Consider the following 999192-nt stretch of genomic DNA (forward strand, 5'->3'; position numbering starts at 1 on the left):
TGAGTAAACCACTTCTAGGGAATCAGTGGTCCATTTGGGAAAATGGCAGGCCTCAAAGCTGCCATTTCATCCATTGTTGTTTCAAAGTGTACTTTTTACTTCAAAAGTAAGGCCTGAAATGGGGCTTGCTTTGAGAAGTATTTTAATGTTATCATTCCCATTCCTTTCCTGTTGGGAAATAGGTAAGAGAATTTTTGGTATTTTTACAGAATTTAAAACAAACAAACATACCAGGATAGTTTTGAGGCTGTTGGTCACAGCATGTTAGGACTCTGACTGGCACATGTAGTCTCAACACCTGAGAAACGTTTACTGCTTTTATCTGTGTGGACACAGCCAAAGTCTCCGTAAAGGAACAGTACCTAGATTTTTCTCTCTCTCCCTCATATCCAGATGTACTGCTCCAAACCATATACTCCTTTGCCTTCATTTCCACATTGGAAAGCTGGAACTCTGTTCATAAATTACATTTAAGGAGGCTCTACAAGACTGTTCAGAGTTATTGGCAAAATCCTCTATCCCTCTACAAACCTATTTTTCTACTCAATTTGGGAGCTCTTTGTGAGTATTTCCACTTCATAGAGGAGAATTTAAGACCTACAAGATATCAGACCGACCCAAACTCACACAGGGAGTTATTACTCGAAATTATACAATGAGGGTCATGATAAGATAGATACAGAAAATTCTAGATTTATTTTTCTTTGAGAATACTTTTAAAATACTATTCTGTATTCTAGGTGTCGGGGTGATGGGCTAGCCTTAAATCTGTAGCCAGATTCTGTTTGCATCCAGCACCTGCGCTCTTTGCCACTATCCCAGTGTCAACAAACTGATGAAGAATATCATGTTGCTACCCATTTTTTAAAAATGGGTAAAATAATCATAACTGAATTTCTGCTTGAGTTTAAAAGAATATTTGTATTTTAAAAAATTCATTTAAAGGAAACCTGGCAAGGAACAATATTAAAAATATTGAAGTGCTCTGCAGTTGGTCTTGGACTATAAGCTGCCTGTAAGTTACATATACCACTGTGCTCATTGGCAGATCACCAGCCCCTCCTCATGCCAGAGGCTACCTGAGAGTGTAACTGAGCAGTCTAGCTTGAAAACGCATTTTTAAACTTTTTTCCCCTCCTTTCTTCCCAGTCTCAAGATGTAACCCCAAACCAAACTGTAGAAACTTTTCCTTAGTCTTAAAATATAGCCTCAATACATACTTTGAAACTCCATTCCCTTCCCTTTCCCACTATGTACTCCTTCTTTCCCCCATGCACATTTATCTGACTGTATGCTTTTATCTAATTATGTGCTTACTTAGAAGTTCCAGGGGCTAATGTTGAGACAGACCAAGCATGGAGACCTAGCTGCAAAATTCCAGACATTACCTCAAGGTGGTTAGTCCACACCCCAGCCATTTTAAGATGACAGCCGCCCATGCTCCTGGTAGACAATAGTTCGAGATAGCCACCAGAAGAAGACACGTGGACCTTGTATTCAGCACCATTCCCCCGTGCCTCCCATTCCAAGTTCTCTCTTTAAGCCCTTCTCCCCAGCCGAAAGTTTGAAGTGGTTCTGGAAAGGGTGAGCTGGCTGTTTTCCCCATGGCTAGCTCTGGAAATAGAATCACTTTCCTTTCACTACACTTCGTCCTTGTTATTGGTTTTATAAGTGGTTGAACAGCTAAGCCTGCACTTGATTACAAGAGCAGATACAATCTGGCATATGTTATGTGGATTTCCAAGGTTGCTTAAACAAGCAGATGTGGCAATATTGAACAGCCTATGTTATCTCACATCAACACTATTGGATGCAGAGGAGAAGCTGCCCCTTTTAAGGGTCTATATATACTCCCTCGTCCACCACCATCACTACTTGGCCAGCTTCTTTCATTTGAATTTTTGCAAGAACTTGTTGGTGTGTATACAAGGTTGAGCATTGACTCCTGAAAGTGGCAATGGAAACACCATACCAAAAATGCCTATTTCACAGATATACTGGAAAATGCTTCTGTGCAAAATTCTTTGTGCACTATTAGGGACACACTGACCAAGGATAAATCCAATGCTAGTCTGTTGACTAACTTTACCATTTAGTGAAGCAGTCTAGCCTGAACAAACTGGCATAGTATCTGCATATAACCTACGCACATCCTCCCATAAACTTTAAGTCATCTCTAGGTTACTTATGCTACCGAATACAATGCATATCCTATATAAATTGTCATCATACTGTATTTAGGGAATAATGACAGAAAAAAAGGTTTGGACATGTTCAGTATAGATACAACCATCTTTTTTCCCCCCAAGTATTTTTGATCCACAGTTGGTTGAATTTACAAATGTCCAATGGACTGTAATCAGCACTTAATAAAGTTGTGTATCATTTATGAATAACTTGTAGTCCAATTAGTCATTTCATGCCAAAAGAAAAACCAAAAAGCCTTGCCTGAACACTGGGGCTTAAGGTTTAAGTGCATGCAGCTGATAGAAAATTGTGAACAGGTAAGACTAGATCTTTTCATGTTTTTTCCTTATTTCCAAGTCAGAAATTTGAGCAAGTAAAGAAGGGACAAACTCAAACACTCAAGAAGCATTGCTTCCTGTTGCCCTTAGCTGTCAATTTGGCAGAATGTTGAAAAACTCTTGTGCTTTCTTCATGGACAAGTAAGTGCCTTGGCCTGTAATACCTATCTGGTGGACATCAGAGCACCACTGGAAAGAAAGATGCAGAACACAGGTTATCCCAATTTAATCTGAAACATGAGATGACAGATGACACACACACACACACACACACACACACACACACACATTCTTTCAGGTTCATCTTGTAAAAAACTCAAGCCCCATTCAGCAGCCATATGAGGGGAAACAATCATTTCAAGTTACAAAGTAATCTTGTAAACAGAAACTTAGAACAAAAGAGCCCGGTAAATAATTGATGAACAGTTACTGAAGCATGTTGGGCATCTTTGTAGTATTGATTTTTGGCTACGAAGAAAGCAGGGCTCTGCAAGCTCATACTTTCGTCTCTCCTATTCGGTACTATCAATATTCATAGCCCACTTACATGTTAGGAATGTAAAAGTATGCATGTTTTATGTTGTTCATTTGGGCCCTTGCTCTCTGTGGATGAGGTCTCTGACTCATTCCTTAATTATCAGCTTTGATTCTCTTAATGAGAAGCTATCAAAATAGTTCAGGACACTGAATTATTAATTGAATAACTGTAGTTAATGATCAAGAAATGGACGCAAGCAAATAAACTTTGGTCTTCTACTTCCAAGTCTGAAATACTATTCTCAGAAGTTCAGTTGGGTCTCTGAACTTCTCTGCCTTCTCTTTGAATTGCATCTTCACCATTGCTTTGTTACATGTATTAAGTTCAGTGCTCAGTGTTTTATAGGCCATTCACAGACAGCGTAGAAAATAAAATCATGAGCTTGCTATTTTAGCATTGCAATAACTGAAAAGAAAACATAAAAAATAATCCATAGTTTCTCTCTCACAAGTCAATAGAGTGGAATGCTTAGGTCAGCTCAGTGGGGGCATGGGTTGAAGTAGGAATCAGGACAATACTTTGGAATATTTAAATATTTATGAGTGCTATATATCTGACAGAGGACCGAAACTGACTCTGAGTGTCACAGCAAAGAAACTAAGGTAAAACCACTAGGTTTCAGCTTGAGAAAAAGCTAGCGACAACTCTTGAAACTGTCAAAGTCAGAAAAACTGGTATTTGATGCTGCCATATGCTATTTCAATCACTGTCTTTCCTGATTCACTACTAGAGCACAGACAAGGAGTAGGAACCGATGAGGGAATCTGTGAAAGATGCTGTGTCTGATGTTCCCACGGGAAATGGATTTTGCCTGTGGAAAGTCAGTGCAGATGGCTCTGATTTGGCCATGTATGCATTTGGCTTAGGTCAGAGTGAGCGAAGTAGTGAGGGATTTGCATGGGTTTTTGGAGGGCTCTTATTTTAGAAAAAAGATTAGGAAAAAGTAATCTTGAAGACCTTTCTCATGTGTTACTCCATTCCTCTTCTTTAAAAAGAGCTATGTTGGTTTTTCTCTTCCCTTCTGACATCTCAAACACAAAAAGGGGACAGAAGAGAGTAGGGAACTATTCGGGTTCAGAACAGGGCTTGGAAGGAAGATCTGCCCAATAGCTGATGTGTAAAAATTGATAGATTTGACTACATAAAAAACAAAACTTTGTACGTGGCACAACCACATAAATCAAACTAAATTCAAACTGGGAATAGTATTAATAGCCTATATGGCAGACAAAATACTGATATTCATATATGGAAAGCTTTACACACCAGTAAGCAAAAGATGAACATGTCAATAGAAAAGTGAACAGGAGAGAGGCCGAGATGGCTGATTAGACGCAGCTGGAATCTATGGCTCTCACAAAACGGTGAATGAATTCTGCACCTGAGGTATCTAGGTTCTCACACTGGGACTGACTAGGAGGATGGCTCAACCCATGGTGAGTGAGGAAAAGCAGGGTAGGGTGATGGTCCACCCATAAGTGGCAAAGAGCCAGGGGAACCCCCACCCCCAGCCAAAGGAGGTGGTTAGTAGCTGCATGACCCTTCCTGGCAAACCATGCTTTTCCTATGGATCTTTGCAACCAGTGGATCAGGAGATCCTTTCATGAGCCCACATCACCAGGGCCTTGGGTCCAAAGCACAGAGCTATGCAGAGTCTTGGGGGGGTGGCTGTCTACCCACTCACTGGGGTATTTAGGGAAACCCGGGAGTTTTGCATACTCCAGCCCCAGGAATTCCAGCAAGGTAGGAGATCCTGTGCATTTGCCTAGGAAAGGGGCTGAATCCAGGGAGCCAAGCAGCCTCATTCTGTGGGCCCCCACCCATGGCACCTCATAAGACTCACTGGCTTGGAATTCCAGCTGGCCACCAGTGGCAGGATGGAAATGGCCTGAGATGGATGGAGTTCCCAGGGGGAGAGGCAGCTGCCATATCTGCTGTTCCAGTTGGCTGCTGTAGCCTGCCAGTACTGGGGACCAGGAGGAATTCCCCACAACACAGCACAGCTACTGTGTCTGATCATGGCCAGTCTGCTTCTTTAAGTGGGACACCAATCCGTCTCTCCTCACTGGGAGGGGCGTCCCGGTGGGAATTTCAACAACTGCAGCCAGGGTTCTAGGGACAGAACTCTCATCATTCCCTGGTGCTGCTGCTCCCAGGGGAGAGGGGCAGCCACTATGTCTGTGGTTAGCAGACTTAATCTTTCTATGCTCCTATCTCTGAGGAGGCCGAGTGGTCAGTGTAATGCACCTGCTCTGCCAAGGAGGAGCCAGACTGCTTCTTTAAGTGAGTCTCTGATTCCATTTCTCCTATCTGGGTGAGACATCCCAATGGGGTCTCCATATACCTCCTACAGGAATGTTCTGGCTGGCATCAGGTCGGTGCCTCCCCGGGATGGTGCTCCCAGAGGAAGGAACAGTCTACCATCTTTGCTGTTTCGCAGCCTTCACTGGTAATACCTCCAGGTATGGGAGGGACCAAGGCAACTATGGTCTGGAGTGAACCCCCAGCAAACTGCAGCAGCCCTGGAGAAGAGTGACTTGACTGTTAAAACAAACAAACAACAACATTAACAAAAAAGACCCCACAAAACCCCATTTGAAGTTCAGCAACCTCAAAGATCGAAGGTAGATAAGCCCACAAAGATGAGAAAGAATGCAAAAATGCTGAAAACTCAAAAAGCCAGACTGCCTCTTCTCCAAATGACCACAACACCTCTCCAGCAAGGGCAGTGAACTGGGCTGAGGCTGCTGAAATGGATGAATTGACAAGTAGGCTTAACGAGGTAGGTAATAATGAACTTCACTGAGCTAAAGGAGCATGTTCTAGCCCAATGCAAAGAAACTAAGAATCATGATAAAACATTACAAAAGCCGATAACCAGAATAACCCATTTAGGGAGAAGCATAAATGACCTGATGAAGCTGAAAAACACAATATGAGAACTTCACAATGCAACCACAACTATTAACAGCTGAATAGACCAAGTGGAAGAAAGAATCTCAGAGCTTGAAGACTATCTTTCTGGAATAAGACAGGCAGAGAAGAATAGAGAAAAAAGAATGAAAAGGAATTAACAAAACCTCAAAGAAATATGGGATTATGTAAAAAGACTGAACCTATGACTAACTGGGCTACCTGAAAGAGATGGGGAGAATGGGGCCAAGTTGGAAAACATACTTCAGTACATCATCCAAGAGAACTTCCCCAACCTAGCAAGACAGGCCAACATTCAAATTCAGGAAATCCAGAGAACTCCAGTAAGATACTCAATGAGAAGATCAATCCCAAGACACATAATCTTCAGATTCTCCAAGGTCAAAAATGAAGGAAAAAATGTTAAGGGCAGCCAGAGAGAAAGGTCAGGTCAACTACAAAGGGAAACCCATCAGACTAACAGTGGACCTCCCAGCAGAAACCCTACAAGTCAGATGAGATTGGGGGTCAATATTCAACATTCTTAAAGAAAAGGATTTCCAACCCAGAATTTAATATCCAGCCAAACTAAACTTCATAAGTGAAGGAGAAGTAAGATCCTTTTCAGACAAGCGAATCCTAAGGGAATATGTTACCAGCAGGCCTGCCTTGCAAGAGCTCCTGAAGGAAGCACTAAATATGGAAAGAAAAAACCATTACCAGCCACTAAAAGAGCAGACTGAAGTACACAGACCAGTGACACTATGAAGCAACCACATAAACAAGCACACAAAATAACCAGCTAGCATCATGATGACAGGATCAAACTCACACATAACATTATGAACCTTAAATATAAATGGACTAAATGCCCCAATTAAAAGACACAGCATGGCAAGCTGGATAGCGTCAAGCCCCATTGGTATGCTGTCTTCAAGAGACTCATCGCACGTGCAGACACACAATAGGCCCAAAATAAAGGGATGGAGGAAAATTCACCAAACAAATGGAAAACAGAAAAAAGCAGGAGTTACAATTCTAGTTTCTAATAAAACAGACTTTAAACCAACAAAAATCAAAAAAGACAAGAAAGGGCATTATTATAATGGTACAGGGTTTAATTCAACAAGAGCAGCTAACTATGCTAAATACATATGCACTCAATACAGGAGCAACCAGATTCATAAAACAAGTTCTTAGAGACCTTTAAAGAGACTTAGACTCCCACACAATAATAGTGGCAGACTTTGACACCCCACTGAAAATGTTAGACAGATCGAGAAAAGAAAATGAACAGATATTCAGGACCTGAACTCAGCTCTGGATCAAGCAGACCTGATAGATATCTACACAACTCTCCACCCCCAGACAACAGAATATACATTCTTCTCATCACCACACGGCACTTACTCTAAAATTGATCACCTAATCTTAAGTAAAACACTCCTCAGCAAATGTGAAAGAACTGAAATCATAACAAACAGTCTCTCAGACCACACAGCACAATCAACTTAAAACCCAAGATTAAGAAACTCACTCAAAACCACACGACTACATGGAACTTGAACAACATGCTCCTGAATAACTCCTGGGTAAATAATAAAATTAAGGCAGAAATCCAGGAGTGATTTGAATCCAATGAGTACAAAGAGACAATGTACCAGTCTTTTTGGGATGCAGCTAAAGCAGTGTTAAGAGTGAAATTTATAGCACTAAATGCACACGTCAAAAAGCTAGAAAGATCTCAAATTGACATCCTAAAATCACAACTAAAAGAACGGGAGAACCAAGAGCAAAGAAACTCCAAAGCTAGCAGAAGACAAGAAATAACCAAGATCAGAGTGCAACTGAAGGAGACAGGGACATGAAAAACCCTTCAAAAAAGAAAAACCAATGAACACAGGAGCTGGTTTTTTGAAAAAATAAAATAGACTTCTAGCTAGATTAATAAAAAAAGAGGGAAGAATCAAAGTGACTCAATCAGAAATGATAAGGAGGATATCACTATTGACCCCACAGAAATACAAACAACCATCAGAGAATACTATAAACATGTCTATGCACATAAACTAAAAAATCTAGAAGAAACGGATAAATTCCTGGACACCTACACCCTCTCAAGACTGAACCAGAAAGGAATAGAATCCCTAAATAGACCAATAAAAAGTTCTGAAATTGAGGCAGTAATAAATAGCCTACCAACCAAAAAACAGCCCAGGACCAGACAGATTTACAGCTGAATTCTGCCAGAGGTACAAAGAAGAGCTAGTACCATTCCTCCTGAAACTATTCCAAAAAATTGAAAAGGAGGGACTTCTCCCTAACTCATTTTATGAGGCCAGCATTATCCTGAGACCAAAACCTGGCAGAGATACAACAAAAGCACACTTGAGGCCAGTATCCCTGATGAACATCAAAGCAAAAATCTTCAATAAAATTTTGCAAACCAAATCTAGCAGCCCACCAAAAAGCTTATCCACTACAATCAAGTTGGCTTCATCCCTGGGATGCAAGGTTGGTTCAACATATGCAAATCAATAAATGTGATTCATCATATAAACAGAACTAAGGGCAAAAATGACAATTATCTCAATAGATGCAGAAAAGGCCTTTGACAAAATTCAACATCCCTTTATGTTAAAAACTCTCAATAAACTAGGTATTGAGGGAACATACCTCAAAATAATAAACCCATATATGACAAACCCATGGCCGACATCATACTGAATGGACAATCCTGGAAGCATTTCCCTTGAGAACCAGCACAAGACAAGGATGCCCTCTCTCACCACTCCTATTCAACATAGTATTGGAAGTTCTGGCCAGGGCAATCAGGAAAGAGAAAGAAATAATGGGTATTCAAATAGGAAGAGAGGAAGTCAAAATGTCTCTGTTTGCAGATGACATGATCCTCTATCTACAAAACCCCATCATCTCAACCCAAAAGATTCTTAAGCTGATAAGCAACTTCAGCAAATTCTTGGTATACAAAATCAATGTGCAAAAAATTGCTAGCCTTCCTATACACTAACAACAGGCAAGCAGAGTGCCAAATCATGAATGAATTCCCATTCACAATTGCCACAAAAAGAATAAAATACCTAGGAATACAACTAACAAGGGAAGTGAAGGACCTCTTCAAGGAGAACTACAAACCACTCTCAAAGAAATCAGAGAGAACACAAACAAAAGGAAAAACATTCCATGCTCATGGATAGGAAGAATCAATATTGTGAAAATGGTCATATTGCCCAAAGTAATTCATAGATTCAATGCTATTCCCATTAAACTACCATTGACATTTTTCACAGAATTAGAAGAAACTATTTTAAAATCCTAAGGAAAAAAAAAAAGCTGGAGGCATCTTGCTACCCAATTTCAAACTATACTACAAGGCTACAGTAACCAAAACAGCATGGTGCTGGTACAAAAATAGACACATAGACCAGTGGAACAGAATAGAGAACTCAGCAATAAGACTGAACACCTATAACCATCTCATCTTTGACAAACCTGACAAAAACATGCAATGGGGAAAGAATTCTCTATTTAATAAATGGTGCTGGGAGAACTGACTAGCCATATGCAGAAAATTGAAAGTGGACCCCTTCCTTACACCTGATGCAAAAGTTAACTCAAGATGGATTAAAGACTTAAATGTAAAACCCAAAACTATAAAAACCCTAGAAGAAAATCTAGGCAATAACATTCAGGATATAGGCACAGGCAAAGATTTCATGATGAAAACATGAAAGGCAACTGCAACAGAAGAAAAAATTGACAAATGGGATCTAATTAAACTAAAGAGTTTTGCACAGCAAAAGAAACTATCAGAGTTAACAGATGACCTACAGAATGGGAAAAAATTTTGCAACCTATTCATTTGAAAAATGTCTAATATCCCAAGTCTACAAGAAACTTAAAAGAAAAAAACAACCTCATTAAACAGTGGGCAAAGGACATGAACAGACACTTCTCAAAAGAAGACTTCATGCAGGCAACAAACATATGAAAAAAAAGCTCAACATCATTGATCATTAGAGAAATGGAAATCAAAACCACATTGAGATACCATCTCACACCATTCAGCATGGCAATTATTAAAAAGTCAAGAAACAACAGATGCTGGTGAGGTTGTAGAGAAAAAGGAACACTTTTACACTGTTGGTGGGAGTGTAAATTAGTTCAATCATTGTGAAAGACAGTGTGGCAATTCCTCAAAGACTTAGAAGCAGAAATACCATTTGACCCAGCAATCCTATTACTGGTTACATAACCAGAGGAATATAAATCATTCTATTATAAAGATACACACATGCATATGTTCATTGAAGCACTATTCACAATAGCAAAGACATGGAATCAACCCAAATGCTTATCAATGATAGACTGAATAAAGAAAGTGTGGTACATATACACCATGGAATACTATGCAGCCATAAAAAGGAATGAGATCATGTCCTCTGCAGGGACATGGATGGAGCTAGAAGGTCTTATCCTCAGAAAACAAACACAGGAACAGAAAATCAAACACTGCATGTTCTCATGTGTAAGTGGTAGCTGAACAATGAGAATACATGGACACATGGAAGGTGGAACAACACACACTGGGGCCTGTTGGGGGTGGGGCAGTGGGAAAGAGTCCATTAGGAAGAATAGTTAATGGATGCTGGGCTTAATACCTAGGTGATGGGTTGATCTGTACAGCAAACCACCATGGCACATGTTTCTGTATGTAAGAAACCTGCACATCCTGCCCATGTATTCCAGAACTTAAAAGTTGGAGAAAGAAGAGTGAACAAATGGTATTAATAATACAAAAAAGAAACAGAAAAAGGCTAGAAGTTTGCAGTTGTTGATGAGTAACCCAGACTGAACAGTCTTTCATGTATCATCTTGGCCAGTATTAAACAGAAAGATAATATCTAGCAAGAATTACAGGGGTACAGTGTTACATCACACGTACTATGTATCAAGAGCTATAACAGTGTATTACCTCTTGACTTCAAGATTTCTACCTGCAGGAATTTATCTCAAGGAGTTAAGAGGCCAAGTGGTATGTGCAAGAATATGAATCACAGTATTGTTCATAAGACCAAAGAATCAGAAATCCTTAGTAGCCATCCCAAAGGAATTGGTTGTACTTCCAGTTCTAGGCAAAGTGAATTCTATTTTACTCCTTCTGCTAATCACAACCAAGGTCCCTGGACGAAATACATAAGTTACCCAGCAGAGGACTCTAAAAGGTGGAGGAAAAGCAGACTGCCTTGGGTTGTTGGAACTGAATGAGGCCCTGGGTTTTGTTTTCTTTTCTCTTTTTTCCTTATCTCCTGTATATCTCAGATTGGGCACTAGAAAATCCTGAAACTCAGCAGTATCAGTAGATGCAGACAAAAAAGTACCCCCAAGAAAACCTTGTTTTCTCTTGCCCAAAGAACTGAGAAAAGTGCAACATAATAGTCCAGAAGCCTTTAATGAACATCTATCTGTTCTTGAGGTAAACACCATGAAAAAAACTACACCTACCCTCTGCCACAACAGGTGTTGCAGCAGTAGCGTTTGTGGGTGGAACCCTTTTTTTCTTCCATCTCTTTGCTCTGCATGTGAGGCTGTATCCTTCCTATGTAGAGCCTGTAGGTCAACTCTGACTTCCACCTTCCTGTTACTCACCTCCCATGACACCACAGATATGAGGAAGCACCCTTGCTCTCTGGAGCTGGTGGGCAGAATTGTAAATCCATCTCCTCTGCAGGAAGAAGATGACTCCCTGTCCCCAGCTGTGTCACTGCATAAAACCCTGTCTTCTGTCCCCTGCAGTAATGAGTGCCCCTGCAGTAATGAGTGCCCCTGCCTTCCCCACTCTAGCCATTGCTAAAGAGACGATAGTGTATACTCCTGTCCTCTAGGTTGGTACACAAGTGTGACTAACCAGAACAGCAGAACTGCAGACTTAACTAGATTGACATTTGAATCATGAGCCACAAAAATGAGCTGGACATGCATTTTGAACTTACGTGGTTGACTAGCTGCCAAAATAGCTTTATACAGGAATCAGTCTGACAACATAATATTCACAATATCTAGAATACAGCCCAAAGTTACCCATTATATTAAGTAATAGGACAATCCAAAATCATATAAAAATGTGATTGACAGATGCCAGAACTGAGATGACACAGATGTGGGGGAGTTTAAATAAAAATTTTAAAGCAGCTATCATAAAAATGCTCCAGGAAGCAATTACAAATGCTCTTGAAACAAATGTAAACATAGACTGAGCAATAAAATAAAAATACAAAGAACAAAATGAAATTTTTGAAATGAAAAATACAATAAATAAAAACAAAATTAAAAACCTCACTGGATGGGTTTAATAGCAGAAACAAGATGAAATAGGAAGGAATCCATGAATTTAAAGATAGACCAATAGAAAACAACCAGTCTGAACAACTGAGGAAAAAAAAAATAAATGGAAATAAAATGAACCGAGCCTCTGGGACTTGTGAGACAATAACAAAAGATCTAACATTCATGTCATTTGAGTCCCACAAGAAGAAATAGAATATAACCTGGAAAAAAAAATGGCCTCAAACTTCCCAAATTTAGCAACAAGACAGAAACCTACCATTTAAAGAGCGCATGTAAGTAAGTTTTCATGTCTCTGGGGGTAAATACCCCAAAGGGCAATCATTGGCTTGTATGGTAAATGTATCTTTAACTTGACAAAATGAGTTGCCAAACTTTTTCAGAGTTGTTATACCATTCTACATTCCCACCTGCAATGTGTGAGAGAGATCCAGTTACTCTGCATCCTCACCAGAATTGTACAATGAATTCTTGTTATGTTTTATAATGTTGCCACAAACACTAAATTAATGAATACTGAATCAAGGCTCCTAGGGGAAATACTGGGTAAGTTTCCTACCAGCCTCTGGTCAGAATATTTTCAACCAATCGATACATAACCTTGTTTTATGTGTGTTTCTGTTTAAAGGCACCTTATTTCATACATTATTGTTGATTCATTAGCATTGTACTCATGGCCAATAGCACTGTAACTCACGTCTGAACAAAGCTTGTCTAACATAGACTTTTTTTGTTTTTTGTTTTTTTCTCTAAGCCTGTTTGTTATTCAAACTAGCCAATACTAAACTATTTACCCTGGCTTGCCTTGCTGTTGAAGAAATGCCAATAAAGGCTCTGGTCTTGTTTTTTTTCTCATTCCTGCTCTGTCTCCTGACCAAAGCTTGATGCTCCCACTGTGGCCTTGCGTGGCATGGTATGCTCTCTTCTCTTGGGAAATGTAAGTAATCAATTCTTCAGTGGCATTAACGTACTCATGTCAGGCATCTCTGTCAATTACAGTCTCTCTGGTACAAACAAAACGGGTTTAATTTCCTTGTTTAAACTGTGTCTCTTTGAAACAGTTTCACCAGTGTATTTATTCTCCAACTGAACTCCCTTGAGATACTCCCTTGGCTTACCTGGTCATCCTAGCTTGGACTGCAGTATTTCTCTTGAGGAGGAAGAACAACCCAGGGAGCCAGAAATGCCATTCTATTTGACTGTCAAAACTCTCTGAGATTATAACTCACCCTTTCCACTTGATCTCTCACATATAAGTCTTGCCAACCCAGAGAATCCATGTATCAGAATGTGTGGAAAGAGATTTGCATATTCATCAGAATTTATCTATTACCTTTTCCTCTGTTCTCCCGCATTCCAGGTTTCAGTGTAAGCCTGAGACATCTTTGACTTCACTATGCAGAAATCATGACAGAGAGAAAACCAATGTTACTGAGCACCCACTATAAACAAGGCACAACACAATATTTCACCAGTATTTCCCAGATGAAAATCTGAGTCTTACAAAAATTCAAAAGCCATGCTGAAGACACCGATAGTAAGTGTTAGAGCTGGAATTCATACCACTTGTCATGTTTCTATTCTGTCTCTCTCAGAGATTTGCAATTTGAGAGTAAATGTTAGTAAATAGTAATATCAGCAACCACAATTCATTTTCAAGGCCTTACAGATTGAGCAAAAAACCCCAGAGAAGGCATTGTAAAAATAAAGCCTTATCAGGCTAGTGATAGTGGAAGTCAAAAGGAGATTTAGACTCTAATGCTATAATAAAATTTGTAATTATACAAGACTGTCCAGAACTGGGAATATGAGTTCCTAGGAAGTAAACAGATTTAAATGAGAATTACTTAACTAAAAATTTGATAAGGCACTAATTGATTTCAGCAGTGAGACATTATGTAAAGTACAGTCAGCAAGACTGCTAAAATGGGGAAGTACGTGTCTTGGAGTTTAATGGAACATTATCCCAATTGCCAAGACATCCTCTCAGCAGAAAATAGGAAGCAACAGGATGCTATTAGATAGGAGAAGGTTGTTTTTTTATGGCTAAAAGGAGGGGCAAGCAGCCCCTGGTGGAATACGTCTGGTTTTGGCTATGCATGTGATAACTATTTTCTGATCTGACTTCCAAACACAGGATTTTGTTGGTTGGTCCAAAGTTTCCCTGGGTTACAGACTCATGTCTCTTAATACTGGACCACTACTCCATGCAATGGTCCAGAGATGCAATGACAAAATCAAAGGCTGAGAGGGAAGAAAAGGAGTATCTTCCATTTGATCTCCTAAGGAGGCTTGAAGCCGTATGGATTTTTCAATAAATGTCTTCATTCTACTATCTTACAATCTTTCTCTGACAAAGGAGAACTCCCTTTAAGTTCCCATCCGAAAAGGTCTGTTTGTCAGAAATATAGTAAGAATTGTGCTATCATGAGCATTATCAAATCAGTTCTAATGACTGTATTTTGAATAAAATATAGATATTAAAAGGACAAATTATAAAACCAAGCTCATTTTATGGCATCCCTTTGGGAGAACCCTAGGGGATACTGATTTACTGAATCAAAGTAAAGCCTTTGTTGTTAAAAGTGCCTAATGATATAATTGCAAATATTAGAGCTGTTTTAGTCTTGCAATGAACAAGTGGAAGCAATATCAACTCTTTTTTTTATTTTATTATTATACTTTAAGTTTTAGGGTACATGTGCACAATGTGTAGGTTAGTTACATATGTGTACATGTGCCATGCTGGTGTGCTGCACCCATTAACTCGTCATTTAGCATTAGGTATATCTCCTAAAGCTATCCCTCCCCCCTCCCCCCACCCCACAACAGTCCCCAGAGTGTGATGTTCCCCTTCCTGTGTCCATGTGTTCTCATTGTTCAATTCCCACCTATGAGTGAGAATATGCGGTGTTTGTTTTTCTGTTCTTGTGATAGTTTACTGAGAATGATGATTTCCAATTTCATCCATGTCCCTACAAAGGACATGAACTCATCATTTTTTATGGCTGCATAGTATTCTATGGTGTATATGTGCCACATTTTCTTAATCCAGTCTATCATTGTTGGACATTTGGGTCAGTTCCAAGTCTTTGCTATTGTGAATAGTGCCGCAATAAACATACGTGTGTATGTGTCTTTATAGCAGCATGATTTATAGTCCTTTGGGTACATACCCAGTAATGGGATGGTTGGGTCAAATGGTATTTGTAGTTCTAGATCCCTGAGGAATTGCCACACCAACTTCCACAATGGTTGAACTAGTTTACAGTCCCACCAACAGTGTAAAAGTGTTCCTATTTCTCCACATCCTCTCCAGCACCTGTTGTTTCCTGACTTTTTAATGATTGCCATTCTAACTGGTGTGGTTCACATTGAAAAATAGGAAGGGCCAGGAAACAAAAAAGTTTCTCTTTGTTTCCTTTTGTTTTCTTCTGCTCTTTGGGATATCTGTGATTTGGTGCATATCAATTGCTAGAGATGCCTTATAAATCAGATGTATTCCACAGGTAAATTGATCCAGTCATTCAGAATATATCTGTGCTCATGTAATGGGAGGTTAAGATACTACAGGGCATCAGGTTCCATTTTCCTGTTTTCATCCTCCAACTGTATCTGAACTATCATTGCCTAGATAGGCCCAAGACACTGAAAGAAACATACATTTTGTCTATTAGAATCTGAGGTATTTTGAAGGGTAGGCAGATTATCCTCAGGAAAGTTGACTCTTTAAATAATAGACTTGTTAATAAAACAGCATGTTTAAAATCTATTCCCAACAGGATGAATGGTTTTCTCTTGGATTTAACTTTTTATTTTGAAACAATTATGGGAAGTTACAAAGATAGTACAGAGAGATAGATCTCTGTATCTTTCACCCAGCTAACTGGTTACATCCAACATAACAGTAGCATAATATCAAAACCAGGAATTTGGACTTGAAACTATGTGAGCATATAGTTTTACATATAGAACTATTCCGTTACTACAAAATTCTCCCTTATGTTAAGCCCTTTACAGTCACACCGCCATCCCTGCCACCCACCATGGCTAACCAACCCTTAACAACCACTACTCTATTTTCCATCTCCTTAAAAACTCAGCAAAATGCCCTGAGATATGTCTAAGTGGCACATGTCAATAGTTCATTCCTCTTGATTGCTAAGTAGCATTCCATGGTATGTATGTGCCATAGAGTTTTTGCTTAGCCATTTACCTAATGAGGCACATTTTCATTGCTTCCAGTTTGGGCTATTATAAGTAAGGTTGCTATGAACAATCATGTCCAGATCTTTTGCAAACATGGTTTTCATTTCTCTGGGATAAATGCCCAGAAGTACAACTGCTGTGACATCTAAGTGTATTTTCAGTTTGTTTGTGTTTTTAGTGGCCAAGCTTTTTGAGAGTGGCTGGGCCATTTTTCATTCCACTAGCAAAGTATATGTGATCTGCTTTCTCCACATCCTTACAAGTCCTTTATCAGTGTATGTTTTTGATTTTGAGTTCTGAAAGCTCTTTATATATTCTAGTTATGAATTATTTGTGAGCTACGTGGTTTGCATTTTTTCCCCGGACGCGTCTTATCTTTACTGATCTTTCACAGAGCAAAAGTTTTAAATTTTGATGAGGTCTAATTTATCTATGTTTTTCTTCGATAGATTATGCTTTTTATGTCATGTCTAACAACTTTTCATCAAGCCCCTAGGCTTGAAGACATTCTCCCATTTTATTCCTGTACATTTTATAGTTTTACATTTAAATCTATTTGTATAATATGTCAGGTTTAAGTTGAAGTTCATTTTTTACCCATGGATGTCCAATTGCTCCAATACCATCTGTTGAAAACACTACCCTTCCTTCGTTGAATCGCTTTTATTCCATTGTCAAAAATCAGTTTGCCATGCTTGTTTGTGGCTCTGAGTTCTCTATTCTGTTCCATTTATCTATGTGTCTACCCCTCTATCAAACATGCAGAAATGATTACTATATAATAAATACTGAAATTGATAGTGATTCCTTCATTTTTTAAGAATTATTTTTGTGATTCTATTTTGCCTTTCCAGATAAGTTTTATAATAGTTTTGCCTATGTCTACAAAAATCATTGCTAGGATTTTGATATAAATTGTGTTAAACCTTATTTAGGTTGAATAATCCTAGAATAATTTTAAGATAATTAATGTTTACTAAATTGTATTTTCTAATCCATGATCATGGAATATTTCTCCATTTATTTAGATATTTGATTGCTTTCACCCAGCATTGTGTAGTTTTCAGCATACAAATCTACATAGGTTTTATAGATTTATACCTGAGTATTTAATATTTTTGGAGTAATTTTAAGTGGTATCTTATTTTTAATTTTTATGTGCTCACTGCTAATATATAGACATACAATTGATTTTGTATGTTTAGCATGTACCTTGAGACTTTATTGAACTCATTTGTAAGTTCTAGGAGGTTGCTTTTTATGGGTTCCTTGGGATTTTCTATATATGAAGTAGGACAAAAGCAGTTTTATTTCTTCCTTTCTGATATGTGTGCCTTTTCTTTTCTTTCCTTGTTGCACTGGCTAAAACCTTTAGTTCCATTTTAAATGAGGCTGGCGAGAGCAGTCATTCTTCCCTTGTTTCTGATTTAGGGGGAAAGCACTTAATCTTTTACCATTACGTTTAATGTGAGCTGTAGGGTTTTTTTTAATAGGTGCTTTTTATCACATTGAAAAAGTCTACCTCTATTTCTATTCTTCTGAGTATTTTTAGTTAGAATAGGTGTTGAATGTTGTCAAGTGCTTTTTCCTGCAATAATTAAATGATCTTGTCATGTTTCTTCTTTAACCTGTTAATGGGATGACTCATATTATTGATATTTGAATATTCTAAGAACCTTGCATCCCTGGCATAAAGTCCATTTTGTCATGATGTATATTTCTTTTTATATTTTACTTATTTATTTTTTTGAGACACAGTCTTCCTCTGTCACCCAGTCTGGGGTGCAGTGGCACGATCTCAGCTCACTGCAACCTCCACCTCCTGGGTTCAGGTGATCCTCCTGCCTCAGCCTCCCAAGTATCTGGGATTACAAGTATGTACCACCACGCCCAAGCTATTTTTTTTTTGTTTTTAAGTAGAGACGGGGTTTCACCATGTTGGCCAGGCTGGTCTCGAACGCCTGACCTCAAATGATTCACCCACCTCAGCCTCCCAAAGTGCTGGGATTACAGGCGTGATCTGTAATATAGGTACACTTGGCCTATATTACTGAATTCTGTTTGTAAATATTTTGTTAAGGACTTTTTTGTGTGTACACTCGTGTGTAGTTTCCCTTTTTTGTACTGTCTTAGTCTGGTTTGTTATTAAAGAATGCTAGCTTTATAGAATGAATTGAAAAGTGTTCCCTTCTACACTGCTTTCTGGAGAGACTGTTTAGAATTGGTGTTAATTCTTCTTTAAACAATTATTTTGGTAGTCTTCTCTAGTGAAACCATGTGGGCCTAGAGATTTCCCTGTTTATGACCATTGGTGTTCCTAGGTTGCTAGTTTCTTCAGCACCCAGAAAGCAGCACTCAGAAAGCACCCCTGGGTTTGCTGAGGCAGAAAGCAAACCCAGGGAATTCATTATCAAGTTGTTCCCTGTATCCTGAGCTTCCTTGCTAGTCTGTCTTCTTCTACCTCTCAGACTTTTATCATAGTTGTTTAGAGTTTTTATTTGTACTTATTGGGAGAAATAAGGAAAAGTACGTATGTTTCATCTTCCCAGGAGTAGAAGTTTTCCACAGGATTTTAATATGTTGCCTAGTGAGTAGCCAAGAAGAAAAATGTTTAGGAGAAAGGGGAAAGGACATCAAATTCTTGAAATGGAATTCTTGGAAAAATGAACAGTGAGGGTTTGGGTTCTGATAAACAACCTACTTTTGTTTTGTTTTCCTTTCTACTGTGATGTAATTCCAATACCATAAAATTTATTCTTTTAAAATACACCATTCAGTGTTTTTTTAAAAAATATATTCAGAAATTTCTGTAACCACCACCACTATCTAATTACGGAATATTTTGGTAATTCTAGGATGAAACCCCATGCCCACTTAGAGTCATGCCACATTCCCCACTAATATACTTTCTCACTAATATACTCTCTGCCTCTATAGGTTTGCCTATTCTGAACAATTTATATAAGTGGGATCATACAATATGTGGTCCTTTGTGTTAAGTTTCTTTCACTTAGCAATATTTTCTAGGTTCATCCATGTTGCAGAATGTATTAGTACTTCATTCTTTTTATGGCTGATTTATTAGTATATTCCATTGTATGGCTATACGAGATTTTGTTTATCCACCCATTAGTTGACAGACTTTTGGGTTGTTTCCAGTTTTTGACTATTATAAATGATGCTGCTACGAATGTGTATTCACACAAATTTTTGTGTGAACCTATGCTTTCAATTCTCTTGGGCATATACCTAATATTTGAATGGCTAAATCATATGCTAATTCTATTTTTAACTTTTTGAAAAATTGCCAAATGTTTTCCAAAATACCTGCACCATTTTACATTCTCACTAGCAATGTATTAGGGTTCCAATTTCTCCATATCCTCATTTTAATTTTTTAAAATCATAGCTCTCCTAGTGAGTGTGAAGTGGTATCTCACTGATTTTATTTGCATTTCTCTAATGACTAAGGATGTAAGTACATTTTCACATGTCTATTGGCCATTTGTATATTTTCTTTGGAGAAATGCCTATTCAAATAGTTTGTCTATTTTAAAATTTGGTTGTCTTTTTATTGTTGACATGTAAGTGTTCTTTATATATTCTGGATATTAAAGACTTATCAGATATGTGATTTGCAAATATTTTCTCCCATTTTGTGGGCTGTCTTCGCACTCTCTCAATATTGTCCTTTGATGTGTAAAATTTTTAATTTTGGTAAAGTTCAACTTATCTATTTTTTGTTGTTGATGTTTGGCTTTAGGTGTCATATCTAAGAAACCACTGCCTAATTGAAGGTGATGAAAATTTACACCTTTTTTTAGTTTTACTTTTGCTTGACACAAAATGCTATTGTATATATTTATGAAGCATAGTGTGATGTCTTGATACGTGTATATATTGTGTAATGATCAAATCAGCATATTTAACATCTCTATCACCTCAAATATTTATGTTTTGTGTGTGTGTGGTAAAAACATGGAAAATCCTCTCTTCTAGCTAGTTTGAAATATACAGTATTAACTCTAGTCACTCTACTGTGCAATAGAAACCCAAAATTTATCTTTCCTAATTAACTGTAACACTGTCCCTGTTAACCAATGCCTCTGTATGCTCCCCAAACTTTCCACTCCCAGTCTCTGATAACCACCATTCTACTTTCTATTTCTATTAGATCAATTTTTTTAGATTCCATGTATGAGTAAGATCATGTGGTGTTTGACTTTCTGTGCCTGGCCTACTTCACTTAACATAATGTCCTCTGGGTTGATTCATGTTGCTGCAAATTAAAGGATTTTATTCTTTTTTATCCTGAATGGTATTTCACTACACACACACACATACACACAAACACACATTTTTCTTATCCATTCATTTGTTGATGTACACTTAAGTTGATTCCATATCTTTGTTGTTGTGAATAGTGCTGTAAGATAAGCATGAATGCTTAAAAAAAAACAGTATGACTATTCCTCAAAATATTAAAAAGAAAACATATGATACGGCAATCTCACTACTGGGTATATATTGAAAGGAAATCAGTATGTCAGATAGATATCTTCCAGAAAATTGAAGAGAAGGGAATTCTTCCAAATCCATTCTGTGAGGCCAGCATTACTTGACACCCAAACCAGACAAGGACACAACAAAAAAGAAAATGTCAAGCCAATATCTCTGATAACAAAGATGCAAAAATTCTTAATAAAATATGAGCAAATGTAATCTAGCAGCACATTAAAAAGATCATTCACCATGGTCAAGTGGGATTTATCCCTGGAATGCAAGGATGGTTTGACATATGTAAATCACTAAATGTCATTCACCACATAAACAGAATTAAAAACAAAAACCCCATGATCCCCTCAACGGATGCAGAGAAAGCATTTGATAAAATGCAACATCCCTTTATGATAAAAGCTTTCAAGAAGTTAGGTATAGAAGGAATAGTAAACGCCATATATGACATATCACTGCCAACATCATACTAAATGGGGAAAAGTTGAAAGCTTTTCCTCTAAGATCTAGAACAAGAAAAGGATGCCCACTCTTGCCATTTATATTTAACAGAGTACTGAAGCCCCAGCCAGAGCAGTTTCACAAGAAAAAGAAATAAAATACATTCAAATAAGAAAGGAGAAAGTCAAATGGTCTCTGTCTTTAAATGACATGATCTTAAATATAGAAACCCCAAAGACCTCACCAAAAACTCTAAGAACTGGTAAAAAAAAAAAGCAGTAAAGTTGCAGGATACAACTTTACTGCAAAATTACTACAACTTTACCATGCAAAATTTAGTAGCATTTCTCTATACCAACAAGGAACTAGTGGAAAATGAAATGAAAAGAGCAGTGCCATTTACAACAGCTACAAAAAAAATAATAAAATACCTAGGAATTCTCCAAGGAGCAAGATTTCTATGAGGAAAACTATAAAACACTGACAAAAGAAATTGAAGAGGACACAAAAAATGGAAAGATATTTCATGTTCATAAATGGGAAGAATATTGTGAAAATGACCATGCTACCAAAAGCAATCTAAAGACTCCATGCAATCTGATGAAAATACCAATTAGATTCTTCATAGAAATAGAAAAACAATCCTAAAATTTGTATGGCACTGCAAAAGGTCCTTAATAGCCAAAGCAATTCTGAGCAAAAAAAACAAAGCTAGAGACATCACATAACAAACTTCAAAATATACTAAGGTAACCAAAACAGCACGGTACTTGCATAGAAATAGGCACATAGACCAACGGAATAGAATACAGAACTCAGAAATAAATCTACATATTTATAGCCCACTGATTGTTGACAATGGCACCAAGAAAATTCACTGGGGAAATGGCGGTCTCTTCAATAAATATTGCTGGGAAAACTGGATATCCATGTGCAGAAAAATTAAACCAGGCTCCTATCACTTACCATATACAAAAACCAACTCCAAATGGGTTAAAGACTTAAACATAGGAGTTGAAACTGTGAAATTACTAGAAGAAAACAGGGGAAATGTTTCAGGATATTGGTGTGGGTAAAGATTTTATGGAGAATACCTCTAAACCACAGCAATAAAAGTAAAAATAGATAAATGAGATTATATCAAACCAAATAAGTTTGGTAAAGCCCTTTACCTTTTTACTTCTGTAAGTTTCATAGTAACAGTCCCTATTTCAGTCATGATTTCAATAAGTTGAGTCTTTTTTTTTTTGTTAAACCAAGTGTTTTTCAATGTTCTAGTTAATCTTTTCCAAGAACCAAGTTTTGATTTTGTTAAATGCCTCTATATTTTTTCTATTTTCTATTTCACTTATTTTAGCTCTAATCATGATTCTTTCTTTGGTTGCACTGAGTTTAGCTTGATCTTTTTTTCTAGCATCTTAAGTTGTAACATTAAGTTTATTGATTTGAGAACTTTAAAAAACTTATTGGTATTTGTTGCTATAATTTTTCCCTTTGAGGACTACATTAGTTGTAGCCCATAAGTTTTGGTACGCTGTGCTTTCATTTCTTTCTTCTCAAAGTATTTTATAATTTCCCTTGTGATTTTTTTAACCTCTTGGTTAGTTAGAAGTATAGTGTTTAAGGCCCACATATTTGTGAATTCCCCAAATTTCCTTCTGTTAATTATATATATAGATGAGAGAGAGAGAAAGGATTGCTCTGTCACCAGGCTAATGTTCAATGGCATGATCATGGCTCACCGCAGGCTCAATTTCCCGGGCTCAAGAAATTCTCCTACTTCAGCCTCCCAAGTGCTGAGACACACAGGCACAATGCCCAACTAATTATTTACTTTTATGTAGAGATGGGCTCTCCCTATATTGCCCAGGCTGGACTGGAGCTCCTGGGCTCATGAGATTCTTTTGCCTTGGCGTCACAAAGTGCTGGGACTACAGGTGTGAGACAATGTGCCTGGCGTTTAGCAATATTCTAAATGTATTTTGTATTTGTCTTTAAAAAGGTAATTTAAAAACTAATGTTCTAGATTAGGGGCCAGGAAAGTTAATTGGCAAAACACCAAATAATATTTTAGGCTTTGTGAGTCATATAGTCTCTATCACAATGGCTCAACTCTCCACTTATAGTGAGAAAACAGCCATGGCTAATGTGTAGACAATTGAGTGTGACAGTGAGCCAGTAAAACTTTATTTACAAAAATAGGCAGTGGCGTGGACCATATTTGCCAACCTCTGGTCCACATGAATGTTTTTGGTCAGTGTGATTTATTAGGAGAGTCGTTTTATCAATATTATCCTCTGTGCTCTTTTGGGATATTTCCTTTGCATAATTTCAGCATACATTGCAAATTACATATTTGATTTTATAAACTTTACTCATATTACAGAGATTCTAACCTATCAATCCATGTGTTTATTTTCAAGAAATAATTCTTTCTTTTTTAATGTGTTCAGTTCTGAAACACAGATGTGAAAATACCTTCCCATTTTCTTTACCAGTCATGTCTGTGTTACTGGAAACTTTAATATTGACCTTTGACATATAATGAAACAGACAGAGCATAATATTCTCATCCCAAACACAATCTGATACACGGATTCAAATGAGTCACATCTGTGTTCAGAGCAAATCCCTGAAAATCAATTATAAAAGAGCATCCTAAGATATATCATATTTGGCTGAGAATACATGAAACTATGTGTTAGAAAATATTTGGCAAGTACCAAGGCTTCAAGATTCCAAGAATACTCCTGAGATTTCAGAGGTCCAGGGCAGGGAAACTGTGGCCATTCCAACATACAGGTGTGACAATAGAGAAAACTGAGCGTTAATTGATTGGTGGCTGCTCAGTGGTATGAAGCAGTCGGTAGCAGAGTCTAAATTAATAAATAATCAAACCCAGGCTATAAAGTAATGGAATGATAGATTGCTCAGGAAGGTTCTGTTACCAAGGCATCTTAGTAAGAGCTGCAAGAACACCTTTATGACCTGGGAGGAGACAAGAGACATGGATGTAAGGTATTTATCACTATATTATTACCCTATGGCACGTTTCTCCTAAGAGCCTTGAATTGCTGCCACAAACTTCCCCAGTAAGGGAAAGCAGACGGGGAGGTTATCTCAGTTTAACAGACTCAGAAATGATGGCCCAGAGTGGCTTAGTGACACACTGGTGAGCTTGTTTTCTTCAGCTCTGGAGACCTCTTGGGAGAAAATCTGGACAGCTTCCCAAGCTGCCTGCCTTCAGCTGTGTTACAGCAACAAGTATTTATCTAGCTCTGGCTGTGCCTGGTGAGGAGGATAAGAATAATAGCAGCTACTGTTGTGGCAAGCGTATTAGGTACCAAGACTCTGTGTTAATGGTTTGACATATGTTATCTCATTTATTCCTCACAAATAACACTGTGCAGACGATTAAAATGATCTCCAATTTAAAGATGAAGAAACTGAGGCTGTGAATGGTTAAGGGACTCAACCATACTGAACCCTGTCTCTTATTTCAAAACCCTCTATAAATATTTCCTGTAGTTTCCTCAGTCAACACAATGGTTCTGGTCTGTCTGGCAGCAATACTTAGTGCCAAAAAATAGTTATGTCCCTCTGGCTCCCTGACCAGTCTTTTGTGAATCTGGGCAACCTGAATTAGGCTCTCAGAACTGAATATATGCCCAAATTAAATTATCAGAAAATGACAGATTGTGGCTCACACGAATTAACTGGTTCTTAAGGGCAAGAGTTGCCTACTTCTGGTTCATTCTTCCCTCGAGGACAGATAATAACTGATGTGGAAGGTTCTAGGAGGTCAAATGCTATGTGAGCTGGGAAAGCCAAAAAAGCTGTGGCATGAAGAATTCTTTTTGTTTTGAGATGGGGTATTGGTCTGTTGCCCAGGTTGGAGTGCAGTGGAACAATCTCGGCTCGCTGCATCCTCTGCCTCCCAGGTTCAAACAAAGGCAGAATTCTTTTTTTTTTTCCAGCTTTTAAGTTCAGGGGTATATGTGCAGGATGTGCAGGCAGGTTTGCTACATAGGTAAACACATACCATGGTGATTAGCTGCATAGATCATCCCATCATCTCGGTATTAAGCCCAGCATCCATTAGCCATTCTTCCTGATGCTCTTCCTCCTCCCACCACCTACCCTCTAACAGGCCCCAGTGTGTGTTGTTCCCCTCCCTGTGTCCATATATTCTCACTGTTCAGCTCCCACTTATCAGTGACAACATACTGGGTTTGATTTTCTGTTGCTCTGTTAGTTTGCTGAGGATAATGGCTTCCATCTCCATCTATGCCCCTGCGAAGGACATGATCTCATCCCTTTTTATGGCTGCATAGTATTCCATGGTGTATATGTACTACATTTCTTTATTTAATCTATCACTGATGGACTTTTAGGTTGATTCCATGTCTTTACTATTGTGAATAGTGCTGCAATGAACATATGTGTGCATGGATCTTTACCATAGAATGATTTATGTTCCTTTGGGTATATACCCAATAATAGGATTCCTAGGTCAAATGATATTTCTGCCTCTAGGCCTTGGATGCACACTGTCTTTCACAATGGTTGAACTAATTTATACTCCCAGAAACAGCATAAAAGTGTGTCTTTCTCCATAACCTCGCCAGCATCTGTTGCTTTTTTGATTTTTTGAAAATGGCCATTCTGACTAGTGTGAGATGGTATCTCATTGTGGTTTTGACTTGCATTTCTCTAATGATCAGTGATGTTGAGCTTTTTTTCATATGTTTGTTGGCTGCATGATCTGTCACTCAGGCTGGAATGCAGTGGCGTCATTTTGGCTCACTGCAACCTCCACCTCCCGGGTTCAGGTGATTCTCCTGCCTCAGCCTCCCAAGTAACTGGGACTACAGGTACGCGCCACCACGCCTGGTTAATTTTTTTTTTGTTTTTGTATTTTTAGTAGAGACAGGGTTTCACTATGTTGGCCAGGCTGGTCTCAAACTCCTGACCTCATGATCCGCCCACCTTTGTCTCCCAAAGTGCTGGGATTATAGGCATGAGCCACCATGCCCAGCCAAATGTCTTCTTTTGAGAAGTGTCTGTTCATGTCTTTTGCCTACTTTTTAATGGGGTTTTTTTTTCTTGTAAATTTAAGTTCTTTATAGATGCTGAATATTAGACCTTTGTCAGATGGACAGATTGCAAAAGTGGTTTCCCATTCTGTAGGTTGTCTATTCACTCTGTTGATAGTTTATTTTGCTCTGCAGAAGCTCTTTAATAAGATCCCATTTGTCAATTTTTGCTTTTGTTGCAAGTGCTTTTGATGTCTTCATGAAATCCTTGCCTGTGCCTGTGTCTTGAATGACATTGGGTAGGCAGAATTCTAAGGTGGTCCCTGAATTTCCTGCCGCTTGGTGCTCAGGCTTTGTAATCCCCTCCCCTTGGGCAGGAGCAGGACCTGTAAATACAACATCACTCCCATGATCAGGTTATATGGCAAAGGTGAGGAGATTTTGCAAATGTGATTAATGTCTCCATTCAGTTTTTTGTTTTTTTGAGAAAGGGTCTTGCTCTGTCACCCAGGCGAGAGTGCAGTGGCATGATCTTGGCTGTGAGCTGAAGCAATCCTTCTGCCTCAGCATCCCGAGTAGCAGGGACTACAAGCACATACCACCATGCCTTGCTAATTTTTGTATTTTTTGTAGAGACAGGGTTTTACTGTTTTGCCCAGGCTGGTATTGAATTCCTGGGCTCAGGCAATCTGTCCAGCTTGACCTCCAAAGTGCTGGGATTATAGGCACGAGCCACCGTGGCTGCCCTCAATTCCGTTTGTCTTGAGTTAGTCCAAAGGGAGATCATCCTAGATGGGTCTGAATAATCAGATGAAAACCCTTAAAAGCAGAGCAACTTGTTCAGAAGAGACCGATTTTCTTGCTGATCTCAAAGAACTGCCATGCTGCAAGAGGGCCACACAGCAAGAAACTGTGGGCACTGAGAATGACCCCCAGCTGACACCTATTAAGAAAACCAGGACCTCAATCCCACAACCAGAAAGAACTGAATTCTGCCAACAACCACATGTGCTTGGAAGAAAACCCTGAGCTCCAGGAAAGTGTGCAGCTTGGCCAACACCTGAATTACAGCCTAGTGAGACCCTGAGCAGAGGACTTAGTGACACTGTACTGGGACTCCCCACCCATGGAAACTGTGAGGTCATAAATGGGTGTTTTTTTTAACCCACGAAGATTGTAGTAGTAGCAGCAATAGAATATAGGAGACTTCCCAGAGGAAAGGCTTTCCCACTTCTCTCTGATCCTCTCCAAACCCTTGTCCAGGCAGCAGCTGAGGATTTTTCAACACTGTGCATGAAATCATGTCTCTCCTTGCATCAAACTTTCTAATGGCTTCCCTTTGATGAGAGCCATCTCTACACTCCCACCAGAGCTCAAAGGGTTGCATGTGACTTGGCCCTTGCTCTGCCTGCATTCACTGTGCCATTCTTCTCCCTAGGTCTACACTCCATCCAGCAGGGCCTTCCTTTACTACCCAGAAGATACCACCAGGTGCTTCCCAAATCTGGAGCCTTCACACATGCTTTTGTCTGGAATATCCTTTACCTCACTCTGTACCACTTCATTCTCATTATTTAGATCACATTTTCACAGAAGTCTTTCCTAATTCCCTATTTAAACTACAAGCCTTGATTTCCAAAAGAGTTATTCTGCCTTAAAAGTTTGCAGTCATGTATTTGTATATTTTTAATGATCGTCTCCATCCTTCCTTCCCTATTAGACTCTAAGCTCCTTGAGGGCAGGATGCAGGTCTATTTTATTTCACCCTTAATATGTAGAACCCTGAACACTGGGTAGTGTGTAATTCATTAAAGCTACTTACTGAGACTTTTTATTCTCCTTCTATGAGATCAAGGTAGGACTGCTCTACTTGACCCGTGGAAGCTCGATGTGGACACGATTTACTTTCACCCATTGAATGTCAAAGGGCATGATGATTATTACTTCTGGGTAGAAGATTTTTAGCATCAGTATATAAATGTCCATGCTTCTCTCTCCCTGGCCTAGCAACACATGATGTTCTGAATCTGCCTTGTTCAGTATAGTAGCCAGTGGCCAAATTTTGATTATTGATATTTATACTAATTAAAATTAAATAAAGTAAAAATTCAGTTCCTTAGTCACCTTAGCTACATTCGAAATACTCAATTGCCACCTGTGACTAGTGGGTACCATTTCGGGCAGTGCAGATATAGGCCATTTCCATCATTACAGAAAGACCTATTGGCCAGAACTGCTGTGGATGCTGGACGCTTGTGTTTCTGAGTAAGGAAGACATAGAATAGAGCCACCAGTTGCTTTAATAGGCATATTATTTGAGTGTGAAATAACCTGTGTGTCAGTAACTTACATTTCAGGTTTGTTTGCTACTGCAGCAAAATCCAGGATATCCTCACTGTTGAATGTAGTCACTAAATAATTACTTGCTAAATACCTTAAGGATTAAATTTCATAAGGGAGATTTGCATGAAGGATGAGGAATGAAGAGCTTTTAAGGGGGCTGAGCAACCTCAGCAAAGGCTTGGATCTGGGAAATTAACAGGACCTCTGGGAGTCCTATGGTTTATGTGAGGAAGCTTTAGACCTGAGAGGGGCCTGGAAGGAAGCAGAGAAGCCAGAGTTAAGAATCAGTGCACAGAGCACGAGGGGAAGGTCAGTGGTGGACCAAACCCACATCTGACTCCTGAATCTCTTAAGCAGTTGAGATTTTCAGAGCCTACAACCTGAACTCATGTCTGATGCTTCTTTGCCCATTTAACTGCTATGATATGCTACCTCCCCAAATGGCACATCTGTCAAATGGGGTATATTAGTCTATTCTCACACTGCTGTAAAGAAACACTGAGACTGGGTAGTTGAGAAAAGAGGTTTAATTGGCTCATGGTTCTGCAGGCTGTACAGGTAGCATGGCTGGGGAGGCCTCAGGAAACTTTCAATCATGGCAGAAGACAAAGGGGAAGCAGGCATGTCTTCACATGGTCAAAGCAGGAGGAAGAGAGACAAGGGGGAAGTGTTACACACTTTTAAACAACCAGATCTCGTGAGAACTCACTCACTGTTACTAGAACAGCAAGGGGGAAATCCACTTCCATGATCCAATCACCTCCCACCAGGCCATGCTTCCAATGCTGGGGATTACAATTCAACATGAGGTTTGGGTGGGGACAAAAATTCAAACCATATCATTGAGATGACAAGCTTAGTTCCGAGCATTACTAATTTGCTAAGCAGAGCATACATGAAGAACCTGGAGGATGGTCAGTAGCCAGGAGGCTGTCCTTGTTGTCCCAGAATTGTGGTTAAGACCCACAGCCAAGCAAGAAACTGGAAATACACTATGTGCTAGTCAGAGTGAAAATGGCAGCTATTTCTGGCAATGCTTGCTTAAAGGTACCACTGAAGAAGGACTAGTCCCTTCTCTCCAACTTGACCTTGCCACCCTATTAATAAGAGAAATGTGCAAGAAGAGCTATTACCTCCACTTCCCCCAGGGGCATGAGGTGAGAGGTACTCCCTCTCCCTGGAGTCTAGAGACAGTCCTCCAGGAAACTCACTCCTAAAACTGGTGAGTGGCTCTGCTACTCCCCTCATGCACCCCAGGTAGGGGACAGGAGATTGATTCCCTCTTAATGGTGGTCAGATTTAGGACTGGGCATTAACATGGTAGAGAGGGAAAAACAATGACATTTAAAAGCAGACAGGATTGAATCTCAAAATCTAAAAGAAACAATTGGAATAAGTAGAAAGCACCTAAACCTCATGGAATTGGGCTAAAATACAAAGGGGGCTGTTCCTTGGCTGGGAAAGAGTGGCGGAGGCTTGACATGTGCTCCCTGAATTATATTATCAGGAAAATGTTTTTCTTGTTTCTATTCCAATAGCTTAGAGCTTCTCCATGAGCCAGTTATCCTAAGGTGATGGCTGGGACATAACAAGCCCCTGATGACCTTCCCAGGTGCCACAGCTTATGAGATGTTTTAAGAATTGGCTCTTGAGTGCCTTTCAATTCCCTCTTTTGAGCTCCAAGTTGATGAAACATAAAGTAATCTTTAAAAGAAAGTATGGGGGATACAACTTGATATTCTTAGAGTATTTCTAGTTTTATAATTAATTCACGGATGAGAGAGCCATTATCTGATAGCATCCAGAAATGTGGAAATTATTCATTTCAGACAAGCAACCCTGGTCCTCTTATAGTTTTTGATTAAAATGAAAACTTATCAAGTTTTATTTCTCAAAATATGACAGCTTCATGGGCAATTGAAATCAGCTAGTTCCATTGTTGGGTTTCTAATTCCAGGGCTTATAATAATATTTTTTGGAGTCAAACATGACATAATGCTAGGACTCCTGGAGCTAGCAAAGATGATAAAGTATTTTTGCCACAGCAGGTACTCTGCAAAATCCTTTATTAAAAAGAGCTGCCATATACACGCTCAGAGTGTGATGGATTGTACAGAAATGAAGAGTGACATGCTATGAATTTACAACATTAATTTTTTTCCCCTAATTAAAGCAATGGGAATGGCCTCCAAACAGAATCTGGCTGGAGGTGGACAGGAATGATTGTATTCCCCAGCACTCCAGAGGATGGATTCTTGACCCAGTGTTCTTACAACAAGAGTGCTTGAATTAAACTATGAGCTTATGGCAAAAGGTAACTGACATTATTTAATTAAAAAGCCTGTCTACCCTGTTATACCTGACTTCTACTTCCACTTGATATGTGGACATTTTTCTTTTTTAAAAAAATGTGTAATTAGACTTGGTAATGTAGCTGTCCTGTTGACAGAGTAAACTCTCCTAACAGTAAGAGTGGCTGACTTCTAGACATCAGAAAGGTTCACGGAGTAATTCAAACTGTGATGATGTGTGCATTAGCAGCAATGAAGAAAATCTTGACAAACAACATCTACTGCCAGGGAAGATGTGAATGACTTTGCTTTTTCTGCATGTTTCTTGCACCGAGGGAAATGAAGGCATACATATGTCTCCAGTAAGAGGTATTTAATGAGTCACAACGATGGTGCAGGAACAGACTAATATATTTTTCAAGGCTTTTGTAAGAGAAAGGGTGAGTGGCCATGTATTCGTGACAAGTGGATCACATCTGGAACAAAGAGGTATTCAGAAACAATAATGTGCCCCAAACAAACAGTAGACTCTGTGGCTGCACCAGCCCATTTGTCCCCAGCTGTTTACTCATCTAACTGTCAGTCAAGTCTTTCCCACACTGATCCATACAGGACAATGGGAGTGTTTCTTTCATCCAGCAAATTTATAGCTTCCCTCCTTCTCCCAGAACTGAGGACATGACTAGGAAAACACACAAATTCCTCCACCTATTTCCATGGCCTCCTCCCACATTAGACTTTAATTTCTCAGTGTTCTTTAAATACCTCAGTATTTCTCATCCCAATAAATTGGTTTTATTCTAATATTTTTCTCTATAGGGTGAGTAGCATTATTATTAACAACACGAACTTCAGAGCCTCGCAGCTCCATGACTTCCTAACTGAACGATCTTGGGCAAGTTCCATAATTCTCTTCTGCAAAAGGGGACATTAATGGTATCTATCATCAAAGAGTTGTTCTGAAGATGAATTGAAGTTATGTATATATGCCTAGCATACGGGGTGCACCCACTAAATGTTAGCTATGAATATTTACCATCATTATAATTATTATCAATGCACTAAGACCTGATATCACTCAAGCCCATTAAAAATTGCATTTGCAGAATGCTGGAATTGGTAATAAATTATAGAAACATAAGTGGGGTCAAATTGTTTTAGCAAGAAGAGGAGAGGCCTCTTTATTATTAAATTCCTCTTGTCAACAGTCTTAGTGATGAATGATTTCAGAAAGGCAGAGTTAAAAAGTGAGAGGAAAGAAAAGTGGAAAAAGAAGATGAAGAGGAGGAGAATTTCAGAATGCTGAGAATAAGAAAAAGGGGTGAAGGTACATAATTCTAAAACTACATTCTTACCTTTTCCCCCCCGAAACCAGTGGTCTGACAGTTTTACTTCATGAGACCTCAGATCCCTGCTCACGTGCCTTTGTAATCTTCTCCAAATACTTTCCTATCACTATGATTTAATTGTGTCCCTGCTATACTAGAAATATCCTTCTTGCTATGAAAATCCCATCTACTTATTTGTATGTTCTCTTCAAACCACTGTGACTTCTTAGAGTCCACACCAAACAGAGTTCACCTCAGGTACCATCTTCCATGGACTGGTTATGATCACTTGCTAAGCTATGTTAAAAAGATTATAAGTCCATGTCTGAGTTCAGTTACTTATGACTTTCCTCCTGCCTTGAGTTCACTCTTGTGCAAGATCATTTCACCTATTTCCCAAACTTTCTGAGGAATTCAATCACAGGAAGTTATTTTGTGTTCTTCCTTCTATTAACAGTTCCACATGAATGCTTTGCATGCTGTAAATACTTGGTAATTATATATCGAATGACTGCCATCCAGGAGTAGAAATTAAGGTATCTGAGTGAATAGAGACAGACCCCAGGACATCTCTTTCTTTCCTCTTGAAATTTGGCTCTCTGAGCACCTACAATGTAAAACCTCATCAGCTCCTTTGAGCTTTTCAAAGGAAAATACTCATACATTTCCCATACCTGTAAAGGAAGATGTGTCTGGCACAGTCTGCAGAATTAGTCTCTGGAACACAGAATTACTCAATTTGTATTATTCAGTATCATTTTCTCTGTCCTGCAAACCACTGGGAATGGCAGGCCAAAACAGCAGGTCTATTGAAAGTAAACACATATCCACTCATCTCCACAGGCACTACATTGAAAAGGGTGTTCAAAGCCAGGGCACACAAGAGCTTAGACTTGGCAAAAATCACAGCTAGCTTGGAAAGAAAGTGACTACTCACAGTGATGCCACTGAACTGTCCCTGTTCACCACTGCTTCTCTCATTGGGTTCATGAAAAAGCCACAAAGAACCAACATGGCAGGGCATGCTGTCTGCAAGTCAGAATAACCATTGCAATTTTTGGGCTGCCTAGATATATGTGAGAGAGACAGGTTCTATGCTGGGGTACACGGAGTGAGGGGATGTATGTGTGTGTGCATGTGTGCCTGTGATGGTGCAGATGGGATTAGCTCAGTCAACTCAATTTTTCAGGACCATTGCTAATTTATTTAGTTAAAGCTAGAGAAGTATTGAGGTATTCACTCATCAATTAAGCAGGAGAGATGTTGCTTGGGTAGCTGTGAGAAGGGCTAATATAGCTAGAGAAACATAGACGTCCACACCAAAGGATATGAAAGGGCTTTACATTCACCAGATTAGACCAAGGTTTCCCAATCTTGGCAATACTGACATTTTGGGCCAGATAATTCTCTGTTAGAGAAGGGGGCTGCCCTGTGTACTGTAGAATGTTTAGCAGCATCCCTGGCCTCTACCCACTAGTGGCACCCACTCCTAGTTGTAACTACCAAATTGTCTCCATATATTGCCAAATGTTCCCTGGAGGAAAATTCACCCTTTATTGAAAAGTATTGGACCAGACCTTGCTTTTAGTTTCACGAAGTTGAGAGAGACATCAAACCAACACAGAATCCCTTGGTGATATAGTTTCACAAATTATACACATGTACCTTATGTTTTATCACTCAGCACTGCCTTAAGAGAAATTTGTGTGTCCCAATCAGCAATTGTGTTAAAAGTTTCTTCAACAAATTAAATAATTTTAAAGAACACAGATTTTTAATTTGAAACATATTAGCCTACATTAATCAGCATATTTTATGCAGATAGAATTATATATCCAAAGACAAACTAGCTACAATCATACATAAATCATGGCAAAGCAGGGAGTATAATTAAACTGGAAATGAATTTACAAAGAAAATACCAGCACAAAAACATACAGAATAAGTATGTCTCTTGCTGCATCCTTTTTGGTATTGCTATAAATTTGGGGAAAAAAGAAATATGTAGAGTGGGAGTTGGATATACATTTTGCTTGTCAAAATACACTAGCACAAATAGATTTATGAGCAGGTATAGTTCACTGCTATCATCACTAATCTGGATTTACAAACATCTTGGCTTCCCAATGAGAAGGTGAAGGAAAACAAATAAAACCTCATTGGCATTAATTGAATGACAAAACAATGGGAAAGATACACTGTATTACAAGTGTTGACTAAAAAATCTTCATGCCATTCATTCATAGGCATTCCTTCTATTTAACATTGGCTACTACTCCTTAACTTATTAGATAGCCATGGTGTGAAGAAAGGAAAACCATGGACAAGTGACTTTTTTTTTTTTTTTTTTTTTGAAATGGAGTCTCACTCTGTCACCCAGGCTGGGGTGCAGTGCCATGATCTCAGCTCATGGCAACCTCTGCCTCCCGGGTTCAAGTGATTCTTCTACCTCAGCCTCTCAAGTAGCTGGGACTACAGGTGCCCACCACCAGGCCTGGCTAATTTTTGTATTTTTAGTAGAGATAGGGTTTAACCAAATTGGCCAGACTGTTCTTGAACTCCTGACCTCAGGTGATCAGCCGGCCTCTGCCTCCCAAAGTGCTAGGATTACAGGCATGAGCCATCATGCCCAGCCAACAAATGACTTTAGGCAAACTTTCCAATTCAATATTTTTTCCAGCACAAAGAGAAGCATTTAATCAAATTGTTTTTGCCAAGCAAACTGACTATTAACTTATCAGATCCAAGGCTTGATTGAATAAAGGCAGTTTTAAGTGTAATTCTTATCACTAGGAAAAAGAGTTAGAAACACATAAAGTCACCTCAGCATTATACTTAGATTGGATAATTTAACTTAGTATTTTCATGAAGTTCAGTCATTATCATTTCCCATTTTAAAAGCAAAAAAATTTTAAAATCAAACTTATTTTTAAACTCCTGACAGCTCTCTTTTGCTCACTGTTTACATCTTTTAGTTTAAGGGAAAGGCTTCCTACTTCATTTGATAAAATTTGGCATCTTTTATTCTTAGTGTATTTTGTATTTTGCTTGATAACCAGGCATCTTCAAAAGAAGAAAGTCATCTCTGAACTGAATTGGCATTCTGTTTACACTTCTATTGTGAAAGACATTCTTTTGTTTGCTGAAATAGCTTCTGTGTCTCCATTCTAAGAAACACCACATGAAAATACTGATGGAATCTGCTCTCCGTATAAAATGTAGCCAGCTGGTGCAAATCAACTCCTAATATACTTATGAAAACATGAAGCGTTTTATTTTGCAGACTGATATTAACGTCTTCTATGAATCTACACATGTAATCAAATGACTGGAGTTAAAAGCAAAAGCCAATCCTCCAGACTCAGCCCAGAGAATACTGCCTCTAGAAGCCACCAGGAGCAGCCAGCCCCTCTTTCCTATTTGCTACAGTATTTTGAACATAGTCCCTGTTAGCATTCAGCCTGCTGTATTAGGATGATTTATTTTCATGTCTTTCTCCCCTAGCAGACTGAACTACCTCAGAGCAATGAACACTTCTTATTCATTGGTCTAACTTTCAGAGATTGTCCTTTCATGATACTGAGCATATTTACAGTAACTTATCTAGTGCCTGCCTTCCCTGCTCGACTGTTAGTAGGTGGCAAACACTGATAATAATGTACATGGAACTGAAGATGTGCTAGGCCTTGTTCAAAATGTGTTTATAAAATCCTTTTTATTACTTACAACTTCATGTGAAGTAATTACGACTATTTTTGGTGCAAATGTAATTGCAGCTTCTTTCATTACTTTCAATGGCAAAAACTGCAATTATTTTTGCACCAACCTAATATAATCTTTATATTGTCACTGAGAAACTCAGTAACTGAGAGGTTAAGTAACCTGCCTGAAGTAATAGAGCTGCTAAGTCAAGAGCAGGGATTTGAACCCAGACAGTCTGGTCAGAGGCAATTACACTAAATCATTATGTTACACTACCTATACACTATCAGGGCCCTCAACAATATTTGGTAAATGGATAAAAGGAGGAAGAGAAAAAAACGAAGAAATGAGGAAAGAAACAAATCAACAAGGAACATATAGTCATCAAATTTTTGCTGAATAACTGAGGAGTAGAATCTAATTTTTACAGCAAGAAAAACTAAGTATTGGCCGGCATGGTAGCTCACGCCTGTAATCCCAGAACTTTGGGAAGCTGAGGTGGGCAGATCATTTGAGGCCAGGAATTTGAGGACCAGCCTGGTCAACATGGTGAAACCTCATCTCTGCTTTTTTTTTTTTTTTTTTCTGCACAGCAAAAGAAACTACCATCAGAGTGAACAGGCAACCTACAAAATGGGAGAAAATTTTCGCAACCTACTCATCTGACAAAGGGCTAATATCCAGAATCATCAATGAACTCAAACAAATTTACAAGAAAAAAACAAACAACCCCATCAAAAAGTGGGTGAAGGACCTGAACAGACACTTCTCAAAAGAAGACATTTATGCAGCCAAAAAACACATGAAAAAATGCTCACCATCACTGGCCATCAGAGAAATGCAAATCAAAACCACAATGAGATACCATCTCACACCAGTTAGAATGGCAATCATTAAAAAGTCAGGGAACAACAGGTGCTGGAGAGGATGTGGAGAAATAGGAACACTTTTACACTGCTGGTGGGACTGTAAACTAGTTCAACCCTTGTGGAAGTCAGTGTGGCGATTCCTCAGGGATCTAGAACTAGAAATACCATTTGACCCAGCCATCCCATTACTGGGTATATACCCAAAGGACTGTAAATCATGCTACTATAAAGACACATGCACATGTATGTTTATTGTGGCACTATTCACAATAGCAAAGACTTGGAACCGACCCAAATGTCCAACAATGATAGACTGGATTAAGAAAATGTGGCACATATACACCATGGAATACTATGCAGCCATAAAAAATGATGAGTTCATGTCCTTTGTAGGGACATGGATGAAGCTGGAAATCATCATTCTCAGTAAACTATCGCAAGGACAAAAAACCAAACACCGCATGTTCTCACTCATAGGTGGGAATTGAACAATGAGAACACATGGACACAGGAAGGGGAATATCACACTCTGGGGACTGTTTTGGGGTCGGGGGAGGGGGGAGGGATAGCATTAGGAGATATACCTAATGCTAAATGACGAGTTAATGGGTGCAGCACACCAGCATGGCACATGTATACATATGTAACTAACCTGCACATTGTGCACATGTACCCTAAAACTTAAAGTATAATAATAATAAAATTAAATTAAATTTAAAAAAAAGCAAAACAAAAATTATCTGGGGGTGGAGGTGCATACCTCCTATCCCAGCTACTAGGGAGGCTGAAGCATGAGAATCAACTTTTTGTCTCAACAACAACAACAACAACAACAACAACAAAGAAAAACGAAGTGTCTCATACACACACACACGCGTACACACATACATACACACACACAAAGTTTCTAGATGCTACAATGTATAGTATCCCTAAATGATTTAAGTTGAATAGCTATTAAAATAGTAATCTTGAAGAATTATTTGTGGTATGCACAAAGTGCCTGTGCTAATGTTGACTGAAAAAAGAATATAAAATAGCATATATCAGCACTATCTAATAGAAATATTATGAGAGACACAGACATGAGTCACATATGTAATTTTTTTTTTTTTTTTTTTGAGACGGAGGCTCGCTGTTGCCCAGGCTGTAACACAGTGGCGTGATCTCTGCTCACTGCAAGCTCTGCTTCCCGGGTTCATGACATTCTCCTGTCTCAGCCTTCCGAGTAGCTGGGATTACAGGCGCCCACCACCATGCCCGGCTAATTCTTCGTATTTTTAATAGAGATGGGGTTACCCTGTGTTAGCCAGGATGGTCTCGATCTCCTGACCTCGTGATCTGCCTGCCTTGGCCTGCCAAAGTGCTGGGATTACAGGAGTGAGCCACTGTGCCTGGCCCACATATGTAATTTTAAATGTGCTAGAAGCCACATTTAGAGTTAATAGGTGATGTTAATTTTAATAATTTATTTTGTTTAACCCAATAGAGCCAAAATTTTATTTCAGTAATCAACATAAAAATTATGAGGTATTTTACAGTTTTTAATAATAAATCTTATAAATCTAGAGTATATCTTCCTCTCATAGCACATCTCAAAAAAGACCATATTTTAAAGACTCAATAGCTATATGTGGCTAGTAGCCACCATCTTGGACAGTGCAGCTACATGATATTATTCCTTTTAAACAAAGTCACTTGGTTAGCCCTTCTGTCTATACCTATTTACATGGAAAACTGTTGGCAGAGAATATGGCAACTTATTCATTGCAGTTATCTTTAGGTTGAAGAGATACAGGTACCACTTTTTTTTTAAAGACAGAGTCTCACTCTGTTACCCAGGCTGGAGTGCAGTGGCGCAATCTCAGCTCATTGCAACATCCGCCTCCTGGGTTCAAGTGATTCTCCTGCCTCAGCCTCGTGAGTAGCTGGGATTACAGGCACCTGCCACCATGCCCAGAAAATTTTGTATTTTTAGTAGAGACAGGGTTTTGCCATGTTGGCCAGGCTGGTCTTGAACTCCTGACCTCAAGTGATCTGCCCACCTCGGCCTCCCAAAGTGCTTGGAGTGCAGGCATGAACCACCGTGCCTCTCTCTTCATTCTTTAAAAAGTATGTTCAAGGGTTATTACTTTTAGAATCATAAAAACAAAATAAAATATTACAGTCTCTACTTATAGTCTCTCAAGAAATACAAATATTATTAAAAGGAGTAAAATGAATATGTAAGACACAGGAGTGAATTCAACATGGGATTCTTCTATGTTCTGAAACTAGCACAATGGTCAACGTTCTGGTGGAATATGAGAAGGGAATGAAAAAGACACCAATGGCTTTGAGACAATGGCCCTACAAAATGGAAATGCTACTAGGGACTCCAGCTTTTGTAATGGGAAGCTAGCTTTTACATACAAATCCTCCCATGGAAAACAACAAGTGCTAGAAAAATGATCAAATAAGTCTTCTTAAAAACAACGAACAGAATAGTAAGACATTAGTAAGCCAAAAATGGAAGAAAAACTGAAAAGGCAGAGAATTAAACAGGGAATAGAAGCTATGCTCTGAGGGTATTTGCTGGTTTTTTCAAGTTTAACTTTAAAAGGCTCTCAGGGAGAAGTCAGAGCCCACGGAAACATACACATTGGAGATTCTGATAGGAGACTCTCCATGACAGTCTAGAACTCTAAAGGCCTCCATCACCAGGGAAAGTGTAAAGTGAAGATTAAATAAAACCCAAAATAAGTAGAATGAAGAGAGTAATTAAGATAAAAGGGGACACCAATTATGTAGAAAACCAGCAAACAATAGAGAAGAAGCAATGAAATCAAAGACTGTTCTTTGAATGAAATAATAAAATTGATAAATCTCTAGTCAGACTGACGCTGATGAAAGAAAGCATGAATTACCCATAGCAGGAATTACAAATCCTACATTATTAAATGAATAGTGATGCAATGTTATAAACAATTTTATTTCAATAAACTTGTTCACATAGAAGAAATGGACAAATACTTTGAAAGATGCAAACTACCAAAACTAACTTAACATGAAATATGCACCTTGAAACAGTTGTATACAATCGTATACAATCAATAGTTGTATACGATTGTATACAACTAAATTGTATACAATACAAAATAGTCGCATACAACTGTATACAATCAATTGTATACAGTTGTATACAATCAATACACAACTTGAAATAGTTCTCTATTAGAGACATTCTGTAAACATACTGCAGGCCCAGTTTTATTGTCTAGTGGTATCATGAAATTAATGAAGAAATAATACCAACCCTATAAAGACTCCATAGAAGATAAAGGAATAATGAACACTTCCCACTCTGAGTCCAGTACCAGCCTAATAATAAAACCAGAAAAAGACCTTAAAAGAAAACTAGAGTTGAATACTCTTTAAAAGACACAAAAATCTTCAACAAAATGTTATTAAATCCAGACATACGTAAAAAATAATATATTTTGACCAATATTATGAGAGACACAGACATGAGTCACGTATGTAATTTTAAATGTGCTAGAAGCCACATTTAGAGTTTAATAGGTGGTGTTAACTTTAATAATTTTGTTTAACCCAATAGAGCCAAAATTTTATTTCAGTAATCAATGTAAAAATTATGAGGTATTTTACATTTTTTAATAATAAATTTTATAAATCTAGAGTATATCTTCCTCTTATAGCACATCTCAAAAAAGACTGTATTTTAAAGGCTCAATAGCTATATGTGGCTAGCGGCCACTGTCTTGGATTGACCCCAGGAACTCAAGATTGGTTTAACCCCAGGAACTCAAGATTGGTTTAACATTTAAAAATCAATTAATGTAAATCGTTGTATTACTAGTATACAGAAGAATGGTCATCCTGATGCATGCAAAAATATATCTGGACATGATTCGATGCCCATCAATTATAAAAGCTCTTAGCAAGCTAGCTAGTGAAGAAAAATCCTTCAACCTGGTAAAGGGAATTATGTAAAAAAAAAAAGCTCTTAAATAACCACTGGGTCAAAGAAGAAATCACAAGGGAAATTAGAAAATACTTAGAGATGAATTTAAATGAAACACAATAAACCAAAGCTAACAGGATGCAGCAAAATCAACACCAAGAGGGATGTTTAGAGCTGCAAATGTATACTTTAAAAAAGATCTCAAATCAATGAACTGTATACTTAGGAACTAGAAAAAGAAGAGCAAAGTAGACCTAAAGGTAGCAAAAGGAAAAAAAAATAAAAAGATTAGAGTGGACATAAACTAGAGAAGAGAAAAACAACAGAAAAATCAAGGAAACAAAGTGTTAGTTAACTGAAAAGATCAACAAAATTGAAAAACCTTTAACTAGACTGACAGAAAAAGAGAAGAATCTTAGAATTACTAAAATCAGAAATGAAAGTAGAGGCATTCTTACTGATTTTACAGAAATAAAAAGGATTAGGCTAGCCTGGGAAACATAGCAAGACTCTACCTCTAATTTTTTTTTTTAATTAGCTGGGCATGGTGTCATATGCCAATAGTCCCAGCTACTTGAACGTCTGAGGTGGGAGGATGCTCGAGCCCAGGAGTTTGAGGCTACAGTGAGCTATGGTTGCACCACTGCATTCCACCTGCAGTGACAGAGTGAGACTCTTTTTTTAAAAAAAAAGGATGAAAAGAGAATACAATGAACAATTTTATACCAAAAAATTAAATAATCTAGATGAGATGAGCATATTCCTAGAAAGACACAAACTACCAAAACTGACTAATAAAGAAACAGAAAATCTGAATAGATATATAACCTTTAAAATAACTGAATAAAAATCTTCTCAGCAAAGAAAAACCCAAGACTGGATGGCTTCACTGTTGACTTCTACCAACAATTAAGAAAGAACTAATGCCAATCTTTCTTAAATTCTCCCCCACAAAAAGTGGAAGAGGAGGAAACACTTTCCAGTCCTTTTTGTGAGGCCAGAAATACCCTGATATCAATACGGCACAAAAAATACTACAAGAAGAAAAAACTCTACAGACTAATATCCCTTAATGTCTCTTAATGTAAAAATCCTCAAAAATCCTAGCAACCTGAATTCAGCAGGATGTCAAGAGTGAGACTGATTTCTGGGATACATGGATAATTCAGCATACAAAAAATGATAAATGTAATACATCACATGAACAGAATGAAGAAAAAAATAACAGGCCTGGTGCAGTGGCCTCTAATCCCAGCACTTTGGGAGGCTGAGGTGGGTGGATCACGAGGTCAGGAGATCGAGACCATCCTGGCTAACATGGTGAAACCCTGTCTCTACTAAAAAATACAAAAAAAAAAAAAAAAAACGAGCCAGGCATGGTGGCGGGCGCCTGTAGTCCCAGCTACTCGAGAGGCTGAGGCAGGAGAATGGCGTGAACCTGGGAGGCGGAGCTTGCAGTTAGCCGAGATTGCACCACTGCACTCCAGCCTGGGCGACAGAGCGAGATTCCATTAAAAAAAACAAAAACAAAAACAAAAACCAGAATCATCTCCATTGACAGAAAAATCATTTGACAAAATTTAACACCCTTTCATGATAAAAATACTCAATACACTAGAAATAGAAGGGAACTTCCTCAACATGATAAGGGCCATATATGAAAAAATCACACCTAACATTATACTCAATGTTGAAAGTGTGAAAATTTTTCCTCTAAGATAAGGAGGAAGAGAAGGGTAGCTTTCGCCACTTCTATTCAATATAGTACAAGAAGTTTAGTTAGAGCAATTAGATAAAAGGGCATACATATTGAAAAGGAAATAGTAAAATTGTCTCTGCTTTCAGATGACATGATTTTATCCATAGGAAACCCTAAGGATTCCACAAAAAACTTTTAGAACCATTAAATGAATTCAGCAACGTTGCAGGATACAAAATCAATTCACACAAATTAGTTGCATTTCTATACACTAGCAATGAACAATCCAAATAAGAAACTAAGAAAACAATTTTTTTACAGTAGCATCAAAAAGAATAAAATACTTAGGAATAAGTTAACTGTGGAGACAAAAGATCTGTACATTGACAATTATAAACTGCTAAAAAAATTAAAGATGACATAATTAGGTGGAAAGACATTCTATGTTTATGATTTGGAAGAATATTGTTAAGATGACAATATTACCCAAAGAAATCTACCAATTAAATGCGAGTCTTATCAAAATCACAATGGAGTTTTTTACAGAAAAGAAAAAAAAATGCATCCTAAAATTCATATGTAATCTCTAGAAACTCCAAATGACCAAAACCATCTTGAAAAAGAACAAAGTTGGAGACATCATACACTCTGATCTTAAACTATACCACAAAACTATACTAACCAAAACAGTGTGGTATTGGCATAAGGCACAGACTAAGGGAAAAAACAGCCCAGCAATAAACCCTCATAATTATGGCTCATTGATTTTTTTTTCTTTTTTTTTGAGACGGAGTCTCTATCACCCAGGCTGGAGCGCAGTGGTGCGATCTCAGCTCACTGCAACTTCTGCCTCCCAGGTTCAAGTGATTCTCCTGCCTCAGCCTCACAAGTAGATGAGGTTTTGCCATGTTGGCCAGGCTGGTCTCGAACTCCTGGTCTCAAGTGATCCACCCACCTTGGCCTCCCCAAAGTGCTGGGATTACAGGTGTGAGCCACCATGCTCAGCCCAGGACTTGTCTTTTCAACGAACAACACTGGGAAAACTGGATATCTGCATGCAAAATAATGAAGCTGGACCTTTATGCCATATACAAAAATGAACTCAAAAGGAATCAAAGATAATAGCTACAACTATAAAACTCTTAGAAGAATACATAGCAGAAAATCTTCATCACATTAGACTTGGCACTGATTTTTAAAAATGTGACACCAAAAGCACAAATAAATAAATAGCAACAAAAAAGCAAATAAATAAACAGGACTTCATCAAAATGTAATGCTTCTGTGCATCAAAGAACACCAACAAGAATGTGAAAAGGGAATTCAAAGAATGGGACAAAATACTTGCAAATATTACCTGATAAGTGATTAATATCCAGAATATTCTATGACTCAACAACCACACAATTAAAAAAATGAGCAGAAGACTTCAATAGGTACCTCTCCAAATAATCTATACAAATAACTAATAAGACATAATATGCTCAACACTACTGATCATTAGCGAATATCAAAATCAAAATCACAGTGAGATATCACTTCACACTCATTATGAAGGCTATTATAAAAAACTGGAAAATAAGTATTGGTGAGATATAGGGAAACTGGAACCCTTGAGCATTGCTGTTTAGAGTGTAAAATGGTGCCACTGCTTAGTGGCAGTTTGGTAGTTCCACAAAACCTTAAATAAAGAATTACCATTCTATTCCCATACAATTACCATATGATCCAGCAATTCTACTCCAGGTATATACACAAAAGAAATGGAAGCAGGAACTCAAACAGATATTTGTACATAAATGTTCATAGCAGGATTATTCACAATAGCCAAAAGGTGGTACCAACTCAAATGTCTATCAACAGATGAATGGATAAACAAAATGTGGTATATCTATACAATGGAACAGTGTTCAGCCATAAGAAGGAAACAAATTCTGGTATGTGCTACTACATGAATGAACCTTGAAATTATCATGTTCAGTGAAATAAGCTAAACACAAAAGGACAAATATTGTATGATTCCACTTATTTGAGACACTTACAACAGGCAAATCCAAAGACACAGAAAGTTAGAGTTTACCAGAGTCTGAGGGGAGGGACAGATGGGGAATTATTATTTGATGGGTACAGAGTTTATGTTTGGGATAGTAAAAAAAGTTCTGGATAGAGATAGTGGTAATGGTTATACAATATTGTGACTATATCTAATGCCACTGGGCTGTACACATAAAGAGTTAAAGAGGTAACTTTTATATTAAATATGTATTTTACATGACAAAAATAAATTTAAAAAATACTAGCACAAACATAATAAAGATAAAAAACTAAATGCTCACAGAAGGATGTCCAGTATTAAACATGGTACTGGAGGTCCTAGCCAGGGGAAAAAAAGCCATAAATCCTTTTTGGAGACCTGATGTACAGTGTGATGACAACAGTTAATAAAAACTTCTTAAATCTGTGAGGCTGGCAAGATGGCTGTATAGGAACAGCTCCAGTCTGCAGCTCCCAGCAAGATCAATGCAGAAGGTGGGTAATTTCTGCATTTCCAACTGAGGTACCTGGCTCATCTCACTGGTACTGGTTAGACAGTGGGTACAGCAGCCCAGGGAGGGTGAGCAAAAGCAGAGTGGGGCATTGCCTCACCTGGGAAATATAAGGGGTTGGGGATCTCCCTCCACTAGCCAAGGGAAGTTGTGAGGGACTGTGCTGTGAGGAACAGTGCATTCTGGCCCAGATACTATGCTTTTCCCATGGTCTTCACAACCCACATACCAGGAGATTCCCTTGGGTGCCTACACCCTGGGTTTCAAGCACAAAAGTGAGCAGTCATTTGGGCCGACACTGAGCTAGCTGCAGGAGTTTTTTTTCATACCCCAGTGGCACCTGGAATGCCAGCGAGACAGAACCATTCACTCCCCTGGAAAGGGGGCTGAAGCCAGGGAGCCAAGTGGTCTAGCTCAGTGGATCTTAACCCCACAGAGCCCAGCAAGCTACGACCCACTGTTGTGAAATTCTCACTGCCAGTACAGCAGTCTGAAGTTGACCTGGGATGCTGGAGCTTGGTGTGGGGAGGGGTGTCCACCATTACTGAGGCTTGAGTAAGTGGTTTTTCCCTCACAGCATAAACAAACCGGCTTGAATGTTCAAGCTAGGTGGAGCCCACCAGAGCTATGCAAAGCCACTGTAGCCAGACTCCCTCTCTAGATTCCTCCTCTCTGGGCAGGCCATCCCTGAAAGAAAGGCAGCAGCCCCAGTCAGGCGCTTATAGATAAAACTCCCATCTCCCTGGGACAGGGCATCTGGGGGAAAGGATGGTGGTGGGCACAGCTTCAGCAGACTTAAATGCTCCTGCCTGCTGACTCTGAAGAGGACAGTGGATCTCCCAGCACAGTGCTCGAGCTCTGCTAAGAGACAGACAGCCTCCTCAAGTGGGTCTCTGACCCCCATGCTTCCTGACAGGGAGAAACATCCCAGCAGGGGTTGACAGACGCCTCATACAGGAGAGTTCTGGCTGGCATCTGGCAGGTGCCCCTCTGGGACAAAGCTTCCAGAGGAAGGAACAGGCAGCAATATTTGCTGTTCTGCAGCCTCTGCTGGGGATACCCAGGCAAGAAGGGTCTGGAGGGTCCTCCAGCAAGCTCCAGCAAACCTGCAGCAGAGGGGTCTGACTATTAGAAGGAAAACTACCAAATAGAAAGGAATATCATTATCATCAACAAAAAGGACATCCACACAAAAACCCCATCTGAAGGACACCAACATCAAAGACCAAATGTAGATAAAGCCATGAAGATGAAAAAAAAAAAAAAAAAAGAAAAACAAAACAGTGCAAAAAGGCTGAAAATTCCAAAAAACCAGAACGCTTCTTCTCCTCCAAAGATCACAACTCATCGCCAGCAAGGTAACAAAACTGGATGGAGAATAAGTTTGACAAATTGACAGAAGTAGGCTTCAGAAGGTGGATAATAACAACAAACTCCTCTGAGCTAAAGGAGAATGTTTTAACCCAAGGAAGCTAAGAACCTTGATTTTAAAAGGCTAGAGGAATTGCTAACTAGAATAATCAGTTTAAAGAAGAACATAAATGACCTGATGGAGCTGAAAAACACAGCATAAGTATTTCGTGAGGCATACACAAGTATCAATAGCTGAATTGATCAAGCAGAGGAAAGGATATCAGAGATCAAAGATCAACTTACAAAAATAAAGTGTGAAGACAGTATTAGAGAAAAAAGAATGAAAAGGAATGAACAAAGCCTCCAAGAAATATGGGACTATGTGAAAAGACCAAATACACATTTGATTAGTGTACCAGAAAATGACAAGGAGAATGGAATCAAGTTGGAAAACACTCTTCAGGATATTATCCAGGAGAACTTCCCTAACCTAGCAAGGCAGGCCAACACTCAAATTCGGGAAATACAGAAAACACCACAAAGATACTCCTTGAGAATAGCAACCCCAAGACACATAATCATCAGATTCACCAAGGTCAAAATGAAGGAAAAAATGTTAAGGGCAGCCAGAGACAAAGGTCGGGTTACCCACAAAGGGAAGGCCATCAGACTAACAGCAGATATCTCTGCAGAAAACCTACAAGCCAGAGGAGAGTGAAGGCCAATATTCAACATTCTTAAAGAAAAGAATTTTCAACCCAGAATTTCATATCCAGCCAAACTGAGATTCATAAGTGAAGGAGAAATAAAGTCCTTTACAGACAAGCAAACGCTGAGGGATTTTGTCACCACTAGGACTGCCTTACAAGAGCTCCTGAAGGAAGCACTAAATATGGAAAGGGAAAACCAGTACCAGCCGCTGCAAAACATACCAAATTGTAAAGACCATCAACACTATGAAGAAACTGCATCAACTAATGGGCAAAATAACCAGCTAGTATCATAATGACAGGATCAATTCACACATCATAGTATTAACCTTAAATATAAATGGACTAAATGCTCAAAGTCTGAGGATACAAAATCAATGTGCAAAATTGCAAGCATTTCTGTATACCAATAACAGACAAACAGAGAGCCAAATCATGCGTGAACTCCCATTCACAATTGCTACAAAGAGAATAAAATACCTAGGAATACAAGTTACAAGGGATGTGAAGGACCTCTTTGAGGAGAACTACAAACCACTGCCCAAGGAAATAAGAGATGACACAAACAAATGGAAAAACATCCCATGCTCATGGATAGGAAGAATCAATATCATGAAAATCATCATACTGCCAAAAGTAATTTATAGATTCATCACTATCCCCATTAAGCTGCCATTGACTTTCCTCACAGAATTAGAAAAAACAACTTTAAATTTCATATGGAACCAAAAAAGAGCCCATACAACCAAGACAATCCTAAGCAAAAAGAACAAAGCTGGAGGTATCACGCTACCTGACTTCAAACTATACTACAAGGCTACAGTAACCAAAAACAGCATGGTACTGGTACCAAAACAGATATGTAGGCTAATGGAACAGAACAGAGGCCTCAGAAATAACACGTATCTACAACCATTTGATCTTTAAGAAACCTGACAAAAACAAGCAATGGGGAAGTATTCCCTATTTAATAAATGGTGTTGGGAAAACTGGCTAGCCATATGCATAAAACTGAAACTGGACCCCTTCCTTACACTTTACACAAAAATTAACTCAAGATGGATTAAAGACTTAAAAATAAGACTTAAGCCATAATAACCCTAGAAGAAATCCGAGGCAATCATTCAGGACATAGACACGGGCAAAGACTTCATGACTAAAACACCAAAAGCAATGGAAACAAAAGCGAAAATTGACAGATTGGATATAACGAAACTAAAGAGCTTCTGCATAGCAAAAGAAACTATCATCAGAGTGAACAGGCAACCTACAGAATGGGAGAAAATTTTTACAATCTATCCATCTGTCAAAAGGCTAATATCCAGAATCTACAAGGAACTTAAACAAATTTACCAGAAAAAAAAACTCATCAAAAAGTGGGCAACAGATGTAAACAGACACTTCCCAAAAGACATTGACGCGGCCAACAAACATATATAAAAAGAAAGCTCATCATCACTGGTCGTTAGAGAAATGCAAATCAAAACCACAATGAGATACCATTTCACGCCAGTTAGAATGGCCATGATTAAAAAGTCAGGAAACAACAGATGCTGGAGAGGTTGTGGAGAAATGGGAATGCTTTTAAACTGTCAGTGGGAGTGTAAATTAGTTCAACCATTGTGGAAGACAGGGTGGTGATTCCTCAAGGATCTAGAACCAGAAATATCATTTGACCCAGCAATTCCAGTACTGGGTATATACCCAAGTAATTATAAATCATTCTACTATAAAGACACATGCACATGTATGTTTATTGCAACCCTTCACAATAGCAAACACTTAGAACCAACCCAAATGCCCATCAATGATAGACTGGATAAAGAAAATGTGGCACATACACACCATGGAATACTATGCAGCCATAAAAAAGGATGATTTTGTGTCCTTTGCAGGGACATGGATGAAGCTGGAAACCATCACTCTCAGCAAACTAACACAAGAACAGAAAACCAAACACCACATGTTCTCACTCATAAGCGGGAGTTGAACAATGAGAAGAGATGGACACAGAGAGGGGAACATCACACACCAGAGCCTGTTGGTGGGTAGGGAGCTAGGGGAGGGATAGCATTAGGAGAAATACCTAATGTAGATGACAGGTTGATGGGTGCAGCAAACCACTATGGCATGTGTATACCTATGTAACAACTCTGTATGTTCTGCACATGTATCTGAGAACTTAAAGTTTAATTAAAAAAATGTATTCAATCTTTGTAATTTGCTAAGAATAAATTTTAAGTATTCTTACTGCCAAAAAAGAGATGATTGTGAGGTGATTAATATTTTGATAGCTTAATTTTGTTAATCACTTCTCAATGTATATGTATATCAAAATATTATGTTGCAAACCTTAAATACACACTATTTTTGTCAATTATACCTCAATAAATGTGGAAAAAAATAACATTCTAAAATAAGTGGTAAATTTCTTTTTGAAAAAATGTAAGACTTTATAGGAAAAGTGAGAAAATAGTGAGACGATGCCAAGAAAATTGCCAAATATTTTCAATGGTGGGAAAGCAGCAGAAGCCAGGAGCACAGCTGATATTTGACCAAGTAGAGAGTTTCACCAAACACTGACGTGTGTATATATTCCATTCTCAGTTGCCCTTGAAATGGCCCATGATTTGTGATAATGATAACATTTTAAGAAAATTCACATCAAGTTATGTAGAAATCAAACCCAGCATGAATCAAATTCTTATTGACAGTAATTAGAGGTTGAGTAACCCACACATTGAGATAAGTTGGGAAGGTCTTTGAGCTGCATATGAAGAACTTGAGTTTACAGAGAGGTTATATTAAGTCTGTGTATCTGAGTATTGCTGGTTATTTCACATGTTTCCTCCGCACTGGCTCAATTACAACCAGAGATAAAGTGTTAAGTAGCTGTAAAGACATTCTGTTATATTCCTACAAACAACCATCACTGCAAGAAAGCATTTGGATGGAGAATGAGAAGAGTCATTGTCTTGGTGGTCTGTAGAGACCTGCCCCTTGAGTCTGCACAGAGAAAAATAGGGGTACTATACTCAAAGAGACATTAGAAAACTTCCAAAAAGTCCCTGAAGCAGAAGCAGTGCAAGACACATTTAAGGGTAACATAGTAAAAGTTTAACCTATTGGAAACGAAACCTTCTAATGAATCTTAGGTCAAAGAGTCATCATTTATAGGTAACATGAGAAGTACAGCCATTTCAACAGTGAAATCACAGACCTTTGGAAAGTATTGTTAATGAGACTTGTACTTAAGGTGTACAGTACGCAGGAATCGAAATCTTCAAAAGAAAAAAATATTCTAGTCTTCAACAGTTTCACTGAGAAGCAAAAAATAGCAACAAATAAACATTCCGTTCAGTAATATAAAAAGAATAAAGCAACTGACAAGGAGTTTGAAAGAATTAAGATTAAAGAATTAATTAAAAATCAAAAATGGAGATTTGAGAGAAAACTGTGAGAGCTGGATATATGTAAAGGGACAAAAAAATAGATTTTTGCTAGTTTGAATTACAAAAAAGACAAGACAACTTTGGAATGAGAAGGAACTTAATGGTATATCTGGAAAAGATTTTTAAATTATAAAAAATGCTGTATAAAGCTCATGTCTATTTAAAAATCTAAATTAAAGAAATTATTGAGATAAATATTTAAAATAGATTCATGATCAGCATACTCACAAAGTAAGATGAAAATGGTAGAACAGATCTATGCCCTACAAAGGAGCAGGAGAAAAATATTATGTTGCTGAGTCTACAAAACTACTTAATATGTTTTGGAGCATGTGTGACGATGATGCTATCAACTAATTTTGTTTTTCTCCCACTTCATGTGTTGAAGTCCTAATCTTCAGTGTGAGTGTATTTGGAGACAGGATCTTTCAGAGGTAATTAAGATTAAATCAAGTCCTAAGGGTATGGCCCTAATCCAGTAGGATTAGTGACTTTAAATAAGAGACAGAGGGCTCTCTTTTTCTTGCTGCCACATGATGATACAATAAGGAAGCAGCCGTCTACAAGCTGGGAAGAAAGCCTTCACCAGAAACGGAATCAGCCTGCACCTAGACCTTGGACTTCCCAGCCTCCAGATGTGTGAGAAATAAATTTGTTGTTTAAGCGACCCAGTCTGGGGCAGTTTGTTATGGCAACCTGAGCTAACCAATTACAGATGGAAACCTTCCCAATTTATTTTTATCAAAGTAACAAAACTAATTCCAAAACCTATAAATAGTACTGAAAAATTGTGGACCAGTCTCCTAACAGTTTAAAAATCCAAAAGAAAATATTGAATGAATTCAGCAAAGTATTCGAAGAATTAACTTTTGCTACAATTAACATTGTAGTTTTACACTAAAGCAGGATCAGAATAGTTGAACACTTGTAGTTTTATTAATCTCATATGTATATAAATAGGCTAAAAGAAGGGTCAAAAAACTTTTTTCTGTAAAAGGCCAGTGAATATGTTAGGCCCTGTGCAAAAGCAATCTCTGTTGTAAGTACTCAGTTCTTTCATTGTGGCCCCAAAGTAGTGTTAGGTAATATATAAATGAATGGGTGAGGCTGTGTTTCAATATAACATTTTTAAAACAAGAGTGGGTTTTGCTAACCTCTGGGACAAGGAAGAAAAAAAAAGATTTTATATATCTAGAGGCTAGAAAGGGATTTGATAGAATTCCACATATAGTACTTTAAATAGAATTCTCAGTAAAACAATGAATAAAATCAATTTTATGAGCATAGATAATCTTTTATAAGGAAACATGAGAAATGCAGCTTTTACAGTCAGGAAAAAAGTTACTGATGCCTAGTATTTTATTGCTGTTATTCAATGTTGCACTAGATGTCTTAGTCAATGCAACAACACAAAAAATAAATGACAGTCTAACAGAAAAGATAACTTCTATACAATAAATTTTTTTCTATCCTAAAATGCAAGAAAATCAACTGAAAAATTATTAGAACAGATGCAGATTTGAATTGTGTGGTTAGATAAAAGATAAATATACAGAAAGATCAATAGTGTTCTTTATTAAAACTGAAAAAGACTCCCAAATAATATTATTCTCCGGAACAGTGACACATCCTGCTAAGTGATTAGGCCCTGCTGAAGGGAAACATGGTTGTTGTGAGCCACTGTTAGGGATGGGAGTTGATGGCATCATTGGAGTGGAATATATAAAGAAGTAACTATTGAGTCTCACTGAAGAATGTAAAGAAGTCATGAATCAAGGGAAATCTATCTGGTCCCCCGGATGAAAAAGTTGGTCATTGTCTGAATACTTAATCTCCAATAAAATCAGAAAAGCATGAATTTTAACTAGAAGTCATTCACTCATTTGCCAAATAAGTAGTCTAGCCACCCTTCTAAGGGCTTGCTTTCACTAAAGAATAAAATGCAAAGGTTCTTGTCCTTGTAACTTCTTTCTGGCCCTTATTGAGATTACATTGTAGCCAGGCAAGATAGGCCATAAGCTATAAGACTAATTACATATTTTAGAAGGTGGTTAAAGAGGCATAAAAGCGAGAGAAGGAAGATCAAAAGTTTAGTAGCAGTCAATTTTAAAAAGTGGGGTTAGGTGTGCCCTTACTGATGAGGAGGTGACATTTAAGCAAAAGCCCAGAGGTCCAACAGGATTCCTATAAGGCTGTCTGGGGGAGAAACATCTCAGGTCGAAGTTAGTGCCAAGGCTCTAAGACATGGATAAGAATTAGAAGGAATACAGGTAAGAGCAAGGAGCCAGCCTGACTGGAGTGGAATGAACATGTGAGGGGGTAAAAAGTAAGACATGATGTCTGACAGGTACAGGAAGAGGTCATGTAGATCCAGCATTCATTGTGTGAATCTACAGTAAAATGCTAATTATTAAATAGTACAATGTTAGTATTACTGGAATAGGTTTCTTCAATTATATAATAATTGAACCTGCTATGTAGCAGGTCAATAAAAGAGCCTCAATAAAATAGAAAAAATCATTTAGAAGAGCTAAATATTTGATAATTCATATAAGATAGGTTTGGTGTTCCAAATTTAGAATAGCCATCTTTGCAGGGAGGGGGGTTGGTAAGGGAGGGGAATGATCTAGTTGAACCATACCATGGAAGAAGAGGCAGGAGATTTGGAGTGCAAGATGGACTTGGCCTGTTATTTTTAGCTTTGAATACAGAGGAAGCAGGCCCCGGCAGGAGTCAGAAGGCTGGAATCAGTCTTCGTGTTGTCACTGGTTGGTCCTGTGAAAGTTACGTAGCCTCTCTGGGCCCTGATTTCCTCAGTCCCTGTCACTGTTTCCTTTCCAGAGTGCCACTGAACACGTATCAGTGCACAATAGTGAATAAGATCCTAGGGTTGTAGGGTCCAAACTTTAGTTCAAATCCTGACTTGACTAGAGAGTAGCTGTGAGACCATGGCATTTATCTAACCTCTGCTTTTCATTGTTGCCATCTGCAAAGAGGACCACAACCCCTATTATACAGGCATGAATGGAATAGATATATAACACATATTATGTAGTTTGATACTTAGGTGCTCAGTAACTTTGTCCCCTTTTCTTATCAGAAGTAAAATATTCTTGAAATAGGAGAACAATAGTAATAAAAGTTTACTTATTTGTGTTCTAGGCACTTTTTATTACCTGCAACTTCATAAGATCAGTGTTACTATTCCCGTGTTACTGATCAGAAAACTGAGGCTGTAAGGGATACAAAACTTGCTCAAATAGTAAAAGACTAGTAAATAGAATAAGTCTAATAGTAAATAGAATAAGTCTTATTCCAGAGCTCAACTTTTAATTGCTACCATTTAATGCCTTAATAATTACCCATGTATGTAAGACATTCTGCATACATTATATATTTTACCTAAAAATGACCCTGTTAAGATAAAGCTCGATTTTCCTTTTTGATCTTAAATTGAGGCAAATAGTTTGCTGGCACATAAAGCTGGTTCCTTAGAGAATTAGAACAATTATAAGCTTCTCAGGAATCAGTAAATGGTGACGTCTGTCAAAAAGTGAAATATTACAAAGGCAGTTGCTATTAATTTTTAAATAACTGCTGGAGCCTAGTCCCGACAGCAAGAAGCTCCGTATATATATTCTGCCTAATTTGATGGGGATGAACTTCAAAAAACAGATTAAATCTTTTTAGTTTTTTACCTCAAAGATAATTAGCTTGAAATATGACAGATGAGAATAAATCACAAATACTGTTATTTCAAAGACATTTCCTTCCACTTAATCCTGATTTGCTTGATGCCTTGATTCATAAAAAGTAATATTCCATCTGTATGTAAGTTTTGCATTTTGTTCAGAAATACCATTCTTGTATTTTAGCCCCTAGATGGTAATTTCCAGGATTTCAGCTCCTCTCATTTGACAGCTATTCACAAATTTCTTGAAATCTCATGAGTATAAACAACAAATAAAGAAATATGGTAAAACTGAGAAATATCAGGAGGTCAAAGATAAGTGAGGATATTTTTCTTTAAAAGCCTGAAAGAAGTAGTTTGTTCAATTCTCCTTGCTGCATTGAAAGATCAAGAGTCATTCCTAAGTCCTTTTCCTGTGGCTTGCTTATATCAGCTGGAGCTCTCACTAGCCTGGAAGGGACTTCAATAAGACATATATGCCTGCCTGACAGTTTCAAGCAAGGTTTTACCCAATATAGCAACACAGGCATCTGGGCAGTGCTTATAAAACTGAAATAAACATTTGTCGATCAAACCCAAAGTTTGCCCTAAAGGACTATGTTTTTTAGTATTATTTCATTTCTAGCAAAACCTCTACCTTAGGATCATGTCTAGAGGCCTAAACGAGGGCCAAGTCAATTTCCTTTTGTAACTTTGGCCGACGTGCCTCATGCATCATGTCTTCTTCTAAGTTGTTTACCCCAAGTTATCATTTATTTTAACCATCTAAAAAATTACTCCTAATGCTACTCAGATATTTGGTTCTACTGATCAATATCAAAAACAAAATTCCAAATGGAATAATTTTCTTATTTTGTCATTCCAATTGGACCCACCAGCCACAGGAGACAAAGTGTTAGTATTTGGGCGCCAGAGTAGACAAGAAAGGGAAAGAACCTGTATTTGCTTTGGAAAATTATTCGTCCTTTTACAAATCATGGACTCTGGCTGCATATCTCTTAATGAAATGTTTCTAAATCTAACCAAACTGCCAGAAAGAAATTTGTAATAAAACCTGGCCTTTTGTATCACTTTCTATTTTCTTTTTTTTCACCTCATTACTATAACAAAAAGTATATTAGTGTCTGAACATTTCATCAGTTCCAAGAACTGTAGCTGTAGGCACTTCATAAAATGGAAGTGGGTGACTTGGTTGGGTTCTTTATTGCATGTGTACCACACCCATAATTGTTTAGTTTGCATTGCATTTGCACACTCAAATCTTATACACCGTGTACCAGGCAGGGCTGGGGAGCTCGGTTGGTGATAGCAGAAGTTGTTGTCTTAAAATTGTTTGAGAGGTGATTTAGTGATTCGGGTTGTGCAATTGGTAAAAAACTAAAACATAGTAAAACATTGAATTATTCTAAAATAATATCTTACATATCCTCTTCCAGTGTCACTGGTATTTGTATTCTATGGTTCTGGAACCATTTGAGCAACCACAGCCAATTCTCCAAAACTGACCCCACAAAACAACTGCCTGGGGCAGACACAAAAATCTACGTGTTCCCTAGGGAGCAAGTCTCCTCTGCTTCTCAAGCAGTCTAGGAAGGTTCATTGTTGGGCCACATATGACAGTGATGGAGAATTTTTTCAGAGGGGGAGTTCTGAGCAGCTGGGATCTTCATCATGGCAGATGAGAACAGGATTGATATGCCGGTAATAAATCTTCTATCACTGAAGAAATTGGTGATCTGTTCTGCTATTTTTTGCTTTGACAAACTCTCAAAAGGGGGAAAATCCACCTTAATAAAAGGACTTTTTAAATACTAGGATTGGACTAACAGATTTAAGGGAAGAGGGCCAGGGTCCACCTGGGACTCATGTTTAGATAGACACCAGCTCACTGTTTATCTTAGTGTTGAGAAAAATTGATTTTTTTTTCATAGATTCTGTGTTGCTTCCCCGCCCCGTGCCATTCAATAGTCAGGCCACAATCCTGGCTGACTGAGCCTTTGGTAGACCCCAGAGACACACCAGGAAATACGAAGCCATGGTACTCTAAGGGATTACATCTAGATGTAAAAGGAAAACCCTATTCTCAGAAACAATTAGTGAACAATTATGTTTTATGAATATTTTAAGAGATCGTTGCATTGTGGGGTAGCCAAAGAAATTTCACATAGTGGAAGGATTAAGCTTTAACGCTAAATTGAATTTAAATAGCACTTTATCTATTTGAATATTTGGCTGGTTATGTTGTAATTTATATGGTTTCTCTTACCTCCTGAAAAAGTGAGCCTCAAACTCTGCGAGTGTTAGGATCACCTGGGGAATGCATTAGAGGAACAGTTTTGGGTGCTCTCTCATACACACATGTGCCTTCAGACATTCAGAACTGAGCCTTTCCTTAGGTTATATCCTTTTTAGAACAGAGTCAGGTATAGTTTGTAAATTGTAGCAATTTCTCCTCTTGTCAACATTTAGAAATATTAATTTATCTCCACTTCTAACAAATGAATTGGAAATCTAACTAGGATTCAAATAAAGAGCCCGACTCAAGGCTGGTCACCTTGGGCAGCTGGCACAGGGCTGTGGAGGGGTCTCTGGGTGGGTACCTGCTGAGAACAAGAGGAGATGGGATAACTGTAGACAGCGGGATCTGGGAGAGATGAAAGGGACTGAGAAATTTGGCAGGTTTCCCATTATGTTGGGAAGTGTGGATACTGCAGTTTCTGTGGGCTTTGGGTCCTGATTCTGCCACATCCCAGCCATGTGAACCTGCACAAGTTCCTCGGCCCCTGTAAATGGTAGGTCTTCAGCTAACTTGGATATCAGTTCTGCTTATCTGAATTGGTATTAATAGGAGCAATATGAGCAATATTTATTTACTCAAGAGGGTTGTTGTGTATGTTAAATAATTTAACATCTGTGAAACTTGGTAGAATAAAAGTCAATTAAATATTCTTTGTGCATTTAGTTTATTTAAAAATTTTCAGATATTCCATATCATTGTTTATATTGTCTTATTAAAATGGCCTATATGGTATGTCATAAATATGTTACATTTTTAATAGTTCAGACTTTTTAAATTTTAAAATGAAGAAAAATTGAGTGCAATCTCTTGGGCCTTATCCTGAAAGATTTTTAGCTCAGGAGCCGTGGGGTGGGCCCCAGGAATCTGCATTTTTGAAGCACTCCTGGGGATTGTATTATAGATAATACCTGAGCTACCTTTTGAAAAATAGTGTATATACTCAGAGTTCCTTACTGCAAAAAGAAATATTCTGTATATTCTGTATATATATGTGGGGAAATCACACATTTATGGGTGCTCAGTAAATGTGTGATAAATGAAGGAATGAACAGTTAAATGAAAAGGAAGACTAATTCTATATTTCTCACCTTCAGTACTGTTGACATGTTGGGCCGAATAATTCTTTATTGTGGGAGCTGTCCTGAGCATGGTAGGGTGTTTAGGAGCATCCCTGATTTCCACCCACCAGATGCCAATGGTACCCTCTCTAATCGTGACTGAATTGTCACCAGAGATGACCAAATGTCCCCTGTAGGCCAAGTCATCCTGTTTGAACCAGTCTCATAGGTTGATGCAACAGCATAAGGGAAGACCCCTAGCACTGTGTGGGGCACATAACGTGCATTAAATAAACATTCGCACCATCGTGTAAATCATGGCTATTTCTTAAGACCATTTTGGATGTTGAATTTTTAAAATGACCTTCAGATGAATTGAAGGAAGCACAGACTAGATAGAGCATTCCAACCATTCCAACAGAAAGGGTTGCTTGCTGGTTCTGCAGGCCTTCTTGTAAGGTTAGATAATTATTTTCTTTTTCAGAATATCTGAATATGAACATAGGAAAAAAATTAATTTGATTTTGAGCATCCCTAGTGGATGTCTGGCCCTTAATTTGAAAAAAATGTTATGGGTTGTAATTTATCAGTGTGATTCCCATTAATCCTGTAGGGAGTCAATGAATAAATCCATACACAAGATTTGAAAATGTAACCTTGGATAGGATCCACTTGTTATATTCATGAGAATTATGATTGCCTACACATGGACACATTTCTCTTCTCCCTCTCTGTTAAAATTTTAAAGCCACACACTTAGCGAAAGGAACTCATTTTGTCAAGAAAGCAAGTAGAAAAAAGAAATTAAAAACGTTACTGTGATAAACATTATATTTACTTCATTATTTAAACATTTGGCCACTCCTATAGCTTTAACCAAACAATTGAGTTTCCTTGGGGTCAGAGGCAAGTGAGGCTGTGACGTGAACTAGAAGTAGATGACTTTGTGCTTTTCTGCATTGCAGGAAACAATGAGGATTAGTATCCTCATAGAAGCACACAAGGATGTGTACATCTCAGACTGAATTCTGCCTTTTACCTGAGGTTCAAAATAATGAATTAGGAGCTTTAGTAAGATAGGTAAAATAAAAGAAATACTCATCTTGCCTTCCTTCTGCCTGAATTCTACCATGTCAGCAGCTATCGCTGTAAAAGCTATGGCAACTGCAACACCAACAATACCACAAAACAATGCCTATTTCTACTAGACGAACTGCTACTACCACTACAAACCTCTTCTCTACAACTGCTCTTACAATGCAATAACAACAACCATTGCTACCACATAGCTACAATGGTAATAGCTACAATGACAACAATAACACTACTACTATTACTATGCTACTCTTTTACTAATTCTGGAAAATAACTGTGTTGAGAACTTACTGTTTCATGGATTTCACCACCATCCTCTGACATAGGTATTATGACCCCATTTTGACTAATTAGTTTGACTCAGGTGCTCATAGATTGCAGTTTTAGGGTCCCAGAAGGTCCAGTCAAGGTGTAACTCTGGATCTCCTGTTCAATGATGTGGGGCTTTACATTGTCTCCCAGGTGCCATACAACCTTGGGCAGGCAACTTCACCTTCCTGGAACTTGTCCATCATGCTTATAGAATGCAGAGGATGGATTAGATAATGCGTAAATAGGTCCCTCTATTCCCTCTCTGACTGTATCACCATATTATGTGAGCTGAGAGCACCGTGGCATCACACAGTGACCTATAACTGAATGTTCATTTTGTCCTCCAGGTTCCCATGGGGTGGCTGCCTAGAGCTGTGGTCTAGCCAACAGGTGATAATTGAATTTGTCCTCTCCTGGCCAACAGAACAACATTAAGATCAGGATCCCTAGCATCTACATCAGGAGCGGCGATGGAGTAGAACATTCTTATTCGAACTTTGCCTTTCTTTGTGGTTCAAAAAATGATGACCATGGAAACCCCATAAGTTAGACATCCTTCAAAAGCACATTAACTCAAGAGAAAGACTGAGGGAGGATTAGGAAGTGGGAAGAACAAGTTCAGGCCTTTTTGTAAATAAGAGAATTGTGAATGACAACAACAGGCATAGTTTTGTTATTGATAATAGCAAAAAAGTGAATGTCACATATATGCCCATGAGAAGGGGGCTGGTTAAATGAATTGTGAAACCCTTCTACAACATGTTACCAAGCTGCCATTAAAAATGATTCCATATTTGATACAGAATGATGCCCATTTAAGCAAATGACAAAATAAAATTGTTATATAGCATAATCCCATTCCTCCTCAAATTCTCAACATTTCAAACTCTACAAGTACAAGCAAACTTTAAAAAATATACAAAAATATCAGTCATAGGTACTTCTTGGCAACGGGATTAAATACAGTTTTTGTCTGTATAAATTGTTGATAATAAGTAGAAAAATATAAAGCTATTTCTAATTAGCAAAAATTTAGTTGTAGGGGGTTACAAGTATATTCCAGTGATATAGCCCTTCTTTGAAATGATTTTCCTCTCATCTCAACTTTGCAAATTGTCTGTAAATTTACATGCCACATTGGAAAATCAGGCCTCTTCTTGATAGAAACCCAAGTCGCTTATCTGGATCAGCCATGTTATTTGGAAGCTTTGATTCTAAACAAATTGTGGCTTCTTATGAAAGTTAAATCCTCCCAGATGGAAATGGGATAATACTGGCATGTGCAAAAGGATGCTCCATGAGTTCTGACAGCACCTCCTGTGAACATTGCTAGAACAAGTGCCAAACTTCAAAGACAACTATTTTGAAGGAAACAATGCTTATTTAGATACACACATTATAAGGTGTGAACTAAGAAAAGTACTTTTTAAAAAGCACATAAGTGAACACACAGAAAGGCAGCCCTCTTTTTAGCATAAGTTTATGCTAAAATTATATACAATTTTCAAATTAAGTCCTTTCAACCTCTAGTCTTGCCTCTCAGATTCAATTTCGTTTGCTAATCTATTTTCCTCCATCAGTTTTCTCTTTGTGCACAGTGCATTCTGGGCTCATTTTTTTTTTCCTAGAGGCCTGGAGGCATTTTAATAGGCTGTGTCAACAAATGAGCTTAATTGATCCTGTTGGGCCTTCATTTATGCAAGGATGGTGAGGAGCGGATGGCTCACTGCTCTTCTGAAAATTATAGTTTTGGAAAAATGCATTTCCATCTGATTTTATTTGCTGAAGGAAATATTCACTTCTGTGTTATTCAACATATATTAATCACTATATTACCAGCATCCCCACTTTATTTTTTTTGAGATACTCTGTCACCCCGGCTGGAGTGCAATGGTGTGATTTTGGCTCACTGCAACCTCTGCCCCCCAGGCTCAAGCGATCCTCCCACCTCAACCTCCTGAGTAGCCAGGACCACAGGCACGCACTACCATGCCTGGCTAATTTCTTGTATTTTTGGTGGAGACAGGGTTTTGCCATGTTGGGTTGGTCTCAAACTCCTGAGCTCAAGTGATCTGCCTGCCTCAGCCTCCCAAAGTGCTGGGATTACAGGTGTGAGCCACTGGGCCCAGCTTATCTCAACTTTAAAAGACACGTTTCCCCAACTCTGCTGGTATGAATGCTAGACCACCATTTGGTAATTTATGGTAGCTGTTCTTCAAAGAGGTTCAATGGCTATCAAAGACCTTCTTGCAGTCTTTCCCCCAGAAAACCCTGGTGGGGTGAGAGTGAGAAGTAAAAAACCTATTTACCAGAGAACTAAGAACTAGCCCAAGAGCCATATCAAACTTGGGTCAAACATTTTTCTCGAGTGCCTCTCAATTCTCTCAGCCTAGGTTTGTCCTCTCCACTATTCTCTTAGGCTGCCCAAGACTCAGTGATTTAGCATCCTTCCTGTCTGTCTGTCCTAAACACATTCCTTAAAACAACGTCCAGTGCTGGCAACTTCATTCTGCTGGTAGTCTCCCAACACACACACTGCGGAAAGTGCTTTGATCACATCATTTTCCTATCCTCTGACCCACCTTCTGGTGTTCAGCCGTGCTGCTTGGCATTATTAACACATTGGTTCAGTCTCCCACATACTTCCTGACACCTCCTCCCTTCTCAAAATGCTAACATCTCCTTCTGCTCATCATTCTTTGATGATTTTGCTGTTTCCTTCAGAGACAATTAAAGCAATAACAAGAGAACTTCCACAAACTCCCATCTCCACAACCACTTACCTTTCAGCAGGTGTGTCTATATGCTGTGTCTTCCTTCTTGTCACCGTAGGTAAACCAGCCACGTTTCTCCCCAAAGGCAACACTTTCCCTTGTGTACAAGAGCCCATCCTGCAGTTAATTCCCTGCTTTCTTCCCCCTACGTCATAAATTCTGGCTCCTCTACTAGATTGTTCCCAGCTGTGTAGAACACGCTGCACTCTCTGCCACCTTTAAACAATCCTCCTTGATTCCATTGCTCCCTCCAGCTAAAGCTTCCTTTATCTGCTCTGCTTTTACAAACCTCCTCTAAGAATGATCTGTGCTAATGGTCTCCACATTCTCCCTGAACTTATTCAACCAGTTTTTCCAAGTGTTCCTCCAGACCCCACTGAAACTACTTTCAGCAATGTCACCAATGAATTCCTTGTTGCCAATTCTAATAATCACCTAACCGGTCTCTCTTTTCTCATTTCCTCCCATTGAGTATTCTAAATATAGAAACCAGACATCAGTTAAATCATGTCGTGCCTCTGCTCAAAACTCTTTCCCGGCTCTTCATTGTATGAAGTCCTGATAATATTAGATAATATCTTGCATGACATGGCCCTCATTACCTCTCAGCTCTCAACTCATCTTCCTCTTCCTCTTGCTCACTCTACGTCACTCAGTCATGTCATCTTCTTGCTACTCCTTGAATAAGTCAGGCGGACATCCATCTCAGGGCCTTTTCATGGGCTATTTTCTCTCTGACATGCTGTTCCCCCAGTTACATGCATGGCACACTTCCTCAAATCCTCCAGGTATCTGCTCATATGTGACTCCATCATTGAGGTTAACTCCGTCTACTCTATTTACAAATTTACTTTACCCCTGCTCTTGACAATCCCTTCTTCCAATTAGGTTTGTCACTTATTTGTTACTTATTTATTATGTTTCTTATCTGTCTTCTCCTCCAGTATGAAAGCTCTTTGAAAGATGTGATTTTGTGTACCAGCTTTGAGGACTACTCTGGGCACAGTACACACTCAGTAAATCACGCCTTGAATGAAGGAACTAGTGATAAAATGACCAGTAGTACTTTTTGAAGCTTGGTTTCAAAGACTTACAAAAATGCATATTTTTTGGCTTCACATATGACTACTTAATTATAGTCTCTGGAATTGGGCCCTGAGAATCTAATTTATTCTTATGCACAAGGATTCCTTGTAGTAGCAATCCGAGTGACAGAATACTGAATGGCTATTTTGTAGTAAACCAATAATAGATAAGACACTCAAATAACTAGGCCAATGGTTTTGAAACTAGGGCTATTTTGCTCCCCAGGTGACATTTGGCAATGTCTGGAGACATTTTTGATTGTTCACACTTGGGGAGAGGGGGTGGAAAGGATGTGCTGCTGGCATCTGGTGGGTAGGATGCTGCCAAACAACCTGCAATGCACGGCACATCTCCCAAGAATAAAGATTTGTCTGGCCCTAAATGCCAATAGTGGTGAAGTTGAGAACCTTGGACTAGGCTCATTTTCTGTCCTGGACAGCTTCTGATCCCTAGCTCCAAACAAGAAGCTTGTCAAAGATTTACAGAGGGAGATCAAAAGGTAATAAGGCAAAGAGAACATTGTTTTAGGAGTTATGATGTGATTTCCAGCCTCAGCCCTGCTTTTAATTATTATCTGGATTATATCACTTATTTATTCTATTTAATTTTATGACCTTAATTGTTATATCACTTATTCATTCTATTTATGAACTTAATTTTGTCCCCTAAGGTGCATAAGTTGAAGTCATAACCTGTACCAGGACTGTATTTGAAGATGGGGCCTTGAAGGAGGTAATTAAAGTTAAATGAGGTCATAAGGGTGGGGTCCTAGCTGATAGGACTGTTTTCCTTATAAGAAAGAGGAAGAGACCTCAAGAGTGTGTGCACACGGGAAAGAGGCCATGTGAGGACACAATGAGAAGGGAGCCATCTGCAAACCAGGAACAGAGGCCTCCCTAGAAACCAAGCCCCCTGTCACCTTGATCTTGCCTCAAATTGTGGGAAAGTAAATTTCCGTTGCTTAAGCCACCAGTCTGTAGTATTTTGTTATGGCAGCTTAAGCGGACCAACACATATTGCAAATGGGCTTTGCTGTTCATGCTGCCCTTTATTTTTATGACAGCATCTTGCTTTTCCTTTGGAGAATACCTTATCTCTTGCATCGCGCACTGTAGTTCAGGTAGGTTGATCTCACTTTCCGGCTCTAATGACAGACGTATGAGCTAGGTTTGGCCAATCAGAGTGCCTTGGTCTTTTCACCCCAGTGACTGAAACTAAGCCTGTAGAAATGGGATTTTATTGGATTTACTGGAGAAGAAGATCTTCCTTTCTCCTGTCTTAATGTTTGGAAAAGGTGATCCTGTTGCTGCCAGGCATCTTTACTGGCTACGGGAAGCTGCCTGAGAGTGAAGCCAACACTAAGGAAAACAGAACCAAGTGGTGGAGAGAAACTGAGTCCCAGTGATGTTCAAATCTTTAGATCTAACTTTGCATGGGGGCAGATGGGAGGGAGGAGCTGGAATTTTCATTCATAGAAGTCAACAAATTCTTCTTATTTCCTTAAGTCTGTTTGAGTGGATTGTAAAACTTCCTACAAACTATGTCCTGTTTCAAATTTCCTTGAATATAACACAAGGAGCTGGATTTGCCTTATAGCTAAGAATTTGTAGTATGTACAAAATGGTCTCAAAGAGCCAATTTTTTACTTCTGATAATAACCAATAATGATGAAAACATGCACAAGTTAAACCTTTGCCCCTTAAGAAATGTTGCCTGTGAATCGAGTTTGAGGAATACAGTGTGGATCAGAATCCATTCTAGGCTTCCTCCCTTTGGTAAAAGTTAAATTGGAAACAGCAGGGGCCTCATCACATTTGGGAGAAACTGAAGTTCTGGTGGTGAGGCAGGCCAACTCTGGCCTAGGGGAAGAAGAGAAGGAGAGGAAGAAGTACAACTGCAAATTAGTTTTTAATGTGTGCAGGCCACTTGGCTTTGCTGGTAAGCAATCATGTATTACATACATTCCATGACGCACCCAATGTGGAAATGGGGTGTATCATTCCTAGGAGGAGATAGTCATAATTCAGAGCTATTAACAAAAATAATAGGGCAGAGGCCCCGAGGAGCTTTTCTTAGAACGCAGGCACACATTCCACCTAACCCAATTTATGCAATGTCATGAGTCAGAACAGATCCCCATCAAGTCTGTCATGCTTGTCATAACACAGCATTTGCATAGAAGACATCCCTTCCCAAGAGAAATTCCTGCTAAGGAACTGTGTTATTTAATGGAGTTTAAAGATATCCTTTTAAGTTTCAGGGCCTGTTTGTATGAAATTTACATGAGAAAAAGCAAGTGTTGGCTGAGCTCCATTTAAAGGGAAACAAGTTTCTCCAGGCAAGGATTCAGAGGGGTAAGCTCTGTGGCTATAATTAGCTAATGATGGCAATGGAGCATAGAAGAGAAAGAAGGTGGGGGGTGGGCTTTGGTTTGAATTTGGAATCACAAATACTTATTTTTATAAGCTGCCATCTGTGAATTTGAGTTACCTCCAAAAATAACCCTGTGGCTATTAATGACAATGTTTCTCATCCATAGTGTCACTGTTCTGGCTGAGCTAATTGGACCAGAGGTGGACCCCTGGCTCAACACTGGCCATCACATTCTCTTGGGATTTGAAAATGGAGCACAGAGACATTCTAGTTGGTTTATGGTTGCCGTTGGTTGTTTTTTCTTGAACTTGGGACATGTACATTTCAAGAGACATAGGCTGATAGGACAGGACTGTCCCAGTCCTACATTTTTATTTAGCTTGGAGGAAGGAAGAGAGATAGCTTTGAATCCTTTGGAGGAAGCCTAGGGAAAAACAGCAAGTGATTTAGAAAAAAAGGATCCGGTGAAGTCTATTGTTTCTAGACACATGGCAGATTCCTTAACAGGTTATTAATTTCAAAACTAGGTGGTGTTAAGAAAGAATATAGCTCATTATCTAATCCACTTTATGTTTTTATTTCAAAAGTAGCATTCCAAACTCTCTGAGCTCCTACAAGTTTAACAGTGACAGAGTAATAATGTTGCTGGAATTATTTAAGCAGAAAATTATTAAGGCATTAAGAATATTGGAATAAAAACCAAACCAAAGTGCTTTTCCCTTTCTCTCAACAATCAACACAGAAGACTTCTGTGTGGGTTTTTTTATTCCCCTACACACCAAGCAAGCAAGCAAGCAAGCAAGCAAGCAAGCATGCAAGCATGCAAGCATGCAAGCATGCAAGCATGCAAGCAAGCAAGCAAGCAAGCAATTTTGCAGCAGATACTAGCTGGGTGTTCTCTAATTCAATTCAATTCTGACACTATCTCCAGGTAGACAGTGTCAGAATATCACAAGCTGAGGACTTAGTCCCCAAGACTGCCCCGCACTTCTTCTGATGCCAATCACAAGCTCCAGGTTATTTAACCTGTGCTTCTGACCAACTGCCTATAAATCAAGGTTCTTTCCTTGGGCTTAATTTCCTAGAGCAGCTCATAGAATTCGGGAAAACAGTTAAACTTACTGGTTTATTATAAAGGGTATTGCAAAGGATACAGATGAGGAGTGCATCGGGTGAGGTATGAGGGAAGAGGTGCCAAGCTTTCAGGTCCTCCCTGGGCTCACCACCCTCATGCAGCCTCCATGTGTTAAGCCATCCAGAAGCTCGCTGAACCTAGTCCTTTTGGGCTTTCATGGAGGCTTCATTACATAGGCATGATTGATTAAACCATTGCCCGTTGGTGATCAACTTAACTTTTGGGCCCCGTTCCCTTCCCCCTAATCTTGCCTTGGTCTTTTGGTGACCAGCTCCCATCCTAAAGCTACCTAGGGGGCTGCAACCCATCAGTCAACACATTAGCATATGAAAAAACACATCAGTTTGAAGACTCCAAAAATTTTAGGAGTTGTATGCCAGGTGATGGGGACAAAGACTGAATGTATTTTACAATATTACAGGCATCTTGGTCTTACCCATCTTTAAATTATTTCCTTCTTCATTGTAGACATTTTCAAATAATAGTTACACACTTATGGAATATTTTTTAATTGAAATGTAGAGAAATTAACAAAAGATATGCCCAAGTAAGACATATTGCCAAAATGGTATAGTATGATTTACCTTATATAATTCATAGAGAAGGAGATCTTCTCACAGAAAAGTAGACATACAAAAAGGCAAGACTGGTGTGTCAATCATGTATCCAAATATATTGCTAATTCCTAAATATCTACACTGATCTCGATGCCATGGGTTAGGTCAGTATCCAATTGATTCATTATTCCTATGAATATGTTTTCCAAAGTTTATTTTGCAGTTAACTAGCAAAAGAAAGTCACAGTTTTTCACATCAGGAAAAAATTTGTGAATAAAATGAAACCTCTCATTAGTGACATTCCTTTCTAAATGCTGTGTTGCCACAAATCATGACAGCAGATCATTCGGACCCTACACTTATACTTCAACCTCCCTTGCTTTCTTTTCCTGCCTACTGTTATCTCTTTTACTTCTCTGATTAGAAAAAACTGGCCCAGTGCTATTTTAGTAAAAGTGCTGGCTGAGCCTTTTGGAAGAGAACATGGCTAGGGTAAAAGGGAGAGAGTGAGTTAGCCCTGAATGTTTCAAGTTTGGGGGACTTCAAGCAGCAAGTAACAGCTGGAACTTTTGTAGCTGGATAAAATTAGATTCTCCCTGAGTTCCTCACTCAGTATCATAACTGAGTGAAATGGGGAAGGATTCTCCCTGTCTATTAAGAAGGGATGGCTTAGTTCTAATAGTTTCAGGAGGACTGAGGCATTGTTTCTTGCTTGGCTGACAGTGAAACAACTTTACAGTTAGCTCCAAGACAATGGCTGTGATCAGACTCCTAGGTGTATGCAAACGATGGTGGCAGCTTGGCCTTCTGTACACCTACCCAACAAATTAGTCCTTGGATGGTTCAGATGGCATTTGACAGCAGCTACAGAATCTGTGGCTGGGAAATCTAATTCATACACACAGGTAATTTCACCCCAAGGCAATTTTCAGAAAGACTTAAGGGAGGGTATGTTTATCAGGAGTCTCTCTGTAGGTAGTAAGAGACACCTCATTATTCTGGCTTAAACATAAAGGGATTTATGACTCACATCCCTAAGAAGTCAAGGGACCTACTAGCTTCAGGAATAGCTGAATCCAGGGGAATTGTGGTACTCAGTCTCTCTCCATTTCTTACCTCTGCTTTCTTCTGCAGTGACTTTTAGTTTCATACAGGCCTTCTTATCCTAGTGGTCCCTGAGAGCTCTGGGATTATACTACATGTGCAACCACAAATCCCAGCAGAAAGTGAGCTTCTCCCTCCCCAGTAGTTCTAACTATTGCTGAGATTTCTGAGATGGATTCACTTCGGTCTGGGGTGGGTATTGGTTAAGAAATTCATTGGCCAGACCCAAGGAAGTATTCTCTCCTGGAGTCAGGTGTGTGTGTATGTATGAGATGGGGTATCAATGGTCCCCACTGGCATAGAAAAGAGGTGATTTCTCAAAGGAGAACCAAGATGCTCTTACTAGAAGAAAGAGGGCTGGAAGGTGGGTTTACAAAACCAGTGTTTGTAGATATTTACCACAAGGAGACACCTGCAAGGGCTAGTCTTCATACTTGAGTACGTAAGGGCTGGTGATTTATCTAGATGAGGCATAAATGTTCACGTCTTCATTTATGCTCACGGACTAGTTAAACCTGGAACGTTCGGATTTGTCTTATTTTAAACTGACCAGGGTGAGGTTAGATGGGAGGGGACTTGGGAATAGGAGGGGAACTGACTTCCCTTTACACCTAGTACTTTCATATATGTCATATATCTATGATTTATTCTTTTCTTATATTATTTCAAGGCAGGTATTATTATTGCCATTTTAATATGGAAACAAACAAAAAATAAAACAACAAAGAAACCTGTCTATGGTCACATAGCTAGTAAGAATCTAGCTCCTGTCTTCAACCTAGCACATTATTTTCATGTTTATATAACTCAAAAAACTGATTTTATATAGAGGTCTTGTGTTTGTGGTGCTGATGAGGGAGGTCACTCCCTGATGCTCAAATGTGTTAGTATCTTTCTACCTTTTGATATAATTTCTGTGGTTTGGTTGCTCGTCTGTTAGTTTGTGTTGCTATAAGAGCATACCATAGACAGGGTGGCTTTAAGCCACACACATTTATGTCTCACAGTTCTGGAGGCTGGGAAGTCCAAGGTCAAGGTACCAACATGGTTGGGGTCTGGGTGAGGGCTCTCTTCCTGGTTTGCAGATAGCCACCTTCTTACTATGTCTTTGAATGGCAGAGGGTGAGTGTGCTCTGTCTGGTCTGTTCCTTCTCTTACAAGAACACTAATCCCATCATGGAGGACCCACCCTCATGATCTCATTTAAATTTAATTACCTCCCAAAGGTCCCACCTTCAAATAACACACTGGGGGTTAGGGTAGCAAGATATGAATTTTGGGGCATACAAACATTCAGTCCATAACATCATCCTAGCCTTCCATCCTAGATAATCTTAACTCATGGTCATTTATTCTCTTATCCTTTCCCCAGTTCTGCCTGCCTTCCTGCCTGCAATGTCTCTCTTTGCCAAACCTATTCATGCCAAAATAAGAGTTTGTTTTGGAAAATGAGTTGGAATCTCTCTCTCTTTCTCATTCTTTTGAATGTAGGCATCCCTTGGCTGGCACATTAACTCAGAGAAGGAAAAACTTGGCTTATAGAGGCTGCTTTTGTGCCCATGCCCAGTGACACCCATATCTTGGAACCAGGGAAGGCACAGAACTCATTCCTCCCTTCTACCCATGCTTCACTGCATTTCATTCTAAAATATCTTGCAATTTTTGATGCAGTAATAATTATGAATAGGATCTCCAGTTAAATTATCCAAATAAGGAAGGGGGGCAAGAAGCTACCCCACTCAATTTGATATAATGTTTTATTTGGTATCTACTGAGAGTAACAGGCATGAGGTGCTAACTGGCTGGGCTGAGCAGATTAATAATTTGCCTTGGGTTATCAGCCGAGTTTCATCCAGAAATAAATCCTGTCTGATCTCTTGGTACAAGCCATGAGATTATTCCATCTAGTCTTGAGGCAAGGATTTTTTGCCGCATAATTGAGCAGCAAAATGACACTGACTAAAGCATATTTTGTGTGTCTCAGGGTTTGGCTAATTTATGAATTAGGATCGTGGGAGAAAGATGGCTTGCTCACGGTCATCAGAAATTTTATAATCAAGGAGGATATGATCATACTGGAGCAATAGTTCTCAGCCTGGGAGCAATTTTGCTGCCCTTCCTTCAAATAGGGGACATTTGGCAATATCTGGAGACAATTTTGGTTATCACAGCTGTTGGGGGTGGGGGAGGTGCTCCTGGCATCTAGTGGGCAGAGGCCAGAGGTGCTGCTGAATATCCTACAATGCACAGAACAGCCCCACGATAAAGAATTATCTGACCCAAAATGTTAATAGTGCTGAGGCTGAAAGACCTTAAAGTAAATCACAAGTAGCCAAAGGTAATACTCAGACTTCTAAGCAGGTAGAATATTTTCTTAGACTCATATAAGAAATATTTCTCTCTTTGGCAGAAGCTGCTGCTCAGGAACTTAGTCTTTGTGTTAGCTTCCTATTGCTACTATGACAAATGACCACAGACTAGATGGCTTAAACAATACAAATTTATTATCTTACATTTCCAGAGGTAAGAAGTGTCACTACATCCCTTCTCTGAACTCTAGGGGAACATCTGTTACCCACCATTCTCAGCTTCTAGAAAGCTGAGGAATCTAGTTGCCTGCATTTCTTGGCTTGTAGATCTCTTCCATTTTTTCAGAGGAGCCATTTCATCACTCACCTCTGTTTCCATCACATCTCCTTCTCTGACTCTCTAGAACAGGAATCTCCAATCCCCAGGCCATGGACTGGTACTGGTTCATGGTTTGTTAGGAACCAGGCCACATAGCAGGAGGTGAGAGGTGGGTGAGGGAGTGAAGCGTCATTTCTATTTACAGTCACTCCCCATTGCTTGCATTACCGCCTGAACTCTGCCTCCTGTCGTATCAGTGGCAGCATTAGATTCTCAGAGGAGCGTGAACCCTATTGTGAACTGCGTATGTGATGGATCTAGGTTTTGTGCTCCTTATGAGAATCTAATGCCTGATGATTTGTTGCTGTCTCCCATCACCCCTAGATGGGACCCTCTAGTTGCAGGAAAACAAGCTCAGGGCTCCCATTCATTCTACATTATGGTGAGTTCTATAACTATTTCATTATATATTACAGTTTAATAATAATAGAAATAAAGTGCACAATACATGTAATGTGCTTGAATCATCCCCAAACCATCCTCCTACCCAGGCCCATGGAAAAATTGCCTTCCATGAAACTGGTCCCTGGTGCCAAAAAGGTTGAGGACCACTGCTCTAGAACATGACTACCTCTCTCTTACAAGGATCCTTGCGATGACATTGGGTCCACCCAAATAATTCAGGATGTGCTTAACAGAATCACACTTGCAAAATCCCCTTTGCCATCTAAAGATAACATATTTACAGGTTTCAGGGGTTAGAACATGAACATCTTTGGGGAACCATTATTTTCCCTACCAGAGTGCCGTTTCCCTGCTAGAAGAATCTATAGCCTATCCCTGTTTTCTGAGATACTTTCTCCCCAAACTCCTTTATATTACTAGAACTCTGTGACCAAAGAAAAATAAAAATCAGCCCTGGAAAATCAAAATAAAATAACATCCCCAATCTCAAAGAAAGATAGTTCTCTTAAAAAAGCTCCTGGCCACTTGGTCAAGCTTCTAAGCTAATTCCATGTAAAGGTGAATACAACAATTATAATAATCTCAAGATTCCAAGAAGACTGGAGAGTTGAGCTATTTTGGTGGGCTTTCATTATTTTTTCTTTCTGTATATGGATTAGAACTCAATGGGGTCTTGCTTTAGGAATATGAATCTGTAATCTGTATTCCCTCAATCCTGCTCAGTCAAAATTTCTAGGAACACAGCTACCAGTGTGGTCTAGATCCTTGTCAATGTCCAGCTTTGTTCTTCACAGTCCCCCAAAATGCTGATGCTGAACTTGAAGGTCACTGTAACAGATTCTCTGTGAGGGATGTGTTTATTGCATTATTTGAGCACCTACATGGTTACCATTGTGTTTTGGAGGGTAAAGTGGGTACCAAAAACTACCAGACACTCTACCAGTGTTCAATGAACTTAAAATGCATTTGGCTCCACCTAAGTGATTTGGGAACTAGAAGAAAAAAATTCAAGCCAATTGAGTGAACATCTACGGAGCATGTACTTTGTACCAGGTTGGCATAAAACACTACCATATAAAGATGAATATGCAAACAATTCGACTTAGTACCTAGGAGGGATTTGCCATAGTATACCTTTTTATACGTATTTCCATAACAGCAAGACTTCAATTTGTTCCTACCTCTAAAAAACTTACATTTCTACCTATATGTGACTTTGTAGAAAGAAAATAAAAGTTATTTCTTCATAACTGAGCTGTATTTTTTCACTTGTGTTTTTAGAGTGTCAACATGACACAATGAAAAGCACATTGGCTTTCCAGTACACAGACCTCAGTATGAACCCCAGTTTAGCCCCCTTCCCAAGAAATAGGAACCCTGGGCAAATTGCTTACTATCTCCTTGGTTCAGTTTCCTCATTTGTAAAATGAGATTAATAAGGGTCCAACTAAATCACTTTACCAAGAACCAGAAAAAAAACATAAGGGCTTTACACAGGTGCAGTGGTTGGGCGGTACGTGATCTGAGTTCAGACCAGAGCAATTCAGGTCGGTTTCTGTCTGTTCTACATTTCTCCCAGTATGAAAGGACAAGAGAAATGGGGCCCACTTCATAAAGCGCCCCTCCCCCATAAATGATATTATCTCAATCTAACACTGTACCCACATCCACCCGATAGCTTATTTAGCTGACCTTACTTTAGGATAGGGTGCGACAGGTGGCACGCAGAATTTTGGATTCTCAGGGGTAGAGGATTAATGTAAGGTTTGTCTTGGTATGTACTATGGACGCTCAAGCAATTATAGTACTATGTAATATTCATGGTGGCTAGCAGTAATGCACGATATACATAAAATCGTCATGGGGCGGGTCGGCTGATGAGTGGTGGTCATGATCATCACCCTCCTCCAGTGACCTGGTTACCAAACATGCTGCTCCAAGTTGGAAGTGCCATTTCAGATGGGATGCATGCTTATCCTTTATAGTTCCTTCGCCTCCCTCATGGGCTTGGAAAGAGCTTAATATGAGGACTAATTAAAGTTGATAACACTGTTCAGTTCGTATTTGCAATAATTTTTTCAATGCCGTTAAATGTAGCTCACTTGTCATATAATTGGATGTTATAAAAGCCTCCATTTTAAAAAAAAATTATCCAGTTGAGTATCTTCTGCAAGATCTTGACTCTATAGTTTTTAAAACCTATTACTATTATAGCTTTTCACTTTGGAAATAATCCCTCATTTTCATAGAGCACATAGGGCTGGCCATACAGCCAATTGTGAGCTTTTAAAACTCTCCATACAGGCTGGGCGTGGTGGCTCACACCTGTAATCCCAGCACTTTGGGAGACTGAGGCAGGTGGATCATGAGGTCACGAAATCGAGACCATCCTGGCTAACACAGTGAAACCCTGTCTCTACTAAAAATACAAAAATTAGCTGGGTGTGGTGGCCGGTGCCTGTAGTCCCAGCTACTCGGGAGGCTGAGGCAGGAGAATGGTGTGAACCCGGGAGGCAGAGCTTGCAGTGAGCTGAGATCACACCACTGCACTCCAGCCTGGGTGACAGAGCAGGACTCCCTCTCTTAAAAAAACAAAAAACAAACAACAACAACAACAAAAAACAACAAAAAAACAAAACTCTCCATTCATATAGCTCCCATTTGGAATCATTTTTCTGAGAGGAAGAAATAATATCAATGTTTTTGATCTATCCTATGATTCTAGAAAATTTGAACACTGACATCTTTCTTTTATGTGATTTTGAGTCGGTGGGCAATTGAGAGGTTGGGACATGGTATCGGAGATGACTGAATATGAATCCCAGCTCTGTCACTTACTTGCTTTCGCAGGAGACTTAACTTGTTGTGCCTCAGTTTATTCATCTACAAAATGGGGATTATAATAGAACCTCCCTAATAAAGATGTTGTGAGATTTGACAGAATACTTAGTATACTGCCTGTTGCATATATTATTATTGCCATCATTAATATTAGCAATATTATTTATTCTCATACTACTGTACTTCACTGATTTATGGTTGGAATAAATTTAGCTGTTATATGTAAAGTGCTTAGCATAAAGTCTGGCACAAAGTAAGTTCTTAGTAAATGGCAAATATTATTCATTATGATTCATATTTAAGGGTTTTATAAACATTAACTCATTTAATAATTATAATAATTCTATGTGTTGATTCCATTACTTTATTTTATAAATGGATAAACTAAAGCACTGAAGGACCAGAAAACAATATATAAGGGCTTTTATACAGGTGCAGTGGGTGGATGGGTGACTGATGAGTGGGTGGGTGAAGAATGGGTGGCTGATGACTGATGATCATAGTCATCACCCTCTCCCAGTGCCCAGGTTACCAGATGTGCTGCTCCCAAGCATAAGTATTAATTTTCAGACAGGTTGCACATTTATCCTTTATGGCTCTTTCACTTCCCTCATGGGCTGGGAAAGAGCTTAAAGGCTAAATATCTTGCACAACTCACATAGGTAGTAAGTGGCAAAACTGGGGTTTGAACCTAAGAGCCATTTTATATCATTTGGCTATAAGATTCTCTTCCTGGACCAAACTGAGGATTAGGCTGCTATTTCTTGTGGCCCAGTAACGAGATGCTGATGAACTAAGGAGGAAGAGAGTTTTTATTTCTGTACCAGTTACAGGGAGAAGGCCTGGAAATTATCACCAGACCAACTCAAAATTATTAAGCTTTCCAGAGCTTATATACCTTCTAAGCTACACGTCTACATGTAAGTGTGCATTTATCTAAAGACATAAGTGATTAACTTCTTTTAATCTATAACTAAGGTCTGAGACCTGAAGACCTTTTCCCCTGGAGCCTCAGTAAATTTACTTACTCTAAATAGGTCCAGGTGCTGGGGTAATGATCCTTATCTTGTCTCCTGCTAAATCATAGAGGTTTGGGGAGTTCCTTCAGACCCCCAATAAACTTGTTTGTGGAGGCCTGGGGAGTTTCTTCAGACCCACAATAAAACTTGTTTACTACTAAATGGGTCCTGTTAAGAATTCCTTCATTATTTTGTCATGTTTTAAGGCCCAGGAAAGGCCTAGGCAAAACTCTTGGTGGGCTTTTGTTACATTCCAGCCTTTGTATAAGGGCACTGGCTTTCAATATTTAACTTAACCACTCAGTCAGTACTGAAACAGTTGTTATGGAGGCCTGCATGAGTGAGACCTGGCCTGCCACAATTCTATTCCATTTAACATCTATCACGAAAGTGCCACTGGTGTGTCACTCAAGTCATGGCCACACTGAAAGACCAGTTACATTATCTAGAGCAAGGCCAGATAATTGAGACTGCAAAAATATAGCCGGATTTTGTATGGTGGTTCTCCTTCCAAGGTAGCATACCACTCACCTGGATGCCTGAGAGAAGGTAGGAAGTCAATTTTTTTTATTAAATGGCTAAGTGGGAACAGTCAAAAATTAAGCATGGTTGGAAATGAATGAGACACCCACTAATTCTAGAAGAGCTGTTCTTTAGTAAGAATGACTAAACCTTTTCATTGTTCTGACGGTGATTAAAGCAACTTAGCAACAGCAGTATCACCCCCTTAAGAAGAAAGGAGGCCTTAACAGGGAGGATGTGGCTGAGAAACACAGCTTCTCATAGGAAGCTGAAGTATGAGATTACCTTATAATGCTGACCCTATAATAAGATGCTCTAGTTCAGGTGTGAGGCCAAGGTAACTCAGAGGGTCCTTGGAAATAAGCAGGCTGGATTCAGTGCATAATTGAGATACTGCTTCTCCTAAATAACATGCTCAATGCAGTCTGTTTTGTGTAGATTGCATTTTATAGGCAGTAGGGCAGAGGCAATGATGTGATGAATTTGACAATATTCTTACTATACAATTTATTGAGCATTTACTAAGCCCTTCCTTCTTTCCATACACATTTTCACTGGAATGGTGTGAATTCTTACATCAGCCACCTAAAGTAAGTAGTGCTGTTTCACCATTTCACAAATGAGGAAACTGAGGCACACAAGCTTGAAATGACATGCCCTGTGTCTTACAGCTAGAGTGTAGTAGAGTCAGGGTTCAAACCCAGGTTTGCCCACCTCTTTCACCTGCTGGTCTAATCACTCAGCCTCATGGGCAGCCAAGAATGGGAGAAAGAACCAGACCAGAAGTATTTTAGCCAGTCAGGGGACCTACAGGAAGGCACTTGGTTTTCTCATCTCCACAATGAGGAGTTTGTATACAAAATATCCTTGCTCAGTTTGTGTCCTTCATAAAGATGTCCTAAGGAACAGATCTCCTCATCAGATAAGCCAGCATGATGTAGGGAAGGATTATAATTAAGATAACTCATCTAATTTTCTATCAAGTGTTAGAACAAAAAGATTGAAGCTGGTAAGAGAAACACACAAACCAAGTTCAGACTGGTTTTACTAAGAAATAAATGGATACATGGTACTAAAAACTCTAGAATAGTGATACTTAAAACAGCTGATTTTCTGTCAACTTACTGTATAGTTAACAACAGCGGTTCTCAAACTTTAGTGTAATCATAATCACCTGGAGGGCTTGCTACAATGCAGATTGCTGAGTCCTGTTGTGCCAAACCCCTATTAACCTCAGTAGGGAGGCACGAGGTTCAAGAGGCTAAAGAAGAGACTCAGAGCCAGCAAATGAGACCTGATTCCTTATTAGGGGTTTCCATACCAGGAAGACAGTCCAGTGACAGTGGGCTGGACAGGAGAACTGCCTTAATTACGGAAATAGTCCAGCGGTGGCAGGCTGGATCACATGACCTCACAGCCCAGTGGCGACGGGCTCAGCAGGAAAATCACAACCACCTACAAATATCATGCAGTTTATATAGGATTTTCACTTAACACCCTCCCACTAACAACCTCCGCCTGGCTACCTTCATTTACCCCCAAAATCAGGGCCTTTATCCCCTGTATGGTCCATGTTCCATGGGACAGGCTGGAGGCTCAGATCTTCCTCATAAACAAGGAACAAATCTCCAAGTTGGCTACTCCTGGATTCCCTAGCTTGGAACACACATTTAGGTGCATCTGACATACAGGGTAATTCTAAGGGTATGCTTAAGTTATTACTGTCAAGGGCGTTTACCCTACAGACCCCATGCACAGAGTTCTGTTATAGGAAATCTAGAATGGGGACCAAAAAATTTGCATTTCTGATGAGTTCTCAGGTAAAGCTGACTCTGCTGGTCCTCACATGGGAAACCACTGGCCCAGAGAATAGGATATGTCAGGTGAGGCTTGATTCAAAGGTATCTATGTCACTTATGTCCAAATTGCCCTCCATCTCTTTGTTCTGACATCTGTAGAGTTTTCTTCAGCTTTGGGCTCTGCATTTGCCTTGTCCTCTAGAATGGCTGCAGTATTTCAGTAGCAGCACTATATTCCATTTCCCCACACCACATGTTTTAGGGGTTGAGAAAGCAAGGGTCCCTCTTTTCCTGTGAACACAGCTTTTCTGCTAGACTGTTTTCAGTATCTTATTGGTTCTGATTGGTCAGGTGCTCTTCTGTGACCCAAGGCCTGGGGGGGAATGGCTTAAGCCAATCAGAAACTCTGGAAATAAAGATGTGAGGTTAAAATACATGGCTGAGAAGGGCTGAGGGATGAATTCCACAAAGAGAAATCAGAAACCTGATTTTGGGTGGGATTAAATAGATATTGGAGAGAGAAACAACATATTCTCCCAATTTTGTAACACGATGAGATGCTTTGTTACAGCCAGTGCTGTGGCCAGAGCTGGCTTTTGCCTGAACAGTTATTTCGGGATAGGAATTATTCCAGGATACATGTCTGACTCCTCTCAGAATCCTAGCTGTGCTCTAGTGGGGTTCTGCTCCATTCTTCTCACTTATTAAGTGAACATCATATGCTCAAGATAAATTTTCTCTCTTCCTGCTTACATGGCTACAGAGCACTATGAAAAACAGAGACTTTAAAAAAAAACCGGGCAGTGCAACCAATCTTTATGCAAAAAAAAAATCTCAGAGTCTTAAAGCAGTAGCCATAGCCCTAATGACGACTGGGTATAAAGGGAACACATTGCTGAATTCCAGGTAATTGTTTAGGCAACAGGCGTCCTTACCATGCAGCACAGGAGTGTCCACAAATCTCCAATTCACTGTCACAGCAAGGAGAAAAAAATGCTTCCCTGCAGACAGGGCCTTGGGTAAAAGGATTGCAGTTTGCTTTCTGTATACATTGCACCTGAGGTCAGCCCCTCAGGGAGGAGGCCCTGGTGGGAACAGCTCAAGCCAGCAAGGGCTGATTGTTGCTCCATTTAGAGGGCACCTGAGTTAAACAGGTGGAAGGCCTTTACTGTAAAAGGCCTCAGGGTCAGGAAACAAATAGCTGAGACATATCACTGTGTGTGGGTGAAATAGGAGCAAATAAATGAAGGAGATGATGTGAGAGTGGATATATATATATATATATCCACACACACACACACACACACTTACTGTGGTGCTGAGTGCTTGAAGATTTGCCAGCCAGGCCTGGTGCCCTCTAACAGAGGGTCAAAGCACTTCTGCCCCCTAACTTGCCCAGTCTCTCGGTCTCTTGGGCTGACCCTGCCTGGTGCTGGGAATTCTTGTTACATACCTGATCCCCCAGCACCCAACATGCTTCTGGATACAAGCAAGCACTCAAAATAAAAAAGTACTTGGAATGTTTGGCCATTTGGGCTGGACTTGTGTTTCTGGTTAATATTCTTGTGGGCTTGTCATACATTTTGATATGTAAAGTGCTCATCAGTCTGGCGGCTGCTGGTGTCATTGACCGCCAGAACTTAGGAAACATTCTTGGGGCTTTAGTGTGATTAGTAGGAGGGACAACCTCAGGAAGGGGAAGGAAGGCATTCTCTCAGTAGGAACCACTGTGTGTCACAATTATTCATTTGCATATCAAAGGCATAACCTCATATTAGACCACAAACTAGTGAAATCACGTTAGGAAGACAAAGATAACAACAATAGCAACACTATCTGGGATTTTTTTTTTAAGTGCTCACCATATGCCAGGCACTTTTAAGGGCACTTAACACATTTTAGCACTTGCTCATCTAACAAATAGTATGACTTTCCCTGTTTTCCTGATGAAGAAATTAAGGCAAAGAATTTAGTTACTCGTTCAAAGTTACACAGCTAGTAAGTGACATATGCTGCTTTCAGTCTTCAGATTGGTGGTTCTCAGACTTTGGCAAGCAATAAATTCCCCTGGAGAGTTTGTTAAGAAGCACAAGGCTGGGCCTCAACCCCAGGGTGTCTAATCATGTAGGTCTGGGATGGGGCCCAAGAATTTGTATTTCCAAGTTCCCAGGTGATGCTGATGGTGTTGGTCCAAGGGCCACACTTAAAGAACCAAACTCAGATAGCCTCTAGAGTTTACACACAACACATTTTGAGTTCAAAGAATATTCATTGAGAAATTGTGGCACATGTCATTTTGACTTTTACACTTAACACTCCGGTCATAGGATGCAATTTTTGTGACCAGATATGGGACATTTTCTCTCTCACCTCCAAAGCCGTGAGCATCTAAATGGTGTATGATAAGCATTTTGTGTAGATTTCCCACAGCTGTGGTGTGGAGGTTGACTTTTCTTCTCCTTATTCCTTCTCAATTTGTTACCATGGCTTAAGGAGCCCTATATCTGGTAGCCATCACTTAGTGATTGGCTAAATATACACATTAAAACAAAAGAATACTTACAGAGTTATGGGGAAAAATGGTGGTCCTCATAAACTTATTTTCCCCTTTTTATTGGGTATATGGCTGGCCAGTTAGATAAGTTACTTCCCAGCTCTCTATGCAGCTAGGATGTTGTATGAGTCCATTCTCACGCTGCTAATAAAGACATACCTGAGACTGGGTAATTTATAAAGGAAAGAAATTTAATGGGTTCACAGTTCCACATGGCTGGGGAGGCGAATCATAGTGGAAGACAAATGAAGAGCAAAGTCACCTCTTACACGGCGGCAGGCAAAAGAGCGTGTACAGAAGAACTCCCTTTCATAAAACCATCAGATTTCATGAGAATCATTCAATACCACAAGAACAGTATGGGAGAAACTGCCCCCGTGATCCAATTATCTAATACCCGGCCCTGCCCTTGACATATGGGGATTATTACAATTCGAGGTGAGATTTGGGTGGGGACACAGCCAAACCATATCAGGTGATGATGTGATTAATATTTCCCTAAATGAAATGGATGCATTTTTCATTTTACTTTCTTCCTAGAAAAGTTTCTTGCCTTGAATTTCCTTGTTTTCTCCTTTCTGTGAGCTGGAATACAGACAAGGATAGCAACCCAGCTTTGATCTTACAGATGATGACAGTACCTTAGGGGATAGTGAACACAAGATGGGAGGAAACTGGGTCCCTGAAAGACTGTATGGAGCAGAGCTTTCCTGCCATCCTGAATCTCACATCACTAAACTATTTTATGGGAAAGAATCTTATTTAAATCAGTAAATTTTCAGAGTGTTCTTTGCTGCAGCATCTTAGCCCTGGCAATAAATAATACAAATAATATATATTGGTTATCTAAAATTACCCCCCCCCCCCAAACTTAGTGGCTTAAAGCAATTAACATTTACTATCTCTTTTTCTGGTCAGGAATTGGGAGCAAGTTAGCTGAGTGGATCTTGATTGAGGTCTCTCATAATGCTGTAGATAAGATGTTGGTTGGGGCTGCAGTAGTCTGAAACCTTATTGGAGCTGGAAGATGAATTTCCAAAATGACTCCCTCACATAGTCATTGATGGGAGGCCCCAGTTCCTTGCCTTTCCATGGAGCTACTTAAGTGTCCTTAAAACATGGCAGTTGATCTTGTGAGTGATCTGAGGAAGAGGAAGGAGGAAGCCACAGTGCCTTTTATGACTTCACCTTGTCAATCACACTGTCATTCCTACAGTATTCTATTGGTGTGCTAAGCAGCCCTATTAATGTGGGAGGGGACTACATAGAGGCATGAATACTAGGAAGAAGTCAGCCAGATGGCTGGGGGCCATCTTGGAAGACTGCCACCACATGGTATAAAACTAGCTCCAAGGTGAACTCTTAGCTAGGTCGGGAATGGCAGGCACAGGATGCTTTAGATTGTTAAGGTTTTATGGATATGTATACATACCTATGCACACATACACATGTATGTGCCGAGAGTCTTTTTAAAAGGACACCTAACAAACTGATAGCAGAGAGGGTGAGTTAGGGTACTAGGGTGTGAAGAGTAATGCCTTTTATGATATATCCTTTTGTATAGTTTGACATGTATATTTGTTTTTAGCTAATGTTTAGTCAAAACATGATTTTTTTTCCTTTCCAACTTTTATTTGAGGTTCAAGGGGTGACATATGCAGATTTGTTACATGGGTAAGTTGCATGTCACTGGGGTTTTGTGTACAGATAACTTTACCACCCAGGCAGTCATCAGTACCTGGATGGCAAAGGTAGTTTTCCAATCCTCACTCTACTTTCACCCTCCACCCTCAAATAGGCCCCTTTGTCTACTGATCCCTTTTTTGTGTTCATGTGTACTCAAGAAACATTACTTTTGTTAAAAAGCCAAACAAAATTAAAAACTAAAACCAAAACAAAATGACAAAAGAAACCCAAACAATTGTTACACAAACTTGAGTCCAACATACAACCAATCCAAAAAAAGCAAGCTTGTATCAGAATTTGATACTGCTTTTGCTTCTTAGACTAATGACTATGAGTTAAACAATATTTTTCTTTCCTTTATAAAAAGAAATTTTCCAAAGCAACAGCTTTTGTGAATAGTTAATATCTTTTCTGAGATGCAAAAAAATTTGGAGGTTTAAGTGGGAAGTTCAGGAAAGTACACAGTGTCATCAATGGCAAATGTATTCAGTAGGCAGAAATAACAAAGAAACATAATGAACTCCATTTCTCTCTTTTAGAAGAACAACTTCTTTTATGTAACCAAAGGCATTTAAAATGCTAATTGTATAGCTTGTGTCTGGAAACAAAGCAGTCAATGACTACGGAATTGCAAAGTTGTTTGCAAACAAAGAACAAATCCTGTTCTCTGAAATGTTTTACTGAATATCTAGACTGTGTTCTTCAAAAGGAAATGGGAGAATTTTTATATTAGCTAGAACAATTATTTAGCAGAAATAATAACATTTCTTTGTTTAGGACCCAAAGATTGGAGCAGTGAATGGGGTTTATGTAGATAACTATCAAAAAAATGGGAGGTGGCAAACTTTTTCTCCATTTTTGACCATTCACAGGTGGTCAGTCACATCAGTGCATCTCAGATGATGCATGGTGACCAAAGTTTCAAAACTTTCCAACCTGTGGTATGACCAATATGCAGCCCATGCCACATGTGACTCATCGGATGAGTTAGACAACATCCAAAGCAGTCCTTTCCCTTTTAAACAAGGTAAGTCAATGGAATACATGCTTGGATATTATGGCAATTTCAGATTGCAATGGAAGGTTCTAAAAACTTTATTTCCATTTTTATACTTCTCCCATCCCAGACCTATTCAGACAGTTCACGAAAGGCATTAGTCACCAAGTCAGACAAATACTACTACAGTAGATTATAATTAATGGGGAGGAAGTGATTTGGGACAAATAAAGTATGATTGGAGGTATTTGTTTTGTTTCTTTTTGTTTGTTTGTTTGTTTGTGAGATGAAGTCTTGCTCTGTTGCCCAGGCTGGAGTGCAGTGATGTGATCCCAGCTAACTGCAACCTCTGCCTCCCAGGTTCAAGTCATTCTCTTGCCTCAGCCTCCCAAGTAGCTGGAACTGTAGGCACCTGCCACTATGCCTGGCTAATTTTTGTACTTTTAGTAGAGACAGGGTTTCACCATGTTGGCCAGGCTGGTCTCAAACTCCTGACCTTAAGTGATCTGCCTGCCTCAGCTTCCCAAAGTTCTGGAATTACAGGTATAGAGCCACCACACTTGGCCCAGTGTTTGTTTCATATGCACTTATGTCCCCAAAAAAGATATATTCCAATCCTAATCCTTGGTACCTGTGAATATGACTGTATTAGTCCATTCTCACTTTGCTATAAATACCTGAGACTGGGTAATTTATAAAGAAAAAGGGTTTGCTTGGCTCACGGTTCCACAGGCTGTACAAGAAGCATGGCAGCATTTGCTCAGCTTCTGGAGAGTCTGCAGGAAACATACAATCATGGCAGAAGGTGAAGGAGGAGCCAGCACTTCATATGGCCAGAGCAGGAGGAAGGGCGGGGTAGGTGCTACACACTTTTAAACAACCAGATCTTGTGCTAACTCACTCACTATACAGTATCAAGGGAGGATGGTGCTAAACCATTCATGAGAACTCTGCCCCCATGATTCAATCACCTCCCACCAGGCCCACCTCCAACACTGGGGATCACAAGTAAACATGAGATTTGGGTGGGGACACAGATCCAAACTGTATCGACAACCTTATTTGGAAATACGGTCTTTGCAGATGTAAGCAGGTTGAAATGAGATCATACTGGATTAGGGCAGGTCCTAAATCCAACAACTGGTATCTCTATAAGGTGAGAAAGAGTTGAAGACCAAAGGAGACATGGGAAAGAAGGCCATTTGAAGACAGAGGCAGAGATTGGAGTGATGCAAATTTGCAGCTGCAAATCAAAGGAACACGAAAGATTGCTGGCAACTACGACAGGGTAGGAAGAGCAAGAAGGATCCTCCACTTCTAGAGCCTTCAGAGAGAGACAGCCCTGCTGTTACCTTTTTTTTTTTAAAGATGAGGTCTTGCTCTGTTGCCCAGGCTGGAGGGTGGTGGCATGATTCCAGCTCATTGCAGCCTCATCCTCCTGGTCTCAGATGATCTTCCTCCCTCCCCTGAGTAGCTGGGACCACAGGCAGATGCCACCACATCTGGCTAATTTTTGTATTTTTTGTAGAGATAGGGTTTCTCTATGTACCCCAGGCTAGTCTTGAACTCGTCAGCTGAAGTGATCTGCATGCCTTGGTTTCCCAAAGTGCTGGGATGACAGGTGTGAGCCACTGCACCTGGGCAACACCTTGACTTTAAACTTCCAGCTTCCAGAACTATGAGAGGTTAGATTTTCATTGTTTTGACAGTTTGTGGTACTTTTTAAAAAATAGCAGCCCTAGGAAACTATACCAGCAGTGGTGTATTATTCCATTTTCACACAGCTATAAAGAAATGCCCAAGACTGGGTAATTTATAAAGAAAGGAGATTTAATTGACTCACAGTTCCATATGGCTGGGGAAGCCTCAGGAAACTTCCACTCATGACAGAAGGGGAAGCAGGCACGTCTTACATGGTGGCAGGTAAGAGAGAGTGGAGTGTGAAGGAGGAACTATCAAACACTTACAAAACCATCAGATTTTGTGAGAACTCACTATCACGAGAACAGCATGGGGGAAACCACCGCCATGATCCAATCACCTCCCACCATGCCTCTCCCTTGACATGTGGAGATTATAGGGATTACAATACAAGATGAGATTTGGGTGGGGACACAGAGCCAAACCATATCAAGTAGATTCTGTGGAACAACTATATTGAGAATTAATATGTACTAGGTAATAAGTGGTTTTTATGGCCCAGTAAGTTTGACATGAGTAAAGTTAAGTATTTTATCTCTATAAAAATTTCTTAGGGCTTTTGACCTAAAATTAGCAGCTACAGCTGACTAAACACTTCCCTTCTTTCCAGAAAGTATGTTGAAGACATTAGGCGCATTAATGCAGTTGATTATCACCACAACTCTATGAAGCTGGAGAATATTACTCTCCCCATTTTAGAGATAATAAAACTGAGGCACAGAATGGTTAAATACTTGCACAATGGGCAGAGAATAGTGGAGCCAAGATTCAAAGCCAGACAGTTGAGTCCAGAGCCTGGGCTGTCCTGCCATGTAAGGAGCCCTGGGGATCTCTAAGGTTTCCCGTCATGACGGTGAATCTATTTTTCGTGTGTGCAGAGAATTGTTGGGATGAATGTTCAATGGAAGATGACTGCTGACCTGTCACTGGACACACATTCTACTGCTTAGAGTAGTATTTCAGGATTCAAGCAGTTTAGGATCCCTGGAAACATTAACTGAAACAATTATCAGTGTCCTCCAGTGGTGGCAGACATATTCAAAGAGCTGAACAAATTATTTTTCTAACTAAACAGTCTCACTTGGAATCACCTTTTTTTTCCTGCAGGACTCGGGATTTGAACAGGAAGGCACACAATGGTTAGTCACAAATACAGCCTGACAAAAGCAGAATAAAAAAAAAAAAACCCATCCCAGCAAGTGGAAAAAGGAGCTAAATCAATGGGCTGTGAGAATTGAAGGAAAGCTGATTCGGGTGTGAAGAAATGGTGTGGTTGTGAGGCATGCCACGTTGCTGAGAGGATGAGCTTGTTTAAAAAAATGAACAACCCAGAAGAAATCAGGGAGACCTAGACACAGAACCAGCGGGATGCAACTATTGGCAAAGGGAAGGAAAGAGGCAAATGGCCAATCAGAAGCATTTAAAAATCCACACATTCAGAGAATGGAGTGGGTGGATGACTGCAGAGGAGTAAACGATGGTGCTTCAGGTGTTAGAAGGTCAAGATCTGTTTTCCCACTCTCAGAAGATGACTCGCTTCTTATTTTATTGAAAATAGTGGAGCCATCAGAAAACAGTTCCCTCCTATTTTCACCACCAAATCAACCACCCACCTGCATCTGTGCCCATTGATATTCCTTCCTACCTGGCACATGGAATAAATGGCCCCTTCTCATATGTGTCCCCCACCTGTGCCCTGGAGGGTGTTCCCTCTCACCCTCCCTAGGACTTTCCTTCTGTAATCTTCCACTTTTCTTTTTGTGTCATTGTTTTTCCACTCTTTACAGGATCATCCAATCAGTTTATAATCATGCTAAAATTATTTCCCTCTCTGAAATGTTTTCCCTCAAAGCTACAATCTTCAAGCTACAACCCTATATTTCCCCCGCCCCTCATTTAGAGCAAAACTGAAGAATTCCTCATATTCCCTTTTTCCACTTCTTTACTTCCTGTCTATCTGGAAAGCACTCTAATCAGGCTTTTATCTGGATCATTCCACCAAGTCATTCTCTGTGTCTTTGTCGTCATTAGAACGACTTTGGGTCACCTAACACTTTTCTAGAACATATCATCTCTAGAGCATTGTATCTTAGTTTAACATGCAGGCCTTTGAGAATCCAGGTATTTTGCTTGTTTTGGATATTTTATCCTACAAGCTACAAGTATTTATTATGTAACATTAGGACATTTCCCCCCCACCCAAATCTGCAATCATTACATTTATGATTTCTCCAATGCCACTGCCTACTTTATTGTATTTCAAAGAGATATTTAAAAGACCCATTTATAACACTGAACTTTTGTAATTGTGAGGATCATCTCTCCAGAAATAAATACTCAATCTGTATATAAAGAAAAGCAAAAAATAAATGTAAGAAATCAATTATGTTTAGGAGCCTCTGTCTACAAGTATCTTAAACTAGAATTGACTGAGTATCTTTCAGGTGAGGTTTTCCCTAAATTACATTTGGTTCTTCAAAGTAAAGTAATTGAAAAACTTTGTAAAGACTTACATGTAAGATGATTCCCTATTTTCTGAATGGTGAGCTTTGGAGAAAACAACTTACCTCATATTCAGGCATGTATGTTGTTTAAGGCTACATAAAAACCAGATAGATTGGTCTGTCACAGTGGTTGAAGTAAACCTTACCCTGTATACTGACAATGATTTCTCATAGGCGCAAACAACTAAACCACTTTTCTGCAAAGCAATACATCTTGATAAAATCCTGCATTCCCTGTCTCATCTCTTTCATTTTCTATATAAAGTACGTCTTGAACACACAAGTGTCCCACAGAAAAAGTGTCAGACCTTTAATTCCAGGTACAAACTTTAGTATTCCATAACTCATGGGCTCATGAAACCCATTTCATATTTATAACCTGTTTTTAGAAAATTTGGCCTGTCCCTTCTTTCTGAGGTTGGTTTCCTCATCCAGGACATTCAGGTCATTGTCTCAAATCAGAAATAATAATGAGAGTGCCTGGGGGTATGTTTCCTTTAGCACAGGTCTCTGAAGCCCACACATAGTATGTTCTCATTCCATTGGAATTTGTGGATATTTCTGCCATCTCATACTGCTACCTCACAATTTTTCAAGAGTTCAGAAATGGATGAATATAGATTTGAGAAGGAACATGTAGAGTAGACATGTTCTTGATTAGTAATTTTCATTTTAAAGAAGTTCAACAGATGAAAACCTTTTAGGTGATTTATAAATCTTTCTGTCAATAGAGATAATTCCTGCTCTTTTTCCGACATCACTTTGCCTTCCATTACTAAAAACATAAAAAGTACTGCCACAAAGAAGAATAAGTAATTTGGTCTACCTATATTCCATGATTTATAGAGTTGGCCCAAGGTCAAGTAAACCACCATGTGGCATGACTTCAGTTCACCAATACATAGCCTTCTTTCTATGTAACTGGTCTCCTACTTAAATTCTCCCCGTAACATCTTTTGGCTCAAAACATTTAAAACCACAGCCATTATTGCAAAACAACAATAGCAGCACAAAGAACATCAGCTATTATTTATTGGATATATATTACCTTTTAGGATATATCTAAGTGATCTACCCAAATTATCTCCTTGCAAGTTAGACACTATACTTAACTCAATTTTTCAGATAAGAAAACTGAGGCTTAAAGAAGCTAAGAACTTCCTAGACAAAGCTATTTAAGTGGAGGGCTTGATGAAAATCCATGCTCTTCCCCTCTTTGTATATCACCCCATTCTCAGAGCTAAAATGCACCCAGTAGATCCTCTCATCCAACTGCCTCATTTTCAGAATACATAATGGATGCCAAGAGAAGTAGAGTGACTCATTGGAGGTTACACAATAGCTGACTCAAGAGCATAGCCTGGATCGTTTTCATTTAAGTCTGATGTTCCAGAGGCAATATGATACTGCATCCAACATGATTAGGATTCTGGAAGACAAGGGACTCATACTGACTTTCCCTGCCCTCAACCCCCAAGATGAATAGAGGCCTTTTATTGCATCATTAAAATATTGCAAATAGGTCTTAGGAATTATCTAGTATCTTGTTTCTGTAGCTGGACGACTCTTAGATCTTATTCACCAGACTGCAAAACTGTTCTGTTTTCAGTGACATAGATACCCTCCCCAAATTTTCTGATAGCCTTATTTTTAACTGTTGTGATTTGTTCAATGAAAGCAATTGAATTTGAAACAAGTTAAATGTTTACTTCAAGGATTAACTCACCTAGCCGGGCACAGTGACTCATGCCTGTAATCCCAGCACTTTGGGAGGCCGAGGTGGGCAGATCACGAGGTCAGGAGATCCAGACCATCCTGGTTAACACGGTGAAACCTCGTCTCTACTAAAAATACAAAAAATTGGCCAGGTGTGGTGGCGGGCAACTGTAGTCCCAGCTACTCCGGAGCCTGAGGCAGGGGAATGGCATGATCCCTGGAGGTGGAGCTTGCAGTGAGCTGAGATCCCGCCACTGCACTCCAGCCTGGGTGACAGAGCAAGATTCCATCTCAAAAAAAAGGATTAACTCATCTTTCTGGGCTTGAGATACTGAACAAGCAACACTTGGCCTCATCCAGACCCTGAAGATGTGTTTTTCACCCAAGAAATTTTGGATTTCAACAAGAGACCCATTCTCCTGGATAACAACATTGATGGGGGAGTGAGTATACACAGACATCTTTTAATGAATGTCCAGTATAACACCCTTGATCATGTTTTGTACCTGACTACAAATAGTGCAAATGGTAGCCAGTTCCTTTCTATTTCCCCACTATTTGCCAACCTGGAGCTGCTTCTTTTGCTTTCTGAGTAGACTGAGTTCTACACTGATGTGATTGAAATTCCTCTGCAGGGTTTCTCTGAAGCTTTTCATAGTTAACTGTGCATCCCTTCATAGTGATATCCATGTTTTCTGGAATGTCGGCAGTCAGATTGCTGAGAATGGCCTTCATTCTTGTAATAGATGCAGCAAAGAGACACACTGGCTTTTGACTCAAAGGAAACTGACTTGAAATTGTAGTAGGGTTATGTACAGGCACACGCTTAGGAGAGAGAGTAGTGAATTCTTAGTTCCAGTTACTTTTCAGCTTCTTTTAGTTCATTCCCATCATGCTAAGTTGGCAACCTTCAGCCTATACAAAGTGCTCCCATTGATTTAGTGTCTAACCATGTGGTTGTTTGGATAAGACTCATGAGGAAATCCGTTTTGTTCATCTCATCTTCCTGAACTTTGCTCTAACTTCACTCATCACGTTTATATGGAAAGTGAGACCAATAGACTAAGATATATTTAGAGATATTTTGTATGCTGCATTTTCATGTTAGTTATTCAAAGATAAATAGAACGTTTTCTCTTTTCAAGCTTCACTTCTCTATCCAATATCTATCATACATGTCTCTATCCATCTATCTAATCTCTAACTAAATTTTTATTTCTATAGCGATCAGATGAAAAGACATACACCAAACCAAACATGATAAAATAACTGTTTATCTCAAACAGCTAACAGCTGACTTTCTATACACTCTGATTCCAACTATGCTTTTGTTAGGGTTTTGTGAAAACATTTCCTGAGCCTGATGTAGAATTTTAGAACCACTTCTGAGGTTGACTGCCAAACCTACAAATTAATAAAATTAACAGGGACATTGACTTCATGCAGTGGTGGCACAAAAGAGGCAATTGCACAAAGTATGCCAGAGATTTTGATCAACAAATTTCTTCTAACAGATTGCCTGGCTGGAGTTTCAGTCCTTATTTGCCATGGTACTAAAGCTTACTATTTTTCATGGATGAAAACAAATGATTGTGTTGAAGAATAATTTGCCACTTCTTCTAGTGGTGTTTGACGGAACTATTCAAAGCCATGTGATCAATGAATTATTTATAAACTACAGTACTAATGTCTTGTAGCAGTGCTATTGTTAAGGGTATGTCAAGCTTTCCAATAGATCCTGGTCTTTTTTTTTCCTTCCTGAGCATGGATCATTTGCCCATTTTAAATTGTAAAAAGTAGAAACTTGGTAGAGAGAATGACATTTTATAACAAAAATCACCAATGGCCCAGTAGACAGCAAAGAAAATTGCCCTTTCCCCAGTTACATTTAATCTCCAGGGACAAAAATTTGGAGGTAAGGGAATTGGAATAAGCATACATTCTCTCAACATAAAGCCAAGATGGCTTAGTATCAATAAGAATGATACAATATGTTTTTATGTAAGATTTAAGGTAAGATTAACATATCAATAAAGTTCTGGGCAAACTAATGGTTTTATCAGCTCACTTTCACACAATCTTTTTCACATTTATGGGGGTCTTTGTCCTGTCAGAGTCAGACCTACCCCGCAAGTCCTCTCAAGACAGCATTTCCTAACATCCCCCTATCTGAACAGACTAAATCGTCCAGCTTAAGGATGGGGAATATGTGGTGCTCATGGCCGTAACAGACATCACTAATGAACTGCAGCACTATTATAGCACTCTGCTGCTGAACCTTCTTGGCCAAATCATACTTAAGTTTTGTTAGTTATTTATGTACTGGTATTCTTGGAGAATGCATTTTACTACCTTCACTTTATAGGAAGGGCAAACAAGTTTTCAAAAGTTACATAGCCAGGACTGGAAGCAGGGTCTAAATTCTACTTTAAAACAGTATAACAACTGTTCCAGGCATTGTGGGGATAGCGGTAGAAAAACAAAATACTACCTAGCCGTCAATTAACTCACAAGGCCACCACTAAATATATATATATAATTATATTTTATATATAAATTATATATAATTATATTATATGTAATATTATGTATAATATAGCTATATGATATATATAATATGATATAATATATAATTATATTACATAAGGTTATTCAGGACTAAATAGGATTTGGACAGAGAATCTGTGCCTTGGGAATTTGATTTTTTGAAAAAGTAGCCACTGTACATTAGAATGAACGGGATTTCCCTCACTGCTCTCTAAATCACATTAAGCCTACCATAATCTAAGCCATGAAACATCTCCTACTTGGAATATTGCAATAGCATTCTAACTCAGGGGTCTATAACCTGGGTCCATGCATAAAATTCAGGGGGTCCTTTGAACTTGGCTGAAAAAAGCACTTCATTTTCACTAGCTTTTAACTAAAATTGAGCATTTTCTCCAATTATGCCTACCTGTAGCAAACCACAGTGCTATAAGTAGAATCTGTGACTTGTTACCAATAACAATCATAAAAAAATTATACATTACAGATATTGAAAGTATTTTGAAAAATATTTGTGCTCATCATGTTTTGGAAATTATGGTGGATTTACCACTAGATTCTGTTATTTAATAAATTCATGAAGAGACATATATTTTCCTAAATGGCAGTTTTCTTTTAACATTTTGCTAACTGCATTTTGTATAACTGTTTCCTTCACAATCCTGTGTATTTTTTCTACACTTGAAAACATTTTCCTGAGGAGGGGGTCAGATGCCAAAGGAACACAAAAAGCTCAAACTCTTGTTCTTACTTTTTTCTTTGCTTTCACCTGTACTCTCCATAGTGTGTCCTCCATGCAACATCTCAGTAATTCTTGACAAAGATGAGTTTTATCATGTCTCTCTCCCGCTTTTGTCCTCCGATGGTTTCTAATGAAATCTAGAGCCCTTGCCATAAGGACCTATGCAACCTGCCCCCACCTTCCCCATGTTCTCAGATCTCATCTGCTGTGTCTCACCCTCACTAATCACTTCATGTGGGACCTCCAAGTTGAACTCTTTGCTCTTGCCTTGCTCTTACTCTTCCCTCTGGCTGAAAACCTTGTTCCTGGTTATCCTCATGGCTCTCTCCTGACTTCCTTCAGGTCTCTGCTCAAGTGTCACTTTATCAAAAGGACCTTCTCTATTGTCTTAGTCCATTTAGTGTTGCTATAAAGGAATACCTAAGGCTGGGTAATTTACAAAGAAAAGAGGTTTATTTGAGTCATGGTTCTGCAGGCTGTACAAGAAGCGTGGCACTAGCATCAGCTCCTGGTGGGAGTTTCAGAGAAAGGGGAGCCAGCGTGTGCAGAGATCACAGGGTGAGAGAGGAGGCAAGAGAGCAAGCAGGGAGGCTCCAGGCTCTTTTTAACCCTTCTCCTGTTTAGAAAAATAAAATGTGCAGCTCACTGCCAGCACTCATGTAATTTTACATAAACACACTCTTTGTGGCTGAAGTAAATCTGACTGATTTTCAATGTGAAAATAAAATACAGAAACTGTTCTTGGAGTTACGTATAATAACTAATATCAGGATCATCTGAATGATCAGAATTGTCTATTTCAGAAATACTGGATTCATGCAATGAATCTTCAGCCAACAACTGTTCAAGAATGATGTTAACATCACTGGCATGCCATGTTTTCTAGGATTTGACATTTTCAGCCATCGAGAATTACTGTATTTTGTAAATGGAAATACCACTACTAAAAACAGAATGCTATAAATAGAATGATGTCTTTTGTTTCCAAAGTCTATTTACTAAAGTGATGTGAACATAATAACAAATGTGAAATATTTTGTGGCAAAGTTATTTTGGGGTAAACGCGGCAGCCGCAAGCACCACCTGCAAGTATTCTCGGGGCGAATGGGAAAAGCATTAACAACCAGCTCTTGCAGGAACTAATAGAGTGAGAACTCACTCATCCCCTCCCGACCCTGCCAAGGAGGATATTCATCTCTTCATGAGGGCTTCACCCCATGACCCAAATACCTCCCATTAAGCCCCTCTTCCGATATTGGGGATCAAATTTCAACATGAGGTTTGGAGAGTCAAATATCCAAACCATTACACCTATCTTATTTCAAAAGTTACTGCCAACCTCAACACTCTCTTTTTCCTAAACTTGCCTAATTTTCCTCATTGCTTTTATCACCATGAATGTATTGTATACTGGTGGTCACCCCATCGGACACTGGAGACTCAATTTTGTGTTAAAATAATGAACATGTAAATAGTAAATAGTGTGCAGGAAAATGAACAGGTAAGCAATGTACATGTAAGACATGGCCACAAGATGCCCATGGGTCAAGCCAAAGAGTATTCAAGGCTACTGATTATTTCTCCGGAGTCCCCTTCTTTCAGGGGAAAAGTTAAGGTGATCTGTATGGTTTGACAATAGGCCAGGTAATTTTACTTTAGTCTTCAGCAAGGGGAACTCTAGGAGGTGTGAGCAAAATCAGCATGTGGCCTGCGAGAAAGAGGTTATTGAACTGGGGCTAGCTATATGGCCTCTCAAAGGCCTGTGTTTCCCAACCATAAAATGGAGTTAATAACGATACCTACTCCTCAGGGCAGTACAAAGGTGAAATGAGATAAAGTAGGTAAGAAGTTTAGACCAGTGCCTGGTATGTGGTAAGTGCTCAGTAAATGTTAGTTATCACTTTATTATTGTTTTCATCATAGAAATGAATCATCTAGCTACACTGATGTAAACTTTAGACTAAGGCCTCCTCACCTAGGAGCCCTCAAAATGCTTCAAAGGGGTTGTGAGGCCCCCAAAAGTAAATACCAAGTACTTTTTGCATAAGCATATCTAGATTTCTCTGGAAAAGAGACTCTGAAGAACTCCTCCCCATGTGTCCCCTCCTCAACACCAGAGTGATCCAGCATCAGGGTGAAGACATAGAAGGCTGTGAAGAATGGCATGGTGAGCAATGCACAAAGCTGCTGGCTCAGCAAAACTGTTAAGCCTCAATTTAACCAAAAGTCTAGGGGAAAATATTTGTCTTCAACGGAGCAAACACATTGTAGAATAGAAGGTTAATATTCATGAACTTGAGAGAGAAAACACTAGAGTTAAAGGAAATTTCCTATCACAGAGACTTAGAATGGTGAACTCATATTCCCAGAAAGTACAGGATCACTCACATCTGCTAATGGGTGCTGGTGATATATACAAGATAGTATAAAAGTTTGAGAACAGTGATATTTAAATTAGTGTGCATCAAAATTCTCTGAGATGTGTGTTAAAATTGCCAGAGATTCTGATTCAGGGGGTGAGCAGTAGATTGAAAAACTTGCATTTGTAAGAAGCACCCTGTATTAGTCCATTTTCGTGATACTAATAAAGACATGCTTGAGACTGGGTAATTTATAAAGAAAAAGAGGTTTAAAAGACTCACAGTTCCACATGCCTGGGTAGGCCTCACAATCATGGCAGAAGGCAAGAGGCACATCTTTTTTTTTTTTTTTTTTTTTTGAGACGGAGTCTCGCTCTGTCGCACAGGCTGAAGTGTAGTGGCACAATCTCTACTCACTGCAAGCTCTGCCTCCTGGGTTGATGCCATCCTCCTGCCTTAGCCTCCCGAGTAGCTGGGACTACAAGTGCCTGCCACTATGCCCGGCTAATTTTTTTTTTTGTATTTTTAGTAGAGATGGGATTTCACTGTGTTAGCCAGGATGGTCTCAATCTCCTGACCTCGTGATCCACCCACCTTGGCCTCCCAAAGTGCTGACATTACAGACATGAGCCACTGCGCCTGGCCAAGGCACATCTTATATGCCTTATATGCAGCAGTCAAGAGAGAATAAGGGCCAAGTGAAAGGGATTTCCCCTTATAAAACCATAAGATCTCATGAGACTTATTCACTACCATGAGAACAGTAGGAGAGAAACTACCCCCATGATTCAATTATCTCCCACCAGGTCCCTCCAACAACATGTGGGAATTATGGGAGCTACAAAACAAGATGAGATTTGGGTGGGGACACAGCCAAACCATATCACACCCTAAGTAATTCCAATACAGGTGGTCCAAGGCCCATTCTAAAAAAGATGAGTCAAAAGGAAAGAGGTTAGAAAACAGTCCTCTCAGCAACTTTCAGCTCAGCTCACCAGGATCAAAGAGCACAGCATTCAGGGCCAATGCTTTAGGAGAGGTATATTTACATGGTGTATCTTTTGTATCTAAAGTGTTGGAGATCTGTGCAGTGACGGGAGGCTAGTTGAGGCTTACAGATCCTTACCATTTCCTCTTTGGGAACTTGGCTCTTATCCACTGAACTTCCTATGATTCATCCATTGTCCTTTTATCTTAGAACACTGGTTTCTATGTCCAGAAATCCCCAGGTAAGTTCTGAGTTGTCTTCTGGAATCCTAGATTTGGAAGGAAGACCTAGTGGGCAAATGCTACCAAAGAAACAAAACAAAGTGTGGTAGATTATTATTCAGCAAAAAATCACTTGCTTTCACTCCTCCCTGACTCCATAGGAGTAGTGTACATCCCAGCTTCATGGGTACTGGGCTTCTCCTGGTGACAGGTTTTGGCTAATGGAAGGTAGGTAGGTAAAAGGGACAGTGTCTGGATTCCAAGCTTATGTTGTATGATCTTCATATGTTTCTATTCATCCCTCTGTGTATTGATTTTCTGTGGTTGCTGTAACAAATTATTGCAAACTTGATGGTATAAAATAACTGAAATTCTTTCACTGTTCTGGAGGCCAGAAGTCCAAAATCAAGAGGTCAACAAAGCTGTTCTCCCTGCAAAGTGTGTTCCTTGGCTTGGGCTTGCCTAATTCTAATCTCTGTTTTTATCTTTCCACAGCCTCCTTGTACCATCTTCTCTTCTGTATCTTATAAGAACACTTACTTGGTCATAGGATATAGTACTCACATAGATTGCAAATGATTATCTCATCTTAAGATCCTGGACTTAATTACATTTACAAAGACACTGTCTTAGTTAGCTTGGGCTGCTATAATGAAATACCATAGACTTGGTGACTTAAACAACAGATATTTATTTTTCATACTTCTGGGGGCTAAAAAGTTCAAGATCAAGGTGCTAGCAGATGCCATGTCTTGTGAAGACCCTCTTTCTGGTTTGTAGATGGCCACCTTCTTGCCATAGCCTCACATAGTTGAAGAGAGAGAGAGAGAGAGCACTCATGTCTCTCCCTCTTCTTAAAAGGCCACCAATGCCATCATGGAAGCTCCACCCTCATCTAAACCTAATTACCTCCCAAAGGCCCTACCTTCAAATACTATCATATTGAGGGTTAAGGCTTCAATATATGAATTTGGGGGAAACAAACATTCAACCTATAGAAGACTTTTTTTCCTAAATAAGATCACATTTACAGGTTCAAAAGGTGTATTAGTCCATATTCACACTACTGATAAAGACATACCCAAGGCTGGGTAATTTACAAAGAAAAGAGATTTAATTGACTCATAGTTCCACATGTCTGGGGAGGCCTCACAATCATGGTGGAAGGCAAGGAGGAGCAAGTAACATCTTATACGGTGGCAGGGAAGAGAGAGCATGTGCAGGGGAATTCCTCTTTATAAAACCATCAGATTTCATGAGACTTATTCACTATCACAACAACAACATAGGAAAGACCCACCCCTGTGATTCAATTACCTCCCACCAGGTCCCTCCCACCACACTTGGGAATTGTGGGAGCTAAAATTCAAGATGAGATTTGGGTGGGGACACAGCCAAACCATATCAAGGGGTTAGAACATGGACATATCATTTTGTAGGGTGTGGGGACACCTTTCCACTCACTATACTGGGAGCTTCTAATGTCTACAGTGAGAGGAACATGCTCCAGTTTTTCAGTCTGGGCCTCAGTAGATTTGAGCACAACCCACACCCTGAAGCAGAGACACCAGCTCAACTGCCCAACTTGAACAGAGATAATTGCTGATTACTGTGTGCTGCTGAGACTTAGTGATAGCTTGCTGTATAGCAAAAGCTGACTAATAACCTGGGTATGAAGAGCACGCCCACTTAGTCCCCTCTTGGCAAAAAGGAATTTTGTAAATTACGTCACAGACACAGTAACAGTAAGAAGTGACTTTGTGTTGTGGACGTTATTAGGGAGGCTGGTTTTGGTTTCTTTTACCAGATAATTTATCCCCAAATTGGCCTGAGAACATTCATTCTGCTTCAAGATTCACATATAGTGATTTAATTACCAACTTGGAGAGAGTGGGGAGGGGAAGCAGAAATGATTTTAGCATTCCTTACTTGCATGCTGCTCAATAAAGCAACCCACAGTTGCAAATGATCATAAGATTCCTTTGGATAATTTGCATTTCTCTTTACAGAGAGAACTTGGCTTTTTGAAATCTGATGAAATACATTTTGATACAAAACACTTTTAACTTGAATATATACCAGCCTTGATTCAGCCATAAGAAAGAAATTATTAGTCAGATTAGGGAAAGTAATGGATGAGCCTGTGAAAAATGGGCTTGGCACCAAGCAAACAGAAGGCAATATATGGGAATGGTTGAGGCACTCAGCAGTGGAATCAAACTACAGCCTCACTCACTCACAACCCGTGGTCCTTGCCCATGTACTGAATTAAATAAGACATTTAACTCATTTTCACAGTAACCTGTATAAATAGCTGCAGCAGATTCCGTGAACTGAAAGAAGAAGCCAAATTTTGTTTAACTTTGTGTCCCCAATTCCTGGCGTCAAGCTTGATGCTAAGTATATGCTCAGTAAGTGTTTGTTACATGAACACATGGGCACAAGAGTGATTCTCTTAAAATTAAGACAGACCATGTAATTCCTCCACTCAAATCTTTTAGTAGTTCACATCTCATCCAGACACAAACTCAAAGACTTTTTGGTGCCTGTTGGAACTTTACATGGTATGATCCTGAGCTCCACTCTGACCTCATCTGTCCACTACTGCTCTACAACACACCGATTCCTCCCCAGCCACTTTATTGTCCTCTCCTTGTTTGTAAAACTCACCAAGCATTCTCTAGCCTCAGGAACTTTGCACTTCCTAACTTCTCTGCCTGGATTGCTCTTTCCCTACATATCTGTATGTCTTTTCAGTTTTTGCTCACACCATTTCCTTCTCCATTTGGCCTCCCATGACCCTCATATATAAAATTGCAATTCCCAGCCTCGCTCTCCAACACTTCCTGCTTCCAATCACTGCTTTTAGTCATTTATTCCTACTCCAATTTAACAATGAATATTGATATATTTATCTCTCTCTCTAGCTAGACTATAAACTCTTCCAAAGGAAGAGTTTATATATATAAATTTATAAAGAAAAAGAGGTTTAATAGACTCACATATATATACATATATATATACATATATATACATATATATACATATATACATATATATACATATATATACATATATACATATATATACATATATATACACATATATACATATATACACATATATACATATGTATAGATATCACACACACATACATAATCTATCTATCTATCTTAAAACAGTGCCTGGCACAGAGTAGTCACACAGTAAAGATTTGTTAAATGAGTGAAAAAATGGCAGTTTGTGCCATGCATTGAGTGATTCCATGAACAGGAAAATGCACTTTGGTAATGAATGCTGTTGCTACAGCTTAGTATCAGAACTGTCTCTTTAAAATTTACCTGAAAGGGCCCTTGTTTCTGCTACTCTGTCTTCTGACCACACTGAGGCTTCCTGAGGTTTCCTTACATGGCCTGCTTGGCATGCCATGCCTCCTATTTCTAGGCCATAACACTTAAAATCCACACTCTTATAAATTTTCAGGCAGAAGAACCAAGATGGCCAACTATATGCAGGCAGGAAGAACATCTTCCACAAAAAGACCAGATAGAGAAGACTGGCACACTCTGAGCAGAACTTCGGAAGGAAGGCATTGAGAATAGACGGAGGGAGGATGCAAACCCTGAGCTGCAGGGGGAGTAAGGTAGGAACCCTGCACAGGGCTGCTGAGTACCAGGACTTATTCCTGGCCTTCAGTGGCTCCTGGGGAAGGAGTGAGTTAAATAGGCAAGGAGTGGCCTACTCTCACCATGGATCTTCAGAATCCTAGCTGCAGGAGACCCTATGACCCCCATGAACATTTGAGCTGACAGGGACAGCTGCTTGGAGAGGTGGCAGGGACAGAACTCTAGACTGTGTGGAGCCCAGAGGGTTTGGCGTGGGAATGGCTACAGTGGAGCATGGCCAGGGATGTCATACCCCAAGGCTTGCCATGCTCCTCTAGGTGGCTTTGGCTTTTGTTGACTCTTGGACCTAGACAAAGCAGGGTGGTCTTGCCTGTGGGACAGGACCAGTCTGATCTGAGCAGCCCCCTGTTTGTTGGCCTCTCCTGTGGTCCCTGCCTGGCTGTATCTGCTTGCAGCGCAGCCTTGGATGCACTTTCTGGCAGCCATCACCATAGATTCTTTGCTGGTAGTCCCCGCCTAACTGTCAGAGAGCTTCAGTAGATGGGTCCCAGAGGATGTGCACTTGCCCACAGCCTCCTCCCACTGCTTTGCCAGCATGTGTGGACCTCACCATGCTATTGCCACCAGTGCACATGTGAACCTCGCCACTGCTGCCCTGCCCCTGCCAGTGCAGTTGTACTGTACATGTGTGCATATGGATGTCACCACCCTGCATTTGCTGGTGTGTGCACACCCTCCCACACCACTGTTGCCATTAGCATATGCACACAGACACCACCACATCAATGCTGCTGGAGTGAGCACACGCATGTGGTCTCTACCACCCCACTACTGCCGGCATACATGCACATGAGCATGGGCCCTGCTGCCACCACCCCAATGAAGTGCTTTTGCCAGCACCCCATCAGAGCATTTTTACCAGTGGAGTGGGAACACCTCAGCCCCTCCAACACAGCAGGTGCTTAACCTCGAGGGGCCAGAGAGTAAAGCTGTAGGCTTGGTCCCAGCCCTCCAGGGTTAGAGCACACAGCCTAGGAGTGCTGAGCTGAGTCTTGGCACCCTGAAATGAACCAGGAACAAAGCCAGTCAACTGGGTCAAACCCTCAAGGGCACTGAAGAATACAAAAGCAAAAAAACCCCATCCGAAGGACAGCAACGTCAAATATTAAAGGAACATCAGCCCACACAGATGAGAAATAACCAGCTCAAGAACTCTGGCAACTCAAAAAGCCAGAGTGTCTTCTTACCTCCAAACAATCACACTAGCTCTTCAGCAATGGTTCCTAACCAGGCTGAAATGGCTGAAATGACAGACACAGAATTCAGTATCTGGATAGTAACAAAGATCACTGAGATTCAGGAGAAAGTTGAAACCCAATCCAAGGAATCTAAGGAATCCAATAAAATGATACAAGAGCTCAACCAAACTGATCTGATAGAGCTAAATAACTCACTATAAGAATTTCACAATACGGTCAGACACTGGATCACCTAGATTCATAAAACAAGTTCTTACATACCTAGGAGGTAACTTAGATAACTACACAATAATAGTGGGGGACCTCAACATCACAATGACAGTATTAGACAGATCAGGGAAGCAGAAAACTAACAAATATATTTGGGACTTAAACTTGACACTTGACTAAATGGGTGTAAAAGACATCTATACAATGTATGTTCTCTTCTGCATGTGGCATGCACTCTAAAATCAACCAGACACTCACCCATAAAACAATTCTCAACAAACTAAAAAATACTCCAAATCATAAGAAACACATTCTTGGACCACAGCACAATAAAAACAGAAATTAATACTAAGATGATCTCTCAAAACCATACAATTACATGGAAATTAAACAGCCTGCTCCTGAATGACTTTTGTGTAAACAATGAAATTACGGGGGAAATCAAGAAATTCTTTGAAACTAATGAGAACAAAGCTATAATATACCAGAATCTCTGAGACACATGTAAAGCAATCTTAAGAGGAAAGTTTATAGCATTAAATGCTCACATCAAAAATTAGAAATATCTCAAATTAACAACCTATTATCATACCTACAAGAACTAGAAAAACAAGAGCAAACCAACCCCAAAGACAGCAGAAGAAAAGAAATAAGAAAAATCAAAGCTGAACTGAATGAAATTGAGATGCAAAAAATGACACCAATGATCAGTGAAACCAAGAGTTTGTTTTTTGAAAGAAGAGGACAATAGGCTGCTAGCTAGACTAATAAAGAAAAAAGAGAGAAGATCCAAATAAACACAATTAGAAATGACAAAGGGGACATTACTACTGACCTCACAGAAATACAAAAAATACTCAGAGACTACTACAAACACCTTTATGCAGACAAACTAGAAAACCTACAAGAGATGGGTAAATTCCTGGAAACATACAACCTCCCAAGATTGAATCAGGAAGAAATTGAAAAGCCTGAAGAGACCAATAATGAGTTCTGAAATCGAATCAGTAATAAAAAGCCTACCAACCAGGAAAAGCCCTGGACAACACAGATTCACAGCTGAATTATACCAGATGTGTAAAGAAGAGCTGGTACAAATCCTATTAAAACTAATCCAACAAATTGAGAAAGAGGAACTCCACCCCAACTCATTCTATTCTATGAGGCCAGCATTATTCTGATACCAAAACCTGGCAGGGACATAACAAAAATAGAAAACTTCAGGTCAATATCCCTCATGAACATGGATGCAAAAATCCTCAACAAAACACTAGCAAACTGAATCCAGCAGCACATCAAAAAGCTAATCAAACACAATCAAGTAGGTTTTATTCCTGGGATGCAAGGTTGGCTCAGCATGTGTAAATCAATAAATGTGATTCATCACATAAACAGAACTAAAACCAAAATCATATGATCATCTCAATAGACACAAGAAGGGCTTTTTGATAAAATTCAACATCCCTTCTTGTTAAAAATCCTCAACAAACTAGGCATCAAAGGAAACTACTTCAAAATAATGAGTCATCTATTATAAATCCACAGCCAAGAGCATACTGAATGGGCAAAAGCTAGAAGCATTCTCCTTGAGAACTGTAACAAGACAAGGATGCCTGTTCTCACCACTCCTATTCAACATAGTACTGGAAATCCTAGCCAGAGCAATCAGGCAAGAGAAAGAAATAAAAGGCATCAAAATAGGAAGAAAGGAAGTCAAATTACCTCTCTTCATGAACAATATGATTTTATACCTAGAAAACCCCACAGTTTCTGCCCCAAAGCAGAGACTTTCAAAAGTTGGAAAGGAAAAAAAAATTAAAAATATAACATATTGCTTTTATCTGTAGTCATCATAATTTAAAAAAATCTCTAACTTAAATAAGAGAAAATTCACCTGAAAGGAATTCTAGTCTTGAGATAGGTGGAAGATTTGTAGGAGGTAATTCTTTAAGTTGTTTGTGATTGTCTTTGACAGCTGGAATAATAAACCAAAATAATGCTAATGTGCAATATAGAGGTAGCAATTGTGTCTTAGCTCTATATTACATGTCAGTCTGCAACTTTGTATTGGTCAATAGAAAAGAACCAGATGATCATTGTGATTTATTAAATGTGTCTTCTTAATTAAGATGAAATAATTGATGCATTAATATTATCTGCTGACTGGAAAAAAAATCCAGTAAGAGATAAACCCTTCAGATTCTGATAAAATGATTTGGGTTGGGACTTATGAAAAGCTAGTTCTTTTCCAATGGAGAGAAGTAGGGAGAGATACCTTAAGTTCTGAGCCCTGGAATAGATTGTGGCTGCATCTTTGGCTTTATAACCAGCCATTAGAGTAGGGCCCTAAGAACCAATGATACACCTTTGGCTTTCCCTTGGATGGAAAATATAGGGAACCAAGTCAATGGTTCAGAAAGTGCCATTAACATAGCACTATCCATAAGTCAAACCACTCCTTAGGGGAAGGAACTCCAGAGTGAGAGCTTTGTCTATCTTGAGTGTGTTCTGTCTTGGGGTCATGATAAGAGGGGAGAGGAGGGGTTGAGATATGGGTTTCATGTACACATCCGTATGTCCCTTAAATAGGCTTTCATGAATATTTGGATTAAAGAATGTTTAAATCTGGTCAATCAAATGGGTGGCCAAAGAGAACTCAAATATACTGCAAACTAAAAAATTCTGAAATAATTCAAATGAGGGTACTATGGTTTAAATGTGTTTCTCAAATTTCATGTGTAGAAAACATAATCCTGGCCAGGCATGGTGGCTCATGCCTGTAATCCCAGCACTTTGGAAGGCCGAGGCAGGTAGATCACCTGAGGTCAGGAGTTCAAGACCAGCCTGCCCAACATGGCAAAACCCCATCTCTACTAAAAATACAAAAAATTAGCTGCGCATGGTGGCAGGCACCTGTAATCCCAGCTACTCAGGAGGCTGAGGAAGGAGAATCGCTTGAACCTGGGAGGCAGAGGTTACAGTGAGCCGAGATCAGTAAAATTCTGTCTCAAATAAATAAATAAATAAAAATAAAGAAAACGTAATCCCCACACTCACATGTTGATTAGTTGTGGAGCCTTTGTGAGGTAACTATGATTAGACAAAGTCTTTAGGATAGGGCCCTCATGATAGGACTGTTGACTTTATAAAAAGAGGTCAGTTAAGCTGACCTGCACTTACTTGCTTTCTCACCATGTGATGCCCTATGCCATATTATGGCACAGCAAGAAGGCCCTCACAGATGCTGGTGCCATGCTTTTGGATTTCCCAGTCTCCAGAATCATGAGCCAAATAAATTTCTGTTCACTATAAATTACCCAGTCTCAGGTATTCTGTTATAGCAACAGAAAAGGACTAAGACAGAAAATTGGTACCAACAAGTGTGGTTGTTGATATAGCAGATACTTGAAAATGTAGAATTAGCTTGAGAACTAGGTAACTGGTAGAGGCTGAAAGACTTTGGAAGAACAAGCTAGAAAAAGCCTGAATTTTCGTAAACAGAATGTTAAGAGTGATTCTGGTGAGGACTCAGGAGAAGGATAGACTAGGAAAAGTCTGAAACTTCTTAGAGATTACTTAATTTGTGTGACCAGAATGTTGACAGAAATATGAACAGTAAAGGCCATTCTGATGAGTTCTTAGATGGAAATGAAGATCAAGACATTGGAAACTGGACTAAAGGCCATCCTGGTTATTCTGTTGTAAAGAACTTAGCTGCATTGTGTCCATGTCCTAGGGCTTTATGGAAGGCAGAATTTAAGAATGAGGAACAAGAATATTTGGTGGAAGAAATATATAGGCAGGAAAACATTCAGGCTGCTGCATGGCTACTTTTAACTGCTTATAGTAAAAGGAGATTAGTATTGACAGAACAAAGTTAGAGGCTATTCATCAGGACAATGGGACATCAACACATGATATGGAATTCAGATAAATGCTCTTTTCCTAGAAGCAGGTGAAGCAATTTTGTATTATAAAACTGAATAATAGGTGTAAGAGTCAGGAGGCCTGAATTGTAGTTCCAGATACACTACTCTGGGCACATCACTTAACTCCACTGAGCCTCAATTTCCTCATCTGTAAACAAAATCAATTGTATTTTGTCTGCCTACTTTGGAGGGTAATTCTTAAAATCATATAAGGACACATATGTCTGATCACTATATAAGCATAGCTTAAAAAACATTTTTTTAAATAAAAAAAACTCATAGCTTTTGTTAAAACAATCTTAATCCCATAAACCCCAGTATGGACTGACCAATCAACCCAGCAGACAGCTGGGATGGTGTGGGCAGAGAATATTTAAGTCTATCAAAAATCAAATTTGTTTTGAAACAAGTCATTGTCTTATTTCTGAAGTTGCCCATATGCTAGCAATACCATGAGATTAAAATTCACAAAAGTTCTTTTTTTTTCCCAGGGTTTAAATATTTCACAGTTGAATTTTGAGGAAAAACAACTCCATGTTTAATGTTTTTACTGCTCCTTAAGGCTCCAAGTCAGCATTTAAGACCCTGCCTTGAAAACCTTAATAGAAGATGAAACTATGCTAACTAGGACAATGGAAATTTATGTATCTACGTGGAAGGATCCTTTGTGTGTGTGTGTGTGTTGGTGGGAATCTCTACTGGGTAGCTTCTCACTGTAGTGGGAGAAAAAAATACATTAAAAATAATAAAGGGGGCAGGTGCGGTGGCTCATGCCTGTAATCCCAGCATTTTGGAAGGCTGAGACAGGCGGATCACGAGGTCAGGAGATCGAGACCATCCTGGCCAACATGGTGAAATGCCGTCTCTACTAAAAATACAAAAATTAGCTGGGCATGGTGGCACGCACCTGTAGTCCCAGCTACTCGGGAGGCTGAGGCAGGAGAATCACTTGAACCTGGGAGGCGGAGGTTGCAGTGAGTGGAGATTGTGCCACTGCATTCCAGCCTGGTGACAGAACAAGACTCCACCTCAAAAAAAAAATAATAAAATAATAATAATAATAAAGGATGCTACTCTATGAAAATATATTTAAAAGACACTATTTTCTCCTCTGCTTGGGGAACAGAGTTAAACCTGTTCTGAGGACTCTGAAAAATTTCTCAGAGGTCTGAAGTCAACAGACACTCCCCTATGGCCTCAGTCTCACATGTAATTTTTCTTTTCCATGCACACATGCCCCTCTGCAATGCCCTTTGAGACTCATTTTCCCTTTTAAGCCTGCCTGCATGAGGCTGCATTTCATACAGAAATTGTTACCTCTCTTTATCACTCTGTTACTCTTCCCAAGAAAAAGGGAATACTAATTTTATTGGTCAGATTTTGGAATCGTTTACAGAAAATTTAGTATTGTATGGTCACTGCAAATTAAGAGGTTATACATATGATATTGAGGTATAGCACTGAAACTCTTAAAGTTCAATGTTAAAATAGACTTTGAATGAATGAAATAAAACAGGTTCTAAATCTACAGTTCTTTCCCTAATATTCAACTCAAGTCTTCAAAACTAGATTCCATGTAATAGTCAGACAATGGCATGGTGAATTTTCTTGTTTTTCTTTTCCTCCCAGATAACTAAGTTTTATTTTCTTTGTCATTCATATCTTCAGCCCAGAAACCCAGTTCCAGACCACTGTAAGCAAGGCTATAGGTATAGATAAAATAAACTTTTTTCTTGTCTAGGAATTTATATTGTTGTTTTTATTATAAGTTATCAAAGAGTTTATTCTTATATCTTTTGACATATTAAATGCTAAGCTTTCTCAGTTCTCTGCCTCCAGCCATTCTGTCTTAGGGATGTGGGTATTTACAGTTTTTCGCTGAAATTAGTGAGAGCAAGTTTGTTACTTGTTATCATTTTGGAGTTTATGAAATTCTTGCGAAAGTCTTTCTCTCTGAGTCAGCCAGTACCTGGGACTTTGCTTGACTCTCATGACATGGGGTATACCACATGGGAAGATAAAATACCTTAAAGTTCTGCCATGATAATGGTCTTTTTCTAAAGGATACTGACTAGAAGGCAAAGGGTGGTGCATAGGACTCATTAGACATAACAGTTGGCTGTAGCTCTCGCTCTGCTCCTCTCTCTTCTTTACCTTGCTTCCAAAATAAATGTGCATACAATCACTGAGGGGTTTTTGTTAAAATAGAGATTCTGACTCAGTAGGTTTGGAAGCCACAGATTCTGCATTTTTAACAAGTTCTCAGGTGACACAGATGTTGTTGGTCTGTGGCCCACACCCAAAGACCGACCTATGGGAGGACACTTCAGCTCAGCTTGCCAGAGAGTGCAGTCCTCTAGTAGCGTAGCAGGCACAAATCTACCTAATAGTCCATTGGTATTATGATTCATTCAGCTTCAATCCGTTGTATGCAGTACCTCCTCAAGCTCTTTTTGCAGAGGGGCGATTGGGAAAGCAGGTAGGATCTCCTGGTACGAAAACGATACCAATTCCTTCAGGATATTACCACTCTTCCTACAAACAACCCATTTATATTTCTAGATTTAAAACTGCAGTAGCAAAGTTATCCTCCAGAGGATAAAGACTAGTGGCCAGAAGGATGATTACTGGTGGCCAGAAGGTCACTTTTATTCCCTTTTCCTCCTTGATTTATGTTTAATTTAACTGTCTTAAGCTATCCAGTCTCCATGGATGGCATCATCAGTTAGGCTGCCAATATTTTTCAAGACTTCTGTGAAGGGCCTAATTAAGAGCTTTTCAAACTAATGATACCTGCATTGAAATAACATTCACCAACACAGCTTTAAACAAGTGGAAACTCAACAAAGCTGCAAAGGCACATTAGCCTGTTTAACAAGGCAGATGGGCAGGATGGTAGAGAATTTTTCCAGTTGGATTGAGGTTGCTTACAGCCTCTGTTGATGATCTGTTCCTTGGGATCAGCAACAATATTGAATTGTATTCCTTCATGAGATGGTTCTTCTGTAAACACTACTAAACATTTGCTTTGTGTTGGGGACCACATGAGGTATTGTGGGAACAGCAAAGATAAATAAGACAAGTGTTGGCTTTCCAGAGATCTAAACACAGGCCAGAACAGACACGTTTATGACTAGGTTTTAAAGGATTCACTAGATGCCATTAATGTATGCATCCAATAAATATTTACTAAGCCACTACCATGTGCCAGGCAAAGTGGTAAAAATAACAGACATAGTCCCTTCTTCCATCGGAGCTCATTAAATAGCCAATTACACAAATAAATATGTGATGACAAATTTATATAAGTGTCATGAAAGGTAGATGGGCTATAAGGAAGCGAAAAGGGAGACCTGGTTGAGAATGGAATTAGAGAGAGCCTATCTGAGGAAGGGACATTTCTCCTAAGACTCTGAAGGATAAGAAGGAGTTTGCTAAGTAAAGAGATGGGAAAACCAGTACAAAGGAAAGCACAGCGTGTGCTAAGTCAGGAAAGAACTTGAGACATTCCAGAACTAAAAGCAGACCAGCATGGCCAAATGCTCATGAGGGAGAGAGAGAGAGGAACAAGATGAGGCTGGACAAGCAGGCAAAGAAGCTCACATTGAAGCACCCTGCAGGACCAGACTCAGCATTTTCTTCTAAATGCAGTGGGAAACCACCAACACAATTTGCATTTTGAGAAGTTGACTGTGCCTGCAGACAGGAGAGAGGCAAAATTCTTGGTTGATGGACCAGTTGGAGCCGTCAGTTGGGTCATGTTCATTATGTTCTGAGTTCAGGGACACACCTGCTGGCCAATAAGGTGCCAGCTACCACCAGTGCTGGTGCCACTGCCCCATGTGAAGTCTCCGTGCCCAGAACACCATGCTGGGGCCAGAGAAGACTTCCTTCTTCCAGGCATTAGGCATCACCACTAAAATCTCCAGGGGCATCGTTGAAATTGTAAGGGATGTACAGCTCATTGAGACTGGAGACAAAGTGGGAGCCAGTGAAGCCATATGGCTGAACATCTCCCCTATTCCTTGGCGGATCAACAAGCAAGTGTCTGACAATGGCAGCATCTACATCCCTGAAGTGCTTTACATCACAGGGGACACTCTGCATCCTCGCTTCCAGGGTGTCTGCATGGTGCCAGTGTTTGCAGATTGGTTACCCAGCTGTTGAATCAGTACCCCATTTTATCATCAATGGGTACAAAGAAGTCCTAGCTTTGTCTGTGGAGACTGATTGCACCTTCCCACTTGCTGAAAAGGTCAAGATCTTCTTGGCTGATCTACCTGCCTGGTGGCTGCTGCCCATGTGACCTCTGCTATCACTGCTGCTCCTACTGTGGCCACAGCTATAGCCAAGGTTGAACCAAGGAGGAATCGAGAGTTGGACAAGGATATGGAGTCTGGTCTCATTGATCACCAAAAAGCAACCAACTTAGCCAGCTTTTTTTTTTCAAAACAAGTAAATAAAGACTTCTCTTAAAAAAATAAAAAGAAGTTTCAACACAGACTAAAGTGCCTGAGGTCAAGATGGAGACAAATTTGGTCAGAATGTTTCTCCTATATTCTAAGGTGCCCTGAGGGGTTGTACTTGGAGAAGAAATTTTGGAGCATGTACTTCAGAGAAGAAAGTAGACTTCAGAGATGACCTAAAAATATACAATAAGTTAATCTTAAAGTATCCTTTTGTGTAAGACAATACACTGTGTTGTGGAACTTGAGTTCCCATCCCCATTTCACTATGTGTACATGTGTATACACAGTACACATGTGTAAACTTGGGCCGAATGCTTATTTTTCTCATATATAAAGTAAAAACATTGATATGATCTCTAAAGCTCCTTTCAGCTATATGTTTATTCTGTGGAAATGAACATGGGATTTGAATCAGAGGAACTGGGTCTTTTGCTCACTCCTGTGACCTTGGCCAAGTCACTTCATCTTGCCGAAACCGGGTTCCTCACTTAAAAATAGAGAAATGATGCTATCTAGAATTGCAGACACAACATTGAACACAATGCCTGGCACTTTGTAGGAAGTATTTTGTAATGAATACTTTTCTACCTCGTGAAGATTAAACGAGATCTGACGTAAGTTTGGAAACTATATAACTCTGTTTCAATACTCACTATGAACTCAAATTTACATTATTAAAAAACTTTACTGTGTTCGGGGCTGAGCATGGCTTTTTATCCAGCATTATTTGTTCAAATGAGGGTACATCTCCAAATTCCTCAGCATGTATTAAAACAGCAGAAAGTGAGGCTGGATAAAAATGGAGGGTATACCATTTAATGAGCTATTAAACTTCCCACCAGAAAGCCAGAAACTCAGAAGGAGTTCAAAATAGCAACTGCTACATAACCAGCCAAATAATCAGTTACATTTATGAGCCAGCAATCCATTCTTAACACTCCTACAAGATAAACAGGAGAAATAAAATAAAATTAAAAAGCCGGCTTTGGCTCAGACTTCCCTGTAAGGTAACTTCATCGATCATCTTTAACACTTCCAATTTCCAGGCAACAGTTTCTTAATATGGACGTGCAGGTTTCATATGAGAATGACAAATAAAGCATAAAAAGTTGCCTCTGCAGAAGAGTCAACTTTTTACACTTTAAACTACTTCACCTTACGTTGGAATTTTCTTGAAATGATGGCTTGAGTTTAAGCTGTCAATGTTATTTAAATGCCGGAGTGGTTGTTCATCCTTGCCGCCACCCCACAGCACTCCATTCTAGTTTTTCTGACTGCTGCTTTCCTATTCTTGAGAGTTGCAGGGGGTACCAGCTGTGATTCAGTTTGGCTTTGAAGTTCAGCAGCCTTCCCCTGTTTCCCATGAATGATTTCTCTCATTGAGAGTTACTTTGAGCTTGAGGTAGAATTTAATGTTCTCAGAAGACTAAAAAAAAATCCCTTAGGTGTGTGATATGAAGAAAGAACATTGCCTCCTTATTTCTGCTCCAGTTCATCCATCTACAAGGCAGGCCAGTGGGAATGCTGGAACAAAGTCTAGGCTAAATTAATACTCTGGTTCCAATATTCGCTATTTATATATTGCATGAGGAAACCTGCTGGTGGCCCCATGGAGTGATCTAAAAAGGATAGGAGACAAAGACGGCTGTGAGTACAAAGGGCATTGTGGACAAGAGCTAATGTTTCCTCAGGGGGAGTATGAGCCAGTAAGAACGTTAGTAAGAATATCAGCAAAAGTAGCAGCAATACCAGTAACAATAAGGTGCTACCATTTAATTGAGTACCTCCAATGTGTCAGGCATAAAAGGTCCATCATATACATTGACTCTTGCACAGATGAGGAAATGGAGGTAAAGAGAAGGTCGCGATTTGGCCAAATTTATTTAACTAGAATGATGAGGGAGTGGGATTCAAACCCAGGTACATCTCAGCCTACAGTCTTTTCATTTCATCAAGCTAGGGTGTCAAGAAGGATCTCAATAACTCTTTCATGGTGGCCTTATTTTTCTGTCCTCCCTGATTTCCAGGACTTACGTGAGGGTAGATGGAGCTTGCTCAGGGTAAACAGAATGACCATGTTTTGCTAAGAGAGTGAGGGAGCTTTGATTTTGTTTCTTGTCTAAAGCTAAAAAGAATCTGAATTTTGATGTGTTGGCAAAAGGAAAGAGGAACGGTACTAAAACTAGAAAACATCGTGGGATGTTTCCAATCTAGTAGTAGGTGCATAGAGACCCAGCACCTACATGCCCCAAGAGGAAACACCAAGCCCAATGGGGCATTCAGAGCACAAATAAATTATATCTGTTTGGGTGGAAGAGACAGACTCAGAAAAGGCTTCATGGAGTTGGTGGCTTTTGGTCTATGCTTCGAAAGGCAGAATTCTAGAAGGCAGAGATGGTATTCTAAAAAGCCTAATAGTGGAATTTTAATTAGTTGCATCTCAGACTATGGAGTGATTTTTAGGGCAGGAGAAACTTGTATATTTAAGCAATCTTCTTGGTCAACAAAGAAGGTCAGCCTTAGCAGTTTGCTAAAGTAGATATTATAACACTCTAGTAGAAAGAGACTTGAATCTGGAGTAGAAGGCCTGGTTTCAAATTCTAATTCTGGCACTGAGGTGGGACTTAATCACTCTGAGACTTAATCCATCAACTATAAAATTCTAATAACTTATACCCTGCCTTTCTCCCAGCTTGTGAAAAAGTTTAAAGTAGATGACAGGGTTGTAAATGTGAGAAATTATCATTTCTATTGGAAAGTTTACCCCTCCATTCTGGGGACAGGGGTTCCCAGTTGAAAGTTTTTGAGTTCCATTGGCTAACCAATTTGTTGTAGGCCGTTTAACTAAGTGAAATCTCTCATGAAATCTCTCATGGTGTTTGAGTTTCGTGAACTAGTAAATGATCAAGATAGAATTTAGACATCCAACTTTCCACATGTCACAATAGGTCATAAAAAATCCATCACACTTGCACACCAAGCACACACGCATGTGCGTGCACACACACACACACCTGCCTTCCTTTGTCGTCTAGTTTTAAAAAATAATTTGAACACCGAAAAAGTAGAAAGAACATAACCTCAGTAAAAATTCAGGTTTTTCAATGGAAAAAATACAGCTTTAAGAGAAATTTAATTGCACTGTGTATCCGCCACACAAGGTGAAAGCATCATACTGTGATGGCATAAGATCATATGGGACCTAATTTCCCTCCCACAGATACTTGCTAGAGACAGGTTGTTTTTTAATTAATTTATGTATTTTAGTTGTTCTTCCACAGACTACAGGATATAATTTTTCAGTATGGTTATTCTGTAGGCTGAGGCAAAGTTTAAGTCTCTCACGATATATTTTTCATGTGTCTACCTTCCTAGACTGCAGCTTAGTATCTGAGATGGAGCACTGAGGATAATGTGGGAGTATAGGAAATATAAAGGAGAATTATTTTGCTTATTATTTGAAGTTGTTCTGGGTTTAGCAGGTAAAGTAGGAATTATTACAAAGATACAAAACCAACCTAAGTGTCTATCAGTTGGTGAGTGGATAAAGACAATATTATGTATACATAATACACACATTATATATATAATTATATATAATACACACATATATAATACATATATATAATGTATACATATATATACACATACCATGGAATACTCCTCAGCCATAACAAAGAATAAAATAATGTCTTTTGCAGCAACTTGGATGGAGCTAGAGGCCATTCTTCTAAGTGAAGTAACTCAAGAATGGAAAACTAAATACCATATGTTCTCAATTATAAGTGGGGGCTAAGCTATGGGTACGCAAAGGCATATAGAGTGATATAATGGACTTTGGAGATTCAGAGGATGGGAGGGTGGGAGAGGAGTGAAGGATAATAAAACTACATATTGGGTACAATGTACTCTAGTCAAGTGATGGGTACACGAAAATTTTAGTCTAAAATTTAACCAAAAACCACTTGTACCCATACAACTATGGAAAAAAATTTAAAAAAATTAATTATGGTGAAGGTGGCCATGAACACATTTAATCTACAAACTGAATTTGGACCTAAGCTTTTCCCAGACTTGTTCTCTGCAATCAGATCCTACTCTATCAAATCCTCAAACAGGTTAAGGTTAGAGGTCTTAATGGAAAAATGGTACAAACTCAGAGCACATAGAGAATGTTTAGAGTTTTCACATATTTCTGACTCACTGCTAGGGATTTTCTAATTATGTTAAAAGCAGAAGAGTTTGAAAGTCCAGGTATCTACATAGAGACCCTGTTTTTGTTTCTTTCTTTGGGGTTTCTTAAACTGGGATAAGCATACATTTGCAGAGCTGTAAACACAAAATCATGACTCTGAACTTTGGGGATAATTTGCAAGCTCTTCAAGGGTGTTTTTGATCAGTTATAACTTCTACTTTACACACTGACTCTAACACCTGTCTTTTCTCTTCCAACCAAATGAAGGGTCTGCACTAAGAATCATTGAGCTAAACAGTCCAGGACTTGAAACTTTGCTGGCAAGTAGAGGAACTGTTGATACTATGTTAGGTGACTCAGCAAGTTCAGGAGGAGAGGACTGAGATACAACCAAAGAGTTTACACAGAAACTGAAAAAGAACCTCTAGCTTGTGTTTGTCACAGTGTACTGGTTAGCAATAGCCACAATAATGCCATGTAACAAATTACTCCTAAGCTTAGTGGCTTCAAATAACAACCACTTGTTATCATGCACTTGGGTCAGTGACTTAGCTGATGTAGGCTGTGATCACCTGAGCAGCTCTGCTTCTACCTGTGGGTCAGCTGGGCTTGGCTCTAGCCTTTTGGTTGGGCTTGGAACATTCTATTGCTCAAGCTGAAAGGGCAGAAGCTACCTTGAGCATGCCCTTTTCATGCAAGAGGGCAAGCCCAACCCTGAAAGCACAATTCAACTGTATGCTCATATCATGTTCACTAACAGCCCACTATTAAAACAGGTTGTATGTCCAAACACACACAGTCAAGGGCTGGAAAATACATCACAACTACCAGAAGGCCATAGAAGAGGTGTGGACATATAATTCCACTGCAGAGGGCTAAAGAAATTGGGATCAATAATTTATGCTACCCCAGTGAGGAAGTCCAGATGTACCACGGGAGAGTTTTAGAGGACAAAAGGACAAAACTCTGTTTAGCCAGTTAAGTTCTTTTCCAGGCTGCTAAATAAGCATCCTTTCCCAAGGCAGTGACTTGATGTTTTTCTATTAAGTTTTACTTTTGTTGCCAGGTCTGGGCTCTGGTGGCCACAGTTGATTTCTCCAGAGCCAACACATGACATACAGGCAAATGCAGAATAAAGGTTAACCATCAGAATGTGAAAAACTTCACACTTCTTCATTTCTGTGACTGAATTCCTAACTCCAAAACAGAGCACTGATAACTTGAGATAAGTTGCTTAACCTCTCTATGCCTCAGTTTCCGTATGATAAAACTGGTTTAATAATGGTATTTACTGAAAAACATATTTGAGGGAATAATCAAGGAAAACGTCCTCAGCCTTGCTAGAAATGTAGACATCCAAATAAAAGAAGCTCAAAGAACACCTCAGAAATTTATCACAAAAAGGTCATTGCCTAGGCACGTAGTCATCTGGCTATCTAAAGTCAAAACAAAGGAGAGAATCTTAAGAGCTATGAGGCAAAAGCACCAGGTAATCTATGAAGGAAAACCTATCAGATTAACAGCAGATTTCTCAGCAGAAACCCTACATGCTAGAAAGCATTGGGGTCCTATCTTCAGCCTCCTTAAACAAAACAATTATCAGCCAAGAATTTTGTATCCAGTGAAACTAAACTTCATAAATCAAGGAAAGATGGTCTTTTTCAGATAAACAAATGCTGAGAGAATTCGCCAGTACCATGCCAGCACTACAAGAACTGCTAAAAGGAGCTCTAAATCTTGAAAAAATCCTTGAAATACGCCAAAATAGAACTTGTTTAAAGCATAAATCTCACAGGACCTATAAAACAAAAACACAATAAAAAAATCCTCAAGGCTTTCAGGCAACAAGTAGCATGATGAATAGAATAGTACCTCATATCTCAATACTAACATTGAATGTAAATAAACGAAATGTTCCACTTAAAAGATACAGAATGGCAGAATGGATAAAAATTTGCCAAATAAGTATCTGCTGTCTTTAAAAGAATCACCTAACGCATAAGGACTCACATAAACTTAAAGAGTGGAAAAAAGTTATTCCATGCAAATGGACACCAAAAAGCAGGCAGAAGTAGCTATTCTTACATAAGATAAAACAAACTTTAAAGCAACATCAGTTAAAAAAGACAAAGAGGGACATTATATAATGATAAAAGGACTAGTCCAACAGGAAAAATATCACAATCCTAAATATATATACACCTAACATCGGAGCTTCCAGATTTATAAAACAGTTACTATTAGACTTAAGAAATGGGATAGATGTCAACACAATATTAGTGGGAAACTTCAATATTCCGCTGACAACACTAGACAGGTCATAAAGACAAAAACTCAACAGAGAAACAACGGATTTAAACTATACTCTAGAACAAATGGACTTAACAGATATTTACAGAACATTCTACCCAACAAATGAAGAATATACACTCTATTCATCAGCACATGGAACTTTCTCCAAGATAGACCACATGATAGGCCACAAAACAAGTCTCAATACATTTAAGAAAACTGAAATTATATCAAGTACTCTCTGAGACAACAGTGGAATAAAATTTGGAATCAACTCCAAAAGGAACCCTCAAAACCATGCAGATACATGGAAATTAAATAACATGCTCCTGAATGATTATTGGGAATTTAAAAATTCTTTGAACTGAACAATAACAGTGACAAAACCTATCAAAACCTCTGGGTTACAGCAAAGGTGGTGTTAAAAGGAAAGTTCATAGCCTTAAATGCCTACATCAAAAAGTCTGAAAGAACACCAACAGACAATCTAAGGTCAAAACTCAAGGAACTAGAGAAACAAAAACAAACCACACCCAAACCGAGCAGAAAAAAAGAAATAACAAATATCAGAGCAGAATTAAATGAAATTAAAACAAAAAAAGTACAAAGAGTAAATGAAACAAAAACCTTTTTCTTTGAAAAGGTAAATAAAATTGATCGACCATTAGCAAGATTAACCAAAAAAAGAAGAGAGAAGATCCAAATAAGCTCAATTAGAAACAAAACAGGTGATATTACAACTGATACCACAGAAATACAAAAGATCATTCAAGTCTACTATGAACACCTTTGCATGTACAAACTAGAAAACCTAGAGGAGATGGATAAATTCCTGGAAATATACACCCATCTTAGATTAAACCAGGAAGAAATAGAAACTTTGAACAGACAAATAAGGTGCAGCAAGATTGAAATGGTAATTAAAAAACTGCCAACCCCCCGCCAAAAAAAAAAATCCAGGATCAGATGGATTCACAGCTGAATTCTATCAGACATACAAAGAAGAATTGGTAGCAATACTATTGACACTATTCCCCAAGATAGAAAAGGGAAAATCCTCCCAAAATTATTCTATGAAGTCAGTATCACCCTAATCCCCAAACCAGGAAAGAATATAATAAAAAAAGAAAACTAGACCAATATCCCTGATGAATATAGATGCAAATATCCTCAACAAAATACTAGCAAATTGAATCCAACAGCATATCAAAAATATAATCCACCACTATCAAGTGGATTTTATACCAGGGATGCAGCAATGGTTTAACATACACAAGTCAATAAATGTGACAGACCACATAAACAGAATTAAAAATAAAAATCACATAATCATCTCAATAGATGCAGAAAAAGCATTTGACAAAATCCAGTCCTTTATGGTTAAAACCCTCAGCAAAATCGGCATAAAAGGGACATAACTTAATGTAATAAAAGCCATCTATGACAAACCCACAGCCAATATAATACTGAATGGGGAAAAGTTGAAAGCATTCCCCCTAAGAACTGGAACAAGACAAGAATGTCCACTCTTACCACTTCTATAGAACATAGTACTGGAAACCCTAGCCAGAGCAATCAGACAAGAGAAAAACATAAAGGGCATCCAAACTGGTATAGAAGAAGTCAAACTGTTGCTGTTTGCTGATGATATGATTGTATTCCTAGAAAACTCCAAAGGCTCCTCCAATAAGCTCCTAGAACTGATGAATAAATTCAGCAAAATTTCAGAATACAAAATTAACCTACACAAATCAGTAGCTCTGCTATACACCAACAGCGGCCAAGCTGAGAATCAAATTAAGAAATCAACCCCTTTTACAATAGCTGCAAAATAAAAAAAGCAAAAAACAAAAAAACAAACAAAAAACTTAGAAATATACCTAACCAAGAAGGTGAAAGACCTCTACAAGGAAAACTACAAAACACTGCTGAAAGAAATCACAGGTGACACAAATGGAAGCATATTCCATGCTCATGGATGGCTAGAATCAATATTGTGAAAATGACCATATTGACAAAAGCAATCTACAAATTCAATGCAATTCCCATCAAAGTGCCACCATCATTCTTCATTAGAACTAGAAAATACAGTCTTAAAATTCATATGGAACCAGAGAAGAGCCCAGATAGCCAAAGCAAGACTAAGCGAAAAGAACAAATCTGGAGGCATCACATTACTTGACTTCAAACTATACTATAAACTCATGGTCACCATAACAGCATTGCACTGGCATAAAAATAGGCACATAGACCAATGGAACAGAATAGAGAACATAGAAATAAACTCAACTGATCTTTGACAAAGCAAACAAAAACATAAAGTAAGGAAAGAATACCCTATTCAACAAATGGTGCTGGGATAATTGGCAAGCCACATATAGGAAAATGAAACTGGATCCTCATCTGTAACCTTATACAAAAAACACCTCAAGATGGATTAAGGACTTAAATCTAATACCTGAAAGCATAAAAATTCTAGAAGATAAAATCAGAAAAATCCTTCTAGACATAGACCTAGACAAAGACTTCATGACCAAGAACCCAAAAGGAAATGCAATGAAAGCAAAGATAAATAGATGGCACTTAATTAAAGAAAAAAGCTTCCGCCCAGCAACAGAAAATAATCAGCTGAGTAAACAGACAACCTACTTAGTAGGAGAAAATCTTTGCAATCTATATATCTGACTGACAAAGGACTAATATACAGAATCTACAAGGAACTCAAACAAAGCAGCAAGAAAAAAAACAAACAATCCCATAAAAAAGTGGTCTGAGGCCATGAATAGACAATTCTCAGAAGATATACAAATAGCCAAGAAACATATGAAAAAAATGCTCAACATCATTAATGATCAGGGAAATGCAAATCAAAGCCACAATGTGATACCACCTTACTCCTGCAAGAATGGCCATAATAAAAAAATCAAAAAAAAATAGATGTTGGTGTGGATACAGTGAAAAGGGAACACTTTTACACTGCTGGTAGGAATGTAAACTAGTATAACCACTATGGAAAGCAGTGGGGGGATTCCTTAAAGAACTAAAAATAGAACTGCCATCTATTTGATCCAGCAGTCTCACTACAGGGTATCTAGCCAGAGGAAAGTAAGTCATTATACGAAAAAGGTACTTGCACATGCATGTTTATAGCAGCACAATTCACAACGGCAAAAATATGGAACTAGCCCAAATGCCCATTAATCAACAAATGGATAAAGAAAATATATACTTTTATATGTATGTACATATAAATATACATATGTATATTTATATGTACATACATATACATATGTATATTTATATGTACATACATATACATATGTATATTTATATGTACATACATATAAATATATATACACACACGCACACACACACACACACCATGGAATATTACTCAGCCACAAAAAGAAATGAAATAATGGCATTCACAGCAACCTGGATGGAATTGGAGACCATTATACTAAGTGAAGTAACTCAGGAATGGAAAACCAAACATCGTGTGTTCTCACTCATAAGTGGGAGCTAAGCTATGAGGACGTAAAGGCATAAGAATGATACAATGGACTCTGGGGAATCAGGGGACTAAGGGTGGGGCAGGTGAGGGAAAAAAGACTACAGATTGGGTACAGCATATACTGCTTGGGTGATGGGTGCACCAAAATCTCACAAATCACCACTAAAGAATTTATTCATGTGGCCAGGCATGGTGGCTCACACCTGTAATTCCAGCACTTTGGGAGGTCAAGGCAGGCAGATCACTTGGGGTCAGGAGTTCAAGACCAGCCTAGCAACATGGTGAAACCCTGTCCCTACTAAAAATAAAAAAAAATTAGCCAGGCATGGTGGTGCACTCCTGTAGTTCCTGCTACTTGGGAGGCTGAGGCATGAGAATTGCTTGAACCCAGGAGGCAGAGGTTGCAGTGAGCTGAGATTGTACCACTGCACTCCACCCTGGGTGACAGAGCAAGACTGTCTAAAAAAAAAAAAAAAGAAAAAAAGAACTTATTCATGTAACCAAACACCACCTGTTTCCCAAAAACCTATTGTAATAAAAAAAATTAATTTTAAAAATTTAAAAAAACTAAAAATATAAAAATATAAAGAAGATATTTTTGTACAACTATGCATTTTTTTGTGTATTAAGCTAAATGTTTTTACAAAAGAGTCAAAAACTTAAAAAAATCAAAAAATCAATAAAGGAAAAAAGTTACAAGAAGTTAAGGTTAATTTATTATTGAACAAATGAAATATTTTTAAAATTCAAAAATAATGGTATTTACTTCACAGAATCGTTGAGAAAAAAATAAGAGAATTCAGGTGAATCACTGGCTATAATTTCTCAACAAATGCTTTTTTTTTGGCTACAAATATTAGAACAACTCTTAGAAAGTTTAACCAATAGATGGACAAAGGAGGATGCCCCTGAACATGCCGTATCAGTCTCCTCAAGACGACCGAAAAAGGAATATGTGAATGGTACTTTCAAGTGATATTTTCTGAGAATAGAGCAAAATGGATATCAAAATACAGGGTCTCAGTTCAGCCTGGCTGCTAGATATCAGCAGCTTCCCATTTCCTCACTGCATTGCTATTTTACATGCTGGTCTCATGGTCACTTCAGGGAACATTTGCCGAACATGCTGTCATGAATTTCACTGGAAGAACAGAGTGGCATCTGGAAGTACGTTCATAGGACTTTATTAAACTTCATACTTTATTTTGTCAGGCTCTGAGCTGCCATTAGAGCTCTAGAAGGTGTTCATTAGTTTATATTTGCAAGAAGTCTCATTTTGGGAGATCTTTCTGTAAGTCACAAACCTCTCTGGACACAATTACTTAGGACATAGACAGTTCTCAAGAAATATCAGTGTGTCTTTTGACTTTGCAAAATTTTGACCAAATACTAGGCTGGGGATTTTGTGCAGTAACAATATCACAGTCTATGTGGTACTATTCCAGGAGCAATTATTGCTGTTTGAAATAAATATCAGGTGTCTGGTGACACTCCTTACTTTAGTGGTTCTCAAAAGGGATGTCTCAATTTTACTGGTGTGCCATGTATCCTCCGAATGTATTTAAATATTGATTGATGTGTACAATTTTTTTTGTTACAACTGAGGGTACGTATTATTATGATGATTTCTGTCAGGCATCAGGTTGTGCTGAGTGAGGCTCATGAAACCCTGTAGAACAGAGAAAATGTGCTGACAGGGAGAAGAGGCTAATCATGATATCAAGTTATCATCAAGGAAAAAAAGCATATGTTTTGTGGAATATAAGAACTTTGCCTTATGAGTATTAGAGAGCTTAGTCAGGGAAGTAAACTCTTCTAAAAAGGTCTGCATTTGGTTGAAGGACAATCAACAGCGTTTAAAACTATGATTATTTTGGTAGACACTGTGAAGCATTATCCTCTTGTAATAGAATTGTACTGTAATTATTAGGCTTGTTTATTGGTTTCAATTTCATCATTGCTTTAATGTATGGTCAACATTTCTGGCATTTTAGATATTGAGAACAACTAATTTAGCATCATAAAACCTTATCCTTCACATGCTGTGGGGAGAGAAGGTCAGTATTTACCAAATGAATGAGAATCTAGGATTTATGTGCTCATTTCAGGTTCTCAGGAGGGTTTAGGGATTCAAGGAAGCACAAAAATATCTGAGAAATAGCAAACTGGGAACATCCTCATATTAGCAAGTTGTGGGGTCAGGGCACAGTGGCTCACAGCTGTAACCCCAGCACTTGGGGAGGCCCATGTGGATGGATCACCTGAGGTCAGGAGTTCAAGACCAGCCTGGCCAATATGGTGAAACCTCATCTCTACTAAAAATACAAATTAGCCGGGCATGGGTGCCTGTACCCCCAGCTACTTGGGAGGCAGAGGTAGGAGGATCCCTTGAACCTGGGAGGTGGAGGTTGCAGTGAGCCGAGATTGAGCCATTGCAATCCAGCCTGGGCAACAGAGTAAGGCTCTGTCTCAAATAAATAAATAAATAGAATAAAATGTTTTGAGGGCATTACAGTAGTTAATAAAAAAATATTAGACGGATAGAGCGGGTAAAACAGTCCTCTCTAAAGCTTTTTCTTTTAATAAAAAGCACCCACGAAAACATTTCTTTTCTAACAGAAAGCGGCTTGAAAAACCAGACTGGAAACATTGACGTGCAACTGCCGGCGGCTAAAAGCCCGGTCCACCCAATGTGGAGGTTCCTACCACTTTTTCTTTGTTGCCACTAGTGGAAGACATCGTGGCCACCAGCCAGGTAGAGGCTAACTGTGCACGACAATATGGCGGCCAGCCAGGCATGTTAAAAGGCTAGGGTGGGAGGGCCAGTTTGCTCTCAGGCTACGGGAATGACACGCCTGGTCAAACCAATCCTCTGGGCCCTATGCAAATCAGATACCATGTCTTCTAGCCACCCAATAGAACCTACTGATTTCTGCTGCATGTGGGGTTTTCCATTCGGAGCCCTCTTCCCTCTGTATGGGGGAGCTGTTTTCTTCTTTCTTTCCTATTAAACTTTCCGCTCCTTAAACCACTCCACTTGTGTCTGTGTTGCTAATTTTCTTGGGGTGAGACCGAGGACTCTGGGTGTTTCTCCAGACAATGGAGCCATATTGGGGGAGTGATGATAACAAATCAAATGCTCCAAAATAATGAACAATAATATGCAGCTAACAAAAGAAGATGAAAAAACTGCTGCAGGCTGGACTTTGAAGGGGCAGAATACCAGTGGTTGAATACACATCTGTTGAATAGACAAACATGTAAAAAGAAAAAAAAACAATGAGTCAATGAATAAATAACCTTACCATATATTGTGGATTTACTATGTGTCTCATGTGTATATGACCTGACTTAAGGAGGCAGGTATTTTCATGCCCATTTGGCCACTGTAAGTTATAAAGCTAGAAATTAAATAACTTGCCCAGGGTGAGCTACTAAATGGTAGAGCTGGGATTTAGACTGAGAACTGTCTAATCACCATAACCCAATTCTCTAAAGTGATTATATTTTAGACAAAAAGTTATAGATCTATTCACTACAGATTAGCCAAAATGTAACCTTTAAGAAAGTTAAACCAGGTCATATCCTTCTTCTACTAAAGCCTTGTGAATAATTTCCCGTCACTCAGAAAATAAAACCCCAACTCCTGACCTGGACCGACCAAGAATGTCCCACAGAATCTTGCCCTGTTTACTCCTTAGTCCTCATCTTTTTACGCTGGACTCTCTGTTTTTCTAACCAACCACATTTATTCCTGCTTCAGAGGCTTACATTTGCTGTTCCATGTGTCTGGAATATTCTTCCCCCAAGTCTTTTCAGATCTCTGTACAAGTGCCACCTCTTGAAAATATATTCAATGGTTACCCTGTCTAATTGTATGCCCTATTGCCTTACTTCCTTCATTGCTGTATTCACTTTCTGAAATTAGGTGTTTTTGTTTACTTGTTTCTTGTGTCTGAGCTCCAGTAGCAGGTGAATTCTAAAGATCCCCTCAGGATTATCACAGTATCCCAGTCCCTAAAACAATACCTGACACATAGTAGACACTCAACTGATACTTACTAAATGAATGAACAAATTCATCCTTTGAAGCAAAGACTGAGTGCTACTTGTCATCATGAAAACATTTCATTTGTCTGTAAGACAGATGACCCCTTGAAGGGTAGGGAGGTAAAAAATAATGTCTGGGTAAGATGTTGTCACTTTAGGAAAGCACAAGATTGATCATGGAACATAACCCCCCAGCCTGTACGAACAAAGCAGCAGAAAGATGTAGGTGAAGCAGAATCGAACGGGTTGAGAATTTGTGGTCATATTCTCACTGGTCAGGTTAAACTTCATGACCTCAAAATGGTGCAGGTAAATATGAATTTTGGCCAAAATTAGCCGATGACAAATTTGGCCACAGGGTCACAAGGCAGCCATAATTTTAATGTAAACAACCTTCCACAGTGAGAGCAGTATCCTATTTGTGCATGTGATTCCAAAGTAATATTTTAAAGGGCTGCAGCAATTTTGGCCAGGGACAGGACTGTACAAGTCTGTAGCTAAGTTTAAACCACTATTGAATTCAGAATATGTTGTATGAGTGTCAATTTGTGAACTCTTAGCTCTAGCAAGTTTTAGAAGATGACAAATTGATTCCCATTCAGCTACCCGTCCCAAGGTTAAGGTACCTCTGAGGAACGATCTCCAAGACTAAGATATAGTTTGGAATTTAACAGTTATTGTTTCAGGTTAGAAGTATAATCTAATGAAGTGTGCAGTAATATCCTGTGGTGAGCAGCTGAACGTTAAGCTGCTTGGGATGAGGCAGTGGATCTCATCCGACCTTGTCATCTATATTGAATTTAACACTCCCAGTGAACGCATTTTGAGCAGCCCACCTCAAATGGATGCGATCTATTTCGATTTTCATTCTTCCTCCTAATAGTTTAATACAGCTGAGGAACTCCAGGGGCCTTGGTACAAATCAGAAGTGTTGCTCCCTGCTGCCAGTTAAGGGCTGGTGCACGAGGTAACTAGAAATTGACCTTCATAAAACACCTCTCTGTTTCTACCACTGATCCTAATTCCAGGAGGTGATTGAGAAACCCAATGGCCAATGCTCCCCTGAGGATCTCCCCGCTCTAACCCACGGAGGGCCTTGACAGATGTGGGAATTGTGAGAGACGAGAACTGGCAACATCTGTTCCCTTTTATAATTAGAGCTTAGCTGCTGTGAGAAGTGGTTTAATGCTGTGGAGTAACATTACACAGTAGTTTCTGGTTTCCGTATTTTATAGACCACAGCGAGTATGACATAATTCAACACTGATCAATTCCATTTTCCTAGATGAGCTCGTTACTGCCAAAGGGTAAGAAATGGCATTTCTAGGATATTTGCATGACTTTTATTTTGACAGTCCATTGCATTCCCCATCTAAGGTGTGAGAAGACTGGCAGCAATTTCTTATACCCCACCCAAGTAAATACTACACAATTATTTAACATTATTACAGAGGCAACTGGATAATCCAGGTCTTGGGAAGGGGGCTCAACTTCAAGCTCTGTTGAGAATGAATGCATTAATATAGAAAATAGAATGGGTAACTTTGGGCAAAATATCCCATTTGGATTTTAAGGTATACATAGTCTCTTTGTAGAAATCAGACTAAACTAGGTTAACTAAAAACCTCTATTTCCTCCTAATGTAGTTCACATAGCTTTGGTCTCTCAGGAAAACAACTCAAAAAACCAGCAAAAAATGGGGCAAATGTCACCTTAAACATTTATGGGGAGCCTGAAATGTGCTGGGCTCTGGGCTAGATTTTACAGCCAAGTGTCATAAGGCATTTTGGAGATGAAAAGACTGAGGCTCAGAGAGGCTAAGTGACTTTGGCAAATTTCCACAGCTTGTCAGTGGCAGAATAAGGATTTGAAGCCAAGTTCTGCCACTAAATTTCCAGCTGTTTCCCAGCATCTATCTGCAATCAGGCTTTGGGATTCCATCCTCTATAAATGGATAAGCTGCCCAAGGTAGGGGCTCCAAGACCTCCTTCTGAGATAATGCCATTTGGTGCATCAAGCACTGGAATGCTTTAAGGATCATCTCTGTACTCTCTAAATTCCAAGAGGATGGGACTTATACCTGTATTAAGTACCTACTACTTCACTATTTTATTCCTAGTGCCTGGGAGGAAGTAGGTGCTTAATAAATGAGTGAATGAATGCATAAACTGATGAATGAATGGTCCATGCAGTTAGAGTCCAAAATACTTCCCTAAATAGAAAGAAAATGATCTGGATAAGGCACACAAAAGTCAACAGCAAGAAGCCATCAAGAAAATCCCCAGTTCAGGAACTTTGCACTGGCTTTTGTCACTGCTTGGATGATACTTTCTACAGATTCTTGCATGTTTGGCTCTGTCTCTACCTTTATCATCTCCAATGCCATCTCCTCAGAGATGCTTACCTCACCATCTCGCCTTTGTGTAGAGTTGACCTTACATCTAGTTACTTTCTGTTCCCTGACTCTAATTGATTTTCTTTATAGTGCTCATCATTGAGGCTATCTTGTTTATTCATTTGTTTGTTTGTTTCTTTCTTTGTTTCCTACCTTTAGAAGGCCAGCTGGCCTGTTTTACCACTGCATCCCTACTGCCTAGACACATAGTAGGCACTTAATAATTATTTCTTGAATGAATGAATGAAGCCAAGAAAAGTGAGATCGAGTCAGGACTTCAGAGGTCAAGGTCCAAGGGGAAAGGTCAAGGTCTAAGAAGCCAGAGATTAATACAGCAGCACATAGCTGATCCCCTGAAGCCTTATAAGTCTGTCTGTCTTGGGGTTTGGGGTCTGCATTCCACCCAAACGCTCTCTTGGAGTTCAGCTGCTTTCCAGCAACCCCTCCCACAAAGATTGCTTGGACTGAACTGTTCTCAACACTTGGACCTTCAAATTAGTCTTCAGTAACTGAATGCAGGGGTATGATAGAACAGATTCTACTTTTCTCCTGACTTCAGTTCCAAGGGGATAAGGCAGCAGTTCCCAACCTTTTTGGGAATGGGGACTGGCTTTGTGCAAGACAATTTTTTCCATGGAAGGTGAGGGGAGGGGATGTGATGGTGGTTTCAGGATGAAACTGTTCCACCTCAGGTCATCAGGCATTAGTTAGATTCTCATAAGGAGTGCACAGCCTAGATCCCTCACATGCACAGTTCACAGTAACGTTTGTGAACCACTACTGTCCATGGCCCAGGAGTTGGGGAATCCCTGGGATAAGGTATCCATTTGGTCCCTGGTTGGTGTTGTCATGCCTCAAACAAAACAAAAGAAAACCTCCAAAAACTTACAATGTCATCTCTCAATTAAAAAAAAGTATATATATATTATATAATTGTATGGTGGCATTTTGCATTTTCCTTTAGCCCTAACTCCCTAAAAGCAGAGGTCCTTATATCTAGTCAGCTGTGAGGCCTGGCTGCTATAAAGTGGGGGCTAAATGACTAAAAAGCCCCAATATCGAACAGACAAAGGGTAGTTTGGAAACTTTTCCCAGGCGTGACTCACTACAAATGATCCAGCATCAGCGGCTGACTCCTCATGGAACAAAGCCCACTCTTGTCACTTCCCTGACCCTGTTTCCTACCCAGACAGATGGCTTCATCTTCCACTTCTGCCATTGCACTGCCTTGCTCACCAATGGGATTCAATCAATGAGCCTAACCAAAGTAAATGTGATGTAGGCCAGCTTGGCTGTCTCATCTCAGTGCAGTAAATGCCACCGTCGATCATTGTTTGGGCTTTTCCTGGAAAGGCCATGGGTTCCGGGAGAGTCTGTCATTTTTTTAAAGGCACATTCTGTTCTTCAAGGTAAGAAGAGACATTTGTCTAAACTCAAAGTGCCCAGAAGAAATATATATATTTTTTCTGGGGCCTGACAGGATAGGAACAACTGAGAATGTGTCAGCAGCGCATCATTCATACAAAGTGAATTAATACTAATAATTACCGTGGATAGAGTTACCATGGCTGACATTTATCAAGTGCTTTTTAAGTGCCAGTCTGCACTTTACATTACATCACTGAATCCTCACACCAATCCTCTGTGGTAGGCATTATTATTCTCTCCATTTTCCAGAGGCTCAGAGATATTATGGAATTTGTCTAAGGCCACACAGGAAAAAAAGCGGTAGAAGTGAGACTTGAAGCCAGATATTCTACAGCAGTCGTTCTCAACTGGGGGTAATTTTGCTTCCCAGGGGACATTTGGCAGCATCTGGAGATAATTTTTAAATTAGCTTTTTATTTTAGAATAGTTTTAGATTTACAGAGAAGTTGTGAAGATATTACAGACAGTTCCCATATATCTCACACTGTGTTTGCCGTATTATTAACATCTCTCATGGGAAGAATTAGTATGGTACGTTTGTAACAATAAACCAATATTCATACACTATTCTTAAATACATTTTCTTCTTTATTCAAATTTCTTTAGCTTTTACTTGATGTCCCTTTTCTAGGATCCCATGCAGGACATACACAATGTTCATCATCTGTCTCCATAGGCTCCTCTTAGCCATGACAGTTTCTCAGAATTTCCTTGTTCGTTTTTGTTTTTTGTTTTTGAGACAGAGTCTAGCTCTGTTGCCCAGGCTGGGGTGCAGTGACAGGATCTCGGCTCACTGCAACCTCCGCCTCCTGGGTTCAAGTGATTCTCACGTCTCAGCCTCCCGAGTAGCTGGGATTATAGGCATGCGCCAAAGTGCCTGGCTAATTTTTATATTTTGTAGAGATGGGATTTCACCATGTTGGTCAGGCTGGTCTCGAACACCTGACCTCAAGGGATTCGCCTGCCTTGGCTTCCCAAAGTGCTGGGATTACAGGTGTGAGCCACCACACTCGGCCTTTCCTTTTCTTTTTTTTTTTCTGTTTTTTTTGATGACCTTGGCAGTTTTGAGGAGTACTAGTCAAATATTTTGGAGAACGTCCCTTGATTTGGATTTGTCTGATGCTTTTCTCATGATTAGACTATGGCTATGGTCTTGGAAAAAAGACCACAGAGATAAAATGCCATTCTCATCCCGTCATTTCAAGGGTACATATTGTCGAATATGACCTATCACTGTTGATGTTGACCTTGATCATGTGGCTGAGATCGTGTTTGTCAAGTTTCTCCGTGGTAGAGTTTCTCTTTTGATTCCTTTCCATACTGTACTCTTTGGATAGAAGTCACTATGCACAGTCCCACACTTAAAGAGTAGAGAATTCCACACCATCTCCTTGAAGGCTGAATATCTACATACATTATTTGGAATTTGTCTGCACAGGAGATTTGTCTATTGTCCCTATTTAATTAATTACTGATTTATTTATATCCTCATGAATATTTATTTTATACTTTGGATTATAATTCAATCCTACCTTACTAATTTTATTGCTCAAATTATTTTAGGTTTGGCCACTGGGAATACTTTCAGTTGGCTCCCGTGTGCCTTTGACATAGGCCTACCATTGTGTGTGTGTGTGTGTGTGTGTGTGTGTGTGCGTGTTTTGATAACTTCCTTTCTTTCCAACACCACAAGAGGCACTAGGCTCATTTTGCATATTCCTTCCCCAGCCATAGAATCAGCTCTTTCCCTGGAAATATTGTTGATTGTTATGACTGGGGGAGGGTGCTCCTTGCATCTAGTGGGTAGAGGCCAGGGATGCTGCTAAACATCTTGCAATTCACAGAACAGCCCCCACAACGAAGAATTATCCCGTGGAAAATGACAATAGTGCCAAGGTTGAGAAATCTCACTCTGTTATCACTTAGAAGTTGAAATATGCCATGTTGACAATTACTGCCTATTCTTTATCCAAAGTTTCTAAGTGAAAATGTAGCAAAGGTGAGGGCACAACCAATGAATGCCACACAATGTTTCAACCAAAATGAAAACACCAGGCTAATGGATTCAAAGATTCTTTTTTTTATTTGCATGCATTTTCCTTGCTTTTCTGCTTGCCTTGAAGAAGGAAGTATATTTGCCAATAGGAGGGAAGGTTTTTTTAAATACAGCGCACAAGACAGAAGGAGCAATGAGTGAACACATGAATCTAGCATCTGCTAAATTAAAAATAAAAATCTGTGTCCCTGGGTAGCTCCATTACCAATCCCTATTTTCCTTCTAGCAAATTATCCTTGGTATGAAGGTAAAACTCCTTTCCCAATCCTCTGTATAAGGATATTTTAGAATTCAGTTTAAATAAATTATATGCCTGGAAAATATAACACAGTAACTGGTAAGAGAAGCAGATCTGTCGTTTGTGTCTTCTCTTGATTAAGCATAGTTAGTTTATCTTACACTGGGACACAATGACTGCTTTGTATGGTTGTCACAAGTTCCTGACACTTGTTCATGCCAAATTTCTGTTTGTAATTGATTTTTGTGTTGTAATAGTTTTGGCTAGTAGAGTTTGCATGCTCTTTCCCCATGTGTGATTTTTTTCTCTCTTGTTTTGAGATAGGATGGGTATTTTATCTGTCCTATTTCCACTACTGCTCCCACTTGGGACTATAGAACACACAAATTCTTGCACAAAGGCAATGAAATAACCAGCCTATGAATGAAGACAAAGCCAGGTCATTCAGAGAAAGTCAGTGCTTATGAAGTATGCCAGTTCAGTCTCCGGGATAGCCAAGCATGTCCTCAGCAGACCAAAACAGATTCAGAGAATGAATTACCACCTAATGTGGATATTCCTGAAACCTGACCCTCACTTCAACACACATAATTTTTCATTAGAGAGAGGTAGCCATGTATAGGGAAGGGCATTGGACTTATATAATTTTTAATCCTGGCTCAGTCATTGCCTAGCTGTGTGACCCAGGGCCACTCACTTAATCTCTCTGAGCCCCCTGGATACTCACTCATAAAAGTAGACCAATTTTTGCTACCTTATAGAGTTGAGGATTCAGTGAAATAGTGACTATAAAGCACTTTTTATAGTGCTACATACCATAGATGCTCCACAAATTAGTCTGATTAGACACATCTCTATATACCCCATGACACTGATATGTTGATTAGCAGAGAATCCTGAAATTACTGGAGAAAAGTGAAGCTCAGACAAACTAGTTCACTGCTATTGATCCTGTTTTCTTTTTTCATATTTAAGTGATAGGGTGGGACAAGATGATCTTTAAATTTTCAGAGTGGTTAAAATTCTAAAATTCTAGGATTCTCTTAAATAGGCATTGAAATATGAATTTTAGCCCCCCCAATTGACATACATACATATATACATTATTATTATGGCTATTATTTACCCTAACGAAGTCTATAGGTTTCACCCAGCCTCATAGGATCCCAAGAGAATGCATAATTTCCTGCCCCAATTCTCTTCTCCTCCCCTCTCCTAGTAATCCACTGCTTGCTCTCACTCTGCCAGTGGGCCCAGGGCTGCAGATCTGGCAAAGGGCAAAGAAGGGCAGACCCAGGGGGGTCACAGCTGGGGAAGAGGGACCAGGTGAGAGGTTCAGTTGGTCTCCATGATGAAGACATGGAGAAGAGAGAGGATGGGTGTGCAGAGAATAAAAAGGGGATGGGTCATGGCAAGAAAGAGCACCAGCAAGGTGCTGGTGTAGAGAAGAGCAAAGGAAATACAGTAAATGTTGAAAGTCTTGAGTTGGATCTCTTGAATTATCTTTTGAATGGAGTAAAGAATAGACCACTCCCTTTGAGTTTCAGACAAGTATATGCAACTGCCTGCTCTACATTGCCACTTGGATAGCATTTTAACACAATCCATCCAAGACTGAATTCCTAAACTTTGCCCAAATTAGCTTTACTCAACATCTTTCCTATCTCAGCCGGGGGCGGCATGATCCTTCAAGTTGCTCAGGACAAAATGTCCGCTTTACTGGAATTTTTCTCCCACAGTCATATCCACATAATCAGAAAATTTAGTCAGTTGCTGTTGTCAAATAAACAAGCAGAATCTGATCATTTCTCATCACTCTTATTGCTGTTACCTTGCTAAAATCACCGTTATCTTTTGCCTGCAATATTGAAGTAGGTACTTGCTGGTTTTTCTGCCTCTGCCTTAGTACTCATGCCATAGTGATATAGTTAACATGTAAAGCAGATTATGTCATTTCACTGCTCAAAACCCTTCAATAGCTCCCAATCCTGTGCAAAATGTGATGCTTAATTTTATGTGTCAAGATAGACAAATAGGATTACATTAGACTAAAAAGCTGCACAGCAAAGGAAATAGTGACGAGTGAAGAGACAACCTGTGGATTGGGAAGCATATGTTCGTGAAATGTACATCTGATAAGGGGTTAACATCCTATGTCTATATCTATACATTTATTTTTATTTTAAGTTCCAGGATACATGTGCAAGATGTGCAGGTTTGCTACATAGGTAAACATGTGCCATGATGTGCCATGATGGTTTGCTGCACTTATCAACTCATCACCTAGGTAGTAAGCCCAGTATGCATTAAATATTTATCCTGATGCTCTCCCTCCCTCTGTCCCCCACCCCTGACAGGCCCCAGTGTGAGTTGTTCACCTCCCTGTGTCCATGTGTTCTCATTGTTCAGCTCCCAATTATAAGTGAGAACATGCGGTGTTTGGTTTTCTCTTCCTGTGCTGGTTTGCCGAGGATATTGGCTTCCAGCTCCATCCATGTCCCTACAATGGACATGATCTCGTTCCTTTTCATGGCTGCATAGCATTCCATGTTGTGTATGTACCACATTTTCTTAATTCAGTCTATCACTGATGGGCATTTGGGTTGATTTCATGTCTTTGCTATCGTGAATAGTGCTGCAATGAACATACACATGTGTGTATCTTTAGAATGGAATAATTTATATTCCTCTGGATATATATCTAGTAATGGGATTGCTGGGTGATATGGTTTGGCTGTGTCCCACACAAATCCCATCTTGAATTGTAGCATTCACAATTCCCATGTGTTATAGGAGGCAACTGGTGGGAGGTAATTGAATCATGGAGGCAGGTCTTCCCTGTGCTGTTCTCATGGGAGTAAATAAGTCTCATGAGATCTGATGGTTTTATAAGGGGGAGTTGCCCTACACAAGCTCTCTTGACTTCTGCTGTCCATGTAAGATGTGGCTTTGCTCCTTCTTGCCTTCCACCATGATTGTGAGGCCTCCCCAGCCATGTGGAACTGTGAGTCAATTAAACCTCTTTCCTTTATAAACTACCCAGTGTCAGGTATGTCTTTATTAGCAGTGTGGGAACAGACTAATACAGTAAATTGTTACTGGTAGAGTGGGGTGCTGCTGTAAAGACATCCAAAAATGTGGAAGCGACTTTGGAACTGGGTAGCAGGCAGAGGTTGGAACAGTTTGGAAGGCTCAGAAGAAGACAGAAAAATGTGGGAAAGTTTGGAACTTCCTAGAGACTAGTTGAATGGCTTTGACCAAAATGCTGATAATGATATGGACAATGAAATCCAGGCTGAGGTAGTCTCAGATGGAGATGAAGAACTTGTTGGGAATTGGAGTAATGATGACTGACTCTTGCTATGTTTCAGCAAAGAGACTGGTGGGATTTTGCCCCTGCCCTAGACACTTGTGAAACTTTGAACTTGAGGGAGATGATTTATGGTACCTGATAGAAGAAATTTCTAAGCAGCAAAGCATTCAAGAGGTGACTTGGGTGCTGTTAAAAGCATTCAGTTTTAAAAGGGAAACAGAGCATAAATGTTTGGAAAATTTGCAGCCTGATGATGTGATAGAAAAGGAAAAACCCATTTTCTGAGGAGAAATTTATGCCAGCTGCATAAATTTGCATAAGTAATGAGGAGCCAAATGTTAATCACCAAGACAATGGGGAAAATGTCTCCAGGGCATGTCAAGGATCTTTGCAGTAGCCCCTCCCACACAGGCCTAGAGGCCTAGGAGGAAAAAATGGTTTCATGGGCCAGATCCAAGGCCCCCATGCTGTGTGCAGCCTAGGGACTTGGTGCCCCGCATCCCAGCTGCTCTAGCCATGTCTAAAAGGGGCCAAAGTACAACTTGGGCTGTTGCTTCAGAGGGTGCAAGCCCCAAGCCTTATCAGCTTCCACATGGTGTTGAGCCTGCCAGTGCACAGAACTCAAGAATTGAGATTTGGGAACCTCCACCTTGATTTCAGAGGACGTATGGGAATGCCTGGATGGCCAGGCAGAAGTTTGCTGCAGGGACAGGGCTCTCATGGAGAAACTCTGCTAGGGCAGTGTGGAAGGGATATGTTGGGTTGAAGTCCTCACACAGAGTCCCCACTGGAGCACTGTCTAGTGGAGCTGTGAAAAGAGAGCTACCACCCTCCAGACCCCAGAATGGTAGATACACCAACAGCTTGCACCATGCACCTGGAAAAGCTACAGACACTCAATGCCAGCTCATGAAAGCAGCTGGGAGGGAGGTTGTACCCTGCAAAGCCACAGGAGAAGAGCTGCCCAAGACCATGGGAACCCACCTCTTGCATCATCTTGACCTGGATGTGAGACATGCAGTCAAAGGAGATTATTATGGAACTTTAAGGTTTAACTGCCCCACTGGATTTGCACAGGGCCTGTAGCCCCTTTGTTTTGGCGAGTTTCTCCCATTTGGAATGTCTGTATTTACCCAATGCCTGTGACCCCATTGTATCTAGGAAGTAACTAAATTGATTTTGATTTTACAGGCTCATAGGTGGAAGGGACTTGACTTGTCTCAGATGAGACTTTGGCCTATGGACTTTTCAGTAAGTGCTGAAATGAGTTAATAATTTGGGGGATTGTTGGGAAGGCATGATTGGTTTTGAAATGTGAGGACATGATATTTGGGGGGGGGTAGGTGCAGAATGTTATGGTTTGGTTGTGTCCCCACACAAATCTCATCTTGAATTGTAGCTCTCACAATTCCTACTTGTTGTGGGAGGGACCTTGTGGGAGGTAATTGAATCATGGGGCCAAGTCTTTCTCATGCTGTTCTCATGAGAGTGAATAAGTCTCAAGAGATCTGATGGTTTTATAAGGGGGAGTTCCCCTACAAAAACTCTCTTGACTGCCACCATCCATGTAAGACGTGACTTTGCTCCTCCTTGCCTTCCACTATGATTGTGAGGCGTCCCCAGCCATGTGAAACTGTGAGTCAATTAAATCTCTTTCCTTCGTAAATTGCCCAGTCTTGGGTATGTCTTTATCAGCAGTGTGAGAGAAGACTAATATTCTGGATCAAATGGTATTTCTGGTTCCATGTCTTTGAGGAATTACCACACTGGCTTCCACAATGGTTGAACTAATTTGCATTCCCACCAACAGTGTCAAAACATTCCTATTTCTCCACAGCCTTGCCAGCATCTGTTGTTTCTTGACTTTTTAATAATCACCATTCTGACTGGTGTGAGATGGTATCTCATTGTGGTTTTGAATTGAATTTCTCTAATGATCACTGATGTTAAGCTTTTTTCATGTTTCTTGGCCACATAAATGTCTTCTTTTGATAAGTGGCCATTCATGTCCTTTTACCACTAATGGGTTTTTTTTTCTTGTAAATTTGTTTAAGTTCCTTGTAGATTCTGGATACTAGACTTCTGTCAGATGGATAGATTGCAAAAATTTTTTCCAATTTTGTAGGTTATCTGTTTACTCCGATAGTTTCTTTTATTGTGCAGAAGCTCTTTAGATTAATTAGATCGCATTTGTCCATTTTTGCTTTTGTTACAATTGCTTTCGACATTTTCATCAGGAAACCTTTGCCTGTGCCCATGTCCTGAAAGGTATTGCCTAGATTTTCTTTTAGGGTTTTCATAGTTTTGGGTTTTACATTTAAATCTTTAATCCATCTTGAGTTAATTTTTGTAAGAGGTGTAAGGAAGAGGTCCACTTTCAATTTTCTGCCTATGGCTAGCCAGTTTTCCCAGCACCATTTATTAAATAAGGAATCCTTTCCCCATTGCTTGCTTTTGTCAGGTTTTTCAAATATCAGGTGGTTGTAGATGGGCAGTCATATTTCTGAGTTCTCTGCTCTGTTCCATTGGTCTATGCGTCTGCTTTTGTGTCAGTATCATGCTATTTTGGTTACTGTAGGCTTGTAGTATAGTTTGAAGTTGGGTAGCATGATGCCTTCACCTTTGTTCTTTTTTCTTAGTATTATCTTGGCTATATGGGCCCCTTTTTTGGTTCCATATGAATTTTAAAGTAGTTTTTTCTAATTCTGTAAAGAATGTGAATGGTAGTTTAATGGAAATAGTGTTGAATCTATAAATTACTTTGGTCAGTATGGCCATTTTTATGATATTGTTTCTTCCTATCCATATCATGGAATGTTTTTCCATTTGTTTGTGTCCTCTCTGATTTCCTTGAGCAGTGGTTTGTAGTTCTCCTTGAAGAGGCCCTTCACTTCTCTTGTTAGCTGTGTTCCTTGGTATTTTTTCTCTTTGTAGCAATTGTGAATGGGAGTTCATTTATGATTTGGCTCTCTGCTTGTCTGTTGTTGGTGTATGGGAGTGCTTGTAATTTTTGCACATTGATTTTGTATCCTGAGACTGCTGAATTAGCTTATCAGCTTAAGAAGCTTTTGGGCTGAGATGATAGGGTTTTCTAAAGGATTATATCATCAGCAGACAGAGACAGTTTGACTTCTGTCTTCCTATTTGAATACCTTTTATTTTTTTATCTTGCCTGATTGCCTCGGACACTGCAATCCCAGCACTTTGGGAGGCTGAGGTGGGCACATCATGAGGTCAGGAGTTCGAGACCAGCCTAACCAACATGTTGAAATTCCATGTCTACTAAAAATACAAAAAATTAGCCAGGCATGGTGGTGTGCAACTGTAATCCCAGTTACTTGGGAGCCTGAGGTAGGAGAATTGCTTGAACCCAGGAGGCAGAGGTTGCAGTGAGCCTAGATTGCACATTGCACTCCAGCCTGAGTGACAGAGCAAGACTCCATCTTGAAAAAAAAAAAAGAATGGGAATGGTGAGAGAGGGCATCCTTGTCTTATGCCAGTTTTCAAGGGGAATGCTTCTATTTTTTGCCCATTCAGTATGATATTGCTTGTGGGTATGTCATAAATGACTCATTATTTTAAGGTATGTTCCATCAATACTTAGTTTATTGAGAGTTTTTAACATGAAGGGATGTTGAATTTTATCAAAGGCCTTCTCTGCGTCTGTTGAGATAATCAAGTGGTTTTTGTCTTTAGCTCTGTTTATATGAATTATGTTTCTAGATTTGCATATGTTGAACCAGCCTTGCATCCTGGGAATAAAGCTGAGTTGATCATGGTGGATATACTTTTTGATGTGCTGCTGGATTTTGTTTGCCAGTATTTTACTGAGAACTTTTGCATCAATGTTCATCAGGGATATTGGCCTGAAGTTTTCTTCTCTTTTTTTTTTTTTGTAGCTCTGCCAGGTTTTGGTATCAGGATATGCTGGTTTCATAAAATGAGTTAGGGATGAGTCCTTCCTTTTGAATTGTTTGGAATAGTTTCAGAAGAAATGTTACCAACTTCTTTTAATATCTCTGGTAGAATTCAGCTGAAAATCTCTCTGGTCCTGAGCTTTTCTTGGATGGTAGGATATTTATTACTGCCTCAATTTCAGAACTTGTTTTATTGGTCTATTCAGGGATTCAACTTCTTCACAATTCAGTCTTGGGAGGGTTTATGTGTCCAGGAATTTATCCATTTCTTCTAGATTTTCTACTTTACTTGTGTAGAGGTGTTTATTCTCATGGTTGCTTGTATTTCTGTGGTATCAGTGGTGATATCCCCTTTATCATTTCTTATTGTGTCTATTTGATTCTTCTCTCTTTTCTTCTTTATTAACCTAGCTAGTGGTCTATATTTTACAAATTTTTTCGAAAAATGGGCTCCTGGATTTATTGATTTTTTGAAGGGTTTGTTATGTCTCTGTTGTTGTCTCTTTGTTCTCACTGGTTTCAAAGAAATTGCTATCTGCCTTAATTTTATTATTGACCCAGGAGTAATTCAGGAGTAGGTTGTTCAATTTCCATGTAGTTGTGTGGTTTTGAGTGAGTTTTTTGATCTTGAGTTCTAATTTGATTGCATTGTTGTCTGTGAGACTGTTTGTTATGATATCAGTGTTTTTTTGCATTTGTTCAGGAGTGTTTTACATCCAATTATGTGATCTGTTTTAGAGTAAGTGTTGTGTGTTGCTGAGAAGAATGTATATTCTATTGTTTTTGGGTCAACAGTTCTGTAGATATCTATCAGGTCCACTTGATCTAGAGCTGAGTTCAAGTCCTGAATATCCTTGCAAATTTTCTGTCTCAATGATCCGTTTAATATTGACAGTGGGATGTTAGAGTCTCCCGCTATTATTGTGTAGGAGTGTACGTCTCTTTTTAGGTCTTTAAGAACTTGTTTTATGAATCTGGGTGCTCCTCTATTGGGTGCATACATATTTAGGATAGTTAGCTCTTCTTTTGGAATGAACCCCTTTACCATTATGTAATGCCCTTCCTTGTCTTTTTTGAAATCTTTGTTGGTTTAAAATCTGTTTTGTCAGAAACTAGGATTACAACCCCTGCTTTTTTCTGCTTTCCATTTGCTTGGTAAATTTTCTTCCATCCCTTTATTTTGAGCCTATGTGTGTCTTTGCATATGAGATGGGTTTCTTGAATACAGCACACCGATGAGTCTTGATTCTTTATCCAGCTTGCCATTCTGTGTCTTTTAATTGGGGGCATTTAGTTCATTTACATTTAAGGTTAATATTGTTATGTATGAATTTGATCCTGTCATCATGATTTTAGCTGATTATTTTGCTGACTTGATGTAGTTGCTTCATAGTGTCATTGGTCTTTGTACTTCAGTGTGTTTTTGTAGTGACTGGTAATGGTTTTTCCTTTTCATATTTAGTGCTTCCTTTGGGATCTTTTCCAAGGCAGGCCTGGTAGTGACAAATTCCCTCAGCATTTGGTTATCTGAAAAGAATTTTATTTCTCCTTTGCCTATGAAGCTTAGTTTGGCCAGAAATGAAATTCTGGATTGGAAAGTCTTTTCTTTAAGAATGTTGAATATTGGCCCCTAATCTCTTCTGGCTTGTAGGTTTTCTGGTGACCCCTGTGGGGGAGTCTCACCCAGTCAGGACACATCAGGTCAGGGACCTGTCTAATGAAGCACTCTTGCTGCCCCTTGGTGTCAGGGGAGCACTGTGCTGGGAGTAATCCCACTGGTTCAGAATTCCCAGATTCCTCAGAGCCATCAGTGGGAAAGACTAAGTCCACTGATCCATGAAGACTGCGGTTGCCCTGCTTCCAATGACTCCGTCCCAGGGAGAACAGAGTTCTGTCTGTAAACCCCTGGCTGGACTTGCTGAAATTACCACAGGGAGGCCCCACCCAGTGAGGAGAGATGGGTCCAGGTCCAGCTTAAAGAGGCAATCTGGCCACAATCTGCTACAGCCACTGTGCTGTGCTGTGGGAAGTTCCTCCTGGGTCCAAACTGCTCAGTCTCTCCAGCACCAGCAGGGGAAAACTGGATACTGGAGCTGCAGTAATGGTGGCCACCCCTCCTGCCAGGAACTCGGTAGTCTTAGGCAGTCTCCAGTCAAGCGGTCACCGAGAATCTGCACAGCTCTGTGCTTGGGACCCAAGACCTCAGTGGTGTGGGCTCATGAGGGGATCTGATCCACGGGTTGCACAGATCCGTGGAAAAAAGCATGGTTTCCTGTGTGGAGTAGCACAATCACTCACCACCTCCCTTGGCTGTGGGAGTTCTCCTTGTGCCATGTGGCTCCCAGGTGGCCTTTGCTGCACCTTGTTTTACCTTGATCTCCGTGGGTCACACCAACTGCCTAGTCAGTCCCAGTGAGAGAACCTGGATACTTCAGTTGCTGATGCAGGATTCCCTTGCTGTTTTCATTCTTCTTGTTAGGAGCCTCTGACTGCGGCTGTTTCTATTCAGCCATCCTGGCCCCTCCCAGGCTTATTTCTATAACAATTTTGCTTCCTAGCCTCTATTCCACTCTTGGGATTCTCTCTCCCCACATGCTACCCTAATACTGCTACAGTTGTTATAAGAGTCCAAGGCCCTGGAGTAGCAGGTTTCATTCAGATGTCCATCATCCTTGTAGGCATGACTTCTTCAGGTCTGATGATATCCAAATTATATAAGGAACACAAACAACTCAACAGTAAGAAAACAAATCAGCCAATTAAAAAATGGGTGAAGGATCTGAATAGACCTTTCTCAAAAGACATACAAATGGCCAACAGGTATATTTAAAAAATGCTCAATATCACTAATCATCAGATATATGCAAACTAAAACAATGAGATGTCAACTCATACTTGTTAGAATAGCTATTATAAAAAAAGATGAAAGATGACAAGTGTTGGCGAGGTTGGGGAGAAAAGGGAACCTTTGTACACTATTAGTGTGAATGTAAATTCTTGCAGCTATTATGGAGAACCACATGAAGGATCCTCGAAAATTAAAAATAGAACTATTATATAATCCAGCAATACTACTGCTGGGAATATATCCTAAGTATATGAAATCAGTGTGTCAAGTTGATATCTGAATTCCAATGGTCACTGCAGTATTATTCACAATAGCCAAGATAGGTGATATTATTTGCATGTTTGTCCCCTCCAAATCTCATGTTGAAATGTGATTTTCGATGTTGAAGATGAGGCTTGATGGGAGATGACTGGATCATGGGGCGGTTCTCTCATGAATGATTTAGCACCATCGCCTCAGCAATAAGTGGGTTCTTTTTTTTTTTTTTTAAATAAGTGGGTTCTTGCTCAGTTAGTTCACATGAGAGCTGGCTGTTTGAAAGTCTAGGACCTCCTTCTTCTCTCTTGCTCTGTCTTTTGCCATGTGATGTGCATGCTCCCACTTCACCTTCTGCCAGGATTGTAAACTTCATGAGGCCCTCATCAAAAGCCGAGCAGATGTTGTTGCTATGCTTGTACAGCCTACAGAACTGTGAGCCTCTTTTCTTGATAAATTAACCAGCCTCAGGTATTTCTTTATAACAATGCAAAAATGATCTAACACAATAGGAAATCGACTGTCCATCAATGGATGAATGGATAAACAACATGTGGCACACACATACAACAGAGTACTTATTCAGTCTTCAAAAAGAAGGAAATCCTGTCATTTGAGACAACATGGATGAACCTGGAGGACATTATGTTAAGTGAAATGAGCCAGGCACAAAAAGACAAATACCCATTACCTCAGTTATATGTGGAATCTAAAAGTCAAACTAATTGAAACAGGGTACAATGGTGGTCCTCAGAGGCTAGGAGGTGGGGAAATTGGAGAGATGTTGACCAAAGACACAAAGTTTCCATTAGAAGGAATAAGAAAGATCTATCGTACATCACGGTGACTACAGTTAACAATGTATTGCATACTAAAATTGCTAAGAGAGTAGATGTTAAGTGTTCTCACTGCCAATTTACATACTTACAACCACACACCTGTCACCAAAAATAAGTATGTGAGGGAATGCATATATTAAATATCTTGATTTAGCCATTTGACAATGTATATATATATTAAAACATTATGCTGTACACCACAAATATAAACAATGTTTACTTGTTAGTGAAAAATTAATTATGTATTACCTTGACTGGCCCATGGGGTACCTAGATATTTGGTCAAATATTACACTGGATGTGTCTGTGAGGACATTTTTGGCTAGGTTTAACCTTTAAATCAGTAGACTGAGTAAAGTAGATTGCCCTTGCTAATGTGGGTGGGCCTCATCCAATCAGTTTTGAAGGTCTGAATGAGCCAAAAAGGCTAACCCTCCCAGAAAGAAGAGACAATTCCTCCTTTCTGACTATCTTTGAGCTGGGATATTTGTGTTTTCCTGGCTTAAGACTTAAACTGAAACATCAGCTTTTCTTGGCTTTTGGCTTTTGGAGTGGAGCTTTTCTGGTTCTCAGGACTTGGACTAGAACTACATGGTGAACTCTTCTGGTTCTCTAGCTTGCTGACTGCAGATTTCTGGACTTGTTGGCCCCAATCACATGAGCCAATTTCTCATTTTACGCACATACACACACACACACACACACACACACACACACACACACACACACACACACCCTTCTGGTTGCGTTTCTCTGGAGATCCCAGACTAATACACAAAGTCATTGGGCATGGTGGCTCTTGCCTGTAATCCCAGCACTTTGGGCATCCAAGGCTGGAGGATTGCTTGAGCCCAGGAGTTTGGAACTAGCCTGGTAACAAAGTAAGACCCTATCTTTGCCAAAAAAAAAAAAAAAAAAAAAAAAAAAAAGCTGGGTGTGGTAGCAAGTACCTATGGACCCAGTTACTCAGGAGGCTGAGGTGGGAGGATCGCTTGAACCTGGGAGGTTGTGGCTGTAGTGAGCTGTGATTGAGCCACTGCATTCCAGTCTGGGTGACAGAGCGAGACCCTGTCTTCAAAACAAAACAAAACTAAGGTGGTTACAATGATGTATAATGCCCTGCATCTTCAGGCCTTATTATTCCCTGTTCATTCCTTTAGTCCAGGGGTCTACAAACTATGGCCCATAGGCATACGGCTTGATTTTATAAATAAAGTTTGATTGGAGCAGTCTCACCCATTCATTTACGTATTGTCCAGCTGCTTTCATACCCCACTGGCAGAGCTGAGTGGTTGTGATGGAGACTATATGGCCCTCAAAGCTGAAAATCATCTACTATCTGGTCCTTTACAGAAAACGTTTGCTGACCACTGATCGAGACTCATACCGGCCTTTTTGCAGTTCTGAGCATCCCCCAGGCCTAGCACCCTCCCACCTTAGGGCTTTTGCACTTCCTGTTCCCTCTGTCTGACATATTCTGCCCTCAGATATCTGCACGACTCAGTCCCTTACCTCCTTCAGGTTTTTGATCAAAAGTCACCATCTCAAAGAAGCTCCCCTCCCAAGTATTCTTTCTTGTTGTTTTCCTCCATATCAGCTATCACTATCTTAGTTATCATACATTTTATTTATTCTGTTTATCATCTATGCTTCCCCATTCAATGTAAACTCCGCGAGGTCATGCTTTTGTTTCATTTGTTCATTATTGAATTACTAGTGCCTAGAATAGTGGCTGGCATAGAAAATGTTCAACGGAAATGTTGAATGAATGCAAGGAATTCATCTTAATCTATTTCTAGACTGTTGAACTGTGCCTCTTGAATAAGACGCCATAGACTGAACTACATGGATCCAAGATTCACAAGGGTTTCATATGTTTATCTAGCCCACGTAAGCATGTATCAGCATAAAATGGCGTTGATTGAAATAGCCTTCTGAACAAAACTATAATAGAAATATGTTTTATTTCCTCAGAGGACAAAAAAGGGGGGAACATATGCTTTAGACGTTGAAATTTTGTCTTTTAATCTCTTTTTTGACACCTCTCCCATTCTTATAAGCATGTGCCACCCTTTGCTCACTCCCTTGACTCTTTGACTTTCTCTGAAATGACTACATTTGATTTTCCTCATCTTATTATCTTCTGATCCCCTTCTATTTATCCATACCATCTCAACCCTAATCCTTTAATTCCTTTTAGCAAATAAGAGTGGGAAGAATGAAAAAAAGAGATAAACCTCAAGCACAGAGGTTGTGGACAAAAATAAGTTCTCATGAGAAATAGACATTTGTCTTTTTTATTAAACAGCTCCTGAGAGTCTGCCGGGCAATGCATAATTGCTTTGCTTCACCGAAGCAGATATTCATGGCTTGCATGTTGTGGATGAATGGAAAGATTGTGGGGATCTGATTACCTTTTCCTGAGACCCTCATTTATATTCTTATTTAACTATCTGTGCACGATTAAGAACAAACATATTTTTGTACCTCTTTCCACATGCTTATATACAGATATAGGTGTAGACACAGATACGGATGATATAGATGTAAGATGTAGATCAAATACATTTTATATATGAGCTCTTATATACATACAGAAATTGTATATATTCAAAAATATTTATCAGATTGTATGATGAATCAATACCAGTAGAAAATAAATTCCAATTTTCTATGTGCTTTAGTTAGTCTTTGTGGATCTGTAGGGTAAGAAACTTGACTCAAACTGGTTTAAACAAAAAGAAAATTTGTTTGTGCATACAACTAAAATGTCTATGGGATTACTTCAGTCACAGTATGATTCAGAGGCTCAACCTGAGTCAAATAAGCCCCTAGTTTCTTCAGAGCTCCAACAGGGAGACTAACCACATTCAGTGTAGCAAATGCTGTAGTTATCCCACCCACATCCCCTTTTGGACTCTTTTTTAGTGCAGTGGGCCCTGACTCTCAAAACCTAGCATCTGTATGTCTTTGCCTGAAGTCATCCTTCAGTGGCTAAAACATTTACTCTGCTAATGGTCAGGGCAGACCAGAAGTATCAGGGAATTAACACCCCTAGGAGCAGCCCTCTACCAATGACTGACAAGAGTTAGTTTCCACTCTCGTGTCAGGCTAACTCTGAGGCTCCTGTTCTACATGGGCTCCCAGAGTTTCCCAGAAGGATTAAGCTACAATTCCCTCAGTTGTAACTTACTTGATGGTAACACATGCTTTATTGGCTGGCCTTTCTTCTTCCTTCTCTATCACATTTCCTGGGATCACTTCTTAAATAAACCATTTACACTGAAATCTTTGTCTCGAGTCTACTGCTGGGAGATTCTTCCTGGTTGAACATGATGCACAGCTTATCCTGATTGGACAAGTTGGGACCACTTCCTATCTGCACCAGTCACTGTGGCTAGGGGGATTAGTGTGACCATTGGTTAGATTTAGATCACACTCTCTTCCCATAGGGCCCAGAGTCGACCTCAAGAAAAAGCGTGTGGACCAAAGGATGTCAAGAGAAATAGATCCCAAGTAGCCCAGAAAACAAAACCAACAATGCCACCATTACCCATATCTGCCACATTGTCATCAGGCAAGTATATTTGCATACTCAAATTTTAGGCACCAGATGTTATGTCTGATGAACAGACAGATCTTCTTTAGTGCAGATGAACTAGACCAGAGGTTGGGAGACTGTGGCCCTATGGGCCAAATCCATCTGCTGACAGCTCTCTGTAAAAAAGTTTTATTGGAACCTGGCCATGCTCCTTTATGTGTTGTATATGGCCATTTTCATGCTCTAACATTGAAGTAAAATAGTTGCAACAAAGACCTTATGGCTCACAAAGCCTAAAATATTTACTATCTGGTCCTCTACAGACAAACTTTGCCAACTCTTGTTTGACACTAACCACTTTTATTTCCAGAAGCTGTCTCCTAGATCCCAAGTCAGCACACAAAGAATTGTTATTCTCAACTCCTCATTCTCCTTTTCTGTTCCTTCATAGCTATCCCCATCTGAGGGGTATCACCTGAGAAAATGGCAATTAATTTAGCAGATGCAACTTGTCATACTTCCCTAAGCAAGAACTATATATTAAATCTCACAACCCTGCAGCTAATCTTTTCAGTAACTCAGTACCCATGGCCCCGCTAATGGAATATACTTAATACAAAATGCAACTCAAGTGCTTCTAAATATGGTTGTCACAAGTGTGATTAATTCAGTGAAATTGCCCATATACAGCTGGAGAGAATGAGAAAGGCAAATGTTGATGGGTTATGAACCTTAAGTGACAATCTCAGTTGTGCCAAAATTAACTTTACTTCTACAAAACTCTTTGATTTTTTGACTCATCGGTCCCCTCTGAGAGAAGAGTTAATTCAGTTTTTTTTGAGGATTTTTTCAGTCCAGTCTAGAGATTTTCATGAAGCTACTTCTGGGTTTAAACTCATTACCATTCAGAAGATCGCCCAAGTCATCTTGAGATTGTCTTCTTCCTTCTAATTTAGTCCTGATTTTAAATGCCTCAGGACTAAGACAATTTCTGCAATGCCACTGAGGAGCCAAATCCAGATCTTGGTCCTTTGCTAGAGTTTTTAAGTATGTAATTTGTCTTGTATGAATCTTGAGTGTTGCTACCTTTCTATGCTGGCACTTGACCTTCATGGCTTATGGCCATTGACTTTTAGCTGCTCTGCCCTCTGAGATGTTCAAGATTTCACCCTAGCTTTGATCATCAGGTCCTTAGGTTATTCTCCACCCTCCAGGTCCTTTATCCAGGCTTATTCAGATTTTTCAGCCCAACTTCAGTCCTTCCAGTTCTTTCCTATAGCGTTGATTGTTGTCCCTCATCTTTAGGAGCACCACAGGAGTTGCAGAATTACTTTTCCCTAACCCCTTACTCCCAGCTCTATATGACTACCAATGACCATAGTTTGAAACAGAATAGACAGAGGTCCAATCCTCTGTATTATCAGGTTCCCAAATTAAAAGCCATTGTGAGGCAGTTTTCCCTCTCCATCATAGGATTTATTCCAGGGAGAGATGATAGAATGTCACCCTGGTACTGTGTCTTTTCTCTTCCAATCTAAATTCTTTTGTCCATCTGCAGCTCAGAGGATCTTTTGTAGAGTCTTGGGGCAGGAAGAAAACTTTTTTTTTTACTTGTTTGTCCACTTGGAGGCTAAGGATGTCACATTTTTTCTCAGCTGTGGACTGTCTCTTCTGCAACAGGTGTTCATCCATTTGGGTGTCAAAGATGGATGGTGAGCAGCTACACTGGGAGGTAGTAAGTAGTACTTCAATTAACACTTTGAAATATTATTATGTCACATTAAGAAATGGGTTGTTGCTGATATCCAGAAAGGCAAATAGTTGTCATAAATAATAATTATAGTTAGCATTTCTTGGATGCAAAGAATACGTTAGGTGTTATACTGAGCTCTTTTAAAACATTTTCTCATCTAATTCTCACAAATCTCTATGGGACAGGTGAGCTCATAATCCCTGGGGAAGAGTTTGAGATTGAGTTATGTCATTTAAACAAGACCATATGACCTCTGTATGGCAGAGATGGGGCTTCATCCCAAGTCTCTGGCTTTCTAATGAGTGTCTTTAATCACTAAGAGACTCTGCCTCCTCAGAAACACTAACAACACAGGTTTCTTTCTCTCCCTCCCTTCCCCACCCCACTCTGTTTCTCTCTCTCTCTTTTTAACAGAAGCACAGTTTTACAAAGAGTCTGTGTGGCTTCCAACAAGACCCGACAAATGGTTCTCCCAGATGTGAGAGTAGCATATATTACTATTGTATAATTGTTGAGTTCATATATGTCTGTGCTTAAAAATGTCAGTTACTCAGTGGTAAGACTGTAATTTATCTTTATGACCCTGGGGCCCAGCAGTTAGTAGGCAGATAGCATCTGAGCCTTGCCTGAATTAAGAAATCAAGCATCAACAGGAAGAGGCATGCTCACTTCTTGCAGAACAGTGTTCATTCCTGACATGTATAAACTTTGGTAACATCTTTTTGGCTAAATTTATGTATTTGTTTAAAATGGCTATTAAAGCCATCATCTTAGGATAGGGATGACCATGATTTTTACGCATTTCATCCTTCCATCCATCCACATGTCTACCCAGCTTTCAGTAAATGCTCCCTGTGAATTCCTGTTTTAGGCTGGGTGCTGAAGAGTTTTGCCCCAGAAGAGCTCCCATTCAATTGGGGGGAGCCAGAAATATGAAGTATTAATTTCAGTACAATATGGTGAGTACAAAAGAAATATGAATAAAGAGCTATGGAAGGAATCCAAGGAAATGGGTAGCTACTTGTCTGTGGAAATTTTCATAGAAAATTTAGAGAAGGCAACTTTCCCAGAGAAAGTTGACAAAATAATATAGAAGTCAAGAGAATTACTGTAGTAGGCTCCTCAAATAGATCTGTGTCCCAATCCCGGGAATTTGTGAATATGTTACCTTACATGGTGAAAAGGACTTTGCAGATGTAAATACATTAAGAACACTGGGATTATCTTGAATTATCCAGGCGGGCCCAAGGTAATAACACATCCTTATAAGAGGGAGGCAAGAAGGTCAAAGTCAGAGAAGGAGATCTGATGATGGAAGCAAAGTCATAGAGAGGAAGAGAAAGGAAGGGAAAGGAAGAGGGTGGGAGAAGGAATGAGAGAAAGAAAAAGAAACATTTGAGATGCAATGCTGCTAGCTTTGGAAGTAGAGGAAAGGGCCATGAGTGAAGGAATGTGGGCAGCCTCTAGGAGCTGGAAAAGTCAAGAAAACAGATTATCCCCTAGAACTCCAGAAGGCAGGCAGCCCTGCCAGCACCTTTATTATAGCCCAGTATAATTCATTTTGGACTTCTGACTTTTAGAACTGTAAGATAATAGGTTTGTGTTGTTTTAAGGCACTACATTTGTGATGATTTGTCACAGCTTGATAGGAAATGAATACAGCAACTTTGGAGCCAGAGAACCTTGATTTCTCTGCCACTTGGTGGACATAAATCCTTGAATGTGTATTACTTTGTTGAGCTACATTTTGCCAAGCCTTAGATTCCTTCTTGTGCTGAATAATACTACATCATAGAGTGTTGATCATCACCATGCTGGGCATACAACATGCTCTTAATAAATATAAGCTAATAAGGTGACCCTTGGCCAGAGCCTTGAGGGCTCCACAGGAACATTCCAGGCAAAGGGAAGATCATATGCACGGCATGATATTATGACCGGGTGGCGTACAGTGAAAATTTTGCTCTGGCGGCAGTAAGACATGGAGGATGTGAAGAAGCCAGATATGAGGCTAAAGAGGTGAGACTGGAACAAGTTGTGAATACCTTATATAGTATCTTAAGGAGTTTAAACTCTACTCTGTTGACTAGAAAGGCAGGAGCAATCTTTAAAAGAGTGAGAGCCACGATAAACTTGGGTATTTAGAGACATGGCTCTTTTGTTCATAAAGAGTCTAGGGATGGGGAAGCTTGTTTGAGGGAAATAATGTTAAATACCCATTGGTCTTGCAAATGATCATTATCATCAAAATTCCATTATCAAAATTAACATATTGGGCTAGGTGCGGTGATTCCTGTCTTTCGTCCCAGCTACATGAGAGACTGAGGCAGAAGGATCACTGGAGCCTGGGGTTTCGAGGCTACAATGAGCTATGATCATGCCACTGCACTCCAACCTGAGTGATGGAGCAAGACCCTATCATCAGAAATAAAATAGGACCCTATCTTCAGAAACAATACATTTCCACCAAACTATTGTCTCCTTTATGCTAGCCTATATAGCTGTTTTTGAACATAGGAAACACTTTTCAACCTTATGAGAAGAAATGTAATACTACCACATAATTCATCAGGCTGCACACTGATAAATGTGCAGTTATCTGTGTGTATGTATACATATTACATTTCAATAAGAAGTTTAAAATATTAGCTTGAAAGTGATGCTACCAATATGTACACATGTATAGTTTGGAAACACAAAAATAAGGGTATTCTAAGAAGATATGTTCCTCCTAGAATTTAGAAACATGATTATAGCAGACATATATTTCAGACCCTAGCTTCAGAAACAAAATGCAAGTATTTCTTGAGTGCTTAGTTTGTGTCTGGCACTGTAACAACTGCTTTTCAAAGGTTATCTAATTTAATGACCCCAAGAATCTTATACCTCGGTATATTATTAGACCCAAGAGACAGAAGAGAATGTGTACTTAAAAAGGTTAAGTGGCTAGCCCAAGGTCAACTAACTAGCAAGGAGCAGAGAGAGGATTCAAGTTCAAGTCTTTCTGATGCCAGGAGTTATTGTTTTACCTACCGTGTAATTTTTCACTTCTGTCTCTTCCAAGCAATTTCATAAGTGAAGTCATATACTAACGAGGTCCTTGGGTCCTTAGAGACTAAATTAGGGCTCCATAAAGTACTCTCACTCTATCTATTAATGTTATTTCTTCTTGAACTGTACCAGAGTAAGTTTCCAGTATAATAGTTTCTCTGCAAGTTCATTCTTCAATCTAGCAGTCACATATGTTAGAGACTATTTAACCACCGAATGTCTTTATTGCTATGAACTTATGCCCTCCTCTCCATTCGGCAGATGAAATAATAGCCATTGATGAGCCAGTGAAGTGCTGCGGATGTTGGCGTTCTAAAAATACAGCCAATTAAGTTTGTTGGGTAGAAATGAACCCTATCATAACTGTTGCTGATGTCAAAGATTTGTTTGTCTTGGTATCAGAAATAAATATAATAAGCTTTTGCTTTCTAAAATGGCATCAGAGAAAACACATGCCTTGCTGGGTGCAGAAGATGTTGTGATATCAACTCTGGTACTTTTCTTTTTGTGGAGTGGATGAGATAGGAGATTGAAGGAAGACTTCAGGTTGTGATAATCATATGAAACATCCTTTATAAGAGATTATTAAGGAGATTAGCACACCTTCAGTCATATACCCTTGAACATAAAAAATATCCACATCCCAGATATCAGAACAAGAAAAGACATTCTAGAATCTGGGGTTGATTACATACTGGGGCCTGTCAGGGAGTAAGTTGGGGGGCGGGAGAGAATTAGGAAAAATAGATAATGTATGCTGGGCTTAATACCTAGGTGATGGGTTGACAGGTGCAGCAAACCACCATGACATATGTTTACCTATGTAACAAACCTGCACGTCCTACATATGTACCCCAGAACTTAAAATAAAAATAAAAATAAAAAGGAATCTGAGGTTGATAACATGAGACCAAAAGAAATTGAAGGGTGACTTCAAAGGCAAGGGAAGACACTTGTGATGCCTAAATGCCTAAAACTGAAACAGGTAGGATAAGATGAAAAAAAAAAATAAATAGGGGAAAAAAGGAGAAATATGGAATTATGGACTTCAAGACCTGGGAAATATTAGCTTATCTAGTCAAGAGTTAGCTAATAGACAGCATTTGGTCCATTATATCTCAAGGCAGCCCTACAGGAGGGACCTGGGAAATTAATACCTTGATTTCCGTTGTCTCCCTCCTTCTAATTTCCTTCACATGCTCTCCATTGGCTGAACCCAAATGACAGCCAGAAAGTAAGGAAACCTGATGATGTCATACATACAAGTCAGTCTTGAGGCAGAGATGGGTGGTGAGTAGACATAGAGGGGCAAAAGTGAGATATACACCACACTGGGGTGGGAAATTAATCCCTAGACTAACAGTAAGAAAGGGCTCCTAAGACCCTAGTTAATAATAAAAGAGCTGGATGAAGCCATCTAATCATATGTGTATGGTAATCCCCCCTAACCTGCTGGGGATACATTTCAACATCCCTAGTGGATTCCTGAAATCACATATCATACAAAACCCAGATATACTATATTTTTCCTATACATACATAACCTACGATGAAGTTTAATTTAAAAATTAGGCCCACTAAGAGATTAACAACAGTAAATAATAATAAAATAGAACAATTATAACAATATACTGTAATAAAAGCTATGTTAATGTGGTCTCTCTCCCAAAATATCTTATTGTACTGTAGTCACCTTTCTTGTGATGATGTGAGATGACACAATGCCTAAGTGATGAGATGAAGTGAGGTGAATGACATAGGCATTGTGATGGAGTGTTAGGCTACTATTGACCTTCTGATGATATGTCAGAAGGAGGATCATCTGTTTTAGGTGATCCTGGATCACCGAGCCATGACGATGTCAATTACTGGATGTTGGGAATGCATAATGTCAATGTCTAATGGGCAGGTAGGGATATAGCATGGAGAAACTGGACAAAGGGGAACTCATGTCCCAGGAAGGACAGAGTGAGACAATGAGATTTCATCACACTACTCAGAGTGGTACATGATTGAAAACTTATGAATTGTTTATTTCTGGAATTTTTTCATTTAATATTTTTAGACCATAGAAAGCAAAACCACAGGTATGTAGGTATTGCTATATGATGGACATGTAAGCTGGCCACACCAGAACAGACTTAGATTCTTGGTAGCATTTCCCCATACACCTGTAGATAACCAGTTGCCTGGAGCTTTTCTCTTATTAAGCCAATTGTTCATCTCAATAAATACTTGGTGACCAGGACTGTCATACATGAGCTAGATCCAAAGCCAAACACAACTGGTGGAAAACCATGCTTGGTAAGTTACAGGGCCAGCTTGCCTTTAAGCTTTGATAGTCCATGAGCTTCAGACATTTAGTTCCCTTTGTCCTGCTCCTCAAATCTACCTTCTTGAATATTTCATCCATACATGTCCACCAAACTATTGTCTCCTTTAAGCTATAGCCTGTATAGCTGTTTTTGAAGATAGGAAACACTTCTCAACCTTATGAGAAGAAGTGTAATACTACCACATAATTCATCAAACTGCACCCTGATAAATGTGGAGTTATCTGTGTGTGTGTATGCATATTACACTTCAATAAGAAGTTTAAAATATTAGCTTGAAAGTGATGCTACTAATATGTACACATACATTGTTTGGAAACACAAAAATGTGGGTATTCTAAGAAGATATGTTCCTCCTAGAAACAAGAAATATGATTATAGCGACATATATTTTTATCTCCTTAATTCTACTTTCTTTGGAGAATTATCCCTCCCACTTTCTGAATGGTTTTGTGGGTGGCTGCTCTTGCTCCCTGAGCCCAAGGATGAGCATGTAATCCAGTTCTGGCTAACAAACCCCACCCCTCTGGCTGCAGCGACTGGTGTGGCAATAGATATTTAACCTAGATAAATCAAAGTTCTCTTTGGACCTTTCTGCTGGAACTATGGAGGTGTATCCTCTTATGTTTGGATAATCAATTATAAGAAAAGTGATGTATACATGGGACTTCTGGTTGTCATCTTTCCAACTACATGACAGGAAAATAAAATGAGTCCAACACATATTGGAAGTAGAATGGAAAATTAGAGAAAGAAAGGCAACCACTGTCATCTGAGCCCCCTGGAATCTGCTATGCCCAGTGTGTAAATGTCTTGATTATGCCATGGGTCCATTTTTAGATTTTACAGCTAGATGAGCCAATACATTCTATTTTGAGTCAGTTTTTCTCATTTTCCTGCCATTTATCATCAAAAGAACCAATCAATATAACAGTATTAGTAGTAGAGTTTTTTTCTCCCAAAGGCTGAAACATATCTTGGGCTTCCTCTTTTCCTTGGAGCCAGGAATTAAACAACATTGTCCTGACATCTTCCAAACTCACTGTGTGTCTCATTAAAGAAATAATGATTTTATATACCTTAGCATATGCGAATCCCAGTTTGTACATCCAACATAATTACGATGTAAAGATAGGGAAAGCTTTAACAAAGTCATAAGACCATCTGGGTTTCAGATTCTCTCCTCTTCCTTTCCATCCCCTGTCTCACTGTCTCTGAGACTCTTGAGTTAGACCTAATCCCTGGCACTATGCCTCTGAGAAGGCATTTCAACTCTCTAGACCTCACCTCAATTTTCTGGGATTTGCAGGGATAAAGAAAAGAACAATGCTTCTCTCATTTGAGAAGCAGAGAGATACTGATATATGGCCTCCATTGATAGCTGCAGGGAGTCAACAAGACTCCTGAGTGACAAGTAGAGCTGTCCCAGTCTGCTGAAAATCAGCCCCCAGGGGACTGACAAAGAGCCTGGTATGACCACAGCTGGTTGTTTCCTTAGGGTCTGTTCTCACTCACCTCACATCTGCTGCCAAAAATCCCTGCTCTCTGGAAACTTCTTTGTTCTTTGGCCTAGACTCAGACTCTCTATTTTTATGTTTAAAAATGCAGGTATGATTGGACTCTCTTGGAGCAGTTGCAAAGAGAAATGTAATTTTCTTCTCCCAGCTTGACTGGTTTTACAGTGAGACTTACAACTAAACTTCTAAGATGACACTTCATGAGAACATGGCCTTGATCTTAAAATAATGAATGAACCCTTACCTTAAGGGTGTTTGTTCCATGTAAGATTGATCTCAGACACTAAGATTTATTTGCTAGGCTGATCTCGGCCATTCCCTGAGATGTGAAGGTTCTACTTGTAACACATTTTCATCATTTTTGAAACAAGAGGGAGTTACCTATTGATCAGTATGCCTCAATCTCAAGAGTGGCTTTCCCCTCTTGTGCACTTTTTATAGTGTCCATTTCTTACTCCTTGTATGTCCACCCCTCTCTTCTGGGCCACCATCATGTCTCACCTGGATTGCCATCACAACTTCCTAACTTGTCTAGCTGCATCTACTTCTGTCCTTCTGCTCCTTTGATCTATTTTCAACAAAGCAGCCAGAGTGATTTTATTGAAAGGAAATCAGATCACATCACTCTTCTACTCAATATCCTCCCAAGGTTCTCATCCCTTACTTGGAGTAAAAACCAAAGTCCTTAATGTAACCCAGCAGTCCCATAAACTGTGGGTCCTCCTTCCCTTACTAACTTCCCTTTCCAACTTCCCTTTCCACTACTCTTTTCCTCATTCACTCTGCTTTTGCCATATTGATCTTCCTGCTATCTTTTGTCTTCCTCGGGTTCACCAGGCTTGCATGTACTTTGAGGCCTTTGCACATGTCCATAGTGCTCTCCCTCAGATATTCTAATGTCTAGTACACTCATTTCCTCAGGATTTTTTCTCAGAAGTCACTTTCTCACTGAGGCTATGTATGACACCTGACCTAAAATTTCAACCCTTACCACCTGTCACTTCATATTGCCTTTCTTTGCCTCCAATTACATTTCATGTAGTATTAATAATTCTATTTGTCATCTGTTTCTCCTACTAGAAAGTAAGCTCTACAAGGGCAGGAATTTTGGTCTTTTTTTTTTTTTAAACCACTGAATCCTCAGGGTCTAGAAGAGTACCTGGCACATAGTATGTGCCAATAAATATTTTTAGAAAGAATAAATGAATGGATGAATATTTAAAATGGAATACAGAGGCACACAGCTGAGAACTAAACTGAAAATGTGTGTGGAAGATTTTTCAGAGAAGATGTTGCTCCAAAGTGGGTAGGGGCAATGGCTTTATAGAGGCAGGAAACATAAAATATGTATAAACTGCTACTTAGGAGGTAAAAAATAAGCAGTTGACATAAAAATCCATGAGGTCGGGTGCGGTGGCTCATGCCTGTAATCCCAGCACTTTGGGAGGCCAAGGTGGGCAGATCACAAGGTCAGGAGATTGAAACCAGCCTGGCCAACATGGCGAAACCCCATCTCTACTAAAAATACAAAAATTAGCTGAACATGGTGGTGTACACCCATAATCCTAGCTACTCAGGAGCCTGAGGCAGGAGAATCACTTGAACCAGGGAGTCGGAGGTTGCAGTGAGCCAAAATAGTGCCACTGCACTCCAGTCTGGTGACAGAGTGAGACTCCATCTCAAAAAAAAAAAAACACTGACATGAAACTATCTACAAATATGCTATATACATATATACAAATACACTATTAAGTAAAGCACCTCACAGAACAATGAACAAATAAAATCTTACATCTATAAACAAATCAAAAAACAAACTATAGATTTCTGTATGTGTGTGTGTGTATACATGCCTACCTAGAAAAGGGTCTAGAAGTCTATACCAGTGGTCAAAATTGTTTTCTGTAAAGGGCCAGACTATAAATATTTTAGGCTTCTTAGGCCACATGTTGGTCTCTGTTGAATATCTTATTTTTCTTCTTTTTAAAACAACCCTTTTAAATGTCAAAAGAAAAATTTATTTGACATAATGTGCAAAAACAAAATCCAGCCTTTGGTCCTTCAGGTTATTGACTCCTGATCCAGATTTTTTTTCAGTTAGAGCAAAGGCAATGACATTGGGAAGAATGAGGAAGACTAGTCTTTGCCTTTAGATGCTTTAAAACTATTTTGAATTTTTAAAAAATTATTGAATTACTTTGAATTTCAAAATGATTGATGAGGTTTGAATTATGTTTTCAGGATGTGTATTCCTTAAATTTATGGGTAAAAAGAAATTAGTTTTTTTTTCATTCTAAGATAGCTGAATAGTAACAGCTATGATTTGTAGCTCCTAGCATGATTGAAGCAGAAGACAGGTGATTTCTGCATTTCCAACTGAGGTATCTGGTTCATCTCATTGGGACTGGTTGGGCAGTGGGTGCAGCCCATGGAGGGTGAGCTGAAGCAAGGCGGGGCATCACCTCACCCGGGAAGCATAAGGGGTTGGGGGATTTCCCTTTTCTAGCAAAGGGAAGCCGTGACAGACTGTACCTGGAAAACTGGTACACTTCTGCCCAAATACTGCACTTTTCCCATGGTCTTAGCAACTGGCAGACCAGGAGATTCTCTCCTGGTGCCTAGCTCCTGGTAGACCAGGAGCTCCTGGCAGACTAGGAGATTCTCTCCTGGTGCCTAGCTCAGCAGGTCCCACACCCACGGAGCCTTGCTCACTGATAGTGCAGCAGTCTGAAATCGACCAGCAAGGCTGCAGCCTGGCAGGGGGAGGGGTGTCCGCCATTGCCGAGGCGTAAGTAGGTAAACAAAGCAGCCAGGAAGCTCAAACAGGGCAGAGCCCACCTCAGCTCAGCAAGGCCTACTGCCTCTATAGACTCCACCTCTGTGGGCAGGGCTTAGCTGAACAAAGGCAGCAGACAACTTCCGCAGACTTAAATGTCCCTGTCTGACAGCTTGGAATAGAGCAGTGGTTCTCCCAGCATTATGTTTGAGCTCTGAGAATGGACAGACTACCTCCTCAAGTGGGTACCTGACCCCTGTGTAGTCTAACTGGGGGACACCTCCCAGTAGGGGCTGACAGACACCTCGTACAGGTGGGTGCCCCTATGGGACGAAGCTTCCAGAGGAAGGATCAGGCAGAAATATTTGCTGCTCCGCAATATTTGCTGTTCTGCAGCCTCCACTGGTGATACCCAGGCAAAGAGGGTCTGGAGTGGACCTCCAGCAAACTCCAACAGACCTGCAGCTGAGGGACGTGACTGTTAGAAGAAAAACTAACAAACAGAAAGAAATAGCTTCAACATCAACAAAAAGGACATCCACATCAAAACCTCATCTGTAGGTCACCAACATCAAAGACCAAAGGTAGATAAAACCACAAAGATGGGGAGAAACTAGAGCAGAAAACCTGATAATTGTAGAAACCGGAGCACCTCTTCTCCTCCAAAGGATCGCAGTTCCTCACCAGCAATGGAACAAAACTGGATGAAGAATGACTTTGATGAGTTGACAGAAGTAAGCTTCAGAAGGTCGATAATAATAAACTTCTCTGAGCTAAAGGAGCATGTTCTAACCCATCACAAGGAAGCTAAAAACCTTGAAAAAAAGTTAGACGAATGGCTAACTAGAATAAACAGTGTAGAGAAGACGTTAAATGACCTGATGGAGCTGAAAACCATGGCATGAGAATTTCATGACGCATGCAAAAGCTTCAATAGCTGATTCGATCAAGTGGAAGAACAGATATCAGTGATTGAAGATCAAATTAATGAAATAAAGTGAGAAGACAAGATTAGAGAAAAAAGGGTAAAAAGAAACCAACAAAGCATCCAAGAAATATGGGACTATGTGAAAAGACCAAATGTACGTTTGACTGGTGTACCTGAAAGTGGCAGGAAGAATGGAACCAAGTTGGAAAACACTCTTCAGGATATTATCCAGGAGAACTTCCCCAACCTAGCAAGGCAGTCCAACATTTAAATTCAGGAAATACAGAGAATACCACAAAGATACTCCTTGAGAAGAGTAACCCCAAGACAAAAAATTGTCAGATTCACCAAGGTTGAAATGAGGGAAAAAATGTTAAGGGCAGCCAGAGAGAAAGGTCGGGTTACCCACAAAGGGAAGCCCATCAGACTAACAGCGAATCTCTTGCAGAAACCCTACAATCCAGAAGAGACTGGGGGTCAATATTTAACATTCTTAAAGAAAAGTATTTCCAACCCAGAATTTCATATCTAGCCAAACTACACTTCATAAGTGAAGGAGAAATAAAATCCTTTACAGACAAGCAAATGCTGAGAGATTTTATCACCACCAGGCCTGCCTTACAAGAGCTCCTGAAGGAAGCACTAAACATAGAGAGGGACAACTGGTAGTAGCCACTGCTAAAATATGCCAAATTGTAAAGACCATCAATGCTAGGAAGAAACTGCATCAGTTAATGGGCAAAATAACCAGCGAACATCATAATGCCAGGATCAAATTCACACATAACAATATTAACCTTAAATGTAAATGGGTTAAAGCCCCAATTGAAAGACACAAGACTGGCAAATTAGATAAAGAGTCAAGATCCATCAGTGTGCTATATTCAGGAGACCCATCTCACGTGCAGAGACACATATAGGCTCAAAATAAAGGGATGGAGGAAGATCTATCAAGCAAACAGAAAGCAAAAAAACAAACAAACAAACAAAAAAAACCAGGGGTTGCAATCCTAGGCTCTGATAAAACATACTTTAAACCAACAAAGAACAAAAGAGACAAAGAAGGCCATTGCATAATGGTAAAGGGATCAATTAAACAAGAAGAGCTAACCATCCTAAATATATATGCACCCAATACAGGAGCAACCAGGTTCATAAAGTAAGTCCTTAGAGACCTACAAAGAGACTTAGACTCCCACACGATAATAATGGGAGACTTTAACACCCCACTGTCAATATTAGACAGATCAATGAGATAGAAGATTATCAAAGATATCCAGAACTTGAACTCAGCTCTGCACCAAGCAGACATAACAAACATCTACAGAACTCTCCACCCCAAATCAACAGAATATACATTCTTCTCAGCACATCACATTTATTCTAAAATGGACCACATAATTGGAAGTAAAGCACTCCTCAGCAAATGTAAAAGAACAGAAATCACAACAAACTGTTTTTCAGACCACAGTGCAATCAAATTAGAACTCAGGATTAAGTAACTCACTCAAAACCACACAACTGCATGGAAACTGAATAACCTGCTCCTGAATGACTACTAGGTAAATAACAAAATGAAGGAAGAAATAAAGATATTCTTTGAAACCAATGAGAACAAAGACACAACATACTAGAATCTCTGGGACACATTTAAAGCAGTGTGTAGAGGGAAATTTATAGCACTAAATGCCAACAAGAGAAAGCAGAAAGGATCTAAAATTGACACTCTAACATCGCAATTAAAACAACTCGAGAAGCAAGAGCAAACAAATTCAAAAGCTAGCAGAAGGCAAGAGATAACTAAGATCAGAGCAGAACTGAAGGAAATAGAGACACAAAAAACCCTTCAAAACATCAATGAATCTAGGAACTGGTTTTTTGAAATGATCAACAAAATAGACCACTGGCAAGACTAATAAAGAAGAAAAGACAGAAGAATCAAATAGATGCAATAAAAAATGATAAAAAGTATATCACCACTGATCTCACAGAAATAAAAATTACCATCAGAGAATATTATAAACACCTCTACACAAATAAACCAGAAAATTAGAAGAAATGGATGAATTCCTGCATACATACACCCTCCCAAGACTAAACCATAAAGAAGCTGAATCTCTGAACAGACCAAAAACAGTCTCAGAAATTGAGGCAATAATTAATAGCCTACTAGCCAAAAAAAGTCCAGGACCAGATGGATTCACAGCCTAATTCTACCATAGGTACAAAGAGGAGCTGGTCCCATTCCTTCTGAAACTATTCAAATTAACAGAAAAAGAGGGAATCCTCCCTAACTCATTTTATGAGGCCAGCATCATCCTGATACCAAAACTTGGCAGAGACACAACAAAAAAAGAAAACTTCAGGCCAATATCCCTGATGAACGTTGATGTGAAAATCCTCAATAAAATACTGGCAAACCGACTCCAGCAGCATATCAAAAAGCTTATCCACCATGATCAAGTCAGCTTCATCTCTGGGATGCAAGGATGGTTGAACATATGCAAATCAATAAATGTAATCCATCACATAAACAGAACCAATGACAAAAACCACATGATTATCTCAATAGATGCAGAAAAGGCCTTTGACAAAATTCAACAACGCTTCATGCTAAAAACTCTCAATAAACTAGGTATTGATGGAACATATCACAAAATAATAAGAGTTATTTATGACAAACCCACAGCCGATATTATATTGAATGGGCAAAAACTGGAAGCATTCCCTTTGAAAACTGGCACAAGACAAGGATGCCCTCTCTTACCACTCCTATTCAACATAGTGTTGGAAGTTCTGGCCAGGGCAATCTAGGAAGGGAAAGAAATAAAAGGTATTCAATTAGGAAAAGAGGAAGTCAAATTGTCTCTGTTTGTGGATGACATGATTATCTATTTAGAAAACCCCATTGTCTCAGCCCAAAATCTCCTTAAGCTGATAAGCAACTTCAGCAAAGTCTCAGGATACAAAATCAATGTGCAAAAATCACAGGCATTCCTACACACCATTAACAGACAAACAGAGAGCCAAATCATGAGTGAATTCCCATTCACAATTGCTTCAAAGAGAATAAAATACCTAGAAATCCAACTAACAAGGGATGTAAAAACCTCTTCAAGGAGAACTACAAACCACTGCTCAGCAAAATAAAAGAGGACACAAACAAATGGAAGAACATTCCATACTCATGGATAGGAAGAATCAATATTATGAAAATAGCCATACTGCCCAAGGTAATTTATAGATTCGATGCCGTCCCCATCAAGCTACCAATGACTTTCTTCACAGAATTGGAAAAAACTACTTTAAAGTTCATATGGAAACAAAAAAGAGCCCGCATAACCAATACAATCCTAAGCAAAAAGGACAAAGCTGGAGGCATCATGCTACCTGACTTCAAACTGTACTACAAGACTACAGTAACCAAAACAGCATGGTACTGGAGCCAAAACAGATATATAGACCAATGGAACAGAACAGAGGCCTCAGAAATAACACCACACATCTACAACCATCTGATCTTTGGCAAACCTGAAAAAAACAAGAAATCGGGAAAGAATTCCCTATTTAACAAATGGTACTGGGAAAACTGGCTAGCCATATGTAGAAAGCTGAAACTGTGTCCCTTCCTGACACCTTATACAAAAATTAATTCATGATGGATTAAAGACTTAAATGTAAGACCTACAAACCCAAAAACTCTAGAAGAAAACTTAAGCAATACCATTCAGGACATAGGTATGGGCAAAGACTTCATGACTAAAATACCAAAAGCAATGGCAACAAAAGCCAAAATAGACAATGGGATCTAATTAAACTAAAGAGCTTCTGCACAGCAAAAGAAACCACCATCACAGTGAACAGGCAACCCACAGAATGGGTGAAAATTTTTGCAATCTACCCATCTGACAAAGGGCTAATATCCAGAATCTACGAAGAACTTAAACAAATTTATAAGAAAAAGCAAAGAACCCCATCAAAAAGTAAACAAAGGATACGAACAAACACTTCTCAAAAGAAGACATTTATGCAGCCAACAGACATAAAATGAAGGAAAAAAATACTCATCATCATGGGTCATCAAAGAAATGCAAATCAAAACCATAATGAGATACCATCTCACGCCAGTTAGAATGGCGATCATTAAAAAGTCAGGAAACAACAGATGCTGGAGAGGATGTGGAGAAATAGGAATGCTTTTACACTGTTGGTGGAAGTGTAAATTAGTTCAACCACTGTGGAAGACAGTGTGGTGACTCCTCAAGGATCTAGAATGAGAAATACCATTTGACCCAGCCATCCCATTACTGGGTATATACCCAAGGGATTATAAATCATGCTACTATAAAGACACATGCTCATGTATGTTTATTGTGGCACTATTCACAATAGCAAAGACTTGGAACCAACCCAAATGTCCATCAATGATAGACTGGATTAAGAAAACGTGGCACATATACACTATGGAATACTATGCAGCCATAAAAAAGATGGGTTCATGTCCTTTTCAGGGACATGGATGAAGCTGGAAACCATCATTCTGAGTAAAGTATCACAAGGACAGAAAACCAAACACTGCATGTTCTGACTCATAGGTGGGAACTGAACAATGAGAACACTTGGACACAGGGGGAGGAATATCACACACAGGGGCAAGTCATGGGGTGGGGTGCAGGGGGAGGGATAGCATTAAGAGAAATACCTAATGTAAATGACGAGCTGATGGGTGCAACAAATCAACATGGCATATGTACATCTATGTAACAAACTTGCACTTTGTGCACATGTACCCTAGAACTTAAAGTATAATAATAATAAAAAAATTAGGAAAAAATAAACAAATTGGGAAAAAACCTGATATGTAGGAGGTATTCAAGAAATATTGGTTGAATGAATGGATTTTTTTTTTTTCTTTTTGAGACAGGAGTCTCGCCCTGTTGCCCAGACTGGAGTGCAGTGACATGATCTCAGCTCACTGCAACCTCCGCCTCCTGGGTTCAAATGATTCTTCTGCCTCAGCCTCCAGAGTAGCTGGGATTACAGGCACCTGCCCTCATGCCCAGCTAATTTTTTTGTATTTTTAGTAGACAGGGTTTCACCGTGTTAGCCGGGATAGTCTCGATCTCTTGATCTCGTGATCCTCCTATATGCTACTATAAAGACACATACACATATATGTTTATTGTGGCACTATTCACAACAGCAAAGACTTGGAACCAACACAAATGTCCATCAATGATAGACTAGATTAAGAAAATGTGGCACATATCCACCATGGAGGCCTCAGCCTCCCAAAGTGCAGGGATTACAGGCATGAGCCACTGCACCCAACCATGAATGGATTTTAAATAAATGAATAACTGAATGTTCAAATGAATGAATGAATACATGGACTCACGTGTTTCCAATTCTTTTGCTATGTTTTGTGTAGAGGCAAGTAAGTAGTTTGTGAATTTTCAGAGCTAACAGAAGAAGCCCTAAGGCATGTCCTATAAGATTCAAAGTCCAAGGTACTGACTTCATATTTTTCATTATTATACAATTTTCATAATATTAGTACTGAAAAACTTGTAAATAAAATCAATTTCATGGACTTAAAATTATTTTACCTAACGCATTCATCTTTGGTTTGCATGAGGCTTTACTGTAATACACCACAGCAAAACTTGCAATAATATTTAGTTACTTCCACATTTTGTAACAAGCTTAAGTGAGCATTGAGCCACAAATATTTATTCATATTAAACCCACTTGTCTAGGAATTAGTTGCTTTTCAGGCTCAATATATCAAACTTTTTTGTAGAATAAGCATTTTAAACCTTTCGGAGTTTGCAAAAATCTATTGTTTGATGACCTCTTTACAAAGAAGCAAAAGAAAACACATGCACATCTGTGTCCTTGTAGAGAGATGACACTGTCTTCACTTTTGCCTTTAAATCCTTTTTATACAATAATAAAAACATAAATTTTAAATTGTCCTTGAGATTACTATCTAAATTGCTAACAATTGTTTAAAACGCGCCTTGCCATGCTTTAGTACCTATCCCATGTGTTTTCATAAAATAGCATATTTATCATCATCAATATAAATCTTGTTCAAAACACACATTAGGCATCCATCTGTACGTTCTATTCTGGTCCTATACGAAAGGGTTTTAGGGAAAAGAAAAGCAACAATTTAAGTTTGAGAAGTCCTTTAAAAGTTACTACTGGAATTTATTTTAATTCTTGCAAGATTTCATTCTCTTAAATATCTAGATTCTTCTCCCTCTCTGCCCCATGTATGTAGAAGATTTCACTTTCTACTAAATTTATTACCTAATCTGATTTTCAAAAAAGTATTTGAAAGGACAGAGCAGGATGGCAGAATAGAACTCTCCAGCAATCATTGTCCTGCAGAAGCATCCACTTAAACAACTATCCACACACAAAAATACCTTTACAAGAGCTATATGGCTATAGCACAATAATAAGAAAAGACACACTGAAGAGGGTAGAATGAACAGCTTTATATTACCTGTGTCATCTTTTCCCCAATCCCAGGCAACACAGCACACAGAGAGATACCATTCCCTTAGGAGAAAGAGAGGAAAGTGAGCATGGAACTTTGCCTTGGTCTCCAACACTGAGACTACCACAGAAAAACCCAGCACCAGGCAGACCCTCATTATCCCTAAATAGTCTTATACTCATGGACTGAGCCCCAGTGTCAGGTGGGAACCCATAGTCCCCGTGAAATGGATTCAATCTCTGGCCTGTACCACAGCTGGCTGACTACAATGGCCTTGGATCTCAGAAAGACTTTAGCAGCAGGCAGCCCTCAGCAGCTGTAGACTTTGGCTGTGCCATATGCTATACCAGCCTCAGCAGCCAGACAATTCCAACTCAGCATTGTGCCAACCGCAGCAGTTCTGGGCTTAAGGTACTCCCTAGCACTGCAACAGTTGCAGTGATCACAGACTTAGCAAACATGCTAGAGACCTATCCAGAATCTCTGCAATCACAGGCATTCTGTGAAGGGCATTCCCAGACAAAGCCAAACTGTGAAGACAGAAATAAGTACTTCTTCAATGTGCAGACACCTATGCATGACCACAAGAATCAAGAACAATCAGAGAAACATGAAAAAACAAAACAAAACAAAGACCAATATCAAAGTGACAAAATAAAGATCCAGTGACCAACCCCAAAAAGATGGAAACGTATGAACCACTTGACAAAGATTAAAAATACTATTTTAATGAAGCCCAGCAAACTTCAATAAACTACAGAGAAACAATTAAACAAAATTAGGAAAACAGTAAATGACCACACTGAACAATTTAACAGAGAGACTGAAATAATAAAAAAAATTAAACTGAAATTCTGGAGCTTAAAGATACAATAAACAAAATGAAAAATGCAATAGAAAGCATCTAGAGCAGAATTAATTAAGCAGAAGAATCTGTGAACTTGTAGATAGCTTGTTGAAAATACATAGTTATAGGAGAAAAAAGAAAAACGAATGAAAGGGAATAAAGTAAGCTTACAGGATTTATGGGGCAGCTTCAAAAAAGCAAAGGTCTGAGTTATTTTGAGTTAAAAAGGGAATAGAGAAAGACAAAGGGGGTAGAAAATTTATTTAAAGAAGCTATAGCAGAAAACCTTCAAAACCTGGAGAAAAATAAATGTTCAGGTAAAGAAAGGTCAAAAACCTGATTCAAATCAAATAAGACTACTCCTACCCCAAGGCATACTGTACCCCATGACATATTATAATCAAACTGTCAAAGCTTGAAGACCAAAAGAGGAGCCTGAAAGCAGGAAGATAAATGAAGAAAGTAACATACAAGGGACATCCAATATGCCTAGAAGCAGACTACATAGCAGAAACCTTACAGACCAGTGCGATGATATATTCAAAGTGTTGAAGAGAAATAAATGCCAAGCAAGGATGCTGTATCCCACAAAGCTGTCCTCCAGAAATGAAGGGGAGATAAAGACTTTCCCAGACAAACAAAAGCTGAGGGAGTTCACTACCACTAGACCTGTCTTAAAAGAAATGCCAAAAGAAGTTCTTCGAGCTGTAAGAAAAGGACACTATTAACATAAAAACATCTGAAAGTATAAAACCTACTGGCAAAAGTAAGTACACAGTCAAATTTAGAATACTCTAATATTATAACGGTGATCTGTAATTTATTTATATCTCTAGTATAAAGGTTAAAAGAGGAAACTATTAAAAATGATAACCACAATAATTTTAGAGATATGCAATATTAAAATGTGTAAATTATGACATAAAAATTCAAAATATAGGGGGAGAGTAAAAAAGGGAGAGAGTTTTTTTTAAGATAATTGGGCTTTTAAAAAAAAACTTTTATTTTAGGTTCAGGGGTACATGTATAGGTCTGTTATATAAACTCATGTCACGGGGGTTTGTTGTACAGATTATTTTATTACCCGGATACTAAGCCCAGTACTCAATAGTTATTTTTTCTGATCCTCTCCATCCCTCCACCCTCCACCCTCAAATAGGCCCCAGTGTCTGCTGTTCCCCTTTTGTGACCATGTGTTCTCATTATTTAGCTCACACTTGTAAGTGAGAGCATGTAGTATTTGGTTTTCTATTCCTGCATTAGTTTGCTGAGGATAATGGTCTCCAGCTCCAACCGTGTTCCCGTAAAAGACATGATCTCATTTTTTTTTTATGCTGCATAGTATTCTATGGTGTACATGTACTACATTTTCTATATCCAGTCTACCATTGATGGGCATTTAGGTTGATTCCATGCCCTTGCTATTGTGAATAGTGCTGCAATGAACATATGCTTGCATGTTATCTTTATGATAGAATGATTTATATTCTTTTAGGTATATACCTAGTAGTGGGATTTCTGGGTCAAATTGTAGTTCTGTTTTAGCACTTTGAGGAACTGTCACATTGCTTTTTACAATGGTTGAACTAATTTACACTCCCACCAACAGTGTATAAGCATACCTTTTTCTCTGCAACCTTGCCAGAATCTGCTATTTTTTGACTTTTTAACAATAGCTATTCTGACTGATGTGACATAGTATTTCCTTGTGGTTTTGATTTGCATTTCTCTAATGAGCAGTGATATTGAGCTTTTCTTTTTTCATATGCTTGTTGGCCATATGTATGTCTTATTTTGATAAGTGGTGGTTCATGTCCTTTGGCCACTTTTTAATGGGTTGTTTTATTCTTATAAATTTGTTTAAGTTTCTTGTAGATTCTGGATATTAGACCTTTGTCAGATGAATAGACTGCAAAATGTTTTCCCATTCTGTAGGTTGTCTGTTCACTCCAATGATAGTTTCTTTTGCTGTGCAGAGCTGTTTAGTTTAATTGGATCCCATTTGTCAATTTTTGCTTTTGTTGCTATTGTTTTTGATGTTTTCATCACAAAATATTTGCTCATGCCCACATCCTAACTAGTATTGCCTAGATTTTCTTCTAGGGTTTTTATAGTTTTGGGTTTTACATTTAAGTCTTTAATCCATCTTGAGTTAAGTTTTGTATATGGTGAAAGGAAAGAGTCCAGTTTCAATCTTCTTCATATGTGTAGTCAGTTATCCCAGCGCCATTTATTGAATAGGGACTCCTTTCCTTATTGCTTATTTTTGTCAGCTTTGTTGAAGATCAAATAATTGTAAGTGTGTGTCATTTTTGGGTTCTCTGTTCTGTTTTGTTCCATTGGTCTATGTATCTGTTTCTGTTGTCTATTTACCATGCTGTTTCAGTTACTGTAGTTCTGTAGTACAGTTTGAAGTCCGGTAACATGATGCCCCTATTTATTTTTCTTTTGCTTAGGATTGCCTTGGCTATTTGGGCTCTATTCAGGTTCCATATAAATTTGAAATATTTTTCATAGTTTTGTGACATTCTGTGAAGAATGTCATTAGTAATTTGATAGGAATAGCATTGCTTTGGGCAGTATAACCATTTTAATGACACTGATTCTTCCTATCCATAAGCATGCAATGTTTTTTCATTTGTTTGTGTCATCTCTGATTTCTTTGAGCAGTGTTTTGTAATTCTCATTGTAGAGGTCTTTCACCTCCCTGATTAGCTATATTCCTAGGCATTTTTTTCTTTTTGTGGCAACTATGAATGGGATTGAATTTCTGGTTTGGCTCTCAGCTTGGCTGTTGTTGGTGTACAGGAATGCTAGTTTTTTTATGTTGATTTTGTATCCTGAAACTGTTGAAGTTGGTTACTAGCAGAAGGAGGTTTTGGATCGAGGCTGTGGGTTTTTCTAGATATAAACTAATGCTGTCTGCAAACAGAAATAGTTCAATCCCCTCTCTTACTATTGGATGCCTTTAATTCTTTCTTTTTCCTGATTGCCCTGGCCAGGACTTCCAATACTATGTTGGATAAGAGTGGTGAGAGTGGGCTTCCTTGTCTTGTGCTATTTTTCAAGGCGAATGATTGTAGCTTTTGTCCATTCAGTGTGATGTTGGCTGTAGGTTTGTAATAGATGGATCTCATTATTTTGAGGTATGTTCCATCAATACCTAGTTTATTGAGAGTTTTTAGCATGAAGGGATGTTGAATTTTATCAAAAGCCATTTCTTCACCTATTAAGATAATCATGGGGTTTTTGTCTTTAGTTCTGTTTATATGATGAATCACATTTATAATTTGCATATGTTGAACCAGCATCCCAGAATGAAGCCTACTTGATCGTATTGGATTATCTTTTTGATGTGCTGCTGGATTCAGTTTGTGAGTATATCGTTGTGTATTTTTGCATCAATGTTCATCAGGAATATTGGCCTGAAGTTTTCTTTTTTTGTTGTGTCTCTGCCAGGTTTGGATATCAGGATGATGCTGGCCTCATAAAATGAGTTAGGGAGTCCCTGCTCAATTTTTTTGCTTAGTTTCAGTAGGAATGCTACCAAGTCCTTCTTTATACATCTGGTAGAATTTGGCTGTGAATTAATTCTGAGCTTTTTTTGGTTGGTAGACTGATTCAATTTTGCGTGTCATTATTGGTCTATTCATGGATTCAATTTATTCCTGGATTAATCTTGGGAAGGTGTATGTGTCCGTTTCTTATAGATTTTCTAGTTTGTGTTCATAGAGGTGTTCCTAGTAGCTTCTGATGGTTATTTGTATTTCTGTGGGGTCAGGGGTAACGTTCCCTTTACCAGTTATAATTGTGTTTATTTGAATCTTCTCTCTTTTGTCCTTTGTTAGTCTAGCTAGTGGTCTATTTTATTTTATTTTATTTTTCAAAAAACCAGCTCCTGAATTTGTTGATCTTTTGAATGGTTTTCTTATGTCTCAGTCTCTTTCAGTTCAGCTCTGATTTTTGTTATTTCTTGTCTTCTGCTAGCTTTGGGGTTGGATGGCTCTTGCATCACTAGTTCTTTTAGTTGTAATATTAGGTTGTTATTTTGAGATCTTTCTGGTTTTTTTTTTTTTTTTTTTGACAGAGTCTCGCTCTATAGCCCAGGCTGGAGTGCAGTGGCATGATCTCGGCTCACTGCAACCTCCAACTCCCAGGTCCTGGTTCAAGCAATTCTACTGCCTCAGTCTCCTGAGTAGCTGGGAATACAGGAATGTACCATCATGCCCAGCTAATTTTTGTATTTTTAGTAGAGACGGGGTTTCAACATGTTGGCCAGGTTGGTCTTGAATTCCAGACCTCATGATCTGCCCAATGTGGACATTTAGTACTGTAAATGCCCACTTTAACATTGTGTTAGCTGTGTTCCAGAGATTCTGGTATTTTGGATCTTTGCTCTTACTAGTTTCAAAAAAATTGATTTCTGCCTTAATTTCATTATTTGCCCAAAAGCCATTCAGGAGCAGGTTGTTTAATTTGCATATAAATATATGGTTTTGAGTCATTTTCTTAGTCTTGATTTCTAATTTTATTGCACTGTGGTCTGAGAGAATGATTGGTATGATTTCATTTATTTTGTGTCTGCTGAAGATGTTTTTAATGTCCAGTTGTGTGGTTGATTTTAGATTATGTGCCATGTGGCAATGAGAAGAATATATATTCTGTTGTTTTTCTAGTGGAGTGTTCTGTAGATGTCTGTCATATTCATTTGGTCCAGTGCTGAGTTCAGGTCCTAAATGTCCTGTTAATTTTCTGCATTGATGATGTATTTAATAGTGTAAGTGGGGTGTTGAAGCCTCCTACTATTATAGTGTGAGAGTCTAAGTCTCTTTGAAGGTCGCTAAAAACTTATTTATGAATCTGAGTGCTCCTGTGTTGGGTGCATATATATTTAGGATAGTTAGATCTTGTTGAATTGAACCGTCTACCATTATGTAATGCCCTTCTTTGTGTTTTTCGACCTTTGTTGGTTTAAGGTCTGTTTCATCAAAAACTAGGATTACAACTCCTATTTTTTTCTGTTTTCCATTTTCTTGATACATTTTTCTTCATCCCTTTATTTTGAGGCTATGTATGTCACTTCATGTAAGATGGGCCTCTTGAAAATAGCATACCAATCGGTTGTGCTTCTTTATCCAACTGTGACTTTTAATTGAGGGCATTTAGCTCATTTAGATTCAGTGTTAGTATTGATATGTGTGGAATTGATCCTGTTGTCATGTTGTTAGCTGGTTATTATGCAGACTTGCTTGTGTGGTTACTTTATAGTGTCATTGGTCTGTGTAGTTCAGTGTGTTTTTGTAGTGGCTGCTAATGCTGTTTCCTTTATATATGTAGTGCTTCTTTCAGGAGCTCTTTTAAGGCAGGTCTGTTGGTAACAAATTCCCTCAGCATTTGTTTGTCTGAGAAGGATCTTGGCCAGGCGTGGTGGCTCACACCTGTACTCCCAGCACTTTGGTAGGCCGAGGCGGTTGGATCATGAGGTCAGGAGATAGAGACCATCCTGGCTAACATGGTGAAAACCTGTCTCTACTAAAAAATACAAAAAAAATTAGCCGGGCGTGGTGGTGGGCACCTGTAGTCCCAGCTACTCGGGAGGCTGAGGCAGGAGAAATGGCGTGAACCTGGGAGGCAGAGCTTGCAGCGAGCCGAGATCATGTCACTGCACTCCAGCCTGGGCAACAAGGCGAGACTCCATTTCAAAAAAAAAAAAAAAAAATAGAAAAGAAAAGGATCTTATTTCTGCTTCACTTATGAAGCTTAGTTTGGCTGGATATGAAATTCTTGGCTGGAATTTCTTTTCTTTAAGAAGGTTGAATATAGGCCCCCAATCTCTTCTGGCTTGCAGGGTTTCTGCTGAGAGGCCCACTGTTAGTCTGTTGGGCTGCCCTTGTAGGTGACCTGTCCTTTTTCTCTAGCTGCTTTCAACATTTTTTTCTTTCATTTTGACCTTGGAGAATCTGAAGATTATGTGTCTTGAGGTGATCTTCTTGTGAATTATCTTGTAGGGGTTCTCTGGATTTCTTGAATTTGAATGTTGGCCTCTTAGCTAAGTTGGTGAAGTTCTCATGGATGATATTCTGAAATACATTTTCCACATTGCTTCCATTCTCCCCATCTCTTTCAGAGATACCAGTGAGTCATAGATTTGGTCTTTTAAATAATCTCATATTTTTTGGAGATTTTGTTCATTCTTTTATTTCTTTTATACTTTATTCTTGTCTAATGTCTTATTTCATACAGGTAGTCTTCAAGCTATGAGATTCTTTGCTCAACTTGGTCGATTTTTCTATTAATACCTGCAACTGCATTATAAAATTCTTGTAGTGTGTTTTGCAGCTCTATCAGGTTTGTTACATTCTTTTCTATACTGGCTATTTTGTCTGTCAGCTCCTGTATTACTTTATTGTGTTTCTTAGCTTCCTTGGATTGAGTTTTGATGTTCTCCTGAACTTCGATAATCTTCCTTCCTATCCATATTCTGAATTCTATTTCTGTCATTTTAGACATTACAGCCTGGTTAAGAACTCTTGCTGGAGAACTATATCATCATTTGGAGGAAAGAAGGCACTCTGGCTTTTTGAGTTGGCAGAGTTCTTGTCCTGGTTCTTTCTCATCTCTGTGGGCTGATGTTCCTTCAATCTTTGAAGTTGTTGTCCTTTGGATAGGTTATTTTTCTTTTATCTTATTTGGTGACCTTGGAGGTTTGATTGTGGTATAAGGTGGTTTCAGTTGACTGGCTTCATTTCTGGAAGATTTTAGGGGACCAAGGCTCAGCTTGGGACTCCTGGAATGCATGCTGTAACTCTGGGGGACTGGTATTGGGCCCCAGCTTTGTTCTCTGGTTCCTTGAGGTTAGGAACCTGTTGCACTGGAAGGGCTGAGGTGCTCCCAGCCTGCCAGTCACAATACTCCAATGGGTGGTGCCAGCCAAAGTGTTTCATAGTGTGCTGGCTGTGGGATCCATCCTCATTTGTATGTGTCAGCAGCAGTGGCAGTGGCAGCATGGCAGGGTGCACACTTGTCAGCTGTGGCAGGGCGCTAGCAGGTGCTGGGCTGCTGGCCTCCATGCAGACATTCACAGCAGTGGTGGTGGCAGTAGAGCATGGGGTGACAGGGGCCCCCAATGGTGTCTGTGTGTTCATGCTGATGGTGGTGTTAACACAGTAGTGGGGTACTGGTGGATGCAGGACTGTGTGAGCCCTCTGTGTGCATTTATGCAGGTAGCAGTGGCTTCTCAGTATGGGGGTGGGTCTACTGTTCTCCACGACTGGTTTTGGGCAGGCGGTAGTGTCACTGTGGGGTTGGGGGCTGGCAGGTGTGGGGTGCTGGTGTGTGTGGGGCTGGTGAGCTCTGGGCACCAACACTCTAATAGCAATGGTGATGTGTGGCTGGTGGGAGTATGCACTCACACCAGCAGCAGTGGTGTGTCAGGGAGCATGTGCCATGCATGCTAGTGGGAAATGGGAGGCAAGGTCTGCCTCTGCACACACTCACCATCAAAGAAATTTGGGGCATGGCTGTGGGTGAGTGCATGCAGGTAAAGCAGCATGAGGGAGGCTGCAGTTGGGGGAGGGCATGGGCAGGCTGGTGTGTGTCTGTAGGGGCCACTCTGCTGCAGCTTTTTGTTGTCAGGTGTGATCTACCAGCACAAGAGCTATAATGTGGGCTCCTAGGAGGTATTTCCTGGACAGCTGAGACTGTACTGCAAGCAAAAGTGGCCAGGCTGGGGTCAGTAAATTGAGGGTTGCTTGGGTTGGAGTGGCCCCATCTCCGAGGCAAGACCATCCTGCAGAGTTCAGGTCTGACAGATCCCCCTAGGGCTAAAGTCTCTTATGGGAGCAAGTTAAGCCTAGTGGGGTGGCCGTTCCTGGCTGTGCTCCACTACAGATGTTCCTGCACCAAACCCTCTGGGCTCCACTCTGGCTGGAGTTCTGCTCCTACCATTTCTCTAAGCAGGTCTCTCTGCCACCTCAAGTGTCTGTGGGGGTCATGGGGTCTCCTCCTGCCTGTATTCCAGGCCTTTGGTCAGAGTGGGTTGCTTCTTGCCTGTTCAACTCACCCCTTCCCCAGGAGTTACTGGTGGCCAGGAATGAATCTGGGGGGATGGTAGCTTCATGTATGGTTTCCAGCTTTGTCCCCCTTCAGCCCAGCATATGTGTCTTCCCTCTGTCCAGTCTCACTGCCTTCCCTCTGAAACCTGCTAAGAGCGCACCAGTTCTTCTGATGTTCCAGTCCTTCAGTGGCAGAGGATCCCTCTGGCTGTGTCTAGTTGGCAATCTTGCCTCAGAGGGGCTTTTTGCAATTAAAATTAAATTGTTTTCAGCTCAAAACAATCTGTTAAAAGACGTTTTTGTAAGACTCATGATAATCACAAAGCAAAATCCTATAATAGATACACAAAAAATAGAAAGCAAGGCATCAAAACATACTACTACAGAAAATCACTGAACTACAAAGAGAGGAAGAAAGGTGGAAAGTATCTGCAAAACAACTAGAAAACAATGAACAAAATGGCAATACTAAGTCCTTTCCTACAAATAATTACATTGAATATAAATGGATTAAATTATCCAATTAAAAGACAAAGCATGGCTGGATAAATTTTACAAAAAGAGACTCAAGTATATGCTGCCTACATAAGGAAGGACACACATAGACTAAAAGTAAAGGGATAGAAAAAGATATTCCATGTAAATGGAAACCAAGAGAGAGGAGGAATAGTTATACTTAAATTGGATATAAAATAGAACTTAAGTCAAAAACTATAAGAGACAAAGAAGGTCATTATATAATGATAAAGGGGTCAATTTAACAAGAAGATGTAACAATTGTAAATATATAAGTATCCAACGTTAGAGTACTGAAATAGAGGAAGCAAATATTAATAGATCTGAAGGGAGAGGCAGACTCCCATACGGTAATACCAGGGCATTTCAACACCTCACTTTCATCAATGACAGATCACCCAGACAGAAAATCAACAAGAAAACATTGGACTTAAATTACAGTCTAGACCAAATGAACTTTACAGACATGTACGGAACGCTCTAACTAACAGCAGTGGAATACACATTCTTTTCAACTGTACATGGAACATTCTCCAGGACAGATCATATGTTAGGTCACAGAACATCATAATAAACCTAAAAAGATTGAAATCATATTACTATCAAGTATATTTTCTGATCACAATGGAATAGAACTAGAAATCAATAAAAGAAGGAGTCTAAATAATTCACACATATATGGAAATTAAACAACATGCTACTGAACAACAAATGGGGCAATTAAAAAATTTAAAAATTTCTTGAAACAAATGAAAATGGAAACATAACATACCAAAACCAATGAGATACAGCAAAAGCAGTTCTAAGTTTATAGCAATAAATGCCTAAATCAAAAAAGTAGAAAGATCTTAAATAAACAACCTAATGATAACCCTCAAGGAACAAGAAAAGCAAAAACAAATCAAAACCCAAATTAGTAGAAGGAAAGAAATAATAAAGAACAGAGCAGAAGTAAACTGAAGAGACCAGAAAAACAATAGAAAATATCAATGAAACAAAGAGTTGGTGTTTTGAAAAAATACACGAAATTGATAACACTTTGGCTAGACTAAGAAAAAAGACTCAAATAAATGAAACAGATAAAAAGGAGATATTATAATTGATACCACGGAGACACAAAGGATAAGAGACTATTATGAACAATTATATGCCAAAAATTGGATAATCTAAAAGACATAGATAGATTTCTGACATGTACAATCTACAAAGATTGAATTATGAAGAAATAGAAAATCTGAACAAACCAATAATGAGTAAGGACATTGAATCAGTAATAAAAAGTCTCCCAACAAAAAAAGCCCAAGACTTGATGGCTTCACTGCTGATTTCTACCAAACATTTAAAGAAGAAGTACCAATTCTTCTAAAACTCTTCAAAAAATTGGAGTGGTAGGAATACTACCAAACTCATTTTGCAAGGCCATCATTACCCTAATAGCAAAACCAGATTAAGACACAACAACAACTACAACAACTACAACAAAACTATAGTCTAATATCCCTAATAAACATAGATGTAAAAATCCTAAACAAAATACCAGCGAACAGAATTCAATAGTGCATTGAAAAGATCATTCACCATGATGAAGTGAGATTCCTTTCAAGGACGAAATGGTGGCTCAACATACACAAATCTATAAACATGATACGTCACATTAAAAGAATGAAGAACAAAAACCATATGATCATTTCAACAGGTGTAAAAAATGATTTCACAAAATATAACATTCCTTCATTATAGAAACTCTCAACAAATTAAGTATAGAAAGAATGCGTCTTAACACAAATAAAGGCCATATTTGACAAACTCATGGCCAACATTATACAGAGCAGGGAAAAGTTGAAAGTTTTCCTCTAAAATCTGAAACAAGACAAGGATGACCACTCTTGCCACTTGTATTCATTATAATACTGGAAGTTTTAGCTAAAGCAATTAAGAAAATGAAAGAAATAAAAGGCACCCAAATTGGAAGGAGGAAATTAAATTGTCCATATTTGGAGATGACTTGATCTATACATAGAAAACCTAACAGATTCTATTAAAAAGCTGTGAGAACTAAAAAACAAATTCAGTGAAGTTGCAGGATACAAAGTCAACATACACAAATCAACATTTCTATACACTAACAGTGAACTCTGTAAAAAAGAAGTCAAGGTAAGACATGGTGACTCATGCCTATAATCCCAGTGCTTTGAAAGGCCGAGGTGGGAGGATCACTTGAGCTCAGGAGTTCGAGACCAAACTGGGCAAGATGGTGAGGCCCTACATCTACAAAAAATAAAAAAAAATTAGCCAAGCATGGTGGTGTGCACCCGTAGTCTCAGCTACTTGGTAGGCTGATGTAGGAGGATCCCTTGAGCCCCAAAGTGCAAGGTAGCAGTGAACTATGATTGCGCTACTGCCCTCCAGCCTGGGTTACAAAGTAAGACACCATCAAAAAAAAAAAAAAAAAAACAGTCAAGAAAACATTTATAATAATTACAAAAAATAAAATTCTTAAGAATAAATTATCAAAGGAGGAGAAAGAGCTCTATACTGAAAATTATAAAACATTGATGAAAGAAATTAAAGACACAAATAAATGGAAAGATATCACATACTTATAGATTGCATGAATTAATATTGTTAAAATGTCTATACTATCCAAAGTGATGTACAGATTTAATGCCATCCCTATTAAAATACCAATGACATTCTTCACAGAAATAGAAAAAACAATTCTAAAATTTATATGGAACAACAACAAAAAAAGACCCTGAATAGCAAAAGCAATCTTGAGCAAAAAGAACAAAGCTGGAGACATTATACTACCTGACTTCAAAATATACTGCAAACCTATAGTAACCAAAACAACATGGCACTTGCATAAAAACAGACACATAGGCAAGTGGAACATAATAGTGAGCCCAGAAATAAACTATTACATTCACAGCCAACAGATTTTTGACAAAGGTGCCAAGAATACATCATGGCGAAGAGACAGTCATGTCAGTAAATTGTGTTGGGAAAACTGGATATCTACAAGTAGAAGAATGAAATTAAACCTTTATCTCTTACCATATACAAAAATCAATTCAAAATGGGTTAAAGATTTCAATTTAAGTCCTGAATCTATGAAACTACTCAAAGAAAACATAGGATAAAATCTCCATGACACTTGTGATGTGGGCAATTATTTTCTGGTTATGACCTAAAAATCATAGGCAACAAAAGCAAAATTAGACAAATGGGATTACATTTAAAAACACCATTAGAAAAATTAAAAACACACAAAAAATTAAACCTAAAGAAATTAAAAATCCTTTGTTGTGTTTCTGCACAATAAAAGAAATAATCAACAGAGTGAAGAGACAACTTACAGAATGGGGGAAAATACTTAGAATCTATACAACTGGTATGGAGTTAATAATATCCAGAATCTCAAAGTAACTCAAACAACTTAATAGCAAGAAAAAAACCTGATTTGAAAAGGAGAAGAAAAAAATGAATAGACATTTCTCAAAAGAAGACATACAAATGGACAACAGTTATATGAAAAAATGCTCCACATCAGCCATCATCAGGGAAATGCAAATCAAAACAACAGTGAGATATCCCCTCACTCCTGAAAATGGCTATTATAAAAAAGAAGATAACTGGTGTTGATAAGGATGTGGAAAAAAGGGAGCACTTGTGCACTGTTGGTGAGAATGTACTGCATGGAAAACGGCATAGAGGTTCCTCAAAAAATTAAAAATAGAACTACTGTGTGATCCAGCAATCCCACTACTGGGTATGTATCCAAAGGATATGAAATCACTATGTTGAAGAGATAGCTGAACTCCCATGTTTATTGCAGCACTATTCACAATAGCCAAGATTTGGAATGAACTTAAGTGTCCAACAACAGAGAAATGGTTAAATAAAATATGTTGTATACATACATAATGGAGTACTATTCAGCCATTTAAAGAGAAGGCAATTCTACCATTTGTGACAACATGGATGAACCTGAAGGACATAGTATTAAGTGAATTAAGCCAGGTACAGAGGGATAAATACTGCATGATTTCATTCATAAGCAGAATCTGAAAGAAGTAGACAGCAGAATGGTGTCTACCAGCGGCTGCGATGGTTAGGAGGAAGTGGGGTAGGGAAATGTTGGTCAAGGGCTATACACTTACAACTAGATAGGAGGAATAAGTTCAGAGATCTATTGTATAATGTGGTGACTATAGTTAATGACAATATATTGTATTCTTGAAAAGTGCTAAGAAAGTGGATTTTAAGAGTTCTCACCACAAAAATAATGATAAGAAGTAATTCGTTTGATAATTAGCTAGATTTAGCCATTCCACAATGTGTATATAGACACTCCAATACCTTATGTTGTACACAATACATATACATAATTTTTATGTCAATTAAAAAATAAATTTGAAAAAAGTATGTGAAGCCCACATTTCACTGTTTTAGGCTAGAGTTGTTATTGTTATGTGGTTGTTTATTTTGACTTTATTTAAGGCTATCGCATTTAACTGCATTGAATGCCATTCACAATAAATGCTAAAACACAGCTCTAACTATGAGCAAATATCCTACTACAATATGTGAACCACTCAATATTTTCTTATCATACTAAAAAGTGTGAATTAAATTATAATATAATGAGAAACTAGTAGTTTGAAGTCATTCCAAATGTGGTGAATCTTCACCAGTGCATAAAATTTTTCAGTGATTGTGAAAAACATCAGAGCGGTTTAAACCTTCAAGCTTTCACCCAATAACCAAAAAAGGGCCCAAAACAAACAAGCATAGCTAAGCATTTCATCCTGGAAGCAGCTTATTGAATTAATAAGACAAGTCAATTAATGTACTGCTCTGTTGCTTCAGGATAAAACATGAAAATGGAAAAATGTGAGCTGTTTACCATATTGGGATCAAGCAACTAGGAAGACTGAACAAAACATCTTCCCTTCTCTAATTATTAAAGAAGAACTCAACATGGCTTCTGCCATGGATTGAATTGCATTTCCCCCAAATTCATATGTTGAAGACCTAGCCCCCAGGGTGACTGTGTGTGCCGTTTCTCTCTCTTTCTCTCTTTCTCTGCCATATGAGGAGAGAGTGAGAAGGCAGCCATTGACCAGCCAGGAAGAAAGCCCTTGAGAGGTAACAAATTGGCCAGCACTTTAATCTTGGACTTCCCAGCCTCTGGAACTGTGAGAAAATAAATGTCTGTTGCTTAAGTTACTTAGGCTTTGGTGTTCTTATTGGCAGCTTGAGCCAACTTATATGGCTTCCCATAGCTTTCTGGAGAGGAGTACCCTGGAGAGGAGGTTATAGTGGGCACTGAGTGGGCATTCAGCAAGCTATCTCTTTTCCCTCCTAGGTGTACAATTGGACTTTTTTTTTTTTTTTTTTTTTTAACCAGCTTTCCCTACAGTTAGGTGGGGCCATAAGCCAGAGCTGTGCTTAGTGGAATGTGGGCAGTTGTATTTTATACCACTTCCAAGCCTGTTCTTTAACATCTCTGGAGTGGTCCTCTGAGCTTACTCTCTCTTCTTTGCTTGCTGATAGGAAGCAGAGGCTCCGTGGAAGGTTTCATAGGCCCTGAAACGGAGAAACCTCTGAGGTATTTTTAGCTTGGAATCCAAGGACCCCTTAGTCTATGATAAAATTCAAGGAGTTCAACCATTTTCTAAGCTTGGTTAGAAAATTCTACATCTGTATTTTCAGGAGACTCTAACTTGAATTTAGCACTTCCTTCTATTATGAATGTACGCAAATCACTACCATGCTATTACAAGTACCTGTGACTTTGTCACCTAGAGAAATTACAGATTTTTCATATCACATTATAGTTGTTGCAGATATTTCAAAGTATTTTTACCCTCAAGACTCCTTAAAAATTATGATAGTTATGAAACTTGCTGCTAGGTTTTGTTATTTAATACTTTAATAATGAAGCATGTATATTACTACATATTAAATTTGTTTTTAAATAGTTTGATCACTGAGTTTTAATATAATTTTCTTTAAATCTCATGAATTTTATTTTATGCATTTTAAAACTACTACTGTGGAAAAGTATTGACAGACTACACCAGACTGCCCAGTATCCAAGGCAGAAAGAGGTTAAGAATTTTGGAGCCAGATGGAAGGAACCTGTATCAGAGTTACATGGCGGGGGGAAATAAACATTTGTTGGGTTAACCTACTGAGACATCAAAGTTGTTTGTTATATTTGTTAGTCTTCCCTCTAAAACATGGGTTGGCAAACCTTTTCTGTAAAAAAAAAAAACCAGATAGTAAATATTTGGGGCTTTGTGGGACTCACAGTCCCTGTGGGGCTTTGTGGGACTCACAGTCCCTGTTGTAACTAACTCTGCCATTGCAGAGTGAAGGCAACCATAGATAACACATAAATGAGTGCACTTGGCAGTGTTCCAGTAAAACTTTATGTATAGACACTGAAATTACAATTTTATAGAATTTTGACATGTCACTAACTGTATTCTTTAAAAAATGTTTCCCAATCATTGAAACATATAAAAAATATTCTTACCTCAGAAGCCATACAAAAGCAGGCAGTTGCCAACCTCTGATCTGAGACATGGGACAGGTGATCCTCTGGGGAAGGGTTAGGGAGTGTCATTGTGGTTGACTGTTGAACTTCCTGGATGATTCAATTCCAAAACATATCCTTACTGGCTATGTCACTTAATAGCAATCTGAAGCAATTCTCTGTTGTCTACTCTTCCTAAATCCAAATCCTAACACTGTGTATACTTAGTTTAGAATAGTGGTTCTCTGGCTTGGCTGTGCTTTAGAATAACATATGACACTTTAAAAAGAAATATTGAAGTCTGGGCCTCACACTGTACCCATTAAGTCAGAATCTCTGGGGTTTCGGACTCGGGCATTTTTATGAAGCTCCCCAGCTGATCTCATGCAAAAGAATATTAGTATAGACATGCTGAGGCTAAAGATGAACACTTGTCCTGTGTCCCACAGTGGGGGCAATGAATAAAAATAGAGATTTCTTCTTTCACCATCTTGGACTTCAATTTATTTCATTTCTATTAGGTTGAAAACAGCACTTATCATTTTGGTTAAACAAATATAAAACGTCTCCTCTATTCTAACACATACCGTGTCATCAGGCTAGAGCTGTTACCAAATATGATGACTAGCGTGTAACCTCTTGCCCAGAGTTTAAAAACTGTTGTTTAGGGAATGGTTTTTGCTGTCTGTCTCCTTTTCTTTTTTCTTTTTCCCTTTTCTCCTTCTCAGCCTCATTCCCTCCCTTTCTTGTTCCTTCCCACCCATATTCCCTTCCAACATACTGAGAACCTACTATCTGCCTCCTAGGTACTTTTCTGGATGTCCTGAGATTTGTTTCAGTTTGTCTGTACATTGTCTTAAACATTTTCCATAATTTTCCAGCATCTAAAAATAGGAAGATTTCATAGAAAAATTAGTGGAGATGGTGATCCTGTACATTTCCACATGGTGACAGTCAGGTGCATCTGAGTAACAGGATTCTTTGACACTGGGTTCTTTCTGCTTAGCTACAGTTCTACCCCTTCCGAATGTCTCATATGCACCTACGTTTCTCATGGAACTGAAATTCTTCAGCCTTTAGAAATTTGAGCTGTGGCCCCTTAGGTAGCCCAGTTCTTTAAAAAAATATTCTATAGTCTGCACCTTTACTGTCACCCTGCAACTAAGTGCCAAATTCTCAGATGAAAGTACACTCTTCTGCTATCATCCATATCGGAGGTCTGCAAACTATGGCTCCTACACCAAATCTGGCTTGCTGCTTGTTTTTGTAGACAATTTTGTCATTAAGTTGTATCAGAATATAGCCCTGTCCATTTATTTATGGATTGTGTATGGCTCTTTCACATATTGATGGCAGAGTTCAGTAGTTTCCTGCAAAGTCTAAAATAATTACTATCTGTTCCTTTGCAGAAAATACTTTCTAACTTATGATCTAGACTTTTGGTGTAAGACATTTGTGCATCAAGACATCTGTTACAACCTGGCTGATTTCAATTTTAGCTTTTCATTCAGATGTTTCATATTGTTGTGGTATCAACTTAATTTCTTGTAGCACAAACCAGAGGCCCCTTTCTATTAGAAGAGACCAGCTTTAGTAAGAGGAAACAAATGTAGAAAGAGGTTATTGGCATCTGTTATTCTTTTGCTAAAATACTTTTGCCTTGATGTTAATTTGAATCATGCTTTTTTTTTTTTTAGTCAATTGTTTCTTTAAACAGTCATTAGGTGAAATGTTTTATTTCATCTTATTATGTAAATGTTGTTACCTTGCTTGGAGAACAAAATCACTGCTTTACTCTTCAGCAAATTCCCACTTACTCCCAATTACGTTGAACCCTACAGTGTAATAGGAATGGTGATGGACGAAAGAAGCTAATGGTTTCAGAGCATTTGGCCATTTTGAACACTACAATTGCAGCTAATCTACTTGAAATATGCTTAAGATATTATGCTCATTTTATGTCTCCAGCCAGCAGGAAAAAGATCCTGTTTATTGGGTTAGAGCCAAATGCACAACAGTGGTAAGACACATATCAAAGTTCCTAATCTTTTTCAGGAAAAGATTGTCTGAAAAAAGAATCATTTAAAAACTCTTTTCTTTCACCTTCTCTGTACATTTGCTCAAACAACTGACTAGAGTTTGTTAAAATAAAATTTTCTCTCAGTAAAATGCTGACTTGCAACACTTTCTTAATCTTTCTCCATCCTGGAGAATGGACTTTTTGTTGAGCTTTATGTACTGGGTTCCAAACAAGAGAAAATATAACATAATATATAATTCACCATGGTAGCCTGTAGCATGAAAATGTTCTACAGGAAGGGGTATCAATGTTCTTGTCATTCCACATTTGTTTTGTCAAGTACCTAGCAAGTGCCTAAGATTGTTCTCAAGTATAAAGGAATAATAAAAAATAATAAGCATGAGGAAAATGTGGCTTAGCTTTATTAAGATACAATGTTAAGAGCCCTGAAATTGGACCTGATATCTCATCACAGCTTTACTGTCAAGAAGCCCTGGTGACACAGGCAAAGTGGCTTCAATTATCTGGGCTGTGTGTACTCTTCTACATAATGTGGACACCACCATCTATAGCCCGAGAGCTGACCGCCAATGTTATTTTTACTTTGGAGATGACCAAATAAAAAGATAGAGCATTTGTACTCTGTAAAGGACTCTACAAAGGAAGGGAGTTTTTAATGTGCTGCTCAGGAAGACCTTGAAATTTCTACCAGAATTTTTTTTGTAGTTTTCTTTTAAAAGTCCTTGGCAAGACCTCAGTAAGTTTCAGTTGGCTGAAGATGGGGCAATTTGAGCATCAGTAAGGATAATACGTGCAAAGGAGAGAAACACATCAAATATGTTTACTTCCATAAAGTCATTATCATACTAAAAAATTTATTAGCTTCTTTCAAGGTTGCTGGTGAAAGAATTCCATATTTTGAAAGCTGATAAACCAAGAGAATCAAGCATTTATCATGCCTTCTTATAAAATCCGTACCTCTGGATAACGATGTGAGAAAATTTCTCTTTAGAGAAGTATTCAGCTAACAAACAAAGGAAGAATGATAAAATTTAAAATATCATCCTTTGTAACTGCTAAAATACTAGTGTATCTGAGAAGTTGTCATCAATGGCTGACAATGTCATGAAAAGAGACAACCAGACATTATGTGCCTCTACAAGGAAATACACATCTCCACCTATGAAGTCTAGCCCAAAAAAACAAAGAACAAAAAAATACAATGTAAATCTGATCAAGCCTTTAGATTTAACTACTAATTTATAGAAAATTCAAGAGACAGAGGAACATTTTAAACAACACCGTGGAGATGTTACCAACAAAATGCAGACTTTGGGAAAACTTCACAGAGCAGAGACAATTCACTTCTTAAAAATTTTTTCAAAGAAGAAAAAAAGAAAGGCAGAAAGGAAACATATAAGTTAAAATGGACATTAAGAGACATCTCAATCAATTATAATATATGGAACTTATCTGGACTCAAGCAATTTACTGAAAAATTGTTAAGACGGTACACCATGGGAAATATCACTGACTCGGTAGTTGATAGTATTAATAATGTATTGTTAATTTATTTGTTTTGATAATTGCATTATGGTTAAGTTTGAGGAAAATGGCTTATTTTTTACAGATACAGTGTGATATATTTACAGAAGATATAATTTGCTTTAAAATAATCTGGGGTTGGGAAGTGGGTGGGTATATGGATGAAACAAGATGGGCCATGTACTAGCACTTGTTGAAACTGAGTGATGAGTACAGAAGAGTTATTACACTATTCTATCTACTTTTAAGTTTGAAAATTTGGATTTTCTCTGTTCTGTAAAGTTTTCCCAAAGTCTGCATTTTGTTGATAAGATCTCCGTGGTGTTGTCTAAAATGTTCTTCTGTCTCTTGAATTTTCTGTAAGTTAGTAGTTAGATCTAAAGGCTTGATCAGATTTACATTGTGTTTTATCTGTTCTTTGTTTTTTTTAGGCAAGACTTCTTTATAGGTGGAGATGTGTATTTCCATCAAGAAGCACATAATGTCTGTGTCTAGTTATCTCTTTTCATGACATTGTCATTCTGTCTACTTTTATGTTTGATATTTTCCATAATTAAAAGTTAAAAAACGTGAAGCAAAAGAGTTCCAGCATGAAATGATGGTAATGAACCTAGGGATCCTCCTGCATGTTCAGGGGTTTTGGCCTGGGAGCTGGCAGTTCTAATAGCAGATAGGGCAGAGTGAAAGCCTAAATGAGTCACTTTTCTACAGATTATTAAATTATGTTGGGATCAGTCAACTTTGAAACCCATAGAACTTTAAAGCTGCCTCAGTAAAATCCATCTCTCTCTCTTTCTCTCTCTCTCTGTCTCTCACACAGACACACATTTCAAATGTCATTAAAATCTGTTAAAAATCTCAGAAGTTATAAAAACCAACATAATGACCACCAATTTTATCCCCACTGAAAGACTATCCCCAAAATAGACTTTTAGTCTATCTTGAGTTTCTTTAATAGTGTGCTCAATCTGACCCGAATCTATTATTCTTTTTAGATATAAGCTTAAACCAGTGTGAAAAGCTGAGCGGTCAACTTGAAGGCTAGACTTCATTTTATTCAAAGAGAGAATTAATTGTACGTTCAGATTAAAATATTCAACAAAAAGGAGTTTTTATTTCCAGTTGTAGAATTCATAGTGCTTCTGTTAAGAGGTCAAATGGAATTATCATAGAAAAATACAAGACATTTCTCTAATTCATGGGATTTTAAAATCACTTGATGTTTAGAATAAAGAATGACATTTTTGAATAAAATACATTCCTTTCCTTTCTCTTTGGGACTATGGTCAACGTTTAAACTTAAAGATTGTTTCATTAAAATCCCATCCCACAAGTAAAAGTGATTCGCAGGAGGTTACAGAAGGCATTCTTGCAGTGATATCAGCCAGTGGCCAGCAGTCTGGGATATCAACTTCGTGAAAGTCTGTGCTGCATTACCCACGTCTTCTGGGATACTCTGGGGAGATATTTTATTTTGGAAAAAAAATGAAGTATTTTAAGAATTTTAGATTTTCCTTGAAACCAACAGAGACATCCCTGTGTATGCCAAAACTTGGTTTCAGAATCACTGACTTAGATCCTGTTTTAAGTCTTCAGTACTTGGAAGGGGCCAATTACTGAAAATAAAAACTGGAAAGATTGTTTGCTGTTTTTGGTGACACCAGTAGCCCATAGTGCTTCTATAATTCTGCAAGCACTGTGCTAGTAGGTTTTGCATTTGAAGCCCTTCCCATGCCTTGAGGCCCTCTTAGCTGCTATTTGTTTGTTTGAGACAAAGTTTCAATCTCGCTGCCCAGGCTGGAGTGCAATGGAGCCATCTGGCTCACTGCAACCTCCGCCTCCCGGGTTCAAGCGATTCTCCTGCCTCAGCCTCCAGAGTAGCTGGGATTACAGGTGCTCGCCACCAAGCCTGGATAATTTTTGTATTTTTAGTAGAGACGGGGTTTCACCATGTTGACCAGGCTGGTCTTGAACTCCTGACCTCAGGTGATCCACCCACCTTGGCCTCCCAAAGTGCTGGGATTACAGGCATGAGCCACCATGCCTGGCCCTTACCTACTGTTTTAAATGAAAAATAAAAAATTAAATATTTGAGAAACAGGAAAACATCTAGCTTGGAATCTTTTTTGTGTTTTTATCCTCTGCCTTGAAGCACATTGCTGAACTTTTCCTCTTTGAGAAACATATTTTTGAACCTTAAGGGATATTGCAAATTCTCAAAAATACTGCACATCCTAGTCATATTTATTTAGGAAAATAACCCAGAATCCTGCAAATATTGCATAGATTACTGCACAAGAACACATGCCACACTGCTATCTTAAAAGTTGGGATGAAATATGACAGATAGACAGGTGAGGGGACCACATCACACAACTAGGACAGTCCGTGAAGTGGTCTCTAAGGGGTGAAAAGTCGTGGCTATTTGTCAATTTAGAAATCCAGGGAATTGCACTACAAACTATTTATACATTTTGGTTATATTTGCATGCTGCTAGGGCCATGGTTCTCCACAAGCACAATACCTAAATCTAAAAATACCTTTGAGGGCCACATGGAAATTTGTGCAATGATTTCTCAGTTGTTACAGCAGTTGTAGGATGCTACTATTATGTGGTAGGCTGGGAGAAGTGCTATATGTCCTGAAGTGTACAATGTATTTCTGCTCAAGGAAGAATTGTTGTCCCACTGAATTGTTATTGTCTCATTGAACATTAATGTAAGTGAAAAACCTGCTCATAATGATATAAGCCCAGAAATGAACTCAGTTTATAAAAAGTAATTTTTAAAACTTCAGACATAATTAACATTTCATAAAATTTACTTTTTTAAGTGGTCTATAATTTGGTGGTTTCCAGTATATTCATAAGATTGTACAACGATTACCAGTATCTAATTCCAGAACATTTTAATCTCCAATTAGCAGTCAGTGCCTCATGTCTCCCTTCTTTCTAGCCCTCAGAAATTAAATTGCTTCTGTCTCTATAGATTTACCTATTCCAGACATTTCATATAAATGGAATCATATAATATGTGACCTTTTGAGTCTAGCTTCTTTCACTTAGCATAAGGTTTTCAAGATTCATCCATGTTGTAATATGTATCAATATTTCATCCCTTTTTATGCTTGAGTAATATTTTATCATATGAATATGCCCTAGTGTCTTTTATCTATTTGTCAATTGATGGATGCTTGCATTGGCATTATTTTGATTTATGTTAAAATTACCCAGGAATGCAACTACCATGTAAATGGGGGAAAGATTGTACTCTTTTGTTCTAAATTTTACTAAGAATCAGTTATCATTTTAGAAAAATCATGTCAGCAACAGTAGCCTGGCTTGTGGATTTGAATCATCAATAAAACAACTTGTTTTTATTTACAATGTTGTATTCTTTAATTTATATCTACACACCTACACCCATATGCATACATATTTTTACTTAGCTTGTATTTTAAAATATAATACATAATATGGCAACTGTATCTAGGTAAATTTACTTCCCTTAAATCTAATACTTATTCATTATAAATATGTGCACAACTCTATATCATTATGTCTTCTGGCATTATGTGCCAGACTATTTACAAATTAAAACAAACATTTTTAAACAGATTTTCTTATATTTCTCCTTTATCTCACATTTGAGAATTACACTGATTTTTCTGAATTACACATATAGGGATGTTATACTATTCACGAATTTCATTTCAAGAGAGTAAGGTGATATCAGAAAATATCTGTTATCAAAAGGCAGTATTAGATCTTGTAAAGTTGACAATCACTGTATTAGGGCAAGACTGTGGTGAGATTATCTTTGTGAGAACTGTCCCTCTGACATAGGATACGCATTTCTTCAGTAGTATTTGTATGCACATAGGCATTGTTTAGCTCCTCAGGGTATTTGAGACAAGTGATTTGCAAATTTCTGTTGAACTCTGCAAATTTGCCACAATGACAAATTAATTAACAATGGCCATTGCAGCTTTGAGTCAGAGGTGACTATTCCTATTTAAAAATTTTCCCTGACGTAAGAAACACAAAACTTGTAATGAGACAAAAAAAATCTGGTGTCTTCTTTTTAGACATTGCTGAAAAGATTGTTGAGATTTTAAATAGCATGTTAAAGCTGGAATGCAAAATAGAGTTGAGAGATTTTTGTCTAGATGAATTTTCATTAATTGCATATCCCATAACTCATATGTTATTACTTTATAAAGCTAGTATATAATTAGATGATATCTATAAATCTGATAAAGCATTATCTGTAAAGGTAGTGGCGAGATCTCTGGCTAAAATATTAAGTTACTTATTCAATTTTACATTTTTGAACCAATTCATGCCTTCAACCATTTTATAGTTTTGGCCAATTTACATCTCACCTATTTGTATTTGGTCTGCTTCCCTGTTATAAAACTCTTGGCAGGTTCATCTTTGTAGTTATAGTTATATCTGATTGAACATCTCTGAAGTCTTTCTGCCAGTCTCCATAAAAGAGGCCATTGGTTTATTATAAAATTCCTAGGACTCCAAGTCATTTCCATTATCATCCTATGACTGATGTAACTGACTAATTAGAGATGGAGCTGGCTTGCCTCGAGTGGCTTACTTACTCTGAAGAAACAGATGCCATTGAAATTGGTTAAAAAAAAAAAGAAAAAAGAAAAAGAAAAGAAAAAAAGAAAAAAAACCCACCCTGTTTTTGCCAGTAAGCAATGCTGTTAGACAGTTAAGGGATATCTGTATCTCTGAACAAAGCAACCTCCTTATAGATGGTATGAGCTGCTCTTCTGAATCTAGAATTCATTGTGTCAAAAGAATCTGGCATTAGAGAGTATCTCTAATTTCATTTTCATTATACAGATAATGAAACAGGCTCAGAGAACCACAAATTCTGGGAAAGAAAAGACTATAGAAATGAATCCTTCTACAACGTTCCTAACGGTTCTTCCAGTCTATGTTTGAACACCATCAATAACAAGAAACTCACTACCTACCAAAGAAAGTCTGCTGGGTGGTTCATTCTTATATTAAACTGAAATATGTTTGGCTATAAATTCCATGCACTCTTTAAAAATTAATTAAATTCCTTTTCTAAATGACAGACCTTTAATTACTTAAATGCAGCTCTCGTTCTTGATCCACTTATTGTTTTTCCATGAATCTGAACACTGTGTTCTTAGACTGTTTCTAATCATCACAGCTGCTTTTGTCTGCTTGTCTAATTTATTTGAACTTGCTTCAACCATGCAAGGTAGTCAATGGCCATTTTGAATGTAGATCACCTGCAAAATTGGTCTGCATGCCATGCCAATACCCTCTTTCACATAGTTGATAGTAAAACATTGCATAAGACATAGTCAGGACGGAACCCAGGATTCTGCTACGAGAAATCTTTCTCCAGCATGTGATTAGTCCATGAATTAAAAACATTTAAATATGGCTATTCATTAAGATTATGAACCTACACAACGTTTTACTAACATCCAGACTTCTCCATAATAGGCCAGGTGTCAGCAAACTTTTTTTTATAATGGATCAGATAGTAAATATTTTATGCTTTCAGAGCCTTAAAGTCTCCATTGCAGCCATTCTACTACTATTGTTGTGCAAAAGCAGCTATAGCCAGTATGTAACAAATGGTTGTGTTAGAATAAAACTTTATTTTTAAAAAGTCAGCAGGCCAGATTCAGTGTAAGAGCCAGTTTGCCAATCTCTGGTCTGGACTTGAACTTTCCTAAATTCTAGATGTATTATGTCCATCATTTAAAAACTTAATCCCTCAGACTAAACAATGAGGCCAATGGAAAAGGTGTCTGACATGATTTTTTTCTCAGTGAACTCAAGCTGGCCTCTAGTGATTACTGTTTCCCTAATTATTCATAAAAATTCCCTTAAAGATACATTGTAAAATATACCTCAGGGTCACTAGTCCACAGTTTTCAGAATCTACTTATTTTTTAAAATAATTATAACTATACTTAACTGATTCTAACTTCTGGCACCTCTCCTTGGTGCCTCAAAATTCCTTAGCATTGGTGTGGCAATATTTCGATAGTTTTTTTTTTTTTTCCTTCTGGTTTTAGGAACGTAGTTCTTATGCAGGGGGTGATATACAGGACCAGGCTCTTACCGGCTTGTGAGAACCGGCTGTGTACATCTCTTCCCAACTCCACACTGGTATCTTGAAATCAGCTGTAGTGAGAGGATTTATACCACAGTAATCAATAGATGCTACAAATCAGGGCTTTCCCTTTCCCTCTGTCATGCATCCTGGGTAATTTAATCATCGAGGAGAGCAAGATGCTGTCTTACAAATCTCTTCCCCTATCTTGGGTTTATTTTTCTCTTGACACTATTTCTTCTAGGCATTTTAGCAAAAAACAACATAGTTGCTTGAGAAAAATCTGAATTCTCTATCACCTACACATTATTGGATTCAGGCAGTAGGTTTGTCCCTTCCTTGTTTTTCTTGCTTTGAACTTAACTACAAAAAGGTCTTTAGGTTGCTCTTAGCATTTTTGGGAAGCTATAACTCACGGGGGAATTTAACTTTCCTTAGTATATTCTTCCAGGTTTCTGTCATTCTTATATATAGTCTTTCTTGATGGTTTGCTTTTGCTAAATCTTTTGCCAATGTCTTTTAAAATTCCAAACTGTTTCTTTAGCTAGCTTACCGTATTTCCTCACTGTTCTCATTTGCTCTTGCCTGCATAGGATGTCAGTTCTAAGAACTGATTTGAGAAATTTAAGTGACTCCCTCAGTTAGGACTAAAAATTAGGACTCTTTTAACCCAATGCATTTACTGGGATGCTATGTTTTCTTTAACATTCAGTAAAAGAAGATACTGGGATTAAGAGAAAAATTTGGAACCTTCTCATTCATAATTCAATTTGAACTTTGTTCACTGACAATGAGGCAAGGTCTCATGGGAGTAGACTGAATCAGATGAAACTAAAGCTTTCTCTCTATGAATAACCTCTAAAAGACTCAGCATAGTCTTATGCTTGTTTATCGAGATGGCCTTAGATAGTTCGGTCCACTGAATGGCAACTGATTGATATAGCTCAGGCTTGAATCTAAGTCATCAGCTCCTCCATGAAAGGAATAGTATTATTCACTGCTCTGTCCTTAGGCTTTGACATGGTAAGTCTTCCACGTGCATTACTAAATACCACAAAAACATCCTTACTGGTCCTCTCAGTTTATTTGGGTGCCCTTCAATCTGTTCTCCATTTTGAAACCAGAGTTGTCATCTTAAAAGCTGCCTTAGGATTTTATTTGAAAGATGAAGCCAGGAAGCACTGATAAGGAAGTAAGGAAATAAGACAGGAAGTTAAGGGAAGCCAATGAAGTGTGTGTTTATGGGCAGGCTGCAGCTTTGGGTAACTTGGGCTCAGTCTTATTTGGGAATTCCTAAATGCTGAAGAGAACTGTGCAGTACAATATGATAGCCACTGGCTGAATGTGGCTTTCTAAATATAATTTTAGGTTAATTAAACATGTAAAATTAAATAAAACTAAACATCAGTTTCTGCATTGCAACTGCCACATTTCAAGTGCTCAATAGTTCCATGTGCCAATTGGCTACCACACTGGATAGCTCAGATACAGAATATCTTCACATTGCAGAAAGTTCCACTGGGTAACCCTGATGTAGAGTATACCTCAGTGTTGCCCATCTGGGAGCAGGGAAGCTGGAAATTTATATATCAGTCTTATTTGTCAATGGTTGCTCTCCTAATTCCCTGACATGTCTGGTTTGCCCTGCACGTATAAGGGAACAAGGACAGAATATGGATAGACACCAATACCATCTGCTGTAAGTACAAATCAGATTGTGTCACTCTTGGCTTAAAAATCCTTTTTCATGGCTTCCTGCTACAATTCAGATAAAACCCACACTCTTTATCATGCCCTACATGGCCCCATAATCTGACTTCAAGATTACTTCCCCAGTGTCATGCCACTTTGCTCTCAATTACTCTGCTTTCAAATCAAACTGAAAGAGACTTTCTGTAAGTTTCACAAACACATTGAGTTCTTCCTTGGCTAGGGCAGTGGCACATACTAATTTGTCCACTTGAAACACCCCCACTGGTTCACTCCCACTCCCTCTCAGCTCTCTGCGGGGTTGTATCTTGCTATCCTCTAGTTCTTAGCTAAATACCACCTCCTCCAGGAGATGTTCCATGGTCATCTTACCTAAAGTTAGCATTTCCCTCCCATTGTTTACTTCCTTGGCTTGTTTTGAATTTCTTTTGTATCATGATTTTTAATTATTTGTTTACTTTTGTTTTTATCTGTTTCCTCTAGAACAATGTAAGCTCTGAAGTCACCCCCAGTATCTAGTAGTGTACCTGACACATAGTAAGAACTCAACAGATATTTGTTTATTGAATGAATAAGTGAATTAATGAACAAAAAAAGTCTTTACCAGTGAGGTGGGTGTAAGAGAGGGCATGAAAGGTCACACCTCTGCAGTATGCAGGGTTATGTGTGAATCTGCTTGGACAGTTAGCCTGAATGACAAAGGGGCTGAGTGTGAGGGAAAGAGTGGCCTGGCCATGGCATTGTGCATAGTTGCTGATTATGGTCTCACACACCAGTTGGCGCAAGTCATTAGCAACTCAACTTCTGAATTAACACTCTGGATACCAGCAGGGTGCATTCTCCAACATGCTATTACTTGCTTGTGTCAAAGGCATCACTCAAGTGTGGGTTATACCAGCATTTTACAGTGGCTTTAAAACACTGTCTAGCAGATGGAGAATTCTACAAAGTTGAGCAAGCATCTGTCTAGTCTTCCAGCTTTCTAGAAAAGGAACATGAAATAAAATTTTGGTTATTTTTGCTAAGTTCGTCTGTCTTGAGTGGAGCAAGCAGAGACACAGGGAGCACCTAGGTGACACCTTAGTAATTTGAGAATAACACAGTAACAGTTATCTGGGAATAACCATTGCTTATCTACCGCTTTATATTTGTATAACATTCCCACTTTCTCCATTTCTCTAATCCTCCCATAACCTTTAAGTTTTGTATAATGATTTCCATTTTACATGCAAAAACTCTTGGAGAGAGGTTGCAAGCTTTTCTGGGCTGAATTTTTAAATGGAAGGCAAGGATTTGAACCTTTGAGGAGTTCTTTTCAATACACACAGTGCCTTTTAGGCGTGAAATGTAAAGGGGAGAATAGAGGAGAAAATGTGATAGTGGTGAGATGAGCGGTGGTGGGGGGGTGAGAAACCTTGAAAGCTTCTCAGTATAGCCATCTCATGAGGAGTCAGATTAGGATCCAAACACAGCAAGAACTCACATGGAGTCCAGGTATGAATGTAGACAGCAGCAGGAGTCATGAAATGATTTTATGTGACTCAACATAGAATCAGAGGGGGAGGCCATTTTTATTGGGCAGCCAGTACCTAGCATTGAGTAGATGTACAAGCATCTTGGGACTTTTTGCACTAGCTGGTAGGCTCTGCCAACCTTATACTGCTTCCTTTTGGTCCCCAATGTTTGCTCCTGCACTAGCTTGGTTACCCCAAAGTTGGAGCCCATGGAAATGCAATAATTTTACTCCACTCTAGCAGAGAGGTTGGCTCCTTTTTGCAACCTTGACATTTCACCCAGTAGACGACAACTGATGCGCCCATAGCATCCTCGGTGGCATAGGTAAGACAGGCTGTAGGTTGTGTGTAATTGCCTGCAAACTAGCCTTTTCTGCCACTTTTTCTACCACCAGAGGAATCACATGAAAATGGAAATACATGAGAATAATATAATTTTGGGCCAGATTTAACAAAATTTCAATGGGTTATAAATATGTGAGATTTGGACATTTCATATTGTGATATTGTGAAATATATTTTTGGTTTTCAACATGGTTCCCTGGCATACAACTCTTAAACTCCTTAGAATTTCCAAGTGATGTCTTTTTATATGCTAACGAGCTGACTGATGATGGCTGGCTGCTTCTAGTTAGCTTTAGGATAGGGGCTGGTCTCTGGAAGGACCATCTGTCCTAAAGGATTAGATCCAAGGCAGGATTAGAGGGTCGGGACTTCAGCCCCACCCAAAACATCTAGGGAGAGGACAGGAGCTGAAGGTTGACCTGATTACCAATGGCCAATGATTTTATCAATCATGCCTATGTAAAGAAGCCTCCATAAAAACCCAGAAGGACAGGGTTTGGAGAGATCCTGGACAGCCGAACATGTGGAGGTCCTGGAGGGTAGTGTGCTCGGGGAGGGCATGGAAGCTCAATACCCCTTCCTATACTTCGAACTATGCATCTTTTCATCTATATCTTCTGTACTATCCTTTATAATTAATTGGTAAATATAAGTAAGTGTTTCCCTGCATTCTATCGGTTGCTTTAGCAAATTAATAGAACCCAAGGAGGGAGTTGTGGGATCCTCAGTTTGTAGCCAGTCAGTCAGAAGCACAGGTAAAACAACCTGGGGCTGTGACTGGCATCAGAAATGGAGGCCAGTCTTGTGGGACTGAGCCTTCAACCTGTGGGGTGCGACATTATCTCCAGGTAGATGCGTCATAATGGAATTGAATTAGAGGACGTCCAGCTGGTATTCACTGCAGAATTGCTTGCTTGGTGTGCAGGGAAAAACTCCCACACATCTGGTCACAGAAGTCTTCTGTGTTGATTGTTGTATGGTGTGGGAGCAGAGGAAAAATATTTTGAGTTTATTTTTGTCCACACTCATATACCAACATCTGAATTTCTGGATAGTTCTAAAAATAAGTCAGAAGAATATGGACATATGGCTCCTTAATGAGCAGCATTAAGCATGGTGCCATGCATGGCAACAACAGGCTGAGATCAAATTCTGGCTACTAGTGTCTTGCAATGTGCCAGGGTATTTTAGGCACTGTAGGTGGCCCTGCTTAACTAAATTTTGTTACCTGGCTAGCTTCTGTAGGCTTATGTGCCTTTTAGGCCATGTTTGAGAACTACCCTTGAACCAATTATAATGCTTTTAAAAATTTATTCACAGTCAGCTAGTCATGGTGGGTCATGCCTGTAATCCCAGCACTTTGGGAGGCCAAGGCAGGCAGATCACAAGGTCAAGAGATCGAGACCATCCTGGCCAACATGGTGAAATACTGTCTCTACTAAAAGTACAACAATTAGCTGGGCGTGGTGTCACACACCTGTAGTCCCAGCTACTCAGGAGGTTGAGACAGGAGAATCGCTTGAACCCAGGAGGCGGAGGGTGCAGTGAGCCGAGATTGCGCCACTGCACTTCAGCCTGGCAACAGAACAAGACTCTGTCTCAAAAAAAAAAAAAAAAATTATTCACAGTCTTTCTGAAGAAGCTATTTCCAACCCACTCCATGATCTATGGCCACATATCCATGTGCCATGGCCTAATGGCTGCAATACAGTGTCTTATGGAAAATTTGGCTGCAAGTTTTCTTCATAGCATGTCAGTCTATTCTTGGGTTATAGCTTCTCTAAGCAAGTGGGAATCAGGGCTGGATAAACATTGCCTGGTCTATCAAAGTCAGTTAGGGCTGGGATCCTGGCTTTCATATTTGGTAACAAATTATTATTTCTTTTAATGATGTAACTAGCTACCAGAATGAGAGCTTAAACTTTTTGAAAATGAAGCAAACTACCTAAGTAAATAAACAAATGAGAGCCACTTGTGGACCAATGATGTGAGCATGTCATGACATCCATTGATATGCCCTGAGCTCTTTTACAAGGAAAAAAAAATCTTGACCTATTCAACCTCAAATCTCTAAACCTTTAATAGGGGATATAGTAAGAGGCGTGTATGTACAATTAATAGCCTCATCTTTAAAGTGTGAACTTGATTCTATTTCATCACTTTTGTATTATTCCCATGGGTAGTATGAAATTAGATTCCATTACTGCTCCCACTAGTCCTGAGTTCTCACATTCCAGAGTAGTGCCTTTTATCATGTTTTCTTGTATTTATAAACTAGCTGGAGATGGCTCGAGCCCTACAATTCACTAAACACGCCGTCTTTTATTTAGAAGGTAGACAACTCACAAAAAGACATGACACACTTCTTTGTCAAGCAAACTCTAATAGCTTTTGAAATGGGGCTGTCAAGCTTAATTGAAAGAAAAAGTCATATTATGACATGATATTTAACCTCCCAGGGAAGCAGTGTGTGCCATGTGCAGGTGAAGAATGTGGTGGATCTCCTCAGATAAAAAATTTTTATGCCTTCCATAACTTACTGTATCAGTGACAATGGCAAGGTGGCATAATATACTGTACTAAAAAACCACTGTATTGCTTTGTGAAAGTTATACTCAATTTGATCAAAAAAACATGTTGAATTGTGTCTTGGTGAAAACATTCTTCATCATTCTACAATGGAAAGAAGCCAAGTAGTAAACTTCTCAATGTGCTTTCCTAGTCCGTTAATAGATTAATGTAATCACCCCAAAATGTCAACAAATAAGATTTACACTATTTGAAAATCTTAATCTTATGAAATAAGCTACATTTTCACTTTTTTACCAAGAGAAGGCTCTGGATAAAACTCTTTGCATTTACTCAGTTATGTTATAACATTATTCATCTTCCTGGAGGCACAAGCTCAAAATCAATATTAGTCATACCACACTGAGCTGTTTATTACCAGAAATACGTGATACAAGTTTTTACACCATAAATGTGCAGATTCAATAGGCAGATGGTAGCTACTGAATTCCCCAAACTGGAGCAAGTTAAATTTAAACACAATTTGATGGTTCACACATTTGTGTAAGGGACTTGGATAAATCCAAATTGAATTTGACGACATTTACAAATATTTGCACTGTCTTATTGGATGGTTTCCTGATTCTGTTGTGATTTTTTTCTCCAGGTCTTTTCATGAAAGACTAGCATGAATTGACCGATGGGAAATGAATGAACAGATATGGACCTCTAGATCAGTCCCTTCATTGACTTAAAGGCTCTGGTTACAGAAAAGGAAAAGCTGTGACCACGACATCTTGTGAGTTATAAGTGTCTGCATGTATGAGGCCATACAAAAGAGAATAGCCTTCTTTCTTCCCATTGGATTTTCATTTAGGATCAATGCTTTTAAAAGAGTATCCTAGGGAACACTAATAGTAAAGTCCACATGTTCAGAGAATTTGAGGCAATACTAATGCTGGCATCATTTAAAACATCGAATTAGTTCATCTCACTTTAGGCATGATAGAAACTTTTATGTAAAATCTAGATTTCTGGTTCTTTCGAAAAACTGAAGATGTAACACTGCAGTGATTATATCCTCACATAGAAGCAATTTCTTACAGTTTCCCATTATGCAGGGCATGTGTGCTCCATTAGCCATATGACCAGCTAGAGGTTTCTTACTTGACTTCCCCTCTTCTAGTCTTTCTTAAAGACACACAGAACCTTTCGGTTTATTAAAGTCTCTGACAATTCCCCCAGTAAATATCTCTATTTTGTTTAAAAAACTTTCCCAAATATACTTGATTATAGAAGTTTTTTCCTTCACATTTTGCATCTGGATCATAGATTCAAAATATTCTGATTTTCTGCTGTGAACTTTGTGCTACCTTCGGGCAAATATTTTGTGAAGGCATTTGAGAAGCCTAGATTTTGCAGTCAGGATTCTATTTCTGTCTCTGGATGCTTTTATAGGCCTTCAAGATGCAGAATCAGTATATCTGGTTAGAGTGTTGTATGTTCAATCAGACTTCAGGCTATCTTGGTAGAGATGGGGGAGCCCTCTGAATTTGACCTGAGATTTAAATTTAAAAGTTGAGACTATGGGACCCAATGTGCTACTAACCTAATAAGAAGCCATAACAATATTCATTCCAGAGAATGTATTTTGCAGAAAAAGGGATACACTTACAAGATGACTGGAATGGAAAGTATGATTATGCTATCTCCAGGAAAACTAGAACTTAAGTAGATATTTCCTTCTTATAAGCATTAGCTGAGTAACTCTCAAAAAAAGAAGATCATTTTTTGGTGGGGTTAGCCCCATATCTATTATTCCAGTAACCACTATGAAAGCCCAATAATGGCATCTGACATTTCGGCTTGCTGACTGAGGACACTGCAGTTATAGTAATGGATTTCTGATTTTCAAAATATTAACATTGTAAATAGTAGCCACAATGGAAACAAAGACCTTATGGGAGAAGTTCTGGCTGACTATGAGTATCTAAGCAGTGCATTCTCTGGATTTGGTTAAGGTTGATTCAGTAAAAATAAATGGCAAAATAAAGAAGACAAGTAGGTTTAGAAAGAAGTTGTTTACCACTTTAATAGGGCTGTCCAACATTTGGTCACATAGATCATCTTGAAATCTAATTGTTTTCATAGCCTTCCTATCTCACAAGAGGAGATCTGAATACTCTTGGAAAAAGCAAACCAAACATAGAAAGAGATGCCATGATAAGACTTGTTGCTACAGCACTATGTAGTTAACGATGCCAGACTTTGGATTTAATCAGAGGACATTTCTGCAGTCTAGGACAGCTATACAAAGCCTTAAGACATTGTATTTACAGGACTTATTCATGTAGGGATCCATATCCTACCCATAACTCTGCCAGAGTCTTAATAGCATGGTGGAGTGGCTCCCTTAAGAATCCTCATTTTCTTCTATGTGGAAAAGCTAGTAGTTCTAAAAATATTTTCCTGGAAGAGGTTAGAACGGTTATTATATATCAATTGAATATAAAGTATGATTATGTAAGCCAAGCTTGCATGCTAATAATATTGCACAGGGTAGAAAGCAATAAAACAGGACGATGTGCTTCCTTGGGCCATCTGGTAGAAGCAGAAGGAAGTTCTTGATTCAGTGTCATTATGATGCCTCAAATTCCAGGAGTCCACCTGTAGCTGGCCTTCCCGTGTCAGTGCCACCTTGAATTCTCATAAGGGCACATATCTTCCTTGCCGTTAGAAAAAGAAATGACTAACAAAACAAAGCAAAACAGACAAAACATCCAAAACTCAAAGGGGTACACCAGCCGTCTCAAACTGTGGTACTGTTCATTTCTTGAAGAGAATAGATAATATTTCAAAATATTATATATATATATACATATATTTCAAATGGTACAAAGTAACTATAGATTCAAATTAGAAGATAGTTGATCGTTCTTCATGATGCCCAAAAATTTCACTGAGAAAACCCTTTTATAAGCCCACTTTCCATGGTGTCGCCACAACGCTGTGTCTTCTCATTGTAGGATATTTCGTTACACACAGTAAACGCACTGTGATTGTCTGGTAGCCAGTCAAAGTGCAAGTAAGAAATCCATTTGGCTTGTATATATGTGAGATGTTTGAGATTCTCAAAATGTATTTTCCAGAGGGTTGGTTTTCCTTTACTACCACAAATGCTTCTGTTAGGTTCTTGGGTGAATCTGAAACCAAAGAAAGACAGACATTTCAGGGAGAACAGTGCAAAATGAAGGCACAAAGAAATGTGATTACGTAGAAAATAAGGACACCTTGAATCTTTAGGATGCTGCTTTTTTTCAGGTGATCTGAAGTCAAAAATTTTAAAGTTTAGAGCAGTCATTTTCAAATGGTGATCAAATCATATTGATAGGCCACCATATTTTTATCAGTGCAATAAATTAATGATGTCACTCCTGAGGAGTGAGACTCCTGGAGCAATGCCTATCCAGGACTGGGTTCCTAGGCATGTGACCTATGAAATTGCTCAAGGCCCTATCCTGGAAAGAGCCTCCTGCTTGGTTTAATATTCTTCTGTTGCCATCTTGAGATTATTAATAATTTTTAAACAAGGGCCCTGCACTTTCATTTTGCACCTGGCCTTGCATGTTATGTAATCAGTCCTGTGTCTATCTGATGAGAATTTGAACTGAGTAAGTTATTCCACGGTCTTGTGAAGTTGGCCTGTTGTAAGATGTAGAGGGCTGGCATGAGGTGAGGTCGTTGTCAAGGTTAGACCACATCTGTGTAGGAACACACTGATGAGAAACTCTTCCTGTGCAAGGTGAGAAACTGTTGCACTCAATGACACAGTGTTCAAGGGCAATAAAGATTACATGTCTGTTGCTGTAGATGTCCTTTAATCCACTTGAATAGGGTCTCAAAGGCTCAAATATTCAAAAGGACACATGTACAGAGAACCACCAATTTCAAGCATAAATAACAATTCTAATAGAGTTGAATCCTCTACCCTAGAGTTCTAGGAAATATGGCATTTTTCTTTATTATCTCTTACTTCTTTATAGTTTTAGAAGTTGAGTGTTCTGAGGCTAGAGACAGAAGTCCATTTAAGGATTTTAGAGTTAGGCAGGTGGATTTGTGTTGGGCCAGTTACAGAAAACACTGATTTGACAAGATGGCTACAGTGGTTAATTGTGCAATCTGGGGTCTTCTACCTCCTTGTTTTAGGGAATAAAACTTTACTTTACATTGTGTACTAACTGTTGATTTTCTCACTAGTCTGAGAGACATTCACATATTGGAATGAAGCAAATCCAGCGTGGTTTGCTACTTCCCAAGATATTACACCAGATTATGTTCTGCTATTTTAATCTGTTAATTTGTCTTTTCCAGTGACTGATTTTATCCTCATTTCTTCCTCTTCCTCTTCCTGCCACCAAATAACTGACATTCAGTTTTTAGCTGAAATTATTCCATCATTGTCAAATAACTTATTTTGTCTTTGAAAGGCAAGTAAATCTAGGGACTCCAAAATCACTAAGCCAAAGGGAAATTCAAGCTGAGAATGATGTCAGGCAAAGCTGCCTCTCATTTTATTCCTAAATAATACAGCTACAAAGATTTTTCAAAAGCCACATACCTCCCTCACAATTTTACCACAGGGAAATTCCTTGTGGGTCCCAGATCTTTACCCTAAAACCTTTCTGTTGAATTTTACCCTGGCAATGTAAATTGATAGCTTATTTTTTCAGGTGCAGGACAAAGGACAGAACTCTAAGTCATCCCTCTGCTCACCTGAGACAAATGTATATCTGATTGCGTCCTCTGTCATAAAAATATAGATTAACTGAGCTACATGAAAGCCTAAGTGGCTCTTCCTCTACCCCCTTCCCACATGTAAATGGTGTATTTGGTGAAAGGCTGGTCAAAGACCAAAAGAATGTAACCACCATTTGTCTCTTATCTACCCACACCTTTAAAAATTTGCTTCTTTCCCCAATATCCACCCTTTTCCCTTTAAATATTAAAACCCTCAAAATCATCTCTGGAGAAAGGCACAGACCTACCTCTAGGTCATGCATTCATAACCTTGGCCAAATAAACTTTCTAAATTGAGTAAGACCTGTCTCAGATACTTTTCATTTTTACATCTCTGAGGGGAAGTCTGTCTTTCTAAATTAAGCCATTGTCCCTGAATATAAAAGGTATAGACATGTGTCTGAATACATGGGATAGAGCCTCCCCAACTTTCAAACTTACGTATTTGATATAGTTTAAAGAAAAGACATAAATAAATAGGTGTCTAAAACTGCAAGAATAAAATCTCTAGTCAATATTTTGGTTGGTTAGTCTTGCTTTTAAGTACCAACAAAGCGATTTAATAAAGCAATTGAAGCAATGATCAAGCAGACACAGAGGAATAATTTGGCCATGAAACTTCACCCAGATGTTCTGAGATTCTCCCCAGAAGCGTATGTGTTGCCAGATTTATTCTACTCCAGGCTGGGTCTTGGAAAACCTCTCAAGGTGAGTACTTCCTTTCTATAGGGTGGCATCCAGGAGTCTTCCTCTCTTAAAAAGTTATTCCAAATCTCCTGAAAGAAAAGGCTTCACCTAATTCCACCTATATTTTCTCCTTCCTCCTGGGGTAATAATGTCACTCAGATCCATTGTTCCTGAGGTTTTTCTTTAGACTGTGGCCTGTTACTTGGGCTACTCCAGACGTTCTGGGGTGTCTGGTAGTTTAGATGAACCACCAGATTTCTACTCTTCACCTTCCTTAAAAAATGAACACCATAAGTTTTAAATTAGATCAGACTTTGAAACATTATTTAACCACATTTTGAAGAGAATTTTGTTCCGGATGATTATTTTGGAAGTAACCTACAAAAGACGAAGGTTTGGAACAGTCTTTTATAGGAAAGAGAATGAAGTCCCAGGAATCTTTCCCATGATTATCTTTATATTGAAGTTACCTTTAAAATAACAGTATGAAGGAAACTCTCAGTTGCTATTAACAATCTGAGTGTGTTTCCCCAACTTTATTTTTATCCTGAGTGAACTGTCTTTGAATTATTCTTACACAAAAAAGAACAAAAGAGGTAGATTTCTTTGTTTTTTTTTTTTACCTCATTGATAACAGCAGAACAATGAAAACATGTGACTCATAATAATTAAAGTACAACTGTGAATTAAACCATTTTTAAAGTTAAATTGTTAGAATCAATATTTGAAGTGAGTAAGCATATTTGTACTCTGATGGAGAAGAATACATAAGGTGTAGAAGAAAAATTAATATAAAATGTATATTCAGAGCACATGATCTAAGGACTGGCGAGGACACACCATTTACACAAAATAGATGGTTCCTATATATATCATCTGGACTTAATTGGTGCTCTTTGTGTTTAAAAGTGCTTATTTCATTGCAAATTTCTTGAGAAGGAGGGAGGAGGGAGGACATATGTCAGTAAGAGCATTTGAATCCTCTGAAGGTTTAAAAAGTACAGCTTTTTCAGTGTCTTCTTTTTCCTTTTCTAAGGACAGACTTGAGAATTCTCAGCTGACTGATGTGCAGCTCACATGGCTGTAGAGTAGCCTCCTATTTCCTTGCTTGAAATGGATGTACACATCAGAACAGGTACATCCTCTGCTTTCAAACCGACTGCAATGGCAATTTGTTTATCTCATCCATTCAACTGCTTGAATTGAATTCACCCCACCCAGGGAGGTAGCAAATGGTGTGCTCCAGTCTCTGTTACTGTGATCAGATCCTGCACAATACTCCTGTGCTGTCGGAAAATGTCTAGGGTGCATCTGCAACACGCCTGATGGTTTTAAAATGTACTCTACAGAGGCCAAATAAAAGAAAGGTACGTTGGTCTCCAAAAAGTAGCATTAAAAATTTATGTTTCTGTTTTTTTGTTTTGTTTGTTTTATATTCTATCTTCCAAAGAGTCTCCTAGTTGGTACTCTTGGCATTTCACATATTTAAATCCTGACTTCAATTATTTTTCTTTACTGTGTTTCAGGTCTGGAGACACCATGATAATAAGACTTGCCTTCAATAAAAGGCAATCAGGTATTTAGAATAGAGAAAAGAGATCTGGCAGGAAATATATCAGCAATGTGTTTAAAACAAAGGTGGTTAGATTCCAATCATACTGGCTATAATTCAGAATAGCTTAAAACAAACCAATTTGTGAGGGCAACTTCAAATTATTGGGAAGAATCATTTTTAGGCAAAAGGTAACCAAAGGGAAACCTGATTTCCCACCTTCCACTAGTTAATTAAAACAGTTTCTGTGGATAAGTTGCATGAACCAGGCTTATTTCTGAATAATGTCTTTTGAAGGTGTTTCATTAAAATGAAACAGGATAATCCACATTAAGCTACTCAGGCACAGACAGATGCATGTTAGCAAGCTAGGGTGGTTCAGAGGTTCCTCCTGGTCACAAGCTAGAAATGTATGGCCATTTACTACTGGTCAATGGGGTCAAAAAAGGCAAGGAAATTTGATACACAAAATGTTTTCACCTATTTTATATGTGAAAAATAAGTTTTATATAGTATTACGTAGCATTAGTTTTGTCTTCTGCATCACAAAGACGCAAGAACCAGTTTTATTTATTGAAAAGGTGAGGCTGAGAAGAAAGAGTAAGTCAAGATTAATAATAAGGGGTGGGAAACAGAGACATCCTTTCAAATACATCAGACCTTTGGTAGAATAAAACTTCAGCATACTAGGATTTGTAACCGATGGAGCTTGCTTTAGAAAATACTCCACAGGCTGGGTATGGTGGATCAGGCCTGTAATCCCAGCACTTTGGGAGACTGAAGCAGGAGGATAGCTTGAGGCTAGGAGTTAGATGCTGCAGTGAGCCATAATCACACCACTTCACTCCAGCCTGGGCAACAGAGTGAGGCCCCCCTCTCTCAAAAAAAATTCCTGTAAATTAAAACACACACAGGCTTGCACACACACCCCTACCACACACACGCACACACACACCCACCCCCCCCCCCCACACACACACAGAGAGAGAGAAAGAGAGAGAGAAACAGGGCTGATACTAAATTTGTACACATACATATGACCACACTTGTTGTCAAATTGACATACTTTTTTATTAGTGGATACATAATTACTATCTTAAGCATCCGGAGCATCTCCCACCCCTGTCCCCTTTAGGATTCCAAGGCTGTCCAGTAACTACAGGGTTAATCTCTAGCTAGCTGGGCCTTTCTGCCCTGCTCCAGCATCAGGGCACCAATTCTGATGGGTTGGATTACCCCACCCTTAAGGTTGTTATTTATTTAGAAGATCACTTCTGATTTAACCAGAGAAATCGAAGAATGATGTATTCACTCCCCAAAACCCTTTTCAGTTCTCTGAAGGATCATCACAGAACTCTTTTAAAGAACATTAGAAAATGGTTTCTGTAGGTGTACTTAAACACAGACCCTTTCAGCAAACCTTCTGGATGAATTAGGGAGGAAGTTCATTTGATTATCATTCTGAGCACTATAGATGTTGGACGAATTATCCGAATAATTACCTCATGATTCCTCTCCCCTCTGGCTGGAAACCCAGCTTAATTTATGAGTCTGTGACAGAAACACTAAACTGCTCAGTGTGGCAAAGTCAAGTTCAATCTCTAACATCTCATTCATGGATGGACACTGATCTGCATAGTTAAGAATGCTTTCTGTCACAGGAGAATCTTCTCTCCTGTGCAAAGCTTCTGTGGATGCTGTTTGCACAGCACAAACTCAAATAGTACGGTCTGTAACATGCAAAATACATTTGAAATAAGTGCACTTACTCTCGTGGTCTTAATTTTGTTGCCTGTTGCGCACATCCATCCAGAATTGTCAGGGAGTGTCTTACATTCTTCTCCTTCTAGGCAAGGCTCCATCTCACACCACCATTTCCCAATCACTATGGAGGCTGTGCAGAAACAGGAAACAACTGTGTTTGCAATTCATCCAAACAACCTGAACACTGACGTTGTGTCCCTCCGCAGATTTTCATGTTCTTGGAAGCACACTAAGTCCTCTTTAATCCTCCATGACTAGCTAAGAAAGCTCTATTAAGAAAAATAAGATTTTAATTTATATGTCTTATAATGCAAATATAATTATGTGGACTGGTTTCATCAAGCAGCAATTTTGTTGGGGATTGCGACTGCCTTTTCAAAATTATGACAGTAAGAGAAACCTAACATAGCTGACTCCATCTTGCTTCTAACATCCAAGCTATCTTTGGTCATTCCTGGGCATAGGCCAAGCTAACTTTGGGAGGAATTTAGCTTAAACTTAAAGCAAGGATAATAATAACCCTTCCCAAAAGTAAACTGCCTTTGTAAAACTAATGAAAGGCCACAAAGTTAGGACTATGAGAGGGGGCTGAATTCTCTCAAGATAAAGAAGTAGTTAAATGATAATCAGCTATTGTTCTGGAGGCTGCGAGATTTGTAACTTTTCCAATTATTCCTGTAGATAATATCACTATTGTAGAACTGAAAATTGACTGAGATGTTTTTCAGACTTTTGCATTCTAGCAACCGATTCCACTGAGACCCACACACTCAGGACCCAACCAGTCCTGTGGCCCCCACCTGGAGGCTGACTTAGCACATGAGAACTGTTTGCCACACCTCTATCATTTCAACCCCAATCAACATTCCCCATTCCCTAGCCCCCTGCCCGCCAAACTACCCTTGAAAAATCCTAACCTCGAAGACTTCAGGGAGACTAATTTGAGTGATAACTCCAAGTTTCCCATGTGACCAGTCTTGCGTTAATTAAACTCTTTCTTTACTGCAATATCATGGTCTCAGTGAATTAGTTTTTGTCTGTACAGTGGACAGGAAGAACCCACAGGCAATTGAAACAATCTTTTTGTTTTTATGCTGAATGCATATGGAAGAGGAAGACTTATGAAGGAAATAAAAATATTTTACTCCAAAATACACTTCTTTTACATAGTGTGAGAAGGCTGTTCAGAGAGTCAGCAAACAGAAGTAGCCCAGCAAAGTTTTCTTTCATGGGGGAGATTTGTATCTATAAAGAAAATCTGCACTGATACAACCAGGCTTTCTCTGAAGCCCCCATTGTCCAGTCTAGGAAAAATTAACTGAGAGTCTGACACTTTTAAAGGCCTGAGAGAAATATTTACTAGCTATTTTCTCTGAGGGCTGCTACCTGTGAGACCAACATTGCTAGCCGGGCCTCCTTTTCTCTCCCTTCCCTAACCTGTCTTGCCATATAACCTGATTTACCATCATAACCTGTTTTGGGCCATGCACTGACTCCCCATTCTTTATGTAATTTCAAGATGGTATATAAGTTTTTACACGCCATTAGGGGGTTAGTGTAATCACTGTGATTCTCCCTCATGTACACATTAATAAATTTGTATGTCTTTTCTCTTATTAATCTGCCTTTTGCCCATTGATTTTTCATCAAAATTTCAGAAGATGAAGGAGAAGTTTTTCTTTGCCCCCTACACTTAATTTTTGGGTCTTGAGGAACTTTCATGCTCTTAGCTTTTGTAGAGCACAGATCTTGCACTATTTCTATTCAATGAAGGGGACAAAATGCCTCAATACTTTTCAGAATGACTGAGGCATTGTTTTCAGAAAGGCAAATTTATCCACCAAGCATTAGGGTTTATCCCCTAGCCTAGGGCCTTGAAGAATTTCAAAGGCCTGGCAAAAGAAAAAATGAATTGACTGAAAGTACAAAAGAAAAGTTGCAAAATAAAAGTCAAGAGTAATATTAGATGAAAATATATCCTTACCATCGAGAGTATAGTTGATATGAGTTGTGGTTACCTTTTAATATGTTTAATATGATGTGAGGGGAACTATCAAAAGTTGAGCCACTGATGAAACAGCCCTAATTTTCAGGGGAATATCAAGAATGACCACAAGAGGAAGCTGGCAATGAATTTGGTGTATGTATTAAATATTTACAACACACATTTTCTGATAACAAAATTTTAGAAAACCAGTGACTAGATTCACTCAATGCAAATCAAGAAACTCTATATTTCCCTTAATGCCTTGATTGAAAAATGATTTCTACACAAGCACCAGTCATTTCTGTAGCTCCTCCCTGTGTTAGCTCTTCCCAAATCCACCTGGGCATTTCCCATTTAGAATCCTCAAAATGTCAGCCAGGTGTTTGTCTCACGATGCTTTCTGGTTGGCTGTTTTTACATGGGACCAGAACCCTCGTTCTTTACTCACTCCCCTCCATCCCCCATGTTCCAAAGATGCTCTCTACCATGATGTTTAAGTCTCACAACAACAAAGAAGCCAAATGACATATGATAACATCACAGAGGATTAACATTAAAACGGGATGGAGTAAACCCTGAAGCAAAGCAGGAACACATTAAAATTCTCTCTCTATCCAGTATTCACTAGAGGGATGAGATTGCTGACTTAAAAGCAGAATGGTTTAACCATCCAGACATGTCTCTGCACTTAGGCTTTCCTTCTATGCTTTTCTGACTTCGGCCTTCCCCTTCTTTAGAATTCAGTGTTCCTCAATCTTTACTTTGAATAAAATTGTTATGTAGTGAGGAAAGAAAAGAACTTTTATGAGAGGAATGTGAGCCTTTTCAAATTATTAGGCCCAGGGAGGTATCAAATGAGATAGCAATCACACCCTGCTTCCTCTCTTTTGAGACACACATTCATCTAAGGAGATGGCTTGCAATCGCTGCAAATAGCTATGCATTAACCTAATAATGCCTCAGTGGACACCATATCCCATGCCCTATAGCTTAACAATGGATAGCCAGTCACTAATTCATGTTTTTTCTGTAAACCAATGAGAATTCCTAATAAAAACTTTGCCCCCATCCCCATTTTTTCCCCTTTAAAAACCTGCTTTTAACTATGGCCAGTGGAGTTCATATCAAAGGTTACTATGGTCTGAGTCTTCCAGGCAGCTATCCTCATTTCGGCTCAAATAAACTTTTCAAATTACATTTTGTGCTTCACGCTCTTCCCTTTAGGTCTACAGTAGGATTCTATATGCCAAGTCATGTCTACTCTATTATACTGTCCATTTAAGAAACCTCTCAAGGGTAATTTTGCCATATTTAATTTTTGCCTTATATGTGGACCAGACCAAAGTATGTATGATGCAACTCCACTGGATATGGCCAGCAAGCATAGGTGGTAAAATCTTCTAAATAGCTGTATTCATATGTAAGACAATGTAATATTATGGTAAAACATAGAGTTCTAACAGAAGACACAAATCCTCCACAGGGTATATAATGATTGAGAGTTTAAAGTTGTTGTTTTTTCTTCTTTTTGATGGCAGTGCTCTTTATCTGGGCATGAAGTAAAGGAAGTAAAGGAAGATTTTTGCCATGAGTAAAAAGTACTTATTTATGTGAATAAACAGATGACAATATTACATAAGAGAAGCAAGAAAAACATACACTATTGAAAGGGAACAAAAATAAATCGTAAAACTTCCAGTTACGTAAGATACAAATCAAGGTTTGCCAGTGTTTATTGAAAACCTATAATCTGAAGTTTCCTTTGGGCGAGCACTTAATCAGAAACAGTCCAGGCACATTTACTACCATTTCTGATGCTTATCTACTTTAAGCCCACCTAATATTTCAATATTGTTGCCCTGAATCTAAACCATCAAGAACGGAACCCCTTTGATCTTAGCATGAGAAGAAATTGCCTTTCCCAACAGTCCTTCAACTTAGCATTTTGTCACCCTTTTTTCACAGAGGCATGCGAATAATGCACATCCGCCAGTGGGGTCAGCTTTTTGCATTTTTTTTTTTTTTGTTATCTCCTTCTAAGCCCTGTTCCTCCTCCTCCTTCAGGCTGCTCTCTGCCCTCTTGGAGCTGATCTACTTTGTTGCAAGCTAACAAAGCAGTTTCCTTTTGTCTTAAGCATTAATATCTCCTAAATGAAAATGTAGACATTAGGGAAAAAATAAATCTCCAAACCCATGCATCACCTTTAATTCAAGGTTGTAAAGATCCACTGGCTCATAGGGGGAAAAGAAGAGGCTTTCTAAGAAGAAAAATGTCCTCAGACCTGTTATAATATCTAAAAATTCACATTAGAGTTGCCTCTTCTAAATAGAGTTGGATGATTTGCTCTACCCTTTGGCTTATTAGAATCCAATTCATTCTTCCAGTTGTAGAGAAGTTTAAACCTGCAGATCTGCTAATTTGAGTCTATAAAACAAAATAAAAATAAACAGATTAACAGGAAAAAAAGGCATACAAATTATGTGCACACATGTGCAAAAGAATCATTCAAAACATAAAAATTCAAAGAAAGGCAAGATTATCGATGTTTTTATGCCATCTTGAGCTTACAGAAAGAATAAGGGCTTGGAACAGGTTATGGAAGAAGGCGAAGAGAAATTTGGCTAGCAAAGGTGGTCCTGTTATGCAGATGAAACTTCTCAGGTAGCAGCCCTCAGAGAGAACAGCCGGGTGTCAGATTCTCAGTCAATCTTTCCTAAATATTGACAAGGTGGAGGCTTCAGAGAAAAGCTGTTTGCATCTGTGGTTTACTTCACTTTTTTTTTCCTCTACAGATGCAAATCCTCTCCACTAGAGACAGATTTGCGGGGCTACTTCTGTCTATAAGCCCTCTGAACAACTATTTCAAAATATGTCAAAGACATATATATAGGGGTAAAATATTTTAGTTTTCTTCACGGTATTGCTTTTCTGAAGATGTCATTAGACCAATTTTGTTTCTGATTGACACATTACATGGCCATCTTCATATATATCCTTTTATATTACAGGTCAAGGTGTGAAAGTAAAATAAAATCTCAAGACCACAAACTCACTATGCCAAAGGGAAAAGTTAAGCTTGCGAACTGAGTCACGCACACAAAAATCCTTCGTTTCTAAACAGACAGCTGCAAGATAGAAGGCCACATGTCTCTCTGCATGGTCTCGCTCACTCTGACAATGTAAATTAACAGCTTATCTTCACAGGTACAGGACAAAGACAGGAGTAGAAATCGATCCTCTCCCCACCTCAAGACAAATGCATATTAGACTTCTTCCTCTACTCTATTTTTACTTTATCTCATGTAAAATGCAGATTTACTGAACGCACAAGACAAATCCATACTTTACTGTTCCTCTGCCTGCTCCTTTCACTTGCAACATGTAGATTTAGTGATCACTCATTAAAGCCTCTGACATGGTTTGGCTGTGTAGCCACCCAAATCTCATTTGGAATCACAGGTCCCATAATTCCCATGTGTTATGGGAGGGACCCCGTGGGAGATAATTGAATCATGGGGGTGGTTTCCCGCATACTGTTCTCATGGAAGTAAGTCTCATGAGAGCTCATGGTTTTATAAGGGGTTTCCCCTTTTGCTTGATTCTGATTCTTCCTTGTCTAGCACCATATAAGATGTGCTTTTCACCTTCTGCCATGATTGTGAGGCCTCTCCAGCCACATGGAACTGTGAGTCCATTAAACTTCTTCTTCTTTATAAATTACCCAGTCTTATGTATTTCTTTATCAGCAGCGTGAAAACGGACTAATACAGCATCATAAGGATGCGACCGCTCACCTTACTACACAGCTTCCTTCTTTTTTTTTTGTTCTCCTTACCACCCTGCCCACTTTTCCCCTTTAAATACTGAAAACCTCAAAACCCTCTTTGGAAAAAGTGCAGGCCACAGTCCTATGGTGACTGGTGTCTCTTTTTCCCAGGTGTGTCCTCATCATTGGCAAAATAAACCTCCAAATTGATTGAGACCTAGCTCAGACTTTTATTATTATTATTATTATTATTATTTTGCTTTACAAAGCTACATTCTCTAAACATAATTTTCTTATAAACTCATTTTTTCTGCAATTTAAAAAAAATTTACAATGAGAGAATTTCAAAATTGCCTCCTCTTCACCCAAACTGAAAGCTACCTAAAAACTTTCAGGTTATTGAAAGAGAATTGATCCACTAGATTTAATAAAATGAGCTAATATCAATGCTAGTTAACTGTTTTTACAATTTCGTCTCATGGAGATACTTATGATAAGTGATGGAAACCGAAATATGCACCCTCCCCAACTACTTCTTTGGTATATTTTGAGATGGCTATTCAGAGGGGCTGTAGACACAGAAATAGCTCTGAAATGCTGTGTTTTGTGGGGATGATTTGTATCTAAACAAGAAATCTACATTAGTGAAGAGTGGATGTAAATGGACTTTCTCTGAGCACTGCCCACCCGCCATCCCCCCTCCAATAAAAGACTCAACGTCTGACACTTTTAAAGTCTGACAGAGAAACTTTTACCACAGGCTACCATTTATTCTTTCTGAGAGTGCTCCCAGATACCTGAGGGGCTTTTATCTGCATAAGAAGGCAGCCTTTCTTTACCAGGTTTTGCCTCCGCCATTGTCCCATAACCAGTGACACCACCTCCCCCTCCTCCTCCTGAGAAGACCCAAGCCCCTATTCTTTCTATAACCTCAGGGTGGTATAAAATTTTCGGTCATCCAGCTCTTTAGGGGTCTCACATTTGTGGGACTCCCATGTCTATGTACATGTTAATAAATTTGCATACTTTCTCCTCTGTGGATCTATTGTCCATTCATTTTAACAGACAGATTTGAACGTTGAGAAGAAAATTCTCCTCACTCCTGCATAAGAAAAATATAAAGATAAATAATTCTTAAATATTTTGAATTAAGATAGTCAATGCAATAATAAAAAGGATAATTAACATTTATTGAGTGCTCTTATGTGTTTCTGTGTTAGGTATTTTAAATGTATTACCTCAGTCTTTGCAGTAACTCTTAGAGTAGGTAGTTAGGTTGACATTAGCAGGGCAGGAGAGGGCCCCCATCAAGAATGCCTGGCAACCATCAGGTGATAGTCAGGTTGTTGTTAAACTCGCTCTCTAAAATAATAATTGGTCACAGACAGTGCCAGGGAAAGGCAGTCTCCCAACAGATAGGAAACACCTGAAGCTGGTGATCAGCAGCTTCCCCGTAAGATTTCAGGAGTTGGATGAGTGGGCTCAAGCACTTTTGCTAAGAAGCAAAATGATGGAGTTTAATGGACCTTTCTCCAGGAACACTCAACTGATAAGGAAAAAATGCCTCAAATGAGCAAGTGCACAACTTTCCAAGGGCTGGCGGGTCACTACACATGTGGACAGCCTCCCCAAAGGAAGAATCAGCGGAGACGGGACAGAACCCCCCAGAAGTAAGCCAACTTATAAAACCCCAAGTCAAAGGTCAAACTGTGTGCTTGGATCTCTCAAGTCACCCGCTTGTCCCTCTTTCAAGTGTACTTTACTTGCTTTCATTCCTGCTTTAAACTTTTAGATAAACTTTCACCTCTGCTCTAAAACTTGCCTTGTTCTCTCCCTCTGCCTTAAGTCATTCGGTCAAATTCTTTCTTCTGAGGAGGCAGAATCTGAGGTTGCTGCAGACCCATATGGATATGCTGCTGTTAACAACCCTATAAAGTAGGTATTATCACTAACCCATTTTAAAAGTGATGAAACTGAAGCCTGGAGAGACTAAATAACTTTCCCAAGCTTACACAGGTAGGAAGTTCAGGAATTAACACTAAAACCCAGGCTTGCTTCACCACAAAATCCATGTTTTTTTTTGTTTTGTTTTGTTTTTGTTGTTGTTAATCATTATAATGCTAATTCAGTACCTTCTAGTTTTGTATTCAACATTCATAGAATTAAAAAAAAATTGACTTTTGACTCCATGAGTCCATGAATTCTCTATGTTTTATTACTATCGAAAATAAATTTCATATCAAACACAAATACTTGCAGAAAACAAAAACGTTTAGTTTCTTGTAAAATTAAGTTAGCTTTAAAAAAAATTCAAGCAAGAGCCAACTTATCACACTTTTTTTTAAATCTGAGCTACGCATTACTTTATTTCACTAGTTATAGCATTTTAATAGAAATTCCCACGAGTGAACCATTTTTGAAGCCATGAGAAACTTGTGAAGTACATGCATAACTGCTCCAAGGACTTTTTATCCCCTAGAACTGAATTAATTAAATATCAGCCACCAAAACCAACTTCTCTTATCTGAAGTGATTATGAAAGAAGATCTTTAAGGTCCCTTTTAACCCTGGGGTTCTAGGACTTGCTCTGTGAATTTGCTATGCTTAGGAAAATATTTGATCTTCAACTCTTTCCAGAATGTTCATCTTTCTTTGAGAGATTCTTAAAGTCACTAAAGCTTCTTTAATCATGAGTCTTGATTTCTCCCTTATACTAGGTCATATTGCTATAGAGCAAAAGAGAGGCTGTAAAAGGAGAATCAATCCTTTATTTCAGTACAAATCCTAAATAGAGCAGAAATCTGTTTTTCATTATGGTGGTTGTTCACTCATGAGGCATTTTGCCATGGAACTATAGCAAGATACTAGAAAGCAATGGGCTTAATAAAAACAATAAATAAACATTATATTGACTAAGAACTGCAGTCCCTTTCTATTGTTTCAGTAGATAATCAAATTCAGCAAATGTTTATCAAAACATTACCTGCTTTATCAAGAGTGATAAAATAAAGAACATGACATAGTCCTGTCCTCAAAGCTGACAGTTCAGATCAGAGTTTCTCAATGTAGGTTATTGGCATTTTGTCATAAATTACAAAGAAGAGGTATAAATGAGCAAAGTGCTCTTCTCCTAGTAAATATGTTGTGTTAAAAGAGCAGGCTCAGGTTGGGGAATAAAAGGAGAAAACCTGCTGTAGTTTGGATGTTTGTCCTCTCCAGAGTTCATGTAGAAATTTGATCCCCAGTGTTAGAAATGGAGCCTAATGGGAGGCATTTGAGTTATGGGGTTGATCTCTTATGAACAGGTCAATTCCCCTACAGGGGAGGGTGAGTGAATTCTCACCCTCTTAGTTCCCACGAGAGCTGGTTGTTTAAAGGAGCCTGGCACCTCTCCTCTCTCCCTTGCTTCCTCTCTGCCATGTGATCTCTTCACACACGCTTCCCTTCACCTTCTGCCATGAGTGGTGGCAGCCTGAAGCTTTCACCAGATGCCCAGTCTTCCAGCCAGCAGAACTGTGAGCCAAATAAATATTTTTTATTTATTAATTACCCAGCCTGAAGTATTCTTTTATAGTAACACAAGCAGACTAAGACAAAGGCTTAATAAGACTATGGAAGTTCTTGAAAGCAAGCAGCTTGTGCTATTTTTTTTTTTTTAAGAGAATGATGAATCTAGATTCCATGAGCAAAGGGAAGATATGATTAAAGGGTTGGTAGGGGAAGATGCATTGGTGTAGTGTGTAAGATGGAAGAAGCAGCAGATGAAATGCTAGTTAAGTGTCACTAAACTTAAAGAGAAAAGATAAGCTCTTGATTTTAGATGCTTGCACTAGAATTGTGATGAAGGGCAGGGTTGAAGGCAATGTTAGGAATAACAGAGGAACACTTTAACCAGTAGCTCGGTCATCTTAGCTTTCACTCCAATCACACTGGACTCATCTGCTTGCCTACTTGTACTAGGCAGTGAACTCTTTAATGGTAGGATTAATACTATACTAATCTTTGAGTGGCATGGGGTAGCTCAAGATGGATTTCCAACTTATGAATGAATAAAGAAAATGAAACAAAAAGAGAAAAAAATAGTGCCTATATCAAAGGGTTGTGAGGATTACATGAGAAAGTACATTTGAAGTACTTAGCAGAGTACTGGGCATTCAGTAAATCTTCAGTAAATATTAGCTATCATTATCTTCATTGGCATCATCAATTTTATTACTCTAAAGAATAAAATCATGCCAAACCAAAAAGGCAATTCTTCACTAAGTTAGAGTAAAACATTATTCTTCGATATGCCAAACTCTCAGCTTGTTTCTATGACTTATGAGAGTTTAAGCATAAATTAAATGGTTGAACATATGATTGCATTCATGTTCTCAGAAGTAGGTTATAAGTACATCAATCAAGACAAATCTGCAGCCTTACTTTTGTGCAACCTGTCATGCAATTTAAAGCAATGGCTAGAACTCCACTGGAGGGATGGGACAGCTCTCCAGCCTCCGTTTTTGCACAGGTTGTTGGAACAGCTGTTACAACTCTTTTCTTCAAAAGACCTGCAGTGACTCCCTGTGTGTTATTGTCTTTATCAAAGCAAACAGGAAATTAAAGGCATTGGATAAACTTCCCTGCAGTTATTTCAAACTTCTGCTTTTCTATGAGCACACATTTAAGGATAGGATCCAATTTTGAGACATTATGTATTGGTTAAGACTCTAAACTCTTGGGTATGTGATAGAGGCACCTGGGTTTGAATTTCAGTTCTACCACTTTGTAGTAGTATGGCTTTGGAAAATTGCTTAGTTCAAGATTAAGTTTTCTCAGTTGTAGATGAAGTTAAAAGTCACAACTGGTTATTATGAATTTTAGGTAAGGCACTTACCATAATGCCTAATAAACCTTATACTCAGCATGTGGCAGTTATCACTATTATTTATCCATGTGTTTATTATCCAGCTCTGTATGCATCCATCCCCTCACCTTCATACAGGGTTAATGCCTTATCTTTAATGCAAGATTATACTAATTCTGAAATGCATATGATCATTTTTTACAGGTCAAATTGTATTTCTTTAGAGGATCTACATTATATTTCAAAGACATACATGAAGTCAAGGGCTGATGATAAGATTGATTAGGATTGCTTTCCCTCTACAAATTCTATTCTAGTGCTTTTTGAACAGACAATCTTATCTTGGTGAGGGTAGAGGGGAGGATATGAATTGTGAAATGGGCAGGATTGAAAGTCACAAGTTAAATGTGGTATAATTTCCTTCAGTCGGTAGATTTTTTTAAAGGTATTTGAGACAAAAGTTATCTTTTATTCATTCAAAAGCTAATCATTTACTGCAGTGCTGGACATAAAATCAAGACACACAGTTCCCACTCTAAAGCAGCATACAGTCCCTTTTTGGAACTCTGCACCGAATGTAAAGACCAGACAATATACATTGACAAGTTGTGATACATAAAAAGATACAGCGTGCTATCAGAGAAAAGAACAAGTGGATATAATTTAGATTCTCAGAGTGTGACCATAAGAAGACTCCTCATTGATGAAGTAATTTAACCATTAAGTAACAAAATTGTTTTTGTATTAAAACAAGTGAGCATATATATTATGATATAAAAGGCTACCTTGACATGAATTTTAAAATAAAACACAAAACAGTTAGAAATCTTTTACTTGTTATGGGCTACTCTGAGCTGTCTTATTGGAACACAGGGGTACATGTCCTATTTTGAAAAAAGCTGTATGCTCTGGTGACAAGAAATTTTCAGAGACCTTTTGCAACTCAAGGAAGCTCTCCTAATTCCTGCCACTAATAATACTCTTTGTCTTAGGCTGAATACCAGCCCTGGAGTCCCAGGCTTATTCTATACTTTTAATTTGTGATAACTTTATCCTTGATTCTATTTGTAAATCAAATTCCAAATGTTGGTCTTGCTTTCACTAAATAGATGGTTTTATTTTAGAATTCAGCTTTATGTGACTTTGCATTTGTGTAGAAAAATAATTTTTAATAAATGGTTAGCAAGGAATACAAGGAATCATGCTTATTAAATACATTTCTTACTGTATATACCTTGTATCTTAAAATTTAACATTCTACCTTCAAATTATTTAAGAGTGACCCTAAAGTTTATTTATAGTAGATAGTAATTTGCAATTTTGTTGAAGAACAAATGTTTTTTATGTTTCTTATTTTGCCAACTTAAAAAACCTTTATTTTTTTTCTAACTCTGAAAGTAATACATATTCTTTTCTAACATTTAAAGCATATGGATAATTATAAAAAAAATTATCACTCATGATTCCATTTGGCAGACGCATATTTTTACATTTTGGTATTTTTCTTAAACTTTAGAAATGGCTTCTTTAAGTAATATGTTTATATACAAACATTTCCCCAATTTTAAAAAGTACTTTATGAGAGTACTATTAGACTCTATAATATAGTTTTTGCTGGAATTGCCACAAATTTACCATAATCAAATAATGTCAGTTAAGTACTCTTTCCTCTTTTTATATGTAATCATTTTTATAGTTACTGAGGTATTAAAATATCACTTTTGGTTGATTCCACTGTGCAGTTGATCCCAAATATTAAATTATGCTCAGAAAATTCCTGGTATTGAGTTCATTTGCAAAACTAGTGCTCACAATTTTGGCAGTAATGGGAAAGTTGTACACTGATTGTAAGGTCTTTCATTTTAATCTTACTCCCACTAGAAAAGATTGATATAAATAAAATTTAAATAGAGAACACATTTTAGATGCCAGCACTGAAAAAGACTTTGTCAGACTAATGAAAAGGTATCAATTTTCTCTACTTTATTCAGTGAATTGTGAGTCATTTTCTAAATGGATTAGATTAAAGGGAAGTTCAAACTCCCAGGGAGATGCTCTTGGCATTGATGGAAACTTTGGACAAGGGAGAAAGTACAGAGCATGCAAAACCTCTTAGGCCACTTCAGATCTATACAAACTGATACCAACTAGGAGAGAAGTGTCTCTAACTCTGAACTCACCTATTGCCTTAGAAGCCAAATCCTAGGGAATTGAATGAGATACAATGTTTCTCTTATTTTATTAAGATGTCATAGGTGGCTGAGTGAATCATAACTGGGAACATGGAAAACTCAGGAGGACTAAGGTCTAGATGAAAAGTCGGTGGTTCTCAGCACTATTTGCCTGGCTCACAGACACTTGAGAATGTGTTAATACAGGTGTTTGATTAAAAAAAAAGAGAGAGAGAACAACATGATATAATACCATTGTGCTGTTGCAGTCTCTAGGGGAGACTGATATCTTCAGGTTTGCTGTAATTAACTTCAAAAAACATAACTTGACTCTCATGTGAAGATGAAATATGGACTCCTTAATCATAGAGCACTCTTGAAACTAATTTGATGCGTGTCTATATTTGAAATGGCAAAATAATTTGATAGTTGATTACTTCAGTCATTTGGCAAGAACTTCCCAATATCTCTGGAATATGCCTTTGACCCTCACCTCTTAAAAAGTGGAAAACAACAATCAACAGCTTTGTTTTCCTATACAATACCGCACAACTAGCATGCTTATTTTTGTGGAATTGTCTGGACTATTTGGAAGAGTTTAGCTTTACTTATCAGAAAAAATATTTATAGACCATCTGCTCTATGCTCAGCACTACTTAAAATAGGCAGACTGAACTACATAAAAGCATAGCAGAGCCTTCACCTATGAGTTTTAAAGCAGATGAGAAAATGAAGGATGATATAAGGATTCTTATATTTTGAAATATGTAATTTCACTAATATCAAACCCGCTAAACCAGAATGAATCTGTCAACTGCCAACAAAGATGGGTAAAAAAAAATTTTCCATACTGATACTTCAAAATTCATTTTGTTCGTGTCAGTGATGGCATTAAGAAAGCTAAAAAAATAATCAAAGGAGACCAGGAATATACATGCAGCAATATTTCAGATGGATCTGTTTGCAAAAGTTCAACATCTTAGTTCTACTGCCTTGAGCCACACATCCCCTACACTTCTGACTGTATTTATGGCTATACATTTAGCTAAATTGAAAGTCGAGTGGAACACATACCCAAAATTCAACAATAAAACCTAGAAACGGCCGGGCGTGGTGGCTCACGCCTGTAATCCCAGCACTTTGGGAGGCAGAGGCATGTGGATCAGGAGGTCGGGAGATCCAGACCATCCTGGCTAACACGGTGAAACCCTGTCTCTACTAAAAATACAAAAAATTAGCTGGGCGTGGTGGCGGGCCCCTATAGTCCCAGCTACTCGGGAGGCTGAGGCAGGAGAATGGCATGAACCCGGGAGGCAGAGCTTGCAGTGAGCTGAGATCGCACCACTGCACTCCAGCCTGGGCGACAGAGCGAGACTCTGTCTCCAAAAAAAAAACCCTAGAAACATAGAAAAGTACTTCCCAATCTGAGGGCTCAGGATCTTGGGAGGTGGGGAATCTTGTGGTAGCTTAAAACCTTACTTTTCTAGCAATAGTGGTTTAATAATGCTGATTCATTTTGATTTTATTTTCTAAAGGTACTGCCTCTTTATGTCAAGTAACACTAAATTTCTATTTTCTGATTGTAAGAACAATTACAAATGCTTCCTCTTCTACACCTGCCTCTGTGCACTGACTTTGCCTGTTCTTACATTAAGAAGTAGAGTCTATTTTGCCAGCCCTTCTATCTGGGTTTGGTTATATGATTTTTTTCATCCAATAAAAGGTTAGCAAGCAAGAGACAAGAGATTTGAAGGTGTTTGTTTTGGGGCTTACTGCTCTTTAGAACCCTGTCGTGACCATGCTGAAAAGTCACGTGGAGCAGAGAGTAGCTACCCCAGCTGAGGTCCTCCTGGCATCATCAACCTGCCAATCATCAGACATGTGACAGAGGCCATCCTGACTCCAGGTCCAATGGAGCCAGCCCAGACCAGAAGAAACCACCCAGGCAACACACAGAGTTGTGAGAAATGGTACATTTTTGTTCCTTTAAGTCATTCAGTGTGTGGAGATTTGTTATACAACAAAAGGCAATGGGAAAGTAGTCAGAAAATATCTTTTTAAGATGAATACATTTAGGTAAATTTAAAGAAAAGCATCAAGCAAGTAATGATAAACACAATGTACTGGTATAGCAAGAAATAGGAAGATGGTATGAGACTGGCAGAAGTTTGGAAAAAAAATGACATAAAATGTTGGGTATTCTGCACCTAAATCCAAAACAACAAACCCAATCTATAAATGCATTTTCCCCTTGGATTTACTGGGAAGCAAGAGTACATGCAAAGAAAACCTAGGCCTTTGAAAAGAAAAATAAAAACAATCTTATCCGTAATACACTTAAATAGCAAAACACTAGGAACATGAAAATAGTCTATTATACTGAATAATTATTAAGAGTGTTATTTTAGTATTTATATTTTGGGGGATATTTTATTTTAATCAAATTCAGATACTATATTTATGAGTTTTTGCTTCTAAAAGCACTGATGTAAGAATCAAGCAATTGATGACAGGGCATTTTTTCATGGCTTCTTGATCATTGACTACTCACTTTCCTGATTAAAGGAGATGTCCTGTTCTCCAGTCAAATTGATCCTAAGAAATTACAGAACATTTATTTTACACAAAGGTCAAAAATTGGCAGCTTATGTGCTGAAACTGAAGTGTGGATTCTTTTTTTCTCCCTACACAGTACTTTTAATAATTGAAATTAACCACCAATATTCAAATTAGATTTTACATTAAAGTTCAAATGTTAGGTTTCTGGGAAAAATAGGAAGACTAGCAACACTGGGCTGCATGTTTATAGAAACAACTGAGCAGTGTTTTCTCCTTTGGGTAGGGTTCATGTTCTCCAGTTTGCCATAGTCCCTGCCACTCCCTATCATCCCTGGCATTCCATTCACTCATCCCATAGACACACATACACTTCTTTCAAGTGCTTTTTTTTTTTTTTTTTTTTTTTTGAGATGAAGTCTCGCTCTTGTTGCCCAGGCTGGAGTGCAATGGCATGATCTTGGCTCAGTGCAACCTCCGCCTCCCGGGTTCAAGCAATTCTCCTGCCTCAGCCTCCTGAGTAGCTGAGATCACAGGTGCACGCCACCACACCTGGCCAATTTTTGTATTTTTAGTAGAGATGGGGTTTCACAATGTTGGCCACGCTGGTCTTGAACTCCTGACCTCAAGTGACCTGCCCACCTCAGCCTCCCAAAGTTGTCCAGGCAGGAGTACAGTGGTATGATCTCGGCTCACTGCAAACTCCACCTCCTGAGTTCAAGCAGTTCTCCTGCCTCAGCCTCCAGAGTAACTGGGATTACAGTCACACACTGCCATGCCTGGCTAATTTTTGTATTTTTAGTAGAAACGGGGTTTCACCATGTTGGCCAGGCTGGTCTTGAACTCCTGGTCTCAAGTGATCTGCCCACCTAGGCCTCCCAAAGTGTTGGGATTATAGGCATGAGCCTCTGTACCTGGCCTCAAGTGCCTTTTATGTATTCAGATCCTGACTTAGGTGCTGCCTCTGAAGCACCAGTCCAATTGACTAGAAAAAGACCTGGAAGCCTTTCTTTTTCTGCTTCAGTAAATCGGAATGGCCATCTAGTTCCCTGAACCTTTCCCTATCACTTCTCTGCACATTTATGGATGTTGCTAACACCACTGGAACTGCTCTCCTTCCGCTGGCCCATCGAGTAGAGACTTTTGACATCTTACAATCTCAATCCAAATACGTGTTCTCATTGAGAATTTGTAGTGAGGAAATGATTTATATCAGATCTCACCAAGTTAGATGGAAAGACACTGGAAGACATTACACAAAATCAGCCTATCATATTCAATCCACAGCTAAAATCTCAGGATATTCTAGAAAAATCTATAAATAACTGAAAAGTTTTTGATATTTTGGTGGCTCACACCTGGAATCCAAGTACTTTGGGAAGCTGAGGCAGGAGGATTGCTTGAAGCCAGGAGATGGAGACCACCCCGAGCAACAAAGCGAGACCCCATCTATGAAAAATAGAAAATAAAAAATTAGCTGGGCTTGGTGGTGTGCTCCTGTCGTTGCTACTCAGGAGGCTGAGGCAGGAGGATCATTTGAGGTTGTAGTGAGTCATGATCTTGCCACTGCACTCCAGCCTACGTAACAGAGTGAGATCCTGTCTTCAAAAAAAAAAAAAAAAAAAAGAAAAAAAGACAGAAAAGCCCAGACTCACTTCTATGTTTCTGCCACAATATAAACAAACAAATTTCACTTTTCCCACACTGTCTATAGGTTTTTTCCTTCCCTATCCCTTATGAGTTCTGTGTCATTGTTACTTGATTTAGTTTACCACTGACTTTCTCAAATACAAGAAAATCATTTGCATGAGGAATAAATAAACCACACGCCAAATGACTGTCTCTAAGGTATTCTTTGATACTGTACAAATTTCTTGATCAATTCCACACTCAACCAAACTTAAGTCTTCCTTCTTTTAGGCTTCTATTGTATTGTGCTCCTATTTCCTCACGTATTTTAAGTGTTTCTTCATCTATCTCTCCACTAAGGTGTACACTTCCTGAGGCCAGTGATTGTACATTTCCAGTTGTGTGTTTAATGCACCAAGCAGAGTGCCTGGCACATAGAAATTGTGACCAGCACTGTAAACTGGCTACAGAAAAGCCATTCCCAACTCCTTCTCCCTTGATACTTCCCACTCCAGCAGTGGAACTTAAAAACAATGAATTTACTAGCTTTCCTGGTAGCTGAGTTTGGGCATATGATACGATTCTGGTCTATGAGAGCATGCAAAGGTCTGCTGGGGAGGGCACTCTGGAAAAGTCTTGATTTCCTGTTGAAAAGACAAAGTCACTGCTGGCCTGGTCCTTAAGTCACCTACTTACACAGTCTGAAATGCATATATGACAGCTGCAGCTACTGTAGCCATCATAAAAGACAGTTCAGGAAAATTACTGCAATGCTGGCACTTATGTCAACAACCAATACTTCCATACTTTCTGTTATGCAGGAAAAAATCAATTCTTATTGTCAAAGCTGCTTCAGTTGGGCATTCTGCTACTTGCCACCTAACACAATCCTATGTTACACTGAAGGTGCTCAATAAATATTTGTGGAATAACTAAATGATTGAATGAATACAGGTGTTTGACTGCACCAAAGCCAGAGTGCTGCTATTTTCTAGCCATTTAGTACTGAATATTAACAATTACTGAAGAATGAGATTTTGCATTAATATTAAAATATTCAGTTGACTAATAGATAATCCTGAGAGTAGATTTCTGTCCTTATTGTGTGTCTCTCCACTTTACATGCACAATCACACTGTCCCTCACAGCATGCCAGATGCAGAAGTTACAGAACTGGCATAGATCTATGTAAACTAGTCATTTTCCTAGCATACTTCTGTGTCAGTGGTAATGTTGGGTTTTCTTAATTATAATCCAGATCTGCTCACAATGGAGTAATACTAACTGTTATGGCCTAGAGAAACCAAATTCAATTTTACTCAACTATTAAGATTCATTTGGATGTTTCTGACATGATTTCTACAAGAAGACGAGAGCATTTAGAAATTGCTTTTATAGTGAAGTATTTTTCGAGGCTTGCCGTAGCACAAGAAATTGGGAGAAAACTGAACATCAGCCATCCAAAGAAAAAGGGAAAAAATAGCAACTAAAGAAAAGGCTTCTGATATTTATTTATTGTTCTTTTAAAATCATTTTCTGTCCTACCTGTGGCAGGCTGAAATCTATCTCTACCTGAGCCTGAGCCACAGGGACAGAGTCTGAAAATCTTTGTGAATATGATTTGTGGAGAAGACAGGTCTAAAGAAAAAAAATTTTTCTCATGCTCTGAATTTTCAAGTTGGCTCTAGCCCAAATGCCAAGCTCAAAAACCATTTTCATTTTACTTTCTAAGACGACAACTTTTCCCAAAGAAAAAAAAAAACAATCACAGTGCAACATTCTGAGTATAGGCAAACTGTTTTGTATTTTAGGATTTTGTTGGTCATACGATCCCCTTCCTACAAGAAGGAATATACCCAAATTACTTCCTTTCATTTCATCTCATTATGAAACTCTTCTTGAATAACTTTCCCCCTCAATTCAGAAAGGTAATATGTAAGCTCATGTTATGAACTAAATGTTTGTGTCCTCCCAAAATCATATGTTGAAATCCTAACTTGCAACATGATGGTGTTAGGAGATAGGGTGTTTGGGAGGTAATTCGGTCATGGAAGTGGAGCCCTCATGGATGGAGTTAGTGCCCATATAAAAGGGTCCACGAGAAACCTCACTCTGCTTTCTGCCATGTGAGGATACAATTAGAAGCCAAGAGTATACAACCCAGAAGGGGGCCCTCACCAGAATCTGGCCATGCTGGCAACCTGGTCTCAGACTTCTAGCCTCCAGAACTGTCAGAAATATGTTTCTGTTGTTTACAAGCCCACCCAGTCTATAGTAATTTGTTACAGCAGCCTGAACTAGATAAGGTAGCCTATAGCACATATATATGAATTTATTTATGAAATGCATCATACTAGGCAATGTAGTTGATACAAAACTATGAGGTAATCATTAACAACTGGCTTTGTCCATTTGGGCTATTATAACAAAATAATATAAACTGGGTACCTTATACAGGACAGAAATTTATTTTTCTCAATTCTGGAGGCTGGGAAGTCCAAGATCAAAGCAATGGCCAATTCTTTGTCTTGTGAGGGCCTCCTTGTTTATAGATGATGTCTTCTCATTGTATCCTTACATGGCAGAAAGAGACAAGGTAGTTCACTGGAGTCTCTTTTATAGGGACACTAATTTCATTCATAAGGATTCCACTCACATGAGGCCCCCATCTTCTAATATCATCACATTTGTGATTAGGTTTTAACATACGAATTGAGGGTGGGGGAGACACACATTCAGACCACAGTAGCAATATTCTAATTAGCCTTTTATATATTGTATTATAGACCAACAAGCTCAACCACCTTGATATATATAAACTAATGTATCAACTCATTCTATTTGGGAATGGAGGAAGGATCATTGATATTTAAAATAAACTTTAATCTTATCACTTAAATTAACTGCTAAGTTGTTGCCCTGGAATGATCCAAGAGGCGGGCTTTATGGACAAATAAAAATTCCTCTGAAACCAGTGTTGTACTCATCTGACATTTTAGTCTCCCCAGCAGTAATCCCAATTTTTTCCCTCTGGTTGTGGTACTTGGGTTTGTCTTTGGGGAAACAACCTTCACTCACTCTCTCAAACCGCGTGATCATGGGACCTTGTCTTAACCCCTCTGCATGTTCCTTTCCACTTATCAAAGTGATTGGTTCAGAGGTGAATGAAATAGCCAATTAGTTGGTTTGGGGACTTTGATTCCCTGAATGCCTAGTACAAAGTAAGTGCTCAATAAACTTGCTGCTGTTATTGGTATTATAAAAGTAATCATCAGTAATTAGTAATCAGTAACCATCAGTTGCCCTCATCCAGATGCAATTTAATGCAGTTCAATTAAATATAAATATGTTATATTCCTAAATATGTTGAGGCTGAGGACAAATTTAATAAATTTCAGTGCGTATCCTTAAAAAACTATCAGCTTAATAAAGGACACTATTTAATTGCAATCAATGTAGTCAAGGCAATGACAAAATAAATAATACTTTGAAATCATAGGGAGAATTGACTGTGGGTCAGGCACTGTGCCAAAAAAATTGTATTTATTCCATAATTTAATCCTCATAATAATCTTGGATGTGGGCACTACTATTATCTCATTTTAGAGAGGAGGAAACCAACCAAAAGGAGGCTACATAACATGCCTACGCTCACACAGCTAGTAAGATGCAGGATCTAATCCAGAGCTGAGAGGAGGTTGAAAAAGGGATGTCTGCAATGAGTGCTAAAGGATCAGTAGGAATTTGCAAAGGCAGTAAAGCAGAGAAAGGGAATCTCAGTGGAAGCAATGCTTGTGCATGACCCAGAGGTATGAGTTAGAATGTTGTATTCTGGTAACTATTAGTTCAGCATTTCTGGAGCAAAAGCGTGCGAGTGTGTGTGTGTGTGTTTATCAGCAAGTGGGAGCAGATAAGGCTGGGTATATTTTAGGAACTGTGCTGCTTAAATTTGATCACAGTCCACAGTCTTAATTAACTAGGCTTTATACAAATGCAGTTGCTGTGACAAATCAAAGATACCATGAGAATAATAGAAATGATCACTTTTGATCCAGAGCAAGTTCTATCTCATCTCAGCAATGCTGTTTCTCTGTCAGATGAATGTCTCCTCCTGGGCCACAGTTCTGCTTTTGTGGAGGATAATTTCACAGATGGAACTGAAAATGAATTAGTTCATTTGACAGGATTAAGGGGTCTGTCCTCATCAAATATTTTCTTCAGTACAGATCTCTATCAGATGCTGCCCAGAGGAGGCTTGTTCAGCATTTGTATCGCTCATCTTATTACAGACCACTTGACTACACATTTGCACGGCTTTCCCTGCACCCAGGTCACAAAACAAACTGGGTAGTCTTGGTTTATAAACAAGCAGCCAGGGCAAAAGGCACTACGTAAGGCCATGACTAAAAGAGCTCCATCTGAGTTTTAAAACAAAGGGTGTCACTTTTAGGAATTGATTCTTTTAATTCAGTGAATTTATGTAAAAAGGAAACATTATTACCTTAAGTGGAAAATGGGTATTACATGCTCTGAGGTCAATATAAAAATAAATACAACAATAAAAAGGTTACTGATTGTAGTTAGACACTATTGTCTTCCTAAGCTGAAATCCTCAGTTTCTTTTAAAAAGTTGGAGATGAACATATTTTTGAGAGGTGTTAAAGACATGATAATACTAAATTGAGATTTTCTCCTTCAATGTAGCAAAAGGATAGAAGGAAATGGAAAGGGGAACAATTGGCCAGGCGCGGTGGCTCATGTCTGTAATCCCAGCACTTTGGGAGGCCGAGGTGGGCGGCCTTGACTTGAGGTCAGGAGTTTGAGACCAGTCTGGCCAGCATGGTGAAACCCTATCTCTACTAAAAATACAAAAATTAGCCAGGTGTGGTGGCGCATGCCTGTAGTCCCAGCTACTCGGGAGGCTGAGGCAGGAGAATGGCTTGAACCCAGGACATGGAGGTTGCAGTGAGCCGAGATGCTCCATTGCACTCCAGCCTGGATGACAGAGCAAGACTCCATCTCAAAAAAAAAAAAAAAAAAAAAAAAAAAAAAAAAAGGAACAATTTATTTACTCTGTACTTCAGTTGCTATTTGGTGTCATCTGTACTATTATCTCAAATGATTTTATTTAGCAGTGGTATGACCCCTACACACTGAACACAAATAAATATTCCCTTCCTCTCCTGTTCTCTTATTGCCTCTTCTAGCAGCAGGAGAGAGAAAGAACCAGTGCTCTCCTTAATGCCGCACAATATCCTGATAGCTTTCAATCCAAGGTCACTTTTATTTAGATCCAATTCAAGAACTAAGCACATTAATTGCAAATATACACAAAGGAAACTATAAAATATGAAGGAACTGCAACATATGTAGCCTAACTTTTTCTGTTGGCATTCACATTAAGAAATGTACAAACCAAGGCTAACATTTCTTGAAGGACAGCTCCGTTTCCACATTGTCGCCTTGATGAAAAGCACCAGACTGAGAAGTCATCAGTCTAGTATCTTAAGACACAGTTAATCGCTGAATTTGGAACACAGCTTTCAGCACCTGGATGCTCAGGAAAAAATATTAAGCAATCAAGTTTTATCAGTGATGACCAATAAAAGAGAAAAAGCTAAATTCAGCCCTAAATTTCATTATCAAGATGGGTTGAGCAACCTCCAATATTCTTAAAGGACCAGTGACCTTGACTGCTTTGGATTGTGAGAGAAATGAATTTCAAAGATTAGATAGGAAAGTATGTCACTGCAAAGATGCATAGAGGTACTCTCTCATGTGAACAGAGACCAATATATCTGCTTTTACTGATCAAAGTGAAAATGTAAATTGCATTTGGGAAGTAAGGGCCAGTGCAGCCTGCAAATAATGCTTGGTTTCTACACATTTGAAACTTCTTAGGCTACTATGCTTCAGGTGGCTCTAAGAGGGGGTGCTAATTTCAAGAGGAGCTCGTGTTCACAGTTTAAGAGGTTTCATAAGGAAAAAAAGGGGATAATTGTTGAGTAAACCCTAAGTGTATAGCACTCCATCTAATGCTTGCAGCAATCCTGGGAAGAAGATCATTATTATCCACATTTTACAGATAAGGAAGGGAAAGTTCAGATTTTAATTAGCCCAAGCTAGTGAATGGCAAGGTTTAAGGTTCAGGCTTTTATGGACCCCACATTTTGATATCTTTTTTTATTTCATATGCTTGTTAGAATTATTATATGAGGCTTGGTGATGTCAACATCAATTTGTTACATAGCTCTTATTTCTACATACCTAGCATCTGCTCCTTTCTCTTCTGGGAACAATACTTTAATTTTCCCTTGGGGAGCTACTCTCCCTACAATGTTAGTCAGATGCTTCAGGTGGAGCTAACCATACTCCCTGGAAACAGAGGTGGCCACATGACCAGGCTGGTCCAATCAGATCATCCATCTCTTTGTAGCTTAAACACTGTTGGAAAAAACAAATAGCTATGCCTCTCCTTGAGAAGTATGATTTCTCTCCTGCTGAAGCTGGGCAGGCTCTAGTTACTTGCTTGAACAAATGAATGTAACCCAAGTAACATTCTAGGATTTCTTAAGGTAAGTCATAAAATGTCTTGCAGCTTCCACCCATGCTTTTTAGACTCTTATTTCTGGGAGTCCTGAGCCAGCCTATAAAAAATCCAACAGCCCTGAGACTACCATACTGGGAAGTGCACATGCAGATGCTACAGTTGATCATCCCAGCTGATCCCACCCTTCCAGCTGTCTCCTTCAAGCCAAGGTAAATGAGCCATTTTGAACTTTCACAACCAATTCAGTCACCAGCTGAACACCATGGACCTCTGTCCATGAGAAGTTTGAAACAATAGCCATTTTATTACATCTCATGTTTATTCTGAAGAATCATCCTGCCAAACCTTATCCAAATTGCTACCAATAAAAACATGAGATGTAACAAAATGGCTATTGTTTCAAACTACTAATTTTGGGGCTGTCATATACAACTAAAAACTGGAACAATCACTTTGGCCACAGTGACTGATTCAGAAATAGGCTTGTGACCTAAGCCAAACAATAATTTTCAATTCCAGGACTTTTTCTAATGATATTGGGAAAAAAGATGTTTTTTTTTTTCATTGCTGGGTGGTACCCTGGTGTGATATAAAACTAGGCCTGTTGGTAGCATTTTTATTACTACTGAGGCACAGCTTGTTTGAGATGGAACCCAATGTAGAAGAAAACAGAATAGAAAGATGGAGAGAGAGATCATCATGTCTGAAGTCAGTCATTGCCTTGGCCTTATATTTCATGGCCAGAAAACTTTTTGTTTAAATCAGTTGAATGGCGTTTCTTGCTCCTGAAAGAATTTAAACCAAGAAAAGCCATACTGGGGGAGGAAAGTAAAATGAGAAGTAAATGATTGCAAACAATGAAAGGAAGGCTCTCTACACATATATATTTATATACCTATGCATATTTGTAATTCATGTCAAAGGCACTATTTCAAAGTTGGAGGTATGCAAAAAGAACAAGATAAGCTTAAGGACCACATTTAAAAATATTTTGCCATATCTATATAGAAGGGCTCTCAGTTCAAAGGCCATTTTAATCTTTCCAAATATACTTCTGCAATGGACATAAGCATCAGCTTATGTCCCCCCAGAATTCATACATTGAATTCCTAACCTCCAAAGTGATAGTGTTAGGAGGAGGGCCTTTTGACATAAGGATAGAGCCCTCACAAATGGGATTAGTGCTCTTATAAAAGAGATCCCAGAGAGATTCCTCACTCCTTTTGCCATGTAAAGTTAGAGAAGACAGCCACCTGCGGGGAAGTGGCCCTCACCAGACACTAAATCTGCAAAGCACCTTGATCTTTAACTTTCCAGCTTCCACAACTGTGAGAAATAGACGTTGTTTACAAGCCATCCCATTTGGTATTTTGTTATAGCACCCTGAAAAAACTAAGACAATTCCTAAACAGAAAGAAAAACTGTATAGTTTGATCAAAAGCTACTTGAGAAAAAATAAATACGCAGAATAGTATGGTAGTCAAAACTATCAGCTTATGTCTCAGTGGGCAAGTTACTTTGATGACCTGAGTTTTACTTTCTTTATCTGTAAAATGGTAGTAATACCTGTCCTGCTTTATAGTCTTTTTTGTCTTTTAAATTAAATGAGTTAGTGTTTCTCGAGGCAATAGGAAATAGGCAAGTAAAACCATGTTAAGGCTCACAGTTTGGAGGGACTTATTTGGATGCATCAGGCTTTATGAAATAGGTAGTGGTCTACATCCACAGAAAAGATATGGATGTGACTTCTGAGGTTGATGCTAAAAAAGCTAACACTATTGCTTCCAAATAAGATAACTACTAGCCACATGTGGATATTTAAATTTAAATTAATTAAAACTAAATAAAATTAAAGTTCCTTTTCAGTCATACCAGCTACATTTCAAGTGCAAAACAGCCACATATGGCTAGTGGCTACCATATTGAATGGTACAGAATGGAACATTTCCATCTCTACAGAAAGTACTATTGGACAGTGGTGATCTGGTATACCAGATCATTCTATCTGCATGGCATTTGTTAGCCATCACTTGGCACAAACCCACTACTCCTTCACTCCCACCACTCCTAAAAGAGTTAGAAGATCTGACCTTCACTTCCTTTCTTGTCTTATGTTCACCACTCTGGAGGTACCTATGGATGAAAAGTGGAATGGAATCATAAAAAAACCTGGGCATTGATACCATGTTTGCCATCGATATTGGTGAGAACTCCAGATAATCACATCATGTTAATGAGCCTCAGATTCTCATCTGTAAAGTGAGTCTACTACACACAACATGGACCTCCATCCGTGACATGTAGAACCACCCACTTTGCACAGTTGTTGAAATTGCCTGAGAGAACACTGGTGCTTCGAAAAATGTACAAAGGTGGAGATGGACAAAGTTCTCCAAAGGTGAATTTTTTTCTAAAGAGGAATTTCTCAAGGTTTAAATTAATAGTTCATGTAACAACATAATCAAGATCATGAGTTCTGACACCAGAAGAAACAGGTTTGTTTTATTTATTTAAATCCTACTTTTAGTCACTTAGTAGTTACAAGGTCCTGGACATTAAAACAAACAAACAAAAAACCAACAAAAAACCACCCAGAACTCTTTTTACCCTCTTTTCTCATAAAATGAAGGAACAAAACCCACCTAGCAGCAATGCTGTGCTCATTAAGTAAGATAACATGCTCTTTATATTGTATCTGGAGCACAGAATGAAGTAAAAATTATTAGCTAATTCTCTTGGCCCTGGACCTTCCACAGGGCCATTGCATGAACTTCAATCAGTACATATGCAAGATGGTAACAGGAGTGTATCTGTACTTTTTGTGGCAGGTAGAGAAAATTGCAGACAGCTAATAATACCAGCATCTATTTTCTTTTAAAAGTACATTATTTTAAAAGGCTCATTATTCTTTGTGTTGCAAAAATAATTTCTACTTTTAAGTTAATGCATACTATTTTTTAGAGTAATATTTTGGAAGCATCTCAGTTCTATACTGTGGGAAGCAAATACAAAATCCACTAAATGATGAAAGACACAGATTGAACTTAGTAAGTAAATCGATAAGTCTAGTTATTGGTACACTCCTCTGTGCATCACGTGAAGCACTTAAGCAAGTGAAGTGGTTAAGAACTTCATCACTGGAGTCGGTGAGATCTAGGTTTAAAGGACCTTGATCAAGTGATTTAACTTCTGTAAACCTTAGTGCACTTTTTATTAGATAGGGATAATCATAATGTTCTCACCTCATAGGGTTGTTGAGGTAATGATATATAAAATGAGTTAATATAGAAAGACCTTAGAAGAGGACTTGTCATATGTAAGTGCTGTCTATGTTATTGATGATGATAATGACGGCCATTATCATCACTTATATTATGCAGAACAATTCCAGGTATGCAACAAGTGTTTAATTAAATATTGTGTATTACTTATATTTATCTACTATAATTTTAAAATAACATATTTGATTTTAGTTTGAATAAGTAAATGATGTTGACAGTTGTAATAAAGAGATTTACAATCAGGAAATTAAGTTTATCTGTGGTAACTAAGACTACCAGGAAAACGTTCAACTATCATAAGCCTGATGACTATTAATCTATATTTAATTATATTATGTTAAAATTTTAAACTACTTTTCAACCAAATTGCTTTTAATATGTAGTTATTTAAAGTAAGATATACCTTAGAATCATTTTAAGGCATGAAAACCTCAAGGTATTTACCCAGTTCACACTGGATTGTCTCAATTCAATACAGTTTAGGTTTTTATCATTTTGATATAAGAAAAATAGTTATCTTCTCCAGTGTAATTCTAACCAAGATCTAGAGGAAATAAGTTATTTCAACTTGTCTGCTAGTAGAAATATATGATTAGAAATCTACTGAAGCTATGAAAATAATTAAGTTAATAACATTTATGGCAACTACATCTGCTAATAGTAGTATTTGCACATTTGTTTTCATACCTATTACTTCATGTTTAAATTCATCTCACCAAGGCTGAGCCTTATTTCCATATTTATTGCTACCCAGATATTTATACGATATGTTTGTTTAAAAAACAGCAGTGGGTGTAATCTTGAATGGACAAAGCAAATAAAATACGATTGCAAAAGTTCTAATGAGTTTTTTCCCCTTTCAGGGACGAGAAAATAGCCAGCATAGTTGAGAGGCGCATTTGCATTTGAGTCTTCTTAATATATACTCTGGAAAATCAATACAATAGATATCTGACCTTCCTCCTGTGCTTTCGAATAGGCAAGAACAGACAGAAATCAAAACGTGTAAAATCTTTAGGAATGTAATGAGCTGGTTTATATCAGAGGACACATTTCTAACTTACATTTACCTGGTAGCCAAAGAAGAAAATTAACTTGCCTATGTCTTCCTGTTACTTTTTTTTGCAGAACCCAATAAAACTGTCACCTTCTTGCATTTTTATTTTTGTTTTATTCATTTTACCCTTTATTATGCAAAATGACACAACGGGAAGAAATTGAATTGGGAGTCAAAATTCTCCAGTGTACATCTGCCCTCTGTTGTTAATTAACTGTGTCACCCATTTGACTCACTCAACTTTTTTGAGTCTCAGTTTATCCTAAAAAGTGTGTAAATTCTAAGTTTTAGATGCAATATAACCAATTTAGCAATATCGTGTGGACTGTTGGCTACATAGGCAGCTGAGGCTTACAGCTCAGGCTTTTGCCCCAAAACATGCAACTGGGAAATGTGATACTGTACCCAGTCAACCATGCACAGTGGCTCCCTGGTTTAACAGGGATGCAGGCTACTCTTCAGGAGATGGGAGAGTTAACATTGTGCTTCCTGTAGTTCAAGATGGTATGACTGGGCCTGAATCCTCACCTCTGAAATGTCTACTTTCTGTCCTTTAAGCAATGGACATACAATGATGGCCAAAGCACTGTCCATTCCCTTCCCTTGAGCTGCTCTAATCGGGAGACGGCCAAGTTAACAGGCAATTATGGTGGAGTATAATACATCCTATTGCAAAGACAGCAATGGATACTAAGGTAGCAGAGGTGAGGGGTAACAAACTCTGCCTAGGAGAGTGATTAAGGAAGATTTATGTTAGTGGACAGTGATGCAAAGCAGGACGGGAAAGAGCACTGCAGGGAGAGGGATGAGCCTTTGCAAATGCCTGAACCAGAGAGGAAGCATGGAGCAAGGAGATGGGGACAGACCATTAAGGATCTGATAAGCCATGATAATGGCATTGAACTTTATCCTGAGACAATAGGGACTCAAAGTTGGGAAGTTACATATAACATGAGTCTTTCTTAGCTTGAGTCGAGAGGGCATAAACTATTGGTAATAGCCCACTCTGGAGCCAGTTGCCTCAGCAAAATGGATCCAGTTCCCTTCAGCCCCTTTTCATTCTCCCTTTCAGGAACCTATTTCCCTGTGAGGCATTTCCCATCCTCTGCTCCCTGGCAGTGTCTGTTCTGGGGACTTTCCTTTGCTCTTCTTGTGTAATTCTCTCTAAACAGAGAGAGTTCTGATATCTGAAAAGGATCAAACTAATAAATTACCTTTACATAGCTGGTAATGGCTGGTAATGACAGGATATGTTACCCTTTCAAGAGGCTTTGGGTTTTAAAAATAATTGGGATTATAACAGTGATGCTTAAAAAAGTCTTCCATTTTTTTTCATGGCTTCTACTAGTCCTTGCCCATAAGCATATCTATTTTCACATTGATTTACATGAAAACCCAGATAGTATTTTGAATCTTTTTTGTTGTTCCTATAAAATTAAGAATTAGTTTTGTCTTGATAATGGCCTAACCTAGTGGAAGAGTGGAATTTTGCATTTCAGGAGACAGGCCTGCAAGGGAGATACACACAGATAAGACCATGAGGGAAATCTTGTCAGTGTCCTTCAATGAACTCCACAGCTGCTTTTTTCTCTACCTTGACACAGGGTAGGACGGACCTGAAATGAACTGTAATGAGGCCACATGTGCTAATGACATTTCATTAATTAACTTGATACATTCTTTCTCTTCCCATGCGACCAACCCACACAGAATTTCCGCAGGCAACTTTGGTAATTTGTGACAATCAATAATGCATATAAAGTACCTAGCACTGTGCCTGACACTTACCAGGTGGTCAATGAATATTAATTTTCCTTCCTTATCATAGAGATTGACAATGTTGCATTAATACTTTGAGGCCGATGTGACAGCAATTACCAAGTTGGACTCTTGGGTTAGACCGACCAGAATTTGACTCTTGGCCTCATTGGTGTTTCTCAAACACACCCACACCATGATGCTATCTTTGGACCTCTGCTCTTCCTTCTGTTGTCTTAATTCTCTTCCCTCATGCATTTGCTTGGCCAACCTTCTCATCTTCTTCTAGTGATCATTGAACTCTTACTTGCCCTATGAACTCTATCTATACCACTTCATTTAATGTTGTTACTTGCCTCTACTTCTTCCAACACTATGAATCTATCTGAATCTACTATATTTTTCATGCACTATAATTTCCTGATTTTGTATATATTATGTCTGTTGGTGTTATTTTTGTCTGATTTCCCCCATAAGAATGTAAATTTCTCAAGGATGAAGATCTTTTTCTGCCTTATTTATGCATGCATCTCAGATATCTAGGATTGTTTTTAGCACAGAGAAGGAGCCAAAAATCTTTGTTGAAAGAATTAATGGTTACTTCATGAGTTGTGTGATCACTGGACAAGATGCTTGACCTTCCTAAACATCTAGAAAGTAGAAAAACTAACAGTATCCACAACATAGAGTTGCTAAGAAGAATAAATAAGATAACGAAGAGTTTGACACCCAGTGAAAGTTCAATAACTGTTGTAAAAGATTTAAGGCAAACCTAAGATATCTTTCTGAACACTAAGATTTTGTTCAGGTAGTTATGGATTTCATGTTTATGTCCCCTTGAAATTCACATGTCAAAGCCCTAATCACCAATCTGGCAGCATTTGGAGTAAGCAAGTAATTAAGGTTAAATAAAAGATCATATGGGTGGGGCCCTGATCTGACAGGATAAGTGTCCTTATAAGAAAACACACCAGAAAGCTCCGCTTCCACCTTACTGCATACACCAAGGAAAGGCCATGTGAAGCCATAGTGAGAAGATGGACATTTGCATGCCAGGAAGAGAGCTCTCATCATAAATGGAATGGGCTGGAATCTTAACTTGGACTTCTAACCTCCAGAACTGTGACAAAATAATTTCTGTGTTTAAGCTGCCCAGTCTATGGTTATTTTATTATGGCAGCATGGGCTGGCAAATACACGTGTTTAGATTTTTTGGTATATCTTGCAAAGGAGAACTGACATCTAAATAAATATTACTTTGTAATAACATGACATCATGTTTCTTGTGAGGTCAAAACACTTTCTCATTACTTAGGTTATATACCATCACCATCATCCCAAGCACAATAGGGGTTGTGCAGTTTTTGTTTTTTATCTTCATTGCCATTTTGCATGTGGAGAAATGGGTCTGGGTTGGTTAAGAGGTGTACATAAAATCATACCGTGACATATGCTAAGAATCTAAGTGTCTGATTCAAAGATGTCTTTATCACACTACGATGCTTCCCAAGACCAAGTCTTATTGAAAATAAAACAACTTTAGAGCCTAAAAATCTTGTGAGCTCCATAATCATTTAATAGAACAATACCTGTTTCTTCATTGCAAACACAGCTTAAGTATAGGTAGAGGGTACTTCAAAGGGGGGAAGGGGTGAAGAATTCTAGCCGCTAGTTTTAATCAACTGTTTTTGTCCTGATCTGACAACCTGATAATCATGTTATATAATTTAAAAAGCATACTAATATATTTCATTTTTTCCATATAAATAAATAATATTTTAATGTAACCTTTTAAAATTTTTGTCTCAGTAGTAGGGATCCCTTTCCCTATCCTGTCTCATCATGGTTCTCCATTAGCCTATGTTTTCTATTTGCTTTTGAGCAGACAACTACATCTTTAGTTTAGTTTTGGGGCCCAGTAGTGGCTCCATGGTAAGATAAGTTAATTGTATCCAAGGGCTGGCCAACAGGCTTTAATTCAAGTTCTAATCCAGCCATTGCTAGTGGCTGCCTAAGGCATGGTGTTTAAGGTTCTGAAGCTGTGTCTAGATTTCACAAGCAAGAGTACTGTGATTGATTATCAATGGCTGCCCTGGTGAGAAGGACAGAACAGCAGCAGGAAAGCTATGAATTTGCTATGCATGGCCCAGAACTTAAAATATGGAAGACCTTCCTGCATCACAGGTCTTGCATGAGGCCGTAATAAATACCCTTCCAGCCCAGAAAAATAATGTAGAATATTCTATTGCCATAGAATATGTATTTCTGATTCATTTGCACTGTGGCTACTTTTGAGAATAATTAAATGAAATAAAAGGGTATATTTTAGTCATTTTGAAAAGAAGGGCATTTTGGGGAACATTTCATCTGACAAATTTGTTGAAATGGTCATTGTTAGGCACTAAGCTAGAGCAACCAGGAAAAATGCCTTCTATGAAATATATTAAAACATATTTAGCATTTTCTCAATGCTTGAGTTATGGGGCTTCAATGACTAATATTTCGACCAATCAGACCATAACAAATGCATACCAGTGGAGCACAGCGTTGCTCTGATTATGCCCACACAGTGTTTCCAAAAGCTTTCAGATCCTGGTAACAAACCTGGAGTGTAAATTGATAAAGCATATTTGCTGTGTGTGTGTGTGTGTGTGTGTGTGTGTGTTGAACACACCCTAAGGTGAACCCTAATGATTTATGTCCTTGGGTCATCTCTGCTTAAGTGTGGGCAGGACCTGTGAGTCAGTTTTAAGAAATAGAATGTGGCACTGGTGATGGGAATGCCAGTGTGTTCACAATAGCAAAGACTTGGAACCAATCCACATGTCCATCAATGAAACAATGGATAAAGAAAATGTGGCATATATACACCATGGAATACTATGCAGCTATAAAAGAGGATGAGTTCATGTCCTTTGCAGGTACATGGATGAAGCTGGAAACCATCATTCTCAGCCAACTAACAGAAGAACAGAAAACCAAACACCGCATGTTCTCACTCATAAATGGGAGTTGAACAATGAGAACACATGGACACAGAGCGGGGGGGACATCATGCACCGGGGCCTATTGGGAGGTGGGGAGGTAGAGGAGGGATAGCATTAGGAGAAATAATCTAATGTAGATGACGGGTTGATGAGTGCAACAAACCACCATGGCACGTGTATATCTATGTAACAAACCTGTATGTTCTGTACAAGTATCCCAGAACTTAAAGTATAATAATAATAAAAAAAAAGAAATAGAATATGGCACTGGTGATGGGAATGCCACTCCCACGATTATGTTTTATTGTATAAGACTCCTTCTTGGTAGACTAAAGAGATTTTCTTGCTGGCCTTGAAGAAGCAAGCCACCATGTTGCAAACTGCCTGTGGGAGGGGTCATGTGGCAGGGAATTGCAAGTAGCTTCTAGGACCTTGAGCAGGCTCCATCTGGCAGCCAGGAATAAGCTGGGCGCCCAGTCATACATCTGCAAGGAAATAATTTCTGCCAACAGCCTGAAGGAGCTTGGAAATGGAATCTTCCATAGTTAAGCCTCCAGATGAGAACACAGCCCAGCTGGCACTGATTGCACCCTGGCAAGACATTGAGAGGAGGACTCAGCTAGGACATTCCTGAACTCCTGACACACAAACATTTTGAGTTACTAATGTGCGTTGTTTTAAGTGCTAGATTTGTGTAATTTGGTTTGCAGAAATAGAAAAGTAATATAAAGTGACAGAGATGAATTTAAAATGTGACCCTTAAACTTACATAATGTGATTATAAAGTTACAACCATGCTCAAAATGTCAGTGAGTGTGAGAGAAACTGTTAAAAGAGAAAAAGCTAAAGACTTTAGAAGAATACAGCTTGCATCATATGTGACTATTCCCAGGACAGTAGTTTGTAACTTTTTGTGTTTGGTTGAACACTTGAAAAGTGTAAAATGTTTCTCTCTCCACAGTTACTTATTATTATCCACTTGGTTATCCTCCAAAACCTTGTCCCTGTTTGAGTAGAACCATTTACTGACCTGGCTGCAGTTTTACATACTCAGGAGGTAGCTCTTGCACATTTCAGCAAACATGCTTTGATCTTTGGTGTCTGCTTAATAGGCTGCCATACTTCTCACCCCCTACTCGCAACAAGACACACTCTGTTCTTAACATTCTGCATACCCACAAATGTTACAATCTGACAACCTTTTCTTATAAACTTTTTTCTGAGTAGATATCCTCCTCACTTTTAGCAGGAATAACTTGCATTCTTGATCATACTTTGATCCCTTTGAAAGGGTCATGGTACACCTGTGTACCATAGCACAGGTTGAAACCTGGCCCCACTGCTTTTGGAGAGACTTTTACTTTTACTGACCATTGATATTTTTGTTGCTGCAGATGGGGAAAATTTTAAAGCTCATTAGCTTAACTGTTAAGAGTTTGGATGGTAAATCTGTGGTGAGGGGATAAGAAAAAGATGAGGTACAATATTGATTTGGTAAAGGATTCCTTTTCTATATTAAGGGGCTGAGTCAGATATGAGGACACTTGATACATAGTGACATGACAGGGATAGCTGCAGATCTCTTACAATTGTGTGCCTGTGTGGACCAGGTGAAACTAGTCAAATCAATTTAAAGTCCCAGTGGTAGACAATGCAGGAACAATGTGGCTGTCATGCTTGGATCATGGTATCAGCCCTAGTTAGGATGCTCCAGGAATGCATGCCAGAGTTTAGGGAGACCCCTCATGGTGCAGTGGCAGGCAAATGCATACTGCTTACTCTGGGAACAATTTGTGCTTGGAGCAATTCATGTTAGGATGGCAGCTAAGGGGCCCTGCTGGCTTTCAGCACAAAGGCCTAGCAAGCAGTTTCTCTGTGGCTCAACTCAGAGAGCTGGGCAAGAGGCACTAGATTTTATGGGAAAGAAAGATCCTTATGGAATAATGTTTACGACAGACTAAGGGGACATACAAACTCCAAGGCTGGAAATATTTACCCTTTGCTTTATATTTGGTTATACATAAATGAGAATAAAATGTGATTATTAACCTTTTTCTTGTCCCTTCACCACATATATTATGCTTTAAAAATATATAATCCTCCAAAAAAGCAGTCAATTAGGTATGCACTAAAATTCAGTTTGTGTACATTGGATTAATTATTTCTGTGGTTCCCAAGTTTATCCAAATTATATGATTATGATAATATAATGATGATGATCAAGGTAATTGTCATCATAATTATCATCATCTTTTTACTTAATCATTCTCTTAGCATTAAGCATTTTGTTCAAATATAAAAATAAATCTATGAATGCTGTTCCATTAACTCTTTTTCCAAAATATTATTAGAAAATGATGCCCTTTCCTGGAGAAATGGAAACTTAATAGGTTTTCATCAGAAAGGCCTCCCTACTAGGAATGATTTTTCAAAAAACGATTTGGTAAAATTCACATAACTAAAACTCATGACTTCAAGTATTTTAAAGTGTACAAATCAGTGGCTTTGAGTATATTCACAATGTCAAATCATTGCCACAAGTTAATTCCAGAACATTTTTAGGATCCCAAAAGGAAACCCTATTCCAATTAAGCATCATCATTTTCCTCTCCTCACAGCTGCTAGTGACCTCTAGTTTGCTTTCTAGCTCTATGGATTTACCTATTCCGGACAATTCATATCAGTGGAATCATACAATATGTGGCCTTTTGCACCTGGCTTCATTCACGTAGCACGTTTTTCAAGTTCATTTATTTTAGTGAGGGCTAAGTATCCCTTATTTGAAATGCTTGTGACAAGAAGTGTTACAGATTTCAGGTTTTTTGGGTTTTGCAATACTTTCACACACTTAATGAGATATTGTGGGGATGGGACCTAAATCCAAACACAAAACTTATGCATGCTTTATGTGCACCTTATACACAGCCTGAAGGTAATTTTATTTTTCCCTTGGGGACACTGAATAATCTATGTGTGTTGTTCATCTGCATTTTGACTCACTTGACCTGTCACATGAGATCAAGTATGGAACTTTCCACTTGTGCTGTCATGCTGGCACTCAAAACACTTCTAACTTCAGAGTAGGTCAGATTATGGATTTTTGGAGTAGGGATACTTGGGCTATACATCATTCCTTTTTATGGCAGAATAATATTCCATTGCATGGATACATCACATTTTGTTTACCTATTCCCCCGCTGATGGGCATTTGGGCTGTTTCCACACTTTGGGGATTATGAATAGTGCTGCTGTGAATATTTGTGTAAGAGTGTTGGTCTGAATACATGTCTTCAATACTTTAGAATCTTAGAATAATGCTTGGTTTTGTGTCTTTTGTGGGGAAAAACTTCAGACCTGGTCAAAACTGTTACAGATGATGCCATAGCTCTTTGCATATTGTGTTTCAGAGTATTAAGAAGGAGCTGTTTTACTTGGGAGGGTGAAGGTGAATGTGGCAGATCAAAGCACATGGGGCTGGGGAGAATCAGGGAGGGAGAGGCAAGCAGAAAAAATAACTGGGTCCTCTCTGAAATAACTCTAATTTCTCATAATCTGCTATATTGGTAGTATTGACATGGTGTCTATTGTCTGTCATTATTAGTATGACTGTCTACATTCATCTGTGTTTCCAGAAACATAATCAGTTTCTACCCAGTTAGTCAATCTTTAGTAATCCATCAACAGTCTGAAATAATTAGGATATTAATGCCCAAAATAGTACATTTGGGCATGGTAGCTGAGGTTTCATAAATAACTATTTTGTGTTTGGTGAAAGTCTTTTTTTTTTTTTTCTTTTCTGTGTGTTCTAAAGCACAAGAAGGCTCAAATTTATTTTGCCAAGTAAGCAATAAAAAGAGTAATTATAAACCTTATCTGTAAAACAGAATTAATTATAGGGTTGCTATGAAGATTAAGTAACTTAATATGTTTAAATTGCTTAGAATGATGCCCTTGCTATGAAGCAACCATTATGTCATGATTATTACTCATTTAATTTAAGAGAACAAAAATAGTATTGTAAAAAGTAAATCAAACTATGTCCTCCACTTGTTTAAAAGCCCTTCAAGGTTTTCTCACTTTGCCAAATCAGTAAAGAATTTCCATGTACTAAGGCCCAGCTTGAATGATTGGGTTTCTAACTTCCCAAATAGTTTTGGATTATTTTTCTTCTAGCTTACTTTGATTTTCTTTCCTGGAGGAGATCAAGATTTTCCTGCCACAGGGCCTTGGCACCTGCTTTTCCTATGCGTGTCCACACCACACATCTCTACGCTGTGTCCAAACTACACTTCCGTTGGCTAGTTGCTCCTCCTCTTTCTTATGGGACATGGCTTCAATATCACTTTCTCCTGGATACTTTCCTTGCTAAAAGAGATTCATTCCCCCATTACTAATTTCTATTTCTTCTCCTTTTGGCTATGGTCAAATAATAGCCTAATTATAACCTGCAGTTTGTAAATTATCCACTGACTACAGTTTTGTCTATCCTTCCAACTCTCTGCAACTTACCTGTCCACTCTCATCACTCTTGTGGTTCCTGTATTTAGCACAGTGTTTACATATTCATGGTATATATTGATTAAATATTTGGTAAACAAACATAATTTCCAAATAGTTTTCATTTCCATTTCTGGAAAGTAGAGTTAAGTAATTATTTTATAAGTATGATTATTTTGTACACTCTCATGGTAGGTATTATCAATTCTCTTATTTTAATAACATTTTCAAATTATTTATTTATTGCTTTGCATATTTTGTGGCTTTTTTCCTCAAAGGATTTGAGATGACAAATTCTGTCAAGCCTTGGTTATGACCTGCGTTCACTTAAGGCATGTTTTGACTTTGCAGTATTCATTTGATACAGTAATTCAATTTTAAATAGAGTCAGCAAAAGATAAGAGAATTAAGAGTAAAAAGATCTAAGTTTGGAACTAGGTATTTACAGATTTTTGGCTCCCTAAAACATTTTCTCTGTTTTTTGTTTTTTTTTTTTTCGTTTTTGAGACAGGGTCTCACTCTGCTACTCAGGCTGGGGTGCAGTGGCATGATCTCAGCTCACTGCGACCTCTTCCTCCTGGATTCAAGTGATTCTCGTGCCTCAGCCTCCTGAGTAGCTGGGACTATAGGCGCTTGCCACCATGCCTGGCTAATTTTTTTTGTATTTTTAGTAAAGACAGGATTTCAACATGTTGGCCAGGTTGGTCTCAAGTGATTCACCCGCCTCAGGCTCCCAAAGTGCTGGGATTACAGGTGTGAGCCACCATGCTTGGCCCATTTTCCCCCTCTTTTAATAGCTGAATCTCAATTTCCTTTGGAGAAACATCTAGTTTCTACTCTCTGTTGATGAGCTTCTGAAGTAGGGGTGTGCCTTCATCTTGATTAATCATAAATCATGATCTTCTGGTCACAGTGATTGCTTAGGGTAGGAATCGGCAAATTTTTTTTTTTTCCCATAAAAGACCAGATAATAAATATTTCAGCCTTGTGGGTCACATACGCGTTGTCACAGCTACTCGATTCTGTCATGACATCACAAAAGCAGCGTAGATGATATATAAACAAATGGGTGTGACTACATTACGATAAAACTTTATTAAAAACTAGTGGTGGACCAGACTTAGTCAGTAGATTGTTGCTTGCTGACTCCTGGTTTAGAGTACTGCTCCTCAAAGGGTGATTATCTGTTTGTTATTGCTGGTCTTTAACAAGTACAGACATTAAGAAATTTTTATAACAATTGGGCAGCGTAATTTTATTTCTGAGAAGTCTAATAACAAAGAACTTGGGCTTATATTTTATGTCCTTTCATTTTATTTTCATGCTAATTCATTTTTATTATATTTTACAAAAGTGTTGGCCCATGACACATTGGGTATTTTTTAAAAAGAATAAAAAGGTCCTTCATGATGGAGAGTTTGAAAAGCACTGGTTTAGAGCATAACATGACTTAAGCCAAGCCCATTAACCCAAACCAAGCTGATCCCATGACTCACCTAAAGAGACAGATTTCCTCCATTGGCACTCAAACCCAGAAAAAATGTGGGTTTGGAGCTGTTTAGGGCCATGTCAAAGAGCCTAGGAAGGAAGCCAACATAGTAGAAGGCACAACCAAAAGATGGGATGGAATGGGATGGAAACTGAGCACAGATGGCATCAGTTGAGGCTATGCCTTAAGAAAACCTATAGTTTATTATCGTGTACTTGCAGTCTGCTTCCCTCACTAATAAGCTTTATCCCTGGACTTTAGTTGAATATAAAACTACAATTCCTTCCTGCTTCTTAAAAAAAAAAAAGGAAAAGAAAAAAAATCCAGTTTGAATTGGGTTTTCTGTCACTGACAACCAAGAGAATCTTGACAGACATATATTTTCAAAACTGCCCTTTGCTTCTAATAACTACCTGTGAGATATTAGAAAAATCACCTCCATTATTCATACATTTATTTCTGCTACTATAAAACTAATGGGGTTTTATCAAATAATACCTTAGTTTTACTAGAACTTTAAAATGTGTTTTTGGTGGGTTCACTCACCGCACACTGGCTCACAGCCTGGCCCTCGCCCATAAGATAAATAAATACATAAAATAAAGTGTATTTTAGCTTACCTTTTCATGGTTAAATTGAAGATATTTATGATCTACATTTAAAATGTGAATTCAGAAATTTTAGTTTGTAGCATGTCTTCTCAAAAAAAAAAAAAAAAAAGGAAGACAGAAAGAAAGAAAGAAAACAAGCAAGCTAGCCCCAAACAATAAACAAAAACAAAAAGCAAAAATACCCTCTCATTTTGGCAATGGCAGACTTAAGAATGATTTGAATGCATCAATAAGCCGTAAGGAGTTTTGTTTTTTTTTTCTTTTAAGTTAACATATAAAGAGTTTCTATGAAAAATTCTACCCTAGATATTTGTTATTCATATTAGTTTGTCCCTGACAAACAAAATGAGTTGTTTAGTGTAAATGAAAATTCTGCACAGATCTCAGAAGATATTTTAATACCTAGGCTGCTTTAAAAAGAGTATGGAGAAATTGTATCTCTTCGATGATTTCTCCAGTTCCATTTTAATGACAAGAAGTTGACTACTTTAGCTTCTACCAGGATAAAGGGAAAAGACTGTTGCAAAAGTAGGAGAGAGAAAATTTACTTCTAGGCCCCAGCCTATACATGTCAAAAATCCCTTTTGTCGGAGACAGGCTTTCAAAGCTCCATTTCCCAGTAAGTGTTAAAAAATATATCTCCTTTACTCATGAAAGTCCCTGAAGACCATTTTAGTCAATCACGCTGGCAGCCAACCCTCTATACACAAGAATTACTTCAAATGTTTCTTTCTACGTGGTGGCCACTAAAATAGTTTTCTCTCTCTCTCTCAAAAAAAAAAAAAAGCCACCAAACAGCTTTGGGAGGAATTTTTATAATCCCAAATAGGCTTTTTCTAATCCTCTACTTGAATCATCCTTCGAAGGAAAACTATCTTTGTGCCCTCAAGCTGTCTTGCATTTTCAGTGACATCTTGGGCTCTGTAATTACCATGTTTTCAGCCAAGGTCAGACATGGTCTTTTTTCCTTAAAATAATAAATTTCTCTGCTTTAGGGAAATGCAGCTACTTAGACCCACTTAGCCACAATATGCTTTTCTAATTTGGTATTCATATTTTGCACGGCTATGGCATTGTTCTCAGCTCCCAGCTTATGTTTAATCTCTGTGATTTATAACCCTGCCTCGTAGATGTATCTTTGAGAGTGGGGACATTGACTAATTCATCTTTGCATCCCCAGTGTCTGGCTCAATACATATGTGTGGATTAAATGATTGCAAAATAATATAATAATTATTGAGGACTTTCTCCATTCCAGGTGCTATTATAAATACTTTTCATACTTCTCATCCTCATTGCAACTTCATGAGGTAGACACTATCCTTATGCCCATTTGACAGTGAGAAAATAGAAGCAAAGGGTTATACAACAACCAGTAATTGCCCAGCTAGGATCAAACTCTGATCTGGAATCTCTTAACTATTTGACAATACCAAGTACCTCAAGCTATGTTGGTAAAGAACGTACTTAGTATCAAGCAAGGGGTTGGTAATGGAAGTCACCTATTCTCCCCAAAGTAGCATCAGATCCAAGTGGATCCTTTGGAAAAAGTTCAATTAGTGGGTTACCAGGTGGAGATAATTTTCCTGTAGCAATGACTGCTGAGCATTTTTCTCTATCCATGCCATCACTCCCAAGGGCAAGCTATTATCCTTTTCCTCCTGGGCTACAGCTATTTCTATGCACAGCAGTCAAAGCTGTCCCAAAAAACAAATGAACAAACAAAAAACCATTCTGCCTGTGTCATTCCCCTACTGCAAAGATTTTATTATATATCCAAATAGGATAAAGTCAGGATCCTCCTCTGATTGTGGAAGGTCTTTGTGAGTACTCCACTTGTCATTTCAGGCTCCTTGCAAGCTCATTTCGCATTCAGCACACTCTGTCTACTTTTGTTCCTGGAAGGAACCAGGCTGTTTCCTAGCTTAGGACATTTGCTCAGGCTGATTCTTCTGCCAGGCACATTACCAACCTCCCACTCTTCCACCCTCCCAACTGACATATTTCTACTCATCCTTCCTTTAGGTCTTAGCTTGGCTAGGAAACACTTTCTTGATACCTCTCAATCTCAGACCACATTGGATTATTCTAATGTGCACAGTCATAGGTGTGTCTTGCTCTTCTAACAATTACTTTTTAAATATCTTCCTACCAGCCTTGCCACATTGCTAGTATCTATCATAATGCCTGCCATGTTGCTGACATTCTAGTGGCCTACTAACCAGAATGCATTAGTGAAAGAGTGGACATATGTTAAAGAATTAAAGTTGGGTTGATTCTTAGAACCACTGCCTTAGAGATGATAAAGCATCTAGAACATATCTTGAAAGCACGATTAGCTGGTAGAGTACTGAAATAGTTTAGCCAAGGACATTGACAATCAGAAAAAAGGTGGTATTATAATCATGTCTAATACATGCAAAACACTTACAATGTACAAGGCATCATTCTAAGCACTGTACCAAGTGGCCATTTTCGTTTTTCCACTGGGCTTTTTCATAAAGTCAATTCAGAGGTCTCTCTCTCTGCTAAAAGCTGTCAAGAAGTAACAACAACAGTAGTAGTAGTGTTGATGGTAATAGTAATGATGATGATCATGGTGTTGTGGGGATAGAATCTTACTGTATGCTACATTATTTATATGCAGTATAATCATATGTGGTCCTAAGGACCACCCCATGAGATAGGTAATGGTATCACCCCCACCATAGAGAAGAAAATGACACAGAAGGGTTAAGGAACTGTCTAAATTTACATGCATAATAAGGGCAGAGCCAGGACTCACATCAACCCAGTCTTGACACTCAGGGCCCATATTCTTAACCACTGTGCTTGACAACATCTGTTCCAGTTATCTTTCACTCAAAATTAGGTGGCTCAAAACAACACGGTATCTTGATTTCATTGGTTGAGTGGGCTCAGTTCGTGGTTCTTGCTTGGAATCTCTCATGATGCTGCACTGAAATGTTGATTGGGGCCTTTGGTCATCTAAAGGTTCAACTGGGCTGGATGGACACATCCAAGATGGCTAACTTGTAGGACTGGCAGTGGATGCTGCTGTTGCCTGAAAGCCCATTAAGTTTGTTAACTGGAGAACCTACATGTAACTTCTCCAGGTAGCTTGGGCTTCTCAGAGCATTGAGACTAGCTTTTGACAAGAAACAGCCCATAGGGACCATTGCAAGATACTAAAGGAAGCTGCAAGATTTCATACGACCTAGTCTTGGAAGTTCAGACTTCTCTAACATTTTATCGGTCAAGGAAGCACTCAGGACAGCCCAGGTTGAAGGGGAGAGGTATTAAACTCAACCACTCAATATTAGAAACAGCATCTACTGGAAGGTATTGATAAAGGCCATCTTGGCAACTATCTACCACAACATCCTGGCTCTTTTCCTAATTTATTCACATTTACAACTGATTCTCGTTAACGCTGATCTTTCTGGGTAAAAGGGTAGGCCTTGCTACCCTCCTTGCATGCCTCACTGGGGAACAACTTTTGGTATCCTTTAGCCAAACCACAGACACGGTGATATTTGATTTGAGAAGGTCTGTTGTTTGTCATTTTTTTTTTTTTTTTTTTTTTGCTTCAGGGAAAGAAGGTTCACTATCATTGTTATTTCAAGAGGCAAGTGAGAAAATCCTGCAGAATAAACAGAAGCACTTCAAAGGAGGCTTCTTAAATCACTATCTGCACAGATCACTTTTCCTTTTAAGCCTGTGAAGGAAGTTTGTTTGGCATTGCCTAAATTGCTTTGATGTAAATTCCTTTCTTGGTTTCCTTTCTTTCTTGATCTACATGTGAGCCTGGAGAGCATGTGTCTTTCTCCACCCTCACAATCAAACCTGAGTTGCTTTAGATACCTGTCCTCGGGCCATGCCTGCAGCAGTGTGGACTGTGGATCATTCAAAATGATCAAGAAAGGTAGTTGGTAGGTTAGTTGGAAAACTCAGTGGAAGCAATAAATGACAGGTTGATCCATGCATCTTGTATACATTTCAGTCTAACTAAAATCAATGAAACGTACACCTATTTGCCGATTTTTAAATATAAGGACAAGGACTTTCCTTGGATTAAGAATTCATATATTGATTTCCCAAGCAGTCATTCTTGCATACACTAAATTTATTATGCATCATCTTCGATGCCTAGTTTTTAAGTAAAATGACAACTTAATGCAGAACATATAATACTTCCAATTGTTTTTAAGTGATTTTGCCCATCTGCAAAACAGAGAAAAGAAGTTGCTCTTTTTATCTAACCTTCAGATTTAACTCTTTTTCTTCTCCAACTCGTATTCCATTCGTTTATATAATATTTAATTAAATTATGTATTTCAATAGTAAGTTCTACAGGCACAAATGGGTTTGGAAACACCAAATGTTGCTAAGTATACAGCTCAACTGCTGAGAACAGAAGTACTCAGATGAACTAGAAAGTGTCCTACAAGCCTGAAGCCTGTGTTGTGGGTGTCCACTGGGATTTTTATATACAGAATGGAGAATATCAGTTAACCTGCTGTATTGGTTAGAGGTCAGTTAATAGAGCTTCTGTTGTTTTTTTTTCTTTTCTTTTCTTTCTTTTTTTTTTTTTACTCTAATTGTCTCTTAATCTCATTGATAACCATGTTGTCCAAAGTACAGAGAAGAATCTAGACTTTCAACCTGATCTTTTGGTTAAAGTCCTATGGAATCCAAGCCAGGTTTAAACAAAATTGATCATTTTTAAAGCACATTATTTGTGCCAGGCACTATTTTAAGTGCATTGTATATTTTATCTAATCTTATCCTTATAATAACTGTATGAGGTAGTATGTCAATTAGGAATTGCATTAAGCTGTTAGTGCAGAAATAACAGGGGCTTAAAATCGTTTAATTTTCTTGTAAAGAAAATGATAAAAAGTAATCAGCCCAGAGCTTGTGAGGTATCATTAGGAATTAATTCATCATGTGTGACTTCCATTTTCAAGAGTACTACATGATCTAAGATGACTATTGGAGTCTTCACATCTGTATTTTTACCAGCAAATGATAGGCAGGAGGAAAATTCTCTGGGAGGCTTATTAAGATCTAGAACTTTCAGGCCACACCTGCCTGTGAGGGAGATTGGGATATATATTTTTCAGCTGTGAAATTTGATACTCAGCATAACATCTGGGTTATCCTATACAGAAAAAAGAGGAGAATGATACCGGATATCAACTAGCCGACTAGGAACCAGACAGTTCTTGTTATTATCCCTATTTTACAGAGAAGAAAATGGGCTTATCAATGTTAAGATCCTGATCACCAAGGTTTTAAGTGACAGGTCTAAAACTTATACCAATTAGCCAGGTGTGGTGATGTGCACCTGTAATCCCAGCTACTCGGGAGGCTGAGGCCGGAGAATCACTTGAGTCCAGGAGGTGGAGGTTGCAGTGAGCCGAGATTGTGCCACTGCACGCCAGCTTCGGTGACAGAGCGAGACTCTGTCTCAAAAAAAAAAAAATTAAATAAACAAACTTCAGGTGTGGTGTTATGTTTAACCCTTACAAACAACCCTGGGAAATTGATATCATTAGTCCTAATTTTCAAGAAACTCAAACTTAGAAAGGTTAAGAATATGATTATACAGCAAGCACAGCAAGTAAGATCAGAGACTGAATAAAATCCTGGTTATCAGATTCCGAAGTGGAAGCTCCAAATCAACACACCATTTGGAACTTCCGGGAAAGGGTCAATACAAATTCCAGATGCTGTCTCACCTCGCTGTGCATGAAGCCTCCAGGGAATGGGGCAGGAAAATATCATGAACTTATAAAATTAATGTTTCATCAGCCTTCAATTTCTTTTTAAAATTTCTGATCATTCATTGTCTAGAATTTGCTTGATCATAGAAATCACCTATTTGTTTAAAAAACCAAATTTCCTCTTACATCCATTAGGATGGCTACTATAAAAAATAAATAACAAGTGTTGGTGAGGATATATAGAAATTGAAACCCTTGTTCATTGTTGGTGGGAATGTAAAATAGGACACCTGCTGTGGAAAACAGTTATGGAGGTTCCTCAAAGAATTAAAAATAAAATTACTGTATGATCCAGCAATTTCAATTCTGGGAATACATCCAAACAAATTTAAATCAGGGATTCTAGGAGATATTTGTACACCCATGTTCATAGCAGCATTATTTACAGTAGCAACAAGGTAGTAGCAACCCAAGTGTCCATCAACAATGAATGGAAAAACAAAATGTAGTGTATACATACAATAAAATATTATTTAACTTTAAAAAGGAAATTCCAACCCATGCCACAACATAGATGTACCTTGAGGACTTGATGCTAAGTGAAATAAGCCAGACATACAAAGATAAATGCAGTATGATTCTGCTTATATTTGACTACCTTCAGTAGTCAAGTTCATGGAGACAGAAGTGGAATGGTGGTTGCTGAGACGAGGAAGAGGGAGAAAAGGGGAGTTGTTGTTTAATAAGTAAGGAGATTTACTATTACAAGACGAGAAGAGTTCTGGAGACGATTTGCACAACAATATGAATGTACTTAACGCTACTAAACTGTACACTTAAAAATGGCTAAGATGGTAAGTTTTATGGTATGTGTATTTTATAATAAAAAATAAGAAAAAAGAATTTTCTGGTTATTTTCCCTAAAGATTATATTTAGTACATCTTGGATGGAGCCAAGAAACCTGTATATTCAAAAACTGCCCCAGCTCATCCTTCTGATCGGACTAATGTAGGAAATAGACCTTTTACATGGCTTAATCAAGTGCTTTCTCCTTTAATGCTGAACTCACAGAGATTTTGAAGGTGAAAATGTCTTCCCACAGTAGTTTTTTAAAAAGCTTTTCCTTCCAAGAAGAAGAAGAAGAAGAAAAAACTACAAAACCTTGCTTATTCTTGATCTTCTGTTTTTTCTACAAAATAAATATAGAAACACTGCAAGCAAACTATCAAACTCCAAAGATACTTATCTTGAAACTTCAGCATTAAAAACTCATCCATAAAGTCATGAATCAAAGACTACAATAAAACAACAGAGAAGTTGGGCAAGCACTCCTTTCTGATTCATTCGTTGGTTTCTTCTTTCACTCATGGAGAGATCAGATGAATTCAGGGAGAAATGAGGGAATGGAGAATATCAGAGAAGCAGCTCACTCAGAAATTCTCTCTGAAGTCTGGTTTCCCTAGGCTTTGCTGCCTTAACTTTTATAAAAGAAAGTCTCAGTGATATAGAAGCCTCCACTGAGTATTTTGGAAAGTACTTGATGCAAACAAAAAACAAAAAACAAACCAACCACTGGTTGAAATAGAATGGGTCCATAAGAAGGCAATGCTGCTTAATTTATCAAGACTTAATCACAGTGGGAAAAGGAGTTTCTACAGAGTTGTTTTTTTTTTAATTTTTTTATTATTATTATTATACTTTAGGTTTTATGTTACATGTGAGCAATGTGCAGGTAAGTTACATATGTATACATGTGCCATGCTGGTGCGCTGCACCCATGAACTCGTCATCTAGCATTAGTTATATCTCCCAATGCTATCCCTCCCCCGTCCCCCCACCCCACAACAGTCCCCGAAGTGTGATGTTCCCCTTCCTGTGTCCATGTGTTCTCATTGTAAAAACCCTAGAAGAAAACCTAGGCATTACCATTCAGGACATAGGCATGGGCAAGGACTTCATGTCTAAAACACCAAAAGCAATGGCAACAAAAGCCAAAATTGACAAATGGGATCTAATTAAACTAAAGAGCTTCTGCACAGCAAAGGAAACTACCATCAGAGTGAACAGGCAATCTACAGAGTTTTTAATCCTTTTATGGAGCAATGCAATTATAACCAGGGACCCACATGAACCACTCTCCATATAGAGGTGCATTGTACACAACAGCAAATATCTTATCCGCTAATTTCTATTTTTTTGGTGCATGTTTTAATTTTTTATGTATTGATCATAATATATAAGTACAGAACTGCTTGTATGTAGACTAAGTAAATAAGTACACATAAATCGAGGGCATATTCTTAAATGTTTTTTACTATTGAGGTAGGTGATCAATACAGTTTGATGTAGAACAGAGTTCCTCTATCTTTGGTGGGCTTCAAAATTATCTGGAAGTCTTGTTAAGATGCAGATTTCTGGGACACACAGGCAGAGATTCTGATTTGGTAGGTCTAGAATAGGGGCTGAGAAATTATATATTTAACTATTTCCCATGTCGTGCTGACAGTGCCCATCCATAAACATGACGTTGCGTAGCACTATTCCAGAGTAGTGGTTATCATACAATTTGGTCTCAGGATCCCTTTCCACTCTTTTTTTTTAATTTATTTATTATACTTTAAGTTTTAGGGTACATGTGCACAACGTGCAGGTTAGTTACATATGTATACATGTGCCATGTTGGTGTGCCGCACCCATTAACTTGTCATTTACATTAGGTATATCTCCTAATGCTATCCCTCCCCCCTCCTACCACCCCACTACAGGCCCCAGTGTGTGATGTTCCCCTTCCTGTGTCCATGTGTTCTCATTGTTCACTTCCCACCTATGAGTGAGAACATGTGGTGTTTGGTTTTTTGTCCTTGCGATAGTTTGCTGAGAATGATGGTTTCCAGCTTCATCCATGTCCCTACAAAGGACATGAACTCATCATTTCTTATGGCTGCATAGTATTCCATGGTGTATATGTGCCACATTTCCTTAATCCAGTCTATTATTGTTGGACATTTGGGTTGGTTCCAAGTCTTTGCTATTGTGAATAGTGCCGCAATAAACATATGTGTGCATGTGTCTTTACAGCAGCATGTTTTATAATCCTTTGGGTATACACCCAGTAATGGGATGGCTGGATCCCTTTCTACTCCTCTTAAAAATTGTTGAGGAGGCTAGCTGCAGTGGGTCATGCCTGTAACCTAGCACTTTAGAAGGCGAGGCAGGAGGATCACTTGAGCCCAGGAGTTTAAGACCAGCCTGGGCAAGAGGATAAAATCCCATCTCTATAAAAAGTACAAAACTTAGCTGGGTGTGGCAATGTACAGCCATAGTTCCAGCAACTCAGGGGGTTGAGGTGGGAGGATTGCTTGAGCCTGGGAGGTCAGGCTGTCGTGATCTGTAATTCCATTAGTGCACTCCAGCCTGGGTTGACAGAGTAAGACCCTGTCCCAGAAAAAAAAAAGAAAAAAAAAGAAAAAATTGTAGAGGATTCTAAATAACTTTGTTCATCTATTGATAGCTGTTGATATTTACTGCATTAGAAATTAAAAGTGAAAAATTAAAAATATTTTAAAATTTATTTAACAATAAACCTTACATGATAATGTAAATGGCATATTTTAAAGAAAAATAACTATATTTTCCAAAACAAAAAAAATTAGCAAGAAGAGTGGCTTATTTTATGATTTTTAAATCTCTTAAATGTCTAGCTTAATAGAAGAAAGTTTTAGTTTCACTATTTGCTTCTGTATCCAAACTTTTAAGATATGTTGTCTTGCTTGAAGCATATAAAGAAAATTTGCCTTTACATAGATATGCAGCTGGAAAACGGGGAAATGTTATATTATATGATAATATTATAGGATTATAACAGTTTTTTTAAGATAATCATGGATATTTTTCTTTGGTATTAAAAGCTCAAAACATAGTAGTTTCTTAAAATTTAGTTGCAATATTTCTCTGAAACCTTATCAATGGCTACCTGAAAATCCACTGGTCTATCTTCCACTGTGAGTGGTCTTATATCCACGCAAGATTTTGTAATATCATGAACTATTCACTGGAAAATATTGGTTCACTGAATTAAGCAGACTTTTGAAATGTTGGAATATTTCACTGTCTAATAAAAGTAGTGGTTTTTAAATATCACTACCAATAACATCAGAAAAGTCCATAAGTATTGGAAATCTGTCAAGCTAAAGTTTCCCAAAATTTTAATTTTTCACTTGAAAGCTTGAGCTCGATCATTGGCAACAAATGCTATTGATTATTTTCCTTGGAAGTGATACTCTCACTTTTTATTTTGTTTTATTTACAAAAGGGTTGCAAAATACCAAATCTGAATAACCGTAGTTTGTCAATTTTTCATTTAAGTAAAAAAGGTGGCTCATCCAGCTTGCCGTTTGATTCACAGTCACAATATATGTACTTTCCATTTTGTCACATGAAATATTACATGTGCTCAAGAGTTTAGATTAAATAAAATTAATAACTTTTCACTGGTTTCTTAATAACATTTTTAAGAAGATGGCTATTCTTTTATTTTACCATGTGCATATGGCAGCAAATAAAACAATGGCTACTAGTATATTTTGGTGCCGCTGCCTTGATTTTGTGCTAAGGAAACAGCAGTACTACTTATCATTGCTTTTGCAGCATTAATGCAAATGTCAACACAGTGAAAAAGAAGAATGTTTTATTATTTTCTGAAAATAATTTTGAACACGACCCTAAATGAGTCATAGAAAAACACCAGGGGTCTATGGACCACAGTATGGGAAATGCTTTTCTAGAGAACAATACAGAGTACACATTGAAAATCAACTTGCAAATGGAGTTTGGCCTACAGATATATTTTATTTGGCCATCACAGTGCTTAAAAATTAAATTGAATTAGCTGTAAACATTTAATAATGAAAAGATTTCATATCAAAATATGGCTTTCAGACTTTTCCTGGTAGATCATAGAACTGGTAGCATTGGCTCCTCATTCCCTCATGGTGATGATAAGTATTCGCTACCCCTTTTGCATGAGGCAAGCTTCTCCTAAGTTGCTATAGTTTCCATTTTCATTCGTTACATTTACCTTCCTAGGTGCAAAGCAATCTGAGTCTGCAAATCCTGGTATTATAACAAAATGATGAAAAGCAAAGCCTTTGAGTTGGATATGCATGAGTTAAAAACTGCAACTCTTCTGCCTTACTAGCTATGTGACTTACGACGTTAGCTCAATTTTTCTTATTCTCAGTTGTCTTATGTTCCAAATGAGGATAATAATATGAAAGTTGTCAGGATTAAATGAGATTCTGAAAATAAAGCACTTAGCTCAGAGCCTGTCAAATCTATAAGTGCATAATAAATGTCGGTTCTGTCGGTGGTGCCAGTTATAACAGAGCCACATGTTCACTTAATCCTCATAATAACCCTACGAGGTGATTCCATTTTAGAGATGAGGAAAATGAGGCACAGAAAAATTAAACAGCTTTCCCAAAATAACACAATCAATCAACACCAACAGCTTTAATGCCACTACTAATAAAAATGAGACAACAATGCCATATATTGAGCACTCATCATACTGCAGGCTGTACACTAATAATCTTCTATTTATCATCTCATTTAATATTTACAAAACCCTGTGGTGCAGGTATCTTATTGCCATTATGCAGATGGAAAAATTGAAGCCTAGGGAATTTGAGGAGTTTTCTCAAGATCAAAAGCAGATCCTTGACTTGAACTCAAATAGGCCTCCAGAGTTTTTGTCCTTAACAGTCCCAAGTCTCAGTGCTTTTTGTACACTGTGATGGTTAATACTGAGTGTCAACTTGATTGTACTGAAGGATGCAAAGTATTGTTCCATGAGGATGTTGCAAAAGAAGATTAACATTTGAGTCAGTCGACTGAAGGTAGACCCACCCTCAATCTGAGTGGGCACCATCTAATCAGCTGCCAGTGTGGCTAGAATAAAAGCAGACAGAAAAACGTGAAAATATTAGACTGGCCTAATTTTCTGGGCTACATCTTTCTCCCGTGTTGGATGCTTTCTGCCCTTGAACATCGGACTCCAAGTTCTTCAGCTTTGGGACTCCGACTGGCTTCCTTGCTCCTCAGCTTGCAGATGGCCTATTGTGAGACATCACCTTGTGATTATGTGAGTCAATACTCCTTAATAAACTCCCCTTTATATATACATCTATCCTATTAGTTCTGTCCTTCTAGAGAACCCTGGCTAATACATACACATACTAGTAGGTGCTGAAATATGGTTATATCTGTCTCTACTGACACTATGCTTATTGCTATGTGGGGGCATCTGTAAAGAAGAAATTTGAGCTGCTTACTGCAACCTGTACATGCCAGATCACATAGCGGCTTCTTTCTGTGAAACCCTCCAATACATGCCAATAAAAAGAACAAGCAAAAACATCTACAACACTCTAAATGTTTCAATATGATGAATGTATAATTTATCATTTCACCTTTTTTTTTTTTTGGTACAGAGAACAGTTTAACACTCACAGAATGTTTTTTTTTTTTTTTTTTTTTTTTTTTTTGAGACAGAGTCTTGCTCTGTCCCCCAGGCTGGAGTGTAGTGGCATGATCTCGGCTTACTGCAAGCTCCACCTCCCAGGTTCACGCCATTCTCCTGCCTCACCCTCCCGAGTAGCTGGGACTACAGGCGCCCGCCACCAGGCCCAGCTAATTTTTTTTTTTGGTATTTTTAGTAGAGACGGGGTTTCACTGTGTTAGCCAGGATGGTCTCGATCTCCTGACCTTGTGATCCACCTGCCTCAGCCTCCCAAAGTGCTGGGATTACAGGTGTAAGCTACCACGCCTGGCCAACACTCATAGAAATTTTAACATTTGTAGAAATAAACACACACTTCCATCTTTACAAATACGCGATGACTTATGAATCACAAAACATAATTAACATGCTATGAAAAATTAAGAGATGATGAACTTTGCTATTTTTTTCTTTTGTCAAATCTAGAGCTTTTAAATAATAAAAGAAATTTACAGTGTGTTATAAAAAAGATGATGCTGGTTTCTGACTGTAATTAGAACTATCTGAATTTTGCTATCAAGTTTCCACAAACCTTCCCTGACATTATAATATTTTGGATTAAGTCACATTTCTAGACAATTGACATTTTCTCTTATTTGCAATTAAATTCTGATGTTTCAAACGCTCTCTGGACCATCATAACATTTCTCATCTTTTCATAAGTTTAAGAATCATCTGGCTTGGATTAATTGGATCTCAAAGGATAAAATTACAGTGATTTCTGGTATTTTATTTCATTTTATCTTTATTTTGTTGTCAAAACTTACTGGCAATGAAACATCACAATAAACTCACATTTTAAATGGTTTTAAATTGTTTTGAAAATGAGCATACCAATAACACATAGGGTGATACCAAACTGCCCCCGAACTGTTGTAGAAAGCACTGATCAGGACAAAATGCTAAGATATTAAATAAGAAGTGGTTAGCTCAGTTGTGTAAGTGCCCGGACATCAAGACATCTGGGTAATTAACTGAATGCTTACCTTTTTAATGATAATTAATGCTGCATTAACACCATCAAACAAGAGTTCTTTTCGCAGACCCAGAGGTCATCATTATGAAATGCTTTGCTATGTGTCTTATATTGGTGAGTACAATGCATTATCTCTTACAACTACCCTGTTAGAAAAATGAGTTATCATCATCATTTTATAGATGAGGAAACAGTCTTAGATCAAAAAGCTTTCCACAAATCACAGAGGTAGCAACTGGTAAGGCTGAGATTTGAACTCTCACAACTCTGTTTGTGTTCAAAGTCTGAGCTTTTCTCATGTTGGAGGCATGGTACAGATCAGGTGCTGCAAATGGGAACGGCCAAGGTCCAGGTAGACGGCCTGAATTTGTGAACATGGTCATGTTTCAGACCACAGGGAGCAGCCAGATATGTCAAAAACTGGAGATTGCACTCCTCACCTGACAGCTTTCAAATCCAGAGTTATAAAAAGCACGATGTAGGCAAACAAAACATAATCACCCTGTCTTGCCAGTTCTTTAGTTTGTCACTATGATGCAGGCAAAGCAAAAACAATCCTGTATATGGCTTTTTTTTTTATTTAGTAACTAGTTGTTCAGGCTGTTGAAATCTGTTTAATAATAATTTTTCGGGCCAGGCATGGTGGCCCACATCTGTAATCTCAGCACTTTGGGAGGCTGAGGATGGCTTGAGCCCGGAAGTTTGAGATCAGCCTAGGCAACTTACTGAGACCCTATCTCTACCAAAATAAAATAAAACAAAATACAAATAAAAAAATTAGCCAGGAATGGAGGCTACTCATTCAGGAGCTGCTTGAGCCCAGGAGGTCGAAGCTGCAGTGAGCCATGATCACACCACTGCACTCCAGCCTAGGTGATAGTGAGAACGCATTTTTAAAAAATAAAGAAAATTATCAGCGAAGGAAAGGTCTCCATCTTACTGACCTTCAGTGAATTACAGATTAAATGTTTAAAAGCAGTGACTGGAGAGATAGTCAATGATCCCAAACTTTCCTCTTAAATGCTTACTGGCTTTTTACTATAGCGAAATGTACATTTTAGTATTTAAAGTTTCCTAGAAATTATAGTTCAAGGTGCGAATCAGTGGTGAACTACCATCAGGCAAGTAGCCAGTGAGAGGTTCTGAATCATCTATTGGTATAAATAACTGGGCATTTGAATTTAATTGACTGAATATAGAATTCTTTATCAGGTATATGCAAAGCCTTTTATAGTAACTACAATTTGCTTACATTTATTGGAGTGTCAAAGGAAAGAGAAGAATTGAAATATCTTAGATGCTTTCTGGTAAATACGGTGAGTAAACTTGGGTTTCAATATTGCATAAAGAGTGGCTCAGAAAAATTTCATCAGGTACACTCATCTAAAATTCTGACTTTGTCAGTCAGTAGAGGCAAAAAATGATGGACTTTTCCTAATTCTCTAAGTACGCCAGTGTCAAAGTACGACAAAAACACAGATTTATTTAGGCCACTGTTAACACATGTAGTGTGGGTTGGGGTAGAGCAACTTAGCACAAACAAGTGGGTTGTTTTGAAAACAAATGGCTGGAATCAGTTAGATATCTGGCAAAGCCAGCTGGCAAGTTGACAACATTTACCCTTGTGTGTGATAAGGTAGTGGAGTTGACAACCAAGAGAGATTTTGTAGCCTGTAGCTGTGGAAATTGTTAAGAGAAAAGACACTTATTTGTTCTGGGTGGATTAGAGGCCCCAGAGGCTGGAGACTGCAACCCATGAACCTTTTCATTGCTACTTTGTGTATAGATACAGCCACATCCACCTCCTTAAAATTCCAATAATCTTCCTACCTTTGCAAGAGCATGTGTTGCCATGAAGGTAATCAAAGGATGGGTTAAAATAGCCTTGATTATGATTCTTGCCTTGAAATTAAACCCCAGCAAGCAAATTGTTTCCCTTTTCCCTGAGAAGATTTTAAATCCAATTTATTTGAAGTTTCTATTTAAACTGAAAATACTGTAGCATCTCATGGAAAGTGAAATCAATCTCTTTAGAAAAAGGGAGAGGAGTAAGTAGAAGGGGAGAATGTGGGCCAAGTGTATGAAGATTAAAACTTGCTTTTTCAAAGATTTTGAAATATGAGAAACTACTTCTGCCTCTAAGATTAATGATGGATCCTTGGGACAGAATCACTCCGTTTAACTGCTTTCCTGGTTGCTTAATAGGCATTTTGAACTTGATATATCTAAACCCAAACTCCTCATTCTGCTTCTGCCCAGCTTCTTTCTCTCCTAGGCTTTGATCATTCAGAAAATAGAACCAGCAACCTAGTTGCTCATGCCAACCTCCAGAAATCATCTTCCGTTCCTTTTTTCACCTCACCCACCAATCCAATGCATTGCATCTTACCTCTATGACACATCCCAAATTAATTTCTCTCTGCTACTCTTACCCTGGCTAATCCCCTTTCACCTAGACCACTGCAATAGCCCATAACTGTTTCCCTTGCTTCCACTCTTGCTCTAGATATTCCATTCCCTCCTCAGTAGTCACAGTGATCTTTCTAAAACTATGCTGTTCAACATGGTAGCCACTAGGCAGAGTGCCTTCTGAGCCCTGGAAAGGTGGCTGGTTCCAAATGAGATACACTGTAAGTCTAAAATATACCCTGAATTTTAAGATTTGGTACAAAGAAGAAAGAATGTAAAATAGCTCATTAATAATTTTTATATTGATTACATGTTGAAATGACAATAATTTGGATGTGTTTGGAGTAAAGCAGTATGAAAATTAAGTTTACTTGTGTCTTTTTACTTTTGAATGTGGCTACTAGAAAATGTAGAGTCACATGTGTGATTCACATTGTATTGTCATTGGACAGTGTTATTGTAAAATGTATGTATCAGATTGTGTTTCTCCCTAGCTTAAAATCCTTCCGTGGCTTCCCAAGGCATAAAATCAAGCTTCATACCTCAGTCTAAAGAACTATAAGTGGCTTGGCCTCAACCTCCTATTGTTTCCCTCTATAAACTTCGGGCTCCAGTGACATTGGCCCTTTGCCTGCTTTTTAAACATGTGAAAGGCATTGTCCTCTTAAAGTCTTAGCTCTTGCTGTTCCCTCTGCTCTGAAGGCTTCTCTCCCACACGTTTACCTATATCAGCCCCACAGAATCTGTTTCAGGGAGGTATTTTTCAAACCACCCTAGGTAAAATAAACCCCTGACTCTTCCAACCACATCTCCCTGTCTACCCTTCTTTATTACAACTAGCATTCTCTGAAATTATCGTGCTGCTCATTTGTATCTTGTCTACTTCTCCCATTCTACCCATGCCAAGTGGGACAAACATCCCTCTAACGCAGGGTAGCGGGTGAGCTAAATATAACTTCTTAATCAGAGGCTACAACTGAGCACATAATGAGTGTTCAGTAAATATTTGCTGAATGGATTAATGAACAAGATGTAAATGGGCTTTATAATCCATGAAGCATTATATAGACCCGGGTATGTACTGTCTATGATTAATTCCCTGCTACAAGAGTACAGTTGAATAGCTTTGAAAAAGACCATATGTAGACTCTTGGTCAACAAAGCCAGAAATGTCTGTTCTTTACAGAAAATGTTTGTTGACCCCTGACATGTATATCTATTTTTTAAAGTTATGCAAGATCCTTATGAGTTGGGCCTTCTCTGTCTCCAGTGTGTGCTGGGTTACTTCCAAACTCCCATTCTGTGGCATAGCTGAGCTAGACTAGTTGCTGAGGCCTGGATGCACCTTTTTATTTCAAGGGCATGCCTTTTTATTTGCTGATTCCTTAGTTGGGAATATCTGTCTTCCCTATGTCTGGCAAAGACCTATGTTGATTGCAAGAAACAATAGAACTGACCCCAGCTGGCTTAAGAAAGAAGTTGAATTTAGTGGCTCCACGAATTAAACAGTCCAGGGATAGGACTAACTTTAGGCACTTCCACGACCAGAGGCTTAAACTATGTCAACATAATCTAGTTTCTTTCTCTCCATTGTTCTGTTCTTCCCCTAATGTTAGCTCAAATCTCAGGCAGATTTTCTACTAGTGGTGGCAAGAAGGCTTCCAGGAGCTCCGAAAGGCCTGAATCCATCACCCTGGCTACAAGAATGTGTTGTTTAAATTGGCTCAGAACTATGTCAATGTCAGCCTGCTGGGTGAAGTCCGTAGACAGTTCTACCAAAAGGCAGATACTAGAGGAATTAATCCTCTTGAGGAAAATCAGGACTTTTAAACCAGGAGAAGCAGGAAATGAAAGCTATGTGGCAAAACTCATGGATACCTGCTACCTCATCCTTTAAGACCTAGGGGAAATGTTATTCCCTTTTGTAAGTTTTCACTGACAACTTTGTCACTTTTCTAGGTGATTTCTGCACCCATTCTCATCTCCCTGGTCTTTCCTCTGTGTCAGCACTTCCAAACCCATGTGGTAATCATTGGTTAACTTGCTTCTCTTTTGCAGAGGCGTCCAGCTTCTTTTCTTCTTGGTGTCTTCAATATCCAAATACAGTGCCTGATATACAGGAGGAGCCCAGTAAATGCAGAATAAATGTTTAAGAATTTCACACCTGTAATCCCAGCACTTTGGGGGGCCGAGGCGGGCGGATCACGAGGTCAGATCGAGACCATCCTGGCTAAAACGGTTAAACCCCATCTCTACTAAAAATACAAAAAATTAGCCAGGCATGGTGGCAGGCGCCTGTAGTCCTGGCTACTCGGGAGGCTGAGGCAGGAGACTGGCGTGAACCCGGGAGGCAGAGCTTGCGGTGAGCCAAGATTGCGCCACTGCACTCCAGCCTGGGTGACAGAGCGAGACTCCGTCTCAGAAAAAAAAAAAAAAAAAAAAAAAAAAAAAAAGAATGTATGCTGTATTTTGGATCTCTTTTCTTGAGTAACAGATTCTGTGTAGAAGTTGTGTCTTGGGAGAATTACTCTAGTAGGGTGAATTTGAGAAGATTGCAACTAGAAGACCATTACTGTGTTTCAGTGAGGAATGAGTCAAAGATGCTGGGCCATGGTAGCAGGAAAATAACGAAGGATTTGATATTAAGAAATGCTCTCTCTGAATCAGTGATTTAGAGACAAATCTCTAAATTATTGATCAAAAACTTAGACCAATTAAAAAAGCTACGACATATTGATATTTGCCTATGTGCCAGGAACTGTGTAATCTGCTTTATATGAATTAACAAATTAGAGTCTCTCAATACCCCTGGAGGTAAGGTAATAGTCTCATCTTAGAGATAAAGAAAGAGTTTCAGTAATGTTAAGCAAGCTGTTCAAGGATATGTAGTGAGTTAGGGTAGAATTTAGCTCGGAATGAAACTCTGCCTCTAAAGGGTGTGTTGTCATGAAAGCCAAAAGAGTTATGTAACGTCATCCAATTCTTCTAACGCTCTTTTAGATCCCAAGATGAGTGACTCTGAGATTGAAGGTCTATATTAGTTTTAGCAGTTTGAGCAAGACACCACTTGTTTGTGGTAATACTCTTCAGACACTTAATAGATTAAAACACTCACTGTTTACAGACCCCCAGTCCGTTGTCATAGTAAGGTCTCAGTTGATCTCCCTGATGGTGCCAGATAGCATCAGAAGTCAGATAACAGTCAAGAGTTGAATAAAGAGCTCATCGCTTTGTTGTCACAGAATCGAGTCTCAAATCCAGCAGTCAGAGAGTTATTGAAAGTCAACCATGTATGTTCAAAGACATGGTAGTTTATGTATTAGTTTGTTTTCACACTGCTGATAAAGACATACCTGAGTCTGAGTAATTTATAAAGAAAAGAGGTTTAATGGAGTCACAGTTCCACATGGCTGGGAAGGCCTCACAATCATGGCGGAAGGCAAGGAGGAGCAAGTCACATCTTACATGATGGCAGGGAAGAGAGAACGAGAGAACCAGGCAAAAGGGGATGTGCCTTATAAAACCATCGTATCTCGTTAGACTTATTCACTACCACGAGAACAGTATGGGGGAAACTGCCCCTCTGATTCAATTATCTCTCACTGGGTCCCTCCCACAACATATGGGAATTATGGGAGCTACAATTCAAGATGAGACTTGGGTGGGGACACAGCCAAACCATATCAGTTTATAAGGTGACCAAACTTACAGGGATTCCTATAGTACTTACGCTTTCATTATTTGCTGTATGAAACAATAGCTACTGACAACTGGATTTCTGGCCTACTCTTTGCTTTCAAAGAGTTTATAATCTAAAAAGAAGGAAAGAGACACCTAGGGTTCTGAGGATTTGACAGGTTCATAAAATACTAGAAGGGATATTACAGATCATTTAGTTCAGTGGTTCTCTAGTCTTAATATGCTTCAGAATGACCTAGAAGACACTGTTATAACAGACACTACCGTACCCCACTCACAGACTTTCTGATTCAGTTGGTCCTGAGTAGACCCCAAGAATTTACGTTTCTTTTTTTTTTATTTTTTTGAGACCAAGTCTCACTCTGTCACCCAGGCTGGAATGAGTGCAATGGCACGATCTTGCCTCACTGCAACATCTGCCTCCCAGATTCAAGTGATTCTCCTGCCTCAGCCTCCCGAGTAGCTGGGATTACAGGTGAGTGCCAACATGCCTGGCTAATTTTTTTTTTTTTTTTTTTTTGTATTTTTAGTAGAGATGGGGTTTCACTCTGTTAGCCAGGATGGTCTTGATCGCCTGACCTTGTGATCCACCTGCCCTGGCCTCCCAACGTGCTAGGATTACAGGTGTGAGCCACTGCGCCCAGCCAACCCCAAGAATTTATATTTCTAAAAAGTTTCCACGTCTTACTGATGTTATTTGCATGGGAACCACACTTTGAGAGCCAATGCTTTAGGCCACGTATTTCATTGTGCAAATGAGAGAATCCAAGCTTAGAGAAGTGAAAGACTTGTCTCAAACCATGTTAACTAATGTCACAGCTAAAAATGAGGGCTTCTCCCTAATGTGGTGATGTGTGTGTTTGTGTGTGTGTGTGTGTATGCGTGTGTATGAGTATGAATGTGTATGTGTGCATGTATGTATATATGTTTATTTTTCTGGCCTATGAACCATCCATTACGCCTTGTTCTGATTTAATTATGCCTCCCCTCTTCTTAGTCCCTACGATTTGAATGAAGCTGATATCACAGCCTCCTGCAGAGAAAAGAGTGTGAAAAATGTTGGAAATACCTTCAGAATTCACATAGCCCTTCTGATTGAGCATGTACATTTTCCAGAATCTATCCTACAAATATAGTCTCATGTTATATAAATATATCAAGTATTGTGTTTATCCCAGCATTGCTTTAATAGGAAGAAAATAGCAAAATAACAAAAGGTCCACCAAGAAGAGACTGTTCAACTGAATCATGGTAGATGCCTATAATGCAAACTCATGTAGCCATTTCATAAAATAAGAGAGACATGCTGACATTGATTTCTGGAAGTCTTGCATTTAGGACATTGAAAGAGCTGTAAGATCTAAGAAGTGAGAAAAAGCAAGATGTAAACAATGTCTAAAGCTGTTATTTATACAGTGTGGAAATATGTGTATTCACATATATGTACAGACAATATATTAGTGTATATGTGTGTATGGAGCTACAGTTTATAGGGTATAGACATATATATATATATATATATATTTTTTTTTTTTTTTTTGAGATGGAGTCTCACTTTGTCACCAGGCTGGAGCGCAGTGGCACAATCTCAGCTCACTGCAACCTCCACCTCCTGGGTTCAAGCGATTCTCCTGCCTCAGCCTCCTGAGTGGTTGGGACTACAGGCGTGCATCACCACGTCCACCTAATTTTTGTATTTTTAGTAGAGATGGGGTTTCACTATGTTGGCCAGGATGGTCTCAATCTCTTGACCTCGTGATCCGCTTGCCTCGGCCTCCCAAAGTGCTGATTACAGGCATGAGCCACTGCGCCTGGCCTACAGATATACATTTTTATGTATGTATATACACACACATATACAACATAAAAATGTGTATGTGACTACCAAAAGATATTTCAATATTTCATAAAATTGATTTATTTTTTGGTGTCTTTAATAATATAGAAATATAGAATTGGGTATTTCCATATACAACACATACCTTTTTCAAATAATCATTTATTCATTTAAATAACATTTTTTGATTTCTTGTACACTTACATGTTATAGTTCAGGTTGTTCTTATGTTAAATTTTATAAATTGCTAGTTGTTTCAAAGTGGAACAGAAGTTGAGGACCACTTGCAATAATGTATTAGAATTGATAGGCTCAATCTACAAAAACTTATTATTCATATTTTATAGCTAATAAACTACAATGGCACAGAAATGATTCCAGCATGTAAAGGAAGAGTCACTATTTCAGCTTCTAGCTTCTTATGGAAGGTGAATAAATATTCACTGAGACAGAGTCCCATATTTTGCAGACTGTAAGCCTTACTCAAAGTAATTTTTACTTGTTTTTTTTTTTCTTATTTCCACTTTATGTCATAGATGCTGTTAGATGTTTTGTCTCAAACAGATTGCTGAAAGTCTTCCAGATCTCTCATTTAGAAAGGGCCTGCTGACTTTCTTGCTGAGGACCATGAGCAGACCACATAAATATGCACAGGTGCCTTGAGCACATCACTGAGAATTCTTCTCAACTCTCTGTCAACTTGCCATACCGTGTTCCAATTTGTTAAACAAAGAGAGTGGCAAAATTGGGAATACCTAATGAGACAGCAAATGCTGCTGCTGTTACCTATGAGAATTCAGGAATCACAAGGAATACTTCTGCCCATACCTCCAAGGACCAACTTTAGTCTTGACCTCTGATAGTTCTTTTTGCTCTAAATTTCACCCCACAATTTAAAACACTTTCCCCTTTTCTGCTGGACAAAGCACAAGCTCCAAATCTCTCATGAATAGGTGAATGATTTCCAAGCCATTACTGGAACTATTTCCGTGTTACTGATGATCCATGCCCCTCATTCTAAACTCAAATTCTAAAACTCAAGTTAAAATGACAATGAGTTACCTCTAAATATCCAATAATATATATTTTTCAAAGCCTAAACTTGATAATACCAAGTATTGGTAGAACCTCTTTGGAAAACTAGCTGTATCTTCTAAAGCTGAAAAAATATATATTTTCAGAAATTCCACAGTAAGGCTTATATCCAACAGAAATATTTATATATGTTTGCCAAAAGATATATAAAGAATGTCTATAAAAACACTGTTTATGCCTGTAATCTCAGCACTTTGGGAGGCCAAGGTCAGCAGATCACTTGAGGACAGGAGGTTGAGACCAGCCTGACCAACATAGTGAAACCCCATCTCTACTACAAATACAAAAAACAAAAATTAACCAAGCATGGTGGCACATGCCTATAATCCCCGCTACTTGGGAGGCTGAGGCAAGAGAATCACTCAGATCCGGGAGGTGGAGGTTGCAGTTAGCTGAGATTGCACCACTGCACTCCAGCCTGGGTGACAAGAGCAAAACTCCATCTCAAAAAAGAATTTTTTAAAAAAGCACTATTTATAATAGTCCCAAGCAGGAATTTACTTGAATGCCCATCAAAAGTAGAGTAAATTTTAAAAATGTACATTCATTCTGTGGAATTCTATATAGTAATGAGAAGGAAAAGAAATAACTATTATATGCAACAATATGGATGAATCTCACAAATTATGTTAAAATATATAAAAGAGTATATACTATATATATAAAATATATAATTGTGTTGTATAATTTATAGCTCAAAAAGAATCAAAACTAATATATGGTGTTAGAAGTCAGGATAGATACCCTTGGGGGAATGCAGCAGTTGAAGTCAGGATAGATACCCTTGGGGGAATGCAGCAGTTGAAAGGAGACACACGGGGGTCTCTGAGATGTTGATCACGTTCTGTTTCTTCATCTGAGTCCTGGATACATGGGTGTATTTACCTTGTGTAAATTCCAGCAGCCTTTTAATATTTATGTTATACATTGATCAAAATAATAAAAATTAGCCATTATGATAGAATGTACTCATTTCATCCTATTACTAATAACTATAATATTGGTATAAAACACTAATAGTTATAACTAATATTGGTATAAAAATTTTCTGGTTACAAATGGGTTCTATATATCCTTTAAAAAAATCTTGGATCCTGGTAACAAATCCCATGAATTAAAAGGATGGGTATTAGAAAATAATCCTCAGGGTTAATTTAGGTGTGGCCCCAGGTCACAGCATATCTTTTAGCCACAACTATTGAATAAGCAATAGATATCTATGAAGCCACCTTAAGTCAACTTGAAAAATGACAATTATTAGGCTTCTTTAATCATGTGAAACTATTCATTATTACTCTACACTTTCAGATATGTAAAAATAGATGTAAAATTTCAGGTGGTTAAACTGGAATTCTTCACACGTTTGTATATCACCTCAAAATCCCCAGTGTCATCCCTGCATTTTTAAAGACTAGTTGAGTTCCATGCTTCCCATTCATAACCTTTGTACTAAACAAGACAGGTCCTGAGCACTTTTCTCACTATGTTGAATGGCTGCAGGTTTCTGAAGACTGTGGCTATCGCAAACTTAACAGCTTAAGGTCAGGCCCTTTAAAATTAGAAGCCAGCAAAAATTTTCTCCCATTGTGTATGTTGCCTGTTCACTCTGATGGTAGTTTCTTTTGCTGTGCAGAAGCTCTTAAGTTTAATTAGATCCCATTTGTCAATTTTGGCTTTTGTTGCCATTGCTTTTGGTGTTTTAGACATGAAGTCCTTGCCCATCCTATGTCCTGAAATTTTTGCAATCTACTCATCTGACAAAGGGCTAATATCCCGAATCTACAATGAACCCAAACAAATTTACAAGAAAAAATCAAACAACCCCATCAAAAGGTGGGTGAAGGATATGAACAGACACTTCTCAAAAGAAGACATTTATGCAGCCAAAAAACACATGAAAAAATGCTCACCATCACTGGCCATCAGAGAAAAGCAAATCAAAACCACAATGAGATACCATCTCACACCAGTTAGAATGGCGATCATTAAAAAGTCAGGAAACAACAGGTGCTGGAGAGGATGTGGAGAAATAGGAACACTTTTACACTGTTGGTGGGACTGTAAACTAGTTCAACCATTGTGGAAGCCAGTGTGGTGATTCCTCAGGGATCTAGAACTAGAAATACCATTTGACCCAGCCATCCCATTACTGGGTATATACCCAAAGGATTATAAATCATGCTGCTATAAAGACACATGCACACGTACGTTTATTGTGACACTATTCACAATAGCAAAGACTTGGAACCAACCCAAATGTCCAGCAATGATAGACTGGATTAAGAAAATGTGGCACATATACACCATGGAATACTAGGCAGCCATAAAAAATGATGAGTTCATGTCCTTTGTAGGGACATGGATAAAGCTGGAAACCATCATTCTCAGCAAACTATAACAAGGACAAAAAAATAAACACTGCATGTTCTCACTCATAGGTGGGAATTGGACAATGAGAACACAAGGACACAGGAAGGGGAACATCACACACAGGGGACTGTTGTGGGGTGGTGGGAGGGGGGAGGGATAGCATTAGGAGATATACCTAATGCTAAATGACGAGCTAATAGGTGCAGCACACCAACATGGCACATGTATACATATGTAACAAACCTGCACATTGTGCACATGTACCCTAAAACTTAAAGTATAATAATAATAATAATAATAATAATAAAAATTAAAAAAAAATTAGAAGCCAGCATTTAAAAAGTGGCTCTGGAGGTTGGGACCAGGAATTGTTTCACATCTGACCCTGAGCAAGAGCGATTTTCAATTTTATCATCAATGGTGAACTCAAAGAACCAGAGCTTCTTTGATAAAGAAGTAGGACCTTAGCTAATCAGTTCAGCACATCTCATCTCAGCTGTGAGGAACTCTCCACTTTTGTAATATAAAATAGGAAAAACACAGCCACTCTGAAAAAAACAAAGCCACTCTAATGTGATAAACAAGAACTTTGTCCTGGTAGTCGAAGTTATCTTTGTCATTTTCATTGCTTCTCTCTTGTGCTATATTTCCCCCTCTACTAGAAACCATTTATTAGTGATGATTTATGTGGCTCACTTTGTCTTAATTTCTTGTATGCCCTTCCAGGTATGACCCCTGTTTGAATTTGCTTTCCATGATAAGTAGTAGAAATGGTTGGGAATATAGTTAGAGAGAGAATTTCCAACGACTTATAAAACCAAGATGCAGCACCTGCTATACTCTCATGTAAACTTGGTTCTTTTGACAACCACTGCATTGAACTATTTCAGGTTACTAGAGACCAAGCCTGCACATTGAGTTCATACCTTAGTGAGTTTGACTGTGCTAGATCCTACCAGACAACTTCCAAAGCTTTTGAATCAAGTTCTGACAGCTGAGTAGCTCTGGCTTGCTTCTGTGGATGGTAGAGCCAACTCACTGTAGTTCTTAGTAATGGGGCACAGGTGTGGAAATCGGCCTCCAGGCAAAGCTTCAGATTCTCGAATGGATGAATGGACAAGTGTTTCATTCTTATTTCAACCCCTGTTTCTAGCCCCTTTAGAGAAATGAAGAAGCCTGGTATAGTGGTGAAAATAAAGGCTCTGGAAACATACAGACTTATATCCTGAGTAATCTTAGTAACTTTGATTTACTCAATTTTTGTTTCATTGTCTATATATGGGACCAATAATAACCTACTGGTATTATGGCATTAGACAACAGTTCTGTAAAGTGTCTAGGAAATTATTTGATAGTTAAACTGTAGTCAAGAAGTAGGATAGCTTGGCATTTTATTTACTTGGGGTGATACCTTTTCTTGCAGATACACACTTAATACTAGATTCTGAGCTAACTCACTTTGCTCATGTTGACCTTTATCTCCTTGAAAACTTTCTTCATTCAACAAATGTTTATCTAGCACTTTCCATGTTTCAGGCACTATTAGGCTCTGGGGATATAGTGCAGAACAAGTTAGCAAAGGTTACACCCCTCTTGGAGATTATATACAACAACAAAGCTAGTTGATGGAGTAACTAGAGATGGGGAATAAGCATGCTACCTTAAGTAGGAAAGGGCTCTCTGGAGTCTTTTCTGAGCACAAAGCACACTAGAAAACCAAGTGATCAAGACTTGGAAAAACATTTCCTTTGCATGACATCACTTGCCTGCACTGGGCCTATGAGGGCAGACAACTGAAGAGACCTGAGGCTTGGTATCTCAGGTAATCATTCTACCTTTGACCAATTCTGGTTGGGAAGGATGCAAACCAAACAACAAGCCTGCTGCTGTCTGGCAGCAAGTTTCATGATGGAAATAATGCTACCCGCTAGTAAGATCACTAGTTTTTGGTGTCTGGTGATGAGTGCTGTAAACTTAAAAAAAATAGACTGGAAAGTTAAGACAAGAATCCCATGTAGCAAGTTATGCAACTAGAGGCATGACAAAATATTCTTCATTTTCTATCTGTCCTGGATTGTCTGTCATCAATTCACAGCATAATAATCACTGTAATCAATCATCATACCCTTCCCATTTCCTCTAGGTCAATGGGAAGAAGCTTACCACTGTATATCCTAGAATCCTATTCCTCGTAGATTCCCTAGCTACAGTGAGAGGCACCTGAGTGAAGTTTGGAAGGTGGAAGGGAAATACATGCCATTATTCTCTGGTGGAAGTTTTAAGCAGGCAGTTCAGGTTAACAGTGTCCCTGAGCTACCGAAGATTCCTAAGTAGCTGAGGTAATGGGCAGTGCTTTTCCTCATGATTTGTGGTTTCCTCTGAAAATCAATCACTTTGATCTTGAAAGCAGCTGGGATCATTGACTCCAACTTGTTGGCAATTACTTCGAGATTTCTTGAAAGTAATCTCCTAAAAATTTCCTCACTCCTCCCACATTAGCCCTCATGCCAGTCATGTAAGCCTGTCATTCCTGTGTTAAATGTTTAGCTAATCAAAATGTCTAGAGTGCCTTCTATATTTCTGCTCAAAGCTTGAATGATGTGCCATTCCTTATTCTTCATTAGTCAAAGTAACTTATTAGACAAGTAGACACTTCTCCAAAAAGTTGCTATCACTTATTAGGTGTATATGATATTCCACACATTGAGCTAACTGATTTATAGGCATTTTATTTTTTTAATTGAGATAATTATGTATTTACATGCAATTGTAAAAAATAATAGAGAGAACTCCTATATACCCTTTATCCAGTTTCTTTCCATAATAACATTTTGCTAAACTGCAATATCACAACCAGTATATAGATATATATCTATAGATATATAGATATTGATACAATCTACTTATCTTGTTCAAATTTCCCCCATTTTATCTGTATTTGTGTGTGTGTGTGTGTGTGTATTTAGTTCTAAACAACTTTGTCACATGTAGAAGGCTTGTGTGTATACCACCTGTATTAGTCCATTCTTATGCTGTTAATAAAGACATACACAGGACTGGGTAATTTATAAAGGAAAGAGCCTTGACTGACTCACAGTTCCACATGGCTGGGGAGACCTCACAATCATGGCTGAAGGCTAATGGGGAGCAAAGTGACTTCTTACAAGGTGGCAGGCAAGAGAGCTTGGATGGGGAAACTCCCATTTATAAAACCATCAGATCTTGTGAGACTTATTCAGTATCATGAGAAGAGTATGGGGGACACCACCCCCATGATTCAATTATCTATACCTGACCCCACCCTTGACATGTGGGGATTATTACAATTCAAGATTAGATTTGGGTGGGGACACAGTCAAACCATATCATTCCATCCCTGGTCCCCACAAATCTCATGTCCTCACATTTCAAAACCAACCATGGCTTCTCAACAATCCCCTAAAGTCTTAGCTCATTTCAGCAATAACTCAAAAGCCAACAGTGCAAAGTCTCACCTGAGAGTAGGCAAGTCGCTTCCACCTATGAGGCTGTAAAATCAAAAGCAAGTTAGTTACTTCCTAGATACAATGGGGGTATACTCAGATAGGGCTCCAGAGTTTTTGTCCTTAACAGTCCCAAGTCTCAGTGCTTTGTATACACTGTGATGGTTAGTATTGAATGTCAACTTGATAGGATTGAAGGATGCAAAGTATTGTTCCTTGGTGTGTCTGTGAGAGTGTCACCAAAGGAGATTAATATTTGTGTCAGTGAACTGGGAGACAGAGATCCACCCTCAATCTGGGTGGGCACCATCTAATCAGCAGCCAGCATGGCTAGGATAAAAGCAGGCAGAGAGTCATAGAAACACTGGACTGGCTAAGTCTTCTGGCCTCTGTCTTTCTCTCATGCTGGATGCTTCCTGCCCTTGAACATCGGACTCCAAGTTCTCACATCCAGGGCATGCTGATACAAGAGGTGGGCTCCCATGGCCTTGGGTAGCTCCACCTCTGTGGTTTTTCAGGGTGCAGCTCCCCTCCTGGATGCTTTCACAGACTGATGTTGAGTGTCTGTGGCTTTTCTAGGTGCATGGTGCAAGCCATCAGTGGATCTACCATTTTGGGGTCTGAAGGATGGTGGCCCTCTTCTCACAGCCCCACTAGGCAGTACCCCAGTGGGGACTCTGTGTGGGGGCCCATACCTCACATTTCCCTTCTGCACTACCCTAGCAGAGGTTCTCCATGAGGGCCCTGCCCCTGCAGCAAACTTCTGCCTGGACATCCAGACATTTCCATACATCCTCTGAAATCTAGGTGGAGGTCCCCAAATCTCAATTCTTGACTTCTGTGCACCTGCAGGCTCAATACCACATGGAAGCTGCCAAGGCTTGGACTTGAACCCTCTGAAGCCATGGCCTGAGCTGTACATTTGCCCCTTTTAGCCATGGCTGGAGAGTCTTGGATGCAGGGCACCAAGTCCTGAGGTGGCACACAGATGGGGAGCCCTGGATCCAGGCCAGGAAACATTTTTCCCTCCTAGGCTTCCAGGTCTGTGATGGTAGGGGCTGCCAAGGGTCTCAGACATGACCTGGAGACATTTTCCCCTTTGTCTTGTTGATTAACATTTGACTCCTTGTTACTTATGCAAATTTCCACAGCCATCTTGAATTTCTCCTCAGAAAATGGGCTTTTCTATTGCATCGTCAGGCTGCAAATTTTCTGAACTTTTATGCTCTGTTTCCCTTTTAAAACCGAATGCTTTTAACAGCACCTAAATCACCTCTTGAATGCATTGCTGCTTAGAAATTTCTTTTGCCAGATGCCCTAAATTAACTCCCTCAAGTTCAAAGTTCCACAAATCTCTAGGGCAGGGGCAAAATGCCACTAGTGTCTTTGCTAAAACATAGCATGAGCCACCTTTGCTCCAGTTCGCAACAAGTTCCTCATCTCCTGAACTTTATTGTCCATATCACTATCAGCATTTTATGCAAAGCCATTCAACAAGTCTGTAGGAAGTTCCAGACTTTCCCCATTTTTCTGTCTTCTTCTGAGTCCTCTAAACTGTTCCAACCTCTGCCTGTTACCCAGTTCCAAATTAGCTTCCACATTTTGGGGTATCTTTACAGCAGCACCCCACTCCACCAGTACCAGTTTACTGTATTAGTCTGTTCTCATGCTGCTAATAAAGACAAACCTGAGACTGGGTAATTTATAAAGAAAAGAGGTTTAATTGACTCACGGTTCCACATGGCTGGGGAGGCTTCCCAATCATGGCAGAAGGTGAATGAGGATCAAAGTCATGTCTTGCATGGCAGCAGGCAAGAGAGCTTGTGCAGGAAAACTCCCCGTTATGAAACCATCATATTTTGTGAGACTTATTCACTACCATGAGAACAGTATAGGAGAAATTGTCCCCATGATTCAATTATCTTCACGTGGCCCGGCCCTTGACACGTGAGGATGATTATAATTCAAGGTGAGATTTGGATGGGGACACAGCCAAACTGTATCACCACCACAGTCAAGATACTAAACAATTACTTCCATCATGTTCTTAAGTGGAGCTGTAGATGTGCTTTTAAAGTTCAATTCTTTAGTGTCCCCACAGATTCTATTGTTATCTCCATTTTGCAGATAAGAAAACTGAAGCTTAGACAGCCCATCACTGGTACAAGGTTGTGTAATTAATACATACCAAAATCAGAATTTGAATACAAGTTATCTAACATCAAAGCCAGTGGTCTGGCCCAGTAGGCCAGTGGAGCTTCCAGTGTCTCAAAGAATCTCTCTCTCTGACTTTTCTTTTTTTTTTTTTTGAGACAAGAGTCTCACTCTGTTGCCCAGGCTGGAGTGCAGTGGCGCTATCTCAGCTCACTGCAAGCTCTGCCTCCTGGGTTCACACCATTCTCCTGCCTCAGCCTCCTGAGTAGCTGGGACTACAGGCACCCGGCACCATGCCCAGTTTATTTTTGTATTTTTAGTAGATATGGGGTTTCACCTTGTTAGCCAGGATGGTCTCGATCTCCTGACCTCGTGATCCACCCGTTTTGGCCTCCCAAAGTGCTGGAATTACAGGCGTGAGCCACTGCGCCTGGCCCTCTCTGACTTTTCAAAAGAGAAAATAAGAGAGCCAGTCTTGAAAGTGAGCAACAAATGGGAGATGAATTATACTTTTCACATGCCTACTTCCCACTGGACAGCAATGACGTCTCCTGAGTGTTCCTTGACAAATTTCTTCTTTCAACATCTTATACTACTAGCATACTAGTATTTTAATATTTTATTAAATATTCTTTTATTTTATATACAATTATATTTATAAAATGTTTTAAATATTAATCTTCATTACTTTAATGGTATTTTAAAAACCGTAAAAATACTCCAAATGTGTTCTTCTCTCTGACCTTTTAAGCCTTTGCCAGCACTGATCTTAACAATTGCTTGGAAAGGCGCTTCAGTCTGAACCATTGAGATGTATTACTCATTTCTTTTTCTTTCTTTTCTTCTGGACTTTCCAATGAACCAACCACTTTGACAAGGAATAATTTGACACCTTGTGGAATTTATCTCTTACTAAAAATGGTGTAGCTTTTGATGAGTTGGCAGTTTCTAAAGTCATGCAGACAGCAAACATACGTCTTTCTTAGAAACTAGATTTGCAGATAATAGAAAAGTGTTGATAATGTGGGCTTCAAGTTGGATGTAGCTACCCAGTGAAGAAATCCCATAAATCTCAAAAATCTCAACAATATTTCCAACTCTCAACTATTGATAGTAATGAGGGTCTCAGAGAGCACAAATACTGTAATTGAAATCCATGGATAATCTCAAAACTTCATTCTATCCAATCCTTTCAGAGCCCTCTTGGGCTATATTCTTGACAGGAAGAGGTAACAAGTGGTCAGTGTGACCGATTTGGGTTTCATCTCTGTCTTCTTTTCTTGGCCCAGCCTAGCAGTGTGGGTGCTCTGCTAGGGAAAACAGTAAATGCAGGAAGCAAAGCCTGTCACTGAGGGACCAGGAGAGTAACTTGGTTCACGTCTCACAAATACAAAGAACTTCAATGACATCTTTTGACGATACTGTCAAATAAAGTTTTGTATACTCTCAGAGGCACACATAGGATTGAAAGAAAAGTATGTTCTTCATACATATTTCAACCTCTATGCCATTTTCAGAGAGGTACCACCTCTCAAGTCTAGGTACCATCAATTAACATTTTTTTACCTTCTAATATTATGGTGTGAATAACACAATTATACTGTGTTACTTTCATTTTGAAATCAGAAGCTTAAATTTGTTAGATGCATATCCTTAAAATAGTCAAAAAGTTCAAAACCTATCACTATCTCTTGGTTTTCTGTTTTGTTTTTGTTTTTATATGTATCAGGGCCCTGTCAAAGTGCATGTGGTTTGTGCACTGGAAGAAAATTTAAGAGAATTTAAGGACTAGATAATCATATCTTGACATCACAGTAAAGTACATGGTTATTTTTACTTTTAAAAGACAGAGGCTGCCTATTAAATGTTTACTATAATGTTCACAACTTTATCTAGTTTCTGGAACTTCACTGAAAAAGATTCTGTCATTGATCAAACTCTACTCAGGCTCCCCTGAACTCTTTTTTCAACTGGGCCTGACTTTCGGATTTCCATGTTTGTCTCTGCATTTTCCCGTTTTAGCAAGAATTTGCTAAATCAATTTAACGACAACTCCCTGCCCTTGAAATCTGCTCACCCTTGAAACCAGATTCCTCATCCTCCAGCACCTCCTAGGTTATGTCTGAGGAACCTGGTCTGCCTTCAGCAAGAATCCTGTTAAAACAGTTTAGCCAGAATCTCCCCTTACCCCTGATGTTTCCTCTTGGTAATTTTCTATCTGCTGACCTCACACTGCTCCTTGGCTGTAAATTCCCACGCTATATTTGAAGTCGAGTCCAAGACCCCATTGCAATGGTCTTCACATCTATCATCATGGCCCCCCTTGAATAAAATCTTCCTTACCACCTTTGACAAGTGTCATTGAATAATTTCTTCTTTAACATCATCTACCCATAACCATTGTTGCGGGAAGTCAGGGACCCCGAACAGAGAGACCTGCTGAAGCCATGACAGAGGAACACAAATTGTGAAGATTTCATGGACATTTATCACTTCCCCAATCAACACTCTTATAATTTCCTATGCCTGTCTTTACTTTAATCTCTTAATCCCGTCATCTTCGTAACCTGAGGATATATGTCGCCTCAGGACCCTGTGATGACTGCGTTAACTGCACAAATTGTTTGTAAAGCATGTGTGTTTGAACAATATGAAATCTGGGCACCTTAAAAACAGGATAACAGCGATTTTCAGGGAACAAGGGAGATAAAGTCTGGCTGCCTGTGGGCCGGGCAGGACAGAGCCATATTTCTCTTATTACTGAAAACGGGTAAGAGAAAGATCGCTGAATTCTTTCCCCAGTAAGGAATATTAACAATTAACAGCCCTGGGAAAAGAATGCACTCCTATTCGTACACTCCCTCCCCTTTGAAAATTGCTAATAAAAACTTGCTGGTTTTACTGCTCAGGGGGCATCACGGAACCTGCCGACATGCGATGTCTCCCCCCGACACCCAGCTTTAAAATTTCTCTCTTTTGTACCCTTTCCCTTTATTTCTCAGACCAGCCGACACTTAGGGAAAATAGAAAAGAACCTGTGTTGAAATATCAGGGGTGGTTCCTCCGATAAACCGTGGTCTTAGTATGACTGCCCCTTGGTCAATAAGCTAATGTTAAAATAAAAATGTTGAAATCAGGGGCTATTAGGGTCCAAGAGGACTTGAAAACAGTGTTTATCATTAGGATATAAGCAGTTCAACATTAGGATGGGAATGTGGATAACTGGGAGGGCTCAAGATTTTATGCTGGGACCCAGTGTTTCAAGGGATGTTCATACAGGACCCAGTGCTTCAAGGGGTATGGGCTTTGGCAGGTCGTTAACCTTCTCTGAACATTTGAAAAGTGGAGATGGCAACATTTACATTTTAGTATTGCTATAATATAAGAGAAAATACATGTATTGTGTCAGTCAAGACAGGCTGAGTCACACCATCAGAATAAACAATCTTCTGACCTCAGAGGCTTAAAACAAAGGTTTATTTCTCACTTCCATGCCCACTGTAGATTAGCTGGGAGTTCTGCTCCATCTCATTTTTGTTGATACTCTGGAAACTAGAGCAACAGATCAGCCACTATCTGCAACACTGCCAGCTACTGTGGCAGAGGAGAAACTCTCTGTATGGTCATGAATTAATAAATAATGCTTTACCGAGAAGTGAAGTATGCCACTTCCACTCATACCCAGCCCAACGTCAAGGTGCCAGGAAATGCATAAGCCTATCATGTGCCCAGAAGTAGAAGAATAAGTGCAATATTTAGCAGCAAGTTCAAGTACAAAGCCTGACACACTCAACAAATGATAACATCTACCATAACAATTATACAATACAGTCAGTTCTCAATAGGCTGATACCTGATGATCTTTTGTTACAGCTGTCTGTGGAAGACAGGCTGCCTGCAATTCCCTCCCCTATCCCACCCCTTACTCCCCTGCCTAGTGTATTATCTTCTTTTGGTAACTTATTCCCCAAGTTTTTGTTGTATACATAATTTCCTAGCAAACAGACAATATTTTTCAGTTAGGAATGTTCATGTGACTAAGAGCAAATGGATATAAGTAGAATGGTTGTCCTTGAAAGGCCATATCCTTCTCTGTCTTTTCTCTTTCCTGATGGTTAGAATATGGACCTGTGGCTAGAGACGAAGTGGCCATCTTGTCCAGTGAGTTAACTTTGGAACAGATTTCACCAGTAGGAGAGCAAGATAGAAGACCCACCATTCTAGTTCTGAAATATCTGCATCTAGACTTTAACTTTAGAAATAAATTTCTAAGTTATTTCACTCACAGCTACTTTGGATTTCATTGCTTCTTTCACTTTTCAATCATGAAGAACTAGACAGGACCTAGCAAATTTACACACAGATGTATTAATTAGAGTGCATTTGGCTGCAAGTAATGGAACATCCAAATTAATAATGACTTATACACTTTAGACACCTAGAGCTGTCTAGTCATAGATGGTTATATAGTTTTGATGCTTAATAGACTCAGATTCTTTCTGTCTTTCTAATCTGTGATCTTTAACATGTTGAGTTTGGTCACTATATGGTTACAAGGTATCTGCTGCAAAGCTAGTTGTTCCCAGTAGTATTCAAGGCACAAAGAGGAAAGAGGATCTCTGTTATCGCTATTTTTATCAAGAGGTAATAACATTTACTGATCTTTATCACTGATCTCTACTCCTCTCCCCTCCCATCCACCCAGCAAAGAAATTTCTTCTTTAGGATCTAGAATAAAGCCACATGCCCATGCCTAAGCAAATCACTAGCGAAGGGGATTGGAATTATTACGTATGGTTTAGGACTTCATGACTCATCTCCCAGGCTAGAGAATGGACTGTCCTTCTCTATAAGTATGCTGCTGCCCAAATAAAATCAGAATTCTACAGATTAAGGAAGAAGGGGGAAACAGTATCTGCCTCAGCAGTTAAAGTATCTCTGATTTCTTCTCTCCTTTGGCACTTAGCAAGTCATGCAGTGTCATGCTTATTCTAAACATATGGAACTACAGAATGAAAGGGTAGAGAGGAAGGATATCTTACTACTACCCTGCCTTTCATCCACCCTCCTACCTGCAGTTTATTCTCAAACAGCAGGCATTGGCTACATTACTTTTTAAACAAATCATATAATGTCACTACCATTGCTTAAAACCCACCAAAAATGTGCCATTGCCTAGATGAAAATATCCACAGTTTTGACCGTCCTCTACAAGACCCTGCACTATGTGACCCTGGCTTTCCTCAGTTCTACATCTCATGCCACCGTCTCCTTTCACTGCTCCAACCAGAAGGGGCTTCTGATGGTTTTCCAAGAGTTATGGACTCATTTCCACCTTGGAGATTCTGAACCTGCTGTCATCGCTCCCCACAAAACTTTACCAGATGGGATCCTCCTTGTCCATTCCAAGTATCTTCTCTGACAGACCTTCTCTGGGCATTCAATCTAAAGGAGCTCCCTCCGTTCCAACTCTCTCTTTACCTGGTTTTGTTTTCCTCATTGTAATTTCACTATTTGAAATTATCTTAGGAATGCATTTATATTCTTTCTGCATTTTCATTCACTGTCCTATCCCCCCTAGACTGCAAGCTAAAAGAGAGCCAGGGTTTTGTCTGTTTTCTTTGTCTACAAAGCTCCAGCAAATAGACCAGTCTCTGGTACATGGTAGGTGCTCAGCTGATGAACAGAAAGTTAGGCTATGCTGGAAGTATTCTTCCCTGCTTGGCTAAAGACAATGGCATAAAATCAATGTTCCTTTGTCTATAAAAATGAAATAACATCCTACCTCATCAAGAGTATGTTGATTCAAATCTATAAAGGGTCCTATAAAACAGTTATTTTGAAAATAATGTAAAAAGCTATCCATTCATTTAATAAGTAGATTTTAATCCATGTAGCTCACTGAATTTGTCTAAACTTGACTTAAAAAATTTTTTTTTATTACAGTCTCCATTTTACTCAAGATGGCTGTTCAGGAGGCTATGTAATTGCCTGTGAATGCTATGGTCCATAATTCAGCAGATATGGAACACAGAGAATAAAAATTGAATACCATCCTCCTTCCAAATTTATAAAAAAACAAAAAACTGTCATCAGATTTTGACTTCACCCAACAAAACACCCAACATCAACTGGCAAAGCTTCTTCTTGGGTATGTGGACATGCTCACTATTTACATGGAGCTTTTCTTTTCTATGAAAATTTGGAACACAGGACATGGATCAAGATTCATTGTGGACATGGAAAGGGAGTTTATAAGTAACAAAGATGGAGTAGAGAAGTTACACAATTCAACAGGCAAGGATATGCGGGGGCAGATCCTGAGAGAAAATCAAACTGATTATACAATGAAAATTCCAATATGCTTGTCAAAAAAAGGGCTAATGAAAAAACTGAATAAAATAAAACCTTTTGATAAAAACCTTATAAGTGACAGCATCTGAGTTGTAAGTTGTTTAAATCAGTTCTGAAATGAAACAGGGGTTTTTCCACTATGCTCTAGGAAACAGATGCTCACTAAATAACTCCTTTAGCTTTTTTCTGGCATCTATTGATTATATCCATAGAGATTAAGAGGAGACAGCAATTAAGTTTAAAATTTAATGGTGTTCTGCTGCTGTTAATTTACTGGCTGACTCTATCAATGTGTCAGCTTGGACAGAAATCTATGCCCCCACCACCCATGTGCTAGAAAACTCTATGATGCCCTTTCAGCTAAAATTATAATAATCACAAGCAACCAAATAACTAAGAACTAGGGATCACACAAGGTCCCTGTAGAGAGTGACAACATTTGCCTATATGAGTTGCCTAATCTACATTTTTAAAGAGGTCACTTAAATTGAAAATAGCAAGCCTTGAGAGTTGTTTTGTTTACCTTACTACTTGCCAATTTTGGAATTCACTAAATGATAAACATAACACACTCATAACAAAAAGGAAGATTTTCCTACCAATGACAGCTAAAATATGTATATTCCATGGAATTTCATTTTGCTTGTCAGGCAATGAAGTCTCTGATATATGTCATAATTAAATCTGGAAAAAGCCTGGTTACTATCAAAGGAGATAATTCCATATAACATAAAACAGCATATTAGGTAAGCCTAAAATTATCAGTTTACTCTATGACAAGGAACTATCCTGATGATATGACTTAAGACAAAACTAGTAGTAATCAGATATACAGTAATGAAAAGGAACTAGAACATCTTATTTTCTATAGAATTTATCTGGAATCAGTTACTATACTAGTCTTTTCTCACACTGCTAATAAAGACATACCCAATACAGCATAATTTATAAAGGAAAGAGGTTTAATTGACTCACAGTTCCACATGGCTAGGGAGGCCTCACGATCATGGCTAAAGGTGAGTGAGGAGCAAATTCATGTCTTACATGGTGGCAGGCAAGAGGGCATGTGCAGAGGAACTCCCATTTATGAAACCATCAGATCTCGTGAGACTTACTCACTATCATGAGAACAGCACAGGAAAGACTTGCCCCCATGATTCGATTACCTCTCACCAGGTCCATCCCGCACCATGTAGGAATTATGGGAGCTACAAGATGAGATTTGCGTGGGGACACAGGCAAACCATATCAGTTATCTATTATGTTTGCCAAACTTTTATTTCTTTTTAATTATATATTTTGAAAAAAATAAGTGTAGATAAATATTTAGGAATACTCAAAATACAGCAAAATACAAATAAAAAACCAAAAATCTTCTAAGCTTTTTCTCTTTTTTATCTGCCATTGTACTGAGAATTTTCCAGAGTTTTCCAAAGTATAACTTTTAACAGTGAAAATGTATTCTGTTTTTATCAATGCCTCACAATCACTAACTGCATTATTCCTGCATAATTTGATTTTCCCCCCACTTTTCCTAAATAAACATCTTTGTTGCAACCCAGACAACCGCTCTAGGAGTGACTGTTTCTTTTCTCCAAAGGTATTTAACCCATTATATATTAACAGCCGAAAGTGCTACCAGAAAACTGGGCATAAATCACAGGGTGGAGTATCAGAAAATCAGTGGAGATGGACATGTCTATGGTCTTGTTCTGAGTCCTAGGACAGAGCAGCCAGAATTGCTTTCTATAGGAAAGACAACTGGGACTACAGGCAACTGTCTTCTGCTTGAGGACAGATGAACATAACTGAGACAGGTTTTCATTCTTACTGATGTCATGGTGATATGTTGTGGTAGGCTTGGGTTCTGCCTAACACTAGAGTTTCCTTATGAAAGGAACATAGAAATATGGCAAGGGTGGTATACTAATTGAAAGCTTCAGTCCCTCTTCAATTTGTCACCTGTACTAAGATTCGGTGAGAACAGCCAGAGCGGCTGAGAACAGATTGGATGCTAGCAGGGGAAAAATAATTGGATCACATAGCCAGGTCCAACTAGCTAAAAATCTCTAGATGTGATGGATATATATGTGCTTTCATTGGCCTGGGTTCCTTCAGGATATCTTGGCCAGGTTTGTTTGTTTGTTTGCTTGTTTGTTTGTTTTTTGGCAGAGTCTCACTCTATCACCAAGGCTGGAGTGCAGTGGCACGATCTTGGCTCCTTGCAACCTACATTTCCTGGGTTCAAGTGATTTTCATGCCTCAGCCTTCCGAGTAGCTGGGATTACAAACATGCATCACAACGCCCGGCTAATTTTTGTATTTTCAGTAGAGTCGAGGTTTAACTATGTTGATCAAGCTGGTCTCAAACTCCTGACCTCAGGTGATCCACCCACCTCAGCCTCCCAAAGTGCTGGGATTACAGGCGTGAGCCACCACACCTGGCCATGGCCAGGTTATTTGGACTCTTATCTGCCCTATCTTGGGCTCTAAGAGCTGATCTTCTTTAGCTGTTTCTGGAGGAAGATTTTATTTTAAGATACATTTCTTTTCTTAAATATATTTTTTAAAATTTGAAGGAAAAGTTCTAGTCTAATGGGGTTCCCGATGTGTGATCCCCAGACTAGCAGCATCAGCATCACCTGGGAACTTGTTTGAAATACAAATTACTGGGCCCTAGCCCAGGTCTATGGAATCAGAACCTTTGCTGATGGGAGGCAAGAGGCAACCTGTCTGTTAAAGAGCCACTCCAGGTACTGCCCCTTCTCATCCCTGGCATCTATGTAGGTGAATATTCACTCTCTGTTTCTCTGGGTTCCACTCTTAGGAAGGAGCGAGAGATGCTCTGAATCTATAACACAGAGAAGAGGAGGAGGATGTGCTCACAGAGATCTTACCTCTGAATTCAATACTTAAAAATATAGTTCAATTGCTTTTACTAGGATAGTTATGTTCCTGCTAGCATGTACCCTATACCATATCATGCTAAAAGTCTGTCTCTTCCCTGGACCTGAGTGGCAGTATTAAAAAAATAAAAATCCTTTATACAGAAGGAACCAGATCCTAGGCAGTGGATGCTGAAGAAAAAAACAAAATCTCCTGCCATCCTTGTATTGACATCTTCCACGAGGTAAGAAGAGAGGACCTGGATTTATCAGATGGTCTAGGATGGAACAGGATGCTCTAAAGTTTCCTTCCAAATCTGGAATTCTGAGATTTGAAGGGATGGGTATATTTTGTCCCATCCCTTTTTTAACTTCACTAATGCCAACTATAGCCAATTTTCAGCTAAATTTTTGCTGTTGGGAGAGAAGGCATTTTTTTTTAAAGCCTCGTTTTTTCTTTCCTTCTGAGACCAAGAAAAGCTATTTCTTAGCCATACCGGGAGATTGAAGGAACAACCATAAAGTAATTCTTTCAGAGATGATATGCAGTTGTCTATCTCTCAAGCCTCAATAAAGGGCCTTAACACATGTTTCCCTCATGATCTACCTAAGTAAAGCAGTGGTTAATTACTTTGTGAATCTGAACAAATATTAAAAGTACAACCCAAGTTTAAGGGTAAAAAGCACATCTTTATTATAGTTTCTAGAGCTTCAGGTATCTCTGATTACACATGAGAAGTTTACCTTTGTTTATCAATTTCTTTTCTTTCACTGGGGATGATATTCACGAGCATTTGACTGGAACATCTTAAAGTGAAAGTCTTATATGGGTAAATAGGGAATTGGGGAAAAGGTGGCAATGAGCTCTTTGTATTGATTTTATCACTCGTTTCAAAGATGAGATAATACTTTCTATCAACTGCAAATACTTTCATTCGGCTCCCATAAAACTAGTATTAGTTTCATTTATTTTGTCCTCACAGTTAGGATTTAGTTATATTTATTCAATTCTCAGAACTTGTATTTTACAAAATGAACAGTTTAGTCTGAATCACTGCTTATTTCTTCTAGTGCATTAAAAAACACAACAAAAATATCATTTCTTTAAAATTAGTCACTACTTAAAAATTTTTATTTATTTCTCTCTAAGATATAGCTTCTGAACTCAAGATCAAAGTATGGGAAGAATTTTTCCAATAACTTCAAGTGCTCTTAATGTTATAAAACCTGTCTACTATTTTTAAAAATAGTGTTATTGCTTACTGTCCTACAGGTTAAGGAACTTATTACTTGTAATGGATGTTGTGGGGTGCCACCTGATCCTCCCCGCTCCCCTCTCAGGACAAGACACTCATTCCCTCAGCTCCTGCAGTGGGAATTGCCCTCAGCTGATGAGCACTTCCTTGCCCAAAATGGTACCGCCCTCCCAGGGAGCACCCTGCACTCAATGACGGGCAAATGTGGGGACAGAATGGCTGCTTCTTTGCCTAAAGGAGAAAAACTCTGAAGAACTCTCGCTGTGAGAACAAGGCTGAGGCTTTGCAATGACTGTACCACAATTCAGCTCCTTTTTCTGCGGATTGCTGCTTCCTTGCCCTGCTCTCCCACAGATGTAGATCCTGAAGACATTACTCAATAAACCTCCTGAAAGTAAATCTGTTTTAGAGTCTGTTTCCCAGGGAACCTGCCCCAGATATTACTAAGTATAACTGGATTTACATTCAGGCTTGCCCTTTCTTATGGAAGTAGTGATACAGTTAAAAAAAAAAAAAAAAAGTGGGAAGCACTGTTTAAAAATGTCTCTACTCCAAGCATGAAAGATTATTTCCCCAGCAGTTCAAAGTGACCTTCATATGGAATGTTTGTACATAAGACATCTGGAAATATCATAACAGTAGTTGCCAACATGTTATTTATTTCCTGTTGAGAATCTATAGAGCCACTTTGGGAAAAGTGGGATGACTAATAAACTTAGAATCAGATTCCTGTGTCTTAGTACTGGATTCTGAGTTGATGACTTTGGATAGACCACTTAACTTTCCTGAGCCCTCTTAGAAATTATAAAACAATGAACAGGTATATGGTTCTCATGAAAAACAAGCTGCAATTCTGGCTTATCAAATGTCCATGTACTAATTCATAAAATTCTCCTGTAGTAGAATAAGACCAGATGTATTAGTTAGTTCTTGCATGATATAAAAAACTACCTGAGACTGGGTAATTTATAATGACGTTTAATTGGTGTATAGCTCCAAAGACTGTACAGGAAGCATGGCTGTGGAGGCCTCAGGAAACTTTCAATCATGGTGGAAGGTAAAGTGGAAGAGGCATGTCCTACACGGCTGGAGAAGGGGAAATATAGAGAGAAGGGGGAGGTACTACACACTTTTAAACAACCAGATCTCATGAGAACTCTCTTACCATCATGAGAACAGCAAAGGGAAAATCCACCTCCATGATCCAGTGACTCCCCACCAAGCCTCTCCTCAACACTGGGGGCTATAATTCAACATGAGATTTGGGTGGGGCCATAAATCCAGACCATATCACCAGATAATTAAAATGTCTAATGGATTCATCCCATGAGCTTACCCATGAGTAATAGGGTAAACTATTTCAAAGTATTTCAAATCATGGGTCTATGGGACAATGTCATCAGAATCACAAGATGTTTGTTAAAACATCTTGGATCTTATTTATATGCGGACTCTAAAAAAGCTGAACACATAGAAGCAGAAAGTAGAATGGTAGTTACCAGGAGCTTGGAGAAGGAGGGGACTGGGAAGATGCTGATCAAAGGACAAAAAATTTCAGTTAGAAATTGAAGAGGTCTATCATATAACATGTTGACTATAGTTAATGACAATGTATTATATTTTTGAAAATTGCTAAGAGAGTAAATTTTAGGTGTTCTCGCCACAAAGAGTGATAAATATGTGAGGTAATGCATATATTAGCTCAATTAGACATTCACAATGTTTACATTTTTTAAAACAACATGTTGTACTTGATATATAGTTGGCCCTTGAGCAACATGAATTTGAACAGTGCAGGTCCATTTGTGTAGGTTTTTAAAAATAAATGTATTCAAAAAAAGTTTTTAGATATGTGACAATTTGAAAAACTAGCAGATGAACTACGTAGCCTAGAAATAGTAAAAACGTTAAGAAAGTTAGGTATGTCATGAATGCATAACATATATTTAGATAGTAGTCTATTTCATCATTTACAACCGTAATATATGCATAAATCTATTATAAAAACTTAAAATGTATTAAAATTTACACACACACACTTACAGGCCATACATGGAGCCATTCACAGTTGAGAAAATGTAAACCAAGATAAATATGCACTATTAATCCTAACTGCATAAAATTAACTGTAGCATATAGTATACTACTATATAATTTTGTAGCCCCCTCCAGTTGCTATTGCAATGAGTTGAAGTGTTACAAGTACCTACTTAAAATGCCATGTGACTCTAATTATCTCCAAGTGAACAGTACATCTCTCCAGTAAATTGCATACTGCAGTAAAAAGTGATCTCTCATGGTTCTTCTGAATTTTTCATCATGTTTAGTGCAGTATCATAAACCTTGGATAACACCATGGGACCCATATGAGGTGCCACTAGTGATGGTTGAAGTGTTCCTAGGAAACAGAGAAAATTCATGACATTACAAGAAAAAGTTGAATTGCTTGATTGAGGTCTGCAGCTGCAGCTGCCTAATCATTTCAAGATAAAATGAATCCGGCTTAAGGACCATTGTAAAAAAAGTAAAAAAAAAAAAGTGGGAAGCTGTAGCTGCAACTATGTCAGCAGGCACAAAAACTGCATTTTTTGCAAAATACCTTTTCATATCGTATTGAAATGAAGCTTTTATATGGGTGCAAGATTGCTATAAGAAAGGCATACCCATAGACTCCAATGTGATTTGAGAAAAACAGAAGTCATTACCTGACAGCTTAAAACAAAAGGAAGGTGAAAGATCTAAACCTGGAGAAATCAATGGCAGCAAAGGATGGTTTAATAGTTTCAGAAAGAGGTTTGGCTTAAAATATGCCAAGATAACAGGAGAAGCAACCTCTGCTAACCAAGAGGCAGCAGACCAATTCTCAGATGCTGTTAAACCAATTTTTGAGGAGAAAGAGCATCTGCCTGAAGAGATTTTAAATGAAGATGAAAGTGTCCTGTTCCAGGGGAAAAAATGCCACAAAGGACATTCATTGGTAAGGAACAGAAGCGAGCACCAGGATTTAAGCCAGGAGCTAACTCTATTGTTTTGTGCAAATGCAGTTGGGTTTATATCAAGATTGCCCTTATATATAAAGTTGCTAACCCCTGATCCTTGAAGGGAAAAGATAAATAACAATTTCCAGGCTTTTGGTTGTGCAAGAAGGCCTGCACAACAAGAATCCTTTTTATCTGAATTGGCTCCATTGATGCTTTTTCCCTGAAGTCAGGAAGTACCTTGCTAGTAAATAATTGCCTTTTAAAGTTCTTCTAATATTGGACAATGCTCCTGGCTACCCAGAACCCCATTATTAGTTCAACACTGAAGGCATCAAGTAATCTACTTGCTCCCAAACACCATGTATTTAATTCAACCTTTATATAAGGGAGTCATAAGGACCTTTAAAAGGCTCCTTAAGCATGACACTCTATAAAAAGTTTGTCAGTGCTATGTAGGAGAACCCTGAGAGAGAACATAATTAAAGTCTGGAAGGATTACACCATTGAAGATGCCATTGGTGTTACAGAAAAAGCTGTTAAAGCCATCAATCCTGGAACAATAAATTCCTGCTGGAGAATGTATAATGTATCCAGATATTGCACATGACTTCACAGAATTCATGACAGGGCCAATCAAGAAAATCTTGAAAATGATCATGTATATGGCAAAAAAAATTGGGGGATGAAGGGTTTTAAGATACGGATCTTGAAGAAACTCAAGAGCTAATGCACACCAGACCAGAGGAATGAATAGAAGACAAATTGATGGAGATGAATGCATTGAAACCTGATGATGAGTAAGAAGATGGGGAAGCAGTGTCAGAAAACAAATTGACCTTGGACAGTCTGGCAGAAGCATTCCAATTATTGAAGACTGCTTTGACTCCTTTTATAACGTGGGTACCAAAATTAAAGCAAATGGTGGATGGAGAATTGGTTCTATATAGAAACATTTTTAGAGAAATGAAAAAGCAAAAACGTCAGACAAATATTATGATGCATTTCTGTAAAGTTACATCAAGTGTGCCTGCCTCTCCAGCCTCCCCATTCCACCTCCTCCACCTGCCTCTGCCTTTTCTACCCCTGAGACAGCAAAACCAAGCCTTCATCTTTCTCTTCCTCCTCAGCCTAGTCAATATGAAGATGAGGAGAATGAAGAATTTTATGATGATCCATTTCCACTTAATGAATAATAAATATATTTTCTTTCTTATGACTTTAATAATATTTTCTTTTCTCTAGCTTACCTGATTGTAAGAATACAGTGTATAATATACATATAACATGCAAAATACATGTTATCGACGGTTTATGTTATCAATGAGGCTTCCAGTCGACAGTGGGCTATTAGTAGTTAAGTTTTGGGGGAGTCAAAAGTTATAGATGGATTTTTGACTGTCTAGGGGGTCGGTGCTCCTAACCCTGTATTGGTCAGGAGTCAACTGTATACATTTAATTGTCAATTAAAAAAATGAAAACAAAGAAAAAATGCAGATTCCTGGATGCCACCCTAGCCTACTGAATCAGAATAGCTGGGGGTTGGCCTTAGGGACATAGCATTTTCAGTGAACATTTTAGGTAATTCTTAGGCAACTTGTAATGAAGAATAGAAGAATAAGTGTGGGTGTGGAGGCTCAAGGAGGGAAAGGAAGATCTGAAACAGCAGCTGTTATGGACCAGCAACAACAGTAACAAAAACTTGTCACTAAGAGCTCAGATGAGGAGGGAAGAACTGGTCCTTACATAGTGTCTAAATGGCTCAAGATTTCCAACCCTTCTTAGAAGCTCAGGAATAGGCATAGAGGTAAGGGATTCCTCTATTAATCCAGAGCTGTGGGCTATATCAAACAGGATACAGTGGAGAAATATAGATGTGGGCTTTCAAATTCACAGTTCTTGTACAAGGCTGTTTGAGATAGCTGACCCTAAAATCTGAGAGTGGGAAGGAAGGACATCGAGACCAGCTGGGATTTGGTAGGCTGGGGAATAGGGTGGGGACAATGGGGCTCACAATGCTAGTAAAATCAAGTTCAGTAGAAGCAACTGAATAGATGTGATGAAAGGAAGAAGAATTCAAAGACAGGGAAGAATATTTAAGAGACTTAGTACATATGATGATCCTGTATTTCTTATAGAAATAATGCTTGAGAGCCTGGAAAAGCTGCCACTATTCTTTTATAATTGCTGTGTCAACTACTGTAGGTTCTCATATTGTGAAGTTGCAGAATCTTCATTTAACAACACAATTGCAGTCAGTGCTATAAATTTACAAGCTGCTGTAGGTGCCCCATTGGTACAGAACATCTGTTAACCTGCTTCAACTTCCACAGGATGTGCAAAGAATTAATTTCTCATTTCAGCCCTTCTCCTTAAGGCTTTATTTACTCAGATTCACCCGAGAGTGAAGTTCAGACTTCCAGCAGAGTGTCAAGGTGAGAGGCCCTAGAAGTTACTGCATCTTTATCAATAAAGAATATGCATGCAGAGGATTATGGGAAATATGAACAGCTCAACTGCAATATAAACCTTGTAGCTAACTGTCATTTAAACCGTGGCATTGATGAATAACATCCCAGGAAAAATGAGCATTCACCCTGACAAATAGTTCCTCAAAAATTATCTAACACAATTTTGGCATATTGCTATTTGTCAAATTATTCCTATGCCAGATGCTTACACAGAATCTGTTGCCCATTGCCAAATGGCCTAGCTGTACATTTTCTCATTAGATAGAATTGATATTCTACGCAGAGAATGTATCAAATATAATTAAGAACAAAGAGATTTGTATTTGCATTTTCCATCTACAAAACCACTGCATACCTCCACTCACCTGGGGGTTCAAGCCCATATATATGCCATCCTCCTCATTTGGGGCATCCAGAAGCCTCCAGACTTGCTGAGGATAGTGTTACAGCTTGCATTTTGATCAGAACAGGAATGAAAAGTGACTTGAAGAAGAGTTGCATTTAGAACATGCACATTTTTGTCATTTTGGAAACATGCTGTATTTTCTGATTGCAGACATTTTCACATCCTAATATAGGACCTGTCAGTCCCCAGCACAAATTAAACAAGGGTGAAAGGAGTCTGCAATGGCTCTCTTGTCAAGACAGCGGGTTTGGGGCACTACCTCTGACCTACTCAAACCCCATCATTCTTAAAAAGAATTCAAAAATCTGGAGTCGGGTAACCCTCAAGGTTAGTAAGTGCTTATGTCTCTGGAGATTAATTCATTTTTTGAATCTTACTGAAATAAAGCAATTCTACAGCAGCAAGGAAAAAAGCCCCAAGTATCTAGCAACACTGTAGTGTTTCAAATGAATTTATATTATCATTCAAAGAGGCGAGTAGATGAGCCCATGATTGACAACTACAGTTTTCAACATTTACAATTCCCTCTTCAGGGATATTCAGAATCGATTGAAAAAGAATGCAGTGTTTAGGAACTACTCAGGGGTACTTTCAGTAAAAATGCCTTAAATAATGATTGTCCAAAGCTTGCTAGACACTTTGTAAATGTCAGAAACACATTAAATATGTTAAATGGGCATGTTCAATATCTAGAAAACAACAGAAATGATTTACAATCAATTTCACACATGCCCTGGATGTCTCCCTGATAGAAAACAAAGACATCCTCTTTGACTGGGGCACATGATTCCAAGTGTTCATTTTGGTATAGAATTCAAACTCACATGGCTGCTTGACATAATATAGGGCATTTTCTTGGGGGTGAGTTGTATTCTTTGGGGCTGAATAAAATCTGATGTTGAACATATTTTCCATGGCTGAGTAAGCATAGTAGTAGACATGTTCTTACCTGGTTTTTTGTTTGTTAGTTTTTTTTTTTTTTTTTGAGACAGACTTTTGCTTTGTCACCCAGGCTGGAGTGTAGCGGTGTGATCTCGGCTCACTGCAATGTCCTTCTCCTGGGTTTTAGCGATTCTCCTGCCTCAGCCTCCCGAGTAGCTGGGACCATAGGCGCCTGCCACCACGCCCAGCTAATTGTTGTATTTTTAGTAGAGATGGGGTTTCACCGTGTTGGTCAGGCTGGTCTTGAACTCCTGACCTCAGGTGATCCACCCACCTCGGCCTCCCAAAATGCTGGGATTACAGACGTGAGCCACGGCGCCCAGCCGACATGTTCTAATAAAAGTACAGTGCATAAGAAAGCAACGTGGCTCCTTAAAACTAAATTCTCCTTTTAGACCACAACCACATGTCCTTCAGGCCTTCTCAGGCCCTTCTTCTTTCGTTCCTTACTCTTCACCATCATGGAAGCATTCAGGCCATTGGTCCTTTTATTTTCTCCCAGCCGTCCTCCCCTGTCTTGGCCTCTCCTTCTATCCTGGGTGATCATCTGAACACCTCCCTGAGAAATCCATCCAGATTCCTTCACGGTTCCATCCTGTCATCACAGTGTCCAGGAAAACCTCCATGCAGAACAGCACAAAACTTGCTTGTCACATTAAATGTATGGTCTCTCACTTAAGTTAGGCCGTCAGAATTGACCTTTAATCCTTTTAGTATCAGCTAACTCCCTGTCTCATTTTGGAATGACCCATTTTATATCACCACCTCTCACCTCCAGCCCGCACAACTCTTTCATTCTTAACAGATGGCTCTGATCCCTATGGTGTGGAGAGAGTCTCATCTGTCAGTTTGGTCTTGTTGACTTTCTGTCCAGTGTCTTCTCATGTCATTATACCTATATAAATCCCACTTCTGTTTTCACTGTTATACTTTTTTTTCCCCAAAATCAACCTCTTTTGTGCTCAGAATATTTTTGAATGTACAGATGGAAGGGGAAGATGACAGGGATATGGGGATATGACTTCAAGGAAAAGGCCTAATAGCCTTTTTTTCCCTTTGTGATGCAGGACTGTCTTCAGCACCATCTCTTTCTCCCTCTTTTGAAACATCACTAAATTAGTTGTTTACTTTGTCTTGCATTCCTTCAAGTTCCCTCCTCTACTGACAACCTCCCTTCAGTCTTATTAATATGCTCTAGTCTTTACCCTCTGGATATCAGTCAACTGCTCTCATAATGAACATTTCTGATGCATTCATTTAACAGACATTTATTGAGGACTTACAAATTATGAGACACGATGGCAAAAAGAACTGTCTAGGCTTACAATATTTATTTTCCTATTGTCCATACATTGCATGAGTGGGGTGGCCAGATGTAATTTTTTATCTAAATCTGGAAAATGACTGCTTAATAGCCTGGATATTGGGACAATGGGCATAAACTGGGCTACCCTATTTGTTACTGCAATATGAAAAGATAGTTTCATAGTAATGAAGTCAAGAGCCTGGACTCTGGAGCTAAACTGCCTGAATTTGAAACTTTGGCTCCATCACTCATTTGCTGTGTTTCTTCAGGAAAGTAATGTAACTTCATTTTCGTTCAGTTTCCTCATTGTAAAATGGGGATAACCAAGGTGCCAATCTCATAAGATTGTAGTTTCAAATGAGTTACAATGTAAAGGGAGTTTAGTTGCGGTAGAGATATAAGCACAATACCAGATCATAATTACATAACACTTACTACATGACTACAGGCATGACTACACTACTAGAGTCATGTAGTAAGCATCATATGTAATTATGATCTGGTGTAGTCCTTATAACTCTACTGAAATTCACTAAGAGCAACTATACATTTCAAATTTCCAAAATGTTGGGACCCCCTTTTCTTCATCTTTTATTGCATTTAATATTTCTTAAAAATCTACTTCCTTGGTCTCCATAACACCTTCATCTCTGGATTCTTTTCACTCTTGTGCAGTGGTGTTTGGAGGGTCCTTTTTATGGGATCTGATGCTTAAAATACACTGTTGCCTGCGCACCTGCCCATGAGCCATTCTTGAGCCTCAAGCTCTCCTTGAGTGATGGAATTCACTTTCATGGCTTCACTTACTGAGGCTCACTAGTTAAATTCAAACTTGTAACTCAGACCTCTTTGCTTTCAGGCTCATAAATCCAATTTTCTGTTAAACATTGCTACTATATGTCCCAACTTTATCTCTAGCTCAACATGTCCACAACAGATTCCATTCTCCTCACCCTAAATCTGCCTTTCCTTTCCTACTCTTTTAGTTGAATGAATCATAAACAGCCTCCAAGTACAAACTAGAAACTAGGCAAATCACTCTTTTCCTCTATTATCCTCAAAGCTAATGAATCATGAATCCCATGGTTATATCATCTCCAATGGATTGTGTGACTGCATCCCTTCTTTCCATCCTCAGGACTACAATTTTAACTCCCACTCTTATCATTCCTTGTGTGGATCATGGCAATCATCTAACTGTTGTACTTGCCTCCAGTTCTGTCCCAAAAAAACCATTTTCCATGAGTCTGACAGCCTGTGCTGTGCCTGGCAAAGGGGCTGCAAACGCAATGTCCAACTCCAGGCAGGTCCTGTGAGTAAGAAGAGCAGGCTAGAGTAAGGAAAGAAATATCTTTTCCGTTTTTCTTGAAGCATGTGGACCTTTTGTTTATTCACTTTCCCACTTTTACCAAAAGTACTTTGTACTCATGTACACACAAATACAAAGAAATATATCTTCACCATAAGAAAAATGTGCTTTAAGCTTGATGATAAATGGCCACACTCATGTGGGCTCAGCATTGGCAAGGAAACAGGAAGTGGGGAGATTACAGCCCCCTGAAGAGCCCATGTCTGCTCCAAATGAGACATCATTACTCAGATGCCATGTGCAATATGGACTCAGAGATATTAGATCTTTCTGTTTTTTTGGAGAGAAGGTAGTCTTCTTATTTTTAAATATAGGAAGAAGAAATTCAATATATTGGGCCAATACATATGTAAATCAGATTTTTCTAGGTCACCAATTTGCAATTTCTTTCCAAAACATAAGTTTGATCATGTAAATCACCTACTTAGAAGACATCAGGGTCTCGTATCCTCTGTAAAATACTGCCTACATTCTCTAACATAGCAGCTAGGACCTTCCCTGTTCTCGCCCTTACCTCTCCCCTTTTATCTTTGGTATTTCATGTTTTGGAAATGATGAAATGAGTCTCATTTCCTGCATACAAAGCCCATATCTTACTTCTGTGCTATGTATGATGCTGTTCCCTGTAGCTGTAACATCAATACTTCTTTCTTTGCCTAATTCCTATTCAACCCTCAAGGCTTGGTACACTGCCTCCTGCAGGAAGCCTTCCCTGCATCTTTTCTGTGCATTTCTCTTTCACTGTACTTCACTATTTTGTGGAGATGTATCTGTTTTTCCCACAGTAGACTCCAATCTCCTTGAAGGTTGTATTTGTACCTTAGCATGGAAATAAACCTAGTGTGGACACACAGTAGGCAGCCAATGAAGCTGTGTTTTTTTAAACAGCACTAATGAAAGCTGAGTAACAGGCAGCTCAAATTCTGATACTAACTTGTGGCTGCTTCTCTAACAGTTATTAAGATCTCTTAGAATTAACACAGTGTTTTATATCCCACAGTGTCATTCCAACTAGATTACTATTTTTTCTTCTCTACATCAGTCTAATAAGAGAGGTTTGGTCCCATTTTACAGTGAGAAAATGAAAACCCAGAGATGTTAGCTGACTTATTCATGTTACACAATTACAGAGAAGTTATTAAATTTCCTTCTAGTGCCTTTCATATCCAGTTTTCCTCTTACAACATTAGCAGTTGAAGTACTCAATGTACTTTGAAGTTTCAGTGGATAGACCCACAGGGTCTGTGGCCTTAAATAGAAAAAAAAATCACCTCTTTCCTTTCATTAACCTTTAACTGCAATTTAGCATCTCCTTCAATTATGAAAGAATGCAACAAACTACCCTTGAATTAGCAGTACCTGTGACTTTGTCACAAATAGAAATCACAAAGATTTTTATTTAACAGTATAGTCATCGTATTAATAGAGTCTTTGAAACATTGTTTATGCTCTTCATTATTTTAAAACTCTGATTTCTATTAGACTCACTAATGGATCTTGTTATTTACTGTATTAATAAAGAAGTATGCATATTTCTGTCTCACAAATTTACATCTAAAATATTTTGAAAATCAGATTTCAATATAATTGATTTTATTAGTTGCCATAAATTTTTGCTTTATGCATTTAAAAACATTATCCTCAGAAGGTGTCTGTGGACCTTATAACACTGTTAAGGGCTCCATGGCACAAAACAGATTAAGAAGGCCTGAGAACTCCTCATTTCATCCTTTTACTAGGAGATGACCCCAGAGATGCAAATGTCTCTCACACAACCTACTGCTCTCTGGCAGAACTGCTCACACCCTCCACCAACTGCCGCAGAATTCCTGAGCTCACCTCTCAGCTCTGCCACTTAATAATACTGAATGTGTGGTGTGGGTAAATTATTTAACCTTGGTGCTTTAGTTCTCTCCTTTGTACCTATCTTATAGGATTATTGCAGGATTAACCAACTTAATAAAGTGTTTAGATCCATATCTGGCAAGTCATGCTGTACATGTTGATTCTTTTGTTTACTGCTTACAGCACTCTTTCCTAAGAACAGAACATAGCTTTTCTAGGCAGAACATTGCTTCAGAATACTTCCCCACACAGGCTTGCAGCAGCTACTATCAAATGATCACAGTTCACTCAAGAGATGAAAATTATTTGTCAGCCTTGGCATTATTCAGTTCATGAGTCTGGATTTGTTTCCTATGGTTTTTAGTTACACTACTCTATGCAAATGTATATTTTTTTAAATTTTCAACTACCATCCACACCCATCTAACTGTTGTCCAGAGCTTTGGAATAAACATTTGGCTTGTTAATGATCAGATCAGAAATTGGAGAGTTTTGGAGCAATGGTCCTGGAGCAAGGACAATTTCTGTAGAGCAGACAAGAGTTCACTGGGGGAATGAGTGGATCCTGAGCAAGTGATGCATAGTGGATGAATTGAGTTATCAAATCTAGCAAATTTAGGGGAGGGAGTTGCAGTGGACAGAATGGAGTAGCCAACAGTTTGGTTTTTAGACAGCCAGTCAATGATTGACAACCAGTCAGTCCTGGTTCTAGCACTCAATAGTGAGATGAACTCGAGAAAATTCTTTTAGTTTTCTACATCTCAGTTTTCCTCTCCATAAAATAGAATAATCTTACCACTAATCTTAGGAGGCTGCATTGTGTGTGTTGGAGGTGATAAACATAAATGCCTACAATAATACATGGCACACGTATGGATATTTAACAAATGCTAGCTCACTTTTCTTTACCCACTTTTAAAATATGGGGCATCATTCCAACACTATACAAATCCTTTAAAAATATATTTTCCAAATGGTGACAGCAACTGACCCAACATTATGAAAGAGAATCTGATTCTCCAACTTTCACTGTTGGAAAACTCAGTAATGCAATGGATGGATAATTAGTGCCCCTAAGGTAAAGCACAGTGATCAAAGCCTAGAAGTCACTGGATTGATACAGATCTGTCCCTTCTGACTACTCCACTGCACTGAAGATGACCTCATTAAGCAGTGATTGTATTCAGATTATTTGGTTCTATGCCACAGACACTTTGATTCAGTTTCTGTGCTTCGGATGCAGATGAGAGAGTGTGTCTAATTAACTGGACACGCAGTGAACAATTCATCAAATTGATGGAGCTTCTTTGTCACCTCAAAAGGGAAAGTTAACCTCTATGTCTTTTCTAGAAGCCATAAGTTTGAGATGAAAGCTGATTTTGTGATTCTTTTTAGACATAAGTCTTCTATTCATCTAGAATAAACTGGGTACTGAAGTGGGTAATTCAATTACCTTTAATTTTTATTATTTAATGACAGGCATATATAAATGATTTGTCCTTATAATTGAATATGCTGCTGGCAAACTCCTGCTAATGTCTAACTCAAGGTAATGAAGGGAATTTATGTGAGGCTCAGATAGAAGGGAGGGGGCCAGGACTCTTGCTGTCTTCTTCCACACTCACCTCCTTATTCTTTATCTAGGGATCAGCAAACTTTTTCTGTAAAGGAACAGATATTAAGTATTTTTGACTTTGCAGGCCATATGGTCTCCATTGTGACTATTTATTCCTGCTGTCACAGTGTGAAAGCAGCTATAGATAATGCATAAATAAGGAAGGCTGTATTACAGTAAAACTTTATGTATAAAAATAGGCCAGGCATGGGGGCTCATGCCTGTAATCCCAACACTTTGGAAGGCTGAGGTGGGAGGATGTCTTGAGGCCAGAAGTTTGAGAACAGCCTGAGCAACATAGCAAGTCCCCATCACTACAAAAAAATTAAAAAGAAAAATTAACTGGCTATAGTGGTATGTGTCTGCGGTCCCAGATACTTTGGAGACTGAAGAGGGAGAATAGCTTGTGCCCTGGAGTGAGGCTGCAGTGAGCTGTGATTGTACCACTGCATTCCAGCTTGGGCAAAGAGTGAAATGCCGTCTCTTAGAAAACAAATCAAAACAAACAAACAAACAACAACAACAAATCGTAAGTCAGATTGGGTATGCAAGATGTAGTTCTCCCAACTTCTGCTTTAGGCTGTGGTTCTCAGAATGTGTTCTCAAGTACAGCAGCAGCATTTGGAAATTGTTTAGAAATGCAAATTTTTCATCCGTGCCCTAGACCTCTGAAGAAACTTTGAAGATGAGGCCCAATCATCTGTTTAAATAAACGCTCTGGGTGATTCTGATGCATGCTAATACTGGAGAACTACCGATTTAGGCCAAGGGGTCTTACATCTTATCCAAATAGAAGAATTCCCTCCTAGTCAGTTTACAGCTGGAACTCATTTCAAAAAATTTTCCTGCTGAATGTTAATTTCAGTGTCTGCAACTGAATCAGTATTGATATATTTGTTCCATATAAATATCTATGGAGAATTCTTCAGAGAAAATTAGTTTGCCCATACTTCATTGCATAAACCATTTATTCATTTGTTGACTAATTAAAACAATATTCTTGTAAAGTAGATAATCCTTCAGTGCTAAATTCGACAAAAATGCACGTCCTACCACTACACAAATTTGGATCAAACACTGTGCAATCAGAAGGCTTTCTTCCAATTAAATTGGAGTGGTCGTTATCACTTTCCCAAAATGCAAAAATAAAAATGGCAGAAATAGAAAAGGTACTATACATAATCTGCTAAGCAGATGTCACAGTAAACCAGCTAATTCTGCAGCAAAGAAAATAAAATGCTCAAAATGCAAAGTTTATAAAGTATGAAATGCCTTAGAGATGTAAATATCAGCATGTCTAAGTTTTGTTTAATTATCTTCGGGTTATAACAAAAACTGAACACAGATATGGGCTCTATTCTCAAGATAAGTGTCCATATTCTTTTTGAATTACTCAACCATCATTGATCAGTTAAACAAATATGTAATTTAATTAAACAACCCTGTGAAGTAAGTACAGCTACCAATATTTTGTAGATAACAAAATATGGCATTCAGAAGGAATACAGAAGTACTTGAGATCATAGAAGTTATGAATGGAGAAGCTGGGATTTAAATCCAGATCCACTGTATTTATTTATTAATTTATTTTATTTATATATATAATATATATTTTATATATATAATATATTTTATATATATATAATATATATTATATATATATATATTTTTTTTTTTTGTAGAGACAAGGTCTTGCTATATTGCCCAGGCTGGTCTCAAACTCCCGGCCTTAAGTAATACTCCTGACTTGGCCTCCCAAAGTGCTGAGATTACAGACATAAGCCACCACACTTGGCCCTGAGAGCTACTGTATTTAAAAGAAGAGCTAGCAGCAGCATTTTATATTACATGCATATGGAATACCCATATTCCTCCAAATATTCTTAGGGAGCTATAGTACAATGATTAACTATTCACCCAAGATTTGTACTTCCTTACATGGTGTAGCATTGTTACTGGAAAGCTCAGCCAAGAGCTGCAATTCCCAGGGTCCCTTCAGTTAGGTGGGGTATTGTGACTTCACCTGGACAATGGTATGTGAGAAAATAATGCTTGTCACACGAGAGTGACAGAGAAAAGAAAGAAGACTTGAGGACTCTTTCTAGGGAATAACATTGGATGTGATTACTGGTAGGTATAAGTTATGGGAGAAAGAAAGACTAGGGACTTTCTGAATACTTGAGAGAACTATTTTACCCAAAAGACAAGCACAGATTTTTTAAAAAAATGTATTTCACTGTTTGAGGCTACAGCAACCCTTGGACTTCCAAATTTATATAAAGAAGTAGGTTATGAGAGCTATGGAGCTCAAAGGTGGGCACACTGCCTAACACTCCCTTCAGATGAGGCCATAGAGGATGATGAAAAAGAAAACCTGTCGAGGCAGTAGAGAGAGGACCATGGAGGAAATGGACCAAGGGCTTCTCCCAAGTGGGGATCTTTACAATGCCTGCCTGGCAGGATCTCACTTTGTTACAAAATGGTGATCACTGTTTCTTTTCCTTCCTTCCCTTCTCTGAAAGGGAGTTTTAAAATTGCAGTTATTCTGCTCCTGACACAACACCTATATGTTTTGTATTTGGGATGCGGTGAGGGAGAGATGACTCATGTTGTGGTTTATAGGAAGGTCAGACTATGAGGAGGAATCCCATTTAGACCTTGATATGGTTTGGCTCTGTCCCCACCCAAATATCATCTTGATATGTAACTCCCACAATTCCCATGTATCATGGGAGAAACCTGGTGAATGGTGATTGAATTATGGGGTCGGGTCTTTCCTCCGCTGTTCTTGTGATAGTGAAGGAGCCTCAGGAGATCTGATTGTTTTAAAAATGAGAGTCTGTGCACAAGCTCTCTCCTCGTCTGCCATAATGTGAGACATGTCTTTCACTTTCCACCATGATTGTGAGGCTTCCCCAGCCACATGGAACTGTAAGTCCAACAAACCTCTTTTTTTTTTTTGTAAATTGCCCAGTCTCTGGTATGTCTTTATCAGCAGCGTGAAAACAAACTAATACACACCTAATGAAGAAACTTTTCATGACCTGGAGATCCTAGACTGTGAGCCAAATGCTTGAAGGGTAGAACTTAGGGCTGTCTCTTTTTGGGAAAAGTAGGCACAGATATTTGGTGGCCAGATGTAAGAATAGTGAGGGAAAAAGGTAGCTGCCTTCCAGGGCTCTGTGCTTGTGCTTCTTAGAGGAAGGATGTTACCAGGAAGAGGCTGTCTTACCCAGGACTGTAATTTTCAGGCCCCTTGCAACAAGGTGGAACCCCTTACTAATGGAATTTGAGTGTATGTAATCTGAGTCATTTCCAAGCCAAGGTAATTAAGAAGTAGATGGGCCTTCTCTACTCTCTGCCACTTGATGTGGATGCCTTTTGTAGTCACATATCGCAGAGCCACGATACAGAGGTGATTCAGAGGCTTCCTGTATCACCACATGGAGGAGAGCTACCCCTACACCTGAATCAATTTTTATGTGAATGAGAAGTAAATATCTATTGCATTAAGCCACTGAATCAAGAATGTGGAGGTATATAGGACTATAACATGAAATTACTGACCCTCAATCCTTATCAGCTATCTGATGGAGAGAAACAGTTTATAGTAAAGATTGCCTGTGAGATATTTAATCTATTCTTTTCTGTAGGCACTAAAATCCATTTCTGGTTTCAGTCAGACTAGTTGAGTGCTGATGGCTACACTGAGCCATTTTGTGTATACTACCTTATTGTTAGCAAAGCATCCCATACATTTTGTAGATTTAGAGTATAGATTTCTTCTCCTCCCTTTCCTCCCTCCCTCCCTCTGTCTTCCTCTTTCTTTTTTCCTTCATTCACTCACTAGTAGCCACTACATGTCATATACTCTACTGGGGTATTGAAATGTGATAAGAATATTAGTATTGCTGTAGTATGAATGTCTCCTCCAAAACTCATGCTAAAACTTAACAGAATTGAGAGGTGGGGCCTTCAAGAGATGACTGAGTCACATGAGTGCTCTACCCTTATGAATGAATTAATCCCCTCATGGATAAATGAGTTGTCATTGGAGGGGAATGGATGGCCTTAGAAGAAGAGGAAGAGAGACCTGAGCAAGCACATTAGCTTAGTCCCTTTGCCATGTAATACCCTTTGCCACGATGGGATTCTGGTCCAGTCCCCACCAGCAAGAAAGCCCTCTCCAGAGATGCAGCTAGCTCCTGGGTGTCCACAACTGTAAGAAATAAATTCCTTTTTTTAAATAATTATTCAGTTTCAGGGATTCTGTTATAAGCAACAGAAAATGGACTAATTAAAAAAATTGATATAAGGAGTGGGGTGGTGGTGATCATGAATACCTGAAAATGTGGAAGCAGCTTTGCAACTGCATAATGGGCAGAGGCTGGAAGAATTTGGAGGAGCAGGATTCTGGTGAGGGCTTAGAAAACAGGAAGACTAGGCTACAGCCCATGTATCAGTATATAATCATACATCTGGCCATTTATCCTTCCATGTAAAGTGCACAACCAGGTACACTGCTCAAAGTTCTGCCCACTGGGAAGATATCCCTTCACTGCTGTCCTTCAAGGATGTCCTAGAAAGGAGCTGTAGTGCTGCAGCTGTCCACTTTCAGATGGTACCTGCATATCATGCAGAACCATCTGTGAACCAGGCCCTAGTCTTCTCTTCCTCTGTCAACTGATCATAGGGAACTCCTCATGAGGCCCTCGGTTCAGGCTGGGGGAGAAAAGGCAGGGTGGCAGAGGTGGAGACCATGGGCATTTGAGACACTTCTTGATGTAACTTACTTGTGCCTTCGGGACCTTCTCGAGCCCGATCATGTATATACCACTTCTATTTGATGATGGAATGCTGGTGTGCACAACCCACTTTACGGCTAGATGGGTCAGAAAGTACCCAGTTCATGATAGGCAGTTCAGGTTGCATGGTGAGTTGATGACCCATAGTTAAACATTCAGTTTCCACCAAAGCCCAGTAACAGGCCAAGAGCTGTCTCTCAAAAGGAGAGTAGTAATCTGCAGAAGATGGCAGGGCTTTGCTCTAAAATCTTAGAGGCCTCTGTTGTGATTCACCTACGGGGGCTTGCCAGAGGCTCCAAACAGCATCACTATCTGCCACTGACACCTCAAGCACCATTGGATCTGCTGGGTCATATAGCCCAAGTGGCAGAGCAGCTTACAAAGCAGCCTGAACCTGTTGCAGAGCCTTCTCTTGTTCTGGACCTCACTCAAAACTGGCAGTCTTTCAGGTCACTCGATAAATGGGCTAGAGTAACACACCCAAATGAGGAATATGTTTCCTCCAAAATCCAAATAGGCCCACTAGGCCTTGTGTTTCTTTCTTGGTTGTAGGAGTGGCCAAATGCAGCAACTTATTCTTTACCTTAGAAAGAATATCTCGACAGACCCCACACCACTGGACCCCTAGAAATTTTACTGAGGTAGAAGATCCCTTAATTTTAGTCAGATGTAGTTCCAGAGGGAGGAACACTGCCACCGGGAGACACAACAATGATTCCATTAAATTGGAAGTTAAGATTGCTACCTGGACACTTTGGGCTCCTCCTACCTTTAAGTCAACAGGCTAAGAAGGGGGTTACAGTGTTGACTGGGGTGACTGACCTGTATTATCAAAATGAAATCAGTCTACTATTCCACAATGGATGTAAGGAAGAGTATGTGTGGAATACAAGAGATCTTAGTATTACCATTCGCTGTGACTAAGGTCAATGGGAAACTACAACAGCCCAATCCAGGCAGAACTACAAATGGCCCAGACCCTTCAGGAGTGAAGGTTTGAGTCACTCTACCGGGAAAAATTCATGACCTCTTGAGGCATTTGCTGAAGGCAAAGGGAATACGAATGGGTAGTAGAAGAAACTAGTCATTAATACCAGCTATGACCACGTGACCGGTTGCAGAAACAAGGGCTGTAATTGTCATATTTCCTCCTCCTTTTGTTAAAAATATGTTTGTGCATGTATACACTTGTGCTAAAAAAAATTTTCACTGTGTTTCCTTTTTCTTTATCATGTGACCTAAGATTTATTGACTTCTGTATTAGTCCATTTTCATGCTGCTGATAAAGACATATCCAAGATTGGGCAATTTACAAAAGAAAGAGGTTTGATGGACTTACAGTTCTTTGTGGTTGGGGAGGCCTCACAATCATGGTAGGAGGTGAAAGGCATGTTTCACATGGTGGCAGACAAGAGAAGAGAGCTTGTGCAGGGAAACTTCTGTTTTTAAGACCATCAGATCTTGTGAGACTCATTCACTATCATGAGAACAGTACAGGAAAGATCTGCCCCCATAACTCAATCACCTCCCACCCAGTTCCTCCCATGCCATGTGGGAATTGTGGGGGTTACAATTTGAGATGAGATTTTGAGGGGGGGGACACAGCTAAACCATATCAATTTCATATTGGCATTTAAGTATTGTTAACTTTATGTAATAGCATTTGAGTTGGGGATTGGTGCAGTTCCAGTTGTTCAAAGGAAGTTGTACTATGTTAGGCATAATTATGATCTTATTATTGTCTTTATTTGAAGATTATGTATGATCTCAGGAGTTGTATATGCATTCAAGTTGACAAGGAATGGACTCGTGATTTTTAATACTAAGTGTCATCTTGATTGGATTGAAGGATGCAAAGTATTGATCCTGGGTGTGCCTATGAGGGTGCTGCCAAAGGAGATTAACGTTTGAGTCTGTGGGCTGGGAAAGGCAGACCCACCCTTAATCTGGGCGTTCACAATGTAATCAGCTACCAGCACAGCCAGAATAAAAGCAGGCAGAAGAACCTGAGAAGACTAGACTGGTTTAGCCTTCCAGCCTACATCTTTCTCCCATGCTGGATACTTCCTGCCCTCAAACATCGGATTCCAAGTTCTTCAGCTTTGGGACTCAGACTGGCTTCCTAGCTCCTTGGCCTGCAGATGGCCTGTTGTGAGGCCTTGTGATTGTGTGAGTTAATTCTCCTTGATAAACTCATATATATAAATATATTCTATTAATTCTGTCCCTCTAGAGAACCCTAATACAGCTTTGTAGAAGGCCAAACTCCAGAGCGATATACTAGGGTATGTGGCAGAAGAAATTTCTATGCAAAATACAGAAGTTTCATGGTTACTTTTGTCCACTTACATTGAGATTTGGGAGGAAAAGAATAATTTGAAGACAGAATTTATAAATAAAAGGAAAGAAGAGTAGAAAGATTTGGAAAACTCTTAGCCTGGCCATGTAAAAAGTGAAAAAGCATGTTCAGGAGAGAAAAACCAATGGTGTAGCCCAGTGACTGTTTGCTAAAGAGATTAGCATGGATAGAAGGGAGCCAAGTATTATTCCACTAGACAAGGGAAGAAAGATCCCAAAGGCATTTTATAGATCTTTGAGGCTGCTGCTTCCATCACAGGCCCAGGGGGCTAGGAAGGCAGAATGATTTCAGGGGACAGGCGTGACACTCTGTACATGGGCTTGCTGCTCAGGGATACCATGACACTTTGCTCCCAGAACCCTGGTACAGCAATTTGTGGCCACCCTAGCTGTGGCTCAAATGGCCTTAATTGAGATGAAACCCACTCCCCAGAAGATACAAGCCATAAACTTTGGTGACATCAAAGTGGTGCTAATTCTGCAGGCTTGCAGAAAACAAGAGCTATGGAAGCATGGCAGCCTTCACCTAGATTTCAAAGAATGTGTCAGACAACCTGAGGGCAAGGCAGAGACTTATCACTGGGGTGGAGCCACCACAGAGAACTTCCTCTAGAGCAATGCTGAGTGGAAAGGTGGGTTGAAGGTGCTCCAGAGAGTCCCCACCAGAACAATGCCTAATGGAGCCATGGGAGTGGGACTAACACCAAGACCCCATAACTGTAGAGATAACAGTGCACAGTGCAACCCTAAGTGAGCTGGGTAGACTGAGTCCAGCCAAGCCACAGGGGTGGGACTGCCCAAGGCCTTGGGGGCCCAACCACAACTGGTGTGCAGAGGATGCAGATATGGAGCCAGAGGAGATTATTCTGTTATTCTGGAGTCTTTTTTTCTGAGACAAGGTCTCACTCTGTTTCCTGGGCTGGAGTGCAGTGATACAATCCTGGCTCACTGTAACCTCCCACTCTGGGCTCAAGGGCAACTCCCACCTTAGCCTCCCAAGTAGTTGGGGCTATTGACATGTGCCACCAGATCTGATGAATTTTTGTATTTTTAGTAGAGACAGGGTTTTGTCTGTTGCTCAGGCTGGTCTCAAACTCCTGGGCTCAAGCAATCTGCCCAGCTCCATCTCCCAAAGTTCTGGTATTATAGGCATGAGCCACTGCACATGGCTACTCTGGAGTCTTATTACTTAATGTCTGCTCTTGGGTTTTGGACTTGCTTGGGGCCTGTTACTCCTTTCTTCTAGCCTATTTCTCCATTTTGGAATGGGAATGTGTACCCTATGTCTCTCCCACCATGTGTCTTGGAAGTAGATGCCTTGTTTTGATTTCACAAAAAAGCAGATGGACTTTTGAGTTGGTGCTAGAACTAGTTAAGACTTTAGGGCTATGGAGTTGAAATGAATATATTTGCATGTGTGAAGCATATGAGTTTTGGGGGGCCAAGGGTGGAATGCTATGGTTTGAAAATTTGTACCCTCCAAAACTTACGTTAAAACTTAATCCCCAGTGTGGCAATATTGAGAGGTGGGGCCATTAAGGGGTAATTGGGTCATAAGGATTCTGCCCTTATGAATGAATTCATTTCTTAATGAATGAATTCCTTAATGGATTCATGGGTTTTCATGAGAGTGAAACTGGTGGCTTTATAAGAAAAGAAAGAGAGAATTGAGGTAGCACATTCCGTCCCCTTGCCATGTTATGCCCTGTTTTGCCTTGGGACTTTACAGAGTCACTCCTAGGAAGAAGGCCCTTACGAGATGCAGCCCCTTGGCCTTAGGCTTGTCAGCCTCCAGAACTGTAAGAAATAATTTTATTTATAAATTAACCAGATGCAGATATTCTCTTATAAGCAACAGAAAATGGACTAATACAACTGTTTTAAACAATATTCTCTCTATGTAGACCTGGACATATTTCTCTTTAACATTGTGCCAAGAATATAAGCAAAAGCCTGGATTAAGCTGAGAACATTCTAAATCTTGTAACCAATCTTGTTTCCCTCTTTGCATTGCCTGTTAGAAAGCTTACAGCCAAATTTGCGATGCATTGGTGGCATATTTATAGGCTTGCGTGACCTTCTCTCAGTTCCCTCCCAGCTTTCTTTTAAACTTCTTATCCTCATTTCCCCTGTCTTCTTACTTCTTTCATGTCTATATTACATTTTATGTTTACATTGCTGTGTGGGATTCGTCCATGTAAGTTACATTTGCTCTTTTATAAAATATTTATAAATAAAAAGAGAAAGAACAGAAACAGTTTTCAGCACTATTTAGAGTTTTCTAATAAAGTGGGCAAAATCTGGACAACAGAAGTGGAGTTGGCTGTATCTGTTAACAAGAGCCAAGGTGTCACCAGGAAAGGCATCTGCCTTCCTGAGTGCCAGGGGTTATTCATAACCAGTGACTCGCTGTTCATTTGTGAAGCTCTATGCTGATTTAATCACAACTTTCCACAGAGACATCTGTTGGTTCCACATTTGGGTTCAATTCAAATCAGAGCCCAAGTTTTGGAATGAACTCTGACCAACCCTTAAATTTATTCTATTTTGTACAATATACACCTACTGGTCTCACCTGCTTGGGGACTACATTATTAGATGACCAATTAATGAACACTTGCTCAAATTTCAACATTAGCCTGGAGCTCAAGAAAGCAATTTGGCCCCAACTTGACTTTGTAAATTTTTTACCTATTAATCCCTGAGGCCTCAGCCAAACTAATTGGTGTCTTTGAAACATGCTTTGTGATTTCTCTCCTCTCTCTCCTGTTTCTCCTATGAACTTCACCTGAGTTAAGAACAATAGCTTACATCTATCAAACACTTATATGCCAGGTACTTATAAATCTTTTTACTTATTAACATGTTCAAAGCTTGCATAGATCATATAAGGTAGATACTGTTATGCCCACCTTACAAATGAAGAAACTAAGGGCAGGGCTTAAGAGTTGAATTCCTTTCATGTCTACGTTACACTTTATCTGGTTGTGCTGGAAATATCTATATAAGTCACCTTTAATGCCACATGGAAGGTTTATAAATTAGAAATTAAAAGAACAGAAATAATTTTGTTTTCAGCAAGAGCCAGAATTTCAATCCACTCTGCCTTATTCCACAGCCCATGCTCTTAACCACTACAGCTTTGGTTCTCAACTCTTGTTATCCCTTTGTATCCCTCATGGAGCTTTTAAAAAATGCAAATGTCTAGGCCCTGCTTCAGCTCAATCAAGTAAAAATATCTAGGGGTGTGGCCAAGCCATTGATATTTTAAAGAACCTCCCTAGGTGATTCTAACAGGTAGTCTGGCAGGAGGTTAATCGTACTCTAATTTCCCTGATATGAAGGGCCTACTTTTTACATGGTTAAGATATGTTATTTTCAGTCCTTCTTACTTTTTCTGCATAAGTAGAATGAACACTCCCCTTGCCATAATGATCCTTGATGCAAAACCAGAAGTATGCATTCACAGTCACGTGGCTAAGATGCCAAGATTTCCTATGGGAGATACTACTTCTTTCATAATCTCCACTCTAGTTTTTGCCAGCAAAACTGTGATGTAACTTTGTTATCCTAAATATCAGAGCATTGACCTAAAAATCAGAATGGACCTGTATCCTTTCTGACATTTATTGGGTTTATTCTCTGTATTGGTTAGAAATTTGGGCTCTAAGTACAATGAATAGCAATTATACTAGAAACAATTTAATTCTTGTGCTATGTAGTGAGACATCCAAACACAGATCTAACCATAACATTCATTGACACAAAACCCTTTAGTGCGTGATTCCACTGCTCTTGGGCAGTTTCAATATCCACCATGGCTACCAGGCTGCTGCATGAACTCATTCCTAATGAGATTTCTAGTCTCACTTCTTTCCAGACCCATCCCATATCCTTCTCTACCCAGGCACATTGAACTTCTTGCAGCTCCTTGGATTCATCAGGATCCTTCTTGTTGATGCTGGGCTTTTGCACATGCCATTGTTTCTGCCATGGACATTTGATCCCATCCTCTTACCTAGTCACTTAGAGTCCCAGACTGGATGTTAGTTCTGATGAGAAGCCATCTAGAACACCCTCCCGCTTCCATCATTCAACACCCTAATCTCTGCTCTCAGAGCACTCTGGGCTCATCTCCATCACAGCACACATCACACAACTTTGCAATCACCAATTTGCCTGTCATCTCCCCTGAACTTTATAATCATTGAAGCAGAAATCATGTCCTATTGGTCACTCTATCTGATGCTCAATATTAGAGAGGGTTAGTAAGTATTTGCAGAATGAATCTTCTCATTTGGCATTTTCTTGGGCCTTTCATGTATCATTTTTGGTTTAGACAGGAGGTAGTATTAGACATGTTTCTCTTGAATTCCACAGACAATGCAAAATGAAGTCCTCAAAAATGACTAGTTTTAGACAAATGGTGTTAACTCTGGAATGTATACCAAAATTCTGTCAGTCAGTCAGCAGGCTGGCAAAGCCATTTGTAGTGTTTTCCCATCAGAATAATCATGTAGTATATTGAGTAATTCTACCTTTGGTCAAAAGTTCTGTGTAAATTCATCCTGATATGTGTTTTGTGCCCTCCAGGAACATTAGAAAAAGTCATAGATAGAACAAATTTCTGCTTGAGATCTTCTTTTTTTTGTATCGAAATGGAAGAAAAAAATTCCTAGAAGAGGCTGTATTTAGACAGAAGTACAGAGGAAATTGTTGAGCCTTCCTCAGAACAGTCCTTTAATTGCTGCAAAAACTTAGTCCACACCAATCCCAAGTTACCACTTCACATAACACTAGCAACTCAAAAGTAAAACAACATAAAAACTTAAGTTTATTGATTTCAGATGATACAAATGCTTAGAAGAGTTCATTGCCAATTCAGTTTTGTTGATAGAGATTATTGTAGCCTCTATAACATTAAAAACATCAGGTTTTTGACTGGTTCCACCAAGTACAAGGACTTCAACTTTTCTCTGATATCCTTTTATAGAAAACTTAGAGTAGAGATAGTCAATTGAGTCTGTGATACACTCAGGACAAAAGAATGTCCTTTACACATAAAGAACACTCAAGTGTAAGTCTGGGAATTTTTCCTGTGCTGTCTTCATTTCTCCACTTTAGCAGTGAAGAGTTCGAGAGATGGCCCACCAAATCTGTATCTCACATCAATCCTTTCAATTGTTAGAACTAATACTTATTCAGAACTAATTCTGTGCTAAGTGCTCTACATGCATTTCTTAAATAATTCTCACAACTACATTGTGAAGTTAAGTTCTTGTAATTCCTGTTTCCAGATTTGGGAACTTAGGATTATAGTAGAGCTGGAATTGGAATATAAATCCATCTTTGATTTGATCTTGTCCCACTACATAAGTACAAAAGACATGAATTATTTGAGCATCTGTACCAGGCGTTGTGCTGGGCACTGGCATGCAGCTGTGAACAAGACCTTCATGAACTTTGCCTTCATGCAACATTTGTTGTACAGAAATAAAGATAGTATTAAAATGTAATTTAAAGTGGGAATTTGTGTTCCAAAGAGGGAAGAACAAGATGTACAGTAGCCTACATCAGGAGGACTTAGAATTTTTGGAGGCTGTGTATGATAAAGACTTTAGGCAATAAGAATGAAGATCCTTTAGTAATCAAAGTGAAAAGGTGACAATGGCTTCAGCTTGGTTATTGGATAGAAATTGAGATGGAAAGAAGGGAAAAGGGAAAAGATGAAAGAGAATTAGTTAGAGGAACAAAGGAGGTCTGATGACAAAATGGATATGGGCCATGAGGAAGTGAATAAAGGCAAAGATGTTTCCCAAGAGGCTGGCTTGAATAAAGAATAAATGCAAATGCTATTGAGTGATGCTGAAACCATGCTCAAGTAAGCAGACTGGTAGAAATGTGTGCTCCATTTTGAGCATACTGAATTTGAGGTATCTTTGAGAAATCCAAATGGAGATGTCTAATAACTGCATGAACAAAATGACCTAGAGTTTGGAAGAATGGATTAGGCTAGGTGCATAGACTTGGGAGCTATTTGGGTCTCTGAAGCCATGAGAATGAATGAAGTAACCTAGGAAGTCTCTATAGTGAGAAGAGAAAGGCAGCTCTTGTGTGAGGGCTAAGAGAAGACCAAAGTCAGGGGTAAGTCAACCTGTACCTAATATGCCCCATCTTCAGTGAAATGCACACTCCTAGTTCCTTAATTCCATCATGCATATGAGATATTTCATTTCCAGAGATACTGTGAGTACCAATGGGAGCTTGGAAAATGAGTGCCTTCTCTTACTTGGACTGGGATTAGAAGATGTCCTCTGTATCTTCACTTCTAAATGAAAACACGGCATGTCACGTTCAACTTGTCTCCTCTCATCATGCCTGATGGGATACAGACTTCCATGTCATGACCAGCTTCTTTTTGTTTCTCTGCACACATTTCTGGAGACTTGAAAGTCTTGTTTTATGGTTGGAGGTAATCAAATGAAGAAAAAGTGCACAAGTACAGGCATTACAATCAAAATTGCATGATTTCTTATCTTAAGCTCTAGAAATGCACTCATTAATGAAAATATAAATTTAATATATTTTCTGAGTGCATTACTGCTAATATAATTGAGGACTCACAATATGCATGGAGATTGGATTACGCATTTGTGGTTTATATGAATTTTCTTGTTTAGTATTCCCTTCAACTCTTCGATGCTATATTCTTTTCATTTCTTTTTTACAGAAAAAGAGACTGTGGTTCCAAGAGGGTAATATGTTTAAGGACACGTTATGAAATGAGACCACCACTTCTCCTGTTGTCCTTCCCAGCTTCTCCCCAACCGCCCCTTTTCCCTAGTTTATAAGACAGGAGAAAAGGGAGAAAGCAAAAAGTTGGAAAGAAACAGAAGTAAGATAAATAGCTAGATGACCTTGGCGCCACCACCTGGCCCTGGTGGTTAAAAGAATAATAATAATATTAACCCCCGACCAAAACTACTGGTGTTACCTGTAAATTCCAGACATTGTATGAGAAAGCACTGTAAAACTTTTTGTTTTGTTAGCTGATGTATGTAGCCCCCAGTCACGTTCCTCACACTTACTTGATCTATTATGACCCTTTCACGTGGACCCCTTAGAGTTGTAAGCCCTTAAAAAGGCTAGGAATTTCTTTTTTGGGGAGCTCGGCTCTTAAGACATGAGTCTGCCGATGCTCCCAGCCAAATAAAAAACCTCTTCCTTCTTTAATTCGGTGTCTGAGGAGTTTTGTCTGCAACTCATCCTGCTACAACATGACTAATCAGTGGCAGAATTAGGGTTGAAATGCAGGCCTCTGTGTGTTCCAAGTCACAGTGTTTCTACATTACCATAACAAATTTCCATTTGTCTGTTTGAGAATGAATGCAATCTTAATATCTTTCATGAGTAATACTATCAGATTGCCGAGGTTGAATCTTGACTCTCCAACCTGGTAGCTATGTGACTGTGGGCAAGCCACTTCTCATCTTGAGCCCCAGTTTCCTTATCATTAAAATGGGGATAATAACAATAGTACCCATCTCACGCATTGTTATGAAGATTAGGTATCATAATGTTGGTAACATTTTCAGTAAGATATGAGACACAGTGTCAGTCCTCAACAACGCTCAGTCCCTGTAGTTATTATAATTCTTGTGTAAGGGCTGCTAAGGGCAATAGGTAATTTCTATAGTGTGAATGTGGTTTTATTACATTGTTTCTCAAACTTATGTGCTTGAAGATTTTAAAGGGAGCAGGACTTGGTAATGTGAGAAACAGCCATTTCTCTATCATCTCTTTCTTCACAAAATAGACTTATAACACCTGCATTTGAATTTTTACAACACTATACTACCCCAGATTTCATGGAAGGTTTGTCAGGCATCCTTTGGTATAGGTGTTATAGAGGCTTTTGTTGGGGGTTAGGGAGGGAGCTACATACAACATGGTGTTGTCAATCCATAAAGAAATAAATTAGAGTTGAATAACTTAAGTGCCAATCAGGAGAAAAATAAATTGACATGAGCCTGTAGTTATCTACTATGTTAAAATAAACCCCAAATGAGAAGCCCTTTACCCAGATGCCCTTCCCCTGTATAAAGAATCTCCTAGTTAATACAGTATCTTAAGACTGCTTCAGACAGTAAGCAGAATTGAAAAGAGCAGTGACTTAAAATTTCCATCCGAAGGTTTTGTTTGTTTGCTGTGTGTGTGCAGTTGTGAGGACTCTTTGTGTGAGTGGTTGGGAGTAGAGAGTGAGTGAGACATTCAGGTGACAGCAACCCTGTGTGGGTAACAGCATGTGTGGAGGTTGGTAATATCAAAGACAATTTGACTTGCTTTGCTTTGGCATTGTCTGAAGTGTTAGTATAGAGGTTTTGAAATCTGTTGTCAGACACTTCATAGGAGATATTTGTCTCTATAGAGGGCTCTCAATACTGTCTCCTCACTCACAAAATTCTAAGTTGACTAATTTACACAATTTCCCACTGCAGATTCCTTTATTGCCTCCTCTAAGTACATGATTAGCATGACTCAGTTTTAAGAACTATGTTAGGTAATAGAGACACACAGCTTAATTACTACACTACTTATTGTTACTTCTTGTTTGGCCCTATCTAACTTTTCAGCCTTCTGTCTCATGCAATTTCATTGTCCTATGGGTTTCCACCACCATGGCTTTCTCTCAACTTTTTGATTAAAACCCATGGCTTTTCTGCATGCTGTCTTCTATGCCTGCAATGCTGCTCACCCACTAGCTTGAGCTGTACCTCACATTTCAGGCTTCCTGTCACATCTTCACAGAAGTCTTCTTAGCTCCCCAATCTCCTTTATATTCCTCATTATTGAATCCTCTCCAAGGACAGAATTCTTTTCCTTCTGAATGTGTGGTTTACTTGTATATGTTTAGGTATGATCAGATCATGTTCTGTCTCTCCTTCTGGACTGTAGGTTCCATGACAGCAAGGGGTTGTCTTTGTTCAGCATTATGTGATTAAGTATTTGGCATAATTCCTGGCACATAGTCAATGCTCCAAAAATAATTGCTGAATGAATGAATGAGTGAATAAGTCTCTCTAGCAAAGGAGATCACAAGTCAGCAAAGATTATAGTACATTACAGTGAGTTATGAGAAATGTTATACAGGCTGTTCCAAGGACCTAGAGGTGGGCATTATTAACTTTAGGCATAGCGGCTTCAGGAAGGACCTCTGGAATTGATGATCTAAGTTGAGTAATGAAGAGTCAGATGGTATGAAGAAGGGGTTTTGAGGATGCATTTTAATCAGATGGATTAACTAGGGTTGAGATATGAGTCTAGATAATGGCAGTCTTGAAGTTTGGGAATGAGGAGAAATGGATGGATTTGGAATGTAAACATATGGAACATGAATGATGATGGTGTGTATGTTGAAGGAAGAGCTTAATCAGGAGGCTAGTGTGACTGAATGGTGTTATCGTTCTCCTAGGGAGCAAATGTAAGAAGTGAACTGGTACTCTGAATCTTTCCTACCCTTGCTTCTGATCCTGTCTTCTGCCCATTATCTCCAGCAGTTCCCACATGGGGTCCCCTATCTATCCCTACCATGTCCCAAAAGAAATGTTCTAACTTTTCTAAGGCATCAGGTTCCTCCCTTGTAAAGTGGGAATAATAGTACCTATCTTATAAGGCTACTATGAGGATGATATAAGTAATAAATTCAGTACAGAGTCTGGCACACAGTAAGAACTCAGTAACTACAAACCTGTAAAATGACCAGTTTTAGGCTACTACTCTAAGTAGTGTCCCATTTAGTTGAGAAGATCATTGCCAGCTGACATGGACAGACTTAACCTCCCTGGTTTGTAAGGAAAAGAGAACAAGGCAAATATCCAGAATGAGCCCAAGATGAAAGGCAACATCTCCCATGAGAAAGAGCTATGGGGAACACAGATGGGCTGCCTCCTGAGATCAGTACTTCAGTTTCAGGTGCCTCAAGGCATGCTGTAGAGCAATCTCTGCTCTTGAATTCCATGACCCCAAGTATATTCTCACAATAACTTCCCTTTTTACTTGAACCTCTATTGAGAAGATTTAGGTTTCTTGCACCTGGGAGACATTGATGAGAAGAGGCGTCCGGCATAAAGCAAAATTAGTGTGTAGGCACCAAAGGATACCATGAATGATGACTTCTAAGTTAGCATGTACAGGTCACTCTAAATTTAAAGGATGTGACCTTCCTTTGAATGAGTGGCTAGTTAACTGCCCAATCATTTTATGAGCCTAAGTAATATAAATTGATAGTCCAATAAATTTTACCCTCAATTATTAAAATGATTTACCTCCTCAATTATTAAAATGATGCAATAATGAAAATACCAAGTAATATCAGATATTATTGGACTTGCTTTTCATTTCATAAGTGAAACAGGTGAAATGGGGAGGGTGAGAGTGTTCCACCAATGTCCTAGGTCAGTTGGTGATCTCAAACCCATCTGTTCTTATAGAGTTGGTGCATAAGATTTCCTTCCTATGACTACTCCACCCATCTAGGAACCCAGGTTTCTCCTCTCGTTTCCTGGGGGTCACCTATGCAGGGTAGGAGGCTAAGGAGGTCTAAGGATGCCTGTGTTTATGACTCTTGTTGGAAAACCAATGTGCAATATCTAGCTGCTGTTAATGGATGGTCTTCACTTGAAGGCAGCTAATAAAATGGCTGGAACAAAGTGTATTGAGCTGTCAAGTGCAGTGTTCTCTTGGCTGGAGGCTGGAGATATGGATCTTTAGGTAAAGTCACATCTCTCTGGTACTAGTCACAGATGGCCTTTACTCTAGTAGGCCACATTCCTGCTACCCATGTGGTCCTTCCTTCCTCCTCTCCCTCTGCTCTCAACAGTATGGATAACAGGAAAATACTCATTCTTCAATTTTAAATCTGAGTACCTTAACAGGTTTTGAATTTAAACTCCACATGTTTGGGCATCTCTTCTCTGGTTAGTGGGTGCATTAGTCCATTTTCATAGTCCTATAAAGAAATACCCAAGACTGGGTAATGTATAAAGGAAAGAGGTTTAATGGACTCATAGTTTCATATGGCTGGGGATGCCTCATAACCGTGACAGAAGGCAAAAGAGGAGCAATGGCACAAACTACACAGTGGCAGCAAGAGAACATATGCAGGGGAATTGCCCTTTATAAAACCATCAGATCTCATGAGACTTATTCACTATCGCAAGAACAGCATGGGAAAACCTGCCCCCATTATTCAATTACCTCCAACTGGGTCCCTCCCATGACATGTGGGGATTATGGGAGCTACAATTCAAGATGAGATTTGGGTGGGGACACAGACAAACTGTATCAATGGGTAATTCATATCTTGTTGTTTGAACTTGTATAGGGGGGTGGTAGGTTTTCAAAAATTCAGAGAGCTTCAGAGGATGGAGGAACATATGTATCATTAATTTTTTAAAATATTACTCATCTGTATAAGTTTATATACAGGTCCCAGAAGGTGATACAAGTTTTACTACTTCCTTATATAAAGTTATCAGATTCTTCCACATAGCAAGGTACCAGTATCCTTGGCAGCTTCCAGTGTTGTTGCAGAAGGACAGGGTTATAGATTTTCCTAGAAGTGTGAAATAATTCACAAGATTTGCTCGTTATTCATATGGACAGCACATTAATAACACAGGACCCTAGAATCCTGCCTTTATCGAGGCTGGAGCCCAGTTAAAGAGATGAGGAGCTGACTCCTTAGATTTAGAACAACATTTTTCCCGCTTTCTGGAAAAAGAAAGGATGAAAAGTGCTATCATATCAGAGAAGACCAGGTCTTTGAAAACACCTGAGCTCTCTAGAGATAAATGAAAACCAATGACTTGGGGGCTACTTTGGGGAAATTTCTTTGTGAATTTGAGGTTATGTGTAAACAAGTTTATGGCAGCTAGGTAACTGACAAGGATTTTGGGTGTGCTGTGCCACGACCTATCTCTCTGTCACACACACATGACATACACACCATGACAGATGTTTATACAGAGAATTTTGCTTCTCTCAAGTGGCTATATAGATGGGCTTTACAATGAGACTTGCTACATTAATCCAAGTATATGCATTAAATCTAATTTTATATATAGTTTTCACATTAAAATAACATCAAAATTCTTGAAATATTTCTTAGATGATACCCACAGTCATGAATCTGATCCTGTTGAGAAAATGCAGAGAATTAAACATTCAAGAGATGTTGCTAAAGTCACTGCAATTATAATGCACATAATTTGTATTATGTTCCCCAAACAGCCAGTCTCATCACAAAATTTCCTATTTATCATCTTCTTTTTTGGTGAACCCCATAGAGAAGAGTGGCTAACTAATTGAGTTTGTAAGCCGTTTATCACTGAGTATGATTCAAATGTAATTTTTCTCTCTTTCTTCCTTAAGTCCGGGTATTACCAAACTTTTCATCTCTGCCTATTTGATTGATGAAACACTGTAGTTCAGTGTTTAATTTACATTTCTTCACCTGAGTGATGGTAAGCGTTTTTTCCATGTTTACCAGCCATTTTTATTTCTTTCAGTGAACTACTTAAGATATTTCTCTGTGCTAAAAAATTTAGGTTCAGACCAGTCTGTACAATATAATATCATTTTTATTTATAAAGTTTTATATGTCTATACCTGTAGGCCTGCATGTACCAAAATATTTTCTGTAAGGATGTGTAGAAATATGACAAGGATAATTTCCTCTGGCAATTATGATGTGAGAGGATTAGTGGGAAAGAAAAAAAATGAAGAATTACTTTAATTTTTATCCTTTCTTTGTTAGGTTTATATACATACATTTCTTTTGTAAAAATTTTTAATTGATAAATAATTATGGGGTATGATGTGATGTTTTGATATATATTTCTATTATGGAATATATGCATACATTTATATTCACAACAGATTATATATATTACTTTGATTAAAGAGTATATTTTTTCTACAAAATTAATTTTTTAGAAAAAAATAATTCATTCAAAATTAGTTTATTCACTTGAAATTAGTAGGAAACGACTGTATGAGCTAGTTACCACACATTCCATTGTCTTTAAGGACCAGGCAGGAACATCAACCTGTCAGAGCCTAGCGCAATAATAAGAAAGTGTGAGCCTTGTGGGAAACTGGAGTGTCCCATTTAAAGGCATGCAAAGTCAATTTTTTCATTACTCTGCTGACCTCAGGAACAGGTCTGAGAATGGTTTTTGCCAGTAGGCTGGCAACTGGCAACTGCTGCTCTAAACTAGAAAACAAACAGAAAGATGACAATGTCTGCTATTGGATAGATACATATGATGACTGAATTCCAGTTGTCTTTGTTAGGAGGAACAAATGTAGACACCTATCTTTTATTAGGCAGTATAAAAAGCTTTGACAGTTCTTGTACATTCATCCTCTCATTCCTCTTATGAATGCAGACTTGGATTCCTCACACACCTGTACATGCTTAGGTGCCAAGTTGGGGACTAAATGCTGTTTCAAAGAGGATTTACATACGATTCAGAAAGTATGCCTGAAAATGCCATCACTTCACTAAAGATGCTATGCAAGATCCTCTTCTAATAAGAACAATCGAATTTCCCTTTATAAATGTCTTCTGATAAAGTCAAATGCGTTCAGCATTCCATCTACTAAACAAGCTTTGGTGTGTTTAAAAAGAACAAAGCAAGTTTCAAACAGAGACAGTAATGAAGGAACCACAGCCAGCCTTTGTGGCATGCATCCCTGATCCACCACAGCAATTCATTATCTCAGTATTTCATTGTGTGTGGATGACAAGTAACAAATGGCAGAACCAAAATAGGTCATCTTCTCTGTCCCCTAAAACGTTTAATATTTGTGAATATAAATAAGGACTTAAGCTTTTTCATTCTATGCTTGCTCTGGAAGCTCTCTAGATAATTTCCAAGCTGCAGTTGAGCCCGACATGTCACTGAGATACTATAAATCACATCAGTATAGGATCAGTTGTATACTGTCTGCCCAGCCAGTCTTAGGAAACACACTGAGCTATCTACGGGCATCACACTATCCATTAACTCGGAAGACTTGAAAGATATTCCTAAAAAACAAATCATAGTCCACAGACTCTACAGCATCATGGCCCCAAGTCTATTGCATGGAACTCTGGGGACTAGAGGAGATAAACAAATGTTACAGTTAAAAAGGTTCTAAAAAGTTTGGGAAATATAGTGTTCAAGTTTAATAAGCTACTTGTCTGCACAACTTCTCAGAGCCTTTAATACACTATCATGTTTTGGAAGGCTAAGCAGAGGCTATCATACATAATCCTTCTCACATATATCTCATGTTATCCTATGAAAAACTGTTGCTGAATTTCAAACTTCCTTCAATTCTCAAACCTTTTTCTCTACCATGGCTGTCTCTAGGAAATATGATGGTATATGGTCAAGAAAATTGTATCATGACTTTTCCCAAGCGGCAATCACCAGAAGGAATTTTTGCAGAAGTTCTAGTTCTAGAATCTCATATAATGCCACTTGAAAAAAAAATTAAAGTTACATCTGTCAAATTTTATTTTGTTAAAAAATAGTTATAAACTGTAAGACTGAATACAAACAGTTCTTGGGAAAAATGAATCAAGCCATTTTATGGATAGATGTATTAGTGTTCCTTCTAAGCATTTATTTATTAACTACTCTTTTTTACTATCCTTAATCTCCGACACTCTCTTTCTCATATGCTTTGTATGTTTCTTGCTCTCACTGTCTGGTCTGTCCCATCTCCTTCTCTGTCAGTCTGTTTTCCTGGGTCTAAGTCTTTATGTATGTCTTCTCTGTCTCATTTGCACTTATCCTGGGGACTAAGTATGATGAGCCAGGAGCAAAATGTTCTGTTATGTTGTAAGTTTTGTTTCTTCACAGAAATAGCAGGATGACTTTTTCATTGTATTAACTAAAGGTTTTTTTTGTTTGTCTGTTTTGTTTTGTTTTAAACTTGGGTTTTCGCTGCCGTGAAAGAAAGTTTTCTGATGTAACCTGGCCTTTTTGTTAACACTTTCTCTTGCTGGTGATCCAGTATAAGAAGGCAAGAACACCAGGTGAAGGTTGCTAGTAATCAGTCATTGAAATGGTCATAATTTACATAAAATGAGAAGAAAGATTTATGAACTTATCATGGAGACTTTTTCTTAATTACAGTGACGCTAAAATCCACATTGCATTAAAGGACCTCCCCTACTAACAACTAGTTAAATCCGCCCCTCCATATTTGTCCATGTTAGAAACAGATAAAAATTACATGACAATAAAATCCTAAATAGAGAAAACTGCACGAAAATTTCACCACTCCCACTATGCTTTAACCAATGAAGCTTCAATCATTCTATAAAAATAAAAGCACTGAAAGAACTGCTTCTAATTGCTCCATAACAATGAAAGTGCAATCATTTTTATGAAGTAGAAAAAAAAGGGGCAGGTATTGCCCAATGAACTGGGTGTTTCTGTAAGTATCCACATGGTTGGGCTTACTTCCCTCTCACCCAGATATTTTGCATCTTATAAGAATGCCCTTGGAATACAACTTGTGTTCATGTTAGTTAAGGGTTTGCCTATGCTTGATGAATGGTGAGCCCTGAAGACAGCCTAGGCTGACCTTCTGGCTATGCCATGATTGGCTGTGTGATTTTTGAGTCAGTCACCAAATCTCTCTGATCCTCAGTTTCCTGGCAAATAAAATGGAAATAATAGGAGGACACACCTTATAGGGTTAGAGTTAGAATTAAATAAGTGTACAGACTTAGAGTAGTTGGGAGAGTGGCACATAGTAAGCCTTAAAAAAATGGTAACCATTATTTTTATTATTATTACTGGTATTAATTATATTCCATTATTTTTACAACTTTGAGATCGATACTATTTTCATGCCATTATAGATTAATCAGAATCATAGAACGTAACTTCATAAGCCTTCTAGAAGTTTATTTTTGTTTGTTTTATATCATTTGCTTGGAAAAATTGTTCTCAAATAAATAGGTGTGTTTTGAGTGATCAACCTCTTGTTTATGAATCTTTATTTGATTTTAACTTTTAGTCCCTGAGAAGTACTTGGAAATTACTGAAAGGCTGTAGGTAATATTTTTAGTTGTTCTCAGCTAAAGATATTGAGTAGCATGCTCCCCACTTCCATTTTGGGTTATAGATTAATTAATAATTAGGGTATAATGACTTATATTCCTTCAGAATAGTGCTAGGCACAAGTTCAAGGATATAATGCTTTTATAAGTATTTATAAATGACTACTTCATAACTTAATTTGGCAAGTGTGTAATTTGGTATTTTCAATTATTAGAAAATAGAAGATCATTTCTGAAATAAAAGATCACCACTTAAAATTTTCTCCAAATATATATTACACTTTTGAATAAGCTGCTAAGGTTTTACCCCAAATTTTCTGTTCCATTTTAAATAATCTGCTCTTGGATTCTCAACCTTAAAGCAATCCAATATATGCTTCTTTTAAAATGATAGCTATTCTCTTGTTTTTGAAAACACTGTAAAAGGCAGCTGACCTGAAATTTCAGAGGAAGGCAAATAAGAGCAATTGGAACACTTACCATGGGAAATTCACTGCATAAGACAGAATATGTTTAGGACAAACGTGGTGTATAAATTATCAACTGCTGTCATGCAGAGAAGTTGATGCCTGTCTATTCTTAGGGAACTGAGACTGGAAATGCAAGAAACACTGTAAATGCCATAAAGTGGAGAGGATAGTTAAATAAATGATGGTGTATCCACCTCTGAAAAACCCATATAGCTATTAACAATAAGTTTTTGAAGAATATGTATTCACTTGGGAAATAGTCATCATATATTAAGTGAAACAAGCCATCCATAAAACTTTGCTACAGCATTTTAGTTCAATAAAATACCTACAATGTGAGTTTGCTTTTTAGTAGTGGGGTAAGACTGGAAGGACATATATTAATATGTTATCTTACAATGTAGTAATAGTCCCTGGGCAATGATATCATGGGTGATTTTAGTGCATGGATGTATCTCTGAAATTTTCAAAATTCCTATTATAAACATGCATTCCTAAAGATGACTTACCAGTATTAGTAATATCCAGGATAATTAGTTGGAAGCATTTCTAAGAAAAGATGATGGCTAAAATTCCACCGTATTCAATTAATATGAAACAAAACTCATAAAGTTTCTCTCTAAGCATTATCCACATTTACTAGTGAGACAGAAAACAGATATTATCATTTAGTGAGCCTCTGACAGGAGTCAGACATTGTGCAAAAAACATTATATAGAAGATTTTCTTAATCCTCAGCACAATCTTAAAAAGTAGAAATGTCTATAATCCCTATTTTACAGACGAGCAAACTGAGCTTAGGAAGCAAATGTCATTCTATCAAAAATACAGACAAGAAAGCTGAGGTTAGAAAGTAAATGTCATTCTATCAAAAATGTCATTCTATCAGTAATAGGTACAGCTGTGATTCCATCCAGGTATATCAAATTTCTCAGTCCATGATGTGAATAACTACACTGAAATTTTAATTTATAGTCACACTTTATATTTAATTTTCATTTAGAGATCTAGGCCACCAAAACAATTTTGATCATAGCAACACAATAGACTTGCCCATACATGCCAATGGATTGAAGGATTTTGGAGTAGAATGTTACCAAAAATATAAATAATCAACATAAGAATAAAGAACACTCAATACTTTATTGACTTTTGCCTGGAATGCAGAAAGGATAGCCCTTTTGTTTGAACCAACCACACCAAAGGGTTCAGAGTTTTCAAAGTCGAACAAAGTTTTCCTGAGATAAAAATATTACTGTTATGTGGCTTAACTTCTCACAAATCTTAGGGCTAGATACCATTTCCCCCGCTGTCAGCATAAGCAATGCATTGCACTTCGTGTTTTGTATCCAAATCCTAAAGGCAATTCTATTTCTAGATCATTAGAGATAAAAATGAACTGGAAACAAAATGAAGATTTATAGTTAACGGCTTCAAGGCTGTCTTTGGCAAAGAACATGAGAAACCATCATGATTTTGTTTTATAATGCTTATTGGCTTCTAGGGCCAAGAGTGTCTCCTTTAAGAGAGAGGGAAATAGCTTTGCTCATCTAACTGCCTGACTTTCCTGCATTAGAAGTGCTCACTGTGTTGACTGTAGTGTAGAGTAAGTAAATAATCATAGTGCTAGTTTTTCAACTTAGCACCATTGACACTTTGAGCTGGAGAATTCTTCGTTGTGGGGATTCGACGGGGGCAGGGGTTGTCCTGTGCATTGCAGGATATTCAACAGGATTCATGGCCTCTACCCACTAGGTATCAGTAGCAGCTCCCTTGTTGTGACAGATGTGTAGACAAAAATATCTCCAGACATTACCAAATGATCTCTGGGAGAAATTGCCCCAGTTGAGAACTAGTCCCAGTATATCCCCAAACTTGACTTTTTTACATCCTTTAAAAAACAGTTTGACCTGGCCAGGTGTGGTGGCTCATGCCTGTAATCCTAGCACCTTGGTAGGCCTAGGCAGGAGGGTTGCTTGAGCGTAGGAGTTCAAGACAAGCCTAGGCTACGTAGCACGACCTCATCTCTATGGAAAATAAAAGAAAAATTAGGTTGAGGGAGAATGGTTGCTTGAGTTTGGGACTTTGAGGTTGCAGTAAGCTATGATGGTGCCATGGCACACCACCTGGGTGACAGAGCAAGATCCTATCTCTAAAAAATAAAAATAAAATAGCTTGACCTTCCCATGGCATATAATTGACAGCTGTATATGCCACATAAGCTTGCTCCTCTGGCTGTGACTAGTTGGGCAAATGTTGACACATTGGCCTAAGCTGGGCCAATCACATCTTGTCTTCTCAGATAATGTATTAAGACACAGAAACTGAGTCAAATATATTTGTGCCCTGAAGCAATACAATCATGCTGAGAGAGATTAGAATCAGTACCATGAAAGTAAAAGCCTTATATCATTCTCTAATTTATGAGAAGGTAAAAATAAAAATCTTGAAGAGAGACAGTCTACATAGGAGAGAATTAGGTAAACGAGATCAGAGATAGTATGTTCCATGAACAAAGAAAATGAGATGACAGCTGCCTGAAGAATTTACAAATTCCACGAGGTTTGGCTGAATTTCCTTTAATTGGTTCACCGAGATTCCTTTATTTTCTTAAAATACTTCCTTTTTACTTAGCCTAGCTTGAGTGTGTTTCTCTTTCTAACCACCTACTGACCCACAACGAAAATACACAACATGAATCGATCTAGAAGGTGTCCTTCCTTATCTATATCTAGAGGAAGAACAATGAACACCAAGCCAAGGGATTCAGGTTCAATGTCCTGTTATGTGAACTAAGCAAGTGACTTATTTCTTTGAGTCCTCCTCCTGATTTCTTAAATAAAGGATTTGAAAATCAACTTATACCCAGCTCTAAATTATGAAACATAAAGATGGGAGGAGAGATTTATAGTCCCTTTGCACCTTGGACTCATTGTTTGACAGTAACATATAAAATTGTCTTAAAGGTGGTGGTCTAAATTTGGTATTAGAGTCCATTATGCTGGGCTGAAGAGTCATTCAAGCCAGGGCTTATCAACCATGGGATGAATGGAACACTATTCAACCCTTCCAAGCCTCGGTTTCTACATGTTGAAAATGGTAGATAAAAATGTATCTCCTTATGGTAACCAGCTTCCATCGTGCCCCGCAATGATCCCTGACTGCTGGTCTTCCAGCCCTTGTGGTCTACCACCACAATGAATAGGGGCTGGTGGGTATAACCTGTAGGATATTGTGGAAATAACAAAGTGGAACTTCTGAGGTGACATATAAAGGCGTCTGTATTGTTTTCTTGGATTACTCACTCTGAGGGAAGCCAGCTACCACGTTGTGAGGACACCAAGCTTTTTTTGAGAGGTTCACAAGGCAAGGAACCAAAACCATCTCCCAACAGCCATGTGAACAAGCCATCTTAAAACCGTTCTGCCATATCAGTCAAACCTTCAGATCTTGACTGCAACCACATGAGATACTCTAAGCCAGAACCTCATAAGTTTAATTCGTGACACACAGAAACTGTGACATAATGTTTTCTGCTTTAAGTTGTTAAGTTTTGGGATTTGTTATATCACAATAGAGAAAAAATATACTGCTTTGTAGAAGTGTTGGAAGGATTAAATAAAATAATGCACGAGAAGTGTTTAGCACAGGATTTGATCCGTAATGAGGACTCAGAACAATTCTATTTGTTCATCAGTCTTTCTGGAGCACCCAGAGTGGTACCTGGAATACAGTAAGTGCTCATTAAATACGTGTTGAATGAACGTTAGGTGTTGTTATATTTGTCAGGCCTCTGAGCCCAAGCCAGGCCATCGCATCCCCTGTGACTTGCACATATACACCCAGATGGCCTGAAGTAACTGAAGAATCACAAAAGAAGTGAATATGCCCTGCCCCGCCTTAACTGATGACATTCCACCACAAAAGAAGTGTAAATGGCCGGTCCTTGCCTTAACTGATGATATGCCACCACAAAAGAAGTGAAAATGGCCAGTCCTTGCCTTAAGTGATGACATTACCTTGTGAAAGTCATTTTCCTGGCTCATCCTGGCTCAAAAAGCTCCCCCACTGAGCACCTTGCGACCCCCCACTCTGCCTGCCAGAGAATAACTCCCCTTTGACTGTAATTTTCCTTTATCTACCCAAATCCTATAAAATGGCCCCACACTTATCTCCCTTTGCTGACTCTCTTTTCGTACTAAGCCCGCCTGCACCCAGGTGATTAAAAGCTTTATAGCTCACACAAAGCCTATTTGGTGGTCTCTTCACACGGACGCGCATGAAAATATTTATTATGATTATCACCATCATCATTCTCTATAGCCTCAGTCCAAAATCATTTCCCAAATGAGCTGGACCTTCATGTTTCTTGACCTGAAAAAAATCCCTTTACCGTAATTTGCTGTAAAAAAATTAAAAATAAAGATATTTGAAACCCCAGAACCCAGAAGTTTTAGTTCATGTTGTGCTGCTATAATGGAATATCTGAGACTGACTAATTTATAATGAATAGAAGTTTATCAGCTCACAGTACTAAAGGCTGGGAAGTACAAGATCAAGGCATCAGGTAAGGGTCTTCTCGCAGCAGCATCACATGATGAAAGGCAGAAAGGCAAGGGTGCAAGAGAAGTATACACTTACCCTTTTATATTAGCATTAATTCCACCCATAAGGGCAGGCTCCCTGATATGATTTGGATTTATGTCCCTGTCCAAATCTCATGTGAAATTGTAATCCCCAGTGTTGGAACAGGGGCCTGGTGAGAGGTGATTGGCTCATGGAGGCAGACTTCCCCCTTGTTGTTCTTATGATAGTGAGTTCTCACAAGATCTGGTTGTTTAAAATTGTGTAGTACCTCCCCCTTTGCTCTCTTCCTCCTTTCTAGGCCATGTAAGACCTGCTTGCTTCTCCTTCACTTTCTCCCATGATTGAAAGTTTCCTGGGGCCTCCGTAGCCGTGCTTCCTGTACAGCCTGTGCATCCATGAGCCAATTAAGCTTCTTTTCTTTATAAATTACCCAGTCTCAGGTTTTTCCTTATAGCAGTGTGAGAATGGACTAATATAGTTGCTCACAGCCCAGTCACCTCTCAAAGGTCTCACCTCTCAACGCTGCAATGGCAAGCAAATTTCAACATCGATTTTTTGGGAAAAAATCATTCAAATAATAGCACCAGAGAAAAAAGAATTCAAACTCTGCTGAGGCTGGCAATTGTATAACTTTCTAACACTTTGGATGCACCTTGTTTATTATCTGGAACCATATTAGATAAAACAAGAAATTACATTAGGTATAGTGAACGCCATGTGAACTTTTCAAGAGGTAAAACCAGGTACCTACCATCGACGCAAGAAGGCCGGTTTCTTGTTGTTCCAGCCACTTTTCCAGGTAGACAGGAACACTTTACTGTTTGTGACCGCTCCTCAATGCGATTCTTGTTACAACATCGGTGTGCTGCTATCACTTCACACGTCCCTCCTTCTGGTAAAAGAGAAAGAACAGGGACACTGATTAGAAATAACTCAGGGACTATTCGAGGCCCTGGGAGTGCATGTAGCGGGGTTGAGGAAAGTAATTGAAATTATAGAAACAGTTTCCATGAAATATAATTATGAAAGGACTCTCTTCTACTATGTGTAATCACGGAGAGGACAGTGCTGTACTTCCAAACCAACAAAGAATACCAATGGATAGCCCTCAAGATGTGGCAATTCTGGCCTGTAGGTATTGAGAGGCAGTAAAGCAATGAATGCCTGGAACTAACACACCCAATAAAGATGCTGCCTGATTTAAATGCATATTTTGGGAGCCATCTTTTGTGTTATCATCACATTTAAGATTCTCTGAGCTCTACTGACAAGTGACACTCCAGTGATACAGAAGCTACAGTGCCATAAAAACTGCCCAGAAATCAGCTCTTCCTTCCATTGCCTGCCTACTCTCAAGAGGGGCTAAATAGAAAATCTATTCGGGAGATATTTCCCAAACCTAGACTTCATCCGCAAATGAAAGAAAGAATTGCTGGAGAAAATGGGTAGGTGCTTTAAACAATGTCTCAAATTGCAGGCCTGGTCATATAGCTTGACTTAATTGTAACAGCTCATCCATGCATTCATCAGAATTTATTGGCAAACTAATGTATGTCACTCTCCACTAGGTTCTTAGCAGGTGAACTACCGGCTCTGCATAAAGGCTGATAAGCATCCAAGTGGGCCTTTCGCCAGAAATCAGCTAAATCAGCTAAGTCAGATCTCTAGGGACACATAAAGGATACACCAAGTGACCAGAAACCAGGAATCAGCTTTCTCAACATCAAGTTTGGAGTTCAGAATAGACCCAGACCATTTAGGATTCTTGCCATTTAGGATTCAGTTGGCAAAAATTCACCAAGCATTTGTTAAGCACCCTCTATATTCAAATTACTGCGTGATAAACTGTATAGATGAGAATACATCCCCTGTACATAGAGGATACATATGGACACTTAGAAAACATTGTAAAAAAGAAAAGGAGGGAGAAAGGAAGGAGAGAAGACTTAAGACACAGCTTCATCCTTTCATCCTGTCCTCTGAGAACTGTGCAATGCAGAGATCCTTAGTGCAGTGGTGACGGGGTGTGATGTTGCTCCCTCCCCCATAATAATAGCTGGCCAGTTTGGAGATATTTCTGATTGTCATCACTGGTTGGAGCACACAGCTACTTGCGTCTTTCAGGTAGGAAGCAGGGCTATGTTAAACATCCCACAATGCCCAGGATGGCCTCCCATAGAAAGAATGATCTGGCTCAAAAGATCGCTATTGTGAAGGTGTTGAGAAACCCTGGCCTAACATGAAAGAAACACAAGAGTCTCTGATTTTGAGTAGACTAATTATGTTTCTCTCCATGGAAGAGAAGAGTTCAGGCTTTCACATCAGCCTCTTTTAGTTTGAATCTCAGCTCTGTCACTTACTGAATGCCTTAGTTTCCTCATCTGTAAAATGGGAATAATAGTAACATCTGTATCACAGGGTTGTGTGAGTATAAACAGACAGAACACATGTAAAGGGGTTAGCGCTGAGCGTGACATATGGTAAAGAGTCTGTATATGCTTCCTATAATAAGAATACCAGAGTGACTGGATATTATTTATATCTTTGTACGTGCCAACAAAGGTATAAATTTATATCTTTGGTGCCAACAAAGATATAAGTTTATATCTTTGGTGCCAACAAAGATATAAATAACATATTTTCTGTCTTAGAGGGATTGAAAATATGGTTTCTCCTGGAATACTCACTCCTACTTCCCATCCCTCCAACCTCCTCACTCCAACACAAATGATTTTGCCAGTTAACTCTCTTTAGAGCTCAACTCAAAGGTCAGTTCCTTAGAGAATGCTCCTCACTTCTACCTTTGTTCATTCTATTAGCACCCTACACATTTCCTGTGTTTAGTTGTTCATGTCTGTGCCCCAGCCAAACTGTAAGCTTGACTGGGGTCAAGGTTGTCACTTGTTTCCTCACAGCAATAAATGGGAATTTTTGGAACAAAGGACTGGTGTGGTACAGGTATTTCTCTAGGGCAACCACCTTGGTAAGCTATATGCAGGAGGAGTTGGAGAAGTACAAGGTAGCGAAGGAGAAGAAATAAATGGCTCGTGCAAAACACTGAGTAGAAGAAAGAAGGCTGCAACTTGCTCATGGAAGAGTGCCTTACTATCTCCACATGCACAACACTGGGATTCAAGTTAATGGAATAGGGCTAATCATATATTACACTCTTTAACTCAGACACCTGCAATCACGTTACTTTAGCTTATAATTGTCAGCTACAAATACCCTCAGTCAAGTCAGTAATAGCTAGTTCGACACGTCACGAAAATGCCACTAATTTTAAAGTCACCTCTTGGCTCTAATACAAGAGTGGAGCAGGATTTATTATTGAAAATGGCACAAGGCACATGAAAGCTATCAGGATGTATTTTGAATCTCATTTGATTTACAGTCAAGTCAACAGACACAATGACAGACATGCCAGATCGCTTGAGTTACTGCACTGAGTTAAATAATACTGACAACAAGGTGGGCACTGAAGGTCCAAAGCCTGTCCCTCATGGCACTGTTGTCAAAGAGCCAAAGGAATGGTTCTCTGCTACTCTTGGAGCTCACTGCCATTTCTGGAGCTCTGATTTGGGTGCTGGATGCTGTATTAATTATACGCATTCCAGCAACTTTACAAGGTATTGTCCCCACTTTACACATGAGAAGCTGAGGCTCAGAGGGGTTGAGTTGAATAACTTGCCCAGAATCACATAAATGTGACCCCAGTCTACTAGATCCCAAAACTCATGCTTTTTGCATCTTTTCACAAGTGGTTGTTCCTTGTGGTTGAAAAACTTCCAAGAAAATGTTTGACACTTGGCTTAGAAAGGTTATCAAGGTTAAATATCCGAGCCACCCCTCCTCCCCTAGTTGTGACTCTGACCTTATTTGTTTTGTTTGTTTGTTTGTTTTGAGATGGCATTTTGCTCCTGTTGCCCAGGCTGGAGTACAATGGCACGATCTCGGCTCACTGCAACCTCTGCCTCCCCAGTTCAAGTGATTCTCTCGCCTCAGCCTCCCAAGTAGCTGGGATTACAGGCATGTACCACCATGCCCAGCTAATTTTTTTGTATGTTTAATAGAGACAGGGTTTCTCCATGTTGGTCAGGATGGTCTTGAACTCCCGACCTCAGGTGATCCATCCGTCTCAGCCTCCCAGAGTGCTGGGATTACTGGTGTGAGCCACTGCGCCCAGCGGATTTGTTATGACTCTCTCTCTCCTTGCCTTTCCTCCATGGACACTGGTCACTTTGATGGTTACTGCATGAGCACCCCAGGCATGTACCCCATGAGGGTCACTGTATCACCTGAGACACACTACCAACAGATCTCTGGCTCACCCACTCCCCACTCCATCATTGCTCAAATGTCACTTAATCAGAGGCACACTTGACCTGTCTACTTAAAATAAATCATACTCCCCTTATCAGGCACTCATGAGCTCCCTTGCTTTATGTCCCCTCACCCCCCTGCCCCCAACACGTGTAACTTTCAAACACAGTATATAATTTTCTCATGACATTATTGTCCGTGTGTCCCATTGGAAATCAAACTCTTCCAGAACATGGATTCTTATTGTTTTATGTATTCAACAATGTCTCACATATTATTATCAAGGTTTAAAATGTGCTTTTAACACATATTTCATTTAATTTTCAAAGTAGTTGAAAGATGGAGATAGAACTATTGTTATTTCCATTTTCTAGAGATGATACAGACTTACAGCAAGCAATATAGCCATGCAACCAATGGTAATAATAATAATATGAAAGAAATTAATCATTTATTGAGTTTTTCCTATGTGCCCAACACCATAATAAACACATCACAAATTTGTATTTTACAGGAGAAGCAAATAAGACCAAGAGTGACTTAGAAACTTGCCCATGTTTCAACCTACAGAATGGGAGAAAAATTTTACTATCTACCCATCTGACAAAGGGCTAATATCCAGAATCTACAAAGAACTTAAATAAATTTACAAGAAAAAATCAAACAACCCCATCAAAAAGTGGGCAAAGGATATGAACAGACATTTCTCAAAAGAAGACATTTATGTAGCCAACAGACACATGAAAAAATGCTCATCATCACTGGCCATCAGAGAAATGCAAATCAAAACCACAATGAGATACCATCTCACACCAGTTAGAATGGTGATCATTAAAACGTCAGGAAACAACAGGTGCTGGAGAGGATGTGGAGAAATAGGAACACTTTTACACTGTTGGTGGGACTGTAAACTAGTTCAACCATTGTGGAAGACAGTGTGGCAATTCCTCAAGGATCTAGAACTAGAAATACCATTTGACCCAGCCATCCTATTACTGGGCATATAACCAAAGGATTATAAATCATGCTGCTGTAAAGACACATGCACACGTATGTTTATTGCGGCACTATTCACAATAGCAAAGACTTGGAACCAACCCAAATGTCCATCAATGATAGACTGGATTAAGAAAATGTGGCACATATACACCATGGAATACTATGCAGCCATAAAAAAGGATGAGTTCATGTCCTTTGTAGGGACATGGATGAAGCTGGAAACCATCATTCTGAGCAAACTATCACAAGGACATAAAACCAAACACAGCATGTTCTCATTCATAGGTGGGAATTGAACAATGAGAACACTTGGACACAGGGTGGGGAACATCACACACCAGGGCCTGTTGTGGAGTGGGGGGTGGGGGAAGGGATAGCATTAGGAGATTTACCTAATGTAAATGACAAGTTAACGGGTGCAGCACACCAATATGGCACATATATACATATGTAACAAACCTGCATGTTGTGCACATGTACCCTAGAACTTAAAGTATAATAATAATAATAAAAAAGAATATATATCCAAATTTAAAATGCAAAAGAAAAAAAAAAAGAAACTTGCCCATATTTTACCTAGCAAGGAGCCAATAGCATTGAGACCAGAACACAGACCCTCACCCCATATACAGTGCTGTTTCCCCGTCCCACCCTGACGTACATGCTGTCATTTCTTTGAAAAAGGAAGAAAAGCATGGTAACTGGGAAATGATGACTGCTCCATTTTCATTAAAGACTTGTATATAAAGTCAATGACCCCAGGCCATATCTTCCTTAGGCTCACAGATGGTGGATTTGCACACAGGAGGCCAGGAAGGTGTTGCTCTAAATAACAGGCTCATTGGTTTTGACAAGTTGAACTATGGCCTCAATCACACGTGCTGCTCAGGTACACTGGTGCAGAGCCCAGAAATAGGTCTTGGTGGACACAGTGGAACCCCACAGGACCCCAAGTTTTGGAAGGTCTGATTGGCCCATCATACCCAAATCTCATTCCCAAAGTTTACATTGTGACAGACCTAGCAGACAGTCAAATGGAGCAATTTAATCTTTCAATCTATCCTGCCCATGGAAGCCTGGGCTTGTATTAAAAAAGTAAAAATATTAGATCTTTGGCAGGAAGAGTCACACTTACATAACTTTGCTCTAAAGACACATTTTGTGGGACTTTATGGATTATCCAAGGGGGCTCAGTTACCTCTACTCTAAGAAAGGGGATATTCTATTTTTAAAATTTGGTATAATAATCTATTCTTCACAGAGATTCTTCTGCTAAGGAAAAAGTGAAATCAGTCATACTTAGGTGATTATCAGCTATCTAAAGGTAGTATTAAATGACAAATATTTGATTGATACATTATTAACTAAAGGCTAGGCTTTATTCAGATTCTTTTAGTTTTTACATAATATACTTTCCTGTTTCAGGGTCCCATCAAAGATATCACATTACATTTAGATGGGTAGATGATTGAACAAAATGAAAAATGAATAACAAATCTGTGGATTTTTGCATGATCAAATAATATGGAACCTAACCGAGAAGGGTATATGCCTTTGGTATAGCAGAATATATATACAGAGTATAGTAAGCTTGTAAAATACACACCTTCCCCCATTCCTATGTGTTTTTTACTTCTTGGCTACATCAAGAGCCCACCTTTACTTGGGCCCACCCATGATACAGTGAGAAGGTGATCAAATTCTATAAGGACATAAAATAACATAAAATTCCTATTATAACCCAGAGATAAAATTTTTCAAGACTCCCTCAGACAAAAAGATTTTACTTATCTATTGTCCCCATCAGCTGGCTTCTTGGAAAAAGAGAAAGGAAACCAGAATGTTCCCCAGAGTTTCTCCCAATGAAAGGGAAGAGTTAAGTTTGTCATACCCTTTCTGGAAATTAGAAAATGTCCATTTTAATCCAATGTATTTGCATTTTAAGTTTTACCTTGTGAACTATCCTTTCAAACTTAACTGCCAAGGTTATTTCAAAATGATATTTGTCATGCAAATATCTTTCAGACTTTTCCTTGGTGTCAATGCCTATCCATTTCTAAATTTCATCTCAATCCAAGTCAAAATGATTTCAAGATGATCTATGGTTTCTCAAAGCTAAGTCATCTAAGTGCTTCCTTAGAAAATGCAGCTTCCTTTTTTTTTTTTTTTTTTGCTTACGGAAAATGGTCTCTTTTTTGGATTTCACCCAGGATCTGTAGATCTAAAAAACAAGACAGATGAAGTAACCTATTATCTAATGGCAGAGGATGTAGAATAACGAACAGGCTAGTATGGAGGTTGTTTGTACTACTCAGATTTTCCAGATTATTGTTTCTGTTATCAGTTAATCTGCAGAAAACATATATCTAAAATATCTATAAAATTAGTCCAAAACCCTAAATCTAGCATTATAAGGGATCCCATTGTTCTTTCCAGCTAGGAGGTAAATGCCGTAATTATCTGGCTAATGCACACCGATCTGGAAAAGTTAGATGTGTTAAATGTACTCTGCTTCCCAGTTCTCTTTCTGCTACAAATCTTCAAAACAGTGGCCTTTCTTCTCATTCCTTTTGCCCAAGTTGACCCTGGTGTTAAGGGGAAGGGCCCTTGCAAAAAAAAAAAAAAGCTCCATGGGGCATCTCTCTAGTTTCCCATCTGCTCTTTTCTCTTCGGTTTGTCAGAGCCCTGAATACATTATCAAACCTATTTTTAACAGGAAAAGAAATTTTCTAATATCCAAAAAAGAGAAAAAGATAGCATTTCCAGATTATTTCCGGCAGCAGCAACTCTGAGCTGGAAAAGTTAAAAAATGCCAAGTCCAATATGCTCCTAGCAATGATCCCTCCTTCCCAGCTCAATGTATCACTGTCTTGACCTGTACTAGTGAGGAAACAAGGAAGATAAATTGCTAAGATAATGTTTCTTTTAAAAGGGTCCCCACTGGTGACAATTATGTGTCATGATGGAAAGGGAAGAAGAGGTTAGGAATGACTGGCAGGCTGATGACTAAAAGCTTGACAACTGGCATTGTAAGTCAGGGTTTGCCCCCAGATCTGATATTTAATAGAAATAGCTCATACCAACCAACTGGATCACTCTGGGCTACAAACTGGGTCAACTTTTTAGAATGGACATCTATGGGAACTTGCAAATATCCGGTCCTTTTCATCTGCCAGGATACTACTGAATGTATATTCAGTAGTATCTTTCGCTGTTGGTGATTGTATTAGTCTGTTTTCACATTGCTATAAAGATACTACCTGAGACTGGGTAATTTATGAATAAAAGAGGTTTAATTGACTCACAGTTCTGCATGACTTGGGAGGCCTCAGGAAACTTACAGTCACGGTAGAGTGTGAAGGGAAAGCAAGTACCTTCTTAAAAATGTGGCAGGAGAGTGCAGGGGAAACGGCCATTTTAAAATTATCAGATTTTATGGGAACTCCCCCACCATCATGAGAACAGCATGGGGGAAACCACTCTCATGACCCAATCACCTCCAACCAGGTCCCTCTCTTGACATGTGGGGATTACAATTCAAGATGTGATTTGAGTGGGGACATAGTGCCAAACCATATCTATCAGTGGTTTCATGTCCAAGACCAAGCATAGCCAAACAACTTAAAATTATCACAACAGCAGGTTTTCTGGGAAAGAAGAAAAGATGCTAAGTGGGGAGTGTAAATTGGAATAGAGAGAATTGCTTTAAAAATAAAAAGAGAGGGAATGTAAGCCTAAGCCCTGTACATGTACATGTGTGTGGGTATTGCTGTGGTGGCCTTCCTGAACCATACTGTGAGTTATATACTACTGTGTATGAGCCTACATCTCCTACATAATTCTTGTACAATAATATTTATAGTGTACATGATTTTGATTTTTAAAAAATAATGTCTTGCTTTTCCTATAAGGAGGAAGGACGACAATTTTTTTCTGTTTTACCACTATTCCAGTACTAAGCTTGAAATCTGGCACTTGTTTGGTCTGTAAATAGTTGTTGAATGAACGTTTTCCTCAAAAACTCACTTTTGACCCCCATTATATGTTCTCTTAGCAAGCTGAACTTTTCTTTTTCAGCCTGACTCCTAACTGGAATTATGGGCTTGTTGTCTAACCTGTTTGGCTGGGCACTCCACGCTGGCAGGGGGACCACATCTTGTTTAATTCTTTATCTCTTGTGCCTGGAATAATAGTGGGCAGTCACACATTTACTAAATGATTAAATGACTGAATAATGAAAGGAAGGAAGGAAGGAAAGAGAGAGGGAGGGAAGAATAGATGGAATGTAAAGGGAAGGAAAAGGAAAATAGAAAGGAAACAGTAGAAGAAGAAAGACAATGTATAAATTAATCCTTTTTTGGGAACCTTTTCTGAATATCCATTATGTGGATATTTTCACAAAGATGAATAAGAATGATAAGTGTAGCTTTTGCAAAGATGAGAACTTCCAATATACCTTCTAGAGAAATCAACTTGGGATTTTGGTTTGGGATAGAGTCAAAACATACAAAGGTAAAGCTTTTTACTCTAAGTGAAATAGCTTTAAAATGAAATAGCAATTAAAAGTAACTATCAGGAAACTTCAGTTCTCATTAATAGGCCAGGATATATGCTTATATCCAAAGGCAACTTTTGGAGAAAATGAATAAACCATATTTAAGGAAAGTTAAGATGGACATGATTATTAGAATCCTTGCATTTCCACTTTATTACAAACGGTTCCTTTCTTTAAAAGCTGTAATAAGTAAGAAAAATCACAAATTTTTTTCAGAGTCTCTTTTACAGGACTTTTTGATCAGGGTTGTATAAGTAGCTTTTTTGGAATTCATCGTAGCGGATGTCAGAAATGCATATTTAAGATTGTGTTAAAAATGCTTTATTGACCCAATGGACTGGAAAGAAGCTCTGAGTGTCTTTGTCTGTAAATTATTGACAAGAGGGACACTAATGGATCTTTAAGCATGTTTTGGTTGATAAATAAAATAGCTGCTTGATTTGTTTATGCTTGAGATTAAACAAATTCCCATCCTTTCTCTCCCAGGGTCCTTGGGTATGTAAAGGGAAAAAGTAGGAAAAAGGAAGAAATTCTGGGCAGGACAACCATGTTTGAGGCAGGGTAGCATAATGGATAGGATCTCAGCTTCCAGAGCCAGGCTGCCGAGACTCAAGTCCTGGGTCTGCTGCTTCCTATTATTTTCCATCCTGTATTTCAAGATTCTCATCTTTAGAATGTGGATAACAGCATCAACTTTACAGGGTTGTTTTAAGAACTACATTATTGCCTAGCTGGGTCAACGGTCTTGGTTTAAGAATAGGGTTGAGGGAGATCCAAAGGGGATTTAGGTCAAGAATATTGCATCCTATAGTGAACAGTAGACATATTACAGCTATTTTTCTAAGCCTTATTTCATTTCAATTCTTGTCCTAATCACAGTAGAATACAACTTATTTATTTTAGTTGTTAGCTCAGGGAAGCTGAAGGGCATTGATGCTGTGATTCAATATCCAGAGACTATCACTGACATCCAGGGTAAATGCCCTGGATTGCAGTAATTCTTATACTTAACAGGTATAAGAATTAAATAAATACAGGCAAAGTGATTATAATAATACCTGGTTCAGAGTAGGCATGAAAATTTACTCTGATATTCCTAATACTATTGAAATTATCATCCTTGACCAGGTCAGAATTATTGGTGGGAAAAATATAACTCTTATTTTTTTCCCTTTTTTCACCAATATGGACTACTCCTCACTCTTATTTTCCTACTCTCATTCCAGGCTAATCACAGAGAAACTGCATTTAGGCATCATTATCTCCCTGAAATAAAATTGCTAAAAGTAAGGTAATACCACAATCAACTCAACACCCACTCACTAGATTTCTTCAATTTTTAAAAGAAGAAAATGGCTTATACGTTGGATATGTTGAAACTCTACTGCAGAAATAACTTTTAGCTACTGGCCTACCCCCATGGAAATACATTTTACCCAAAGGTGCACCAATGAGGTTACAAGAACACACTTGATTCCTTACTGCTTTTTACATATTGTGGAACTTTTACTCTTTCCCAACAAGGATGCATCAGAGAGCATGAGGAAAGGGAACTCATGTGATGGATTGGACATCTGACTGCCTTTGGGCTACTCTTAGATCTGCCTTCAAATTTTTGTTAAAATAAGGCTGAGGATATATCTCCACTTTTCTATTCTCTGTCCTCAAATTTGCTTGCTTGATGTAGACTTTCCTTCAATACATTCCAAATTAATGCAACCTCAGAAATGAAACAACTGAAAGGGAAGTTTCTTCCTCAAAGTGGGGCATTCACTCTGGATGTCAATATAAGTCTCTGGAAACTGAATCACAGCTTCCCTGAGCCAACATCTAAAATGAATAAGTTGTATTCTACTATGATTAGGACAAGAATTGAAATGAAATAAGGCTTAGAAAAATAGCTATGTTTACGTTCATTCTAGGGTGCAATGTTCTTGACTTAAATCCCCTTTGGATCTCCCCTGACCCTGTTCTTAAACCGGGACCATTGAACCAGCTAGGCAATAGTTGATCAGGCTTTCCTTCACCAGTGCTATCCTTTAGGGCTGAGAATGACATGGAAACAATTTCTAGAACAGACATAGGCCATGCTATTTTATATGAATAACTCCTCTAGCTATACTAATTTTTCTAAAATTATATAAAACACTGACATAAAAGATTGAATATACTAATATCTAATATAATTTTGAATAATTAACACCACTTTGGTTACTAGCTGGATGAATTTGGAGCAAGTTGTAACCTCTAAGCCCTCGTCCCTCTAAGCAAAATGCCTAAATTTAATGGATACTGTAAGCATTAGAGATTGTATATGAAAAGTAATTAATAAATTGAGCAGCACATAGTAGGTGTACTATAAATAGAGGCTGCCATTCTCCTTGTTATTAATATAAAAATTGAAACCTAATTTCAAAGGCAACACTGGAGGAGGATGAAAGGGTAAAATTCTGAAATGCTGGAAAACGGAGTCATTTGCCTTTTAGGTTCCAGGTTCCAAAGACCCCAAATTTCTGAGCTCTTCCTGCAATGGTGGGTGGCCTAATATGTTTTTTCCGTTGCATACTCACTTTGTCTAGTCTTTTTTTTTTTTTTTTTTGAGATAGAGTCTCACTCCATTGCCTAGGTTGGAGTGCAGTGGCATGATCACATCTCACTATGGCCTTAGCCTCCCAGGCTCAACTGATCCTCCCACCTCAGCCTCCTGAGTAGCTGGAACTGCAAGACCATTCCACTATGCTTGGCTAATGTTTTGATTTGTATTTTTGTAGAGATGGGCGTCTCCGTTTGTACTCCCTATGTATTACTCCTAGGTTACAAACCATGCCGGTCTCGATCTCCTAGGTTCAAGCAGTCCTCCCATTCTCAAGTGATCCTCCCACCTCAGCCTCCCAAAGTGCTGGAATTACAGCTTTGAGCCACCGTGCCTGGCTTGACTTGTCTACTCCTACCTCTTTATTCATTTTTGTTCTATGTTTCTTTATAACATTTATTTAATGATATACAAGCAGGAATACATGCTGAGAAAGAAGCCCAACAATAATCATTAACTTCTTTTTATTCTCTTAAAATGAGATTCTTTCATTATTTTTCACAGATAAGTGTAATGGACGTTAAAACGAACATGGGTGGTGATTACACACAAACTCCTTTATGAAGATATAAAGGTACAGTCAACAAAATAAAGCAGACACTGCAATATGATGACTCTGAATCCATAACTTCTAAACCATAAATATTTCATGATTTTTTTTTCTCCAGCTAAATGAAAAAAATGCCATTGGAATTTTTTTCCAATGGAAAAAATGGAACAGCATTTTTGAGTTCGCTTAGAAGTGAAGATGAAAAGATTAAGACAAAATCTGAGATACTCAAGGAAGAAGTGGCTGTAAAATACTGTCCACTTTAGGGCCAGATGCCCATCAGTTGGTCCTCTTGCTGAGCCATAAACTGATCTCAAACTGCAAATCCACCCATCCTTTTTTTTTTTCTTTTTGAAGCAGAGTCTCGCACTGTCACCTGGGCTGGAGTGTAGTGGCACAATCTCAGCTCACTGCAACCTCTGCCTCCTGGGTTCAAGCGACCCTCCTTCCTCAGCCTCCCAAGTAGCTGGGATTACAGGCACCTGCCACCACACCTGGCTAATTTTTCTGTTTTAGTAGAGATGGGATTTCACTAAGTTGGCCAGGCTGTCTCGAACTCCTGACCTCATGATCTGCCCACTTCGGCCTTCCAAAGTGCTGGGATTGTAGGCATGAGCCACCACACCCAGCCCTTTCTCTTTTTTTGGTCCTATAGGAGAACTGCCCACTACTCCATAGATGTTAGATTTTACTTTCATCTATGGGCCACTTACTAACCACCTCCTAAATAAACTGTTAAATGTTTTGGAAATCTGTTATACAGACACTAAAATTAGTGTTTTGCTTATGTCTAGCATATTCCATAATTGAGGATTTTGTGAAGAAGTTGTCTCTACAGCATCAATGAATGGCATTCTTTTAAATCTCAGCAGATCTGTGAGTGGTAGGATGGTTGAGAGCACAGTGTTTGAGATTGAATTTTGGGTTCATTGACTGGGTTTCAACTGCTTCCACCCTTTATTAGCTGGATTTGTCTCAGGAAAATCATACAAGCTTTCTATTCTTAGTCTCCTCATCTGTAAAATGGGGAAAATAGTACTATAATACTTTTATAATGAGGTTGTTGTGAGGATGAATGAGTAAACACAGGGAAAGCACTTGGAAGAGTGTGGGAGTACAGGAGCAATGTGTTTGATCTGATGCTGTTGCTATTATTAGTATTAGCTGGAGCAGCCATTACGGATGCCAATGACTGTCTCCTCTTCCTGGGCTTATGGTAGTTACTGATCCCCTTGTGGGAGGAGGAGGCATTGACTGTTTTTAGTCAACTGGGTATTAACAGACTTGACATATCACTACCAAGCCGAGCTTTTAATTGCCTGTGCAAGACCTTCCAGGGCTCTCATCCTGCTGGTGTGGCAGCCAGTGGTATTTCAGATCAAGGATCAACAAACTTTTTCCATAAACATCCAGATTATAAACACTTTCAGCTTTGTGGGCCATGTGGTCTCTGGAGCAACTACCAAACTTTGCTGTTATATCACAAATGCAGCCTCAAATGATACATAAACAAGTTAGTGTAGCTGTGTGTCAATAATATTTATGGAAACTGAAACTTGAATTTGTGTGATTTTTATGTGTCACAATTTCCAGCCATTTAAAAGGAAAAGATCATTTTTAGTTTGTGGATCATAAAAATCAGACAGTGCACCAGATTTGGCCTACAGGCCAGTTTGCCAACCCCTGTTTTAGACGGTGCCTGCTCCAGAAGTTCTAGTCCCTGAGTAACTCCTGCAAACACAGCCACACTGATGAATAACAAGGGGCTTGTTGTATGATCAAGCAATAAACTTTTGCTGTTTGAAGCCCATGAGATTTGGAGGTTGTTGCTGAAGCTTAACAAAGCCTACTACACAGTCATGCCTCACTTAATGACAAGGATAAGTTCTAATAAATATGTCATTAAGTGATTTCATCATTGTGCTAATTCATAGAGGACACTTACACAAACCTAGATGGTATAGCCTACTACACACCTAGGCTAGATAGTATAGCCTATTACTTCTAGGTTACAAACCAGTACAGCATGCTATTGTACTGCATACTGTAGGCAGCTATAACATAATAAGTACTTGTGTATCTAAATCTATCTAGACATAGAAAAGGTACAGTAAAAATATGGTATTATACCATGTTATCTTACAGGTCTGTCGTTAACTGAAACGTTGTTATGGGACAGATGACTGTATTATTCTTTAAGATGATGATGGCAAAAGAGATGCCTTCCACCCTTAACAGTATTTAAGTAGCTTCTGAAAATATGTTTACTAATAACTATTGGGCGGAGCCATTTCCAAGGCCTTCACTCAGTGAAATACAGTCTTTCAAATCCATGTCTTCCATGCAGAACTAGAATGAGGTACTTCTGCTTAGCTTTTGCCTGTGCATACATACCTCATCCAAGCCAAGAGTCTGGCCCTTGTCATCTGGATATTTTATTGGTTTAGCTGAGAGGTAATAACAAAAGTATATATTTATTTATATTTTGAGGGCTGTGCCTCACATCTACAGCCAGAGAGATCAGAAAACACACATTTAGGAGAAAAGAAGGCAAACAGTAATTCTGATTTGTGTTGCACATTGTAGATGTCATTAACTATGACTCAGGTAGAAAAATTCATTACTCCTCTTTTTGACAGTGATGACAATTTAATAGTATTTGACTCTACCGAGTTACATACAGCATCCGCAGACATTGAAAGAGACTATCAAGATGATAAATAAGTTTTTATTTTCCTCTCTGGCTGCATGGATGTGATCAGAAGTCTAAGACCACCTGAATTAACTTAGTCTGGCCACCAGGCAGAGGCTAAGCTACCTGGGACCATCTGTGCTTGAAATGAGCTTCCCTTAATAGACCCTCTCCAGGCATGTCAGCACTAACAGAGACAAGTTTGCATGAATGAATGAGCACTGGTGCATTCAGGGTGAGCTGTGGGGTGGAGGGAAGGGAGTTAGTTATACTGGAAATCCTGCTCTCTGGAAATCTCATGCTCACTAATTTCAAACTGCAGAGCTAGTTTTGTCTTCTGGGTTATGTAGCTATTGCAAAGCAGGCTGGCTAAATTCTTGACATGCCAAGAATGTAGAATGAGTTTTTATGGGGAAATTATAATAAGAAACACTTCTAAAATAAGTGTTTGTTCTTAGTATTATTGCTATTGCTAGCTGTAGCAGTTATTAATGTTATTAGTTATTTCTACTCTGTAGCAGACACCTGTTCTTTCTGCCTGCCCAGCAAACAGTCCTACTTTTACTGATGACTGCTTTTTCTTTCTTCTAGGGAAGCCAGTGGCCTCTCTTCCCCATTTTCAGTTCATGGAGTTTGGGAGGTGCTGATTTCACCCCCTGCTCCAAGAGAGGACACAAGACTGAAGACTGGTAATGAAGATAATGACATCTCTAGTGACCAAGTGGTTGTTAACAAGGGCTGGTACCTGGTCCAAGCTATACACAAAGAGATCCAAATGCAGAACATTTATTCTTGGGGAAGTAGTAGATTGTTTTCCTCTAAGTGTTACTGATGAAAAGACGTAAGCCTGGAGCTTGCCACTATCTAAGCACCATGATGGAAAAGCCTGTAGGAGAATGGAGTCAACCCAGAGGGACACTGAGTAGAGAGGTGGAACACCTCCTGACACTATGTTAGTATTATTTGATGCCACTGTGCCTGAAGCGGGGTGCTGAACTTTAGCCAGCAATGCCTTTTTCTCTTGATTGAGTTTAAATGAGATTTTCTGCGATTCACAATACAAAGAGCTATGAGGTACAGGTGTATTCAGAGTATCAGGAAAATTCTCTTCAGTTATCTCTTTACTTGTGGATTTGTTACAAGACGAACTCTGTAAATGCTAAAGTTGACTGAGACACCACCCTAGCTCCAGTGTCACCTCCTCAAGGAAGCCCTCCTTAACCTCCTGATTGGGTCTGTGACACTTCCCCCTTTATCATCCTGGACTCATGACTTCCTCCACTTCAGCACATTCACAACTGCAATTCTATATGTGTTTGTGAAATACATTGTCTGCCTCTACCAAGAAGTGAAAACTCCACGAGTCGGTGGTCATGCCTGCTTTCACTGATCGGCTTATCCCAAGTGTCCAGCACAATGCCTGGCTGTCGAAATTGCTGTTGCCAACACAATATTCATTCTCTCCTTTTTCTGTATGGCTAAAACAGTAATTTGCCCACATATTCAAAAATATTTTAGTCCTATTCACAGCTGTGGATGAACACCTGACACAGTTCTCGTCAATGGTATAAAAATGAAAGTCTGCCGAGGACATCTAGGAAGATTGCACATTCCCGACATAGTCACTGCTTCTCTTGTCTGTTTTCTCGTTACCACCTAGTGTATTTTCCCCTCAAGTGTGTAGTTAGGAATTAATTAGGTAATTTCCATGTATAAATGTCCACTAAGTTTGATAGTTGAGTCGTTACCAATAACATCTTCTATGAATCAACAGTATATATAAGATTTATACAAATATAAAAACAGATTTGTCTCTTAAAGAATCTGATTGTTTAGAGAGGAATAGAATTTAGCAGTTTCTACTTCACTCAGCCTGAATATGACACTGTTTTCCTTATAGTTGGGAGGATTACTGGGGTTCAAATGCTGATGGCTCCTTATCAGGGCTGGAATAAGCAGCATAAGCAATAAAGCTTTCTTGAGAATCTTCATTGTATGTACAGACTTAGTTGCTAGGAATACACTATAGTTTTGTAATTACTCTTGAGTGTCATTGGCTGGAATATTGTCATTGTATTTTATAACTGGTGAATCTCAACAAATGAAACTTCTTGAACCTTAATTTACTTATCTGTAAAATGTGAATAATGATGACTATTACTATATGTAGTTGAAATCCACTGTTCTTGCTTGCCTATGTCTCATTCCCTCTCTTGGTAACAGCACACCTGGTTTCCTCTGTAGAGTGACCACCCCTACCTCATTTTCAGTCGATGCAGTGCAAATGAACAATGGCTCCAGGAGTGGGATTGTGACCTGGCCAAACAGCATAGTCTTTTCCCAGCCACAGTGAGTGGTTTAAGAATGGGCTTGTCATCCAAGCTGGTTAAGTCAGACTAGACCTGGGCTGTGTGGAAACATTGGGTAAAAAGCAGCTTTATTTCTGTTGAACTTGAAAATGTGAGCTCACCTTTGGAGAGATCCTGTGTGAGTCGAGATTGAGCTGACATGGAGACCAGTGCAAAGAGGCGATATAGATGAACCCAGCCCTTGTGACACTTTTGAGCACTAGATCCAATGCTGCCAGCTCTAACTCTGTAATTTTTGTTTCTGCATGTCAATAGATGGTCCTCCTTTTATTTGCTTCATTTAGAATTAAGTTTTAGTGTTCCAACTATGTACCTCATTGAGTAGTTATGAGGACTGAATAAGAAAACTGCATAAAGCATTTAGCACAGTGCCTAGAACACAGTAACCACTCAAAGTGGGTAGTTGTTTTTGTTACTATTATTAATATATATCCATTATTATGAAATTATTGGAATTTTATTATGTTAACATGAATTATGGTCCTGCAAGAATTGTTGAATATCTTTAAATTTACTGAGAGCAATTGGGAAAGAGAATCAATTAGATACAGATTTTCTGAGACTTCTACGGAAGGTGAAGTTCAAATAACTCACCATTATTGATTCCTAGCAACTGATAGTTAAACAGTCAAGTGAACTGATTCTTAGTCAACTGGATGGTTGAGCCTCTGTTGTAAAGAAATCCCAAATAACAGAGAAATTAAATAATTGGCAAAATATTAATACTACAGTGAAATCTCCTGGGCTCAGCAATCTCTTAAACAGGGGTTCAAATCCCAACCCTACTGCTTATAAACCATGTAAAATGGATACATTTCTTAAACTCTTTGAGCTTTGTAAAATGAACACCTTCTTCATAAGATAATCGTGAAAAAGACATGGAGTGATATGAACTGCTCAGTATAGCCGGACTTGGATTGTAAAACTTCGTAGTTATTATCACTTTTGATGTTTTAATTATATTGACTGTCATGAATAATCTAGTTCAACTCTAAAGTTATGTAAATTAGAAGTTAACATTTTTATGGCCAAAAAATGTTGATTAATTGTCATTTGATCAATGTGGAAGCAATGTGTGGAAATAAAGTAATTTGGATGTTAAGTTGGTTAGATTAAATGAGAGAGAAATTTTTCTACTTTATTTAAAAGAATGCAATTTTTAGAATATAAACTTATTCCTTTAGATAAGTTGTAAATAAAGAATGAGTGACTCTGCAGTGAGAAGTCTGCAAGAAAATGAACATTCTTCTTTGATTAGATGTCAATTTGCCAGCAGACATTTTATGACTGATAATCTGAAGAGCAGAATATAGTTACTGAAGTTTCAGTTCCCTGAAGAAACATTTATGTAAGTTAATGTTCATAATGAAATAACATCAAGAAACAGCTAGGGAAAAAATACATAAATTTCAACCTAAGGTTAAAGTTTTCTTCTTCACAGTAAACTATATTCAGGTTAATGAGATTGACATGGGATCTGAAGCAATTGGGGAGGCCAAGTTGCTTTATACTCCACTTCTACTGCAGTCAATAATGCAGGAAAGACATTTGAAGGGATAGTAGCTCCAGACAGTATTTGTGAAAATGGAAGATCCTTCCAGGGTTTTTATGGTTTTAGGTTTTACATTTAAGTCTTTAATCTATCTTGAGTTAATTTTTGTATAAGGTGTAAGGAAGGGGTCCAGTTTCAGTTTTCTGCATATGGCTAGCCAGTTTTCCCAGCACCATGTATTAAATAGGGAATCCTTTCCCCATTGCTTGTTTTTGTCAGGTTTGTGGAAGATCAGATAGTTGGAGATGTGTGGTGTTATTTCCCCAGTCCTTGTTTTTGTCAGGTTCGTGGAAGATCAGATAGTTGTAGATGTATGGTGTTATTTCTGATGCCTTTGTTCTGTTCCATTGGTCTATATATTTGTTTTGGTACCAGTACCATGCTGTTTTGGTTACTGTAGCCTTGTAGCATAGTTTGAAGTCAGGTAGTGTGATGCCTCCAGCTTTGTTCTTTTTGTTTAGGATTGTCTTGGCTATACGGGCTCTTTTTTTGATTCCATATGAAATTTAAAGTAGATTTTTCTAGCTCGGTGAAGAAAGTCAATGGTAGTTTGATGGGAATAACACTGAATTTGTAAATTACTTTGGAAAGTATGGCCATTTTCATGATATTGATACCATTTAGGACATAGGCATGGGAAAATATTTCATGACTAAAACACCAAAAGCAATTGTAACAAAAGCCAAAATTGACAAATTGATCTAATTAAACTGAAGAGCTTCTGCACAGCAAAATAAATTATCATCAGGAAACAACAGATGCTGGAGAGGATGTGGAGAAATAGGAACACTTTTACACTGTCAGTGGGAGTGTAAATTAGTTCAACTATCGTGGAAGACAGTGTGGCAATTCCTCAAGGATCTAGAACAAGAAATACCATTTGACCCAGCAATCCCATTACTGGGTATATACTCAAAAGATTATAACTCATTCTATTATAATGACATATGCACACGTATGTTTATTGTGTCACTGTTCACAACAGCAAAGACTTGCAAACAACCCAAATTTCCATCAATGATAGACTGGATAAAGAAAATGTGGCACATATACACCATGGAATACTATTCAGCCATAAAAAAAAAGAATGAGTTCATGTCCTTTGCAGGGACATGGATGAAGTTGGAAACCATCATTCTCAGCAAACTAACACAGGAACAGAAAACCAAACACCTCATGTTCTCACTCATAAGTGGAAGTTGAACAATGAGGACACATGGACACAGAAAGGGGAACATCACACACCGGGGCCTGTTGGCGGGTAGGGGGAAAGGGGAGGGACAGCATTAGGACAAATACCTAACGCATGTGGGACTTAAAACCTAGATGACGGGTTGATGGGTGCAGCAACCCACCATGGCACATGCATACCTATGTAACAAACCTGCATGTTCTGTACATGTACTTGGAACTTAAAGTAAAATAATAAATTTTAAAAAAAAGAAAGAAAACGGAAGATCCTCATGAGAACAGTCTTAGAGAAACAGCACCTTTCTCCTTTTTTTCCTCCATAGTTTTGTTTAAGTCTTTCATGGTTAATACTAAGATTTTTCCTCCAAACAAAATGGCAAACAACTAAGTATGGCTGGAGATTGGAGTGCTGGGGTCAAAATGAAGGAAGATGCCATTGGGATGAGAGCAAGGGAAAGGGTGAAAGACAATCAGTTGTAAATTCATACTGGACCTTAAAATCCATTTTAAAATGTTCTTATTCTATTCAGAGGACACTGAGTAGCTCTTAAAAGATTTTAACAGGTAAAATAACATGATGAAAGCAGCATTTTAATAGAATTGTTTAAACTTTTATGGAAGGTTTGGATAACTTTATGTATGGATAAATTTTACATTATCCTTCTACTAGGCATATGACCAAGAATAACAAATACATCCATCGAAGAAGTATGCAGAAATGTCCACGGCAGTTTTGTTGATTATAGTCCCAAATTGGAAGTAACTGTGATGTTTATCAATAGCAAAACTAAACTGTGGTATGTTTCTACAGTAGAGTACTGTACAGCAATGAGAAGGAACAATCTACTGCTACATGCAACACAGTCAATGAAAGCAGCCAGACACCAAAGAAGATATAGTATAGAAGTCCATTTAAATAAAATGTTCTTTTTTGTTTTGTTTTTAAGGACAAGAGTAACCTGTAGTGCTAGAAGTTAGGACAGTCGCTACCTTGGGAAAGGTAGTAGAGACAGAGAAGGGACACCAGGGATACTTCTGGATTGCTGGTAACATTCTAGCTCTTGATGTGAGTTATGGTATCATGGGTGAGTTCAGTTAATGGAAATCCACTGAGCTGTTCGCTCATGACTTGTCTGTTTTTCTCAATATATATTACATTTCAATTTTTAAAATTTGTCTTAAAATGAAGCAAACACTAGAATTCTGATTTATAAAATCCTCATCTCAACAGGGTTTTTACTCTAAAATAAACAAAAACTGAATGACCAAAATCAAAAGTCCTCACAAAATAATAAGGAAATATAAAGTAAATCTACAAACATTTCCCCCCAGTTTGGAAATTATAAAGAATGCTAATATCAAAGTTGGTGAAGGTATGCAGACACAGACACTCTCAAACACAAATGGGGAGAATGCCAATAGATTTTTTTTATTATTATTGTTATTATACTTTAACTTCTGGGATACATGTAAGTTTGTTACATAGGTATACATGTGCCATGGTGGTTTGCTGCACCCATCAACCTGTCATCTACCTTAGGTATTTCTCCTAATGCTATCCCTCCCTTGCCCGCCATCCTCCAACAGGCCCCAGTGTGTGATATTCCCCTCCCTGAGCCCATATGTTCTAATTGTTCAACTCTCACTTATGAGTGAGAATATGCAGTGTTTGGTTTTCTGTTCCTGTGTTAGTTTGCTGAGAATGATGGTTTCCAGCTTCATCCATGTGCCTGCAAAGGACATAAACTCATTCTTTTTTTATGGCTGAATAGTATTCCATGGTGTATATGTGCCACATTTTCTTTATCCAGTCTATCATTGATGGAAATTTGGGTTGTTTGCAAGTCTTTGCTGTTATGAACAGTACTGCAGTAAACGTATGTGTGCATGTGTCTTTATAGTGCAATGATTTATAATCCTTTGAGTATATACCCAGTAATGGGATTGCTGGGTCAAATAGTATTTCTAGTTCTAGATCCTTGAGGAATTGTCACACCATCTTCCACAATGGTTGAACTAATTTACACTCTCACCAACAGTGTAAAAGTGTTCCTATTTCTCCACATCCTCTCCAGCATCTGTTGTTTCCTGACTTTTTAATAATTGCCATTCTAACTGGTTGAGATGGTATCTCATTGTGCTTTTAATTTGCAATTCTCTAACGACCAGTGATGAGTTTTTTTTTCATATGTTTGTGGGTTGCATAAATGTCTTCTTTCGAAAAGTGTTTGTTCATATCCTTTGGCCATTTTTGATGGGGTTGTTAGTTCTTCTTGTAAATTTAAGTTCCTTGTAGATTCTGGATATTAGCCCTTTGTCAGATGAATATATTGCAAAAATTTTCTCCCATTCGGTAGGTTGCCTGTTCACTCAGATGATAGTTTCTTTTGATGGGCAGAGCTCTTTGGTTTAATTAGATCCCATTTGTCAATTTTGGCTTTTGTTGCAATTGCTTTTGGTGTTTTAGTCATGAAGTCTTTGCCAATGCCTATATCCTGAATGGTATTTGCCTAGGTTTTCTTCTAGAGTTTTTATGGTTTTAGGGCTTACATCTAAATCTTTAATCTACCTTGAGTTATTTTTTGTATAAAGTGTAAGGAAGGGGTCCAGTTTCAGTTTTCTGCATATGGCTAGCCAGTTTTCCCAACACCATTTATTAAATAGGGAATCCTTTCCCCATTGCTTGTTTTTGTTTGTGGAAGATCAGATACTTGTAGATGCGTGGTGTTATTTCTGAGGCCTCTGTTCTGTTCCATTGGTCTATATATCTGTTTTGGTACCAGTACCATGATGTTTTGGTTACTGTAGTCTTGCAGTATAGTTTGAAGTCAGGTAGCATGATGCCTCCAATTTTGTTCTTTTTGCTTAGGATTTTCTTGGTTATATGGGCTCCTTTTTGGTTCCACATGAAATTTAAAGTAGTTTTTTTTCTTGTTCTGTGAAGAAAGTTAATGGTAGTTTGATTGGGATAGCATTGAATCTATAAATTACTTTGGGGAGCATGGCCGTTTTCATGATATTTATTCTTCCTATCCATGAGCATGGAATGTTTTTACATTTGTTTGTGTCCCCTCTTATTTCCTTGAGCAGTGGTTTGTAGTTCTCCCTGAAGAAGTCCTTCACACACCTTGTAAGTTGTATTCCTAGGTATTTTATTCTCTTTGCAGCAATTGTGAATGGGAGTTTACTCATGATTTGGCTCTCTGTCTATTATTGGTGTACAGGAATGCTTGGGATTTTTCCACATTGATTTTATATCCTGAGACTTTGCTGAAGTTGCTTATTGGCCTAAGGAGTTTTTGGGCTAAGATGATGGGGTTTTCTAAATATATATTTCTTTCTCTTGACTGATTGCCCTGGCTAGAACTTCCAATACTATGTTGAATAGGAGTGGTGAGAGAGGGCATCCTTGTCTTGTGCCAGTTTTCAAAGGGAATGCTTCCAGCTTTTGCCCATTCAGTACAATATTGGCTGTGGTTTTGTCATAAATAGCTCTTATTATTTTGAGATACATTCCATCAATACCTAGTTTATTGAGTGTTTTTAGCATGAAGGGGTGTTGAATTTTATCAAAGGCCTTTTTTGCATCTATTGAGATAATCATGTAATTTTTGTCATTGGTTCTGTTTCTGTGATGGATTATATTTATTGATTTGCGTATGTTGAACCAGCTTTGCATCCTCAGGGTGAAGCTGACTTGATCGTGCTGGATAAGCTTTTTAATGTGCTGATGGATTCGGTTTGTCAGTATATTATAGAGGATTTTTGCATTGATGTTCATCAGGGATATATTGCCCTGAAATTTTCTTTTTTTCATTGTGTCTCTGCCAGGTTTTGGTATCAGGATGATGCTTGCCTCATAAAATAAGTTAGGGAGGAGTGCCTCTTTTTCTGTTGTTTGAAATAGTTTTTGAAGAAATGGTACCAGCTCCTCTTTGTACGTCTGGTAGAATTTGGCTATGAATCCATCTAATCCTGGCTTTTTTTTTTTTCCATTGGTAGGCTATTAATTACTGCCTTTATTTGAGAACTTGCTATTGGTCTATTCAGGGATTTGAATTCTTCCTGATTTAGTCTTGGGAGGGTGTATGTGTCCAGGAATTTATCCATTTCTTCTAGATTTTCCAGTTTATTTGTGTATAGTTGTTTATAGTATTCTCTGACGGTAGTTTGTATTTCTGTGGGATCAGTGGTGATATCCCCTTTATCTTTTTATTTTCTCTGTGTGTTTGTGTCTATTTGATTCTTCTCTCTGTTCTTATAGTCTGGCTAGTGGTCTATTTTGTTAATCTTTTCAAAAACCAGCTCCTGGACTCGTTGATTTTTTGGAGGATATTTCATCTCTCTATCTCCTTCAGTTCTGTTCTGATCTTAGTTATTTTTTGTCTTCTGACAGCTTGTGAATTTGTTTGCTCTTGCTTCTCTAGTTCTTTTAATTGTGATGTTAGCGTGTCGATTTTAGATCTTTCCCACTTTCTCATGTGAGCATTTAGCACTATAAATTTCCCTCCAAACACTGCTTTAGCTGTGTCCCAGAGATTCTGGTACGTTGTGTCTTTGTTTTCATTGGTTTCAAAGGACTTATTTATTTCTGCCTTCATTTCGTTATTTACTTAGCAATCATTCAGGAGCAGGTTGTTCAGTTTTCATGTAGTTGGGTGATTTTGAGTGAGTTTCTTAATCGTAAGTTCTAATTCGATTGCACTGTGGTCTGAGAGACTATTATGATTTCCGTTCTTTTGCATTTGCTGAGGAGTGTTTTATTTCCAAGTATGTGGCCAATTTTAGAATAAGTGCGATGTGGTGCTGAGAAGAATGTATATTCTGTTGATTTGGGATGGAGAGTTCTGTAGATGTCTATTAGTTCGCTTGGTCCAGAGCTGAGTTCAAGTCCTGAATATCTTTGTTAATTTTCTGTCTCATTGATCTGTCTAATATTGACAGTGGGGTATTAAAGTCTCCTTCTATTATCATGTGGGAGTCTAAGTCTCTTTGTAGGTCTCTAAGGACTTGCTTTATGAATCTGGGTGCTCCTGTATTGGGTGCATATTTATTTAAGACAGTTAGCTCTTCTTGTTGCATTAATCCTTTGCCATTATGTAATGTCCTTCTTTGTCTTTTTTGACCTTTGTTGGTTTAAATTCTACTTTACCAGAGACTAGGATTACAATCCCTTTTTTTTTTTTTGCTTTCCTAAATATTCCTCCCTCCCTTTATTTTGAGCCTATGTGTGTCTTTGCACATGAGAGGGGTCTCCTGAATACAGCACACTGATGGGTCTTGACTTTTTATCCAATTTGCCAGTCTGTGTCTTTTAATTGGGGCATTTAACCCATTTACATTTAAGGTTAATATTGTTATGTGTGAATTTGATCCTGTCATTATGATTCTAGCTGGTTATTTTGCCCATTAGTTGATGCAGTTTCTTCATAGTGTTGACGGTCTGTACATTTTGATATGCTTTTGCAGTGGCTGGTACAGATTTTTCCTTTCCATATTTAGTGCTTCCTCAGGAGCTCTTGTATGGCAGGCCTGGTGGTGACAAAATCCCTCAGCGTTTGCTTGTCTGTAAAGGATTTTATTTCTCCTTCACTTATAAAGCTTAGTTTGGTTGGATATGAAATTCTGAGTTGCAAATTATTTTCTTCAAGAATGTTGAATATTGGACCCCACTCTCTTCTGTCTTATAGGGTTTCTGCAGAGAGATCCATTGTTAGTCTGATGGGCTTCCCTTTGTGGGTAACCCAACCTTTCTCTCTGGCTGTCCTTAACATTTTTTCCTTCATTTCAACCATGGTGAATCTGACGATTATGTGTCTTATGGTTGCTCTTCTTGAGGATTATTTTTGTGGTGTTCTCTGCATTTCCTGAATTTGAATGTTGGCCTGTTTTGCTAGGTTGGGGAAGTTCTCCTGGATAATATCCTGAAGAGTATTTTCCAACTTGGTTCCATTCTCCCTGTCACTTTCAGGTACACCAAACATAGGTCTGGTCTTTTCACATAGTCCCATGTTTCTTGGAGGCTTTATTCATTCCTTTTCACTCTCTTTTTTCTCTAATCTTGTCTTCATGCTTTATTTCATTAAGTTGATTTCAGTCTCTGATATCCTTTCTTCCACTTGATTGATTTGGCTATTGACACTTTTATATGCTTCACGAAGTTCTCATGCTGTGTTTTTCAGCTCCATCAGGTCATTTATGTTCTTCTCTAAACTGGTTATTCTAGTTAGCAGTTCCTGTAACCTTTTATCAAGATTCTTAGCATCCTTGCATTGGGTTACAACATGTTCCTTTAGCTCAGAGGATTTTGTTATTACCCACCTTCTGAAGCCTACTTCCGTCAATTCATCAAACTCATTCTCAGTCCAGTTTTGTTCCTTTATTGGCCAGGAGTTGTGATCCTTTGGAGGAAAAGAGGTGTTCTGGGTTTTGGAATTTTCAGCCTTTTTGTGCTGCTTTTTCCTCTTCTTTGTGGATTTATTGACCTTTGGTCTTTAATTTTGGTGACCTTCAGATGGGGTTTTTGCATGGCCATCCTTTTTGCGATGTTGATGGTATTGCTTTCTGTTTGCTAGTTTTTCTTCTAACAGTCAGTCAGATCCCTCTTCTGCAGATCTGCTGGAGTTTGCTGGAGGTCCACTCCAGACCCTGTTTGCCTGAGTATCACCAGCAGAGGTTGCAAAACAGCAAAGATTGCTGCCTGCTCCTTCTTCTGGAAGCTTTGTCCCACAGTGGCACCTGCCAGATGCCTGCTGCCTCTCCTGTATAAGGCATCTGTCAACCCCTGCTGGGAGGTGTCTCCCCATCAGAAGGCATGGGGGTCAGCAACCCACTTGAAGAGGCAGTCTTTCCCTTAGCAGAGCTCAAGTGTTGTGCTGGAAAATCTGTTGCTCTCTTCTGAGCTGGCAGGCAGGAATGTTTAAGTCTGCTGAAGCTGTCCCCACAGGTGCCCCTTCCCATAGGTGCTCTGTCCCAGGGAGATGGGAGTTTTCTATATAAGTCCCTGACTGGGGCTTTTGCCTTTCTTTCAGAGATGCCCTGCCCAGAGATGAGGAATCTAGAGAGGCAGTCTGGCTACAGTGGCTTTGTGGTTCTGTGGTGAGCTGTGCCCAGTCTGAACGTCCTAGAGGCTTTGTTTACATTGTGAGGGGAAAACTCTGTACTCAAGCCTCGGTAATGGTGGACGTCCCTTCCCCCACCAAGCTTGAGCATCCCAGGTTGACTTCAGACTGCCGTGCTGGCCGCGAGAATTTCAAGCCAGTGGACCTTAGCTTGTTGAGTTCCATGGGGTAGGGTCTGCTGAGCAAGACCACTCACCTCCCTTTCTTCACCCCCGTTTCCAGGGGAGTGAATGGTTGTCACCAGCATTCCAGGCTCCACTGGGGTACAAGAAAAAGTCCTGCAGCTAGTTCAGTGTCTGCCCATATGGCTGCCCAATTTTGTGCTTGAAACCCAGGGCCCTGGTGGTGTAGGCACTCAAGCAAATCTGGTCTGTGGGTTGCAAAGACTTTGGGAAAAGCATAGTATCTGGGCCGGATAGCACCATCCCGCACAGCACAGTCCCTCATTGCTTCCCTTGGCTAGGGGAGGGAGTTTCTCGACCGCTTACACTTCCTGGGTGGGGCGACACCCCACCCAGCTTCTGCTCACCCTCTATGGGTTGTGCCCACTGTCTAACCAGTCCCAATGAGATCAGCTGGGTACCTCAGTTAGAAATGCAGAAATCACCTGCCTTCTCTGTTGTTGTTGCTGGGAACTGCAGACCGGAGCTGTTCCTATTTGGCCATCTTGCCCGGGAATCAACCAATAGATACTTTTAAAAAATATATAATTTGGCAGTATTTACCAATATTTCAATGGACATACCCTTTGACTCAGTAATATCAATTCTTAAAATCTCTTCTATTGATATTCTTGCAAAAGTTTACAAAGTTATGCATACAAAGATATTAAATGCCTTATTCATAATAGAAAAAATGGGACAGTTATTAAAGATAATATAAGAAATGAATACAATATTTTTAGTCACAAAGAGGCCAGGCTGATGAAAGCTTTTTGTGTATGGCCAGTGTTTCCTCTGGTAAAAAATGTGAGCCTAGAAAGCCCTGTCAAATACATATTATATTTAAGTTGACATGTGATCATTTATAAATCAAGGCAAAGCATGTCATGGTCTTACACATACAAAGTCCCCCCTGATGCAGAATAAAGACTGTCTAGGCATGTTTCCCAAAATATCAACCTACATGGATGAACTTCAAAAATACAGAACTCTCCTTATAAACGTGGACAATGTACTGCTTAGCAAATCCACAGTTTTATTTTAATTAAATAGTAATTTGACCTTTAACCCATGGTCAGAGGTACTTTTCTTACTTTCACTATAAAAAAAAAAGTTCGCTCAAAAAGTATAAATTAAGTGAAAATTACAACTTAATCTTGTAAGAAACAGATTTCAAAGTAAAGCTGAAGTATTAATGGCTAATCACATGGAGATCTCTATTCTATTATGACAGAAATGTTGGCTAATTATTAAGGTTTAAAAACACCATCCGAAAGGCCCCTTCTGACCCTGAAGTTTACATTCAAAAGAAATCAGATGGCCATAAATTCTTTAAAAAGTAGAATGTCTTTATTAAGAATCATTCATTTCAGTAGAGTTGTCAGTTTCAGAGTTTTGGAATATAGGCCGAAAGCGTCTGACAAAACAAAGATCCTGTTAGCACTCCATGTAACTCTGTAGATGTGAGAATTTGTTGGGAAAAGCAAATAAAAAGGATGCTGGTGGTTAGATAAAAAAAATTCATAGGTGGCAAAATCAGCTGAATACAGCAAAAATGGAAAATTACAGAGACAAATGTTAGCTATGATATATCAGAGAAAAAATGCATAAATATAGATGAAAAATAGGCTTAGAGCAATAATGTTTAAAAAAATAGAAAGGCCTAAATTGACAGTGAATGTACATTGAGGCCTCTGTGTAATATGGTTACTAAATTTGCTAATGTGCTTTGGAGCTTTATTAATAAAAGTTTGTTACCTAAAGCAAACAAAATTTAATGAATGCAATCTTTTTTTCTTTAAATCTATACTACCTTTTTATAAACATATAGTTCATATCTAGTGATTCTAACGTGTTCAGTCAATGCCATGTCCCCTAAAACCCTCTGGTAAAAATTGTTATTTTTCTGCATATCTCCAGCCGCCAAGATTTCTCTGACCCTAACTTTTTCTAATGCGAGTTAAAACAAGAGGAATTTTACTGTGGTTTCTAAAAATGATATATTGAAATACTGAATATGCCTTTTCAAACTATGTGGAATATGCCTATTATGGAATTAAGGCTTAACGTTCATTCATAAAGTAACATGAGTTATTTTAGTGGAATAGGGAACTTCCACTTTGAACCTCAGGAATTAGTTTTAATGATATAGTCAGAAATCGTTTAGATACTTTTGTTAAACACAATAATAATTGTTTTTCATAAAAACCTAGAGCTGAATGAAGTGCATATTATAAATAACCTTCCAAGGCTGTGGTCTCAGAAAGTAACCATGAGTTCCTCCTCCATGAAGGGGGAAAAAAAGTTTTTTGTATCCCTGTTAGAGCCTGCATGTACTACTGATGGACCTCATATGGGGAATCCTTGACTACAGCAGAGAATTGCCTTTCAAATTATGTCCTCAGTGAGAGCAGAAAAATGACTCACTAAAGGAAACAGAAAATCTGGGAAAATAAATCAATCTAATACACCATCATGCTTTTATTTCCCCAGCACCCATCATAATGCCTGGCTCAGAGTTATTTATTAGTAAATGCTTGTTGAAGGTTGAACATGGAATAAACTAATACCACAATTCTCTGTTGAGATAAAACATTTCCATGGCACAGAATAGCATCAATAAAAATTGCCTGAGTGTCACTATTTAATGTAAAAAATAAATAAATACCCTAGGCTCCATGAACATCACATTTAACTAATGACCTTAAGGAGAGGCTTATGTGTAATTGGAGAACTCCAATAATCTCTTCCTTAGTGTTTTAAAATAGTCCCCTTTTGCAAACTGAGCTATAGACTGCCATTTTGAGTCTAGCATAGAGAATGTCAGATCTGTGAGAAACCTAATTATTACTGAAAGTACAATGTCTGGATTTATAGTCACCAGAACTTTTAGTCCTGCTTTCAGCCAACAACAAAGACAGATTTTTGAAGCTGTAGATTTGAGATTCATTCCATCACACTCTTCTTGTGCTTAAGGGCTTCATCCTTAAGAAAGTGTCGTATGCAGACACCAAAAAAAAAAAAAAAAAAAAAAATTAGGCACAGAGTATATGGATTTAATTTTGAACTTTACAAAGAAACTTCTGAGCACACTAGCAATCTAGATGTAGGGCAAGTATATGTATTTCCATATCAAACCAATACACACAAGAGAATGATCTTTCTTTCTAAACTAAAGAGTCTTGCAAATTGATCTCATGGGAAATTGTTCCTAGGACCTAATTCTTAGCATATAATATATTTCAAAAATGAATCAAAGGGAAATGGTATTGTCTCAACAAAATAAGCTTCTGGCAGGCAAAGCTGCAGCTACACACATTTCTATAAGCTTCACACCTACTAGCTACAGAGCAGACACCCAAGAGGCCAACAGAAAAGAAAGCAATAGTCTACAAAACTAATTCATCAGCTACACAGCTGGCCTTCTGGAGCCAGCACTCTTGGTGAAGGCAAACAGTTCCCTCCAGGGAAGGGAAGGATAGTTGTCAAAAAAGATGGTAGTAGAAAAACCTATCTGTAGCTAGGCCAGTCTCCTCCAGGATTGTCAGGCTAGATCATGTGCATAGCACCCCAGATGAGTTCTTAACACTTGTAAAATGGAATTGATTGACCCAAATGTGGACTTTTGAAATATGTGCTCTCCATGCCATCTACATAGGATACTAGAGACAACTAAAAAAAAAAATCTCATAACCACCTCAGTCACTACACATCACCAGAGAACAACCTAACCTAATCTAAAAAATGTGATATGATTACGATTGTGAATTGTAGTGTCATATAAAAGTGCTTCAAATTCCAGCTGTGTCATTTGTTAGTTGTGTGACTTTGGACATTTTAAGTAGTAAATCTGAATCTTTGTTTCCTCATATAAAAAAATAAGGATAACAACAGTATCTATCTGCTGTTACTGAAAAAATATTATTCATGGTGTGGAGAATACATTTGGCACAATGTCTTGTTCATAGCAAGTCAGCAAAGTTTTTCTGTGAAGGGCCAGATAGTGAAAGTATTAGCCTCTGGGGGCCATGTGAACTCTGTGGCTACTTGTAACACAAAAGCAGCCAAGTTTTAGCACCGTAGGATGGCCAGAGTTAATACTAATATATTATACAGTTTCACATAACTAGAAAAAGGATACTCAATGCTCCCAACACTAAGAAATAATAAATGTTCAAGATGATGGATATGCTAGTTACCCTGATCTGCTCACTGCATGCTATATGTATCGAAACATTACTATATACCCCACAAATATGTACAATTGTATTTCAATTAAAAAAATTTGAAAAGACAAATAATTTGTAAATGAGTAAGCGTGACTGTGTTCCAGTAGGAAACTACTTAAAAAACAAGGAGGCAAGTTGAGTTTGGCCTACAGGCTATAGTTTGTAATGGTTTCTAGATATGCTTAACAATAATATTATGAATAAATCTAGTCATAGCAAATACTTGAGACTGTCCACAACATGCCACATGTTGCACTAAGTGCTTCATGTGGATTTATTCAGTGTTTATAACAACTTTCAAGGTAGAAATGAATAGTGTATCCTTTTAAAAAAAGATAAAACAGGCCCAGAGACTCTAAGTGCCCTCTCAAAATCCCACAGCTAATACGATGAAAAGTAAGGATTCAAATCTAGGTCTTCAGGTTTTGAAGTCTTGTTTTCTTAGCCACTTACTCTGACACTGACTATTATTTGCTAATAACCTGGTTTAGCAAGTATTTTAGTCTTTGATCAGGATTTATGCTGGGGAAATGCCATATTGTTTACACAGTCACTGGAAAAGTTTTCAAAATAAGTAAAAGTTTATTCCACCTATGGGAAACAACTTGAAAACAGTTCTTTCCATCTTCCTCGTAATAGTCTAGATGCTACATTATCTCATTTAATCCTCAGGGGCAAAAACCCAGTGAGGTAGGCTCTATTATTACCTCCATTTAACAGATAAGGAATGCGAGGTTAAGAAAGGACAACCATCTTACCCAAGGTCCCACAGTTAGTAATTATAGAACCAGGACACATGTAGGTTCAAAATAAAGGGACACAGAATAACCCAACAAGCCAATGAAAAACAAACAAAAAAAGTAATGATTGCAATCCTTGTTTTAGAAAAAACAGACTTTAAACCAACAAAGATGAAAGAAGACAAAGAAGGGCATTACATTATGGTAAAGGGTTGAATTCAACAAGACCTAAGTATCCTAAATATATATGCACTCAATGCAGAAGCACTCAGATTCATAAAGAAAGTTCTTAAACACCTTAGAAGAGACTTAGACTCCCACACAATGATAGTAAGAGATTTTAACACCCCATTGACAATATTAGATAGATTATTGAGGTAGAAAATTCACGAAGCTATTCAGGACTTGAACTCAGCACTGTACCAAATGGAACTGATAAACATCGACAGAATTCTCCACCCCAAAACAACAGAATATATATTCTTCTAATTGTCACATGGTACTTACTCTAAAATCAATCACATAATTGTAAGTAAAACACTTTTCAGCAAATGCAAAAGAACTGAAACCACAATAAACAATATTTCTGACCATAGCCCAATCAAATTAGAAATCAAGACAAAGAAATTCACTCAAAACCATACAAGTACATTTAAATTGAATAACCTGCTCTGAATGGCTTTCGGTTAAATAATGAAATTAAGACAGAAGTCAAGTTTTTTAAAACAATGAGAACAAAGATACAACATGCAAGAATCTCTGGGACACAGCTAAGGCAGTGTTAAGACAGATTTAGAGCACTTAAAGTCCACATCGAAAAGAAAGATCTCAAGTTAACAACCCAACACCACAACAAAAAGTAGGAAACCAAGAGCAAATCAATCCCAAAGCTAGCAGAAGACAAGAAATAACTGAAATTAGAGCGCAACTGAAGAAAACTGACACATGAAAAGCCAATTGAAATATCAATGCACACAGGACACATTTTTTTAGAAAATTAATAAAATAGCTCTACCACTAGCTAGACTAATAAAGAAGAAAAGAGAGAGGATCCAAATAAACACAATCAGAAATGAAAAAGGGAATATATTACCACTGACCCCAGAGAAATACAAACAACCATCAGAAAATATTATGAATACCTCTATGCACATAAACTAGAAAATCTAGAAGAAATGGATAAATTCCTGGACACATACATCCTTCCTGAACCAGGAAGAAGTTGAATCCCTGAATAGACCAATAATGAGCTCTGAATTAAATCAGTAATTAATGGCCTACCAACCAAAAACAGCCCAGGACCAGATGGTTTCACAGCTGAATTCTACCAGATATAAAAAGAAGAGCTGATACCATTCCTGATGAAACTATTTCAAAAATTGAAGAGGGACTCCTCCCTAACTCATTCTATATGGTAAGCATCATTCTGATGCCAAAACCTGGCAGAGATACGACAACAACAAAAAAATTTCAGGCCAATATCATTGACGAACATCAATGCAAAAATCCTTAACAAAACACCAGCAAACTGAATCCAGCAGCACATCGTAAGAGCTTCTCCACTCGATCAAGTAGGCTTCACCCCTGGAATGCAAAGTTTGTTCAACAGACACAAAACAATAAATGTGATTCATCGCATAAACAAAACAAAAGACAAAAACCACATTATCTCAATAGATGCAGAAAAGGCTTTCATAAAATTCAACATTGCTTCATGTTAAAAACTCAATAAACTAGGTATTGAAGGAACACACCTCAAAATAATAAGAGCCATCTACGATGAACCCACAGCCAACATCATACTGAATGCGCAAAAGCTGGAAGCATTTCCCCTCAAAACCCGCACAAGACAAGGATACCCTCTCTGACCACTCCTATTCAACATAGTGTTGGAAGTCCTGGCTGGTGAAATCAGACAACAGAAAGAAATAAAGAGAGAGAGTAAGTCAAACTATCCCTCTCTGCTGATGACATGATCCTATATCTAGAAAACCCTATAGTCTTAGCCCAAAGGCTCCTTAAGCTAATAAACAACTTTGACTAAGTCTCAGGATACAAAATGAATGCACAAAAATCACTAGCATTCCTATACATCAACAACAGTCAAGCTGAAAGCCAAACCAGGAACAAAATCACATTCACAAATGCCACAACATAAAATAACTAGGAATATAGCTAATCAGAGAGGTCACAGATCTTTACAGAAAGAACTATAAAACATTGCTCAACAAGATCAGAGATGACACAAATGGAAAACATTCCATACTCTTGTATAGGAAGACTCAGTATCATTAAAATGGCCATACTGTCCAAAGCAATTTGTAGATTCAATGCTATTTCTATTAAACTACCAATGACATTCTTCACAGAACTAGAAAAAAGTGTTTCAAAATTCATATGGAACCACAAAAAAGCTCAAAAAGGCAATCCTAAGAAAAAAGAACAAAGCTGGAGGCATCACGCTACCTGACTTCAAACTATAATACAGGGCTGCAAAACAGCACGGTACTACTACAAAAACAGAGACATAGACAAATGGAACAGAATAGAGAACCCAGAAACAAGGCCACATAACTATAATAATCTCATCTTTGACAAAGCTGACAAAAACAAGCAACAGGGAAAGGATTCCCTATTAAATAAATAGTGCTGGGATAACTGGCTAACCATACGCAGAAGATTGATACTGGACATGTTCCTCACACTGTATACAAAAATCAACTTAAACAGAGGTACAAGGAGGAGCTGGTACCTTTCCTTCTGAAACTATTCCAATCAATAAAAAAACAGGGAATCCTCCCTAACTCATTTGATGAGGCCAGCATCATCCTGATACCAAAGCCTGACAGAGACACAACAAAAAGGAGAATTTTAGACCAATATCCTTGATGAACATTGATACAAAAATCCTCAATAAAATACTGGCAAACCGAGTCCAGCAGGACATCAAAAAGCTTATCCACCATGATCAAGTGGGCTTCATCCCTGGGATGCAAGGCTGGCTCAACATACACAAATCAACAAATGTAATCCAGCATATAAACAGAACCAAAGACAAAAACCACATGATTATCTCAATAGATGCAGAAAAGACCTTTGATACAATTCAACAACCCTTCATGCTAAAAACTCTCAATAAATTAGGTATTGATGGGATGTTTCTCAAAATAATCAGAGCTGTCTATGACAAACCCACAGCCAATATCATACTGAATGGGCAAAAACTGGAAGCATTCCCTTTGAAAACTGGCACAAGACAGGGATGCCTTCTCTCACCACTCCTATTCAACATCGTGTTGGAAGTTCTGGCCAGGGCAGTCAGGCAGGAGAAAGAAATAAAGGGTATTCAATTAGGAAAAGAGGAAGTCAAATTATCCCTGTTTGCAGATGACATGATTGTATATCTAGTAAACCCCATCGCCTCAGCCCAAAATCTCCTTAAGCTGATAAGCAACTTCAGCAAAGTCTCAGGATACAAAATCAATGTACAAAAATCACAAGCATTCTTATACACCAATAACAGACAAACAGAGAGCCAAATCATGAGTGAACTCCCATTCACAATTGCTTCAAAGAGAATGAAATACCTAGGAATCCAACTTACAAGGGACGTAAAGGACCTCTTCAAGGAGAACTACAAACCACTGCTCAATGAAATAAAAGAGGATACAAACAAATGGAAGAACATTCCATGCTCATGGGTAGGAAGAATCAATATCATGAAAATGGCCATACTGCCCAAGGTAATTTACAGATTCAATGCCATCCCCTTCAAGCTACCAATGACTTTCTTCACAGAATTGGAAAAAACTACTTTAAAGTTCATATGGAACCAAAAAAGAGCCCACATCGCCAAGTCAATTCTAAGCCAAAAGAACAAAGCTGGAGGCATCAAGCTACCTGACTTCAAACTATACTACAAGGCTACAGTAACCAAAACAGCATGGTACTGGTACCAAAACAGAGATATAGAACAATGGAACAGAACAGAGGCCTCAGAAATAATGCCACATATCTACAACTATCTGATCTTTGACAAACCTGAGAAAAACAAGAAATGGGGAAAGGATTCCCTATTTAATAAATGGTGCTGGGAAAACTGGCTAGCCAGATGTAGAAAGCTGAAACTGGATCCCTTCCTTACACCTTATACAAAAATTAATTCAAGATGGATTAAAGACTTAAATGTTAGACCTAAAACCATAAAAACCCTAGAAGAAAAGCTAGGCAATACCATTCACGACATAGGCATGGGCAAGGACTTCATGTCTAAAACACCAAAGCAATGGCAACAAAAGCCAAAATTGACAAATGGGATCTAATTAAACTAAAGAGCTTCTGCACAGCAAAAGAAACTACCATCAGAGTGAACAGGCAACCTACAGAATGGGAGAAAATGTTTGCAACCTACTCATCTGACAAAGGGCTAATATCCAGAATCTACAATGAATTCAAACAAATTTACAAGAAAAAATCAAACAACCCCATCAAAAAGTGGGCAAAGGATATGAACAGACACTTCTCAAAAGAAGACATTTATGCAGCCAAAAAACACATGAAAAAATGCTCATCATCACTGGCCATCAGAGAAATGCAAATCAAAACAACAATGAGGTAGCATCTCACACCAGTTAGAATGGCAATCATTAAAGTGAGGAAACAACAGGTGCTGGAGAGGTTGTGGAGAATTAGGAACACTTTTACACTGTTGGTGGGACTGTAAACTAGTTCAACCATTGTGGAAGTCAGTGTGGCGATTCCTCAGGGATCTAGAACTAGAAATACCATTTGACCCAGCCATCCTGTCACTGGGCATATAACCAAAGGACTATAAATCATGCTGCTATAAAGACACATGCACATGTATGTTTATTGCGGCACTATTCACAATAGCAAAGACTTGGAACCAGCCCAGATGTCCAACCATGATAGACTGGGTTAAGAAACTGTGGCACATATACACCATGGAATACTCTGCAGCCATAAAAAATAATGAGTTCATGTCCTTTTAGGGACATGGATGAAACTGGAAGCCATCATTCTCAGCAAACTATCGCAAGGACAAAAAACCAAACACTGCATGTTCTCACTCATAGGTGGGAATTGAACAATGAGAACACATGGACACAGGAAGGGGAACATCACACACTGGGGACTGTTGTGGGGTGGGGGGAGAGGAGAGGGATAGCATTAGGAGATATACCTAATGCTAAATGACAAGTTAATGGGTGCAGCACACCAACATGGCACATGTATACATATGTAAGAAACTTGCATGTTGTGCACATGTACCCTAAAACTTAAAGTATAATAATAATAAAATTAAAAAAAAAAGAACTTTGGAGACAGACTAAAAAAAAAATCAACTTAAAATGGATTAAAGACTTAAATGTAAAAACCCAAACTGTTAAAACCCTGGAAGACAACCTACATTTAAGATTAAAGACTTAAGTATAAAACCCAAAACTCTACAAAACCCTGGAAGACGATTTGGCAATACCATTCTTGACATAGGAACAGGCAAAGATTTCATGATGTAGATGCCAAAGGCAATTACAACAAAAGCAAAAGTTGACAAAAGAGATTTAATTAAACTAAAGAGCTTCTGCACAGGAAAAGATAGTATCAACAGAATAAACAGGCAACCTACAGAATGGGAGAAAATATTTGCAAACTGTGCATCTGACAATGGTCTAATATACAGCATCTGTAAGGAACTTAAACAAATTTACAAGAATAAAACAATCCCATTAAAGGACATTAACAGATATTTTTCAAGAGAAGACATACATGTGGTGAACAATTATATGAAAAGAAGCTCAACATCACTGATCATTAGAGAAAGGCAAATCAAAACCATGAGATACCATCTCACACCAGTCAGAATGGGTATTATTAAAAAGTCAAAAAATAACAGAGGCTGGCAAGGTTGTGAAGAAAAAGTAATGCTTATACTCTGTTGGTGGGAGTGTAAATTTGTTCAGCCATTGTGGAAGACAATGTGGTGATTCCTCAAAGAACTGAAAACAGAAATACCATTTGACCCAACAATCCCTTTACTGGGTGTGTCAGTCTGTTTTCACACTGCTATAAGGAAATACCCAAGACTGGGTAATTTAGAAAGGAAAGAGGCTTAATTGACTCACAGTTCCACATGGCTGGGAGGTCTTAGGAAACTTACAAACGTGGCAGAAGGCAAAGGGGAAGCAAGGACCTTCCTCACATGGTGGCGAGAGAGAGGAGTGTGTGAAAGAGGAACTGTCAAACGCTTATGAAACAAAACAATCAGATCTCATGAGAACTCATTATCATGAGAACAGCATGGAGAAAACATCTCCCATGATCCAATAACCTCCCTCCCTCAACATGTGGGAATTACAATTTGAGATGAGATTTGTGTGGGGACACAGAGCCAAACCATACCATCCTGCCCTTAGCCCCTCCCAAATCTCATGTCTTTTCACATTTCAAAACCAATCATGCCTTCCCAACAGTCCTCAAAGTCTTTACTTATTCCTGCATTAATTCGAAGATCCACAGTCCAAAGTCTCTTCCGAGAGAAGGCAAGTACCTTCTGCTATTGTTGATTTTATGAGCCTAAAAAATCAAAAGCAAGTTAGTTACTTCCTAGATACAATGTGGTCACAGGCATTGGGTAAATGCTCCTGTTCCAAGTGGGAGGAATTGGCCAAAACAAAGGGGTTACAAGCCCCATGAAAATCTGAAATCCAGCAGGGCAGTCATTAAATCTTAAAGCTCCAAAATCATCTCCTTTGACTCCATGTTTCATGTTCTTGGCATGTTGATGCAAGATGTGAGCTCACACAGCCATGGCAGCCTTTTCACGGGCTGGCATTGAGTGCCTGCAGCTTTTCAAGGCACATGGTGCAAGCTGTCAGTGGATCTACAATTCTGGGGTCTAGAGGATGGTGGCCCTCTTCTCACAACTCCCTAGGCAGTGCCCTAGTGGGGACTCTGTATGGGGGCTCACACCCCACATTTCCCTTCCACACTACCCTAGCAGAGGTTCTCCATGAGGGCCCTGCCCTTGAAGCAGACTTCTGCCTGGACATCCAGGCGTTTTCATGTATCCTGTGAAATCTAGGCAGAGGATCCCAAACCTCAATTCTTCTGTGCACCCACACGCCCATCACCACGTGGAGGCTGCCAAAGTTTGGGGCTTGCATCCTCTGAAGCAACAGGCTGAGTGGTACCTTGGCTTCTTTTAGCCATGGCTGGAGCTGGAGCAGCTGAGATGCAGGGCACCAAATCCTGATGCTGCACATAGCAACAGGACTCTGGACCCAAACCACGAAACCATTTTTTTCTCCTAGGCCTTGAGACCACTTGTTACTTTTAGGCTGCCAGGCCTGTGATGGGAGGGGATGCTGCTAAGATCTCTGACATGCCCTGGAGACATTTTCCCCACTGTGTTGGCAATTAACAATTAAATCCTTGTTACTTATGCAAATTTCTGCAGCTAGCTTCAATTTCTACCAAGAAAATGGGATTTTCTTTTCTATTGCAGCATCTGGCTGCAAATTTTCCAAACTTTTAGCTCTGCTTCCTTTTTAATCATAAATTCCAATTTCAGATCATCTCTCTGAAGTTAAAAGTGCCACAGATCTCTAGGGCAGGGCAGAATGCTGCCAGTCTTTTTGCTAAAGCATAGCAAGAGTGACCTTTGCTCCAGTGCCCAGTAAGTTCCTCAGCTCCATCTGAGACCACCTCAGTCTGGATTTCATTGTCCACATCAGTATCAGCATTTTGGTCAAAACCACTCAGCAAGTCTCTAGGAAGTTCCAAACTTCCCACATCCTCCTGTCTTCTTCTGAGCCTTCCAAACTGTTCCAACCTTTGCTCATTACCCAGTTCCAAAGTTGCTTCCATATTTTCAAGTATCTTATAGCAGCAGCCAACTCTCTGTGGTACAACTTTACTGTATTAGTCTGTTTTCACACTACTATAAAGAAATACCTGAGACTGGGTAATTCAGCAAGAAAAGAGGTTTAATTGACTCACAGTTCCATATGGCTGGGGAAACCTCAGGAAACTTACAATCATGGTGGAAGGCAAAGGGGAACCAAGGACGTTTTTCACAAGGTGGTAGAAGAGAGAGGAGCATGTGATGGAGGAACTGTCAAACACTTATAAAACCATCAGACCTCATGAGAATTCACTCACTATCATGAGAATAGCATGGGGGAAAACCTCCCCCATGATCCAATCACCTCCCTCCCTCAACATGTGGGAATTACAATTAGATATGAGATTTGGGTGGGGACACAGAGCCAAACCATATCACTGGGTATATACCCAAAGGAATATAAATCATTCTATCATAAAGACACATGCACATATATGTTCACTGCAGCACTATTCCCAATAGCAAAGATATGGAATCAACATAAATGCCCCTCATGGTAGACTGCATAAAGAAAATATGGTACATATACCCCATGGAATACTAAGCAGCTATAAAAAAGAATGAGATCCTGTCCTTTGTAGCAACATGGATGGAGTTGGAGGCCATTATTCTTAGCAAACTAACGTATGAACAGAAAATCAAATACTGAATGTTCTCACTTATAAGTGGGAGCTAAATGATGAGAACACATGGACACATTGAGGGGAACAACACACTCTGGGGCCTACTTGAGGGTAGAGGGTGGGAGGAGGGCGAAGATCAGGAAAACTAACTAATGGGTACTGGGCTTAATACCTGGATGATGAAATGATCGGTAAAAAAAACCCCATGACACAAGTTTCCCTATGTAACAAACCTGCACATGTACCCCTGAACTTAAAATAAAAGTTAAAAAAAAAAGGACTAGGATAGAATCCCAAGTAACTCAATTCCAAGATTAAACATTGAACCACTTAAATGCTGCAATGAAATGTCCCTTTTCAGCTCAGGAATATCATAAAATTGATTCACACTGAGGACCTGGAACTCAAAAGGCCTATGTCTTGATCAGTTTTGCAGACCCTTGGAGATGGGCTGATACAACAAATACTAGTGCAAAGACAAACAACAGATAAAGTTTAAAACAGAGTAGACGGTCAATGAAAAACATCATTTAATTAGGAGAATGGTTCTCAAAAACTCCCTGGCTGTGCCTTTCAAAGGCTTTAAAAATATATAAATACTTCGGCTGCTTCTTTAGAGATTCTTTCACTTTTGACTGGAGTAGAGCTAAAATCAGAGGTTTTCTTTCCCCTCCATTGTACATTAGAAGACTCTGTGGGATATTTATATATGCACATACAAAAAATAGGCTATAGCAATGGTCTCAAACTTGGCTGCATATGTGAATCACTTGTGTATGTAAACTACTTAGCACTGAGCCTGGTACACAGAGAACATTCAAAAAGTATTAGTTATTACTGTTAATTAAGGATGTTAAGAATGAAAAAGCAGACTTCATATCTGTTTTAATGAATTGAATTGAACAAAGAAAATGATTCATAGTAGTCCTTGGAAATCATCTATAAGTTAATCTGATATTGACTTTTCCCAGGCACGAAAGTTGATTGGGCTTATTTATATACAAAATGTATAGATCATGACTTCCTTAAGGTCAGGGACAACATCTGATTCATCTCCATTCTTTTTTGCCCACTGACTTGTGTGGAGTAAGTATGCCAATATGTACTTTCTGAATGACTCCGAATATGCTTTGTTAGATAAGCCAGCACTTAATGATTTTAATCAACTATGTTTGAATCAAAATAGGTTTAAAACTTAGTTGCATGGTAATAAAAAGTCCTGAAAGATATTGTCAAATGATAACACCACTGTCGGGATTGGGATACACAATAGAAAACAGTTCTTCTCCTAACAAAAGCAAGCTCTTGCCTTTGATGACAAGCACTGATCCAAAAGCAGAGAGAAAAATGAGGCTAGAAGGCTATTTATGTTAGGGAGAATTACAGTTCAGGTGGGAACACACAAAAAATTCTGGTAGAATCATGCCAAAAGAGGAACTTTTTATACAAAGATTTGGTTTTGATAAGGTCAGCACCAGATAAATTCATCCCCAAATACCATTATTCTGAAGTGTGATTAGCCTATGGAGAGTTGATGAAGACATCACCAAGAGAGAAATGTGGTTGGAGATAATGCTCTTCTTTTACTTTTGCACTGGAGGATGATTTTGCAGGCAGAGAAATAAGAGGTGTTGAAAGTAATGCAATCCATAAAGAATATGTAGAGACAGAGTGTCTGAGATCATTGAGATAATATGAAAAGGCTGAGCTGGAGTTCTTAGCAGGGATGGAGATATTTATCTCACAAGAAAGCATAATAAGTAACTTAACAACAAGGAGACCTGGAAGTAAGCGACTTTCATCAATACCAAATCATAGGACGAATGCTTAACATGATGCTGGCATAGCATTGTGGTTTTTAGAAATACATGGGACAGGGTTATAGATGATGGAATGGTTACAGGAGTTTTAAAAGTCATTTTGCGCATCAAGGCATGCTGAATTGTAGAGTACTCAAAGAGCCAATTTATTGTCCTAAATATTAATCTGTTAAAACCTTTATAATCAGTGAACTCTCACTTTAAATTCCACCTTTGCATTTGATTGTACACAGAAGAGTTATTTTTCTTTGTATCAGTATATATAGATAACAGTACAGAAGGCAATTGAGAGTGGTTAACTTGCTCAGAACTCACTCCCCCTCACTCCTTTCTTCTTTACAGAGACAAGCCCTTTTCAGCTCTGCTCCATCCATATGGTCACCGTGTATATAAAGTATGATCATGTTTATAAAATATGACCCTTGCCTACCAAACCTCAGTGGATTGGCCAGGAGTGGGAAACTGACTCAAGCTGCACCGAAGTGGATTTAGAATTCTCACACGCATCTGACTGGTCTCTTAAATAGCAGCATTTAATCACTGGAGTTGTGGGTGGCTACGTTTCACCATGTGGGATGAGAAGCAGAGAAAGCTAATTTGCAGGATAGAGATGCAAAAAGGAGAGTGACACCATCTTTGGTCTATTTCTGAGTCTCAGATGCATTCCTGCCCTCAGGTTCCGGGAGACATTGTATTTCCTTATAATAAATTTCCTCCTTGTGTTGTATTCTTGCCCAAGTGAGTTTCTATTCCTGTCAAACAAGAGTCTGAACTAATACAGAAAGGAGCTCTAGCTGTTTGCAGAATGCATTCACTTTTACTCATGAAACGGAGTCCTAACAAAATGAATGTTTGCTAGGCAGAGTGACCCAAGTCTTCAGTTTGAATACTGATAAGCATTTCCCTCACATTGGAGTTAGACTTGAAAATCTGGTCTCAAATTAAGATTGGCGTATCTGGTCTTCCAGATGGTGACTCGTATCTTGATGTAAAATGAAAAGACTTCTGTCTCTTACGGTAGCTCTGACATCAACATTTATTACACTGTAGAGCGTGCTGGTGTCTGCTGTGTGAAACATGCTCAAAAGGTATTGTTTGCCAAGGGCTTCAATGAGGAAAACAAAGCAGAAAGAGGGCATGGGGTACCTTAGAAAGGGCAAAGCGGGTAGAGCAGATAACCTGGATTTAAGTCTTATGTTTCTTTGAACAGCTTGAGTCCCTCTCCCTGAGTTGATATGGATGAAGTTAAACAGAATGGCATAATGAAAGAGTATGTTTTTAGGGTTAACTAATCACATGTTCAAATCTCACTTTTGCCACTTACTCGTCATGTGACTTTAATTTAGTTACTCATGCTTTCTGAACCTCAGTTTTTTCCTCTGTAGAATAAAAATAAATGTTCTTCTTCCCTTATAGAATTAAAAAATAAGAAATAACATAAAAACTGGGCACTTAGTAGGTGTTCATTATACAGTAGGTACCATTATTAGGCCAAATCAAATTGTTGGATTTAATTCCTTTATTAACTTATTTATGTATTCATGCCTCTCACAAATATTTTCTCTGTGCCTGCTATGTGCCAGGCACTATGTTAGGGGCTGGAAGTGCACCAGTGGAAAAAAAGCGCTATCTATGTCTTCTTGATGCTTACAATTCAGTGAGTACTAGAGCAAATGTAATGGATGATCAAATTTCTTGGTCTTTGAGACCTCATCGAGGTAGAGGCACCCTACATGTTCCTGTCTGAACAGGCAGTGGCCTTCCTGTTTACTATCGTTTTAAATGCAATGTTTGTGAACACCTTTTCTTCCTCATGCTTCCACAACCTGTATGAGGATTTAACCATGTGGGTAATTGTCTGCTGGCCGCAATTTGCAAGGCTATGATGTGAATCTTTGTTGTAGGCAACATCCTGGTGCTCAACAAATGGTGGTAAAAACTTGCAATTTAAAAGTGAAAGATATATTGACTGTGAACTTTACATATTGCGGGAACAATTTTTTTCCCCACTGAGGTGGAGGCCAAACGAATCCATTTCTATCCCCAGTAGAAAGTCTGCCCAAGGACAGATTGGGGGTCTTGTACGCTGGCTTCCTTTATAAACCTTGACAGTTCTTCAAATATGTTTTGTATTTTCCAGCAGATTCCTTGGCTTAGCTTCTTATTGGGGCTGTTCTTCGGTGGCTTTCACTTTTTTTTTCCGAATAGCTGATTGTTTTTCTTAGTGCTGAATGTATTGTTTTCCGTCTGATTGATTCTGCTATTTCATTTTATTAATTCAAACTTTCTTGCATGTGGGTCTTTGCAGTTTATTCCCCAAATTGTGTTTTTCCAGCTCAGTTTTGGCTTCTTCCTGAAAACAAGGCTATACTGCATTATGCTCTGAAATTTCATCACCTGCAGTTTCATATCACCTGCTGGTTGCATGCTAGGCTATTTGTCATGTGATTAACAATTAGTAAAAATGGCATTTTGACCACATGCCCAGAGGAACACCAAAGATTGGTAGTCCATCTTCAAACCCACCTGGCTCTCTTCATCAAAGTGCTCATTAACACAGAGTTTGGGCTTCCATACTGTCAGTTTCTGGGACTGATTATTCTCCGTTAAAGTCTGGATCCACGTCCACAACAGTCTTGTCTTTACTTGCATGTACATTTTCAGCTGTCACTAAACCATCATACTGCCATCAGGGGCCAGAGAAGTCCAAATAATGCAAGGCTATGTTCTTCAGAGATTCTTGGGGGTTTGGCCAGACCATAAAAATAGTCATCACTGTCCTTACTGTACTTCAAAACCCAACCAATAACTACTAATGTCTATGATTCTTTGTTCACTTATTTTCAACCTGTGGGGCATCTTAAATAACTTAAATATTTATCCAAAAGTTTGGATAAAAGTGGGAGAAATAAGGAGGCACTTTTATCAAATACTTTCTATGTGTTAGACTGCAGATCTCAAACTGCCTACAAAGTGTTGGCCCATTAGATACTAGCCTACATCGAGATGTTCAGAAGTGTTAAATTAGTCGCAATAGAATTTCACATAAGAATCTAGATTTCTAGTTTCTCTGAAAAATATCAGGTTGAGCAACATTGGATCACCATGTCCCCATGGGAGCAATTAGCTGGTACTGACACTGACCAGTAGCACCATTCCCAATTAAAAACAATGTGTGCTCACCAGTTCTCAACATTCTCTAACACTCTTCTCTGTCTCCAACTTGGCCACTTTTGTTTATTTTTAAATTGTATGCATCCTGTGTGCATTTGAGGTTGCAACATCTAGCTTAGGTGATTTCAAGCATTTTAACTTCACAAAAACCCATTTATTGCAGCACTATTTACAATAGCAAAGTCTCGGAACCAACCCAAATCCCCATCAATGATAGACTGGATAAAGAAAATGTGGCACATATACATCATGGAATACTATGCAGCCATAAAAAAGAATGAGTTCATGTCCTTTGCAGGGACATGGATGAAGCTGAAAACCATCATTCTCAGCAAACTAACACAGGAACAGAACACCAAACACCTCATGTTCTTGCTCATAAGTGAGAGTTAAACAATAAGAACACATGGACAAAGGGAGGGGAACATCACACATTGGGGCCCATTGGGGGGTTGGGGGCAAGGGGAGAGAGAGCATTAGGACAAATACCTAATGCATGCAGGGCTTAAAACCTAGATGACAGGTTGATAGGTGCAGCAAACCACCCACCACGACACATGTATATCTATGTTACAGACCTTCACGTTCTGCACATGTATTCCAGAACTTAAAGTAAAATAAAAATTAAAAAAAGAATCGTCTGCAGTTTACCAATGAAAAAACAGAGGCTCAGAGAAGTTTTCTTTATAATGAGAGTGGACCCATGCTTATTTACATTGCATCAATGGGGAGGGGGGAGAAATTACAATCTTTTCTTAACAGAAGAGTCAATAAAAAAAATAGAGTATTTCTCACTTGCTTGGCCTGTTGTGCATTTTGTTCAGTGATTTCTAGATTATTATGGTAGTTCAATTTTATAGTTAGAAGCAAATCAAAAACATTTAAATGTAGAAAAAAGGCAAAGCAATGTTCTAGAAGATTATACTCCAAAATATCTTCTCAAACTGATTCAACCACATGATCATAGTTAATTAAGATTATAGATTATTCCCTGGCACTCCCCGGCTTATTCAGGGATTATAAGTCCAGACAATTAAAAAAAAAAAAAAAACAGCGAAACACAGAACACCCGAGGAGGTTTAACAAAGAGAACAGTCATTCTCCAATTGTCTAGGAGTACTTTTGTGGCTCTTATATGTGGTTTCACGAAGGTAACTTCTAATTCTCATAAGATTTTCAATTTCCCACACACTTAAGAAAGGAACTCCATCATCCTACTCGTAACATTTCTTAAGTAGTTAACAATTCATTTTGAGTTTTTGCAGTAAAAGTTGAGCTATTTCACTCTGGTTAACTTCAGGCTCCAATATATATATATATGTGTATATATATGTGTATATATATATATGTATATATATATGTGTATATATATGTGTGTATATATATGTGTGTATATATATGTGTGTATATATATGTATATATGTGTGTATATATGTATATATATGTGTGTATATATGTATATATGTGTATATATGTATATATATGTGTATATATGTGTATATATGTATATATACGTGTATATATGTATATATGTGTATATATGTATCTATATGTGTATATATGTATATATGTGTATATATGTATATATGGATATATACGTGTATATATGTATATATGTGTAAATATATATGTATATATGTATATATGTATATATATGTATATATGTATATATGTATATATGTATATATGTATATATGTATATATATGTATGTGTGTATATATATACACACACACATACATATATATATAATATACACACATACATATATATATATATATATATATATTTTTTTTTTTTTTTTTTTGAGACGGAGTCTCGCTTGTCGCCCAGGCTGGAATGCAGTGGCGCAACCTTGGCTCACTACAACTTCCGCCTCCCGGGTTCATGCCATTCTCCTGTCTCAGCCTCCCGAGTAGCTGGGACTACAGGCGCCTGCCACCTCGCCCGGCTAATTTTTTGTATTTTTATTAGAGACGGGGTTTCACCGTGTTAGCCAGGATGGTCTCAAACTCCTGACCTCGTGATCCACCTGCCTCGGCCTCCCAACGCGCTGGGATTACAGGCGTGAGCCACCATGCCCAGCCCAAAATATTTTTAAAGAAATGATCAATCATCTATATTTTAAAACAAATATATATTTAGGCATTCAGCTTCCTGAGTGTCTTAAAAGCATATGGGTTGTCTTGTTTTTTTTTCTATTGTCTGAATGGAAGATCTGTCTTGTGTTTTGAAGGTGTGGCACTTGCAAATATTTTGAGAGGGAACGTGGTTTTCTTCTAATAAGAGTGTGCAAATGTACACACCATTCTAAAAACAGGAGATCTTGTTTAACAAGAAGAGTATTTGGAGAAACAACACAAGAGGCAGCATCAATTTATATTGAAATTGAAAACAATGTGAGAGTGAGTGATGGCAAATCCCTAAGAAATGGAGGATTTAAATTGAACAAGGGCTATAAGATGGAATTGGCTAAGGGAAAACAATCATTCAGAAACTACATAGGACAATATCATCTTTCAAGTGTGACTACTATTGGCTAACAACCAATGGGGTGACAGGGTTGATAGCAGCAATTTTAAGATGTGGACCTCATAAATATTTTGCTAACTTCAATCATCTGTTTAAACACATATATCCTTATTGTAGGCCTGATTTCTTTGCAAAGAATAAATTGAAAATTCACTTTAGCAAATTTTTTAAACTTCAGCAATAATGTATTGATATATAATGCCAGCCGATGCATCACCTTTTTCTTCATATCAACTATAAAAGATACTCTGATCCAAGAATTTGTCAAAAGCTCATCTTACCTATTACAATGGTTGGTGGCCTTTGTTAGCCTTTCATTATAAAACAATTTATATCCAAGACACATTAGATTTATTTTGGGTGTGTGTGTGTGTGTGTGCCTGCACCAACATAAGTGTGTGCTAGACAAGCGTTCCACAACATCTCTCTTCTAACTAGGCATAAAAGGTTGATATTATAAAACATGTTTTAAAGAAGTGAAGTGCCTGCTATAGCAAAACATATGCTATCTATTTTGACAATATCGTAAGGTCATATCAAGCAATAAAATAGTGATTTACATATATTTTTGATATATTCTACATAATAAATTTTATGTTCATCAGATGCTTTCATAATTCTCCCACCACCCACTAGTCCAGGACCTACTATCAAGTTAATTCACAGAGAAAACAGCAGGAGAGAAGTACTGGTATAAGCAATGAATTCAGAATACATTCTTGTGTGATGCTGCCTTGCTTCTGAATAGCAACTACTCCACAGATGTGTTGCCCTTTACTTTCCCTTGGGTTTAGATAGAGTAAGTTGGTGGAGATTTTGGTGGCACAGATGGAATGGATTTTTATTTTGTGTTCCCCTTCCCACTTATACCTGTGGCAAAGAAATCAATACAAAATGATATTGAGGAAATGAAGGAGGGAATAGGAGAGATAAGTAGAATCATCATGGTGTTCTTTTTCTATTAAAGAAAACAGTAAAAAAAAAAAAATCTCAAGATGGCTTCTGTTAGTGGACAGTCTGACATTCCTGCTGTCCTTATGATGTTCTGTGTAATGGGATTTCTTTTTACTTAGACTATGTTATCTATATGGGCCACAGAGATATAAGGGCTTTAAGGCCCATCAGAAATGATTTTGCGGTCTAGTGATAAAGTCACTAAAATTCTGGCCCCAAAGGTGAAACCTCCCACCAGGGACTGAGAAATGCCTATTCTCTTTATTGGATCAAATTCCACACTGCTCGGCACCTCTCTTGTTTAAAAACTAACCAGAGAAAACATATATTAATCTAACATTAATGTATTGGGTTTATTTCATCTCATAAATTTAATTTAAGAGACAATGGTGAGGTGGAGCACACTTTTAAAGATTACACAAGTTGTCTGTTACTTGAGGACAAAAAAATCCTGAGGTTTTTCACTTGGGAATGTGGACAAAATGAAAATTCCAGGCAATTAACTGGCAGAATTGCACATATATTTACACGTAGAATGGCTTATTTTTCATTGTAATAGCTTTTAGACTATCACTGGGGATTCAAATAAATGTATGGGAATATGTACATATAAATAAACTGTTTGCATTTGAGTTAATTTGTTTCACCACTAGATATGGGCAGCAGCTAAGTGAGCCATTAACGTTGAACATTAGTTTTACAAACAATAGAACCACTCCCTTCACCCAAGCAGTTGTCCTTTATTTTTTTGTCTCCTTCCTAGAACCTGCCTTTATTAGAACTTTTATATCCCACTTCTCAACCTTGGCTTAACGTTAGAATCACCCAGGGAGTTTTAAAATAAACAAAAAAACGAACAAACAGGCAACACAAGTGAGTAGATGCATGGGTCCTACCACAGAGAGCCTTTTATTTTGTCTAGGGTACGGTTGGACTAGATTTTTAAAATATTTTCAGGCGATTCTAATGTGTCTGAGGTTGTGTACCACTGAATCACAACATGAGTTTCGTCAGATATTAGGAACATCACTTTGATGATCACAGCTTTTCCAGCCCTGTCTCTTTGCTTACAAGTGACTTGTGTGGTTCTTGACATGTTTAACCTTTGCCTTCCGGTGGAGGAAAATCATGGTATATGACCGCTGATGGACACTGAAAGTTGTTACTAAACAACTTGAAAGTGGGTTTGACCTAATCTTTGTTTCCTTTTGTCCCATTAAATCTCACCACTGCAAGATTATTAAAGCCTAAAGAGACCTTGCACGTTTTATAAGGCAACATTACCATGTTAAGCAGGAAGCTGGTAAACAGGTTGAGATTACTGAAGAATCACACTGACGTTTACAAGAATTCTGATTTCCAATGAGGGACATAGATTACGTTACACTTAAAGAGACTTCTGTGCCAGAAACATCCCGCTTAAAGCTTCAGGTGGGTCTTAAAAATAGGCAACCTCATCATTTATGTGCTGGCACCATCTAAATTGCTTTGCATGAGATAATTTACTACATTCTCACAACCACCCCATAAGGGAATGTAGCACCTTATAATGATCTTAAATAAGGTCACTATTCCTGCTTAAGGGGTAAGGAAAACTAAGGTTAACTTAGAAATGGGGGGCAAGGACAGTGAGTTCTGGAAACTTTTGAGTCGGGGTCAATGTCCAGAGTGTCAGAATTGACAGGTCAGAATATAAACACATTTGGACATGATCAGGCTCTAGATAGACAGATATGATTCCTGGTTTTTCATTCTAAATCTTGCTTCTAATAATAAATGTGAGTTCTGTTTATTGAGCACATACTATTCAATCAGGCACTTCACTGGACACATCATTTAATTCATTTAAAACCCACAAAACCTAGATGAGTAAAATCATTCTTTTTGGTGTATAGAAGAGAAAATTTATACTTAGAAAAGTTAAACAACCTGTTCCAAGCCCAAAGCTGGATTTGAACTATCTGATCTTGAAACCTCTATTTTGAAGCCCTGCCACATATTGCCTGCCTGTAAGGAAAAGTATGATATGTGTTTGTATCCACTACATTACACTACTTCATGGTTCTTTACATTTCCACCCAGCGAAGTCCCTTTCTCCATTGCAGACATATATGCTTAAGAAGAATCAACACTACATTGTGTAATGTTTTGAAAACAAGGACTTGGTGTCAGGATGTTAAAGGAGGACTACGAATTGCTGCTTTACAGAAGAATCCTTGTGCCCTCTGTTCTTTCTGAAAGTCAAGATTTCAAGCTGTTTTCCTTCACACTCATCCTGTGACAATTCTCTGTTGGGCTCAGCTACAGACAAGAGGGAAACTGGAAAGGACACTCACCCATTGATATTATTGGGCTGTGTCTCCACCGAAATCTCATCTTGAATTGTAGCTCCCATAATTTCCATGTGTTGTGGGAGGGACCCCATGGGAGATAACTGAATCATGGGGGTGGTTTTCCCCATATGGTTTTCATGGTAGTGAATAAGTCTCATGAGATCTGATGGTTTCTTTTTCTTTTTTTTTTTTTTAAGATGGAGTCTCGCTCTGTTGCCTAGGCTGGAGTGCAGTGGTGCAATCTTGGCTTGCTGCAACCTCCACCTCCTGGGTTCAAGTGATTCTCCTGCCTCAGCCTCCTGAGTAGCTGGGACTACAGGCACATGCCACCATGCCCAGCTACTTTTTGTATTGTTAGTAGAGACAGGGTTTCACTATGTTGGCTGGCTGGTCTCAAACTCCTGACCTTGTGATCCGCCCACCTCGGCCTCCCAAAGTGCTGGGAGTACAGGCATGAGCCACCGCACCTGGCTGATCTGATGGTTTTATAAGGGGAAACCCCTTTCACCTGGGACTCATTCTTTCTTGGCTGCCATCATGTAATACGTGCCTTTCGCCTTCCACCATGATTGTGAGGCCTCCCCAGCCACATAGAACTGTGAGTCCATTAAACATCTCTTTATCAATTACCCAGTCTCAGGTATGTCTTTATCAGCAGCATGACAATGGACTAACACACCCATCTTTATTTGAAGTGTCCTATGTGGTAACTCACATCCTTGATTTTTTGGGTCAACATCCCTTCTCCCTCCTTACCTCCTCATCCTTCTCATTGTCAAAATATCTTATACATTCTAGTGTTGGAGCATCCAAACCATATTTCTTACCTTCCTCTGTAATTTGGAAATTCTATAAATATCTTTAGCTGTGCTCCTTTCATTAGAAGTCACATGTAACTTTCAGGTTTCAAACTCTCTGAATACCAATATTGATTCCATAAGCAGCAGCAGGTAGAGTGGCCAGAAAATGGGTTTTACAGTCAGAGAGACCAATGTTCAAGATCTAGATCTATCATTTACTATCTGTGTATCTTATGAAAATTATTTAGGATCGTAGGTAAGAAGCTCAGTTTTCCCATCTGCAAAATGGACCTCAGCATACTTACTGGGTAATTCGTTATACAATGTATATGAAGTGCTAATCACATTGCTTACTTAGTGTATATGAACTGCTACAACAAACACAACTACTATTATTATAACAAACTGTGCCCTGCTCCAATAAAGGAGTCTTTCAGCTTCATGATCAAGGTCAAAATCATAAGATCCCTTACAGACAAGCCGATTATCACCTTAAATAAAGGATGCAGTGGAGATTCTGCAGACAGATGTTTAGGTTCAAATCCCTGCCTTGCCACTTTCTGACTGTGTGACGTTTGATAAGGGATTGAACTTCTCTGTGCCTCAGTTTCTTCATTTATAAAATGAGGATAAAAATAATATTCATATCATAGGGTTGTTGGAAAGATTCAGAAGTTAACAGAAGAGTGAACATATGGAAAGTTCTTAGAATTCTGCCTGGCACATATGAAGGAGTATTTCAATGTTAGTTATGTTAATTATTTCAGTTAACTTCACCCCAAATTTACAATGAAGAAACAGAATTGAAGAATATATAGTCTACGCTTTTCTTAGATATATATCTCAGTTTCCGTAGAAACTTTTATGTTTATACATTTTAAACTTAGATGTCCATAAGTTTATAAGATAAATATGTTTCTCTAGAAATGTTCCCCTTGAAATGCATCCTTCTCTTTATTATCTTTACCCTCTTTAATTAAGTCTTTGTACCAAATTTCTCCTTACGGTGCTCTTCTTTATCATTTTTTAACTTCTTTTTTGAAATTTTGGAGATGTGCCTCCCGAATCAAACACAGTATCCAAGCTACGGAGTGTAAATAATAACTGCCATGAATCATAGTTTTCTAAAGTTTCCTGAGAGGAATCACCAAAAGTACCTGGTAAGTGCCCAGTTATCTGGCCTCTCCCTGGGAAGCCCTAACTCAGCAAGTCTGGATTGAAGTCCAGGGATCTGTATTTTAAACAAATATTACAGGATATTCTTAGAGCTATATCCTTCTGTCCTAAGTGCTGACTTAAAGCTGAGGTGGGAGATAGCAACAAGGCCTTCAGTTACACTTAATTCTGATTTCACTTTCTGTTGTCACTCCTCCCAGCCCCAGAGGGTAAATTTCTCAGCTTTTTTTCCTGTGAGCAATTACTCTCAAACACACTGTGCAATCTTCATTTCCGAGATTCCTAACCTCTAGTAGCTCGTGCTTTCAAGCCACCAAATCTATCAGCTGGAAACAGTTTTTCATGGCATGTTGAACAAGACAGAGACAATGTGACCCCCGAGACACTGCAGAGTAGGGTAATGGGTAAAAACTTATGTTCGCAATGTTGTAACCTTGAGAAATCCCGCAAGGCAGCCTGTGTCTTTAGTTGCGTACTCATAAAGAAAAAAGATATAACTTGCCTTTCTTTTTGGATATACTGGGAGGTTTCATTGGTTATTCCAGGCAAGAAAATGAGCCAATGCATAATGATTTACTTCTTTAAAAAGAACCGGGATGAGTCTTCTAAATAAAATCAGGTAGAATGCATTTTTAAAATTGCAAAAGTTTTTCTTATTTATGCTTCCTTCAAATTGTATTTTCTCAGGAAAAGGTTAGAAGAATTAAAAAATGCCTTGGGCTTTCTCTGGATAGGGCAAGGTACCCTAAAGATCAAGAGTATGTCTTTCGGACTTTGAATTCCCATTTTCCATGTATTAACTGGGAGGCCTTAGAAAAGTCATTCAGCCTCTTTGAACACTGGTGTTTTCATCTATCAAATGGGAACACTCTACCTCATAAGATTTGCTCCAAAGACTAAATAGAATAATTTATGTAAGCCATTTAGCACAGGTCCTAGCACAGAGGACAGAAAGGTGCAACCCAGGACCCATTGTGGTTCATTTTCTCTGCCTCAAAGTCACTTCCTTCTCATTTTCATGTGTGCCGCTCTCATTCATTCACTGAGACCAGCTCAAATATTTCTTCCTTCTCACTCTTCCCAAATTAACAAATGTTGAACACCTACCATGTGCCAGGCACGCATTCTAATACCAGCTCTCGGGTTTTGTAACAACATGAGCCAAGGATTGAGTGGAAATCATAAACTAGTGGAAAGAGTAACATCAGGAATCCCCCAGTGGGTAATTGGCAATATCATCCAAAATAGAGAAAAGTTTTATTCAACCAATTTTAAAGTCAGAACAGTTAAACTGTATTTAAAAAAAAAAAAAAAAAAAAAAAAAAAGCCCGCAAGACAGGGATTACATCGTTAAAAAAAAAGAAGAAATCTAATTTGTGATTAAGATGCTTTAAAACTGTTTATATTCTCATTCTATTACTCATTATCTACTAAGACATGCCCCACATTTAATTTCAGAGTAAAATGTGTTTGGAACTACACACATTTGTAGACCCTACTGTATCATCTCCTTCCTGGTGAGTGACATCATCCACCAACCACTTGTCTCCCTGATTTTTGGTTCTGCCTTCCAAAACCCTCAGACAGCTTGCTGTTCTGTAACCCCTTCTTAGAAACTCCTTATGATTTTACATTCACTGCAGGAAGGGTTGAACTGCATTTCCACTCCATTCCTGTAAGGAACCTAACCTCCTGTTACTTATTTATTTTTGGCAAACAAACCAAACACAAACCAGCTCAGAAGCTTGTACACTGAGGTGTCCGATAGATATGTATTAAATCAAGTCCATAAACCCCATACCAATAAAACCAAACCCAACATTATAGCTTGATTCTCTGTGGTTTTTGCCTATGCTGTTTCCTGAATCTGAGATACCATTTCTCCCTCTTCAGTCCATGAAGATGCTTATCATTCAAAGCCCAGCCAAAATGCCACCTCTGTGGTTAATGCTTTGCAAGTCTCTAGGAGCAAAGTTAATAATGACATCCCCTTTTAACTCTCACAGAATTTAGTATAGACTCCGATTATGGCTTGTGCCCAATACGCCTTGCCGTCCCTCTAGGCCTGTAGCACAAATCATGTTTCCATCCTCCTCAGAAACCAGCATGGCACAGTTTGTACATTGAGAAAGTGTATAATAGGTACGTGTTAAATTCAATGTATAAGCTCCATACCAACAAAACCCAACCCAACCTTATTGTTTGATTCTCCATTGAAAAAAAGAAGTAAAAGACATTTTCTCCCTCTACTAGACAGCCATTTTAGTTTTCAAAATCATTTAGTGCTATGTTGGGGACTGGTTGGAATGGTTAGTAGATGAGTGACACCATGTTAGTAAAAAGATAATTGATTTTGGATTTACACAACTCTGCAACTCAGTGCCTTTGTGAGCTCAAGTAAATTCATTACCCTCTCAAGAGATTCAGTGCCACCTATAAAATGGGCATAAGATACATCTCACAGATTTTTGTGTCACAAGTAAATTAAATAATGTGCAAAATCACCTAACACAAAAGGTTACAAATAATACATGCTCATGAAATGTTGGTTCTCTCCTTTGCTTTCTTTCTCATGTCTTACCCAGTTCTGTTGGACTACAGTTTAATCTTGTTTTCTTTTTCTTTTGTTTTCCATTTTAATTATTTTAGTGATACAAAATATTCTACACACTTAGGGAGGACACGTATTTGTTACATGACTACAATGTGTAATGATCAAATCAGGAATATGGAGTTATCCATTACTTTGAGTATTTACCATCTCTATGTGCCCATAACATTTCAAGTCCTCTCTTGTAGCTACTTTGAAATCTGCAATGTATTGTTGCTAACTATAGTCACCCTACTCTGCTATTGAACATTGGGGCTTTTTTATCTAACTATGTTTGTACCCACTAACCACCCTCCCTTTTTCTGTGCCCCTACTCACTCACACACCTTTCTCAGCCTCTGATATCTATCATTCTATTGTCTATCTCCATGAGATCAATTTTTTTAGCTCCTACCTGTGAGTGAGAACATATGGCATCTATCTTTCTGTGTTTGGTTTTTCACTTAACATAAAAACTTCCAGTTCCATCCATGTTACTGCATGACACAATTTCATTCTTTTTTTTAATGCTGTTTTTTTCTTGCTCAACACTTAGTGATGCAGCCAATTGATTCTGACTTCCCACCTATACAATAATTATTTTACTACTTGAAGGCCAGTGTGAGGTCATCCTTTAGATGACGGTAATTAGAGTTTTCAGCAAAATTGCATTTTGCCTTATTATTTCTTTAGCATAAAACTATACCACACTTTTATCCATTGTCATAACAGAAGACTGAAATCATAACATATATTTCTTATGAACATTAAACTTAGTGATTTAAAAGTCTCTCACCAGCTTAATATTCAATGAATAATAACTGATATTAATAACTTCTAGTTTTCATTAGAGTACCATAAACTTTTTTCATGGCTGCATTATGTTGTCAAAATGCTAACAAATAGTACAGTGATTTTGTTTCTGCATAAAATGTGAGCATTTCCATATGACTCAGTGATTTTAGCATTGTTGTATCTTCACAGGAGGCCAAGCTGTGAGTTTAAATAGAAACATATGTCATACTTATACGTACAGACAGTATTTCAAATGACTAACTGTGGCAATATTAATGGTACCAACTTGAAATTTTCAATCTGCTGAGTGAGCAGATTTGTGATTTAAAAAAACCCAACAACCATACTAAATGACGTAACCACCAAGCAGCCGCTAGTCTAGTTTGTGCCCTTTTCCTTCTACTTATCATTCCTTTGTCTCTAAATATTGGGTGAAAAGTGAATTTGGCATCCTGCTCTATGATGAAAACTTAGTTATGCCAACATATGTACTGGAATACCACAATGTATAACGTGTTATATTATGGCTGTAACTAGGCAAACAGCCTAGAGAGGATAAGCACCTATATTCTACTAAACGGTTAAATTGTTAATCATAAAAGTCTTGCATGTGCTCAAACGGTTTCCCAAAAGGGATGCTAATAGTGGTGCAGTCAAACTGTTCTCTACATGTCACACACCTCTGCGAGGATCTGTGGAGTAAATATTCTCTGCCAAATCACCATAACATTTAGCATGAGGAGGCATGGAACTGAAGTGCCATCAAAGTTGGTTATGTACTTTTATTGTTCAAGAGGGAAAATCTGTATCATACTTCAATCATAGCTGCAAATAATGGAGAGGCATTGATTGATCCTGATAAATATAAGTGGGGGTCTAAAAAACATACACTACCAGAATGGTGAACCCATGACCCCACTTCATATAAGATCTCATAAGGGAGCAGACTTGTATTTTTGTGTTCAATTTATACATGCTTTATTCAATGTGTCTCATATCAAGGTCCTCACTAATAGATTCTAAAAAATGGCTCCTTATAAAACTAGAAAAGTGGTTCCTCTGATGGAAAAAGCCCTCTGTTTTGACACTGAAATAAACTTTAGCTCCACGAAGGGGCATTTGGTGGCTTTGTTTCCTATTGCTGTTGTAACAACTTACCACAATCTTGGTGGCCTGAAACAACACCAATTTATTATTTTACAGCTCTGTAGTTCAGAAGTTTAACATAGGTCTCACTGGGTTAAACTCAAGGTGTCAGGAGGGCTGTGATCTTTCCTGGAAGCTCTAGTGGAGAATTCATTTCCTTGAGTTTTCTGGCTTTTAGAGACTGCCCACATTCCATGGTGAATGGCCTCCCTTCCTTGATCTTCAAACCCAGTAATGACAGATTGAGTTCTTCTCACAGCGTATCACTGCATTCTTTTCTTCTGCCTCCCTTTGTATTTGTATTAGGCCAAGCTAGATAATTCAGGACAATCTCCCTATTTTAAAATCAACTAATTAGCAGGCTTAATTCTATCTGCCACCTTAACTTTCCTTTTGCCTTGTAGGGTAACATATTCATAGGTGCTAGGGATTGTGGGGGTATCATTGGCGGGATCATTATTCTGTTTATCACAGTGGCCAACCCAAGTGTTACTGAAGTCTGTTCTGCAATTTTTGATTAACATGATTTTAAGAATATTGACCTTTTCCCATAGGGCATATGGGAAGAACTTCACGTATTTGCAGTATGATATGTCAACAATAAAAAAGGAAATTTCTCCATGAAGAAGGGTAGCATAAATAATATGATATCTGGCCCAAGAGTAGGCAACAGTGCTCTGGGTACAAAGCTTATGATGTCAAACAAATTCATGCAAGGAAAAGACATTTTGTTATAGTGGTGAGACCCAGGACAAAAAGTGGCGGATTGGCCATAGCCTTGACAGAAGATGATACCTGATTAATTCTAAATCATGTTGGATGATTATTGCTTCAGGTGGGATTAAACTTAGGTAGATTGAGGTCTGGAAACAGAAAATCAATTCAGACCACTCAATTGGTGACAACAGTTTACAAAAATGGTCATAGAAAGATTATCATCTTCTCCATTATGCTACATGTTTACCTAAGAACCAGCAAGGTATCACTAATACATGCCATAGGCTCTGTAATTCTGAAGGCTACAAGTTTTATTTTAAAGGAAGGGCAGCATTCATTCACCAGCAATAACTCCATCTGAGGGCTGTGAGCGGCTGCAGGGATGGGGAAGGAGAGTAGACCATAGATTTGCGGTATGGGGGAAAGACAATCAGTCTACCTTGGAGGTGGGGATAATGAGACATGCAAACGATGAAATAATATGTAACCATTTAAAAAGGGAAGCCATATTATACAGTGTCTGAGAGAGTCCACCTGTTACTAGTTTTTCTTGGGCAAGTTGCTTGACCTCTCAAGCTTCAGTTTCCCTGCCTGTTAGATGAAAACAACGATAGAACTGGGATAATGCCTCAGATTTGTTGAAATGTTAATGAGATGTAAATATCTTAGTACAGAATTTGACATATGGTATGCCATCAGTAATAAAACTGGGTATAATTGTAAATATTATTAGCTCAATAAGATGACATGGAAGATCTCCAGGATATAAAAATAATAAATATCAATAGAACTAGAATGATTCAGTGTTTTAAATAAAAACAATTCAAAATTATGTATACAGAAAGTCATATAAGCATAGAAAAATGTCTGAAAATACATACACCTAGTTGTTACCAGTAATTCTGGGAGCAGAATTTGACTTTTAGCTTTATTGCTATAATAAGAATAAACAGCCTTGTTGAATGTTGGTTCCCTGAAAATACTACCAAAACAATCTGCTGATAATCCATTTAATGAATACATAATACTTTTGTAAGAATAGCAAGATGGCACATGAACCAACATGTAAAGTACATTTAAACATTTTGTGTAACATCTGAAGGCTTCTGTAATCTGATATTATTCTATCATCTTTTAAAGAAAAATTCTCTCTCCAATTTCCAAGATCCCAAATCTAAACTAAAACAGACCATCTTCCTCATAATTCCTTGGGAACTTGAACAGATGTAATTGGAAATCTCCAAGCTCAGAGACACTTACATCTCTAAAAGGGATATAAAAAATGCCCTGTCAGTCCACCCTCAGGCTGCCTTTTGCACAACATAACAAGAATCAGAATGCTTGGAAAGAATATAGTTGACAAGAGCTATTTTCTCCCCCTGTGTTTAGTCTCAGCAACACTTTAACCAATTGTCAGCTAATTGGAGTTTTCTACTTGGCTGGCTTAGCAGAGAAACACTACACTGACTAGTGTGGGGAGCTCCATCTTCACAATAGAAGGGGTGGAAATGGCCTGAAAGTACACAACTATTACCCTAGCTTCTTAAGGAATTAAACAGCAGCCAAAACTAACAAATCAAACCAAAAAATTATTTGGTTTCCTGAGAGATTTGACATCAAGTGCTTTTTGCCTTGCTATTAATCCTAGTTATTTTTTCTGAGAACAAACAGACCCTTCCACCTTAACTGCAGGCATCCATCAATGATTAAAGTGATAGCAAATATATACATAATGAATACTTGCTTTTCTTCATGAAGATAGACAAGGTTCCACTCAAGTAAGTTGCTAAATAAGAAACATTGCTTGTCAGTCTGTTTTCTGAGAAGATTTACCTCTATTCTAATTAGGCAAATAGTGATTGAATCCTATGTAGTCTGTGCAGTTCTTGGAGACTTAGAAGAAATAAATGTTGGAGATACAACCCTTGTCTCAAGGAGTTTACAGTGTGATTGGCAAGAGAAAACACATACATGACATCTTTATCTCTGCATGACAAAGGCCATAGTGACATCAGCCCTTAAAGGTTTTGTTCACCTGTCTTCTAAACAAGGATGCTAACCTGGGAACACAGCTGTAAAACACCTGGTACTAGAGAGATTTGGGTCCAGATACTAACTGTGCTAGTTTCTGGGTAGGAATTGTTAAGCAAAGCATTTAAATTTTCAAAACTTCTTCACCCACATAGTACCTATAAGGATTAAATGAGATGATGCATTAATGTGTTTAGCACAATATATGTATGTATGCATGTATGTATGTGTATATGAATATGTAATATTCCATATATATCAATTTTTATAAGTAGCAATCATCGTGAGTCAAAAGAAGCTGCATTTGAATTCTGTATACAGCCCTTTATAATCTTGGGAAATCATATAATCTCTCTAAGTTTTAGTATCTTTGGTGTGAGAAGCCATCTCACAGGATGGTGGCGGGAATTAAATCAGATACTGCATGTAAGGAGTTTAGCTTAGAGCCCAGTACATGGTTAAGTGCTCACTGATGGTAGCTATGGTAGCTATTGATTTTGGAAAGATCTTGCTCTTTGGTAGGCTACATAAAATGGCTGTTTTACTGTACCTGAGATTGTTGACTCTACATGTTTCCTTTCCTTTCATAGAAAGAAAGAACCCAAGCCTCCATGCATACTGCCTTGTGCTACATGCTGAGCTTGAGTTTTATCCCTTTATACTCACAACCACCCTTAGGGTTTTAATCATATAATATACATGAGGAAACTGAGGCTCAGGAACAGTGCTTTTCCTGGGGCCATGCATAAGCCTGAAATCATGAAGTCTGCAGGTAAGCGCTATATCACCCAGTATATCAATTTTTTTTTTATTCCAACCCAAATACTGGATTCAGAAATCTAGTGCAGGACATCCCTCTATAATTATGGTGTTCAACAGAACTTTCTATGATGATGGAAATGTTCTACATTTGTTTTGTCTAATAAAGGAGCCGCTAGACACTTGTGGCTATTGTTATCGACATTTCAAGTGTAGTTACTGTAATTGAGGAGCTGAATTTCTAATTTCATTTCAATTTTTAAAATATTTATTTCTTTTAGCTAGGATTTGAACTTAATTATTTAATTTTAAGCAACAAATTTAAATAGTCACATGTACTTTGTGACTACCAGTTTGCCCTACAACTTGCCTAGCTACAATCATTCAGTCTTTGCCTGAACACCGTGAGTGACAGGTTGCTCATCACCTTACAAGCAGTCACTTCATTGCTTTCTAGCTTTGAACATAAGAAAAGCCTTCTTTATGTTGCATTAACATCTGTTTCCCTCTAACTTTTACTTACTTGGCCTGTATTTTTCCCTGGAGCTACATAAAGTATGCTCAATCAATTTCACAAAGTTGTATCCCCTAGTGCTCTTTACCATGTTCACAATTATGACGCAGTCTGGGATTGGGGGATGTTTATAAGGCTACTATGGGGATATAAAACACTGGGGTGATGCTGGAATGGTGGTAATAATAATCATTAGTATGCACTAAGCACTCACTACATGCCAGGTATTGTTCTAAGCCCTTTACATATATTAGTGCATTTATCTATCATAACAACTCTACTGACTCAGTTCTATTTATTAGCCCAATTTTATGAAAAGGGAACTGAGATAAAGGGAGGTTAAGTGACTGAACAGATGTCATATGCCTCTGAAGTGGGGAAGCTACCATTTGAAATGGGGTAGTCTGAATTCAAAGCCCATATTCTTAATTGTGCTGCAACCTGGCTTCCCAAGCCCAGAGTCAGAGGAAATAAAAGAGCCCAAATGTAGGACTATGTTGACTGAGGGTCTGGGGCTCAAAACCCTTACCCTCAGTAAGAGAGGGTTGAAGAAGAGAGCATGATAGACCCCATCTGCAAGACCCTCATAGTTTTTTGCAGAACTCTGGTCTGGCTACCAAACACCACTTCCCATATGCCCACAATGAGAAAAAATGGAAAAGGTGCTCTTGTCCAGGGATTTCACACCAAAATTTCCACAGGGATCTGAACGACCATATAAATGAGTGAAGCGGATTGCTTATAATAATTTGAATGTTTGCATCCCCTCCAAGCTCACGTTGAAACTTAATTCCCAATACAACAGTAGTGAGAGGTGAGGCCTTTAGGACGCAATTAGGCATAAAGGCTCTGTCCTCATGAATAGATGTCTGGATTATAAAAGGGCTTGAGGGGACAAGTTTATCCCTTCCATCGCTCTCGTCATGTGAGGACGCAGCATTCATCCCCTCTGGAGGACACAGCAACAAGGCACTATCTGAGAAACAGAGAGCAGCCCTCAGCAGAGACTAAATCTCTTGGTGCCTTGATCTTGGACTTTCAAGCTTTCAGTACTGTGAGAAATAAATTTGTTCTTTATTAATTACCTAGTCTAAGGTATTTTGTTACAGTAGCATGAATGAAGTCAGTTATTTAAGTGTATTTTTATTTCCTTAAATTTGTTCTTGCTCAATTTCTTTTTCTAGTTGTTTCATATTCTCTTCACTGTATAGCAAGAAGAGGTAATAAGTGATGGTAATGGTGGCTGTTACTTGGTCTCATTGTCTGGGAGGCAATAGAGAGTAGGGGAGATTGGGGAAAATGGAGGCACATGTCATGCCTAAAAGAGCAGTAGCATCTCAGCTCCAGCTTATCACTGCTAGATGGAAACACAGGGCTTTTGTTCTCTGAGCTGTCAAGGGAAGTGTGAAATCTGCATCAGATCACCTGAGCTTTCAAAGGAAGTGTGAAATCCACATCTTTTATGTGAAATATTTCACTTTTTGAATATTGACAATTTCATTAAAAGAAATCACCCTGTACTAAAAGCATTGTGGTATCCTACATTAAATCTTGGGATAGAAAAAAAAATTAGAAAAATAAATGAAATTCAAATAAAATGTAGAGTCTAGTTTTTTTTTGTTGTTTTTTAAAAAAATGAACGAAAACCCCTATAGTCAAACCTTGAGGGTCAGTTAGTATATATATAGAGAGAGCCCACTGGCTGATAATATGTAATCTCTAATCCAATCCAAGCACCACATTTAATGGTGAGAAAGCTGAGGCCCAGAGATAAAAAACAATTTGCTTAAAGTTGTATGAATTAGTTGCAGCATTTTGTCTAAAAACTCCATTTTGTACTGCTCAGGCCAGGGTTGATTAATTCTGTAATTATAATACAGCTTACTCTTTTTTAGCCCATACGTGGAATAAAGCAAGCCTGGTGGATTTTGCTTGCAGAGTTCATCACACGTGTTAAAACGTTAGCAGACTGAAATACTGTGCAACCTTTGACAAGAATGCTTCCTCTTCCTTCCCTACTGACCTCCCTCCTCTGCTGTCTGCCTCAGGCTCGATTTTTCTGTTTTCTGCCTTTTTCTGAATATTTAGAGTTTTCCTTCTATTGTTCCCTACTTCCCTGTAGCCATTGTTCCATGAACAGCCAGATTATACAGCAAATAGTGGCTCTGAATACAAAATGATGTACTTGTCCAGAAACCTAGTTCAGAAACAGCCGGTCCATTAAAGCATCAAAAACTTTTCAAACCCACCAAATAAAAATTACTACTAGAGTGTTCATACCACAATAATCACATGATGTCCTTGTGCGGCTGAGCATAAACCGATAAGGTGAGAATCACCTATAAATGGCTTACAGGCTATATCAGGCTTTACTTAAGAAACAAAGACACAATCAAGTCCATCTTCACAATGTGACTTCTAGGAACAGAGACAACCAAAGAAACAAAAGCTACAGACTCCTTGTTTGTCCAAAGATGGACCAAAGACTACCAGTGTTTGGTGCTTGGATGAGATGCACAAAGCTGGTAGGAGACAACTAAATGAAAAATCAGAGTTGGGGATAAAATGACTTAATTCCAGCCCAGTGGAGAGCAACAAATCTGTGAAGTGTGCTTTTTTCTCCAGTGAACATAATTTAAGGACAGATAAGAGAGTCATGTCATTTGTTAAGAGGCATAATTTTAGGAGAACAAAAAAGCCATTTTCCTGGCATAGTGGTTTAACACTGGGTCAATTTGGCTTCTTCGCTTTTTGATTCTGTTTTAGATTTGGTCAGAACAGAAGTCTCCAAAGGCAGCCCTATACCCTGGGAAGGTCATTATAGGTAGAGGAGGTAAATGACAGATGTGGGCTCTAGGTCATCCTCACTTTCCCTTGCTTTGCTTCCAGGTCTTCTTCCAAACTCCTGATCCTCTAATCACCAGTGTCCCCAGGCCTATCACTGACAATGGGATCACAGCCTTCCATGCACTTCTGTCAGTTTTCTTCTGCCATCCCACTGTGGCAGTGGCATCTGCCTTCCTGACAGAAACCAGAATATGTCATGCCAAAGAGGTCTCTTTGACATAAATATTGTTGAGCTAAAGACAGCTAGGCAGCAGCAAACAAAGGAAGAATGCTTTCTGTCCTCCCTTCTTTTCTACAGACAGATGGAATATAAATTCTCCTTTACTGGAGAAAACTCTTATCAGCTCAGATATGGCACCAGAGGAATCTACAAACAAACCTTACTCCATTAGTTTACTTCTAGATATTTACCTTTCCATAGTTTTTCACCTCTGGAAGCCTAAAACTACTTTCTTTGCCTTGTCACTTCTTTAGAATTTATTGTTATTTTGTTGAAGATACTATAGGAGCTAGAGCTCTAAGCCATTGCCTTCAATTACCTTTCACTGAGGTTTCCCCTGCATGATGTGTACTGCATGCGTTAATAAACCTGCTTGTTTTCTCTTGTTACTCTGTCTTTTATTACGGGGATCTGTCCCACCTACAAATTTATGACTTGAGGAGAAACTGTATTTCCTTCCTGATATCATATTCCTATGCAAGCTCCTACTTGTTTACCCACAAGTGCTCAGGAGGGTGGTTAGTGACTTTTCTCAGATCTCCCACCTCCTTCAGACCCTTACTTTCCTGGCATCTCCCACAATTGTGTATTCTTATTTCTATTATACATCTCTATTCCTTAATGCTTTTAATAGAGAATTACACACTGCTTTCCAGTGTGGAAGAATAGAACATGCTGCCCCCAAACAGGAATCCCAAATAAGACTGTTGAGCTGAAGACCATAAAGATGAAACAGATGTAGGATAGCTCTCTAACCTCACTCTGGTTGCCTACAAACAAGACAGAGCTTTGCAAACACAAAGGTAAACTTCCCCCTCTCTGCTGGGGAGAACAAAGGTTAACCACTGAAGACAGCTTTACACCCTCATCAGCCTGGAGATGATACCAGAGGAATCCACGTTAACAAGCTTGTCTATTATAAGAGCTTTTCTCTTCCAGTTATTTGTCTTCTCCCTTAAATTGCCACCGCTAGAGACTCAAAGTTCTTTTCCTTTGTCTTGTCAACTCTCTACAAATGTATTGTTCCTTTTTGAAGATGCTATATAAGCTGGAATTCAAAGTCACTCTTAGAGAGCTACTCCGAGTGTCCCCCATGTGTATATAAAATATACATGTTAATAAACTTTTATTTTTCTCTTGTTAATCTATCTTTTGTAACAGGTGTCCATTTTAACTACAAACCTATGGAGGTTGAAGAAAAACCCCTCTACTACATTGAATCTGCTTAATACACTAAGAAATTCTCTGGTGCGGTGTTTACCCCAATTTATCTGATTCCAACAATCGTCTTGGTTGCTCATCAAAAACACAGATTTCCAGAACCTATCCCAGGATCAATGAATTGGATTGTTCAGGACAGGTACTGAGACCTTCCACTTTCAACAAGCAACCCAGCTTACTCTTTTAATTAAGTAACTTTGGCTACCATTGCTCTAATGCTGCTGTTCTTACCTGGGTGGCATATTAGAAACACCCAAGGAATTTTAACAATACTGATGCCTGGGTTCTAGCACCAGAAACTTGGATTCAGTTGATCTGGAGCATGGCCTAGACATCAGGAATTTAAAAAGCTCCCTGTATGATGCCAATGAGCATCCAAAGTTGGGAAGCCCCACTCTACTGGAATACAGGTAAGCCACCTGTTAGGAGGGAATACTTTCCTTCCATCTCATAATCAAGTATGACAGTACCATATGCTTCAGCATAGGAATTCTTTAATAGAATTTCAAAGTCAGTTTCCCAGCTACAAGGGTCTTGGTCTTTTAGCAATGCCCTCATTTCTGCCCTCAGATTAGAATATAGAGACCAGAGCAGTTAAGTGGCTGATCCACGGCCACATGACTACTTATTAGGAGACCCAGCATGGAGCTCTTTTTGACACAGATAAACAACCTCTTCATCAATGCTTAATTGTGTCTGGAATGTATGTTCGTACATGTAATTGACTCTGTCCTAAAGATGTATCCTGCTGCTTTTCTGTTAAAAAGGAATTTAAATTACATCCAATAAATAAACAGGAAGTACAATACCTGTCCTTGTTTTACAGGAGCAGTTCTGCAATTTTATAGTGTATAAGAAATACCTTGGGACTTTTTAAAAATGCAGATCCTAGAAGGCTAATTCAGGAAATCTATGGTAGGCCTAGGTATCTGTAGTTCTAATCTAATTATAAGCATGTATCCCTCTCATCCCTCATAATTCTACTGCAAATAGTCCAAGGACTAGCCTTTGAGAAGCTGTGTTCTGTTATTTGGTAGAAGATATTTAAATAAGAACAGCTTGTATACGGTACTGGCATAACATAATTAAATAAGAACAGCATTTATCTCTCATTGTATATAACACATACTCAACATTTTGGTTTTTTTTTTGGAATTTGTGCAGAACATTAAACTCTCAGGTCTTCTAGAGCAGGGATTATATCCACAGCCTCTTAAAGCAGTGCTTCATCAAACAAAGCCGATTGAGGCACTGAGTACCAATTTCTTTCTTACTGCAGTCTTGTCTTCCACACTTTTTTGGCCCACCAGAGTTTTTAAGATTATATTTGCTACTTATACCAATAACTATACATATGTACGGTTCAGTTTACAACCCTTAAATCAGAGTTATAGAGTCTAAATTATACAGAGGCCAGATAAATACTGCTAACGACTGAAGTACACTGGGTTGGGAGTTCACAGGGAGTAGTGGGGACTGTGGCAAACCATACAGTTCTTGTGTGTGAAAAAAGAACAGTTGTTAATTGGCTCAAGGCTATTATGGTGAATATGGATCCAGAGATGCTGATCTTCTGGGCTCCCTTCCCCATCCCCACTAGGGAAGGTGAAAATCTAGATCAGATGTTCATAATCTAAGACCTAATGGCCACACCTGATCCCCTGCCTGCTTTTACAAATAAAGTTTTATTGAAACACAGCCACACCCCCATTCATTTGCATATTGCTTATGGTTGCTTTCTCCCCACAATGGCAGAGTTAAGTGTTTGTGATAGAGACCTGTAGCCCTCAAAGCCTAAAATATTTACTATCTGGCTCTTTCCAGATACAATTTGCTGCTTATCTAGAATTTTTTTCCTATGAAATTTTAAAATGCCAGCTGAAAATTTAAAAACACTTTATGCCCAAATAAAACACACATGCTGAAGAACTAAACATGTTACTGTTAACTCTTCCTCTTGTCTATATGGGTGCGGTAGGACTTTATCGTCCTTTATTAGCCTTTGCTGTAGTCTCTAATGGATCTTTATTTCCGTAACACCTTTTCATAAGAGAATATCATGTCCAGAAAAACGGGGACTTATGTGCTGTGATTTCTGGTACAAATTTTTAGCAATTAGAAAGCATTTTGCTTGTGAAAACGAAGAAAAAAGTAGGCGCAGATGACTTTGAATTTGAAGATGGTAAATGCTGATTTAAACACTCCAAGCCAAAACCCCCCAAAACCTGAAAAAAGAGATAGTCAAGATAACAGAGCCTGTAGGAGAATTGATCTCAAATTTTATGATTCCCTTAGAAAATAGCAGAATTTTCTGAATCCATAGGGAATGATTCAGAAGAAATTTCCAGAAAGGAAAAAAAAAAAAATCAGTCTCCTATAAAGAAACTAGCAGGAGATTGGCATCAGCTTTGTAACAAGGGTTTAGCATAAGAAATCCTGTCTGTTTTAGAAGCAAAAAGCTTCTAGACCTTGTATCAACCACATTTTAAAATTATTAAAAGCCATTCCTTTTGCTTTTGCCCCAACCCCCTCTTTAATATGAATCCTTGATCTTCCTAGTGCAGTTTTTCAACCATGCTACTTTTCATGAACTAATGTGATCTCTTTGACTGATTGCAGTAATTCATTCTTACATTGCATGTTGAGTTTTTAAAATTGCTTTCAGATGTTCTTGGGGTGGAGGAGCGTGGGAAGAAAACAAGGATCATAAAGAAACTGATTGAAATATTACAGAACTGTAGCAAGTTGGAAGCCCTTTGCAATTTATTGGTGTTTCGGGAGTCAAGTTTAATTAATAGCTCAGAGAGAAACAGGAGGCCTGAATTGGATCTTACAGCCTAAATGTTCCCTCCTGTAACATCTCAAATGTATCTACAGGAACAAAATTAGGAAAATAGGTCTCAGGTAGCTTGCAATGGTTTTCTATCACCGAAATTTCTAGTTCAAGAAAGCATATGAGTAAGATGAAATAAGCTCTTTTATTTAAGTGGCCAAATATAGTTGATGGTAGAAGATAAGGTTAGACATTGTATGTGACTGTGTACTCTGGCTTGGAATTTATGAAGCAGTCCATAAGTATAGTGATAAATGAGTATAATGATACATAAAAATACAAACACTAGTTAGTATAGACTTACTGTGTGCAAAGCTCTGCAGTGAGCACTTTTACATACATTATGTTATTTAATTTTTACAGGGTCTCATTTCATCTTACAGGCAATGGCACTGAGGTATAGAGCAGTTAAGTAACTTGCTCTAGATGACACAGCTAGCAAGAAGTAGGGGCCTAAGTCAAAAGCTCCCGCGGGTGGCACTTTTACCTTTTCAATAACCCCCTGAGGAGTGTCTGCTTTACAGATAAGTTATGAAAAGGCTCTGAGGAATCAACATCAGGGAGTTAGTAAATGGCAGCATCAGGACTAGCACTAAGTCTCCTGATTTTGATTGCCTTTCAATAATGCCACACTATTCCCCACCTGAAACCCTTGCAGCCAGGAATTTCAAATGGAGAGAGATAAAGAATCCGATAGGACAAAAGACCCAATAGGAGAAAAGTGGCTCGGAGACATTATCCTGAACAAGTTGCAGAGAAGGATAAAAATAAAGATGTACCCTTCCAAAAGGCATATTGTAGTTGACTGTTGCTAGAATATATGATGTGATTAAAAGGTAACCTCTTGCCTCTACTCTTTATAAAAGTAAAGGCAAAGCTAGTGATTTCTGAGCTGGAATCAGAGTGGCCCTATGGGCCAAATGCAGTCTAATATCTTTCACTGTAAATAAAGTTCTTTTGGAACACAACCATGGTCATTCATTTTTATACTGCCCATGGCTGCTTTCATGTTGCAATGACAGAGTTGCACAGTTGCAACAGAAACCATATGACCTGCGGAACCTAAAATATGTACTGTCTGATCCATTAGGAAATAAATAAGTTTGCCAAGCCCTGTCCTAAAGAAATGCTAACTATGTTATACAGAAAGTGTTATGGTGCTGCACTACAGGAGAACCATTTCCAGCTTGGATGAGAAGAAAGTGGTTTCCTGCAAACAATAACAGAATTTAAAACTCTTGCCTTTGCCCTGGAGAATACCCAGTCTTGGTAGATCCAGAATGAGAAAGCAAGGGAGAGGATAGGAAGAGAGAGAGGAAAGAGGTGTTGTAGCATCATTCAAGGCATCCCTGTGAACTGGTAGAGCAGACAACTAATATGTGCAGAGTATGTTAAAGGGAAGCAAAATCATTCAGAAACTCAACAGCAAAAAATCACACTTTCTGCAAAAGTATAAGCAGTAAGAGAATTCAAGATGAAAATGATGTATAATAATGGCCATGATTCAAGAATTGGTCATCCCAGAGTAGGTGACATAAGATGAAAGCAAGATCCTACATGTGGGATCACAGTGAAGAAAACAGGCTGGACCAATGCAAAGAAACTTCTGAGAAAAGGGATGGAACTAGTTCCCTCATAGAAAGATCTTTGGATCTTGGGCATTTGCGTCACTTAGGTTATATGTCATGACACTGATTCTATCAGCCCTCTAGCCTCTGCTATTTGCTTGTAAAATACACCCCAGCATACTAAAACATTTTTTTCTTGTGTCTTGTATCAGAAAAAGAAGTTGGGAAGCACCGGTACATCTCATTATTGAAGAATATGGAACAACTCTAGACAGAAAATTTAAACTTGTGCAAATTACTTTGTCGCTTGAAGCCTCTGAAGTCTGCTTTGGCACTTAAAGGAGTTAACCTATAGCAAGTTCTGTGTACAGCAGTGGTCAGACGATAGAGCCTCAAAAATGTCAGCAGTCATTCTCAACCAATGCTTCTGTTGTCACCATAAAGGCCATGAGTTAAAGAACACTCCCAAATACTGTTGCTTTAAAGTGTTTGAGCTAGTAGAGAACTTTATGACTACGATGGTCAAGATTTTGGGGCCCAGAGAAGGAAAATGCCAGATAAGCAGCATCTGCTGCTGAATATTAACACAAGATTGCCTGTAATGTCAGCACTTTGAGAGGCTGAGGTGGGTGGATTGCGTGAGCCCAGGAGTTTGAGACCAGCCTGGGCAACATGGTGAAACCCTATCTCTACAAAAATACAAAAATTAGCTGGGTGTGGTGGGGCACACTGGTAGTCCCAACTACTCAAGAGAGGCTGAGGTGGGAGGATCACCTGAGCTTAGGAGGCTGAGGCTTCAGTGAGCCATGACCACGCCACTGCACTACAGCCTGGGTAACAAAGTAAAACCCTGTTTCAAAAACAAACAAAAACAACAACAAACACACACACAAAACTTAATTCCATCTGAGTAGGCTGCCCATCCCTCTAGTAATTCTAAATATTTTGGCTTCTCAATTAGACAAATCTGATCCACATGCAGCTAGTGAGGTCCCAAGGAAACAGTGTAAAAAAAACAGCTGCCAAGCAGCCAGCCATTCCTTCTGGAAAAATTCTAAGCAGACTGTAAGTTGGCTGGTAGAGCCAGGCATGTAAGTTAACAAGCTTCTCTCTCCAGCCAATCTTTTCTATCTTTGTCTCTAAAAAAAGAGAATGTGCATCTCATTACCAAGTATCCTCAGTATATCTTTTCATCCACCCTTTCCTATCCCCATCTCAAAAAATATGGTATAAATTCTCAATGGGATACCTCTGGTTTTCCAAAACCTTCATTTAAAAAACAAATTCCAACATTATTCCACAACACTTTTTGCAAAGGCCTTTTTATTTATTATTATTATTTCTAGCTGTAAGAGTGTTTCCCAGGCAATAGCAAAGACTTGCATGAGATGGTATCTCTCTGCCTTAAAGAAATGCTTGAACATGATCTCCTGGGTCTCCTTGGCCAGCTTAAATGTCACTCTACTGCTCATATCAATGGATTGCTGATTTCTCACGTTTTCCTCTGACTTCTTACACCCTGAGTGCTGTTAATCCCCTTTTCTATTTTCCTCGAGTCAGAGGATTTTCCTGTGTAAAAGAGCAGCTCTATTTCTGTATTCATTGGTTTTCTTTGGAAATTGCATTCTGTTATGGAAGGAAGGGCTGCAGGGATGATAGCTACAGGCATATGAGAAATACACAGCAGCCACTCACTGGTCCTTGATTCTGATTTCTTCTTCTAGGCCTCTCTGCCTGAATGAGGTAAGGATTAGATCTGGCCCTGGTTGCTCACTTTCATTCCAATCCATTGTGACCTCCTGCCTTGGTGACCGATCTGTGGGAATTTGGCAGGAAGTAGGGTGTCTCCAGAGGTTAACAGTTGGTCTGGTTCAAAATGGTAATCTCTTCCAGGATGTAGACTGTGAAGGTGGACATTTTATTACACTCCATATGATGCCAATCTCCTGAGATCTGAGATCTAAATATGAATGAGGCACTAGATTTCCTTGAATTTTTTTTTTTTTTTTTGAGATAGGGCCTCACTCTGTTACCTAAATTGTAGCTATTTTGAAGACTGTAAAGGAACTTAAATAAACTTATTTATAACTTTTGTAGTCAGTGATTAAGAGCATAATTTCCGGTGTTGGATAACCTGTGCTAGCTGTTAGTTGGCTGGTAGAGAGCTTTACCTCTCTATTTCTCAGTTTGCTTATCTATTAAATAGAAATAATAAAAGAACCTAATAAAATAACTCCAGGATATTTGAGAATAAAAACAATGACACACAACACTTAGCACAGTGCCTGGCAGCTAAAGACTGTGTAGATATTTATAACTACCCTCTTCCTTATCTCTGTTGTTAGGTAGCCAAGCCCAGCTAAAACCCTAAAACACAGAGAAGTAACCTACCCAAAGTCACACAGCTAGGGGGCAAAGTCAGGGCTAGAATTGAGGTTACTTGATAGTTCAATGTGACCACTTTAGAGGAATGAGAATAACGAACTCCTATGTTAATGATGCAGTCCTGAACAGCATTTCACACCCAAGCCTGTCCTCACACACGTCTGTACTCTGGAATTCCTTGATGAGATTATGATCTAAGAAGCATCATTCAACATACATAGCATTTAGAGCCATGTAGACTTGGGTTCATAATTTAGTTCCACAAATTCATGACTTAAACCAGAGGTTCCCAAACTTTAGTAAGGTCATATGGTACCTTAGTGTCCCAGTAGTTTTTCACTGTGTACAGAAGGCCCCCAAAACACTTAATATTTCCATTTATTAAGTAGTTCAAACATCTTAACAGATGTTTATGTTCTGATGTTTTAACATCTGTTTGAAAAAATATACATTTGAGAGATATTATAAAATGTCACATTATATGTGAATATATTAAATATTATAAAAATATAATAAAATCTTATGTGGCCCACGCCTGTAATCCCAGCATTTTGGGAGGCCCAGGCGGGCAGATCACCTGAGGTCAGGGGTTCAAGACCAGCCTGATCAACATGGAGAAACCCTGTCTCTACTAAAAATACAAAATTAGCCAGGCGTGGTGGCACATGCCTGTAATCCCAGCTACTCGGGAGACCGAGGCAGAAGAATTGCTTGAACCCGGGAGGCAGAGGTTGCGGAGAGCCGAGATCGTGATGCATCACTCCGGCCTGGGCAACAAGAGCAAAACTCCGTCTCAAAAATTGATAATAATATTGCTGCACACTTCTTAAATGTCAGAATCAGATTGGACAGCAGCATTCTTTTTTCTTGTTCTATATTGATTTTCATATGGGTCAAGCTTTTGTTCACAGCAAATACTACGAACCCAGCTACACAAACATGACAACATAAAAAAATACGTGGCAACAAGTGCAACAGAGATATAGCTTGAACCTGAACTGCCTTGAACTACCAGCTGCCAAACAGATGTCAAGTATCACTGTATTTTCCCATAAAATTTAAAATATCCTGCAAAGCTCTGTGAGATCACTATAGTATCCATGGGTACCTCAGCATGGAATTTGAGAACCCCATACTTAAGCCAATCTCTGCTTTATTATCTTTACCTACAAAGTCTGAAGAGACTACTAGTATACATAACATTTGTAAGAATAAAATTAAATAGTGGAACTTCAAAGCGCAGAGACCAGTATGTCCCAAACTTTAGTGTACATAAGAATCACATATTATTCTCTTTTTAAAAATGTAAACTACTGGTCCTATCCCCAGAAATTCTGACTCAGTAAGATTGGGGGTACCTCAGAAATCTGCATTTTTAATCTCACCAGGAGATTTATACGTGGGTGGTCTGAAGACTTATACTTGGAGAAAAACTGCTTGAGATGTAACATTATTTATTTGGGATACATTACAATGCCAGCAATTTAGAAAAGACAATTAACCTATGACATTTGCTTCTTAATGGGTAATGAGAAAACTTGAAATGATGCCAGTGGGTTGCTAAGTAAGTTGCTTTCATCCAATTCCCCAGGCAATCAATCTATAGATCCTCACCCACCCCTTCAGAGTGCAACCTGACAGGCACTTTGTTAAAGCAACTAAACCTATAGCAAATTTGATCTTTGAATAAGAAAAGGTCTTGCAAGAGAAAAATATACTTTGTGTGTGTGAAGAATCTACTATTAAATCTTAAAGGCTGTGCTGTATAAAGTAAAATTATTGTTATTAAATTCTCCACAGATTACAAGGTAGCAGCAGCTCATATTGTAAAGACCAGATTGGGCCTTTGTGACGCCTAACTCGCTAAGCACAAGGGATGTAGATTTTGTCTCTTGAAGGATATTTGCCTACTGCATAATACCAATAATGGAAATAATATCTGATCATATAAAGTTGAGGCTTTTATTCTCCATAGAACTGAGAAATGATGAGAGAGGCACTCTGGGAATTTTCCCTTTAGATTAAATGTTTGAATCATGACTGTCTGAGACAATCACATTCAGCTCGAAAATTACTTTGCTATCTCAAGCATGCTGAGAATAAAAGACACTTTAGGTATCACAATTAAGACATGAAAATCTTATTTTCTGCAGGATTTGTTATGAGAAAGAAGTATTTGAATGGTACTTAATGTTTAAGCTAAATTTAACTGACTCCATCTTGCTGCACTGATATGGGAATAAACAAGTTCACAGCCTTTTGGAGCTGATTAAAGAAACTCCCCAGAAGCTCATCAGTTCTAAGCAGGATGAGACAAGAGAAACAAAAGCCAACTGGACAACCACTTTGTTGTTCTGCATCAAGATGGCAAATCTTAGATTTTCTAGTACTTTCTTACATTTACTTCCAAACTGGTTTGGATCTCACATGGCGCTGATACATTATGGAGGCTTTGGGGGACAGGGGTACCTTTGTTTTGTGAGTTTATTCCCTTTATCTTATTTTTGCCAGAGTCAGTGATCATTTCTAGGGAGACTACCCAGCTTTCAGAATTGGTCAAAAGGGTGGAAGCCTTCCATCCATTCATAGCTCAGTTAGCTTTAAGGGGAAGATGGTAACCATTTGATGATGCAGTTTCTTCAGCAAGATCCCATTCTTCAAACGTGCCTTCATTCAACCACCAACTCAAAATGCCACTAGTTCCAAAACCACCTTGGTACTCAAGGCCTTTTCAGGCTAAACTTTCATTCCACATCTCCCAATTTTCCTTATCAAGCTCCAGCCAAACTGAATAACTGAGATTTCTTGGTTTATACTCTGTGGTCCTCTACCTCTAACCTTCACTTCTGTGACTCCTCCTGAAACCAACTTTGCAAAAATTATAACTCAGGAAATTATGACAGTGACAGAGATCAGACCTAACAAACTCCATTTTCTTCTAACCTTGGGGCTGTCTTTGTTCATTCCTGGGCAGAGGCTGAACTAACCTTGAGAAGGAATGTAGTTTATAGTTGAACTCTGAAAATTCTGAAACAAAATTGGTAATAGCCCTTTCCCCCCCAGAAAAAAACACCCTTCTTTCCTGGGGACCAGTCTGCCTTTGTATGACTAACAAATTAACTACAAAATTAGAAATTATGGTTTAGGAGCCATGCAGCCTCTAGCTGCAAGAGTTTGAACCTCCCCAAATTGCTCGTGGGAATAACATCACTATTGTAAAACCTAAGACCAGTGTTTGAGATATTTTGCAGACCCTGCACTGGGCGCACCAGCTGACACCACCCAGACAGGTTGTCTGGCTTAACCAGTTCTGTGATCCCACCTATGAAAAGAAGACAGCAAGAAAAACTCACTTCGACCCCCTTTGATTCCATCTCCAACCCGACCAACCAGTACTCCCCACTTCTTGAGCCCCTAACCACCAAATTATCCTTAAAAACTCCAATCCTGGAATGCTCGGAGAGAATGATTTGAGTATTAATAAAACTATGGTCTCCCACACAGCCACCTCTGTGTGAATTACTCTTTCTCTATTGCAATTCTCCTGTCTTGATACATCAGCTCTGTCTAGGTAGTGGGCAAGGTGAACCCATTGGGTGGTTATTCTCTTATTCTGGAAAACTAATTCACTCTTTCCTAACTTTTAGACATCAACATCTTACCCATTATTTAATGCTATCTCTTCCAGGAAGGCTTCCCTGACACTCAACGTCTCCACTGTAAGTCTGTTTTCTTTTATCTGAATTCATAGCACAGATCTCAATTTGCCCTTCAATTTTTCCTGAGATTAAGGAAATGTGAATACAGGCCAGATTTCTGTCTTCCTCATTAAATTGTAACTTTAAAAAAACTCAAATTTAGTTTTGTATCCATCCCAACATGTAAGACAGGGCATGTGACCCTATCAATGCTCAGTACTTGAATTAATTAGAGAAAAGGATGGATGTATACTTACTCCTGGAAATCCCTCCAAGAATCTAATGTGCCTAGGGTAGAAATGATTGAGCTTTCCTGTTAAAGGAAATATCCATAGGAAAAAAAAAACGGGAGAGGAAAAAACACAGAATATGTGCCCATCACTCAACCCCAGGGGGAGAGGTCAGTTGCTAAGGAGTAGAGTGGGATGGTGAGTCTATTTAAAGGAAATTTTACCCAGTCTCATTCTTTTGCATAATACTTGGCAAAGGAGAGACTATTTCTACCATTCAAATGCTTTCTACATTTAAAGTCATTCCACTCACATGACATATTGACATATGATCCTGTTAAGTACATTATCCAATGCAACCACAAAGGTTAGTTATCTGGATTTCATGTAGCTTATTTCAGATGGAATCAGAAGGCAGGGAAGGAGATGTCTTTTGGTCCACTGAAACCTTGGCTATTTAAATTCAAAGAGAACCTTAGTTTCCTTTCTTATACCATGAGGAACATGTAACAAATGATAGGCTGTGATCTTTCAGGATTCTATGCTGTCTTCTACAGTAGAATACTCAATTTGCATGTATGTCAAAAACACAGTGGCTTGTTTTCAAAGTTTAAAGCACCATATTTTCATACTAGTTTTTGAGAATCACTTAAGCTTAATTTATTGTTTTGATGGTGTATGAGAACAAACTCAGGCAGTATGAAAAAATAATTAGAAGAAAATAAAAAGAATAAGAAACTCCTTGGTGGAACAAATAATATTCGTATCAGAAGATGGTTGTGGGAGCTGTCTCATAGCTGCATTTTGTGAGCTGATTATTAAGCCATTGGCAAATCCAAAGCAGCCATGGTGGGAATATTTATACCTTACAAATCGGTGAACAGTACAAATCATAGCCCCTCCACCCCTCTCTTTTAGAGATGGTTTACCAGCATACCACTGATTAGAGGCTGGCATAGTCATAGTTTGCAAAGAGGTGGGGAAAAAAAATTGCAATATCTTAGTGATGTTTTCTTTCCTCAAAAATCTACATTAAAGACAAAAGTGGCAACAGCATATTCAAAAACACTGGAAATGTTTAAGTAGAGTTGTACACATTGCAAAAATGTGGTTCTATCTAGAACAAAAGGATTGTAAGTCACAGCTCTACCAAATAAAGCATCAAAAGAGCTTTTAATAAACTTTTTCAATACACAGATTGCCTCTGTTTCTCACGTAGCATATATTAATATAATGTCTTCAAAAAATAAATGAACCTTAACTTTGTCTTTCTCTCTCAAATGGGTTCGCTATTGCTATCCATGTTGCCATAATCATTTATAAACAGTACTCACAATCTATACTGAGCCCATGTCTCTAATCATACAAGTCTCTGTATATTTATGATTAAGTTTAACATAGCAAAAATGTTATGAAATTATAACTTTAATGAGACATAAAAGTAAAATCTTGTTTTAATTTGTAGAAAAATTCAGTTCTTTTAATGCCACACTCAGAATCCAATGACATTTCAGTGACCATGAGAAGAAAAGGAAGGGTGATTATGGTAGATGTAAGCACTGCTGTGGTTCTTTACACACCTACCCTGCTCTCAGCATTCACACTAATTTCCATACTTCTCATCACACTGATAGTGGTTTTGGCCATGCGACTTGCTTTAGCTAATTTAATGTAGGTGAAATTGATAGTATGCCTGTTCTAGTCCATATTCTTGAGAGGTATTGCATGTTCTCTTGTCTTCTTGTTATTGACCATGAGAAGACTATGCCCTAGGAAGCTGTTGCCCTTTAGCCTGAGCCTCAGAAGGAAAAACTTGGCCTGTACTTGAATCCAATCTATAGCATGAATCCAAGCCTGCTTAGATCAAGCTCCAGACAACTCACCAACCCATAAGCAAACAACAAATGTCTCAAGGCAGTGAGTTTTAGTTTAACTTGTTATACAGCAGTATGGTAGCAATAGCTGATTAATACAGTTACGAGATGTTAGGCTAAAGTGGAAATTATTAAAACCTTTCTTCATGATAGTTTATGTAAATCAACCTTGTATATAGGTTTGGAATAAGAAAGCAAAGTTTTGAATCGCGGCTCAATAGTTTCAAACCCCTCTAGCCTGTTTTGACATCTATAAAAAGAGGACAACAATATTCACAAGTTTCTGGTAAGGATGAATTGAGAATCCTTAACACAAAATGCTCCATTATAAAGGGCTCAACACAGAATATGGCACATAATAAAAGCTCAAAAAATGATATCTGTGTTATTTTTATTAGATAGCATTTATCGAACATTCACTGTTAACAGAGGCATGAATACTAACTGAAATCTAGAAGACAAACAAAGCATATTTTTGTTTAAACTCAGAAATAACTAATAAAACAAAACCACCTGCAAGGCAATGTATTCAGTACTGATTGTAGAACATAGCCAAAGGCAATTGCTTTGGAATTAAACACAGGTTTGGAACAGGGATTTATTTTTTGAACACCGATAAGCACTGATCGTATCAAAAAGGCTCTGTAAAATGTGATGGATGAGTTCCATTACATAAGTAAAAATTAAAGCATGGCCTCATCCAAGTGTTGTTAACAACAGGCATGAAAGATCCATAGCAGGTAGTCCAGAGCTCACCAGGGAGAAGAGTTTTCAACACAACTTTGTACTGCAAAAACAAATACCCACATCTTTAAATGAACTCCAAGCCAAAGAACCTTAAGCTTTGCACTTGAACACCAGCTAGTCTAATTTGACAGAAACCCACTAAGTGATCAGAAAATTCGACCATGTGGTCTTCAGTGAATTAATGAAATTGGTTGGGGACTCAACGTCTCAGGCATGCCACACTGCTCTTTTTTCAGCTGGAAGAGAGAAGATTGGCAAATGGAAAAGAATGTGAAGTTTAGGTGGATGTGTACCTCACTTCACATACCTAGGGTTTCCCTCAGAAGCCACAATGTGCCCCATCCCTGGTCTTCCTGATACCGTTTCATGGTTACTTTAAGAAATGCAGTACTTAAACATTTAAGAGGGTAGATCTTCTAGTAAGTGTTCTTACCATAAATATACACAAAACAAAAAACAAAAAGAATAACACAGGGACACAGGAAGCTTTTGCAGGTGATGGGTATGTTTATTACCTGAATTTTGGTGATAACATGAGTATATACATGTGTCCAAACTCACCAAATTGTATGCATCAATTATGTGCAGTTCTGTATACCAAAGCAACTTTTTTGTATACCAATTGATATCGTCTGGATTCGTGTCCTTGCCCAAATCTCATGTCCAGTTGTAATCCCCAGTGTTGGAGGTGGGGCCTGGTGGGAGGTGATTGCATCATGGGGGAGGATTTCCCCCTTGCTCTACCTGTGACAGTAAGTGAGCTCTCATGAGATCTGATTGTTTAAATGTGTGGCACCACCCCCGCTCCCCCGCCCCGTTCTCTCTCTTCCTCTGGCTCCAGCCATATAGGACTTGCTGCTTCCCCTTTGCCTTCGCCATGATTGTAAGTTTTCTGAGGGCACCCTAGCCATGCTTCCTGTATAGCCTGTGGAACCGTGAGCCAATTAAACCTCTTTTTAAAAATACATTATCCAGTCTCAGGTAGTTCTTGCTCTAAAGAAGTGTGAGAACAGACTAATACACCAACTATATCTCAATAAGCCTGGAAAAGGGGGTAATACTCTAACTAATCTAAATTGTCAAACATTAGGCTGGGCACGGTGGCTCACGCCTGTAATCCCAGCACTTTGGGAGGCCAAGGTGGGCGGATTACCTGAGGTCAGGAGTTTGAGACCAGCCTGGACAACATGGTGAAACCCATCTCTACTAAAAATACGAAAATTAGCTAGGCATGGTGGTGCATGCCTGTAATCCCAGCTATCTGGGAGGCTGAGGCAGGAGAATTGCTTGAATCTGGGAGGCAGAGGTTGCAGTGAGCTGAGATCGTGCCACAGCACTCCAGCCTGGTGACAGATCAAAACTCCATCTCAATAAATAAATATAATCAAAATATAATGTTTGATTATCATAGACATAGAATCACCTGGAAACCTTCTTTAAAATGCATATCCTGCCCAGACCCCAGATATTCTGATTTAATAACCTACAGTGATGATTGTAACTTTCCTTTTCATCCTCATACCTTTCAAGCAGACAGTTTGAGGATCATACTTTGGGGAATACTAAACTACGCTTAATAGAAAGTCACAAACTTTGGCTCTTGGGCAAAGATGTGTTTTCTCACAGATTTGGTGGTGGAGAAGAGGAAATTTCACATAGATATTCAGATTTCTGGATTTTCTTTAAAAATAAAATACAGATAATTCTTGAGCCTAGCTTTTTCATGATAAAGCACATCAGAGGTAAATAGTGTCAGAAAAGTCAGTTAGGAGGATCCCAAAAGCATGAAAATTAGAGATCAAAGTCACTGGAAAGGATGTCAGAATTAAGATTTTCAGATACTGAAGCCCAGTTCCCATGACTTTATAATAATCATAGTCAGCATTTAAGGAATGCACGCAATGAGAGGACACCTCTGCTAGGTGCCTTTTACATATATTGCTTCTAATCCCCACAACAACTAGACAAAGTAGATATTATGTTCTTTATTGTCAAATTAGAAAGCCAATGATCAGAGAGAGGAAGTGTTTTATCTAACACCACACAGCTGGCAAAAGGGTGGTGCTGGGCTTCAAGCCCAGGTTTGCTAGGCTCCAAGGCTCACCTCTTTCTTAATAACCTGCCACTTTTCCAACTCAGTATATTAAGGTGGAAGAGATGTATAGAACAAATGTTTAAAGGAGTGTGCTGGGATCTGGGAACCACAAAGAAGGTGTACAAATGACAACTTGACAAAGCAACAAAGGAATGTTTTCCATAAGTACATCTTCTATGTCACCAGTAATATCGTGAGATTTTCTTCTTTTCTAAGGGCATTTTTACTTGAGCACATAATTCAGTGGCAACTGGGTGTTCATTGTAGCTATTGCTATCATCCATTATTTATCCAGTAATTTTTATAATTAATGGAAATTCTTAAAAGTGAACTCAACCTACCAAAGTTGGAATATGATTATATGTGTCTGATACCATTATGTATATGTGTATAAAAACATGCCTTATATTTTATAGAATATCCTCTCCAATTAAAAAAAAATTGGTCCCACTGTTTCCATAAACAATTGGAATAGCCTAGAAATTTGAGTTATTCAGCATCTGAAACCAATTTTAATCCAACTATTTTAAAACTTAAAGGAGTATAAAGTTCTATGTAAGATCATGTGTATAATCATGAGTATGGAAGAGTTGATCTCTGTATGGATAACTCATTCATTGCTATTTCCCAGAGGGAAAAATGGGCAGGGGTACCATAGAAAGACTCAGAGTTGAAGCCCAAATAACTAAATAATAGACATGATATTCTCGGCCCTGGAAAGCAAAGTGCTTATCATTTGTTATGCCTCTGACTCTCCATTTACTAAATAAAAGCGTTGGTGATAACATCTATAATTCCTTTCAGCTGCAAATTCTATCAGTCTAAAAGAATTATTAGCTTATCCTATGAGGAGAAAGAAAAATCATACCAAACACTCTTATAAATAAAAGGCATGTAGCAAAAGCCATAATGCAAACACATTTCTCATGAAGCTTGTGAATAACCATCATGGTCACGTGATAAAACCCCAAGCACAATCACCTTGACAAGTTACTAAGGTTCACTAATCTATGGTTCTGCTCTGCTTCAGAATATACACAGAATTACATTTCTTTATTCCCTTGAAGTTAGGTATGCTTTTGTGACTACTACTGGCTAATGAAATGTGATGTAAGTGACATGTGACACCTTGGAGTCAAAGTATTTAATTGCTGGGGCTCTGTTTCCCAACCCTCTTTCTTCCTATCCCTCAGAAGATACAACAAAGAGCAAGATGATAGACCCTTCAGTGTTATGGGTCCCTGAGGAACCCATATCAATGTGTCTCATTGACTTGCCTCAGACATGTAACATGAGTGAGACATATAGCATGAGTGTCAAAACGCTGGGATTTCAGGGTGAATTTCCTACCACAGCAAAAATCAAAGTGTGGTACCTGATCAAGCAGCACTGGTATCAGTTCAGAGATTGTTAAAAATGCAGAATCTTACGCCACGCCTCAGAACTAGTGAGTCAGAGGCTGCATGTTAACAACATCACCACATGATTTGTATAAAGATTGAGACACACTGAGAGTCTATCCTGACTTATACATTGCTTAAGTAACTGTCCAATGTAGATTTATTTGAAAGATCTAGCTTTCCCTACTGTTCATAAACTCCTAGGATTTTCTTCAACATATTCAAAAGCTGTTTCACAAATCGACAAATGTAACAACAACAACAAAAGAAATATAGTATCTCAGCACTGCTTTGAACTATGCCTAATAGTATGAATGTTCTCTGTTCCTATCTTGAAGAATGAAGAAAGGAACATATATAAATGGTCCTACCCATACCATTTTTTCTATGTATAAATGCATAGTAAAATTATTACCACAATCAAGCTGATTAGCATGTCCATCACCTCATAGCATTATTTTGTGTGTGTCGTAATCTTACCATCTACTCTCTTGGCAAATTTCAAATATACAGTATATTAACTATAGTTTCCCTGTTGCACATTGGGCCTCCTGAACTTATTCATCTTATAACTGAAAGTTTTGTACCCTTACACCAAGATCTCCCCATTTCTCCCAGCTCCTGAAATCCTGGTAACCACAGTCTTACTTGTTTCTATGAGTTTGACTTCTTTAGATTCCACATGTAAGTGAAATCACACAATATTTGTCTTGCTGTGGCTGGCTTATTTCATTATAATAACATCCTCCAGGTTCATCCATGTTGTAATTGATGGCAGAATTTCCTTCTTTTGTAAGGCTGAATAATATGCCATTTCTTCATTCATTCATTAATGAACACTTGGGGTGATTCTATATCTTGGCTATTGTGAATAATGCTGCAGTGAAGATGGGAGTGCAGATCTCTCTTCCACGTACCGATTTCATTTCCTTTGGTTATACACCCACAAATAGGATTGTTAGATTACATGTTAGTTCTATTTTTTAAAAAACTTTTATTTTAGGTTCAGGGGTACATGTGCAGGTTTTTTATATAGGTAGACTGTGTGTCGCGGGGGTTTGGTGTACAGATTATTTCATCACCCAGGTAGTAAGCGTAGTACGCAATAGTTTTTTGATCACCCTCCTCCCACCCTCTACACTCAAGTAGGTCCCTTTGTCTGACGTTCCCTTGTGTTCATATGTACTGTGTTTAGCTCCCACTTATGAGAACATGTAATATTTGGTTTTCTGTTTCTGTGTTAGTTTGCTTAAGATAAAGATCTCTAGCTTCATCCACATTGCTGCAAAGGATATCATCTCACTACGTGCAGTAGTATTCCATGGTGTATACTTCCATTTTCTTTATAAAGTTTACTGATGGTCATTTAGGTTGATTCCATGATTTTCCTATTAATGGTGATGTGATAAACACACACATGTATGTGTTTTTATGACAGAATGATTTATATTCCTTTAAGTATATACCCAAGAATAGGATTTCTGAGTCTAACGGTAATTCTGTTTTAAGTTCTTTCAGAAATTGTCAAACTGCTTTCCACAGTGGCTAAACTAATTTATATTTCTATTAGCAGTGTATAAGTGTTCTCTTTTCTCTGCAACCTCACCAGCATTTGTTATTTTTTTACTTTTTGGGAATAGCTATTTTGATTGGTGTGAAATGGTATTTCATTGTGGTTTTGATTTGCATTTCTCTAAATGATTAGCAATGTTGAACACGTTTTCATATGGTTATTGGCTGTGTGTTCTATTTTTAATTTCTTGAGGAACTTCCATACTGTTTTCCATATTGGCTCTACCAATTTACTTTCCCACCAACAGTGTTCAAGAGTTTCTCTTTCTCCATATTCTCATCAACACTTATTATCTTTTGACTTTTTGATAACAGCCATTCTAAGAGGTGTAAGGTGATATCACAGTGATTTTGATTTATATCCATGATAAGTGATGTTGAGTACCTTTCCACATACTGTTAGTCTCCTCCATTTAATATGCATGTCTTCCTTAGGACAATGTCTATTCAGGTCCTTTGCCCAATTTTTATTTAAAAAATTTTGTTGTTGTTGCTATTGAGTTGCACGAGTTTCTTATATTTTGAATATTAACTCCTTGTCCAATACATGGTTTGCAAATATTTTCTCTCATTCTTGAGGTTGCCTTTTCATTTTGTTGACTGTTTTCTTTGCTGTGCAATAACTTTTTACTTTGATGTAATCTATTTATTTTTGCTTTTTATTTTTTTGCCTGTGCTTTTGGCCAAAAAATTACTGTCAAAACAAATGCTGTGAAGATTTTCTACTATATTTTCTCCTAGGAGTTTTATGGTTTCAGATCTTACATTTAGATCTTTAATCCATTTGGAATTGATTTCTATGTATTGATCCAATTTCTTTTTTTTTTCTGTTTTCTTTTTGTATATGGATATGCAGCTTCCTAACACCATTTATTTAAAAGACTGTCTTTGGCCGGGTGTGGTGGCTCACACCTGTAATCTCAGCACTTTGGGAGGCCGAGGCGGGCGGATCATGAGGTCAGGAGATTGAGACCATCTGGGTTAACATGGTGAAACCCCGTCTCTACTAAAAATACAAAAAATTAGCAGGGCGCGGTGGCGGGCGCCTGTAGTCCCAGCTACTCGGGAGGCTGAGGCAGGATAATGGCGTGAACCCGGGAGGCAGAGCTTGCAGTGAGCCGAGATTGCGCCACTGCACTCCAGCCTGGGAGAAAGAGCGAGACTCCGTCTTAAAAAAAAAAAAAAAAAAAGAAAAAGAAAAGACTATCCTTTACCCATTGTTCATTTTTGGTGCCTTTATTGAAAATTAATTTATCATATATGAATGGGTTTACTTCTGTCCTTTCTGTTCTGTTCCATTAGTCTGTGTATCTGTTTTATACCTGTAGCTCTGTAATATAATTTGCAATCAGGAAGTGTGATATCTGTTGTTCTTGCTCAAGATTGTTTTAGCTATTCAGAGTCTTTTTGTGGTTCTATGCAAGTCACACAACTTTTGTAATAACCTCCTAAAAGGTGCATGATTTTGGCTTCAAATCTTTACAATAAACATCTTTGTAATGGTAGAGTCCTAGTAACCAACTTATTTATTTTTTAAAAAGTCTATTATCTTACTAGCATTCATTCATTTATTAAATATTTTTCAAGTACCCGCTATATGCCTGAACTATACAATATAAAATTCATCATTTAAAGTGAAATTTAGTGGCATTTAGTACATTCACAGTGTTGCAAAACCATCACCACTATCTAGTTTGAGAACATTTTCTTCAGGCCAAAAGGAGAACTTGTACCCTTCAAGCAGTCACTCTCCATTCCTGTTTCCCCATAACGCTAGCAACCATTAATCTACTTCCTGCTTCAATAGATTTGCTCATTCAAGATATTTAATATAAATAGAATCATATAATATGTGATCTTTGTGTTTAGCTTCTTTCAGTTAGCATCATGCATTTTAGGTTATTCCATGTTATAGCATGTACTATACTTAATATTTTTAAGATTGAATAATATTTCATTGCATGGATATACCACATTTTGGTTATACTTCATCAGCTGATGGACATTTGTTGTTTTTTGTTTCACCTTTTAGCTATTGTGAATTGTGCTTCCGTGAACATTCTGTAAAAATTTTAGTTTGAACACCTATTTTCAATTCTTTTAGGCATGGAACTATTTTTAAACTGTGAGAAAAACACAGACGAAATTCCCTGTCTTCAAAGTATTTAAATCTAGTAAGGGCAATACAAATATTTGTTGAGAATAGAAAATGTCACAGCCCGATAGACTAAGACCATTAAGGCAGTCTTTTAGGTAAATATCTCAGAGCTAAAAATTTCCAAAATTATACAAATCAAATAAATGAACAAAACACAGTCATGAAGCTTAGTAGTTTATTATATCTGATTCCAATCCCAGTTCTACCACCTACTAGTTATGTGACCCAAGGCAACTTAATTTCTCTAAGCTTTGATTTCTTCCCTTGTAAATTGTGAATACTGATAACATACCTTGCATCCCAGGGTTGTTTTGGGGATTAAGTGTGATAACACACATAAAGCACAGCAAGAACTCAATAAATTGTCATTTCTATTATGTGCATTTCAAAGCAAAATAAGACTTAAGACAAAGTAAAAACATATGAAGGGGACCTGGTATAGCTCTCCAGATCCCCCTGTGTGACTTTGTTATTGAAATAATCCACACAGTAAGTAATCCATTTATGTGGTTTGATGAAGCCAGCCTTACTCTCCAGTTGCAGAAATAAGCACCTGGACCAGCTTGGTTAATAGAGGACTCAATCACATGGCCAGATTGATGGTTTCAGGAAAGGGCATGCAACCCAAACTGAACCAGAATCTGAAGTGAGGTTTCTTAGAAGAAGCCTGGAAGAGAAAGACTTCTTTGCATCTAGAACTATAAGGATGTAACCTGTAGCTTCTTTTGGCCATTCGCCCATGATACATGGACAAAGCCAGTTTCTGTAAGAATTAGGCCAACACACATATATAAGTGGTATTGATACACAGTCACATATCTATTAACATTCTCTGAGCCCCTGGACCCAGCTATCCCTGCAATTAGACACACAAGAGTACTTCGGTTCATGTGTGCATGTATGCATGTATTTATGTATTTATTTTGCCAGCTTGACTTGGGGTTTGGTCATTTTTAACTTAAAAAACCAAGACTAATGCAAAATTTAACCCAGAACCAGGTGAATTAATTTTTATATAATTCTAAATTAATAAGGCATGAAAACCCTCCCATTTCTCTATCTCTCAGCACAGAATTTCTTCATAAACATGATAGGTCAGAGATTATTCATACACAGCCACAGGCTGCCTCTGTCTCTCCTGTTTCCAACTTTATACATGTAAAACTCTTCCAAAGTATAAGGTTAACCAGCAGCTAGTATTGAAGATGTGTTCCTTGAGCTTGTAGAAAGCCAATGGTCAACATATGAGACTGTGGGCATTAAAACAAAGCAAAACAACAAATTCACAAGAGTTTTGTTTGAGAGCAAAAAGGCTCTGATAGTCAAGAACTGTGGCATCTGAACTTGGAAGCCAATCTCTAACATGTCATTAACCATCACCACACTGAGAAAAGACTGATCCCACGACAACTGGCACTGAATAGATACACTGGCACAGATTATCCTTGAGGGGCAGTCTTTGGAAACGTAGGCACCAAAGTGATACATTTATCATTAAGAGTGGTCATAAGCAGCTGGGTGCGGTGGCTCACGTCTGTAATCCCAGCACTTTGGGAGGCCAAGGCAGGTGGATCACGAGGTCAGGAGTTCGAGACCAGCCTGACTAACATGGTGAAACCCCGTCTCTACTAAAAATACAAAAAAAAAAAAAAAAAAGGTAGCCAGGCATGGTTATGTGTGCCTGTAATCCCAGCTACTCAGGAGGCTGAGGCAAAAGAATTGCTTGAACCCGGGAGGCGGAGGTTGGGTGACAGAGTGAGACTCTGTCTCAAAAAAAAAAAAAAACAAAAAAGTGGCCACAAGCAAGACTATTTACTTCTCTAAGGAGGAGGCTTGGGAGAGATAAGGGCACAGATAGAATCACGGTGCTTAGTAACATCATGGGGTTACATTTTTTCAATTTTGTACATGGCTTGGAACTATGCTACCATTTTGTTTTTGCCTTCCTATTTGATTTTTATTTCATAACATTTTTTAAATCACTCCTCTTGGTTTACCACTAGTCATCCTTCTTCTTAGCTTCCATATCATTGTTTCCTACCATTAAGCTCTAATTTCTAGTTCAAGTTCATCTGTTTCTGCTCTTCAGAGATGAAAGGCCATATACACATTCATTATATATAAAGAGTTTATTTTTTTAAATGAATAAAAAAAAAGAGTATACAGAAATCAGTGCCACTTGTGAGTTGATACTCAGGCAAAGAGAATTCCAAAATAAACTGCGTAATAAAAATGAATAGGTAACACATCTATGCCTCACGTTAGCCTGCTGGTTTATGCAAGTCCCTGGAAAATGCTGTAGGCAAATTGTGATAACCCACCAAGGTTGAAATGTTTGTTAACATCTCTAGAAAACAGCTGAAATGCTTAGACTAGCTTCCCGGCCCAGCAGACACTTTCCCCAGCAATTTTAGCTGAAGGGGCTTCAAAACTGTGTAATAACTACTTTCCCCAAACACAAATCTGAAACTAAATAGGATCATCAAGAAGAAGAGACTGTCCTTCTGAAACTGGGACGGCAATTGCTGTGTTCAATAAAAATAGCATCTTACCCAACATCAAAAGCAATTTTATGAAATTGGTAATTTCAACACTACACACAGCCCAAGCCAGGCACTGGGGAATGTGTTTGTGAGAGCAGCACAAAATCCCAGTTGATCACCAACCAGCTGATTCATGAAAACCAGGCATGTAGAAAGTATAAAATTTGAGGCTGGCTTTCTAGTTTTGCAAAATGAGAAAAATGAGGTCCTAGCCAGTGTCAAAATGTAACATGTTTTTATACCAACAGATTCATAGGCCAACGTTAACCAAACTGAACAGGAGATATGCCCTTGAAGGTACCATGTTAAAAAACAGTTAACACGCATGCAATCAATTAGTATTCTCAATACCCAGAAGCCTCCATTAAAATTTTCTCCATATTATAAAATGCTACAGTAAGAACTCAAGGATTTGGAGAGTGTCTGGTTTGTAGACCACCTGGGTCCATATCTTTTTCATTATGGAGATTAATAGTGAAGTAAGGCAGCTCTATGTCTTGCTTTAAAAGATATAATCCATTTGAAAAGCCTTCATTAATAAAAACAACTCTTAGAATTCATGAGATGTTGGAGGTTTTTATGCATGTTAGTTAATTATGAATAAATGATACTGAACTGTGCACTGGACAATAATACCCCAACTAATACCCTTTGTTGAGTACTCACTTTGTGCCCAGCACTGAGCCAAGGATTTATATGAATTGACCCATCTAATCTTCTCAGCAAGCCTAAGAAGTTAATATTGCTAGCTCAATTTTACTGTTAAAACAATTGAAGCTTAGAGATGTTTCATATTTTGACCAGTTTCATGCTGCTAGCAAGTGGTGATCTAGTACTTGAACCCAGATTGGTCTAACATCAAATCTCATACTTCACTCATGTTGTATCTCCTCAGTTATACAACCATTTTACTTTCAAGTTTTTGTAAAAATGTATTTCTTACAAATACGTTTTTACAAAAGTCTGCTAGAACTATAAATGATAGGCCTCAAATTTCTGAAATAGTCTCCCGATTAATATCCAAATACATCTGAGAAAGAGATAAATTTTGTAATATTCTGTTCTCGTGATGCTAATAAAGACATGCCTGAGACTGACAATTTATAAAGGAAAGAGGCTTAATGAACTCGCAGTTCCACATGGCTGGGGAGGCCTCACAATAATGATGGAAGGTGAAGGGGAAGCAAGATTATGTCTTACATGGTGGCAGGCATGAGAGCTTGTGCAGGGGAACTCCCCTTTATAAAACATCATATCTTGTAAGACTTATTCACTATCACTAGAACAGCACAGGAAAGAACCTCCCCCATGATTTAATTACTTCCCACTGGGTCCCTCCCATAACAAGTTGGAATTACGGGAGCTACAATTCAAAATGAGATTTGGGTGGGGACACAGCCAAACCATTTCAGCAATCTAGTCTATAATCTAGAATTTGGAACTCTCTATTTAAAGATGTCCAAACTCTGTTTTGTGGTTTTGGGTTTGTCACATAACATCTCTCAGCCCCTATTTATTTATCTTTTCAAAGGAGATAATAATTCTTATTTCTCAGAGCCATGAGGATGAAATGAGATAATATTGAGAGATAAGTGTGGTATTGTGTCTACATGATAATAAGGGCTTTTCAAATTCTGATTTTCTTTCCTTCTGCCATGATCATTCTTTTTATTTTATGGTGAAAAATGTATGTATTCTTTCAAATATCAAATTCTGATAATGAAATGGCCACATAGATTCTGATAACACAATGGCTAACAGACAGCACGGACAATGCAGGATTTTGCAGGACAGCAGAAGGGGCGAATTACAAGCAAACTCTCAGGTCAACATGTCCAAGACTGATGTGAATATATGATATCTTAAATGGGAAATACCAATGAGGCACAGATATGACCAGTGAACCCAGCAATTTCCCAATGGTGCTTATTCTGTCACAGTTCCTCCCGTTCCAGGCTTAATTTCCAAAGATAATTGTCAATGACACAAACCAGAGGCTGCAGTAAACAGTCATTTCAAACAACTGAAGACACATTTGAGTTTCAAATATGTGACACAAGGAACATGTCAAAAGTTGGTTTTGTTCGATAACAGTATCAGTAAAAAGGAAATCCAGCATTTTCTATCAGTCTGAAAATGTTAATTCCTTGTTTGTCAAGTAAAAATAATACGTAGCTTTAGGGAAACAACATTTGGGACTTAGGAGCACAGTGAATTCCACGAAGTCCTAATATTTTCTTTAAATTGCCATTTGTTTGAATTCTCAGACATTCTAACGTATTCTATTTCAAGTTTATTTATAAATAGCTAAGATCAAAAAGTGTTTACATCTGCTGCCCTGTAATGAGCCCTTTGTGTAACAGCTTCCCAATCACAAAGGAGTGATTGAGAATTTGGGATCTGGGTTCCAGTCTCTGATTTATCACTAGCAAGACACGTGTCATTGGGCAGATTATTTAACCTCTCTCAAATCCTAGCTTTCTCACTTAAAAAGGGGGCTTAGAAGAGCCTCTGGGATTCTTACAGAGTATGGGAACTGAATAAGCTTATGAAGAATTTAATACATGCCGGCTATTATGATTAACACAACTATGAGTCTTAAAATCTTAACTGGTTTACCTCAAAGCCCACAGCCATTTCAGCTCCTAGAGGGGAATTTTCTAGTTTGTTCCTAAGGTTACTCTTGATTTTATAGAAAATGAGACCTAAGTAAAAAGAAGTTACTTGATATGCCTATGTAACATAGCCAGAACATAGACTATAATAGTTGCAAAATTAATAGAGTGATAAGCATAATCACTATCATGATAGTAGATACAAACATGCACTGAGCATTTATCTCATGCCAGGCACTGCTCTAAAACCTCCACATATGTTGCCTAATTGAATCATCACAACACTCTGAAACTATACACTCTTAGTTTACGGATGAGAAAGAGATTGAATAACTAGCACAAAGGTCACATAATTAGTATTTGGAGGGCTAAGAATTAAACCCAGATCATGTGGCTCTTAACTCAGGCTCCCAACCACATCGCTCTACAGGGAAAGATATGTGTTCAGCTTAATCTTCTACAAATGATGACACTGATGTCTTGGTGCTGTTAAATATTTCTTCTAGGGTCACACAACTAGTAAGGGACAAACAGGCACTCTAGTTCAGACTACTTCTTCTATTGCAATGATTTCCAAACTTCTGGGATTTTTGTAAATAAATTAAAGAGAGAGAGACAGACACACTCTTGACTGGTGTCAGTGTGGAGCAGATCTGGCAGTAGACCATGATGCCCTTCTGCTGAATACAAACAATTACATAGAATACCCACTCACATTAGACAAGGCCACTCTGTGACTGTGATAAAGACTGGCAAAATGAGACAACTTTCTAAGCACGTCTGAGCATAGACCATAACACAGACATGAGCCAAACTGCAAAAGGGAACAAACCATCCCTTTCCTGGCTAAAGAGTGACTGTTATTTCTTTGCTAATTACTGCTTTAGCTCCACTTCGTTTCTCCTACCTACTTATAAAAATAAGATACCCAATCTAGAATTATTTCTACAAGTTGGTGCAAAAGTAATTGCAGTTTTGCCGTTTTAATGGGGGAGGACACATGATTTAGGTTTAATTCTTAGCCTCCCAAATACTAATTATGTGACGTTTGTGTTTTGTCATGGCAACAAATGCAATTACTTTTGCACTAACCGAGTACTTTGTGAGCACTCAATTCAGGGCAAAACCATGAAACCTCTCCAAATTATGTCACAAGCCAAATCCTACAACAAATCCTTCCCCACACACCTTCTGTGACTCCTTGCACTTCCAAGGTGTGCTCCCCCCCTCTCTGTTACAAGCAAGAAATTCAACGTTTATTGACTACAAGTGTGTTCCTAGTATGCCTCGGGGCTTTGTGGCTGTGCTGACATAGAATTTTCAAACATATTTTGTATTTTGAGAAGATGTGTATATATAAATCTTTAAAATTAGCATCCAACATCTATGGCCATTGTTTTTAAAAGAAAGTATAATGATCAACAAGGCTATATTTATCAACAAGGCATAGAAAAATATCAAAAACAAATACAATCCACAAACTGTAGTGAATATTAATTTAGCTTTATGAAAAAAAGTCTATATTGTCCTTATTTTCCTTAATTCATTTTGGTCTGGCAAAATGTTTGTCATGGCCCAGCACTGCCAGGAAGAAATCTGGGCTTTGGAAAATCGAAAGCATATACTACAATTTGGAGACGGTGGAGGCTTTTTAAGAAAAATACAAAATAAGGTGGGAAAGTTGGTATTTATGGACAATGAAGAAAGAAATGCAATAATTCCCGGAGTCTTGGAGACATAGGTGCCCTTCTTCTGATATTTCCTTAGGCACTTTACCAGAGACACGTAGACAGATTATTCCTGATTGCTATCTGGCTTGCCCTCCCAACCTGGAACACAACATAAAACGCCTGTACAAGTGAGGGCTCCGAGGCTAAAGTTTCATATGTTTCATAGTAAATCTGTCCGTTGCTAGCATTTGGTAACACTGCCTCATGTCATCTGCTTCAGAGAATTATTTTTCAAGAAATGAATTCTAATGAATCTCACAGGTTAAAGGAATAAACAATATTTGTGTCATTTGGCTCACTATCTCACTGTTGGTTATTCTTCCTCCTTCCCTTTCAGCTTAAAACTACCATGCGCATTTTAGCCTTGAAAAATCATAATTTTGAAGGCTGAAATTACAGAGTTACACATACGAGGACAGTCCATTCAAAACCTTTTGGGCAGAGAATTGTCAATCACTGACCTGTAGTTAACTCAGATGCTGTTGCTTCCTTTCCTCATAAAACTCAACGTTTTATTTGGTTTGGTTTGGTTTCTAATTCCCCTTCAGCTTTCCTTTACATTTGTGTTGGCTCCTCTTTCCTGACTCCTCAACCTGTTCTCTAGTTCTGGCCACGTGAATCTATTCATTTCAGTGAATTGTTCACAGCTGGGTAGGTCTGCAGGTGGCAGCTAATGTATTGTACAGGTGGCTGCATAAATCCTGATTCATTTCAGCAGGAGGAGGTACTGTTCTCCCTGGATATGTTTAGTTTGCCTGGGTCTAGGGCAGACAGCCCTGGTCATACCAAAGCCAGTGTTTAAGGTGAGATGATATATGGCAAAATCACATTAGCATTTTATGCAAGATTTATTTTTCAAAACATCTTTTAAGATAAGCCATGGCAACCCTTTTCAGCAATTGTGATTATGATTATTCACCACAACTGGTCCTGATTTTCCTGGGGGTAGGGATATTGTGTGCTGTAGTGGGAGTGTCCTGGTACTCAGAGAAATACTTTTTCTTTTTTTTGAGACAGAGTCTTGCTCTGTCCCACAGGCTGGAGTGCAGCGGTGTGATCTTGGCTCACTGCAACCTCTGCCTCTAAGGTTCAAGAGATTCTTCTGTCTCAGCCTCCCGAGTAGCTGGGATTACAGGCATGTACCACCACACCCAGCTAATTTTTGTATTTTTTTTAGAAATGGGGTTTCACCATGTTGGCCAGGCTGGTCTTGAACTCCTGAGCTCAAGTGATCCACCTGCCTCGGCCTCCCAAAGTGCTGGGATTACAGGCATGAGCGCCCGGCCCCTGACTATTACCATCTTTAAGGGACCTTGTAGCAGCCAACTCCTGGGCTCAGGCAATTCTCCCTCTCTGGCCTCCCAAAGTGCTGGAATTACAGATATGAGCCACTGCGCCTGGCCACAGAGAAAGACTTTTAACACTTGTCTGAACTTGGCTGGGCAAGACATGTAACTTCTCCAAAACTGGGTCTCCTAATAAAGTGGATACAACTGCACTGACATCTTAGGATTGTGAGAATTAAGTAACATACTTGACTCTCCGGCTTCCTTGAGTGAAGTATGTGTCTTCCTAAGGGTATAGATGATTTTGAGAGGAATAAAATGTCAAGGGCACAAACCCAGCAAATCTTACAGAAGCATTAATTTTACTTAAGGATTGAACTTTAAATAATGTAATGAGCATGTTAAAATACTATTTTTATGTCAAAATAATCATGGAGCTTGAAGCAAAATATGTATGCTTTCTTTAAAGATATGTATAATATAAGATCAGAGAAAATTTGTACTTGTATATGTAATTTTAGCTTATGGCCCCAGGCCCAGGAAATTAGGAAATTAGCCTCCTCTGCCATTAGGCCTAGTTTGGTTTAAAATTTAACTTTGTAAAATTCTTTTGTATTTACAAATTGCACAGTAAGGTTTTGGCACAATCTTAGTGTACATGCAGCTGCGGGAAAAAACCTCTTTGTCTTTGGGAATGGATAGAGCTGAAATGCATGGGAACTTCTTTTAAGGTGGAAATATATCTTTTATGAATGATATTAATGGAAGAGAGAAGAAAGTGATTATTCATATTTTGGGCCTTTTCAGGAAACCTTGGAGATTTCAGTTGGCTGTTTCCTTTAAAATGGCAGACTATTGTCCTCCTGTGGTTTTCTTTGCTTCAAAGTCCAGATGGAGACTGAAGTGGGCTGACAGAGCTAATAAAACTTAGAAAGGAAGGTGGGAGGAGGTGATGGGGGTGGATGAAGGTAGGGAGAGGAGGGACGTGGTCAGGCAAAGAGAATAGGAGATCAATGATGGCTTCCTGTTAGCCAAATACTTAGCAAGCACTCAGCACGCAGCATGCAGCTTCCTGAAAACCCCTAAAATTTTAAATTTCAGACTTGTTTTATTATTATATGCCATTTTCACCTAATGACTCTTAGAAAAGCCAAAGCTGAAAAAGAAAGGTCTTGAGTACTTGGTTCTTACATATTTACAATTTCATTTATTTATTAACTTCCCTCTTTCTTTCTCTCCAACATCAAAGGAAATATTAAAGACACCACAGAGGAGATGGTCATACTAACAGCTAATTTATTGAGCCTTTACTATGGCACGCAGGCTTATTAAATCTTACAACTAAGCTATTGAAGTAGGGGCTATGATTATCCCCATTTTATGGACATGACCAAGAGGGGTAATAATAATAGCAGCTAATGTTATAGAGGGTTTCCCATGTGCCAGGCAATGCTCTCATTGCTTTTGTATATTAGACTACATCCACCTCATAATAATCCCAGGAAGCAGGCCATATTTATCCCCTGTTCAAGAGAAAAAGATACTCAAGTAAAGAGAGATTAATTGACTTGATATAACACAGTTGGCAAGAGGTAGATCAGCGATTTCAACCCTGACAGTCCAGCCTTGAAACCCATTCTGTAATATAGTCCGTGTGGCCCCCAGTGTAGAAGAAAAGTGGAAACTTCTACTCTGTTCTGCTGGAGGAGATATTAGGGCTAGACCATGCCCAGTACCTCTTTAGCACCTTCTCTCTTTGTCCCATTGGGAAGAGGGAGTCTATCTGACTGCAGACCAGGGGAGAAGGAGGTAAGCAGGAGCACTGCTTTGGCTCCCTCTGGGGTACAGCCTATTCTCAGGGTGCATGCTTTCTCAAATTCCTGCCTTGTGGCACAATCTAGAGTTTGAGATGAGAATAAGAAGAATCTTTAGAACATGGTTTTCATCAGGAAACTGGCTACAGAGGTGACAGAAGAGCTTCGAAGCCAAAAAAGAGATGGGTATTAGCAGTAACAGGGAGCCACCTCTGGCCCTGGGTCAGAGGGAGAGCCCAGGCAGGTAAGTTTACTGGGACTAAGTACCAGAGTCCAACAGTAGAAGGTGGGATCATGACAGGTCTTTCTGCCAGGATCTGGAACCAGGGAGGAGATAGGTTTGCTGCAGATAACATGACAAAGAGGGAAAAACACCTCTGCTCCTCCTTTCCCAGCACCTTCCCATTTCCCATCAGTGAAGCCCATTGGCTAGACCCACCTGGCACAAGAGCCTGGAAAGTGCAGTCTGCAGTGGACAGCCTCTCATTGCCCAGAGCAGAACAGGGCAAGGATGATGAGTGTATCTGAAAGCATGAAGACTCAGGACACACCCCTGCATCCATTCAACTTGGAGGGGAAGATACAAAGAAGCCAGGTTGTGGCCACAAACCAAAGCCTTGTTCTCAAACTGCTTTACCAGTAAGAAAGCCAAAATGTTATTTTAATCTTCATTTTTAAAACATATACCATCTCTCAATTGACTTGGATTTTACTGGGAAAAGAAAAGGGACTTGATAAGTAGTATATTCTACCCTCACTTCAAATGGTGGAACTTAAGGTTAAATGTAAATATTATATATATACATATATATGTACACATACTGTATATTTACTCAAACTGCACATAAAATATTCAGGTAAAATTATCATTTTAGGAGAAACACTGTTTTAGTAGTATTCTCATCACTTGCTTTATCAAAGCTATCAAGCATTCTAGTGTTACTATGAAAATAACGAATTATTTCTATGATAATGAAGAATTTAAATAGCTCAGTAAGATAAGGTAGATTCAAACCATGGCTTAGTTTTCCCCATCTTTGGAATACTAAACAGGAGTAAAGGATTTAATGCCTCTAATATGAAAACATATCTTTTAAGCTTTAAAGAAAAAAATTTATTTCTCAATCCATTTTGAGCATGATGAATTCATTTTGGGATGGGGATATGAAAAAGTGATTTTTACCTAAAGGACAAAGCCAAGAATGAATTTAACTTAGTCAAAGTCCTAAGTGGTAACAATAGTAAACAACAGCAATGCATATCCATGTGACAACATTGGACAAAACTTGAGCAATAAGCCATTCGAGCAGGGTTTCTCAACTTTGCAGTATTGATATTTTGGACTCAATAATTATTTGTTGGAAATGAGGATTGCTCTGTGTAATGTAGGATGCATCCCTGGCTTCTACCCACTAGATGCCAGTAAGCCTCTTCCCTGCCACCCCCAACCAAGCATCAGTCATGACAACCATGTCTCTGCTATTGTCAAATGTCCCTGGGGTGGGGGAATGATGAAGGAAGGGGGCAAAATAGCCCCTGGTTCAGAATTGCTGTAGTAAAGGTTTATATTTCTCACTTACATTATCCTTGGTTGTGACTGTTCTCTATTTTGTCTGAAGTAATTCAAATTTTAGCTTTAAACATCACACACACTGAACTGTATTCTAGTAGTGTAGAAGTAATATCCAAGGATCAAATCTCTTTGTGGGATTAAATATTTCTATAACTATCTCTTTTATGTCCTTAAGGTGAACCAAATTATAGTCTTAATATGCCAAATAGGACCCAAGATACCTCAAGTACATTGTGAAAGGAATATATTTGCTGAGGACAGTAGAGGAGGAAGAGAAAGAATCATTTCTAAATAAAATGCTGTCTTCTGAGTTATCCACATTAAGGTAATTTTTTAAAAAATGGACATTTATTAGTGTTATGAATTCTGTTTCTAGTTATGAATTTAACTATTGGGATCCATTTCTTTTATTAGTAGCTATATTACGCACTGCTTTTTTATTGAAGAGGACATGATTCAGAGGGTTTAAATTCAATTATTTTTCAGGTAAATAAGCCTACTTAGACCAGATTACTTCAAAATCTTTTAAGTAATCATAAGGAAAGAACTAGGTTTCATGTTTTCATGTAACACAACTTTCTCAAACAGTATAAGAAAGAGATTTATCCTCTTCTATCGCTTGTAATAAAGACTGGAAACAAAGTAATTTAAACACTCAAAGAAGAAGAAAAACATAACAAGAAATCAAAACAATTTAAGATTGGATGGACGGCCAGGAGAGCTGGATTCTGGTCAAGAATGTAGCAACCTAAGCTTTGTCATTTCTGTGGGTTTCCATTCCTCAGCAGAAAGACATTCAAGCCTAGTGACTTTAAAGATCCCTTATACCTGAGGGATCTATGATTCTATTAATAAATGTCTGTCTAACATATTACCCTCCTTTAGATTTAGGGCCTTCCAATTTCTACATATAATGACTTCAAGGATATTCAAATAGTTTCCATAAAACTCAGTCATCAAAGAGGCCATCCTTGATAGCCAGGAGACAGAGAAGCACATGGTGCATCCCATCCCTTGAGCCGAGGTGTGTCACCATTAGAAGGGCACAAGTTGCCTTGGTATTGGTGGTTTCATCACCAGAGAGCTAAATCAGTCTCAGTGTGAGTGTCTGTACATGTATGTAAATTTCTATCTTACTGACAAAGTGGTTGGCAATGCATGTACTATAAAACTAACAGAACATTATAATTCTATTAAAATGAATATTTCATTCATCCATATTCTCAACTCAAGGTGGCTTCAGGTGCATGTGACCAATGCAATTGCAAAGGAGCCCAGGCTCAGTGTTTAATGTTTGGTAGTCATCACGTTGAAATTATTAGAGTTTTATCATAGTTTGTTTTGTAAGTGAAGTTTGATGAGTCAATGGAGCATGTGCCAAGAACTTAGAACCTTAGCTCACACATGGTCTTGTCTCATATCTCCTGCAGATTTTGATAGGCTACCAGTCCGCCATGATGCCTTGAATGAAACCTACCTGGGATGGGTCCTTGGCCATCTGCTTCCACACACATGGTTCCCTGGACCCCTGTCAGCCTCCCCATCTCTGTCTCACTCAGCAGCTATTGCCTCCCTCCAACTCACTGGTGCCACATTGGTCTGTTCCTCTCTGTTCCTGCTCAGTGACTGCTGCTACCCTCTGGGGATCAGAGCACAGGAAGGGTTTGGGATGGGAGTGTGTACCTACATTGTTTTGGGGTGGGGCACAGCCACCACCACAGGGATCATCCCTGTCCCCAGCTGGCAGCACCACAGGGAGTTTGGCAGATGACTTGGCCACCCCTGATTCTGGTACCAAATACATTGCAAAGCATTTGATTTCAAGACTGTGGGAAGGATAATTTACAGGCTCCCAGGTACTTGTTCACATCTGTACTCATCAGCAAGTGTCTCTAAAACCTGGACAAGTACAACATTAAATAATAAATAAAAACAGCAAATATAAAAACCACCACAACAGATCCAGAAGAGAGAGAGACTACAGAAGAAAGAATGAAGTTTTAATTTTAGTAACTTTAATTGTACTTTCCCCCCTATTTTTTGAATAAAGTCATCTCATTTTCATTTTGCACTGGGCCCATGAATGATGTAGCTGGTCCTGTAATCAATAATTATTAAGCGGGGGGAGGAGCCAAGATGGCCGAATAGGAACAGCTCCGGTCTACAGCTCCCAGTGTGAGCGACGCAGAAGACGGGTGATTTCTGCATTTCCATCTGAGGTACCGTGTTCATCTCACTAGGGAGTGCCAGACAGTGGGCGCAGGTCAGTGGGTGAGCGCACCGTGCTCCAGCCGAAGCAGGGGTGAGGCATTGCCTCACTCGGGAAGCGCAAGGGGTCAGTGAGTTCCCTTTCCAGGGGTGACAGACGGCACCTGGAAAATCGGGCCACTCCCACCCGAATACTGTGCTTTTCCGACGGGCTTAGGAAACGGTGCCCCCAGGAGAGTATAGCCCGCACCTGGCTCAGAGGGTCCTACGCCCACGGAGTCTCGCTGATTGCTAGCACAGCAGTCTGAGATCAAACAGCAAGTCGGCAGCGAGGCTGGGGGAGGGGCGCCCGCCATTGCCCAGGCTCTCTTAGGTAAACAAAGCAGCCTGGAAGCTTGAACTGGGTGGAGCCCACCACAGCTCAAGGAGGCCTGCCTGCCTCTGTAGGCTCCACCTCTGGGGACAGGGCACAGACAAACAAAAAGACAGCAGTAACCTCTGCAGACTTAAATGTCCCTGTCTGACAGCTTTGAGGAGAGCAGTGGTTCTCCCAGCACGCAGCTGGAGATCTGAGAACGGGCTGACTGCCTCCTCAAGTGGGTTCCTGACCCCTGATCCCCGAGCAGCCTAACTGGGAGGCACCCCCCAGCAGGGGCAGACTGACACCTCACACGGCCGGCCAGGTACTCCAACAGACCTGCAGCTGAGAGTCCTGTCTGTTAGAAGGAAAACTAACAGAAAGGACATCCACACCAAAAACCCATCTGTACATCACCATCATCAAAGACCAAAAGTAGATAAAACCACAAAGATGGGGAAAAAACAGAGCAGAAAAACTGGAAACTCTAAAAAGCAGAGTACCTCTCCTCCTCCAAAGGAACGCAGTTCCTCACCAGCAACGGAACAAAGCTGGACGGAGAATGACTTTGACGAGCTGAGAGAAGAAGGCTTCAGACGATCAAACTACTCCGAGCTACAGGAGGATATTCAAACCAAAGGCAAAGAAGTTGAAAACTTTGAAAAAAATTTAGAAGAATGTATAACTAGAATAACCAATACAGAGAAGTGCTTAAAGGAGCTGATGGAGCTGAAAACCAAGGCTTGAGAACTACGTGAAGAATGCAGAAGCCTCAGGAGCCAATGCGATCAAATGGAAGAAAGGGTGTCAGCCCTGGAAGATGAAATGAATGAAATGAAGTGAGAAGGGAAGTTTAGAGAAAAAAGAATAAAAAGAAACGAGCAAAGCCTCCAAGAAATGTGGGACTATGTGAAAAGACCAAATCTATGTCTGATTGGTGTACCTGAAAGTGACGGGGAGAATGGAAACAAGTTGAAAAACACTCGGCAGGATATTATCCAGGAGAACTTCCCCAATCTAGCAAGGCAGGCCAACATTCAGATTCAGGAAATACAGAGAATGCCACAAAGATACTCCTCGAGAAGAGCAACTCCAAGACACATAATTGTCAGATTCACCAAAGTTGAAATGAAGGAAAAAATGTTAAGGGCAGCCAGAGAGAAAGGTCGGCTTACCATCAAAGGGAAGCCCATCAGACTAACAGCAGGTCTCTCCGCAGAAACCCTACAAGCCAGAAGAGAGTGGGGGCCAATATTCAACATTCTTAAAGAAAAGAATTTTCAACCCAGAATTTCATATCCTGCCAAACTAAGCTTCATAAGTGAAGGAGAAATAAAATACTTTACAGACAAGCAAATGCTGAGAGATTTTGTCACCACCAGGCCTGCCCTAAAAGAGCTCCTGAAGGAAGCACTAAACATGGAAAGGCACAACCGGTACCAGCCACTGCAAAATCATACCGAAATGTAAAGACCATCGAGACTAGGAAGAGACTGCATCAACTAACAAGCAAAATAACCAGCTAACATCATAATGACAGGATCAGATTCACACATAACAATATTAACTTTAAATGTAAATGGACTAAATGCTCCAATTAAAAGACACAGACTGGCAAATTGGATAAAGACTCAAGACCCATCAGTGTGCTGTATTCAGGAAACCCATCTCATGTGCAGAGACATACATAGGCTCAGAATAAAAGGATGGAGGAAGATCTACCAAGCAAATGGAAAACAAAAAAAGGCAGGGGTTGCAATCCTAGTCTCTGATAAAACAGACTTTAAACCAACAAAGATCAAAAGAGACAAAGAAGGCCACTACATAATGGTAAAGGGATTAATTCAACAAGAAGAGCTAACTATCCTAAATATATATGCACCCAATACAGGAGCACCCAGATTCATAAAGCAAGTCCTGAGTGACCTACAAAGAGACTTAGACTCCCACACATTAATAATGGGAGACTTTAACACCCCACTGTCAACATTAGACAGATCAACGAGACAGAAAGTCAACAAGGATACCCAGGAATTGAACTCAGCTCTGCGCCAAGCGGACCTAATAGACATCTACAGAACTCTCCACCACAAATCAACAGAATATACATTTTTTTCAGCACCACACCACACCTATTCCAAAATTGACCATATACTTGGAAGTAAAGCTCTCCTCAATAAATGTAAAAGAACAGAAATTATAATAAACTATCTCTCAGATCACAGTGCAATCAAGCTAGAACTCAGGATTAACAATCTCCCTCAAAACCGCTCAACTATGTGGAAACTGAACAACCTGCTCCTGAATGAGTGCTGGGTACATAACGAAATGAAGGCAGAAATAAAGATGTTCTTTGAAACCAACGAGAACCAAGACACAACATACCAGAATCTCTGGGATGCATTCAAAGCAGTGTGTAGAGGGAAATTTATAGCACTAAATGCCCACAAGAGAAAGCAGGAAAGATCCAAAATTGACACCCTAACATCACAATTAAAAGAACTAGAAAAGCAAGAGCAAACACATTCAAAAGCTAGCAGAAGGCAAGAAATAACTAAAATCAGAGCAGAACTGAAGGAAATAGAGACACAAAAAACCCTTCAAAAAATCAATAAATCCAGGAGCTGGTTTTTTGAAAGGATCAACAAAATTGATAGACCGCTAGCAAGATTAATAAAGAAAAAAAGAGAGAAGAATCAAATAGATGCAATAAAAAATGATAAAGGGGATATCACCACCGATCCCACAGAAATACAAACTACCATCAGAGAATATTACAAACACCTCTACGCAAATAAACTAGAAAATCTAGAAGAAATGGATAAATTCCTCAACACATACACCCTCCCAAGACTAAACCAGGAAGAAGTTGAATCTCTGAATAGACCAATAACAGGAGCTGAAATTGTGGCAATAATCAATAACTTACCAACCAAAAAAAGTCCAGGACCAGATGGGTTCACAGCCGAATTCTACCAGAGGTACAAGGAGGAGCTGGTACCATTCCTTCTGAAACTATTCCAGTCAATAGAAAAAGAGGGAATCCTCCCTAACTCATTTGATGAGGCCAGCATCATCCTGATACCAAAGCCTGGCAGAGACACAACAAAAAAAGAGAATTTTAGACCAATATCCTTGATGAACATTGATGCAAAAATCCTCAATAAAATACTGGCAAACAGAATCCAGCAGCACATCAAAAAGCTTATCCACCATGATCAAGTGGGCTTCATCCCTGGGATGCAAGGCTGGTTCAATATATGCAAATCAATAAATGTAATCCAGCATATAAACAGAACCAAAGACAAAAACCACATGATTATCTCAATAGATGCAGAAAAGGCCTTTGACAAAATTCAACAACCCTTCATGCTAAAAACTCTCAATAAATTAGGTATTGATGGGATGTATCTCAAAATAATAAGAGCTATTTATGACAAACCCACAGCCAATATCATACTGAATGGGCAAAAACTGGAAGCATTCCCTTTGAAAACTGGCACAAGACAGGGATGCCCTCTCTCACCACTTCTATTCAACATAGTGTTGGAAGTTCTGGCCAGGGCAATTAGGCAAGAGAAGGAAATCAAGGGTATTCAATTAGGTAAAGAGGAAGTCAAATTGTCCCTGTTTGCAGACGACATGATAGTATATCTAGAAAACCCCATTGTTTCAGCCCAAAATCTCCTTAAGCTGATAAGCAACTTCAGCAAAGTCTCAGGATACAAAATCAATGTACAAAAATCACAAGCATTCTTATACATCAATAACAGACAAACAGAGAGCCAAATCATGAGTGAACTCCCATTCACAATTGCTTCAAAGAGAATAAAATACCTAGGAATCCAACTTACAAGGGATGTGAAGGACCTCTTCAAGGAGAACTACAAACCACTGCTCAAGGAAATAAAAGAGGATACAAACAAATGGAAGAACATTCCATGCTCATGGGTAGGAAGAATCAATATCAAGAAAATGGCCATCCTTCCCAAGGTAATTTACAGATTCAATGCCATCCCCATCAAGTTACCAATGACTTTCTTCACAGAATTGGAAAAAACTACTTTAAAGTTCATATGGAACCAAAAAAGAGCCCGCATCGCCAAGTCAATCCTAAGCCAAAAGAACAAAGCTGGAGGCATCACACTACCTGACTTCAAACTATACTACAAGGCTACAGTAACCAAAACAGCATGGTACTGGTACCAAAACAGAGAGATAGATCAATGGAACAGAACAGAGCTGTCAGAAATAATGCCATATATCTACAAGTATCTGATCTTTGACAAACCTGAGAAAAACAAGAAATGGGGAAAGGATTCCCTATTTAATAAATGGTGCTGGGAAAACTGGCTAGCCATATGTAGAAAGCTGAAACTGGATCCCTTCCTTACACCTTATACAAAAATCAATTCAAGATGGATTAAAGACTTAAATGTTAGACTTAAAACCATAAAAACCCTAGAAGAAAACCTAGGCATTACCATTCAGGACATAGGCATGCGCAAGGACTTCATGTCTAAAACACCAAAAGCAATGGCAACAAAAGCCAAAATTGACAAATGGGATCTAATTAAACTAAAGAGCTTCTGCACAGCAAAGGAAACTACCATCAGAGTGAACAGGCAACCTACAAAATGGGAGAAAATTTTTGCAACCTACTCATCTGACAAAGGGCTAATATCCAGAATCTACAATGAACTCCAACAAATTTACAAGAAAAAAACAAACAACCCCATCAAAAAGTGGGCGAAGGACCTGAACAGACACTTCTCAAAAGAAGACATTTATGCAGCCAAAAAACATGTGAAAAAATGCTCACCATCACTGGCCATCAGAGAAATGCAAATCAAAACCACAATGAGATACCATCTCACAGCAGTTAGAATGGCAATCATTAAAAAGTCAGGAAACAACAGGTGCTGGAGAGGATGTGGAGAAATAGGAACACTTTTACACTGTTGGTGGGACTGTAAACTAGTTCAACCCTTGTGGAAGTCAGTGTGGCGATTCCTCAGGGATCTAGAACTAGAAATTCCATTTGACCCAGCCATCCCATTACTGGGTATATACGCAAAGGACTATAAATCATGCTGCTATAAAGACACATGCACACGTATGTTTATTGCAGCATTATTCACAATAGCAAAGACTTGGAACCAACCCAAATGTCCAACAATGATAGACTGGATTAAGAAAATGTGGCACATATACACCATGGAATACTATGCAGCCATAAAAAATGATGAGTTCATGTCCTTTGTAGGGACATGGATGAAATTGGAAATCATCATTCTCAGTAAACTATCACAAGAACAAAAAACCAAACACCGCATATTCTCACTCATAGGTGGGAATTGAACAATGAGAACACATGGACACAGGAAGGGGAACATCACACTTCGGGGACTGTTGTGGGGTGGGGGAGGGGGAAGGGATAGCATTGGGAGATATACCTAATGCTAGATGACGAGTTGGTGGGTGCAGCGTACCAGCATGGCACATGTATACATATGTAACTTACCTGCATGTTGCGCACATGTACCATAGAGCCTAAAGTATAATAATCATAATCATAATCATAATCATAATAATCATAATAAAAAGAAAAAAAAAAGAACACCCATTGAACAGGTAGGTATGCATATCGGGAGAATCTCATGTGAAGGTTGGAGTTAGCTGCCACTAGCCAAGGAACCACCAGAGCTAGGAGAAGGGGCTGGAACAAATCCTTCTCTGACATCTTCAGAAGAAACAGAGCCCTGCCAACACCTTGATTTTGGATTTCCAGCCTCCAGAACTGTGAGACAATACATTTCCATTGTTTAAGCTATCCAGTTGGTGGTGCTTTGTTATGGCAACCTTAGCAAACGAATATACCAGTTTTTAACTTACTTGTAAATGAGGTTAAACTGAATGTTTGGATTAGGAAATAATATTTAACTGCTCATCAAAAAAAAAATAAATAAAAATAAAAAAAATAATAATTATTAAGCATCTGGCATATTCCAGGGACCATGATAGGTACAGGGGACCTGACAAGAGGCAAAACAAAGCACACTTTAACCTGCAGGGAGTTTTCAATGATTTCATCATGACTATCCTGCCTTCCATCCCTGAGATTCTGTCAAGAGTCTTTTTAAAGGCATTTCCTATACACTGGTGGGAAATTAGCAAAATCAATTATGATAGCGTGATTTGCTAGCTTATCAAATCTTTGAGTTTGCATCCCTGAGTATCCCTCCCAATGGCAGGACTATACATCCTCTCCTTGGTGATCTCAGGAGTGACCATATGACTTTCTTTGACCAATGGAATGTGGGTGGAAGTGTTGTGTGTCACTTCCTTATAGGCATTTTAAGTGCCGGCACATAGCTCACCAGGTCTCTTTATCTTCTGTTGCAGTGGCTGGCAATGTTCTATATGAAAGTTGGTTCTTTAGCCTTAGATTTAGGAAGGAAGGCAACATGGAGAAAAGCTACAGCTGACATATAGCCTAAGTAAGATGGTTGTGGCAACTTGGTTGTGGCAAGTGACTGAGATAGGAGTTGTTTGTTAATGCAGCATACTCTAATCTGTTCTCACTAAGCCACCAATTGATAACCTTTCACTTGAAGAAAGGGGTCTCTGTAAAATCTTCAGAAAGGCAGGACCTATAAACACATAATATCCATCATTATATCCAGAAAACAACAATCTTTGAAATGACACATTGGAACTCTTTTTCCTAATACTCAATTACCATTCCCTTCCACAACTCGTTGCCAAATTATTGACCCTTCAATTAATATGTATTTAGTTTGACTTACTTTTTATCTTATCCTATATCAGCTATTCTAAATATTAAGTTGGTTCTGAGTCACTCATATACTGCTATCAAAGAAATGAATGAATGCAATTCATTGCATTGAAAAAAATAGAGTCAGAAATAATGGAGGCATTGGGCTATTTTTGTCATTAACCAAAACACTTTAGAAATATTCATTCATTATGCTGTCTCTACTTTTTCTCCATATATTAGAAAAGTAGACCAAGAAGTAACCAAATCCACTGAATTCAAATATTGACACACAGTTCAACTTCACCAACTCATTCAACACCTATTAATTGAGACCTACTATGTGCCAGACACTCTTGTATGTCTGGCATGAATGCCCTGGTACCTAGTATAGCATCAGGCATGTACAAAGTGGCCAATAAATATTTGTTATAAAAATGGGAATCTAATGATTTCAGAATTCACTCAAACCAGCTCATAAAAACTATAAGGTTTTTACTATGTTTTCTGGACCCATTACTTTTCTTTGTCTGAAAAGATATGCCAAGAAAAAAGAGAGAAAAAGCCCAGACCACTGCAAGTTAGCACCTAAAAGGCAGAACATTATGAAAAGCCCAAACAACATTATAAACACATTATTCTGCAGAAGATTTAAATCTAAAGCTACATGAAACTGTATTGGTTAAGAATCACTTCTATTTCCTTTTTTACCTGAGGGTACATCCTGAGATATTTTAGGACAGGTAAATTTTCCAAGCCACTCTAAATTTATTTAACCAGTTCATTTCTAAGGGAGGGAGTCCTCCCCAGTGGACTGAACCTCCTCCTCACTCCCTGGGTATTATCCAGTTTTGTCAACTTCACAACTCAGGCAGTAAAAAAATGCACATTTGAAATAAACCATTTCATTATGTGCATTTGTACAGTTATGGAACAAAACAGTCTTTACTCAGCTTAGGCCAGTGAATCCCTCATTTAATTACAACTGGAAAGGTTAGAAACTTTTTATCGTGCACACGTATTCTCTGGGAATTATCTGGCTCTGAAATATAATTAATCACCCTCTGTCATGCTTTCATTATATGCAGGGCCCTCCAGAGCCATTGCTTTCTTCTTTCTTCATTCATATTCCTCTGACCTTCCACTTCACAGACCTCAGGTGAATTTCATCGACTGCTCAGAAATGACTGGATATTGTTAAACCCATTTGTCAACCACATTATCAGCTCACAAACATGAAATCTCTGCATATGTTTAGCCTTTTCCATATATAGCAGCCCAAGTATTAACATGGAAGGCATCTGTCAATGTTGACAAAAATTAAATTTCAAAACTACTGTAAATAATAAAGCAGTCATATAAAGATTATTTCTCTGGAGCATAAGCTACTAGTAAACACAATTTGCATATTGTGCTTACAGCTGTTTCAACATGAGATGTTTGCTGGGCTTCATTAAAATGATTTGATTTGTCAGATTCTAGGATAGTCAAAAGTCTATATAAAGAACTATATAAGAAAGTTTAGTGACATTTTTGATTTTTAAAGCTAGGCACATATGGCATAGGAGGAATAAAGTGAACTGAGTAACGTATCTTTAGGAGAATTTTCAGGGTGTGAAGGTGGGAAAATCCACAATTAGCTCAATTCCAAAATTATTTCCCTGCCCCAGCAAAGCCATTAACACTTTCCATGCACAACTTAATGGAGGTAGAATGGCCATTCCCAAAGCAATCTGAGAGGACATGATGTCCTTCCACACCAACAACTGAACATGACAGAATCAAGCATGTACTTGGTAACTAAGCATGTCTCGGACAAGTTTTCTGTGGAATTGATTTAATTGGAAAATTCTATAACTTTCCTCTTTTGTCCATATCCAGTCAGAAAGCATAAAATCTAATTGCTCAGTGGGACTGGAAAAGGGCATGTGAACTGGCATTCTGTGTTCCAGGAAGAGAAGAGCTAACCTTTCTTAGAAAAATGGTTAGGGCCTCTGTTTCTTCATGATTTCCACAGGAGAATATTCCATGAGCCTTTACTTATTGAAGTTCTCTTTAACAGAGAAGAAAGTCTTCATTTTATGTCTAGTTGCTGATTTTCTTAATATATTTTCTTTTTCTCTTATTCAATGTTATATAGTGATATATATTAATATTATATATAATATTTATAAGAATATATCAATATGTGTATAAATATCTTATGACCTAAGAATAACTATGGTAAGTCAATCTTTAGCTAACTTTCTCAAACTATGGACCTGAAAATTCCTTTAAACATAATTTGTGATCTTTTTAGTCCTGAAGCTCCTCCTGTTTCATTAAGATGGGGAAACTGGGCTGAGCATCTCTCACCACAGTTTATACATTTAAAAAGAATGTTTAAGATTTCAAATATAAAAGCACTTGCTGAATGCACTTACAAATGAAGCAATAGTATCAGCGAAAAGGCGACTTATTCATTGACCGGTAGCCATCACAAATCGTGATATTGTGTATGTGCAGACACACAAATATGTGTACTATATAGTGATATTTGTCAAAAAGTAATCCCATCAAAAGAAAAATTTGTCAATCATTTTTATCTTATCTAATGATGTATATTTGACAACAATCTGTGGAACATTAGTAGCAGGAGAATCTGTGTGTAGGGAACTGAGGAAGTGACAGGAATGATTATGTGTTGGTGGCATGACTTTGCTGTAACTCTGCAGCAAAGTGGCAGATATTAATTCCCTTTATGAATAAGTCTCCAAATAAAGCTCAGTTCTGAACATATGATTAACTCTATGGACAGGAACAGGTGTTCCAATCTGAATTTTATTTTTGAAAAAGTACACTTACCTGTGCATTCACAGGTCAACTATCGCTACCTAATTGGACCAGGTGTTCAATACAAAGGGTAGTTTCCTCCTAAAGATTTTTCATAGACTACCATAGGAAAAACAACAACCAAACACTAACTGAACAAAATCCTAAAGCCTAGCCAAATAAACAAGAATGATGGGAGCCATCTTAATCCTATTCAAGGGTGTACTTAGATATTTACCTTTAGGCAGAATAATGGCATGAAAATTGTTGCTTGGATTAATGTTGAAAAAAAAGGATTCCTTTTTACAGTTCTACTTATTTTTATAATCAAACATGTAAGGGATATTTGATATCTGCAGGCTAATATTCATACCCACTTCTTAAAATAAAATTAAAACACACATTTCTCCAATTCTAGCTTCTATGGAAATCGACTTTAACTCCAGGGCCTGAGAGTGAGGCAAGGGCCGTCAGAATAATTCAAGTTCCAGTCATAGTGATTGATTTAGGCAAACAACACAAGTCCATCCAGTTAGGGCCAAAGAGAGTGAGGATTAGGGCTTTTTTTTTTCTGTACTCTTTTCAGGAGAGGTGCATACCATTGTCCAGGTGTACACTGCAGAAAGACAATACATCTGAGGGGATACAATTCATATTGATACATCTTCATTATTTTGACTTTTTTCTTATTTTATCAGAACTTTGTCAACTCCAGCATACATGGTTTCCATATTTATTTGAACAATTTTTGGGGGGTAGATGATGCTAAAATGTCTTGTTCTAAGAAAATCAGCACATTTGGACAATTTCAAACAGATGAAAGTAAAGACTGTTCTTTTACAAGGTATATGCAGATCATTATGCTTGGACATGAGATAGACAAGTTTAAGAATCAAGACTGCACCTACCTAGCATCTAGCATGACAAAAAACAGCCCATGATTTGAAGCAAGGAGTTTAAATAGATAGGTTTTAGAATGCAAGACAATGCTACACTTTCAAAACTATTTGCTTTCAAATGTAATTGTTTACTGTTAATTTGGTATAATGTTTTAAGCAACATTAATGTTATAAGCAACATGATGAGAAATATGGTTTGGCTTTGTGTCCCCACCCAAATCTCATCTTGTCACTCCCATATTTCCCATGTGTTGTGGGAGGACCACGTGGGAAATGATTATTCATGGGCTCAGGGCTTTCCCATTCTGTTCTCATGATAGTGTATGGGTCTCACGAGATCTGACGACTTTAAAAAACGGAGTCTCCCTGCACAAGCTCTCTTTTTCGCCTGCCACTATCCATGTAAGATATGACTTGCTCATTTTTGTCTTCCACCATAATTGTGATGCTTCCCCAGCCATGTGGAACTGTAAGTCAAATTAAACCTCTTTCTTTTGTAAATTACCTAGTCTCAGGTATGTCTTCATCAGCAGCATGGAAATGGACTAATACAATAAATTGTTACCATGAGTGGGGTGCTGATGAAAAGATACCAGAAAATGTGGAAGAGACTTTGGAACTGGGTAACAGGCAGAGGTTGGAACAGTTTAGAGGTCTCAGAATAAGACAGGAAAATGTGGGAAAGTTTGGAACTTCCTAGAAACTTGCTGAATGGCTTTTCCCAAAATGCTGATAGTGATATGGACAATAAAGTCCAGAATGAGGTGGTATCAGATGCAGATGAAGAACTTGTTGGGAACTGAAGTAAAGATGACTCTTGCTATGTTTTAGCAAAGAGACTGGTGGCATTTTGTCCCTGAGCTAGAGATTTGTGGAACTTTGAACTTGAGAGAGATGGTTTAGGGTATCTGGTGGAAAAAATTTCTAAGCAGCAAAGCATTCAAGAGGTGACTTGGGTGCCATTAAAGGCATTCAGATTTATAAGGGAAGCAGAGCATAAAAGTTCAGAAAATTTATAGTCTGACAATGTGATAGTAAAGAAAATCCCATTTTCTGAGGAGAAATCCAAGCCTGCTGGAGAATTTTGCGTAAGTAATGAGGAGCCGAATGTTAATCCTCAAGACAATGAGAAAAATGTCTCCAGGGCAGCCCCTCCTATCACAGGCCTGAAGGCCTAGGAGGAAAAAGTGGTTTCGGTGGGCTGGGCCCAGGATCCCCATGCTGTGTGCAGCCTAGGGACTTGATGCCGTGCATCACAGCTGCTCCAGCCATGGCTGAAAGGGGTCAATGTAGAGCTCAGGTCATGGCTTCAGAGGGTGGAAGCTGAAAGCCTTGGCAGTTTCCACATGGTGTTGAGCCTGTCAGGGCACAGAAGTCAATAACTGGGGTTTGGGAACCTCCATCTACATTTCAGATATATGGAAATGCCTGGATACCTAGGCAGAAGTTTGCTGCAGGGGCAGGCCCCTCATGGAGAACCTCTGCTAGGGTAGTGTGGAAGGGAAATGTAGGGTCACAGCCCCACACAGAGTCCCTGCTGGGGCACTCCTAGTGGAGCTGTGAGAAGAAGGCCACCGTCCTCCAGACCCCAGAATGGTAGATCCACCAACAGCTTGCACCATGCACCTGAAAAAGCCACAGACACTCAACACCAGTCCCTGAAAGCAGCCAGGAGGGAGGCTGTATCCTGTAAAGCCATAGGAGTGGAGCTGCCCAAGACCATAGGAACCCACCTCTTGCATCAGTGTGACCTGAATGTGAGACATGGAGACAAAGGAGATCATTTTGGAGCTTTAAGATTTGACTGCCCTGCTGGATTTTGGATTTGTATGGGGCTTATAGCCCCTTTGTTTTGGCCAATTTCTCCCATTTGGATGGTTGTATTTATCCAATGCCTGTACCCCCATTGTATCTAGGAAGTAACTACCTTGTTTTTGATTTTACAGGTTCATAGGTGGAAGGGAGTTGGCTTGTCTCAGATAAGACTTTGGACTATGGACTTTTGAGTAAATGCTGAAATGAATTGACACTTTCAGAGACTGTTGGGAAAGCATGATTGGTTTTGAAATGTGAATATATGAAATTTGGGAGAGGCCAGGGGCAGAATGATATGGTTTGGCTCTGTGTCCCCACCCAAATCTCATCCTGTAGCTTCCATAATTCCCACATTTTGTGGGAGGGACCCAGTGGGACATGATTGAATCATGGCAGTGGGGAGTAGGTCTCTCCTGTGCTGTTCTATTGATAGTGAATGGGTCTCATGAGATCTGACAGTTTTAAAAATGGTAGTCTCCCTGCACAAGCTCTTTTTTTGCCTGCTGCTGTCCATGTAAGTTGTGATTTGATCCTCCTTGCCTTCCACCATGATTGTGAGGCCTCCCCAGCCATGTGGAAATGTAAGTCCAATTAAACCTCTTGCTTTTTAAATTGCCCAGGCTTGGGTATGTCTTTATCAGCAGCATGAAAATGGACTAATATAATAAGCAACCAAATTTAGCATACATGAACACTTGACAGCACTAAAAAATAATTCTCTGAATAAAAATGAAGCAATGTTTTAAAAACCATACAATTGAAACTAAATAAATTTCACTATCTTTTAGCATTAACATTAGCATTTCTATTCTCCAGAATAGAAAATATTAGACTCATTTCAAATATAAACAGCATGATTATTTCAAATATAAACAGCATGATTATATTGATCATAGAAATTATCCAGAACTAAATTTTAAAATAAATTTCTTTCTTCACTATGTTTATCATTAATAGATATCACCTTTAAGATTCAAGTTTATGATAGTATTTAGATGAAATATAATTTGAAAAGTTGTAATGAACATGAATATGAACTACAAATATGAACTATTTCAACAATATAAACTATAAATTGGAAATTTACCAAGGAATATAGTCATGTGATACTGGGGAAACATCAGGAACATGAGGAACTAAAACTTATACATAGTTTTCTTACATTTAGAACATCTCTTGTTGAAGTACTGAAATATTCATAGCAATAATTCAACAGAAAAAATTACAAACACTTTTATTTAAAAATATTCAGGGTATACTTGACTTAGTTGATGCTGGTAATTGAGAAGCCGCGACCTTTGCTTCTCAAAATTAAACAAATCTACTTAAGATCTCCATTCCTACTAGAAAAAATGGTGAAGTCTATGGTTTGGTTATTGGTATAAGTAAGCTTTGAAAGTATCATAATTTGTTTTCCTGAAAAAAAGACATGAAATTTTTACATAACATCTAATATGAGTGTAGTTGAATCTTAAAAATTTACATATTCTACTATATTACTTCTAACAGTATGATTTGTATAATTTTGTAGAGTAGCTTATATAAGTTTCAATAATTATTGATAAATTAATCATAAACTAACTTTGGAAATTTCCTCGAGAAAGAGTTACCTTTTTCTAATTTGCACAAAAGTGCCATGTGGGCTGGCAGTAGTCTTTACTACTGGGGAAGCAAACTTCCTCCTTCCCACTGACATAAAGGAATATATAATCCCTGCAGCTGCTAGAACTAACATCCTGCCATATTAACACCAAGGAAGTGAAGTATGAAAATCAAGAGAGAACCTGGGTTCTGGTGACATGATTTGAGGACTATGTTGAGCCCCCTTTGAAGTCATCCCTCCCATCTGTTCAACTTTGTGGGCCAATACATTTATTTATTTTATATTTTTGCTCAAGTAGGTTTAGGTGGCAGTTTCTGCCACCGTCAACAAAATCCTAAATGATACAAATCCTGAGAAAATTATTCATGCACAAATAGCTATTTCCAGCATCCAAATAGAAAAGTGCTAGTAGGTAAATCTATATTTGGGTCTCTCGGTGTAAATATTCTGGGCTTCTTCCAATATTTATGCCCAATGGCTAATTACATGGTTTTGTAATAGGATAGACATGGGTTAAATTTTCTCTTGGCTATTTATTAGTGCTGTGGTACAAAGTTCGTGTTAGTGCTAAATGAGGTAAGAGGTATTAATACCTTGATTATTGTAGGTGTTCAGTAAGTGACAATAATTATTATAGCTTATTTCTTCCTTATCCCTTCAAGGTACTAGATATCTTTGGGCATATTATAATTGATTATTATTTCACTTTTGTATTTTATAATTCATTATTGTATTCAGAAAATATGCCTTGGACACCTATCGTATGCTTTGTATGTTCTAGACTAAGGAGCCAGTGGTAAACAGAATAGACAAATAATTCACTTTTACATAGTTTTCCAGGTTGTGGGATTCAGAGTACCAGGGGTAAGGTAAACCTTGAATTAGGGAGACTTTTGAGCTCAGATGTAAGTGATGAGGAAGAATTAGCAAAGTGCAGATCTGTGATGAGAGCATTCCAGATCAAGGGTAAGGGTTCTGAAGCAGGAACCAGCTCGGCTTCTAGGGATGTGAGGCAACTGGTATAACAGTACCATACTGGAGAAGCAAGGTGATAAAGATTGGAGCAGTAGAAGGGAAGAAGATCATTCAAGCTGTGTAGGCTAGAATATTAAATTAAGATACTATTCCAGTGAAACCAAAGCTTTCCAACCACCTGCTACTTTTAGGTGAGTGAGTGAGTGTGTGTGTGTTTGTGTGTATGAGATGGGACAAGCTATTCACTACTTTGTAATAGCATCTCTTTCTCTGTGTCATTAATAAGCATATGATCAAAATAAATGAGCATTATCTTCATGATGAAATCATTTGATGAGAATGACGAATTTTCCATGTCAGTGTAAAGGAGGAGGATGATGAAAACAACCTCACTATTGTTGACTATAAAGTGCATCATGTAGTTTTACATGAACAAACTAGTAAATAAGAAGCCTTTTTTTTGTGGCTCCAGTGGTGCAACTGGTTAGCATGTGGTACTTATAAGAAGCTTTTGTCCCTCTGAATTGTTTGTTATAAAGGCATCAACTTACTAAGCCATCTATTCTGGGTAATAGATCTGTACAGGAGATAGCAAATTCACTAAGACAGGTAAGAGGTAGTATAGGGAAGCAATAGTAGTAGCAAAAGTGTTTCTAATTTATTATGAAATGAATACAATTAACTCTCTTAATAAAACTAAAATGAAAGAGCAACAGCTTACAGTATGACCACTCCAGGGGTGATAGCATTTTAATGAAGACAGAATGCAACAGACAAAGTGAAATTTTGGATGTCAAGCAGTGTATAAAAGACAATTACCTTCAGTATAAAGCCTTCTGGGGTCCTCTGAATTCATACAATATTATTGGTTTATAAATCATAGGTTTTTAGCACATGAATGCTCCATCATTTTGAGGCTCCTTTTCAAATTAGGAAGTAAAATTTTCATTATGTCACCCGATTTATTACTGTGCTTGGCATTTTGGGGGTGATTACACATATTTATTCAACAGTTGGCAATAGTAAAAATGAGTATTTTTTTCTTTAAATATATAATAATTTTAGAACACTTAAGAAGGCTTAAACAGTCATATTAGAAACCAGTGAGGTAAGAAGGGCAATTATGAGTCTCTGCACACTGATTAGCCATTTCTTATGCATCTTTACATATAACTAATCCTGACCTCAGCTCACCTTCTCACATGGAGCTCACCCCTTATGTCTTTCTAGTTCTTGGAACCTACCTTCTCATGAATACTTAAACTCTCCAGATGAAACTAATATGCTAAATCAAGAAAGGAGTCTAGAGTACTTTAAATCTCCAGTTTTTTTCAAGTGCCTTGCCCTTTGCAGCTAAACGAAAGTAACAATCACATAGTAGAGATAAAATATAAATATTGTTTCCAAAAAAATGTAGAGGCAAATCTTTAATAAAACCACAAATAAGAACTGGAGAAAGCCATATATACAGTAAGTTTGAAAAAATTAACGTGTCGTATTATTCATGTATGTAGTTAAGTGTTACTGCTGAATGTAGATGTTACTGATCCAAATATCAGATGGCTGGATGTGTAGAATTTGGAGCTAGTCTGTATTTATATACCTGGTGATTACTTTACCTATAAGACCACTCTAGACCAGCGATGGGATGCTAGAAAAAATATATTAGAACTATCTCTTTCTCATTTTGAATGCCAAGATTGAGCAAATGATTCTTATTTAAGTTAACAAAATAACTCCCAACTTTTGAAAAATGAGGTACAAATAAACATTCTAAGTAAATTTTTTCATCATTGTATTACAAAATGGGCTTTGGTCTTAGAAAATGTGTAATGAGAAATAATAGCTAAATTTAGTGATGCTGATTAGGCACACTGCTATGTGCTAGGGCAATGTATTAAATTCTTAACATACATTATCCCAACAATACTATCATTATTCACACCTTATTGATGAAGAAACAGAAGCTAATGGTAGTTACATGGATTTCCAGAGTCATATGGTGGATCTGATATCTGACTAGTCCTTGCTGGAGCCAAAGATCATGTTCAAAAACACTACAGGTTTTGATGTTTTGAAATGTTGGTAAAAGTTTATAGAAAAAAAGTGTAGGTATTTGTCAGAAAGTCATTAGAAATATGAGAATTAAGCTATAATTGGTCTCAGGGGAAGCATGGTATGAGGCTGTTACAGGAATGTGGACACTCTAGAGAAAGATCCACCCCTGCTCCTGTGTAGGGGAGATTCAGCACCAAGGGTAGCAACCTAGTTGGCTTACCCACAGGAGACCACAACTCAGTCCAAAGACCCAGAGACAAATGACTGTAGCTGGGACAGATTTTTACATAATGTAGTTCCAGAGACCAGCTTTAGCTCCTCGGAGATCTAGATTCATCCAGGAGGTGGAGGCGGAGGGGACACTCAACAAATTTGTATAAAACCAAATTGTAACTGTTCAGTCAAAATCTATTTTTGACAGCATGTAAATTTAAACATATACACACACACAAGCACAACTGTATATTTGAGTTTAAAAAGAATATTTCTGAATATGTGAAAACTAAACTCAGACAAACCCTCTAGGGTAGCATGCAAGCCTTAGGCGTTTCAAAGTTAATAACAGCCTGATAATTACTGTCACTTAATTAAATTTTTGCAAGGTCAAACCCAAAGAGAGACGTGTTATTTCCCCTTAGGCACTAACCCCACTGGAAAAAAATCCCACCCAGTAAAGAGGAGGTACAAAGCTATAATGTAATAAAAGTTTAAAGAAATACAACTACCTGGGTAAAGACCACGCAGGTCAAACACTAGACAATTATCAGGTAGTATTTAACCAGCTCTAGTATTCTCCTAACACCTGATCTTCTTTTTGGAATCTGAAGCTCCCTTGTTTGTATTTTCTCTGCAATAACAGTTTCAAATATCTAGCCCTTGCATGAAGTCACGGTTTTGTATTTTTTTCCTCCTCTGTCTTTTCAATCACCAAAGGGTTTTCATTAGTAACTTACTCCAATTCATTGTTTTTCAAACATTTTAAATCTATGCCTCACCATACAAGGTATTATTCTAGGTGCTGTATTTGCCCATTTAATACTTACAGCTGCCTTGCAGTGTTATTATGTCCATTTTACATGAAGAAAATGAGGTGTGGAGTCACAAAATAATGTGCCACAGTTCACAGAGCTAGGAAGTGGTGGAGCAGGGTGTGAACCAGCCTTTTGGCTCTTGAGTTTTTGTCCTTAACAACTTCACTGATGCCTCTCAATATTCATATTACATATCCTCTTCCCTTGGTGATACTTGAAAACCCACTAGAGGTATAAGGCACTTTCTTTCCATCCCCTCACCGCCACCCCACTGGAGAATCTTTTAATTATTTACTCTAGTTAGGAAATTTACTAGTGTATCCCTATAATTCCCAGAGATCTAAAGAGATCTAAAATGATTACTACTCTAGAAAATTATGTTTCAAGGAATTCTCTCTTACCCTAAGCCTTTATAGGTTGAATTGTGTCCCCCCAAAAGATAAATTGAAGTCCTAACCACTACTACCTATATATATATAGTCATATATATAGTCATATATAGTCTCATATATAGTCATATATATATAGTCATTTATATATAGTCATATATTATATATGACTTTACTTGGAAATAGTGTTATTAAAAATATAATCGTATTAAGATGAGGTCATTAGGGTGAGCTGTAATCCAATATGACTGGTGGCTATGTAAGAAGAAAACATCAGGAAAAAAAAAAACATATGGGAAAAACACCATGTGACAACAGAGTCAGAAACTAGAGTTATGCACCTGAAAGCCAAGGAATAATGAGGACTGGTGAAGCTAGAAAGAGACAAGGAAGGATGTTACCCAGAGACACTGCAGACACATTGATTTTAGACTTCCAGCTTCTAGAACTTAAGGAAAGTAGATTTTTGTTGTGCTAAGCCACCCAATCTGTGGTACTTAGTTTTGGCCATCCTAGGGAACTAATACATTATTTCATATTCTATTTTTACTGCAGTTTGCAGGAGGAGAGGTAAAATGGAGCTATCCTGATAAAAACAGCTACTATGTGGTCTACTGGGGTGACCTTTTGCCTGGTCCACTAAAACACACACAAAAAATGAAAACACCCAACTAAACAACTATATAAACCTCCCTTGGGCAACATTTTCCTTGATAACTTCACTTTTACTTCCTCTTACCGACTGACCAAATAATTAACTAGCATTAAAAAGAATTTTATTTGCTTATTTCTCCATTTTAAAACTCTGACCTTGCCAAATCGCTCTTTAGCTTCTCTAAGTAATTAAGTATTTTTCTATTATATTTCAGTGGCTGTTTGAAAATAATAGTCTGGAACAATGGTAAAGAATTTATCTCACTTCCTGGGTACCATAGGAATGGTTGTCACTTATTAGTACAACTTCCAGGAATAAAATAACATCTTTATGAGCATCTCAATATCTCAAGGTGGGAGGTGGGCATAGAACATGACACAGATTCAAATCACACGCCTCATTCAGATTATTTAGAAATATCTTCCATACTGGAAAATATAGCCATACTAGAAAGGTAAAATGATAGCCAGAAAGACCTTTTGCTAGGTTCAAATATAAAGAAAACTTTACGAAGAAGGTTTCTCACTGTGATTACTTTACAAATTTGTTTGTATTAACCTGGGCTTTAACAAATAAAACCCTCTAGTATTTTGAATTTCGGATGATTTCTTCTGTATGCAACCTTCTCCTTTACATTTTTTCATATCAGGCATATATCATTTAAATCACACAGCTATTGTGTATTTTCTGTTTTAATATGCAACAGGATGAAAATATGGTTAGAATACTTTCACATGCTTTTAGACACCTTCATTTTCCCAAATTTAAATATCCAATTTCAGATTTCTATCATTTTCAAATAGCTCTGCCTTACTCTTTGTGGGTAAAACTATTACTACACTTAAATTTCCACTAATGTAATGTCTACTTTTGTTAAGCAAGCACTGTATGTTGGGTGCAGTACTAATATTTGAAATTCTAGTGAGTATATTTCCAGTGTAACACAAGTAAATAAAAAGCTTTTATTTTTCTCTTAATTTTTTTTTTTTGATAAGGAGAAGGGCTGTGGTTTCCTGACTGCTTTTCAAACACATGTCAGCAAATCAGTGGCTTCCTTTAATAAATTTGTCTCTTTGTGACATATTTTTAATCCTTCTAACAAGTTTTCAGGCCGGGCACGGTGGTTCACGCCTGTAATCCCAGCACTTTGGGAGGCAAATGCAGGCGGATCACGAGGTCAGGAGATCAAGACCATCCCGGCTAACACAGTGAAACCCCGTCTCTACTAAAAATACAAAAAAATTAGCTGGACGTGGTGGCAGGTGCCTGCAGTTCCAGCTACTCGGGAGGCTGAGAGGCTGAGGCGGGGGAGAATGGTGTGAACCTGGGAGGCGGGGCTTGCAGTGAGCCGAGATCGCGCTACTGCACTCCAGCCTGGGCAACAGAGTGAGACTCTGTCTCAAAAAAAAAAAAAAAAGAAGAAGAATTTTCATAACAAGGACAATTGGACCAAAAATCATTGTTTTGTTTCCTCTTTAGGCAGAGTAAATGGCTAATTTTTGAAGCGTTATGTTAAGGTCAACCAAAAGCTCCTCCTTTGTAAAATCTGCCTTTATCACTATGCCATAATTTGGAAGGATCTTTATTATATCTATAAATTCAGTTAAAAGCAATGTGGTTCTAGAAGCCTCCTGCTAGAAGACAAATGTTTGTCCTTGACAGGGTAACATGGAAATCTGGAAATATTTATCTGTGTAGCTTTTTATACAGTAAAAGTACTTTCATTCATGACATCTCATTGATTTCTCACAATAATGCTGATAATAGAAGTGGGTCATATTTATTGAGCATTTTTTATGTACCAGGCACCTTGACATATACTTCTTTGAAAAAAATATGTAGTCATCACAACAATCCTATGAGGTAGATTACTAATATTTTTCCCATTTTAAAAATGAGAAAACTGAGATGCAGAGGTTCAAGTTGGCTAAGGTCACACATGGACAGTTAGTAGTAGAACTTGGATAGAACCAAGTTCTACTCTAACCAACTTGGATAGAGCCAAAACTTGGTGTTTTGGCTCTAGAACCCTTATTTTGAACTTTGTTTTATAATTAGCCCCATTTTATCAATGCATAAACTGAGGCTTAGGGAAAATGATTTCCTTGCTGGTTTGTATAGTTAGCAAATGTCCAAGTGGGGATGAGCTTTCCGGTCTCCCATACTTCTGGCCAGGAGGTCTTTCCTGTAGGAGAGACTGCTTCCTGTGTCCCAGTCATCCAGAGGTATTTAGTTAGTACCTTCGATACCAGACATTGTCCTAGATGCTAAGGATACAACAATGGAAAAGACAAGGACTCCATTCTTTTGGAACTTTTATGAATAAGAGAACAAAGATTCAAAATTAAAAAAAAAAAAGAAAGATTAACAAGAAAAGAAAAGGGCAACGGATAAATAGCTGGGGTGGTTCATTGTCATTACCAGCTATTAGCATATGAACTGTTTATTTTTCAGAGTAGCTTAGCTGTTGGAAACATTCTGTATGAAGAGATCATAATAAATTCTAATGAGAGAGACCAAAGGCATTCTCTGAGTGGGAAGTGCCATTCTGGACATGTGTATGGTGTTTAATACATAAGAGATGGTCAGTAAATAGTCACTGAATTTAACTGCCTTTCTCAAGAACTGTTGGAGTCTCTAAAGCAGTTAGAGGTCACTGGACTGGCCTGGAAATAAACACCTCTCTATGTCTAGTAGTTTTATTTAATGAATTAAGATTTAATGTAATTATTACTTTGGCCTTTCAAATTCCAACTACAAATATTTCTCTCTTCCTAAATTAGGGCAAAAGAAAACACCTGATCTTCTGTAGTGAACATTTTATCAAATACTTATATAATATTTCATCGTTTTATCAAAAGCTAAAATAACATGATATAAAAATGAGTAATTAATACAAAAGAACTAGGATAAAGTGAACTAAGACTAAAAAGCTGAATAAATCTACCAATGAACTAAGAATACAAATATAAATAAACTAAGAACATAAAACTGAATAAACTTACCAAAACAAAATATATTCCCAAAATATGTACATTCAATCAATGCTATCATTCTGAAACACAATCTTTCAACTTGGTCTAGACAGTGAAATCATGTCCTTTCTTGCTTTCCCACATAAGCACCAGTTGTCAGTCATCTGACAGACTTCTGACAGTTTTTAGAGTATTGGCTGAGTCTCCAATGCTAGTTTTTAACTCAGTTATGACCTCATTATCTTAAATAGTTCAGATGCTCTTCTCTTTGACTTAAAAAAAATCCATCATTTCAGTGCAGAGAGATGTACTTTCTGCTTTTAGCTCTGCTTTACTTTTCCCGGTTCCAGACAGGGGGCCACTTTACTCCTCACCATCTGGTAAACTTGCCAGAGTTTACTGTCCACATTTGGACACCTTCTTTTGAGCTTTACTGAGACTCTTGTTTTGTGAGACATATTGTATCTTGAGTTTCTAACTTTAAAAAACCACTCAAAGATTGCTCAAGCAAATTAAAGGTGCAAGGTTTATATAACAGGATACTATGCACCTATAAAAAGAATGAGGAAGCTCATTGTGTGAGGGTATAAAATGATCTCCAACAAGATAAATGAAGATAGGTGCGGAAAAATTTATGTAGTGAGATAACTTTTACATAAGGAGGATGAAATTTATAATACATGGTAATTTTGCTTTGTATTTTCAAGGAGAATTAATGGAAGGACAACAGAAGAAAACAGTAAAAGTGACAATGGGACAGGGAACAGTATAAATTGGGGGTGGGGTTAGGATTGAAATGTTTCATTAAATATTTTTTAAATATTGTTTTTTAAAACCATGTGAATGTATTACCTTTAGAAAAGGTGCTAAATATTTTGTTTAGTGGTTACATGATTCTGCGTATGTGATAAAATTCCATAGACCTATTGTATTAGTCTGTTCTCATATTGCTATTAAGAACTACCTGAGACTGGGCAATTTATAAAGGAAAGAGGTTTAATTGACTTACAATTTAGCATGGCTGGGGAGATCTCAAGAAACTTACAATCATGGTGGAAGGGCGAGCAAGGCACCTTTTTCACAACGTGGCAGGAAGGGAAATGAATGCAGAAGGAACTAGAAAACACTTATAAAACCATCAAATCTTGTGAGAACTCACTATCTCAAGAACAGCATGGGGGAAACTGCACCCATGATTCAATTACCTCCACCTGGCCTCTCCCTTGACAAGTGATGATTATGGGGATTACAATTCAAGATGAGATTTTGGGTGGAGACACAGCCAAACCATAGAATTCTGCCCTGGCCCCTCCCAAATCTCATGTCCTCACATTTCAAACCAATCATGCCTTCCCAACAGTCCCCCAAAGTATAACTTCATTCCAGCATTAACCCAGAACTCCAAGTCCAAAGCCTCATCTGAGATAAGGCAAGTCTCCCTTCCACCTAGGAACCTGCAAAATCAAATGCAATTTAGTTACTTCCAAGATACAATGGGGGTAGAGGCATTGGGTAAATGTTCTTGTTCCATTTGTTCTCACATTTGGCTAACGTGAGAAATTAGCCAAAACAAAAGGGCTACAGGTTCCATGCCAGTCTGAAATACACCTGGGTGGTCATTAAATATTAAAGTCCCCAAATGATCTCCTTTGACTCCATGTCTCACATCCAGGTCATGCTTATACAAGAGGTGGGCTCCTACAGCCTCAGGCAGCTCTGTCCCCATGGCTTTGTAGGGTAAAGTCCCCCTCCTGGCTGATTTCATGGGCTGGCATTGAGTACCTATGACTTTCCCAAGTGCATGGTGTAAGCTATCAGTGGATCTACCATTCTGGGGTCTGGAGGATGGTGGCCCTCTTCTCTCAGCTCCACTAGACAGTGCCCCAGTGGGGACTCTAAGTGGGGGTTCCCACCCCACATTTCCCTTCCACACTGCCTTAGCAGAGTTTCTCCATGAGGGTTCTGCCCCTGCAGCAAAATTCTCCTGGACATTTACACAGTTCCATACATCTGAAATCTAGGCAGAGGTTTCCAAACCTCAATTCTTTTTTTTTTTTTTTTTCCAAACCTCAATTCTTGACTTTTGTGCACCTACAAGCCCAACAACACATGTAAGCCACCAAGGCTTGTGACTTGCACCCTCAGAAGCAGTGGCCTGAGCTGTATATTGGCCCCTTTTAGCCACAGCTTGTATGCAGGACACCAAGTCCCAAGACTGCACAATGCAGCAAAACCCTAGACTTGGTTCACGAAAGTATTTTTTCCTCCTAGGCCTCCAGGCCTGTAATGGGAGGGACTTCCGTGAAGACCACTGACATGGCCTGGATATATTTTCTCCATTGTTTTGGTGATTAATATTTGGCTCCTGGTTACTTACGCAAATTTCTGCAGCCAACTTGAATTTCTCCTCAGAAAATGGGTTTTTCCTTTCTGCTGCATTGTCAGGTTGCAAATTTTCCAAACTTTTATGCTCTGCTTCCCTTTTAAATGTTAGTTCCAATTCCAAACCATCTCTTTGTGAATACGTAAAACTGAGCACAGAAGTCACCTCTTGAACTCTTTGCTGCTTAGAAATTTCTTCTGCTAGATACCTTAAGTCATCTCTCTCAAGTTCAAAGTTCACAGATCTCTAAAGCCAGGGCAAAATGCTGCCCGTCTCTTTGCTAAAGCATAGCAAGAGCTGTTTATTTTGTTTATTTTTCAGGGTAACTTAGCCGTCTTTTGGAAATGCTCTGTATGAAGAGGTCATAATAAAATCTAATGGGAGAGACCAAAGGCATTCTCTGAGTGGGAAGTGCCATCCTGGACACGTGGAACTTTGCTCCACTTCCCAAGAAGTTCCTCATCCCCATCTGAGACCACCTCAGCCTGGACTTCATTGCTTATATCACTATCAGCATTTTTGGTCAAAACCATTCAACAAACTCTAGGAAGCTCCAAACTTTCCCACATCTTCCTGTCTTTCGAGCCCTCCAAACTGTTCCAACCTCTCTGCCTGTTGCCCAGTTCCAAAGTCACATCCACATTTTCAGGTATCTTTCTAGCAGTTCCCCACTACCTAGGTACCAATTTACTGTATTAGACCTTTGTCACACTGCTATAAGAAATACCTGAGACTGGGTAATTTATAAAGGAAAGAGCTTTAATTGACTCACAGTTCAGCATGGCCGGGGAGGCTGTAGGAAACTTACAATCATGGCGGAAGGCAAAGGGGAAGCAAGGGATCTTCTTCACAAAGTGGCAGGAAGGAGAATGAATACTGGAGGAACTACCTAACACTTATAAAACCATCAGATCTTGTGAGAACTCACTATCACAAGAACAGCACAGGGGAAAACACCCCCATGATTCAATTACCTCCACCTGGTCTCTCCCTTGACACATGGGGATTGTGAGGATTACGAGTCAAGATGAAAGTTTGGGTAGGGACACAGCTAAACCATATAAGTGTTTTTTCCCTCCTTTTATTGATTCCACTCCCTTAGCTACAAGATTTTTTAATCACTGCTGCAAGCCCTTTCAATGTCCTTCTTTTTCAGTCCCTTTCATTTCATTCTTTTGATGTCCCCTACCCAAATGGCTTCTCAGCATGACACACACATTCACTTGTCCATGGTTATTTATAGTCCCTTCAGCCCCTACATGGACCCTCATTTCCATAATCTAAATCAACTAATTCAATATGTTGGATCCCTTGTTCAAACTCCTGCAAGAAATATCTAAGTGGCTCCACTAGAAGTAGTGTCCACCTCTGGCTGCTACCAAGATGGGGTGTTATTAGTTTGCCCTGTGTTCATCAGGGACTGAGGGCACAGGCTCACTGGGGAAGATGAAAGGAAGTGCAGACATTTCCTCTGCCTAATGGATGAAAAAGAACTAATGGACAGGGAAAACATCTCCAAGTGCAAGGAAACAATTTTGTCTGAGAGGGAAACACTGTTATATTACTTCTGAAGTGTTCAGAAAGTATAAATTATATCGATTGCAAGAAAGCATTAGAATCACAGTAAGTTCTTATTGAGTGAAAAACAAGATAAATATAGCACTATTGGAAAATGCTAGACTTACTGATCTTGTTGTAATAATTGATCTAATTAAGTTTCAAAATAAATAGAATATTAACTTACAAAGAAAATTTCACGAGGAGGAAAGCAAAAGAAGGAATATGAACATATAGAAATAGTCTTAATACAGAAGACCCCAAAAATGTAAAAAAAAAAATGAATGATCAGAAATCCCACTGATATCAGGAGAAGAAGATCTTGCTGTAAACTTTCCTCTTCATTAAATAATTTTCAAAAATGACCAATAATATTATCTACTTCACTGAGGTTGATAATATCTATCATTAAAAGAGGAATACACAAAACTGAATTTTGAATGCAATAGTTCCCAGACATTATTGCCCATCAGAAACACTAGCCGAATGTTTAAAAGATAAAGATGGCTATGTCCCACCCTAGATCTGTGGAGTCAGAATCTCTAGGAATTGGGGTTGGAGGTAGCAGTGGTGTCTCTGTCATCAAATTTGTTGTAAATCTTCCCAGGGGCTCAGGGTGAAGACCCAGAATGGAGAGTGGCTATTCTGAAGACTTAGGAATGTTCCATGCTAACTGTTGGCTTGTGTGGAAAATTAAAGATAGGCTAGTGATGCTTTAATGCTTTAAGTAGTCCCTACAACCTTAGCCAATGAAGAGAAATACCCTAATCAAATGGGTACTTACTTTGGTTTCACTTAGAACAAAGATCACCATTGGTGACAGGGTCTACTGTGTTTTGCAAGGTCTGATACCCTACTACCCCTTCAGCGTCATCCTGTGTTATATACCTGCTTATTTTCTAATCTCCAGCTACCTGGGCTTGCTCTGACCTCCTTGAATGTCCTATTTTACCTTCTACCTCAGGGTTTCAGAACATGCTGTTCCATCTACCTGCAAGATCCACCCTTCTTCTCTCCTATGGGCTGGTTAACACTCTTTCATATTTTGGGTTTCAGTTCAATTATAGAAGCCTCTGTGACATCTCCAATTAGGCCACTTTCCCCAAACACTCCAATACCATTTTCCCCACCTTTATGTGCTATTTACTACTGTTAATTTTTCTGTTACGTTATTTGATGAACAGGTCTCCCCAATGATAACAAGCTCCTTAAGGGTAGCAGCCATGTCTGTATCTTTTCACCATTGTAACCCAAGCACCTAGCACAGTGTCTGCACATGGTACACTTTCAATAATTATTATGTATATTAATATAAGGGCACACAAGTGGGCAGCTTGTATGTTGAAACAGGAAGTGTATCCATAGAGACTAGTCACTTCAAGAGAGACCTAAAAGCCAGTTTGTTAAGGGCCTATGCAGGAGATATTATCTTTTTTTTTTTTTTTTGAGTAAGTATCTTTTTGAGCCCCTAAAAATCACTTGATACCTTGTATTATTTTTAAGGATAAGCTAAATATATTAAGTTGATTCTATCTTTCTGTGGCTGCTTAGCATGAAAACATCTAGATGAATTTGCATCATATTCCAAGGGTATGTTAAGATTATGTGGTCTAAATAGGGATTTCAAGGGATATGTGACAGAAATTCATTTAAGGAGCTCTTGGGAACAATTCAACGAAACAGGCAGTAATTCTCCTGAGAGGCTAAAACTGAAATTCAACAGGATACCACGTGGAGAGACAAGTCACATAGCTTTTAAAAGCTATAGATAAAAACAACAATATGAATGTCAAATATGAACCCAAACAAAAAGTCACGAGGGTAGGTGGCCCAGATTGCTGGTGTTGACTTTGGTAAAGTTGTAGCTCACATGGGCAATTCTCTAGAGCAAGGATCCCTGATGAGAAGTAGCTATGATTTATTGGTTTATCTATGTTAATTCTCATGTATAATAATGGTGCTCATTTTCCAAAGAAGATTAACTTTATCTGTTGTCGATAGAGAATCAAAGCTCTTTATCTTGTATAACATGATTTTGTTTTCATCTATACTGATTTTTATTTCAAAAATTATACATATCTTTCTGTTCAAAACTGAAACATAGCTGGTCTCAGCTACTCGGGAGGCTCATGCTTATAATGCCAGGAATACAGGAGGCCAAGGAGGGAGGATCACTTGAGACCAGGAGTTAGAGACTAGCCTGGGCAACATAGCAAGACCCTGTCTCTACAAAAAATAAAAGAAAATTAGCCAGGCATACTGGCACATGCTTGCAATTCTGGTTACTCAGGAGGCTTAGGCAGAAGGATTGTTTGTGCCTAGGAGTTTGAGGCTGCAGTGAGTTATGACGACATCACTGCACTCCAGCCTGGGTGACAGAGAAAGACCCTGTCTCAAAAAAGAAAACAAAACTGAAACACCAGGGAAGTCAATGAAGCAAAACAAGTCTCTCTCCTTTCCTTCTTTCTCTGTGAGGGTAAATAGGCTTGACAATTTTGTGTGTTTCTTTTCCAAATGCACACACACACACACACACACACACACACACACACACAGCACTAAGACTGTGTTGTCAATTAAACTTTTTAAAAAGACTTAAAAAGTCTTTTTTTTAACTGAAAAAATAGGTCTTAGAACTTAGAGTCAAGATAAAAGCACTGATTTTCCTAACAAAGTATGAAAAAGAATTGCTTTAAAAAGCTACCAACCCACTGCATCCTAACTTTAGGATTTATAATCATCATTGGCAATACTTAAAGGAGATGATTTCCTTCTGCCTCCACAAATGTCGTGGAATCTGATTCAAAATCCCTAAATAATTAACTCTCTCCATATTATTAAATTTAAAATACCTTATGTTTACATTTCATTTTACAGTTCTCTGGGCCCTTTCCCTTTACATTATCTCATTCAACTGTCACAGCAAATATATGGGCTCAGGGGGTTGAGCGAAAGGGACAAAACTGAGGCTTAGAGAACATAGTGAGTTGTGCAAAGACAGAGAGCAAATGGGAGAAGCAAGTTCAAACTTAGAGCTTCTGAGTGTAAATTCAGGTTCTTCCCTGTGAACCGGTGCTGCCTAATATAACCATTGGCCATTTGTGGCTACTGTACACATGAAATGTGGCTGTGTGATTCAAGAACTAATTTTTTTCTTTTTTTAATTGAGACACGATCTCTCTCTGTCACCCAGGCTGGAGTGAAGTGGCGCGATCATGGCTCACTGCAGCTTCAACCTCCCAGGCTCAAACGATCCACTCACCTCAGCCTCCCAAGTAGCTGAGACCACAGGTGTGTGCCACCACGCCCAGCTAATTTTTTTTGTAGAGATGGGCTTTCATCATGCCCAGGCTGGTCTTGAACTCCTGGGCTCAAGTCATCTACCCATCTCAGCCTCCCAAAGTGCTGAGATTATAGATGTGAGCCACCATGCCTGGCCCAGGAGCTGAATTTTTAATCTTATTTAAATGTAAATTGAAAAACGGAAATAGTATAAAACATTTTTTTCTCTAAATGTGACTTAATTGTTTTGGCAGAACTGCATTTTACTTTTACTGTTGAACGTTTATTGTCAGAATATAGATACACTGAAAGTGTCATAGATTGGATTTGAAGAGCTGGTATAAAATTAAAAATACAAAATATCCCATTAATAAATTTTTACACCAATTACATGTTAAAATGATATTGGGGATATATTTGGTTAGATAAAATATATTATTGCAAGTAATTTCACTTTTTTTTACTTTTTAAAATGTGGCTACATGAAAATTTAAAGTAATATATGTGGCTTGCATTTTACTTATATTCGGCAATGTTGTGCGGAATTACACTGTCCTTTCGATTCCTTGACCAGTGGAAGAATTGTGCATAGAAAATTAAATTTTGAATTATTGTTGTTGTTTATTACATAATTTGACAGTTAAGAATACTATAAAATATTCCCTAAAATAAAGAAGGACTCAAGAAAGCATCAAATCAGAGGCAATTTTAACTGCTGAGAGTATGTTTTAGTAATGTTCCTCTGAGTGCATTTCACAGCAAATGAACAAAAAATCCTAAATCTTAATCGATAGCTTTGCAGAGAGATTCTCTGTGCTTTGATCAAGTTCTGCTTCTTTGTGTTTTTTGACAAGGTTCTCTTTTCTCCCTGACCTCGTTCACAAGAGGGATAGAGGGAGCAGTCCCTCAGTGGGCCTCAAAATGAAATCAAAGGGCCTTTCTCACCACAGTTCTCGACCTGGAAATTGCTCTTCAATTTCCCCCAAAGGTCTCCAAAGACCAACTTCTTTGCCCTGACTTCTGTTTCTGCTGAAAAACCTAAGATATTAAATACAAATGCTTTATGAAGAGAACAATAGCTCACATTGATCAAGCACATGTGCCAGGCATCATGCTAAGTCCTGATCTATGCAATATCTCATTAATTCTTACAGAGACTCAAGGATGCAGATGCTACTATTAATCCCAGGACTGGTTATATAGTTTGCCTATGATCACATATCTAGAAAGAAGTGACAATAGGGTTTGAGTCCTTGTTTATTTGATCCTGAGTACACACTCTTAATTAACCATTACACTTAATTCAGTCCCCAAGATAATTGATGGGGCTGATCTACAACAGCGATTTTTTTTCTATTTTTATTTTACTTTAAGTTCTGGGATACATGTCCAGAATGTGCAGTTTTATTACAGAGGTATACAGGTGCCATGGTTGTTTACTGTACCTATCAACCCATCATCTAGAGAGATTCTTAATCTGAGGTCCATGGGTGAATGTCAGAAAGCATGTGAAGATCCTGATGCTATTTCAACACGCTGCCAGCATATGATTATTTTTCCCTGGAGAGAGGATCTATACTTTCATTATACTATTAAAGCATCTCATCAACTATGAAGGGTTAAACACCTTTGGTTTACAGAGGTAAATCTCCCAGTGAACTTTTCAGCTAGAAGGTTGTAGCTGTTAGTACAAACCTAAGGCATTTTTTTTTTAAAAAAAGAAAGTCATCCTTTTATACTAACAGTCTAAAAAAAGGTACAGGATTGAATATGTAGCTTTTGAGAATTCATGAGAGAATAGAAGGGAAGCAATCAATGAAATGCCTCTTAATCTAACCTGTGGATAAGAATAAGGAAGTGATTGTTTTTGTTTGTTTGTTTGTTTTTCTAGTAGCTCTCACAGGATCAAAATGAAAAGAGGCCAGATACAGTGGCTCACACCTGTAATCCCAGCACTTTGGGAGGCCAAAACAGGAGGATCCTTGGAAACCAGAATTTCTAGACCAGCCTGGGCAACACAGCGAGACCCTGTCTCTACCAAAAAGTTAAAACAAAACAAAACAAAACAATTAGCCAGGTGTGGTGGCATAGCACCTGAAGTACCAGCTACTTGGAAGGTTGAGGCAGGAGGATCACTTGAGCCCAGGAATTTGAGGCTGCGGTGAGCTGTGATTGTGCCATTGCACTCCAGCTTGGGCAATAGAGTGAGACCTTGTCTTTTAAAAATAAAAAGAAAGGAAAGAGGCAAACGATTATGAAAACACTTACATGAAACCTAAAACATATGTAAATGAGAATCTTAAAAAGTGTTTTTGTTTTTGTTTTGGGTTTTTTTTTTTTTTTTTCACAGAGTCTCACTCTGTTGCTCAGGCTGGAGTGCTGTGGTACAATCACAGCTCTTGGCAGCCTCGATCTGTCGGGCTCAAGCAATGGGAGTATGTATGGTAAATAAGTAAAAGAAGACTGAGAGGAAAAGCCATAAAGAAGATGGTTTGGGAAAAGAGAACAGATGCCTTGTCCTTCCTTAAATCTCTAGGTAGATAAGACACAGTTACTAAGAATTATATATACATAGGTAAACTAAATGTTCTAAATATGCTTAACTGTATAGAGTAGATAACATCTAATGCAATATGTGAGGGGAAAAGCATAATTGATGTCTAGGTTCATTTTTGGCTAGGAGGGGAGATGGTGATGAGAGAGTAAACGACATGAGTGAAAACTGAAACTGTATTTGCTAAAACTGTGGTTATATATATGTTTTACTCCATTGGTGTAAAATTCTCTAATTCTGGCAGCCACCTCCCAGATATTTATAAAGAAAATATCAGATGCCTTATACTGTATTATCTCCCACTAGATGATTAGATTTTAAAGACAGGACAAAGCATTTCATTTCTGTTATCCCTTGTAAGGCAGGTGACCCAGGATTCTCTAAATAAGCATGCATTTATTTGGAAGGGAGTATTCAGTCTAGCATGATTTGTGGTTTTAGGGACATAAATAACATTTTGATTCAAAATGCTTTGAAAATTTTTTTAACATGATCCAGAATGAACATTCTATGTCATATTGATTCTGCACTACCTTAACGTGTGGATCGTTTTTTGGCCTTCACTCCCTTTTTTATACAATGACTCGTTTTCACAAGATTCTGTCAACAGTAGTATGTAGAGTAGTTAAGAGTATAAGTTCTGGATGTAGACAGTCTTAGGTCAAAATCTCCCTCCACCACTTAATAGGTCTTTGGTGTTGGGTAAGTCTAGACCTAACATATTGTTGTAAATGGGATCTGCAATACTACTCACCTTGTTTTGGGGATTAACTGAGATCATTCCTGTAAAGGGTTTAGCAAAGCACTGGGCATGTAAAAAAAAATACGTAAATGCTATAACATTATTTTCTAAAGTGCCTTCTAGATCCACCAATTGTTCACAGTTGCACTGCCAATTGTGTTTGGGCCTAGACAACATCTTATAGTCCAAGACTCTAGCTGTAAATATCTCTTATTCTATTAACGTAATAAGGGAAACTTTAATGTGAGCTGAAGTTATTTCAATTCAACACCTATATATTGAGTCCACATTGCTGTCAGATCCAAAAATCTTCATAACTGAGGTGGATAGAACTAACATTTCTTGAATATTTTCTATGGGTCAGATCCTATTCTAATCCTTTTACATGCATCATTTTTATTTGATGTTCACAGTGACACTAAGGCTGTTATTTTCCCCCATTCTACAGGTGAAAAAAAAATAAAGCTTAGCAGAGTGAAATAAAACATGCAAGAACTTGTTAAATAGAAAGTTAGATCTTGAGGAAAAAAGAGTTTTTTTTTTTTTTTTTTTTTTTTAAGAAAAGGATTAAATCCATTTTGAGCTGAGGCTTTCAGATTTATCTATTCACAGTCGATAACAAGTAATTTCTTTTTAAAATTATTTTCCACATTCAGATCAAAGGTTATAAATTAATAGTTAAACACATTGGAGGAGTGTATTCTTTTTAAAGCAGCAATATAGATATCAATTAAGGAGAAAATTAGATATATCTTTTGACTTATGTGAAGAGAAGAGAATTGCTATAGTATTAAAGGGTTTTTAACTACAGGATACTAAGGTAATTAGGAAGCTGTCAAAGCTTGTTATCTTGCAGCAGTTGGGGTTCAGAATATTTCTTGTTACTCCTGGTCTGAATGGGATGTGGTTAATATGCAGCTTCAGTCAACAAAGATTCAAAGGGGACAATTTAATTATGACTCTGTAACTTCTTAATTTTCAATTATTATGACATGGGGGAACTGCCCTTGAGAAAGGGTAGTTAAAAGACATTCACTACTCATATAAGATTACAGAAATAGACAGACGTGAACAAGAATAATGATTACTGTTTGTGTATTTTAAGAGTAGTGTTTTACACGTTAACATGGTAGTAGATTGAATAACAGTTTTTCCCAAAGATTGTTCCATAGAACATTAATACTAGTATTGTGTGATGTTTGCAGGTCTTCCTTTAAGAACACTTTTATGGAAAAATAAATTTGAGAAATATTGGGTTAATTAAAGCTAAAGAAGTAATTTTTTCCTGCAGAATTTCTCAGAAACATAAGTATTATATACAGCAAATTATCAAGAGGGTTGTTACATCAAATATGCCAAATTATTTGATCAGGGAATCTTTATTTTTCCATAATACTATGAAACTGAAGTTCAACAGAATATTCTCTGGGTTATATCTGTATAATGGATAAAAATCTTAATTTTAAGCATAAGAGTCAAGGCACCTGGGTGCCTAGTTCTACCAACTTACTTGCTTATTTATTACACAAGTCCATTGGTTTACTCATTCATTCATTCATTTACACTTAAATGATTCATCTGAAATTAACCTGAGCAAACAGAATTATTCAATTTGCTCCACAAATCTCTTTTCTGCTCAATCTTAATTAACAGTACCATTACTCAACCAGTTGCTGAAATTAAGAACCAAGGAGATACCCTTAATTTCTCTTCTTCCCTCATTCTTCATTCTATTCATCTGCAAAATTTGAAGGCTCAATTTCTAAAACACAGCTCACATCCAGCTACTCATTGCCATTTCACTCAAATCCAAGCCATAATCATTTCTCACCAGGAGTAGTGCAGCAGAACATTCTAAATGTTCCTCCTGCTTCAACTTTGGTCCACAAAGCAGTCAGAGAAGAAGGTCTTTATAAAATAGCAGCTAGCATATAAGCCTCTCCTAAGAATATTCCAGTGTCTTCCTGTGACTCTCACACTAACACCAAAATATGTTTCTGGGCAGATGTAGCTCTAATTATGAATGTAGTAATGCTTCTACAAAATAATAATGGAGACTATCTTTATGACCTTGGGATAAGGAGAGATTTTGAAATAGGACACAAAAAAACATGAACCATAGAGGCAAGAGTCATAAGTTGGACCACATTAAAATGGAGCACTTACAGTCAACAAAAGACACCATTAAAAGAGTGAAAGTGCAACCTATATAGTGGGCTTTTATTAATACAAATAATGAACAGAAAATTCATATACAACATATGTAAAGACTGTATATAAACAATACCTATGTATTAAAAAGCAGAAACTAATAAATATGGGTTAGAGACATGAACAGGCACCTTAAAAATATACTATTTCTTCACCAGGCAGTGGTCACATACCTTGTGAAAATTCATTGAGCTGTACATTTATGATATGTGGTTTTCACTTCAATAAATGTTACAAAAATGTATGTACCCAAATACTTCAAGACATGAGCTAACCTCCTCAGAAACTGAAGTAACTTGGCCTAGTTTCAATACTTAGTTATTTCTACAATGATCTTCACAAAGCTAGTCCTATTTATCTTTGAAAAGATAGGCATATTTCATTTTTTCTCCATACAGGCTAGTACTAGCAGAGCATTTTTGAATAAGAATTGCATGATTATACAAAGCCCTGGCTCTCCCATATCATGAAACGGTCATTAATAAGTCATTGAATCTGCCCATGCAGTAGCATTTAATACAGATGGAGTTCTCACTGTCAGGTTTTGCATAAGATGAATAAACAAAGAATCAAAGAACAAGGGGTATCAATATTTTAAGTATGATATTTAATTTGAAAACAGGACAGAGAGACATTAGCATTGAAAGCAGATAGGCAAAAATGTCTGGATGAGAAATAGAGGATAGACATCATTAAAAATGTGGGCGAGGTAAGAATACAAACAAAGGGAATCTAGCCTTGCTTGACAAACAGCTGCACCAACTCGGTGCAAATGGCGACATAATCTTCCATGGGCAAATTCTCCAGGAAGCTGAGCCAATGAAATGGAAGTTTCCCAGAGTCATTCTGCATTTTATTTGGCTCATTTCTGCTTTCACTGACTTCTTGGAATTCAACACAAATACAAGCCCAAGGACAGCTTTACCTTAGCAAAGCTGCTTAAAAAACTAAATGTTCTTTTTGCGCCTATGGCAATGTCAGGGATCCACGTGGGCCTGGAACCACGCTCTCTTTTGCACTGCGGAGTGAGCAGCAGCATATGCGGCAAAGTTATTACCGCAAGCAGCAGATTTTTCTACTTCTGCTAATTCTGGATGAGAAACAGCCGTGAACTCTCAGCCATGAAAAGAGAGGGGGGATCACCCACGACCAGAGAGCAAAGTAATGAGAATTGAGAGCAAAGGAGGCTTCGGAACCCAAGGAAAGGGCTTGACTAACAGGAATTTACCATGGCTCCTGGACAGTGGCCTGTGAAAATCGATGTTTAAGAAAAATTAAACAAAATGGATCTAATCATTTTAGGGTACTCAGAAAAAATTTTTCAAAAAGCCCCCCCCCCTCAACGAAAACAAAAAGCAAAATCTTCCAGACCTGAGAAGTAGGCCTGTTGAAAGATCTAAAAATGTCCTTCAATCCAGGCAAATGAGGTATAATTAGATTTCACAAATGGGCCTTGCTTCGGGGCATCATGGAGGGAAGGATAAATAGCCCTAATTGGAAGTTTATATAGTGCGCAATGCAAGCCAGGAAACATCCACTGTTAAAATAATTTCCTCAGATGTATTTTTAAAACACTTAACATGCATACGGAAGCAACAGGAGGTACCTTTAAAGCCATTGGGAGGAGAAATGATGCAAAACTGAGGTCAGTAGGACTGAAGAGTATGGTGAGATGGTTCTCGCAGGGTGCCAGATGCACGCTTCTGGACTTCAAGGGACAGAGAGCAGTGCTTAATGCTCCCTGTCCTGTGAAGGCAAAGAAAAAAATCTCATTGCCCCTTACGGTGATTTTCATGCACAATAACTTCAACCCCAAATGGAACTCATCTATTCTCTCAAGGAGGAGGGTGGGGGAGCAGCAAAGGTCAGAGCAGAACAGCTGCCATTAAAACAAAGCGGCTGGATTAGGTTTTCATAGTTAGCAGGAGATGAATGAAGGGCAAAGAGCAGCCTGTTCCTCATGTAATAGGGCGATAATGGGAGTCACATTTGGGTTGCTATATTCTACTTTGGCTTGTGTCAGCTTTTCGATTACACACACGGTTTTTCGGGAAGGTGATAATTCAATTCAGAAGTAAGGAAAAATAAAAGGAAAGTAAATTAACTGAGGGCCGAGACTTGGCAAATAGGGTCTCCACTTGGACATGCAGAGCCCCAGGAAATATGAAAGCTTATCACTTTTAATTCTAGGCCTGAGAACTGACTGTTCTCTGGCATTTTTCTTTGTACTGTGGCTGACTGCGGGGGCCCCACAACTGCTGTGTTTCCCTTGCTGGAAGTGTGATGAGCCTCTGTTCCAATTGTACAGCACCAAGGATGGCCCTGTTAAGAGCTTGATGTCAGGGGGACTGGCTCTCCCATTGAGGTGGTCTCCTTTTGTTATACCAGCACAAATAATATAGAGTTTTTCTCTCACATTTCCCGTACGGATTTTCTCTCTTACCTTTCTAGTTAGAGTGAATACTCTGTATCTTGATTATTCTCTATTACTACAACCTCGTGCTTGTCCCCTCGTATTCCACTGGGACAGCCTCAGGAAGATGTCAGCAATGACCTCTCCATAACTCAATTCCAGTGCCTGCATAGCAGGTACTCAGAAAATACTTGCTGAATGAAATTCAAGAGATGGTTTTTGCAATTCTTAACTTTCTTGGGTGTTTTTCCTCCTCCCAATTCTTTCTTATTTATCCTTCTTTGCATCCTCCAGGGTCTCTAGTTCCTTTGTCTACTCTCTGAGTGTTGAGGGTCTTCAGCTTCTGCTAGCTGTTTTGCTCATTCCAAATATTTTCCTGATCTGATTTCTTTCGAACTCAGAGCTGCAACTTCAGAGAGAGTCTGACATCTTTCTCTCCAGGCCAGACTTCAGTGAGGAACTCCTGTCTCACACAGTCAACAGTTTTCTCTTGGATAGCCCAATGGACTAATGTAGACTCATTAACTCACCCCTCAGCTCACCTAATACTGGTCTATTTTTAAAAACATATTTTTAATTTTTTTAATTTTAAAATTTTTTATTTTCTATTTTTTTTTTTTTTAGATGCAGTCTTGCTCTGTCACCAGGCTGGAGTGCAGTGGTGCAATCTTGGCCCACTGCAGCATCCGCCTCCCAGTTTCAAGTGATTCTCCTGCCTCAGCCTCCTGAGTAGCTGGGACTACAGGTGTGTGCCACCATGCCCAGCTAATTTTTGTATTTTTAGTAGAGATGGGGTTTCACGATGTTGGCCAGGATGGTCTCAATCTCTTGATCTCGTGATCTGCCTGCCTTAGCCTCCCAAAGTGCTGGGATTATGGGCATGAGCCACTGCACCCGGCCTGGTCTACTATTTTTGTGCTGCATGTATCAGTCTCCTAATTCATAAATCTGGGCCGTATATTCAATGATTGGCCATTCTTGCTTCATCTCTTTGCTCTCAGGTTGTTGGTTGAAATATTTAATGCAAATCTCATTACTTTTATCATTTCACCCTTAGTGACAATTGCATGATCACACTCAAAAATCTTTTCACATTTTAAAAAAAATCAGGACCCAAAAATCCATATAAATGGCATGTGATTGATATGTCTCAAATCATTTTTAATCTGTAACAGTTACTTCTTACTCTCCTTTCTCATGCCACAGATTTGCTGAAGAAACTGGGTATTCAGAAGGTTTTTTGTATAAAGTCATTAATTTCCTGTGATACATCTTACCTTATATTAATAAATCTCTTCTAGCACTATATATATATGTTGCTATATATATATATGTTGTTTGAAATTTTTGAGGCATATATGCTCATATAGTAAAATCTACAAATCTTAAAAGTATGTCTTCATGAATTTTTACATATCTCTATATAAGCACCATCCAGATCAATATTTACAACACTTACAACACTTTAATCCTCCCAGAAAGTTCCTTTATATTCCTACAAGTCATCAGGTACTCTCAGAGTAAATACTATTCTGACTTCTACCAGCATAGACTGGTTTTGCCTTATATAGTATAACTCTTTTTGCCTTACTTCTTTCACTCAATATAGTGTTTTGAGTTTCATCCATGATGTTGAATGCATTTGCAATTTATTTGTTTGTTTTTAACATGCAGGATCTGGCTCTATCACCCAGGCTGGCGTGCAGCGGCACAATCATAGCTTACTGCAGCCTCTAACTCCTGGGCTCAAGAGATCCTCCCACCTCAGCCTCCCTAGTAGCTAGGACTACATGCATGTGCCATGTTGGGTGGTTAATTAAAATAAAAATTGTAGAGACAGGGTTTCACTATGTTTTCCAGGCTGATCTCAAACTGGACTTCAGCAATCCTCCTACTTCAGCCTCCCGAGTAGCTAGGATTGGAGTAGCATACTATAGGCATATGCTAATTTAAAACAATTTTTTTTTGGTACAGATGGGGTTCTCACTATGTCGCCCAGGATGGTCTTGAACTCTTGTCCTCAAATGATCTTCTTGCCTTAGCTTCCCAAAATGCTGAGTTTACAGGTGTGAATCACCATGCCTGGACTGCTCTTTTTTATTGCTGGGCAGTTTTCTATTGTATGAACATAGCACAATTCATTTCTACCCATTCTCCTATTGATGGACACTTGGGTAGTTTCCAATTTTGGCTACTGTGAAGAAAGCTGCTAAAAGCATGATTGGACAATCTTTTTGAAGACACATGCTTAGTGAAAGAATTTCTGGGTCAGAGGAAAGACATATATTTTGTTACAAATTGCCAAAAAGTTTTTTTAACATTGTAACATTTGACATTCTCACTAAAAATGTACAAGAGTTCCATTGGTTCCACATTCTCATCAACACTTAATATTATCATTCTTTTATATTTTGGCTATTCTGATGGATTTGCAGTGATAGCATGTATTTTTAATTCCAAAATCCATGCAAGAAAATTAAGAATAACCCAACAACTTTCAGAATCATTGAAACATTAGTAGGAGCCTCCTATTTAAAGTAATACCTTCTGACATCAGTGGAAGTTCAATTAAGGATAGTAGGGATGAAAAACACAGAAAGAGAAAGATCCCAAACTCATTTAATTCTTCCTTCTTTCAAAATTACTTGGCCAAGGTGGGCATCTATGCAGATTCAATATCAAAAGCCTAATGACAACCTGGTCAGTTGCAGATAACATCATAAGGAGCAACAGGCATTTTCCATTGCAGGAAATATCAGGTCTTGGCTTCTGATTAAAGTTGATGTATCCTTTTACTTATGGCATTTACTTAACTTGACGGGATGTGCAAAACTGCACAACCATTTATCCATGAGGATTCAACTAATCAATGAAAATTTTGCCAATTATGCAGCCATGCGATGTATAAAAGGAAGTTGAGGGCTGATAAAAACAGACACATGCTCTTAAAGGCAGGAATGATTACCCATCCCTGCTTTGTGCTGTGGGATGTGTTGTGGGGTAGGATGAGCTAGGAAGGGAAGTAATGTTTGCTAGATACTTATAATATGCCAGGCATATGCTAAGACCTTTTGTGTAAATATAATCTTGAATCTAATTAGGTCCTTACAAAAATATTTTGAGGTGGGTTTTATTACTCCGTTTTACTGAAAAGGAAATTTATGCTTAGAGGCATTTAGGAGCGCTCACTGCAAATGCTCAGGGCCAGGATGCACCCAGGAATGTAGTAATGTCATGGTGTTTTATCTTACAAGAATGGTGAGAAATATATTAGATTTAGAGATATAAAAATTATGCATAAATTACTTTAAAAATCTTTTTAATTGCCTTCAAACTAGGACATACCTGACTTGGTGTGTATAATCCAAAACAGTAATACATATGCATACTGAAGCTTGAGAACCAGCTAGTTGGACTATAAGAAAAACAGTCATATGCAGATTCAGGGCTCTTGCCCCCTTTGCATTTTAAGATAGTTATCAAACCTCTAGGGTGAGGAAGTACAGCAGAATGGCCTCAAGCATTCCTGCTTGTTTGCAGGGTTTACTTATTTGGTTTAAGTATTAATTCTCTCTTATCATAAAGCACATTACATCTCTTTGTTGTTCTGAGAGTTTAAACATATAGTAGATTCACAGCTTCAATGAGGAAGGTTACCTTCCAAAATCAGCCATAAAGTAAAATATTATGCAATAGGATTCCTTTGGATTCCTATTGTATTATGAATAAAACTGAGTTTCAGAGAAATTTAAGATATGTACCCAAAACCCTAGTATAATTCAGGACCAGAAAGTAATCTCAGCTCATCCGATTACAAGCTCCAAGGCCCCTTTCATGGATCAGCTGACCAACAGTTTAGCAAGAACAGATCTGGAATCAATTAACCTGGAATTCGATATACTTCAGATCATCTCATTGAAATAAAAGGTTGGGGGACTTAACCATAAAATTGCTGCATACATCAGGCTTGATTCACTAGAGAATGAAAGCCAGCAATTTCCCTCTTCACAGACAAGATGCTTTAGGATAGCCCTTCCCAGCCTTGATTTTGCTATGATACTCATAACAGACGATGTTCTCCAGGGAGCGGAACACACTCCCTGGATTGTACCCAGGTGTGGACTCCCTGAGTTTGCTCTAACTGTGCTTCCTTGTCTCACATTCAAGGGAACACAACAGAATGCAAGGCAGTTAAAATGACATTGCCTGGGGAACCTTGAAAGCTCTTAATTTTGTATTAAGAAGTAAGTCATACACAAATGGCTGTGTTTTACTGTTACTTAGAGATTTTTTTTGTGACACATTTACTGTCACAACTCCACAAGGTCATTGGGAGGATTATGCACAAGGATGCACAAAGTACTCAGAACAGTGCCTGATCCATGGTAAGTGTGCAATGCCTGTTGTCCATGATCACCGTCACCAAGAATGAAAAGAGAGCAAAGTGATTGAGATGGTTGGGCTGTGTCCCCACCCAAATCTCATCTTGATTTATAGTTCCCATAATCCCCATGTGTCATGGGAGGGACCCGATGGGAGGTAATTGAATCATGGGGGCAGTTACCTCCATGCTGCTGTTCTTGTAATGGTGAGTGAATTCTCATGAGATCTGATGGTTTTATAAGGGGCCTTTCTCCCTTTTGCTCAGCACTTCCTCTTGCTGCCACCTTGTGAAGAAGGACATGTGTGCTTCCCCTTCCACCATGATTGGAAGTTTCCTGAGGCCTCCCCAGCTATGCTGAACTATGAGTCAATTAAACTTCTTTCCTTTATAAATTACCCAGTCTCAGGTAAGTCTTTATTAGCAGCGTGAGAATGGACTAAAACAATGATTCCACTCTCTTCTGTGGATCAGAAATAATATCAATTCTTTATTACAAGGAAGTCAAAAAAGTGAATAATGGTGCCACAAATGCATCCACTCTTTTAAGCATCCCAAGCAATGTAAAAACTTCCCATGGGACCAGGCGTGGTGGCTCATACCGGGAATCCCAGCACTTTGGGAGGCTGAGGCAGGTGGATCACTTGAGGTCAGGAGTTCGCGACCAGACTGAAATCTGTCTCTACTAAAAATATAAAAATTAGCTGAGCATGGTGGGGATGCGCCTGGAGTCCCGACTACTCAGGAGGCTGAAGCTGGAGAATCACTTGAACCTGAGAAGTGGAGGTTGCAGAGAGCCGAGATTGCACCACTGCACTCCAGCCTGGGCAACAGAGTGAGACTCCATCTCAAAAAAAAAAAAAAAAAAAAAAAGGTTAATGTGGGAACTGGTGCCCAGCAAAATCAAAATATCTTAAATAACTACTTCTAGAGTTTGATATCCTACCATGTTTTCAGCAGTCCTGATTTTTAAAACACTGAAAATAAAATATTAACATGGTATAAAGATAATCTCAAGAAAAACATGGTATAGCATTTTCTTTTTGTGGAATTTTAAGTCGTTTTGTAATGTATGAGGCTGACAGTTTATATCCATTCTTCCCTTTAACCTTTTGAGACTTAATTTACTTATCTATAAAACCTCTGTTAAAAGATTTATCATGCCTATCATACAGGGCTGTTGTAAGAATCAAAAGGAACAATGTAAATAAAAAATCAAAATGATAACTTATTGTAAAATATTTTATTAGAAATTTAATGGATTTCTTATTCCATAAGAATATTCCATAGGAATAAGAAACAAGTTGCATACCATCATAAAGAACATTATTATAGATACTGTTTATTAAATATTATCTCATATAATTCTCTAAAACAATTTTTAAAATAGATACTGGTGTTATAATCATTAAAAAGTAACGAGATTAGGTGTCAGAGAAGATAAGACTAATTGCCTAAGAACACAAAGTTGAGAAGAACGAAGATCTGAACTTACCTGAAGAAATTGGTTATTATCCTGAGAGTAAATGCAGTTTTATTATTGTCATTTGATTCCTATTTCTGGAACAACTTAAGCAAATTGCATCTCCATCTTTGCAATTCTCTCCAATCCCTGAAGTCCCATGACCCAAATTTTTAGATCCATGAAAGTGATATAATTTGGGTTCTCCTTCAAATCAAAATCTTTCTAATCATCCCACTGTGCAGAAGGGGGAAAAAACACAAAAGTCCACTCAATGCATGGCCAATTTCTTTAAAAGTGGAGGTAGGGTTGTTTTGTAATGATGTGAAGCTGCTGGTTTACACCATGCTTCCCTTTAACCATATGATATCCTGCCTAAAAAGCGGTCTTTACCATCTGAAAATTTTCCTAATTCACTTACCAGACTGCACTCATCAAGACACACAATGTTGAGACTGCCTAACAATGAACCACCAAACAGGGCAGAATGAATGCCACTAACTTTGTAACTTACAAAGAGAGATTGCCAGCCAGGGTTGTTAAACGGATCAATAGTATTGAAAGAATGAGTTGTGGTGAGCAGAGTATTGACCATTGAAAAGAGTGATGGACAATTATAGTTTCAGTCCAATATCAGTGTTATAAAGGTCACTGTTGAAAGATGTCTCAGTTCCCCTTTTTAAAAGTCCTTTTATGCTTGATTACAGCTTTTTCTTCTCCATTATTCTGTTTTCTCAAGTGCTTCTTTCAGAATCTTAATGACAGTGAACAGCCCTATTCAGCAGACAGTAAATATATGACCTACACTATTAGCTTTATTAGAATTTTTACATTCTGTATAGAAATGATAATTTGGGAATACAAGAATTTGGGAATTTTGTATAGGATGAGAATTTGGGAAAATAAGAACACTATGCAAGACTCCAATCAGCACATTACTTAAAATGGAAAAATCTACAGTTGTATATCATTAAGGCTACAAATTGAAATTTCTCCAAAGTCAAGAAATGAAAAAAGTTATGGTTCCCTAGGTAGCACTCATTTTCCCACTATTATATGTACTGTGTAATGCACATGTTGTGTTATACTTACAAACCTAGCTAGTATCTGGGAACACAACCCAAGAGCAAAGCCCATATTATGACTTAATATTACATAGAAAACTATCTCCTTGGCATTTCTATGCTTTTATGAGATTTCTATTTGAAATGGGAAATTTCCTCTTGAGCAAATGTTTTTAATTTAAGTTTCAGGAAGGAGGATACCGAGAAGGAGAGGAAACACTTTTTCTGCTCTGACTTCCCATAGTAGTGACTATGTATTATTATGTCAATCTCTTTCACCAGATTATCAGGTCTAGAGAAGTAGAATCTATCCCTAATTCATCTCTGTATGACCCACAGCATCTAACGTAGTCATGTAAAAAGTCAGTGCCAACATTTGTATCTTGATAAGATGAATAATTAGGGGAGGGATCAGATGAATCCAAGAATGAACACCTGTACATCATCAAAGAAGCATAAAGTAGTGGCTACCACACTTACCTGGGCTCCAAGGTTGGCAAAAGAACTGTATAAAGAATAGATTCCTGGACCCCTCCCCCAATTTCTCATGAAGGACAATTTCTCATTGTACAGACTTGAAATCTAAGTTTTAAGAAAAGTTTCTCAGTTGAATAATTTTTAGCTATCCTCGTTCTAGTCTATGTAATGATATTTAGGAAACTTTGAGGTCAAGGAAGGCCTTGGTTCTAGGTTAGACATGGCTGATTAATTTTACTTCACAACCAACTCTGCATAGTAGTGGCCATTGAGGACCTGATACTCAAATTTAGTCTATGATCCAGCAGTATCACTCGGAACTTATTAGAGAAGCTAAATATCAGGGCCAGAAGCAGACCTACTGAATGAAAATCTGCATTGGAACACAATCTCCAGTGACTCATATATACATTAAAATTTGGAAGCACTGGTCTAGAACAATGCTAACAAACCATGGTGTGTGGATAGGCAGAATCTGTGTCATCTGGCAACTTGTTAGAAATGTAGAATCTTAGTTCCCATCCCAGACCTACTGAATGAGAATCTATGGGGGTGGTGGGTGTGGGAATGTGTGTTTTAACAAGCTCTCCAGGTGATTCTTAGGTATGCTGAAGTTTGAGAACCATAGGTATAAAGCACTGTGCTAAGAAAAGGTGCAAGGGGACACCTGGGCTTACAGCAAAAAGATATATTGATCAATTAATACTATCTACCCAGGTGCAGAATGGGAAAGTGATGGCACTATCTCTGCACTAGACAGAAAACTTGATGCAGGGCTGTGAGCTTTAAGACAAATACATAGGACTTAGGAGGAAATCAAAATTCTTACGAGAATAAGAAGTAAAAGATGAACAACAACCTGCCTCCCTCCAAAAAAAAAAGGGATGGTAGCAAAAATAGAAAAATGATTAAATTCTGTGCAGATAAAACAAGTGTGGCAATATATTGGTAATTATTGAAGCTGGGTGACGGGTAATGGGATTCTTAGTTTATATTATTTGTTCTACTTTTGAGTGTATGTGAAATTCTTTATATAAACAGTTTGGAAATAAATCCATCTGGAGACATATTATTGCCTGAAAAGTTAGGAAACATTACCAGTCTTTTAGGACTGATAATATCCATTGTCGGTGTGAACGAAGAGAAAAAGAAACTCACAGCTACTGTTTGTGAGACTGTAAATAATTACAGCCTTTTTGAAAGGCAATTGAGAGTACCCATTAGAATGTTTAAACATGCTTCACACATAGTGACCTGGCAATTCTATTTCTAGCCTATCTACAGAAAAAGTCACTCATTTGTGTAAGGATACTGTATAAAGATGTACTGGGCTTTATTTGTAATAACAATAATTTTGAGAGAATCTATGTTATGATGGGACAGTTTTGTAATTGTGATTTACTCATAGCATGGCCTATTGTACAATTATTTCTAAATGACTTATGGCTAAATGTATTGACCTGAAAAGTTGTCATGATATATTGTTGAGTAGAGGAAAATGTCTATCATCCCCTTTTAATGGGGATGGAAAGTTGACCTCAGTGCTTTTGTGTGTATCTCTCTACACTTAGACAAGAATCTAGAAGTCTAATACTAAACCTTTAGTTGTTATCTTAGAGAAGGAGGCAAGGATTATGTCTGTTTTTGGAAGGCTGTCCATCACTTTTAACTTAATGTAAGTTTGTACTATTTTTTCTATCTTTTGCATCTTGGGGTCCATGTGAAATAGTTCCAAACAATAACATATAAATGGATGTTATTGAGAAAACTCTTAAGTTTGGAGAAAGCTCTTTTATGAGCTCAGATTCAGGGAGCACCTGCCTTTTTTTTTTTCTTTGCCTTTTCCCCCTTTTTCAGTCTGGAACCTGGACAAATACCTTAAGAAGGAGAAGCTGTTTTGCAAGCTTGGAACCAATGGTTCCATGCTTAGAAGTGGCACAATAGAAAGCCAGAAGGATCCTGAGTACTCGATAGAGTATACATTCAGAGCATCAGCCCTGGTTCACTCTCTTTCAAATTTCTTATGCAAATAAGATAATATCCTTAACGTTTAAGTTAATGTTTTTCAGGTTTCTTCACTGACAGCCAAACAATTGCCAGCCAAAGCGTTACTGAACTATCTAGGTGTCCTGGTGTGAATCTGGTATGAATAGAGGTGGAATACACATTCTAATATATGCACTAATACATATGCAAGTAGGTTTTACATAAGGAGATAACTTATATATCTTGTTCTCATGTATTTCCAGCCTTAGCACAGTGCCTGGCACATAATTTCATGGAGGAATAAATAAATCCATGAAAGAATAATGTACATACTTATCTCTCAATTGTGGGATTATAGATAATTTTAATTTCCTCTTGTATACTTGCCTATATTCTTTGAATATTTAAAATCAGAAAAAAGTTATTTTTAGAATTATTAAAACTGTATAGGAAAGCTATATGGTACAGCTTGATGAAGTGGAACTGTGTTATTCTACAGATTTTAACATATTGCATATCAAACCTTTTCCTCCTCCCTCCCTCCACAAACTATTTTAAAAATAGCATAAAATCCTGATAAAACTCAAGACAGATATTAGTCTGATCCTCCATCAGGATGATAAAGGAGGTTTACTCTACAATTATATTACATATTTATAAAGTAAAACTTAGAAGAAACTGGTTTCTTTTACATTGATGGATGTCTGATCACAAACCATAAGAAATAATAAAATATTAAGCATCTTTGTTTTCTGCGAAGAATGCATGTACGATATACAGTATTTCAACTCAGGGGACATATTTTCCATACCTCTTGGTAAAACTTTGCACACAAATCAACTGAAAACCCACTGGGTGGCACAACAACTTCTGCAACATTTTAGAAAGTGGTATGGCACTAATACTTTCATACCAGTGTTCTCAATAGGCCATCTGGCAATGTCTGCAGACATTTTGGGTTGTCGCAAGAGGGGAATGCTACCAGTAACTAGTGAGTAGCGACTAACGATGCCACTAAACAATGCTCAGGACAGCTCCCATGACCAAGAATTATTCAGCCCCAAATGTTAATAGCACTGAAGTTGAGAAGCGTTGCTTTAGATAATTTTTTTCCTTTCTTGTTATTTAGTCTGCAGCTACTGTTAGAAATGGTTTGACTATTTTGTCTTCTGGGTTTTTTTTTTTTAAATTGGGTTATTAAATTACCAATTGGCTGACTGAATTTCAACATTTAAATTGTTCTTTTCTAGTCTTAGAATTTTAACCGTAGATATACAGTCACTGTATTGTAGAGATGTCTTCATTCAATGAATATTTACTGAGAATCTAACAGGTACTAGACAGGGCCCAGATACTAAGTTTGCAGAAATAAATGGGAAGACATGGTCCCTACGCTCAGGTACTTACCATCTAGTGAAACAGAGAAAGCCCCTAATCCTCAGCAAACAGCAGACTCAGTTAGGTAGTCGCATTTGGGGGTAGCATAATTAACTTTGAATTTGAACTCAAGTCCTGAGTCCAAATTCCAGTTAACCATTTCTTTCTTTCTGTGTATCAAACGAACAGCAGAGTCCTGCTTCCTGGTTTTTGCCCTATTTACTCTAATGCTTGAAATGCTCTTTCTTCAGATGTCTTCTCCACTAGCCCTTTTGTCCCATTCAGGTCTCCATTCAAATGTCACCTCCTCAGAGAGGACATTCCTCATCATTGTCTCCTCTAAACTTTCTCTATCCCATTGTTGTTTCATATAGTTTATCTGAAATTATCTTGCATACCTGTTTAGTGTTTGATTCCCCCACAGTGATTTCTTTATGACTTATGCAAAAAAGAAAAAAGTCCCCTAATCTTACAAGGCCTTGGATGATCTGAAGTCTGACAATGCAGATGATCTTGCTTGAAGCCCCTTTTCCTTCTTTCTCCTTTCCAGCCACACTGGTTTTGCTCTGCACCTTCAACAGAACACATTCTTTCGAAGCCTTTGGACATCTCTCCTCTATTCCTACCCCTTGGCAGTTATCTTTAAATATGATGTCTTCCACTTCCCCACAAAGATTGCCCTCCATATTTCTCCCTAACATTACTTATTACTTATTACATTTTAATTATTTGCTTATTTTGCTTACCTTTTCTTTTAGTCCTAGACCTATAAAGGAAGGACTCTTGCCTTCTAGTTCACTGCTATCACCCCAGTACCTGCCATAAATTCTTCCTTAGATGTGCTCAGCAAATACATATTAATATATATATATATCTCAATTAACTTTATCCAGCAAACTTAAAACTAATTTTTAAAAATAAAATTTAATACAACATGTAATATAACTTATATCTTTTTTGCCTGCCTATGTCAAGAAATATTAACTTCACAGTCCCACCCAGACCATGCTTCTGTTTTGCAAATTGTATATGGTCTATGTTAATTTTGCAACAACAACAAAATGACGAAAATAATGTCCTTTGGTAATGGAATCATTTCTAGAGAAAACAGCTAAACAAGAAAGAAAGAGAAAAGAGAGAGAGAATGCACAAGCAGTGGTATCTCATTAAATTAAAGCACACATTAGACTTTTGAGTAAGGCTAATGATACACATACTAGACTGCCCGCAGCCCCCACCACACAGTTATATGTGGGCGGGGGCGGGGCAGGGGAACAAACACCAAAAATCCTCACTACTTTTGTAAGAGCTTGATGATTTGATTTATGGGTGCTATAACTATCTAGGCTCCAAAGTCCTCCCAGCAGAAAATATCGCTTCCCACAGCAATTCAGGCAAACTCTGAAGAGTAGCCAAAGCAGGCTGTGTCTTGTCCTTAAGGATATTAGCTGCAGAACGATTTTTGCAAACCACACTGTGAAGCTCACATTGATCTGCCAGCAGTGTTTGAATCTGCAGGCAGAAATGAACTTTGGCTTTTCTTGAATGTATTGGCATCCCACACTGTTTTGCTTTTCTATTAATTTACCATTTTTCTTTGAACACTAGACAGAAAAATGTTGGAGGAGGTTTGGAGAGTTTTCTCTTTTGAATCCCTCATTTAATAAAACTTTCATCGTAGCTCTTTTTAATCTTTTGCCCTTCTTCATGAAAACCATCATCCTAAACACCATAAAATGAAACTTAACATTCAGAATCTGGGTTTATGAAATTTGTAGTTTGAATTTGGAATTGGAAATTCATGTATGCAACTGAATAGACTGTTTTGAAACCACCCTAAGTGTAAAACAGAAAAAGGCCAGCCAACTCCCACAGTTCTTAATAAGACTTGCTGCACTCATTTCTTATTTCTTGGCAGGTAATCTCATATCTTTACCTTAGGGCCTGGCAAGAAAGCTGGTAAGAGCAAATCAGTGCATCAAAGCCATGTGAATTTAAGAAAAGAATTGGTCTGGCTTAGAGATTTTTAGAAATTAGAATAAAATGTTGACATACGAGTCCCTTAGAGGTTGCGTTGTACCTGCTCATGTTACGGACAGGGAAACTGAGTCCTAGGGATTTAAAAAGGAATTTGGTGTCAGTCACACAGCCAGGGATAAGACTGGAATATTTCTTCCTGTGCATTATACTATTACCACCTAGTTCAGCTCACCGTTGTCTCTACCCTGGATTTCTCTGAGAAATTCCTAACTGATCTTCTAGCTTCCATTCTTATATTCTCTTGTTTATTTACAGAAGCAAGAGTGTTTTCAAATCACAATTTCTATTACTCTTAGGGAGGCAGAGTAGTAGCAAAAGCTTAAAATGTGGGCATCCATCTGCCTTCAGGTTGTTCTCTTGCTTGGCCTTTTCTTACCTTGGTAACCTTACCTGCTTAGCTTGTCAAACCCAAGCTTCCTTGTTTCTTCAATGATTTGACAAATTTACCTAAAGCATATGGGGTTATGAGGATGAAATAAGATAAAACATTTTATTTTTTAAATGTGTCCTTTGCAAGACACAAAGAGGACAATGCAAGCTCTGACAACACATTACAAGGCCATGTGTGATCTGGCCTCTTCCTTTCTCCAAACTGCAACTTCTACCACTGTCCCTGACTTACTAAAGTTTAGCCATGCTGGTCGTTTAGTCTTCAAATACATCTTACCCCAGGGCCTTTGCACTTGCTTTCCCTTCTGTTTGGAGTGCTTTCCTTCTTCCCCTTCACATGGGTGAAGGCTTTTACTCATACACCTTAGCTTATCACCTCCTTTTAGAGTCCTTTCTATATGAAAATGAGGCTGGCACCATTTGTATTAATATTTGTTTCCTTGCTTGCTTTCTTTTTTTCATAGCCTGTGGCATAATTTGCAGTTATTTATTTTGGGTTACATATTTTTATTCCCCCCCCACCACCAATTAAAATACAACTCCCATGGATAGCATAGAGATAGGGACAGAACAGGCCAGGCTCTCAGTTCATTCATGTAGAATAAAAGAAAAAAGAAAGAATGGGATTTGAATTCAAAGCTTTGACTGTCCAGCTCAGTTTCTAACTATATGAAGATACAGGTATTAAAAGAAATGCAATTGTAATGTTTTAATAGTTTCTGCCACTACCTGTTCATTGCTTGACCTGACTTTAAGGTTAGCTTTGGCTTGAAACCATTTAGGATGTCCTTACAATGTATGAAAACTAAACCCACAGGAATGTTTTCCTGAGAATTTCAGATCCTATTTGAATCTTTTCTTTCATCGATGAGGAAACTACAGCCCAGGCAGATGAATTACCACAAGTGTCACAAAAACTGCTGGTATTCTTAATACCTTTCTTTTTAAAAAGTCCAGTTTCTCAAAAATAGAATAAAAGTGCTGTTTTCCCTAACTTGCATTGAATCATTATGTTCCATTTACTGCATCCCATTATACTCAATAACCACATATTCATCCATCACCAATTCTTTAGTGATTTTATGATATGCCGGGCCCCATGTTACATGTCTTATCTTATTTCATCCTCATAACCCCACATGCTTTAGGTAAATTTGTCAAATCATTGAAGAAACAAGGAAGCTTGGGTTTGACAAGCTAAGAAGGTAAGGTCACCAAGGTAAGAAAAGGCCAAGCAAGAGAACAACCTGAGGGCAGATGGATGCCTACATTTTAAGCTCTTGCTACTACTCTGCCTCCCTAAATGAAGCTCCAGCAGCACACAGAAGCTAACGTGGTTTTCCAGAGCATTGTGTTTTATTACAAAAGAGCAGCTTTTCACCTGGTGGGAATAAAGCTCTTTTTATGTAAAGTGATTTTTATCTTTGGCAGAAAGCAACTGCAATACAAAGTCATATTTCACTCTGCTCAGAGCTTGGATCTCCACATACATTGCCATAAGTCAATAGGATTGGGGAAAGAGAATTTTCCCCTGAGCATCTATTTTTAGTTACACAGTGCAAATCACTGTATACTTGAAAATCACTTAACCATATTTCAATCATGTTAGTGAAACCCTCTAGCTCGTATCGTATCCCTGCTTCTGAGGTGAATAAACTCATTGTTTATATTTAAATGTGTGTGTGTGTGTGTGTGTGTGTGTGTGTGTATGTGTGTGAGAGAGAGAGAGAGAGAGAGAGAGAGAGACAAAGACAAAAGAGACAGGGAGAGAAAAATATAATATGGAAGGGGGGAGATGAAATACAGGTGGATGTTATCCAAATGTTTCCCCAACTCCCATCCTCTGAAATATTAACTCTTTGGAAACTGTAGGGTATTTGGCACAAACACCTCGTTTGTGATTGTGACAAACATCAGAAAACATTTCTCAACATCATAACTTTGTTGCAAAACCTGGGACTCTCTATCTCTTGTCCAAGTTTCTTTAAGGAATGTGTCATTTTACTCCCTTTGGGTTCTTAGAAATCGCTGTTTTTCCCACCCAACATTCCTTCTTTCTTCTTGGAATAATACCCCAGTTTTACTAGGGAAATCATCCTTATTGCATTCTCAGTTATGTGGGTTGAGTGGGGCTGATGTGGCCCAGGCCTGGCCAATTAGAGGTAGACAATTCCATCCCCTGGACCATATGATTGGTTATGGAGTGTGAATAAGGCAAAGCCAGGCCTGTGAAATGTGATCCTAGGGCTTCTGTGGGTCCGGCTGGGAAGCAGGAGTTGTGTGTTTTGTTGGGATGAATGACCTGGAGGAAAACAGGCCTGGAGGACTGGCTAATGGTCATCCTTGCCCCCTCATGAAGAGATGTTTTCTGAATTTAAAACCAATCCAAGAGAAAGCAGCACCAAGAGAGGAAGAGGGAAGGAGCAGGGTGGGGTAGAATTTGATGCTGTTTGACCCCTTGCCTCCTGTCATGTCCCAAATCAGCTACAACTTTGCAAACTTCAGTTAGTTAACCCAATAAATTTTACCTATTTTTCTCGGCTTAAGCAGTTTACATTGGGTTTCTATCATTTTCAGCAAAGACTCTTGATTAACATGGACGGAAAATCAATGCTTTTAAGAAGTCTTCAATAGAAACAAAAATTGTTATCTTTTCATCACTCTGTGAGCTTTCTTAAAAAACAAAAGCTCATATACGCTAAATGTCCCCCATGTGCTTCATTAATAAACTTTAAATTGAGGCTTGATTTTTGTCTACTGTTTAATCCATAATACATCCCATAGCTGCCAGTGGGCCAGTCAGGCACACCCTCTAGAAAATGAAGTTATATTTGACCTTCCCTCTTGTTCATTCATCCACAGGATCAGCTCTAATTAATGAGGGTAGCTCCAGCCAACAGGAAGGGTACTTGAGTTTGGAAGAGCCTTTTGGTAGACCCAGGTTATACTTTCATCCTGGGTCCACAGATAACCTGGTCCTCTTCATAAATTCTTTACACATAACAATAAGGAAATCCCAAATGATTGCCCTGACAGGGAAATCGATGCTGCATAAAAACATCAATGAGCCTTTACATTGTACATGAGAATGGTCTGGTTTTTGGTCCACATAAAACCAAACATTTTCTAACTTCAAGTGTAGGCAACATGAGAGGTTTGAGGATGCTCTGTCTTCTTCTGGACACAAACACACCAAATGCAACAAGAGTCATCTCAAAATATTAAAAGCTAGCATCTATAAACCCCCATGTTCTGATAACCTGTCATAGAAGCCCCTCCGCAACCCTACTGTGTACTCACCATCTCAACCTCATTTGAAACAGGGGCTTAGAGGGATTAATAAAGTGATGAAGCTGGAGCTGCAGTGGCTCAATCAGTTAGCGCCGGAACTTGTATAGATAGTGATGAAGCAGATATTGAAATTTACTTCCGTCAAAATCTAGAGTTCTAAGAAACTGCAACTCTTGGCACAAAGAATGGGAGGAATACATTTGGATGTGGTTTCCTGCAGCATGGCTTTTAGCCTGAAGAAAGGGGCACAGACTTTCCAAGGCAGGCATAGAAATTGTTTCACCAAATGCACTTCTGAGTAACAGGTTCGACCACAGAAAATGTACTCAGAGGAAAAGAAAAGGTAGAACTGAAAAGTTACAACATGCATAGAGTCATATAAGGCTTGTATCTTTTCCTTCCCTTAAATATTAAAAAAAGAATCCTTCAAATTGGTTGTTTGCTGTGAATTAAAACTGGTTCTCTCTCTTTTTAAAAATTTTACCTGTTTTTAATTCTCTTAAAAAATTAAATAGGGTCCTGCTATTTTGCTCAGGCTGGTCTCAATCTCCTGGCCTCTGGCGATCCTCCCATCTTGGCCTCCCAAAGTTCTGGGATTATAGGCATGAGCCGTCACTCCTGGCCAAAAGTCATTATCTCTAATCCCACTGGAAACGTGTGGACCATTGTCTTGAAACTTCTCAAAGTGTTGCCCTGGTGTCAGTAGCATCAGCATTACCTGGAACACTCATAGAAAGGCAAAATCTCAGGTCTCACCTCAGACCTACTGAATCAGAATTTGTATTTTTTATTTTTTAGAGTTGGGTCTCACACTATCTCCCAGGCTCGAGTACAGTGGTACAATCACAGCTCATTGTAACCTCATCATTATAACCTGAACTCTTGGCTCAAGGGATCCTCCCACCTTAGCTTCTGGAGTAGCTGGGACCACAGGCATGTGCCACTATGCCTAGCTAGTTTAAAAAAAAATTGTAAAGATAGGGTCTCACTCTGTTGCTCAGGCTGATCTCAAACTCCTGGCCTCAAGCAATCCTCCTGCCATGGCCTCTCAAAGCAATGGGATTACAGGAGTGAGCCAATGCACCCAACCAGAATCTGCATCTTTAATAAGACCCTCAAATGATCTATATGCATATTACAATTTGGGAGAATTAGCCTGAAACAGTTCAGCAAAAGCTTGTTCTTTGGACAGGCAGCATCAGCATCAATGGGAATGTGTTAGAGATGAGAAAGAAGGGAAGGAAAGAAGGGAGGAATGAAGGAAGATAGGGAAGAGTTGGGTAAGGAAATGAAGGGAAGAAATATCCACATTAGTTAGAAATTCTTACATGCCAGAATGTAATGGGGTATTGGAATTAATGTTAGTTCAGTCAGGCAAGACAGCTTAGTGTAATGAGTTTGTGTCAGCCACTCTGAAAGTTTACATCTTTTTTAATTATCATGATTACCCAACTGACTGGTTTCTTTCTAACAGCAGAAAAGTGCAGGGAGCATGTGAGTTAAGCAACATTAGCAGCCCCTACAGCACATGCATAAGGCAAGCAGAGTGGAAATGTCAGTCAGGCAAGAGGTGGATATTTTTAGGTTTCTGGAAGAAAACCAAAGGGCTTCGTTTGACCCTGTTTTCCCTGTGTCAGGGTGCCTTGTCTCTACCCACTATTCATCCATTCTTTTCTTTGCTATCCCTTTCACCTTTCATTTCCTTCACCATATTTTCTCCCAGTGGGGGAGAAAAAATGATGATAATACCCATCAAAAAGAGGTCAAATATCACAGGAAGAAAATATCTCAAGGACTCTAATATTTAGCTGACAATTGAACTGCCAGGCTCCCCACCTCCATGTCTCCACACCCACAATGAGTTGAGTCACGGGGGCCACACGTTTTTGGTCTCCCGTTTGAATCTGCTAAAACTCAAAATGTCAAAGTTTCAGCAATATCTTAAAATATGTCTTTCCTCCTTTAAACTGAAATGGTGCTCTGTCTCCTCTTATTTTCTTATATCCTGAAGTAGCTGTCCTTTTTTAGAATATTCTCTCTCAGAGCCAAAACTTTGGTCATCCTTTCAGAATAAGGAGGACTCAGAACGGCACTCAAATACCTTAGAACTTTATTTTTGGAAGCTGGTGTTATAAGAGACTAACAGTATGATTCTGAAAACATGCCTCACCTCTTAACACCTCTTTGAAACACAGTCAGAAATTTTCAACACAAAGAACAAGGCAAATGCATTCTCTGGGCTGTCAATGGCAAGATACTATAGCTCTTCTAATGAGTTCATGACTAAGAAAAACTCCAGAACTAAGTTATCTCTGCCAGTTCGTATTTATAGTAGCATCTAGCAGCCTTAAAATTATCTGACAATTGTCTAGCAGAGATTTATCGTGTGCGAGTAGTCTTCCCATTGTGGACTACCTATTTGAAGAAATAAGAGGAGTCGCAGAAAATGTGCTTACAGGAAAAGAAAAAGAAGAACTGAAAAGTTACAACGTGCATAGAGTCATATAAGGCTTGAAATGTTACAACATGCATAGAGTCATATAAGGCTTATATCTTTTCATTCCCTTAAATATTAAAAAAAAGAATCCTTCAAATAACCTGTGCAGGATAGAACAAAACTTTCAAGGCTCAACAGAGAAATCTCAACATAATCAGTTATCTTTGTATGAAGGAAAGTCTCCAAAAATTCGCTGCACAAATTTACTTGAATCAAGGCACCAATCAAAAGCACTTCCATCTATAGGGTGGGATAATTCTTGGGATGACTAGGTATGCAGGCTTGGTTTCCCACAGCTGCACCTCACATTTTGGCTTCACACCTCATTTTCCATATAACTTATATGAGTTACTAAAACTTCTGGAGTTTGGTCTCCTTGTCTGAAATGATAATGATGTGACAACCACAGAACCTACGTAGAACAGTTTTGTTTGAGTAAAATGATACTTGTTAAGGGCTTAGCATACAAGTATGGGTTCAGTAAGTTTCTTACAAATGTTTTAAAATTGGCAAATAATGACTGTATTTTGGGGGTACAATGTGATGTTTTGATTTATGTCTACAGTGTGGAATGATTAGATGAGGCTAATTAACACAGCAAGTCTTATCTGTGTGTTCCTATAGACCAGTTTACACAAATGAGTCGGAATACACTTGACTTGTTGTGAGGAGAAACTCAGCTTTCTCTTGTTAATACTTTCCCTGGGGAGGAGGATTATTTGCATGCGGGAAGACAATCAATGGGAAATCTGTTTTTATTGGCACCCAAACCCCCTGTACCTTTGGCAATATTCATAGGAGAAACTGGAGTCTATTAATCCACAGAAAGTTCTTTTGCTTGACTCAGCCCAACAGTGGATGTGCCTCATTAAAGACTAGTCAGGCAGGACACGTAGCTTCAAATTATGATAACAAGCCAATTAAAACCACATACTTATCCCTGAGAGTTGGGCAGCATCCTCTAGAGAGGTGGAACACAGAAGATAGGTTAACTGCTGAGCCAGAGCTGCCAGATTCTTTGCCCTTCCCTTTCCCATCCTTGCTATGTGCCAAGCATCTGGGAACTGTGTCTTCCTCTGCTCTCACCTGGATCCTTTACTATGTGTCTCCTGGAATGCCCCATGCTCCCAAATCCACATCAAATAGTTTGCAGCCCTATGTTCTAGAAATGCAGAATTTCAAATGTGCAACAAGTCTTGGTAAAGGGAGAATAAAAATACTGTATCTTCCAGAAAGGTATAAAGATCAAACGAGTTTCTGTTTGTGAAAACTCTTATAAACCATAAAAAACAAACCAAATGTCAGTATCATGCGGGATGGTAGTGAAGGGGTGTCAGAGATTTACTTAGGACCAGGCTGTTGATATCTACTCTTCTGGGTAAAGACAGCAGTTATGTTTCGTATAAAACCTTCCACTTCACAACCCTTGTGATACAGATCTCTTCGATTAAAGGTATTTTATATCTCAATCTCATTCTTTTAAGCCGGAGATCAAGCTTCACTCTCTACCAACTGCTGGGACACCTTTATTAGAGTGTGTAAAATCTTAAATGACCATCCTGGCTGTAAATTAAAGTGCACTACATGAGAAAGATGACATTCCACTCCTGTCTCAACTCAGCCTGAACACTGACCACTTTTCCTTAATAGTATCCTTATCACGGGTGCTTTGTTTTGCCTATGAAGGTAACATTTTATGTCCTAACATGCAGCAGCCTGGCACAGGCAAGAAGAATAAGAACTTGCTGACTATGCCGATAGAGCCTCATCTAACAGCACCGTTCAATTTAGAAGCTCAAGACATTAGCATTCTAGTGACTATACAATTTTTTTTCTTCTTAATATTCAGAACTTTTACTTTCAGGCATAAACCTTTTAGGATGACATGCTAGAGCTGTGAAGTGTCCCAGAGAAACAGCCCTACACCACTAAGGTCTGGCATTTTAATTAGCCATGTCTGGGCTACACCTGCAGCCCAGATGTAGAAGGCTGACTCAGCTTCTGCAGTACGCAACAGTTCACAGCCAGGGGAATGAAGGGATCTGACTGTCTTGGGCCAGTTCTGTAATAAGCCTCAGCAAGACAAGCTCCTTCCAACCAGCATAAGGCCATGCTTTTCTGGTTCATGTCATCTTTCTCAGGCCTGGAGGTGAACCCAGTTAGTTTAGGCATCATATCACTCTGTGCCCTGGAAAAGTTCCTTCCCCTAGTGGGACAGATCAGAACATGATTCTGAGGCTTCAGAATTCATAGAAATTCCCACCAGGAATGTCAAGTGTGATGTGAATAAACCTTGACAAAAGTAAAAAAGCTGGTCTTGGTAGGATGCTGGGTGAGTGTGCTAAATTACCTTGAATGAATGAAGTGACCCTGATGATGGAGAGTCGTTTTCACATGAAAGGGCCTCACAAACTAGGTTGATGTAGAAAGCAGCCAGGCCAGGCCCCTTTGGAATACACAGCGAGAATGCTGTGGTTAGATTTCCTAGCAAGGAAGACAAAGAAAATGAAATCCACACCTGTTAATGGCTGAGGGAAATTAAACAGGAGATCAAGATCTAAGGGATCAGAGTCTCAGAAAAGGTTTTGGATGAAATTATTTTAAAAAGAGCTTCCAAGTTTAACAGAATCATGATGAGGTGAAAATAAAAATTGGGATTATGGAAATGATACTAAATTGAACACAAATCTTGCTTTGCCAGCAAAATTGTATGTGAGTTTTTAAATTTCATATATTAAAAGCCACAATTTTTGCATACATTTTCACATAAATATGAGAATTCTATATGGAGAGACATATTATTACAGCAGATCTTAATAGCTATCAATAAAATCTTAACATGTCTTTTTATGTAAATTTTTTTAAAAAACTGAACATCTCTGTCTTCTCAGATGCAACACTAAATTGCTCAAATTGTGAAGGTCTTGAAATAAACAATTATTTATCAAATATGTTTTAAGCAATTTAAGCAGATTTTTGTCAAAAGTTTTGCTCTGTGATGTATAATTTCTATAAAGACTTTCATTGTTAAAGACTTTCATTGACTGTGTTAAGCTCAAAATAGGTAATGCTAGTTTACTTCTATACTAATAGGAATTCTAAGATTTACTTTAAAACGATAACATTGAAACATTTCTCAGAATGTATTGTGTTCTCGCAGTCACTACCTACCCATCCTCTGTCATTGAACTTTAATAAGTTAACTGGTGTAGTTTTCACACAGTTGCTTCCATTTCATTGGCTGGAGTGACTGTAAGAGAACCACAGCCAGGTAAGTCTTGCAGACACATAAATGGTGATGAAAAGGTAAAATATATTAGGGATGTATGTTGACAGTTTCCAAACTTCAATAATCTGTGTGCCCAATATTTGCCATCTCCACAAATGACCTGAACTATTGTTTATTTTTTCAATCTACTTTATTTATTTATTTTTTGAGTCAGGGTCTCACTTTGTTGCCCAGGCTGGAGTGTGGTGGTGTGATCTTGGCTCGCTGTAAACTTCACCTCCTGGGTTCAAGTGATTCTCAAGCCTCAGCCTCCCAAATCGCTGGAATTACAGGTGCCTACCACCATGCCCGGCTAATTTTTTGTGTTTTTAGTAGAGATGGGGCTTCACCATGTTGGCCTCAAGTGATCCACCCACCTCGGCCTCCCAAAGTGCTGGGTTTACAGGCATGAGCCACCGTGCCCAGCCTCAAATCTACTTTATTTTGAACGAAATGAGTATACTAAAAAAAATAAAATTCTATATAGCTGTTATTTGGCAAATCATTCTCATTTGTAAATAGAAGATACACAGATATTGATATGCATTAAAGTAAATGAATAATTTCAAAATCAATGTTTGTCTAAATATGGTATTCCCCAAATCACCTTGTATGCTTGGATACATGAAACATAGGTTTATAGTGTAATAAAAAGACCTAGACCATAGACTAAGGATGCCGGGTGCCCAGTGCTGTGTTGGCCTGGGACAGAGAATGGCAGGGGATGGTATCCTGGATTGAGAGACAAGATAGGTGACTTTGAGTCCTGACCGCCCCCCACCTCGCCACTCACTTGCTGTAACTCTTTGAGCAAATGGCCCAGCCTCTCTCAGATTCATTACTTGTTCTGTAAAGCGAGGTCATAGGATGAAATCTCTATCATCCCTTCTAGAGTCAAATGCCAGTAACTTCATGACCATGAGTAAGTCCCTGGGCCTCAGTATCCCCTTACAAAATATGTGTGTGTGTGTGTGTGTGTGTGTGTGTGTGTGTGTGTGTAGTTAAAGTATCTGTTCTACCTAAGTGGGATTATAGTCAAATTTTGAATATGAAAAGTTTTAATTTTTGTGTATGTTCCACAAAAAAAAATGACAAAATGTAAGGATGAGACTAGTCTCTATTCAAGAGACTAAATAGCACATTGTATGTCAGGTATTAGCAAATCACAGTGAAATTCCATGGTATAACATATTGGTTTATACCATAGAAACATACTTTTACCAATTTTCAGGGTTCAAAACTTTGTGTGAGGGATATTAGAATCTCTGAATTGAGACTAAGAGTTTGAGTCCAGCCTGGGTGTCATAGTAAGACACCATCTCTTAAAAATATTTCTGAATAAAATCAAACTTCCAACCCCATGAGTAATACTCTAAAAACCTGTATTATGCTGACCAACAGAAAATGCTGTGTTCTATCAGGGGTGACTGTCTTTCCAGATGGATATAACAATTCATGACTCAAATAAGCAATGTCAATGTTTTCAATAAAACTACAGAAATTATTAAAACTTTATAAGATCTAAAGATTTAAAATGCATACAACATTTAATGTCTAACATCATTTGAACAATGACATCTGGCCTAACCACAGTCCCAAAAGTGTTCACAGCTACTATTTGACCCAACAACCCCATTACTGGGTATATACACAAAGGAATGTAGATCACTATGCTAAAAAGACACACACACTCATATATTCATCACCACGATATTCACAATAGCAAAGATATGGAATCAACCTAGGTGCCCATCAGTGGTGAATTGGATAAAGAAAATGTGGTACATATATACAAAGGAATACTACACAGCCGTAAAAAAGAATGAAATCATGACCTTTGCAGCAACATGATGGGGCTGGAGGCCATTATTCCAAGCAAATTAACACAGGAACAGAATACCAAATAATGCATGTTCTCACTTATAAGTGGGAGCTAAACATTGAGCATACATGGATATAAACATAGGAACAATAGATATGGTGGACTACTAAAGGGGGAAGGAAGAAGGAGGCATGGGTTGAAAAAATGCCTATTGGATACTATGCTCACTACCTGGCTGGGTTCAACACACCCATGTAACAATCATATATATATCTATATATATATGTCTATATATATATAGATATATACAGACATATATATATAGATATATATATATATACACCCTCCATATCTAAAATAAAAGCTGAAAATTAAAAAAAAAATCCTAAACCCAGGACTTCAGGTTTGGGTAATCACTAGTTAGTGAATTACAATGGGAGGAAAAGCAAGAATACAAACTCTGAGAGGATTATCTAGCAAATGGAAACAGTCCCTAAATTGGACGGTATTTTGGTCAAGTTGACAAAGCCCTTAAGGTTCACTTGGAGACTGAGCAGAGAGCGTTTCTCAGACTTGCTCAACATGGATCACAAATGATTCTACCTAAAGAAATAAATCATTTTATAAAAGTCAGTGTTTTAGCAGGTAGGTGATATAAATTCACTTTTTCTTTTTTTCTTTTTATTTCAAATTATCTCATACTTGGGTCATTTTCTTTTTTTTTAATTTTATTATTATTATACTTTAAGTTTTAGGGTACATGTGCACAACGTACAGGTTTGTTACATATGTATATGTGTGCCATGTTGGTGTGCTGCACCCATTAACTCGTCATTTAGCATTAGGTATATCTCCTAATGCTATCCCTCCCCCCTCCCCCACCCCACAACAGTCCCCGTTGTGTGATGTTCCCCTTCCTGTGTCCATGTGTTCTCATTGTTCAGTTCCCACCTATAAGCGAGAACATGTGGTGTTTGGCTTTTTGTCCTTGCGATAGTTTGCTGAGAATGATGGTCTCCAGTTTCATCCATGTCCCTACAAAGGACATGAACTCATCATTTTTTATGGCTGCATAGTATTCCATGGTGTATATATGCCACATTTTCTTAATCCAGTCTATTGTTGTTGGACATTTGGGTTGGTTCCAAGACTTTGCTATTGTGAATAGTGTCACAATAAACATACATGTGCATGTGTCTTTATAGCAGCATGATTTATAATCCTTTGGGTATATACCCAGTAATGGGATGGCTGGGTCAAATGGTATTTCTAGTTCTAGATCCCTGAGGAATCGCCACACTGACTTCCACAGTGGTTGAACTAGTTTACAGTCCCACCAACAGTGTAAAATTGTTCCTAATTCTCCACATCCTCTACAGCACCTGTTGTTTCCTGACTTTTTAATGATTGCCATTCTAACTGCTGTGAGATGGTATCTTATTGTTGTTTTGATTTGCATTTTTCTGATGGCCAGTGATGATGAGCATTTTTTCATGTGTTTTTTGGCTGCATAAATGTCTTCTTTTGAGAAGTGTCTGTTCATATCCTTTGCCCACTTTTTGATGGGGTTGTTTTTTTCTTGTAAATTTGTTTGAGTTCATTGTAGATTCTGGATATTAGCCCTTTGTCATATGAGTAGGTTGCAAAAATTTTCTCCCATTCTGTAGGTTGCCTGTTCACTCTGATGGTAGTTTCTTTTGCTGTGCAGAAGCTCTTTAGTTTAATTAGATCCCATTTGTCAATTTTGGCTTTTGTTGCCATTGCTTTTGGTGTTTTAGACATGAAGTCCTTGCCCATGCCTATGCCCTGAATGGTATTGCCTAGGTTTTCTTCTAGGGTTTTTATGGTTTTAGGTCTAAAGTTTGAGTCTTTAATCCATCTTGAATTAATTTTTGTATAAGGTGTAAGGAAGGGATCCAGTTTCAGCTTTCTACATCTGGCTAGCCAGTTTTCCCAGCACCATTTATTAAATAGGGAATCCTTTCCCCATTTCTTGTTTTTGTCAGGTTTGTCAAAGATCAGATAGTTGTGAATATGCGGTATTATTTCTGAGGGCTCTGTTCTGTTCCATTGGTCTATATCTCTGTTTTGGTACCAGTACCATGCTGTTTTGGTTACTGTAGCCTTTTAGTATAATTTGATTTCCTTCTGAAACTATTCCAATCAATAGAAAAAGAGAGAATCCTCCCTAACTCATTTTATGAGGCCAGCATCATCCTGATACCAAAGCCTGGCAGAGACATAACAAAAAAAGAGAATTTTAGGCCAATATCCTTGATGAACATTGATGCAAAAATCCTCAATAAAATACTGGCAAACTGAATCCAGCAGCACATCAAAAAGCTTATCCACCATGATCAAGTGGGCTTCATCCCTGGGATACAAGGCTGGTTCAACATACACAAATCAATAAATGTAATCCAGCATATAAACAGAACCAAAGACAAAAACCACATGATTATCTCAATAGATGCAGAAAAGGCCTTTGACAAAACTCAACAACCCTTCATGCTAAAAACTCTCAATAAATTAGGTATTGATGGGACGTATCTCAAAATAATAAGAGCTATCTATGACAAACCCACAGCCAATATCATACTGAATGGGCAAAAACTGGAAGCATTCCCTTTGAAAACTGGCACAAGACAGGGATGCCTTCTCTCACCACTCCTATTCAACATAGTGTTGGACGTTCTGGCCAGGGCAATCAGGCAGGAGAAGGAAATAAAGGGTATTCAATTAGGAAAAGAGGAAGTCAAATTGTCCCTGTTTGCAGACAACATGATTGTATATCTAGAAAACCCCATCGTCTCAGCCCAAAATCTCCTTAAGCTGATAAGCAACTTCAGCAAAGTCTCAGGACACAAAATCAATGTACAAAAATCACAAGCATTCTTATACACCAATGACAGACAAACAGAGAGCCAAATCATGAGTGAACTCCCATTCACAATTCCTTCAAAGAGAATAAAATCCTAGGAATCCAACTTACAAGGAATGTGAAGGACCTCTTCAAGGAGAACTACAAAACACTGCTCAATGAAATAAAAGAGGATACAAACAAATGGAAGAACATTCCAAGCTCATGGGTAGGAAGAATCAATATCGTGAAAATGGCCATACTGCCCAAGTAATTTATAGATTCAATGCCATCCCCATCAAGCTACCAATGACTTTCTTCACAGAATTGGAAAAAACTACTTTAAAGTTCATATGGAACCAAAAAAGAGCCTGCATCGCCAAGTCAATCCTAAGCCAAAAGAATAAATTCACTTTTTCTATCAATTTCTTGTGAAGGGACATCTCAGTTAAAACTAAATCCCTTTTCCTGTTCATTTTGCATCCTAACTTGTGGAGTTCCACAAGTGTTAAATTGTTGAACTAAAGAGGTTAAATTGAAAAGGAAAGTAAAGCTGTGGAATACGCAGTTAAATCCCTAATGGCATAATTTCGTTAGGATGTCATTAAAAATATCCTAGCACCTTTCCATTCAAAATGCAGTCCTAAAGACCCACAGAAGCACCTTGGAGCTTTTGGAAATTAAGAGTGTCAGGCCTCACGCCACACTCACTGAGTCAGCATCTGTGGTTTATCGACATCCCCAGATGATTTGAGAATCCCTGCCCACGCGTACTTTTGAGAAGAGCTAGATGTGAGTCCTGGCATCCTGGTCAGATTTTAAGTTACTGTGTGGGCACTCTTGATCAGAATCCAGCAGAACATGATATTTCCAAGGGTCTAGAGGTGAGGTACAAGCGACTTGAAAATGGCACTTGTTGGCTGTTTCTGACAGAAGATGCAGAAGAGAATAAAACATGCCCTAGCATATTTCTGGTAGAGTTCAGTTCTGTGACTTCCCAAGGAAGAAAGTGAACCTGGAAAAACATATTCAACCTCTTCTGATACTCCAACAAGTACCAAGTAAGGTTGGACTAGAAGGTTTCCAATATTAGGCATAAATTCATATATTTGTTATGTGGCTCTGAGAAGCCACACCATTGACAGCTGATCTTTCTTTTGCTGTGGCATAAGCATTATCTGGAGTTTCGATTTGAAATTATTCTCTGAACACTTAGATTCACCATGGTAACCACTCAGTTAAATAGAACGACTTAAAGTCACACACAGTTTCTTATTCTTCTGAGAAAAGAATTATTAAAAAATACTTTTGAGTGAATAGAAAGTTGATCATAATTTTGTAAAAAGGGAGCATAGTCAGTAATTCTTAATACAGTCAACAATATGCCATGCTCAAGTCCTGACTAATTGAAGCCAATATATTACATCAACTTGAATACATCAGCCACCAGTGTATGCTGACTAAAGGTCAGATTTCCAAACCAATGTAGCCATTTAAAGGAAAATGTTTTGAAATATTTTAGATGTACAGAAAATTGCAAAGATACTACAGAGAGCCCTTACATACCTTTTACCCAACTTCTCCTAATATGAACATCCTATATAACCACAGTACATTTGTCAAAACTAAGAAATTAACATTGACACATTACTATTAACTAAACTTTATTTGGATTTTACCAGTTTTTTCACTTTAGTCCTTTTCTGTTCCAGAATCACACATTGCCTTCAGCACCCACATCTCCTTAGCTTCCTCCTGATCTATGACATCTTTCTTTCCTTGTGTTTCATGACTTTGAGAGTTTCGAAGAGATATTTTATTGAATGTCCATGAAATTGAATTTTTCTGATGTTTCCTTATAGTTAGGCTGGGGTTATGAATTTTAGAGAAGAAAATCACAGAGGTGAAATCAGGGGGTACACAATAACTTATCATTGGATATATTAAACTTGGTCACCTGGTTAAGATAATGTCTTCCAAGTTTATCCACTGTGAGTTTACAATTTTTACCATCTTATCAGTTTCCATACTCTATTCCTTGGAAGCAAGTTACTGAGTCTAGCTCATACTCTAGGGGAAGATTGGCCACTTTTTAGAGGATGTAACAGTCCCTTCTAAGCTCGCTGCATGAAGAAGTGTTATTTCCTCATTTGTGAATGACACTAATGATAATTAACTCAAAAGGTTATTGTGAGGATTAAATAAAATAAAACTTAGCCCAGTGCTTGTCACATACTAAGTGTTCATTTGTTGATGTAATCATTGATTCAACAACTATTAATTAAGCACCAGCCACATCTTGTCTGAGGCAGAGTACAGTACTTAAAAAAAAAAAGATGGACACCGTCCATGGCTTTATGAAGTTAACTGTCTATTGGGGAAGACAGAGGTTAAACAAGCATATAGAAAACATGACACCACAAATTATAATAAGTTATACAAAGGAAAAGATCAGTATGCCATGTTGGAAATTAGATTAAGGATGGGGAGAGGCTAATTTAAATCCTGGGGTCCGGTGGCTGGGCTTTAAAGGAGTGTCATCCAAGAAAGTTATGTTTAGCTGAGATCTAAGGGATGAGCAGGAGTGAGAGATAGAAAGTGTGAATGGCAGATGTCCTGTGTAGCAGAACAGCAGGTTGCAAATACCCTGAGGCTGGAAAGAACTCCATATAGTCAAGGGCCAGAGAGAAGGCTGGCATAAGCAGAGCGTTATGAGTGAGGGAAGATATGAAATGAAGCTGGAAAGGAGGCAAGAGCTTGATGCTTTCTGTTTATCCAAAGTCCAACCAATGAGTGATGCCAAGTGTAGGAATGACATGAACTAGCAAAGAATCATAAGAAATGATATTGGCTGCCGTGTGGAAAAGAGACTGGAGGGGGCACAAAGATGTCCCAGGGATGTGACTATTGTGGCTCATACAAAGGTTTTGGGGCCAGATGGTGGCAGCAGAGAGTGAAAAGCTGATGCAATCATTTGATAAACACATAAACATATATCAAATTTCCTCCAATCTTCTCCCAATTACCTGATTGATTTATATTATAATTAACCCTCCAGTCTTATAACCCTACAATCAAATTTGCTATCCTCCTCTTCCAGAGTGTCCAAATAACATTTTACACAATGCCAAGGCCATGTACATTAAACTATGTACAAGACTATGTGAATTTAAGAAACCCCAAAATAATTTTACAGATGGAATTCTTTCAATGACACCTATCTCTCTTAGGGTGGGCACCTGAGAGTAACATCCTGGATCAAGCACTGTTAAAAATGTGACTTTGTACTACAGTGTGTGGAGATAGGTACTATTATTATCCCCACTTTACAGATGTGGTAACCAAGGCACAAACATGTTAGGTAGCCTAATCAAGGTCTTGGTCTCCCAGCCAGTCTACCTGCTCTGACCACTATGACACACCTCAGAGCTAAGGAAGTTCTGATTTGAGAGAACTCCTCATATTGAAAAAGCAGCATTTCCCCTGTGGCTAAAAGAAGACTTTTTGAGGTGAGGAAGTGTATTTACAAACTGTGGAAACTCCTCAGTAAGTAGGCACTAGGACCTCCCTCCAGAGTCATCCAATATCAAGCGGAAATAAAAATTCCTTTATTCTTCTCACACCTAAAAGGAATGTTATAATGCCTCAATCTAAAGGTGCTTGGAATAGCCATCTGATCTGATGTTAGAATCTAATATTTGGAAAGTATTTCAATGCACTTTTCTGGCTTTGATAAATAGTATGTACTCTAGCAGATTTAGTATTCTGAAAGGAAACAATTATTAGTAAATAGATTCATTAACAAATTAATTCATTCGCAAATTATCAGTAAATTGATTCATTAGCCTCTCTTCTGTTAATTAAAAGTGTTTGTTAAAACTGAAATATCAGTGTATTACAGACTTAACTGCCTATTAGCCAGAGAAATGGACTAGTCTTTCACTTCCTATTAGCCCATCTCCAACCATCCCCACTTTGGACATTTAGTCAATATCTTCAGAAGACAGAAAATCCCAAGAAGCCTAGGGTCCCTTAAAAAATAAATCATTATCCTTCACAAAACAAACAGGCAAACAAATAAATTTTTAAAAAAACCCTATAAAGGTCTCAAGAATGGGCTTTCGTTTTCTATTAGTGATCCTCTGTGCTGTGGCCATTGACCCTGGCATCACCTGAACGGACATATAGACAACATTTAGCTCCAAATCCCAGAAATAAAGTGGGACATATAGGTCCCTTCACAATAAATGTCACATTGAAGGAAAAATAGTGGTGATTACTGATGGTACACTAAGACCTTAAAAAAAGTTCTCAATTCTCAATACTTCCTTGGTACACTGAAGAGTTGGTGAATATTTTTCATTATCTAGATTTAATGATTACTGCAATCAGAACCAAACCAATAAATGTAAATGGATTATGTTTTTCTAAATTGAACACAAACAAGATTTACAAAATATAGGTTTGTAAGCCAAACCTAATAAAAGAGAAAGAATAATATTTAATAAAAAGTCATTTGAGAACTAAAGAGTATTCTTTATTCCTTCTCTATCCATTCACATTTCTCAGATTGAATTATTCCACTTTAATCTAATTGTTTGGGTCAGTAGATGACCTGAAGATGAATGAATACTCTTTATCTGTTTCACTAGCACTTATTTGATGTATTGCTTCCTTTTAGGCAAAATGGCCACTCTTCAGAATGATTTTTATTTCCTGTTGTAAACCAAATATCTTTTGAGTGACAAGTAATTCATTACAAAATTCATTTTCTCCCTACTTTTCAATGAGGCCAAGTGGCTGTTACTTCCAAGGCTATTTTTTTGGGCAGAGTGTCAAATTACCTTTTCTATTTATTGTACTGTGTAGGCTGGCACTGTGGGTTTGGCTTACTGCTGGCAGGATTAATTTAGCATTCTCTAACCAATCAAACAATCTCATTGCGCTCTTCTGCCTATATAATAGAATGGCCCTTAGTACAGTAGAGTCAGACATGAACATCCTAGAAGGTCACTTTCAGAGAACTGGGACTTAATTGTGGTAGATCTACTGCTAAATCCTGGGATCATTTGTAACATTCCTATATATCTTCACCCTTCCTTTACCTTATCTTTATCTTTATTTCCACAGAGGAAATAACTTGGCATCACAGCATCTCTTTGGTTCCCATATGAATAGATTCCAGTAGTATTATTTAGAAAGTGACCTTAGTAATTATAGTCCCCCTCCCCACCATGAAAGCCATATGGAAGTGTTTCATTTCAGACATTAATGCAAATGATGGTACAAGTATCTTTCTTCCAGGTTTAAAAAAGTCTTCTGAGATTACACTAAATATTAGGTAGGTATTACCTGACATTAATGAAAAAGCACATCTAACTACTCTACTTCCACTAACAATCATCTTAGGTGGTTCAATTTTGATGAAATTGATTTTCATATTTTTCTCAGTAATTATTTCACTGTCTTTATCCCATATTCTAATATTGAATTCTCATGTTCTGTGTTTTATCCATGTTGAAGACCAATGCCCAGTAGGAAGTATACTCATTTCCCAATGGATAGAGAGATTAGATAGATAGATAGATAGATAGATAGATAGATAGATAGATAGATACATACATACATACATACATACATAGGTAGGTAGATAGACAGGCAGACAGACAGACAGATAGATAGAAAAACAGAGTTCCCTGCATAACTTTCAGAATCCCAAAGAAACTAAAGCTGTAGTCATTTTTACAGATTTGCCAATTATGTTTGCAGCTTCTATAAAGTAGGAAAGCACTGAATCAAAACCCAGTTGCCACATGATAATGACCTTCAATCTGAAACTAATGTCACACAATAATGACCTTCATTCTGCATTAACCTGTATTAGAAGGGGCACAAAACCTGTTTCAACTCCAGAACCTTGTTATTTAAAACATACTACCTGTTTCAATATTGCACTCATTAGACAAACATCTGACCTTCTAATCTAGTATCATTGACCAAGAAAAATGTCATGATAAAATCCTCCCCATGAGAATTCAGAAAATAATCATTGTACTATCTAGCATTGCTGCCAACTATCTGCCAGAAAGTTGAAACATAACCCAATCATCACCTGCCATGCATCACCATTAGGGTTCTTCAGTCTGGTTGGAGAGAGAAAATATTAACACAAGACAGTTAAACAGCAATGCAAAGGGGTAGATGAGTATGCAGTAAGTAGTGCACAAAATCAGAGCTACAGAAATGGAAAGAAGTGAGAAACAATATCTATACAGAGTGGCCAGTGATGGTTTCACAAATGGGTGAGATTTGAAGTAGGCCTTACTTAAGAGATGGATAAGATTCTGTGATCATAGAAGACTGGACCATTTGGGAAAACCATCTGGGAAGCAAGATTAAAGTACACAAGGGCAAGGAGATGGGATTGTAAAAGGCATGTTCATTTCGACAAGTATACCAACTTACGTGGTATACAGTGGGAATTATAAACAGCAACCTCAAAAGGTAACCTTTATCGAGTGCTATATCCAGCTATTTTTTCTAAATGCTTTTGTAAGTATTAGTGCATTTAACCATCACACCAGAAATATGAGGTAGTTATCATAATTACCTACTGTATTAGTCTGTTCTCACACAGCTAATAAAGACATACCCAACAGTGGGTAATTTCTAAAGGAAAGAGGTTTAATGGACTCAGAGTTCCACATGGCTGGGGAGGCCTCCCAATTATGGTGGAAGGTGAAGGAAGAACAAAGGCACATCTTGCATGACACCTGGCAAGAGAGCTTGTGCAGGGGAACATCCCCTTTATAAAACCATCAGAGCTCATGAGACTTATTCACTTTCATGAGAACAGCATGGGAAAGACTTACCCCCGTGATTCAATTACCTCCAACTGGGTCCCTTCCACAACACACAGGAATTATGGGAGCTACAATTCAAAGAGAGATTTGGGTGGGGACACTGCCAAACCATATCACCTAAATTTTACAGGGCAGCTACAGAGATTTTAAGTAGCTGGGCAATAACATAAGTTTAGTAAGAGGTAGAGCCAGAATTGGTACCCAGGCAGTTTGGCTCCAGAAAGTACTTATAGCCACTATTCTTAACTGTGTCAATGCCTGCAATGATAAGAGAGATGCCTGCAATGATAAGAGAGTTGCCTGAAGATGTCTGATTATACAGAGTGGTGGAGACTGTGGGGAAATGGAGAGCCCTTGCCCCATCCAAAATGGGCAGCCACTACCCAGATTCAGCTTTGTGGGACCATGGGCTCAGTACTGTCAGATTCAACTTTTTAAAGAGATATCAGAAATATAATTTGATGTAATTTTTTTTTAAGAATAGCATATAGTCAAAATATAGTCTGAAGGTGACCAGTTTGAGACATGAGGGAATAAGGAGAAATTAAATTGAACATGTAGGCTAGTATTGGATCATTCGGGAATCCTGGGAAGTGAAAGCAGACAAGACTTGAAACCTGAATAGTAGCAGGAGCAATGGAAAAGAAGGATTACATCTGGTGAATTTCATAAGAGATAATTAATTGGACCTGTGACTGGAGAGGGAGATTTTCTGACATTTAGGATCAAGGAAGAAGATGAGAAACAAGCCAACTGAGATTATGAGTGAAGAAATCTCAAAGAGATCTCATTGCCTTTATAAAGGCAATGACAGAGCACATATATATGGAATTATCTGTCGAGTGACTGAGAAGCTGGGCTGTGATTATAAATGACTGAGCCTTGGGAACTGCATAGACCGCAGTGTGAGTACCGATGATGGGGCTTCCCACATATGTGACATGGATGAGTTAGTTAACATTCCTTTAGCTTCAGTTTCCTTACAGGTAAATCATGTCACTCCTTCCCTGGCACCTACATATGGCTGATTGAAAGAAAGAAACCCAGTGTTTCTTCCTGCCCTCCAAGGCTTTGGCACTCTCTATCAGCTCATATTCCTCCAACCCCTCTCAGCACATTTCACTCACAGTGGCCATGCTGTGTTCTTCACAAGCACTGTTTCTGCCTCAGGACCTTTGCACATGATGGTTCTTCCACCTGAAGCACTTTCCCCCTGAGCTCACAACATCCCTTCTTTTAGGTCTCTGCTTAAATGTCATCTCCCTGATGTCTCCTCCTCCTTCCCCTCTTCTTTCTCCTTCACTTTCTCCTTCCACATATTGTCTTTCTCCTCCACTGAAATGCAAATCTTTGTTTTCTTCATTGCTATATCCATAGCACCTAGCCTGTTGCCTGGTCTAGAGTGGGCATGCAATGAATGAATGAAATGAAAATGACAAAAGAAGGTGATATTGTAACTCCTAACAGAGAAGTGGCATGTAGATAAAATGAGAATATGTGTCTTAGTACTTAGCATATAGCCATAGCAAACTTTTTTTTAAGTAGCTAAAAAGGATAGGAAATGCCAAACTGTGGGCAGGGAACTGGAGTTGAGCCCTAGAATTTAGAGTCTGAGACTATGAACAGGCTTCTGGGCAGCTCAGTCTGTATCCATTGTCACCACTCACACTCTCAAGGGTCTATTGCCTGAGTTCTTGAGGAGACTTCTGAATGTTACCCAATGAGAAGTAGATTAGCCACAATGGTGTGTAATAGACTAATAATTTATTTTGATTTTTTTTCTTGCTTAACAATAATCTACAGGCTGCCATTTATCACTGCTTGCTGGTAAGTTGGAGATTTGGGAATGGTATGGTATGAAACTAAAAGCAATGAAAAGTTGAAAGAAAGCAAATGCCATTTCTATCATATGTATTGTAGTTATTTTAAAAATTACTATTACATTACCATAAGAGAAATAGGGTTCCTTTTCAGATTTTGTAGGTAATTATATCCCTTAGGAATAGTAATTGACTTGAAAATAGATCCTTGTCCTGCAGGGCCAGGCTCCAGGGAAGAAGGAAATTGCTAAAAAAAAAACAACAACAAATGACTAAGAGATCATTTAGGCTTGCCCAATTTAGCTAAATTTTTTTTTCTCGGAATCCCTGTCTAAACCCCTGCTCAAGTAATTTTTGTTCTGCCTGAGAGACTGGTCACCTAAAAAAATAAATAATAGGTGGGACTTTTAAAGCATGCAAGGTACCTCTTAGCTGACTGAGTACATCAAGATTTTGGGAAAGGAGCTAGTCTCTTGAGAATAGGGAGTATTGTGGCTTATTCCTAGGAAGCCTGGATAGCTGCTGTGGAGACACCATGAGGACAAAATATGCAGTGGAGGTGAGTTCAAGGGGCCAGGCTGAGGCAGGAGTAATATGATTCCTTGTTTAGTTTCTAAACTGCTAATATTAAGCATTGGTGTGTTGCACTTTCTTGGAATACTAGAAGCAAGTATGTCTTATATGATAAGCTCATTCTATAATCTTACCCTATAAGATCAGTTCTGAGACTGTCTCCAAATGAAGCCGAAATATGAAAACAGTAATAACAGCCATGTGTACCTCTGCAGGGTATATTATTATTGTCCCCTTTGGACAGATAAGCAAACTGAGAGCCAGTTTTGCCCAGGGTTCCACAGTTAGTACATGGAGAAGTCTGGATTAAAATCATCACCCTGGATGATGAGGCGGGGACAAAGCTATAGGTGATGAGAGCGTATAGTTACTCCCTGGAAATGCTTTTCCTCCCAGAATGAATTTATCATATGACTTAACATTAATAAACTAGCCTCAATATACGTTTAGGAGATAGAAAAAGCTGAAGGAACAATAAATGTTTCTAGAGCCGTTTTTCATTGTTTGGTGCTATTCTAGACACATGGCCTTCAGAGGCTGTGTGATTGAAACACATGAATCACACTAAAGTTGTCTACCCAAGAGGAGACACTCCACCTCTGGCTCTGCAGGGTACTCACAAAAAAACCCAACAAATCTCCTTGTCAGGGCTTCATATTGGGTCAATGGCGTGCCTTCTCTACTTTTAGCAGCCTTAATTTAATTCTGCTCTTTTACGACTGAGTGGGTGAAATGGACCTCAGGAGGGCTTTCTGATTTTCCCTTTCAGTTTTCTTCTTCTTTCTTGGTGCTAGTTGCTCTTAGTCCTGACATTCTGCTGTCCTATGCCTTTCAAATCCAGATTTGGTAGATGGGTGGTGGAGGGTACCCAAGTTTTTTTTGCCTCCTGAGCAGCCATTCCCCTTTTATTGATAACAGAATCTCAATTTCCTCTGGGGAAACACCGCTCTTCTTATGCCGTTTGATACATAGGACAAATGACACATCTCAAGCCCTGACAGTTGTGATTTTGTCAGTGATGCCTTATGACTCAAACCAGGTACTGAGACTGAGTTGTCAGAGCTGTGACTAAAACAGCTGGGGAAGACATTTTCTCCCAAGTAGAATTGCTGAGCTAGTGGAGTTGAAGCCTGGAATTCTCAAAGTGATCTTGACACGGTAGAAAGTGTCTGCCCAGTAGTGAGGGCAACAAGGGAAAGGCAGAGTCAGGGACTGGGGGAGATCAAGTCCTGGGGATGACATCCACATTCTTCCATCTGATTATTTCCTGGGTTATTTTAGTCACCTGAGCAAATCTGTTTCTTCTGGTGCTTATGACCATTTGAATTGGGTTTCTGAAGGCAGGTGGCCTGTGTGTGGGTGACCTGTTGTGCTGAGCCCCTATTACCTTCAGTAGGGAAGGCACCAGGTTCAAGAGGCTGAAGAAGAGACCCAGAGCCAGCAAATAAGATATGGGGTTTTATTAGGGGCTTCCATACCGGGGAGAGAGTTCAGTGGCAGAGAGCTGGACAGGAGAACAGCCTTAATTACAGAAATGGTCCCATGGCGATGGGCTGGACAACATATTCACCTTCCTACAGTCCAGTGGCTGTGGGCTGGACAGGAGAATTACAACTGCCTGCAAACATCATGCAGTTTATACAGCATTTTTACTTAACACCCTCCTCTAATGACCTCCACCTGGCAAACTTCATCTACCCTCCCTACCGCACCCCCGGCCCCCGGTCCCCGCCCCCTGCCCCCTGCCCACCCTGCAAAACTCAGGACTCAGATGTTTATCATAGATAAGGAGCCCATCTCCAGGTTTGCCATTCCCGGATTCCCTAGCTCTGAACACACATTCAGGTGCATCTGCCATACAGGGTCATTCTCAGGGTATGCGTAAGTTATTGCTGTCAGGTGCATTTACAGTACATTGTCTTCCAACCAATCAAGTCAACTGTAATAAGATGTTTACTTTAAGATCTGGTTTCTATCACTTTATGAACTTTTTTTTCCTCCAAATGGTTTATCTCATCCTTAATCTTTTCTCAATAATTTTATTTCTAGAAACATCAAGTCTAAGGCAAATTTAAGTCTTCTCCCCACTAATGATCTACAATTATATAGCTTTATCAAGTGTTTCTACTTACTGGTTCTTGTTAAGGTTTTGTATTAACCAAACTGGGGATTTCTTGCATTATAAAATAAGCCCCGACCTTACACTTCACAAACAAATATTTATGCAATATTGCCACTGCATAAAGGTTATGAGAAATTAACATGATGAATATTTTTAGTGTTTGAATCATTTAGCTTTTTTGTTTTTAATGAGCATGTATTGAAAGTCAGTTGTGTACAGAAGGCTCACAATCACCCAATTCTCAAAGTCTAAGTCTTAATATGAGAATTTTCCCCCAACAATCTGCATCTAAGTACTCCAAGTGAGGTCATACCTAATTCTGCCTTTTAGCCAACAGTGGTTCAATATTCAAATTATCATTACTTTATGAATATAAACCATAGCCTGGAAATTTAAGTTACCTATCCAAAATTACCCTACATTATTAACACAGACAGAATTCCTACTCATTTCTACACAAATAAAGAGAAAGGGAGATCAGACCAATTGATTCAGGCTCAGTGCCCAACTTCAGAAGAGTTCGGAGCCCAACATACTCACCAGAGCTTGATTCAATTAGCCAATTGATTGACTTGCTCCTTCACATTCTGCAACAGAGTCATGAATCGTGTTGCTGTTTTAAAAAATATATACTTATGACATTCCTTTATCCCATACAGGACTGCATTCAGATTGCGGCTAAAAGGAACTTGCAAAAGTGAAAAGGATGTATAAAGTACAAATAAAAATGACACGGGTGGGGGAGATGGGAGAGAGTAAAGTACGACTGCCCTTAACAGCCCTGCAGCACACAGGCCTCAGTGTGCCTGGATGCAAAACAGCCTGTCACCTCCAGGCCCCTCAGCATACCTGCAGCATGAGGGACCTGAGGTGGCTTCAGGCAAAAAGCACTGCAAATCTGACAAGGTTCCTAATGCTGTCCACTTGAGCAGGTCTGCTGGAGTTCACCAGAGCTGGAACTAGGACAGGTGTTAGTGCTGGTGACATCTGGGGAGAAGAAAAAATAATTCTTGCACATGCTTTTTTTTTTTTTTTTTCCTGAAGCAGGAGAAGAAATGAGAAAAAAATGAGAAAATTCCTAGCAAAAGGGAAGAGACTTTTGTTCAAAGGATGCATATGAAGAGATTTAGTTAGTATCTGTCCACATTCAGGTGGACTTTATCACAACAAAATTTTGTTTCTAATCACACTTTTCTTTTAAGATCCAGGGAAGGAGGAAGAGAGGGAGGATAGAGAGTCAGTATATAGAGTAGGTGGAGGTATTAATAATAACATATCGATGTTTACTATGTGCTAGGAATGTTGCTGATCATTATATGTAGTCATTTCTTTCTCACATCAAGCCAATGAGAAAAGTCATTTTATCATATGGCATTTAACTGACAGAGAAATTGAGGCACCAAGAATCTAAGCACCCTGATTCCATGTTCTAACATTTATCATCCTTCTGAATCCTCAGATTTCCCCAATCTTGAACTCCTTTTGACCTAGGAAAATGAGGCTTTGCCCATTTTCAAAGTGTCTTAAATCCTGGCAGTATAGCCAAGATTTGAACCAGTCAGTCTGAGCAGAAACAGCTGTGGAACTACTTCACTATGATGCAACAGAAGCGATATTCTTAGATGGAGATAGTGCTTTGTCATTTGGAGAGTTCTTTCACTGTATCATCTCATTCTGTATTAACAATAGACCAATGAGGTCCGTTGTTACCTTCTCAATTTTTTTTTTTTTTTTTTTTTTTTTTTTTTTTTTTTTTTTTGAGACGGAGTCCCGCTCTGTTGCCGAGGCTGGAGTGCAGTGGCGCGATCTCTGCTCACTGCAAGCTCCGCCTCCCGGGTTCACACCATTCTCCTGCCTCAGCCTTCCGAGTAGCTAGGACTACAGGCGCCCGCCACCACGCCCGGCTAATTTTTTGTATTTTTAATAGAGACAGGGTTTCATCGTGTTAGCCAGGATGGTCTGGATCTCCCGACCTCCTGATCCACCCGCCTCGGCCTCCCAAAGTGTTGGGATTACAGGCGTGAGCCACCGCGACCGGCCACCTTCTCAATTTATAGAAAAAAATATTGAGACCAAAGGACGGAAAGCAGATTGAACAAGATTATTAGAGATTCTTTATTCTTGGTTCAGGTGTGTTTCCCCAGGATGGTTGGGACCCCTGGGAGGTTTGTTTGGGCACAATGAAGGCAATGGTTACCAACAGTTCCAAGGCTTATTTCATTACCTTACAAGCTCCACATGGAGATGTGGAAACAGGCGTGGAAATAGCAGACAGAGGATGGTACCAGACATCGTCGTTGACTCTGAAGATAGAGCAGGGAACAAAACACACAGATCCCTGTCCTCAGGGAGCTTGCATTATTGGAGCCTGTTTTGAGTCACTTTATTACCCATGCCTGTGTCTTATACCATACCGTCTTTATTACCCTGGCTGTCCTAGGTGAGCCCTCTCTTATGACTCTTGTAAAAGACCAACATATTTCCTCTTGCTTCCAAAAGACCAGCTTATACATTTTGCAAAACAAGAAAACAATAAAAGCTAATCCTCAAGAGCAAAATATTTATTTCCTTTGTGATCTGTACTTGCAGGATGGGCAGATTTAGAATTAGAAGCTGCTCAAGGTCATTTAGCAAGTAATCAGTAGAGGAAGCAAGGCAATTCATCTTCTGATTTTTGCTCTATCCATGAAATTTTCTATTTGCTAAAGGTGACCAAAGTATCAAATGTTTATGAAAGAAAATGGAACTACAGTAAAACTCTGCTATCAATCCCCTTCCGAGGAACATATGGTATTAGGTGACCCTCTTGTTCACTTTGTCTTAGTATCCATATCTATGCAAGCCTCCATGAAATGAAAAGTAGAATATTAGAAATACATGTAAATTGAGGGTGTAACATGTAAATCACAAAGAAATCGTTACTACAGGTTAATGTCCAGGAAAACAGCCTATCAAGATTTTAAAAAAGAATTAGAGACTCAATAAAGAAAGTCATCCTTAGCTACATGACCTTTGCTAAAAATCAACACAGCTTTGGAAGAAGTTCTGTTAAATACAAACCAAGTAAAAGGGAGCAAAACTGTGCTAGATGCTCAGGCCATAACCACTGGCACGACAAAGTGTATTGTCAAAAACTGATTCAGGATGAAGACTACCATTTTATTTTTTAAAGTGGACCTAGATAATATGTCAAATGCCTGGTCAAATTTCATAATCAGTCTCCAAACCTCCAGCTGAGTTCTTGAGATAGAAAAACGTATTTTTAAGGGTCTTCTAAAGAAGTCATCGGTCCTGACTATACAACAAAATAAAGACTTCATAGATTAAAAGCCTTAATTCTGAGCTTCCTTTGGTAAGAAAACATTTTATTACTAAGCATATTATAGGCTTTCAAGTCAGACAGACATGTATTCTACTTTGTGTCACACTGTCTTTATGACTTTGGGCAAATCACTTAATTTTTCCAAAACTTAGCTTCCATATTTCTAAAATGTTAATAATAACAATACCCTGCATGCATTTTTTTCTGCAAATAATAAACAGTTAATAATGCAGGGAATGTGCTTAGAAATATGCCTGGGACAGGGTAGGTGCTCAAATACTTCTAATTATTTTTATGCAGGACATGTAGTTTATTTAAGGACTATGTACCTTTAAATAAATCATGCTGGCTAGGGAGAGTGGCTCACATCTATAATACCAATGCTTTAGGAGACCAAGGTGGGTGGATTTCTTGAGGCCAGGAGTTTGAGACCAGCCTGGGCAATATAGCAAGGCTCTGTCTCTACAAAAAATAAAATAATCATTCTTTGATTCAATAGGGGAGACATAATCTTTTTAACAAATCGTGCTGGAGCAATTGGATATCCACAAGGAAAAGAAATAAGCATAAACATAAATCTCACACCTTATAGGAAAATTAACTAAAATGGATCATGGTCATAAATCTAAAAGATAAAACACTAAAATCTCTAGAAAAAAATAGGAGATCTTCTAAATCTAGGACTTGGCAAAGAGTCCTTAGACATCAAAACAACAATCAATTAACAGAAAAATTGATAAATTGGACCTCATCAAAATCAGAAACTTTTGATCTGCAAAAGACCCCATGAAGGGGATGAAAAGGGAAACTAGAGTTTGGAAGAAAATATTTGCAAATCATATATGTAACAATGGACTTGCACCCAGAATAAAGATCTCTCAAAACCCAACCTAACTATAAAATAGGTAAAAGACATGGACATTTCACTGAAAAGGGTATTTCTATGGCAACCAAGCATATGAAAAGATGTTCAACATCAGTAGACATTAGGAAAATGCAAATTAAAACCACAATGAGATTTCACTACACATATATCAGAATGACCAAACTGAAAAAGAGTGATCACACCAAATGCTGGTAAGGATGCAGAAAAGCTGCATTGCTCATACATAACTGCAAGAACTGTAATATGGTACAGTACCTCTAGAAAATAGTTTGGCAGTTCCTTTAGTAACTAAAAATGGACTTACCATACCACCCAGAAATCGCACACTGTGGTATTTCTCTCAGTGAAGTTAAAACTTACTTTCCTCAGAATGTCCATGGTCTCTTTATTTATAATGGTCAATAACAGGAAACTACTCAAATGTCCTTCAATGGATGAATGGCTAATCAAACTGTGGTCCATTCATAACTCTGAAATATTACTCAGCCATAAAAAGAAATGAACTATTGATACACACAACTTGGATGAACCTCAAGGAAATTACGCTGCATGAAAAAAGCCAATCTCAAAAGGGTATATACGATATGATTTCATTTATATAGTATTTGAGATATAGAGACAGAGAAGAGATTAGTAGTTGTGATGGGCGGGGCAGAGGGTGAGGAGGTGTAGGTATGGCTATGAAGGGGTAGCTTAAGGAAGCCCTGTGGCAATGTTACATTAAATATCGTAATTCTGGAGTGTGGTTAATGAAGGTACCCATGTGAGCATAGACCTACACACACACACACACATATGCAAATGAGTACAAGTATAACTGGTAAAAACTGAAAAAGCTCTGTAGATTTTACCAATGTCAGTTTCCTGGTATTCCTTGATATTATACTGGTATTATGCATGACGTTAATTAACATTGGAGGAGGCTGTGCAAAGAGTACATGAGACATCCTGGTACATATCTTTGTAATTTCCTATGAATTTATAATTATTTAAAAATAAAAAGTTAAGGAGACTTTTACAGCCTGGGTGACAGAACAAGACCTTGTCTCAAAAAAAAAAAATCATTAAAGAAAGATAAAGCTCGCTGGTGTGATTAAGATATATGATCCAGGGCCAATCACCACCCCCAAATCTAGTTTTCAGCCAAAATCCAGGGAAGACTAATAATCATAAAATCATATAATCCATCAGGGATAAGTTGATCTTTTTTCTGCTCTCTGTTCAAGAGGATAAATATCAATTTAAAATGCTTCTTAGGAAATAGGAGATAAAAAAATGTAGTTTATTTCATCACACTTTTTCCAATGCACACACACACACACACGTCTCACATCATTACTTAAGAGTCACCATATGCTAAGTGTTACATACAACACACACACAGATATGCTATGTAGTCTACATCAAAATGACAGTTTATATAACAATATATGCCTGCACTTAATTCTTACCAATAACACTTAAGTAGGACAACTAAATGGCATTTTCAGTTCCCACACTAAATTTGTGATGTTAGGCAAATCAACTCTTAAAATAGTTTTTAATATGGCAATTAAACTAGGTGATGTTAAAGACTCTAACTATAATTAAATAACATCTAATTGCTAGGAACAAAAATTCATCAGGCACAGGTGCTAGAGATGTATTATACTTTAATGTACAGTAAAACCTCATTAATTTAGACACTGCTAATTTAGAACTTGTAACCAGTTGGCATGGTTGCTTCATATGTCACATTTTTAATATTTAAGAAAAGAAGGATTGTTTAGACTGTGCAAAGAAGAGTCTAAGAATATTTATTTAAACAGAACAAACTTTTAAAAGGATCAGTGAGTTATTAGTTCTGGTGTATGTAATAGACTGGAAGGGTTTATTAGAAACGTTCTTACCTAAACACAGAGTCATAGATGGACTTAGGATAATGCCACAAGCAGGGCAGGAGAAGGGACTAAACCTTTGCAGAGGATCTCCTAAGCTCATTCATTTCAACAAAAAGCTCTTACCAGCTCCCATCTGAAGTTGTGTAAAGTATATACAGCTTGCTAGTATACTAAACTGATTTTAGGCTGTATTACTGCAGACTTAGGCAGGGCAAGGTGTTGGTCAGGACAAAGCTGAGAGCTAATAGTTTACAAAACAAAATTAACATGACAGAAGAGCAAAAAAAATCTCTGGAATTAAATTTTTATGTGGCACTATTCAGAGAATTTGCAAAACTTCAAGATTTTCCAATTACAGATTTTATGTCTTTCTCACACCCTGCGCTTTCTGTTAGTCCTGCTTTTGGCTTTGACTCCAAAGTGAAATGGACTTCTTGGGTTTTCATCCATGGGGGATGAAAAATAAAACCTTTGAATGAAGCATTAAATGGGATGCTAGTGTGCCTGCCACACATCCTTTCTCTGCCCATTCATAGCCATCTATCCATTGCCTGGAAAAGAGAAGTAAAAGCTGGGTCATTTGTCTTAAGAAAGTCATAAGGAAAACTGATGATCCAGTTCAAAGGAAATTAAAAGGCAACAATGTTGCTCCCAAGGCACCATGGGAAGTGACTTAATACAGCCTAGGAAAAGCACACTTAGCTGGAGTTCAGGATTTGTGTTCTGTCTTTCACTCTAAAGTACTATTTCTCTTTGCGCTGATTCATTTGTAAGCTGAAAACACAGTTCTTTAAAAGTCTTGAAGAGTTGGACTTCTCAACAGTTTCTTCCATTATATGTTGAGTCTCCTGTGGAAATAGTATTGTTAGTCCAAAAACATCCCCAGAAGGTAATTGGGCTAATCTCAGGGTATCTGGAAAAGTAATACAGAACATCACCAAGCAAATGCTTCATTCTTTTCCTTCTATTTAAATCTGCAATAGAGACAGACTTTATTCATTTTATACTCCTTCCAATAGGTCAAGTACCAAAATTTTAGTATGAAATAATTATTCTTATTTGCGATTTTATGAAAAACATAAGTACTATTTTGCAACCCTAATTTTTTTCTTATAACCGCAGATAACTGACCTAACCACTGTGAAGACATAAAAAATTCATTCTTGAGTTTAAATAGGTAAGCCCAAAATATGCTGTGATGATTTATATCTATAGTGGTGCTTTTCCCCCATCTCAATCAAAGAAAAATATCAAAATATCCACACTAGAGCTGATTTTATCATCTCAAAGCTTTCTCCGGCAGAAATAAGTGTGGTCAAAACAGAATTACTTAACGCTGCTTGCCATTCTGTGTCCACGGTTAAGTTGCTTTCTGTCTCTGTACAGCAAAGCCTAGACTGATAAAAGGAGGTATGTCTGCTTGTTCCCTGATAGTACAAATCAGTAAAGGAATATACATGAGTTCTTTTGAAAAGACCTTGTAAAAATTACAGCGCTTCAGAGTGCATGCTGACCTCTGAAGGAGGGGAAGGAAGCAAGATTTTTCTCTCCTTCCTCCCTGTCCACTCTGTGTCTTTCCAAAGGAGAGTGATATACACTTAACAGTTCAGACGCTAGGACATGCTAGGTCTATGTCACAGAATGGTTCCTGTTTACTAGTGGGCAGGGTCACTGTATAGTCAAAGGTCATATAAACGTGATGCAAGGGTGAGCATGGTGCTCCTTCTCTCTATGCAGCTGGAGTGATTTTAAAAAAGGAAGGGTTATGCTATGTTCTAAATCATACATCTTCTGGTGCTCTCTTCTCTGCCCTCGTTTGTGCTCCTATGGAGTTGACCAGTGACAACAGCTTGAGATTTGCCTTTGTGTTCAAGAGAGATGGAAGAGTCTTGCATTTGGCTAGATGACATTCTTTGCCCCCAGTTTACAAGAGTTCTGATCTGCTATTTTGTACATTCTTAGTTACACATGCGATGTGACTGTGCTTTCTTAAACAGCTTTCCTTGTTCACTGGTCTCCTAAGGGGACATCATAAAGTGGAGTGGTATAGTTGGGAAGAAGACATGAGTATTCCTAGATCATTTGCCATAAAATATCCAAGAGCATCCCATTCTCTTCATCATTTCTAAAAGCGTAGTAGAGAAAACACTGGATTGGCAGTCAAAAGACCGGTGGTTCTAATCCCAGCTCATATATAAACTTGGGTAATCACTTTACCTCTGTAATACTCTATTGCCTTATGTGTAAAACGACTTATTTTACAAAAGAGCTCCTGTGAACATCAGATTTCAGAATGTATAAGAAAGCCTTTTACACTATTATGTATAAACACCATTTATTTATAAGGTGCTATTATATATTTAAAAGGCAAATTCACTTCCAGTGAAACCATCTGTCTTCTCATCTATAAATGTGTCAACAAGGTTGTTACAGGGACATGGGGGCTGCAAATGGTTCTGACTAATTGTCTGAGGGATTCTGTCGATCAGTTGGCTGTTTGCTCTCAATGGCACAAAAGAAGCAGATGGACTGCTTCCTTCTCCCTGACTAAACCTGCTAATTGTTTTGGCAACTAAGCCTTCAAGAGATTAGAAGTTAAACTAAGCACTACTTAAAATCATCTATGTGTGACTTGAGAGCTATCCAATAAGCATAGACCCTTCTTCAAATGCTAGTAATATCATCATCATGGTGACTGTTTTTGTTTGGGGCTGGGTCAGGCTAGGGGTGTAGTTCACACAGAATTTCAGGTGCCTGTCCTGGATAAAGGGTGAAATATTGGGAAAAAAATCTGCTTACCAAATATTCAGGAAGAAAGAATTGTATCTGTTTTACCATAAAGTGGAAGTTCAACAGAATGAATTGATAAATAGAAACTCAGGCACATTAATTGTAAATAAGTTTCTGAATTTAAATTCAGCGCTCCTGAGTTCTAATAACTTATTGATAATCTTTGTAACATGAACTCAAGTCAATGCAGTTATAATTCTTAGTTCTTACTTTCTTCCATAATACACGTATTAATACTAAATTCTTGACAAATGAAAAGGGAGGTAAAAGGAAGAGAGAGAAAACTAAGAAGATTCCTTACTATTTGAGGTATACATAAAAGTTAATTTTTGTCTAAAAAGTATAAATACACACATCTCTACCATGATTCAAATCTGTGCTTCTCAAGATTACTCTCCAGTAAAAATTTAATATTCAAAAAGTGATATTTCACTAAATTATTTCCATCTGGGAATACCTGCTTAGAAATTAGCCCAAGTAAATCCATAAATCAAAAAAGTGAGATATGTTTTAAAGCCTTCACCCCCAAAGAATTCCATAGATCATTAGTTTCTACAAGTTTCAAACCTAAATATTGATCTAAAGCAAACTAACCTTAAACTATGGGTTTAAATACTCATTAATAAGGTAACATTTTCATTCGGTGTAAATATTCTCTTATATAATTATGCATTGATTGAGGCTATGGAGAGAAGAGAACTAGGCAAAAAAGTGAGTTTAAATATTATGATTATCTGAAATGTCCATGTTTCTGTTAAGATATTACAAAATATTTAATCGTCAGCCATCAATTTGGCAAAGGAAAGGATTAACAAAACAATTCCACCCTTTCTTTTGGTATTTAGCCACTTTGTGCCAGCTTTTGATTAAACAGTCCCATTTAATCCCCTACCAAGTTATCATCATCAGGAAATAAAATTTTCAAAATTAGCTGACTATATAGGTCATATAATATACTATGCATAGAAAATTAAAGTTTTGCTTTTGCACAATTTAGCTGAAGGAAACCCGTAAACTGCTTCTTCCAGATCTTAAATCTGGCATCACATTGCCAATTCTTCAGAGAAAATCCTGAATTTCTTTATTCAGTTCATGTAACCAATAAGGAAAATTAACTGGTAAAATCAAGAAGGTCTGAGAAATCCCACAAGGTCCAGGTCTCAGCCTGAGGGAGGAAGGTTTTTCCTGGGGTCCCCTATCTCAGCCCTAATGGTAGTGGTGTTACCAGCCCTCTGATGTCAAAAGACCACCTCTTGGACACTTGTACAGGCCCAGTTAAAGGGCTGTGTCTCAACAGGTGTGAACTAGACAGAAGCTGACCCAAGTTCCTGAAAAAGCAATTGAAGTGAACGTTACCATGGTGGCCTATGAATGTTATCCATAAAGTGACCAATGAAGGTTAGGTTTCAGCATTTAGTGGTGAGGCCTTCAGCTACTCTGGCCTTCACTTTCATTGAAAAAGGAAAAAAAAAATTAACAAAAAGCAAATGACCAAAAGCAAGGAGGGCAGACAGATCTGATCAAATTAACCACTCAGTTTCAGTGGTGCCTCTTTATATCTGCTATTATGATATTTTGTAAAGTTCTCTTTAATTCTTGGCAGTTAGTCAATCTCTTGATACTCTAATCTCCTATTACAGTTCATAATCTTTATATTCAACTTTCTATCCCAATTACTATGTGATTTTTCATTTCTGATTGGGCTCTGACCAATTCAACATCTTTGAATACACTTTGACTTTTTAACAATAAGGAATAAATTTGTAATTGAACAAAAACCAATAAAATATTAAGGCAAAAAGTGTATAGGTAAAAAAATTCAGAACCCTATTATACATTGGTTACTTTGAGATAATCTGCCTCCAAGTTGTGTCACCCCCTCAGGATGCCAGTAGTTAAATTCATGAAAACATGAATTCATACATACATGCCTTGTTATCCATTTGTACCTGATGTGTGCGTAGCATCAAAAACCAACTGAGTCAACTATCTACTTGAGGATCAGCAGTGCATGTTATTGCTATGGTCTGAATGTTTGTGTCCTTCCAAGCCCTCCCTACCCCCTACAAATTCATATGTTGAAATCCTAACTTCCAAGGTGATGATATTAGAAGGTGAAACCTTGGGGAGGTGATTAGGTGATGAGAGCTCTGCCCTCACAAATGTGACTAGTGCCTTTATGGAAAAGGCACCAGAGAGTTGCCTTGTTCCTTCCACCACTGAGATCACATTGAGAAGACACCGTCTATAAATCAGAAGGCAGGCCCTCACCAGACACTGAATCTGCCAGAGCTTTGACCATGGACTTGTCAGTCCCCAGAACCTTGAGAAATACATTTCTGTTGTTTATAAGTCACCCAGTTTATGGTATTTGGTTACAGCAGCCTGAACAGATTAAGACAATGATATATCTTGTATATCTTGTCTTGTAACGTTACATATGTTGAGATATTATTCAATGTCTTAGTGTTTAGCAAACATATTCTAATTTTCATTAGAACAGCTAATTCATGTCTGAGATCTTTGTTGAAGCCCCATTAATTCCAGCACGTTTTATGAGCACTTATTGATGTGCTGTCAATAATTCTCCACAAAGGATTCCATGATTATGATCTCACGAGAAGGTGCTACTCCCGCCAACATAACTCAGCTGGGAAATTGGAGGAAGCAGTTTCAGTGATGACTTCCTTCCTTGAAGCTGTTTTTATATGACCAGGCAGGGACATTCGAATGGATATTTAGTTTCAAGAATAATTAAAGCCCACTTTAAGAAATACATTTTCCCATGAATAATATTAACACATTCTGAATATGAAAGACTGCAATTGGAATATTCGGGTTAACAGAGTTTTTCAACAACCTCAACCTTTCATTTTTTCCCATCATGCAGTTGGTTAGCGAACGTCTGTCTCTTGAGTAGGTTCAGTTCATTAGTACCTCCTTTCAGTGCATCTTGTTGGAATAACTCTGTCACAAATTACATTATAAAATAATGAAAGGGAATGAGTTTAAGTGGCTTTAGCCAAGTATTTTGGCCTATATGAGAATGCCATTTCTTAATCTCACTAATGATAGTAATTTATAAGTTCATTTTGAATTCACTGGCTTGTGGAAATATATTTTTTAAAGTATGAATTATTGAAATCCAGCTATAACCAAAATAATTTTTGAGTTTTTTTTTTAAACAAAAAGCTTAGAATATTATCTAGCATGCCCTGGGAAATTAGAGGTGTGAATAATGAAGTGGCTCAGAATGTCCACCTTTATTATGAGTGGCCCTTTTCCTTGGTTCTGTCCTACTTAAATATGAGGCTTTTGGTGTTCTGCCTTTATTGAGCATCAACTTTGTATAACAAGGTAGACTGGCCCAGGTGGGTAGTGTTGTGGTAGTTTTACTCTCAATAATTACATTAATGAGAAACATGTTAATTGCGACTTCCAGTTGCAGATGCCAAAAGCTAACTCAAATCAGCTTAAACAAATAAGGAATATTTAGAGCACCTCTTGGTGGAAAAGTCCTAGAATGGTGCTCATTTCAGAGATGGCCACGTACTCAACCGACGTGAGGAAGATTTCATCTTTCTCTTTCCCATATCTCAGTTCTACTCTTTTCTGCTTTATTTTCACTCTCAAGAAGTTTTCATGTGTGAAGTGGTTCTTTGAAGCACCAGGTTTGCACTTGGCCAGTCTCAAGTCCAGCAAAAAGACAGTTTCTTTTTACCAATATATGTACCAAGGTTCCAGGTTTGAGTCTCACTGGACTACCAGGGGTCACAAAACACTTTGATTGGCCAGCCATACTTGATCTACAGAGCAATGGGTAGGATAAGCACCAACCAGATCATAATGACCCCTCCAGAGAAAAAAATGAGCTACTCTATGGGAAAACTGGAAATAGAAATTGAGCCGATACAAACAAAAGTTCTCCATTCCCAGAAGCTGTTATTTATTTTAGCGAAGTATGAACCTAGAATGCAATTTTTAATCCCCACAATACCACCTATTTCTTAGAATCATTGTATGTTATTTGCATATAAGACATTTGGTGCTGAAAAAAAATTAAATAACACGCCCAGAATTTTATAACTGGTAGGTGTTAAGGCTGCTATCAATATAATAGAGATACAGTTATTCCTCCTGAAGAGCACCAGTTCGTTTAGACATAATCTCTAAGATGGATTTCATAACCAATGTGTGAGATGTGGTAAGATATGGTGAGTGGAGGTGTTTAACTCAAAAAAATTCATCAGTTGGAATAAAATAAGATTTCTACCTAATTCGCTGAACTCAGTCTCTCCACAAAGTTGCCATATGTGAGGAAATAAAATAGTTAAGATCCTTAGAGAGCAGCAAATAGCCCCTTCACCCTGAACTGAGGTGAAAATGCATATTGGCCTCTAAGAGCAATACCTTCAGAACTCCAGCAAACGTGTATATAAACGTGTGTGCTTACAAGATGGGGGTAGGGGTCAGGAATGAGTCAAGCATTTATTACAGACAATGGAGTTCATCTGTGCTCTTCACTAATTCATTCAAGGATCTCTACTGAGCATGTACACTGCCAAGGATTCACAGAAAGCTGTATTAAATAGACATCAAACTACATTGTTTGAATCAAAAGTTACCTGCTCTGCTACTTTGCCTTTATGTGATTTTCAGTGACTTTGTAATCAGAGGAAATCTAAGTATATTTACAGCAAACACCAATGACATTGGTTTTTTTGTTGGTTTCTTTGCTTCCCAAGGCCGAGAATAAAATGTGGGAGAAACTAACCAATGAGTGAAAATGTGGGTAGTGATGACTCGACTCTATCTTGAAAGGCCAAGCAGAGCTTTGGTGAGCCAGGTGAAAAGTCGAGCGGTGTCACTTGGGAATGACTCAGAAACCAATCTTTTTGGAAATAGAAAATTGGGAACTGGGGGTGCACAGCATGTTGGAAGAACTGGTGCTTTTTTATACTTTCATTGCACTCAGAGTTGATGAATCCTAAATACTCTCCTTTGGGTTAGCATCGACAGTTTTATCTCCAAAAGAGGAGATACTCAACATATGAAGGTGGCATCCCTGTTGCTCGCCGCTCCTCAAGCCCTATATATCTTCAGGGATTTAATGTGAAAGAAACCTACATCTGTGTGCTTGGAAAGATGCCATAGAAGCAACTTCCCTCTGAGAATGCTGTCGACTTCTCTCATCACCCACGAAGTCAGTATCTAGCTTCTTTCTGTAGGAGGCCAATTCCAAATGCAGTTTCCAAACACCTGCCACTGCTGTTCTTTGATTTCACTCTCAAATGCCATAGCGGGGAATCTGTTCAAGCAATCACCACCCCAGCTGATAACCCACAGAAATATCAGCTGCTGGATAATCTGTATGTATTCTTCCATCCCGTTATGTTTTGTGGAGGTACAGTGATATTCAGCAAAGCCAGACTCAGCAGTGAGCAATGATGAACAGCAGGGACCTCCTGGCTTGAATTCCACCATTACCATTGCTTTTCTGCCAGTTTCGGTCTTTTCTTCTTCCTCATATTTCCCTCATTTTTTCTTGTCAGTAAAATGGGAATTTATTTAGTGCTCTAGACATTAAAAATTAGAGTGAGACCAAAGACAAAAAAGATACAAGAAGATGTATGTATGCCCTATAACCTTTGCTTCATTAAAAAAATAAGGTCCTTCTGGTATAGACAGTTTCAAGACCTTTGTAATCCTGGAAGTTCCAGTATAAAAGCACTCATGAATTATTATTATGCTGCTTAGAAATGTATGGCTTTTTCAATCTACAGATTCAATGCAATTCCTGTCAAAATACCAATGACATTCTTCACAAAAATAGAAAAAAAAATCCTAAAATTTGTAGAAAACCATGAAATACCCTGAAAAGCCAAAGCAACATTGAGCAAAAAGGACAAAACTGGAGGTATCACACCACCTGACTTCAAAGCTATAGTAACCCAGACAGCATGGCATTAGTATAAAAACAGACACATAGGCCAATGAAATACAATACAAAACCCAGAAATAAATCCATCTATTTACTTCAACTGATTTTCAACAAAAGCACCAAGAACATACATTGAGGAAAGAACATTCTCTTCAATAAATGGTACTGGAAAACTATATTAGACTAAAAAGCTTTTGTACAATAAAGGAAACAATCAACAGAGTAGAGAGAGAAGCTATAGAATGGGATAAAATATTTGCAAACTATTTATCAAATAAGGAACTAATATCCAAAATATATAAGGAACTCAACAGCAAAAAATAAAAAAATAAAATTAAATAACCTCATTAAAAAATGGACAAAATATCTGAATAGAAATTTCTCAAAAAAAAAGATATACAAAAGGCCAGCAAATAAATGAAAAAATGCTCAATGTCACTAATTACCGGGGAAATGCAAATCAAAACCACAATTACATATCCTCTTATCCCAGTTAGAACAGCTACTATCAAAAAGACAAAAATTAACAAATGCTGGCAAGGATGCAGAGAAAAGGGAACTCATACATTATTAGTGGGAATGTAAATTAGTAGAGCCATTATGGAAAGCAGTATGGAGATTCCTCACAAAACTAAAAATAGGCCAGGTGCAGTGGCTTATGTCTGTAATCCCAGCATTTTGAGGGGCCAAACAGAGAGGATCACTCAAGACCAGGAGCTCAAGACCAGACTGAGAAACATAATGAGTCCTCATCTCTACAAATAACAAAAAATTAGCCAGGTATGGTAATGCGTGCCTGTAGTGCTAGCTATTTGGGAGGCTAAGGTGGGAGGATCACTTGAATCCAGGAGTTTGAGGCTACGGTGAGTTATGGTTGTACCACTGTACTCCAGCCTGGGTAACATAGCTACTAGAAAAAGAGAAAAAAAAAACACTAAAAATAGAATTACCATATGATCCAGCAATCCTGCTACTGTGTTACTTATGCAAAGGAAAGAAAATCAGTATACTGAATATCTGCACCCCCATGTTTATTTCAGCACTATTCACAATAGCCAAAATAGAGAAGCAACCAAAGTGTTCATCAATAGACGAATGGATAAAGAAAATGTGATACACAACGGAATACTCTTCAGACATAAAACAGAATAAAATCCTGTCATATGCGGCAATATGAGCCTGGAGGACATTATGTTAAGTGAAATACATCAGGCACAGAAAGATAAATACCACATGTTCTCACTCATATGGGGGAGCTAAAAAAGTTGAGCACATAAAAGTAGAGAGTAGAATTGTGGTTATTAGAGGCTTATAAGAGAAGCAGGGAGAGGAGGATAGGGAGAGGTTGATTAAGAGATACAAAATGACGGTAGATAGGAGGAATAAGTTCTAGTGTCCTATAGTAGTGTAGGGTGACCTTAGTTAGTAATTATTTATTGTTTATTTTCAAGTATCTAGAAGAGAGTTTGAATGTTCCCAACACAAAGAAATGATAAATGTCTGAGGTGATAGATATGCAAATTACTCTGATTTATCACTGCATACTGTACACTTGCATCAAAAATATCACACTGTATCCTATAAATATGCACAATTATTAAGGGTCACAACTAAAAATAAAAGGAAAAAATGTATGGCTTTTCCATTCTATAGAGACAGAAAATAGATTAGTAGCTACTTGGGCTAAGGGTAAGAAGAGACAGTAACTGCAAAAGGGCATGAGGAACCTTTCTAGGATGATGGAAATGCTCTAAAGCTGAGTGTGGACATGGCTGTACCCTCTGTAAATTTATTAAAAGTCATTAAATTTTACCTTTAAGATAAGTGGATTCTATGGTATATAAATTATATCTCAATAAAGCTGTTAGCAAAAATCAAATAGATTAAAGCATGGGTAGATTGACAGATATGTGCTAAAGCAAATATAATAAAAGGTTAATTGTGTAAGCTATGTGTTGGTAATGAGTTGTTCATTTGTTCAATTTTCTACCTTTTTGAGTATTTAAATGTTTATAATAAAATGTCAGAAAAAATACATGTGTACAAAAATTTGTATCTCTATGCTTGGTGGAAAGGATGGACCTTTCACTTCGTATATCCCGTGTAAATACAGGAACATATACATGCATTTAAATAAACAAAAAATGTAAACATATAAAAGCCCTCATTGTCTTTGATAAAAATACACTAAATATGACTAGTGATTAAGGAGGGCACTCAGTAAATAATGAATGAATGGTAATTAAATAGTTATTTATCTGTTTGAAAAATGGGCAAAAGATCTGAACATTTATTTCTCAAAAGAAGACATACAAATGGTCAACAGGTGTACAAAAATATTCAACATCACTCATATCAGAGAAATGCAAATGAAAACCACAATGGGATATTGTCTCACCCCAGTTAAGATGACTTTTATCAAAAAGACAATAAATAACAGATGCTGGCAAGGATCTGGAGAAAGAGGAACCCTCATACACTGTTGGTGACAATGTAAATTAGTACAATCACTATGGAGAACAGTATGGAGGTTCCTCAAAAAATTAAAAGTAGAAGTACTATATGATTCAGCAATCCCATTGCTCGTTGTATATCCAAAGGAAGGAAAATCATTATATTGAAGAGATATCTGCACCCACATGTTTATTGCAGAACTATTCACAAGAGTCAAGATATGAAATCAACCTAAGTGCACATCAATAGATGAATGAATAAAGAAAATGTAGTACATATACACAATGAAATACTATTCAGCCATGAAAAAGAATGAAATCCTGTCTTTTGCAACAACATGGATGGAACTGGAGGACATTGTGTTAAGTGAAATAAGCCAGGCACAGAAAGACAAACGCGGCACATTCTCACTTATATGTGGGAGCAAAAAAAAAAAATGGATTTCATGGAGATATAGAATAGAATGACAGTTATCAGAGTCAGGGAAGGTTCATGGAGGGGGCAGCAGGGGGATGAAGAGAGGTTTGTTATGGGTACAAAAATATAGTTGGATGGAATAAGATCTAGTGTTTGGTAGCACATAGAGTGGCTATAGTTAACAATAATTTATTATATATTTAAAAATAACTAGAAGACTAGAATTGGAATGTTCCTAACACAAAAAATCATAAATGTTTGAGGTGACGGATATCCCAATTATACAGATTGGATCATTACTTACTGCATGCTTGTGCTAAAATATCACATGTACCCCATAAACATGTGCAACTCTTGTGTATCCATAAAAGTAAAAAATAAAAATTAAAAAAAAAAGTTACTTATTAAGCCATCACCATAGGTCCTGTGCTATTCTAAGGATTTTACTTACATCATGACATTTACTTGTCATAAACAGCTGTTTGAGGCAAGCATTATATATCTCTCCATTATATAGATGAAGAAACTGAGCCTTAAGGGGGTTAAACTACACATGTAAGTAAAGAAACTGGAATCTGAAACAGGTCTGACATCAAAGAATTGACAACTATGTTTCATTCTAATGAATGCACGTTGAGAGCTGTTCATATCACAATGATCACAATCTAATTAGTCTAATTTCTTCTTCCCACCTACCAAAAAGTAATGATTAACCATGTGAAGAAAACATCAACTATGTTATAATCATCTTGGCCATGCTATAGTTCCAGCCTATGTTTCCATATTTCTCATTTCTACATTAGAAAATTATTTTGCATCATTTGCCAAAAAAAAGCCCACCCCAAAACAAAACAGTGCCTTGTGCTACTTCTTTGATTACGTTGGGATTTTTAAAATCCCATCTCAACCACAAACCAGTGAAAATGGTTGAGCAATGACATTTTAGACAGTAAAGCAGCTATTTTTTCTGTTTTAGAATAAGATAGCAATAATTTCTATTTTTCACGTAGCATATAAGGATTTCTTATATATGTTTATTTCACAGAGGTAAGATTCTTATTTTTGAACGTTGTAAAAACATGAGAAAGAGCAATAGCAGATCTTAGTTATCTGCTTGACTGCCAATGAAGAAAATCAGTGAGGAAATACTCACTATGACTTCCAAATCTACTCCAACACAAAATGCTGCTAAGACTATTGTGCCTATCTGGTTCAAAAATCACAAGTCCATAGCCAAGATTTCTTGAATTTGATGAAAATGAAGCCTCCTGTTTTTTAAAAGTCGAGCCAGATGCCATATTTGGAGGGGGCAGATGGTGGGTGGTCAGGGAATCAGAGAAGTGAGTGGAAAACCATCTTGGGCAGAATGAATTCTTCAAGAGCAATCTTTGCTCTTTAAATCCCTCCCCCAGTGTCCCTTTTTTCTCCTACTTTCTCCCAAATTTCTTCCTTCAGCCTTCACTTAACCTTAAGTATTTGAGCAAGGGCTCAATATAGGTGGAGGAAGGGTGCCATTCTCATCTATTTCACTTGCAAGTTCAACACCAGATGAGATGTGGTTTTATTCCAGTCTTGGCGTATTTCCCAAAGCTGGTTTTACTAAGAAGCAAAGAATTGTTGCTTTTAAGTCCATTAAACTTGTGTACATTGAGAACTAGTAAATTCTAAACTATGTGCTAGGCACCCGGACTTCAGAGACAACAGGTAATAAACCTAGTTCTTGAAACATTCATAGTATAGTAGGAGAGATGGACAAGTAAGCAAATCAATAACTAAGCAGTCGAGCAGGAGTAAATGAAACAAGTAAAAGTACATGGCCAGATGGTACTGCTAGAACAGAAAATATACAGTAATAATGTATTTTCTGCAGAAATATTTTTGAGCCTGATTATCATGCCAGACATAGCAGTTGATATTTATAGAGGTCTGCCAGGTATGGTGGCATGCACTTGCAGTCCTAGCTACTTGGGAAGCTGAGATGGGAGGATAGCTTGAGCAGGAATTTGAGGCTGCAATGGGCTTTAATCGTGCCTGTAAAAGCCACTTCACTCCAGCCTGGGCAGCATAGCCAGACCCCATCTCTAAAACAAATTAATAAACAAAAATATAAAAATTAGGAAAAAGAACAGTATTTATAGAGGGCTTACAATATGCCAGTTGATGTAATGATGCTTTCCATGCATTATCTTGTTTACTCTTCATGATAACTCAATGAGTAAGTACTTTTATTCTCCCAGTTGTCACAGATGAGCAAACCTCAGATGCATCTGCCGAAACAGCCTGTGTTCTATCTTTCCATCCTGAGGGCTCAGCTACAAGCTACTTATGCACTTGTCAACCTGTCTCCAAGTTGCACCCTTGGCTGTTTTCTCCACAAGGTAGCTTCCAAAATAAAGTATATGCTCTACTCCAAGTTACGGCCAGTGATAAAATATTTCCTTCTGGGGAATCACTTTTAACTTATAATGTGCAGACCTTGCTCCATGGAGCATCTGTAGTGGGAAAAAAAATCATTTTAATAAAATGAAAAGCCCCAGATGCTCCCAATATTGAGTGATAAATTCACACCCTGTTTGGGAATTCACCACAGATTCAAGCCAGATCTGTATAGAAAAAGTTAATTTCTCTGACCAAAGTTGGGAGAAAAAAGCCAACACTCTATTCCATAATATATAAGGGGTCAGCATTATATTTTCCATCTTCTATTCAGCCTTTCATTTAATTCCTCCCTTTGCATTTTGCAGTCTTTTGTGATTCAGTATTTCCTCAATATGCCTGTGTGGAGCCTTCCTACACGGAAAGTGGCATTTTGAGTTTGAAGTACTCATATTCCAGGTTTACCTAGAGGATGGACATAGGATGTCACCAACTTGGCAAGGCTTTGAAGGGCCTGGCTGAATTCCAGCCCCCATAATTATGTTCTAATCTGTCTTGATTCCCTTTCCTCATTTTTCATGTAATGTTCTCAACACAGCCCAAACCATAATTTCATTGCTTTTTAGCAGGAAGGGAAATTAATGGATGTACTCTGAGATTATCTAATGACATATGATTTATTTTTAGTTCTATTCCTGTTAGACGAAACCTAAACAGAGATTGCTAGGACACAAGTTAATCCACATTCAAGAAATACAAATTTTTATGTGAATATTTGCATACGCTAGAAATATTTGCCTTGTGTTAAAAAACAAAAAACAGACATTTTGAGATGTTTAAGGACTAATCAATCCACCCCAGTAACAATGACTGCTTGACTCTTGGCTTTCAGCAGCTCATTGTTTCATTTGTGTGCATCTGGGCTCCCTTATAATAGTAAATGTTCTCTAGAAGACAGAGGCCAAATCAGCTTCTCTTATGTGCCCCACAATCCTTCGGCCAAGGCTGCATACCCTTTACTCCTCTGAACTGCTAGTCAGCTTCCTGGTGGCGCTCATTGCTGGTTGCTACCTTTTGTAAGATTTGTCTTCCCAAGCTTGTGCTTGGCAGATGTGGTAGGGAGAAAAAGCACTGGCATCAGGATGGGGGCTCAGCTGGGAAGTGACCAGGCTCTGAGAACTATTGGTTCTCTGACTTGAGCCAAATCACTTCTGAGCTTTCGTTTGTCTGACTTCAAAAGAAAGCTAATAATTCATGCTCTGCCTACATCTCAGGGCGGTTGAGAGTCTTGAGTAGTATAATATACATGAAAGTACCTTGTAAAATATGTTATACAATGAACGTTAATATGAAGAAGAGGAGGGCAAGCAATGATGAGGCTGCCCCTCCCCATTCAGATTAGGTCCTTGAGGCCAAGGAGAATTTATCTCAAGTTTTATTTTCATTAACTGCTTGTGTCTCTTATATTGGAACTTCACCAAAAGGCATGACAGACACGGGAGTATGTGAGAGTGGAGTGGAGAGGAGGGCAGTAAATATTTTGAATTGACAATTCACATATGCATATAAAATGATGTCCCTAAGAAACATGAGAGTCATTCATTTGAACATGAAGCACAGTGGTGGAAAACCTATGATTGTGATAATATGGTTGTTTCTCTCCCTTTGTTAATAGGCATGAAAGCATATCAGACACTTTGGAGCACATCAGCCTGCCCATGAGTGAATAGCATTGGCATATGGCACAAAATCATTTTATTTTCAGTTATACCCTGACCCCTTGTTTTTAATTGTCTGATCAAGAAGCTCTAAGGAACAGTGGGAAAGGCAGACCCTTGAGACTGAGAAAATCACAAGACTTTTCCATCAATCAGTCGGTCTTTCTTTGAACAAGTAAACTGAACTCTGAAAATGGGACCTGAATTTCAATTCTGCTAATGACTGCATGCTGCAGGAATATTCTGTTTTGTGAAATATGACTCTTTAACATCATGTCTCAACTACAGGCTATAAATTTATGTATAACAAAATCTTATCTCTCCATATTGATGGTTTTCAAAGTGTTTTCATATGGATTATTTTTTTTGATGCTTACAGCAAACCTGAGATAGAGATATTGTTATTGTTTCATTTTCACAGATAGGTTATCTGAGACTCAGAGACTTCAAAAAACATGCTCAAGATTACACAATTTTCCAAGTAAGAATAAAGACAAAGAAGAATTTAAGATGTGGAAATTCAAGCTTAGAGAAGTGAAATACCTTGCCTGATGTTTCATAATAAGTAAATAATAGAGACAGGACTTGAACCTGAGGAGTCTGACTCCACTCTGGCTACCTACTCTGCATGTTGGGTACGTGATTCAGGGCCTGGCACATAGTAAGTGCTCAGGAAATACATATTTCCTATGACTATCGGTATCCACACCTTGTGGTAGGGAGGGCAGACAAGATGAGAGGAGACATGACCTCTCCAAGGTTGCCAGCTGGCCTTCCTTCTGTGGCACCATATTTCCACCACAGGCAGGAATTATTAGGTAATTTATTTTGACTCTTGCTCTCTATGGATTCCTTTGGTGTGGGTAAATTTATTTTAAATAGATGACCCTATAAAAGTTGCTACGAATAAATGGGCACAAGTTCCGATTAGACATTGCAGGTTGTTGAAAACTTCCCATTCATGTCTCCTCTTGACATGAGAGTACATTAGTCTTAAACGCAGGGAAATAAACTAACGCTGAAACAAGTAATAAAGTGCCATGAGCCAGCCAGGTGTGGTGGCTCATGCCTGTAATCCAAGCACTTTGAGAGGCTGAGGCGAGTGGATCACGAGGTCAGGAGTTCAAGACCAGCCTGGCCAACATGGTGAAACCCCCGTCTCTACTAAAAATACAAAAATTAGCCATGCGTGGTGGTGTGCATCTGTAGTCCCAGCTACTCGGGAGGCTGAGGCAGAAGAACTGCTTGAACCCGGGAGACAGAGGTTGCAGTGAGCTGAGATCCCGCCACTGTACTCCAGCCTAGGTGACAGAGAGAGACTCCATCTCAAAAAAAAAAAAAAAAAAAAAAAAAAAAGTGCCACAAGCCAAATGTTTTGGAAAAGTCAAACAGCAAGGGAGGCAATCACAGGCCCACACCTCCTGGCTCGTAACCCCCTCCCCAACTAAAAGTCTAGAATCTCCTTTTGCTCTTATTGACTATTTATATGAGCTAAAAGTATTTTAGAAGTTGTTTGGTGTAAATGCCTAATTTAAAAGATGGGGAAACTGAGGCCCAGAGCAATGAAAGGAATTGCCGTAAATGAGAGCCTATGATCCTCAGCCAGGAGGGCGACTCTGATCACTAGCCTCTCTGTCCAGTGACCTTTGCTACCAACTGTGTATGGTCCCTCAAATGAAAGGCCATAGGCTAGAAAGCTTTCAGGAAACAAACACACTTCTCCAGGTTAATAAACCTCTAATTTCTGGATTTCTAGAAAGCCAAAAATTTTGCCACAGAGACTAAGATGAGATTAGAAGCCCTTCGGCATAGGTTGCAAAAATTTTACAAACAGAAAATTAAAATTTATTAATTGACTGTGTTTTCCTCTGTCCGAGCCTGGGCCCTACAGAGCGGACAGATCAGTGTAACCCCTTATCCTTGAAGAAAAGCTAAATCAGCAGGTGTGTGGAGGGGGAAGGTCAGAGTGCTGAGGTGGAAGACACCCACTTGAAGGGCATGTCAGTACTCCTCTTAGTCTTAATTCTATCTTATAAAGATGTCTTAAATTTGCCTACATTTACTTTTATTTACCGAAGATAATTCATACATGCATTTAAATCTTTCTAAAATATTTTACATTTTATGTTGACTGTGAGAAGCAAACCAGAAAACATCAGTCAGGGAGGAAGAAATAACCCAACCCCACCAAATACTAGCAGTTTCTCACTACTTGCATGGTTGTTGGCTATAAAATCTGGGCTCAATAAATTTTATTCTCATTAACTGCATTCTAGATAAACAAAAAATCTGGATTAAGGTTTAGTCAAATTCATATACTTGATGTTGAAGTAGTCACATAAACATGGCTGTATAGCATTGCATTCAGTTTTAACTGCAGAAATTAAAATAAAGCATGGTGATTCCCAGAAGGCATTGATCAGTCACAGATTTCAGCCCATGATTGCTAATAACTTCAGGTGTGCCATAAATTACTTTTGTCCTGATCAGCATTCATCATGGCCCTGGATACATAGCCACTACTGAAAAGACCCTGCCACTTGTCTAAATTTCCTCATCCCAACAATGAACATGGGGAATAATCCCTTGAGTTGCTAAGTGTTTGACTTCCAAGGCTTGGAGGGTTTCCCACAGTTGCATATTATGCCTCTCTGTAGGTAAAATTCTGGGAAGGCTTACATTTTTATTAGAAGGACACGGTGATGACAAAAAAAAAAAAAATGGGCCTAACAGGCTTATGTGCATATAGGTGCAGACACATACATACATATATACGTACACACATACTCTGAAAAAAATTAGAAATTGTTTTAAGTTAGTTTTATTTCTATGACTTAGTTACCCTGGTTGTAAATATTCAATTATACTATTGAATAACACGGTGTATATAAAGTGTTTAACATAGAATCTGAAACATAGTAAGTGCTCATTTATTGAAAGGCGATTTTGAATGACAACTCCAGCTTGCTTATTGGCGGAGATTTCCTTTCAAGTATAAGTGGAAATATTGAGAGGCTTAATAAGCGATCTCAACCTTAAGTATGTTGGAAGTGTCTAAATAATCATTTAATAGGCCCTCAAGGAAATCACACTGATTATTTTGACAAGAAAGATGTTCACCCACCCTGAATACCTACCTAAGTCACCAAACTTGGCTCTGAAAGACTTGCTTTCTTCCAAAAAAGAAATCAAGCCTCAAAGCATTGTCATATTTGTGGGAAAAAAAATGCCATAATGAAGAATATTCAATAGAAAGTGATATTTTAAAAAACAATACTGGCCAGGCACAGTGGCTCATGTCTGTAATCCCAGCACTAGCAGTTTGGGAGGCTAAGGTGGGTGGATCGCTTGAGGTCAGGAGTTCGAGACCAGCCTGGCCAAGATGGTAAAACCCCATCTCTACTAAAAATACAAAAATTAACTGAGTATGGTGGCAGGTGCCTGTAATCCCAGCTACTTGGGAGGTTGAGACAGGAGAATCGCTTGAACCTGTGAGCCAAGGTCACACCACAGCATTCCAGCCTGGCGACAGAGTGAGACTCCATCTCAAAATAAACAAATAAATAAATAAAAATCATAATAATAAAAACAGTACTCTCCACCCTCCCCAAAAACAGACATATTAAGAAGTATGCTCAATGATCCTCCATTAGAAAATATGTTTAATCTGCCACACTGAGATAGAAGAAAGATCCTGTATAAATAAACTTGAGAAGTTAATTCAACGAAATTTATTGATCAAATAGATATTGAATACCTGCCAAGTAGAAACATAACTAAGCTAGTAACCCTGAAGGCAAGAGGAGGTGGATATATGAAGAAAAGTGGTCTCACTCTTCATACAACTCAGAAAATGTCAGAGACAAGCAGGTAAAAGACCAATTCTTATTTCCTTACTTTTAACTCTGAAAATAAAGATATATCAGAGGAGGAAATAGGAAGGACAATATAGTGCTTTCCTGTCTGGCATAAAATTCATCTTGTGAAAGGAACAATAACCTAACGGCAATGACATCAGATGAAGTTTGCGCTAAAGGGCAAGACAAACTATGTCAGCTGTTTTTTAGGCTTGGTTTTGTTCTTCTAAAACTGGGTGGCATTGCATGTGTTAACTTTTAACTTGTAAATCAGAACCACGATCATAAATAAGTCAGGCTTTCTCTTCCACTCCTCTCATCCTCAATAGAATTATGAAAGTATAATAAAATGAAAAAGTTAGAGGATTTTTGGTCTCTTCAGATCCAACAGTCATTCATCTTGAGGGAGTAAGCTCTCCACAGTTGACCCCAAAACACCTTCCAGGTGCCATTCCCTATTATATTTCAGTGTTCAACAAATACACCATGGATTTTCATTCTATTTCACAAACAAGTATCCAATTTTTGTGTTCAAATTATATTGCAAACTGTGATTGTTAGTGGTGTCTCTGAAGGGATTAAAAGAATCAAATAGCACAATCAAATCATATTTATTATAGATCATATTCATTGAGAATCGCCCCCACAGTACATTTGCTCATTCTGTTCTCTCTACCTAGATACCCTGCTAGTTGCAATACTATTGAACGTTGTTTGAAATGATTTTCAAAACATAAATATGCTTTTTCTCTTTTTACTTTCTGACTTTTTGGAAATTTTACCCCAGTTGTTCTAGTGTATCCATCTGTTTGAGGGTGAAAGAGGAGGAATATTAGGAATTTGGGAACAGAAACAATATTGGGAGAAAGGTAACTTTTTGCTTGTGACATTTAAAAAAATGATATTGTTGCAAAACAAGCACCTTACAAGCCACCCTATTTGCTTAAGAAAATATTTTCTAAGTTGTTGTATTTCTCATTTAATATATCAAGAGCCAATCTACTCTCTTATCACAGAGTTGTATGTAAGGAAGATCCAGATAAGAGGAGGAATAGGGGCAAACCCATCCCCCCCTTTTTAGACACTAAGAAATAATGGGAAGGAGAAAAGAGAAGGGAAGAACAGCAAAATTGGGTCCCAGTTTTCTTTATCCTAGGTCAAAGTCCAGTAAGAAAAGTTAATTAGATGAACAACAGTAATACTGAAGTCAACAAAAGAGTATTTGTTACTGGACCAAAATGGTCTACAGGCCACTTCCTGCACCAGTGGGAGGCCATAGTGAAGCAGAGGAGTGGCCAGAGGGAAGTCTTGAGGCTTTATGTCCCTGAGCTACACTTGTGTGACACATGGGACTTGAAGCCACTAAGGATGTGGTTGGAGGCTTCTACAGGGGTGCTGTAACAGAAGTAAGATCATTCTGTTTCTAGGAACATAAAGCAACCCAGTTCAGCCAGGTCTTGATGGAGATCACAGCCAATCCTCAGAGGCATCTGTGGTGCCAGTGGGGACAATCTGAGGATGAGTCTGCTAGGGAGCACCATGCACCCAGGGATGCTGAAAGAGATCTACTCAAGAATACTGTGAGTGACCCTTAGAGACAGCAGTGCAGCAAGAAAATGATGAAGGAATATTACACAGGAGCCAAAGAACACTGTGACTCAAAGACCACAATCCATCTTCTCCACAGAGACTGAGAGAGCCATACTCCTTTACCCACATACCTGATGGCATTTTGAAGAGTATCTTGGAGGCGGTGATGGAAATCTGAGATACTGATAAGTTTGTACAAGATTCTAAACTCCTTCAAAAGAAATGGTTTGAACTGACAGATTGGACAGAGCTGTAAATCGGAATAGACATCCATCAGTAGTTTTTTTTTTTTTTCTCTTCACTAATGAGTGGGTCTAAAGAACTTAGGGAGAAATAAGACCATATTAATTGTAGACAAATGAAAAGAACTGCACACTAAAGTTGTAATATGTGCTAAAGTTGTGAGCCTGCTTTTATCCCAGGCTCAGCATAAATGCCCCCTTATCTGTGAGATTTTATTTAGCTTGAATTAATCACTTTCTCATCTAAGTTCCACACGAGCTCACTTTAGAACTGGCTTCATTCAGGCTTGTTTTGCAGACAATCTTTATATATCTTTGTTAAAAAATTAAAAACTATTTGAGGACATCTATCCCAGTGATCATATAAATTTCACATCTTGAGTTAATGAACCAACTGAATTTAGAAGCTAAGTGACATTCTTTTCTAATTAAGAATGTTTTGTTTCAAAGGTCTAATCCATGCTCTACAGTTCATATTTCAACTTACACAATTAATTGGGGACCTATGAAGCTTATAAACCAATTTATCATATTAAAACCTCAAAGGATTGGAGACGACAAAACCTTCTTTTGTATTGTTTACTGATTATTGTCTAGCAACTGTTTTTATTGGCCTAATATGGATAAGGTCTCTTATTTTTTCTGGCAACAAACTATAATCTGCAAACATATAACCAGTGCTGAGACAAACTTGGTACCCATCCAGGACAGGCAGAATTTAAGATGCTCCCAAGGTTTCTGAACTTGGGTGTATACACCCTGTAAAATCTCTTTCCCTTGAGTGTGGGCAGCAAAAGTGATTATAATGAGATATCATTCCCTTGATTAGGTTACTAATCAGTTGAATTTGAGTTAATGAAAAGCAAGATTATCCTGGATAAATGTCAATCAGGTGAAATGTTTAAAAGGTGAAGCATCAGAGACATGTTCTCTGGAAGGCCTGGAAGAAAGCAAACAGCCCTATGTGAGAAAAGGGGGCCCCTTGAGTGCTACCTCTAGAAGCTGAGGGTGATCCCTGGCCAACAGCCAGCAAGAAAGCTGACTGGATGGGCCTGGATGTAAAGGCCAAACTAGAATATGAGTTTATAAAGACACCTGTGTTTATACACAACTGCTATTGGAAAAGGCCAAAAGATAGGGTAACAGAGTGCTAAAACATGACTTCTTAAGCGCTGTGAGTTCTAAACTATATTTTGATATTCAATTCAATGATGTCTATATTAGTAAACTATATACAAAAGTAGATCTAACTGCTCTAGGTTTTATTTTGTTATAGTTTTTGTCAAATTAAAATACTTTTAAAAAGTGTCTTTGGGTTATAAGGAAACTGTTCTGAAGGGGAATATAAATGCATTTCTCACTGTCAAGCTATGCCTAAGATTTATTTTTTTTAAGATATAATAGCTGTAGCTGTATTTCCCTAGTGATAAAAAGAAATCCCCTTAGTAATCCCTACAAAATCCTAAAAGGCTAAAAAGCAATGAAGAGGATTTCTAATGGTAAGTTATAAATCCTTTTAGAGAACATCTTGGTTTAAAATAATTTCAAAAAAAAAAAAGAATGCTTAGGAATTGAGTAGTACTATTTAGAAATCCTTCAGCAATATCAAGGACACTCAAAAGGATTTCACATTCAGAGCTAAGATGAAATGAACTTACATTTGTGATGGTCACGGATAGTACGAAACTAAAGTTATCAAAGAAACAACACTATGGTCTCTCAGAGCTTGATGGAAATTCAGTGGCCATTTATTCAGCTTAACCCAAGTCCAGACTCTTCTCTACATGGGTGGTAGCAAGGAATGATCTCATCACCTCATGAGTCAATGTGTTTCTCAGGTTAATTAAGCAGAAATTTAACTCAATGTAAATTTTGATCTTTCTTACAAGTTTTGTTCTCTGGCATTCCAGAGAAGAAGCTCTACCTTTCTTCTGTCTGGATGCTTTTCCAGTATTTGAAGGTAGCAGTTACTGGTATTAACTTTCATACACTGGATACCTATAGGACCAGGTATGAAATACAAACAGACATAAAGATATGAGATATAAAGACACAATGGAGTGGTGATCACTGTGAGACTGACGCCCCATCGACTCATTCCTCATCCCCACACCGTGACCTGGGAATCAATCACAAGCCAGAAATCTGGATTATCAAGAATAAGAATATACTCTCTTTTAAAAGCTGTAATTAATTAACCTACATATTAAGAAATTACATTTGATCCTTCTAAGTACATCATTACATCAAAACATGCTATAAAAATGGAGACTTTAGAGCATCGTTTATATCATAAAGCTGTTTGCCAGTCAATGCTGAGAAAAAAAATCTGAAATCAACATCTATTTAAATATAAATAAATGAAAATCTTGGGACCTTTCATCGAATTTCTGTAACTGTGACCTGAGAGGCTGGAATTTTCTACATTGAATTAATCCTGGAAAATTGAAACATCAAATCATGTGGAATGCCAATTAAATCTCCAGGAAACATATTGTGTAAAGATCCATTTGTCGTAAAGATCTGAAGACATGAGAAGTGCTTCAGATGCTCTTCCCAGGAAGGCACACAGCATATGGCATTTAGTATATAATTTCAGAGGTTCATCTAAACCTTTAAAGGTATTTATTTTATTCAAATCTAAATACCCTTCAATAATAATAGTGATGATAATAAAATCTAACATATTAGGCAAGAAAAAATAAATTTACTGTGAAAGCTAAATGAGATAGTAAGTGTGCTATCTCAGATTGTCTTTGTAAGAATGAAATAAATCAATACATATAAAGGGTTTGAAAAACACGTTATCTTAATTGTCATACCAACCCTCAAATTTAATAAAATATTTTAGAGCAGTATTAAATTTATAGAAAAATTATGAAGAGTACAGAGTTCCTGTATCCCCACACAGCAGTTTCCTCTATTATTAATGTCTTACATTAGTATTAATATGGTACACTTGTTACAATTAATGATTCAACTTCAATATATTATTAACTAAATAAAGTCCATGCCTTATTCAGATTGCCTTAGTTTTAACTTAATGTCCTTTTTTTCCCCCCTTTTCTAGGATCCCATCCATCCAGGATAATTGAGCCATCTGTCTCTTTAGTCTTCTTGGCTGTGACAGTTTCTCAAACTTTTTCTTGTTTTTTATGACCTTGATAGTTTTGAGAAGTACTGGTCAGATAATTTATAGAACATTGCTCAATTTATATTTATCTGATTTTTTTCCATAATCAGACTGGGATTATGGGTTTGGGGGAGGAAGACCACAGAGATAAAGTACGATTTTTATTTCATTATATCAAGTGTAGATAATATTAGGTTGGTGCAAAAGAAATTGCAGTTTTTGCCATTAAAAGTAATTAATAAATTACACTCAGAATAATGGTGAAAACTGCAATTACTTTTGTTCGTGTTAACTTGGCTGCGGTAATCTTTGCCAGGTTTCTCTATTGGAAAGTTATTCTTCCCCTCATCCACTTTTCCATCCTTTACACTTCGGAAGAAAGTCACAATGCAGAGTTCATACTTAAAGAGCAGAGAGTTGTGCTCTCCGTCCTTGAGGGTAGATTTTCAATTAAATTATTTGGAATTCTTCTGTATGTTAGATTTGTCTTTTCTCCTCCATTTATTTATTCGATCATTTCTTTATATCAATAAAGCCAATGGATATTTATTTTGTACTTTGGCTTATAATCCCATATCACTTTATTCATTTTGTTGCTCATTGCTCCAGTGCTGGCTCTTGGGAGCTCTTCAGTTGGTTCCCATGTCCCTTTGACTCTGCGATTATGGAGTGATGTCTTTTTTGAGCCTTTTCTTGCTTGCTGGTACTACAAGATGCTCCAGGCTCATCTTGTATATTTCCTGTCCCATTCTTAGAATTATCCAATTTTCCAAAAATCTCTGGTCTTTATAATTGAGTAATAGTATTGGAAACTATGATCTGGGCACTAAGTGTGCTCACTGCTATATCAAGGAAATATACGTGTGTAACAATCCCACATATGTACACATTTAACCCATGCTCCTGTGGAATACAACTTTATCAACCCAATCTTAGTGCTTATGCACAGTCTCATTTTCCTTTAGTTTTACAGACTACACATTTCCAAAATTACTGAAGTCAGCATTGTTTTCCCCCACTGCCTTCAGTGAAGGTGTTTTATATATTTTAATAGAATTAGGTTTTTTAGTCATATTCTGCATTCATCTGGGATTCCCCTGTTCTTGAAAATGTTTTTTTAAAATCTGCATACATTAAGGTCCACTGTATATGCATTCAAGTTCAATGGGTTTTGACAAATGCGTTTTGTCATATGTTCACAATTAGACTATTGTACAGAGCAGTTTTTCTGCTTTAAAAAAATCTTCTCTGCTTCACCTATTCAACCTTGCCTCCTCCTGAACTTCTGGCAACCACTAATCTTTTTACCTTTTCTGAAGTTTTACCTTTTCCAGAATGTTTTGTGGTTGGAATAATATAGTAGGTAGCCTTTTCAGATTGGCTTCTTTTACTTAGTAACATGCATTTAAGTTTCCTCCATGTCTCTCCATGGCTTGATAGCTCATTTATCTTTTTGGCTGAATAATATTCCATTGGATGAATGTACCACAGTTTGTTTATCAATTCACTGATTGAAGGACATCTTGGTTGTTTACAGTTTGGGATGTTTATGAATAAAGCCACTATGAACATGTGTGTGCGGGTTATTGTGTGGACATAGGCTTTCAAATCAGTTGGGTAAATAGCTAGGAGTGTGATTGCTGGATCATAGGGTAAGATTATGTTTAGCTTTGTAAGAAACTGCCAAACCGTCTTCTAAAGTAGCTATACCATTCTTTATTTCCATCAACAATGAGGTCCTGTTGTTCCACATTCTCGTCAGCATTTGGTATTGCCAGTTTTTAAGATTTTCGCCATTCTAATGGCTCATCGTCCCTTATCAGAAATGTGTTTGCACATATTTTCTCCCCAGTCATGGCTTGTCTTTTCATTCTCTTAACAACATCTTTCACAGAGTAGAAGTTTGTAATTTTTAATGAAGTCTAGTTTATTGATATTTTCTTTCATGGGTCATGCTTTAGGTGTTGTATCTAAAGACTTGTCTCCAAATCCAAGCAAGGTTACCTAGATTTTCTCTAACCCTCCATTTTTCAGAAATTATACACTTTATTTTTTCAGAAGGCAAAATTGGGACATGAAGATTAACTGGGCCAAGGCCACATAGCCTAAATTTCAGCTTAGATTGTCTGACCTCCAAACTCTGTACTCTCATGACATTTTTATGCTTCTTGAGCACCACACTGCTTAGTGTGAAGATTAAATAGAATAATGCATGGAAAGTGCTTGGCGTACATTGAGTATGATCTATTTATTATTATTGTTCTTGTTATTCCTCTTAGGCATATACAATATGTCAGGTTTTGATTTCAGTTATAACCGCATAAATTCATAGTGAAACCTCTTTGGCATACTGGGCTAACGATGCTTCATTGAATTTAAAGTAGTTTTATGGAGCTTTATATTGATATGACTAAATAATGCAGAAATCTGAGTGTCCTTCATTTCACAGATCAGCAACAGTATATACAACCTCTAAGCAAAAGTGCAACTTTCTTTCTTATTAAGACACTTGGACTAAGATTGTAGGGAACTCCCCACTCACTCACTGGGGTCTCTCTTTTCTTCCCACTTAAAAAAATTGATGTGTATTATTTAAAAAACAGGGACAATAAATTATCCTTTGAATGTAATAAATAACCAAATACGGTATATATAAGAGGAGGTAGTTTGAAAGGGCAAACTGCAGTTGCTGATGATAACTGTTAACATTTTGTGAGCTCTTTGTGTTAGACACAGAATCAAGAATTTAGCACAGAATATCCTATTTAACCTCATTTATTATTATTATATTTATTTGAAAACCAGGAAATAGAGGCCCAGAAAAATTAAGGAACTTGCTCGAAGTCATACAGTGAGAAAGAAATGGCATGAGAGTGTGAACTCTGGTCTCTCTGAACCAGGAACCTGAGCTCTTGAGCACTATGCTCCTCCAACCAACAGAAATCACAGAGTTAGGTGGCCAGAAATTAATCACACCAAATTTTGTGCAAAGGGAAAGACCTTATAGTACCTAAGAAATTGAATGGGAGAATTTTAGAAGACTATATTAAAAGCTATATCTACGCCATGTGGCCAGGAGAGTATCAAAGCATCACAGCTTCTATACTCAGAGATCAATTCCTGATTGGTTTAATAAGGAAATAATATTGTTTCAAGTGTGCTTGGCAAATTAAGGAAATGCCTAAATTCTGCAATAACTAGAAAGCATGAAAAGGACAGTCAAAGCATTTGGACCATGTTGAGTGTCAAGAGTTGTTGATGTGTGTCAAGAGTTGTTGATGTATGTCAAGGAAAAGACCAATATCCCAGCTGATCCATTCCTTCTAACAAGTGAATCCAAGAAACCAATACTAATGTGTTTTACTAGGATACTCAAAATTAACTGAGAAACAGCTTTGACACAGCCCAGTGGCATACTGCAGTAGACACATATATACATAGGTAATATTGGGAACAACATTGCCTACTTTGTAGTTAACTCATCTTTGTATACTCTTTTTTTGTGTATAATAACCATCTGAGGTTAAGGCAGGCAAAAATCAAATAACTTTTTATGAAAGTCAAGGTTGTACTGATTCAATGTTGGAAGAATGTGCTAAAGGCTCTACTGGCTTTAAGCAGAACTTTCCCACTGGCTCCAATGGTAAGAAGTTCTGAGCTGGGTACACTTTCTGATCACAGACATTTACTATGAGTGCAATTACTAAACTGGAGGTCATTATGCAGAAAGATGTGGCATGTGACTTATTGTAATATACTGATCAAATTACTTGGAACACGTAAGTTGCGCATCTTCCTGGCTGGGTGTGGAATTTATGGTATCCACACAGGCTTGATGACATTTCTCCGAAGATCTAATATCTTTCATATACTCCAGGCCCTACCCCCTGACTCCACAGGGAGCTTGGGGGGAGAACACATGAAAGTAAAGGGAAGGTATCACTTTTGGTAATAGCACTCTGATTTCCTCCCGGGATATTACTTCTCTTTACTACATACAGTCAAGCTAGATCAATGAGCTCTCTTTTGAGATTTTTAATATTAAGCAGAAGGATGCAAAAGGGAAAAAAGACAAGAAGAAAATAACGATGGCATTCATTCATTCCAGAAGTGACAACTTCAAGAGACTACGAGCTAGATCTGGGTGCTATGTCTTAAATTATGGACACAGTTTGATTTTTCCCTTTTAAAGTGATTTTTCCAACATTTCCTTCAATTTTTCAAGTCTCTTGGCAGTCATCCAATAAATTCAGTTTCCACTTATATTAGCTGGAGTTGGTTTCTTTTTTACTGGCAACAAAGTGTTATAACCGATTATATCATCCAACAGAATCAAGTACTGACTTCTGTTGAAGTGCAGAGGAGCTAATAACCTCACTAGCTATGTTATGTTTTTACTCTCTCTAAAATGATTTTTTTTAAAAATACCACCATTTGTAAGTTAAGTTAGCTGGGCCCAGAGGAGGGTTAACGAGAGGGAATATGGCATATCCTGAGAGTTTCTAAAGATGACTTTTCCTCCTTTGGCTGGGACAGTGGGTTACAATCCCACCCAGCCGCTTAGTGTGTGATTCAACCACATAGCTGATGTGTCAGTGCAGCACCAAGTAAAGATCGCACATGGGTAAGGGATGAATAAGTCCATGGCAACCATCCCCTTTCTCCAACCCTGCCCACCATTGCCTCAACTTCTCACTTCGGCTGGCCTTATTTAGACATACTTTAAAAAAACTGATTGGCATATTGTATGGATAACACCAAGAAAAGGAATTTCAGGTAAAGTACAATTCTGAAAGGGAATAAAAGCTGAGAAGATGTAATAAATAGGTGAATGGATACACACTTATACTGTATGAGTGATTCACGGTTTTAATAATGTTTAGTGGGAGGAAAGAAAAGTGACCGCTCATTGCAGGGGGAAGATGTCTCATTTGAAAGCCAAAGTCATCTGGACCTATAAGGAGACAAAAAGGGGAACAAAGATAATAGCAGCTGAAACTGACCCTCTATTTTCTAACTAGTAGCAAGACTGAGCATCCCAAAACACAAAGAATATCATGTTGCTTCTCTACTAAAAACTTCTCAATGGCTGCCATTAAATTTAGAAGTGACTCACAGAGCACTATGTGATCTGGCCTTTTTCTCTCATTACAATTTCATCTCTTACCCCTCTCCTCCCCACTTTGCTTCAGCCACACTAATTTTTTTTTCAGCTCTTGAACAGACCAGTCTCTTTCCTGGTCTGATTTCCTGGTTCCTCCCCTCCCCAAGCAGCTCCCCCCACTCCCCAAGCAGCTCCCTGTCTTCATATTATAGGCTCATACTCAGGCTGTTGCTCTTGGGTCAAATGCTGTCTCTTCAGGAAAGCTCACTATGGCTACCCTATCCTAGGTAACCTCCACTTACCACTTATTTTCCATCTCAGTGCTTTTGTCTGTATTATGAAGCTCATGGCAGTCTATTTACTTGATTAGAGTTTGCAATAGTTTGGATATTTGACCCTCCAAGCCGAATGTTAAAATGTCATTCCCAATGTTGGAGGCGGGACCTAAAGAGAGATGTTGGTCATGAGGGTGGATTCCTCATAAATGGCTTGGTGCTGTCCTCACTGAGAACAATGGCCAGAGTTCTTGCTCTGTTAGTTCCTATAAAAGGTGGTTGTTAAAAAGAGCCTGGCAACTTTCTTATCTCTCTCTTGCCTCACCTCTCTTTATGGATCTCTGGACACACCAGCTCCCTTCACCTTCTGCCATGAGTGGAAGCAGCCCGAGGCCTTCACCAGATGCCAGCACCACACTTCTTATGCAGCCTGGAGAACTGTGAGCCAAATAAACCTCTTTTCTTTATAAATTACCCAGTCTCAAGTATTCCTTTATAGCAACACAAAGGGACTAAAACAGAATTTCTCCATTCTAGACTATATGCTTCATGAGGGCTGTCATTCTGTCTATCTCAATCACCACAGTATTTTTGGTACCCAGAAGGGTGACTAGCAGATGGTAGAATGTCAGTAAATATTTTCAAATATCCGAATTCAGATGGAATCATTATGAAAATGAAGGCATTAGTCAGTATGTTTAGAATCTTCTCTCTTAAATATATCCTTTGCACCAGGAAAATGATTTAATAGTTGAGAATAGCGTATAGAAAATGCACTTTATAAGTATAAATTATGTGTTATACCTACATACTGGAGCCTCCAAGATGGGCACTAGTGATTATTGCCACCTGATATTCATGCCCTTGTGCAATCTTCCCCCACACTGAATGAAACTAACCTGCATAGCCAATAAGATATTGTAGAAATGATGGTGCATGATTTTCGAGGCTAGGTCATAAAATACACAGCTAGGGCTGCCTTGTTGTCTCTTGGATCACTTGCTTGGGGGAGGCTACCTGCCAAGTTGTGAAGAGACTCTAGCAGCCCCATAGAGAAGTCCAAATGATAAGGGACAAAGGTCTCCTTTCAATAGCCAGCATCTGCTTGCAAGTTATGTGTGTGGGTTGTCTTAGCATTGGGTCCTCCAGCCCCATAAAGCTTACAGATGCCTGTAGCCACAGTCAATATTTGAATTACAACATCATGAGACAATGAACACAGCTGGAACCACCCAACAAAGCCAGTACTGGAAACTGTGTGAGATCATCAATCTTGTTTTAGCTGCTCAGTTTTGGAGGTTATATGTTATGCAGTAATAGATAACCAATATACCACCTCCAAGTGTGTGGAACGTAGTAAACATTACAAAAAGGTTAACTAGCAGCAGGAGCTGCATCAGTAGTAGCAGCAACAGTAGGGTGGCTCACTGAATAGAGCTTGGGAAGAATGGGTACACATGTTAGGCAAAAGACTGTTGAATAATTATAGTCTTTCTCAGCTCTGAGAAATTGAGACATTGTGTATTGCACATCAAAACAGATTCCCTTCATTATGCTAGAATAAAGGGTAAACATTGGAACTTTGAGATGATTCAGTGAGTCAGGTAATCCTGGAGGATATGATCCATTTGGTAGTAAGTCCCAAGTCTATACCCATCAGACTTTATCTAATGGATGAGCAGCTAGCAAAGCCCTTGATCACAAGAGCTTATGTGTATTCACACTGATAACCATGGTGAGAATACCTGGTCTGTCAGGATGGTCCCCAGAGGCATCTGTAGGGCCAACTTTCATTTCAGAGGAAAATCTAAAAAGCAGGCCTTCAGACAGCTTGGTTTTCCTGACTTGAGTCACGATATTTATGATGAAGCCTTAAAAGTTAGATTTCATTTTCTTCAGGTTTTGATAACTGAATCACACTTCTAAGGTAAAACAAATGGAAGGTGTTAATAGAAAAACCTTCAAAAATAGGAGTTAGTGGTAACAGGAGAGACAGTTCCAATTATTTTCTCCCTTTCTCTTTCTCTCAAATACAAGTTCATTACAAACCCGGGCCAGGAAAAAGGGGAAAAAAATTGTGATGGAGTTTGTCACTTTCAGACCATGTTTAACTGTGTTTAGGAAAAAAAATTAAAAGTGATGCTGATGAGTTTAAAATATAGGCCCACAATTTCAGCTACTACGGGCTCCACATCTATAGAGTTGAACTATGTAGTTTTGATTTTCAATCTGAGACAATAAAGTATATATAAATTGTGTGGGCTTTATGCCTCTTATTATAGCTGTATTTGTATTATAAAACGAGAAAAAATAAGTTCCCTAACTTAACAGCAAACATGAACAATATAAAGAAAAAAAGTTTTAGGAATGTTGTAGCATTTGTTGATAGAATGATAGCATTTTAGCAATTTCAAAAAGCAAAACCTATGACTGCAATTTTGAATCAATGTCTAAACACATTGGAAGCCAGAAAATCACAGGCTGAAACTGCTGAGAACACATATAATGTAATAATGCATGTGGGAGACAGCAAATAAACTGGTTAAGAAGCAAGAAGGGACAATGATAATATGATATGCTACCCTCTTAACTTAATTGTCTACGAGAATCACAACATTTCTATGTTGCTTTCCATTTGTTATAGAGCCACATTATCCATTTTCTAACAGTCTTGGAAATTACTGCTGTATAATGTAATATTCTGCATGGAAGGTTAGGCATGTTCCAGGCTGTATTAGTTTTCTATTGCTGAATTAAAAAATCACCACAGATCTAGTGGCTTAAAACAACACAAATTTGTCACTGCACTGTTTCTATGTATCAGGAGGCTGGTGTGTTTTAGCGGGGTCCTCTGCTCAAGGTCTCACAGTGCTGAAATTTAATCTGTCAGCTGGCTGTGTTCTCATGTGGAGGCTTGACTGACTAGGTGAAGATGTGCTTCTGAACCTCTCAGGTTGCTGGCAGAATTCATTTCCTTGCAGTTGTATGGCCAATCATCCCATTTTTTTGCTAGTCATTGGGTGGGTTTCCCTCTTGGCACCCAGAGGTTACTCACAGGCCTTTTCCATGTGGCCCCATCCATGAAATGGCAGTTGTTCCTCCAAGGCAAGAGAGAGGACATCTCTGCAGTGTGGAATTTCTTAGACATTTTGTCTCTTCCATTACACCTGTTTTTTAAAAGGCTCACCTAAGTAGGCCAGGCCTGCACACATTCAAGAGGAGGCGCTTATTCAGAGCACACTAAGCAGTGAGAACCTTGCGGGCATCTTAGATCCATGCCTACCACCCAGGCATACAACTTGGAGGAAATTCTGCACAGCAGGGCAGCCTGAGCTACAGGCATATGCAAACAAGCAGAAGGCCTGGCTTGGTCCTTTTTTTTCCTGTGGGGAGATGAAATCCCTGGGGCCCTGAAAAGATAGAGGTTAAAATATTGTTCAGGCCAACTTGCTTTACTTTCTTGCCAAAATGAGAATGAGGCCTTGTTGGATCTGAGTTTGGTTCAAAAACCAGAAGGATCTATGTTAGAGCCAATCCCTTAATGGAAGAAGCCAGATTGAGTAGCCTTGTCCTGATTGGTGACATAAGCCAGACTACAAAAATGCAGTGGTGGAAAAATGAGTCATTTCTTTTCTTAAATCTGGTGGGACCCTACATACATAGAAAATGCATCCCACAAGTTTCTTGGGGCCAAAAGGAAAAGCTGTGCCCAGGCTTGTTGCATGAAGTTACAGCTTGCTGTAACTACTTAGCTGAAAGAAATAGGAACCTGGCTAAAACATTGCTCCAATCAACATGACGAGCTCTAAGCCTATAAATGCACAATGGACTCTGCTGATGCTGCATGTTATTGAAATAAAATGACCAGGTTTGTACTGGTGCATGGATCATAGGCAGAAGGAAGGAATAACTTCCAAACTTCCATATCCTTCACACAGCAGCGATTGGAATATTACATCTTATCAAGAGAAATACTGTAAGGTTTTTAAAAAATAATCTCATCTTCTCTTTTTTCATACAATGAAAAATATAAACAGACAGGGTTTACATTCAAATGAATATAAAGCAAAACAGTGAAGGGTCTTACTGTTTCTAAGTCTCTGAGTCTACTGTTACTCCATTGCTACCTGCAGAAGGTAATTTTCCAAGTGCCAAAATTATAGAATGAGACTGGTGATTAATAAAAGGAAGCATTCTTTATTTACTGTGTGGCCTTGACTAAGCACGTTGTTCTCATCCTCAATTTTCTCTTTCAAAAAATGGGAATAACAAGGGCATCTAACTTCTAGAGTTGTGGTCATCAACTGAGATATGCAGTGCCTGACATACAGTAAGGGATTAATAAACATTAGTAATTACTGCAACTACTATTACTAGTGCAAGTACTATCAGAATAGATATTTTAATGAAATTTTTATTGCTGTAAAATTGTTGACAACAAACTGTGTGTCAATGCTCATTTGGTAGTTCTTAAATCTTAGTATGCATCAGAATCCTGTGGTAGGCTTGATTAAACAGTGACTGCTAGACTTACCCTCAGAGTTTCAGATTGTGTAAGTCTGAGGTAGGGCTCTGCGAACTGACATGACACATTCATGATCACTGTTTACTCTGTGAAAGTTTCTCACTTCACTAACAAAATTTTAAAAATAGTCAATCCAGTGGTTAGACAATACTCTACTGCACAGGTAACATGTGGTCATATCTTTCACTTTTATGAATTTTTCTGATGGTCTATAAAAATAGCACCAATTAACTACGATATTTTGATATCATTTAATCTGGAAAACACTTTAAAAGCATAATGTGTAGAATCTTGAGGCTCTGCTTCAAGAATAAGAAAATTTCAGAAAACAGTAACTTTATGGGTCTTGGTTACCAAAATGTCACTCCATATTAGTCAATAGAAAGCAGTATCTCCATTTTTTGCTAACATAGGGCTGAAAAATACTGTTTCCTAAAAACCATTCATCATTCAATTTGATAATATTCAGGGTAGTCCCTACCAGGCAAGTTGATATTATTAACTCTGACTTCAAACATTTAGTTTACTACATATATAATATTTCTGGAACTTTTTGATGTTGAATTACCCCACCTTCTTGGTAAAAACACCTTATCACTTTAGGGAGTGTCAAGTCATTTCTACTCTTCATCACTGCGCTGTAGGACTGATTAACTTCAGCTCCTAGCTTCTGTGGAGATCATGTGACTAGGTCTAGCCAATCAGCATATTTCTTTCTCCGGGCTAGGGTAACTGGGCATGCAGTCCAAGTTAGTCCAATGAGGTTCAACTACAACACTTTGCTTGGAAGCACTTGGAAAAAAGTTATCTTGGGCTCAAGGTAATTAAGATGTTAGAATGTGAATCAGAAGCTAGGGGTCGCTGTCTTGTCTGCACACAGAAATATTTTGCCAGATATGACCAATCCAAATGAGAGCAGAGCTCAGAGAGAAAGTGTAATTTATGGTGACATTGAATAAATGAATCCAACTATGCCTGAAGCCATGACATCATTATTTTTTATTCTCATATGGGTGTCAGTAAATCGTCTTTTTTACTTAAGCCGTTTAAATTGATTTTTATATCCATAACTGAAAGAGCCCTCAATAATATCATTTGGGAATTATTATATTTTTTATAAAACACGAGTAACAATATCACAATGTAGTTGACAATATTTTATAGTATTTTATGACAAATCAGAGACATATTAAAGAGAGAAAAAAGAAAACATCTATCTCATTTTAAGGCTGTCAACATGCTATTATCTGTTTGCCATTGGTTGTTATTCTACATATTCTTTTTTTTCTGACAAAGTATCATATTGTCTACATTGATATAGAAGTAAATTCAAATCGGCCATCATTCTATCCCCTCAAAAAATACATAATATATCTCTTTCAAACTATTTCATAATATTGACATAGTTTAAACCCTACCCCCAAATTCTTTAGCATTCACCAAAGACTGCTGTTTTTTTCTGTGTAAATCTGTCATTTTTAAAATAAAGCACACAAAAAAGAATGAAAACACTTAAAAATCATTTTAATTTCCACATGACACATGGAATGATAAAGGAATATTAGGTTATATCTTTAATCAGGGGGTGACTATGTCATGGTGACTATACTTTCATTTCTACTGCAATAAATTCTAATGCATTATAACCACTGAATATTTTTGCACATCTCCTGAAAGCTCAGTTAACTGAAGAGAAAATCCATATAAAATTTAACTTTTCCCTTTTTTATGTTAATATTTTGCTACCTAATATATTTTCATATTACTGTAAAGAAGACCAATTTTGCGACTAATTGTTCTTTTTCTTTCTTCCATCCTTAGGTGAATGACAATGTTGGTTTTCTGGGACACCGCTTCTACTTATTTGTACTTTATTAATAGTCTATTTCTATGGAAATTCATGCCAATTGCAAACAAATGTAGTAGTTGAAGGAAAGACCATCTAGGGACATTTTCTAGTCTTCAGGAGTCTAAAGTCATGCTCAGTCCACTTTTGTCGCATTGTAGCAACATAGCTATCAGATACTGTCAGAATCTCTCAGCTTTTGAGCTCTAAATAACCACATTTCACCAATGTGGAAAGTGGGACCAAGAGAATTTGTGCCTTCCTTAGGGTCACAGAGTCCTGATGGACACCTGGCCCTATGTTCTTTTTCATTCCTCATATCCCCTCATAGTCATTTTCTTCTTCATAAAGTTGTGAGGACAAGATCTAGAATATCACCGTGTATACTGGCTGCACAAGAGACACTGTTAAGAGGGGTTCTGAAATGAACATAACCAGGACCTCAGTGCTTGTAATGATTTCCTATGGGTTTATCGACTAAGAGTTTCAGCTCATAAAGCACAAACCCTTGTTATTGAATGAATTTAAATCATCTCTGGAAAAGTGTGATGCCTAAAAATCACCTGTGTCTTACAGAATACATTAAAAGAAATCCTTCCTCACATAATCCTTATGGTGCAGTGCTACTAAAAGTCATGGTTCATTTTCTCGGGCTTACCTGGGTTATGGGATTCCAATACATTATGTACAAGGTCAGTTTTACACTGTGTGCAGATCTGCAATTGGCCAATCTACTTTATAATTCTATAACAGGATATGATTTACTAAATGGGAATAGTTATGCTTGAAGTAAAAGGGAAAAAAAGGAAGTGGGTTTATAGGACACCTGGGAGGCCAAATGATACAGTGAGAACAGGCTGTAGACTAGGTAACTGTATATCTTCGTTATCTCATAGATTAGTCATTAACTCTCTGGATGACCTTGAACAAACCACTTCAGCCTTGAGAATTTCAGTTTCCCCGTAAAGGGAGTTGAAAAATTTCACCATTAAAATAAGTTAGAGCTCTATATGGGAAGCCTGTTAGATAGAATATAGTGAATATTTGAACATTTGCTGTTGTTGCTTTTAATCTGTCCTTTCTTTTGGGATTAGCCCCCTTTTCACTCCATATGAGTCCCATGGGCTGCCAATCCTGCTTATGCCTTCTTGGCCTCTGCAAAGGCACGTGATTCACAAATATCTATAAAAAAATCCCTTCCCTCCCTCCCTCAGGACACAACTATTGGTCCACAGCTGAGCACATCATCAAAGAAGAACAATCAATCACTTTTGGAAATTCTGTGGACAAAGGGGTTGGAAGGTTAAACTAATCTTTCTGGGGTTGCTAACCAAAAGGCCAGTGTAAGTGGGGGCTTTCCCATGATCATCTCTGCTACCAGGTGAAAAGTTCCTAAGAATTAAGCCAGCCCAAAGGAGAGTAGAGATGAAAAATGGAAAGAGACTTCTGGATTCATGTTCCACATCTTAGAAGCTTGAAAGTTGCCACTTCACCCAAACAACAAGTAAAAAGCTGAATGAATGGAAAAATCACAAACTAATTTTAGGTCCATAAAACAGATGAGGTCACAAAGCAAAATCCTGTCCCCAAAATTGGAAAGACAGATAGATGGATACAGAGAATCACAATATACCATGGCAAAAACCTCCCCAGCAACAAGTGCTAGGTAGGAAAACCTTTATTGTAATCAATGAATTGCTGAAGGCTTGGTGAAGACAAGTCTGAGAGCTAAAAACTACAAGGGGACACGGTCATGGGGGGTGGGGGGCCTTTGACATTTTTGTGACTTTAACCTCCAGGAACTCAACCAGGTTCTCACAGTGAATATTGGAGAAAAATCTCCTGGTGCTTCCAACCAGGAGAGGGAGAAAAGCAACCATTTTGAAATATACCAGAGCACTGTGTTCTTAACCAGGTATACCATTAGGAGAAACTCATTACCTAGAGCCTAACTTGATGGGGTTTTATCAGAGCCTAACTGACATGGGGAAAGGACAGTAACCAACTTCAGTCAGCTCAAGTTTTCCATGTGAGAAAAGATAAATACCAATACCAATTCCAGCTCACTCTAATCACCCAAGGGGGAAGGAAAAAAACTGAAAAACATGAAGTTCACAGTACAGAGCATAGGCTTACTAAAATCCTGAAACCCAATCATAGGACACTTCCCCTCTTCTCACACTTTACCACCACCTTATTAAGATCTTTTTGCAGCAGTTCCTTTTACCCAGTACATAATGTTTGGTTTGCAAGCAAAAATTACAAGGCATACTAAAAGACAAAACACATAGTTTGAAAAGTCAGAGCAAGCATCAGAAACAGACATGTCAGGAATGCTGGAATTAACAAACAGAAAATGACTGCAAATTTCATTCAAATTAATGTCAGACACCAAACCACAGATCCAGGAAGGTCAGAAAACACCAAGCAGAATTAAAAAGAAAAGAAAAAAATGCCTACACCTAGGCATATCATTTTCAAACTACAGAAAAGGAAAGATAAAGAAAAAGTCGTGAAAGAAGTTAGAAGGAAAAGACACCTTACCTGCAGAGGAGCAAAGATAAGAATTATACCAACTTCCCTTCAGAAACTACACAAGCAAAAAAGAAAGAAAAATGAAATATTTGAAGGGTTGAAAGAAAAAACAGAAGTGTAGATTTTTGTACTCTGCAAAATTATCCTTTAAAGTGAAGAAGAAATAAAGTTTTTCTCAACCACAAACTGAGAGAATTAGTCAGCAAACATGCCTTAAAGAAGTGTTAAAAGTTCTTGCTAGATGACGAGTTGGTGGGTGCAGCGCACCAGCATGGCAGATGTATACATATGTAACTTACCTGCACATTGCACACATGTACCATAAAACCTAAAGTATAATAATAATAATAATAATAATAATAAAATATTGCTTTAAAAAAAAAAGAAAAAAAGTTCTTTAGAGAGAAGAAATATGGGTCAGAAACTCTATTTAAAAAGATCTATTAGGAAAAGACAAGCATTGAAGAAAAAATAAGTGAGGGTAAAATAAAAATGTTTGTTTTTTTATTCTTCATTGATTTAACAGAAAACAGTTTGTTCAAAATAAAAGTAACAACATATCAATTACGTATGCTCATATTACCATATATAGGATATCTAATACTTATTTTTGCTTATATATAAGTAAATTTCACTAGAGAAATGATAGAAGGGATGGGAGGAAGAAATTAGTATTGTTTTGTTATTGTAAGTTACTCACAGTACCCATAAAGTAGTATATTGTTATTTAAAATTTGGCTTGATTAATTGTGAATGTGTATTGCAAACTCTAGAATAACCACTAAATAAGTGAAAAAAGAAGTATAACCACTAAATAAGTTATAAAATAAGTCTTTAGTATAGTGTGCTAAAGAAAGGAGAGAGAATTGAATTATAAAATGTGTACAATTAAAACCACAAGGCAGAAAAAGAGTCACAGACAAAAATAGGAACAAAGAACATAAGCAATAAATAGAAATAGTAACAAATATGGTACATATTAATGAAAGTATATCAACAATCACTTTGTTGATACCAATCAAAAGACAGGGATTGTCAGAATGGATAAAAAACAAGACCCAACTAGATGTTGTCTACAAGAAACCAACTGTAAATATACAGATACCCGCAGATTAAAAATAAATGGAGAAAAACATACTATGCTAGTATTATTTAAAAGAAAGTGGGTGTGACTGCTGTGGTCTGGATATGGTTTGTTTTGTCTTCACCAAAACTTTGTTGAAATTTGATCCCCAATGAGGTGGTGTTAGGAGATGGGACTTAGTGGGAAGTGTTTGGGTCATGAGGCTTCTGCTTTCATGGCTGACTTGGTGCTGTTTTTGCAGTAGTGATTGAGTTCTCCTTCTGATGAGACTGGATTAATTCTCACAGGAATGAATGATTTCCCATAAGAGTGGGTTTACAGAGCCAGGATGCCTCTTGGGTTTTGCCTCTTCCTATGTGTCAGCTTTCGCACTGACCGTCTCCATCATGTTATGGCACAGCACAAAAAACGTTTACACAGAAAGCCCTCAACCAAAGCCAGCAGACTGCTGCTATGCTTCTTGTACTTCCCATCTTGTAGAACCATGAGCTAAATAAACCTATTTTCTTTATAAATTACCTAGCGTCAGGTATTCTGTTATAGAAACATAAAATAAACTAAGACAGTGGCTATATTATTTCAGACGGGGCAGACTACAATGCATGAGAGTTACCAAGGTTAAAGAGGGACATTGCAGAATGATAAAGAAGTCAATTTTCCAAGAAGACATAATAATCTTTATCTATGTGCGTAATAACAGAGCATCAAAATACATTAAGCAAAAACTGACAGAACTGCAAAGAGAAATAGATGAATTTATTATTATGGTTAGAGACTTCAACACCCTTATATTAGAAATGAATAGATCCAGCAGGCAGAAAATCAGAAAGGACATAGTCGAATTCACAACCACCACAAGTGAACTAGAAAAAATTCACATCTATAGATTTCTTCATCCAACAACAGCAGAACACACATTCTTCTCCAACTCACATGAAACACTCACAAAGATATGCCACATGCTAGGTCATAGAATATAATATAACACATTTTTAAAAATATAAATTATAAAAAGTCTGCTCTCAGATCACAATGAAATTAAACTAAAATTCAATAACAGAAAGATAACTAGAAAATCCCAAAATACATAGAGATTAAACAATACATTCCTAAATAACACAGGGATCAAAGAAGAAATCTCAAGTTAAATTTTAAAATATTTTGAACTAAATAAAATGAATGAAAACAAAAACACAACTTACCAAAATTGTTGAGATACAGTCAAAGCAGACATAAGAGAGAAGTTTACAGCATTGAATGCATATATTGAACGTATATATTAGAAAATTTTAAAAGATCTAAAATCAGTTATCTAAGCTTCTACCTTAGTAAAAGAAAAAGGAGAGCAAATTAAACCCAAGTAAGCAACAGAAAAGAGATAATAAACATTAAAGCAGAAATCAATAACATTAAAAACATGAAATCAATAGAGAAAAATAAATTCAATCAAAAGCTGATTCTTTGAAAAGATAATTAAAATGATAATCCTCTAGCCAGGCTAATTTTAAAAAAAAGAAGAGAGAGAGAATGGATACAAACTACCAATATCAAAAATGATGTCCTTTCATTTTTAATATTAGTACATGCTACAGATCCCATGTACATTGAAAGGATAATAAAGGAAGATTGTGTACAACTCAATGCTCACAAATTTAATAACAGATGAAATGGACCAATTCTTTGGAAGACACACTCTGCCAAAACTCACATATGAAGACATAGACATTCTAAATAGGCCGATATCAATTAAAGCAATTGACACAATCATTAATAACTTCCCTAACAGAAAGCACTAGGCTTCAATGGGTTCACTGGTGAATTCTATCAAACGTTTAAGGAAGAAGTTATATCAATTCTTTACAATCTCTTTTAAAAGACAAAAGCTGAAGAAATACTTCTTAACTCATTTAATAAGGCCAGCACCACCCAAATATCAAACCAGACAAAGACATTACAAGAAAACAAATCTACAGACCAATATCTCTCATGAACTTAGAGGCAAAAATCCTCAACAAGAAATTATCCAATCAAATTCAATGTATAAAAAGAATTATGCACTATAATCAAGAGGGATTTATCCAAGGTATGCAATGCTGATTCAATATTTGAAAATCAATTTATATAATTTATCATATCCACAAGCTAAAGAAAAATCACATGATCATATGAGTAGATGCAGAAAAAGCATTCAACAAAATCCAACACCCATTTATGATTAAACACTTAGTAAACTAGAAATTGATATTAAAATGTACAACTTGATTTTAAAATGTACAAAACACCTACAGCTCACATTATATTTAGTGATGAGAAACTAGAAGCTTTCCCACTAAGATCAAAAACAATGCAAGTGTGTCGCCTCTCACCACTCCTTTTCAGTGTTCATACTGGAAGTCCTAGCTAATGGAATAAGACAAGAAAAGCAAAGTATACTGATTGAGAAGGAAGAAATAAAACTCTTTGTTCTCAAATGGCATGATTATGTAGAAAATCCAAAAGATTTAACTGAAAAACACACCTGGAATTAATAAGGGATTATAGAAAGGTTACATGATACAAGTTTAATATGCAAAAGTCAATCACTTTCCTATATACCAGCAACAAAAAAGTGTAATTTGAAATTAAAAACACAATACCATTTACATTAGCATCCCCCAAAATGAAATACTTAGTATAAATCTCACAAAATATCTTTATATGAGGAAAACTTAAAAATTCTGTCAAAAGAAATTAAAGAACTAAATAAATGGAGAAAAATTCCGTATTCATGGAAAAGAGGACTTAATGTTGTCAAGATGTCAGGTGTTCCCAGCTTGATCTATAATTTCAATGCAATCCCAGTCAAAATCCCAGAAAGTTATTTTGTAGATATTGACAAATTGATTCTGAAGCTTATATGGAGAGGCAAAAGAGACAGAATAGCCAAGACAACATTGAAGGAGAAAAATAAAGTCGAAAGACTGACACTATCTGCTTTCAAGACTTACTTTAAAGTTATAGTAACCAAGACAGTGTGGTATTGGTAAAAAGAATAGACAAATAAATCATTGAGACAGAACAGAGAACCCAGAAATAGATACATAAATATAGTCAACTGATCTTTAACAATGAACACAGCAAATACAATAGAGAACAACACTATCTCTATTGTTGTTGACAAATAATATTGAAACAACTGGACATTTATGTGCAAAATCAATCAATCAATCAAGGCACAGACTTTATACTCTTCACAAAAATTAGCTCAAAATTGATCACAGACCTAAATGCAAAATGCAAAACTATAAAAATCCTAGAAGATAACATAAAAGAAATTATAGATGACCTTGGGTTTGGTGATTACTTTTTAGATATGACAGCAAAGGTATGCTCCGTAAAAGAAAAAATTGGTAAGTTGGGTTTCATTAAAATTAAAAATGTCTGTTCTCTGAAAGACAATATCAAGAGAATGAAAAGACAAACCACAGAATTTGTGAAAACAGTTGTAGAGGCATATCTGATAAAGGACTGTTACTCAAAATATAAAACAAACTCTTAAAACTAAACAATAAAAAATCAACAACCTGATTAAAAAGTGGACCAAAGACCTTAACAAAATATCACCAACGAAGGCATAGAAATTATAAATAAGCATATGAAAAGATGCTCCACATCATATGTCATCAGCAAAATGCAAATTAAAAAAAATGAGATATTACTACACATCTATTATAATGGCCAAAATTCAGAACACTGACAACACTAAATGCTGGGTGAGGATGTTTGGAACAACAGGAACTCTTAATCATTGCTGGTGGGAATGCAAAATATTACAGACACTTTTGAAGACTGTTTGGTGGTTTTTGACAAAACTAAATGTACTCTCACCATAAGATTCACAAATTGTGTTCCTTGATATTTACCCAAAGGATTTGAAACTAATGTCCACACAAAAACTTGCACACACATTTACAGTAGTTTTATTCATAATTAGCAAAATTTGGAAGCAATGAAGATGTTGTTCAGTAGGTGAATAGATAAAACTAAGATACACCCAGACAGTGGAATATTATTATGTGCTAAAAAGAAATAAACTATCAAACTCTAAACAGACATGGATAAAACTTAAACGCATATTATTAAGTGAAAGAAGTCAGTCTGAAAAGGCTCCACATTGTATGATTTCAATTATAAGACTTTCTGGAAAAGGCAAAACTTTAGAAATTGAGATTTTCATTTTTAATGACTAATACCACAATTCATTCATTCATTAAATGAGTATTTATTGAACAACTTTTACATGGTAAGCCCTGAGGGTACAGTAGTAAACATAACAGACAAAAATATCTGCACCTACAGAACTTACATTCTAGCAGGACCAGAGTTACATTATATTTAACTACATCCAATTCAAGTCTTAGAAACTTCCAACCAACCTATATACAGGAACAATTAAACGCAGAGTGACAAATAACACTATATACCTCACAGATCTCAGCTTTCCAAGTGCTTTTTCTCACCAGTGAATTTGGAACTAAGTTTATCATCAGAGCCTGAGCCTGAGGGTACATTTGTTAAGTTTTTAAACAAGGGCTCCTGCTTGCTGTTTTGACAAAGATATATTCATGCTTTTCTTGATTGTACATTTCTGTAGGAGAGAATTTTGAGTAGTCCCTGTCAACTAAGGTTAGATTTAATACAACCACCAGCCAGCAATTAAAAAAAAGGCATTGACATTTCTTTCTTTGTAATTAGATGTTGCTACTGATATGGAGAATAAAGGCACCGTGGTCCTGAATTCTGAATGTTGCCTGGTGGAATTTTCATTGCATTTCCCAAACCCCATAGGAGCTTGTCCTTCTGATTGAACTGTCATAAAACCTACCAGGTAAAAATCAAGTAATTCTAACAGATACACCTGATCTTATAAAGGCAAATACTCCATACCATACCCATTTATTTCTCTTACATTGCATCATTTTATTTTAAAAAGCAATATGATATACTCAGGGAATATATATTTTAGCACAGTATAAATGTTCTATTTATGGGCAAATCATTCTAAATAAAAGAAAGCTGGCAAATCTTTCTAAATAAACCCGTATTGGTAATACTTAACATAGTAAATTATTACACATTTACTTCAGTTGGTGATTATATATATTTACCAATTACTGCTGGGGTTTAAAGCATGTCTAAAGCATGATTCTAGGCCTTCTAGAAGAAAGTGACACATGTTAAGGCTGTGATAGGTCATCTAATATATTGGAGTTCTACTATATTTTCTTGTCCAGGATGTCTTCTCACACACTATCCTGGTAACAAAATACCTCTTTCTTCTGTGAAATCCATTCCATGCAGTTGGCAGAGACTATCTTCACTTTCAATGGCCAGAAGGATGTGGTTGGCTCTGATCAAATAATCCAATTCCTTTGGCCAAAGTGATTAGTTCAGTCGTTGGTAAATGAGCTAAACAGGGCCAATTAAAATTCTTCCTAGGACTGCTCTAAAGAAGCTATGGGGCATGGTCACTCAGCAGGCATGGATGGTGGCCATCTTTCTGCATAGTGAAAGAGCCAGTCTGTGAGTTGGACAGGGGCAGGGAGCACTAACAACAGCAGTTTGAGCCTTGGTTCCAATCACAAATGAAATATAACACAGAAAAATAGAGCAGGAGTAAGAGTGAGAGGCAGAAATATGACAACATCATTTTTCTCCCTATATGCAATACTCTGGGGCTTTGAAAATATTTAGGCAATAAATTTCCCTTTATTTTTCCTTATACTAATTCGAACTGCATTTCCTCAACTAAAAGAATGCTGAATGCACATTGGAAAGCAGGTGAATCAGAACAAATATAGATCCCACATAAGTATCACCAAAATTGACTGATTTATAGATAGATAGATAGATTGATTGATTGCTAGATTTGGTCAGTATTTGGTCAGAAAAATCTAGAAAATCTGAGACCATTAGAAAATGCTTCCAGGAGGACTGGAGACACAGAACAATGAACTAAATGCAAATTGCCCATTGGTATGAACATACTATTTCCATTTTACCACTTTTGAAGACTTAGGGGAAAGTTACAAGTTACGTGAACAGAAGAAAGTCAAGGCCAGATGGTGACAAGTTACGTGAACAGAAGAAAGTCAAGGCCAGATGGGAGCTGCTTATACACAGATGCGAAGGGCAGAACCAGGACCCTGATTCTTGACAAGCATCCACTTAATATATACCTGTCCTTAGATGAGGATTATTTCTCAAAACCTCAGCTTTGTGACCTGTGGCCCATTTTCTAAAAGCCCAGCTGTCTCTAAAACTCTATACATTTCTGATGCTATTGAAACCAGAAGAAGAGAGAAAATATTTTTAGATATGTACATTATAAGTGACATGGGTCCAAGACATTTTCACAGCAGTAGATTCCATCCATAAACATTTTATCAAGAACCTACTACTTTCCAGGGTGGGTGCTGAGAGTTAAAGGAAATACAAAGACATATATGATATGGATCTGTGTGGAAAGACAGAAGAAAAAGGAAAAAAAGAAAACATTATATTATAAGAACCCTAATGAAAAGTAGAAATCTCTGTGGCCTGATATATTCAAACACAGCGTGATCATACTAGGGATGGCTGAAAACAGGATTTCTCATCCTTAACATGGTTGACAAGTTGGGCTGAATAACTTTCTGCTATGGGTGTCTTTCCTGGACCTTGTAGTACACTGAACAGCATCTCTGGTCTCCACCCACCAGATCCCAAGTAGCAAAACAGGTTGTGACAGCCAAAAATGCCTCTGGACTTTGCCAAATGTCCTTTCGGTGGGGCAGTTACCCCTGGTTTAGAACCAGTGGTCTAGAGGTACCGATGTTTAGAGACAGAATGGTCATAATCTCGAATTTCAGATGAGATATGATCATAAGCACCTATATACAAGAAGTCCTCAAACTCAAACTGTTAATCTAGGATGCCAATAATCTCAGAAGTCTGTGGCAGTCTACCAGGGGTAGGGGTAATGTAAAGGCACAAGAAGCCTTATGTTGTATTTTCCTGGGGCACAGAATTATCCCTTGAGGATTTAGAAAGAAATTAAGCATTTCAAGTAGTAATTTAAACATCCATTTTTATATTTAAACAAATGCACATATATTACAAGGCAAACCCAAAATTAGAGTAAGGCTTGAAAGAACATTTCCAAACGCTCTGGGCTATTTAAGGCTACAGCCACAACCTCTTCAAGCATACATTCAGCCTCTGATATGAAGAGAACACTGAAGCAGCATGTGAGGACCCAGACGTGGATGGGCACGTAAGGGATATATCCACTTTAAACAGGATTACAGGAAATAAATGAGCATACCAAAAAACTGACTACTACAGAGAAATGTGGGTGAAGACAACTATTACTAGTTAGTACTGATAATGACCATGATGATGCTCACTCACCTGTAGGGAACACTTCCTATATGCCAGTCTCTATGTTATACACTTTACCAACAAAACCTCACACCAATCCTATGAGACAGCTACTGACGTCACTGCCATTTTAAAGATAAGAAAACTAAGACTTCATACTTTGAAGTATTTTGTCCTAAGTTGCAAAGCTAATGTATTAGTTTGCTATGGCTGCCATAACAAAGTACCACAAACTGGGTGGCTTACAACAACCGAAATGGATTCTTTCACAATTCTGGAGGCTGGAAGTCTGAAGGTACATTATTTCTTACATGGATATTATGTACTCCCTGCCAACAACAACAACAAAAATATTGCTTCCATATTATTTAGTTAAATTTTTTTAGTACAATGTATCTTTCATAATGATTGCATAGCAATTGATGTTGAATCAATTGTCATCAGATATCCCATCAGCATATTTGTAAAGAAAATTTTCTGGTTAGTCTCATCTTTTTAATTTGTTCTCAGTGGCTATGGAATTCCAATCTTGCACACTGGAAAAATCTACGCGGGGAAAACAATGGAGATTTCCATTTGGTGATACTTCAGCCACCAAGGTAGATAGGAATGCTGCTCTTCATGCCTCACTTTCTCCCCAGGGTAGAACTGTGCATGCCCTTTGTTATTTGGCTTGGTAGTGACTCCTCCCAGTGGAGGGACAGTATGCATTCCTACCCCATTGACTTTGAGGCTGGCCATTCTACTTGCTTTGATCAGTGGGCAGAAATGACTGTGTTCCAGTTCTAAGCCATAATTTTAAGAGTATTGTAAGATTTCACCAGTCCTGTTGAGTTTCTGCCCTTTGCTGTGGGAAAAGCATGCCCCAGAGAGTCATTAGTCTTTCAGCCCAAGTCTCAGAACAAAGACACATGAAGTGGACTTGAACCTGACAAAAGCCTAAATATATCTAGGCCTAAAGCTTAAAAATATAACTTTGCTCAGCCAAATTCAGCCAAGGTCAGCAAGACCACAACTGAACTGCAAACCCACAAACCTACAAATATTTGCAGTTGTAAGAAACTGGGTTTGAGGGTTGTTTGTTACACAGTATTAGGGCAGCAGAAACCTGACTAACACAGCTACCATATATGATAGATACAGAAGAGACCTGTTCTTTTTTTTTTGCAATCCACTTTAAAGCCTAGGCTTTTTAAACCTGAAAAATGTGAAAAATAGAATTTCTCTAAGAAAAATTGTATTTTCCTATTGATTTGCATAATAATTTCAGAAACATTTTTGCTTAAGGAAAGATGTTTTCTTCAAAATGATAATGGAAGCTACACTCAAAAATGCAGCAAACTTAACAAACAAAACTGTGTTCAATTCTCTGTTGTTGAGAATGCAAGAAACTATTGAGTATCAATATATGAAAAGGGGAGACACTAGAAGGAGACATCTGACTTTTCTGTTTTCTTGTTGTTTGCTGTTTTAAGTTTCAAAGGCAGTTGTTTTAGATAAGTATTATTTCTGTGAATTCTATTGAACTTCTTCCTTTTCTTGACATTTTTGGTAAAAATGTTACAGTTAGGGGACAATGCTTTATTATCTCTTACACTTACATTAAAATACCTTTTTATTACAAAATAATCCATGTTTGAATAGTAGAAAAGTACCTAAAATAAAATATCTCTCCTACTAGATTCCATTCCCTAAATACCACAGTTAGCAGCATGGTATGTATAATTAAGATTTTTCCAACTATTCTGCTATCCCAACTTACTTTGGAGCTTATTTTTTATTTAGGAAGAAGAGGCAGGTACTGTGACTAATTCCTCATACTTAAAACACTTCAGTGATTTTTTCGTCCTCTTAGTATGGAGCTCAGCATCTTATTAAGGTTTAAGGAGACTACCATATCTGTCCATGCCCACCATTGGGCTCAAATAGAGACACCCCCAACTTTACTTTGTACATTTTCCTTTTCAGCCCTCCTGTGCCTCTATGGACACATTTCTGCACTCTGTTCCCTATTCTGAACTATATTATAGCCTCTTCCATTCCTGAGTAAATTCCTAGTTAAGTTTCAGGTCTCAGCTGATCCATCACACCCTCCAAGACTACTTCTTTTACTTCCTTAGACTAGATAACACCCCTTGATATATTCTTGGAGTGTCCCTTTTATTTCCCTACTAAATCATTCATTAAAATTTTATTTTATTTTTTAATACTAATGATTTAACATAAATAAAGACAAATTGCAGGATGTGAAATATTTCAAGATCAATGGATAAATGATTATTGTTCAACAGAAAGGATATTGATATATAAAATAAGGATAGCACAAGAAAAACTGCATTCCATTTCTCTTAACTTTTTAGGTTTTGTTTGTGAACTATACAGCTCTCTAGAGATGCTCCTGTCAAATTCAGATTCCATTCAATGGGATGATGAAGGCACATCATAATGGTGCTCAATGAGCAACTTGCGGTATTCCCATCAGACACACTCAGTTTCTCATCTGTTTTCATTCGTAACACACTGGCAGATGCCATGACCACATAATGGAGACATGGAGGCTAGGTGGTCAAGGAGGTAGAACTTTATCTTGGAGTGACCTAGTCTTCAACCTTTTGCCAAATGCACCATTTTGGAGAGAATTACAGGGCAAGAGAGGGGAAAAGACCTCATTTATCATAATTTTAATCACTCCTGTATAGTTTTAATTGTCGTAATCTCCATGAGAGCAAAAGCTGTATCACTTGGTCCCTTACAGCACCTGGATCTGGTACACAGTAGTTACTCAGTAAATTGTTGTTGGACTAGAGCGAATAGCACTCTTATAGCTGAAAAGACAAGAAGCACTTAGGAACTAAAGCTGATGATATACGTAGGCAGGACTTTGGAAAGGAAAGGGAAACCGAAGCAAAGCAGATAAACCAAGAATATAGAAAGAGATCCTATACTTAGAACTCACCTAAGAATGGTTGAAGCAAAGAAAGTGAATAATTTATTCAACATTGATTGAATGACGTTGAAGTGATTGAGTGACATTGAAGACTTTACGAAAACACCATCAAATCACGTCTTAGATAATGACTATATCAATCAGGCCTCCTGAATTACCCACAGTGAAAATCAGGTGCCCATTGTCATGTGGCTTATGGGCTTGTATTTGTACAAAATCTATATGAAACCAAGTTTACCTAATATGTTGTAACCTTAAGATGAGCAGTGGTCCTTTTTTAAAAAGTCTTCTCTCCCTTTCTTTGATTCTATTCTCTTTGCTGTGATAAAAAGTTTTGTGGCAACTATAGAGTTAGGATGAGCTGATGAGCACAGTCCAATTTGACCTATCCATAGGCATTTCCTCAAATATTTCAATTCATCAATCCTACAGGTATGTACTAAAGCCAAACCAATAGAGACACAAAGAAAGACAAAAATAATTGGATACACTTTTAGCTTAGCATCGTTAGTGTGCCACAAGTTTCAGCTTCAGTTTACCTGTGAAGATAATTAGCTTCACTCTGACCATAGTTACGTTTTTCCATTGCTTGAACCAGCTTAATAAATACCGCCATGCTGAATAGTCCTACATGTCCTGCAGGAAATGCCTTTAAGCTCTAAATTAATACATACTACTCTGAGTACACACTCAACTTTTTGCCTTGTTGAGGATTCCATATGAGGAATATCAGAAGAAAAAGTACCACGAAGAAAAAATATATATTATAATGTGTTTACCACAGAATTTAAAAATGGAAAGACAGAACAAAACAAAACCAAGATAGACACACAATAGACTCATCATAAAACAGCATTCACCTCTCCCATCTCTTCACATGGGGATTTCATGTAGGGTTTATTTTAAGTCCCCATCCAAGACCAGCTGAATCCAAATATCTGAATTTCACAAGCTACGCAGATGAGTCTTAAGGTTTTTAAAACATAAGTAGTACAATGCAGGCAGTATCCAAAATGACTAGGAAATCAATGTGGGGTGAGAGGTATTTGTTAAAATTGTGCCTCAGGATAGATACTTTATTTAATTCATACTCTAGTCTCTTTGGAAGTTCACATTACTTTGCTTGGACAAGCTCAAGATATGTAGTTAATTAGGAATAAATGAAAAATTTATCTTTCCATGGTTCATAAAGATATTTTAAGAAAAAAAACTTAACAGCCCACATGGCGTATTTCCTATTCTGTTCTTACAAACTCCTCCCAAAACACATACCTTTATTTACCACCGTAAGAAACTAAGGCTATGGATCTCAAATTTAATGTGCAGCAGAATCCCATGGGCACCTGCTGAAAACACAAGTGTTCCCACTGACACAGAGCAAAAACAGGAAGACTGAGGAACTGCCTGGGATTTACATTTTACCCAGATTCCAAATGACCCTGAGGTTAGTGGTCTAAAGAACACATTGTCAGAAACAGAGCAATGAGGTGATGGACTCTAAAAGGGTACTTCTCCTACTTCAATATTTTGTATTCAGAAAACAAATGAAATGAACAGTGAAAGTCAAGTTCAAATGGGTGTGTGGAACCATTTTCAAGAAAGACTTAAAAATGTGTTCCCAGTGACATGTTGCTATCATCTTAAACTTATCCAGAAGTATAGCCAGGCTCCCAGCATCAGAAAGACTGCTAGGCTGTAATGAGTGAAAGCAAGATAAGCTGTGACCTAATTAATCATCTCTTTCACTACAGGGTAATGTAGACATAAAAGAAGCTTTTGGTGACTGACAACGAATCCTGAAGGAAAAAAAGAATGACAAAATGTTAGAATTCGTTAGTATCTCTTTCTGACACCACTCAAGAAAGAGATCAGGCTGATTTCACGTGACTGATAGCAGTTCTTTTGACAGAATTTCCCTCAAGTGAAGAAAGACAATTCATTCAACCACAGTAGCTTGATATAAATATCTATGAGGCTTGCCAGCTTCCTTTGTTCTAATTTATCCTCACCAAGCAATCTCTGTAACTGGGTCTTCAAAGTTCACTAACACACTAGGAGAAATTCCCCCACGTCAATGTCTAATAATATCAATGGTGACAATAAGAATTCCAGCAGTGACAACAGCAATATTAACGGCAGCTTCTTTTGTGCCAGGCATAATGCCAGACCCTTCTCCTGCATGATCTCATTTTATATTTGAAGCATCCTATGAGGAATGTACAATTACTATCCTCATTTTAGAAATGAAGAAACTGAGGCTCAGAGACTTTAAATAATTCAAATTAAATAGACAAGCTTTGATTCACGCCATTTTTATCTGAACTGAGAACTTACCCACTATACTTCTCATCTTGCTCCCCTTTCTTGACAGAGTTCCAGTCATTGGCCCAGGGTGTGAACTTCTAAAGGCCCAGAGCTGGAAGTGGGAAGGTCTCACTAAGGCCATGAAATCAAGATGATGGGCAGAGCTCTGAGAGGGCAGGCATATTTGATATGTGCACAAAAGGTAGCTAAAATGGCTTGCCAACCCCAGAGCTGACATTTAAGCAGGGAATACAGAGTCAAAAATTTTAAAAATGGAAATAAGGACAAGGACAGGGTTGAATGTAGTAAAGATCAGTCTGAAGCAACATTTAACAAAAGTTGCTTTCTAGGGCTAGATTTCTTGTACCGTAAAACAGTGGCATGTAGGTGAGTCTACTGAATGGAAACAGCCGAGGATGAAATGGAAAGTGCTGGTTATTGCACTCAGTACATCAGTCTTCCTCTCTTTCAATAAGCCAACACCTACTGAGCATCTACCATGTGCCCAGCCATGGGAATACAATGATGAACAACATTAGTCCTCACCTTCACAGAACTTCCACTCTATGATTTTACCTTCCGAAATTTTGGGTCACACTCCAAGGATTTTATTTGGTGCAAATCAGTCCCTGAGAACACAATCATTAGTGTACCTCCAATTGGAAAGTCTGACCATCTAAAACTGCTGACCAGTCTGGACCTATGAAGACACAAGCATGGTCACAAGCCTTCCCCATTCAAAGTGCACACCTGGCCTTGCATCCATGAAGGAAACAGAGAGCTCCAAAACAAACAAACAAACAAACAACAAAAAAAAATACCCACTATTCTGGATGATAAAAATTAATCAAAAGAGGCATCACGTAAAATGTTGGTCAGCATTAAAAGTCATTGTTCCCTCTCATGGTTTTGTCCTTAGTGCAAAACAGCATGGAATTCAGAGTTTAAAAAAACAATTTTCCTCTCTCTCTAAGACACTTAATGGCCTAATGGAAACACAAAGACTGAATTGCAAAAGCCAAGGCTGGTTCTGTAAACATAACATAGATATAAGAGATATTAGTTTCAAATTGTTATAGATACGTAAAAATAAAATTAGATGCTAGTTTCTGATGGTACTCTCTCTCTCTCTCTCTATATATATATATATAAAATATATATACACATACATTATATACATATATATATAATTTAGAGAGATACTACTTTCAAATGTCTGTACAGCAAAACATTTAGAAAGATAGCTAAGAAATAGAAAAAAAACCTTTAAGACATGCAGAATAGATGCAAAGAGAAAATCATCCATTTTAAAATTCCATATTAAAGCCAAATGACTATTTAAAATAGCAAACTTAGCAAGTGATGTGGTGGAATCAACCTTGCAAACTTATTCCTATCAATGTCCAAAAAAGTTACACAGTATGGAATTTAGTGTTCTCTAATTTAGAATTTCCTAAACAGAATGCAAATAGCACTTAGAAATTTAATTACATTAAAATTAAAACTTCTATTCATTTCAAAAGCAAGGAAGGAAATAAACATCCTCAAGAATATGAATAGGCAATCCACAGAATAGTATATGGAACAAAGATAACAAGGTCTTATATTCAGAATATAAAATAACTTCTACAAATCTGTAAGACAAAGCTAGACAACCCAATAGAAAAATAGGCAAGAAATGTAAACAAACTTTATTAAACAGAATATCCCAATGGCAAATAACCACACAAACAATTGCTCAACTTCATTAGTAATCAGCAAAATGCAAATTAAAGCCACAATGCTACCATAATACTCACTAAAATGGCCAAAATCAAAAGGACTGACAGAACCAAGCACTGGCAAGAATTTAAGACCAAAAAGATTATCATACATTGCTTCTGGGATAAGTATAAGCTGTGTAACGTGTTAGAAAACTGCTTGGCATTTTCTACTAAAACTAAACACTGCTTTGCATATGATGATCCAAAATCCCACTCCCAGGTATGTGCTTAAGAGAAATGCGTGACACATGCTCCCAAAACACATATAAGAAAGTTCATGGCATTATTTGTAATAGCCCCAAATTGAAAACCAGTATTACAGAGGATTTCTAAAATTTGTCTTGTAATCATACCATGCAGTGATGAGCTATATCACCCAACATAATCAATTTCACAAACCTGCTGTTGAACAAGTGAAGCCACAATGAGTGTATCAACCCACCATAGAAAGTTTGAAAATAGACAAAGCTAATCTCTAGAGTTAAATAGAATCATACCTTTGGCCAGGGGTGAAGGTGATTAGAAGGGGCATGAGAAAGCCATCTAAGTCTGATAATGTCTTATTTCTTTATTTTTTTATGTTCACTTTGTGATATTCTATTAATACATTATATTTGCACACTTCTTTTTTTATACGCTATACTCCCCTAAACACAAAAAGATAATGAGAGGCTGCTTATAAACAGAAGGTGATGTCAAATTTTGCGTGGAGGAGACACATAAAAGACAATACTCATGTTTTATTTTTTATCCACACCAAGTAATAACAGGTAAAATGAATTTACTCAGAATTCAAGGCTTTATTATTGACAAGGTACTCCTAATTTCCATGAAAGTTTGGCTTGAAACTAGGAATATAAACTTAAAGATGGGATGGATATCTAAGAAAAGCACACTGGCTCTTTTTTTTTCCACAAACTTCACACATTCTCAAGAAACTGCTAATTACCCACAGAGATAAGAAAGACAGATAATTTTCAGAAGAATCATATGTGGGCTAGGCCCATGGTATGTTTTGAAGGGACATCTCCTAGCAAGGTGAGAAATTAAAGGCCATCCCAAAAGCTTGAGCTTCCTCAGCAGCCTGGAGCAATTCAATGCATCCTGAGCACTTACTAAAGAGCCAGGCACACACCAATGTTTGATGAATGAATTAATGAGAGGGAGGTGGGGAGGAAGGAAAGCCCAGGCATGTTGGGTTCCTGGATAAAGGACGGTAAGTAGACAGGTACAGATACCTACAGAAGAATCAAAAATAATCTTATCTCCAGGTGGGGATGGGATAAACATTCTTCTCATATATTAATTGTACAACTACAACAAGTCTGTCCCGGTACAAGAGATGAGGCATACAATGGTGAAAGAAAAGGGAAAAAAAACAAAAGACTAACTTCAATTCTCACGTCTTAGTAAAACATAGGTTTCATTCGGTGATCTATTATTACAATGAGAGAGGGGTTGTGTTATGCTTTGGAGCACAACATCACATTGGAATGCTTAAAAGAGACCATGGGAACTCAGAGGCATTTTCAACTTACTGCTCTGGTTTCAGGCTGTTCTGGGTACTTCTTTGGAAAGGGTTAGGGAAGCACACCAGGACCTGTTTAGAAGTTATCCACTGGTTTGTAATTGCCCTGGCAACAAAATTCAAAATCCTCATGATTAATAACAACTATTCCCAAAGAGTAGAAATGTATTATAAAAGACCCTCAAGATGATATTTGCTAGCACACCAAAGGGGGAGCTAAGGCAGTAAACATCTCTGAGTTGCACAATGAGAAAGTTGTTTTTTCCAGCTTTCTTTCCAAGGAGAAAGCCTCATGTTGCTAGTAGGGTGGAGGACTTTACCTCCTAACACTGCTCACCTCCCTTTTTGACAAGGAGCAGGCTTCATGCTCAGCATCTTCTAATGAAAACAACATTGAGTTAGGATTTAACAAATTCATTTTGTTTCCTATTTATTTATTTATTTATTTATTTATTTATTTTATTTGAGACAGGTTCTCACTGTTACCCAGGTTGAAGTGCAATCATGGTTCACTGTAGCCTCGACTTCCTGGGCTCAAGGGATCCTCCCATCTCAGCCTCCTGAGTAGCTGGGACTAAAGGCAGGCGCCACAACACCTGGCTAATTTTTGTATTTTTTCTGTAGAGATGGAATTTCTTTACATTGCCCAGGCTGGTCTGGAACTCCTGAGCTCAAGTGAGCTATCTGGCTTGGCCTCCCAAAGTGCTGGGATTACAGGTGTGAGCCACTGAGCCTGTAATAGTTCATTTTAAAGGTGACTTTCTACTAAGGTTAGATGATACTGTGGTTGCATTTACATAGCGATACAAAGTTTTATTTTAAAATAAATTCATTTAAGACAAGAAGTGAATAGATCTAATGCAACAAATTATGGAAATAACAGTACAAGCTGTACTCTGGTGGAGCAAACCATGAAAATGTTATGAAAATACCAAAGACTGGAAAACACAGGCTTATACCATCCTTGAGGTTCCAGTCCCTTCTACCTCCTTACATACCACAAACTTCTACTCTTTTTACCTGCCATTAAGGCTTCTGTATTTCAAGTCCATTCTTCTTTATTGATGTTGGCTCCCCAAATGTGATTTGCTCTATTTGGAAACGTCCTTTCCCTTCTCTTTCCCTCCTTACCCTCACTTTACTGGCTCCTACTCATCCTTCCAGGGTCCCTTTAAATGTCACTTCCTCAGGAATGCCCTTCTTGCTGTCTCCCATGCAGACTGGTTCCTCTGGCTACACAATTCCACTTAGCGCTTGCTCAGATGTCTGTCTTCTCTGATAGCCTAGGAGCTTCATGAGAACAGAGGCTTTTAGACAATTGTCTTGGCAGAGTTCCTGACATATAGCAGGGTTAAATATTTATTGATTTAAACTGAATGAAGAAAAACAGCATTTCAAATGAGAAATTGAATGTATACCAGTGATTGTTCAAGTGAAGGATGTAGAATAACATCCCAGGTATTTTTGCAGAACACACTTTCCCATGTCTCGGCCCATAGGAATCTGCTTCATCACATTGAGTTGAAGAGTGAACATTTTTAACAAGTAAAATGGTGGTCCACAGGCCAAAATTGACAAATGGGATCTAATTAAACTAAAGAGCTTCTGCACAGCAAAGGAAACTACCATCAGAGTGAACAGGCAACCTACAAAATGGGAGAAAATTTTCGCAACCTACTCATCTGACAAAGGGCTGATATCCAGAATCTACAATGAACTCAAACAAATTTACAAGAAAAAAACAAACAACCCCATCAAAAAGTGGGCGAAGGACATGAACAGACACTTCTCAAAAGAAGACATTTATGCAGCCAAAAAACACATGAAAAAATGCTCACCATCACTGGCCATCAGAGAAATGCAAATCAAAACCACAATGAGATACCATCTCACACCAGTTAGAATGGCAATCATTAAAAAGTCAGGGAACAACAGGTGCTGGAGAGGATGTGGAGAAATAGGAACACTTCTACACTGTTGGTGGGACTGTAAACTAGTTCAACCCTTGTGGAAGTCACTGTGGCGATTCCTCAGGGATCTAGAACTAGAAATTCCATTCGACCCAGCCATCCCATTACTGGGTATATACCCAAAGGACTATAAATCATGCTGCTATAAAGACACATGCACACGTATGTTTATTGCGGCACTATTCACAATAGCAAAGACTTGGAACCAACCCAAATGTCCAACAATGATAGACTGGATTAAGAAAATGTGGCACATATACACCATGGAATACTATGCAGCCATAAAAAATGATGAGTTCATGTCCTTTGTAGGGACATGGATGAAATTGGAAATCATCATTCTCAGTAAACTATCACAAGAACAAAAAACCAAACACCGCGTATTCTCACTCATAGGTGGGAATTGAACAATGAGAACACACGGACACAGGAAGGGGAACATCACACTTCGGGGACTGTTGTGGGGTGGGGGGAGGGGGGAGGGATAGCATTGGGAGATATACCTAATGCTAGATGACGAGTTAATGGGTGCAGCACACCAGCATGGCACATGTATACATATGTAACTTACCTGCACATTGCGCACATGTACCATAAAACCTAAAGTATAATAATAATAATAATAAAAAAAGAAAAATATTAAGTCTATACATATAGCAGTCAACATTCTTTGGGCCTGATATCTTTCTTTCTCTAGAGCAATTTCACATGAGTGAGTAGTTAACCTTTGCTCATTTAATCAAGCCTAATATTCGTTCAACACCTGCTTTTGTTAGCAAATGGGAGCTTTCGTGTTCCCAGTATATATTGGAGCTAATCAATAGTCTTGCTTTAGGGATAGAAGAGACATGCCAAAAAATACCTATGTAGCATTTCAGACTGTTTTCAGGGGCAAACAAATAATTTTTATCCTTACAGAGGATAAAAATCAGCTCTCTTTCCTTTTGCTTTTACACACACACATGCACACAGCGCTTATCATCATAAATGTAGAAAATATGTTGGTATACCTTCTAGACACAGTGTTTCCAAATACAGACTCTAATAATTTTCTAAGCCTCCAGCCCTGCAAGGTTTATCAAACCTGATATTTGCTTTCACGTAGGACTTAGAATGCTTTGAAATTGCTGTCATGTAACTTGTGGAGGTGATCTATTTCATTACCATATCCATCCTCTGTCAATCATCTGAATTATTATAAATGTTAGTGTCAACCTAATCATTTGATTCCTTATTCATGGAAATTCACAGAAAATTTCAGAGAGAATACAGCATGTACAACACTTTTTGATGTCCAGTTCCTCTCTGAGGCATATGAATGTAAAGTGTCATATCGATATCCTGGAGAAAAGCAGCTTAACGTTAGTGTTTGGATAAGACATTTGAGTTTTTTGTTCAGGTTACAGATTAGGAACAATTACATTAAATCGTAATGAAGGGGAATATATTTTTGAATATATTAGCTTTGCATTACAGAAAACCAAGGTTAGCTTACATCCCTCTGAAGCACATGGCATTATATAGTACACATTTGTGCATTCATTTTCCCTGACATGCTAACTACAGTTACTACTGTTTTGTATGTGTCAATTCCCATTCTCAGAGCAAAATGAGAACTATAGAACTGAATCTGATCTAAATAGAATCTGCTTAGGAGCAAATATGCTGTCACAATCCCTTGTATTACCGAAGTGGGTTGGAAATCACCACACAGGTAATGAAAGAATGAACAGTCCCTAAATTCAAAAGTGATGCATGAACAAAATTCTGTGTTTCAATTAGACTGCATAAGCTGTGAAATGATCCAATAACCTTCTCACAGTTGGGGGCAGCTAATAAATAATAAGAAAATATATACAGGATCCAACAGTCTTCTGATCCTAATAGTTCCAATCAAAGTCTTTATTGCATCAAAAATATAGTTTGTCTTAAAATAGGAACTTCATCAAGCTATTAATATGCACCTCACTTTTATACCTTACTAAAGACAATGCATCTGAAACATAATAAGTTGCTAGAGTGTTCCAATGCAGGACAATGCATGACTTCTAGTTCATTATTTCCTGATGTTATGGCATTGCTGTCCAATCCTGGGGCATAATGAGGAGCTTGAGATCTTATATTATCACTTAATGAAGTCCAGTTAAGAATCATTAACCTTTGCTCCACTTCTCATACTTGATGCACAATAAGCGGTCCTGGGATAACTTTAAAAGGTGAACTTGGGCAAAACTAGTCAATGGATCTTTTGAAGAATTAAAGCCCTCTCAAACCACCATTTCACCCAAAGCAATGGGGCAGGTATACTATTGATTGATAATAAAACTACACACATACTGCTCAGGTCAAATGTATTGAGTAGTGCAAGAATCTTCTGATAGGATAATTATTTGGGAGGGTTGGTTGAACCAACTGAAATAAAGATACATGACTTTGATGATTTGTTTCAACATTTTATCTGTGAACCTCTGGAACCTAGACACAAATTATATTTCTTTTTATTAAATTTTCAATGCAATCCAACCTATTCTTATCACCACCATAGGCATAAAATATAAACATGACATTATCACTAAATAATAAACTAAATTGGCTGAAATTGCTAATAAACGTGTATAGTGCATAAAGCAATATGTTTTACATAGGGTTTACAAGAATGCAAGGTTTATATACAGAAATGACTTAAGGGCTGTAAGACATTATGTTAAAACACAATAAGTACTTTAAAAGGGTGTTGTACTTTAAGTACTTTAAAAGAGTGTTGGATGTTGTTCATGTTAATGTGATAAATTCAGTATTCTATAGGATCAGATAAATTAGTAATAACAAAAGTACCAATTGAAGCAAGAACCTTGTACAATAACTTCTAATTCCCATTTCTGATATTTGGATGTTAAATTGTTAGTAGTTTTGAATGAAATGTATGTAGCACTTAAACCTTAAATGTCACCACCCCAGAAGCTGACGGCACCATGCATAACACTATACATCTCATTCATTTTTATCTGCATACTGAGCACAATACACAGTACAACTCTGGGGCTTTTACAAAGCTTGCTGAATAAAGAAATGAATAGTATCCAATTTTCTACCTGGTAATGTAATACTGAGAAATCCACTAAGGGTTACACAGTTTGTCTGTCTGTCTGTTTATGAATTCATTTATGTTTGAGACAGGGTCTCACTCTGTCACCCAGGCTGGAGTACAGTGGTTTAATCATGGCTCACTGCAGTCTTGACCTCCTGGGATCAGGTGATCTTCTTGCCTCAGCCTCACCAGTAGCTAAGACTGCAAGTGCGTGCCACCCACACCCAGCTAATGTTTTTTACTTTGTGTAGAGATGGGGTCTCACTGTGTTGCCCAGGCTGGTCTCAAGCTCCCCAGCTCAAGTGATCCTCCTGCCTTAGCCTCCCAAAGTGCTGGGATTACAGGCATGAACCACCATCCCCAGCCTGTAAACTGTATTTATCATATAGTTTAAAAGTAAGGAATGACATCGAGATCTTTAAGACAATGTTTTAGCTCTGTCCTGCTTCTTTCATAACTTGGATTTCACCCTATTTTACAGATGAAAGAGTTGCAATCTCCACACTTTTCCTTTCGATGTGTGCTAAGAGAGCCCACAACAGACGTCTAAGCCATTTCCAGTCATCTCCGTTAGGAGTCTAGTATTCTGGGAACTTGTCTTGATCAATAGTTTCTAACATTTTTGTATCTACGACATACTTTAGACAATCAGAATATTTGGAACCACATCTGAAGGGAATTTTTAAAAGATAAATCCAAACAGTGCATAAAAAATAATAATTACCCTATTAGCAACATTATCAGTATAACAGTCTCTCACAACAGCTAACTCACCATTGGTTACCCTGAATTTACGTCATAGTTACTGAGTACCTCCAACATCAGTTATTAGACCAAAACTATATTCACTGGAACAGAAAAATTTACTGCCTTGACTTACATAATTCTAAGGAAGTTTTTTTTTTTTTTTTTTTTTTTTGTGTGTGTGTTCTAGTCAGTGCACCATCTTTCTCTGGAGTAAGGTATATTATTTACCTACTGTTGCATAACAAATTACTCTAAATTTCAGCAGCTTAAGACAACACACAGTTTCTATAGATCAGAAGTTGGGGCACAATTTGGCTGAGTCCCCACTAGCCAGCCCCACCTGACTGAGTCCGTCACCAGGCTGCAATCAAGAAGACAGTGACAGTTATGGTCTCATCTCAAAGCTCAACTGGAGAAGGATCTATTCACTCACGTGCTTGTTGGCAGGGTTCAGTTCCTTGTAGTTTGTTGGACCAAGGGCCCAAGGTTTTTGCTGACCATTGGCCAGAGGTGGCCTTCTCGTCCGTACTTTATGTGTTTATGCAGCATTGCATCTTGTTTCATGAAAACCAGCTAGGCTAGAGAAGGGAAGACCAAAAGTGCCAGCAAAATGGAAGTCATAACCTTTTATAACCCAATCTCAGAAAGCACATCACTTTGTTTTTGCTGTATTCTGTGGTTGTTTCTTCCAGAATAAAGTCACTAGGCCTAGCCCACACAGAGAGAGAGGGGATACAGAAGGGCATGAAAACTAGGAGGAGAGGATCGTCAGGGGTCGTATTAGAAGCTGCCTACCACATAGGTGATGTTGCTATTCTGGTGACCACACACATAAAGGGCTGCAGAAGCCAGGGAAGAGTTGTAAATGACTGAAGCATGTCAGTTGCCAAGAAAAATAAGGGGTTGTAGGGACTGGGGCAAACTAGGAAGTATGTATCTTCTCTAGAAGGTGCAGACACTACTCAGCTCCTACTGACTTTTGCCAACTGGCTGATTTTTCAAAAGAAACCATAAATCCCAGCATTTATGATAAATCATCTGAACTTCTTATGTGGGGACAATATGGGCTAATCAAACAAAAATTGCTTACAAGTGTGACACTGTTCTTGTTCAGTATCCTTTATCTCTTGTTACTAGTTATCTAGCTCCTCTGCCATTTCAGCTCACAATCTGAAAACCCAGCTCAACATGAGTCTGACATATATAAATAAAATAGGCTGGATGTGGTGGCTCACACTTGTAATCCTAGTACTCTGAGTAGCCAAAGCAGGTGGATAACCTGAGGTTGGGAGTTCGAGACCAGCCTGGCCAACATAGTAAAAGACCGTCTCTACTAAAAATACAAAAAAAATTAGCCAGGTGTGGTGGTGCATGCCTGTAGTCCCAGCTATGTGGGAGGCTAATGCAGGAGCTTTACTTGAAACTGGGAGGTGGAGGTTGCAGTGAGCCCAGATCATGCCACTGCACTCCAGCCTGGGTGACAGAGTAAGACTCCCTCTCAAATAATAATAATAATAATAATAATAAAATTATGTGTTATAGGCAGGAAAGAATCTTATGCAAGTGTCAAAATTTGGTGTACATTAGCTGACTTGTTCATAGAGTTTAAGCACAATTAATAATTTATTTGCATTCATACAAGCATACATACAAATAAATGGGGTCAGGTAAATGAAGGACAGATGGGAAGGCTGTCCTCCCAAATTTCAGGAGCATGCATTCAAGCAAATTCACCTTATTTGACAATCCAAAAGAAACTATTTTCTACTTTACATGTCTATTATCCAATTCATTTATTTGATAATTAATAAGTGAAAAATTCTAGCATTGTGCGGTTACATCAAGAAGAGGCAGATTAGCTGATGTTACTTTGGAAACTTTACAAAGAAAACATTTTCAGTGTTCTCCAGAGCTGGAGTTACAAACAAGAGGTTCTTTAATAAATCACTAGATAAGTGCTTGTTATTACATTATTATTTAATAATTTAGAAACACAAGGAGTACAGAAAAAGAAAACCCCTAGTTCAATTTTTCCAACTTCATTTTCTTTAAAAATGCAGGCCAATGTTAAATGAGGAAAAATGGAAAGATGAACAAAATGAGCAGGAACAACATGATCCAAATTTTAAAATCCTAATGAGGATTAGAATTCCGCTTTCATTCTGTAATAGTTACGCACTTAAATTAAGTTCTGAAGGTCGTTTAGTAATATAGGGTTGTAAAGCCTAAAAATATTTTCTACATACAGAGGAGAAAAATCAAAGAAATATGCTGATCTGGTATATGTCCTAGAATTTTAAATTTTAAAAATGCTAAAAGTAGGGTTTCTGTTCAGGGAAGATGAGGTGATATAAAATATAGTTTTCCTGGAAGTAAGTTATAACCTAATGAAATTATGAATGATGATGTGTGTTTCAAAATAGCAATAATGTAGTCTTGAGTGGTTCTGCTATAAAAAACTGCTCTTATTCATCAAATAAGTGTGTTCTGAGCACCACCTTCTCTCCTCCTTGATATGTTAACAGTAAAAACATATAATATCTCAGAGTTTATCACAGAATGTACTGGCTACAAAATAGCCCCAGACATGTGTGTTTGGGGGTTTCTGCTTTGATCCATAAGGAAGCTCAGAGAGATACTATTGACTTTCTTCAAGCCATTCTCCACCACCAGCTGGAAGCACCTCCTTAAACAGTGTACCTCATTACATCATGTCTTCTAGGGATCTCACTATTCTCTAAATTGAATCTAAACTCCTTACATGGATAACAAAGCTTTGTGCTACTTTGTCCATTTTTCCTTTTCCCAGCTAATCTCATTATTCTACCTTACTTTCCTTGTGGTCCAGCCAAGTAGCTGTCTTTCAGATCCTTGTGCATGCCAAGCTATTTCCACACCAGGACATATATACCTGTTGCTCTTTTAGCCTGGAGTGTCTTTCCTGAGCTTTTTTTCTGGCCTGTTTGTCAGTTAGGTAACAGCTTTATACATACCTCCTCCTGGATGCCTTCCCTGAACACTCTGAATTAATTCTCATACCCATCTCTCCATTATTAATTTCCACCTTAACCCCTTGCTTGCTTCATTCCTAACACCTATAAAAAATCATGATCATTTTACTTCTTTGATAACCTTTTTGGTCTGTTCCTTTCACTACAATATTAAATAATAAGAAAGGGATTATGCCAACCCTGCTCACTATTATTTCCAGCATTGAATCAGCATGTCTGGCACAGTGGAAGCAACTGATAAGTATGTGTTGTATGAGTGAATGAATGAGGAAATAGATGACAACTTGAAAATAAATTTTGGTTAGGCCATCACACAACTTAACATAATAAATAGCTACCATGTACCAGAAATGGTGCTTTGCGGGGTTATGTGTTTTTTTTGTTTGTTTTTTTGAGACGGAGTCTCACACTCTCACCCAGGCTGGAGTGCAGTGGTGCCATCTCGGCTCACTGCAAGCTCCGCCTCCCAGGTTCATGCCATTCTCCTGCCTCAGCCTCCCGAGTAGCTGGGACTATAGGCGTCTGCCACCACGCCCGGCTAATTTTTCGTATTTTTAGTAGAGATGGGGGTTTCACCATGTTAGCCAGGATGGTCTCGATCTCCTGACCTTGTGATCCACCTGCCTCGGTCTCCCAAAAGGCTGGGATTACAGGCGTGAGCCACCACGCCCAGCCCAGGGTTATGTTTTTAATTTGATAACCATCCTCTGAAATATCTACTATTATTACCATCAGAGTATAGAAGGAGAAACTGAAGGTCGTGGGTATTAAGTCATTTGCCCAAAGCCAAGACAGATTATAAAAGGAGTAGGAAGAGCATTTGAACTTGATTCTGTCTTCCTCAAGACTTCCAGCTTGTAACTATTATATTCACCATTAATAGTTAAGCCCCTGTGGAAAATTAGGAGTTTCTAATTATTTAGATCGGGACTACATTTTAGATAACTGCCAAAAACTACATTTAAACTTGTACCCAAGATGACAATATATCTAATCACAAATTGAATATAATAGGAGCTTACTCCTATTATATTCCTGATTACTACAGCTAGAAGTCTCAGGATGACAAGTTTCTCTCTTCAAAAGAGCAAGGTAGTAGTAAAGAAGCTGAAGAAGCACAGAATTCCAGGACTTTTTTCATTAGTGAGGTTTTCCCTTTAGCCATGAGCTCTGTAGCTACATCTAAGAGAAGTCAAGTGTGAATCTCAGTTTTCTAAAAGAGCTGGTTCTAAACTTCTCTGATCATTAATGTTGATTTACCAATTAAATATCCCAGAGCAAATTCAAGGGAGCGTGCCTTGGTGTCTACTTGGCAGAAATATGTGGGCAACTAAGGAATTCTCTGCATCCTACTTTGATGAAATATGTTATCAATTCTGCCTAATTAGAATTACTCCTTTTCTCTTTTAATTGCATCCCTATGCATATTTGTCCTCATTCATAGAATATAAACAGTTGACACCATCTGAGTTTCTGTAATATTTACAGTCTCAGTAAGGTCTATGAAGACTTTGGCGAAAATACCAGTTCTCGATGATCACCAGTCTATAAAGCATCTTAATTCAAATGCCACCAAGAACCAGATGAGCAATATAGTGAATCATAAACAACTGAATCAATTTCCCCCCACATTCCTCCCAGAACTAGTAAACAATCTACTCCCAGGTTGAGCTTTTGTTCTGAGTTTCATCCCAGAGTACAACTTTACAATGGAGTTTTAAGCCCCAAAATTGCTGATGTAGCCTTAATTATAGCTATGCTGGTGACACCATTCTAATGAACTCTTTGTTATTTTATGTGGCTTGGGTATCCCAGGAGGGGCATTGTCTAAATGAACAAACACATTGGTCAGGGTTTAGTGGGAATGGAGAAGTGGTAAATATGTATGTGTATGTGTATGCAACATGAATTATGCAAATTTTAATGAGTATGATATCAAAATGGTAATAGCACTTCCCACTATGGGAAGTATTTGAACTAATGAAAATCCTGTCAATTAAAAAGCTTTATCAAAATTATAGGGGAGACTAAATGATCTGTAAACTTTATTATTTATTTGGTGGAATCTCACTCTGTCACCCAGGCTGGAGTGCAGTGGTGCGATCATAGCTCACTGTGAGGTGGAACTCCTGGGCTCAAGCAATCCTCTTGCCTCAGCCTCCCAAATAGCTAGGACCACAGGGACCTGACACCATGTTCACCTAGTTTTTTCAATTTTTGTAGAAACAGGGTCTCAATATGTTGCCCAGGCTTGTCTCAAACTCCTGGCCTCAAATAATTCTCCCACCTTGACCTCCCAAAGTGCTGGGATTGTAGGCATGAGCCATGGCATCCTGCCTGTAAACTGTATTTATATTTATGTATTAGTCCATTTTCATGCTGCTGATAAAGACGTACCTGAGACTGGGAAGAAAAAAAGGTTTAATGAATGTACAGTTCCACATGGCTGGGAAGGCCTCACAATCATGGCAGAAGGCAAAGAGGAGCAACTTACATCTTACGTGGATGGTGCAGGCAAAGAAAAAGCTTGTGCAGGGATACTCCCATTTTAAAATCAACAGGTCTTGTGAGACGTATTCACTGTCACGAGAACAACATGGGAAAGACCTGCCCCCATGATTCAATTACCTCCCACTGGGTCCCTCCCACCACATGTGGGAATTCAAGATGATACTTGGGTGGGGACATAGCCAAGCCATATCATTCCACCCCTGACCCCTCCCAAATCTCATGTTCTTACATTTCAAAAACAATCATGCCTTCCCAACTGTCCCCCAAAGTCTTAACTCATTTCAGAATTAACTCAAAAGCCCACAGTCCAAAGTCTTATCAGAGAAAAGGCAATTCCCTTCCACCTATGAACCTGTAAAACCAAAAACAAGTGAGTTATTTTCTAGATACAGTGGGTAAACAGGCATTGGGTAAATACAACCATTCCAAATCGGAGAAATTGGCCAAAACAAAGGGGCTACAGGCCCCATGCAAGCACAAAATCCAGCAGGGCAGACGAATCTTAAAGCTCCAAAATGATCTCCTTTGAATCCATGTCTCACATCCAGTTCACACTGATGCAAGAGGTGGGTTTCCATGGTCTTGGACAACTCCACCCTTGTGGTTGTGCAGGGTACAGGCTTCCTCCTGGCTGCTTTCATGGGCTAGAATTGAGTGTCTGTGGCTTTTCCAGGTGTATGGTGCAAGCTGTCAGTGGATCTACCATTCTGGGGTCTAGAGGACAGTGGCCGTCTTCTCACAGCTCCACTAGGCAGTGCCCCAGTAGGGACTCTGTGTTGGGGCTCCAATCTCACATTTCCCTTCCATACTGCCCTAGCAGAGGTTCTCCATGAGGGCCCTGCCCCTGCAGCAAACTTCTGCCTGGACATCCAGGTGTTTCCATACATCTACACTAGGAAATCTAGGCAGAGGTTCCCAAATCTTCATTCTTGATTTCTGTACACTTGCAAGCTCAGCACCTTGGGGAAGCTGCCAAGGCTTGAAGCTTGCACCCCCTGAAGCCATGGCCTGAGCTCTTCATTGGCCCCTTTCAGCCATGGCTGGAGCAGCTAGGCTGCAGGGCACCAAGTCCCTAGGCTGCACAGAGCACGGGGAACCCTGGGCTCGGCTCACTTTTTCCTCCTAGGCCTCTGGGCCTGTGATGGGAGGGGCAGCCATGAAGACCTGTGACATGCCCTGGGGAGATTCTCCCCATTGTGTTAGGCATTAACATTCGGTTCCTTGTTACTTATGCAAATTTATGCAGCAGGTTTGAATTTCTCCTCAGAAAATGGTATTTTCTTTTCTATCGCATTGTTAGGCTACAAATTTTCCAACTTTTATGCTCTGCTTCCCTTACAAAACTGAATGCCTTTAATAACACCCAAGTCACCTCTTGAATGCTTTGCTGCTTAGAAATTTCTTCTGCCAGATACACTAAATCATCTCTCTTAAGTTCAAAGTTCCACAAATGTCTAGGGCAGGGGCAAAATGCTGCCAGTATCTGCTAAAACATAACAAATGTCACCTTTGCTCCAGTTCCCAACAAGTTCCTCATCTCCATTGGAGACTACCTCAGCCTGGACCTTATTGTTCATGTCACTATCAGCATTTTTGTCAAAGTCATTCAACAAGTCTCCAGGAAGTTCCAAACTTTCCCACATTTTTCTGTCTTCTTGGGGGCAGGAAAGACCTGCCCCCATGATTCAGTTACCTCCCACTGGGTCTCTCCTGCAACATGTGGGAATCCAAGATGAGATCTGGGCAGGGACACAGCAAAACCATATCAATTTACTTATTTTCTCTATTGCAATGGACCACACTTATCTTTCAAACTAAAATACCAACCACCATTTTTCAGTTCCATGCAAACCAATGCTTTTCAAAATATAATGTGCCTATAAAGCACAATCCAGTTAAAATTCAGATTTTTATTCTGCAGGTCTGAAATGGGGCCTTTTTTGCATTTCTCACAAACTGCTAGTCCATGTCACTGTTTATTTGGAATAAAACTTCTATAAGAGGTTTTAGTTATCATTGCACTGTTTTTATAACATTCAATAACCACTTTTAAAATATGTTGGGTGATAGATTAATGTCCCAAAATATGCATTTTCTTGCAAGTTAGAAATATATATTTTTTAAATTAAATATCCTATAACCCTGTTATTTGAACATTGTTTAAGTGGAAGTTCTACTGCTGTTTCAAAAACCAAAAAGCTTCTGAAAAAAAATCAATGACTTTAAAAATGAAGGGAAGGGCTCTAAAAACACTATAAAGGAAGGCAAAAAACCAACACAATACACCACATTGCTTATTTACAAGGATCCTGAGAAATATTAGAGTTGATGCTGAGAAGACAATAAGCAATATGAGAGTGAAGACTTGTCGGTCTCCATGCCCCATTCTATAAATGTACTCTCATAGGAAAATGAGTCTTGAATTCTGCAAGTTTCTTAAGTGTTTGAAGTTTTTAAAATAGGCCCTTCATATAAATATATGTCCCCTTACATATTTAAAATCTAGAATTCCAATTCATGTATGTGTGGCTCTATCACTGACATTTCATCAGGTATACTGTCAAAGTTGTGAATCACACAAATCATTCAAGAGCCACTTTGCAAATACTTGAGTGGCAGCTCACACCCAGAAATGTATGTGTTTTCTGACAAGTTAGAGTTGTAATTCATCCATTAAATATGACAGAATATATATTTATTTGTATAGGGCTCTTAAGTGGCCTCTTCATGTTTCTGTGGCAGTTTTTACATCTTAGTACATATGAATAATGTACATATTTCAAGTAAACCCACCAAGCTTAATAACAGTATCTTTGATTTTTTTTCAGAGTAGGAATTGGAATCATTAGTCATGGAATGTAGCTTTTTTGTATAATCATCAGTCACATACTGTGGCTTATGGGATACTTTTTTACACTGAGCTCAAGGACTATAGCTCTTGAGCTAACCCTCCATTTTTCCTTAAAAAAAATCCTCAGATTTTCCCTAAAAATAATACCCTCATGTTGCAAAAGAGCTGTGACTTTGAGTATATTCACAGAGTTTTGCAACCATCTCTAATATGTAATTTTAGAACATGTTAGCACCCTAAATAGAAACCCCTGTCAATTAGCATAGCAGTCACTCTCTATTCCTCCCTACTGTCGGTCCCTGTAAATACTAATCCATTTATGTCTCTATAGATTTACCCATGCTGAACATTTTTTTATAAATAAATAATCTATTATGCGGCCTTTGGTGACTGCCTTTATTCATTCAACATAAAGTTTCCAATGCTTATTTGTGTTGTAGCATGTATCGGTATGTCATTCTTTTTTATAGCTGAGTAATATTCTTTTGTATCTATAACTTATTTTATTTATTGATTCAGCAGCTGATGGACACTAGGGTTGTTTCCACTTTTTGGCTATTATGAATTATGCTGCTGTAAACATTTTCAAGGCTTTTTGGCATATACCTAGCAGTGGAATCTCTGGATCACATGGTAAGGCTATGTTTAACATTTTGAGGAACCACTTAACTGTTCTCTAAAGTTTCTGCAATCTTTTATAATCCCACCAGCAACATATGCATGCATGAGGGTTCCAGTTCCTCTCCATCCTTATCAACAGTTGTCACTTTTTTGTTTTAGCCTTTTAGGAGGTATGAAGTAGTATTGGACTGTGGTTTTGATTTGCCTTTCCCTAAGGATTAATGATATTGAGCATCTTTTCATATGCCTAATAATTTCTGGTGAAAAGTCATCTGTTAGTCTTATTGAGGAGCCTTTGCATGTGATAAGTCATGTTTCTCTGTTGCTCTCAAGAGTCTCTCTTTGTTCTTCAACAGTTTGGCTATGACATATATAGGTGTGAGTTTTATTGAGTTTATCTTAGTTGGAATTCATTGAACTGCTTCAATCTGTAGATTAATATTTGTCATCAAATTTGGGAAGACTTAGACCATTATTTCTTCAAATTTTTTTCTTCCCCTTTCTCTCTCTCCTGTCCTTCTAGACTCAATCATCTATATAATGGTACACTTGATGGGATCCTAAGGTTTAAACACACACATTTTTCTGTTCCTTTTTCCTCATTTTGTTTTCTTCATTTTGCTCGAACTGGACAATCTCAATTGACCTATCTTTAAGTTTGTTAATGTTTTTCTTCTTTTGTCCCCTCCAGTAGCTACTTGATTTGCCATTGATTTTTTTTATTACCATTTTTGTAATTTTCAACTCTAGAATCTGCATTTGGCTCTTTTTAGTGTCTATTTATTGACAATTTGTATTTCGTAAGACATTGCTCTCATACTCTCCACAATTCTTTAGAGATAATTTTAGTCCCTTAAACATATTTGTAATTGCTTAAAGTCTTTGTATAGTAAGTCCAACATACATCTTCCTGAGAAATAGCTTCTATTGATTGGCTTCTTTTCCTGTGTATGGGCCACATGTTTCTTCTTTGGTAGTGGACGTTTAAAATATATAATCTGGACACTCTGAAAATCAGATCCTCCTTCACCCCACATTACATTTCTATTGCTGTGAAACAAATCACCACAATTTAGTAACTTAAAACAACACAAATTTATTATTTTGAAGTTCTGTTGGTTATAAGTCTAAAATGTGTCCCACTAGGCTAATATTATCATTTCAGAAGGACTGCATTTCTTTCTGTAGGCTTTATAGAACAATCTATTTTCTTGTCTTCCAGCTTCTAGAGGCTGACTACATTCCTTCACTCACAGCCCATTCTATCTTCTAAGTCATTAATGACTATTTCAGTCTTCCTCACATTGTATCACTCCAACACTAACTCTTTTAGCTCCCTCTTCCACATTTAAAGAACCTTTGTGATTACATTGGGCCCATCTAGATAATCCAAGATGATATTACTATTTAAAATCCAGCTGCTAGCAACCTGAATTCCTCCTTGCCATGTAACATGGAACATAAATTTACAAGTTCTAGGGATTAACACATGGGCATCTTTTGGGGAGAACATTATTCTGCCTATCATACTTCCCCAGGGCTTATTGTTGCTATTTGTTCTTGTTTTGGCTGTTGCTGCTTGTTGGCTTAATGAGTTTCCTGGATGAATTCTGTAAAGTATATATTTGTGTGTGTGTACGTGTGTGTGTGTGTGTGTGTGTGTGTGTAGCCTGTATCCATAGAAGTCTCTATGTCTCTGCTTAACTGGCTTAGTGGTCAGGCAGTGATTGAACAAAGATTTCCTTAAATGACTTGAATCAATAAGTTCCCCAGCCTCTGTTGACAGGCTGTGTGTTTATGAGCATGCCTCCAATGCTCCAGTAGTTTACAGCTCTGCCCTAGCCTTCACTTCCTACTCTTTGCTGAGCCTCAATGTCATGCAGAGATTAAAGCTTGGGGCATTTTCAGTTTATTTCTGGGGATAAGCACAGCTCTGCACATGCATGTTGCCTTCTGGATTCCAAGAAATATATTGGAGCATTTCAAATCCCTCTATGGATATCTCATATCCCAGTTTTTCCTTTAAAATTTTTTGGTCAGCCTCCTTTTGTGCCACTTGTACAGCTGCCTCAGAAAGCTGCAACATTAAACAACTGCAATTGATTATTTTTGACAAACACCCTGGGGATAGGGCTGTTTGCACAGAGAAATTTCAGTCACATTGTATAAAAACAAGCCCTGGACTTTGGGCATTTATAGGGAGCCATTGGATAAGTGAAAGAGTAAAAATTTACTGGAAAGAGGGCTTTTGGGGAGCCCCAAAACTGTTTTTCCCTTGAGTGGCTGCTAGACTGTTGGTTTATAACAAGTACCATGGTTGTGAGTCTATTGGTTTTCAAGGATACTGGAGATTTGAGGACAGGGTGATGAGAATAAGGCACACTAAAATTCCATAAATCTTGCTCTTCTTACTGATACTCATGTTTTTTCTGAATAAGTGCTCCTTAGACTGTTATAAGCCTTTAGTTAATTTCCAGAGCTCTAGAAAAGTTACATTTGAGGACTTTTGCAAGTGTTCTCATTGCCTTTATAGAGAAGCAGATTTTGGGGAGTACTTATTCTATCATTCTGGAAGGGTTTCTTGAAAGATCTTTCTAAACTGTCAATATCTCTCTGCCTCTTCTGTAAGTAACAAACTTTGTCATTACAAGGACATCAAATCTTCTGGCCAGCTGCTGAAGGCACCCAGCCATCAGTCTTTTAAACATTTGCTACAAATTGAAGTTGCCTTTCTCTACCTCACCCATATACTATTATTGTAATGCCTAGTTCAAAAGTAACTTTTCTCTAAAAATATTCACATCACCCACAGAGTGAGATACAGACTCATTGTCATGAAGTTTGGTGTGCATCAAATATTTTAAACTTTCATTTGTTATAATATTGCCTTTAGCCATAGAATTCTACATTCATTATTTATTGCAGAGTAATGAACTTCCTTAAGACTTATGAGCTTAAAGCAATGATTATCATTTGTTAGACATAAAGTTCTATCTACTAAACAAGATGTTCAGGGATATGTGATCAAGCAGCTATTGCTGCATGGTTTCTGTGGGAAAGGAAGTAGAATTTGTTTGGTTAGGAGACACCAGTTCAGGTTTCCTCATTTGTAATCAGATATTGACTAGGTCTAGAAGATTCACTTCCAAGGTGATTCAATCATAGAGCTGGCAGTTTGGCACTAGCTTTTATTCAAGGGCCTCAGTTCCTCTCAACTTGGGTATCATCAAAGGGTTGAATGTTATCATGACACAGCAGCCCGTACCCTCCAGAGCAAGTGATCCAAGAGAGTAAGGAAGAAACTCCAGTGCCTTTTATGACTTAGGTTTGAAAGTTGCACATCATCATATTTGGCATATTCAATCAGTCATACAAGACCAGCCTTGATTCAGTGTGGGAAGGGCACAGATATATGGAGACATAAATCATTTGGGAACATCCTGGAGGCTAACTCCTATAGTATCTATTTTGTCTAAGACCCTGTTTAGGATATACAAACTTATAAATATGACCATTCCTTAAAGAAGAGCAAATTTATTTGCAGAGGAAATGGCATGCATTCCAATAACAAAAATACTACTACGGATAGCTGATGTGTCATAAATGAAAGAAAGACAATATATTTGAAAAGTTCAGAGAAGGTAGAAATTGCATCCAGCTTCCAGAACAGGGACTTTGGGCTGAGAGGGACTCCTGGCTATAAATAAGAAATCAAAAAGCAATTGTCTATTTTTTAGTCCCAATAAATTCTTAAGATAAAAAAGAAAATATGCACATTTGAATTGCTGAGGTCAAAAGCAAATTTAGACCGCTTGTGTAGAAATAGACTTGCAACCTCATGGCAAGCAACACAACTCCAAAATAATCAGGAATAATTTTTAGCTAAACCATTGATACAAGAATGCATTCATCACAATTATAATTTGCTACCAGGATCTAAAGAAAAGACAGTCATTTCTGGATTTCAACTCCTAGACTGGAATAGAATTAAGAAGACATTATTTATAACCAGTCGAGATCTACATTATGACTATTTTCAGAAATGTAAAGTTATATCACTATCAACTATTAATACTTGCTTTAAAAGCTGGCATATGTGTAAATATACAAGGGAGAACTAACTTGTGGTTACTAAATACACATTCTGACATTTCAGTGAATGATTTGCACGATCATTACTAAGTCTGTTGAACTTGATTCATAGCACATATTTATTCAAATTTTTAAAATTCATAGACACACATTTATTCATCAAGTTTCACTGTAATTACAGCAATTGCCACTGGGCTAGAAAGAATAGAACCCAACACGAGATAGTGGTTCCTGTGATTTGCTGTTGAGCAAAACAAATCAAGCCTTCTTTTTTTTTTTTTTTTTTGTGTCTGAAAAGAAGCTTATTAGGACAAATAAATAGATACAAAGTTTCAAAACTCATATAATTATCAGTGGTCCCTAAAAATGGGAAATTTTGAAGTCAAAACTGAATAACAAATAGAGGACACTATCACAGGACAATGACATTGAAAGTGACTTTTACATTTACGTGCAAAGTTGTCTTCACAGATTCTTAAAGAAACACATGGGTTCTCCTGTTTTTAAGCTTTGTCCTGGGAATTAATTATTTATTTATTTAATATTTTGGGGGTAGGGGGACAAAGTCTCTGTTGCACAGGCTGGAGTACAGTGATGCAATCTTGGCTCACTGCAGCCTCCACCCTATCTTGGGAGTAATTTAGACTTCTGTAACTTGTATTAAACTATTTCAGCCTGTGTTAGGTGTTCTTTGGTACAGTGGTTCTCAAACTTGTTTGTCCGTGGTGCCCTTGTTAAAAATGCAGATTCCTTACTACGTAGTGTGGTTGATTGATTGAGGCCCCCAACTCTGCATTTTTAACTTTTTTCTTTTTCTTTTTTTTTTTTTTGAGACGGAGTCTCCCTCTGTCACCCAGGCTGGAGTGCAGTGGCTTGATCTCGGCTCACTACAGGCTCCACCTCCCAGGTCCAGGCCATTCTCTGCCTCAGCCTCCCGAGTAGCTGGGACTACAAGCGCGCGCCGCCACGCCCGGCAATTTTTTGTATTTTTAGTAGAGACGGGGGTTTCACCATGTTAGCCAGGATGGTCTCCATCTCCTGACCTCGTGATCCGCCCGCCTCAGCCTCCCAAAGTGCTGGGATTACAGGCGTGAGCCACCGTGCCCGGCCGCATTTTTAACTCTTATGCAGTGATTCTGAAGCAGTCAACTGACAAAACTTTGAGAACTGGAGTGTTACTGTATGGGAGCTATGTTTTCAGAGCATAAAGGGAACATCCCACGTTTTGATTCAGCAGACCTGAGTTTATGTCCCAACCACAGCACTAACCAGCCAAGTGACCTTGGGAGACTCATTTAACCTCCCTGAGGCTCATTTGAATAATAGTGAAAATTCCTGTTTTGTGCTGAATAGTGCTAAAGACGAAAAGAGGCAGCGTTTGCAAAACCCTTTATAAACCTTAAAGCCTCCACCAACAATGTTGAGAATATTCTTACTGCTGAAGCATCTGCCAGAGGTGGCCAGTTTACATCCTTGATCTTATTTATCATTCAGAAGATATTTACTGCATGTCTACTGGGTAAGGCTTCACGGCGGATGTACTTCCCCTGGCCCTTATACAAGCCTATAAGGGGATTTCGGGACTCACAAATGGGCAATTAAACCTCCAGCCTCTTCCTGAGAGTTCTGCCCTCCATTTGATTCACAGAACTTTCTTCTGATGATTAAATTGGCACCTCTGTACGAAAATGTTCCCTTCCCATCCTCCAGGGAGGAGTGCTTTCCCATTATGCGCTTCACAAGGGAGGAGTGTGGCAGGCTTTGCTGTATATTGCACACTGTTAATTTTTAATGTGAAGAATCAGACTCTACCGGCTTCCTTTATGGTAGATTGTGCTGCAGGCTTCTTATCCACTGTGCAACATACCCCATTGGCTGTTGCAGAGGTAGCTTTACCTTTCTAGGGGTGTCAAAATGGCAAATGATTTAGTTACTGTCTAAATAAGGGGGAAAGAGGACTTAACTCTCATCATTGTAAGGGACTAGTCTGAAAGAGCCTCAAACGGATGATAATATAATTGGATGATAGACTGCCTGACAAGTGAGAGGAAAAAGAAAGTACTAATAGGAAGGAGGAAGACGCAAACAGCTACGGGGAGAAAAGTGGCTCAGGAAAGGGGGAACCTGAAATGTAGATGAGTTTAAGGCCCACTATGATTAAAACTTTTAGGTATCCCCATTGTCCATAGGATAGCAAAATCTTGTCCCTGCAAATAAGACCTTAACAATGAAGTTTCAACCTAGTTGTTCAATCTCTGATCTCTGGCCACACTGAATTGCAGTATTGGGAATGTGCTATGCTCTTTCATACCTCCATGACTTTGCGCAGAATTTTCTATCTTCGATTTGGCATTGCTATGTCTACTCACATCACTTTTCAATTTCCTATAGACCGTTCAAGGTTGGGCTGGAGTTCTCTAGCTCTTGTAGCCAGAATGAACTATTCCCTTCTCAGTCCTCCATGACCATTTAAAATATGGAAATATTGTACTAAATTAATTTGATTCACGTTCCTAAATATTTGAGTGCATACTATGTGTCAGGCACTGCAGTAGATGCTGAGGATATAGCAGTGAGCAAAACGAAGCCACTTGCCTTCTAAGCTTAACTACTCATGTATTGTCCATCTTTCCTTTTAGACAAGAGAGGAGGGTTTTGTCTGTTTAGTTCATCACTGTATTCCCACAGCCTTAGAAATGTGCCTGGCACATAGAAAGCACTTGATGAATAAATATTTGTTAAATAAATAGGCTTTACCTTAATACTAAATTCTACTCTAGGATGCTAGTTAATTATGCTTTTCAACACAGACTTTAGGCAATTTGAGAGTAGAAGCCATACCTTCTTTGCCTTTTATATCTGCAGAGTAGAGCAAAATAGCTGGTATGTAGCAAATGTTCTGGAATGAATTAAATTATCTAAGCTTATTATTTTAGCTGCTTCTATATACTTCATATTCAAAAGCTGGGTAGCTATGTTAGACAATTATTTCTCCTGAGACAAATTAAAACCAAAGTGTAACCCTAAGAAATCTTTCTCTAAATATAGGGCTTCAGACAGAATTGGGAGGGGACAGAATCTGTGTGCATGGGAGTTGCTTATTACGCAGTTTTGCTGGTGAAAGAAAAGATTTTGGGAGTTCCCACCTTATGCCACGGAGATTGCTGAAAATTTACTAACATTTTTCATTGTTAGAGGTGTTGATACAGAGAGTCACTCATCAGATAGAAGGTGAGATTCTAAAATTCCAACAGTTGATAGTTCTCCATGCACAAAACATCACAGACTTCTGAGCTATCATCTATTTTCAGATTCTCTTTTGGGTTGCTGTCCCTTGGCCTGAACTTTATCCTTCTTAAACAACTGTGCAAAGAGTTCATGTGTGAACAGCTAGCTATTCTTTGTTTATTCACCACATAGAAGGAAGAGGATTCATGGACTTCAAAATACAGGCATATACATAACAGCATTTAGGTAATTGGCTTTAAATATATTTTAGGGAGTTGGGGTGGGGGAAATACATTCTTAAAATGATATATCTCAGAGGATATGCAAAGGTGTTTACACAGTCACTAAATGTGTATGGGAATGAGAGAAAGGAATCAATTCGGTTACATTCCAAGTGGATTGGGAAAGTAGAATTGCAGGAACTATACATCATAGATAATCCACAAAGTGGGTAATCATATGTGAAAACTTGAGAGCTAACCCTAAGAACTAGATTTTAATTTCCCCATGTAACTACCTCCTACACGCACACATACACACACACACACGTTGCAAAAGGAACAAATGTGGTAGATGAGATCATGAGGCAAAAGCTGGGTAAAAGCAAAGGTGCATAAAAAATGGGAGGGAGAATGTAATGAAAAAGAAAAGATTCTGCAAAAATGAAAATTTGTCAAGTTTACAAAAACTGGGAATATTCTACAGAACATACCCAGGGCAATTACCCAAGGGGGAAAAAAAAGGATTTATTCAAAACTTGCCTGATGACACCACTATGAAGTGTCAGTATTTCAGGTGATAGTATAAGTTACAACACCTTAAAGGCCCTTTTCAGAATTCTACTTGAGTGTGTGTGAATTCCACAATAGTTCATGTACATTAAACAGCTTACTTTGAGACTCTGTTTGAAAAAATACCATTCAGAGGGAAGACCTATGTGAAGTTTCTACTCTGAGTGAATTTTTATGGCCAAATTAGGAACCTGGGAAGAGAGAGATTGTAATAAACGTACTGACACAGCAGTGAACTGCAAAATGGCAATGGGATATTATTTTAATGATGCTAGAGCTGAAATGCATCATTCCTGAGATTAGCATATCTGTTAAAAAACACATTCAGAAATCCAAGCTAAAGCATTTTGCCAGGGGTCAGCAGAAAGAGGGTTTTTGCACAAATGGGAAGACTGGGATATAGGATCAGCTCAGAAAATTTTGAAGAGATTATGCAATTTATAGACATAAGAGTTTAAACTGCAAAAGTCTAGATGGGATTTAGTTTCTTTTTGTCCTGGAAGTGTGTTCTTTAGCAAGTTCCCTGGCAGAGTTTGACTGGTTACACGGTCTACTTACATGCTCCTTCCCATCCTTCTAGTAGATCTTCCAGTTTATTAGTTAAAAATTAAGTCTCTTTAACTAGTTCATCCATCAGAAAGTTATTTAGTACTGATGGCAAACCAGGTACTTAGGATACTGTAATGAACAAAATCCAGCTTCTACCCTTAAAAATGTCATAGTTTAAAACGGAATACAACCAAAACAGCTAGTAATTTCAGTCCAGGGTGAATTATGCCATGATAGAGATAAATAAGTATAAAAGACTATGGGAGCATCATAACACTATGAGAGCACAAACATGTCTGACCCTTGTTTGGGAAGAAGATCAATGAAATCAAAGGTTTAAGTCTTGACTTAAGGGTTGACTCAGACTTTGCTCTACTTTTCTAGAATAACTAACACATTCAAAGTGCAGCATCACCTTCATCAGACACTAAAATCAGTTTAATGCCTACATATGGGCAGAACCAGTGGATGAAATGGAGAGAGCAAGTATTGGCCAAAGGTAATACAGCAAGGACATTGCATATCTTATAGGGAAATAATGTTGACTAACTCCCAGAACACAGGCTTAACCCAGTGTACTAAGCTGGAGTCACCCTGTGATTTTTCACCATCATCAGTACTTAGTTAAAATCAAAATAACACACTGGAAAAGGATGATCAATACATAGAGAAGAGTAGTCCTTCAGAAGATTACATAGAAAGAAAAATAAATTGTTATGCCCTTGAAAGAAAAGCTACTTTTATTTAAGTTAATAAAGTTTTATTTGTTCTCTAGTCGTTAAGTTTATAGAAGTTAAAAGTCTTGACTATTTGTCTTTTGCCAACATGAATTTAAAAGTGGTTTTAAAAAATCTCATTAACATTGTGCTTTTTTTTTCTGTCCCAAGCTGATTCAATACAAAACAGATTACCTCCTGTCTATGCCACTAAAGTGCACATAAATATTTCACAAACCAATTTATCTAAAAATTTTGTCATTCCTCATTCTGAATCTGGACATAGAGTGCACTAGAAAGCACTTTAGGTTTTTCAGATAACATAATCAGAGAGGCAAGAGTATATTATATTTGCTTTTCTGCCTCTTGTCTGGGCTTAAAATCTTTCTCTTGGAGTGTTTTCAGAATTTTATTATGTCAGATTGGCAAACACACAGTTAATGGGACTCCCAGAAAATACTTAATTGAGATAATTTAATAGTCAAAATAAAGTCCACACTATTGAGCCATAGGGGAAGGAGAGAGAGAGTAAACTTAGTTTTACCAGTTATGGTAGAAGAAAGTTATAGTCTTAATGAGCAGAGTGGTCCAGACCAGGGGTCCCCAACCCCTGGGCCATAGACAGGCACTGGTCCACGGAGGTGAGTGGCAGGCAAGTAAGCATGACTGCCTGAGCTCTGCCTCATGTCAGATCAGCCATGCGTTACATTCTTATAGGAGCCTGAACCCTATTGTGAACTGTGCATGTGAGGAACCAAGGCTGCACACTCTTTATGAGAATCTAACTAATGCCTGATGATCTGAAGTCGAAAAGTTTCATCCAGAAACCATCCCCCAACCCCATCTGTGGAAAAATTTTCTTCTACAAAACCAGTCCCTGGTGCCAAAAAGTTGAGGACCACTGGTCTAGACCACTGAGAAATACATGCAAAGAAGAGTTGAGGAACCTTTGATCCTGAAGTCAAAGTTAGGAAACTGAATGGCCCTCTTCTGCTATTTATTAACAGGCTTCATGTGAGAAATCTATTGCTTCTAGATGAGCAATTGGCAAATGTTTTCTATAAAGAGCCAAAGAGTAGAGAATTTCTGATCTGTAGGCTCTACAACCTCTCTTGCAACTCTTCAGCTCTGCTGCTGTAGTGTAAAAGCAGCCACTCACAGCTGATAAAAAAGAAATGAGCGTGGCTGTGTTTCAAAAAGAAGTTTGCGAAAACTGGTGGTGGGCCAGTTTTGCTGACCCATGGTCTAGAGAATTAATAATTATGAATCTGAAGGTAAAACCCAAAAGGTACCAGGGAACACTAATCAAGGAGAAATGATCAAGTCTCCATGCCAATAAGACTAAATATAAGTAAACAAGGCCCAGCTTGAGGAAAAATATGAACTCAGTATAATAACAAAATGGGCTTCGAGTCTGAAATCTTAGCTTTGCTATCAAGATCTATGCTTGTCTAGTTTTCTCACTAGCAAAATGATATAAGCAAAAATTTATTACCACCCTACTATCCTGCCTACCTTAAAGACTATTTTGAAGCCAAAAATGAATTATATTGTTAAGTATTTTGGAAAAATGTAAGATGCTATACAAGTGATAGAAATATTATAAAATGATTTACACGACTCCTAAATTGCTGGGTCCCATCACCAAATTCTGGGCCCTAGAGTTTCTAATTGAGCAGATCTGAGGTGGGGCCCAAGGTCTAACATCGCTTATCATTTTCAAGAGATACTGATACTGCTAGTTTGGAGACTACTCTTTGAGAACCCCCACTGTACCCTCTTAAAACAGAACCTAAATCCAGTGGTAGAAGTGGAGGTTAAGTACACAGATGAAATTCCAAACTAGAAAATTAAGGATTAAGTATAGATTTACATATAGTGAGTATCCCTAATCATAAGCCTGATTTTTTCGGTTCAGCATATCATAGTGTTATACCTTGTATGGGAGAATTTATGTCCTTGGGATAGAGGTAAACATTGTTTTTGTAGCTTCCTAACAGATCCAGAAAATACAGTTAGATTGTATTGACATCAAAGTATTATCATAACATTACATATATGTATAGTAAATATAGTTATGTAGAGTTTCAAACAAAAACAATTAAAGGCATGGTCCTGATTTCTTTTAAGATGTGGAACTAAATGGATAGTGACCCACACACTTAACACCCTGGGTATTTGCATTTTGACCCACTTGAAATCTACACGCTGTGATCATTGAGTGTGTGGGCCATTATCCATTGAGTGTATGGTCAGAAAGGCCAGTTGTGGCAAGGCAGCATGGGCTCTGGGGTTAGCCAGACCTGACCTAAAACCTTTCTCCCCCAGCTCTGAGAGGGCATCGGAGGTAGAGTTCAGATAAAAGCACAGGCTCCAGACCCTGACCCTCTGAATGGAAATCCTGTCCCCACTTTTTAATGACTATGTGATGGTAGGGAAATCAATTAATCACTGAGTATTACCAAAAATGGCTAATGAAACAAGAATTGATTAAGTGCTAGGTGCTATTATAATTGTTTTGGAGATACTGTTACATTTAATTCTCACAACTCTGAGGTGGAGACTATTATTATGCCCACATTATAGATGTGAAACTGATGAATAGGGAGATTAAATATCTTCTGTAGAGTCACTTAGCCAGAAAAAGACATATCCGGGGATATTATCTTATAGGCAGTTTGACTCCAAAGCCCATTATGCTCTACTATAAGAGTTGGCACAATAAGGCCCTCTTGCTAAAGCCAGTCACTGCCTGATTCTTCAAATAAAGTTTTATTGAAGCACAGTCACACCCATCATTTACAATATAATCTATGGCTTCTTTCATATTACATTGCAGAGTTGAGTGGCTGCAACAGAACAAAGAATATATGGCCAACAAAACCTTAAATATTTACTATTGGTCCCTTTATAAAAAATGTACATTTACTCCTGCTCTATGAGGCCCTACAATTAGCTCTCTTAGCTATCTGGCAAGTTACTTCATTTATTCCAGTCACAGTTTCCCCCACTATAAAGTAAAGATCATACCACTGACCTTGCAGAAGCCCAAGAGCTTTCCATTTCTCCTATACACTTATTCACTCTGCCTATTAGAGGAAATGTAATCTAAACACAGGTTTGGTCACTTGATGCTTGCAGAGTCCAATTAACAAAAGCCAGGTCTGGTATAAAGAAAAGTGACTTTTTATTCCAAAGTTAGCTAAGGGGAAGAAGTACAGCCTTCTTCCCTTAAGAGGACTGCTTGGCTTTTGGAGCAGAAAGAGGATGCTTTTAAAAGGGGTGACTATATAGTGATAGAAATGAGCAGGTGGGGGTGTTCCCTGTGTTAGTTTGGTGGCTTATCTACTGAGCAGCTGAGTTGGTGTCTTCATTGGCATAAATAGGTTTTAATGGTGGCCAAAAACTCTCCAGGTGGGAGAAAGTTTGTCGTGGGCATACTTTAGGTTGTAAATCAACTGTTATCTCTCGAGGCAACCTCCTGGTGGTTGAGAGTTCTGTTCTGGAATTTGCCGTGTAGGGAGTGTCCAGTGAAGAGGAAGTAAAAGGCTATTATTTCCATCTCTAAAAAACTAAGTAGGAAGAGGGGAACAGGGAGAAATGGAGAAGAGAAAAGAAGAAAAAATAACTTAAAAAACAGTAATTCATTCTCTTTTCTTAGAAAAATGGGGATACTCAATTACTCAATTACAGAAAGTGTTGCTAATAATTTCTTAAATTGTTTGACCACAGACGTTCTGGCATGTTTTGCCTCTAAAAGTCTCCTGTTAATACCATGAACTATTTTTTTCAAGGAGCACAATTTGGGGAATTTTAACAGGCTCATGGTCCAGCTGCCTCATTTTCACATAAAGAAACAACTCAGGCATTTTGCATAGGATTTTCACTGCCAGTCAGGTGATGAGGGGATTTGAATCAGCTCTCCTGATCTCAGAATGGGGCTCCTCACCCCTGCAGGTAGTGTGCTGTCATCTTCTATCCAGTCCTCCCCATGTTCTTTCAAGTCACATGGCTTTCCTGATGTCTGTCAAACCTTTCTTTCTCAAGACAAGACTGTGAGCCCTTCGAAACTAAAATTCATACCCTTCTCATCTCAGCCCCCAGCAAATTGAACAATGCTTGTAGTGTAGTTGGCATTCAGTAATTGCATGTTGAATGAATAGGAGATTGAACAAAAGCCATGCTCTTCCCCAGCATTTGGGATTTCATTTCTTCCTTCAGTCACCATCTTCTTTGTCTAACTTTGATATAAAGTGCAGATTTTCCCCATTCAAACTACAAGAATGTCTCTTTACTTCAGTATATGCAAAATGCCCTCTGTCACAAAATACATATATGATGCTGTAGCTTGCATTTATTTCAATTAAATTACATGAAATCAAGGGCATATATTTGTAAAAGAAAGAAGAAATATGCAAATGGCAAAGGATCCAAAAAATGTTAAGGTCATCACAAAGTGAGGCCTTCTCATCTCAGAGTACAACTCTAGCATTTAATGATATATTCTGCACATGGCATGGCCCTCTATTCTAGCCAATGACTGTACCTTATATTCAGCTGAATAAAGACTAACGTTTCCTAACCCTGAAAACTTGACTCGGTAGGACTTTTTGATTGATGAGACCTCATAGCCATCTCCAAGCTGACATGAAAAATGGCCACAGTGTATCTAGTATCTATGTCATCAAGATTCAATAAAGAGAAATGTATATCAACTTCATGAGCAAGTCATACAACTTACTCCTTACAAGTTGAATTTGAAACCAACCCCTACCTGCAATGCCCTTTCACTGTACTGTATGCTGCACACATTCATTGCTTGCAGAGTTATGAATAAGAAAGTAGGGATTCCCAAAGCTTGCTGGGAAGCTAGCTGCCTGGACCACATCACATAGTGGGGAGGCACTTCTGAATCGGAAATGTGGCAGAGAAATTTCAGCAATATGAATGCCAGTGTAAAACATTTGCCAAAATCTGAAGGCCATTTCCTCTCAATCTGGGACTGTCAGGCAAATAAAAGGCGAGCAGAGCCATTGGACTGGGCCTCAATATTTGGGTTGCTTTCCAGGGGCAGATTTTGCAAGGGGGTTGGGTGAAGCCTCATCACAGGTTTTAATTTCCACTCATTCTAAGAGAAAGCTATTGATCTCTGGAACTTGTTAAATCCAAGACTGAGGGAATAGAATGAGAGTAAAGGGACTCAAATGTGAAAGTTGGCCAGACCTCACAGCTTTTCCTCATAAGCCAGAAAACAAGACACAGTTTTTCATTATTATAACTCAAGTCCTTCAAACCAAGAAGACTTATTTTTGTTAATAATAAAACCAAAGGTGATATCTGTCTATCAACCTAGCAGTTGATAATGCTAACAACAGTTCTGAAATGAAATTTGTAGCCAGAGCTATTTGGAGATAAACTGAAGAAGCCAGCCCTATTTGGAAATGACTAAAGAGACCACATATGAGTTTTTATTATCTTGGTTAAATAAATGGGAAACATAAAACCTGGGAGATGAGACCATAAGATTTCTTAGTCTTTTCTATTGATTAGAAAACAGCTCCAGAAAAGACTCAAAACAGTTTAAAAATAAAACTATTTTTTTTCCTGTTTGCTCCTGTGCCTTCCAAGCAAGGCAAGCCTTTTTCTCCTCCTCTTTACAGCAGTTGGGAGAAATGAGTTTCCAGTAAATAACAAGCTTACTTATCAGATGTTCTTAATAGAGCTGTGATCATCTTTATTGCAATTATTTTTAATATCTCTTGGCAATGTTCTGCTTTCTGATTTAAGATCATGGACCTATAAAAGTTTCCTACCTGCCACTTAACATTGACCTCAGCATGAATTTCTACAGGATGCTCAAGAGCATGTTGTAAGCACAAAGATAGCAAACAAAAACAGAGAAATGCAATGAAATTAAAAATAAATGTAACAAATAATAATAATAGTTTTCCCAGGTCCTTTCTGAATATGCTCCAAACATGTTTTCTATATCACACTTATTGTTTAAGTCAATCTGAATTAAAATACAAGAGCTAGGCTAGGATAATCTGGCATTAAAATATAAAAGTTTATTAATATTGTCAGAAAGAACCTGAGAACATTTTCCCCAGGACTTATAAAGGCAGTAAAGCACAGTAGTTATTGGCGACAGAATTAGGATATCTGAGTTCTAACTCATCTTCCTCACTTACTCTCAGAGAAGTAACATAACCTTTCTGTGCCTCAGTTTTTCATCTATAAAATAGGGACATTAATATCAACATTAAAGGTAAGGATGACATTAATTAAAGCTAGTACAAGACTTATTATTTTCCCTGGCACAGAACACATACTCAGTAAATTATAGTTATTATTAATATTATAAAGATGAAAATGATTCTGTTCATCATTTCAAAGTTATATTCATTGTTAAATACCCAATTCAAAATGTAGGTCACTGAACTGTTTTCCCTTCTAGATACAATACAGATAAAACGGGTTAACATTAATGGATCATTTTATTGCACAACAGACGTGCTGAGCAATGTTTATGCATTTACTCATTTAGTGGGCACAACAGCCATAGTACCTGTTCCTATTTTGCAGATGAGGAAACTGAGGCCTAGCAAAGTAATGTAGTTTGCCTAAAATCTCACTTAATAAGAAGCAGACCCAGGAGAAAATAAAACAATCAAGCAGACAAACAAGAACATCTACCTGATTTCAAATCTGATGCTTATGACTACCAGGCAACGTTGCTTACAAATTCAGATTGCATTCCTGCTTTTGGATCCTCATTCCTTCTTATTTCCCAGATACCTGCTTAGAAGGGCTAGCCTGAAAGCCAAAATCTCAGAAATATCCTGACTGCTGGTTTAAGAGTCTGTCCCTTTCTCCAGACCTTATTTGGGATGCTGGATCCTCCTCCCTGATTCTGCTGCAGTAAGCCCAGTTTGGTGCTTGTGCTTTTTTACCATGTTCTCGGCTAGTATATTTGCCACTGCACTTAGTTTCTTCAAAAGAACTCAGATATCAGAAATGTTACCCTTGGGCCAAATACAGTCTGCCTGACCCTGGGGTTTGGACTACCTGGTACTTGAAGGGGGGAAAAAAGTAATAACCTAATTATTGCAACCACCTGCCTGCAACCGCTCTTGTGTTCCTGACTGATGCCAGGTGCTATGCTGGCAGGCTTGGATCAATTAGTAATTGTAACCGAAGCTGAATGCAATTAATTATATAACTTTAAGCTGTTCAAGTTTGACACCCTGCAGTTACTTCATGAAACTGGGATATAATGGAGGTTTACAAGAAATGAAGAGAAATTATTATGAATAAGATTTCCATCAGTATTTTCTTCAGGTTTGGATCATACTCAATCTTCACGTATCATGTTCACATCTAGCACTTTCCATTTTCCCTTTATGGATGGAATGATTTGTTAATTTCCAACTTGTGGCCCAAGAATTTTAAAAGGGGTGGCTATTACGCTTATAGATCACAAGGGACAATCACTTCCCCTTGGGCCACACGGTGACAGGCCTTCTACAAGGCATAAGAGAGTGGAATAGAGTGTGAACTAAGGAGTCACAGGGATTAGGGTTTGAGACATGGCTCCACTCTGAAATAACAGGGCAGGCGATATCCTCACTCAACTTCCATACCCTCATCTGTAAGTTAGGGATGATATTAATGCTGGAAAAAGTAAGCAAGACAGAATCTACAAATTGACTAACGTAATACCTGGCATAAGGTAAAGGCTTGGTAAATGCGAATGTGCTATCCCTGTCTGCTAATGCCGCACAGTTCTGGGGGTTGGCAAGCCTTCTACTGAGACTGTCATAGTTATAGCTTCCCCACTGACCAGGCACTGCAGAATGACATAGTGGCTAATGACCCAGGATTTGGAGTCTGCTGTACGTGGGTTCTTGTCATGAATGCCACCTAATGAGGAGTATGCCCAGAGATGAGTAATACAACTTATACAAGTCTCAGTTTCCACATCTTAAAACGGGAGAAATGTTACTTAACTCATAGGACTGGTTTGTTGATAAGGTATGGGCCTGATATAACTGGTTTGTTGATTAACTGGGTTGTTGATAAAGCATAACCCCGATATAAGTAATCAATATAATCAATGCATTTCAACTTTTATTTATGGCAAAATTTTAAAATTATAATTTGTATTTTTCTCTTCATCTTTTTCCCTATCTTCATTGCAGAATGGTAGCCAAGCTTTCTATGCTCTCTTCCTCCATTATGTCTGGTGGGGGGCAGAAAATAGAAGTTAAACAATGTCCCAAGGGCACTGGGGAGAATAGAAGTGTGGGGGGGGGGTGTGTGTGTGTGTTGAAGATGGTTGGGGGAGTTATATGAGAATGACAAAAGTTCAAGTTGAGGTAGAGGTGAACTACCCCCAAGGCAGGGCCCCCAGAACAGGGAAAGTCACGTGTTCCCTGGCAAAGCCTAGAGTATTAGCAAGAACACTGAGCAGATGGCTATATGGCTTCTCTAAGAAAGGCAGACCTGGTCTCTGGACTCCCATGTGGGGATGAAGGAAGAGACACATGAGCCTCAAGGAAACAGAGGTTTGGAATAAGAGGATTGCCACCTGCAATGTAATAAGCTAAAGAGGCTCCACTTTGCAACTAAGTTACCTAGATTTTACTATAATCTAGAAGCAAAATGAAGCCCCAGTAATAATTGTAGCAGGAGGTGGCTGAATGCTCACCAAACCCACTTTCCTGCTGAGGTACACTGGGAAATTCCATTTGTCAGTTTTCCCTGCAGTAAAGGTGGGATCTTGCAGGTGGATCTTGCAGGTAGATCTGGCCAATGGATTATGGGAAAAAGTGATGTAGACAATTTCTAGGTCTCTAAAACCTTTCAGGTGATATGCCATGCTCTTTCTCTTTGCTTATTAGCTGACTGGATGCAGAGATGAAGGAGGATTATCTTAGGATGTTTTAGAAAATACTGGCAAAAAGAGATGGACAGATCCAGGATCCCTGAACACCAAATGAAAAGTCACCTGCCAAATAAGCAATCAGACAATGGCGACACTAAGAAATTAATTTGCTATTAAACCACTAAGGATTGAATGCTGTTCATTAGGCTAGCTAGCATTAATTACTCTTACTAATAAAAGGCCTGACATAGGATTTTTCATCAACCCTAAAGGATGGGAGTTAGAAAACAGAATTAAAGTGATTGAAGGGGAACAGAATATAAGGAAACTCATATTTAAGTTTGTGCATAGCTTTCTTATTATAAAAATTGAACTTTTCACTCAGCTATCTAAGCAACATGTAGGCAATAACAATGAAAAAAGGCAAGTATTTCTTACCATGGATTTTTCTGATGACTAATTCAGGGGAGTCATATGACAGGGTTCTCTCGCTCAAGGAAAATGTCAAGGTTGGAGTGGCTGTCTCTTAGCCATGAGAACACCATGGATTCAACAGACGGAAACAAGAATCTTAACCAACCCATGAAGTTCTGTCTGCAAATACAAGTGATGCTAATTCCTGGCAGTTTACAATAAGTAAAACATGAACAAATAAAATAAAATGAGTCTTTGAGAGCTCAATTCCAAAGACCTTCAAAGCCATAGGAGAGCTTTGCAAATGACAGCTCAGAAACATCTTCATTTCTATCCACATCTTTCAGCTTTCCAAACAAAATTCCTATTCTTTCCACTCTCTCATCTACCACCTTCTCAGCTTCTAATAATGACCTCAGAGCTCTCTCCAAACTGCAGCACTTTTTAACTGGTCCTTGAAAGTGTCCTGTGACCTGTCATAAACCACTTTATTCATTTCAGTGATTTGAAGCATCTGAGAAATAAATTTTGTTAACTCCAGTAATTGGGTCTGATGTGAATAGTTTGCTATTGGATCTATATATAGACACACCTGGTTGAGCACTGCATCATGTTAGATTTTATATCATTTAAAAATATTTGCTGAGAAAATTATACTACCGATAGTCACCTAGGGGAAAATGCTAGCTTGACTATGAACAAAAAGAGTAACTAACTCATTTTGTCCATTCATGGGTGAGAAGGACATTCGTTGATTTGTCTGCCCAACATCCATTCCCTCTCCTTGTACTATTAAGACTCAACTTTCCTTTGGGGACCAAGCCTCCCTTACTCTCAGTTCATGTGGCTTATAAGCAGCTGGTCCCACTCTCCATTCCCTCCTCTCTCTAGTTTCAGGACTTTGGAAAAGATTCAAATTTGCCCAGGGCATGCCACCCTGCTGACTTCTGCTTGGTTCGGAGAGGAGTTACCCAGGCCCAAGTCCCTAGGACTTCTCAAGGAATTACACTGAAAGATGAACTCTTTCTATTGGGAATTCAAACCTGGCAGAATATAAGCCTGGAGATGGTGGAGGCCACCTCATCACCACTCTGGAAGTGCTACTTAAGAATAAAGCCAACACAGAGGAGAGGTGAGCCAAAACATGAAGAGAAGAGAAAAGTATCTGTGATGATTATGGTTGAGCACCTAGATCTAGCTGTATTTTAAAAGAGCAATTAATGGCCTTTTGAGCTTCAGCTACTTTGATTTGGATTTCTCTAAAAGCATCAAGTCTTCATATCATGGGACTGAATTTAACTGATAGCATTAGGGTCAGATTTCTGTGGTATATTCAGTCATCTTTGACTTTCGACTGTCAAAATTGTCTTGCTCACTGACTTGCACCAGGGTTTTACAGCACTATCACTGTGTTTACTTCTTATGGAACTTGTCAAAAAGTCATAAGCTTTTTACTTGAGTAAAAATTGTATAGATGTCTGGGAGGTTTGGGAAAACTGCAAAAAAATGCAGATTCCTGAGCTCTGCACCCAGAGAATCTGACTTAGCAGGTCTTTTGAACGTTCCACAAACCAGCATTCTCAACAAACAGCCTAGATGATTCTGATGCAGGTAGACACACTTTCAGAAAGTGCTGTGGCAAAAAGATCAGAACTCAGGGCTCTGAGTAATATAGAAATGAATTTCAAATTCTGCTTCTAAGGTCTACAAAATTATTCTTTGGGCAAATTTCTTAATCTTTGTGTCCCTCAACTCCCTAACTTATAAATGAAGATAATGCCATCATAGAGGGCTTTGCAAGATAATGTTTATAAAGAATTTAGCACAGTGCCTATCATGTAGTAAAACTCCATTAAATGATGTCTATTGGTAATTCATTTACATGAATGAGCTTCTCAGATAAACTAATCATTGCTAATTAGAATCCAGTAGCATATAAGATTCTATAGCAATGAGACATAGAATGTATAAGTTTTGGTGTAGAACAGAGGAAGCAGGCTATATTCCTCAGTTCCATAGTTTGAATGTGTTCCCCAAAGTTCATGTGATGGAAACTTAATCCCTAATGCAATGGTGTTGATTATGGTGATTACATCATAAGGGATCTGTCCTTATAAATGAATCAATGTCATTATCACAGAAGGGGGTTAATTATCTGAGGTGTGGGTTAGTTACTGCTGGAGTCAGTTCCTGATGAAAATCGTGAGTTTGCTTCCCTTTTCTCAGTTCTCAAGCTTTCTTGCCCTTCCATCTTCCACCATGGTATGACTCAGCAGAAAGGCCCTCCCTTGCCTGGAACCTTGATATTGGACTTCCCAGCCTCCAGAACTGTGAGCAACAAATTTCTTTTCTTTATGAATTACTAAGTCTGGTGTATTCTGTTATAGCAACACATAGCAAACTAAGATATTTAGCATAATAAATGTTCTGGTATACAAAGGACAGGAAAATACCAAGAAAAGCTGCCTACCTTACTTTATAATCTTGCCTAAAGCCACTTAGGACATTGTTTGTCAATATAATTTTAGCCTTCACACTGAACATTTTTGCACATTAAATAACAATAGCCTAAATACATAAGCGAGTAAGGCAATGGAACTGGCATAATATTACAAAATACGTTGCAGCTCGTCTAACAGTTATGGCTATACAAAGGAGAATGTTAATGGTGAAAGGTGTACAGGGAATCAAGAGGATAGCTGTATGAGGTATAAGTCTATGTGGTATTGTTATGTGAAATACAACTTTTGAAGGATGGCCGTCCTGAGTTTAAGTCATAGAGGCCCCATGTCAGCAAGTCACTTAGTTTCTTTAGATTCTAGTTTCTAGCATATAAATTGAGGAAAATAAAGTCAATGTTATTAGGTTGTGTTGAGGACTCAACAAAATGGCTATGCAACACTCTTAATAAAGTGCTAGGCACAGGACTAATTATCAACAAAAGTAGCTATTACTATTATTTCTTATTAAGGTTTTACTGAAGATCTTGTTTTTTAAAAGCTGGCAAAAATGAAGACTTTTTTTCTGAAAAGAAACATTTTAAAATATTTTTACAGACATGACAGTGAGGAGAGGAAGCAATCAGAAATAACCTAACTCATCAATTTCAATAGGTGGGAAAGAAAGAAAGAAGTAAATGAAGGGTTAAAACAAGTACTTCCTGCCAATACCATCTTATAACACCTCATTTCTCAGATGAGGCCTTGGTTAACATTCCTTTTGGTGAAGCAGCAAGAACCCACTGGCACCAATCATGGCTCTCATGTTAAGGAATCTCCAACAGCTACCTCCAAAATCCATTTTTTAATGATTTGCCTTTGTTGCCATAACAGTTGCAAAAAATAAAAATCAATTCTACAAATTTCTTAATTTCCAAACTGCCCTGGGCTTTGGCTGATAAAACAATGATTTAAATCAATGGCTGAGGTGGGAATTTGAGTATGTTCTTCAAGGATAATCACCAGGCTCCTCCTTGAGATGCATTTATTTTTAACCAATTACTCAATCTCTGAGTGTGGTGATTAAACAGAGAAGTGTAGGAAACACAAAGAGTGGGGACTGCAAACCAGCTTCATTCGTCTTTGTATCTTAGGAAACTGCAGGTGTGTGTTAATGAATTACATGACTGGTAAAACAAAATTAAAGGCAGCTGCGTGTGTTTACAAAACTGCAGCAGCAAATTACAGGTATCTGTAGCATCCATAATTCATCCATAATTTGACAATTTTCATATTACTGAAATAAAGAATCAAGTCATGCAGATGATTACAGTATTTGCCTCTCAGCACAAGAGACCTTGCTTCATTACCTATGCAGTATCTCAAATGAAATAAATACAGCTTTTCAGGTGGAGGTGGACCTTAAGATAAAGGAAGAAAGTATTGCAGACAACCCAGCCCCCAGCTCCAACCCCTATGCCTCTAACTTCTATTTCCTTGTCAATAGAAGAAAGAGTTTGCACACAACCTTTAGAAACACACGTGCTATGTCTTCTTTTGACATTGCTTCCTAAATCTAGAATCCTGAGGTAAGTTTCTTAAGACTCTGCTATAGTTTTAAAGTTTGTCCTCCCAAATATCATGTTGAAATTTTATCCCAAAGCTGGAGGTGGGGTCTAATCCGAGGTGTTTGGGTCGTGGGGACAAATCCCTCCTGGCGGGCTTGGTACCATCCTTGTTGTAATGAATGAGTTCTTGCTGTATTCATTCCCACAACAGCTGGCTGTAAACTACAGCCTGACACCCCTCTCTTTCACTTCCTCTCTTGCCATGGGATCTCTATCTCCACACACTGGATCCCCTTTGTCTTCAGCCATGAGTGGAAGCTCCTTGAGACCCTCATCAGAAGCAGATGATGGTGCCATGCTTCTTGTACATTCTGCAGAACTGTGAGCCAAATAAGCTTTTTTTCTTTATAAATTACCCAGTCTCAGGTATTCCTTTATAGCAACACAAAATAGACTAAGACAGACCTTATGCCTTAATTTCCATTTATTTATCTGTGAAATGGGATAGCCTTAGTGACTAACAGAGTTTCTACATTTACTTTAGTTAATTAAGATTAATTGACCTCATACACGTAAAGTGACTAGTGTAATGGCTCACACCAAGTAAGCACTTAGGGAAAATTTAACTATTAATATCTCCAAGTTTCAGTTTTCTTAACTATAAGTTGGGGGTAAAAAACATTGCTTACTACATATGGTCATCAGGAGGATGGAATGAGATAATGCATGCAAACAGCTTAACTTATTCCAGGCAAACTCAGTATTACAGTCAGTAGTAGACATAATAATAGCAGCAGTTGTATCTCAAATAGGCAGAATAAAATAATATTGTTAATGATTTAAAAATTTCTTTTATGTATACATTCCAAGACAGGCTTATCATCACTTCTTTGAAAAAAAAATTCATTTTGGTATTCTATATTCCATTTCAGAGTGATGTAGATATTATTGGGCACTGGATTTTTACAAAGCATCTTGTGCTTGAATAAATTTAATCTTGATAAAAAATCCCTGTATAAAAGGATGTCCTGTGCCGTGGTGGGAGAACCCTTAGCTCTGCCTCCCCAAAGAAGGCTGAGCAGAGCTGCATCTGGACTTCTCTGCTGCTTGATGAGGATGAAACAGGAGGCTGCTTTGGAAAGCTGCTGGAGTTGGGAGGAAGGGTGAACACAGCACAGAATGTGACAGAGACAGCGCTGAGAAGCTACAGAGACACAGGCCAAAAGCTTTTCTGAAATCTCTCTGACATTCCCCAGAACCAATTTTCTCAAACACCCATCATTGCACAGATGAGATCAAGGGCCTGGTGTTAACTGTTACAATTACCATCACTGAAATTTTGGAAGACAAGACAATGAAAATGTATAGTAAATTTAAAATAAACTTTCTGAGCCAAACTGATCTGAACACATGTCAAAGTTTATTGCCCATTTATAAGTGCCTCTGCAGGCAGAATACATTCATGCAAAATGATATGAGAGAAGGAGGTTAAATACATAAGGCTTCTTGCAAAATACAGACTGCTATGCTACGTCAAATAGTTCAAAAGGTCATATTTTTATTAGTGGTAGGATAAATTTGTGGCACAATATGTAGCCATCTTCAGATAGGACCCATTAGTCAAAAAACAACAAGTAATCTATGAGAGAAAAAATGACAAGCAAATTGATTTGTGGCTATTAATTAGACAAACTAGGTAACAAAGTTTCTCCTGCCTCTTCTACATAGAACCAATTAGCACTGAGACTCTGAGCAGAGGTCAAAGACAAGAACATTGGCAGAAGCAGAGTCCTGCTTTTTCTCAAATTTCTGTAGCATATAATCAAAGGCACCAAACAATTGATTTATTTCTCAGAAATTGAGGCAACATTTTTCTCTCACAACAATAAAGATAATTTGTCATATTTTATATGTGTTTGGCACATCATTTTACCAAGTGTGTTTTCTCTGCCACATTTAATGCTTACAATAAGTCTGAAAGGTAGGCAGGGCAGGTGTGAGCCCTGTTTTATACACAAGGATCAGGACATCTAGAGAAGTTCAATGTCTTTGCTCAAAGCCTATCATTAAGCAGAAGAAAGAGCCAGGGATGGAATTCATGTTCAATAGAACTACAAAAAAAATATTTTGCCTTCAAATCTTTCAAGTGTTTCAAGAAAATTTTCTCTGGTTGGAGCCTGTGGTAGACACAGACAGAGACATGCATTCGATGCCATGGGTGGTTTTGAGGAGTGTTTCATATTCTTTTATGTGGTGGTCAGTCAGGTGGGGCCACTAGAGGAGATGGGAGAGGCTCAGGAAAGCAAGCTCAACATATTAACAGGCCCTAGAGATTGAAGGCATGGCACATCGCATGGGGCCACATGGGAGAGACACGGGTGGACAAGAGGCAGAGGCAGGAGCAGAAAGTTGGGAGGTGGGGATATTTTGCAGCCTTTTTTGGAGTTTTCTTGGGAAAGGCAGGGGCGAGTAAACTGTCAAAGATCAACTATTTTGGATAATTTTGGCTGGCTCTAAACTATAGGAGTGGTCCCTAGTTGCCTGATACCTGGCCTTGGAGTGGTTAAAGCAGAGGAATGTTGCCTTCTGGGTACATGGGCCAGGTTAAGGAGGTATGGCTCAGGATTACTTAGTTTCCATAACAAGGGTATGCTCCTGGCTGAGTCCACTAAGAACCAATTAGCTCTAGGATGGGCAGTCTCTCCCCAACTAGAAAGTTTTTGTTTTCTTTTTTTAAGATGTCAACACATCATTCTGTATAGAATATACATATACACACAAGGGGTATTTAAAAGTCCTTGTTCTCTCTTTCCACTAAATCCATCAGCTCCAGCGTCTCCAAATTTCCAGCCTGATTTAAGCCATTTAAGTCTTTTCAAATAAGAAATCCATTGTATAAATGTAGGCTTACCACTTCAGAAATTATCACCTTTATCATCTAATAAACAATGTTATTAGATGAGCTTTTCTAGCTGTAGGATTTTCCCCAAGTGTGTTCTGTTAGAATTTCCTATGCTTACCCTGGTGGACCTCAACCTCAGTTCTAAATTGGGATCACCCAGGGAGAGTTAAAGAACTACTGAAATCTGGGTTCCACCCATGAGATTCTGATCTAGTTTTAAGATATTTGTAGATTACTTAAGGGGAATTCTAGAGTAAACCATAAGAAACATGTTTTTTAAAAAATAGCTGGACTTTTCAGAACCTTTAATACATCCATGCATTATGTGGGTCCCCAAGATGGGGAACTATGGTTTATGGCTTTTGGCAAACTTATTTTTACTCCACAGTCCTTTGGGTGTTGAACATCTCCTGAGATTCTTGTTCCACACCAGCCTCTGAACGCTGGGAGAAGAGGAGAAATGTTTTGATGGGATCTGAGCTTTATCAAGAGTCAAAGGCACCTCCTAAGGAGAAAGACTGCATCTAAAGATAGATGAGATAAAGACAAACTTCCTCATCTACACCTTGCTACACAAAGTGTGGTCCCTACGCCAGCCTTAACAGAACCCCTGGGAGCTTGTTAGGAATGGCAGAATCTCAGGGTCCCATCTTAGACTCACTTAACCAGTATCTGCGTTTTGACAAGATTCCAAGGCAGTCATACGCATGTTAAAGTTTAAGAAGCAGTGCTCTAATACCCCAGTTTTTCTCAAGCTCTTCCAAAGTTCCATCATTCTGACTTTGAGGAAACTTCTACCAATGTATCAACAGATGTTCCTTCTGTAGAAAATCTTTAACATTCTATGGAAAAAAGTGATAAAATCCAGGGTTGTGGTTGCACAAGCTTGAGGGACAGGGAGGGCAGTGATAGAGAACATGAGGTGGATCATGTCCCCCAGGTTGTGTAAACCAAAGAAATAGTTTCAAAATGGAGGCTATACCCTTTGAAAGATGAAGCCTTTTTATGTCAATTTTGTCCAGGAGCTTTAACGAATTCAAGTTTATCAGTACAAGTTAACACTTTTTGTGTACTTCATAGGGCCTAGGCATCTTTTTTTTTAATTCTATATGTATTTTATCACATAGTAAGGAATGCTGAGGTGCTTAAGCCATCCAATAAATTGAAAATACAAACTTTGCATTTCTGTATTTGTCAGTATACAGGATTCCGAAGATGAATCTTGAACTCAGAGTGATAAATCAGTTTTCAAGGAAAGCCACATAATCCGTCAGTCTGGCTAACTGCTGTTCATTGGGTATTGGGGGAAGTGGAGCAGCCTCTGATAAGGGAATAAACTTGTTAAAGGAAACATCCAGGGCCCCTGCAACTGGCTTTCTGGGCAGAACCATTCTTGTGGTGGAATCAGCTTGCCATCCTTCTTCTAATACACCTTTCACAGCCTCTTCTACAGGAAGTCCAACAAAGGCTGCAAAATCATCAGTGATGATTGAAGTATATGCTTGAGAGACCAGGGCAAAGGTGCATCTCCTTGTTGCATCTCTAAGTGCTTCCATAATTGGCTGGACCATCTCAGACCACCGGTGAGCGTTGATGGCTGTATAGATCCCAGGGAAATCTCTCTGCCAGATTCTTTGTCCTACTGACCAAATTCCCCCAAGATCAGAATTTGCAGATTTTATAGCAGGTGGTATTCTTTTCCAAAGATATCTTGCATTATTCATGTCATTATGGAGCAAATATAAAGCTAGAAGCTGACCATACACTGAGGGTGTAGCAATTCCTCCAGGGTCCTGGAGATCCTGGTTCTCGCACTGATCTAGCAACTTTTTGAAACTAAAGGCGCTTTCTGCCATCACCGCCACTGGCATCTTCACGGCTGGCCTCCAGGCCTAGGAATCTTTATGCCACTTTATAGTCATCATTTTATATTATCATCACAACAACTCTCTAAGATATGATCTATTATTACCTCCAATTTTTTGATGAGGAAATGGAATGTAAATGTAAAAGACATTGTGCTCAGGTTAAAAGTCAAAGAGCATGGAGTTAAAAGAAGCAGAAGTTGGGATTTGACCCTAAGTTGAACTCTGAAAACTGCACTTTTACTACAGAAAAACTAGGTTAAAAAAATTGTAAGACAGACTATTGAAGTGGGAAATTAAAGAAGAGTTCAGGGATCACATTTGAAGAGAGATTTATATAAAAGGTGTGGCCAGAATGTGTTCTTAGGAAACATATTCTTAGTTTGGCCTAATTTTAATTAAACCTTACATTAAGTAGCCAATGGGGAAACAAATATTTGCCACATGATTACAATGTCCAATCGTATTAACAAATAATTTTCATAGCGATTTTGAAATCTACAAATAGCTACCATCTTGTTTTGTCCCCACAGCTGTTCAGTGGAGAGTTTTACCATCTACATTTTTAAGTACGAATTAAAGCACAGAAGTCCTGAGATCTCAAAGTCAGGAAGTGATGGTCATAAGATTAAAAGTCAGGTCTTAAAACATTCAAATGCTGGGCTCCTTATACTTCAGTACAGCCACCTTCCCAACCATCAGATAAATAGTAGGTTCTTCAAAATAAAAGACAGTACATACCTCAGTTGGCCAGCCCAACATGGACAGCCAACATACAGCAAAGTAAAGGGCTCATAGAAATAAATGGATAAAACAACAATAACAAAATTTAGAAAATGCCTTCCAAGAATTTTTCACACTTTAGCAGACGCTCGATACTAACAAATGGTCAGTTCTGGTACCTAGGAGCACAGGAAGTTATTTTCCCACAGCCCTTCAATTTGTATTTTGGGTTTTTTTTTTTTTTTCTCTTTCCAAAAGAATGTTTCTGCCAAGTTTTCTCAAAAACAAAAAGAACTTAAAAAAAGAAGAAAAAAAAAGACTCCTCCAGGGTTCCTGCTGACATAAAGGACATGTTGGATATGCAGCTGCCAGTCAGGCACAGTCATGAGGGTCCACGGGGACAGGGACACAGAGGAACCAAACTAGGTTATGGGTGAAAGAATCCTGGAATTCTAGGATTGGCAGGGATCTTAGGAGGTCATTTAGCGCATTCCTTTGTCTCCAGGAATGACTCATCTTTCTCTGTTAATTTAGAACAAGATTCATTCTATTTTAGAGAGTCTGTGAAACAACTACTGTTACTCTTGGTTTGGCTCAGTGGCTTTCAACCAGGGGTGATTTTTCCCACTCTCTTCCCCACCCAAGGAACACTTGGCCATGTCTGAAGACTCTTCTGGTTGTCATAACTGGGGATGTCATAACTGGCATCTGGTAGGTTGAGGCCAAGTATGATGCTAAGAACCCTACAATGGACAGAACAGTCCCCATGACAAGGAATTATCTGGCCCCAAAGTAAATATGCTGAAGTTGATAAATTTTACAGAAGAGAGAAAGGGAGACCATCATGCTTTGTATATTGCTGTCAGAGTGTTAGTAGAAGGATGGATAATGTGATGTTTAAGAATACAAGGGCCTGTCCTGTAATGGGACTAAATTTCTTGTGATTCAGAATCATATTTCTTCATAAGCCAATGTAGTACCCATTTTTTTGTATGTGTGGCCAGACTGTCATAAATCCCTGCTTAGCTATTAGACAGTAAGTGCCATGAGGGTAGAAACTATATATATGGTTAATCTCTATTCTTCCAGGACCTACCACAGGGAAAAGCACAGAGTAGGTATTTAAAATATGTTTTATATTTCTCTATCTAAAACTTTAAGTCATCTAGTTATGTAAAAATAGCAAGATGGATTTTCACTAAATAAGGAATATGTACTTGAGATTTTCTGTCTTGAACTTAAAGACCATTTTGTGTACTTGATATTTTGGGGTTCCCTAGGTGAGGCATCTTAAAGAATCTTCCAGAGCAATTGAAACCAAGAAGTTTTTGTGACTGTAAATGGGGCACGACATGTTATATATATGAAGATTTTGTCCACTAAAAAAATAAATAAATAACGATTTCCCAAGTGAGTCGCAAAGTGAAAATCACAGGAGCAGATTCTCCAAATTGTGAATGTTGCTTTGCTTTCCAGAAGGGCAACCCTGTTTAATTATGCACCGGTCCGCTCCATGGAAATAAGCTGCCTCTGAGAGGAATGTCTTAAAGAGATTCAGAGCTGAGCAATTCAAGGCATGGGGTGTATTTAAAGTGCTCTTGGAAAGCTACCAACTACCACTATCATAGACATAACCCATTTCTGTTTTAACAGGAACTTCTTTAGCCCACCCTGTTAGAGTAGGAGGTTTTGCCAACTTCCTTTAGACTTTAATTGATAACACACAAATCTGTTGCCACAGATGGCTGGGTGGGCAGCATCTGAAGCTGAGATCTGGAGAAAGGCTTCCCACCCCCAGCAAATGCAAGAACGTTCAAGGACTGCACATGCACAGTGCACCATGGAAACAGAATCGAAGGAGGAGCTCTGGGTGCCACACTAAAGCACAGGGGGTTTGAATTAAAGGCGTCCTTAAATGCAGAAGGTTGCAGGTTCCCAGCTTGCCTTTCCATCACATGCAAATAAGACGACATGGTTTTGAATCCTAGTTATACCAGCTACTAACTGTGTGATCTTGGGCACTTTAACTTCTCCAAGTTTCACTTTTCCCATATGCAATAGAGATTTATATTAACATTTTCCTTTGGATATTTAGAGAAGCTTGAATGAGAAACAAAGCAATTTTTTTCATTAGTTATTAGCATTTCCTCATGTATGGAACAAAACTACCCTGGAGATAATCTCTATTCTTTTTTTATCTTTCCCCAATATGCCATGTGGGATCTAGGTAACTCCGCTAACCTAGAGGTAAAAGGGCAGAAACCAAAAGTCAAGGAGTTTGGTAACTTCAGATTCTTCAGAGATTACTGATGGAGATTCACAACATGCCAAGTGCTCACAAGAAGCTAAAAGTGACCTGGGAGGGAGAACATCTTCGAATGGGAATAAAATTTGCTGAACTGGTTCTTTTCAGGGGCAGATGACTGAAGTCAACCAAAGCTGCCTTAAAGAATAAATAGGAAGACATCTGTCAACCCTCATCAGAGATGAGAAGCTCAGTGGAAAGCTTCAAGCCAGGTGGTATCCAATTGTTCACAAGGAAGGATCAGGACTCTATCTCTTTCAACGTTTGACCTTGCTTTCTTCTGTGTTGGCTTCACTGTCAGAAGGTTCCCTGAAGCAGTGGCCCCAAGGAGCTCCAAGCCTATATCCTTTCACTGTCAAGGCCGGCAGACCAAAACTTATCTTTCCCAATAACTCTGGTATAGGTATTAGGATTTAGTCTGATTTGATCAGGCCTAGGTCATGTGTCTAGTTGGGCAGTGGGCATCCCACCAGAACTGGGTAGATTGTAAGGTCAGAGGAGTTATCAATAAAAGGAGAGACAGAAGTCAGTTAGGCAAAAACAGAAGCATCCACTGCACTTGCTGACCACCTGAGTTCTCTCTCTTAATAAAGGGCTTGCCTACCTCTTTCTCTCCTGTCATATAATGAGGATGATTATGGAATTGAGGTGAAAAAGGCCTGGAACTGTGAGTATATTATATATACCTGGGCTGAAAGGAGATTCTTGTGACGTATATACATCTCATTAAAGAAGTGTCCACCTTAGACATAGGGGCCAAGTAAATGTTGCCTATTTCTTGTGCAGCAGTTTGGCTACATGAGAAAAGTAGATTCCCACAAGCTGCTGCCCACCATTGACCCGTGGCACCCCTCTGGTTATTCTTAGACTCCAGAGAGCTGAGGTTATTAATGCCAGAAGGGAAGACTAGCTTAGGTACAGTATTTTAAGTACAAATTCAGTCTGATAACCTCATAGGCAAGCAGAAATTTGTATTCATTCTAGAAAATTTCTGCCATGTCGTTCTCTAACTCAGGTTTGGTATGTTTCTTTTTAAGCTCATTGAAGTCACTTTAACAAATTATACATGGTTTTAAAAAGAGCAGAGCACCTGGGATTCCTAGTTGTATAGAGTGAATGCTAGGAAGCAGCAGGGCAGTAAAGGGGCTAAATGCCAAGACTTTGAAGGTAGGCATAGTGGGCTCTAAAGCCCTGGGCAAATTATTCAATTCCTGTGAGACCATTTGCTCTTCTATAAATTAGAGATAAGGTTAATACTGACTATTGCCATTGAGCACTTTCAATGTGTCCTAGTCTTAGTGCTTCATGTGCTTTAATACACTGAACTCTCATACCCAACTCCATGAGGTAGCCATCATTACCTTCATTTTACAGATGGTGGCACAAGAAGTTTAGGAACTTGACCAAAGTTGCAAGTCAAGTAAGTGGCAGGAAAGTGTTCAGCCCAGGACTCATGCAGAGTAGGCACTCAAAAAATGTTTGCAGGGGGAGAAGAAGTGGTAATACATGCACTTCCTCTTTTAGAAACGTGTTGTCCAAATGTAGAGGATATCATCCAAGATGACTGAGGAGGAAAACATATGATTCCTCATTTCAAAATGCAGTAGCTTAATTTTTCCAGAAGAGGAGGTTTGTTTTCAGATTCTAGTAAGAGAGCATCATACTCAACTACCTCTGAAAAATGCCCAAGCTTCTTCCTTCAGAGTTTTAGGAGCAGATCACCTTTATATGCAATAAGTGAAGAAAGGCATTGGCCCCAAAGCCTGCTGTATTTTCTGAATCAACTTTGATAACAAACGTCAAGTGCTGTTGTCACCAAATTACCCTCCCACCTAGGCTGTGAATAGATGATATGACAGGCTAAAACCTGAGGCCACCTCAGTTAACCCACTATGTATTCTTCACTGCAGTTTGAGATGCAAGAGTGAAACTGAGCACAACGAACCACAGGAAAGCCAACTTGAGTGACATCTACTATTTATTGACATATTTAGAATCTCACTCCAGTATTTCATTTAATCTTAACAACCACTCCATGAGGTACTATTATTATCTCCTTTTTGCCGATAACAAAACAGGTTTTTTGGCATTACCCAATATCACATACAGCTAGTAAGCCATAGAGCCAGCCAATAATAAAGAACTTATACTCTTAACCACTATATTCTCAGTTTCCCACATTGACATGGGTTGAAATAGAGCAGGAGATAAGTTCAGATAAGTAAGATGAGGCTTGTTATTGATTGCTTGGGATTCCTGTAACAAACTCAAGGCTTAATCAAAATGCAAAAACTAAAGCTGGCATAATTACATGATCTTAATTTTTCATGCCCTTAGGGTATTCAAGTCATGAAAAAATTGCTGAGGACCAAGAAATCTCCTAGTTCATTCTATAAAAGGAAGCAATCTAAGTGTCCCAATTATAATTAGCAATTCCATATATTTACTTCTTTTTTTTAAGAAGAGAATAAGGAAAGAAATGGCCACAGAATCTGTCTTTATTATAACAAGACCCACTGTACCCAAAGTGAATCAGTATTTCCCCATAATGTTACTTGCTTTCCATTGAATTCTTGGCAAGTTATACAGAGAAAAGCAATGCTTACAGTACATTATTACATTGGTGTTAGGTGAGGAATTGTTCATTTCCACTTATTATTGAAACAGTGTTCAGTCTACAGAACCTATTCCCAACTCTAACTTCCAATGGTGTGTATTTCTCCTCTTACTGCTATTTAAATACACAATTACTTTCTAAAGTTAATTGACCTGATATTTGGTATGTCAATGTTTGCAAGTGCTAACATAAATAAATATTATGTATATAATGATGGATATAACAATGCAGTAGAAATTCATTTCCTAATGGAATTTTCTTAATTAGAATATGTTGGTGTTTCCAGAATTCCAGAGGCACATCAATGCACATCTAAAATATAGGACAAAAACAATCTGCCTGTTTCTACATGGTCACACTCAAGGGCAGTAATTAACAAAGCAGAGGAACTGTCAATATGCTGGTTCACTCTTAGTTTCTGCCTTTGACAGAGGCCCATAGAGCCTCAGTTTCACTACTCCTGGCAACTTCCAGTAATGTCAAACATATCCTAACTCTACCCTGAAAAGACTTGTAATGATTTAGTCCCTTACTAAAGGCAACCTCACTGTTATGAAAACCAACTATCAATAGTAGCAAACAACAAGGGCAACTTCAAGTATTACTGAATACACACCATGTGCTCAGTTCTGTACTAAATGCTTTATACTAGTTATTTTATATGAACTGCTCATGTAGATGGAGTTTCCATCTTATACATGAGGAAACAGAGGCCAAGATAGTAAATAACTTGTCTCATGTTCCATCAGCTCGTAAGTGGTGGAGTTAGGATTCTAATCCATCTCTGCTTAATTCCAAAGCTCACAGTTTTAACAATTGCTCCACCACCTTTTACATAAACTAAACAAAATGGCTAAAGAAAATCAGCCTTGATAACAAACATTTCATGTTTATCAGTCAGGATAGAAGAAGCTGTGCTGTGGTAACAGACAATCCCAGAATCTTTGACTAAACATAAGCCACAAAACCCGATGTAGAATATGTTACTTTCCAAGAGCTCTGTATTCATTGCAGTGCTCCTGGTGACTTTTACCTTGTTGCTCCACCATGTCAACATGTTTCTTGTGATGACGCACCTAAAATCTGAAGGGATCTTGCACTAGCTCTTAAATGCTTCAGCCTACAAATAGCACATCAGTTCTACTCTTGGCCACTCCTTGTCACATGGCTCTGCTCAACTGCAGAAAGGCTGAAGAACATGGGGGAAAACATGGATATTCACTGAGCAGCAAATGTCTCTACTATGTAACTCTTGATGATTGTTAAGTAGGAAGAGACCTAATGGGCTGCTCTCTCACCTTAGGTATATACAAATATATTCCATTAGGCATTTTCAAATTCTTTGCCCTAATTTTCGGGAAGTAAATATCTACTCATTGAATCCACTTTTTTTTTAAATAGTAGCTAAGATTAGTCATGTGTGGTAACAAAGAATTGGGATATTTGGCTATAAGAAAATACTTTTCATAAAGGTAACTGTGGAATAGCAAGGCATGGATTTGGACATCTTTAGTGCTTTAGGGCTACTGGCATAACATTGCTATTTTTCTCTCAACAGTTTTTATGGGAAAAGATCAAGTTTAAGTGCCAGCCAGATGTGAAGATGACCTATTTGGGCCTTTCCTTACAGGCCTCTTGTGATTTACTGTTTATGCTTCACTTTCTGGCCACAGCTGACCAACACAACCACAGGCTCAAAGGACATCCACATGAAGGCAATGACTTGTGTGATAGGTATCTTTCCTTTTATCTGTTTCTGCTTCACTCAAACCTAGAGGTAAGATTTCAGAGTGGGAAAACCTCTGCATCTATACATTTACTAGTCTTAGCTTCATTTGCATTTTCTGTACTCCAGGAACCTGTCAAGTTTCTAGAACTTTCTATCATGCAGTATTGCATGGTCCCACTTCTTACTGCTGCTGTTACTCACAGGTATGCTGCAATTTAGAACACACTTTCTCGGCTTAAAATCAGACTCTCATTTTCTGAATATAATCTGATGGGATAAATTATTTAAGAAAGCCAAAACATTGAAGGAAGTTCAACACTTGTCAAGGCTTGCTCTTTCATTTAATTATAAAATTGAAAAAACAACAAAAAATAGAACCCTTGGGAACGAAAAGAAAAAAAAAGCAGGGCATCTATATGAAATAGTTTCAAGTGACTGAATGCTTGAGGTTTTTTTGTTTTGCTTTGTTTTTCTGTTTAGAGGAGTCTCTTAACTTATTCCATGAGAGCAGGAGAGAGATTTTTCCCACAAAGTATTTCTGGATCTTGAGCAAAGAGTTTAGAAAGCAATATTCCCCAGACATAATAGAAAAATCATTCTGGTGCTTTCAGTCTTCTCTTTTAAAAACTTATATTCTTGAAAAAGTATTCTGAGATTTTTCCCTCAGCCAACTCTTTTGGGTCTGAGTGGCTGATGACAGTCCTTAATGAATAGGTAAAAAGAACACTGAAGTATCCTTTGAAATTGCAGCAAACCACTGGGCTAAAACTTAGTATCAACTGCAATACAGATTAATTGATCCAAACCATGTCTCTCCAAGATGCACACTGATGGAAGAGAGAATCCAATGCACAAAGCGAATTTTAATCATTTCTTTTTGACCCATATCCATGGAAGTAGGAGGCAAATTAAGCAAAAGGAAAAAAAAAAACCTCTGTGCTTTCCCTGGTGTCTGTTACTCCCTCCCTTTTTCCATTTAGGAGTTCAAACACACATATTCCACTTCCTTCCCAATGTGTTCATTTTAAAAAGAGACAAGCAACGAGTGCGCCCTGTGAAGGGGTTGCCATGGAGAAGCCGTTCCAGGTAAAGAACAGTCACTATAGAACAGTGGCATGCAACTTGTCAGCAGAAAGGCTGCAGCGGCCCCAGAGCGATCATAATTTCTGTCCCCACTAATATAAATACAACCACATTTCTGCTGGTCTCCAGAAAAGGCTCTGTCCTTTTGTGGGTGTACCTTTACAGCAGAGCTGCAGCCTGACTATTTGCATTTAAGTCAATGTATATTTCAAATGCATGCACAGGGTGCCATATTTAACAGAACCCTAATGACAATGCTTTGTTGAAAGCCTTTTCTCCTCCTATATAGCATTTCTGTTTTGGGGTTGCTTATATTGGGTTAAACTTCTAGAATTCTGACTCCTGACCTCTGCCAGTGTGAAGGAAATATAGGTCTATCATGTGTTGCCTTAGTTTGACCTCATTCTTGAAACTAGGCTATCAGTCAAAATCAGAAGGATTTTGACTGGTAATTGACTGATAAAAAGAAAACTATTCTATTTGCCCTCATTCTTGAAATGAGCTATCAGTCAAAATCAGAAGAACATGTGCAAGTCAATCTTTCTGAAATTCAATCTGTTTTTCTCTGCTGGCTGAGAACTGTTTAAGAATATGTAAGTAAATTTAGGCTTTTTCATTAGACTTCAGCAAAATTTCCCCGGTTTTAATGAAAAGAAATACATTTATACACATATAAGATTCACCTCCCCCCAAATGTGTGTGAAACGTACGTCTGGCATCATATCTACAGTTGTTTAAATGTAAAAGAAAAAGGGAAATTTTGATAAATTAAAAGAAACGAAAAAATGGCTATTGTCATTCAGTAACAGCTGTTTAAATAAACTGCTATTCAAAAAGCCAAAATGGTTTAATCCTTAAAGGATCAACTTCCAACTTTGAGCATACAACAAATACTACTGATATTTCTTAAGCATCTATTGTATTCCAAGCACAAGTCTAGGTATTTTCGTTGATCCTCAAAGCAACTCTATGAGATGGTGGTTTACAAGCAAGAAAACAGAGGCTTGGAGTTGTTATGCAACTTGCCAAGTTAATTCTATTGTGCTAAAGCCAACCTGGGGGTTTGAACCTGGGTCTTGTAGACTCTAGAGTCTGTGCTTCTTTTTCCATGCTGCCTGGAAATCAGGAAATTCCCAAATTCAAATGCAGGTTCTCAGATATGCAAAGCATGTGCCTGCCCTACCACTGAGTCCTGGGACAATGTCAAAGAAGAAATTATAGGCTTTGTTTGGCCAGAGCTAGCTACCCTGGAGATGTATTACAGTAGATGTTGTTTGATGACTACCCGAAATCGATTTTCCCTTCCTCTTTACTAACAGGTGGCAACATGCCCAGTTAAAAAACTGCATTTTCCAGGCTCTCTTACAGATATGTGTGGCCAGTGGAATGTAAGTAATTCAGCAAAGCTTTTTAAAAGAGTCTTACTTGGCTGAAATGAGACCTTTTCGCTTCTCCCCCTGCCTTGTTCTTTCTATCTGGAACACCACCTCCCTAGCCACCAATGGCTGAAAAATGAGCAATAAGTCATAATCACAGAGCAAGCCAGAAGATAGAAATCACATACTAAGAAATTTTGCATGCCTAAAGACAGTGCTTGAAGTTCAAGCATCATGTTATGTAAAATAAAAATTAACTTCTATCTTATTTAAGCCACTATTATTTGGGGTTTCTGTTAAATGAAGCCAAAACTAGTTTCAACAGAAACTTACATATTGTTTGAATAAGAAAGAAAAGGGAACTGGTTCATGCCTTACCTTCCCAATGACAGTAACCTCCTGGAGGCTAGAGACCCTATCTCTTATATTTCCTTTTAATATCTCCCCAGCATCTAGAATTTTTCCAGATAAATAGCATGGAGTCGATAGGTATTTGTTTACTTGACACAGTGGACACTTTAGAAGAATCACTGAGCAAAGTCTGACTTTCTGGATGTCAGCTTTTTTTAAAGCTAAACCCAACTTAAATATTCTAACTATAAGAAAATGTATTCTGGACAGATTCCAGCAGGCCACTGACACTGACTGACAGTAAGAACCAACTGTTCCTCAACCTGAAGAAAACAAGAACCCAAAATTAAATTTGTTTCTCTAAATGTCAGTGGCTAACAAAGGAGCTGTATGGATCTTTAAATAATTACAGTTGGCAAAGAAACAACCATATGTACATGTATATATATAATATGTATACACACACACATGCACGCAGTACTTTTAGAAACTTAGCCTATTAAGAATTTGAATGTGACTTGAGTGTTGGTCTCCTGATTTAACCTCCTTTCCTTTCAGAACTCACTGTGTCCTTGTTCACCTTCAGAACATTCAATCCATTCACTATCAAATCTCCAATCTCCCTTCCACTCTTGTGCCCACTTTGCATATTCACTCTTCCCTTTTGCACAGGCCATTCTAGAAGGCTTTCCTCGCTAGCCAAGGACTCCAATCAATCAATCATTGTTTTTTTTTCTCATTTTTTTTTTCCAGGTGTCATCACACTTGTCATTTCAGCCGAATCCTATCTCTACTCTGAGGTCCAGTCCAACTCCCACACTTTTCAAGAGTCCAGTCCTGACCATTATGACCTCAGAAGTATCTTCATCTTTTGTGAGTCCCTCTTTCTTTAACTCTCTGTCCAATTAATTGTATCTTTACTTAGAACTACCCGTTTCTCATATGGATATTATGTCCCCTCAGCAAGTTTCTAAGGTTTTTGAAGGCAAAGACTGTGTCCTCTGCCACTTTGGCATCCATGGACTGCCATGCTCCCTAATATCTAGTAAGCTTTTGTTAGTGAGGGCAGCTTGGTTGTTTGCCTTTGGGGTTTGGATACAAAATCAGTGTGCAAAAACCAAAAGCATTCCTATACACCAATAATAGGCAAACAGAGATCCAAATCATGAGTGAACTCCCATTCACAATTGCTAAAAAGAGAATAACATACCTAGGAATCCAACTTACAAGGGATGTGAAGGACCTCTTCAAGGAGAACTACAAACCACTGCTCGAGGAAATAAGACAGGACACAAACAAATGGAAAAACATTCCATGTTCATGGATCAGAAGAATCAATATTGTGAAAACGGCTATACTGCCCAAAGTAATGTATAGATTCAATGCTATCCCCATCAAGCTACCATTGACTTTCTTCACAGAACTAGAAAAAACTACTTTAAATTTCATATGGAACCAAAAAAGAGCCCATATAGCCAAGATAATTGTAAGGAAAAAGAACAAAGATGGAGGCATCATGCTACCTGACTTCAAACTATACGACAAGGTTACAGTAACCAAAACAGCATGGTACTGGTACCAAAAGAGATATATAGACCAATGGAACAGAACAGAGTCCTCAGAAATAACAACATACATCTGCAACCATCTGATCTTTGACAAACCTGACAAAAACAAGCAATGGGGAAAGGATTCCTTGTTTCATAAATGGTGTTGGGAAAAGTGGCTAGCCATATGCAGAAAACTGAAACTGGACCCCTTCCTTACACCGTGTACAAAAATTAACTCAAGATGGATTAAAGGCTTACACATAAGACCTAAAACTATAAAAACCCTAGAAGAAAACTCAGGCAATACCATTCAGGACATAGGCATGGGCAAAGACTAAAACACCAAGAGCAATGGCAACAAAAGCCAAAATTGACAAATGGGATCTAATTAAACTAAAGAGCTTCTGCACAGCAAAATAAATTATCATCAGCATGAACAGGCAACCTACAGAATGGGAGAAAAGTTTTCCAATCTATCCGTCAGAAAAAGGGCTAATATCCAGAATCTACAAAGAACTTAAACAAATTTACAAGAAAAAAACAAATGACCCCATCAAAAAGTGGGCAAAGAATATGAACAGACACTTCTCAAAAGAAGAAATTTATGCTACCAACAAATATATGAAAAAAAAGCTCATCATCACTGGTCGTTAGAGAAATGCAAATCAAAACCACAATGAGATACCATCTCACGCTAGTTAGAATGGTGATCATTAAGAAGTCAGGAAACAACAGATGCTGGAGAGGAATAGGAACACTTTACACTGTTGGTGGGAGTGCAAATTAGTTCAACCATTGTGGAAGACAGCGTGGTGATTCCTCAAGGATCTAGAACCAGAAATATCATTTGACCCAGCAATCCCATTACTGGCTATACCCAAAGGATTATAAATCATTCTACTATAAAGACACATGCACACATATGTTTATTGCAGCACTGTTCACAATAGCAAAGACTTGGAACCAAGCCAAATGTCCATCAATGATATACTGGATAAAGAAAATGTGGCACATATACACCATGGAATACTATGCAACCATAAAAAGATGAGTTCATGTCCTTTGCAGGGACATGGATGAAACTAGAAACCATCATTGTCAGCAAACTAACACAGGAACAGAAAACCAAACACCACTTGTTCTCACTCAGAAGTGGAAATTGAACAATGAGAACACATGGACACAGGGAGAGGAACATCACACACTTGGGCGTGTCCAGGGGATGAGGGGCTAGAGGGGGGATAGCATTAGGAGAAATACCTAATGTAGATGACGGGTTGATGAGTGCAGCAAACCACCATGGCACGTGTATACCTATGTAACAAACCTGCACATTCTGTACATTATCCCAGAACTTAAAGCATAATAAAAAAAAAGGTTAAAAAAATAGGGAGGTTCTATGATCATTCCTATTTCACAGGTAAAAAAGCTGAGACACAGAAACTAAGCAATATACCCCATTCTACGTCTGCTAAATGGCAGAGCCAGGATTCCTGGCGAGGCTCTTGGGCTCTAAAAGCTGAACTCCAGCCAGGATACTACAGTGATTGTAAGGCATGAGCCTTGAACGCTGATGGCTGTATGCAGCCCAGCCCCTCTGCGGCAGGGCTCACAGAGCATCCGACTCTGCCTGCTCAGTAGCTAAGGTCTGGACTTATTCTTTGTGGATGTAAGAGCTCACAGCAACAGCTAAAAAGTTTGCTTAATCTGCTTGGGAGCAGCACTAATAAGGACAGTAGCAGATTGAAGAAGAGCTGAAGCATGGCAGTGGGGAGTCTAAAAATAAAAATAAGGATGCAGGAAGGGTAATACTTGAAGGTAATTAACCGGTGTTCTTCCTCCCTCTGGGGAGAACAAAAGCCAACTAATTGGCCAGCTTAAACAGCTCTGACAGCACCTTAGAACCCATCTCTCCTCTTGTGTGTGTGTGTGTGTGTGTGTGTGTGTGTGTGCGTGTGTGTGTGTCTGTGTGTTCAGAGATGATTATGGCAAGAGGGTACTACACATTACCCAGATTGTGGGAAAATATGGGATCTTCTAAGAGGAATTATAATAGAGTCACTGATAAGTGCAAAAATAGCCATCACTAACTATGGTTTCAAAGGTCACATGCATGACTAGTTATACATGGTGCAGGCAATCTCTCCGGGACAACATAACTCACCAATTCACTCATTCCTTATGTGCTTATTTCCTAAAATATTTAATAAGAGCCCACTATATGCCATACATTATCCAGTTACTAAGGATGAAATGGTGGAGTCAAAAAAGCTCCCTGTTTTCATGGAGCTTGTCTTTGACACTGGGGAGGCAGACCACAGACACACCTACCAATGAATGAACAAGAAAATAACAAGGAAAGAGACAGTGCGATGAGCTAGAAAAGGATAAGAAGACTGTAGCCATGGAGGACAAGGAGGTAGCTGACAGAAGGTTAATATTTGAGCAAAGGTGTCCAGGATGGGAAGGAGCCATTCCTACAAATTGCTGGTGAGAAGGGAGGCTTTCAGGCAGATTGATCCAGAGGTGCAAACGTCCTGAGGCAGAAAGTAGTCTGATGTGCTCGAGGAAGGGAAATGTAACAGGAATGTAGTAGGAGGGGAATGTAAGATGAGAAAAAAGTTGGAGAAGTGGAAAAGAACCAGACAGAAAGGGCTTTGTAGGCAGTGGCACAAACTTGGCATTTTATTCTAAGAAAAGAGAAGCTTTTAGAAGGTTGTAAGAAAGGGAGCATGGTGCTGTGCTGTGGAGAGTAATTTGATTACTGGTTGGAGAAATGGTATTCAGTGGAATTAGATGAGAAACAGGAAACTAATTGGGAGACTGCTGTGGAAGCCTGGGAGGTTTGGTTGAGTGTGGTAGCAGCAAAAATGGAAATAAATGGAAGGGTTAGAGCTGTATCTTGGAGAAAGAACCACATTTGCCTTTTACCCAAAGGCTCCACTGCCCCAAATGTCAGCAGCAAACTGCTCTAGCGCCTAAAATTCTTGGAATTAAATAATTAAAAAGTTAATGGGTTATGTTAAAAACTGATACAAAAAATAACTTTAGGTAGTTTTCTTCCAGTCCTAGCTTCTTAAATGAATGGCTGCAATGCTGTCCACTAATTCTTTACCTTCACGAATACCCTTTGGGCTCTTCAGTCCAGGGCAATGCCTGCCCTGTTTTCCTGGCAGAGTTGTCGTGAGAAGTTAATTAATTAATATTAAATAAAATAAAAGCCTTTAAGGCTTTATGCCAGTTTCCAAACTGAAAGCTGTGTATAAAATTTTGCTCAAAGAAATGTGAAAATAAGTGTTTTATAATCAAAGACACATATAGGCTTCTATATTGCAGGACTTATCAGATAATTTAATGAGCTAACATGTATGAGAGTCTCCAATGAATAAGAAAATAACAAGGAAAGGAACAAAGAAAACAAGTCTGCTATATTTCTCAAACTTACTTCAAGAAGGAACTTTTTTCTTTCAGGCTATGTGGTTACAATTCCCATGGAACCCAGTGTGTCAAACACTGTATTACAGAGATGAGAAAGACTATTATTGAGACACACCAGGAGATCTTTCAGAAGGTCTTTTGAATTTTAAAGTTGAAAATCTCCCATCAAGGAAAAAAATATATATATAATATGTTATAATATGTAACTTATAATTATCCATGCTTTGAAGAACAATTATCATGTTATGGAACCAGCATCTTGCCTAGGTCCAAGACATAAGGCATTGGTCTCAGAATAAAATGGAAAGGGATGCTTATGAAAGACACCTTGGAAATGTTTCCTCCCTTAACCTACACAAGAAACCTGTGAGGTAGTAATGATGATCCTCATTTAACAGATGAGAAAACTGGAGCTTGAAGAGATTAAGTATCTTGCAGTAGTTCATCCAACAGATGTGTAACCAACAAGTATACTTCTAACCTTTATACAATACAGCTCTTTTTAAATGCTGGGATTGGGTGTAGCATTTCTTCAACTAGTGTGGCGTCTATTCTAATTCGAACTGCAAGTAGCAGCGGAGAACAGACAAGACAGTCACAAGGTTTACATCCCGGCCTTACCACTTACCATCTGCCTGATGTTAGGCAAACTGCTTAACCTCTCTGATTTCTGGCTAACTTATCTGTACCAGACAGAAGACAACAATCCCCCTCCTGCCCCACTTGCCCTTAGATTTGTCATGAGTATTAAATGGGACAACACCAGTCAAGTACTTAGCCCAACTCCTGACAAGTGGGGAGCCCCTATGAAATGTTTAGACTAGCTTGTCACTTTGTATAATATCATTTGTAGAAGTTGGGATTTTTTTTTTAGAGAAATGACCTACTGAGGTAATTTTATGTCTAGTCCAGTTTAAATAACAGAGGATAAAAGCTGAAATTTTCATTTCATCTAGGAGCACTACCTTGTTCTAGAAATCAGTTTTGAGTAAAGGCTTCCTTTTCTCTCTTTCTTCTTTGTTTCCTGGAAGCACTCAGTTTGGAGTTAACTCGCTGAGCCTGAGTAATATGAGAAAAATTGGAATCCCAGTGAGACATAAGGACTTAGTTGCTGATGGCTAAATGATTCCCAGAGTCCTGCTTTAAGTACCAAATATTTCCTCTCCACAGAGCATATCCACATTGCATCAGGTGGGGAGAAGAACAGAGAGGACCAATCATAAGAATTTGGCAGACAATCAGGTACGGTTATGCATGTTTTGGTGGGGAAGTCTGCTCTAACTACAAATCAAGCTTCTGATTTAAAATCACACCTTATTCTTGCCTTAGTTAAATCTACAGGAAATCAGTTTTTGACCTTTAAAACACAACATCAGCTTGTTCATAGTCCCCTTGTGAGTTGCTTGTCTACTTAATGAAATTGTTGCCTGGCTAATAAAGTTGTGGTTGGAGTCCTGCCTCATAGCCATTAACCTCAGGATCTGCGCACAATTTCCTATTTATCACACTCTAAAGTCCCTTAGCAGCGGGATGTAGGGTCTTGCTTAGAACTGAATTTGGATGGCCTCTAATCATGATGAGTTTAAAATGGGATGCAAAATGTTAGATTAGTATAAAGACTACATGGAGTTAAGTGTGTAGCCTCTGGAGACAGCCTGCCTGAGTCTGAGTCTTGGCTCCACTGATCATTAATGGTGTGACCCCTATAAGCTTGTTCTTTCAGTTTTAAAACCTGAATAGCAATTATGATAATAATGATACCTACCCTACATCAGTGACTGTTTGTGAGGACTCAAGGAGAGGTAGAGCTTCTGAACCATAATAAACACTAGCTATCATTATTATTACCAATACCATCATCATCACCACCACCATCACCACTGCCATTAGCATCACCACCACCACTACCACTGCCATAAGCATCACCACCACCACCATCACCACTGCCATCAGCATCAGCACCACCACCACCACCACCACTGCCATCAGCATCACTACCACTACCATCATCACCACCACCACCACCACTGCCATCAGCATCACCACCACCATCATCATTACCACCATCACCACCATCACCACTGCCATTAGCATCACCACCACTACCATCATCACCACCACCACTGTCATCAGCATCACCACCACCACCACCCTCACCACTGCCATCAGCATCAGCACCACCACCACCACCACCACTGCCATCAGCATCACTACCACCACCATCATCACCACCACCACCACCACTGCCATCAGCATCACCACCACCATCATCATTACCACCATCACCACCATCACCACTGCCATCAGCATCACCGCCATTATCATCATCACCACCACTACCATTACCACACCACTACCATCATCACCACCACCACCATCATCACCAGCACTACCATCATCATCACCATCATCACCACCATGATCACCACCACCACTACCAACATAACCACCACCACTAAGATCACCACCACAACTATCATCATCACCACCACCACTAAGATCACCACCACGACTACCATCATAACCACCACCAAGATCACCACCACGACTACCATCATCACCACCACCACTAAGATCACCACCACGACTAGCATCATAACCACCACCACTAAGATCACCACCACGACTACCATCATAACCACCACCACTAAGATCACCACCACGACTACCATCATAACCACCACCACTAAGATCACCACCACGACTACCATCATCACCACCACCACTAAGATCACCACCACCACTACCATCATCACCACCACCACTAAGATCACCACCACCACTACCATCATCACCACCACCACTAAGATCACCACCACCACTACCATCATCGCCACCACCACTAAGATCACCACCACCACTACCATCATCGCCACCACCACTAAGATCACCACCACCACTACCATCATCGCCACCACCACTAAGATCACCACCACCACTACCATCATCGCCACCACCACTAAGATCACCACCACCACTACCATCATCGCCACCACCACTAAGATCACCACCACCACTACCATCATCGCCACCACCACTAAGATCACCACCACGACTACCATCATAACCACCACCACTAAGATCACCACCACCACTACCATCATCGCCACCACCACTAAGATCACCACCACCACTACCATCATCGCCACCACCACTAAGATCACCACCACCACTACCATCATCGCCACCACCACTAAGATCACCACCACGACTACCATCATAACCACCACCACTAAGATCACCACCACCACTACCATCATCACCACCACCACTAAGATCACCACCACCACTACCATCATCACCACCACCACTAAGATCACCACCACCACTACCATCACCACCACCACTAAGATCACCACCACCACTACCATCATAACCACCACCACTAAGATCACCACCACCACTACCATCATAACCACCACCACTAAGATCACCACCACAACTATCATCATAACCACCACCACTAAGATCACCACCACCACTACCATCATCACCACCACCACTAAGATCACCACCACCACTACCATCATCACCACCACCACTAAGATCACCACCACCACTACCATCATAACCACCACCACTAAGATCACCACCACCACTACCATCACCACCACCACTAAGATCACCACCACCACTACCATCATCACCACCACCACTAAGATCACCACCACCACTACCATCATCACCACCACCACTAAGATCACCACCACCCCTACCATCATCACCACCACCACTAAGATCACCACCACCACTACCATCATCACCACCACCACTAAGATCACCACCACCACTACCATCATCACCACCACCACTAAGATCACCACCACCACTACCATCATCACCACCACCACTAAGATCACCACCACCACTACCATCATCACCACCACCACTAAGATCACCACCACCACTACCATCATAACCACCACCACTAAGATCACCACCACGACTACCATCATAACCACCACCACTAAGATCACCACCACCACTAAGATCACCACCACCACTACCATCATAACCACCACCAAGATCACCACCACCACTACCAACATAACCACCACCACTACCATCAATACCAACACCTCCACCATCATCCACTACTACCATCACTACCACCACTACCATCATGATCACTGTCACCTTTGTCCACAACAGCAGCAGGCATGCCATGTTTCACCCAAACCCATTAGCCAAAATCTTCAAGACCTACTCAATATATTATACAACATTATAACCAAACAACATTACAACATTATAACCAAAAACAGCTTGAAACCTGGCAAGATATTAGACAAAAGCTTTACGGGCAGCAAGGTTGAGTCATTAGTGCTGTTCACTTTAGTCTCTTTTAGATAGTTTAATTAAAATATTCTGCCCTCTGTCCATTTTCTGTCTCTCACACATTGCCAATGACCTTAACATTTTATTATTAGTCATTAAACAAGACTCATTCTCTTTTTATAGTTTATCTATACAGACCTCTTCCTCCTTTTCAGTAACTAAGAGGAGGCAGACTTGCTCAGGAACTCCATAATTTGGATTGGTGAATTTTGCTTGTGTTCTGATTGAGTCAAAAGTCAGCTAAGATTATTCATGAATTTGCAGTTTCTACTAATTGTTCTTGCAGTGAAGCTCTAGTGTATGCATTTTATCTTTTCAGGCTACATAGTAACATCAATTGTTCTCAATCAGTATCTGGAAACCTTGAGTTCATCAGATTCTGCAGATTAAATGCTCTAAACCTTAAGTCTTTTCCTCTAGAAAAGATGAAATTACGAACCCATTGCCTTGAAGAGTTCATGCAGATCAACTTTGTGTATTGAAAGCAGGTATGTGTCCACACATTGAAAGAGCATCCCACATTCTCAAGTCAGCCTAGGAGGCCTGTTGTGTTATTATGTTTGCAAGTAAAATGTGTGGCCAGTTGAATGTCCACGTAACATGATGTGCCTCTGATACCAGCTTCCCTTATTGTGCCCAAATATTGCCCCATGATGTAATGTTAACTGTGCATCTTTCCATAAGCTCCTTCTTGAAAGGTGTGTACCAAATAGTTCACCCTCATCTATTATCCAAACCTGGGGTGGGCCCATAACAGGATCAATGAGTGTAGCTGACTTATAAAACATTTATATGTTTGGAATATATACATTTTTGAAAAGATAGAGAATCAACAAATTTGCCAACTTTTTCTTCTTCAAGATTTTGGGGGAAAACTGAATATTTGCCAGGACCAAAGATAGATGTAACCTGGCAAGATATAAGATCCCTCCAAGGAAGATTTTGACATCCTTTACCACATTGCTGGTGCCACATTTAGTAAGTAAAATTGACAGTGCCCTACTGATCTTCTCATTATCAAGTTCCAGGAAGCATGTTTATTAATTCACTCATGAACTCCATCATTCAGCTAGCATTTGGCAATGCTTATGGGTGGCCAGATGCAGTGGTAGGCGCTGGGGAGGCAGCATGGAACAGGACAAATGGAGTTTACAGTAGATTTGCACAAAGACATCGGTTTGATCAGTAGGGTTTTGGAGCAGTTTATATCTTACTTTGGGTCCCCAGAAATCAGAGCCTGAGATAAGGACCTGAAAGGTGATTCTAGGAGACAGGAGTGAAGGAGCAGAGAGAGTGATACAATTAAGGTTCAAAATCAATTAATGGATGTGTTTTGAAGGCCTCTGTTGCAGGCATCAGGGGTTCCTGAGAAATCACAGAGCCACTGACAAGCACGTGGAACACTTTCTAGAATCGTCTACTTGGAGGATGAGGGGCTGCAGAATTTACCTACCAGTCTCTATCTCCATTGGTGAAGGTTGCGTTGGGGCTGCCCTTACACACAGGCTAAGCACACTCAGTGTTGAAAAAGGTCTTGAAGCAGAAAGATAATTGAAGTAACCCCGAGGCAGGCACTACATGTATAAGGTGAGTCCGAGCTGCCACAGCACTGCCCACCACAGCAGTGGCTAAAATGAAGGGTGAGCTGAGGTGATGTGATGTGGGACACCAGAGACAGTCACAATCATTCTCTTAAGCATTTAAGCCTGCTTCCAGGGCTTTCAGTGACTGGCCCCATGCTAGGATTCCATACGTGAGCTTAATAAGACAAAGGGCTTCCACATCTCAGATATTACAATGGCTCCAGGTAGGGGCCGTGTCTCTCTCCAGCGTATTTAGAACATCATTTAGCTCATAGCCACAAACCAAATAAACAGATTTTGTGGTGAGATTCACTTTTGCTTTTTGTAGAGTTTTAAATGTTGGTTTTCAAAACAACGAGCAGCAGTAGCACTTGTAATAATAATAATAGCAAAAATCACAATAGCAGCACAGGTAGCTCTTGCTACATACCAGGCTCTGTTCTAAGTGCTTTATGAATATCAGCCCTTTCATCCTCACAATAATTCAGTAACGTAAGTACCATTATTATCAGTCCAGCTTTACAGACAAGGCAACTAAGACACAGAGAAGTACTGTGCTGAAATTCACCCAGGGTGAAACAGACAGTGGGAGGCAGGATAAAGATTCAAACCTATGAACTCAGAATCCAGATTCTGTGCTCACTACATTCTACTTCTCTAGGCCTAAAGGAAAACCTGAGCATTTCTTCCACCTTCCAAGTATATGCATCCTTTTCATGTCTATTTTGAGCACATTCAGGTATTACAAGAGTCTCAGTCAACGCCAAGTGGATGACAATTTGGTTTGCTTCTATTCCAAAACTGAAAGAAAATGCAGAGCTTATCCAAGGAAACCCCAACTCTAACCTGCCTCCCCTTATTTTTACCCCCTTACCCATACTTATAGAAGCTCTAAGACAGCAAAAGTTCTGCCTTTTGGACAGTGACATGTCACAGGTGGGTAGTGAATGAGCAGGTTTCAGAACCTCTGTTCACTCAAGGGGCTAGGAGCACAGGCTCTGGACCTAGACTTACTTGGTTCAAATCCTGACTCATATAAATTCTCCAGGCACTGGTTTCCTTCTCTGCAACATGGGCACAAAAGGGTGCCTAATGAATTAGATAATATTTGTAAATTCCATAGTACAGTGTTTAAGACACTGTGGAATTAACATAGTAGAGCAACTGGCTATTATCATTATTTCTCCCCACTACCATACACTTGCATGGGAAGAGCCCAAACTATTAACTTAGATTTTCATGATTCCATTTAAGAATGAACAAAATGCTGTGAGTAGGCTTCCCTCACAAATGCACATAACACACAATTTTATATACAGTCTCCGAGACATTATAACCCACTGAGCATCCTTATGGGCCATATACAGACATCTCTAGGCAGACCATGTAAAGTTATCTGATAACTCCCATATTAGCCAGGAAGTTTTCTCAGAAAGTACAGAATGACAAAAAGCTGCATCAACTGCTAAGAAGAGGGAGACCAGACAGAAAGAAAATAGAAGAAGCTTCTGTCATGTTTTATCCCCAATAATTATAAAATCCCTGTTACCATCGAATGACAAGGCTTACAGCCAACACATTTAAAACTTTCATTAATTAAGCTGAAGGCAACATTAACTTACTTCAAATAAAAAAAGAAACCCTCAAACTCTCCATACATGAAGGCTAACACAGATAATCAAATCAGCAAACGCTTCAAAAACTTCAACATTAAAAGGATTCCAGACCCTCACACCTAACATAGTCCAATGGTCTGACCTGAGGAAGCTTTTATAAAAACCCAAGATTACTGAAGGACAGTGATAGCTAAAGTTTCTAGTGAATCAATAGAAAGCTTTTTTTTTTTTTTTTTTTTTGGAAAAAAAAAGTGTTGTTCTTTGTCAGAGTATAAAATCAGGGTAGATATACTCCTAGAGCATCTGGTTACAGAAAGCAAAAGTGGCTTATTGCAGTGGGACAAATAACCAGTTTATTATTCAATCTGAAACCAAATTTCAGATGAACAATCACATGGATTTAGAAATACTTCCCATGGACACAATGTTAAACCAGTTGGTTACTAAAGACAACTTTACACCAAGCCACTGTGTTAACTGGGAAGAGATGAAATCATGCTGAATGAAATAGATTCAACCATTTAATGAAAACTATCAAGGGCAGACCATCTTTTTTCAGAAAAGTGAAAAAGTATTACCAGACTGGAGATCACTGCAAACATGTCAACCCACTATGTCTCCTTGGACAATATGGTAGGGAAAGTTCTATGTTATCTCAGGCAGGACTCCTCTACATTGGGGCAAAGTTGCGCAAGAGGAAATGACTGTTTTCCATTCTCTCCATGTTCCTCTTCAGTGTCCTTCATCCGTGTGTTTTTATTGGACAACATCCCTCCTCCCCAGGTACTTTGGGAAATATGTAAACCAAGTGGACCCTTTGCCAAGCCCTTAAATTCTATTCCGAAGGCAACAGCCCAGTCTCTGTGCTCCTGTCGCCCCTTCTCCCTGGTGAGTGCCTCTACTTTCCTCCACTCTTCTGCACTCACAATGCATCTTAGCATCTAAGGATGCGAACCTAAGAAGGAGCTTGATGGAGTGTCATCAAGAGAGAAATCATGCATTTTCCTAAAGCAAGAGGAAACGTTTGTGCAAGAAATGTCTGGGGTAGGGAGGAAAAGAAGGAAGGGAGAAAGGCAGGAAGGAAGAAATCTACAGACAGATTTTTGAAAAAAAAAGGGCTGTTTTTTTCCTTTACTGCTCTTTCTAGTAGGTTACCACCTCTCCCTAATGAGTCATGAAAACTTGGTGTATGTGTGTGTGTAAAACATATACATATTTTATATATATATACATGTAAAATACAGATGCACATATGAAAATGTAAAAATCTGGTGTATAATACACACACACACATATTTCTCTCTGTATAAAAATATATGTACATATACAGAAATGACATGAAGCAAGTTATGGTAAGACCAACTGAAATCTTCATATAAAAATAAATTTCTTATTTATTTCAAGTTCTATTTATGGGATTATAAGCAACTTGCTTTTTTTCAGGCTCTGCCTTTTACAAAACAAATGTAAAGTATGCCAATGACAGACTATTAGGTTTATCTTGACATTGAATTTCATTAGGACATGGTCCTAAATTCATATTTAACTCATTTTCTCTCCTCATACAGGATTAAGTGTTCCTGTCATGTGGATTGCTTAAGTTGCACATTTACATCTAGATCCATATAATCTTTTAATTCTATTGTCTTCATTTGCGATTCTTTTTCAATCTTCACTTCCTCTAGAACACATATGATTATTTAATTTTTGATAACTGGCATTACACAGAAGATAAAACATTCTTCTGGTCAAGTGAGTTTACAAACATTTTGAAACTTGTACATTGCAAGGATCACTTCTCCTAGTATTGGTGTCATTGCCAATGGGAACATGAAATGCTGGCCATATGCTGGAATGGGAAATCCTCAAAATCATTAGGAAAGTTAAATTATATAGAAAGCCTCAGAACTAAAAAATATAAAGAACAGTCATATCAGAGACCTAGACAGAGAAGAGTATCTTGAAAATTTGACTCTTGAGTTAGACAGAATGAGGTTTGAATCCCAGATTCAGACCTCCATTTGTTTCTCGGTAAAATGGAGTTAAAAAGAGTACCCACCTCATGAGATAGCTGTGAACGTAAAAGAACAATATGACAAAGGGCCTAGCAGAGTGCTTGGTTTTGAGAATATATTGAGTGTTCTATAAACATTAGTTGGCATTATTAATAAATGCAAAATACCTCAATATAGTTATAAACATCCTGCAATTAATCTTCCCTCCTCCCAGCAAAATTACAGGACTCATTCCAGGGTGCCTGCAAAATTACAGATACTTTAAGTAAGAACCATACTTAAACTTTGGAAGGGATGGACACCCCCCTTTGAATTCATTGTCAATTGCTAGAAATGGCAGTGTATGCTACATTTTGATAGATCTAGATGACAAAGGTATGATGTTGAACAAAATAGTAAATTATGTACATTTATATATTAGTATTTTTATATTCAGCCATGAATACTACATAATTTTAAAAGAATTAGAAAAACTCATGTTATTGAATTAGGGACACGATGAGAATTTAGTATCCCAGCTGGTTCATTTGCACTCCAAACACACTCTGTTCTTATTCAACTACAGCCTGTACATTCAGTTCAAGAGTGTTCTTCAAAAACCTTGTTAGTGAACTTCAGATTTCTTGGAACACCAAAAATAAGCTTGCATATGTGAAAGATCCACTGACACAGAATAATGAGTTCTGCCAGGGTTTTCAAAAACACAGGGAAATCGTCTTATTTTCTCTCTATCATTTAAAAATTATTGAGCCAGAATGACTTGAGTCAACTCATAGGAGCTCTGGTTAGGAGTATATACATAGTGCACACACACACACACACACACACACACACACACACACACACATTAATGTACAACATTTGAGAAGTCTAAATTAAAATGTGTTCTATGAATAATTAGAATAAGATGCATTATAAAAAAGCATTTTTCAGCCTGCATTGAAACATTATTAGCAAAGAGAAATAAAATATACTTTTCCTTGGAGAAATCTATATTTTGGCTTTTCATCCCAATACTGATGACTCAGTAACGGACATGAGCTGAGACAAAAAGCGACTGTAAGAAAGAAGAGACTATTGATTCCAAACAGGATTTGAATTTGTGATTTAGGCCTCCATCTAAGTCATGTATGAAGTTCTTAAATGGTCTTTAATTAGCCTCCTCAGGTATGTGTCCATAAAAACTGGAAATAATCATCACATTCCTAAAGGTGATAGGTACCTGGGAAAAATATATTAATGCCTTTAGTATTTCAGACAGTTCTCTATTTTTTTAGGAGAATGAAATCCCCTGAGAAGATCCCCTACCATAGGTTTCTAATAATGATCCCCAAAGACTCATGAGAAAACATGCTTCTTCCATAAACTTTCATAAAACAGCAGGCACACAATAAATATCCGTTGCACAGAAACATGAAGTTAGGTAGTGCTTTCTCTTCATGTGGCCCTTTTCTTTAAGTTTGTGAACCTCACCTCAGGTAAGATGAGGCTGTATCATCTCTGTAACCCTCTCACTACAGCAAGAGATTTACATAGAAATATAGAGATTGGCCACATGCAGTGGCTCACACCTGAAATCCCAGCAATTTGGGAAGCTGTGGTGGGTGGATCACTTGAAATCAGGAGTTCGAGACCAGCCTGGCCAACATGGCAAAACTCCATCTCTACTAAAAATGTAAAAGTTAGCCAGGCGCAGTGCTGTACACCTGTAATACCAACTACTTGGGAGGCTGAGGCATGAGAATGACTTGAACCCAGGGGGCAGAGGTTGCAGTGAACCGAGATTGCACCAGTGCACTCCAGCCTGGGCAACAGAATGAGACTCTGTCTCAAAAAAAAAAAAAAAAAAAAACAAGAAAGAAAATAAAATATGGAGGCTTACTATGAAAACCGAATGACAAAATATTGCAGGTAAGCAGGACCACTTGAATATTCTTTACTGCTCTCCCACATCCTACCCTGCTCTGACTTTTGAGGATTTCATAGTTCTCTTAAAGGAAGAATGGACTGAAAACACCTAGCAGACATTTGCATATGGATGCTCCTTTTTTCCCCTTACTTTAACCTAGATTAATAGTTCTCAAACTTGAGTATGGAGTATACCTAAAATTTACTTTATAGGGTTGCAAGACACTAGGGTATGTATGGGTAACCCAAATAGCCAAAACAATCTTGAAAAAGAAGGAAAAGGTTGGCGGTCCCACACTTCCTAGTTTCAAACTAATTAGTATATAACTACAGTGATAAAAACAGTGTGGTACTGGCATAAAGATGGATATATAGACCAATAGAACAAATTAGAGCACTCAGAAATAAGCCCTCACATATCTGCTCAAATGATTTTTGACAAGGGTGCAAGATCATTCAATGTGAAAAGAACAAACTATTCCACAAATAGTGTTGAGAAAACTGGATATCCCCATGCAAAAAGAAAAAAAAAAAACGAAGTTGGACACTTACCATATACCATATACAAAAATTAATTCAAAGTGGATCAAAGACCTAAACTTAAAAGCTTAGAAGAAAGAATAGGGGAAATCTTCTTGACATTGGATTTTAGCAATGATTTCTTCGATATGACACCAAGAGCACAAGCAACAAAAGCAAAAGTAGATAAATTAGACTACATCAAAATTAAAAACTTATATGCACCAAAGGAAAAAAATCAAGAGTGGAAAGGCAATGTATGGAATGGGAGAAAATATTTGTAAATCATGTATCTGATAAAGAGTTAACAGACAGAATATATAAAATACTCCTACTGTTCAACAACAGCAACAACAAAACCAAACAACTTGATTAAAGATTAGGCAAAGACTTGAACAGATGTTTCTCCAAAGAAGATATACAAATGGCCAATAAGCACATGAAAAGATGCTCAATGTTAGTAATCATTATGGAAATGCAAATCAAAATCATAATGAGATACTACCTTATATGTATGGCTACTATAAAAAAAAACCTATAAAACAAAAAATAAGTTTTGGCAAGGATGTGGAAAAATTGTGTCGTTTGTACACTATTGGTGGGAACAAAAAATGACGTTGCCCCTGTGGAAAACAATATAGTGATTCCTCAAAAAATTAAAAATAGAATTACCATATGATTTGGCAATTCCATTTCTGTGCATATACCAAAAAGAATTAAAGCAAGATCTCAAAAAATATTTATACATCTGTGTTCATAGCTGCATTATTCACAATAGTGCACAGGTGGAAGTGACCCAAATGTCTATCAACAGATGAATGGATAAGTAAAATGCATTATATACACACAATGGTGTATCACTCAGCCTCAAAAAGGAAGGAAATCTTGCTATATGTAACAACATGGATGAATCTTGAGTACATTATGCTACGTGAAATAAGTCAGTCACAAAAAAGACAAATACTGCATGATTCTAGTTATTTGAGGTGTCTACAGTAGTCAAATGTATAGAAACAGAAGGTAGCATGGTGGTTGCGAGGGGCTGGGAGAGAGGAGGAAATGGAGAGTTGTTGAAAGGTATAGAGCAGGGGTCCCCAACCCCTGGGCCACAGACCAGTACCAGTCCGTTACCTGTTAGGAACCAGGCCACACAGCAGGAGGTGAGTGGCAGGTGAGCAAGGGAAGCTTCATCTGTGTTTATAGCTGCTCCCCATGGTTCGCATTACAGCCTGAGCTCCACCTCCCGTCAGATCAGTGGCAGTATTAGATTCTTATGGGAGTGAGAACTCTATTATGAACTGCGCATGCGAGGGATCTAGGTTGTGTGCTCCTTGAGAATCTAATGCCTGATGATCTGTCACTGTCTTTCATCACCTTCAGATGGGACTCTCTAGTTGCAGGAAAACAAGCTCAGGGCTCCCACTGATTCTACATTATGGTGAGTTGTATAATTATTTCATTATATATTACATTGTAATAATAATAGAAATATAAAGTGCACGATAAATGTAATGCTCTTGAATCATCCTGAAACCATCCCACCCTCAGTCCATGAAAAAAATTGCTTTCAACAAGACCAGTTCCTGGTGCCAGGAAAGTTGGGGACCACTGGTATAGAGTTTCAGTTTTGCAAGATGAAAAGCTCAGGAGATTGGTCACACAACAGTGGGAATATAATTAACACTACTGAACAGTACATTTAAAAATGGTTATGGTAGTAAATTGTATGCTGTGCGTATTTTACCACAATTTTAAAAAATGTATTGGCCACATAAATAAAGATCAAAGGTAATTTTAACTATATGAAAAGTTTCATTATAAATTAATGAAAATTTTTAAGACATAACACTTACATTAAGCTGTGATTCCACTATACTTTCGGGCTATTTGTTATTGTGTTCCCTATTTATAAAGCAATATAATTATGATAAACTATAAACATCAACTAACCCAGATTTTTCTGGTTACTAAAGAAGAAACTGTGAAACTCTCATTTGCAGAAGTAGCCCACTGCCCAAGGTTATATAGAGAGTTAATGGGATTAAAAACCTAGAAATAGTTCACTGTGCTTTTGCTACCTATTGAAAGATAGTGTACTTCATCTCTGAATGCTGATAACCTATCATTAAATTCAGTTGGGGATTATAGCAAATCATACCCGCTACTCTAATACACCACATCCCATCCTTATTAACTTGGCTTTCCATTTAACTTGTAATCTGATACACTGTTGCCACTCTTCTGAGAATGAAAGCGAGCTTGGGAAAAAAATCTCATAGTGTGTAATGAATGTGCTCCTGAGAAGTTTTGCGTAAATTGATTCATATCTTCCCATATCTCACTGTACTTTAGCATAACCAAAACCCCAGATTGGCTCCAAGGGAAAATGAAGGGCACTTAATAATGCAATGAGGGGAGTAAGTTTCCAAGAAGAGACCACAGTGTAATAAAACAATTAATTAAAGATAACATGGAAAAAGAAACTTATTTGCGCAAAAGAGAGCTGCTGAGAGGCACTAATAAATGACTATTTCATTCACTCAACATTCAACACATGTAGAGAGCCCACTCTATGCTAGCCATTTTTCTAAATCAGAGATCAGCATGTGGTTTCTGTAAAGGGGCAGACAGTAAATATTTTAGGTTTTGCAGGCCAGATGGTCTCTGTCACCAACTACTCAACTTGCCTGGTGGCATGAAAGCAGCCATAGACAGTAAGTAAATCAATGGGCAATGCTGTGCTCCAATACAACTTTGTTTACAAACCCAGGCAGGTGGGCTGGATTTGGCCCAAAGGCCATAGTTGCCAACCTTTGTTCTGTGCCTTGGAAGACAAGGGTGAACTAGGTCCAGAGGTCCTTGTTTTCATGAAGCTTATATTTTAGCAGAGAGGAGGGGGCAAGCAGACAAAGATAAATAAGTAAACAAAACAATATCATGCGATAATGACAAATTTTGATGACCTGAAACTAGGGTAGAGCTTGGGGAGCATTACTTTTTAAAAAGTTCTCCAGGTGAGACCTCTGGTCAAACAACCTTGTTTCTATAACTATGGTTGGGAATAATTAGATTGTTAATGTTAATTTCATTGAAAGAATAACAGAGAAATAGCGAGGTTGAATGAATGATCTACAAATAAATTAGCTTCTTCAATATACAAAGGCCAACATATGTGCATTATAAGTAGCATGGCTGACTGAGATACTTATACTTTATTTACATAAGAAAGCCAAATAAAATTGCCTTATGTGTATAATATAAATATCGTGTTAATCTTTAAGGATTTCTCAGATTTACAATTTTTTTTTTTTTTTTTTTTGCATCGGCATCTTGCTTTGTCGCCCAGGCTGCCATGCAGTGGCGCAATCTCGGCTCACTGCAAGCTCCGTCTCCTGGGTTCATGCCATTCTCCTGCCTCAGCCTCCCGAGTAGCTGGAACTACAGGCACCCGCCACCACACCAGGCTAATTTTTTGTATTTTTAGTAGAGACGGGCTTTCATCGTATTAGCCAGGGTGGTCTCACTCTCCTAACCTCATGATCCACCCACCTCGGCCTCCCAAAGTCCTGGGATTACAGGCGTGAGCCACCGCGCCCAGCCCAGATTTACATATTTTTATTAGAGGGTGGTCTTCCATATCATTACTAGAGGGTGGTTCATCCCCAAATTTTATTTTTACAGAAATGTTTTGTGGTGACAACAGGACATGTGTTACACAAGGATTACAAGCAATTCTAATTCATCCCTAGATACATTGAGCAGGCTTTGAATTAGATAAACAATCTTCTTGTCACACACAGAAAAATAGGATGGAGAGCAGCACATGGGAATAAACCAATAAGGTGTAGGCATCTCCTGATTAGCATTCTGCTGTGTTTTCTGCTGACCGGTCTGCAAAACTGAGAGACAGGGCCACACCTCCGGCATGACTGTGACTGTTCAGGGAGCAAGGAACAAAGCATTCTAAGGAGCACCTTAGCTAATGTGGGTTGCTACTCAAATCACATCAAAACCTCCACCTGTTCCATTAAATGACTGTGAGAATAGTCATTTCTCACTAATCCTAGGGCTCATTATTTGGTCTGTGTGCCAAAACTATTGTACTAGCATTCTACTTTTGCACTTAACACCCCAAAATGATAAACAAGGATTTAACGTTTATCTGGCCAACCCATTTTTTGCTTCACAGATGACATAGTAGTGGTACCATCTGGGAAGCAATAATGGGCTGATTGGGTTGTAAGCAACAGATTCACAAATGCCACTCTTGAACTCCCATGATGCCTCTCTCTCTTTAACAGTTTCATTATGGAATATACCATGCTAACAGTAAGTGCGTAAAACATAAGTGCACTAACTAATTAATTACTGTATAGCAAACTGTCATGTAACTGCCACTCAGGTCAAGAAATAAAACTTTGCCAGTGTTCCAGAAGGCTCCTGGCTGTCCCTTCCCAATTATAATCTCCTCTTTCCCTTCTAAATGTACCCAGGGGTTCTGACATTTTTACTTATCACTTCCTTGTTTTTCTTCATACGTTTGTCTTCTATGAACTATAAATTATGTTATTGTTTATTTTTGCCTTATTTGCCTTGTTTATTTTTAAGCATTATGTAATTGGAATAATATAGCATGCATTCTTTAAATCTGACTTCTGTTGCCCAATATTCACCATGTGAGTGAAAAATTAACTGTAATTTTTCCTTTTCACTGTTGTATAGGATTCCATCATGTAAGTATATCACTATCCATTTTACAATTGATGGACATTTAAGTTGTGTTAAGTTTAGGGCTATTATAAATAATACTGATATGAACACTCATATATATTTCTTAGTATACAAATGCACATAGCTAGATATGAAATTGCTAGTCTGTAAAATGTTTGTATTTTCAATTGTATTAGCTAATGCCAATATTTGTCAAAGTGTTTCATACCAATTACAGTCTTACTAGCATCATGTAAAAATCGAAGTTGCTCATATCCTTTTTAGCACTTGGTATTGTTAGGCTTTAATTTGAACCATTCTGGTAGGGATCTCATTGAAGTTTTATGTTTCCCTAAGGATCAATGAGATTGAGCATCATCTCATAAGTTTCTTGGCTCCTGTATATGCTCTTTTGTGAAGTAACTTATTTTAAGACCCTTGCCTATTTTTATCATTTAGCTGTTGCTGAGTGACAAACTATTCTACAACTTAGTAATTTAAAACAATAAGCACTATTTAGCTCATAGTTCTTCTGCTCTAGGCTAGGTTTAGCTAATTGTGACTGGTCTGTGGGGCATATACAGGCTGAATGGGGGCTAGATGGTCTAGGATGGCCTCACTCACATGTCTGGCAATTGGCCAGCTTAGGATGGGGCTGTGGGGAAGACAAGGCCACGTCTCCTTCATCCTCCTGTAGGCTATCTGGGATCCAAGAGATCTAAGGGCACAGAGAGATCTGTACCAGACCAGCCTGGCCAAAATGGTGAAACCCTGTCTCTACTAAAAATACAAAAATTAGCTGGGCATGGTGGCGGGTGCTTGTAATTCCAGCTACTCAGGAGGCTGAGACAGGAGAATTGCTTGAACCCGGGAGGCGGAGCTTGCAGTGAGCCGAGATTGTGTCACTGCACTCCAGCCTGGGTGGCGGAGTGAGACTCTGTCTCATTGAAACAAACAAACAAACAAACAAACAAAAAAACACTATACCCCAAACTGTCACACTGTCACTTCTGCTGCATTTTACTGGCCAAAGCAAATTACAAAAGACTCTACCTTTTGATGAGAGTTACTGCAAAGTCACAAAAAGTATGGATAAAGGAGGAAATGAATGGCCAGGGCCACTACTGCAACTAATCTACAAACTGCTTTTCTACTGAGTTTCTTTTTTTCTTAATACTTTGTAGGAATCTTGCATAGGGTCTTTACACAATTGTTTTGATGATTATTTGCATTTCATATTTCTTCTTCCATGCTGTGAGAACCTTTTTATTTTCGTTATGAAATTGTTTAATGAAGAGATGTTTTAATGCACCTAAATGTGTCGATATTAATATTAACAAATAATATTATGAGTCCTATTTATTAAAATCTTCCTCTATCCAAGCTTGTATTCTCCTATATTTTATTTTCAATCATTTACTGTATTACTTTTCACATGTAAGTATTCGATTCACCTGGATTTGATTTTTGTATATGGTGTGAGTCAGGTGTGAAGTTTGCTTTTTCCATATGGATTTCCAATTTTCCCAGCACCGTTTATGGAAAAGACCATCACTTTCCTACTTCTCTGCAGCACCACCTTTCTCTTGAATCAAGTGTCCTTATGTGTACATGTTTATTTCAGAAATCCATTCTGTTCTATAGCAATCTTTGCCTATCCTCACAATAACATAACACTGCCTTAGTTACTGTAGTGTTCAAATAAATCTTGGGATCTGGTGTGAAAAATTGCTCTCAGCTTATTGTTGATTTTCAGGAGTGTCTTGATTAATAGGGCTTTGTATTTCCACATACATTTTAGAATCAGCTCACCAATTTCTAAAATTCTACCTGTCAAGTTACTGACACCCAACATTGAGTAAAAAGTAATCTAAAAAATTAATTTGAGGATAATTGATAGCTTTAGGATTAAATTTCTTCCAGTCTATGAATATAATATATATTTATATTTAGGTCTTTTTCCTTTCTCTAAATAATGTTTTATCATTTTGTTGATAGGAACATCCCATATCTTTTATAATTGTATTCTCAGTATTTGATTATTTTGATAATATTATAAATGGTATTTTTAATTCATTTTTTCTGTTTATTTTTGGCATATAGTAATTTAATTGATTTTTACATTTACCTATTCAGCAACCTTGCTAATATCACCTATTAATTATTTTAACATCTGTCAATCATGAATGTATTATTTCTTCATTGCCAATCCTTATTTTTTTTCTTACATTACTGAACTATCTAGGGCCAAGGATATAACATTAAGAAATAATGTTTATAGCAGGTATCTTTTGTTAGTCCCAGACTCTAAGGGAATGGGGAGGGGGTCAACATTTAACCATTAAATATAATATCTCTTTATGGTTTTGGTCAATATAATGTATTAAAGAAATTCTCTTGTTGATTAGTAAGAACTTTTAAACTCTGAAATAATTATATCAAACACTTTTTCTGTATTAATTGAAATGATTTTCTTCTTTTATTCCATTAATATGGCACGTTACACTTAAAAATTAAGAAACTTTAAACAACTTTGAATTTCTGAATAAGCTCATTCAGCAGGATGCATAGCTGAATTCGATTCGCTAATTATTTATTTAGAATTTCTATGTCTACACTCATGAGTTAGACAGTCCTATAATTGTCCTGTCCTGTAATTCCTTTTTTGAGTTTTGTTGGGAGGGGCCCACTGACCACGGGGAACAGATGCCCACTGTTAAAGCTTGCCTTGCTCTGTCTCTCCTCCATATGAGTAATGCATTTTTTTTTCATCCAGTGCTTCACTGTATTATTTTCCTTGCTGACTCTGATACCAAGATGCAACGGACAGAAGTGCTTGAACTTCTACTCCTGATAATAGGCAACAGACATTGATTACCCAACAGTTAGTGTTTTTATGGAGTATCTTTTCCTATTTTTTTAGTGAAATAACTATCTGAAAAATAACTGGCTTTTAATTGGGGCATTTAATGCAATTATTAATGTATTTGTAAACAGTCTACTAAGAATACTACTAATGTCTTAACAATCTACCAAGAATTTGTCCTGCCCTACATTTCTTCTCTCTCTCTCTCATGTGTGTGTGTGTCATGGATTATTTATTCCTACTATTTTTTTAAGAATTATAATACACTTTCTGAAATTATTTTATTTGTTATCCTAAAGATTAAAACATATTTTCTTAGCTTAGCATAATCTAATGCTGATTAGTGTTTTTATTTTTACCCTCTTCCTCAGAATTTCAAGAAACTTAGAACACTTTTGCACAATTAATCTGATGTTTATGCTGTAAGTATTATATATTTTAATTCTGCCTATGTCATTTATATTCATAATTAATTTACCATTTTACTCTGAATCCCTTCTTAATTCTTTAAGTTTCTCTCTGGGAACATTCTTTTTCTGTTTGTAAGATCTTTCTTATTTTTTACTTTGGGTATTATTGACAAAAATCACTCACTCTTCATCTATATATATTTTTATTTTGCCCTCCTTTTTGAAGGTTATTATTATTGGGCATAGAATTCATGGTTGGCAGCTTTCTTTCTTCTGGAACATTGAAAATATCAGCTCATTGTTCTTCTGGCTTCCATTATTTCAGTTGAAAAGTCAGCTAGTAGTAGATCGCACCTACCTAAAATGTGGTCTAGGAAATAGCAGCACATTATAGCTGGTTATCTTTGATTACGTTTTGGAAATTTTATTTTAAATGTTGCTTGTAAAAAACAATTTGATCTGTAGTGGTAGCCTATATTTCTATAGGAAAGATTATCATTTTGTTTCAGCTTGGCAAGCAGCTCAGGATCACATTAATTCTAGTGTTAGAGATCGAGATTAGGGAGGAGGGGGGCATTCAAACAACTCTTACTGTGATGAAGTCTTTGTGATGTCTGCTTTACCTTTGGTTCATCCTTGCTACCAGGGAACCACCCAACTTTCAGGATCGCAGACCAAAGCAGAAAGGGTTTATAATAGAACCCAACACTGGTAGGCTCTGGACTCCAAGTTTTTTTCATTTTCCAAGCACTATGAGCTGTCAAAATTATTTTTATGCCAAAGAACCGCCTCTTTTAGATAGGAAGATAGTCATAGTTTATCTCTTTCTTTTACATCGTACATGCGATTCATCACCAAGTCCTCCTGGTTCTACCTCCAGAATACATTCTTAATCCATGATGGCTCTCAATCTGCATTGTGTGACCTAAATATTGTCCTACCTTGCCTCCTGGTTTCCACCCTTGCCTTTCTTAATCCATTCACTAAACAAATGTGTAAAATTAACCACATACGATTCCTCGAATATCTAGAGGCAGAAATACCATTTGACCCAGCAATCCTATACTGGGTATATACCAAAAGGAATGAATATAAATCATTCTGTTATAAAGATACATGGATGTGTATGTTCATTGCAGCACTATTCACAATAGAAGAAACATGAAATCAACCCAAATGCCCATCAATGATAGACTGGATAAAGAAAATGCGGTACATATACACCATGGAATACTATGCAGCCATAAAAAGGAATGAGATCATGTTCCTTGCAGAGACGTGGAAGGAGCTGGAAGCCATTATCCTCATAAAACTAAAACAGGAACAGAAAAACAAACACCACATGTTGTCACTTAAGTGGGAGCTGAACCATGAGAACACATGGACACATGGTAGGGGGAACAACACCCACTGGAGCCTGTTGGAGGGAGGAGTTGGGGGAGATCATCACAAAGAATAGCTAATGGATGCTGGGCTTAATACAAGGTGATGGGTGGATCTGTGCAGCAAACCCCCGTGGCACACGTTTATCTATGTAACAAACCCGCACATGCTGCACGTGTATCCCAGAACTTAAAAGCTGAAGAAAAAAAGAAAAAATAATAAAACTAAAATGGGCCACATAATCTCATGAATCATATTGTGAGGCTCTGCAGTTTAAAAGTCTCCAACAGCTTCCAATTGAACTTGAAGTACTTTGTTTTTCTCACATCAGATTTCTTACTCTGGTACACAAGGCATTCCGTGGTTTGGCCTCTACCGTTCTCTCTAGACATACTGGAATAACTTTTGTTCTATGAATAAACCAAATTAGTTCCTTCCTTAGTTTATTTGTATTCATAGTTTCCTTTATCTGAAAAACAACAACAACAACAACAATTTTCTTAGTAAATCTCTTTCTTCATAAATCAAGAGGAGCAGCCTCCTCTTGGTCATGCAGTTTCTCCTTGAATATTACCTCTTCTATGAGGCCTTCACTCATAATTTCAGCTAAAGTCTTCCTTTACCAATGCTCTTGTGCATTACTCTATTTAATTTTTTTATAGCATTTGCCACTTTGATATTCTTTTTATTCCATGCAATAAACTTCAGTCAAAGATAACCTGAAAATATTTTTTTTCCGATTTAAAGAAGTGTGCCTGAAAATGGCATAATTGATTAAAAAATCAAGTCAATATAAAGAGATAACACATGAAAATATGTCACACAATGATGCCACATTGCTGAAACGGAGAACACACGGCACTGGATCTTACACATAGATCATCAGCCTTCCTATAGCAATCTAATTTTCTTCTTTTCTATCCTTCACTCCAAATCTCCAATTTAATATAAACCAATTTCCTTCTCAAGAAAACACCTTTTGTTTCTTTTCAACTCAAAAATCTGCTTCTAACCTATCCAAAGGGACTGTCACAGAAGCAAGCAAATAATCAGGTCAACGATGCGCACCACAATAGGGAGAAACTTTAAATATTCATTAACAGGGCTTTGGCTAAGTACATTTAGAGTTTCATTACATGCAGCCTTGAGGGAGATCTGTAGGTATTTTCATGGAAGAAGTTAATGATAAATTAGCAATTGAAAAAAATGTGTAGAATATGACAATATGAAAGAATTTTTATTTTTAAAATCTCTCTGTATATACACATATATGTATAAGTCACCTCTACAGAGTGAAATGGGATTGGTTAAATATTATTATTTTCTACTTCTAGATCTCTGTTTTGTTTTAGTATTTCATTTACATATCATGTTTTTATAATAACAAAAGACATATTAAGCTACTCAGAAATTTAAAAAATCATATTCTATTTTGTTTTGAACATTTCATTTAGTTATATTTTTATACCTTCATCTAATCAGCAATGACAGTATTCTCAAGATGTTAAAAAATTACTAATGTGCTTGTCAAGATTTATGCTGTCTAGATTAATTTGTTCATGTCTAATTTGGCAATGATTTCCAGGAACCTTAATCCCAGGGCACTCACCAACAAATGTTGTGGAATCCCAAGCCTAATACCGTAGGCACAATAGCCAGTGGCTAGAGTGTATCATAATGCTTAATTCACCACTTTATACACACACACACACATACACACACACACACACACACCTTCAAATAAAACATTTTTCCTACTATCTTATCTTGGCTTTATTACATTGAATATTTTACAGAGAAAAGTTACTTCATGTAAACAAACATTTTTGTCTTTTTTTTGTCTTGGGATCATTGATGCATTAGAAAAATAATATTTAACACAATTCAGTTCAACAAGTTTGTTGCATTCAAAAGGAGCTCTCACAGCTCTTATCTAACAAGTTTCTACTATTTTGACATGAAATAAACACTTTAGAGAACAAAAATAATAAGCTATTATATACCATTTGACACATCTCTCTCATAAAGTTATACAATAATGAAAGGTGAAAGATGACTTACGTAAAAGGTGATTTTTATAAAATCCTTGAACAACCTGGTCAGAAATATTAGAATATAATGTGATTAGAAAAAAAATCCAATCAGCCAGTCATTTTCCGCACTTCCTCACCCATACATTATAGCATTGAATCACCAGGGTTTGGCATGAGTAGGTAATTTAGTTCTTAACAAGTATTTAACAGAATTAATGACTGTTAATAATAACAGATAGTTATAATAATTAATAACAGAATTAATGCCCTAATGACTAGGGCAGAACCATCCCAGGGCCTCTGTAAAATCAATAAAAACACAAGTGGTAAATTGGAATAGACATTAAATTATGTACTAAAAGACATTTGCTCTTTGAATTTGGATTTAAAACTAGACTCTGTTAATTGGTGCTATGTCAGAGTATCAGAAATCATATTAAATGCAGCCACTCCTGGAAACTTAATTGAGAGGGAGAATTCTAAGCTCTTTAGTCTTGTAAAAGATATGCCATATCTCTAAAATTCATTTGATGGACTAATAGCAACTATAGCTCACTTGGCAGTTCAGAAGTACCTTTCACGTCCAAACAATTGTGACAATTGAAAACATTAGAAGAAAATATTGTAGAACTAGGTCCCAAAGAAAATATTTAGCTTCATTCATGTTTGTGCTTTTATTTTTAGAGGAAAGAGAGTGTGTGCTTTTGAATATATCAGTAGTTCATTATGTTTTGTTGCTGAGTAATATTTCATTTATAAATGTAATACAATTTGTTTATCCATTCACCAGTTGATAAACATTTCCATTTTTTCCAGTTTAGGGCAAGTATGAATAAAACTATTAACATTAATGTACATGTATCTGGATGAATATGTTTTCATTTCACTAGAACTAGAATTGCTGGACCATATGGATTGCTTTACTGGTAAACATTTAATAGTTGACTCTTCCCCCTTCCCCAAAAAAGACTCTGATTTGTAGCATTTGCCAATTCCTGCAATGTAAATACTCCTACTCTAACCCATTTCAGTCTCCTAACATGACATCACTGAATGTGGAGTTAGAACAGATGTCCATAATTGGCTCCTATGAACTGGTAATGTTTGGCTGCAGCACAATGCTAGTAATATGGTAAATGTGTATTTTACTTTATAAGAAACTGCCAAACTGTTTTTCAAAGGTGTTTTGACAGTTTGCATTCCCACCAGCAATGTATGAGAGTTTCAGCTGCTCCACTTACTAGCCAGCATTCGACGTTATTTAGGGGTTTTCCCCTTTATTTTAGCCATTCTTTTAGAGGTATAATGTTATATCTTGCAGTTTTAATTTGAGTTTCCCTAATGACTAATGATGTTGAACACTTTTTCTTGGGTGTAGTTGCCTTTTTCTGTATTTTTTTGTTGAGGTGTATGTTCAAATCATTTGCCCATTTTGTTTTCTTAGTACTGCATTCTGAGAATGTTTTGTAAATTCTGAATACAAGCCCTTTATCAGATATTTCATTGTAAGCATTTTCTCCCAGTCCATTGACTTGCCTTTTCACTTTCTTAACAGTGTATTTCATAAAGCGTAAGATTTTTATATTCATAAAGCTTAATTTATCTTTCATCTTTCATTGTTTGTTCTTTTTCACCCTAAGAAATCGTTGCCTTACTCGTTACAAATATGTATTAGCTATAATTTCTTCTAAAACTCTGATGTCCAACACAACAATCACCAGTCACATATGGTGCCTTAAATTTAAATTAAATCAAATCAAATTAAATTAAAACTTTAGTTCCTCAATTATACTAACCACATTTCAAGGGCTCAATAGCCTCTTTGGCTGGTGGCTACTGTATTGGACAGAACAGCCACTGATCACTTCCATCATTGTTCAGTGTTCCACTTGGATAGCACTTTCCTAGAAGTTTCATAGTTTTAATTTTATATTTAGTATTTTATATATTTCAAGTGAATCTTTGTATATGATGTGAAGTATGGCTAGAGTATTTGTTTGCGGTTTCGTTCTTTTTTTTTTTTTTGCATATGAATTCCAAATTGTCCCAGTAACGTTTTTGAAATCTACTGTTGTGTTTATCACCATGATTTTTGTGTGTGAAAGTTAGATACAAGGGCTTTCTTTCAGCATTTTAAAATTTCTTTTAAATAAGCATACCTGGGAATAAAGTATTAGATATTGAAAATTGTGGTTGAATTAGGCTCATCAAATTTACCAAGCAACTCTTACATTACCTAGAGTAGGGTGTCTCTCAAGCCAACACCAGTTTTTGACATATCCTGTCCACAAGTCTTTAAGGGATTAACCTGTGAATACCGGGTAGATCAGGCCTGGTTTACATAGGGAGGCAGCTGAAATCTCTTGCAACGAAATTATTGAATAATCTAATCAAGGTAAGAAAACAACACTGTATCCCCTTAATAGAGACATAGAGACAAGCCTCTGCAAATGATCCTCTGTTAGTGGCGAAAAAGTGTGACAGTATTTTTTTAATAAGTTTACGTAGCAGAAAACAGGTATTTCTCACATGAAATTTGGTATTTATCTTCTCCCATTTTAATTTTGCTTTAAACAAAGTAAATACTTGATTCTGTGTTTTATCACAACACCTTCTGTGGGTTTTGTTGTTTTTCATCTCTTTTGCTTTATTTGGTCAATTTTGAAAAACCTATTTTTTGCTTAAAGAGCAGTCATAGGATTGAGATAACCTCAACTTGATTTTGTGATATTTTTCAGATTCTGGTAACAATAAAATAAAACATGTTTGTTTAACTGGCTGAACATTTTAGAGTCTAAAAATTATTTTGACATGACTGTGTTTTTGTCTATTTGCAAAGTCTCAAATGTTAGGGGACTCTATTGTACTACTGGAATGTGTGCCAACCAATATTTTAGTTTTGACACTGATATATTTTCAATGTTTGTCCCCTCCAAATCTCATATTGAAATGTGATCCCCAATGTTGGAGGTGGAGTCTGGTGGGAGGTATTTGGATCATGGGGCAGGTCCCTCATAAATGGCTTGGTGTTGTTCTCACAGTAATGAGTTCTTATCCTATGAAGATTCACGTGAGATCTGGTTGTTTAAAAGAGTGTGGCACCTCTTTGCTCTCTCTTGCTCCTGCTCTCACCATATGATACATCAGGTCTCCCTTTGCTTCCACCATGACTAGAATCTTCCTGAGGCCTTAACCAGATGCAGATGCCAGCACCATGCTTCCTGTACAGCCTGCAGAACCATGACCCAAAATAAACCTCTTTTCTTTCTAAATTACCCAGTCTCAGGTATTCTTTTATTGCAATGCAAAAGCGGACTACGACAGACACATAGTTTAGAGCGGGGGTCATCAAACTACTTTTTCCCCCAAAGGATGGATAGTAAACATTTCAGTCTTTGCATGCCCTAAGGTCTCTATCACAACTATTCAACTCTGCTATTATAGTACAAAAGCAGCCATAAACAATATGTAAACAAATGAGCTTGGTCATCTTCAAATAAAACTTTATTTATAAAAGCAGGCTCTGGGCCAGAGTTGGCTTCCAGGCTGTAGTTTGCCAATTCCGGGTTTAGAGTTACAGATCTTTATTTCCACTCCCTCAAAAAAGAGAAAATTCATTTGAATGTAATTTGTTTAAAAATAAATAAAATTTAATGACAATATATTCCATTTAAAACAGACTATATATATTCTAGGAATGTGATATTTTTAACCACAATAAAAGTAATCAAATATTGTTTTTATATAAATAAAAAGTAATAAATTTTTCTGTTAATATATTTTACAATTTTTACATATATTTTTCACATTTAAAATTTCTATATTTTACCATACACTTGAAAAGATAATAGAGACTTAATTGAATGATGTAAGAATTCTTAGACAATTGTCCTTGTAATTATTTTATCTAAGTTCATCACCATAAATAAACACAATAGACCCATATTAATCGGAGTTTTTTTTAATCCCCTCTGCCTCTTAATGACCAGAATCAGACTGGTATAAAGTAGCCATGAGTACAGAATATGAGAGTTATTATAATAAGAGCAATAAAGACTAATTATTATACACAAGATGATCTAACATTACACTTTAAATTCCTGTGATGCACTGGAGACACATAAAGGATGAGTCAGTAAATCAGGCTGATGAAAGACACATGCAAATAAAGTGGGAAACTTAAGTCAATGGGAAGAAGCTGTCTGAAGACCTGAGTTCAAATCCTGATGCTACCGTCATAGGTAGGAACTCTGAGATTCAAGAAAATCATTTGCATTCTCTGTGCATCATTTTTTATCATCTGAGTGATGAGGTAATAAAAGTACCCACTTCATAGGTTCAATGAGGACTGAAGGTTATGATTCATGTAAAGTGTTTAGGTCAGAGCCTGGCACATAACAAATGCTCAGTGAGTATTAGCTACTGGTATTTAATTATTTTGATGATGATGATGGTGGTGGTGGTGATGGTCATAGTGGTAGTGACGACAATTAGAGTGCTGAAGCTTAAAAGCTTAGCAGATTCAGGGAATTCAGATACTCTTCCAGACACTTATTAATTCAACATGAGTGAATTATACTAATCTTGTGGCTTTTCCTCTGAGCTTTGCTAGGTGACTGGCTAATAAAACAAATGCATGCAAATATGTTAATTGGTACTGCTGAATAATAAAGATGTATTTTCCCCTTTAATAATTATTCATATTTTAACAAAAATTTAATGTCTAAACTTAGGAATGAACGGCTAAGGCTGGAATTACTGTGACATATAATTAATAAGCATATTTAAAAACAAGGAAACCTTTAACCACACTTACCACACAACACTTCCTCCTCAAATATGTTGGGTTAGCCCTTCCTGCAGCCTGCAGCTAATTCCCCTGCACTTTCTCCGAAAGGGTGGGAATTAACAGTTCTAACCAAATCTGCCTCAACACTCGCAGGGCCTGAAGCAAGAGTACAAATTGAGACTTCTGAACCCACCTCCCCTCATCCTCACCTCTGGCTCCAGCCTGCACTGCAGGGAACAGAACACATGACTTTGGACACCAGAGCCCTTTGTCTCCAAACTTGGGTAATGCGTAGTCCTTGGTCACTCCAAGTGTGCATGCACACCCCTAGCATTCTTCTCTGACCTTAAGAGAATAAACTCAGGGAAGAAAGAACCTGGAAACAGACTCAGGGCCACTTATGCTGAGAATCCTAGGGTCTCCAGTACCCACAACATGATGTGGGTAGGAGGACACTGGTTCTGGATGGACACAGCCCTTGGCCCAAGCATTCTTAGTTCACAGGAGCACAACCATAAGAAAGCCAGAGCTGGACCCTTAAGCCCAAGACCTTTTGCCAGGGCTAGTTGGCCTGGTCTAAAGGTGGTACAGACTATAATTAATTGAAGAGAAATATAAGAATCCGAGAGGTTATATAACTTGCCTCCTAGCCAATGGTAAAAATAAGTTAAAAGCAGACATAACCTGCAAGTTCAGGCATCTTTTTCCTATCTACTTAGAAATGTATCAATAAACTTATAATAATCATAATATATAACAGCAAGTTCAACAATTTTTTATAGGAGTGCTGATCTAAGCCTCACCCCTGGGTAAAATTTCAGGAATTCAGTATGGGAAAAAAATGAGAACCAGCCTTCTATGCAACTTAATGGTTAACTCACATTAATGTTTCTACTTGGTTCCCCTATTAATTATGGTAAAAATCTTGCTATATATATAATTGAATGGTTGGACAGAGAGCTACAGGATGTTGCAAAATTGTAATATCACAGTTAGCTGGGAAGTGGATAATTAAATGGTAGTAAAAAAGTAGCCTTTTAAATCTTAATCACACTATTTATTTAAAGAATTGGAAAGCAGTTTTAGAACTTTCATAGTAGGAGAGTTAACAGACTTTTAAACGTTAAGAGGTGCCATCAGCCTCACATATTAGGCCAACCTTGACGTTTCTACCTAAAATGAATTAGCGTAAGAGGAAATAAAGGAAGCATTTCCACTGAATCTAAAGGCATAATAACTCCCAGAGTCAAAATGTCAAAAAGGTATCAGCTACTCTAACACCTTCACCTTTATTCTTGTAAAAAATGAAACAAAATCTGTAATGCATTTTTATTTTTGACAAGACACTTGATTAAAAAATTGGTCTGACCCTACCACACCTTGAAGAATCTAGACCTACTTAGCATTCTTCATGCAATTTTCTCTATCTGGAACCATCCACTTTGAGATCTGTGTTAATCTGGGTCTCAAAAGTTATGCTTAAGAAGTAACTGGTCACATAAGCATCAGGAGTTGTCCAAAAATAAAGAAAATTTCTGCTTGGATATAGGAGGAGTTTGCCAGTTTTTGGAGAGCACGCCATGACATGACTCCACTCTAAAATGCCTGAAGTCTTCCCAAGAGAAACCATCTCCAATAGAACCTAGCAATGGTCTCAGTTCTCCATTGCATTTCTCAGCCTCAGTCTTCTCACAAGACATGGGAAGCATTGCTTTTTAGCACTGCTTGTGCGCTCCTCTTTCCTCTTCAAAACATGGAAGGCTATTCCTACTGAATAACCTTTTGACTTGTCATTCAAAGCCTTTGAAATCACACCTTCATCCATGTCCCTACAAAGGACATGAACTCATCTTTTTTATGGCTGCATAGTATTCCATGGTGTATATGTGCCACATTTTCTTAATCCAGTCTATCATTGTTGGACATTTGGGTTGGTTCCTAATGCTAAATGATGAGTTAATGGGTGCAGCACACCAACATGGAACATGTATACATATGTAACAAACCTGCACGTTGTGCACATGTACCCTAAAACTTAAAAGTATAATAATAATAAAATTTAAAAAATATAAAATAAAATAAAAATAAAAATAAAAGAAATCACACCTTCGGGCCTTTGAAATCACACCTACCTTGAGGGCCTGACCTCTCCCATTTCCCATATCTAAAATAGGGGTCCGTATCAGAGGATGGAGGGTGGGAAGAAGGAGATGATAAGGAAAAATAACTAACGGGTACTAGGCTCAATACCAGGATGATGAAATATTCTCTACTACAAACCCCCATGACACAAGTTTACCTATGTAACAAACCTGCACGTGTACTCCTGAACTTAAAATAAAAGTTAAATAAAATCAACCTCCCACCAAAACAAAACAAAATAGGTGTCTAAACCTCTAGTGGCTAAAGTGAATGAACAGGTAACTAAACATGCGATGCTGGCTAGGTGTGCCAACATATATTGTTTTCCCACCTTTCGTTCCTGATGATGGCTTTACCATGTTTTGTCTTGTGCTATCGTAATGGGTATATTTCCTACATCATTTCCTAGGCTGGAGGATTCTTAAGAAGAGGGATGAAATTTCATTCATTCCTGATTTCAGAGCAGAGTATCTGAAACACAAGGCATGTTCAAAAAATATCCCTTTATTGAATTATTGAAAGAGATAACAGGAAATATGCCTTTATTGATTAATAGATTTATGTGGGGTCAATAGATAGCTGGAATCATTGAATGATAAATGACAAAGAATGCTTAGAGTGGAATTGAGCTGAGTGGAGTCTAAACATGCATGAAAGACATGTTGACAAGCAGTATCAGACACTAAATTTGGAATTGAGATTCAGAAACCAAAAGACCCATCCGGTGGCCATGACAGTCCCATGCTAAACCAACACCCTCTGTTGCCCAGGCTGGAGTGCTCTTGGCCCACTGCAACCTCCACCTCTCAAGCTCAAGCAATTGTCCTGCCTCAGCCTCCTGAGTAGCCAGCATTACAGGCCATGCCACCATGCCCAGCTAATTTTTGTATTTTTAGTAGAGATGGGGTTTCACCATGTTGGCCAGGCTGGTCTTGAACTCCTAACCTCAAATGATCTGCCTGCTTCAGCCTCCCTAAGTGCTGGGATTACAGACATGAACCACTGTGCCTGACCTTTCTACATGTTTATAGCTTTTGGGTTTTTTTGCTTTTTTTAATTCAAATTTTATTTTATATTCAGGGATTGTACGTGGAGGTTTGTTTCCTGGGTATATTGAGTGATGCTGAGGTTTGGGTATGATTGATCCCATCATCTAGGTAGTAAGCATATTACTCAATAGGTAGATTTTCAGCCCTTGTCCCTCTCCCTCCCTCCCCTTTCTAGTAGTCCCCAGTGTCTACTATTTCCACCTTTATGTCCATGTGTACCTAATGTTTAGCTCCCACTTACAGGTGAAAATATGTGATATTTGCTTTTCTGTTTCTGTGTTAATTTTGCTCAGGACAGTGGCCTCCAGCTGCATCTATGTTGCTGCAAAGGGCATGGTTTCATTCTTTTTATGGCTGTGTAGTATTCCATGGTGTGTATGTACCAAATTTGCTTTATCCAATCCATTCTTGATGGGCACCTAGGTTGATTATACATCTTTGCTATTGTGCATAGTGCTGCAATGAACATACAAGTACATGTGTCTTTTTCATAGAACAATTTATTTTCCTTTGGGTCTGTACCTAGTAATGGGATTGTTGGGTTGAATGGTAGTTCTGTTTTTAGTTCTTTGAGAAATTGCCAATCAGCATTCCACTGTGGCTGAACAAATTTATTTTCCCACCAAGAGTGTATAAGTGTTCTCCACAGACTCGCCAGCACCTGTTGTTTTTGACTTTTTAATAATAGCCATTCTGACTGGTGTGAGATGGTAGCTTATTGTGATTTTGATTCACATTTCTCTGATGATTAGTGATATTGGGCATTTTTTTCATATATTTGTTGACAATTTGTATGTCTTCTTTTGAGAAGTGTCTGTTCATGTCCTTTTCCCACTTTTAAATGGGGTCATTTTTTTTTTGCTTATTGAATTAAGTTCCTGATAGATTCTGGATATTAGACCTTCCTCAGATTCATAGTTTGTGAATACTTTATCCCATTCTGTAGGTTATCTGTTTACTCTATTGATAGTTTCTTTTGCTGTGCAGAAGCTCTTTAGTTTAATTGAGTCCCACTTCTCAATTTTTGTTTTTGCTACAATTGCTTTTGAGAACTTAGTCATAAATTATTTCCCAAGGTTGATGTCCAGAATGCTATTTCCTAAGTTTTCTTATAGGATTTTTACAGTTTGAGGTCCTAAATTTAAGTCTTTAATTTGTCTTGGGTTAATTTTTGTATATGGTGAGAAGTAGGAGTTCAGTTTTATCCCTCTGCATGTGGTTTGCCAACTACCCCAGCACCATCTATTGAATAGGCAGTCATTTTCTCCAGGGATTATTTTTGTCTGCTTTGTTGAAGATCAGATGGTTGTAGGTGTGCAGCTTTATTTCTGTGTTCTGTATTCTGTTCCACTGGTCTATACATCTGTTTTTGTACCAGTACCATGTTGTACCCGTTACTGCAACATTGTAGTATAGTTTGAAGTTGGGTAATGTGATACCTCCTTGTTCTTTTTGCTTAGGATTGCTTTGGCTATTAGTAATATGCTCATAGCGTTTGTATCTCCCTCTGCCATAGCACTTACTACCCTCCACTGGAATAATTTGCACAAGTCTGTCTCCGCCCACCACCCTATCTTGTGCTCCTCCAAGCAGATATCTCATCATTTGACTGGCACAATGCATTGCATATCACCAGAGGCCACTAAATATTTGGTGAATAGATGAATCAAAAAAAAAAAAAAGACCCTAGGCAGACACAGGCCTAGTAAAAACTCACTAAGGTATAGAAGTTAATGCCTTTATATATTTACTTTTATTCTTTCCATTTTATGGTTTTGGAAACTGAAACTCTGGGAGATCTAGCAACTTCCCCCAAATGAAAAGACAGAAGTGGCACAGCATAATAGAAAATTCTGCTCTTCTTAAGAAGACAACAGTCATTTAGATGCATGTAACAGAAACATTAAAAAAAAAAAAAACAGTCACACCTTAAAATATCTCGAGTTGAGAGGTTGTGCTTTTTTTCCCCCATTTGATGCATTCAATTATTGACTTCCATCTCGATTCTGTTAAAACACTGAATCTACTGCAAAGTTTCATTTGAAAGGAATAACATAATTCTGCACAGTGAGACCACAACAGGTTCTTTGCAGTCAACAGTAGCTACAGGTATTTACTGTCCATCATGTGCTGGTCACTAACAAGAGCATCATATGGATAATTTTCTATTTCACATTTGAGAAACCTAAGGCTTGGGAGGAATAACCTGTCAATGCTTTCAGGCCTGGCAAATGTGGAAGTAGGATCTATACTCTTATTTACGTGACAATGGAGGCCATGTTTTATTGCGCCATGCTGTGGGAATTCTCTTTCTGAGAGCGTCTGCCTCAACTCTTTATTCCCTTCCCTGCAGGAAATCAGTCCAGCACTGTACATTTCCATAGTCCTCTAGTAATCCTTCTTTCGCAGCTCTTAATCTATTTTATTGTGCATACACTCATTCAACAAGTATTTATTGAGCACTAAGTCCCAGGCACTGGGCATAGCAGTGAACAAGATAGACAAAATATCCTGCCTTACCCCTCTGCCAGACTATAAGCCACATACAGGCAGGGGACATGTTTGCCTTCCTTCCTCTCATATATTATTGAATCAATAAGATCATTAAATCGAGATGGATTCAAAACACTAAATAACTGCTTTGAGACAACAGAATACAAACTCATATTTTACATAGAGCCATCTCATCCAATGATCACTTTAAGACAAATGAGAAGTGTTTAGTATTGATGTGCCATGCAGCGAACACGGAACCAAACACCAATGGGGAAGGAAAACAGACAATAACTTGTTTTGTTTACTCTCACATAGGTAGAAACAAACTGCTCTTCAACCTGAACATAATTGTTGTGGCCTTGAAGCTGAAAGGTGTTCATTTCAAATAAGGGCTACTATGAGAAAAAAAGTTTCATGTATAAAAACCTATGTTAATGAAGCTGAGATTCTGTAATTACAATTACGTGAAACCCAACCCCAGGTTACACTTCCCGTTGCTTGTGTGTCAGGCGATCACTTCTCTTATGATATATTCATGGTGAACACAAGGTCGGAAAATGCATCTACAGTGAGAAAAGAATTCTTTTGCTTAGGAATGATCCCAGAGCATCTGTTATTAAATCTCTCAGCTCACAGAAGCACAATGTTGACAGAAAGGAACACCTAGTGAAAGAAATATTCAATCAGGCCTCAGATACCATTTCACCTGCAGAAGGTGCCTAGGGGTATACACCTGCTGGATGGTAATTAGGTGTTTTCAAAAACTCTCCAATCTATCTGATTGCTTTCCACCATTACCTCTGAGAATAACTTTCCCAAACTCTCACTTCTAAGCTATATAAAAGTGTTTTACGATTCTAATTCTCTTAAGATGCAGGGTGTGTGTGCGTGTGTATTTGTGTATTATCTAGACATACTCCATGTTAACGACAATGTCTTTCTTGTTAGACATCATGCCTCTATAATAGGCGTTAACTTAGCCTGTAATTTAAGAGTACAGGCTTTGTTGTCCTATATCCCAGCTTGGCTGTGAATACAAGCTGTCTGACTTTGGAGAAGTTACCTAACTTCTCTGAGCCTTAGTTTCCCCAGCTGGAAAAATGTAGCTAATGCTCCTACCTTACAGAATTGTTGAAAGAACAAAATAAGATGATGTATCCAAAGCATTCTTCATAAAGGAAATTCTCTGAAGTCAGCTCTACTATCTTGGCAAGTAATTTAGCCTCTCTGACACCAGTTTCCTGACCTGTAAAACGAGAACACTCATTCATGGGCAATTTTGCCAGGATTAAATTAATTAATATGTGGATGGCAAAGATATGGAATCACCCTAAGTGTCCACCAATGGATGAATGAATAAAGAAAATGTGGTACATATATACAATGGAATACTATTTGACCATAAAAAAGAATGAAATCTTGTCATGTGAAGCAAGGTGAATGGAACTGGAGGTCGTTATGTTAAGTAAAACAAGCCAGGCACGGAAAGACAAATATTGCACGTTCTCACTCATATGTGAGAGCTTAAAAATTCAATCTCAAGGAGGTAGAGAGTAGAATGATAAAGAGTAGAATGACAGTAGAATGGAAAGTGTGTGTGAGGGGGAGGGGGAGAATGAAAAGAAGCTGGTTAATGGGTACAAACACAGTTAGATAGAACAGTTAAAAACAATGTATTGCATATCTCAAAATAGCTAGAAGAGAGGTTTTGAAATGTTCCCAACACATAGAAATGATAAATGCTTCTGGTGATGGATAATCGCCTATCTACCATGACTTGATCATGACACATTCTATGCATGTAACAAAATACTATGTGTACCCAATAAATATACACAAATATTATGCATCAATAAAAATAAACAAGTAAAGTTAAACATGCTTCCTTAAAATTAACTAATTAATGCATGGAAAGTGCTTAACACAGTGTCTGAGATGACACAGTAAGTGCTCAATAAATGTTACCAATTAGTAGTGTTGTTACTTTTATTATCATCACTATCATCACCACCATCATCATTATCATCACCAGATAGTCTGATTAAGGGTGAGGACCATGTCTTACAAATATTTCCTCAGCCCATATTTTGGGAAGCTAAATATTCCTTAACATTTGTGAGGGCTATCATGAGAATTTTTGGATGAAATCTCTGCAGCATAAAGACATACCACCATGGAAAGTGGGTCCTGATTTTAACAATAAGACATTAAACCTATTACATTAAAATCCAATATTCCAGGACCAGCATACAAAGCTTTTTATGTCTGAGTGCCTACAGGCTTGAATAGCATGAAGCAAGGGTATCTCATTGCAAAAATATTTCCGAATAGCATTCTTTGAATTAATAAAAACTGTTTTTTTAAATGACACCACTTAAATGAAACTCAGAGATATTTCCATTTCAACTGATATCAAGATCAAAGGATTGCATCTCATGGGATATCAGAAATGAGAGAACTTGTAAGTGGCAGAGGTTAGAACCTAAGAGCTATATCAAATGTGAGAAGAACAGGAGTGTCCAGGGAGCTGTAAACACACTTTGGAAAACAGCCAATCAGATCTCTCTGGCTTGAAGACAAAGAACCAGAATGCTGCCTGCCTGAAACCAAGCCACTTAAGGGCCTCTGAGAGGGTCACAGGCCATTTTCATGATGGGTGACCTTGTATAGTCTGCCCTAGGAGTAATTCTCTGGAACTACCAACAGTTATTCTAGAAGATGACTCCTTGTTAATCAGAGAAAAATGACCAACAGGAGCTAAAGCAATTTCCAGTTATGATAGAGGACCAAGTTTGTGTTCAATTTCTTTTTTCTCCCTTCTCTTCTCTGACTTTTCACGTCACCCTATAGGTTAACACCTGTGATAGTAAAGCAGCAAGAACACTAACATCCACTCAGTACTTGTGATGTAAGTACAACACTATAGGGTAGGTGGCCATATCTCTATTTTACACTTGAGAATACTGAGGCTCATGGGGGTTAAATAACTTGCCAGAGCTAGGATTAGAAAAATTGATCTCTCTCCTTCTATCCTTCCATGAGAACTGGCTCAGTATGTCTGTTCCCTACTGTAACCTCAGCAGCTAATTGATACTTTCTAAGCATTCTTCAGCAAATATTATTAACAATCCACTTTCTCAGATACAAACAAAATCTGACTTTCTTAATATTTGTCATAAAATGCATACAGGAAAGTCTGTTTCTTTTATTCCTTCATTTAACAGATAGTTACAAGTCCCTGCTGTGTTCCAGGAACTGGAGATACCTCCGGGAATATAATAGACTAAGAGCCCTGCCCTGTGGACCTTATCTTCTAATTGAGGAAGTGAGACAGTAAGTAACAAAGTCAATAAATAAACAAATTACTTAGGATGCCAGAGAAGGATTCATTGGCTCAGAGAAGATGAAGAATAACAACACCCACAAACCCATCAAAGTTGGAAATCATGATGGATGGAATTAGAGTTTTTTTAGGTATCATATTTTTGAAAATGTTAAACTGGTATATTTTTTATATTTTTCATTCATCTTAAATCACACTATCCTAGGCTTCCACCCCCAACTCTAATGGGTTTCAGCACCTGAGAGAAAGAACAGGCATCATCTACAATAACAAAATCCTTGTTCATGTTGACTGTCAAATTAGATTTATTTTGAGTCCATAACATGAAAATAGTTTTGACAGTCAGGCATTGTCAAAAAGAGAAAAATATATGTAAATTGCAAAAACTTCCTTTCCATATCAAGAGACAGGCCTGGTGACTATATCTATGAGGTTTTTCTATATGCCACGGGTAGAGGAAACTCAGGATAGAATATACTGTAAGTTCTCATTTAAGGAGGAAGCAGAGAATGCTTCTAGGTGATAAGAAACTTGGATTTTTATTTTTCATCAATCTTTATCCAACTTTGGTAGCCAATCCTCAGGGGGAGTAATAAAAACACAAGATATATTGATATGGGATGCCATAAGCAGCTTTCCACCTATAGCTCTGGGGGAATGCAACTAGCAATGTGCAACCTTCTGACCTGGAGCAGCTGCAGAAGAATATAAATGGCCACATCACATAGTCAGACAGAAAGTGACCCATTAGACTGACCTACCTCCCCAGATCCCACCACAGTGCTGCAAAGATTGGGATGATTGGGATAATATAAGAAAGATCTAAAAGTTTCTGGGATCTCTTAGGCACAATAAATAGTAGTTGAAATTTAAGAACCAAGAAGGGCCTGCCATGGGTCTGCTAGGGAAGTTTTTAAGGTCTTCCTCAGAGCTGAAATAAGGGGGATGGAAACTAGTTTAACATCATCATGGCTCAGACCCAAAGGTAGTGAAATTAGACCAAGTTATGGGACAGGAAAGAGGAAGTAGGAAGGAAAGCCTTGGTGGGAAGAACACATTCATCAGCTGTGAATTTGAAAGACATATACAGTAACAGGCTCAGTGACCAGGCCGTACAAGAATTAAACTCAATGAAGGCCAAGAAGAGCCCAGGTAACTGTCCAGCTACCGCTCACTCCAGCATTCTTTCCTCCATCACTGCGAGTACACAAAAGCTTTTTTCTTTGTTTAATGCCACCCTGGATTTTGAGGAAGGACAGGGAAAACTTTTGAGAGGAAACAAGCATACATAAAGTGAATTTCATTTATTAATCTGATTGATTATGTATCCAAAAGAAACTGAGCTAACCTGAAAGAGACTGTTTAAAACTAGCAGGTAATAAAATACTTAAAATTAAGTTTTTCCCAGCCAGCCTTGCTCAGCAGAGACAATAAAGCTAATGGAGTTGTAGTGTGTAAATCTTGGTCTGTGGGTTAAAAGGATACTAACTCAGCCATTGTGATTTATCCTGCCTTCTTCTGTATGCACATGGAGGCTGCTGATTTTATTTTGGTACATTTGGGGAGTGCAATTGCTATTCTGGTGGGTGTCCAGATATTAGGAGTTTCTGTTTATGACTTCTGAGAGCCGTTTGTTGGAAAGAAGTGGTTTTTTGCCTGCTAATGTACCTATAAACTCTTTAATGAAAACTGCTTAATAAGCCCCATGAAAGATTTACCTGAGATGGAAGGAGGAATTTACTGGCAGAACATGACTCACTCTCCTTCCTATTTTCTTGTCCATTTATCACTGGTCTAAAACTCTTCTTCAAAAGTTGAAATCTCTCCCCACACTGGTATCTGTTCTTCATAGCTTCTTCCCAAGAAGTCGTCCTTCACCCAAAGCATGTAAGAATACGTGCTGACCTCCACCTTCTCAGAAACTTTTTCTCTAAATACCACTTAGGCTTCTAGATCTTTCTGACTTTTTCTCTATAACAAGTCACTGTTGACTGAGCTATTTTCCTCTTCAGGTATATTTACATTTTATCAGGTTTCATCCCAAATCTAGAATCAGCAGTTCAATCAGGGATAAAGTCTTCAGGCATCAGAAAAAAAACAAGGTGTGTGTTTCATTCACTGATGCCCTCAAGCCAAAGACCAATAAAAATGCACCTTAATTTGAACAAGTTGGGTTTATTCACTTGCTGCAATGAGGGAGAGCTGATGCCATTGGGACTGAGGTGAGTTGGGTATTAGAGAGGGCTTATTACAGAATTTGGGCTTATGTTTTGTGATTTAGGAGATAATTCCAGGAAATGGGATATTGCTTTGAACTGGATGTTGTCTAGAAGGTGGGATAATTCTATGATTGGTTATCTTAATAATTCTTACATAGGAGATGAAAACATAGGACAAGGCGAAAACTGTTAAGGAAATCAGCAGTCATTCAAACTGTTATAGGAGATACTTGGTCATTTTTTGTGGTTTGGAAAATGTTTATGCTGTTGTCTGTGTTCTTAAATGATTAGAGTTCTTGTCTCGATCCCAGCATCTCAGCGTGGTCTTGTATGATATTGATGTTCTGTGAAATCGCTTGGGTTAGCCAGGTGAACAACATGGCCCCACTGCATGTGTGAGGCTGGCTCCTGCCTCTCAGGGCTGCTTTTTTCATCCTCAGTTTGCTCATTCATTCATTCATTTGTAGTGGTTTATCAAAATTAATGAGTATATAATTCATTGATCTGGTTGCTTGATTTCGATCTGTTCCTTATATTAGAAAATAAGCTCTATAAAGTCAGATATCATGTTTGCTTTGCTCATTATTTTATACCAAGTGACTTTTCAGTGCCAAGAAACAAAGCACCTGGCAGACTGAGGAATCTTGGAAGGTCTCAAGTCAGATACTGGTAATTAAGTTAAATATTATGATTTAAAGCACTGGAGAAGTGAGAATGGATAGAAAGTCAGCCAGCTATTTTGTGCTCCAAAAAGCCAAACTTTTTAATGGAAAAAAACAATAAACATACTAACTTTAAGATATACCATTTGTTCTCAGGGCTAGCCATAAGGGCATACTTCTTTATTAGACTACTTGTTTCAGATAACTGCCAACCTATTTAAAATGCCTAATTTTCAATGCTCCATTATCCCCAGAGAGAAGTCTGTAGGTGTCCTTGGTGATGAAAAGAAAGGTTTAGGGAAATACTAACTTATATTGTCATTTTATAGGGTAAATCATTCAGCTAAGATTGTCCAGCTAATTAGAACAACATTAGACAACAAAAAAGTGTTCCTCATCAAGAAAGCTATTCTGAAGCAGATTATTTCTTCAGACTTGATTTCAAGATATTTCAGTGCTTTCCTAATACTTAGCTCAGATTGGATTGTTTTAAAAAATAATATTTTTCCCATGTGTCTGAACACATAAATATTTTGGTTGTTTTGTTAGCTGGGAATCTTTCTGAAGATAACAGATTTGGATTCAAAGAAGCAAAAGTCTTACTAACATTGATTTTCAGTAGCATTACCACTAACGTCCTGGTTGTCTCTGACCCGTCTTTCAGAAATGCACTTCTCTCAGCTGAGCAGATTAATTGATTCTCTCACCTAAGTAAAAGTCATCCAGCCTCTTTGAGTGCCACTTTGCCAGATTCCATAAAAACAATAGTAAATAGCAGGTATAATTTTTGCCCTCTGAGGTTATAGTCACAAAGGAAAGCCAACATTGAACAAGGAATCACTGATGAGCTGAATGTCACCAATGAGAGGCACAACACACCACTAGACATGCAGAATGCCTATCCAGACCCACAGAGTCACAGGTAGAGGGGAACAACATGGGGTACAAAGCAGGAAAAACAGCACTGGCTAAGATGTCTTTGCATGTCTTGTGGTTTTGAGTTGTGGTTTCCAATCTGACATTTATAATTCTAATGATACCAAATCTTAATGTAAAAATGAATTGTTAGTATCCTGGTCATATTATACTACAGTTTTACAGGATGGTACCATTAGGAGAAACTGAGTAAAGGGTACACACGATCTTGCTATATTATTTTGTACAAGTGCATGTGAATCTGTAAGTATCTCAAAATAAATGTTTGATTCTAAAAGACAGAAACATATCTTGCAGGGATTTGTTTGTTTTATGTGTTGGAGAGAAGACTCTTGGGTTATTAACCAATGACAACTCAGCTTTCACAACTCCAAAAACACTGAAATTCTCAGCTATTTTGATGCCTGGCTCACATTAATTGCTCTTCACATCCTTGGTGATAGAATGAATGAAGGAATTGTTAGTGAGTAGAAGGGCTCAAGCTGCTAACCTCAACAGCAAAGTCTTGATCATTATAGTGAAATGTTCACTTCGTGTTTAAGAGGGAATCTTAGGAGGTCACGCAGCCAATTTCATTCTCAGAGATCACACATATAATAGCTCTGTGAGTCATGAACATGTTTTTAAACTAGAAATTGTAATTCAAGCCAGGGTTGTTTACATTTGTCCCTTTAATATTTTATCCTTTATTCCTAACAAGACCTTGCCCAGACATTGAGGGACCAGCTAAATACTGATGGCTGAATTATTAAAAAGGATTCTCTCTGAGTGCCTCAGGAACTACACAGGCTTTTCTAGTTAACATTTCCATCTAGGCAAGAGGGGTCAGGACTACATTTCAACCACAAAGATTGGAGTTGGCAGAGTCAACCATGATAATATTCCCCTGGAATTCATGGCTTGGGTTTCCCTGGAAGGTGTAATTAATAACCCGCATGCATCCAACTACTAATATAAGTAAATGTCTAGCATTTGCCTTCTCTCTTATACCCTACACTGAAACCAGATAAACTACTTTTCTGTCTTTTCCAAGATGGGCCAAACCTCTGAATTAGATTTAAAGAGTGTTCATGTTTATTAACTAATTAATCACCAATCTGTCCACCTATACTTCCATCATTGTAATGAAGAGGAACAGCTAATGTTTATTATCTACTTGCTACATAACAGCCAGTGTGCTGAAAATTTTATAAAATTCATATCATATCATTTAAACTTCACAAAAAGTATTACCTCAATTTTACAAATAAGTAAATTCAGGCATATCAAGATTAATTGCCTTACGATCACTTAGCCAATACTGAGAACTCCCAAATTTAAATTGCTAGCCCTGAACTTTCTCTTGAGTTTCAGGCTCACATATCCAGCTTCATATTCAAACATCTCCAGCTGTATGTCTAATAGGTGCCTCAAACATAGCACGTGCAAAACCAAAATGTTGAATATCCTCCCCCACTCATCCTCATGAAAACCTCAGGACACTCCACTCAGTGAATGGCAGCCACCACATATCCAGTCAATTGGGCCAAAAACTGTAGAGTTATATTGAACATCTCCTTCCCTCTCCCCCTACATCCTAGTTGCCAGCATGTCCGATCAGCTCTACCATTACATAGAGCAAGAATGTGGCTGTTTTTCACCATCTCCAGTGAGACTGCTGCAATCTCTCACCTTGTCAACTGTAATAGCCTTCCAGCTGGTCTTTCTACTTCTGCATTTGACTTTCTACAGCGTATTCAAACACATCTAGTGAGGATAATCTTTTAGAATTTTATATATCAAATCACTCCTTGGCTCAGAGCTCTCATTGTATTTGTTGTTTTGCCATCCCTACCTCTCAGCTTGGCTTTGCAGATGGAATCAATATTCATAACAGGGTCCTTGACCATTTCACTGTTAACTTCCAGTAAAAACAATGAAAAACGCACAGGTTCAAAATTGCTAGACTGACAGAAACCAAGAAATTATCCAGCACTGTGCTCTCATTTTCAGAGCATGAAACTGAAGCTTTGGAATATTTGATGACCTCCAAAGGTCAAGTAGCTGATAATTAGTTGAACTTGGTTTCATATTGAAAATCCCTGGCTCCCAGCCAGTGCTTTATACATGATGTCACACTGTTTCCACCTTCCTGGTTGCTCTGAGCAGAAACCTCTGTATGTGTCAAAACCACAAATGACCAATAAAACCAAAATCTATGAAAAAATAAATTCTGAGCATTTGCCTGATAGCACCAATTTACTGTGGCTGTGGAGGCAGTCTGACAGTATGATTGCTATATTATTTTTCAGCTAAATTAATATAGGCTGTGGATGCTTTGTGAGTACATATTATTATTTCCAAGTCCACATTATGGTATTATTTATGTAAAATATTTTAATAGCCTTGGGAAGTAATAGCCAGCTGTGTTAACCTTCTCACTGATGATAAACACTGTCTCAGCAAAAATAAATGTTGTTACTTCAAACTAAATGTAAATGATCTTGTTTTATTTATTTATCATAGAAGTACAGAAAGACAAAAACATGAGCTGTGTCTAACATGGTTGTAGTCCCAGAACCTGGCACATAGTATCAGCTCAATAAATGTTTATTGAATGAATAAATAAATAAGTAAATAATGTTTATACAGAAATGCCTATAATAGAAAAAAGAATTTTAAATATATAAATTCAAATAGTAAGAGATTGTATACATAATTCAGGGGACATTCACAAAATGAAATAAAATTCTCATGAAGTAGAGGTATATTTATTGGCATGGAAAACATTCAAAGTATGTTGCTTCATTTAAAAAGTTGGTTATGAAAAGTTAATGTTTAATATAATGCTATGTTTTAAATACAAGGATGGATGGATATATGGACAAAGAGAAGAAAGGAAAGAAGGGTGGGAGGGAGAGAGGCAAGGAAGAAGGAAGAATGGAAGGAAGGAAGGAAGGAAAGAAGGAAGGAAGGAAGGAAGGACGGAGGGAGGGAGGGAGGGAAGGAGGGAGGGAAGGAGGAAGAAAGGGAGGGAAGAAAGACAAAAATCCTGAGGCCATTTTCTAAAATGTTTTCTGTAGGTGGTAATTATAAATAATCTATTTTTATATATTTTTGTGTTAATAAAATTGATTACTTGTATTAACATTAATTATTATTTTTTAAATGTATGGCAGATAGTCAAATTTCATTGGCAACCTCATGTCCTCTAACTGAGAGTGAAAATATTGATAGTAATTATTTTCTTTCACCACCACCACCACCAACAAAAAACCTCCCAAACCAAATTAACATCTATTTCCCAGCATTTTCAACTATTGTCTCAAAAGGATTTCTACCGAAGTAGCTGAGTATGAGAGCTTTATAGATTTTATAAATCAGATTCTATTCCTTTCTAAATGCAATTCCTGTACAACAGTAGGTATCCAATGGTAACTAAGCAGGGTTATTTGAACAATGCATAAATATTTCATAGTGTGCAAAAAGCCACAAATGCCAAACTCTAAAATGTCTGCAAACATGCAAGATTTCCAGTCCCAAGAATGTAATTATTGTCTTGAGATTTGCAGGGTGTCTTGTTGAAGACCCTTTTCATTTTGATAAAACGATGTTGCAAGGAGAATAATGCTCTAACATCCTATGTTAACCTCAATGGTCCTGATCAAGGGGAAAGATTCTTTTTGTAAATGATTTAAGAGAACACTACCTAAAGCCTTTTGTTATTTGTTAGCATAAAGAATGCCTCTCTACTATTCCACTGTCTGGGAAAATAGGTTTATATCACAATAGGATGTGTGGCCAGAAGTCTGACAATTTCAAAATCATTATTATTGGCAAAAGGTGCTATCACCATTTAGACTACATTAAAGGTAAGTTTTGGAATTTCATCTTCCTTTCCCCTCATTCTCATTATAGAATAAAGATATTTTAAAAATATCCCAGTAATTCAAATATAGATTTTAAAATTAGAAGGAAAAATTATAGTCAAAATGTTTTTTATACAGTTCTATAAGAAGTTTATTTTATAAGAAAAAGGGAAAATGCAAAGTAAGAATGCTGTTTTAACATGCAACAATCAGAGATGCTTCCAAAAATCAGACAATTGAGACATAAAAAATACACATGTTACTGAAATCAGAGGACAAAGAGAAAGAAGAGAACTTCTGCAAATTGTAAAGGACTGCCCAGAAATTCACTTGCATCTCCAAGAAGCCTCAAAGATACACTGGACTCTACACAGTTACTGACACCTGACCCTGGCTAGACAATTTCCTGGATAAGCTCAATGACCAAATGCCCTCATTAACCTGGAAAATATGCTGGAAGTGTCTGTGACTCTAGTCTACTTTGAGAAAGGAAAAGTGACCTTAGGTGGTTTACCTCATAGACCACTAGTCATATCAGAACATCAGGTAATTCTCCACTTCCAGATACTTGGTTAATAACTTCCCATTTTAGTATTAATATTTACAAATGGGCTGTACCTCTTGTAAACAGAGACAATTCCTTCAGGGCAGAGGGGAGAATCGTGGGCTCATCAAGCGTCAGATGTTGATTTTCTAAAACACTAAAATTACTGAGTGCTCAGTTTCTGCAATAAAGATCCAAACCTGTGGCTAGAACCTTCCATGTTGGGCACACCTGTTCAGGCATGGCTGGATATTGTGTTGCAGATTCACTACATGAACTGTGGAAAGAGATTTGGGGAAATGCTTCAGAAGAATACTAATGTCCTTACTTTGAGGGAGTTTATTGAAAATCCACTCAGCTAAAGAATATCCTTTCCCTACTCTCTGAGTGGCTAGGTAGTTCCAGTGATTTCTAAATATGTGACAGGAACTTGGATTATTGGAATACGCAGATATACTCTTTGGAGTGGATAAAAATCAAAAACAAATAAAAGCCACTTCAAAGCTCTACGGAAGGTAGCAGGTTGATCTTTGGTCTCTTATGAAGGTCAGGAGTGATGATAACCATCAAGAGCCATATTTGACAATGTGCCAAGAAACTCTGTCATGTTTGATATTACAGTCACATTTAATCTCCAGGAGAATCATTGAAATGCCCACTCTAATTCAGGCATTATTATTCACCTTGGCATGCTCAAAATGTGCTCCTTTGTGAACTAACCCTACAAGTTATTACTCAAAATATGCAATCATAATCAAATAAGTTAGGAAATGTTGCATACTATGTATGCTTGGGGGTTTCTAATGAGTGTTTCACAATTAAGGCCTTGATAAGTCCTGTTGGAGAGAAAACTGTTAGCTTTCTTTAATTGAATGTCTCCAGATTTCTTCAACCACAGAATCCCTTTATGGTTACTGACTTTAGACTTATTATCCACTATCTATAAAATAAAGATAGCAATGCCTTACTTTCAGAAATTACAAAAAGAGTTAAGTGAGAAAGTCCCTGACTCACAGTAGGTGAGAAATCCTATTGTGAGTCCATTTTATCATTCCTATATTGTAACCCCAAAGTGTTTCATTTGAACACACATGTTTATAGTGTGCTACTGATGCATGGATAACGAGATAAAATTTTTATGACCTGGAGTTCACATTACAACGGGGAGGAAAGTACATAGAGCAGTGACTCTAACATAAGGACAGATATTTCAAAGTGCTGCAACAAACGTACAAAGAACTAAAGAGTGTAGGAGAGAAGGCAGCCAACTCCCACTGAAGTATGGGGGCTACTTTTCCTTTTTTTTAGACGGAGTCTTGCTCTGTCTCCCAGGCTGGAGTGCAATGGCGCTATCTCGGCTCACTGCAACCTCCACCTCCCGGGTTCGAGTGATTCTCCTGCCTGAGCCTCCCAAGTAGCTGTGATTACAGCCACCTGCCACCACGCCCAGATAATTTTGTATGTTTTAGTAGAGATGGGGTTTCACCATGTTGGCCAGGCTGGTCTCAAACTCCTGACCTCAGGTGATCCACCAGCTTCAGCCTCCTAGACTGCTGGGATTACAGGTGTGAGCCGCCATGTCCGGCCAGGAACTAATTTTTTAAAGGAAACAAGACTAAGAGTTAGAGGTGAAACCTGAATTTTGGAAGCATCCTGGTAGAGAAATTTTTTGGACTGATCTTCCAAGCACGAGGTATAATATAAAAAAGGCACAGCAGCATAAAAATGTGGCAGAAAAGAGCTACTGATATAACAAAGACATACATAAAGAGAAATTATTATCTTTTCTAAGCTGGAGGTGAACAAAATTCTTCTAATAATCTATTTCCAGTGCTAATTATATATTTTAAACATATAAAAATAACATAACAACTCCACTAAAGAGGTGCCTGCCACACCCATATTCCTCAATCAGGGAAATTTCCCAGCTCATAGTCCTTACTTACAGATGGCCCTAGACTGCCATGTAGTATACCCATCACATCACATGTTTGGTCACCTCCAGAACTGAGGGTACCCAGCCAATTAGCCGGCCAGGAGCCCATGTGGTATACTGGCATGAATAGCATTGCCTACAGAGAAATGAGCTGAGCCATTAAGATTTTCACTCTCTGACATTTAAACAGGGAAATATGGAAAGAAGAGTCTTTGCAGTGATGTCTGAATTTGAATGCATGCAAAGAAAAAAGACGTTCCTGCGGCAATATACAGGTCGGGAGGGACACTAACAAGATACGTGGAGAATGTACTGCACTTATGAAGAAGCAGTGATCATGAAAAATCAGATGCTGAGGGAGAGAAAAAAAAATATCAAGGCTGAATGTAGCTAGTTGATAACAGACCAGAAGCAAGAAAAGATGCCAGAAGTCAAGACAAGAAAGTAGCTGAAGCTGGGAATTGCCAGAGCATACAGGATCTTCTCCTGCTCAGATCTGCAGTGATGCTTCCCATTTAACTCCATTTCCCATGAGACACAACGGTGTCAGAATGCCTCTTCACAGATTTTCAAGAGAGCCCATCAGCCTAGTGACCATAAACATCCATGCACTTGTGCTGGTCTGAATGACTCTGTTCTATGCCATTAAATGAGCTAAATTAAACCAAGTTCGGAATAAGGAAGAACAAGGAAATCATCTGCAATCTCAGTGCTCACACACAATGATCACTTTGTGGTGTTCTCCCCTGGTCCTTTTAGTGTATTATTTCACTTGAAATGTTTTTCACATAACATCTATAGAAAACAGGCAATTAAAATTCAGATAATTCAAACAAAGGCAAAAGTGATTATCACCTAAAATATTTAACTACTTAGAAGTTAATAGGTTGGGGCTGAAGGTTTGGTGCAGTTGATTGCCTCAATTAATTTCCTTACTGCCCAGAATGTATTTTGTTTCTAGATAGAGCCCTTCTCTGATTTTAGAAGCTCTCTCTCATTTGATATGTGCATGACATAAGACCTAGCCTTCACATTTTTCCATTCGGGCTCCATTATGCTGGTGAGTACTTTGCAACTACAAAGAAAGGAGTGGAATGGAAGGCTGTGAACTTCATTAATATTAAATATTAATCCTTCACAAATTAAGGTACAATTTGCCATTAAATGTTAAATGCATTCTTATAGCATCCCTAAAGGGTAGGTAGAATACTTCCTCCTTGTATATGGAGAAGTAGATAAACCAAGAAGGGCAATGACTTTCTCAATGTCAAATAGCAGCATAATTAATAATGACAACCAGGACTCAATAGCTCTGAAGCTCCACTTCCTTCCATTTAGTCTTACATTTTTAGATGCCTCCAAAGTAGCTGAAACCATGTCAGTCTCTGAAAGACACAACATAAATACAATTCATTCCTCCCTTCAAGGCCCTCACTGTACAGTGTGACAGGCAGACATAAACAAAGTATTATAACACAATATAAAACTAAACTCATCATCATCATCATTATCATCATGATCAACAGCAACAGCATAGTGGTTGCTTTGGTACTAACTTACACTCTTTCAGTGCTCAAACAACCAAAATAATTTAAGTGCTGTGCATTGGTCCATTTTACAGATGTGGAAACAAGACGTTGAGTGATTAATAATTTGTTTGATGTCACAAAGCTAGAAAATGTTATATTTTAGGGCCTGACCTCATGTCTATCAGACAGCAAAATTCAGGCTTATAACCCTATGTTGATGTGCCTCTTATATTTAAGGTTTCTATAAATTGCTTCAGGAAAAAAATGAGGAATAAATTAATTAGAAAGTAGGAACAATGGAAAACCCCCTTATGGCTTGTTGGCTTCTGTGTGGGCTACTTTAGAATTCTCTTTTATCAGACTCTCATCTCCAAAGACCTCTACACCACAAGTAAAAACACTGGGTTCAGGTCCTTGCTTTTCCATTCAGCTTTCACCAAGAATGCTTAAATAACAGTGGAACAACCCAACAAAAATCTCACAACATTTCTGTGATGCTCACTTAATTCTGCTGATGGAGATTTTTCCTAGATGATTGGGATGGATTTCTTTTTCCTATGAAAGATAGTGGATCAGCCAGGCATAGAGGCTAATTCCTGTAATCCCAGCACTTTGAGAGACTGAGGCAGCAGGATTACTTGAGCCCAGGAGTTCAAGACCAGCCTGGGAAACATAGTGAAACCCCATCTCTACAAAAAATGCAAAACTTAGCTAGGCATGGTGGCACATGCCTGTAGTCCCAGCCAGTAGGGAGGCTGACGAAGGAGGATGGCCTGAACCTGGAAGGTCAAAGCTGCAGTGAGCCAAGATTGCACCACTGTACTCCAGCCTGGGTGACAGAGAAAAACCTTTCCAAAAAAAAAAAAAAGGAAAGAAAGAAAGATAGATAGTCGTTCTTGGTCCAGCACCAGTGGTGTTGACATTGGCTTCATTTTTCTACCCACTTGAGACACTTTGGAAATTCTAAGAGTTAGAAAGTTGACTAACTTAGACAACATCTTAATTGCTGCTTCTTCACAATATGTAATAAAGTGGCATTTACTTTCAACAGCCCCCTTGTTAAAGTCATTGGGATTTAAAATGGTATAAAATGAAAGCAATTCATTATAATTCCACTGAAGTAGACTTTCTTTGTGGGGTTGAATGTAATATCATAGTTAGGTTTTCAATATTCTTATCACAAACTACAAGTTGGTTTCTGAATCAGCTTATAGAAAAGTAACAAAGAGGAAGGAAACTCATTGAAGGTGACAAATAGTCTATTAGCCTAGGAGTAAGAGTCAGAATCTCAGAGGTCACAGGCTTCAATGGAAAAGCAAAAGGCAGCTGATTTTACCACTGGTGCCAATAGTATATCTATACAGAAGGTCAGGCAATCACTATGCAACCTGTACAAAGTAGGCACCACCTCTGGCCAGTCTCAATGCAATATTGTATACAAAAGAAATAGGCAATAGTCATAGTTTCAGATACTTTTCCACTAATAGTGTCTATTGACCCTGGCTCTGTCTTCTGTGATTCTACTTTGTCTGGTCCTCAGTCTTACAAACCAAAGGTACACTTTTGTCACCTGCCAGGTTCATGGGGAAGGTTAATCATCCATGATCCAAAGGACTACTGCTTACAACAGAAACATCTTGTTGCAACAATTTTGGAGAATTCAGAAATGCAACATTCTGTATGTTGACAACTATCCTGGAATGGCAAACACAGAAATGACCTAAATAGCTTGTTTTTCAAGACTCAAGAAGTAATTTTCAGGATTCAAAATTGAAGCAATTTATCCAAAGAAAATGTATATGGTGGTTATGAGACAAGCTCAAGAGTCAGATAGACCTGATATGAATTTCAGCTTTGCCATAAAATAGACTTGTAGATTATTTCATCTCCCTGAGTCTCTGTTTCCTAATATGTAAAATGGAGGTAAATAATCAAATCTCTCTCGCAGTCAGGGTTACAAGTTTTGTCAGAAGCCTTATATACTTTTTTCTTTTTCATTTTAGTGTCATCATATCCCTTTACTGTAGGCACTTTTGTTTTCCTTCTTTTTATTGATGAGGAAATTGAGACTTCAAGAAGTTTAATATTTGCCCAAGGTCATAGAGCAGGAAATAGTTACACTGGGATACAACCTCAGGAATTTGAACTTGAACATCAAAGTTTTCCGTTAAGCTTCTATACAGCCTCTAAGGCAGGGGTTCCCAATCCCCAGACCATGGACCAGTACCAGTCCACGGCCTGTCAGGAACTGGACCACACAGTAGGAGGTAAGCAGCAGGCGAGCAAGTGAATTTTCATCTGTATTTACAGCAGCTCCCTGTCACTTGCATTATGCCCTGAGCTCTACCTCCTGTCAGATCAGTGGCAGTATTAAATTCTCATAGGAGCAAGAACTCTATTGTGAACTGCATATGTGTGAGATCTAGATTGTGCAATCCTTATGAGAATCTAATGCCTGATGATCTGTCACTGTCTCCCATCACCCACAGATGGGACTGTCTAGTTGCAGGAAAACAAGCTCAGGCCTCCCACTGATTCTACATTATGGTGAGTTAATAATTATTTCATTATACACTATAATGTAATAATAATAGACATAAAGTGCACAATAAATGTAATGTGCTTGAATCATCCTGAAACCATACCCCCCACCCACCCCAGGTCTTGGAAAAATTGTGTTCCACAAAACCCGTTCCTGGTGCCAAAAAGGTTGGAGACCACTGCTCTAAGCACTCACTAAATACATATCATCATCACCATCACCATCATTATTACTACCTCCACCCCTGCCTTTCTACTGTAGCTACTCGTGCCACTGCTGTGGCTGCTGCTACTACAACTGCTGTGCTACTCTCACCACCAGTATAGCTAATATACACTGGAGAATAAAAATATTGTGCATAGAAATGCAATACTTATCTTTTAAATATGGAAACATTTTAATCCCAACAGAATTTTCCAACTAAACCTTATTAGACAGTTTGAGAGTAATAGGCAATGTCCTGCTGAGGAAAGTTTTCCCAGACAACATGGCCACCCTCATAGTGCTATATTTATTCTTATGTTTATGTTCCCTTTAGCAAGATAAAAAGGAAAAAGAAAGAAGTAGGAGGTGGGGGATACATTTGTTAATGCTGCAGAATGAGAATAAGCATAGAACACTGAAGAAACCTACTGCTCTAGTCCCGTGGACCTTTGCTAGGGCCTGATTCTGCCATGTGTTGAAGGTGAAACCTGGAGTAAATCACTCAACCTCGAGGGACTTCTTTCTAACATGTAAGATCAGGTTGCCTCTAACTCTAATATTCAGTAAATCTATAAAAATATCTTCGTATAACAAAGCCCTAGGTATAAGTAATCCTCCAAGAAACCCAAAACAAACAGAAAAGCCTACCCAAAGGAGGTCTCTTCTGCTGGTTTATCTACTTACGTTCTAATTAACCAAGAAAAAGGATAGCCTGTCTTGAAATTTTCTTTGGAAGCCTGGAATTTAAATGCATGTCATTGCACACAGTATTTTCTCTTCAGAAATCCTTCTAATGAGCCAGGGGAAGAGTACATTGTTCCTTTTTAGGTAAATTTCATTGGAGTTCTTTGTATTCTAACAAACTAATTAATGCTGAAGACTACAAGAGCCGAATAACACTGCTCTGAATGCTTTATGTTTGTAGTGTTCTTTTCAGTTTACCCAGAGCTTTTGTTTCTACTAGATCATGTGTTTCAAGCTTCAGACAAAACCAGTCACTAAACTGTAGATCCATAATGTCCAATTGCCTGTAGGCATCCCTCTGGGGACACCCCACAGGTGTCACAAACTCCACAGCCCAAAACTGAACTCATTAAATCTGTAAAAACTCCATTCTGCTTTATCTCTGTGGTGTCACCATTCACCTAATTCCAAAACAGAAACCTGGCTCTTTGTCCCTCTCTTCTTCCTAACCTCTCCCTTTAAAATCAGGACGTGCCTATTTTATCTCCTAAATGTTTCTTGGCTATCCTTTCTATCCTTGTTCTCTCTCTTCCCCATCTGTCACCTGGACTCCTGAAGGTCTGCTTAACTTGTCACCCTGTCTCTGGTCTTATTTTTCCCAAATCCATTTTCCACATTTCTACCCTGGAAACAACTAAAACACCACCCTCTGTAACTCATGGGAATGGTTCTCCATCACTTTAAAATTCACAATATAAAACTCAAGGACCTTCACAACCTGACCTCTACCTACTTCTCTAACCTCACTTCCCATACTTCACACTCAAGCCACACGAGGCTGCTTCTTGTATCTGTGCTGTTGCTCATGATATCTGCTCTGCCACAGAGGCCACCTGCTATTGCCACATCTGGTCCTTCACTAGGCTGACTCTTCCTCACCCTGTAAGCCTCAGTTCAAGAATTACATCCTCCAACCACAAAACTATAAAGAGAGAAAATATTAAACCACTCTTAACAATGTTCCTGGAAGTGTTCTAAGCAAATTACAGGCATCGGTCTATTTAATTCTTGCAGTGACTATATGCATAAAATACTATTGCTATTCTCATTTTATAGATGGTGATATAGTTTAGATATTTGTCCCTACCCAAATCTTATGTCTAATTGTAATTCCCAATACTGGAGGTGGGGTCTGGTGGGAGGTGTTTGGGACATGGGGGCGGATCCCTCATGGCTTGGTGCTATCTTTGTGATAGCGAGTGAGTTCTCCTAAGATCTGGTCATTTCACCATGTGATGTGCCTCTTCCTCACTTTGCCTTCTGCCATTAGTAAAATCTTCCTGAGGCCTCCCCAGAAGCCGAGCAGATGCCATCACCATGATTGCTGTAAAGTCTGCAGAACCATGAGCCAATTAAATCTTTTTTCTTTATAAATTATCCAGCCTCTGGTGTTTCTTGGTAGCAATGTAAGAACAGCCTAATACTGAGGGGAAACTAAGGCACAGAAATGCTAAGTGGCACAACTAGCAGGTGGCAGAGCTGGCATGAGAGCTGGAGCTCCCTTGCTCCAGAGTTCTGTTTCAAACTCCTATACCACACCCCTTCCCGTGAGCCTTCCCTGATTTCCCTCCATCACCCCATTCTCCCCACTGATGATGTGATTTCCATCTGATATAGTTTGGCTGTGTGCCCACCCAAATCTCATCTTGAATTGTCTCTCCCACAATTCCCATGTTTGGGAGGGACCTGGTGGGAGGTTGTTGAATCATGGGGGCAGGTCTTTCCCAGGCTGTTCGCATGATAGTGAATAAGTTATACGAGATCTCATCTGTAAGGGGGCATTTCCCTGCACAAGCTCTCTCTTTGCCTGCTGCCATCCACGTAAGGTATGACTTCCTCCTCCTTGGCTTCCGCCATGATTGAGAGGCCTCCCCAGCCACATGGAACTGTAAGTTCATTAAACCCTTTTTCCTGTATAAATTACTCAGTCTCGGGCATGTCTCAGCAGTGTAAAAATGGACTAATACAGTAAATTGGGACCAGGAGAACGGGGGACTGCTGAAAAGATACCTGAAAATGTGGAAGTGAATTTGGAACTGGGTAACAAACAGAGGTTGGAACAGTTCAGAGGGGTCAGAAAAAGACAAGAAAATGGGGGGAAGTTTGGAACTCCCTACAGACTTGTTGAATGGCTTTGAACAAAATGCTGATAATGATGTGGACAATAAAATCCTGACCAAGGTGTTATCAGATGGAAATGAAGAACTTATTGGGAACTGGAGAAGGTGGTACTTGGTACATTTTAGCAAAGAGACTGGTGGCATTTTGCCCGTGCTCTAGAGATTTGTGGAACTTTGAAATTGAGAGAGATGATTTAGGGTATCTGGAGGAAGAAATTCCTAAGCAGCAAACATTCAAGAGGTGACTTGGGTGCTGTTAAAGGCATTCAGTTTTATAAGGGAAACAAGAGCATAAAAGTTCAGAAAATGTGTAGCCTGACAATGCAATAGAAAAGAAAATCTCATTCTATGAGGAGAAATTCTAGCTGGCTGCAGAAATTTGCATAAGTAACTAGGAGCCCAATGTTAATCCCCAAGACAATGGGGAAAATGTCTCCAGGGCATGTCAGAGGTCTTCTTGGCAGCCCCTCCCATCACAGCCCCTCCCATCACTGGCCTAGGTGGAAAAGATGGTTTCCTGGGCTTGGCCAAGGGGCCCCCTGCTGTGTGCAGCCTAGGGATTTGGTGCCCTGCATCCCAGCTGTTCCAACTGCAGCTAAAATGGGCCAAGGTATAGCTCGGGCTGTGGCTTCAGAGGGTGCAAGTCCCAAGTCTTAGCAGCTTCCATGTGATGTTGAGACTGCAGTTGCACAGACAGCAAGAACTGAGGTTTGGGAACCTCATCTAGATTTCGGAAGATATATAGAAATGCCTGGATGTTCAGGCAGAAGTTTGCTGTAAGGGCGGGACCTTCATGGAGAACCTCTGCTAAGGCAGTGTGGAAGGGAAATGTAGGGTCAGAGCCCCCACACAGAGTCCCTGCTGGGGCACTGCTTAGTGAAGCTGTGAGAAGATGGCAACCATCCCCCAGTCCCCAGAATGGTAGAGCCACTGACACCTTGCACCATGTGCCTGGAAAAGCCATAGACACTCAATGCTAGCCCGTGAAAGAAGCCAGGAGGGAGACTGTACCCTGCAAAGGCACAGAGGCGGAGCTGCCCAAGACCATGGGAACCCAACTCTTGCATCAGTGTGACCTCAATGTGAGACATGGATTCAAAGGAGATCATTTTGGAGCTTTAAGATTTGACTGCCCTGCTGTATTTTGGATTTACATGGGGCCTGTAGCCCCTATGTTTTGGCCAATTACTACCATTTGGAATGGCTGTATTTACTCAATGCCTACAACCTCACTGTATCTAGGAAGTAACTAACTTGCTTTTTATTTTACAGGCTCATAGGCAGAAGGGACTTGCCTTGTCTCAGATGAGACTTTGGACTGTGGACTTTTGAGTTAATGCTGAAATGAGTTAAGACTGTGAGGGAAGGCATGGCTGGTTTTGAAATGTGAGGATGAGGTTTGGGAGGGGTGAGGGGTGGAACGATATGGTTTGGCTGTGTCCCCACCCAAATGTCCTCTTGAACTGTATCTCCCACAAGTCCCATGTGTTGTGGGAGGGACCCAGTGGGAGGTAGGCGAATCGTGGGAGCAGGTCTTTCCCATGCTGTTCTCATGATAGTAAACAAGTCTCACAAAATCTGATGGTTCTATAAGGGGGAGTTTCCCTGCACAAGCTCTCTCTTTGCCTGCCACCATCCACATAAAATGTGAATTATTCCTCCTTGGCTTCTGCCATGATTGTAAGGCCTCCCCAGCCACATGGAACTCTAAGTTCCTTAAACCTTTTCTGCTATATAAATTACCCAGTCTCAGGTATGTCTTTATCAGTAGTGTGAAAATGGACTAATACACCATCCCGGAGATTTATCCATTATGGTGCATAAAAACCATTATTTTCCAAAGTCCAGTCTTAGCAACACCTTCATTACAATGTTCCAGCATATGTATTAAAAACTGCAGTTACTCCTTTTCTTAAGACCATCCAAAAATGCATAGTTCTGCACCTCCCCCAGATCTCTTGAATTAAACTCTAAAAGGGCAGAGCACAGGAACCTGTGTTACTGACAACTTTTGTATTAGAGTCTATGCACATACAATAATATAGGGATTAAATCAGATAATGCATGTATGGTACTTAGTCCACAAATTCTCACATAATAAGTGCTCCAAAATGTTAGCCCCTGTTGTTTTTATGGCCGTCCTTATTACTGTCTGATACAAAGGAACAAGACTAAACAAGATCTAATGAATTTTCTATTTGCTAAGAAAAAAAAGTAGAAAAGAAGAGAGATGACAAACCACGCTACTAGAACTATAACACATGAGGTCTTTTGTGATCAGGCAAATAATAATTTTGAAGGAAATAAGATGTTTGTGCTTTCCAGTTCCATGTTCTTTCGGGTTTGTCTTAGGTAAACCACAGGGGAAGAAAAGATACAGATATATTATTATTTTAGCTGTTCTATTCCTGAGAATAGTGGCACCTACTTAAGTAACATGACCCCAAGTACAGGAATTAGGGTGATTAAAGATTTAAAAGCTTAAAGCCATCAGCACTGTCATACTATGAAGTCTCAAGCCTCAGAAAAGCAGAAATAGCCAGCTAATATAATCAATAGAAATCCGTCTGAGCTAGAAATAAGTATCTTATTCTGGAAAAGAAGATCTACAGTAAAGCTAACCCCATGAGGAATGCATTAAAGTCCTTGATAGACAAAATGACATCTTGAATATAATATCCTATAGCTTCGAAATCTTGCTCTTTCTGTATGTCTTATTTTATATGTATCACTTATTGAAACCAGTTACTTATCTTTCATCTAATGGTCAGTTTGAAACTTTTTTTAAGTTAAAAGTGTTTGCTTAGCATGTATTAATTCCTTCCTAATCTCTAGTCACCAATGCCCAAAGCCAGGTGATCTGCTATGACTTATTTTCTTGAGTTGCTGAACACATTACTGCCATGTGAAGAATTGCAAGGATGGCAAATGTCAAAGGAAGCAGCAAGAAGTGTTACGGAGGCTGATAGTAACTTTTTTTTGTCTTGTTTTTTTGTTTTTGTTTTTTTTGTAAAGCATTTCCTAGTTCCTTCATTAGAATAAGTATTGTTCCTTATTATAATTGTTCATGTATCTGTCTTTCTACTACTCCTGGACAGTAGGGACAGGGTCTCATTCAACATTGTGTCATTAGATTGAGCAAAGAATAGGCAATTAGTAAATGCTTGTTGAATTGAAGGAAAGAGGGAAGAAAGGAAGGAAGGATGGAAGGAAAGGAAAGGAAAAAGGAAGAATGGAAGGAAGGAAGAAAAGTTGGTTACCAGATGGTCATAATGCTTAGCAATTTACAGTTAAAATGGATGCAAATTCAAAACTTGCAATAACAACACAGTAAAAATAACTCTGTAAAACCACTCCTTCTACAAATAAATAGTAAATGCCTACCACATGCAGGAGCGTGCTAGTTCCTAAAATTAAGTGCTTGTATTAACCTCTCAAGCCATGTACTAAACAAACACAATAACCACATTCCTCACTCTTACGGAGCCTCCACTCCTGGAGGAAAAAGGACATTAAACTTTTAATAGAAAGTCAGTTTATTGTGGCCATTGGGGAAGTAATAAATGATGGGAGTGAATAACAGAAAAGCCGGTGAGGAACTATGAATGTATTTAATGAAAAAATGATGAAGGAGTGGGAGTGTTTAACCTGGAGAAGACTAAGAAGATCATAAAAATGCTCTGGGACAATTAAAGAGGCAAATCCTTACATTAGGCATATTTAGGATGGCCATGGAATGCAAAACAAGGACCAAAATGTAGATGTCACAAGGAAGTAGATCTGGGGTTAATTTGAGGAAAACTAATCTCATTGTTGACCTCCAACTTGAATCCTGGCCAATATTATGGAGACAGTTAGAGCCTACTACCTGGCTCTATGCCAGTCACCCCAAATCAAATCCAATGAGAAAGTTTGAGTTATTCTACATGGAGTTGGCCATCTTGCTTGGTACCATGTCAAAGACTTTACAGCATTGACTATTTTTATTTAATTGCCCAGAAAAACCCCTGTGCCTTACGGAAATCTGTCACTCTCCCACCCTGACAGAGAAATAGAGGCATCAGCTTATAAAAACCCCAGAGTTCCCTCCTCTCATTCTTCCCACCTATTTTGTATATCTTCCTCTCTGCCCTGAATTCAGCAGATCTTAGTCCCAGGTTATCCTGCCTCAGCTTTTTGTTACCTCTTGATGCCTTTTATAATCTTACCATAATTCCCAGAATCACCTGAAGACTTTCTCTTGTGAAAATCAGAAATGATGTCTTCATGGTCAGCTCCTCTCATGAAATATTTGGCTAATCTACTGTATCTCAACCTACAGTTGAATTCTCCTTCTACCTGGTTATTCTGTATAACCTGGGTACTGCTCAGTTCTTTGCAACCTGAAATTATCTTATATTTTCTAGAATTGTCTGAGATATATACCATTCTTGCACCACTCAGAGGAAAAGATGGTGATGTTCTTTAGACAGACACACATTTAAAAGCAGAAGCACAGTGCTTACATATATCTACAGAGGGGTGTATATCCCTTCTTTGCATTTATTTATTTCCAAAATATTTATCAAGCTCTTACTATGTGCCAAGTACATTCTAGAAGCTGGAATATAGCACTGGACCAAAGATAAACTTATCTGCTCTCATGGAACTAATTCTTTGTTGGCAAAAAAAAGAGTACACAAACAATACACTCACCAACACAGAAACGTGTACATACATATATGACACATATGGCTTTATTGATATATAATAAAATGTAAATATTTCATGTATGATTTGATAAATTTTGACATATGCATTCACCTGTGAAACCATCACTACAATCAAGAGAATTTCTACCTGCTGCTTTATAATCTCCATCCAACCCCCTCCCAAGTAACTACTGATCTGCTTCCTATCACTATTGTTTGTATTTTCTACACATTTATGTAAGTGAAACCATACAGTAGGTACACATTTTTGTCTGGCATAATGATTTTGACATTTATCCATGTTGTTGCACATTTCAATAGTTCATTAGTTTTTATTGCTGAGCATCCTATTGTATGGATATATCACAATTTAGTTCTCTATCTACCTGTCAATGAACATTTGGGTTGTTTTCAATTTTTAGCTAATAAAAATAAAGAGATAGATAGATTGATCAATAGACAGAGGCATATGTAATGTGTGTATATATATATGTATATATATACACATACACACAAACATCTATGTATATACACATAGGTATATGTCATCTCTATATCTACCTATGTATATATACACACATATACAAATTCATCTTTCTCCACTCACAATTTGTACTCTCCAGCACTTTCACTGGCTCCCTTGTGAGTTCTAAGTCAAAAGGCATTGACAGAAATAGGTTTGGAAGGCTGTGAATAGGATTCAAGCATTCATCAGGAAAGTGCTCAATAACCTCAAGAGTTTCTTTAAACATAAAGGGGAAGACACTGGGACCCTCTCAGTCGTTCATTACATGCCCTTGTAATGTGCTTGCAAAACACCCAATACATTGCCCATCACAGCAAGATGCTCTCATTCTAGTTGAGAAAATCTCCCAGACCTCAAAGATCACAGACTCAGATTTATGTGATCAGATAAAAATGTATCCTGCAGTCATCCTTGGAAAATCCCAAGTAAAACAAATTAAGAAACAAAAACCCCTGCAATATACCAGGAGAGCAAATCAAAACTGAAAAGCTGTGCCCCAATAAAAATTAAAGTTACAATAGACATTCATAGTTAGTCACTCTCTGTCTGTTGTAGAGGTAGAAGTATTTTGATCTCCCTAATTTGAGGGCTGTTACAATTTAGATAACAGATGACACAAACTGAATATACAATCAAAATGAAACCACTTACAAAGCTTAAAATCTATAGCCTTATACATGATTTTGCTCTTCTTGATGGGTCTACATTTACTCATGAACCCATAGCTCTGGGAGGCAACCAACCATGGAAAGTGATAATTAGCTAAGATGTACATATCAAGGCAATTAGTTTATTTTTTTCTCAAAAATGCTGATATTCCCCAGAAAGAATAAAGAAAAGAGTTTAAATGAAGATAAAAGATTCCTAGAGCTTGCATCTTTGCTGATCTTATTAAATTTACAACACAAGACAATTTTATCATTAATATTATACAATGGCATAAACCACAATAGGATAATTCTCAAGCAGAAAATGGCAAAAAAAAAATTACACAAAACACAAAATATTTTCTGAGGAGTTAAGAAGCTTTCTTGGACAAGTTATGTTACAATAAAATATTAATGTATGCTCATTTGTCATGTGTTAATTAGCAGAATAAGCTGTAGGAAGTCTGGATTACCATGCAAATGTTAATTAGGTCATAATTTATGTTAAGCATTTCTAAGTTTAGGAGCACCGCGTCTCATTTAGCAGCAGTTGAACTTTAGAAATAATTTGCATGTGCAACTGCTCGTTTTCAATTTTAATATGACAGTCACTTCATTTTAATAAATACAAGAAACTGCATTTAAATAACAGCAAATTCTGGACTAATTTGGTCACAGCCAGTGCATTTCCCTAGGAAATTGAAACTTTGTCCTTTCATCACTGTTCAGGTAATAAAAAAAAATATGCTTCAGAAGATATTTTTCCTAAAAGAGCCCAGAGAGTCCTCCTGACTCCTCATCAACTATCCCCATTTCTTTTTTTGTAGAACATGTCCTCGCAGCTGGTTTTTCACATGATCCAGGTTGGCCGTCTTCCTTTCCCACCTCATCATGTTTTTACCCCTCCACTTGGGTTTGCTACACAGCAGCATTCTGCCAGTTCTCCCCTATTTTGCTTTTACATATTTGAATTTATTTTTCTTTAAAGTTGTCAACTTATGAAGTTTTTTTTTTTTTATTCTGTTGCAGAGTAATGTAGGATTCAAGCTGAATTCCTGTAAGCCACAGGAAACTCACATTGGAAAGGTAAAAAGTCCTTTATCCCAGGTAAGAAATCTTCAGAAAGAAAAGCAATTCTGGCATCGCCAGAGTGGGTAATCTTTTTATTTACTGCTACACTGGTTCCGAACAGCCTTCCTAACCTTTCTTGTGCCATGGACTCCTTTAGCGGTCCGGTGAAGCCTATGCATCCCTTTTAAAATAAAGGATTAAAAAGAAAACTAATTATAATTAAATAACATTTTTAAAATGTGTGATATAATAAGATGTATGCTTCTTTATTAATGCATTAAAGAACATAATCTGACTGCAGGTCTGTAGGTCTGAATAATGACTGTAATTTCAAAATACCTGTAGTAAGAACCCTAACTGATTTTTCAAGCCATCTGCATTTCAACAGTATAAAAATACCTGAGATATCTATCGGTGACAAAGTCACAGGACTCTAGAAAGATATTTTTAATCAATGTTTTCCTAACTTAAATTTTACATTATAATTATGAAATGTAACCTTTTAAAAAATGTTTTTACTTTCAAAAACTATTTTCATTTTATACTTCTTGTCCATGTGCAAACTTTTTTAAAAAAACATATGTATAATTATGGTGCATGCCAAATTTATTGCATCTTTAATGGTTTCTCATTACCAGTAGCAGTAATATTTAAAACGTTCTCTAAGATGAGACCCACTGTTAGATCAAGAAGGGAAAGTCTGTAGCTCAGTGACTGGGGCCTGGGTAATCCCAGCCCTCATCACCCGCAGCCCTGAGTTTATTTTACATATGGGCTTTCAAATAAGCTTTGATTCACACTTTTCTTTTTTAATGTGAATTTGCTGCCAACATTTTAAAATTCTAACTTGCAAATAAAAACCCAGATTTCGAACTTCTCGTAGGCAATGCTGGTGTTGCATTTCTACGTGGCAAGGATCCACTGGAGCTGAGCCTGTTTTTTTTAATCTGGATACAGTGTCCCCTTCTCTAAAATCATTTTTCTTTTTAGGTTACCTGTCTGGCCCCTGTGGGCATTTGAGTTGGCAACCACCCGTTAGACAATAAAGTTCAGACTTCTTAAGACTGTCACTGAAGACTGTCAAAAACTAGTGCTTTTAGCTAATTGCTTATGAGAGCTTTTGGTGTTACTATGTCCCCAGAAAAGGAATTGGTAACTTTCCCTACCATGGAGCATTTCTTCCCTTCATTCAACCCATGAGGACTGCTTCTTCGTTATGGTTATCTCTTAACCAAGCCACATCCAAACTTCAACTCATAATTCAAATATTACCTCTTCTATGAATCCTCCTCTACTACTTCAAACTGAAATATTTGTCTCCACTCTTGATATGCAGCTAGCAGAGAATAGGAATTTCAGCTTATGGTTTATGTTTTTCCATTGGAAAAACCCTAGGGTCAGGCATATGTATAGGAAGTCCCAATTCCTTGTTGATTTTATTTTCATTGGTTTGGTCAAGAACCTGCTTTTTGTTTCATTCACGCTTTGTTCTTGCTGTTTATTTGTTGGTGTTCACTTTCCCAAGAATAAACTATTCTCCAGAAGTCACGAACTAGTCTTTCAGGGCCTGCGCCTTATTTTAAATGACAAAAAATTTTGCTTATTTGACCGTGTTTGTGGCATCTCTTGAAAAGATTTGCCTAGTATCACAATATTGGGCCTGAAGCCCCATATGGCAACTACTGGTTGAAATTGAGTAGCAGCAATCTCCCTTAACAAAAGCATAGGAGCTCCAGTTTCCTGCAGTCCTCACCATCCCCTATTGTAGTGCCCTTGATTCACCTTGATAATCTATATTACCTACCTCCTCCCAACCCCAGAAACAGCTTGGTTTGAGACCACTTAGTCTACACAAAAATAAGATTATTAAACAAAAAAATAAGTGACAGTCACTAAGAGGTTTTGGCTGTTAGAAATGTAGTAGCAAAAGATCAACTGATAGCATCTAAAATAAAATACCACATACTTATGTCTAGTATATGTTTTTTGGAAGCATTGAACCCCCTACCATGTCTTTGGAAACAAAAACCATATCGTTTGAGGTATCACTTCTACATTTCCCAATAAAAAGGAAAATTTCTCTTTGATGAGGGATAAATGTGATATATTCAGGGCACACAAAAAGAGAGAAACCATGCTGCAGCAGTGGTTCAACCTCCCCCTCCTTTCCCAAAGGGTGTTTTGTGGAGAAAGATGACCTCATCCTCAAAAATAGAGATATTTCTTGAATGTTCATAATGTACCTTTAATTGTCAACTACAGTTTTATTCTTCATGTACATATCTGCTCTTTTTTGGAATCTACTTCCCTTTCAAGACACTGCACATGATCAATAGTGCTTATGACCTATGCAAAATGCACCTGTTATTCTGGTCTTAAATCACTGCTTTCAAGCTTCAAGCAAATCCCTCTTCCCAGTTTTCAGTGATGTGATAAACACGGTATTTTCATCCTGCCTGTACCCTCTTTAATTCTGAGGATGTATATGCCATTCCTACTCAGACCTTGTATCCCTGCACTGATTCCCACTGTGCCTTTTAACCTGTTCTCATGGAGAAATCATTCTATCATGCTGAATGTGCTCAGTCTCCTTTCTTAGGACTTCTTCTCTCAGGACACACAGACTGAATTACATGTAGAATTCCTGAAATGGGAAGTTTATACAGAGAAATTTATCAAGCACCATAATTGTTTTTAAAATTATATATCATTTTCATAATCAAGATGAAAACACAACTCTCAACCTGACACTTAATAAACCTCCTTTTCAAAGTCTTCCAGCTGATATATACCATCTGCGTATAGCATCAATGAGAGAGACAGACTTGCATATGCCATGTCATGGAGCTTTCCACGGGGAAGTTTCACAGTATTCTCATTGGCTGCTGTCCACTCAGTTTAGGCAGATATTTATTTTCTACAACTGTTAGCTCATCTCCAAACAAAGCTGAGAAAGAGATCCAGAGAGAGCCAGCGAGAAAGAGAGTACACACACGCTAAAGAGGAATATGGTCAGTACACACTTGAACCTATGTCATACCACTGTGGGATCTGTTGAATCATCCATCCTGACAAGCTGGTTTGTGATGGTGAGACTTGAACAATCCACATTTTCATTATATAGAGCCTAACCACTAACAAGAGCAATCAAAAGCCAGCTAATTGAATTATCCACAAGCCCATTTAAAGAAGAAATATTGCTCAATAAAATTATACAGCCTCTCTCAAGCCCGCCGCTCCAACTCTTTCATCTTTTCTCTAAGGCATATGTACCTGACATCCATGACAAAGACCCACAGCTCAACAGAGACTGACCCAAGAGACATGGAGGCCAGTTTCTCCACATTCACAGGGGCCAGAGTAATGTTATGCATAAGCAAACAAGAAGCTTACTGTAAAAACATGATGCAAAGATTTCTGGAGAAGGACCCACCATCTCATTTGCTGGTCTAGAATAGTCCACACACCTGTCCGCTTCTCTGCCTGAAATTCTACCAGCCTAGTTTCACTGCTTCAAGGTAAAGTGTTATGGCCTAAAACAATGTTCTTTAAAAATATCTGCCCCAGGCTAACTTGAAGTTGCATCAGTCAATTTTATGGCCAGTGTCTGCCTTTGCTTGTTTCTACCCATGGAAACCATGTAATTGGAGCTGCTGTGTGGAGGTGGTGCCACAGGAGAAGGCTGAGGAAGACAGGGATTGTGAAAAATTGTGAGGGCACTGGCAATTTAGGAAGTTGACATCCCCAGAGTGAAAAGGGAGATTCTGAAAGACACACACACACACACACACACACACACACACACACACACACACAGTTGCAATGGCGGACTTTTGAGGCGATGAGGCACACAAGTCAGAGAACAATATGAAGGCATCAAAAATAAATTTCTCTTGCTTCCCAGTTTTTTGCGTTTTTTTTTTTCCTTCAGAGAGCCTTGATTATACATGGAGCAAGCCCCTTTAGCATTCAGGAGTAAATTCTCACTTCAGCCTAAAGAATGCCGTGTGCTTAGCTGGCTCCTCTAGCCCCCAGAGGAGGAGGCCAGGAACAAGCCTGCAGGGGCTCCCCAGCTGCCTCCCAGGAATAGATTTATTTGCACCCGGCAATTTAGGCTCAGGTGCTCTTCTAAGTAAAAACAATTATGCTCACTCCGCCCTGGCATTTGGGTTAATAATTCCCAAATGAGTCAGTAAATCAAACAAGCACACTTTTACAAAAGATCTTATTTTCTCTGATTCTTTAATTCATTTAGCTAGGGTTGGCCCTTGGCCAAACTGTGGACTAGATAAAGACTATTCATTATCGGCTCCCTATATCCCAGGCCCCTCTGTCATTGTGCAGACACACACTGAGTGCCCCTTTCTTACTGTAGAGGTCAAGGTACTGCTGTGGCCCCTTACCTGCATCTGTACTCTCTACCCGGCATTCCCCCTCTTGCTCTCAAAACCCACCTGTCCTGTGTTCTGCTCTCTCAGAGATGTGTACTATTCCTTCCAGGGTAGCTTATTAGTGGGTAGAATATAGGCTCTGCAGCCCGGCTCCCTGAGCTCAATTCCCATCTCTGCCATTTACTAACTCTGTGACCTTGAGGAGGTTACTTAGCCTTTCTGCCTCAGTTTCCTCATCTACACATTCAAATAATAGAATCTACTTTCCAGGGTTGTTATAAGGAACGAATGTTTCATATATATAACATTTCTGGTGTGTGTGTGTGTGTGTGTGTGTGTGTGCATGCATGTGTGTGATTAGTGTGTGATTAGTGCTGTGCCTGGCACTTTCCATGCACCCAACGAGCATTTGCTATTGCTACTATTATTATAAATGACATATAAGTCATAGTCCTCCAATTGTATGGTCTTCTTCTTCAGGCTGTTCACACAAATTTTCTCCAATATGTCTTCTCAGCTCCTGGAGAAAGTTTGAGGAGGCAGTAAAGAAAGTACTTTGATATCATTTATACCATGAAAGTGATAGAAACAATAACTTATTACTCATTATCATGTGGGAGTTTTATATATAATAGCAAATATCTCCACAATTTGGTCTCATCTTCAGCAATCACTGGGTGGCTTCTGATCCCAAAACCTCCCAATTAACAACCTTTTTCTGCCTTGCCACCAGAGCTCATCTTTGTAAATAGTTATGGACTGAACCCAAAGATACAGCAGCCATAGAAAACATTATACAAGCCTTTTTCTATGGACTATTCATTTAAAAATAATAAAACTATAGCTTTTACAAGTCTGAAAACAGGTATCAATATACAACTCTGTTCAACAAGCAGCAGCCAGTTGTTTTCTGAGAGACATTACTAAATGTGTGTGGCTTTGTGTGTCGCTTTAAGAACATTTTTTTCTTTACCTCTGGAATTTAGAAACTTATTATATTTTCAACATTGACTCAGGAGTGAAAAACTGAGAAGTCAATCTTAGCTACGTCTATTAACAACTCAGAGATCTTGTGAACATTCAGTATCCTCCCCAGGACTCTATGTGTCTATCTGGGAAATGATAAGGGAGAGAAGGGGAAAATGATCTTACAGAATTGATTCAAGCTTAAACACCAATATGGGAGAACACCTTATAAACTGAGATTATCACAAAATAAAGATCATTATTGTTATGTTGCAATAACAGTCAATGTTTTTGAGCTGTTATTATGTACTGGGAACTCTCTTAAATGCGTTTTCTAAATTATCTTGCTCAATGCTTATAACAACAATATAAGATATAAATCTTTATTTCCCCCATCTTACAGATGAGGAAACCAAGGCTTAAAGTTGTTGCATAACTTTCTGAAGGCCACATTGTGAATAAGTGATAGAGCTGTGAACTTGATTTCACTAACTAGATTATTAGCATCTACACTATAGTTGCAGCAGAAGTAGAGACATCACTGCTTCCACTTCAGCTGCAAAGATGATTGTCATCCTTTACACCTGTGATTAGTTTCTTATTGCTGCAGTAGCAAACTACCATGAACTTAGTGGTTTAAAATACAAAAATGTATTATCTTGCAGTGAGATCAGAAGTCTGAAATGCATTTCAGGGGGCTTAAATTAAGGTGTCAGCAGGGCTGCACTCCTTCTGAAGGTTCTAGGGGAGAATCCATTCTTTGCCTTCTCCAGCTTCTAGACGCCACCCACATCACTTGGTTCATGGCCACCTCCTCTGTCCTCAAAGCCAACCATTGCATCACTCCACCCACTGCTTCTGTCGTCACATTTCCTTCTCTGACTCTCACTGGAGGCTGTATCTTTCACTTAGAAGAATTCTTGTAATTACAATGAATCCACTCAGGTAGTCCAGGATAATCTTCCCATACCAAGATCCTTAATTTAAAAACACCTGCAAAGTCCGTTTTGCTGTGTGAGGTAACCCATTCACAGGTTCTGTGGATTGGGATATGGATATCTTTAGGGAGAGCCCTTATTTTGCATATCACACACTGCAATGACCAAGTTATAAAATTACAATTAAAAAATTGTTTCTAATGTATAAAAAGGGAAAGGAAGCAGTTTGCTTCCACCCTAGCATATTTCCTGAGATGAAGTTCCATATTTAAATGAAGCATTGGAATTGATATTGTCTCACTAATGTAGTAAAATGATTAACGTGATGTGCAACAGAGGGATGAAGAAAATACACAGGATCACCTCTTTTCAACACTGATGAGAAGGAGCTGGCCTTGGGTGAATACAGGAGTTCTGTTTCAAGTGATGAGATTCGGCCCCATAACATAGATAACTGAAATATCTCTAACTATGGACCATTAGACAGCATTTGAATTATCACACTGCCAAATCTACAAACTATAAGTTTCTATTCCTGGCTCCCAATTCAAGAGGGTGAAATATACATTGATTCGGGTTCAGGAGAGGATGCTCTGCCCTCACTGGGGAAATAGAATTGCTGGCCAAGGGCAGAGGAAGCTAAAACGTGTGTTAGAGAAGAGAGATGATGGGCAGAATTGTAGCTCTTCCCATAAAAACTCCTGTAATAAGTCGCGACCAGTCAGCCACTCCCTTACTATGATGATGTCAACTTAACACGCGTCATAAATGGATCTGGGTATTGCAAGGGGTGAGCAGTAACAAATGCTAATTTTCCCTACTCATCTCATCCAGACCCCTCAGTGTCTCCCACCGAATTCCTGCTGCCAATGTCTGCATACTTAAGCCAGAATTTGCTTTTTTTCTTGGAACTACAATCAAACCATCCTATTCGTGGCCAGTAGGCTGAAAGTGCCTGGAATTTAAACCCCTCTAGGAGTAGCCCTTCACCAATGACTCTCAGAAATTGGCACGTAAATCTCCCACACCCTTGCTTCTCTACTGGGAAATTTCTGAAGCATGTGTTTTGCCCTATTTCCCGGAGTTTCCCATGGGATTAAGCTCTGGTTGCTCACTGTGATATCTGGCTTATTAATGTTTCTTTGATTGATTGGCTGTCTTGTCTTCACTGTATCATATTAAAAGGTTTTGCATCTCCAAAATAAACCTGGATCTACCTCAGGATCTAATTCTGGAGTAATTACACAGTTGAAACTTGGGTGACCACCCATCTGGTTTGCTAAGGACAGAGGGTGTTCCTGGGACATGGGACTTGCAATTTTAAAACTAAGACAGTCCTAGGAAAAGCATTTCAAATTTGCCTAGAACTTGCAGCTTTTCAGGATGTGGGACTTTCAGTACTAAAACCTGGGAACTCAGGTTGGAACTCAAAATGGTCCTAGGAAACAGATGTCTAGAATTGGTCTTTGCAGCTAGAAACTAGCAAAACGGCAACAAAATTACCATTGCTAGTCATGAGTGGAATGGTGTGCTATGAAATCATAACTGCTGAGACTCTTAACTAAGATTGAATTGGGATGGGGCACAGCTGGAAGAGAAGCACTAGCTTATACAATTTCTCTAGCACTTGAGAGATAGGGTGGCAATGGCCATTGGAAAGATTGTGGAATTGGATAGTTGGACCAAGTACCATCAATGAGCTGAAAGAAGAAAATGACAGGCTCAAGTGAGCTGAACACCAACCCAGGCTTCAGTATGGAAAGCCAGAGGCCTCTCTGGCATCATTTAAAGAGACTCTCATCTTCTGCAGGCAGAGAAAAGATCAGGCTGAAAATCAGGGCTAGGACCTGATGTGAGAGAACTGTCTAGAGTGTTGAAGTAACAGCCCCAGCCAACATTCTAAGGCAGAGCATAGATAAAGAAGATGGGAAACCCTGAGATATGTCCAGGGAGAGGGACATCTGGGTAAATGCACTCCAGACTCTTGAACTCTCAGATTCTCCTTAACTCTCGGAGACTTCAGAAGTTATCTACATCTTATTCTTAGAGCATAGCATCCTTTCCTTGCTGGGAGACCAAGCAGAAGCTTCACCTAGGAGGCAGCCTTGGGAGATGATGCTTGCCTTCCTCAAGATCTGTCCCCACGTTCTAACATGGCTTGACTAAGGAAGCACTTACTCTGCTTCAAGAAGTAAAGAATTATTTAATAACCGTGTTTCAAGATCTGGTTAATAGGTAGCTACTGAAACTGGGAAAACAGGTGTGGCAGTGAACTTTGAGAGTTCTGTACCCTTGGGGTAGGGGAAGGGAGCAAAATATAGTGCTGGGTAATGGACTTTATTGATATGGAGGCACTCACCATACAAGGCAAACAAGGAATTAAACCACCCCACCTCTTGCCCCCTGCACACATACACACACATGAGTATCTACCAATGACACTTAAGAGTTGGATTATAAATACCTCTGCTCCTCAGCCCTTAGGTGAGGTGTTTCTGAGTTGTGTGCTTTACAGATTTCTCAGAGTTTCTTCAGGGGATTAAGTTTCTATCGCTCACTATGGCAGGTGGCTTGGTAATTAACTCTTTTTTGACTGCCCTCGCTTTCCTTTCATACTTCCCCACTCCTGGTCATGTTTTCTTACCATCCAAATAAAATGCTTCCACCAAAATAACTGCCTGAAGGTCTGCTTGTGGGACACCCTAAGCCAAGGCATAGAGGTACATATCTCATTATAAAAACTTCAGAGCATAGTCTACCCCAAATAAATAAAAGATAAACATACTTAGTACTAGATTAAGAAATTGAGGATCATAAACTTGTCTAATAATGTAACTAGTGCTATAACCTTAGATCTTAAAATAGTGTCTGGCAAATGGTAGCTACTTGTTAACTGTCTGTTAAATAGATGAATAAACAAATGAATTAATAAGATTAACCCCAATCAATTAAACTCAGAGGTTGGCAAAGCTTTGCCTGTAAAGCACCAGATAGTAAAAGGTTTAGGCCTTGAAGGCCATACAGTATGTGCTATGACTATTCACCTCTGCTGTTGTAGTGTGAAAGCAGCCATGGACAATATGTAATGAATGAGTGTACCTGTGTCTCAAGAAAACTTTATTCACAAAAACAGCACATCAGATTTGGTCCACAGGCCACATGTCTTAGTCTATTTTGTATTGCTATAAAGGAATACCTAAGGCTGGGTAATTTATAAAGAAAAAGGTTTATTTGGCTCGTAGTTCTGTTGCCTAGAAGATTGGGCATCTAATAAGGGCCTCAGGCTGCTTCCGCTCACAACAGAAGGTGAAGGGGAGCTGGAGTGAAGAGATCACATGGAGAGAAAGGAGGGGAGGGGCCAGGCTCCTTTTAACAGCCAGCTATGGTGGGAACTAATAGAGTGGGAACTCACTCACCACCCTCCCTACTCCCCTGACCCCTGGCTCCCAAAGGGAAGACATTCATCTACTCATGAGAGGTCCATCTCCATGACACAAGCCCCTCCCACTAGGCCTCATCTCCCAACACTGGGGATCACATTTCAATGTGAAATTTGGAAGGGACAAACATCCAAACTATAGCAACATAGTTTGCCAATTGCTAGTGCAAATAAAAATTAAAACCATATCAAAACTTCATATCTGTGAAGGGGAGTCCAGAAAACTTGTGATTTCTCTGATGGCTATTTTGATCCTTTTTAAAGTGTAAAAATAGGTCAGTCATGGTGGCTCATGCTTGTAATCCCAGTGCTTTGAGAAGCCAAAGTAGGAGGATCACCTGAGGCTGGAAGTTCAAGATCAGCCTGGGCAATATAGTAAGACCTCATCCCTACAAAAAAATTTTAAAATTAGCCAAGAGAGATGGTGCTTGCTTATAGTCCGAGCTACTTGGAAGGCTGAGGCAGGAGGATGGCTTGAGCTCAGAAGTTCAAGGCTGCAGTGAGCTATGATTGCATCACTGCACTTCATCCTAGGTGACAGAGCGAGACCCTATCCCTAAAAAATAATAAGATAAAATCTAAAATTATTTTCTAAGGAACCAACTACTCATTTTTTTGTGGCCCTGCTTTGCTGGAAGCTTAATTTGCCATTGAGTGTCTCTACATCCCACAAATTACTGTGAAATGCAATGTTATCAAAATGAAGAGCAGAGGCAGATTCCATAGACTGCATAAAAGTAAATAGATACATTAAAATACAGACGCCAAGGTTTTGGAGGAGAAATGTAAAGAGAGTGTCTAGTAGGTAGACCTGATTTTGTTTCTATTCCTACTAGAAAAAGTACCAGCAGACTCTACAGGCAGTTCATGCTCATGACTTAAATGCCAGCATTTGTCACATGTAGATTAAAGTGTTTATCACATCTGTTAAGATTTAAATAGGCAACCTATGGGGAGTAAAACTTTAAAAAATCATCAGGGGAGTTATCCTTGGCTCCTCCATCTAAAGAAGTCCCCACCCCCACCAACTACTCTGTTTCCCAACACACTACTTTATTTCTGCCATTGCACTCATCATATCCGCAATGTTCATATTTGGAAATTGTCTGTGCTAGTGTTAGAAAAAGTCGTGAAGTCTTTGAAATGGACCAGAAATGACTGCTATAGAATGCTGGATGAAGTTTAACAGATACTCCAGGGGTAATCTGATTTCATTGGGTACACACACACTTTTGATTGTCTTTCAGGAGAAAGAAGTTAAATTGCTGATGGTGCCAGTGAAGTAAACATTTCCTGTACAATGCAAGGCAAATTATTCCTGCTTGTGGAAGTGAAAATGAATATTGTCCAGTAGAGATTATAAATCTTTGTAAATCCACTTCTCATTTGAACCAATTATAAACTCTTCCTGTTCCCCTTATTAATTACTAAGTCACATAAATCTTTGACATGTGTTCATGTTGTATTTGTGGGAGTCATGATTTTACCTTTTTGAAAATTATCCTTGAACACTAGACACAATATTCATAAGTGAGTCAGATAGAGGATGTTGTCTTAATCAATATCCTGCCAAGCACATAATGGAAACAATAAATATTTGCTGGTGAGTGAAGAAATGAACAAATGAATTAACAAATAAAGTGAATGAAGATGTCCAAATAGGATGTAAAGCCAGGGGACAAACCTAGCTACAGCATAAAACTTTCAGAAATGCCACATAAGAGTGTAAGTTGTTTGCTGATCAAGAGCTCCCAATCAGAGTTCTGTGTCCTAGTTTATGAGATGTATCTTCTCAGAGGATTTCCTTCTTTAATGAGTCCAAAGTTCCACATGGGCTAGAGGAGGATTTAAAAACACTGTGAGGACATTGGAGGACTCAGAGTAGTCACAGGAACCTGTGGATATCTAGGTGAAATTTGAGTACCAAAACAAAAAAGAGTGCCATTGAGAAGGGATGGTTTGATGGAGATGGCCTGTTTAGGGCCATTGTTTAATAAAAAATTCTCTAGCAAATTCATCTGTCAAGTTGAGAGAAGATCTCAATACTTAGAAAATAAGAGAAAGAAGAGGTCATGGTGGTTTCTTGACAGCAAAGAGCTATTAACAATCACTCCAGTGTGGTGAAATTCAGTACAGAAAGCATTTTGAATGGGGATATTCCATTTCAAAAATCATGAAGTCATAATATTGAGAGTTAAACAGGTGTAAATAATAGCTTTGCACACTTTTCATTGACAGACACCTTAGTAATTTATGGAAAAAAACTTCCTTAAATTACAACAAAGATGAGGAATTCTGGAGTCTGTCCTTTATCTTCTCAAATTGTCCTATATTCATAGAAATTATAGAATGCAAAGAATATCATTTGTATCCTTAAAAAGACTCTCCAACATTTAAAATTATTTTAGAAGAAAATTAATTATGTAGTTTTGTCAGCTAGCTACCTGGTGTATTTTTTAAATGATAGTGTTGTTAAAAAAAATAACACTTCTCACCTAAATTGACTTATCTTGACAAAATATTTCCATACATCTTTTCAAAGCCTGTGAGTCAGAGAAATCATGATGACAATTTGCAAATCATGTGAAATACTATGATATAAACAGTGCCATATATTAGAGGGTAAAAGTTCAGAAGTGACATATACAATCTAAACGAGAGTTTCTTAACCTGAAAACTAATGTCATTTTGAGCCAGGTAAGCCTTTATTGTACAGAACTGTCCTGTATTAAAGAATTTTTAGATTTTACTAGCCTCTACCCATGACATGCCAGTAGCCCACTCTTCCCTAGTTAGGACAATCCAAAGAACCTTCTAGACTTTGTCAAATATCCCCTAGGTGGCAAAATTGCCCCTGGTTAATAACCACTGATCTGAATCCATGCAGTTCTAATAGGTTATTCAATTTCAACTAGTAAATATCTCTGCCAGATCTGATTCTTAGTAAGAATCTTAAGAACTATTCTGTTGTCTTTTCTCCAATAGAATTGCAGTGAGTTCTGCCAGGAAGAAAGCACAGTAACAGTAGAAATTGAAATGAATACAATAGAAACATTTATTCACTTCTTCTGTAATCCACATACTCTAAGCCTAGCATATGGATTAGCCTATGCAGTCCATCTCCCCCAACAAGCCTATGAGCCAGGTATATTTATCATCCCTATTTTACAGATGAGAAAACTGATGGTTAACAATAATAAATGTGTGCATATAGTTGCCATAGTAGAAAGTCATCAAGCTGAGATACAATACCAGGCAGGTTGACATAGACTGTACTTTCAGTATCTGTGCTGAGAAGTAAACACTGTTTGTTCTCACATTATGCAGCTGTAGGAAAAGATACTTTGGCTTACGGGCCAAACAATAGCTGGTGGGTCAAATCCAGCCCACCACCTGTTTTAGCAAATCAAGTTTTACTAAAACGCAGCCACAACCATTCATTTATGTATTGTCTTTGGTTGTTTTCACACTAAAAAGGTAAGTTGAGCAGTCACGACAGAGACTGCAGGGCTGGCTAAGATGACATATAATTATTCTCTGGACTTTTACAGGAAAAGTTAGTCAATGGCTGACCCTTGCTTTAGAAGCTGAAAATCTGGCCCCTTAAATGGTAAGTGGCAGAGCCAGAACTTGAATCCAGCCCTATTTGGGATTGAGGCTCTTACCCATAAGGCTCTGCTGAGGACAATAGGAAAGGCAGCCAGCACAGAGGTAGGGCTTACTATATGTCAGGCACTTTTGTACACACTCCTATCAGCAAACTCATTTAATCTTCCTAATAACTCAGTGAAGTATCATTACCTGCCATAGCAGACGATGGTGGTGCCCAGCCCAAATCCCCAGCCAAATCCCCTCAGCATTCACTTCTATACCCTGAGGACTTTTATTTCCTCGCCTTAGGAGCACATTGGATGCAAACACAGGACAAGTGGCAAGTGCCATAGCATAAATGGCCCATATGCAGTCTTCAAAGACTCTGAGAGTGATACATTGCTCAGGGGCTCTTCTATACTCTCTTGAGTACCCACGTCCTCACAGTGGTAACTGGTTTGCTAATACATCCTTCAATGGTTTTTCCTTCTTCCCTACTGTAATTCCTCACTTCCCAATCTATGTTTCCTGGCATCACCTTCCAAAGGAACTACGTATAGTTGAATTCTTGTTTCAGTCTGTTTCTGAGGGAATTAAAACTAAGATACAACATTTTTACAGGCAAGAAAACTAAGGCCCAGAGAGGTTATGTAACCTGCACGAAGTCACACAACTAGTAATTGGAGATTCGAGCGAGGACATCTAGCTCCAGAGTCTACATTCTTATCCAAACCACCCCCACAGAACAGCCATTTATGGGAGTATCTGAGTATTACTGTTCCCCTTTCTCTACAAAGCAGGATAAACACACAATCATGAACATCATCTTTGGGAGTTTATTCAGAGAGGGATGAAAGTCATTTGAGGGTGGGAAAAAAATATGCAGAAAATGCTCTCTCCCTGCTCCTTCCCCTCGCCACCTAAAAAGGACAGAGCTTCTGTTATGATGGCAGTCAATTTCTGTGTTGCCAGACAAGTGAGAGGGACAGAGGGAAACTTTCCTCTCTCCAGTTGTAGAAATTAACATCTGTACACTTCCTTTGCTTGTGCTCCACTACCAGCCTCAATTGGGAAATATTCCCTCCAACACCAAGTAACCTATCAGGGTTACCATTTCCCCAGGCCTGATAGTAGTACAATTCTGTCCAGGTTCCATTACTGAGATGCAGAATTCATGTGTGCCCAGCAACACAAATCACATTTCTTCTCCTCTTCAGTGTTGGAAAACAAACAAATAATCACTCTCTTCTCTTTAGGGATTAAAAAAACCCACACACTTGATTGATAGACAGCTACCATAATTCTTCACCTGCAGCCCACAATCCTCATATAATGAGAGGCACTGAAATCATTCTGCCTGTCACATAGACACCTGGTGGCTGAGCAAGAGCTGCTCCCCAAGGAGAAAAGCCTTTCTTCAATAGACACTCTAGACACCGTAGGCAAAGATTTAGAGTTTATTTCCTTTTAATAGCCTATGAGTTGTAAAAAAGGAAATTTCTAAGAACTTCAGCAGTCTTAAAGAAAATGAGTAATTAAGCCAAGCCCACTGCATATAGTTATACATTGTAGGGTATGATTGGTGTCCCCCTAGAAATGTGCAGTAAAAAATGTGCCCAGCTGTAATGTAAATTAGTACAATCACTATGGAAAACAGTTCAGGGGTTCCACAAAAAACTAAAAATAGAACTTCCATATGATTCAGTAATCCCACTGCTAGGTTTATGCCTCAAAGAAAAGAAACCAGTATATCAAAGAGATATCTGCACATCCATGTTAATTGCACCATTATTCACAATAGCCAAGATTTGAGAGAAACCTCAGTGTACATCAACAGATGAATAGATTTTTTTTAAATGTGGTACATATGCACAATAGAGTACTACTCAGCCATTAAAAAGAATGAGATTTTGTCATTTGCAGCAACATCAATGGAATGGGAGGTTATTATATTAAGTGAAATAAGCCAGGCAAAGAAAGACAAACTTCACATATTCTCACGTATTTGTGGGAGCTGAAAAAATTAAAATAATTGATTTAATGGAGATAGAGAGTAGAATGATGATTACCAGAGGCTGGGAAGGCTAGTTGGGGGAGAAGGGGAAACTAGGGATAGTTGATGTGTACAAAAATATGGAAAGGGACAATGAATAAGATCTAGTGTTTGATAGTACAACAGAATAACAACAGTTGACAATATTATATATTTGAAAATAACTAAAAGGGTATAATTGGATTATTTGTAACACAAAGAATAAATGTTTGTGGTGATAGATGCCTCATTTATCCTGATGTGATTATTACACATTGTATGCCCATATCAAAATATCTCATGTACCCCATGAATATATTTACCTACTATGTACCCACAAATTTTTTCTAATTTGAAAATATCCCTCCAACTATACATGACAGCCCTGCCATAAGCCCGTCTTCAATATTCATGAACCCTACATATGTCTATTTTCCCTAATACATTCTTATAATCATAGATATTATATTATTTAATATTAATGATTTGCAGAGGGAGTATCAGAATGTTTCCACTTGTCAGAAACAGAGTACTCAACTAACAGCACTTACATTTCATAAAGCAGGAAGAAAGGAAACAGGCAATTCTGGGGTTTGTTACCTGCATGATTCCACGATGTCTAGGCTCTGGGTTGATTTCTCTGCAATTAAGCTTGGGTTCCTCCTCTTGGTCAGAAGATGGTTACTGCAGCTCTAAACATCATCCCTCACAAGCATGTGGCCAACTTCATCCATTCGCATAACCTGGAAGGCCCTTGCAGTGATTGAGTCTCCCTCTCTCGTAGGAGAGTGATGGAGTCAGAAGCTTCTGAAATTTCTGAAGTCTCTACAGCTATCATACCTATTAGGTTGGTGCAAAAGTAATTGTGATTTTTGCCATTACTTTTAATGGTAAAAATTGTTGTGTCTATTGGGTGATTATATTGGCAGGTGTCTTCTTCAGGTCAGGTTGTTGCGCTCCTGGGTTCCATAGATATAAATATTGCCAATATATCCCTGCCCTTCATTACTTAAAATAAGTTGAGTCTCTATTCCTTATAGCCAAATAGTGTAACCAATCCACCCAACTGTTAACAGAGAAGGGTGTTTCTCCTTGACAGCTGGATCCAGTGAAATTATGTGGCATTTCCAAAAGAAAGAATAGATCCCATTAATTCTGGTTCATTTCAGAGATGAGGGCTTCCCATCTTCATTAAAAGTGGCTGCTACCCATATAAAATAAACTTCCCCTTGGGGCCTTCTGTGAAAATTCAGTTGGCTGCTATGCCATCCCTTTGTGGTGAGCCCCTTCTTGAATTTACGCATTTTTCTCATATGTTATGTGAGCTTTATTTCAACTGGAAAGTTGTTCCAGAATTATTTCATATCTGGGGCCAGGTATGTGGGTCTACGTCAACATATGAAGAAGGATATTTCAATCTGTATAAAAGTTTCCTAAGCCGAAAGATGTGCTATTGTCCCCATATAAGATCCTAGACTTGTCTATAGGAGAGAAAAACTGCTCTCACTGTCGGTGCTTTATAAAGATAATATGTGTAGCATCTGTAGCTTGCCTACCCTCATGGGGATGAGAACAGTTGAGCAGATAAAGCTCAACTACTTTCAATATTAAAACAGTTTTTCATAGATATCACACTAAGATAATGAATGAAGCAAAAGCTTTATTCAAATATTAAACACAGTGCTTGCATATTTCTTACAACTCCTGATGCAAGAGGTACATACTTGGTTTTTTAAAAAATCAATATGCCTTATGTGATACTATAATACTTGCCAGGATAAACTAATATCATCAGGCTTAACCTTATCTTAGACACAGTACAGCAGCATGTACAGTACTGTTCAGGATCTAGAGCCAGGTCTCTGGGGATGACTGGAAGCTGTGTTCAAGTCCTAACTCTATCAATAGCTGACTGTCTAGCCAAACAAGTTACTTAACCTCTCCAAATCTCTATCTACTTATAAGTTCAGTTGGCGTACCTACCATATAAAGTGTTATGTGAATTAAATGAGATAATCCATGAATGACCCTTATCATGATGCTTGAACTCAGTAAGCACTCAATCAATATTTATCATCAAAGAATCAACTTACCCAACATTGATCTTAACAAGACAATTGGACCCTAACTGGACAATTTTGCTGATTTATTTCTAGGATTCTTACAGCCAACCATTTGTTTAAAAAGTTGAAAATGTATCATTGCAAACTTAGCAGCACAATTGTGAGAGAGTGTATTCATCATGGAAAAATTTTTTAATAAAGTTGAAATTAAGTCTTTTCTGGAATTAACGAAATAATATGTCTTTGCTTTAAGGATAAATTATTTTATACTCCTACAATCAGAGTCACCTAAATATAACCTTATCAATATAGGCAGCAATACAAAAAAAATCATCTAGACCTGTGTTCCAATTTTTCATGTAGTACAGAAACTAAATAAAAATATGGATTTGTTTCAAATCCTGAAAACCGCTGCCAGAATCACTATATTCCATCCAACACTGCAGTTGCAAAAGTAAGTATCCTCAATGGGAATATGGCTTACATAAATAATGGAGATAAGATAAAAATGAAGGAATTACTGTAAATCTAAGAGGAGCTGTAAACCTATTAGGGGAAAGATACTTCCAGGGGGGCAAATTAATTAAAACATGTCACTAAACTAATTCCCAAAACTTTAGTAATTAATTTATGACAATATCACTAGAATGCTACTTCAGATTATTTACAGCTCATAGTCACTTATGAATAAAGTCTTTTCTAAAGTACAAAGTGTCCTCAGCCTAAGAATGTTTCCTTTGTTAATTTTCAAAATGGAATAAAACTTGAAAAATAATGAAATGAATGATTAAAGAGTGGAAAAGGACTTAAGAAATCATCTAGTCACAGAATAATACATACACATCATCTGTGCCACCACTCCCTTCCCTAGTGCCCACGCTAGACATAATCAATCAAGCCCAGTACTGTATTTGTCCTTAAAGAATGCAAGGTGACTATTCCCAGTCGCTCCATACTAGGACTCAAGTCTCAAGACCAAGCCCATTGGCCATATATCGAGTAGCAGAATCTCATCATTCTACAGATGTTGAAACCAAGGCTTAGAGGGGGAGCTTCCCAAGGCTGCACAATTTGTGGTAAAGGCAGAAGAGCCCAGATTTCCTGACTATGTATCTAATTTTCTATAATACTAACTATGGTGGATTAAATTATTGGTCCCAGCCCTTCAGCTCTTCCTGTATTCTTATCTTTTGCCAGATACCTTTGTAGTTTATCTAACAAAAGAAAATGTAATGCCCCACCTCTGAACATTGGACTCGCACATAGGACTTTATTTGGCCAATGGATTATAGGGATATGTACATTGTGCCAGTTCCAAGCCTAGGTCTTAAGAGGTCTCTTGTATTATTTTTGCCCTATTGCTCCTCTGCCATTGCCATGAGAAGAGCTCCATTCGGATAGCTAATGCCCTTCTACCTAGGCCAGAGAATGAGACACAAGGAGCAGACCTCAGCTAACTGGCCCCATGACTCAGAGCAGAAACTCCCAGCCAAGATCAGCACGCTCCTAGTTGTATAAGTAAGCTGGCTGAGATCAGCTGAGGTGCCCCCAGTCAACCCACAGAGGCCTGCAGAAAAAGAAAATGCTACTATTTAAGCCCTGAGTTCCTGTGGGTATCTTTCCACACAGCAATAGCCGATCCATACAATTATGATGAACATGTGACAATAATTACTATCAAGTAACTTCTATATGTCAGTTATTTTGCCACCTTATGTCCAATCCTCACAACATTTCTGCAACAACAGTATTATCATTCCCATCTTAAAGACTGGGAGAAGAGACCCAGAAAAATTTTGAAACTTGCCCAAGGTCTAACACCTAGCAGGTGGCTGGACCATAATTTGAATTCTGGCCCAATTCTAAAATTCCATGTTCATTCTTTAGTAGCACACTTTCTCTCTCTCTCCTTTCATCTCCTATTTGACTATCAATGTCAATATATCAATGTAAAACGATGAAATTGTTTTCAGTGTCTTGAATGAAGAGAATTTATCTGTTTCCTTAAACCGTGAGAGAACCCAGGCCCAGGCTGGAGTGAAACAGCCAAGAAGGAAAGCAGCAGGAGGTGAAGTCAAGGAGGTGACTGGAGGCAGGATTATCCAGGGCCTCTTAGGTCACTGCAGAAAGTTCAGATTTTTTTCTGAGCAAAACAAAGAGCCATAAAAATGGACAACACAAGCTGCTTACCACGTTTTCACTCAACAGATATGTAATCATCATTTTGTAAGTCACTAGGGTTTCAGTGACAAACCATAAAAGAACAAAAGTCCCTACCATCATTGAGTTAAAATGCCAGAGATAAAAGCAAGATATTAATTGAAGAATTAAAAATAAATGTAACACTATAATTGCAGTAAGTCCTGCAAGGGAGAAGTTCCTAATCCTTTAAGAGTCTTAACTAGGAGAGAAGTTGAATTAGGAAAGAAGAATGAAGGAACAAACGAATGAAGTAATAGAAAGGGTTCCCATCCAAATCTAAGGACACAGTATGTTTGTGAAACATGGTACCAGACTTGGGTCTTCAAAGAGTAGAGTCCTAAAATTGAGGACTGTGATTTTCCTAGCCTTTCTGTCTGAGTGGAAAAGGTTGGCTGGGATAATGGGCAGGGGGTTCTAGGTCAGAAAACAGAAATGAATTTTTCTTTCTTTTTATTTTCTACATGTATACATATGTAACAAACCTGCACGTTGTGCACATGTACCCTAGAAATTAAAGTATAATAAAAAAAAGTTAACAAAAACAGAAATGAATTTTTCTTGAAGACTCCTACATGCATTCCTAGAAATAGCCCACTTCAAAATAAATGCCCTCAGCAACAACACAGGCAGGTTTTGACTCTGGCAAGCAGCATCCAAGAGCCTGTAAAATGACCTGGGAAGAAAGAAATCTAGGAGAGAAAAAATGTTTAAATCCTGCAAGCAGCCTTAGCCTCTTTTAGAATTCAGAGGGAAAAAAGGCAAAAGTCCAGCCTCACTTTTAGATGCCAGAGAAAAAGAACTCATAGAAAATTCTATGAATAATGGACTCACTTTTTTATTTTTCATGTGTGGCTTCAGATTTTTTCTTCAGTAGCAAAAGCAAAATTGAACTACTTTGAAGAATTCTGATATATATTAAGTGAAATTAGTTTCTGAAATAGACTAAATGCTTATGCATTTTGGTCTGGCTGATCCTTTAATCATCTATCTTGAAAATACACATTATATATATATAGCTAAAAATAAAAATTCGAGAGCAATTTCTTTGAAACTGAGCAGTATTCCTTATTCTATTTGGATAGTTCTTTACTTTTAAAGGAAATTAATTAAGCAAGTTAATCTTTCAATTATTTTTTTAAAACAAGTCTTCTTCCATCCCTTGTAGAAAAACTCAGAGGCTCAGGGGACCTAGGTGGCTTATAAAGAACAAAAATAATAAATTATTGCAAAGACAATTTTAACAGTCCCTTTTTTCCTTCCAGTATCACCACTTTCTACTTTAAGTGAGTAGCACCAGAATCACTCAACAAGGAGTGAAGCAAAAGGCAAGCACCTGTCAGTTTTTTACATAAAGCAGTGTACTCTCTCTATGTTAACATGCAAACTCAGAATGGCACAATATAGGCTGGACACGGTGGGTCACGCCTGTAATCCCAACACTTTGGGAGGCCGTGGCGGGCAGATCACCTGAGGACCAGCCTAGCTAACATGGAGAAAACCCGTCTCTACTAAAAATACAAAAATTAGCTGAGCATGGTGGCGGGCACCTGTAATCCCAACTACTTGGGAGGCTGAGGCAGAATTGCTTGAACCCGGGAGGTAGAGGTTGCAGTGAGCCGACACCATGCCACTGCACTCCAGCCTGGGTGACAGAGCAAGACCCCATCTCAAAAAAAAAAAAAAAAAGGCACAATTTAAATGGTGATTAAAATGAAAATTAATGTGTGCTTGAAGGTTTGAGGAATTGAACTAGAGTCACCAGCCTCTGTGCCTGTCAACTATAAAACAGTAGCAAAAATATTACCATTCTAAGATATGTCATGAAAATTAGCGCATAAACACATAGACTATACACAGCTATAGTTGGTGCTCTATTTAAATATAATACATAAAGTTTTTGTTTGTGTGTTTGAGATGGAGTTTTGCTTTTGTTGCCCAGTCTGGAATGCAATGGCACAATCTTGGCTCACTGCAACCTCCACCTCCCAGGTTCAAGAGATTCTCCTGCCTCAGCCTCCCAAGTAGCTGGGATTACAGGCATGTGCCACCACACCCAGCTAATTTTTTGAATTTAGTAGAGACAGGGCTACACCATGTTGGTCAAGCTGGTCTTGAACTCCTGACCTCAGGTGATCCATCCACCTTGGCCTCCCAAAGTGCTGGGATTACAGGCATGAGCCACCGTGCTCAGCAATATATAAAGTTTAATGTTTTCATTGATCAAGATTGAAAACAATATCTGCTAGGTATAATGCACAAGGATGTAATCACCAGACAAATGTAAAGAATTATTATGTTCTCAAACATTGGGGAAATTCTATATTGTTTAGTTTCCCAAATATAAAGTTATGTCTATAAATACAGTACCCTACAGGCTCAAGGCAGGTAATGCAAATTAGGGTAGGAAAAAACTGAAAGTGGAGGGGTGAGGAGTCTGTGATGAATGGAGGTCGGTCATGAGAAAAAGAAGGCTCATTGTGGCCAGGTCTGTCAATTTCCCCATTAAAGTAGAAAATCTGGATTTTTTTATATTTTAAAACTATTGGCAAATAATGCAAAATTGTTGAACAATATGATAACAGCACTGATGGTGTCCAGCCAAAGCTCTTTGTAAGATGTTTGCAATCTCTACTCTAGGTCCATGATTTTCAAGCCATGGTATGTGAAGAACCAAGAGCTCAGATAGGAAATAAAGAATTGTGTTCCACAAGCCATACCTTCTTTCGTCCTCTATGCCCTTCCTTCACCAGCATAACTCAAATTTTATCTTTTACTGTAGATAAGATACATTTGAATCAAAGGTGAAGAAATTGAGAAAACTCTGGTTTATAGTGGGAAAAGTCCTAGAGAACATGGCTTTTGCCCATTCTAGACCGAAAGCTCTGGCTGACTGCCCTGTTTCTCCACACAGCTCCAGCACCTAGCACAATGCCTAACATAGTAGACACTCAATAAAGAGTTTTCAATACCTAAATGGAAAAAATGAGCAAAGTATTAGTTTCCAAACCTTTTCAACCCAGGTTCAGTTTCTAAACTTCCCCACTTTGAGTTATCCCTATCAGGAAAATGGGAGAAAAAAAAATCTGTCCTTTATAGGGATGGAGCAAAGATGCATGAAATAGTCTATATGATTGGCATAATGTTCTCAGTAAGAATGTTTCCATTGCAACTCAAAGGCATATATGTGTGTTCTGTCACTTTAATCCATGCATAAACTCTTGGAGAGTACAAAAACTGAATTTTGGTAACCCAAATTAGTTGGTTCCATTATTTTTAATCAGGTCATTTTACATGCAAGAAGGATATGTTTATGTAAAAGAATCTCAACACAGAGTCTTTCGGGAATGTAAACAATCACACAAGGTGGAGGAAGAGCAACTGGAATAAAAGGGATTTTTTTTGTTTTTGGATTATATATTTATTTACAGCGAGGCACATGCCTTTATAATTAGTAGCCATATTAATTGCAAATAAGATAATTAATGTTTACATTTGCAATAATCTTTGATGTTTGGCAGAAGAGAGGCACTGTCTTAATGCAATTTTCAAAACAATGTTACATATCTCAGAGTTGTATAATCCATGAATGTGCAGGGACTGAGAGCACTGGAATCTTCACTGGCGATGTATGTGTTATTAAAGAAAAAAAGTTTTGAAATGGAAAGGAATTTACTACTTTGCTCAAAACTTTTTATTTTGTAAAAATGGATAAATGTAAATTATAGAAGACTAGAACAGTGATTCTAAAACATTAGTGTTCATCAAAATCTGCTGAAAGGCTTTTTTAAACAGATTGCTGGGTCTCACTGCCAGAGAATTTGAATTAGTAGGTCTGGCAGAGGGAGGAAGGAAGGAATCAGGAATGTGCAACTCTAACAGGTTCCAGGTGATGCTGATGCTGCTGGTATGATGACCGTACTTCCTGAGCCACTGGACTAGAGGAAACCATAACGACCTTCTCAAAATAGGTGTAGATCATTAGTCCCACCACCAGAGCACCAGGAAAAATTACATTCTCTTCAGTCGGTATTAATGTAGGCACTTTCTTGGACACAGAGTTTACATTGGAGCTTCAGAGTCATTAAATCAGAGACTAGGTTTCTTGACTCTACTCAGTCGAACCCCACCTATAGGAGCAGAGACCCTTCCTTGAGAGAGTGTTACAGAGAGACAGACTTCATTTGTTTATGGAACAGTCAGAGAGTGTTAAGGTGATCGGCTGGCTCAGCAGGAGGGGAGGCTTAAAGGGAACAGGAGCAGTTTCAAGTGACTGAACGATGGAGCAGGTGAGTAAGATTGCCTTGCAATAGTGTTTTTCTCAAGAAACACAGCAAGCCAAGACGTAAGGTCCAGTTACAAATGTTAAAAGAATAATCTGAATATCATCCCAAAAATATTTATTAAAATATAGCCATAAACACAAAACAATGTTATAGCAGATGCCCTCGATGTCCTGTCCATATCCTATCAGAAGGCATCGCTCCACATACCAGCAGCTTCCTACTGTGTATGTCTGTGACTGCTGGAGGAGTTTCTGTGAACATAAATGCAGGGATGTGCTTGGCCCACCCACAGGGCAGATCAGAAATGTATGGAGTGATTAGCCCTGGGAGCATCCCCAGCCAATGTGCTGGAGTTGGCGGGTTAATACCCTGGTTTATCCACCCCTCCATGGGACTTCTCTGAGGTATGTCCTTCACAGTCCCCCAGAAAGCCCCAGCAAAACTGAGTCTCAGTTGTCCGCATCAGCAACTCACTTATGGAAGCAACACATATTGGCTGCTTTCCCTTCCCTGTCTCATTTGCCCACTTGTATCTCTGGAGATCATCAATGACCTCCAAGTAAACTACCTGACTCAAATCCTTGTTTCAAGGTCTGCATCTGGGGTAATGCAGCTGTTCATTGAAGCATGGTTTAAAATAGTAAGAAATATAAGAGATTGTCTATCATAGGAGATCTATAAGATGAAATGCGACACAATCTTTGATGGTAGAGAAATTTGCAGAATAATAAGAATGACATCATATCAATTGTATAAAATACACATATGTACAATAGCATACATTTTCTTAGTGCATATATATTATATAAAAGCCTAGAAATGACCTAAAAAGACTCAAACTGATTATTATGACTCTCCTTGCGCAGAAAGTTGATTGTTAAAGAGTACTTGTCCCTTATCCATAAGGTTTCCACTTTTATATGGTGATTATATTCATGTATTATTCTATAATAATTACTAAAACAATTAGAAATATGCATAATTACTAATATTAATATGAGTAAAATCATCTATGAATACTCTGGAGAAAAACATTTTTTAAAGTCTAAGATTTCAACAATAGAAGATGAAGCAAATGAATTATGCTATAGTCAGAGAATAAGAAACTATGCAATTAATACAAACTAAACAGTAGCCATCAATCAACTAGTGCTGATATGGGGACCAGCAGATGGCAGGGCTTGGATGTAGAACAGAGGACAAGAGAGACACAGCCCCTGCCCACTTGGAGTTTATAGTGTACTAGAGAAGGAAGATACTGAAGAAGGATCATGTACAGTGAAAGTTACATATGAGTTAAAATGCAGATATGGGTGATAGATTAGTGGAAAAAATAGGCTACTGAACTGAACATACAATAGCATCCCTTTTTATGAAAATAAATGCTCACATAGAGTTACGCATTGTAAACAAGATGAGAGGTTACATAATGAAATGGTAACAGCAATGATCTCTTTGTAGTGAAATGAATTCAAAAATATCTTGGCTAAACATCTCTAAGAAACTAGGGTTGTTGTTTATCTTCCTACTTTTAATGTCATTGCTTTTCTGACGAGTATTGACCCCTGCATAGCTTTTTTAAAGTTTTTTTTAACAATAGCTTCTACTTTAAACTGCTTATAGTTCAGCAAATGTGACTACCCTGAACCCTAGATTCTATAGATTAATATTGCAGCCATGCAGGCATCATTTATACATCCACTTGACATTCACTGAGCTCCTGCTAGAGTTCGGGCTCTGTGCCATGTACTGTGGATTCAGCTGTGAGCAGAGAGGAACGTGGCTTCTAGCCTCAGAGAGCTTACTGTCCAGGAAAGAAGACAGGTTCCGCAAAGCACTGGACAAACTGTTACACTGACCTCAATACAGAATTCCTGATTCGTTACTCTGAAATTACAGCTTCCCACCAACATTGACTAAAGATTCCTGGGACACAAAATCTTGACTTTCTAAAGGTTTTGATAATCTGTCTCGATTTTTCCAATTTTCTTCTTGGTCATCACCTTCCCAAAGTGACTCACTAAAAAATCATAAGGAAGATTTTTCAGACTCATTGTTCTGAAATATGACAATGAGAGTCATTAAAATTATGATAAAATACGATAAAGAATTCTACAAGGCAAGACAGTCCATTAAACTACACATACTGTAGACAAAATTCAGCATCGCCCTGTGATTTCCCAATGCTTCTATCTGTGGTCTGTTAATGGTACAATCATCAGAGAATCATTTATAATATAATAATTCAAATACCATCAGGCTTTTATGCAATCTATGGAAAGGTGTCTTGTGGTTTTCTTTGTCTTTCTTTTCTTCATTTCTCTGTTTCAGAGAGAGAGAGAGCGCGCACACAATTTTCTTTGGATTGCATTCCTCCTTGCATAAAATGGCATGCCGTGAAAATATGTTTTCTTCCTGTTGTCCTGTCTGGCCAAAAGATGCTTTAAAAGGATTTGCTTAAATTGGGCCTTCAGAGCAGTAGAATACATCTTGCCAGAGACCTTATCTGTCTCCACATTGCCTCTGGAGTGATCTCTCTAAAATGCAAACCTTACTGTTTCTCTTCCCTGCAGAAACCACTGAAAAAGACCCCTTCCGCATACCAGAGGAAACGATTAAAATATTTATAGGCTGATTTTTTTTCCACTGAAACTGAAAGTCATTTTACTGAACTGTATTTCTTCCAAAATGGATTGCCTACTTTACTGAGTAAAAGAATGTCATTGAAAAAAATGGAAACTGTAGTTTAGACATAAAATATTAACACCTAGACATTTTTTAAAAGCAGCAACAAGAAGGTAACTTTCTAATCTTTCCACCTGAAGCAAGACTGTGGGCTTGGGGAGGGTCATATAGGACCCATGGTTTGTGGATGCTTCATTACAGGCTTCTAAGATAGAAGTACAAATTCTTCGACATGATACACAAGGCCCTGCACATCTGGTCCTTGCCTCTTTGGCGTCATCTCCAGACAAAAGCCCCTTCATAGGTCACCCACCTACAGTTCTGCACTCCTCAGGTTTCTCTAGACACACTGTGCTCGTTCATGCCCGTTGCCTTTCTACTTGTTCTTTCTTCTGTCTGGAGCGCCCTTCTCCTACCCTTCTCTGCCTGGAAACAAGTGCACTCATTCTTCAAGACTTAGCACAGCTACCATTATTTCTACATTCTTCTCTGACCTCTCCCAAGCTATGTCTCCTCATAGCTCTATGTCATTGCTGCAATTATCATGACACAGCTAACAATCACGTATTTGTCTGCTCCACAAATATGTGAGCAGGAATTCAGAGAGCAGGAATTAGTTCCAGGTGCGGGACTTAGCACTTAATAAGTGTTAGATAAGTGCTCAATAAGTGAATGATTGTACAAATGAAAAAACAAGTGAATATCAATGTGGCAAGAAAGTATTCAAAATCCCATTGATCTCAGAATGGCTAAGACTAGGTTTTCCTTATTTGAAGAAATGGCTTTATTATTAAGTATTCTGGGCTCCTGGAACCATACTGGCAACGAAATGAGAAGAATTGCCCTTGAAGTCAGTATCTCTTTGGAGATCCACAGAGTAGCCTTCAAGCTGTAATATTTATTAGAAAGTGGCCAAGATTCGGGGGCAGGGCAGATAGATAAATAGGAGAGAGTTAAGGGACCCACCTTCACCAGTAACTGTGCAACTAGTCTAACCTCACATGGATTTACCAAGCCTTCTCTGACGGTCACCTGTAGCCAAACTTGACATCCAGGAATTGGGCTCAGAGAGAGTTTTCCTCAACTTGAAAGAGAGATGACAGGCTCTATGACTTTAGGCAAAAGATTCAATCAACTTATAAATGATGCCAGGGGATCTTTTTGTTGTATATTTTATTCACTATTTTAAAATTTACTTACAGTAAAATTCCTTTTTTTTTTTTTTTTTTTACAGAGTCTCACTCTGTCGCCAAGGCTGGAGTGCAATGGCACAGTCACGGCTCACTGCAGCCTCCACCTCCCGGGTTCAAGCGATTCTCCTGCCTCAGCCTCCTGAGTAGCTGGGATTACAGGTGCGCACCACCTTGCATGGCTAATTTTTGTATTTTTAGTAGAGATGGGGTTTCACCATTTTGGTCAGACTGGTCTAGAGCTCCTGACCTCGTGATCTGCCCACCTCAGCCTCCCAAAGTGCAGGAATTACTGGCGTGAGACACCGTGCCTGGCTGTAAAATTCCTTCTTTTTGGTGAACAGTTTCATGAGTTTCAACAAATTCACAGCCATGTAACTACAGCCAGTATCCCAATATGTGGAGCATTTCTATCACCTTCCCACCAGAATTTCCTTACACTGACTCTTTGTAGTCAATGCCTACCCTCAACCTTAGCCCCTGGACACCACTAATCAGTTTTCTATCCCTTTTTTGCCTTTTCCAGAGTGCACATAAGTGGAATCATGTGGTTTTGTGTCTGGCTGCTTTCACTCAGCACTAATGCAATTGAGATTCAGCCCTGTTGCTGCATGTTTCTGTAGTTTGTTCCATTTTATTGCTATTACATTGCATGGCTGCACCCGTTTGTTTATCTATCCAACCCATTAAAGGACATTTGGAGTGTCTTCAGTTCCTAGTGATTGAATAGAGCTTCTATCAATATTCACACATGGTTTTTGTGTGAACATAAATTGCATTTCTTTTGGGCGAATACTCAGGAGTGGGATTGCTGCATCGTAAAGTAAATGTATGTTTAATTTGATAAGAAACTTCCAGTTTTCTGAAGTGCTTGTGTCATTTTTTGTTCCCATACAATTGTTTCAGATCCTCGTTAGCACTTGGCATTGTCAGGAATTTTGTTATTTTTGCCATTCTAATCGGAATTTTTTAGATGAGATACTTGGAAATAGAAGGTGAGATCTTAAACAGATAATAATTATTTATAATATTATAAAATAAGTTGGTATTAATGATATGCTAAAAATTGAGAGGTTTTTTAACCAAATATATTAAATATTTAATCAACCTAAGGAAAAGTATGAGGGAATATACACAGAATCTTGGGTTTGAGAAGACAGAGTATATGACTATTAGCAAAATAGGTTTGTGCTGAGTGAGGGATGCCTCAACATTGTATGTGAGAAACAGCAGTCATTGAGCTGATAGGACCACAGGCTGGCCTGGCCCACAGATCTCCGGAAATAAAAGTCTAATTATAGATCATAAATCAGAGGGGTTCTTTGTTTCTTAAAAATATATCTGAGATAAGGCAAGATCTGGGAAATAAATTACAATTATTGACTTTTTCAAAAGGCCAAAGTGGTGACATGGTAAAGTAGGGGGAATATAAAAGTCCACTGGATGAGCAGCCCTATCTGTAAATATTGGGCAGGTGACCCAAAGCCAGGATCTTCAGGTGGAAATGAGGAGAATTTGTGAGCAAGCCCTAAGATGCCACCCAACTGGGCACCACTATATAAGGATGAATGCATAACCAATAATCAATAGATAATATATCTGGTTTGGAGTGTGAAATTTTAAAATTTCCCCTTTCTAAAATAGTATCACATTTGCCAGCACATGTGTCCAGCCCAAAATTCATCTCAGAATTCCTGTCCTCCCCAATCTATAGTGTTCCCAGTATCTTTCTCCTCCAAACTGTCAGGTAGACAAGGACAGAAGAGTCCCTACACTGTGGAACAGAAAGTGTTCCTCCTCACCAAGCAAGGACATGAAAGGGCAATAGCAATTTCTTCACTGTCCACTCAAAGGAAGACAAGTACTAAAGCAGAAATCAGCATTTTGTAAAGACACTGGTTTATGCTTCCTGCTGAAAGCTAGGTCACAATAGAGTCCATTTAAGCTAACATTGAAGAGTATGAAGTCGGAAATCAGACTGCTTGGGCTCAAATCCTTCTCCCTTACTTGCTAAGTGTGTGACACTACTGGGCAAGTTATGAAGAGCTGTGCTGCAGGTTCCTCTTAAGTAAAATTAAGTTAGTAATGGTGGTACATTATAGGTTAATGGTGAGGATCAAATGAATTTATACAAACAAAGAGACTAGAGTAGTGCCTGGCACAGAATAAGTGTCTCATGTTAGCTGTTATGCTTACATTTGTCATTATCGTCGTAGTAAACAGCATCCTATAGCAAGTAAAGGAAGCATTCCAGGGGCTCTCAGTCTCCTTTCATGCTAAAATCACATGACTCACTTTTTCTTTCACAAGCCCAAGGTACTATTTATTTAGCTTAATCTATAAATTAGGTCATGGACACTGGAGGTGGTTATGGGTAGCAAGTAGGCAATGTTGTACCTGCAGAAGACACCACTGTCTCTAGTTTGTAGGTCAAAGGTGAAGAGCGATTTCACAATGAAGATCTTTGCTCCAGTCTATATAGCTTTGCTTCCTTACAGTATGATTATGCTCTCATTTATTTCACAGTGATCCTGTAACCTGTCCATATTTCTTCCAAAAGAACTGATCTGAAAAGTACACCAAACTCCTAAGTGAAAGGTGATATGGGATATCAAATGATAGTGTCTATTTGTTCATCATGTTTGATCCAAAGGAGGTTGTAAACTGTATTTCCAGCATTTATAAGCAGATAATGATGTCCTCTAATAAAGATTTTTTGATGGGGAAAACATATATTCCAGTTCCTCTTCCTATAGAAAGGAAGAAATACTGTCTGCTTTAAAAAATACTTCATATGCTAATTTTTTCATTCTATCCATTCCTTAATAAGGAAATATCTAGCATGACTTAATCCAGCAAATCACAAACTGATATTTGTCATATCTCATTGGCTTACATGCAGATAAAAGTACTATGCTCTCAGAGGAGGTATTGAAATTGGATGGAGAATGTTCTTGTTTAAAAGATAAATGTCTAGCATAATGCAAAGAAAATATCAATGTCAGAAGCTAAATGCTTGCATTGTGAACGCCCTTAAAAAACATACAAAATAAAATGAAAAAGGACAATCTTTATAATCCAATGCTCCTAAAGGATATAAAGATAAATGACTTTTTGAGGTAGAATGTTCCAGATATGTCAGGTGTTGAAAGTCAAAGTATAATCCCCGACTGTGAGGACAGACAGAAGGTGAAGATCGAAACAGCTGAGCAAGTTGGCAGAAAAGGAAGTGAGTATGAAAGCTCAGGTACAGAAAAATACGAGTGCTCACTTTTATACAATGAAATAGCAACTAGGTCAATGGAAAAACGTGGAAAATTACAAGAGATGTTATCTATTTCTGTGGAAAATTGAAGGCAATTTGACCACTTTTTCATTATTGTAAGTGTTTCACAACTAGGTATTACCTTCCTAAGTGACTGTTGAGTATATATATTTTCCTTCAACCATTTATATATAAATGGGGGAAATGAAAGGATATCATACATAGGAAGGAAGAGAATGAGGAATTGGGAGGTGACAAGAGAAGAAACAAGTTGAGCAGGAGTAGGAAGCAAGTACTGAAAATAATTGAAAAGAACTGAAAAGCACAAGAGCAAATCATTAGTTTACACACGTTGACTTTCCCCCAGATTCTTGGCTCTGTAGGTCCTAAGGAAGATCCTTTTGTTTTCCTGGAGAGGATGATATGAGGGTGAAGCTCAAGAGGAACTGATTTCTGTACAAAAAACGGCTTGAGGTTCCACTGAAGGAAACAGACACAGGAGTCTGGGAGGGAAAAAGCAGAGCCGGAGAGGAGGAGGAGTGGGAAGGGAAGTGGAACCAGGCAGTGGAAAAGGAGTGGTTTGGAGTCTGGATGAACATGGAAGATGACACAGACTGAGATATGGACAGGAGAATTTCAGCAAATTCTCACTCTGCGTTCTAGGATGTAACTCTTTTTTGCACTACCTCTACGAGAGTCTGTCAACAAAGTCCTACTTTCTTCTAAAATTTTTGCCATCACAGTGGTGTTTCTTTTGGATATGTGAGTGAGTTGAAATGAGCTCTGGGTGAGGGCTGGATGCCCAGAATTTATATGGCATGAGAGTCAGAGGGAAAGAGGAGAGAAGTGATGAAATCAAAACAAGGGTAGACTAAATATACCAACATTTGATAATTTTAGCACATTTCTTTCACATTTCTTCTCCATACTTTAGTACACTTGCTCATCTAGAGAAAATGTTTGTCTACATTTTAAGGCATTGTTTTAAAAAAACAAGTCTTTTGAGAGCTTCAACTAATGAATCTCATACAGACCAGATAAGCTGTTACTTTGTTCTCAAAGATCAGGCAGCCAAAAACCAAAATGGTCTGAAAAAAACATGAAGGTACCCGCATGATATTTAAGATTTAAGATTAAAAATGCAAAGAAACCTCAGAGAATATAAAAATATCAAGACTTAGATGTCAGTGCACTCAATACGTAAATAGGTAAACACTGCAGCTTAGAGAAGGAAAAACTATAAGAAGATTCAAATCAGTATAATTTAGAGATTAACTATTAAAAAACGTGTCCCAATGATTCTGGCTGGGTTTATCACAATGGGATATGATTCAAGCAATATCTAGATTTGAACAGAAAATGAAGCCACGGAAAAATAATAGTAGATACAAGTCATCCAATCTAACCTTCTGACAAATAGTATAGGTCTGGGTTATTTGGGGATGGATGTTCACACAGTGAAGCCTAAAATTTTTTAAATAAAATTTTTACAATTGCTTGTTTCATGTATTAATCATCCTTTTTAATTACAGGCCACTCTGCTAGGCTTTGGGATTTATGGCAAGCCTGCCACATAGGAACATTTCAGCAAATGGAAATGACGATTTTCATCTTTCTCCCAGCCATCTCCTCCACAAACGAGGTCTTTCCCAGTCCTTCTAGATTGGAATGATTATTCTTTCTTCTTCCTCACGCCTTTACTCAGCACATACTTCTTGCCTTATATTATTTTTCATTTATAAGTACTGCCCACTATTTCCAAATGCTTTACGATAAAGTATCCTTTGATTCATCTTCTCCTTTGGCACCTGTAAGTGCTAGCACAGCACCTCACATAAATGTTTTTGGAATGAAATAAGAACCCAGATGGGATATAAGATTGGTCACCAGATGCCCCACAAGGAAATGAATTCAACATCAATTTCTCAATACAAATAAATTCAGGCCCCAATCCATACTGAATATTTATCTTTTTATAATAATGATTGTATTAAAACATTATTGACTCAAACCTTCAGGTCTCTTCTCTTCCATAAGGATTTTTGTTTTCTAAAAATTGGCTGAGAATTGATTCTGAATAAGAACTTCTAAGTTAACATAGGAAACAATCCCAAAGCTTGAAATTGATGTATAATAGCCAAAGAGTAGCAACATATTTTAGAAGCTTGATCATCTCAAAATCCATGATATTTCTTTTTTGTTGGTACAATTCTTTCCGGTAATGAGTCTAAGCTCTTGTAAAGTAGTAAGTGAGCTGACTTGTGGTCTCTCTAAAACCACTAAAAAGGGGACATCCTTTCTATTCCTAAGGGTACATTTCTATAAGGAGCAAACCAACAGCATCTTATTTGGGAAAACTCTCAGGCAAAATACACTGCATGAGAGATAGACAGATGGCTTAAAACTCCATCAAGTGGAGTATATACCCAAAGGATTATAAATCATTCTACTATAAAGACACATACACACATATGTTTATTGCAGCACTGTCCACAATAGCAAAGGCTTGGAACCAACCAAAATGCCCATCAATGATAGACTGGGTAAAGAAAATGTGGCACATATACCCCATGGAATACTATGCAGCCATAAAAATGGATGAGTTCATGTCCTTTGGAGGGACATGGATGAAGCTGGAAACCATCATTCTCAGCAAACTAACACAGGAACAGAAAACCAAACACTGCATGTTCTCACTCATAAGTGGGAGTTGAACAATGAGAATATATGGACACAAGGAGGGGAACATCACACACTGGGGCCTGTCGGCTGGTGGGGGGTTAGGGGAAGGATAGCATTAGAAGAAATACCTAATGTAGATGACAGGTTGATGGGTGCAGGAAACCACCACGGCATGTATATATCTATGTAACAAACCTGCACATTCTGCACACGTATCTCAGAAATTAAAGTAGAAAAAAAAACTCCATCAAGTGTGTGCTGGTGAAAAGAAAAAATTTTAAAGCATGAACTGGTTTTATTTTTATAATGTGTTTTACTGTTGTGATATTACTGTTTGCCATTATTAATAATGTCATCCATTTTATTTCCATTTATCTTTATTCTCATGATTTTTAAGTATATTCTCTAATTTCTTTATCTTACAAAACATCAAGTTAATATCCTGAAGAAAAGTTATTTAGATGGGAATTCAGCTTACACTTGACGGAAGGTTGAACACCAGGTTCTGCTGAGGTTCTGATCATAGGATCTCTACAGACTAAGCAGGCTTCTTACCCAGGCATTTTCAGATGTATTTGCCCAGTGGTTTTCTTAACTATCGTACCATACCAATTTCTGACAGCTGAGGCTTAGGCAAGGTAACGAAACTAACGTGCATTCAGACAGAAAACCCCATGAGGTTGAGACCATGCTGATTTTTTTTATTACCGTATTTACAGGTCTTGGCTCCTGAGGGCATTCAAAATACTTTCAGAATAAATTACCAAGCTTAATGCTACTTAAATTCTAGGTATTATTACATAAGAGTACATCCGCTACTTTATGTATTATAGTTCACATGCTATAATTGAAGTGGGCTCTACGTTTGCATCATGGCAGAGTATAAGACAGTAGCCACTGGCCACTGTACAAGGAGGTCCCAGGCTTCACTTGAAATGTGGCTAGTGAGACTAAATAAATGAATTTTTAATTTTTACTAATTTATTTAACTTAAATTTTAAAACTGATGTTTGCTTTACTTACTGGAACACTTTTTAATAAGGTTGAAACAACTCAGGTATGTTAATCAATGTTTATAACTACATTTTATAAAATCTGAATGCAGATCAAGTATTTTCAAGAAAAATTGAGCATCTGAATTGAGGTGTGCTGTCAGTGTTAAACACACACCAGATTTCAAAGACTTGTTACAGAAAAAAAAGTAAACTATCTCATTAATAATTCTTTATACTGATTACATGTAGACATAATTGTAGTGGGCTGATAGCCTCCAGAAAGATATGTCCGTGTCCTAATCCCTAGAACTTATGAGTACTACCTTATATGGTAAACAAGTGAATATTAACTTATGTGGTTAAAAAAAATGTGATAGAGAACCTTGAGAGAAGGAGCTTACCCTTGATTATCTAGGTGGCCTTAAATCCAATGACAAGTTTTCTGTTAAGAGTAAGGCTAGCCGGTCATGGTGGCTCATGTGTCTAATCCCAGCACTTTGAGAAACCAAGGTAAGTGGATAGCTTGAGCTCAGGAGTTCGAGAACAGCCTGGGCAACATGGCAAAACCCCATCTCTACAAAAAATGCAAACACCAGCCAGGTGTGATGGCATGTGCTTCTAGTCTCAGCTACTCAGGAGGCTGTGGAGAAAATCACCTGAGCCTGCGGAGTCTGAGCCTGCAGTGAGACATGATTGTGTCACTGCATTCCTGCCTGGGCAACAGAGTGAAACCCTATCTCAAAAAAATTAAAAAATAAATAAAAAAAAAGAGTGAGTCTGAGGGAGATTTGACCGACAGAAGATGAACAGGTAACATGGCAATGGAGGCCAAGATTGGAGTGATACGGCAGCCACAAGTCAATCCACAAGTCAGCATCCACAAGAATCTGGAAGAAGCAAAGAAGGGATTTTTCTCTAGAGCCTCCCATGGGAGCGTAGCCCTGCTGACACCTTGATTTCATGTCTGGGACTTCTGTTCTCCAGAACCATGAGAGAAAAAATTTCTATTGCTTTAAGCCACCCAGTTTGTGGTAACTTGTTATAGCAGTCATAGAAGACCAATGAAGTATTTCGGGTTAAAAATAATCTTTAAATTATTTTCATTTTTTTGTTCAACTTCTTTATATGTGGCTAGCTAGAAAATTTTAAATTATAGATGCAGCTATATATACATATATACATACATATATATATATATACATACATATATATACACACACATATATATATATATACTTTTTTTTTTTTTTTTTTGAGACAGAGTCTCACTCTGTCACCCAGGCTGGAGTGCAGTGGCATGATGTTGGCTCATTGCAACCTCCGCCTTTCAGGCTCAAGTGATTCTCCTGCCTCAGCCTCCTGGGTGGCTGGGATTACAGGCATGTGCCACCATGCCTGGCTAATTTTTGTATTTTTTGTAGAGACGGGGTTTCACCATGTTGGCCAGGCTGGTCTTGAACTCCTGGCCTCAGGTGGTCCACCCCCCTCAGCCTCCCTAAGTCCATCATATTTCTATTGAACTATACTGCTGTAGAATAAACTATCCCAGAGTGTCTATCTTTCCAAATATTTTTCTTGGGATTTCCATCTCTTAGGTTACATATGTAAGAAGCCAAAAACCCTCTTCAGTTCACAAAGCTATGAAATGTTAGCATGCTATCATCATTCCTGGAACATGGAATCCTCAATTCATGTTTAGGAATTAATTTATTAAGTGTTAACTTGTAGGTTTCTTTATTCATTCAAAAACATTAAGCTGAGAACCCTAGTTAATATATTAGGTGAGAGAATTGACATTTTCAAAGTTTCCAAGAAGATGGAAGGAAGATTGAAATCTAACATGATAGAAAATAACAGAGACAAATTTAAAGTCCACACTTAGGATCAAATAGCAAGCCGTGAAAACAGAGACAAGGAGATGTGGCTTCACAGTGGCATGTGTGAAACAGACCTGGGGGTTTTCACTGATGGCAGATTCAATCCAAGTTGGCAGGCTGATACAGCTGCCTATTGTGACCTTGAGTTGTTCAAATAAATATCGGGGTTCCACAAATGCCAGTCATGTCTTAGGCCACAGCTGAGCCATTTCCTATGACAAACAATTAGCCTGGAAAAGGGACAGTCCAGGAATAACATAGGAACTGCCTTTACAACTAAATGGCTCTTCACTGAGAGATGGCTGGCTCTGCAACCAGCCACAAAAATGGAAACAATCCACATCTTCCCTAGCCCCAGTGTCCTCAGGATTCTGCTAAATATTGGGAGAAAAGTCTAATTTCAACTCTCCAGTATTGAAATAGTCTACCTCAAAAGGCAGTAAACCTCTCATGTCTTAGAGAAGACTCTCAGAAAAGGGCCCACCATGAAGTCCCACGTAAATCTCATATTCAGTTGCAATTCCCAGTGTTGCAGGTGGGGCCTGGTGGGAGGTGACTGGATCATGCAGGTTGTTTGTCGTGGTTTAATACCATCCCTGCTTGGTACCATCATCATGATAGTCAGTTTTGGATTGTTTAAAAGTATGTGCCACCTCCCCGCCTCTCTCTTTCTCCTACTCCAGCCATGTGAAATGCCTGCTTCCCCTTTGCCTTCTGCCATGATTGGAAGCTTCCTGGGGCCTCCCCAGAAGCAGAAACCACTGTGCTTCCTATATAGCCTGCAGAACCCTGAACCAATTAAACCTCTTTCCTATATAAATTATCTAGGCTCAGGTATTTCTTTATGGCAATGCAAGAATGAATTAATACAACCTCCCGACGTAACTGTGCACTCTTTTTCAGAAACAAGGTACATAGAAGTGAACATACAGGACAGTATTTAGGAGCACAGACTGCAGGCTGAGACTGCCTGGGTTTGAATCCTAGCTCTGTCCTTTACTAGCTGTGAGACATTGGGAAATTTACTTTGAGTTACTATCTCCTCATCTGAAAAACTGGGATAATAAAAGTTCCTACCTCCTCAGGTCATTGTCAGGGTTAAATAATATACACAGATATATATATGTGGGTGTGGGTGTGCAGTGCTTAGGGTAGGGCACGGTACATAATAAAGGCTCCATAAGTTTTGGGTATTATTATTACATCAGAAGAAAAGGACATTTAAATCTGAAAAGTGTCTCTTTAAAATTCTTCTGTGTTTGAAAATCATAGTAACTTGCCATTTGGATTTCTTTAGGTGATTGGAAGAAAATGGACCCTCTCAGTGGGGATGGGATTTCTCCATTGGCCATAATATCAGCCTTAGCAGCAAAAGATCTCTCATTCCCCCGCTGCTGGACCAGTCGCCTCATCTTCACAAGGATTTGTCTGTGGGCCAACCCCTGCCCTCACTCCCATGACCAAAGGGTCATTCAGTTCAGGGGACCAGGGCCCCTGAAGCAAGGGAGGAATTTCATTTTTAGCAAAGAGCTGAAGGCTGTGGAGGAATTATGTAAATACTTACATTAGATTTGATAGGAAATAAAAGGAATGGTCTCTATCTCATGTGGTCCTGACATTTTTCTTTTATTTATTCATTCATTTAGTCAGCAAATATTTATTAAGAGCCTTCTTTTTGCCCTCTGACATATCAGGGATCAAAACTGATGACAATCCCTGCCTTCGTGGAACTTACATTCTTGTGGAGGGAGACAAGAAGTTTGATAAGTAAGTGAGTTATCGTAAGGTAAAAGGCAGCAAATGCTACTGCAAAAATAGACCAGAGAATGGAGATGTGCAGTTCTGAGATGAGGGTGAAATTAAAATCACCAAAGTGGTAAGGGAAGACCTCACAGAGGAGGTGATATCTGAACAGAGACTTGGAGCAGGGAGAACGTATATCACGTAGACATCTGGGGAAGAGCATTCCAAACAGAGCAAGAGTCAATGAATACAGACGTGCGCCTATCTTTGAAGGGCCAGCAAGGAGCCCAATTGGATAAAGGAGAGTGAGCAAAGAAGAGTGAAGTAGGAGAAGATGCTGTGGAGACAATGGGGGTAAAATTTGAGGGCATATTATTAGGGCCCTTTGCAAGGACTTTGACCCTTACCCTGAAATAATGAAACCACTGTGTGTGGGTTTGGAACAGATGACTGACAAGACCTGACTAACTTTTTAACCTGACCACCTGCCTGCTGTGTGAAAAATATAGATTGTAGAATATAGACTCTGGCAAAGGTGAAAGCAAGAGACCACCCTAGGCTTCCCCTATAATCCACCTAGAGGAACTTGTGGCTGGGCCCAGGGTGACAGCAATAGTGGTGGTAGGAAGTGGTTGGAGTCTGAATATATCATGAAGTTAGAGAAAGATAGCTTTTCCAATAAATTTAATGTAAAATCTGAGAAGAATGGAATGTAAAATCTGAAGGCAGTAGCTGGAAATTCCTAGGTTTTTGATGTGAGTGAGGAATAGAAAAGATGGAGTTGCTATTCACTGCAATGAAGAAAGGTACGGATGGAAGAGGTTTGGGGACTAGGGAAGATCTGTTTTATAATTAAAAACATTTTGCCCAGGCCAGAGAAAGGAGTCATCCCCAATTTCAGTATGCCCCAAAACAATATGGCAGAAAATCCAACCAGTGAATCAACAACCACTTGGCAGAGGAGGTTTTGAAGCAAATGAAGTGTTCAATGAAAGCACAGTCTTCATGGTTGCTAAGGCAACTTCCAACTTTTTATTTCCGAAATATGATTTTTAAATACCTTAACAATGTATAATAGTGTGTGTGTGTGTGTGTGTGTGTGTGTGTGCATTAAGCAGATGGTCTAGAGAGTCCTTTAAAATCTTGACAGAATAATTGCCTCAGCCTTATTCTGCCCCTAAGGGATGGGAGGTCAGAGATGAAAGCCAAGTTTCACAAAACTAAACCTGATATGTAAATGCCATCTTCATGAACCATCAACAAGAAAGCAACACTTGGTAATGACATTTGTGACACAGAAGTATTGGTAAACCAGGCTAGCCTTCCCATTTTTTCTTCTCTTATTTTGGCCTCACAATGTACTCTGCCCATCAAGGCAAATATTTTAGCTAATAAGAAAAACTGTTTATTAAATAACAGCTCTCAGGAAGCCTAACTTTCCCTAACACAATTTTTCTTCAGCTGGGGTCACTCTGCACTACAAGAATGTTTAATTAAAGGAAGGGGGAGAGGAAAAATATTGCCATACTCCTAGGGTTTGAAAATAAGTCATTTAACACCTAAAATTGCAGTGTCCCCTGCTATCACATTTTTCCCAGCTTCATTAATTTTTTTCTTCCAAAGTCAGCATCCACCCTTACAAGGTTTTGTTTCCTATCATCATCAAGGCATTTATAGGCATTCATCCATGACAAATGGATGCATTTGATCCATAACTGATTTATTACTAGAAACAGATACTGTTCTGGAAGTAAAAATAAGGAGAATAAAAAATACTTAGGATAATATAAAAATATCACCTACTTACTGAATATGCCCTATAAAAGTTTCATCTGAAGCAAACAGCAGCATTCTAGACAATGTAGTACTGAATGCTTTGACCTTTTATTCCAAGGTGGCAATTCTTCTTAAAACTGGGAATCAGTTCACAGATTAGATTCACAAATGAGAAGGTGGAGAGAGGGCAGGAGAGAGTAAGCAAGCAAGACCCTTAGGTATTTGCTATGGTGAAGAGATTTGATGGAGAAAAGGAAAGAAAGTTCCATAGCCTCAAAGGTTTGCTTCATTTTTACTTAAATGAGGAGCTGGGTCATATGACAATTCATTCAAAAGTCAGCTATATGTAAATTAAAAAAAACAAGCTTGATGTCATGTTATTTTTTTGATTCACACACTGGATTATTCCCTTCTCAAATCCACACTTTCACCTTCTTTATAGACTGAGTAAACTGATACAACATTTGGATATTTCAGTATCTAACAAATACTGAAATAAGCTAAGATATCTAAGCTTGGATGTCTAAGAATGAAAGAGTACAGTCACAAAGAAAATATCATTTTCTAACCACTAAGGTATTTTGTGGCCATATCATGAATGCTGTTCAACAAATAGCTCTTGCTATCTGCCTTCTGGGAACATGGTAGAACTGTACTTCATGGCCCCCTGCTGCTGGGTTAAGCCATATGACCAGGTCTGGCCAGTGAGTTGTGATGCAAGTTACTTCCAAGTCAAGGCATTTATTTGATGTTGAACCTACAAAACTCTACTTTTTCTGCCATGGTGAACAACACTGTTTCAAAAAGATGCTGCTCTGAATTCTGGATTGAAGACAATGTAGAGCACAGCCCCCAGCCAACCTTGGTAGACAGTGGCATGAGCAAGAAAGAAGTATGCATAGAGATATGGGGCTGATTGGTTACCATAGCATCACCTAGCATATCCTGACATACATTCACTTCCATCTTAACGCTGTCCATCACAACCAAAACTAATGATACTGGCAGAGAAAATTTCTGTTTTGTAGTCTATAACAGCATAGGATCTGGAATCAGGTTACCCTAGTTCAAATACTGGCTTTACCACTTACTAACTGTGCACTTTGAGAAAGTTATTTAACCTCTCTAAGCCTGATTTCCTTCACTGGTACAAAGCAAAAAAAAAAAAAAAAAGAGTAACTTTCTCACAGTGGTAAATATAAGGATTAATGAAATAATATAGAATGATTAGCACAGGGCCAGACACATAGTAAATACTTAATACAAATCTTAATTTAATGTATATATATAAATCTTAGACATAATTGAAGGAGAAAAGTGGTATTTTTTTCTTCCAAAGCCAGCTTCCACTCTGTCTTCTGCTACCCTCAATGCATTTACATGCATTAATTCATGATAAACCAACGCATTTTCCCTTATATTCTTCTGATTTTCTCTAATTCTGATTTTCTCACATTCTGCCTCCTGACTAAAGACAATGTTAGTTTCTTTGCCTAGAATTCTTTGCTACTCAAATTCCATCCCTTACTCTTGGCATAACCCATTCCTACTTCTTTAGGTGATATTTGAAGCACTACTTTTCACTGAAACTTTGACCCATGTCTTAGACCCTTCCCCCCACCAACAGCCCCTCCAAGAAAGGAAAGAAGGTTGGACAGATAGTATTGGAGCTACCCAGGGGCCATAGTAGAAAGACAAGAATGTCTGTCCTGTCAGGAACCCCATTTCATTTACCTAACACTGGATATAAGTTTAGAAATACCATCTGATGCTTCTGCCTCCAAATGTTCTATTATGATGACAACTTTCTTTTTTTTTTTTTCTTTTATTATTATTATTATTATTATTATTATTATTATTATTATTATTAAAGTTGTTTCTACGGGATATGGTATTATTCATCAACAGGAAACAATATAAAAATGCTAATTCAAGAAAGTTGCTTGAATTAGCATTTTTATATTGTTTCCTGTTGATGAATAATACCATATCCCGCAGAAACAACTTTACACCAGATCTTATTCACACCAGATCTTTACACCAGATCTTATTCACATAAACAAGTACATCAATAGGGTTTTCTGCTTACAACAATAATAAACTACCCTTACTGATTTTCAACAATTTAATTAAATACAATTAAATCTAGTTTGTTTTGGCAACCTATTAATGTCACAATTAAATATAAATAGACTCATGAAAAGATTATAATTAATAAATCCTTTACACTACTGTAAAATTACTCTGATGCTCTGCTTGCCAGAAATACTTCACAGCATTTTTGAAGTGTGTTAATGAGGACAGTAAAAAAGAGATAATAAAGTTTGATCAAAGTACTTGGTAAGGCTTCTATATGGTTTTTGCCCTCTTCAGTAGAGAGCTAGTGCTTTTTGGGTACAAATTCTTAGGAGACCCTGAAACACGACTTGCAAATTTAGCATCATCTTGTAATGAATGTCTTTAATCCATTGCTTTAACTATATAGGCTACTCTCTCACACTAGCTCACATTCCCTGGAGTCTTAAATCATAAGATACTGACTATTGATAACTTCTTTTTTTTTCTTCTTTTCTTTCTTGCTAGAGCTCAAAATATTAGACACCTTGTTAGTTCTGTAATTCTTAATACACAGAGATGTCATTTTGTATTCAGAGTAGAAAATACAGGGTACATAAAGCAGTATAGATGAAACATACATATGATACCTTGGGTTGGACATTTAGCTACCATTGTGTTTATTAGAATATGCCTGGATTTCTTCCTTTAGTGACTGAATCCTATGATAAAAGGGGGATGGATTATTGTAAGAACAACACAATTATTGAAAAGAAAAAAACATCCCAAGAAGTATGGATACACACTATAAGATTTCAGCTGACTAGTAGCTCTTTTAATAGAATTATAGCACGATTATAATCCAGTCTGAGGGTCACAAAACACCAATGCTAACTTTTGGATTATTTCCCTTTAATGAGTTATTGGTCAGGTATCTTCATTAATTAAACAAACTTCCCTATTAGTGACACCACACAGACACTAGACACCACTAAACTCCTTTTTTTTTTTTTTTTTTTTTTTGAGACAGGGTCTTGTTCTGTTGCCTAGGCTGGAGTGCAGTGGCGCAATCTCGGCTCACTGAAGCCTCTGCCTCCCAGGTTCAAGCGATTCTCCCATCTCAGCCTCCCGAGTAGCTGGGATTAGAGGCACATGCCACCACGTTCGGCTGATTTTTGTATTTTTAGTAGAGACGGGGTTTCACCATGTTGGCCAGGCTGGTCCCAAACTCCTGACCTCAGGTGATCCAACCTCCTCAGCCTCCCAAAGTGCTGGGATTACAGGTGTGAGCCACTGCGCCCGGCCAGACACCACTAAACTTCTTAACTAGACCACCTTCACCTGTAATTATGTACACAATGTACCTTTGGAAGGAAGGATACAATAAGCATTGACCTGTTTATATTGATTTAGAACATGTGGCCAACTATTATGTATTCCATAGTAGAGATTAACCGTAAAAATCTATATCATGTACTGTGATGAGTACATGGATTTTATTATCAGAAGACTCAGGTGTGATAATAGATGAGTAAATAAGTCCAAGTTGTAAAACTTCTATGTGCATCTTTTTATATAATAAAATATTATCAGCATACAGGTTAGTAGTAGGCAGTTTATCTCTTCCATCCTTGCTCTGACATTCACATATTTACATAAAATATAAGAAGATATCATGTCCTAAACACCTACTATATGGCAGGTGTAGAACAAACATTGTCTCTATTTCTTACAGAATACACATTATCTCTATGTCTTACTTAAGCCTGCAAGGTAGGGATTTTACAAACAGGAATCCCCACTCTACGGGTGAGGCAGGGAAAGTTACACTGACTTGCCCACCCTTAGAGCATATAAGTGTAATAATGATAGAGATGGGATGTAAACTCCCGGTTGGCCTAGTATACCAAGTTTCCCCTGTCCCTGCAGACTCCTCAGACCCGGAGTCACTGGTAGCAAAGAGGGTGAAGGCAGGTAAAAGATCTGCAAGCAAATCAACTCTTTGTCCAATTTCCAAAGATGTAAGTAGATGCTACATGGCCCATTTTGATGGGACAACTGAATTGCATAAAAGAACAGCCTATCCCAGGAACAGACAACATGTTTCATCTCAAAACAAAACAAGTAAGTCCATGTAGGGCACTTAGCCCAGTATGTGACATATAGTAGTGCTGGATGATGATTCCTCTAAGAGGAGTTATTCTGGTTGTTTCTGAATTCATTCCTGTCTCATTTAATTACTCAGTGACTGGAGAACTATATTGTGCTTGGAAGGATTCAGAGGTTGAATCTGGGTTCAAACACAAAGCATATAGTAATTGATCAGCAATGTCTGCTAGAGCAAAATCATAGAAGAATGGGCTGTGTGTCAGGAATTTGACATCAATGGCCAGGGGGCTATTTTTGGAACAGAGGGGTGTTGTTTTTGTTGTTGTTGTTGTTTGTTTTTGATGATGAGAAGAATTGGAAAGGGAAATTTCAGGTCTGATTATATAGGCAATTTCTACCTAACATGTTATTGGGCTATGGGTCTAGCAAGTTTTATTTGAAAGACAGAAAATTCTATATTTTAGCAAAAAGACACTGCTGCAAATGATCAAATAACTTACCAGAAAGGTCAACCCATTATACAATATTCTAGATAATTTATAAAGTCTCAACATGATAAATGCCAAACAATCTTATGAAAAAGTTAAATTGCAGTTGGAGAGCATTCTTTTCCAGTGTGAATGATTTATAACTTCATTTTAAGTAAACCAAAAAATCTACACTAAGAGCAAGTCTAATAAATGTAGATTTATCCTATGCTGCTGCTTCCCTGAGTGGGGAACAAAAGGGTCTATGGAGTCTAAAAGAGTTTATTGGGAAACAATAACTCTGTAAAAAATGCTTGAAAATTAGGCACTGTTAATCCAGAAAGGAAAAAAACCATGCTTTCAGTCAGGCCTGTTTGCATAGGGAAATTAAGAATCAAGCATTATTCAGCTGCAGTACTAAAAACTATTACATGATATAGAACAAGCTAACTTCCCAAGAAACAGATGCCTGGCTAATGTAGACCAATGCTCCTCAACATAGAAATGTGTTTTTTAATTTCAATTGACCAAGAGTAGATTGCTGATATTCCTAAAAGTAGTACTTGTTTGTAATGGAAACCTGACTGAGAGTTGTTACACAACCTAAGTTTTCCTATTATGTTTATAGTTATTATGCACATTTTGCAATGTTTTGTACAAATGGGAATAACAGTACCATCTATGTAGGGTTTTGGTTCAGACCAAATGTCATATCATAAGAAACATCCCATGTTGGGGCTTGTATACAGCAAGCACTCAGTAAACCAAGCCATTATTCAGAAGCTGGCAAAACTCCCAACTTGCCCTCCCAAGCTAGGTGACCTTAAACAAATCCATTAACATATTCTTTTACATTTTTGTTATTAGAAAAATGGGAAGATGTTCTACCTCATGAGGGTATTGTGAGGATTAACTGAAATATCAAATACTTAAGATCGTTCCTTCATTTAGCAAGTATTTATTTGGCCCTCACTGTGTGCCACACTGTTTCAGGCATTGTCAAACTGCTGGGTTCCTTACCCTCACATAGCTTGTGATGTGGTAGGGAAATGAGAGTTAAACCAGGGACTATAGTAAAGTTTCATTTCTATTACTACTAGGTAACTGTAGTCCTCCGCCCCTAGGAGGTGCAATAAACCATTTGTTGGAAATAAATATTAAGTTTGTTTTAAGTTAAAAATAATTACTAACTTAGGTTTGAGTTAGAGTTATGCAGCTTCCTCTAATATAATAACCAGATGTTTGAAATCAACAGTTATGACACATCTTGTCTTTCATTGCACAAAGATAACAATAATTCAAAGGTGTGAAAGGCCCCACAGGGCTCAGAGAGTCTGGCTAGAATATGGTTGCCACGTCTTTGATAATTGGCTGACCTGTGTTCCATAGAGACTCTCATTGTGACTCTGGGGCTCTTTCCATCCATCTCCATCTGTGATCATCAGTGTACATGGACAAGGCAGCCTTGAGATTGTAAAACTCAGTAATTAAGAAATAAAATCTTGTTTTCCCTTTAATTGGAATGATACAAAATTTTCTCTAACTAGTGCAGTGCCTCTAGCCATCAAGGTCTGCTGCCCCATCCTTTTACACTTAGCTGTCTCTAAGTCTTTACTAGTTCTGTTCCTTTGTGTTGAATAAACCACCCTTCTGTTCCTTCTAGCTGACTTCCTACCCAACCTTCAAAGTCCAACACAAAATCACCTCCTTCACGAGGGCTTCCCAAATCTTCTCTGCTCAGAATCAATTGCTTCCTGCTTTATGATTACATAGTACCCTATTCAGTTACGACCCATAACACAAGCAGCTTTGCATCCTAGACACAGAGTTAGAGAAGAATCAGGTGAGGACTCAAAACTTTCTGGAGGTAATACAAAGTAAGTTTTTCAACTCTCAGAAGTTGACAGAACTGTCTAAAGCTGCACTATCTTAAACAGTAGCTATTGGGCCCGTGTGGCTCTTTAAATTTAAATTTGATTTAATTAAAGTTAGGTCATTTTCTTCTTTTTTAAGGAAAAAACTTTATGGCACACATTTTTTGGATAGAAGAGATACTCTGAAAATGGTTAGCAAATTAACCCACATAAGGGATGGTCAATGACTCTCAACTTGCATGCCAGTGTCAATCAGTTGACAGGGAGTGCCTGGAGAAAGATTGAAAAAGATTCTAAAATCACATCTAGGCTCTGTGGGAGCAACTGCTGTGATTGATTAACCTAAGCTGGTGATAGATAGGAGTCTGGAGATTGGCAACATGCACGCCATAAATTTGCTCTTACTTCTAAACAATCCTGCAAGCAGCTGTCAAAAGTGTTGCCCTACAAATGTTCACCCAGTGACCTAGATTCTCAAGCACCTGTCCAGTAGGTGGCATCTTGCATGTTCATCAGATAAAGAGATGTAAAAAGCTATGAAACCAATTCATTTTAATAAGACCCCCATCCGGGAAGCTTCCAAGTGACATGGACTCATGTCTTATATCTTATCATATTATTTCAGAATAGGGGATTTTTTATTTATTTATACTTTTTGCTATGCCACATATTTTTAGTCACAATTTTTATAAAGGTCTGACCTCTAGTTACCATTTCTCTATAGAACAGTGGTGTCAAACTTTCCTTGACCACAGCACACTCAGTAGGTGAAATATCCAATTCCTGTCTTCACTTTCCAGTGGAAAAGTGCTTAAGTAATAAATACTTGGAAGGAAATTTGTATGAATCACAAATTATTTTTCATACAATAAGAAAAACCTATTAACATGTTCTTATATATAAAATGATGCCCTATGAACCAAAAAATAAAAGATAAATATTATGGGTCACGAGAATATGTTGCAGAGGTTTGCAGGCAGTGAATGTCACCAACAATGTCACCATACATCACCATACAAGCAAATTTTAAGATAATTACAAATACAGTCATGTATCACTTAACAACAGGATATGTTCTGAGAAATACATCATTAGGCGATTTTGTCATGTGTGAACATCAGAGTGTACTTACACAGACCTAAATGAGATAGACTATTACCCAACTAAGCTATATGATATAGATTATTGCTCCTAAGCTACAAGCTGTATAGCACATTATGCTACTGAATGTTGTAGGAAATTGTAGCACAATGATAAGTATTCGTGTATTTAAACCTAACTCTAGAACCTAGGTGATGAAATAATCTATACAACAAACCCCCATGACACGAGTTTACCTATATAACAAACCTGCATATGTACCTCTGAACCTAAAGCAAAAGTTTAAAAAGCCTAACTAAACCTAGAAAAGGTATGGTAAAAATACGGTATTATAATCTTATGGGACCACTGTGGTATAAGCCATTCATCGTTATGCAGCACATGACTATACATGTTTTAGCAATAGGAATATAGATAAAATATTTTCTGAACCACAATTAAGCAATGTCTTAAAGTCTAGTCTTCAGCAAATTTAAAATCCAAAATATGTAAATATCCATCATTACAGGCTATAGGGTTAACCCAATCGTCCACAGCAAACTTAATTGATAATGATGAAACTAAACCACTACTAATTTATAATTAAAAAACAAGGACCAGAGCAATTGAAAATCACTAACAACTCAAGACAACACTCATGACACACTGATAACAAATCATCCTTCTCCACATTGCATGAATTCTAATTCTTTGCATACAGAAACTTTGCAGTGTTTCCAAGAGCTGGCAGCCAGTTAAAGAATACTGAATTAAGGAAGTTCAGTAAACATTAGTTACATGTAATTTATAGCAAAATGATAACTCAGTTGTTTTACTAATAAGTAGCCTTTATTCATAGACAAAATGAATATATATGATATCATAAATCATTTTCCCAAAAGAGAACCTTGGGTTTCAAGATAAATTTATAACTCCCTAGTGGGCTGCAGACTAGATTTTGAGAACTTTCATAAAGTATTAAATTAAGAGTTTACATATGCATCTCTACGCTGCTTGATGCTTCTGTTTTATTAGATTTGCTGATTACTATTTTTTCCCAACCATAATCAAAAAGAAAATTAGGCTGGGCACTGTGGCTCACGCCTATAATCCCAGCACGTTGGGAGGCCTAAGTGGGCGGATCACCTGAGGTCAGAGGTTTGAGACCAGCCTTGCCAACATGGTGAAACCCCCGTCTCTACTAAAAATATAAAAATTAGCTGGGCGTGGTGGCATGTGCCTGTAGTCCCAGCTATCAGGAGGCTAAGGCAGCAGGAGAATCGCTTGAACCTGGGAGGCGGAGGCTGCAGTGAGCCGAGAGCGCACCATTGCACTCCAGCCTAGGCAACAAGGGCAAAACTACGTCTCAAAAAAAAAAAAAAAAAAAAAAAAACAAAAGAAAGAAAGAAAGAAAATTAATTGATTTTTATCTGAGATTCAAATGAGGCTATTGAATAGACTATTGTCTTCATTATATCAAAGCTCTCTGTTTACCAGAGCTCCAGTAATACCATTTAGCTTACAGACACAAGGTTTTAGCCTGCTGGGTATAACTCAGTATAGGACTACACCATGGGCGTATTTTTAAAGTAGGTCAAGACACATGTGCACAGAACATCCCCTTTTGATTCCACTTCCCTCGCTTCTCTCTCTACTCTGCTTGCATAAAGATATTTGATAAAATCATTAGAAATCATAAAATGTTAGAGTTGGAGGTAGTCTTGTCTGAGATTATGTATGCACTGACAGCCTGCAGGTAGGATAGAGCCATCAGTCTTGATTTGTTTGGCCCACCTGACATTTCCAAGGTAAGAAAATTACACATCAATTTTTAGATTTCTGGCTTGCCTTGCAATATTCAGCATTTCCTAATATCTGACCCATCATTTTGTCACCTGCCTGGTCCATGATGGTGTTTTCTTTGCCTACCTATGAAATCATCCACAAAGTTTTCAAATAGTTTTAGCAGAATGCTTTTTTACATAAGAAAAGGTAATTTTGAATGCTGCTATGTCAAATAGATAAAGTTAATAAACCAGTTCCTTGGGTAGTTTAAAACTTATTTGGCAGAATATACTTCACTGTTTATGGAACACATGGATCCCCCTCTTGGAGCTACCAGGTACAACATGAAAATTATTGAATTCCTTCCCACCCTCTCATCTGGAGCTGTGCAATTTGACAACTTAAAGGAGATCTTGAAAGCTCCAGCCTCTGACTCCTACTCTGATGCTCTTTCCTCATCACCATTTGATATTTTTTAAAAAGGCTTAATGTGATGTTTTTCTACCACTTTTTGAATTTTAAAGAATGTAAAGTTCTCACTCGGCTAAAGCTAGGTTGATCAATAAATAGTTATTGAATACATACCCAATATTAATTCAGTGAGAAATAAGACCTGCTGGCCTGCTGATCCTAATGCAGTATACTGTTAATTTCAGGAACAATGAGGTGCTTTACCCCCCGCCTGTGTATTAGCTTATCTAAATCTAGGAGCTGATATTCTGTATTCACTTGAAAGTATGTGAGTCAATTGGTCCATTCTTCATCCACAAAAGTGGAAAATAAGAAAAGTCCTTTGGATGTATACAGATTCAGCTTTGATTTATTCTTGTGTGATATGAAAGCATGCCTAGAAAAGAAGGTCTAGTAACTGCATAGTAAAGGTAAATGCCAGTAATTATATCAGTAGAACAATGGCCACACCTGAGGATGTGAGAGGTCTTCCTCCCTTGCAAACTCAGAGAATAACTTGGTTTGACTCCTTCCCTGCGTTAAAGAAAGATCTGCTTAATGAATAGGCAGATCCTTCAGCATTCCTATCCATCTTCTTGGAGAAACCCTGTGATAATACCATTTTTCTTTTCTTTTTTGGACCTTTATTATATTAAGTTGGGAAAAGAGAAAGAAATAATGGGCCAACAGAGTTCCCTAAGTGCTTTGAGGGTATTATCTTTGGGGAATTCAATTAGGTTATACAAATTTTAAACAAAATTCACCTTCTCTTTATTTCCAAAGAAAGGAAAAGTGCTTGTCTGGTGTTATTTTCTCTCTACTACAAAGGTAAAGTGACTTTTTCTCTTGATATCAAAAGATTTGGAAAGTAAAAGTCCTTTCCCCATTTGTCAAGTGAAGCCTCCTCTTCAGTCCCTCAAGACAACTCCTATAATCTTTTCTAAATTTATAGAGGGGAAAAGTCCCCAAACCTGTGACTGAAAACCTTAGGGATTTAATTTTTTACTACACTTGTAAGTATAGTCTTTGAATTATTTTGAATGGAGTAGCTGTCAAAATTGAATAGAGTCAAATATCTACATAAAGATACACACATAATACATGTATGTTATACTGACAATATAATGTTTATGTCACTCTCCATTTGAGAAATCTTGAAATTATAAACACACACACACAAATGCACATACATCCATATATACACACACACTCACACACAAGTAGTAACAACTAAGGAACAGTTTAAGATTCCACCAGAACCTTCATTCCTCCTTTCCTTAGTAATTAAGTATTTTCTGAGAACCTAGTATGTGTCAACTCAGTAGAAGTGAGAGATAAAAAGATGAATAACAGAGGATTCCATAATTATCTTGGCCCATGCTTCTCAATGCATGTAATCTGAATAGGCATGGTAGATGCTATCCAAATAAAAAGTGTCTGGAAAATTTTAGTTAAACAAAATCAGATTTCTTACATTCAAATCTTTCCAGAACTTTCATATACTTACAAGCACTGCAAATCTCCAGGAGGAGAACATAACAAACAGTGGACACTTTTGTCCAAGGAGTATCTTGAGAAGACAGTGTTTCATGAAGTATAATTCTGAAATGCTGGCCTAGACATTTTACTGGATTAAGACCCTTAAAAAGGAAAAGGGCCTCATGATATTTTCCTACTTATTCTCCCTTATTGTTTCTTGAACTGGAAACATGGTTTGGTATCTTTCTAATTTTACCATTGAAACTCTCTCACTAATATTTTAAGCTTTTTGATAAAAAGCAATATATGTTCCTTCCAAAAATGAATCCAAAAAATAAAAAATTATAGGAAGTTAAAAGTTCAAGTCATTCTAGTCCTCTCACCAGATTTAACTGCCACTGTAGAAAGGATGTTTATATCCTTTTTGACATTTTTATGTATGTGCAAATATGATTCTTTTCTCCAAAATTATTTTGAAGCAGAGTATTCTGTTCCTTGTTTTCTCCACTCAGCAATGTATCATGGGCGTTTTTCCACATGAGTAGATAGACATATTCTCATCTCTTGTAATGGCTACATCAAATCCCATTGTGTGGATATGTTATGATTTATTTTACCAATCCCCTTTTGACGGAGATGAAACTCCTCTCCAATTTTTTGCCATTAAAACCATTGTTGCAATAACTATAGCTTAACACACATCTTTTCACATTTGTCTAATAATTCTCTTAGTATAAGCACCTGGAAATGGAAGTGTCAGGATTTGCACATTTTACATTTTGGGAGATGTTACTAAATTGTTATCAAAAATGGCATGCCAATTTATCCAGTTAAGCTTTGATACTTTTGCAGAAAGTTTAAAATTGAAAGAATGTTTAAAAGAGTTCAAATTGTCTTCTTAAATAAACTTTAAGAAATTAACAATTAAAGGCTAATCTTCATTTTTGCCATTTCTAAATATTTTTGTTTGCAGTGTGGTATAACATCTATTTTCCCTAACTAGGAGTTGAAACCATAGACTTGAGCTTACATAGGAGTTTTTATAGCATTGTAATAATTTTCTTATAAGTTCATAGGAACAGCAGGAAATATTTATTTGCATCTCTACTTGGCTTTGATATTATAGGGTCTGATCAAATATCAATAGCTGCACCCTGACTCTGCGATGAGGTCAATATGATCAATCAGATGATCGATGGATTATCACTAAGCACCAGCTTGCACCGAATAACAACCTGTCTGCTCCAATCCTTAGGCCAATTCGCTATATTAAGCAGCCTAGCACTGGTACGCATTCTTAAAGAGCCAATATGCGACCATGGTTGTTCCCACTATTTCTTTTATATTACAGTTATAAAACAACCCTTTATTGTGATGTACTCTGGTATTCTACTGCATATTCTTTGAGCAGCTTTCAATAAAGTAATATTGAATAGTAAGGTAAAAATAAGTATAAGGCATACAAAAATGCTTTCTGATATTTTAACAAAAATATCATACTTTAAAATGGAAGGTGATGTTCAGTATGTAATAATCAAGGCATAAATGAATATATCTAACACACATAGTTTGCTTAATATAGCTTTAAATCAGGTCAAGTATAAATTACACAGACAACTCTATTCAGAGTAATCTTTTTATATATCATTTCCGTACACCCCTGTCGATAAAATAGCAGTGACTCAGGAATAAATGATTCATTAGGCACTTAAAACGTCTTGTCTCATGTAATTTATCTACATAATTTAAAATTACTGAAGAATCCCAAGGATCTTTTCTTGCTAAATAATTTTGAGATGATTTATATTTTACTAAGTTTCAAGGACACCCCCCCACACACACACACACACATTTAAAATTAAGTAACTATCAAAATTGATGTCGTAATTCGTATATCCATAAGAGAAAAACTCTTCCTAAAACAGAAAATTACAATTAGCAAAAATCACTCAATCTTTTTTTACCTGTTACACAAAAAAACCTGGTGATTATAAAGAGTTGAGGTGTCTATTTTATAATTACCTGAAACAACTGAACACCACTTTTGAGTTTTCATTTTTTAGTGTGTCTTTTTAAAATTAAATGTCCTGTCTATAGCTTTATAATGAAAAATAAAAAAGAAGCACAAGTATTCTTCAAGCTGTTAGGGTAATTTCCTACATCATTCCCCAAATAAAAACTTGATCCAGCCAAATATTAAATTATTAATATTATAAATCTGTTAATCTACAGCACATTTTACTCATTGGTGTAATTTTAAAATTCACTTTCATTTGATTGACTGTTTTAATCTTCCTTAACTAGTGAGTAACTAAAAATAAATGGTGCATTCCTAATACTATAAATATGAAAAATAGGAAGTAGTTAGGGACTGCAGGAGAATACATTAAAATCAGTCAGTTTTCTAGTTAACATATTCTCATTCTGTTTGTGTACAAACCCACTGCATTGAGAAGACAGATCACAAATTCACGGCCTCACAAAAACATGGTCTCGATTTCATGTTATGACAGCAGAAATTGGCCCAAGTCTCTAACCATTTCCTCTAAAGGACCCTGGCTGGCTGGTGCCATCCAGGTGAGGCAATCTGAATGAGGGGAACATCACGTCAAATTCCACTCATCTGTCAGTGTAGTGGATTATTTCTTGAGAGACTAAAATTGGCTGTTTGCTGTCTGAATACCATCAATATCACCATGCAAGGAACAGCCAAACTGCCCGAAAGAGGCTGGGGAGCAGAGGGAGGGGATGGGGGGGAGCCATTCCTAAGCAGGTGAGGAGGCAGCTGTAAAGCTTTCACTCTCCTTCCATTCAAGGCTCTGAGTGAAAGATTTGTCATTTTCCACATTTCCCAGATACTTGGTATGCACGCGGAGTCTGCCTGCTCTTGCTTTATGAAAGAGGTGATTTTTCAAGCTTAGGCAAATGTGGCAGAGCTCAGGGTCTGCGGGTGTCTCATTTTTTCTCATCATGTCACTTGTTTTAACCGATTTGAGAAAATGAGATTATGTTTTTCCTTTTTGCTCATTTATCCAGCAATTTATTTATTTATTTGTTCATTTAGGGGTGGATTGTCACAGATAACTGGCCCTGATTTCTATCTTGTTTTCATACACATTTCATTAGTGTCCCTGGAGATGTAAGACCTACAAGGAAAAATGTCACAACTCTCATCCAAAAAAAAGCATATTTTTATTCTTAAAATCAAAAGATTGTATTCAAGAGTCTGACTGGAATAATCTAGAATATGTCTATGACCAAGATCTATCACTTTAGTCTTTGCAGCTATTGTCAAAAACCAAGGAAAGTTGAATAAACGTATTATATAGAACTATTGGATGTTAAGTTTAATATCATTCTAATCATTCTGCATCTAGGAAAGGATATTTATAGTTTCTTCATTTCAACAATAAAGCTGAAATGGGTCTCAGATGTATTAGCACTTGGGGTCAAAATTGGTTTCAGTGCTGCAGTTTCTTGGGGTATTTGACGCACAGATCAACCACGCATTGGTTGATAATACACAAATTCTAAGGAAGAAAATGGAGAAAACAAATAATTGAGTTTAATTTCAGCCAGAACCTAATAGGTGATTCTCAGTTTAAAAATATGGTATTTTAATGATAAGCCCTATAAAGACATAAGTTTACTTATTATACATAACCCTTAACGAAAAACTCCATATATTCACTGATTAACAGAGACAACTATGTGAAAGCTTGTTACAAACAGTACTGTATCTATTTCATGATTATATGTATAGAGTAAAATAAGACACAAAGCATTGGTAGTATATTCTAGCCATGTACCACATGGTTAACAAAACAATAGCAAGAGAAAAAAAAAGAGTTGTTGCCTAGGCTATGTGGATTATTAGCTGTGTGAACAGCAAAACTTCATTCACCAAACATCCCTGGCTTGCAGGTTTACAGTCTATTAAGGGGGGACATCAGCAATTCCCGATATTTGTGAAGAACTTTACAGCTTACAAAAGACTTATTCGAAGTTATTTTTATATTTACACCCCACCTCACCCCCACCACCACCATATCTATAAATGGGGAATGAGAGCAGAAAAGTCAGTTGCCCAGGGTTATGTCACTAACCCTAAGTGACAGAGACTCAGGTGGCCAGCCCTGAGCCCTGCCTTCCCCCCTCAACCACGTGCCACTCACTAGTTCTGCCATGGCCACCTCTCAGAATGGGTGTGCAGTTCAGATGGGACCAAGTATTGACATAATGAAAGTTTTCAAAAATTATATGAAGGGGCTCACACTTCCTCAAAGAAGCTATGTGGCATGGTCACTCGGTGCACCAAGAGGCATTTTCCCCTCCTGGGGACACTGGCTCTGGCGGTGAATCATGCTGATATGACTTCCAATGACAGCTATTCCCTGTGTGGCCTCATACAAGCCACCTAACCTTTCAGAGCTTCTGTTTCCTGGGCGAAAGGGGAGAAATTACACCCACTTGCATAAGGATTAAACTGAACAGTGTGAACTAATCCTAAGAGCCCTGCCTAAAACATACACGTAATAGTTGTTTTTATTATGAATTCTTATTCTTGAGCATCACAACGAATGCAGATGTCCCGCATTGTTTATTATTTATGACCATGTAACAAGTGAAAGGCATTTGTGCCAGAACAGATTGTGATTAAGTGATTGGAGGTAATGTGGGAATCTCAAATTCACTTTTGTTTTCCCTCCATCCCCGCTGCACTGAGGCTTGAGTGGCGGTTCCCGCGCCAGGCTCAGGACACAGGATGCAGAAATACAAGCGCGTCCTGAAGAGGGCGGTTTCCATGCCTACCTGCAGGGGCACCAGCGCCCCCTCGCCTTCCCTCTCAGACCAGGGCTTGGGGAAACAGGGTGGCAGGGCCCAGAAACAGCCCCCAGCACAAGCCAGCCCCACACCTTCTCCCGGGGCGGCCCGAGCTCCAGCACCCAGCAGGCTTGCGCGCTCGCTGTAGCCTGGTGCAGGCGCGCGGGAGGACCCTGGGCTGCATCCGCGCTCTGACAAGCCTGCCCCCAGCAGGGAAGCTGAGCCCCAGTAAGCAGCAAGCAGGGGCCCCGGAAGGTATTGCTGGAGGACTGTACAGAAGAGCCTGGGATCGGTGTCCAGGCCAGCTGAGGAGCCAGGGAAAGGCAAGGGCGTAGACGCTGGACCGCGCAGCAGGAGGAAGCTCGACGGATGGGGGGAGGAGGCCATTGATGGGATTTGGAGAGGCGGGTGGAGGGCTGGGAGCACTTCAGAACTGAGCATCAGAAACTTGGGCGCGCAACTGGTCCCCAGAGCCCGAACTTGACCTTCGCGAGAGAGGAAGGGAGGGGAGGGAGGGAGGTGGGGTGGAGGGTGAAGGCGGGGTGGGTAGTAGAAGGTTGCGAAGGCTGATGCTGAACAGAAAATGGAAGGAAATTTTTCCAAGAACCAGGGAAGGTAAGGACAATTGAGCTGGGAGGGACTGTAATGAGAAAGCTGGAGAGGCAAAGAAGGAGAGCAAAATCCAGAATGAAGAGCGAGGCCGTGGAAGGGTGAGAAATATAATTTGAACATTAAGAGGAAGAAAGCAAAATGCGTCTGGAACTAAAAATTCAATATGGGAAAAACAAAACAAAACAAAAATCAGGTGGGAGGGACTTCGTCCCTGAAACTGCCAAAAGAGAGGGAAAAATGCCACTGAGCATACCGGAAGAACAGAAAGTGAAGGAAGGGAGAAAGGAAAGAAGGCACATTAAACCAGACAAGAAATAGTAAGTTACTTTTTAATTTCTTTTTCATTGACAACTTGCTTCCAAAGTTAGTTTGGGGACTATGCCCCCACAAAATTCTTAGCCACATACAGACCAAGATTATAGTAGGTAAAATCCTCAAGTCTTGAAAGTTATTCCACCTTTTGCAGAATATTCTGCTATTGGCCAAAGCATCCAAAAACAGATGACTTCTACTTTTCAAGGTGTGTAGAAGCAGGTGGGGTGACACTTAGAATAACACAGCTTTTCTGAGAAATTAATAGAAATACCTCCAAGACATTTTGGCACACTCCCCTTCCCCCAAAGCATCCAGCCAACAATATGTCTTGGAATTCAAAGGCAAGCTGCCCACACTATAGCACTTTATGTCACTTGCATTCAACCATCTGTTAAGGAAATAGTGGTAAGACTGGAGGAGGCTGCAGTGGAGCCAGCTCCTGACTTACCTGGTCTGTGCAGGTGATGCTGCTGGAAAGTGTGCTGAAGGGATCCATGGCAGAGTAGCATTGCACAAGCACTTATCCACAAATACAGGACCCAGGACATCGCAGAGACCATTGCCATTCTCTAAAGAGAACATTCGACAGGAAAGGTTACCCCCGGCTTCAAGCCCCCAGCTCAGTCAGCCCCACTGATGAGGGAAGGGAGGTCTCAGACGTCATGTTCCTTTTCTACTTCTCTGGCTAGAACTAATGATCCAGCAGAGGTCATGCCATGAAGTGGGATTGAGGGAAAGCCCTTTTCAGATGATCATACATTCATTTTTTTCTTAATTCTGCAAAACAAAACTCCAAGGATTGCCAAAATGCAAAAATAAAGTTTTAGACTATCAGTTAGTCAGTTTAAAACAATGCAGGCTGACTAAAAATCCTGTTTTACACAATGATCTTTAAATTATAGTTATCCCAGGCACTGAAAAGCTGCAGACTCCTCCTGTTCATTCTAACTTCATTGCAAGTCTGACATAAGCCTGGAAGGAAAGAGTGGGTTCTTTTTTTTTTTAATTCTACAGTCATGAATTTTTAATTGCAATGCTGTCTTCTAAACTAAGTAATCATTTCTCAGAGGCATGTTGTAATCTCCTGATAGAACCGATCCTTTTGACTGGACCTAAGAATCAGAAGGGATTGTGTTTAGCGAGAATGAGTTTCAGATGCAACACCTATGCTTCTATCCTAGAGAAAGCCATAATTTGCAATATTGCTTAGCTTCCTAAGATTCCATTGTAGCTTTTGCTGTATAGCATTGATGAATGTGCATATATAGGTTGCATATGTATTTATGGATGAATGTGTACCTTTTCTCGGGTGCTGAAACTTTGACAGTCTTATCTCCACCTATGAGGATCTTAGGAACTACAAAGGCTCAACTGCGCTATATATTGTCCAATTTCTCAAACAACACCTTATGCTGCATTTCATATTGCCAAATTAATCAAACTTGAAGCACCGTCTTTACTCAGCCAGTGATAGGGAAGCATTTTCTACACAAGAATCCAGTTAACTGTATGCTTTTCTGTTAGGCAGAGAGGGCTTTGGAAGATTTCTTTCTTTCTTTTCCTTTTCACTGTCAAATCATACCCTTCAAAAATCTCAACTATACGTTGAAAACGTGCCAGTAACCTCCCAGCCTGGCTTCTTTATTCATGAAAATTGGTTCTTTATTAAAAACTGATGTTCAGAAAACAAAAATATACATCATATATATGCACATAATGCAGGCTAATTTGTGGATTTTAGTAGAGAGATACAATCTTGGAAGGATTTTAGGACTATAATAGACAAATGGTGACAACTATAATTAAGTGCAAAGCAGGAAAACATTATTTTCAACAGCTTGGTGCTATTCATGCCTAAGTCTGTGATTCAGATGGAACATTCACTTTCTAATTAGTTTCACTGCCCACTGTTTACTTTTGTATACAACATACTTTGCCTTATTGTTTTCAGAACTATCGGGATAACATACATGCATTCTCTTCAGTGGAAATAAATAGCAACACCCCTCCTGTGAAACCTAAAATGAATGTATTTGGGGACTTTTTCAGAATACCCTGCAAATTACAGAAAGACAAAACAGAGGTGACTGTGGATGTATTTACTGCTTGTGAATTGCAGTTAAAATGTACTGGAAATTCATCTAAACTTGAAAAAAAAATCCTGCCACAACCAAAACTTAATAGTTTTTCAATGACTGCTTTCTCTTGCTCATTTCTTCACCCACATAGATCCTACCTCTCAAAAGGATTACTGTGACTTTATGCTTGCAATATGTAATTTTTTAATTTAACTTTTTTAAATTCTCAGCATTACTTCCAAGCCTCCTGCATGTCACTCTCACTGCTTGCTCCTTTACCAAGGGGTTGTCTCAATGTTATTAAGTGTCTTCCCCAAATAAAGCATTCAGCCTTGCACAGTTCTCTAGATATGCCTGGATATGTTTCAGATCTGCTTTCTGAATCTTAAACCCTTAAAGATGCTTCTTACCTGAAAAATCCAGCCAAGAGCAGAGTACTCTATTAGTGTTCATTGGAAAGATCTAACACTTTTTAAAATCCATCTGTGCCACAATTTAAAATTTTTTTTCAAAGAGCTTCCCAACAATCTTCTTTATCAGGATTAAAAAAAAAAATGTTACTCTCTTCCGATCCTATTTCCACAGTAAAAAAAAAAGACATCGGGTTCATTCAGACTGTATTGTCAGAAAAGGAGCCAAGGTTTGAGGGGTGGAAACCTTGTCATTTTCACCTTTAAATCATCTCCTGGTGTCACCTCTGCCTGACGAGACCTTTGAAGTGATGGGGAGATAATGTGCAGTTTCCTGATGAGAATCAGTTTATAGTTGCCGATGGACCATCCCCACTCCAGTGCATTCGGGGCAGAGTAAGGCAGCAAAATGTAGGAGCAGGGCTGCTATACGGTGCTGTAAGTAGCAGTAGTCTGTTTCAATACATCCCTCCGCTCTAAAGTATCACATGTCTTAAAGTGACATTACCCTCTATTACAGCTACAGTGAATTGTACTATCTGCCCACTAACTCTTCAACAACTCAAGCGGTGCTTTAACATTATATTGCCTGATTTATTACGTTAGAAGTCCTACTGATACCATTGATTTAACAAAAGAGTAAAGAGGGAAGGAGAAACAAGAAAAAAGCATTCTGCAAAATACTGATAGTATTAGTGGGAGTTAGACTTCTAACAGTAAATGGGAAAGTGAAATATAAGCCATTTCTTACCTCTTAATGTTCTTTTTACCAGTAAGTTAACCACAAATATTGTCAGGTTTATACTAATTTAAATCTGCTAGTTGTTTCAGCAGTTAAATAGGAGACTAGAATTTACCTGGAATAGGACATAGATGCGTATGTGCATAAGTCCAATAAAAACCTTCTGAACTTTTTGAACACGTTTAATAAACAAAAATATGTTATTTTCAGCACCAAATGAAGAAGTATGCTCACAGCTCTTTTTAAAAAATTTTTCCTCTCCTTCAAATAACATGCTGGGGTGGGGAGGGAAAACACTCAGAAGTTCAACATCTTGTTTCTCTTACTATGGTTTGAACCCTTTCTTCTTCAGAAATATAGTGTAATTTTGCCTAAATTTCAATGATGAATACAAGGTGACCTAGTTTTCATTTATAGATTGCACTGGTAATAATTCTCTGAAATACCCTCAGTTATTTCACAAATCACTTATAAAGCACCTACTATGTGTTAGGTGCCTGGGAACAAAGCAGAAAACATGATTGATGAGATCCCCACTGTTATAGATCATACCGTCTAGTCTTTTATGGTGTTTTCAAAATCAAGGTAGTTCTCATAATATTCCTTCCTTGGAAACATTTTGAAATTCCCCAGAATACTCTCTTGCCTTTCAGAGGCACAATAAAGAAGGTCCAATGCTGCTGCACATCTTTGCAAGTGATTCTGTTTTCTCACGTTACACACAGTGAGAGAGTGAGGGATCCTTCAGACTCGTCAATCTTGCCAATTGGTCTTTCACATTGCACAAAACACACATAATAGCTCTTTGTAACATAACTGTTCACTAAATCTTACCTCTAAACAGATTTCTAAGTAATAGTAAATATTAATCTCACAGTTAAAAATTAGTTAAAAATGTCAAAGTTCTAGTTGGTGTTGCATGTTTCACATCTGTGCCTCATTATTGTTCATGAGTATGTACAGAAAGTTTACACTGACTGTACAGCATCAAGATAAAAAAAATAATAACAGCAGTGGCAGCACGTAATGTTTATCAAACCTTCACCAGATGCTAGCACATTCTATAGTATGTCTTGTAAAGTCTAATTTAATTCTTTTTACCAACTCCATAAGATAAGTATTATTATTATTATCTCTATTTCACAGATGGGGAATGTGAAAGGAAACAGGAAGGTTAAAGAACGTGCACAAGGTTGTATGGTAGTAAAAGACAGAACAGATTTCAAGCCCAAATGATTTGGCTCAAGAGTACATTCTTAAACACTGGGATAAAATATTTAATGGAAAAAAAATCCAAAAATATAACTATTGTATTTTCTTATTTCTTTAACATTAAGATAGTCTCAAAAAATGATTATTCATTCTTTCTAGAGGTACATATTACACCAGGCATTTGAAATATAGAAGTATACAAGATAGCTTTTGCCCCGTGATTGTTGTTGGTTGTGGTTTTGCTATGCTAATGAATTAAAATTAAAAGGAAATTCACCTTTGCTAATAAAGGCTACCATTTTGAAAACCTGTAACCATTATGTTTTTCATTTCTAGAGATTAAAATAAGGGTCAAGATAGTTACTTCCATAATTCAATTTAATTGACCACCTAATGGATTACATTCAAGGCATTCAGATAGGCATTGCTGAAAACTAAGAAAAAAATACTGGAATAAAGACTCGCCTTAAGTATCATTCTAAATGCATGTAATGAAGCAAGAATATTAGCATAGTTCTATTTTTTTCTTCCAAATACCTTGCAGTCCATTGCATTGCTGCCAATGATCATTTGTCCTAATAATGTAAGAATCAACATATATTGATCTTTGAGACCATTTAGTGTATTCTCCCAACTCAAAGCAAAACTACTCTCACATTTTTCAGAGAAATTGAGCCTTTACACCTTCTGACCATGGTAGGATTGCACTTCCTGATCCCTTTAGGGTTGGGTATGCCATAAGGTTCAGCCAATGAGGTGTCATTAGAACTGATGTCATTTCCTCAAGCAATAGAGCATTTAATTGCTGAAGTGACATCCTCAGATTTCTTCTTGCCTTTGAAGCAGGGACAAGTTGCACTATCAGCCTGAGTCCTTGAGCAGAGGCCTCCTCTTCCCCTACCAATCCTTGATGGATCTACCTAGTGAATAAGGAATAGTTTTTTGTTTAAGCAATTGCAACTTAGGAGTTATTTGTTATTGCAGCATCATCTAGTCTATACTGACTGATGAAAACTTTATCTTGTAATTCACTTACTAATTGAATGTTTATGTTCCATGCACTGCACTAGGCCATGAGGAGAGCATTATACACATCAATAATCACAACTATGTCTTAAAAATACAAAGCATTCACAAGGTAAACCCCAAACAAGCAAACAAAAGCAGCAACCAAAAAAAAAAAAAAAAACAACAACAAAATAAAACCCAACTACTGCTTAAGAAAGAATAAAAATCCTTAGTAGCAACAGGGAATGCACACAGTTGGAAAGAGAGGCTAAATCATTTTCTATCAAACTGGCAATATTCAATACTATAATTTGAATCTGGATCCGTAAGGCAGAATTTTCAGTAACTGTAAGAAAAAGAAAATGGGAGACAAGATTTTTCTTAGGCCGGAAAAAAAGATAACCTTCGTGTAGGAGTCTCATTTTTCACCTCCAGCAGCCTATCTCTACAATTACTCTATCAACTATAATTCCACATTGCTTATCTTGTCTGTCTTCCAGGCAGAAGAAAAAGAAAGAATAAGGTCATTTCTTTTGTTCTTACACTTCTCATTTCTTTATTCTCCTTTTAGGACAGAGAGAAAGTTGAAATCCCACCAGCTTCACCTCCTTTTCTCTAACCAAAGCAATACATATATATTTTTATAGCAACAAAGTAGTCTCTTTTTTTTGCAAGGATATGAACATATATCAGAAGCACATAAAGGTCATGAAAATGATTGCTTTCGCAATAATAAAAACAATAATTTTTTTTTGGTTTATAAAACTTTCGAATCCATAGCTGATTTAAGATCAGATCCCCCAAAGCTACTCAATTCCAATGGCCATTCAACAATGCAATAGTTTGAGCCAGAAATGAAGATTCTTTTGGCCATGTGCCTCCCCATAAACTTCTGCATCCAATCAGTCACTACCACCTATTAATTCTACTTCCTGTTTATGCCTCATATCCATCCACTTTGTCCCTCTCCATTCAACTATCCTCGTCCAAGCTACAATCATCTTTTACCTGAACTATAGCAAGTATACTTGTCTTGGAGTATGTACCTCCCACCTGTGTCTCCCCGACTCTGCATCTTGAGGGAGCATATTTAAGACACATGATGATTATGTCACTCCTGTTACTTAAAAACCTTTCAATGGTTTCCCATTGCATTTAAAATAAAGTCCAAATCTTATGTCCATGGTTGACAAGGCTCTGCATGAACTGACCCGCCTACTTCTCTAGCCTCATCTCTTACAAACCTTCTAATTCTTGGCTTCTACTAGACTCTTCTCTTGGATTCTTGAATAGGATGGAGAAACTTTCTTTCCAAAGCCTTCTCTAGTACTCCAGACAAGATCAAGTCATTGTGCTATGTCCCCTTATATCCCTTGTGACAGCAACTCTAGAATCTTAAATACCAGTGTTAATAGCTATTTCTGGAATTAATTTGTTTAATGCCTGCTTTATCTCCTTACAAGAATCACCATGAGGGCAAGGAGGACAAGCATATTGGTCACTGAGGCATCTTCAGAGTCTAACATACTGCCTGGCATATAGTAGACAATAAAATGCTTGAATGAATAAGTGAATAATAATAAATGAACATGAAATAAAATACTAATTCACAATCAGGATGGCATGCATAATGAGCTGCCTTTACCAAAATAAGTAGCTTTGACCAGGCACGGTGGCTCACGCCTATAATCCCAGCACTTTTGGAGGCTGAGGCGCGCGGATGGCCTGAGGTCAGAAGTTCAAGACAAGCCTGGAAAACATGGTGAAACCCTGTCTCCACTAAAAACGTGAAAATTAGCTAGGTATAGTGGCAGGAGCCTGTAATCCCAGCTACTCAGGAGGCTGAAACAGGAGAATTGTTTGAACCCCGGAGGCAGAGGTTGCAGTGAGCCGAGATCACCATTGCACTCCAGCCTGAGTGATGAGAAACTCGATCTCAAAAAAAAAAAAAAAAAAAAGAAAGAAAAGAAAGAAATAAGTAGATTTTGTGACCCTCCCCACAGCTTTTGCTAGTTTTTTTTTTTTTTTTGGTAGGTAATATTTTCATGTATGAAGTGGTGACCCATATTCAGGGTGAGCACCTTGTCCTGTGTTAGCCTATTGCAGTGACACTAAGTAAAGGAAACTGGCCTGTACACCATTTAAAACAATGCCTACTTGCCACTAAATTTGTGTTGGATTTTTTTTTTTTTTGCTGGGAGAAAAAAAAATGAAACTGTCCTGAATTTTCCACCCTGGGTATTTGATATCCAATATGATCTGATGGTAGATCTCACAGCTGATCCCTGGAGAATAAAAAAAAGTCTACAGATGTTAAAAGTAAAAAGAAAGCACTTAAAATTTCAGTATATTGGACCTAGAAGAGACCCCCAAAATCTCCTAGTCTAGCCTCTTACTTTTAGAAGAAAGATGAAGACCTAAGAAAGGGGAAGAGGCTTACTCAAGGGAACATGGTAAATTAACTAACATAGGTGATGTTAGAACATAACTTTCCCAATCTAATGTTGCTCTTTTGTGTGCTTCCCCTCCCTCCAACGTAGACACACACATACACACACACACAGAGACTCACAGAGAGAGAGGGAGGGATAGAGAGAATGAAAGAGAGGGAGAGAGCACTATTCAGTAGAACTTTCTGCAATGTTGAAGATGTTCTCTATTTCTGCTGGCTAATATGGTAACCACTATTGACATGTAGCTATTAAGCATTTGAAATGACACAAGTGCAACTAAGAAACTGAATTTTTAATTCTATTTAATTTTAACTATTTTAAATTTAAATAGCCACATTTGGTTGATAGCTACTGTATTGGACAGCACAGTTCTAGAATACACTAGCCAGGTCAAGGAAAATAAAACCTGTGATTTTGAATAATTTTTAGTAAGCTAGAAGAAAGATCTTTAATTACCTGATAGTGACCTTCCAGGATGAGAATAGCATAGAAAGAAAGAAGTAGGATGTGTTTGGTTACAATTAACAGAAAAACAAACACACACACACAAAATTCAAACTGGAGTAAATAATAAAGAAGATGTATAGTTTCCTATGGGTTGATAGCCCACAGGTGGCACTCACTTGCAGGTGGGTTTGATCAGCAATTCCACTAACCCATCAAAGAACTAGCTCATTTCCAACTCTCTCTGCCTTCCAGGATTTCTGTTCATTCTAAGGCAGGTGTCTCCCCATGGCTGAAACATGGCTGCCAATGGCTGCCTGGGCTATGTGCTTCCTCATCCACATAGGAACAAGAGAAAGGATTGTTTTGGGTTTTTCTCACATGAGCAAGGATTATTTATTCCTAGCTTCCTCCAGCAAACTACTTGTCATGCCTCATTAGTTTAACTTAGGTCACTTGCCCCTCCTTAAGCCAGTGACCTTGACCAGGGGGAAAGATCACATTGTTGGGCTTAGAACTACAGTACATGCCACATCCCTAACTCAGGAGAGCATCCCCCAAAAGAGATGCATGCAGTGGGGGAGGGTGGCACTTAAAGGAAAATTAGGATAATAATGGGAAAAGGAGAATGAATATTGAAGGCATAATTATAATGTTGACTAAGGCTAGTAAAGCTTTCATATGTACTTCTAGGACTAAAGGACTTTGATATGTTTTATAATTTCTTCCTACTTATAAAATAATGTATTCATATGTTAAAAGGTAGATAAGATCTAAACTAAAAATTTTAAAAGTCATCTATAATCTATCACGCAAATGTTACCAGTATTCACATTTAAGTGTACATACTTCTAACACTTTTTCAAACATGCCTATTTGGTGCTGTTGTTTTTTAAAGAAATTGTAATTTAAAATATGGGGTTTTTTGTTTAACGTATTTTTTGTTTAATATATGTTTTTTGTGTTTTATGATTTTTCATTGTATTTTTTATATTTTATTAATTTTTCCTCAAAATATCACATTTCTCATGTCAGTCCTCTAATTGTGCTCTTAATCCACTTGACCAATCTAAAGTACTGTACTATTGTTTCTTGAAATATTCAACATCCATTCACTGCTTGTTAATTGCAGTTGATTTTACTTTTGTGGTAGTAAATTTTTTACTAAATGAAACAAAAAATTAAAAAGAGGAATGCCTTTCTTTTTCTATAGGATCCTACATAGTGTCAATGGTTAACTACAAAAAAAAAGTAATCATACATAGATCTTATTTTCTTGGTGTGGGCTTAAGTCCTATTAACTTTTCTTGACTTTCTAGGTTTATATCTGATTTGCCTTTAAGTAAATTTCTGAAGAATAGAAGTCTTTGTCTTACTGTTAATATAACTGATTATTCTCTTTTATCTGGCTTGAGTTTTTAATTATATGAACTAGACAATTTCCAGAAATAGTAGAAAAACACAGGAAAATAGAAATATATGTATTTTAATCTATATCTCTTTGGGTCTTCCTCCTTTTATTTATTTTTTAATGTGGTCAGAGAGGCAATCTAACAGCAGGAATGAGATAATGAACTCTGGAGTCAAACTGCTTGAGTCTATTTCAGCTCTACCTCTTACTAGCTGTTGGATTCTATGTAACTTCACCTAAGTTGCCTCACTGATACCTGCTTCAACAGATCATTGTTAGATGCATATCAGTGTATCTGGTATACTATAAATCTCTATAAAGTTTTAAAATTAAATTTGATTTATTTGGTGTAATTCAAATTTTGCTCAGAATTGCAAGATGTTTTCTCACTTCTCTATACCTTTGAATGGGCAAAAGTATAGAATTCTATTGAAACATTCTTTCTATTTGAAAAATCCTTGCTCTGTCTTTCATTTCTATCTACCATTTCCCTTCCCCTTCCTTTTCCCTAACTCGGCTTGCTTTTCCAGATTAGGTTCTGATGTCATTCTCTATGGAGTTTCTCTTGGCTTCCCAAGTCTAAATTAGAGACCCCTCCTCTATACTCCCATAGATTCTGTCAGCTGCACTTGGTGTAGCATCTATTGTTCTGTGCCATATTTCTCTATTATTGTCTCTCCACTAGACTATCTTTTATATCCATATAATTAGGCAAAGCAGCATAGTGCCTTTCAGCTCCTCAAACATATTATACCATTCTTTTTTTTTTTTTTTTTTTTTTTTTTTTTGAGGTGGAGTTTTGCTCTATTGCCCAGGCTGAAGTGCAGTGACCTCGGCTCACTGCAAACTCTGCCTCCCAAGTTCAGGGAATTCTCCTCCCTCAGCCTCTTGAATAGCTGAGACTATAGGCACAGACCACCACACCTGGCTAATTTTTGTATTTTTAGTAGAGATGGGGTTTCATCATGTTGGCCAGGCTGGTCTCGAACTCCTGGCCTCAAGTGATCTGCCCATCTTGGCTTCCCAAAGTGCTGGGATTGCAGGCATGACTCACCACACCCAGCTATATTATACCATTCTTGACTCAAAGCTTTTGCACATTCTGTTCTCTCTTTCAGAAACATTTTTCCATTTTATTGTTTTCCCAAATAGCCCTTTCTTTATCCCCCCTGATTTCAGGGATACTTTCTCTGACCATATCACTCCTTTCTTGAAAATATGTAATTATTTCCCAATGCACAGAATATAATGTCTGATTTTTAAAAAACTAGGTCCAGCATGAACTGATATCCATCCCTATTTCCAACCTAGTATTATTCCACTTTTTCCTAAACACCTGCACATGTACCATGCTCCAGTCACTCTGGCCTTTTCTCACTAATTCATTTGGGCAGTCATTTGTTTACCAAGGACTCACTCAACAAATGAGGTACGGAGACTAGAACTCAATTACTGGTGGAGAAGATAATCATTTCCCTGCTTCATACACTCCAAACCCTTTCTAGATTTAAGGCCTCTAATGTGCTATTTGCTCCTGTTTTATTTATCACTGTTCACTCACCATCTGGCAATGTACCTGGCACATAGTAGGTGCCTAATCAATATTTATAGAACATATGAATACATGAATGCGTGAATGAATGAATACACAGTCACTTCTCATTTATTCATGTTTTAGGTGTTTTATGAATTTGCAGCAAGATTCTAAGCAAGTGGTTGGCAGTGGGCTGAGCAGGGAGGAGGCTGGGAAGAATTTCAGATGATGTGTCTGTATGTGTATGGGTGTTTGTGTGGGAATCTGAGTCTGAGAGTGCCTAAATGTGCATCTCCAACCTCATCATAGTGCCAGAGGAAAATGCTTTTTGCATCACTTCTTCTTTTCTCCACCCTTTTGTCCCCTTCTTCTAACATACCCTATTGACAGTACGCCTTCCCTACTCTTGGTTTCCACCCTCACATTCAGGTTTTTGTCATAGTGTAATGGAGAACATGTGGTATCTCTGGGAGTCCCAGCTCAGGGAGAAGAATCTAACAGTTACAAGTTTAGAGTAGAGAAAAAGAGAATTATAAAAGGGAGTTCAAGGGAAGAGGGGATGAGAACACACGTAGCATGCTCATGTTTGGAGTCCCTAAGCCAGAAATCCTCAATCTTGGCAATAAGTTACAATAATTTGGAGCGTTTTTAAAACTCTAAATGCCCAGGCCCCCACCCAGATCAATCAAATCAGGAACTCTGGAGATGGGACTCAAGCAATAGCGTTTTTCAAAGCTCCCTAAGTGGTTCCAATTTGCAGCCAAGTTTGAAAACCACTACATTAAAACAAAAATGTACAGCAGAAGGCCTCTGGTCACTATGGCAACCCCCAAAATACCTTCAATTTCTTGTTATTTAGTTGCCAACTAAGAGATATGTTCTCTGTGTTTAACAGATTTAAGGTTAGCCCAAGGTAGGCATCTTTATTGAATGCTTACTATGTGCTTGGTACAATAATAGCTACCATATAAAACCTCTATTTCATTAATTTGTTTTTTTTTTCTAGTTCATATTTAACTGTGTAGATCATATGAAACTTAAATGTTCAAAGCCATGTTTGGTAGATTTCATGGTTGCTTCCATTACTTATGATCCTTCTTGATTTTCACTTATGTAACCACAATCTCCCTGCCAAGCTAACCGCTGGTTCCAGAAGTCTTTCCTATAGTTCACGGTAGCCCCATTCCCTTGACATGATCACAGATGTGGACAAAAGTCAGTTTGGGCCAAAGTCATGCAAGGACAAGTTTTCAGGGATCTTCTAAAAGACATTTCCTCACTTGTCTAAGACAGCCTCAGAAAGTGATTTTCTCTTTTCATCCAGAGTTGTATAAAAAAGCATGACATTAACCAGGAGTCATTAACTGATATTTTCAGATCCTGAAGAGCCACCAACCTGTCAGGATGAGAACGACACCCTGGAAAGAAGAGTAAACAAGTTGGGGAAATGTCCTTTTTTGAATCAAACCAATCCGAAAGTCCACTCAACACCAGGCTTTCCCTGTGATGAATTAAGACAGCTTCATTTGGGCTTTCTGTTGTTACTTGGAATCAAAAGCATCCTAACTAACAGAGCACTAAGACACAGCCTATAACAATGGAAATATAAAACCAAGATTATCCTATAGATAATTTAATCTGGACTCTCAGTTTAAAAATAAACAGACTAAGATTCAAAGAGCTGAAGTGCCTTGTGTAAGGCAACACAGTCTACCTGGGACTGTATTACCTAGAGCTGGGCCTGGAACTGAAGTGTCCTCATTGCCAGCTCACTGCTCATTCTACTGAACTATAAAGACATCTTCATTGTGAACATTCACTTTAATTTTCCATTCTCGTTAAATTAGTTGTAATTACCCTAATTTTTGAAATATTGTAAATTTCCTTGGAAGGAACTCTCTCTAGAAATAGATATTCTCAGCCCTCCCTCAACAGACACACCCAAAACTTATAGATACAATTTGATTGTTAAATGTAGACATCATGAAAGAATATGGAAAACTGTTGAAAATGTATATCACACAGCTCACCCCCAACCAAGAAAAAAATTAAAAATTCTACCCGTCTAGGCTGCTTCACTAAATGATGTTGCTGAATATATAAAATACTTGAATCTAAATTTGAAAGTGCTCCCCCCTCCCCTTGATTAACCAGATTGTCCCCTCCCCTATATATAGGAATGCTGTGTGCCTGAGCCCACTTGCCATCTGTCACCACATTTTCCAAACTTCTCTTCCACCCCCTCCTCTTACACAATCTTATCACATAAAAATATTAGATTTCAGGGATTTGTATAATTTCATCAGATTTTCTGAGCAAAGTAAAAATAGAAGATGTACTGGTATACTAACTGACTCAGTTTTTGAGTGCCCAACACATATCTACGGCAGCCAGTAATGCCCTTTACACAGACCTTATGTGGCCAGGAATAGCAAGAATAAGGTGTTTATTTTTCCCCCTGTAGTATGGTATTTCATATTAGGAATTTTCAGGCATTCCCCATATTACAGAGAGGAATTTGGATAGTTTCCAGAGAGTCCTGACTCATATAACGTTATATTACTTTGTTTATTAGCTTTTGTAAAGTTTGGTAAGTTTTCCCAGATCATTGGAAAATACTTACAAGCCAACTGGGGAGTATCCATATTGCTGCTTCCCCCTTACAGTTTAGGAGATGAATTCTAACCATCTAAATATGTGGTACCTCCACTCACCCAAGCGCTTCGGCCAGAAACTTAAAAGTCTTCTTTGTTTGCTGTATTTCCTACCTCTCACGACCAATCCATCAGAAATTCAAGCTAACGCTTTTGTTTGCAGATCCCACAGGAAGTCTTTGAAGAATATCCAGGGAAATTGGCTGTGAAGTATTAAGCCTACCACCCAATATATATTTGTTAAGGACGGTCCTGTGAACTAGGTTCTTTCCTATTTCTCTGCATGTGTAGGAGAAAAGAGCTTGTAAGAAGCCCCCTGTTGTGTCTACCAAGCATCTTACTTTCTTCCATCTGCACCCCTGATGGCTTTGAAAGATTAGTCAATCACAGACCATTCTCTGATCATCAGGTTGGTCACATGTCTCAAGCCTGCCCAATCAGGAATTCCCATGCTCTGTCAGCAGAGATTGGCTCAAGTGTGGACACATTACCCAAGGAAGAACACAGGGGAGGAGGGGATTTACTTCCTTTATAACAGGACTAGTCGTGGCTACTTTTATCTTTGAGGAAAAAGGTTAACTGGGGAAGCAGAGAATACAATCACACTCACAGGAGAAAGAGGAAAACTAGGGTTGAAGATGGAGAGAGAGAAGGAGGGAGAGGAATAAGAATAGAGTCTAAATGAAAGTTACAGACTATGGTTTGCCTTCTGTTTTTATAAATTAAGTTTTACTGGAATACAAATATGCCCATTTGTTTATATATTATGTATACTTGCATTCAGGCTACAACAGTAGAATTGTTGGAATGGATACCATATCCAATGGGTTATACTGACTGAGGGCACATGAAGTATGCTGTCCTTCTCAAACATCTTATAATTTAGTGAAGGGCAAGAAATGTAAACATTAAAGCACAATAAGATAATGGGAATAAAGACAAAATGCAGGATAGAAATAAATCTAACAAAATAACAATGCTAACAATGATAATGTTCCTGATGATGACAGATACCATTGATTGATTGCATAGTGGCACTGTGTTGCCTCTCTAAGTATATTGTCACTCATCCTCCAAACAATCTTGCCAGATAGATGTTTCAGTTAGGATACAAAAATGTTTGCTGTAGTAACAAGCAACCCCCATAGCTCATGCTGCATATCCGGGGGGATCAGTAGGAGGATTTGCTTATTGTAAACAGCCAAGATCCCAGGGTAATGAAAGCTGTCTCCATATGTTTTCATATTTGCCTCATTGGGGGAAGGGACCATTGTAAATCACACACTGTCTCTAAAAATGTCTGTCCACTAGTGAAACACAACCCTTCCACTCACACTTCATTAGTCAAAACAAATCATTTAACCATTCCTAAACTGAAAAGTACTGGTGGAATGTAATGCTACCATGTGCTTAGAAAGAGAAGAGCTATAAATATTTAGAGAATGCCAGGGCATTAGTCAGGGTTCTCCAGAGAAATAGAACCAATAGGATATAGATATATTGATAGTTTATAGATATAGATAGATGATATAGATATAGGTATAGACATAGACATAGATAGACATATGAGGAGATTTATTAGGGGAATTGGCTCACATAATTATGGAGGCTGTGAAGTCCCTCGACAGGCTGTCTGCAAGCTGGAGATCCTGGGATGCCAGTAGCGTGGCTCAATCCAAGTCCAAAAGTCTCAGGATGAGGGAAGCTGATGGTGTAAGTCTCAGTACAAGGCCAAAGGCCTAAGAACCCAGCAGGTTGCTTGTGTAAGTCCTGAAGTCCAAAGGCTGGAGAGCCTGGGGTTCTGATGTCCAAGGACAGGAGGAGAAGAATGTCCTAGCTCTAGGAGAGACAGAAAGGAAATCTTTTTCTCTCCTTTTTTGTTCTATCTGGGCCCCCAGCCAATTGGATAGTGCCCACCCACATTGAGGGTGGATCTTCCCCACTCAGTCCACTGATTCATGCACCAGTCTCCTCTGGAAACCTCACAGACACAACCAGAAGTAATACTTTCCAGCTTCCTAAGTATTCCTTAATCCAATCAAGTTGACACCTCAAATTAATTATCACAACCATGAATCTTTACTCAAATGGGTATTATTAGTATTCACTTTTCTAATGAGAAAGCATAGTAAGAGAAGTTAGGAGACTTCCTCAAGGCTGTCAGCTAATAAGTAGTAGTGTTAAAATTGAACCCAAGTCAGTATGAATCTAAACCCCAAGACATTTTTTGCTTTGTTTTACCATGTCAACATCTTTTCTCATCAGCTTTGTGTTAGATGATTGAATAAAATAGTAAATTTACATGATGTAGGACCAAGCAAGAGATGTAAAACATTTGGGTTTGATGAGCTTGGAAATAGTAAGCCCTTTAATATTTTTAATAAAGACATTTACATTATACAAGCCATACTTAATAAAGATATGGACAGCAGTTTTGACCAGAGAATTGGGTCTGCAATGGGATCAGAGAGCAGTATAAACGTTGGGATAAGATAATGCAAAAAAAAAAAGTGAGAGAGAGTTTGAAGAGGAAGAGAGAAGTGAGTAGTTAGAAGGGAAGTTTCAGACAGAGACCTTTCCTGCTCTTGAGTAGCTTAAGTATAATTCTTTCCTAAAAGGTTCAGGTTCAAATATTTATGAGACAGAGTTACTATTCCTTTTAGAGGCTTGTCAAGTGTAAAAGAGGAGGAAAAATTTGTTTGTGAAGGGAGTTTACAGTATACTTAAAGTTTATTTTAAAAATAAATAGGATTTGATAGATAGGGCAATAAACAACAGGCCCCATCAGTAACCTGCCAGGAGCACTAACAGGAAGCATCTGTAGGCTGCCAAGAGCCAGAAATAAGAATGAACAATTCCTACCGTCAGAGTCACAGGACAAAGTCACAAGTCACAAACAAAGTGACAGGACAAAGTCAGAGTCACAAACAAAGAGGATATTTGGGATGCAGCATCTCTAAGCCAAGTTACTCTCTGTTATGAACACTCACAGTTATGTGGAATACACCCACACAGGTAAAATCACATCTGAATCAGATGTTGCTGGTTCCCTTTGCTACGAATTCCAGGTTTTGTTTTAGCTTGAAATTATGACACAGCACACAAAAATATATGGGGATCTTTAGAGAAATGTAATAGCATAGAGATATTAAACTTTGTATGCTGTCAGTAATTAGGAAGTATATGTGGCCAAGAAGAGTTTATGTGTTCTCTCCAACCACTTATTATTTTAATATTTATATGTATTAAATGTACACAGGCATGACTATTTATTTAGGTGCTCCTACAATATGCTGAGCATGATTACAGGAGCTAGGGATGCAGACGTGAAGAAGAGAAACAATCATTACCTTCATGGAGCCTCATATTTTACTGGAAGAGTAAAATGAGGACACAAATGCACAAGGTGATTAAAGATTGGGGCATGTGACCTGAATGTAAGAAAAGAATGGTATCATGGAAAACCTGGGGAACAAGGAGTGGAACTGACTGTAGGTAGTGGTCAAGGAGCCCTTTGGGGTACTAACCTTTGAGGTAAGAACTAAAAGGTAATAAGCAATCATGCAGTGACAAAGCATGATATATATTTGGGCTTGCTTCAATTATAGGTCAGTGCACAAGTAATTGCAGTTTTTGCAATTTTAATGGCAAAAACTGCAATTACTTTTGCACCAACCTAATAATAAAGACTTTCTTTCTGGAGACAAAAATATAATAGAGCTGGGTTGTGAAGCTCATTGGATTGGGGATCTGAGCTTTGTTCTGCCTGAGATCTGAGATCTGAGGTCCGAGTCTCTGTTCTGCCACTTAATAGCTGTACACCCTTAAGTTAGCCATCTAAATTTTATGAGTGCGGATTTCTTCATGTGTAAAATGTGTGGGTTGGGCCAGCAGATCTCTAAAATCTCCTCTAGCATGAAAAGTCCATACTACTTTCTCTTCTGTTGCCACTGCAATAGTGTCCGTATGCTTTCTCTCGACACACCACACACACACACACACACACGTAAGAATATGTGTATTAAGTCTTCTACTTTCAAACTGCTGTCAGGAATTGACCCTGGGAAAATTAGGAAATGATGTTTCAATACAATCTGAATATAAGTGAAAATCGACCTTAGCTCTTTACTCCCTTTCAAACACTACTTTGCTGAGATAACATATTAGCTATTCCATAAAGGTCCCTGGGCCTTTATCTCATCTTAAGACCTTATATTAGAGGATACACCACTCCCCTTTCTCAAACTATCCGTCAGAGGCCACAGCGTTGGATGCTCCGTGTGTGTGTGTGTGTGTGTGTGTGTGTATCTGTGTCTGTGCGTATGTGTGTCTGTGTGAGACTCTTCCTCCTTACTCTCCCCTCAATGCAGCTTGACCCAAGTGCATCTGATGGGCTGTTTGATGACCTGGGAAATAATGGGAAAAGATGAGGCAGTCCAATGGATTTGCTTCCAAGGAATTTGGATTTGGGATTGTAAGACAGTGGATGGGTTGGTTGCAGGGCCCAAAATGAAGGACACATAAAAGCCTACAGAAGCATAATGATGACAAAGCATTCGAATGAAGCCCATGGACTCCATGTCTGTTGAGGCTCCCAGACCTGTTTAAATCCGGACTCATTTGCCAGTTCCGTCTCCCACAAGGCCCAGGCATTATAGTATTTCCTGCCCCTGATTTCTATGAAATTTCTCCGGGTCCTATCAGCAACCACATTTCTACCTTAACTGGAATTCTTTCAGTCAAATTACATTCACTAAAACAAAGGGTGTCTCATTCAACAAATAAGATAAACTCCATGAAGATGTTAATGTTGAACAGATTTAGAAACAAGAGTAAGACATACAAACAAGGGAAAGGCGGCCAGGAGCTGCTGGCACAGGGAGAGGAAATGATGCCTGTAGCAAAAAATGGATTCCATGAAATGCATTTGGGGGTAGGGGTGGGCAGGTGCTCCAAAACTGGCCTGGGAGGATCTAAAAGAGAAGACTGGGAGGAAGAAATTTGGCCTACAATTTGCTAATGAGAAGTACTCAATTCCACAGGATAGAAACTGCCCTCAAAGCTCCCAAAAAATGTTTGTCTTCTTCTTCCAGGTAACTTACAGCATTGTGCCTAACATATAGTAAGAGTAATAATAATACTACTTATTCGTAGGGGCTTGAAATTGTCTTTCAGGTACCACATAGAAAGACATTCTCTCCTAGTCATTCTTTAAAGAACTCTATTCTTCTCCCACTGGGCCACTCATTAAACATTTTTCTCAATTCTGTGGCTTATGATTCTCCACTTAGGAATCACGGGTAGGACAATTAAGCTTGTCGTTTTTAAGAAGAGGATGGTATGGAGTGATTGCCCAATAGTCACTTCCAGGCACCAGCTGTGATGAATCTATAAAACATTTTGTTTTAACTTAAAATACAGCACACTGTTACAAAAGGTAGAAATATTCTAAGTCAAGTTATTTATCCTCATAAAATAGTATCTCCCCTACCCCCAGTATTAGCATCAAAGCAGAATTATTCTGTATTGCTTGAAATGTAAACATCGAATGCTTAAGGAATGACTGAATAGATATTAAACCTAGTTTCATCCAATGCTGTAGACAGGTAAAATTCTAAAGAGAGTAAGGCTGAGCAAAGGTCATTGAGCTGAAAGATGCTTATTTGGATTGAACATCTTCTCTGCTCTAGGGTAAGCAAGGACAGATCGGCAATCAGCTTATAAAAGCAGGGACTGTGTGCCATCCATAATGTAGACCTATATATCTGACCTAAAGAGGTCACCGCTCATGTTTCCACAGTGGAAAAATGCATATGAAATACCTTACCTGTACGAAAAGATCCTTCTGTTTAGTCAGAAGTGGGCCAGCAAACTGATACCTTGACAGCATGCTGGAGAGTCTAGCAAAGGGGGCAGGAGGGGATGTGGACTTCATTCCTTCCTTGTCTCAGTCTCTAAAGCACAAGGACATCTTTGCTCTAGAAAATGACACTTTGTTTGTGTAGGTGCAGAATTTTTAATCATGTGCAATTGTTCACCCAGTGTAAAATCTGATTGTCACTACAGATGCAACTTTTCTAAAGCCACCATGTTAATCACAGTTGTTATTTCCTGACCATTTGAGTAGCCCTCAACACACTATCCAAATTTTGATGATCCGTGGGGGAAGAATAGGATAAATAGGAAAGGGAGATAGATGGGGGTTTCTTATCTTGAGTGTTTTAATTAATCCAGTCTCATAAAGTAATTCAAATCAATGGATGGCTTAAGCCTGATTATGAAAGCATTGCTATTGAAATGGAAGCCTTGGAAATAACCTTAGGAAGAACTTTTTTATAGTTTGGATCCAACTCTGTCCAGAGTGCTCAGTCCAGGGCTGGAGAAACTTACAAATGGTTTTCCTTTCCAAACAGTCTGAATGACAACCATATCATACTTCTTTCAAGACAGATGGTGAGAGCACAGTTTGCCTTTCAGTTTCCATTCACTGCCATCTTTTCTAAGCAGCATGGTTAAGCGAGCTGCTAAAGAGAACGGGCTCCCAAGCCATTCTGCCTAATTTTAACAATACTGGGATGAAACCTCATGCTTTAATATTATGGTTAACTTTCCCAAAGTGTTTTATGAAACTTGCCTTAAATTTGCCATCCGAGATTCATAACTGATAAAACGTAGGCAACCTCCCTAAAAATAAAAACATGAGAAGTTTGCAATTTTTCCTATGTTCCTGACACCATTGTCTGCCTCTTGATTTGTGTGGGTGTTCCCATTTCCAGAACTCTGGCTCACATTGTTTTCATAACTCCATTTTTTTCTGTCCCATGATACCCTGAAAGAGAAGCCAAGATCCACCAAACTCTTAAGTATACCATCTGGATTATGTTTCTCTTGAATACCAACTTATTGAGTGCTTACTGTGGACCTCCCACTGTGCTAAACCTTATATTTTTTATCTGTGTTAATCACATAATACTGAAAGATTAATGCCATCTTATAGATGAGAAAGCAGCCTCAGATAGGTTAGGTACCTTTTCCGAAGTCATACGTCTCATAAACAGCAGAACAGAAATGCAAACTTGGGTATAAAGTTAAAGCCCCACATTCTAACCTTCACTAAACAGCACCTTCATTTAATTCCATTGCTCAGGGGGATGCTTGAGCACTGACTGTAGTAACAAAGCCTCATCAATAGCAGACTTACCTTTGAAATTCCAATCCAGTCCTCTGTTTTGGTGGCTTCCCACTTGACCACTAAATATGTGTATTATTTTGTGCCTAGACTGGGTAAAAAGTAGTCGATTCTCTTTGGGGTAGCTACAGAGATAGTTCAAGCAGTCTTTGCCAAATGAAAAGAGTGGCTATCATCACTTATATTGAACCTCTTTCTACTGGGGAAATTCCAGAAGATCACAGACCTAGTCTTATATCCCAAGCTTGTAGCACAGAGCTCAACATTTACATATGCAAATATTTGTTGAATAAATGAACAATTGTATGAACAGAGACTTCATTACCCAAGGACAAGAAACTGCAATGGGAGAGCCTTTTACTCTGTCTTGCTTTGACCAATGATACTTCTGATACCAGTACTTTCCTTATCCCTGGGTGCCATTTCAGTTATCCAGAAATATCCCTAAAAACAAAACTTCCCTTGGGTCTTTCCCTGATAGAAAGCCCCGTCCACCAAGAAGCTTACCATTTATTTTAGAATAAATTTAACTTTTCTCAGGTGGCACTGTCACAATACTCTCTCTGTACTTAGCCTCCTGGGCATGAAAAATAAAAAATTAAAAAATAGAGAGTGCTTTTGGATCTTTAAGTTAATCAGACTTCTGAACAACTAAACGATATTGTTAGCGATCTATCATTTTCATTCATTCAACAAATATATATGGAGCCACTACTGTGTGCCAGGTATATTCTAAAAGCTATGGATTTTGTGGGTATGAAAATGAAAGGGACAGGAATCCTTGCCCTTATGAAACTTAAATTCCAGTGGAAGGAGCCAGACAGGAAGCCAAATAGAGAAGTAAAACATAGAGTGTGTTGGGAGGTCACTAGCAGCAAAAAGAGAAACAGAGCACAAAAGAAGCAGGGTATGCCATGCGGAGGGCAAGCTACAATTTTAAATAGGCTGGGAATTATAGGTTACATGTGCCCCCCCATTAAGAAAGTGTATATTGACGTCCTATTTTCCAGTGCCTCAGAATGTGATCTTATTTGGAAACAGATTTGTTGAAGATGTAGCTAGCTACGATAAGGCTATACTGGAGTAGAGTGGGCTCTGAAACCAAAATGACTGATGTCCTTCTAAGAAGATAGGGTGAAGACACACCGGGAGTACACCACGACAACAGAGGCAGAGACTAGAGGGATACAGAGACAAGCCAAGGAACAGCAAGGATGTCTGGCTGTCACCAGAAGCTAGGAAGAGGAAAGGAAGGATTCTACCTAGAGTCTCAGAGGGAGTACAGCCCTGCTGGCACCTGGATTTTTCTAGCCTTCAGAACTGTGGGAGAAGAAATATCTCTTGTTTCCTAAGCCCCCTGGTTGGTGGTACTTGTAACGGCAGCCCTAGGAAGCTAATATAGTGGGCAAGGAGGCCTCGTCTGTGAGGATGGCATCTGAGAAAAGACCTGAAGTTGGTGAGGGTAGGTACAAAAATAACTCAAGTAGTCCTTGCCAAATCAAAAGAATGGCTGTGTTGCAATGGTCATCGCTTATATTTAACCCATTTTTACAGTGCAAATTCCCAAAGTTCAGAGACCTAGTCTTGCAACCCAAGCTTGTAGCCTAGAGCCCAACATTTAGATATGCAAATATTTGTTGAATAAATGAATGAATAAACAGGTGTATGAGCAGAGACATCATTATTCAGAGACAAGAGACTTCAGAGCATGTAGCTATCTGGGGGAGAGGGAACAAAAAATCCTAAGTCCCTGAGGTAGGAATGTACTTAGCACAGAGGTCAGAGTGGCTGGGGTAGTGTGAGAAGAGCAGTCAATGAAGCGAAAGGGTAAATGTGACACAAATACCAACGGTCTTCTAACACAGCAGTGTTCAAACTGAAGCTCGGCATCATAATTACCTGGGTGACTTGTTAAAATACTGATTTCTGGGCTCAGCTCACCCTCAGTGTTTCTGGTTCAGTAGATCTGGGGCAGGGCCTGAGACAATGCATGTCTAACAGCTTCCCAGGGGATACTGATCTTGCAGATCCAGGGACCACACTTTGGGAACCACTGCTGTAGGCCATCCTAAGGACGTAGGCCTTTGTTCTGAGTTGGCTAAAATATTTCTGAGGGTTAGAGCAGAGGAGCAACACAATGTGACTTCCTTTTCAGCAGGAAACTATTTGGGTTGAGAATAGACTGTAAGGGGTGAAGAGTGGAGGCACAGTCGAGTTGTGAGATGATTGTAACAAAAAGTGCATAATGTGAAGGATCTACTAAAAAGCAGACATGAACAAGTATGCCTTGCCTGTGACCCAGAGTATTTCGGGAGCAGGGAGGAGCAATTGGGTTTCTTCACAGAAAACAAATATGTAAATAAGAGATTTGACTTCCCTGGTGCCTTGAAAGCTTGGCATGCTTAGAGAAGAACATTTATTTCATAGGCATTATATTACTTCTGAGGCTCACTGGCTTCCCCTCCATGTGGCGCCAATTTAGCAATCAAGCTCATGTCACATCTTGAAATTTTTAATGGGCCCTGTATGCATCCCCTGGAGTTGATTGCCTGGCTTGCTTTTGAAGGAAAAAAAAAGGGTTTTTTCATTCCACCCTCACACCAACTCAGAATCCTGTGAATTTTAAGAGCTTTTGTTTGAGTAGCTAATGAGGACTCTAATGCGCATGCTCTGGTAAAGTTCTCAGATCATTCACAGGGGTGACCTTTAAGAAGGTCCTAAAATAGAATATATATTATCTTTTCATATAAAACCCAGATCTCACAGTAGAAGAAATTCCCAAATATGAAGAATAAAGCAAAATACCAAGATTAATAATGACAGGAAAAGAGATATTTAGAAAAGAACAATGCATTCAAGCTTTTCGAAAGTATTTGATTTCTATTACCACATTTCCCTTTCATTCTGTGTGTGCTCCCACCTTCCCATTGATCTATCATCTTGGCAATATGCTCATAAAATCTACTCAGATCCCTTCAAAAACATCATGGTTTTAGGTCTTGCCTGTTTGAAAGGAATTCAAAATTTTATAATTTGGGTTTTACAAATACCTTAGTTTAAAAAAAAAAAGGGTATTTTGTTTAAATAACCAAAATCTTTGTGGAAGACATAGCTTAGGACCTTTCTACTTCAACATAAAAATTGAAGCATCTTCCAAGTCTTACTTAGACCACTTCAGAGCAGACATACTGTATCATTAGTGATGTGACTGTAAGCAAAACTTAATTTCTCTAAGTTGATCTCATGGAGGTAGAGAGTAGAATGGTAGATACCAGAGGCTGGGAAGGGTGTATGGGTGGGGGGTGAAAAACAGAGGTTGATTAATGGGTACAAATATATAGTTAGAAGGAGTAATTTTTAATGTTTGATAGCAGCATAGGGTGACTATATTTAACAACGAAGTATTGTATACTTCAAAATAGGTAAAAGAGAATACTCGAAACATTCACAAAACATAGAAATGATAAATACTTGAAGTGATAAATACCCTACATTCCCTGACTGGATCATTGTACAGTCTATGCATGTAAAGACATATCAAAAATATCCTACAACAATGTACAAATATTGTGTTTCAGAAAAAAAAAAATCTCTGTTTCTCAGTTTCCACATCAGTAAACTAAGGGAGTTTGGACCCTTCACTTTTATTTGGATCAAGTCATGAAGGGCCCAGTAAATTCAAGAATTAACTAATTTAAATTGTACTATTTTGCCCTATATTTATTTTGGCTTTAAAAGAGGAAAGTTATTTTAATGCATGTCTTCTAGGATATTAACACTGAGATTAAAATTCAAATTCCTTTGGAGGCTAGGCTGGTAGCATCAATGAGTGAAGCAGGTAAGAGGCAAAGAAAACAAAGCCAAGGACCAAGAACGTGCAAGCTAGGAGGGGGTAGTGGCAACCTCCAAATATAAAGCAACTGGTACTCAGCTCCAGGCTGTGCTATGCATGCAATGCAAGAATAGAGACCCAGGTTTGTTACACAATCCATTTCAGATGCTCAAAATATTCATTGTTGTTGTTGGTATTTAAAACACCTGGATTTCTTTTTTTCTTGAGATGGAATTTTGCTCTGTCATCCAGAGCTAGAGTGCAATGATGCAATCTCAGCTCACTGCAACCTCCACCTCCCAGGTTCAAGCAATTCTCCCGCCTCAGCTTCCTGCGTAGCTGGGACTACAGATTCGCGCCACCACGCCCAGCTAATTTTTGTATTTTTAGTAGAGACGGGGTTTTACCATGTTGGCCTGGCTGGTCTCAAACTCCTGACCTCGTGATCCGCCTGCCTCGGCCTCCCAAAGTGCTAGGATTACAGGTGTGAGCCACCGCGCCCAGCCTAAAACACCTGGATCTTTAAATCACAAGCAATTCAAATGTGAAACATTGTTATCACTATGCGGACCAAACCAACATGTCTTCTAGCTGAATCCAACCTGAAAGCTATTAGTTTGCATGATTAAAATCATATTGGTTAAGATTTATCCCTTCAGGGATTATTGTTGCATGCTAAATGTCCATAAGGAGAGTATCAGATCACATGAGTCCTCATCTTAATTAGTTTTCTCTCTGAAAAATAACTTTTGCAGCAACCTAATACTAACCTTATGCATGCCCCTACAAGAAAAAAGTTAAGTGTTTATAATAGACCAAGATAGACAGACAGAAAGACAGGCACGGGATATAATAAAAATGCTAACAAAACAACACAAACTGCTTTTCCTGAGGGGCCTTAGACAACTGCAATTTGACCTTTTTAACTCTAAATCAAGATGCTCTTTATTTCTGATCACTTGCATTGAAATGATGAACAGAAGTGGTCATGAATCACAAGAGTTGTCCCAATGCCCTAAACTAAAAAATAGACAAGTGAGGATACAACTGACACTATAAATAGGATTTTTTTTTCTTCCATGGAAAGATCAAAAGGATTAAGTAGTAAGCACCCTTAGGATATCTAAGTGGCTTTTTTTCTTTTTGTTTTTGTTTTACTAACAATACATTTGACATGCAGAGGCCCATAAATAATTCCAAGGGACAGTATTTAGGTTTATGGATTGGCTATATAAATAAAATTAGACTTCTGTCAGCTTGTCTACTGTTACTGCATCACATGAAAAATGTCTGGATGAATTTTCACCAATTTCGGAGAGAATATATGTGATGATTTGAGTGATAATATAGGTTATGTTCTTCATATCAAGTTGGATTCCTTCACAAAGATCTGAAAGTCTAGAGTAATTTATTTGAGAGATAATTCTGGGTGGCAGGAAGGAAGGAAGGAGAAAAAGCCAAGACAGCTGCATCACTGAACTGGTGATGACTATAAGCAACTAGGCTCATTCCCACTGGGGAATGTCTGAGAACCATAACGAACGTGTTTCAGAATGGTCCCTTCAAAAGCCAGAGAGACTGGGACATTTAACCGTAGACTCTCATCCTCCAGTGATTGGGATTCACCCTGGGTATTATCTTCTTTGCATATGAACACTACTCATGGCTTGGGAAGAAGCCTTGAGGCAGAAGAACAGAAAGATACTGGGGGCATTTGATGTGGGATGACCTTACCATCATAGGAACCCTCCATCACATCAGCAGCTTGTATGTAATCCAGGTAGACCACACACACACACAAAAAAATCTGCTAAATCATGTATGTAAAATTGAAGGTCATCACTGAGAAAGGACGTTATTCTTCAAAGCATGAGAACTTAAGTACAATGAGAAATCTATGCCTTTTCCACTTGAGAGAGAAAAGCTATCATCACCATATCATGACAGCCAGCACTGTTGGGCGCTGACTTTGAGCAACACTGTACCGTGTGTTTTGCGTGCATACTTCTTTGGGTCTTGCCACCACTTAATGCCACAGGCAATATTTTTGTCCCCATTTTATGACAATCAAACTAATGATTGGGCAGATTAAGTCATAACACTTTACTATACCAAGAGAACAAACACTATGTTCCAAATACATGCTCAAACAAAAAGTCATAGAGAAGACACCTTGAATCTCAGGCATTGATTTGCCACAAGCTGCTTCACACGTGGGCGACCCTAGAGAATATTCCTGGACCAGTAGCCTTCAGGATATATTTATTTCATTATGGTTCATGATTCTCTCCCCACCCCCCGCCCCACCAATTCTTCAACTCCTTTATTTAACATATAATGACAACAGAAAAGGAGAACAATCTCAATGTAGTAAGAAAAAAATAAGTGTACTTTTTCAGGATTAGAGAGGGTACAAATGAAAAATTTGCTTTCTCAGCAGAAATACACATACAGTTATCTCATTTAGTGCTGCCAACTAAAGAACTATTTGGATATAACACTATACTTTTCAGAAATATTTTACATTAAATTTATACATACATACATAAGTCTTTCACCATATACTGGCTTTATGATTCTCTTAAACAATGATCAGTACACCAGCAAGTCACAAATAAAAAATTTTCTGAAAATCTAATTAAATTCCCTGGGTAAACAAAACTCAAGTTAGAAAGGTCTCATGGCTATTGAACTTTCAAGAAACACACCTACTCTATGTCACAATATCCACTCATAAAAAACAAGTGTTTGTGGATGTGTATCTGAAAAGAAATTCACATTAAAGGGAATTATTTCTTAAAAGATAATTTTTCTCTCCTGCTAGGTGTCACCATTGCAGGGCTCTAAAACAGAGGCAGGTGTTTGCAATTCATGACTTCAGAACAACTTGGACACCAAAGATGTGTGTGCCTCATGCAGAGACCTCAATTTCTTTCATGGTAACTAATGACTCCCATACCCTCTGCTCTCTCGGCTTCCAATAAAGGTTTTGAATACCAAGGTAGAGAGAATGGAGAAACAAGTAGAGAATGGAAAAGAAACTGCTGAAAAATAATGGGTAAAGTTATATAGTGTCACAATGAGCATTTTTATTCTAATTTATTTAATTTTGTTTAGGCAGGCCAAGTGGGTAAATGTTGTGGGTGTGGTAAAAGGAGTCCTGGTAGGTGAAATAACATGAAATCTTCTTAATGATGCCAACCAAACTGTTAAAAACTGATACCTGGCAATTAAAATGTTTATCCACCTAGATTATTACTACTTTCTTCTCTGTTCTTGGTATATGTCTCCATGATTTGAGTTTCAGTTATGGCTTAACTAAAGAGGTTTTGTGAAACTCTTTTCAATTTCATTCTATTAGTTAGGTAGCTAAGTTAATTTTCTAAGATATAAAATCATACTGAGAAACAGACATACACGCTGTCGCAAAAATCTTTTCTATGTTACTTAAAACTACAAAAGTATTGAAGAAAATAGAAGAGAAAGGAAAAGTAGACAGCTAGAAATTGTAGACATAAATGCCAATGGACTTGGATGTGATATGAGTTGGCTTGTCCAGCGTATTAACATACTTTCAGAGATGCTAGTGTCTTGTTTAGTCCCTTAATTTTTCTTAGGTGGCTTTGATTTTTAAAGCATACGGTTCTGTTAACAACTGGCCAAAAAATATTTGCACATGAGATTTTGCTTTTTAAAAAAATAATTAGTGCCTACAACAGTGAATTCTTTGCGACTCATTACTTAAGAAGAATACAGTCACATGAATATTTAGGGAGGATTATGTGAAAAACATGTTTCTGTATTTTTATGGTAGTATAGTAAGAGGGAATGGACATCTTAGGACTTTTGCTTGGTCTTCACAGCCTCCTTGATACCCCTGATGCAGTATGTCAAATTATAGGTGGACATATATAATTGGATTTTTCTAGGGATAAGGGCCATGGCTTTCATCAAATTCTCAAAAGGGTCTAGGACATCTCCCCACAGCACACACAAAAAAGTAAGACCAACCAAGAGAAAATAAACAATTCTGAAGAGACAGTAGATCTTTAATTGCTTTTGTTGATCTAGTCTTAAGTGATGAACTGCTGGACTTCTTTGAGGGGCATCGAAGAGTCACTCACTCTATCTCATGGTATCTGCTCCATACAGGAAAATCATACTAGGTCTCTATTTAGGCAAAATGTTCCTCTCATAAACACCTCCACAGTATCCATGTTTTAGATATAGCCAGTCTTAAACAGTTGGATACTCCTTTTTGCTTTGGCTTATAGGAGGTTTAGGGTCAAGTCTATGGCCTGTTTCTAGCAACTATACCAGACTTTAAAGTCTATATGTCTGTGATTGAATTTAACACTGGAATGTAATAGTTTTTTCTAACCTTATACCCAACTCCCTCTAATGTTTATGTTATTATTCTGTACCTTACGTACTTTTAGAAGCTGCTTTAAACTCTCATGCCCATTGAAATAACAAGGCTTGTGAGGAAAACTAAACCCAGGGCAATTCAGTCACACTCCTGTCATTTCCAGCCCTACCCTTGTTTTATTTTTCCTGGTAGCACTTAAAAGTAATCACCTAACAGTATATTACATATCAATTTATTTATGAGTGTATATTTATGAGTGTTGTCTCTTTCTCCAACAGAAGAAGGTAAATACCACTGAGTCAGAGACATTATCTAACATGGCCAGTATTGCATCCTTAGTACCTAGAACAAAGTCTAGCCCTAATAGGACCTCAGTAGAGATTTGCTGAATGAACCTGGTGATCTGAGTTCACAGAAAAGGTTATTGATCAATTGATCCACAGAGCTCAACCAGTTAACTCCCTCCTCTGTGCTATTTTGACTCCTGTTAAATTTTCCAAAGCGTTCAAATGGAATCATTTTTAAGTTTGGCAATCTCCTAAGTTTAGACAGAAATCCATTCTATATACACAAATGTTCCCTGTTTGAATAACAATATAATTCTTCCCACTTGTTTTAAGTGATTCTAAAAGGAGGAAATCATTGGCTTTACAAGAATTTTGTAATTGGAAATCTGGGTACATTTTAGCAAAAGCTAATGGATACATACTTATTTTTCTGTGGAGCTGTATTTCTGTAGTGCCTTGAAAGGAACTCTTATTAAACTTTTAAGGATATTCAAAACAAGCTTTCTTTTACGTTACTAAGGAAAATTAACATGCTGTTTGTAGCCTTATACCAACTTCAGTTACATGGCCCTTAAATCATCATTTATATACTCTCAGTGTTCAGCAAAGAACAAAATATGAGTCCCATAGAATTTGTGGTTTGTTTTAAGGATGCATGAGAGTACAATTGAGAACCATGCAATTCATAACAAACTCAATCTAGACAAGACAGTATACTATTAAATGAAGCGCCACCTATTTCTTCTTTCCCACAAGAGGCTGAAGAATGGAAGTCATTCACTCAAATATGAAATTCATGAAACACTTTAATTCTATGACAGCCATACACCAAGGAACAGAAAAAAATCATTTCATCTCATAATGTTTTAGAGACCTCAGGCAAATGTAAACAGTAGATGCTGTTAGACATTAAGGATTCATTATGAGTACTAAACAGCTAAACTGAAAGTCTACTGGTTTATTTGAAATTTCATGAGATTCTAGTAGAAGATTTATTAAATTATTTACCAAACTTCAACAGGAAAGATTACCATTTATTCGGTCTGAATATAATGCTGATAGGCTTATTTCTTTCACAATTTGGTTTGTGTTAAGTGATAAAATATGTGGTAAAATAACATCTAGCATCTACCGTTAATTCACCAGTCATGATTCATTTAAACAGAAGACAGCAGTTCTTCTACAAGCTGACTCCTGGTGATTAAACATTCCCATGATTTTGTAATAAGATTTACCTTCTTTCAGTGAGACATGTCTGGGTCCCAGAGACCAAAGTTTAGTATTTATACACAGAAAATGGTCCTCTATTCACCAATATCTTTTGAGGAAACTATCTACATAATTCCATCATAGCTGGTTCCATATAATTCATCTTCAAATCTTTCTGAACATACAGCACAAGTACTGGATACTATTCTTCTCTTAAGTGAGTGTGTTCTTGCTAAATATTTATATCCATGAATTACATATAGTTATATGCATATATACGTATGTGTATATATGTGTATATACACATACCCATATATTGTGAGCATCTGTATGCATCCAAGATATGATGTGTATCTGTATACACACAGATATTGTGAGCATCTATACACACGGCAAAATGGAAGTGGAGAACTAGAATTAAGCCAGGTAATTCTGAATAATAGAAATTTCATGGAGATGCTGGAAGGAACAATGCCAGTGATGACACACAACTATCATGCAGAAGAAGGATCTAGCAGCATTGTTGCAAGATTGTAAAATAACAAAAGTCTCAAGAGGACAGATGACAAAACTTACTTTATCTCAGATAAATGTGTTTCCTGGTAAAGAATGCCTCTTAGGTGATAATTGAGTCCAATAAAATGGTAAGTTATAGAAATGAGAACAATACTAGTCTAAAGCAGGACCTGTGACTACCAAGACTTGATGACAGAGGACATGGGAAGAAAAAAAGGGAAAAGTTGAACACAGAGAAGACAGCACGAAGAGATTGTAACTTTGCAGTGAAGGGTGGCTGCCTCCAGGTTCTGATAAATGGAAAACGGAGGCAGAAGAGAGTGTGAAAGTTAGAGGGAGAGATTTGAAGATGTTATTCTGCTGGCCTTTAAGGTGGAGGAAGGGGCCAGAAGACATGGAATGCAGGCAGCCTCCAGAAGCTGGCAACCTCAAGGAAATAGATTATCCTCTGAAGCCTCCAGAAGGACCGTAGCCCTGCTGGCATCTTGATTTTTAGTCCAGTGAGACTTCTGGTATACAGAACTGTAATAGAACCTGTCTTTTTTTATACCACTAAATTTGGGGTAATTTGTTACAATAACAACAGGAAATTAATATACTCATTCTTACCAGGAGTGGCCTTTTTTCACGTGAATTTTCTGGAACTATATTATCCAGTAATTTAGAAACAATATTTGGGTTTGAATAAACTTCGTTCATCTTCCATTTTACCTCTATCTCCCTCAGTTTAGGGTTGGGTGATTTATATGTTTGTGGGTGTTTCATTTTCCAGCAAGAAAGATCCAAGGAATTCATATCATTTCCAAATCAAATTTCACTGTTCAAAACATTAAGCCCCATAGATCTCATACTACTTTAGGTAAATTACTTAAGACAAACTTTAAAACAGCTTAATAATAAATAAAAAAAAATCATTTTTTTCATTCAATGAGCAAGCAATTACATAATTTCAACTTTCTTTTACCCAATTTTAAAGTTATTTTAATTTATTAATACTGGTTCTGTCAAAATAAAGACTCTTAAATGTGTTTGATAACTTGATGATTCTGTTGCAAGAGAAAAGTTAATCTCTGATATCTCTAGACAGAGAAGAAGCACAGAGTCATTTTCACAGTCCATTTCACATACTCTCTCTGTTTGCTCCTTAAATCAATTTACATGTCCCTCAAGGAAGAGTGTCTATATATTTTGTCCATCATAACTCAGTTAATTCCTCATCCTTCATGTTTATTCCCACTGAAACTGAACACATCAATGGCCTCCCTGGCGTCTTTGCCCTGGGCTTTATAACCATGAAATCGGCTGCCTCCTTTCCTTCTTGGCATTTGCTACCAAAGACAGTCTAGATCTGACAGACACCTTCAATTCACATTCATCCAAGACTAACCAAAAGAGACACTGAATGGTTACTTTGTAATTCCCTTATTGTATCACTTTACTTTAAAAACAAAACAAAACTAGTAAGAAAAACAGCAAAAACACAGTGTGAAGCCCACAACTTTGGAATCAAACTCCAGTTTATACCCCAACTCTTAGCCTGCCTGATGTGCAACCTTAGACAACTAACCCAATGCCTTCCAGCTTCCATTTTCCCACTTGTGTCATGCAAGAAGAAGCAGTATTTCTCTTAATCACTTGTTATGGGGACTAAATGAGATACTGTCTTCAAAGCTTGTATATAGTGCTGGCTGATGGCAATTAATTGCTTGATAAAATGGCACTATCACTCTTCCGTCTCTTAAATAACTATTTTAGAACAAGACCTGTTACTTAACTTCTTTGGGTGGCATCTTTTTCATCTGTTAAGTAAGAAAGTTTGACTAGATAATACTGTATCATTTCCCCTTTAGTGGTACAATTCTGCAATACTAAGAACAATAGAAATATAAAGTGCATGGTTGTAAAATTGAAGGGATAGTTAGGTGAAAGGATATAGAAAGAGAGAATTGCATTGAAATATGTTTCTACAACTCTCTTTAAACATTTTTTTATTTGTCCACAGTTTATTTAACAGACCCCTGTGGGACTACCTACTCTGTCAGGTGTTATTCTAGGCTCAGAGGATTCAACAAGAAGCAAAACAAAGATCCTGCCCTGAGGCAGCTTACATTCTGGTGGGCAGACCAATGACAAACAAATGTATAGAAACATATCAGGTGGGGGAAAGGGCTGTGAAGTTGGATAAGGCAGGTAGGGGAGGGTGACTGATGGGATGGGGAGAATATTATTTTATTTTATTTTATAGTGATACATATTTGTACCTATTTATGGGGTCCATGTGATAATTTGTTACACGCATATGTGCAATGTTCAGCTCAGAGGTTTTAGGGCAAGCATCAGAGGATTTAGGGAAAACATCACTTCAAATATTTATTATTTCTATGTTACAACTGTCTTCTATTAATAATCACTCCCATATTAGCTATTAAGTTCTATTGTGCCATAGATCATTTGGAAATATATTGATCCGTGAGGTATCTCCAATCAAATTTTATAATAAAATAAAAGCTAATATTTGTTGTTTATTCTATGACAAACACTGTTCTATGTGTTGTGTTTTATGCTTATTAACTCATCTGATCCTTGAAAGACTCTAATACACACACATAGGCATACAGTATATGGGGAAATTCAAGCAGAATTTCCAATGTAATTATTCAATAAAATTTTACTTTAAGTGCTCTCCCTGCAGGATAAAATTGACTTGTGCTATGCCCTCTCCCTCTGCCTTTATACTTTGTCCTTTTCTTTTTCTTAAGAATACACTTGAAATTCTAACTTGAAAGTAATTTTGAATATTTAAAAAGGTCTTATAAATTTTTTTAAGTTATGTGTTTAGCATAACAGGGTCTAGATTAAAGTGTCAAATGCCAAATACAGGAAATAAACAGATGATTATGTGATAATGAGGCTTAAGTACTGGCAGAAAAGTTTCAATCATTTTGAAAGGGAAAACATATTAAATAAAGAGTAAAACAGGAACTATGCCCAAGAAAGATTAAAAACTCTAGGGCAGAGCTGTCCAATAAAAACAGAATGTGAGGCATGCATGTGAACCCTGTATATTATTCCATATTCTCTAGTAACCCATATTATAAGAATGTTTAAAAACAGGTAAAATTAGTTATAATGGTATGTTAAACACATTACATCCAAAATATTTTCATTTCCATGTATAATGAACATTAAAAATTATTGATCAGATATTTTACATTCCTTTTTAAAAATTAATTACTTGGCTGGGCACGGTGGTTCACACCTGTAATCCTAGCACTTTGGGAGGCAGAGGTGGGCAGATCACTTAAGGCCAGGAGTTCCAGACCAGCTTGGCCAACATGGTGAAATCTCATCTCTACTAAAAATACAAAAATTAGCCAGATGTGGTGTCATGCGCCTGTAGTCCCAGCTACTTGGGAGGCTGAAGCGGGAGAATCGCTTGAACTTAGGAGGCAGAGGTTGAAGTGAACCAAGATCTCACCACAGCACTCCAGCCTGGGCAACAGAGTGAGACTCCATCTCAAAAAATAAATAAATAAAATAAAATAAGTTAATTTATAATTGAGAAATAAAAATTGTATATTTATTCTGTACAACATGATGTTTTGAAATGTTTGTATATGTTATGCAATGGCTAAATCACACTAACATAAGCATTACCTCACATACTCATTTTTTGTGGTGAAAACACAAAATCTACTATCTCAGTGATTTTCAAAGATGAAATACATTGCTATTAACTGTAGTCACCATGTTATACGACAGATCTCTTGAACTTATTCCTCCTATCTTACTGGAATTTTTATCCTTTAACCAACATCCCCTTAATCTCACCCTCCAACCTGGTAACCACCATTCTACTGTCTGCTTCTATGAGCTCAACTTTTTTAGATTTCATATACAAGTGAGATCGTGTGATATTTGTCTTTCTGTGCTAGGTTATTTCACTTAACCTAATGTCCTCCAGGTTCATTATGTTGTCACAAATGACAGAATTTCCTTCTTTTGTATGGCTGAAGAGTATTCCGTTGTGTATATGTACCACATTTTCTTTAGCCATTCATCTACTGATAGACACTTAGGTTGATTCCATACTTTGGCTATTGTGAAAAATGCTTTAATGAACATGGGAGTACAGGTATCTCTTTGGCATACTGATTTCATTTCCTTTGGATGTATACCCAGTAGTGGGATTGCTGTATAATATGACAGTTCTATTTTTAAGTTTTTGAGAAACCTCCATACTGTTTCCCATAAGGGCTATAGTAATTTACAATCCCAACAACAGTATGCAAGGTTTTCCTTTTCTTTACAACCTCACCACCCCTTGTTAACTTTTGCCATTTTGATAATAGCCAACCTAACAGTTGTGATTTTGATTTGCATTTCTCTGGTGATTAGTGATGAATATTTTTTCATATACTTTTTGGCCACTTGTATGTCTTCTTTTGAGAAATGACTATTCAGGTCCCTTGTCCATTTTAATCAGATTATTTGTTTGCTTGCTATTGACTTGCTTAAGTTTCTTACATATTTTGGATATTAGCTCATTATTAGACACACGGTTTACAAATGTATTCTCCCATTCCATGGATTTTCACTTCCTCTGTTGATGGTTTTTTTGCTGTACAGAAGATTTTTAGTACATTCTTCTTCTTATACTAAGTTTTTGAAATCCACTATGTATTTGATATTTACACCACATCTGAATTCAGATATTCACATTTCAAGTGCTCAACAGCCACATGTAATTAGTGACTACCATGATGGATAGCAAAAATCTAGGTATGGCACAACTGTGACTAATGCCTAAGACACAACAATAGGTTAATCCATGAAAATCATAGATTCACTTCTTTTTTGAGATTCAAGAATTGTTTCAATGAGGTATCTCTAGTTTGTATAGAAATTAATGCTTGTTACAGGTGATAAGTTTGGGTTCCACAAGTGTTGGGATTGCACAAGGGAGGAAAGGAACACTTGGCAGAGACAGAAGGCCTAGGATCAAGCCTTAGTTTGCATAAGTCACTTAAAATTCATATATCTCATTTTCTCCAAATTGTCCTGTCTTCTTTCTATTGTTGTTTTGAGGATTAAATAAAATATTTTCAGTGAATTTGTAGAGAAGGATGTGACATAAGGAATGGTAACTATAATTGCTATTGAGTTAATGTTGATGATGATTATATTGTCAGCACTGTTGCTCTTTTTGAACTGAAATCTACATTAAAAACATTTCTATAGGAAAAGATTTCCAAAAATAGGACTTTGCCTAAATAATTAAATTATAAAGTGATTAAAAGTAGAATCACCAACAGTTACATAATATTAAATTTGGCTGGACACGGTGTCTCACACATGTAATCCCAGCACTTTAGAAGGCCAAGGTGGGCAGATCACCTGAGGTCAGGAGTTCGAGACCAGCCTGGCCAACATGGTGAAACCCCGTCTCTATTAAGAATACAAAAATTAGCCAGGCATTGTGGCACATGCCTGTCCCAGCTACTTGGGAGGCTGAGGCAGGAGAATCGCTTGAACCCTGGAGGCAGAGGTTGCAGTGAACCGAGATTGTGCCACTGCACTCCAGCCTGTGTGACAGAGCAAGACTCCATCTCAAAATAATAATAATAATAATAATAATAATATATATATAAAATAAATATATGTAATAATAATTATTATTATTATTAAATTTGCTTAACGGTTTCTCTTTATTTCACTTAGTCATCAAAATCAGATCTTTGGTTCTAAAAAATTATCAAGAGATAAAGGAGATAAGCATGAAGAACATAGGTTTATATTTCCAGGAGGTATAAAAAAAATATATACAAGGAAAAAGTTGTGTTAACTATATTATCATAGTAAATCATTACATCAACATTTGTGTTAAAAAACAGATAGATAAGAAAGCATTTTATTAGGAAATTGTTAGAAGAAACAGGTGAATTAATTAGTTACTGTCATTAGTTGGATTAATAACAATTCATTTATTCTAGACTGGTTTATCACAAATACAAAGTGTTCTTCCAAGTAAGAATATATGATTTTATGTTAGAATATGCTAGAAAGTGTTTAAAGAATTTTGGAAAAGCATACAGCTAAAGAAGTAAATTGTAGTTAGCATTCATTCTTGGTGAGAGTAAAGTCAGGCATAGGTTCATGAGAGAAAAATCTGAATTAACTAGTTTTTTAAAAGTTTTTCAAAAGCTTTATCTTTATTAGTCAAGGTAAAGCACAGAATATACACTGTTGATTTAAAACAACAACAACATCAATGTTTTATAGTTTCCAGTTTATAGGTCTTTCATCTCCTTAGTTAAATTTATTTTGAAGTTTTTTTGATACTATCATAAATGGGAGTGTTTCTTGATTTCTTTTTCAGGTAGGTTGATATTTGCAAATAGAAATGTCATGGATTTTTTTGTATGTTGATTTTATGTTTTACAAGTTTAATGAATTCATTTATTAGATATAGAAGTTTTTTGGTGGAGTCTTTGGGGTTTTCTATATATAGGATCATGTCATCTGCAAATAGAGATAATTTTACTTTTTCTTTTCCAACTTAGATATCCTTCATTTATTTTTCTTGTCTAATTGCTCTTGACAGTGCTTCTAGTATTATGTTGAACAGAAGTTGTGAAAATTAAGAATGTCTCCAGAGATTGCCTAATGTCCCCCAGCTGAGGGTGGGGGCAGCACCCCTAGTCAAGAATCCCAGTCAAGATTGACTGGACAGTGAGTTGTGCTGTTGTTGTTGTTGTTGTTGTTGCTGTTGTTGTTTGATGGAGGGGAAAGGATTCAAAACTGAAAAAAAATACATCAAACCAAGCGATGATTTTGGAAGCAAGTTTTCCAAGCATGGTAAATAGCAAATGCTATACCTGATAATGAACTTGGAAAGTCCAAAGAACATACAAAGGATTTGTGTGACTGAAGAACACAAATGAAGAAGGAAATAGAATCCGAGAGGCAGAAAAAGACTTTCAGGTCATGACAGAGAACTTAGATTTATTCTTTTTTAAGTGTGATTAGAGGTTTCAATAAAAGAGAGAATTTCTGATTAGCTGTGAAGCAAGAAATGTTCTGACTAGACCTTTAAATATGGATAGGCCTGGATTTTTACAGCCTGGGGTGAAAGATAGAAGTATTGCAGGACTGGATAAGGGATCGGAGATGATAAATTCTGTCTGGGCTGGCACCAGGGCTGTGCAGAAATGGGTTTTGGAATTGTCAGAAATGTAATCTAATGCTGGAAAAAGGGACATCTTCTACTCCAACCACTACTGGGATGACAACCTGGAGAAGCTCTCTCAAGGAGAGTGTGTTCCGGGCAACACACTGGCAGCAGCTGTGAGCTGTGGTACCCACTGTGAGTATATGGACTCTGGCTCAGCTCCAAACATGCCCCTTTAGGGAGAAAGGGCCCAAAGCCAAGGGCAGGTGGAACAACCCAACACGAACCAGAGACTGACAACCCAGGGACTGGCAACTAACAGCACAAAGATGTCAGCGACTTGAGTTTAAAATGTTCTTGTTAGAGGTTTACAGTCAACACCTTCAGACCAATGGAGACAAAGGTAACAGACTTTGGGTTTTTATTCTAACTCCCTTGCTGTTGTTTTGTCACTACGGAATCGGCATGTTCAAGGCATTCTTCTAAGGGCTTGCCATCCATTTTCTCACTTAATCTTATGAATGATCCTACGGGGTGGATTCTCTTATTTTCAGTATTTTTTAAAATAAGACACTAGAGCCTAGAAATGTTCTGTTTCTTGCCCATGCAATCTGAAACCTCAAAAATCTGATTTAAGCACAACTTCTTTAACCATCACATAATACTCAGATAAAGCAATAAACACACTATAGCGCTCTGATGAAGCAATGACAAAAATGAAATCACCTGCCAAAAATCATATCCAGCTAATTCCTAATAATCTGAGGAACAATTACTACTAAATTTCTAGGATTTGACCTTCAACGATACCAGCTGTTTTTCTAAGCACTGTATATGAATTGCCTGGTTTAATCCTCATAAAAACCTATGAGAAAATTCTTATTAATTGTTCCAATTTATAGATGAGAAACTTGAGGTTTAGAAATCTGAAGCATCTTGTCCAAAGTCACACAACCAGTAGGTGGTGGAATTGAGATTATAACCCAGACCGACAAATACCCAGTGCTTTGCTCATACTAAATTATTGAACCCAATTTTCTCCCAAAGAGGAAGTGTTCAGAAACTCACAGCTTTATTTGATAAAAATCAGGCATATTATTAAAAATCTAGGCAGCATTATTTAAAAGAATTTCACACACAAGGACATCTTGTGTCATAAACTGAGGCAATACTTTGGAAAGCTTCCCTTACGTTCTTACTGTTTGTGCAGAAGTTTTAAAGAAAACACATTAAATTCATTTGTCAATTTATTTCACATAATATCTGAATTTACAAACGAGTCTATGGAAAGAGGCCTTGGTTTCTTGATTCTGTAATCTTGTATTAATGCACTGGATAGTTGAAGGGGTCAGATATTTTTCCAAGTACCTTAGGTAAGGATCTGTCCCTACTCCATCTGCTCCCCCACCTTTGAATCTTCTAACCAAAAACAGTTTGAGAAACCAGCAAAGACTAAGAGTTCCAGAAGCCACTGTCAATGTTTTAGAATTTGTGTATTTGTATGAGTTCCAGTGTCTGACACAGGAATGACAGAATGCTGCTATGTATGTGTTAGCACACTTCCAGTGACACCAGGGTCACGTAAGAGACTGGCCCAACCTGTTGGTGACCCAATCTATTGAAAATTGTCTATTCTTGAGAAAGAAAATTGTGAGCATTAAGAGGCATCCATGAGGCAGTGAAAGTAAGCCAGAGTTTGGCATTAGAAGTTGTAGATTTGAGTCCTTTTGTACTGTACAAGCTTTGTGGCCTTTGGCAAGTCACTATAACTGCTGAAAGATTAGGGCTTTTTATTACACAGGAGGCAGCATAATCCTGACCATGGCTATCGGGAAGATTGCAGTGCAGATCAATAGGACAATAGGTGAATGAGTGGTTTATGGACTGTACAATGTTCTAACAACAAAAAGAGGCATTCATAATATTGATGTTAAACATCCAGTTACACAACTGACTCCACTAAACTAGGGATAGCGTGTCTCTCCTCTGTGCTCAGGTCTTTTTCACAATGGCAGTGTGTGCTGAAGCAGAGCTGACACAAGCCAGTGTGTTCTGGAGATATAGGAGGGATGAAACTGATGTGAGTAAGCCATTTATGCTTATGGCAGTTGCTCAAGATAGAAATGGAAAGTTCTCCATGTTTTAAGGCATTAAACAATCAGTTTATTTACAGCCAGTGGGCATGAGATAAACATTGCAGACCCAAGAGCAACTATCTTTGTTATCTTTAATGTAAATAATAATTATTATAACAATAATAGCAGCTCATGTATTGGTCAACTACTTTTATAAACAAAATGCTGTAAGACTCATAGGCTTAACACAATTATTTATTCTCAATTCTTCAACCAGCTTATCAGCTGGGGATTTGTTAATTGAGGCTGGGCTCAGGCAGGCAGCTCTGTTCCAAACTGCAAGCTCACTTGGGCTTAGATCCTCAGTGTGGGCTGGGGCTCATGTGTGTTCATTCTAGAACTCAGGAAAAAGGGGCAGCAGCTACCTGGGAGCAAGGCCTTTTCAGGGCAATGACAGATGAGCAAGACAGCACTTGCCTAAGTACATTTCAGGCCTCTGTCTAATCTACATACATCACATTCACTAGGTGCTTACTGCATGTTCAAGCAATTGTTATGAAGAACTTTATCCCCATTGTTTTATACAATTTTCATAACAACCCTGTAAAGCAAGGTCCATTTTTATCCTAGTTTTATACGTGAGAAAACCAAAGCGAAGAGAAGTTAAGAAAATTTACCAATATCCCACAGTTAGTCAATGATCGAGTCCAGATTTGAGCACAAGTTTTGTCAGTACATTCTATTGACGACTTAAATCCTTGTTCATCAATACTGCAATTAAAATGGGGCTAGTTTCAGAGTGTTGAATATATCTGGGTTCCCATATCATGACATTTAAAATATATTTTTTATTTATATCATGGAATATTTGCTATACACAACCATTCATAGCACACATCCACATGGTAATGCCTAATAAAATAAACACATAAAAATCTACCACCAAACAACTAGACTATTACCAATATCCTCATACGATCCTTCTCTGGCTCAACTTCTTGACTCCTCCCTGAAGGTAACCACTATCTTGAATTTTATATTTGTCATTCTCTTGCTTTTGTTAAGGATAGATTGATCATACATGTCTGTATCAAATAGTTTTGCTCAACTGTGCTGTCACTTGTATCTGTAGTTAATTTATTTTTTATTGTTGTGTAAAAATAGTACAGTTAATGAATATATCACAATACATCACTTATCTTACCAATGAATGTTGGTTTGCTTTTAATGTTTTGCCATCATAAATAATGCTTCTATGAACAATCTCACTAGTAACGCATGAGATTTCCCATTATGCTAAATCTTCAGCCATCCTTGGTATTGTCAGACCCCATAATTTAAGGAAAGTAAAAAAATATTTTATTATGTTCTTAATTTCCATTTCTCTGCTTACCACAAAGGCTTAGCACATTTTCATAAGGTAATTCATCATATATGTTTTCTCTTCTGTGAACTGCTTGTTGATGACCCTTGCCAATTTTCCTATTGCATTATCTTCCTTATTGAGTCATGTCAGTTATGTGTCTGTTTATACAGTATATTCACATAAATTTTTCATTATATATATAGCATTAATATTCTCTCTCAGTTTATGGCTTGTCTTTTTATTCTCTTCATGGTAAATAGTGAAAGGATTTGTCAATCTTTTCCTTAATGGTTGATATGGTTTGGCTCTGTGTCTACCACACTATTTGCCTACCACACTATTCTGGGCAAATTATTGTAACTTTATTATAGTTGTTCTTATGTGGTAAAGCTAGACCTTTCACCCTCCTCCCTTTGTTTTGTTTTGTTTTTTCAGGAGTCTCTTGACTATTCCTGGTCTTTTGATCTTCCATTAAAATATAAAATCAGCTTATAAATCATTTCTTAAATGTCTGGATTGTGATTAAAAATTCATTTAATCTCTAGATCAACAGGGAAGAATTAATATCTTTACAATATTAAGCCTTTGTATTCTTAAAATAATAATTTTTATTGTTTATATTTTTAAATAAAGTAATAAAGTACTATATTTCTCCACGTTTTGCACATTTACTGCTAAATTTATCCTTAAGTACCATACATACTTTGCTGCTAATATAATATTACCTTCTCAAAATTATGTTTCATAAATTTTTGGTTAGTGTATATAAATGCAATTTTGGACTGCTGGTGTTACATCCATCCACCTCTCTACCCTCTATTATTTTGACATATATATAGATATATACATGTATATATATAGATATCTACATTTTATAGAAATACGTATATATATCTACTATATATATATCTTATATATATATATATATATATATATAGAGAGAGAGAGAGAGATCTTCCGATTTTCTGTATGGACAATCACGTGCCAAAAAAATGATAAGAGCATGGTGTTTTTCCTTTCCATATTTTACATTTTTTCCTCTTTCTTTCCATGCTGCACTGGCTGGGACCTGCACCATAATGTTGGATAGCAGTAGTAAAAATAAGCATCCTTGCCTTGTTTGAAGTTTTAAAGATAATGTTTTTAATATTTTACTATTAAGAATTATGTTTACTGTAGGAGTTTTTTGGTACTCTTTAATAGATTAAAGAAATTTCCTTTTATTCATAATTTTCTAAGAGTTTCATCACAAATAAATGTGGAATTTGTTAAGTGCTTGTCTGACATCTGTTGAAATCATGTTGTTTTAATCCTTAAATACATAAATGTGGAAATTACATGAATAAACTTTTAATTTTAACTCACTTGTGAATTTTTGGAATAAATTCAGCTTAGTTTTGGTGCATTACCGTTTGTGCAGATTGCTGAACTTTATTTTTCTAAAACAGATTGCTGAATTTTATTTTTCTAATATTTGGGGTAATACCTTTGCATTTATATTTATGAGTAAGATCACTTCTTATTTCCATTTTGGATCATAGAATGAAATTATGTGATAGTGTCCCTTTTTTGTATCTTGTGAAAGAATTTTTATAAAATTGCAATGATTTGTTCCATAAAGTTGTGTAGAATATCCTACAAAGCCATCTAAATCTGGTGTTTTCTTGGTTTGAAAAAAGAAATTTATAAAGCTAAGTTATACAAGGTTTGAATGATATAATTAATAAGCCTGAATCTATAAAAGACTATTTTTTGAAGTACACACATGTTTAGAGTTATGTCTTGTGCCTATCAGCTAGATAAGCCACATTCTTCTTAAACCAATGTGATACTTTCATAAAATCTTACCATGATCTAGGCCAAAGAGAAAGACTCAGCCCATTTTAAGGAATCAGCACTATTAAAAAGATTAACAAAACAGGCAATTCTAATGAGATGGATAACTGACAGACCTCTCAGTAAAGTATAAAGTTCTGTAAATCTCCTACTGTGATGTTATATTTGTCAGTTTCTTTCTGTAGTTGTAGCAATTTTTGCTTTATATATGTTGAGACTATTTTGTAAAGTACATACATATTTAGAATTATATCTTCCTAGTGAGTTGAGATTTACTTTCAGTAAATGATTTTTGTCCCTAATAATAATTTAAATTAAAAAAAATTCAGATACATAGTAAGTGTATACATGAGTTATTTTGATACAGTCATTCAGTACATAAAAATTACATCAGGGCAAATGGGGGTATCCATCAACTCGAGCATTGATCCTTTTTGTGACAAACAATCCTGTTATACTCTTTTAGTTATTTTTAAATATATAATTAAATTATTATTGACTGTAGTAATGCTGTTGTGCTATCAAATATGAGATCTTATTCATTCTTTCTAACTATGTTTTTGTAACCATTAACCATCCCCATTCCCCCCACCGAGCACCACCACTACCTTTCCCAGCCTCTGGGAATCATCCCTTTACTCCCTATCTCCATGAGTTCAATTGTTTTAATTTTTAGCTCCCACAATAAGTGAGAGTATGCAAAGTTTGTCTTTCCATGCCTGGCATATTTCATTTAACGTAATGCCCTCCAGTCCCATCCACATTGATGCAAATGACAGAATCGGATTGTTTTTGTGTGTTTGTTTTTATTTTACTTTAACTTCCGGATACGTATGCAGAACATACAGGTTTATTATATCGGTATATATGTGCTATGGTGGTTTGCTGCATCTATCAACCCATCATCTAGGTTTTAAGCCCTGCATGCATTAGCTATTTGTCCTAATGCTCTACTTCCCTTGCTCCCCACCCCCTGACAGGCCCTGGTGTTTGTTGTTCCCCTCCCTGTGTCCATGTGATCTCTGTTCAACTCGCACTTATGAGTGAGAACATGAGGTGCTTGGTCTTCTGTGCCTGTGTTAGTTTGCTGAGGATGATGGCTTCCAGTTTCATCCATGTCCCTGCAAAGGACATGATCTCATTCTTCTTTATGGCTATATAGTATTCCATGGTGTATATGTGCCACATTTTTTTTATCCAGTCTATAATTGATGGGCATTTGGGTTGGTTCCATGTCTTTGCTATTGTAAACAGTGCTGCAGTGAACATACATGTGCATGTGTCTTCGTAGTAGAATGATTTATATTCCTTTGGGTAGATACCCAATAATGGGATTGCTGGGTCAAATGGTATTTCTGGTTCTAGATCCTTGAGGAATCACCACATTGTCTTCCACAATGGTTGAACTAATTTACACTCCCACCAACAGTGTAAAACCATTACTATTTCTCCACAGCCTCACCAGCATCTATTGTTTCTTGACTTTTTAATAATCGCATTTTGACTGGTGTGAGATGGTATCTCATTGTGGTTTTGATTTGCATTTCTTTAGTGATCAGTGATGTTGAGCTTTTTTTTCATGTTTGTTGGCTGGATGTCTCCTTTTGAGAAGTTTCTGTTCATATCCTTTGCCCTCTTTTTGATGGGGTTGCTTTTTTGTTGTAAATTTGTTTAAGTTCCTTGTAGATTCTGGATATTAGACCTTTGTCAGATGGGTAGATTGCAAACATTTTCTCCCATTCTGTATGTTGCCTGATCACTCTGATGCTAGTTTCTTTGCTGTGCAGAAGCTCTTTAGTTTAATTATATCCCATTTGTTAATTTTGGCTTTTGTTGCAATTGCTTTTAGGGTTTTCATCATGAAGTCTTTGCCCATGCCTATATCCTGAATGGTATTGTCTAGGTTTTCTTCTAGGATTTTTATGGTTTTGGGTTTTACATTTAAGTCTTTAATATATCTTGTGTTAATTTTTATATGAGGTGTAAGAAAGGGGTCTACTTTCAGTTTCCTGCATATGGCTACCTCGTTTTCCCAGCACCACTTATTAAATAGGGAATCCTTTCCCCATTCCTTGTTTTTTTCAGGCTTGTTGAATATCAGATAGTTGTGGATATGTGATGCTGTTTCTGAGGTCTCTGTTCTGTTCCATTGGTCTATATGTCTGTTCTGGTACCAGTACCATGCTGTTTTGGTTACTGTAGCCTTGTAGTATAGTTTGAAGTCAGGTTGAGTGATGCCTGCAGCTTTGTTCTTTTTGCTTAGGATTGTCTTAGCTATCGTATTGTTTTTTATGACTGAATAGTACTCCGTTACGGATATGTACCACATTGTCTTTATCCATTTGTCTGTTGATTGGCACTTAGGTTGTTTCCAAATCTTGGCTATTGTGAATAATACTGCAAAAAAAAATGAAAGTAAAGGTATATTTTCAATATACTGATTTCCTTTCTTTTGGGTATACACCTAGCAGTGGGATTGCTAGATCATATAGTTGCTGTATTTTTTAGGTTTTTGAGGAACCTCCAAGCTGTCCTCCATAGTTGTTGCACTAATTTACATTCCCTCCAACAGTGTACAAGGGCTCCCTTTTCTCCACATCTTCACTAGCATTTGTTATTTTCTGTCTTTTGGATATAAGCCATTTTAACTGAGGTGAGATAATATCCCATTGTAGTTTTAATTTGCATTTCCTTATGATCAATGATGTTGAGCACCTTTTCATATGCCTGTTTGTCATTTGTATGTCTTCTTTTGAGAAATGTCTAGTCAGATTATTTGCCCATTTTAAAATCAGAACATTATTTTTTTTTCCTATAGAGTTGTTTGAGCTCCTTATATATTCTGGTTATTAGTCTCTTGTCAAATAGGTAGTTTGTAAATATTTTCTCTGATTCTGTTGGTTGATCTTCACTTTGTTGATTGCATCCTTTGCTGTTCAGAAGCTTTTTAACTTGATGTAATCCTATATGTCCATTTCTGCTTTGGTTGCCTTTACTTGTAGGGCATTTCTCAAGAAGTCTTTGCCCAGTCCAATGTCCCCACTGTTTTCGTGCAGTAGTTTCATAGTGAGGTCTTAGATTTAAGTCTTTAATTCATTTTTATTTTACTTTTGTGTATGGTGAGAGATGGTGGTCTAGTTTTATTCTTCTGAATCTGGATATCCAGTTTTTCAGCACCATTTGTTGCAGAAATTATTCTTTCCGCCAAGGTATGTTCTTGGCACCTTTGTAAAAAATAAGTACACTGTATGGATTTATTTCTGGGTTCTCTATTCTTTTCCATTGGTCTATGTGTATGTTTCTATGTCAATACAATGATGCTTTGGTTACTATAGATCCGTAGTATGATTTGAAATCACGTAATGTAATTCTTCCAGTTTTATTCATTGTAGCCAAAACTTAGGATAGCTTTGGCTTTTCTGGGTCTTTGCACTAAGTCTGTACATTACTTTGAGTAGTATAGACATTTTAACAATGTTGATTCTTCCAGTCCATGAACATGGAATACTTTTCATTTTTTGTGTCTTTAATTTCTGACATCAATGTTTTATAGTTTTCATTGTAGAGATCTTTCTTGGTTAAATTAGTTCCTAAGTATTTACTTGTACTTGTAGCTATTGTAAATGGGATTACTTTCTTGATTTCTTTTTCTGATTGCTCACTATTAGCATATAGATATGCTACTAATTTTTTATGTTGATTTTGTGTGCTACAAATTTACTGAATTTGTTTATCAGTTCTAACAGTTTTTTGATGGAGTCTTTAGGTTTTTTTCCAAATGTAAGATCATAACCTGCAAACAAGGATAATTAGAAGTCTTCCATTTTAACCCATTTATGCCTGAGATTGCAATTTTTTGAATTTGAAAAATCGGACTTTGGCGATGACCTTGAGCAGTAGGATAAAAATAACTCCCACATGTTTAGTGTTCCAATAATGGAAAACTAGGCATAAATGGGTTTTGAAAGCCCTTTATATCTTTCTCTTGTCTGTTTGCTCTAGCTAGGATTTCCAGTACTATATTGAATAACATTGGTGAAAGTAGACATGCTTGTTGTGTTCCCCATTTTACAGGAAAGGCTTTCAGTCTTTCCCCATTCAGTATGATACTAGCTATGATTCTGTCACTACAGCTTTTATTATGCTGAGGTATATTCCTTCTATAAACAGTATTTTTATAGTTTTTATCATGCCAGGATGTTGAATTTTTTTAAAAAATTTTCAGCATCAATTGAAATGATCACATGGTTTTTGTCCTTCATTTTGTTAGTATGATGTATCACACTGATTGATTTGCATATATTGAATCATTTTTGCATCCGTGGAATAAATCCCACTTGGTCATGATGAATGACCTTTTTAATGTGCTGTTGAATTTAATTTTCTATTATTTTGTTGAGGTTTTTTGCATTAATATTCATCAGGGATGTTGGCCTGTAGTGTTTGTTTGTTTGTTTGTTTCTTTGATGTGTCTTTGTCTGGTTTTGGTATTAGAGTAGTACTGGCCTTGTAGAATGAGTTTGGAAGTATTCCCTCCTCCTCCACTTTTTTAGAATAGTTTGAGTAGGATTGGTATTAGTTCTTTAAATGTTTGGTAGAATTTAGCAGTGAAGACATTGGGTCCTGGGCTTTTCATTACTGGTAGACTTTTTATTAGGACTTTGATCTTGCTACGTTTTATTGGTCTGTTCAGCCTAATAATTTTTTAATTAATTTTTTTCTGTATGGATTTACATACATGAACCATGTATTTGCCTTTTCTAGCACAGTTCTAACATCAAAGAGTTGGCCATACTGGATGCAAAAATAGACTTTTACTTGGTAAATATCTGATTATTTTAAATAGCTTCCTTATTGCTTGCTTATTTTTATTTCATCTTTTATTTCTTTAAATATTTCATAAGGTAATTTTGTATTTTGTTTCTGATATTCCCATGTTAAATAATTAGGTGTCTAAATCTGATTGTTTTCTTGCTTTTGCTGAGTCTCACCCATTGTGGTTTTTGGACTACTATTGGTTGACCTCAGTGAATTGAAACCCTAGGGGGTTATACTGGGGATACTTTTCACCATGTGGGATTTGCTTCTGGACTTGCTAAGAGCCTGAAGATGCTATTAGCCAGTAATGGCTAAATCTAGGAATATAAGGTTCTGCTCATATAGTCATCCTTGATAGTCATGTTCTCCTGAAATTTAGAGATGAACAACACTCAATTGTATGCAAACATAATTTCTGATGATGTATCAGATGCCTCTTCTACAGTACTTTAAATAACTTCTTGGTACCATCTCTCACTCTAGCCACTGATACCATAATGGACTCTCCCAAGTTTTGATGAGCTTCATATTGGTGCAACCTTACAGTGACTCATGCCTTTTTGAAGTTAGATCAATTTCCAACATTTCATGCTTTTCATTTTCTGTGTCATAGAATATACCCAAGAGTCCCTTGAAGGTGAAATTTTGCCCCACTTCATGTATCTCTTGCTTTCTGACCCAAATTTATCTAAGACACTATGGCACAGGGTGCCTACAAGAAGTTGCTTAATTCTTGGAAATGTGAGGTAGCTAATGCCATGGGGCTACTTCTGACCCCTGGGGGCTGGAAACATAAAGATAAATGTGTCTCTGTCTTCAAGATGAATAGCTCAGAAATGCATTTCAAAGGGTCTAGCACCAGAGTGTCCCTTAACAGCAGCCAACCCTATAACTCATTCTTATATTGACTTTGTTTATTTCCTTGTTCATCAAGCTTATCTATTTCTCCTGCTCCCTGGATCATTTCTCCAGTAAGCTTCCTGCACTCAGAACTTTGTTTCATACTCTGATTCCTGGTCAACTCATCCTAAAACAGAACAAGATTAGGAAGAAAATAAAACAGAGTAAAATGATAGAGTGATTGGAGTTGAGGAGAAGAAGCTCAGAGAGCCTTTTAGGAAGAGAGGAGAGTTGAGCTGAGACCCCAAGGTATAAAAGGAGTCAACCCCATGAGAATGTGGGTGCTGTCTTCTAAATACAGAAACAACTGGTAGCAAACCTCTGAGGTGAAAAGAAACAGAAAGAAAATCAATGCAGTAGGAAAGGAAGTAAATGTTTGGTCAAGGTATACTCCCAGAAGACCCTATCAGCCACTGTAGAGAATCTGGGATTCATTTTGATTGGATCAAGAAGCCTTTTGATAGTTATGGGAAGGAGAATAAGACAATCTGATTTGTACACAGTCAAGAAACCTGCTAGGCAGTCCTAAGAGTCAGATCTCAGAAACTCTGTTCATTGTTTAAAAATACATATAACTCACAGAACGGTGGCTCACACCAGGGATCCCAGCACTTTGGGAGGCTGAGGCAGGTGGATCACCTGAGGTCAGGACTTCGAGACCAGCCTGGCTAACATGGTGAAACCCCGTCTCTACTAAAAATACAAAAATTAGCTGGGCATGGTGGCAGGTGCCTGTACTCCTAGCTACTCGAAAGTCTGAGGCAGGAGAATCACTTGAACTCGAGAGGCGGAGGTTGCAGTGAGCCAAGATCGCACCATTGTACTCCAGCATGGTGACAAGAGAAAAACTCTGTCTCAAAAAAAAAAAAAAAAATACATATATATATATATATATATATATATATATTTACATATATATACACACACACATACTGGGAACAATTTGAACTTGTTCTGAATTCATAATCTTCGTTTTGTATTTGAGAAAATGTCCTTATGTCTGTCTTCTGTTAGTTTGTATCTGAAGCCACATTACCTCTTCAGCTAATGTAGCAATATTTGATGCTAAAAATAAACATACTGGTATATAAATAGCTGACTGTTTTTCTATTTACAGGTGACATAATCCAAGTAGTAAAATTACAAGGCCAGAAATGGTAATTTTTTCCATTCCCTGTTACATTCAGTCAACTTGTCCTAAATGAAGAGTTTGATTTATTGATTTCTACTCCTGCTAGCCATGTTTGAGAATGCTCACCTCACTGCAAAGTCACCAGCACTCAGCCCAAGTGGTCTCTCCTTGGCTAGGCAATCAGAGTGTAAAAATGACCACACAAACTGAAACTGTACATAGGGATCTTAACGACCAATAGAAAAATGGCAATTATTCTCTGACCTTTAAAACTTTTCGTTAAATCATTAAAACTCACTCTCAGTTATAAATATATAGAGAAATTTAAGACAGTAAAATGCATATATTTAGTAGAACACTAAACATTAGAAACATTGAAAAGTAAGGTGTGCTATGAACTTAATTGTGTCCCTTCCTCAAATTCATATGTTGAAACTTTAATCCCCAAAGTGATTGTATTTGAAAATAGGGCTTTTAGGAGATAACTAAAGTCAGATGAGGTCCTGAGAGTGAATCTTATCTTATGTGATGGGTGACCTTACAAGAAGAGGAGGAGAAAGAGATCTCTCTCTTCCCTTACTTGCATAAAGAAGAGGTCATGTGACACAGTGAGATAACAGCTGCCTATAAACTGAGAGAAGAAGCCTTGGAATAAAATCTACTTAGCCAGCCCTTTGATTTTAAACTTCCCAGCCTCCAGAACTGTGAGAAACAACTTCCTGTTGTTTAAATCACCCAGTCAATTGTATTTTGTTATGATAGTCTGAGATAAGACATGGTACTTTATTTCTTTGTTAAAAAGAAAACAAAAGGTTGGGCACAGTGGCTTGTACCTGTAATCCCAACTACTTGGGAGGCTGAGGCAGGAGGACTGCTTGAACCCAGGAGTTCAAAACCATCCTGGGAAACACATGGAGACCCCATCTCTTAAAAAAATAAAAATAAAAATACGTAAAAAATTATCCAAGTGCAGTGGTGCACACCTGTAGTCCCAGCTACTTGGAAGGCTGACATGGGAGGATCTCTTGAGCCCAGGAGTTTGAGACTTCAATGAGCTATGATTGTGCCACTGTACTCCAGCCTGAGCAACAGAGCAAGACCTCAACTGTAAAACCAAACAAACTTATCAAGAGTAGTTTAACCAGTGTTTGCCTTCCTCTTCTCATCACAGAACTTCTATACTCTAGCCAAATCTTTTCTATACCTTGGCAAATTGTCATACTCCATTCTGAGTCTCAATCGGCTTCCAACATTTTATCCTTTGGGATTTCAATGTCATGAAATATCTCCAGGAGTTTCTTGAATGTGAAAATTTTTTTCTAATGTCACTTTCTCTGGGACATCTTCATACTTTCACATCAATCACTTCTCTCATTTATATTGACAAGTTCACCTTCACTAAGTTCCTCTGGCTACACATGTAGAATCTCTCAAATGGTGGTAGTGTCAATGTTCCCACAGTCAGCTCTTTCTTCTCTGATTTCACCCACATTCAATTTTAATTTCAGTCCCAGTATTATCGTTTTTGGTTTCCTTACTCCATTTTCATATTTATTGGCCAATTCCTTAATTCAATTATCCATCTCTATAAAACGTCATGTAGTTCTATCACTGGCAAACAAGAGGCAACACAACTACATGCATTGCTGTCTGTGCATAATATAAATAACAGGTGCACAGTGACCAACTGCCAATGGGCTTTGAAAGAAATGACATCATGGGTCTCTGGTTATGATGTTCATCTGTTATTTATGTAGTGATTTGTGGATTGAAGAACTAGTAAGAGAAGATTGGAATTCATACAATTACAGTTAATATTCTGCGGTAACTGAAATTTGAACTGTGTTTTTGGAGGGCTGGTGCTAGTGAATTAACTGGTGGTGAATGAAATTTGTGCATGTCACTACCATACAAAACAAATACTTACTATATTATGTTTTTCATCTTCATCATTTAGATAGATGAAAGGTGACAAGTCTTGGTGTTTTTTAAATTATACTTTAAGTTCTAGGGTACATGTGCGCAATGTGCAGGTTTGTTACATAAGTATACATATGCCATGTTGGTTTGCTGCACCCATTAACTGGTCATTTACATTAGGTATTCCTCCTAATGCTATCCTGCCCCCCAGTCCCACACAGGCCTCGGTGTGTGATGCTCCCCACCCTGGCCATGTGTTCTCGTAGTTCAACCCCCACCTATGAGTGAGAACATGCAGTGTTTGGTTTTCTGTCCTTGTGATAGTTGGTTTAGAATGATGATTTCCAGCTTCGCCCATGTCCCTGGCAAAGGACATAAACTCATCCTTTTTTATGGCTGCATAGTATTCCATGGTATATATGTGTCACATTTTCTTAAGCCATTCTATCAATGATGGACATTTGGGTTGGTTCTAAGTCTTTGTTATTGTGAATAGTACCACAATAAACATATGTGTGCATTTGTCCTTATAGTAACGTGATTTATAATCCTTTGGGTATATACCCAGTAATGGGATTGCTGGGTCAAATGTTATTTCTAGTTCTAGATCCTTGAGGAATCGCCACACTGTCTTCCACAATGGTTGAACTAATTTGCACTCCCACGAACAGTGTAAAAGCGTTTCTATTTCTCCACATCCTCTCCAGCATCTGTTGTTTCCTTACTTTTTAATGATCGCCATTCTAACTGGCATGAAATGGTATCTCATTGTGATTTTGATTTGCATTTCTCTGATGACCAGTGATGATGAGAATTTTTTCATATGTCTGTCGGCTGCATAAATGTCTTCTTTTGAGAATTGTCTGTTCATATCCTTTGACCACTTTTTGATGGAGTGGTTTGTTTTATTCTTGTAAATTTGTTTAAGTTCTCTGTGGATTCTGGATATTAGCCCTCTGTCAGATGGGCAGATTGCAAAGATTTTCTCCCACTCTGTAGGTTTCCTGTACACTCTGATGATAGTTTCTTTTGCTATGCAGAAGCTCTTTAGTTTAATTAGATCCCATTTGTCTATTTTGGCTTTTGTTGCCATTGCTTTTAGTGTTTTAGTCATGAAGTCTTTGCACATGCCTATGTCCTGAATGGTATTGCCTAGGTTTTCTTCTAGGGTTTTTATGGTGTTAGGTCTTACATTTAAGTCTTTAATCCATTTTGAGTTAATTTTTGTATACAATGTAAGGAAGGGATTCAGTTTCAGCTTTCTACATACGGCTAGCCAGTTTTCCCAGCACCATTTATTAAATAGGAAATCCTTTCCCTATTCCTGTTTTTCTCAGGTTTGTCAAAGATCTGATAGTTGTAGATGTGTGGTATTATTTCTAAGGCCTCTGTTCTGTTCCATTGGTCTCTCTCTCTGTTTTGGTACCAGTACCATGCTGTTTTAGTTACTGCAGCCCTGTAGTATACTTTGAAGTCAGGTATCATGATGCCTTCAGCTTTGTTCTTTTAGCTTAGGATTGTCTTAGCTATGCAGGTTATTTTTGGTTCCATAGGAACTTTAAAATAGTTTTTTCCAATTCTGTGAAGAAAGTCATTGGTAGCTTGATGGGGATGGCTTTGAATCTATAAATTACCTTGGGCAGTATGGCCATTTTCACAATATTGATTCTTCCTATCCACGAGCATTAAATGTTCTTCCATTTGTTTGTGTCCTCTTTTATTTCATTGAGCAGTGGTTTGTAGTTCTCCTTGAAGAGGTCCTTCACATCCCTGGTAAGTTGTATTCCTAGGGATTTTATTCTCTTTGTAGTAATTGTGAATGGGAGTTCACTCATGATTTGGCTCTCTGTTTGTCTGTTCTTGGTGTATAGGAATGCTTGTGATTTTTGCAGATTGATTTTGTATCCTGAGACTTTGCTGAAGTTGCTTATCAGCTTAAGGAGATTTTGGGCTGAGACCATGGGGTTTTCTAAATACACAATCATGTCATCTGCAAACAGAGGCAATTTGACTTCCTCCTTTCCTAATTACCCTTTATTTCTTTCTCTTGCCTGATTGCCCTAGCCAGAACATCCAACACTATGTTGAATAGGAGTGGTGAGAGAGGGCATCCCTGTCTTGTGCCAGTTTTCAAAGGGAATGCTTCCAGTTTTTGCCCATTCAGTATGTTATTGGCTGTGGGTTTGTCATAAATAGCTCTTATTATTTTGAGATACATTCCAACAGTACCTATTTATTGAGAGTTTTTAGCATGAAGGGATGTTGAATTTTATCAAAGGCCTTTTCTGCATCTATTGAGATAATCATGTGGTTTTTGTCATTGGTTCTGTTTATGTGATGGATTATGTGTATTGATTTGCATATGTTGAACCAGCTTTGCATCCCAGGGATGAAGCCATCTTGATCATGGTGGATAAGCTTTTTGATGTCCTGCTGGATTTGGTTTGCTAATATTTTATTGAGGATTTTCACATTGATGTTCATCAGGGATATTGGCCTAAAATTCTCTTTTATTGTTGTGTCTCTACCAGGCTTTGGTGTCAGGATGATACTAGCCTTATAAAATGAGTTAGGGAGGATTCCCTCTTTTTCTACTGATTGAAATACTTTCAGAAGGAATGGTACCAGCTCCTCTTTGTACCTCTGGTAGAATTCGGCTGTGAATCTGTCTGGTCCTGGACCTTTTTTGGTTGGTAGGCTATTTATTAATTATTGCCTTAATTTCAGAACCTATTATTGGTCTATTTGGAGATTCAACTTCTTCTTGGTTTAGTCTTAGGAGGGTGTATGTGTCCAGGAATTTATCCATTTCTTCTAGATTTTCAAGTTTATTTGCATAGAGGTGTTTATAGTATTCTCTGATGGTAGTTTGTATTTCTGTGGGATTGGTGGTGATATCCCCTTCATCATTTTTGTTGTGTCTATTTGATTCTTCTCTCCTTTATTCTTTGTTAGTCTTGCTAGCTGTCTATCTATTTTGTTGATCTTTTCAAAACACCAGCTCCTGGGTTCATTGATTTTTTGAAGGGTTTTTTGTGTCTCTACCTCCTTCAGTTCTGCTGCTCTGATCTTAGTTATTTCTTGCCTTCTGCTACTTTTTGAATTTGTTTGCTCTTGCTTCTCCAGTTCTTTTAATTGTGATGTTATGGTGTCGATTTTAGATCTTCCCTGCTGTCTCTTGCGGGCATTTAGTGCTATAAATTTCCCTCTACACACTGCTTTGAATGTGTCCCAGAGATTCTGGTATGTTGTGTTTTTGTTCTCACTGGATTCAAAGAACATCTTTATTTCTCCCTTCATTTCATTATTTACCCAGTAGTCATTCAGGAGCAGGTTGTTCAGTTTCAAGTAGTTGTGTGGTTTTGAGTGAGTTTCTTAATCCTGAGTTCTAATTTGATTGCACTGTGGTTGAAGACACAGTTTGTTGTGATTTCTGTTCTTTTACATTTGCTGAGGAGTGTTTTACTACCAATTATGCGGTCAATTTTAGAATAAGTGCAATGTGGTGCTGAGAAGAATGTCTATTCTGTTGATTTGGGGTGTAGAATTCTGTAGATGTCTATTAGGTCTGCTTGTTCCAGAGATGAGTTCAAGTCCTGGATATCCTTGTTAACCTTCTGTCTCATTGATCTGTGTAATATTGACAATGGGGTGTTAAGCTCTCCCATTATTATTGTGTGGGAGTCTAAGTCTCTTCGTAGGTCCCTAAGGACTTGCTTTATGAATCTGGGTGCTCTTGCATTGGGTGCATATATATTTAGGATAGTTAGCTCTTCTTGGTGAATTGATCTCTTTACCATTATGGAGGGCCTTCTTTGTTTCTTTTGATCTTTGTTGGTTTAAAGTCTGTTTTATCAGAGACTAGGATTGCAACCTCTGCTTTTTTTTTGCTTTCCATTTGCTTGGTAGATCTTCTTACATCCCTTTATTTGAGCCTATGTGCATCTTTGCAAGTGCAATGGGTCTCCTGAATACAGCACACCAATTGTTCTTGACTCTTTATCCAATTTGCCAGTCTGTGTCTTTTAATTGGGGCATTTAGCCCATTTACATTTAAGGTTAATATTGTTATGTTTTAATTTCATCCTGTCATTATGATGTTAGCTGGTTATTTTGCTTGTTAATTGATGTGGTTTCTACATAGTTTTGATGGTCTTTACCATTTGGCATGTTTTTGCAGTGGCCGGTACCGGTTGTTCCTTTCCATGTTTAGTGCTTCCTTCAGGAGTTCTTGTCAGGCAGGCCTGGTGGTGACAAAATCTCTCAGCATTTGCTTGTCTGTAAAGGATTTTATGTCTCCTTCACTTATGAAGCTTAGTTTGGCTGGATATGGGATTCTGGGTTGAAAATTCTTTTCTTTAAGAATGTTGAATATTGGCCCCCACTCTCTTCTGGCTTGTAGGGTATCTGCCAAGAGATCTGCTGTTAGTCTGATAGGCTTCCCTTTGTGGGTAACCCGACCTTTCTCTCTGGCTACCCTTAGCAATTTTTCCTTTATTTCAATCTTGGTGAATCTGACAATTACATGTCTTGGGGTTGCTCTTCTCGAGGCGTATCTTTGTGTTGTTCTCTGTATTTCCTGAATTTGAATGTTGGCCTGCTTGCTAGGTTAGGGAAGTTCTCCTGGATAATATCCTGAAGAGTGTTTTCTAACTTGATTCCACTCTCCCCGTCACTTTCTAGTACACCAATCAAATGTATATTTGGTCTTTTCACATAGTCCCATATTTCTTGGAAGTTTTGTTCATTTCTTTTCACTCTTTTTTCTCTAATCTTGTATTCTCACTTTATTTAATTAATTTGATCCTCAATCACTGATATCCTTTCTTCTACTTGATCAAATTGGCTATTGAAGCTTGTGCATGTGTCATGAAATTCTTGTGCCATGGTTTGCACCTCCATCAGGTCATATAAGTTCTTCTCTACACTGTTTTTTCTAGTTAGCCATTTGTGTAATCTTTTTTCAAGCTTTTTAGCTTCCTTGCGGTAGGTTAGAACATGCTCCTTTAGCTCAGAGAAGTTTGTTATTACTGACCTTCTGAAGTCTACTTCTGTCAACTCATCAAACTCATTCTCTGTCCAGTTTTGTTCCCTTGCTGGCAAGGAGGTGCCATCCTTTGGAGGAGAAGAGGTGCTCTGTTTTTTGAAATTTTCAGCTTTTCTGCTCTGGTTTCTCCCCATCTTCGTGGTTTTAGCTACCTTTGGTCATTGATATTGGTGACCTACAGATGGGGTTTTGGTGTGGATGTCCTTTTTGTTGATGTTGATGCTATTCTTTTCAGTTTGTTAATTTTTCTTCTAACAGTCAGACCTGTCAGCTGCAGGTCTGTTGTAGTCACCAGTGGAGGCTGCAGAACAGCAAATATTGCTGCCTGAGCATTCCTCTGGAAGCTTTATCCCAGAGGAGCACCCGCCTGTTTGAGGTGTCTGTCAGCCCCTACAGGGAGGTGTTTCCCAGTCAGGCTACACAGGGGTGAGGGACCAGCTTGAGGAGGCAGTCTGTCCATTCTCAGAGCTCGAACACCGTGCTGAGAGAATCACTGCTCTCTTCAGAGCTGTCAGTCAGGGACTTTTAAGTCTGCAGAAGCTGTCTGCTGTCTTTTGTTCTACTATGCCCTGCCCCCAGAGGTGGAATCTATAAAGGCAGTAGGCCTTGCTGAGCTGTGGTGGGCTCCACCCATTTCATGCTTCCTGGCCTCTTTGTTTATACAGTGAGCTACTCAAGCCTCAGCAATGGTGGACGCTCCTCCTCCTGTGAAGCTGCAGAGCTGCAGGTCGATCTCAGACTGCTGTGCTAGCAGCAAGCAAGGCTCTGTGGACGTGGGACCTGCCAAGCCAGGCAAGGGAGGGTATCTCCTGGTCTGATGGTTGCTAAGACTGTGGGAAAAACACAGTATTTGTCAGGAGAGTATTTTTTCTCCAGGTACAGTCTGTCACAGCTTCCCTTGACTAGGAAAGGGAAATTCCCTGACCTCTTGCACTTCCCAGGTGAGGTGACGCCCCACCCTCCTTCAGCTCACCCTCCGTGGGCTGCACCCACTGTCCAACCGGTCCCAGTGAGATGAACCAGGTATCTCAGTTGGAAAAGCAGAAATCACCCATCTTCTGTGTCAATCTCGCTGGGAGCTGCAGACTGGAGCTGTTCCTATTTGGCCATCTTGGAAGCACTTGACAAGTCTTGTTTAAAAAGTTTGAATCCTATCTCTCCAATCCTACCTCTCAAACATATCAGCTGTATGATTTGAACAAATTACTTATTCTAATCCCTTTGAGTTTCAACATCTTTATTTGTAAAATAGAGCCAGTAACCACACTTAACATTATGGTTTTTTTCTTTTGGTTATCATTCATTGGGCACTTATCATGTGCCAGGTAGGATGTTAATATGGTAAATTCCTAGTAAAAGCTACATTTAATTTTCCCTTTCTTTGGGGATTTCAGTGTTTTCCATATTGTTTGGTAAATTGCTTCTTTATCTCCCTCAAAGTTACAAGTTTGGCTTATAAGTTTCAAAGATATTCTGTTCCTATCAGTTGCTATTCACCCATAAGATTAGAATACACAGCCAGGCACAGTGTCTCATGCCTGTAATCCCAGCACTTTGGGAGGCCAAGGCAGGTGGATCATGAGGTCAGGAGACTGAGACCATTCTGGCCAACATGGTGAAACCCTGTCTCTACTAAAACACCAAAAAAAAAAAAACTAGTTTGATGTGGTGGCACACTCCTGTAGTCCCAGCTACTCAGGACACTGATGCAGGGGAATCACTTGAACCCAGGAGGTGGAGGTTGCAGTGAGCCGAGATCACACCACTGCACTCCAGCCTGGTGACAGAGCAAGACTTCATCTCTAAATAAATAAATAAATAAATAAATAATAAACCTCAGAATGGTCATGATCTGCGTATAGTCTCTTTTCATAAGGCTTATTTTAAATTGAATAACTAAAACAATTAGTTTTAATCTGTGCATTAAAGTAACTCACACAATAAAGTCAAAACCGTTGATATTATCTGAAAATGACTATATCCTTGATTGATAAAGCCTTTTGTATTGCAACACAATACTTACAACTGAGAAACGGTGACTTTAAAGTCATACCACTATTGACTTTGAGGAGTGCCTTCCTATAGTTTCTGTAATTTTAACTTTTAAATTCCTAATTTAGTTAAGCAATTCACAAGAATTCTATTACTGACTTTATAAGTCATAGCTCCCAAACAAAAATTTGGGAACCTTCAATTCTCCAAAAATTACATGCCCTTGAGAGAGTTACTATTTTGAGAGACATTTTATCTTTTCAGATGCAAAAGGGAAACTTGCATGTACAGATGGGCATCTTCTTTGAGGCATATGCTAAGATAATAAAACCACAGGCATTTCTTCTGCATAGAATTGTGTCACAGGATTGTAATGCACAAGACTGCTTTGAAAATACTGTTTTCTAACTTGAGACCTTGCTCATAGTTAGCAAAGAAAACCAAAGTCACTGGACACAATGAGGAAAAAAATAGATTGTTTTGCATTGAGTCTTTTTAAATGAGTATTTTTAAATGAGTGTACAGTATACATTAGTCATTACTAATGGTTTTAAAAGATAAAGAAGACCAAAAGATACACACAAACCAGCTACCATCACTTTTAACTTAAATTTTAATTAATCTGTGTCATATTTTCATGAAGGTGAGTTTAGTGTGATACTTTTAAGAGTAATATCTTCCCTTGAATCATCAGAGGTGTCTTTTAATAATTATCTTCTTAGAGTTGTTAACCTGAAACATTGAGATTATATATATTTAGTACAGGAAACTTCAATCATTACAATGTTTTAAGTAAGAGGAAACCACACTAGCTAAGATAAAAAAAAAGAAAAATACCAAGTACTAGGAGCTCTCAAATACTTCTGATGGCAGTGAACTGGCAACCACTTTTGAGAAGTGATGTTTCTCACCAAAGATGTAAACATGCACACTCCATAACCCAAAAGTCCATTCTTAGATATATTCACAACAGAAATATGACATGTGTTCATAAAAAGATATATTAAAGTATTTATGAAACGTAATCCCCAGTGTTGGAGGTGGGGCCTAGTAGGAGGTGTTTGGATCATGAGGGCGAATCCCTCATGAATGGCTTGGACTATTCCCTTGAACTCCTCTGAGTTCACAGGAGATCTGGTCATTTAAAAGTGTGTGGCATCCGTCCACACATACACTCTCTCTTTCCCTTGCTCCTGCTCGGCTATGTGACATTGCCTGCTCCCCCTTTGTCTTCAACCATGATTGTAAGCTTCCTGAGGCCTCCCGAGAAGCCAAGCAGATGCCAGCACCATGCCTCTTGTAAAGCCTGCAGAACCACAAGTCAGTTAAACCTCTTTTCTTTATAAATTACCCAGTCTCAGGTATCTGTTTATAGCAATGCAAAAATGGCCCAATACAGCCCCAAACTAGGCACTACCCAAATGCTCATCACAGTTTAGTGGATTAATGGTGGTATATTCACTCATCAGCAATGCAAATGAACCATCTGCAATGACATGTAGTCTGGTGGACCAATCTTTCAAATTTAATGCTAAATGAAAGACCTCAGACACACACAAGAAGTACATACTATATAGGATTCTATTCTATGAAATACAATACAGGCAAAATTAATCTATACAATTAAAAAGCCTAAATAGTGGTTACTCTGGGGAGTAGGAAGATTTGTGTCTGGAAGGGAGCATGAGTGGGCTTCTAAGATGCTTGTTTGTGAGTGCTAGTCACACAGTTGTATTCAGTTTGTGAAAACATACTGAATGGTCCACTTTCATGTGCACATTTCTCCGTGTAAATTATATCTTAATAAAATTTAAACCGTAAAAAATAAAAGCAGAATGCTTGGGATAAGATAATTTTGTTTGCTCACTTCAATTTATATACTGTTTTCCGTGTTAACTTTATAATAATCAACAGCAAAGATTCTTAATAACAAAACTATCATCTTCCCTGCAGAATATTTTTAATTAACTAGTGATTCATTCATAAAACATAATGCAGAGTCTAGTTCTTCCACAAAATGCCATTGCTGTAGACATAGTCATAGTAATGTCACTTATTTTTCTGATGTGTTTAACCAGATTAGTACACCTGAAGATTGCAGAATAAATATTTTATACCCCACTTTAGAAAGGCACTTTATTACACAAACATTAAAATCCCCCTTCCAGAAAATACAACATAGTTAACTGAATTTGTATCCTACTGAACTTTCCTTAGCTCTTAAAAGGAAAAATACATAGCGTCAAAATTATCCTTGAAAATTCCACAGTGATGTGGTACACCAGAGATTGAACTACAACTCATAGTCTACACAAGATAGATGGTTTTTGCTTTAACACTAATTTGATCACTTTTTCTCTGATTGAAGATGAGATAAAGGAACTAGTTGGTATTTACAATTATATTAATAAAATGAAACAAAAATATCAGAATCACACCAGCCTCAGAAGCACCTAGGAGCTGTAATTAACTGAGGTAATAGCAAAGTCACGGAGTCCAACTCAGAGTTCCTGTAGGATGTACACTCACTGGGTAGAGTGGCTGGTTGGACTGCCCTTATTATTTAAATTATTCTCCCTTTTGCTTTCTCCCAGTCCCCATCCCTGACCCAATGTAGTGCACTCATAATTGAATTCATAAAATTTTTAGTTTACTCTTCTGAAAAATCAGAATATCTACCTTACATTGTAATGGCAAAATGTAAATGTATCTAAAATGCCTCCTGGGCAGCATAGTATCCGTCATGTTGTGAGTGCTCAGTAAATAACAGCTATTATTATTGTGGTGGAAGAATGTGAAAATAAATAAAAGATAAAATTATGACACAGTCCCAAAGCAAAGTTTAAAATTAATTACACTTTTTCAAACTGTGTGGAAAAATTTTAAAAATTTTAAAAATATGTACGATCCACCTCACTCAGCATCCTTTTCCCAAAGCTCAAGACCATGTGGCCACCGTGGTTCCCTTTCCATTCACCTGGCAATATGGCTTTGATGGCCCTCCATCAAGAGATGAGGTGTATTTCTCAGGCCACTGGATGATGGCTGGCTATGGAATGCTTGGCCAACTGAACTCAGCAAAAGGGGCTGAGTGCCTATTCCAGATTTAGGCCTCCAGAAGCCATGTGGGCTCTCACTTTGTCTCTGGGGATTCTGCCTCAGTCATGAGCATAACTTTGGGCTAGCCTGCAGGAGGAAGAGATACAACGTGGGTCAGAGGCCAGTCAGCCTACTTATGCCAGTTGTGGTCCCAGACACCTGCCAGACCCACATTGATCAGCAAAGCCACCAAAGCCAGCCTACAGCTCTACTGTGGTCACTCACAGCTGACCACAGACACACAAGGAAGACACACTAGTACTGCCCAGCAGAATCATGAGCCAAATACACAATTGTTATTTTAAGTCAACATATTTTGGGTGAATTTTTACTCAACCATACCTATCTGATAGAGACTGCATATTTTCTAATCCATTCAAAATTTTTATTTAACTCTAGAGCATTAATTGCAACATGTGGTTCAGACACATTGTAGCATTCCTACACATTATGTAATATGTTCAGACATTCCATAATATTCCACAAAGACACATATGTGCACAAACCTAGGGGTTGGCTATATAAAAATGTGTCCCATTGATTCACCTCTTTCATAACAGAGTATCCATGAGCCTACAATAAAAAAGACTTAGACCCTAATCACCAGCATAGTCTGGTCATTTTCTATCTGTCACATTATAAATAAATTATTTAACCAACATGTGTATCAGAGATTCCGGCCAACGTAGTAGGGTATGCATCTTCTTTCAAACTTGATGCACAATTAGGAAATACCTAATTGAGAAGATCAACTTTAAATACCAGCTTAGAATCATGAATAGTTACACAGGAGTAGGTACTTTTAATCTTTTTAAAATTTAAATAGGTAAAAAGGAACATATAGGCTGGGCATGGTGGCTCATGCCTGTAATCCCAGCACTTTGGGAGGCCAAGGTGGGCGGATCATGAGGTCAGGAGTTTGAGACCAGCCTGGCCAATATGGTGAAACCCCATCTGTACTAAAAATACAAAAAAATTAGCCGGGCATGGTGGTGTGTGCCTGTAGTCCCAGCTACTCGGGAGGCTGAGGCAGAAGAATCACTTGAACCCAGGAAGCATAGGTTGCAGTGAGCCGAGATGGCACCACTGCACTCCAGACTGGGTGACAGAGCGAGACTCCATCTCAAAAAACAAAAAACAAAAAATACCGAAAAATTAAGTTTATCTTCTTTCACTGTTCCATTGTAAAGGCAGTGTCATCATTGCCAGTGTGTTACGTATGCTTCCAGAGATGCTCCATTTGTTTTGTATATATATTGTATATGCATGCATATTTGCATGTATGTTTACCTGCTCCCCTCCTTGATGCTTTGCATTTTACAGTTTGTCTTGGAACTCATTATCGGTATGTATAGATTTTAAAGCAGAGAGACTTGAAATGAGATGTTCCCAGGCCAAGGCATACGGGGGTTAATTGTTGAGTGACGGTAATGGCCAGTCCTCCAGTAAACAGAAGACTGTTAAAAGCTTCACATTTTCTATTCACCTTTCAGTATTTTTTTATTCCTTTCACTGACAGGGTATGATTGCCAGAAAGTTGGGGATCATTAGAGGCCATTTTTTTCCTCTGTCTTTGAAGCAACATTTAATGAACCCATACTACATGCTTAAGCCTGCAGTCATCACTGATTTAAATAAAAAATCAGCCCCAAAACTTGAAAGGGCTGAGAGAATGGGACTTCGATTTGGACCTAGGTCTTATAAGAGTTTAATTATTTGTTTATGGAAATATTTTATTGTCTTAATGATATTAGTCATTATTTAATAAGAAGTCATGTATTGCCTAAGACTGTCTTATGTGGGGGATCAATTTACAACCTTAAAAGAAAATCGGATGCTGAGAAAAGCAGCAACCAAGTGTCAGAATGTCTGGTTTATAGACCCCAAGCCCAGAAATAATTAGATCATGCAGGCAGGGATCTTACAGACGCAAGTACTGTGTTCAAAGAACAAGGCCACACTTAAGCTCAGAAGCCAAGTTTATCCAACTCAGGATTCTGCATCTTTCAGAGGAACATTTGTGGCTTGATGATTGCCCATCATGAAATCACCTTTAAAAATAGAATAATGCACCACAAGCACATCTAAATTCCTTTTAGCATCTAGTACAGAAAAACAAATCAGTGATGCAGTTCCTAAATTTCTGAAACAGTTTCTAGTCTGTATTATGTATTGAAGAGATATGGCTTGGGTTTGATTTGGTTTTGGTTTTGGTTTTTTTATTCTTTTCATTTTTACCACCTACTTTAGATGACTTTAGCTACATCCTGAAGATATAAAGTCAATAACATAGTAGCAAGTTATTATAAGAAATTAAATCTGCAGTTCTTTTTTAATAATCAGATTAAATTCAGGATACATTTCGTATCATAAGAATTTCAAAGTGCTTAAAATCTGGGACAGATTTTTTTTCAGCAATGTTACAGGAACTAATGTGGGAGGAAGAAGGGGGGAGGCAGAAGAAAAGGAAGAAAAGGAGGAAGGAAGAGGGAGAAAAAGTCAGGGTGGGGGGAGGAGGAGGGAGGGAGAGAGGAAGAGAACCAAGATAGCCTACTCCCAAAAGTAGTGTTTCCATGGAGAAGCAATGCTATTAGAGACACTTAGCTTGCAAGATGACTAGGAGACATTCTTAACTTTATATTGGAAGATTACCATGTATGCTAGTTTTATCTCATATGAGGCAGCAAATTTTCTTAGAATACCAACAAGTGGGCTTCAGAGAATTATATAGTGAGGACACAGTGATCACTACAAAAATAAACAAAAGCTTTTGGTTTATTTCTCACTGGGAGAGAGTCTGTAAAAGGCTGAACTTTTTGAAAAGTGAAATCTGATGCAAAAACTTCATCTAAGGAAACATTAGCTTGAACATCCGGGGAGGTGGGAGTAGAAATCGTTTCACACTATTTTTTCCTCTCTATTATATTTTCTCTTCCTGATAATTTTGGGAATAACATCATGTCCTATATTCTGCCAGCTACTGCTAATGCTCTGAACTTTCAGTTCCTGCCTGGCAGGGATCCATCAATCCACAGTCTTTTCACTATTAAATCTATTTCTCAATATAGGTCACTTGAGTCCAAATTACTCAGTTACAGATAAAATATAACCCTCCACTAGAGGGATGTATTTTTATCCCAACATTCAAAGAGTTGCCTTTTTAACATGGCCCAATGTTAATGGAGGTTACACTCATAACTCTTCAAGAAGAGACTATAACTTAGAAATCTACTCTCCCCTTGATAATTAGATTGAACTTCTATTAACATTAAATGAGAATTATGTGACTTAGAGGAAGTGAGATAAGGTGCCTTAGTTTAAACTAATGATGAAAATTGTGATTTCTCCATATTGTGGAGGTCTCTTCTGAAATCATACCAGCATTTAGGGAAATGCCACTATAACCCCCACAGCTGTTGCTTAGAACCCAAATATTGAGAAAGAAATTAGGAAGCTCTGTATCATGTCTGTATGTTGTTAGTGACACTGAACTTCCTAATTTGTTATTTTAAATCATGACTTATTATACTTCATTGTAAGAGAGATTCAATTTCTGAGTGTATAGTTGACCACAAGCGATGTATTCATTTTTTTTCTCAATGTCTCTTATCGCCTCTTGCAGAAGGGCCTAGTAAAGCTTTTATGCCAAATCCTGACTTGGCTTTAAGTCACTATATACGTACTATTTTACACATTTAGCAAGGTGTAAATGCAAATTTAGGCCTCCATCAGATATTTAGCAAAGACCATAACACTTAGACGATTCTGATCAAAAATTTAATTTTTATACTGTTGAAAAATCCACTACTTATGCAAGTGGTATATTGAGAATATTATTTAGGAATTTTTACCCTTAAATCCTAATGTTTTCCTACTAATATGTTACATAACCAAAGAAAAGTCATATTACTTAAATCATCCATTAGAAAAACTAACATTAAATAAAGACCACCAGTTGAGCTCATGGAATTACCAGAGCACTTTATAATGATCATTCATGCACATGGGGAACTTTTTCAAGCAAATTCGTATGTGGAATTCAACTGGGATGAGAGATTGGGTTAAATAAGACCCCAAACGGAATGCTGAGGCAGCAAAATGTGTAAACGTCACCAACTAAGGTATTTAATTCTTAGGAAAGTGCACTCACTAATGACTTATTTACTTTTATCTTAGACATACTTTTAACAATGTTACCTATTTCATTTTCCTGTACATATTATTAACGAATAAATTATAAATAGAAAGAAAGCTCTTAAGGCACACTTTCTGCAAGAAGTGCTGTCTAATATGAGGCAAAGTACAGAAAATAACATAGCATTGTATGCAAGTATTCAAAAAGCATACTCCTCTTAAATCAGCAAAGGTACCTCAAGATACCTCTGTTTTCCACATGGTTCAATAACAGTAAAAAAGATAACCCCTATGCATCTTATACAGAACATGAAATTCTGTTCAAACTGCAACTTAAGATGGCAGAGAAAGCCACAATCCATTGTAGAAAGGCTTTCATTTTATGGCTAAAATGTTTTTTAATTGTTATTGTTGTTAAGGTTTTTCTCACAGATGATATAACTACATCTAGCTAAGCAAGTCACCTATGACAATGTGAACTTGCCACTGTCATAAAGGAAACAAAGTTATTGTGAATGCTTTGATTGTAAACTACTGGGAATCAATTTCATTTGACCAATATTGAGTCCCTACTCTAGGCAAAACACTTGGTATGGAAAATGCATTTGAAATGAATAACTTTGTTATACATATAAGTAAATTTTTTTATCTATTTCACTTAATTAATTTATTAATCTAGTCATTAATGACAATGGCTGTTAGAAATGTTTATACCTATGTCTTACAAACCCTTCCTCAGCCTATCAAAACACAGCTTCAAGAAGAAAAATAGATTTTAATAATAACAACAGCAAAGCCTTCTCTAGAATTAGCTAGGTTTCAGACACTGTTCCAAGCCCTTTGAACATATTACTTCATTTATTCATTTAATCCTTACAACCTTTTGCAAAACAGGTACAATCATCACCCTTATTTTTGAGACAAGGAACACACCCAGAGTTATTTGGAAACTTGCTCAGGGTCTTACAGCCAGGAAGTAGCAGAACCAAGATTCAAAAGCCAAAGTTTTCTAGAGGGAGAGGGAGGATTATCAGGATGTTCACAGATACGGATTTTAAAATAATCCACAAATGAAATGTTGTAAGTATCGTGAGTGCCAGCTATGCTATATTTGGAACTATCTATTGAGTACAATGGCCACTTTTGGGGTGATGGGTACATTAGAAGTCCAAACCTCACCATTAAGCAATATATACATGTAACAAACCTGCACATGTACCCCTGAATCCAAAATAAATAAAATTTTTAAAAATAATAAGAAAAATAAAAGTTTTGATTTTACCTTCAGATAAAGAACTATCAACATGCTGTGGCTAAGCTGAATAGATATTTAAAACTCTCCAAAAGTTGTCATGATTTGTTTCAAATGACTGGCCAAAGATACATGCATTGCCTATCACCGGTTCAAATGCAAACTGCTCAAAGGGCCAAAATGTCAGAAATATCGGATAGCCTTGTATACAATGGCCTAAGAACATTTTCTTTTCAATCGGTTTATCATACAATATCCAAAATTTACTATTATTAATGAATCATGAGAACTAATGTTTCAAATGTATAAGAAAATACAAGCCATAAGAGATAAATACAATTTGTGCATGAAGAAAGATTCTTGGTGAAAGCAATGTCTGAAACAACGAATTATTTTGGTTACAAATGGTGGAAACCCAAATCAAACTAGTTTAGGTAAAAGGGGTGTGAGGAGATGTTTTATTCACTCATAAAACTAGAAGGTCACAAGTTCAGCTGACTCAGAAGCATAAACAATGTCCCTAGGACTCTGCCTCACTTAGCTTTTATTTCTTCTTCTCATAGTATGTGGGCTTCATTCTCAGGCTCATGTTTCTAGAACGCTCAGAAGACAGCAACAAGTAACCTCAAATATGCAACTTTATTGATGAGCTACTAAATCTCAGATAAAATTCTAATTGGTCTGACTTGGATTGAGGGCCCTTTCTTGACCTAATCACTGCAGCCTAGAGGTCAAAGAACCTGTAAGTTTTTACCAGCACAAAGCTGGTCAAAACTTGGAAGAGGCCATCTTTTCATCAGTGGCTAGAGTGAGAGATGGCACAAAGAGGTTATACAAAGTGCTGTATAAGAGACATCTCATACACTGTCAGAGGTTATGTATGCATACACTTGAATATTGTCTATGTCTAGATTTCAGGAGAACATGACTATCAAGAATGACTAGATGAGTAGAACCTGAGATTCCTAGATTTAGCCTGTGGCCCCCGAAAGGTTTAAAGTTGTCCCAGGATAATAGCATCCCCTGGCCCTTAGCAAATGCAAAAGCAAATCACCCATGGTGGAAAGTATCCCCAGTGTAACCCCCTAGGTTTCCAATGCATTAAGGTCAACCAGTAGGAGCATGGGTGAGAGTCAGCAAAAGCAAGCAAACAATCAGATTTAGACACCTAATTATTTAATATAGGAATATCAGAGACAGAATATAAAATTAGTTATGAATCATAGTAACAAAATCAAAGAACCTGAGGGGCTCTCCCTGAGTGCCTCCATGGGATTAACTGCTTAACAGAACACCACGGCAGTTGCCCAAAGGAAAAATAAAATGTTTTCTTACGTGAAGAAAGGGGAAGATTATGTTGAACGGGTAGAAACAACATTTGACTGCTACTGTCATGATTTCCCCATGGAAAAAGCTCAGATTTCATGCAGGGTAACAACTTCCTTGTATTCAGGGAATATTATGTGTCAAGCATTGTGCTAAGCATTTCACATGCCTCCTTTCATTTAATTCTATGGCAATATTGAGGTAGACATGATAGTTATTATTTCTAGGAATGATGTGAAATTGTGTACCAATTCACCTATACCAGCTATTTACACCAAGACCTTTCTAATTGGCCAATGTGCCTTTCAGTTAATTGGTTGCTGTGCCATACTAGTTGATGTGTTTCAAACAACCAATTCTCCTTTTTCTTTTTCTTCTTTTTGAGACAGGGTCTCACTCTTTTGCTCAGGCTGGAGTGCAGTGTCATGATCATAGCTCACTGCAACCTGAAGCTCCTAGGCTCAAGTGATCCTCCCACCTCAACCTCCCATGTAGCTGGGACTACAGGAATGTGCCTCCACCCCTTGCTGATTTTTAAAAAATTTTGTAGAGATGAGGATTCTCTATATTGCCCAGGCTGGTTTTGAACTCCTGGGCTCAAGCAATCCTCTCACCTCAACCTCCCAAAATTTTGGGATTACAGACATGAGCCACCAGGCCAGGCCTTCCTGTTTATTTTCAATACTGCCATAAAGCAACTGAGATTCACAGAGTTTCATAATTTAAAAATGTAAATTCAGTAAGTACAAATCCACTAGTAGGAACTCAGTAAATGTTATTCATTATTAATGTTAATTACTGTTATCATAAACATGACAAATGCTATAGGGACATTATATTTTAATGGTTTAAGATATTCATTAAAGTATAATTTTCATAAAATAAAATGCAAATTATATTTTAAGTGCACAGCTTGATGTGTTTTGCTCAAAGTATACAGCCTTGTAACTACCACCACATAAGACAAACATTTCTCTCATCTCAGTTTTCTCTTGCCCCTTGCAGTAAATTCCCTCATCTCTCCTGGACAACCACCAATATGCTTCCTGTCACTATAGTTTTCCCTTTTCCAGAATTTCATATGAATGGAACCACATAATACACAATCTTTTGGATTTATGTTCTATTGCTCAGTATAACAGTGAAGTATCTATTGAGAGTCGTCTAAGTTGGTGCATGTATAAGTGGTGTGCTCCTTTTTACTGTTTAATCGTGTTTTAACATTTGGATATACCACATTTTCTTTATCCATTCATCAGCTGATGAAAATTTTGGCTTATTCTAGTTTTTGGATTTTACAAATAATGCTGCTTTGAATATTCACTGCAGCATTACACATCTAGGGTAGACAGTATCTGTTGAGCAGTTAATCCCCCGCAGTTAATCCCATGCTTGTTCATTTTCCTTGGGTAGATAATAAACCAGGAAAGGAACTGATGAGTCATGAAAACAAGTGCAAGTTTAACTTTATAAAAAACTGCCTATCTGTCTTCCAAAGTGGCTGTAACATTTTCTCATTTCCACCAGCAATGAATGAGAGTTCCATTGGCTTTACATACTTGCCAACACTTAGTACGGTGAGTCTTTTTAATTTCAGCCATTTTAGTGGATATCCAGTGCTTGTTTGTGAATTTAATTTTCATTTTGGTGATGACCAGCAGTATGGAACACATACAATATGCTTATTTGCCATCATGTATCTTCCTCAGTGAAATGTCTGTTCAAATTTTTGCACATTCTTGTTACATGTTTTCTTATTGAGTTGTAAAAGTTTTTCACAAATTCTGGATATAAGTTCTTAGTCAGATATACGGTTTTGCAAATATTTTTTACTGATCTGTCAATTACCTTTTTCTTAAGAGTCTTTCAAAAACAAATGGTTTTTAACTTTGATAAAGTCCAATTTTTCAATTTTTTTCTTTTCTGGTTAATGCTTTTTGTATTATACTTAAGAAATCCTTGGTTAAACCAAGAACACAATGGGTTTTTTTCTTGGTTTTATACAGATGTTTTATGGTTTTAGGTTTTACATTTAGGTTTACAATTTATTTCCATTTAATTTGTAAATTGTGTAAATATAAGGGTTGAGATGCTTCTGTATTTCACTCCAGACAGATACTTAATTATATTACTTTTCTATGGCAGCTATAGAAAATTAACACAAACTTACAGTTTTAAAACAACACAAATATATTGTTGTGCAATTCTGTAGGTTAGAAGTCCAAGTTGTCAGCAAGGCTATATCTCTTTCTGGAGACCTAGGGAGGAATTCATATATTTGCCCTTTCTAGCTTCCCGAGGCAACCTACATTCAGTAATTCATGGCCTCTTTCTCCATCTTTAAAGCCTGCAACATTGGAACCAGTTTTTCTCCTCTACCATCTCTCTGGTTCTTTTCTGCCTCTCTCCTCTCAAAAACACTTGTGATTACAGTGGGCCCACCTGGATAACCCAGTTTATCTTCCTATTTTAAAGTTAACAATTGGATTTGCAAACTTAATTCCTCTTTGCCGTGTATCCAAACACATTCACAGGTTCTGAGGATTAGAATCTGGACATCTTTGGGGTGGGGGTGAAGGCATTATTTTGTCTATTGTATCAACTGTACCAAAGCAGTATGTTACAAAGACTCCTTTTCCCATTGAACTAATGTGGCATCTTGGTTGAAAATCAGTTGACCATGTATGGATCTATTTCTGGATTCTATTCCATTCCTCTGATTTTTTTGTGTATCTTTTAAACCAAAGGTCCCCAACTCCTGGCCTACAGACTAGTTTTGGTCTGTGGCCTGTTAGAAACCAGGCCACACAGTAGGAGGTGAGTGACAGGAGAGTGAGCGAAGCTGAGCTCCGCCTCCTGTCAGATGGGTGGTGGCATTAGATTCTCATAGGAGCATGGACCCTATTGTGAACTGTGCATGAGAGGGATCTAGGCTGCATGCTCTTTATGAGAATCTAATGCCTGATGATCTGCCACTGTCTCCCATCACTGCTAGATGGGACTGTCTAGTTGCAGGAACACAAACTCAGGGCTCCCACTGATTCTACATTATGGTGGGTATGTAATAATAATAGAAATAAAGTGCACAATAAATGCAATATGCTTGAGTCCCACCCCATCCCAAACCATCTGTGGAAAAATTGTCTTCAGTGAAACTGGTTCCTGGTGTCAAAAAGGTTGAGGACTGCTGTTTTAAACAAAACCACAATGTTTTGTTCACTGTAGATTCAGGTCAGTTTTGAAATCAGTTAGTGTAAACCCTTCAACTTTGTTCCTTCTCACAATTATTTTGGCAATTCCAGATATTTTGTATTTCCATATGTGGATTTTTTGTGGGAATTGCATTGGATTTATATGTTCATTGGAGAACGCACATGTTAACAATATGGAGTCTTCAGACTGCAAACATGGCATCTTTCTCCACTTATTTAGGTCTTTTTAAATTTATCTCAGCACTATTTTGTAATAATTAATATACAGGTCTCACATATCTTTGTTAAATTTATTTCTAAGGGCTATACTTATTTCAGGTTCCATTGTCAATGCAATTGTATTTTTAATTTCATTTTCCAATTGTTCATTACTGTTCTTAGAAATGCAGTCCTTTTTTGTATATTGCCCTCATGCCTTGTGAAGGCACTAATAGCTTATTAAATATATTCCTTAGGATTTTCTACAATATGACAATGTCATCTGCAAATAGAGATAGATTTTCTCCTTTTGTACAATCTTATTGTTTTTCTTCCCTTTTTGGACTGATTTGGACCTCCAGAACAATACTGAATTGAAATGGTGAAAGCAGACATTCTTCATTATTCCATATTTTTGGTACAACAAATTTAGTTTTTACTAAGTATTATGTCTACTGTGAATTTTTTATAGAAGCCTTTATCAAGCTGGGAAGTTATTTTTAAATGCTAGTTTCCTGAAACTTTTATCATGAATAAGTGTTAATTTTTAAGAATTTTTTTCTACTGCTATCAAGATGGACAAAGAATTTTTCTTCTTTATTCAATTAATACGATGAATTGCATTGACTGATATTTGAATATTAAGCAAATCTTCAATTCTTGAGATTAAAGCCTCTTGTATGTGATGAGCTATTCTTTTTATATAATGTTGAATTTGATTTGCTAATGTTAAGAATGTTTGCATCTATATTCATGAGAGCTGTTGGTCTGTAGTTTTCAATTTGGGGAATATCTTGATCTGGTTTTGGTATCAGTGTAATAATGGCCTCATAAAATCTATTGGGAAGTGAACCCTCTTCTATTTTCTGAAACAATTTTTGTAAGATTGTTATACTTTCTTCATTAAATATTTGATAGACTTCACTAGTGAAGCCACCATGTCCTATCGTTTTCTTTCTCAGAACATTTTTAAATTACAAATTTAATGTTTTTAATGGATATAGGGTTATCTAAGTGCTCTATTTCTTCTTGAGGCTATTTTGGTGAGTTGTTTTTCAAAATATTTGTCCATTTCATCTAAAGTGTCAAATTTATTGGCATAAAATTTTTCATAAAGTTTCCTGTTACTGATTTATGCTCTTATTTTTATTAATTCATTTCTTCTACTTAATTAGTTGGCTGGTTTTTGCTAGCTTCCTATCGTGCAAATTTAGGTCTTGATTTGAGATGTTTCATCTTTTAAACACAAGCATTTAAATCTATAAAAGTGCTGCTGAACACTGATTAGCCACAATCCACAAAATTTAATATGCTTTTCTTTCATTTTTTGCCTTTAAAATGTTTTCTAGTTTTTAAATAATTTATATGATGATAAAGAATGCATAAAATTTACCATTTTAATCCTTTTAAGTGTACAGTTTAGTAGCACTAAGTACATTCATACTGTTGTGCAGCAGTCACCACCATCCATCTCTAGAACAACTTTGTCATCTTTCCAAACTAAAACTTTACCCGTTAAACAATAACTCCTGATTTCTTTTCCTCAACCCCTGGAAACTACCTTTCTACTTTCTATCTCTACAAATTTGACAATTCCAGGTACTTCACATAAATGAAATCATACAATATTTGTCCTTTTTGGTCTGGCTTATTACACTTAGCATAATGCTTTCAAAGTTCTTCCATGTTGCAGCATGCGTCCAAATTTCCTTAATTTTAAGGCTGAATAATATTTCATTGTACATATGTACCACATGTTGTTTATCCATTTATCCATCAACAGACATATGGATTAATACCACCTTTTAGCTATTGTGAATAATGCTGCTATAAATGTGAGTATAAAAATATCTCTTTATGTCACTATTTTGAGTTGTTTTGGATATACACCCAGAAGTAAAATTCGTAACTTCTTTTTGAACATGGGTTATTCATAACTGTATTTTTTATTGTCCAAATATTTGGGTGATTTTCCAGATAATTTTCAGTTATGAATTCATAATTTAATTCTATTATAGAGAAAACATAGTATGATTTAAATATTTTTATATTTGTTGACATTTGTTTCATGACCCTGCATTTGGTATATCTTAGTGAATGCTCCATGTGTTTGTGAAAAGAATGTATATTATTCTGTTTAGGCATAAACTATTTTATAAATGCCAGTTTATTTATGTTGGTTCATACTGTTCAAACTTTTTTTTTCTTTTTTTTCTGTTTTTTTTTGTTTGTTTGTTTATTTGTTTGTTTTTGTTGAGATGGAGTCTCACTCTGTCACCTAGGCCGGAGTGCAGTGGCACAATCTTGGCTCACTGCAACCTCTGCCTCCTGGGTTCAAGGAATTCTCCTGCCTCAGCCTCCTGAGTAGCTGGGATTACAGGCATGCACCACCACACTCAGCTAATTTTTGTATTTTTAGTAGAGATGGGGTTTCACCACGTCGGCCAGGCTGGTCTCAAACTCTTGACCTCAGGTGATCCACCTCCCTCGGCCTCCCAAAATGCTGGGAATACAGGCGTGAGCCACCACACCTGGCCTATGCTGTTGTGGGAAGTCAGGGACCTGGAACGGAGGGACCGGGTGGAGTCGAGGCAAAGAATATAAATTGTGAAGATTTCATGGACATTTATCAGTTCCCAAAATTAATACTTTTATAATTTTTTACACCTGTCTTTACTGCAATCTCTGAACATAAATTGTGAAGATTTCATGGACATTTATCACTTCCCTAATAATACTCTTATAATTTCTTATGTCTGTCTTTACTTTAATCTTTTAATCCCATTATCTTCGTTAGCTGAGAATGTACCTCAGGATGTCACCTCAGGATCACTATTGTACAAAGTGATTGTAAAACATGTGTGTTTGAACAATATGAAATTAGTGCACTTTGAAAAGAACAGAATAACAGTGACTTTGGGGAAGAAGGGAAGATAACCATAAGGTCTGACTGCCTGCAGGGTCAGGCAACATAGAGCCATATTTTTCTTCTTGCGGAAAGCCTATAAGTGGATGTGCGAGTAGGAGAGATATCACTGAATTCTTTTCCCAGCAAGGAATAACCCTTGGGAAGGAATGCATTCCTGCGGGGAGGTCTGTAGATGGCTGCTCTGGGAATGTCTGTCTTATGCAGTTGAGATAAGGACTGAAATACGCCCTGGTCTCCTGCAGTACCCTCAGGCTTACCAGGATTGGGAAACTCCAGCCTGGTAAATTCTAGTCAGACCAGTTCTCTGCTCTCGAACCCTGTTTCCTGTTAAGATGTTTATCAAGACAATATGTGCACAGTGGGACATCAACCCTCATCAGTAATTCTAATTTTGCCTTTGCCTTGTGATCTTAATTGTCCTCTGACGCATGTAATCCTTGTGACCTACTCCCTGTTTATACATCTCCTCCCCTTTTAAAATCCCTAATAAAAATTTGCTGGTTTTGCGGCTCTGGGTCATCATCACAGTCCTACCTATATGTGATGTCACCCCCGGAGGCCCAGCTGTAAAATTTCTCTCTTTGTACTCTTTCTCTTTATTTCTCACACCGGCTGACATTTAGAGAAAATAGAAAAGAACCTACATTAAAATACTGGGGGCTGTTTCCCCCAATACTATGCAAATTTTTTTATATCATTACTGATTTTTTACCTATTTGTTCTAATTACTGAGAAAGGAGTTTTAAAATTTCTAACTATACTTGCTAATACTTGTTAAATTGTCTATTATCTTTTCAATTCTGACAGTTTTTGCTTCATGCATTGTGGAGATCTGTTACTGGGTACACAGACTTCTATACCAGTTTTATAGAACCATTGTTCCTGTTATACTGATCCTTTTTTTAATCAAATATCCCTCTTTGCCTACCAATACTACTTTATCTTTTTTTCATGGATTGAAAAAAATCTTGTTTTCTTTTTAAATAAGTGTTATTGTAAATATTTAAAATATACAACCTGATTTTATAAAATACATATATATATATAGTTAAATGTTTACTAAAGAGAAACAAATTAACATATCTATTAGGTCACATAGTTACCCATTTTCCTTTCTATAGCAAGAGCAGCTATAATTTTCTTATTTAGCAAAGATCCTGAATACAATGCATTATTATTAACTATAGTCTTCATGTTATACATTAGAGCTTTCAACCAACACTCTTTAAAGTGTAATTTACATGATATTCATATGTCCCATTTATATTTTCTTTTTTTTCATCATATCTCTGACAAAGAGTTAATTTCTTTAATTCACAAAGGGCTCAAACAAATAAATCAAAATAGTAAGAATGGGCAGTGTTTATGAACAGGCAGTTTATAGGGAAAAATAGCATAGACCAATAAACATAAGAAACATGCTTAACCTCACTAAAACCTAAAAAAATTACAAATCACAATACTAATGATATATCATTGTGCCTTAATTTGATTGGGAAAAATAATAAAGCATTGATAACAGTATGTATTGGTAAATATTTGGAAAATAAACTCACTTTTCATGGCAGTATTCAACTATTTGGAGGAGATATTTGGCAATATCTATCAATATTGAAAATGTATAAAATATTTGCATCAACAACTTGAGTGCTAAGAATTAACTCCATAAATAATAATAATAATAAATTACTTGCAAAAGTACACAAGATATAAATATAGACATGCGCATTGCAGGGTTGTTTTAATAGCAAAAAACTGGGAAAATACTTAAATATCCATTTTAAAAAATGGGGTAAATAAATTATAGCACATCCCCACAATAGAATTCCAAATTGCCACTAAAATGAGGTACAACCATATTTCTTGATCTAGACAAAAGTCTGTAATATATTAAGTGTCTTTAAAAGTTATAAAATAATAGGTTTGCTATGTCCCCATTTTTTGTAAAAACAAAGAGAAACAAAAACTCTGTGTGTGTGTGTGTGTGTGTGTATGTGTGAATGTATAGGTAAAAAAAAAGTCCAGACCATATGCTTTCTCTCAACAGTGGTACCATGAGTGATTGTCACTTAGTACTTCATATTGTAGCATATTTTCTGAAAATTTTACCAAAAACATGAATTATAATCACTGAAATAGGATGTATTTTTATATACATAAACAATGGGCAGGGGTGAAGAGAGGTGTCAAAATAAGGAGGTCATTTATGACAAATTAGGTTTTCTACTTTGAGAATATTTGCAGCTGTCTATGGCAGAGTGTGCCTTCCCCTAACTTTTCAGCTTCACCAGTCCTAGCCCACCCGCATAGATCACTGGGAGCTTCTGGGGATCTGTTTGTCCTGAATACTCACTCAGGCTTCCCTCTGTTGTAGCCTTTTTCTCTCCTGAGAGCATTCCTCAGGCCACCTCATTAGTTTCCTGTTTGTCCAGTGTCTTGGATGATGGGGGCTGGTGGAGGTAGAAAAGTGGAGAGCTTCTCATCAAATCCAAAGGATGAGGACCTGGCCTACCTTCCCTTACAATCTCCTCCAGACCTTGCTTCTTGGTGTCTGACCCTCACTGGGTTTCCAAACTGCAGGTCACACAATGAATCAATTTACTGTTATGGCCAGTGCTTCAAAAAACTACAATAGAGTAGAAAATATCAAAATGTATCATGTGCATTAAAGGCAAGAATTGTTTATAAAACTTTTGTTTAGGATACATATATATATATATATATATATTTCACAGTCAAAATAATTTGAAAAATACTGATATAAATTGTTAAAGTGATTAATAACAGCTCTTAAGTCCTGAGAAATCCATCCAGAAAGCCCCAGCCCCTTTCCAATTTTGGGCTCTTTCTCCTCATACCAAACATGGTGAAAAGGAGAGCAGGACTCTGACCCCTCGTGGTGGCCAGGTGACTTCTGGTGGATTCCAAGGTCACCACCCAGATCCCAGCAACGATCGTAGCTTAACATTGGAATATTAAAGCATGGTCTTGCTTCTCATTTGGGGAATTCCAGCATCACAAAATTCTGGTTCTGAGAAGTCTTCTCTCTTTTTTGCTTGACTCTTTTTGTTTCTAGTTCAAGTTTTTCAGTTGTGAAGTATGTTGGGACTTTACCTCTGGAACAGAACAATTCACCATCAAGACTTTGCCTTCTATCACCTCCTTGTCCTGCATTGCTCTGGGACTGACCACTCCTTTCAATAACACCTGGTACTCTGGCGTGGTTTTCTCCTTGTTGTTCTGAACCACAATGTACTTCTATTTCCCTGAGTCATAGACCCAAGCCTGAGAAATGAAAAATACTTCTATGTTCCCTAGGGAGAAGTAAAAATGTTGTGCCATCCTTCTAAAAAAGCACCAGGTGCTGAGGCTTGATGTACAAGGTGGTGCTGGCATCTATGATGCACTACAGGGTCAGGTTCTGCTCTGTTTGCACAAAGTTTGGCAGGATCTTCATGAGGATGCTGTTGATGGTGTAAGAGTTTTCTTGACCCTCAAAGCATGAAAAGAGAAGAAGTATCAGTAGGACTCAGGGATACCCCAATAGCATCCTGAGGTTAAAGACTGCTAGGCATAGTTAGTTCCACCTTCAGACCATGCCTTTTGGGCAGAAGACACTTTCACGCTTTGGCACTCTTCAAATTGTTCTCTCACCATGTCCTTCCTTCCAGTCCCTCTTCTTAAGCTTACTATTTGAATAGTGTGTATCATTTTCTATCCTTTTACTTAGAGTTTATTTGTGTCTGTGTTTAAAGTACAACTTTTATAGACAGATCTTGGTTTTTAAAAATCCAATCCAATATTATTTGCGTTTCATTTAAAATATTTATTCATATATTTAATATGATTATTATGTAACAGGATTTTAGTCTGCCATCACGCTATTTGTTTTTTTGTCTCATCCCTTTTTTATTCCTCTCTTCCTCCTTTCCTAGCTTTTCTTTGGTTTTCCACAAATATTTTAGTATGTCATTTTACCCTCTGTTAGCTTTTAACTATATTTCTTTGCATTTTTTTAGTGGTTGCTTAGGGGTAACAACGTGCATTGTTAGCTCATGATAATTTTCTTAGATTTAATATTGAATTACTATTATTATTATTGAGACAGGGTCTCACTCTGTCACCCAGGCTGGAGTACAGTGGCACAGTCACTCCTCACTGCAGCCTCATCCCTCCAGGCTCAAATAATCTCCCCACCTCAGCCTTCTGAAAACCTGGGACTACAGGTACACATTTTTTTATTTTTAGTTGACACAGGGTCTTGCTATGTTGCCCAGGCTGGTCTTCAACTCCTGGGCTCAAGCAATCAGCCTGCCTTGGCCTCCCAAAGTGCTAGGATTGCAGGTGTGAGCCACCACATGTGACCTTGAGTTATTATTTTTATTAAAATATCAGAATCTTAAAACAGTACAGTTCCATTTACCCTCTATCTTCCATGCTGTTGTTGTCACATATATTACACCAATGTACTTTATAAACTCTATAATGTCTTTTCAAAAATATTTAAAAGAGAGAACAAAATATTTGTATAATCTTTTATATTTTACCATATTTTTTCAATGCTTTTTATTTCTTTCTGCATATCCACATTACCATCTGGTGTCATTTTCCTTGCACTCAAAGTTCCTTTAGTGTTTCTGGTACTGCAAGTCTGTTAGCTATGGATTTTCCAGGTTTTTGCCTAAAAACTTCTATTTCATTTTTATATTTGTAGAATAGTTTGACTAGTTACAGAATTCTTGGCTGCCAGTGTTTTGTTTTTGTTTTTTTTTTAATTACTCAGTATGTTGAATATGTAAGTCGAATGTCTTCTGGTCTGCATTATTTCTGGTGATAAATCAGCAATTGATCATATTGTTGTTGTTTTTCTCTTGCTACTTTCTGCATGTAATGTGTTGTTTTTCTCTTGCTACTTTTAAGGTTTTCTGAGGTTTTTATGTTTTCTTTTTAGGTGTCTTGCTGTAGCGTACTGAGATTGGATTGTTGGGGAGTGTGTGTATGTGTGTGTCTTTATATTATTTGGGTTTCATTGAACTTCTTGAATAAGTTAGGGGGTTTTCTTTAGCAAATTTAAAAGGATATGGGCCATTCTTTCCTCAAATTTTTTTGTCCCTTTCTCTCCTTCTTCAACTTCTGGGACCCCATTCACACACGTGTTGAACTGTTTGATGTTGTGCCACAGTTTTCTGGGGTTTTGTTAATTTTTGCTAAATGTTTTTTTCCATGTTATTCAAATTTGATAGTTTCTACTGATCTAACTTTAATTTCTTCTTCTTCTTTTTAAAGACAGGGTCTCCTTTTGTCACCCAGGCTGCAGTGCAGTGGCACAATCATGGCTCATTGTAGCCTCAACCTCTTGGACTCAAGTGATTCTCCCTCCTCAGCCTCCAAAGAAGCTGGTACCAGAAGTGCACACCACCATGCCCAGCTAATTTTTTATTTTTTGTAAAGACAGGGTCTCCCTCTGTGGCCCAGGCTGGACTCAAACCCTTGGGCTCAAGAAATCTTCCTGTCTTAGCCTCCCAAAGTGCTAGGATTACAGATGTAAACTACTGTGCTGGCCAATTTCACTGATTGTTTATCCTGTCATTTCAACTCTGCTTTTGAGCCCATATAGTGAAGTTTTCATTTCCCGTAATGTACTTTATAGTTCTAGAATTTCCACTTTTTTTTTCTTATTGCTTACATTTCTCTGTCACAATTTCCTATCTGTTTATTTATAAATATTATAGTCTCCTTTAATTATCTGAATGAATTTAAAATTTCCTCTTTGAAATCTTTATCTGCTCAATATATCATCAAGGCCCATTCAGTGTCAGTTTCCATTGACTGTCACACAAACTCAGGCAAAGAAGCACCATCATGTTTATTTGTATATCTAGTAATTTCTTGTTTTAAATTAAATGTTGTAGATTATACCTCATAGTGACTCTGAGACATCTGAGGATTATTGGTTTGCTTGTTTTATTATTTTCATTTGAGTAGGCAATTTGATTGGTCTAGATTCAAACTATGAAAATAGTTTCCCCTATTACGTACAGTAGCTGGTGTTTGTAGTTCTGGGGTTAGCCAGGGATTTGGGGAAAGTTTATACTCAGACTTCGAACTTCAATACTTTTGCATCTCTCTCACTTCCAGAATTCCTTTGTAAAGGTCAAATATTCCTGTCCTCTTGGTGCTATAATCTACTTCAAACTGGTATGACTGGTTGGGGTAGTTCACTGGGGGAAATCATGTACAAAAGCCATAAATGTATAATTTTTGCCAGTCGTGCCAGACATAGTAGTCCAATTTTTAAAATATTTGTTATTAATATAATTTAAATTATTATGAATTTGCAAGGAACAATAGAGATCCTACATATACTTTATTTAGTTTATTCCAGTTGTAACATTTTGAAAAACTACAGTACGATATTACGGCCAGGATACTAACACTGACTGATATTATCCACTGATCTTATTTATATTTCCCTGATTTACATGTATTCGTGTATGTGTGTGTTTGTGTATGTAGTTCTATAAAATTTTGTCATATAGGTAGATTCACATATTTACCACCACAATCAAGCTACTCAACACTTCCTTAACCCCAAGGATCCCTTTTATGACCAAATTCACTTCCTTTCCACCCACATCTCTCTTAGCCCCTAGAAACCACTAATCTGTATACCATTTCTCCAAGTTTGTCATTTCAAAATGTTGTATAACTGGAACTCTACATTATATAACCTTCTGACATTGGCTTTTTTCACTTAGCATACTTTTTCAGAGATTCATCCAAGTTAGACAGAAATCAATTGTTATTTTTTTCTTATCATTGAGTTGCATTCCATGGAATAAATACACCACAGTTTGTTTGCCATTCACCGGTTAAAGGTTATCTGGGATGTTTCCAGTTTTAAGCTATTATGAATAGCTGCTATGAACATTTGTGTACAGGATTATTTGTGAACATAGGTTCTCATTTTGCTGCATAAATGCCTAAGAGTGCAATTGCTTGGTTATACGGTAACTGCATGTTTAGTTTTGAAAGAAACTATCGAACTATTTCCCAGAGTGACTATCATTTCTCACTGTCACTAGCATAAGTGATTATTGTCTCCACATTCTCATCAGCATTTGGCATTGCTATTATTCTTTAGTTTAGCCACTCTGACAGATGTGTAGTTATATCTGATTGTGGTTTTAATTTGAATTTCCCTGAAGGACTCATAGCTGGTATATATAAGGGACTCTCAAAACAATCTTAACAAACAATTAGAAAATTGGCAAAATATATGAAGAAATATTTCACTGCAGAAGACATAGAGGTGGCAAATTCCAAATATGGGTCTTTTTACACTGTTTTCTGAAGAAAGAATTGCCTGGCATCTTCACATCACCATTACTATATGTCCACTGTGTAACACTCTATAGTCATTTTATTATGTAAACAAAGACTTTGAAATTACACGAAAAAATATTTACAGCATAGGTATCATGTAAAATAGAATTTCATGATATATTTTAATGTTGCACTATTAAAAACACAAACAGGCTATGTGTAGATAAAAGAATAGAAATAAATATACCAAAAGATAAAATTATCTTTGATAATAGTAATATGAGTGATTTTTAAACCTATGTTCCATTTATTTATACTAGTGGGAAGTTAGAAAGTTAGCTTCTATGATTACTGAATTGTGTTTAGCATTTTTATCAGGTTACAACTTAATCACTGCTGAAAATGTGTTTCTCGAAGAGGTTAATGAAAATTCTAACTTGAACATTATGCACAGTCACAAGAATTTCTATTTATTCTCTGTACTCAACTTTAATAAGGCAGTACATTTCCTTAAATCTCCTGAAACCACAAGTAACTTCAGATAAGAAAAGCATATAGCTTTTTCATATTACGCACATGTTTAGGTAATGATTACTACTAGATTTAGCAGTATCATCCATACAAATTACATACACATAACATGTTCACTATAGTAACATCCTATGAATAATTTGAGCAAGTTGTAACCATATTCTAAAATGAGAACTTTAAGGCTAGCCCTATAAAATATTTAAATTAGTATGCAATACATCAATGGAAACTACCCCTAAGGAATATTATCCAAATATGAGATATATTTTTAGTTGAACATTTAAAAAAATTCACATACAATAAATAAAAATTAAGTAATGAACTGAAAGCTTTATGGACATTTAGGCAAAATCTCTAAGGAAAAGCTAGGCCCTGAGCAATTCGTTCTAGTTTGCTAAAGATGATATTTTCAAGTTATCGAGTAAATTAGGATTTCCTATGAATGCAGCTGAACATTCTGGATTAGCTTAGACAAATCCATATAATCTACTTAAAATTTATTTTGGTTCTTTTTTTTCCCCCAGAACCAACAGAGAAATCTTTCCTCCCCAGAAGTCAGTATATCCAGCATACCAAATTCAGGCATTTTGACTCAATTATTATAGACAATATTCCAGCAAGTTGTGATTTTTAATGTATAAAAGTTCATAAACACCTATAATTAAAAGAGAACTAAAAATGACTCATAAGATAATGAAACCATTCCCATGCCAGGATCACAAAATTCTGAAATCTCTAGGTGGAGAGTATAAACCTTTTTTCTTCACCGTAAGGCCATTAACATTTAAAAATTGGCAAGGTTGGCTTCTCATGTAATAAATAATTTCTTATGATATTACTATCCACACATCAATGCCAGAGACCCATGTTCCAGCCTGACCTAGCCATGCTTGTCTGGAAGTTGCCGAATATTACTTTTAAGAACATTCTTTTTGCCTGCAATAAGAGCTAGAGAAAAAAATCCTCAGAGCACAATATTAATAATTAGTATGCTGATGCTTAGTGTACCTTTAAGAGCTCATAAATTAGAAGTTCAAGTTATGAATACTGCGAACACTCCACTAACACATATGCTCCTAAAAACACAGTGGGCCATAATGAGGGAGATGAAAAGGGGTAGTCTTAAAAATTTATATATTATTCATTTCCCATTGGTTTTTATAACAAACAACTCCTCGAAGGAAATGAGCTGCCAAAGAAAAGTTACAGCGAAGTAATCCTGGGGCTGCGACTGAATCGCAGAATAAGAAAATATTTTGTTAGTGTTGAAAATTCTGCGCCCAACAGATAGAGCAGCAGACTGGATATAAAAGTTCTGGTTTGCTCCTGAGGCCACAGGGGATGATAATTAAAGATTTAACTTACTGCATCTGAAACGCATTTTTAGTTTTTCAACAGAAATGAAAATGTGGCAATATGGTTGTGCTGATATTACATACCTCAGAAAGCCCTGCCAAAATTTCTCAGCAGCCAATATCTTCAATTTACTTCATCTAGTAAAATGTTAGTTTCTGCTTTAGGGGCCTTATTTTAATTTGAAAACATCCCATTGAGTATTGAGCATATGTGATGAATTTATGCCTGAGGGGTTTCCCCTCTTGGTGTCATTTCCATTTCGGAAAATTCTGTTGAATAGGTACATGTTATACCTTGAAAGAAATACCTAGTTGACGGTTTGGAAGGTTGCTATTCCCAAGATGATGTATTGGTCTTTTCATTTTTTTTCAATGACGTATTTGGCAGGGACATACGTTAACGACTGAGAATGCACAAAGCCCACTTCCCTCAGAGAATTTATGTTTCGGTGCATTGAGCTCTCTCATCATAAACTTTTATATTTCCCCCCAAAAAAACCACACCCACTGACCTAAAGCTTGCACCCTGTAGCACACTTTTCTAAGAGACTTCAACGATAGATAGATGGTCTTCAATTCCAGTCCTTCCCACCCCACTGGCACTATGACCTTGTAGGCAAATTGCTGTCATTGATTGTTCTAGTAATTATACTGTAAGATGAAATCTATTGTTTTTGCAAAAGTGTTCAGGGACATGGCCTGTGCTAGGGACTGAATATTTGTGTTACATCCCACTTCCCAAATTCCTATATTGAAGCCCTAATCCTCAATGTAATAGTATTAGGAGGTAGATCTTCCGGAGCTATTTAGGTTTAGACAAGATCCTGAGGGTGGAGCCCCATGATGGGATTAATGTCCTTATAAGAAAAGGAAGAGGCACAAGATCTCTCTTGCTCTCTTCTCTGTGTGCATCCATAAAGCAAGGCCGGGTGAGGACATAATTAAGAGGAAAGCCCTCACCAGAACCTGACCATGCTGGCACTCTGATCTTGGACTTGCAGCCTCTATAACTGTGAGAAATAGGTAACTCCTATTTATAAGCCATACCCAGTATATGGTAATTTGTTATAACAGCCTGAACTGACAATAGCCTATGAAGTTCTTATTTGTTTTTGAAATTAATTAAAAATCAAAATAAGAGTTAGCTATAACTATTCAACCCTGATTGACACACTTTGAAAAAATTGTGTTCACACTTTATTAAGGGAATTTAATCCTGGGGTAGCAAGAGTAACAGAAATGGGGACGTGAATTAGGGAAGGAAGGGAAACCAAAGCAGGGTGGTGCATCAGCAAGTTGACCTTGGCTTCCCAGCAGAACATAACACCATCACTCAGTCGCTCAGAAGTCACATGGGATGGCCATGTTGAAGAACGGTCCATCAACGGGAATGGTAGCAACACTATCTGTGGCTCCTTTCCCCCTCTCCTATCACTTACTGATCAAAGTTCTCCCCACAGGCTATTAACTTCCCTGCACTTTTATGTTGTGGTACAAGGCCCTTCTGGGCAGCTCTGGGAAAGCCAGAGCCTTGTAGGTCCAGATCCAGGAGCTGGAACTGCTATGGACCATGCCACAGTGAGTACAACCAAGCCTAGGCATTTGTCCCCAGGGAAGGGAATGTCCACAGGAACTTTAGAAACATAAGAACAGGAGCCTTCCCTGGGCCATTCCAGTAGGATGCTGGGCAGGTAGCTGAGGCCCCAAGTGAGAGGGTGCAGGCAGACTGAGCAAGTATTAGGTGGCACATAACCTGGATCTAGTACCTCTCCCCTTGTGATGGACTCATTTAAAGAATATGTGGTTCTTGCAGCAGCATGGGTGGAACTGGAGGCCATTATCTTAAGTGAAACAACTCAGAATCAGAAAATCAAATACTACTTGTTCTGACTTATAAGTGGGAGCTAAATAAAGTATATACATCAAGCACATGGAATAATAATAATTGGAGACTCTGAAAGTGGGAGGGTGGGAGAGGGATGGGGTATGAGAAATCACTTAATCAGTACAATATACACTATTTGTGTGATGGTTACAATAAAAGCCCAGACTTCACTACCATGCAATATATCCACGTAACAAAATTGCACTTGTACTGCCTAAATTTATACTTACATATACATACATATATATGCACATATACAGGTATATGTATGTGTGTATAAATGTATGTATATATACACATATATGTAGTATAAATGTATATATGTAGTATAAACGTGTGTGTGTATGCATATATACACACACAAACAAAAACACACATATATATATATGGTTCTTCCTCACGGATAGAAGATAGGTCAAGGACACTTTGTAAAGTATCTCTGAACAAAAAAAAAGTCATGACTTACATGGCAGCAAGAGCCCACTGCACTATTATTTAGCCAATTTAAGCCCTGGGTAGAGAGAACTGCAGTAAGATTTCAACATACTTCTTGACCTTCAGGGTTTTTGACTCTCAGAACTCTTTCCACAAATCTGATGAGTACAAGTCAAGCATTTCTGTTCATGGTGACTGAAAGAGAGATATGGCTGCTTGGAAGCAGAGGACTGATGCAAATAACTTCGGCTACGATGTTGCAGATATTGAAATGTTGCAGATATTGAAATCTAAAGCAACAGGTATCATTCTGCAGAAAATATGTTTACCAGCTGGTGCCGCTAGTCAGTCCTCTCTTACAAATTTTGCCTCCAATCCTCTCTAGGGTCTGGCTGGGCAAATAACTGATTGTGCCATGTCTATAATCACTTTTCCAGTTCTCCTCCCAATTAGATACTGACCCTTGCTTTCTTCTGCTAATATGCAGTTGTCCTTAACCTCCAATAGATGTGAACAGCTCACTGACTTACAGATGTGCCTCTGTATCAGCCTGTCTGCCCGAGATTTCTAACTTCTTGTCTGAATCAGTCCTTTCTGCAATCAGGAGCTTAATTCCTATTTTTAAATAATGGCAAGGAAGTAGATGGTGATAGTAGCAGCAAAGAAAATGCCATTGAAATGATTTGTTTCCTCATGTCTCTCCAATTGAAAGGGCTCCTCAAGTGCAGAAGTCATTTCTTTCTGAGCTTTGTATCCTCAGTGTCTAAGCCAAAATTTGCCCTATTGGAAAGACTCAACAAATATCTGTTGAATAAATGAATGGCACAAGACAAGGGGAAGAAGATTGGCTCTAAAAAGCACAAACATAGGGGATAGTGGAAAGAAAATTTATATTTTTCCATCACAATATTATGTGAAATATTACATGAAATACCTTTATGTGAAGAAGCAGGATGTAAACTATGTGTATATTTCTCATGGCAGTTTTGTTTTTAAAAAGTATATAATTACAAACATTGACATGCATGTATATAGAGAAACAAAAAGGAAAACATTTCAAGGAAATGCAGCAAAATGTAAACAATCGGAATCCACGGCCAGTGGGATTGTAGATAATTTTTGTTGTATTTTTTATATTTTTCAGATTTTTTCTAGATGAACCTATAATTTATAATTCAAATAGTAATGCTTTAAGAAGTCCACCCAAAATTCAATAGAGAAAAGAAGAGAGGAATGTGGAATAAGAAAATTATGTTATAATTTATTAGAAGATAGGACAAAGACTGTGCCTATTGGGGCAAAACTACTCCTACAATGGACCTTCTTCATCCGAGCTTTTGCTTCCTGTGGTGCAGTTACCCAGGGTCAACCATGGTCCAAAAATAGGCAAGTACGGTACAATAAGATAAGTTTGAGAGAAAAAGACCACATTCACATAACTTTTATTACAGCATATTGTTATAATTGTTCTATTTTCTTATTATTGTTCTTAATATCTTATTGTAAATTAAACTTTATCATGAGTATGTATGTACAGGGGAAAAAAAAGCAGAGTATATCTAGGATTCAGTGCTATCTGTGATAGGCATCCACTGGGAGTCCTGGGACGAATTTCCCAAGGATAAGTGCAGACTACTGTACTACCACTCGTAATCTTTGTTGTCATCATCATCATCATCATCATCATCATCATCAAATAATGTACAGGACATCAGAGTGAGGCAGAGTAATTCTCCCTAGAATATACTTCTGCCACATGGTTTTCTAATAGTTCAAGACCTGCACCACAATATCAATGGGGGGATGGAAGAGACTTCTCAAAGAATCACAGGGTGAAGATTTAGGGCACCCATAAGTCCAGCCACTACTCTTGCTACATACCCAGATAGAGACTCAGTCTCCCTAAACAAAACTCTACTGTTTTAGGGACAGAAAGCCACTCTGTGATCCTTGTTCCAAACTCTTGCTCTGTGGAACTCTTTTAAACCTCTCTTTTTTCGAATCTTACACAACACAAAACTGAACAGGAGGATTGGAAGAGTTGTAAAAGCAGGCTCTGTGATTACAGAGCAGAGGTTCTCAACAGGAGGCATTTGGTCCCTAGGGGACATTGAGTAATGTCTGAAGACATTTTTGATTGTCACAACTCGGGAGGAGGGTGGGTGCTATAGACATCTGACACATAGATGATCAACATCCTACTTTGTACAGGATAGCCCTCACCACAGAATTATTTGACCCAAAATGTCAACAATACTTAGGTTGAGAAACTCCATTTTGAATATGAAAGAATGGGTCCAAAATGAGAGTTATTACCACTGTCACCATCAAGAAGGTCCACATCTTGGCAAACAACAATAGAATGGTCAACTCTAGGGACTAACACAGGTATCAGAAAACCATTGCCATCCAACTATGGGTTTCAGAGCTACACCCTGCTTCTTAGATCCACCTTGGCAGGAAAGAGAACTAACTTCATACCACAATTCATGATTGGAGAACGGCAACAGAAAACTCAAGGCTTCCCCTCAGGTGCCTGCAGCAGAAAACGCAGAAGTCAAGACAGCATGCCTACACTTTATTTCTGCATTTAGAACCTTTGTCTAGAGAGCATCTGGTTGGCACAATCTAAATTAAGAGAGGCTGGGAAATGAAAGTTTTGCTTTCACAACCTTGCACTATAAATGGAGGGTAGGATGGCTGTTGACTAAGTTACCTTCCTACACCTGCCAAAATATCATATTTATATTTAAACACAGTCAGTGCTCCCCACCAGACTGTTTCTCATTCCTGGATTTGTCATTCCTGAATTCTTACTCTGATTGGTCTCTCCATTGGCTGGCTTTAATTTTCAGGAGAGTTTCCCCTGAGCAAGAGCTCACAGGCTCTACATTTCCTGATTTCTTTCATGTTTGACAATGTTGCTCTGTAACCATTAGAAATAAAAGCAACTTTGGTGGGTAATCTGTCATTGGGTGGTGCTCTCTCTCCCTCAAGCACTGCAGACAGTGCTTTCTATCTTCTGGCCTTGGATGTCAACATGGAAAAGTCTGAGGCCATCCGTATTTCTTCTCCCAGGTACATAATTTGCTTTTTCTGCCTGGAAACCTCAAGGACGGGACGTGCTGAATCAGTGTGTGCTCCTGGATCTGCAGATGTGATTTTCTCTTCATTTTGGAGAAATTATTTTGTGTTATATCTTTGAATGCCCTTTTTTATTTTTATTTTTTGCTTTGGGAGGAATGTCCACCTTAGAGACACCATTTATTACTATGCTGCTTGTTTTAGTCTTATTTATCTATTAGCATTCTTACTGTTTTAATCTCATCTGGATTCACTGTAATTATGTATAGTCTCCCTTCTATGTCAATAATTAAATGTTCAGTGTTGATTCTCTTACTTGATATTTCTACTTATTGATCTGTTTCCTTGAGTCAACAAATTACTCTGTTGTTTTTATAGCTAATACATGAGAAATGCTGGACTCAACAGGACACATCATGAAAAAGTTGGTATGCTTTCTCCCCATCTCCTCCAACCCATACTTTGTGTTAATCTTTTTTGTTCTTACATGAAACGTGAGATAAGACCCAAAGCTTCTCTGTTCCCTTTCAAGTCACAAGAACAATCTCATTTCAGTAACTACAAAGTCCACTTTAAAGTATATTACGATTCTAAATTTTAAATTGTTCTCCTTCCCTAGTTCAAATTCACCTCAAGAGGAGAAGTTTTTAGTGAGGGCAGGAGGTGTGGTTGCTTCTCTTTTTGCCCTGTCCCATCCTTCCACACTGTGATGGTTAATATTGGGTGTCAACTTGATTGGATTGAAAGATGCAAAGTATTGTTCCTGGGTATGTCTATAAGGGTGTTGCCAAAGGAGATTAACATTTAAGTCAGTGGACTATGAGAGGCAGACCCACCCTCAATCTGGGTGAGCACTATATAATCAGCTGCCAGCATGGCTAAGATAAAAAGAGGCTGAGGAACATAGAAGGGCTAGACTGGGTGAGTCTTCTGGCCTCCTATCTTTCTCCTGTGTTGGATGCTTCCTGCCCTCAAATGTCAAACTCCAAGTTCTTCAGCTTTTGTACTTTTGGACCTACATCAGCGGTTTGCCAGAGGCTCTCAGGCCTTTGGCCACAGACTGAAAGCTGCATGCACTTCCCTACTTTTGAGGTTTTGGGACTTGGACCGACTTACTTGCTCCTCAGCTTGTAGATGGCCTATTGTGGGACTTCACCTTGTGATTGTGTGAGTCAATTCTCCTAATAAACTCCCTTTCATATATACATCTATTCTATTAGTCCTGTCCCTCTAGAGAACCCTGATTAACACACACAGCTTCTTCACCAGCTCCGTTTCTGAGGCCTGAAGACTCTAATCCAGAAGGAAGTCATGGATTAGGAATTGAGCCTTCTGGAGGGTGGCAGGAATACAAATGCAGATTCGTACACGTGGGGGCTCTTCAGTGTTTCCTAGGACACCCTCCCATGGGGGGCTTCTGAACACAGCTCCTATGACACTAGCAATACCTTTGGTATGCTTCCTGCCCCCCACCTTATCCCTGGAATTCCTACTCTCCAACACTCTCCTGGGTCACGTGCCCTCCCCCCCCGGAAGTTCTCTGGGTGGAAACTCTTTCACACTGCCTCTGCAAAACCATACATCTTTCCTTAATATGGAGATAAGCACAGATGGTCCCAACTCACTATGGTTTGGCTATGATATTTCAACTTTATAAAGGTGTCACTGTACTTTAAGTACCCACAAAACCATTCTGTTTTTCATTTGTAGTACAATATTCAATAAATTACATGCAACAATCAACATTATTATAAAATAGGCTTTGTGCTAAATGATTTCGTCCGACCATAGGCTAATGTAAGTGATCTGAGAACATTTTAGGCTAGGCTCAGCTATGATGTTTGGTAGGTTAGGAATATTAAATGCATTTTGAACTTAGAATAGTTTCAACTTACAATGGGCTTATTAGGATGTAAAGCCAAGAAGCATCTGAGGCCAGGCATTGTGGCCCATGCCTACAATCCCAGCACTTTGGGAGGCCAAGGCATGGGGATCACTTGAGCTCAGGAGTTTAAGACCAGCCTGGGCAAAATTGTGAGACTGCATTTCTACAAAAAAAAAAAATTAAAAATTAGCAAGGTGTGGTGGCATGTGCCTTTAGTTCTAGCTACTTGGGAGGCTGAAGTGGGAGGATCACCTGAGTCCAGGAGTTTGAGACTAATTGCATCACTTCTCTCCAGTCTGGGCAAAAGAGCAAGACTCCATCAAGAAGAAGAAGAGAAGGAGAAGGAGAAGGAGGAGGAAGATAAGTAGGAGAAGGAGGAAAAGGAGGGGAGAAGGGGAGGAGGAGGGGAGGAAGAGGGGAGGAGGAGGAGGAGAGGAAGAGGAAGAGAGAAGAGAGAAGAAAGAAAAATATAATCTGTCTGTAGAGCATCATCCTCTTTGCTTTACCACCATAGGCCTAAACCAGAACCAACAGGCATTTATCTCCACTAGTGTTTTCCTTGCATCACTTAAAGTTGGGCTTAGGTTGCACACACAGCTCTCCCCTCCTCCATGAGGGAAGGTGTGAAAACAAAGGGATATACCACACCATGCATTTCCTCATATCTTCCTCCCACCTTAATTGCCAGCGGTGGGTATTCTCAGAACCTGGCCAACCAGCTTTGCCATCTCTTAGCATGTATTGCTTTGGTGACTTAGCTTCTCATTTTAGGATAAGAGGGTACATAGCATCTATCATATTTTAAAATATCATGTGTCACATGCAATACTTGAGACATATTTATGCTAAAAAAAGTAGTTGTATTAATGTTCTGTTGTTGCTGTAACATATTACCAGGCTTAAAACAACACAGATTTCTTACCGCACGGCTCTGTAGTTTAGCCCAACATGAGTATCACAGGGCTGAAAGTAACATTTTAATTGGCAGGACTTTGATCATTTCTGGAGGCTGGTGGGCTTCCTCAATGTGGGGAACACCATGCCCTCATCTTTACACTGTGTGTCAAGGTGGCTTTCCCTCCTCTGGCCAATGAAGGCCCGTCAAACAATTTTCTCCAAGTATTTGAATTTTGAGGGCAGTAATTTAAGGTTGGAATCCACCGGAGTTATTTCACTGCATCTGCAAGAACTTGAAATGACTGGTCATTTATTTATACCTTCTAGATCCCTGGCATCGCTGCCTATGTGAAACCATACATGGAGATGGCCCTGATTTCTGTCCTTTCTGAAGCCTGGATATTTATCTAGTCTCTTGACTCTTTGAGCTATATCTTATCTTCCCAAGAAGCTTTTTGGTTTTTTTTGTCTGTTTGTTTTTACCCGAGTTAGCCAGAGTCCATTTCTGTTAGTTTCTACTAAGCAATCTTAACCGATACCTAGTGTTAGTGTTAAACAGAAGCAAGGGGCAAAAGGCCTTGGGGCAGTGATTCTGTACTGTCAATTTCATAGGTAAGTTCTGTTGCTATGTTTCTGTGACATATTGGATCCTAAGAATTGCAGATCAATAATACCTTAGTAAAATATAATACTTCATTTTGCCTCACTCAGGGAAGAATTCATTTTGCTTGGGAGAAGTCAATGAAAGAAGGATAACTAATAAAAATTCAGTGTTTCTTTATAGTGATTTAGGTTTCTGCTGAATTTGAAATTTTTATGCCAATACTCCATGGGTCACTGATTTAGACAAATTAAAGACATAAATCATATGAAAGCTGTAATTGCCACAGTTGTTTCGTTTTCACTTTATTTTTATAAAATCTATTTGTTTTGCTCTATTTTATTGCCTCTGCTTTACCTGTTTTTGTTGTTGTACTGAAACAGTTTCTTCCTTGGAATGTCCGTTTATCTACGCCCTGCTCAGAAACAGTGTGGAATCATAGTTTGGGTAAGCCGAGCTTTTCCAGTTTGCCAAACCTAACACCTTTAAAAGAGAGCCAGTTTTTGTGCAGTAACATTCATGTTATTATCAATCCCTGAGGAAGTCCTTTGAGAGATACCTGGGTAAATAAGTTCCTATCCAGTATATTACAATGTAAAATGATTCTTTTAAGGAATTTGTTCTTTAATTAATAATTAATTATAAATAATAGCTACTTTATTAATTTATAGGACATTTATTATATGCTAGTTGAAGATAACACTAAATTCAGTTTTCACAGCAACCCAATGATTTAGGAATTTATCATCTTCAATTTGTAGATAAGGAATCTGAAACTTAGGGACCACAAACAACATGGTTCCAATTCACACAGAGGCAGAGCTACAATTTGAAACCAGGTCTGGCTGACTCAAAACTAATTGCTTCCAACAACACTAACATTTTGGCTTTCATCAAATTTCCATTCACCTCCTAATTAATTCAAACTGTGTTTATATTTATTTTTGACAATTTCATCAAAACAAAAGCACACATTTTCTATGCTATTATAAAGAACTCAGAAATTCCAGTAGAGGGTCGACCCTTAAGATTGGACCATCTGTCCAACTTGGGAATGATTGTTTTGACATTTACTATGGTACTGTAGAATCCTTGTTAAATCAGTAAATGAAGGGGAGCACTGAATAATCCCTTTAAAAGCAAACTCCCAGCTTCATCCATGTCCCTACAAAGGACATGAACTCATCATTTTTTATGGCTGCATAGTATTCCATGGTGTATATGTGCCACATTTTCTTAATCCAGTCTATCATTGTTGGACATTTGGGTTGGTTCCAAGTCTTTGCTATTGTGCATAAGGATATGCTTTTCAAGGATCTGTGAATTTGAACCATGGTCCCACCCTCTCTTGCAGGGCAGCAATTGGGAGATTTCAATGAGCAGGACTGATCTTTTTCCTGGCTGAGTCATACTCATGGGAAAACAAAAATAAAATTAAATGACAGAATGTGAGATCTGGGAAGAATCTCAATACAGTCCATCCTTTTATTTTCTATATAGTGATATTAAATATGTACAGTTGATCCTTAAACAACATGGGGTTTAAGGGTGCTGACTCCCTGCACAGTTGAAAATTTGAGTGTAACTTTTGACTACCCAAAAACTTAACTGCTAATAACCTACTGTTGACCAAAAGTCTTACTGATAACGTAAACAGTCAATTAATACATATTTTGTATTATGTACTGTAGTCTTAAAGTAAGCTAGAGAAAAGAAAAAGTTATTAAGAAAATTATGAGGAAGAGAAAACACATTTATAGCACTGTACTGTATTTTCTCTTCCTCATAATTTTCTTAATTATGATTGATACCATAAGTTTATGTTTTCTGTTTGCAAGGTCAATCGTCTGTCTAAAACGGTGGGCAAACAAAGCTGCAGACCTCAATCAGGTACATATCAAGCAATTCAACGTTTCCTTGTAATGTCATGACTTTTTTTCTGTTTCTTGGGAGCACTTCCAGCATCACTAGAATGCGTTCTATGGTGTTATTTGAGGCTTATGGTATTGCACTAAACACCATGAAAAATACATAAGAACTATGAGAGATCACGTTTTACTGCAATATGCAATTTACTGGGGAGGTGAACTGCCCACATAGAGATGATCAGTATCACACAGCGTTTTAAGTGGACACTCGCAACACTTGAGCTCACTACAATAGCAGCAAGAGGTGGCTATGAAATGATTACAGTAGAACAGTATGTACTACAGTTAATTTTTGCAGTTAGGCTGTAACACAGGTCTTTAACTTTGTTTACATTTCTCTTGACTGCAAATGGCTCCATGTTCAGTCTGTGTTTGTGTGGGTAAGTTCTGATACATTTTAACTTTTTATAATAGATTTGTGTACATTTTATGTTAGTAAAGAATAAAATAGACTAGTATCAACACATATTTTATACTCTCATGACATACTTAACTTTTTTCTAATTTTTATTCCTTCTAGTCTATGGGGTTCGGCTGCAAGTTTTTTCAAATTGTTGCAAGGCTCCAAAATATTTTCCAATATAAATACTAAAAAAAATTGCATGTAAGTAGATCCAAGCAGCTCAAACTTGTGTCGTTCAGGGACCAACTGTACTTAAATATATATTCTTCTTAGCACTTTATGCGTATTTGTGTTTCGACCTGTGTCTGCACATTTTTACATATGACATAATGAAGCATTTTACATATGACATAATGAAGCATGGCGGTTAATTGCAGGCTCTGAACTCAACACTTGGGCTCAAATTCAGGCTCTGTCACTTACTACTTGTCTGGCCTTGGAAAAATAAATTTAGCTGCTCTGTGCCTCATTTTCCACATCTGTGAAAAGGATATCATAGCAGAACCAAACTCACAAGGTTTTAGAGGATTAAATACTTTAACATTTGCAAATCACTTGTAAACATCCTTAACATATAGTAAATGCTTGATAATTGCTAGCTATTATTTTTATTTTGTACATACATTTAGGTGTGTGTCTCAAATGTTTAAGAAAACACTTGATACTGAAAGAAAATCCCCTTAAAAAATGACTTCCATGTTTCTACCACAATAAAATAAAATAGAAATTACTCTTCCAAAGGCCAGGCACGGTGGCTCATGCCTATAATCCCAGCACTTTGGGAGGCCGAGGCAGGTGGATCATGAGGTCAGGAGATCGAGACCATCCTGGCTAACACGGTGAAACCCCATCTCTACTAAAAATACAAAAAATTAGCCGGGCGTGGTGGCAGGTGCCTGTAGTCCCAACTGCTTGGGAGGCTGAGGCAGGAGAATCGCTTGAACCTAGGAGGCGGAGGTTGCAGTGAGCTGAGATCGCACCACTGAACTCCAGCCTGGGCGACAGAGCGAGACTCTGTCTAAAAAATATATATACAAAAATAAAATAAAATAAAATAAATTTCTCTTCCAAAAGAATTGCTGCATACACATTAACCTAATGTGTATGCAGCTAATATATAAGTAAGCTTAGTTTAATTTTTACTATTGTGTAAAAACAGCCTCAAAATCTCATTGATTTGCAACAATTGTTTTATTTCTGGATCACACTTCACATCTATGTCAATCAACTGAAGGTGGGCCACACATCACCTCATGTGTGCCTGATCTGTGAAAGAGCAGCTCATGTCTGGAGATTTGCTGGCCTAGGGAAAGTCTCATGGTAGAGGGAAAAGGGAGCACTGACTAATCACTCAATGACTGATTGACTTTTAAGGTTTCTACTTGAAAGCAACACATATCATTTCTACTTGTTTTTCACTTGCCAAATCAAGTCATATGATGTAGCCTAACATCAAAGGGTCAGAAATGTATGATCTTCCCACGGAGGGAGGGATGGGAGGGGAGGAGAAGAAAACATTGTGAAGAATAATACTGTTTCTACCATATCTAGCAATAACTATTATTTATTGAACAATTACTATATGCTAAGCTTTGCGCTACATGCTATTAGAATTATTATAACTCATCTTTACAAAATTTCTGTAAGATACGTGTTTTTATTCCTTCTGTATGGATGAGGAAACGTAGACACCAAAAGGTTTGATTTATTCACCTACAATTCTTGCATCAGTGATGAGTATTTCACTTCACTGGAGACACATAACTAGAATCTTTACCCGCATGGAATATTAGTAGGAGAGACTATTTAACAAATAATTATTTGATCACAATCAGGATTAAGTGCTCAAAGAAGAGGTATAGGATATCATAAGAATAAATGCAGAGAGAGGTCAAGGAAAGTTTCTCTGACAAAATGATCTTTCACCTGAAATCTTACTGATTAATAGAATGTAGCAGGACAAATACATGCATGAGTTAATTTTATGTGCAAAAGACCTGAGAAGAAAAATGATACCGTGCTGATTTTATATCAACACAGTCAAATGGCTGATGACAATATGTCAGAAGTCACAGCAGAGGAAACAAGGTGTTTTAAGGGAAGTAAAAGAGAAGTCCTATACCCTAGTGGGCACAGGTTCAAATCCTCATTTTCCCACATATCTGTACAATATCAAGCAAGTTAAACAGCCTCTCATTGCCTCAGTTATCTCAGTTACAAAATGGGAATAGAGTGGGGTACTTACCTTAGAATTTTTTGAGTTAATTTTACAAAATATTTAAAACAGTGCCTGGTACACAGTGATCAGTATGTTTTTGCTTTCCTTACTATTGTTATGAAAGCACACCAAAAAGGAAACACAGTGGAATAGCTTTGGAGCAATCAGTTGTCAAAGTAGTCAATTAGAACAATGAGCCAAAGTGACAGGAACAATCATGCCATTATTGACTCACCCTGAGAGTGCAAGCAAGCGGTTCATGAGAGGTGCCGGCCCCATAGTGTGTCACTTTTCCCCACAGAACAGTGCTGGGCGAGGGTCAAGTGGATGCACTGCAGATGGGGGAATCATCACATTGTCAAGGAGCACCTGCCTCTTTATGAGCTCATGTTGGGGGCAGGGTAGGGGGACAAGAGAAGGAAAAATGTGTAAGAGAGGAGAAAAGGCACAAAATCAAAGTGGAGAAAAATGCCTTAGCCATAGCCCCTGATAAGCAGGTATCAGCCAGGTTGCCTGAGCAAGGAAAGCAGCTGTGCCAAAGAGCATGGCTGGCCCAGTGGGCTTGAGTCCTTGACTGCATTTCCCTCCAGAAAACTTCAATGCACTGCCTGTGCACCAAGTATGGTGTAGGTTGAGCAGCTTCCCCATGAAGACTTCCAGGCAAAGCCTTGTATGTGATTGCCTATGGTTGGATATGAAAGATTGCACGTTGGATTTTGGGCTTGGAACCAGACTCCTGAACATAATCAGAGTTATAAATTTCAGGGGGCTAAACTACTCCCACGAAGTTTCCTAGCTGCTGATCATACTGTTATTGGAGTAAGAATTGCAGCAGATCATCAGAAAGAGACTTTGCCAGTCTCAGTCATTTTTAAATAACCTTCTGCCTCATCTCAAAGGTTTTGGAGTATGACTTTCTACCAGGTGGAAGGCAACCCCGGCTCTTTGCTGAGTGCCACTCAAGGTGAATGCCCCAGGTATATCAACCCCCTAATGTTCTGAGGCTTCGCCCTCTCAAAGGCAAATCCTGCAACTTGTTTCAAGAAAGAAACTGAAAATCAATGTTACTGAGATGAGGTTAAATGATAGCTCAAGATGAGGCTGGAGAGCAGAAAGGGACCAGATCAAAATATACATGAACCCACGAAAGTTGTATAGCTAAACCCACAGAGAGTCAAAATTCAACGCCATGTGCACCTGGTTCTTCAGCCTTGCTCAGTACACTGAGCTAGGTCAGAAAAAAAAAATCATTTGAAGATGATGATGGTTCAGGAAACCGTTTAATTATTTCCAGGAGAAAGTAGTGATATTAAACATATGTCATTGGCAAAAAATAGAGGAAATATTTGCCTGGGATCCTAGAATGAAATGTTGATCTTTTGGTCTTAACAATAGAGGATGAAGTTCACAGGTCTATCGAGCTGGTGGGCAATGACAGTCCGGGTGAACGATCTGACTCCAATAGTCTACTAGTGCAGATGTGTCTAATGCCCTCTTCAATTCAGCATCTAGCTTTTCCATGCAACTTAATGAGGGGAAAAGTAAATCTGAGTCAATGATACATCTGCTCATAAACTTCCATTTGTTAAATATGAAGCAAAATTCTGACAGCCATAAAACAGGGTGAACAGTTGTGTGTTTGTATTAAAATATCATTGAGATAAGCAATAACCAGCAATCCGAGCAAAGGAACATCTGTGATATTATCATGCTATTTCAGGCTGAGTCATCTCATGCTGGGAGAAAACACAGGAAAATGGAGTTATCACTTGTGGTGTTCTTAACTGAGTTAAGAAAGGGCTCTGGTTTTTTATTTTTATTTTTATTTTTATGTTCCCAGGGTAGGCCCTAGAGATGCAACAGGTGTCATTTAAGAACAAATTTGTAGCTGATTCTGAAAGTTCACCACAAACCACGCACTGCCACCACCTTTAAAATAAAATCCTGTCCTGGTAATTCCTATAATAAAATATAAGCACTCAAAGCCTTATAATCAATGCATCTGCTTATACTGTTTGCGTATTTGAAAGGACTGTTTTGTTTGACATCTGGAAGGAAGATCATATAGAAAAACATTCGATAATGCTGGTTCTCAGGTTTTTACCATGAGAAAGCTTAACCGATAGGCAAAATTCTTCCACAATAGATTCTAATATGGGCTTAGTAACTTATTAAGTGCATATCTTGGATAAAGATAAAACAAAAAAGATGCTCATTACACTGAATTATATTCTATACAAAATATTGAATTAATGGAATCAAGATAGTATTAATAAAATGTTGTAAGAAGCATTGGAAGTAATTTACTGTTAATTTCTTATTACACAGATGGTAAAAATGTACCCATATTCATGAAATCGCATGGCAGGAAGGAGTCATAGGTTATAAAAAGGTCCAATACACCTGGACTAAATATTAGATTTTTGACCTTGAACAAATTAATCATTCTGAGCCTTAGTTTATTTATCGCTAAAAGGGGAAAAACATTAGTCTTATCTTATAAAGTTCTTGCATAATATAAATGAGATAACATGTTTAAACTGCTAGTGCCGGCACAACACTCTGCTCATCAGAGATCCTCAGTAAGTGGTTCTTAGTATCTGCTTGATTATAGCTGGAAAAAATAGAATTTAGTTAGCAAGTTCACTATATCAAATTATTTCTGCATATACAGTAAAGGAGAAAATGAAAGCCAAAGCATCCTGGATGGTGGTACATTTTGTCAAGTTTTTCCAGACCTACCTACTAAGTTCATGAAAAGCATACCAGTATACCCAAGGCAGCCCACAATTTAAATCACAACTTTTAACCAGACCTTTTTACCAATCTAAGCAATGCAAAGAACAAGGTAATCTTAACCTTAGGATAGACTGCAAAGAACTAGACACATCAAATGATCCTCCAACTTAACTCTCTAGACAGTGGAGAGAAACAGGTACTTTTAAACTCATTCCCAACAAGGTGAATTTTGCCAGGTGGTTATCATTTTGGCACAGTCATGCTTTGTGTTTAGGATGTCTGACTCGCAAATGTCTTCAATCTCCCTATACATCTACTGAAAACAAAGAGCCCACAGCCCAAAAGCCATTTATATGGACAAAGTCCAAATTAGACATGCAGATATGATATGGACTGAATTTTAAAGACAATTGTCTCTGTGTGTGTGCCTCCATTCAACATGAAGATCCCTTTGAAAATCACCTTCAAACAGGAAAATACAAAATAAACAGCTGGTGACTCGAAATAGAAGTTTAAGTAGTGCAAACTCTAGTCATCAGCTTAAATTTGTGTTATTTAATAATATCAACTATAACTTTGTACAGTGCCTTTTATCCATACTTTATTAATCTGACAGCACATTAAAAGTATAAAATATTAAATAATCATCAGAAATACCGAAAGTTTAGAGGGGTTGTTTTACTTCTAGTACATGGTTCCTATTTAAATATAAACTACCTAATACAAATGTGTAATAAATGTATGCATTTCTCCCAAATGCTCAGCCTCTTTGCAAACAAATTGACCTTCATGACAGCTCTTTAAAATGGGAATAGACTGGCAATTTACCTTCATTTTCCATATAGTATACTATGAGAATAATTACTTTCCAGTGTGATGTTTGTTGGTGCACAATGGAATTGGTGCCCCCTAAAGGTGTACAGCATGACAGCCCTGTTTGCTTCTCAAATAAGGCCTTCCTGTTAAATATGTTTACAAAAATTATTCCAAGACTCTATTGCCTGGCTTTTTCCCTATAAATGCTTGCTCTGAAATGGACAGCATCTGCATGCTTGCTTTGCTTGAATTCTTACAGGTATTGACTTCAGCCCTTTTGATAATGCATTAGGGACATCTACCAGTCTTCCAAGTTCTAAGAGCCATGCACATCAGGGGTCTCCCTGCCCATCCCATAGGGGAATCTCAGAACCAAATGACCTTATCAAACACAGCAACTGAGTATCAAGAGTTGGCTAAAATGAATCATCGGTATATGAAAACCTAAAATACCTTTTAAAATATCACAGGACTCACACTTTAAGTATTGGCAGCTCTTAAGGCATTTATACTCAGTTGTGGGTAACTTTATGGTTACATAAAGATTTGGAGTGAGTGACAAAGAAAAAGTCACCAGCATGCATCCTCTAGACTTTAGTGGTTTGGTTTTTAAGTTTTTACTTTGGATTATTATCTTTATAAATTCATTGTTTAACATCATACAAGAACCTATTTGTCATCCTTAATTATGGTTTACATTAGAATTTATATTGATTGGTTTTTGATTAGCTCTGAACTCTTTGTCCAGGGACAAAAAAAGTAATTTCCATGAGAAATTGTCAGTAGTTAATTTCTGTGCTCTTTAAAATATACTTTTTAAGAATGCATGCTGTTATGATGATGGGGGCAACAATCATTTTTAACTACATCTAACCTCAGTTATTGGGTTGTGGGAGTAAAATAATTTAAGGTTTACATGTAATCTAAAATAATTGAGGATCTATAGTTGCCAATTTGCATGAATGTTTTACAAAGTCTAACTGATTCTTCCAATAAAGAATTTTTGGTTTATATTGTCTCAAAATGTTTGAATTTATATTTATACCAAATAAAAAAGTAACATGGACTAACATGCCATTTCTCCACATATGGTTTAGAATCTCCTGGAGGTGCTTATTAGAAATCCTAGACCCCTCTCAAGTGCTCATGAATCAAACCGTGTGAAAATTATTATGGTAAATTAGTGGTTGGTTTTAGTGCTGGAAGTCACATAGTATAATTGTTGTTGTTGTTTGTTGTTGTGTTGTTTTTATTCCCATCCTAAAAGTAATTAAACTAAGACTTATGAAACTTGCCAGAGTTTACTTAGATTATTTAATAGCAGGTCCAGGACTTAAACCCACATGAATCCAATACCACAGCCTATACACTTAACCAAGTGCTTCAAGATTATCCCAAATATACATGAAATTTATAAATTTACGCAAATTGAGTGTGCGAAAGATTTGCATAGAATATAGATAAGAGAAACACGGGAGATGAGAACAGTGTGCAAAGACTGGAAAAACAGAAAGGTTAGGTTTCCTTTGGGACTTAAGGTGTAACTGATGGGACAAGCTCCATATAAGGAAGCATCCAGAATTATCAGGCTGGGGAAAATGCTGGGGAGCCATAGCATGGTTTCTGACTAGGAACACTAGTGTGTACGTCTCTCTATGCCCACAGCTCAGGCCGACTCCCAACTGGGCCACAGCAGCACTGCGAGTGGGCTCTCTCCTTCAATCTTGCTTTCCCAGTGCATCTACAATGCTGTGTTCACAGCACTCATTCCAAAATGAAAATCTCGTGTCATTACTCTGCTTGAAATCTATTTTGATGTCCTATTACCCTTAGAATAAGGGAATCCAACATGCACATCATGGCTTCCACCGCCATATAAAATCAAGCATGAGTGTCCCTCCTTACCTTTCCATTCTCCACCTCTGATGGTGTCCTTCCTCTGTCTCTGTCTCCACCTAGGCTTCCCACTCACCCATTACCCTCTAATACCACAGACATATAACTTCTTTCATTTTATTCCTAAGGCCATGATCTTTCCCCCTATTTGGCCTTTACATATCCTGGTCCCCCTGCAAGAAACATTTTTGTATCATTCATATGCATTTCATCTGCCAATTCATCTCATTTTTTTTTTTTGGTTTTGTACTAAAGATGGGGGTCTCACTATGTTGCCCAAGCTGGAATGCAATGGCTTTGTACTAAAGATGGGGGTCACACTATGTTGCCCAAGCTGGAGTGCAACGGCTATTTACAGGTATACTGCAGTCTGGAACTTCTGTGCTCAAGTAATTCTCCTATCTCAGCCCCCTAAGTAGCTAGAGCTGCAGGTGCATGCCACCACTCAGGCGTGCACCTGCCAATTCTTACATATCATGTACCTCTCTGTTTACTTAAAATCCTCTGTATCTCCCTCAAGCAACCTACCCAGACACATTTACTATTACTTCCCTTGCTCATTCTAGCATGTTTCTCAGTGTCACAATAAGCTTTGTGCTTTTCTAGAAACCTCATCAGAAGTAGTATTCCTTAGGTGCAGTCATGCTCTGTCTTCTTTACTGGGGAACTGGTATAGACTAGTCCTTACTGTACTGCCTGCCAGTAATTGCTTGACAAATATTATTTGTCAAATATATTAAGAGATGGATGGGCAAATGAATGGCTGGGGAAAATATGACAGAGGATAGATGAGTAAATAAAATAAAGAATACATGTGAAAAACTTAGCAGAGTAATTTAATTGCCTTAGGTAAAGGAATCAAAGGATAATATATTTAATACCTCAGTGTATCAAAGCACTTTTTTAAAGATAAAAAAAAATTATCCATTTCTTCAATGTATCTCTACAGGATATCCACAATGTCTGGAAACACAGATAGTAATTTATTTTCTGTAAACATTTCTTTGATGATATTATAATAATAATAGTGATATATTTGCCTGTTTCTAGATTTTTTGGACACCCATAGATATAAGCATTATATGCAAATGACTTTCACAATCTTTGCTGCCCCAATTTCTGCCTGATTGGGGTGACTTCCAGCCCTTTTAGTTGGGGAAAGTGGAGAATTAGTTGATGTGATTAGGTAAATCAGGAACATCTCATTAATCTGGTGCATGCTACCTGTGGCTTGCTTTATCAGCAGCCTCTTCCCACCTTTAGCATCGACGGGGTTCATGTGACAGGCTGATGAAGCATGCCAGTCAAGAGTATGGCCCTTTGTGTCACATAGACCTAGGTTCAAGCCTAGCAGAAAGAACAGTGTCACCTTGGAACACTCGAGGCCTGTTTCCTGATTTGTGAAATGAAATTAACAAACGGGCTTTTAAGAAATTTATTTGAGATAATTGTCTTGATTTTTGAACTAGTCTCAATTGATCTTCCTTAATTTGTCAGGCAGTTTTAGCTTCAAGGTAAACAAACAACAGGCCAAACTACATCTTCTCTGTGACCTAAACCCCCTATCTTGAAGCATGGTTCTGATGTAGTATTCCTGATAGTTTTCTACTGGGCACTATCTTAGCCCCCAACTTAGGCTTATGTTTGTATCTAGTACCCTCCTCATCCTCTTATTTATCCACCTATTTATTATAACAGAATTACTTCCTGTTGCCTAAATCTCACACACAATTCTGCATACCCAAATAATGTTTTTGCAGTACCCTTGTATTGAGAAGTGGACTCATTCCCTGATACTGTGGCCACTACAGAAAAACCCATCAGCAAGTGACAATTTTCCCCATGGCTTTTTAAAAATCATACTTAAAATGAAACTCAAAACAACTCTAGGATGAAGGAATAATATAAAAGAAAATGAAACAATATAAAAGCTTGCCTACTTAGAAATCAGGAGAAGTGTTGATCAAGAACAAGGTGCAAAAAGATGGCTGGTCGCGGTGGATCACGCCTGTAATCCCAGAACTTTGGGAGACCAAGGCGAGTAGCTCACTTGAGGTCTTAAGGTCAGGACTTCGAGGCCAGTCTGGCCAACATGGTGAAACCACATCTCTACCAAAAATACAAAAAGTAACCTGGTGTAGTGGGGGGCACCTGTAATCCCAGCTACTCGGGAGGCTCAGGCGGGAGAATCACTTGAACCTGGGAGGCAGAGTTGCAGTGAGCCAAGATTGTGCCATTGCACTCTAGCCTGTGTGACAAGAGCAAAACCCTGTCTCAAAAAATAAAAAAAAAAAGTGCAAAAAGAACACAAGATCCAGACACTTTCCATTATGGAAGAGAAAATATGGCACATGAAGAAAAATATTCCTGTGTAAATGTTCCATATGCATATTACTATCTAAAATTATACACAAATCATTATTAATGGTAGTTTTCCTAGTGAGGGGAACAATTAACTTCCCATACTGTTTATTACATTTGTAACTTTTACAATATTTTACTATTATTTAAGACAAATAGAAACGTGCTATGGTGAATTGTTCTGCAAAAGTACAAATCCTAGTCTATTTTCAAACCTTTTGCTCCAAGCCTGAAAATATTCCCAGAGTTTCTTAGTTTAGTATTTTGGGGGCATGATTTTGAAGTATTCTGAGACATTATGCTGCATATTAGTTTCTTTAACAATAATATTTCCATATCAAATATTAAATTCTTGAACATTTTGTTAATGCTTCAAATATTTCAGGATTGTGATATACTTCCCCTTTTCAAAGGAAACCACTCTTTGCATCTGCTGCAGTTAGAGCAAGAAACATCCTTCTCTCCAAATTGCCGTTTTTATTTTTTACTGTTGTGTTACAGCACAACCTTCTGTGTACAGCATACAAATGATAGGTGGTAAAGATATTGTGGGTTTGCATGCATAATAAATATGGTTCCATTTGAGTAGTTGGTGAGTATTTCATAATGCAACAGTGGAAAATGGGGCAATTTGAATATTTTGGGAGGCTTCAATATATATTTATTGTGCATACATATACATATTTACATACAATTTTCAACACTTTTATTTATAAGCAAATAGCCAAACAGACAATTATTTGTATGTGGGCCCATATGACACAGTCAATGGTTTGGAAAATATAGGCTAGTTAACTAACTCATTATTGTAAAATAGAAAATGCAAGTAAGGTATATCAGCTATTTGAAACATAAGCCACTGAAGTTAGAGTAGCTCTCTTGGAATCAAATTTAGGAGCGATGTTTAGATGTAAGTCCTCTCATTTTTGTAATATTTAAGAGAACATGGAAATATGGAACATTTGAAAAAGCCATTTAGAGTAAAATGTGGCTCAATACCTTTCTATAAAATAAGCTGGCAAATCAAAACCAACGTATTCCTTATGATTTTACATTTTCATTTCAGAGAATGTTATGTTGGTTGGGCCGCAGCTTCTAATGCAGTTAGTCGTTTGAATCACAAATGGTAATACGTGTAGAGAGTGGTAAAATAAACCTAATGAGCTCTTACATTGGTGTCAGAGTCTCTGTGGAAGTCAACTAGTTGATATTACTCAAAAGAAGTAGACAGAGGAGGCAGACACATAGGAACGAGTTGACTTAGAGAGTTAAGGCATCACAGGCATGTGACGGATGCAACCAGCGCTCCATCAATGCCCATCCTGCTAAAACAGGGAATGAAAATGACTGATCTACAATTTGCATCCTCTTTCAGTCCATCAACTGAACATTATTAAAACCAGTCAGCCAAAACCCATTAGAACAGCACTCGCGTATGAAACAATGCCCAGGTCTGCTTGTTCTCCATTTTTATGCACTGCTACAGGACTATAAATATTCATCGTAATGTAACTGAAAATTATTGAAGTGAGAAAAAAGAGAAACAGGGAAGCCATTTGCTTCAATTCATAAACAGCATCTGTTGGGAAGTTATTCATAGATTGCTTCAGGGCCTGCTGAGCAGCAAGCCCACGGAAAAGGATGCCATTGCAAGCAAATTGGCGCAAACTGCATGGAGATGCCATTAGACATGATTCACTGACAGTCAGGGAGAATGATCAGGCACTGGGTTGTTTTATGTGTTCTTTTATCACTGGGACACAGAACTACCCTCCAGCCAAAGTATCACACAGTTCAAATTAGACGAGCAACCTTCTAAGTATATTAAGGCCTAACTAGTGGCTAGGGAGAGTTAGGGAAACTGCCACACTCCAGGTGATAGAACTTGTTCATCTGCCCACACCTTAGGCACGCTTCAAATCCTGCCTGCACAACCTGGCAGATGTGACCGTCCCTGATAATACATTATCCATCAAAAATTAAATGTTAAAGAAAAAACTTTTGAGAAGGTTGAAGCTAAATCAGCGGTGCATTAGCCCTGAACGGAGTGAATCTGAATACTCACCACTTACCAAAGCAATGCGAAGAAGAAAAATTAGCAGGGAACTCTTTCCAATCTGGCATTGTGGTGAAGTCCTGTTTCATCAAAAACTAGATTTATGGCTTCCTAGTCAAAGCCCCAAATTCAGTTCAAAAAAAATAAATAAATACAGCAAGAGCTTTCAAATGTGAAGTGATCATGAATAAAATAGATGGGCTGATTTAGTAACTGTTTATACACATATATTGATTTATGTGTTTGTGGTTAAAAGCCATCTTCGAGACTGAGAAAGAAAATATTTATCTCATATTTTGGGTGGTTTATTTTTGGCAATGTGAGTGTTGTCTGTTTCAGGCTGAACCCACTGATCGATCTTGATATCACTAAAAGACGAACAACCAGGCACAATGTGTCTCCTAATATGAGGAAATAAGAAAGTTTTACGCTTCCCTATGAAGGACTCTTGTTCACGCAGACACACCACGCACACACACACACACACACACACACACACACGAGAGACACAGAGAGAGAGAGAGAGAGAACCTAAATTGGATCAAGCCTTTAGATCTAATTACCCCTATATGGAAAAAAACAGGGGACAGGAGAACACATTAACACCATGGAAGTGCCATCAGCAAATTTCAGTGAAAACTACAAGATAAGTGACTTGGTTTTCCCAACAAACAAATTGCAAAGAAAATAAAAGTGGTGGGGAAAGGAAGAAAAAACTTACAGATTTAAAGAGAATTAAGAGATATATCAATTAAAAGCAGTGTATTGACTTTGCTTGGCTCCTGATTTGAATAAACCAAGTGTGCATTCCTCAAAAGAATAAATAAATAAATAAATATAATATGTATATACATATTCAGAGAAATCTGAACACTGACTAGATACTTATGGTTTTCAGGAATTGTTGTTAATATTTTTGATACAGTAATTGCATTACATTTTTAAAGAGTCCTTATCTTTTAGAGACACATATTGAGATACAGACTTCAAAATAATCCATCTGGGGATGGAAGGACTTGGTTTGATAATTACTGAAGCTAGGTAATGGGAATATGGGGATCTGTTAGACAGTTCTCTTTACTCTTTGAAGTCTCCTATAATCAGTTTTTATTACTTCATAGTTAACCTATTCAGTGTTTTGCTAGAGTTGGCTCACACTGGCTCAGAGAACTGACCATCAAACTTTAAGAAATTTTATGAGCCTGTTGTTAAAGCACTGACAGCTTCAAATCAGCCATGGCAGTGTATTTATATCATGAAAATCAGCTAATGATTCAAATCAAGGTTGCCTTTTTTTTTCTGAAGAATTGATTGTTAAACATGAACTAGCACACCACTGCTTCTGCCCCCGATGCCAAATGCAAAGAACTACACACACACACACACACACTCTTAGGAAAAATAGAATTAGGAAAACCTCATGAGTAGCAGAAAGGGCTGAATTTTCAGCTTAGTTTCCTCTACTCTCCCTCCCCATCACCACGTATCGTTAAGTTGCCTCAGATCCCAAGCTGGGGCATTCCATGGACCCATATCCAGTCATTCCTTCCTATGGCAAGTCCTTACTGTTTTTCCTCCTATCAAAATGTATCCAGCCTGTGGCCCTTTTCCAACAGGAAATACTTTGACATAGACCTGTCCTCAAATGATCACATTACCTGATTCTTGCCTAGGTGTGAAGAAGCCTAAATCCTTCTGAAATAATTTTCTTTGAAAGTTTCTGGGCTTTTGGAAGGCTTCATATTCCTGGATAGCTCTGTATCACTAAAGCTCCTTCACACTTATTGTTGCATTTACTTATTTTTTTTATTCTTGATTATTACTAAGTAACTGTGTATTTCATACAAGTTAAATTCTCACTAGCACATTGTCTTAACACCGTCTATCAAAAATATAAGGTAACAAGGGGGCTAAAATGATCCTTCTCTGGCAAGTAAGGACATTAAAAAACTAGAGAAATCAAGTGTCTTATCTGAGGCCACTGGGCTAGTTAGGGACAAACCCAAGACCAAAGCCTCAAAATATTTTCTATCCTATTCTAAAATTCTTTCTACCAGCCACCAGCACATTGCTTGCATAAACATATGGCAGGTTTGTATAAATATGTGGACCACAAAGGAAAGAAATTTCAAAGGCATTTTTTCCTTTCCCACATGCATTGGTAGGAAGGCCACTAGCTAGATAAGTCCAATTCATAAGCATTTATTAAGTGCCTGCATAATAAATGCAGCACCTACTAGATGCTATCAGGAAATAAAAACATCCTAGATTTTATTTATTTATTTGTTTGTTTATTTTTTTTGAGACAGAGTCTCACTCTGTCATCCAAGCTGGAGTGACGCATCATGATCTCAGCTCACTGCAACTTCCACCTCCCAGGTTCAAGCAATTCTCTGCCTCAGCCTGCCGAGTAGCTTGGATTACAGGCACCAGCCACCATGCCCGGCTAATTTGTGGATTTTTAGTAGAGATGGGGTTTCACCATTTTGGCCAGGCTTGTCTTGAACTCCCGACCTCAGGGCATCCGCCCACCTAGGCCTCCCAAAGTGCTGGGGTTACAGGCGTGAACCACCGTGCCCAGCCCCATCCTAGACTTTAAAAAAAGAGAGATACTGGCTTCCTTAATTTGTAGTTATCCTAGATTGCCAAAAGGGTGTGTTTTGTTTGAAATACTGTGATTTGCAAAATTATGTGGTTGTCATTCCTAGTTTCTTCATGCATTCCAACAGAAGTCATGCCAAATGTATCCAGGAACTGTTTAGAAGGCTGGGGCTGTTGTCCCATAAACGTCTAAATTTTCTGCATTTGCATCCTTCTCAAACCAGATGAGTAGGACAAACAATCCCCATCAGCACTCATGGTTTCCTCCTGCTTCTCTATGACAATTAATTCTAACTCTTGCAACTGAGAAAATGGCCAGGTGTGGGGGAAAGATGTGATCTCCACGCTAACACTAAATAAAATGGATGTATTCTGTCCCTGTGTGCTCTTGGCAGAAATTTGAGTAGAAATTAAGTGCCCCTAATTGCTCATTAATTCCACTATCTTTTTTTATTTGTGTATTCCTGTATTTTACTATTGACCACCTGCTACCTGTCAAGGACTATGATAAGCACATGGGATATGACTGGGAAAGACTCTGACCCTAAGGAGCTCACAGGCAAGTGAAAGGGAGACTTACAAGTAAAGATGCAAGTATATTAGAGTATGCAAATTACTATAATGGGGCTAAATACCAAAGTGCTCAATAGGAACACAGAGGAGCACTTACTACAGGTGAGGGTCTGTAGCCTCGGGTGAAAAGAAATATTCTTAGAGGCTAAGACATATAGGTAAAACCTGAATCACAATGGGAAATTTTTCCAATGAAGTCATTAAACAGGGAGTAGACCCTGCAGACCCTGGAAACACCATATATGCTGATGTTAGGAAGATCCCACCTTGAGGTGTTTTCATTCTGTAAGTTTCAAGTGAAGCCCAGGAAAGTACATTTTTAGCAAGCATCCCCAAGAGATTCCGTGCAAGTGATTGATTAAATACTTCAAGAAGATTGATGGCAATATGATTGTGGTTTCAACTAGTTCAGAATGCGATCATCCTGGAAAAATTTGTCTCCGGCATCCATGAAGCAGCGTCTTTGGCACCATTTATATTGCCCACTTAAGTCATGTTTTATCTGTTGTTTGTAAGCTTCGGAGGCTAGGAATGTAGTTCAGGAGGTGGGCCAGATATCTACCAAGGTGGAAAGAAGTGCAGGAGGGTGGAATGCTTGAGGAATATACCACAAGGTGTATAGTATGAAAGGAGGGCTCCCCGGGCTGTAAGATGCTGAACCAGAACCTGAAGACAGGGTGGAACATGTAAGGGAGGGTACAAGCATTTCAGGTAATTTAGATTTGTAGTTTCAAGGTCTGGACTGAATGTGGGTTTGGCTCCTTCCTAGCTGTGACATTCAGCAGGCTGTATGACTTCTCTTTGCATCAGTTTCTTCATATGTAAAATGGAAATAATAATTTCAGCTTGGTAAGACTATCGTGAAAAGCATATAAAGTGATTCATCGAGTAAAGTACTTAAGGGACCTGGTACATAGTAAGTGCTAACTCAATATTTATTGAATAAAAAATAAAAACTAGTTATCATTACTTTGATCTGTTGGGGGTCCCAGTCTTGCTACAACCTCAACAAATATTTTTGGAAGTGATGGCTCAATATGCCATCTCGAAAAAGCATGTATGTTATCAAAGAACCATTGCTCTCAGCTGCAAGGGACAAGAAACCATTTTGTTCCAGTTCTTTATTTTGCAGTGGGCAGAGTACAGTGAAAGGAGCAGAGATTTTGAAATTAGATGTATCTAGGATTCTGTATAACCTTGAACATGTTTTACAAACTCTCCCAGGCTTGGTTTCTTCATAATACAATGTGTATAACTCTCAGAACTGTTAAGAGACCTTATTAATGCATTCGCTCAAAAAATATGAATTAAGCATTTACAGTGTGTGAGAAACTGTTCCAGGATCTGAGGATCAGCAGTGAACAAAATAAATGAGAGATCCCTGCCCTCATCTAGCTGACACAGACAAGAAAAGGTAGGTGTATTATTTCCCTAGGGCTATGCAACAAATTACTACTAACTGGGTGGCTTAAAACAACAGAGACTTATCTTCTGGTGGCTAGAAGTCTGAAATCAATGTGTCAACAGAGCCACGCGCCCTCTAAAGGCTCTGGGGAAGGATCCTTCATTGCCTCTCCTAGCTTCACGTGGTTGCCAGCAATCCTGAGTATTCATTGGTTTATAGACACCTCACTCAATCTATTCCTCCATTGTCATGTGGCACTCTCCCAGGGTGTCTGTGTGTCCAAATCTTCCTCATCTTATAAGGACACTAGTGGTTGGATTTAGGGCACACCCTAATCCAGTATCATCTTAAATTGACTACATCTGAGAAGACTACTTCCAAATAAGGTCACATTTACAGATACCGGGGGTCAGGATTTTAAAATATGTTTTGAAGGAGACACCATTCCACCCACAACAGGAGGTAATGAATAACCTGATTAGGTAATGTCTGATAGGAAGATCCTGGCTTTCAGAAGGCCCTCAGTAATGATAGGTAATACAGGTAACATATCTTGCTCACTGTTTACATATAAGGCCATAGATCTGCCTTGCTCACCAAAGATCACAAACCCATTATATTGGAAACTAAAATTCTGGTCAAATAACTTTCCACAGAAGGAAGGCTCTTTCCAAACACTAGTGTCTCCCCAAATAGGTTATTCATAGGCCTTAATGCTCCTAAAAAATTGGAGGGAATTAAGTGGATAATCTTTACCTTTAATGAGTATGTATTAATTTGTTGGAGGAACTATTACAAACACAGTAAACTCATGATTTTACAGATAACACTTATGATGTGCTTAATAGAGTTTAAAATTTTTTAATTAGCTATTTATTGTAGACAAATTAATAGAAAAAGTTGAGGGAAGAGTTGGTAAGTGGCTGTAGAAAAAATGCTTCAGTGATACTTTAGTAAAGCAAGTTTTCAGAAATACCATAGTCCTACGTGTTATTTCTCTGTTCATCCTGTCAAACAAACTAGCATCCGTGGCTATATGCTTAACATTAATCCAATTTGTAAAATGCAGCTTGGGAAATTCCCCAGTTGGGGAATCGGGCATTGCATTAGGCCATTCCTGCGTTGCTACAAAGAAACACCTGAGAAAGGGTGATTTATAAGTAAAGAGGTTTAATTGGCTCTCGGTTCTGCAAGCTTTATATGAAGCATGGTGCTGGCATCTGCTTGGCTTCTAAAGAGGTCTCAGAAAGCTTACAATTATGGTGGAAGGCAAAGTGGGGGCAGGCACTTCACATGGCAAAAATAGGAGCACGAGAGAAAGATAGTGGTGACAGGAGGTGCGGTACACTTTTAACGGATCAGATCTTGTGTGAACTCAGAGCAAGAGCTCACTTATCACCAAGGAGATGGCCCAAGCCATTCTTGAGGGATCTACTCCCTTGATTCCAATATCTCCCACCAGGCTCCACCTCTAACATTGTTGATTACAATTCAACATGAGATTTGGATGGAGATGTATATCCAAACCATATCAAGCATGAAGACTATGTTTTCATGTCAGTGACCTGCTAAACTAATGATCATTTCCCTCAAATGGTGCTGAGACAATTGAATATCCACATGCTAAAGAATAAAGTTCAACTCCCCCTCACACTACATAAAAACTTAATTCATTAATATCTGACAAGAGTATACATCTGACACGTGTGTGTGTGTGTGTGTGTGTGTGTGTCTATATTGCAAGTTATTTCTTCCATTTGGGGGCTTATCTTTTTACTTTCTTGATGGTGTCCTTTGATCTATTTTTTTCATTTTTTTTTATTTATTATTATTATATTTTAGGTTTTAGGGTACATGTGCGCAATGTGCAGGTTAGTTACATATGTATACATGTGCCATGCTGGTGCACTGCACCCACTAACTCATCATCTAGTATTAGGTATATCTCCCAATGCTATCCCTCCCCCCTCCCCCCACCCCACAACAGTCCCTAGTGTGATGTTGTACTTCCTTCTAAGCATTTGATAGTTTTAGCTCTTACATTTGGGTCTTTAATCCATTTTGTGTTAATTTTCGTATACGGTATTCTCTCAGTTTTTGCTTAACTTGAAATGTCTTTATTTCTATTTTATTTTTGCAAACAGTTTTGATGGATTTATTGGCTTACAGTCTTTTTCTTTGAATACATTGGCTATATCATCCTACTGTCTCTGACCTTCATGGTTTCTGATGAGAAATCAGTTAATATACTTGTTGATCCCTTGTAAGTGATGAGTCACTTCACTCTTCCTACTTTCAAGATTATCTCTTTTTTCAATTTGATTATAATTTGTCTAGGTATGAATCTCTTTGAGTCTATTCTACATGGAGTTCATTGCGCTTCTTAAATATACAGAGAAATTTTTTTCATCAGCTTTTGAAAATTTCAGCCATTATTTCTTTAAACATTCAATCTACCCCTTTTGCTCTCTTCTCTCCCTCTAGGATTCCCATTATGTGTAGGTTGATACATTTGTGTGCCCCACAAGTCTCTAAAGCTCAGTTCATTTTTCTTCCTTCCTTGTTTCTTCTGTGCCTCAGACTGGATAATCTCCATTTACCTATCTTCGAGTTCAATGATTCTTTCTTTTACCAGTTCAAATTTGCTGTTTAGTCCTTCTAATGAATTTTTTATTTCAGTTATACTTTCAATTCCAGAATTTCTATTTAGTTTTTAAAAAATAATCTTCATATCTTTCTTGGTAGTCTCTATCTGGTACAAAATTGTTCTCAAACTTAAGTTTTATAAACATGTTTCTTTTAGATTTTTAAGGCATATTTAAAATAGTCAATTTAAAGTCTTTGAGTACTTATTCCAACATTTGGGCTTCCTCAGGGACAGTTTCTATCAATTTATTTTTTCTTAGTATTGGCCATACTTATTTATTTGTGTGTCTCATAATTTTTGTTGGAAACTGGACATTTTACATAATATAATGTGGAAACTCTGAAAGCCAGAATTTCTCCTCCTCAGGGTTTATTGTTGCTGATTGTTGTTTTCTTATTTAGTAACTTTTCTGAACTAATTCTGTAAAAGCAGTACTCTTCATTTTGCTTGGTCAGTGAAATGTTGCTCATTAGCTTAGTGGTTGCTAATAATTGAACAGATGTGTTCTTAAACACATGAAACTGATAGCTGTTCCAGTCTTTGCTGAGTGGCTCTGCATGTTATGCTGGGGCATACCTTTAACACACAGCCAGTCAGTTGACAATTTCACCTTAGTCTTTACTTCTTGCTAGCACAGAACCTCAAGGTCACCCAAAGGTGAGAGCTTAGGACATTCACAGGTCTTTCCAGAGTATTCACACAGCCCTGGGCCTGTGTGCAGCTTTACACATGTGCATGGCCTTCTAAATTCCTAACAACATGTTGGAGTTTTCCTAAGCCTTTATAGACTATCATTCTCCAGCTTTTTATTTTAAGTTTTTTGGTTTAGCCTATTATTGACCCAACTATGGTCTATTGCATCAGGCAGTCACAAAGTTAAACACTTGGCTCTAAATGTTTTTGACAATGTCCCCAAGAAAACAGATTTCTTCACTTGGTGAGATGGAAGTCAGGTCAAATAAAGCCAGCTTTGCAAGTAAGGTCTTCCCAGGAAAGACTATTCTGCCAGTAGCCCTTCCAGTGGCTACTATGTTGCTGGTTTTCACTATGATTGTGGTCTGTTAGTTTTCTTTTCTGTTTTTTTTTTTTTTTTTTTTGGAGACGGAGTCTCCATCTGTAGACCAGGCTGGAGTGCAATGGCGTGATCTCAGCTCACTGCAACTTCCACCTCCTGGATCCCGGTTCAATTTTCCTGCCTCAGCCTCCTGAGTAGCTGGGATTACAGGCACATGCCACCATACCCAGCTAACTTTTGTATTTTTAGTAGAGATGGGGTTTCACCATGTTGGCTCTTGAGCTCCTTACCTTGTGATCCACTCACCTCGGCCTCCCAAAGTGCTGGGATTACAGGCGTGAGCCACCATGCCCGGCCTGGGGTCTGTTAGTTTTCAATGCTACTGTGGAACTGGAGAAAGGGCAATAGAAATAGAGCAAATTAAAATGCAAGAATGTTCACTCTTCTTATGAAGATTCACTTGTTTTTTTAGAACAAATGTTCCCCCAGATTACTGCAAGCCCTTGGTTAATTTCCAAAGTCTGAGAAAGTTGGTTCTGATCATTTTTGCCAGTTTTTTCATTGTTTTTATGGAGGAGAGAAATTTCAGAGCTCCTTATGTGTCCAGAATTGGTGGGTTTTTGGTCTCGCTGACTTCAAGAATGAAGCCGAGTACCCTCACGGTGAGTGTTTCGGTTCTTAAAGATGGTGTGTCTGGAGTTTGTTCCTTCACATGTTCAGATGTGTCTGGAGTTTATTCCTTCTGATGGGTTCATGGTCTTGCTGACTTCAGGAGTGAAGTCACAGACCTCCGCATTGAGTGTTACAGCTCTTAAAGGCAGTACATCCAAAGTTGTTCTTTCCTTCCAGTGGGTTTGTGGTCTCGCTGACTCCAGGAGTGAAGCTGCAGACCTTCACAGTGAGTGTTAACAGCTCATAAAAGGGGCGTGGACCCAAAGAGTGAGCAGCAGCAAGATTTATTGGCAAAGAGCAAAAGAACAAAGCTTTCACAGTGAGGAAGGTGACCCAAGCAGGTTCCCGCTGCTGGCTGGGTGACCAGCTTTTATTCTCTTATTTGGACCCACCCACATCCTGCTGATTGGTCCATTTTACAGAGCACTGATTGGTCCATTTTACAGTGTGCTGATTGGTCCGTTTTTACAGAGTGTTGATTGGTGCATTTACAAACCTTTAGCTAGACACAGAGTGCTGATTGGTCCGTTTTTACAGAGTGCTGATTGGTGCGTTTACAAACCTTTAGCTAGACAGAAAAGTTCTCCAAGTCCCCACTCCACCCAGGAAGTCAGGCTGGCTTCACCTCTCACTTACATCATCATTTTTAGTGCTGTCACCTCTGTCCTTCTTTCTTCATCTCTAAAGGCATGGTTGGCTTACAACCTGTACTGTATTGACTCTTCCCTTTTTCTCCCCTGGGGTTTTTTTTTTTTTCCCTCTCCCTTAATTTACTCCCAGAAAATACCACGTGTCAGGGCTGGGTAAAAATGCAAGTGTGCAGTTTGGTCAGTATTTAGAAGATGAGAATAATTGAAGGGTAAGTCATTTTTAAATTATTTTTGTTCCCTCTAAATGGTGATTATTTAATTAACTATGTTGATATTTACACTACAATAAAACTGTCTACTAAAGCACACACATTAAATGGCGTTTGTGTCCTGACACTGAGAAGGAAATACATGATGAGACCATCACCTACCAAAGCACACACAGTAAATGACATTTTTGTCCTGACATTGAGAAGGAGATACACAATGAAACCATCGCAAATGCTCAAGCTGATGAATATAGGTTGACTTCTTCCTTTTTAATCACATCAAGAAATACATATTTTCTCTCATATGGTCTTCCCCACTGATAACCCAACTTTCAACTTTGACCCACATTTACCTTTATTTGGTAGTCAGTTTCTTTAAAAAGCAAAGTTGCTGTTGTTGTTTTAATAAATTCACAAATGTTACTAAATATAGGAAAGAGTCAAAAATATCAAAGCCCCATTGAGATCTTGATGCTGGGCAGTTATCTAGGTTTACTCACCAGCAAAGTGACTTATGACTTATTCTTTCACCTTACCCAAGAAATTTGAATGCTGTTACCTGTTACAGACCTTTGAGGTTACCAGTACATAGCTTAAACTATGAGCTTTGGAATAATAAGGACCAAGGCTTCTATGCAAACTTTGGAGATTTTTTATAGTTGCTTTCTAGAATAAAAAAGCCAGTAATACCTAAGAGCAAAAGTAGCATCACCAGTTATTTTCTATGTCCTTTCCAGTCAGACTTGACCTTTTTCTTCAATGCTTCCCCAAATTCCAAATTATTTTCTGCCTGAGGGAAGGAAAAGCATCGCCTCCTGCCAGAGACAGCCAAGATGCTGCAGAAGCAACAGCTGGCCAGAAGTGATTTTCTGTGATTTTCCCTTCCTGTGGAGCATGCCAGTCATAGAAGTGGATCATTATGTTTTTAGGTAAGAATCCCAGATTGGTAATTCTTTGGGCTTTATTTAACTTCTTTTGTTTGATGAACATTACCAAGCATCTCTCTATACTCAAAGGTCTAACATTTACAGAGCATAACCAGAAAGACGTCTGACCAAATAGAATGATGGAAATTATTTCAATTGAGGCTGCAATGATAACACTAAGACAAAACTCATGCCATAGTACCTTACAGCAATGAACTCACAAAAACAAGATACAATTTAGGGATGGTTATGGTCCTGAGGTCTCACAGGCAGTTGGGAAATGGGAGCTTGTGTTTCAGTATAAGAAATTATTTACTAAATGGAAACTCAGTGTTCCAAGTTTGGCCAGGTTTTGGTCACATTAGGGAATTTGTTTGCCATTTATTTCCTAAATATTTTGGTTTAGAGACTTTGAGTATTTGTTTTCACGTCTTGGAACTAAAATGTGAACAGAATTTGTTGGTTGGCTTTTTAAATCATTATGTTAAGAAAGAGCCCCTATCCTCTACCCCAACTGGAGAATAGTTCAGGCATTTCCTAACTGCTCAGTGAGGCTACTTTGATCTGCCAGAGACAAGGTCACTCGTACAAATGGTGACTGTTCCACTGGACACATTTGTCTGCCTCTGAGCATGGCCTGAAACATCTGGCTGGGACAGAAACTCACAGCCACTTTGTTCACTGTTACAGACAGATCATGAATGATATGGGTCTGGGGAAGGGAACACACACAACAGTGTCCTGGCCACTTATTTTAATTCATGAGGGAGATAAGGAAGTAATAACCTTGCTCTTAATGTGAATTCCAAGGAGGGAGCTAAATAAATCGCCTCTACTCTATGCACACCATTATTAATCTATACAAATACTGGTCAATTAAATTAGATTACACTTGAAAAGTGCTTGGCATTGCAGCCTGACACATAGTAAGGCTTTTTGTAAATCTTGGTGGCAATGAATAACAAATCATATTCTGAACTACTTAGTGTTATTTTGCATGCACTTAACATTCCAACAGAGAAGATGACAGTACGAAGACACAAGACACAGTGCTTTTTGTAAACTCATTGGGCATCATGTAATATTTCATATGTCTGAGAGGTCAGATGTTTGGCTTTTGAACATGAATGTTATGTGGGTGTGTATTTGGGAAGAGAGATAGAGTATCAGCAACTATGGACATGAGAGGTTTCAAGAAACACAATTAATGAAAGTGTAATGTGAATTGTCTGACACTTACCTCCTTTGTGGACACTATGTATAGCCAATGATCCAATAACATTCAAATCTTTGAATGTCTATGGGTTAAGCAATAGCATACTACTTTGTTTCAATATCCTTTGTGTAAGGACCCTCAGTTAATTTCTGCTTTGAGACTTATTTCAGGAAAATCACTGTCTGTACATTAATATGTCTTCCTTCTATTTTCAGAAATCACACTGCTTCACCTGGCATCTTTCTTTTGTTGCTTTAGCCACTTTATAGTTATACCTCACTTTATCACCCAGGTGGGTAAAATCTGCTCAACCAATATGTGGAGTGCTAAAAACATCAACTCCTTCTGCTTTCTCCAGACAGTTTAGAGATATCTAACCCCATCCAGTGTTTGAAGTTGTTTTAAGCATATGAAAGTATAAAGAATAGCATAAAATAGCCTTTACAAGATAGCATTTATAAGAGAGCAATGTGGTACTATGGCAGGTTAAGTGTGATTCTCATTCAGAAAGCTGCAGTTCAAATACTGTTTCCACCAATTACTTGCCTCTTCAGCTTCTCCATATGCCATGGTTCTTTGTCTTTGTTCCTTTGGCTTACCTAGGCAGAATGCCTTCCCCTGCTCTCCTCTTACCTAAGCCTGGTCATCAGTCAAAACCTTTCAGGTTCCACGTCCTTGGCAGATCCCTTGTAGATAACTCATATCAATCACTATATTTCTAGCCCTCCAAAGACAGTGAATGGCTCAGGAGAATGTGTGACCCCAAATTGTCCCATCAAAGCAAAGTGCTTGAATGCCTAGGATTTGCACTGAAACCATTTGAGGAAGAGAAAAAAAAAGGAAAACTAACAGGCCACAATCATAGTGAAAACTAGCAACACAGTAGCCACTGGAAGGGCCACTGGCGGAATGTGGTTGGAGCTTCTGCAAAGACTCATTTCCAGAGAATTGTTATTATATGACCTTTTTGGTGGTTCAAAAAGGGGCTTGCTGGTGGCCATGTTGATACCCAAAAGGAAGAAGTTCCCTGAAATTAATACCAGCACTAAGGAAAAAAGCTTCAAGAGACAGAGACAACATACACCTTTGGGTATTTAGATCCAGTCCTGCCTGAAACCATGAACAAAGAGACTTTCCAGGTAGAGCAATTAGTTATCTTTTATGGTTAAGCCTGTTTCAGTTGGATTTCCCTACTGAAATGCTGAAAGCTGCTGCTGAAAGCCTACTAACTAACATGCCCACAGCATGCACAGTACTAGGAATTCAACAGTAACTAAAGTAAATGTAGTCTCTGCCTCATCAAGTTAACATTCTTGTGAAATATGTTAAGATGTCAATGAGTCATACTAACTGCTAATGATGGACACATACAGAGGGCTGTGGGAGCACTCAGAGGAGCACCTGATCCAATGTAGGGGATCCAGGGAGGTGAAGACTTCTCCAAGGAAACACAACCAGATTAATTCCCTGCCAACTGTTCCTCAGGGTTAAATTAAAGATATTACATTTTTGGCCTCAAATTGAGTGCTCAGTGAGTAATAATATTGACGCCTAGCCATAGGTACCATTATTATAACTCTAAAACTATAGCTTTACCTTAAAATTCCCACCCGGTAAGATGTCATCCCTTCATTCTATTTTAATAGCTAGATTTGCATTATTCATGATTATTGCCTCAAAAACATAAATTATCTCAGCTGTTCAGCCATCATATATATAGTTTCCAACCCTACCACCCACTCCCAATCAGAATTTTGGCCATGGCCCCAGTTGTTACTGAGAGAGAACACATAAACGTTAAATACTATAACAATCTGTGGTAGAAGGGAAAAAAATCAGCAACTGACAGTGCTGCAAAATGTAACCAGGAAAACAAAAATTCCTCATCCAAATGCCCATTTTTTTTAAAGTGATACACGCTGACACAGCAATTCTCTGTTAGGTTTAGTAAACCCATCAAAAAGCTGATAAAATGGACTCGATAAAACTTTTTTTAGGCCCTTTTCCTGAGAAAATAGTAGAGTTGGTGAAGGCTCGAGCAGTAGATTAAATATCAGCAACTCATGAAGGACAACATGAATTTCCATGCATTATATACATATTAATTACATAGCAGAAGTTGTAAGAACTGAACATTTAACCCTTAGCTAGAAATTTCAAAGGACCAATAATATTAGAATGCTCAGTATCTGGTCTGAGAGTTTTTCTTCCCAATCCATGTGCCCTTTGATAATGAGGTATAAAAGGTTTTCTGAGTAATTGCACACTAAGAGATCCAGGATGGAACGTTATCAAGCTGTTCTTCAAAATACCTGTATAAAGAATGAGTTCAAATGAAAAAGTACAAGAGAAAAAAAAACACACACTGAACTGTAAAATTATGCTGAAGCTCTCTTTGATGAAGATATTTCAAACTTGGAAGAATATGTGAGAAATAAATCCACAAGGGTAGGACTGATCAGATGTGGTGGCCAATGTCCAAGGCAGTCCTCAATGATTCTTGCTTCCTTATATTTATTCTCTTGTGTATTCCCTTCCCACAGCGAATAGGGCTGGTCTGTGAAACCAACTGAATATTGCAAAAACGAAGTGTGACTTCTGAGGTCAAAAAAAGGTGTTGTGGCTTCTTTCTTTTGAATCAGACACTCTGGGGAAAGCCAACTGCCATACTACAAGGACACTCAAGCAACCCTCTATAGAAGGCCAAGCCGGGAGGAATTGGGACTTCTCATCTGTGGCCAGCACCAACTTACCCATCATGTGGGTGAGCCGCATTGGAAGCAGATCCTCCAGGCTCATTCAGGCCTACCAACAGCTGCAGCCCTGGCCGACATCTTGATCATGACCTTCTGAAACACCCTGCACCAGAACTACCCGGCCAAGCCACTCTAGGATTCCAGACTCACAAAAGCCAGGAGATAATAAATGAACATTGTTGTATTAAGCCCTTGTATTAGGCTGTTCTTACATTGCTATAAAGAAATATCTGAAGATGAATAATCTATAAAGAAAAAAGGTTTAATGCAGGTTGTACAAGCATGGTGCCAGCATCTGCTCCACTTCTGGAGAGGCCTCAAGGAGCTTTTACTCAAAGTAGATGGTGAATTGGGAGCAGGTACATCACAAGGCAAAAGCAGCAGCAAGGGCAGGTAGAAGGTGCCACACTTTTAATTGACCGCATCTCATAAGAACTCAGTCACTGTCACAAGGACAGCACCAAGCCATGAGGGGTCCTCTTTCATGACCTAAACATCTCCCACTAGGCCCTACCTCCAACAGCAGGGATTACAATTCATGTGACATTTGGCAGGGACATATATTCAAACTATACCAGCCCCTATATTTTTGGGTAATTTGTTATGCAAATGATAGATAACTAATTCACCAGACAGATTACCTCAATTGTTTCTCTAACTTCTAGATTGTAAAGTGATTATTTAATAATAGAAGACATATTTATTGTTCTAAATATCCATCAATTGCTGATTACTACTCCATCTGCAAGGAACTGTTTGGTAAATGATGATTATACACATCCGTTCATCGAGAATATCTCTCTGCACCGTGGTCTTCAAGTAATTGTGAAATAACAAAACTGGCAAAAGACCATGAACATCCTTAAATCCAATCCGTCTTCAACATGCTGGCTCTAATTTCCCCAAACTAAGCCTGAACACCTTGAGTGAGAGGAACTTATTATTCATCAGAATTCATTCAAAATCTCTCAAGCAAATGAACTCAAGCAAAATCTATCTTCTTGTGAATTCCAAATACTGACCTCAGACACTAAGTCTTATTCTTCCCTGGTCAGTCTTTTTAGATTACTGAAGAAAATGTTACCTTCCAATTTGAGTTCTCTCTTACATAGGATAAAGTATCCAGCACTATCTCGTAAGATATCATTGAACCCCTGACACCCCTGATGCTCTGAACTTGCCTCAGTTGCTCTATAATCAGAGCCCATTAACTAGCAGGCTATAGATTTGTGGACCTTTTCTTGTGCTTCTGTTTGCTTGTTTCCACAGATTTGAACTTGGACACTTTTTGATGCAGCGTGGTCTTTCCAGTACCCGTAAGCCCCACAACTCTTTCCTTTTTGTAAACCTGTTCACTTCACCCATTTCTTACCTTTCTGTCCCAGGGTTCCTAGAATATAGCAAATATTTCTGACCTACAATAGGTTAAACCTGCTGCTACTCCTGTTCCATATGCCACAAGTGGGATTGATTCAGAAAGCTTTCCATGGTTATTGGTGGGATGAAATCAGGCCTTCATCACCTTCTTGGCTCATTCTTAGGCTATTAAGTTAATAAGTATTTATTGATTATGTCCTGAGTGCCTCAAATCAGAAGCTATGTTGAATCACACAGAAAACAGAAAACTCAGCCAGGTGCAGTAGCTCACACTGTAATCCCAGTGCTTTGGGAGGTCAAGGCAAGAGGATTGCTTGAGACCAGGAGTTTGAGACCAGCCTGGGCAACATAGCAAGACTGTATCTCTATAAAAGAAAATTTTAATTAGCCAGACATGGTGATGCACATCTATAGTCCCAGATACTCAGAAGACTGAAGCAGGAGGATCACTTAAGCCCAGGAGTTTGAGGCTGCAGTGAGCTATTATGCCACTGCATTCCATCCTGGGTGACAGAGTGAGACCCTGTCTCTTAGAAAAAGAAAAAGACAGAAAACTTGCCAGTCCACATCTGAAGGCCAAGGAGCTGTGTCTGTCTTATTCATCCCCATTCTGCTGCAAGGAACCTAGCACATAATGACTATGCAACACGCGAGGAAAGGGAGAAAGCAAACAAACATGCTATAACAACTGAAAGATGGAGTCAACAACCAGCAAACCTCAACTGATAAAATATAAGCAATAAATACTTGACAAATTGAAGCAGAGGGACGTTGTCTAAGCTTCATATGGTTAGAGGAGGGGACATGAAAAAATATGAATTCCTTACTGGCCAACTGTGATTCTGCTCAGTCCATAGTATGAGTCTCTTTGAAGAACAACCACTCTGAGTGTGTTTAATCAGTGCCTGGCAAGAGCCACCTCTGCTTTTGCTCCCTGGTGCTGGCAACCTTAAGGACTAGATTTTGTTGTTGTTGTTTGCTGTGTGATTTAGTGATTATATAAATTTGGGAGAGTTAGCTCTAAAGTCCTTTTACCTTTCTATTAAGGAAAAAGTTATAGTGGATCAAAAATGTAGGCTGTGAATTGTTCTCAGTGGGGAATATGAGGCGGAAATAAATAATCCATGGCAGACCTCAAGAGGTCTATCTTTATTGTTTGTTTCATGGTACACACATCCCTCAAGCCTCAAGTAGAGTAATTACTTCTCTAAATATCAGCTGAAAGAGGGGACCAAACTCAGCACACAATGGCACTCGACTTTTAATTCCAGTGACAGCTAAAACACCATTAAACTGTACTTCAAGTCTTTGAAGTATTAAAAAGTTCAGTTAGAAAATAGTACATGGCCATGTATCCAATTTAATAGCTAATGTAGTTCTCTCTCTCTCTCTCTCTCTCTCTCTCTCTCTCTGTCTCTCTGCAGTTGAGAAGACATTCGAAGTACAAAGGAATGGTACTGGAAGCTTTAAAGACCCAAAGTAAAGTAGCAAGCCTTTCAGAACAAGTTAAAAGGGATGTGGAAATTATAACCTCCCCTTCTCACTTCCCTGTCATTATCCAATCATATGGTATAGTCTTGAGAGGCAGTAGGGATTATTGATTAATGGCATAAGCTTTCCATGAGGTCAGACAGACCTCAGGTTGCCTCCTAATCTGAAGCCTACACAAGGTTGCCCTGACTCAACCATGTAACTCCTGCGACCCTCAGTTTTCTCATCTAAATATGCAGATAAGAGTAGTACTTAGCTCGTAAAGTTCTTAGAAGAATTAAATGAAGAGATATGTGGTAATCATTATAACTATAAGCCATGTATTGAGAGCTTACTATGGACCAAACTCATAGCCAAGTGGCACATTGTCTCTTTTAATCCCAACAATGGTGCTTCTCTTTACCAATATAGAGAATAATGAAGAAAAACAAATAGGAGAGAGAATTACATTGGATTCCATTTATGTCTTTTATTCTATTTATGAGGAAGTGTCAACAGGCCACAGGAGAAAACGTGATCTCCACATCTGACCGGTCTCTCCAGATCCTCCTTAGACAAAGCCATCCCAGAATTTTCAACTTCTCTCACCTGTCAATAATGTCCTTAAGAAAGGAGTCCATGTTCCAGATATAACTTGATAATACTGTGTGTAGTGACTCAAGGTGTGCAGTTGTGGTCACATCATCTGTTTAAGCAGCTATGTTCTATAGGCAGCACTTGTCATCTAGGACCTCTATTTTCCCCTTTATGAGCAGATTTTAATCCAGATTACCTGGATATTCTAGGAAATTTTGTGCTTCTGAACTTTTATTGTTATCGCATCTACACTTAATGGAATTCTGTCCCCCATTTGAGCTCATCCTGTTGGATTTTTATTTGGATTTTGGCATTTTTCACATTAGCTTTCCCTTCCAACTTTGATATCACCACTGTACTGTAAGGAGTCTTTCATGATGATCTTTAAGCCAAAAAAAAAAAAATGGCAAAAAAATAAAAAGAAAACTGAAGCCAAACAAACAAATCATCTTCATTGTCACTATAAAGAACATGAAGAAGCATTTCCAACATTACCTAGAGTCCAGCAAATGACATACCATGTCCGACTCTGTCCAATGTGCAGCAACTGACATGCTGTCTATGTTACCTTTCAGTATGAAACATTTGTATATCCATACTCTATTACTTTAATTCTCAAGCCATGAAAGAAAATTTTCCATAGAAAACACTAGAAACTTATAAGTTACAATTTATTACAGATAGAAAAATGTGCAGTTATACAGCAACAAGTTGGCTTCAGGCATTCCCTGAATTTTGAGAGTCTAACTTTGTGCAAAGCAATGTTCAGTTACTGAAACTGGAAATTGCCAGTGAAAAATGCACTTCATTATCAGGTTTATAAGTTATTCCTGTGCATGTTGAAACTTGTAGAATTAACTGTTCTATTTTGGATGTGACCAGATCCTTTCATGATATTAAATACATACCTCTTTGTTTCCTGTATTCTGACACAAGAAATGGAGCAGGAGGGTTTATCAAGAACTAATGAAAAGATGCTTTTCATATATCAAAAATGTTCATGTGAAATGTAAACAGCTAATAACTGTTTATACTGAAAGAACAGTTTCCATTTTGTATAGAATAATAAAAGTATTATGTTCATAGCTACTATATAAGGTTAAAAATTATTTAAAATATGTAACCATAACTCACTAAATATTGAGAAATAAAGCTATGAATGGGTTATAAATATATATAGTTGTAAAAATTTAATCAGTAAAATTACATATGGAACATATCAAAGTTATTTTTAAACACAGAGCAAAACAAATGCCCAGAAGTTTGTCTACAAACTATGAATTTCAGAGAAGAATGTTCACTGTCAAGGACTATTATAGGTTATATGTTTAGAAATCCACATGGACTTCTAAATGGTTTGTTGACTCATTCCTATAACAACCTGTAGAAAAGAACTGACAAATCTTGTGGCTTATCCTTTTTTTTTTCTAAAAGCCATTATTTATGACATTTTTCTCAAATCATTTTCCTAAGAGTGCATCATGGACCAGATCTTGCCCACATCCTTTGGGCTAAATGGATAGTAGCAAGGTTTTATATTCAGTCACATCTAGGCTTGACTCCAAGCTCTACATACAGCTTCTTAACTCTGTGACCTTTGACCCATTACTAATTACCACTCATTCTCTGAGCCTTGGTTTCCTAATCTGTAAAACGAGGCTTGAAATGGTTTTAGAATATGAACATTCACAATGTTTTAAAAAGGAGAATTAACTCCTTTTTCTTTTTTCTTTATGAATTCTGAAGATTAATTTTAAGAATTTCCCTTTACTTCCTGGCATCATTTAAAGTTTAGGTTTTTGATTTTGAAGTCAAACTTAAAAAAAAGTCAACTTTAAAACATTTTTGGTTGCTAATAATTTGAATTATGAGTTTAATGAGTCCTTCCTGTCAACTGTGAAAGAACAAGAGAAAAAATAATTGCAAAAAGAAAGAGAAGGAGGAGAGGGAGGGGCAGCATAGAGATTAAAGTAAAGTGGAAGAATTACTTGAAGAAAAAAAAAAGAAAAAAAGCTCTGAGATGTTAGAATATGATCCTAGAGACAACCTCCTTGAAAGATAAAAGATTATCCTACCCCGCAAGAGCCAGCTTGCCAACTCTTGGAAGGATCACGTGGTGTGGCACTGTTCACATCTACTAAAGGGTCATGTGGGAAATAAATGATCACTCTCATCACTACCTGCTTAGCCATCACAAAAGGAAGAACCTTCCAAGTGATTTTCATTGGAAGCCAAAACAGCAGTATATCACCCGCAAACACTCTGCAAGAGTGATGCCTATTTATGGAAAGCAACTTGGTAGATCTCACCTGATTGGCCCAAGTGACACCTCACTAATACACAACCTCTCAGGGAACCTGCAGGCCCCTAAAATGATAATGAGACTCTGGACACTAATTAGGGTGAGTGGAGAAGTTGCCTATCTATACTTGAGGGCTAGGTGAGGTGAGGTTAAACTAAATAATCCCAAGACCCTCATGCTGAGACCATGATTATGTATTGCATATTAATTCCTGCCTCACTGTGTTCTTGGGAAGATTAATTGAAATGACTTATGTCAAGAACTTAATATTATAAGAATTCAAAATAATAGCTATTTTCATCATTATCACAGCTGCAGTGCCTTTTAATGTTATTGGGGCATTAAGAAACATGAACATGAAAAGAAATAAGAAAGTGGGATAAATGGCAGGGTGTACTCTCAAACTTGGCAAGAGTTAACCTCCTCATCAGGAATTGCCAGAAAATACCAGGCAATATCATGGGATCACTGCAAGAAAAGCTGTCTTAAAATTTTACACTTTTGACCTGGACGTAATCTAATTCAACCATACCTTGCTATAGATGTGCAAACACTGACAAGAGTCGAAGCTTCCAAAAGTGTGTTTTCAATAAAAAATTATCTAGAAGTAATTTTTTACTTGGGGCATGACATATACTTCTGACTTTCTTCAGCCTAGGCATAAGGGCTGTGCTCTCAAGAATCAATTCCATTGAAAAGTTGTAAAAAATCAAAGTAGGGGAACATCATACTCTGGGGACTGTTGTGGGGTAGGGGGAGGGGGGAGGGATAGCATTGGGAGATATACCTAATGCTAGATGATGAGTTAGTGGGTGCAGCGCACCAGCATGGCACGTGTATACATATGTAACTAACCTGCACATTGTGCACATGTACCCTAAAACTTAAAGTATAATAATAATAAATTAATTAATTAATTAAAAAAATCAAAGTGTAGTAATCAATATGCTCTTTGACTGCAAGTGAATCTCCATTCAAATTCAATGTACTAGAGAATTTATTGGCCGATACAATTGAAATGGCTGGGGCAGAAGAACTTTAGGCAAGAACGGATTCAGATACCTAAACATTATCATCACAACTTAGCTTCTCCCTATTAGCTTTTTTTTGTTTTTTTGTTTTGTTTTGTTTTGTTTTGTTTGACTTCTCTTGGGCAGGTTCTCTTCTTTGGTTAACCGTCAATGCAGTAATCCTAGTTGAAAGATGACTTCTCTTTTCAGGACAGTTAGACCAGAAGTCCAAAGATTCAATGTATTTGCCTATATCAGGCCTTGTGAACATTATTGAGCAAAACACTGTGGCCAAGAAATAGTCTATGTTCATTGCCCTGGCCTGGGTCCCATGGCCACTCCTAGAGATGGAAGAGCAGTAAATCATCACACAAATCAGAGGAATGAAACTGGGAAGTTATTCCTCAAAACAAACTGGGAAGCTGTTAGCAAGGGAAAAAAAAACAAAGAAAATAAATGCAGGACAAGAAAAAAACAACAGATGCCTACTGAAACTACTTTTATGAGAATACAGAGAATGTTAGGATGGACAAAACCCAAGTATAAATTCAAAGTTCTTCAGGACACATTATTATTGTTTTCAAAGCTCAGGCAACTGTCCAAGTCTTAAAGCACTTCCACAGAATACATAAGGTCAGAGGTCTGCAGACTCTTGTCTCTCATCTCTCTTCATTGACTTACAAATCCTAAATCAGGCATTTACAGTTAAATTGTGGTTCCCTTACCATCTTAATGACCAGTTTTATGCAATCATATTGGTCATTGGATCGATCCTATTCAGTTATAAAGACAACCCCAAACATCAAATTGACCTTTTCAGTCTAGCATTTTTAAAAAAATCCTAGACATTGTCTCCTTCATTCTCACTTATGGTTTTCCGATACATTTTTTTCTTCTGCTTTCTTCTTTTCCACTCTTCTCATATACACTCTCACTCATATATATGCTTTCATATCAGATTCTTGAATTCAACTTCGCTTTGTCCTTTATTTTTTCTGTGTCAAATAAAGATATTGATTAAATTCCACTCTATTCCATTTATCCAAAAGTATCCAAATTCCGGGCACTATTCCAGACACATGAGTCACAGGAACAAATAAGTCATAGAAAATCTGTGTTCTCATGGAATTCCCATTCTGGTGGAGGAGACAGACAAATGTGCCACCTCCTTGTGCTTCCTTGATTACTGCTGTCCACCATGACCTGTGATCATCATAAATTGGGTGGTTTTTCAAAACACATTATCTGATTTAACCTTGGCAACTCTTTCATGGGAGCTGGGCAAATTCCACTGACCTCATTTTACAGATATAATTGGACAGAGAGGCAAAGTGAGATCATTAATTCAATCATTTGATAAATATCTGCCTAAAATATGCCAGATACTATTTTAGACTTTTGTAACTATATCAGTCAATAATATTGACATGGACATTATCCTCATGAGTCTAGTGAGGGATATCAATAAATAAAATGACAACTAAAATGCATATGAAGTTAAACAGAAAATTCGTGGTAGATGGACCCAAAGTAGTTTTCAGCATTTCTAACCTAAGCCTGCTGTCCTCACATACAGTATGACTACTCCCTCCAAACGATAATTTGACTAAAATTCTTGCAAGGATGAAGCACCAGCAACAAAAGCTATTCTTATCTTCATGCCTGCTACACAGGGCAGGCCTGAAAAAAAATTCTGTAATTCCCAATCAAGACCATGCTGCTGCTTCACAAGGAATTCTGCTAACCCTACCTCCTCCAAACACCTCTACTGTTCAACATTGTACTGAAGGTCAGATCAATGCAATGTGATAAGATGGATAGGATAGGATAGGATAGGATAGGATAGCAGACAGCTCAGCTTCCATCTCAGGCAGCCTAGCTACAGAGACAAAGTTCCTAATCATTCTTTTATGCTTCCTCTCCCCAAAGAAGCCCTTCATAAGTGACAAGTATGTCTCACAAAAGAAAAAATATAATTTTTCCAAATGTTAAGTAGTGACTTATGGATAGTATAAAGCAAATAACAAAGAGAATACAAATAGCTATTGTAATGAATGGCAAATAGGATTAAGTATTAAGTACAGTATTAAGAACAGATAAGGATGGTTACAAACTAGTTAGAAAAAATGAGCCAAAGATGTGAAGAGGCAAAATAGAAATCCAACAACCAACAAACAAACCAACAAACAAAAACAAACATAACTTGAATCGGCAACCAAAGTACTGCAAGTTAAATTAACATTTGGATACCAATTTATACTCTTCAAATAGGGAGAAAAATATCAGACTTCACAAAGTGTTGATAACAGTATACATTTCTGGAAGGAATTAATTTGCTGCAATCACTTCTGAAAATAGTTGTCAATATATCAATAATTTTTAAAGGAACATAAAATTCAACAATTCCATTTCTACCTATAGATTCTATAGAAACTCTTGCACTTATGTCTCAGAAGACTGCTCAAGAGTGTTTACATCAGCCTTCATGAAATTGTATTATAATCAAGCTAAATATCCATTGACAGTAGAACAGATAAGATGGAATGTAGTAGAATTTACAATTGAAAAGCTATTCCTATATGATTCAACACAGACAGACATTGAAAACATAATGCCAAGTGAAAAATGTATGTTGTAGATTGTTACATATAGCATATTATAACTTCTGGATATTTTTAACACTCAAACGATACAGTATATATGTTGTGTTGCATATATATAATATTACAGAAAAACACTTTCAAGAATACAGAAAAATATTTTCTAGAAATAGAGAAACATGACCCGGAAGTAAACAGGCACAGCCCTGGAAAGGGTGGGAGAGAAAATGTGAATTGGGAGGCATAAAGGGATTGTGAACATTACCTGTTAGGTTTTGTTTCTTTTACGTTAAAAAAATATAAAACAAGACTGACAAAAGGCCATTATCAATGTGAATATCTCACCATTTGTTATACACTTTTCTATATTTTCCATTTTCTGTATTTCTCAAGATTTAAAAGACCAAACAAGACAACTATTTGTATGCTTGCTACTTCCTATTTCTACCTTTGCATCATTCTCCATCTCATCATTCCAGAATGGCAGAAGAGAATTATGGTTAAGAAATGGTACTCCACATATCAAATAATAAAATCATGTCTTTTTCGGGAACATGGATGAAGCTGAAGGACATTATCCTTCAAGTGAAATAACTAAGTTATTTCTAAGTGGAATAATTTAGAAAATAAAATACTGCGTGTTCTCACGTATAAGTGGGAGCTTCACAATGAGTACACACAGACATACAGATGGAAATAATAGACAATGGAGACTTCAAATGGTGGGAGCATGTGGGGGAGTATCAGCTTAAAAACGACCTATTGGGTGCAATGTTCACTATTCAGTTGATGGGCATACTAGAAGCCCAAACCTCACCATTATACAACATATCCATGTAAAAAAAAAATAACCTGCACAAGTACCCCCTGAATCTGTAAAAATTAAAATATTTTTAAATAAACTAACAAACAAGTATATAAATAAATAAGAAATGGGGCCCTATAATGAAAAACACTTTGATTCAAATGTCAACCTTGTTGTGTATCTGGGCAAGCTAGTTAACTGCTCTCTGCCACAGTTTCCTCATATGTAAGTGAGGAAAAACCGTAGTGCCTACAGTGCAGGGATGTTGAATGGAACTAATGAAATGATACATGTATTAACAAAACACTTAGCACAGAGACTGGCCCTGGTAGATCATGTCATGAAGACTAGTGGTAGGGAAAGCAGGCTGAGCGGCAAACTTGTCCAGGAGCCTGTGCTGAGCCAGAATCCTTGCCCACCTGAAAATGGCACCTCAGGCTTCCAGCCCAGAAGAGAGGTCATATTCATTCATCTCTGCATCTTTCACAGTGGGTCTTCCCTATCCATAGTAGGTGATCATTCAATATTCAACTGAATAATTACTATTCAGACAGCCATAAGTGCAAGGCAACAACAAGATATCCAAAGGAAGAAATCACTGACATATACATCTTAGCATTTGTTTATTTGAATTACTTCATTAAATAAATATTCACTGAATGCCTGTCATACACTAATGCTACTCAGAGTGGGATCCATGAACCAGCAATTTCAACATGAGACCGTGTAGAAAATGCAAAACTTGGGCCCCATTCCAGGGCCACAAAATCAAAATCTGCATTTTAACAAGCTCTGTAGGTGATAGATATTCAATATAAAGTTTAAGCACAAGTATGTAGGTCTAAGGGTGCTCATATCAAGAGCTAATTCTGATAATTCTGATTTTTTTTTAATGGGCTACCTGGGTTTAAATCCTGGCTCTGCGATTAGTAACTTTGTGACCTTTGACCAAGTCATCTGGCTGACCTGAAACACTCCTCCTATCTGCAAATGGGAATATTAAGTACCTACCTCACAGAGTTGTTGTAAGAACTAAAAAATTGTCGCAATAGAGCTATTTGGCACAGCCATGAAGTTGTACTTTTATGTTAGTTTTGTTAGTAAGTGATATCAGTTTTTGTTATTAATGTAAACATTTGGAAGAAATAAAAATAGGCAAATGAAGACATGGAAGAAAGAGGTGGCAGAACCTGCATTAGGGGAAGAAATTGAACCAGAGGAAAAATGGCTCATGGAGGTACAATTGTGAGAGAATAGGACAGGATAGAGGAACCGAAAAAAAGTTTGCTATATGTTAACCCTGAAGTAGATTTCCAGCTACATTCTATACCCACTTCTGCTCTAGAATCTAATGCAACTAGCTTTCTCTTTTTCATTTCTTAGAAACAAATTTTTGGTAGTGGTGATGGTGGTTTGTTTAGGTATTCTGGATTTCATATCTTATTATTATTTTTTAAATCCAGCTCCTGCAGGATCTTGTATTTTTCAATACTTCAATCAGAAACCACATATACAGTGCAGATATTTTGCCCGTGTTGGAGTATTCTATCTACTCCTTTTCAGCACCAGAAATATAACTGAAGCACTGAGCAAAGTCCTGCATCCTTCTGTAGGAGCTATCTCCCCCACTGCCTTCCATGATGTCCTGTTCATGGCGTTCTCTCTCCTGGATCATCTTCTACTCATGCCCTGCTGTAGTCCCTACTATAAAAAGTGCAAGCAGATGACTTAAAAATAGTAATTCTGATGTTGCCACATTGCTTACAACCCTTAATAATAGTTGCCCATTGCTTTTCAGATACAGATGAAACTCCTGCCCCCGTTAAGAGTGAGTCTTTATTAGCTTAGCTTTCTAGTCTCATAATGCACACTTTCCTTTCTCTCTCTCTCTTTCCAGCCATAGCATCCTTTGAGACCCTCCAACACTTCCTGGCCCCTCCAACCCAGATCTGACTCACACAACCAACCTGCCACTAGGACTGCCCACCCCTGGTTGCCACTATGCTCATCCAATTTATTTATTTATTTATTTATTTATTTATTTTTTTGAGACAGAGTCTCACTTTTTCACTTAGGCTAGAGTGCAGTAATGCGATCTCAGCTCACTGCAACCTCTGCCTCCTGGGTTCAAGCGATTCTCCTGCCTCCACCTCCCAAGTAGCTGGCATTACAGGCAAGCACCACCATGGCAGGCTAATTTTTGTATTTTTAGTAGACAGGGTTTCACCATGTTGGTCAGGCTGGTCTCAAACTCCTGACCTCAAGTGATCTGCCCACCTTGGCCTCCCAAAGTGTTGGGATTACAGGCATGAGCCACTGCACCAGGCCTATTCTTCACAGTCACTCCAGTTATAGTGTCTTCTAGGAAGCTTCCATAGCAGAGGCATGACCCATCTTAGGCCACATTATCTGGCTTGATGCCTCAGAACACAATTTTGCTTTCCTTTGGAACATTACCTTAGTTTGAAGGCTTACATACACTGTCCACTGTGTTGGCTGACTCTCACACACAGTGACCTGTTCCCTGTTATGTATAACCTGTGAGGATTTTTCTCTCTCACTCCACAGACAAGGCAACCTGAACTTTAGCCCACACTCCTCTCTCTGGTTTTCAGGGTGTTTTTTATTTTTGTTTTTGCTTTTCCTTTTTTTTTTTCTGGTCACTGAGGACTTCTCTGACTTTGGAGGCATTTAGTTCTACTTTTGAAATGTTTCGTGTTTTTTTATTTGTTTGTTTGTTTGTTTTGAGACAGGGTCTCGCTCTGTCACCCCGGCTGGATTGCAGTGGTATGATAACAGTTCACTGCAGCCTGGAGCTTTTGGGCTCCAGCAATCCTCCCACCTCAGCCTCTCAAGGAACTGAGACTACAGGCGCCCACCATTACGCCTGGCTATAAAATGTTTCTTATTATATTTTATCCAATGTTTGATGTATTTTGAAACTAGAGGACTTCTTGTTATCCTAGCACATAATATTACCAAAAAATATAATTACCTAAGAATGCAAATGCATATTCTATTATTTAAGAAAACTTGTCTATTTCACAACATTGGAATCTCCATGAGAAAAGGGAATGTATGTGTTTTGGTTCATCACTGACCTCAGTGTTTTTTTCTTAATCAATGTCTGCCACAGAGTAGCCACTCAAAAAATATTTCTTGAATGAATGAACAGATCAGACCCCGAAGGGTGGGGGATTTTTCTTGGAGCACTTTGCTGAATAGCAGGCTGAATTTAACCAAAGGCGATATGACAAATTCCAAGATGTTCAACATTCTCCCAGGCACTTGCAGATGAAAGCCTCAGAGTCTTTGATCACCAGAAAATGTGGCTCTCCCACTGGTCTGATGTCATTAATCTTTAATGCATTTTTCACTCCATCCATCCTACACTTAAGTTTCCATATTCTTCATTAGTTCTGACATCAGCAGTCTGAATTCCTCTGAGGCCCAAGGCACTAGAGCTCTGCCTTCAAATACCAAAGGCATATTTTTTTAAAGACAGGCATAATTTTCGCCCACAAGATTTTGTGTAACAATATTACCAATTAGCCCCTTGTACCATACAAATAAATTGCCTACTAGTCATCACTTTAAGGGATTAATTGACCATGCAAATATTAAGAGGCACAAAATTCTGCTGCCAAGCAGGGACCTAGTTAAGGCCTCTTTATTTCTCCTTGGGAGCAAACGCCTTTATATTTTAATCATATTCTATCATTCAGATAAAAATTACAAAGTTCACTTAAGTTTTTAGTCCCTAGGATCATCCTCAATTTATCTGCTCTTTGCCATCTGGGTTGGGCCAGCCTTTCTTCAAAGATTTCGCATGAAGGAGGCAACTGTTAGAAGGTAAATGTTAGAACCCTAGCTGGTTTTCCATCTCTCCTTTTGTGCCTTGGAGAGAGCAACCATGGCAGAATTCCCTCTGTGAACAAACGAAGTCTATGCTTATCTGAGCTATGGATAGAATCAGAATGTTGGTCATAGGCAGTCCCTTAAATATCCTCCAAGTCCAGTGAAGTGTTAAGGAAGTGAATAAGGCGGAGTGTATTAGGTAGGGCCCCAGTGGGAAACAAATGGCACAGTCAAATAGAATAATGAGGAGAGTTTTGATGAGGGAATCGTTGACAGAGGGTGCAAGAAAACTATAAAAGTGGTAACAGTACCATGATGTTAGTGCCAGCAGAGCTGTTCCCACTTCTTAGCTGGAAGGGGACAATGAGAAGGAACTGTTATCAGAACATGGAAAGAAAGACTTACAGAGAGGGCCACCTTCTTAGGAGCTGTGGTTTTTGTTTAAGGTGACAGCCAGTCCAAAGTGATCCCTTTGAGAAGGAACCCAATGGAATAAAATACCCCAGTCTCCCTTTCCTACCCCCAACCCCTGCCGCATGTCCTGCCAGTGCTCCCTATTGGCTGATCCTAACAGGAAGCCAGAAAGCAAAGGAGTTCTCCAAGGCACCCCAAGTGCTCAGTCTTCTGAGAATAGAGTGTGGTGGAAAAAATAAAAGCTGAGTGTACATCTGGAGGAGAAAACAGAAGGCCTCCAATTCTGCTGGGATCAGAATCCTGTGTTCAAAGTCAGCTCTGTCTTAACAAGTTGATTAACCTTGATTAAGCTATTTAATCTCTGGGCCTCTGTTTCCTTATCACTCAGAGATTGAACAACAACAAAAAAAGCCCTCCTCATAATGTTTCTGGTCAAAACACGCTATTTTAAGACAAACATCATGATTTGATTAATTGGCTAGGAAGAGCAAAGAAAGGAAAAAAAAGAAAAGAAAAAAGAAGAAAGCATTGAAGTTTAAATGAGCAGAAAAAGATAACATATTTAGATGTATATAACCGTACAAATAAAATGTCATTTATGGAGCTATTATACTTCGCGAAGTATATAGTAGCAGCTTTGCACACATTTAATTCTCACTGAATTAATAGGTGGTAATCTTAAACCTGTTGTACTGAACACTAAGCTCAACTTATAGCCCTCTTATTATAAATATGACCTTAAAAATGCTTACCAGCTAGTCATTAACATCCAATTTTAGAAAAGAAAGAAAATGGCAGAGTACTGGTTTTTAGTAAGAAACTCATAAAACTACGGTATAGAGAAAGGTATATTTTCTTAAGACATCTGTATTTATCAGGATTGGTGAAGTTCTAGAATGTTAATTCACCAGAGAGGGTCACTATCATAACTGTTTAGAGGCCTGTAAGCAAAGCTATTGATTTCTTCTTCTGCAAGACCTTATTTACAACTTTATTAACACGATCAACATCAAAGTAACTTGTGTCTCAGGAACCACAGTTGTAACAAGAAAGCAGTTTCTCAGGAGAGTGCAAGTTTAATCACATGATTTGGAGGCCTCTCAACACTTTTCCATTCCCAAACTAGGTGGATTTTATCTTCAACTCGCATCGCATTTGGAAAACTGGCCTCATGGGATCTAGCAATGTGCTCTTTAATAAAGACTACTATGGTGGCAAGAATGAAGGACACCTTGCTGACTCATCCATGAATAGAATAATAAGAAAGTTCTAAAAACCAAAGCCACAATGAGATACCATCTCATGCCAGTCAGAATGGCAATTATTAAAAAGTCAAGAAACAATAGATGCTGGTGAGGTTATGGAGAAAAAGTAACACTTTTACATTCTTGGTGGGAGTATAAATTAGTTCAACCATTGTGGAAGACAGCGTAGTGATTCCTCAAAGACCTAGAGGCAGAAATACCATTTGACTCAGCAATCCCATTACTGGGTATATACCCCAAGGAATATAAATCATTCTATTATAAAGATGCATGCAAAGGTATGTTCATTGCAGCACTATTCACAATAGCAAAGACATGGAATCAATCCAAATGCCCATCAGTGGTAGATTAGATAAAGAAAATCTGGTACATACACACCATGAAATACTATGCAGCCATAAAAAGGAAAGAGATCACGTCCTCTGCAGGAACGTGGATGGAGCTGGAAGTCGTTATCCTCAGCAAACTAACACAGGAACAAAAAAACAAACACCACACGTTCTCACTTATAAGTGGGAGCTGAACAATAGGAACACACGGACACATGGTGGTGGGGGGGGGGCGGGTGGAGCAACACACACTGAGGCCTGTCAGGGGATGGTGGGAGGAGGCAAAGGATGAAGAAGACAAGCTAGTGGATGCTGGGCTTAATATCCAGGTGATGGGATGATCTGTGCAGCAAACCACCATGGCACACGTTTGCCTATGTAACAAACCTGCACGTCCTGCACATGTTCCCAGGAAATTAAAATAAAAGTTAAAGATTAAAAATAAAAAGTACACACTGTTTCGCTATTCATGAAAATACATTGACTTTTGTTCCCATGCTTTATAACTGGTGGAAAATTCATCACCATGACTCACCTTCTAATATAGGGCCCTGAAGTTCCCAAGAGCTTTTGCCTCCTAATCTCAGGAAATCCACACCACAGCCACGTGATGAGTATGTTCCTCCTGCCCCCGCTTGTGAGAGAGGTTGAGGGATTTGTGTAAGGTGGTGTTCTTAAGCGTGTCTTCTTGTTAAGAAGCCGAATCTGAGCTCCACCTTAACCTCTTCAGTCAGAATCTTGGGGCTCTGAACAAGTTCTTCAGGTGATTCCAATTGATGCTCAAGTTGAAGAATTACTATTCTATACCAGATTTCTTAAATTTACCTGATAAAACTCACCTGGGATGTTCTTCTTCAACCAGGGCCTCTAGCTGGTCAAATTGGTAGCCTCTGAAAGTCCCTCCCACAGAAAGTCTGGTCTCAGTGATTCTCAGATGGTGTTACAGACTGAATTGTGTGTCCCCAAACTTCATATGTTATAATCCTAACCCAATGACTTCTTTTGGAGACAGGAACTTTAAAGAGGTAATTAAGTTAAAATGGGACCATTAGAGTATACTTTAATTCAATACAACTGATATTCTTACTAAAAGAGGTGATTAGGACACATAGACACACCATGGGCACACAGACACAGAGACACAACCATGTAAAGAGGCGGTGAGAGGGCAGCTGTCTGCTAGTCAGAGAGGGAAATCTGAGAAGAAAACCAACCTGCTGATACCTTGATCTTGGGCTTCCAGCCTCTAGAACTGCGAGAGTATACATTCCCATTATTTAAGCCATTCAAACTACAGTACTTTGTTATGGCAAAGTATCCATATTTTCAATAGGCGCCACAGGTGGTTCTTCTATTCCAGCCAAGCTCAAGAAATATCCCTGCTCACGCTTTCCTTTCGGATGTGGTCTTTAGAACAGCAGCTTTAACGTAACAATGACTGACTCAGAGTCTGCATTCTAACAAAATTCCCAGCTGACTTATATGCAGAGTAAAGTTTGAGAAGCATTGCCATGCACCACAATCTACGGTTGTCATATTTAGCAAACAAATATTTGCAATATTTGAGACATATTCATACATACATCCATCCATCTATAAGTATACATATTTATACTAAAATATTCATCATTTATCTGAAATTCAAATTTATCTGGGCAACCTGTATTTTAACAGGCAACCCTACCACAACATCCTCTCTCAGAGTGCAGAAGGAAACTGGATTGGTTCACCAGAATGATGTCAGAACAAGACAGCCAAAGACTCAACTTTGGTTTCTGAAAGCATCCTTCAGTATCGTGTGTTTCTTACTGCCAAATTGAATAATGTAACAACACTGGAAAGGACATTTCCATTGGTTAAAAAAACAGCAAAACCTGATGATATTGTCTAATCTTCAGATACTGAAATTTCTCACTGGAAACATCTATATCAATTCTCACCCTTAAAGCTGACAGCTTGTTTTCTGGAAGGCAGCCCTGAATTCAGAGCTCCTTATCACCCAAACATTCTCAGAAATATCACGTGGTTATTTTTTGTGATAGTGCCATATCTCTCAAAGTTAAAATACCAGGTCATTTATTTTGTTACTTCTAAAGAAAAAAATCACAGAATGCTAGCACTTGGCTCAGCTACCTACTATCAGTATCAACCTTGGCAAGTTACTTAAACTCTCTGAGCCTTGATTTCCTCATGTATAAAATATGGGTATCTAGTACACAGAGTAGTTGTGAGGGTTGAGTGAGTTAATGTGTGTGGTCTGAAGAGTGCTTGGTACAACTGTAATTGCTATGAAGTGTTACCTATTACTAACAAGGAAGTGGAAGTTCCCAGATAAGACTTTTTTCAAGCATAGTCCCTGAATCTCTTAGGGTCCCTAAGTCAGAATCTCTTAGGGTGCCTGTTAAGAAAATATAAAATGGAATACTACTGGGCCATAAAAATTAATGAAATCATGTTTTCCTTTGCAGCAACATGAATGGAACTGGAGACCATCAGAAACAGAAAGTCAAATGCTACATGTTCTTATGTATAAGTAGGAGCTAAATAATGTATACATTTGGACATAGAGTGTGGAATGATAGACATTGGAGACTCCGACGGTTGGGGAGGGTGAGAGATGAGAAATTCATTAATGAGTATGGACATCACCACTATGCAATATATCCAGGTAACAAAAAGACACTTGGACCCCCCAAAATTTATACAAATTTTTTAAAAACAAATTTAAAAAGTAGATTCCTGGGTCTCATCTACTGAATCAGAATCTCAGAGATCTCTGGTTATTACAAGTATCCCTCACCCCAAAAGTGTTCCTTAACTACCTGAAGGTTTTAGAGGCCTGTCATGGAGATTAGGAGACCTGCCCACTTCTCAGTGGCAGTATCTTTGCTACCCAGTAGTGTATGAAATAGACAGGTGCATGACAAAGGACTCAGTGCATTCCACTAGAGGGCGAAATACAATGGAAGTTTAAGTGGTTTTTCCAAGGTAGCAAGTTACCCTAGTAACAGGCAGAACCAGGATTTCAATGCATATCTCTAACTGTAAAGGTCTGCTCTCATCCACCCCACCAGCAGGAACACAAATCTACCCAGGAGAGGCTTACCTGCATCTGACGATAGAGGAGAATGACGTCTTCCAAAATTGCCTCTTCTCTGAAGAGACTTTATACTGAACAGTGGACCCCAACATCCCTGTGGAAAGGATGGGGCCTCCCAAGTGCCCTGCTAGAGCCAGCCTTGACAATAAAGGGCATCTATCTGCTGAGGAGAGCCTCATTTTGGAGCAGCCCACACCTGCAAGCGAATGGCTCACACATCCTGGAAGAAGCCTGCAACCAGGATGGGCCTTTTAATCCAACGATTTCACATCTGAGAATTTTCTTTGAGAAACAGGAGTTTTTAATGTTTAGAAGAGGAGAAGATCAACAGCTCAGTCTCTTCAGCAAGTCAATGTTAAAGAGGAGAACAAAGGTGGAAGAGATTGCTCTTGATGGAAAGACACTTAAGAGATGCAACAATCAAACGTAATAACTGGTCCTTGGTTGGATCCTAATTTGAAAAACGTCCTCACTCATAAGTGAGAGTCAAACAATCAGAACACATGGACACAGGGAAGGGAACATCACACACTGGGGCCTGTCAGGGGGTGGGGGCTAGGGGAAGGATAGCATTAGGAGAAATACCTAATGTAGATGATGGATTGATGGGTGCAGCAAACCACCATGGCACATGTATACATACGTAACAAACTTGTACGTTCTGCACATGTATCCCAGAACTTAAAGTACAATAATAAAAAAAAAAACTAAAAAAAAAAAAAGTAAAAATTAAAAGTTGGTGTTCAATGTTAGAAAAAAAAAAGCTGAAAATTGTATTTTGGACCATTGGGAATTTTTTAAATGGACTCTATATTAGATATTAGGGAATTGCGCTTAATTTTGTTAGGTACAATAATTATACAGGAGAAGTTCTCATTTTTATGAGACACATATTTACAGTACTAGGGTGAAATGTTATGATGCATATGTTTTATTCTAAAATACTTAAGAAAAACATACACCAAGCAAGTATGGCAGAATGTAATCAGGCTGAATATACTTGCTAGCTATATGTTTGTGTTCATTGTACTATCCTTTCTAATTTGCTGTGGGTTTGAAATTTTCATAATAAAAAGTAAATTTAAAATAACTGAATGGGACATTTGGGGCCAGTAAGTCCACTTCTAGAAACTTGTCAATATTCATTTGTCTATTGAAAAAATATTCCAAGCAATAAGAAAATATTTAGACAAGTATTTGAGTATTGCAGGGCTATACATAATAGGTAAAACTTTTTTTAAAAAAAGCGAAATATCCAACAATTAGAAGCTGTTAAACAAATAGGCAAATTGTAATTCATGTTCACAATGAAAGGATGTGCATCTCATAAACACAATGATACAAGTGTCTGCTTCCAGAGTCATATAGGAAGGTATTCAAGATAAATTTATTATGTGAAAAAAGCAGGTACATACCAGCATGCATGCAGTAATGCAAATGATCCCATTTTGTGAAAAGAATCATATATTTATTTAATAGTGATTTTACAAGCTAATGTGCATTGAGAACTTACTATTTTCCAGGCCCTGTGCCACATTATAGGATTATTTTAATATCATCACAATTTTCCAGACTAGGAAGTTGAGGCACAGAGTGGTTATGTAATTTGCCCAAGAGATCATACAGCTAAGAGACAGAACTGGGATTTCAACCAGGTTTGTGGGATTTTCAAGCCCAAAGCCCTTACTCACTGCACTGCTCTCCACCCAGGAAGACAACATACCCAACACCAGCACATTAATATGGATTCTGATTGTGTGGTGGAATGATGGGGAATTGTTTTTGTTATGCTTCCCTGTAGCTTTTCCTTTTTTCTATAAGATGTATTACCTGGAGCTCTTTTCATAAGTTCAGGAACAAATCATAAAAAAAGATGGGAAAAAAAATGCAACAATGAGCAGAATTTTCTGGATCTGGGCCCAGATATCCATCATCATCTGGCTGTGTAATGCTGTCTGCTTACTCTGCTACTACCCTGGGAGACTGTTTCTAGTTATCTTCTCTAAATTTCTCTCTGCGTTTGCTTGTGTCTGGCTTACACTGAGAGTGCAATCTGTCTCATTTTGTCGAGGCTTCTTGCCTTGATAAACTTCCCTTGTAATAATATCCTCTACTTTGTTGTAGATTGTATTTTCCAAAGATGGTGATAACAGTATCTCCCATCCCACATGCTGTGAATATATGACTTTGCCACTCCTGTATAAAGATATATTGTCTATATCCCTTCCCCTTGAATCCAGTGGAAATTTGTGACTGCCTCTGTCAGTAGTATACATGGCAGAAGTGATCCTATATGACTTCCAAGGCTAGATCATAAAAGATAAGACAGCTTCTACCTAATTATTTCTTTTCAGGGATGCTTGCTCTTGGAACTTGGCCACCATGCTGTAAGAAAGTCCAGGCCACATGGAGAAGCCACGTATAGATGTTCGAGCCAACAATCCCAGCTGAGGTCCTAACCAAAAGCCATCATCAACCACCAGATACATGAGTGAGACCTTGAGATGACTCTAGCCTAAGCAGTATCAGACTGAAACTACAAGAGAGATTTGATCAAGAAGCACCAAGTTGAGCCCAGTCCACCTCCAGAACCTTAACAGATAATAATATATTGTTATTTTACATCACTAAGTTTAGAGTGTTTTGTTACACTGAAATAGATAACTGATACATAGTTGGGTAGTACATTGTAATTTATAAAGCATTTTTACTTTCATTCTCATAACTCTTACAATCTTGTGAATGTAGATAAGAAGATTCTTTATGCAGAGGAAAAAGCTAGAGCTCTGAGAGTTAGGAATCTGGGATTATAAATATGAGAGAACTGGCCTACATCCTATTTCAGGTACTTACTATTAATAGCTACATGCTGTTAGACAGTTTACTTACATTTTGAAAGACTGTTTCTTTATCTGTAAAATGGGTATGATAATATTACCAACCTTACAGGGCTGAGCAATGGGTTGTCTAATGCATGTGAAGTCATTAGCACCACCTCATCTCAATAAATGTTTCTGCTTTGGGGGCCCAATACCTTGGAGGTAGTCTTGACTCTTTTTTTTTTTATCCCTCACATTAAACCCTCAGCATATTCTAGCAGCTCCAGCTTCAGAATACATGAAGAACCCCATGACTTCTCCCAATCTCCACTGGTCCAAGCCCCTATCATCCCTCCCCTTCACTAGGGCAATTGTCCCTATGGTCTTCCTGCTCTACCCTTGCCTGCACTTGAGTCTGTTTTCCATACAGCTGCAGAAGTGACCCGGCAATCATGGAATCAGGTTGTGTCATGCCTGTGGCTTCCCATTCAGCATATTCTAGCCACTCCAGCTGCAGAATACTTGAAGAACCACATGCCTCCTCATTCCACTCAGAGCAAAAAGTCTCAACAGGAAACAGCCAGGCCTGTGTGCATAATCTGCTCCCTGTTATCTCTCCCACCTCATCTTCTTCCACTTTTTCCCCTTGCTTGCTTCCCTTCTGCCTTGCTGGCCTCTTTGCTTCTCAAAAGGACCAGGCCTGTTCCAGCCTCAGGTCCTTTGCAGTTGCTCTTACCTATACCTGAGAGACTTTTTCTCCAGGCATCTACCGGGCTCATCCATTCCTTCTTTGGAGACTTTGCTCAAATCGTAGCTCTTACTAAGGCTTTCAAAGACCATCTTATTTAAAATTACCACCTTCCAGTATCCCAGCACTCCCATCCTCCTCCCTAGTATACTTTCTCTCCAGTGCTTATCATCATCAAACATTCCATATGCTTCGACTTATTTATCTGTCTGTCTCCACTGATACCCAATAGAGAGTGGCCTTTATGAGAGCAAAAATCTCTGTCAGTTTTGTTTGTTACTTAAGTCTGAGAACCTAGAATAGTGCCTGGTATGTAGAAGATATTCAATAAATATTTGTTTATCATAAGTGAGTGCTTGACAACTGATTTAAAATTTGCTTAAAGGATAGCTATTGTCATATTATTAGAATTAAAACCCAAGTTTTCTGACTTCTACCTGTATATCCACTTAGTGGGTTGAATAATTGGCATCCTCAAAAGATATGTCATCTTCTAAACCTCATAACCTGTGAAAGTGGCCTTTTTTGGTAAAAGGGTCTTTGCAGATGTAATTAAGGATTTTAAGATGAAATCATCCTGAATTTAGCATGATCCCTAAATCCAATGACAGATTTCCTCATAAGAAGAAAAAAGGCATAGAGAGTCAAGAGGAGATGACCATGTAAAGAGGGAGGCAGAGATTGGAGTAATGAATCTGCAAGTCAAGAAACATGAAGGACTGCTATGCAGCCACCGAAAGCTAGGAGAGAGACATGAACTGATTCCTTCTCAGAGCCTCCAGAAGGAACCAACCCTGCCAGCACCTTCATTTTGGACTTCTAGCCTCTACAACTATAAGAGATTACATTTCTGTTATAAGCCCAGTTTTGTTACAGCAGCTTTCAGAAACTAATACATCTGCTACACCCTGATGTCTCCTTGGACACCAAATTGGTCTCCAACTCAGACTGGCAATCTAGACTTGAGCTTATTCTGCCATCAGGCCTCATTGTAAACTGTATGCCATTTTTCCATGTGGACAAGCACCTTGGCACAGCCTCTACTCTAGTCTGGGTACCATGTTGGCCACTTCTCTCACCAACCTATTCTGACCTCTGATCTTGATGCTTCCCAGCTTGTCCTGACCATGGCTCAGTGCTGCTGCAAGTGGCTGATAAGGTTCCTTGGTTCTGCCTCTGTGCCTGTATTTCCAATTAACATCTCTAGACCTAAGTGGGCTGCACAAAATACAGCATTCAGAACCAGAACTATTGGTCTTTTGAGTCCAAGCCAACTGTCTGTGGATCACCCAGGGCTCCATACCAGCTGGTGATCTCACTGCCCCTCTGAACCTCTGGCCAGACTGCATTAATAAACTGCTGAAAGAACCTTCGGTTCCTGTAACTTTTTCCAGGCTGATGTCTACTGTGATGTTTAATTTATGTTGTTAAGAAATAAAAGAAGTGTACTCCTTCCTGCTTAAAATGTTTAGTCAGCCGAGATCTGGCACTGTTTTTCCTGTATCATGAAGAAAGAGCATTAGGAGGAAGATTTTCTCTCTGAATCCAGAAAGGTTTAGCAACATCCTCCTCCAAACAGGTTGGGGCAACATCATTTCAGATTTCCCAAAACTTCTGGATAGATGAGGACTCCCTTGCACAAACTGGTACCCAAACGTCAAAACCTGTTTCTTCTTAACATGCAAACAGGGATTGGCAACTAAACAGATAGATTTCAAAATATCTTCTGCTTCCTGTTAACCAAGTTGTCATGCTCCCAACCTACCCTGATTTGTCAACTCTTCCCTCAATTCAGGCAAGATGAAGCAAGGGACACCCACTTCCTTCCCACCTCCTCCACCCACCTCCTTCCTTTACTCATTCACTAAGAGGGGAGCCTTCACTTTAAAAATAGAACTAAAAAAATATGTAAGAGCCGAGCTCTCAAGCACTCATCAAAGGGAGGTTTTTATCTCTGAATAGGTGAAGGCTAAGAAAAATAGTTTTCTATCTAGGTTGAAGATTTTTCAACACAAAAAGAAATTCCATTCAATTGGCCCAAGATGTATTGAGTATTTCTGTACCTAGAATAGTATGTTTATGAAAGGCCTGCTTCCCCTAGCATGTAAGTTCCTTGAGGGCAGGGATTTTTCTCTATGTTCACTAGAGATACTGCTTCTAATGGTCCTTGTGCATAGTCAGTGCTCAATAAATACATGAAGAATGTTGAATGAAGAATGTTGAATCCTTTTTTGGTTCCATATGAACTTTAAAGTAGTTTTTTCCAATTCTGTGAAGAAAGTCATTGGTAGCTTGATGGGGATGGCATTGAATCTATAAATTACTTTGGGCAGTATGGCCATTTTCACAATATTGATTCTTCCTACCCATGAGCATGGAATGTTCTTCCATTTGTTTGTTTCCTCTTTTATTTCATTGAGCAGTGGTTTATAGTTCTCCTTGAAGAGGTCCTTCACGTCCCTTGTAAGTTGGATTCCTAAGTATTTTATTCTCTTTGAAGCAATTGTGAATGGGAGTTCACTCATGATTTGGCTCTCTGTTTGTCTGTTGTTGGTGTATAAGAATGCTTGTGATTTTTGTACATTGATTTTGTATCCTGAGACTTTGCTGAAGTTGCTTATCAGCTTAAGGAGATTTTGGGCTGAGACAATGGGGTTTTCTAGATATACCATCATGTCGTCTGCAAACAGGGACAATTTGATTTCCTGTTTTCCTAATTGAATACCCTTTATTTCCTTCTCCTGCCTAATTGCCCTGGCCAGAACTTCCCACACTATGTTGAATAGGAGTGGTGAGAGAGGGCATCCCTGTCTTGTGCCAGTTTTCAAAGGGAATGCTTCCAGTTTTTGCCCATTCAGTATGATATTGGCTGTGGGTTTATCATAGATAGCTCAAAAAACAGCCCGCATCGCCAAGTCAATCCTAAGCCAAAAGAACAAAGCTGGAGGCATCACGCTACCTGACTTCAAACTATACTACAAGGCTACAGTAACCAAAACAGCATGGTACTGGTACCAAAACAGAGACAGAACAAAGCCCTCAGAAATAACGCCACATATCTACCACTACCTGATCTTTGACAAACCTGAGAAAAACAAGCAATGGTGAAAGGATTCCCTATTTAATAAATGGTGCTGGGAAAACTGGCTAGCCAGATGTAGAAAGCTGAAACTGGATCCCTTCCTTACGCCTGATACAAAAATTAATTCAAGATGGATTAAAGACTTAAATGTTAGACCTAAAACCATAAAAACCCTAGAAGAAAACCTAGGCATTACCATTCAGGACATAGGCATGGGCAAGAACTTCATGTCTAAAACACCAAAAGCAATGGCAATAAAAGCCAAAATTGACAAATGGGATCTAATTAAACTCAAGAGCTTCTGCACAGTGAAAGAAACTACCATCAGAGTGAACAGGCAACATACAGAATGCGAGAAAGTTTTCGCAACCTACTCATCTGACAAAGGGCTAATATCCAGAATCTACAATGAATTCCAACTAATTTACAAGAAAAAAACAAACAACCCCATCAAAAAGTGGGCGAAGGACATGAACAGACACTTCTCAAAAGAAGACATTTATGCAGCCAAAACACACATGAAAAAATGCCCATCATCACTGGCCATCAGAGAAATGCAAATCAAAACCACAATGAGATACCATCTCACACCAGATAGAATGGCAATCATTAAAAAGTCAGGAAACAACAGGTGCTGGAGAGGATGTGGAGAAATAGGAACACTTTTATACCGTTGGTGGGACTGTAAACTAGTTCAACCATTGTGGAAGTCAGTGTGGCGATTCCTCAGGGATCTAGAACTAGAAATACCATTTGACCCAGCCATCCCATTACTGGGTATATACCCAAAGGACTATAAATCATGCTGCTATAAAGACATATGCACACATATCTTTATTGTGACACTATTCACAATAGCAAAGACTTGGAACCAACCCAAATGTCCAACAATGATAGACTGGATTAAGAAAATGTGGCACCTATACACCATGGAATACTATGCAGCCATAAAAAATGATCAGTTCATGTCCTTTGTAAGGACATGGATGAAATTGGAAATCATCATTCTCAGTAAACTATTGCAAGGACAAAAAACCAAACACCATATGTTCTCACTCATAGATGGGAAGTGAACCATGAGAACACATGGACCCAGGAAGGGGAACATCACACTCTGGAGACTGTTGTGGGGTGGAGGGAGGGGAGAGGGATAGCATTAGGAGATATATCTAATGCTAAATGACGAGTTAATGGGTGCAGCACACCAGCATGGCACATGTATACATATGTAACTAACCTGCACATTGTGCACATGTACCCTAAAACTTAAAGTATAATAATAATAATAACAATAATAATAATAAAAGAATGTTGAATCCTTAGGGAAGAAAGCAACTGGAGATTCTGGGAGAAACTTCTGAGAGGATCCTAAAATTCCAAAGCAGCCAGGCCTTCTGGGGATGATCCAGTCTATACCTGAATTTTTATTAATGTTAATAATAGCCAGGGCTTATTATTGAGTGCCAGGCACTGAGCTGAGCTCTTTATTTGTTTCCTTATTGAATTATGTTGCTCTCCTTCTTATTCATATGAGGAGACAGGTGATCAAGGAAAGTAAGTAAATAATCTTAGGTCACACAGCTAGTGAATGGCCAAGCCAGGATTCACACCCAGGTTTTTGAGGCCAGTGCCTAGACTTCAATTCTTTGGTATATTGCCACTTTTTATAGTTAGGTAAACTGAGGCCTAAAAAGTGGAAGAGGCTACCCTAGTTTGCACACCTCGAAAGTAGCATGGAGAACTTAAACTTGGCATTATTGGATTCCTAACTCAGTGTTCTTGCTACAACACCACAGTGCCTCTTATCGCTAATAAAACCAGGAATTTTAAAACTTCAGCTCTTCTCATAAAAATGTTTTCTCATCCTGATACTCTTCCCTTTGGTACTTGGAAAGAAATCTGGTTGGTATCTTTAAAAAAGAAAACTTTTAAAAAATCAAAAAATTCTTTTGAGAAAAAGCAACATGTTTGATGACCAAAACAAAAAAGGCTTTTATTCACATAGAAAAAGTTAACCTGCTTAAAATATTAATATAGTGTTTATATACTGCCTTTCTTCCAGGAACTGAAAGAGTTTAATATAGCTCATTAATTCCTGGACTATTTCTGTGAGAGAAGAGAACAAGCATCATTATCTACATTTTAATATGAGGAAACTGAAGCATAGAACCAACTGGAGAGTTGGGAAACAGAGCGAATTTGTATTCCAAGCCAAATGCGAAAGACATGATCATTAAGTGAAGCTACAGCTAGAATGTTTGTTGAATGTGGATCATTTCTGTGAAGTATGTCGGTCTTTGTTGAGGTGCCTTGAGAAGCCCATGGCATGATAGCTTTAATCAGTCAGCCCTATGATTAATATACCATTTTTCTTGATGTGACGATTTTTAAAACTGAGTCTCAAATTTGAGAATGTATCAGAATCACCGGGATGGAGAAAACACACATTGCTAAATCCCATCCTCAAAGTTTCTGATTCACTAGCTCTGAGCAGTGGCTAAGAGTCTGCATTTCTCACAAGTCCCCAGGCCATGCTGCTGCTGCTGGTCCATGAACATGCTTTGAGAACCACCCAGCTACAGTGACTCGCCATTGCAGATGGCCCTGCCGGAGGTCAGCACACAGACTCTGCAATGAAAGCTGCCCAGGTTTGAACCCTGTTCTGCCACTTCCTAGCTAAATGACCACTGATAATTCATATGACTTGCTATTTTGTATTACAATTGATTTCTTTTGGAAAAAAAATCAGGCTTATGATAATTTTACGCAGCATGCAGCAGATAGAAAGTGTTCAATAATTGTTAGGTACCCTCCTATTTTGTCATGACTCAGGCTATAGGCTTAGAAACCTTCCCTGAAGCTGCAGAAGCCCTCACTAACAAGGTGTGATAAATTAGGAAATATCTCTCCCAAGAAGTTGGGCAGTCCCTAGGGAAATTAACATCAGGCAGAAATCTTAATTATGGGAATGATCATGAAATTTGCAAGGCCTGATACTTTGATCAACAGGGAATATTATTTTAGGGCATGAACTCACAAGGTTTCCTTTAAAAGTCCTATTAGCAAGGGTAAGGACATGAACTTTGATATATTTCCAGAGAGTTAAGTACTGTAACAAATTATCAAATTTTAATGATGCTGGTGAGGATAACTATGTTTGATGGAGGTGTATTCAGAAATACTTATTCAGAATTCTAATGAAAGAGACTTTCCTCCATTCCTAGGTTGCATTTGTTCCCCGCTCAGAAGAAAGGATTCTGTGTATGTGCTGAATAATAATAGTATGTTAAAAATTTTACCCAAGTTTTAACAATTCTTCCAGAGAAATAGAGGATTTATTATCCATATTTAAATCAAATCACCAACAGAATGTAACAGAAATGATGATGTGCCTGTTCTGTGCCTGTCTTAAGAATGTATAGCATCCTCTGCTTTTGCACTCTGGGGAAGTCCAGCTACCATGTAAGATCTGAATATCCTAAAATTGCCAGGCTGTGCTAAGTCCAACCTAATCGTGTGAACTGAGTCCCAGATCAGGAGCTCCAGTCAATACCCCAGCCAACAGGCAGCTCTGATTTCCCTGCCATGTGGCTGAGGCTGTCTTGGAAGCAGATTCTCCAGCCTTCATCAAGCTGCCCCAGCTGTTGCAGTTTAGGACCAAATAAATAAAATGGTTATTGTCTTAAGCCACCTAGTCCAGTGTGGCTTCATTCATGAAGCAGCAACAGATAAGCAGAATAGCTAACTTAAAGAATAGCCCGATGCCGTTTATTAAAGGCACTCTGCATAAAAGTTCATCTTGATACAGCCCTAACAAGCCCACAGTGATTTATTGGTGCTTTGTAAAACATATTGATTCCAAATAAACAATTTTGCATATGTTATTTGATACCAGTTACTAATAATAATTTTTTTACTGTTCTGTTCACAACTTTTTGATTTTTATATCAAGGAAGAAGGCCAAGGGAAATTCTCTTTCTTGATCTTGACTGTGACAGTATGATGATCTAGACCTAACATTTCATTACTTCTCGTGTTCATTTTTATCATAAAAAATCAGTAAAAAAAAAAAAAAAAAAAGCCAACTGGTCAAAAGTACAAAGGTGATGACTTAATTGACCAGATAGTTTCGTGTGTATTTAAAACTACATGCACCCCAGTGCATTTGGGGGCTGATGATAAAAAGATACTGACTGCACAGTGACACTTTCCATCCTCCAGCCTTACATCACCTGCCTTGGCAGAACCACACATTTCTATAGGTGATGGGGACCGCTGTGCACAGTCAAAATATCTAAGTTTGGTCATTGCCATTCACTTTTACCACTGCACTTTCCAAAATGAGAGAACACACACAAAATCCAAATGCATAGATGAGCAAATTGCTGCTTCATAAATCTTTCATAAGATCTAATTTTGCTCTATCTTAAGCCCTGAATAAAAACTCATACATATCCAGTTGTAACAGCCGGAGACTCCTCTTAAAAGAGGGTTAATTCTCAATGGAACCATTTCTCCAGATTTCACCTTCCCTCTAAATCTTTATTTTCCCCCAGAGAATAGCAGGTTGTTACATCAACGGTTTGCTACGCTAAGGAGACTACAATATGTGTGAAGGTTGTGTGTTTACTTTTGCAACTGTGGGGCTTTCCAAAACTTCTGCAAACAGGTACTTTAACCTCATGAGAGGTTTCATGAGAATTGAATACAGACAGACATACACCTACAAAAGAAATGAGTTGTACTAGTTGCATAGTACATTTGTCTTCTGCTGCCTACAGGGAGGAAGGAAGGTAAGCACTCTGGGAAGAGAATTGTGCTTAGACTGCAGTTAATTCCATGGCTTCCTGGCAAGTTATTGCATGTTGGAAGCTCAGTATTCCCGTCTATACAAGAGAACAGAAATGCCTCCCCATGAATGAAGCAAAATAAATGAAATGTTTGGAAAAGCACATTGATATGAACTCTACACAGGCAAAGAACTATCATAATGATATTATTATTATTATAGTCTTAATTACCTCTAAATATTAAGAATCATTATCATTGTTGGTTATGTGTTTTGTACTCCTTGAAAGATTATCTTTACTACAGTGGTAGTTGTATGACCTTACACAAGTTAATTTTTCATCCCTAAGGCTCTCTTTTTTCCTCACCCAATATGGCAGAGTTGTGAAGATTACATGAAATAACCTTGGAGTGCATCACCACCACTTTAGCACTCTATCCTGGGAGCCAATGCTGATTCAAGACCCTGAGGGCTTCAACCAGGGTTGCACCACCACAGAAGATTCCCCCAGTTTTATTCTTCTTGCTTCTGGCTCCCAGAATGAGGCAGCTGCTGTCAACACCCTGCCCACCTCATATCTCCACAGCATAGCTCTGAGCTGACCTGCCATCATCACCATCATCATGCCATCATCTTCCCTCTCTGTCTTTCTACTTTGCCACCTGAAGACTTTCTTTATATACCCTAGAGCTCCACTAGCCTGTGTGCTGGGAAAAATCTCAACCAATGATGAGTGGAAGTTGGTGAATAAATAGCCCCACTTCTCACTGCAGCACTTCTACTATGGTTTCTAGAAGATTTTTGATGATTCTCAGGAAGATTGAGACCCACCTGTCTACAGCAGTAACCCACTCATTAACATTCCTTTTAACAGGCTTCACTCTCTCCCCTCCTTTACCTTCCCCATTCCTTCACTTGAGCTCCCTGGTTGACTTCCAAAACAAACACACCAGCCAAAGACCTTGTTTCAAGGTCTGCTAGTGGGAGATCCTAACTAAGTCACCAAAGCCTGGGATGGATATGCCTGACTTGCCAAGCCTATCATTAGCCCTTGCCCTGACTGTACAACAGCCCTTGCCAGGATAAGTGAGTGCCTGGCATTTTCAGCTTCTATAGTGACAGTAATTATATAAGCTCTGTCTCTGTATTATCTTTATTTTCTATATTCTTCAAATATCAAAATATTTTTAGATACATACAATAAAAAATTATAAATATCTGCTACTCAACATTTCTTTCATCAAGAGAAAGAAGCACACCTAGCTTTGTAATTCTCTGGCATGTAAATATGTTGTAAAAACTCAAACATCATCTTTGTCTCTACTGTATGGTTCTCAACATCTGTTTATGAGTCCTCATAGTCCCTGAGCTCCCCATGAGATTTCTGGGGCTTTTAGATCTTATGTTACATTCAACCTGCAGGTCCACTCTTTGATAATCCAAAGACTAGAAAGGAAATTGAGACACTGTCTTTAGCTCTTAACTTGCCCACAATCAAGTTAAGAAGACAATCATTTGCATAAATAATTCTGATTTAAGATGAACTCTGGCTAATGCTGCAATGGAAGTACAAAAGACAGGATACTGGGGAAAGGAAGGGTTCATTTCCAATGAGGGAATCAGGAAAAGAGTGGGCATTTAGCCATTTACAGATTCAATGCCATCTCTCAGACTAGGGCAACATGGCCAGCAAAAGCATAGCACTAATCTGAAAACGTGCAAAAGTTGCTTTTGGTGCTTTGAGCAATCTGTAGCTACAAGAGTGCTCCTGTGAGTGACACCGTTTGTTATAGATTTACAGGGAGCTCCTCTAGGGAAGTGCGTCTAGCAGTTATCCAAGTATGTACAAGTAAGCACAAGGTCAGGACCAGGTCAAGCAGGGAAGATGGCCACGTACTTGACACAACATTGAGACTCTTGCAGGACAGGGAATTTGTTCAGGAGATTTGCACTCACGGTCATATCCCATGTATCTTCTTCATGTTTGGGGAGAACCAGCTTTTAATTGGCAAAGGCAGGGCTGGTCCATGTTGGTCGGCAATGTTTTCTCTTTTTCAATAGTCATAGCTTACAACCGAGATATCAGGAGCTGGTTACACATAATGTTTTGGCAACCCTTGTACAGCACTATGCAAATGTCATATGTTAGCATTTCTGTAATTGTCATATTTCAATTGCTGGTGTATCTTCTTATATCTAATTCTAATATATACCATAACATCTGATATCCATGTGAGAGTTTGATGGCTTTGGAGGCAAGGAACAGAAAACCCATCTCAAACCAGCTTAAACAATAAGGAAATTTACTGGCTTACGTATCTGAAAATTCTAGAGATAGGGAAGACTAGTTAAGGCCTGAATTCAGCTTCTTTGTGATTCTCTTGGCTGTCTCTCTTCTCTCTTAGCTTCATTCTTGAGCTGATAGTGAGAAAGCTGCCTTAGTTCTACCATGGTGATGTCTTTGGTGGAGAGAAGCCATCTTTTCCAGTGGCTTTCACTTTTCCAAATGCTCCCTGTAAACATTGTGTCTTGTCTCCTTCTCCTGGACTGAGATGCACACTCTTTCCTAAACCAATTCTTCTGTGCAGCAATTCTTCCAGTTGGTTGTCCTGGATTCCTATACCAGTTACTCTCAAGGAGAAAGGAGACAAATCAGACCCATCCTGAAGCTGGGGACAGACTTCCCTCCCCTGAAGCATTTGTTGCTGATATGGTTTTGCTGTGTCCCCACCCAAATCTCATCTTGAATTGTAGCTCCCATAATTCCCACGTGTTGTGGGAGGGACCCAATGAGAGATCACTGAATCATGGGAGCTGTTTCCCGCATACTGTTCTTGTGGTAGTGAATAAGTCTCACGAGATCTGATGGTTTGATAAGGGGAAACCCCTTTCACTTGGTTCTCATCCTCTCTTGCCTGCCTTTCACCTCACCATGATTGTGAGGCCTCCCTGGCCACGTGGAACTGTGAGTTCATTAAACCTCTTTCCTTTATAAATTATCCAGTCTCAGGTATGTCTTTATCAGCAGTGGGAAAACAGGCTAACACGGTTGCCACAAGGGGGAAATCTAAATACCTAGAGTAAGTCCAGAAGGAAGGAGTGAATTACAAACTACATCCACCACGTTAGTGGAGATTAAATGGCTTAAGATAGGTAAAGCACTTGGATAATAACTGTGATATGGAAAAATGCTTAAATAATATTAACTGCTCTTTTTGGAATGTTAAAATTACTAACTAATCTATTTTTCTAAATAAAATTCTAGAAATTCAGGCAAAGAAAAATTGGTATCTAACCAAAAAAAAACTATGATCTTACATAAACAATTATAGATTTTTTACTTGACCAATGATTAGGTATTATATATTTTCCAGTAGAATTTTAGTCAATCAATATGTTTTAATATCTGCACCATGAAAGACACAATTACAAATGCTACCTGAGACATTAAGTGTAAAAATATAGCTTCCTCTAGACACTTGGAAGCTAACACATAACATATATACCATATCAGTGTACAATAACAACACTCAAGGAATCAATATTCAATAATAAGTGAAATACTCATATTTATATGTAATATAAATATGTATATATAATCTATATAATAATAGAAATATTGAATAAGTGTTTCAGTACTACAGTGTTTAAGAGCCTGGTCATTAATGCCATGCAACATATGGTTTGAATTCTTGCCCTAGCATTGGCATCTGAGTGATATTGAGAAACTTGTTCATCCTTCACTAGCTTTCTGTACCTATCTCATTGGACTATTGTAAGGGTTAAATTAAATGAGCTGATGCAAATAATTGTTGTCACTGCATCTGGCACACATTACATACTCCAAAAACATTAGCTACCCTTAGAATCACCATCGTCATGAGTCAGGTTTATAAATTTGATCTCAGTTTTAAAGGAAGTGTATGAAGCTGAAACGTTAAAAAAAAAAAAAAAATAGGAGATAGCTGACCACGTAATCACAAGTCACACTTGGGAACTCAGTGAACAGCCAAATTGGGGCAGGAGAAGACTCCAGGTAATAACAGGTCATATTTACACAACATCATCTCACTGAATCCTCACCCCTTTTAAATTCAAGAAAGAAGAACAATACCTAAGGTATTGAAGGTGCCCCGTGAGTAACTGTTGAATGGGTGATGATGGAATAAAAATAAAATAGTTGGCCGGGCTCAGTGGCTCATGCCTGTAATCCCAGCACTTTGGGAGGCCAAGGCAGGCGGATCACGAGGTCAGGAGATCGAGACCATCCTGGCTAACACGGTGAAACCCCATCTCTACCAAAAATACAAAAAATTAGCCAGGCAGGGTGGTGGGTGCCTGTAGTCCCAGCTACTCGGGACATTGAGTCAGGAGAATGGTGCACACCCGGGAGGTGGAAACTCTTATCTTCTAGAGTTGTAAAGATTCAGTGCAGCAATGCATAGAGGACCTTTTAGGACACCGCTGGTTTTTCTTTGGGTTCTCCCCACTCTATATTTTAATCTGTGCAATTCACAGCTCTGTTCTCCCTTTGTCAGAGACTTTGATGTTTGCTTTTCCAGCTCTAGGAGCTGTGCATTCACAAAGAAGGGGTGGCAGGGATTGCTGCTCCACTGAAACCCCTGCAGAGAGGCGATCACCTCCCTCATCACACACAGCATTCAAACTATAGAAAATGGCTACAATTTCATTTCCATGAGTCTGACATTCAGGACTTACCTGAGTATCAATGCCCACATATTAATAATTTGTGGGGTCCAGTGCAAAATGAAAATGTGGAGCTTCTTATTTCAAACCTATTAAGAATTTCAAGACAGGAACAGCAGAGCATTAAACAATGTATGGGACACTTTTGAGCTCATGCACAGGTTGTACACTCTAAAGCCAGTCCTGCTGATACTTTAAGCATCCTCCTTCCCATATTCCTTTAGGGTGGAGGTATATACAATGGAGACTCCATTGCTATAACTTATCTACCGATGTAGTCAGCCCTTTGCTACTTTTCTCCCAAATGCCTGACAGTAAGTGTTCCTCCTTCCTTTGATCTTTGCATTAAACTTACTTTGCACTCTGAAATCCAACTACCTAGATTCACATTTGGATTCCACCCCTTACCAGCCTGTATGACATGGGCATAGTACCTAACTTCTCTTTACCTTTATTTTACTAAATAGTGGTAAAAATCCTGAAAATTGAGGATAATGATAACAGCAACCTTATAAACCTGTGGATTGAACAAGCTAATAATTTAAAGTTTATGAATAGCATCTAATGCAGTGGTTCTCAACCATGGCTGCACATTCAAACCTCTTGGGGAGCTGTTTAAAACTTCCATATTGCTGGGTCCCCACTCACAACCAATTGAATCAGAGTCTTTATGGGTGAGGCCAGGATATTGGTAGTTTTAAAAAGCTCCTCAGGAGATTTGAGTGATCAACAGAGTGGAGGACAAAACTAGTCTTGTGTATGGCAAGTATTCAATACGGTGTTGGCTAGTTAATACAGAGCGTAGCTAAATAAAGAAGTAAAATGTTCTGCATTTCAGTTCTTCCTTGGATCTACTCTGCATCTGGCTTCTTTCTCCCACTCCCATCAGCTTTTATCCAACATGTACCTGAAAGCAATATAAATCAAAACTGAAGATGTCTTAAGGTGCTCCCACTGAGACGAAGGTGCCTTTGAATACAGGTCTCCCCATTAACCTAGAGATGAGAGGGGGAAATGTCAACTTCTCCAACAGGGGTCTTTCTTTTGATATCAAGGTGGGCTATACTCCAAAAGCTTGGCACACTGAGGGCTTTAGGGGACAAGGAGGACTTCTGTCAAGTCACCAGAGATCCTTAAATAATGCAAAGCAGAGGAGCAAGGCAGTGATGAGAATGTTAATTTCTTGAGCTCATATTTCTCTCCCATCAGTGCGGATAATCATCTTTTGAAAATGTCCTTTTGTCATATTTATGATGATGACACATCCATTATGAATATAGTAGCTCATTTGCAACATGACCTGACAAATATTGAATGCTCTAGGCAACATTTAATTCCATGATAACTAAAATCATTTATGTTTCTTAGTAACCAGAAAGAGTTCAGATTATATAAAGTATAAAATAGGAAGAACTTATGACTTGTCCTTCACAATCAATCCAACAACCAGGAAGTGGCCTGGGGTTGAGATAGGAGCTGTAGGAGTGGAGCCAATTTGGCCTCAAGATCAAGAGGATTTCAATTTCAGGCTGAGGTTCAGGGACACATTTTTGGAGGGAAGCTGGATGAGCTAGTGACAAATGGTTTTCTAAGTAAAAGTCAATGACCATCTCCTCCAGCTAGGTCAAGGAATTGGTTTACAAACCCAAGGCCTTTGAAACTCAGACTATAAAATCTGACTTGGGGAGAATCTCAGAAGCCCAAATTCCAGCACCCAGTTGTTGAATAATTGCTACATTTACTGTGTGGGTCTAAGAGAAAGGAGGAAATCCTGCCTGAAAGCTGTTTATGTTCTAGTTGGATCCCCAATTCCTTAACACCTGAGAAGGAAACTCCTAAGAGGTATTACAAAATAACATAGGTTTAGATGGCAAAAGAAGCATTATAGTCAGGACAATGTTTTCAATGAATTTTGCAATCATGGTGAGTCCTGAAGTTCGCTGTGTAGGTTAAAAGAAAGATTTCTTTTTGGACGAACAAAAGAGAATAAACTGAACTAGTCTAAATCATAGCGCTTTTCTTTTTGTTAAGTAAATTGTTAGGATTAAGTACTGTTTTCTAAAAGTTTTGTTTCATTTATATATGCTTATGTATGTGCATCTTAGATTATGATGTAAAATGGAATTTTGCTATTGTATTCAAGGGCCAAAAAGAATGAAATTCACCATTATTAGGGGACAGAGTCTCCTCAGGGCCCTTAGGGCAGAATTTACAAATTGGTGGTTCACAGGATACATATAGCCCATTAGCAGTGGGTCAATTGGGAATTTTATTGTTGTTGTTTTATGGTTCTCAAAACAAGGTTTTGAAAAAATAAGACTAAATGGTCAGCAGTTAAAATCCAGGAGGTTTCATATTTTAAAAGCACAGATTTTGGCTGGGCACGATGGCTCATGCCTGTAATTCTAGCACTCTGGGAGGCCAAGGCAGGTGGATCACCTGAGGTCAGGAGTTTGAGACCAGCCTGACCAACAAGGTGAAACCCTGTCTCCACTAAAAATACAAAAATTAGCTGGGTGTGGTGGCAGGTGCCTGTAGTCCCAGCTACTCGGGAGGCTGAGACAGGAGAATTGCTTGAACCTGGGAGGCAGACGTTGCAGTGAGCCGAGAGTATGCCCCTGTACTCCAGCCTGGGCAACAGAGTGAGGCTCCATCTCAAAAATAAAAAATACAGATTTCTAGCTTTTCTTCAAATACCAGAACATTTGGAAATAATGAGTCTGTTTACCCACAGACCAGGAGAGCCCAGACAAACTTTCTTCTGAAAAAGGAAAAAGTCTGATGGGTAAATCACACGGATCTATTCCCACTTTATTCTTTATCCCTGGATCTTTTGGCTTGACAATGATTGGGACCTGGTAGGTGCTCTTGCCCCAGCGTACATTTTTGACCTTGTTGCTCACCCACCTTCTGTTGCAGTCAAACTAGAGAGCTAAAGTATCCAAGAATAGTTCTGGAAATCCTCTAAATGTGTAGCACTCTCTCTTCACCTCAGACCCTCTGCTGGTTGAAACCTTTGCCAAAGCCCAGGCCAAACTTACAGACCTTCCAAAAAGCTTTTCTGAATCTTGCATCTCCTGATAGTTTCCATCCCTGAATCCCATATTCTCTACTGCTCTTGCAGTACTCTATAATTCTATACTCTATAATTCTCTAAAATATGTCATTCTTATTTTTCATCATCTATCTCCTTGAGTAGGTCATGAGCTCCCTGAATGCAGGAACCATGTCACATTTGCCTCTACTTTACCATCCCATTGTCTAGGCCAGTGAATTTTGTATAGCAGATACTCAATAATTGCTTGACAAATTGCATTACAAAAGATTTCAATATAAGCTTATTTATTAAAGCATTGTTTGAAATAGCAAAAAAAAAAAGGAAAACAATCCAACTGTCCATCAGTTGAGTTTGAATAAATCAATTGCAGCACCTCCATACAATGAAATACTCAGAGACTAGTAAAAATGATTTAGATCTATATTTGGTGATGTATTATAGAAAGATGCTCAGGGCATATTACCAAGTAAGAAAGCAATTTCCAGAACCACAAAGACAGCATTATCTGAAAAAAATTTTGAATAGACACTTTTATGTATAAAGAAAATCTAAAAATATATTTATTCATTCACCTCACAGATATTTCCTGAATTCCTACTGTGAGTCAGAAATTTTGCTAAGAGCTGCACATATAGGATTTAAATAAGTAAAATCTCTATGAACTTATAGTTAACAGTCCAGTATGGGAGGTGAAGAAAAATTATATGTAAGACAATAATGAGTGCAACAAAGAAAAATAAAGCAGAAAAATTGGATAAAGAGTGACAAAACTAACGTGGAGAACATTTGTGTATTAAATAAAGTGGTCAGAAAACAACTCTTCAATTAGGGATTATTTTTCCCAGAAACCTGAATGAAGTGAGAGAATAAGCCACATCGTTATCTGGAGGAAGAGGATTCCAGGCAGAAAGAACTCCACATGGAGAAGTCCTGAGGTATAATTCTACTGGCTGTGATGAGAGACACCAAGTAAAAGGAAATGCAATATGAGATGAGATCAGAAAATTAGTGTGACATCACATTATGTAATGCCCTATAGGGGACTTTGAGTCTTATTTTGAGTTGAGAGACAGGCTGGGCAGGCATTAGAAGAATAATAAAGAGTTTGGTAATGGACTTGGTAAGTTCAAGCGATCTATTAGACCTCCAAATGGGAGGTAGATAGTTTGATACTTTATCTACCATTCAGGAGGCATGTGTAAGCTGTATTATAGATTTGGGATAACATATACAATGGTATTTAAATCCATTTTCTAGGTTGGCAAGACTACTTTGAAAATAAATGCAGAAAGCAAAGGGGTCTGTAAACAAAAAATAAAATTCTAAGCCCTCCCAACTATCTGAATGGACCCCTCCTCTCAGCCAAGGGCATTTCAAAGTTAACCTGAAAAACTACTTCAGGCCATAATGGGAAGTGGTGGAGGAGAAGGTGGTCAGACATGCTTCATTACCATTAACATCAACACAAACCTTAAGACTGATAGAATAGACTCTTTAAGTCTGATAAGAAATATTTACAACCTATTCTCTCTAAAGCCTACTATCTGGAGGCTTCATCTGCATAATTAAATCTTAGTCTCCACAACTCCTTATCATAACCCAGACATTCCTTTCTTTGGATAATAACTCTTTCAACCAATTACCAATCAGAAAATCTTTAAATCTACCTATGATCCAGAAGTCCCCACTTTGAGTTGTCCCACCTTTCTGGACCAAACCAGTGTACATCTTACATGTATTAATTGATGTCTCGTGTCTTCCTAAAATGTATAAAATCAAAGCTGCATCCCGACTACCTTGAGCACATGTCATCAGGACCTCCTGAGGCTCTGTCATGAGCAGCGTGTCCTTAACCTTGGCAAAGTAAACTTTCAAAATTGATTGAGACCTGTCTCAGATACTTTTTTGTTCACAGGTTTGAGGACTGAGCTTCATGGCATTCCATCATTTAGGGGTCTGAAAGATTAAAGAAGCTGAACAAACATTACTTACAAGGAGGGGTCTGAAAAAGGAGGAAAAAGGAGAGAGCTAAGTTAAAGGAACTTAATGAAGAAAGTACAGTAGTAATGAATGGATGCTTACAAGCTTAACAATGGTAGCAATAGCTTTTGTTGGTGAATATCTCTGTGATAAACCCCACAGAGCCCAGATGAGGATGTCAATAGTGCTATAAGGCTATCCAGTGGATGGAATGAGTAGCAGATATTTCCTCCCTTGGCTAGTTTTCCTAACCTTCAGGTATCAGCATCTCCAGTAGCTCAACCGCAGACATTCCTTTTGTCAGGTAACTAAAGATACTATACAGTCATTGTGTTTTTTAACAGAATTCAGTAGAAGAGAGTATGCTAGTAGGTGGGGTCAGATAATTATACAAATCATTTACACCTGACATTTGCATGTTACAACACTATTATGCAGAGTGCCATTCTAGATTTTAATCTTATTGGGTTCTTATATGAGCCTAGTGAGTTAGGTTATGCAGATATTGTTACAATTATTATTACAGTAGAATTGCATCTTACTTGGCAGTGGGGTTCTAAAGCACATAAAGAGAAAATTGTATATAGTCAAAATTATCCGTGAGAATTTTTTCTCTCAAAAACTCCAACACACTCAGTTTTCCTGCAAGTATTAGGATTTGTTTCTGTTTCTTCCACTCATGCCTGGTAAAGTGGATGGCTTCTCTTTGGGCTCATGCTGTTCAAGAAAATAGAGACATGTTCAGTATAGCAAGATGCATGCTATTTCTTCATTTTTTCCCTCCCGTTCTTCTTTCTTACCTCTTTTCATAAATATTTATGACCTCTCTTACATATCAGGCATTATCATAGGTGTTGTATACACAGTCATGAAACAGAGAGACTATATTCTTGGTCTCAGCAGGCTTACAGTCTAGCATACACTGTAAGAAGCACATGTGATGCAGGAACGATAGTCCAGACCTTTGGCACACATACTATTGCCATTTATGGCTAGCAGAACTCTTGCACTAATTAAGTTACTTCTTTTCCTCTAACAGAGTGCTTATATTTGAATTTGCCTAAGATAAACTCCCATCAGATGCAATTCTGTATTACCATAATACAAATAAAGAAATAGGCTTAGAGAGAAAAGGTGACTTCCCAAGAGTCATTCTATCATAGCAGAATTGGACTTTAAGTCCAGGTTTAAAAAATTTTACATCCCATGTTCTCCTTCCTCTGTTCTCCTAGACACCTCTCCTCTCCTCTGACATGGTTACTCTTTTGGGCTGAGTCTGCACCTCCCCTTGTCCCTCCTAAATGGGACAGCATGGCCTTGCTCTTGTCTTTTGTCTTTTGCTCTTGACTTTTCCCTCCCCAGATACAAATTTCTGTTTCTATCCTCATCTTAGCCTCACCTGAAGAAAATGTGGCAATAAACCTCTCCATTGCTTAGTCTTTTGCTATTGGTATCCTTGACACTTGGTCAGAATTAGCCCAGGCATGGCTATTGAATAGAAAGTATTTGATTTCACTTTACTGACATCTCGACTTTCCAACTTCCCTGGAGATTCCATTATATTCCTACAACCCAGGTAGGGAATTGTCATTTTTACTGAGGATAAACCTATTTAGGTGAATGTCCCTCTGCAGAATCATTTATCTTCCATTCCAATTTATACTGTAGACACGGCTCTTGTCCAAAACATGGTGATTTATTAGGGTTTCTATTTAGGACTGTGTTTAAAGACACTATGCCCTACATTGTGAGATTGTTAAAGTAAGAAATTCCCATAAAATTAAATTTCAAGCAGAACAAATTGCGTGGGGGAGGAGAGACGGGATTGTCTAGAGTACATGAATTCTTACTGGTGAGACTGTGAAACCCTTTGTATCATGTCAGGTTGACCTCACCTATTACTTGGTAAAAGTAGAAAGTCAAAGCAATGTGATTTCGTTTAGGTAAGTAGATGTGCTATATTATGAAGCTTCTCTAAATGTTTTTGAATAGTTGCCACTGTAATTTTATGATATAATGACTTGGTTTAATGTCATGGTCATTTAATGAAGTTTTTACATTCATCTGAGGTAAGCTATGAGAAGGAACAAGTGATTACTTGCAAACAGAGACCTTTTACAAATTGGTTTTCAAAAATAAGGGGAAGAAGATGGTGAAGTCTCCAGATCCTTTTCTTCACTAAAGAGCCATTGGCATGCAGTCACCTTTCTGGGCCTCAGTTTCTGTCAGGGTAAGAAATGTTAGCTTCTATAAGGAGCAATCTTAAAATCTCAGTGATTATTTGCTCACTCACTCCAGTATAAGGAGTTTGTGTGGGAGGTGAGTTTTGGCCCTTCCAAATTATGGCTCCACCATTTTCAGCAAATAGTCCCAAATTAATACCATTTGAAAGTTTTGCCGGGTGCGGTGGCTCACGCCTGTAATCCCAGCACTTTGGCAGGCCGAGGCGGGCAGGTCACGAGGTCAGGAGATTGAGACCATCCTGGCTAACACGGTGAAACCCCGTCTCTACTAAAAATACAAAAAATTAGCCGGGAGTGGTGGCAGGCGCCTGTAGTCCCAGTTACTCGGGAGGCTAAGGCAGGAGAATGGCGCGAACCCAGGAGGCGGAGGTTGCAGTGAGCCGAGACTGTGCCACTGCACTCCAGCCTGGGCGACACAGTAAGACTCTGTCTCAAAAAAAAAAAAAAAAAAAAAGAAAGAAAGTTTTTTCATGGTTACCATTATTGCCCTTATGAGAAAACTATTTTCAACAGTCAGTTCACTCTTTCCAGGATTTTCTCTCTTACCTTTTTCCTACACTACAGACTGGCTACAACTTTAACTTGGATAATCATGAAAGAGTCGGCTATCTCTTTGATACCAAATTATTACATTGGAAATAAATGCTTACATTGTTATCTACCTCTAATTAAGTAACATTTTAGGCTTCTTCATTACTCAAGTATGTGAAATAACAAATTTAACAACTCTTTAGTTAATTGATTCTGGATGTGTTTTTCACAAAACTTCAGCCATAAGAGAAAAGAGATCTGGTTGATTCAGGAAAAAAAAAAGCAAAAAAAAAAACTTTTTTCCAAAAATTATTTTCTCAAAATAATTTCTTAATGGAATTTAATGGTGTTTAATATTCAAGTTCTTCTCTTTTTTCTTTCTTCTCTGAGGAAAAGAAACTAAAATACCAAGTAGATTTCAGATCACAAAAAAGAAGAAACTGGCAGGAGGCTTAACACTTGGTATCTTGGATTTTTTTTCCCTACTACCAAACAGTCTATATTTTTTCTTTTATTGTATTCATTTAACTCCTTCTTCATGTCTACATATGACCTATTTACACTGCTAATTTTTCATTATTTGCAGTATTTACTATCTAAGGTTTGTGGTAGCTGGTTTTGCATTGTTCTTAGTTTAAAAGTTTGTTGTTGTTTTTGGCTGGCTATATGAGGTATAGTCCTGCACTTCTCTACTCCTTGACCATTGTGTAATACCGTCTAATTATTCAAACCAAGGTGATCTGAATAATTAATACTTGATTCCACCTTTGAGAACCTCACACATAGTCTTAGCCCTACAGAAATCATCTATATGTGGAATTTCACAAGGGTGGGATTTAAAACATGTCTTATAGGAAGGAAAGCAACATTAAGAGGAAGCCTTATGACGCTGAATGGGGTAATAAGTTTAGAGGTAGAATGTGCAAAATACAAGGTCTATTTTTGCAGAGTTAGAGAGCAATTTGGGGAAATGGGTGAGACCCAGATAGGGATGCCTCATATAAACACCTAGAATATTTAGACTCTAGAGAGGGTTTCTTCAAAGTGTATTTCAGAAAGCACAATTTCCTTACTGCTCCATAAAAAGAGGAAATCATGTATTTAAGATATGCTTCATGTGACTTTTACCTCTATTATTAATGTTGAACTTTGGTTTAATGCTTACTCTTGCCCTAAACCATGGCTAAGTTTTATTACTTGCATTATCATTTGTTGTTTTTGGTAGGTACATACTATCATCACCAACATCATTATCATTGTATTTAGTATTTATTGTTGTGTAACAAATTACCCTAAAAACTGGCTTAAAGCAACTATGAATGTTTATTCTCTCACCTTTTCTATGGGCCAAGGGTTTGGTAGCATCTTGACTGGGAGTTCAGGCTGAACATCTCTGTTTGTTGCAGTCAAGTCATCAGCCTTAGCTGAAGTCCTCTGAGAGCTTGATTATGTCCTCAGGGTGCACTTCCCAGTTGGCTTGCTCACATGGCTGCCATGTTGGTGCTGGTTATTAGTTGAAGGCTTTTTCTCTACATAGGCATTCTAATGGGCTCTTTGAGGATCCTCATGACATGGCAGTTGGCTTCCTCCAGAACAAGTTATCCAAGAGAGAGCGAGGAGGAGATACAGTGTCTTTCACAACTCAGCTTTGAATACAACTCTGCAACATCCTACAGGCTACACAAGTCAGTCCTTTCTCATGGGGGAAGAGACTATCAAGTATGTGAACACAGTGTGAGAGGATAGTTGCAGGCCATTTCAGAGGTCATAATCATTATCTTGTTTTGCAGATCAGGGAACTAAAATCAGAGAGACGAAGTCATTTGACAAAGAACATGGAACATTGGGAAAGGTCACTTAAACCCAGACACTCTGATTTAGAGAAAACAAGTTTTGAAACTATTCTATATTTGTCTCCAATAGATGATTTCTTTATTAGTGTCACATGGATATTAACATAATAGTCGGATAGATCTTTCCATAATGAAAGTACTTTCCAAACTTACGAGTTTGTCTTTTCTTTTTCTTTCCTTTTTTCTCCCTCCCTTCTTTTTCTTCCTTCTTCTTTTCTTCCTTTCTTTTTCTTTCTTCCTTTTTCTTTCATTTAAATAGAATATTAACATCCTGGAGAACATGTTTTGGGAAATATCACAGTAGGAAATAGGGATAATTAGAAGATTTTAAATAAGACAAAGAAATGAAGAGAATGGTATTGGGGTAGATTAATTTGATAAGTGTGGGGGACAGATTGGTGGGAGAAGGAACCAGAGGCATGCAAATGTGTTTTGTTAAGAAAACAGAAACCAAACAAACAGACACAAAAAGGTAAACAAAAAGCAAGGGACTATTGCACATGTGACTTGGAAAAAAAATCAAAAGAAAGAGTGAAATAATGCAGGGTGGTGAAAGGGGGAGAGCAGTCTACAAACTACATAAAGCAGAAGAGTAGAGTGGTTAAAGGCAAAGCATTGAGTCAAATACGTCAGACTTTGTTTCTTGGCTCTGCCCTATAAGCTAGGGGATATAGGAAAAGTCACTTTAAACCCCTCTGACCCCAAAATTATTCACCTGAATAGGCAGGCAAAATTATGGTACTTCCTGTTGTTGGGAGAATTAAAAATCACATGGTAAATGTTCATAAAAGATCTTTATTATTATTTTTCACATTGAACTATAATTACCTGAAGAAATTCAAAATTAAAAGTGAATTTTTATTATAAATAGGATATTAATTTTTTAAAACTTTTTTCAAAACCTCAGAACCCTGTCCTTGAAGGTCTTGTAAGTGATTAATGTATCATGATAAATATGACATTGTTCTAGTTGAAGGAAGGAGCCCACCTTCTTGTTCCCATTCCTTTTCTGTCCTGAAGTGTTAGTCAAAGAAACTGTATAGAATGCCAGGAAATTTGCAAGGTGCTTTTTGGAAATCATCAGATTAAAACCAAACCACCAGTGCCAATTTTTGAGATGAACTATGAGAATATCATGGTACAAGTAGAAGAGGTGTTTCCCCATAGACACATATAAATAGAGACAAATGAATATATCCTAACACAAAGCATTTGCAACCCCAAAAAGCTTAATTCTAGAGCCAGAGAGGAGAAAAAGTGAATAAGCAATAAGCCTGACTACTGAGGTCAGAATTGAGTTTTCGTTATTACTAATGAACATAGATTTCCATAAATATTTATCATAACTTTGCAGGGCAGGTGCTGGATCTTATTTGCTGCCATATCCTCACTGTCTGCTCAATACATACCATTTAATGATGCTTGATAAATATCAGTGGAATGAATGAATGATGGAGTCAGTGGATAAAGGAATGAATGATGGAGTCAGTGGATAAAGGAATGAATGTTTGCATGAAAGGATTCGGTAGAAATGAGAATGGATGTGAGAAATAAACAAAAAGAAGAATAAATAAACACTTACAAAGAATAATAAATAAGATTTCATTACAAATTGATGCACTGAATGAAGGAAAGAAATTTCCTGACTTATAAGAAACAAGACAGCTGAACTTTATGATTCTCTTTTGGCTTAAAAAGCCCACACTTCTAATGTTTTGTGAGTTACAATGTTCTCTACATCTTTAAGCTTCATTTCAAGACTACATCAATAGTACTGCATTTCATAGAAATTTGGAATTGAGGAGGAAAAGCCCATTTGATAGAGAAGATAAAAGAATGCACATCTATTATATATCAATTACAAAATTGAATAAGTTTTTAAAAAAGAATTTGGGGCCTCTGTTAGGGTTCTCTAGAGGGACAGAACTAAGATCTATATATAGATATATATAGATATATATATAGATATATATAAAAACGGGAGTTTATTAACTTACACAGTCACAAGGTCCCACAATAGGCTGTCTGCAAGCTGAAGAGGAAGGAGGGCCAGTCTGAGTTCCAAAACAGAAGAACTTGGAGTTCGATATTCGATGGCAGGAAGCATCCAGCACGGGAGAAAGATGTAGGCTGGGAGGCTAGGCCAGTCTCTCCTCTTCATGTTTTTCTGCCTGCTTTATATTCACTGGAAGCTGATTAGATTGTGCCCACCAGATTAAGGGTGGATCTGCTTTCCCCAGCCCACTGACTCAAATGTTAATCTCTTTTGGAAATACCCACACAGACACACCCAGGATTAGTACTTTGTATCCTTCAATCCAATCAATTTGACACTCAGTATTAACCACCACAAGTCCACTCCTTGTCAACTTGAACCCATAAACATCTCCTGAGATCATAAATAATCTTCAAATAAAGACAATTATAAGGTCATAATTATGCCTAGCATAATACAACTATCCTTCGAACAACCGGAAATGCAACAATCCCCAACGCAAATACTGTTACGTAAAGTTAACAATATTTAAAAGCTGATATGAAGTCAGTACATCTTATGTCACATGATAAAGGAAAAGGAAATAAAATAAAGATATTTTCTTAGTAAAAGTGTATACATGCAAAAACATGTTTTTCACAAAAGAAGGAGGAAATACTCATGACAATTACAGTCTTCCTTTCTGCAGCTGGTCACGTGGTCGTAGCTGGTATTGATGACTACCTTCTTCTACTTCCCATTCTGTATTCCCTTTGCCTTCAGCAAGCATCTCAGCAGGTCATGGTTTGTTGTTTTTTTTTTTCTTGGTGGAGTGACCCAAACCTTCATTCCTGAGGGATCTGGGCCATTTGTAGTCTTGCCTGGATTGGGCTGTTGTAGTTTCCAATTGACCTTAATCACAAGGCATGGGAATACTAAGAGATGCCCTAATGTATCTCCTGTATTCCATGCATACTCTTCCTTACCTCCGTTGTGGAGTAGACTGATTTCATCTTGATAGTCCAGGTCAATCACCCCAGCCAATACTGTAACTCCCTTCTTAGCCTGTTGACTTAAAGGCAGAAGGAGCCCAAAGTGTCCAGGTGGCAACCTTAACTTCCAGTTTAATGGAATTGTTGTTGTGTCTCCTAGTCGCAGCATTCCTCCCTCTGGAACTAAGACCTCTAGGCTTGCAGAACGTAGTATCTTGGGAACAGGAAGCAAAAATTTTGCTAGTGGATCACTAGGGGTGATGGTGAGTGATTCCACTTCCACTTCTACCCCTTGATTCCTGGACCTGCAAATCCTGGCTATGAGAGAAAAAGTAACATATATTGAACACTGATTCAGGGTACACATGGCCTTCTGGGGAACTCTGCCCCATCCTTGCAAAGCATTGTCACCTAGTTGGCATTGTAATTGTGACTTCAAAAGGCCATTCCACAGTTCTATTAATCCAGCTGCTTCAGGATGTTGAGGAACATGGTAAGACCAGTGAATTCCATGAGCATAAGCCCACTGCTGCACTTCTTTAGCCATGAAGTGAGTGCTTTGGTCAGAGGCAATGCTGCATGGAATACCATGATGGTGAATAAGGCATTCTGTGAGTCCACGGATGGTAGTCTTGGCAGAAGCATTGCGTGTAGTATAGGCAAACCCATATTGGAGTAAGAGTCTATTCCAGTGAGGACAAACCTCTGCCCTTTCCGTGATGGAAGAGGTCCAATTTAATGAACCTGCCACCAGACAGCTGTCTGATCATCCCGAGGAATGGTGTCATATCAAGGGCTCAGTGTTGCTCTCTGCTGCTGGCAAATTGGGCACTCAGCAGTAGCTGTAGCCAGGTCAGCCTTGGTGAGTGGAAGTCCATGTTGCTGAGCCCATGTGTAATCTCCATCCCTGCCAACATGGCCACTTTGTTCATGGACCCATTGGGTGATGATGGGTGGCTGGTGAAAGAGGCTGAGTGGTGTGCACAGAAAAGGTCATTCTATCCACTTGATTATTAAACTCCTCCTCTGCTAAGGTCACCCATTGTTGAGCACTCACATGTGATACGAATATCTTCACAGTTTTTGACCACTCAGAGAGGTCCATCCACATACCTCTTCCCCAAATTTCTTTGTCACCAGTTTTCCAATCAAGCTTCTTCCAGGTCCCTGACCATCCAGCCAAACCTTTGGCTACAGCCCATGAATCAGTATATAATCGCACATCTGGCCATTTCTCCTTCCATGCAAAGTGCACAACAAGGTGCACTTCTCAAAGTTCTGCCCACTGGGAAGATTTCCCTTCACTGCTGTCCTTCAGGGATGTCCTAGAAAGGGACTGTAGTGCTGCAGCTCTCCACTTTCTGGTGCTGCCTGCATATCATGCAGAACAATCTGTAAACCAGGCTCTAGTCTTCTCTTCCTCTATCAATTGATCATATGGAACTCTCCATGAGGCCATCATTAGTGCAGGCTGGGGTTGAGAAGACAGGGTGACAGCAGTGGAGACCATGGGCATTTGAGCCACTTCCTCATGTAACTTACTTGTGCCTTCAGGACCTGCCTGAGCCCAATCACGTATACAGCACTTCCATTTGATGATGAAATGCTGCTGCTGTGCCATGACCCACTTTATGGCTAGATGGGTCAGAAAGCACCCAGTTCATGATAGGCAGTTCAAATCACATGGTGACTTGATGACCCATGGTCAAATGTTCAATTTCCAGCAAAGCCCCGTAACAGGCCAAGAGCCGCCTCTCAAAAGGAGAATAGTTATCTGCAGAAGATGGCAAGGCCTTGCTCCAAAATCCTAGAGGCCTCCACTGTGATTCACCTATTGGGCCTGCCAAAGGCTCCAAACAGCATCCCTATCTGCCACTGACACCTCAAGCACCATTGGATCTACTGGGTCATATGGCCCAAGTGGCAGAGCAGCTTACACAGCAGCCTGGACCTGTTGCAGAGCCTCTCCTGTTCTGGACTTCACTTAAAACTGGCAGCCTTTCAGGTCACTTGGTAAATGGACCAGAGTAACAAACCCAAATGAGGAAAGTGTTGCCTCCAAAATCCAAATAGGCCCACTAGGCATTGTGCCTCTTTCTTGGTTGTAGGAGGGTCCAAAGGTGGCAACTTATCCTTCACCTTAGAAGGAATATCTTGACAGGCCCCACACCACTGGACCCCTAGAAATTTCACTGAGGTAGGAGATCCCTGAATTTTAGTCAGATTTATTCCCCATCCTCTGGCATGCAAATGTCTCACCAATAAGTCCAGTGTGTTTGCAAGACTGCTTACTGGATCCAATCAGCATAATGTCATCAATGTAATGGACCAGTGTGATATCTTGTGGAGGTGAAAAATGATCAAGGTCCTTCTGAATAAGATGGTGACAAAAAGCTGGAGAGTTGAGATAGCCCTGAGGTAGGACAGTAAAGGTATATTGCTGGCCTTGCCAGCTGAAGACAAATTGCTTCTGGTGGGCCTTATGGAGAGAAATGGAGAAAAAGGCATTTGCCAAGTCAAGGGCTGCATACCAGGTACCAGGAGATGTGTTAATTTGCTCAAGCAATAAAATCACTTCTGGTACAGCAGCTGCAATTGGAGTCACCACTTGGTTAAGCTTATGATAATCCACTGTCATTCCCCAAGATCCATCTGTCTTCTGCACGGACAGAATGGGAGAGTTGAATGGAAATGTGGTGGGAATCACCACCCCTGAGTCTTTCAAGTCCTTGATGGTGGCAGTAATCTCTGCAGTCCCTTCAGGGTTGCAATGTTGTTTTTGATTTACTATTTTTTTAGGTAGAGGCAGCTCTAATGGCTTCCATTTGGCCTTTCCCATCATAATAGCCCTCACCCCATGCAATTTTATTCAGTAAAGCAAATGAATAAAGGTCTTGGGGTCAAAGCGATCTCAATCTATTCTCAAACTTTAAATGCATAAGAAGCCTGGCTCACTGGCATGGAGCCGGGCATGCAAAAACCCCACTTCTGGTACCAAAATCTGTATTAGTCGGGCTTCTCTAGAGGGACAGAACTAATATTATATATATAAAGGGGAGTTTATTAAGTATTAACTTACACAATCACAAGGTCCCACAATAGGCTGTCTGCAAGCTGAGGAGCAAGGAGAGCAAGTCTGAGTTCCAAAACTGTAGAACTTGGAGTCTGGTGTTTAGGGCAGGAAGCATCCAGCATGGGAGAAGGATGTAGGCTGGGAGGCTAGGCCAGTCTCTCCTCTTCATGTTTTTCTGCCTGCTTTAAATTCACTGGAAGCTGATTAGATTGTGCCCACCAGATTAAAGGTGGATCTGCCTTCCCCAGCCCACTGACTCAAATGTTAATCTCTTTTGGCAACACCCACACAGACACACCCAGGATTAATATTTTGTATCCTTCAATCCAATCAAGTTGACACTCAGTATTAACCATCACAGGGCCTATGATGTTTGAGGAATGGACATTAAGGAAGAACTATCTAGAAGACAACTGGGGTTATGGTAGAAGACAAAACAGGTAAAAATGAAATGCTAACTCCATATTTGCACTATGCCATGAGCGTGAGTCTTTATGATGAATAATAGGAATGAAGAGCACTGATTAATTGGGTGAATTGACAACACAGAGGTCAGTGAGTTGAGAGTCTAAAATCATAATGATAATGATAATCACTCACAATTACTAAGCATTTACAATGTCAAGTACATTGGTATTTTGTTTTCATGTATTATTACATTTAATTCTTCTGGCACTTCTGTGATAAAGATCAGGGATTTGCAAACTTCTTTTGTAAGAACGAGATAGCAAATAATTTAGGCTTTGTGGGTCCTATCATCCCTGTTACACCTATAGCCATGCACCAAACAATGACATTTAGGTCAACAACAGACCACAATGATGGTCTCACATATTATAATGGAGCAGAAAAATTCATATCACCTGGAAAATTTCTATTCCTTAGTGACAACTTCCAGTCCTGCAAGCTCCACTCTAGGTAAGTGCTCTATACAAATATAGCATTTGTTATCCTTTATACCATATTTCTACTGTAACTTTCCTATGTTGAGATACACAAATACTTCCCATTGAGTTACAATTGCCCAAAGTATTCAGGACAGTAACGTGTTGTACAGGTTTGTAGCCTAGGAGCAATAAGTGGTACCATCTAGCCTAGGTGTGTAGTAGGCTATCCCATCTAAGTTTACATAAGTACACTCTATGATGTTCAAACAATAATGAAATTGCCTAACAATACATTTCTCAGAAGGTATCCCCCATTAAGTGATAGATGACTGTACTTGATTCTGCAGTTGCAGGAGGAAGCAGTCATGTATAAGACGCAAATAAATGGGTGTGGTTACATTCCAACAGCGTTTATTACACAAACAGGCAGCAAGCCAGATTTGCCAACCCTGGATGTAGATCATTATTCCCACTCAGTGTCTTTTGGTCTACAGAGCCAAGATTCCAACTCAAGTCTTTCTATGCCAGAACCCACTCTCCTAACAACTTTATTATATTGCTTGCAATCAAGTTTCAGAAAGGTAACTTCAACAGACGACTGTAAGCTGAATTACAAAGGAAAAACTGATTTCTAGAGACATGAAGCCTAGATGGTGAAAATATAAATGGGATTCACTGACATCTAAAACTAGGGAGGTGTATTAGTCCATTTTCACGCTGCTGATAAAGACATACCTGAGACTGGGCAATTTACAAAAGAGGTTTAATGGACTTACAGTTCCATGTGGCTGGGGAAGTCTCACAATCATGGCAGAAGGCAAGGAGGAGCAAGTCACGTCTCAAATGGATGGCAGCAGGCAAAGAGAGAGTTTGTGCAGGGAAACTCCAGTTCTTAAAACCAACAGATCTCATGAGACTCACTATCACAGAAACAGCTCAGGAAAGACCCATCCCCACAATTCAATCACCTCCCACTGGGTTCCTCCCAAGACATGTGGGAATTGTGGGAGTTATAATTCAAGATGAGATATGGGTGAGGACAGAGCTAAACCACATCATTCCTCCCCTGACCCCTCCGAAATCTCATGTCTTCACATTTCAAAACCAATTATGTTTTCCCAACAGTCCCCCAAAGTCTTAACTCATTTCAGCATTAACTCAAAAATCCACAGTCCAACATCTCATCTAAGACAAGCCAAGTCCCTTCTGCCTATGAGCCTGTAAAATCAAAAACAAGTGAGTTATGTCCTAGATACAATGGGGGTACAGGCATTGGATAAGTACAACTGTTCCAAATGGGATAAATTGGCCAAAACTAAGGGGCTATGGGACTCATGCAAGTCCGAAATCCAGCAGGGCAGTCAAATCTTAAAGCTCCAAAATGATCTCCTTTGAATCCATGTCTTGTATCTGGGTCACACTGATGCAAGAGGTGGGTTTCCATGGTCTTGGTCAGCTCCCCCTCTGTGGCTTTGCAGGGTACAGCCTCCCTCCTGGCTGCTTTCACAGGCTGGTGTTGAGTGCCTGTGGATTTTCCAGACACATGGATCAAGCTGTCGGTGGATCTACCATTCTGGGTTCTGGAGGACAGTGCCCTCTTCTCACAGTTCCACTACATGGTGCCCCAGTACAGACTCTGTGTGGGGGCTCCAACCCCACATTTCCCTTCCACAGAGGTTCTCCATGACAGCTTCACCCCTGCAGCAAACTTCTGCCTGGGCATCCAGGCATTTCCATACATGCTTTGAAATCTAGGTAGAGGCTCCCAAACCTCAATTCTTGACTTCTGTGTACCTGTAGGCTTAACACCACTTGGAAGCTGCCAAGGCTTTGGGCTTGCACCTTCTGAAGCCACGGATCAAGCTGTACCTTGTCCCCTTTCAGCCATGGCTGGAGTTGCTGGGACACAGGGCACCAAGTCTCTAGACTGCACAAAGCAGAGGAGCCCTGGGCCTGGCCCACAAAACCATGTTCTTTTCCTAGGCCTCTGGGCCTGTGATGGGAGGGGATTAGCATTTAGCTCCTTGTTACTTACGCACATTTCTGCAGCCCTTGAATTTCTCCTCAGACAATGGGATTTTCTTTTCTATCACATTGTCAGGCTGCAAATTTTCCAAACTCCTATGCTCTGCTTCCCTTATAAAACTGAATGCCTTTAACAGCACCCAAGTCACATTTTGAATGCTATGCTGCTTAGAAATTTCTTCTGCCAGATACCCTAAATCATCTCTCTCAAGTTCAAATTTCCACAAATCTCTAGGGCAGGGGCAAAATGCCACCAGTTCCTTTGCTAAAACATAGCAAGAGTCACCTTCGCTCCAGTTCCCAGCAATTTTCTCATGTCCATCTGAGACCACCTTAGCCTGGACCTTATTGTTCATATTACTATCAGCATTTTTATGAAACCCATTCAACAAGTCTCTAGGAAGTTCCGAACTTTCCCACATTTTCCTGTCTTCTTCTGAGCCCTCCAAACTGTTCCAACCTCTGCCTGTTACCAAGTTCCAAAGTTACTTTTACATTTTCGGTCATCTTTTCAGCAATGCCCCACTCTACTGGTACCAATTTACTGTATTAGTCCATTTTTTACACTGCTGATAAAGACATACCCAAGACTGGGCAATTTACAAAAGAAAGAGGTTTAATGGACTTACAGTTCCACATGGCTGGGGAGGCCACACAATCATGGTGCAAGGTAAGGAGGAACAAGTCACATCTCACATGGATGGCAGCAAGCAAAAGAGAGATTGTGTAGGGAATTCCCGTTTCTAAAACCATCAGACCTTGTGAGGTTCATTCACTGTCATGAAAACAGCTCAGGAAAGACCTGCCTCCATAATTCAACCATCTCTCACTAGAGGAGCCAGCCAATCACCTCCCACTGGTGGGAATTGTGGGAGTTACAATTCAAGATGAGATTTGGGTGGGGACACACACAAACCATATCAGGAAGTAATAGTAGCAACAGATGAGAGAGAATGGATAGAGGTCCACAGTAGATAGAATTTCCATGATTTTGTAACTAATTGGTGTGGTAGAACTAGGAATGCATATACAGTATGATACTCTCAAGTAAGCAGAAGAGATAAACTCTATCAAATTCTGCTGAGAGGTTGAATGAAAGACTGAGAATTGACCATTGAATTTTGTGACATGAAGGTCACTAGTGACCTAAATAAAAGCAATCTTGGAAGAATGATAGGGACCAAAAGTCAGAATAAATTAGGATCTCAAGAGAATAGGAAGGCAGGGCTGAAAGTGAGTTCATATAACCTTTTTAAAGCCTGTTTAAAATTAAGAAATATCAAACCAATTGAAAGGCGTTCTAGAAATCAACTGGTCTTTGCTCCACAAAAGTGTCAATGTCATGAAAGACAAAGAAAGGCTGAGGATTAAAAAAACCCTACATGATATGATGGCTACATTTTATACATGATTGGTGATTGAACTCAGGATCATGGAAAATTATCATAAAGAACATTGTTGAAACAATTGATAAAATTTGAATATCAGCTGTATTTTAAATGAGAGTATTATATCAATGCTTAATTTCTCAAATTTGATAATCGAATTGTGGTTATGTAATGGAATGACTTTTTTCTTAGGAGATACACCCTGAAGCACTTCAGAGTGAAGGATTATGATAGTTGCAACTGTCAGTCAAACGATTTAGAAAAAAATATGTATATGTGTGTGTATGTATATACATATTTTTCTGAATCATTTATGTGTATATAAATATATATGATATGTATGTATATATGTGTGTATGTATATATAAAATAATAAAATAAATTTTAAAAATGACATACATAAGTAAAAATAATAAATAGATATACAGGTAGAATATTGAATATATACATATGGAATCATTGAGGGGGATATGGGAGTTCTCTATTATTCTTACAGCCTTCCTATAATTATGAAATTATTTTATAATAAAACATTTTTGAAAATATTGAGTAATTATTTCTGAGTATTGAAATGAGTTTTTTCTACCTCCTTATCTCTATTTCAGTTTTTTTCAACAGCAAACAAGGATTGTGTAGAAACATAAATATTTTTCAGTGATGAGAGAATAATGTATCAACTTTATCAACCACTCAAAAGAGAAGTGTTGTAGCAATTTGGGCAAATATTAATTTTATGAAAGATATTTGTTGTATTTTTTTAATTATAGAAAAATATTTAGGACAGCTCTTTAATAGTGAGATTATATAGCACAGATGATATTTTGTGGGCCAATGTTCTTTGTATCAATAAACAAGGAGTTTATAAATTGGGACATTGCTTTAAGTATTTTCATATTTATTATAATGATAAAACACCAAGTGAACTGCTAATTTTGAATTTTCTTGAACTCAGTTGGCACAACTTTCTTATGGGCTTAAATCTTTATCTGAATGTTCTATGTGTTGCTTTACCACCCACAGAGGAAAAGATTCCAAAAGCAATGAACTACACCCTTTGGTCTCCCTGAGAAATTCCCATAGGGAATCTGTGAAAGAAAGGGCAGGATTAGGGTAATCATACAAAATCAGTTTAGTCAGATTCTCACCCTTGGGAAAATCTGGCTTAACACCCCTTGGCTAGCAGAACAAGTTTGCCATTATCACAGTAACAGATTTTTGGTAGAAACTCAAAAGCCACTTGTTGATTAATGGCAGAAATGGGAGGAAAGTTTATATCAGAGACAACTTGATTTTGCAAGATCTAGCAAGGTTAGCATTAACTCTCACTGTCACAGAATGTGCAATATAAAGGCCACAGTGTTAGGAGACTGGGTAGATTGCTTTAAAATGTCAATCCATCTAACAAGAAGGATAAGCCAACTTTGTTGACCGTAAGTCTTAAAGTACTTTATTAACTTAATAGCCAAATAAGAAAGAAAAATGGAGAAGGAAAAAAATGAATCAGGTAAAGAAGGTTGAATTACAATAATATCGCTGCTGAGATTTGTAATTCAATGGAAACAAGTCATTTAAATTCAGCCCTTAAAAATAATTATAGAGATATTCTTTGGAATTATTATGAATACTGGGTTTTGAAGGGGCTTAAAACTGTGTATGTGTATATATATGTATGTATATATGTGTGTATATATGCATATATGTATATATATGTGTGTGCATATATATATACACACACATATATACACACATACATATATATACACACAAACATATATATATCTCAATCAATTAGTTTATATAGTCTACTATGCTGCCAGAAGCTGAAATTGTATCTGTGTGTGTGTATATATGTATATATATGTGTGTGTATATATATACTAAAACCAAATACAAATAAAAATAAACTTCTATTTTAATGCATTGATAAACTGGCAAGAAGATAAGGATTGTCCAGAGGACTTAAGGAAGAACAAGAGCCCAACATGGTAAACAAGGATCAAAGCTCACTTTTACCCTGAGGGCATCTTCTGAGCCCGAATGACTTTGGGCTTCATTTTTCATGGCCTCATGAGGAATGAAGACAAGAGAAAAATCTTTCAGGGTAGTAAATCTAATAGGAGATTCTACACGTATACCTGGGGCTAAAAAATTTACACCCTCAGCAGACAAACTAGAGATAAAACTACGCCTCTTAGGAGTAAAAAATAAAATTAGGTATCTATACCTTGTTATTGAGTGGAAGTCAGGAAAAAAATCTAAAAATTACAAAGAAAAGACCATACAATATACTGAAAAAACCAACTGAATTTCCATATCATAAGCAGTATAAATATGTAAGTTTTTTAAAATAACATTTTAAATAGTACCAACAAATCAATTTAACTAAAGCTATACAAGACTTTAACAACACAAACCTTTGAAACTTTATTAAACTATATTAAATAAGTGCTAAATAAATATACAGATTTATCATTGTTCATAGATAGGAAGACTCAATATTGTAAAGATAACAATTCTTCCCAAACTGATCTATATATTCAATACCAATTGACTTTGCTTTGAAGTTTGACAAAAAGATTATGTGATTCAAATAGCAGGGCAAAGACTAATAATAGCCAAGACAGCTCATAATAGGAAGTACATGGTAAGATACTTGCCTTACCAGACATCAAGAGTTTTTACAAAAATTTAATATTTAAGATATGGTGGTATGAGCCCAGGAATAGATGAATAGAGTGGTGGAACAGTATCTGAAATCCAGAAACATATTCAGAAATGTATGGATGCTTGATTCACAGATTAGTGGGAAACATGAATTTTTCTATAAATGGTGCTAAAACAATACAATTGAACCCCTAACTAAAACAAGACAATTTCATATGAATTAAAGACCTAAGTTTGAACAGCAAAAGGGTAGCAAGTTTAGAGGCAATGTAGAAAAAATGGCTTCACCATTCCATTCAAGGAATCCTCCATTTTATTCTGAAATTGACTTTGAAGTAGGGAAGGACTTTTAAATAAGATAGAAGAAAAAAACATAATGAAAGAGAATTAAGTTCAATTACATTAAAATTAGAGTGCCCATTCCTTAAATGGCACCATGTGGCAGATACTGTGAATCCTCCGAAATACTCATGTACTTCCCTACAATTTCTAACCTCCCTTGCATTAGATTGGGGCCAGATGTGATTTGGACAGTGGTGACATAAGCCACTTCCAAACATAGCACTTAAAAATAACCTATGCAATTCTCTAGTTCTCCTTCCCTTGCTGCAGCAACTGTGAAGGCCATGTGTTTTAGAAGGCACAGCTACTAACATCAGACTTCTTTATTTCACTAAGAATTGAGATTCATTTCTTATCCCAGTCTAGTCTGTTCTATTCTGACTAAGAAACACCATAGAAAAATGACAGCTACAAAGTGAAGAAGGCATTTGTAGTACATTTAATAGACAAAAGATTACTGTGCAATATACTTTTAAAACCCTTATGAATTAATAAGAAAAGAATAAACATCTCAATGGAAAAATGGGTGAAAGATTTAAACAGCCTCTTTTATAATGGTCAATAAACACATAAAACGATATCCACTTTCTTTAGTTAATGAGAAAATGGTACGTTTTCATTTTCCTACCCATCAATATGACAAAATTTCTTAACACAAATGTGAAACAATAAGAATTCTTGTCAACTGCTAATGGAAGTATAAATCAATACAACTACTTTGGAAAACATCTTATCATTTTCTAATAAAGGTAATGAAGCTCATACTCTTCAAACCAGTAACTCTGCTCCTAAATATGTACTCTAAGCCAGGGCTACCCAATAGACATTTGATGATGAAGAAAGTATTTTATAACCTCATTTTCTAATGTGTAACCATTTGCCATGTATGACTACTGAACACTTGAAATGTGGCTACTGTGAAAAAGGACATTATTTTAATTCACTTTGATTTTAATCTTAATATTCCCATGTGCTAGTGGTTACTGCATTGGACAGAACAGAACTAGAAAAATTCTTGTACATATCTATGAAGAGATTGTTCATAGGCCTGCCTGAGGTCTACCACTGCCACCATCAGTGTTTGCATACTCTCCCTCCTCTTGAGGCCTGCGGACTGACCCATGAAAGTCCCTATATCCATCATAGTTGTGTCACAGCCTCCACAAACAACTGCAGCATAAGCCGATAAGGAATTAACAGACACCACTGACATTGATTACAACCAAAGACATCATAAGAAGACTACACTACTGTGCCCATCCAGAACCAAAGCCAAAGCAACTTACCCAACCAACACTTACTCCACGAAGACAAACCGACTGTTTGGAACCTAGAAACCTGAAAAATAACACAGTAGTAAGTTCCTTGGCTGTTCTTTTTGCTTCATATATACCAGACTTGGTGGTGAAGAACTCAACAATTAAGCCCCCTAAAACTCTGCTCTCTCTAGCCAAAGGACCAGGAAAGCACAGCCTAACAAGCCAGAAAATTTTAAACACCATCTTCACCCTATAGCCAAATGCCACAGAAAAAAACAAAATGTGGCTCCAACTGCACCCATACTATCAAAGGTCAAATGGAGAACTTAAACTTTTACCCTTCCAAGACTATAAGGAGGTACTACAACATCTCTGGCAGGGTGGTATCATATAATGCCAAGTGGAGGGCCTGAACATTCATCTCCACCCAGCAATAATGAGGTGTCTTTCCACCTCCCCACTGGGGTGGTGTCAGAGGAGGGCTCAGGAAGAGTCAAGATGTTCATTATTGCTCAGCAGTAATGAGGCCATTCCCCACTGCAATGTCCGTGGACAGCATGTGGGAGCCAGACTTACACTCCTACTCATCAACAATGAGAAGTCTCTACCACAGGTATCAACAGAGACTGACTGTGGAACTTTGATGCCTATCTCCACCTGGAAGTAGCAAGGCTATTCCTTCTCTTTCCTCTGTCAGAGTAGTTTCAGATAAAGCAAGCTAAAACAGAAGGTTTAAACAAGATTCATAGTCTCATAAAATAAAGAAAACTGCCCAGAATTTCAAAAATTTATTGACTCACCATCCAAAACCCAAGGAGGGCTTAAATTAAATTAATAAAAAGAAAATCCATAGATTTCAACACCAAGATGACAAAGATATTACGATTATCTAACAAAGATTTTTAAGACAGCCCATCATAAAAATGCTTCATCAAACAATTATAAATATGCTTGAAACAAATGAAAACATAGAGCTCTTAGGCAATAAATAAAAAATCAAATCACAGATATTTTAAAACTAAAAGCAAATTTTAGAGCTCCAAAATACAATACAGAAAATAAAAAGCTCAATGAATGGGCTCAACATCAGAATGGAAGGGACAGAAGAAAAATCAGTAAAGATAAAACAACAAAAATTATCCAATCTGAACAAAACAGTGAAAAAGGACTAAACCCAAAACGAACAAATTCTCAGGGCCTTCTGGGACTATCACAAAAAATCTGACATTGATTTCATTGGAAGGAGAGGTGAAGAAAGAGCAAGAATAAATAAGCACTCAGAGAAACAACAGCTGAAAACTTGCCAAAGTTAGCAAGAGACAAACCTCCAAAGACTCAAGAAGCTGAGCAAACCCTAAGCAGGATAAACTGAAAATAAATTTAAAAATTTATGCCAGAACACATTATAATCAATCATCTTAAAATCTTTTAAAAAAATAATAAATCTTGGAAGCAACTTGAGAAAAATGATACATTATCTACAAAAGAAAACTATTAGAATGACAGAGTTCTCATCAGAACAGGAAGTCAGGAGGAATTGGCACAACACTTGCAAGTGCTGAAAGAAAAAATATATACAGTGAAACTATCTCTCAGGAATGCAGGAAAAAGCAAGACATTCTCAGATGAAGGTAAACTAAGATTATTTGGAAACAGCAGACCTACTCTAAAAGAATGGCTAAAATAAGCTCTAAACCAAAAGAAAACAATAAATGAAGGAAACTTGGAATATCAAGAAGGAAGAATGAATATGGCAAGCAAAAATATGGGTAATTACAATAGGCTTTTCATCTCCTGTTGTGTTTTCTAAATTATGTTTGATGATTGAAGCAAAGAGTATAATACTTCCTGATACAGTTCTAAAGTATATAGAGGAAAACTTTAGAAAATTTCAGTCATGTGTCACTTGATGACATGGATACATTCTAAAAAGTACATCATTAGGCAATTTCATTATTGTGCAAACATGAGAGTGTACTTACATAAAGCTAAATGGTATAGCCTCTTCCACATGTATCCTACATAGTATATAGCCTATTGCTTCTTGGCTACAAACCTACAGGGCATGTTACTTGACTGAATACTTTAGACAATCGTAACACTATGGGAAGTATTTGTGACCAACATGGTGAAACCCCACCTCTACTAAAAATACAAAATTAGCCAGGCATGGTGGCGCATGCCTGTAATCCCAGCTACCGGAGAGGCTAAGACAGTAGAATCACTTGAACCAGGGAGGCGAGGTTGTAGTGAGCCAAGACTGTGCCATTTTGCACTCCAGCCTGGGCAACGAGCAAAACTCTCAAAAAAAAAAATCTAAACATAGAAAAGATATAGTAAAAATATGGTGTGAAGGATAAAAAATGGTACACTGTATAGGGCATTTACCATGAATGGAGCTTGAAGGAGTGGAGATTGCTCTGGATGAGTTAATGAGTGAGTTGTGAGTGAATGTGAAGTCCTAGGCCATTACTGTATGCTACTGTAGACCTTAAAAAACACTGTACACATTTATTACCACTATCATTATTATGCACTACATAATTTTATGTGCTATACCTTTATATGACTGGCAACACAGTAGGTTTGTTTATACCAGCATCACTACAAAAACATGAATGAGTAACAAATGCATTGTGCTACAACATTATGACAGTTACAAGCTCATTAGGTGATAGAAAATTTTAAGCTCCATTATAATCTTATGGGACCATCATATATGAGGTCTATCATTGATCAAAACATTGTCATATGGCTCATGACTATATATTATAAATGTAAGAGATTAAAGGGGCATAAAAGGAGCCTGGGCTTTTATACATCATTTCAAATGATAAAATGATGACACAGTATAAAAAGATATATCCTCAAAACATTAACAAAATCAAAGTTAAAGTGGCTATCTTAATAACAGAGTAGACTGCAGAGAAATTTACCAGAAACATGGAAAGACAGTGATAAAATATATAATAATGATACATGATGACATATAATGATATGTAATATATGATAATGATATATATATTTATTGATAACAAGTTATATATCTAGTATATAGTGATAAAATATATATGATTAAAAAATCAATATATAATGATTAAAAAGGTCAATCAAACAAGAAGACATAGCAATCCTAAATGTGTATGCATCAAACAACAAAGCCACCAAATACACACAGTTAAAAGAAAAACAGAAGTATACACAGTTATAGTTGGCGATTTCAACATCCCTCTCAACAACTGACACAACAATTAGACAAAAAATTAGCAAGTGTAAAGAATAACTCAACATCATCAACCATTAGGATCCAGTCAACATTTATAAGTAGCATGCACAATATTTAATGACTAACTTAATGTTACTCTAACATTAGTCTAACTTGCCAGAAAGTTCAACTGGCATAAGCATTAAAATTCTGTAATGACACTATTGCTAAGATATGAGCCCTTTGCTCTTGCTCTGTCTTTTTTAATCACTCGTATCTGTACCATGTTTTGTGTTGCAGATAGGGGGAAACCAACTCTTTATTGTGCTGTTGTAGAGTGTCAAGCAAGTATAATTGGGAAAAGTGCTATGAGGAGCTAAAAAAAAGTCAAATTGTTGCATTTTTGCTGATTGCACAAAGAGGACCTAACATGAGAAGGAAAGTGCTGATTCTGATGTAGTTGGGAAGGAAACAGATTTCTGAAGCAAGGGACTTAAGGTTTACATCATGTGAAATCGATTGTGCATTGTCTTCTCTAAGAATTTTGAAGAAGGGCAAAACCCCAACTTTCTCTATATGTTTGATAAAATAAAAAATAGTTTGTCCAAGCAACAACAGCACACTGAAAAAGTTCTTCCCTGAAAAATGGCAAAACGCTTTCCAGGAGCACAGAACCGGCTGGCTTTTGGTTTAATTCAGCAATACTTCTATTCATTGGCAGAAATAACAGCATATTTCCTGCAGATCAAATTTGAAGTTTCTCTCAGAAAATATCTTGGGTTTTGTATATGCATATTCATAAAATGAAAATAACTTGATTTGCTGGCACTCTGGTCCTGGAGGCAGAGGGGTAGAGGGGGAGCAAAATATTGTTAGGAATTCAAGTAAAAGAGCAGGGCCAGAGAAAGCAAGAAAGTGAAGTAAAAACACAGGTCAAGTTTCCAGAAAGAGCAGAAATGTGCAGATGTTAACCGTGTAGATGTGCTTGGGAAAGAAGGTGGCTTTTCCACTCAGGATCCTATAGCATGAGCTTGAAAAATGTTGGTTGCCTGACCCAGATGGTAGAGAGTCTCACGTATGCCAGGGCAGAGCCAAAGGTGTGTCTGGATGCAAGCTGGCTGGGATTCCAGCCAGGGACACAGCAGTGCAGCTCAGAATGAGAGGGAAGTATCTGATCTTTTCTAACAGATGTGCCCTTCAGAACAAGGCTCATGTCTGCTTAGGTGGCAGCAGCTTGCAGAAAAGTGAAGGAAATAATCAGAGTATTCTTTGTTTGCACCTCCATTTCCATTTTCTACTTTGTCTCTTCCTTCTTTCCTTCCTTCCTCCCTCCCTCCCTTCCTTCCTTCCTTCTTCCCTTCCTCCCTCCCTCCATGTCTGCCTGTGCTTCCTTCCTTCCTTCCTTTCTTTCCTTCTTTCTTCCTTTCATATATGGGAGGGACATCACAGTTTTGATCCCTAGCTACTTCCTGGCAAGGCTGTCAGGCTGCAGTGGCTGCCTTTTTCCAAGACCACAGCTGCTGTTTGGTGGCAGGAAATGTTCCCTGCTGTCACTAGCCATGGAGTCCTACACCACTGTTTGTGAGTTTCTCTTAACACTGCCCATACCTATGTAAGGTCTCCTTCATTAAATTTAACTCAATTATCTCATTTGAATATTTTATCTGTTTCCTGCTGGGACACTAACCTAGCAAGTGAATTGCTCCTGATTGGTAAATGAGTTCCAGAAAGGTGACTCGAAGTGGAGGAAGGAGAATAGTAGCGATGATGGGAGAGAAACCTCCAAGACAACATGCTGCTATGGTCCTTGGCTGTCCTCTAGGAAAGCAGCACTACTCCCTAAGCCATCTGTCTTAAGTTAAAGTGTTGCAGAAATTAAGAAAATGACACTGGGTGTCATTGGGAGCTTGGAAATGACAGGCAGTATGAAGTTAATGGAGTTATGGAAAGAACCCAGGATAGAGAGTCACACAAACCAGGGTCTGTTACTTAATATCTGTGTGGCCTAGAAAAAGTGACTTAAATCTTTGAGCCTCACTTTTTTTCATGTATTCAAAAAGATAATAATATCCACATCTTGGTGATTTTGTGTGATGGTTAGTTATTAAGATAACAAAATGCATCTAGGACAGGGTCCAGAGCTTTCCAGTTTCTTGGTCAATGTTAGCTCCCTTCTTCCTTCTCCGCTTCCAAGTAACCAAACAAGTCATGGGATGCCAAGGCCTGGGAAAGTTTATGCTCCTAGAACAGAAACGTGTTTAGTGGCATGACGGTGCTGCACTATTGCTTTACAAATAAGCGGCTATGGTGCACAGTACCCTGCACTGGCATCAGAACTAGATTAAAGATTTAGATAATCCACAAAGCCAGTTGATTTTTTTTAACATACTTGTCTTCTCTGAGCCCCAGTAACCCATAAGTAAAGTGAAGCATTTGGACCAGATCAGCTCTTCCTAAAATATGAGTCACAGTCTGGAATTGAAAGGGAGACAAGGGCAAAAGGAGGAGAGTATGTTCCCCCTCAACTTCCAGAATGAAAAGATAGAAGGCAATAGAAATGACAGCAGTCCATTTAATTATCTGTAGCAAAAATAATGTGCTGGTAGGTCATAAGCTGGATACATTTGCAGATGTGTTTTGTTTGACCTGCATATTGGTGTTTCAAAATTTTGCATTATTTGACAACCTTTAAAAGTTGGGAGACATGATATGAAAATTGAGATTGCCAGCTTCTCTCGAAAATCTAATCATACTCCCTCCCCTGCTACACAAATTTCTACAGGATAGTAGTGGCCAGAGCTGAGAAAGTGCTGCCACCTACAGAAAGAACCTGAGCCCTCCTGTTGGTCACAGTCCATCTAGCCCACTTTTCCAGTCTGTATGTTACCTCGCAGAATCTTGAGGACATTCGCGTGCTTGATGCTTAATAAATTAAGAAATGTAGGTTGCAGTGTAAATGGTTCTGATAGATTAAAAATTGCCTTTTATCTTCACTAAAATAGAAAATAAAAATAAGCACCAAGGACACATTGGTATAATACAACTCAATACAAATCAACTAATAGCAAAGTATGGACCTTTTTTGGAACTTAATACAAGCAAACTGTAAAAATCTAAAATAATTCATGAGGCACTCAGGGAAATTTGAACATTGAGTGAATATTTATGGCATTTGGGAACTACTCATATATTTGATGTTGTAACAGTGACGCTGCTACTTTGGCTTTTTTATTGTTAATACATTTTATTTTTTGAGAAGTTTTAGGTTCACAGCAAAATTGAGGAGAAAGTGCAGTGAGTTCCTATCTACCTCCTGCTTCCCGCCTACCCCCCACACACAACATACCCTACTCTCTACATCACACATTAGAGTGTATATTTAATGCAACCAATAAACCTACACTGACACATCATTTTCACCCAAAGTCCATAGTTTACATTAGGGATCACTTAGTGTTAGACATTCTGTGGGTTTGGACAAATGTATAGAGACACGTATTCACATTAAAGTATCACGCAGAATAATTTAACTGCCCTAAACATCCTCTATGCTCTCTGTCTATTCATCTGTCCCTCTCATCTAACCCCTGTCAAGCACAACACTTTTCACTGCCTCCAGTTTTGTTCTTCTCTTTTGCTATTGAGTTGGCTATTCTGGGTATTTTGCCTCTCCATAGAAACTCTACAATCAGTTTGTTGATAACCACACTTGATGATGGTGCGTAATTATTTTTATACATTGTTGGATTGAATTTACTAATATTCTGTTAAGGACTTTTGTACCTATGTATGTGTGAGGTATTACTCTTTAGGGTTTTTCCATGTAATATCTTTGTCTAATTTTTGTACTGAAGCAGTGTTGGCCTCTTATACTGAGTTAGAAACTATTCCCACTGTTTTAATCTTCTGGAAGAGATTGTAGAGAATTGGTATGATTTTTTTCCTTAAATGTTTGGTATAATTTAGCAGTGAACCCCTCTGGGTCTGGTGCTTTTTATTTTTAAAGGTTATTAGTTATTGATTCAATGTCTTTAATAGATATTGGCTTATGATTGCCTCTTTCTCCTTGTGTAAGGTTTGACAAGTTGTATTCCTCAAGAAATTGTGTCCATTTCATCTAGATTATCAAGTTGTGAGCATAGAACTGTTCATAATAACCTTTTATTATCATTTTAACATCAACGGGTTCTGTAGTAATGTCCCTCCTTTAATGTATGATACTAGTAATTTATGTCATCTCTCTCTCTTAGCCCAGGTAGAGGTTTTATTGATCTTTCAAAGAACCAGTTTTTCATTTCATTTATTTTCTTTATTGACTTTGTGTTTTTCAATTGTATTGATGTGCGTTCTAGCTTTTATTATTTGTTTTCTTCTGCTTACTTTGGATTTAATTTGCTCTTCCTTTTCTAGCTTCCTAAGGTGAGGGCTTAAATTATTGATTTGAGATTTTTCTTTTCTAATATGTGCAATACAAGTTGACTGATGGTGCTCTTGAGTTCAACCATGTCCTCCACCTTTTGGATCTGTCCTCTTCTAATAGAGGAGTGTTGGAGTCTCCAACTATAAGGGTGAATTCTCCTGTTTCTCCTTGCAATTCATCAGTTTCTGTTTCAAGTATTTTGACACTCTGTCATTAGGCATATACATCTTAAAGACTGTTATGTCTTCTTGGAGTATTGACACTTTTATCATTATGTAATACCCCCTCTTTATTTCTGATAATTTTCCTGGCTCTGAGGTCTGCTGTGTCTGAAATTAGTATAGCTACTTCCACTTCTTTTGATTGATGTTAGCATGGTGATACGGTTTGGTTGTATCACCACCCAAATCTTATCTTGGATTGTAGCTCCCAATCTCTCCAATTTTTGGGACAGTAGTCTTCCCTGTGATCTCATTTCTTTGATGGGTCTGATGACCTCATTTATTTGTACTTGTTAGGACAGAGTGGCAACTTCTATATTTCTTACCTGCAACTGGAAATCTCTGTTTTTGCAAAAAGTTCTTATCTTTCTAAGATGACAGCTGAGATACATATAGACAAGATATGATACCTGGGATTTGCTTCAAAATAATCTGGGAGGATGAAAGGAAATGGATGGGATGCCATTGAAACAAGATTGGTCATGACTTGATCTGAGAACCCAACAAAATCCATTGTTGAATTTGGGTGATAGCTATATTGGGGTTCATGACGTTAATCTCTAAATGTTTATATTTGTTTTTTCAAAATATAGTTTTGAATGTTTCTCTTTTTCTACTTGATGAACTTCAAATAACTATAGTTCTCTAACAGGTCAGGTCCATTTTCTGTCTTCCTCCCACTCCGTCCTCCCTCCCTTTTCTCCAAATACTTCAGAAAAGACAGACAAGGCTCACCAACGTCTTAAAAGGAAGACAAATAACTCTACCCTAGCGGTAGTTCCCATACTTCAGTCCTTCACTTTCTTCATGCATATCTTGCATACCCCACTGTAGTATTTTCTCTAAAATTGTTTTTAAGTTTGTTTCAAATTAAGGCCTTTATTTTCACAATGTCCTGAGAATTTTATCCACGAAACCAAAGAGTTGAGGTTCTAGCAATATTTTAATAAATATAAAAATGAATCTGTAGCCACTAAATAAAGTACATTGTTTCGGCCGGGTGCAGTGACTCACGCCTGTAATCCCAGCACTTTAGGAGGCCGAGGCGGGCAGATCATGAGGTCAGGAGATCGAGACCATCCTGGCTAACACGGTGAAACCCCATCTCTACTAAAAATACACAAACAAAATTAGCCGGGCGTGGTGGCAGGCGCCTGTAGTCCCAGCTACTCGGGAGGCAGAGGCAAGAGAGTGGCGTGAACCTGGGAGGCAGAGCTTGCAGTCAGCCTAGATCGCGCCACTGCACTCCAGCCTGGGGGACAGAGCCAGACTCCGTCTCAGAAAAAAAAAAAAATATGTTGTTTCATGTACTTTATTTAATCATCTTATATTTTACCAGCCAATATGTGTGACATGCTGCATGACCGCACTAGCTAAGTCACGGTCACAATCGTGGAGAGAGGTGCATAGATTCCCAGTCCCCTCAAAAATTTAAGTCACGTTATACTTCCTTTTTCCTGACCTAATATTCAGAAGATGATTAAGTGGCAGAATCAGAATCTCTTACCTCTCCAATGTAGCAGTTTGACTACTGAATTTTCAGTAGAAATCACATGTATTTTACTGTGCAGATTCCCAATAGTGTCAGAGAATTCAGCTGTTGTCCTAAGCTGACCATCAAATGAGGGAGGTATAAATCCATGTTTGCTTCTTGAGAGAGGTTAGATCTCTAACTAAAAGGGGATCTGCTGCTATGGATTCACTTTGTTTTTAATTTAACTGAGAGGGAATCTGTATAAATTAATCACAGATGATGGTATTTTGTTTCTGAATGCAGTCATGTAAAAATCAATGTATGTATAAACGCAGCAATCCATTTCAACTGTGTCTTGGAGTCTTGGTTCCTCTTTCACCTCTTAGATTAAGTTTTCTTTCATTAGATCAGTGCTTTGGAGACCTTGAGGGGGAAAAAAAAGAAAGGAGTGAAAGTTTGGGCTATGATTAAATCTTATAGAACTTGAAAAATGACAAGTCTTTCTTTGGTCATTGCAATGCAACAGGACCAGCAGCTGAGTGATTATAAGAAAATAAATACACCAATCAATTGGTCAGGTACTACCACCATCATTAAAACCTGAGCATTTATTCTGAGAACCCAACAAAATCCATGAAATCCATGTAAGAAAATGCTTCTGAAAATTGAATGACTATTGAACACTGGAACTTTATAAAAAGCAACCAAGAAAACTTCTGTAAATGCACAAGGCTTTTAAATTAGCTCTAAAATAATGAATGTCAGTTTTCAATCTTTTTAGACTATTTTATATCAAAATATATGATGAATGTTGCAATATCACTTTTTACACTGGCCCAAAAAAATGACATTACAACATAAAACAAAAATGCTTTTATTACCAGTAGCAATGATGTGACAAGCTTGATAAATGCAAAGTTAAGATTCCTTTGGGTTTTGGCATCCCTTCACACTTATTTTCAAGTTACTAATAGATTCTGTAGGTTTGACTAGCCGTCACTTAAGAGCATCATTTACTCCGAAATGACAGAAAGTAAGATGTTCTTAAATGTCCAATTTTTCTCTTTTCCCTGAATGAGTTGCTAATGACAAAAAGTAATATATTTTATTCACGTTGTCTGAGTGAAGAAACGGTCATTGACAAATGATGACTATCAAACAGAGACGTTTTCACTTAACACTCGTGAAAAAACTGTTAAAGAAACCTGGCGACCCTGGTTTGTTTTGTGTTGTATTTTTAGGAGACTTGGATTGGCAGGTAAATTTTTCCAACTAAATGGACCTTAAACATCCCCCATGTAAAACCTGGATGATTTAGACTGAGCCAGCTACAAATGAGTTGGCTTACAGGCTAATTAGTGCATTGAAGACCAAAGTATGCCCCTAATGTTATTTCTTCAACTAGGGAGGTTTCTGAAATGGTGACAGTTGTGAACCTAGACGTAAATAATTAATGACAAAACAACTCATGGCTTTCCAAGTAGAATTTTCTTTGAAAGTTATGTGATCATATTTGAAATACCACATAACAGTCACATTAGGGATCTCTAGGCTGGTTACAATGAATTTTGAAATGTCAATAACCAGCTCAGATCCCTCTGGGTATCTCAGAGGTTGAAATTTAACTCTTAGTTTGCCATTTGGCAAAACATGGCTTTTTGTTTATCTTTATAAAGAGTCCCAAAGAAACATTAGGCATCTCAAAGATTGCATAAAGCAATGCTTATTATTGTTGGAACTTCTCATTTCTTTATTTAATTCATTTTTTAAAATTTTGTTTCCATTGTATGCTAACTATGATGCTACACATGGGGAACAATGGTAAACAAGACAGATAGGTCTCCTTTCCTAGAGAAACTATGCCAATGGGGATTTAAATAATGAAAAATAATAAGGCAGATTCACATAGTGAGAGAGTGGAAGAAAAGGATGGGAGGATAGGATGTTACTTTGGATAGAAGGGTCAGCAAAGGAATTTGTGTCCATGAGCAGTGATACTCAAAGTGTGTTCCCTGTACCAGTAGCATCTGCATCACCTGAGATCACGATGGAAATGCATATTCTTGAGTCCTACCCATGAACTACTGAATTAGAAACTCTAGAGGGGTGGCCAGCTGTCTGGTTTTAACATGCAACACCTCCCCACACACACACGGGTGACTGTGATACACTCTTGAAGTTTGGGTAGAACAACTTCAAATGAAGTTGTTCATTTGAACAAACCCTCTCTGGGTAAGTCTGATATATCATTGTACTTTGAAGTTCTGATGAGTTTACCACTTTTATTCTACCTTCTTTTGACCACATGCCTCTTTCCCACATCCCCCTTAATTGTGCATTTCTTTGTTCTTCTTTACAACAAAATCCTCAAAGAGTCTAATTTCTTTTTTTATAATCTCTCTTAATCCTTCTCCAATTAAGTTTACATCTACATTACTACATCAAACCTGCTCAGGCCAAAGTCACCATTGACCTCACATTGCTAAATCCAAAAGATTTCAGTCTTCATTTTACTTGAGTTATTCACAGCATTTGAACAAATTGACCTACCTTCCTTCTTGAAGCACTTCCTTGGCTTTCTCTTTCTTTCCTAAAGTATCCATCCTGTTAGCTACTTTTCTCTTCTCCACCTGTAAACGTTGCCACACTCCAGAGATTAGACCTCAGGCCTCTCAGCTACTCTATCTACAGTCAGTGGTTGCATTTAGTTTCATGGGTTTAGATACCATCTATATGCTTTCAACCCCCAAACTTAGATCTCCACCATTGACTTTTCCTAAAACTTCATATTCCCACTTGTCCTGTGGATGTTTAATCGGCATCTTAAACTTAAGAAGACCATAATAGAACTTCTGATTCCCTCCCTGCAACCTGCTTCCCCATCTCAATAAATGACAGCTCTACCTTTTCTGAACAACTCTGGCTCCAAATCTTGGAGTCATCCTTGACTCTTTCTTCTTTTTCACCCAAAATCCCTGTCAGGGAGGTCAGGAGTTTGAGACCAGCCTGGCCAACATGGTGAAACCCGTCTCTACTAAAAAAATACAAAAATTAGCCAGGAGTGGTAGCACGCATCTGTAATCCCAGACACTCAGGAGGCTGAGGCATGAGAATTGCATTGAGCTAAGATCATGCCATGGCACTGAGTGACAGAGTGGGATTCTGTCCAAAAAAAAATAAAAAAATAAAATAAAACATATCTAGAATCCAAATAGTTACCACCACCACCACTACTACCATTCTGGTCCAAGGCACCATCCTGTCTCACGTGGATAATTGCTCTGGCATCCTAATGTACATTCCTGATCCCACATTGCTCCCTACAGTCTAGTTTTTACCACCAGGCATTGTCATCCATCTTACTCAAACAAAAAGCCAATGTTTTCACCATAAACCACAAAGGTCCACATAGCCTAGACCCTTTTGCCTCTCTGAGCTTCTCTTCTAGTACCCTCTCCCTCATTCCCTTCTCTTCACTCACATGGGCATCATAGCTTTCCTCAAACAGGCATGCTGCTGCCTCAGGGCCTTTATATTTTCTTTTCCAACTGCCTAGAGTGCTTTTCTCCCAGATAGTTTCATGGCTTATCTATGACTCCCTTCGATGTCAGCCCAAATGCCTTCCCAGCAGTGGCATATGCCCTGCTTCACCCTCTATATTTACTTATACATTTGTTTATCTGTATCTGCTCACTAAAATTACAAGCACACAATGTCTTGTTCCCTGCTTTATCTCCGGTGCCTAGAATAGTGCCTGGCACATAATAGGTCTCTAAATAAATACTTGTAGAAAGAGTTAATGTAATACTTCAGGTCTCAGATCAAATATCTTCCACCTCAGGGTGGATCAACCCATCCAAAACACCCTTCCACACCCCCACTCTATAGCCTATCACCATGTTTATTTCTGTATTGCAATTGTGAGGATATGTGCTACCTTCTTTAGTGTTTTATTTATTTGTTCATATTGTCTCCCTCCCAAAGACACTAGGTTATATGCCCCATAGGGACTAAGACCTCATCTTTCCTCCTAGTGCTTAGCATAGCACCTAACACAGTGGTGCTTTTCAAATATTTTTTAGTACAAGTGTGTAAAGAAATAAGGTGCTTCTCCATGCTCTCTTGACATTATTTTATTTAATCTTCATATTGAAATTTTGAGGGCAATGGTGTCATCTCCCTTCTATTTATGAGAATGCCAGAGCTCAGCAAAGCTACTATCTTGCCCAAAGTCACTTAGAGAGCAAATCACAAAACCCAGGTCAGACTCTAAATCCACTCTCTTTCCATTGCATTGCTTTATAGGGAAACCAGCCAGAAGGACAATAGGATTCCTTTGACATCATATTCTAATTTGATGAAAAAGATATTTGGATTAAGATGTCAATCATCAATAATGTTTTTATGACCACCCCTCTCTATTACTTTACTGTGACTTTAAAAGAGGAATTTAATATTTTAACCCAAATGAATAATAAAGAAATTTAGACTTACGAAAGAAAAATGTTTGGAGAAATAAAGCCTTTATTTCTTTTAATGACTCCAAAGTCATAGCTAATTTTTTGTACCACATCTAGAGAATGATGGGGAAAATATTAAATTCAGAATCCAGGTCTGTCACAAATTATACTTCAGAAGAATATAATCACCTCTCTGAGTGACCATTTTCTCACCTAAAAAGTGAAGATAATGCCTATTTCAGAGAACTGCGGAAATAAGAGCAATTGCAGTAAGTATGCCAAACTGTCTGTTGTCATCTCAACGTCCTTGTCATCCCTTTCCGTGGTGTCCTCTACATTGCAAAGAAGTCAGAACCATAATTTCCAGAATTTCCTTCATGGAACATCTCCAGGTTGGATTCTGCCAGAGAGAAGTACTTGTGTAAGATTTGGAAAGCAGAAAGGAGAATTAGGCCATTATCATAAAGAGGCATCGCAGCACAGGAAATGTTGGCAGTGGCTTCTGTGAGCACCTGTGTGCATCCCCCACTTCAGTGCTGTGGACACCTGCAGTGGTGGGAGGTGTTTGCTGGAGACTTTCTCCCCTATAAGGCAGGCTGAACAGCTTAGTAGGGATTCCTACAGCATCCTGGAGCTCTTGAGAGTTACAGCAGCTTTCAACGTGTCTACACCCAGTGAGTTCAAGGCTGCTGCCTGAGATGATTAGAAATAACTTTCCTGACCATTGACCTTTGCTACTGCAACCTCCCCAAAATTGCCTAAGTCTCTATTTCCCTAAATTAAAAGACTTTATACTTGGAACACATTGAGTGGCTTCTGCGTATTTGATGAAACACAAATCATAAATAATGGTAACAACTTATGCATATTGAATAATGCCCGTGGGCCGGGTATAGCGCATCTTCTTATTGAATTGCCCTGTAAATAGTAGATATTATTAGGCCCATTTAGTTGATGAGGAAACAGAGGCTTACAGAGATACTTGCCCTCAGTCACACCATTTATGAGCACCAAATAGAGATTATACAAGAAAGTACATTAGAAACTGAAAAGCTCTGTACTGATGGGAGATATTTAGCTCTGTATCCTTTCCTGGTAGAATTTCCCACAAGAATGAAAATAAATCCCTCTTTTTTCAGGGACAGAGTCCTCATTGTTCGCTGTTCTAACATTTCTCAATCTGGCACCATTAACGTTTTGGGCTAATTCATTGTTTGCTGCGTGGGGAGTTGGCAGGGGTGGGGGTAGGGGCATTCTACCATACCTTGTACATGGCAGAATGGTGAGCAGAATCCCTGGGCTATACCCACAAAATACCAGGAGCACCCCCCACGGGTGTGACAACAAAGTACCTCTGGCACTGCCAAATGTTCCCTAGAGAGTGGGGTGGCAAAATACCCCCCAACTCTGCCCCCATGAGAATCACTGAGTTGTAATCTTCCTGCTTGGGGTCTAGACTTGTAAGGGCCACAGATCTAGCCTCCCGTGAGACACCCTGTCCTAGGTTTCTGTGCTGTCTAGCAGTAAACAGTTCCTGCAGGGAAGCACATGCTTTTACAAAACCTAAAAGAAAAAAAAGATGCAGATGATTGTGTTTCGTATAATATCATTTGGTTTAAAATATATTAAAACCTACCTACAGCAAAAGATATGAAAATATTCATACCACCTCAAGGATGTGGGCAGTACAAAAGATGATGAGTTTTTTTGTGTTTCTGCCATGGTTTAACTTATTAGAATGAGCAAATTTTACTTTTTCAAATATTTTTATCCATGACAATTAAATGTGCAGTAAATATTAGAGCATCCGGTATGTGCAGACCGTAAGCTAGACACAGTAAAATAGATCAAAATGAAGCACATAAAGTCCCTTCAAAAGCCACCAATCCTTTCTGCAAAACTCAGGAGGTTTGAAAATCTGAGTGGTTAGGTATTTCAGGAATAGGCACCCAAGGCTATGGCCCTAAAGTAAAGCATCAAGCAAGAAACTAATTCTGGGTACATCGTTTCCTTGCATCCTAGCCACCCTCAATCAATGCCTTTCTTGATTACTTTGTACCTCACCATGACATTTACTGAGGCCCAAATCATAGGCAACAGGACTTTCATTCTCCACATCCAAAGAGCAGACAATTTCCTTTCCTCACTTACTCCAGCCATCTTCTCCACTCTGGAAAGAGCAGGATAAGTTCTGCCCCAATAGAAAGCAAAAGGAGTTGTAAATAAGTATGTTCCCTCATTGAATTAACAACATCAGGCACTAGGGTTGTAAGTTCTTTGTATTAATATTACTCAACTCCGGAAGCTTGTAGACACCCAGTAGTACAATGCCTCTCAAACTAATTGAATAAAAACCATCTGGGACCCACACAAGATGAACTGAATCTGAATATGTGAGTGGGAGGCAGTGGTGGTGTAGAAATCTGATTTTTAACAACTACTCAGGGAGATATTTTTGCACAGAAAGTATAATATCTTCTATACAGTATGCATTCAATAAATATTTCTTAGTCATTTTGAATTGATTCAGATGAAAAGCCAGTGAATCTTTCCTTGAATGCTAAAGTATAAAGAGATGTTGAGTAGAAAAACTGTGAGTTTTCAAGCTAGGCATTTTCCTTCCATAAACCTCTGTGATTTGGGTAAAAGCAGAGTAGCTTTAAAATTAAAGAGCAGTTTAAAAGGCCTTTAGAAATGGATATGACTTTCACCAAGCAAATGGCCCCACATTCGAGTAGACTTTGGAATTTAAGTCTAACATCTGGGCAAACCATTAGTCAACTATTCCTCTGAGAAGTGTTTGAGAGCAAATGATTATTAAAAACATCACCAGAAGGTCATTTTATCACCTTCCTAATTTCATTTTAGAGGATCTAAATTTCCTTCCACCGGGATATTTGCCTGGAGCAATCAAATCATCTCCATGCCAGCCAGGTGAAGGGGCCTGATATGCGAACTACTTCTAAGAGCATCTGAGCTTTCAAGTTCTAAGTCATTGAAAGTTTCAAGCCATGTTCTAACTCAAAAGGGATGTGCTATAAATTATGATATGCAAAGGAGAAATAGGAGTATCTCTTTAAACAAACTCGAAAAGGAAGATAGCTATAACAAATGAAAAGGAGATTTTAGCACACAAAAAACAGGAGGAAATAGGTTTAAAATGGTAAATAAACATTAATTAGTCTTTAAAAGAAGGTTGTTAAATTTAATTCATACCAAAAGGATGAAATTTGGAGGAAAGGGTACACTAAAGGCTTTATTTTAAATTATAAATTTTCATCTAAAGAACAAATTGTCTTAAAGGCTCCATTTTATTACTCAGCACTGTTTTCACTTTATGGAATATTTTGCATTATATTTTAATTAAAGTTATAATTACAGAACTAAATATAATTAGCTTCTTTCTTCAAAAGAAATTGGAAGTGAACTTACTTTATTAAATTTTCAATTTGTTTCTTGCAGTGTTACATAGTTTATTCTAATTAATTGAAGGAGAACTCATAAATATTTTATCAACATGGGGATGTGATTTAAAAACTCGAGAATTTTTCCCTTACTTTTTAATTTTATACCCCCTAATTTTTGGCTCTTGCTCAAATGTATACAGATGATGTAGAAGGTTGAAGTCCCTCATTATGTTCCCTCTTAACCTGATGCTTAGCCCCCAGGTTGGTTGAAGCATTTATTCCTTCATTTTCTTTCCTTTTGGGTCAGCATTTTGCAGTCTTCCCAAGGAAGAAAGATGATCATCAGGCTTTATACATCTTTCCAGAATGGATACAGTAATGGACATCATGTACCCAACTGTTATATTTCTGCCTATCTCATCGCCTTCTTCCCAATCTCAGTGCTCCACAAGGACAAGTACTTCATATTTATGTCATTGGCTGTCCATGCACACCACCACAAACAGCATGCAGAAGAGAGTAAGTGCTCAATAAATGATGGTTGAGTCAATGAATGGACTCAAAATTTCCAAAATTTGTCCCCCTGAAGACTAGTTCTGAATGATGTTAATAGTAAATATTCATTCAAAAAATTCCATGTCAGGGGTTTAAGATAACTGACTATAGATGCTGGACATCAGTTCTCCCTAGAAAGAATAAAAATAATGAATAATCATACCTCAAATAGAATATCAAAGAGAGAACACTAGAACCCAGTGGAGGGCTCACAGGAAAAACCTGAAGCACAGAAAAAGAAGGAAGAGAAAGGCCAACTGAGTCATGATCAGCTAGAAGCCTGGAGGGACTCAGTATTGGAGGTAAGGGTAAGTGCAAGAGTTTTGGTAGCCCTCATCCCTACTGCAGACTTCCGGGATCGGAACTATGGGAGAGCTCCTCTGTTCTCATGACTGCACTAGTATGGGTGGTAATTTGGAGAATACTTGAGAGCATTGCACCAGACTGTAAACTCATATCGGGTCACCACCCTACACCCAGACTCAGTGGCTGCAGCAGGATGCCACTCTGACAGGACAGCTCTCAGGGACTGCATCCTGCCCTAGGAACCTCAACTCTGGTATCTTCATATCCCAGAGCTCCCTCTGACATTCCCCAGTGTCCAGCAGGAGGGCTGCAGCAACACTGCCAGCCGGACCTAAAGGAGCTGCAGGATTCTCAGCACTGTAGCCCTCAGGGAGTGCTACTTCTGTGGAGGGAAAGACAAGTACAGCACACCAAAAGAGCAGCCCCTAGGATAAAGAAAACCAAAGGACTTTCTAGAGCCCAAGAGCTCCCTGCATGGGGCTGTGAAAGTGTGTCCACTTCCAGCAGGGGCACAAACTCTGTGCTCAGTTCTGCAAAGAGTGAAATTCTCTCCTACCAGCTGAGCAGCCTCTGTGCCACAGCCCATGCCTAGAGAAGGAGACCCCTGTTCTCCTCCACACAAACACTCCAGGCACAGCCACTGCTGCAGCCTCAGGAAGTTGGCACAAGCTAGCCAGACTGCTGCCTCTCTCAGGCTGAGTGATGACTGCAACCCCACTGGTGGAATAGTCTCTTAGCCTGGACTAAAAGGAAAGGCAAGGCCCCCTGACCCCACTAGGTAGCCCACTAGGTGGTCCTCTAGTGCTGCCGCCACAAAGAGCAGGAGAGCCTGAGAGCTCCCTGTTTGGGGCAGTAAAAAGTGACTCTGCCTTCAACAGTCATACAAACTATGCTGGGCTTTGCAGGTAAAGAGTCAAGTCACCCACCACTGGCCAAGCAGTCTCTGCTCACTCTGCCTCATGAGTGGAGAATAAGACCCCTCCTCCTGCTTCACACACTTCTGCAGGAACAGCCACTACTGCTGCTCAAGGAGGCTGGTGTGGATAAGCTAGATTGTGGTCTATCTGGGACTCTGAAGGACAACTATGACCCCACTGGCAGCATGGCCTCAGCCCAGGATTGCACAAAGGGCGGTGTCTTTCCCTCCTTCTGCACAGAAATGCGGCACTGCTGCCCTAGAGAGTAACAGAGCCTGAAAGCTGAGTGTTTGGGGCTGTGGGTGGAGACTCCACACTGCATGCACTGCCAGCTGCCACAGAGATTTAGTGTTGAGTCGCTGGAGTGGCATCTCCTGTGGTCCTGGGCTATATTGCAGCCTAAAAGCAAACTGCAGTGTCTAACCTAACTGACTATTCTGAACACTGGGACAGGGGTGTAAAAGGGAAGAAGACCTCATTCCTGACTGCCAAGAAAGAGGCACTGAGACTGTCCCTCACTCCCAGTACATAGACCTCAGTGCAGCAGTGATCACTCATTACTCAAATATTTGGTCTGAGGACTCCTTTGCCACCCCAGTCAGGGCTGGTGCTTACCTTGAGGGACCTCAAGTCTTTTCTGGTTGGCTCTGCCTAGCTTTGCCACCCACTCCTAGACAGAGGGGGCAGGACCTAGGCCTTGAGTGCTCCAGGGCCTAATCCACCAGCTGGGACAAGAGACTACTTCTCTCAGTTTACAAAGATCAAGCACAAACCTACTGTTACCACCACAGCTGGCTTTTACTGGCAAGCACCACCTACTGGCCTAGAGATCAACCCACACAGCCCATTACAACATCTGCTGACACAACTGCACAGTGCTCAGGAATGAGACAAGCCTCTTAGGACCTCTACTACCACCATTGCCTATGCCACTCCAGCTACCCAGGATGCCATGAATCCACTCACCCACCCAGTACACTGCTCCTACAACTGGCATTTGTGAAAGCCACCATACTAAGGCTACTTATAACCAAGGAAATCATACAGTCTTTGTTACCGAATGCACCCATAAGCAAAGTCAACAGCCCTACTCAAAATACATCATAATCATATCCTCCAGAAAAAAAAAGTCCTGCCCCAATGAAAGCTAAATTCAAAAATAAGAAGAGACTGTCTCCAGATATAAAGAAATCAGCATAATAATTCTGAAAGCATGAAAACCCTAGGTGTTATGACACTCCCAAAGGAACATAGCCATTCTCTAGCAATGGATCCCAACTAAAAGGAAACTTCTAAAATGCCAGAGATATTCACTTTAAATACGCTTGATGAGATACAAGAGAAATCTGAAAACCAATACAAAGGAATCAGAAAATCAATTCACGATATGAATGAGAAATTTACCAAGGAGATAGATACCTTTTTTAAAAAAGCAAAACTTCTGGAAATAAAAAAGAAATCACTGAAGGAACTACAAAATACAGTTGAAATCTTCAATAGTAGACTAGACCAAGCCTAAGAGAGAATATTAGAACCTGAAACAAGTCTTTTGAATTAATCCAATCAGACAAGAATAAATACAACAGAATTTTAAAAAGAATCAATAAAGCCTTCAAGAAGTATGGGACCATATGAAATGACCAAACTTATGAATCACTGGTATTCGTAAGGGAGAAGAAAAAGTTCAAAGTTTAGAAAACCTATTTTAAAATACAATAGCCAAAAATATCCCTAGTCTATCAAGAGATTTAGACTTTCTAGTACGAAAGGCTCAAAGAACACCAGAAAAATACATTACAAGATGTACTTCACCAGAAAAGTCATCAGACTATCTAAAGTCCATGTGAAGGAAAAAAATCCTAAATTCACCAAGAGAAAATTTTCTAGTCAGCTATAAAGGAAGCCCCACAAGACTCACAGTGGACTTCTCAGCGAAAACCTTTCAAATGTCCAGGCACAGTGGCTCACACCTGTAATCCTAGCACTTTGGGAGGCCAAGGCAGGTGGATCCGTTGAACTCAGGAGTTCAAAACTAACCTGGCCAACGTGGTGAAACTCTGTCTCTACTAAAAATACAAAAATAAATATATAGCCAGCCATGGTGGTGGGCACCTGTAATCCCAGCTACTTGGGAGGCTGAGGCAGGAGAATAGCTTGAACCCAGGAGGCAGAGGCTGCAGTGAGCCGAGATCACGCCACTTCATTCAGCCTGAGTGACAGAGTGACACTCCGTCTCAAAAAAAAAAAAAAAAAAAGCAACTTTTCAATCCAGAAGAGACCGGGATCCTATTTTCAAAGTACTCAAAGAATAACAAAAATTTCCAACCATGAGTTTTATGTCCTGCCAGAAGAAGCTTCATAAATGAAGAAGAAATAACATATTTCCCAAAGAAGCAAATGCTGACGAAATTTGTCACCACTAGACCAGTCTTACAAAAAATGCTCAATGGAGTACAAAACATGGAAACAAAAGGTCAATATTTGCCATCATAAAGGCACAGGAAAGTATAAAATTCACAAGACTTTTTTTTGTTGTTTTCTGAGACAGAGTTTCACTCTTGTTGCCCAGGCTAGAGTGCAATGGTGCAACCTCAGCTCACTGCAACCTCTGCCTCCCAGGTTCAAGTGATTCTCCTGCCTCAGCCTCCAGAGAAGCTGGGATTACAGGCACCTGCCACCACACCCGGCTAATTTGTGTGTGTGTGTGTGTGTGTGTCTGTGTGTGTGTATTTTTAGTAGAGATGGGATTTCACCTCATTGGCCATGCTGGTCTCAAACTCCTGACTTTAGGTGATCCACCCACCTTGGCCTCCCAAAGTGGTGGGATTACAGGCATGAGCCACTGCGCCCAGCCTAAAAGTCTTATTAAATAATTACACAAAGGAGAAAGAGAAGGAAATCAAGTGGCAACACAACAGCACTCCACTTAACCACAAAGACAAACAGAAAAAAATAAACAAACAAACAAAGAATCTATAGAACAACTAGATAACAATTAACATTATGACAGAAACAAAACCTCACATATCAATATTAACCTTGAAAGTAAATGGATTAAATCCTTCACTTAAAAGATATGGATTGCCAGAATAAATTTTTTTTAAATGAATGAACTATATTCTGCTTTCAAGAAACTCACCTTATTGCTAAATATATTTATAGACTGGAGGCAAAGGAGTGTAAAAAAGTTATTCCACATAAATGAAAACCCAAAGTCCTAAAGTGAGCAGGAGTAGCTGTATTCATATCTGACAAAATAAACATTAAATTAACAATGTAAAAAAGATAAAGAAGGTCATGATAAAGGGATCAATTCAACAAAAATATATAACAATCCTAAATGTATATGCACCCAACACCAGAGGACCCAGACTTATAAAACAAAGATTACTAGACCTAAAGAAAGAGATAGACAGTAATACTAATAGTGAGGGACTTCAACATCCCACTCACAGTATTAGACAGATCATTTAGACAGAAAATCAAGAAAGAAACGCTAGACTTAAATCAGGCTTTAGACCAAATAAACCTAACAGTTAATACAGAACACTCTCCCCAACCACTACAAGACATACATTTTTTTCATCAGCACATGGAACATTTTCCAAGATAGACCATATATTAGGCCACAGGTCAAGTCTTAATAAATTTTTTAAATCAAAATTATATCAGCTCTCTTCTTAGACCACAGCAGAATTAAACTAGAAATTAATACCATGTGGAACCCTGTAGACTATGAAAATTAAACCACCCTGAACAATGTTTGGGTAAACAATGAAATTAAGACAGAAATTAAAACATGTTTTGAAATGAGTGAGAATGGAAATACAATATACCAAAACCTCTGGGATACAGCAAAAACAGTGATAAGAGGGAAGTTTATAATGTTAAATGCCTACATCAAATAAAAATAATCACAAATTAACAATCTAATAATGTTGCACCTCAAGGAACTAGAAAAACAGAGCAAAGTAAACTCAAAGCTGGTAGAAGAAAGAAATAACAAAGATGAGAACAGAACTAAATGAAATTGAGACCAAAAAAAGATAAAAAGATCAACAAAATAAAAAAACAATTATCTGAAAAGATAAACAAAATTGACAAGCCAGAAGCTAGACTAACAAAAAAAGAAGATCCACATAAAGAAAGACAGAAATGAATAAGGAGACATTACAAGTGACACCACAGAAATACAAAAGATCATCAGAAACTACGATGAAGAACTATATGCTCACAAACTAGATAACCTAGAGGAAATTAATAAATTTCTGGAAACATACAACCTCCCAAGATTAAAGCAGAAAGAAATAGAAATCCTGAATGGACCAATAATGAGTAATTAGATTGAATCAGTAATGTAAAAAAAAAATCTCCCAACAACAATGAAAAAAAATCCCAGGAACAGATGAATTCATAGCCAAATTCTACCAAATGTACAAAGAACACCAGCTCACCCAGACTTATAAAACAAAGATTACTAGACCTAAAGAAAGAGGTAGACAGTAATAATACCAATCCTCCCAAAACTGTTTCAAAAAATCAAGGAGCAGGAAATCCTCCCTAACACATTCTACCAAGCCAGTATTACCCTAATACCAAAGCCAGACAATGATACACACACACATACACACACAACTAGAGACCAATATCTGATAAACATAGATGTGGAAATCTTCAACAAAATACTAGCAAACTGAATCCAACAGCACATCAAGAAGATAATACACCAGCAACAAGTGAGTTTTAGTCCAAGGATGCAAGGATGGTTCAACATATGCAAACTGATATATGTGATTCATCATATGAGCAGAATTAAGGACAATCACCATATGACCATTTCATTAACTGCAGAAAAAGCTTCTGATAAAATTAAGAACTGCTTCATGATAAAATTCTTCAACAACATAGGCATTCAAGAAACATACCTCAACATAATAAAAGCCGTATATGACAAACCCATAGCCAATATCATACTGAATGGAGAAAAGTTGAAAGAAATGCCCCTAAAAAGCTGAACAGATAAGAATACCCACTTTTACCACTCCAGTTTAACACAGTACTGGGTGTCCCAGCCAGAGAAAACAGGCAAGAGAAAGAAATAAAATACATCAAAATTGAAAAAAAGCAAGTCAAATTATCTCTGTTCACTGACAATATGATCTTGTACCCAGAAATTCTAAGGACTTCTCCAGAAAACTCTGAGATTTGCTAAGTTAATTAAGTGAGGTTTTAGGATACAAAATCAATATACAAAAATCAGTAGCATTTCTGTACAACAATAATAATCAATCTGAAGACTAGATCAAGAAGTCAATCATATTTATAATAGCTACCAAAAAATAAAATATCTAGTAATATGTTTAACCAAGGAGGTGAAAGATCTCTGCAAGGAAAACTATAAAACACTGATGAAAGAAATTATAGATGATGCAAAAACAAATGGAAAAACATCCCATGCTCATGAATTAGGAGAATCAATATTATTAAAATAACCATCCTATTCAAAGCCTTCTACAGATTTGATGTGATCCCTATTAAAATACCAGGGTTATTTTTCACAGAATTAGAAAAAAAGAATCCTAAAATTATTATGGAACCAAAAAAATAGCCTGAATAACAAAAGCAATCCTAAGTAAAAAGGACAAAGCTAGAAGCATCACATTAATTCACCTGAAATTGCACAACAAGCCTATGGCAAACAAAACAGCATGGTACTGTAATAAATATAGATACATAGATCAATAGGACAGAATAAAATGTGCAGAAATAATGCCACATATCTATAGTTATCCGATCTTTGATAAAGTTGACAAGAACATACACTGGATAAAGGACACCCTTTTCAATACTTGTGCTGGGGAAATTGAATTGCCATATGCAGAAGAATAAAACTGGGTCCCTATCTTTCACTACATACAAAAATCAGCTCTAGACGGATTAAGTACATAAATGTAAGGCCTGAAACTATAAAAATACTAAAAGAAATCTAGAAAAAACTCTATGAACATTGTTATAGGCAAACAATGAATGACTATGACCTCAAAAGCACAAGCAACAAAAACAAAAATGGACAAATGAGACTTCACTAAACTAAAAATCTTCTGCACAGCAAAATAAATGATCGACAGAGTGAAAGACAACTTGTAGAATGGGAGAAAATGTTTGCAAACAATGCATCTGACAGGGGACTAATATCCAGAATGTACAAGGAAGTCAAACAACTTAAACAAAATCCCCAAATAACCCCATTAAAAAGTAGGCAAAGAACATGAACAGACATTTTCCAAAAGAAGACACACAAATGGCCCACAAGCATATGAAAAAAAATGTTTAATATCACTAATCATCAGGAAAATGCTAATTAAAACCATGATGAGATATCATCTTACACCAGTCAGAATAACTATTATTTAAAAATTCAAAAATGACACATGTTGGCAAGGATGTGGAGCAAGGAGAATGCTTATGCATTAGTGGGAATGTAAATTAGTATAATCTCCATGAAAAACAGCATGGAGATTCCTCAAATAACTAAAAATAGAACAACCATTTGGTCCAGCAACCCCACCACTGGATTTCTGTCCAAAGGAAAAGAAATCATTACATCAAAAAGATATCTGAACTCAAACATTTATCACAGTACTATTTATAATAGCAAAGATATGAAATCAACCTAAGTTCCATCAATGGATGATTGGATAAAGAAAATATGGTATATATATATATATGTATATATATATATGTATATACATGCACAATGAAATACTATTCAGTCACAATAAGAATGAAATTATGCCTTTTTCAGCAACATGGATGGAACTGGAGGCTTAAGTGAAACAACTCAGAAACAGAAAGTAAAATACTACATGTTCTCACTTCTAAGGGGGAGCTAAATAATTTCTACACTTGGACGTTGAATGGAATAATATACATTGGTGGCCAGGCACAGTGGCACATGCCTGTAATCCCACCACTTTGGGAGGCTGAGGCAGGCGGATCACCTGAGATCAGCAGTTCAATGCCAGCCTGGCCAACATGGCAAAAGTGCATCTCTACTAAAAATAAAAAATCAGCCAGGCATGGTGGTAGGTGCCTGTAATTCCAGCTACTGGGGAGGCTGAGGCAAGAGAATCACTTGAACCTGGGAGGCAGAGGTTGCAGTGAGTCCAGACTGTGCCACTGCACTGTAACCTGGGCAACACAGTGAGACTCCATCTCAAAAAACAATATATATATATATATATACACACACACACACACATACACACCACACACACATTGGAGACTCGCAAGGGTGGGAGGGTGGGAAGGGAGTGAGGCATCAGAAATTACTTAATGGGTACAATGTGTGTTATTCGGGTGGTGGTTACACTAAAATCTCAAATTTCACCACTACACAAAATATTCATGTAAATGTGACAAAACTACACTGTTACCCTTGAAATTTATACAAATAAAAAAGAATTCCATGTCAGGAAAGCATAGTTTCTTGACAGAAAGACTTCCAAGAAGAGGATCAAATATATAATGTTACCCATAGTTATTTAACCAGAAACAACTTTTTCCCTGCACTCAGCTCATGAGACCAATGTTTAGCAGAACATACATTGTGAATTTCTGCCATCTGTCTCAATGGCTTTGAGTGGGGTGAGGGGGAATTATACTTAAGTACTTGAGAGTGCAGTTAGTCATGTCCCCTGGTTCATTGTATACAATCATCAGTGATCCCTGGGGCAAAACCCTATTTTGATCAATTGATTGATCAATAAGTTCCCCTTTAACTTCATTCTCTTATGCTTCCCCTATAGGCAACGATATCACTTTGTTTAATGTGAATGTTTTCATTCATATATATTCTTATGTTGGGCCGGCAAAGGAGTGGAGGGGATGAGGAAGGAACTGACACCCTAGAATCTTCCTTTTTGTAGATAGTTTTAACTTTCCCAAGTCTTTAACCCTCTACATAATAAAAATAACTAAATCAATAAGGGTGGAAGGAGGAGGGGACTAAAACTGAAAGCAAAGTGAACCACATGAATTCAATTGTATTTCAAAGGAATGCTACAATTGCTCTTAAGAGGAACAGAAAGAAAGGAGTGAGGAAGAGAAAGAGAGAGGAAAAGAGAGAGAGAAAGAACAAGAGAATAAAAAAATAAAAAGAGAGAAAGGAAGAGATGAAGGAAAGGAGGGAGGAAAGAATGGAGGGACAGAAAAAAGAAAAAGAAATAAAGGAAGAAAGGAAGAAAAAAATCCAAGTAATTGACCATCCACCCTCAGTTTGCAGCGGAGTAGGGTAGGGTGGTAACAAGAATTGTAAAGAAACCCTGAACTATTTTTGATAAGCTTTTTTTGGTAATGGTGTGGGAAAAGTTGTGAAATTATTTTAGATGTATTAGAGGGTTGAGCAAATGAATTAATTTAGGAGCCAGGGTTCTCAATGAGAAAGAAGGTACATACGAATATGAAATGGGGAAAGACAAGAAAGAGCCATGTAGGGATGGTTTGAAAATTGTGAGTATTGGTGTGAATTCAAAATTTCAAAGATATGTAGATATATGTACATGCGCATGTATATGTGTACATGTTTAAGCACATATGTATGCATATGCAAGTGTGTATATATAAATATGTCTCTGTATATAGCATGTATCTCCTAGTTCTGTACAGTGAAAGGGTCAAAATGCCACACCTAATAACAATGAGCACATCTGGTACCTAGAGCTTGCTATTTAATATCATTCCCCACTGAAAGAAACCAGGACTCCTTAGAGAAGTGGCTGATTCCAGGGCTTGGGTAAATAGGTGTAAGATGAGCCTGGAACATCTTGGTATGCTATCAATTAAGTGCTCAAATAATTGATGGGAGAATGCCCAAAGATACAGAAGCCAGCTTAACGGTGCTCCCACCAGCCAAATACAGGGCAATTTCAACACTGCAATAATTAATTAATCTATTAAAAACCATTTGAGGAATAAAGAAATTTATGTTTCCATATTGATAATAAATATATAGAAAAAGTAAATAAAAACGGGAGATGAGAGGGCTCTTGTTTATGGCAGAATACCATGTGCTGGCTAATAAATGTGGAAGGAGTATTGGGATAGAAAATCAGCAACTTGCAGCCATTGTTTATAAAGATTAGATGAGCCAAGGATTATGAATGAATGCAAAAAATTAGGGGGAAAAATTGATGTGGAGAAGAATATGTGCATGCTCTTAGTGTGTCTCGCCACAGATTAAAGATTGCAAGGGAAAAAATATTAATTATAAGGTGGAGAAATCAGACAACACCTTAACCAAATGGTCAAAATTAATGCCACCGATTGAGAGTAGATGGGAGTCCTGCCTCCAGCTGTGGCACCCCGAGAGGGACACGCCATCACCTATGCAATATTCTGGCCAAGCATGCGTAACATAAATCTAATCAGGAAGAAACATTAGATGAAGCCCAAATGAAGATCATTCCATTAACACATATGGATATTGAGGACTGTATTTTTTAAGTGTCAATGTTGGACAGAAACAAAGGGTATTCTACATTAAAGGAGGTAAAGAGACATGACAGCCAAATGCAATACCTGACTCTAGACTGGATCCTGTAATAAAAAAGGAAAAGTACTATTTTAAAAATCTTTGGGTAAACTGATAAAACTAGAACATAATAAAATTGTACCAATATAAAGTTATGATGTTGATAACCGTACTGTAGTCATATAAGAGCATATCCCTATTCTTAGGAAATACACAGTGAAAAATTAAAAATGACCATGAAAAGAGAAAGAAATAAAGGGTATTCAAATAGGAAGAGAGGAAGTCAAATTGTCTCTGTTTGCAGATGACACAATTTTATATTTAGAAAACCCCATCATCTCAGCCCAGAAACTCCTTAAACTGATAAGCAACTTCAGCAAAGTCTTAGGATACAAAATCAATGTGTGAAAACCACAAGCATTCCTTTCCACCACCAACAGACAAGAGAGCCAAATCATAAATGAACTCCCATTCACAATCACTCGGAGAGTAAAATACATAGGAATACAGTTAACAAGGGATGTGAAGGACCTCTTCAAGGAGAACTACAAACCACTGCTCAAGGAAATAAGAGAGGGCAGAAACAAATGGAAAAACATTCCATCCTAATAGGAAAAATCAATATCGTGTAAATGGCCATACTGCCAGAAGTAATTTATAGATTCAATGCTATTCCCATCAAACTACCATTGACATTCTTCACAGAATTGGAAAAAAACTATTATAAATTTCATATGGAATTTCTTTGTAGGGCACTGGGCAGATAAATGCCCACACTATACAAAGAAGACCCCGTATAGCCAAGACAATCCTAAACAAAAAGAACAAAGCTGGATGCATCTCACTACCTGACTTCAAACTATACTACAAGGTTACAGTAACCAAATCAGCATGGTACTGGTATGAAAACAGACACACAGACCAATGGAACAGAAACTCAGAAATAAGACCGCACATCTACAACCATCTGATCTTCGACAAATCTGACAAGAACAAACAATGGGGAAAGGATTCCTTATTTAATAAATAGTGCTGGGAAAACTGGCTAGTCATATGCAGAAAATTGAAACTGGACCCCTTCCTTACACCTTGTACAAAAATTAACTCAAGATGGATTTAAAACTTAAATGTAAAACCCAAAACTATAAAAACCCCAGAAGAAAATCTAGGTAATACCATTCAAGACATAGGCATAGGAAAAGATTTCATGACAAAAACAACAAAAGTAATTGGAAGAAAAGCAAAAATTGACAAATGGGATCTAATTAAACTAAAGAGCTTCTGCATAGCAAAAGAAACTATCATCAAAGTGAAGAGACAACCTACAGAATGGGATAAAAATTTTGCGATCTATCCATCTGACAAAGATCTAATATCCAGAATCTGCAAGACACTTAAACAAATTTACAAGAAAGAAACAACCCCATTAAAAAGTAGGCAAAGGATATGAATAGACACTTCCCAAAAGAAGACATTTATGTGGCCAACAAATATATGAAAAAAAGCTCAACATCACTTTTCGTTAGAGAAATGCAAATCAAAACCACAATGGGATATCATCTCACACCAGTCAGAATGGCAATTATAAAAAATTCAAGAAACAACAAGGCTGTGGAGAAGTAGGAATGCTTTTACACTGTTAGTGGGAATGCAGATTATTTCAATCAAGACAACTAGCTAATACACGCGGGGCTTAATACCTAGGTGATAGGTTAATAGGTGCAGCAAACCACCACGGCACATGTTTACCTATATATCAACAAACATGCACTTACTGCACATATATCGCAGAAGTTAAAATATAATAAAAATTTTTAAAAAGAGGATGGGCGTGGTGGCTCAGGTCTGTAATCCCAGCACTTTGGGAGGCTGAGGCAGGCAGATCACCTGAGGTCAGGAGTTCGAGACCAGCCTGACCAACATAGTGAAACCCTGTCTCTATTAAAAATACAAAAATTAGCCTAGCATAGTGGCAGACGCCTGTAATCTCAGCTACTCAAGAGGCTGAGGCAGAAGAATAGCTTGAACCCAGGAGGTGGAGGTTGCAGATCGCGCCACTGCACTCCAGCCTGGGCAACAAGACCGAAACTCCATCTCAAAAAATAAAAAAAGAATAAATCTGTAACCTGAAAAAAAGGAATAGATATGTAACCTGAAGAAAAAAAAAAAAAAAAGAAAATGCCTATGAGGGGTATAAATCATCCTCAATTCAGAGAAAGAAATGCACAGAAAATGAGGTGGGGCAGAATTGGGGGGGGCTATGTGACAATGATAAGGAAAAGTAATAAAATATTAACAATGGGTGACTGAATAAAGGGTTTATGGGTGTTCTTTACACTATTCTTGTTCTTGAAATTATTCTACTTATGTTACAGTTTTCTATATTATTCTATCTAAGCTACTCTTATTTGACATTATTTCCAAATAAAAGTTTTAAAATCAAAAACATGTTTAAAGGAATGGTCTTTACTACTCTTATTTGACATTATTTCCAAATAAAATTTTTAAATCAAAAAATTTATTTCTAAAGGAATAGTCTTCCTAGAATGGTAATAATATTGAAGCTGAGTGATGGGTGTATAGAATTCACTATTCTATTCTGTCTCTTTGGTACACATTTGGAATTTTCCATAATAAAGAAATTCTTGTTTTTCAGAAATGGTTTGACTTGTCATTGGTTTACATTTAAACGGCTGATTTCACGTGTTGACGATGGGCTATTTGGAAGGGCTCCTCCACATGTGAGATGTTATCAAACTTGGTGGCACTGGGCAGATGAATGCCCACTCCATACAAAATTTGTCCTCAGGGGCTGGGTGCAGTGGCTCATACCTGTAATCCCAGCAGTTTTAGAGGCTGAGGCAGGTGGATCACTTAAGCCTAGGAAATTGAGATCAGCCTGGGCAACATGGTGAGACACTATCTTTAGAAAAAATATATAAAAATTAGCCAGGCATGGTGGTGGGTGCCTGTAGTCTCAGCTACTTGGGAGGCTGAGATGGAAGGTTCACCTGAGCCCAGGAGGTCAAGGCTGTAGTGAGCTATGATTGCTCCACTGCACTCCAGCCTGGGTAACAGGGTGGGACCCTGTCTTTAAAAAAAAAAAAAAAAATCTTCGAATGTTTAGCTTGCACAGCAGTCTCTCTTCCTTCTTTCTCTCTCTCTCTCTCTGTCTCTGACAGAGACATTTGCTCCTTTTGGGCAGTCTATGACAGTGTGATAAAATAGGACAACTTCTGGCTTCCTTTCCTCCAGGCTATTTTCTCACTCTGTTCTAGAACATTCTATCTTTTTTATCACTTGTTTAATATTACCTTATACCTCTACAGAATAACTATGTTTTCCAAAACACTTTCACATACACTATCTCATATCATCTATAACTATTCTGTGAACAGAGATACACATTGCCATGCCACCTTGACCATCAAAGAACAAGGAGAAGGAAGCATCAAATCCAAGGTCAGGAGGAGCAGGAATTAGAACACAGGGCACTTTTTTCTACGCTGTGCCTCACCCAATTGACAGCATATGACATGATGAGGTTAGAGAAGAATGGCAAAATTATGCCCGGCCCACGCCTTTTAGGGGTTTCTGGTAAGCTTTTAAATAACAGCATGGGGTTTGTTTTCAGCTTATGATCTACTCCAATATCCACGCTGTTTTTTGCTGTGACTATGCATAGCCTGGCATTCCAGTCTTGGAAGCATGTCTTTCGCATTTGTCCGTATTGACTTTGCTTCCATATGAAATATTTACATATGTTTATCACTTTGTCATCATTTAGAGTGGCATCTGTTTGCCAAAAATGAGTCAGGTCTCAGTCACAGCAGCTTGTTGGATCGGTGTGAGCATCTCTGAAGGAAAGGAGAAATTGCCTTTTGATAGGCTCCCTTAAAATTGAGTTACTTTATTAATTATTAACTGACATTTCATTATCGTTTGCTTTCAAATATGTTTTGCATGTTTTCCTTCCTTTCAGACTTACAACAACCTGTGGGATATGTTAAACAGCTTTTATTATCCTACGTATTGGCTGTTGGAAGGTGAAATTATTTAAAAATGTCACAGAGCTAAGAGCATGATGACCCAGGTCTCCTACTTCTCAGGCCTGTGGTCTTTTCTATTAAATATGCTAAGTCACCTTATTAAAGAAAACACTAAGAAACAATGACTCTTCAAACATTCCAGAGACTAATTTTGTAATTAAACTAAGAGCTACCACTTGGTGAGCATCTAAGTTTTAATTTACATCTATAAAATAATATTAAAATGCTTTCTGTTCGTTCTGGAAACCAACTAAAGTCCCAAAGTCCCAAGAGCCTATAGAAAACCTCATATTTAAAAAAGAAGGTGGCCAAATTGGTCATTTTACCCACACCCCCATCATCTCATCCAGCTCATATAGGCAGAAGACTAGAGCTAAGAGAGATTGTTGAATCAGGAAATTGTTGGCTGAGTGGCTATTGCACAAACCAAGTTAGGGCATTTCCATGAAGTGAACGAAGGCTGATTATCAGATGGGCAGATTAAGGTTTCATTCTCTGGCAGCCTGCTTGCGGGTGGACAGAAAAACATGTTAGTGTTCCCCAACCTATCCCCATTCCCCAAGACAGGACTCGGTGACAAAATTCTTGAAGGAGTTTTACATGTATTTCTTAACTATGGGAGCATATGCAAAACAAGAAGCTGCTATTTACTTCCTTTCTGAGGTTTTCTGAGTTTACCATCTGAAGATGGTAAATTGGCTGCAGCCAACCCCAATAACAGGGAGAGGAGAGGGCAACAGTGGAGACTGTCTACACAGCAAGCATGACAAGTCTCCCATGTACCAATAATCTTCACCTAACCCCAACAACAGGGAGAGGAGAGGGCAATAGTGGAAACCGTCTACACAGCAAGCATGACAAGTCTCCTGTATAGCAAGAATCTTCACCTGTCTCAGACCAATATCTGATGGGGCCACACCCAATATCACTCCATGAAGGGAGCAATGAGCTCCCATCAGAAATAAGCTGCGGTGTGAACCACGAAGGCAGTGGCTGGTCAGTGCCTCCAAATCCTCAAGCAGTGGGAGATGAGCATAGTTAAATAATTGCCCTGACTTATGTCAAGTTCCCTAGAAGCACAGACTGAGACAGAAATTCAGATGCCTGAGTTTTAGTGATAGAGATGCCTCAGGAGAAACCAGTAAAAGGAGGGAATAAAACAGAAGAGGGAAGAAAATAGAGCCAAGCTAGTGTGAGATCACAGGTCCATCTAGCCAGATTCATGGGTAGAAAAGGGCTCTGCCGCTTAAATTACCCATTAGAATCATTTCCTGTTGAGGCAAAGGGCTGGCCTTGTGTGTCTCTGTCATTCATCTGCTCTTGGCAACTGGAGTGAGAGGGTGGGCTAAACTAAAAACAATTCTCAGGAGAAGGAGCAGGGGGCAGCAGTGAGCCATTCAATGCGCAGGGTAGCAGGGGATGTGTGCACTAGAGCAGACAAGAGGATCCATTTGGGGAACCAACAGCACTCCTACATCCCCTTCTTCCAAAGAGAATCTTCCAGGGTATCTTCCACGTAGTATTTCAGAGAGATGGAGCCCCAGTTACTCATAGTAATGACCTGCTCTAAAGCTTTTGTTGGCTTTTATTTTTTCCTCTTTTCCTCTTTTCTTCACTTGTACTACCTGCACCCACTTCCCAGATAGACTAACTGCACCCATATTCTTCTCTCAAGATCATTTCAGGGGAAATCCAAATTAAGACAACTATCAGAATGAAACTATTGTTATCACTGAAGGTTTCCAACAGCCATGGGCTCCAATCAGATAGCTTTAAGGAGCAAGAAATTACAGATCGTGTTGGGGGGAAAAACAAAATAAAGCTCTTTCCTGCTCGCACCACTATGAAATTTACATTGGTTAACAAATTGATACCCATTCATTATCTCATTTAATCCTCACAGCAACATTCTGTAGTAGGTATAATTATCTCCACTTTATATGAAAAAACAGAGGTTCAAAGAAGGTAAGGGTGTTGCCCAAAGTCTCCCAGCTGAGATTCAAGTTCATGTAATTTAATTCTAAAGCCAGCAAACATTCTTGTTTACTAATTCATTCATTTGCATTTGCTCATTTTAAAATTAAATGTAGCGTTTCTAGAACAACTCTTAAGACAATTGTGGTGAGAAGTATACGTTTTATGTAATGAAGGGGCACATTTTTCTTTTTCCAATACAGCCAGGAAGATGAGAAGGGCAGATAGCATGTTTTGTTGTTAAATTGACAACATTATTGATATTTTTCAAATTATTACAAGAAAGACCCAGCATTCACATGTTTTATTTAAGGTAGTTTCTGCATTATTTGGACATTACATTATTTATGTCAAAAACAGTATTTTTGGTGAACATTTATCCACCCAGTAACATTTATTAGTTACAACCAAGCAGTTTTAAGACCAGAATAAAAGATTGGAAAAAGGAGGGTAAGGGGAATAAACCAGGGTCTTATTTCTCTGGGACTCTCCCTGACATGTAGATATTTTGTTCAAGTTATAAACTAAATTCCCAATGTTTGCTCTATAGGGTTGACAGAACTCCCCAGGCAGACAGCGGTTAGGAAGGACTATTAAATCAGCCAGGTAAATGGGAAGATGTCAACCACAGTTTCTGTACAGAAGGCTATGCTGTATGGTGATTAGCATGATAAAAACATCGGTATTAGGCAACCTTTGATTTAAACTAGACCATGACACTCAGCTATGCAATCTTAGACTAACTACTTATGCTCCTTAAGTCTCAATTTTCCAAAATGCAAACTGGAGAAAATAATGGTAGTTAACTGTATTCATCTGTTTTCACATTGCTACAAAGATAGTACTTGAGACTGGGTAATATATAAACAAAAGAGGTTTAATTGACTCACGGTTCCACATGGCTGGGGAGGCCTCAGGAAACTTATAATCATGGCAGAAGGTGAAGGAGGAGCAAGTACCTTCTTCACAATTCAGCAGGAGAGAGAGAAAGAGTGAGCAAGAGGGGTAACTGCCAAACGCTTTTAAAGCATCAGATCTCAAGAGAACTCACACACTATCATGAGAACAGCATGGGGGAAACTGCCCCTATAATCCAATCACCTCCCACCCAGCATCTCCCTCAATACTTGGGGATTACAATTTTAGCTAAGATTTGGACAGGAACAAAAAGCCAAACCATATCACTAACTGATAGGGTTTAGGAAGGATTAAATGGGATCAAGTTACATAGTATGACAAAAGAGTGAGCACTTACTAAATTTTATCTATAATCAATAAAATATTTATTTTTCTGATTAGAATAGGACATAAGGAAGACGCTTTAATGAAAATGAACACAGTTAATTTTGGAAAGTTTGACCTATGCTGTTCCAGTCTTAGCCACACACTAGTTTCCTGGACACCACCAGTATCATGTCCATGAGGAGGTTCGACTTGCACATCAGGATGACGGCATGACTGACATTGCTTATCTGGAACAATTCCACTTATAACATCTCCCTATGTGGTGCCTTTTGGGAATTAACCCTCTCCCCTAGGAAAGCAGCAGGAGTAGACAAGATTGCAAACACAGTGGAGAGAGAATAGATGTCGATATGGAGTGCTGTAAACTTACATTACCGTGAATCTGGGATGACAGCATAAGTCACAAGAAGGGAAGCATTAAATGAATTACACAGGCCTTCTCCAAGAAGTGGCAACAAAACAGTGGAGTACCCTTCGCCATCCCGTATTTCATTTATGCCACATAAATTCAACTCAAGAATCTTATCTTAATTCTTTCCCATTTTTAGCCTCCTTCGCATTACCCCGTCATATGAATCGGAATTATTCTTTCATTTCTTGTGTATTTATTGAGTGCCTTCTCCTTTGTATAGAAGTCCCTATAGGGCATTATCAAGCTGTTAAGTGCAAGCTACAGTGATTATCTGCATGGATATCTCACCAAATTAAATTATTTTCCTGGTATAAAAGATAGATAATAGAGAGCCAGGTAAAAAATAACTGTGTATTAAACTTCATATGTAATCACTCTTTAACCAACACCACTATTCTGCGTAAATTAAGAGTAAATGTCAACTGATTTTATGGTTGTGCTTGTGAGAATGTTAATACTATGACAAAGAAGGACACTGCAAAATCATCTGTTACTAATTTGATGAAAATACGATGTGGGTATGGATGGGTTATAATTATTAAAAAATAAGGTGATCAGGCTTCCCAAGTTATTCTGGGCACCCATTCATTATTTTTCTGATTAAGGGATGGCAGAAATGGAGCACATGGTTCACACTCCCCTCTGCCCCCAGCAACACACACGTGCACATATATACACATGTGAACAATTGATCATGGGGCTTTTTCCTATGAATGTCGATATTGCGTCAGAATCTATCTCAACACAGCACTCCAGGAAATGCATTCCACTATCAGTTTGGGCACGTGCAATTATTTCTACTAAGGATATAATAATCCTTAGAGTTGATGGAGGGACTTTTTACGCTTTTTGACAAACTTCTTAAAGTTGAACTTCAACTTCTTAAAGTTGTGCACTTTTAATATGCATCCTACCCACAGTGAAGCAACAAGAAGAAGAAGATGAAACACCTTAATGCCTTGAGTTGAGAAAGTTTACATTTAAACTCATAATTTCAAACCATTTTAAAATATAGCTTTATCTATGTATTCCACAAAGATCTCTATTCTGTTCATTTTTTTGCCCAGGTTCATCCAGGAACTAGAATAAAAGGTGAAGCAGCCATTGTTTATAAAAGCTGTTACTTCTATCAACCACTTCTCTCCCTGTCATGCTTTAGAGGTGAAACTCCCAATCCTAATACATCAAAACCCAGGTTCTGATTCTGAGCCTAGATCCCCAAAATCCACATAACATTTCCTGCAATTTCCAGAGCTAATTCAGTGAACAAAAATGTTTTCTATTTAAGATAGTCCTTACTCATCTATCTAAAAAGGAAAACTCTTATTCATCTTTCAAAATCCAGGTTAGGTATCATTCCCTGTGGGAAGCCATCTTTGTCCCCCTCTTCTGGTGACCTGATACGATGAATTTCCTTCATTTCTTGTGCAGGTTTCTCTAGCTGCCCTTATCGTACTCATTTGTGTCCTCTAGCAAATAGGGAACTCCTTAAAAGTCAGGTGATATGTTAGTCATCTCCTTGCCCTGAGCACCTAACAGGATTCCCCGCTTAAAGGCTAAATTACCACATGTTGTTAAACTGAACCAAACAGAATGCTGAATTTTAAACACAGGGAATTATCTTTTAAATCAGATATTCTTGAAAGCAGCTATTGGAGATGATGAAAACATTAAAGAGCAATGGACACCAAGAAGGAAAATAGGGTGGAAGGGAAAATTCTAATTTCATTCATTCATCATTCAAATATTTAATAAGTGTCTATTACGAAGAAAATATAAAGTGAGAGACAGTATGGAGCTCCTATATAATAGATAGTGGGAATTATGTACCACCAGCTACAAGTAAATGAGTGTTGATCCACCAGTGACAAAGAAATTTTGTAGTAAATAAGTAGAAAGGGGAATGGTTGAGACTGAGGAGGGATTGATGAACATGAAAAACCAGGTCAATGAGCATAATACTGCACTAGTCCTATTCGTCTATATTCTGTTAGCTGTTGAAGACAACTACCCAAAGTTCTCCATCAGACTTACCATCCACAAAAACTGCATAACAGACAAAGGTTAGAACAATTTGGAGGGCTCAAAAGAAGACAGAAAAATGTGAGAAAGTTTTGAACTCCCTAGAAACTTGTTGAATGATTTTGACTAAAATGTTGATAATGATATGGACAATGAAATCCAGGCTGAGGTGGTCTCAGATGGAGATGAGGAACTTTTTGGGAACTGGAGGAAAGGTGACTCTTCTTATGTTTCAGCAAACAGACTGGTGGCATTTTGACCCTGCCCTAGAGATTTGTAGAATACTGAACTTGAGAGAGATGATTTAGGGTACCTGGCAGAAGAAATTTCTAAGCAGCAAAGCATTCAAGAGGTGACTTGGGTGCTGTTAAAGGCATTCAATTTTGTAAGGGAAGCAGAGCATAAGAGTTTGGAAAGTTTGCAGCCAGACAACGTGATAGAAAAGGAAATCCTATTTTCTAAGGAGAAATTCAAGCTGACTGCTGAAATTTGCATAATTTATAAGGAGCCGAATGTTAATCCTCAAGACAATGGAGAAAATGTCTTCCACATTTTCAGGTATCTTTTCAGCAGCACCCCACTCTACTGGTACCAATTTACCATATTAGTTCATTTTCATGCTGCTGATAAAGACATACCCAAAGCTGGGAAGAAAAAGCAATTTAATGGACTTACAGTTCCACGTGGCTGGGGAGGACTCACAATCATGGCGGAAGGCAAGGAGAAGCAAGTCACATCTCATATGGATGGCAGCAGGCAAAGAGAGAGCTTGTGCAGGCAAACTACCATTTTTAAACCATCAGATCTTGTGAGACTTATTCACTATCATGAGAACAACATGGGAAAGACCCACCTCCATGATTCAATTATCTCCCACCAGGTCCCTCTGACAACATGTGGGAATCATGGGAGCTGCAAGATGAGATTCAGGTGGGGACACAGAGCCAAACCATATCACCAAGAATCTTAATTTCTCTAAAAACAAATTTGTGTGTGTGTGAGTGAGTGTGGGTGTGGGTGTGTGTTTTCCATTGACATACATATATAGAGATAGGCAAACAGACACAGCAATAATTTTAGAGTCAGGTAGATCACTGATTGAATCTTAGAATTATTTTTCTCCAGGTGTGTGACTTTATGAAAAATCACTTCACCTTTCCAAGCCTGTTTCCTCATGTATTTGCACGACTGTTTTATAAAAGAATATTCTTGTTTGAAATCAAGACCTTATATATCAAAATTAGCAGAAATCCCAGCATGTAGCAGAAACTTAATAAATGATGGCATAATCAAAATATGATTATAATTATGATTATTATATTTGTGTACCTTAAGCCACTCTACCTCTACTACCCATCCTCCTAATTCTTCCCCTGCCCCCAACAGTCAGTAATGAATCACGGTAGATAGAGAAGTCATAGGTGAAGCTGGGCATTTAGAGTTCCTTAGCATGGAAATTAATAAAATTTTTTGAATTTGTTTCATAGTAGTCTAATGAATATATGTGGTTAATCCTGATGACCTAACCTCCCTCATTTATAAATTGGAGATTTAAAACAATACTTTCTTTGAAGGCTGATTTTGAGAATTGTATATAATGTATATAATTTAGCACAGATCCTGGCACATAGTAGAAACTCAAAATGGTGGCTATAACTGTAAATATCATAATTAATTATATGTGCTTATTGTTCTCAAAATGAAAACAATAAGTAAAATGTATCTTTAATTCCAAAGAGTCCTGACAGGATGTAAAGAAAGTGTCAGCATTCTCCCATTTCCTTGCAGCCCATGACACTCTGCCCACGTTGGTACTGCTAGGACATCAAAGCATGTCTGGGAAAGCTAACACCTTAAAGGAGAGCATCTAGCAACTCTAGATGGAACGTGCTGTAGACAGCTGTAAGTACACAAGAATCCAGGCACAAAGCAGGCTGTGTAACTCACTGTGAATTAGATTTTTGATTCTTTATATTTCCCCTTTAATCCCCATGACTTTGGTTTTAAGTAGCATTGGGTCATGTGGAATTTTAACAAAGGCTTCTCTGAAAATCCAAAAGAACGATCCTCTCTATTATTGTGTAGCCTCTTTTATGACCTTATTACATAGACAGGTTTAGTTAAACAAGATTTTTTCTTCTTCAAATTAGTTCAGAACATACTTTATTTTTTGTGTCTTGGCAAGGTTTCTAAAATCCTTCCCACGCTGGGATTCATTTAGCCCAGCTAGGATTCCACAAACAGAAGATAAACTACAATGTTTAAAAAGACAGACAGGGAATGTAAACTGGTCCGGCCATTTTGGAAAACAGCTTGGCAATTTCTTAAACAAAAACAAAACAAAACTGAAACTAAACATGCAACCACAATAACACCCAGCAGTTGCACTCCTGGAGACATTTTCTAGAGAAATTAAAATTTATGTTTACCAAAACAAAAACCCATACACAAATATTCATAGCAATTTTATTTACAATAGCTAAAAACTGGAATCAGCCCACATGTTCTTCAACACATGAATGATTAAACAAACTGTGACAAGTACATTCCATGGAATAATACTCAGCAATAAAAGAAACAAACTATTGATACAAGCAAGAACTTAGATGAATTTCAGAAAATTATGTTGAGTGAAAAAAGCTAATCCCAAAAGGCTACATAGCACTGTTAATTTCATTTATGTAACATTTTGAAATATGAAAAATAATTTAGATAGAGGTAGATGAGTAGTTGGCAGGAGTTAGGGGATCGGGATTGGGGGTTGGAGAAGGAGGGTGGCAAGCAGGAGGTGAGTGTGGATATAGAAAGGCAACAAGGGGATCCTTGTGGTGTTGGAACTGTTAGTATCTTTACTGTGGCAGTGGATACAAGAACCTGCATGTAATAAAATGGTATAAAATTTAATACATACAAATATACACACACATAAGTATAAATAAAACTTGGAAAATCTGAATAACATTGCTGAATTTTATTGTGGTCAATATCCTAGCTCTTATAATTTTGACAAGTGTCACCATTTGGAGAAACTGGGCAAAATGTACCTAGGAACTTTCTGTATTATTTGTTATAGCTGTATCTTATCTACATTATCACACAGTTTTATTTTCAATTAAAAAATAAACTAAATAAAGCCACTAGAAGAAGCAAAAGGAAAAAATACTTTCTACGTTATTGAAAAAATTATGAAGTTCAAACCTCTAGAAAATTATTGAGTTATTACATAGTGATTGCTTAAACTCTCTTCAGTTGAACAAAGAGAGAACTTACCTCCTGAAAGAAAGGCCAGGCATAGTATTTTACACTTGTAACCCCAGCACTTTGGGAGGTTGAGGTAGGCGGATCACTTGAGGTCAGGAGTTTGAGACCAACCTGGCCAACACTGTGAAATCCCATCTCTACTAAAAATACAACTATTTGCTGGGTGTGGTGACAGGCTCCTCCTGTAATCCCATAATCCCAGCTACTCAGGAGGCTGAGGCAGGAGACTCACTTGAACCTAGGAGGCACAGGTTGCAGTGAGCTGGGCAACAGAGTGAGACTCCATCTAAAAAAAAAAAAAAAAAAATCTCCTGAAAGTATTAATAATATTTCCTAAATCTGAAAAAATTCTTCAAAAAATTGAAATGGAATCTCTTTTTTTAAAAAAAAAAACACTATATCTATTGGCCTTACAGAACAACTCTAGTCCTCAGACACATGGGAGCCCTTCAAAATCATAGAGAGCGATATATTTTACCCTGAGCTTGATTTTTATTGTGATAAATACTGTATTCTTGGTTATTTTTCTTCATATGTCATGCTTTTGTGCTTCTCCCTGATTCTAAACAGTTCTTCTCTAAACACATTTCAATGTCACCAATTTTTTTCTTAAAGTGATTGTCGTGTTCTAAGTGTGATATAAACAGAGAGGCAGGATTGCTGGCAAGATGGCCAAATAGGAACAGCTGTGGTCAGCAGCTCCGAGCAAGATCGAAACAGAAGGTTGGTGATTTCTGCATTTCCAACTGACGTATCCAGTTCATCTCACTGGGACTGGCTGGACAGTGGGTGCAGCCCACAGAGGGTGAACTGAAGCAGGGTGGGGCGTCGCCTCACTCGGGAAGTGTAAGGGGTCAGGGAATTTTCTCCCCTGCCCAAGGGAAGCTGTGAGGGACTGAGCCTGAGGAACCATGCACACTCCGGCCCAGATATTGTGCTTGTCCCATGGTCTTCGCAACCCACAGACCAGGAGATTCCCTCTGGTTCTTACCCCACCAGGGCCCTGGGTTTCAAGCACAAAACTGGGCGGCCATTTGAGCAGTCACTGGACTAGCTGCGGGAGTTTTGTTTTTTGATTTTTCTTTTTTCCATACCCCAGTGGCACCTGGAACACCAGCGAGACAGAACCTTTCACTTCCCTGGAAAGGGGTGTTGAAGCCAGGGAGCCAAGTGGTCTGGCTCAGCGGGTCCCACGCCCATGGAGCCCAGCAAACTAAGAACCACTGGCTTGAAATTTTTGCTACCAGCACAGCAGCAGTCTGAGTTCGACCTGAGATGCTTGCGCTTGGTTGGGGGAGGAGCGTCCGCCATTTCTGTGGCTTGGGCAGGCAGTTTTATGCTCACCTGCAAGTGTAAACAAAGCCACCACGAAGTTCGAACTGGGTGGAGCCAACTGCAGCTCAGCAAGGACCCTGTGGCCAGACTGCCAGATTTCTCCTCTCTGGGCAGGGCATCTCAGAAAAAAAGGCAGCAGTACCAGTCAGGGACTTATAGATAAAACCCCCATCTCCCTGGGATAGAACACCTGGGGGACAGAGCACCTGGGGAAGTGGCAGCTGTGGGCGCAGCTTTAGCAAACTTAAACATCCCTGCCTGACAGCTCTGAAGAGAGCAGCAGACCTCCCAGCACAGTATTCAAGCTCTGCTAAGGGTCAGACTACCTCCTCAAGGGGGTCTCTGATCCCCGTGTATCCTGACTGGGAGATACCTCCCAGTAGGGGCTGACAGACACCTCATAAAGGAGAGCTCTGGCTGGCATCTGGCAGGTGCCCCTCTGGGATGAAGTTTCCAGAGGAAAAAACAGGCAGCAATATTTGCTGTTCTGGAGCCTCTGCTGGTGATACCCAGGCAAACAGAGTTGGGAGTGGACCTCCAGCAAACTCCAGTAGACCTGCAGCAGAGGGACCTGACTGTTAGAAGGAAAAGTAAGAAACAGAAAGGAATAGCACGTCCCCTCAAAAACCTCATCTGAAGGTTACCAACATCAAAGACCAAATGTAGATAAATCCACAAAGACGGGGAGACACCAGCACAAAAAGGCTGAAAATTCCAAAAACCAGAATGCCTCTTCTCCTCCAAAGGATCACAACTCCTCGCCAGCAAGGTAACAAAACTGGACAGAGAGTAAGTTTGCTGAATTGACAGAAGTAGGCTTAAGAAGGTGGTTAAAAACAAAACGAACTCCTCCAAGCTAAAAGAGCACATTCTAACCCAATGCAAGGAAGTTAAGAACCTTGAAAAAAGGTTAGATGAATTGCTAACTAGAATAAACAGTTTAGAGAAGAACATAAATGACCTGAAGGAGCTGAAAAATACAACACAAGAACTTTGTGAAGCATACACAAGTATCAATAGCTGAATCAATCAAGCAGAAGAAATGATATCAGTGATTGAAGATCAACTTAATGAAATAAAGTAAGAAGACAAGATTAGAGAAAGAAGAATAAAAGGAATGAACAAAGCCTCCAAGAAATATGGGACTATATGAAAAGACCAAACCTACATTTGATTGGTGTACCTGAAAGTGACGGGGAGAATGGAACCGAGCAGGAAAACACTCTTCAGGATATTATCCAGGAGAACTTCCCCAACCTAGCAAGACAGGCCAACATTCAAATTCAGGAAATACAGAGACCACCACAAAGGTACTCCTTGAGAAGAACAACCCCAAAACACATAATCATCAGATTCACCAAGGTTGAAATAAAGGAAAAATGTTAAGGGCAGCCAGAGAGAAAGGTCGAGCTACCCACAAAGGGAAGCCCATCAGACTAACAGCGGATCTCTCTGCAGAAACTGTATAAGCCAGAAGAGAGTGAGAGTCAATATTCGACATTCTTAAAGAAAAGAATTTTCAACCCAGAATTTCACATCCCCAAACTAAGTTTCATAAACAAAGGAAAAATAAAGTCCTTTACAGAGAAGCAAATGCTTAGAGGTTTTGGCACCACCAAGCCTGCCTTACAAGAGCTCCTGAAGGAAGCACTAAACATGGAAAGGAACAACCAGTACCAGCCACTGCAAAAAAAATACCAAATTGTAAAGAACATCACAAATATGAAGAAACTGCATCAACTAATAGGCAAAACAGCCAGCTAAGAACATAATGACAGGATCAAATTCAAGCACAACAGTATTAACCTTAAATGTGAATGGGCTAAATGCCCCAATTTAAAGACACAGAATAGCAAATTGGACAAAGAGTCAAGGCCCATCAGTGTGCTGCATTCAGGAGATCCATCTCATGTGGAAACACACACATAGGCTCAGAGTAAATGGACGGAAAATATTTATCAAGCAAAAGAAAAGCAAAAAAAGCAGAAGTTCCAATTCTAATCTCTGGTAAAACAGACTTTAAACCAACAAAGACCATAAGAGACAAAGAAGGGCATTACATAATGGTAAAGAGATCAATGCAACAAGAAGAGCTAACTATCCTAAATATATATGCACCCAATACAGGAACATTCAGATTCATAAAGCAAGTTCTTAGAGATTAACAAAGGGACTTAGACTCCCACACAATAATAGTGGGAGACTTTAACACTCAACTGTCAATATTACACAGATCAACAAGAAGAAAATTAACAAGGACATTCAGGACTTGAACTCAGCTCTGAACCAAGTAGACCTCATAAACATCTACGGAACTCTCCACCCCAAATCAACAGAATATACAGTCTTTTTTAGCACCACATCACACTTATTTTAAAATTGATGACATAATTGGAAGTAAAGCACTTTTCAGCAAATGCAAATGAATGGAAATCATAACAAACAGTCTCTCAGACCAAAGTGCAATCAAATTAGAATTCAGGATTAAGAAACTCACTCAAAACCACACAACTACATGGAAACTGAACAACCTGCTCTTGAATGACGACTGGGTAAATAACGAAGTGAAGGCAGAAATAAAGCTGTTCTTTGAAAGCAATGAGAACGAAGACACAACGTACTGGAATCTCTGGGTCACATTTAAAGCAGTGTGTAGAGGGAAATTTATAGCACTAAATGCCCAGAAGAGAAAGCAGGAAAGATCTAAAACTGACTCCCTAACATCAAAATTCAAAGAACTTGAGAAGTAACAGAAAACAAATTCAAAAGCTAGCAGAAGACAAGAAATAACTAAGATCAGAGCAGAACTGAAGGAGATAGACACAAAAATCCCTTCAAAAAAATCAATAAATCCAAGAGCTGTTTTTTTTTTGAAAACATCAACAAAATAGATAGACTGCTAGCCAGACTAATAAAGAAGAAAAGAGAGCAAAATCAAATAGATGCAATAAAAAATGATAAAGGGGATATCACCACTGATCCCACAGAAATACAAACTGCCATTGGAGAATACTATAAACACCTAAACACAAATAAACTAGAAAATCTAGAAGAAATGGATAAATTCCTGGACACATACACCCTCCCAAGTCTCAACTAGGAAGAAGCCGAATCCCTGAATAGACCAATAACAAGTTCTTAAATTGAGGAATAGCCTACCAACCAAAAAAAGTCCAGGACCAGATGGATTCACAGCCAAATTCTACCAGAGGTACAAAGAGGAGCTGGTACCATTGCTTCTGAAACTATTCCAAACAATAGAAAAAGAGGGACTCCTCCGTAACTCATTTTATGAGGCCAGCATCATTCTGTTACCAAAACCTGGCGGAGACACGACAAAAAAGGAAAATTGCAGGCCAACACCCCTGATGAACATTGGTGGGAAAATCCTCAATAAAATACTGGCAAACCAAATCCAGCAGCACATCAAAAAGCTTTTCCAGCGTAATTAAGTCAGCTTCATACCTGGAATGCAAGCCTGGTTCAACATACACAAATCAATAAATGTAATCCATCGCATAAACAAAACTCAAGACAAAAACCACGTGATTATCTCAATAGATGCGGAAAAGGCCTTTGACAAAATTCAACACCCCTTCATGCTAAAAACTCTCAGTAAACTAGGTATCGGTGGAACATATCTCAAAATAATAAGAGCTACTTATGACAAATCCATAGCCAATATCATACTGAATGGGCAAAAACTGGAAGCATTCCCTTTCAAAACTGGCACAAGACAAGTATGCCCTCTCTCACCATTCCTATTCACCACAGTATTGGAAGTTCTGGCCAGGGCACTCAGGCAAGAAAAAGAAATAAAGGTATTCAAATAGGAAGAGAGGAAGTCAAGTTATCTCTGTTTGCAGATGACATGATTGTATATTTGGAAAACCCCATTGTCTCAGCCCAAAATCTCATCAAGCTGATAAGCGACTTCAGCAAAGTCTCAGGATATAAAAGCAGTGTGCAAAAATCACAAGCATTTTTATACACCAATAACACATAAACAGAGAGCCAAATCATGAGTGAACTCCCTTTCACAATTACTACAAAGAGAATAAAATACCTAGGAATACAACTTACAAGGGATGTGAAGGACCTCTTTAAGGAGAACTACAAACCACTGCTCAAGAAAATAAGAGAAAACACAAACAAATGGTAAAACATTCCATGCTCATGGATAGAAAGAATTAATATCGTCAAAATGGCCATACTGGCCAAAGTAATTTATAGATTCAGTGCTATCCCCATCAAGCTACCAATGACTTTCTTCACAGAATTGGAAAAAACTACTTTATATGGCATCAAAAACGAGCCCACATGGCCAAGACAATCCTAAGTAAAAAGAACAAAGCTGGAGGCATCATGTGACCTGACTTCAAACTATACTACAATGCTACAGTAACTAAAACAGCATGGTACTGGTACCAAACAGACATATAGACGAATGAAATAGAACACCACACTCCTACAACCATCTGAAATAACACCACACTCCTACAACCACCTGATTTTTGACAAACCTGACACAAACAAGCAATGGGAAAAAGATTCCCTATTTAATAAATGGCGTTGGGAAAACTGGCTAGCCATATGCAGAAAACTGAAACTGGACCCCTTCCTTACACCTTATACAAAAATTAACAGAAGATGGATTAAAGACTTAAGCATAAGACCTAGAACCATAAAAATCCTAGAAGAAAACCTGGGCAATACCATTCAGGACATAGGCATGGGCAAAATCTTCATGTCTAAAACACCAAAAGCAATGGCAACAAAAGCCAAAATTGACAAATGGGATCTAATCAAACTAAAGAGTTTCTGTACAGCAAAAGAAACTATTATCAGAGTGAACAGGCAACCTACAGAATGGGAGAAAACGTTTGCAGTCTATCCACCTGACAAAGGGCTAATATCCAAAATCTACACGAAACTTAAACAAATTTACAAGAAAAAAAAACAAACAACCTCATCAAAAAGTGGGCAAAGGATATAAACAGACACTTCTCAAAAGAAGATATTTATGTGGCCAATAAACATATCAAAAAAAAGCTCATCATCACTGGTCATTTGAGAAATGCAAATAAAAACCACAATGAGATATCATCTCATGCCAGTTAGAATAGCAATCATTAAAAAGACAGGAAACAACAGATGCTGGAGAGGATACGGAGAAATAGGAAGGCTTTTACACTGTTGGTGGAATGTAAATTAGTTGAGCCATTGTGCAAGACAGTGTGGTGATTCCTCAAGGATCTAGAACTAGAAATACCATTTGACCCAGCAATCTCATTACTAAGTGTATACCCAAAGGACTGTAAATCATTCTACTATAAAGACACATGCACATGTATTGTGGCACTATTCACAATAGCAAGGACTTGGAACCAACCCAAATGTCTACCAATGATAGACTGGATAATGAAAATGTGGCACATACATCATGGAATACTATGCAGCCATAAAAAAGGATGAGTTCACTTCCTTTGCAAGGACATCGATGTTGCTGGAAACCATCATTCTCAACAAACTATCACAAGAACAGAAAACCAAACACCACATGTTCTCACTCATAAGTGGGAATTGAACAATTAGAACACATAGACACAGGGAGGGGAACATCACACACAAGGGCAAGTTAGGGAATGGGGGGCTAGGGGAGGGATAGCATTAGGAGAAATACCTAATGTAGGTGACAGGTTGATGGATGCAGCAAACCACCATGGCACATGTATACCTATGTAACAAACCTGTACATCTGCACATGTACCCCAGAACTTATAATAATAATTTTTTTAAAAAAGAGGCTATAGTTGTCAAGGTTTAAGGACAGGGAGAGGGGAAAGGGAAGTAGATGTGATAGAGGCATTAGGCAGAGAGGGGAAGATCCCCAGTGAAACCCCACCTTGAAGGCAAACAGCCTGAAACCCCCGGCCCAAGGTGAGAACTATTCCTGCTTGCCCACTCTCTCCCAATTGGTTCTTTCTGAATAATGCCTTTTTGCCAATCCAATGTTGCCTTTTCCTAAACTACCTATGGCCTACCTCCCCCACTATTCTGTGCCTATAAAGACCTGACACTCAGTCAAAAGAGGACAGAGAGGTGGCTTGACTGGAGTGAGGCAACTTGGCTTCTGGGAGACAGCTGGACTTCAGAGGAGAGCCAGCTGGACTTCGGGGAAGAGATGGCTGGACTTCGGGAGAAGACTACCTGACAGTCCCACCCCCTCTCCAGCTCCCCTCTCCAGCTCCCCTCTCCACTAAGAGCCATTTCCATTTCTAAATAAAATTCTCCACCTTCACCATCCTTCAAGTGTCCACACGATCTCATTCTTCTTGGATGCTGGACAAGAGCTCAGGACCCACTGAGTGTGGGTACTCAAAAAAAATGTCATACTGGCCCTTTGCCCTTACCAGGGGAGGGCAGCCACCCCACATGATGAGGCAAGGGGCCAACGGAGCTGATAACACACCACCATCTGCAGACAGCAGAGCTAAGAGCATTGTAACACACCCTCTGGGGCTTTGGGGTTGCACCTGGGCACCACTTTGGGCCCCACATAGAACTTGCTTCTGCTGGAGTCCAGAGTGGCTGGCTTTGCTCACTCTGAGTAAACAGAGCCTGCTCCTCCCAGTGCCCGGAGTGGTGGCTGGCTGGATCCTGCACTTGCTGGATCATGTGCTCCCTCCTAAAAGGGGTTGAGAGTGGTGAGCCCAGTAAAGGGGCACCCCTGTCACAAGTCCATCAAAGGGGTTGAGAAAAATCCAGCATCCAATGCAGCTATAAAAGGGCACCTAAAACTAGAGTTCACTGTGGTTATGGAATTGTTTTGTAGCTTGATTGTATCAGTGTCAATATTCTGGTTGTAATATCATACCATAAGTCTGCAAGATGTTACCATTGAGAGAAACTGAGTAAGAGGCACACAGGATATCTCTGTATTACTTCTTTAAACTACATGTAAATCTACATTTACCTAAAACAAAAAAGTTTAATTAAAATGAAAGAGAGAGAGAGACAGAATGGCAAAGCCTGCCTCAACTAAGCTGTCATAAAAGTTTGAGTACTTGTAAAAACAAAACAAAGCAAACCAAAAACAACCATACTCCAACCAAGTCTACATGGGTCACTACTGAATGTTCATAAATAAACTGAAGTGGTGTGTGTCTTGGCTCCAAACTGCATACCAAAGAAAACTTGCTATATGAACTCCAGATCTGAATGTTTTTAGAAGTATATATATTTCTTGATTACACTGTCTTCATACTTTGTCTCTTCAAAATGATGTCCAAACACAATAAAAACCTTGGTATCCTTTTTTTCTTTCTTTTACACCACATTTGTAATCTGTCAGCAAATTATTTTGTCTCTGCCTTCAAAATATACCCAGAATCTAGCCACTGTTTCATTAATTTCACTGCTACCACCATGTCTTAGCTGGATTATTCTAATATTCTCGTGAATGGTTTCTACAGTCTCCCTGTTCCTGTACAGTGTTATTTTCAACAAGGCAGCCAGAGTGATCCTTTAAAGCATAAGTCAGACCATAACATTCTCCTAAGAACCCTTCAATGGCTTCCAAGCATAAACACAATCATGATAGAAATAAAAATTCTTGGTTGGGTGCGGTGGCTCACGCCTCTAATCCCAGCACTTTGGGAGGCTGAGGCGGGCGGATAACGAGGTCAGGAGATTGAGACCATCCTGACCAACACGGTGAAACCCCGTCTCTACTAAAAATACAAAAAAAAAAAAAAAAAAAAAAAAAATTAGCCAGGCGTGGTGGCAGGCGCCTGTAGTCCCAGCTACTCGGGAGGCTGAGGCAGGAGAATGGCATGAACCCAGGAGGCGGAGCTTGCAGTGAGCCGAGATGGGGCCACTGCACTCCAGCCTGGGCAACAGGTGACAGAGCAAGACTCCATCTCAAAAAAAAAAAAAAAAAAAAAGAAGAAGTAAAAATTCTTGCCAGCATTTTCCAAGTCCTAAATGATCTGAGTGTCCTGTCCTCCACCCCTCAACTTTGTGTCTTCTACTAGCCCTTCTCTTTATCCTTCAGCTCCAGCCTCATTGATCTCTTTGGTATTGTTTGAATATGCCAGCCAGATGCCTGTGTCAGTGCCTTTGCACTGGCTTTTTCCTCTACCTTGGCTGTCTTTCCCTAAGATATCCACATAACTAACTCCCACACCACCTCTAGGTGTTTGCTTGAATGTCACCTTCCCACAAGCTCCCTGTTCCTTTCCCTGCTCATTTTCTTTTTCTGTAGAACTTCACATCATCCACATATTTATTTATCTCATTTTCTAATCTCACCATTAAATTTGTATTTTGTTCATCAGCACCAAGAATATTGCCTAGCACATAGAAGGCACTCTGTAACAATTGAAAAAACTAAATGAATAAGTAATCAAAATGAATGGATAAGGCAGTTTAACAATGGGAAAGATTAGTTAGAAATTTTGATGAAGTTATTTTTCTTCAAGTCCAAGTTTCTTTCCATAATGAACAATTCTACACTTTCCCTGATGTACAGTTCCACAGTTTCCACAATGTACAACCTCTTCACCAAATTTAAAAACTCCTCCTTATGACACATTACTTCTTTTTTTGTTTTAATTATTTTATGGATGGCTTGTCTTCTCAGCTAAATTTGAAGTTCAAGAGTAAGAGCCATATTCTAGCCTTTTTTAATCCTCCGTCATTTCTGTTAAAGCGCTACACACAATTTATGATTTCTGTTCGTGGATTTCATGATCCTTCCTATATTGTTCTCATTTTGATATATTTCTTATAATATATTTTAATCTTATGTTGATCGTGTCTCTTTTCCTAATGTAATTGAGTGTCAACAGCACTCTGGCTGCTCAAGATCCTCTGCTGAATTGATTGAATGTAACCTTTCACCACCCAACCCGCTAACATTCCCCAGCAGTAGAATCTGTCACCACGTTCTTGCCATTAGTTAACCTGGAAGGTAAGGGCTGTCGCCATGAATATGTAAGTCACAAAGAAAGAGAATTCACAGGAAAGTTCATCATCAGGAAAGGAGAAATAATTCTGTAGCTCACAGAACCAAGGAAAAGCTTGAATTAAATTCTCCCAGCGTTGGAGCTTTTACCTTGCCATGCACAATGACTGAAGCAACCATTTCTGCTAGACTTCAGAAATGCAGATTCAGAGAATACATTTTAGGGTAAATCAGAAACTTATCTTTTTATCTGGCTGTTTCTGTCCTTAAATGTCACTCTGAGTTTAAAGCTCTTGAATATTGTTTTATGTAGAGTCCTTAGAGATAACTTTATATATGGCAAATTTGGTTTGTATGGCACTGAGTTTGAAGAAAAGGACTAAGGCAATAAGAAAAACTATAGGGAATGAAAATTCATAAAGGAGACTCTACTGATATAAAAAGGGGCAGACAGGAAAAAAAAACACATTTTTGCAAAAGATAATAAAATACAATAAGTGTTGGAGGGAAAACCCGAAAACTCTTTTCTTTCAGCCTCTTCATATTATGCAGGTAAGAACTTCTTCCCCAAACGCGAAGTAAATTGCCCAAGGTCACAGAGTAGTTAAAGACGAGGATACTCATTAGCCGCATAATAATGGCAATGATAATAATAACAACCTCCTCTACAGGGCTTCATAAATCATTGAAAATAACCTTTCTAATTTATATTACCATTTTCCTTAAATCTATTACACATTACTAGTTAAGCTGGAGGCTCATTCAAACCAGATGGAAAGTTTATGCCTCCAATGTCCAATTTCTTAGTATTGTTGTTATTATTATTATTATTATTATTATTATTGTTCTAAGAACACTTAACATAAGGTCTACCTTCTTAACCTAATTGTAACACAATACAATATTGTTAACTACAGTTGCAGGATCATACCCCAGATCTCTAGAACTCATTCATCTTGCATAACTGAAACTTTATACCTGTTGAATAGCATCTCCCCATTTTCTCCTTCCCCCAGCCCCTGGCAACCACTATTCTGCTCCCTGCTGCTATGCATTTGACTATTTTAAAAACCTCATATAAGTGGAATCAAGCCATATTTTTCCCTCTGTGACTAGCTTATCTCATTTAGCATAATGTCTTAACTGCCATTGCAAAATTATGACTGAGACAGTGAAAGATCTGACTTAACAAACTCCGTCTTGGGCCAGGTATGGTGGCTCATGCCTGTAATCCCAGCACTTTGGGAGGCCGAGGCGGGTGGATCACAAGGTCAGGAGATTGAGACCATCCTGGCTAACACAGTGAAACCCCGTCTCTACTAAAAATACAAAAAATTAGCCAGGCGAAGTGGCGGGTGCCTGTAGTCCCAGCTACTTGGGAGGCTGAGGCAAGAGAATGACGTGAACCCAGGAGGCGGAGCTTGCAGTGAGCCGAGATCAGGCCACTGCACTCCAGCCTTCAGGAGAGAGCGAGACTCCATCTCAAAAAAAAAAAAAAAACCTCCATCTTGCTTCTAATCTCTAAGCTGTCCTTGTTCATTCCTGGGCGTAGGCTGAACTAACTTCGGGAGAAACTTAGTTTATAGTTTAAAACAAAGGTGATGCTAGGTGCAGTGGCTCACACCTGTAATCCCAGCACGTTGGGAGGCCAAGGTGGGTGGATCACCTGAGGTCAGGAGTTTGAGAGCAGCCTGGCCAACATGGTGAAACCCTCGTCTCTACTAAAAATACAAAAATTAGCTGAGCGTGGTGGTGTGCTCCTGTAATCCCGGCTACTTGGGATGCTGAGGCAGGAGAATCGCTTGAGCCTGGGAGGGAGAGGTTGCAGTGAGGCAAGATCATGCCATTGCACTCCAGCCTGAGCAACAAGAGTAAGACTCCATCTCAAAAAAATAAAAAATAAAAAGGGCGATAGTGGCCCTTTCCCAAAACAAACTTCCTTCTTGCCTGGGGACTAGACTGCCTTAGTAGGACTAACAAATTAGCCACAGGATTAGAAAGTATAGTTTAGGAGTCATGCAGCTGGAGGCTACAAGATTCTGACCCTCCCCAAATTGTTCCTGGGGATAAAACCACTAGTGTAAAACCTAAGACCAGTGCTTGAGATATTTTACAGACCCTGCACTTGATGGATCAGCTGGCACCACCGAGATTGATAAACTGCCGTGTCTGATCTTGTGGCCCCCACTCAAGAACTGACTCAGTGCAAGAAGACAGCTTCGACTCCGTGTGATTTCATCTCTGACCTGATCAATCAACTAATCAGCACTGATGGTTCACTGGCTTCCCCCACCCACCAAGTTGTCCTTAAAAACTGTGATCCCCTAATGCTGGAAACTGATTTGCGTAATAATAAAACTCCGGTCTCCCACACAGCTGGCTCTTTGTGAATTACTTTTTCTCTATTGCTATTCCCCTGTCTTGATAAATTGACTCTGTCTAGGCAACAGGCAAAGTGAACCCATTGGGCAGTTTCATGTATACCATATTTTCTTTTTCCATTTACCTGTTGATGGACATTTAGGTTGTTTCCACGCCTTGACTATTGTGAATAATGCTGCAATAGGCATGGGAATGCACATACCTCCTTGACATACTGATTTCATTTCCTTTGGATATATATCTAGAAGTGAGATTGTGGGATCATATGGTAGTTATATTTTTAATTTTTTAAGAAACCTTCATAATGTTTTTCATAACAGCTTCACAGTTTTATATTCCCACCAACAGTGTATACAGGTTTGAATTCCTCTATATCTTTACCAACGCTTGTGATCTTTTGGGTTTGGGTTTTATTGTTTGTTTGTTTTTGACACTTCCTAACATCACATTAAGGCTTTGATTTGCATTTCACCGATGATTAGTAATGTTGAAAATCTTTTAATATGCCTGTTGGCCATTTGTTTGCCAAGCCAGAGCAATTAGGCAGGGAGAGAATAATGAAAGAAAGAAAAAGGATCAGAAAAAAGAGGTAAATGATTTCTCTTTGCATGATGTTATATAAAGTCTCCACCAAAAAAAAAAAATTAGAACTAATAAACTAATAAACAATAAAGTTGCAGGGTGCAAAATTAACATACAAAAATGTTGCATTTCTATACACAAACAATAAACTATCCCAAAAGGAAATTAAGAAAATAATTTCATTTATAATATCATCAAAAAAGATAAAATTCTTAGGAATAAACTTAACTAAAGAGGACTTGTACCTGAAAATTACCAAACATTGATGAGATAAATTAAAGTAGACACAAATAAATGGAAAACAGCCTCTGTTCATGGATTGGAAGGCATAATGTTGTTAAAACGGCCATACTACCAGAAGCAACCTACAGATTTAATGCAATTCCTATCAAAATCTCAATGGCATTTTTTACAGAAAAAGAAAAAAAAATCCTAAAATTCATTCAGCCTGACTACTTTTATTGTTAGTCAGGCCTGCCTCTAACACTGGCAGAGTCCAGATTAAGATTTCAAATAGATATTTAAATCTCATATCACACATTAACTATGAAATAAATTTATTCTTTCTTTCTACACGGACAAATACATCCTCATAAAAACCTGGGACGTCAGGTTTGAATTCTGAATTCCCAAAGTCTGTGGAGTCCTGAAACAGAAAGTGATAGCATGGGGAGAGTCATCTTCCATCCTTCAACCCCTGGCCTGCCCACCTTTCTTTCGCATACAACCATCTCCATTTCACTTCAAATACCCACCCCTTTAATATTCTTCAGATCCAGGGATTTCCATTCTGGCAGCATAATCTGCCCTTGGAAGGACAGAATCAGAAAGAACCCACACAGACTCTGCAAGTGAAATCAGGGAATTTCAAGTCTAGGCACCAAAAGCATATTCTAGAAGAAGGATGCATGAGCTCCCTGTAGACACATCCTCCTACCCCCATGAACTGCTTACCCTGAGGAGGGCCAGAGGTGGGTTTTCTAAAGCCAGGGGCCCAGGACCCCCTTTTGTCAAAGCCTAAGGTGTAACATGATACATGTGTTCTGAAAAAAACTTTGTCTTCTGCAAAATAGCACATTTAAAAATAACAGTACTTACAGAAAAAGTATGGTTAAGGATATTCCAAACTTATTCAACTTCATAACCAATTCAAAATAATAACAATTGATACTAAGGCAGTCACTTGAACTGCCTTCGAGCAATTAGAAAGGAACAAGAAACAATAAAATGTAAATGTTTTCTTGCGGGCTCTGAGACAACGCAAATAGAATAGAAGTTCTGAGCCGGTCGGGCTGCTGTTAAGGTGAACACCGGAAGAAGTACAACCTGCTACAAGGCAAGAGCTCTGCAAGGTTGGGGTGCACCTCTTTGGGGAGGAAGTTGGATACAGTTGTTTATTTTTAATTTTCTTAAAAATGGAGCTTAAAAGTCTCTTGCATATCCAGCAGAAGAACTTACTAAAGGCTTTTTTCCCCCACTAAAGGTTGTTATTCTACTCCCTTCATTCCATCTTCACTTGCCTATTTAAGAAAAAGCAAGTATGACTCCAGCATCACTTTATGTTTAGCTGATATCATTCCCTATTTACAATTGCATGGAAACTAATTTGTGTTACGGAAGCACATGAATTAGCAGAACAGACTCTCTAGCTGATTTACTTTTGTTATGAATGATTCCACTGATAATGATTGAAAGAACGAAATGCAATCTGTCACCCAATTTGTAGATTCCCAGCATGCAAATATACACCATGCTAATTCCTACTCCTTGTTCAAGGTCCCATTCAAATGTCACCTTCTCTTGCCTGCTTTCTTTTCTGTTACAAGTTTAAAGTGATCTTAAAGTTTTAAAGTCTGCTCCTGCAAACTTTTTACATCTTCTCCCTACATGGTCTTTAAGTCATTTATACATTGTGTCATCTCCTTGAGGACAAATTTAGGTTGCATTTATCTTTCCATAGGCCACTTTACCTCATCCAGAGCTTGGTTATTAAAACTATTTAGTAAATGCTCAAGCAAATAAATAAAACCCGCAATCTGGAAGCCGTAAGTCTCTGCCAAAACTCAGTCTTGAATGATAAAAATTAAACGGTGATTCTTGTCTTGATTATCCACCAACTCTATGACCGCCCCGAGAGGTTAAATGAAGCTATAGAAAAACAGACAATAAGACACACAACAAAAACAGTTATAGCATTTTTAGAACATCAGACATAAAGCTAACTGCATAATGTACATTAGCTTACTCAATGACCAGCCTAGAAGTAAACGGCAGTGTACACTGTTATACAAATGAAGAAACTGATGCTCAGAGAGGTTAAATAATTTTTCCAAGATGGCATCATCGGTGGAAGTGATGGACCTAGTATATCCTCTGAATCTCAGTTTCCTCATCCATAAAATCAAGTCAAATATTTTCCCTGAAGATCTCACAGAACTACTGTGACGATTGAGAGAGCTTCAAAAAAGCCCAAGACAATATTAATTTCTTATATTTGCAAAAAACATTAGAGGGCTTTTAAGTGCTTTCACATGCATCAAGTATTTTAAAAGCCCTAAGGTTCTGTGCAAATGTGAATTATTATTAATCTCTTATGCTGTTTTTAATCCTTACATGTTGTAGGCACTGTAAGACAATAATAATATCAACAGCTAATATTAAAATATGCTAAGCTTGGTGCTAAGGGTTTTACACTGATTGTCTTAATTTATACTAAAAGAAAAGCAGAAGTGAGTATTCTTAATCACCTACTTTAAAGATAAGAAAAATATAGAGAAATTAAGCAATTTACATAATTCACTTTTAATACATTAACAGGTCAGGATTTAAGTTTATATCACTACTTTAAAAAATAATAATTTATTTTATAACAGATTCAGTGTACATGTAATTGTCACTGATTATGATAACCTACAAGGATGGAGTGATGTGTAAACTTTGAATAAATTGGGTCCTCTAAACGTCATATATACAAAAAATCCATAGCTGGATTCTATTGAAAAATTCTATGTCAATCATTTCCATTCAGGAATGTCTCAGTTGGTCCCACAGTTATAACACTGTAGAATTATATAATTGCAAAAAAAAATTGTAAATAAAATCACATTGTGGATGTGCTAACTGGGGCAGTTCATCTTTAAAGAAGCCCTAAAATTAATGATTTTATAAAATAACAACCAAAACGTAAATTATACTTCTGAGCTATACCATAAATTAATACTTTTATGTATCAAATTTTCTCAATGATAATATATTACATTTTGTATTAACAAATTTTATTTTTAAAAGCAATTTTAGATTTATAGGAAAATTGAGCAGCTGGTACCGAAAGTTTTAATAATATCCCCTCTACCCAGTCTTTGCACACAGTTACTCCAATTATTCATCTTTCACTAGTATGGTACATTTGTCATAATTAATAAAGCAATACTGATACATTGTTATTAACTGATTTCATTCTTTATTCAGATTTCCTGAGTTATTACCTAATATCCTTTTTTCTGTTCCAGGAATTCATCCAGTATACCATAATAAATTTAGTTGGCCTGTCTCTTTAGACTCCTCATGGTGAGGACATTGTCTGACTTCATTTTAATGTCCTTAACTCTTTTAAAGAGTATAGTCAGGTATTTTGTAGAACATTCCTCTATTGGACTTTGCTGGGTTGTTTTTTTTTTTTCATGATTATACTGAGATAATGAGCCTGGGGAGAAAGACCACAGAAGTGAAGTGCTATTCATTACATCATACCAAGTGTACATACTGTCCACATGATTTATGGCTGTTGATGTTGACCTCAATAACATGGCTGATGTAGTATGTGTCAGATTCCTCCACTGTACAGTTACTCATTTTTTATCACTTTTCCATATTGTAATTTTTGGAAGGAAGTCACTATGAATTCTTAAGAATGAGAATTTGTTTAGAATGTCATATCTACAAAATTTATGAGAAATTCTTTTACATAGAACTTATTTTTTCTCCCTCCCTCTCCTAGTTATTAAATTATTCAATTGTTCTTTATATCAGTAGAGACTTATGGGTATTTACTTTATATTTTGGGTTATAATTCAAAGCTAGTTTACCTTCTTGCTCTACTTCTTCCAGCTTTGGCCTTTGGGAGCTCTTTCAGTAGACTCCTTTGTTCCTTTGACATATTATTACCAATGTGACTTATTTTTAATGCACTTGTTTACTTTCTGGCCCTACAAGATGCTCCAGGATTATCTTGTATATTTTCTACTCCTGGCTTAGAATCAGCTGTTTCTCCAAGGAGTCCTTCTTCCTTTTATTATAAAATGGTATTAAAAAATCAACATTTGGCCAGGTGCAGTGGCTCATGCCTGTAATCCCAACACTTTGGGAGTCCAAGGCGGGTGGGTCACCTGAGGTCAGGAGTTCAAAACCAGCCTAGCCAACATGGTGAAACCCCATCTCTACCAAAAATACAAAAAATTAGCTGGGTATGGTGGTGGGTGCCTATAATGCCAGCTACTTGGGAGGCTTAGTCAGGAGAATCACTTGAACCTGGGAGGCAGAGGTTGCAGTGAGCCAAGATTGTGCCATTGCACTCCAGCCTGGGTGACAAGAGTGAAACCCTGTCTCAAAAAAAAAAAAAAAAAAAAGGCCAAATAGGAACAGCTCTGATCTACAGCTCTCAGTGAGATCAATGCAGAAGACGGGTGATTTCTGCATTTCCAACTGAGGTACATGGCTCATCTCATCGGGACTGGTTAGACAGTGGGTGCAGCCCATGGAGGGTGAGCCAAAGCAGGCTGGGGTGTCACTTCACCTGGGAAGTGCAAGGGGTCCAGGAACACCCTCCCCTAGCCAAGGGAAGCCATGAGGGAATGTGCCTTGAGGAACTGTGCACTCTGGCCCAGATACTATGCTTTTCCCATGATCTTCGCAACTCACAGACCAGGAGATTCCCTCAGGTGCCTATGCCACCACGGCCCTGGGTTTCAAGCACAAAACTGGGCAACAGTTTGGTCAGACACGAAGCTAGCTGCAGGAGTTTTTTTTCATACCCCAGTGGTGCCAGGAATGCCAGTGAGAGAGAACTGTTCACTCGCCTGGAAAGGGGGACGAAGCCAGGGAGCCAAGTGGTCTAGCTCAGCAGATCCCACCCCCATGGAGCCTAGCAAGCTAAGATTCATGGGCTTGAAATTCTCACTGCAGACACAACAGTCTGAAGTCACCCTGGGATGCTCAAGCATGGTTGTGGGAGTGGGGCGTCCACCATTACTGAGGCTTGAGTAATGGAGCCACCAAAAATTTTGAACTGGGCAGAGCCCACAACAGCTCAGCAAAGCCGCTATAGCCAGACTGCCTCTCTAAGTTTCTCCTCTCTGAGCAAAGCCTCCAAGAAATATGGGACTGTGTGAAAAGACCAAACCTACATTGGATTGGTGTACCTGAAAGTGACGGAGAGAATGGAACCAAGTTGGAAAACACTCTTCAGGATATTATCCCGGAGAACTTCCCCAGTGTAGCAAGACAGGCCAACATTCAAATTCAGGAAATACAGAGAACACTGCAAAGGCACTCCTCAAGAAGAGAAACTCCAAGACACATAATCATCAGATTCACCAAGGTTGAAATGAAGGAAAAAATGTTAATGGAAGCCAGAGAGAAAGGTCACGTTACCCACAAAGGGAAGCCCATCAGACTAACAGTGGATCTCTCTGCAGAAACCCTACAAGCCAGAACAGAGGAGGGCCAATATTCAACATTCTTAAAGAAAAGAATTTTCAACCCAGAATTTCACATCCAGCAAAACTAAGCTTCATAAGCAAAGGAAAAATACAATCCTTTACAGACAAGCAAATGCTGAGACATTTTGTCACCAGCAGGCCTGCCTTACAAGAGCTATTGAAAGAAGCACAAGATATGGAAAGGAAAAACCAGTATCAGCCAGTGCAAAAACATACCAAATTGTAAGATCATTGTACTAAATATGGAAAGGAAAAACTGGTACCAGCCACTGCAAAAACATACCAAATTGTAAAGACCATTGACATTATGAAGATACTGCACCAACTAACAGGCAAAACAACCAGCTAGGATCATAATGACAGGATCAAATTCACACATAACAATATCAACCTTACATGTAAATGGCTAAATGCCCCAATTAAAAGACACAGACTGGCAAATGGGATAAAGAGTCAAGATTCATCAGTGTGCTGTATTCAGGAGACCTATCTCACGTCCAAAGACAGAACATAGGCTCAAAATAAAGGGATGAGGGAAGACTTACCAAGCAAATATAATGCAAAAAAAAAGGGGGGGTTGCAATCCTAGTCACAGATAAAACAGCCTTTAAACCAACAAAGATCAAAAGAGACAAAGAAGGGCATTACATAATGGTAAAGGGATCAACGCAACAAGAAGGTCTAACTATTCTAAATATATATGCACCCAATAAAAGGGCACCCAGATTCATAAAGCAAGTTCTTAGAGACCTACAGAGAGACTTGGACTCCCACACAATAATAGTGGGAGACTTTAACACCCCAATGTCAATATTAGACAGATCAATGAGACAGAAAATTAACAAGGATATTCAGGACTTGAACTCAGCTCTGGACCAAGCAGACCTAGTAGACATCTATAGAACTCTCCACCCTAATCAGCAGAATATACATTCTTCTCATTACCACATTGTGCTTATTCTAAAATTGACCACAGAATTAGAAATAAAACACTCCTCAGAAAATCCAAAAGAACAGAAATCATAACAGTCTCTCAAACCACAGTGCAATCAAATTAGAATTCATGATTAAGAAACTCCCTCAAAACAGCACAACTGCATGGAAACTGAACAACTTTCTCCTGAATGACTACTGGGTAAAAAACAAAATTAAGGCAGAAATAAATAAGTTCTTTGAAACCAATGAGAACAAAGATACAATGTACCAGAATCTCTGGGACATAGCTAAAGCAGTTTTTAGAGGGAAATTTATAGCATTAAATGCCCACAGTAGAAAGTGGGAAAGATCTAAAATTGACACCCTAACATCACAATTAAAAGAACTAGAGAAGCAAGAGCAAACAAATTCAAAAGCTAGCAGAAGATAAGAAATAACTAAGATCAGAGCAGAATTGAAGAAGACAGGGACATGAAAAACCCTTCAAAAACATCAATGCATCCAGGAGCTGGTTTTTTGAAAAGATTAACAAAATATATAGACTGTTAGCCGGACTAATAAAGAAGAAAAGAGAGAAGAATCAAATAGACACAATAAAAAATGATAGAGGGAAGATGACCACTGACCCCACTGAAATACAAACTACCATCAGAGAATACTATTAAACACCTCTATGAAAATAAACTAGAAAATCTAGCAGAAATGGATAAATTCCTAGACATATACACCCTCCCAAGACTAAACTAGGAAGAAGTCAAATCCTTGAATAGACCAATAACAAGTTCTGAAATTGAGGCAGTAATTAATAGCCTACCAGCCAAAAAAACCCAGGACCAGATGGATTCACAGCCAAATTCTACCAGAGGTAAAAAGAGGAGCTGGTACCATTCCTCCTGAAACTATTCCAAACAATAGAAAAAGAGGGACTCCTCCCTAACTCATTTTATGAGGCCAGCATCATTCTGATACCAAAACCTGGAAGAGACACAACAAAAAAGGAAAATTTCAGGCCAATATCCCTGATGAACATCGATGCAAAAATCCTCAATAAAATACTGGCAAACCGAATTCAGCAGCACATCGAAAAGTTTATCCTCCACAATCAAGTCAGCTTAATCCCTGGGATGCAAGGCTGGTTCAACATATGCAAATCAATAAACGTAATCCATCACATAAACAAAACTGATGACAAAAATCACATGATTATCTCAATAGATGCAGAAAAGGCCTTTGATAAAATTCAACACACCTTCATGCTAAAAACTCTCAGTAAACTAGGTATTGATGGGACATATCTCAAAATAATAAGAGTTATTTACAACAAACCCACAGCTGATATCACACTGAATGGGCAAGAACTGGAAGCATTCCGTTTGAAAACCGGCACAAGAAAAGGATGCCCTCTCTCACCACTCCTATTCACCATATATTGGAAGTTCTAGCCAGGGTCATCAGGCAGGAGAAAGAAATAAAGAGTTTTCAAATAGGAAGAGAGGAAGTCAAATTGTCTCTGTTTGCAGATGACATGATTATATATTTAGAAAACCCTACCGTTTCGGCCCAAAATCTCCTTAAGTTGATAAACAACTTCAGCAAACTCTCAGGATACAAAAGCAGTGTGCAAAAATCACAAGAATTTGTATACACCAATAATAGACAAACAGAGAGACAAATCATGAGTGAACTCCCATTCACAATTGCTACAGAGAATAAAATACCTAGGAATGAAACTTACACGGGATGTGAAGGACCTCTTCAAGGAGAACTACAAACCACTGCTCAAGGAAATAAAAGAGGACACAAACAAATGGAAAAACATATCACGCCCATGGATAGGAAGAATCAATATCATCAAAATGGCCATACTGCCCAAAGTAAATTATAGATTCAGTGCTATCCCCATCAACCTACCATTGACTTTCTTCACAGAACTAGAAAAAACTACTCTAAATTTCATATGGAACCAAAAAAAAGCCCGCATAGTCAAGACAATCCTAAGCAAAAAGAACAAAGTTACAGGCATTATACTACCTGACTTCAAACTCTACTACAATGCTACAGTAACCAAAACAGCATGGTACTGGTACCAAAACAGATATATAGACCAATGAAACAGAACAGAGGCCTCAGGAATAATGCCACACATCTACAACCATCTGATCTTTGACAAACCCAACAAATACAAGCAATGGGGGATGTATTCCCTATTTAATAAATGGTGTTGGGAAAACTGGCTAGCTATATGCAGAAAACTGATACTGAACCCCTTCCTTAGACCTTATACAAAAACTAACTCAAGATGGATTAAAGACTTAAACATAAAACCTCTAACTATGAAAACCCCAGAAGAAAGCCTAGGCTATACCATTCAGGACATAGGCATGGGCAAAGACTTCATGACTAAAACACCAAAAGCAATGGCAACAAAAGTCAAAATTGACAAATGGGATCCAATTAAACTAAAGAGTTTCTGTACAGCAAAAGAAACTATCATCAGAGTGAACAGACAACCTACAGAATGGGAGGACATTTTTGCAATCTACTCATCTACCAAAGGGCTAACATCCAGAATCTACAAAGAACCTAAACAAATTTACAAGAAAAAAAACAAACAACCCCATCAAAAAGTGGGCAAAGGATATAAACAGACACTTCTCAAAAGAAGACATTTATGTGGCCAACAAGCATATGAAAAAAGGCTCATCATCACTGGTCATTAGAGAAATGCAAATCAAAACCACAGTGAGATACCATCTCACACCAGTTAAAATGGTGATCATTAAAAAGTCAGGAAACAACAGATGCTGGATAGGATGTGGAGAAATAGGAAGGCTTTTATACTGTTGGTGGGAGTATAAATTAGGTCAACCATTGTGGAAGACAGTGTGGCAATTCCTCAAGGATCTAGAACCAGAAATACCATTTGATCCAGCAATCCCATCACTGCATATATACCCAAAGGGTTATAAATCATTCTACAAAGACACACACCCATGTATGTTTACTGCAGCACTGCTCACAACAAGAAAGACTTGGAATCAACCCAAATGCCCATCCATGATAGACTGGATAAAGAAAATGTGGCACATATACACCATGGAATACTATGCAGCCATAAAAAAGGATGAGCTCATGTCCTTTGCAGGGACATGGATGAAGCTGGAAACCATCATTCTCAGCAAGCTAACACAGGAACAGAAAACCAAACACTGCATGTTCTCACTCATAAGTGGGAGTTGAAAAAAGAGAACACATGGACACAGGGAGGGGAACATAACACACTGGGCCCTTTGGTGGGTAGGGAACTCGGGGAGGGATAACATTAGGAGAAATGCCTAATGTAGATGACCGATTGATGGGTGCAGCAAACCACTATGGCACGTGTATACCTATGTTCCAAACCTGCACATTCTGCACATGTATCCCAGAACTTAAAGTATAATAAAAAGAAAAGAAAAAATCAACAGGCCAGGCCTGGTAGCTCATGCCTGTAATCCCAGCACCTTGGGAGGCCAAGGCGGGCAGATCACAAGGTCAGGAGTTCGAGATAATCCTGGCCAACATGGTGAAACCCTGTCTCTACTAAAAATACAAAAATTAGCCTGGTGTGGTGGCAAGTGCCTGTAATCACTGCTACTCTGGTGGCTGAGGCTGGAGAATTGCTTAAACCCAGGGGGCAGAGGTTGCAGTGAGCCAAGATCACGCCATTGCACTCCAGCATGTGAGTACTAAGTGTGCCCATGGTTACCAGGGTGTTATTTATTTTAGATGTGTCATGGTTGTGCTTTCATGTATTTACACAAACATCTTTGAATATTTCTATATATAACCACCTGTATCTATATTAAGTTAAACATTAGTCCTCCCTTATGTCTCCAACTATAATGATTATCACATGGATTATTCAAGACTCTTCCCCTAGTTGATCTGTAAATTTCCACACCAACTGTGAGAAATATAACTCCCAATGTTTGCCATTTATAGGCTTAATTGTTCAATTCCCATATATATGTATAGCAGTATCAGAACCGTTAACCAGAAGCAAATGAGAAACAATTTTATCAGCTAGAGTACAGTGCTTTTGTGCAGCTCATTTTGCCTATAGTCTGTCTGACAGATTCCATTCATTTTTAAAGATATTTATGTTAAGACCATTTTCTCTCTCCACCTTACTAAGGCTATCTCATGCTTTGTAATGCAGTGAATTTCTTCTGTAAAGCCGACATTGCTTCTGGGATCCCCTGACCTTCGAAATAATTTTCTATAATTTGCCTGCATTATGGTAACTCTTTGTGTCAAAAACTTCTATTGCTTTTGGCAAACGCATAATGTTGCCAAAATGTCCACCAACATTGCACAGAACCATTTCACAGCTCCTCAAGTCCCCTGTGCTTAACTTATTCTTCCCTTTCCCTGAACGCCAGGCAAAAACTGATCTTTTTCTTTACAGTTTTGCTTCTTTCCAAAATGTCATCTAATTGAAATCATATAGCATGTAGCCTTTTCACACTGGCTGCTTTCATGTAACAGTATGCATTTGAGTTTCCTCTATGTCTTTTCATGATTTGAAAGCTCATTTGTTTTTACTGCTGAATAATATTCCATTTTATGGATATCTTATAGTTTATTCACTCATCTATTGAAAGACATTTTGATTGTTTTCCATTTTTGGTAACTACCAAGTAACAATAAATCTGCTATAAATATTTGTGTTCAGGATTTTTTTGTAGACATAATGTTTCAGTGTAGTTGGGTATATACAGAGGAACACAATTGCAGATTATAATGCAAGGCTATGCTTAGCTTTGTAAGAAACAGACAAAATGTCTTCTAAAGTGGCTGCACCCTTTTACAGTCACATTTGAAAATTGGATGAACTAGAGTTTCTCTTGCATTGCATTCTCAACAGCATTGGTTGTTGTGAGTAATTTGGATTTTGGCCATTCTAATAGGTGTAGTGGTTTCTCATTGTTGTTTTAATTTACTATTCTCTAATAACATAAGATGTTGAGCATCTTTTCATATGCTTATATGCCATCTGTATATCTTATCTGGTGAGTTGAATGTTCAGATCTTTTGCTCATTACATAGAATTATTTAAATATCTTGGTGTCATTTGGATTTAACTCCTTTACTGGATATGTTTTTAAAATATTTTCTCTCATTCTGTGGCTTGTCTTCTCATTTACTTAACAATATATTTCACATAACAGTTTTTAAATTTAATTAAGTTCAATTTTTTTAAAATTTTTTTCTTTCATGGATCATGATTTGATCAAACCCAAGGTCACCTAGATTTTCTCATATGCTATGTTATAGAAGTTTTCTAGTTTTTGTTTTACATTTAGAAATAAGGTCCTTTTTAAATTAATTTTTGTGAAAAGCATAAGGTATATGTCCAGATTCATTTTTGCATGTATATGCACAATTTTTGATGATTATTTGTTGAAAAGACTGTCCTTTCTCAATTGAATTTATTTTGCTCTGTCAAGGATCAGTTGAGGGTCTAAAAGAGGCTCTCTCCTCTTTTCTATTAATCCATTTGTCTTTTCTTGTACAAATACCTCACTGTCTTAATTACTGTAGCTTTATAGTACTGCTTGAAATGGAGTAGTGTCAGTTCTCCAACTTAGTCCTTTTGTCAGTATTATGTAGACTATTCTGGGTCTCTTGCATTTCCATATAAATTTTAAAATCATCCTTTGAGATGAAGCTAAAAAATAGAATAAATTTGTCAATAACCACAAAATAAGTTGCTGAGAATTTATTAGAATTGCATTAAGTGTATACACCAATTTGCGAAGAATTTATATCTCAACATTATTAAATCTACTTATCCATGAAAGTGGTACATCTCCATTTATTTAGATCTTCCTTTATTTCTTTCATTAGACTTAAAATTTTCCACATACATAATACATGTTGTATACATATTTTATTGTTTATATTTCATTTTTGCTGGGGGAAGGAATGAAAATTGTATTTTGTTTTCAACTTCAATTTTCACTTGTTCACTGGCGGTTCATGGAAAGACAATTGACTTCTATTAACCTCGCATCCTGCAACCTTGCTATAATCACATATTAATTCCAGGAGTCAATTCTTTCAGTTTTACTAAATAAATAATTATGTCATCGTGAACAAAGGTAGTTTTCTTTTTTTCTTTCTAATCTGTATATATGTTTTTTCTTGCCTTGTTGCACTAATTAGGACATCCAGTAGGATGGTGAATAAGACTGGCAAAAGAAACAACCTTGTCTAGTTCCCAATAATAGAAAAAAAGCATATCATTTCTCACCACAAAATATCGTCAAGGCCTATTTTTTAGATGTTCCAGATTAAGTTGAGGATGTTTTTTATTCCTAGTTTTCTAAGACTTTTTCTCATAAATAGATGTTGGAGATGTTGGATTTTGTCAAATGCTTTTTCCGCATCAATTGACAGAATCATAAAAGAGTTCTTTAGCCAGTTAATATAGTGTATCACATTAATTGATTTTGATTTTTAAATGTCAGATCAGTCTGGTATGCCTAAAATAAATTGCACTTACTGTGATGTATAGCTATTTTTATACATTTTTGGATTCAATTAGCTAATATTTTATTGAAAATTTTTCCATCTATATTCATAAAATATATTGAGCTGTAGTTTTCATTTCTTGTAGTGTATTTCCCTGGTTTTGATATTAAGATAATGCCTGCCTCCTTGAATGAGTTAGGAGGTATACCTCTTACTTCTATTTTCTAAAAGTGTTCATAGAGAACTGATATTATTTCTTCCTTAAATGCTTGGTGGAATTCATCAGTGAAAGAATCTGGGCCAGATGCTTTCTTTTTTGAAAGATCATTAATGATTTATCTATTTTTTGAATAAATATAGATCTATTTAGGTAATGTATTTCTTTTCCGTAAGTTTTGATGGTTTATGTCTTTCAAGGAATTGATTCATTTCATCTAAATTACCAAATGTGTCAGTATACATTTGTTTGTAATGTTCTTTTATTATCCTTTTAATGTCTATGGAATCAATATTTATAATTTGTGTCTTCTCCCTTTTTCACTTGGTTAGCCTGGCTATGGATTTATCGATTTTATTGATCTTTTAAAGGCATTGCCTTTTGGGTTTATTGACTATCTCTGTTGACCTCATGTTTTCAACTTTATTGATTTCTGCTCAAAGTTTTATGTTTTGTCTTCTGCTTACTTGAGGCTTAAATTGCTCTTCTCTCTTTACTTTCCTAAGGCACATTTCTATTAGTGATTTTAGATTTTTCTTCTTTTCTAATATATGCATTTGCTGCTATAAATTTGCCTCTAAGCACTGCTTTTACAGCATTCCATTAAAAAATGAAAAATAAAAATAGGACTTGTAATGCAAAATACATCTGCAATCCCAGATTTTATGAATATCTTAAGGTTTGAGACACATTTATTTAAAGATACAACAGAAGGACTATTAGGAGACAGGAAACTGTGGGTGAAAGGAATTATCCTTTCTCTTTCTTTTTTAATCAACTTTTATTTTAAGTTCCAGGGTACAGGTGCAGGATGTGCAGGTCTGTTACATAGGTAAACGTGTGCCATGGTGCTTTGCTGCACAGATCAACCCATTACCTAGGTATGAAGCCAAGCATCCACTAGCTATTTTTCCTGAGCATCCCATAAATTTTGATGTACATTTCATTTTGTTTAGTTCGAAATATTTTTAAATTTCCTTTGAGACTTCTTCTTTGACCTATGTGTTATATAAAAGTATGTTATTTAATCTCAAACTATTTGGGGATTTTTGAGTTTTTTCTGGTACTGATTTCTAGTTAAATTTCATTATAGTCTAAGAACACATGCAGTAAGGCTTCTATTCTTTTAAATTTGTGAGGGTAACTTTTTCAGCCCCAGGATGTGGTCTATTTTGCATAAAGTCCCATATAAACTTGAGAGGAATATGTATTCTGCTGTTACTTGATTAACTATTCTGCTGCTACTTGAACACTTAGATCCTGTTCATTGTTAGTGCTATTCAGTTGAACATTTTCCTGATTTCTGCTTGTTGAAATTAGTTGTTATTAATATAGGGATGTTGAGATCTCCAAAAATAATATTAAATAATATTAAACTTGATTATTTCTTCTTGCAGTTTTATAAATTTTTGTCTCATGTATTTAGATGCTGTGTTACCTGCCTAACTTAAAAATTATTATGTTTTTTGGATAATTGCCCCTTTCTCATTATTTAATGCCCATCTTTAGCCTTAATAATTTTCCTTTTTTTTTTTTTTTTCTTTGAGACAGGGTCTCATTCTGTCGCCCAGGCTGGAGTGCAGTGGCCCAGTCAAGGCTCAGTACAGCCTTGACTTCCTGGTCTCAAGTGACTATCCCATTTCAGCTCCCTTCCACTCCACACTGCCCCCCACCACACACCTCCCACCACCCCGAGTGGCTGGAACTATGGGCATGTGCCACCACACCTAGATAATTTTTTGTAGAGATGAGGTTTCACCAGGTTTCCCAGACTGGTCTTAAACTCCTGAGCTCAAGCAATCCATCTGCCTTGGCTTTGCAAAGTGTTGGGATTACAGGCATGAGCCACCATGCCCAGAAATAAACAATTCACAAGTTTTCAGTTGTGCTTGGTTCTATTGTTATAATTTTTCTATGTTAATCTCTTCTTATGCCTAATTTATAAGTTAAACCTTATCATATATATGTACATATAGGAAAAAACAGAGAATGTATACATAGGGTTTGGTACTATCTGCATTTTCAGGCATCCACTGGGGGTCTTTGAATATATCCACCATGGATAAGAGGGAACTACTGTACTTCCTCTGCACTTCCTCTGCTCCTTTCTTTCTTCTTCTTCTAGTACTTCAATTATGCACATGTTATATTTTTGAAATTGTTCTTGGATATTGTAATGGAGGTTGTAGTCCTTTTTCTCTTAGTATTTCAATTTGCAATGTCTCCTTTGATATATCTTTAAATTATTGATTTTTTTTCTTGTTTATGTTCAGTTTAGTAATGAGCTTATCAAAGGCATTCTTCATTTCTATTGCAGTGTTTTTCATTTCTGTCATTTTCTTCTGATTCTTTCTTAGAGTTTTCATTATTCTGCTTATATTATTCATCTGCTCTTGCATGCTTATACTTTTTCTATTACATTCCTTAATATAACTAATCATAGTTATTTTTAATTATCTATTTGATTATTCCAAACTTTGTTTCATATCAAAGTCTAGTTCAGATGCTTACTTTGTCTCTTCTGACTGTGTTTTTCCTTTTCTTTTTGTATAGCCTTATGATTTTTTGTTAAAAGTCAAACGTGATGTATCAGGTAATGAGAACTGAGGAAAATAGGTCTTTAGCATGAGGTTTTATGTCAATCTGTCTAGCAGATGGGTTGTGCTTCATGTTTTCCATAGCTATAGATGCCAGAGACTTTAGTTCCTCAGTGCCTTCGTTTTCTGCACATTGGATTTCCCTAAGAATTCCTTCTTAAATAGAGTCTGTGTTTTGCAGCTCTTTCCATTGTAACCCATTGTGATTATTCTGGAGCTGTGTTGATGTGGTGGTGAGGTGTGGAGGAGGTAAGTATATTTCAGTCGTTTAGTGGGCTCAAGTCCCTGAATTGGACTTCAGAGGTGTTTCTTAGCCTTTTTTTCCTTCCACTAAGTAATACAAGAAAGCTAGAGAGGGACGTAGAGGGCTAACTCCCCTTCTCCATGGTCAAATAAGGCTCTGGTAAAGTTGTTTCCCTTGAGGAGTAAACCTTGGCTATGGAGAATGCTCTAGGATTATTTCAAAAAGCTACTTTCCCCCAGTTGACCAAGATATGAGAGATGTTTCCTAAGATCTTCACCATGAAAATCTGGTGGGCTTCCTGAAGATAAAATCCAAGAAAGTGTGAGGGGCCTCCTTCAGAATGGGCCTCCCCAAATTTTTTACTCTCAAGCTAGTCCATAGTCAGCCTCCAGCAATTCATCCTACCAGTTTATGGCTTCAGTGGCACCTGCTCCAGGTAAGTTTATTTAGGCTATGATCTAACATTCCACTCATGAGATTTCTTCATGCTGTTGTGTGTAGATTTAGATTATTTATTTTTTCTGCTGTATAATTTTCAATTGTGTGAATATTAACACAACTTACTTATCCTACTCATTGTTGATGAACATTTCCAGTTTTTGTGTCTCATGACTAGCGATACCATGAACATTCCTGAACATGATTTCTGGTGAACATACACCCGCAATTCTGTTGGGTATACACCTGAGAGTAAAAATTCTGGGTTATAGGGAATGCATATACTGGACTTTATTAGACACTGCCAAGTTGTTTTCCTAAGTGGATGTTCCTAGAATGATGTATAAGAGTTCCAATTACCCCACTTTCTCATCAGCACTGAGTATTTTCCAACTTACTCATTTTAGTTATTCTGGTAGGAGTGGTATAATATTGCATTATGGTTTTAATCTACATATCCCAGATGACTCATAAAGTTGAGCACCTTTTATTTCTGTTTATTGACTATTTTAATATATTCTCTTTTCTGAAGTGTCCAAGTCTTCTTCCCACTTTTCTACTGAGCTATTGCTTTTTTTTCTCATTGACTTTTAAGAGTTCTTTATATATTCCAAATGTGTATTATTTTGGGAGGGAATATAGATATGCCAATGCATTTTTAATTTGTATTTTCATTGGGATATTGTCACTTAAAATTGTGACTTTTAAAAGAATGTGGTTTGGCTGAAACACTCAGTACAGGCTAGTAGCCTGTATATTCACTGTTCACCAAAGAGAAGGCACATGCCGTATGTCTTGGTTGAATTATGGTTAAGAATTCCTCTGACTTTCCAAAGTAGGCCTTTGGTTCATGCAAATGTAATTGCAGTTTTTGCAATTACTTTTTTCCCCATAAGTTATTGAGGTATAGGTGGTATTTTGTTACATAAGTAAGTTCTTTAGGGATGATTTGTGAGATTTTGGTGCACCCAACACCTGAGCAGTATACACTGCAGCATATTTGTAGTCTTTTATACCTCGCCTATCTCTCACCCATCCCCCCAAGTCCCCAAAGTCCATTGTATCATTCTTATGCCTTTGAGTCCTCATAACTTAGTTCCCATATATCTGTGAGAGCATATGATATTTGGTTTTCCATTCCTGAGTTACTTTACTTAGAATAAGTCTCCAATCTCATTCACGTCACTGCAAATGCTGTTAATTCATTCCTTTTTATGGCTGCATAGTATTCCATTATATATACATACCACAGTTTCTTTATCCACTTGTTAATTGATGGGCATTTGGGTTGGTTCCACGATTTTGCTATTTTGAATTGTACCACTATAAACATGTGTCTGCAAGTATCTTTTTTGAATAGTGACTTCTTTTCCTCTGGGTAGATGCCCAGTAGTAGGATTGCTGGATCAAATGGTAGTTCTCTTTTAATTCTTCAAGGAATCTCCACACTGTTTTCCATAGTGGCTGTACTAGTTTACATTCCCACCAGCATGTAGAAGTGTTCCCTGTTCACCACATCCACGCTAACATCTACTGTTTTTCGATTTTTTTAAATTATGGCCATTCTTTCAGGAGTGAGGTGGTATCGCATTGTGGTTTTGATTTGCATTTCCCTGATCATTTGTGATGTTGAGCGTTTTCTCCTATGTTTCTTGGCCATTTGTATATCTTCTTTTGAGAATTGCCTATTCATATCCCTAGCCACTTTTTGATGGAATTGTTTTTTTCTTACTGATTTGTTTGAGTTCATTGTAGATTCTAGATATTAGTACTTTGTCAGATGTACAGATTATGAAGATTTTCTCCCACTCTGTTGGTTATCTGTTTACTCTGCTGACTCTTCCTTTTGCCATGCAAAAGCTCTTTAGTTTAACTAGGCTCCAGCTATTTATCTTTGTTTTTATAGCTGTTCCTTTCAGGTTGTTGGTCATGAAATCCATGCCTAAGCGAACGTCCAGCCCTATACAAAAAATCAGCTCAAGATGGATTAAGGACTTAAACCTAAGACCTGAAACTATAAAAATTCTAGGATATAACATTGCAATTACTTTTAAATGGCAAAAACTGCAATTAATTTTGCACCAATCTAACACAATTTTGTTAAGCATGAGCATGGAGTCGCAGCTCATCTCCCCTTCTCTGCTAGAACAGAGGAATTAGAGAGGAAGAGATATTTAATTTGGAATGCATGCATGGTTGAATTTTCTGCATTTTCAGTCTTCTCTATTTTCTTTTATCTGATTACCTTTTAAAGTAGGTTGCATTAGAATGCACTGTATTGCCAGTCATTGCTCCTGTGTCCACCAGAATCTCATGATCCTCAGGTTGGTTTCTAATGATCTTTCAAAAGCCCACACAAAGAAACCAATGAATCACTGATTTCAATCATGGAAAGTAGGCAGGGGAGCTTCTATGTTCTCAGATTCTTCAAGGAATTGCCTAATCTGAGAAACTCTTAAATTCTTCCTTTTTTCTGTGTTATTATTGGAAAACTGAAAATGAAACACAGGAAGTATAATCAGTGGGGAAACAATTATCTTTTCCATTCTTCTGAATCCCACCCCCATTCCCAGGTAAAACATGTAAATATGGATCTGAGTCTTCCTCTCTCTACACAGCCTTGAAGCTAATTTGCCCTTAATGTTTATGCTGGTAGGGGATTCCATTTTCAATTTTTTAAAGGTAGCTAGGAGGCTGGGAGAAAAAAGAAACTAATAAATCAGTTGAAATGGCAAATCTAAAATAAACATGCATTAATAGTTAAGACCACACCCATCTAAGGATTACTAAGAATTATTGGCTGGCCACGGCACTCTGTGAGGCCAAGGCAAGTGGATAACCTGAGTTCAGGAGTTCAAGACCAGCCTGTCCAACATGGTGAAACCCCGTCTTTACTAAAAGTACAAAAAAATTAGCCATGTATGGTGGTGCACACCTGTAATCCCCGCTACTCAGGAGGCTGAGGCATGAGAATCGCTTTAACTCAGGAGACAGAGGTTGCAGTGAACCGAGATCATGCCACTGCACTCCAGCCTGGGCAATAGAGTGAGACTCTGTCTCAAAAAAAAAAGAATTATTAATATGTTTGGTTATTTATGAATCAGATGCACAGAAAGATTAAGAGATCAGATAATGCATACAAAATATTTGATTAACCATTTTGCCGATTTGCAAATAAATCTTACACCCATAACAAAAGGTATTCACTGATACATACAAATAGTTAAGTTTGAATTTGCTGTACATGAAAGAAAGAAAATAAATCAGAGAAGTGACTTTAAACACATTTAGCATGGAAACCCAGTTCAATTCTCCTTCTCAACATGTTGCCATTAAGTCTTAAGATCAATTAGAGTGAATTTTTGCAAATGATCTGACAGATATTTTGAAGGAAGTGAGGCACAAAGGATTTAGAGCTAAATATTCACTTTTTCTTATCCATACTGCCCAATAACCAGATAGTAAACAATTACATAAACCTCTTAAAATGTTTTTGAAGGTTGACATATCCTATGGAGATCAACATTACTCATATAGTGATATTGATACAGTCTGTAATCTATCAGGTGTGTCGAAGCACCTTGCTTTACCTTGGTAAGAGGAAAACAAGATGATCAGTTTGCAAAACCCATCGACTTTGATATTTGATCTTGTCTAGATGGTTGATGTCCCTTCCTTTTAAGACAGTAGCCAACTGCTTTGCATCAATAATGTGATACTAGGGCATTTTTAAGATGCCACACTCTCCTGCTATCCCTTACTATCCCAAACATCTATATTTCTACTTTCTTTATGACTTAGTAACTCAGTAGGCTTAGTTATGCTTAGTTGAATGAAAATTTCTCAAGGCCAAGAACTAGGAGGGCTCACCAGCTTACTACTGTCTGTGAACTAATTAGAAAAATGTTAACTAAATTTTAAGTCTCTAAAATAGTTATGCAATGTGGATTTGTTGTAATAGCGTTTGAACGCAATTGTGTTGTCTAAACTTGAATACTAATTTTTCAAAACCTGACATAATTAAAGTTTATAATAAATAGATGGATTCAAGATAGTATGGTCAACACTTTTTAAGAAAAGGAGAAAAAAAGTGGAGCTGCAAAGAGCAATGAATGAATCAGAGGCCTATGATACCGACAAAAATGGTGGTAATATTGCCACCTATACATTTGTATAAACTTCATTTTATATCAATTACACCAATAGACTAACCCTATGGGGTTAAAATCAGCAAATAGTATTATACCCATTTTAGAAGAGGAGGCATTAGATGACTGGAGTGAATTCTTTTTAACAACCGAGCTACGTCTAGAATCAGAGTCTCTAACTTCTTAGTCTACGTATATAGCAATGAAAACATGTCAAAGCAGAAACAAAACCTCCAGAGAATTCAGATTGACTTTTGGAAACAAATTTATGTTTATTTATTTCCAATGAATATGTAATAATACCATTTAGAGTTACTATTTGTTTCCTTTTGCTCCATGCACTATCCTAGTGAATCCATTTAAAATGTACAACAGTCCTATGAAGTAGAAATTATTATTTCCATGTTTCAGATAATTTGCCAAATGTTACATAGGTAATCACTAGCAGAATCTTTATCAATATCTTATCAACAAACATATAAACTAAAAAAAAATTTCTAAAGAACCTAGTGCCAAGAACTTGATTACTAATTACATTCTACAATAAAAAAGAGCAAGGGCTACTTGAAGAAATGGTTGAATCTTGGGCTGGGGCACGATAGATGATGAGACTGGAGCCTCTTGTAGTGCCAAAAACTAAAGAAATATCTGCAAAAAAGGAAAAAGAAATCCCACAATGATAGAGGTTGTCAAAATGACACGGGGGTTAAACAAAAGACCTTCAATGGCCAAAACTGAAATAATTTAGCAACAAAATAGTATAATATTGGGTTATAACTTAAGGATAAAACAAATGTCCATGAGTTCATACTGCCATCAATAAATGATTGTCAGGTGCAGTGGTGCATGCCTATAGTCCCACCTGCTCAGGAGGCTGAGACTGGATTACTTGAGCTCAAGACCCATCTAGGCAACATAGCAAGGTCTCATATCTAAAATAATAATAATAGATTGAATAAATAAATTGGAAAAATAGACAAATCTCCTGGGCAGAAAGATTTCAAGTATTTAATGTAGTTACCCTGCCCTCAAGGAGATGGAGCTCTCTTTAAATATGGCCTGTGCATAGTGACTTCCTACAAAAGAGTATAGTATGGAAAGTGGGGAAAAGTAACTTTACAGTGGAGAAATCTGACAAATGTTATCTCAGTCAAGTGGTCAATGTCAACATCATCAGTAATAAGTTGTATTGATGGCATGGTATCTTTGACATGATGTGATAAAAAGGGCTCATGATCTTTCTTCTGAAGACCCATAGTCCCAATTCAATCATGAGCAATTCATCAGTCAAAGCTCAGTAGAGGGACATCCTAAAAAACACCTGTCCAGTACTGCTCAAAACACTCAAGGCCCT

The 999192-nt window shown here is 38.2% G+C and overlaps 2 protein-coding genes and 1 pseudogene across 3 annotated transcripts; all 3 read right to left on the bottom strand.

The window, feature by feature from the left end:
• Nucleotides 1-88575: 88575 nt before the first annotated feature.
• LOC129033612 (large ribosomal subunit protein uL6-like) lies at nucleotides 88576-89452 on the bottom strand (annotated as a pseudogene).
• Nucleotides 89453-196433: 106981 nt separating this feature from the next.
• Nucleotides 196434-755725, bottom strand: TAFA1 (TAFA chemokine like family member 1). Of its 2 annotated transcripts, none has more exons than XM_054483332.2 (5): nucleotides 755455-755725; nucleotides 740361-740481; nucleotides 325375-325515; nucleotides 203356-203480; nucleotides 196434-197753 (listed from the first exon to the last, which is right to left on the bottom strand). In XM_054483332.2, exons 2-5 carry the CDS (start codon nucleotides 740476-740478, stop codon nucleotides 197736-197738), a joined length of 402 nt encoding a protein of 133 aa, XP_054339307.1. In that variant the 5' UTR covers nucleotides 740479-740481; nucleotides 755455-755725; the 3' UTR covers nucleotides 196434-197735. The 2 variants fall into 2 exon arrangements, with proteins under 2 accessions (XP_054339307.1, XP_054339306.1); XM_054483331.1 differs by lacking the exon at nucleotides 755455-755725 and adding an exon at nucleotides 742401-742855.
• On the bottom strand, nucleotides 605420-606162 carry LOC129034006 (COP9 signalosome complex subunit 8-like). Its single transcript, XM_054483330.2, has one exon. It carries the CDS (start codon nucleotides 606157-606159, stop codon nucleotides 605530-605532), a length of 630 nt encoding a protein of 209 aa, XP_054339305.1. The 5' UTR covers nucleotides 606160-606162; the 3' UTR covers nucleotides 605420-605529.
• Nucleotides 755726-999192: the final 243467 nt, after the last annotated feature.

The sequence above is a fragment of the Pongo pygmaeus genome, chromosome 2 (assembly GCF_028885625.2).
Source record: "Pongo pygmaeus isolate AG05252 chromosome 2, NHGRI_mPonPyg2-v2.0_pri, whole genome shotgun sequence".
NCBI classification, from domain to species: domain Eukaryota; kingdom Metazoa; phylum Chordata; class Mammalia; order Primates; family Hominidae; genus Pongo; species Pongo pygmaeus.

Bases quoted from the DNA above. Each gene is read 5' to 3' on its own strand.
- LOC129034006 (XM_054483330.2), bottom strand. From the start codon at position 606,159: ATGCCAGTGGCGGTGATGGCAGAAAGCGCCTTTAGTTTCAAAAAGTTG.
- TAFA1 (XM_054483332.2), bottom strand. From the start codon at position 740,478: ATGGCAATGGTCTCTGCGATGTCCTGGGTCCTGTATTTGTGGATAAGT. The intron at 325,516-740,360 runs GTAAGTCAGGAG...CTCTTTTACCAG, and splicing joins GCATCACCTGCACAGACCAG to AAGGAGGGACGTGTGAAGTG. The intron at 203,481-325,374 runs GTAGGTACCTGG...GTTTCTGCACAG, and splicing joins CCGGCCTTCTTGCGTCGATG to CCTCCATAGTGATTGGGAAA.